This window comes from Staurois parvus, unplaced genomic scaffold (genome assembly GCF_062004578.1).
Source record: "Staurois parvus isolate SC_StPar_1 unplaced genomic scaffold, SC_StPar_1.0 ptg000264l, whole genome shotgun sequence".
NCBI lineage: Eukaryota > Metazoa > Chordata > Amphibia > Anura > Ranidae > Staurois > Staurois parvus.
The window spans coordinates 6968569-8122001 of NW_028318060.1; the positions used below are offsets into that span (position 1 = coordinate 6968569).

General features: G+C 40.8%; 3 protein-coding genes, 2 long non-coding RNA genes and 1 pseudogene across 33 annotated transcripts; 3 read left to right on the forward strand and 3 right to left on the reverse strand.

The window, feature by feature from the left end:
* The first annotated feature begins 100352 nt into the window (after nucleotides 1-100352).
* On the forward strand, nucleotides 100353-142177 carry OGFRL1 (opioid growth factor receptor like 1). Of its 2 annotated transcripts, none has more exons than XM_089681341.1 (7): nucleotides 100353-100943; nucleotides 120841-120930; nucleotides 124752-124833; nucleotides 132058-132136; nucleotides 134866-134932; nucleotides 139036-139181; nucleotides 141288-142177. In XM_089681341.1, exons 1-7 carry the CDS (start codon nucleotides 100761-100763, stop codon nucleotides 142048-142050), a joined length of 1410 nt encoding a protein of 469 aa, XP_089537467.1. In that variant the 5' UTR covers nucleotides 100353-100760; the 3' UTR covers nucleotides 142051-142177. The 2 variants fall into 2 exon arrangements, with proteins under 2 accessions (XP_089537467.1, XP_089537468.1); XM_089681342.1 differs by having other exon boundaries at nucleotides 124755-124833.
* A 63301-nt stretch (nucleotides 142178-205478) lies between these two features.
* Nucleotides 205479-296495, forward strand: LOC149459288 (isoaspartyl peptidase/L-asparaginase-like; annotated as a pseudogene).
* Nucleotides 296496-339449: 42954 nt separating this feature from the next.
* Nucleotides 339450-375584, reverse strand: LOC149459289 (uncharacterized). The gene is made up of 2 exons (XR_016313298.1): nucleotides 375498-375584; nucleotides 339450-340034 (listed from the first exon to the last, which is right to left on the reverse strand). It is a non-coding gene; the product is annotated as an uncharacterized LOC149459289 (long non-coding RNA).
* Nucleotides 375585-395541: 19957 nt separating this feature from the next.
* Nucleotides 395542-503117, reverse strand: ASRGL1 (asparaginase and isoaspartyl peptidase 1). 4 transcript variants are annotated; one of them, XM_089681344.1, is made up of 7 exons: nucleotides 503010-503117; nucleotides 433562-433753; nucleotides 421217-421359; nucleotides 414011-414153; nucleotides 410059-410177; nucleotides 408764-408874; nucleotides 395542-397800 (listed from the first exon to the last, which is right to left on the reverse strand). In XM_089681344.1, the coding sequence occupies exons 1-7, from the start codon at nucleotides 503017-503019 to the stop codon at nucleotides 397586-397588; spliced, it is 933 nt and encodes a 310-aa protein (XP_089537470.1). In that variant the 5' UTR covers nucleotides 503020-503117; the 3' UTR covers nucleotides 395542-397585. The 4 variants fall into 4 exon arrangements, with proteins under 4 accessions (XP_089537470.1, XP_089537469.1, XP_089537472.1 ...); XM_089681343.1 differs by lacking the exon at nucleotides 503010-503117 and adding an exon at nucleotides 462153-462275; XM_089681346.1 differs by lacking the exon at nucleotides 503010-503117 and adding an exon at nucleotides 461728-461979.
* Nucleotides 503118-518448: 15331 nt separating this feature from the next.
* RIMS1 (regulating synaptic membrane exocytosis 1) lies at nucleotides 518449-957127 on the forward strand. Of its 25 annotated transcripts, none has more exons than XM_089681373.1 (31): nucleotides 518449-518766; nucleotides 617182-617395; nucleotides 665987-666330; nucleotides 675817-676673; nucleotides 692038-692094; nucleotides 696174-696241; nucleotides 697728-697838; nucleotides 702985-703084; nucleotides 706300-706423; nucleotides 709258-709304; nucleotides 722441-722553; nucleotides 732003-732133; nucleotides 732334-732505; nucleotides 736739-736892; nucleotides 737017-737088; nucleotides 756917-757070; nucleotides 759980-760105; nucleotides 762704-762766; nucleotides 776142-776219; nucleotides 778315-778404; nucleotides 784079-784150; nucleotides 794321-794424; nucleotides 799186-799215; nucleotides 826414-826526; nucleotides 834174-834340; nucleotides 841553-841773; nucleotides 930995-931136; nucleotides 933432-933544; nucleotides 943303-943404; nucleotides 950005-950144; nucleotides 954517-957127. In XM_089681373.1, exons 1-31 carry the CDS (start codon nucleotides 518603-518605, stop codon nucleotides 954733-954735), a joined length of 4662 nt encoding a protein of 1553 aa, XP_089537499.1. In that variant the 5' UTR covers nucleotides 518449-518602; the 3' UTR covers nucleotides 954736-957127. The 25 variants fall into 25 exon arrangements, with proteins under 25 accessions (XP_089537499.1, XP_089537491.1, XP_089537493.1 ...); XM_089681347.1 differs by lacking the exon at nucleotides 692038-692094 and adding an exon at nucleotides 620229-620240 and having other exon boundaries at nucleotides 518450-518766; XM_089681349.1 differs by lacking the exons at nucleotides 692038-692094; nucleotides 799186-799215 and adding an exon at nucleotides 620229-620240 and having other exon boundaries at nucleotides 518450-518766.
* Nucleotides 562596-575304, reverse strand: LOC149459292 (uncharacterized). Its single transcript, XR_016313307.1, has 3 exons — nucleotides 575253-575304; nucleotides 572553-572631; nucleotides 562596-562681 (listed from the first exon to the last, which is right to left on the reverse strand). It is a non-coding gene; the product is annotated as an uncharacterized LOC149459292 (long non-coding RNA).
* Nucleotides 957128-1153433: the final 196306 nt, after the last annotated feature.

Sequence of the window (1153433 nt, forward strand, 5' to 3'; positions counted from 1 at the left end):
GTTGGGTGGTGGTGGGGTGCAGCCAGCAAGACAACCCACTAAGTGAATTTTAGCTGATACTGTAAGTATAGCCAGTTTTAGAAATTCAATGGATTTTGTGGGAGTCTGGACATCTGCCGACAGAAGTGTGTTTGCTGTAATTCCTTTCAATAAAATTTGGAGACACACATTCATAATACATTGTAAAAACACATAAAAACCACTAAGGGGATGTACTTTGCTTGTTGTCACTTAGGTTAGAAGACCAATTTCCTACTGATACTTCCAGGTAGCCAATACTTTGCCCCTGGCATGGCTTTTCATGTATTTTGCTCATAATACAATCAGACAATCAATGGCACGGTGTTTGTTTTTCCCCTTTGTAACATAGTTTTATTACCCTGTGATATGGCCAGTAATTCTATTATTATTCAGCTTCTTTTAACAGATAAAGCTGTCCAGAAAAGGTAGCCGCTAGAGAATTTAATACCCATGCAGGTGCTTACAATAGTCACCTTTTATTTATTTAGGTAAAACATGCCAAAAAGAAAAAAAACAGTTTCTGCAACTGCTTAAAACAAGTTAGCTGGAGCTTTTTTAGTCACCTATGTGAAGTCTATTGGAATCTACTGGTCCATCTAACACAGCCCTTTCCACAGGCTGGCAATGTTACTGTCCAAGGGCATCTCTGCTGCACCTCCATAGAGGAGACACCTCAGGACAGGAAATGTGTTAAGCTGGCCATGCATGGATTGAAATGTAGCCAGCTCAGTAGGGACCTGCTAAATTTCAAGCCGTGTGCGTGCGCTGTGGTTATACAAAGGTCTACAGATCAACATCTGAACAACCACCCTGTTGGATTTTCTGCACTTGATCAGCGTTGCAGGCTAAAGCCTGCAAAGCTGATCAGTGTATTCTGATAGCAGGGTAGTCTACCCGCTATCAGAATACAATGACACAGCAGGTAGGATTCCCCTTCCACCTAGAGTGTGTAGATGGTAGAATCAAGTCAGCTTTTTTTCATCTAACCCCCTGGATGAACAAAAAAAATGGACCCATCTATGGGCTGCCTTACTGGCTGTATTAGAATCTGATTAGTTCATGCTGCTAACCCCCACTTACCAAATGTCTGTGTACTTTTTCTTTGCCTAATTTTACTCTTTGGCCCTGGTTCACACTGATTCGCAGCGTTTTCTGTGAGAATTCCGCACTGCATCAGAATCACACCCCATTCATGCGAATCACAACGAGTGTGTATGTTAACCACTTCCCATCCGGCCCATGTATATAAACAGCCGGACGGGGGCAGTGCAGGAGCGGGTTGCCTAAATAAACGGCGCCCGCCATTTTGGACTGAGCACGCTCCCTGGGAGCGCACAGCACCGCAATCCAGTGGCCGCTGTGTCCTCACATCGATCGCTGTACGGGACCTCTGTGTGAGGTCCCGATCATGTGATCACTGATTGGCTAATCAGTGATCATTTGAATAGTAGTAAGCAAGATGTCACTTCCTGACACCATTGCTTACTACATGTGAAATCTGTGAATGATCACAGAGATCACATGGTACAAGGCTATTCCCAACAGCCTTGTACCATGTGACAAGCTGTGACCAATCACAGAACACACAGTATTTCTCAATGGCTGCAAGAATGCAGCCAGAGAGAAAAAGAAATGATTGTTTTCACAGCCTTTATTGGTGTAAAAGCAATCAGTGTAAAAAAAAAAAAAAATCTTCATCACCCCCCACAAGTAGTATGTGACACTGTACTGCTAGGGTGACAGTATGTAAAAAAAAAATAATAATAATATAAAAAAATAAAATAAAAATGTAAAAAAAAATTTAAAATGAATTATAATTTTTGGTTATAAACTAATTTGTGTTATTTATTTCTCCTAAAAAGATAACTGAATACATTTTGGCCAAGATTTATGAAGAAAGATTATTTATTTGCAAAATGGTATAAGAAAAACACTTTTTTTCTAAATTTTTGGACTTTTTCATTAATATAGCAAAAAAAATAAAAATCCCAGTGGGGAATAAATACCACCAAAATAAAGTTTTATCTGTCTCAAAAAAATGCCAAAAAATTCATATGGGTACAGTGTTGCAGGACCGCGCAATTGTCATTCAAAGTGTGACAGCACTGAAAGCTGAAAATTGGTCAGGACAGGAAGGGGGTAAAAGTGCCCGGACATGAAGTGGTTTAGTTAACAACACCCCGAAAGCGGTCCACAAAACACGGTGCGATGTGCAGAATCGGATCGCATAGGTGTGAATACCTATGCGATCCGATTCTAGTGCAGACCCACAAAAGGGTCCTGCACCTTTTCGGTGCTGGTGCGGTGCTATTAGAGCCATACAAAATGTATCCAATAGCACCGCATACAAATCGCACGTTATTTGCGAGGAATGTGGTGCGGTTCCTGTGCAAATCACATGCAATATACCGCACCGCATATTTATGAACCCAGGCTGAGTCAGTCAGGCCCCTGGTAGGCAGAGGGAAAATAGGAAGTTATTAAAAAGTGCTTCTTCTGGCATTATTTGAAAATACTTAAAATGTCCATCTTACCATCAAAAACAAAATAAAATAAGCAATACATCTATAAATAAAGACAGCTGAATATATGTACAAATCTAAACTGTTGTGCATAAGTTACCATTGCATTAAGAGAAAAAAATGCAGGCTCAGGAGGAGAAAGGAAGTGAGCTTCATGATAAACTTTGCTTGTGTTTTTCTTCGTATGCTTAGTTTTTCTTATCCACGAGTATGACGGGTTTACTTTAAGGCTTTTCTACCCTGGAAACTGTGTATTCAATGCTTAGTAAATGCTGCCTTGAGAGCCCCTTATTAATTCACACTAAGGGACTTATACAAAGGTGACATGGCCTGTAGAGTAAACTGTCATCCTGGGTAATGATGCCAGAAGTGTCCTGCGCTAACACATACTCTTTTTGGTCCCAGCCAAATGATTGGTTATTTTTCCACAGCACATACAGTAGGGTGAAATCAGTTGGAAGACTGCAACTAACAAAGAAGAAGGAATATGAGAAATATGTCACACTCCAGTTCTCTAAAGAAAAGGACTTTGTTCTGGGAAATGCACTAGAAAATGTATTGAAGTCACTAGATACTCAATAGCAAGCACATAGTTAAAAATAGTAATATGAAAAATTTCTATTGTATAGTATATCTTTGTTGGTCTCAAAGGTTTCAATTCCAATAGTGAGGTTAAAAGGTGACCAAATGTAAAAAGGGCTCATAAGTGGATATCTTGAATGTTTTCAACCCAGTTTTTACTATGGATCAATAAATGAAATAGATTTTAATGACTTTGTCTGCCATATATATTAACATTGATTGGAATGTAAAATCGCTATTTGCGTATGTAATATACATGTTTTTTGCTTTTGAAGCCTGTCTTCATGTATTATGCATCCATTAACCATTAACCATTAGAAATACCCTTTACCATTTTTTTTTATAAGTGAGCACATGACCTTTGTTATCAGTTGCATAAGGGGTTTAGAGAGGTGGGGGTGGATACTCCTTATGAAGATAGGAGGAGAGGGGGGTGACAGTAGCATTTTTATCTAAGCGTGGGCACAGACTCGTGTAAGATATGTAAAATGCAAATGTAGAAATATACTGTGACAATATATGCAGGGATGGGGTGGTTCAGCAGAGGCAGGGGAAAAGCATTACACTGATCTTCCCAGGTTACGGGGTGTGCTGCGTACATGGTGGGTATGCCATCAGAGGCAGTGGAGCAGCAATACACTAATCTTTCCAGTGAAATGCTGGGCAGGGAGGAAGAAGTCTGATCACAGGAGTGAAAGCATGCTGTACATGAGCACAGCATCCTGTAGCTTCCAAGTAGAATGCAAAGAAGCAAACTGACCATGTTGGTATGGATTTGCTTCCATGCATAGTTAGTTGGAAGTAGGAAAGCGCAGGGAATCCAGGATCACCAGGTATTTTACACAAAGGAAGCAATGCAAAGAGAACAGGATATTTTGTCATACAAGTACGAGGAAATACAAACATATATCAAAAATATAAAGTGATGGGGAAACATACACTTTAATAAGCACATCCCAGATATTTACCCCTACCATATACAGTTGCAAGAAAAAGTATGTGAACCCCTTGGGATTACGTGGAGTTTTGCATGAATTGGGCATAAAATGTGCTCTGAACATCATCTAAGTCACAACAATAGAAGAACACAGTCTGCTGAACATAATACTACACAAACATTAGATGTTGCCATGGTTTAATTGCACATAACATGTAAACATTCACAGTGCAGGGAGGAAAAAGTATGTGAACCTTTGGACTTAATAACTGGTTGACCCTCCTTTGGCAGCAATAACCTCAACCAAACGTGTCCTGTAGTTGCAGATCAGACCTGCACAACGATCTGGTGTAATTTTGGACTACCCCTCTTCACAAAACTGTTTCAGTGTAGCAATATTCTTGGGATGTCTGCTGCGAATCGCTCTCTTAAGGTCAAGCCACAGCATTTTAGTCGGGTTGAGGTCAGGACTCTGACTGGGCCACTCCAGAAGGCGTAGTCTGTGCTGTTGCAGCCATTGTTTTGTTGAATTACTTGTATGCTTTGGGTCATTGTCCTGTTGCATCACCCATCCTCTGCGGAGCTTCAGTTGGTGGACAGATGGTCGTACGTTTTCCTGCAAAATGTCTTCATAAACTCTGGAATTCATTTTCCCATCAATGACAACAATTCGTCAAGGCCCTGAGGCAGCAAAGCAGCCCCAAACCATGATGCTCCCTCCGCCATGTTTTACAGTGGGGATGAGGTTTTGATGTTGGTGTGCTGTGCCTTTTTTTCTCCACACATAGTGTTGTGTGTTCTTCCCAAACAACTCAATCTTGGTTTCATCTGTCCACAGTATATTTTGCCAGTAGTGCTGTGGAACATCCAGGTGCTCTTTTGCAAACTTCAAACGTGCTGCAATATTCTTTTTGGACAGCAATGGCTTCCTCCGTGGTGTCCTCCCATGTACTCCATTCTTGTTTAATGTTTTCCTTATTGTAGATGTGTCAACAAAAATGTTAGCATGTGCCAGAGATTTCTGTAGGTCTTTAGCTGACACTCTGGGATTCTTCTTTACCTCATGCAGCATTCTGCGCTGTGCTCTTGCAGTCATTTTTACAGGACGACCACACCTAGGGAGAGTAGCAACAGTGCTAAACTTTCTCCATTTGTAGACAGTCTGTCTTACCATGGACACATGAACATCAAGGCTTTTGGAGATACTTTTGTTACCCTTTCCAGCAAGTCAACAATTCTTGTTTGTAGGTCTTCTGAGAGCTCTTTTCTGCGAGGCATGGTTCACATCAGACAGTGCTTCTTGAAACCAGTAAACCCAAAACAGGTGTGTGTTTTTTAAGGGCAGGACAGCTGTCAGCAACACATCCAATATCATCACACTGATTGGAGTCAAGGTTGGCTCACTCCTGGCTCCAATTAGCTCTGGGAGAAGTCATTAAGCTAGGGATTCACATACTTTATCCTCCCTGCACTGTGAATGTTTACATGTTATGTGCAATTAAACCATGGCAACATCTAATGTTTGTGTAGTATTATGTTCAGCAGACTGTGTTCTTCTATTGTTGTGACTTAGATGACGTTCAGAGCACATTTTATGCCCAATTCATGCAAAACTCCACGTAATCCCAAGGGGTTCACATACCTTTTCTTGCGACTGTATATAAGGAAGAGGCAGGTTCCAGACAAAGAGCACAAACCAGTAGCTATTCATAACGTTGGCCATACGCTGATCAGTAGGGACTGGCTGAATTTCAGTCAGTTTGTGGGTTCCATTCCTCGACAGAAGTCAACTGTTAAATCAACTTGTTGAAGGGACATGCTGGGAAACTTTTTTAGATTAGCAGCTGCAGCCAGTGTACATTGTATTTTGACAACAGCAAGTCCCACTGTGAACATACAATGTCCTGGTCGGGGGGTATTCTACAAACATCCACCTTGTTCGCAGGGCTGAAAAAACAAACAAAAAACAAACTGTGTTAATTATGACAGTGACAGATAAGTAACAGTAGGCAGAAAATAACACCAAGAAATGGAAACCAGAAGCAGGTTCCAGAGGGAAGTAGTAATTGAAGATTAGAGGTGGCACACATTGCTAGACTCAATGTCAGTGAACCAGGAAGCATGCACTCCCCACTTCCTTGCTGAACCCCCCTGGTAAAGCACATTGCCATTATGTTGATATTGGCCTTACCACAACACAAGAAGAGGATCAGGGCTGCTCTGTGCAAAACCTTTACACAGAGCAGGTAAGTATAACATGTTTGTAATAAAAAAAACTAAGCCTTTAGTATCACTTTAACAAAAAAGTACAGATAGAAATATATCTGGATGTAGTCAAAATTAAAGTGCATTGTGAGCTAAATATCCCTGAATAATAAAGAATACAGTATACACTTACTGATCCTCTGTCCCTCCCTGCTTTTAGACTGGTTCTCCCCGGGATTCAGTAGTTTAGACTCCTGGCATCATCTAGACCAAAGCAGGGTCCATAGCCCTACACTGGACTTGATGCTAAAGGACAGTCACCTCAGAGAGTGCCAAGAGAGTAGGGGATCAGGTAAGTAAAAGTGTTCCTGCTCTCTTCTAGACAAAGCAAGCAATTAATTCTTCCAGTCTGGGCGTAGCCCCACTGCAAAGGATACATTTTAATAATCCCTGGAGTTGGGCTTTAAGAGATTTTCAAGTTCATTAATCATTTATGTTCCCATTAAAACATAACTTCAACCAAACGTAACAAGATTCACCACTTTCCTGCCACCCTATAGCAGAAGTACTGCACAAAATCACATATATAAACATGATTTGCATTCCGGATAGGAATCGGTGCTGTTGGCAGCTAGGGATGTCAATTACCGGGTCCTGGCCGGCAATTCCCAGCTGGCACTCAGCAGTCGTTGGTTAAACAACACAGGTCTCTCCCCTGTCAGTATGGACGTGCTGTTTTGTACCTATCTGCACAGCAGAGAAATACAAAACAGCATGTCTCCCTAGTAAAACAGAACACAGCACACAGCACACAGTAAAACAGCACACAGTTACCCTTTGATCACCCTAAATGTTAGCCCCTTCCTGCCAAGTGTCATTAGTACAGTGTCAGTGCTTTTTATTAGCACTGATCCTTGTATTAGTGTCATTGGGATGTCAGTGGCAGTTAGTCAGTTCCCATCCAGTGTCAGAATGCCCACCGCAGTCCCCTTATAAGTCGTTGATCGCACCATTACTAGTATAATAAAAAGAAAAATTCCAGTATATATACCTCCATTTGTAGATGCTATAATTTTCACATAAACCAATTGATTTACACGTATTGGGATTTTTTTTTAGCAAAGACATGCAGCAGAATACATTTTGGCCAAAATTTATGAAGAAATTTGATTTTTTAAAAATTTTTTATTGGATAGGTTTTATAGCAAAAAGTCAAAAATATTGTGGTCTTTTTTTGTTTTTAGCGCAAAAAAATAAAAAACACAGAGGTGATCAAAGCTGCTGAAAGGAAGCTCCATTTGTAGGAAAAAAGGACATGCATTTCATTTATGTACAGTGTTGCATGACCACGCAATTGTCAGCTAAAGTAACACAGTGACATAATGCAAAAAATGGCCTGGTCAGGAAGGGGGGTAAATCCTCTGGAGGGCAAGTGGTTAAATGAATAGCCCATTAAAGCTGATCTTCATCTTCTGTTACAGTTTACATAGTTAGTATGGGCCAAGCTGGCCCCTCACTAACATGTGAGACCCCTGGATGTGAGCTCATCTTCATATTCTGTTACAGTTTACATAGTTAGTATGGGCCAAGCTGGCCCCTCACTAACATGTGAGACCCCTGGATGTGAGCTGATCTTCATATTCTGTTACAGTTTACATAGTTAGTATGGGCCAAGCTGGCCCCTCACTAACATGTGAGACCCCTGGATGTGAGCTGATCTTCATATTCTGTTACAGTTTACATAGTTAGTATGGGCCAAGCTGGCCCCTCACTAACGCGTGAGACCCCTGGATGTGAGCTGATCTTCATATTCTGTTACAGTTTACATAGTTAGTATGGGCCAAGCTGGCCCCTCACTATCATGTGAGACCCCTGGATGTGAGCTGATCTTCATATTCTGTTACAGTTTACATAGTTAGTATGGGCCAAGCTGGCCCCTCACTATCATGTGAGACCCCTGGATGTGAGCTGATCTTCATATTCTGTTACAGTTTACATAGTTAGTATGGGCCAAGCTGGCCCCTCACTAACACGTGAGACCCCTGGATGTGAGCTGATCTTCATATTCTGTTACAGTTTACATAGTTAGTATGGGCCAAGCTGGCCCCTCACTATCATGTGAGACCCCTGGATGTGAGCTGATCTTCATATTCTGTTACAGTTTACATAGTTAGTATGGGCCAAGCTGGCCCCTCACTAACACGTGAGACCCCTGGATGTGAGCTGATCTTCATATTCTGTTACAGTTTACATAGTTAGTATGGGCCAAGCTGGCCCCTCACTATCATGTGAGACCCCTGGATGTGAGCTGATCTTCATATTCTGTTACAGTTTACATAGTTAGTATGGGCCAAGCTGGCCCCTCACTAACACGTGAGACCCCTGGATGTGCTGTATAAACTGTATACAGCTGAGGCTACATACAGTATACAGCACTGTGTTCCCGGTGCTAGTGGAGCTCTTCCTGTCTCAGACCCGGAACACAATAGCGTCTGTCTGAGCAGTGCTCGGCCTTTCATAGAAAACAAGGTATTCTATCAATGAAAACAAAGCTTCCTCTGAATGGCTAAGTCAGAGAGGAGGGCTGACAATGTAGCAGCTTCTGTCTCATTCAGTCAAAGGAAGCTGTGATTTACTACAAAGCACATTTAGCAGAAGCTCCGAGGCAAGGCTTTAAACTTTGTCTATGTTAGCTTTCCTTCTACTTTAATATGGATATTAATCTATTAAGATGACTTCCATTGCCCATTCACATGCAAGCAAAAACACCATTTATTTTTCCTCCCTTAACGATTGGGTATTCTTTGCAAAGTGAATTTTCCCCACATTTATTCAGCTAAGAAATAATTTCCTTGCAAACGGAAGAAATATTTTTTTTGCATATTCCACATGGATGTTTCTAAATATAACAAACCGAAAATAGAAGCTTTACTAACTGTATGTGTTACATGTATGTGTAATTCTGTGAAAAACAGACAGGAGTAAACACTTGTCAGAAAAAGGCAGACAAGCAAAATGATGTTCCCAGAGGCTGTAGTCACTTGTCTTGTGTTGTCATGTAATATTAATAACTTTGCTTGTGTGTTATGGCCTAGCAAGTCTAACACAGAAATATATTTTGTATCCTTCAATCTAGATTTCTTTCCGACAAGTGTAATTTATTGTGTTTGACAAAGGTTGCCGTTGTGATTTTTCTAAAATATTTCTACTAGTTGTATGATGGTACAAAACTGCTAGAGTAGACAGATCATTTCCACCAGCTCATCATTCTTCAAGATAAATTCCAAACACATGAAAGGTGACTGCAATTAGAAAATGATAAGGTATGTCAAAGTGACTAGTCTACTTCATAGTGAGGATGCATGATTTTTATTTTGTTTTTTGGCCAAGACAGGTCATCTATCATTGTTATCAGGTATTTCAGTATCTAGTTTTTACAGTCTATATTAATCAGATATGAAACTGCTTGTGGCCTAAGGTGCTATAAGAAGTAAATGGTCTACGTTTCATAAGAACTATTTCCAACACTGTTTCAGCCTCTTTGCTTACTCATTTATAAAACAAGAGTGGACCTAGAAGGCCTTCTCTGATCTGGATAAGCAACTGGCCTAATATGGAAGAGTTCACAACCTATGTAAACGAGGTCATACAGGACACTGAGCAGCCAAAGAAAACGCAATGTAGCTAAATATTGCTGGTGGGACTGGTATACAATATGTACACTGGTCTTGCTAAAAAAAAAACAAAAAACAGTACTTTACCAAGAACAACTTACAAATCAGGTGACCAGTATATTAAGAAGTCCCCAACTTACTTGGTCAGGCAGGGTACATCAGCTGTCTGATGTGGCATTTTATAGCATTCACCTCGGGGAAGGTAGCTGCAGATTCTCTATTTCAATTTTGAATTTGCAAACTAACTTTTGCATACTTGAGACTGCTTTCTTAGGTCTTCCTATACTCAACTCATAAAGGGGGAGCTGTACACAGCTTGGTGTCATCTGTAAAGACTGAAATGGGATTTTTAATCCCAGACCCAATATTGTTTATAAATATATTAAAATGTAAGGGTCCCAACACTGAACCCTGGGGTACACCACTGATGACCCCAGGCCATTCAGAGAATGAATCATTAACCACTACTCTTTGAATACAATCTTTTAGCCAGTTTTCTACCCATTTACATATGGATTTGTCCAAGCCTGTAGACTTTACCTTACACATTAGCTGTGTGTGGGGAACTGTGTCAAACGCTTTTGCAAAATCCAAGTATACGACGGCCACAGCCACCTCTTTGGATTTGCTCATCTCCTCATAAAAAGAAATCAGATTTGTTTGACAACTTCTGTCTTTCATGAATCCAGGCTGTCTGTTGCTTAAAATATTTTTTTCCCAGCAAGAACTCATCTATGTGGTCTTTTATTAAACTCTCCAGTATCTTCCCAACTATAGAAGTTAAACTAACAGGTCTGCCAGTCATTAAATAGTCCCTAAAACTTAGAAACAATTGCTTAGAAATGACAGAGCTCAATTCTTTAAGGACCCGTGGGTGTATGCCATCTGGTCCAGGTGCTTTATTCACCTTTATTCTGTCTAGATATTTCTGGATTATATCCCTTGTGAGCCAATGTGGATCATCTGGAGCTGTGTCAATACCATGCTCATTGTGGACAAGAGCTCCCCCATGCTCCTTTGTATACACAGAGCTGAAGAAGGTATTTAATACATTTGCCTTCTCTTTGTCCCCAGTCACCCACTCTAGGTTATTTTGTAAAGGGCCTACATGCTCGGACCTGACCTTTTTACTATTAATATATTCAAAGAATTTTTGGGGGCTTGTTCTGCTATCTTGCAATCTGTCATTCATTTTCAATTTTTCAACTTTTGATTTCCTTTTTACATATTCTGTTATATTCTTTGTAATGTTTAAATGATGATAGTGTTTCTTCATTTTTACATTTAATAAAAGCTCTTTTCTTATTATTTATAACTTTTTTTAACTTTGTACATAAGCCACATAGGTCTGATTTTAACCTTTTAAACTTGTTGTTCATGGGAATATACTGTATTTTGCGGAGTGTTCACATACAGTCTTTTTGAAGAACTCCCATTTCTGTCCTGTGTTCATCAATGCCAATATTCCCTCCCAGTCTAAGTCTTGGAGAGCAGCCCTCAGCCTTGACCTCTCAGTCTGGAAATTTGTTAGAAGTCTCTCTAAATACCCACTGATTATACAGAGCCTGTAAATGGGACATTTACAGAGTAAACATGCAAGGGTAAGAACAAAAAGATGAAAGACTGCATTATTCATGTCAACCTTCTATACTTGTCTACATGATTGCCATTTTGTATCCCATACTGTGAGGACGACTTAATCATTCTTCTGGATATATACAAAGATGAATATCTATAAATCTATGTTCTATGCAACTGTAGCATAGAACATTTTACATTATTGGAAGGCATATTTAAGCAACACTGTTTATAACTAAATTATATATATTTTGTAGAGTAAGACAGACTATTAATCCTCAGATTGGCCTCAGAGTTAAAGTGGTTATAAAGGCCTAAGGTTTTTTACATTCATGCATTCTATGCATGAAGGTAAAAAACCTATGTGCAACCGTGCCCCAAGTCCCCTCAATACTTACCTGAGCCTCATTGTGATCCATCGATGTGCACAACAGCCTTGGCTGTCCCGAGTCTCTGCCTCCTCATTGGCTGAGACAGCAAGCGGGATCTATTGGCTCCTGCTACTGTCAATCACAGCCAGTCAGTCAATGAAAAGAGAGAGGGGGCTGGGCCAAGTCACGGCTCCTTGTGTTAATGGACACACGGAGCAGTGGGTGCCCCATAGCAAGCTGCTTGCTGTGGGGGCAACCGACAGGAGGGAGGGACAGGAGAGTCTTTGGGGGACCCGAGAAGAGGAGGATCCAGGTTGCTCTGTGCAAAACCAGTGCACACAGGAGGTAAGTATAACATGTTTGTTAGTTTCCCCAAAAAAAAAACAACCTTTAGAATCGCTTTATCGACTTGCCTACTGGGCACTTATACCCTGATCCTGCCCAGGCCAAGTTTCAGCCTTCAGCGCTGTCGCACTTTGAATGACAATTGCACAGTCATGTAACACTGTACCCATATGAAATTCTTATCAATTTTTTCACACAAATAGAGCTTTCTTTTGGTGGTATTTAATCACCGCTGGGTGTTTTCTTTTTTGCGCTATAAACAAAAAAAGCACAAAATTAAAAAAAAAAAGGTTTGTCTTTGTGTCTATTATAAAATTTTGCAAACAGGTCATTTTTCTACTTCACTGATGTGTGTTGATGAGGCTGCACTGATAGGCAGCACTGATGGGCACTGATAGGCAGCACCCATGGGCACTGATAGGCGGCACTGATGGGCACTGATAGGCGGCACTGATGAGGTGGCATGGATAGACAGCACTGATGGGCACTGATAGGCAGCACTGATAGGTGGCACTGATGATGTTGTACTGATATGCAACAATGATGGGCACTGATAGGCAGCACTGATGGGCACTGATAGGTGGCACTGATGGGTGGCACTGACTGACGGCACTGCTGGGCACTAACTGGCGGCACTGCTGGGCGCTGATGGATGGCACTGCTGGGCACTGGTGGGTGGCACTACTAGGCACTGATAGGCACAGGTGAGTGGCACTGCTGGGCACTAAGGGGCACTTGGGGTGGCTGTGATTGGCCTTTTACCACATCACGTGATCAGCTGTGTCCGTAAGGACACAGCAAACACAGAGATCGCCAGGTGCACATCCCCGGGGGTGCACGGGAGGGGCTTTTCTGGGAGGACGTCATATGACGCCCTCCCAGAACTGGACTACCGTGCTGTAGCTGTCAGTCGGCTACAGTGCAGTTGGCAAGTGGTTAAGCTAAAGAATTGAACACCTCTGCAACTGACCTTGCTCTGCAATACACCATCATCTGCAATACCTATAGTTTTGCCACTATGTTTAGGTAAAAAAAAGTACAATAAGATTTGCATTAATAAATCAACCGGTATGCTTAGAGCTAAACTCTAGACAGACATAAAAGACACACATTATTGCAGCTCTGTAATCATAAATGCATCATTAAAAATACATTCACACCAGTCGCGATAGGACTGCATTGGGATGTGTGACATCTCACTGAAGTTTGTTTTTTAAAAAAAGGGAACAGTGCAATGCACCAGGACTGGTGCATCAGCACTGTCTGTATCACAACACAAAGCAGCCACTGCATTGTAACACAGCAGCTGGTGTAAATGGACTCTAAATGTATTTTTAAATGCAAACAATGCAAGTACTTAAATTGGACCTGGTATCAGTTTCTTGCAGTCCCTGTATAGCAGAACTTGAGAGGAAGGAAGTGAAGAGAGAGAAGCAGAACTAGGAGCCAGTCAGTTCTTGTCCTGATCAGAGGCATGCCTATAGGCAAAGAAATAAGAGTGATAGAGAGATGAGTTCTTTTGTGTTGCTTATCCTTTCACTGTCCAGTCACAGGCTGGGGTGGGTCTAGTATGCCATACTCAGCTAAAATCATGTGCAAATTTGTTAATAATATTAGGAAGCATTACATGCAGAGTGGTGAATTTTGGAGGACTACATGGTAAAATTGTTACATCTTGGTCTTCCCTCCAGATGATGATAGACTGAAACGTGAGAGCAGGAGGTAAACTTAATTCCCTTCCTTGGAAGCATTTAAGTAAACAGGAGGTGGTGTTTACACCAGTGGTTGATCAAAGTTGGATTATCCTCTACAATTTTGCCTTGGATATGATCATAGAAATCCTAATGTAGACCTACTGTAATTTAATAGGTCCACACATGAAGGTAAGCCCTCAGCTATATTACCATGTGTAAAGGTATTGGATTTTGAATGGTGATGGTCTCTACAGAAGAGGAGTTCTTCACTTCACTTCAATATTTGGATGGCTTGTTTAATAATGACATGCATCTAATATAAAATGTGGACACTTTATGCAGAGTCATTATATATTTTTTCTAATATGAAGTGATTATACTTACCATTTTTTATATCATTGATTGTTTTGTAAAATATGATTTATCACATTCATGATTTATGCTGGATCACTATTTATATATTAGTTTGAACACTGTAATTTCATCATTTAATAAGATATTTAGGATTAATAAGATTATTTTTAATAGAAATTATTGAGTTTTGTCAGTTCACTATTACTATTGTGCTTCTAAAATGAATATTGTATGTTAAAAAAATTAATGCAATAACAATAGTTCTGGGAAAAAGTAGGAGTATGATTAGTGGCACCTTCTGCCCTTCCTGTAGAATCTCAGGTTCACACAATACAAATTCAAAGTAATGCACACACGTTGACACAACTTTGAAATACCTTTTATACAAAGTATAAGTAACATAACTTGAACTGAATATTAAAAAAAATAGATAAATTCTGTACTGAAAATAAAACAGGGAAAATGATTTAAAAATCATGGAATGTTATAGAAATATGAATTGCAAGAAACACATGTGAAAACTTGCCACATATTCGCACCTTCTGATATCCTCTGTTAGTAACGTAAGCCCTGTGATTTTTTTATTGCTGAAATCGCACATTACAAGGTGACTCTTGATTAAAAAAATGGAATGAAATTGAGTTATAAATATCAGCCCGTGAGTGCCTTCCCCTTTTTCAATTCTGCCATTGCTGTAATTTTTGCTAATCCTGCTGATCAAGATACTTTTTTACAAAGATGATTTGTAAAAGAATTAGCCATGACATAAGATAACTTCCTTTTCATATAAAAGCATTATTACTTTTCTTCTCATCTGCCTTCATGCTTTATTTTAATCCACACTGCACCTTATTTCTGCCTCATAAAATGCAATCATGTTTTATGTATGAGTGGGTTGCCCATTTTCAAGTCCTTTTTGATTCAAGGTGTTTCAATCTCTCTCCTTGCTCTTTAAAAGTCTATTCACATAGATATGCATAGTGGTAATGTGTGGCAAAGTGTGAGTTTTATATGTGCATTGATCTGCAGTGCCATTTAGAAAAAAGGTACCACAATAAACATACACAGTTCAGCAGAATGCACCTGTGCTTTAGTGCTCTGCACTGCAAACAGATGTAAACTATTTGGGTGCTGCACTGAAAAAAATTGTGCAAGCATAATTTTAGTGGAGGTGCACTGCCAGTCCATTCAGAATGAAAATTTTGTGCACTAAACAACGAACAGTGCCCTTGGGGCAAGTATCTGCCAGATGCATTGCCATATAGTTTGCTTAATTGCACATCAGAAAATACGTAGCATTAATGTTACTAAAACTGATGCAAATGCTTGCCTGAATTAGGACATTCAGGTCATTTTATAGGGAACTACTGCCAGAAAATTGTTGCAGAGGCTTTATTGATTTTCTCAGTATGTTTTCTACAGTCTGTTACATAGAAAAGTGATGGCAGAAAAAAAACAAGTTGTCCATCAAGTCTGCCCATTTTTTTTTCTTTGTTTGTTCTCACCAATATGCTACATAATTTGCATTTATAGTAAGTGCACTGGACTGCAGTTTACCATTAAACTGAATTCTTAAATGGTATACTATGTCAAAGTTTCAAGTGCTAAACTATTCAATCTGGTGAAAATAAGCTCTAAAATATTTCTATATATAAACACATTACTGGCTCCTTTGGAAGGATAACTTGAGTGAGCAGCAAGAAGAACAGCAGCTCCAGTCTTTTTCCCACCTGTAGAGAACTTAATTCCTCATGCTCCAGCCTCCTTGCTAATGGTGTCATGTATGACAGTTCATGCAGTTCCCCACCATGTTTGAAGTAGTTATGGTGAAGTAAAGTATAGGTGTGGGTAGGGACATACTTAAAGTAGTTGGAAAGGTTGTGTACAGCAGTACTCCCAGCCTCATCAATACTTACCCCATCGATGTCCACAACAGCCTCAGCCAGGGGCGGACTGACCATTTGGAAACTCGGGCACTGCCCGAGGGCCCGGGGTCAGTAGGGGAACCCATGAGATGCCCCTGGTACCTTTTTCATAAGCTTTTTTGAGTTTGGGCAAGGACACAGGGGCCCCATGATCCCCAATTGCCCGGGGGCCCCATGAGCTGTCAGTCTGCCCCTGGCCCCAGCTGTCTAGGGTCTCTGCCTCCTTATTGGCTGAGACAGCAAGCAGGAGCCATTGGCTCCTGCCGCTGTCAATCACAGCCAGTCAGCCAATGAGGATAGAGGGGAGGTGGTGCCAAGCAACGGCTCTGTTTGTGAATGGACACACGAAGCATCGGCTTGGGAACAGCCTGCTCCTGTGCCCCCATAGCAAGCTGCTTGCTATGGGGGCACCCGACAGAAAGAAGGAGCCAAGAGTGCTGGCAGGGGACTCAAGAAGAGGAAGATCCAAGCTACTCTGTGCAAAACCACTGCACACAATAGGCAAGTATAACATGTTTGCTATTTTAAAAAAAAAGTGCACCTTTAGAATCACTTTAAATACTGACAGACCTATCTTGACAACATTAATATTTTACTTACTCTCTCACAAGTGACTATGCTTATTTCTATAACATGCTTATTTACTATATGGTATAGACTCAGTTGGGATTTCATCACAATAATATCTTCCAGAAGCAGCAACTGTAAATCACAAAGCAAAGGCATTTTATGTATATGTGTATAGAAGGGATTACTTTGATGGATATCCCTTTTGTTCTTATTTAAGAAATAAAAAATGTGGTTTTAGAAAGTCTTATGCAAAAAAGCTTCTTGTTGTTTGTGAATGTGCCAAAAATATAGTCCCATTTTTTTCAGAGAAATGTTACATTCTGTTTTATAATGGTTACTGGGATTTATTTCTAGATTTGTGCACAGAGAGATCACACACACTTGCAGATAAAATAAAACTGTATAAAACATTGAATAAAGTAATGACAAAGTAACAAAATTTAATAATGTTGAAAAAATATAACATGAAACTTAGCTACAGGTATGATACATATGTCTTCTGCCATATATATCTGCCATATGTACAGGAATAATTGGTAGTATTGACCAATCATAACCTCTGGAAAGTACTATTACCTTTTAAAGAAGAAAGCGCACATTCCTGAAGGGGCTTGGTCAGTTCGTAGAAAGGACATTCCAATAGTATGTAGTCACTTAGGTGAAAGCTATCCCTCATCTCCATTCTTATGTACAGGTGAAACTTGAATAATTAGAATATCGTGCAAAAGTTCATTTATTTCAGTAATGCAACTTAAAAGGTGAAACTAATATATGAGATAGACTCATTACATGCAAAGCAAGATAGTTATAGCTGTGATTTGTCATAATTGTGATGATTATGGCTTACAGCTCATGAAAACCCCAAATCCACAATCTAAGAAAATTAGAATATTGTGAGGGTAATTGCAAAAGAAATTGGATGTTCCAAAGTGATATATCAAAGCACATTAATAGAAAGTTATGTGGAAGGGAAAAGCGTGAAAGAAAAGGTGCACAAGCAGCAGGGATGACCGCAGCCTGGAGAGGATTGTCAGGAAAAGGCTATTCAAAAGTGTTGGGGACTTTCACAAGGAGTGGACTGAGGCTGGAGTCAGTGCATCAAGAGCCACCACACACAAACAGATTCTGGACATGGGCTTCAAATGTCGTATTTCTCTTGTCAAACCGCTCCTGAACAACAAACAACATCAGAAGCATCTTATCTGGGCTAAAGAAAAACAGACCTGGTCTGTTGCTCAGTGGTCCAAAGTCCTCTTTTCTGATGAGAGCAACTTTTGCATCTCATTTGGAAACCAAGGACCAGAGTATGGAGGAAGAATGGAGAGGCACACACTGCAAGATGCTTGAAGTCCAGTGTGAAGTTTCCAGTCTGTGTTGATTTGGGGAGCCATGTCATCTGCTGCTCCAGGGTCAACGCAGCCGTCTTCCAGGAGATTTTGGAGCACTTCATGCTTCCTTCCGCAGACGAGCTTTATGGGGATGCTGACTTCCAGCAGGAATTGGCACCTGCCCACACTGCCAAAAGCACCAAAACCTGGTTCAATGACCGTGGGATTACTGTGCTTGATTGGCCAGCAAACTCGCCTGACCTGTACCCCATAGAGAATCTATGGGGCATTGCCAAGAGAAAGATGAGAGACATAAGACCGAACAATGCAGAAGAGCTGAAGGCCGCTATTGAAGCATCCTGGTCTTCCATAACACCTCAGCAGTGCCACAGGCTGATAGCTTCCATGCCACGCCGCATTGAGGCAGTAATTGCTGCAAAAGGGGCCCAAACCAAGTACTGAGTACATATGCATGCTTCTACTTTTCAGAGAGCCGATATTGATCTATGTAAAATCTTTGTTTTATTGATTGCATGTAATATTCTAATTTTCTGAGATTGTGGATTTGGGGTTTTCATGAGCTGTAAGCCATAATCATCACAATTATGACAAATCACGGCTTGAACTATCTTGCTTTGCATGTAATGAGTCTATCTCATATATTAGTTTCACCTTTTAAGTTGCATTACTGAAATAAATGAACTTTTGCACGATATTCTAATTTTTCAAGTTTCACCTTTATTAGTGAACCATGACTAGGCAAAAATGTTCCATCATATTCTCAGCCTCCTGTCCTAGGCAGGCCATACATTCATTATTTTATTTTTATTTAACCAGCGAGTTGAAATAAAGAAAATGGCATGAATCCTCCCCACTGAGCCAGGGGCGGACTGACAACTCATGGGGCCCCTGGGCAATAGGGGATCATGGGCCCCCTGTCTCCTTGCCCAAACTCAAAAAAAGCCTATGAAAAAGGTACCAGGGGCATCTCATGGGGCTCCCTTCTGGCCCCGGGCCCTCGGGCTGTACCCGAGTTTCCAAATGGTCAGTCCGCCCTGCACTGAGCTATTGAATTCTGACTGACTTCTGTACAACCAGCCTGTCCTTACATGGATTGAAATTCAGCCAGTCCCTGCTGAACCGGACAAATTTCAATCCATGCATGGCTGCCCAAACTGTTAGACTGCTCTGCTGCCTTTCCTGACACTAACAGGAGCAATCTTTGGGTATAACTGGTATTAATGAGTTAAACAAAGTCATTCAAATGAACTTCAATTGGCACTCATCACTGTACTCACTTCACACCAGGGTACGATGAATGGATTAATTTAAAAACACAAATGTTTCATAAAACACAAAACTTTCATAAAAATAAAAAAAAATAACTTATAAAAATAAAAAACTATTTATAATATTAAAAAAAAAGAAACAAAATATATTAAAATAATTTCAAGAGACATCAACACAGGCATGTCCCTATTGTTAAAATTTTAAAAAATGGCTTTTTGACCCCCCTTTTTCACTAATTTAACTACATCTGATAACAAAAAAATACACACACTTGTGTAAATAATATAATATTGTGTAATAACCAACATATATATAATATAATATTGTGTAATAACCAACACGGAAATTACAATTTTCTTCACAACTATATAAGGTATGTGCAAATAAAGTGCAGCACTTACATGAAAATATACAGTACATGAAAGTAATAATAATGCAAAATGATCATAATAAAATAACAAACCAAAAGAGGACAGTCCCAAATGCCGTGATGAGAAAGGAAATCTTCCAAGGATAGCAGACGTGTCACCAACCACTTGCATGCAAGGCTTACCTGAAAAAGATGACCTCCTGTTAAGAGTGGTCAATAATGCTTTTGTTATGGAACCACTTTTGCTATTGACCACTTTTAACAAGGGTCTAACGGAGCCCGACTGGCTCATAAGAAACATTGTAAAGACAGTTCACTATTGAGCCCTTTTTTTCTCCTTTTTCCTTTTGATTGGCTATACCAGGTTTACATATTTTTCTAGTGCACTAGTGACCTGATTGTTTAGGCTGGACTTTTGGAGGCTATAGCCCTTCATATCTGTTATTTCCTTTCAGGTCTTTATTGGTTATCATACTGTCTATGTGTTTAGGTTGGCCTTTTGACTGCAGTATACTATTATCCATAGGAACTATATATTGCTCTGTAATTTAGTGTGTTGGTGGATGGGATATTTCATCTAGCGGGGTTTGGGGAGCAGGGGGGCTATAGTGGGTGAGTGCTATACCTCAGCTCCCTTCTTTCCCTTTCTGGGAGGGGGGGTGGGAGGGTCATTGTGGGAGGAGAATTGCGGTTCCTTGGGAAACATTCTTGGGGGTTTTTTGTTGTTTTGGTTTGGTTGGTTGGGGGAACTGTTGAGGGGTAGTTGTGGTGTTGGAGGAGGTGAGTTGCGTTCAATTGGGGAGGTGTGGATGCTGCTGTGTACACACAGGGGACACTTTTTGGTACCATCGGTGAGTGTTTACTGTGGGAGGTCTCCCCGATATTAGGGTGGAGGGATTTTACAACTGGGAGTGAATACCAGGTCCAATGCAATGCTTTTACTTTGTATGTTTTTTCATGAATAAATACGTTTTTGAGGTTAGCCTTTTAGGTGTACAGCCTATTTTCTTTGTCTTTGTTTTTTTCTCATATGCTTTAGGTAGCATCTTTCCAGATTGTTCTGAAGGCACCTCATCTTTACTCTGAATCCCGGATTTCCTTTATCCCCTCTTTTTCTCCCCTCTTTTTTGTACTAGTTGAAGTATTCTTAACATATACAGTCATTGTTATTTATTTGTAATAAAAAATAAATTTTTAAAAAGCAAGTTTTACCGAATAAGCTGTACTTTTATTTCAAGCATAATACTTTTATATACACTGCATTTCATGTTCCCAGTGTAAAATGACTTTCAATTTGTAAAATTACTCCATGCTGATTTTTTTTTTTTAAATGTTTTTTCTCATGGCTTCAAAATTTTTGAAAATTTTACATCTCTACATAAATAACACCCTTCCAACACCAACAAACCACAACTAATGTAAAAGTGAAAATAATCGTGATAGTGCAGTAAACCCAGAACAACAACCTAACTAACAAATGCTATGTACATAATGGAAGGAGCTCATATGAACAGGGCAGGATCAGGACTGGGCTAGGAAACAATGGGATTTGGTCAGGATACAGGGTTTAGGTGTTGGATGCAAGGACCAGGGTACTGGAAACAGGTCACAGGATACAAGGTACAGGATCAGGCAGTGACATGGCTCACAGGTTGATCACTGATCCACTTCAAAGGAAGGATTAAATACATTCCCAGCAGTCAGGGTCAGGTGTAGCCTTATTACTAATATAAGTGGGCTAGGAGACACCTGCTGGTCCCTCACACACCAAAACAGAGCCCAAAACATCAGTAAGCCATCACTATGCTTCACAGTGGGAATTGTATAATTGTATTCTTGTCGCTGTTGACACCTCTCCAAACATAGCGCTTATGGTTGTGATCATAAAGTTCTATTTTGGTCTTGTCACCCCACGTTACCAGAGGCTGCGAGGCATGTCAAGGTATTGTTGGGCATATTATAAGCAGGAGTTTTTGGGGCACTTGCACAGTAAAGTCTTCTATCTATCAACTCGACCATTTTTCTTCAAGCCAGGGCTGGAGCACTTGTGGAGTGCAGCGTTTGATGTGATGTCACCAGACTTATAACAATGCGTTTCTGAGCATGCGCACTATGAGTGTAATGATAGGCACACTCCTTTGTCAAGCACTCCAGTCCTCACTCTCAGATCCTCTCCATCTTGCAGTCGGCTTCCTGGAACCTATTAGAACGGGACCTTGCTGGATTATTCTCGATTATTTTCGATACGGCATTTATGATGAACACCAATGACGATAATAGATGTGGCTTGTATGCCTGGTTATACAGTATGTGAGTTGCCAATTGTTTGTTTGCATTAAACATTTATGAATGTCTACACATAGAGGTGCCTCTTTCTCAAACTTTTGATCAAAGCCATTTGGGTGATTTCATTTATTTAATTAAAGTGTTACTAAACCCAAGACCCTGCATTCCCTATATCAGGTCTTCCACAGTACACAGAACATGGAAATGCAATTATTTTAGTAAATATAAACTGCTAAATACCTTTTCCCATCAGACATTGGCAGTCTTGTGACTTTTACCAGTGTCCAGCTGAGCACTGGTGTAAGCTTGTAGGAGGAGTTTTCTTTCTGCTCTAGGAGGATGCAGAATTCCTGACCCTCTGTCTGGATAGCGCTGATTGGCCCTGTGTTGATCACATGCACTGTCCCAAGAAAAAAAAACCTCTAGCAATACACACAAAACTGAGCATGTGCAGAGTGTCTCCACACTATATAACTTGTCAGGAAGAAGGGGTGGATCAAAGAAGTCAGGATCAAACAGCATTTTTACACAATGCAGAGGATTAACCCCACAGTGAGTATAACAAGCATGCTTTACTGCATATACAGACTGATTTTACTGTTGTGGGTTTAGTAACACTTTAAGATTTAAAAAGGAGCCAAAAAACTATGTGATAATAAATGGCATAATATGATCAGTATCCTTAAATAAAAGACAGTTTTTTTGGCATGACCAGTCATATTTTCAATATCAATGCCAAAATATCATGATTTCTGCCAGGGTGTGAAACTGTTGAGCACAACGGTATATGTGCATTTTTTTTATAATTCTATTATTGTGGCAAAGCTTCCCAATTACAAAATGTCAAGCCATATGTGTATTTTTTGCATTTTATTTTTTGTAGGTGATTTGTACTTCCCTATGGGATGTGATGTAAATGGGCAGAACATGAACATTGGGAAATCTCCTTTAAAAAGACAGGAATGAGTGCTGGTGCAGACAAGAGAGATAACAGAAAAATAATCTACTACCAAATGATGCTGAACAATTGGAGTATGAGAGGTCTGAAATAGACATTTGTGTCCAGGGTTTGGCCAGTATAGGTAGGGGCTGAAAGAGACCAAAAGGAGCCATGTTGTAGACTTTAGTTTAAGAGCAAACAAAGAAAGCAAGGACAAAATCCTTGACTTCATGTTGGATGTTGGACAACCAATAGGAACATGCTGTGTGGTCCCATGAATACTCCTTCACAGAGATTAGGAGGTACAAAAGAGTGGTCAGTAAGAACTTTGGGTTGCAAGGTCGAGATAATAGCGAGGATACAGGAAGGATCTATGGCCAGTTTGACCATACTGAGTTGGCTCTGAGGAAGAGGCAAGTCCTCGAAATGCGTCAGCCTATAGGATGTCTACACTCCCTATTGCGGACTGTTACTCAGCGCGGTGTTGATCCAGCTGTTCTTTATGATGTGCCTTGAGTATATTGTCGTTTGTGAGTACAACAACTACTTTATTTTTTTATTAAACATTTTTTATGGTAATGCACTAGGCCTGCGTGCCCTCTGTTTGTTCTTTCCTCACCAAAGGATCACTGTACTAGGTCAGTTTTGAGAAGAGGTACTGTATGCTTACTGATGGTAGAGGAGCCCTGCATAGGCAAGGGACAGCAGCATCAGAGGAGGTTTGGCAAGGTTTGTCAAAGGTGCATCTGAAGATGGTCAGGAAGCAATCAATGCTGGATGTGATCCCCACACTCCCAAATGGGCAGGGCTTAGGCAAGAGCATCTCCAGATAACAGCAAGATGATGTATGCCAGAAGGAAGCCAGTAGAGCACCTAAGAGATATGCTCAGAATTCCCCAGCTGTGATAGCCAAGAGGAGCAGGGTTTGGTGAACAGAGCTTACCAGGAGGTGCAAATGGAGCATACCTGGCAGAGTGGCTGAGAAGGCTAGCAAACAGCTGATGTGTACCAAAGCAGAGGCTGTTGGGACCAGCTGACAGGTATAGCATGCCAGAAGTGAAGGCTGTGGGGACCAGGTGGTGGACACAGAAAAAGTGGATCAGTTAGTCATGGCAACTCAGAGGAACTCTTGTGATGGCTTGACAACTACATGGATACAATTTGCATGGGTGTCTGTCCACAGAGTGTGCTGACTCTTTAAGGATCCAACAGAGTGATGTAGACATGCCTGACTAGCCACAACTTCCAAGGTAAAACCCAGACGTGTGCATGGCTGTGCACCATTGCATACACACCACTGGAATGAGGAAGGTAAGTAGCAGCTACTGTATCGTTTGCCATTTAACAAAATAAGAAATGTGTTTTTTCACAGTCCAGTTGTGCAGTGAATTCTTTGTTCTTGAAACTTTTTAAGACATGATTGCTGGGTGCAAAATGACATATATACAAGTTTGTACATTATCCATTGCGTGTAATTCAGATTAGACCAAATTGTAATGAAAATTTTTAATTTAGAAGCAGTTTTTCCACAGCTGGTGTTCTATACTTATCTTAAAAGGGCCAGAAAGTACTAAACACTCCAAAAATTACTTCTAGAAAAGTAGACCATTTGGAGTACTTATTACTGGGTATAGCATGAGATTAGGAACCCTTGCTTTTTGCAGAGATTAATAAGGATGTAAATTAAAATGATTCTAAAGGCTTGTTTTTTTTTTAAGATCCCCCTCTTCTCAGGTCCCCTGCAGGCTCTCTTGGCCCCTCCCTCCTGTTGGGTGCCCGCACAGCAACCAGCTTGCTATGGGGCACCTGTTGCTCCGTATGTGCATTCACACATGGAGCCGTGGCTCGGCCCCACCCCCTCTCTCTTCTCATTGGCTGACTGGCTGTGATTGACAGCAGTGGGAGCCAATGGCTCCCGCATTTTTCTCAACCAATGAGAAGAGGGAGTCCCGGGATAACTGAGACACCAGTGCACATCGCTGGATCAAGAGGGGGCTTAAATGAGTATTAGGGGGGGATGCTGCACAGAGAAGGTTTTTATCTTCATGCCTAGAATGCATGAAGGTAAAACACCTTGAGCCTTTAGAACCACTTTAAAATTTGTTTTTTAATACAAGCTTTTTTTTAAAAGCCTGTATTTTGCAACAATGGAAACACAAAACATTCCAAAATTGTGTATCTTGCACAGACATACATTTCAAGGGGTAAAGAAAACTAATAAGATGTAAGTTTCTTTGAAGAACTTTGAATTTAGCCATGAAGTAAAAAAACCTAAATATAACTGTGAGAACCACCTGGCAACCCACCTGGATGCCTCCGCCAAACAGTGGCTCCTGCCCTCTAAACCCTTCCAGCAAATCGATTGCTAATACCAGCCTTTTACCCTGAGCATCATACAGGCAGGATGTTGAGGTAAAAACCAAAGGAATAACTTTATTGAACAAAATACAGGTTTGTATACTCTTCAAAAATAGAAGCAGTCCCCACATGAACAATAAAAACAAATATTACACATTGGTGTCAACACCCCACAATCGTTAGGTAAGGAGGTAACATTGATATAAGACTAAACAGGTCCAGGCAGAAACAATAGGTTACTCAATTAACAATGGAACTAGGAATTCACAACTAGGAAGCACACAATGGAAGAAATACACTTTTTAACTAGACAGGACAGGCAAACACAGGTACACATTATAACAGTAAACACCTTAATAAACCGATTACACATAACAGCAGGAGTCCCCAACAAAACACAGAGGTCCCAAATATGTATCTGGGTCCTCCAGTTCCCAGAGCCTGTGTGTTTCGGGGAGACATGGACTTGAAATCAAACTAAAACTACCTCAAAAGTCTCACAGGCACACACCTCCCAAAGAATAGACTCCCCTCAAAAGCCAATGCCCATAGTCAGTAGGCAAGAGGCTAGCCTGCAGTCCCCTCAAAAAGTCCCGGTTGGGTCTGCCACATTTCTCGCCCCTACAAAGGCAAACTAACCAGTTTCTAGACCTCCAACTGGTCTAGAAATGCGTTAGTCGGACAGACTGAACCCACATACTTGGTCCACATGATCTCTATTCTTGGCCGCAGTGAAGAGTTGACGTCAGTAGGTGTTGGGCAGAGGTCGCGGACTTTCTGTCTGATTGCCAGCGCTTCAGCTGGGAGGTCTTTACTGGTCCGAGGCTCGTTCTGCTATTGGAGAGAGGGGCCAACTTCCCCAACTCCCTGGAGCCGTAAAGACACAGTAGTTGCTAGACAGAGGCCAGAGGTGCTCTGTCCTGTTGCCAGCACTTCAGCTGGAGAATCCAAATTCTCCGTTTTGGCTGACTGTTGGGGTAGAAGGATGACTTCCTCCACTTCCAAGTTCTTGATCTGTCGTTGGGGAGGGGGGAGACCCTGGATGGAGGATCTGCTGCTGGGGAGGGAGGATGGCTTGCTCCTCTGCCTACACCTTTGTCTGTCACTGGGAAAGAAGGATGGCTTCCTCCTCTCCCTAGCCCTTGGACTGCCACTGAGGAGCTGAGCTGGCTGCCCAGTGTCCTGAAGACCCATTCAGATGCAGAGATGACATCTCCCTGGAACTGTCTTCCAGGGACATGGACCTTTGCAGGGAAGAGGAGGCAGCTTCCTCTGCTCCTGGGTCATCGTACTGCTGCTGGGGAGGTGAGACGGTTGCTTCATCTCCCAGATCCCTGTCCCGGTGCTGGACAGAAGCATTCCTCCATCCAAACTTGTCTTGTGCAGAAACAGGTTTAAGGTGAGTCAAAACTCACTATAGGAGCACCGCTTCCATAGCTGCAGGTAGAGGTGGGCAAAGCACACTGTTACTCTGCCCCTTTGTCAACACTTCAGCCGGGATTTCAGATCTGTTCACTGGTACTTCCCGATAATCCAAGGCAAAGGGAGCCCTGTCCAGCTGCTGAGCAGAGTCTAGCAGCCATCTGTAGGCAATCTCTGGCTCCCATTCCTGAACAGCTAGAACCTCCAAATCTTCCAGCAAGAGATGGGCCCATATATCCAGCAAGAGGCATCCCCATATCCTGCAAAGAGACAGGCCCATGTCCAGCAAGGAGACAGGCCCATATCCAGAAAGGAGACAGGCCCATATCCAGCAAAAATGTATCTCCATATACATCAAAAAGACTTCCCAAATATCCAGCAAGGGACAGCCCCATATCCAGCAAAGAGACATTCCAATATCTTGAAAAGAGACATGCCCATATCCTGCAAGAGACAGCCCATATACCCAGCAAAAGAAGGCCTCATATATCCAGCAAGAGACATCCCCATATCCTTCAAGAGACATCCCATATTCTGCAAGGGGACATCAACATATCCTGCAAAGAGACATTTTCATATCCTGCAGGACACATTTACATACCCAGTAAATAGACATCCCCATATCCTGCAAGAGACTGCCTCATATATTCAGCAAGAGATAGCCCCATATCCAGCAAGACAGAACTTCATATCCAGCAAAGAGACATCACCATATCCTGCTAGATACATCCCATACCCAGCAAAAGTACAGCCCCATATCCTTCAAAGAGACATCCCCATATCCTGCAAAGAGATAGCCCATATCCAGAAAATAGACATCCCCATATCCTGCAAAGAGACATCCCATATATAGCAAAGAGACATCCCCATATCCAGCAAAGAGACAGTCCTATATCCTGTAAAGAGACATCCCATATCCTGCAAAGAGACTTCTCATACCCAGAGACAGTTCCATATCCTGCAAAGAGACATCCCCATATACTGCAAACAAACATCCCTATATCCTGCAAAGAGACAGCCCATATCCAGGAAAGAGACAGCCCATGTCCTGCATAAGACAGCCCCATATCCAGCAAAGAGATAGCCAGGCAGCCTCCATATCTAAGCAGCACTGACAGCCCCCATCCAGCAACACTGAAAATAATTAAAGTCTCAAAAAATGTCTCCACAGGAAAGTGAGCAAGCAGGGCAGGCTACCACATCGCAGTTGAGAGAAAAAAAGGGGGGAGGTAGGTGCTAAAGAAGCAGATATTGCCAAGAACCATACAAAAATACAACCATAAATTAAACAAAAGAGTCCATGATAAGTCCATCAAATGTCCATAATATGAACTATTTGTAGGCACCAGTGGCAGCACCCTCCAGAGTGAAGTTGAAGCTCTGATAGCTGTATGGAAAGAAAACACAGAGGGGCGCCAGACTAAGCGCAGTATGAGGCAATTCCATTTATTGAAATATAGCAAATTGGAAACTAACTATTGAGCAGATAGGATGGGCATGTAAAACCATCTCTGGAGGGTACCCAAGGTGATCTGGCTGAAGTTCAGTGGTCTGCTCTGTCCAAGTCCAACAGGGACAGCGGCAAGCGGAAGCAAAGCTTTGATACGCGTTACCTCCCCCTTCATGGAGTGACGTCTCCTTAGTGTCATCACTTCCGGTGAAACTCTATCTTGAGTTCCATGCTAGTTCCAGTGGCGTCCAGCAGCTTGCCACTGTCCCTGTTGGACTTGGACAAAGCAGACCACGGAACATCATTCGGATCACCTTGGGGACCCTACAGAAATGGTTTTACATGCCAATTCTATCTGCTCAATAGTAAGTTTCCAATTTGCTATATTTCAATAAACAGAATTTTCTCATACTGTACTTAGTCTGGTGCCCCTCAAAAAGGAACATGCCATCCAGTCTGCAGGGAAAGGTGCAGTGAATATGATATCACTCCGCCATGCACTGTGTAAGGTCTGCAGCCAGCACTACATGAGCAAACTCTGCACCTGCTAAAATAAACTGTAAAAAAAGTTCTCTCTCACTGTCTTTGGTGTTCCACCAGAAAAATAGCCCTATTGGCTAGTGTCTGTATCTCTGCTCTTTTGCTAGCCAGACCACAGATCTTGGTAGTGGTTTGGATGTCCTAGGAAGCATCCAACTGCTGCAACCAATTGCCAATTGTGACAGACCACCTGGCACCCCCCCCCCCCCCGCCTGGATGCTCTCCAAACTCTTCCAGCAGTCCTTTACCCCAAGCATCATACACAGACAAGATATTGAGGTAAAAAACAAAGGAATAACTTTATTGAACAGAAATACAGGTTTTATACATTTCAAAAATATGGGCAGTCCTCACATGAATAATAAAAACAAATATTACACATTGGGGTAAACTTCCCATAATGGTAAGGTAATGAGGTAATGTTGACACAAGACTAGTCAGATTCATGCCGAAACAATAGATTGCTCAATTAACAATGGGAATTCACACATAGGAGGCACACAATGGGGAAGTTACAAATGGGAGAAAGACAGCATAGGCAAACATAGGTACACATTATAACAGTAAACAAATAACACCTTAATAAACAGATTACACATAACAGCAGGAGACCCCAGCAAAACACAGGGGCGCCAAATCTGTATCTGGGTCCTCCAGTTCCCAGAGTCTGTGTGTTTGAGGGAGACATGGACTTGAATCTGACCTAAAACTACTCCAAAGGTCCCCTAAGTACACACCTCCTAAAGAACAGAGCTCTCTCAAACCCCAGAGTCCATAGTCAGTAGGCAAGAGGCTATCCTGCAGTCCCCTCCAAAAGCCCCTGTCATGGTTGGATCTGTTAGAGTAACCCTAATTTAAAGTGGTTATAAAGTTAAAACATTTAGTACTTTAACCCCCCCCCCCACACCCTAATCACTTACCTGAATCCTCTCCAGCTTTGTGTCCATCTGCATCTCTTCCCTCCACTCCTTCTCTTCTCACAGGGGGTTCAGACAATAGCAGGAGCCATTGGTTCCTGCTGCTGTCAGTCATTTCCTGGGAGGAGGAAGTGGGGGACAGCGAACTGAGCTGCGTGTGTGTCTATGGATGCATACAGTCCGGCTCCGGAGTACGCCTGCCCATATGATCCTTAGCACTCAACTTTCTATGGGCACACGTGTAGGAGATGAAGCACAGACAGCGGAGGTAAGGGACTGCTCTGTGTAATACCATTGCACAGGGCAGAAAAGGAATACTTACAGTTTTTGTCTCTCCACCAGCCTGTCCATGGACCATGAAAGGAGAAGAATCTGATTCATGGGCTTATGTCTCTGTCCATCTGTTCGCTCCTTCTATTAGCATGTGCCTTGTTATCTCATAAGCACTTGTTGCACAGCTGACTGGCTTCTTTTCTGTTGCTCCGTCCTCCAGGTCTGAGCCGTGCTGTACAGGGACTGCTAGTCAATTTGAGGTGCTTACACTACTTGAGTTTAATGATGTAATAATTAATACATAGCTGCAAACATCTGTCTTTTATATGTGCCTGGAGTTCATCTTTAATAACACTCACATAATAATAACGAATCAACTTAGTTTTTAAACGTTAAATTGCTGTCATATGTCATACAGTGCATATTTTCTAGAAGTTATTTGGAACAGTTGAAATTATTTTCCTTGACTATCAAGAGTTATTGTTTTCAATGCTATCAGGCAGCTTAGAAAGTCAGCAATTTGTAACTGTGCACGGCTGGTTACCACCAAACGTGTTTTCCTTTATTTTTTTTATGTGCTACTGCAGAGATAATTTAATTGGGCCTATTATGGTAAGCCACTGTTTTTTCTACACCCTAGGACATATCTAATTATTTTCATTCCTATTTTTCTTGTATAGGGCAAAGAAATGTGCCAGGACATTTAGGTCTCTCTATGTGAGTTCTAGCTGAGAACAATGGTTTATATTCAGATCTGTCACTGAGGCTTGCAGACAAGTGTTTCTATTATATTGCTTTATTTACATGTTGTTGTTATGATAAATGCCTCTAATTACTTTTCATCTTTTACCTACTTGTAAAGAACATGGCAGAGAAAACAATAATTGCATTTCACTTTATCCATTTTGAAGTAATATATTCTGAGGTAGGATGATAATTAGTGGGAGCAAGTTAAATATTATACCACAGGTTATCACTCCTATAAAAACGACTGTCCTGAAAATATATTATATTCTACTAGCTGTATAAAGACATATAATGAAGGTATTTATCAAATCATATTTCCCAAAAACAACATGTCCTTCGCAGAGGGCTTTACATCAAACCTTGAAAAAAGTAGATATATTATTTTCATCCAAGTGAACTTCAGAACAAACTCCAGCATTAGATATTAGAATTGTTTTTAACCATACAATATGCATATAGTAACAACATTTCGAGCCTTATGCAGCTCTTCTTTAAGCCAAGAGTGTGTACAAATTGATGATGTACACCTCAAGAGCCTTATACGGCTCTTTTTTAAAGGTAGGAGTATGTGCTTGAAAAGATTTTGTGCTACATTAGATGAAAATAAAAGAGCTATTTTTTTCAAGATTTTTCAGTGCTTTGTGCAGAACATATTGCTTTGGGAAAAAAATATCAAAACACATACAAGATAATAAAAAAGAATCATCCAGTAGAGTTGCACCCTATATATGTTTTAGACAGAAAGCCCCCCCCAGGTTTCAGTAGCCAGACTCCTCAGCAGAAGGAAGAAGTTTATATGAGGGACATCAGGCAGATGGTCTAGGAAAAAAGCTTTCCTCTAAGGAGGAAGCTGGAAACAGCCAGGTAGCTGCAGGGGCAGACTGACAACTCATGGGGCCACCGGGCAATAGGGGATCATGGGGCCCCTGTGTCCTTACCCAAACTCAAAAAAGCCTATGAAAAAGGTACCAGGGGCATCTCATGGGGCCCCCTACTGACCCCAGGCCCTCGAGCAGTGCCCGAGTTTCCAAATGGTCAGTCCGCCCCTGGGTAGCTGCCATGTTCTAAGAAGTAATGTTTAACCCCTTTACGCCGACGTAACACAAATATGCGGCCTCACAGACCTGGGCTTTTTTCCGTGGGGCTGCATATTTGCGTACCTGTCTTTGTGTTGGGAGCGCGCCCCTCAGCGCGCTCCCAGCACCGAGACCGCGGTGTCACTGAGAGCACCGGGTCCCGTTCTAACGATCGGGACCCGGGACTCCCAGTCCCGGGTCACATGATCGCTGTGATAGCCTCTGATTGGCTATCACAGTGATCAGTCACTGTGCAGCCCGGCCCCCTTGTTTTTTTTCCTCTCTCTCTCTATGAATGGAGAAGAGAGATACATTGTATCTCTCGAACTCCTGTCAGAGAGAAGAAAAAAAAAGTTTGTAAAAAAAAAAAAGATAAATAAATGATAAAAAAATAAAAAAAAAATAAAAAAAAAATACCTAGATCAAGGTTTGATCTAGTTCAGTGCCAGGGTTAGTGTTTAGGTCAGGGTCAAAGGTCAAGATTTAAAAAAAAATTGGTATCAGTGTCAGTTAGTGTTAATGTCAGTGTCAGTTAGTGTGTTTTAGGTAAAAAAAAAAAAAAAAAAAAGACAAAAACAAAATGCGCACTATGGTTTCTGGGCTGTACTACGGGTACAAACAACAAATAACATACACATATATGGTATCGCTGCGATCGTCAAGAGCTGGAGAATTTATTTTGGGTTGCTCTTTGGTGGTAGGTTATGGTCATAACAAGAAACACACAGCTAAATTAAAAAAAAGGATTTTTTTTACTATTTTGGGCCAGTTTTCCTTTGATAATAAAAAAAAAGTCAGGAGATATCCATTACCATTTACCACCAAATGAAAGCCCAATTTGTCCTGAAAAAATCAAGGTATAATCCACCTGGATGTGCAAAGTAGTTGTGATGATATGTTTTGCTATCACATGTCAACGGTGCAGAATTGTGCTTAGTCCTTTAGATTTGTTTTACCCTTAGGCGTGAAGGGGTTAAGAGACTACTCTATCACCCTAGGGGAATGGTGGGACTCTGGAAAGGCTCTCTTCAGACGTCGTGGGTGTTGCTAGTTTCTCCTCTTCCACTGAACTACTTTTCCCTTTATCAGGGGTGTATCATGAAATTAGTAGGCCCGTGTGCAAGATCAAAAGTGGGCCCTAGGCATGGAGAAAAATAAAAATGTGGTGAATGTGGGCGTGGTTTAAATGGTGTTTGATATTGGGCGTGGCTTAAAGGGTGTGTGGTTAAATAGAGTCTGAAATGCTACTACTAGTCTTTCTTAATCCAGGGCAGCAGGTACAGTCTCTTACCGAACACCAGGCGCTACTGGTCTAGCTTAATCCAGGGCAGCAGGTACAGTCTCTTACCGAACACCAGGCGCTACTGGTCTAGCTTAATCCAGGGCAGCACGTACAGTCTCTTACCGAACACCAGGCACTACTGGTCTAGCTTAATCCAGGGTAGCACGTACAGTCTCTTACCAAACAAGTGGGTGGCACTGTGGTAGTCTATCTTGCTTTATCTAGGCTAGGGCAAAGGGCACAGCCACAGTGACAGTCTTTTACCAAAGTGCAGTTTGCAGCTAATCCAGGACAGTGCAGCAGTTCTGTGTCACACCACGCAGACTCAAGCCCCGCATTCCTGCCACCTAACATCCAGACAGACAAATAGCTTCCTTCCAGTCGTTAGTAGCAGCCCTGCTCTGCACAGCCCCTACTTCTACCCTTATGATTTATAGAGACAAGGCCAAGGCACAGCAAGCTGAAGGCAGATCACTCCACCAGGCACTTCAGTCAGTGGCTGGGGGTGTCGATGGCCAGATCTGCTGCCCGTGTGTCAAAATAGAAAAAAATCCCACAGATGCCGGGCTGATTCCACTTGTGGGACACATAAAAAGCACATTCTCTTTGACATGTTTTCTTACTTCGTGTAGACAGAGTGTGATAGGGCACAGTGGGCCCCCTTGCCCCTGGGGCCCGTGTGCACCGCACACTCTGCCCACATGGATGATACGCCGTTGCCCTTTATAGAGTTTGCAACCTAAAGGATGTGCCACATCCATTTAGAAGGCTGAAGGAACTGCTTGTAAATATTGCTATGTTCTGCTTAGTAAAGCAAGGGCCAAAGGAAGCTTTGGGGGACATACTAAAAGGAATGACAGAATGCCCGTAGACATTAACAGGGTAGCGGAATTCCTGTTATATTCTATGAGCATTCCCTTCTATCATTCACTTTTGTCATTCTATAGAAAACAATAATAATCCCACTTAATCTCAATTTTTAATATCACTGCTGAACTAGGAGAGTATATCTGTTAAGGATTTATTTGGAATGTTGAATGGTTCAGACTCCAGTTCGCATCCCAAATGATTTAAATTTTACAATCTGCTACTCTACTTGGGGAACACCTGTAGTAAAGGTGAAATTGCTGTTTCTCAGATTTGTCTGCAAATGAGTTTATATTTTGCTTCCCATTATAGTCTATGGGCATTTCCTTCTCTCATTCACTTTTGTCATTCTATAGAAAACAATAATAATCCCACTTAATCTCAATTTGTAACATCATCACTGAATTTGGAAAGTATGTCTGCCAAGGATTTATGTGATATGTCTAATGATTCTGATTCCAGAACACAATTTGCTTCCCTTTATACTCTATGGGCATTCTCTTGTCATTCATCTGTCATTCCATAGAAAACAGCTATACATGCCCTCAACATGGAAGGGGCTTTGAGATAGGGTAAATCCCCCCAAAGCACCTTGCTCCCATGTTGATGGGGACAAGGGCCTCTTCCCCACAGCCTTGGTCCGGTGGTTGTGGGGGTTTGAGGGTGGGGGTTATCGTACTCTGAAAGCCCTCTTTAACAAGGGCGCCCCCAGATCCTGGCCCTCCATGTGAATGAATATGGGGTACATAGGACCCCGCCCCCATGTCTACCTGTCATTGGGCGAGTGTCTTTATGGGGGCAAGGTCACCCGGTGACATTACAAGGTAATCCTGCCCCCATGTTTACCTGTCGTTTGGGAAATGACACTTACCCAGTGACAGGTAGACATGGGTGCACGATCACCCACTGACGTCATCAGGTAACCCTGCCCCATGTTTACCTGTCATTCTGCTGTGTCCCTGGATAGGACACGTCGTGTTCGGCTTGGTAAGGATTGTGGGGGGACCAAGCCATTTTGGTTTTTTTTGAACAAACATTGTTTGTTTATATTGTCTTGTCAGCTGATCCTGCTTACAGCAAATGAGTCATGGCTGTTAAGAATGCGGCTGCAAATAAACGATACATAAACTAATTCCAAAAATGAACTATTCAAATGCAACTAAACTAAATTAGTAACAACAAATCTATCCAAACTGAAACAAAATACATTTTTTTTTTTCGTTTTGCACATGTCTATTGTTTCTCAGATTTGCCTGCAAATAAATTCAGATTTTGCTCCCCATTATATTCTGTGGGCATTCCCTTCTGTCATTCACCCTGATCTATCCATAGAAAACAATGATAATCCCACTCAATCTTAATTTTAAACATCACCACTGAACATGGGGAGTATGTCTGCTAAGGATTTATTTTATATGTCTAACGGTTTTGATGTCAAATCACAATTTTCGTTGTTCAAACATTTTATTGAATTTTCCAGGCTAGTAACAAGCATAGGACATTCAAATACATGTACAAGAATAAAAGAGAACATGTTTCCCAGAGGCAAAAAGGAAAATGTCGTTCAAAAACATATACAACAGGGAACCATAGAGAAACATTATGGAATAATGCAACACAAAGGGAGGTAAAATACAGTTGTGATCTAAATATGGAGCACTACTTCCCAGAACCACATGTTGGTTCCAAGGAAGGCGAAAGAAAAAAAAGGAGGGAAAAAAGGAGGGGGCAGGTTGAAAAGAAGAAGGAAAGGATAGAGAAAACCTAGAGGGGGAACAGAGGAGGGGGAGAAGGGGCGTGTGACTTCCAGAAATGAAGAAGTAATCTCGGGACCAGACCAACGCGTGGATTAGTATGTAGGATCACCTTAGGGCAGGACTAAGAGACGCTAAGGGAGGAGCAGCAAATCATCAAAATTCGGCAGAAGAAAGCGTTCCACCCAAGGGGCCCAGATCATTAGAAACTTGGGGACAGAGTCCATAGTGGTTGCTTCCACTATGGCGTGAATCATTGCTTGTGTTACCTTGTTCCCAACTGCTAGGATACACAGGGATGGAGACTTCCATGATTTGGCCATTACTTGCTTAGCTGCTGTGGTGACTTGCAAGAGAAGTTTGAATTGTGATTTGGATATGGGGGGGGGGGTTTGAAGGTTTAACAGGGCTATGGTCAGGTCTGGCAATAATGACTTTGCAAAAAGCAGGGATAGCATATGAAAAACTTCATAAAAAAAAAAAATTGGGAATCCGGGCAAGACCACCAAATATAGAAATATGTTCCTACCATTGCACAGCCCCGTAAACAGTTAGGAGAATAACTGGGGGTATATTTAGCAATCTTCGCCAGGACCAAGTACCATCGGGTCAATACTTTATAATTAGTCTCTACAGCTACTACATTCTGTGAGGAGGACTTGGATGCTAACTAGATGCATTCCCAATCTGTAGGGCTCAGTTGGTGCCCAAGGTTCTTCTCCCATTTAGCGACATAAGAGGGGGTTGGTACCAATTCAGGGGTTGAGAGGAGGTCATAGAGGGCAGAGATAAGGCATCAAATCACAATTTTCACAATTTGCTTCCCATTATACTCTATGGGCATTCCTTTGTGTCATTGATCTATCATTCCCTAGAAAGCAGCTATAATCCCAAATAATTTCAATCTTACAATATGCTACTTTACTTGGGGAACACCTGTGGTAAAGGTGAAATTGCTACGTTTCTCAGATTTGCCTGCAAATGAGTTTATATTTTGTTTTCCATGATTCTCTATGGGCATTCCACCGCCTTGTTCAAGTCTATGAGCATTCCATTCTGTCATTACTTATTTCCCCATCTATTGTGTGTACATTCCCTTATTCTAATCAATGGACTATCTCTCGTGAACAGACCAGTGCATGGTGGGCTACAATACGGTCTGTATTCGGGACCCCTACAGGTTATGAACTGTACAGCTGCAGGGACGCTGGTTAAGCCACATTGGGTATCTCACCAGGTGCCCTCTGATAGGCAACGCATGCTGGGTGATTTCAGGAAGGTCAGCAAGCAAAGAGTTAAAGAGTATACAATGGTACACGCTCCCTAACTCTCATCAACAGAACAGACAAATGGCATGCAACCAAGCACATGGTTCTGTTACATTACAGTACTATTATTACAGGTACCATACAGTTACAGAATACCTTTTGTTATAGCAGTCTTTTAAAATACTGTTATTCATTAGTTTGTTAAAACTGTGAGGCTCTATGAGGTGTCTGTTGAGAAGAGCAGAAACTGGAGCCATTTATGGTGGAGACAAATTTTCAATCCATGAGAGAAGATACAGAATAGTGAGAAATAAGGGTTCAACATTATCTACAATATTCATACACACACAAAAATTAAAAAAATATTTAGAAATAGAAATTTCTTCCAAATTAGTTTTTGTTTTGACTTATCATTTTCAAAGAGGATTTGTTCGATGTAATTCAATGGTTGATGGGTAAATCTTGTTTGAAATAAATGTGCTGGGTGAATCTTGATTTGTACCTGAAATTTCTCTATTATATTGTATGCTGATGGATGAATCCTCTTTGAAAACGTTAGGCAAATGGAGTGAATCCTCTCTGAATTTATATCTTAATGCTGTACAATAAAGACGGAAGTATGTCCAGCAAACAGTCATTGTGTGAACTGCACAGTGAATCCATTATAAATAGACTCCTTATAGTATGTTCTGCCTCTAGCAGGGAAATAATCGACATAGTCGTGAACTGGAGCGACTGTGTCATAAAACCAAATCTCAGCAAGCATTCACCCGATATAAATCTGCTATCTTAAAATACAATTCCTCCCTCCATGCTGCCAAACAAGCCTACTTTTTCACTCTTATTAATACCTTGCTATCCAGTTCTTGTTGTCTCTTCTCTACTTTTAACTCTCTACTTTCTCCACCTCCACCCAGTATCTCACTCACTGCTTATGAGATTGCCAGTCATTTCAAAAACAAGATTGATGCAATTCGTAAAGGCATCTCCACTACACAGACATCTATCCCACTTAGCATACCTTATACTAAACCTCCCTCAACACTTTTCCTCTTTTCATCTTGCTACTACTGAAGAGGTCACTAAAGTTTTCTCAGAAACCCGTCTCACCACCTGCCCCCTGGATCCTTTCCCCTCACAACTACTACGGTCACCTTCTTCTTCTATCCTATCCTCCCTCACTCACATCTTCAATCTCTCCCTCTCTATTGGCGTCTTCCCCTCCCCTCTAAAGCATGCATAGATCACTCCCATGCTTAAAAAGCCCTCGCTGGACCCCACCAATCTGAACAACTTAAGACCCATCTCCCTGCTCCCATTTACCACTAAACTCTTAGAACGCATAGTCTACAATCGCCTGAGCTCCCACCTCACCGACAACAACCTTCTTGACCCTTTACAGTCTGGCTTTCGCTCACAACACTCCACTGAAACTGCCCTACTAAAACTCACTAGTGATTTACTAACTGCTAAAAACAATGGCCACTACTCCATACTCTTACTACTTGACCTCTCTGCAGCTTTTGATACTGTTGATCATCCCCTTCTCCTCAAAAAAGTTCAATCTCTTGGCCTCCGAGACTCTGCTCTCTCCTGGTTCTCCTCCTACCTATCGCAGTGCTCCTTCAGCATTACCTATAACTCTGTCTCCTCCTCTTCACTACCTTTCTCTGTAAGGGTCCCTCAAGGTTCTGTCCTTGGACCCCTTCTCTTCTCCATCTACACCTCCTCCCTTGGTCACTTGATAAACTCCCATGGCTACCTATATGCTGATGACACACAAATCTATCTTTCTACTCCTCACCTCACCCCTTCAGTCTCCTCTCTCATTAATAACCTACTAAGTGAGATTGTAGCATGGATATCACTCCCCTTCCTCAAACTAAATCTTTCTAAAACAGAGCTCTTAATATTCCCTCCAGCCTGTGCCCCTACCCTGACTTCTCCATCAAGATCAATAATACAACCATCAGTCCCTCCCATCATGCCATGGTACTAGGTGTAATCCTAGACTCCCATCTGTCCTTTCAGCCCTAAGTCCAATTACTGTCCAAATCTTGTAGACTTCACCTCCACAACATCTCCAAGATATGCCCCTTTTTAACCACTGAAACCACTAAGCAACTTATTCACTCCCTTGTTATCTCTCACCTTGACTATTGTAACTCCCTCCTCATTGGCCTACCTAATCGCAGGCTATCCCCTATTCAGTCTATGATAAATGCTGCTGCTAGGCTCATCCACCTTACCAGCCGTTCCATATTTGTCATCCTTCTCTGCCAATCCCTCCACTGGCTTCCCATTGCCCAACGAATAAAATTCAAAACATTAACAATAACATATAAAGCCATTTATAACTGCCCCAAATTACATCACCAATCTTGTCTCCAAATATCACCCAAACCATCCTCTCCGCTCCTCTCATGACCTCCTGCTCTCTAACTCCCTTGTCTCCTCCTCCCATGCTCATCTCTGGGACTTCCCCAGAGCCTCCCCCATCCTCTGGAGCTCTCTACCCCAATCTATCCAACTATCAACTATTCTGCCCACTTTTAGGCGATCTCTGAAAACCTATCTCTTCAGAGGAGCCTATCTTGCCTTTACCTGACAACCGAATCTTCTATTTCTCCTATCAGTTCACCCCCCACAGTTATTACCTTTTGTACCAACAGCCCCTCCCTCTTAGATTGTAAGCTCCAAGGAGCAGGCCCTCCTAACCCTCTTGTATTGAACTGTATCGTTGCTGTATTGTCTCCTTTATTTTGTAAAGCGCTGAGCAAACTGCTGGCACTATATAAATCCTGTATAATAATAATAACCATCATCATGCTGTTTTGTCTGCAATAATAAATTTGGCCACTAGATGAAGCCCAAAATAAATTTACAATTTTGCAGATGCTGGGAACTGTTTAGCTTTAAAGAAGAACTCTGTATAGGCAACACATTCACCCATTAGTACACCCCCTACACAAAACACTAAACAGTTAATACATCTGTGAAATTCCTTACCATTAAAGAGAAAACTCTAACTGAATTTTCCGGACGTCATCTCTGTAATTCAAAAGATAAGAGCATCTGCTCTGCCAAGGAGGAGGTGAAGGAGCAGGGATTACATCATATCCTCTCCTCACTCTCTGCAGTAAAAGGTAACTACAATTCCCATAAACCACTGGGAATTGTAGTGAGTGTGGGCAGGTACATTAGCCCTGTATATGTACTCGCTCACTTCAACATAAATCACCTCCCTTCATTCTCCAGCCACACTGCTCAGCACCATACAGCAAGACAAGTTAGGTGACAATCTTATAAATGTCAAGCATCCGAGTGCAAAATGTTTACTTCATTCTATATAGTCTACTACATATGAAAGGTGTCCCCACACAGAGATGGAGGGTCTCCTTACACAGATATGGGTGTCCCCAAACAGAGATGGAGGGTGTCCCTACACACAGATGAAGGGTATCCTCGTACAGAGATAGGTTGTCCTTGAACAGAGATGGGGTGTCCCCACACAGAGAGGGGTGTCCCCGCACAGAGGTGGGGTGCCCCTGCATAGAGAATATCCCCACAGAGGGTGTCCCTACACAGAGATGGGGTGTCCCTGCATAGAGATGGGGTTTCCCTGTACAGAGCGTGTCCCTACACAGCGTTGGGGTGTCCCCAAACAGAGGGTGTCTCCACACAGATATGGGATGTCCCACATGGAGGCTGTCCCCACACAGAAATAGAGTGTCCTGCACAGAGGGTGTCCCCATACAGACATGGGGTGTCCCCGCACAGACTTGTCCCCACACAGAGATGGGGTGTCCCCGCACACAGATGGGGTTTCCCTGTACAGAGCGTGTCCCTACACAGCGATGGGGTGTCCCCAAACAGAGAGTGTCTCCACACAGATATGGGGCGTCCCACACGGAGGCTGTCCCCACACAGAAATAGAGTGTCCTGCACAGAGGGTGCCCCCATACAGACATGGGGTGTCCCCACACAGATATGGGGTGTCCCTATACAGAGGGTGTCCTCACACAGAGATGGGGTGTCCCACACAGAGGTCCGCAGTACAGGACCCTGGAGAAGTTCTTACTTGGGAGCTGTCAGTGGCTGTCATCTATCAGAGCAGAGTGTCCCCTGTCCTCTCCCTGAGTACTGGGGCTCCTCATCCATCCTTTAGCCCCAGGAACAGCCATGCCATGCGGGTTGAAATGTTAGGGTCCTGGCAGGGTGTGTGCCTAATCCCCAGAATCAGAGCAGCTGCTGCATGCCAAATCATACTCACCCTGTTCCCATACACCAGAGCAGAGCCCACCCCCAACCTATAATTGGACAGCTCTTACTCTACATGTCAGTCCATGAATGGTAATAATTCTGCCCCCCACCCACTCACCGAAATGAAAAAAAAAACAGATGCCTACCGACCCGTCTGCAACCACCAAGCACTTGCCACAACCTGACATTTGCCGGTCAGATGTAAATAATTGGGTGGGGCTAGTGGTGACATTAGCTCCACCCAGTTGTGCTGTGACTGGCCAAAGCAATGCACCTAAACTGTGGTCAGGTGCATTGCTTTGGCCAATCACAGTGCACTGTGAGAGTGCAGTGCATTGTGGGGCGTGGCAGGCGAACAGCCCGCCGAACACCCTTACTGTTCGTGAGTTCAGCAAACACATGAACGGTCGATATTCTAAATTTATATGTAAATTTATAGATGAACATGAAACCCTTAAATCATCTCAGATACTGCCATATGCAGTAAACATATTAGTACCACATCATGTCACTATCCCTCCAGGTACTATCATTTTCTACTGCCTATACAGGTACAAAAAGGCCAAAAATTAAAGAATCCTGATGCATTGATATGCCTCTCAAATAGGATGGAACCCCAAATGAAATCTCTTTGCCTAAAAATACTATTTTACAATTGGTTTGGTCTCATAATGCAATTGTTGGCCTTATAAACAATACAATACAATAAGGAACAGATAGTTGAGCAAACATTTTATTCTTCTCCTGAAGGATTGTTCACCATTAACTCAATTTATCCTTTTGATCCTGAGATAGATACTTGCAAGGTATAGGAATTCTCCCTCATCTTTAATCATCAACTTAATGAGCAGAAATCAGAGGAATATCATAACCTTACTGATAAGGCTAGTAGGTCAACTAAAGACCTCACTAACAGGCTTTGAGGAAGCCTTTGAAATATGTCAACCTGAAGTCTTCCCAGGATTTCTGGAAATGGTCCAGCAGCAAATATCCTTAGCTGTAGGATGCTCTAATGACCTAGAGTGCCAATGTTTAAAACAAGTACTTATGGAACTCAAGGACATGTTTGTTAAAGATTCTTATGATTGTGGTGGTACAGAAATTCACATAGCCAAGTTTCAGACTTTTATTGATGCATCTCCCATCTATATCAAACAATATCGACTTCCTTTAGCATGTTACGATTCGTTGGCAGAAATCATAAGGAACCATAAAGAGAGAGGTATTGGAAGACTAGTGCGCAGCTCTTATAATATTCCCATTTTAGATATCCTTAAACCAAATGGTCAATGGCATTTGTGTGCTGACGGAAGACAGCTCAACAAACATGTATATATTGAAAAATTATCTGTGCTTAACCCAACCAATCCACACAAATTGTGAACTGTTGCAACTGATTAATCTAAATACTAAATAATTAGCAATCTAAAAAAAACAGTGCCCTGTTCCATTAAATAATATTGCTGCAAGTGAATCAATATTATGTGCCCATATAAGTGTATCCACAACTAATATATAAATAAATAACTTCAATGTAAACATAAAAGATGTGAATAATTAGGTCAATAATTAAATACATATAAATTCATATATAAACTCTAAATAAGTACAAAAGATCCCAAAATAACTTGTGAAGAAAGTGCTCTGTGCTGCGAGACTTCATGTAAAGTGCTTCCGTGCTCAAAAAGTGATCTTCAAGAAACAAGCAAGCCTCTTACCAAAATAAGATGATCTCAAGCTTTAGAGATCAAACAAGTATGTGCGTCATAACCCCAGGCTGGCACTCTCACTGTCATACCATCGGAGAACTCCGCTCTAATTTCCAGTACCGCGTCATGATGATATAGAGGGATTAAGCAAGGAGAAGCCTCATTAAACAAAACAAACATTAAACAATCATCTGGCCATGGTCTCAGTATGCATGCCGGTGTGTGATGACGTTACACAACGAATCCGCATGACACATTTCCCCAAAAATGGCAACCTCTGGGATTGGAGATCTCCAATTATAAATTATATGCTAATTATTTTTTTCAGAGCTAAAGTTCTGACCGTAAACAGGCTTTTTTTTCCAAATGAGTAGAATATAAATAGAATTGGTACAATTGTATACTGTAAAACACTTTTACAATCCTTTAATATTAACTTAGTGTTTATTGTTATATGCAGTATTTAATTGATTACAGTAGACTATGGACAATATGACCAAAAGTATGTGGACACTCCTTCAACTTATTGAGTTCAGGTGTTTCCAATGAAGAGTACAGTTATTGCTACAGCATACAAAGACCCAAGATTTTAGATGATTGTGCACTTCCAACTAGGGCCAGATCTAGCCTGTCTGATGTGGGGGTGCATGAAAAATGTTTGGGGGGCAGAGGATGGGAGGTTAGTAAGGCAGTGTAAAGGGGGTCAGCAGGGCAGAGGATAGGGTCAGCAGTTTGTAGGGCAGAGTACAAAAGTTATTTGTTTGCAGGGCAGAAGACAAGGATCAGAAGGACATTGTAGGGGCTCAGCAGGGTGGAGGACAGGGGTCAGAAGGGCATTATAGGGAGTCAGCAGGGTGGAGGACAGGGGTTAGAAGGGCATTGTAGGGGGTCAGCAGGGTGGAGAACAGGGGTCAGAAGGGCATTATAGGGGGTCAGCAGGGTGGAGGACAGGGGTTAGAAGGGCATTGTAGGGGGTCAGCAGTATGGAGGATAGGGGTCAGAAGGGCATTGTAGGGGTCAGCACGACAGAGGACGGGGTCACCAGTAAGTGAGGCAGAGTTCAGAGATCAGTAGTAGGTGAGGCAGAGTTCACGGGTCAGTATTACGTGAAGCAGAGTCCAGAGGTCAGTAGTGAGGCAGAGTTCAGAGGTCAGTAGTAGGTGAGGCAGAGTTCAGAGGTCTATATTAGGTGAGTCAGAGTTCAGGGATGAGTAGAAATTGACACAGAGGGCAGATTTTGCCTAAGAGTGGGAGGGGCTTAAAGGGGGATGATTGAACAGAATCAGTGCCTAGTCGCTGTATACACTGCACACAAATACCACAGTTTTTGTACCCACAAACTATTCCTACTTACTATTTCACATGTGATAGTCCCACAGATACACATAAATCTCAGAACAAAGAATCTTTTTTAAAAATGTAACCATTTCTATCACATATACTTTTCTGAGCACGAAAAGTGATCATTTTGTCTGTCTGAGCCTACCTTAAGTAAGACATACATTGAACCAGCAGCTGTTGGGACAATGAACACGTTGGCCAAGACTATATAACATATAATATAATGTATAGAGTGCAGGAGTCAGGAGCAAGTAACATACAAAACAACATATAGAGTGTAGCATCAGTACAAGCCCACCCATTCATATCAGATTCCCCCCTTACATCAAGAATCCCCAACAGAGTTCCCTCTCAGTCCGAGTCCTCAGAGTCCTACCCATTACATTAGGGTCCCCAGAATTACCCCCTTATGTCAGGGTCCCCAGAGTCACTCCCCAACATATGAATCCATAGCGTCCCCTCCCCTTACATCAGTGTCCCTGGGGTTCCTCCCCATCACCTCAGGGTTCTCAGATCCCCCTTCTTACATCAGGGTTCTCATAGTTCCCCTCTCTTACATCACAGTCCCCACAACCCCTCTGCTTACATCAAGGTCCGTAGAGTCACGTCCTACGTTTCCCCAATGACATCAGGTTCCCATAGCCCCCCCTTTACATCAGGGTTCCCCCTCCTCCTTACATAAGGATCTGAAGAGCCCCCCTTACATCAGGGTCCCCAGAGTCCCCCACTTCCATCAGGGTCCCCAGAGTCTCCCACTTACATTGGGGTCCCCAAAGTCCCACACTTACACTGTGGTTCCCATAGTTCCCACTTTCCCCTTTCATCAGGGACACTAGAGTCCCAACCCAAAATCAGGGTGCCTAGAGTCCTTCCCCTTCCATCAGTATCCCCATGGTTCATCCTCCATTCTTTAGGGTCCTGAGAGCCCCCCTTACATAAAGATCCCCAGAGCTACCCCCACTTACATCAAGGTTCCCACATAAGGGTCCCCAGAGTCAACCCCCCTTACATAAGGGTACCCAGAGTCACCCCTCTTTACATAAGGATCCCCAGAGCCACCCCCACTTACATCAGGGTTCCTACATAAGGGTCCCCAGAGTCAACCCCCTTACATAAGGGCCCCCCAGAGTCACCCCCCTACATAAGGGCCCCCCCCCCCCGAGTCACCCCACCTTATATCAGGGTCCCTAGAGTCCCTCTACTTACATCAGGGTCTCCACAATCACCCCCCTTACATAAGGGTCCCCAGGGTCACCCCCCTTTACATCAGAGTCCACAGAGTCACCCCACCTTGCATCAGGGTCCTCAGAATCACCCTGACCTTACATCATCTCACCACAGTCACCCCCCTTACATAAGAGTCCCCACAGTCACTCCCCCTTACAAAAGGGTTCCCACAGTCACCCCCTTAGATAAGGGTCCCCACAGTCATCCCCCCCTTACATGAGGGTCCCCAGAGTCACCTCCCTTGCATCAGGGTCCCCAGAGTCACCCCCACCTTACATCATGATCCCCACAGTCACCCCCTTACATAAGGTTCTCGCAGTCACCCTCCCTTACAAAAAGGTCTGCACAGTAACTACCCCTTACATAAAGATCCCCATAATCATCCCCCTTTACATGAGGGTCCCCACAATCACCCCCCTTACATAAGGGTCCCCAGAGTCAACCCCTTACATCAGGGTCCACAGAGTCACCCCACCTTGCATCAGGGTCCTCAGAGTCACCCCCCTTTACATAAGGGTCTCCACAATCACTCCCCTTACATAAGGGTCCCCAGAGTCACCCCCCTTGCATCAGTGTCCCCAGAGTCACCCTCCCTTACAAAAGGGTCCCCACAGTAACCTTCTCTTACATAACGGTCACCACAGTCATCCCCCCCTTACATGAGTGTCCCCAGAGTCACCCCCCTTTCATCAGTGTCTCCAGAGTCACCCTCCCTTACAAAAGGGTCCCCACAGTAACCCTCCCTTACATAAAGGTCACCAGAATCACCCCCCCCCTTACATGAGGGTCCTCAGAGTCACCCCCTCCCCTTACATAAGGGTCCTTAAAGTCCTTCTGCTTACATCAGGGTGGGTCCCCCAAGCCACCCCCCAACATTAAATCCGGGTCTGCAAAGTTTTGTTACCCTTGCAAAACAATCCACTTCTTTGCAGCCGGCAACTACAGGAGAATGCCGGAAGACGGGACACTGGCAGAAGGTCTGGAGGAGGAAGTTCCATCCTCTTCTCTGAATACTGGGGCAGAGCCATTACTTGGTTAGTTGTTAGCCAAGCAGCTCTAGCAACCAGTTACTGACAACACTGGTGAGAGGTGCTGCGAGAGGTGGAGCTACAGATGGAGCTGCTATAGCTCACTCATGCACCCCCCTGGTGCCACCCCTATGTGGTGTTGACAAGTGGCACAGTGGCACTGGGCACTTGGACAAGACATTCTGGGGGTGTTTGGTGGTACAAAAGTGAAATATGGGGGGGGGCGCAGCTCACCCCAGCCCCCCCCCCCCTAGATCCAGCCATGTAGCAATAGGTTGAGAAGGCCATTTTTAGTTGCTGCATTATTGTGGCCCTGTGTAAAAAGTCAGGTCTATAAGAACATGAATTGTGGAGTTTGTTGTGGAGAAATCTGGGTGTCCAGAAAGTTTCTGTAAGACCAATCATAATGAACACCTTTGGGATGAGTTGGGTGTTGGGGATGAGTGATTTTGAGCCAGGTCTTCTACTCCAACATCATTACCTGACCTGACAAATGTTTCTTGGGCCAAATGGACACAGACACAGCCAAAAATCTTGTGGAAAGACATCATAAAAGAGTAGAGACTGTTACTGCTGTATGGAGGGAATGTGGCAACTTAATAGTAATGCCCCTAGTTTTGAGATGGGGTGTCCAACAAGCTCATTTAGTCACAACTATTCTGGTGCCCATAAACCTACATACAGTGTATGTCTTCTTTCAACTTAAGTGTGAATCTTCCAAAAATCTTTGAGCAATAAGGTATGCTTCTATCAACTTACCCCTAACATAGGTGGTCAAACACTATAGCTTGCTACTTTGTTCTTCACCTATAGCAGTTTCCTTTCCCATAAGGCAAGCAGGCCTACTGGTACTTGGTTGCACCCAGGACTTATACATAATGCTATATTGCCTGGCTATCACACTGGGGCAAGTGCGAACTAAACACAGCAAACAGATACTTGTGGTTTGCAGACAGTCAGAATGGTTCAATGACAGTCCAGGTACAAGGCAGGCAAAGTACAGAATAGTCTGGGTCAAATTAGTAGACAAAGGGCAGGCAAACTTCAGAGAGTAGTTGATATCCGATCCAAAGTCATCAGCAAGGGAATCTGAACTACCAAGCACAGGAACAGAGCAGACAAACAGAGAGCTTGGAGCACGTGTTCCATACGCACTATCACAAGCATGAGACTGCAGGTTTGGCTGGCTTAAATCAAGCTTGGTCTCCAACTAGAGACTGACTATATCAATCACCTTGCAGGTGAACAGACAGGGAGAAGGTATCACAGCCAAAACCAGGATGCTGGAATGAGACCAGCAGCTGTTGTGGAACAGGAGCATTTACACATGCCTGAAAGCTGCTCAATATTTTGATCACAGATGTGGTTGAGTCTAGATATTGTGTTTGAATTAACATAGGAAAAAAAGGGCAAGTTGTACAAAGGTCACAAGCATTTCGGGGACCAACTAGTATGGCAGATTTCAGAATATTGATGTTTTTCTTGACATTTCCATTGTTTTGCTTCTCTATATCAGATCAAATGCAAAAGACTAATGGTACTTAAAGCTGAAACTGGTATATATATATATATATATATATATATATATATATATAATGTGTACATACTGTATATGTGACAATTTAATCAGTTAATTTCAAAATTAATGTTAGAGTCGTTACTTACCCCCATTTCCCTTGTCACACAACCTTTTTTATATTACAATTTTCAAAAAGTGAAGTTTTATCCCTCATTCACCACTTGAGATGCTAAAGGCCTATTCTCAGAGATGACCACTGCCAGCTTCCCTGTCCACTAATGCTTTTGCTCAGAAATCATTCAGTGGACATAAACATGTAATCATTCAGAGGCAACATTAACACATATATTAACCAAATTGGCATTTGTAGACATTTTCTTGGTCTGCCTATACCTGTCAAATTTGTGCATCCAATGGTGAGAATGAGACATTTCATTATGGCCACATTGTTCCCTGCATGCAATTGTTGGTCAACACCTACCTTGTCTGCTTTTATTTTTCACGTTTGGCTGTAAATCTGCAGCAGATTGGGCTGTATGTCTTTAGACAGCTTATACCTAGAACACTACTTTACTAACTGGTAATGTTCTATCTAGAATACTACAATCTTATCAGCAGAATATACATAGGTAGACTTAACACACAGATTCAATCAGGTTATTGATACACTAGAACAGGACTGGTGCTGTTAGTATATTTCACCACTAGATGGTGTATTTTCTTTAAATATTGTTTAAACTAAAAAGGTTGGCTGTATGTTGCCTGAAGTTGCAGTGAAAATAATGAATACTGAATGTCGCATGGCTGAAAAGTCAAAATATTTATGGCTTGTCATATAATTACTGAATAAAAATCCATCAGACAATTATGGATTTACATCATCATTGTGTTTTTGTATTTCTCTAGAATATTTAGATTAAAATCATTTGTATTCCAAGTCCTGACATTTTATGATATTAATATTATTATTATACAGGATTTATATAGCGCCATCAGTTTGCTCAGCGCTTTACAATATAAAGGGAGACAATACAGCAACAATACAGTTCAATACAAGAGGGATAGGAGGGCCCTGCTCCTTGGAGCTTACAATCTAGGAGATAAATAGTTTGTACATTACACTGTGGAAAGGGAAGCTGCGTTCCAACGGTTGTTTGTGATATTTTTGTGTAAAAGTCCATCTGTACTTAAAATAAGACATCTCACCAACAATATATTTTGTTCCTCAAGCATATAGCTCTTGGTCCAGTTTTGATAGGTGCTGTGAATGGTGAGTTTGCATGGCTTACAGTGCGCCCCCGCTCTCCAAAGCTGTTCAGCCTTGCTGGTCATTAATATCTATTGAGGTCTGAGTGACAACAAGGTGAAGGGGCTGGTACAGCACGTCTATGGTAGCAGGAGTGTGCTGGAGAAGATCACCATCATTCACATCAACACAAGTCTCTAGTTAGACTAAATCCCCAGAACCAAAACAAACAACTCAAACAACATAAACATATGTTAATGGAGGAACCTACCTAAGTAAATATGTACAAAAGGAGGAGAATCCGGGAGGTCAGGCAGAGCTCAGGTAAGGTGGAAATGTAAGGTGGTGGGTAGATAACTGGATGGAAAGAGGGTCAGAATGGGTACAGGACAATCAAAAATGCAAACACAGGTCCAGCAAATGTAGGCACACTGGAAAAATCCTCAGTGTGAGTTGGAGCTAAAAAAGCAGCCCCCTTCAGGTGGAGGCTAACCGCAGGCTCTACTGGCTGCAGAAAGACAGCCGCTTTTGGACACCAGAACTGTGCCATTTTATCCAGGCACTACAGCCCCACCAACAGACACCCTATTTAAATGGTATAATCCTAAAAACTGCTAAGAAAACAAACTACAAACCCCCCCCCCGCATTTGCCCACTAGATGGTGTTAAGTGTCATAGGAGAGTCCTATGATGCTTAGTGCCATCCAGTGGCCAAATGCAGTATTTTGCATTTGAAATCAATAAGAAACATATGACCAGAACAGCTAACAGTGTAATAACATTCTTTTTTGCCCCATTTGCACAGAATGAATGTAGATGCACTTTTACTGGGGAAATCACTGTGTCATTTAAAAAAAAAATATATACACCTTAAAGCAATGAGCCATTTACATGCTTGGAAGTGCTTGGCGATGCCTGCAAGCAGCCTGTGTTTTGGATTGGTTGCACAGTGACTGTATGGACACAGTCATAAAGAGTTTGACAGGGGCCCTGAATGCTCATTTTCTGCATTTGGGGCCATATACCCATGCCTGAACACCTCTTATATTCAACTTATGTGTGTTTATTCAGTACCAAATGCTGCCTGCATGCAGATTGAGGCACCTCAAAACATGGAAACAAATGGCTCATTCATGCTATAAGCGCCACAGGGCCCATATGAATGAAGCTGTTGGTAAATTAGAAATCTTTTTAGTAATCATTTGTAATTAAAAGAAGAGTACTTGAAGACAAAGCTGTATATGAATTTAAGTACTATGTTTTCACAAGTCTGTTGGTGTCTGAAATAATAGAACATTAAAATGCCAAACTTATTCTGGGTACAGCCACATTGAATAATTCTCAGTTCACAGCTCAGTTTCTAGCCCTAGATAGCTTCTGTTCAGGTTTCTGCGAAAATTCTGAAGCTTCCATGTGACTGTATGCAAAGATTTTGAAGCTCTATAAAAAGATTGTTTATTTTTTCTGCCGATTTGTCAGTAATGACAGCTGAAATTAAAAAAAAAGAATAATTTCTGTATGGCCTTAGTTTTTCTTATAATGCTTACTTCTGCTATAACAGATCTGATTTGAGAGGTATAACACATAACAGTATATCTAAAATTAGAGCTATAGCGTAGAGAACTAAAATCATACTTTTATGCAGACATACTATATTAGAGGTGAACAAAACATGTCACATGAACCAGGACCACCAGGTTACATTTTTTTTGCTTGCAGCTATCTGTGTGATTTCCATTAAACATTTGTGACCTTTTAAGTTTCTGAGTACATTTGGCAAGCTCCCCCTGCTGCTTTCATGCCACCCTCGTCGCTGTTCACCATAGGCAATCAATAACATAAAAGTGATGAAGCACACAGACCTCAACATTTTTTGAATGAACTACAGCTGGATACTTCTCATAGGGCACTTTAGAGCCTTCATTTGTCATAGGCACAGAATGCATCAGGACTGTTGTCATTTATAATCACTGTATCACTTTGCTAAGTGTGTTTTCTATGCAATACCAGTAATTCCTTTCACTTGTCAATTTTTCTGTCTCAAGTATGTTGTTACTGCAATTGTGACACACATATTGTATGGTAGCAGATGTTAAGCAAGGTCAGTTTTGGGGTTTTGTATTAATTAACTAAAGTTCATACTTACACCCCGATCATGTCAAAGCCAATTTTGAAATCGTGCGACTTACAGTGAAGTCGCACAATTTCAAAATCGGGTGACCTGCTGATTTCATTGCGATTTGCAAGACATCTGACACAGATATCTATGCAAATCGCGACAAATGTAGTGCATGTACTACTTTAGAAATCGATGCGGCTCCAACCAAGTCGGAACCGCACCGATATAACCGATCTAATAGTGGACAGTAGGGTGTGTCTTGACTTACAATTTGCAAGTCGCAGGGCATGCAAATCACATGCCAAGTCACACCCGATGTGACTGGACCGAGGGCTTAGGGCAGAGAACCTGCAATTACACGCCGGTCACATCAAAGTCGATTTTGAAATTGAGCAACTTACAGTGAAGTCGCACAATTTCAAAATCGGGTGACCTGTCGATTTTATTGCAATTTGGAAGACATCTGACACAGATGTCTATGCAAATCACAACAAAAGTAGTGCATGTACTAATTTAGAAATCGGTGCAGCTCTGACCAAGTTAGAACCACATCGATATCACCGCTCTAATAGCGGACAAAAGGTGAGACTTGGCATACGATTTGCAAGTTGCAGGGCATGCAAATTACATGCCAATTTGCACCCGACCATAGGCTTATAGCAATAGAGGTAAGAGATTCATGGGTAGGTTGTGTCTTACTCATCTTCATGTTCTAAGAAGTCCATCCATTATACACTTTTTAATGCACTACCCTCAATGCATATTATTTTCTTTATTTTTCATTGCCCCAAGTTCTTCAAACACAAGGTCACAGCTAGAGGCAGAAATTAACATAGTACACTTGCTGTGCACACTCACAAGTCCTTTGGTCATAGGAACACAAACCTGTGTGCCAGGCTGATTTCACTTGGGTGAGACACACCTTACGAAAATGGTTGAAATTTTACAGAAAAAAAATCAAACAGCTATTCATGGACAACTCCTGATTCAAATCATACATGTTACTTTTCAATTAAATCATTGTTTGTTGTTTAGTAAAGTGTATGGGTAGGCATTTGCCTAATGCTGTTCCTATCACCAGGCTACGTATCCTAAAAGATAAAAAGATCTACATCAGTTGTGAACCTACTGTCTACAATATTGGCATACAGGCAAATACCTGTGGCTAAGCATATTTTCCCTGTTTCACTTATCCTTAGTAAGGAGTGCAGTTAAAGCAGAGCTCCACCCAAAAGGGGAAGTTCTGCTAATTCATTGTCCCCCGCTCCCCATTAAGGATTGGTACCTTTGGGGAGTGGTGGAGGAGTGGGTACCCGAATTTGACAGGTACCCGCTCCCACTTCCGCTGCGATCACCTAAGGTGATCGGAAGTGGAAGTTGTCTCCCCCCCTCCCTCCTGTAGTCTTCTGGGACATGTAACAGGTCCCAGAAGACTACGGAGCCATTCACAAAGCGCAGCGTCTCTCGCTCATGTGCAGTGGGCACCCGGCTGTGAAGCCACAAGCTGTCACAGTCAGGTGCCCACACTGAAGATGCCAGCGCTGGGGAGAATAGACGGCCGGTGAAACCAGTCATGGTGAGGACACCGCTGGACCGAGGGACAGGTAATGCAGGCCATAGACGGGTTTAAAAAAATGAAAAATCGGTTGTTCAAGCGGCCGACTTTACCAGCAACAGTAAAAAAAATCGGCCGATTTTCATCCTGTCTACAGCCGGCAAAAAGTGTCCCTGCAGAGAGCACCGCTATTTCTTTGACAGTTCCTTGACATTTATAGCGGTTGCAACAATGTATCTATTTGTATCCATTTAGGATACAGATGTTTTTGTTCGGAAACAAATAGATACATTGTTGCAACCGCTATAAATGTCAAGGAACTGTCAAAGAAATAGCGGAGCTCTCTGCAGGGACACTTTTTGCCGGACTGGAATTCCTCTTATTCTTCATCTTCTTCTTCTTCATCCTCTTCTTCTTCTTTATCCTCTTCTTCATCTTCTTCATCCTCTTCTTCATCTTCTTCACCTTCCTCTTCTTCATCTTCCTCTTCTTCTTCATCCTCTTCTTCTTCTTCTTCATCCTCTTCTTCTTCTTCATCCTCTTCTTCTTCTTCATCCTCTTATTCTTCTTTTTCATCCTCTTCTTCTTCTTCTTCCTCTTCATCCTCTTCTTCTTCATCCTCTTCTTCATCCTCTTCTTCATCCTCTTCTTCATCTTCCTCTTCTTCTTCATCCTCTTCTTCTTCGTCTTCATCCTCTTCTTCTTCGTCTTCATCCTCTTCTTCTTCTTCATCCTCTTCTTCATCCTCTTCTTCTTCATCCTCTTCTTCATCTTCCTCTTCTTCATCCTCTTCTTCTTCTTCCTCTTCTTCTTCATCCTCTTCTTCATCCTCTTCTTCATCCTCTTCTTCATCCTCTTCTTCTTCTTTTTCATCCTCTTCTTCTTCCTCCTCTTCTTCTTCATCCTCTTCTTCATCTTCTTCATCCTCTTCTTGATCCTCTTCTTCATCTTCTTCATCCTATTCTTCATCCTCTTCTTCATCCTCTTCTTCATCCTCTTCTTCTTCATCCTCTTCTTCATCCTCTTCTTCATCCTCTTCTTCTTCATCCTCTTCTTCTTCATCCTCTTCGTCATCCTCTTCTTAATCATCTTCTTCTTCATCCTCTTCTTCTTCATCCTCTTCTTCTTCATCCTCTTCTACATCTTCCTCTTCTTCTTCATCCTCTTCTTCTTCTTCTTCATCCTCTTCTTCTTCTTCTCTTCTTCTTCATCCTCTTCTTCTTCTTCATCCTCTTCTTCATCTTCCTCTTCTTCTTCATCCTCTTCTTCTTCATCCGCTTCTTCTTCTTCTTCATCCTCTTCTTCTTCATCCTCTTCTTTTTCTTCTTCATCCTCTTCTTCTTCTTCATCCTCTTCTTCCTCTTCTTCTCTTCCCCTTCTCCTTCTTCCTCTTCTTCTTCATCCTCTTCTTCATCCTCTTCCTCTTCTTCTTCTTCTTCATCCTCTTCTTCTTTTTGTCTTCCTCTTGCAGGTCACTGCTCATGCGCAGATTTTTTTATCGGTAAAAGATCGGCCGATTTGCCCATCATTGCCGCGAAAATCGGCCGATTGGCAAAATCGGCCGATTTTTTTTCCAACTTTACCGATGAAAAAAATCTGCCAAAATACCGAAAAACGGCCAAACATTTAGCCCACTAACAATCTGAAAATCGGCCGATTTTATTTTCGGCCGAAAAATCGGCCGATTTTCGACCCATCTATGGCCTGCATAAGTGTCTGTATTTTAAAAGTCAGCAGCTACAGTTTTTGTAGCTGCTGACTGTTATTTTTTTTAAATCAACTGGAATTCCGCTTTAATTAAAAAAAAAACACACATAAAGTAATTGAAAGACAAATACTGGTAAAATATCTAATTCCACAACAAAAATGAACAGTAACAGCTTTTTGTTTTTGCATTTTGTTTTTGGAAGCACTATTTTCCAGTAAAGATCATGAGTCACATTAGTTTGCACCAGACTATAACTTCAAAGGCTATTTGCAACATAAGGATTTCACTGTGCAGGTAGGAGCATTCAACTGGTATTATAGGGATACGCACATAATGGTGTTTCAGTAAAAATAAAACCACCCAGCTATAATGATGATAGTAAGAATACCAACTGGAATAAAAAAAAAAGCCTTATTTTATGTTACTCTTAAATAGATCATTGCCCAATAAGTGCAGAGAATAAAGTTATAAATAAATAACGAGCTTCAAAATTACCAGTGGTCAAAAAGCTATATTCTTGTTTGTTCTTGAACCTTGGTTTTATTTATAAAGATGAAGAAAAAATGTGGAGATATCCCCCCTGGGACTTTATACAGCAAAAAACACATTGAGTATACCAAAGTATAGAACAGTAAGGTTTATTACAAAAAATTGTTGCGATAAAACGAATCAAAATATTCAGTGAGGTAATTTACAATACAATGGCTCACAAAAACAAAATATACACAGTGTGCGTAGGACCTGACAGTCTGTATTACATCAACTGACAAATGGGCTAGCCACCCAAAAGAGCTTGTACAGTGATATTGTCCAGATAAATCCAACGTGTTTTGGAACTCATGTTTCCTTCAAGGAAGAAATATGTCAGGTCTAGAACATAAAAATGTATCAGATAAATATGAACAACATAATACATAATATCACTTTAAAAATATGTGAAAAAAGATGGTTACTCAAACACCAATTGCACAACATGGAATAATGGATGACAAATATTCGTATAAAATTGAATGAGTATTCTCTCTCCGAATGATTCATCAGGGAGAGGACAATTTATAAAGATGTTACTTGATACTTGTTTTTATAATTAACAGAGAACTGTTAAAATTTTTATATTCAGGCAGTATGCGCTATGGCATTACAGCGAACAGAGTGTACAGTTTTTTGGGTTGTTTTTTTTGGGGGGGGGGGGTTAATATATTTTGAAGGCGCACTTCTGTTTGTCAAAAAGCAATATTTTTGTTTGTGTAAGATACTGGAGATTTTAGTAGACTAAAATGTACTGGAGATTTTAGTCAACTAAAATACTACTAAAACAAAAACAACCCAGATGACTAAAACACAACTAAAACTAAAATGGCATTTAGTCAAAAGACTATGACTAAAACTAAATCGAAATGTGACGTCAAAATTAAAAGTGTTGCAGACTAACCCACAGAATTCTAATTCATCCTTTTTAAAATGTATTAGCCATTTTTGTTTTTCAAGATTTCTAAACAGGAAGTCAAACTATGACAATTTAAGAGTGAAGATGTGTGTTAACGTAAGCATAAAAGAGAATTTGATGTGCTAGGAAGAAGAAACAAATAAAAAATATTCCACTTCACGTAGTTAAAGTGTATGTTACCTTAAAGATTATTTGTTTAGCCATGTGTGTGTGCTTGTCTATGTACAGTATGTACTTTATTGTTGTTTGCTTTATATGTACTGACTTTTTTCAGATAAACTACCTGTTTGATCCTGCCGGTCCCCCTGCTTCCTTAATGTAAACTGACCACAGCAAGCATGGAAGCATATCCATACCTGCGTTGTCAGTTTATGTCCATTGGCTTACTGTTAAAGGCTGCAAGCTGCCATGCCTATGCACTGTGTGTCTGCATCTCCTGTAGTCTGTTTGCCTGCCACGCCCCTTGCCTGGTTGATAGACAGGTACTACTGGCTGGAGCTTCACTGTCAAACCACAGTTTGTAGCCCTTTGGGAGGAGCATGAACACCAGAAGGAACTGCTTTCTGCATTGCAGAGTCAGCCCTTGGACCAAAATGCACACAGCAGGAATGTACGATATCTAGTACCCACCCCCTGCTATTAGGAAAAGCTGCTGTCAAGCTTTGCAATCACGTGACCGCCACTTAGAACCTACAAGAAAAGGTACCTTACCATTTTTTCTTTTTAAATAAATGTGAACCTATAGTAAGAACTCTGTTTGTTGTGTTACCATAGGATTCACTCCATATAAATTCACATATACTGTACACTGTATTGTTGTTGAGATAATCACATAGTTGAGTGTAACTATGTGTTTTTCCACTGGATCAATATAAATATATATGCATTACATATGTGCAGGTAACTACTCTTTATACATTACCATTAATTAAAGAAATTGGCATGGGCTTGGAAAAAAATAAGAGTATTGGTAGGTACCCTATGATATAAAGGATTTTAAACCATTTCTCTCCACTAATTCATAATTGTAGAGCAAATCCACAAATATATTGAATGGAGCCAGAATAAATGTGTTTGAATTAGTCATACGTATTAGGACATAAACAATGTTATCAAGTTAGGTCATAGAAAAAAATACATAACGTTTTTGAAAATGTTCTGGAGAGAATTTGATGCTTTTTTATCATTTTTCTTTTGATCTTTTGTTGACCAGTCAATTCTGAGCCTAACACCTAATTTTCACAGAATCCATTATATTTATGACAAGTAAACTGGTTTTAATTAATCCAGATAACTGGACTGTATGTATTTATTGCTGGTATTCATATAACTCCAGGAATTTAAACACTGCTTTACATACTGTACATTCACATCAGCAGGGCAAATTTAGACAGGAGCCAATTAACCTGTCGGCAAAGGAAACCTGCCAATACAGGAAAAACATGCAAACTTCACACAGGTAGTGTCCTGGTTGGATTTGGAAATGAGAATGCTAGTGCTGTAAGGCAGATGTGATAATAACCACTAAGCCACTGTAGACTTTGCATTGAAAACAGACTGTGCTACTACAGCAGTATATTTATTTTTGCACCTTTTGTGTGTTCTCTTGTTCTCCTTCCTGTTTCTTGCAATTTTGTGCAGTCTTAAGCTAGACACTCCTTGCCTCATCCCAACATACAGTTATTTTCACTTTAGAGACAGAGCTTATGAATATCATTGTTTTGGTATACTTCTTTTGTATTGCAGTTATCGGAAGTAACATTATGATGGAGTCACTTTCTGTGTCGTATTAAAGAGTTAAGCTGCCTATGGATTCTGCCAGGTCAGCAAGTGGCCACACTGTCAGCACAGACTGGGTTTCTGGAGATATGTTGTTGCACATATCTGCATTTAAAAACAGAACAGTAAGAAGAATGAACAGCATGCTAAAGCCTTCTACACACTGCTCTGTAAAGTTTTACCTGTGCCTCAGAAAGCACATGGTCTCACTCAGAATGAGGACATGGTTGCAATACAGACTCTGAGATCTGCTTAGAAATCACACTGTTTCTGAAGACACTGAGGATTGAATCAAATTACAGTCTGCCAAATTACTTTTGATGTGTCTAATCTCACTCATTAGAATCAAATCATTATACAGTTTTCAAAGCCTTGCATGTAATGGAATTTTCTCTGTATTGGACTTTGCTTGTGGCACTACAAAAACTGTTGTTCCTAGAATTACCCTGCTGCTGAAATTGCTGTGTTTTGATAGAATATGTTTGAGTTCTGCTCTGAACAGACATCTTTATCTCTGCATAACCCATGATTGCACACAGATACAACTACACTGCCATCACATCAAACAACATGTACTAGTAAGGATCCGTGCATTCACAAAACATAAATATTCTGCAAAAGGACAGTAAGCCACTATCACTACCTCAAGATGAAGCTGATTTGCAATAGGTAAAGATATATCTGCTAAACACAAAACAGTTAAAACATATCTATGGTCATATTGCGAAATTATAAATTCATTTCCAAATTGTATTTCAATCATTTCTAGCCTACTTCTATTAATCTGATTACTCTTGAAGCTTGTAAGCTTACTTAGTGAATATCCCAGCACATTTACTTCCTTGCATTCTGTGACACATACACTATAATGCCAAAAGTATTGGGACACCCCTCCAAATCATTGGATTCAGGTGTTCCAATCACCTCCATGGCCACAGATGTATAAAATCAAGCACCTAGGCATGCAGACTGCTTCTACAAACATCTGTGAAAGAATGGGTCACTCTTAGGAGCTCAGTGAATTTAAGCGTGGTACCGTGATAGGTTGCCACCTGTGCAATAAGTCCATCCGTGAAATTTCCTTGCTACTAAATATTCCACGGTCAACTGTTAGTGGTATTACAACAAGTGGAAGCAACTGGGAACAACAGCAACTCAGCCATGAAGTGGTAGGCCACGTAAAAATGACAGAGCGGGGTCAGCGCATGGTGAAGAGCACAGTGCAATAAAGTCGCCAACTGTCTGCAGAGTCAATAGCTAAAGACCTCCAAACTTCATGTGGCCTTCAGATTAGCACAACAACAGTGTATAGAGAGCTTCATGGAATGGGTTTCCATGGCCGAGCAGCTGCATCCAAGCCTTACATCACCAAGTGCAATACAGAGCATCGGATGTAGTGGTTTAAAGCACGCCGTCATTGGACTCTAGAGCAGTGGAGATGTGTTCTCTGGAGTGAAAAATCACACTGCTCTGTCTGGCAATCCGATGGATGTGTCTGGGTTTGGCGGTTGCCAGGAGAATGGTACTTGCCTGACTGCATAGTGCCAAGTGTAAAGTTTGGTTGAGGGGGGGTTATGTTGTGGGGTTGTTTTTCAGGGGTTGGGCTTGGCCCCTTATTTCCAGTGAAGGGAACTCTTAAGGTGTCATCATACCAAGACATTTTGGACAATTTCATGCTCCCAACTTTGTGGGAACAGTTTGGGGATGGCCCCTTCCTGTTCCAACATTACTGCGCACCAGTGCACAAAGCAAGGTCCATAAAGACATGGATGAGAGAGTTTGAGGTGGAGGAACTTGACTTGCCTGCACAGAGTCCTGACCAAGAGAACACCTTTGGGATGAATTAGAATGGAGACTGCAAGCCAGGCTTTCTCGTCCATCATCAGTGTACTGAAAAAACCAGAATCATACTATCTGGTATCACGAGAAACATTTTCGTGCTTGTCCCATCAAATAATTTCAAACGAAAGCTGTGTACTGACAATCAGATTATCGTACGATCACTTCGAAAGTGGTATTTTTCATACAATTTTCTGATTGTGTGTACTAGGCTTTAACTATGTTACTGTAAGAGCCTTGGAACAAGCTGCCTAGGAAAAAGAACTTTATCACCCTATCTTGACAATCCCTGTTAACCTGCAAGACAGACTTTGCAATTTATCCAAAACCAAAATAATGACAAACCAATTGTACAGGCCACTTTAAATCATGTACACCAACCTACAGTACATTTGCCAACTAGAGAAGCTGCAGCAGGTAACCACACAGGTCACCATGGTTCATAAGATACTTCTTTACCCTCCAAGTTACTAACACCCTATGCAGCAACTCATGTGCCATTGCAGATGTTCCAACACCACAAGACTTGAAACCATCTGCTACTCCATTTTCTCCTCCAATGTGGTATGAGATACTCCAATTCCAGCAATGATGAAGGAGTACCTTTCATGATAGGGGGCACAATTCACTAAGATGTATCTTACCACATCCGAGTATGCAGTAGGATACCGCACAGCATTTTTAAAAAAAAGTTTGAATTCACTTAAAAACGCTACTAAAATACCGCATGAATTATTTTATCAAGTTATGCGGTATTTTAGTAGTGAAAACCATGCGTTAATGTTGCAGCTGTCAGAGGGGAACCCACAAGCCAAAATTTAAAAAATAATGGCGTGGGGGTCACCCCAAAATTCATACCAGACCCTTATCCGAGCGAGCACCACCCCCTCCTGAATCTTACCAGGCCACATGCCCTCAACATGGGGTGGGTGCTTTGGGGCAGGGGGGCTTCCCCTACAAAAGCACCTTGTCCTCATGTTGATGGGGACAAGGTTCTCTCTGGGGGTCTGCGGCAGGGGCTTATTGGAATCTGGAAGCCCCCTTTAGGAAGGGGGCCCCCAGATCTCGCCCCCCGTGTGAATGAGTATGGGGTACATGGTACTGCTACCCATTCACAAAGAAAAAACTGTAGTGTGAAAAAAGACAGGGGCATGCTGAGTCTATGATTTCACACAGGGACGGGGTCACATACGTGATGTCACTGGGTGGCCCTGCCCCTTACATATTTAAGAAATGTCAAGCCAGTGGAGCAATCAGATGGTTGGGAGCGGGGTCTGTTTTCTCTTCTTTTTTCGGGTGGTGGTGGTGGCAGGCATCGTGATTGACATTGGATCTACTTTGGGTGACACTCTTTTATTTTCCTTCTTTTAATAAAGGACTTGTCAAAGACTGCCTCCTGTATTTTTTCACACATGAAGAAGTGACCTGTGATGAAACATGTTGGGTGGAGCCTAGTGATGTCACTTCCGGTCATGCCCAAACCGGCACGAGTGATGTGAGGAACCATTTTGATTGATGGCTGCGATATGCTTTTGATTCATTATTTTTGTGAGTGCATTTTTTATTTGAATAAAGTGTTCATATTTTATGGGGTTGCACTATGATCTATTCCGTTTATTTTTGATCGTATACACCTTAATTCCACTACCCAGTGATGGGACACACCACAATATAGTCGGCATGGTGGAGTAATGCATATATGTTCACTATAATTCTGAGATACATATAATTTGTTTAATGTGAGTGGATATTGTAACATGTTTAATTTTTGGTTATATAAACTGGTGTTGCACTATGGTATGTTTTTGTTTTATTTTGCACGGATCTGAAGTTTAACCACTAGCCTACAGGGCACTTATACCCCCTTCCTGCCCAGGCCAATTTCCAGCTTTCAGCGCTGTTGCATTTTGAATGACAATTGCGTGGTCATGCAACACTGTACCCATATGAAATTTTGATCATTTTTTTGTGACAGATAGAGCTTTATTTTGGTGGTATTTAATCACCTCTGGGTTTTTTATTTTTTTTTAAACAAACCAAAAATCACTGAAAATTTTGAAAAAAAAAAGTTTTTTTAGTTTTTGTTATAAAATTTTGTAAATAAGTGATTTTTCTCCTTCACTGATGTGCGCTAATGAGGCTGCAGTGATGGGCACTGGAAGGTGGCACTGATGGGCATTGACAGGCATCACTTATGGGCACTGAAAGGTAGCACTCATATATGGCACTGATAGGCGGCACTGATAGGTGGCACTGACTGGCACTGATAGGCGGCACTGACTGGCACTGTTAGGTGGCACTGACTGGCACTGTTAGGCAGCACTGATAGGCAGCACTGACGGGCACTGATAGGCAGCACTGATGCACACTGATAGGCGGTACTGACTGGCACTGATGGGTGACACTGAAAGGCAGCTCAGATGGGCGCTGATATGTGGAATTGATGTGCACTGGTAGGCACTGAAATGTGGCATTGATGTGGCACTGATGGGCACTGGCAGGTGGCACTGATGGGCACTGACAGGTGGCACTGCTGGGGCTACACAGATCATCAGGGCACACTGATCATCAGTGCCCTTATGATCAGTGTACATGTCCCCTCTGAGGGATGCCGATTACCGGCTCTCCTCTCCTCTCGAGCTGTCAGCGTGACAGCTCGTGAGGAGAGAAATGCCAATAACTGGCATTTCCCTATTTACATGCGATCAGTTGTGATTGGATACAGCTGATCACATGACAGCTCAAACTGCCCCCCATTTACCTAAATTATGAGAGCTTCTCCTGGAAGTAACCTTTTTTTTATAAATTAGCATGGCTATGTGTGGTTCTGCCCACATACCTATGTCATCCAATCATAGATACATCCACAGGGATCTGTGAATGGAAAGACTACAAGTCCCATCTGCCACCATGGCAGAGAGACTCAGATTGAGCCGGTACAAGATCCTTACCTCTGTACAGATATGGAACTGTGGTGAAAACAAAACAAGGACTTGTGCATTGCAATGCTCTGCAGGCTTCAATGCAAAAATGTAATAAATGCACATTTTTTCATTTTAATAATGTGGGTGCATTTATTTTTTCAAAAGGTGGACTATTCCTTTAAAGTATTAAACTAATAGGGAAACTTTCTGTTGTTATACTGGTTAAAGGCTGATAAGAATACTTTTGTTCTGCTTTTTGAGTCTGGGGACAACTGTTATTCTCTTGTTCTTTCCATTTATATTTTTTTAGTTTTATGTGAAACTATTAAACATCCCTCAACTTCCTCTTTCATGAAGTTTAGTAATGTAACATCTGCTTTGCTTTCCATCAGTTATACTTTTAGGATCCAGCTGCAGTATTAGAATCAGAATATTTCATTTTACGAGCAGTGTTATTTTAGAAAATGCTATAATGGCTTTACAAATACTGACATCACTAAGAAAGTGGATTTTCTAACCTGCCTAGTAGCTTGTCATCAGCTGTCAATAACCACCCCCGCATACACTAGTATGCAGAGGCGTAGCTTGAAGCTTGTGACCCTGATGCAAAAGTTGACCAGGGGCCCTCCACTACCAACCACCGCTTCCACCATGCACCAAAATACCCCCAGAGGGCTTGTATGTAGAAGAGGATTCTTAGAGGACCCGCCTTGAGTAGGTGGGCCTCCTGACTTCAAGATTCACATACAAACCCACCACTTTCACAAGGCAGTTCAGAGTGTGGCCTGCCTGCCTCCACCTTTTGTGCTTGTGCACAGTTGAGCACAACTTCCTTCTCTATAAAATGCTACAAAAATGGTAGATGAATGACTATGGTCCAGCCGGAGCCCTGACAGTCTCTTTAGCAAAGTACGGCAACTCGCAGGAGCTCTAAATCACCTTGAATGGATTTTAGCAAAGTCCCAACATGTAGGAGCTAGTCCTAAGTGTAAAAAATATCAGCTCACCTGGCTATGGTATCTGATCCCAGGACAAGGGATTGAATAAGCTTCAAACTGTGCCCTGAAGACTTGCCAAAACTGACATCCAGCAGACTTCTCCCTCTAGCTACTCTAGAGGTACTCACACTGCTTTTGTCCTGCAGCTGTGGATAGAACTGCTTTCAAGCCTTTGCAGCTGGGATGGTTCCTCTCCAAACTTTGCAGGCTGTCCTTGCCTGGTGGACTGAACGGAAGTGGAGCTCCCTCTTTCAGCTTTCTTCCTCCTTGGATAGGTTCGCGGACAGGTCCAGGGATCCCTGGGTATTTCTGTGATTGCTCTGGTGATTTCTAGGTTCCCATTCAGACTGCTGTATGCATTTCCACCAGTGAAGCTTCTCCCTAGACTCTTCTGCAAAGTAGAGGGAGAACACATTCAGGTGATCCTTATCGCCCTAAATTGGGCCAAAAGAATTGGTACACAGACATACTTTGACTCCTGGCAGATAAGCCAGGGCCTCTTTCAAACAGGCCAGACCTCCTGAAACAAGGCCCTCTGTTTTACCCTGCTTCTCAGTCGCTGGCTTAAACTGCATAGCTGTCGAAACCCAGGTCCTAAAAGATAGGGGCAGTACTAATTTTGTTATTCCTACCTTGCTCAAGATCTACCATTGCGTTTAGAAGACCAATTTTTCCTTGTGCGAGAGCAGTCACTTAAATATCTTGGCCTCCAAGAGCATCTGGCTTCTATTACTCTAAAGCAGGGGTCTCCAAATGTTCAACACAAAGGGCCAGTTTACTGGCCTTCAAACTTTAGGGGGGTCGGACTGTGGTCAGTGGGAGTAGAAAATGCCCTGGCACCAGCGGGAGTAAACAATGCTTGATGGATAGTGGAAGTAAAAATTGACATCATTGGTGTCAGCAGGTGGACTAGTACTCCATTGTTGGTGTCAGTGGGAGGAATAGTGCCCCAAGGGCCTGATAAAGGCAAGCAAAGGGCCACATCTGGCCCCCGGGCCACAGTTTGGAGACATCTGCTCTAAAGGGATAGGCTTTGCTTTTTCCATTCTATTCTAGAAGCCTTTGGGTTTACACACACACTGTTAAGTCCTTTGTAGACGGGCATGCTCATGTTAATCCCCCACTTTGATCTCCTGTGTCTTCCTGGGATCTGAATCTGGTACTTTCATTTTTTCAAAGACCTCCCAAAAGCCCTGTCTGTGCCTGAAGGAAACATCACTTTGTCGCATTTCAAAAAGTTAAGGGAAAAAAGTAAACAGTACCTTCCACTGTAAAAAATGCAGCACCGCATCACTGCTTCCCAAGCTGGCACCAGAGATTCCTCTGTGGGTAGTGTGAATGAGCCATTCAAGCTGAACTCTGGGATTAACAAGTATTGTCCAAATACAAGAGGGATATGTATAGTTACTTGAATCTTGGTGTGTATTGTGTAATTCTTCCAGATCTGTGCAGTAATTCAACTCTGCCTCTGTCTGCCTCTGTGCAGGAGATTCCATTAATAAAGACTAGTCACTGCTGCTCTCGCTTTTATAAGGTAGTACTAAACCGAAGACCAAAAATGTACTATATTGCAGCTTACCAATCATTAGATGTTGTGACTGCATCACTTTTCTTTTATTCGCCTTTTTCGCTCTGTTTTCACCTGGTGATCTGGCCAGAAACAGACCTCCTGCGTTAGCAAGATACCACTCTAGATGAATGAGCACAGGAGGCACAGCAGACAGCAGCATTGTCAGTCTGGGGGAGGAGAGTATTACATGTACTAGCAGATTTAAAAACAGTAACTAATCAAAGTCAAACTCCAGCTAATACTTTATAACCAGTTACTGCAAACTGCAATATAAAAAATGGTTTAAAGTGGTTGTAAAGGCTCAAGGTTTTTTACCTACATGCATTCTATGCATGAAAGTAAAAAACCTTCTCTGCGCAGCAGCTCCCCCAGCCACACCTCCCCTCAATCCTCACCTATAAGCCAATTAGGAGAGGGGGGGCGGGGCTGAGCCACAGCTCTATGTATCAAAAGGACGCATAGAGCAGCGGCTCGGGAGCAAGTACGCAGTGGTGCCCCAAGGGCAAGCAGCTATCACTGGGGGTACTGCTCAAGAGGGAGGAGCCAGACGCCTGCGGGGGACCTGAAAAGAAGAGGATCTGGGCAGCTGTGTGCAAATCTACTGCACAGAGCAGGTAAGTATGACATGTTTGTTATTTTATAAAAGCAAAAAAACAAAGCTTTAGTTTCACTTTAAGGAAGCCCTGGAATATCTACCATATACCCTTTTTAATACCAGAAAAAGTGTATGATGGATGATATTTCTTCACTGTAGGTTTCTGGTTTTATGGGTATAGAATGGTGATTCAGAGGGCAATATGTTTTTAAATCTATGTATTAAAGTTATTCACTAGTCGCTGTTTATTATTCATAGTTTGTGATATAAGTTGATAATGGTCAGTCCATTTCAGCCTCATGATATTGGAACTAAATAGTTTTCTTTTTTGTTGATATTGCTAGGTGGTCCACCAGAGGCTCTGGGCAATTGATTTTTGATGGTTTTAGAGGTCTTCTCTACAGTGCATTGGGTGTATTGAACTGGATAGACCAGTGTCTATATTAAACCTTACCAACTAAATGTAACTATGTAACCTCTCTTATGTATCCTTTGAAATTTTCCAAATATACATGACCTTAGAACCCACTCGAGCCATTGCAAGGTAGAGGCCTACATAACCTACCCATGACCTACCCTTCTTACTTTTCCATCCTAACCCTAGGTTCACACTATATACTTCATGTAATAGCGTGCTTTCCCACATCTGAATCAAAAACATGTTGCTGTTAGCAGAAGTGTCGGTGTGCCATTGGCATGCCGCCCGCTCCGTGAAAGTGCCGCCACATCACTTTCACTTTGAAGCCAGAAGCCAACTGAAGAAAGCCTGCACAAGCTGATGGGTACTACTGCAGCCATCAGCTTGTGATGACCCCTACCCCTGTTTGAACATAGCTAGTACATCCAAAGAGCTGAACTAGTTGATGCACAGAATGCATTCAGGTAAAAACCTTCAAGCTTTAATTTGAGCATATACAAATTATTTGTTTTATCTTTGTTCAATATGGATGCTATTTTCTGGGATGATATGTTGTGGTAAGTCCAAAAAGATGGTGGGAGAAAATCTAGGCATACCACAAATAAGGAAATGTTCGGGTTGCTGTTTAAAATAAAAGATTTGAATGAGAGGAAGTCCTGTTTGTGGGGGAATATTAATTTCTTTAATAGGTATTTGGAGAAGAATATTTCTCCTCGGGGTTTTACGCATAAAGATATTTCTGAGCACTAAGGATATGACAAGCAAGTTTAAGATGAAATGGGAACAATATTTGCATATCTGTACAAGGAACATGATGTCTTTACTGATAGAGCAATATGAAGAGCAACTCAAAGTTACTAATAAAGAAACTGATGTGATTACTGAATCTCTGCAATCTTCTAAAGAACTACACCTATATGAAAAAAATGGTGAAACTTGTCAATCAATTGAAGAACTTTGCAAAGTAACCTGAGTAATAAGGAAGACTAGCTGGAAAGGGATAGGTTTGCTTTTATCTTAGGCAAAGCTTATAAATGGAATAGAATTTTATTTTCTACAAAACATTCAAGGAACCCCATAAAGGGGAACTCTACCTGAGAAAAGAAAAATATTTCTGATGGGGATTCCTTAGACAAAAGAGAGGTTAGACACAAATGGTTTAAGAAGATTACATGACCTAATAGCTGTGGAGGAGCTTTAAAGAGGACAAACTGGCTTTTGGAAGAAGGGGTGGGAGTTGAAAGGGGGGATAGAGGATGCTGCACAGGGTTCAAAAATGGGAGGGGAGGGAGAGGAGATATAAGAGAAAGAAGGTTGGCAGGATGGCAGTGGGGGATGGTTGGATATCCACGAGGGATGGGAAACGTGTGGTTGGCAACAATCGAGGGTTAGAGTGATGACAAAGGACCAGTGGCGTCCCGAGGCAGGTGTGGGAGGTGCGGTCCGCACCGGGTGACACAGACCGCACGGGGTGACACCGGGCCCACTCCACAAAAAGGTAAGTTGTAAAGCAAGCCGACGATCCCCGCAGGATGGATCCGGTCCAGTGTCACCCCTTATAGGTTGAATGCGGACGATCCTGCGGGGTGATACTGGTGTATCGGCAAGATGTGTCTCCCATGTAGATATGTCCCCCTGAAGCAACTGCGCATGTCCCGATTTCAGGAACGATCAATCAATGATAGAACTACTGCTATCTTCGATTGATCGTGCCTGAAACCGGGACATGCGCAGTTGTCTCGGACCCGCTCCAAGAGAAGGTAAGTTGTAAAGAAAGCCGACAATCCCTGCAGGATGGATTGGATCTGCGGATTGAGCATAATGGATCGGAGTCCGATCCATTATGCTCAATCCGCAGATCCGATCCATTCTGCGGGGATTATCGGAGGGGGTGTCACCAAGTGTTACCGTACCGGGTGACACCAACCCTAGGGACGCCTCTGCAAAGGACACATTCAAAGGTCCCAGTCCCAAGAGGCAGGGAATAGAATAATATTTGCAATTTGTGTGTGATGGATACAACCGGGACAGGGTCTTTTGGAGGAGACTGTAGGCTAGCCTCTTGCCTGCTTACTATGGGCCCCGGCATTTAAAGGGGGCTCTATTCTTTGGGAGGTGTGTGCCTAGGGGACCTTTTGGAGTAGTTTTACTTTGGATTCAAGTCCATGTCTCTCCAAAACACACAGACTCTGAGAACTGGAGAACCAGGATACAGATTTGGGGTCTGTGTGCCTAAACCAGCACTGACTGTTTCAACCTCCCACCTAGACTCAGAGACTGAGAGCAGATATTAATATAATCAGCTCAAACCTGATGCTGAGGTCTCTTGCTGTAATCTGTTTATTAACCACTTGCCCTCCAGAGGATTAACCCCCATTCCTGACCAGGCCATTTTCTGCATTACGACACTACGTTACTTAAACTGACAATTGCGCGGTCATGCAACGCTGCACCCAAATTAAATTTATGCCTTTTTTTCCCCACATATCTGTTAGTAAACAAAGCAGCCCTCCTCCCCGTCGGAGATCCTCAGTAATCACTGGGCGCAGGCAGGTAGTCACCTGCTGGCACCCGGTGATTGCCAGCCGTGGCAACGACTGGCGGCGCGGGTAGGGCACGCATGCCGCTCGCGTGCGCCCCCTACCCAGAAATACAAAATCATGTATATATACGTGATTTTGCACACCCCTGCCAGCCTGTAGCAGTATATCTGCTATAGGGAAGGTTGGGATGTGGTTAATTGAGTCACCTATTGTTTCTGTCTAGTGGCTAGCCCTCCTTAAGGTTCCAACATGATGGGATTAGTCTTGCGTCACCTTGACCTCGTTATGTAATCAGTGTGGGATGTTTATCCAAATGTGTAATATTTATTTTTATTACTCATGTGGGGACTTCCCCTATTTGTGAAGTGTATAAAAATCTGTATTTCTGTTCAATAAACAGTTCCAGTTTTTGAACCTAAGCTAGTGTCACCTAGTCTTGGGTGCGATGCCCAGCTATAATACCTTGGTCCTGTGTCCCAGTGGTGAGGAAACAGTTCTCTGATGGAATCTCTGATTGAGATATCCCTGTTATCTAAAGGTTTGAATTTTAGCCCAACAATGAAAGGGGATCAGTTTGAGATTGTGAAAGACATTTAAGAAGGTAGTGTTGTGCGTTTCCTTTAAATAATATTCACAAAAACTGATATAGTACAAAAGTTACAAAAAAAATGCACTTTATAGTTTTTGGAAACATTTTTTATTAAAGGGACAGCACAACACTATTTACCTTCATACAGTATGTGTCCAAATATGTATTCCTATATTAGTGAGTGCTTCTGTTCCAGTTTGTACAAATTGGTTATATTGAGTTTATCACATTTATTGAACACTTAAAGTTATCACTCATTATATGGTTCGTCAGAATTATTTTCCTGAAGCTGCAATAGTCCATTTCAATTTGTGTTACTTTTGTGTTCAGTAAACCTGTGTTTTTTCTGCTATTAATAAATATGCAGTGTAAAAAAGAAAAACCAACAAAAAAAGATTGATTGCTTAACCCCTTGATGGCGACGGCACACAAATATGTGGCCTCACGGAACTGGGCTTTTTTCCGTGGGGCAGCATATTTGCGTACCTGTCTTTGTGCTGGAAGCGCCACTCGGCGCGCTCCCAGCACAGAGACCGCGGTGTCACTGAGAGCCCAGGGTCCCGTTCTAACGATCAGGACCCGGGACTCCCGATTCCGGGTCACGTGATCGCTGTAATAGCCTCTGATTGGCTATCACAGTGATCAGTCACTGTGCAGCCCAGCCCCCTTGTTTTCTCTCTCTCTATGAATGGAGAAGAGAGATACATTGTATCTCTCTAACTCCTGACATAGAGAGATAAAAAAAATGTTTGTTTTAAAAAAAAAGAAAAAAGAAGATATATAAATATTAAAAAATAAAAGAAAAAATAAAGAAAAATACCTAGATTAAGGTTTGATCTAGTTCAGTACCAGGGTTAGTGTTTGAGTCAAAGGTCAAAGTTCAGGATTTAAAAAAAAATGGAATCAGTGTCAGTTAGTGTTATTGTCAGTGTCAGTGTGTTTTAAATAAAAAAAAAAAAAAAGACAAAAACAAAATGCGCACTATTGTTTCTGGGCTGTACTACGGGTACAAACAACAAATAACATACACATATATGGTATTTCTGCAATCATCAAGAGCTGTAGAATTTATTTTGGGTTGTTCTATGGAGGTAGGTTATGGTCGTAAGAAGAAACACACAGCTAAATTAAAAAAAAAATTTTTTTTTACTATTTTGGGACAGTTTTCCTTTGATAATAAAAAAAAATTAGGAGCTATCCATTACCATTTACAACCAAATGAAAGCCCAATTTGTCCTGAAAAAAAACAAGGTATAATTCACCTGGATGTACAAAGTAGTTGTACATCCAGGTGAATTATATGTTATGTACGTGATGATATGTGATGATATGTTATGTACGGTTTTACTAACACATGTCAACGTTGCAAAATTGTGCTTAGGCATTTAGATTTGTTTTACCCTTAGGTGTGAAGGGGTTAATATACAGTTTTTGACCGAAGTGTGGATTATTTTATTTTGTTAAATGAATTTACCTATTCACCTGGAAACTTATTCTCAAGGTGCTGCACCAAAAGATGAACCCCTTGGGGGATGTAAAAAGGATTGGTTCCAGATTTCAATATGAGAATATACAAGTTGGGACACAAGTAAACTCTGTATAATAACAGAATGCAAATATTTGCAAATCTCATAAACCCATATTTTATTTACAATAGAACATAGAAAACATATCAAATGCTTAAACTAAGAAAATGTACCATATTAAGAAAAAGTAAGGTAACTTTGAAATTGATGGCATCAACATGTCTCAAAGAAAAAGTTGGGACGGAGTCACGTTTACAACTGTATAGCATCCCCTCTACCTTTAGCAACACTCTGTAAACGTCTGGGAAGGAGGAGGAGACCAGTTGCTGGAGCTTTGGGATAGGAAATGTATCCCATTCTTGCCTGATATAGGAAACTAACTGCTCAGCAGTCCTGGGTCTTCTTTGTGGAATTTTCAATTGGAGAAAGGTCTGAACTGCAGACAGGCCAGTTAAGTACTCAGACTCTTCTACTATGAAGCTGTGCTGTTGTCATAGATGCAGTGGTTTAGCATTGCCCTGCTGAAATATGCAAGGTCTTCCCTGAAAAAGACATTGTCTGGATGGGAGCATATGCTGCTCTAAAACCTGGATATATCTTTTAGCATTGATGGTGCCAGAAGGGCAAGCTGCCCGTTCTATACACACTAATGCACCCCCATAACATCAGAGATGCAGGCTTTTGAACTGAGTGCTAATAAGAAGCTGAAATGTCCCTCTCCTCTTTAGTCTGGAGGACGCAGTGCCCATGGTTGCCAAAAAGAAAGTCAAATTTTGATTTGTCTGACCAGTGAACACTTTCCACTTTACAACAGATCATTTTAAGCTCTGGTGGAGCTCTGCACAGATACCAATCAGCTTCCAAGGTTTATTGTCAAAGCCTAAATGAACAAGCTGAAATTAGAAGCTGATTGGCTACCATGCACAGCTGCACCAGATTCTGTGTGCACCAGTTTTGGTAAATCTCCCCCCTTGAGTATTCTGCGCACATGCTGAGCTATTATGGGCCTGCAGTGTAACATAATTTGAGAAGAAGGCTCGCTATATAACACTGGCGCTTGGTGTATTGGTATGTGGTAGTTCCTAATGCAATGAATTAGACATCATGAAAGCAATCATCTGGGGATAATATTTACCCTGAGAGTCGCTGTACTGTATATTTGACAACTAAGCAGGACTGCTCTTTCCAAACCATCAACACAGTTGGGATTTTTTTCCCTATTTATAGGCATGTACACTTTTTTGACCCACTTTTACCCTCAGTTCAGAGACAGGATGGCTCTTGGTGACATTCTCAGAAAACTAGACCAGTGTTAATGTATAGGTAAAATATTGGTGCAGTGATCTTGAAGAAATCCCTGTAATAGCTAAAACCCTTTTTAATATATGAAATATTATATGATGGATGATATTTCTTCACTGTAGGTTTTTTGAGTATAGAATGAAGATCCAGAGGGCAGTATATTTTTAAATTTATGTATTAAAGTTATTAATTTGTCTGTGTGTTTTTAGATTATAAATGTCCTAAAATAGATCACTGGTTGATGTTTATTATTCATACATAATGATACAAGTTGATAATGGTCGATCTGTTGTAGTCTCATAATAGTGAAACAAAATACTTTTTTTATTTTGTCCATCCTGTTCAACGTGTGTGTGTGTGTGTGTGTGTGTTTATGATGCTACAAATATGAATATCCCTGTACATTTGTTAAGATATCTACAGTTTTTCATTTTATCTACCACTAACCATGGAAAGGAGTTCCACATCTTTACCAACAGTAAAAACACCCTTACAAGTGTTAAGACTGTACCACATCTCAATCAACTTCGTTGCGTGGCCACGTGTCTCCTTACGAGGCCTTAGATTGAATAATTTTCTGTCAATGATACAATCACCATTTAAAGATTTATGTATTGCGATCTTATCCCCCCTTAAGTGCCTCTGCAACAGGGAGAATTTTTACCATCATTTCTCATTACTGAGGTCCTCCAGCCCCCCCCTATTAAAGTTTTGTTGCCCTTCTCTGGATGTCCCTTCAAGGACATCCTTCCTGAAGATTGGTGACGAAAACTGGACTGCATAATAAAGATGCAGCTGGACCAGAGTTATGGTAAATGGTAGAATTGTAATTTTATCTCAAGTAAATACCCTTTTAAATGCATGCTAATATTCTGCTAGCCTTGCTTACTGCAGTTTGGCATTGCATGTTACTGCTGAGTCTGATCTACAAGGATCCCCAGATTCTTTCCCATTCTCAGTTCCTCCAGACGTTCTCCCCCTAACGGGTACGGTTGTACCTTGCATGGATATTTTTAGCTCCCAAGTGCATTACTTTACATTTTTTAGTATTAAACCTCATCTGTCATATATTGTAGTTGCCCCCCTCTATTTTATAGAAGTTTTTCTGTAAAGTTGCTATATCCTATTGCATAGTTATTGTCTTTCTTCGTATCATCAGCAAACACTAGGACTGAACAATATAGCTTCTATTTAGCACACTGATCACAACTCTAAACCATTCAGAAAATATGCCAATAATCGCCGCTCTCTTTGTGGGGCACTGTATCAAATCTAAATAAACTATGGAATCCTCTCTCCAAATTATAGCTCACCTGATAAAATGTTTAAAGGTTGGTCTGACGAGAACAATCTTTCATAAATCCATAAATTGGATATTGGTACCATGTTTTCATTTTGCCAATCTGTTGGCACCATTCCATTCAGTAAGCTGTCATTATAGATTAGGAACTGGCCTGGCTATAAGATGGCTAAGTTCTTTGAGAACTCTTTGGTGTAAGCCATCTGGTCCTGGTGATTTACTAACATTAAGTATTTCCAGTCTTTTTTGAACACAGGTTTCTGTCAGTCACAACGATACAATCAATATAATGTTATTAACAATAATGTTGTTGTTTATTATACCCCTCCTTTTCGTTCATATAAACTGAGAAGAAGAATATATTTATTACAGTGGCCTTCTCTCTATCACTTGTGATCAATGCCCCTTGATCATCTTTTATGGGGCTAATATGTTCTGATCTAGCCTTTCTTACTATAAATATATTTGACTTTTTTTTTTAGATATGTCTCCCATAATCTATTTTAGCTTCTCTGATTATGCTCTTAAATTCCTATTGTATTCTTTGTAGTTTTGGAATGCTAATGGTAATCTTTCAGTCTTTTATTTTTTCAGAGACAACCTTTTCTCATTATTATGCCTTTTTTCCCTAGTATTTCGCCACCCATGTTTTACTTTTGTTCTTTCTTATTTGTTGTACAGTTGAATCCACTGATGAATGTTGTTGTGTAATATGTCCTTAAAATACTCCCACTTTTCTTCAGTCTTCTTTAGTGCAAGAATTTGATCCCTTTTAGTAGCACACTGTAGAGTGCAGCTTAGTAAAGCTGGCTCATTTTAACCACTTGCCTTCCAGAAGATTTACCCGCCTTCCTGACCAGGCCATTTTTTGCGATACGGCGCTGCGCTACTATAACTGACAATTGCGCGGTCATGCAATGCTGCACCCAAATTAAATTTATGTCCTTTGATTACCTCTGCATTTTTTATCTTTTGTGCCATAAACATAAAACTGACAATTTTGAGAAAAAAAAACAATATTTTTTACTTCTTGCTATAAAACATATTAGGTAAAACATTTAAAAAAAATAAAATTTCATCATAAATTTAGGCCAAAATGTACTCCATGTAATACATGTAAATTAATTGGTTTACGTGAATGTTATAGTGTCTACAAACGGTGGTATATATACTAGAATTTGTATTATTTTTCTTTTATACTAGTAATGGTGGCGATCAGCGACTTATAGCGGGACTGTGGGACGGCAGCTGGCATTCTGACACTGGGGGAGGAACTGACTAATTGCCACTGACATTCCTAGCTACACTAATACAGCAATCAGTGCTAATAAAAAGCACTGACACTGTACTAATGACACTGAGCAGGAAGGGGTTAACATCTGGGGTGATCAAAGGGTTAACTGTGTGCTGTTTTATTATATAAGCATGCTGCTTTGTATTGCTCTGCTATGCAGAGCAATGCAAAGCAGCATGCTGGTCCTGACAGGGGAGAGATATGTATTGTTTACGTACAGACCTCTCCCCTGTCAGTGTTTCTTGGCAGTCGCTGGGTGTCGGCGGGGAATCTCTGGCCAGAACCCAGAGATTTACAGCTATAGCCGTCAATGGCGGCACGGGTAGGGTGGCATGCGCACCCTCTACCAGGAATACAAAATCACATATATATGCGTTAATTTGTGCAGACCTGCCTCCCTGTAGCAGTAGTTCTGCTATAGGGCAGTCGGGAAGAGGTTACATTTTGTGTTTTTGTCCTCATTTGTCTCATTTTCCTATAATTCACAGTAAACCTATGTAATCTGGGATCACTGAAATTAGTAGGTCCAGCAGCAGCAGAGCATTATTTCTAGAGGGTTTCCACTTCATGTGCACATGTTGGGCCCTAGGCAAATATGAGATAATATCTCATGTATAAATTGCCAGTTACCTCTATCAGAGGCTTTTTCAGCGTCTGTGGAAATAGTAATAATGGGGCTTTGGTCTGCTTCATGTAATAAATTAAGCTATGGTTCTGAGTGTATTGCAACTAGCATCTCTGTTGGGGACAAACCCCACTTGATCAGAATGAATAAGGGCAGACAGGAATGGTGATGTTAGATTTGCTAGGATTTTGGTGAAAAAAAATTACATTTAGTAGTGTAGTGGGGAAATAGAACAATTATTGCTGTTTCCCTTTCTTGTGGATTTTAGGGATGTGCACTGACAGTGTACCTTTTGGCAAAGGTCTGCCTTGAAATAGTGCATTAAATGCCTTTTAAATTTGGGGATAAGGGTATGCTTAGAAGTTTTGTAGTTTGAGAAGGTAAAGCCATCAGGGCCTGGGGCCTTACCAGCTTTCACTGAGTATATGGTGATCTCAACCTCCTCAGCAGAGACAGAGGACTCCAAGCAGCACTTTTTGCAGGTGTCAGAAAGGAAAGAAAATGGGATGGAAAGTGTCTGCTATATCTAAGGGGGTATTGGATGTTCCTTTTTGCATCCTATGTGTGAGATGTAATTTTCAATATTGTTCCTTTGAGACCTGCCTGGTTTGCTACAGTGTTTGTAGTAGATTCTCTTGCATCTAGTCAATTGTGCTTTGACCTCTCCTATAAAAATGTCCTTGAGCTTATCTCCGAGCATCTTCATTTCTGTGGTCATGGCTTTGTTTTTGAGTACTTTCAGGATATTTTATTTTCTCTAACAGGAAATCTATAATTGCTTTTTTTTTTGTTTTTTTTGCATTGGGAGGATAAGTGAACTTCGTGAAGAGCACTTGTGTGTTTCCCAAAAATGTAAAAGGTTATTTTCGGTCTGATCATTTTCAAGAACAAAAAAAGTCATGCTCCTTGTGTATGACATCTCTTAAGTTCAATTCAGTAGTCAAGGATTTTTTGATCACCAAAGTTTAAGCCCCATACACATGTGACGGATATCAGGCGGTATTGGCTAGTTCAACAGGAACCGGCCGACATTTGGCCCGTGTGTACGGCAGCCAGTCCAACAGAAACTGGACATTCATCCTACTTAAGCCAAAGGGGCATGACTGAAAAAGGTCTGCCAACTGGCTTCCGATCAGTGCTCTCAGCCATGTATTCTGGAGGGAGGGGGGCAGTCCCCCTGTCAGAACACAATAACAAAGCGGGGAATATTGCTGTACAAACACCGATTGTGTTAGTACAGCGATCTGTCGGGTTTTTTTTAGTTCAGCCTGCTGGGCTGAACGTAAAAAAGCCTTGCAGTTTGTATGAGGCATTAGGAAACAAGAGGTGGGGTATTATCTTATAAGGAAATGATCTGTATAGAGTATAGAGGAGTTGTTGAGACTGGGAAGATGTGACTTTACACAGATATCCTTCGATCAGGGTCAAAGTTTGAAGGGTCTTTTAAAGTCTGCAGAGTTTGGTGTAGAATATATGAGAGAACCCTCACCCCCCCCCCCCCCCGGAGTGTCTACAGAAAAGTTAGGATCCCCACCCATAATGTAAACACATTCTTGCAGGAGAATTATCTTGCCAAGGTAAGCTTCCAAGGCCATAACCTGATTTTTACTGTGAAGGTATAAACACTGCTCAAAAAAATCAAAGGAACACTTTTTAATCAGAGTATAGCATCAAGACAATTAAACTCCTGGGATATTGATCTGGTCAGTTAAGTAGTAGAGGGGGTTGTTATTCAGTTTCAGCAGCTTTGGTATTAATGAAATTAAAACAGGTGCACTAGATGGGCAACAATGAGACAACCCTCAAAACAGGAACGGTTTTACAGGTGAGGACCACTGATATTTGTTTCCCTACTCATCTTTTCTGACTGTTTTTCACTAGTTTTGCATTTGGCTAGGGTCAGTGTCACTGCTGGCAGCATGAGGTGATACCTGGACCCTCCAGAGGTTGCACAGTCAATCCAGCTCCTCCAGGATGGCACATCAATATGTGCCATTGCCAGAAGGTTTGCTGTGTCTCCCAGCACAGTCCCATGACCATGGAAGAGATTTCAAGAGACAGACAGTTACTCTAGGAGAGCTGGAGAAGGCCGTAGAAGGTCCTTAATCTATCAGCAGGACCGGTATCTGCTCCTTTATGCAAGGAGGAACAGAATGAACACTGCCAGGGCCCTACAAAATGACCTCCAGCATGCTACTGGTGTGAATGTCTCTGACCAGACAATCAGAAACAGACTTCACGAGGGTGGCCTGAGGGCCCAAAGTCCTCTACTGGGCTCTGTGCTCACTGCCCGGCAAAATAGAGCTTGATTGACATTTGCCATTGAACACCAGAATTGGTAGGTCCGCCACTGGCACCCTGTACTTTTCACAGATGAGAGCAGGTTCACATGTGACAGATGTGAAAGGGTCTAGAGAAGCCACGGAGAACGTTATGCTGCCTGCAACATTGTTCAGTATGACCGTTTTGGTGGTGGGTCAGTGATGGTCTGAGGAGGCATATCCATGAAGGGATGCACAGACCTCTACAGGCTAGATAATGGCACCCTGACTGCCATTAGGTGTTGGGATGAAATCCTTGGACCTATTGTCAGACCGCACGTTGGTGCAGTGGGTCCTGGGTTCCTCCTGGTGAATGAGAATGCCTGGCCTCATGTGGCGAGAGTATGTAGGCAATTCCTGGAGGATGAAGTAATTGATACCATTGAATGGCCCCTACACTTGCCTGACCTAAATCCAATAGAACACATCTGGGATATCATGTTTTGGTCCATCCAACGCCGCCAGGTTACACCTCAGACTGTCCAGGAGCTCAGTGATGACCTGGTCCAGATCTGGAAGGAAATACCCCAGGACACCATCTGTCATCTCATTAGGAGCATGCCCCAGCATTGTCAGGTATGCATACAAGATGTGGGGGCCAAACAAACTACTGAGTACCATTTTGAATTGCTGCAATGAAATTTCAGCAAAATAGACTAGCCTGCTGCATCATTTTTTCACTTTGAATTTCGGGTGTCTTTGAATTCAGTCCTCTGTAGGTTGATAATTTTCATTTCCATCAAACGATGGGGCATCCTTATGTTCCTAATACATTACCCAGTCCATATCAGTATAGATATCCAGCATGATATTTTCCCCCATTGATGTATTTTCAAAGTGTTCCTTTAATTTTTTTGAGCAGTGTATTAACCAGTGTGCAGTCTCAGGTTCTGCCTTTTATTAGGAGTAATTAAATGTCTGATATCTCTCCCAGAGGTTGCCAAGGGACAAGTCTAGACATTGGAATGCTAACTCCTTTGGATTTATCTTAAGGGGAGAGGCAGAGGTAGGAAACTAGGTAGTAGTGATTTGACAATTAGGTAATTTTGTGAGCAGTGAAATGTTTCCTGAATAAACTAAATATACAATTTCATTTACCAGAGGTCATTTGTGTGGACCTATTCGCTGGGGTATTTAACCCCTTAACATTGCAGGAGGTAAAATTGAACTCCAACATGATGCATGAGTCTAGGTAGGTGAAAAGAGGTTGAGTAGAATAAGTGATTGATCTGCATCCACTAAGTCCCCCACCACAGGAAGAGTGAGGGAAAAGGGGAAGGGGTGTTGGGTCAGTTAGGTTGGAAGATGTTAGGCAGCCTTCCAGCTTCTCCCATCAGCTGAGGGTTAATGAGTCCTCTCAGACTCCTAGCTGCTCCCATCAGCTGCAGGGTAACAATTTGGCAATACACTCCCTAGTTGGATTGGTCCTCAGTAGGCACCATATTTAATCCTGCCTGTGCCTCTGTGCTTGTGATAGTGTAAGCTTCCTGGTTCCCTGTCTGTTTCCTTGTCTGACCCAGCTTTGCTAATATCTTTTCCAACCTTTGCCTTGTACACTGATTACTCTTTGGATCGCCACCTGAACTTGACCTTGGACTGTTAACTGTACTTCACTTGCTTGCTACCAGACCTGACCTTGGAACTGTTTTCAGATTATGTATTCTCACTTCCTGCAGAGAGCATGAACAGTCCAAGGATACCAGTACCAGCCACTGTCTCCTGCCTAACCAGGCTCAGTGCTAGTGGTACTGTTCCTTGTCTCAGTCGCTCAATCTCAGTATCCTCTAGCCAGCAAATTTAGCATTGTGTTCTAATACCTGGGGGCAACCAAGTACCACTAGGCCTGCTTGCCTTATGCAAATGGGGGCTGCTATTGGCAGAAAAAACAACAGGCAGCTATAGTTCCTGAGCTAAACATCATGCCGTGCGTTACATAAGAGGGGTACTAAGTACAGGCAAAACTATGCCATGTAAGTTAGAGGGCCACCAAAATTCTAAATATTAAGGAGGAAGGAGAAGGGGAAAATGGGGGACAACAGAAATGGTGTGAGATGCTAGTACCTCAACTACTCCCCCATATACAGTAGTGGTAAAGAGATGAGCAATGCTCGGGGGTAAAATATTACTGTGTTTTATGAAAATAAAAGATTCCTGTTTAGGCAAGGATTAACAGATAAAGAATCTGCATACTCAGTAAATGATTAAACTGAAAGTGCCTAAAGAACTAAGGGGTTATTATTTTAAATCCTAGGTGCCATTTTGAAACAATGCCAGAATTACACTTGGTGGTCCTAGCAGTCTATTATAATGGGAACTAGACTCAGTGCTGTAGAGGGTTCAGGCTGGAGTTGTGCTTGAACAGCTGTCGGTGACAGCAGTTATCTTGAACTGAGCCCAGAAGATGAATCAATCAGTTCAAGGCTAGTGATCCTGCTCTTACAAAGCAGCCTGTATCACAGTGCAACACAATGCTTTTGTATTGTGTTTAAAGAGGAAAAGCCATGATGTCATCTGTGACATCATTGGCATTTCCTGTAAAATAGACAGAGCTAAACTAACTGAAGCCCGCCTTCCCATACAGAAACAGACCACTGTAATAATAATAATCTTTTATTGCATGATAACACTATTAAAAGTACTGTTAGATTGTAAGCTCCAAGGAGCAGGGAACAGACCACCTTCTTCCTTTGCTCTGTAGTCCAGTTCACGTGCCCATTGTAGGTGCTTTTGGCTGTGGACACGCGTGAGCATGGGCACCCTTACCGGTCTGCGGCTACACAGCCTCATAAACAATAAACTGCAATGCACTGTTCTGATACCTTTTTATCAGAACCAGCATTACATTTTTCAGCAATTTGTTCTACAGTAGCTCTTCTATTGGATCGCATTACACAGACCAGCCTTTGCTCCCCATGTGCATCAATGAGCCTATGACCCTCTCGCTGGTTCATTGGTTTTCCTTTGCTGGGCCACTTTTGGTAGGTCCTGACCACTGCAGATTGGGAACATGCCAAAGAGCTCCACGTTTGAAGATGCTCTGACCAGGTTGCCAAGCCAATACAATTTGGACCATGCTAAAGTCAATCAAATCTTTATGCTTTTCCATTTTCCTGCTTTCAACATATCAACTTCAGGGACAACATGTTCCCTTGCTGCCTAATATATCCCACTTGGTTTGAGATGCCATTGTAATGAGATAATCAATATTATTTACCTGTCAGTGGTCAAAATGTTATGGCTAATCAGTGTATATATAGTGTGTGTATATATATATATATATATATATATATATATATATATATATATATATATATATATATTAGAATAGACTACCAAATTTTTGGCACCAACACATATCCAAAAGGCAAAAAAATGTTGTGGGACTTAAAGGGCAACATTTTATGTAAGTTTAAGAGGGGAGATTGCTCTGTAACTGAATGATGCCTCATATAAACAAAATGTTATCATGTTAACAACATGTTATCCCATTTTTCACATAATACCACATAAGACTCACAGAGACCAGCACATATAATGTAAATCATGAACTACAGGTCCTCTTTTAGCAGCATATGATATGTAGTGCCCCTCTAGGTAGACAGGGGGAGCTAGTTATTTTTTTTACAATAAACTAGATACTCAAATAAACTATAAACTATACTCCAATAAAGTGCCTAAATAAAGAAATTCATAACAATGATAACTAGAAAAGCTACAATTTCTGGGGAAATTGTGTGAAGTGTTCTTGCCTCCACCAGTAGTCTACAACTGGAGTGGGCGGAGTAATTGGGTGGAGTGGCTTGAGTAACTGTTGTGTGGTTGGAGTAACTGTGAAGATGTTTTGTCACTCCCACTCTAGTTTTGAACAGTCCGCCATTCATTCCTATGGGACCAATTTCACCACAAAGACGCCGATATTTTGTGAACCATTCAGCGAAACGTTCCACAAAGTAATAGCACACCAATCGGGAACAATCCGCACGTTTCGGTATATTACTGTCTATGTAGTGTAAAAACTGTGGGAGGAGTTAGGGTGGTAAATTTGGCTATAATAATAAGAATATATATGTGAGATAACAGTAAGTGGTCTTGCCATGCAAGAACACTTAATAATACATTCATAATATTCAATAAATACCCCAATAAAGTGCCTAAATAAAGTAATTCATAACAATAATAATATATAATAATTCAATCGTAACATAAAATAAAAAATCATAACTATGCCATCAGGCGTCAGTCAAGATTGTATGAACAAATCAATCAGTAGATTGGATTGGAGACTTTGCGGTGACGTCATCAAGCCTGCTGGGACGCAGGATGCTTTGTATTTGACACACTTCTTAATTTTAATGTTTGTAAGTATATGTATACACTTTTGTAAATAAATCTTTTGTACATATTATACCATGAACAATTCCCTTCCTCATTACATGTGGATCTGCTGATTGATTTGTTCATACAATCTTGGTCGACATCTGATTGCAGAGTTATGGGTAGTGTCCAGAGTAGTCATATTAAAGGCTGATTGCCAAAGGAGCTGCGAGTTCTGATCCATCCATCCAGGACTGGGTTTTCTCATAAAGAGCTGTTAAACCTTGATTCTAAAGTCTTTGCTTCTGGTAAGAGGCCTATACTTTTCTTGGTGGCGTGCATGACAATGTGGTTTGGAAGCACAAGTCACTTTATGCTGTTATTTGATGCACTGACTGAGCACAATTTTTTTCTACACCTTTTGGTTGTTATACAGGTATATATGATTTTTTTTTATTTTATGTCACGATTTAATTTTTATTTATTATTATTGTTATGAATTACCTTATTTAGGCATTTTATTGGAGTATTTGTGTCATGATTGAATGTTATGAATTTATTATTATCATTGTTATGAATTACTTTATTTAGGCACTTTATTGGAGTATAGTTGTGTTATATATTGATAGTGCAACACATCTAGTTTATTGTAATGTAGTTTGGTGAGAACACATAGTGAGTGTAGCTGTTGGTTATTTTATTTCATTCACATATCATTTGATGAATTCTTTTTTAAACACATAGCGCAGAGTAGTAGTTGTATTCATTATTTTTTTAGATAGAAAGACTGAGTAGCAGCCGGAGCATGAGACAGTGGGTCTAATTTAGGTCAGGGCTGAGAGCTCTGCAGGTCAATTCCTGATACCTCCCCCTGCTCTAGAAGATTCTAGAAGCAGTGGGCAGGGTTGAGGAGGGGCTGGCCTGCACAATTAGAGGACTCTGGTCAATCCCCAAGCAGGAGGCTTGGCATGGGCCCAGAGCAGCCTTTAACCACTTGGTAACTGCACTATGGCTAAATGAAGGCTACATCGTGGTTATCTAGTTCTGGAAGGGCGTCACTAGAACACGCCCTCCCGCGCGCCCCCAGGGGCACGCACCCGGTGATCTCCATGATTGCTGTGTCCTACAGAAACAGCTGATCACGTGATGAGGTAAAAGGCCAATCATAGCGGCCTTTTACCACGTGATCAGCTGTGTCCAATGACACAGCAGATCATGTAGTAAATACAGTTGCTGGTTATCGGCAGCACTTTCCTCATGCTGGCACAGAGAAGATCGGCACTGATCATCAGTGCCTAGCAGTGCCACCCACCAGTGCTCAGCAGTGCCTCCCACTAGTTCCCCACAGTGCCAATCAGTGCCTCCCATCAGTGCCACACATCCGTGCTGCCCAGCAGTTCTACCCATCAGTACCCATCAGTGCCACCCATCAGTGCTTCCCAGCAGTGCCATCAGTCAGTGCCATCAGTCAGTGCTGCCAGTCAGGGCTGCCAGTCAGCGCCGCCCGTCAGTGACACCCATCAGTGCCCATTAGTGCCATCTATCAGTGCCCATCAGTGTCGCCTATCAGTGACTATCATTTCTTCATATCAGTGCAGCATCATCAGTGCCTTCTCATCAATGCCCACCAGTGCCACCTCATCAGTGCCACCTCATGAGATGAAGTGAGGGGCTGAGATGCAGGTGCCTGGGAGGGGCCCAGTGGGAAGAGGCTACCTCCAGGCAGAGCTGATGGAAAAGAGGATCATTCAACCTCAGGAGCCCCCTGAGAGAGGACCACCTGTGCAGCAGGAAAGGAACCAGCCCAGCAGAAAGCCTGAAGGCAGCCAACAACCCAACAAGCTCACAGGAGAGGAAGAGTGAGTACTCTTACATCCCCTGGGTCGGATAAGGGGAAAGGGCATTCGGGAGGGAAACCTGACTAGCCTCCATCTGGGACTTTTTGTTCTAAGGAGACAGATTCTGGGTCCCCTTGCCCAGGGATTTACCCAGCACAGCTGGATGAGGAGAGGATTCATCTGGGGTCTGGGTTGGTACATCAGGAGAGGCTGGAGAGCTGGAGAGCTCTCCAGGAAAAAATCCCTTTTTGCTATAGAGACTTGTACATGGTTGCTAAGGAGTTGTCCTCAGTTGCAGCTCCCTTGGAGATCCCATGCACCCCTCAACCCCATCCAAGTTCAATGTAAGCCAGTGTTGCCTGGCTGTGCAGGACTATAGGGGGACCCAAATCTTCAGCAGCTCCTAAGGGGGTAGTGTTACAGATAAACACACCTTTCCCTAGTCATGACAATGAAACTTGGAAATGAGCAAAAAAGGGTACATTCTCCTCATGCATTACCGTGATAAAAAATAATTTATTGAGAATGACAAAAGTTTATACTCACAAACCAAGAGTCATAAATAAAAGCAAGGAACCAATGTGACAGTCCCAGCAAGTGGTGGTCTTGCAACAGGGTGTCTAACGCATTTCGGGAGACAAGCTCGCTTCCTCAGAGCTCTTGCTTTTATTTATGACTCTTGGTTTGTGAGTATACACTTTTGTCATTCTCAATAAATTCGTTTTTATCATGGTAATGCACGAGGAGAGTGCGCCCTTTTTTGCTCTTTTCCAGTATTATCAAGATTCCCAGATTTTTAAAGGGCTGCACCTCAGGAAGTGACCGTTACCGTGTTCCTAGGACGTTTATGGATCTGAGCACTCGTTTTGCTTTTCTTTCTTATGACAATGAAACCTGCTCTACAACTTTCTCACTTCTGTTAATAAGTATCTGCTGTAACCAAACCTTGACAAGAAGAGGATATATTATTTGCATAATCTGTTTTCTTCCCTTTGGGGGAAATTCCAGATAAAATCCCACTGATCTTGTAAATACATTAAAATATTTTTTTTTTTGCCCAGTCAGTTTACAGCTTGAGATTTATAGTTTTCTCCCTCATGACCAAGGTCAAAATAAACCTTAACGCCCTAATACAATTTGCAACTTTGACATATGTTAAACTGTATATATGATTGTAACTATTAAGTGTATCCAGGTGGATCATACCTTGTTTTTTTCAGGACAGATTGGGCTTTCATTTGGTAGTTAAAGTTAATAGCTTTCTCCTAAGGCACAAAACAGTAAAAAATATCATTAAGCTGTAAATTTTTATGTTATTACTATGACCCACCACCAAAAACACCTGCAAAATAAATATTCCTACTTCTGACAATCATGGCAATACCACATATGTGCACATTATTTGTTCTTTTTACCCATAGCAGGGTCAAGAAACACTGGTATGGACTTTGGGTTTTGTTTGTCCCACCTATACACACTGACACTAGCTGACACTTACACTGACACTAAGCCTGGGTTCACATATATGCAGTGCGGTATATCACATGTGATTTTCACGGGAACCTGTGCAAATCACATGCGATTTGTGTGCGGTGCGATTGGAGCCACACATTTTGGCTCTAATCACACCGCACCCGCACCAAAAACGCGCAGGACCCTTTTTTTGGTCCGCACTAGAATCGGATCGCATGGGATTTCACACCTATGTGATCTGATTCCGCACATCGCACTGCATTTTGCGGATCGCTTTTGGGGTGTTGTTAGCTTAACATACACACCTGCAGCGGTTCGCATGAATGGGGTGCGATTATGATGTAGTGCGGAATTTGCACAGAAAATGGTGCAAACTCCTCACTGCATCAGTGTGAACCAGGACTAATACTGACATTAATTAAGCTAGATCAAGCCCTGATCTAGTTATTTATTTTTTTATTTTTGTGCAGACTTCTCCTCTAGCGAGGATGAAAAGATGCCATGTATCTTTTCAGCTTTACAGAGGAGAAACAATACAGAGATGGGCTATACATTGAATGATCACTGTGATAGCCAATCACAGGCTAATACTGCGATCATATGATCAAGAACTGACTCTCTTGGCATCCCAATCATTAAAAAGAGACCCAAAGCTGTCAGTAACAGCTCAAACTCAGTGCTGGGAGAGTGTGGTTGAGCGCACTTCCACCACAAACACAAGAGTGCATTTAGGCAGCTCCCAGAAATCAAGTCCACTTTCCAGACAAAACATATATAGTATTTGTTACGTGATCATGAAGAGACTAGGAGAGATGACAAGAGCGAACTCTGCACTAAAAAATATGATATTTATACGGTATATAAAAGATGGGAGTATGAGCTGCTTTGCTGGCCTTCTCACGGTAATATCTGCCCTGGGTTGTTGTGGAGAAGTTGAGAGAAGATGAGGCTGTGCAGATCATAGTAAGGCACAGTTAATTACCAAATTGTTGACTGTCATTTTGGCAGAGTCACATCCAACAGTGAAGTACTCTTACCTTTACGCAGAGCTATTAGGGCTTCTGGCAGTTTTATCTATAGCAAGCTGCGAGTTTCATGAGGGACAGATTTACCTCAGAAAATGACATGGTCTGCTTAGACCTCAGGTGAAGGAGACTGGCTTTACAATTCCATCACAGCACCTCTCTGTTCATGCCATGGCACCCACAACATCTCTCATTTACTGCCTGGGATGCCATCTGGAATTCCTCCAACATGTTTGGCTGGGGCATTGCTAAGAGCAACAGTGACACCTAAAGGAGAAGTGACCCCAAGCAAGAGAACAAACTGAATGCCTTTGCTGTTTAGGCAGCTGCCAAGAATGAAGAGTGAAGCTTACCATAATGGAGGGAGGAAGTCAGAGGTCCCATTGATCTTTCTCTAGACTTCCCCCATACCAAAAGATCCTGAAGCAGCGGAGGTCCTCTGCAAAAATAAAGTGCAGTTCATGGCGCTTTCAGGACCAGCCGTTCAGTGCACTGCATGACCAACGTTGAGGGGGACAAAGCTTCAATGAAGAGGATCCTCATCCCCAGATGGACCCACACACCATTTCCAGATAGGAGCATTAGAACAGGGGTGAGAAGCGCTGGTAACAGGATGACTAGAAGTATCTCACCAAAGGATGTTTTCCCCACTAATTTCTTTCAGGAAAAAGAGGGGATTCATCACTGTAATGGGGCACAGACAGTAATAAAAATCTGTTCTAATCCTTCTCCACTCTATCCAAAACTAATTTATATTTTAAATTGCCACTTTTTTAACATGTTCTGCTTAGCAGAGAGTTAAACGACTTTACGTTCATTGCTGCCTATTAAAAGAGAAGTTTGGGGTTTTAAAAAAACTAACAGTTATACTTAACCTCCCTGTCGGTATTCCCGAGTGTAGCTCGGGGTAAAGTTTCAGTACCAAAAGCGGTAACTCCGAGCTATACTCGGGCTTACCATGCGGCATTGCTCAGGGATTCCCTGCAGTGCTTACCTTGTCCTTCGCTCCTACGATGCGTCCATTGCAGCGTCCCCGACCATCTCCTCCGGCCGATGCCGGCATCCGGCTTCCGTGTTCCGGTCCTTGCGAGCGTCGGGATGTACGGGGGCCGGAACCGGTGGCAAATTTTAACATTTTAGAAACTGTCATTTTCTAATAAACGAATATGACATAGTAAAACATTACTGTTTCAAAGCATTCCACATACATTTTGTCCCTGCTGCTTTGTCCTGTGCCCTGCCTGCATTTTGACTGTTCTTTGCCTGGAAACTGAGAAAAGTCCATTGTGTCCAAAAAGTGTCGCTTTAGGTCAAAAGCAGTTTTACACCAGCTAGAGAACAGTGATAGTAAATCAGAACCACTTGCAGAATTGAATGATAATGATTTGTGGGGAAACACTGAAAACTATTCTGCGACTTTGCTCAGTGATGTGCGAACTTGGTGCTATATTTCAGATTTCAGTGTTTTTGGTTTGAATATATTTTTGAATTAAATTTATTATTATTAGATTATTTTTTATGATTATTTATTAAATTATAATTTATGATTTCGTGTTTCAAGTTTTATCCTACCCGAAATGTTTACTAGACTCTTGTTCGGACAGATTTCAGTGAGTTATTCCTAAAAATTACAGGTCTACAATAAAAAAAATACATATTTCCATGCCAAAAAATGTACCGCTTTCAGCACAGAAATATGGACATAATCATACCGCTAGGGAGGTTAACTAGGTGGGTGCAGTATCAATCTGATACTGCAACTGTCACTGCATTCGTTTTCTTTTTTTGGCTTTCTTTCCTTTTGTTCACCTGGTGATCTAGCTAGTATGTCTGCTGTTTTTCAGCAGGACAAGCTGCACTGCAGATATAGCAGTTGTAGGGTTGAGACAAACCATTTAAAAGAGAAGTTGAGGTTTTTTTTGTTTGTTTGTTTGTTTTTTGTAAGAAATCATACTAACCTAGATGGGTGCATCATCAGTCTGATGCTGCATCTGTCCCCACCAGCTCTAAGACTGGGAACTGAGAAATCAAACCACTGATCGCTCAGTTCTCAGCGCTATATGGGCAGAGAGCCAGTGACTGTCAGTCACCTCTGTCTGCTCTATTTATACCCCCACACCCACTGGAGTGCTGGGCTGTGGAGGGGGAGGGAGCAGCTGGCTTAGGCTCTCAGTGGATCGCTGAGAGGCTGAGCCAGGTCCTGGTGGATCCCAACTTTAAAGTCGGTATCTTTCCCCAGCCTGGACCATCTGAGTGACGTCAGACAACAGTGGACTTTAGCCTGCTGTCAGATGAAAACAAGTCACAGGAGTGCAGAACGAACTGCACTCCTGTGATCCACAGAAGTAGAACCAAACAAGCTTTGCTTGTATTTCTCCTTTAACACTGACAAAGGCGCTTACAATGATCAGCTTTTATTTATGTAAACCCTTTATCCCAAAAGGAACAAAACTGTTGCTGTAACTACATATAAAGTATTAGCTAGAGTTTGGGCTCAATTTGTTATTATATCTATCATTCCCTTCCCCCTAGACCAGCAATGGGCAAACTACGGCCCGGCGGACCTTTTAATCTGTCCCACGGAGCTAGGCTCCCGCTAGGCTCCTCTCACAGTCCGCCCTGAAGACCGGTGTAGCATGAAAATCTGTCTCCTATGAGGATCTGTCCCCCTCGACGTATCTGCGCATGTGCCGGAGATCGCCGATCGGCTGCTAATGCCTATAACTGGCACATGCGCAGATACGTCGAGGGGGACAGATCCTCATAGGAGACAGATTTTCATGCTACACCGGAACGGCGCGGGGCGAGAGGAAAGCGCGGAGCAAAGGTAAGTGAATTGACACAGGGGGGACTTGGGGACTTAATATGGGGGATGAATTAATATGGGGAATGAATTACTATAGGGGGGATGAATTACTATATGGGGGATGAATTACTATATGGGGGATGAATTAATATGGGGAATGAATTACTATATGGGGGATGAATTACTATATGGGGGATGAATTACTATATGGGGGATGAATTACTATGGGGGATGAATTACTATAGGGGGGATGAATTACTATATGGGGGATGAATTACTATATGGGGAATGAATTACTAAAGGGGGGATGAATTACTATATGGGTGATGAATTACTATGGGGGATGAATTACTATATGGGGGATGAATTACTATGGGGGATGAATTACTATATGGGGGATGAATTACTATATGGGGGATGAATTACTATGGGGGATGAATTACTATAGGGGGGATGAATTACTATATGGGGGATGAATTACTATGGGGGATGAATTACTATATGGGGGATGAATTACTATGGGGGTGAATTACTATGGGGGATGAATTACTATAGGGGGGATGAATTACTATGGGGGATGAATTACTATATGGGGGATGAATTACTATATGGGGGATTAATTACTATGGGGGATGAATTACTATATGGGGGGGTGAATTACTATTGGGGATGAATTACTATATGGGGGATGAATTACTATGGGGGATGAATTACTATATGGGGGATGAATTACTATGGGGGATGAATTACTATATGGGGGATGAATTACTATATGGGGGATGAATTACTATGGGGGATGAATTACTATATGGGGGATTCATTACTATATGGGGGATGAATTACTATATGGGGGATGAATTACTATGGGGGATGAATTACTATGGGGGATGAATTACTATATGGGGGATGAATTACTATATGGGGGATGAATTACTATGGGGGATGAATTACTATGGGGGATGAATTACTATATGGGGGATGAATTACTATGGGGGATGAATTACTATGGAGGATGAATTACTATATGGGGGATTAATTACTATGCTTACTATGGGGGAATATTACTATACTTACTATGGATGACACATACACATCTACTCTTGGTCCGGCCCCCGGGTCCAATATATGAACCCATTGCGGCCCTCAAGTCAAAAAGTTTGCCCACCCCTGCCCTAGACTGACAATGCTGCTGTCCAAAGAGGACCCTGTGCTCCTTCCTGCACAGTGGGGGCACTCTAATACAGGAGGTGTGCTACTGGCCAGATCACCACGTGAAAACAAAGAAGTAAAGACAAATAGTAAAATAAGTACACTAATACAGCCACCACATCTAAGGATTAGTAAACTGCAATATTTTACATTTTCAGATTGGGTTTAATACCGCTTTAGCCACTTGCTCTCCAGAAGATATACCCTGCTTCCTGACCAGGCCATTTTTTGCGATATGGCACTGCTATACTTTAACTGACTATTGCGTGGTCATGCAATCTATCTCTATCTATCTATCCATTCAGTCGTATCCGACCCTTAGCGATTGGATGGACCGTCACTTTTTCCATGAATTCTCTTAGCAATTATTTTACAGGGTAGGTGGTCATACACCCAAATTAAATGTATGTAATTTTTTCCCCCACAAATAGAGCTTTCTTTTAGTCATATTTGATCATCTCAGAATTTTTTATTTTTTTGCGTTATAAACAAAAAAAGACTGACAATTGTGAGAAAAAAACATTTTTGACTTTTTGCTATAAAACATCCAATAAAAAACTAAAAAAATAAAATTTAGGCCAAAAGGTATTCTGCTACATGAAAGAATCCCAATAGTTGTATATTAATTGGTTTATGTGAAAGTTATAGCATCTACAAATGGCGGTATATATACTGTATTTTTTATTTATTTTTACATTTATACTAGTAATGACAGCAATCAGCAACTTATAGCAGGACTGTGGGACTGCGGCGGGCATTCTGACACTGGGTGGAAACTGACTAACTGCCACTGACATCTCCAGTGCCACTAATACAGTGATCAATGCTAATAAGAAACACTGACACTGTACTAATGACACTGGGCAGGAAGGGGTTAACATCTGGGGTGATCCAAGGGTTAACTGTGTGTTATGCAGGCCATAGACGGTTCGTTTATCGGCCGATTTTTCATCCAAAAAACAAAACATCGGTCATTCTGTTGCCACCAATGATTGCGAAAATCGGCCATTTTTTGCAAATTTTCCAGCATGACCGATAAAAGAAATGAGGAAGAACCGCGAAAATTGGCTGATGACATTGCCCCACTAACGGTGCGAAAATCGGCCGATTATTCTTTTGGACGAAGAATCGGCCGATAAACGAACCGTCTATGGCCAACATTAGGGAGTGTTTTTATTATGTACTGTGTGCTGTTTTTCTAAGGAGACCTGCTGCTTTCTATCTCGCTGCTGTGCAGAGAGATAGAAAGCAGCATGTCCATGCTGAGAGGAGAGACATCTATGTTGTTTACACCCAGATCTCTCCACTCTCAGCTTCGCCAATGATCACAGAGTCCCGGTCAGGAATCGCCAGCCGGGACCCAGTGATTGACATCCTCAGGAGCCAATAGCAATGCTGATTGGGCGGAGCGCACGCTCCCCCTACCCGGAAATGCAAAATCACGTATATTTACTTAATTTTGAACAGCGCAGCCACCCTGTAGCATGCTGGAGCTGACAGGGGAGAGATCTGTATTGTTTACATACAGACCTCTCCCTGTCAGTGTTCCTTGGCGATCGCTGGGTGCCGATGGGGAATCTCCAGCCGGGACCTGGTGATCGACAGCTGTAGCCGCCAATGTCAGCGCGGGTAGGGCGATGTGCGTGCGCCCCCTACCCAGAAATGCAAAATCACATATATTTATGTGATTTTGAACAGCGCAGTTGCCCCGTAGCAGTAAATCTGCTATGGGGCGGTGGGCAAGTGGTCAAAAAAATAAAACCAAAGCCAGCTTGCAAAGGAGGACACTGTAATATTATCTTTTTAGCAGGAGGTGTGTTAAATCATCTCTCTCATGACCTCTGTTGTGCACCAGTTCCTGGTATGTCAGAAATCGGGGTTATTTACTAAAACAAACATGCAAAATCTGGTGCAGCACTGAAAAGAAACCAATCAGCTTCCAGGTTTTATTGTCAAAATGTAATTGAACAAGCTGAAGTTAGAAGCTGATTGGCTACCATGCACAGCTGCACCAGATTCTGAGTGCACTAGTTTTAGTAAGTCTCCTCCAATGTGTCTGTGCTGGGCATTGTTGTTCCTCCTGCCACCCCCTAGAACAATAGAGAACAGCAGGCTGCCCCCCACTCCCATTTTCAATGGTGGGGTCTCTTTCATTTTAGGTATAGTGATTATTGCAGAGCAGGAGTTTTGATGAAGAGAAGCTGGACAATGGCGCAGATTCCCGACAGACACCACATTCCGTCATTGTTTATGTTGTTCTCCTGAGGACAGGGCATACAGGAGTATGTTACATTCAGAAAGGATGGGTGCTATTCCTAAACCATGCAGTCACCAAGTGTGAAGTGTGCCACACAAAAGGGACCAGTACATGACACCAAGCAAGCAAGGTACCAATTCTACTGCCATCAACCAGAAACAGTGGGAGTTTATTGTGTCATATAAACTGTAAACAACTTGGCTGTTGTAACAAATATAACACAACACGTAAAATGCAAAGATACCCGACTACGCTGCACACAGCTTCCAGCCTAAAAAACTACAAGTGCAATGTGCTGGCCATAACAGTCATGGGCTACTCCTCCTGCTCTTCCTCTTCACTGTGTACATCCTGCTGCATGAAAAGTGGCATCCTCAATGTCCCTCCAGACGTGCCCACTCTAGGGTCTGTTTAACCACCTCCTGACTGCTCGCTCCAACTCTTAAGTGGACTTTTAAAATGTAACTTCACTTGTGTTGAGAATAAAAGAAAACAATCCCCTCAAGTGATCTGTGTACATTGCAAGGATTTAACAAACACATTTAGTAGTGTCCTGTCTCTTTTTATTCTGAAGAAAAAGCTGTTCCACTATGCCTTTGTAAAACTGACTCCTGGCTGGGAGGGTCTGTGTTCATTATAACCACCTGGTGCACTCTCAGTGTTCTTTAACCTCCCTGGCAGTATGATTATTTCAGATTTTTGGTGCTGAAAGCAGTACCATTATTTTGCATGGAAATTTGGCATTTTATATTGTAGGCCTGTAATTCTTAGGAATAACTTACTGAAATCTGTCCGAACAAGAGTCTAGTAAACATTCCGGGTAGGATAAAACTTGAAACACAAAATCATAAATTATAATTTAATAAGTAATCATAAAAAATAATATAATAATAATACATTTAATTCAATAATATAATCAAACCAAAAACACTGAAATTTTAAATATAGCGCCAAGTTTGCACATCACTGAGCAAAGTCGCAAAATCGTTTTCAGTGTCTGATGACAAATTTCCCCACAAATCATTATCACGCAATTCTGCAAGTGGTTCTGATTTACTACCGCTGTTCTCTAGCTGGTCTAAAACCGCTTTTGACTTAAAGGGACGCTTTTTGGACGCCATGGACTTTTCTAAGTTTCCAGGTAGAAAGAACAGTCAAAATGCAGGCAGGGCACAGGACAAAGCACTAGGGACAAAATGTATGTGACATGCTTTGATACAGTAATGTTTTACTATGTGATTTTAGTGATTTTTGTAAATGTCACTTTTTATCATTTTCAAATTTTCCGCCATTCCGTCCCCTGTATGTCCCGACACTCGCAGAGGACGTAACCGAGATGACAGATGCCGGCATTCGTTGGATTACATTGCCGGGGACTATGCAGGAGGGACATCGCAGGAGCGCAGGACAAGGTAAGTGATCGAGGGATCCCGGAGCAGCGCCGCATGGTAAGCCCGAGTGTAGCTCGGGGTTACCGCTTGTGGTACTGAAACTTTACCCCGAGCTACACTCGAGAATACCGCCAGGGAGGCTAAGCTGTTCCCACCCATGTAACACATACACGCTCCGGCTAGGGTTGCCACCTCATCCCTTTAAAACCGAGCATATATTAATTACACCGGTTCTGAAGTTAATTTAATGCAGATAAAGCACTAATTCAGGTCATACATGGCTCGAATTCCGAACGATTTTTTGTCCAAAAATCGAAATGTCGTTCGTTCTGTAATCCAATGGTGCCACCAATGATTTTGAAAATCGGTCATTTTTCACAAATTTTCCAGCATGCCCGATAAACGAAATGAGGAGGAACCACGAAAATCGGCCGATGCCATTGCCCCACTAACAGAGCGAAAATTGGCCGATTATTCTTAATTCTGATTTTCGTACAAAAATCGTTCAGAATTCGGACCATGTATGGCCTGCATTAGTGAGTTTAATTGCCACCTTAATCAGCCACACAACCTGTGTAATTAATATGTGTCTAGTTTTAAAGGGATGAGGTGGCAACCCTATCTTCGGCCACTTTATTAGGTACCTTGCTAGTACTGGGTTGGACTCCCTTTTACCTTCTGAACTGCCCTAATTCTTCTTGGCATAGATTCAACATGGTGTTGGAAACATTCCTCAGAGATTTTGATCCATATTGACATGATAGCATCACCCAGTTGCTGCAGATTTGTTGGCTGCACATCCATGATGCAAATCTCCCATTCCACCACATCCCAAAGCTGCTCTATTGGATTGAGATCTGGTGACTGTGGAAGCCATTGAAGTATGATGCTTAATTGGTACTAAGGGGCCCAAAGTGTGCCAAGAACATATCCCCCACACCATTACACCCCCACCATCAGCCTGGACCGTTGATACAAGGCAGGATAGATCCATGGTTTCATGCTGTACGTGCCAAATTCTGACTCTACCATCTGAATGTCACAGCAGAAACTGAGACTCATTAGAGCAGGCAACATTTTCACAATCTTCTATTGTCCAATTTTGGTGAGCCTGTGCGGAATGTAGCCTCCATTTCCTGTTGTTAGCTGAGAGGAGTGTTACCCGGTGTAGTCTTCTGCTGCTGTAGCCCATCTACTTCAAGGGTTGACGTGTTGTGCATTCAGAGATGGTATTCTATATACCTGGGTTGTAACGAGTGGTTATTTGAGTTACTGTTGCCTTTCTATCATCTTGAACCAGTCTGCCCATTCTCCTCTGACCTCTGACATCAACAAGGCATTTTCCTCCACACAACTGCCGCTCACTGGATATTTTCTTTTTTTCGGACCATTCTCTGTAAACCCGAGAGATAGTTGTGCATAAAAATCACAGTAGATCAGCTGTTTTTTACATACTCAGACCAGCCAGTCTGGCACCAACAACCATGCCATATTCAAAGTCATTTAAATCCCCTTTCTTCCCCATTCTGATGCTCGGTTTGAACTTCAGCAAGCCTAAATGCCTAAATGCATTGAGTTGCTGCCATGTGATTGTCTGATTAGCAATTTGTGTTACCAAGCAATTGAACAGGTGTACCTAATAAAGAAGGCGGTGAGTGTATGTGCACAAGTAAAAGGGTGGGCTTTAACGCCCGCATACCACACTTATGCATCACTGGGCAGTCACTGTTTCTCAGCTCCCAGCACAGAGACCAAAGTGTCAAAAACAGCTCTTGGTCCCCAATAAGAACCGGTAGCCAATGGCACCGGCTTCCAATCATTTGACCACCAGGACAGCCAATCACATTAGTCACATGATTGCAAATCCTTTCTGCCCCCCCAGAACGTTTTAAAGGGATGCCAGGGCTGTAGGAAGGGATAAAAAAAATGTCTTTTTCATCTTCGTCATTGTAGCACTTGTGATTGACAATCACAGCAATCATAAATGTAAACACTTTTAGGGGTTGATTTACTAACACCAGTTTTAGTAAATCAACCCCACTGTGTTCACATTCGAGAGTTCTGCATTTCCTCTCAACATAGAGGAAAGATGATTTCAATAATGAAGGAATTCTATTAAAGTGTGCAGCATCAGATTCAAGGTGGCATTCAAATAAATGTTATTGTACAATTGTTTTATATCCCCCCTTAATGTGGATCTCATCTATATCATGTCTCTGTAGTTTGTATACGCAGGGATTTTTTTCTCAGCGAATAGCTGCAGGTACTTCTCCCTTCCAAGTCACCCCCTACCCATTTCTGAGCACTGTGTCCTGGTTCCACCCCCTAGTATTGCCCTTTTAAATGGAATACAGAACTATTATTTTTATGGTGCTAAGTAATTTGTAGGGAATTTGTTCACGATAACAAGAAAAGCAGTAACATAGATCCCCTGCAGCCAGCAACAACAGGTGCCCACATCAACAATAGATTTGCCCAGTAACAATAAATCAACCTCAGAAACAATAGACCCCCACCAGCAACAACAGATCTTCCAGCAGCCAGCATCAATAGACCCTCCAGCAGCCAGCAACAGTAGACCCCTCCCTCAACAGTATACCTCTCCCAGCAGCAACATATCCCCCACCAGAAACAATAGACCTTCCAAGCAACAATAGACACCCTTGCATCCCTCTAGCAATATTAGATTCCCCAGCAGCCAGCAACAATAGATCACCAGCACATCCTATCAACTTTTCCATTACATTCAGTACTAGAGGTGCCGAAACAGTGTTACCCCGCGTTCCCACTGAAAAAAAGCCCAGTTTATACTAATGCTTGCACCTTCCTTATCCTGCACATTAACCCCTATGTCTCCATCCTCCCACTGTATGTACTGTACATTAACCCCCTCGCCTCCTTCTTCCTGCGCATGACCTGTACACTAATGTTGTGCTGTATTTAGTGCACCATTATTAGTTCCCATGTTTTAAAGAAACCCATGCTGAGCTAAATATGCAATCTACCATTGCGGAACACCTAAAATTTTTAATTTCCTGGCTGCTTCAGAACACAATGGTACAGCAAGAGGATTCTCCTATCCATATTGAATATGTGGATGGGGGAATCGGATCTTTTTTTTTTTTTTGAATGTATGTATTGCCAAACATTATTAGTCACTTGCCCAAACAAGCATGAAGATCATTAGAGTGAAGTCACATGCCAAGCTGTGTTCTGGATCAGCAATTGAGATCGTAATGATGCCTCTGGATAAGTATACCTGCTTACTATAGATTCCTTTAAAATGTATCTGTGGTTAAAATGTAAAATCCTCGCATCATTTATTGTATTTCAATTATTCCTAGCCTGCTCCTATTCTTCTGAGAAATACTGAAGTTTATAAACTTACTTTGTGAAGATTCCCACACATTAATTCCCTTGAATTCTGTGACATGTATTTACTATACCTTAGGCTGCTAACACGCTGATCCATTTTTCTTTTCTCTTTTGCGTTAAAAAAAGTGGAAGGAGAACATTTGACCATGTATTCCTATGGAACGCTTCACACTGATCCATTGCAGGTCCACTGCGTTTAGTAAAATCTTGCTTGCTGCATTTCTGGTGCAGGTTTAGCGCTGTAAAAAAAACTCGCCAAAAACACACCACCTCTTAAAAATACATGGAAAACACCTGCATTGTGTTTTATGAGTCACATGTCCTGTGTAGAATGCACCGCAAGGTGCCCGCTCCCTCTTCTGCTGTGATCACTTAGGCCACAGGTGTCAAACTAGTAGCCCTCCAGCTGTTGCCAAACTACAAGTCCCATGAGGCATTGCAAGATTGTCAGTTGCAAACATGACTCTCAAAAGCAGAGGCATGATGGGATTTGTAGTTTTGCAACAGCTGAAGGGATGCCAGCTTGACACTCCTGACCTAAGCGATCAGAAGCAGAAGTTGTCCTCCCTCTATGGGACCATTCACAAGGCTGAAGGCTACACAAGGCTTCTCGTGCATGCGCAGTGGGCACCCGGCTGTGAAGCCGCAAGCTGTCACAGCCAGGTACCCACACTTAGGATGGTGGCACCGGGGAGAAATGATGGCCAGTGAAAGGGGCTGCGATGAGTACACCGCTGGTTTGTGGGAGAGATGAGTGTCCGTCTTTTAAAACTCAACAGCTACAGTTTTTCTTAGCTGCTGACTTTTATATTTTGAAGGTTTGACTGGAGCTCCGCTTTAAGGAGACATGGCTGTCACAGAATTCACAGAACCTGTCTTTTGAACCACAGAAATGCTGAGAGGAGGAGTTTGAGGAGGCGGAGTTAGTACAGGAGTTACTGCTTGCAGGTAGCAAGGTACCATGGGATATGTAGTCCTTAGATATTGAAATAAAACAGCAGAGAAGAAGCTGCAAAGCATGTACGGAATCCAGGAAATTGTGGAAAGAGATGGCCAGAAAACAGGCAGAACAGAATGAAAGGTGATTTTTCAAGTAAGCTTGTATCGGGTTGCCAATAATAACTATTGTTTGTATTTCTGTTTCAATGCTGATGTTATACAATGAAAGTCTATGCTGTAACCATAGGATTCCTATAAGGAACAAGTTCATTTGAACAAGTGGCATTTGTCTTATTTCAATTTTGACAATTTCACTGTAAGTACCTCAATGTCAGCATATGTCCTCATTTCCTAAAAAATGTGATAAACAATAACATCATCTTTAGGGTCTACTTAAAAACATTTTTTTTAGAGTGTTTGCAATGTCCTGCCGTTTATATATGATATGTTTCTTAATAGAAAGTAAGAAAAACTGTTTGGAGGAGATTTACCTCTGCATTATTGTCCAGCTTTCCTTCACCAAAACTCCAGCTCTGCAATAATCATTGTACCCAGGGCTTTTTTTTCTTCTCAGAGAATAGGTGCTGGAACTCGCCCTTTCCTAGTTACCCCTTGTATCTGCCCCCCACCTCTGAGCACTCTCCCTTGGTTCCACTGCCTACCCAACTCCGAGCACTGTCCCTTGGTTCCACCTCCGGGCACTCTCCCTTGGTTCCACCCCCTACCCACCTCTAAGCACTGTCCCTTGGTTCCACCCCCTACCCACCTCTGAGCACTGTCCCTTTGTTCCACCTCCGATCACACTCCCTTGGTTACACCCCCTACCCACCTCTGAGCACTGTCCCTTTGTTCCACCTCCGATCACACTCCCTTGGTTACACCCCCTACCCACCTCCGGGCACTCTCCCTTGGTTCCACCTCCTACCCACCTCCGGGCACTCTCCCTTGGTTCCACCCCCTACCCACCTCTGAGCACTGTCCCTTGGTTCCACCCCCTACCCACCTCTGAGCACTGTCCCTTGGTTCCACCCCCTACCCACCTCTGAGCACTGTCCCTTTGTTCCACCTTTCGATCACACTCCCTTGGTTCCACCCCCTACCCAACTCTGAGCACTGTCTCTTGGTTCCACCCCCTACCCACCGCCGAGCACTGTCCCTTTGTTTCCACCTCCTACCCACCTCCGAGCACTCTCCCTTTGTTCCACCTCCTACCCACCTCCGAGCACTCTCCCTTTGTTCCACCTCCTACCCACCTCCAAGCACTCTCCCTTGGTTGCGCCCCCTATCCACCTCCAAGCACTGTCCCTTGGTTCCACCCTCTACCCACCTCTGAGCACTATGCCTTGGTTCCACCCCCTACCCACCCCGAGCACTGTCCCTTAGTTCCACCTGACAAGGACACCCCAGTCACATCAAGCCTGACTTTAAATTTGTGCGACTTACAGTGAAGTCACACGATTTCAAAGTCGAAAGACATGCGGATTTCAGGTGCGATTTGCATGACATCTGACATAGATGTCTATGCAAATTGCACGAAAAGTAGTGCATGTACTTTAGAAATTTGACCTCTGTAATTGTGGACAATAGGGTGCGAATTTGCATACGATTTGCAAGATGCATGACATGCAAATCGCATGCCAAGTTGCACCCAGTGCAGCCTGGAAGCTGACTGGTTTCTATGCAGCTGCACCAATTTTGTATGCTCTAGTTTTTGGGTCATTTTCCAAAAGAAAGCTCTTTCTGTCTCAAAAAAAAAAGATATAAAATGTATTTGGGTCCAGTGATGCATACGCAAATAATTGTAAGTCGAGCTATGGCAACACTGTAAAATAGCCTGGAGAGGCAGGGGGTGTAACATGCCGGGATTGAGGTGGTTAACCTGTACAGTAGATGAAATGTCTCATGCTGTATGTGAAAAGCCACATCCCCAGCGTCCCTCCAGATGTGAACGCTCCAACAGCTGTCTGAACTGCACAGTAGATGAAACATCTCATGTGCTGTGTATTTTCATGGAATCCCCAACCCAAATGAAGACACTGCACCCAGGGTAGCTGCCCCTGTTGCCCCAGCCTGGGACATCATTGCCTCCTGGTGAAGTGTATCTAACATTGTTTTCCCAATTCTCATTTGTTACAGTGTTCCCAGATACTACAGGACACATCAGTGTGGCGTGGAAAGTCCAGACAGATGATTCGCAGAGTAATCCCCAGTCAGGGTTTTTAATGCTCCTCCTCTGATCAGTGGGTTATTAATATAGGAGGGGATCACCTCTCTCCTCCACTATCTGTGGCAGCTCAGCACACACAGCACTCAGGAGGCCAGTGTGTGGCCTGGGGCTCAGCGACATCCGCACTGTGACATGACAGTCCCTGGGCTGCCACAGTACTAGCACTGCTCTGCTAATGGGGAACCTCCTGAATGGGGTCAGCTTCAAGGAACCCACCACTGTGGAGGACTGTGACTCCACCTGGGAGACAGACTCTGGGGGAGAAGAAGAGCAGGGGGATGAAGATGAGGAAGCCGAGAAGGATGGCGAAGACAGCGGAGCAGAAGAACAGGGATCAGAGGTTACAGACGGCAGCCAGGTAACAGCCCATAGCAGCATGTGCACAGCATACATGCACTTTCATGCATAGGTGCCTCCAGGCTCAGCCAGTCCTGCGTACGCTGATACTAAAAGCCAGTGTGTATACAGTACAAAGCCTCAGCTCTCTAATATGGAGTAATATGGTTAGAGAGCAGAGCAAGTAATATGCTACACAGATGGCTATCTGAGTACAGGCATGTAATGGGGAGGAAGATGACCATTCTATAACTAATTCCACATCACTGATATTTACCTCTTTATCAGATCATCAGTACTGCCTGGATTTACCGCCTGCTCATTCCCCATCGCCTATCACTTTCCCTTTGTGTTTACAGTGCACATGGCTGGATCAATAAATACACCAAAACATCAGAAACAAAAAATGTCATGATTGTACTCACTGCTACCAAAACCAACAAAACTGCATTACATACTGGATCATAACAGCAGCTGTTTTGCTGTCAGTGGAAACACTGTCACTTGTGACTTCATTGATTATACTGTTTTACCACTACAGTTTTTACTTGATGATTTATTTCACATAATAAAGGTACACCTAGATTTACAGTAAGCCTGTAGACATTGCTCCTGAGCATATACTGAGTTATGTGCATTTCTTATCACTGATGATAAGATGAAAATTTCCACCTGAATGCTATTACGACTTTGGTGTCACGTGTTTAGCTGTTATGATTGTTTCTACCTTATACGATCTTCAGTTGTTCAGCTGGAACAGCACCAACTTTTCTGATAATTATCCAGGTGCAGATTGCTGGGGCGGGTTGGAAGATCATTCAAGGGGTACTGATGCATGAACACAGCTCCCAGATTGCTGGGTCTATGATTTTTTGCACAATATGGGCAGAGAGCACCTCCCTGGACCACCCGTATCTGTCAAATGTGCCCATCGCTGTGGATAATTAAAACCATGGCAGGTCAGGCTTTCTGTTGTCTAGAGGGAGAAGTATTCGTTGGGTAATCTGCAGGCGTATGGGCAGTCGGGGGATCCTGCCATGTTAATTTGTCTGTTTCATGACCCACTGATTATACCATAGTTAACCTTTAATATAGTTCCGGTAACATATTAAGCAAATGTAATGTTTTGTTATTTACCAGGTCAAGGCCAATGACAGAGCATCTACAGTGACTATGGCATGCTGATTGTGATGTTTTTAGCTATATAAGAAATAGTCTGTACTTTTGAATTATACTTTCAACTATGTGAATACTATTCTTTTTATATAGTTGAGGTGACAGACCTGAAAGCAAGATTCTGTCCACATCTGCACATTTTATTTGCTTTGTCAGTCCATCAGAAATAGTCCTACTTGCTGCACTTTTTATGTGTGTCAGGTTGAGTTCAATAGTAACGTATGTAAAACACGTCAGATATGCACCTTGATAAATACAGCCTTAGGCCATTTCTACATTTCCATGTTGTGGTAACACACGTAATATGCGTTACTGCATTGCGGTGCCTTTCATTTTGAATAGCACCCCAACTCATTAGGGCAAAAGTGTCTTATTTAGTTGTAGGCATGTTGAGGTGAACTGGCTGCCCATTCAATGAATTGGTTACCCTAATGCAATGCACATTAATATGTGACCTAATGTGTGTTAACTCACTGCAAAGAAGTAAACATTACTCTTGAGAGTGAATTGCAGTATTTATTTTTTGTTGGTTTTTTGTTTTGTTTTTTTATGCATTATTTATTTGTAAGATCAGTTTTTACATAAAATGTGACAGGTGAAGGAAGTACGGTATATATAAAAACAATGAGTACATCATGGTCAGGCAAATACATAAAACACACTATATATAAACAGGAAATTGTAAAGAATTGGCTTTGTTATAGGAAGTAGCAGCAGCATGACATTATCATTGAATTTACCTCCTGTCCAACACAGTTCCTTTCCTCCTCTACCATAATGACAGTATGTTATAGTCTTGTTATTGCACAGGATAATGTTGGTCTTTACCTGTTTTATAATACCTGTGTAGATAAAAATACATAAACTACCATTGCCCTCTTTCCCACTGAAAATGCCTAGCTCTCATGCTAGTCCAGTAATCCCGTCCAATGCTGCAGCTTTCCCACGCTGGCTCTAAGCCCGAGAAGTGAGTGATCACATGACCGCTGATCATTCAGTTCTCAGTCTTCAGTGAGCAGAGAGTAGTGACTGTCAGTCATCAGCTCTCTGCTCTGCCCCTCCAGTGCTCACTGGAGAGCCAGGCTGGGAAGAAGAATGATTGGCTGGCTCTGACTCTCAACAGTGCACTGAGAGGCTGAGCCAGCTGCCACTCAGGCATCTGGGTGGTTCCTGACATTAAACTGCCATTGCCCCCTTTTCCTCTGAATTTTATTTCAGGAACCACCCAGGCATTGCAGTTTTCACCATTCCATGCTTTGTCCAAAATATAAACATTTTGGCCTAAATTTTACTTTCAAATAATAAATAGCCAGATACCTAGCAATGGCATCTCATTATTTATTTTAGTTCTTTCTGAGTCACTAAACCAAAAAAAGTATTGAAGTAGAATTTTAACTTCTCTCTTTTTATTTGACTTTTCTGATATGCATACAGTATGTTTCCTAGGTCTGTAATTTAGAAAGACAAAGGGAAAGCTAGACAGTCAGCAAAACAGCCAGTCAACCAGCATTTTTCAAAGGGGCCAGCAATAACTGCCCCAGTGTTTATTTTGTTTCTGGTTTACTTACAAGAGTCAGGCATTCCTTGCCCTAACAGCATCAGGAAGCCCCAGTGTAGCATAGTGGACAATTGGCTGCACTCTCTCTATCTGCTAAATCTAAATCTAAGAATAAAAAGGAATTCAATTCATTTTCATTCAGTAAATGTTTATGCTGAATTACCCAGGATGCCAACCAAGTGACAATGTTTTCTTTAATAATATGTTATTGGAGAATGACATTGCACATCGCGTAGTACCGATCACTAGCTGTGAAAGTGAATTAACTTCCATTTATGTACTACCTTCTTCTTTGCTGTATACCAGCATGACTATTCTGGTAGAGATAATATAAGATGACTGGAAACACTGCTAATAAGGCAATCACACATGCAGTCGCCTCATTAGTTAGTTGGGTGGAATTGCATGCGTAAAAAGGCATGAGTAAACTAGATTATTCTAAACAAACTGCCAGACTGTCCAAAAACTCAGTACTTTGAGTCACTGGCCTGGAAAAAAATATGCATCTAGTTAAATCTGTGTCTCTCAGGTCAATGACTCAGAAAACTTTGAAGCCAGAAGATCACCATGACAGTCAGGCAAGCTAGCATTTTCAAAAGGAGAAAGGAGTGCAGCTAACATACAGTATTTATTTTGGCACAATATTCTTTTATAGGAAATGTGTACTGAGAAAAATACAGGAGCTGCCATTGCTGACCTTTTTGTACTGCTAGCTTTCTAGCTGCCTCTGTCTTCAGTACTTTCAAAGTTACTGACTCGGAAAAAGCATGCACATCAGAAATTCAGGGCGAAGTCAGAACGGTTAATCTGCATACTGTTTCAAGTCTGGGGATTAGAATTTGCCAATGCCATTAATCAGCATACCAACGAGGCAACCTGCATGTTCAGAAGGATAGCAATAGCAACCTATAGTACAGATTTCCTGCAAGGTCATTGATCCCTAAATGCAAGGCCAATTTTAACAGTATCCATAGCTAATTTGCATACCTAAATATTTTTTTAGACATATGTAATCTTTCAGGACAAATCATCTTTCAGGACAGCACAAGTATGAGAGACTCCATCTACCTAAAACAGGAAACCTATCATCTGCAATGAATAAAAAGAGGACATTCTCCTAGTTTCCTCAGCATTTGTGTTTCCTAAGAAGAACTTTGAAGTGGTTTATTATTTTCCCCCAGGCCTTTGTGCTAGTTGCATGGGCCTCTGTAGTATATATTCCCCCACGATTTCAGGGACAGTGGTCCAGAAAGGCCTTGCATATCTGGGCTTTTCTTCTTTTTTTTTTCTAGTATCCTAGTTGTGGGACCTTCTCTCCACACAAGGCTGACGCCAGCATAAGGAGGCTTAGGCACACGCCTTAGGCAACCAGGATAGGGGGAGGTAAAATCCAAATTCCCAGCCACTTTCTGGGGATTTGGATTTTAAATAAAACTGTTTTTGTTTCCCTAATTAGGGGTGGGGGAGTGGTGCTCCTGAATATTGGAGCCCCAGAAGGCTGATCCACACCTGTGTCATCAGAATCAGTCCTTGTCCCTGACAAATGTGATGGGAGACTAGAAGTCATTTGGTTGTAGAGTTGGTCTATCAGCTCCCTCCCCCCCACTGACTACGGCTTCCACTTCTTTCCTCAAGACTGCTCCTGTGGGGTAAGGTATGGGAGTCTTCCTGCCCCAAGCCCGCTCCCACCCGGTAGCATCGAAATAACCACAGTACATTTCTGGCACTTGCAGAATGCACAGTACCCAGCACCTGAGCAACCTTAGTGTGTGTTCAGGTGTCCTCATGTTGCACTGTCCCCCTCCTGTCACACTGCCCCCTCTTGTCACTCTACCGTCCTCCTGTCACTCAGCCCCCCACCTGTCATACTGCCCCCCTCCTGTTACTCTGCCCCCCACTTGTCACATTGCCCCCCTTCTGTCACACTGCTGCCCTCCTGTCACACTGCCCTCCTCTTGTCACTCTTCCCCCCAGTTGTCACTATGCCCCCCAGTTGTCACTCTGCCCTCAGTTGTCACTCTGCCCACTCCTGTCACTCTGCTGCCCTCCTCTCATACTGCCGGCCTCCTGTTATACTGCCTTCTCCTGTCACACTGCCCCCTCCTGTCACACCACCCCCCTCCTGTTACTCTGCCCCCCACTTTTCACATTACCCCCCTTCTGTCACACTGCCCCTATAACGTACCTGGTGTTAGAGGCCAATGGAGAGAGGGCTTCCCTTGCGGCTAAGTTCCAGACTCCCCTGGATATGGGACAGCAGGAGTCGGGCCCAAAGTAGCACAGGTCGCCTGTAGGATTTCTGGTCAGAGATACACCAAGGAGCACAGCTGATGCACTGGAATAGAGTCTGCAGACAGATGGTGCCCGTGAGAGGTATGCAAGCCTTCAGGGAAACAGAGGACCACAGGATAGTTGGTTCAAAGCCAAGGTCAAGTGCCAGGTGGAGATTGGAGCAGATGTAGTCAATAGGATAGCCGGGGTCATACACAGAGGAGTGGGGGAGAATATCCATTAGCCAAGCCAGGGTCAGGTCAGGAGTCAGGCAGAGAAGACAGGTCCAAGAGCAAGCCGAATCGGTAACAGGAAATCACAATAGCAAGGGAACACGGACAAAGATACTGGGGAGCCAGAGATCAACCAGCAATTTGAGGGAGTGATGGGCCTCCTTATAAAGGCCATCTGGTGCAAAACTGAGCCAAAGTGTGCGCAACTATGCGCCAGTGTGCATTCTTGTTCCGGCTCGCGTCCGTGCGCCAATGCGCATACATTTTCGCCAAAGTGCACTTCTGCGGCCAAGCAAGGTACTGGAAGGAGTGCCAGGTCTCCTAGTACCTCTGCTGTGGACAGAGCCCTGACAGCCCCCCTCCTGTCACTCTGCCCCCCACCTGTCACTCTGCCCACTCCTGTCACTCTGCTACCCTCCTGTCACTCTGCCCCTCTCCTGTCACACTGCCCCCCTCCTGTCACACTACCCTCCACCTGTCATACTGTCCCCTCCTGTTACACTGCCCCCCACTTGTCACACTGCACCCCTTCTGTCACACTGCCCCCCACCTGTCACTCTGCCCCCCTTTTGTCACTCTGCCCCCCACCTGTCACTCTGCCCACTCCTGTCACTCTGCTACCCTCCTGTTACTCTGCCCCTCTCCTGTCACTCTGCCCCCCTCCTGTCACTCTGCCTCCTTCCTGTCACACTGCCCCCCTCCTGTCACTCTGCCCCCCACCTGTCACTCTATCCCCCACCTGTCGCAATGTCCTCCACCTGTCACACTTTCCCCTTTCTCTCACACTGCCCACCACCTGTCACACTGCCTCCCACCTGTCACTCTGCCCCCTCTTGTCACTCTGCCCCCACCTGTCACATTTCCTACCTTCTGTCACACTGCTCCCCCCCCCCCGGGGGACAGGGGGCAGCCAAATGTACCCTGTCTAAACAAAAATCCTTGCTCCTTCTCTGCCTCCACATCACTTTTTTTGGAATTCTCTGAAGTCTCTTCTCTGCCTGAGGAGACTCAACTATCCCTGTGGGGACAGATACTCTAGTGGAGCTCTCCCTTATTCACATTTCATCAGGCTCTAAGTCCTCCCCTGCATTGCCTCAGGAGGTGTTGGGTAGGGGGGAGCCCTCAGTTCCCATCTGAGCCCCTGGTGTATGCTTCTGATTGTTGTGGTTGGACCATGACTAACAATGTACTCAAGTCCTTGGGAGTCATATGCATGGCTGAAGCATGTCCATACCCCTTCTCCCTGGGTGTCGGCAAGATGGGAGCAGAGGAGTCTGGCATCCCTCACTACTTTCAGACAGGTGAGGCATGTCTGCCAAACCAGGAGGTACATTTCCAATGCAGCCAACCATGCTGTGAGTCTCCTTGAACAGACAGTAAATTGGTGGGAGCAGCGTGGGTATACCATGGTACTGGAAACCAAGGATGTCAGAAGCGCAAGTGGATGGGGGGTGGAGCAGTAGGCAAACCTGGACCTTCCCAGGGGATTACAGCAGGTTTTCTCTGGTCAGCAGTGCTACATCATGCAAACTGATTCCACCATGATGGTTTCTACAGTTCTGGCAAATGTGGGCACCAACAGGTCTAAGGTAGGTTGGCGTTCTTTTCTTATAGCTGTCCTTCCTACTATACCCAAACTGTGGGAAAGAAGAGTATGGGGGTAACCTCAGGAAGATATCCTCTCTTTAGGTGTTGATTGCTTTTTGCTGTTTTCTGAATTAGCATGGCAATTGGGATGCAGAGGCTGCAGCTCTGAACACCTCATAGGCTGCAGAGCGGAGTACCAGCAACTCAGAGGCACACAAAAGCTCCAAACTATTACTGCAGCTTCTTCCTACACTTTTGGTACACTTGTTGGTGTGCAGAGGTACTGGGGTCTGCTAACTCCATTATACTCTCCTTTTCACCTTTTTTGCAGCAAAAGAAGTGATGGCCTGAAAGGGGGGTCTGCTGTTGTTTAATCAGGACATTTTGTGCTTGGTGGTTGTAAAGGCTGAAAGTGGTTGTAAAGACTCATAGTTTTTTTACCTTCATGCATTCTATGAATGAAGGGAAAAAAAAAAACCTTGTGTGCAGCAGCCTCCCAGCCCACCCTAATACTTACCTGAGTCCCATCTTGATCCAGCAAAATGTACAAGAGCAGAGTCTCTCCCAGAACTCTCCCTCATCCTTGGCTGAGACAGGAGCGGGAGTCACTGGTTCCCATTGCTATCAATTACAGCCAGTGAGCCAATGAGGAGAGAGCAGGGGACAGAGCCGAGTTGCATCTGTGTGTGAATGGACACATGGAACAACGGCTTGGGAGAGAGCCTGCTCGGGTGCCCCCATAGCAAGCGTCTTTCTATTTCGACACTTGCCAGGAGGAAGGTGCTAGGTCCAAAGTGGTAGCGGGGGACCTGAGAAGAGGAGGATTAGGGCTGCTGTGTGCAAAACCATTACACAGAGCAGGTAAGTATGACATGTTTGTTATTACAAAAAAAAATATACCTTTACAATCAGTTGAACTAGAAACAAAAAATGTGGTTCCTGCAACCCTTAATTGACAGGCTCCTGGGTTAGCTCTCTACGCAAGGGCTATTTAGACAAACCTGTATTTAACCAGTTGACGACCGCGCTATAGCCAAAAGATAGCTAAAGTGTGGTTGGCTAGTTCAGAGAGGGCATCCATGGACGTCCTCCCAGAACTACATTGCATAGTTGGCTGGCTATCAGTGCGTCTATCAATGCCCATCAGTGCTGCCTATCAGTGCCACCTCCCAATGCTCATCAGTGCCGCCTATCAGTACCGCTTATCGGTGCAGCCTCATCAGTGCAGCCTCTTCAGCACACATCAGTGAGGGAGAAAAATCACTTATTTACAAAAATTTATAACAGAAACTAAGAAAAAAAAAATTTTTCTCAAACTTTTTGGTCTTTTTTTGTTCGTTTAGCAAAAAATAAAAACCCCAGTTGTGATTAAAATTTGTCAAAAGAAAGCTCTATTTGTCTCAAAAAATGTAGTTTGGGCACAGTGTTGCATGCCCGCGAATTGTCATTCAAAGTGCGAACAGCACTGAAAGCTGAAAGTTGGCCAGGGCAGGAAGGGGGTAAAAGTGCCCAGTAGGCAAGTGGTTAATGATTGCTTTTTAACACATGCAGGTGTTAGAATCCTGATAGCACTGGTTACAATTTCAGGCTCATACAGGTGAAACTCGAAAAATTAGAATATGGTGCAAAAGTTCATTTATTTCAGTAATGCAACTTAAAAGGTGAAACTAATATATGAGATAGACTCATTACATGCAAAGCAAGACAGTTCAAGCCGTTTGTCATAATTGTGATGATTATGGCTTACAGCTCATAAAAACTCCAAATCCACAATCTCAAAAAATTAGAATATTACATGCAATCAATAAAACAAGGATTGTACATAGAACAATATCGGACCTCTGAAAAGTATAAGCATGCATATGTACTCAGTACTTGGTTTGGGCCCTTTTTGCAGCAATTACTGCCTCAATGCGGCGTGGCATGGAAGCTATCAGCCTGTGGCACTGCTGAGGTGTTATGGAAGACCAGGATGCTTCAATAGCGGCCTTCAGCTCTTCTGCATTGTTCGGTCTCATGTCTCTCATCTTTCTCTTGGCAATGCCCCATAGATTCTCTATGGGGTTCAGGTCAGGAGAGTTTGCTGGCCAATCAAGCACAGTAATCCCACGGTCATTGAACCAGGTTTTGGTGCTTTTGGCAGTGTGGGCAGGTGCCAAGTCCTGCTGGAAAATGAAGTCAGCATCCCCATAAAGCTCGTCCGCGGAAGGAAGCATGAAGTGCTCCCAAATCTCCTGGTAGACGGCTGCGTTGACCCTGGACTTAATGAAGCACAGGGGACCAACACCAGCAGATGACATGGCTCCCCAAATCAACACAGACTGTGGAAACTTCACACTGGACTTCAAGCATCTTGCAGTGTGTGCCTCTCCATTCTTCCTCCATACTCTGGTCCTTGGTTTCCAAATGAGATGCAAAAGTTGCTCTCATCAGAAAAGAGGACTTTGGACCACTGAGCAACAGACCAGGTCTGTTTTTCTTTAGCCCAGGTAAGACGCTTCTAACGTTGTTTGTTGTTCAGGAGCGGCTTGACAAGAGGAATACAACATTTGAAGCCCATGTCCAGGATCCGTCTGCGTGTGGTGGCTCTTGATGCACTTACTCCAGCCTCAGTCCACTCCTTGTGAAAGTCCCCAACACTTTTGAATGGCCTTTTTCTGACAATCCTCTCCAGGCTGCGGTCATCCCTGCTGCTTGTGCACCTTTTATCTTCCACACCTTTCCCTTCCACATAACTTTCTATTAATGTGCTTTGATACAGCACTTTGGGAACATCCAACTTATTTTGCAATTACCTTTTGAGGCTTTCCCTCCTTATGGAGGGTGTCAATGATGGTTTTCTGCACAACTGTCAGCTCAGCTGTCTTTCCCGTGATTGTGATTCCTACTGAACCAGACTGAGAGACCATTTAAAGGCTCAGGAACCCTTTGCAGGTGTTATGGCTTAATTAGCTGATTAGAGTGGGACACTTTGAGCCTGGAATATTGCACCTTTTCACAATATTCTAATTTTCTGAGATTGTGGATTTGGGGTTTTCATGAGCTGTAAGCCATAATCATCACACTTCTGACAAATCACAGGTTGAACTATCTTGCTTTGCATGTAATGAGTCTATCTCATATGTTAGTTTCACCTTTTAAGTTGCATTACTGAAATAAATGAACTTTTGCACAATATTCTAATTTTTCGAGTTTCACCTGTATGTTATTCACCTCTTTCCTAGGTGTTAGCAGATTTAAAGGATAAGTTGACTTTTTTTCTAAATTTCAGCTCCTTTGTGTACCATTATAGTACTTCTTTTGCTTCTTTTAACTTTATTTTACATGCATTAAATTAGAGTCAGATTTTTTATTCATGTATCTCTTTGATTGTACTTTTCTTTTTATATGTACATGGATGTATCAAGGGTTCTGGCTGTTGAGGCTTCATCCAGCAAAAAATCAAATATCTCACTTTTAGGCATTACCAGATGCTCACCCTATTCCTGAAACTTATAGGATTATAGGACATGGTTCCAGTCATCTACCATTGGGGGAATGTTAAACAAAAATCATCTCTCTTAGTAAAGCATATAACTCTTGAAGTAACTTAGTTCTTCTATATGTAGTTCTTCCTACACTGTATAGCACAATACATGAAGCCAAAAAAATTACAACAGTAGGCCCTTTACATGGAGTTGTTGTGTTCATTATATTATTTCATATTATTCGTTCAATATCATGGATCTCCAAACTTTTAAAACAGAGGGCCAGTTTATTGCCCTTCAAACTTTAGGGGGGCCAGACTTTGGCCAGTGAGAGTAGAAAATGCCCTGGCATTAGTGGGAGTAAACAATGCCATAGGCTTGATGGTCTGTGGGAGTAATATAAAAATACATCAATAGTGCCCTATAATAGTTGTCAGTGAGAGAATTAGTTCCCCATCTCTAATATCAGTTGGAGGAATAGTACCCCTTCTATTACAAAGTAAGTCATGTAGAACTTTCTCCTCCATTTACACCACTACATCAAAGGAGCAGGATCCACCACATTTAATGCTCACTTCTTAATTCACAGTCCAGCAAAGCTCAAATTAAAAGCAAAAGCACCTCCATGGTGTATTTTCATTCATAATATGCAGAGTAAATAGATACCTAACATGCCACACTTTGAAATTGTGTATGCCTATGGAATGGAGCCAAACTATGGTACCTACAAAAAATCTCCTTAGGCGAAGTTTTAAAAGCCTTTACAGGTAACCATTTGCATTCGCATGTGAGCACAGGGGACATTGTATTTATTTTTTTTTAATTGCACCTTCTGTTATTATTTTTTTTGGATCAACGTTATTGCTATCACAAGCGATGAACAACATCCCTTTTGATAGCATGGGCCATGACAGGTCCTCTTTTTGTACACACCAGACTTTTCCCAATATTGTCTTAAAGATTTTTTTTTTCATACTGTGGATACAAGGCAGGGATGGGGGGGGCAGGAGGGAGTGCCCCGTGTCTGGTGGTATGTGCGGGGGGCTCCATGTGGTGCATTCCTGTCTCTACAAGCTGACAGGAGTAGTGACAGCAGCGTGTAGTGCCTGAAATGCTGAGCTGAATCTGGAGTGGAGGAAAGATCTGGGAAGCGATGCAGGCTGTGCTCTCCTTTCCCCCCTTCCCCAGTTCCTCTCCCCTGCCAGTACAGCACTCCTGGGTCAGGACTGTTGAGTCGGAACTGTGCAGGGTTTGTGTACCCACTTCTGTCTCCTGTCTAAACTGCACCTGTCCCAGCAGCAAAGAATGTGGGTAGGGGTGAGTAAGCAAACCCTGTCCAGATCTGACAGCCAGTGGTTTTCTTAAAGCCACAATCCCATACCCCTACTGCAGCAACTGGCATCCTTCCCTGCTGGATGCCTTGGGTTTTAATTCACACACAATGGAAGCTTCTTCTAGGCTTCTCAACACTGATGTGTCAAGATAAGGAGGAACCTGGGAGGAAGGACATCTCACTGCCATCTGCTTATACTAAGACACATTTGTGTCTTCTTCACTGTGACAGAGAACTTATAAATTTGTTTAGCCATTTTACTGAAGTTGTATGCAGCCACGATGTGGGGATTGTTAATTCCATACTATGTTAATGGAGTGTAATGCATCCCCTAAGGAGCTGCTGGTGCAATGGGTCCTCTGAAGCTAGTCTCCACTCCACAAGTCTACCACTCTGACACTCCCAATTAAATTCACACCCTTCAAGACTTGACACCAACCCTGTCTTAATAAAATGGACAAACCACAGTTAAAGAGTAAACTCTTATATATATTAATGTTAGAAAATTTTAGACCTTTGCCATACATTCGCCAACAAAATAATAGAGGATAAAGCAGATCAGTAGATAGAACAGGGTGGTATACTATTTACTATGGAGGTTGAGCCTATAGAAAATCATACATATGCAACAGCTGGAAATTATAGCTGGGCCTACTCCCTCACTATTTACCAAAGTCAGCTTAAATAGTAACAGGGTCACCAAAGGTGTGACAAGGGTAGCTTAAACAATGGATAAGTCAAAACCCCTGGAGCTACACTGCCCACTAGTGCACTGGGGTGACCATGCTAGGTTCAAGTCTGCACCATAGTGGGCTGTGTGGAAGCAATCGGACGGCAGTGCAGCCGCTCAAATGCTTTCAACTGACAGATGTCCCAGGTGTCGGGCGATATGAATTGAACATCCCTACTTCACTCCTCCTACATATATGAAATGCACAGTGCCTACTTCCTGATCGAATATTAGGAGAAGCAGTGCCAAGGGTAGAAGATTTTGGGAGCAAAATCTTAAAAAGAGTAAATCTTTAAAGTGTAGCTATTAAGTAATTTAGATGGAAACAGGAATTAAAAGTTGAAGGTTTCATACTACTTGAAGTACTACTTGAAGTAAAAACTTGAAGCAAAAATGATTTGACCAAACAACACATTGTCAATAGTCCTGGCCAAATGCTGCAGACACATCACTGGCCTTACAAAGTCCTTGCATAGACCCCTGCTGGGCTGTCATTTCCCTTTGACTTAGGCCTGGTTCACACCTATGCAGGTTGCAGTTGATGTTTTCCTGGTGCATTTTGTGTTTTTTTTCACATGCCCTTTTTAAACATTTTTAATGAGCATGTAAGCACTGCATTTTTTGTGTTTTTGCTGCATTTCATTTGAAGTCTGTGAAAACAAAAATGCAACCTACTGCAGGAAAAAAGTCTCTCCTGAATCTTTCCAAAAAATGCACCTGTGTAAAATGCAGATGTAATTGTGACTCATGTTAAATGGACTGTAATACATTTCTGCAAAAGTGAAAATGCACTGAAAAATGTATAAGTGTGAACCAGGCCATAGACATGCCATAGAACTTGACTTTGACATACCCCAGGCCATTTCCCTACACAAAGTGTGTGGACAGGCTCTTGGGAGTCAATGCAGCAGTATTGTTTGCAAGAAAAATAAATTCAATGCATTCATGTTCAGTGGGACAGTGAAGGATGTGAGACAGGTGAAGGTCTTTAGTCCAGTAGGCAGGGCTGACCATGCTGGGTGGGATTTCAGTGCAGCTCAGGCACTATGTTGTGAGCTTTTCTGGCAGATCAATAGGTGTTTTTCTGTTTTAAAGGGATAGAACATGGAGAAATGTGCACAAGCTATCTTATTATTGAAATTTATCATACAAACATATAGTGTCCATTTACACCTCTTTAGGCACCTTGTACCAACCAACATTAATCTTTGGGTTCATTATTAGATTGATGCAATGATGAAGTTAGCCACAATACTGCAAACAATCACAGTTTCAGAGGATAGCTAAGAAAAACTGTTTACCATGCTCCTTTTTTTTTTAACATCCACTGACTTTTAGAATAGGCCAATTACCAGAAACTGCTAATGTAAACAAAATAAATAGCATGCATCAACATGGTTTGTGTCTGGAGAATTCATATAACAGTCTATTTGATACTGGAGATTAGGTGAGGGAATATCTGAATCACGTAACCTATTTAACACTAAAGTGCTGATAGAGTGCTAAAGAAACCTGAAACCACGAATCAGTTAAATAAGCAATGCTATTTATGAAACCAGTATATGTGATAGATGGCATGACCCAGCCAAGCAAAGAAACTATTAGAAGCATTTGAAAGTAGTGCTCAATGTAATTTTGCCAAAGTAAAACAATTATTTTTTTGATATTTTATATGTTTAGCCAAAGATCTGTAAAAAGATATTATTTGTTTATTTAGGTGGGAAGCTCATAGATGAACTTGTATCCTACCTTTCATTCATGTATAATTTGTCTTGTGAAAATCTGTGTGGCTTCATCAGACTTCACAGACCATTGGTTGGAAATATGCCTACCCTCTGCTTTATAAATATTACAGCTTAATTATATATTGAATTGATTTCTTTTTTGCTACTGTATATCCTACTTTTAGAGGGCGAATATGGTAAAGAGGCAGATATGCATTGTATAAATTAAAGTATAAAACAAATTACTCATATATATATAAAAATTATATATGAAACATATATAAACATTGTAAAATAGGCTCATCTCAATACCAACCCTAAGGATTTATCTGGTGTTCACCAGTGCATCCTGCAAGGAATGATGACCTTTGTTACACTTGGAGGGGCACAGGTAAAATCAGGCAGAAACAAAGCATGGTACAAAATCAACAAAGTTGTGGTCTAAAGCCCCGTACATGCAAAGAGAGTATTGAACAAATGACCGCCCTTTTTTTGCATGCTAATATCATATCAAAAGTGAAGAGGTTACTAAAGTTTCAAAAACTCTTGTACGACAGAAAAAAAATTCGGAAGTGATGTGATGTATCGTATTGAGTTTGTATTGTATTTTCAGACAAAAACTGTACTAAGTAAATGAAAATCGTACGATCTGGTATCGCACGAGAAACATTTTCATGCTTGTTCCTTTAAATAATTTGGAATGAAAGCTATGTACTAACGATCAGATTATTGTACGCTCGCTTCGAAAGCGGTAATTTGTATACAATTTTCTGATCGTGTGTACTAGGCTTAACAGGCAAAAGGTCAGGGCAAGCAGATAACAAGAACCATGGAGAAACAAGCTGAAACTGTAAATGGTAATCATAACTGAAACCAAAACAACAGGTATGGGACCCTCGGAACATATATTCAGACACCTTAGCAACTTTCAAGTGCATTCAGCAGGTTTGAATGGCTTTCCTGGGCATGACTTCAGAGGAAGTGTCTAGCAGCACTTCTTAGTAAGAACCAGTGGGGGAGTCTGGAAAAGTCTAAATACTTGAACCTGAATAGAACTCTTTGAAGTTCAAATGTTTTTGCATCAATTAACAGGAATCAAGCATGGCACCCAGTTGCAAACCAGTTGGCTGATCCTGCAGTGACTCAGCTGCCACATGAACAGCTGTGGAAGTGACACAGGCTGGTTTTGGAGACCACAAACTATAACTCTCATGTAAAAGGACAATGTACATTTTCAGTAGCTCTGGAGGTGGTATTTTTTTTTTCAACTGGAAGCTATTAGAGGTTAGAACACTGTAATATGGGCCTTAATGCCAGATCACATCATACAAATAGATAAGCTTTTTTTTTCAAACAATGACTACCAAGATTTATTGATTTGTTTCCTGATGGCATCCCTTGAGCTCTCATTAACTGATCATTCAATCTCCACATTCCCAGGCCATAGTCCAGTAAAGAAGCATTAAAATACATATTTCTGAGAGTACAGTCAGATTTGTCAACATATATATACAGTTGTGTTCAAAATAATAGCAGTCAGACATCACTAACCTGATCAATCACTGTTTTTGGTAGAAATGATATTTCTACATGGCAAATAATTTACTAGCAGATGTAGTAGAGTAATAGAAATCCAACAGACCCAACAGTCATGACATGCATGCTCTGCTGATTCTGTATAATTGAATCACTAATTGAAAGGGCATGTTCAAAATAATAGCAGTGGGGAATTCTCCTAGTGAGGTCATTCATTCTTTGAAAAACAGGTGGCAATTATTGCCCTTATTTAAGGAAGGAAGGCAGCAAATGTTGTTCATGCTGGTTACAGTGCATTTCTCTCTGAAATTCTGAGGAAAATGGGTCGTTCCAGACACTGTTTAGAACAGCGTACTGTGATTAAAAAGTTGATTGGAGAGGGGACAACATAGCAAGGACTCAGCCAACAATCAGCTCCAGGAAGATCAAAGAAAGTCTAAACTTACCTGTGAGTACTGTTACAATTAGAAGACACCTATGTGAAGCCAAGCTATCTGCAAGAAGCCCCCGCAAAGTCCCACTGTTGCAAAAAAGATGTGCTGAAGAGGTTACAATTTGCCAAAGAGCACATTGACTGGCCTAAAGAGAAATGGCGCAACATTTTGTGGACTGATGAAAGTAAGATTGTTCTTTTTGGTTCTAGTGGCCATAGACAGTTTGTCAGACGACCCCCAAACACTGAATTCAAACCACAGTACACTGTGAAGACAGTGAAGCATGGTTGTGCAAGCATCATGATATGGGGATGTTTCTCATACTACGGTGTTGGGCCTATTTATCACATACCAGGGATCATGGATCAGTTTGAATACATCAGAATACTTGAAGAGGTCATGCTGCCTTATGCTGAAGAGGAAATGCCCTTGAAATGGGTGTTCCAACAAGACAACGACCCCAAACACACCAGTAAACGTGCAACATCTTGGTTCCAGACCAACAAGATTGACGTTATGGAGTGGCCAGCCCAATCCCCGGATCTTAATCCAATAGAAAACTTGTGGGGTGACATCAAAAATGAGGCAAATGTTCTGAGGCAAAACCAAGAAATAGAGAAGAACTGTGGAATGTAGTCCAATCATCCTGGGCTGGAATACCTGTTCACAGGTGCCAGAAGTTGGTTGACTCCATGCAACACAGATGTACAGCAGTTCTCAGAAACAGTGCTTATACAACTAAATATTCATTAAGTGATTCAAAGGAAAGCAAAATCTTCAAACATTTTTCAGTTTATATAGTGAATGTTTGAGTTTGTAAAGAAAAATACAAACACTGCTATTTTTTTTGAACAGTCTAAAATCACTTTTCTTCAATTTCTTTAGAGGAACAACACAAATTTGATATATTTTTCTTCATGTTTTGATTTGGAATAGAATGTGTACTGTTCCCAATGCATTTGTGTGTATGGAAATAAAAGCTATTAGAAGGATTTTGAGCTTTATTCACTTTTTTCAACACACTACTATTATTTTGAACACAACTGTATATACATATATGTTATTCCCAAGATGAGCAAAATCCATGCTGACTCGGGGGCTGCTGTGAAGGAGGAGGGGAAGGCACCCACGTATCTAGAGGTGAGCAGCATGGGTAGCGGGTAGTTGAGATGGCCGCTTAGAGAAGAATTATAAAACTGCAATAGCATGTAAGTTTGCTCAGCAAAAAAAAAAAACCTTTAATATAATTTTAACATATTTACACATTTACATTTTATATCAAGTTAAAAATATGCGTATTCATTATTGTAATAAATTGTGGATTGTTTGAATCACATGCAAATTTGGCAGGAACTGTGTTGTCTTACTACGGAACTGAAGAAAGCCAGGAAAAGGCTAGGAACCCTGCAGCTGGCTGAGAACTGCTGACTGGTATCTATGCTGCCAGGCACCAAAAATCAAAGGGAACTCTGCTATGTAGCTGAAAGTTAAAACCCCCTTTAATATATATTTGCTTATATACTTTCAGCAGTTGAGCATAAGCTCCTTGGGGAAAGCCCTAGAAATGACATATAAACTGTCAGTAAAATGCTTGGAAAGAATCCTTATTAATTAAAGTACTGTATATGCTAATCTTGTATGTTTTTGGGTAGAAGCATTTGTGGAGTTATGCTTTAAGGTGTTATTTTATGTTCAATTAATCTTTTAAATTTGTGGAGTTAATGCCTTAAGCTCATGTCTAGTAGTTGTTTGATTTAATGTAACAAATGCGACATATGAAGCAGATTTCCTTGCAGCATATGCAAGACTATATATTCTTACCAGAAATTTCTCTGTGTTAAGCTGTATTTTTTTACTTATCATTTCAACTTCTGCTTGTCTCAGGGGATAGACTGGCTCATTTAAAATACCATGAAGGATTTATATATACGAAAGAGAACTGTGCTTTTGTAACGTAAATCATAGATGCATTACAATAAGCTGGTTAAGCATTTATAGCATAAGTGCATCTTTATGATAAAAATACAGATTATCAGTTATTTTGTTGTTCGTATTTGGCTTTTTCAATGTCAGCAGCTCTAAAACCATAATTTCTTTCAAGCACATGACTTCCTATGTGGAAGCATGCACAAAAGAGTATATGCTCAGGGCAAGAGGGAAAAATAGGGGTTGATTTACTAAAACTGGGTTGATTTTTTAAAATCAGAGAGTGCAATATCTGGTGCAGCTGTGCATGTTAGCCAATCAGCTTCTAACTTCAGCTTGTTCCATTAGGCTTTGACAAAAAAAAATGGAAGCTGATTGGTTTCTATGCGGAGCTGCAGCAGATTTTGCACTCTCTGATTTTAATAAATCAACTTCAAAGCATCTCTATTTTTCCTTTATAGAGAGGGAAGGTATCTCAGGCTCTCTTTAGATGTCTTTAGTACACTTTAGTACTCCTTGTTTATTCCTACCAATTAGTTGTGAGCTAGTTAAAGGAGAATCCAAAACAGGATTTAAAAATATTTTCTATTGACTGTACCACTCTACTTTGCAGAGTTTTCTATTGGTATTTATGGTATGTGTTATAGTTGTACTTCACATGCATTATTTGCTTTTTGCTTACACTCTGTATGCATGGATGATGGGACCCTCTGTACACCTACAATAAATAATGTATAATCAAAATTACAATACAAATATGAGAACACTGCTGCCAGCACAGTTGTAAAATCAGCAGTTGTCAGTTTTTTCTTTTAAAGTAATAAAGTATTGTACTGAATCAGTAGTTTATCACATGATAGGAATGTTTACTACACAGAATTTGGCACATTGTACTCAATGCAGATTTATTTTTATTAGGTAATTGTATACTTTTCATAATGATAATTCTTTGTCACATAAAAGAAGCTGAAATTTAGTTTAAATGTTATGTTTAGGTTAAGGACAAAATGTATGGGTTAAGTGTAAGTGTTGGTTAATGTTAAGTATTAACTTGAGTGGCTAGGTTAAGAGTTAGATTTACTTTTTATCTATATGTTCAGGGGGTTCAGCTACATTTAAAGGATACCTATACTGATAGGAATATGTGAGCCACCATTGCTGTCTTCCTTCTAAAAATACAACTTACCTGGTTGAATGCAGCTTTAATAGTTTTTGACCCGGAAAAGGCTCACAGGTTAGGAGTGAAGTCATACTTGTTCAGTGTCCATGTCTTAAAAGGTATTGAAGCAATTGGAGTACCATTACAGCCAAAGCAACTAGCATTTTCAAAAGGAGAGGTCAGGAATGCCATTACCTATATTCTCTCATTACTTTTCATTTATTTTATAAGCATGTGCTATTTGAAAAAATGTACTGTGTAATCTAAGCCATGTGCCTATCAGGCTGGGGGATAGAGTTGATGAGGCCTTCCAGCATAGGAGACAGGGTACAAGTGTAAGCCTCTACTGTTTGGACAGTATACTGTTGTGAGCCATCATGTAGACAGTGGGGTACAGGGAATGTCTGTACAGCATTGTACTTAATGAGTGCCCTCAGGAAAGATACTAATTGTTACCTAGATAGATCTCACTACACTCCTGCTTTCCTCAATGTACCTGTGTCATTTGCATTATTCTGAGTCATTCAGTCTAACATCATGGGGGAATTAGACAGATCCCACTGTTTTCAATTTGAATAAGAAGACACACATATAATGAGAACTCCAGTACAGAAAACCAGTTCAGGGGACATATGGGGAATGTTTTGCTCAATGATAATAATCTGTGTATATTTTCTTCAATTGTAAATCATGTTTAAACCTTTAGGTAAATGTGTTGATTTCCCACTGTGAAATCTATGGGGTTTTATTACTATGCTTTTATTCTTTCAATCTGTATTTTTCAGAATGACAGCAATGCATTGGAACAAAACATAAAACCAAAGAGAAGCTTTTATGCAGCAAGAGATTTGTACAAGTATCGACACCAATACCCAGTAAGAGATTTCTATGACATATTTTTCCTCTGTTTATTTTCTTTTCTAAGTGCCTTCTCTGTGTTAAAATGGGCCTAAACAGAAACAGTCACCAATGGCCATTTGGAAAAATCACAATTTCAGCTGTTGAATTGTTATAACATGCATCCTCAGGGACTATTTAAACCAAAACTCCAACCTCCTCATTTTTAAATGTTTGAATTTTGCATGCTTTCAAATCTCACTCCCTGCCCTTTTTCTTCAGAGGAGACTGATTCTCTGCCTCCTCTTGAGGTTTCTATATTACCCAATGGCACCATTCCATTTCCATTCAGGAGGACTACTGACCCTAGTGACAGGCCTGGACTGGGACAAAAAATAGGCCCGGGCATTTTGGACTGAGCAGTAATAAGCCCAGGGACCCTTTCCTCGGAGCCTGGTGGTGGAACACCAGGGCCCAGTCAACCTATGTGACCCTGGTAGTTCCGTCACTAGTCTCAGTAGGTTTTAATTTTTATAATTTTTTATTTTATTGTTTTTTAACATTTGGGAGCGTTGGGGGGCTTTGGTCAAAGGGAAAGACGGGAAGGAATGGGAGAAAGAAAGACAGAGAGAGAAAGAATGAAAAAAGAGAGAGAGAGAAAGAAAGAAAGAAAAAGAGAGAGAGAGACAGAGAAAGAGAAGAGAGAGAGATAATTAGAGAAATAAGGAGAAAGGGAGAGAGAAATAAAGAAAGAGAGAGAGAGAGAAAGAAGGAAGGACAGAGAGAGAGTTGAAGGAAAGAAGGAAGGAAAGAGAGAGAAGGAGGGAGAGAAAGAGAAAGAATTGAGGGAAAGAAGGAAGGAAAGAGAGAGAAAGGAGGAAGGAAAGAGAAAGAATTGAGGGAAAGAAGGAAGGAAAGAGCGAGAAGGAGGGAAGGAGGGAAAGAGAGAGAAGGACAGAGAGAAAGAGAGGAGGAAGGAAAGAGAGAGAAGGAGGGAAGAAAGAAGGAAAGAGAGAGAAGGACGGAGAGAAAGAGAGAAGGAAGGAAGGAAAGAGAGAAAGAAAGAAAAAGAGAAAGAGAAGACAGAGGGAGAGAGATAAAAAAAGAGAAATAGAGAAAGAAGGAGAAAGAGAGAAGGAATGAAATAAGAAGGGGGGAGAGAAGACACAAGACTGCCAGGGAGTGTGGGCGGGGCAGGCAGAGTAGGGAGGAGGAGGGGCACAACCAGTTTTCTCTCTCCTCTCCCGTCTGTGGTGGGGGGGAACTACAGCACTGGGCACAGTCTTTTCTGACAGATCCCATGCAGCAGCTGCAGGGGGGGACCTGGCAGCAGTGCTGCAGGAGATGAGGGGGGTGTGGCTGTGGAGGGAGCATACAGGATCCCAGGGCAGCAGGGGATGATAGGAGGGGCAGCCGGGTGGCACATAGAGGAACCGGACCATGCATTTCTCTTCTGCCGCCAGCAGCCGAGAAGCAGGCATTCAGTGGCGGCAGGAGCAAATACATGATCCGGTTCCTCTATGTGCCACCCGACCCCCCCTCCTTTCCAGGTGGCCCTGGCCCACTTTGCAAATGCCCAGTGTGCCTTATGGCCAGTCCAGGCCTGCCTAGTGATGAAGAAAGACACTTTCTGTAAGGGGTTCTGTGGGTGGAGGATAGTGCCAAAGGTTACACTTTAGGCTAGTGTAATATGATTATTTCTGTTAGTGATTATAGGTTGTTTCGGGAAAGCAGTTTGTAGAATTAATTTGCACATATATGCTAATATTTAGCAACTACCATAACATGTAATGACATAGGTTTGCCCGAACATCATACTAGTTATTAATACTTATGTTTGCTGTAAATTCATATAATATTCACAAAGAATTATCCATGTTTATTGAATTGTGAATTGCTAAAAAAAATCTCATTGGTGAGATGTTTTCACGAGGTTGTAACAGAGCAGTGTAGTATAGAAAACAAGGTCAATAGGGCTGTATGAGGAGTACAAGCACATGGATTTTCAAACAATAGCCTACATAGCTCAGGACATAAATCACACAGATTTATTTTAACCCAGAGAGCATTCATTAAAGAATTATTGTCTCCTAACAACTGGATGGCCAACATGGTTAGTGTGTAAAGCTGACCATACACTAGTAGAATTTCATTTGAAAATATTTATGTTTAAAAATTGTTTTTTGGGGGTTTTCTGTTAGTGGGATGAAATTGGCTTTTGTTTTTGAATGCATTGAAGAGAAAATTCAAAGGAGCAGGATGGAAAATTGTTCTCAAACAAATTTCTTACAGCGTATGTAGTTTTTTTTTCAGGAAAATCTATTTACTCCAAAACCAAATGTTTAAAAGGAAATTAAGTTTTGAAGTACTTTCGAACAACTGTCATCAAATCACCACAAATACTGAGAATTTTTGCATGAATGTTCAGATTTTCATATGAACGTTAATTCCAAAATCTACTAGTGTATGACCAGCTTTAGCACTGCAATAATCTCCGTTAATACAATAATCTCCATCATAGCTTCTAGTTTTTAGGTATTTAGCAATTTCTTGGAATTAAGAGCTGATGATTATGGTAAAGGCAATTTGTTTTCCTATACTGTATATTCTTATTGTCAGACATAATCTACATATATACTTATAGCAAGTAGTGGAATTGAGTTATCCTACAGAGTTTGTCTGAATCATAACATACTGTATAATGTACAAATAAAGTGCAGCGCTTAAATTAATGAAACAAAATTCATATACAATGTGAAAATAATATTGAATAATAATTAATCTCAAAATGTTCACAAGTGAAATATCAAATGGTGAGATCAAAGCAGAACAGTCCCCAAATGCCATGATGAGATAAGACTTCCAAGGATAGCCAATGTGAAACCAACCACTTGCATGCAAGGCTTACCAGACGATATGTGACCCTCTGCTAAGAGTGGTCAAACTACGCTTTTTATAGGTGACATCCAGAAAAATAGAAACATGGATAATTCTTTGTAAATATTGCATGAATTTACACCAAACATAAGAATTAATAATAACTAGTATGATGTTGGGGCAAACCTAAGTCATTACATGTTATGGTAGTTGTTAAGAATCATTATCAGGATACCCAAAGAAGACACTGATAATCCTCCCAAATCGGTCTCCCTATATATGATGGCTCCAACCACTCCAAACAAGTAGTATGACACCAGAGCTCATGAGGTTAAACATGTAATAAAAAATTTCTCCACATAGTGTAAAACCCTCAAATATCCAAAATGTACTGAAATATAAAATGCACTCACATGATAAAAGGCACAATTCCTTTTAAAAGCACTACAAACAGATCCAAAATGGCTGCCGGCCGGTCGCACATGCGTGTTAGTGTGTGTGTGGCTCTGCTCAATGAATAATGTAAAACATACAGTGGGAAAAAAATGATTTATTAAAGCGAACATATTAAGATAGAAATAAGGAATGGCAAATTGTTATGGATAAGGGGGGAAGATTTATAGCTCATCCTCATCCTTGCTTTAATACATATTGAGTTTGTGACCTGAAATAAGTATGCAAGTTTGAGACTTACAAATGGACTGGCTGCATACTTGGTCTTTTTTGTCATTGACTTAATAGAGTAGCATAAAATGGATGGCAATGATAACCCTCATGCTTACATTTAAAAGATAGTCAACATCGAAAACGCCCAAACATCTACTCGGATAGGATCTCCTTTCCATTAATTGTGAAGAATATGCAGTGTTGATGGCCACTAATCTTTCAGTTACCTCTACAAAATGGCTACCAATGCATCCATTATTATTAATGATACTTGGTTCAGTCAGAATATCACTAGGTATTTTTCTTTGTTTTTCAGCAGAATTTTAAAGATCTACGTTGTCAAAATGACTTGTGCAATCTCAGATTTTACATGAACAAGATTCCTTTTAAGCCTGATGGTATGTTTATGCTGGAATTAGTTTTACACATATAATAAACAGCATGCATTGAGTAGAATCGGATAGTTGCATTTGTATTATAAACACTAAATGGGCATCACTGCAAACCATAATTACATTGTAGCTTAATAACTCTTAGATGTGATAGCCAGTGGTGTATTTTGGTTTTGTGCTGCTCTAGACAAGACTAAAATCAGGCACCCCCTGCATCTAAATTTGTCCCACCCCTTCCTGTTTAAGACCCACCCCTTCATCTGTAAACCCCACCCCTTCCTATTTAGGCTCCACCTCTTCCTATTAGAGCTCCGCTCACTGACAACGATGGGCGCTATTCCTCCCACTGACATCAATAATGGGGCACTATTCCTCCCACTGACACCAATGATGGGGTACTATTACTTCCACACTGACACCAGTGATGGGGCACTATTCTTCCCACACTGACACCAATGATGTGGCACTATTCCTCCCACACTGACACCAATGATGGGGCACTATTCCTCCCACTGACACCAATGATGGGGTACTATTACTTCCACACTGATACCAGTGATGGGGCACTATTCCTCCCACACTGACACCAATGATGGGGCACTATTCCTCCCACACTGACACCAATGATGGAGCACTATTCCTCCCACTGATACCAATGATGGAGCACTATTCCTCCCACACTGACACCAATGATGGGGCACTATTCCTCCCACTGACACCAATGATGGGGCACTATTCCTCCCACACTGGCACCAATGATGGGGCACAATTCCTCCCACACTGGCACTAATGATGGGGCACTTCCTCCCACTGACACCAATGATGGGACACTATTCCTTCCACTGACACCAATCAGAGAGGAGGGAGGGGGAGAGAGAGGAGGGAGAGGGGAGAGAGAGGGGGGAGAGAAAGGGGAGAGAGAGAGGGGGATAGAAGAGAGAGAAGAGAGGAGGGAGAGAGAGGGGGGAGAGGGGGAGAGAGAGAGAAGAGAGGGGGGGGAGAGAGAGAGGAGATAGAAGAGAGGGAGAGGAGAAGAGAGAGAGAGGAGAGGGAGAGAGGGGGGAGAGGAGGGAGAGGGGGGATGGGAGAGCAGGGAGGGAGAGAGAAGAGAGAGAGGAGGGAGGGAGAAGAGAGTAGAGAGAGGGGGGAGAGAGAGAAGGAGGGAGAGAGCGGGGGAAGAGAGAGAGGGAGAGAGGGGGGAAGAGAGGGGGGAGTGGGAGAGAGGGAGAGCGAGAGGGATAGGGAGGGGGAAGAGAGAGAGAGAGGGAAGGGGGGGAGAGGGAGGGGGAAGAGAGAGGGGGGAGATGAGAGAAAGAGAAAGGGGGAGAGGAGAGAGAGGGGGGAGATAGAGGAAAGAGGGGGGAGAAAGGGAGAGAGGAGAGAGGGGGGTAGAGGGGGAGGGGGGATAGAGAGAGGCGGGAAGACATAGAGGGGGGAGAGGGGATAGAGAGAGGCGGGAAGAGATAGAGGGGGGGAGAGGGGGGGGAGGGAGAGGAGAGAGAGAAAGGGAGAGAGGAGAGAGAGAGGGGGGGGGAGAGGGAGGGAGAGAGAGAGGAGAGAGAGAGGGAGGGAGAGAAAGAGAGAGGGGGGAAGGGGGAAAGAATACACAAGGCTGGCTGGAAGTGTGGGCAGGGCAGACACAGGAGGAGAGGGCGGTAGGAGCAGGGACAGCTTTCTCTCTCCTCTCCCGTCTGTGTGAGGGAAAAGGGGGGGGGGCAACTGTCAGCACTGGGGACTACATATGTTGACAGATCCCCTGCAGTAGAGGAGGTGACTGGCGGCACATAGAGCATAGAGAGAAATGCATGGTCCTCTATGTGCCGCCCGGCCCCCTCTCCTGCCGCCTCCATAGCTGACAGGTTCTCTGTCTCCTTGCCTTTGAGCACACACACACACGAACCCGCCCGAGCACGCCCCCCCTGGCCAAGCACAGCCCTTTGCAGCAACAGCAGTGGTCCCTTCTGCCTGGGGGCGGTGCCGCCTCCCTGAAAAGTGCCGCCCAAGGCAGATGCCTTGTTTGCCTCGCGGCAGATGATGGCTGCATTAGTTTCCTTTTTTTAGGACTTTTTTTCTTCTATTTTTATCTGGTGATCCGGCCAGAAAGTTTGTTATTTTTCAAACAGAAAAAGCACTCTTGTAGTTACAAAGATTAGACAGACCATTTAACACTGTTTAAAATGATCAGCTTTTATTTATGTAAATCTTTTACCCCAAAAGGAAAACAACTGTTTGCTGTAACCAATTATAAAGTATTAGCTGGCATTCAGCTTCAATTTGTTACTGTATTTAAATCTGCTGTACTGTATATCTAACACTCTCCCCCCTTAGACTAAAAATACTGCTGTCCAAATATGCCCCCTGTACTCCTTCATCCAGAGTGGGCACTCTAATGCAGGTATATTACTGGCCATATCACCAGGGGAAAACAGAGGGAAAGTAGACTAAGAAAAGAAAACGAATGCAGCCACCACATCTAATGATTGGTGAGCTGCAGTATATTGCATTTTTCATTTTTGGTTTAATACTGCTTTTTAAAATTATAAAGGTTTTGGGTCAGTGATATTTTGTTTTTGTATGTTTTAACATGTTTTGTAGGTTTTTTTACTTTTTATATAAAATATGCATCGGTTGCACTAATAGCACAGGTGTCACAGGACATTAGAGGTTCTGATAAAGAGACGGCACAGCAGAAGCTGTTTGTGTTCAGGCTATCTCTTTCCCCCCAGTGTGAACACAGCAGTCACATAAGGTTAGGGAGTGGAAATTAATCAATTTTAGGACATATACAGGTATTGTATGTATGTAAACTTCAGCTTAAAGTATTGAGCTCTGTAAACAGATTTCTCTTTTAACAGAGCCAGAAATAAGCATGAAATATGGATATGCAATATCTACTGTTCACCTGACTAGACAAACAGAAACATTACTATTATAACTTGGAACATATAATTTTTTTTAGGATAATAAATAACATAAGTATAAAAAAATATTAATATACACTCTCTGAATTTTATTATTATACAGGATTTAAATAACACCAACAGTTTGCGTAGCGCTTTACAAAATGAAGGTAGACATTACAGTTACAATACAATTTGGTATAAGAAGAAACAGAGGGCACTGCTCATTAGAGTTTACAATCTAAAAGAATCTGAACCTATAGCCCTTTAGATTAGGGCTGCATTACAAAGTCGGATTAAACAATAATTGTGTATATAGGTCCTTACCTGCATAATCTTTTTTTTCTTTACTAAAAGTTAAGCTTTCATATATGCTGTGATCATGGACTATGAGGAGGTCAGTGAAAGTAGAGATCCTTCAGCTGCAGGTCTCTTACTGTGCTATCACTGTAGTTTCCCTTTGAACACAGGAGTCCTGTTCAGCTGCTGAATTTTTTACATTTTTTATATTTAATGAAGAATTTAGAGGGTAGAGTCACTTAAAAAGAGCAAGCTATGACTGTAGCATAGTCTAGAACCTTCAGCTAACACATCATAAAGCTTAATAGATTTGGTTTAGCGGGAGACTAGAACAGTTACAAAGTTTTATTTGAACTTTTTAAGTTTGCAATTTTTTAAAATTATTTACTTTTTTTATTATTACTTATAAAAATAAAGTGTAAATACTGGGTAAACCCAATGTTTTGCAGAGTGCAAAGCTCTCCTTTTGGGGATATTCCTCTCCAGCTAAACTGGTTGGGAAACTTAGTTGTTACTAGGCAGAGTTATTTTTGGTAGAAAAATCCCTGTTTTTTTTGGCTAGCATTTTATAGGAGTATGTGTACATGAAAATAGGTAATTTTGTAACTAAAATGACTAGCTTTCAAGTTTATTTCTAAAGCTGGACATACGCTAGTATATTTTCGAATAAAGTGCACATGCTTTAATGATAACATTTTTTTTTTCATATTATGGAACTCAAAACAATAAAAATAATTGAGAAAAATAGCAGCAGTACATTCAGTGATTTGACAAATGTTGTTTTGAAAGTACTTCAAAGTTTTGAAAAGTTAAGGTGAAACCACACTAGTGAAATAAAGTGACAAATGAAACGGAAAGCGGCTAGCAATCTATATAATACATAGTACCAATAATCATAAATGTACTGCGCTGCACTATTCACATATAAACTTACACCATGTCAGCTCATGAAATCTGACAATAATAAAAGCATAAACATGACAACCCAAAGTAAGTCTAAAGAAACTCCACAGTTTTATAAAAATATGTGAAATAGTGCTCCAAAAAAAAACAGCTGGAAAAAAAGTGTTACTGTGAATCTCACTGTGGATGGGTCTCCGCCACCAGGTAGGCACACTGGAAGGCTTACCAAAGGAATTTGACTCTTATGTTATAGTGAAGTCATATAGTGCTTTAAACAATAATGGGCAATATTCCGTCTGGTTTCTTGCTCCCATTCACCAAAATTGATATTGGGGGAATGACGCTTTAAGTCTCCATCTCCAATGGTCACTTGTGATTTTGAAATCGGAAATCTGGTGAGCTGATAATTATCCTCTCTGCCTGTTCACAAGGAGGGGTTTTGGAGATGATTTTTTTTTTTCATGTTGCAAGGCAGTCCATTAGTTTAGAATATCAGCACACCACATTGCATACAGTACCATATATGTGAGCTGTGAAGCACTAGAGACCAAGTCTACTTTGGTTTACTGTATAATTATGTTATGAATGGTAGGTCACTGCATTGCATGTACACCCCTGCATTACTACAACATAGTAGTGTGAATTCTGCCTAAGTAAAACACAAAAGGAAAGAACGGAGCTGAGTGGGACTTGGGTATTTTTGTTAAGAGTATGGTATAGAGTCTCACCTAATACCATCTGGCAGCTCCAAAACCAAATACCATTATGGGGTATATACAAAAAGAGGTGAAAACACATGATGCAGGGGATTGTATGTAGAGCTAATTCTTTTTTCTTTCTCCTAACACCAGTTACCATGGGGGATTTTTTTTTACCATCCTCTTAAACAAAACTGTTGAAAGGTTAAATATAATGTCAAATATCGTGGACATTGTCTTTTTTTAACTTGGTGAGTAAATATCCAATGTGTAAGGTCAACTGAGGCTGATATACTAAAGGATTTGAGAATGGATGAAGATTCACTTCAAATATCCAGTAAGGTGCTGATATAGGTAAACAGGGATTCTTTTAACACATGATTGGATAGTTGATGTGAGTAAAAGCAAAAGAAGGTGGCTCACTGCCCTAGTGCATTACCATAGGAGCTTTTATTAATAAAAGGTTTTATGGTGATGCACTAGGCCAGTGCACCTTCTTTTTGCTTTTATTCCAATGTAGTTTTCCCTGAACTGAAGTGGGCAGCAAGGCCCAAGTGGTGTTTTGGCTCCATGTGGTGATTGTTCGTCTTTGATTCCACAAGAGGGAAGAGGAGTTTATTTGGACCCCTAGCATGGAGTGTTCTTCCCTCTATAGCGCTGACAAGAACACTTAAGTTGATGTGCATAGTCACATGTTTTATTGTGTGTGAACATTCTCAAATCCAATCTCAAAAGCACTAAATCTGCCTCTATGTGTATTTTTTTTTCTTACCAAGAAGGCAAAATGTTTTATTGAATAAAAAAACCCAGACTACAGTATAAAGCATTGAATTGTACAAAAGTTGAACAGGAATGGTTACAAACAGCTAAACAAATTAAAATAAAAAAGACAACAACGTGGTGACAATATGAGAAGGATACTGATTATAACACAGTAGTGGAGACCTGTACCAAATAATAATTTTCTATATGTAAATTTAAAGTGGTATTAAACCCCAAAACAAAAATGTAATGTTTTGCAGCTTACCAATCCTTAGAATGCGGTGTCTGCATTAGTTTTCTATTTTTAAGGCTTTTTTTCCTTTTAACTCAGCTGGTGATCTAGCATAAGATGATCCTTTGGACAGCATAGGATTGTAAGAAGAAGAGAAGCAGCACTGCTTATAAAAGTGCGTGGATCTATAGGGTATCTTTCTACTGAATAGACTAGTTATGAGGGTGCTTACTTAAAGTTCTAGTAACCTAATAATAAAAATAATAACCAAATAAAGTGCAAACCATATAAATGAACCTATACATTCACATCCAATCTTTTGTAACGTGCAATATATAAGTGGACCATAAAAATCTCTACAGAATACTTAAAATATATCATGCAAAAAAATTAACCAGTATAAACAAAAAGTGAACTAGCATGAACCTTATATCATTTTGTGCAAAAAAAAGCATTTAAGTGCAAAAGTGCCACAAAACTTCATAAATAAGTGAATTAATCTCAAAATGCAAGACAAAGGCCACACAAATGTGTTGTATATTCTCTGTACCAGCTTCCTTGCAAAGAAGAAACACACACACCAGTGTTTGTGCCTCTTACCCTCAAAAATGCCTACTCACCAAACATAAAAGACCCCTTATTAATAAGAAGGTCTGAATGCACTTTTGTGGATAATCTCTACACTGTCCTGGTTGTATTCCACTTGCTCCTCTCCGACCTCAGAAATGGAAACATCTGTATGACTAGTGGGTCTTCTCCTCACCTTAACCACTGATTCCCAGAGCAGACCACTAAGACCTCTATTTCATTCCATTGGACCCAAGGTAAGACACACACACAAAGAGGAGACCTCATTGCTTACCAACATTTTATTAAAAGGCATATAAAAACAAATGTGCTCTCACATGAAACTGTACCTGTCCTTTGGACAGCAGCATTGTAAGTCTGGGGATAGGGTAGTGTTAACATGTCCATACATGGGTATGTTTTTTGTTTAGCCTGCAGGCTGAACAAAAAAAACAGACCTGATTCCCCCATCTACACAGTTTCTGTGGATGCAGGAATGTGCCCACGTTGTCTTTGTATTCTGACAGGGGGCGAGTCCCCTGCCTCCTTACTGTCAGAATTCACTGATCAGTGCCGCAGCCTATTGGCAGCAGCATTGTTTGAACTGAAATTTTCCAGCAGTCCCATTTGTGAGAAGTCGATCAATAAATCAACAGGTGAAAATAAAGGAAAAAAGTCTAAAAAAAAAAGGAAAACTAGAGCAGCCAGAACATCTAAGAATTGGTGAACTGCATATTAATACATTTTTTGGTTTTGGGTTTAATACTGCTTTAAATGTGTGCTACAGTTAGTAATGGCTAATGCTTTTGGCTAATATTTTTGTAAATCATTGGGTCTTCTCTATGAATGCTGCTTTGTTTTCATTCAGGAGTATATATTGAAGACATTCTAAACAAATGGAAATCAGACTATGATAAATTGGAACATAATCATACATATATACAATGGTAAGTGTTGCCGCCTGCTCTCTATAATAGATGCCTGTTTTAGTTGAACTCTTACATACTCCTGAAAAACATACCAAGATATGAGCCTGCTGGTTTTGTGTTTAAGACTTTTGCTCAACACCTAGTGATTGCCTCAGCACTTGATGTTTCGGATTAGCCTACCATCCTTTTTCAATAATTTAGTAAGCCTGAAAGATTTAGCCAACTGCCCCTTCTCCACTTCCCCCTACCTGCTTCTTACTTTTTTCTTTCCTTACTCTGTTTCCTTCTACACTTACAGTACTTCTCTCCTTCTGGAAATGTTTGTGCCATGACTATTGTGTACTTTTGATGTTTATACACACCTTTGTCTTCAAATATTCTTCATTCTTCTTCACTTTGGATTGTGCTTTATATTGGTTTGTTATTGTACTGATTTTTTGTACACCATTAACCAGGGGCAGACTGACAACTCATGGGGGGGGGGGGCAATAGGGGATAATGGGGCCCCTGTGTCCTTGCGCACACTCAAAGCACACCCAAAAAAGCCTATAAAAAGGTGCCAGAGGCATTTCATGGGACCCCCTACTGACCCAGGGCCCTCAGGCAGTGCCCAAGTGCTCAAATGGTCAGTCCGCCCCTGCCATTAACCGCATCTCCAACCAACACCTGTATTCTTACCTTATTTTTCTTTTTCCTTATTCTTATTTTGTCTCCATATGGACAAATTCTGTATCACATTGTCACATTGTTTTGTATACCTGTTTACACCTTCTTTATAAAAACGTATTAAACAAACATGGAACTCTTTTTTTCTGGCCAAGGGAATTGTAATTCTGCACAACCAGTATTGTGATTTGCACACCTCTCCACACTGTACACACTTCTGCTTCCTTGATTGCCTCCCTGTCACTGGAATTAAGGTGATGATGACTTGATGACCAGTGGACAAACTGGATCTAAACAGATGTTATAGGAAGCTGAATTGTTGAACAGGTAAATTAATTGCTTAATCAGTAACTATGTGTGTCACCGGTCTGGTTGTACAAAGTGGAAAATGTGTGGAAATCACAATATTAGTTCTCATAGAAAAGAAAAATACTCCAAAGGAATTGGGATTTTTAAGGTGCCGATTAAACATTACAACAATAAATAAACATGTATTATTTTTATTATTCCATATCAAACATTAGGAAAAACGTTACATAATAAAATCAATAAAAGTATTTTTCAAGAACAGACTTTTGATTGAAGAGTTCACAACACATATTTTGCTGTAAATTGTCATGGTGTAGTAAATTTCAACATGTTTCACCTTCTCAACGCTTTCTCAGGAAATATGTCATACATCACCTATAGAAACAATCCAAGCACAAATGGCTGAGAACTATGTTCAAACTACTCTAAAAAGTGACACCCAGCGAGACAGTGGTTGAAACCCCCAGGAAAAAAGAGGTATATGATTGGCCACAGGAGCGACACCAGGTAACAGATAACTTCTAACGGCAATGTCCCAAAACTGTCCAGTCCTGGCAGATGACTTGTGGTGCTCTGTCAGTATGGAAAGCTGATTTTCTAACTTAGACACATTGGCTATTTTACTCAGCATTGTGATTTGGTGACTGGTATCTCCACTTTAGCATCTGCCAGCATTGGACAGTTTTGGAATATTGCCTTTAGAAGTTATCTGTTCCCTGGTGTCCGAACTCAGTGTAGAGCTCTTCACCCTGAGGTCATCACAGAGGACAAGGGGGCACTCTATGTCTGGAGGAAAAGAAATTTAATCTCCAAACACGGAAAGGTTTCTTCACAGTGAGAGCTGTGAAAATGTGGAATAGGCTCCCTCAAGAGTTGGTTTTGGCCAGATCAGTGGACTGCTTCAAAAAAGGCTTGGATTCTTTCTTAGATACACAGAATATAACTGGATACTAACATTTATAGGGAAAGTTGATCCGGGGAATATCCGATTGCCTTCCGGGGGATCAGGAAGGAATTTTTTTCCCAGCAGGAGCAAATTGGATTATGCTTTGCTGGGCTTTTTTGCCTTCCTCTGGATCAACTGTGGGTATAGGATTATAACTTTTTTTTTTATGATTGAACTGTATGGACTTTTGTCTTTTTTCAGCCACACTAACTATGTAACTATGTGCTGTGGCCAATCATGTACCTCCCTTTTCTTGGGGGTTTCAACCACTCTGTCTTGCTGGGTTTAACTTTTCAGAGCAGTTTAAACATAGTTCTCTGTTCTTGAAAAATACTTTTATTGATTTTATTGTGTAACGTTTTTCTTAATGTTTGATATGGAATAATAAAAAAATAAGAATTTGTATGTATTATTGTAATATTTAATCAGTACCTTAAAAGTCCCAACTGCTTTGCAGTATTTTTCTTGTCTGTGATATCCTCATTGGGATGCGGTGCTCTCCTCTGGTTAATACTCTTGTGGTGCACAAGATTAGTTGTTCATAATTACAAATCCTTTGGAGGATAAATAGTAAACTTACATGTATTTAACCTGTGTTTTTAGCTCTTTGCCTGAAATTCAGCTTTAAAGACTGTACCTTACAAGTTTTTACTGTGCATTGTGTACTGAAGTATACTGGACTAAGTAGCAAAGATCATCTCCAGCCCACTTTGCCTCATTAGTTGTCTGGTTATCACCTAAACCTGTGACAAGTATTTGGAAAAAAGACCTGTGAATCTGCGCATTTTGATAACACTTAGACTACAGTCCTTTTCTTCTTTTTCAGGCTCTTTCCTCTAAGAGAGCAAGGTTTAAATTTCTACGCCAAGGAACTCACCTCATACGAAATTGAGGTAAACCAGAATTGTTTGTATAATTAAGATGACTGGTTTCATAAAGAAACTCATAAACGTAATTGTGCAGTCCATGTTTAATAATGCTCAGTTATAAAGGCAGGTGTTTCTCTTTCTTTTTTTTTTTCTCTGCCATCGCTTTGAGGGTTGACATTTGTTTTCATGGATTTGTGAGAAACCGAGTAGGAGACATCTTTGATGTTCTCAGAAGTGCTTGTGTGACATCTATTAATACATCAAGCTATAAGAAGATTTCAAATGAGCAAATGACATGGGAAGGCTCCCTTATGCTGTCTTTAATAAACTGTCACTCTTTTTATAAATGTTTAGTGGCTTTTTACTAATGAGCACAGAGATATGCAAAACAAGGTCTCCAGCTGACGTGCTACCCTCAGATCTATTAAATAAACAATGAATAGTAATAGAATGTTTGCGGAGATCATTTACAATTAATATATTATATTTATTCATGTATTTTTATAAAAGCATGTTCCTCAAGCACATTCTTAGCAATCTTATATTGTTTATTTAATGGCAATTTCATCTGGAAATATTTTTTGAGCAGTATAATGTGTTTTTGTAGCAGGTACAGTACCTTAGTAATATGAAATTGCCTTAATAATATTCTGTTTTTGATTGTCTGTCTCATATAATTAAACAATATGTTTAAACGGTGATCTTCTTTCAGTTATTATGGATTTGTATAAATATTTTTACATTATTTTAATTTGTAAATTGAAGTCCTACACTCAACTTGTGTTTTTACGTCCATTATTTTTTGATGTTTGTGCTACAAAATTAGAGTTACCAAAAGTTGAGAGGTTGGTAGAAAAGAAGCTCTGGACAGAAAAATTAAGGGAGAATGTAATTTTTATTTTTTTTAGTTTGGTTTCCAGCTTTTGTCTTCCTGCTTTCTTCTGTCTGCCGTTCATCTTACTTCCAGTTATTTTTTTAGACTGTCAACAGTATATATTCCTAGAGCTTCTATCACACCATTATGTATGGGTTTAGAACGCAAGGAAAGTTACCCTTTAACTGAGCACCACAACCAAAAAATGCTATTTAATTCATTTTTAATATTCAAAGCAAGCTCACCCATCCATCCATGTCTTTATTTTGTGGAGAAATCACTTTAACACCTCCCCCCCAAAGGGCCATCTTGAGTAAGGGCAGATGATTCACGTATTTTTTACTTCTTGGAATCCTTCCACCCTTACTGTGTTGATGACCTAGAAAATCTTGTGCATGCACAGTACAATATACATGGGCTGCCAGCACACTTTCAGAAGGTCAAACATGCAAGCAGGAGGGATTGCTTAGCTGAGAATGCCCCTTCTCCCCTCTCCAGAGAAAGAAAATGCCCTTGAAGACTCTTGAGATGTATGATATTTTTTTGGCCTAGGCCAGAAACCAGGAGGCAACTAAAGAAATGTAAAAAAAATGTAAAACAAGTGAACATAATATACCTTTCTATCCATTTACCAAGGCTAGCAGTATAAGAATTAAAATAGGTAATGTTGATTGAAGGAAGTAAGGTTCTGCTTTAAAGTGACTTAAAATTAGAAATTTAGTTTTTCTGGTTTGTATTTACCAAACTGGTTTGAAATACGTTATTCTATTTGCTTCCATTTTTCATAAATGCCACTTTTACCACTCTTGTTCTTTTCTCAAGTGATCCCTGAGATATGCCATTTTCTTATGACAAATGCCACTTATGCAAATGTCAGAAAGAAGAGGGACACTTTAGAAAATGGATGCAAATCCCAGCAAATGCACCACTTCTGTGATCCAACTTGATGTATAGCTTGAAAATATCGGCTTTAAAATTAAAACAAACTACTGAAAAGTGTGCTTTGCAGAACATCACCACATTTTCTTCCTCACTCTACACACAGTTTGTAACTGAAATATTCTCTCCAAAAACTGGCATTATATTTATAGCCAGCATATGTAGAAGAAGAAATACACCAATGAAAGACCCAAATGAAAGACCGAATAGCCTGCTGGCAGACAAATAGCCCCCTTTTTTCTTTTGACTTTCCTCCTGAAAATGACAGTGAAATACAGATATTCATAGGAGTACTTCCTCTTCTACATATGTTGAAATGTAAACATCAGCTTTTGGAGCAGAAATTTCAGTTACAAATAATCTGTAGAGTGGGAAAGAGCATGTGGTGGTGTTCTGCAAAGCAATCTCCTAAGTAGTTTCTTCTTCTTTTTATATTTTTATTTTATTCCTGTCTTGTCTTTACTTATTCCCAAAAAAGTATCTTTGTTAAGGACTAGTTATATAAAGATTATAAATTATTACAGGTACTTATATAGCACCATCAATTTACGCAGTGCTTTACATGTCTTTGGAGTGTGGGAGGAAACCCACGCAGGCAGAGGGGGAACATGCAAACTCCAGGCAGGTGGTGCCATGGTTGGGATTCAAACCAACAAACCTAGTGCAGCCAGGCAGAAGTCTTAACCATTTATCAACTGTGCTGCCATAAAAAGTAAACTATTCTATAGGTTTATACATAGAGTTACAGATAGGTGAGAAGAGCTGGCAACTCGCAAATCTATATCAAAGTCTTTATTTAGCTACAGAATAGCTACAGTAAAAACAATTTACATCTTTCAGCAAATAGCCTTAGTCATAACTCATGGTATGGGCTATGACCAAGGCTCTTTGCTGAAACATGTATGCTGTTCTTCTCACCTATCTGTATTTTGTTCTGTTGTTTGAAGGACACTTGGAGCCAAGGCACCGACTATTCAGATTTCTCACATGCCTAACTTGAGACCCTGACGAGAGCGCTGCATCTGTTTTTTATTTGTTGTTCATATTGTAGAGTTATAATAAAAAAATAATATGAAGGAGGCCCCATACATAGAAGCTTACAGACTAGAGGAAAAAAGGGCAGAAACAAGAGGAAAAGGAAATTACCAAACTGTATATGAGTTGAGGATGTGTTCCTTGATAGAAGAGAAAGAAAGTAAGTCAGTGACTGAAGAGAATAACTTAGCTACAATCATATGATAGTCTGAAGAAGGGTTTGAGTGTGTGTGTAAAAGTGTCCACGGTTGAACAATACTGAACAATATGTGGAAAGGTATTCCAAAGAGTGGAAGTTGTAGATGAATGCCAAGTGTTAGAAAATTATTACGGTAAAGAGAGGAGTGCTGGTTACTTTTGAGATGGTATCTGGAAATATGTAGCGATTCCAAACTCTACAGAGCTCTGTAGGTTAAAAGTGGATAGGTAATTGGATTCTCTGAATAATTGTTAGCCAGTGGTGGGGCGACAAAGATAAATACTGTTGTGGAGGAAGAAGAGATGCTGATAAGTTAAGCTGCAGTCATGGATGGATTGAGGTGACTCCAATAGCTAAAGCTAAATGACAAGACTACAACATTGATTTAATAGAGGCAAATAGGCTGTCCACTTTCCAAGAGAATTTTCATTTAGCTTAACATGTGAGCTAAAGCTCTGCTAACTTCCATCATCCAATCATTTGCAAACAAACATAACTTGTTGTTTTTGGGGGTTGTTTTTGCATGTGATTGTGTATTCTTTCTGAAGTGAATTTTCACACCATTCACTAAGCTTAGGAACAATTACCTTGCAAAGAGCAGCTTAGTAGTCTTTACTAAATTAGTGGATCAATTGTTTTACAGTTCAGAGTGAAGAGGTTATTGAAATATGAATGAGAAGGGTTGGTGTGAAGAGGATGGTAACTGAAGAGGGTGGAGGGGTTCAAGAAGGTTTTATGAGGAACTGCAGCTTTGAATCAGGAAGAGAAAATTTCAGTAGATAGGGATAGGTAAAGGAACTATCTAAGGCAGGAACGTAGGAAATAGGGAGGGATGAGGGTGAAGTTGGGAATTGAAGGTACTGAAAACCTGTCATGGGTTTTGGCAGTGTACAGACATAAGAATGATTACTATTAGATGCGAGAGCATGCTTGAGCTCATGAAGAATGTTTGCATTACATCATTTTCTCTTTTTGTTTTTTCTCCAGCACCTCATTGTGTTTGGCTATTCAATCTCTGTATTAAAATGCATTCAAATGTATTTGTTTGTGTATTGACATTATACGTTTTTTTTTTTTAAGGAATTTAAAAAAACAAAGGAAGCAACCAAAAGATTCATTATGGCATACAAGATAATGCTGGATTTTTTTGGGTTGAAGTTGGTAGACAAGATTGGAAATGTTTCCCGAGCTGCAAACTGGCAAGACCGATTTCAGCATTTAAATGAGTATGTCAGTTCATTCTCACACTAAATAACAAAAAAACAAGTATCTTCTAATTGGCATAAATAATACTCCAGTGTACCCAAGTTCCCTTACATGACTTAAAGTGGTTCTAATGGTAACACATGCATTAAGATAAAAAAAATAATTTATCATTTGCTGTGCCCCCCCCCCCCTAAATATTTATCTGAATCCTGTGTTTATCCAGCACTGTGACCATCTGCAGGTCTTCACACCACTCTCCCCACTCTCAGAAGCTTGGCTGAGAGCAATGGGAGCCATTGGCTCCTGCTGCTGTCAGTAAAATCCTGTGAGCAGGGTGTGGGGCCAAGACACACTGTGCTTGTTAATGGACACACAACCCACCTCAGGATTGAACCTTTCATATCTGCCCCCATTGCAAGCGCATGCTATAGGGGCAGACACAGAAAAGGAAGAGCCAAGATTGTCGTCAGGGAACCCCAGAAGAAGGAGGTTCAGGGCTGCTCTGTGCAATTCCATTGCACAGAGCAGAAGAGTATAACATGTTTATTATTTTAATTAGTTTTTTTTTAATTGCCTTTAAAACAACTTTAAAGCCTAAATAGCCTATACCATAACCAATCATTAGCCACTGCAAAGACTTGATTGTTTATAGTTTAAAGACCCAGTCCAGTAGATTTGAAGTGAGCTGTACTCTTACTACTGCTTTCGCTAAATCCACCCCTCCTTCCAAGCTAAACTGTGTTAAAGAGGAGTTCCGCCCCCCCCAAAAAAAAATAAAAGTCAGCAGCTACAAATACTGTAGCTGCTGACTTTTAATATTAGGGCACTTACCTGTCCAGGTATCCAGTGGTGTCCTCACCCAAGCCAATTCTTCAATTGGCTATTGGTGCTGGAACCACCATCTTGACTAAGGGAAGCCAGCAGTGAAGCCTTGCAGCTTCACAGCCAGTTTCATACTGCATATGAGAAGCACACTGTGAAGTGTCCCAGAAGGCTGCAGGGGAAAGAGGGGTGGTGAACGTTCCTTTTTGGGTGAAACTCCACTTTACATCCATCCCCCACCCTTCCCAGCTGCTTGTCTGCCCAGGGGTCTGGGCAGCTGTGGTGGGCCACAGTTAACCCTGTCTGTGCAGTGCAGGCAGATCTTTATAATCATTGTGTAACTAAATTTAAACACTGTCTGTTCTATCTATGGCTTTTAAAAATTGAATATAAGAATTTCCTAATGATAATAAACGCATCTAATATATATTGTATATTGCTGAGATTTTCCAGCATGTATGCTGTAAAGTATCCACAGTCAAGTCATGGCCAACTCTACAACATATGCCCCTCATAGAAAAGTCAAGGGTAGAAACTGCAGTAGGTCCCATCAGTCTGTTGATGAGGATGATCACGGACAGAGTTCTCACAACTTCTTCTTAGCAAGAGGAGATCTATTTAAATATAACCAGAGACATGGGATGGCAGTTTGATATTCAAATGATATTGAGATAGAAAACTAATCTCTCTTTCCATCCATCAACCACAGAAATTTGCACACTCAAATTTTAGAGACATGCATTTTTGTGCACTATATAGACATCCACTACATCACTTTTATCTCTAGGGAACAAAAGCCGTTAGGCTGAAACATTCCAAATTCTGAGTCTGTGAAGCAAATACAAGTTGACAAGGTTGACATAAAGTTTATATCTTTTTCTAAATCAAACAGGATTTGTCCATCTAGCTGAAAGTAACTTGCATGTTTGGTTTAATTAGTGTAAAGACATGGATATAGTACAGAAATACATAGAGAAGGCATTTGAACGACTCAATACTTTTATATTGTGTATCAACTATTTGCTTTTTCTCATAACCTAATGAAACCCCATGGAGCAAATAATGTGTATCAACTATTTGCATCATCTCATGACCTGGTGAAACCCCACAGGGCAAATCATGTGGCTGCATCTGAACCACAACACAAAAATAATGGGCCTCTTTAATATTGACATCTTCTTCTGGAGTGGTTCCCAAGTGGCATTTTGTACCAGGCAGGTGTATTTGTGTTGATTCTGTTTTTGAGAAACTTGGATATTCAATATTAGGGCAACAAATTACATCTTCTGTCTTTTTCTTTCCAGATCTCAGCACAACTACTTGAGAATCACACGAATATTGAAAAGTCTTGGAGAACTTGGATATGAACATTTCAAGCCTCCCTTAGTAAAAGTCTTTTTACAGGAGTCCATTGTTGAAAACACAATCCCAAATATGAAACAGAGTGCTCTGGAATATTTTGTTTATACTATAAAGATAAGGAGAGAAAGAAGAAGACTTTTACGGTATGCCTGCCTTTATTACCAGCCTCCTGAGCACTTTATTTGGGGACCCCCAACAAAACAAAAAGCTCAGCAATGTAAATCAGTTAAAACGACCACAACTTCAAATAGATCATTGAAAAAACAGTCACAAAAATCTAAGGATGCTAAGACAGATCAAGAATATGAAACAGCAAGAATCAATTGTTTTGAGGAAAAGTTACCAGGAACTGCTCAACTAGAAGAGACCAAGCAGGAAACTGTAGATGGTCATCCCTCAGATGAATCAGTGGAGGACAAAATGGCAACTGAAACTGCCAGTGCCAAAACAGAAAAGTCTGAACTGAAAAATTTGCCCACATACATAGATAACACAACAAATTCTTCTCTTCTTGTAAATGAATTATTGGATCAAAATACAGAAGACCTCAGCAATGAAAGCAATACAGACAGCATATTAATAGTTGACATCATTGATGAAGGTAGTAAAGATTGCTTGTGCAACTTGTCACCTAGCACAACTGCAACTCCCGAAAGCATCACACCTTCAGAAAATGAACTTGAAAAGGAAGACAAAGCCAAATGAGAAAAATATAGATACAATATACACTGTAGGAATTGTATAATTATTAAAAGAAATGTTATAGGAAGGAAACTATATAAAATGTAGCACTGAAGACCTGAATAAGATTATATATATTTTCTAACTTTTAGCAGTTTTGAGTCACTTTAATATCCAAAAGGAACATATACCTGAAGGTCACCTTGGTTCCTGTAGTGTTTTTATTTATGGTTATACAATTAATTATGTACATTTTATATATGTCAGCATTGCCAGAACTGAGGATTAGTGGTGGGCGTGCAACCACTAACTAGTTATCTAATATTTTTGTAATGGTAGCCACGAATAGCAGTTCACAGAAAAGCTGTATTCATACATCTTTTTTGTATTTTTGCTAACATTCATGAGGATATTTATAGCAATGCTTGTTAACTAAGAGATTCAACTAATAGGGTTACCGCAATGAAAATTATACGATATCCTGAGTCTACTATAAATAAAATTTTCCCAACAGACATTCCTATAAATGGCTGCAAGGTAAGTTGGTGCTGCAGCAACCATCGGTTTGGAACCAGAACATAACACTGTTTATAAGATATGCCACCAACACACCAAGGATCTCCAAAATAACATCCAAACGGTTTATTAAAAATTGCTGATTCAAATTGAACCTGTGCCTAGATGCCCGGGCTATGCACATTATTTACATACTTACAATTACAAGCATTAAAATCAATTTAAAACATGTCCCAGTCACCTCTGTAGCTATAGAAATTATGGAGAAATGCATCTTCAAACTTCACAACAGAAGCACTGTAATTCCTTTCCCCGTAACATTCTATGGAGTGCAGAAACTTTTCAGCTCTTTAATGTAAACAAACATTTGGTAATTCTAAGCCATTAGAGGTTGACTGAAATCTGACTTTAGGCCAGGTTCACATTTGTGTGGTGCGGCAATGCACATACATTAAAGGAGAAGTACACCCAAAGCTCTTTTGGCAGTACTTCTCCTGTGGATCACAGGAGTGCAATTTGTTCTGCACTCTTGTGACCCGTTTTCAGCTGACAGTGGACTGAAGCTCGCTGTTGGCTGTTGTCCAGGCTGGGGAAAGTCTGGATCCACCCCTTAGTCTGGAGTGACGTCTGGCTCAGCCTCTCAGTGAGATGCTGAGAGCCTGAGCCAGTCACTCCCTCCCCTTCACAGGCCAGTGCTCCAGTAAGCATGGGGGGCACAGCAGACAGCGGTGACTGACAGTCACCACTCTCTGATCACAGCGGCATTGATATCTCAGCAATCAGTGGTCATTTGAACACTGAGTTCTCACACTTAGAGCCAATAGGGGACAGATGCAGCGTCAGACTGATGCTGCATCTAGCTACATAAGTATAATTTTTGGGAAAAAACTTCTCTTTTAACAGAAATGTTGTACATTGTGTTATGGCAGCCCATTCAGCACAGCACAATTAAAACCACACCTAAGCTTTTATGGAGAATGCATGCGCAGGTATGTTGCCTGCAGAATGAATGGCACTGCAGCACACCAACGCATGTGATGCACGCTACTGCAGCAAAATAGTGTGCACCCAGCCTTAGAGTTTCTGTTGTGATTTCTGAGGAATAATTAACTCACAGTATATGCAGCTACAAGGGTCATTGATGACTTCTTTTAAAGCTTTTTTTTACTGCTTGTTAAGAATATACAGTCATGGCCGAAATTGTTGGCACCCTTGATATTTCTCCAGGAAATCATGTATTTCTCACGAAACGTATTGCATTAACACATGTTTTGCTATACACATGTTTATTCCCTTTGTGTGTATTGGGACAAAACAAAAAAAGGGAGGAAAGAAAGCAAATTCGACATAATGTCACACAAACCTCCAAAAATGGGCTGGACAAAAGTATTGGCACCCTTTCACAACTGCGGATAAATAAGAATGTTACAAGCATGTGATGCTCCTGTAAACTCACCTGGGGCAAGTAACAGGTGTGGGCAATATAGAAATCACACCTGAAAGCAGATAAAAAGGAGAGACGTTCACTTAACCTTTGCATTGTGTGTCTGTCTGTGCCACACTAAGCATGGACAACAGAAAGAGGAGACGAGAACTGTCTGAGGACCTGAGAACCAAAATTGTGGCAAAATATCAACAATCTCAAGGTTACAAGTCCATCTCCAGAGAACTAGATTTGCCTTTGTCCACAGTGCGCAACATTATCAAGAAGTTTGCAACCCATGGCACTGTAGCTAATCTCCCTGGTCGTGGACGGATGAGGAAAATTGATGAAAGATTGCAACGCAGAATAGTCCGGATGGTGGATAAGCAGCCCCAAACATGTTCCAAAGACATTCAAGCTGTCCTGCAGGCTCAGGGAGCATCAGTGTCAGCGCGAACTATCCGTCGACATTTAAATGAAATGAAACGCTATGGCAGGAGACCCAGGAGGACCCCACTGCTGACACAGAGACATAAAAAAGCAAGACTACAGTTTGCCAAAATGTACTTGAGTAAGCCAAAAGCCTTCTGGGAAAACGTCTTGTGGACAGATGAGACCAAGATAGAGCTTTTCGGTAAAGCACATCATTCTACTGTTTACCGAAAACGGAATGAGGCCTACAAAGAACAAAACACAGTACCTACGGTAAAATATGGTGGAGGTTCAATGATGTTTTGGGGTTGTTTTGCTGCCTCTGGCACTGGGTGCCTTGACTGTGTGCAAGGCATCATGAAATCTGAGGATTACCAAAGGATTTTGGGTCGCACTGTAGGGCCCAGTGTCAGAAAGCTGGGTTTGCGTCCAAGATCCTGGGTCTTCCAGCAGGACAATGACCCCAAACATACGTCAAAAAGCACTCAGAAATGGATGGCAAAGAAGCGCTGGAGAGTTCTGAAGTGGCCAGCAATGAGCCCAGATCTAAATCCCATTGAACACCTGTGGAGAGATCTTAAAATTGCTGTTGGGAAAAGGTGTCCTTCCAATAAGAGAGACCTGGAGCTGTTTGCAAAGGAAGAGTGGTCCAAAATTCCGGGTGAGAGGTGTCAGAAGCTTATTGATGGTTATAGGAAGCGACTGATTTCAGTTATGTTTTCCAAAGGGTGTGCAACCAAATATTAAGTTAAGGGTGCCAATACTTTTGTCCAGCCCATTTTTGGGGTTTTGTGTGACATTATGTCATATTTGCTTTTCTGCCTCTGTTTTATATTTGTTCCAATACATACAAAGGGAATAAACATGTGTATAGCAAAACATGTGTTAATGCAATACCTTTTTTGTGTGAAATACTTGATTTTCAGGAAAAATATCAAGGGTGCCAACAATTTCGGCCATGACTGTAGTATGACAAAGGATGAAGGTTTGCATTTTACATCTCCTTTGTTAGCAATTCATTGTATTGTTATAATTCCAGTTTTTGTTTATATCAATGGCTAGTACAACCCTCTAGTGTCACTAGTAGTATAGTGCGCCACTATATGTAATGTAACATTAAAAAGTTAGAAAAAAATACTCTCATCCATCCTGGTGTTTATTGTGTTAGCACTTGTTTATGTATTTTATTCAGTTAAAGGTTACGAAGTTAAGGTTAAAAAGTGACAGTTGATTTTTATTCACCAAAACTTAGGCTGGCCATAGATTATGCAATTTTTTTTTTCAACCAAGGGTTGAAGGAAAGAAAAAAACCTCAACTACCCCGTCAACACAGTCAGTGTTGATGGAGGAATCCCTCCCGCTGCGCTATTGTGTTTTGACAGTGTGGAGTTTCCCCAACCTCCAGAATATAACGAACAGCGCTGGAGGCTATGGCCACTGGCAGTGATTGAATGAAAAAAAAACAGCAGGCTGATTGTACTAAAGTTGATCTGTCAATCGACTTCAGTAAAACTGGCCTGCCCAGAGATGTATCAAGATTTGGCTGTTTCCTGCTGAACTTGCTGAATTTTCGATACATCCATGTCTAGCTTTATAGTCACAAGAGGCTCCAACATGTTTGGCTACTTACCAGTTCGAAATCACCAGGACTTGTAGTTGCAGAATAAATGACTAACAAGCACACCAGGGTAAAATGGTTAAAAAAAAAAATCTAATAACATGTAAAAATGCTTGTTCAGGGTTTTGGCGTATGTCCCCCTGACTGCTCTTCCTAATGAAAGCTTGCATTGGGTACTTTATTTATGAACATGTAAGTCCTGCATAAAAAGCTCCATTCTTTTCAGTATGTTCATTGTTTATAGGAAATATAATATTTAGGATTCAAATGTTAGAATGATTATCTAACCTAAAGATTATTTCATTTGAGGTTTATATAGCTTATTAGAAATTCAGATATAAAAAGGTTTACATTTATTGACTGTTTTTTTTGTTATTACTAATTAAATACATATAGTAAATATATTAAATTTATGGGGTTTTTCCAGAAACTTGTAGTATACTCTAAGTTAGGTAACTATGCACTCATCTTTAGAAACGTGTATTTCATACTTACTAAAAATATACAAATAAATCAATGGATAAAAAAAAAAAAATATATGTGTCTTCAAAACAATATTTAAACTATACTTAAACACAACGTAATTATATCTGCATACAAAATTTAAAAAAAGCAAAACAAAATCAGAACATCGTAACATTAAAGAAATATGTTCGCTTATTTAGGGCCATTCACGCCTGTCCATTCCGGTTAATTGTTTCAATGCAAAGCATTATATTACACATTATTGAGTGATGCATTATGAGCCTATTAAAATTAATGGGCTGTCAATGCTCCAGAATGGATAAAAAATCAGACGTGCACTGTTTTTTGCTAGATGCAGCATACCACAACGTGTGGTAGAGTGTTAGTATGTGTTGTGCTGTGCTGCAACGTGTGTGTGTGTTGAAAATGCATTGGTATAATGCACTGGAGAGCCATTGACAATGAATGTTTTTACAACATGCTGATGGCTGTAACATGCATTGTGGTAGCTCCCATGTTAACGTGCGTTCTCCCAACACACCTCAATAGACAGGTGTGAATGGGACCCTTATTATGCAACAGAGGTGCAAATAGAATTGTTGGCTTAAAAAATTACAAAAAATTATGTTCTCCACTTTTCTCATAAGGACCTGTTCACAACAGCAGAAGCGCACTTTGTTGTGCATAGCGTGCACACGCTGGAATGCACACGCTTCATTGAAATCTATGTGCTTCAGCATGTTGCTGATGAAAGGTATGCCTGCATCATTTTATCACATTACACCCCAACACAGTGCATTGGTGAAAACAGGCTGTGTACAAAGCAGGGCTTTTTGCCTTGTCTTTGAGTTGGGACTGGTGTGAACAAGCCCTGAAGCAGCCTAGTGGGTAACTGATCTGTGCAAGAGACCACCTCTTTTTTTCTGAAAATTTGTTCTAATAAAAAAGGGAAGGTCTGCCAATCATTTTCCTCCTTCCCTCCCTCCCTCCTCTACCTATTTTTTTTTTCTTGAGAAGGTACCTATTTGTGACAAGTACCTGCTCCCCCTTCCACTCTGCTGGCCTAGGCAAACATAACGGAAGTTCATCTCCCCTACCACCCGCAACCTCCCGGGACGCGTTACACATCCAGGAGGCTGCGAGTCCATTCAGAAAACAATTGCGCAGTTGGGAACTGTCTGTGAGCCAGTAGGAATTCACAGTCGGTTTCCCACACAAGATGACGGTACTGGGAATACGAAGATCGACAAAGAACCAGAGCAGGTGATAGTGCCTGATCACTGGACATCTGAGTGCAATAATTTATGCGCATATACATGTTTACCTGTCTATAAGCATGTTAATACTGTCTGAAATTCTAACCAGGCTCTTTCCTTTGTAATAAGGAGGTAGTTCTCAGGCAGCAGTTACTTGTACAATGTGCATTGAGTAGTGGATGTTCATGTCTGGTGAGGAGTTAAGAAATGCTTGGACCATTTGTAAATGAACAGTCTCCTCTTCTATGTATGATAAATCTAAACAAGCAAATGCACATTTCGTTAATTGCACTAGTGGCCTGGTATTTGATTGCAAACCAGAATATGCTTTTTGGAGCTGCATAATGTTTGACACTCAACTTATGTAGTCAACTGTGCAACGTGCAAGCATGATGTGCTAATTAAAGCGATCCAATCAAATTTCATCTTTCACAGATCTGACCCTCAAAAACTGAAATATGGAGGCTGTGAGCTTCTGCACCAAACACTATTGCTGCTTGCACTTCTTGATTGAGTAAGCCATCTCAGAGTAGACAGTAATATGTAAGGTTCTGAGTATCAATCTTCATTGCAGTGTGAAAATGAGCAAATCTGGTTTGCATTTACACATGTACGACAGTGTTGTTATGTCATTGTTAGTACTTGAGTTATTAGATTATATGTCATTTACAAATTTATCGTCTGTGTAAGATGGCACATTGCTGTATATGGATATTTTAGTATGATTTGTATGTGGTAGAGCTGGATTTCTACAAGACACATTTTATAACTCTGGTATGGCAAAAAACTGCCATCATTTAAAAAAAAAGCAATAGTTTGTGTTGCTTACCCTGTTTTTTTAATATTACGCAAAGTGTATATTTAAAGTCAGTTTTGTGGAAGTTTTTTTTTTACCAGATATATTTAAGAAATCTCTGTACGGAATAAGGTTTATGAGGCATACAGTTATCACTTGTGCTGACAAATGTATTCCCAGATGTCATGCTGTGTATTCAGAAACCATATCTATACTGTATAAGATTTATGATGTCTGTATTCCTGTCCTTTTTTGTTTTTCAATAAAATATTTTTACAGAGAACTTTGCATAGAGTATTCATAACTTTAACCATTCGTATATTCTCAAAGTGATTGTAAACCCTCACCTTGTAAAACAGTTTAAAATATAGTGTATAGATATAAAAACATTTTAAATACCTTTTTCCCTTTTGTATAAGTGATCACATACCCTCCGTTTTCAGCTACATAAGAGCTAGACACAGCAGCACACTGACCTTCCCAGAGAATGGCTGTGCAGGGAAGGGGGTGTCAGGACAATTGTGGAGGAAAGCAGGTTGAGTTCCCTACACAGCTAGAGAACTGACCACAGTGTGTTCTCCTGCTTAGTGTGGTCTGTTTTTAATAGGAGATCAGGGGGACTGGCAGGAACGCCAGGGATTTCACTCAAAGGAAGCAATACAAAGAGAAAAGGATATTTTTCATACAAGTACATTGTACAACAGGCACATATCAGGAATATGAAATGTTGGGTTTGCATAGTCTTTAAGACAATCTCAATATATGGACATACCAATGTGTGCTTTTTCTTAGGAAAGAAAACATTATGCTTTTGGTCAAATTACTTTTGTTACATTTTAATTTTTTTAAAACTAAAGTGTTGAAAAAGGTGAAACTGTTTGGTGGGTTTCTGAATACAAAAAAAGAAGATCCCTGTCAGATTTGTTTTTCCATTGGAGTCCCACCATGTAGCTTTACCTTAACTTTCTGTCCCAGAGACACACAGGATTTAAGATGAGTTCTTTCCAAAGCAAGAGTTTATTCATTAGACATTTGTCACGAAAACAGGTTTACTCCCTGGAAGAGATTCCCTCACCTTCTATGACAACTCCAATTATTTGATTTACTATCACTTTCTGTACCAGAGATAGTGACCACCAGGACCAATGGTGAATGTGAGTCTACCCTGCCTGAGAGGTTCCAGCCTTTCCATATTCTAGCCACACGTTTTTTATAGTGTGGGCTTTTATGTATTTATTTATTTAATGGCTTTCATTATATTTTTATTAATGAAATTATATTTAAAAGCAAGTTTTAACAAAGGTTTTAATAAAGGGACATCTATTACACTCAGTTTGCAAAACATGCAGGACTAACTAATCAAAAAATGAAGAACACTGTGTAACAGAGTGAGCCAAGTGGTCCTATCTCTACTAGGAGAGAGAGGGGGCTGTGTCCCTCTTCTGTAAGCCATTCTGTAATCCAATCTCCATGTGTTCTAGGTCTGTTTAACAGAAAAGCTGAAAAATAAGTGGAGAAGGTGTTGGCATTTGTTTGGAGCTCACCACCTGCTGGCAGAAAATAGTCAATATTAAATGTTCAGGTAGTAAGAAGTGAGTTTTAACTGATTAAAATAAATAAAACCCTCAGTATCATTTGTTTGTTTTGCAGGGATGGCTCTACTAATGATTTAAAAATAATTACTTTAGGATTGTAATATGTAAACCTAACCATGTACAAGAAAAAGTGTATTCCAATTATTACGCATTAAACATGGATAATCAATATATTCTGGAAAGAATGCCATTGTCAACTCAAGCCTCCCTTTTTGCATGGAGAACCATTAACAATCCTTCCATTTGTAGCCAACCCATTAAAAATGTGCGACTACCGTTTTCCATTCTGGAATCTTTGTTTCCAAATATCTCAGTTAGCCTGTTATATAGGCATGGTATTACTGATGTGAATAACTTACTGTGTGACCACAAGCCCAAAAGTATCATAGTATCATAGTTGGTAAGGTTGAATAAAGACACCAGTCCATCCAGTTGTGTGTGCGTGTGTGTGTGCGTGTTCATGTCAAAAACTCCTATCCCATATCCCTGTATATTGTGTTCACTAAGTTGCCCATCCAAGATTTTTTTTTTAAACTATCAATGTTTCCCGCTGACACCATCGATTGTGGAAGGAAGTTCCACATTCTTATCACCCTGACAGTGAAATACCCCATACACAGTTTAAGGCTAAAACTCTTCTCAATTTTATTTCTTATACTGCCTGAGACTGAATAGTTTATTCCTTATGTTAGAGTCACCCTTGTGGTATTTGTAAATTGATATCATATCTCCACTTAAGTGTCTCTTCTCCTGGGAGAATAAGTTTAATGTTTGCAGTCTTTCCTCATAACTGAGGTCCCCCAGGCCCCTTATTAACTTTGTTGCTATTCTCTGAACTCTCTCGAGTTTTAGCACATCCTTTCTGAGGACTGGTGACCAGAACTGGATGACATACTTCAGATGTGGCCAAACCAGAGTTTTATAAAGTGGCAGGATTATCGTTTTATCTCTTGAGTAAGTACCCTTTTTTATGCATGCTAAAATTCTACAAGCTTTACTTGCTGCAGCTTGGCATTGCATGCCACTGCTGAGTTTGTCATTCATCCACTAGGACCCCCAGATCTTTTTCCATCTTGGATTCCCCCAGAGGTTCTTCCCCTAGCGATTAACGTGCGTTAGAATTTTTAGCTCCCAAGTGCATTACTTTACATTTTTCAACATTAAACCTTATTTGCCATGTATTTGCCCACTCCTTTATTTTATTGAGGTCTGCTTGTAAAGATTATATATCCTGCTGTGAAGTTATTGCCTTACTTAGCTTTGTATCATCAGCAAAAACTGAGACTGAGCTATTTATAGCATCCTCTATATCATTTGTGAATAAATTACATAGAATTGGTCCCAGAACAGAGCCCTGGGGTACCCCACTTACCACTCCAGACCAGTTTGAATACATGCTATTTATCACCCCCTGTAACCAGATTTCTATCCATAAACAAACCCTATGGTCCATGCCTACAGTCCGCAGTTTCTAAATTAAGCATTGATGGTGAACCGTATTGAATGCTTTAGCAAAATCCAGGTACACCACATCCACAGGCCTTCCTTTATCTAGATTGCAACTTACATTCTCATAGAATGTTAACAAATTGGTTTTAAAAGAACAACCTTTCGTAAAGCCATGCTGATTACTACTAAAGTTATCATCCCCTCCAGTAGTTTACATACTATCGATGTTAGACTGACTAGCCTATAGTTTCAAGGAATATATCTCTGCGCTTTTTTAAATATTGGTACCATGTTGGCCTTTCTCCAATCAGCTGGTGCCATTCCTGTCAGTATGTTGTCCTTAAAAATTAGGAATAGTGGTCTGGCTATAATCAGACTGAGTTCTTTGAGGACTCTCAAGTTTAGGCTATCTGGTCCTGGAGATTTATTTGTGTTAGGCTTTTCAGGTCTTTTTCAGACACCGGCTTCTAAAAGCCACAAGGGTACACTTTGTGCTGCTCTACTAATGATACAGTCATGATTACTAAACCACTCCTTTTCCTTAGTAAAAACTGAGGAAAAGAATTTATTTAATACAGTTGCCTTCTCCTTTTCATTTGTAACCAACTTCCCTTCAGCATCTATTAGGGGGCCAATATGTTCTGACCTTACTTTTTTACTATTAATATCTTTAAATAATTTTTTGGGATTTTTTTTTTTACTCTCCTCTGCTCTGTGTCTCTCGTGGTCTATCTTAGCCATCCAGATTGCATTATTACACTTCTTATTGCATTCCTTGTAGTGATGGAATGCTGGCAATAACCCCCCTGCCTTTAAATATTTTTTAAAGGCCATTTTTTTCTCTTTAATACACTGGATAATACCTCTATTTAATATGTTCCTAAATTATTCAATGTGTTCAGTGTTTGTAGGATTTGGTCCCATTTAATATCTTGTAATACTAAGTGCAGTGTAGAAAAGTTGGCTCTTTTGAAATCCAGTGTTCTTTTACTACCCATGTGTCTCCTCTACCTATGATTAATGCTGAATGTAATTATCCTGTAATCACTGGTTCCCAAGTTGTCCTGTATTTCCACAGCTGTGATCAGATCTGAGCTATTTCTAATTAATAGGTCTAACAATGCATTCTTTCCAGTTGGGGCATCCACCAATTGACACATGTAAAGTTGTCCTGTAAGACATTTAAAAAATTACAAGGCTTAAGTGAGTGAGCTGTTCCTTCTGCTTAAGCAATATCTGGATAGTTGAAGTTCCCCATTATGATGACATTGCTCTGCCTCACTGCCATGTCTAACTGTGATAGGAGATTTAACTCCTCCTCATCCTTCAGATTAGGAGGTCTGTAAGATATCCCCACCATTAATTTCGCATTTGTTTCTTTTCTTAGTAGTTCCACCCTCAGCGACTCCACCTCCTCCACTTCTACCCTCCCTGTCCCTCCAATACAAGAATATCCCTGGATAGTTGCTAATTAGTCATGTGAGTTGTCAAACCAAGTTTCTGATATTTCCACAAAGTCAAAATGCTCCTCATGCATCAACAGCTCAAGTTCTTCCACTTTGTTATCTAGGCTCCTAGCATTTGTGTACACGCCTCTCAGTTTTGTATGGGTGCATATTATTTCCTCCTTAGTTGTTCTGTGGCTGTATTTTTGTTTTTGTTTAGCCAGCCCACATTCTCAGGTTTTAGTTATTTTGGTTATAGCACCCTCTCACCTTCTCTTATTGCTGGCTATTGCTTCCTCTGATCCCTCCCCTGCTACCTAGTTTAAAAGCCCCAATACATTTTTGGCCATCCTCTCCCCCAACAGAGCTGCACCCCCCCCATTAAGTTGCAGTCTGTCCCTACTATAGAGCCGGTAATGGACTAAGAAGTCCGCCCAGTTCTCCAGGAACCCAAAATCTTTGCTGCACCAATTCCTCAGCCACTTGTTAAGTTCTCTTATTTCCTGCTCCTCTCTACTGTGGCACGTATCTCTGAGAATACTGCCTTAGAGGTCCTTCTCTTCAATATAGCCCCTAAGTCCCTGAAATAATTTTTAAGGACACTCCACCTTTCCCTAACTTTTTCATTGGTCCCATTGTGCACCATGACAGCTGGGTCCTCCCCAGGCCCATCCAACAATCTGTCCATCTGATCCATGATATGCCGAACCCGAGCGCCCGGTAAACAACATACTGTTTGATATATATGTGAATAGTGAAGCGCTATAACAATCTAATCTAACGCTGGTGCAACGCTACCATGCTAAATTAATAAAAATCGTGCCAACATATTAGTGCTCAGTGGAAAATCCAAAATGAATAAATTTTTTAACAATGCAAACCACTAACCATTGAACAAACCATTAAAATAAAGTGAACATCCAAATAGTGATGGTGATTATTCAAAATTGAAAGGATAACATTACGTGCTATTTTGCCAATATATATAACCACACAATTATAAATGATAAATAACAATATACGATGTAGCAAAAATCATCTGTGAAATTCCAAAGTATAAAGTCCATGCAAGTGTAATTGTGCCCACATTTTCTTCACTGTAGTGAAAAAGAAAAAGGGAACCTCTAATGGCAGCAATGCCTGCTCACCTCCACACCCTGACCAACACAGGGCCAAAAGGCTAGAATTCACAATACCAGGTCCTCTCAATTCCACTCCTCATCAAAGGGACCATGGAATGTGATAAAGACTTCTCTCAAGCGCACCTTATCCACTCCACCTCCACTCAAGGTTGTATGCATAGAATACAAAACAAAGATCCTTCCATAGTGCAGTAATTTATTATTAGAAAACAAATAAAACTAATATTGCACTCACATGTATTCCCAGCAAAAAAACGTCTGTCACCACATCCTATGGGTGTACTGCATGGTAACTGGGTAGAGCAAGATGGCCGCTGCAACTGGAAATGTGTCACCTCGTTCCAGAAATGACGTACCGACACGTTGCGTCACGTACCTCGTGACTTCATCAGGGTTCGATGATCGCGGCCTTTGTAACAGATTGCCCTGTATGTCCTCCTAATAATTGAGTCCCCTACCGCCAGTATCTGCCTAACCTTGCCTGTATCCTTGCCCCCCTCCTTACTGGAGCAGTCATTCCCCTGGTAGTTAGGGGAGGGAGACCATTACAGTCGCACCACCCCTGAGCTAGTATCCCCAACATCATTCAACTTGGCATATTTGGTCAGTCCTTGGGATGTTCCAACTCAGGACTGACCTCCCTAAGGCTCTTCCCTCTGCCCCTCCTTCTAACCGTCACCCCGCTACCTACCTCTGCCTCCTGCACCTCCATATCCCCTCCCCCCTCTATACTGGCCCCCGTCAGCACCTGCTAGGTAATGTCCAAGCTCCTTTTCAGGTTGTTGATGCTTGATATATGGGAGACTTGGTGGAAGAACTCAACACCCCAAAGTCAGTATGTTTTACTAATTTCTATATTGCTCATTTCCTCTCCTTTTGCCCATCTCCTCTACCTACCACACACCCTAAAGTGTGGCACTTTTACACTTCCTCCAACCCATCCTCTAAAGGTATATCACTATTCTATAACCTGATGCAGGACAAACTAATGTTCACTATATCAGCTCCCCTGCTGAACTGGGAATCTAAACTAAAACATACCTATTCCACTGCACAATGCCTCAAAGCCCTTAACTCTATATACAAGGCTACACACTGCGTAAACCACTGGGAGATGACACAGAAAATAACATCCCATTAGTGTTATTACCCAACTAGCTTGGTTCTTCCTCACCAATTCTCCTCTTTGCTGTCAGGCATGTGGCCAGGTAGGAAACCTATTCCTTCTATTATGGTCATGTAAAAACTTAACTAACTTCTGGAGGAGAACCTTCCAACTCATTTCAGAAAGTACTGGATTTCTAACGCACCCAAATACTGCACTAGCTATTCTTAACCTAGAGATTGAAAACTACCCTATTGCATGCCGTAATATAATTTATCAGATACCACTTGCTGCAAGGTCTTTAAATGCTTACTAAGCTTTGGAGAATACAGATTATTATTATTATTTTTTTCCAAAAATACTTTATTGTTATAAGAGAAGACAAAAAAGCATTTAGAGCATGTACAGCCATAGATCACAGTCAAAACATAGACATGACATGTTGCTTCCCGTTTCGCAGACAGGACAAATTGTAAACAGTCATACAAGACGAAATGGTGTAGGACATTACATCAATCACACAATGCAAAATGGTGGATACCAAGAGGAAAATGGATGAAGTGATGTTGGTGAATGTTATCTCGTCTTGACTCTCATCAACGTTTTAAATGGTGAGGTAGTGTGATGATAGAGGTAGGGGTAGGGAAAGCGTTGGGTACTGTGACGGTCATTGTTTACATATTTATAACTAGAGTATGTGCTGTGGTTGAAGTTAGTCATATCTGTGTGCAGGTAAATGCTCTATATGGTTGGTAGAGAATAAGTGATACAGGTGAATAACAGGTGTGAAAAAAGAAGGTTAGAAAGAAAGACAGTAAGAGAGAGAATTGTAGGGTGAGATGTTGGGGGGAGAAAAAAAAGGGGGGGAGAAGGAATTACATCCTCATGTATTACCCAAGCCAGACAGGTAGTACTAAAGCTTAAAATATGATATGTACAGGATCGGTCAGTGGGGTAACACATGGATCAAGAACCCCAGAAGGCATGCTGAGATGTAGATCTACAGACCATCCTTATGTGTGAGAGAAGTGTCCTCGGTTATCAGGGCATTTCCCCCTACAGCATTGTAGTTAGACATTCAGCCAGAGGGTCTCGGTTGATCGTGTACTGTTAGATGATAGGTACGGGTGGATTTAAAATGACTCCAGCATGCCCATGTTTTCCTGAATCTCTCGGGATGTTCCTTAGCTACAGAAATCAGTTCCTCCATTTCCTCAGTTTTGTCGATCCAAGCAAACCATTCTCGTATAGTGGGAACAAGTGTTGAGCGCCAGTGGACTGGGATACATTACTTAGCAGCATTTACCATATGCATAGCGAGTGATTTGCGGTATGTCCGAAATGGAAGTACAGTATGATGGAGCAGAAATTGTGCGGGGAAAGGTTTAGGGCAGTGGTCGGCAAGCCGCGGCTCGCGAGCCACATGCGGCTCTTTACAAACTCTAATGCGGCTCTTCTGTGTGCCGGGCGGCCGCCCGAGAGGAGGGAGGGGAGCGGGTGCCCGGCACACAGAAGAGCCGCATTAAAGTCAGGACTCTGCAGCTGTCAGGATGTAGGCGGGGCAGCCAGGATGTAGGCGGGGCAGCGTGACGAACTCCTCTCCTCTCACAGTCCGCCCTGAAGACCGGAACGGCGCGGGAACACGCCGAGAGGAACGCGCGGAGCAAAGGTAAGTGAATTGACACAATATGGGGAACTAATTACTATAGGGGGGATGAATTACTATAAGGGGGATGAATTACTATAGGGGGGATGAATTACTATATGGGGGATGAATTACTATGGGGGATGAATTACTATATGGGGGATGAATTACTATGGGGGATGAATTACTATATGGGGGATGAATTACTATATGGGGGATGAATTACTATGGGGAATGAATTACTATGGGGGATGAATTACTATGGGGGATGAATTACTATATGGGGGATGAATTACTATATGGGGGATGAATTACTATGGGGGATGAATTACTATATGGGGAATGAATTACTATAGGGGGGATGAATTACTATAGGGGGGATGAATTACTATGGGGGATGAATTACTATGGGGGATGAATTACTATAGGGGGGATGAATTACTATATGGGGGATGAATTACTATGGGGGATGAATTACTATCTATATGGGGGATGAATTACTATGGGGAATGAATTACTATATGGGGGATGAATTACTATATGGGGGATGAATTACTATGGGGAATGAATTACTATGGGGGATGAATTACTATATGGGGGATGAATTACTATGGGGGATGAATTACTATATGGGGGATGAATTACTATGGGGGATGAATTACTATGGGGGATGAATTACTATATGGGGGATGAATTACTATATGGGGGATGAATTACTATAGGGGGGATGAATTACTATAGGGGGGATGAATTACTATGGGGGATGAATTACTATATGGGAGATGAATTACTATATGGGGGATGAATTACTATGGGGGATGAATTACTATATGGGGGATGAATTACTATATGGGGGATGAATTACTATGGGGGATGAATTACTATATGGGGGATGAATTACTATGGGGGATGAATTACTATATGGGGGATGAATTACTATATGGGGGATTAATTACTATGGGGGATGAATTACTATATGGGGGATGAATTACTATGGGGGATGAATTACTATATGGGGGATGAATTACTATATGGGGGATGAATTACTATGGGGGATGAATTACTATGGGGGATGAATTACTATATGGGGGATGAATTACTATGGGGGATGAATTACTATGGGGGAAGAATTACTATATGGGGGATGAATTACTATGGGGGATGAATTACTATGGGGGATGAATTACTATATGGGGGATGTATTTTCAGTTTTAAAAATGTGGCTCTCAAAATAAATTTCAATCGTGGTTTTGGCGAGATTTGGCTCAGTTGAAAAAAAGGTTGCCCACCACTGGTCTAGGGCATACGTAGTAACTTGCGCAATTGCAGATTGAACTTTCGCCCAGAAGGGTTGCAACAATGGGCATTCCCACCAAATGTGTAGGAGTGTACCCGTCGTTTGATGGCATCTCCAGCACAAATCTGATACGTTGGGGTTGAAGCGGTGAAGCAGTGATGGAACTCTATACCATCTAGAGTACACTTTAAAGTTATTTTCTTGTGTGGAGACACATATAGACCCTTTGTGTATGTGTTCATATATGTGGTCCCAGTCTTCCGGCGATAGTTGGAGTTGTAGGTTCGCGCTCCAGACCTTACAAGCTTTCCTCGTTGAGAGGTCATTGGTGTTTTCGAGACAAGAATAAAGCTGGGAAATAACACGTCTCTGGGGGGAGCCCGTTGCGCAAAGTTTCTCAAAGGGGGTCAAATGTCTTGTGTATGCTTTTAGATGGAGGGAGCTGTGGATGAAATGGTGGAGTTATCTATACATCCATTGTGTTAAGATCAGGGTAGGCCATTTATTCAGAAGGAGGTCTCTGGATAAGAGCACTCCGTCTTTAAAGAATTGGTGCAGACTCAAGCCGTCTGTGGGGCCAGATCCCGCAAGAAAGGCATGCGACATACCCGGGGGGGAATTCTGGATTCAGTCTGACAGGAGTGAGTGGACCCGGGGTGGATGAGAATCCTGTATTCTTGCTGATCTGGTGGTAACAGGACAAAGTAGGGCCTATAAGAAGGTGTTCCTTGAGCTCATATGGAATGTGAGATTTTTGTAGCCAGGGAGAAGTGGCGAGTGGGGTCCCAGAAAAAGCAGCTTCCACTTCAACCCATGTCTTACAAGCATGGTTCGTGGACCAATATACTATTCTTGCCATTTGACAAGCTTGGTAATATCGGGAGATGTCAGGTAGCCCTATACCTCCACCCGTTTTAGGCATGGTTAGTTGTTCAAAACCAATTCTACGGCATTTATTGCACCATAGAAATGAGGTACATAATGTTTTGTAAGATTTAAAGAAGGAGTTGGGCAATTTAATTGCAATTGTTTGTAGTAGGTATAAAAGTCTTGGAAGTACATTCATCTTGAGGATAGCCACTCTGCCAAACCAGGAGAAAAATGGTTTATCCCATTGTTGCAAATCTTTGGTGATGTTACGCAGGATGGGTAGAACGTTTTTGGCGTAGAGCTCTGTGAGATGGGTTGGTAATAGAATTCCTAAGTATGTGATGGCTTCTGATTGCCACGTAAAGGGAAAATTAGATTTCGCTTGTCTAATCGTGTCCTGGGTTAGGGAAACATTAAGTGCCTGGGATTTGTTAAAATTTATTTTAAAATTGGCCAGATACTAAAACAGTTTGAAGTCCTGTAGTAGATTAGGTAGTGTAGTATGTGGATGTGTCAGGAAGAGTAAGATGTCTTTCGCGAAGGCTGCTATTTTATGATTTTTCTCATTTATAGAAATCCCTTTAATATTTTCATTCTGTTTAATACAATTCAAAAAGGGTTCCAACGTGAGAATAAATAGGAGGGGGGACAGTGGGCAGCCCTGTCTGGTCCCATTTCTTATGGAATAGGCTTCTGAAAGGAGACCATTGACTCTCACTCTAGCAGTCAGTGCAGTGTATAGTGACGTAATAAAGTTCAAAAGACGGGGAGGGAGCCCAAGGCCAACCAGAACTGCTTCCATGTAGTCCCATGCCAATCTGTCAAAGGCCTTTTCAGTGTCTAAAGAGAGAAAGAAGCCAGATTTTTTCTTCTTTGTTAACCAATGGTGTATGTTGATTGCCCTGATTGTATTGTCTCTAGCCTCTCTACCGGGTACAAACCCCACCTGGTCAGTGGAGATAGTAGAGTCGATGATATGCAGTAAACGATTGGCCAATATCTTGTCAAAAATCTTGAGATCGACATATAGTCAACATATAGTTTGCTGGTAAAGTCTGGTCTTTATTTTCGTTAGGTATTAGTGTGATATGGGCTTCAGATAGATGGTGCATGGACTGTCCTGGGGTGTCTAGTAAGTTGAAAGCTTTTAAGAATGGGTGTGATAGGACATCAATGAAAGATTTGTAATATGTGGTTGTGAATCCATCAGGTGCCGGGCTTTTGCCTGGTTTTAATTGTGCAATGGCTTGCTTAATTCTTCCAGCGTCAAAGCACCTTCTAAGTCTTTTGCTTGTGACTGGGAGATGGGTTTAGGGAGGAATTGAGTGAGAAAAGACTGGATAATGGCCTTACGTGGCCTGGTGTCCCCTGTTATTTTTGGTGGTAAAGGCAGATTATACAGGGAGGTATAGTTATTTTTGAATTCGGCTGCTATATCCGTGGAGGTGTTAAGTGGTTGACCCTGCTTAGAATGAAGGTGGGAGATGGTACGAGATGCTTTTTTGGATTGCAAGGCCCGGGCTAAGAACCTGCCGCTCTTATTCCCATGTATGTAAAAAAGTTTTTGAGTTAAAATGTAATTACGCTTTGTTTTCTTTTCCACTATATCTCAAAGTTGTTTGCGGGATAGGTCGAGTTCGTGCGCAGAATCGACAGCCTTAGAACGTTTATTTAAGCATTCCAATTTACGTAATTTTTGAAGTGTGGAGGTAAAGGACACTTGAGCCATACGTTTCCGAGAGGCAACTATGGAAAGCAAGAGTCCACGAATCACACATTTGTGTGCTTTTCATTGAGTGAGGGAAGTCGTTTCCAAGGACGAGTTTTCCCTAAAATAATTGATCAGAGATTCGCGTATTTGAGTGGTAACGGATAAGTCTGTAACGAGAAAGGGATCTAATCTCCATGTTTTAGAAGTAGGAGGGGCATCGTGAAGCTGCAAGGTCATCGTAATGGGATGGTGGTCAGATAGAATCATTGGTTCACTGGAGGCTGACTTCAATGTATGTAAGTCTTTTTGCGACAGAAATAGGTAGTCAATTCTGGAGTGACATTTGTGCGGTGCTGAGAAAAAAGTGTAGTCTTTATCAGAGGGATGTAGTGTACGCCATGTATCATGGAGAAGAAGGTCATTTGATTCGATTTTAATCTGTTTAAGAGATCGGTAGTGTTTTGATGAGAAGCCTGTCGACGTATCTACTAAGGGATTCAGTGCCACATTAAAATCACCTCCAAGAATCAAGATACCTGATTGGAATGCTGCTAGAGTTTTGGAAATTTCGCGGAAAAAACTCACTTGCGCTGTATTAGGGCCATAAATGTTTACTAGAGTGAGCGGTTTGTTGTGTAGGGTGCCTTTAAGGAAGATGAATCTGCCTCCTGGATCCTCAAGAGATTCAGTAATCATGAGCAGGAGTGTTTTGGAGATCAAAATGGATACCCCTTTTGCTTTTACCTCTGTGTTAACTGAATGGTACGCTGTGGGATAGTTGACATTAGCAAACTTGGGGGTGTGATCAGCATAAAAATGGGTTTCTTGCACAAAAAGCACGTCTGCTTGTAGAATTTTCATGTATGTTAAGAGTTGAGAACGTTTCTCCGATATATTTAAACCTCTTGCATTAAGAGATGCCACAGTGAATGTTTGGTGAGTTCGTACAGGTGTGCGTGTAGTGGACATTTCGTTTTAACAAGAGAAAGACAAAAACAAAAAAAAAACAAAAAAAACCCTTTCCTTTTCCTCTTCCTTCCCTTCTTTCTCTCGCTGCTTTGGGGGGTGGGGTGGTTGGGAGAAGGACCGAGCTCGAGAAAAGAGATAGAAATGACAGACAGAAAGAAGAGAGGAGAGAGGTGCAGGGAATCAGAGAACAGTGGAGGTGAGAAGCATTAGATATTCACACTCAAAAAACAAAAGATGTGATGCCATGTGATTCCAATACTTCTCTAGTGAAATAAACTCCTGGGACAGAGTAGTCCAGCTACGCCGTCCTAAAAAAGTAGTCTTATGTGTTGAAAAGGTACTTGGTATATTATGTATGGGTGTATAGAAGTGGTCGGAAATGTGGCCTCCGTGAGGTACCTCAGGACAGACCCACCAAAGACATCAAAGGCCCACCCTGTATCAGGTAAGTGAGAATTATGGATAAGGTAACATCTAATGAAAGACAGCCATGACACAAGGAGATAGGTGGATTTCAGGTAATTGTTAAGGAGAGAGGTTCACGTGGAAGCATGAGGGAAAAAGTGTGAACTAAGACATATAAAGGTGTGTTAGTTAAAAGACTGTGAAAGTTTGTGTGTATGAATCAAGATGGTCTCTCGTGGGTATAGAGAGGATATGGTCTGAGGGTCATTGCTAATGTGTTTAGTCATGTGTAATACTGTTGCCGATAAACCTAATGGGCGAGGTATGTGCTTGGTCAAGGCATAAATCTGTATCAGCAATATTACCGAACTATAACGTTACATAAGAACTTACAGATATAAGGCTCATTCCGGAATAGCTCGTGGATCGTAAAACTTATATGATGGGCAACTCAGGAAGGCTGCAATATACCAAATGAAGATAAACATGAGATCACAATCGCATGACTTGCCCTAGCTAGGGAGACCAATTGCGAAATATGTTAAGATTCAGTGATTCAGACATTTGCCCGGGAGATAAACAGTCTGCGTCACTGGATCTCAAAACAGTAACACGTTTCTGCCTCAGCCGAGGTCACCAGCATGGCGTGATAGGTCATCATTGACCGATCCTACAAACTTTAAAGTCGGTCAGTTTGGGCTACCGCTCTGTGGACACCGCTACCATACAGCCCGCAGAAAGCAAGCGCCACTATGGCCTCGGTGTCCACGGTCAAAATCGGTGTACACATATAGTAGGCAGATATTGTGCATGCAAGAGAGGACAGTCTGATGTAATACACATACCCTAGCGTTATGTCTCCAGGTGGTTGGGATTCTCTTCACATATGAAATGGAGGCAGGGTTTGGAAAAGAAGCATTTGAAATCATAGCCCCATTGCGGGAAAAGTCATTACATGACTAAACTATAATGCATGGGCGTGGTGAGAAGGGTGAAAGGAAAAGTGTCATTCATGACGTGCCTTACGGTGAGCAGGAGAGGCTGGAAGATTGTCCCCAATGTTGAGCCTTCGGCTTGCAGGAGAAGACGAGCTGCGGTGGAAGAGTCTGCGATGCCTTGTTCCTCCATAATGACCAGCTGAGTGGGCCTCCATTGGTTCTTCTTCTGTTTCCTGGGGTGGGAGTTGGGAGTCTTCAGACCAATTGGGTATATCCACTTTTGGAATGTCAAGGGCCTCGCAAAATGGTGCTACATCCTCCGGGAATCTCAGGAGCGCCGATCTCCCCATGTGTGTTGCTGAGAGGCCAAATGGGAATCTCCAGCGGTAGGCAATACTCCTGAAACGTAGGAGATCCAGTAAAGGACGTAAATCTTTCCTGCGTTGCAAGGTAATGTGGGATAGATCTTGAAAAAATGTAATATCTGCACCATTATATAGCACGCGATTGCGCTCCCGCGCTCTACGCAATATTTCCTTAAGATGGAAATCGACTAAGCAAAAAATTATGTCTCTTGGGGGGTCAGACTCTCTACCTTTCAGACGCAGTGCCCTATGGAGGCATTCAAACTCAATAGGAGACTCTTGCGGTCTTTCTAATAGATCATTGAAAATGGTTAAGAGCGTTTGAGTGAGTTGACCGGATTCGATTGTTTCAGGGACACCTCATACCCTCAAGTTATGACGTCGACCCCTGTTGTCCAGGTCTTCGATGTGGCGATCAAGCTTTCTTAGATGCATGGTATGTGTATCTACCAGCCTGCGCATATCATGAAGGTCTTGTGTGATAACTTTATCCTCCACCGCTTCAAGCCTTTGGGCTACTGCCTGCATGTCAATGTGCAAATCTGCTATTGCAGCAGACAGGGTTTCTTTAATATCTGATGCAACCGCTTTCAAGTCCTCTATAGTGAGAGGTGGTGTATCAGGATGACAGGCTGTGGGTGGAATGGCTGGTGTCCTGCTTTGCGCAGGAAGCATTTTGTGGAGCGACTGTGTGGGAGAAGCAGGATCGGAAGCCTTTATGTGTTCAGGCGTCAGGGATCGGAATAACTCCGGGATGCTGCACTTTGTAGGGTCGTTTGGCCAGCGGGGGGATCTGGAACGTGGGGTAGCGGGTTTCCTATCCGCTTTCCCCATAGCAGCGGTGTCTCTTCTTGATAGTATCAATTATTCCACCTCCTTGTGTCAGGGCTTCTGCAACTAGGCCATCATATTTTCTGGGCCTAATCCTGGCCCCTCAGTATATATAAACTTGTGCAAGGATCTCTCAGATCAAACAGATAGATCAAGAGGCCCAGTGGAGGTCTCAGGTTACATGTGGAGGTCAGCAGGTAGAGATGCTGATGTCTGATCAACCTCCACAGAGTAATAACTCAGGTGTCCCCAGGGGGGATGCAGTGGGCCCCTTCTATGTTCCCCAATTGCAGGGATTCAGGGGTTATTGGGCTTGTGGGCCTGATGGTGACCTGGTGGGGCCTAGTGAGGCCTGTCATGTTAGGGATGCCTCTAGGCCTTTATTGCAGGCCGTATCCCTGGGTCAGCGTGGGGGGGGGGACCGACAGGTCGGGGGGGTTGATCGCTGTTCCGGGAAGGGGGCCCGCTGGGATGTGATGTCGGCAGCCACCGCGGCTTCAGTAGGCCACACTAGCCGTGGTGATTCACTGCCACAGAGGGGGGCAATAATCACCCGTGTCACCTCCGCTTGGTGCCCGCAATTGCCGCAGTGCCTCGGACCGGTGTTTCAGGTCCGCTGCCGCTTGGATGGCAGCGGATTGTCTTGTTCCCCATCGGAGCTCCGGCTCATGCGACTTGTCCCGTCGCCATCTTGGACACGCCCCCCACAGATTATTATTATTATACAGGATTTATACAGCGCCAACAGTTTGTGCAGTGCTTTACAATATAAGGGAGACAGTACAATTATAATACTTTCAGTACACAAGGAATGTGAGGGCCCTGCTCGTGGAGCATACAATCTAAAGGATGGCACCTAATCTGTCAGAAGCTACTGCTCTATTGAGGATCAGTCTTGCTTTTGAAAATTCCTTGACCCTGAGTTCTAACCCCCAAGTCACCCTTGAGAAACGATAGCAACCCTGGGTCAAATGTATAACGATGGAAAGTCTGATTGTGACAACTGTTCTTGGTGTTTCTTTGTAGTATTGCGAACTTTATGTGAAATATAAGGCTGTTAATGTTTTGCTGTTCTACAGTGTCTTTGGCAAATGTTCCTTTGCAATCTTTTGTACTGTATTCTTGTATTGAAACCCTCAATAAAAATCTATTGCAATAGATAATATATTAAAATAATAGTCTATAAAGTATTTTACTGAACATATGCCTACAAATACAAGTCCTCAATATAGCCTTATGGAAGGGCTTCTCCCACGAGTTTGGTAGAAAATGAGATCTAAATTAGCCATAGTTTTTACATTGTTGTCAGATATACAGTATGTGCACAACCTAATCTGGCACAATTAACATAGTTTATAACATGTGTCGGGGAATTCCAGCTCATACACGTTAGTTGATTGGGTGGGATTGCGAATAACTGGCAAATATGTCTGAAGGGTTATTAAACTACTGTTTAATTGTGTATATTACTTTGCACAGGAGATTGTATGCAAGCTCAAATGAATGTGTTTTCAATAGGGTGTAACATGCAAAAAACACTGCCACTCTGCAGGGTTTTAAAGAAAACACATAATAGGGAGAGTATGTACAGTTCTATTGCTTATTTGTCTTTCTGAAAAATTGTCATGTTGAGCTTCCATATCCAGTTTGCTGAGTCACTTGGATATAGATTTGAAAGTTGTAAAGCTGATTAACACATGTGGATTGAAGCTTAGGTTTCACTAATTGACACAGTAGTTGTTCAGGGGTTCGTGTCAGGTTTACATCAGGTTCAGGACAGGATCAGCTCAGAATCTTTTCCAGTTCACACATACAGTGCTCAGCATAAATGAGTACACCCCTTTTGAAAAGTAAGATTTTAATCAATATCTCAATGAACACAAGTTTAATTTTAAAAATTTTGACAAAACTGAGTTTTATGGAACATTTGCTCATTACGAAAGTAAGGTTAATAATATAATTTAGATTATATTAATTTTACTCAAATTAGTTGATGCAAAAATTAATACACCCAACAGCAAAAACTACTACATATAGTATTTTGTATGACCTCCATGATTTGTAAGGACAGCACCACATCTTCTATGCATGGAATGAACAAGTTAGCAACATATTTTAACATCTATCTTTTTCCATTCTCCATGAACGACCTCTTTTAGAGCCTGGATACTGGATGGAGAGTAATGTTCAACTTATCTCTTAAGAATTACCCATAGGTGTTAGATTTGGTTCAGATCAGGAGACATACTTGGCCACTGAATCACTTTCACCCTGTTCTTCTTCAGAAATGCAGCAGTGGCCTTAGATGTGTGTTTTGGATCATTGTCATGTTGGAAAAGTGCATGCCGACCAAGGGCAAGGAGAAATGGTAGCATCTTCTCTTTCAATATAGAGCAGAACATCTGTGAATTCATGATAACATCAATGAAATGCAGCTCCCTGACACCAGCAGCACTCATGCAGCCCCCACAGAAGGACACTGCCACCACCAAGTTTCACTGTAGGCACCATGCATTTTTCTTTGTACTCCTCACCTTTGAAACGCCATACAGTTTTGAAACTATCAGTTCCAAAAACATTTATACAGAATATAGAGTCCCAGTAGTCTTATTTTTCAGCATGGGCCCTGGCAAATCCTAGGTGGGCGTTTTTGCACATGGTCTTTAGGAGAGGCTTCCTTTGTGGACGACACCCATGCATGTAATTCCTTTTCAGTGTACGCCATATTGTGTCACGAGAAACAATCACCCCAGTTTGGATTTCTACTACAGTGAACTTGCATGGTGATTTTCTTCAACCCTTCTCATCAGAAGACGCTCCTGTCGAGGTGTTAACTTCCGTGGACGTCCTGGACGTCTCTGTGAGATGGTTGTAGTTCCATCTTTGTTACATTTTTGTATCACTTTTGCTACAGTATTCTGACTGATAAGTAAAGCTTTGCTGATCTTCTTGTAACATTCACCTTTCTTCTGTAAAGAAAATATTTCCTTTCTCTAGCCTTGTGACATTTCTTTTCGATGTCGTGTCATTGCTGACAGCATGAAATGGGAAGGGGTTTTCTGTGTTAAGTAATGCCCTTTTATAATCAACTACCTGCTGGACACCTGTTTAATGAATAATTAGACTCACCTGTAGTTGAATTCTTGTTAATTAGGATTTTGTTCTCCAAAATGTAGCTTTGCTCCTAAGACTTTCATTGGGGTGTATTCATTTTTGCAACATGGTCTTGGAAAAATTTGTTAGGAAAATACTTTTGTGTGCAAATTAACAGATCTTGTTTGCAATCAATGGCACACATTTGGTGGCGTAGCACATGGGGCGGAGCTTAGTGACATCATGTCCGGCTCGGAGCTGCAGACCGGAAGTCCGGTCCTCATGAGTTGCATTTTTACAGTCAATGTTTATGTGAGTGTGTTTATTGGTATTTTGCTTTTAATACAATAAACAGCATTACACTATTGGAGGCCATTTGTTTTTTCTTCCCTGGGGGTCCCAAGTGGAGGAGAGGAAGTGGAGGTGACATTTTTGCAGCAGAGGTTATAATACTGTTGGAGGACATATACAATGTGACCCATTCCTGTCATCTAGAGTTTACTTATGGAACTACAACTAAGCACTGGTGACCTGTATTTATTTATATAGGTCCTGGTGTCCAGGTGAGCGGCCATCCTTACATGTTGTGGTGGTGTTTATCACACGATTTATTACAGATCACTGGAGTATACTTGTTGGGGGAAGCACAGAATGCACTGGAGTATATTTGTTGGGTGAAGCACAGAATTAACTTTTGTGATCACCTATACATTATTTGTTATAAACTATTTCATGGACACTTTGATTCTTTGATTTTTTTATTGTTTCATTAATATTCAGTGTATTTATGTATTTGAGATGTTTTATTGAGTAGTGCAACACTATATGAACATATCTTATTTTTGGGGGTGTGTGATCCCATAGAAAATGTTGATTCTGAAAGAAAAGTAAAGGCTTATTGACAAATTTGTTGGGGTGTACTCATTTATGCTGAACACTGTATGTGGTTTAGAAATGGTTCCCATAGAAGTCAATAGCCTGTAATCCATACCTGAACCTGAAGGCACTGCTCTGAAATCATACATGGCTCTTTTTCAATCCATACTAAATCCGCACCACCAGTGCACTGGACATATGTGAAATGCACCATAGGAAGCAATATTTATTCACATGTCATGCGGATTGGATGCTATTCAAACCGCATCCAATCTGCATATATGTGAACCGACACTTGCTCCAGTTGCCGCCTGCTCATTTTTGTGACATAAAATATGAAAAAAGACAGCCAAACAACTAGCATTTTCAGAATGAGATAATGCAATGGGATAATCTGTGTTCTTTTCTCAATCCAGGTTTTTAAACAGGTGCTCATGCAGATGAGAAAAAATATGGGTAATATGACTACAACCACAACTGGGCTCTCTGACCTTTCAACATGTTAAAAGGAGTAAAAATATTACTGAGACTTGAATTCCTATTTGTATCCTAGCTGCTTCTTTAATAATACGAATATACATGATACAGCATATAAAAACTGCAAACATACAAATTTTACATGTTCTAGCAGTAGATTTTACTCCCAAACAAACCATTGAAATTAAAGTGATATTAATTTCAAAATTTGTATTTCCTTTAAAATAAAAAAGAGGTTTATACTTACCTGCTCTATGCAAAGGTATTGCACAAAGCAGTCCCTTACCTCCTCTTCTGGAGGCCCCCGCTGGTGCTGACTACTCCTCTCCTGCCGCTATATATGCCAACGACATAGCTAGCAGTATCCATTATTTCATCCACATACAGTTGTGTTCAAAATAATAGCAGTCAGACATCACTAACCTGATCAATCACTGTTTTTGGTAGAAATGATATTTCTACATGGCAAATAATTTACTAGCATGTCTAGTAGAGTAATAGAAATCCAACAGACCCAACAAGTTGATTGGAGAGGGGAAAACATATAAAGAAGTGCAGAAAATGATAGGCTGCTCAGCTAAAATGATCGCAAATGCTTTAAAATGGCAACCAAAACCTGAAAGACGTGGAAAAAAGTGAAAAACTACCATTCGAATGGATAGAAGAATAGCCAAAATGGCAAGGACTCAGCCAACAATCGGCTCCAGGAAGATCAAAGAAGGTCTAAAGTTACCTGTGAGTACTGTTACAATTAGAAGACGCCTATGTGAAGCCAAGCTATCTGCAAGAAGCCCCCCGCAAAGTCCCACTGTTGTAAAAAAGACATGACATGAAAAAAAGAGGTTAAAATTTGCCAAAGAACACATTGACTGGCCTAAAGAGAAATGGCACAACATTTTGTGGACTGATGAAAGTAAGATTGTTCTTTTTGGGTCTAGTGGCCGGAGACAGTTTGTCAGACGACCCCCAAACACTGAATTCAAGCCACAGTACACTGTGAAGACAGTGAAGCATGGTTGCGCAAGCATCATGATATGGGGATGTTTCTCATACTACGGTGTTGGACCTATTTATAGCATACCAGGGATCATAGATCAGTTTGAATACATCAGAATACTTGAAGAGGTCCTGCTGCCTTATGCTGAAGAGGAAATGCCCCTGAAATGGGTGTTCCAACAAGACAACGACCCCAAACACACCAGTAAATGTGCAACATCTTGGTTCCAGACCAACAAGATTGACGTTATGGAGTGGCCAGCCCAATCCCTGGATCTTAATCCAATAGAAAACTTGTGGGGTGACATCCAAAATGCAGTTTCTGAGGCAAAACCAAGAAATAGAGAAGAACTGTGGAATGTAGTCCAATCATCCTGGGCTGGAATATCTGTTCACAGGTGCCAGAAGTTGGTTGACTCCATGCAACACAGATGTACAGCAGTTCTCAGAAACAGTGCTTATACAACTAAATATTAATTAAGTGATTCAAAGGAAAGCAAAATCTTCAAACATTTTTCAGTTTATAGAGTGAATGTTTGAGTTTGTAAAGAAGAATACAAACACTGCTATTTTTTTTAAGTCTAATATTCACTTTTCTTAATTTTTTTTAGAGGAACAACACAAATGTGATATATTTTTCTTCATGTTTTGATTTGGAATAGAATGTGTAGTGTTCCCAATGCATTTGTGTGTGTGGAAATAAAAGCTATTAGAAGGATTTTGAGCTTTATTCACTTTTTTCAACACACTGCTATTATTTTGAACACAACTGTATGTATAAGGCTACTTTCACACTGAGTTTTTGAAGCGTTTTTGCATAAAAGAAAAGCGCCTGAAAAGCTAAAGAAAAATGCTTCCCTATGTATGTGAATGTATATCTATGTATGTTTTCACATTGAGGTGTTGTAAAAACTCCTGGTTGCAGCATCTTTGGGGCATGTTTGGTAAGTTAAAAAAACGCCCCAAAAATGCCTCTTCCTATTGAAATCAATGGAAAATGCCTGAAAAGTGCCTCAAAAACGCCTTTGGTGTAGATTTCAAGTCACGTGTCTTTTAAAAAATGCTCAGAAAGCTTGGCAAAAGCGCGGCAAAAATGCCTATGTGTTCTTTTGCTGTGTTTTTGTAGCAGATCAGTGTGAAAGTAGCTTTAGTGATTTTATGACTGTGATTCTCGCAGTAAATATCCTTGGGGATAGTACACACGGCTGTTACTATCCCCAAGGACTTCCATTTACCACCATTGGAGGTGGCTCTGTGACTCTCCTTTTTCTATGTGGACGCCGATTGTATTTCTCCCATTATGGATGCTGAGTTCAGCCTTTTTCTATGTAAGTTGATATAATAAAATTGTGTTTTTACTTGATCTTAATACTGACCCCTGGTCTGTCTATGAGGTCTGTGGAAAAGTATCCAGAGAAGCATATGGCATTTTGATGAAGCTCCATCCCACATATGGATTCAATGCTGGTTATGTTTACCTTAGGGTAATTATGCATTTTTTCCTTACCGTGTGCAGTGGGTTTATTTATTTAGTTTATGTGCACGATTGCTGTGGCACTTGATTTTTTGCATGTAACACGAGTGGCACATATATGTTATCCTAAGATAATACACTATGTTTAGGTTTTGTTTTATTTGAGGTCTATGAGGAGTATCTGGAATCCATCATCGACCCCTTTGGAATCAAAGCTATTTGGATCTGCTCTGAGCATTTTTGTCACCTTTTCACATGTTGATGGATTAATGCTTGGACTAATTTTGGACTTTTAGTTTTTAGATATTGTTATATTTATTCACGTTTGCTGTATTATTTAGTTAGTCTTCCTTTAGGGTGAAGGAGTGCATAGGTTGACTTGTCTTGTCACTTTATTAGGGTATAGGGAGTGTGTGCTATCCGATTGGCATTCTCTAAATGTATAGCTATATTATTGATATAATATATGGTGTTCTGTGTACTTGCTATATAAACTCTTGCCTATCAGAATCAAGCCTTATTTGAAGGTGCAGTAGAAGCAAAATGTAACCATAGACATTTACAATACTAATCTAGCTTACTTGTTCCCAAAATGTAATTACATTTGAGTGAATTATTTCTAAGGCATAATATAAGAGCTGCATATATAAACTAATTTATAATGAGTTCGACAGAAAATAGGGAAATATGCTTAGCCAGTATTTCTATAACAATATGAATCTCTCCCTGTGGACTGTATAGTTGCTAGTGCTGATGATCTGTGTTATTGCGTTATAAATGGACAGCGTGCTGCTCCCTACCTGTAATTACTTATGCATGACACTTTAGTGCTAAGCAAATATGCAGGTGCTGCTCACTTACTCATTACACACAATCCAAAGGAGGCCCAACACGTCTTGTTAATTTTATTTCAGGTTCACGATTGAAAATCTATCTTTAAGCATTAGTCAACCTAAAACTAATAATTTGTGAAAGAGTGAAACAAGGGGGGCTAATGCCCCCCTCAGCTTTTTGCATGTCTTAGGTTACTTTTGTAGCTTCTGTAATTAAATCACATGTTTAGATAGGAAAGGAAAACATAAACACAGCGCCAAACAGTACATGTAAAAAAACAATACTCTGTACAGTCAATAATATACATCTACTTGGGCAGCACAGTGGCTAAATGGTTAGCACTTCCGCCTGGCAGTACTAGGGTCATTGGTTCAAATCCGAACCATGACACCACCTGGTTGGAGTTTGCATGTTCTCCCTGTGCCTACGTGGGTGTTGTAAGGGACCGCCTGACAGCACCTCTATCAGTCCCCCGGTAGAGCCTCCCCAGCGTGCGGAGTCTAAGCACCGGAGCACTTGTTCACCAGGGCCCCTGATGGTGGGGATGGACTTGGAGCGCTCCGGTACCAGGTCGCAACTACCAGGTATCTCCAACAGAGATAGAGGAGTCTGACAGGGGCTCCAGAGAGCTAGGAGTCTGATGTAAGGGAGCCTAGTGATCCCTGCGGGGTGGATGGATGGATGAGCTAAATCAGAGTCATGCAGGCCGGGACGGTAACTAGAGGATCGGTAAGGTACAAAACGGTAGGCAAAGGATAGTCGGGTCACACGCAGGGTCAATACCAGGAGGTCAGATCTAAACGGGAACATCCGGGAGCAGAGTCAGGCAAGCCAAGGAGTCAGGACGGGAGAAGGCAACAAGGTCAAAACAATCCAGATCAGAAGTACTCACACACAGGTAACAGGATACAAAGACCATTCGGCAACAAGTGTCTGTGCAGGGCTAGCTTAAATAGGCCGCCCTGCACCTGACAGGCGTAGCCTGGGTCCTAGTGCCTGCTAGTACTGTCCAGACGACGGGTGCACCTGGGTCCTAGTGCCCTGCCACCTATACATCTCGGCAGACACCTACGCATGTGTAGACCCATGCGTCACGATGGTTCCTGACAGGTGTACTCCGGTTTCCTCCCACACTCCAAAGACATGCTGGTAGGTGAACTGAATCCTGTCTAAATTGGCCCTAGTATGTGTGAATGTGAGTTAGGGACCTTAGATTGTACACCCCTTAAGGGTTAGGGACCGATGTGAATGTACAATATGTATGTAAAGTGCTGTGTAAATTGACAGTGATATATAATTACCTGAAACAAATAAAATGCTTACAGTATGACATGTAAAATGTAACAAGTCCATGATATGTGACAGTGAATTGTACAGTTCACAAATATTATGCTCCAAAGAGTCTCTTCGTTAGTGCAGTACTCTGTGCTCTGCACAAATAAATGAAGTGACTTTGTGCTAAAAAAAAGTAATCTATGCCCCCTCTGATGTGCTCACACTCACCAGACAGGACAGCATAAAAGTCATACAAGCTCTTTAAAGGTTGGATTATCTCTTAACTCCACTCTCCAATGACCTCCACGCTCCTTCACACTCCTTTCGCCACTTCCAGAAATGGCAGCATATGGTAAAAGTGAACAAATTTGTAAACTGCAATTCACATGTTTAGAATATTTGAGCATTGAGCATCATCATAGAAACCCAAGCTTCACTAAGTAAAAAAGTGAAAGTGCTGGAGAATAAAAATGATTGAGAACCCCCCAGATTCACAGGATTTTAGAACCACCAGGCAGCCACTGGATTTGGAACCCAACACTATTAACTCATATCCAATAACCATAGAGAGCCAAGGTGGTAAATACAGGGCTCGATGCAGCAACTTTTCTAACTTGTATAATAGGTGTCTTTAGTACATCGACTGAAAGGATGAAAAAAAAATATAAAGATCTAGAGTAAACTGCCTGTTAGTCATGCCAACTGTATCTTTTTGGTGGGACAGCATACCTGAGGGATAAGGATAAAGAAAGCGACAAAATTTATTCTGGTTTATTGAATATTGTGTTACTACCTTAGGATCAATTGATAAAAATTTTTAGAAGCAAATTCACTGTCTGAATGTTATTGACTTGCTGCTTGTCCACTAAACAAAATGATCCTGTAACAGATATCCCAAAAAGAACATTTCTATCCATTTGTTGCTGTGGCACACTAGTCCACTATGGTTTCTTTTGTCTATAGATTGTTCTGGAACACCTCTTTTGGTGATTTTAAAATTCCCACTGAAAGCTCAATAATCTTAATTCACAATGTATACTTAATAAATAGTCCTGTGATAACAAGTTTAAATATCAATTTATTTTACATCAGTGTGACAAGGTGCTCACATTACTTGTTGCATTCATTCTGATCTGCTGCCTGTAACTGTTATGGTGCCCCCTGGAGAGTGACACTGGCTTGCCCTAGGCACAGGGTCTAAATGACAAATGGTCTTCAGCAAAGCTGGTGGAGATGGACTGAAAGTCTTAGTGGTCCCAGTTTTATATTGCCCAAGCTGTCATCAGGTCATGGCCTTCATGGATGCCTACACCAAGAGGGTAGATGAAACAGAACAGATGCAGTGTGTAGACTGTACATGAAACACTAGGCAGAAGAGTAGTTAGGTCCGGCCAGAAGTCATGGGCAGGCAGTAGGCAAGAAAGTAGTCAGGCCAATCCAAATCAGCAAAAAAGCAAGGCAATCAGGAAATATAGTAGTTCTTTCACACAAAATATAGCTGAAGACACAGATCTAGCAATTTCATAGGCTGAAGCCTAAATACTCCTTGAAGCAGAGGACACGACCATCAAGGAATATTGCAGATCCCAACAGAAATTCTGCAAGTACTATTGGCAGTCCTGGCAAGGATTGTTGAAGTTCTGGCAGGCATTCTGAGAGTACCATTGGAACTTCTTGCAGGAATTCTGAGAGCAGGAGTTCTGGAAGTCCCAACAAGGTACTGTAATAGTATCTTGTTCTTGCTTATGGTCACTTCACACCTCTGTGCATACAGTACTGCACATTTATGACATTTGTGCACCATATTGTAGGTTAGAAATTCTACTATGAGCTCCCCATAGTTATTTGCCCTCAGGCTATCCAAATCTTTTGATGGCTGTCCATGAGCAGCTGTATTTACCTGCAATACATTCATTTTATTGTGATAAGTAACTGTGACTGTGGAATTCAGTGCAAACCCCAACAAATCACACTAGAGAGAATATCTTATTCATGTAGAAAATTGCCCAATGAATCACTGATAAATATGCCCACTAATATATAAAATTATTTAGCAGTAGTAAAACAATAGGCTTAATTTTTAGTTTAGTCACTTTTCTGTGTTAGATTTGTGCTCAGCTTACCTTTCACATATAATAAAATATATATTCTTTTTCAGTATCTGCTGCCATACACATAGACACATCGCAGTCATAATTTATTTAACAACTCAAGACATTGATGCAAAAGTTGTTTTATTTTATTGTATTGTCATGCACTCTTTCAATCTGTAAATGAAGTGATTTAAGACTCCGGTTTTCAATTTTATTTGAATCTTATCTGTTTTTCTTAACTGTCCCCTTTTACAAGAATCACTTTTGATGACAGAAATATTGCAGATATAATGTAGTGACGTTACCCAGAAAAACAGAACAAGTCATACAATTCAATTTATAGGTCAGTAAATCTTTATAGCATACCTTTTAAAAAGTTGCTATCAATTACACAGGAGGTTGGATCAGCATTTCTAAGCACAGCACAATTGCAAGCACTGTACATAAAGGTAATAGAGCTAATAGATCAATGTAACAAACCAAAATGTTTTTTTATAAAGTATTGGGTCAGCTAAAATATCTTTACTATGGGATTGCTAAAAAGAAATTGAAAAACAATACTTTTTTAGAGTAATTCAGAAAGCAGCCAGAATCTACCTCTGCATCTTATTGTACTTATGTGATGTTGTGAATATTTTTATACAATCTCAAGGATTTATTGGATGTATGCAACTTTGCTGTTTGTGAATAAAAGTGTTCAAAAGGTTAGGAATGAATTGCTCAATGCAATCCTTATGTCTTAATTTGTAGGGGTATGAAGGATAGAGTGTATTTAAGTTATGTAAAATAGGTAAACGTTTTGAGTTGGATGTGGACAGGATGCCATGTCTCCCAAAGTTCCTTTACTGTATACCAAAACTAATTTGGCTCCAATATAAAATGAGAAACAGGCACAAAAAGAAATCTCATAACTCACAGTTCACACAAAATGCAACCTGTGTGTAAGGTAAAGAAATAAAGGGGAGGATACAAATCTTTTAGGTTAGTCTGGTCTTTTTTGATACTTTGAATATTTTGATTTTCACATAAACCCAATTGTGACTATTTTCTTTAAAGGCTATGTTCACCTTTAGGGATAAAAAAAAATGCACATTTTTGGAGGAAAAAAGTTTACATTTATTATTTTTCCTCCTAGGAGCCTGCAAAGCATTGCTCTTACGATCAGTGCTGTGAATGAACTTGTGAATGAACTAATGGCAGGCTGATCAGCACACTCACGGTCCATTGAAACAGTGGACTCATCTGCTGTGGTGGCGAAGGTAGTGTTGGTGTAGTTTGTTCATTCAAAGAGCAGTTGGGCTGTGCTCCCTGTATGTCACAAGGCTTAAAGTGGTATTAAAGCTTGACTTTTTAAAAAGATATTTCAAATGCTCCTGAAATAACTTACAGCTCTTGCTGCTCCTTGTTATGTTCCACTTTCTTTTTCCTGAAAGATGATATTGTCACATGAGTGCTGGTCTTGACCTTTCAGGGTGGCTCTTGTCCCTTACAAGGACCCATGGAGCTATATGAGCATGTACACTCCTGGCTCCTGGCTCACACTGTGGAGGAGTGTCCTTGCATCCACAGAAAGAGAGAGCCCTGGCTGCAATCATCACCTGGCAAACTTAGTCATGCTCACTGCTTTCTGAATAGACAACCATGCTTCAGTTGCTGAAACCCTCCCACTGTGAGCTGCAATGACTGGGAGGGGGAGCATGAGAGATGCAAATTAGACAATATTTGTCTCAGCCAAGAAAAATAAAGGAAGTTTTCTTCTTTCTTCTTTTTTTGTGTGTTTTAAAGGAGTTGTTTTGTTTACTTTATGAGGCTTTTGCACCACTTAACTGAAAGGATCTAGATAACTTCCATTTTGTATTATGTACGCCATTTTAAGTATTAAGTATTAAGTTAGCTTTTTGTAGAGATATTAGAAGTTTAATGAAACTGTTTTTGGTTGTTCAAGGATGTATCAACAGAAGCTAACACGACCCTGACAATGTCTTTGTCTGTCTGTTTTCCCTAAAAGTTAGCCAAAATAATTTGTACCAAGAAATGTATATGTCATGTTTCATGTAGTTAGCTCATGATGGAAATTTACAAGTTACAGTTTTGAAACTCGCTCCCCCCTCCCTTATTATTATCTGCAGTCTATATAATCTTATTAATGTCTAATAAACTTTGAACATCTCTGAACATAAGCTGTCGTGATTTCCGTGTTCAAGGGGTGTTCCCAGAATTCTGCTGATAAACCAGGAATCTCTCCACAGACCGGGGGTCTCTGAGGGGAAAAGAAAATCATTCCTTTCAGCTGGGGGCTCGTCCGGGATTACCACCCACCTCACTTGGTAAGAGTTACACCTTTTGTCTTTTTATGACTAAAAGCTCTTTCTTGCCCTGTGTTGAGGGAAGGTCTTGAATCATTCTGTATTGTCTATATAGACCCGTGATAACCTGTAGCTGCTTTTGGTAAAGCAGACTTAACTCTTTGGTAAGAGTTACAAAATAGTGCACTATAATATAAAAAAAGGTGTTTTGGTAAACACAGTTCTCTGTTTTTGGTAAAACAGTGAAGAGATAACTTTTGGGAAGTTATCAAGAGGTTAATAAGTCTGTGGAGCAGATTCTGGTTTATCTGTCTTTTGCTTTTTCTTTCTGTTGCGTAGAAGTATAAGATAATTTGTTGTGTGGAACAAAATAAGATTTTAAGCTAAAATTGTTTTATCCACTGTCTAAATATGGGTCAAGGAGGTAGTTACCCACCAGGTCCCCCAGAAAAGGGAGAAAATTGTAAGGATTATGTTGCTAGAGTTTGTGGAACGGACTATTATTTAATAAATCCCTGGGTGGATTGTATGGCAGGCTGGACAGAAGCTATGGGGAGTACAGACCCATTCCCAAGAAAGGGGGAGAAAACTGGTTAAAATGGTCACCGTATTGGGTTGATAATAGCAAGGGAAAGTTCAATTTGATTTTCTCTTTAAAACAAAAGAGGAAGTTGAAATTGGATACATTAAAAATATGCCAGGAAAAGCATCAATCTGAAAAGACATGCAGACCCAAGATTGGACTGAAAACAGTTCAGACACCAACCCCACCCCCTCCGTATAATATATATCCTTCATTAAGTGGTTTTAAAAATGCTGCTGATGATGATTTTTTGATTAGTTTGGGGATGATTACTCCACAGCCTAATGCCCCTCCAGCCCCTGCTCCTGTCTCTGCAGCTCCAGCTTCAGTCCCTGCCCCTGTCCCTGCGCCACTTCCCGTCCCGGATCTACAACCAATACAGCCAGGCCCCTCCACTAGACCCAAACAGATTATTAGTATAAAATCACAAGAAGAGGGTAGCCAAGTTCAAGGCATCCTTACGGAGAATAATGACAACGAAGGAGAGTTGGAATACGAAGAACAGGGACAGGTACAGTTGTGACCAAAATTATTCAACCCCCACTGAAATTGAGTGTTTTGGCCAGTTTGACATTGCTTTTGATCATTCAGTCATCTTGCTTACATTTACATTAAAGAGGCACTTGTAGGTCAGACAAATATAACATAACAGTTATAATGAAATAACCACAAATGTCTTTTCTGTGCTCACAGCATTATCAGTTTTATTCAACCCCCAAGTGACATTCAATCTTAGTACTTAGTACAGCATCCTTTTACAGTTATAACAGCTTTTAAACGTGAAGCATAGCTTGACACAAGTGTCTTGCAGCGATCTACGGGTATCTTCGCCCATTCTTCATGGGCAAAGGCCTCCAGTTCAGTCACATTCTTAGGCTTGCGCACTGCAACTGCTTTCTTTAAGTCCCACCAGAGGTTCTCAATCGGATTTAAGTCTGGTGACTGCGATGGCCACTCCAAAATGTTCCAGCCTTTCCTCTGCAACCATGCTCTAGTGGACTTGGAGGTATGCTTGGGATCATTGTCCTGTTGAAAGGTCCAACGTCTCCCAAGCCTCAGGTGTGTGACGGACTGCATCACGTTTCCATCCAATATCTCCTGGTACTGAAGAGAATTCATGGTACCTTGCACACGCTGAAGCTTCCCTGTACCTGCAGAAGCAAAACAGCCCCAAAGCATGATTGACCCTCCACCATGCTTCACAGTAGGCAAGGTGTTCTTTTCATCATAGGCCTTGTTCTTCCTCCTCCAAACATAGCGTTGATCCATGGGCCCAAACAGTTCTAATTTTGTTTCATCAGTCCACAGAACACTATCCCACAACTTTTGTGGTTTGTCCACATGGCTTTTGGCATACTGCAGTCGACTCTTCTTATTCTTTGGAGACAGCAAGGGGGTACGCCTGGGAGTTCTGGCACGGAGGCCTTCATTACGCAGTGTGCGTCTTATTGTCTGGGCTGAAACTTCTGTACCCACATCTGACAAATCTTTTCTCAGTTCCTCAGCAGTCACACGGGGACTTCTCTCCACTCTACGCTTCAGGTAGCGCACAGCAGTCGAAGTCAGCATCTTCTTTCTGCCACGACCAGGTAGCGTTTCAACAGTGCCCTTTGCCTTGAATTTGCGAATGATGCTTCCTAAGGTGTCTCTTGGTATGTTTAACATCTTTGCAATCTTCTTATAGCCATTGCCCTTCCTGTGAAGAGAAATCACCTCTTCTCTTGTCTTCCTGGACCATTCTCTTGCCTTCACCATGTTTGTAACCACACCAGTAAATGTCTAGAAGGAGCTGAGTATCACAGTCATTTTAAAGCTGCCTAATTGGTGCTTATTATGCTTGATTGCTGCTCGGTGACATCCACAGGTGTTTTCAATACCTGATGGAAAGCACCTGTATGAACCTCTGTTCTTCAGAGTGGTAGTCTTTAAGGGGTTGAATAATTGTGGCAATGAAGAAACCACATAAGAACCATTTACTACTGTATTACATAAACAATTGATGTCATTTTAGTTGCATTTGGGTAGTTACAACGTCCTTGTAGGATTTGATTCTGAATACAATTCCAAATGTACACTATAGTCCCTAAACCCCTTTACAGCATTGGGGGTTGAATAATTTTGGTCACAACTGTAAATATAATAAAATTACAGAAAAAGGATGGTCAATGGAGAAGAAGTGACACCAGTCATAGAAAGGGCAGAGAGATGTGGAGGAATTTAGAATGCAGCTTAGATCCATGGAGAAGAAACAAGAGGGAAAAAGAGAAGATGAGGGGGCCGTAGGAGGAAAGGAGTTGGCTATATTGACACTACCTTTTCTCACAGCAGGAGAACTAATTCTAAAAAAACCCATAGAATTAGAAGATATTAATAAGATTGTTAAACATTGTCCTAAGCCTACAGTATCTCCTGGAGGTACACTTGCTTATTTAAAAAAGGCATGTTTAGGAAGAAATTACACACAGGAAGATATGAGATTGATCATTGATGGTATTCTGGGAAATAATCCAGCTTGGGATTGGATAAATGTAAAAAGCATTAGTCACATAGAACCAAGTAATACACAGGCTACTGCCTATAAACTGAACACCACAGAAGAGAGAGAAGTGGGAGGAGCTTGACACAGAATTAAAAAGGGTTTTCAAGAATAAGGCTTCCCTCCCAATTGCTACAGCATGTAAACAGAAGGAAGAAGAAACTGTTTCTCCTTACAACACACCTATCAATCCTGTTAAGAAGCCGGATGGCTCTTACAGGTTTGTACAAGATTTGAGGGCCATAAATAATTTGGTGGTTCCATTAGCCCCAATAGTGCCTGACGTGCCATCACTCCTCACCTCCATTCCGTCCGATGCAGAATATTTTACAGTGATTGATTTAACAAATGCATTTTTTTCGGTTCCTGTGGACCACCAGACAAGGGCGCTATTTGTATTTATATTCTGAAAATTGCTAGATGAGCTGGTGTAGAATGCCTAGGGCTATGTAGATTTGTTTGCAGTCTACTCACTTGCCCTCCAGACCACACTGAGGTCCTGGACCCCTCCCAATGGTTTGGTCCTCATTATATATGTGGATGACCTATTGATTTGTAGTTCAAGTCAGGAGGCCAGTCAGGAGGATAGTTGGTCTCTGTTAGAATGGTTGTCAGGGAATGGTCACAAAGCATCTAAAAAGAAATTGCAATGGTGCCAAAAACAGGTTGAATACCTTGGTTTTATTCTAAGTCATGGTGAGAGGAATGTCAGTCACAAAAGAGCTGCGGCTCTCGTGGGTCTGCCCCGCCCACAAACAAAAAAGGACATGCTAACTTTTCTTGGTATGATTGGTTACTGCCGCCAATGGATACCTGATTGTTCATTCTATGATCACACTCTGAGGTCTGCCACACTTTCAGAATCACCTGACATTCTCACATGGTCAAATGACATGGTTGATGCCTTTGTGTACCTGAAGAATGCTATGGTAACGGCCCCTGGTCTTGGACTACCTGACTATAAGAAAATGTTTCATCTGTATGCGGGGGAAAATTGTACAACCATGGCGGGGGTCCTGGCTCAGGAACATGGAGGCAAGCTCCGCCCTGTAGTTTTTTTTTCCAAAGTAGTGCCAACTCAGGTTCAGGGCATGCCTGCTTGTCTGAGAGCTGTTGCATCGTGCGCAATTCTGGTGGAGATGGCTATTTCTTTCACATTGGGACATGAAACTACCCTACACACCACACACCAAGTGTCCTTACTACTGAAAAACATACACACTCAACACATGTCAGCTGTGGCTCTTGATGGGGCCCCAGATGTGTTTGTAGATGGCTCATGTTCTAGGCCAAATGATAATACTTACCATGCAGGATACGGCATTGTGCAACTTCCTGACAAAATACTCGAGGCAAAGCCAATTCCATATCAGTCAGCCCAAACAGCCGAACTGATTGCCCTTACAAGAGCATGTCAATTATTTGCAGGACAGGATGTCAACATTTACACAGACTCCAAGTACGCCCATGGTGCTGTACATGATTTTGGGGTCATTTGGGAGAGAAGAGGATTCATTGCTGCTGATGGCAAAACCATATCTCACTCTTCTTTGATATATGATCTACTCAAAGCCATACAGTTACCAAAAACATTAGCCATTCTACATTGCAGGGCACATACAAATCACAAAGATCATATTGCCAAAGGAAATGCATTAGCAGATAAGGTAGCAAAGGAAGCCGCATTACAACAGGTAGCCAGTGAGCAGATGCCTTTGCTCACTTCAGGCATCACAACTACCCTACATGACCAGATGTATGCAGATTTACAAAAATTTGCTACAAAAATCGATTTAGCAGACTGGGATGGTTCTGGAGCACAACTAGATCCAGCTTCTGGTCTAGTGTGCTTAGAGGGGAAACCATGCATTCCCATGTCAAGTGCCCCATTGTTCATTGCACAGTACCACGGTCTAGGACATAGAGGATGGAAAACAACATGTGAAACATTATTGCAGGATTTTTACATTACAGGTTTATCTAGGTTGGTGAAAGAATATGTTTCTAGGTGCATTACATGTATAAGGAACAATCCACAGAACCCAAAAGAAATCACAACACCAGCATCTAGTGTACCCAACTACACCTTTCACCCATTTACAAATAGATTTTACCCACATGCCAAAAACAGGACAGAGGCAAGAGTTTTTGTTGGTAATGGTGGATATGTTTATCAGATGGGTGGAAGCATTTGTCACTAATAAAGAAGATGCACAAACTGTAGTCAGAATTCTCACACAGGAGATAATACCCAGATGGGGATGTCCGCTGCAGATAAATTCTGATAACGGACCAGCTTTTGTGGCCAAGGTATGTCAAGATTTGGTAAAAGTACTTAAGATAGATTGGAAGTTTCATATTCCCTATCATCCTCAAAGTTCGGGTATAGTAGAAAGGATGAACAGGACGATTAAGGATAAGTTGAGGAAGGCCACTGGAGGAACCTATACCCACTGGAAGAAGATTTTACCTGCAATTCTAGCAGAGGTAAGAATGACACCTAATAAGACTACAGGGTTATCTCCTTTTGAAATATTAATGGGAAGACCGTTCCCCACTCCTTGGGCTGGGCGGCCACTTATGTTAGAAAGAGGGGACCTTGACCTGGTACAACAAGAATATGTGAGAAAATTGATTCAGAGTTTAGATAAGGTTGAAAGAAATGTTGCTCGCACTTTTTCTTTATCTTTTCAGGAACCAACACACCCTTTCCAAGTGGGAGATGTCGTAGTGGTCCGCCAACTCGCTAAAGACAAGAAGCAAGGCTACCCCTTTGGACCACCTACTACGGTGATAGCGGTTACCAGAACGGCTGTTCTGGTGGAGAATTCCCAGTCCTGGATCCATGCTAGTCGAGTGAAGAAGGTGAACCAAACACCTGAGAAACATGAGATGGAAAAAGGAGGTGAAGTATGAGAGAAAAATCCTCGAAGAGTGGGTGAAGTAAGTGAAAAAGGCCCTGAAGATGAAATTTTTACTGCCCCTCATGGTGCTTTGAAACTCTGGGTCCTATTGGGCACACTGACTGTGCTCTTTTTCCTGCCAGTATGGATCCTAACTAACTGTATTTATCACCCTGAGGACTTGGGCCTAATAAAAGGTATTTGTGGTCAAGGACTAGTTTTAAATGAGACCCAGATAACCAAAAGTGAAAGAAAGTCAAAAAGAAAGTTTTGAAGAAAACAATCCTTTTTCAGGAAAAATGTTGATGATGCAGTTTAAATATGCTTATGCTCAAAAGTCAGGTTCTGATAAATGTTGGATCTGTAGTAAGTTACATCCTAGCACATATGAAATTCCTCTTCTGGCCGCTCCAGTCAAAATATTTTTGTTAATAAAAGGGAATGTAAGTATTGGTTTGACCAATATTACTTCTAATGCCACCATATCTTTTCCAACTCTGGGAGTCACTCAACTCCCCGATTGGTGTTTTAGACTGGGGAATACTTCCCACAAGGGAAAGGGAATGTGCTCTCAGTCCATATTAAACATATCTGATCCTAGAAGGAGGGATGGAACTTCTTCTGTGAAACTCTGGCAAGTAAATAGTAGAACCCTGAATGAAAGTTTAGAAGGGATACAAGATAATGTGGGGAAAACTATGTTTGGAAAATTTCTTTTTTATTTCACACTTGTTGTCACCCCTGAATTTCATTCTGCAATACAAAAATTGCCGATCTCCTTGGGAAACAATACCTATATCTGTTGTGGTAAGATCTGTTACCCTTGGATACCGAGTAATGTCCAGGGCTGGTGCTATGTAGCCCAATTAGTGCCAATTATGGCAGCTATAGACCCAAAGGAACACCAGGTAAAAGCCAGTACATACCCAAAACACCAACTAACTCTAAATAATTACACAAACATTATTGATGATATACTGGAGAGGAACTCTAAGGACATGGGGTTGCTAAATACTGAGACCAGAGCTATTAGAAAACAGCTGGAGATGCAAGAATTAGCTATTGAAAGTATGAGTGCTGCTCTGACAGGTTTGTGTGAGATGACAGAGGATTATGAATGTTGTACTTGGATATATAATACCACAATGACTGTTCCAGATTATTATGAAATAATAAAGCAACACAGGGAACAGGTAGATGGTTTGATGGAAGAAGCTAGTGCTATAGGAAAAGATGGATGGACTCCTTTTGATTGGTTAGGATCAGGATTTGGTTCCATCTTTTCATGGAAGAAAGGTATCGCTGTAAGCATAGTCATGATATTGTTTTTTGTTTTATCTTTATATCTATGTTTTAAATGTTCATTTTATTGTATTGCTAGAGCTACAAAGCTGCAGGATACAAATGAAGGTTATCTAGCTATGTACAAAAAGATGAATGAAGTAAAGAATTGAGATCATGTTCATTCATGAATTCTGCTGATAAACCAGGAATCTCTCCACAGACCGGGGGTCTCTGAGGGGAAAAGAAAATCATTCCTTTCATTAACGTTCTGCTTTAAGTCCTCGTCCCCTGCTCCCCGTTGAGGATTGACACCTTTGGGGAGCAGGGGGTGATGGGTACACAATTATGACAGGTACCCGCCCCCACTTCTGCTGTGATTGCCTAGGCAATCAGAAGCAGAAGTTCCATTCACAAGGCTCAAGTTGTCACAACCGGGTGCCCACAACCAGGTGCCCACACTTATGATGCCGGCACCAGGGACACAGGACGGCCAGTGAACACAGCTAAGGTGAAGACACCACTGGATTGGTGGCATGGCCAAGCCAAGGCGGAGGACAACAGCCGATTCCCACCGCTGTTATACACACTGCACAGCCAACACAGCCACCTGATCCTAGCAGCGGTTATGCCCAGAAAGAAGGGGGACACAGAACCACCCACCGACTCCTAAAGAAAGCATTGTCCCATTCCTTGTCGGTACACAGGTGGGTGAGCTGGCTGATGTCATGATGGCCAACACTGCCTCACCTCCCTTTCAGGGAAGACTCCCACATGGATGACACACTGCAGGGTGAGTCCCAAACTCCTTCTACACCTTCTCCTTTGGCCCAAGGGAACTGGCAATCTCCCCTGCTGCATTCCTCACACAATCAGGATCCCTGCTGGGATGTTAAGCAATGCCTAAGCAATCTCCCTACAAAGGCAGATCTGGCAGTTTTTCTTAAACAAATGGAAGACACATACAGAGCTGGGTTCCAAGAACTTAAAGCTGATACCTTAGAGCTGATACAAATAGGCACACAAGTTGGAGCCCTTGAAACACAACAAAGCGAGCCCATGGCTGTACTCCATTCCTTACAAGCCAGGCTAGATCAACAAGACAGCAGGATTGAGGGAATACTTTCTCAGCATGATGATTATGAAAATAGGAGCCACAGGAAAAACCTGAGAATGGGTACCCTGATTTAAACCTTGCTTTCTGCTTTTAGAAAAATTCTGCAAAAACCCTCTGTGGTCCCCATTGAAATAGAACACTCTGATAGAGCCCTTGGGCAAGCAAACCCTGATATTAATAAGCCTCATGATGTGATATGTAAACTGCTGTTCTACCAGAACAAAGAGGCTATCATGAGGGGTATGTGGAAATGACCATACTTGGAATTCGAGGGATCAAATCTATACTTTTTTCATGATCTATCCTGCCACACCTTGGAGCTGCGGAAAACCTTATGCCCTGTTTTAGACTTCAAAAGCTACATATCGTTGGGGCTTTCCGTTCCAACTTACAGCTACTAAAGAAGGTGTTTCAGCCACTCTCCATGATAAGGATGACCTACCACAGTTTCTTCAAACTCTCATTTTCTCCGATGTGGACTTTCCTGATTGGAGGGGTGGTGGAACATCTTCTCATCGAAACCCGCAACATGATTGGCAGGAACCACGCCAGAAAAGAAAGCAGATCTGTAACCCTCTGGGCTTACCTAATGCCAAGTGGAAAACCTGAATATTTGTTCTTGATTGCTACATAGGCATTTTATGCTAGTTTTGGGTTGGTGCTTGTGTCCCCACCTACTGTTGATTTCCCTTGAATTGACCTTTTGGGACTCTCAGAAACACACCTTTCTTCTCTATGGGTACCTAACATCTGGCCCATCTTAGTTTATATGAGCTGCTGATTCTCTTTTGCCACATGATCTGCTTTCCTTTTTGTTTCTTATGTTTATAACCAAATATTCTTGATAATAGTGGTTCATGGGTTTCCGGACATACATTTTGTCATGTATTTTGTTTCTACTATATTGCTGTTGTATCTTTTACAGCTTTACATTTTTGCATATACACGGCTCAAAAAAATTAAAGGAATACTTTGAAAACACATTAGATCTCAATGGGGAAAAATACCATGCTGGATATCTATACTGATATGGACTGGGTAATGTGTTAGGAATGTAAGGATGCCCCATCGTTTGATGGAAATTAAAAGTATCAACCTACAGAGGACTGAATTCAAAGACACCCCGAAAATTAAAGGCTAGTCAATTTTGCTGAAATTTCATTGCAGGAACTCAAAATGGTACTCTGTAGTTTGTATGGCACCCATATGCTTGTATGCATGACTGACAATGTTGGAGCATGCGCCTAATGAGACGATGGATGGTGTCCTGGGTTATTTCCTCCCAGATCTGGACCAGTGCATAACTGAGCTTCTGAAAAGTCTGAGGTGCAACCTGGCAGTGTCAGATGGACCAAAACATGATATCCCAGAGGTGTTCTATTGGAGTTAAGTCAGGCAAGCGCAAGGGGCCATTCAATGGTATAAATTCCTTCATCCTCCAGGAACTGCCTGCATACTCTCGCCACATGAGGCCGGGCATTCTCATGCACAAGGAGGAACCCAGGACCCACTGCACCAGCATAGGGTCTGACAATGGGTTCAAGGATTTCATCCCAATACCTAATGGCAGTCAGGGTGCCATTGTCTAGCCTGTAGAGGTCTGTGCATCCCTCCATGGATATACTTCCCAAGACCATTACTGACCCACCACCAAAACAGTCACGCTGAATGATGTTACAGGCAGTATAATGTTCTCCAAGGCTTCTCCAGACTCTTTCACTTATGTCACATGTGAGAGGGTGAACCTGCTCTCATCTGAAAAGCACAGGGCACCAGTGGCGGACCTGCCAATTCTGGTGTTCAATGGCAAATGCCAATCGAGCTCAATGGTGCCAGGCAGTGAGCACAGGGCCCACTAGAGGACATCAAGCCATCAAGCCACCTTCATGAAGTCTGTTTCTGATTGTTTGGTCAGAGACATTCACACCAGTGTCCTGCTGGAGGTCATTTTTTTAGGGCTCTGGCAGTGCTCATCCTGTTCCTTCTTGCACAAAGGAGCAGATATTGGTCCTGCTAATGGATTAAGGACCTTCTACGGCCCTGTCCACCTCTCCTAGAGTAACTGCCTATCTCCTCCATGCTCTTGAGACTGTGCTGGGAGACACAGCAAACCTTCCAGCAATATCATGTATTGATGTGCCATCCTGGAGGAGTTGGACTGCCTGTGCAACCTCTGTAGGGTCCAGGTATCGCCTCATACTACCAGCAGTGACACTGACCCTAGCCAAATGCAAAACTAGTGAAAAACAGTCAGAAAAGATGAGTATGGAAAAAAAATGTCAGTGGCTTCCACCTGTAAAACCATTCCTGTTTTAGGGGTTGTCTCATTGTTGCCCATCTGGTACACCTGTTGTTAATTTCATTAACACCAAAGCAGCTGAAACTGCTACTTAATTGACCTCATCAATATCCCAGGAGTTTAATTGAGTTGATTCTATACTCTGATTAAAAAGTGTTTCTTTCATTTTTTTGAGCAGTGTACATAAATAAAGTCAACATGTGTTTGAATAATAAAGACCAGCTTTCTTTTCTGGATGTCAATATTCAAGTGGGCATTGTTGTATTATAAGGCACAGACAAAGCCAACTTCTGAGACTTGGTAGTTCACTCCCAAACATATGTCAGGATGTCTAACCATCTTGCAGTTAATTGGTTATTGACAACATGAAACACACTAATGAATGCATACTGAATTAAGTATGAAAATTTGAAAGGGATTGCTCCATAGGGTCTGGATAAAGCTTTTTTCTATAAAAAAAATCTTAGTTATTAGGTAGTTAATCCAAGAATGGGAAAGCTGAACTGTAGATATTGATATACAACCTGCATCAAGCCAACTCAAAGATATCCAATAATATTGTCTGCTTGCTAAACCCATTCCTTTTCGTGTTTAATTTTGTTTGTAGTTTTTTTTTTCTTAAGCAAAATGAGGAAATGTTTACCCTAGTTCTGTGATGTCCCCTTCCTCATTGATAATAGCCCATGTAACAACTTCTTAAGTGTTGCCTGTTGAACTGGGAATGGGGTCATCTGTTTATTAAGAACTGTAAAAAGAAAAAGTACATTGATGCAGTCTGTCCAGCACCAAGCCCTCCTCCTGATGGAACAAGCCTGTCAAGGGTTAAATAAGTAAAACGCGTGGAGAGTTAACCTTACTGGATTAATAGGTCATGGGTTTTTCATAGATTATGTTAGGCCAGCAGCATTCTTCCTCCATATCTCCTGCTACAAAACTTGTTTTTGCTCTAGTATGAGAACCTATTGCACACTCTCTCTTGCTAGGATATCAACTGGTGTGGTGAAATATATATATATAAAACACATCAACATGACCAATATATTTTAAACTCTTATGGTCCTACAATTTTTCATTTGCATTTTTATTCAGTTTACAGTAGCAGTCCAACACTTATGAACAATTACATGACTGTATCTTGGATACTATGGGTATGCACGCATATTGGGGTATAATATATGAACAGTTTGCTACAACTTGAACAGCACTCCAGTCCATATTGTGAAGCACTACATACAAGGTGCCAATTCCACCTGGATCACTAATGGATATACAGTTTATATACAAAACATGGACGTTTGGACTTCACAGTTTTCCATACTGCACAGTAACCAATTTACTTTAAGACTTGCCAGGAGGTCGTGATATACTTAAATGACCTATATAACATACAGGAAATTTGAGCCTGGTATCTTTAAAAGCTATTCCTTGGACTACAGATTTATTGATGCAGTTTTGAAATTGTGAAAGGTTATGATATACTCTGTCCTACAAGGGTCCAGGAAGCTGCCTTACAGTGCTTCCTTTGGACCCAAGAAATGTGCTGATGTCAACATAATTAAGGATCCTACACACCACCTAGGATTTGTTAAAGTAGAACTTTTTTTATTTTGGATAGAGTAAGGGAGAATTATAATCCCTGCCAGTTTTTATTGCCATCTGTGTCCCATTAGGGAGATTTTCCTTCCCAGTCCTATAGCTAAAGCGGGAAGTGAGAAGAAATCCCTCCAAAGTGAGTTGATCCTTGGTTGTCAGCATAGTGCCATAACTACTGTCCCATTGCAAGATTTCCCATGTATTCCTGCTCTGCTGACAACTCAAAATTTGGGATTTTCTTAAATTTTCACTCTCTGTGATAACAGGACAAATGGAAAGGGTGAATCTTTCAAATGGAGACAGAGGCAGTAATAAAAATCCAACAGGTGTTCTAGATCCTCTAAACTTTTGCCGTTAGGTACACTTTACATCTTCGTCCCCAAAATTTACATCTAATTTTGCTAGACGTGGCTTTATTGTTGGCACATTTTTGATTTGCAATACAGTACTTGTCTTTATCAGTGGAGGACCATTTTATGAATATACTTTCGGGTCCACATTTATCCTGTTTTGTTTAGACTATTGCATGGTTGCTTGCTTAAATAGCTATTTAACTCTGCTCTCTGCCATGTGTGTTCTTTTTCAACTCTGTATACACTAATTCAACCTTTTTTTAGTATTCGGAAGGAATGAATAAGTGGTCATTTCAAACTATAACGTGTTTCTTTTTTAATGATTAGGATTGATAACCACTGGATCAGGCTTTTTCTGGCACTGTTTGTTCACATGAAACAATTGTTTTTTTTGCTAGAAAATTACTTAGAACCCAGAAACATTATATATTTTTTAGAGCAGAGGCCCCAGAGAATAAATTGCTGGGTTTTGCATATTTTATTTATGTCACACGGTATTTGCACAGTGCTTTTTCAAAAACAATTTTTGAGAGAAAATACATTTTTTTAAATTTTAATGTAAAAAAACCCCACAGTACATAACCCAATTTTTTGTAAAATATAAAAAGATGATATTATGCCAAGTAAATAGATACCAAAAATGTTACGCTTTAAAATTGTGCACACTTGTGCAACGGCGACAAAAAACATGAATTTTTCTATGCTTAGGTGATGCTTTAAAATCCTTTACAGGTCACCACTTTGGATTTACACAGGAGGTCTGGTGCTAGAATTACTGCTCATGAGCTGACTTTTGTGGTGATGCCTCACATGTGTGGGACGATCGCTGTTTGCATGCTTGCATGACCAATGCATGCATTTGCCTTTGCACACAAGTACGGGGGAACAGGGGCACTTTATTTTTTTCTACACTGTCACAAAGAATGTAAACATCCCTTGTGACAACAGTAGACCTGTGACAGGTACTCTTTATGGAGGGATCTGGGGTCTGCAAGAGCTCAAATCCCTCCTCTGCCTAAGATCGGTGTGATCGAATACTTTTAATTTTTAAAATTGGTGCCTTGTATTTCCCTGTAAACTGAATATCAGGTCATCGCTTCTGGTTTACTATTTAACGGAGTTGAACAAAGCCGATCCAGTCTTTGTTTGGCTCCCTGGCTAGGCGACGGCAGTGGGACGGGAGCTCCCGTTAAAGCTGCTGACAGTGGCGGGAGGGGTGCATCCTCTCCCACTGCTTGTAATAGTGATCGAGTGGCTAGTTTGCTGCTCCAATTGCTATTACAAGAAAGCTGACTGTCGGCACTAAATAATGGTACTGGGATGGTGCCTGCAGCTCCCAGTACAACCACTTGAAGACCTGTGACGTACCAAGTACGTGACTGGTTGATAATGGTTTTATAGACCATTATTTGGATTTATATTCAAATTCATAGCCTCTCCAAACCAATAACTTTATAATACTTGATTGTTCATTTATTGTTAAAGCAATTATACCAATTGATATTGGTTCCTTCCAAGTGAGTTGGTGGATCAATTTTAACTTTGAGGTTTATTCTGAGGTTAGGGTATATAGGTACAGTCATTTGAATGAAGCCCTTTGGATACTTTGCTAAGTAAGTATGAATGGAAATTTCTTCTCTTTCTGTTTATAATTTAGTTTCTTTTTATTTTCTTTAATAAGCAAAAGAACAATACTTTGCTTGGGAAGAGAAAGCAGCTGGGAATAGGATGTTTATTATGTCCAATTGGGTTGGTTGGAACAGCTGACGAGCCAGATGCATTTAAAAGTGTGCTAGTGCCTTCTTCAGAAGTAAGTTGCTTGCTCCACAAAACATGTCCATTTTCATTAAGTCAATTAAACTGCAGATACACTGCTGTGTAGAACAGCTCAGTTGTCTCCTTTGTACATCCTGCTGTTTCAGTTTAAGCTCTTCTACAGCACTGAAGAGGAAAGAAAATCTATGATATTGTATATAGACTGTAAGCATATTGTTCTACGAGAGGGGTTAACATTTGCATCTTCCCTGCAGCTTTTCAGCCGAAGACATTCCAGATATGCTTTGTAATTATATTTGATGTTTTCTGTTGAGAGTTGATTTAATATCATTCCATATGATCTTGTATTCATATCCACCACCTAGGCATGACCTATTGAGCTTGGATAATATCTCTGCATATGATCCAGTATCCTTGGCACGACCTGTTGGTGCAGTACTATAATTTTCTATGATATATTCCGTACCTGGATTTTCTGACATGTGACTTCATAATTCCAGTCCCTATTTGATATATCAGGATTATTTCAACAAGAACATCTGTCTATGTGTTTCATTAAGCTACAACATTTAGTTGTATGATGCAAGTCCTCCAAGCTCTAATTGAGCCAGACAGAAGCAAATGGGAAAATGTGAATGAAAGTACATATAATTATCCTCATTTCAAATGGTATTTTCTTAAAATCAGCTGGATATATAATTCCTATTTTTAAGTCAGATGAAACAGCTGTGAAAAGGTATTCATGCTAATTCTCACCCACTGAACTAATTAGGTGTGCTCTGTCTTCATAAATATTCCATGTAAATCTGGAGACTACAACTACAGTTGTGGCCAAAATTATTCAACCCCCAATGCTGTAAAGGGGTTTAGGGACTATAGTGTACATTTGGAATTGTATTCAGAATCAAATCCTACAAGGACGTTGTAACTACCCAAATGCAACTAAAATGACATCAATTGTTTATGTAATACAGTAGTAAATGGTTCTTATGTGGTTTCTTCATTGCCACAATTATTCAACCCCTTAAAGACTACCACTCTGAAGAACAGAGGTTCATACAGGTGCTTTCCATCAGGTATTGAAAACACCTGTGGATGTCACCGAGCAGCAATCAAGCATAATAAGCACCAATTAGGCAGCTTTAAAATGACTGTGATACTCAGCTCCTTCTAGACATTTACTGGTGTGGTTACAAACATGGTGAAGGCAAGAGAATGGTCCAGGAAGACAAGAGAAGAGGTGATTTCTCTTCACAGGAAGGGCAATGGCTATAAGAAGATTGCAAAGATGTTAAACATACCAAGAGACACCTTAGGAAGCATCATTCGCAAATTCAAGGCAAAGGGCACTGTTGAAACGCTACCTGGTCGTGGCAGAAAGAAGATGCTGACTTCGACTGCTGTGCGCTACCTGAAGCGTAGAGTGGAGAGAAGTCCCCGTGTGACTGCTGAGGAACTGAGAAAAGATTTGTCAGATGTGGGTACAGAAGTTTCAGCCCAGACAATAAGACGCACACTGCGTAATGAAGGCCTCCGTGCCAGAACTCCCAGGCGTACCCCCTTGCTGTCTCCAAAGAATAAGAAGAGTCGACTGCAGTATGCCAAAAGCCATGTGGACAAACCACAAAAGTTGTGGGATAGTGTTCTGTGGACTGATGAAACAAAATTAGAACTGTTTGGGCCCATGGATCAACGCTATGTTTGGAGGAGGAAGAACAAGGCCTATGATGAAAAGAACACCTTGCCTACTGTGAAGCATGGTGGAGGGTCAATCATGCTTTGGGGCTGTTTTGCTTCTGCAGGTACAGGGAAGCTTCAGCGTGTGCAAGGTACCATGAATTCTCTTCAGTACCAGGAGATATTGGATGGAAACGTGATGCAGTCCGTCACACACCTGAGGCTTGGGAGACGTTGGACCTTTCAACAGGACAATGATCCCAAGCATACCTCCAAGTCCACTAGAGCATGGTTGCAGAGGAAAGGCTGGAACATTTTGGAGTGGCCATCGCAGTCACCAGACTTAAATCCGATTGAGAACCTCTGGTGGGACTTAAAGAAAGCAGTTGCAGTGCGCAAGCCTAAGAATGTGACTGAACTGGAGGCCTTTGCCCATGAAGAATGGGCGAAGATACCCGTAGATCGCTGCAAGACACTTGTGTCAAGCTATGCTTCACGTTTAAAAGCTGTTATAACTGTAAAAGGATGCTGTACTAAGTACTAAGATTGAATGTCACTTGGGGGTTGAATAAAACTGATAATGCTGTGAGCACAGAAAAGACATTTGTGGTTATTTCATTATAACTGTTATGTTATATTTGTCTGACCTACAAGTGCCTCTTTAATGTAAATGTAAGCAAGATGACTGAATGATCAAAAGCAATGTCAAACTGGCCAAAACACTCAATTTCAGTGGGGGTTGAATAATTTTGGCCACAACTGTATGTTATATGAGGTCTCAATACTGAAAACATATGATAATGTCATCAAGTGCTAAAAAAATTGTGGTCATATTTATAACAATCAAAATTAAAAGTGATTTTTTTTTCAGTTTATTTTCTTACATTCTTAAAGATGAAATATCATTATGTAACCATTGCAAACAAAAATCAAGCACTTATCTGGTTTAAACTGGACAGTGTAGCTTTTAAAACAACTGTCCAGTTCTTATTTGCCATTCACAGTTTCTGGTCTGGGCACTCTCCATATCACACCCTGCTCCCATTCCCCAATCTTCGCAGTGTCCCTGTATAATCTGAAGGGTTGTGTATCAGGAGTGCTAACAGTGGTTCTTGTATGTATAATGCCTGCCAACAGCAGTTACTGGCTTTGTTCATAAGTACATTACAATAAGACATCAGACTTGTCCTTTGATCTACATATAACAATTGCAACAAGCATTCAATTTAACCACTTGAAGACCAGCATGTTAAACCCCCTTTCTGCCCCGGCCATTTTTCAGACTTCAGCACTGTCACACTTTGAATGACAAGTACTCAGTCATGCAACACTGTACCCACAGGTATGGGTACTATATATCCATGAAGGTAAAAAACCTTCAGTGTGCAGCACCCTCTGCAGCCCCCCCTCCCATACTTACCTGAGCATGATCACGATCCAGCACTGTGCACGAGAGAAGGGACTCTCCCAGTTCTCTCCCTCCTCATTGTCTGGGACACAGCCACTGAGGAGGGAGCAGGGGGCAGGGGAGCAAGGCTGAGCAGCGATCTGTGTGTATCATAGATGGCGGGGGACTGGAGAAGAAAAGGATCAGGGCTGCTCTGTGCAAAACCATTACATAGAGCAGGTAAGTATACCAGTTTTGTTATTTTGTTTTTTAAAAAGTGAACCTTTAGTATCACTTTCATTTTATATCATTTTTTTCAGACAGATAGAGCCTTCTTTTGGTGACAATAAGTCATCACTGTGTTTTTATTTTTTTGCTACAGTTGTGCTCAAACGTTTGCATACCCTGGCACAAATTGTGAAATTTCAGCATTGATATTGAAAATATGACTGATCGTGTCAAAAAACTGTCTTTTATTTAAGGATAGTGATCATATGAAGCCATTTATTATCAGATAGTTGTTTGGCTCCTTTTTAAATAATGATAACCAAAATCACCCAAATGGCCCTGATCAAACTTTTTTTCATTAATTTGTTTTATTGGAAAAGAAATGAAATGCATACATGTTATACAAAGGAAAACCATATAAAAACATCTCAAAAGTCAAAATCGTGTCCGATGACAAGATATAGATGGGAAATATGTTAATGAAAAGCCACAATTATACTCAAATATCCAATATAACAGGAATACTGAATTAAAATTCACAGGGGTCCAGTCAGTAAGATTTTCTTCCAGCAGAGGTATGAGTGTCATGTTGGTGCTATGACTCAGATCCTTCACATCACAGCTTCCCATGCACATCACAGTTCTCCACCCCACCCCACCCCCCCCTTTTACATCACAGACTGCCCCATCACAGATTACACTATCACAGACCACCCCAACACACACTGCCCCATCACAGACGGCCCCATCACAGATTACCCCATCACAGATCCCCCCATCACCGAATGCTCCATCACAGACTGTCCCATCACATACCCCTCCAATCACAGACACTGCTCATCACAGATCCCCTCCATGACAGACCCCTCAGCACAGATTACCTCCATCACAGACCCCTCATCACAGATCCCTCAGCACAGACCCCTCATCACAGATACCCTCCATCACAGACCCCTCATCGCAGATAACCTGAATCCCATTTCTCATTTCTTGAGGTTTGAAGTTGTAATTTTTTGCCACATTTGTTTGGGGATGAAAATGGAGGAATTAAAAAAAGTTAATTCTCACACAGCATAGAATGGGGATATCACATATGTGAGACTTTGTTATAGCCTACATGCAAGGAGCGGCCTAAAATCTAAGGAGCATCTTTGGACTTTCAAGGAGCATAAAGGAGAAACACCCACAGAATTACCACATTTTGGAAAACAAATACCCCAAGTATTAACAGTATTAACAAAGTGACATTTTACTTGCTTTAGAGACAGTATTTAAAAAACAACCACTTTAATGTGAGTATAGTGTTGCCTGACTGAGTAACTGTCAAAGTGTGACAGTGCTGAAGCCTGAAAAATGGCCTGAACAGGAAAGGGAACATGTTGGTATTCACGTGGTAAATTGAATGCTTGTTGCAATTGTTATATGGAGATCAAAGGAAAAATCTGTTGTCTTGTTGTAATGTAATAATAGATACTGCCTGCTCACTGGTATACAATGTCATCAGTGCAGCAGTCAGTGTCTCTGATCACCAACAGATTACCAGACTTCTATTTATGGATCTGCTACATGCTTTTTGTCTACATATCAGTGATTGACGTGCTGCAGAGGATAAAGGATTGCCGTTTGGAGTGTAACCAGGTTGGGAGCTCTTTGGGGATTTTTGACTCACGTGTTAGGTCAAGAAATCAATTTATTCTGGTGAGTGTGGTGTAAAATTTGGGGTTCAATTCTTTGGAGGAACTGAATGGAAGACGTATGGAATAATCCCTTATGTGGCACTTATGTTGAAGTGTTTGAGCATGGTCAAAGTATTGGACTTACTGTAAATATTTGGACTGGATTACTGCACTTGAATATATTTATGTATGTTTTTTTTTTAAGTATAGTTTTTATTATTTTTTGTGGTGCTGTGCCCCATTGTACTGGGGTCTCATGTACCTATATCTTGAGACATTATTCAGTGTTGTGGCAGTAGCTGGTTTTGGAAATCATGACAAAAGATGCACGGGTTGTATTTCGATTATTCAGCAATTATGAGTTCTAAAGGAACTTGTCCTCACACACTTCAGCTCCTAAAAGAACACAGAGACACAACATACAGTAGGCATCCATAGATGGCAAGAGGGGGATTTTGTGAATAATCAAGAACATGTTTCTCCTTTTTCAATATATAACACAAAAATACCATGAAATAAATCAATTTATTCTTTCTTTTTATTACATCTCTATTGAATTCTACACCTCTGTAATGACTGCTGCAAGGGGCACAACACTTGAAATGAAATTTTATTTAAATTTTTTTAACAAAAAGCATTGAGACTAAAAGTCTGTGTACACCATTATTCTGATTACTCACATAACTGTAAAAAATGCAAAATGGAAAATCATTTAACAAAAACAGCTACATAATAAAGGATTAGCAGACAATTTAGGTCATTCACAGTCAGATATTGGCTTTAAAGCTCCTTAAGGGTTAATTAGCTAATTTTAGTAAATTCAGAATAAGCAGCACATAGCATATTGTTATCATCCAAACTATGTTCACGAACCTGTCAAGTTAATATTTTCCAGTTTAGTTTTCTTATTTATACTTTATAGTCAGCATCACTTTGTATTTATTTTATAGCAGACATGTCTAATCTTTTTTTAAGATGCTTCTAGGGAGTCATGTCTAATTAAACATTATTTTTAAGCAGCACGTTTTCAATATAGCTAAACACTACATTAGATCTGTGACCTAGATTTAAAACGAAGCATTAAAATGTTCATTACAATAGGTTTGTGTTTATTTAATAACTGTTCTTCTTCTTTTTGTTCTCAAGGGAGATTTGTATTCAGTGCTGCAAAATACAGAAGTCAGCAAGCAAAACACGGCTTGGTACTAATACTAGCTTGATTTTTTTATTGTACGTTTATCAAATTGTAATACAAGACAATAAAAACTAGAAAATAATATAACTATTATTTCAGTGCAATACAAAATATATACTTTATATACTAATAAATATGTACACTGATCAACCATAACATTGTAACCACATGCCATAACCCATTGAAGTGTGGACTTTTGTAGACCTTTGAAGGTATGCTGTGGAACCTGGTACTAAGCCACCAGTAGCAGATCCTTTAAGGTTGCGAGGTGAGGCCTTCATGGATCAGACATGTTTTTCCAGCATGTCACACAGATGCTTGACTGGATTGAGATCTGGAGAATTTAGAGGCCAGGTCAACACCTCAAACTCACTGTTGTGTTCCTCAAACCATTTTTGAACACATTGGACCTCACCTTCTTCCATTGCAGTTTCTGATGCTCTTGTGGCCATTGCAGGTGCTTTTGGCTGTGGACATGGGTCAGTATGAGTACCCTGACCAGTCTGCGGCTACGTAGCCCCATACACAACAATCTTAGATGCGCTGTTTGTTCTGCCACCTTTCTTTCAGAACCAGCATTAACTTTTTTCAGCAAATTGAGCTACAGTAGCTCTTCTATTGAATTGGACTACATAGGCCAGCCTTCGCTCCCCACATGCATCAATGAGCCTTGGCCACCCAAGACCCTGTTGCTGGTTCACTGGTTTTCCTTCCTTGGACCACTTTGGTAGGTCCTGACCACTGCAGATGGGGAAAATCCCACAAGAGCTGCAGTTTTGGAGTTGCTCTAACTCAGTCATCTAGCCATTACAATCTGGCCCTTGTCAAATGCTCAATCCTTACACTTGTCCATTTATTCTGATTTCAACACATCAACTTCGGGGACAGCATGCTCACTTGCTGCCTAATATATCCCACCCACTTTCAGTTGCCATTGTAATGAGATAATCAATATTATTCACCTTACCTGTCAGAGGTCATAATAATATGGCTGATCTGTGAGATATATGTGGGCAGGGTCTTTTACTGGCCTGGAATACACATAAACAAAGGGGCGGGATGCTGATGACAAAAATACCTTTATATGAACACATGCTCATATTTAGTCATTGACAACTGCAGATTTCATTTAATACAGTTTATCATAATGTTATTGTTTGTAAACCTTTTTCTTTTAATTATTTATTTTTACTTTATTGCTGTGACAAAGGGTTAGTAACCCCCCATGTGATAACATTGTGTAGGTCACAGGTACCTCATTGTCTCCCCTGCCCTTCACAGCAACTGAGCACAGAAGGGTCCAGTTTCTTTGATTACAGGGAAGATCAAAGCATGGATGTGCCTTGGTCTCCCTCAGTGCTCCATCCTGAAATAGCTGGATGTGGTCCCAGTAAGAGCAGGAGAGCTCTGGAACCATGGGTGGGGAGGTCGGTAATGCACCAAGGGGGGGGGGGGGGGAGCAGCACCCGCTGCCCGCTCTGTGAAAGTAAATGACGGTTATGGAACTGCCGCATCACTTTTACTTTGAAGCCAGCTGAATAAGTGGAGCACAAGCTGATGGCTGCAGCAATTAACTGTTTACTATGTAGACCTGTGGTTAAAGTGGTTGTGAACCCTTACATATACCCAGTGAAGTGACTGGCCTCAGTTGATACACAGAGATGAAACAAATCCTCCTACTTAAGTTGCACCTTTCTATCGGCAGTCTTCTCTTCTCTGATTCTGTTCACAATGCAAAATTTATAAAGCTTGTCCGAGAGTTCACAAAAAGGGGATGGAGAGGTGAAATTACACACTGCAGAGTTCAGTGAGGAGAGCTCTGAGAGATGATTGGAGGGAAGAAACAAACACTTTCCCCTCCACACAGCTCACAGGAACAGAGCTGAGGTTGTCAATCTGCTGGAGATCCCTCCCCTGTCATCATTTTTCTCTTGGTGTCAGGAAAACTTGTCAGAAGTGACTCATGCTGATAGCAGAGGAATGAAGCAGCAGAAAGAAATGATACTTAGTGCTCTTATTGAGACAAGTACACACTATAGAGGGATATGGTTTGCTCATATTTCATGTCTGAGGTTTACGACCACTTAAGCTGTGTGTAGAAAAGTATATGTAATCAAACAGTTTCATATTCTGTGGGTACATGTATTGTGGCATATGTATGAGTTTAAATAGGGGGAGAAGGGTACACTTGCCACCCACCCGCAGTACTTTTACTACTAGAGGGCATCAGCTACAGGCTCAGGAACGTACTGGTATGTCACTGAGCACATGCGCATTGGCGCTCTCCCAGTGGACATAGTGGATCATGGCTCTGAGCCACTTTGAGTGGCTGGGGTATCATATGATCGCTATGACTAATCATAGTGATCACATGATTACAATGTAAACAAAACTTGGCTTCCATTCATGACTGCTTGCTAACTGTTGTGAAGCTATGATTGGCCCACAGCTATCACATGGTACCTGGCACCCTGTACCATGTGATTAGCTGTAGCCAATCACAGCATGTCAACAGTAAGCTGGAATGGAAAGCCATTCATGACAGTTATCTATTACTTATAACACTGATGATCACTGTAAAAAAAGAAAAAATCCCTGTTCACCCCCTCTCATTGTAGTACTGTACAGTGACACTAAACTACGAAAAAATATGTTAAAAAAAGAAAAAATGTTTTAATAAAATGATTAAAAAGTTAAATTTAATAATGTTTTTTGTTTTGTTTGTTTTTTTACATACTGTCAGCAGTCAATATCCCTGATCACCACCACATCTGATGAGGCTGTACTGCTCTGGTGACAGTATGTTAAAAAAAAATCGTTGGAAAAAAACTCCCAAATTTTATTTAATTTCTTCATTTTCCAAAAATTGTAACTAAAAAACTCGTCATGCCTCTTACTAAATACCTTGAACTGTCTACTTTCCAGAAAGGGGTCATTCAGGGGTTTTTTTGTACTGTCCTGGCAGTTTAGGGCCTTAATAAATGAGATAGGCCCTCAGGACATCAGAAGTGATCAATGTTCAAATATATATACCCAGGGCACAGAGTAGGTGCAGGAACTCCCCCTTTCTGAGTATCTTCTTGTCTCCACCCCCTACCCACCTCTGAGCACTGTCTCTTGGCTCCACCCCCTACCCACCTCCCAATACTGCATCTTTTAGAAAATAAAGAAGCAAGTATATTTTTGTGGTGCTAAATAATTTGTATGGAATTTGTTAATGAAAACAAGAAAAGCAGTAAAATAGATCCCCCACAACCAGCAACAATGGACCCCCCGGCAACAATGGACAACAAAATACAACCCCAGCATCACTAGACCCATGGCATCAGCAACAGATCTCCGAGCAGCCAGCAACAATAGATCCTTTCCTCAACAGTTGATCCATTTCAGCAACAATAGATCCCCCACCAGCAACAGTAGACCCCCCCCAGCAACAATAGACTGCCAGGCAAAAATAGATCCCCTCCAGCGAAAATAGAGCCCCCAGAATAGACACCCCAGCACCTCTTTCCATTACATACATTTAGTAAAGGAGGTGCTGGAACTACATTCCCCAACCTTCCTATTGAAAAAAGCCCTGTTTATACAATAGTTTGTTTCTATAACTTTCACACAGACTAAATAATATACACTGATTTAAGGTTTACCAAAAAAATGTAGTAGACTACATTTTGGCCTAAAAATACATAGAAAGATCATTTGTTTGCAAAATTTTATAACATAAACTAAGAACTTTTTAAATTTTTTTTATTTTATGTATGTTTTGTTTATATAGCAAAAAAAAAAACAAAAACCCAGTGGTGATTGAATACAAACAAAAGAAAATTCTATTTGTGTAAAAAAATGATAACAATTTCATTTGCGTACAGTGTTGCATGTCAGGGCAATAAAAGCGCGGTGCTGAATACAAAAAAATGCCCTGGTCATGAAGGGGTTAAACCTTCTGGAGATCAAGTGGTTAACCATGTTCCTTTAAAGGGATAGTTCACCTTTACCAAAAAACTGCCTATGTAGATAAGAGGTGTCTGTAGATAAAAACAAACTGGGAAACTTTGACTACAGTTGAATAATGTCCTTGCTATAGGTGTAGGCTATTTATGTACCTCATGAAGCCTGACTGGAATACTCCCAGGATGTTGCTAAGTGAGGACTAGTCATTACTGCTCATCTCCACCATCACAGGAGTGAGCTCAAAGCTACTGTATCAGGGGAGAAAAAAAGCATGTGAGGGGGTCTTAATCAGAGAAAAAGCTCACTCCTGTGATGGGGGGGGGGGGGGTGAGCAGTAATGACTAGGGCTTACTTAGCAACATCCTAGCAATGTCCTGGGAGTATTCCAGCCAGGCTTTTTGAGGTATGTAAATGGCCTACACCTATAGCAAGTGCATTATTTGACCTTAGTCAGAGACACACAGTTTGTTTTTATCCACAGACGCCTCTTACCTGAATAGGCAGTTCTTTGATGAAGATGAACTAGCCCTTTAGGGTCTACCCACTGTTAGCACAATTTAGCCACATCCACAACACTTTACTTCAAATTTTTGTGTGCGTTTTGGGGGCATGTTAAAAAAATTATTGGCCTCAGGTCCCAGATATACGAGGTATACAACTGTTTACATCATGTCAGGATGTTGATGTCTCCAGTGAAGGAAGGGATTTGCTTTCTCTTCTGTCTTGTAGGGATGTGCAGATTATTTAGACCAGAGGTCTCCAAACTTTTTAAACAAAGGGCTAGTTTACTGTCCTTCAGAATTTAGGAAGGCTAGATTCTGGCCAGTGAGGGTAGAAAATGTCCTGTGCCAAGCATCATTGAGAATAAACATGGCCTCAGGGTTGGTGGTTAGTAAGAGGACGAGGAGTGCCCTATCATTGGAATTAGTAGGAGGAATAGAACCCCTTCACTGATGGAATAAATATTGCCCCATTGTTGATGCCAGAGGGAGGAATAGTGCCTCATATCATTGGGAGGAAAAGTGTCCCAAGGGTCAGATAAAGGCTAGCAAAGAGCCCTTGGGCTGCAGATTTGGAGACCCCTCATTTTGACAATCCTGGTATTCAATGTTCTTACCAAACCATGGTTTATATGATTCTACCAATATTCTACCAATATTCTACTTCTTTTAGATTCTGCTCTACTTTGTGAGTCCTTTCAGTGTGTTTACATAATACAGCCAAGTCTCCTCAGTGTGTGTGTACATAATGCTGCTCAGTCCTGTCAGTGTGTGTATACCCAGGCCCCATTCACAGTATGTACAATTTCTCCAGCATCTGCCATGAAAGATATTGGTAATCACAATATTCTCTATGGTGCCCTTTCACAGCAATGCAACATGTTGCAGCATGATTTTTGAAAAGGTGTAAATGGTTCCAGAGGACTTTGCACAAAAACAGGGATTTTTTTGTTTACATACATAGCAATATACTGTATGTTAAAGCTGGCCAACTGCGTCAAAGTAATCCCTGTCTGGCCAGTCCCTACTCTGCTCTGCAAAATGCCAATGCTCTAATGAAGGCTACAAAGCGCGCTAAAAGGATACACTTAAAAAAGCATGATTATGCAGCAGCACAAGTGTGAACCTAGGCTTAGCGCAGACCAGTCCTGTGGTGATTATGGGCACAAGAATTTTGTGCCAAGTTGTTCTGTTTGTTCTTTGCTGTACACTGTATGTAAACCCAATGTTAAAGTGATACTAAACACGCATTAATTTACATTATCCCTTCTATTTCTGTATGTGGATGATGGCACTGTAATTATTTTAAAACATCTAAGCACCTTTTTCTGAATCAATATACAGCTATCACATGACCCAGATCTATCCCAGCCTGTCTGCAGGGAAACATAAGCAGAAGTAGCCTCTAATCCACCACTGCTGATCACACATTCAAAAAAGAAAACAGTGTTCTGCTTCGCGTTATTGAACTGTTGTATAACACTAGTCAGACAGTCTAACAATAATTCAGAAGTCAAGAAACGTGAGACATCAGATCTGTATGTATTCTTTGTTCTGAATAACTTTGTAAAACTACAACATAAGCACAAACAAAACATATGTGTCAGTACATTAAACATTGTACAACAGCTTCATCCCATCAGTGAGTGTACTCATGGAAAATTCCATCATAAGTCCAGGCATAGCTCAGAGCTCCACTGTATGCTGCTTGCTAGATCCAGAAGCAGTAACGAAATGGAGGATAGGAAGTTCCAGGTTAAAGGTTACTGTCTCTATGTGAAAATTACCACTTCCTGTCAAGTCCTGATATAACTAGGCATAATAACTAATTCTGACCACTAGATGGCAGCAACATCACATAACATTGCAGTATAATCCATTACAGCACATTACATATATTTATTTTCAACAATATGGGCAGAACAAACAGCCTTTGGAATACAGTGTAAATATTTACAATAAATATCAATAAACTGTTTTAAATCGTCATACAATTATTTATATGAAAAATCAAAATCTTTATTATTTTGTGGAAATAACATGGTATAGATGGATTTCTGCCAGTTACAGGCTGTGTCATGCCCCTCCAGGCTGTGTCTTAGAACAGGGAGGTTAAGCATCCATCCATTGACATATTTTTCCCCCATCATTTTAGCTGGTTAATGGGCATGGACCTGGAGGACGAGGGAGACAGTGAGCTGTCATGTAACACTGTGTATGCGCCCACATGTGTGATCCTATAATCCAATGGGCTTCTTAGATGTGATAGGAAGAAAATGCTCAGCATAGAAACTCACTGAACACTGAGCATGTGTGGAGTTGCCTCTACAGTTGCAAAATCCCTAGATGAATTGGGGACATAGAGAGTAGCAGGATCAACCAGGTTTTTTGCAGAATACAGAAAACAAATCTCATAGTGACTGAGTGCGTATAAACAGCATGTAATACAGCATTTATTTTATAGTTTTTTATGATGTGGGTTCAGTGACACTTTAACAAGCAGCTTTTCATAAGTGTGCAATCTCTATTCACACTGGCTGCAAAATGTTATTGTGGACAGCATTCTTAGTGAAAAACTTTTTTGGGATTTTTGTTTCCTTTTCTTCCCAATACCGCCTGGAAAGTGAATGGCTAGTGCTTAATGCTTACCCATCTCTTACTAGCTGGATTACAGGACCCAGACCCTCCTCCCTAGAAGTCATGGCATTTTCAGACTGCCCAGCCTACCTTCTTGTAGGTGAGCTTGACCCCCTGGCTGATTCAGCAGCTGAGAATGGAACAGGACGGGGAGAAGTGATGGCACTCTGGGGAGACTTCCACCTCCAGCCATGTGGTAAGTGGTTAATAAGGTAAGGTTTTCCCCTGTAGGAATTCCCTCCATATGTGCTGCTTCAGGCCCCATCCCTGATTGCTACACTGCACACAAATGGCTGGGGAGCTGTTCCCTGCCCTGCCATTACGTACTGCTCAATGACTGTCCTTCCCCTACATACTGCTCACTGACTGCCCTGCCAGTACATACTGCTCACTGACTGCCCTGACACTACATACTGCTCACTGACTGCCCTGCCAGTACATACTGCCCACTGACTGCCCTGCCAGTACATACTGCTCACTGACTGTCCTGCCTATCACTACATACTGCTCAATGTCTGACCTATCACTACATACTGTGCTGCTCATTGTCTACTCTATCACTAGAGCAGGGCAGACAGTGAGCAGTACAGTATGTAGTGCCCACTGACTGCCCTGCCATTACATACTGCTCACTGACTGTCCTGCCACTACATACTACTCATTGACTTCCCTGCCAGTACATACTGCTCACTGACTGCCCTGCCAGAACATACTGCCCACTGGCTGCCCTGCCACTACATACTGCTCATTGTCTGACCTATCACTACATACTGTACTGCTCACTGTCTGCCCTATCACTACATACTGCTCGATGTCTGACCTATCACTACATACTGTGCTGCTCATTGTCTACTCTATCACTAGAGCAGGGCAGACAGTGAGCAGTACAGTATGTAGTGATAGGGCAGACAGTGAGCAGTACAGTATGTAGTGATAGGTCAGACAGTGAGCAGTACAGTATGTAGTGATAGGTCAGACAGTGAGCAGTACAGTATGTAGTGATAGGCCAGACAGTGAGCAGTATGTAGTGATAGGGCAGACATTGACCAGTACAGTACATAGTGATAGGTCAGTGAGCAGTATGTAGTGATAGGTCAGACAGTGAGCAGTACAGTATGTAGTGATAGGTCATACAGTGAGCAGTGTGTAGTGTTAGGGCAGACAGTGAGCAGTACAGTATGTAGTGATAGGTCAGACAGTGAGCAGTATGTAGTGATAGGGCAGACAGTGAGCAGTACAGTATTTAGTGATAGGTCAGACAGTGAGCAGTATGTAGTGATAGGGCAGACAGTGAGCAGTACAGTATGTAGTGATAGGCCAGACAGTGAGCAGTATGTAGTGATAGGGCAGACATTGACCAGTACAGTACATAGTGATAGGTCAGTGAGCAGTATGTAGTGATAGGTCAGACAGTGAGCAGTACAGTATGTAGTGATAGGTCATACAGTGAGCAGTGTGTAGTGTTAGGGCAGACAGTGAGCAGTACAGTATGTAGTGATAGGTCAGACAGTGAGCAGTATGTAGTGATAGGGCAGACAGTGAGCAGTACAGTATTTAGTGATAGGTCAGACAGTGAGCAGTATGTAGTGATAGGGCAGACAGTGAGCAGTACAGTATGTAGTGATAGGCCAGACAGTGAGCAGTATGTAGTGATAGGGCAGACATTGACCAGTACAGTACATAGTGATAGGTCAGTGAGCAGTATGTAGTGATAGGTCAGACAGTGAGCAGTACAGTATGTAGTGATAGGTCATACAGTGAGCAGTGTGTAGTGTTAGGGCAGACAGTGAGCAGTACAGTATGTAATGATAGGTCAGACAGTGAGCAGTATGTAGTGATAGGGCAGACAGTGAGCAGTACAGTATGTAGTGATAGGTCAGACAGTGAGCAGTATGTAGTGATAGGGCAGACATTGACTAGTACAGTACATAGTGATAGGTCAGTGAGCAGTATGTAGTGATAGGGCAGACAGTGAGCAGAGCAGCACAGTATGTAGTGATAGGGCAGACAGTGAGCAGAACAGTACGTAGTGATAAGGCAGTCAGTGAGTCAGTTCTCCCTTGATCTGTCCTGTGCCTCTATTCCCCTTCTACCCTCCCTGTTCCCCTTCTTCCTCCTCCTCCTCTCTTTTTCTCCTTCCCTCTTTCCCTATGTCTCCATCCCCCCTTTCCCTTCCATTCCCCTTCTTCCCTTTATACCCTCCTCCCAGAGTGAAATAGAAAAAGGTTGGGAGGGAGTAAAGGGAAAAGGGTAGGGGAGGGGGAAATTGTTCCAACATGTCCCTTTGACAAAATTCAATCAATCAACTTCTGTTGAGTGGGAATGTATTTCAGAACCGACTGAATTTTGATCGGTGTATGGCCAGCTATATAAGTTTACACTACTGGCAGCCTTTTCCTCACCCCTCTGTGGATTGGTTTTCAAAGGCGTTTAACAGGTAGTGAGGAGGCAATATATTGTCTCCTCAGTGTGTGGTTTAACCCTGTAGGTACCGCACCACCATAATTTGATTGGGTTGCGTTCAGCAGTGGTGCTGCTTGAGGGGAGTCATTTTTGCATTGAAGTCCTGCTTATTTTTTCATTTTAACTTTTGAAATGTCACACGGTAACACTTCATTCATATGTCTGCACAACAGTGAAGTGCATTGCACAGGTATCCCCCTGATGAAGTCACGTGACCCTGTGACGTAACGTGTAGGGGAGGGGCTCTGATGTCACAACGTTAAAGGAGAAATACTAGGAGAAAATTGGCAGAGAGGAAAAACACACAGAGGAGTATAAATTTTATCAAAAAGCATATATTATTGTTTTAACATGTGAGTGCAATATAACCTGGATCAAAAATAAATGTTTTAAAAAGAATAAAGCACTATGTGATTTTTCTGGTTAAATGTCATCTACACATGGAGTAACAAGGAGAGAAGAAGCAGGAAGTGGAGAGACACCTGCAGGACAGAGGAAAACATCCATCTATCCATCCTGATTCAGCCTTACAGTGGAGTGGAGGACGGCGAGACCCCCAGTGGAAATAGCACACCACTACACTCATCTAACCATATACTCACCTGATGTACAGATCAAGTCTGGAAAATACCCACAAGTCCATTTACAAAACACAAGCTATTTTGACCTGACTTAACGGTTTGGTCAAAACATTAAGGTGAGTGCATAAAAGAGAAGGAATATTGGATTAATATCAACAAATATCACAAAGAGGAGTCATGTGCACTTAATTATTTATTTATTTATATTAAAAAATCCTCTTCACAATTGTTTGCTATTTTATAAAGTTTGTTTTATAATCACATTTGAGTAATAATTTTATTGTGAATATTGGTATTTTAAGCACTGGTTGGATACATTATAATGAGTATGTGTAGAATGTAAGTGAACCACAAGCATATTCTTTTCATCAGAATATTAATTTATTTAAACACACCATAGTAGCTCACAAGCACTTTTAATTAGTGAAGTGCATTGCACTGCAGTGCGGTGACATGCAGTAGTATTCACTGCGCTCTGTAAAAAGGCAGACATGCTGCATTTTTTCAGCACTGCACTGCACATCATACTAGCATTGTGATGTTGAATGAGACACATGGAAAACAATTGTTTATCATGCGACCTAGCATTTACCTACATTTATCCAGTGTGGAAAATGCAGGTTACCGTATATAGTGTGAACAAGCCCTTAGAGCCAGTTCACACTGCCCACACTCTAGTTAGTGTGCAAGCAGCTGTCCATTTCGGCTGCAGTGAGCCAGCAGTAGGGGGCGAAATGATGCATGTTTTACAGCTCCCTTTTTTTTCCTTTTTTTGTGTGAACTTTATTGGAAGTGCACAGAGTGACACTTCATTAGTGTCACTATACAGGAGCATGGTATGTTTCGCTGCTGTACAGCGATATGCAGTGTCTTCCTGTGTGCTGCAATAAAATGCAGCATGTCAGTATTACATTGCAGCATACTGCACTGCAGCTGTGATTGTTTTCTGTGTGCCCTAGAAGTGAGTGGAGTTCTTCACCCCTTTTCTTCTTCCTTTTCCTTTTCTGCTTCTTCATTTTTGTTTAGTCTTACTTTTCATTTTTCCTCTTTTATTCCCCACCTGCTTTTCCCAAGGTGGTCGGGAGAAATAAATGGGTACTTGTGCCTCTCCATTTGGCAAAGAGAGGGTAAATTATGTATTTTGTGCAAAAAAATCAGCAGGGCTGCAGATGATCAATGTTCCATTCCAATGTTTCTCATGATGTGGTTTGGAAATGCCCAGAGAATGATTTATGTTCCTCTGCTGGTTACTCACTTGGGTGGAGTGGTGGTCAATGCAGTATTGGTGGCTGCTGATCATTCTAGAATCCTATATAGGGATTGCACCATGCATAGACACATACTCATCTCTAAGCTTTGGCCTCTCTGGTAAGCCTTCTATCCATATGCAGTGGCAGTGATTGATTTGGCATCCACAGGAGTCTCACTTATGTCGCTGCAATTCACAAAAAGTTGGATGGACAAATGTAGTTATGCACCACATGGGACATTTTTTCTGATTTATGACACTGTGGATATATTGATTAATGTTATCATACTGCCGTGCCTGAGCCTAACTGTAGGCACGGAAGTTTATACATGCAGTGCGTTGTGTAAAAAGGCTGTTTTATCCTGTCTTCTCTAATCCCCCCTTCTTCTTCTACTGTCCTTAATCCATCTGCTGATAGGAGGCACTCTGCACATGCTCAAGTTGGTGTGTATTGCTAGAGAGTGTTGTTTTGGAGGGTGCATGTGGTCAGCACAGGGCCAATCAGCACTGTCCAGACAGAGAGTCAGGGGTTATGCAGCCTCATAGGATAGTCAGAGGAGAATGGAAACTCCTCCTACAAGCTTTAAAAAGTGCTTGGCCAGATAGTGATAGAAGTCACAAGACTGCTCTAACTACTAATGAAAAAAGGCATTGTTCTGTCTCTCCAATCTAAGCATTGATAGTGTGATCTCTGTAACTTACAGTTGTGATGAGATAGCGATAACTTCAACCTCAGTTGGATACCACAGTCAGTGACTCAATCGATAATACATCTTGTAGATCTTGTGAATTTTATTCCATAAACTGAGAGAATCTTACAACAATGAACATTCGATAGGTCAAAAGATCATAATGTTTCCTGCTCCATGACATGAGGCTAGAGCTGCAATGCATTTCTGGGAAAGGGGGAGGGCTATCTATACAGCATTAACTAAACCAAAAGAAACAAAATATAGAAACTCTTAAAGGCATATGACAGTCAATATGACAGACATGTGAAACATGACACTCCCCATCGAAATCTATGATTTCTATTATAATAAACTTTAGTTCAAGTCCAATATAAATAATGAAGATTCTTTCCAGAAACATCTGCAAAACAAAAGGGAAGGGAAGAAAAAAGGAAAACAATGCAAACATTTAGCATAATACTTGCAGATGTTGGTCTCAAAAGTCCAGGCTGAGACATGGAAATCCATATTCAGAGGGGAAGGCAGCAACATGCACATTCCTTCTTACCTCCCTTTAATTCAGGTTGATAACTTGTCTTCCTCTTTGGGCAAAAGAAGTACTAGTTCCTTTATAGGCCTGAAGTAAAGGTGTGCAGAACCTTCTTTTATGGTGGATATAGCCAAGATGTGTCCCAAAATGCTGTAGTAGGTACTGCACGACTGCCACGGTCAGCAGGGTTGAGGCTTGTGGGAACATAGTGCCATTGTTCAGGCGTAGAGAAGACATGAATCTCTCTTCTGGTGGCATTCTTTAAGGATGCTTGGGTGTAAGAGCGTAGTATCTGGAGTTGCTCTAATGCTTTTTGAGACTGTTTCCAGGATTCCCACCTTTGTTGTTTCTCCTTGGGTAAGGGGGTATCCCAGTCTGAGCTTTCAGAAGTAAGTTGTCTCAGCAGTATCTTACCCTGAATGGTGAGAGGTATAATGAAACCTAAGGGATCATAAATGCTGTTCACTGTAGACAATACTCCTCGCTTTGTGAAGGGCTTATCACAGTCTGATGCTTGAAATGTGAATGTGTCTTGTTTAACATTCCAAAGCAATCCAAGACTGCGTTGTGTAACAGAAAGGTCAGATCCTAGTTGGAATTTCTTCACACTGACAGCATGGTCATCAGAAGGAAAGGCTATCATGAACTTGTCGCTGTTAGAGATGATTTTGTGAAGTCTGAGGTTTGCAGTGGCAAGCATGTTCTGGGTTCTATTAAGAAGGTCAGTAGCTTCTTCTTCATTGGGCAGAGATTTTAGTCCGTCATCTACATAGAAATTCCTTTCAACGAACTGTCTTGCATCAGATCCAAATTCTTTCTCAACCTCTTGAGCTGTTTTCCTCGGTCCATAAATTGCTACTGCAGGAGAAGGACTGTTACCGAAAACATGTACCTTCATTCGATAGTCTATGACTTCATCGTTGACGTCATTAACCTGAGGAAGTTTCTGTAACCTTCACGGATGATGAAACAGTGGGACATCTGCTGAATGTCAGCCATAACAGCAATTGGCTCTTGTCTGAAGCAAAGTAAAACTCCTATGAGATTGTTGTTCAGATTAGGCCCAGTGAGAAGATTGTCATTGAGGGAGATGCCTTCATGACAAGCACTTGAGTCAAAGACCATCCTAATTTGATCAGGCTTGCGAGGATGGTAGACACCGAAGCATGGTAAGTACCAACATTCTTCTCCTTCCATAAGAGGAGGTGCAGGCTCAGCATGATCTCTCTCAAACACCTTCTGCATAAAGTCCACAAAGTGCCTTTTCATCTCAGGTTTCTGGTTCAAACTGCGATTTAAAGAAACAAACCGTGATTCTGCATGTACCCTGTTGTTTGGTAGTCTCTTTCTTGGGGTACAAAATGGTAGAGGTGCTACCCAACTGTTGGAATCATCTTGGTAGAACTCTTTACTCATGGTTTTCAAGAATTCTTTGTCTTCTATGGTAGCTGCCAACTCATTGTCTTTAGTGGTTACCTCGAACACTGTGTTGCCATTGTTGTCATCCCAGAGATTAAGAGCTTTCTTATTTTCTTGTATGATGTGCTGTTGTGCACCTTTTTCAAACAGTCTTTCTTTCACAATATATTTATGTGGTCGTTGTGCAGAACAAGTTGTTCGTCCATTTGACAGGAAGTGTGTTTTAAAGGAAGAGACTGAGTAGGACCTCCTGTCCTTGTCTAGGCAGACATTGCCTATGATGACCCATCCTAGATCCAGACGCTGAGCATATGGTGCATTGTGTGGACCGTTGATTTGATGATGAACTTTGTGCACCCTTAGGATGTCTCGACCAAGTAACAGCAGGATATCAGCACTTTCATCGAGGGCTGGTATTTGGTTGGCTATGTGCTTTAAGTGAGAATGGTGAAAGGTAGCTTCAGGAGTAGGGATCTCCTCTTTGATGCTTGGAATCTGGTTGCACTCAGAGATAGTGGGAAAAGATATTTCCACATTGTCATTCAGAGGAGCAACTACAAGACCACTGGCTCACCTACCTTCTGTAGTGCCGGAACAAGTGCTTAGAGTATAAGGCAGAGCACCTCCAGTTATGTTCAACAGTTCAAAAAACTGTGTTCTTGCAAGAGATCTGTTACTCTGATCATCCAGAATAGTATACAGTCTTATGGCCTTTTCAGGTTCACCTTTATGGTATACACGGACCAAGCATATCTTTGCACAAGATTTGTCGCAGAATCCTTCTCCACAGACCTCTGTACATGTAGAGAACACTGGGGTGGTAGGTGCTGCTTGATCTGGGCGCTCCCCGCCTTGCTTTGCCTCAGGAAGATTGTTTGTGAGCGTAGTAGAGTTGTGCAAATATTGATGAAGAGCTTGCCATGGTCATCACTGTCACACTCTATACATTTGATGATCGCTTTGCAGTCCTTTGCAAAGTGTTCTGTGGAGGCACAGCATTTGTAGCAAACCCCAAATTTCCTAAAAAGTTCCTTACGTTCTTGGAGGGTTTTCTTTCTGAAGCCGATACATTTCTTAGGTGGATGTGATTTGTTATGTATTGGACACTGGCGATTTGGGTCCTCAATTCTCTTGTTTTGATCAGTCTTTTCAAGAACTGTAGCAGGTGCAGGTAGAACATTAGTCCTTTTCACTAACGCTGGACCTCTACGGTCTCTGTGCGACATATGTGTGTTCGTAGGTCTTGGAGAGAGTGTACTAAGAGAGTTACAGTCCCCATATGAGAAACTTGGGTCATTCTTAGTGTCTGCAATTCTTTTGATGAACTCGCAGAAGTAGGAAAAAGGAGGAAAGGCAACTCTATGTTCTTCCTTATACTTTGATCCAAGTGCTGCCCATCTTTCTTGAATTCCATATGGTAGCTTGAGAACAATAGATTTGATGCCGTGAGAGGTGTCAAGGTAACTGAGACCAGGTAAGTTGATGTCAGCCTTAGCAAGTTGAAGCTCTAATAGAACATCACTGAGTTCTTGAAACTTTAGATTGTCGCTAGCAGAAATCCTTAGGAAGCTTTGCAACCTTTTGAATAAAGCATCTTCAATGGCCTCTGGGCTGCAAAAGGTATGTTCAAGTCTGCCCCAAGCAGCATTGAGGCCTGCAGCAGGGTTGTCAATACGAACTGCTTTGAGCCTCTTGATGTGTTCAGTAGACTGGGGACCTAGCCATCTGATGAGTAGATTTAATTCCTCTGTGGCACTGATGTCTAGGTCACTCATTGTGGCCTTAAAAGTGGATTTCCAGCCTCTGTAATTTTCAGGCTTGTCATCAAACTTAGTGAGGCCTGTATTAACAAGCTCTCTGCGGAGCATGTATTTAGCAAACTGTGACATGTCCATGTTTTCATATCTTGGGTGCATGACTGCAGGTGGAACAGAGTTGGTTGTGTCGGTTGGTGGACTTACATGAGTGACTGGGAACATATGTTGCTGCTAAAGCATTCAATGCTGGAGCTGGCTTAAAGTCCTTTGGCTTGTTGGTTTGTAGAGTAGTGCGTTTGCTAGGAGGTATTCTGTTGTTGCCAACGTATGATGGACGGTCTATTAAATACACACCAGTGTCTACAACTAGCTGAGATGCTGCAGTCTGATGTATTGGAGGATATAAGGGCAAATGGTCTTGAGGTACAGTATGTGCAGAGAAGAGACTTTGATTGAGTACTTGGGCTGCTGTGACAGGGAGTTGACGTTCTGGAGAGGTGTGTGAAGAATCTGAGATATAAGATACAACTGTGTGTCTGGAACTTATGTCTCTTTCATTTTCACTAGTGGCTTGTTCTAAGACCCTTAACCTTGCTATGGCTGTGGCATGCTCACATTCCTTTTCCAAAACTTCAATTTGTGCCTTTTGACGTGTGACTTCGCTTCTTTTTCTGCTTTATTATGTGCGTCCTGAGCCTCCATTTCTGCTTTCTTATATGCGGCCTGAGCCTCCATTTCTGCAGCCTGAGCCTTCATTTCTGCTGCCTGAGCCTCCACTTCTGCTTTCTTTTGGGCGAAAGCTGCCTCAATTTTAGAAGCATCAGCACAGGCTTTTATTAGTTGTTGACTGAGTGTAGAAGACCTTGATTGTAGGGATTTGGAAGATCTTCAGGAGTGTCTAGTAGACACAGAGCGATAAAATCTGGATTCATGGAGCCGTGTTATTCTCACTTCTGCCTTTGTCTTTGTTCGCACCACTAAATTGTCTCTTTCAAGATTGAGCTTCTCAAAATTAATTAATTCTTCCAATGAGTGTTTTGAGTCCTTGTACCACTTTAATAGAGCAATATATTTAACACACAGTCTTGAATAATTCTCATAAGCAACATTCAATTGCTGGATAGCCCCCTCTAGTTGTATTGGCTCATGAGATTGTTGAAAGAGAGAAGACATGCATTTAACAGTATTAGACCATAAGTCATTAATATTAGACAGCAATTCTAACTTTTCAGCATTACGATTTTCTTGCACTTTCCAAGTTGGATTTCTTAAGCGTTTTTCTCTTTTATCTAAGTCCTGCTCTGGATGAAGCTCTGATTGTGGCTGTGTATTGGTTTCCCCAGACTGTATATTACTTTCCTGAAACATCATGTTAGCAAGGAGAGGGGTTGATAGAAAGTTTACAGAGAAATGTATCACTTTTTCTGTGGCTGAGTTCAGGTGTCCTAGGCAATGATTGCAGGAAGGTTTTCTTTTTCTTTCTTATAAGTTCACAGGCAAGCCATGTGGTAATGTATACAGATGCAGTGAATAAACTTGCATTTGTAAAACATTCACATCAATAATTTGTCCTGACACTGATGAGTGTTATGCTGGGATATACTTGGTCACTGGAATTGAAACAGGATAGCCATATATCCCAAATTTTGTCAGATTTAAGAGAACACCCCTAATCTCCTAAATTGCTCTGTCACAAGGTAGTAAGTGGCATACAAATCGCTTCCAAGCATGGACAGTTACGACCTCAGTAGATATCAAGTTTAAATCAATGGTTTTCTATGCACAAAAATAATAAAAAGCTTGAGGGAGTTTTCTTGGCTACACCAAAATCTAAATCACTAAATATGCCCTAGAACAAAAAATAATAAATGCACATTTGTTTGCAGGTAAAAAAAATGTGCATTTATTATTGTTTCTTTCTTTTTGTTTCTGGAGCCTGCAGATCTCTGGTGCCCTTGAAAGTTTCCACATTTTGTCATGATACAAGTAAAAACATAAATGTATTTTATTGGGATTTTATGTGATAGAACAACACAAAGTGGCACATAATTGTGAAGTGGTGAAAGGGGGTTAATTTTAGGGGGGCAGGGTTAAATTTAGGGTGCGTAGGGGGTTAAGTTTAGGGGGGTGAAGAATCAAGGGGCTTAAGTTTAGGATATGGAGTGTTTGGAGGTGAAGGGTCAACGGGGTGCTAGACTAGGCTTAGACCCCCAGATTTTCGCTGCATCCCCCAGGTCTCTGCTGCCCTAATCACTGTTGCCAAACGTAAATGTCTCTTACATTCTCACAGTGCCCAGAAGCTCAACAAGTACAGCAACCCCATCCTTCGCACCAATAGGAGAGGAGAGAGGTTGGATCAGCTCTGCCTCCCTCTGCCCCTCTGCCCCTGTGTCTGCCCACACTCCAGTCTGAGCAGCCTGTGCTGTGTCTGTGAAGGGGATGCGTGGGCTGGAAATTTTAAACAGATCACCTGGAAGCTGTATTATGTATGTGATGCCTCTGAATGAGCCAGTGAGCCTCTGGAGAACATCAATGTGAGTGAACATCCTTCTGTATATCTCCCAAATCTCTCTCCCTCCCCGTCTTTCCTATTTTTCCCTCTAGCAGTAATTTTCATAAGTGCAGCCAAAAGAGTTTATTTTTGTGCCATTAAGTGGGTTCACACTGGTGCGCAGTTTGGCTGCACTGCAGGTGTATCTTCAGTTATCCTGCATAAATCCCCCTGGCTTTAGCCGCGGTCCCATAGACTTCTATTAGGTTGCAAATTTTTGCCATGTTTTCTGAAAGTGCACCAAAAGTCCTGCATGCTGCATGAGTGTGAACCCAAACCCTTCAACAAAATGGAATTTCTGCTCAAAATGTCTCACCATGTTACAAGTAGGATGTATAGGACATGTATAAATAATATTATGACGTCTGAACTTCTTTAACCACTTGCCCTCCTGAGCATTTGCCCTCCTTCCTGACCAGGCCAATTTTTGTGTTACGGCGCTGTTTTACTTTGACTGACAATTGCACAGTCATGCAACACTGTACCCAAATGAAATGTACTTCCTTTTTTTCCCACTAATTGAGCTTTCTTTCAGTGGTATTTGATCGCCTGTGCGTTTCTTATTTTTTGCGCTATAAAAAAAAGACCAACAATTTTGAGAAAAAAACAATATTTTTTACTTTTTGCTATTAAACATGTCCAGTAAAAAAAATAAAAAAAATAAAATGTAATCATGAATTTATGCCAAAATATATTCTGCTACATGTCTTTGCTGAAAAAAATCCCAATAGGCATAAATTAATTGGTTTACATGAAAGTTATTACGTTTACAAATGACGGTATAGATACTGGATTTTTTTTTCTACTAGTAATGGCAGCGATCAGCAACTTTTAGCGAGGCTGCAGGACTGCGGTGGGCATTCTGACACTGGGGGGAACTGACTTGGTGTCACTGACATCCCCAGTGACACCAATACAGTGATCAGTGCTAAAAAAAAAAGCACTGACACTATACTAATGGCACTGGGCAGGAAGGGGTTAACATGAGGGCGATCAAAGGGTTAATTGTGTGCTGGTGTTTTACTGGGGGGCGGCATGTTGGTGCTTCACTGTAAGCTTACTGCTCTGGGACACATCACAGGTCCCAGAAGACTGCGGGACCATTCACAAAGCGCAGCGTGGCTTGTGCTGTGCACAGTCATCCAGAGCAGTGTGCCCGAGCAGACAGGGAGGAGGACTGTTAGTAAATAAAGCAGTCCTCCTTCCCATCGGAGATGCTTGTTAATCACCGGGCACCAGCGGGTAAACACCCGGCGGGACCTGGTGATTGACAGCCGCACGCCCCCTACCCAGAAATGCAACATTACATATATATATGTGATTGTGTGCACTCTTGCCACCCTGTAGCAGTATATCTGCTATAGGGCGGCAGGGAAGTGGTTAATATAGTGTTTACAACATAGTGCAGCATAAGCTAAGAGGGTTTTTTATGCACTAATTTATATTTATGCAAAGATATAAATCATGTGGGCTTTTTAAAGCAGAACTCCACCCAAAAGGGTAAATTCTGCTTGTTTGCAGCCTTCCCCCCTTCTCTTTAAGAATCTGCACTTTTTGGGAGAGGGGAGTGGGTACCCAGTTTTGACAGGTACCCACTCCTACTTCACAAGGCGATCCGACCAGAAGTTCACCCTTCCTCTCCGTCTCCCGCAGCCCTCTTGGACATGTCACCTGTGATGTGTCCCTCTGGGACACATCACAGGTCCCAGAAGACTGTGGGAGCATTCACAAAGTGTAGCGTGGCTTGCGCATGCGCAGTGAGAAACCGGCTGTGAAGCTGCAAGGGCTGCATCCCCCAGAGCCCTCTGGGACACATTGCAGCTCCCAGAAGACTGCGGGATCATTCACAAAGCACAGCGTGGCATATGCATGCACAGTGAGAAACCAGCTGTGAGGCTGCAAGGCTTCACTGCTGATTTTCCTTAGTTAAGATTCTGGCACCTGGACCTGAAACCTATTGAAGAATCGGCTCAGGTGAGGACAGCGCTGGATCCCTGGACAGGTAAGCGTTCTTATATTAAAAGTCAACCGCTACAGTATTTGTAGCTGCTGACTTTTAATTCTTTGGGGGGAGACTGGAGAACTGCTTTAACATTCTATAACTTATAAATTTCATTTTAAATCATGTGTTATAATAACCTGTGGTAGCCATGAAGTCCCTGTCCAGTAACTATGTGTATAATATATCTCTAAATTCTTGGAGATTTTAGTACCTACAGATAATTTTGATTAACCTCTGTTAATCTGCTCATGCTTGTGCAGGCAAAAACTTGTCTAAAGTCACTCTAATGCATGTCGAGTGTCACACCATAAATTTCTTAGCTTTTTCACACAATCTGTGATACATCTTCCCATAATTTGCTTGGATAAAATACCATTGTAAGTATTTAGTTAAATATGCAGTATATAAAAGAGAACAAACAACACTGAAGTGCTTAGAGGCTTCCTGTGAGGTTATATTGTGTTCACAGATGACTGCTTCATCTAGAAATCTCATTGTTAATATTTTAAAAACTTATAGTGCAAAATAAAGTGCCTGGTCCTCATTGTGTATCCTATTATATCACTGCTTAGACAATGGCAGCAAAATCTTTCTAATTAAACTCAGTCTCATTAACATTCATGGAGCTGAGTGAAGTTGATCCAATTTTCAAAAGCTCTTCACGTACTCAGTGGAATTCACCACCTGACACTACTCACATTTCAGAGGAAGAAAGCACAGAAACCCTGTGTAGCTACATCTGGAACCAGTGAAGTATAATATGATAAGAGCAACAAACATGAAAGAAGATGAAGGTAAACAGGAAGAAAATTGAATCCGGGCTCTTCTGGCAGAAGTGTTCTTGTGGGAGTGATTTCTTGCTCTGCATGAAAACACCTAAACTTTGATTCTTAGAACACTGCAAGAAACAACTGACCATTTCTACTCACCCTTTCTTTTTTCTGCTATTTTATTCCATTTCATTATTCATTCATATGCTTTTTTGTGCTTTCAGGTATTCTTTCAGATTCTTCTGTTGTCCATGTCCTATTTTTTAGGCTGAACTGGGTAACAATCAAGATGTTGTCAGGGCTCTGCAGACCAACACACAGGACCAAATACCAATGGTCACTGAAATGCATATTAGTGTTTAGTAGACATGTGAATGCCAGAAATTTTTTGTTTAATTCCGGATGCATTTGTTTTTTGAAGAATTTTGTCGAGTTTTGTCATATTTGTCATGTTGAAGCAATTCGTTTTCAGAATTCCTTTGTATCTTCGGCATTCGTTTTGTATATTCGTTGGTCCAGGTAGAATTGAAAATTTTTTTATTTTTTTCCAAATATTTCTATATATTAGTTTTCATATTTCAGGTGGATTTGATATCCACATATCGAAACTATTTTGAGGGATTCAATATTTTCGGACGCAATGGAATAAATAATGCAAAATTTGGCAGCCCTGAAATTTTTCAAACCTAAAAATTGCATTAGACTGTGGAGCTGAACTGACTAACTGTGATAACTACAAATTCAATCTAAATCACAAATTAACTCGAATCCAAATTATCAAACAAATTTTAAAATGTAATTAATATCCCTATGGGTCCGAACTACTGTTGCATCATGTGACATCATCCTAATGAAATGAATGCATTTTTAAATTTTTGTTATAACCTTTTTTGGATTCCTTGACATCCGTTACTACGTCCATTCAGAGATTTGTAAACATCTGTATCTCGGAAAATCAAATTTTGGTTTGAAAATTGATTTGTTTAAATTTGTTTTGGAAAACGAAGATTTTAAAGTGATCATATTATGATGACCACCGTGGTTTGCACATGACCATATTTAGTTCTCAGATGGAATGAACCTTTTTGGTGCTGAAAATAACTAGTGTAGAATCTTGTAGACAATTTAATGTCACAAAGACACTAATCAATTGATAGATTTCTTTTTGAATGTATATGTGGTGCTTATTCAGATCTAGTTATTCAACTTGTATTTGAAAGCTAGCTCTTTAAAACACTTAAAAGTGATCTAGGCATTTGTCACAGGAGTGAAATTAATACAATACCCAGGAGATACAGGTGTTTTTGCATAATGTCAATTTACATGAGACATAGTTGTAAAACACCTTCTCTAATAGGCAGATACAGTTGCAAGAAAAAGTATGTGAACCCCTTGGGATTACGTGGAGTTTTGCATGAATTGGGCATAAAATGTGCTCTGAATGTCATCTAAGTCACAACAATAGAAGAACACAGTCTGCTGAACATAATACTACACAAACATTAGATGTTGCCATGGTTTAATTGCACATAACATGTAAACATTCACAGTGCAGGGAGGAAAAAGTATGTGAACCTTTGGACTTAATAACTGGTTGACCCTCCTTTGGCAGCAATAACCTCAACCAAACGTTTCCTGTAGTTGCAGATCAGACCTGCACAACGATCTGGAGTAATTTTGGACCACTCCTTTTCACAAAACTGTTTCAGTGTAGCAATATTCTTGTGATGTCTGGTGTGATTCGCTCTCTTAAGGTCATGCCACAGCATTTCAATCGGGTTGAGGTCAGGACTCTGACTGGGCCACTCCAGAAGGCGTATTCTGTGCTGTTGCAGCCATTGTTTTGTTGAATTACGTATGCTTTGGGTCATTGTCCTGTTGCATCACCCATCCTCTGCGGAGCTTCAGTTGGCGGACAGATGGTCGTACGTTTTCCTGCAAAATGTCTTGATAAACTCTGGAATTTATTTTCCCATCAATGACAACAATCCGTCCAGGCCCTGAGGCAGCAAAGCAGCCCCAAACGATGATGCTCCCTCTGCCATGTTTTACAGTGGGGATGAGGTTTTGATGTTGATGTGCTGTGCCTTTTTTTCTCCACACATAGTGTTGTGTGTTCTTCCCAAACAACTCAATCTTGGTTTCATCTGTCCACAGTATATTTTGCCAGTAGTGCTGTGGAACATCCAGGTGCTCTTTTGCAAACTTCAAACGTGCTGCAATATTCTTTTTGGACAGCAATGGCTTCCTCCGTGGTGTGCTCCCATGTACTCCATTCTTGTTTAATGTTTTCCTTATTGTAGATGTGTCAACAAAAATGTTAGCATGTGCCAGAGATTTCTGTAGGTCTTTAGCTGACACTCTGGGATTCTTCTTTACCTCATGCAGCATTCTGCACTGTGCTCTTGCAGTCATTTTTACAGGACGACCACGCCTAGGGAGAGTAGCAACAGTGCTAAACTTTCTCCATTTGTAGACAGTCTGTCTTACCGTGGACACATGAACATCAAGGCTTTTGGAGATACTTTTGTAACCCTTTCCAGCTTCATGCAAGTCAACAATTCTTGATCGTAGGTCTTCTGAGAGCTCTTTTCTGCAAGGCATGGCTCACATCAGACAGTGCTTCTTGAAACCAGTAAACCCAAAACAGGTGTGTGTTTTTTAAGGGCAGGACAGCTGTCAGCAACACATCCAATATCATCACACTGATTGGAGTCAAAGTTGGCTCACTCCTGGCTCCAATTAGCTCTGGGAGAAGTCATTAAGCTAGGGCCTCACATACTTTTTCCTCCCTGCACTGTGAATGTTTACATTTTATGTGCAATTAACCCATGGCAACATCTAATGTTTGTGTAGTATTATGTTCAGCAGACTGTGTTCTTCTATTGTTGTGATTTAGATGACGTTCAGAGCACATTTTATGCCCAATTCATGCAAAACTCCACGTAATCCCAAGGGGTTCAGATACTTTTTCTTGCAACTGTATTATGATTCCTTTACTAAAAGTTAAGTCTGCCCAAAAGTATCATTTCATTTACTGGTATGGTCTGGTATCTTGAGTCAATCTCTGGTTTCTTATGTCTCTTTAGGACCAAACAGCAAGGTCTTCGTGTCTTAGTTCTTGGCTCTGTTTCTCTGACTTTAGCATTTTTGGTATCTCTACCCCATAGGGGTTTCTTATGCCTTCTTTTTTGTTTTGCACATTTAGCAGAAATATTGGGAACCCTCATAGTGCCTGAAGCAGATCTCACCACTGGATTGTAAGAATAAAGTAAAGAAAAAAATTAGGTGGTTTACTCGGACAACAACTAAAACACGCTCAATGCCAGTTTTGGGTGGACTGACCTTTAATTATTTTAATATTCAGAATCCGCTCTGTAACGCATACTGATAATACTGGGTTAGTAAATGACTATGTAAAATAAATGTAAATAAACCTCTCATAACCAGAACACTTGAAACAATAATTTACTAGGGCATGCATTATGTGGGTGTAATAAACTGTGAACCTGAGACACAGTGCATCTCTTCCGCCTGCAGTAAGCAAATAATATCTCTAATTCTTACTGGCACAATGACAGCCAGTGCCCAGTGGCATCATACAAGATGGATATGAAGGATGAAAATCTCCAAAGGGTCTAACTACATTAGTTTGACAGTTCCTAATGTAATTAACAAATGCAATATTTCATAAAACTTATTTTTTGTCCTGTGTATTGAATTGTGAAAAGCATAATGTTGGCAAGTGAATTACGCTCTCAAAGCAGCAGTTAATGCATGCAAATTACTGAGAAGATAATATTTTTTAAGTATTCAACATTCAGACTACACTGATACATGCAGAAAACGCAAAGGTACTGTATACATTGTATAGCATTTGGGCGGCACAGTGGCTTAGTGGTTAGCACATCTGCATTGCAGTAAATGAGTCATGGGTTCGATTCCTGACCATAGTGCCTCCTGCATGGAGTTTGCATGTTCTCCCTGTGCTTGCGTGGGTTTCCTCCGGGTGCTCTGGTTTCCTCCCACACTCCAAAGATGTGCTGGTAGGTTAATTAGATCCTGTCTAAATTGTCCCTAGTATGTGTATGTATGAATGTGAGTTAGGGACCTTAGATTGTACACCCCTTGAGGGTTAGGGACTGATGTGAATGTTCAATATATATGTGTAAAGTGCTGCGTAAATTGACAGCGCTATATAAGTACCTGAAATAAATAAATAGCATTTGATTTTATATGCTTAGTGGCCCCCACTCAGGCTAACAAGTTCAGATGAATTGGATGCTGCTGACTAGTGATGATGCAGGCTGGGGAAAGGTTTGTCCAGACCCAAAGCACACTGTAGAAATAGGAAGAGATAGCCCAGCAACCGCACAGCTGGTCCGGCCAGAGTGGTTAGCAGGTAAAAACAGCCTCAGATCAATTCATCCAAGCCATGCACCCAACAGGGGGTGATGAATCGAGTTGAGGCTGCTTTTACCTGCTAACCACTCAGGCTAGGTGAGGTGTGCAGTGGCCAGGCTAGCTCTTCCTATTTCTACAGCATTTTATTTTTATAGACATATTTAATAATAATATAGCCTATGGAACTCCCTACCCCAATCTGTCTGGCTATCTCCTAATCTATCCATCTTTAGACGATCCCTGAAAACCTTTCTCTTTAAAGAAGCCTATCCTGCTTCTAACTAGCAAACTGCCTTTTATTCCTTCATCAGCTCATCCCCCACAGCTATTACCTTTTGTATCACTCAACCCTTCCTCTTAGATTGTGAGCTCTGGTGAGCAGGGCCCTCTGTTTCCTCTTGTACCAAATTGTATTGTAACTGTAATGTCTATCTTCATTTTGTAAAGAGCTGTGCAAACTGTTGGCACTATATATATCCTGTATACTAATAATAATAGAACACAGAGTACCTCCTGTATGCTTGCTAGGTTACTTGTGTATTGCATGTGTGCAACAACCCAATTTATAAAACATTTTGCCCTCCAAGTACAGCTTTTAACAGCTAGTAGCAATATTCATTCTTGACTGCAGAACACCTCAAGTACTTGTATGGAATTATTTGTAACAATTGTATGTTTTACCAAGGGCCCATTCATACCTTGTGTTACATTAACATGAGAGCTGCATTTAAACACCTGTTTCCCTTCCATGGATGCACATATTGGGATGTTTAGGCTACTGTAATGCAGTCCTCATACATGGTGCAGGGTTTACCCATCTACTAGACTTAGAACCACCAGGGAAATCAAGGCCTTGAGGATATAAAGTGTACAAGTTTTGCTCCTGACCAGGTCTTAGAGCAAAACATTTCTGGAACCTGTGTATGTACATATAGCTGGTAGAGTGGAGTTGGGCCACAACAATCGACCCTGCAAGCAGGGGCGAGATGACCATTCGGGCTCTCGGGCACTGCCCGAGGGCCCAGAGTCAGTAGCGGGCCCCATCAGATGCCCCTAGTACCTTTCATAGGCTCTTTTGGGTGTGGTTTGAGTGTGGGCGAGGACATAGGGGCCCCATGATCCCCTATTGCCCGGGGGCCCCATGAGTTCTTAGTCCACCCCTGCCTGCAAGGTTGCATTTTATGCATCTGGGCAGGGAACTGGGTTAAAAACCTGGCCTCTGGGTCACCTGTTCCTCACGTTCTTGTCTATATTCCCATTGCACACTTTTTTGGACACAAGGCTCATCAATAGCGGCTGCTGCAGCAACTACCAGCTGGATACTGGAAACATCACAGATAAATGTCCACATTCACCAGCACACCAAAGATCTCTAAGTGTGGTCCAAAAAGGATATTATTGCAGGATGATCACATCACAAAAGAGTAAGTGCAACGTTTCGGAGCTGCACAGTATCCTTTCATGAGGCTCTGAAGAGTTGCACTTACTCTTTTGTGATGTGGTCATCCTGCAATAATAGCCTTTTTTGGACCATACTTGGAGATCCTTGGTGTGCTAGCGAATATGGACATTTATCTGTTCCTCATGTTGACACAACATACTATAATGGATGATAAATGTGCATTGCTGTTCATTTTGAATGGCACCCAGGGCAAGGGGTGTGTAGGAGGGGTGGCTGCCCTGGGCACTGTGAGATGGGGGAAGACCACATGGAGATTGCAGGGAGGGGATTTGTGCTAGGAGGGGATTTTTTTTTTGTGGGGGGATTGTGCTAGTAGGGATAATTAGGAGGTATTTGTGATAGGAGGGGAATTTATTTTGGAGGGGGAATTGTGCAAGGAGGAGCGTGGAATTTGTGATTGGGGGAGTGGAATGTGTGCTAGGAGGGGTGGTTTGGAGTGGGAGGGAGAGGATTTGTGCCAGAAGGGGAAATTTGAAGTGCAGAGGATTTGTGTTAGGAGGACAAATTGATTTTTTTTTGAGGGGCTGTGATGGGGGCATATGGGGAGAGAGAGGATTTGAGCTGAGGGGGATGGGGGGGCACAGATTTGTGCTGTGAGGGGGTGTTTCAGCAGGGGGGCAGATTTGTACTGAGAGGAGAGGGGATTTATGCTTAGCATGCAGATTAGTGCTCGATTTGTTTTGGGGGGAAGGGATTTTTGCTGACACATAATGCTCAAACATCTTTGGGGGACGCAATTTGGCATGTTTGCCCTGGGCACTAAATTACCTTGTCCTGTCACTGATGGCACCCCAATGCACATAAGTATTTGGGAGTATCTTACCCCCCTGTATGGAAGTATGGAAGATACCCCCAGCTACCTTAACAAGATGGTAAAACTTTACAAGCTATACAACAGAGGATCACAATCTCTGCTGACACAATCTGGTATTGTGTTCACTAATCAGACTGCTTGTTGCATCAGGTAATAAAAGAAAAAAACATTCATTTTTACTTGCCGAATTTACAGAGCAGTGTGCTTTGTCACTAGCAAATATTCAGTGGTGTATTTAGTGCAGTGTGTTCTAATGTTTCAACCATGAACAAGCCTCAACTACATTATTAAATATTGTTGATAGATGAAATAAAAACAGACTTCTAGTTAAAGCTGGTAAATGATGGTCCCTATGATTAGGCCTTGATCTACAGTGATATTAGGAGCCTGGCAGCGTGCATTACACTCAGTACAATAAAGCTGATTGCATACTAGACCCGAACTAATGATCATCCGTTTTTTTTGAATACTAGTCTCCATATCGAAAATAGAGGTTATTAAAGTTACGAAAATTCTCGTACAACAGAATACAAATTTGGAAGTGATGTCATGTATTGTATTGTATTTTCGGCCAAAAACTGTACTGATTAAACAAAAATTGTACGATATGGTATTGGACAAGAAATATTTTCCTGCTTGTCCCTTTGAATAATTTCAGATGAAAGCTGTGTTGTAAGGATCAGATTATCATAGGATCTCTTTGAAAGATACAATTTTCTGATCCTGTGTACTAGGCTTAACACTTTAGAGTTTTTCAGCTTGTTTTCCTTTGTCTAACTTTCTAATTATCCCTGCTCACACTTGTAAGCTCAACACCTTACACTCTATTAGCATATTCAGGCATTTTTTGCCCCATAGACCTCAATGGAAGTGTCTGGGGATATCCTGTGTAAATGCACAATATGTGTGTTTGTGCACACATTTTTGTGTTTTGCTCCTTTATAACTGATAGATAGATACATTTATTGTCATTGTGAATAAATTCCACAACGAAATTACAAACAATAATAATAAAAACATTTCACAAAAATACTGCAAACTTCCTTTAACGTTGCAGGAAAATGTAAAATTTATTTCCTAATCTAAAATGAAATTCCCTTTTACTGCGTTTATTGTTCGTGGAAAGAAGCTCTCTTTATATTGATTTGTTCTGGCTTCAGTGTTCCTATATTATCTACCAGAGGGCAACAACTCAAATAAGTGATAACTAGGATGCGATAAGTCACTCCTTATTTTCTCTTCTATTCCAAGACAACGGGAATCATAAATTTCTGCCAAGGATGGAAAACTACAACCCACTATTTTCTGCGCAGTAGAAATTATTTTCTGCAGAGCGTTCCTGTCCACTACAGTGCAGTTTGGTGCCATACCAAGATACAGTACACCAATATGCCCTCTATTGAAGAGCGATAAAAAGTCTCCAGTACCTTTTACCCTAGACCATTCTTCCTGAGCAGTCTAACAAAATATAATTGTTGCTAAAAAAATTTTTATGAATGCTTGTACGACTGACCATACAAGATTCTCGGAAATATACTGTACATTGAGGATGGGCCATTAGAAACAATGGCCATTGAAGCTTAGAGGTGGTAAGATGGAGCGTTATGCTCCTGGACGGGGTAAGGTGAAGCGCTATGCTCCAGATTGACTTATATTACCAAAACATAGCCGTATTATTACCATAGTATAGCCAACTAACCTTTTTGTAATGCAGGCTGAGTTTATTTTTTCTATTAGTAGGTCTATTATTGTTTCATCTATTAGAGCACTAAATTCACAGGTATAAAATGTAACGTGGATTTACCATTATGCACTCTATGTTGGCAGAATTTTTTCATTTGGCAACCATGTAGGCACATTTAAGGCAGTGAAAGTGATATCATAAGTGTCATTTGCTGCTAGTAGAGTAAATATACTGTTCTTTTGTCCTCAAGCAGTGAATTAGTAAAGCAGGATTTCTAGCAATAGGTGCAGTGGGGATCGAAAGTTTGGGCACCCCAGCTAAAAATTTGTATTAATGTGCATAAAGAAGCCAAGGAAAGATGGAAAAATCTCCTAAAGGCATCAAATTACAGATTAGACATTCTTATAATATGTCAACAAAAGTTAGATTTTATTTCCATCATTTACACTTTCAAAATAACAGAAAACAAAAAAATGGCGTCTGCAAAAGTTTGGGCACCCTGCAGAGTTAATATCTTGTACTGCCCCCTTTGGCAAGTATCACAGCTTGTAAACGCTTTTTGTAGCCAGCCAAGAGTCTTTCAATTCTTGTTTGAGGTATCTTTGCCCATTCTTCCTTACAAAAGTCTTCCAGTTCTTTGAGATTTCTGGGCTGTCTGTCATGCACTGCTCTTTTAAGGTCTATCCATAGATTTTCAATTATGTTGAGGTCAGGAGATTGTGAAGGCCATGGCAAAACCTTCAGTTTATGCCTCTTGATGTAATCCCCCGTGGATTTCGAGGTGTGTTTAGGATCATTATCCATTTGTAGAAGCCATCCTCTCTTTAACTTCAGCTTTTTCACAGATGGCATCAAGTTACCATCCAAAATTTGCTGAAATTTTATTGAATCCATTTTTCCTTCTACTCGTGAGATGTTCCCTGTGCCACTGGCTGCAACACAACCCCAAAGCATGATTGATCCAACCCCATGCTTAACAGTTGGACAGAGGTTCTTTTCATTAAATTCTGTGCCCCTTCTTCTCCAAACGTACCTTTGCTCATTCCGGCCAAAAAGTTCAATTTTAACCTCATCGGTCCACAGAACGTGTTTCCAAAATGCATCAGGCTTGTCTATATGTTCATTTGCAAAGTTCAAATGATGATTTTTGTGGTGAGGACGTAGAAGAGGTTTTCTTCTCATGACTCTTCCATGAAGACCATATTTGTACAAGTATCTCTTTATAGGGGAATAGTGTACCACAACTCCAGTGTCAGATCTTTCTGGAGGTATCGTGCAGTCAAACGTGGGTTTTGAATTGTTTTTCTCACAATCCTGCGAGCTGTTCTGTCTGATATTTTTCTCGGTCTTCCAGATCTTGCTTTAACTTCCACTGTTCCTGGTGACTGCCATTTCTTAATTACATTCCGAACAGAGGATATTGACATCTGAAAACGCTTTGCTATCTTCTTATAGCCTTCTCCAGCTTTGTGAGCGTCAACTATTTTCAGTTTCAGTTTTCTAGACAACTGCTTAGAAGAACCCATGGTGCTGATTGTTGGGGCAAGGTCAGATGAGTCTGGGCATTTAAAACCATTGAGATTGACATCACCTGGTCTTCCCAGACGATGATTGAGAACAACCCATGACACTGGCAGGTCTCAGCTTTGCAAAGGGGGCAGTGCATGCTATAAATTCTGCAGGGTGCCCAAACTTTTGCAGATGCCATTTTTTTGTTTTCTGTTACTTTGAAAGTGTAAATGATGTAAATAAAATCTAACTTTTGTTGACATATTATAAGAATGTCTAATCTGTAATTTGATGCCTTTTGGAGATTTTTCCATCTTTCCTTGGCTTCTTTATGCACATTAATACAAATTTTTAGCTGGGGTGCCCAAACTTTCGATCCCCACTGTAAGTCCTGATTAGCAGCAAGTATATAATTCTCAAAATACAAAATCAGTAAAAGGCAATGCAGGCTCACCAGTGTGTAGAAGAAAAGATGCAGGCTACTGTAGAGAGAGCGTCCTTATTGTCAATCGTGTTGTGTCCTGTAGTCTGTGAGGCAGAGTAGTTACAGACTGCTTTATGAACAAGTTCAAGCACCCATAAAGCACTTGCAGGAACAAGAACTGAAACTAACTTTTACAGAGTATAAAATATTATACATACGTAGAACTGTAAATGGTAACATTTACAGGTCAGAGTCATGAACACCACATCAACCTTCCCAACGATCTACCTTGAACTACAAAACACCTTCCACCTCCCCTTTGTAATGATGATGATGTGAGGGAGAGGTGTTTTTAGTCCAAATTATAAAAGCAGCCTGGGGTAACAGCACTGTTCCTTGATAGATATCTACAGGGTGTCCCTAAAGTCTGGTCACATAGGAAATATTACTAACAATATGTTTTTTTCTCAATATGCATTTTGCCTATGTGTCCAGACTTTAGGGACACCCTGTATATGTAATTTTCTTCTTTTAGATGTGCCTTAATAACTCCCACTGCGATATACTACTTGAAGACTAAGCATATTCTGGCACTTTTTGTATACATGTTTAGATCAGTATTTTTTGCTAGAAAATTACTTATAACCCGTAAACTTTATATATATATATATATATTTTTTAGCAGAGACCCTAGAGAATGAGATGACGATTGTTGCAAATTTTTATGTCACATGGTATTTGCACAGTGTTTTTTTAAACTCTATTTAAAAAAAATACACTTTAATGAATTAAAAAAAAACACAATATACATCACAATTGTTCTGCAAAATATGAAAGATGATGTTACGGCAAGTGAGTAGATATATGTCGCACTTAAAAATTGTGCACACTCGTGGAATGGGGACAAACTACAGTACTCAAAAATCTCTACAGGTGATGCTTTAAAGTTTTTACAGGTTACCTGTTTAGAGTTACAGAAGAGGTCTGGCACTAGAATTATTGCTCTCACTTCAATGTTTGCGGCAATACCTCACATGTGTGCTGCGAACACTGTTTAGATATGCGTGCGCGACTTATGTATATTAACTTCTGTGCGTTAGCACGGAGGGATGGGGGCACTTTAAAAAATGTTTTTCTTTTTCTCTTGTTACACTTTTTTTTATTTATTTAATTTTTTTTTTACACTTTTTTATTGTAAACCTTTATATATTTTTTCACTTTTATTACAAAGAATGCCAATATTCCTTGTATTAGAAATAAGGATGACAGGTCCTCTTTAAGGAGAGATCTGGGGTCAAAAAGACCCCAAATCTCTCCTTTACCTTTAAAAGCAAATGAAAAAAAAAAATTTTTAGATCTTTTGCTGTAAAAAAAATAGTTTACATCCTCCCCCGGACCGGAAGTGACTTCGTGACATTGCTCCAGTCCTCCAAGGCGATAGAGGCAATCAGAGATGATAGAGTCTCTCTTCACCTCTGTGACCAGCCGGCCATACCGTTGGATCGATTCTCAGGCACGCCGGTTGAAACGGTAAGCCCGAGAAACATATGCGAGTGGCTGAAGGGGGTACTTCCCCTCTCGCCACTACTGAAAGCAATCCATAATGAGCCGCTCAGACTGCTTTCATGGCTAAAAAGAAAAGATACTGGGGTTATGGCTTATATCTTCAATTACCCCCTTATAGATAGCTAAAAATATTAATGGTGTCAGCGGGAACTTATCTGAGAGGCGGATATTGCTCGTTGTTCCCCTAGAAACCTCTGGAGGAACCCTGGTTGAGAAACCCTGCTTTACAGGTTAAAGTGGAACTGCACTCTCTCAATCAACATTGACTATTTTTAATCTAGATACAAAAGCATATCATATTTATTTGTTTTAAAGGATAAAAATAGGTGGAAAAATTTGCAGGTAAAATAATGTGCATTTATTATTTAATGTTGCAGGAGCCTGTAAAGAATTGCACCAGCGATGCAGGTCTCCTGCAGACTTGTCAGCATATTTGCATGCCTGTACAGGATGTTCAGGCAGACAGCTATACTGGCAGGAAGAATCAATGAACTACCACGATGCTCCACAGCAACATGGTAGTTTTTTTGAGAACTACAAACCGACAGCCGCTGTCGGGACTTGTAGTTTCTCATTCACAAAACTCAGTAAATGAGTGGCTATGCCTGCCCGGCTATGTTTTTTTTTAATTTGACGGCTAGCAAGGGGGAAGAAGATCCCCCACTAGTTGTCAAAGCAGGGGAGTTGGGGGAACAGGTGCCAGTCTGATCATAACATGTTACATGTTACACCCTGAATATAAGTGAAATGATCTTTTAAGCTATTTTTTTAAGTATCGTCAGTTACTTCCTGGTTTCTTGTCTAGACAGAAGATGTCATACATCCCAGGAGTCATCAGGAGGAGAGGAGAGGTTTTCTCAGCAAAGCACACCCTCCTGCCTGTATGCCTGAACTAAGGGCAGATGGATTCCAGAAAGTCAATACTACATTAATCATCTGCTTTTACTCAAGATAGCCAATGCCAGAAATGCTAGGGGAGTATTTTTCATTGTGATTTCTCATCAAAATAAAGCACGGAGACATGGATGGATGGGTGAGATTGCTTTGAATATTAGGAATGAGTTAATAGCATGTATGGTTTGTGATGCTCAGATGCAGTGTAGTTCTGCTTTATTGCCATAATGTGCTAGTGTGCACAATATGACAGACTTACCTGTAAAAAGAAGCACTCCAGGGGCGCACTGTCACAGCTGAAAGGGATTCCATCTTCCTCCTGGGTTCATGGACTCTGGCCATTTGAATGGCTGAGCCATGATGATTTCATATGTTGGAGTCACAGTAGTGGCACAGCACCCTCAATGGATGGCACACCCAAGTGCACATGCGCCCTGACGTCACCGGCTGCTACATATCTGAATAGCTTCTAAATTTCGGAAATATTCACTGTACCTACAGGTAAGCCTTATTAGTGGATTACTTGTAGGTACAAGTTATAAAGAGGAGTTTACTACCGCTTTAACAATTACCTAACTTTCACCAGCAGCCAACAGGTAAATACGTAATTCTTTCTCATTGCTTTTGTTTTACTGCCAACTATTCCAGTTTTTTTTCCGTGACTGTGAACTCATTCTATAATCCACCAGTCTGCAGTTATGTTTTGCTTATTAGGATACCTCCAGGGATTCCTCATTGTCAGCTTCTGGATTAATGTTATAATGCTGTATCTCCTTCAGAGCAGTACTTGAAAATAACTATTATTGCAGGAAATTTGCACAGCACTTTACATACTGTACATTTACATAAGTCCCTGCTTTCAAGCAGCTCACAATCTAAGGTCCCTATCTCACATGCAACTATACATGGGGCCAATTAGACAGGAACCAAAGAACTTGCCAGCAGGTGTTTGGAGTGCAAGAGGAGATCGAAGTACCAAGAGAAAGCCCTTGCAAGCACAGGGACAACATGCAAACTCCATGTAGATAGCGTCCTGGATAGGATTCAAACTGAGGACCCCAGTGCTGCAAATCAACAGTGTTAAACACAACATACCACAGAGCAGTAGTGCCCTGCAGCAATATTATTTCTAGTAAACTGTTTTATGCTAAAGAACATAGTAAGAAATTACCAGGTGACTTGACAGGCTAGTTTCTTTCATGTGACTTTATTGGCATGGCAGACAAAAGCAGCATCTGTGCTTGTTAAACTGAATGCAAGCAAGCCATAGATCACCATTTTCAAAATTCAAATTATCTTCTATCCTAGTTGGAGGGAATTGATATCACTCATTAATGTATGCTGTGATACCAGTAAAACATTTTATGTTGGAACATTCTAAAATAAGACAATTATTCCTATGTATCCGCATGACAACTTCATTTTATAGAAATTAAATATAAAACTTTAGTGGACTGTTTATGCAGATTACATAATTTTATTACAAAATGATGGTGGATATTTTTTTCTGAAATAGCTCTATATGCATATTAAATCAGTCTGTAACATACCTGATAATTCATCCAAATGAGGACCCTAAAATGAACTGGATCTGGGTGATGGTAGGTGTTCAGAAGAATTATATATGTCAGGTCAGTGTGTACTCATAGTGTGTATTGAACATCCAAACATAATTCTTTTAGAATTGCTAAGCTGATGTTGTCTATTACCACAGTAAAACAAATCCTAAAATCTTATTAAGTGTTCCATAGATAATTATCTTATGGTTTTGTGCCTTGTATGATTGCATATTACACCAAATAAGAGTCTATCATTAAAGCAGGATTATCAAGCATGCAGTCCCCAGGGATAAATCTAAGCGCACAAATATTTTATTTAACAGAAAAGTAAAACCTTACTTGCTTATGTGTATGTGGCCTTTAATGTCCCTTAGGGGTTTATACATAATCTATGGGATTTTGTCCACCTGCTGATTTCCAGGCATGATGATTTCTCAATGAAGTGGAGGGAAGGGATTTGCACCTGATTAAACTTTGTGCATTGCCCCCTCCCAAATTATTCTCAGCAGGGCTGTATGCAGGATTAATCACCTGAGACAGCCAACATATGAAGCAAGAAGGCTGCATCTTCCTAATGTTGTGTACAATATGCTGGGCACAAGTAATAGAAGAGCCCTATTTTTAGATTTTCTGCAATATAAGTAAAATAAAGAGATCCTAAAACATTAATATTGGTTGGTTTTTATTTATTTTTTGTGAAGATTTCCTACTAACTCTGAATGGTCCATTCACTTGGATCTAAGAAGAACTTGACCAGTGTGAGAGAGATTGGAAAATCAAACTGAGATATAATTATGATCAGATACATCTGTGTGTACCAGAAGATGGGAAGAAAGTCAACCCACTGATAAAGATAGTTATTGATATAACTACCTAATTATGCCTTTAAGTAATTATGTCATCAACATGTATGTAATTATTTTCATGACATCATAATGACTTACAGGGGTTGGAAACTCAGCTCCTGTTAATCAATGGAATGGTTAATCCCCATTGGCTTTTCTTATTTAATGCCTTCTGGCCAGGTGCCAGAGAGTGAGGAGACCAGGTGCCCACAAGAGTAAATTGACTGGTTTAACCACTTGCGGACCACCCAACGCAGATATACTGCTGCAGGGCAGCTGCTCTCTGTTGGAATACGTATCTGATAAGTGATCTGGCTCGCCAGGGTAGGGCCACTCTGGCTGTACTGTGATTCGTTACAGCACAAGCCAAACACCAGGTCCCGGGCAATGATTTATGTTTGGGACCCGCTGATTGGCAGAGCAGATAACAAGACAGAGCTCTGTGATTGTGAACAACACAGAGCTCTGTCCTGACAGTAGCGATGTGCCATTGTCTGCAAAGTAGGGTATAGAAACCTGCATATCCCTTAGTAAAATTAGCACACAGTGAACACTTATTATTATTTTTACAGATACTTATATAGCACCGTACATTTACACAGCACTTTACATATATATTGTGCATTCACATCAGTCCCTAACCCTCAAAGGGAATACAATCTAAGGTCCCTAGACCTAACTTACATTCATACACATACTAGGACCAATTTGGACAGGATCCAATTAACCTACCGGCATCTCTTTGGAGTGTGGGAGGAAACCACTGTACCTGGAGGAAACCCACGCAGGCACAGGGAGAACATGCAAACTCCAGGCAGGTGATGCTGTGGCTGGGATTTGAACCAGCGAACCTAGTACTGTCAAACGGAAGTGCTAACCATTTTAGCCAACACATTGTTAGGCATACAGATAACCTTTTGATTGCCCTTAGATGTTAACTGCTTCCCAGTCAGTGTCATTAGTACAGTGTCAATGTATATTAATAGCGCAGATCACTGTAAGATTTTTTGAGATTTTTTTCAGATATGTTTTATAGCAGAAAGTAGAAAATGTTCTTATTTTTTCAAAATTGTGGGTCTTTTTTCATTTAAATTGCAAAAAATAAAAATCCAAGTGGTGATAAAATACCGCCAAAAGAAAGCTCTATTTGTGTGAAAAAAAATGATATATATTTTGTTTGCATACACCATTGCATGACCACGCAATTCCCAGTTAAAGTAGTGCTGTGCCAAACTGCAAAAAATAGCCTGGTCACGACCCTAAGCCTACGGTCACAAATATCTGATCCTGAAACTGACCATAGCACCAATTACTGGTAAAATAAATTCAATCAAATTCACTTTCAACATGTGGGCTGATATAAGTTAATTTGAGGATAAACGAAGAGAAAGGTTTTTGTTTGTGGGGGCACACCTTGCCTTGTTCACCCCATCAGTGTTTCCAATTCTGGAATTCTCAGCAGCTGAAAGCCCTTAGCACCTTATCTCTTTACCAGGAGTTGCAAACCTGTACACAGGTAACAGATTTTTAACTCCTCTTTCTCCATTCAACCACTCAGTATTTCCTCTCACCTCCAGGAGAGTCTTTCCTCAACAAGATAGCCCACCTTCCTTTGAGGCAGGACTTTCATGAAGTAACATGACAGATACTATGTAACTCATATAATGTACTTTACTGGCTGTGAAAAGAATGCTGAATCACAGAAAATGCTGATGATTTCCCATTGTGTGGACAGCCTAACAGTAGCCCAATAGCACACAGCTTCTACAGAAGACCCAGCAAGAAGCACTGCTCCAAATACTACCACAGTACTGCGCTTTAGGTGGGGTAGCTCTGTGTCTCCAGCCGCCTGCCAGTGGTACCAGCCCTGAAACTCCTCCAACCACTTGCCTGTGGTGTTGGCCCAGAGATCCCTCCAGCTGTTTGTTTGTGTACCCTGACCAACCCTGGACTTCACTGTGAGAGATGTTGTGGAAGAGGCTAAGCATAAATAGCCATTTTTGTACTGTACTGTTTACTGAAATAGTGGTAGTTCTCCAGTATGTGTGGCTACGGAGCCTTACACTGTGCTGTACTGGCAGCTAGTGTCCTTATTGAGTCACAGAGACATTACTCTTATGAGCTGCTGTTTGTAAAACTTCATAATTGATTAAACATTATGCTGTGCTTTATGTGCGTCCTTTTGCATTTGGACCCTGTTTGTATTGCTAATCTGACTATGCACATGTTTAGTAAAATTTAAGATAAAGCTACCCTCTGTCCAATCATTTGGCTGATCCCTCATAGTCTACTATACTGCACTCCCCCTTTAAACACAACACAGAAGCACAGTGTTTCAATGAACATTCTCACAAAGATCAGCTCCTCTGCATAGCAGTTGTCACTCACAGTTTGTTGCTCCAGCAATAGATCTTACAAGAGCCAGTGAGCCAATTTAATATGGTGCAGAAACTGAAGTGGAGGTCTGGAGAACATTGGGCCACACACTGGGGTTTGGTGAGATACGAGAGACATGTTTGGGTATATGGGTTTATGCCTTGAGCTGGGGGAACTCTTGGGGATTTTCAAGCTAATTTGGTAGTAGGAGGTAGCACCTTAGCAACCTTTGCCATTTAAGTGGCTGACATGTTTGATTTAAGGTAGGCTTTTTTAAAACATATTGTTTTTTCTCCAACTGGAATGTTCTTTAAAGACCAAGTCCAGGTTTATATAAACTAATTCTACCCACTACCTACCAGATTTACCTAAACACACACTAGCCCACCTAGGGCTAAATTTGACTAACCACACTACTCATGGCTCTTACTTACCTCTGTTGCACAGCCTTTGTGTTCACACTTGACCATACCACACCTGCACAGTGGAGGCAAGTAAGGATCTAGGTTGAGGTTTGGAATGGATTATTCAGGTTAAGCTACGGAAGGCTGGGCAGGTGAATTAAGATTTGTTAGGGTAAACACAGATCTGTCCTGTAAGCAGATGCATACACTATATTGCCAAACGTATTGGGACACCGCTCCAAATCATTGAATTCAGGTGTTCCAATCAAGCACCTAGGCAGGCAGACTGCTTCTACAGACATTTGTGAAAGAATGGGTTGCTCTCAGGACCTCAGTGAATCCAAGCATGGTACCGTGATAGGTTGCCACCTGTGCATTCCATCTGTGAAATTTCCTTGCTACTAAATATTCCATGGTTAACTGTTAGTGGTATTATAACAAAGTGGAAGTAACTGGAAACAACAGTAACTCAGTACGAAGTGGTAGGCCACGAAAATAACGGGGCGGGGTCAGTGCATGCTGAAGCGTACAGTGCACAAAAGTCACCAACTGTCTGCAGAGTCAATAGCTAAAGACCTCCAAACTTGGTGTGGCCTTCAAATTAGCACAACAACAGTGCGTAGAGAGCTTCATGAAATGGGTTTCCATGGCTGAGCAGCTGCATCCAAGCCTTACATCACCAAGTGCAATGCAAAGCGTTGGATGCAGTGGCATAAAGCATGCCACCACTGGACTCTAGAGCAGTGGAGATGTGTTCTCTGGAGTGAAGAAACACGCTTATTTGTCTGACAGTCCGATGGACATGTCTGGGTTTGGTGGTTGCCAGGAAAACGGTACTTGCCTGATTGCATTGTGCCAAGTGTAACGTTTGGTGGAGGAGGGATTATGGTGATTTTCAGGGGTTGGACTTGGCCCCTTAGTTCCAGTGAAGGTAACTCTTATGCAGGCCATAGACAAGTTGAAAATCGGCCCATTTTTCAGCCAAAAAAAAAAAATCGCCTGATTTTCCCACTGTTAGTGGGTTAATTGGTCAGCCATTTTTCGGAGTTTTGGCACATTTTTTTTATCAGTAAAGTTGGAAAAAAATCTGCCGATTTTCCCGGCAATTATGGGCAAATCGGCCGATCGTTTTACCGATAAAAAATCTGCGCATGAGCCATGACCTGCAAGAAGACGAAAAAGAAGAAGAAGGAGAATTCCAGTACGCTATTATATTTTATATGAAGGGTTGCAACAATGTATCTATTTGTATCCGAATAAAACCATCTGTATCCGAAATGGATACAAATGGATACATTGTTGCAACCGCAATACTTTTTCGTGTCAAATATAATAGCGGAGCTCTCTGCAAGGGACAGAAGTAATTAAATGCCGGCCGTAGACGGGATGTAAATCGGCCAATTTTTTTTACCATTGGTGGTAACGTCGCCCTTTTGAACGACCGATTTTTCTTTTTTTTTTTTAAATGGACGGTTTTCGACCCTTCTATGGCCTGCATTAAGGCATCAGCATACCAAAACATTTTGGACAATTTTATGCTCCCAACTTTGTGGGAACAGTTTGGGGATGACTCCTTCCTATTCCAACATGACTGCGCACCAGTGCACAAAGCAAGGTCCATAAAGACTTGAATGACCTGCACAGAGTCCTGACCTCAACCCGATAGAGTGGAGACTGTGAGCCAGGCCTTCTCATCTGACATCAGTGCCTGACTTCACAAATGCGCTTCTGGAAGAATGGTCCGACATTCCCATAGACACACTCCTAAACCTTGTGGACAGCCTTCCCAGAAGAGCTGAAGCTGTTATAGCTGCAAAGGGCGGGGCCAACTCAATATTGAACCCTATGGACTAAGACTGGGATGATATTTAAGTTCACGTGTGTGTAAAGCCAGGCATCCCAATACTTTTGGCAATATAATGTAAGTGCTGATGGCTGCAACTAATAATACTGCAAATTAAAAAATAAAATAAAAAAATGAAAAAAGACTGCTAAATTAAATAATAGACAACAGGAAAGTTTAAAAAAAAAGAAAGATTACTTTGTGAGATGAGTTTCCTGTGGCATAACACTTATAAAGGAAGAAACAGTTGTGCAAAAGCATAATCAGTTAATCTATAGACACAATACAGTGTCTAGCTAACTTTCAGGTTTCAGTCAAGTAATTTAAAATGGCTATTCCCTAACCACTACTGTATTACAAGATGTCATGATCTCTTGCTTTGAAACAGGAAATGATTAATTGGATTATTCTTAAATGTGGTGCTATTGCCTGACTTCTGTAGGTAGGAGACACTGTAGAGCTCTGTAAACCAGTGAAATCATACAACAGAAATTAAAGTCATTTTTCAATGCGAGGATTGCCTTCTCATCGTATCTAACATTTTGTTCTGCCAACTATACTCTTTGTTTCACAACTCATGCTTTCACAGCTAAAAACACTGTAGAAAATGTCAGGAAATTCTGCCAAGGAATTCCAGCAGCAAGACTAAGAACTGTTTAACATTTTTTTGCGTTATCATTTCAAGTATTGATGGATCCAGCTTAAAAAATGTCACCTTGACTAATTGTCCAAAAATGACTGTCAATTGGAAAATCCAGGACAAATTATTTCTAAACATGTCTTGTGAATCTGTTGCATTTTTTTATTTTCTAAATACATGTTTTTTAAAAGCACATCTACAGCAAAAAAAGAAAAAAAACTCTAGCAATACACACCAAACTGAGCATGTGCAGAGTGACACCTAGGGCTCTGTACTATCAGCAGATGTATTGGAGACAGCAAAAGAAGAGGATGAGAGAAGAGAGCATCAAACAGCCTTTTTATATATGCAGATGATTAACCCCTTAGGTTCCACAGTGAGTATAACAAGCATGCTTTACTGCATATACAGAATTATTTTACTGTTGTGGGTTTAGTAACACATTAAAGTGTTACTAAACCCATGACCCTAAATTCACTATATCCCATCTTCCACAGTACACACAACATGGAAATGCAATTATCTTAGTAAATATAAATTCCTAAATACCTTTTCTCATCAGTAGTATATAGAAGTCTTGTGACTTCTATCAGTGTCCAGCAGAGTACTGGTTAAAGCTTGTAGGAGGCATTTTTATTCTCCCCTGATTGTCCTATGAGGCTGCAGAACCCCTGACCCTCTGTCTGGACAGTGCTGATTGGCCCTGTGCTGATCACATGCACTCTCCCAAGAAAAAAAAACCTCTCTAGTAATACACACAAATCTGAGCATGTGCAGCTTGCCCACACAGTTCTATTCTATCAGATGATGGATTGGGGACAGTAGAAGAAGGAGAGGATCAGAGAAAACAGATCAAAATACTTTATACACAAAAGCGGAGGATTAACCCCTTGGGTTCCACGGTGAGTATAACAAGCATGCTTTATTGCATATACAGACTGATTTTACTGTTGTGAGTTTAATAGCACTTTAACTATGCTGCCATCTTAGGACAAAAAGTATGTTACTGGCAGAATCACCAAGCAAAATAAAAGGAAAAACACCTAGAAAAAATAACAATTTAATTTAACATATAAGGCCTGTAAGCTGCAAAATGATATTGATTATTAATGTATTCTCTAGATTTCCCTGCTACTTTATTATTTAACTGATGTCCTCCCTTGGTGGGTCAGATGTGGTCCTGTTATTCTTGTGTCGACCCCCATGACTGATTTATGGGTCTCCTGCAATCTGCTATGCCTGTGTAAGCATATGCTCTCTGCTTATTTAATGGAGATATGTTTTTGAGTTATTGTTATCTTATTAATATCGTATCTTTCTATATACAGTGATGCGCTTTTAATATATTGGGTTTTGAAGAAGCCATACTTTGGCAAACTACCTTGACCTTACTACTGGAACAGCACGACTACTATATCAACTATTTACCAATTGTGAATGCCACACCTAATGACATCAGAACAATACTTATATTTCCAGTCTATTGAGAGTTTTCTATAACCTGGGGCCTTCTCATCCCAGGTTATCCTCTTTTATGTTGAGGGCACATTAATTGTTTTTATGAAAAATATTATTCTTTTTTTTATATGCGTTTTACCTATTTGTAATAAAATTATGGATTTTTTACATGTGATGTTACTGATGCTGAGCCAATAAGGCCAGTTTGTTTTTATTTTTGTGAGTTCTTTACTCAACCCACACCGTTCTACATTAGAAGAAGACTATAGTGATTTTTCAGAGTACTCTATAATTGTATATTATTGTATAATTGTGAAAGTGATTTTTGCCATGACTCTTACTCAATTTTCATGACTGTACATCATATACTGATTTATAGATTATAAATATATATATATTTATTTATCTGTTCATATGGACTTCATTACCTGTCGAAACACTAATGGGGAAATTTACTAAAACTGGAGCCCTTAGAATGTGGTGCAGCTGTGTAGCCAATCGTCTTCTAATTTCAGCTTGTTCAGTTAAGCTTTGACAATAAAACCTGGACGTGGATTGGTTTCTATGCACCAATTTTTGCACCATGCAGTTTTACTAAATAACTGCCTATGTATGCCAGATGGGTGTTCAGACAGTGGCAAGGTAGTGAAGGCAGAAAGAAAGACAGCTATGGCAGCTCTTATATTTCTATCTAGGTTTACAAAAAAAAAAAAAACACAACATGTGGCCAGTTTGATTTAAACCATGTAATTAAGACTAAAATAGCAAATGCCTAATAAAGCAGATGATATAGACAGGGCGCATTTGCTATTCTTTCTCTTTAGAAGTGTAGTAGTATTGCTAGCTTTCTTTGTTTTCTGCCTTTCCGGTTTCCTTTTTTCTTTATTAAGTGCACATAGAAATATTGTTCTGAAAGAAATAATAGCTCTACAACATTATTAAAGAATCTGTGTAAATGGTGAGTAGTAAATGAGGCATTTACTTCTTCAAAAACATCTGGTTGTGCTATAATTTACAGTATTTCTTTGTTTCCCAACAACCTTGACATCTATTACCGAGATGCAAATATGCTTTCCCTTTAGCTATCATTGCTGCCGTGGCTACCATTTCTTCATTTTCAATTCAAACTAAACATTGGTTTTGTGACCTGCAGCTAATATAATCATAGTGTTACTTATCAGCTTCACTGGAGAGGCTCTGACTAATATTAAAATTTGCAATTTGCTACCTGTATGAGGCAAGCTAGATGTGTGTTGTATTTATCCTAATAAATTTGCCTGAGTACTCTTGGATTTTTTTTTGCTTAAATTATAACAAATATTAACATAGAAATAGGAGCACACCACTGCATTTACTGCAAAAGTGACTAAGGTACTTTAATTGTACCATATTATGAGAGCGCTACAAGGATAAGTATTTACATTTCAGGTCACACGGCACCATTTAAAAAAAGTTTTTGCCTACTTGGTCAAATTAACCCTTTAATCATATATGAAATACACACAATCTGGCACTTTAAGGTCAACACTAAACATTTACAATTACGCATCAAGAATAGCCTAGTTCCCACCTTAGACAAGCCTTCCTGCACATAGAGGAAAAACACCTCGAAAAAATTAATTTAATTTAACATATAAGGCCTGTAAGCTGCAAAATGTAAAATGTTTTGTTCTTGTTCTACATTTTAAGTTTCATATGTATACAATAAAAACTATTATTTGGAAATAAAAAGGGAATGCAAAGAACACTTAGAGATATATTTTTAATAGATTTAAGTTCGGCAGCTCTAATTATATCTCCTCTTCATAAACATAGAAGAACGATAACAGAAAAAGATAAAGAAAAAGCAAAGTGAAGCTTCATCTCATTTACTAAGTTCTGGAGCAACTGCACTTATTTATTTTATTTACATTTACTTTGATTACACTTTTGAACAAGACCTATTGTCATAGCTTTGGGCAGTGACATGTACTCTTTGAGACATCAGGAGTCTATTAGACCCCTAGTATCTCCTCTGCCCTTCAAAGCATCTAATCAAACACAGATTGTGTTTAATCACATACTTTCCTGGCTGTAATGGGCAGGTAAACTCAGCTCTAAGACCAGAAGTGATGAAAACTACATTGCTTCCACCATCAGTCATCACAGAGGAGATGGGGGAATGGATGTTCTTCATCTCCTCTGTGGGCAACTGACCCGACCACTTACAGAGGCCCCAGATTTCCTGATGGAATAGGAGAACTGTCACGGTGTGCGGTCAGGTTCAGAGACCAGTAGCTATAGCAGCAGACCAACCAACAGGATAGGTAAACAAGCAGGTCACCCTGGGAAATGACGCAGGCGCGGGGCCTAAGCACTAACCGGTATTCACCAGAGCTCCTGATGGTGGAGATGGATTTTGCTGCGTGTTAGTACCAGGTCGCAGTTCTCAGGATCACCCCACCAGGAAGTGAGCAAGCCAGGATCCAGTAACTGATATGGCAAGTAAGGATGTAGCAGAAGCATAGTCAGTAAACAAGCCAGTAAACAAGCCAAGGGTTCGGTAACAAGCGGTAGCAGTTTGGGATGAGGCAGAATTGTAGTCAAGGAACAAGCCAAAGGTCAGTAGCGAAGGTATGGATGGCAGCAGGAGAGACAAAGCGAGATACTGGCTGGAAAAGGCACAATAATCTGGCAAACAGGAAGTGCAGATAAATGGCTTAAATCAGGAAGTTCATGGGAGGAGCAAGGAGTTCAAGGTTCTTCAGAAAACAAGGCACAAGGCAGGATTGTCCAATAGATCAGGCAGAGTATTGTCCAGCAACCCAGGTAGTTCAGTGAGAAGAGTTACTGCCTGACGCAGTAGAGGTCCCAGGTTCAAGTCCAGGCCCTGACAAGAACTCAGAAACAGCAGTGGGTGGTGGCAGGAGGGGTGGAGGCTCCGCAGAGCTACAAAAGTGACCAGGTGGGTATACAGCGACCCAGATCACTTTTGTGTGAAAGCACATCACTGGCTGTTAAAAAGATACCTCAGAACTACCTCTGAGGAAGTCCATAAGGGATGGGTGTGGTCAGTGATGTCATCATGCATCCCAGAATAACTGAGTGACACTGCTTGTAATGTGAAAGAGAGCCAGGACAGGCGGCTTCAACACAGTCTTTTATTGTTGCCAATTTTACTAGTCGGAACATGTGAGTATTTTTATCCATGCTGTGATTTTAAAAAAGATAATAGCAGTGAGCACTATGGAGTTCTTTGCTCTCTCTTGAGCTTGGCATACTACCTCAGGTGGATGTTGGAGGTATATGGATAAGTATTGCCTAACTGGATAATGGTTCACACTGTTGACCTTCAATTAATTTAATTAGGTGAGCACACAGCTACACAGGTAAAAGAGTGTGGGGTTGATCACTGGAGACACTGGAAGCTTTTTTTTTTTAGAAATTCTGAAAAGAAAGGTTTTTTTCACGTAGCGATTATCTATATTGCACAAACTGTGAACACTCTGTGAGCACTAGTAATATTTATTGTTTTTGGAACTTTGAAACATATATTTTGAAACATACAGTATATATAGTCATACATTTGCCCACATATTGGTGCTGAGTTTTTTTATGTATTTGTTCATTGATTGCAGCATCTGTTTATGTGTTTTTCACTTTTTCTGCTACATGTATGCATGTCAGTGTAAACACGTTTATGTATTTTTTTATTTCCTTGAAGTTATGTATTTCTTTACATTGCTTGATATACTATAGCCCTTTGTTTGTATGTATATATGTATTCAGTTTTTTAGATATTATTTGTAGGGTGAGGGGAGCACTGTACTAGTATACATTTATTAATTTGAATTTTGTGTGTGAATCACTATTTAGTGTGAGCTGTCTCCTAGCTAGTGTAGCACTACTGTCTTGAGGGTCACTAGATTTGTTTTGGGTCCCCCCTAAGCTCTGTACGGCCAGGCAACACACATTTTCCACACTTGCATATCCAGAGTCACTAATACAGTCCTTGAGTTGGTTTTTAGTTGTTTTTATTAAAGGGTTAACAACTTGTATGGGGTCTAGGGGTATAAGGGATGCCCAAGGAACTGCAAAACTCGAGGACAACTTCAAAGCAACAAGAACTGTAAAAAAATGTGATCATAAAAATAACAATGTCTCTTTAAAGAGCACTGAAGTCCCCTGATGCACCTCCCCAGACCCCGAATGAATCCTCCTCTTCACCTAGTTGCACTAAGGGTATCCCTGGTCAAGGGGTCCCAAGAGCTAACAGTGAATGAATGAAAACTAGTTGGCTCTTGCACCTTACCACCCTCTCCCCTTATCTGGCCCAGGGGATATAGGAGTAATCACACAGTCTTGTCCTGTTAGCTTGGTGGGTTGGCAGATTCCTTTAGGCCTTATGCTGTTCCGATTCCTTCCCTGCTGCCCAGGTTGTCCTCCCCAGGAGACGGTAGGACAGTAGAAATCCTACTGTTCAGAATCCTGCCTGTAGGTAGGCTCCTCTCCCTGGGGCCCCCTCCCAGACTCCACTCTCCAGCCTTCCTCTCAATCCATCTTCCACTCGACACTGCACTGCTCCCCAGGTTATGTGATATTTACGGGTTGTCCTTGGTTACCATGCCTCCTGCCTGGGGATTGGCCAAGGTCCCTCAAACATGCAGATCTTGGCCTCCTCCCCTCCTCCACCTCTGTTCCACAAAGTTCTCTCAGTTTCTGGAAAGGTGGGAGGGCTGCAGAATCCCTGACCTGTAGAACCTCCCAGCTTGTCCTGAGGTAAACTCACTACCTCACTCCCAAGCTGATTCATCCCAGGCTGCTACCCAGCCTCTACCTAACAAACAAACAAAAAACCTATCTAGCTAAACCTATAGGGCGTTACACTAGTAAATTTTTTCACATTTAAAATGTAGCACAAGGACATTACAACTTACTAGAAAACATCTGTATACTTACTTATTTTACGCCCATGCCAGTCATGTAATAACCCTGTGTCTGTCAGTAGGGGCTGCAGGGGTATGGAAACAACGGCTGGCAATGCCTGGGAACCGTTTCAACGCCCATAGGCTTCCTATTGTTCATCTGTTGATAGTGCTTCCTCCCCTTCATCATCCAGTTTTTACAACCTCTGGTCTAAAAAACAGCAGAAAAAAAATGATCATACCATAGTACAAAATAACACAATTTCCATGTGAATCCAAACCATTTTACTAAATCCTAAAAGGACAAACCATCCCATCATAGGCCACCCTCAGCCCTTCCCTAGGCTTAGTGACAAAGTCATCACTACTTGGGGGAGTGCAATAGATTCAAGGCATCTTATTTTTTCATCCTCTGGATGATGTATACCAGACTCACTATGTTTGATAATTTTCAAATGTTGACAAATGAACAGAATATATTAGCAATAATCATGTGATCTTCAATCCAACACAGAATTATACACAATACCTATTAGTGAGTACAGGAAAAAAAATAAATATGTAAATTCCAACAGACAGAAGGAGATTCACAAAAGTCCTGTCATCAGTGTCAGGACAAGTGAACATTATGAAATAAGCAGTGAGCTGGATTACACAGAGTTTTACTGTAGATTATTCTGGTTTTTAGAACAATATTCTATTTTATCACAGGAGTGTATATATACCTTTGCTATCTCAATAAAGTATGACAGTGAGCACTATCTGTTTCTTCTCTGTTCCATGCATATCTGCTTGATGTGATGTGCAGAGGAGTGGTGGAGAATTATAACTTGAGAGCGCCCCCCGTGATTTATCCTTTATAGTAAGAATGCTTATTTGACCTTTTATATTTTTTAATATAGGGATCATAATTGGAGGTGAACAGATTTATTTGTCACTGAGTGGAGTGCTCTCCTTTCACTGCTTGGGGGAATACCATCACGTAAGATTTAGGTATTGGTGACAGGACTGTTGCAGATCTCCTTTTATCTGTTGAATTCTACTTTACTAAGGATTTACTTATTTCATACTGTTAACTTGTTAATATTGTAAATATTTTGGGGATAGGAAAAATCTTCCAATGAGAACACCTGTATCAAGGATCACTTTTCACACGTAGTTAGTATTCCACAAAGGCATGCCCATTTGTAGTTCAATGGTCAAAGTACGAACATAATCACTCTATAAGTCATTCCCTTAAATGGCTGCAATTAACGGATATTCCATTAAGGCATGTGTATCCACAACTTAAACGTTAAGATAAGATGCAAATATAGCCTTGGTTTCATGGATCCTGAATCCATAAACATAGATTTAATATCTTGTATGTGACATGAGTTCTATCTGTATTGTATAACAGAGAACCCTGGCTCTGTCCATCACCCCCTCTAAGGGGGTCCTTAGGATTCTAAACTGCAGTGCTCTAATGGGTCCAACCACATGGGTAGGTGGGAGGGGGTCTCACACAATGATATCTACGTATTTTCTCTTAGAAATTGGGACTTATAGAGCTCCCAATTTTATTATTCATATGACTTCCCATTTACACCTCCATTCTTCTCATTGAGGTCTTCTATATAGTATTCTCTGACATGTCGCTATTATTGAGCATTAGGTTCTTTTACTCCTTTTCCTGAGAAAGGCAGCCATTTGAAAATACATTATTTAATAATTTATATCGACTTTGTACTACTGTTGATGCTGTGAGATTTGTGGAAAAGAAGGAATTAAAGTGTAACTAAAAGCAAAACTTTTTTTTTTGTTTTGGATAGAGTGGAGAGGGATTAGAACCCCATCAGTTGTTATTGCTGTCTGGTTCCCCATTAGGGAGATTCAGCCTCTCTATTTCTCCTGTTTACCTTTATCACCAGAAATTAAAGTAAAAGAAAATCACAACATTTTGCATTGACATCAGAACACTAATAGAGGGGAAATCTTCCAATGAGATTCCCCCACTTTGGAGGGATTTCTTCTCACTTACTATTTTGACTATGGGACAGGACATTAAGAAAAATATTCCCAATGGGACACAGATGGTAAAAAAAACTGACAGGGGTTATAGCACTCCCTTAGGCTGGCCATACATTATACAATTTTCTTGTTCAATTTCATTTAGATTTACCATTAAACTATGTAGTGCAAAGGCCTGCCTGATTGCAAACAAACTGAAAGTGCTTAGGTTTCACCTCATATTATATGGTTTTGGTAAATCTATAGAAAAATTGTGTAATGTATGGTCACCCTTGCTCTATCCAAAATAAAAAAATAAAAGCAAGGAAAAAACCTTTCTAAAAAAATAACAACTTTTAATGACAATTTATTTTCTAAATAAAATCAGTCTGCCCACCAGGTAATGGTGCAAAGTGCATACAATGTAACTTATGTGAAATTTAAGACTTGATTCCACTTTGAAAGGTTCACTAAAATACCTTTACAATTGCACTAAAAGGTTTCTTAGCGTCGCTTAGCACTGGAGCATTCTAACGATGCTCATTAAGTTGCCCTGCTCTACAGCATTTTCCCTTACTTGTACCTATTTATTACAGTTTTGTAAGAAAGGATAACACTTGCTGACAAGGACCTATTTACAGTAGGAGTGCTGATACCAATTTTCAGAGAATACAGTAGGGGAGATTTGCTGACATCAGCCTTCATAAAAACAGCTGCTGGTGTCAGTGCTTATATTTGTAAATTATTGTGCAACACATTCTTGCATTATACGACTCATTTGGACCCCTAGGGTTTACTCCACTATGGCAGTTCTGAGCTATATATCTTTACTATTAGTTGGAATGCCTTTTTTTGTCCTAAAAGGAAACATTACTGTCTGTGCAGTATACATCTTACATTTACCAAGTGTTACATTATGATATCATTCTATGTTTGCTTTCTTAAAAGGCAGACTCTTAAAGGGTTAATCTACCCAAAAGTGATATTACAGGTAAAGGTAAAGCTTGTTGGGCTAAGCCAGCCCCTGGCTTCTTAAATATCTTGGACATGAACATTTAGATCTTTTTGTCATCATTCATTATCTATCTGTGCCTAGGAGTTTTGGGGTTTTCTCTGCACCTCTGCATGTTTGAACACCTCCTATTGCATTCTATGTAATGTAAAATGGATAAAATTCCAGCAGGTACAGTGGGAACCCTTCATAATGGCCACATTAATGGGCAGACCCAGGAACTCAAAGTTTAGGTATTTCAACAATATAGTGCTGGAGAGACAAAAGAAATGGTTCATTTTAGATGGGCTTCTATGTTTTATTGGTAGAGGATGATTTGGGAAGTTTTGTCTTCTAAAGTAAACAAAGTAAAAAGGAAAAATAATTTACATCACAAGAAAAAAAGTTACTATGAAAGATCATATATGGGGGTGCACAAGTCCAGTCACCAATGGGTTGCAGGTAGACCAGGATAGGGGCAATCTCCAACCCCTTTTCATAGTGGACTAAACCCCATTTATTAAAAAAATACTCCTTATAAGAGAAATCCTACAAACATGGGTTGGAAGTCTGCCTACCAAAGGCTACAGACAGACATTTAATATTATGTTCAAACTAATAGTACAATGTACACAACATGTTTAAATATGGAAGAAACTTCACTTGGTTATCCCCTGAAGAAACTAGAGGAGGTGAAACATATTGGGTGGGGTTATAAGATGTTTACCATATTTTACCAATGGGTTATTATATTATAAAGAATTTGTTACAGTAAATGTAGCCATGCCACTGGCATTTCCCCCCAGGAATAATTTTGAAATCTAGAGAGCAACGTGAAGGTTAGCAGTAGATTTTTCTCCCATTAATTATTTATCTTTGCTTGGAGTACATGAGAATTTCCAAGGGAATTAAGTAAAACTTTGCTTGAAACATTCTTTCCTTTATGTGCCAGTGGGAGTATGCTTATTTCACTGTATGTGGTGTGCTGCAGTGGATTTCATTTAGAATTTACCCCAATATACAAGTACAGAAAGTGCCAACTGACCCACACTGCAGCACACCACAACATACATGCTGTGCATTGTGGAGTTTTGTTTGAATGAGACAAAACATTTTTTAACATTTTGTATTGTTATATAGTGGTTGAACCTTCAGCAGGCCTAGAAGTATTAAAAATTGGGTTTACAATTTTATCCAGTTTAACAAGAAATTAGTTTTGCAAGGTATAATTGGTAGTCCATGGTTCTGTATGAGATATACCCTCATTTACATTTAAACTTGGGTCTTTGTGTTTGATTACAGGGGAGCTTAATTGTCACGTACCTGGTTGTGAAGCCTCCCGCTCGGAGCCACAGATAGTGGGTACAGAGGGCACCGAGCCAGGAGTGGCAAAAGTACCCACCGTCTTGAGATGACTGTAGGCAGGTGATGACCCAGGAGACCAGGATGCAGGCCAGGTGCGGATGCAGGAACGTAGGTGCAGCAGCAGGTAGGTATGGTGGCAACCAGGATGCAGGCCAGGTGCAGATGCAGGAACGTAGGTGCAGCAGCAGGTAGGTATGGCAGCAACCAGGATACAGGCCTGGTGCAGATGCAGGATAGTCAGAGATAAGCCGGGTCAGTGAAGGCGGAGTTCTTTCGTAGTCAGGGTCAGATCAGATACAGGCAACAGGATCAGGTTATGGGTGCAGGATGTTGTAGACCAGAAGGCATAGGCTAAAGTGTATTGGTAATTTAAATAGCCCGCCTTGCGATGACGTGCACGCCGATGCAAATGCGCGTAAACGAGCGCTCCCGCGCATGCGCACACGTACCGCCAGGGCTGACAGGGATCCGGCACCGGAGCATAGATGTGCGCTGGTGAGTGGATGATCCCTGACATTAATATTAATGTGGAAGCCAAGTAAAGTAAAAAGTTTAGGCATCATATTTACATAGTTGGTTTAAAATAAGAAACCTCCAATAATATATATTTCCTGATCCTCAAAGACATTACAATATTATTTACTTTTAATAAATTAAGGACTAGGTGCAGTCAGAATTAGAAAAAAATAATAGAGAAAAATCAGCACAAGTGACTTAACTTACAGGCTGTAGGATGTGTCTCTCGTGTTTATGCTTTCCTTTTAGAAGAAATCCTGCACTGTCCATACATCCCCACCCCAACTGCTGTAATTTTCCAGGGAGGTGGGAGTTAATAGAAATAAGGTGTCTCAGGCTCACTCATTAGGCGTGCCCCACTATGCCTGCTCAGTTACACCATTCATAGAAGCCGTATTAAAGCTTCTATGCATAAAAGTGATCTATGAATTTCAATTATCCACCTGTCCTCCATTCATAGATCCTGTTTCATTCATAGAAGCTGCAGTACTGGCTTCTATGAATGGAACAGCTTGACTGAAAAAGCAGACAGTTGGTTTTTCTTGAAGAGAGCCTGTGACAGTCCCTTAGTTCTATAAACCTCCACTGCATGAGAAGATTACAGCAGTGTGTGAGTGAACCGAGGAGGACTTCACTTAAAAGAAGAGGCATCAGCACAAGAAACACTCCTACTGACTGTAAGTTACATCCCTTGTGCTGATTTTTCTGTTTTTTTTTTATTTTCGGTGTACTTAAGCTTTAATATTAGAAGCCATTTATAGTTTTCTCACTTAGAAATAAATTCAATGTTTTTTGAGGCAATGTATACAGTGAGCTAGAACCAATTTTTTTGGTGGGTTAGTTTATATTTTCGCAGCTCTTTTGGAAAAGAACCCTTTCTAAATGTGGAGCTTTTTTTTTCAATTGGAACTGCAACACAACAGTTTGAATGGACCCTAAAGGAATGGCTCACATGAAGGTAATTAAAGCGGTAGTAAACTCCGCTTATTTATCTTGTACCTACAGGTAAGCCTATAATAAGGTTTACCTATAGGTACTATGAATATCTGCTAAACGTGAACCATTTAGGAGATATTTACATGTGCAGCAGCTGGTGGCGTCACTGAGGCATTTACATTGCACTCTCAATGGACGGCTAGTCTGCGGTGCATACTAGCACATTATGACATGAGCCTGCAAAGGGGCCAGTTTTTTTTTGTTTTTTGTTTGTTTGTTTTTTAAATTAGGTTTACTACTGCTTTAAGAGCTCATAGGACAAAAGGAATTGAGGCTGCACAGCATTTCTAGCACATAACACATCTGTTATTCCAAACTCATTAAAGGAAACATGCACTGAGGGAAATGTTGAAGTTGCCATCAATGACCTCCTAAAGAAAACACCAGTTATCTCTGGCTTTAGACATTTAACTAGGACAAGCTTATATGCATACTTGTGACTTGGAAAGCTCCAAATCCATTGGATCAGCATTCAGCTATCGAACTACTTTAGATCAACAATGGTAGCCTCCACACCACCTCACTACAGGTTTCCTTTAATCTAAATGTCTTTTCAGACCAAAGCTGCATTAAGGTTGACAGAGCATTCTAGGTCCAATTTCTCCAAAAGCTTTGGAGCTAACCATTAGTTCCTTGGGATCAACTGGTGGGGGTCTAGGGTACAGCAATCACCAATGATCCCAAACCAAACGCTTTGCTGAAAGTGGGAATCTTTAAGGTTGGCTTGCATTCATTTACAGAAAGTTTACTCACTTCAGGTCTGGCGTTACTTTGTGTGTCATAAAAATTATAGATGGCAGGTTTCATTCCTCTTACTGGTTAACAGTTTTAATTAGTCTGTGTGAGCAGCAGATGCTGCTGTTGTTGATCTGCTCAGCATGTTTAGCAGCTGAGTGATAAATTGCTATTTTTTGTGCTGAGTATCTTCACATTGGAATGGTGCACATGTTCAGCATTAAATAAGCTTTACATTTTAAAAGTGTAGAATGTGATAAAAAAGATAATTATGATGAAGTGTAGTCACAGTCTGATGGACATTTTGTGGGAAAACAATTTAAAAATGGACCACAATGGAAGTTGAAAAAGCAGAGATTAGATAAAAATCACCTTTAAAGTGTGACCTTTTCACAAAAAAAATAAAAGGTGAACTAAAACTGTACATCCTCCCCACCCAGTCCCTGCTGCACTTGCCTCTGTGGATGATTAGGTTTCACTGGCCACGAGTCCAGTTCAGGGGTCAGGGGATTTGTTATCCCCTTCTTTCCTTAAGGATGCTGGGATGGATCTGATAGATCAGTGCCATCATGTGCCAGCACGTGATCGATCAGAACCACTCTGATCCATCTTGGAAGAAGACCTCTGTTTTCAAATCCCTAGACTCCTGCAATGGCTGCATGGGCAGTGAAAGCTAATCATCTACAGAGGTAAGAGCAGCAAGAACCAAGGGGTGGGGGGAGGGTGTACAGTGTTTATTCACCTTTTATTGTTTGTGAAAAGGTAATCTTACATTTGAAACAAACTCTGAGGCTTCACCATCCAAAGGATCACATTTTTTTCGGTCAGTAATTGACCTACAGCTGAGATGCTCTCCTGATGGACCTCAAGCAGTGGAACAACGCTAGGCTGTCAAGGTCCCAACTCTGTATTTAGTATTTGTCTGCAGCCCCACTAGGACCCGATCATCTAGCGCTGATGAACCTTTTTAATTAAATACAACCATTTAATGCCCAAATCGAGCATGCATGTGTAGCATACTCCTAGGTACTGTAACTAGGGAGAGCTAACTAGGCATTTTCAGCTAGGAAGGTTGAATAGCAGCCTGGGTTGAGTCAGGGTGTTATTTTAGGTCAGGGCTGAGAGGTTCTGCAGGTTAGTTCCCTGATACCTCCCCTTTCTCTAGAAACTTGTTGAAGGTTCTAGAAGCAGTGGGCCGAGGTGAGGGGGAGCCGTCCTGCACACATACAGGATCTTGGTCAATCCCCAAGCAGGAGGCTTGGCATGGGGCCAGGGCAGCCTTTAAGTGTGGCTGAGCCTGCTCAGCAGCAGGAGAGTTCAGGTGGAAGATGGAGTGAGAAGGTTTGAGTGTGGAGCCTGGAAAGGGGCCCAGGAGAGGGGCCTATTAGCAGGCAGGAGCTAGAAGGTAGAGAGTACAGCCTGGAAAGAGCCAGCCTAGCATAAGTCCTGAAGGCAGCAACCAACCCACAAGCTTGCAAGAGAAGACTGAGTAAGTAATCTCACACCCCCTGGGCCGGATATGGAGAAGAGGACATTCTGGTGGGAAACCTGACTAACCCCCATCTGGAACTGCTAATTTTAAAGGTGGAAGATTCTGGGCCCCCTCACCCAGGGATTCCCTCAGGCAGCTGGGTAAAGAGGAGAACTCAGCTGGGGTCTGAGGTGGCACACCTGGAGGACTGGAGAGCTCTTCCAACCAAGAGACTTTGCTGTCTAACGGACTTGCACATAGTTGCTAAGGAGTTTGTCCTCAGTTCACACTTCCCTTGGGCATCCCATGCACCCCTATACCCCATCAATACCCCTTAATAAAATAAAAAAAATAAATTCAAGGACTGTTTACTGTCTCCTATGTGCAAGGTCTGAAGAAAATGTGTGTTGCCTGGCTGTGCGTGACTATAGGGGGATCCAAAACTCAGAAACTCTAAAAGGGGTAGAGCTGCGCATGTTTAAGATTCACAAGTTCTCTGCTTTTGCTATACTTCCCTTCTTCAATTTTTGATTCCTGTTGTTCTAAAACACCTTTAAAATCAATTTTTTTTGTGATGGTCATGTGAAATGATGACTTCAACATGTACTCAGCTTCAATAGGCTGGAGACGTGAAACGGCCCACATGCATCACACAAAAGTGATGTGCGCTGCTGCTCTGGGAATATCTGTTACAAAAGGCACTAATGCAGGCCATAGATGGGGAGAAAAACTGCAGATTTTTCTTTTAAAAAACGAAAAATCGGTTGTTCAAGTGGCCGATGTTACCATCAATGGTAAAAGAAATCGGCCGATTTTCTACCCGTCTAGAGCCGGCAAAAAGTGTCCCTGCAGAGAGCTCTGCTATTTCTTTGACAGTTCTCTGACAGTTCCTTGACATTTATAGAAGTTGCAACAATGTATCTATTTGTTTCCATTTAGGATACAGATGTTTTTATTCGGAAACAAATAGATACAATGTTTCAACCGCTGTAAATGTGAAGGAACTGTCAGAGAACTGTCAGAAATAGCGGAGCTCTCTGCAGAGACACTTTGCTGGACTGGAATTCTTCTTATTTTCATCCTACTTCTTCTTCTTCATCCTCTTCTTCTTCTTCTTCTTCTTCTTCTTCTTCTTCATCCTCATCCTCATCTTCTTCATCATCCTCATCCTCTTCTTCATCCTCATCCTCTTCTTCATCCTCATCCTCTTCTTCATCATCCTCATCCTCTTCTTCTTCTTCTTCATCCTCATCTTCTTCTGCATCCTCATCCTATTCTTCTTCTTCATCATCATCCTCTTCTTCTTCCTCATCATCCTCATCCTCTTCTTCTTCCTCATCCTCCTCTTCTTCTTCATCTTCATCCTCATCCTCTTCTTCATCCTCATCCTCTTCTTCTTCATCATCATCATCCTCATCCTCTTCTTCTTCTTCTTCATCCTCATCCTCTTCTTCATCTTCTTCATCCTCATCTTCTTCCTCATCCTCTTCTTCTTCCTCATCCTCATCCTCTTCTTCTTCCTCATCCTCATCCTCTTCTTCTTCCTCATCCTCATCCTCTTCTTCTTCCTCATCCTCATCCTCTTCTTCTTCATCATCCTCACCCTCTTCTTCTTCTTCATCCTCTTCTTCTTCATCCTCATCCTCTTCTTCATCCTCATCCTCTTCTTCTTCATCCTCTTCTTCTTCATCCTCTTCTTCATCGTCTTCCTCTTCTTCTTTTTCTTCTTTTTGTCTTCCTCTTGCAGGTCACTGCTCATGCGCAGATTTTTTATCGGTAAAAAATCGGCCGATTTGCCCACTAATTGCCGCGAAAATCGGCCGATCGGCAAAATCGGCCGATTTTTTTCCAACTTTACCGAAAAAAAAAACGGCCAAAATACCGAAAAACGGCCGACCAAATCGCCCACTAACGATCCGAAAATCGGCCGATTTTATTTTTGGCCGAAAAATCGGCCGATTTTCGACCCATCTATGGCCTGCATAAACCTAGGTCAGTAGTAGAGGCAGGGGCATATAGTGACAATAAATCATTATGCCCCTAGCATAGTTGCTATGTAACTCAGAGAAGATAGGTTGTGCCAGGAGGGGCTGGGTGATGCATGAAGTCATACAGCCTGAAGTGGCACCCACAGAAATGCAGAGGATTGGAGGCACAGAGCAGATAAGAGGCACATCCATTTTCACATTGTGAATAATGTAGCAATGTCTTCCACAGCTCAGCAAGGAATCTACTGTCCTTTGCTACTCCACACTTTGATGATGCTTTCGCTCTTCTGCACTAGCAGAGTTAGGATTCCAGATATGGGAGATCATGTGACAGTGCTCAGGCTCTGAGCAGCTAATCACCGGGCCCAATACTGCCATTTGGAGTGGGGATAGTGAAATCAGCCACCCAGGTAAGCAATGACAACATCCAACAGTGGAACTTCCCCAGGATGGGTTCCTGCAGCAAAGAAGCTGCAGGAAAGAGTAGATGGTGTTCTGCATGTTTCATCTTTTATGTTCCTGCAAAATTTGTGTTACACGGGGAGTTTTACTAAAACTGGTGCACACAGAATCTGGTGCATCTGTGCATTGTAACCAATCAGCTTCTAGGTTTTATTGTCAAAGCTTAATTGAAGAAGCAAATGTTAGAAGCTGATTGGTTACTATGCACATCAAAAATGACCAAAGATTTCCCAGCACACTTACCAGCTAGCCTGCAAAAAAACAAACAAACCAAAAAAAACCCAAATTACCCTGTCTAACAATTCACGTTAAAAACAGAGGATTTCGTTTACACACATTTGCAAATATACTGTAGGCATACGCCGCAAGGCTCCTCTGTGTACTGGGGTTCTAACGCTGCTGTGTGTATTGGGGTTCTAAAGCTATATCTTTCATAGTCCCCAAATTTGGAATACATATATTTTGTGCAGGCTAGCTGGTAAGCATGCTAGGAAATCTTTGTTTGTAATGTGCGTTTCCCCTCCATGTGCACCTTACTACAAAGGCTAGTTATAGGTTGGGGTGGTTGCCTCTTTTTGTTGTACAGTTGGTTACTATGCACAGCTGCACCAGATTCTATGTACACCAGTTTTAGTATATATTCCCATAGAGTTCAATAGTTTTGCATGAAAAATGCACCTAAACACACAATGCACCCACAGTGTCTACAATCACACCTGTAACCCACTTCCAATATGGAGTTGTAAAGGAGGCTTTAGGTAAACTTGTCTGTATAATAAAGTGTTAAGCTGGCCATACACTGGAAGTTTTAACTTGTTCAGCCCAGAGGGGATGAACAGGAGAAATCTATTGATTCTATATTCCAAGCTAAAACAATGCAAATGTAAGAATCTCCACCACCAGCTATTGTATTCTGAAAGCCGGCACTCATGGTTTCTACAATACCCAAACAGTGGCTGCATCTGATTGGATGGAACCATTGTTTGGCTGACAATTTCCACCTGGTTTCTTGGATTTTCAGATCGAGGATGGATGTCGGGTGGGAGGTTGCTGAAAGGGCCCTTAGCGACCAGTCTTTAGAAAGCAGCTAAAATGTGCTTCATGTATGACCGGCTTGGTTCCAAGAAAAGATCGCAGCACTGAGGTCTCTTGCTTTATACTCCAAGGTTATCTATAACCACAAATATTTAAATATCGCTTTTATAATTCTATTGGTAAGATACTTTTTAACTGATACAGGCATCCTTATAGAGACAATGGCAAAAGCAAAGGAATTACAGTTCTCACAAAGCATGGCTATGAAGAATATGGAGACCACCGACCTTCATTAAAGTGGTTGCGATAGCATCAACAAATATACTTAGCAAGGTTGGCCAGCATTGTAAGAAACTTAGAAGAAGGGATGTTCATTAACCCTGGTGTAGTAATGTGTAGTATCAGTGTCATCAATGCTATTAAACTCACATGTCCATTAAAAACCACTGTAGGAATTGATATGCTCAGAATCAGACTAGCAGCTATTACCTCATTCAGAAGCTGCTTAGTGGAGGGAGGAAGGAAAATCAATAGAATTAAAAGACCTCAAGAACAGACTGGACTGCAGGGGTAGCGCAGAAAAACACAAGAGAATTGCAGAAGATCCCCAGGCTGCCAGTTGTGTATTAATGATCTAAAGTAATACAAGTAAAAAGGTCTTTTGATTTATAATTAGTAATTTAGAATGCGTGGAACCTGGGGTCCATCAAAATCAGCATAGTTAAGAGGTTCCCAAGTCTGTCTTTAAAAGTTTGGTCAGCAGAAGTGCATTTATTTAAAAAGGTTGTGACCACTTATTTCATATATTTTATATTAATAAAGACTAATCAAGAAATTACTGAAAAGACATGTACTCTTAAAAACATTTTCTCTAGCATTTAAGAGTTACATGTAATATCAAAAATTTGCAGCTTTTATCACATTGAAAGATTAGAGTGACAGCTGGAAACATAAAGGCAGCACAGTGGCTAAATGGTTAGCACTTCCACCTGGCAGTACTAGGGTTGTTGGTTTGAATCCCAGCCATGGCACCACCTGCCTGGATTTTGCATGCTCTCTCTGTGCCTGTGTGGGTTTCCTCCAGGTACTCGGGTTTCCTCCTGCACTCCAAAGACGTGCTGGTAGGTTAATTGGATCCTGTCTAAATTGGCCCTAATATGTGTATGTATGAATGTAAGTTAGGGACCTTAGATTGTATGCCCCTTGAGGGTTGGGGACTGAGGTGAATGTACAATATATATGTGTAAAGCGCTGTGTAAATTGACGGCACTACATAAGTACCTGAAATAAATAAATAAAATGTTATTGGAAGACATGATTATTTTCTCAGTTCTAAGGGTCCATTCACACCAGATGCGCTGGCACATTTCAACATGCGCCAAAGTAAGGGCTGTTAAAAAATAAGGTATGTTAAAGGGAGCAGTTCACACTACTGCTTTACACTGATATGTGCTGGATTGTACTTTTTCCAGCACAATGTGACGCAATGAATAGTAAAGTGTGTAAGTACAGCTCTGCTGAACATGCAGTAAAAATAGCAGACCAGCCACTGTTTCAGTTCTATTGATTTAACCACTTCCCGTCTGGCCCATGTGCATAAATGGCTGGACGGGAGCAGTGCAGGAGCGGGTGGCTGTTTATAAACGGCCTCTACATTCACTGCCTGTGCGCGCTCCCTGGGAGCGCGCGGCACTGCAATCCTGTGCCCGCTGTGTCTGGAGGCTGTACAGGACCTCTGTGTGAGGTCCCGATAATGTGATCACTGATTGGCCAATCAGTGATCACATGAATAGTAGTAAGCAAGATGTCACTTCCTGACATCATTGCTTACTACTAGCAAAATCTGTGAATCATCACAGAGGTCACATGGTACAAGGCTATTCAAAACAGCCTTGTATCATGTGACAAGCTGTGACCAATCACGGCTCTCACAGTATTTCTCAATGGCTGCAAGAATGCAGCCAGAGAGAAGGAGAAATTATTGTTTGTACAGCCTTTATGGGTGTAAAAGCAATCGGTGTAAAAAAAAAAAAATCTTCATCACCCCCCGCAAGTAGTACAGTGTCACTATGGTGACACTGTACTGCTAGGGTGACAGTATGTTAAAAGAAAAAAAAATATAAATAATAATATATTAAAAAAAAAAAAATTTAAAACAATTTTTTGAAAAATTATAATTTTTGGTTATAAACTAATTTGGGTTATTTTTTTTTACTAAAAAGATAAAAAGATAGCTGAATAAATTTTGGTCAAGATTTATGAAGAAAAATTATTTATTTGCAAAATTGTATAAGAAAAACACTTTTTTTTCAAAATGTTTGGACTTTTTCATTTATATAGCAAAAAATAAAAATCCCAGTGGTCAATAAATACCACCAAAATAAATTTTTATCTGTCTCAAAAAAATGCTAAAAAATTCATATGGGTACAGTGCTGCATGACCGAGCAATTGTCATTCAAAGTGTGATAGCCCTGAAAGCTGAAAATTGGCCTGGACAGGAAAGTGTCCGGACTTGAAGTGGTTAATAAAGCATTGCCATCGGGCATATTGACTGCTGGTTGCATATGTCATTACATGATCACTCTGGCTTTCACCACTTGCGTAGAGGGCAGCAAGCAGTGCATATTCCAGAACACTGACATTGTCATTCTAGCCTCTGCTGACTCCAACCCCAGCGCAGAAGTAAAGTATTTGCTATGTTTGTTTCACCGCTTGTGCTCTGTTTTTCTTGGTTTTAAAAAATACGCCAATATTTAAATGGGCAGCACAGTGGTTATATGGTTAGCACTTCCACCTGGCAGTACTAGGGTTGTTGGTTCATATCCCAGCCACGGCACCATCTGCCTGGAGTTTGCATGTTCTCCCTGTGCCTGCGTGTGTTTCCTCCGGGTACTCCGGTTTCCTCCCACACTCCAAAGACATGCTGATAGGTTAATTGGATCCTGTCTAAAATTGCCCTAATATGTGTATGTATGAATGTGAGTTAGGGACCTTAGATTGTACGCCCCTTGAGAGTTAGGGACTGAGGTGAATGTACAATATATATGTGTAAAGCACTGCGTAAATTGACGGTGCTATATAAGTACTTGAAATAAATAAATAAGATAAATAAATGTTCCCTCCTGAAAGGTTGTCGCTAGCCCCTGGCTATCAGTCTTTATCAGGCTGTTGAAGGTACGACGCGTCGGGGAGATTGACTTCATCATCAGAAATGACAGCAGACATACACATACACACAGTGATAGTTGAAATCAATCTCTCAAGTTTATTATCGGGAAGGAAATTAATATAACAGAAAAAAGAAAGGTGGGGGGGCACAGAGTATCAAAAAGCTGAGTTGTCCGTAATTGATTGGCTGAATATAAAAAGACAACATTGACGTCAATTCTGAAAAGTGATGAGAAGTGGAGTTTAACTTTCCCAGGAATAAAAGTTTTCTAAATTGTTTTAAAACACTTATCTACTACATACAATAGAATCTTGCTAGATACTTGTCAAGGCTATGAACATGACTTTCTCAGGCCTTGAAATCAGTTACATGTATCCAACAATTATTTTCCCATGGGACAGAAGTAGAGATGAGCGAATCGAACTTGGCGAAGTGGAATTCGTTTTGAATATTAGGAAAAATTCGATTCGCATCGAATCCGAATTTTAGCAAACTTCGGATGCACAAATCGAATTTTCCCCGATCAGCCGGCAAAAGTGTCACTGCAGAGAGCTCCGCTATTTCTGACAGTTCTCTGACAGTTCTGACAGTTCATTTACAGCGGTTGAAACATTGTATCTATTTGTTTCCATTTAGGATACAGATGTTTTTATTCGGAAATAAATAGATACAATGTTTCAACCGCTGTAAATGTGAAGGAACTGTCAGAGAACTGTCAGAAATAGCGGAGCTCTCTGCAGATACACTTTTTGCTGTACTGGAATTCTTCTTCTTTTCATTCTTCTTCTTCTTTTCATTCTTCTTTTCATTCTTCTTCTTCTTTTCATTCTTCTTTTCATTCTTCTTCTTCTTCTTCTTTTCATTCTTCTTCTTCTTCTTTTCATTCTTCTTTTCATTCTTCTTCTTCTTTTCATTCTTCTTCTTCTTTTCATTCTTCTTTTCATTCTTCTTCTTCTTCTTTTCATCTTTTCATTCTTCTTCTTTTCATTCTTCTTCTTCTTCTTTTCATCTTTTCATTCTTCTTCTTCTTCTTTTCATTCTTCTTCTTCTTCTTTTCATTCTTCTTTTCATTCTTCTCATTCTTCTTTTAATTCTTCTTTTCATTCTTCTTCTCATTCTTCTTTTCATTCTTCTTCTTTTCAATTCTTCTTCTTCTTTTCATTCTTCTTCTTCTTCTTTTCATTCTTCTTTTCATTCTTCTTCTTCTTCTTTTCATTCTTCTTTTCATTCTTCTTCTTCTTCTTTTCATCTTCTTTTCATTCTTCTTCTTCTTCTTTTCATTCTTCTTCTTCTTCTTCTTCTTTTCATTCTTCTTCTTCTTCTTTTCATTCTTCTTTTTCTTTTCATTCTTCTTCTTCTTCTTTTCATTCTTCTTCTTTTCATTCTTCTTTTCATTCTTCTTCTTCTTCTTTTAATTCTTCTTTTCATTCTTCTTCTTCTTCTTTTCATTCTTCTTCTTCTTCTTTTCATTCTTCTTTTCATTCTTCTTCTTCTTCTTTTCATTCTTCTTCTTCTTCTTTTCATCTTTTCATTCTTCTTTTAATTCTTCTTTTCATTCTTCTTTTAATTCTTCTTTTCATTCTTCTTCTCATTCTTCTTTTCATTCTTCTTCTCATTCTTCTTTTCATTCTTCTTCTTCTTCTTTTCATTCTTCTTCTTCTTCTTTTCATTCTTCTTTTCATTCTTCTTCTTCTTCTTTTCATTCTTCTTTTCATTCTTCTTCTTCTTTTCATTCTTCTTCTTCTTCTCTTCATTCTTCTTCTTTTCATTCTTCTTTTCATTCTTCTTCTTCTTCTTTTAATTCTTCTTCTTTTCATTCTTCTTCTTCTTCTTTTCATTCTTCTTTTCATTCTTCTTCTTCTTCTTTTCATTCTTCTTCTTCTTCTTTTCATTCTTCTTTTCATTCTTCTTCTTCTTCTTTTCATTCTTCTTTTCATTCTTCTTCTTCTTCTTTTCATTCTTCTTCTTCTTCTTTTCATTCTTCTTTTCATTCTTCTCATTCTTCTTTTCATTCTTCTTTTCATTCTTCTTCTTTTCATTCTTCTTCTTTTCATTCTTCTTCTTCTTCTTTTCATTCTTCTTCTTCTTCTTTTCATTCTTCTTTTCATTATTCTTCTTCTTCTTTTCATTCTTCTTCTTCTTCTTTTCATTTTTCTTTTCATTCTTCTTCTTCTTCTTTTCATTCTTCTTCTTCTTTTCATTCTTCTTTTCATTATTCTTCTTCTTCTTCTTCTTTTCATTCTTCTTCTTTTCATTCTTCTTTTCATTCTTCTTCTTCTTCTTTTCATTCTTCTTTTCATTCTTCTCATTCTTCTTTTCATTCTTCTTCTTCTTCTTCTTTTCATTCTTCTTCTTCTTTTCATTCTTCTTTTCATTCTTATTCTTCTTCTTTTCATTCTTCTTCTTCTTCTTTTCATTCTTCTTTTCATTCTTCTTCTTCTTCTTTTCATTCTTCTTCTTCTTCTTTTCATTCTTCTTTTCATTCTTCTTCTTCTTTTCATTCCTCTTCTTCTTCTTTTCATTCTTCTTTTCATTCTTCTTCTTCTTCTTTTCATTCTTTTTCTTCTACTTTTCATTCTTCTTCTTCTTCTTTTCATTCTTCTTCTTCTTTTCATTCTTCTTTTCATTCTTCTCATTCTTCTTTTCATTCTTCTTTTCATTCTTCTTCTCATTCTTCTTTTCATTCTTCTTCTTCTTCTTTTCATTCTTCTTTTCATTCTTCTTCTCATTCTTCTTTTCATTCTTCTTCTTCTTCTTTTCATTCTTCTTCTTCTTCTTTTCATTCTTCTTCTTCTTTTCATTCTTCTTTTCATTCTTCTTCTTCTTCGTCGTGCCCCGTGACTGCCCAAATGAGTGAAGTGTGCGGTGATTCTAAGATTGACGGCACTCATCTGCATGTCATACTGACTGACAGTATTATTTCTCTTCCCCAGCAGACTCCAAGGGCATTTAAATTAAAGGTACAGTGTTCTGCACTAATATAAAGGCTCTCTGAAGCCTAGAAACCCTTTTAATAAGTTAAATTCGCGGCGAATAAATTCGCATCGAATCAAATTTCTCCCGCAAATTCGGCGAATCAGCCGAATCGAATTTTTGAATAATTCGCTCATCTCTAGACAGAAGTATTTGACTTTTAATTATATCATAACAGAAACAGGTGCTGTTAGTATAAAGAAATAATTGGATACTATCTCCTTCTCTACCAAGGCTAAGCTTAACCCCTTGACGCAGACGTAACACAAATATGCGGCCTCACGGACCTGGGCTTTTTTCCGTGGGGCCGCATATTTGCGTACCTGTCTTTGTGCTGGGAGCGCGCCGCTCGGCGCGCTCCCAGCACCGAGACCGCGGTGTCACTGAGAGCCCCGGGTCCCGTTCTAACGATCGGGACCCCCGAATCCGGGTCACGTGATCGCTGTGATAGCCTCTGATTGGCTATCACAGTGATCAGTCACTGTGCAGCCCGGCCCCCTTGTTTTCTCTCTCTCTATGAATGGAGAAGAGAGATACATTGTATCTCTCGAACTCCTGACAGAGAGATAAAAAAAAAGTTTGTAAAAAAAAAAAAAAAAAGATAAATAAATAAATATTAAAAAATAAAATAAAAAATAAAGAAAAATACCTAGATCAAAGTTTGATCTAGTTCAGTACCAGGGTTAGTGTTTGAGTCAAGGTCAGGGTCAAAGGTCAGGGTCAAAGGTCAGGATTTAAAAAAATTAGTATCAGTGTCAGTTAGTGTTAATGTCAGTGTCAGTGACAGTGTGTTTTGTGTAAAAAAAAAACAAAACACAAAAACAAAATGCGCACTATTGTTTCTGGGCTGTACTACGGGTACAAACAACAAATAACATACACATATATGGTATCGCTGCGATCGTCAAGAACCGGAGAATTTATTTTGGGTTGTTCTTTGGTGGTAGGTTATGGTCGTAACAAGAAACACAGTTAAATAAAAAAAAACGATTTTTTTTTTACTATTTTGGCCCAGTTTTCCTTTAATAATAAAAAAAAAATTAGGAGCTATCCATTACCATTTACCATCAAATGAAAGCCCAATTTGTCCTGAAAAAAACGCGGTATAATTCACCTGGATGTACAAAGTAGTTGTGATGATATGTACGGTTTTACTAACACATGTCAACGTTGCAGAATTGTGCTTAGGCATTTAGATTTGTTTTACCCTTAGGCGTGAAGGGGTTAAGAAATAGAATATTGTGAGTACAGTTCTGTAACACATAACTGACACAGCATATTTTCATTAACTCATTCTGGGTATAATACAAAACAATTAACCAACATGTTCGTACAAAATATAAAATGGAGTGGGGGGAAAACAAAATGACAGACCTAAAAGACATATATTTCCCTTCACCTCCCCTTTTCTTCCCATGGCCCTGCTTACATTTTATACCAAATCACAATGTAAATACTTTTTTTTTTTTTTTATTGTGTTTCTAAGAGTTTTGTGACTGCAAAGCTTCAGCACATTGGTTTAAATGAGGAGGGCCAACAATGGGGCTGAATCACATATAGCAGTGACATAATCTACTGCTCTAGGAATTGATGGTGGGGAAGAGAATTCACACCAACACCTGTACCAGCCCCCCCCGTAAGAAGATACAGCAGGATTTTTAAAGTCACCTGACTTCATGGGGGGGGGGGGAATTTGCATTGTGATTTGTTATAAAATGTACACAGGACCATAACAGACAAAATAGGAGGGAACATTTAAATGTTGGTTTATCTCTACAGAAATAAAGAAGCATGGTGGTGGCAAAAACATAGTTGTACACAGTTAAAGATCACTAAACTGTTGTTGACTCACTTTATAAATACTTTTATTAGTGTAGACTGCATCACTGGGTTACCTAAATCAAAGTGGCTAGCACTCTTTTCATTGTATAAACTCAAATTACTGCTTGCTTTAAAAAATCTACATTGTTCGTTTCATTACAATGCCATCTAGTGCGCAAACAGAAAATAGTCACTTTCTTTTTTTTCCAAGTCCTACCTTTTTTCTGTACTGTTGTTTAGATCTTTGTTGAGCCACGCTTTTCTTACCAAAACAGATACGATAATTCCTTATATTTTTTTTCACAACCTATTGCACTATGTAGCTGTTATTTAGAATAAAGAAGGTGTAACCCCTCCCTTTTGCTGAAGGTTAAAGTATGTCAAGCAGTAAAACTTAGGGTAAAAAACCTTTTGCCTTTTGAACCACTTTAACCCTTTTGCTGCCAAAGCAGTTTTTGCACACACCTCTGAAAAAAATTATATGTTTTCTGAAAGCAGACATCCTAGAGAAAAAAAACACAAGCTGGTAGTTCCAAATTTTTATGTCACACAATATCAGCACAATTTAAAAAACACAAAGTTTCAGTAAAAATACACTAAATTTAATTTTAGGGCACATAAACACAATATATTACTCAATATTTTGTTGCAATATAAAAGATGAGGTTGCGCCTTATAAATAAATACCTAACATGTCAAGTCTTAAAATTGTGAGTGCCCATGAAAGGGACACTTGGCTACCCTATATTTTCTATAGGTGAGGTAAAGCCCCTACAGGTCATAAGTTAACCATGAATATTGGGTATAGAAATATTGCTTTCACTGTGGCACGAGCATTGACATTCATACGTGGGTGTATGTGGGGGGTCAAATATTTTTGGGAGAGTGATTTTTAAGTACACTTTTTTTTTACGGAACTTTTTTTCTCAATATATAGGAGACAAAAGGTCCTCCATTTGTGCTGTGTTAACTGACAATTGTGCTGTCATGCAATGCTGTACATAAAATAAATTTGTCATTTTTTCCCACAAATAGAGCTTTATTTTGGTGGTATTTGATCACCTCTGCATTTTTTATTTTTTGTGCTATAAACAAAAAAGACCAACAATTTTAAAAATTAAAACAATATTTTTGACTTTTTGCTGTAAAACATATCCAATAAAAATTTTTTATAAAATAACATTTTGTCATAAATTTAGGCCGAACTGTATTCTGCTACAAGCCTTTGGTAAAAAAAACAAACAAATATGTGTATATTAATTGCTTTACGTGACAGTTATAGCATCTACAAATGGCATTTTATATATTGGAATTTTTATTTATTTATTTTTCATACTAGTAATGCCGGCAATCAGTGACTTATAGCGGGACTGTGGCGGGCATTCTAACACTGACACTGGGTGGGAACTGACTAACTGCCACTGACATCTCCAGTGACACTAATACAGTGATCAGTGCTAATAAAAAACACTGACACTGTACTAATGACACTGGGCAGGAAGGGGTTAACATCTGGGGCGATCCGAGGGTTAACAGTATGTTGTTTTGTGCTTACTGTGTGCTTTTTTTTTACTAGGGGGCATGCTGTTTTCTATCTCTCTGCTTTGCAGAGATAGAAAGCAGCACATCCCTCCTGACATGAGAGAGACCTGTGTTGTTTCCTGTTGTCTACCAGGAAATGAAATTTTTACCTGATTTTGCACAGCAGGGCCACCCTGTAGCAATATATCTGCTGTAGGGCGGTCCTTAAATGGTTTATGAGAGATCAGAGGTATAAAAAGACCCCTGCTGTCTCACCTGTCCTCCAATAAAAACAAATGCAGTGCAGATCTATATTTGTGCAAATTGTGACACCAAGACCTGGAAGTGACGTTTTACACATCACTTTTGGGTCAGTAACAGAAAGAGGAGATCAGAAATGAATGTTCATAGATCTCCTTCTCCTCTGCCTGGTGGCACCCACCAAGCTAGCCCTGAGTCCACCAATGGGCACATGTAGCTCAGGAAACATGGCAGGAGTGCAAGGTTGGGACGCAGTAACAGGGGAGTGTGGAAGCAATCCAGCTGATTACTTCCATTTGACAACTGACAGTTGGCTTGTAAGATTTACACACGCTGCTGGTGGCTGCATGCTGACAGGAGTGTGTGTAACACCCACCAAAGCCACTGACATGTGCCAGTGGCAGTCAAAGAGTTATAGTGGATGTATATTTCCAATTTTTTTTGGTTTTGAATAGAATAGGGAAGGGTTAAAATTCAGTCCACTTCTTGATGTGGAAATGTTGCAGGAAATGAAAAGAAATGTATGGAATTTCCATACAGACAGCTGTCACAGAAACTGGTATCCTCATTGGAAGACTTCCCTTCACCCTCCATGCTGGTACAATTTTGGAGTTCCAATCCCTTTCTGTCTCAGGATCATCAGGACAAATAAAGAGGGTGCATATCCCCAGCAGAGACACAGGTGGTAATGAAATCCTGACAGGGCTTCTAACCCTTTTCTTACACCATGCATAATGGAAATACAAAAAACAGTTTGCCTATACATACACTTTAAGTATAAAGCTTAGGATTAGGGATGAGCTTGGGTTTAGTTTGAACAGGGAAGATAGCTGTCAGTGGCAGGCCATTGGCCTAATATGGCCATGTGGCCATATTGGGTCAATAATGTCAAAAGCATGCCTGCCCCTCTGTGTACATGTAGATGCTGGATGGGCTATCCCCCTCCCACAGCTCAGTGACCAGGCACTGACAGATGCCTTCTGGGATTTGACCAAACCCACACAATCCCATTATCGTGTATAGGGCCAAAAATGCCTGATAGCTCATGAACTTTTTTGAAAGTAGGGTGCAGAGCATAAAAGCAACTAAGCTTTGAAATGTGAACAGGAACAATTACAAGCAGGGGCGGACTGACCATTGGGAAACTTGGGCACTGCCCGAGGGCCCGGGGTCAGTAGGGGGCCCCATGAGATGCCCCTGGTACCTTTTTCATAGGCTCTTTTGAGTTTGGGCAAGGACACAGGGGCCCCATGATCCCCTATTGCCCGGAGGTCCCATGAGTTGTCAGTCCGCCCCTGATTACAAGCAATCTGATTCTGAACAGCAAGTGTAGTCAGCCACAGGGAAGCATACTACAAAACTTCTTTAGCATCTGATACTACAAAAGCTAGATAAAGAAGGTCAGAAGTCCTTATCCTCCTGAGTGTTCTGGATGAATGATCCAAGTATTGCATGCCAGTGTCAGGAATCTGGGTATGACCAGAAATGTGTGGACTGACACAGGGAAACGCAGGCTTCCGGTATAGTATAAATAATACAATTTATTAAAGACTAACAATACATAAACGCAGTGCAAAACATAACACAGTGCACCAAACCAAGCCTCCAACAAACAACCATACATACAACACTAAACGTAGTCGGGCAGGCCGGGTCGGTAGCAAACGGGCAAACAAGGTACCAGGAGCAGGCGGGAGAGTGGTCAGGACTAGCCGAGGTCAGTACAGGCAGAGTTCGTGCAGAATCAGGATAGAAGCAAGCAGGATCAGGCTACCGGGGCCAAGCGAAATAGTACAACAAGGCACTGACTGCAGGTCTGGCCATTCCTTAAATATACCTCCTGCAATCAGCCTCAGGTGATGGCTGATTGCAGGAGTGAGCTTCTGATTGCAGAGAGCACCCGCTGGCTAGCCCAGGTACTGCAGCCCACAAGGCAGGTGAGTCCCACCACCATTGACGAGTCCATTCCTGACAGTCAGCCAGAAAACTTGGATTTTTTTTTTTTTTCAAGGGGTCAACAATGACTGCATGCATCTAGATGTACTTGTAACCACTACAGACGGTAGATGGAAATAATGCATGCAAGTATACAAGCAACACTACTGACTGCGCTGTAATGCAGTACACATAGTCATATCTTAACAGAGCCAGATGTCTTTGGCTAGGCTATTATAAGCTACAGATTTTTTCGTAGTCATGTTGCAATACAGGATGCTGCTCAGCTTTTGGAGTATGCTAGATTGCATAGATAACCTCAGAGCTATCTGGAGTTGACAGGGCCGAATGCATAATTCAGCTAGGAAATATTTTAAAGGATCAGTAATCCAAAACATCTTGTGCTGTAAATAACAGAACGTGCCTTTAAAAGGTTTTATTTCTGTCTCTGCCCTCAGTGCAAAGATTTTCCCACTTTCAGTCCCAAAAAGAGTAGGAAATGAGGAGAAATCTCTGCAACGGGGACACAGACAGTCCTTCACCCTGAATAACATGTAAGTGTGAAAAATTATGTACATCACTGCCTTCATGTTCAAAGAAGCTTAGTGCCAATGTACCAGAACTAGCAAGCTTTTACAAGGACGAGGGCAGTTACATTATACCCAAAATTATATACTGCTCCTAAAAGTATGGCTATCAGATTAATGTCACGTTCCCTGTGCAGTGTAATGCTGCCAAATTCTTTGTTATCAGAGTCAATGATCACCTTAAAGCAGTATTAAACCCAAAAGAAAACATTTAATATATTGTAGCATACCAATTTTTAGATGCAATGGCTGCAAATTAGTTTTCTTTTTGTAGGCTTTTTTCCCATATTTTCATCTTCTAATCCTACCAGTAAGGCTGTTTTTGAAAATAACAAGCTCTCCTGCAAACAAATCAGTGTTGGGACAAAACATTTACCACTGACAGGGGTGCTTACAATTATCAGTCTTTTATTTATCTAAAACCTTTATCCAAGAAGAAAAAAAACTGTTGCTGTACCTGCAGTGTAAGCTTTGAGTTTGGCTTCAATTTGTTAATGTATCTAAATCTGCTAGTACTTCTAACACTCCCTTCCTCCCAGACTGGCAATACTGCTATCCAAAAGGTGCCCCCTGTGCTAATTCATCCAGAATGGGGACATTTTAATACAGGAGGTGTGGTACTGGCCAGATCCCCAGGTGAGAACAGAGGAGGAAAAGACTAAAAATGAAAATGAATGCAGCCACCACATCTAATGATTGGTAAGCTGCAAAATATAAAATTTTTAGTGTTGGGTTTATTACCACTTCAACAGAGAACATCCTAGTGAGCAATATAAGAAGGCTACCACTGCCAACTTTTTTGAAAATGCTTCCTACCTGGCTGCCATGATGGTTTAACCATTTGAGGACCAAGGGACGTATTTGTCGCATGTTTTTAATTGCCTGTATCATCTGATTAAGAACTTAAAATACTTTTTTTTTTTTTTTTGGTTTGAGTCAAAATATTAGTTCTTATCAACAAATGGATCTAGCTTTTTGCCAATTATTTAATGAAATGGCTTAGTTACAGCAACTGAAGTGTACGAACTTTAAAAACAAAAAATTGATTCTTTTGGCGTTCCGTAATCTTATGGTCCTCAAAGGGTTAAAGGGTTCAGTATTTTGAATCACTAGCCAGAATTCAGATCAAGTCCATTGTGGCTTAATTTGTTGCAATCTTATTTCAGATTTATTTATAGCCCAGCTGTAGGTTCCCCCAAGAGAACCCCTTCCCCACGGGAAAACCCCAGCAGCACAGTGGTCATTTTTTTAAGCTCCTCTTTTTTCTGATGTTTTCTAACCAGTCACATGATGTGCTGTGCCCATTTCCTTTTTGGTTTTCTCATAGCAGTGTGCATTCTTGGATAATGTGGAAAGCATTGTCGGTGTAATGACAGCAGCAGGGTTTCTGCACTGACAGACTTTCCTTAGTCTACCAGGTTTAATGACACTGGACATCATTCAACCCAAAAGACTGAGGAAAGTTTAACCACTTCCAGTCCGGACACTTTCACCCCCTTCTTGTCCAGGCCAATTTTCAGCTTTCAGCACTATCACACATTGAATGACAATTGCGCGGTCATGCAACACTGTACCCATATGAATTTTTTAGCATCTGTTTGAGACAAATAAAGCGTTATTTTGGTGGTAATTATTCACCACTGGGATTTTTATTTTTTTTGCTATGTAAATGAAAAGTCCAAAAATTTTTGAAAAAAGTGTTTTTCTTATAAAATTTTGCAAAAAAATAGTATTTCATCATAAATATTGGCCAAAACTTATTCTGTTATCTTTTTAGTAAATAAAAAAATAACCCAAATTAGTTTATAACCAAAAATGATAATTTTCAAAAAAAATGTAAAATGGTTTTTTAATTTTTTATATTATTATTTATATTTTGTTTTTTTTACATACTGTCACCCTAGCAGTACAGTGTCACCATGGTGACACTGTACTACTTGTGGGGGGTGATGAAATTTTTTTTTTTCGTTTTTTACACTGATTGCTTTTACACACATAAAGGCTGTAAAAGCAATAATTTCTCCTTCTCTCCAGCTGCATTCTTGCAGCCATTGAGACCTACTGTGTGAGCTGTGATTGGTCACAGCTTGTCAACTGGTACAAGGCTGTTGTGAATAGCCTTGTACCATGTAACCTCTGTGATCATTCAGAGATTTCACATGTAGTAAGCAATGATGTCACAAGTGACATCTTGCTTACTACTCTGCGTGTGATCACTGATTGGCCAACGAGTGATCACATGATCGGGACCTCGCACAGAGGTCCCATCCAATGATGGGTGTTCCACTGTGTCCGGAGAACACAGCGGGCACTGAATCGCGGTGCTGCTCGCTCCCAGGGAGCTTACACAGCTAGAAAATGCTGGTGCTGTTTATGAACGGTAACCTGCCCCTGGAGTGCCACTGTCCTGCCGTTTATAAACAACAAGCAGACGGCAAGTGGTTAAGGTTTAAAGCTGATGTCCAGGTTTTAGTGAAATCTAACTAGTGTAGCACTACTCCCTTAGGAATTGCTGATGCATTTGGGTCCCCCTATAGTCCTGAACAGCCAGTTAGTTAGCATTTTCCACACAGCTTTCAGCCAGAGACAGAAATCAGACCTTGAGCATTGGTTTTTAATATTTTATTGAGGGGAACAAACTTGGTTAGGGTAAGGGGTGTATAGGATGACCAAGAGAACTGAAATCTGAGGACAACTTCCTGAACAATTCACAGCTTCTCTTCTCTGACACACAGTCTTTGTTGGAATGCTGGCCAGAAGCTCCAGTTGTACTACCCCAAACTCTAGATCAGGGGTCTCCAAACTACGGCCCTCCAGGTGTTGAGGAACTGCAAGTCCCATGAGGCCTTGCAAGATTCTGACAGCCACAGGAAAAACTTGCAGAGGCATGATGGGACTTGTAGTACTTCAACAGCTGGAGGGCCACAGTTTGGAGACCCCTGCTCTAGATGAACTCCTCTTCACCCAGCAATCTGGAGACTTTGTTCCTGAGCAGGGGATCTAGCTCATGTTACTTTAAATAAGGAATGGCTACTGCTACCAGGCCTATCAGCTGGGCTGCTCCTTCCATGCTGAACAGGTGGTCCTCTCTCAGGGGGCCAGTGAGTCCTGAGTTTTCCTCCTTTCCAGATGCAGGCTCGCAGGCAGGCCCCATCCCACTAGGCCTCCTGGCAGGCTGCTTCTTCCAGCCTCACATTTTCCTGCTTCTTGCTACCGCCACACTCCTCTCCTACTGGGCAGGCTCCAACACTTTGTATTCTATGCTCATAACATCATTCACCCACCTCAGCCAATCAGAGGAAGCTATGTATTCATTCAGAAAATACAAAGCTGTCTGTGAATGGCTGAGCAGAGCCCTGAATGACTTGATTTCATTCCAGGAGCACAGCAGGAAACTCCCATCCCATTACAGCACACAACACTGGATAATGTACTATGTAGCTGAGGCTACATACAGTTTATACAGCACACACAGCTGCTGCAAATGGACCAGCTTGGTCCAAACAAACTATTGAACTTCAGAAAAACATGGAGATCAGTTTTAAAGCAATGCTAGATGTGTATTTTGTATTTTACATGCCTGCTCTTTTATATTTTTCTAATTGTTTTAGCATCTAGAGCAGTGGTTTCCAAACTGCAGCCTGGGGGCTGGATGCAGACCTTTGCTTGTCTTTATCCGACCCTTGGGGCACTGTTTCATTCACTGGCACCAACGAAGGGGCACAATTCTTCCTATTGACACCAATGATGGGGTACAATTCCTACCAATGACACCAACACTGGGGCATAGTTCTACCCAATAACACCAACAACGGGGCACAATAGCTCCCAATGACACCAACGATGGGGCATAGTTCCTGCCAATGGCACAAATGATGAGGTACAATTCCTCCCAATGACAAAAATGAAGGGACAGAATTCCTCTTGCTGACGCCAAAGATGGGGCATTGTTTACTCCAACTGATGCTGGGACCACAGACTGGCCACAGACCACTTCCAGATGACAACAGACTGGCCCCCCTAAAGTCTGAAGGACAGTAAACTGGCCCTTTGTTTGGAAAGTTTGAGGACCTTGATCTAGAGGGAGCAAACACTTCACCATCCTTCACTAAATTTCACGTACATCTTAACGTGTTCAATATCATTTTTAAAGTTGTTTTCAGGCTCTTTATTCAGCTTTAAAGCATGACATGGAAGTCCTTGATCAGGGACTTATTTTGGGGTGACAGCTGTCTTCTGGATATGATTCTGCATGCACTCCTGGTTGTGACAGCAAGCTGCCTTTTTGAACACACACATTGCTCAAGCATGATCCACCAATGTCACTATCAGAAAGCCATTTCAGCTCAATGATGCGTATGTAGACAGGAAGATTATCATACGCATAAAGATGCTATAAATAGGGGAATATATATATCTACAGTTGTGTTCAAAATAATAGCAGTGTGTTGAAAAAAGTGAATAAAGCTCAAAATCCTTCTAATAGCTTTTATTTTCATACACACAAATGCATTGGGAACACTACACATTCTATTCCAAATCAAAACATGAAGAAAAATATATCAAACTTGTGTTGTTCCTCTAAAAAAATTGAAGAAAAGTGAATATTAGACTGTTCAAAAAAATAGCAGTGTTTGTATTCTTCTTTACAAACTCAAACATTCACTATATAAACTGAAAAATGTTTGAAGATTTTGCTTTCCTTTGAATCACTTAATTAATATTTAGTTGTATAAGCACTGTTTCTGAGAACTGCTGTACATCTGTGTTGCATGGAGTCAACCAACTTCTGGCATCTGTGAACAGGTATTGCAGCCCAGGATGATTGGACTACATTCCACAGTTCTTCACTATTTCTTGGTTTTGCCTCAGAAACTGCATTTTTGATGTCACCCCACAAGTTTTTTATTAGATTAAGATCCGGGGATTGGGCTGGCCACTCCATAATGTCAATCTTGTTGGTCTGGAACCAAGATGTTGCACGTTTACTGGTGTGTTTGGGGTCGTTGTCTTGTTGGAACACCCATTTCAAGGGCATTTCCTCTTCAGCATAAGGCAGCATGACCTCTTCAAGTATTTGATGTATTCAAACTGATCCATGATCCCTGGTATGATATAAATAGGCCCAACACCGTAGTATGAGAAACATCCCCATATCATGATGCTTGTGCAACCATGCTTCACTGTCTTCACAGTGTACTGTGGCTTGAATTCAGTGTTTGGGGGTCGTCTGACAAACTGTCTCCGGCCACTAGACCCAAAAAGATCAATCTTACTTTCATCAGTCCACAAAATGTTGCGCCATTTCTCTTTAGGCCAGTCAATGTGCTCTTTGGCAAATTGTAACCTCTTCAGCACATGTCTTTTTTTCAACAGTGGGACTTTGCGGGGGCTTCTTGCAGATAGCTTGGCTTCACATAGGCGTCTTCTAATTGTAACAGTACTCACAGGTAACTTTACACCTTCTTTGATCTTCCTGGAGCTGATTGTTGGCTGAGTCCTTGCCATTTTGGCTATTCTTCTATCCATTCGAATGGTAGTTTTTCACTTTCTTCCACGTCTTTCAGGTTTTGGTTGCCATTTTAAAGCATTTGTGATCATTTTAGCTGAGCAGCCTATCATTTTCTGCACTTCTTTATATGTTTTCCCCTCTCTAATCAACTTTTTAATCAAGGTACGCTGTTCTTCTGAACAATGTCTGGAACGACCAATTTTCCTCAGAATTTCAGAGATAAATGCACTGTAACCAGCATGTACAACATTTGCTGCCTTCCTTCCTTCCTTCCTTAAATAAGGGCAATAATTGCCACCTGTTTTTCAAAGAATGAATGACCTCACTAATAGAACTCCACACTGCTATTTATTTGAACATGCCCCTTTTAATTAGTGATTCAATTACACAGAATCAGCAGCATGCATGTCATGACTGTTGGGTCTGTCGGATTTCTATTACTCTACTACACCTGCTAGTAAATTATTTGCCATGTAGAAATATCATTTCTACCAAAAACAGTGATTGATCAGGTTAGTGATGTCTGACTGCTATTATTTTGAACACAACTGTGTGTATGTATATGTATATGTATATATATATATATATATATATATATGTATATACACACACACACACTATGTTTCCTGTATTGTATTGGGATGCCTGCCTTTACGTGCACATGAACTTTAATGGCATCCCAGTCCATATGGTTCAATATGGAGTTGGCCCACCCTTTGCAGCTATAACAGCTTCAACTCTTCTGGGAAGGCTGCCCACAAGGTTTAGGAGTGTGTCAATGGAGATGTTTGACCATTCTTCCAGAAGCACAATGGTGAGGTCAGGCTCTGATATCGGACAAGCAGGCCTGGCTTACAGTCTCCGCTCTAATTCATCCCAAATGTGTTCTGTCAGGTTGAGGTCAGGAATCTGTTTAGGCCAGTCAAGTTCTTGCACCCCATCCAAGTCTTTATGGACCTTTGTGCACTTGTGCGCAGTCATGTTGGAATAGGAAGGGGCCATCCCCAAACTGTTCCCACAAATTTGGAAGCATAAAATTGTCCAAAATGTCTTGGTATGCTTATGCCTTAAGAGTTCCCTTCACTGGAACTAAGAGGCCAAGCCCAACCCCTGAAAAACAACCCCACACCATAATCCCCCCTCCACCAAACTTTGCACAATGCAGTCAGGTAAGTACCGTTCTCCTGGCAACCACCAAACTCAGACATGTCCAGTGGATTGCAAGACAGAGAAGAGTGACTTGTCACTCCAGAGAACACATCTCCACTGCTCTATCATCCAGTGGCAGTGTGTTTTACACCACTGCATCCGATGCTTTGCATTGCACTTGGTGATGTGAGGCTTGGAATCAGCTGCTCAGCCATTCCATGAAGCTTTCTACTAGTTGTTGTGCTAATCTGAAGGCCATACAAAGCTTGGCGGTCTTTAGCTATTGACTCTGTAGACAGTTGGTGACTTCTGCACACTTCAGCATGCGCTGACCCCGCTCTGACATTTTATGTAGCCTACCACTTCATGGGTGAGTTGCTATTGTTCCCAGTTGCTTTAACTTTGTTATAATACCACTAACAGTTGACCGTGGAATATTTAGTAGCAAGGAAATTTCATGGATGGACTTACTACACAGGTGGCAACCTATCATGGTACCACGCTTGAATTCACTGAGCTCCTGAGAGTGATCCTTACTTTCATAAAGCTTTGTAGAAGCAGTCTGCATGCCTAGGTGCTTGATTGTATGCACATGTACCAATACTTTTGGCAATATAGTGTGTATACAGTGGATATAAAAAGTCTACACACCCCTGTTAAAATGTCAGGTTTCTGTGATGTAAAAAAATTAGACAAAGATAAATAATTTCAGAACTATTTCCACCTTTAATGTAACCTATAAACTGTACAACTCAGTTGAAAAGCAAACTGAAATCTTTTAGGTGGAGGGAAGTAAAAATAAAAAAATTTAAGTAATATGGTTGCATAAGTGTGCACACCATTAAACTAATACTTTGTTGAAGCACCGTTTGATTTTATTACATCACTCAGTCTTTTTAGGTATGAGTCTATCAGCATGGCACATCTTGACTTGGCAATATTTGCCCACTCTTTCTTGCAAAAACACTCCAAATCTTTCAGATTGCGAGGGCATCTCCTGTGCACAGCCCCCTTCAGATCACCCCACAGATTTTCGATCAGATTCAAGTTTGGGCTCTGGCTGGGCCATTCCAAAACTTTAATCTTCTGGTGAAGCCATTCCTTTGTTGATTTGGATGTACAGTTGCAAGAAAAAGTATGTGAACCCCTTGGGATTACATGGAGTTTTGCATGAATTGGGCATACAATGTGCTCTGAATGTCATCTAGCCACTTCCTCCTGTACCACTTTCCCCTCCCTCCTAGATTGTAAGCTCGAAAGAGCAGGGCCCTCGAACCCCTCGTGTATCGCTCTGTCTTGTCTCATGTCTTGTCCCCCTGCCTTTGTACAGTGCTGAGCAAACCCTTTGGCGCTATATAAATACTGTATAATAATATAATAATAAGTGATCTACAGTGATATTAGGAGCCTGGCAGGGTGTATGACACTCAGTACAATAAAGTTGATTGCATACTAGACCCGAACTAATGATCTTTCGTTTTTTTTGCATACTAGTCTCCATATCGAAAATAAAGAGGTTATTAAAGTTACGAAAATTCTCGTACAACAGAATACAAATTTGGAAGTGATGTCATGTATTGTATTGTATTTTCGACCAAAAACTGTACTGATTAAACAAAAATTGTACGATCTGGTATTGGACAAGAAATATTTTCCTGCTTGTCCCTTTGAATAATTTCAGATGAAAACTGTGTAGTAAGGATCAGATTATCATACGATCTCTTTGAAAGATGCAATTTTCTGATCCTGTGTACTAGGCTTAACACTTTAGAGTTTTTCAGCTTGTTTTCCTTTGTCTAACTTTCTAATTATCCCTGCTCACACTTGTACGCTCAACACCTTACACTCTATTAGCATATTCAGGCATTTTTTGCCCCATAGACCTCAATGGAAGTGTCTGAGCATATCCTGTGTAAATGCACAATGTGTGTTTGTGCACACATTTTTGTGTTTTCCTCCTTTATAGGTAGATACATTTATTGTCATTGTGAATACATTCCACAACAAAATTACAAACAATAATAATAAAAACATTTCACAAAAATACTGCAAACTTCCTTTAACGTTGCAGGAAAATGTAAAATTTATTTCCTAATCTAAAATGAAATTCCCTTTTACTGCGTTTATTGTTCGTGGAAAGAAGCTCTCTTTATATTGATTTGTTCTGGCTTCAGTGTTCCTATATTATCTACCAGAGGGCAACAACCCAAATAAGTGATAACTAGGATGCGATAAGTCACTCCTTATTTTCTCCACTCTTCCAAGACAGCGGGAATCATAAATTTCTGCCAAGGATGGAAAACTACAACCCACTATTTTCTGCGCAGTAGAAATTATTTTCTGCAGAGCGTTCCTGTCCACTACAGTGCAGTTTGGTGCCATACCAAGATACAGTACACCAATATGCCCTCTATTGAAGAGCGATAAAAAGTCTCCAGTACCTTTTTATCCTAGACCATTCTTCCTGAGCAGTCTAACAAAATATAATTGTTGCTAAAAAAAAATTTATGAATGCTTGTACGACTGACCATACAAGATTCTCGGAAATATACAGTTGCAAGAAAAAGTATGTGAACCCCTTGGGATTACTTGGAGTTTTGCATGAATTGGGCATAAAATGTGCTCTGAACGTCATCTAAGTCACAACAATAGAAGAACACAGTCTGCTGAACATAATACTACACAAACATTAGATGTTGCCATGGTTTAATTGCACATAGCATGTAAACATTCACAGTGCAGGGAGGAAAAAGTATGTGAACCTTTGGCCTTAATAACTGGTTGACCCTCCTTTGGCAGCAATAACCTCAACCAAACGTTTCCTGTAGTTGCAGATCAGACCTGCCCAACGATCTGGAGTAATTTTGGACCACTCCTCTTCACAAAACTGTTTCAGTGTAGCAATATTCTTGGGATGTCTGGTGTGAATCGCTCTCTTAAGGTGTTGCCACAGCATTTCAATCGGGTTGAGGTCAGGACTCTGACTGGGCTACTCCAGAAGGCGTATTCTGTGCTGTTGCAGCCATTGTTGTGTTGAATTACTTGTATTCTTTGGGTCATTGTCCTGTTGCATCACCCATCCTCTAAGGAGCTTCAGTTGGCGGACAGATGGTCGTATGTTTTCCTGCAAAATGTCTTGATAAACTCTGGAATTCATTTTCCCATCAATGACAACAATCCTTCCAGGCCCTGAGGCAGCAAAGCAGCCCCAAACCATGATGCTCCCTCCGCCATGTTTTACAGTGGGGATGAGGTTTTGATGTTGGTGTGCTCTGCCTTTTTTTTCTCCACACATAGTGTTGTGTGTTCTTCCCAAACAACTCAATCTTGGTTTCATCTGTCCACAGTATATTTTACCAGTAGTGCTGTGGAACATCCTGGTGCTCTTTTGCAAACTTCAAACGTGCTGCTATATTCTTTTTGGACAGCAATGGCTTCCTCCGTGGTGCAGTCATTTTTACAGGACGACCAAGCCTAGGGAGAGTAGCAACAGTGCTAAACTTTCTCCATTTGTAGACAGTCTGTCTTACCGTGGACACATGAACATCAAGGCTTTTGGAGATACTTTTGTAACCCTTTCCAGCTTCATGCAAGTCAACAATTCTTGATTGTAGGTCTTCTGAGAGCTCTTTTCTGCGAGGCATGGTTCACATCAGACAGTGCTTCTTGAAACCAGTAAACCCAGAACAGTTGTGTGTTTTTTAAGGGCAGGACAGCTGTCAGCAACACATCCAATGTCATCACACTGATTGGAGTCAAGGTTGGCTCACTCCTAGCTCCTATTAGCTCTGAGAGAAGTCATTAAGCTAGGGCCTCACATACTTTTTCCTCCCTGCACTGTGAATGTTTACAAGTTATGTGCAATTAAACCATGGCAACATCTAATGTTTGTGTATTATTATGTTCAGCAGACTGTGTTCTTCTATTGTTGTGACTTAGATGACATTCAGAGCACATTTTATGCCCAATTCATGCAAAACTCCACGTAATCCCAAGGGGTTCACATACTTTTTCTTGCAACTGTATGCTTTGGGTTGTTGTCATGCTAAAAGATGAAGTTCCACTTCATGTTTAAGCTTTCTAACAGAAGCCTGAAGGTTTTGTGCCAATATTGACTGGTATTTGGAAAGGTGGAAAAGTTCTGAAATGATTTATCTTTGTCTAATTTTTTTACATCACAGAAACCTGACATTTTAACAGGGGTTTTTATATCCACTGTACATATATATATATATATATATATATATATATATATATATATATATATATGAAATCCGCACATTCCTTTTTCTTTCATTTGTTGAATAGTTGTTGCAAATCAGGTATGCAGAGGTGCCAAACCTAGACAATGAGCATTTTCAGGCAGTCAGAAGCCTGCATAATTTCCATCATGACAGGTGTGCTTTAAACTGGGAAAGCTATTTCACACATTGTGACATTTTCTTACAACTTTTACAGCTTTATTATTAACAGAAAAGTCTCAGTAGGTTCTTTTCTTGCACAGCATTACCAGGCTGCTCTGTGGTAATTATCATTACTGGCTTGCTACGGTTTCCCTCATCCAACACTCTACAATCAAGCTGACATTTAGAGTAGATAGAGGAACAAAACTGGATTCACACATGCAATATGATAACCCTGGAACCATGCAAATCAAAGAGGGCAAACTGTTTGAAAGAATTAGTATTTGTTTACATGAGAAAATGTTTACTTTTCCTTTTAAATGTTGACCTATCCCAGTTAAAAATCTAGATTTTTTTCTTAACAGCTACTAGTTAACTTTGTTTTAGAATACATACAGGGGAAACACAAAAATTATTAAAGTGACCAACTGTGCACTGTGCAAAGAAATCTATAGAAAACACAAAGGCCATATAGACAATATGCAATCTGGACTCTTCAGAATGTTTTAACCCATCAGCAAATGGTGTCAGGTAAGCTATATTGCCAAAATGATTGGGACACCCCTCCAAATAATTGGTTTCAGGTGTTCCAATCACCTTCATTGGCACAGGTGTTTGAAATCAAGCACCTAGGCATGCAGACTGCTTCTACAAATATTTGTGAAAGAATGGGTCACTCTCAGGAGCTCAGTGAATTCAAGTGTGGTACCGTAATAGAGTGCCACCTGTGCAATAAGTCCATCCATGAAATTTCCTTGCTACTAAATATTCCACAGTCAATTGTTAGTGGTGTTATAACAAAGTGGAAGCAACTGGGAACAACAGCAACTCAGCCACGAAGTGATAGAGCGGGGTCAGCGTATGCTGAAGCGCACAGTGCGCAGAAGTTGCCAACTGTCTGCAGAGTCAATAGCTAAAGACCTCCAAACTTCATGTGGCCTTCAGACTAGCACAACAGTGCATAGAAAGCTTCATGGAATGGGTTTCCATAACTGAGTAGCTGCATCCAAGCCTTCCATCACCAAGTGCAATGCAAAGCGTTGGATACAGTGGTGTAAAGCATGCCGCCACTGGACTCTAGAGCAGTGGAGACGTGTTCTCTGGAGTGATGAATCATGCTTCTCTGTCTGGCAGACAATGGACGTGTGTGGGTTTGGCGGTTGCCAGGAGAATGGTACTTACCTGACTGCATTGTGTCAAGTGTAAAGTTTGGTGGAGGGGGTTTATGGTGTGGAGTTGTTTTTCAAGGGTTGGGCTTGGCCCCTTAGTTCCAGTGAAGGGAACTCTTAAGGCGTCACCATACCAAGACATTTGGACAATTGTGCACAAAGCAAGGTCCATAAAGACATAGATGAGCGAGTTTGGGGTGGAGGAACTTGACTGGGAGGGATTTTGGTCCACTCTTTACAGATCTTCTCTAAATCCTTAAGGTTTCTTGGCAGTCAATTGGCAACTCGAAGTTTCATCTCCCTCCATACATTTTCTATAGGAAAATGTATGGAGGTCTGGTCTGGTGTATAGGAAGGTCTGGAGACTGGCTAGGTCACTCCATGACCTTAATGTGCTTCTTCTTGAGCCACTCCTTTGTTGCCTTGGTGGTATGTTTTGGGTCATGCTGGAAGACCCATCCACGACCCATCTTCAGTTTTCTGGAAGAAGGTTCTCATCCAAGATTTTACAATACATGGCCCCGTCCATTGGCCCTTCAATGCGGCAAAGTCGGTCTGTACCTTTAGCAGAGAAACAGACCCAAAGCATAATGTTTCCACCTCTATGCTTGACTGTAGGGATGGTGTTCTTATGATCGTAGTCCAGTATTTTTCTTCCTCCAAACACGGCAAGTCGAGTTAATGCCAATGTCAATTTTAGTCTCATCTGACCACAGCACTTTCTCCCAAGACTTTCCATCTGCCCCGTGATAGAGGGACAAATGGACCTCAGTGAAACACAAGTGCAGTGACGTAATACATTAGTAGTCCTTTGATTACTTTTTCCAAACTCGTAACTGGAGGCCCATACCTCCATGCAGGAGCCAGTGCATAAAATTGTAATGGTCTGCAGACTTCAATGCACATTTTTTTTCAAAAGTTGGACTATGTCTTTAGATAGTTGAGTGACATTAATATGAGGGAAATGTTGTACCTCTTTTGGAAGTTCCATTTTTGTGTTTTGTGTTATGGTGTTTCTGAGGAATAAATAGTAGATCAGTGTTGGTTTTAAAAAGAAAAAATGCATTTACTGGAAAAAGTTTACAATGTATTATTTATTTCCCCCATTTTAAAATTACACTTAAATGATGTCCCTGATAAAAAGCATGGCAAAGTTATTGCAAATGGAAAAAGGCACTGACAAAACAATAACAAACAACAAACAACAATGAAAAAAAAAATGAAATTGGTGGGGGACAAAAGCAGTGAAATAATGGCTAAGGAGACAAGGGTTGCATAGGAATACCTTTAAATTAAAAAAAATATTATTTTGTTTACTGGTAAGGCTTCTTTAACTGGTGCCATATGCAGATGAAAAGTCACATCTTTAAACTACATATGAATGAAATGGTAAATAAAATATAATAGTAACCAGGGGCGGACTGACCATTTGGAAACTCGGGCACTGCCCGAAGGCACGGGGTCAGTAGGGGACCCCATGAGATGCCCCTGGTACCTTTTTCATAGGCTTTTTTGAGTTTGGGCAAGGACACATGGGCCCCATGATCCCCTATTGCCCAGGGGCCCCATGAGTTGTCAGTCCGCCCCTGATAGTAACATTATATTACTCAGTGACACTTGCAGACTATCTGCAAGTGTCAGTTTACTGCAGTGACTGCATTTGGACTGCCACTGCTGCTATGTAATGCAAAGAAATTTGCTGCTGTCATTCTGACAGCAGATAATTGCCGATAATAGTAGCGGCATAGCAGCGTCATGGGGAAAGGTGTTGAATGTAGGAGAGGCACCTTAAAAATGTAAAGGTTTTTTAGGACATTGAAGGTTGAGGCCCTGTTCACACTTGGTGATTTGGAATTGCTAGCAAAATCGCTGTGATTCTGCCCACAATTCCAAATTGTGGAAAAATGTGTGACATGTTTGGGTGCTGTTATTCTTAATGGATAAGAGATCCCTGTGCTCAAATCCCAACAGCTAGTGCATGCATTTATCCATCAGGTGCTAAAGGGGTGTAACCACACATTAACACTAGAAATTCTGAAGGACCCTCTGCACACTGGTATATACCCTTTCAAGCAGACTATGCAATAAATAGGGATATTTAGTTCACACATATTGCAATACATGCTTAAGCTGGCCAACTGTGTCAAAGTCATCCCTCTATGGCCAGTCCTACTCTGCCCTGCCTACGCAAGTGCTACTGTGGACACAATGCTAGCATAGGAGAAAAGACACAATGGGGAGAGCTACAAGGGTCAGTAGCCAGTGCTTGCGTGGGGTTTCTCCAAGGACTTTGCTTTGATCCCGCACTCCAAAGACATACTAGTAGGTTGGTTGGCTCCTGCTGAAATTGGCCCTAGTGTATGTGTCTGCATGCATGGGAGTTAGGGACCTTTGATTATAAGCTCCTTGAGGGCAGGGACTGATGCGAATGTATAATATTTATGTAACGTGCTGCACAAATTGATGTCACTTTAAAATAATATACCTGTAAAAAATAAAATGAAAAAAAAAACCCAAAAAACAGCTGTCATACATTAACTTATAGAATAGTAATAGTTGTACATCTAGTGCTTATACTTGCTTTAAATTTAAGTGATGACAGAGATGATTTCCTCTCTGATGAGCATAATCCCAAAGTCAGTCTTTTATGTGTTAACCTTTGCAATTGTTTCCTTAGGCCATGGATCTGTTTTGAATGAAGATGGTGAAGTTGAGATGGATGCTATTATGGATGGCAAAGATTTATCCTCGAGAGCTGTCTCTGCGGTCACATGTATTGCCCAATAAAACTTGCTCGCCTTGTAATGGAAAAGGTACTTTAACAAAAATGTCATGGTTGTATGGCAAATCTGGCTAAGCTGTGTACTTATCTCTCCCAAATCACTAGCATGGATAGCACTATTAACCCCTTCACGCCTAAGGGTAAAACAAATCTAAATGCCTAAGCACAATTTTGCAACATTGACATGTGTTGGTAAAACCGTACATATCATCACAACAGGACAAATTGGGCTTTCATTTGGTGGTAAATGGTAATGGATATATCCTGATTTTATTTTATTATCAAAGGAAAACTGGCCCAAAATAGTAAAAAAAAATTTTTTTTTTTATTTAGCTGTGTGTTTCTTGTTACTACCATAACCTACCACCAAAGAACAACCCAAAATAATTTATCCAGCTCTTGACAACTGCAGCTATACCATATATGTGTATGTAATTTGTTGTTTGTACCCGTAGTACAGCCCAGAAACAATAGTGCGCATTTTGTTTTTGTCTTTTTTTTTTTTACCTAAAAAACACTGACACTGACACCAATTTTTTTTAAATCCTGACCTTTGACCCTGACCTTTTGACCTTTGACCCCGACCTTAACCCAAACAATAATCCTGGCACTGAACTAGATCAAACCTTGATCTAGGTATTTTTTATTTATTTTTTATTTTATTTTTTAATATTTATTAATTTATCTTTTTTTTTTACAAACTTTTTTTTTCTCTCTATGCCAGGAGTTAGAGAGATACAATGTATCTCTCTTCTTCATTCATAGAGAGAAAAAAACAAGGGGGCCGGGCTGCATGGTCACTGATCACTGTGATAGCCAATCAGAGGCTATCACAACGATCATGTGACCCGGAATCTGGAGTCCCGGGTCCCGATCGTTAGAACGGGACCCGGGGCTCAGTGACACCACGGTCTTTGTGCTGGGAGTGTGCAGTGTGGTGCACTCCCAGTACAAAGACAGGTATGCAAATATGTGGCCCCACGGAAAAAAGCCCAGTTCCGCGAGGCTGCATATTTGTGTGACGTCGGTGTCAAGGGGTTAAAATATAATCAAATGATACAGATAAAGGCGGGTGATCTAAGATGGCTCATTAATAATCAATAATGATTAACTAGTTATAAAATCATCATTTATTATAAAGATAGTATAACATATTAACATAACAAATGATATCCTCTCTCCTGTCCCAAGATCAAATGATCGTTATTGCTTAGTATGTTGGACGGAGAGCTGTAAGACCTGCTGGTATTTTATGAAAGACATTCCACCCCCTGGGGCTTAGTAGGGTGCACCATTTGCTCCTCCTGTAACTGCAGCTTACCTATATACATTTGACACTGGCTTGGAAGGTACTGCTCTTTATTGCAAAGATGGTTATTTCCTGATGACTGGAATGGACTGGAATTGGTCAACCTTGATGACCTATCTGGAGAATGTTCAAAGTTAGATCTGAAAATATGCTTTGCAGATCTCTGTTCATTCCCTGTTGAGTAGAATTGAGACAAAAACCTTGCAAGTCATCTGTCATATACAAAACACAGAGTCCTGAGTACAGTTGTGCTCAAAAGTTTGCATACCCTGGCAGAAATTGTGAAATTTTGGCTTTGGTATTGAAAATATGACTTATCATGCCAAAAAAATACTCTTTTATTGAAGGATGATGATCATATGAAGCCATTTTTTATCAAATAGTTGTTTGGCTCCTTTTTAAATCATACTGATAACAGAAATCACCCAAATGGCCCTGATCAAAAGTTTACATACCCTGGAATGTTTGGCCTTGGTACAGACACATGAGGTGACACACATGGGTTAAAATGCCAATTAGAGGTTAATGTCCCACATCTGTTGCTTTTTAAATTGCAATTAGTGTCAGTGTATAAATAGTCAATGAGTTTGTTAGCTCTTACGTGGAAGCACTGACTAGGCTAGATACTGAGCCATGGTGATCAGAAAAAAACTGTCAAAAAGTCCTGCGTAACAAGGTAATGGAACTTTATAAAGATGGAAAATGACATAAAAAGATGTCCAAAGCCTTGAATATGCCAGTCATCAAATAATCCAGGGTACAGTGAAGGACACACACACCGCCCCCTAGTAAAACACTCCCTGCATACAGTTAACCCTTTGTCTGCCCTTCATGTTAACCCCTTCCTGCCCAGTGCCATTAGTACAGTGTCAGTGCTTTTTTCTTAGCACTGATCACTGTATTGGTGTCACTGGGGATGTCAGTGACACCAAGTCAGTTCCCTCCAGTGTCAGGATGTCCGCCGCAGTCCTGCTATAAGTCGCTGATCGCCGCCATTACTAGTAAAAATACAAAATTAAAACTTTTATGTAAACCAATTAATTTACACCTATTGGGATTTTTTTTCTTTGCAAAAAGTGTAGCAGAGTACATTTTGGCATAAATTTATGACAAAATTAGATTTTGTAAATTTTTTTATTGGACATTTTTAATAGCAAAAAATACCACTGAAAGAAAGTTCAATTTGTGGGGAAAAAAAGGACGTAAATTTCATTTGGGTGCAGCGTTGCATGATCACGCAATTGTCAGTTAAAGTAATACAGTGCCATAAGCAAAACATGGCCTGGTCAGGAAGGGGGGTAAATCCTCTGGAGGGCAAATGGTTAAAAATGCATGTTGTTGGCACATTATTTCTACTTGTGTTCAGTTTCAGACAAGAGCAACTGTGTGCAGCATTTTGCAAAAAATGATGACATCTAGTGGTCAGTTTGCAAAATGACATTTGAATCCTCCAGGCACAATTAATGCAATCAAACTATATTTAAAACTCTTATCACAAAGGTCTGTAAATAGCATGAAAGCTTGGAATAGTATTTTAAGCAGTGTAGATTTTAGCATGCAGATATGCCATCTCCAAATATCATGTGTATGCACATTTCGCAAAGTCAGAAATTCTCTTTTACAAAATGAAGACAGGGTATTTTATTGAATGACATTTCTGTTCATGTCTATTTTTTAATCCTCTAATTCCTTTTCACTCTCTATTTTCGAAGACTGATCACCTGCTTTTAACTTGTAAAGGGACATTGCTGTTTGCTAAGTCGCAAGGCATCCCAGAAATTCCTGGTGAAAAACCCACCACTGAGCGCTCAAGAGAAAGATGGAAGAAAGATCTAAAATCTGGTTCAATTCCAAAGTCAGTTGTAAGCCCAGCGTAACATATTTTTTGGAATCGGTTCATTCTTGTATGAAATTCTGAATTTTTGTTAGGGAAAAAAAGTGTTGCTCATAGAAACTAGTCAAATTCCAGCTTTCATGTTGTGTGTGTGTGTATGTGTATATGTATCTCTCTACAGGGGTTGGACAAAGTTATAGAAATACCAGGTAAAATGAACATAATCATTACCAAATATGGTGCTAGGACAACCTTTGGCAGCCAAGACGGCCTATATTCTCCTGGGAATTGACAAATATTAGTCTTGGATGGTGGATAATGGAATCTGATACCACTCTTCATCCAAAAATCACTCAATCAGATATTTTAGTCCAACCTCTGTATATATATATGAAAGTGTGTATGAATGTGACGACATGATTTGTGCTGCAAGCTTAAGTGATGGAACATTCTTTTGCTTCCGCTGTTTGATGAGACACCTAGCTAACAGGTGGGAAGCCTCACTTTCATCATTCACTGTGTGTGCTGCTAGTAATACGGAATCATATAAGAGCTTACTAATCTTCAAAGAGGGAAAATTGTTGGTGCCCGCTTAGCTGGTGCCTCTGTGAATGAAGTTGCCAGTTTATTTGCCATGCCACAAGTTACAGTATCAAAGGTTATGACGGCATATACAGATTCTGGGAAAACATCCTCTGATAAGCATGAGTGCGGTCGACATGGTCAACTGCTGAAAGAGACAGAACATAGAAATGGAATTATTTTAGTAAATACAAACTGCTTGTCTTGTGACTTCTATCAGTGCCCGGCCAAGCACTGGTTAATCTTGCAGGAGGAGTTTTCATTCCTGTCCTAGGAGGCTGCATAACTCCTGACCCTTTGTTGAGACAGTCATGATTGGCCCTGTGCTGATCACATGCATCCTTCCAAAGAAAAAAAAACCTCTCTAGCAATACACAGTAAACTGAGCATGTACAGAGTGACTCCTAGAGCTCTGTACTATCAGAAGATGGATTGGGGACAGGAGAAGGAGATGAGGATCAGAGAGAACAGGATGAAACAGTCTTTTAAGACAATGCAGAGGATTAACCCCTTAGGCTCCAAAGTGAGTATAACAAGCATGCTTTACTGGATATACAGAATAATTTTACTGTTGTGGGTTTAGTAACACTTTAACCTGAAAGATGGACACTAATGCAGCCACCAGTCAGATGTGCATGATTCTTATTTACCGTATGGCTTGACTTAAACTCACTTCTTTGTCAGTGCAGTATTCTACAGTTTTGAAAAAAAAAGTAACTGTATGAAATCTGGTTGCTCACTAATGCCAGAAATAGTTACAAAATCTGGAAATCATAACCCCAAGTTAAGGTAAAACTAGGGAGCTGTGTGAATTTTCTCCCCTTTAAACACTTTATTTATTAACTGACTGAGTGTTTCTAAACTACCAGACACAGTGAGGCTGATTTACTAAAGGATTTAAAAATGTTCACACAAAAAAGAGTAGAGATTAATTTCAACTATCTAATCATGGAGGGATGAAATAGACAAGAATTTGTTTTACATATGTCTGGATAATTAATGTGGATCTTCTCTCTTTTTTGTGTGAACATTCTCAACTCCTTTAACCTCCCTAGCAGTCTGATTATGTCCATATTTTTGCATGTAAATATGTTTTTTTTTTATTGTAGGCCTGTCATTTTTAGGAATAACTCACTGAAATCTGTACGAACAAGAGTCTAGTAAACATCCCGGGTATGTTACAATTTGAAACACGAAATCATAAATTATAATTTAATAAATAATCATAAAAAATAATAATATAATAATAAATTTAATTCAATAATATAAATCAAACTAAAAACACTGAAATTTGAAATAGAGTGCCAAGTTCGCACATCACTGAGCAAAGTCGCAAAATCGTTTTCAGTGTCTGATGACGAATTTCCCCACGAATCATTATCACTCAATTCTGCAAGTAGTTCTAATTTACTATCGCTGTTCTCTAGCTGGTCTAAAACCGCTTTTGACCTAAAGGGATGCTTTTTGGACGACATGGACGTTTCTCAGTTTCCAGGCAGAAAGAACAGTAAAAATGCAGGTAGGGCACAGGACAAGGCACTAGGGACAAAATGTATGTGAAATGGTTTGATACAGTAATGTTTTACTATGCGATTTTAGTGTATTTAGTGAATGTCACTTTTTGTCATTTTCAAATTTCCCGCCGTTCCGTCCCCCCTACGTCCCGACGCTCGTAGGGGAAGGAACCCAGATGACAGATGCCGGCATCCGCCGGAGGAAATTGCTGGGGACACTGCAGGAGGGACATTGCAGGAGCGCAGGACAAGGTAAGTGATCGAGGGATCCCGGAGCAGCGCCACATGGTAAGCCCGAGTGTAGCTCGGGGTTACCGCTTGTGGTAGTGAAACTTTACCCCGAGCTACACTCGGGAATACCGCCAGGGGGTTAATAAATTAGCCCCTATGTATAGAAGTCAAAACTGTACAGACAGCTGCTCTCAGTGGGTACTGGTTCTAATACACAGGAGTGTTCAGTGAGTTTAGGACACAGTGGCAGAAGCTAACTTGTACACAACATAAAGCCGGCAAGCAAAAAAAAAATGTGTTTAGTCTGGAAGGATTTACTGCACTACACTGAGATTTTGTTTCTTTATTTGTAGAGGTACAGGGACTGTTGGGGCTGTGGCTGTTGACAGCCAAGGAAATGTGGCTTGTGCGACCTCTACTGGTGGAATCAGTAATAAAATGGTTGGACGTGTTGGAGATACACCATGTATAGGTGAGAGAAAACCTCACCACTTATTTCTGAACTTGCCACACAGTCAACAAAAGACAGTAAAGCTGTGCGTGCATTTGGCCTTTTACTTGCATTATAAGAGATTCAATCCTAAATCGTATAATCTAAGATAATTGTTTTTAGACATTTATATAATCTGAGCATTGTTCATTGCTCCATGGAGTTTCACAGTTGTCCAGCTGATGACTGGTTTCTCGACTTCATAGGTATATAGCTTAACAGTTCTTTTGCAATCATCATTCCTATAACATTTATTATGTATACCTTCTTTGCATATCTGGCGGTAAATATAGGTAACGCTGAAGCTTAGATTTAAAGGTACAAGTACAGTACATGGGCTCTTTTCATCTGCTGTTTTGCATTGAAGAAACCAAATTGAACATCTAAAGAAGATCCCTGTATTAATCAGTGATTTCCTGGCAAAACATTGTTGTCAATTACTTTAATTCTGTACACAATCATATGCAGTGCACTGGAAAGTAACTTGTTCATACTGGAACTGACTTTTTCCAATGCACTGCAGAGAAATTAAGAACAAGTTTATTAAAGTGGTTGTAAAGGCTTTAGTTTTTTTACCTTAATGCATTCTATGCTGTAAGGTAAAAAACCTTTTGTGTGGTGTGCAGCAGCCCCCCCCTAATATTTACCTATGCCCCCTCTCAATCCAATGATGTGCACAAGAGCACCGGTTCCACTGGGTCTCTCCCTCCTCATTGGCTGAGAGCAGCAGGAGCCATTGACTCTACCTACTGTCAATCACAGCCTGTGAGCCAATGAGAAGATAGCAGGGGGCGGGGCCAAGCCATGCTGTGTGTGTGATTGGTCACACAGAGCAGCGGATTAAGGAGCGAGCTTGCTTGGGTGCCCCCAGAGCAACCTATTTATTTTGGGGGTATATGGCAAGTGTCCAGGAGCGCCAGCAGGGGGCCTGAGAAGAGGAGGATCGGGGCTGCTCTGTGCAAAATCATTGCACAGAGCAGGTAAGTATAACATGTCTGTTATTTTTTTAAAGGACTTAGTTTAATACACCATTAAAGGAAATCTATGGTTACAGCATACACTTTCATTTTATAACATTAGCATTGTGATACAAACAATAGTTATTTTTGAAAATCCAATATAAACTTACTTGAAAAGTCTCTTTTCATATTATGAGTTCTGCCTGTCTGCTGACCATCTCTTTTCACAACTTCCTGGATTCTCTACTTGCTTTGCAGCTTGCCCTCTATTCTAATTCTAAGGACTGCATACTCCATGGTACCTTGCTGCCTGCAAGCTGTGCTTGCTGTATTGACCCCGCCTCCTGCAACTCCTCCTCTTAGCCTCTTAGAAGGCAGGCTCTGTGGAATGTGAGACACAGCAGTGTGTACCCACAGGGCACAGTAAATACATGCCACAGAATCTTCACAAAGTACGATTACAAACTTCAGAGTTGTTCATAAATAATAAGAGTAGGCTAGAAATAGCATGGATTGAAATTCAGCCAATTCAGCAGGGACTGGACACGATTCGATTCATGTATGGATCAGGCTGATTATCCATGGATCGACTTTGGTACAACCACACTGTCGTTTTTTTTCTACACACGATTACTGCCAGTGGCTATAGCTGCTAGCAGTAATCATTGTGTTTTGCTGGTCTAGAAGGCTCCCCGAGTTCCTCCACTCCCCTCCGGCAGAACACAATAGCACACACAAATACCTGTTGTGGAAGGAAAGAAAATCAAATCATGGGCTGCCTAACAGTGTGCAAGTCCTAATCTGTGTCCCAGGGACCTCAAAAAGGAGTCAACGAGGAGCTGGGACTGTGACTGAGGGTAAAGAGGACAGGAATAAAAACTAGGGTATAATTATAAAGCAGTCAATATGACATTCACCAAAAAATCAGTGCAGGTGAATTGTCCTGGTGCATGTAATTACAATGATTGTTTCACCTGCAGTGAATGTTTGTGGATGTCAAATTCATGGCTTTATAAATGTGTCCATTGGCAGAGGATTTAACTCTACCTCACTCTAATAATAACAAAAAAAAGTTCTGTCTGGAAATCTACTGCACACTGGGCTTAAAAAAACACCTAATTTACAGGTGTTTGATGTTGATTTTTTTTCTTTTTACCCTGTAAAAGCATGTCTTTGTTAGCCTGTGTAGCCAAGCGCATATAGGTGTCCTTTTATGACACAGAGAATAGCTGCGATTTAGAGGATCTCAGCTATTCTCTGGTCATTCACATTTTATGACACTCAGGAGATCATGTCAACCCTTCAGTGGAGATCTGTGTTCTCCCTCCAGATTCTCCAGCCCAGAGCTGGAGAATCAGAGGGACCGCAAACTAAGCAGCGATAATTTACCTCTGCTTAGTAAACTGATCTTTTACTGTAATCTCGCGAGATTATAGTAAAATCAGCCATTTTCCAGCGTTTGTAGACTGTTCTCCCTTCGTTTGGAGAACTGATCTACATATGCTTCATAAACGGCATTCACAGGAAAACTGTGTTCTCTGAGAATGCCGGAGAACTGAGCAGCGATCTATTACTGCTGGTTCATAAACGGACACCATAGACCTTTACAGGCTTATCAGAAGAGGGGTGTTTACAAGCTGAAAAAAAGCCATCACCAGCTCATTCAGGAAAGGAGATTTTGAGAAACAAAAATGCTTGACACACCTAAACGTGACTAGCACTATAGCATTCATTCATTCCAATAGCCAGAATAAATTAATATTCTGGTTAATCGGACCCATTAATGCTCAAACACTTGACATGTCTAAGTGCGTGTGTTACACGTGGCTTTAGGCATGTTTAAAGCAGATTTTGTCTGCCAGGAGTAAAAGATGTTCAGAGGAAAAAAATCACTAAATATCTAACTAGATGTCACTGATTCAACTAAGGGCTGGGGGGGAATTTACTAAAACTGGAGTACCCTAAATCTGGTGCAGCTGTGCATGGTAGCCAATCAGCTCCTAACTTCCGCTTGATCAATTAAACTTTGGCAATAAAACTTGGAGGATGATTGTTTTTTATTTATTTATTTTTTATAAATATTTTATTAATTTTCAATAAATCACATTACATCATTAAAAATTGTAAAATATTCAACAATTCCCTTATACCTCTAAAAAAAAAGAGAACCCCACCCACTCCCACCCCCTTGCCCCCCTCTGCTCTCTAATATTTTGCTTCTTACCTCCTCGCTCCACTTCTTTACTCTTCACTCCCAAGGCACCCTTCTCTTTCTTCCTTTCTTATCTCCTCCCTATCTTTCTTTAAGTTCCTCTTTGAACTTATCCCATTTGTCCCACCTTTCTCTGAATCTTACTATTCTATCTTCTTCCTGATGGTAGAGTTTCTCCATGCTATATTCATAGTCAACCGTACTTATCCAATCTTTTTCTTTTGCTATTTCCTGCTCTTGCCAAAATGTAGGTATTAACCCCTTTGCCGCATTTACCAGATGAAATGTCAACAAGTTCTTATATTTTTCAACTGCAGTCTCAGTTTTATGGAATAAGCTTATGCCTGGATCTTTCGGAACCTCAACCCCCATTATCTCCGGAATTAAATAAATTATTTCTTCCCAATACTTCTGAATTTTAGGGCACTCCCACCATATATGTGCCATTGTGCCTTTTATCCCACATCCTCTCCAACATAAAGGTGATTTATCTACTTGTTGTTTATGTGCCACACTTGGTGTAATATACCACCTTAATTAATTATAATTAATTTCCACCACCCTCCTATCTTCTACAGCTCCATGTGCTAATCTAAACATTTTCTTTTTTTGTTGCTCATCAAATCTTATTCCTAACTCCTTTGCCCACTTCTCCATGTACGCAGGAGGGGCAACCCCCACCATTTCAGTAAGAGTTTTATAAAACCGGGAAGTACCCTATTTCCATATTTTATTTGTATTAAAAAGTTGTTCTAGTGAGTTTAAATCTGTCATTGGTCTTAAGGGTTTAGGGAGCGAACTAACAAAATGTTTTAACTGAAGATATCTCCACTTGTTTAACAAGGAAAACAACTTCTCCTTTTTTTAACTCCTGTCCATTATATCCCATCCATTATATTATTTAACTGTGCATTCCCTTTTGTTACCCATTTACCTGAAATGTCTTCCCTCCCTGGAGGGAAGAAATCTGTGTTTACCAATGGTATAAACATAGAATTGAACTCCCACCCCATTTATTTATAAATCATATCCCATACCTTAATTGCATTTCGTGTGTAAGTGCTTATACTTTCTCTAAATGTACGATATTGATGTGGAATCCATACTATCTTATCCATTTGTGTCCTACTTAATGTGTTTTCTATATTCACCCAACTTTTTCTTAGTGCATTATATGTTCAATCAAAAATACGTGAAAGTAACATGCATAATATCTCTTAAAATCAGGCACACTTAGGCCCCCCTTATCCTTATCCCTACATAACACTTCATAACTTATTCTCAGTTTTTTATTTCCCCAAATATATCTCAATATCATTTTTCTAATTGTTTTAAAATAGGCTCCCGGGAGTTGTATCAACATGTGGAATTTATATAGGATTTTTGGGATGGTTATCATTTTTATCAAATTTATTCGTCCTATCCAAGAATATGGTCCTACTAATAATCATCTCAGTTCCTCCTTTATCTCATTCATTAGTGGGATATAGATTATTTTATATAAATTCTTTAAGGATGAGGTCAATTTAATCCCCAGGTATTTTAATTCTCCTTCCCTCCATGAGAAGATAAATTCTCTTTGCAAGGTTTTTTTTTTTAATTATTGGGACATTAATATTTAATATCTCTGACTTTACCAGGTTAATTTTTAAGTTTGACATCTCTCCATAACATTTCATTATTTTCATTAAATTAGGTAATGTTAGCCTAGGATTAGCCACATAGAAGATAGCATATCATCTACATACACTGCCACTTAGGGCAGAGGACAGAGGGGCTAAATGCTATTGCTGGCAGCGAACAGGGCCGATCATGCTAACTGCGTTTTTGGGGACACTATACAAAGGAGGCACTAGTATAGTTCTGCTCATGATCATTATATTGATCCTGTGTTGGTACAGCCAGAGCAACTTACAGGTATGTAGCTTTGCCTGTAGCTGCCACCCTGTCGCAGTACATTGCGGGCGGGTGGGAAGTGGTTAAAGTATATACCTGTTCTTATGATTTCACTATTCTTTTATACTTTGATTTGTTTTATGTTCTGTATGTTTCTTTCAGGTAGCGGGGGCTTTGCAGATAACAATGTTGGTGCAGTTTCTACTATAGGAGATGGGAAAGCATTATGAAAGTAACACTAGCCAGACTTATCCTGCATTATATGGAGCGAGGTAAATCATCTATAAAAAAATTTGTTTCAGGTCTTGTAACCATAGTGATTTTTAAAAAGGGAAGTTGTTATATTGACATTATTGGAGTAATATATCATCTGTTCTAGTGCATAGATATACCATGCTGCTCATCATGGTTACCCAAGGTTAGACACTTTTAACTGCTGGATAACAGTACAAAGAGAAGAAGTATGCAATAACTCAGATATATTGGATTGGAAATTAGTGTTTACTCTGCAGCACTCTACTCTTTTCAAAAGAATATGTCATGAAAATAAAAATGACACTGGAGTTGATAAACTGCAACTGGAGAGTGCAAAATCTAGTGCAGCTGTGCATGGTAGCCAATCAGCTTCTAACTTCAGCTTGCTCAATGAAGCTTTGACTATAAAACCTGGAAGATGATTGGTTTCTATGCAGAACTGCACCAGATTTTGCACACTCCAGTTTTAATAAATCAGCCTCACTGCTGTATGTTTACCACTTCCCTAGTCACACCTTTTTACCCCCTATGGGCCAGATCACTTTTTATAATTTGGCTATGGAGATGTTTATTTGACAATAATTTGTTTTTTAAGGGCAAAGAGCAAACAAGGCTGTCTTTTGGTGATATTGTCATGCAAAAATACATTTTTTACCACAATACTTAGACAGTAAAATGTAACAAAACTAAAATAAGGATTTTTTTCTTTATTTGACCAGTGTTGATTTTTCACTCTCCAGTTTTAGTAAATCAGCCTCAATGCACGTCCCCTGTCACACCTTTTTACCTCCTCTGGGCCAGATAACATTTTATAATTTGGCTATGGAGCTGTTTATTTGGCAATCATTTTTTTTTAAGGGCAAACAAGCCTTTCATTTGGTGATATTATCTTGCAAAAATATATTTTTTACTACAATACCTAGACAATAAAATAACAAAACTAAAAAAGGACTTTTTTTCTTTATTTGACCAGTGCTCATTTAAAAATAGTGCTATTGTAGATTTAAAATAACACTAAATTATGATTTTGGTACAAAGTAAATATTTTTACAAATGAGACAAAGTAATTTTTTTCCTATTTTCCTTTTTTTAACCACTTGCCCCTCCAAGGACATGCGCATCGTTTTGCAGGTAAATAAATTATTTTTAACAGGTTACATGTTACACCCTGAATATGGCTGTAACATGTACCATATTACAAAAAGGTGAACTTATCCTTTAAACATATACTTGTTAAAAATGAAATGGTATGGTGTTTATCAACACATTAACAGATTTATTACACTTATTTGTTTTCAGTTATTAACCAAAAATTATGTAAAAAGCTTCTATGCTTATTCCTTTTGCACACAACAATGTGCATATAAACTCTTGTGAAAAAAATATTCCCTCCTTTTCTTTCAGCTCTCTATGCCTGACTATGTGCCTAGACTATGGACATTAAGGCCGGGTTCACATGCATTGGTAACACAGACATGTTATCACTAGAAAATAAAGCAGCACAGTGACACTGAATAGGCTGCAAATGCAGTAAAAACACTCTTTTTTCAGGAGCTCAAAATACAGAGGAATGCATTGCCGTGCATTCCTTTTGATTGTTACTGCACCACAAATATATGAAATATATACATAGAGTATGTACTGTGTGTATATACAGTGATGTGAAAAAGTATACCCCTACCTGTTTTTTGTTTGTTTTGCATATTCGTCACACTCAAACGATTCAGATCATTACACAGATTTTAATATTACACAAAGCTAACCCAAGTAAATACAAAATGCAGTTTTTAACCACTTGACCTCCATAAGACTTACCCCCCCCCCCCCCCCCCTTCATGACCAGGCTATTTTTTCTGATACGGCAAGCTTTCTTTTGGTGATATTTGATCACCTCTGAGTTTTTTATTTTTTGCTCTATAAATGAACAAACACCAACTGTTTTTTTTTTAAAAATATATATTTTTTACTTTCTGCTATAAAACATATCCAATAAAAAAGAAAAAAATCTAATTTCTTCATAAATTTAGTCCAAAATGTATTCTACTACATATTTTTGGTTAAAAAATCCCAATAAGTGTATATTGATTGGTTTGTGCAAAAGTTATAGTATCTACAAATTGCGGTATATATACTGGATTTTTTTGTTATATACTAGTAATGGCGGTGATCAGCAACTTATAGCAGGAGTGCGATATTACGGCAGACACTCTGACACTAACTGACTCTTTGTGGGGAACTGGTGACACTAATACAGTGATCAGTACTAAAAATATACACTGTCACTGTATTAATGACACTGGCAGGAAAGAGGTCCTTTGTGATCAATGGGTGCTGGCGGTCATCCATTGGCTAACACCTCATGATCAGCTTCTGCTGAGTCCAATCATGGTAGAAGTGGCACGCGCCCCCTTGTGGTTAAATAATCAATTAATTTATTATGGGAAAAAAGCTGTGCAAACCTGCCTATCCAGTGCGCACGCGCCCCCTTGTGACGAAGGTACAAAATCACGTTTATTTACGTGATTTTGCACAGAGAGTCCGCCCTGTAGCAGTACATCTGTTATAGGGTGGACTTAAAATGGTTAAATAATTATTTAATTTATTAAAAAGCTGTCAAAACCTGCCTGTCCCTACATGAAAAAGTAATTGCCCCCCTTTGCTAAATCATGAATGAACTGTGGTTAATCACATTTTTTTGGAGAGCTGAGTTAAATTTCACTTGCACACCCAGGCCTGCTTACTGCCAGACCTGTTGAATCAAGAAATCACTCAATTAGAAGCTGTCTGACAAAGTGAAGCACACTAAAAGATCTCAAAAAGCAACACATCATGCCGCAATCTAAAGAGATTCAAGAACAGATGAGAAACAAAGTAATTGACATATATCAGTCTGGAAAAGTTTACATGGCTGGCCTACCAAAATCACTCCAAGAGCACAACGACGATTCATCCAGGAGATCATAAAATAATCCAGAACAATATCTAAAGGCCTCCCTTGCCTCTGCGAATGGATAAGTTCCAAAAATGGACTGCGCTAAGGTCACAAATTGACAAAATAAACTGTGTAATCTTTAAAGTGATAACACTGAGCAAAATACAAATAAAATATTAATATTCAGTCCCAACATGTGACTAATTGGTGCAGCGGTGCGGTATCTTTAACGGTGATACTCCATACTGAAATGACAAGTGCTTCACTGTGTTCACACTGGTGCCCCACATAGATATAAACTCACCGTCATTTCATGACCACCTATCTCTAGGTAAGTCACACTCACTTTTTGGGACTATCCCAGTTTGCAATCCAGTCCTGATGGCCGATATTCCTTCGCCCTTATAACCGTGGATGCTGATAGTAACCAATAAATGGTCTGGGGCCGTTTTGCAGCTTCAGGGACTGGACGACTTGCCATAATTGATGGAACCATGAATTCTGCGCTCAACCAGAAAGTTTTTTACTCTTAATAAATGAAATCATTTAAAAACTGAATTTTTACTCAAGTTATCTTTGTGTAATGTTACCGTTTGTTCGCTGATCTGAATCATTTAAATGTGACATATGCAAAAAAAAAAATCAGGAAGGGGGCAAATACTTTATATATATATATATATATATATATATATATATATATATATATAAGTTTTGGGACACCTGCCTTTACACGCACGTGAAATTTAATGGCATCCCAGTCTTAGTCTGTAGGGTTCAATAATAATATCATAAAGATGTTCTATCGGGTTGAGGTGCAGGTCAGTCAAGTTCCTCCACCCCAAACTCGTTCATCCATGTCTTTATGGACCTTGCTTTGTGCACTGGTGCGAAGTCATGTTGGAACAGGAAGGGGCCATCCCCAAACTGTTCCCACAAAGTTGGGAGCATGAAATTGTCCAAAATGTCTTGGTATGCTGCTGCCTTAAGAGTTCCCTTCACTGGAACTAAGGGGCCAAGCCCAACCCCTGAAAAACAACTCCACACCATAATCCCCCCTCCACCAAACTTTGCACAATGCAGTCAGGTAAGTACCGTTCTCCTGGCAACCACAAAAATCAGACATGACCATCAGACTGGCAGACAGAGAAGCGTCAGATTCATCACTCTAGAGAACACGTCTCCACTGCTCTAGAGACCAGTGGCGGCATGTTTTACACCACTGCTTTTCATTGCATTTGGTGATGTAAGGCTTGGATGCAGCTGCTCAGCCATGGAAATCCATTCCATGAAGCTCTCTACGCACTGTTGTTGTGCTAATCTGAAGGCCACATGAAGTTTGGAGGTCTTTAGCTATTGACTCTGAAGACAGTTGGCGACTTCTTGGCACTGTGCGCTTCAGCATGTGCTGACCTCGCTCTGTCATTTTCTGTGGTCTACCACTTCATGGCTGAGTTGCTGTTGTTCCCTGTTGCTTCCACTTTGTTATAATACCACTAACAGTTGACCATGGAATATTTAGTAGCAAGGAAATTTCACGGATGGACATATTGCACAGGTGGCAACCTATCATGGTACCATGCCTGAATTCACTGAGCTCTTGAGAGCGACCCATCTTTGTAGAAGCAGTCTGCATGCCTAGGTGCTTGATTTTTTTTTACACCGGAGGCCATGGAGATGATTGGAACACCTGAATCCAATGATTTGTAGAGGTGACCCATTACTTTTGGTAATATAGTGTGTATATACTGTGTATATATTTTATATATATATATATATATATAGAGAGAGAGAGAGAGAAAATATTAGCACCTTTGCATTTCTGTCAGATAATGCACCACGTCACCTAGAATATTGTTGCAATACAACTGTTTAGGCATTCTCATGTTTATTCCTTTTGTTTGTATTGGTATGACATAAAAAAGTGGAAAAGCAAAAAGCCAAATTGGACAAAGTAAAGTGCATGCAAAACCCCAAAAATGGACTGGACAAAATGATTGTCACCTTCTCAAAATTGTAAAAAATAATTGCATTCCAAGTTTGTGATGCTCCTGTAATTTGTAATTAAACTCACCTGTATTAGCTAACAGGTGCTTACAATGTTGAAATCACACCGGCAACCAGTTAAAAAGGTGAAAAAATGGATCAACCTTTCTGTTGTGTGTCTCTGTGTGCCATAAGGAGCATGGAGAGGAGAAAGAGCAGCAAAGAATTGTCTGAGGATTTGAGAACATAAATTGTGGAATAGCTTGGACAATCTCAAGGTCACAAGTCCATTTCCAGAAATCTTAATGTTCCTGTGTCCACTGTGCACAACATTGTCAAGAAGTTTACAGCACATGGCACTGTACCTAATCTCCCTGGACATAAACGAAAAAGAAAAATTGATCAAAGATTGCAACAAAGGATTGTTTGAATGATGGCTGAAGAGCCTCGATCAAATTCCGGGCAGTTTCAAGCTGACCTTAAGGCATATGGTACAACTGTGTCAGCTTGCACTGTACATAGTAGGAGACCAAGGAGGATCCCACTGTTGACACAGAAACATTAAAATCCAGATTGGAGTTTGCCCAAATGTACCTGAAGAAGCCAAAATCCTTTTTTGGGAGAATGTGCTGTGGACAGATGAAACAAATGTACAGCCTCATCATTCTACTGTTTTCAGAAAAAGCAATGAGGCCTTGATACAGTCCCTACAGTCAAAGATGGTGGAGGTTCACTGATGTTTTGGGGTTGCTTTGCTGCTTCAGGCACTGGATCTCTTGACCGTGTGCATGGCATTATGAAATATGAAGATTACCAAAGAATTCTGGGGTGCAATGTGTCAGAAAGCTGGGTCCATCAGTGGTCATGGGTCTTACAGCAGGACAATGAACCAAAGCACACATCAAAAATCCAGAAATGGTTTAAGACAAAACGCTGGAGAGTACTGAACTGGCCAGCAATGAGTCCAGATCTCAATCCCATAGAGTAAATGTGGAGAGATCTCAAAACAGCAGCTGGGAAAAGGAACCCTTTCGATCTGAGAGACCTGGAGCAATTGGCGAAAGAAGAGTGGTCCAAAATTCCACTAGAGAAGTATAAGAATCTCATTGATAGTTACAGGAAGCGATTGCTACCAAATATTAAATGGGGCACCTATAATTTTGTCCAGTCCATTTTTAGAGTTTAGCGTGGAATGTGTCAGATTTGGCTTTTTGTTTACACTTTTTGGTGTCATACCAATACAAACAAAAGAAATAAACATGAGAAAGCGTAGAATGCCTAAATTACTTTTGGTCTCTTGAAAAAGGGGGATGGCTAATCTTAGGAGTTGTAATTCCTAAAACCTTCCCCAATTTGGATGTACATACCCTCAAATAAACCGGAAAGTGTGCACTTTCAGCCCATATCCATTATATACCTGAAAAAAACTAAAATTGTGCCTGTGTCCAAATATATATGGACCTAACTGAATATAATGTATACTGCTAAAAAAAAAATGAAAGGAACACTTTGAAAACACATTAGATCTCAATGGGGAAAAATATCATGCTGGATATCTTTACTGATATGGACTGGGTAATGAGTTAGGAACGTAAGGATGCCCCATCCTTTGGTGAAAATGAAAATTATCAACCTATAGAGGACTGAATTCAAAGACATCTTGAAAATCAAAGTGAAAAAATTATGCAGCAGGCTAGTCCATTTTGCTGAAATTTCATTACAGCAACTCAGAATGATACTCAGTAGTTTGTATGACCCCCATGTGCTTGTATGCATGCCTGAAAATGTCAGGGCATGCTCCTAATGAGACTACGGATGGTGTCCTGGGGTATTTCCTCCCAGATTTGGACCAGGGCATCACTGTGCTCCTGGACAGTCTGAGGTGCAACCTGTTGGCGTCAGTTGGACCCAAACGTGATATCCCAGAGGTGTTGTATTGGATTTAGGTCAGGCGAGTGTGGGGGGCCATTCAATGGTATTAATTCCTTCATCCTGCAGGAACTGCTTGCATACTCTTGTCCACGTGAGGCCGGGCACTGTCGTGCACCAGGAGCATCACAGGACCCACTGCACCAGCGTAGGGTCTGATAATGGGTCCAAGGATTTCATCCCAATACCTAATAGCAGGCAGGGTGCAAATGTCTAGCCTGTAGAGGTCTGTGTGTCCCTCCATGGATATGTCTCCTCAGAGCATCACTGACCCACCACCAAAACGGTCATGCTGAATGATGTTACAGGCAACATAACGTTCTTCATGGCTTCTCCAGACCCTTTGACGTCTGTCACATGTGCTCAGGGTGAACCTGCTATCATCTGTGAAAAGCACAGGACGCCAGTGGCGAACCTGCCAATTCTGGTGTTCAATGGCAAATGCCAATCGAGCTCTATAGTGCCAGGCAGTGAGCACAGGGCCCACTAAAGGACGTCGGGCCCTCAGGCCACCCTCATGAAGTCTGTTTCTGATTGTCTGGTCAGAGACATTCACACCAGTGGCACACTAGATGTCATTTTGTGGGGCTCTGGCAGTGCTCATCCTGTTTCTCCTTGCACAAAAGGAGCAGATACCGATCCTGCTGTAGGGTTAAGGACCTTCTAGAGCCCTGTCCAGCTCTCCCAGAGTGATTGCTTGTCTCCTGGAATCTCCTCCATGCTCTTGAGACTGTGCCTCCACCTGTAAAACCATTCCTGTTTTGGGGGTCTTCTCATCGTTGCCCATCTAGTGCACCTGTTGTTAATTTCATTAACACCAAAGCAGCTGAAACTGATTACCAACCCCCTCTGCTGCTTAACTGACCATATCAATATCCCAGGAGTTTAATTGACTGGATGCTATACTTTGATTAAAAAGTGTTCCTTTAATTTTTTTGAGCAATGTATACATATAGGAGCTGTAGCTAAAGTAAAACAATTTAAATAGTGTAAACTGCCTGCAGTGAATGTGTAGTGCACTGTACTCCCTGGCTTATTCCAGCCAGGTGTCCAGGACGATAGAGCTCCTGCATGCATGTGGAGTTGCATCATATGTGACCAGCCAATAGGAGAGGAGGAGAGCTGGAACCCTTGAAGCAGCAGAGAAGATGTCAGCGCTGGTGGATGAAGCAGCGAGGGACATGAAATTAGTTGAATTGTAAAGCTGTAACCAATTTATATTATCATATTTTTCTTCACAAACTATAAAAGTCAGTTCCACTGATAATTGCTAACTTACGAGTTCACAGATAACTATATCACACAGTTATCTGTATTTGAGATGATTGGAAGTTGACAGTTAGAAGCAGGTCTCTAAGCTGCAATAACCTATGGTGTACCAGGTACTTAGACTGGGGATGAGTAAAATGGGTGGCATTTGCTTGGCCAGTTCCGGTGGCCCTGAGTGGAGATAATTCAGCATTTAGTAATTGGTCACAGTGGGACCCACTTACACATGCTGGACATTATACAGCTATCTTCTACCCTGTTCAGACTTGTGATCACACAGTCTGGCAGAGGTAGATATTCTGTGAGATATTATGTGACCAAATGGCAAAAGATTCAATTGAAGTTTTTGCTAAGAAATATATGTTTACCACTTGGTTGTATTTGCCTTCCAGGACAAAGGTTTTCAGTCTCCCCTGTATTTAGGTGATGGTACAAATTCACCTGAAACCTCTGTAAACATCTCTACTCAGTTAATTTCCATCCATTTAAATAAGCATTGCCCTACTTTGCCTGCAAATAATGTATTTTGACCATTGGGAAAAGCAGATCAAAATCCAGGTATAGGCATTATAATTTATAGGCAGTAACTTGTTTTGCATATAGCTTTACTCCAGTGTTCATTTTTCAAAGTCCTAATGTCCCTATTGTTATTACCTTACATATACTGTACCTACCTACAGACATAAGATGATGTTACCAGGTTATGTAAAGGATTCGTTTTGGAGGGGGGTGCAGAGTGAGAGAAGAAAGGGGATAGAAGGACCAACAGAAAGCAACAAATGGCGACACAGGGGTTGGCAGTGTCTACTGTCCAAGAATAAAACCAGACAAAGTGTAATATAACATAGCTAATAAGAATCAATATGAATGTGTTTCAATAAGGGCAATGGTAATAGACATAACAGTAACAACAGCTATGACCAAATTTAAATTACCGTAACACACAAGAGATACCCAAGCTCTTCCACACCTCCAGGTGAAGAAATAAAGTTGAAGTGATGCACAGCCACCAGACAGGGAGTCTGTTTGCCAGCCAAAAATTTCAGAGTGATCAGAAAGACACCAGCCCTTGCATTATTTGAAATGGTCCACCTTATCTGTGCCCCACTGTGGGAGCAATAGGTGGAGGGCTCCAGGAATTTCTGCACAAAAAAAGTGGTTTTAAAAGTTGCATTCAAGGGCGAATTAAGACTTGGAATGTTGGGCCAGGCCCATGCCCCATTCACCCTCAAGTAGCATAGGGAAATAGTCCTAGTTAGCAAACAGTATAGGACAAAGATAGGGACCATGAGGTGCATTGTTGTAAACCTTTTAATTTGCCAGGAAACAATAGGGTCTTTAGTCATTTTACATTCAACTAATCATAGCAAATGATGAATTATGTGGTGTAGACTTGAACATGGTAAAAGCTCAGACATTTCACGAAAGTGGGCCCAATACCAAGAAGCTTGGGCAGCATAAAGCTCCTGACTATCCAGTCCCTTACACAGCACCTTTGTCATATGTCAATGTACAATGGACAGCATGTCAACTGGCGATCAAAGAAGCTCAAGATCACCCTGAAATATCAGGAAATTGTCACAAACAAAAATGGACGTAGTTGTACCACTTAAGCTAGCGCTATTTCATTCCAGCATTAACTTGGTAGAAAAGGCAACCAACTCTGGAAGCAGAAATGTAACTTCTTCCCTCATAATAGTGTTCATTAATCAGGGCAGGAAAAATTCCCAGGAACAGCGTGAGGTCATAGATATTCAGTGGTGTGGTGAGGGATGGCAAGATCCCCTCATGGTGCTGAACAGCCCTGAATGAAGTAGTGCCACCTAAACATTAGCCACAGATACCCACAGTACAAAAGTGAAACACGAATCCTACCACAGCCTTGGGGATCTTAAAGTTTATTGCAATGTAATGAACATTGCCAACTTGGCCCCAAATCAGTGTAATCCAAAGGAGGGCTCAACAACAGCTCAAGAACTTAGGACAACCTACAAGGAAATCAAAAGTAAAAATGTTTGCTGTGTCAGCACCCTTAGGTTGGGCTATGATCATGATCCTTGTGCTCATCGGGTGAGGACCTTGTGACCAGCCAGTGTTCTCTTGGTGGATGTTCTGTTACCCCCTGGAGATCCCCTCAGAGAGCTCTGACTACTTTAAGAAGCCTGGCTCTGGTCAGCTTCCATGAGGCCCAGGGACACAAAAATATTTGCTTCCTCTGGATCAGAAAAAGAGTGCAGTGTGCCTTTAAGTGTAAGAAGTAGCTTGAAAGGGAATCCCCATTGGTATCAGATCTTGAGCACAGTAATGTAGAGTTTGAGAGCACTATGGTTTTGAATAGTAGAGGGTGCCAAGTCTGCAAGTCATTGCCTTGAAAAATTCTAAAGCCTAAGCTTTTTTTCACCTTAATGAATAAGTTCACTTTTCCACAAAAAATAATAAATGCACATTTTTCTGCAGGTAAAAAATTATTTAAATAGTTTATTATTAATTTTTAAATGTTTTCTTTTCATATATATATTCATTTTTTTGTTTAATATTTTAAAAAATATGCATAAATTGTTCATTAGGGGGTATACAGGTACACTAAGAAAATGGACACCACTATGCACTGTACTCTGTAATGCACTGTACACTGTAACACACTGGACACCACAATGCACTGTACACTGTAACACACTAGACACCAAAATACACTGTACACTGTAACACACTGGACACCACAATACACTATACACTGTAACACACTGGACACCACAATGCACTGTACACTGTAACACACTGGACACCAAAATACACTGTACACTGTAACACACTGGACACCACAATACACTGTACACTGTAACACACTGGACACCACAATGCACTGTACACTGTAACACACTGGACACCAAAATACACTGTACACTGTAACGCACTGGACACCACAATGCACTGTACCTGGTGCACTCTCCTCCTCCTCTCCTGTTGCTCCTCTGGCTGCAGTGTGTGAAATCAGGGGCTTCCAGGCAGCAGCTCACTGTGTCCTCACTGCCGAGGATCCAGCGAGCAGCCTAGCCATTTACCGGCCAGCGCATTTTTTTTTTCCTCGGCAGGCCGGGCCATAGATTGAGGACCCCAGGTCTAGTGGGTCAGGGGAGTGATCCAGAGAGACATCAGTGTCCCCCTTGCATTGCTATTTGCAGGTTCACTGCCTTACTGGCACTATCTTGATCCCAAGCACCAATGAAGGCTTCTACTCAAGGGAAAGTAGTTTGGTGCATTTTTTGTTTGCTTACTAGAAGAACTATACTCTGGAATTGTGAAGAAAGGCAGCAACTATCCTTGTAAGCAGCAAAGTGCCTTCAAGTGCAGCAAGGTGCAGGTGATAGCTGGTTTTAGCTTAGGGACAGTACACAACCAGTACAATGTGCTTCCATCTTCCAGCTCCATGCATGCACAACGTAACTATTATATTTCCCCTAACTTTTTTCTCAATTATTTAAATAGTTTACTATTACTTTTTACATGTTTTTTTTTCATATATATATATATATATATATATATATATATATATATATATAAAAATATGCAAAAATTGTTCATTAGGGGGTATACAGGTATGAGTGCTGAACCAATTAAAGTATGCATGGTTTTTTTTTACGAGGCTGGGTTGCTGGCCCAGCACTCCACCCTCCTCCTTTCTCAGAATGGACTTGGGACCAGCCAGGGTGGATTTTAAAAAGGAATATATACTGAGAATCACACCCAACATACAGAACAAGAGAAGTGCTACTGTGCAGAGACTATACATACAGAATAAAATCAGATGGGACCAATATTCTGGAGCTTACAGCCCATGACATTGGCCACACAGCTGACACACTCAGCTGGACGATGCTTTCCAGAGACATAATGATGTGCTGTTTTCAATCCTCCACAGAATGAGGATGCACAACACTTTTCTCTGTTTGTTTGTTTTTTTATAGTTCAAAAATGCACCATCAGCTAGGAATAATAGTTGGGAGACCTAAGCTAAAAATCAAACATACAGCAAACCCACCACTTCTTACCTTTCCACGCCCCAAATCCACACACAGTGCACAGCAAATACACACCCCCACCTTCCCAAATCCAAACATAACCCAAATATGGATTTGGAAATGTCCTACCATTCATAGAGGATCAACTTCTTCCTTGTTTGTGCAATGGAGATTCATTTAGAACACCTCACTTTCTCCTTCAGGCTCTGATGAAGGGGTCCTTACATTACTTCTCTCACTTTATGTTTTTATGCTGGAGCATGCACATCAGATGGCACCAATTGTTCAGAATGTAATGCCTGAGAGATAGGTTGCTCAGCTGACACAATAAGCTAACCAATGCTGTTAGCACTAATGATGTTCTGCTTTCAGTCCCCTGCAGATGAAGCATGCAAAAATGTTCTACCGCTTTGTCCTTAAGATCAACATTGTGCAATCAGATGAGACAATGCATAGCCATAAAGTGTTTTTTGTTTTTTTACGAGGCTGGGTTACCGGCCCAGCACTCAACCCTCCTCCTTTCTCAGCATGGACTTGGGACCAGCCAGGATGGTCCGCTCTGTCCTTAAGCTCAAGAGTGTGCAGTTAGATGAGACAATGCATAGCCATAAAGTGTTTTTGTTGTTTTGTTTTTACGAGGCTGGGCTGCTAGCCCAGCACCCGACCCTCCTCCTTTCTCAGCATGGACTTGGGACCAGCCAGGGTGGAGTTGAAAAAGGATTATATACTAAGAATGACCCAGCATACAGAACAAGAGAAGTGCTACTGTGCATAGACCATACATACAGAATAAGAACAGCATGCACCATCAGATGGGATCAATATTCAGCCCGTGATATTGGCCACAAAGCCGACACATTCAGCTGGCCGATGCTACGCACAGTCATAAGGATGTTCTGCTTTCCATCCTCCGCAGAATGAGGGTGCACAACACTATTCTCTCTTTTTCTATTTTTTTTATAGTGCAAAAATGCACCATCAGATAGGTATAAGAGTTTGAAGGTTTAAGCTTGAAATCACACACACAGAACATCAACCCCTTCTTACCTTCCCCTCCCAAATTAAAAAACATAGCAAATCCACACACAGTGACACAGCAAATCCACCTTCTCAAATCTGAACAGGACCCAAGCATGGATTTGGAAAGGTCCTACCATTCGTAGAGGATCAACTTCGTCCTTGCATGTGCAGAGGAGATTCATCTTGATCTTCTGAGGGAACACCACACTCTCTCCTTCAGGCTCTGACGAAGAGCTCCTTGAAACACTTCTCTCGCTTTATCTTTTTATGCTGGAGCGTGCACATCAGACGGGACCAATTGTTTAGAACTTAAGCCCGAGAGATAGGCTGCTCAGCTGACACATTAAACTTGCCAATGTTGTGAGCTCTAATGATTATTATTATCATTATAATACAGGATTTATATAGTGTCAACAGTTTTTGCAGCGCTTTACAAAATGAAGGTAGACATTACAGTTACAATACAATTTGATACAACCCTCCTCCTTTCTCAGTATGGACTTGGGACCAGCTAGGGTGGAGTTCAAAAAGTATTATATACTGAGAATCACACCCAGCATACAAAACAAGAGAAGTGCTACTGTGCAAAGATGAAACATACAGAATAAGAACAGTGTACACCATCAGACGGGACCAATATTCTGGTGCTTACAGCCTGTAACATTGGCCACACAGCCGACACGTTCAGTTGGCCGATGCTGCGCACAGTAATAATTATGTGCTAATTTCCATCCTCTGAAGCATGAGGGTGCACAACACTTTTCTCTCTTTGTTTTGTTTTTTTATAGTGCAAAGATGAACCATCAGATAAGAATAATAGTCGGTAGCTTAAAGCTCTAAAATCACACACACAGCAAAACCCACCCCTTCTCACCTTCCCCCCCAAATCCACCTACATATCATATCCACACACAGTCACAGAGCAAATCCACACCCCACCTTCCCAAAACCAAACATAACCCAAGTATGGATTTGGGTTAATGTAATCTTGGTGACTATTTTAATGATATATAAGTTCTAATAGCCCTTTCACACTGATCATGTTTATGGGTAAAAAAGCAAACTTCTTTAAATGCTATGGCTCTCTTCACAGTAGTGCGCTGTGAGTGTGGTGCGTTTTTAAAAGTCCTGGATGCTGCATTATTGGCGAAGTTTTCAAAAGCGTACGAAAGATGCATCTCCCTTCAGTTTCCATAGAAAACGCACCAAGCACTCACGTTGCGTTTTAGTATGTTTTTTGAGTCATATGTCTATGATTAATGCATGAGTCAGGAGTTGAGAAACAGCCGCAAAAACATATATGCTTTTTTACCACTTTTTGCTTTTTAATGGAGCAGTATGAAAGAGACGTAAATATGAGCGGGCAGATGATGGTCAGTGTGGTGGTAATATCTGACAACTCTCATGGTTTACCTGGTGTGCAATGTGTTGTCAGGGCAGGTGCTTGCACTAGGCAAACTAGGCGACTGCCTAGGGCACACTGCCACCTAGGGGCGCCTGGGCGCAGAACAGTCCGGCACTCTCTCTGTGTGGGACACCACCAGATCATGAATGATCCTTCAGCTGAGGGGAGGGGCGGCAGAGGGGGAGGAAGAAAAGACAGAGGAGGATGACGGGTGTCTAGGGCCAGTATAGCAGCTGAGCTGCTGCTACTTACTTTTTTCCTCTCAGAGTCCCTTACAGCAAGACGCCTGGCGACTGCTGATCACTGTGGAGTTCCAGTCCTTCTCTTCCCATTCATAAGCCAAGGAAGAGCTGCGCCTGCGGAGGAAGGTAAATTCTGACTCTGATGTCTTGTGTCAGGGTGTGACCCGGCCAGACATCCATCACATGTAATGTGTCAGTGAGTGATGACATCGTCACTATCCCACAGCCTGCTCTGCTAGTACCTGCTGATCTGTTTCAGTGTTGGTGGTGGTGTGTTGTGTCAAATCTGTCACTGTGTGGGATCGCTCAGTTCAACTGTCTTCTGTCACAGAGTTTTATCTCCCCATTTCCTGGGGAATTACCAGCCTGGGATCTGTCAGAGTGTGGATCCATCATCCTCCACTCACTGTAACTGTCACCCTGCCACTGCCAGCCACAGATACTGTAACATAAATGTAAGAGTAGAATCATTTTATCAGTAGTTGAGATATGACGTGATCTGTAGTAGTTCAGTAATAGATATACAGTCGGGTCCATAAATATTGGGACATCGACACAATTCTAACATTTTTGGCTCTATACACCACCACAATGGATTTGAAATGAAACAAACAAACAAGATGTGCTTTAACTGCAGACTGTCAGCTTTAATTTGAGGGTATTTACATCCAAATCGGGTGAACGGTGTAGGAATTACAACAGTTTGCATATGTGCCTCCCACTTGTTGAGGGATCAAAAGTAATGGGACAATTGGCTTCTCAGCTGTTCCATGGCCAGGTGTGTGTTATTCCCTCATTATCCCAATTACAATGAGCAGATAAAAGGTCCAGAGTTCATTTCAAGAGTGTTATTTGCATTTGGAAACTGTTGATGTCAACTCTCAAGATGAGATCCAAAGAGCTGTCACTATCAGTGAAGCAAGCCATCATTAGGCTGAAAAAACAAAACAAACCCATCAGAGAGATAGCAAAAACATTAGGCGTGGCCAAAACAACTCTTTAGAACATTCTTAAAAAGAAGGAACGCACCAGTGAGCTCAGCAACACCAAAAGACCCGGAAGACCACGGAAAACAACTGTGGTGGATGACCGAAGAATTCTTTCCCTGGTGAAGAAAACACCCTTCACAACAGTTGGCCAGATCAAGAACACTCTTCAGGAGGTAGGTGTATGTGTGTCAAAGTCAACAATCAAGAGAAGACTTCACCAGAGTGAATACAGAGGGTTCACCACAAGATGTAAACTATTGGTGAGCCTCAAAAACAGGAAGGCCAGATTAGAGTTTGCCAAACGACATCTAAAAAAGCCTTCACAGTTCTGGAACAACATCCTATGGACAGATGAGACCAAGATCAACTTGTACCAGAGTGATGGGAAGAGAAGAGTATGGAGAAGGAAAGGAGCTGCTCATGATCCTAAGCATACCACCTCATCAGTGAAGCATGGTGGTGGTAGTGTCATGGCATGGGCATGTATGGCTGCCAATGGAACTGGTTCTCTTGTATTTATTGATGATGTGACTGCTGACAAAAGCAGCAGGATGAATTCTGAAGTGTTTCGGGCAATATTATCTGCTCATATTCAGCCAAATGCTTCAGAACTCATTGGACGCCGCTTCACAGTGCAGATGGACAATGACCCAAAGCATACTGCAAAAGCAACCAAAGAGTTTTTTAAGGGAAAGAAGTGGAATGTTATGCAATGGCCAAGTCAATCACCTGACCTGAATCCGATTGAGCATGCATTTCACTTGCTGATGACAAAACTGAAGGGAAAATGCCACAAGAACAAGCAGGAACTGAAGACAGTTGCAGTAGAGGCCTGGCAGAGCATCCCCAGGGATGAAACCCAGCGTCTGGTGATATCTATGCGTTCCAGACTTCAGGCTGTAATTGACTGCAAAGGATTTGCAACCAAGTATTAAAAAGTGAAAGTTTGATTTATGATTATTATTCTGTCCCATTACTTTTGGTCCCTTAACAAGTGGGAGGCACATATGCAAACTATTGTAATTCCTACACCGTTCACCTGATTTGGATGTAAATACCCTCAAATTAAAGCTGACAGTCTTCAGTTAAAGCACATCTTGTTCGTTTCATTTCAAATCCATTGTGGTGGTGTATAGAGCCAAAAATGTTAGAATTGTGTCCATGTTCCAATATTTATGGACCTGACTGTAGTATAATCCTGCGATATCAGAGATACAGTATTCCTTCATCAGTCAGAGACATATGTTTTTCAATAGATTGGAGTCTCCCTCTAGTGGCAGCCAGAGGTAGTGTGGGCTGTGAAAGGGTATCACAACCAGTCTTACATGCTCAAAGTAAGCTCCCTCATTCCCTCTTTATCCCTGTCACAGACCACACCTTGGTTAGCTAGTCGTTGTGGATGTGCGTTTATCCATGACAGATACAGTCCATCCGTGACACTGATTTTATCTCTACTATTGGTGTTGGTGGCATCTTATGGTTTTTAAAAATGTTTATCTTTGTATGTGTGTGTGTGTGTATATGTGTGTGTGGGGTGGGGTGGGGTGCGGGGGGGGCGCAAGTAGCTGGCCTTGCCTATGGCACAAAATAGTCTAGCAGTGACCCTGTGTGTTGTCTTTATTAAGTGAAGCACAGTGTCCAATAGTGGTGTTCAGTCCCCCCCCATGGCCATATTTATGTCATATATTTTATTTCAGTGATCGGGATGTGCCACCCCTTATTTTTCAGAATGTTGGCTCTCTATCTTGCCACCCAGTAGAGAACTGTTTTTGTTTGATACAGTAATGAAAATGGAAGACTCGATAATGGAGTGGTCCCTCCTCTTAACCCCGTAGCAACCAATATCTGCTCCGGTTCCTAAAGACTGCCGCATTGGTTCTTTTCTGTGTAGGCAGAGCAGCCACATCGCACAGCTGCTCCAACTGCCCAGATGTTGCCTGGGGATCCCTCTATGTAATGCTTTAATTTACACTGCGCACACACAGCCAATCAGGTGTGAGGGTGGGATTATACCTCTCTGAAGGTCGCCAGTGAGCCCACCCATCAATCCTATTGGTTTATCAGTTTAAAGGTGTGTGCGTGCATGGCCCCGCCTCATATCAGAGAAGCCCCCTCCGTCCTACTTTGGCTATAGAATTATATAAAGATGTGTCATGTAAACACTGGCTGACACAAAATGAGATGTGTGATGTCGGGATTTGTAGATTGTGATTTCCGCTCTGGTCCCTTAGTAAACATGGCCGACTTGTTCTTGGCAGGTGACTGCCCCTTCTTAATTCCCTCTTACTTTTCTCTGCCTTCCCCTCATAGTGGCCAGACGCTTTCTGCTATTTATACTGTATAGCATGAGAACCTGAGCGTGATATTTTTTTGCAGGAACAGATCCTAAACTAGGGTTGCCACCTCATCCCTTTAAAATCGAACACGTTAATTACACAGGTTCTGAGGCTTATTTAATGCAGATATGGCGCTGAGTTTAATTACCACCTTAATCAGCCACAGAACATGTGTAGTTAATATCTGTTCGCTTTTAACAAGCTGACTTAGCACCCATGTCCCAAACACGTCTGTACCTCTGGCTCGCAAGCTGCCGACTGAGAGGATTCCTCCGCACAACACACTAATTTATAATGGACAGCGGCACACGGCAGTAACAGTCCCCAGAGCTGGCTCCACCCACCTCAGTCATTTGTGTTGATCAGGTGCGCACGCGTGGTTCCGCCTCTCTTCTGATCAGCTCCCGCTCCTCAAACCCCTTGCTTATTAGTGGCACAAGTCAAAATTTTCCACTATTCAAAATGGCCGCCTCGGCCTCAGAAACTGCCTGTCTAAACTCTCTGAAATCAGCAACTGTATCCGCTCTCCTCCCCTCCCAGTCGGAGGACGCATTGCTGTAGCAATGCATTTTTTAGGTGGGCATGAGCTGACAGCCCTGGTGCTCCGTGTTCCCGATTCCTCCACCCCACTCTCTGGCTGTTAGCAAGAAGTAGTCACGCTTCCTCTGTATCCCATCGTCTTACTACGGAATGAGAATGTGCAGGTGAGGGTGCAGGACAGGGATACCACAGCTAACTAGGGGCAGTGCAGGCCTGAGGAGGAGGGTTCCTCACAGTGCCAGTGTAAGGGTCCCTTACCCTGCAGGCCTGAGGAGGAGGAAGGCCCTTCACAGTGCCAGTGTAAGGTACCCTTACCCTGCAGGCCTGAGGAGGAGGAAGGCCCTTCACAGTGCCAGTGTAAGGTACCCTTACCCTGCAGGCCTGAGGAGGAGGAAGGCCCCTCACAGTGTCAGTGTAAGGGACCCTTACCCTGCAGGCCTGAGGAGGAGGGCCCCTCACAGTGTCAGTGTAAGGGTCCCTTACCCTGCAGGCCTGAGGAGGAGGAAGGCCCTTCACAGTGCCAGTGTAAGGTACCCTTACCCTGCAGGCCTGAGGAGGAGGAAGGCCCCTCACAGTGTCAGTGTAAGGGACCCTTACCCTGCAGGCCTGAGGAGGAGGGCCCCTCACAGTGCCAGTGTAAGGGTCCCTTACCCTGCAGGCCTGAGGAGGAGGAAGGCCCTTCACAGTGCCAGTGTAAGGTACCCTTACCCTGCAGGCCTGAGGAGGAGGAAGGCCCCTCACAGTGTCAGTGTAAGGGACCCTTACCCTGCAGGCCTGAGGAGGAGGGCCCCGCACAGTGCCAGTGTAAGGGACCCTTACTCTGCAGGCCTGAGGAGGAGGGCCCCTCACAGTGTCAGTGTAAGGGACCCTTACCCTGCAGGCCTGAGGAGGAGGGCCCCTCACAGTGCCAGTGTAAGGGACCCTTACCCTGCAGGCCTGAGGAGGAGGGCCCCTCACAGTGCCAGTGTAAGGGACCCTTACCCTGCAGGCCATAGGAGGAGGAAGGCCCTTCACAGTGCCAGTGTAAGGGTCCCTTACCCTGCAGGCCTGAGGAGGAGGGTCCCTCACCGTGTCAGTGTAAGGGACCCTTACCCTGCAGGCCTGAGGAGGAGGGCCCCTCACAGTGTCAGTGTAAGGGACCCTTACCCTGCAGGCCTGAGGAGGAGGGCCCCTCACAGTGCCAGTGTAAGGGACCCTTACTCTGCAGGCCTGAGGAGGAGGGCCCCTCACAGTGCCAGTATAAGGGACCCTTACACTGCAGGCCTGAGGAGGAGGGCCCCTCACAGTGCTTAGTATGTCCTCACTCTGTAGGCTTAAAAGATAAGTTCACCTTTCAACAAGAAATAATAAATGAACTTTTTTGTACAAGTAAAAAAAATGTGCATTTATTATTTTTTGTTGTAAGAGCCTGGAAAGCATTGCACCCACGATTAGCAGGTCTCTGATGTCATGCAGGTCTCCTGCAGATCTGTCAGTGTACCTGTTTGCTCGTACCTTTTACCTGGTGTAGCATGAAAGGTGAACTTATCCTTTTAACCACTTCCCGCCAAGCCTATAATAAAATGACGGCCGGGCAAGCCTCTCGTCCCTCCGGGAGGGTGACATATGATGCCCTTCCCGGATCACGCATTGCACGTTCCTGCAGGGCTGTGCTGTGGCGAGATCTGTCACCGCAGTGTACCTCACCGGTGACAGATTTGTGTACGGGCCCCGTTGCCAGTACCATGTGACCTGCTGTGACCAATCACAGCAGGCCACATGACAGTTGCATACAATAGATGGCTTCCTTGCCATCCATTGTATCTAGTGTGTCTAGCTGTGAATGGTCACAGTGATCACATGCACAGGCTGGGCCAATCACAGCCCATCTGTATCATGTGATTAGCCATGGCCAATCACAGCTAATCACAACAAAAAAGCTTGAATCGATTTCATTCAATTAAATGCTTGCTTATAGTAAAGAAATTCTTTGCTATAAGCAATAAAATTGTGTAAAAAAAAAACAAAAAAAAAAAAACTGATAACTTCCCAAAAGTAATACAATGTTACTATGGTAACATTATGCTACTTTGGGCATAGTGTAATATGAAAAAAGAAATTTTAAAAAAGAAAAAAATGTAATAAAAACTAAAAAAAAAAATTAAGAAATAGAAAAAAAATCATCAAATTTTTTTCTTTGTACTGTCACCAGTCATTGTCCCTGATCACCGCCATGCTAGTTATATGATGACGCTCTACTGCACTGGTGACAGTATGCAAAACAAATGTGAAAATCATTTTTTTAATTTATTCATTTTCCCAAAAAAATTACAAAAAGATTACAACTTCAAAAACCCCGTCACGCCTCTTATGAAATACATCAGACTGTCTACTTTGCAAAAAGGGGTCAAAGCACCCCTCCCATGATGAGGGCATAGTGGCCTTTTACGGTTAGGGGGGCACTTTTTCTCCCCCCCCCCATTTCCTGACCTGACAGGCTGCATGCTCGGATAAGGGTCTGGTGTGGATTTTGGGGGGGACCCCACGCCATGTTTTTAAACATTTTGGCATGGGGGTTCCCCTCAAAATCCAAACCAGACCCGAAGGGCTTGGAATGGATGGAGGGGGGACCCCACACCATTTTTTATTATTTTTTAATTGCCGGCAATTTTTTTTTTCATTCAACTGTCAGTGGGGAACCTTGCTGACAGCTGATGACTCATACTGTAGGTTGTTAGGGACTCGGCAGCCACCCACTCCTTAGAAGCACTGATGACTTGGAATACACTTTTCATTTTCATAAATTAGGTTGTAAGAGTGTTGAAATAAATGTGGGTGCAGTGAAGAACTCAGTGGGCTGGCCAGTGGCCCGCGCCCTGGGGAATGTTGGTGGTCAGGCTTGAGGAGGCCTAAAGCTGTGTAAGGGGCTCCAAAAAGTTCTGATGGCTGCCCTGGACTTGAGTGCCATAGACTGCAATGTAAACCCTCAAAAGTCGTATCAAAGTTGCACCTAAATGTTATACATGCAACAGTTGTCCCATATCATTAATGAAAGCCAAAGTCGTATCAAAGTTGGACCCATCCAAAGTTGTGTCAAAGTTGCACTCTAAAGTCCTACAACTTTGGAGTCGTACAAGCGTGAACCTTAATTGCCATTTTATCCTGGGCGTGTCACCTTGTGTGTCTGTAGCAAAGCCAAACATTCCAGGGTATATAAACTCTTGATCAGGGCCATTTGAGTGATTTTGTTATTATGATTTTAAAAGGAGCCAAACAACTCCTTGCAAATTTTTGAGCAGAACTGTATCAGCATTACTAAATCATAATATTTTGTGAAAAAAAGGATCCAATTTCTTACCAGGCATAATAAAAATAAATCCTACCCTAAGCTGCCTTGGTCACATGTTCTTTGGCAATCTTTTTTTTTCTCTTTAACATGAAGATAATGAGCACTGGAATAAAATAAACATTTTATCCAAGTACCATATTTTTCGCTCCATAAGATGCACTTTTTTTCCCCAAAAAAATGGTGAAAAATGTCTGTCTTATGGAGCGGCTGGCTCGGTATTACCGCCGCCGTGATAGAATACCAGGCCTGCCGCTCGGCTCTACTGTACAGAAGAACCCGCTCCAGCTGTGTCCTGCTTCCATCGGCCGTCTTCTCTCCCCGGCTGTGACAGCTTGCAGCTTAACAACCGGGTGCCCACTGCACATGCATGAGAAGTGCTGTGCTTTGTGAATGGCCCCGTAGTCTTCTGGGACCTGTCATGTGTCCCACAAGACTACGGGGAGGGATGACAACTCCGCAGAAGTGGGAGCAGGTACCTGTAAAATTCCGTTACCCACCCACCTCTTCAAAGGTCTGCACCCTCTGGTCATCTCCTGTGCTATGTCCGCAGTCTCTGGTCACCTCCTGTACTGTGTCCGCAGTCTCTGGTCACCTCCTGTACTGTGTCCGCAGTCTCTGGTCACTTCCTGTACTGTGTCCGCAGTCTCTGGTCATCCCCTGTAGTAGGTTCGCAATCTCTGGTCATCCCCTGTACTGTGTCCGCAGTCTCTGGTCATCCCCTGTACTGTGTCCGCAGTCTCTGGTCATCCCCTGTACTATGTCCGCAGTCTCTGTTCATCTCCTGTACTGTGTCCGCAGTCTCTGTTCATCTCCTGTACTGTGTCCGCAGTCTCTGGTCATCTCCTGTACTGTGTCCGCAGTCTCTGGTCATCTCCTGTACTGTGTCCGCAGTCTCTGGTCATCCCCTGTACTGTGTCCGCAGTCTCTGGTCATCTCCTGTACTTTGTCCGCAGTCTCCGGTCATCTCCTGTACTATATCCGCAGTCTCTGGTCATCCCCTGTATTATGTCCGCAGTCTCTGGTCATCCCCTGTACTATATCCGCAGTCTCTTGTCATCCCCTGTACTATGTCCGCAGTCTCTGGTCATCTCCTGTGCTATGTCTGCATTCCATTGGTTCAGAATTTTTTTTTTCTTGTTTTCCTCCTCTAAAATCTAGGTGCGTCTTATGGTCAGGTGCGTCTTATGGAGCGAAAAATACCGTAGTAAACAAAAAAATATATAAAAATGTATAAACATAAGAAAATTTAAATCATTTGACCCCAACCAAAATAAAATATTCATATTTTATTATATTTTGTGGCAACAACATAGAATGCCCCTCTGACAAATCCGCAAGCTGTATTTGTTTAGCAATTGTAAGTCATTTACATTGCATTTTGCAGATTATTGCAGTTTAATCTTGTAAAGTACTTTAGTTTTTTTTTAAATTTGAATGACTTCAGTTTGTTGCAGATTAGCCCATGACCCAGATTTTAGCTTGCCAGTGGAGGCAGAATATGTGCAAGTCTTGCAGTATTACCTGTTTACATTGCAGGTGCACATAACTACAATAGCTACATTAATACATTATGACCATATACTGTATATTAATGGTATGACTTCTACCAAGATTCTCCTTCACTGTTGATTCAGCTCCTTCCTTCTCCTCTGCTCAGCACACATATAGAAAATACATAGGCAAACCAATAGTGATTTATCGTTTAAAAACCTATGGAGTTGCGCTGTATTTTTAATAATCATTGAAATGATTATCACAGTTATCAACAGGGAAACCATTATCCATATGGTCCTCAACATTATAATTAGAGATGAGCGAATCGAACATGGCGAAGTGGAATTCGTTTCGAATATTGGGAAATATTCGATTCGCGCCGAATCCGAAAATTAGCCAACTTCGGATGCGCGAATCGAAATTTTCCAAAAATGGCGGCGACATGTGTGGCGACGGAGCGGGGATCTCTGGGAAGGCGCGCAGACAAGGCGTGCTGACCCATAATGCATTCATTCATGACATGTGATCGCATTAGCCAATCAGCAGCCAGCCAGCCAGCACTGTGTAATGGTCGAGCTATAAATTGCGGCCATCTTAGAATTCTCCATTAGCCTCCGGTCATTCAAGAGAGACAGACCTCTCTGTATTAGGGACAGAGTTAGGGCCAAAGAGACTTTAGGGCCACAGAATCGTTACTCAGGGACACAGAATTGTTACTCAGGGACACAGAATTGTTACTCAGGGACACAGAACTGTTACTCAGGGACACAGAATTGTTACTCAGGGACAGACACAGAATTGTTACTGAGGGACACAGAATTGTTACTCAGGGACACAGAATTGTTACTCTGGGACACAGAACTGTTACTCAGGGACACAGAATTGTTACTCAGGGACACAGAACTGTTACTCAGTGACAGACACAGAATTGTTACTGAGGGACACAGAATTGTTACTCAGGGACAGACACAGAATTGTTACTGAGGGACACAGAATTGTTACTGAGGGACACAGAATTGTTACTGAGGGACACAGAATTGTTACTCAGGGACACAGAATTGTTACTCAGGGACACAGAATTGTTACTCAGGGACACAGAACTGTTACTCAGGGACACAGAACTGTTACTCAGGGACAGACACAGAATTGTTACTGAGGGACACAGAATTGTTACTGAGGGACACAGAATTGTTACTCAGGGACAGACACAGAATTGTTACTGAGGGACACAGAATTGTTACTGAGGGACACAGAATTGTTACTGAGGGAAACAGAATTGTTACTGAGGGACACAGAATTGTTACTCAGGGACACAGAATTGTTACTCAGGGACACAGAACTGTTACTCAGGGACACAGAATTGTTACTCAGGGACACAGAACTGTTACTCAGGGACACAGAATTGTTACTCAGGGACAGACACAGAATTGTTACTGAGGGACACAGAATTGTTACTGAGGGACACAGAATTGTTCCTGAGGGACACAGAATTGTTACTCAGGGACAGACACAGAATTGTTACTGAGGGACACAGAATTGTTACTGAGGGACACAGAATTGTTACTCAGGGACACAGAATTGTTACTCAGGGACACAGAATTGTTACTCAGGGACACAGAACTGTTACTCAGGGACACAGAATTGTTACTCAGGGACACAGAACTGTTACTCAGGGACACAGAATTGTTACTCAGGGACAGACACAGAATTGTTACTGAGGGACACAGAATTGTTACTGAGGGACACAGAATTGTTACTGAGGGACACAGAATTGTTACTCAGGGACAGACACAGAATTGTTACTCAGGGACAGACACAGAATTGTTACTGAGGGACACAGAATTGTTACTCAGGGACACAGAATTGTTACTCAGGGACACAGAACTGTTACTCAGGGACACAGAATTGTTACTCAGGGACAGACACAGAATTGTTACTGAGGGACACAGAATTGTTACTGAGGGACACAGAATTGTTACTCAGGGACAGACACAGAATTGTTACTGAGGGACACAGAATTGTTACTCAGGGACACAGAATTGTTACTCAGGGACACAGAATTGTTACTGAGGGACACAGAATTGTTACTCAGGGACACAGAATTGTTACTCAGGGACACAGAATCGTTACTGAGGGACACAGAATCGTTACTGAGGGACACAGAATTGTTACTGAGGGACACAGAATCGTTACTCAGGGACACAGAATCGTTACTCAGGGACACAGAATTGTTACTCAGGGACAGACACAGAATTGTTACTCAGGGACACAGAATTGTTACTCAGGGACACAGAATTGTTACTCAGGGACAGACACAGAATTGTTACTCAGGGACACATAATTGTTACTCAGGGACACAGAATTGTTACTGAGGGACACAGAATTGTTACTCAGGGACACAGAATTGTTATTCAACGACACAGAATTGTTACTCAGTGACACAGAATTGTTACTCAGGGACACAGAACTGTTACTCAGGGACACATAATTGTTACTCAGGGACACAGAACTGTTACTCAGGGACACAGAATTGTTACTCAGGGACAGACACAGAATTGTTACTCAGGGACACAGAATTGTTACTCAGGGACACAGAATTGTTACTGAGGGACACAGAATCGTTACTGAGGGACACAGAATTGTTACTCAGGGACACAGAATTGTTACTCAGGGACACAGAATTGTTACTCAGGGACACAGAATTGTTACTGAGGGACACAGAATCATTACTGAGGGACACAGAATTGTTACTCAGGGACACAGAATTGTTACTCAGGGACACAGAATCGTTGAATTAAAGAGTATGTCAGACAACACGCAGAGGAGTGGCAGAGGAGGCAATGTTTCAGGAGCGAGCAGACGTGGCAGCAGAGGAAGGGGTCGAGGCAGCACTAGTCGCAGCCAGAGGCCAGTGCTCCCGGTGTCATCCAGCGGTCGTGTCTCCACCGACAACCCTGCCGTCATCGATTGGTTGGCTCGGTCGTCTTCCTCTTCCCAGGTCACCTCTGACACCTACAGCCAATGGTCGGTGGGTACGTCAGACACAACCGTTAGTTGGCATGGCCCGGGAGCAAGCCCACTGAAATCACATGTCCTCTACCTGCCCCTGTCCTTTGGTGTTCCCTCACCAAGCGAAGTATCGCATACTGTGGGCTCAGCCTCTACAGTGAGGAAGAGCTAACAGAGGGCGGTCAGGAACGGGGGGAGACATCCGCCTCTTCAGCAGCCAGGCGAAGAAGTACTGGCGAGGAGAGTGGCTCGGTAGCCGGTCTAGAGACAGGTCTGTCTCCTGACCCACACGCAGCCGAGGGGGCTAGTAGTGAGGCGGAGACCCTAATTGATGATGATGAGGCTGATCGCACTTGGCAGCCTCGTCGTCATCAGGCTATTGCTTCCGCATCATCAGGAGAAGAGGGTGCCAGCTTGGCAGTGAGCAAAACAGTCGGTGGGTTGCCCAGGAGGCAGCAGGGTCGCAGCAGTGTCAGTGGAGGCAAACGGCCACGGAGTAGAGCACCAGCTCCACTGCAGCCTACCACCACGGCCAGTAGTGGTGCCGGTGTGCACGGAGGAAGTAGCAGTCAGCCAGTGAGGAGTAGCGGGGGCAAAGTTTCCTACTCGGCGGTGTGGCAATTTTTCGTCAAGCCGCCCGAGGAAGTAAACGTAGCCGTATGTCGACTATGTGGCCAGAAAGTCAAGCGTGGCCAGGGGGCCCATGTTGGGACTACAGCGTTGCGTCAGCATATGCAGCGTCGCCATTCGGTGGCCTGGGAAAACCGTGATAAAGATACGGCGGTTCTGCCTGCCCCAGCCCCCGCTCCATCACCCGCTCCGTTACTTGCTCCGTCACCCGACGTCAATCGCCCTCTATCAGCCAGTCAAGGCTCCAACACCTCTTCTGAGGGGAGTTGTCGCTCGTTGGCATCTTCCGCTCGTTCAGATGCTCCTTCTCCTGCTACTCCTCTTCACGGATTCCGTCAGCAGTCTTTCTTGGAATCCGTTTCCAAGAGACAACAGTTTGCGAGCACGCACCCGACGGTGCAAAAGCTGAACGTCCTCCTGTCCAAGTTGCTGGTGCTGCAGTCCCTCCCTTTCCAAGTGGTGGACTCAGCACCTTTCCGAGAAATGATGGCTTGTGCCGCGCCGCGGTGGAGAGTGCCAAGCCGGCATTTCTTCACCAAAAAGGCAGTGCCAGCCCTGCATTCACATGTAGAAGAGATGGTGGGCCAGTCTTTGAGCATGCCGGTCTCTGCCAAAGTGCACGGCAGTGCCGACGTGTGGAGCTGTAACTACGGTCAGGGACAGTACATGTCATTTACGGCCCACTGGGTGAACGTGGTGCCAGCAAAGCCGCACCAGCAACTTGGACAGGTCACGCCGCTTTTGCCTCCACGTTTGCACGTCCTTGGTCCAGAAAAGATGTCCGCCTCTACCACCTCTTCTTCCGCCGTGTCCTCAGCCGCCACCCCCGTGCCAAGTCCCATTACCCGACCGGCATATCACATGTGCAGGGCGCAACGGTGTCACGCTGTGCTGCACCTGGTATGCCTTGGCAAACGTAGTCACACAGGGGAGGAACTTCTGAGTGTAATGAACAGAGAAATCGACAGATGGCTGTCTCCGCGCAAACTGAAAATCGGAACCATGTTGACCGACAATGGAAAGAACATGGTGTCTGCTCTGCGTCAAGGAAGGTTGTGCCATGCGCCATGCATGGCTCACGTGTTCAATCTGGTTGTCAAGCGGTTCCTAAAATCCACCATCCCACTGCAAGACATCCTTAACCACTTGCCGACCGCGCATAGCCGAATGACGGCTGCACCGCGGCCGGCTAGTTCTGGGTGGACGTCATATGACGTCCTCCCAGAACGCGCTCTCCTGCGCGCCCCAGGGGGCGCGCACCCGGCGATCTCCGTGATCGCTGTGTCCTACGGACACAGCTGATCACGAGATGTGGTGAAAGGCCGATCCCACCGGCCTTTTACCACGTGATCAGCGGTGTCCAATGACACGCTGATCACAGGAAAATGCAAGTGCCGGTTCTCGGCTGCACTTTCCTCACGCTGTCAGATCGTGAGGAAAGTACTGCCGAGAACCGGCAGTTGTCAGAGCGGGGATCGGCACCGATCATCAGGGCACTGATGATCAGTGCCCTGATGATCGGTGCCCAGCAGTGACCCCCGCAAGTTCCTCCCAGCAGTGCGCCCACTAGCCCCGCCCACCCATGCCCAGCAGTGCCCCCACCTGTGCCCAGCAGTGCCCCCACCTGTGCCCAGCAGTGCCCCCACCTGTGCCACTCTGCAGTGCCACCTACCTGTGCCCAGAAGTGCCACCTACATGTGCCAGCAGTGCCACCCACCTGTGCCCACCCACCTGTGCCCACCAGTGCCACCCACCTGTGCCCACCAGTGCCACCTACCTGTGCCCACCCACCAGTGCCGCCCACCAGTGCCGCCCACCAGTGCAGCCCAGCAGTGCTGCCAGTCAGTGCCACCAGTCAGTGCCCAGGGGTTGTGCCAGTCAGTGCCACCAGTCAGTGCCCAGAAGTGATGCCAGTCAGTGCCGTCTATCAGTACCCATAATCAGTGTCACCTATCAGTGCCGCCTATCAGTGCTGCATATCAGTGCCGCCTATCCGTGACCCCTAATTAGTGCTGTCTATCAGTGCCGCCTATCCGTGCCACCTCATTAGTACTGCCTATCAGTGCCCTTTAGTGCTGCCTATCAGTGCCCATCAGTGCCGCCTATCAGTGCCCATCAGTGCCGCCTCATCAACGCAAATCAGTGAAGAAGAAAAAATACCTGTTTGAAAAATTTTATAAAAGAAACAAATAAACTTTTTTTTTTTTTCAAATTTTTTGCACTTTTTTTAATTTATAGCGCAAAAAGTAAAGCGCCCAGTGGCGATTAAATACCACCAAAAGAAAGCTCTATTTGTGAGAAAAAAATGATCAAAATTTCATATGGGTACAATGTTGCATGACGGCGCAATTGTCAATCAAAGTGCGGCAGCGCTGAAAGCTGAAAATTGGCCTGGTAAGGAAGGGGGTATAAGTGCCTGGTAGGCAAGTGGTTAAAATGTCACGTAAACTTTGCATGCATTTCAGCCATTCCTACACCGCAAAGCACACCCTCCTTGAGCTGCAGCGGCAGAACAGAATTCCACAGCATCGCCTGATCTGCGACGTTGCAACAAGGTGGAATTCAACCCTACATATGTTAGACCGCCTTTACGAACAGCGAAAGGCCATCACCGATTTCCTGATGTTACAAGCGGATAAAGGTACTCCCCTGTGTAACTTAGATGTCAGCCATTGGCAGCTCATGCGTGACACCTGCCGCTTGCTCAGGCCCTTTGAGGAGGCCACGCTATTCGTGAGTCGGCAGGACTATGGGATGAACGACGTCATTCCTCTGTTGCACGTCCTGGAACAAATGCTGTTAACAATGGCTGGTCAGGGTGCGGTAGACGTGGCGCACAGATCTCAATGCCACATGACCCCTGTGGGGGCAGGACAGGAAGAAGAGGAGGAGGTAGAGGAGGACATTGGTGCTCAGGAATTATTGAGTGAAATGGGTGGTTTTTCCACTCAGCGGACAGGAGTGGAGGAGCAGGAGCATCTGGTAGAGGAGGAGGAGACAGAGGACCCAGACGCACCGTGGCAGTATACTGTGGAGATGGAGGCAGGGAGTCCCTCGCATTCCTTGGCACAAATGGCCCATAGCATGCTCGGTTGCTTGCGTAGCGACAGCCGAATAATAACCATCAGACAGAGGGATGACTTTTGGCTGTCCACCTTGTTGGACCCTCGCTACCATTCAAAAATGGTGGCCTTTTTCACACCTGCTGAGAGGGAGGCCAAAATAACGTACTATAAAAACCACCTATGTAGTCAGTTGGTCTCTGCCTTTCTGCGCCAACGTCCATCCTCAGACACTGTGCGCCCTGTGCGCTCGCGTTCCGCTGCCATGGCAGCAGGGGAGGGGTGGGGTGGTAGGAGCAGTGGCAGCTCCACCAGCAGCGGCTGCCTCAGTCTGCAGTCGATGATGAGTAGCTTTCTTCACCAGCGCAGTGAGGAAACTACTAACCAGCCGCAGCAGCAGCAGCATCAGGTGGACCTGGAGCAGGACCTCAAACAACAGGCTTGGGCCTACTTGGACAGCACCCTGCCAACCGAGGTAGACAATCCCCTTGACTACTGGGCAACGAAACTTGACCTTTGGCCCCAACTAGCTGAATTTGCCCTTGAAAGGCTGTCATGCCCGGCCAGTAGCGTGGCATCGGAGCGCGTGTTTAGTGCGGCAAGAGGTATTGTAACTCCGCGGAGGACACGACTGTCCACCCAAAGTGTGGAGAGACTCACGTTTGTGAAAATGAATCAGGCGTGGATTAGTCTGGATTTCAAACTACCAGTTCCTGACACAACTGACTAAATCCGCCATGAATCATGCCCCAAACATGTTATTATTTTTAACATAGGCCTCTGTATGGCCTTCAATTTAAGCAGCTTACGCTTCGCCACTCTGCCATGGGCCCCTGTACCGCCTCCTCTTGCTGCTGCCAGGTCCAGAGTGTCTCATGGGTCCCTGTACGGCCTCCCATTGCTGCTGTCTCCATCGCCACACTCTGCCATGTGCCACTTTCAGGTCTCCTCACACTGCTGGTGGGTTCCATTTTGTCATAGGGTGCTGGCAGATTACGGGCCTCCCATTGCTGCTGCCAGGCCCGTAATCTGCCATGGGCCCCCGTACCACCTCCTCATGCTGCTGCCAGGTCCAGAGTGTCTCATGGGTCCCTGTACGGCCTCCCATTGCTGCTGTCTCCATCGCCACACTCTGCCATGTGCCACTTTCAGGTCTCCTCACACTGCTGGTGGGTTCCATTTTGTCATAGGGTGCTGGCAGATTACGGGCCTCCCATTGCTGCTGCCAGGCCCGTAATCTGCCATGGGCCCCCGTACCGACTCCTCATGCTGCTGCCAGGCCCGTAATCTGTCATGGGCCCCTGTACCGCCTCCTCATGCTGCTACCAGGTCCAGAGTGTCTCATGGGTCCCTGTACGGCCTCCCATTGCTGCTGTCTCCATCGCCACACTCTGCCATGTGCCACTTTCAGGTCTCCTCACACTGCTGGTGGGTTCCATTTTGTCATAGGGTGCTGGCAGATTACGGGCCTCCCATTGCTGCTGCCAGGCCCGTAATCTGCCATGGGCCCCCGTACCGCCTCCTCATGCTGCTGCCAGGTCCAGAGTGTCTCATGGGTCCCTGTACGGCCTCCCATTGCTGCTGTCTCCATCGCCACACTCTGCCATGTGCCACTTTCAGGTCTCCTCACACTGCTGGTGGGTTCCATTTTGTCATAGGGTGCTGGCAGATTACGGGCCTCCCATTGCTGCTGCCAGGCCCGTAATCTGCCATGGGCCCCCGTACCGACTCCTCATGCTGCTGCCAGGCCCGTAATCTGTCATGGGCCCCTGTACCGCCTCCTCATGCTGCTGCCAGGTCCAGAGTGTCTCATGGGTCCCTGTACGGCCTCCCATTGCTGCTGTCTCCATCGCCACACTCTGCCATGTGCCACTTTCAGGTCTCCTCACACTGCTGGTGGGTTCCATTTTGTCATAGGGTGCTGTATGGCCTCCCATTGCTGCTGTCTCCACCGCCACACTGTGGTGGCTCCACACTCTGGTTTTGGCCCCGTGACTGCCCAAATGAGTGAAGTGTGCGGTGATTTTAAGATCGACGGCACTCATCTGCATGTCATACTGACTGACAGTATTATTTCTCTTCCCCAGCAGACTCCAAGGGCATTTAAATTAAAGGTACAGTGTTCTGCACTAATATAAAGGCTCTCTGAAGCCTAGAAACACCCTTTTTATAAGTTAAATTCGCAGCGAATATATTCGACTCGAATCGAATTTATTCCGCGAATTCGCCGAATCAGCCGAATCGAATTTTTGAATACTTCGCTCATCTCTAATTATAATACCTATGATCAGTATAAACCTAAACCTCAGAGACCTAGGTTTAAGAACCTCTGAATGTTTATAATCTACCAACACAGAATAGATATACTACCTTACAATATGAGGAGTATGACCACTGCCCCAGGCCCTACTCACCAAGACCTTTTTTAGGCCCAAGATAGGGACCCAATATACCAGGAAGACATAGAGGAAAATAAGAGGGGTCGGAGAGCAGGGAGGAAGAAGAAAACGTATTAGGGGAAGCGATTTTCAATTTAAGTGGTATACCCCTAGATAAAGAAGAGGTGGAGGTACTGGATAGAAGACTTAGATATGCCCCTAGGAAGGGATTGCATAAATCTGAAACCTATATAGGCATTCAAAAATCGGTTAGAAAACATATTAAAAAATGTATGCACAGAATCCGAAGGAAGAGGAATGCACTCCAATCTCAAAAATCAATCAGTCTTTTGTCCGAAGATAAATGATAATACATTGATATGTTAAAAAAATTGGTTACAGAAGATCTAGAGAAATTACCTCTAAGGAAGCATTTTGATGAGAGGGAAATTAGGAAAGGTATTAAATTGTTAGAGAATAGGAAGAAATTAGTTATTTGTCTAGCGGATAAGGGGGGGGGGGGGAAGTGGTTTTATCCAATGAGCAATACACTAATGAAATGGAAAAACTATTAAGTGATAAAAACACGTATGAGATATTACAGAATAATCCCACCAAAGTTTTTAAAAGGAAGTGTAATATGGAGTAGCTCTGGAATGACCCCCAGCCAGTTTGGTGAAAGCAAAACAGTTAATTTATTTGGATCACGGATAAACAGACAGCTTACTTCAGCCAAAGTCTATAAACAGTTCAAAACCTGGTATCAGAAGCTAAACCACAAGCTCACCGTTAATCTTCGGTCCATACAGGGGTTAGGCTCCACCATAGTAAGCCCTGGTTCACATTAATGCGGCCGTTTTGTGCGGGCACGAGAGCCCATTCATCTGAATGGACCCCCTTGCCCTATGACATGCAGGGAAGAAGTCACAGCACTTCTGAAAACGCAGCCCACATGGGAACCTCTGCTCACAGTACAGTTGCGTTATCCAGTGCAGGCGGAGTGCCATTAGAACTAATGGCACCCGCGGGTCCGCAGTTCTCTGTGCGGGTGGTGCGGCTGCACAGATTTTCATGCTGATCTGCAGTGGCACCACCCGCACATATGTGAACCTAACCTAAGAGTGCCAGGCAGGCCAAATTGGGGGATCACCAGCCCATGTCTCAGCTTGTCTGAGAGCTTCCACTTGCCACACAGCTTGTGAGTCTCTCTCCCATTCACTTCCCTGACACACCTGCTGATTTCCCTCTGCTGCCATTTAAGCCTCCCTCATCTGGGACTTAACCCCTTTGGGACTAAAGTCCTGGTATTCTCTGCAATTGTCTCCCTTAACAAGACCACACCATAAATATCGGGGAAATATATCTGCCATCCAGGACAAATTCCCAGTGTCCTGTACAGAAGTTAGAATAGATCGTCAGTTGTGGAGTCAAACGGGTGTATTAAATAAACATGAGGAAAGATATTTGCTCCTGTCAACATGTAAAATTCCAGTTATTTACTGTATCCCGAAAATACACAAAGATAGTATTAATCCACCGGGAAGACCAGTCATTAATGGGATAGATTCCTTTACATCAAGGCTGGTGGAATATGTTGATTTTTTTTTCTGAAGCCCTTGGTGCAAGATACTCCGGCGTATTTAAGATACCAAATATATATTACAACTTTTGCAATCTATACAAGTTACAGCAAATACAGTGATGGTGACTGCAGATGTGGCATCATTATATACAAATATAGATCATGATGGAGCGATGGAAGCGGTTAAATGGATATTAAATAAAAATGAGAGGATTACTCCTAGACATAAAAAATTCATCTTGCAAAGTCTTGATTTTTGTCTCAAGCATAACTACTTCTGGTATAGGAAACATTATTTACAAAAAGTGGGAGTAGATATGGGAGTGAAGTTTGCTCCTAGTATAGCTAACATATATATAGCCAAATGGGAGGAGCATGTTTTTAGGTATCAAAGACCAGAAATTACATTATATAGGAGGTTTATTAATGATTTGATTCTATTTTGGGAGGGTGAGTGCAATGATCTTGATGATCTTATGGACAGTGAATAGTAATAGGAATATGAAATTATCAGTAGAGAGTAATGTAGAGAGTACACATTTTTTAGATCTCGCCTTAAAAAAAAGTAGGGAATAGAGTCATCTCCAGTACTTATTTCAAGACTACTGACAGGAATTCATATATTCCTAGCAATAGCTGTCATTACAAACCATGGTTGGTTAATATCCCAAAGAGACAATTGATGAGGCTAAAAGGAAACTGTACCCATAGTAAGGATTTTGAACATCAGACAAATTAATTAGTATGTTTACACAAAAAGGATATGATGTAGAACATTTGAATAACATAACATTTGAATAAGGAGAGACAGGTAGTAAGGGATATGGATAGGGCAGTATTATTAGAGGATAAGGTGAAAGAACAGAAGGATATGGGTTTGCAGTAGTTATGAATGATACAATATAAACAGGTTGAATGCATTATACGTTGATCCAGGGAATATCCTATTGCCTCTCGGGGGATCAGGAAATAATTTTTTTCCCCTGCAGGAGCAAATTGGATCATGCTTTGCTGAGGTTTTTTTTGCCTTCCTCTGGATCAACTGTGAATATAGGATTATAACTTTTTTTTAATGGTTGAACTGGATGGACTTTGTCTTTTGTCAACCAGACTATGTATGTAACTATTGGTCTATCCTCCATTATGATAAATATTTCAAAGAACATATTCCTAATAAACCAAGATTTATATACAAGAAAGCACCAACAGTGAAAGATATATTGGTGCATAATGTTGTTTAACCCCCAGTAGTAGTATATTATAATGATGGCTATGTTGTTTGGAGGTTGTTTAATTTTTGAAACATTGCATGTTTATGCCTGTTTTTAATAATTATTAGATTTGATATTGGGGTCTTTAAGATCCAATTAATATTGTATTGAGATAAATATTTTAATATCACGGGTTCCCCTGTAGATATTTGGAGTAGTCATGGGTGGGTCTGTAAAGTCTACAGAAAAATGGCCGTAGGTTACACTATATAGAACAATGGAGCGACGTTACATCCAATCACATCCCCCTGAGGAAGCCACGTGACCCTGTGGCATAACGCGTAGGTTAGGGGCTTGGTGACATTACGACGCTCAAGGTCAGCTGACCTGCTCCAGAGAGATTTCACGTAGAGGAGTCCGGAGAGAGCTTGTACAGCCAGAGGGTGTCAGTTAAGTTTCATATATTTTCTTATGTGTGCAATATTGGGTGCAATGGAGCACCTGTATTATGTGAGAGGCTCTTGCATATTTTAATAAAATGCCAGTTTTTAAACGATAAAGCACTATTGATTTGCCTTTGTATTTTCTATATGTGTACTGAGCAGAGGAGAAGGAAGGAGCTGTATCAACAGTGAAGGAGAACCTTGGTAGAAGTCATACCGTTCAAAATAATAGCAGTGTGTTGAAAAAAGTAAATAAAGCTCAAAATCCTTCTAATAGCTTTTATTTCCATACACACAAATGCATTGGGAACACTACACATTCTATTCCAAATCAAAACATGAAGAAAAATATATCAAATTTGTGTTGTTCTCTACAAAAATTGAAGAAAAGTGAATATTAGACTTCAAAAAAATAGCAGTGATTGTATTCTTCTTTACAAACTCAAACATTCACTATATAAACTGAAAAATGTTTGAAGATTTTGCTTTCCTTTGAATCACTTAATTAATATTTAGTTGTATAAGCACTGTTTCTGAGAACTGCTGTACATCTGTGTTGCATGGAGTCAACCAACTTCTGGCACCTGTGAACAGGTATTCCAGCCCAGGATGATTGGACTACATTCCACAGTTCTTCTCTATTTCTTGGTTTTGCCTCAAACTGCATTTTTGATGTCACCCCACAAGTTTTCTATTGGATTAAGATCCGGGGATTGGGCTGGCCACTCCATAACGTCAATCTTGTTGGTCTGGAACCAAGATGTTGCACGTTTACTGGTGTGTTTGGGGTCGTTGTCTTGTTGGAACACCCATTTCAAGGGCATTTCCTCTTCAGCATAAGGCAGCATGACCTCTTCAAGTATTCTGATGTATTCAAACTGATCCATGATCCCTGGTATGCGATAAATAGGCCCAACACCATAGTATGAGAAACATCCCCATATCATGATGCTTGCGCAACCATGCTTCACTGTCTTCACAGTATACTGTGGCTTGAATTCAGTGTTTGGGGGTCGTCTGACAAACTGTCTCCGGCCACTAGACCAAAAAAGAACAATCTTACTTTCATCAGTCCACAAAATGTTGCGCCATTTCTCTTTAGGCCAGTCAATGTGCTCTTTGGCAAATTGTAACCTCTTCAGCGCGTCTTTTTTTCAACAGTGGGACTTTGCGGGGGCTTCTTGCAGATAGCTTGGCTTCACATAGGCGTCTTCTAATTGTAACAGCACTCACAGGTAACTTTACACCTTCTTTGATCTTCCTGGAGCTGATTGTTGGCTGAGTCCTTGCCATTTTGGCTATTCTTCTATCCGTTCGAATGGTAGTTTTTCGCTTTCTCCCACATTTTGGTTGCCACTTTAAAGCTGAGCAGCCTATCATTTTCTGCACTTATTTATATGTTTTTCCCTCTCCTATCAACTTTTTAATCAAGGTACGCTGTTGTTCTGAACAATGTCTGGAACGACCCATTTTCCTCAGAATTTCAGAGAGAATGCACTGTAACCAGCATGTACAACATTTGCTGCCTTCCTTCCTTAAATAAGGGCAATAATTGCCACCTGTTTTTCATGGAATGAATTACCTCACTTATAGAACTCCACACTGCTATTATTTTGAACATGCCCCTTTCAATTAGTGATTCAATTACACAGAATCAGCAGAATGCATGTCATGACTGTTAGGTCTGTTGGATTTCTATTACTCTACTGCACCTGCTAGTAAATTATTTGCCATGTAGAAATATCATTTCTACCAAAAACAGTGTTTGATCAGGTTAGTGATGTCTGACTGCTATTATTTTGAACACAACTGTATGTCCACCTAAAGGACTCAAACCATATTTAACCAAACTAAGTTGGGAGGTCAAAAATTTCAGATGAGAGCACAACTGGTGGCAGTGTTGGTGGAGGTGCACCTTATATGAAAAAAGGAGGATTTTTATGGCATAAGTCTTTTGAGATGAAAGGATCACGCTGTGGAGATTGACTATATTAGTTCATAGGTATTGTGCATATTCTTTATTATATATTTTTTCACAACCTACTTCACATTGGGATAATTTTCATAATATTTTTTAATTTTTATGTTACTATGTATATTTGAGAGAAGCGCGGCATGGTTATTGTAGGACTCTGCTAAGGATGGCCCCATAATAGGGTCCCAGGATCTAGGTTACAGACATCTGTTCCTTCTGGTGATCCCATTAATTGCTGTAGGAGAGATAGTGGAGTATGGGCTAAAGTCAGCTGTTGGAGAACATTCCTCTGTAGGTCTGGCAGGAATCAAGCATTTCCTTATAACCCCTTACCCACTGGATTAAATGGTTTACTTTCTAGCAGAACCTCAGGCAAACAATACCAGAGAGTCCCTTTGTGAGAAACTGGACTCACAGCCAAGATCAAAAAGATGGCATTGGCCTTCTGGGTAATAGACTAGGAATTCATTGAGAGAGAATTTGCCATCTTTTTGGAATGGGGTACAATGAATGGTAAGACATATCCTGTGTGTGTTTAACACTATTGTGGGAATGAAACCCTAAAAAGTAAACACATCAAGACTTTTAGATTCATTTTAACCACTTGCCTACCGGGCACTTTCACCCCCTTTCTGCCCAGGCCAATTTTCAGCTTTCAGCGCTGTCGCTCTTTGAATGACAATTGTGCGGTCAAATTTTGAAAAAAGTTTTTTTCTTAGTTTCTGTTATAAAATTTTGTAAATTAGTATTTTTTCTCCTTCACTGATGTGCGCTGAGGCTGCAGTGATGGGCACTGATAGGCGGCACTCACAGGCAGCTCAGAGGGGCGCTGATGATCAGTGTAGATGCCCCCTCTGAGGAATGCCAATTACCAGCTCTCCTCTTGCGCTGTCAGCTGAGTCCCAGGGACACAGCGCATCACCAGTTGCCGCACTCAAGCGGTTAGAGTGGGAGGATGTCATATGATGTCCTCAAAGAGGGAGAGAACCACCTTACGCCTGTCATTTCCTTATATGGTGGGCGGGAGGCAGTTAATCTACTAATGAGCAGCAATTAGTAGCTACACATACATAGGTAGAAACCACTAAAATGCTTTACCATAGGGCAGGCAGGAAGCGGTTAAGGCAACTGTTCTCAAGCAGATGTACTGCTACAGGGCAGCAGGGATACGCAAAATCGTGTATATATATATATATATATATATATACATACGTGATTTTGTATTTTTGGGTAGGGGAGATTGACAGGCGGAGGATTGGCTCCTCGGCATGTCAATCAGCAGGTTTCTCAGGATTCAGTGATAGTCTGTGGAGGTTTGTATGTAAACAATACAAATCTCTCCCCTGCCAACACGAATAGACTGTATTGCTCTGCACAGGAGAGCAATATAAATTAGCTTGTTTCCCTAGTAAAACACAGTTAACCCTTTGATCACCCCAGATGTTAACCCCTTCCTGCGCAGTGTCACTGCTTTTTACTAGCACTCAGGATGTCAGTTAGTCAATTCCCCCCCATGTCAGCATGCCCGCCACAGTCACGGATCGCCACCATTACTTGTGTGTGTCATATTCATATATATATATATATATATATATATATATATAGTGGCAGCAATCAGCAACTTATAATGGGACTACGGCAGGCATTCTGACACTAGAGGGGGAAATGATTTAATGTCAGTGACAAACACAGTGATGAGTGCAAATTGTCCCTGTCCCTGGGTGGCTGACGTTCTCTATGAAAGGAGCCATGGTCTTCAAACATATCAGCCTTTGTTCATCTCTATTACATGATGAATGATGGGAGTAGTACACATCAGACCAGAAGGATAGTCCAGTGCAGACACAGTAGCCAGGCTTTGGCAGAGTTTCTTGTGGCAGTCACTTCCTCAGACAGAACTGGCATAAACTATCTCAGAGTGAGCAGTAGGTCTCCTGGCAACACCCCTACAATAAAGCAGCGTAGACTGAGTGGAGGCCTGGGTGATATGTCAAGGCTCTATCAAGCTCAAGGCATCAGTAGAGAACCAGTGATTTGCCACTTTGCATTTACCGATTAAAAGTTTACAGCTGAAACTCGAAAAATTAGAATATCGTGCACAAGTTCATTTATTTCAATAACGCAACTTGAAGGTGAAACTAATATATGAGATAGACTCATTACATGCAAAGCAAGATAGTTCAAGCCATGGTTTGTCATAATTGTGATGATTATGGATTACAGCTCATGAAAACCCCAAATCCACAATATCAGAAAAACAGAATATTACATGCAATCAATAAAACAAGGATTGTACATAGAATATCATCAAACCAATGAAAAGTATAAGCATGCATATGTACTCAGTACTTGGTTTGGGCCCCTTTTGCAGCAATTATTGCCTCAATGCGGCGTAGCATGGAAGCCATCAGCCTGTGGCACTGCTGAGGTGTTCTGGAAGACCAGGATGCTTCAATAGAGGCCTTCAGCTCTTCTGCATTGTTCAGTCTCATGTCTTTCATTTTTCTCTTGGCAATGCCCTATAGATTCTCTATGGGGTTCAGGTCAGGCAAGTTTGCTGGCCATTCAAGCACAGTAATCTCACGGTCATTGAGCCAGGTTTTGCTGCTTTTGCCAATGTGGGCAGGTGCCAAGTCCTGCTGGAAAATGAAGTCAGCATCCCCATAAAGCTCATCTGCGGAAGGAAGCATGAAGTGCTCCAAAATCTCCTGCTAGACGGCTGCATTGACCTTAATGAAGCACAGTAGACCAACACCAGCAGGTGACATGGATCCCCAAATCAACACAGACTGTGGAAACTTCACACTAGACTTCAAGCATCTTGCAGAGTGTGCCTCTCCATTCTTCCTCCATACTCTGGGTCCTTTGTTTCTAAATGAGATTCAAAAGTTGCTCTCATCAGAAAAGAGGACTTTGGCCCACTGAGCAACAGACCAGGTCCGTTTTATTTTAGCCCAAGTAAGACGCTTAGGACGTTGTTTGTTGTTCAGGAGCGGCTTGACAAGAAGAATACGACATTTGAAGTCCATGGACAGGATCCGTGTGTGGTGGCTCCTGATGCACTGACTCCAGCCTCAGTCCACGCCTTTTGAAAGTCCAACACTTTTGAATGGCCTTTTCCTAACAATCCTCTCCAGGCTGCGGTCATCCCTGCTGCTTGTGCACCTTTTTCTTCCACACTTTTCCCTTCCACATAACTTTCTATTAATGTGCTTTGATACAGCACTTAGGGAACACCCAACTTCTTTTGCAATTATCTTTTGAGGCTTTCCCTCCTTATGGAGGGTGTCAATGATGATTTTCTGCACAACTGAGCCTAGAATATTGCACCGTTTCACAATATTCTAATTTTCTGAGATTGTGGATTTGGGGTTTTCATGACCTGTAAGCCATAATCATCACAATTATGACAAATCACGGCTTGAACTATCTTGCTTTGCATGTAATGAGTCTATCTCATATATTAGTTTCACCTTTTAAGTTGCATTACTGAAATAAATGAACTTTTGCACGATATTCTAATTTCTCAAGTTTCACCTGTACATTTATGGCAAGAAACCTGTGCACTCTTAGGTCTACTTCTACTGTTTGAGATACCTTTTCTCTTAAGTTGTTGGAGCACATTTTGCACCTGACTAAACAAAATTGAGGAAAAAAACCCACACAAGTTTCTCATTTCCCCCCAAAAAGTGAAAAGAAAGAAGTGTGGAATGTTTTTACAATGATAAATAGTAGATCTATGAAGTGAAACTATATAACATGGAGGACCTTAATGAAAGATTAGAGACCAAGGCATAAAATTGAATGTTCGTTCAACTGAAGAGAAGCAAAAACCTGAAATGCAGTTCAAGTAACACCAGGATTCTCAAAGTTCTCAAACAGGAGAAAATATGAATGTTGACATGTGTTGGTAAAACCGTATATATTACCACAGCTACTTTGTACAGCCAGGTGAATTATATCTTGGTCTTTTTTCCCCCAGATAAAAAAAAAAAACCCACACAGAAGATATCCATTATCAAAAGGAAAACTGGCCCAAAAAAAATTGTGTTTTTTTTTTTGTTTTAACTGTGTGTTTGTTGCTACCATAACATACCAAAGAACAACCCAAAATAAATTATCCAGCTCTTGATCACAGCAATACCATGTGTGTATGTTATTTGTACCCACAGTACAGCCCAGAAACAAATAGTGCATGTTTTGTTTTAACCAAAAAAAAAAAAATTGGGTGTCAGTGTGTGTTTTTTTTTTTAAATCCTGACCTTTGACCAAAAACACCAACCCTGAACTAGATCAAACCCTGATCTAGGCATTTTTTTTTTTATTATTATTTTTACAAACTCCCCTCCCATGCCAGGAGTTGGAGAGAAGCAATGTATCTCTCCTCCAGTCAGAGGGGGGGGGGGGGGGGGGGAACAGAAAAAAAAAAACAACACACACACACACTACAGTGACCGATCACTGCGATAGCCATATCAGAGGCCATCACAGTGATCATGTGACCCAGAATTGGGAGTCCTGGGTCCCTATCGTTAGAATGGGACCCGGGGCTCTCAGTGACATTGCGGTTTTTGTGCTGGGAGCGTGCCATGCGGAGCGCTCTCAGCACAAACACAAGTATGCAAATATGCGGCCCCATGGGAAAAAAGCCCAGTTCTGTGAGGCCGCATATATTTGTGTTACGTCGGCATCAAGGGGTTAACATGCTTTATGAAATTAAGTGAGCACGATAATGAAAGTGCATGTAGTGTTTCCCTGCAGAAACTCTGGATCACCACAAACTGTTTCTTCACCAGCAGCATCTTCAAAATAAGAAAGTGGTGCAAACCACTGCCTCACAAAATATACAATCATTTCCTTTATAGATCAATGACACCTGAAAAATCTGGTAAACATTGATCAAGCTCTTGCAAGAGAAATATAGATCAGCATTGCTAATAACTGAAAATGCATATTGGCAAGACCTTTTTACATTAAATTTGAGGGAAAGTGAGTGGATACCTGTTCTCATTTATAGTTGAAGTGTTCTTAATGCTTACAGTCCTTGTTATTCCATTAGTGATTAAAAAAAAAAAAAACACGTTTGAAAGCAATTTTGTTACAGTGGTAAGTTGAACTGCAGCAATTTATAAAAAAACTACTCCACACTAAATTTCACCTTATATCAGCTTTGGAAACCTTAACTTGATATCAAATATTTGTGGAAAAAGTGAAGGTAGTGCTATAGCACACAGCCTTTAGTTAGTATTCACTTATGGGCATTTTTCATAATGTTCTATAGTCTTAGAAAGCATGAGAAAGCCAAATAAGCAGTGCATGAAATGAAAAAAACCTCAAAAACCCACATTGGTTTTAGTTTGTGTTTATTTACATTTGAAGTGTTAACAATTGTACTTTGTTTAGTGGCAGACATGTTGTGCGATACAGAGCTTCGAGTTGCTGTCTTGAGCTTTCATTTCACTTCACTTCCTGTCAGCTGCTGTCCAAGGCAGAGAGCGTAAACAGCCTTCTCCCAGCTTCATGCATTACACAACTGAGAGTGTAGGATGTTTACATTATCTGTCACTCAGAAGAAAAGCACATCAGCTGGCTGGACCTGGAGAGGAGCTGCAGCCTGCAAATAGTCATTCACAATTTCCATAAAAAAAAAAAACCCCCACATACTAGTGTGATTTTAGTGTTTTATGCAACTTTAGTCAAGGAAACCTGTCCGACAAGAAAACAGTTTGCCACTGCTGGCTTCTGGTAATACTAACTGCCAACTGCCTGGTTTATGCAGACCCTCTTGCTTCAGTACTTTTAGCTGCAAACCTGAAACAATATACATAGACAAACATTCTGGCATTCCTGATTTGCATGTTTGTTGACTTTAGTTTCCTGGACCATTTCCTTCAGGACCATGACATGTCAGCGATGGCAGATAAACCTGTTCTGAAAAGAAAAGTTGTATGTTAGTAGGTCCTTAAATCAGCAGAATTCCTTTCAACATTTTTTGAATTTAATTTAGTCACCCCACCTCCCCCTTCAAGCATACACAACGGTATAACCACAATAGAAAGTTAAAAAAAAAAAAAAAGTTACAAGACACTAATTAGCACATCACATTATAGTTAATCTAATAACAGTTATATTTCCATTCGGTTTCATGCACATGGGACTTTACAGGCATTTTAGATGCCAGTGTAATTTCCCATCCACATGTTGCATACAGTGCCACAAGAGAATGGTTGTACTCTTAAGTACCGATTCCTCTTTGCATCTATGTTTACATGTGCATGGATTCATCGTGTTTTCCAAATGCAAAACTGTTGTTTACAGCCAGTCACTTTTATAGTGTCCTGTACAGAGCGCACCCCAGGGAGAGTGCTGAGAAATTATACTAGGCATACAAAAATCACTGCAAATGCTCTGTGTACATGAACACTTGATTTATATATCAAGTTATATTAGTCATTATTGAATGGCCTATTCCCACTGATGCAGTTTGCAAAGGAACAAAGCTGAATGAAAAGTGGCTACTATATTGTATGGTAAAGCTCCACTCTGTCACACTGCTGTTGCAGATTACTTGAATTGAAGGGTACAGGGATCAGAAGGCGTAATCTCAGCAGTTTTTGCAGCAATAAGGGTTTGTTCACACCATAAAGAGTCCAGATGAGATTCTGCTTGCATTCCAGTGCATTTTTCTTAACTATAAATAAGGACATGCATATTTTTACTGTGTTCCAGTACAGTGCAGAAAAAAAAAAAAAAAAAAAAAAAAGCCTGTGCATGTTCTACTTTTTCTAGAACCGACTGAACTAGTGAACTATACCATTGGCAACCATATAACCTACTATCCCTGTATTTTGGACCCCCCCCAAGTCTCAAAAAAGGACAGCAAAACCAATATACCGTATTTTTTGCTCCATAAAGACGCACCTGACCATAAGACGCACCTAGGTTTTAGAGGCGAAAAACAGGAAAAAAAAATTCTGAACCAATGAACTGCGGACACAGTACAGATGACGACCAGAGACTGCGGACACAGTACAGATGACGACCAGAGACTGCGGACACAGTACAGATGACGACCAGAGACTGCGGACACAGTACAGATGACGACCAGAGACTGCGGACACAGTACAGGGGATGACCAGAGACTGCGGACACAGTACAGGGGATGACCAGAGACTGCGGACACAGTACAGGGGATGACCAGAGACTGCGGACACAGTACAGGGGATGACCAGAGACTGCGGACACAGTACAGGGGATGACCAGAGACTGCGGACACAGTACAGGGGATGACCAGAGACTGCGGACACAGTACAGGGGATGACCAGAGACTGCGGACACAGTACAGGGGATGAGCAGAGACTGCGGACATAGTACAGGGAAAATACCAGGGACACAGTACAGATGACCAGAGACTGCAGACAGTAAAGGAGATGACCAGAGACTGCTGACCTTTGGGGAGGGAGGGGGAGCGGGTACCTGAATTTGACAGGTACCCACTTCCGGACCTGTCCTCTCTTCTTCCCGGGCTGGCTTCTGTGACAGCCGGGTGCCCACTGCGCATGTGCGAGAAGCGCTGCGCTTTGTGAATGGCCCGGCACCTTCTGGGACCTGTCATGTGTCCCAGAAGGCACCGGACCATTCACAAAGCGAAGCGCATGCGAAGTGGGCACCCGGCTGTCACAGAAGCCAGCGCGGGAAGACTGTGCAGCACTGGAGCGAGGAACAGGTAAGGCCCTGCAAGAGAGAACAGCTGAGCGGCTGGCCCGGTATTCTAGAAATTCTGAAGGACCCTCTGCACACTGGTATATACCCTTTCAAGCAAACTATGCAACAAATAGGGATATTTGGTTCACACATATTGCAATACATGTTTAAGCTGGCCAACTGCGTCAAAGTAATCCCTCTATGGCCAGTCCTACTCTGCCCTGCCTACGCAAGTGCTACTGTGGACACAATGCTAGCATAGGGGAAAAGACACAATGGGGAGAGCTACAAGGTTCAGGTCTGGCTACTGACCCAACAATACAACAAACAAGAGATCCCTGTGCTCAAATCCATACAGCTAGTGCATGCATTTATCCATCAGGTGCTAAAGGGGTGTAACCACATTAACTCTAGAAATTCTGAAGGACCCTCTGCACACTGGTATATACCCTTTCAAGCAAACTATGCAACAAATAGGGATATCCCTATTTGTTGCATAGTTTGCTTGAAAGGGTATATACCAGTGTGCAGAGGGTCCTTCAGAATTTCTAGAGTTAATGTGGTTACACCCCTTTAGCACCTGATGGATAAATGCATGCACTAGCTGTATGGATTTGAGCACAGGGATCTCTTGTTTGTTGGCCCGGTATTCTGACACGGTGGCAGCAGAAATACCGGACCGGCCGCTTTATATTCGCTCCATAAGACGCACTGACATTTCCCCCCTTTTTTTGGGGGAAAAAAGTGCATCTTATGGAGCAAAAAATACGGTACTTGTTTTCCAGTCCTTTAAAAAGAGAACTCCGGGTTTCTTCTCTTGAAAAAAGGATGATTTCACACAAAAAAAAAAAAAAAAAAAATTTGTGCGCTATATCTATACATACACACAAAATTAAAAAAGGAACACTTAAAATTTCTAAAAATTATGCCTGGGTCCAAATAGATTTGGACTGCCATTTCTAGAAATCTCCTAAACTCCAATCTAGCTTTCCAGTTCTGTCATCCACACACAAATAAAAAAAAAATATCACAAAGAGGCTCAGATTGGATGGGTTACTTCATAAGAGAAGAATCTTAGAAGCATGACATATGCCACAGCAGTAGCTTAACCTAGGGCTTGAATGTAACACTATACAGCATGAAATAAGTACCATGCATGTCACCACATCTCAGACTATGTACAGTATCTCACGCATCGTCATATGGTTCAGAAATTCTCATAGTTTTATCAACAGATACCCAATAGACTAAAGCTGTGGGTAGATTTCAATGTAAACACCAAGTGATTAGCAACCACTGTGGAGCAGTGACACATCTGTTGACACAGATGCCATACTATTTTCAGGAAGGCTTACAGATAATAGTACAAACTGCACTGTGGTTAGCACCCAGACTGAAGTGCATTTAGTAAGGCAGCGACTGGATGGAATATATACCCATCATAAAAAGACATAATGCTGCCTTCCTTCACTCATTGTTTAGATGTCAATATGACAATACTAGGTGTGTGAACAGTCATTCAATTACCAAGCATCACATATGCCCTTAACATGAATGGAAACATGAAGAGATTTGTACTGGTCTACATACCATCAATTTACAATTCAGAGAGGTTTGTAAAAAAGACTCTGGCTTTAACTGCTGTCCTGTTTGCTACTATATATTGAGGAGAGCAAATTGCCTAACTACAGTTGTGTTCAAAATAATAGCAGTCAGACATCACTAACCTGATCAATCACTGTTTTTGGTAGAAATGATATTTCTACATGGCAAATAATTTACTAGCAGGTGTAGTAGAGTAATAGAAATCCAACAGACCCAACAGTCATGACATGCATGCTGCTGATTCTGTGTAATTGAATCACTAATTGAAAGGGGCATGTTCAAAATAATAGCAGTGTGGAGTTCTATTAGTGAGGTCATTCATTCTTTGAAAAACAGGTGGCAATTATTGCCCTTATTTAAGGAAGGAAGGCAGCAAAATGTTGCACATGCTGGTTACAGTGCATTTCTCTCTGAAATTCTGAGGAAAATGGGTCGTTCCAGACACTGTTCAGAACAGTGTACCTTGATTAAAAAGTTGATTGGAGAGGGGAAAACATAAAGAAGTGCAGAAAATGATAGGCTGCTCAGCTAAATGATCGCAAATGCTTTAAAGTGGCAACCAAAACCTGAAAGAGGTGGAAGAAAGCAAAAAACTACCATTCGAATGGATAGAAGAATAGCCAAAATGGCAAGGACTCAGCCAACAATCAGCTCCAGGAAGATCAAAGAAGGTCTAAAGTTACCTGTGAGTACTGTTACAATTAGAAGACGCCTATGTGAAGCCAAGCTATCTGCAAGAAGCCCCCGCAAAGTCCCACTGTTGAAAAAAAACACATGTGCTGAAGAGGTTACAATTTGCCAAAGAGCACATTGACTGGCCTAAAAGAGAAATGGCACAACATTTTGTGGACTGATGAAAGTAAGATTGTTCTTTTTGGGTCTAGTGGCCGGAGACAGTTGGTCAGACGACCCCCAAACACTGAATTCAAGCCACAGTACACTGTGAAGACAGTGAAGCATGGTTGCGCAAGCATCATGATATGGGGATGTTTCTCATACTACGGTGTTGGGCCTATTTATCGCATACCAGGGATCATGGATCAGTTTGAATACATCAGAATACTTGGAGGTCATGCTGCCTTATGCTGAAGAGGTAATGCCCTTGAAATGGGTGTTCCAACAAGACAACGACCCCAAACACACCAGTAAACATGCAACATCTTGGTTCCAGACCAACAAGATTGACATTATGGAGTAGCCAGCCCAATCCCCAGATCTTAATCCAATAGAAAACTTGTGGGGTGACATCAAAAATGCAGTTTGAGGCAAAAAAACAAGAAATAGTGAAGAACTGTGGAATGTAGTCCAATCATCCTGGGCTGGAATACCTGTTCACAGGTGCCAGAAGTTGGTTGACTCCATGCAACACAGATGTACAGCAGTTCTCAGAAACAGTGCTTATACAACTAAATATTAATTAAGTGATTCAAAGGAAAGCAAAATCTTCAAACATTTTCAGTTTATATAGTGAATGTTTGAGTTTGTAAAGAAGAATACAAACACTGCTATTCTTTTGAACAGTCTAATATTCACGTTTCTTCAATTTTTTTTTTTTGTTTTTTTTTTTTTTGAGGAAAAAACACAAATTTGATACATTTTTCTTCATGTTTTGATTTGGAATAGAATGTGTAGTGTTCCCAATGCATTTGCGTGTATGGAAATAAAAGCGATTAGAAGGATTTTGAGCTTTAGTCACTTTTTTCAACACACTATTATTTTGAACATAACTGTATGTTTAGTGTGAAGTTAGGCACCTGTAAATCCTGCAGCCAGAATAGCAGCTGTACAAGAAATGGAAATTATCCCTTGCCTCTCACACACCTATAGTTCTAGTTTATGGTTAACCATCTCCCACCCCTCCCCCCCCAGTTTTTGGAACAGATGGCTTCAAAAAAAACTGTATGGCGTTGCAAAGGTGAGGAGTACAAAGAAAAATGCATGGTGCCTACAGTGAAACATGGTGGCGGCAGTGTCCTTCTGTCAGGGCTGCATTTCACTGATAGCATCATGAATTCAGATATACTGCTCTATATTGAAAGAAGATGCTACCATCCCTCCATGCCCTTGTCAATCCACAACACACATCTAAGGCCACTGTTGCACTTCTGAATCAAAGGGTGAAAGTGATTCAGTAGCCAGTCTCCTGATCTTAGCCCAATTGAACACCTATGGGGAATTCTAAAGAGACAAGTTGAGCATTGCTCACCATCCAGGCTCTAAAAAAAGGTCTCTTGAATGGAAAAAGATGTTGCAATGTCACCAACTTGTTCATTCCATGCCTAGAAGACTTGGTGCTGTCCTTACAAATCATAGGAGGAGGTCATAAAAATACTAGGATTTAGCAGTGGTTGGGTGTATCCATTTTTGCATCAATTTAACCTCCCTGTCGGTATTCCCGAGTGTAGCTCGGGGTAAAGTTTCAATACCACAAGCGGTAACCCCGAGCTACACTCTGGCTTACCATGCAGCGCTGCTCCGCGATCCCTCGATCACTTACCTTGTCCTTAGCTCCCGCGATGTCCCTCCTGCAGTGTCCCCGGCAATGTAATCCGGCCAATGCCGGCAACTGTCATCGGAGTTCCGTCCCCTGCGAGCATCAGGACTTACGGGGGACAGAACGGCGGGAAATTTGAAAATGACATTCACTAAAATCACATAGTAAAACATTACTGTATCAAAGCATTTCACATACATTTTGTCCCTAGTGCTTTGTCCTGTGCCCTGCCTGCATTTTTACGGTTGTGCCTGGAAACTGAGAAAAGTCCATGACGTTCAAAAAGCATCCCTTTAGGTCAAAAAGCGGTTTTAGACCAACTAGAGAACAGCGATCGTAAATTAGAACTACTTGCAGAATTGAGGGATAATGATTGTGGGGAAAATTTGTCAGACACTGAAAACGATTTTGCGACTTTGCTCAGTGATGTGCGAGCTTGGCGCTCTATTTCAAACGGTTAGTGTTTTTGGTTTGATTATATTATGGAATTAAATTTTTTATTAAAATTATAAATTTAGTGTTTCAAGTTTTATCATACCCAGGATGTTTACTAGACTATTGTTCGGACAGATTTCAGTGCGTTATTCCTAAAAATTACAGGTCTACAATATAAAAACAAAAAAAACAAACAAAAAACCACACTGAAGATAATTGGAAGAGAAGGGGTGTACTTATTTATGCCGAGCACTGTATATACACCATTACAGGTTGAATTTGACACACACACACACACACACACACACACACACACACCATTTTAACTGGGGGGCCCAGACATGAAGCTAAATGAAGGGGGAATATAAATCTTTGTTAAAGTAGAACTAAAAGGCTGAGACTTTTTGCATGGATATAAATCAATTTTAAATGATTTTTTTGAGCAGAGTATAGCATAAAGTCAATTAAACTCCTGGGATATTTATCCTGTCAGTTAAGTAGCAGAGGGGATTGTTCATTTCCATTAACACCAAAGCAGCTGAAAACTGATTAACATGTGCACTAGATGGGCAACAATGAAACGACCACCAAAACAGCAATTGTTTTACAGGTGGAGGCCAATGACTTTCCCCTAGTTTTGCATTTGGCTAGGGTCAGTGTCACTGATAGCATGAGGAGATACCTGGACTCTACAGAGGTTGCAAAGGCAGTCCAACTGCTCCAGAATGGCACATCAATACGTGCCATTACCAGAAGGTTTGTGGCATCTCCCAGCACAGTCTCAAGAGCTTGGAGATAGGCTGTTACTTTAGCAGAGCTGGATAGGGCTGTAGAAGATCCTTAACCCATCAGCAGGACCAGTATCTGCTCCTCCTTTGTAACAGGATGAGCAATGCCAGAGCCCCACAAAATTACTTCGAGCAGTCCACTGGTGTGAACGTCTGACCAAACCAACAGACTTCGTGAGGGTGGCCTGAGGGCCCAACATCCTCTAGTGTGCCCTGTGCTCACTGCCTAGCACCATAGAGCTCAATTTGCATTTGCCATTGAACACCAGAAGTGGAAGGTCTGCCACTGGCACCCTGTGCTTTTCACAGAGGAGAGCAGCTTCACCCCGAGCATGTGACAGGCATGAAAGGGTCTGGAGAAGCCGTAAAGAATGTTATGCTGTCTGTAACATTGTTCAGCATGACCGTGTTAGTGGTGGGTCAGTAATGGTCTGGGGAGGCATATCCATGGAGGGATGTACAGACCTCTACAGGCTTGACAATGGCACCCTGGCTGCCATTTGGTATTGGGATGAAATCCTTGGACCCATTGTCAGACCTTACGCAGTGCAGTGGGTCCCTCCTGGTGCACGACAATGCCTGGCCTCAGAGTATGCAGGCAGTTCCTGGAGGGTGAAGGCATTTTTACCCTTGAATTGTCCCCCACACTTGCCTGACCTAAATACAATAGAACACTTCTGGGATATCATGTTTCAGTCCATCTGACACCACCTGGTTGCACCTCAGACTGTCCAGCTCAGTGATGCCCTGGTTCAGATCTGCAAGGAAATTCCCCAGGACACCATGTCTCATTAGGAGCATGGCCAGATGTAGTCAGACATGCATACAAGCACGTGTGCCCATACAAACTATTGAGTACCATTTTGAGTTGCTGCAATGAAGTGTCAGCAAAATGGATTAGCCTGCTGCATCGTTTTTTTCACTTTGATTAACAGGGTGTCTTTGAATTCAGTCTTCTGTAGGTTTATGACTTTCATCAAATGATAGGACATACTTACATAGATAGCCAGCATGATATTTTTTCCCCATTGAGATCTGATTTCAAAGTATTCCTTTAAGTTTACTGGTATTGTGCATTATACACCACTCAAATAAACTAAACATTTGTTAAACTTGCCTGCTCTGTAATGGCTTTGCCCAGAGTAGCCCTGATCCTACTCCTGCCTTCAGAGTGCCCCTAGAGCAAACAGTGTATAGTATAGAGTGCCACTATAGCAAGGTTAACCACTTCCCGACCGCCCTATAGCAGAAATAGGGGGCGCGCCACCATTCGCGGCCATCAACTGGTCCCACCTGGTGACTACTTGCCGGTGCCTGGTGATTGCCGAGGATCTCCAACAGGGAGAACGGTTTGTAAACAAAAAAAAAAAAAAAAAAAAAAAAATTTTAGAAATCACTTCCGTCTCCTGCTCAGTACTGCATGTCCCATGAGGAACTTACTGACATGCATGGACAGTCCTCCTCCTGCCCAGGACTACATGTCCCATGTCTGTATGCAAGCAAACAGATTATGAAAATGGTTATGTTGTTTCAGCCCTAGAGAACAGAATGGTTTTCTTCATGCCCTTGCAAAATACGTGCAGAAATACATAAATCTACACACTTCTGTAAACAAGGCCTTAAAACGATAAGTTCACCTTTTAGACAAATGTTAAATGCACTTTTTTGCAGGTAAAAAAAATAAATAAATAAATATGACTGCATTTATTTTTGTCTACAGGAGCCTGGAAAGCATTGCACCAGCAATCAGATTGCTGATGCCATGCACGTCTCCTGCAGACTGGTCAGAATATCTGCAATGAACTACCACAGCGCTGCACAACACCATGGTAGTTCACGGAAAACTACAAGCCCACAGCCCCTAAGACTGTCGGGATTTGAAGTTCTTGCATGAAAGTCTGGAGCCCCTCATGGCCACACGGTTTTCAAAATTTGACAGTAGTATCTGTCACAGGGAGAGGGGAAGCAGGTGGCAGCTATGACTATGGGAACATGTTACACCCTAAAAACTATGGATGGAACATGTAACAAGTTCCCAAAAGGAGACCTTATCCCTTAAAATGTAGTTCTGAACCCCTACATATACCCAGTGAATTGACTGGCCTCAGGTGATACAGATTAAACAAATCCTCCTACACAAGTTGTACCTGTTCATTTGCAGACATCTTTCCCCTACAATCAAGGTGCAGAATCTCTCTCTGGGGGTGGCAGGTACAGAGCGGAGGCAGTCAACATTTTTCTCTTGGGTATCAGGAAAAGTCAGAAGTGCCTCATGCTGATAACAGAGGAATAAGGCAGCAGACAGAAATGACACTTCGTGCTCTGGATTGAGACAAGCACAGACTATAGAGAAATGGGCTTTGTTCATACTTAATCAGTTTCATGTTCCTTAAAAGGTGGTTGTAAACTTCTGACATGACCTTCCGGTGGGTTGGGGGGGACCTGAACAAGTATGCAGAGGACTTCTTGATTTATATTACTTCAATCTCTTCATCCACTGGCTGTAAGGGAACTGCAACACAGGGTGGGGAAACCATGAAAAAAGTAGACAAAGTAGGATGAATGTCACTGGATATCATTCAACCCGCAGAAGCCGCACAGCCATCAGTGGACCAACATGTCTGCAGCAGACAGCACCAGTGGCATACATCTACTACTTTATTATAATACAGAGGACACCCTCACGCATGACATAATACAAGTTTCTACGCAATTCCTGAAGTCTGTGGCAGTTGGCAGCTGTAAACATCCGACTGAAAGCCCATCTGCTTTTCACAGCTTCCAGTCGAGGATGTTTACAGCCGCTTACTGTCAACAGTAAAGCAGTTCTGGAAGGTTTCCTAAAAAGTAAAAAAGTGTACATTTATTCCAAAAGAAAATGCATTAAATCTTTAAGAGATACATGAACGCATGCAACTGGGAACAAAATGTATTGATGCAATTTCAGCCGCTGTTCAGCAGCACTCAAGGCAGGGAGAGGCAGTACTTCAACCATCACTTATGCTGCATTCAGAGAACAGAGGAATGACCTAATCAACCTGTTGCTTCAACCGTCCAGCCACAAGATAGAAGTTTGGAGATTGTGGTAGTTGAGCAACAGAGCTTGGTAAAGAAAAAAAATAAATAAATAAATGGTTGCCAGGCTGGCTTTGCTGTGTGGCAGAGTTGTGTAGATGTCAGGGCAGGATAGAGTAATACAAATTCTTTAATGGGTAGGCCAAGTCAACTGCAGTCTATGCATTTCAACAGGTTCATACTAGCCAGATCTAAAAATTGACATATTGGGGTTTATTTACTAAAGCTGGTTCATTCAGAGTCTCGAGCACTTCTGCATAGAAACCAATCAGCATCCAGGTTTTATTGCCATCTCCTAGATTGTAAGCTCCAACGAGCAAGTCCTGCTGTTTCCTCTTGTATCAAATTGTATTGTAACTAATGTCTACCTTCATTTTGTAAAGCGCTGTGCAAACTGCTAGCACTACATCTCGTCTCCCACAGTACACAGAACATGGAGGTGTAATTATCTTAGAAGTCACAATACTGCTCTGACTGCTGAGAAGGTATTTAGCAGTTTTAGATTTACTATCAGAGCACTGGTTAAAACTTATAGGAATATTCATTTTGCTCTAGGAAGATGCAGAACTCCTGACCTGTTTGGACAGTGCTGATGAACATATGCAAGCTCCCAGGGGAAAAAAAAAAAAAAAAAAAAAAAGGCCGGAGTTAGACTTACTGGTAACCCTTTCCAGGACAGGACACATTGCCTTTAATATATAAGGACCTTCCAGCATCTCCCTCAGTTATCTAAAGCAGAGGTCTCCAAACTGTGGCCTGTGGGCCGGATGCGGCCCTTTGCCAGCCTATAACCGGCCCTCAGGGCACTATTACTCAGAATGATACAAGGCACTTCTCCTCCCACTGACACGAGCAATGGGGCACCATTTATCCCACTGATGGGTTATTCCTTCCACTAACACCAATGATGGGGCAATACTCTTTTAATGACCACCAACCCTGAGGCCATGTTTATTCTCACTGATGCTGGGCCCAGGACATTTCCTACCCCTACTGACCACTATCTGGCCCCCCTAAAGTCTGAGGTACAGTAAACCGGCCCTTTGAATGAAAAGTTTCAAGACCCCTGATCTAGGAGTACTGATGGCTGGACCTGAAAAATAAAAAGCAGAGGGAAATGTAACACCTGCCAATTCAACACTTAAACCCACCAACACATACACAGTCCCGGAAAGTTACAGATAAGTCTACCTCTGGCTTTCCCCCAGTCGTCTTCCAGGACAGCTCCTGAGACCCAAGAACCTACCTTTCTTTAACTGCTCTATATGCGTCATCTATAGTTTGTTTTATCAATTGCAGAGGAGAGATGTGGGTTCTTAATGACCCCATCTCTCCATAAAGAGGACATGTTACTAATTATTTCTATTACAAGGAATGCATGCATTTCTTGTGATTAAAAAAAAAAAAAAAAAAAAAAAAAAAACCACTTTTTTTCTTAATTGTGTAGGGGACAGTGCAAAAAATAAATTAAATTTAAAGTGTCCTCGTCCCCCCGTGCTTGCACCACACACATGGAGGTATTGCCATGAACGCAATAGCAATAATTCTCGCACTAGACCTCCTGTAATTTTACACTGCTAATCTGTAGAAATTTTTAAAGCATCACCCATGGCGATTTTTTAAAGTAATGCAGTTTCACACCATTCCACGAGCGTGCGCAATTTTAAAGCGCGACATGTTGGTTATCCATTTACTCGCCGTAACATCCTCATTCATATATTTTGCAAAAAAATTGGAGTATTGTTTAATCAAAAGTGCATTCACCATTTACTTAGCAACCAGCAGTTGAATCTCTTCCAGACCTTTGCATAAATGGCTCTGGTTATTGGCTTATGGCAATTTACCAAAGTTTTTATTACAGTGTCTGAAAACCCCTGAGCTTTCAGGAGTTACACTTGAGAAACCATGCAACCAACTTCAAGGTTCTGATCCGAGGATGTAGAACAGGACCTTGAGAGATCAGATCCTCCCTCTCTGGAAATGAGAATGGAGGAGCTGAGGTAAGGCTCTGCAGCAGAGAAAACCAGGGTCTTTGGCCAGAATGATGCTATCAGAATGAGATCTGTCTTTTCTATCAGAAACTTCTGCAGGACCGCTGGAATCAGTCTCACTGGAGGGAATGCGTAAGAGGTTGAAATCCAACGTGCTTGTCAGGGTGTCTACCCCCAAGGCCTGCTCTCCTGGATTTAGGTAAAAGAATCGGCTGACCTTCCTGTTCTCCTGGGAAGCAAAAAGATCAGCCTCTGGCATGCACCACCTGAGAGTTATGCTTGACAAACCATTCGTTGTGACTGGCTGGCCACGGACTGGAAGTCCGCTATGGAGTTTTGTGACCCTTTCAGATGAATGGCAGAAACTGAAAGCAGACGTCGCTCGGCCCAGGATTAAATGCTGCCTGCAATCTGCTGCAGAGGGGCTTTGCGTGCCCCCCTGCTTGTTGATATATGACACAGTAGCCATATTGTCTGACCAGATTTGTAGGCGACGGTCCGATCACTTTGCTCCCAAGGCTCGAAGATCAGAGACTCCTTCCGAGACCACAACCCCTGGGCCGCCATATCACCTAGATGGGCTCCCCATCCATAACTGCTGCCATCGATTGTAATGCGTGAAGAAGGCTGGTTCCACTCTACACTGCTGGCCAGATTGACTTCCTTCTGCCACCACCAGAGGGACCTCTTGACCCTGGATGGGAGCTGGATTGCCAGATCTAAAAGTAGACCTGTCTCCATTCCAAATCTTCAAAAGAAAGCCTGACGAGGCCGCTGGTGGAGTCTTGCCCACGGGAAACAAAGTCAGGAGACACACTGCCCTTGAAACCTTCCTATTTGACACCGACAGATTGCACTGCAACTCTGCTAGTGTCTGATCTATCTTGAGAAATTTTTCCCAAGGAAGGAAGATTTTCTCCTACGCTGAAGAGATCTCATATCCCATCACTCTCTGGGAGGGAGCTAAAGAGGACTTGTCCCTATTTATGAGCCAACCCAGGCTCTGAAGGAAATTCTGAGCCACCTGCAGATCTTCTGCCAACTGCTGGTGAGATATGGCCACAAAGAGAAGGTTGTCCAGATAAGGAACGATGGTAATGGACTTAATCCCTTAGGGGAACTAAGGCCTCCGCCAACACCTTCGTAAAAATTCTTGGCGCTGAGGCTAGAGCTCGACACTGCCAGTGGAGGTTCTGTGAACCCATCTTTACCGCTATTCAGGTATTTGACTTGCCGAACGAATGGGAATATGGAAATATGCATCCCTCAGATCCAATGTGGCCATAAAAACAACCTGGGAAAAAGGATGTTCTTTACAGAGAAGATAGATTCCATAGTGAAGTGCTTGTACCGCAGTGATAGATTTAAGGGGTGCAGGTTTATTAGGTGAAAACTTGCTCGAGGGCTTCCCCACTACAAACACGTGGGAATAACATTCCTTCCCCTGCTCGCTGTGAGGGACTTGAACAACAACAACACAAAAACAACACACCTCTAGCAATACACACCAAACTGAGCATGTGCAGAGTGACTCTACATAGGTCTTATCAGGAGAGAAGGAGGGGGGGGGGGGTACTGGAAGGAGGATCAAACAGCCTTTTTACACAATGCAGAGGATTAACCCCTTAGTTTCCACAGAAAGTACGATTAGCATGCTTTACGGCATATACAGACTGATTTTACCGTTGTGGGTTTAGTAACACTAATTGAACAAGCTGAGGTTAGAAGCCGATTAGCTACCATGCACAGGTGCACAAGATTGAGCACACACACTTTTCATTAGCAAGCCTATAAAGACTGCTGCCCTCTATTAAGTGAGCAAAAGTAGATGGTGGGGGAAGCAGACTATCAAAGCAACTCAACATTCCAGACATTCCTTGCACTTGGCATCAATTAAAAGCGTCATGTAGAGACTACTCAACAGATCGAACAGTAAACATTTTATACAATTTGCCATTTAATCCAAGAGTCAGATATAACCATGGAGCAGGTGTGTTAAATATGCCTATATGGAAACATGGACACAAGGTGCATTAATCTTCAGCACACCTGCTGTAATGATTGTATGAGCATTCCTAAAGTTGCATCAAACAACTCACAGGGTGCACCATCTAATTTTGTTACATAGCCCAACAATACACTTTAACCCCTTCACAACCAAAAATGAACCCCAACACCCAGACCCAATTTTGCAACTTTGACACATGTAAGCACAACTATACAATTCATTGCAACCACTTCATGTATCCAGATGGATATACACCTGCAAAATATGTTCTACTCCTAATGATTTCAGTGATACAACATATGTGTGCGTTTTTGGTTCTTTGTAGTATAGATTTTTTTTTTTTTTTTTAACCCAAAAACCATATTGCCACCAACACTGCCACTGACCAAAAAAGAGAAAAAGGAAAAAGGGTACCTCTTAGTGTAGATGCAGACTGTAACTTTGTTTATTGCACATAAAAGACAGCAACTTACAGGAGGGTAGATTAAAAAAGGCACTTCAATATCCATCAATGGGAATTCACCATGGTGAACGGCATAGTGTGCAGTCCTGGATGATTTGTCAGTGTCAAGCTTTACAACCAGCAAGATGGAGGTCTGGTACCGAGGCTTGGAATGCACAGTGAAGCGCAGAGTGTGCGCTATGTCATCACCAGGCGTCGTAGTGAGGAGTTTCCTTAGACTAACACCGCAACCACAATCCACCGATTGCAGATACAATACTTTTGTAAGCTCCAATAAACGTCCTTTACCTTAAGAAAAATGTTTATGCCTTTAAGATGTTACAATTTTTAATGGCAGGGCATAAAGTTCACCTTTTTAAAGCAGAGGGGGGGGGGGCTGCCAATATGTAAGCAAGCTGAACACCACCACCCCCAAGTCAGTATTACTTGGGTTAGCCCTGCTTTAAAGGTAATTTGTGGGACCATGCCCTGTCTGCCCAGCCCAATTTAAAGATTTGGTAAGCTAAAAGATGTGTGGCCATAGAGCCTTCCAATTTTTTACAAATGATTTTATATGGGTTGATTAAAATTATGCTTAGGCAATCAAGCTCCTCACGGCTCTAGTCTTTAGTCAGTTATATAATAGAGCCAGGTCTGATGCTTTTTTTTTTCCTATTTTAATGCAAAAAACCCCCAAAAAACTAAAACAAAAAAAAACAGTTATAAATACATTTGCTGCAATGTACAAACAATTGAGAGGCAGGTTTAGTCCTGATTGGGGAAGGGGGGGTTTACTGTATTAGAACACTGGGGTGAGGAGACTAGAATGTAATCTCCACACTTGCCAAGCATGACAGGTCAATGAACTCCTAGCTTCCCTCTGCCATTAACCTGGCAGACATGCTACAAAAAACACCCACCCACACACAACACACTAGTCTTCTCTCCAATGCTAGAGAAAAAACACAAAGCAAGAACTACAAAACCTTTCTGGATGTACACCATTTTTAATTGAAACCTATCACAAGTTGCATCTTGTCCACAACCTTTTAACCATTTGCTTACTGGCCACTTTTAACCATGCCAATTTTTAGCTTTCAGTGCTGTCACACTTTGAATGGCAATTGTGCGGTCATGCAACACCAAACAAACTTTTTCTCTTTTTTTTGAGACCGATCAAGTTTTCTTTTCCCCACCCAAAAAAATTTAACTATTTTTTCTCCTTTACTGATGTGCACTAATGAGGCTACAGTGATGAACACTGATCGACTGCACTGAAAGGCAGCTCTGATATGCGACATTGATGGGCAGTGACAAGTGGCATTGATGTGGCTACACTGATCAGTGTAGACGTCTCCTCTGAGGAATGCCGATTACTGGCTCTCCTCTCGAGCTGTCAGCATGAGGGGACTGCCGATAATCGGCATTTCCTTGTTTACATGCAATCAACTGATTGTACACAGCTGTCATGTGATCAGCCAACATCATCGGCTCTTTAGTGTGATCAGTGATCCACTGTGTCCCAGGGACAGCACACTGATCGCCGCACTCCTCCGTGGGCGTGCATGCACTGTTAAGAGAGGGGGGACGTTATATGACATCCTCCCAGAATGAGAGAGCTGCCACCTGTCCGTCATTTCCTTATAGGGAAGACAGAAGGCAGTTAAAGTTGTCCTAAACAGTTAATGAACACTGAAGAATTATGCTGGACACACTAGAAATCTCCTTTACATTATGTTCACACCTAAGTGTTTTCGCAGAAACGCAGTACAGTCCTATCCATTCTTGACGGTTTTTTGTATGTACAGTCCATTTAACATGATTTCCTATGGGACATGTTCACATCTGCGTGTTTTTGGAAAGGGTCAGGGACTTTTGAATGCAAAAAGTGGTTTTTGAACTGCAGAAAAGCATGTAGTGCGTTTTTGCCATCTTTTGAATCTGCCTAGAAAAAAAACAAACAAAAAAAAAAAAAAACAAACCACACACAAAGTGCATATTTGCACTTGCCATCCCAGCTGTTAATTTTTTGCAAAAATGTCTGTTAAGGGGTTTATTCACTAAAGCTGGAGAGTGCAAAAATCAGGCTCGCTTCTGCATAGAAACCAGCTTCTAAGCACAGCTTGTTCAATTAAGCTTTGACAACAAAACCTGGAATCCTACTGGATTCCATGCAAAAGTGAGCCTGATTTTGCACTCTCCAGCTTTGGTAAATACACTTCCAAGGGTCCTTTCAAACCCCCCCGGGCAGCGTGGTCACTGTGCTCCAGCAGATAGAGCTTTATGGAAGGTCATGCAGTGGCTGGTGTGAGTAGACCATAAAGCAGCAGGGGTTTTTGTTTTTTTTATTTAAAGTGTTACTAACCCCAGGACCCTGCATTCATATCTGGTCTCCCACAGTACACAGAACATGGTAATGCAATTATTTTAGTAAACAGAAACTGATAAATACCTTCTCTCATCAGCAGTCAGAGCAGTCTTGTGACTTCTATCAGTGTCCAGCCCAGCACATGTTGGAGCAGAATGAAAACTCCAAGCTTTAGCAGGATGCAGAACCCCTGACCTCTGTCTGGACAGTGCTGATTGGCCCTGTGCAATCACATGCACACTCCCAAGGAAGGGGGAAAAAAAAAAAAAAAAAAAAAAAAAAAAAAAAAAACACACCACACAACAAAAAACAAAAAACACAAACCCACAACCACAAACCTCTAACAATACACGAAACTCAGCATATGCAGAGTGACTCCACATGCTAGGTCTCATCAGAAGATAAGAGGGGGAAACTGGAAGAAGGGGAGGATCAGAAGTCATGATCAAACAGTGTTTTTACACAATGCAAAAGGATTAACCCCTCCACAGCAAGTATATCAAGCATGTTTTACTGCATATAAAGACTGATTACGGTTGTGGGTTTAGGAACACTTACTAAAATTTAGTTGTGTTATGTTCCTAGATGCCCTGTAAAGCAAGCTGCGGTGTCAAACAGGGCGCTACTCCAGCAAACACCCCCCCACCCATCTCCAGCTCCCAGTGCTTACCGAGGCAAGCACAAGGTATGTAGAAGCTGGTAAGGTAGCTTTAGCACAGAGACAAGACAAGTATTTACTTACAGCCATACCTGCAGATTCTCTACATACCTAAAACTACACATTGCATGTCTGCAGAGATTGATGGATTTATACATCTTACACACTACATACATTTTATCATCTATACCCTCAAGCTTAATTTCAGTAACTTATCCATCTCAAGGAATACATTTCTGATATGCCACGATATACAGTAACAGTGTCTTCAGAAAATACTCACCTTTCTACATAAAAGTAATATGGGGATCCGATAAGTTGGACTTTTCCTAGTCAGAGATAAAGTCTGGCAATGTAATCTAAGCTGAGAGGATGGTGATAGTAGTGTCAAGATAATTAGAAGTTTTAAAGGATACCCACAAAGGAATGCAATAATGTCTGTTCACTCATTTACGAAGTTAAAAAAAAAAAAAAAAAAAAAAAAAACACAAACACAAAACACCACACAACACACACGAGGATGGTATTTTTTCCAAGTCAAGTCCAGTATGCTGGGTGGTACAGAAAAACCTGTTGTCACGTAATCAGAAAATATACAAAATACTAGGCGTCAATATAGTACATGGTACATGAAGGCTTACTTCCATAAGATTCAAAGAACTCGGCCTTGGGTATATTTGCCTTAAAACTTGTAAAGCACCAACTATGTGAACCACTGCACAAGGAATTTGAAAAATGTTCTCCTCTTGGTAAACATTAACTTTGACAGCAATGCAATGAACCTAGCACCAAGTAAACAACGCATACATTAGTGCTACAAGTGGCACACAATTAAGAATGATGCATGCTCTGTAATCACTTGCAGCGCTCTATTGAGTAATGCAAGGTATTTCACACAATGACATGTGAACACCCAAGGCACCAGGAAAAAAAATTGCTGCTGCAGAGTTCAGTGGTATAGGATGTATAAAAGGGACAACTTGCAAAGCCAAAAAAGGGAACTTAAGTGGTTGCAAAGGCTGAAACACACACACACACACACACACACACCTTACCTGAGCTGGCTCGCGATCAAGCGATGTGCTTGAGATCACAGCCAGTGAGCCAATGAGGAGAGAGCAGGGTGGCAGGGTAGAGCCACTGCCCCAGAATACATACACAATGCAGCTCCAGGTAACAGCTAGAAGAATCAGCATGATTGCTCCAAAGCTTCAATATACAAGTCAGAGCAGCTCCTACTAGTATAGTAAACATCTGCTTTCCCTAAGAAATATGGGGGTACCAATGCAGGCCTTCTGAAAAGGTTAGTTGAATCAGCAACTTGGAATATAGTGATAACAGGTAAGCAATACTTAGGACATTTAGTTTCATCTACTGGTGCAGGATAAAGCCAGCCATACACAAGGTGCTTTTCTTTCCTGCAACCATGGGAGCTGTCCCAGCCAGGAAAACAGATTACATTTATCTACTATAATAGCAATTAGCAACATTGTGTGTAAATCCAGCAGGCTGGTTGTACCAAAAGTTAGTTGATCAATCAACTTGGTACATTTAGCCTGCCCATACATGGTTTGAATCTCAGCTGGTTCCTGCTGAACCAGCTGAGCTTCAAACCATCTATAGCTGGCTTAAGGGATTTATGTTGAAGCCAGAGGGGGTTGGCATATGAGCCTGTCAACTGGCATTTAAACACAAATATGGCAGCCTCAATAGTATTTAGACAAAAAGGTCCCTTTAAAAAAACAGAAGGAAGCAAATGTCTGAAACAACCTTTCTGCTTGCTCTGGAACAGTTTCCACTAAACCAATTTCGTTTATTTCAGTAAAAATTAAAAAAAAAAAAAAAAAAAAAAAAAAAAAAAAAAAAAAAAGGGGGCATGTTTAGGCTATAAATGTTACAAGAAAGAAATTAGAGTGGTAAATACTTGCACTGTTTTTCCTTGTTCATAATCCTATTCCCTTGTGCTGTGCCTTTATACTTGGTAGAAAATTTGACCATGTTCACAGAATTCCTTAGCACAACCACTTTTCTTCTGCACATCAGAGCCTTCTTGTTTAACTACTCTATGCTGGACCAGCAAATCCACCCAGGAGAGTAGCAAAGGGGGAAATACTATGAGTGTCATGACCAGTAAACATCTCCCTTGTGTAGACATCTGGAAATACTGAGATTGCTGCCAGGAGCCACCATCTTGGATGTGATGTCAATTGCAGGTATAGAACATTAGTTACATGCATGTCTAAAGTAATGGGAAAAAAAATGGGGGGGGGGGGGGGGTTGTAATGCCAGACCCCCACAAGCAACTCCTGTGCACCTGCAATGCTGAAGAACAGACAGGGAGATTAACCCTTATGTTGATAGCAGTTATAAGGAAAGGAACCCAACAAGACCTGCATGATCATCTCAGAGCAAGGACAGTAAGAATTATGAGAAGGAACACTGGCTACACAAAAAAAAAAAAAAAAAAAATTCCCCATGTATGTCAGTTGACACAAAGGCATTCAAAGGAAACTACAGATGGTCTGTGTTGTCTAGGTATAGTTGGTATATTTTGTCATTTAACTTGTACATAGAGCAGTCAGACTTACATGTTCCAACTGAATGCCCTCCGTTTGTCCTGCTTTTATGGCTTATCCCAGTACCCAAACAGGAGGGAGAGGGAGTAGAGGTTATGAGAAATCTCAAGCATCAGATTGTTTGTCAGAGTTTCATTGCCTAGCAATGTTAGTTGGTAGGCAGGTCTCAAGTTCCAGAAAGTGATAAAACTGGTTTGTGTGTGTAATTAAGGTAACAAATGTACTTGGCAGCGCACACGGTTTTATTAAAAAACAAAGCAATTAACTCCCTTTAGTCAGAGTAGAAAAATATATATCAAAAAAGCCAATTTATTAAAATTTAGAGAAGAGACCAGTAAGAGGTTAAAAGTGAACTGAACACTGGGTTGCTGTGGCACAGCTTGTAACCTTTGAAAAACGTATGATTTTACAATTGCCAACTTGAGAAAAAATAAATAAATAATACACACCAGAGGAAGGAAAAAAATTCCAGTGCAACTACCCAACTTGAGTATCCAAGTACTTCCCTACTTGAGTCACACCCGTTCAAACAATTAAATGGCAGGAAGTGATCCAGGTTTAACATTTTGCAACTAGATAGCTGTAGGCAGGAGTAAAAGTTTCTCAATAGGCAGTTCTGAATCTCATTTAATATTCAGAGCACAGCTTAAAAAAAAAAAAAAGAAGAAAGACTTAAAGTGAAAATATGATCAACAAAAGTGAACTTTGAAAGTTACATACTAGCAGTGAAACCTAAAAAGACAGTTTAAAAGAAGGCTGTGGGAATTAGGCAGAGACGATATGTTGTTCAGACCAAAAGCAGGCCATAGATTTGTAAAAAGTTTCTCGATTTTTCTTCTGATAAGCGAAAAAAATCGGTCGGCCATACAGCCAATTAAAACACCATTTAGAACGAAAAATCGGCGGATAAATCCACTGTAATTGTCACCTCTACAGGAAATGTTTTTTTGGGCGGAAATGCCGTTTTGTGTTTGGAAAGGTCGTTTGGTGACCTTTGTCCCTCCCTCTTTTTGTAATCTGCAGGCAAGACATCAGCAACGTTTCGTTCCTACGAATTTTCTTCATTTATTGTATTAAAATGCCCAAATTAACCCAAAAAAAAAAAAAAAAAAAGAAAAAAAAAAAAAAAAAAAAGTGTAAACTTTGAGCAGAGAGCAACTACGAAAACAAGTGTTAGGGAACAGTTAGAGAAAGGAATTCTGCGTGTCAGTCATGAAGAAACAAGCTGAAAAAAAAACTGCTTTTGCAAAACATTTTAGTTTAAACCCCAAGCCTAGGCTCACACTACAGCGGTGCAGTAAATCCCATGTGATTCGCACAGGAACCGCAGTGCATTCCTGTACAAATCACATGCAATTTGTATGCGGTACGATTACAGCCATACATTTTGTATGGCTCTATTCGCACCGCACTAAATGTGCAGGACCCTTTTTTGGTCCACACTAGAATCGGATAGCATAGGTATTCACACCTATGCGATGTGATTCTGCACATCGCACTGCATTTTGCAGACTGATGTCGGGTGTTAACATACACACCCGCATCAGTTCATATGAACGGGGTGCGATTGTGTTGCATTGCGGAATTCGCACAGAAAATGCTGCGAATTCCGCAAAACATCAGCGTGAACCAGGGCAATTTCTCAAAAGCTGGACTCTCTGCAAGAAATTTCAGTATTATGGGCCGAATGGTGCCCAGCTTCAACCCATGGCCACTCTGGTGTATGTGTTTAATCCCATTACATGGAGTACAAACTTGCAGTGGGAGTGTAGGCTGGGCCAGTGACTGGTGGGCCAAGAAAAGTAGAGCTTTAAAACCTTTACTTTTACTGGATGTACTCCTTGTTTTACAAAATATAGAGGATTCCTAAAGTACTTTAGGTTAATTACCAGGGGGTCAACACCTGTTAGGCACCATCCATGCTTTTCTTAATTAAATTCCTCCTTCGTATACAAAAAAAAAAAAAAAAAAAAAAAAAAAAAACCTACACCCACCAATATATAAACACACCAGATTTTCTAAAACCTCACTCTTAGAAAGCAGGCTCTCTCAGCCAGTTTAATGAATTCTAATTAAGCAATCCTTTTATTCTCTGTAATCCACAGATTAAGATGTTAGATTAAGCACAGTGTGAAGAAGAAAAAGTTACATTTCTCAGATTATTTTCAGACAGTGATGTCTACAATATGCCAAAATACTGAACTTTGATCACAATGGGAGCTGGCATGAAACCTAAACCATTCACCTGACAAGCAGCAGAAGCATGTGTGACATATGGCAGTGCTGGTTCATGCTGAATTCTGGATGTACTACAGACATAACCAGGGTGGTTAATAAGAGATTTCCACTTCACTACTAAGCATGTGTGTTATTCAAGGACAAGCAGAGGTCAACACAAATGTTGCCATAACAAGCATACCAACACATCCATCACGATCATCACTGAGCAACATAACCTTGTTCAAATATATAGTGTGGAGACCAAGTAACTTCAGCCCTTACCACCTAAAACTGTGCCAGTTTAACTCTTATTTTATGAAATCTAGTGGCCATCGTTCATCTATAGTCAAGTATGCCCTTTCCGTAACTAGTCATTACAGCTATGGGTATCACACACAAGTAGGTTTACAGTTAGAGTCCCAATCCAGCTTGTTCTGATAGAGCAGGGATAGGTTTGCATTTCCTACAGTTTACCTCCCCGCTGAAGAGTTAATGCAGTTCATCCTGTGTAATCCATCAGCTGGGCAGAAAGCAGAAGACTGCCTAACAAAAAGGACACAGGTAGACAAACCATCTATGGATCCATGGATCGCAATACTTAAAATAATCTTTGGCAATTCCTTCTTCCATACTATATGCAACAGAAGTGCATGCACTGATGGTTCCATTAAAGCAGCAGTAGAATGTTGCTCCAATCAAAAAAGTGCTCAGTGGAAAACAGCACATATACACTGGACACCAATGTGTTAAGGGGACTTTTAAATAGTCACTGTTTTTCCATGCCAACAGAAGAAAATAACCAGTACTTCCAGGTATGAAGAAGTCACAATAGATTCAGGAGACTGACCCTTGCTCTATGTTTGCTCCAACTAAGGTGGCTGGAAGCTATAGGGAAGAAAGAAACATTACCTTAGATTGTACGCCCCTTGAGGATTAGGGACTGATGTGAATGTACAATACGCATATAAAGCGCTGCGCAAATTGACAGCACTATATAAGTACCTAAAAAAAAAAAAAAAAAAAAAAAAGTATTTAAAAAGGTGAAATACACAATTTTTTTTTTTTGGTATTACTGAGGCACAACATACACTGGGCAAAGAACAGGTTCTCCCCACCCCCTCCACCAGGGCCAGGTAGAGCCCTTATACTGCCATTTGCTTGTAACCTTGAGATTAGTAACCTGTTAAATAGCAGTTTACACACTACTGGGTAGTTATTAAAAGGACAAGTTCACCTTTGGAGCAAGTTACTTTACATTTTCCACCCACACCTGCAGTCACTATTTTGACAATAGCGTAGCTGTGAGGGGCTCCGCCCATGTGGCAGCATCATTCATACAGTACTGTAAGCCATTACAGCTGAAGGCTTGTATTTCCCAATGAAGTCCAGGGCATTGGTTGGCCCTGCCCCCTGGATTTAACCAATGGCTACTACTCTGGTAGTTCATTGATATTCCTACTTTCAGGTAACTGCCTGCCCATACGAGGATAAGACAGACTAGAAAAAGTTTGGCAAACTAAGTGTTGCGGCCGTCAAAACCAGAGTAACGCAAGCCATGATACATGCAAAGGTGGAAGCCACAATTCTCGACACAATTCCTAAATTCTTGCGCATATGGAGCCCCTGGGTAGAGTGCTTCCTCCCGCTTAATTTTGACGAATCACTTCTTCCCCCCCTGATTTGTGTATTATGCGCTACAGATACTGTCATTGGCCCTTTGTACACAATATGTAGGAGTTATTATACACATTCCGAACGCTCATGGAGTCAATTGTTGCTGTTCCTCTTCCCCCCCCCCCACCCGTCTGACCCCCCTTTAAACTTCACCTTATTTCTTCAACGCATTTGGGAGACATAATTTTGATTGGCTGGAACAATAATGTCTTTTGTTGTCGTCAACTACTACCTACCTGTTTCCGCTAGTAATGCATGGACAACTGTACTATGACTCATTGTTTTGTTTTTTTCTTCATGTTCTATTGCCATTTCAATGTCCAATGTACATTAGCAATGTCTCTTTGTTTGTCCCACTCTGATTTATTGTTAATAAAATTGTTTGAACAAGAAAAAGTTTGGCAAAAAGGTGAACTTATCCTTTAAGCAGTCTGAAAAACCATCAACAGCATATGATGTACCCTTTCAAAGGATGATAGTAGGACAGAGTCAATAAAGTTATTAAATACATAACTGCAGTAAATTAGGCATTTTTTTTTTATCTGCCTGAAATGTAGCTTTAAGCAGCCTGTATATCTTAAGGCTTTGACTGATACTAGGATGGAAAAAACCTAATTTTAGCAAAACATATCCTGTCAAACATCTGGATTGTCTTTAGCGGTCAGGTCAAAGACTCCGCTTTGGGGAAATAAAATTATATATATTAGATTTTACTTTTTAACACAATGGGTTCCCCAACCAACATTTGTGGTGCCATGTAACATTAACTCCTGCTTCCTTTCCACCCTTTATCAGAAATACTTCTACAGGGCGGCATGGGTGTGCAAAATTACACACATTCATACACAATTTTGCACTTCTGGGTTGGGGGTCCTTGGCTGTCAATCACCTGGTCCCAGCCAGTGATTACTCGCTGGCACCCAGCGATCGCCGAGTATTACCAACGGGGGAGAGAACTGTATGTAAATACAGTTCTGTCAGCTCCTGCTCACCGCTCTGCATATACAGTGAAGCGCACACACACAGCACATAATGTGAAACAGAACAGTTAAGCCTTTGATTGCCCCAGATGTTAACCCCTTCCTGCCCAATGCCATCAGTACAGTGTCAGTGCTTTTTATTAGCACTGATCACTGTATTGGCATCACTGGGGATGTCAAGGACACCAAGTATACATCTCTCTATTTGTAAATGCTATAACTTTCACGTAAACCAATTTATACACACTTTTTTTTTTTTTTAAAACCAAAACACAAAAAGACATGTAGCTGAATACATTTTGGCCTAAATTGGATTTTTAAAAATTTTTTACTAGACATGTCTAATAACAAAAAGTCAAAAATACTCAAAATTAGTTTTTTTTTGTGCTAAAAAAAAAATAAAAAAAAAACATAAATTTCATTTGGGTGCAGCCTTGCAGGGCTCCCCTGCAGTCCTTAGCTTTTCCACCATTAAAGTAGGGATAAAGCTCCTTTGGCCCTACATCTCCTGTGGCTTTAAAGAATGCACTTCATTCTACAATCCTAGATTCAGCTGACAGCCGGCTAAAGTCTGCTGTTGGCGGACATCACTGAGCCGGTCTGAGTTCTGGAGAGATCCCAACTTTCAAGTCAGAATCCACCCAGACCCCGACTAGTAGCCGACTCAGTTTCTCACAGGCTCACCGAGAGGCTGAGCCAGCTACTCCCGTCCCCCTCCATAGCCCAGCACTCCCATGTGTACTGGAGGGGCAGAGCAGAGATGGTAACCGAATGTCACCAGCTCACTGACCACCAAGAACTAAGCAATCAGCAGTCTGATTGCTCCTTTCTTGGTGAGGAGGTGGCGAGGGATAGATGCAGCATCAGATATGTCTTGGCAACACAAAGATGTCCCTAGCTATAAATTCCTGGCTGCTCTGTCCACCTGGAAGATTGGAGTTCCCTGCAACCGCTGTAGCCTTCATATCCTAGAGGCCACAGCAGGTCTGCAGACCAAGAACTCAAAACCAAAGACATCACCAATAGAGCCAGTGGGGAAAATTCACAAAGCGGTATCTTACTGCATACAAGTATGTAACAAAAATGTTGGCATTCAAATAAACAGCTGAATGTAAAAGTTGCCAGAAATTACAAAGTAAGAAAAAAAATAAATGGAAGAGCATAAGGGTCCCTCCTCCCCCCTCAACAATCCACACCAGATCCTTTCACAGCAACTTGTCCCACATGTTGATGGTGACAAGGGCCTCTTCCCCACAGCTTTGGACTGTGGTCTGGGGAAGTATAAAGTATGGCTGTAGATACATTGTCAATCACAACGCCAACACAAAAAAAAAAAAAAAAAAAAAAAAAAAAAGGCAGTCGGCATAGTGATCGACAATGGATCAACACCAGGGGACATTTATTTTTTTTCATAAAAAAGGGCTGACTGACACACACACACACACACACACACACACACACACACACACACACACTTTTTTGGTTAAAGGAGTAAGGGTACCGTGTAGGTAGGGGTACCAGGAAGGTATTTGAGCATGGCCCTGTAAGCACCAAAGCCAAGCATTAGGCTTGTGTAGTCATATGATCAAGGAATGACAGTTCTCAGGGTGCACACTTCCCTGTCAGCTGTGGAGGAAAGAGCTGTGATAGTGCACAGCGAAGACAAATTTAAAGGGGGCGTTGCTCTTCACAGAAAAATGGTACTGCATAACAGCCAGACAGCATTTTCAAAAGAGCTCAGCAATGGCAGCCCCTATACTCACGTAATACAAGTTACTTCTCCACTTTAGATGGAGATCAAATGGTTTTCACATCAAACCATTCAAAGATCCTATTTAATGTCTAGCCAAAGCTCTTTTGACTATACATCTACAGATCACAGAAGTGCAGTTCGTTCTGCACTCCTTTGACTTGTTTCCAGCTGACAAGAGTCTGCCGACATCATGCAACTGGTCCAGGCTCAGGAAGATCCCAACTTTACAGAATCCACCCAGATGCCTGAACAGTCAGCTGGCTCAGCATGTCGTTGAGAGCCTGAGACACCCACTCCAGTGAGCACTTGAAGGGCAGAGTAGAGAGCCAAAGACTAACGGTCACAGCTGTCTGCTCAGAGCGGAGGGAGAGAACTGAGCGTTCAGCAGTGTTTGAACCCTCAGTTTTTGGGTTAGAACTAGCATGGGACAGCTGCAGCTGGGATCAGTGATGCAGCCATCTAGGAGAGTTTGATTTTCTTTTTTTTTTTTTTTTTGTTCCTGTATTCCCACACTTTTCATTTATGAAAGCTTTAGAGAATATATACAAACACTGCTCCAAAAAAATAAATAAATGGAACACTTTTTAATCAGAGTATAGCATTAAGTCAAATTAAACTCCTGGGATATTTATTTCATCAGTTAAATAGCAGAGGGGGTTGTTCATCAGTTTCAGCTGCGTTGGTGTTAACTGAAATTAATAGCAAGTACACTAGATGGGCAACAATGACACAACCCCCAAAACAGGAATGGTTTTACAGGTGGAGGCCACTGACTTTCCCCCCCTACTCATCTTTTGACTGTTTTTCACCAATTTAGCATTTGGCCAGGGTCCATGTCACTACTGGTAGCATGAGGCGATACCTGGACCCTACAGAGGTTGCACAGGCAGTCCAACTCCTCCAGGATGGCACATCAATACATGCCATTGCCAGAAGGTTTGCGGTGTCTTGCAGCTTTAGTTTTGCCTTCAGCAAATGAAATGCATGCTCAATTTGGGTTGAGATCAGGGGATTGACTTTAAAGGAAAAAGTGGCATATTCTACAAAGAAACGCTTCTGGGTCTAAAAAGCATGGAGGAGATTCCAGGAGACAGGCAGTTGCTCTAGGAGAGCTTGACAGGGCCGTAGAAGGTCCTTAACTACGGATGCACCAAAATGTCGGTGGCCGAAAAACACCCCTATCAGCCTTTGGCCGATATGAAAATATGCACCGATACAGGTGCCGAAAATAACCTTGCCCCTCGCTGCTCAGTGGTTCTCAGCCTTACCTGAAAAGCCACTGAACGATTCCGGCACTGGGCATAGAGATAAAAGGAAAGATAGCCTCCATTCATCTTGGAGGACCATAGCGATATCACTTCTGGTTCTGGCACCTTCTAAACAAAGCCTTTTTTTTCCCCCAAGTTTTTGATCTAATGGTTTACATTGTAGAGGAGAGATGTGGGGTCTTATTGATCCCATCTCTCTCTCTCTCCATAGAGAGGACCTGTCACTACTTATTCCTAATCACAAGGGATGCATGCATTCCTTATGATAGGAATAAGAGTAATTACATTTAAAAAAAAAAGTTTAAAGCGCCCCTCTCCTAGCGCATAGTGGTGAACGCATATGTAGGCCACTCCCACATATATAAACTATCAAATCACACATGTGAGGCATAACCACGAACGTCAGAGCAAGAGCAATTATTCTAGCACTAGACCTCCTCTGTAACTGTAGACTGGTAACCTGTAAAACGTTTTAAAGCTTCACCCATGAAGATTTTTAAGTACTATAGTTTGACGCCATTGCACACAACTTTAAAGCATGACATGTTGGGCATCTATTTACCCGGCGTAACATCTTTTACAGAAAAAAAAAATAAAATAAATTGGGGTATACAATGCGTGTCTTCTCATTCTCCCCCCCCCCCCCAAAATTATATATATATATATATATATATATAATAAAATTTTTATCACTGTCCATTTCGGTTTTCGCCCAAGTGCATCCTGAATTTTTATTTCTGGTGTACCACTATCAGGATGAACACTGCCAGAGGCCTACAAAATGTCCTCCAGCAGGCCACTGGTATGAATGTCTCTGACCAAACAATCAGAAACAGACTTCATGAGGGTAGCCCGAGGACCCGACGTCCTCTGGTGGGCCCTGTGCTCACTGCTCAGCACCACAGAGTTCAATTGGCATTTGCCATTGAACACCAGAATTGGCAGGTCTGCCACTGGCGCCATGTGCTTTTCACAGAGGAGAGCAGGTTCACCCTGAGCACATGTGACAGGCATGAAAGGGTCAGGAGAAGCTGTGGAGAAAGTTATGCTGCCTGTAACATTGTTCAGCATGACAGTTTTGGTGGTGGGTCAGTGATGGTCTGGGGAGGCATATCTATGGAGGGATACAGACCTCTACAGGCTAGATAATGGAACCCTGACTGCCATTAGGTATCGGGATGAAATCCTTGGACCCATGCAGTGGGTCCTGGGTTCCTCCTGGTGCACGACAATGCCTGGCCTCATGTGGCGAGAGTATGCAGGCAGTTCCTGGAAGATAAATTAACTGATACCATTGAATGGCCCCCCACACTTGCCTGACCTAAATCCAATAGAACACCTCTGGGATATCATGTTTCGGTCCATCCGATGCCACCAGGTTGCACCTCAGGACTATCCAGGAGCTCAGTGATGCCCTGGTCCAGATCTGGGAGGAAATACCCCAGGACACCATCCGTCATCTCAGCAGCATGCCCCGAAGTTGTCACGCATGCATACAAGTACATGGGAGCCAAACTACTGGGTACCATTTTGAGTTGCTGCACTGAATTTCAGCAAAATGGACTAGCCTGCTGAATCATTCTTTCACTTTGATGTTTGGGGTATCTTAGAATTCAGTCCTCTGTAGGTTGATCATTTTCATCAAACGATGGGGCATACTTACATTCCTAACACATTACCCAGTCCATATCAGTATAGATATCCAGCACAATATTTTTCCGCATTGAGATCTGATGTGTTTTCAAACATACATATGTCTTCATCATAGCAGAGCTCTAAAAGACTTACTGTGAAACTAGGATTACAACTGGACAAGAAAGAATGAAACTGAAAATGACTGATTTCTATCTAGAAAATCATAATGCACTGGACAGCTGCTGACATTGCAGTACAAGGTCAAACCACACAGTGCAAAACCCAGCTCATATTGTACTGTATTTCACAACTCCCTTGCTTTTATGCATTTCATAAATAGAATTGGCTCTTATTCATTACTTCTAACATGTAACTGATAGAAAAGCAGAATCAACTTAAAGCTAAACTCCAGATATGTTCTTTATTGCAGGATTACATTGGAAAACCTTGGGTCAGTTAATTATTCCTATCTCATACCTGAGCAGTTGGCGCTACTATAGCGATAACCCTGATCTTCAGGGTCCTGAGCCAAGCAGCTTTGTTTTGGGTCAGCTTCATGATTATCCATTGTCACAATGTTGAGCAGGGTGTACCAGCACAGCCACTTCTAGTCTCCACTGTTTATATGACAACACAGGAACATAATAGGGGGACAGTGGTCACTCCCCCCCAATAGAAGTGCTTGAAACAGCACCTTCATGGCTGGATCACTAGGTATTTATGTGAAACTGGAGGATAAAGATTAAACAACTTTTGAAATGACAGCATGCCTAAGTTTATACAAACTTTAAAGACTGGATTTACACACAATTTAAAAAAAGGTCAGAAAGTAAGGGCACACTCCCACACTGCAGTAACTGACATTCTGCACTTGATAAAAGACAGTCACTGCTTAGACAACAATTGTGCTCTGTTCACACTGCAATACGGTCTGGGGGTGCAGTGCAGTAAGCTGCAATAAAACGCAACCCTGTACTGCGTGTGGAGACATGAATAAAGGGTCACCTTGTGCACATATTTTATTGACAAATACCACATTGCCCCTCTAACTGCAGCCAAAAACCACCAACTATTTTGAGTTTATTGTGCTGGCAGTGTGAACAAGCCACCAACTTTCCATCTGACAAACCATTTACCAAGTGTGCCTTTATCTAAACAACAAGGTATAAATTGAATGGTTTGCCTAGCTTGGCCCTCACACCACTTAATAAATTTTGCACATTCAAGATCAAATACACCCATTCTGCAAGCTTAAATACCAAAAACTCTAGAACACACAAAAACACTATTAAATGCTTGTTCTGTCTAGGAACATAAGGTGTAAATACCTTATTTCTTGCTCCAACAGGATCCATCCAGCTCACAACTGCATACTCCTCAAAACTGTGACCAGTTCCAGGTCACAATACAGCCTCCTCTGTATAAAACACAAGGTCAATGCCCCACATTAAGCGTGGGGACACCAAAGCTCCACCCACAGACCAGAGCTTCAGGCAGAGGAAGAGTACCAAAGCCAAGATGTAAAGCAAATACTACACCTGAGATGTAATGCAAGTAATACACTGTGCACTTTAGCCCCTAGACATAATGAAATGCAAGCTTTGATGTACAGGGGGACCCACAGCAAGAGCAAAAAAAAATAAAAAATTTATATCCAATCTCTCTAGATCTATATCCCTCTCAATTAAAAAATGCTAGGAGTACCCCATTAACTACTAAATAAAATAAACTAACCAAGTGTAGTAGCAATCTGTCTACACGATTGTAAAATGTCCCAATCATGATTGCTACTAGATGCTTCAGAAGGTTACCTGTGTAGCTTACTTCATGGAGAAGCAATTGTTCCATCTATAATCTATCAGTAAGCATCCATGGCCTGGACTAGCTATTGATTTTAGTAGCACAAATGAGCCACTAAACCTCCAGTGTAGTTCTGGTCTTTCACTGAAGAGTAAGGATGAACACAAGTTTCCACCCAGAGCTGATCAAGGTCTTAACCGTCAGTAACGATCTGATGTGCTGTCTTGCACAAGGCCATGAAGTCAAGATATCAAAGCAGGACTCTACAAATACAAAAACAGACCAGAGACAAGATAAAATGTTCTAGCGCTAATCAGAAAAAGGTTTCTCAAGAGTCTAAATGTATTAGCTGTTTTGGCACGGAATTCTCAATATGCTGACCTGTGACTATGACCAATGCTGAACAACAGACTTGTACAAAAGTCCCCAGCATCTTACAATAATCTCCATGGACATCCTGTCATAACCAGTGGACTGAAGTGCACCCTCATACATCATTTATATTATGTTCTACTTGCTCAGTGCAGGTTAAGGCAATGAACGGAAAAGGATGCCATTTAAAATAAACCTGAAACACAGGCAACAGCTATTTCTGATGTCCATCTACACATGCCATTTCCCTGGCTGTCTCAATACTTCAAGACAGCAAACACCAGGAAAGTCAGAGTGAAAGTAGATCTAAACTCAAATTGGATATCATTTAGCTTGACAAAACATTATATGCATGTGCCATTTATTCTTGGGAGATATTCTATTCACTTTTCGGGCATCTGTGTCTTTGTTGCTGGCTGACTGGCCTCCCAATCTTGACAGTGGGCCATACATGCAGTGTGTGTTGTCAGTGATGCTTGTCATCTCTACCAGGGGTGCATGTGACAGGCTGCCAACATGGGTGGGGTCACATCTGTGAGACAGTGGTCACCTCACTGTAGGAAGGGTCTGAAAAAGGACAAGATTGCCAGGAGTTATTTTAAAGCCGAAACCTTTTGAAATGGCATTACCATGATAGAGGTCAGGAAGAAACCATGAACTACCACAGCGTTCAACAGTGCTGTGGTGGTTCATTGAGAACTACAAGCCAACAACCACAAAGGGCTACTCCGTTTATTCATTCACAGAACTCTGAATGGATGACATGGCTGTGTGGGTGTAAAATCTCCCCACAGTTTGTTCTCCTTCCCCTACATCTCTAAACACTTACCTGTCCCCATCTGCAGCATCACTCCTGATCTCACAGGAGATTCAGAGCTGTGGGAGCCATAGGTTTCTGCTGTTGTCAGTCAACTGTGGAGAATGTGGTTTACCAGTGCTGTGAGTGTCTATGTATGCACACAGCCTGGAACAGGATTGTGCTTTCACTGATTCACTCAGCTCTGCACTTGCTGGGGGCACCTGGAGGATAGAATGAGTAGACCGTGACAGCAAGGGGTTGCCCTGGGACAGCTTTGTGTAATTACATAGCACAGGTAAGTATATTTTGATTCAATTACTACTACAGCAGACACTTTCACCCCCTTCCTCCCAGGCCAATTTTCAGATTTCAGTGTGGTTACACTGAAAGACAGCCATGCAACATGTGCTTAATATTTTCATTTTGGTGGTATTTAATCACCACTGGACTTTTTATCTCTGGCAACCCCCCCCCCTCTCGAAAATTCTTAAGAAAAATCATACTTTTAGTGTATAACATTTTGCAAATAGGTTTTTTTTTCCACCAATTAGGCTGACCTGACCATCAGAGCACCGAATCAGGGAAAATTCTGCACTCAATGTACAAGCTGTCTGTGTAAAGAAGAGCTGATAACCTGAAATACGAAATTCCGGGTTTAAAGTGTGACAGCTGTGATTGGACACAGCTGATCACATGTTAAGGGGTTGCTCCGATTGGCCCTTTACCCTGATCTGCGATAACACAGAGGTCACAGAGCACTCCCGGTGTACAATCCACAGGGCACACGGGAGGATGTCCAGGGACATTCTTCCAGAACTGGAAAGCCATGCTGTAGCTGTTTAGCAGCTAAAGTGTTGTATTGAAGTGGTTGTAAAGCTCCAACATGGAATATGAACACAGCATATCGCTCTATAGTGTGCACTTGTTTCAAGTAAGAGCACTAAGGGATTGATTTACTAAAGCTGGACAGTACAAAGTCAGGCTCATTTCTGCACATAAACATCAGCTTCCAGGTTTTATTGCCAAAGCTCAACTGAACAAGCCGAGGTTAGAATCGGAAATGGTTTCTATGCAGCAGAAGTGAACCTAATTTTGCACTTTCAAGCTTTATAATAACCCCCAGAGTGTCATTTCTGCCTGCTGCTTCCTTCCTGCGCCATCAGCTCTGTTCCTGTGAAAGGTGTGGAGGAGGGTGTGTCCCTTCCCTCCAATCAGCTCTCCTCACTGAGCTCTGCAGAGTAATTTCAGCTCTCCACCCCCTTTTTTCTGAACTCTCAGACAAGCTTTACAAAGTCTGGACTTTGAACATATGTAGAGAAGAGAAGACTGTAAATAAGTACAACTAATTGAGGATTTTTTTGTCATCTGTGTATCATCTGAGGCCAGTGACTTCAATGGGTATATGTAAGTGTTTACAATCACTTTAAGACAAAACACCCCCCCTCCCAAAAAAAAAAAAAAAAAAAAAAAGCCTTTAATATGATAATTAAAAAAGTGGAGTAAGGGCCATTTCACACCCTGTCACATGCAGTCCAGTGTTTTTTCTGCATCAAAAGCGAATTGATAGTAGTTTCCAATGGCACTGTTCACACCAGTGCCATCAGTTTAAAAAAAAAAAAAAAGTTCCTGCAATGAACTGGAACACAAGAAAACACACATCCTTATTTAAAGTGGAGTACCAGCGAAAATAAAAGTTAGCAGCTACAAAAACTGCAGCTGCTAACTTTTAAAAAAAATGAACACTTACCTGTTCCTCGGTGTCCCTCTTGCAGCCAGTTTCACCAGCCACCCTGTGTTACCAGCATCTTCAGTGTGGGCACCCAGCTGTGACCGCTTACAGCCGGGTGCTCACTGCGCATGCGTGAGAAGTGCTGTACTTTGTGAATGGCCCCATAGTCTTCTGAGACCTGTCACGTGTCCCAGAAGACTATGGGGAGGGAGGGGGGACAACTTCCACTTCTGATCACCTAGGCGATAACAGTGAAGTGGGAGCGGGTACATGTCAATGTCAGGTACCCACTCCCCAAAGGGTGCCAATCCTTAAAGTGGAACTTCCCCTTTAAGGTGAAGGGAAAATGAAGGGGGGGGGGCCCATCACACACACACCATGCACCAGAACACACATACAGACTGCATTTCTATGGTGTGACCGGGCACTAGATGAGCAGTTACCAACCTGCAAGGTGTAGGGGGCCTCAGTTGTGCCCACCAACTGGTCCCTACAGTCAGTCAATGACAGAGGACTATAGAGTGCAGAGCTACAACAGGAGACAGTGGTAGACTGGGGGCATGTGTCATGTCCGATGCTGGGGTCTGGGTGGGTGGCCCTGTGTTTTGAGTGGAGAGAAGTCCCGGGAAGAGGAGAGCTCACACACAAGTTGGGGAGGTTTGTTGTCACACACAGGCGGTCACTTTGTCATGTCCTTGAGCAGCCCGGGCACAGCTGACACACACAGCCCACTTCCGCTCGGGAACTTCCCGGTCACAGTGGCCCCCAGGAAGGTGACCCCCCTCCCGGGGTGCTGTGTTCGGAGGACCCCCCCCCTGCCCGCCTCCCTCGCCATATTCTTTGTTGGGAGTCCATCACCTCCCTCCTCTTTAACCCTTCCCTGCCCATACAGTGCCGCCCTCCCGGGATTAGCGCTGTCTCCTCATGTCCTTGCAGGATTGACACCCCTCCCGTGTGTGTCCCGCTCCCCACGGGAAGCCCGTACAGTCCCCCCCGGCACAGCGCCCGGGCTGCTCTCACCTCCTCCACACGGACGTCGGGCTCCCAACTCCTCGCTCAGCCCCATGTGATGTGACCCCGGTGTACCCCCTCCGCGCCGCTGTCAATGAACTCCGGAATAACACACCCCCCTGCCGAGGGGCGGCCTTTAGGAGACCGGGAGCCAATGAGCGGGTTGGGCGGGGCCGGGGGAAGCGAAGAGGGGAGGAGATTTCCCAAGCTTTGTCCTTCAGAAAGTTGAGGGGGTGCGGCCAGCTGTCAAACCGGGAAATCACTGCCAAGTTATTAGAGAAGAGCCGGGCCGAGTGCAATGGCAGAGCAGGAACCTATAGAGACCATAGGCGATCAGCCCGCATACAGCACGGCTGGCCGGAGCCCTCTACGGGGGTGAGCTTCATCGGGCCAGGCTGGCTTTGTGTACATCAGTAAGACACGTGCGGAGGCAGGACTGAGGGTGATCAGGAGCATTGCTGCATTGTTTCCGCATCACTTATTCATCTTTACATTTCTCACATATTTAAAGGGATGATAAAAGTGGTTGTAAACCTCAGGCATGAAATATGAACAAAGCATATCCCTCCATAGTGTGTACTTGTCTCAATCCAGAGCACTAAGGGGGGCTATTTGCTAAAACCAGAGAGTGGAATATCTGGTGCAGCCTGGCATCCAAACCAATCAGCTTCCAGGTTTTATTGTCAAAGGGTAAAGTGTTACTAAACCCACAACAGCAAACCCAGTCTGTATATGCAGTAAAGTATGCTTGTTATACTCACTGTGGAACCTAAGGGGTTAATCCTCTGCATTGTGTAAAAAGGCTGCTTAATCCTGTCTTCTCTGTTCCTCCTCTTTTTCAAGTAACCACCTCTTATCTCCAGCCCAAACTGTTGGCATGCACATGCTCAGTTTGGTGTGTACTGCTAGAGAGGTTTTTTTTCTTTTCTTAGGAGAGTGCATGTGATCAGCAGAGGGCCAATCAGCACTGTCCAGGCAGATGTCAGGGGTTCTGCATCCTCCTAGAGCAGAATGAAAACTCCTACAAGCTTTAACCAGTGCTCTGCTGAACACTGATAGAAATCACAAGATGGCTCTAACTTCTGATGAGAAAAGTTATTTAGCAGTTTATATTTACTAAAATAATTGCAGTTACATGTTCTGTGTACTGTGGGAGATCAGATATAGTGAATGCAGGGTCCTGGGTTTAGTAACACTTTAACTGAACAAGCTACAGTTAGCTCATTCAGCATTTCCACCATTCATAGAACACCTTGTATTCTTTTCATTGAATACAAGGCATTGCCTGAGTGGATGAGGTGGAGACGTAGTGTCATGTTCTCCATCTCATCCAATCAGAGAACACCTTGCATTCAGTAAAAAAAAAGTAGGCATTCTTTGAATGTCAGCAAAAGAAGCAACCCCCTGCAGTCAGGGGAAGCCGCTCACATGGGACCTGAAAGATTTCATCTATCACTGTGTTAGCACTAACTACTACACTGACTGTCCGCTTCCCCAGTAGCCCATCAGGTATGAGATATGAAAACTTACATTGTGCCAAGCTGGAGCAATATAAGTATGCATTATAGATTTATTTATTAAAGGTACTTACAGTATATAGCACCATAAATTTACATATATATTGTACATGGTAGTCCCTGCCATCAGGCAGCGTACAATCTAAGGTCCCTATCTCACATTCATACAAACACATACTAGGGCCAAGTTAGACAGGATCCACTTAACCTGCCATCATGTCTATGGAGTATAGGATGAAACCAGAGTACCTGGAGGAAACCCCCCGCAGGCACAGAGAGAACATGCAAATTCCAGGCAACTAATGCCAACTAGTACCAACAAACCCCAGTGTTGATAGGGGGAAGTGCTAGCTACATAGCCACCATGCTGCCCAAGGATCATACCTAGAGCTCTGTTTTAAAGGACGCCTGTTATGGAGGCTGCCATTTATTATTATTATACAGGATTTATATAGCGCCAACAGTTTGCTCAGCGCTTTACAATATAAAGGGAGACAATACAGCAACAATACAGTTCAATACTAGAGGGTTAGGAGGGCCCTGCTCCTTGGAGCTTACAATCTAAGAGGGAGCTTGCTGCCATTGATGATCTCCTACCAAAAATGCCTGCCCAGCTACTTCTGGCTCGTATACTTTGAGTTACTGACTTGGAAAAATGTATGCAGACAAGGACCTTTCCCTAATTTACATGCTCTGCTTATTTTTTTTCCAGGTAAGAGCCCTAAAATATTCTGAATCCAGTTGGTCAGATATAAGGTAGAAAATAAGGATTTTTAGAAAGAAGTCAGTAATGGCAGCTCCGATAGTTCTCTCGTGACACACTTTCTTTCAGGACCACAATACATGAAAAATGCCCCTTTCAAAGAGAACATTGATTAACCTTGGTGCAGAAACTAGGAATGTCATGTGAGTTCTCAGGCCTGGTGCCACACTGAAATATGAGCCATAATCATATTGTCAAGTTAAAGTGCTTCTAAAGCCTAAACATTTTTTACCTTAACGCATTCCTTGCATTAAAATGGAACTTGATAAAAAATTCTTTAGCAAGGAACATACTTTCCACATTAATAGTTCTGCTACCAAAATGAGTGTGTGCTGTAAATTGCCTTCACCATTGTTCTGTTTCTTCTTGGAGGCTGCCATTTTGCTGAAGCCCACAGCCCTTGAGCAGCAGTAAATATTTAGAATGTGAGCAGATCTACCTCAACATTTTTGGCACAGGGACGAAAAATGGAGTGCAACTGAGCATGTGCAGAGCAGAGTGAGACTTTAAACAGTATAGGTACCTATTTTTCATGTTTTACATAGCTATACCTGCAAAAGGGGCCAGCCTGAAGTGATCTAGCAGGACTTAATTTTCTAACTAAGGCGTCCGTTCTCCTGTGAATGCCGTTTATGAAGCATATGTAGATCAGTTCTCCAAACGAAGGGAGAATGGTCTACAAACGCTGGAGAACGGTCTACAAACGCTGGAAAACGGCTGATTTTACTATAATCTCGCGAGATTATCTCTGCTTAGTTTGCGGTCCCTCCGATTCTCCAGCTCTGGGCTGGAGAATCTGGAGGGAGAACACAGATCTCCAGTGAAGGGCTGAACATGTTCTCCTGAGTGTTATAAACTGTGAATGACCAGAGAATAGCTGTGATCATCTGAATATCAGCTATTCTCTGTGTCATAAAAGGACACCTCAAGTTGGGGTAGCAGGAGTCATTGGCTCCAACTGTTGTCAGTCAAATCCTGTGACACAGGGGGCACTTTTTATAATTCTATTTCACAGTATAAACTGTTTTTTTTATTTGAGTTTACAATCACTTTAACTGATGCATATACAGTATTGATAATCTCAGGTGTGTTCGGACACGATTCTGAACCCATTTGAGGCATCTTGCCAGGAAGCCATCAGATCCGAGATACATTTTTATCTACAGTAGTTAATCAGTTTTGCAAGAAAATGCTGATTGAAATCGCCAGAAACTTACCATGCATGGCTAACGATAAGGGTTGTCATAGCTTGAGATTTTTCAAATGATGCAGTTCCACCCGTTCATGAATCTGAGATGTCTACATTAGGGATGAGCTCATGTTTGTTTGGACATGAGTCTGAACCCACCTGAGCTATCCCTCTAGGAAGCTGTCAAAGCCAACAACCATCATCATACTGTAGACACAAATGTATGTATGGGCAACATCATTCTTTTTAGTTTTGGATAAAGTAGGAAAGGGTTAAAAACTGTCTGTGTACTGTTTGGGAGATTTCCTTTCACTTTGTGTCCTAGAAATACAATTGGAAGCGAGAGGAAGCCCTACAAAGTGAGCATAATTCTTCTGTTAGACAGTTGCCAGTAGCCTCTGGATTAGGGATCTCACAACACCTCTTGGTGACATAGGTCATCAGAAAAAAAATGGAGGGGGTACACCTCCCCAGTGGGATCAGAGGCAGTAATAAAAACATGACAGGGGTTTTAACTCCTCACCCCCCTATCCAAAACAAAATACATTTTAACCAAGCATACAGTTTAACACAACCTACCCACATCTCTGCCTTACAGATATAAATGCCTATACTTTGGACAGAAGGTTGCCTTGCTCCCATTGATCATTGGTGTGGCTAAAAGCTGGATGAAATGGTCAGAAAATGGCTGTGGATATGGCCAGTTATTCACCTTGGGAATAAAATGGAATGTGCAGTCAAGGGGCCCCGTTAAGTTAACCACTTAAAGTCCGGACACTTTTACCCCCTTTTTGTCCACGCCAATTTTCAGCGCTATAAGACTTTGAATGACAATTGCATGGTCATGCAACACTGTACCCATATGAAGTTTTTAGCATTTTTTGAGACAGATAAAACTTTATTTTGGTGGTATTTATTCACCTCTGGGTTTTTTTTTTTTGCTAAATAAATGAAAAAGTCCAAACATTTTTCTTATAAAAATTTGCTAATAATCTTTCTTCATAAATGTTAGCAAAAATGTATTCAGCTATCTTTTTAGTAAAAAAAATTATAACCCAAATTAATTTAACCAAAAATTATAATTTAAAAAAAAACATTTCATTTTTATTTTTTTTATATTATTATTAAGGGCTTTTTTTGATTTTTGTTTTTTTAACATACCGTCACCCTGGCAGTACAGTGTCACCAGATTGACACTGTACTACTTGTGGGTGGTGATTAAGATTGTTTTTCTTTTTTTACACTGATTGCTTTTACAACCTTTATGTTGGGTGTAAAAGCAATCATTTCTCCGTCTCTCTGGCTGTATTCTTGCAGCCATTGAGAAATACTGTGAGAGCTGTGATTGGTCACAGCTTGTCACATGGTACAAGGCTGTTGTGAATAGCTTTGTACCATGTGACCTCTGTGATCATTCACAGATTTCACACGTAGTAAGCAATGATGTCAGGAAGTGACATCTTGTTTACTACTATTCATGTGATCACTGATTGGCCAATCAGTGATCACATGAATCGGGACCTCACACAGAGGTCCCGTACAGCAATCGGTGTTCGGACACAGCGGGCACCAGATCGCGGTGCCGCGTGCTCCCAGGGAGCATGCACAGGCAGTGAATACAGGGGCCATTTATAAATGGCAACCCGCTTTGGCACTGCTCCCGTCTGGCCTTTTATGTACATGGGCCGGATGGGAAGTGGTTAAAATACACTGAAGTTTTAAAAAATATTGTTTAATGTAAATGCTACACCTGTAGGCCAGTTGTGGCACCTCTGAAGCCTGGCAGAAAAACTCCCATATTGTTTCATTCTACATTCTAGCTAGTTGCTAGGAATTGCAGACATTGAGCACGCTCCCTAGTTCAAATGCAGAGCTTACACAGTGCGCTCTCTTCCTCTATAGCAGTAGCTGAGCTCAGCATTGTTGTGACAAGATGAAAGAAAGCACACCGCACATGTGCAGATTTTGAACTTGGGAGAGCATTGACTCCTGTGATGCTGGGGACAAACACTGTATGTCTGCAACCTAGCAACTAACCAGGAAGGGGAATGCAAATATGGGAGTTTTTCTGTCAGGCTTCAAGTGTGCCACAAATGGCCTACGGGTATGTGTCAGGTATCTGATAGGAGACCAAGATGATGAAGGAAGCCTCTCTTGTATCCCCTGCCTGAGCGCCCCTGAAATTGAAACAGCGCAAAGGGACAGGAGGAACATGAGTGCCTGACAATGTAGCTTGCCAAAACCCCGACTAAAGATGCCAACCAGGATGAACTAGTAGGACTTGCAGACAGGAGTATCAGGCTAGGAGTAGGCAGGAAAACCACCAGCACAGATTAAAGAGGAATTCTGATTCATCAGAGGGTTTAACATAACCGAATTTAGCAAATACACTAGCAGGTAGGGAGCAGGGTTATACATGGAAGTCTACAGCTGGACATTGACACAGTGCAACCAGGCACTTTGGCAGTGGCTTGGAGCAGAATCTGAGGTGGTAGTGAAGTCACAGATCAAGCCAGAGTCAACTACGAGTGGGCAATGCAGTACCAAATCAGAAGCCAGATCAAGGTTAGGGATGGAGCCAAGGCCATAAACTGGCTGAGCAATAGTACAGAGCAGGATACAAAATTAGGTCAGGAGGAAGCAGGAAAGTACACATGTGGAACACAAGTTAGGAGGCTAACACAATGAAGCTCAGTTGTACCTTAAATAGGTTGCCTGGCACCATTACTGACTCTGGGTGTCCACACACCTCTGCACACATTCTGTGAAGCAAGCACACGAGCACCTGCATTCCTGCACACAAGCACATGTCTAGTCATTACTGTAGAGTAGAGCCAAGAGCAGCAGTAATGCGCACATGCAAATACACAAGATGTCTGGCTAACAGGAATTCCCTGACATAACCCTCTCATTAAGGACAACTTTTGTATACCCAACTGAGCCTGCTTTTCTGGATGAAGGTGGAATTAGGCTTGTACTAATTGTGCAGCATGGACATTAGATGGGTCCCAAAAATTCTCCTCCAGATCAAAGCCCTTCCATTTGATGAGGAATTGGGTCTGACACCTTTTAATCCTTCAGTTCAGGATAGCCTCAACCTCATACTCCTTGTTTCCTTCCATAAGCAGCCTAGCTGGAGTCTCTGGGTCTCAGTCTGGAAAGGAATTGGGTACCAAGAAACATGAAACACTGGATGAATTTTAAGGTTTTTTGGTAAAGTTAGCTCAAATAGCCACAGAGCTGACTTTCTTTTTATTTGGAAATAGGCCCATTTATAATGGACCAAGCTTCTTTGAGAGCCAGGCTAATTTCAGTTCTGCCATAGACAGCCACTCCTTATCTCCTGGTTTCAGATTATCCCTTCCTTTCTTGTCACCACCTTGAGCCTTAGTGATGGCTTCTCAATCTATCGTGCATAGCCAGCCCAGAAGATTCCAGGGGAATGCTAGGTGAGAAGGAAGGGTGATGGTGGTGATTGGTCCTTTCGGATTGTCTCTCTCTTAAAAGTTGATCTATCTGACTAGCCAGATCAATCAAGTCCCCCAATAAAGCAGGTACACCCACTCTGGTGAGTGCATTCTTCAAGGGATCAGATAAGACAAGGCGAAATTGATAGTGGAAAGCTATTTTGGTATCGGCACTCTACAAACTAAAGTCAGATACACAGTCCTCTGCGGGCCTCTTGTCTTGCCACAGTTTACGGAGCATTGCCTCAGCAGTCACATGACATAGAGGTTCAATATATAACTGTGCCATGGCCAAAAGAGTCAGGGTGACCAAGGCAGGATGATATTGCTCAAGTTGGTGATGGGCCCAAGGCGGAGGTTCACTCTGAAGCAATAAAATGATGAACTTAACTCTTGTAGCTTCCAACAACAATGTTCAGAGTTGAAGCTTAAAGTAAAGTTCACAAGAATCCTTAAATGCCTGGTATTTTGTGTAAACTTGGGAGGTATGGAAACCCTGGGTTCCCGTGGAGAGACAGCAGAAGCAGCAGGCATCACTTCAAAGGAGGTGGTGGATACAGCAGGAGAAGATGTCAGATCTGAAGAAGACAATTATATTGTTTGGCGCTGCAGTCACCTCTGGATCTGAGAAAAGTTGGTTTGAAGTCTTTCAACTGCTTGAGACAAGTTGATATTGAAAGGCAGAGGGCTTCCAGCTGAAAGGCCTCCCTTTCAGACTCCATCACTGGTTGACTGGTATTTCATGATAGTAGACGAAAGTGATGAGGGCAGCCTCTCTTGTATCTCCTGCCTGGGCGCCCCTGCAGGTGAGACAGAAAGTGCAAAGGGACAGGAGGAACATGAGCACCAGAAGATGTAGCTCACGGAAATGCCAGCCAGGACAATCCAGCAGGACGTGAAGTTTGGAGTATCAGGCGAGGCGTCAGCAGGAGAACCAGCAGAGGTTAAGGTGATCTCTAATTCATCAGAGGGTTCAGGATAGAAAAATTTGCCAAACACACTACCAGACAGGTAGCAGGTCTATACAGTCATATGTTCAGGACCTTAAGGGGTTAACCTTTTGGGACCCCTTAAATGCATTGTTCGTTTTATTCAATGCTATTATTAGCACTTAAACCAAAAATGGCAGTGTTCAGCAGACCTAAAAAACTGATTTTCTTATGATCTGTATTTCCATAAACAGTAACAAGTTTATCCACCCAAAAAGAGCATTTACTCGAAAAATACACATAACTGTGCCAGATTTTGGAATCATGCTTCCAGGTCCTGAAAAAGTCCATGTATTGTGAACAAATCTGCTAATTGTACATTTGCAAAGTAGGAAGAATATAATTATTCAGATAGAAAATAAAACTTTTAAAGATTTAGAGGACACATTTTTCTGGCTACATGCATACCAAAGATATTTCGTACAAATTATTTCACAATCTTGCTACATAAATAAATGCTCAGCTCTAAGGCTACTTTCAAACTGATCTGCCGCAAAAACGCATATGTGTTTCTGACACATTTGCCACACTTTTGTGGTGCTTTCTGAGTTTTTTCAAAGGACACGTGACTTTAAAACTGCACCAAAAGCTCTTCTCATTAGGCGTTTTTGAGGTGTTTTCCATTGGCTTAAATGGGAAGAGGCGTTTTGGGACATTTTTTTAACTGAACAAAGATGCTGCAAACACTTGTTTTTACACCGCAACGGAAGCGCAATGCCCCAGTGTAAAACATACGCAGACATACATAGGGAAGCTTTTTTCTTGAGCTTTTCAGGTGCTTTTTTTAAAGCAAAAACAGCCTTATCTACTTGGGTTTTTAGATCCTTTTTAATGCTGAAGAGTAGGCATCAGATCACAACACTATGTCTTGAAAAAAGGATCCTGCAAGGTCCCAAAACATCAGTCTGTGATGCTGTTACTTTATGTGAATAAAGGACAATATTATTACTTTACCATGGTGTGATGGTAAACATCAGCATAAAACAGCCATGAAATTCGGTTCAGCAAGGACTGACCAAATTTTGATCCAAGTATGGACAGGGTGCTTGTACAGAAGTCAACTGATCAACTTGCCCTGTTGGAAAATTTCTACTCGATCAACACTGCTGGCTATAGCCAGCAGCGCTGATCAATGTATTCTGCCAGCTGGGAACTCTCCCCACTGACAGAATAAAAAGGCACAGTGGGAGGATTCCCCCATTTACCCCCAATGTGTGGATAGGGGAATAGAATAATCTTTTTTGCTCAACCCACTCGTTTAATGAAAAAAAAAATTATTCATCTATTGGCTGCCTTAGGCTATTTTCACACTGATCAGCAGCAAAAACACATGCATTTTTACCACGTTTATGCCACGCTTTCTGAGCGTTTTTTTAAAGGACATGTGACTTAAAAACTGCCCCAAAAACTCTTCTCAGGGGCGTTTTTGAAGCGCTTTCCAAGTGTTTTCCATTTATTTCAATGGGAAGAGGCATTTTTGGGGAGTTTTTTATAACTGAACAAAAACGCTGCAAGCAGGACCTTTTACACCACAATGGAAGTACAATGCTCCAGTGTGAAAACATACATAGACATGCATAGGGAAGCATTTTTCTTGAGCTTTTCAGACACTTTTTTTTTTTAGCAAAAAGCGCTTCAAAAACTCCTCAGTGTGAAAGTAGCCTAAGGGTACAAGGCAGATGTCTCACCAGTAACTGCAGTCAGTGAAACGTCTGCTTGCTCTCAAATCCAACATGACTAGCTATAATTGTTTGTGAATGCAGCCAACATAGACTTACAGCAAGCTAACTCTTGAAGAAAGGATTGCCACATAATCCTCTCCCAAAAGTTGATTCTTGTGCCGAATAGGGCTGAAATGAAAGCGGTGTATATCCACCATTAGGTCTCCTGCACCTAGTTTTATGTTACAAAGTTTACTTCAACCTTGGTGTATCATTTTTATTTTCAGCACACTGACTTGTTTTTAGACTTCTGACCTGGACATTTTAGTGAAAAGTAGCAGAGTGTAACAACTGGGCAGCTTGTCAAATCAGATAAGGCACAACTGAAGCCTACCCAGCCTGGATGGATTTCGGGGTAGACTGATGATTGCAGGTATCATGCAATTCATAGGATCCACCTGGTCTTTTTTTGCTTCCTTTTTAACATTTTATAACCATCACTGTTACTTTAGTACATCTTTACACTTTATTTGCACCATGAAAGATCCCGATTTTGAATGCCTCAGTTTCAGTCCTCAAGACAGTCCTCAAGTGTTATGCACCCCTAGCTCCAAGTTATGTGACTTTTTATACCCCTAAACTGCCTACCAGTTCTGCCAGTATTATTAAAGTGCACTTAACTTTACAGTTCTGGGTTGCTTCATGGGTAAGAGACCTTCTCCAGAAAAAAATAACATGCCACTCCATCCTAAAAGTCCATACTATGGGGAGATGGGGAGCTCTAGTTTAGGGGATATATATATATATATATATATATATATATATAGTATTTACCTGGCCCTACACATTCTGGTAAATTAGTAAGCAAGTCCTTTAATACAGGGCTAAGGTTCTTCAAAAAGTGTCCAGAAATTGTTTTTTTTTTTTTTTTTTTTTTTTTTTTCCAAAAAAACGTTTTATTGAAGTATGAAAGGTAAACAAATGATAGACAGATACGGATCGCAGTCCGTGCAAAGTTTCTAGTACGTTCTCCCGTAACGCAGACGGGATCAAGACAATATATTAATTTGTAGAACATCAGAGGACGGAGTTCCACAGTAAGGCAAAAGTGATAGACGTAACCATAGCAATACTGACAGTATGTTTTTATATATATATATATGTACACGCATATACACAGAAACCTTTTAAAGACCCCTCATAGGTGCCGTTCTCCTATACAGTGACTAAGAACATGATGAATTAATGGTGTGCCAAAGGTAACTTTCTTTGACTTTGTAACAAGTTCCCATAGACACCCCCTCTCTCTGGTAGATAGTACAGGGAGAAGTTTCTCCATTGTATCTGTCAGACTTGAAAACAGCGCAGCCATGCGGGGCACTGCTCACACGACCGGGTCATTCATTCAGAGACTTCTGTGAATGAACTGCGAGTCCCGGCAGCCTTAGTGGCTGTCGGTTTGTAGTTTTCAATGAACTACCACGGCGCCATGGAGGGCCCTGGTAGTTCATTGAAGCTTCTTGTCAGAATACTTGCTTGACTATACATCCTGTATGGCAGTGTTTCTCAACTCCAGTCCTCATGGACCCCCAACAGGTCATGTTTTCAGGATTTCCATTATTTTGCACAGGTGATTTGATCAGTTTCACTGCCTTAGTAATTACCACAGCTGTTTCATCTGAGGGAAATCCTGAAAACATGACCTGTTGGGGGTCCATGAGGACTGGAGTTGAGAAACACTGCTGTATGGCAAGCAGATATCCTAACAGGTCTACTGATCGCTGGTTCAATGCTTTCCAGGATCCTTTAGACCAGTGTTTCTCAACTCCAGTCCTCATGGACCCCCAACAGGTCATGTTTTCAGGATTTCCATTATTTTGCACAGGTGATTTGATCAGTTTCACTGCCTTAGTAATTACAACAGCTGTTTCATCTGAGGGAAATCCTGAAAACATGACCTGTTGGGGGTCCATGAGGACTGGAGTTGAGAAACACTGCTTTAGACAAAAATAATAAATGCAAATTTTTTTACCTGCAAAAAAATGTGCATTATTTTTGTCCAAAAGGTGAACTTATCCTTTAAAGTGGAAGTAAATCCAATTTTGTATCTTTTGCCGAATGGTAAGCCTTTAATAAGGTTTACCTGTAGGTACTGTAAATACCTCCTAAACATGCACCGTTTAGAAGATATTTATTGTAAAAGCGCCAGTGATGTCACTGGCGCATGCACATGCGCTTTCAATGCATACTGGGACATTATGCGCTTAACTTGCAGGGAGAAGATTTTTTTTGCAGTTTACTGTAGCTTTAATAAATGAAAGATTGGTAATGAAAAATCATAACTCTTCGGGTTCTTTCAGACAGGTGGTAAATTGCAATTTACTTTGCAGGACCATTTGGCTCGTTGTGGTGTGGCCGATTGAACTCAATGGGCGAGTCTGACAGGCTGTGCTGCCTGTCAAACTCTGCAGCCCAAGTTAAAAATGCAGCATCCACGAAGCATAACATTGCATCCGTGGTACAGCCCTGTCAGGCTATAATGTTAGAATTCAGGTAGCAAGCTGAGGAGCAGGGGAATTGCAGCTTGGCCTCCTACTTTTAACCCCTCGTCCCCTTCCACGGCCACTCATGTTATAGAGCCCTTCCAGTTGTACTAGGGATATGATCAGCTTCAGGACTACTTTTTATCAGTCCTCATATCTACAGCAAAAAGCAATTTGCATAGACTTTCTGCTATATATAAAGCCATGTTTGTGGTCTCTGGCCTCTCTGTTACAAGGAGGGTTCAACCATCAGGTATGTTAATAACTGAAAAAAACTAAGTGCAGTGTGGTGGTGTGTGGTGAAAAAAAGCTGAATGCGGTACTTTCAGAGCATTTCATTAAGTTTGACAATAATGTTTGATATTTCAATTAAGTTTGTTTAATAAAAAATGTGAACAGTGTGATGCACCAAGATCGGCACATCAGCACCGTACTTCACACCAGCCGCTGCCGTGCAAAACAGCAGCTACTGTAAACATATTCTCAAGAAGTGAAGGGCTGCCTCCAGTTGAGCTAGCTCTGCTTGTGAATTGCTACATTTGTCCCATAGTTAGGATCTCAGAAAATATGGAGATTGGGACCAAACATATTGGAGATGTCCTGACATGGCTTTTACAGGTATGTGCAAATGTATGCAACAAAAACATCTGTTTCTAACCTGAGTAGTTGCAACAGTTTAGTTAGGGTTTTATTGCTGGCTAGTTTGTAAGTATGCCTGGATTAATATTTATGGGCTGCCAACCCCCTGAAATGGACCAAAAAATAAACATGACTCTTTTTAGAAAGGCAAGACATCACAATGCACATTATGCACATGTTGCTGCAATGCACAAATATGAGTGTACCCCAAAAGCTTCAAAGACTTCTATCTAAACAGGAAAACGTTAAATGAACCATATATGTGGATGGATCGTAAACATTTTCAAAATCTTCAATCCAAACAGAAAAAGATCTAAATAACTATAATAATACATTTTTCACAGATTCCTATCAATGTGATGTCTATATGAAGAAATGACAATCGTTAACATAAATTTTATCTATAATCTTTGCATATGTCAGGACACCTACAGTTTTAATAGTACGCAGCACATGGTGCACAGAACTACTTTGTTCTCTGATCTTTGTATGTAATCAGTGTTTGTTCCTCTTTTTCATTGCTGACTGGCTGACTGCATTATTCAGTGCACTGGTTTCATAAGTTGGAGCCAACAACTCCTTCAGTTAATACTTAATTAAATCAAAACACAAGATTAGCCAGCCATGACTGCTGTGCTTGGAGATTTGTGATTAACTGAATGAACTTTCAAAGGTCAACTCAATGTCAACACTGTTCTTTATTATAAAATTACTCTATGACATTACCCAGTGGACTTGAAAAAATACAACTATTAATTAGGATGCACTAAAAATAAAACAAATGGTACTGTGCAGTGTAATTTTTTAAGCACACATTGCACTTCTCGTTAGAATATTCAGAAGCATATGTACAATCGACTTGTCTTCATTTCACTGGTCTCATCTGAATAAACATTCAATGTTGAAGATTAACCTGGAAATAGTTTCCATTAGAGTGCATAGAATTACCAAGCAAAGTTATTACTTTAACAAAGTTTAACCATTAGAATGCCATTTTATATTGTACTGTTCTTTTTTTAAAAGACTTCTGTTAAGGACCCCTTATTCCCTAAATTCCAAACAATAAATATTGAATTTTAAATTAATGCATTTGTTCTAGTTAGTATAAATATCAACAGGTCCAAGATGCTGATTATCAACAGAAATGTGACAAATATGAACAACTGTAGGAAGGTATGTAATGTCACTCTGCCAACCTTTGGTCTTTAACCACTTTCCCGTCACCCTATAGCAGAAATACTGCTACAGGGCAGCAGGGGTGCACAAAATCACGTGCATTTGCGTGATTTTGCATTTCCGGGTAGGGGGCATGCATGAGCCGCGTGTGTGCCCTACTCACGTCGCTGTTCGTGGCCTCGACTGTCAATCACCGGGTCCCGGCCAGTGATTATTTGCCAACACTCGGTGATCTCTGAGTATTATCGACGGGGGAGAGAAATGTATGTAAGCAATACAGTTCTCTCCCATCAGCTCCAGCACACTGCTTTGTATAGCTCTGCATAGTATAGCAGAGCCATATAAAGCAGTGTGCTTACAGTGTAAAGCGCACACACAGCTTACTGTGAAACAGCACACAGTTAACCCTTTGATCGCCCCACTTGTTAACCCCTTCCTGCCCAGTGCCATTAGTACAGTGTCAGTGCTTTTTATTAGCACTGATCACTGTATTGGTATCACTGGAGATGTTAGTGACATCAAATCAGTTCCTCTCAGTGTCAGAATGCCCGCCGCAGTCCTGCTACAAGTTGCTGATCGCCACCATTACTAGTAAAAATAAAAAAATCCAGTATATATATCGCTATTTTTAAATGCTATAACTTTCACGTAAACCAATTTATTTACACGTATTGGTATATTTTTTTTTTTAGCAAAGACATGTAGCAGAATACATTTTGGCTTAAATTTATGACGAAATTAAATTTTTTTAATGGACATGTTTAATAGCAAAAAGTCAAAAATATAGTTTTTCTCAAAATTGTCAGTCTTTTTTTTATGCACAGGCAGTCAAATACCACCGAAAGAAAGCTCTGTTTGTGGGAAAAAAAGAATATAAATTTCATTTGGGTGCAGTGTTGCATGTTCACGCAATTGTCAGTGAAAGTAACGCAGCGCCGTAGTCAGGAAGGGGGGTAAATCCTCTGGAAGGCAAGTGGTTAAATTCTTATTGTAGTTTTCTTTTTTGACTGTTATATAAAGTTAGGCTGCAAAAAAATGAAGTAATCATAAGGTGGATATCAGAACTTCTGCTTTCTGTGTGAGAGCAACATTCTATATCCATGAGTTCTACGTGTTCAAGCTGTATTGGAGCAAAGTACCTGTGATTGTGCAAGAGACCACTGGAGAAAGACCACCGCCCTTGCTCAGAAATTTTAGAAGACCACTAGAATACTAAAGGCAAAAAAAAAAAATGTAATTACTTTACAATTTATGCAGCCTTTAAACAACAATTTAACAAAAAGTTGCAACTGGGCTTAAATTTACCACCGTGTACTCTATTTTGTTCCTTTCTGGTGCAATCAGTTTTATAGGAAATCCTTGTCTTCAAGTCTAGCCATAAAACTTCAAGGGAGTAGGAAATGACTTAGGTGATGGTTTACTGTTATCTTATCATGAGCTAGGCAAAAACCTGGCCACAGATGGGCAATTTCAATTACAATGGAAAATTTGCTAAGCCTTGTACAAAAGGGGGAGACAATTGCCCAAAATCAGTTGGCTCTGCAGGACAAAAACTGCAGAGCCAACTGAGCCAGCTTTGATCTCCATCACATATACTGTGCTAGGCATGAATACTACACAGTGTAGCTTATAGATGATACAGTTTTTTTCATTCAACTTGCAGGTTGAAATAAATAATGTGACCCAATTCCCCCATCCAAACATTCATGGTGGATGAGGGAATCCTCCCCACTGAGCTATTGCATTCTTAATACGCTGATCAGAACTGCAGGCTATAGCCCGCAGCACTGGTTGAGCAGAGAAAATCCAACAGGATGGTTGTACAATAATCGATCGGTAAATCAACCTCTGTACAACCTCTCTGCCCCATACATCATCATCGAAATTTGGCTGGTCCCTGTTGAACTGGCTGATTTTCAATCCATATAAAGTTGGCTTAACTTTTTAGCAGTATTTGGATTTCAAAGAGTGGCTCTATCCAATGGGAAATTGATTCCTGAGATCATCCTGTAAGGTAGAACATTTGGGCAAAAAACAAAAGGGCTATATTATCTGACATCTTTATAGATGAAAACTGGACCACAGATGGCGAGTCTATGGAAAGGTTATCTAAATATTTGACAGCAGTGTCATTGGATGCAGTCAGCTGAAAGGCCTACATACACAAAGGTCATAAGAAAGTGACTTGCACATGTTAAAAAAAAGAACAAACCTCATATTAAAACCTAGCGTGTTTAAACACTATAGCTATCCATCAGCTTTTACTTTGTACTGTCGAAGCTTTTCCTTCTAAATTTCTATCTTGTTTCTGTCTGTTGTGCTACCTTGTGTGTATATTGCCAACTATGTTTTTTCAACGTTTTATATGAAACTGAAAAAAAAAAAAAAAAACACATTACAAACAGTAAGAAATCGAGTTGAAAATTAGTAACAGGGCTTAGGCCCAGTTACTGACAGAGTGTATTTCCTTGTGATGCCCAGGGCAATAGCAGCTAATAAATATAGCCCTAAGTATTGTGCTTTGTACAGGAGATGCAATGGTATGTTACATAATTTTGAACAATGTACTTTGCCTCTGGGCTCATATAAAATGCATTTGGAATTTGCTGGTCTTTTAATATTCCCTTTCAGACCATGTTGTTCTGCCTCCGTTCTTTAATGGAGAATGTTCAAAAATATTACAAACAGTAGCATATTTGCAAATACATCTACAAAACATTAAAAAACATAGGTTGTATAACACCAATCAAGAACAACATATATATTAAACATAGGAAAGCAGAGAATACGTAAACAGAACACTTTTATTTTATTAAGAATATAATTATTAAATATATATTTGGCAAGTACATAAACACATTCACTTCCATAGTTTGAAATACTTCCCCAGTCACTTAATTAGTTATTGCATTAGCAGAAGCTGGGGTGCAGGCAACATATTTAAAGGGTCTAGCCACCCAGTGTTTTAGTAACAGGTGGTTCAGTGGGCTGAGTCAGCTCCTGGTTTCCTTTCTGCTTTAGATAATCTGATGGCGAGAACCCCTTGACATAAATTTTGTTTCTTTGTCCTATTTGTGTATTTCTACCTACTTTTGGTTGTTTCAGCACCTCCCAGAACATTCTCCTTAATGGAAAATACAGTCCTCAAGACATTAGCAACTATCCAACACATACCAAAAACTGAAATCAATTCTAGCTGGACTGACACTTTAGTAAACATTCACATTAGAATACATATAGTATATATTACATTTACAAAATGTACAAAGGATACAACAAATGTAGATATATTTAAATATGCACTTTTCTGCTGTATGTGAATTTCACTTCACTTTCTCTATGAGGTGCAAAGAAACAGGCTCACTTAAAGTGATACTAAACCCACAAGAGTAAAATCAGTCTATATATACAGTCATGGCCGAAATTGTTGGCACCCTTGATATTTTTCCTGAAAATCAAGTATTTCACACAAAAAAGGTATTGCATTAACACATGTTTTGCTATACACATGTTTATTCCCTTTGTATGTATTGGAACAAATATAAAACAGAGGCAGAAAAGCAAATATGACATAATGTCACACAAAACCCCAAAAATGGGCTGGACAAAAGTATTGGCACCCTTAACTTAATATTTGGTTGCACACCCTTTGGAAAACATAACTGAAATCAGTCGCTTCCTATAACCATCAATAAGCTTCTGACACCTCTCACCCGGAATTTTGGACCACTCTTCCTTTACAAACAGCTCCAGGTCTCTCTTATTGGAAGGACACCTTTTCCCAACAGCAATTTTAAGATCTCTCCACAGGTGTTCAATGGGATTTAGATCTGGGCTCATTGCTGGCCACTTCAGAACTCTCCAGCGCTTCTTTGCCATCCATTTCTGAGTGCTTTTTGACGTATGTTTGGGGTCATTGTCCTGCTGGAAGACCCAGGATCTTGGACGCAAACCCAGCTTTCTGACACTGGGCCCTACAGTGCGACCCAAAATCCTTTGGTAATCCTCAGATTTCATGATGCCTTGCACACAGTCAAGGCACCCAGTGCCAGAGGCAGCAAAACAACCCCAAAACATCATTGAACCTCCACCATATTTTACCGTAGGTACTGTGTTTTGTTCTTTGTAGGCCTCATTCCGTTTTCGGTAAACAGTAGAATGATGTGCTTTACCGAAAAGCTCTATCTTGGTCTCATCTGTCCACAAGACGTTTTCCCAGAAGGCTTTTGGCTTACTCAAGTACATTTTGGCAAACTGTAGTCTTGCTTTTTTATGTCTCTGTGTCAGCAGTGGGGTCCTCCTGGGTCTCCTGCCATAGCGTTTCATTTCATTTAAATGTCGACGGATAGTTCGCGCTGACACTGATGCTCCCTGAGCCTGCAGGACAGCTTGAATGTCTTTGGAACATGTTTGGGGCTGCTTATCCACCATCCGGACTATTCTGCGTTGCAATCTTTCATCAATTTTCCTCATCCGTCCACGACCAGGGAGATTAGCTACAGTGCCATGGGTTGCAAACTTCTTGATAATGTTGCGCACTGTGGACAAAGGCAAATCTAGTTCTCTGGAGATGGACTTGTAACCTTGAGATTGTTGATATTTTGCCACAATTTTGGTTCTCAGGTCCTCAGACAGTTCTCGTCTCCTCTTTCTGTTGTCCATGCTTAGTGTGGCACAGACAGACACACAATGCAAAGGTTAAGTGAACGTCTCTCCTTTTTATCTGCTTTCAGGTGTGATTTCTATATTGCCCACACCTGTTACTTGCCCCAGGTGAGTTTACAGGAGCATCACATGCTTGTAACATTCTTATTTATCCGCAGTTGTGAAAGGGTGCCAATACTTTTGTCCAGCCCATTTTTGGAGGTTTGTGTGACATTATGTCGAATTTGCTTTCTTTCCTCCCTTTTTTTGTTTTGTCCCAATACACACAAAGGGAATAAACATGTGTATAGCAAAACATGTGTTAATGCAATACGTTTCGTGAGAAATACATGATTTCCTGGAGAAATATCAAGGGTGCCAACAATTTTGGCCATGACTGTATGTAGTAAAGCATGCCTGTTATACTCACTGTGGAACCTCAGGGTTTAATCCTCTGCATTGTGTAAAAACGCTGTTTGATCCTGACTTCTGTGATCCTCCCCCTTTTCCTGTATTCCCCACTTATCTCCTGACAAGACATACTGTGTGGAGTCACTCTTAACATGCTCAGTTTGGTGTGTATTTCTAGAGATATTTTTTTTTTGTCTTGGGAGAGTGCATGTGATCAGCACAGGACCAATCAGCACTGTTCAGACAGAGGTTCTGCATCCTCCTAGAGCAAAATGAAAATTCCTCCTACAAGCTTTAGCATGTGCTCAGCTGGACACTGATAGAAGTTACAAGACTGCTCTAACCACTGATGAAAAAAAGTATTTAGCAGTCTATATCTACTAATATAATTGCATTTCCAAGTTCTGTGTACTGTGGGAGACCAGATATGAATGCAGGGTCCTGGGTTTGGCAACACTAACTGCAGTCCCCCACAACTGCACATACTCATCTTCCCTTTCCTTCTCTGTCATTCCATTAGTCTGCCAGCAGCAAAGGGAAACATTCAGTACATCAGGGATGGGGAGCATAAAACTTGCTCTCACTTCTGACTAAACTCTGTTCAGCTGTGGTCAGCCTCAGGCCAGCACTCGAGGCTAGGTTCACACTAATGCGGTGCGGTACATCGCATGTGATTACCACTGGAACCGCACCACATTCCTGTGCAAATCACATGCGAATTCTGTGCGGTGCGATTTGAGCCACACATTATGTATGGCTCAAATCGCACTGCATCTGCACCAAAAAGGTGCGGGACCCTTTTTTTGGTCCACATTATAATCAGATTGCATGGGTATTCACACCTATGTGATCCAATTCTGCACATTGCACCCCGTTTTGCAGACCAATTTTTAGGGTGTTGTTAACTTAACATACACACCTGTAGCGGTTCGCATGAACGGGGTGCGATTCTGATGCGGTGCAGAATTTGCACAGAAAATGCTGTGAATTTCACACTGCATCAGTGTGAACCCAGGCTGAAAGTTTGAAGAATGCATAATCCTTCAGACGGGGATTATCACTATAAAAAGAGTTTATTAAAAGGTATTGTCACAGTGCAAAAGAAAGGCAGTACATAGATCTTTAAATAGTTTAACTTCTGATCATCATTCAAGTGCAGAAATGCAGTACAATTGTTCATGTCACAGATTACGTTTATTGCCACTTCATTATCTAATGCAGTTTATGCCAGCTCTTTCTGTACACTTAGACATTTACACAGATGAAAGCACCGGCTTATAAATGCTGGATGGAAAGTAAAGTGGAAGCATATAACTAATGGGTAAACTTCTTACCTGTCCTATGAAAATAACAGCTGAAATCTGATCAGTGTGTGAATAAAAATTTGTTGACTCAGTATTTGCGGAACATTGTAATCTGAGAGCATTTACAGTATCAAAAAAAAAAAAGGGATAATCTCTAGATTTAATTTTCCATCTATAAATTCAAATACAACCCCAATTCCAAAAAAAGTAGGGATGCTGTGTAAAATCTACATAAAAACAATGCAATTGACAATATTTTATTCACAACAGAAAATAGAAAACATCCAATGTTTAAACTGAGAAAATGTACGGTTTTAAGAAAGAATAAGGTAACTTTGTAATTGATGGCAACAACACGGCTCAAAAAATTTGGTACACGGTGTAGCGTCCCCTTTTCTTTAACAACAATTTGTGAACATCTGGGAACTGAGGAGACCAGTTAATTGCTGACGATTTAGGAGAGAAATGCTGTCCAGTTCTTACCTGATATAGAATTAGAACTGCTCAACAGTCCTGAGTCGTCTTTGTCAGATTTTTCATTTCAAGATTCACCAAATATTTTTAATTGGTGAAAGGTCTGGACTGCAGGCAGGCCAGTTAAGCACTTGGACTTTTCTACTATGAAGCCATGCTGTTATCATACTGCAGTATGCGGTTTAGCATTGTCCTGCTGAAATATGCCAAATCTTCTCTGAAAAAGATGTCTGGATGGGAGCATATGCTGCTCTAAAATCTGGATATATCTTTCAGCCTTCCCAGATGTGCAAGCTGCCCATTCCATAAGTAGTAACGCACCTCTATAACATTAGAGATGCAGGCTTTTGAACTGAGCACTGATAACAACCCAGAGGGTACCTCTCATCTTCAGTCCAGAGGACACAGCGACCATGGTTGCCAAAAAGAATGTAATATTACGATTCGTCTGACTACAGAACAGTTTTCCACTTTGCAACAGTCCATTTTAAATGAGCTTTGGTCCAGAGAAGTTGGCAGCATTTCTGGATCATGTTCAGATATGGCTTCTTCTTTGCATGATAGAGTTTTAACTTGCATTTTTGGATGACAAGGTGAACTGTGTTTACAGACAGGGATTTTAAGTATTCATGAGCCCATGCATTAATGACCATCACAGAATCATGCCTGTTTTAATGCAGTGCCATCTGAAAGCCCGAAGATCACGGGCATCCAGTATTGCATATTGGCCTTGTCCTTTGTGCACAGAGATTTCTCCAGATGCTTAGATATTATATACTGTAGATGATGATATATTTAAGGTTTTTGCAATTTTACAGTGAGGAAAATTATTTTGAAATTGTTCAAAAATTTTTAGATGCAGCTTTTCAGAGATCTTCACTTCTGAGATACTCAAGATGCCTTTATACCCAGTCATGTTACTAACCTGTTGCCATATAACCTAATTAGTTGCAAAATGTTCTTCCAGCTCTTATTTGTAATACCACTTACTCAGCCAACTTTTTGTTGCCCTGTCCCAACATGTTTGAGACATATTGCTGTTGTCAATTTCAAAATGACCTTATTTTTTCATAAAAAGGTACATTTTCTCAGTTTAAACAATTTGATGTGTTTTCTATTTTGAATAAAACATGGGTTTATGCAATTTTCAAATCATTGCATTCTGTTTTTATGTAGATTTTACACAGCATCCCAACTTTTTTGGAAATGGGGTTGTATGTCAAATATATAACTGTCTGCTAATGCAATGCCCCATACATACATTCTTATTATTCGTCACATATTGCAATTTCATTGGAATAATTTGCAATTATTGCATTTTCAAAGAGTTTCAGAAATCGGGTTGATCATGTTTTCCCCAAGATAAATACCACATTGTAGATTATCATCTTTAACAGCAGCCCATGACATTTGGTTAGAAGAGAATTTTGCTGTCCATTCACCAACACTGTTCACAACTATAACTCCACCAGTGTCATCTACCCGAGTTTTCATGTAATTCAGACCTGCATCTGAAGCTTCCTCTACAGACATACCTGTAGGAAAAAATATATTACAATAATTTTAAATGTTACCTTATACAGATATTTTTCATAATTTAAGTGTGCATGGCACCATTGTTAATTTTGTAGTCAACAAAATGTTTTTCTGTGTATGCAGCTGATCTCTGTACATACATCAGAACTTTATCTGAAGTCATGTGTGCACCATGCATGCACCCTAGCAGACCTTTGAAGTGCACCTGTGAATTGCCCATGCAGAGCAAAGCTGTATGTTTGTTTTTATGCCAGGCTCCTGCAGCTGCATATACTTACGAAGGCTTTGCTGCCACATCTCTTCATCCATGTAACATGCCAGTACTTCTGGGTATGGAGAAGCATGCAACTCTCTACTTGCTTCAACATGAAGAAACAAAATATAGGTGACGTGACAGCTTCAGCGACTGACTGCTCAGGTGCCCACAAGTGTCAAATGGGGGCAGGAAAAAGATTTTCCCATCCTGTGGAAGCTCAAGTTTCACCCTGGACTTGATATAGGGAATTATTCACTCCCAAAGCCTAAATGGAACAGTAAGGATGAAAAGCAGGAAAGTATGCTGGCGCTGGGGGTGCAGTTAAATGAACTTACTGCTTTGACAAATTGGCCAAATTACTCCCCTTCTCCTGCACACCCAAACACTTATTTAGGGAAGCTTAAAATTTATTTTTTTCAGTTTTAGGTAGAGAGGGGAAGCATTAAACCTTTTACCCTGGTTCTATTGCTGTCCCATTAGGTGCAGTAGACTCACCACTCTATTTGTACTGATGAGCAGTGTCGCCAAAACAAGAATTACCAGGTAATGTAACTATTCAGCATCTACCAAAAACTGATTAATTTCTGACTGGACTGACACTTTAATAAACATTCACTTTGGACCAAATACAGTATACATAACACATATATATATATATATATATATATATATACACACACACACACACATATATACACACACATATACATATATATATATATACACACATATACACACACACACACACACACACACACATATATATATATATAGGTAAAAAAGGCTTAGGCTTTAGAACATTTCAAGGCAATGACTTGCAGTCCTCTACTATTCAAAACCATAGTGCCCTCAAACCCTACATTACTGTGCTCAAGGTCTGATACCAATGGGGATTCCCTTTCAAGCTACTCCTTACACCTAAAAGGCACACTGCACTCTTTTTCTGATCCAGAGGAAGCGAATATTTTTGTGTCCCTGGGCCTCATGGAAGCTGACCAGACCCAGGCTTCTTAAAGTAGTCACGGCTCTCTGAGGGGGTCTCCAGGGGGTAACAGAACATCCACCAAGAGAACACTGGCTGGTCACAAGGGCCTCACCCGAAGAGCACCATTAACCAAGGATTAGGCTCATAGCCCAACATAAGAGTGCTGACACAGCAAACTTTTTTTACTTTTGATTTCCTTGCAGGTTGTCCTAAGTTCTTGAGCTGTTCTTGAGCCCTCTATTGGATTACATTGGTTTGGGGACAAGTTGGCAATGTTCATTACATTGCAATAAACTTTAAGATCACCAAGGCTGTGGTAGGATTTGAGTACACTTTTGTACTGTGGGTATGGCTAATTTTTAGCTGGCACACATTCATTCAAGGATGTTCAGCACCATGAGGGGATCCTGCCATCCCTCAACACACCGCTGAATATCTATGACCTCACGCTGTTCCTGGGAATTTTTCCTACCCTGATTAATGAACACTATTATGAGGGAAGAGGTTACATTTCTGCTTCCAGAGTTGGTTTCCTTTTCGACCAAGCCAAGGTATTGTCCACCACTGTAAAGCCTTATTTTACGGTTAGCCTCTTGACTTTACACTATACATCAGCTGTTATGCTGGAAAGAAAAAGCACCAGCTTAAGTGGTACAACTACACTTTTGTGGCCCATGGGTGGGGCAAAATTGTCTCTTCCTACCCATTTATAGTCATACTGCAAAATTGTTTTCACTATGATTTATTGTGTTAAGTTTTACAGCCTTGTGCAACCTCAGTGTTTGTGACAATTTCCTGATATTTCAGGGTGATCTCGAGCTCCTTTGATCGCCAATGGACATGCTGTCCATTGAACACTGACATACAACAAAGGTGCTGTGTAAGGGACTGGATGGTCAGGAGCTTTATCCTTCCCAAGTCTCTTGGTGTTGGGCCCACTTTGGTGAATTGTCTGAGCTTTTACTATGTTCAAGTCTACACCACATAATATGTCGATTGCTATGATTAGTTGAATGTACAATGACTAGAGTCCCTAGATTGTTTCCTGGCAAATTAGAGGGTTTACAACAATGCGTCTCATGATCCCCATCTTTGTCCTGTACTGTTCCCTAACTCTGCTAGGACTATTTCCCTATACTATTTGAGGATGAATGTGGCATGGGCCTGGCCGAACATTCCAAGCCTTGATTCACCCTTGAATGCAACTTCTAAAACCACTTTTTTTGTGCCGAAATTCCTGGACCCCTCCACCTATCACTCCCTATCACAGATAAGATGGACAGTCTCAAATAACGCAAGGGCTGGTGTCTTTATGATCACTCAGAAATTTTCAGCTGGCAAATAGACTCCTTTTCTGGTGGCTGTGTATCACTTCAACTTTGTTTCTTCACCTGGAGGTGTGGGAGAGCTCCGGTATCTCTTGTATCTTAATTTACATTTGGTCACAGCTGTTGTTACGGTTACATTATGACTATTACTATTACCCTTATTGAAACACATTCATATTGATTCCTTTTAGCTATGTTCTAATACACTTTGGTTTATTCTTATTAAATGGATGGAAATTAACTGAATAGAGATGATTACAGAGGTTTTAGGTGAACTTTTACCGCCACCTACATACAGAGGACAAAACCTTTGTCCTGGTAGGCAAATACAACCAAGTGGTACAAATATATTTCCTAGCAAAAACTTCAATTGAATATGTTGCCATTTGGTCACATTACATCTCACAGAATATCTACCTCTGTCAGACTGTGTGATCACAAGTCTGAACAGGGTAGAAGATAGCTGTATACTGTCCAGCATGTATAAGTGGGTCCCACTGTGACCAATTACTAAATGCCGCCTCAAATACACATAAACGTGTGATATAGTTATCTGTGAACTCATAAGTTAGCAATTTATCAGTGGAACTGACTTTTATAGTTTGTGAAGAAAAAGGCAACCAAGGCAGAGGTAGACTGGGGATAGATCCAAGGTTACATATAATATAAATTGGCTACAGCTATACAATTCAACTAATTTCATGTTAGAGTTATGACCCTTCTGTACTGTTAAATAACAAGATTCTATAATACAGAATTCTCCTTCTAAGTACATCATGCCCAGGACTAAAGACATTATACATATATTTTCAAAATACGTTAGAGAGCTTTAAGAAACACCTCCACTGACCGCTGTACTCAGTTTTGTTCAAGACTTACAGACACCTGCTATTTGTGTAGAAGGCTGGCAGACTGCAAGGCTTTATCCTCTTCAACGATGAGAGCTGTCCCTCGCTGATATCTTCTGTGCTGCTTTGAGGGTTCCAGATCCCCTCCTCTCCTATTGGCTGGTCACATTAATGCAACTCCACATGTATGCAGGAGCTCTATCGTCCTGGACACTTAGCTGGAATAAGCCAGGGGGTACACTGCACTAAACATGCACTGCACTGTAGTTTTCAAAGAACTACTACGGCGCTGTGGAGCGCCATGGTAGTTAATTCAAGCTTCCTGTCAGAATATCTGATATTCAGACAGGTCTGCAGGAGACCTGCATGGCATCCGTGATCTATTGATTGCTGGTGGAATGCTTTTCAGGCTCCTTTGGACAAAAATAATAAATGCACATTTTGTTACCTACAAAAAATGTGCATTTATTATTTTTGTCCAAAAGGTAAACTTATCCTTTAGCTGAGGCAAAGGAGGCCTTTAGATGTTGTTCTGGATTCTTTTATGACCTTCTGGGTGAATCGTCGTTATGCTCTTGGAGTGATTTTGGTAGGCCAGCCACTCCTTAAAAGGTTCACCACTGTTCAAAGTTTCTCCATTTGTGGATAATGGCTCTCACTGTGGTTTGCTGGAGTCCCAAAGCCTTTCAATTTACCATGTAAACTTTTCCAGACTGATATATGTGAATTACTTAGTTTCTCATCTGTTCTTGAATTTCGTTAGATTGCGGCATATGTTATGTTGCTTTTTGAGATTTTTTTTAGTGTGCTTCACTTTGTCAGACAGCTTCTATTTGAGGGATTTCCTAATTAAATAGGTCAGTAATCAGGCCTGGGTGTGTCAAGTGAAATTTAACTCAGATCTTCAAAAAATGTGGTTAACCACAGTTCATTCATGATTTAGCAAGGGGGGTAATTACTTTTTCATATAGGGACAGGCAGGTTTGGACAACTTTTTTCCCTTAATAAATAAATAAATAACCACTTTAAGTCCGCCCTATAACAGATTTACTGCTACAGGGCGGACTTTCTGTGCAAAATCACATACACACATATATATATATATATATATATATGTGTATATATATATATATATATATATATATATATATATATATATATATATATATATATACCGTATTTGCCGGCGTATAAGACGAATGGGCGTATAAGACGACCCCCTACTTTTCCTGCTAAAATGTAGTGTTTGGGCTATACTCGCCGTATAAGACTACCCCTCTTCCAATGCACACCAGTGGGAGCAATAGTGCCCCATCATTGGTATCAGTGGGAGGAATAGTGCCCCATCATTGGTATCAGTGGCAGGAATAGTGCCCCATCATTGGTATCAGTGGCAGGAATAGTGCCCCATCATTGGTATCAGTGGCAGGAATAGTGCCCCATCATTGGTATCAGTGGGAGGAATAATGCCCCATCATTAGTATCAGTGGGAGGAATAGTGTCCCATCATTAGTATCACTGGGGGGAATAGTGCCCCATCATTGGTGTCTGTCGGAGGAATAGTGTCCCAACATTGGTGTCAGTGGGAGGAATGGTGTCCCATCATTGGTGTCAGTGGGGGGTGGAATAGTGCCCCATCATTGGTGTCAGTGGGGGGTGGAATAGTGCCCCATCATTGGTGTCAGTGGGGGGTGGAATAGTGCCCCATCATTGGTGTCAGTGGGGGGTGGAATAGTGCCCCATCATTGGTGTCAGTGGGGGGGGGGGGGAATAGTGCCCCATCGTTGGTGTCAGTGGGGGGGAGGAATAGTCCCCCATCATTGGTGTCAGTGGGAGGAATAGTGCTCCATCATTGGTATCAGTGATGGAGCACTATTCCTCCCACTGACACCAATGACACTTGCTGACCCCTGTTCTAGTATGGTGCTGCTGCAGCCAGCATATGTGGTTGCAGCAGCACCTCTACACGGCACACTTACCTGCTGCTCCTGCACTCGATTTTCACGGGGCTGCTCGGCTCCGCCCCCTCGCCGGTGATTGGCCGCCTGTGTGCCTTTCCTGAGCTACAGTTCTGGCGGCCAATCACCGGTGAGGAGGCGGAGCCGAGCAGCCGCGCGAACATCCAGTGGCCGAACTGAAGGAGCAGCCGCGCTTCCTGGACCGGATCGTCGTGGGACCGGAGCCAGGTAAGAAACACCAGCCCCTGCCCACCCCTGTACTTAGTGTCCCTTCTGTTGGAAGGGGGGGGGGGGCGGCGGCGGCACCGCGCCGCCCCCCCTAAAAAGTGTCAGTATGCCGTATACCGGCGTAAAAGACGACCCCCGACTTTTGAGAAGATTTTCAAGGGTCAAAAAGTCGTCTTATACGCCGGCAAATACGGTATATATATATATATATATATATATATATATATATATATATATATATATACATATATATATATACATATATACACATATACTGTAGATGATTTTGCACCTTCGCCAAAAGGGGCACGTGTGCGCTGGACAGGCAGGTTTGCACAGCTTTTTTCCCTTAATAAATATTTATTTAACCACTTTAAGTCTGCCCTATAGCAGATTTACTACTACAGGGCAGACGCTCTGTGCAAAATCACGTATATAAACGTGATTTTGCACCTCCACCACAAGGGGTCACGTGTGTGATGGAGCGCTTGTTCTGCTTTGGTTGGACTCAGCAGAAGCTGATCAACAGGTGCCAGCCAATAGGTGATTGCCGGCACCCATTGATCACCAAGGACCCCTTTCCTGCCAGTGTCATTAATACAGTGACAGTGTATATTTTTAGCACTGATCACTGTATTAGTGTCTCCGGTTCCCCACAAAGAGTCAGTCAGTGTCAGAGTGTCTGCCGTAATATCGCAGTCCCGCTATAAGTCGTTGATTGCCGCCATTACTAGTATATTAAAAAAAAAAGTATATATACCGCCATTTGTAGATGCTATAACTTTTGCGCAAACCAATCAATCTATGTGTATTGGGATATTTTTAACAAAAACATGTAGTAGAATACATTTTGGCCTAAATTTATGAAGAAATTTGATTTTTGTATTGGATATGTTTTATAGCAGAAAGTAAAAAATATAGTTTTTTGTTTTTTTTTTTAAAACGTTGGTGTTTTTTCGTTTATAGAGCAAAAGATAAAAAACTCAGGTGATCAAATACCACCAAAAGAAAGCTCTATTTGTTGGAAAAAAATGACAAATTTCATTGATATACAGCGTTGCATGACAGCGCAATTGTCAGTTAAAGTAATGCAGCACCGTATCGCAAAAAATAAACATAAGTCTTACGGAGGTCAAGTGGTTAAAAACTGCATTTTGTATTTATTGGGGTTATCTTTGTGTAATATTAAAATTTGTATGATGATCTGAATCGTTTAAGTCTGACAAATATGAAAAAAAAAACAAACAAAAAAAAAACCACAGGTAGGGGGAAATACTTTTTCATATCACTGTATATACACACAGAATATACATACTCTATGTACAGTGGGGCAAAAAAGTATTTAGTCGGCCACCAATCGTGCAAGTTCTCCCACTTAAAAAGATGAGAGAGGCCTGTAATTGACAAGTGGGAGGCACATATGCAAACTGTTGCAATTCCTACACCGTTCACCTGATTTGGATGTAAATACCCTCAAATTAAAGCTGACAGTCTGCAGTTAAAGCACATCTTGTTCGTTTCATTTCAAATCCATTGTGGTGGTGTATAGAGCCAAAAATGTTAGAATTGTGTCGATGTCCCAATATTTATGGACCTGACTGTAAAAGACACCTGTCCACAACCTCAAACAGTCACACTCCAAACTCCTCTATGGTGAAGACCAAAGAGCTGTCAAAGGACACCAGAAACAAAATTGTAGACCTGCACCAGGCTGGGAAGACTGAATCTGCAATAGGCAAGTAGCTTGGTGTGAACAAATCAACTGTGGGAGCAATAATTAGAAAATGGAAGACATACAAGACCACTGATAATCTCCCTCGATCTGGGGCTCCACGCAAGATCTCACCCCGTGGGGTCAAAATGATCACAAGAATGGTGAGCAAAAATCCCAGGATCACACGGGGGGACCTAGTGAATGACCTGCAGAGAGCTGGGACCAACGTAACAAAGGCTACCATCAGTAACACACTACGCCGCCAGGGACTCAGATCCTGCAGTGCCAGACGTGTCCCCCTGCTTAATCCAGTACATGTCCGGGCCCGTCTGAAGTTTGCTAGAGAGCATTTGGATGATCCAGAAGAGGATTGGGGGAATGTCATATGGGCAGATGAAACCAAAATAGAACTGTTTGGTAGAAACACAACTCGTCGTGTTTGGAGGAGAGAGAATGCCGAGTTGCATCCAAAGAACACCATACCTACTGTGAAGCATGGGGGTGGCAACATCATGCTTTGGGGCTGCTTTTCCGCAAAGGGACTAGGACGACTGATCCATGTACAGGAGAGAATGAATGGGGCCATGTATCGTGAGATTTTGAGTGCAAACCTCCTTCCATCAGCAAGGGCATTGAAGATGAAATGTGGCTGGGTCTTCCAACATGACAATGATCTTAAACATACCGCCCGGGCAACGAAGGAGTGACTTCGTAAGAAACATTTCAAGGTCCTGGAGTGGCCTAGCCAGTCTCCAGATCTCAACCCCATAGAAAACCTTTAAAGGGAGTTGAAAGTCTGTGTTGCCCAGCGACAGCCCCAAAACATCACTGCTCTAGAGGAGATCTGCATGGATGAATGGGCCAACATACCAGCAACAGTGTGTGCCAACCTTGTGAAGACTTACAGGAAATGTTTGACCTCTGTCATTGCCAACAAAGGATATATAACAAAGTACTGAGATGAACTTTTGATATTGACCAAATACTTATTTTCCACCATAATTTGCAAATAAATTCTTTCCAAATCAGCCAATGTGATTGTCTGGATTTTTATTCTCATTTTGTCTCTCATAGTTGAGGTCTACCTATGATGCCAATTACAGGCCTCTCTCATCTTTTTAAGTGGGAGAACTTGCAAAATTGGTGGCTGACTAAATACTTTTTTGCCCCACTGTATATGTGGGTCATATTCGGAAGGAGCTGAGTCTAAGGGGCAAATCTTACTGGGAAAGGGAGGATTTGCTTTAATGGAGACACAAGCTTTTGTGACCTTGTATGTATACGTGGGTCATATTCTGAAGGGGAGAGCAGAACTGGTGGTGGAGGTATACAGAGCTGAAAGAAAAGGAGGGAATATTTTTTTCACAAGAGTTTATATGCATATTGTTGTGTGCAAAGGAATAAGCATAGGGTCCTTTCAAACGGGCGTTCTGTTTTTTTCATCAGTTCAGTCACGTTTTTTCCAAGAAAAAACAGATCAGTATACATCCGTTTTCCATCAGTTTACATCAGTTTTTTCACATCCTTTACCAATACAAAAATGGAGCATATGTCTGTTTGCATCTGTTTACATTTGTTTACATTCGTTTTTCATCCGTTCTGGGTTTTTTTTGTTTTTTTTTTAACGGAAGAAAAATAGGGTTTTCTTCCATTAAAAAAAAACAGATGTTAACGGATGTGGACACAAACAGATGTAAACGGATGACCATCTGTTTACATGCACTAGTTCATACAAAATATATGGTTTTCCGGTTTTCATCCGTAAAGGGACAGATGAAAAACGGACACACGAAACACCCGTGTGAAAGAGCCCATAGATGCTTTTTGCATGATTTTTGGTTTATAACTGAAAACAAATAAGTGTAATATATCTGTTAATGTGTTGATAAGCACTATACCATTTAATTTTTAACAAGTATATGTTTAATCACTTGCCTACCGGGTACTTTCACCACCTTCGTGCCGAGGCCAATTTTCAGCTTTCCGTTGCACTTTGAATGACAATTGCACAGTCATGCAACACTGCACCCATATGAAATTGTTATAATTTTTTTTCACACAAATAGAGCTTTCTTTTGGTGGTATTTAATCGCCAGTGGGGTTTTTATTTTTTGCACTGTAAACAAAAAAAGAGCAAAATATTTGAAAAAAAAAAGTTTTTTTTTCTATTATAAAATTTTGCAAACAGGTAATTTTTCTCCTTCACTGATGTGCATTGATGAGGCTGCACTGATAGGCAGCACTGATGGGTACTGGTAGGCAGAACTAATGGGCACTAATGTGGCGGCACTGATAGGTAGCACTGATGGGCACTGGTAAGGCAGCGCTGATGAGCTGGCACTGGTGGGCATAGATGAGGAGGCACGGATGATGCACTGATATGCAACAATGATGGGCACTGATAGGAGGTACTGAGGGGCGGCACTGACTGACAGCGCCGACTGGCGGCACTGCTGGACAGGACTGACAGGTGCCCTGATTATCAGTGCAGATCTCCCGTCACATTTGCCGGTTATCTGTAGTACTTTCCTCATGCTGTGACAGTGTAAGGAAAGTGTTGCCGATAACTGGCAACTGTATTTACTTTGTGATCTGTTGTGTCAAAAGGTGGCTGTGATTGGCCTTTTAACTCATCACGTAATCAGCTGTGTCCATAGGAAGTCCCATGGATGCCCTCCCAGAACTGTACAACCGCGCTATAGCCGTCTTTTAGCTATAGCGCGGTTGGGAAGTGGTTAAAGGATAAATTCACCTGTTTTAATATGTTAACCTGTAAAAATAATTTATTTACCTGCAAAACGATGTGCATGTCCTTGGAGGGGCAAGTAGTTAAAGCAAAATTGGAACAAATTACTTTGTTTCATTTGTAAAAAAAATTGCTTTGTACTAAAATCATAATTTAGTGTTATTTTAAATCTACAATAACACTATTTATTTTCAAACTAACACTGGTCAAATAAAGAAAAAAAATCCTTTTCTTAGTTTTGTTACATTTTACTGTCTACATATTGTGGTAAAAAATTTATTTTTGCAAGACAATATCACCAAAAGACAGCCTTGTTTGCTCTTTGCCCTTAAAAAACAAATTATTGTCAAATAAACATCTCCATAGCCAAATTATAAAAAGTGATCTGGCCCATAGGGGGTAAAAAGGTGTGACAGGGGAAGTGGTAAACATACAACAGTGAGGCTGAATTACTAAAACTGGAGAGTGCAAAGTCTGGTGCAGCTCTGCATAGAAACCAATCATCTTCCAGGTTTCATAGTCAAAGTTTAATTGAACAAGCTGAAGTTAAAAGCTGATTGGCTACCATGCATAGCTGCACTAGATTTTGCACTCTCCAGTTTATCAACTCCAGTGTAATTTTTATTTTCTTGACATATTCTTTTGAAAAGAGTAGAGAGTGCTGCAGAGTAAACACTCATTTCCAATCCAAAATATCTGAGTTATTGCATACTTCTTCTCTTTGTACTGTTATCCAGCAGTTAAAAGTGTCTAACCTTGGGTAACCATGATGAGCAGCATGGTATATCTATGCACTAGAACAGATGATATATTACTCCAATAATGTCAATATAACAACTTCCCTTTTCGAAAATCACTATGGTTACAAGACCTGAAACAAAGTTTTATAGATAATTTACCTTGCTCCATATAATGCAGGATAAGTCTGGCTAGTGTTACTTTCATAATGCTTTCCCCAACTCCTGTAGTAGAAACTGCACCAACATTGTTATCTGCATAGCCCCCGCTACCTGAAAGAAACATACAGAACATAAAACAACCAGTAAAAGGATTAAAGAATAGTGAAATCATAAAAAAGGGTGTATGTTTTAAAGTGACTGTAAAGCTACATTTTTAATAAAACAAACATGTTATACTTACCTTCTCTGTGCAATGATATTGCACAGAGCAGCCCCTTACCTCCTCTTCATGGGTCCCCTGCCACTTCTCTGAGTACCCTCATAGCAAACCTGGGGGCACACATGCAGGCGCACTCCCAATCTAGGCTTTGGGCATCCATACATACAAAGGTGACTTGTAACAGGATTTGACTGACAGCAGCAGGAGATAATGGCTCCCACTGCTCTCACTAAAGAAAGGACAACAGGGCTGTTGGTGGGGACAGCGAGTGGTGTCAGGTAAGTGTTTAGGGGGGAGGCATAGACATTAGAAGGTTTTTACCTTAATGCAGAGAATGTATTAAGGTAAAAAAAAAAAAAAACTTTTGCCTTGGAAACACTTTAGATCCAAGCAAATCTCCCTGTCACCACCAGCATCTTTAGTATTTGATATACTCAAATATCTTAAGTGATTTTCAAGGATTTTTTTTCTAAAATGCCAAACATTTTATGTTTACCTGCTCTATGCAATGGTTTGCACAGAGTAGCCCCAAACCATCTCTTCTGGGGTCCCCTAATGGCACTCTTGGCTCCTCATCTGCTATGTGTGCCTCCATAGCAAGCCGCTTGCTATGGGGGCACACCTGCGGACTCGATCCAGAGCCGAGCTGTGTGCGTCTTTAAACACCCATAGTGTGGCTCAGACCAGTCTTCCACTTTCTGCTCACAATATTTGATTGATAGCAGCAGGAGCCAAATGATTCCAGCTGCTGCTTCTGTGAACAAAGAGAAAGGAGAGAGCTGCTGCAGATGGGAACATTGCAGGATTGAGATTGGGCTTAGGTAAGTGTTGTAGGAATGATGATTGCAAAAAAAGCATTAAGCTATATACCAATGAAGTAGAGAAACCAGAAGTCAGCTGTACAGCTGTGAAACAGATTACACAAAATAAATGTCTAAAAACAATTACCTTTGATTATACGATTTAGGATTGAATCTCTTATAATGCAAGTAAAAGGCCAAATGCACGCACAGCTTTACTGTCTTTTGCTGACTGTGAGGCAAGTTCAGAAATAAGTCATGAGGTTTTCTCTCACCTATACATGGTGTATCTCCAACACGTCCAACCATTTTATTACTGACTCCACCAGTAGAGGTCGCACAAGCCACATTTCCTTGGCTGTCAACAGCCACAGCCCCAACAGTCCCTGTACCTCTACAAATAAAGAAACAAAATCTCAGTGTAGTGCAGTAAGCAGTTATGTAAATCCTGCCAGACTAAAAGTTTTTTTTTTGCTTGCCAACTTTATTTTGTGTACAAGTTAGCTTCTGCCACTGTGTCCTAAGCTCACTGAACACTCCTGTGTATTAGAACCAGTACCCACTGAGAGCAGCTGTCTGTACAGTTTTGACTTCTATACATCGGGACTAATTTATTAAAGGAGTTGAGAATGTTCAAACAAAAAAAGAGTGAAGATCCACATTAATTATCCAAACATATGTAAAACAAATTCTTGTCTATTTCATCCCTCCATGATTAGATAATTGAAATGAATCTCCTCTCAATTTTTGTGTGAACATTTTTAAATCCTTTAGTAAATCAGCTTCCCTGTGTCTGGTAGTTTAGAAGGACTTCGTTGAAAATAAAATGTTTAAAGAGGAGAAAAATCACACAGCTCCCTAGTTTTATCTAAACTTAGGAGGTTATGATTTCCAGATTTTGTAGCTATTTCTGGCATTAGTGAGCAACCAGATTTCATATAGTTATTTTTTTTTTTCAAAACTGTAGAATACTGCACTGACAAAGAAGTGAGTTTAAGTCAAGCCATACGGTAAATAAGAATCATGCACATCTGACTGCTAGCTGCAGTGACAGCCAATAAAAATGTTTTGTTTTTTTTTATTGGGCAATAACAACCCATAATAGCACATAAAATGTCACTGCATTACGCCTAGCATTTTATCAAATTCCATGTCCAGTCATACAGCAGTAGCACATCCAAAGTGAGTTTGGGTAGCTGAGCCCTACATTATAATACTGAAAGATCATGTGAAAAATAAAAAATGATAGTGCTATCACCCCTAAAAAAATAAAAATAAGCAGATAAAAATTAAAAACTAACTGATCAAAAACTAAGTGCAATATCAATTCATCTAATAAAAAACAAATTTGTCACTATTACCAAAAAACAATAAAATAAATGCATATAATTACACAGAATGTCCAATGCAGAATAAATAAACAATCCACAACCAACAAAGCCACCCTACATGGCCCCCAGCTACATCACTAACCTAGTCTCAAAATAACTTATTGTTCTCTTCGTTCCTCTCAAGACTTCTTACTCTCTAGCTCCCTCCCATACTTACTTCCAGGACTTTTCCTGGGTCTCTCCCATCCTATGGTACTCTTTACCCCAATCTGTTCAACTATCTCAAAGTTATTACTTTTTGTATCACTTGACACTCTCTCATTATTATTATTATACAAGATTTATATAGCGCCAGCAGTTTGCTCAGCGGTTTACAATATAACGGGAGACAATACAGTTCAATACAAGAGGGTTAGGAGGGCCCTGCTCCTTGGAGCTTACAATCTAAGAGCAATCTCCTAGATTTTAAGCCCTAATGAGCAGGGCCCTCTAATTCCTACTGTATTGAATTGTATTATAACTGTATTGTCTGCCCTCATGTTGTAAAGCGCTGCGTAAACTGTTGGTGCTATATAAATCCTGTATAATAATAATCATCGTCCAAAGTGTCCAGTGCATAAGTAGAATCACAAATTCAAAACGTCATGTGCATATATAAGCTTTTTTGTAGAAAGGTGCTTGTGTTCAATAGTCCACCAACCCTTTATATACACTTGAATACACCTCCAAATATGACCACAGTCACCATGTACAAGTTAACAACTCACCAGAGGTATGCCATTATCAGCATTAAAACACCAACCCATAGGATCTCTCCCTCTCCCCAGGCAGAAATGTGTTATTTAGTCTCTCAGCACAAGCTCTGATTCCACATTAGCGTCCAAAGGATCACTCAATCTTCCCAAGAATGCCTCACTGTGTATTCCAAGTGCCCATAGCACAGCCCAAATGAGGAAGCAAAAAGAAATCTCCATCATGTAAACCCCTCTATTTTATTAGTAAAAACATAAAATATTCCACTCATATAACATCATGTCGCAGCTAACACTAGAAAGCAGAAATGAGTAGAAAGTTATCCTCTATCATGCTGCATTCATATGTCCCTTTTATATGTGATTGGATTGCAGTTTTATATAATATAAAGTGTCTCTTATAGGCTAGGCACAGCAGAAGTACTGTAAAACGAATAATTTTGTAAGCGTAAAGGATATTTAAACCCAATAATTAAAAATGTAATGTATTGCGGCTTAACAGTCCTTAGATTGGTGGCTGCATTAGTGTCCATCTTTCAGGTTAAAGTGTTACTAAACCCACAACAGTAAAATGAGTCTATATATCAAGTGAAGAATGCTTGTTATACTCACTGTGGAACCTAAGGGGTAAATCCTCTGAATTGTGTTAAAAGGCTGTTTCATCCTGTTCTCTCTGATCCTCCCCTTTTTCTCCTGTCCCCAATCCATCTTCTGATAGTACAGAGCTCTAGGAGTCACTCTGTACATGCTCAGTTTAGTGTGTATTGCTAGAGTTTTTTTTCTTTGGAAGGATGCATGTGATCAGCACAGGGCCAACAATTACTGTCTAGACCAGAGGTCCTCACACTATGGCCCCCGGGATGCATACGGTCCACCAAAGCCATTTATCCAGCCCACCAGGCCAGCCGGAAAAAAAAAAAAGGCCCTGATTTCACCTACTGCAGCCAGAGAAGCAATAGGAGAGGAGGAAAGCACATAAGGCCCCAGGTACAGTGTATTGCAGTGTCCATGTGTTACAGTGTGCAGTGTATCAGAGTACAGTCTGTTACAGAGTACAGTGCATTGCGGTGTCCATATGTTACAGTGTACAGTGCATTGCGGTGTCCATATGTTACAGAGTACAGTGCATTGCAGTGTCCAGTGTGTTACAAGGTACAGTGCATTGTGGTGTCCATGCGTTACAGTGTACAGTGTATTGCAGTGTCCATGTGTTACAGTGTATCAGAGTACAGTCTGTTACAGAGTACAGTGCATAGCGGTGTCCATATGTTACAATGTACAGTGCATTGCGGTGTCCATATGTTACAGTGTACAGTGCATGGCGGTGCCAAGTGCATTACAGTGTTCAGCGCATTGTGGTGTCCAGTGCATTACAGTGTACAGTGCATTGCGGTGCGAAGTATGTTACAGAGTACAGTGCATTGTGGTGTCCAGTGTGTTACAGTGTAGAATGCATTGCGGTGCCATGTGAGTTACAGAGTACTGTGCATTGCGGTGCCAAGTGCGTTACAAAGTACAGTGCAATGTGGTGTCCAGTGCGTTACAGTGCATTGCGGTGCCAAGTGCATTACAGTGTACAGTGCATGGCGGTGCCAAGTGCGTTACAGAGTACTGTGCATTGCGCTGTCCAGTGCGTTACAGAGTACAGTGCATTGCGGTGCCAAGTATGTTACAGAGTACAGTGCATTGCGGTGCCAAGTGCATTACAGTGTACAGTGCATTGCGGTGCCAAGTGCATTACAGTGTACAGTGCATTGCGGTGCCAAGTGCATTACAGAGTTACACTTTCATATATATACAGGGGTTAGACAAATATCTGATTGAGTGATTTTTGGATGAAGAGTGGTATCAGATTCCATTATCCACTATCCAGGACTAATATTTGTCAATTCCCAGGAGAATTTAGGCCGTCTTGGTTGCCAAAGGCTGTCCAGCACCATATTTAGTAATTACGTTTATTTTTCCATAACTTTGTCCAACCCCTGTAGAGAGATACATATACACATACACACACAATATGAAAGATGGAATTTGACTAGGTTCTATGCGCAACACTTTAGCTTTTATTTCCTAACAAAAATTCTGAATTTCATACAAGAATGAACTGATTACAAAAAATATATTACACTGGGCTTACAACTGACTTTGGAATTGAACCAGATTTTAGATTTTTCTTCCATCTTTCTCTTGAGCGCTCAGTGATGAGTTCTTCACCAGGAATTTCTGGGATGCCTTGCGACTTAGCAAACAGCGATGCCCCTTTACATGTTAAAAGCAGGTGATCAGTCTTCGAAAATAGAGAGTGAAAAGGAATTAGAGGAATAAAAACTAGACATGAACAGAAATGACATTCAATAAAATACCCTGTCTTTAATTTTTTTAAAAGATAATTTCTGACTTTGCGACTGATTACCACAGATCACTGACAAAAAAAACAACAACATTAATTTGTATTTTCTGTTAAATACAAACGTATAAGGATACATTTAAATGATGAAATGTGCATACACATGGTATTTGGAGATGGCATGTCTGCTTGCTAAAAGATACACTGCTTAAAACACGATTTCAAGCTTTCATGCTATTTACAGACCTTTGTGATAAGAGTAAATATAGTTTGATTGCATTAATTGTGCCTGGAGGATTCAAATGTCAGTTTGCAAACTGACCACTAGATGTCACCATTTTTTGTAAAATGCTGCACACAGTTGCTTTAAACTGCATACAAGTATTAGTAGAAATAATGTGCCAACAACATTCATTTTTAATAGGTGAAAAGAATTAGTGTGTATGACAACAATGAATCAAAAGTAGCATAAAAAGAGGGATAACAACTTGTTAGATACTACTATAACATGGCATATTTTAGCTTGTATTGATAATCCAGAATATCCTCAGACCCATTAATGAATTTTTAGGTGCTAATTCTTAAGTGCAGTATTCCACAACAACCATTAACTCTGCCGAGAGCAGGCCAGCACTATGATACAGATAGTTGGGTTATTGCACTTATTATCACTGAAAAACAAGATCTCTCAGATATCTGCTCTGTAGTGTTTGTTGTGTTGTCACCTCTCATATTCCTTTTGTGGTTTAGATGCCAATGATAGTTTACCTAGACTTCTAAAAGATAGGTAGGGTGTCAAAGGCCACAGAAGATACTTTGACAACCACAAACATTCCCTAAGAAGCCTGAATGGGAAAGAGATCATCCTACATAAAAGAAGGGTACCTAAAGCTCTTAAGATTAAAAGGGTTGAAAAGATTTTGAAGAACCTGTGTCACCAGCAATACACACAGTCAGGTAGATAGAGTCCAAAAGTCATGCACTGATCTGAAACCACTAAAACATATCCCAGAAGTATAAATGAACTGAAACAGTTTTGTACAGAAATCAGGAATAGGTTAAAATACCACTTAAGGAAGAACTAAACCCTCCTATCCTTTTCAGCCAAGACAGCTGCCATCTTGGCCTCTGTTTGATCTTCAACTGCCATGATGCTGCACATGTGATCAGTTATGACACCAGCTATTTGATAGTTTGGTTGAGAGCACAAGCAAAATGTGACTGTTTGAAAGTGTTAAATCAATAGGCTTATTTCCGGTTTAACTGCTGCATGGGTGTGTTCAGCTGATACAACATCTTGCCAATAGAAGAGGCTGCACCAATTATAAAAGTATATAGGTGTGCATACACTCTTTTCATTAATAATATGAAAGAGAATGGCAAAGCAACAGGTTTGCGTTAAGGCCCCCTCCCATGCTGCACATACTCAGGTTCCTTTGCTCTTTGCTGGGAATGAGGAAAGGAAGCCCTGGTTCCTCTTCAAATCATAATGGTAATAAAAATCACCCAAACAGACCTGATCAAAAGTTTACATCCCCTGGAATGTTTGGCCTGGGTACAGACACACAAGGTGACACACAGGGGGTAAAATTAAAATTTAAGGTTAATTTCCCACATCTGTGGCTTTTTAAATTGCAATTAGTGGCTGTGTGCAAATACTCAATGAGTTTGTTAGCTCTCACATGGATGCACTGAGCAGGCTAGATACTGAGCCATGGAGAGCAGAATAGGACTGTCAAAAGACCTACACAACAAGGCAATGGAATGTTATAAAGGAAAGGATATAAAATGACATCCAAAGCCTTGAATATGCCAGTCAGTACTGTTCAATCACCTATTAACAAGTGGAACATTTGGGGATCTCTTGATAACAAGCTAAGGTCAGGTAGACCAAAAAAGATTGCAGCCACAACTGCCAAAAGAATTGTTCGGGATACAGAAAAAAAAACCCACAGGTAACCTTAGGAGAAATACAGGCTATTCTAGAAAAAAGATGGTTTGGTTGTTTCAAGGAGCACAATATGATGATACTTGAAATATGAGCTGCATGGCTGAGTTGCCAGAAAGAAGCCTTTGGTACACCAATGCCACAAAAAAGCCCAGTTACAATATGCCTGACACCAGCTTGACACTCCCCACTGCTTCTGACACATTCTAATCTGGAAGGATAAGACCAAAATAGAGTTTTATGGTCACACCCTTAAGCACTATGGGGTCACTTCACTAAAAGTTATCATATGCGATATGAAGGTCACGTGATCCATTTTTTGTAAATATTGTATGAGATAATAAAAGTCAATTCATCAAAGTAAAATATGAAACGTTAGATAAATACCAAACATTTGTTAAAATAGTGAGATAAATACTGCAAAAAATCATGAGATAAAGTCAATTCACTAAAAAAAAAAAAAACACACACATTCATTATTTAACACCTGGTATTTGCTGGAGGTATTTTAGAAATGTACAAAACAATAAGAACTCTGCACTGGCCAGGAAGTAATACATATACAATGTATCAGTGTGAAAATGTTCTCCTCTGAGCTCAGGAATAAAAATAAATTGTAACATTTCATCAGAGGGAGAGCACACTAGAATGTTTTCATAGTTTCACAATATTTCTGTGTGCCTTCTGTGAAAAAAATGTAAAAATAACACAGAATTTAAGCGCTAAATAAAGCAAAACAAATATTTAAACGCATTTGGTAAATAATGCATTTTTTTAATGAATTGAATACTTTTGAGATAAATACCACATGAGTTTAACTCCAAAATTAATGCGGTATTTATCTTAGTGAAATGACCCCTATGACTGGATGTCGCTCCACTTCCTTAAACTGAACCTCTCCAAAACCGAGTTTCTGGTCTTCCCCCCAGCCCGGACACCACCCCCCATTGACTTCTCCATCATGTCCAACAACGCCACCATCAAACCCACCCCGCAGGCCAGAGTACTTGGTGTCATTCTGGACTCCAACCTATCCTTCCAGCCCCAAGTCCAATCTTTAACAAACTCGTGCAGACTCCACCTCCGCAACATCACCAAAATCCGCACGTTCCTAACCCCAGAAACCACTAAACAGCTCATCCACTCCCACATCATATCACGACTCCATTACTGCAACTCCCTCCTTACTGGCCTGCCTCGCCACAGGCTATCCCCGCTTCAGTCGATCCTGAATACGGCTGCCAGACTCATTCACCTTTCCAACCGCTCCATTTCCGCCACCCCCCTCTGCCAATCCCTCCACTGGCTTCCGATTGCCCAACGGATCAAATTTAAAATCCTAACACTGACGTACAAGGCCGTACGCCATACTGCCTCGAACTACATCACTGACCTAATATCCAAGTACCACCCTCCTCCCATGCCCGCCTCCAGGACTTCTCCAGGGTGTCACCTATCCTCTGGAACTCCCTGCCCCAACCCATCAGATTATCACCTACTCTCCTCTCCTTTAGGCGCTCCCTGAAAACCCACCTCTTCAGGGAAGCCTACCCCACCCCCTGCTAACTTGCCAACCTCCTCCACTCTTCCTACCACCCCATCCCCCACAGCTATCTCCTCCTGTGCCGCCATCCCCTCCCTCCTAGATTGTAAGCTCGAAAGAGCAGGGCCCTCGATCCCCTCATGTTTTGCATTGTATTGTTGTTGTTCTGTCACATGTTCTGTCCCCCTTTGTAATGTACAGCGCTGAGCAAACTATTGGCGTTTTATAAATACTGTATAATAATAAATAATAATAATAATAATATGTTTGGTGCGGCAAGAATACCATCTCCAATGTGAAGCATAGTGGTGGCTCACTGATTTTCAGGGTGTATGAGGTCTAAATGCACAGTGAATCTTGTGAAAATTGATGGCAAGATGAACACAGCATGTTATCGGAAAATACTGGCAGAGAATTTTCATTCTTCTGCATGAAAGCTGTGCACGGGATGCTCTTGGTCTTTCAAGCATGACAATGGGTACAATTCACTAAAGCTTATCGCATGACTTAAGTCAGTCACATGACCACATATCGCAAGTGATACTGAAAATGTCAATTCAATTCAGCACAAGGCTAAGTTGACCCTCCAGTGGTTACAGCAGAAAAAGGTGAAGGTTCTGGAGAGGCCATAACAGTCTCCTGATCTTAATATCATTGAGCCACTCTGGGGAGATCTCAAACATGCGGTTCATGCAAGACGACTAAAGATTTTGCATGGCCTGGAGGCATTTTTCCAAGACAAATGAGCAGGTATACCACCTGCAAGAAAAATTAATCCTGCACTATGGTATGTAGATCAATATAATACATAGCTGCCAGCACTACAATTATATCCCAAAGGGATATAACCTTAGCACCCCTAACCACACGCAGCATTAGACCCCAACCGCTTCAACCCTGGCAGAACGACCACACAAAAAATCTTAAATGACGCAGTCGTGCGCTGGAGCGATTATGGCGCAAAACCAGATCCCCTCGAGCGGTCTCCCTCTACAAATCCACCTTCCTCACCTACACCTCCTCCCTCCACGCCGCCAAACAAGCCTACTTCGTAACCCTCATCAACACCCTCTCCACCTGTCCTCGCCGGCTCTTCTCCACTTTCAACTCCCTACTCTCTCCCCCCCCACCTCCACCCAGTACCTTACTCACCGCCCATGAGATTGCCAATCACTTCCAAACAAGATCGACGCAATCCATAAGGACATCGCCAATGCTCAATCTACCTCCCCACCTAGCCTCCCTCCCACTATAACCCCTTCAACTCTCCCCTCCTCTGACCTCACAACTGCCCTGCCCCCCACCATACCTAACATCCCGCACACTATAACCTCCCCAACACCCCGCACCTTCAGCCTTGCTACCACTGAGGAGGTCACTAAGGTCTTCTCAGAAGCTCGCCTCACCACTTGCCCCCTCGACCCTGTCCCCACACAACTCCTCCAGTCACCCTCCTCCTCCATCCTACGCTCCCTCACCCACATCTTCAATCTCTCCCTCTCTACTGGCGCATTCCCCTCACCTGGACCCCACCGACCTGAACAACCTTAGACCCATCTCCCAGCTGCCATTTACATCCAAGCTCCTTGAGCGCTTAGTCTACAATCGCCTAAGCTCCCAGCTCACTGACAACAACCTCCTCGATCCACTATAGTCTGGCTTCCTTCCCCTACACTCCACTGAAACCGTCCTACTCAAAATCACTAATGACCTGCTAACCGCCAAAGCTAATGGCCACTACTCAGTCCTCCTACTCCTTGACCTCTCCGCGGCCTTCAACACAGTTGACCACCCCCTACTCCTCAATAAACTACACTCCCTTGGCATCAGAGACTCCGCTCTCTCCTGGCTCTCCTCCTATCTATCCCAACGCTCCTTCAGCGTTACCTATAACGCTACCATCTTCCCTCTCTCCCCCTCTCTGTTGGGGTCCCCCAAGGCTCTGTCCTTGGGCCCCTTCTCTTCTCCATCTACACCTCCTCCCTCGGCAAACTGATACACTCCCACGGCTTCAACTATCACCCTGTACGCTGATGACATGCAAATTTACCTCTCCACCCCTCACCTCAACCCCTTCAGTCTCCGCCCGTATCACCCACCTACTGAACGACTTATCAGACTAGATGTCGCTCCATTTCCTCAAATTGAACCTTTCCAAAACCGAGCTCCTAATTTTCCCCCCAGCCTGTGCCCTCCCACCCCCATCCTCTCCATCACGACCCACAACGCTACCATCAGTCCCACCCCACAAGCCAAAGTCCTAGGTGTCACTCTGGACTTAAACCTGTCCTTCCAACCCCATGTCCAATCGCTGGCAAACTCATGCAGGCTCCACCTCTGCAACATCTCCAAAATACGTACGTTCCTAACCCCAGACACTACTAAACAACTCGTTCACTCCCTTATTATCTCACATCTGGACTACTGCAACTCCCTTCTCACCAGCCTACCCCAACACAGGCTATCTCTGCTTCAGTCTATCCTTAACTCAGCGGCCAGACTCATCCACCTTACCAACCGCTCCGATTCTGCCACCCCCCCCCTCTGTCATTCCCTCCACTGGCTTCCGATTGCCCAATGCATTAAATTCAAACTAATAACATTGACATACAAAGCCATTCATAACGCTGCCCCAAACTACCCAATACCCAAACACCACCCAACCCGTAGTCTTTGCTCCTCACAAGACCTCCTACTTTCTAGCTCCCTGGTCTCCTCCTCCCACGCCCAACTGCAGGACTTCTCCAGGACTTCCCCCCCATCCTCTGGAACTCACTACCCCAATCCATCAGACTGTCACCTACCCTCCTCACCTTTAGGCGCACCCTGAAAACCCATCTCTTCAGGGAAGCCTACCCCACTCTCACCTAACAGCCGATCTCCTCCACTCCTCCTACCACTCCATCCCCCACAGCCACTTCCTCCTGTACCACTATCCCCTCCCTCCTAGATTGTAAGCTCGAAAGAGCAGGGCCCTTAAACCCCTTGTGTATTATTTTGTTACTGTATTGTCTCATGTACTGTCCCCCACTATAATGTACAGTGCTGAGCAAACCTTTTGGCGCTATATAAATATCAAAATCCATATCAGATTCGAAGGGCTTGGTTTGGATGGGAGGGGAGACCCCACGCCATTTATTTATTTTTTTAATTGCCGGCAATTATTTTACATTCAGCTGTCAGTGGGGAACCCCGCTAACAGCTGAAACATTAACACATGGTTGTCGCTACTAAAATACCACATGACTTGATAAAATAACTCATGCTGTATTTTAGTAACGTTTACATTTTTCTGACCTCCGGAACGGATTAATTGGTTTTCAATGCATTCCTATGGGAAACCGCGTTTCGGTTTACAAATTTTTCACTATATAAAAAGTCCTGCAGAATTAAATTTGTAAACCGAGGTATGCCTGTATTTTGATAATGCTATCCATGCTAGTGATTTGGGAAAGATAAGTACACAGCTTAGCCAGATTTGCCGTACAACCATGACATTTTTGTTAAAGTACCTTTTCCATTACAAGGCGAGCAAGTTTTACTGGGTTAGCAATACATTTGACTGCAGAGACAGCTCCCGAGGATAAATCCTTGCCATCCATGATAATAGCATCCATCTCAACTTCTCCATCTTCATTCAAAACAGATCCATGGCCTAAGGAAACAATTACAAAGGTTAACACACAAAAGACTGACTTTGGTATTATGCTCATCAGAGAGGAAATCATCTCTGTCATCACTTTTAAAATCTATAGCAAGTATAAGCACTAGATGTACAACTATTACTATTCTATAAGTTAACGTATGACAGCTGTTTTTTTTTTTTTTTTAATTTAATACAGGTATCTTTATAGTGACATCAATTTGTGTAGCACTTCACAAAAATATTATACATTCGCATCAGTCCCTGCCCTCAAGGAGCTTACAATCAAAGGTCCCCAACTCCCATGCTTGCAGACACATACACTAGGGCCAATTTCGACAGGAGCCAACCAACCTACCAGCATGTCTTTGAAGTGAGGGATCAAAGCAAAGTCCTTGGAGAAAACCCACGCAAGCACAGGGAGAACTCCATGCGGGTAGTGCTGTGGTTGAGATTTGAACCGATGACCCTAATGCTCCTAGTGCAAACCACTCAGCCACTTTTTTTTAAATGGCAGCATTAAGACCTACCCCTATGGTACTCTTCAGTAGTAATGCTGCTGCAACACGCACACTGCCTGCAAACTTGCAGTCCCTGCTTTATTTCCGCTAAGGTGGTCAGGTTTATAGCTATCAATGGAACCCCTGCTTCATTTCAAAAAATAGGTCATGATCAGAAGTGTGTGAGCAGCAGAAAAACAGTGGGGAGAGAGGAATTTTTGCAGCAGTGTTGCCAGTGAAGGACACTGCAGATATCACATAGCAGGAACAAGCATTCTAAACTCTGAGTTACATGCATTTCTGCCTGTTGCACATAGGGCAGCCCATTCACTTCAATGGGCTGCTGTATGCACGTTTGTCACTCAAAAGAAAATGTATATTATATAGGGCGTGCTTGTTAGAGCCCAACCTCTGTAGGATAAAAGTGCCAAATGGATGGATGTATGGATGGATGGATGGGAGCAGTAACACTGAGGCAGCTCTTCTTAGAGTGGAAGCAAGACTCTAATGCAGTAACATGAAAAAGAGGAAGTGCAGTATTGACAATTAGTAAACAATAGATAAATTGCACTTACAAGATAAATAGTTAAAAAGACTCATCGTGCGGTGTAATAAGATCCAGGTGGAACATCCAGCCCTCCAGCAGCAAACTGTCTATAGGATCAGGAAGTAGAGCCCAGGATGTGCCTGTGCATCAAAATGAGGCTTGGAGAGCAGAGTCAGATATAGGAGGTGAAGGGGGCGGTAATGCATTTCGGAACATGCTCAGGAGGCTCCTCCTTCAGACCCTAAAGATGCTATTTTTCACTTTTGGGCAACAAGTTTGAAAATTTGGCAACAACTGCAGAAAATTTGCTCCACATTTGGGGTTCCATTAAGAATAACACCCAAACGCATCACACATTTTTCCACAATTTGAAATTGTGGGCAGGATCACAGCGATTTTGTTAGCAATTTCAAATCACCAAGTGTGAACAGGGCCTCAAACTTAGACGATATGTCCTAAAAACCTATACATTTTTAAGGTGCCTTTCCAACATTCAACAGCTTTCCCCATGACGCTGCTTTGCCGCCACTATTATAGGCAATTATCTGCTGTCAAAATGACAGCAGCAAATTTTTTTTCCCTTACGTAGCCGCAGTCCAAATGCAGTCACTGCAGTAAACTGACACTTGCAGATAGTCTGCAAGTGTCACTGAGTAACAATGTATTGCTATATTTTATTTATCCTTTCATTCATATGTAGTTTAAAGGTGTGACTTTTCATCTGCATATGACACCAGTTAAAGAAGCCTTACCAGTAAACAAAAACTTTTTTTAATTTAAAGGTATTTCTATGCAACCCTTTTATTAACTCCTCATCTCCTTAGCCATTATTTCACTGCAGATTTTTTTTTTTACCAATTAAATTTTTGTCGTTTGTTATTTCTTTGTCAGCGCCTTTTTCCATTTGCAATAACTTTGCCATTCTTTGTATCACAGACATCATTTTAGTGTAATTTTAAATTGTGGCAAAATAATTAATACAATGTAAACTTTTTCCAGTAAATGTTTTTATTTTTTTAAACCAACACTGACCTACTATTTATTCTTCAGAAACACCACAACACAAAAAACAAAAAACGGAATGTCCCAAACAATTTTCACAATACGAAGTGTATGTCAGTGCTGATTTTTAAATGGAATTGCAGTCTTTTTTTTTTTTTTCTTCACTATAGCTCACAACATTAGCTGTCAGTTTCCCCGAAGCTAAAGGATACTTAGTATCTTTTACGAAACTGAAAGGAAACATTGTTTCTTTTTGGGAAATAAACTAAAGAAACTTTCTCTTTTAGCTGGAGGGGGAAAGTGACAGATGAGTTTCTGATCTACTTTATAGTGAAGGAAAAAAAAAAAAAAAACGGTAATTACATTTAAAAACTGGCACCTCAGCTTTCATGTAAAAGCAATCCTAGTAGCTAACTAGCTGCAGGATTGCTTTTACAAGTAGCAGGAGACAATGCCCCCCTCCCCCACTGCCTTCCACGGCCTTCTTGGGCAGTCTCGTGCCATCGGGGCAATCTGAGAATGCAGCCAGTGTTTCTGCCAGCTGACCATAGAGCTGACTGGAGACCAGAATGGTGCCAATCATCTCTATAGTCTAAGAAATCAGAAGCTACAAGCATTTCATCACTTAAGTTTCACAGGATATAAACAGCACCATTTGTAAATTGGGAAAGCATCTGATCACACCGATCTTCATTTGATTAGATAATGTAAGGGCAGAGTCTGATAGAACCCAGATTTCTCAAAAAAGAATATATGACAATGCCCATTGAAGTTATAGGGGATATTTGCATTCCCTGTGATAGCATTAAAAGTGATCAAATAAAAAAAAAAATGAAAGGGACAGTGTTAAAATAATTAAAAAAATCTAAATAACTAAAAAAAAAAACAAAAAAAAAAAAAAAAGTACCCTCGGCCCCCCCGCGCACATCTGCGTTCGGAGCGTTGACCCTGTGCCAGTATGGAAACAGCGGTTGCACCATGCATCAGCGCTGTACAATATAACGGGAGACAATACAGCAACAATGCAGTTCAATACAAGAGGGTTAGGAGGGCCCTGTCCCTTGCAGCTTACAATCTAAGACAGCGGTTCTCAACCTGGGGGTCGCAACCCCTTTGGGGGTCGAACGATGCTTCCACAGGGGTCGCCTAAGACCATCGGAAAACACATATTTCCGATGGTCTTAGGAACTGAGACACCGCTCCTCGCCACCGCCGTCTCCAGGTGTGGGCGGGATGACATGCCGCCCCTGTCATCTGGACACACCTCGAGATCAATCCTCGCCTGTGATTGGCCGCCGGCACTGTAGCTCAGGAGAGGCACACAGGCGGCCAATCACTGGCAAGGAGGTGGAGCTTGGAGAGGAGGAGCCGAGCGGCACCGCGAAGATCGAGCGAGTGAAGAGGAGGAGAGCGGCCGGAGAAGGAAGACAGCTGACAGGTAAGTGTCGGTACCATGGGAGAGGGAGGGAGCGAGCGAGCCCAGGCTGGAGCAGGGGTCTGCAAGGTAAGTATCATTGGTGTCAGTGGGAATAGTGCCCCATCATTGGTGTCACTAATACCAATAATGGGGCACTATTCCTCCCACTGACACCAACGATGGGACACTATTCCTCCCACTGACACCAACGATGGGGCACTATTCCTCCCACTGACACCAACGATGGGGCACTATTCCTCCCCCAAATGACACCAACGATGGGGCACTATTCCTCCCCCACTGACACCAAGGATGGGGCACGATTCCTCCCCCCACTGACACCAAGGATGGGGCACAATTCCTCCCCCCACTGACACCAAGGATGGGGCACAATTCCTCCCCCCACTGACACCAAGGATGGGGCACAATTCCTCCCCCCACTGACACCAAGGATGGGGCACAATTCCTCCCCCCACTGACACCAAGGATGGGGCAGTATTCCTCCCCCCACTGACACCAAGGATGGGGCACTATTCCTCCCCCCACTGACACCAAGGATGGGGCACTATTCCTCCCCCCACTGACACCAAGGATGGGGCACTATTCCTCCCCCCACTGACACCAAGGATGGGGCACTATTCCTCCCCCTACTGACACCAAGGATGGGGCACTATTCCTCCCCCCACTGACACCTATGATGGGGCACTATTCCTCCCCCCACTGATACCAATGATGGGGCACTATTCCCCCCACTGACACCAATGATGGGGCACTATTCCTCCTCCCACTGACACCTATGATGGGGCACTATTCCTCCCACTGATACCAATGATGGGGCACTATTCCTCCCACTGATACCGATGATGGGACACTATTCCTCCTCCCACTGACACCTATGATGGGGCACTATTCCTCCCACCGACACCAATGATGGGGCACTATTCCTCCCACTGATACCAATGATGAGGCACTATTCCTCCTACTGACACCAATGATGAGGCACTATTCCTCCCACTGATACCAATGATGGGGCACTATTCCTCCCACTGATACCAATGATGGGACACTATTCCTCCCACTGATACCAATGATGGGGCACTATTCCTCCCACTGACACCAATGATGGGGCACTATTCCTCCCCCCACTGACACCAAGGATGGGGCACAATTCCTCCCCCCACTGACACCAAGGATGGGGCACAATTCCTCCCCCCACTGACACCAAGGATGGGGCACAATTCCTCCCCCCACTGACACCAAGGATGGGGCAGTATTCCTCCCCCCACTGACACCAAGGATGGGGCACTATTCCTCCCCCCACTGACACCAAGGATGGGGCACTATTCCTCCCCCCACTGACACCAAGGATGGGGCACTATTCCTCCCCCCACTGACACCAAGGATGGGGCACTATTCCTCCCCCTACTGACACCAAGGATGGGGCACTATTCCTCCCCCCACTGACACCTATGATGGGGCACTATTCCTCCCCCCACTGATACCAATGATGGGGCACTATTCCCCCCACTGACACCTATGATGGGGCACTATTCCTCCCCCCACTGACACCAATGATGGGGCACTATTCCTCCTCCCACTGACACCTATGATGGGGCACTATTCCTCCCACTGATACCAATGATGGGGCACTATTCCTCCCACTGATACCGATGATGGGGCACTATTCCTCCCCCCACTGACACCAAGGATGGGGCACTATTCCTCCCCCCACTGACACCAAGGATGGGGCACTATTCCTCCCCCCACTGACACCTATGATGGGGCACTATTCCTCCCCCCACTGATACCAATGATGGGGCACTATTCCCCCCACTGACACCTATGATGGGGCACTATTCCTCCCCCCACTGACACCAATGATGGGGCACTATTCCTCCTCCCACTGACACCTATGATGGGGCACTATTCCTCCCACTGATACCAATGATGGGGCACTATTCCTCCCACTGATACCGATGATGGGACACTATTCCTCCCACTGATACCGATGATGGGACACTATTCCTCCTCCCACTGACACCTATGATGGGGCACTATTCCTCCCACCGACACCAATGATGGGGCACTATTCCTCCCACTGATACCAATGATGAGGCACTATTCCTCCTACTGACACCAATGATGAGGCACTATTCCTCCCACTGATACCAATGATGGGGCACTATTCCTCCCACTGATACCAATGATGGGACACTATTCCTCCCACTGATACCAATGATGGGGCACTATTCCTCCCACTGACACCAATGATGGGGCACTATTCCTCCCACTGACACCAATGATGGGGCACTATTCCTCCCACTGATACCAATGATGGAGCACTATTCCTCCCACTGACACCAATGATGGGACACTATTCCTCCCACTGACACCAATGATGGGGCACTATTCCTCCCACTGACACCGATGATGGGACACTATTCCTCCCACTGACACCAATGATGGGGCACTATTCCTCCCACTGACACCAATGATGGGGCTCTATTCCTCCCACTGACACCAATGACGGGGCACTATTCCTCCCACTGATACCAATGATGAGGCACTATTCCTCCCACTGATACCAATGATGAGGCACTATTCCTCCCACTGACACCAATGAAGGGGGCACTATTCCTCCCACTGACACCAATGACGGGGCACTATTCCTCCCACTGATACCAATGATGGGGCACTATTCCTCCCACTGACACCAATGACGTGGCACTATTCCTCCTACTGCAAAATTACAGTTATGAAGTAGCAACGAAAATAATTTTATGGTTGGGGGTCACCACAGCATGAGGAACTGTATTAAGGGGTTGCGGCGTTAGAAAGGTTGAGAACCACTGATCTAAGAGGTATGTGAAAGACCAGGAAGTACTAAGCCACTAGTACTCGACAGTTCACCAAAAGGTAGCGTGGCACTAGTACTGGCACTCTGCTGCATATGAGAGTCCTCAAAATTTACCGGCAAGTGCTAACAGAGATCAGGCCTGATTCTGCTAACACTACGGTTTTGTGTGCAATGTATCAAGTGCCAGTGACCTACTGACACTGCACTTGCTGGGGGAGAAGGGGGGCGGGTAAGCATAGGGACTAAACGCAGGTGCTGGTAGGTGCCAGGACTGATCCCGCTAACGCTGCATTTTGGAGGACGCTATACTAATGTGAACGCTGTTATAGTGCTGATCTGATCAAAGATATTGATCCGTTCAGACACTATACTAGCAATGGAGGTTTATGGTGTATGAGCGTGTTCCTGGCAGTCAAGGGGTTAAATGTGATTACTGGTGTACTGAGGGGCAATCTGATGATATCTGGGAGGGGCGTGAAAACCACAGGAATGTCACTCATGTATATATATATATGTGATTTTGCACACCTGTGCCGCTCTGTAGCAGTAATTCTGCTATAGGGCGGTCAGAAAGCGGTTACATAAGCGGTTTGTGTTATGGCGCTGCGTCACTTTAACTGACAATTGCACGGTCATGCAATGCTGCACAAAAATGAAATTTATATCTTTTTTTCCCATTAATTGGGCTCTTTTGGTGGTATTTGATAGCCTGTGTGTTTTTTTATTTTTTGCGCTATAAAAAAAAAAAACCCGACAATTTTGAGAAAAACAAAAAAAAATATTTTGGACTTTTTGCTATAAAACATGTCCAGTAAAAAAAATTAAAAATCAAATTTCATCATAAATTTCAGCCAAAATGTATTTTGTGACATGTCTTTGCTAAAAAAAAAAAAAAAAATGTGTAAATTAATTGGTTTATGTGAAAGTTATAGCGTTTACAAATGGCAGTATAGATACTGGATTTTTTTTTTGTATAATAGTAGCGGCAATCAGCAACTTATGGTGGTTCTGCGGGACTGTGATGGACATTTTGACACTGGGGGAACTGACTTGGGGTCACCAACATCCCCAGTGACACTAATACAGTGATCAGTGCAAAAAAAACACCGACACTGTACTAATGGCACTGGGGAGGAAGGGGTTAACATTTTATGCAATCAAAGGGTTAACTGTGTGAGGAGAGTGTTTTACTAGTGGGCGGGGGTGTGTTCTTCACTGTTGCACACTGTCCTGGAAAGCTAAGCTTTGCTCTCCGGCACAGTGAGCTGGGAACTGACAAGGATCAGAGCTGCATTGAAAACAATGCAGCTGTGCTCTGTGTCAGTGTTTGCCGGCAATCGGCGGGTTCCGGTGGGTAATCACTGGCCAGGACCCGTTGACTGACACCTGTGGCCGCGATCAGTGCCACGGGCAGGGCGGTCGCGCGCCTTGCACGCGTCCCCTAGCATTTAAAGTGAAAGTAAAAGAAACCCAAATTTTTGGTTGTTCCCATTAAAGTAATAGAGGAGACGTTTTCCAATGAAGACACTAGTTCTGGAGACCTGGGAGTTCCCAAGGAATTGACTTAATTTGCAGGGATTTCCTCTCACTTCCTGTTTTAACTATGGGACAGGAACTGAAGCTAAATCTCCCCAATGGAAAAACCGATGGCAAAAAATAAAGGGACATGGGTTATAACCCTCCTTTGCTCTATCCAAAATGAAAACAAAAGTTTTGCCTATAGTTCTACTTTAACTTCAGATCTTCATGGGAAATAATTGACAGTGCAGTCTCCGGTCATTCTGTTAGCTTGGAGAAGGGGGGGGGGGGGGGGAGGAACAGAAATGCCTTGCTATCATGAGGAACAGGGTTGTGTGTTTTTATTGATGCACACAGTATAGGGAGACACAATTCCACATGATGCTGCAAGAGAAAGGAGCCACCTGATACAGGAAACCTAGGGCAGCGGTAAGCGGTAAGGGCACCAGATTAAACTGGAAAGTAGGCAATGATTAAAAAATAAAGAAAAGGCATATTCAGTAAGTGATTAAAGGAGTAATAAACCCCAAAGCAAACATTTATTATATTGCAGCTTACCAATTCTTAGATGTGATGGCTGTATTAGTTTCCCTTTTTAGGCTTTCTTTCTCATATGTTCATTTGGTGATCTAGCCAGGAAGTCTGTTGTTTTTCAGAAGCTCAAGCTCTTTAGCAGAATGTATCAGTTTACATGGATGAAAGACCATTTAACACTTGCAGGAGTGATTAAAATGATCAGCTATTACATATCCATGTAAAACCTTTATCCCAACAGGAAAAAACTGTTTGTTGTAACTAGCGTATGCACATCCGGATTAAAAGAAATACATTAAAGGTATAACATGCACCAACTTAAACGCACAAATTAATGCAAACAATGGACGGGTAAGTATTAATGATTCATCCGACCAAAACAAAGTGCATATAGTGATAGGGATGTTAGAGTCATTAGAAGTACATCCGTGTATCAATCAAATTCGTGACTTCCGTGATAGGAGAATAGCTGCAAAACGCACTAACCAGATAGCGCAGGAAAAAGCGCATTGGAGTATAATGACCTACTCCCGGTCACAGCCCAAAGATCATCAGCGAAGGGACCTCAGGAACACCTTTGCATCAATCATGCCGTCTCCTACCACCAGGGGGAGTACGTCTCCTTACAGTTACACGAATTTGCCTTATATCGTCTTTCGCCAAGGGCGGTGTGCTTTCGTATCAGGAGATCACCTTAGGGACTCAGCAATAAGGCCCAAAAGAGAGAAATCTTGATAGTGTAGTAATTTTTATTCAAAAGGTTGCTAAAGAACAAGTAGCACACTTACATAATGATATCCAGAAAAGCTGATTCACAGAATCCAAAAAGATGGCCGACAGTCAGATGCATGGACCATGTGGGTAACAAGTAGTATTAGAGGTATCCTTAAACTAACGCGTTTCGTGGCAAGAGCACATTATCCCCTTTGATAATGTGCTCTTGCCACGAAACGCGTTAGAATTAAGGATACCTCTAATACTACTTGTTACCCACATGGTCCATGCATCTGACTGTCGGCCATCTTTTTGGATTCTGTGAATCAGCTTTTCTGGATATCATTATGTAAGTGTGCTACTTGTTCTTTAGCAACCTTTTGAATAAAAATTACTACACTATCAAGATTTCTCTCTTTTGGGCCTTATTGCTGAGTCCCTAAGGTGATCTCCTGATACGAAAGCACACCACCCTTGGCGAAAGACGATATAAGGCAAATTCGTGTAACTGTAAGGAGACGTACTCCCCCTGGTGGTAGGAGACGGCATGATTGATGCAAAGGTGTTCCTGAGGTCCCTTCGCTGATGATCTTTGGGCTGTGACCGGGAGTAGGTCATTATACTCCAATGCGCTTTTTCCTGCGCTATCTGGTTAGTGCGTTTTGCAGCTATTCTCCTATCACGGAAGTCATGAATTTGATTGATACACGGATGTACTTCTAATGACTCTAACATCCCTATCACTATATGCACTTTGTTTTGGTCGGATGAATCATTAATACTTACCCGTCCATTGTTTGCATTAATTTGTGCGTTTAAGTTGGTGCATGTTATACCTTTAATGTATTTCTTTTAATCCGGATGTGCATACGCTAATTTCTTCTTACTACATGCTCAAGCGCTGCATTTTTGGTGTTTTTATTTGTCTATGAGGAGGTTATACGAGGTTTACCTTCATGCTAGCAGCTTGAATCTTTCAGACCAAGCGCTCGTCTTTTATCCCATTTTACTGTTTGTTGTAACTGATTATAAAGTGTGAGCTTTATTTTTAGTGTATTTAACACTGCTAATACATTTAAACACTCCGCTTCCCCAGACTGACAATGTTGTGCCCCATGTCATCATTCATCCAGAGTATGGACACTCTAATACAGGAGGTGTGTTACTGACCAATCAACTGGATCAACATGAGAAAACAAAGTGAAAAAAAGCCCAAAAAAAAAAAAAGAATGTAGTCACCACATCTAATGATTGGTAAGCTGCAATGTATTATATTTTTGATTTGGGGTTTAATACCACTTTGAATCAGCTGCTGTAAGTGCTTGAAAAACTGAGTGTTTAATATCACTTTACTTGCTTTATGCCATCCCAGCGTGATTCTCAGAGAAATTCAGGGATAACCAGGAGATAAGCAATTTCAACCAAAAGTTCTTCTAGAGATTTTCTAGCTTGCTGGGGAAAAAAATTCTAAAATAAAGGGATCAGTCCTTCCCTCTTAACCGCTTCCCGCCCGCCATATAAGGTAATGAGGGGGCAAGGTAGTTCTCTTGTTCTAGGAGGATGTAATATGACGTCCTCCCACTCTAACTGCGTGTGCACCCAGCGTGGCGATCGGTGGTGCGCTGTGTCCCTGGGACACAGCAGATCACCGATCAATGGAAAAAGCAGAGGATGTCGGCTCTGTTATGTGATCAGCTGTGTCCAATCACAGCTGATTGATGTAAATAAGGAAATGCCGGTTATCAGCATTTCTCTCCTCATGAGCTGTCATGCTGACAGCTCGTGAGGAGAGGAGAGGAGAGACGGTAATCTGCATTACTCAGAGGGGACATCTACACTGATGATCTGGGCACTGATGATCAGTGTGCCCTGATGATCAGTATAGCCCCATCAGTGACACCTATCAGTGTCCATCAATGCCACATGTCAGTGCCCATCAATGCCACCTGCCAGTGCCCATCAGTGCCACATCAATACCACATATCAGTGCCCATCAATGCCACATACCAGTGCCCATCAGTGCCACATCAATTCCACATATCAGTGCCCACCAGTGCCACCTATCCGTGCCAGTCAGTGCCGCCTATCAGTGCCATATGAGCGATGCCTTTCAGTGCCCATCAGTGCAGCCTCATTAACGCACATCAGTGAAGGAGAAAAATCACTTATTTACCAAATTTTATAACAGAAACTAAGAACTTTTTTTTCAAAATTTTCAATTTACAAAATTTTATAACAGAAACTAAAGAAAAAAAATGTTTTTTCAAAATTTTCAGTTGTTTTTGGTTTAACAAAAAATAAAAACCCAACGGAGATTAAATACCACCAAGAGAAAGCTCGGTCTCAAAAAAAATTATAAAAATGTAATATGGGTACAGTGTTGCATGACCACGCATATGTCATTCAAAGTGCACTAGCACTGAAAGCTGAAAATTGGCCTGGGCAGGAAGGGGGAATACATCCCCTGTAGGTGAGTGGTTAAATAAACTGCAACGAACAATGCCATTTACTCTCATCAGGCAGATTTATTTGGCCTATACAGAATGCATAGTTTTCAACCAGTCACTACTTGCACTAAAACAAAGTAACAGTCACTGTGCAATATTACTAAGCAGAAAACACAGCCTTCATACAGTATGTGTGGCTGCAGTCATCAATCTACTTACAGTACATTCACACCCAGAAACAACGGGGTTGATTTACTAAAACTGGAAAGTGCAAAATTTGGTGTAGCTGTGCATGACAGCCAACCAGCTTCTAACTTCAGCTTGTTCAATTAAAATAGATCTGGAAGCTAATTAGTTTCTATACAGAGCTGCACCACACACTATCCAGTTTTAAGAAATCAACCACACTATCTTTAAAACAAACACTGATTGAAACCTTCATAAAAAAAGTTACATGCTTCTAATTAACAGTCCAAAGATGACAGGCTAGAAAGATAGTTATTCACCATGACACTTATTTTCAGCAATGGCGGTCAATGAAAGTTGGAAATCACAGTCACATGGCTTAAAAAAAAAAAATCATGTAATGTATAAAAACACATGCATCAAATCTTTGAATTGAGCATACTGTTAAAAATGTTATTCCTCTTTATGCAATATTATGTAAAGTTTGCCCACCTGCATTGAAACATGGATTATCTTCCAGCACCACCACAGCTTCTTCCACTGCTGTTACTGCATCTCCACCTTGTCTCAATATATCGTAACCTCGGAGAGCTGCTCTCTTCACTCCAGAACGGTACTCTTTGTCATACTCCTGTACTATTGTACCAGCACCACCATGAACAACAATAACAGGCTTCATTTTCACTGCAGAGAGAAAATATAAAATGTCGGCTTAGCTAACCATTAACCTCTGCAATTCTTCAAACTTTGAAGCCATACCAGATAATAGTTGCATAACAGAATGCAGACACCTATGTTATAAAATTACATGTTTGCTGTCATCCACAATGCTTCATAGTTCATGATTAAAAAAAAAAAAAAAAAAAAAAAAAAAAAAAAGGAGTACCTTTTACTGTACCACTAAGGGCTCATGCACACTTCACAGTATTTTAGGCGTTTGGTGTTTAATCCTGAAACCCCTGAACACTTTTCTATGTTATCCCATGTGTTCATGCACACACAGGCGTTTAGCATTTGAAGGCAGGAGTGTTTAGAGGCAGAAATCGGAATGCACCAAAACCACGTTCAGGAGAAAGAATTTAAAAAAAAAAGTTGTGTCAAGTTTAGGGAATTTTTTTTTTTTTTTTTTTTTAGATGACAGTCCAGGAAATCATGTGTATATAGGAAGCTCTCTGTGACCTTGACCCACCCACCCTGATGTCCTCATGTCTGCAGAGAAAGACAATGGTCATGGATGAGAGCTAGCACAGTTTATCACAACTGTCAAAATGCATCCCCAAATTTGGGATAAGTCCCATTCTAAATATGTGGACAGCATATTAAAAAGGAACATAAGGGAGGAAATTTGTCACAGACTGAGGATTGGGAGGCTTTTACACACAGCCAAAAGATGGAGCAAGTGCATATGTCTGCATGATTTTATCTTTATCTACATTTTTGATGTGTGTCTAGTTATGTACAATTTTGTGGGGGTTTTTTCAGTTTCAATCCTCCAGAAGCGGTGGAAGTCCCTGCATGACCGTGTGCGGAGAGACTACAATAAGGAAATGGAAGGGCAGAGGAGTAGAGCCCCAATCACCTACAAGCCATGCCATATGTCAGCAGAGCTTGATTTCCTGGGGGATTCCATTACACGTTGAGTAAATTGATCTTTAATTTATATTTCTTAGAGTGGGGGGGAGGGGGGTTCTAGCAGTGGATTAGAAAAAAAAAATTTTCATAAGAAATTTAGGTTTTTTTGTTTACATTATTTTTTTTTTTTACCATTTTTTTTTTAATTATCCTTTAAACTTTTTTGGGATTTTTCTTTTAAATATATATTTTTTTTAATTTGTAATGTTTACTCTTTTTAGTACAACATCCAACTGGCCAGTACATCAGCCAGGAGGAGGAGCAGGTGAAGGAAACTATCCAAGATGAGGCTAGTACCTTGAACCCACCCACAGCTACAACCATGTCTGTGTCGATTTTTATCAGAGGTTGAAAGCATGAAAGCACAGATTTTTCTCATTTTATCTATCTATCCTTACATTGTCTGTTTTTTTTTCTTTAGTCTACTCGTCTACAAATTAACATCTCCCAGAGGTGGTGGACTTGGGGTCGCCAGTGTGGGAGGGGGCATTCTGGGCATTAATACTGAAAATGTTATAGATTGGCAACGCCTATCCTCATAATGATTAGTGGTTCCAAATTAATAATAATTATTGCAGTAGAGAACGGGCACAAAAAGATTCACTCAGCATCATTACAAATAGCTGTTCTGTTTATTCAGTACATTTCAAGTTTTTTTTATACACATGATTACGTAGGCATAACATTAATATTACAATTGTACTTTTATGGTGTCACGGATCAAAACGCACACCCACGGTGACTAGCTAACCGTTGTACGTTCATGACTGGGGGTAAAGAGGGAATGAAGGGGACTTTGAGCACATAAGATTGGCCGTGATACACTATCAAAGCCCACACTGCCTCTGGCCACCACTAGAGGGAGACTCAACTCCAATCCAGCTGGCTTACCACACACAGGCAAATACGAATCTTATATACAATCTAGTGCACTCTAAGGGTGGGGGAGCAGTCTAGCAATTGGCACACCCTTCTAGGATTCCTCCAGCTATCCTACGAGCTAGAACCCCAGAGTTAATCACTCTTCCACTGTCCACCCCCCCACACCAGACACACAACAATTGGTAGCTTGCCACCACCTAACAGTTTGTCCGCAGACTGGTCTGCTGGGCCACACCACACAATCTCCATCTGGCAGATCTGCTACTTTACAATCTGCATGCAATCTGCCAACACGCAGTGCAATTACATACAGATTGGGAATGGACTTAGACTAAACATATAGACACTACAATACAATATACAATCTCTCCGGGTATATGAGTCCGAGCTTAAGTACCCAGAAGTCACTTATTAATTTTATGATTTAATATCCTGAAAGTGGGCAGCACTCCACCTGTGTACCTTGGTCCACGTGCCTGTCCTGTGGCCTGCGGAGATGTCTTTGCCCAAGAGCACACGCTGCCTTCTTCTGGGGTGCGGTGCTGCACCTGGAGTGCTGGCCTCTATTGGAGGCGTGGGCGTATTGGGTTTGCATCCTTGCTGCCCTGCCTGCCGAGGGCAGAATTCGCTCTCCTTGCTTCTATTGCATGGTCCTTCTTTGCCCCACAGGCTGGAAGCGTGGACCTGGGGTTTCCTTTTTGCACAGTAACTATAGTCCTTACTGTACTCTGCTGTGGAAATTTGCAATTGTCTGCGACAAACATTTGTCCCATGAGTTTGTCCTGCTGTTTTGTAGGGTTGGATATGTTAGTACCTGTTTAGGTTGGCAGGTATGTCTACAAGTATGTTTGACTGTTGACTGTGCCTGTAAGTTTTTCTGTATTCCATAGCATTGCAAATTACCTTTTTCCCCTACTGGGACTACCACAGGTTAATGTTATTTTACACGTATTGTTGTTGATATATCATGCTGGGCTTCCGGATCTGGACTACTACTGATATGGGGAGCCCACCTGGCCAGGTCACTTTGATGTGGGGAGCCCACTTTAGGGTTACTCTGCCCTGGTGGCAGTAGCTTTCCTAGTTAGGAAACTTTCTCTGTAGACGGTCTTCTTAATGTTCTCTCTTTTCTTCTACTTTTTTTCTGCTTTCTGCCCCCTTTTCTCCCCCTCCCCCCCCCCCCTTTTTTTTTTTAAATTTCCTCTGGGTATGGGAGGCGGGCACTCTTGGCTGCACTCCTTTTAGCTGCCATGGCCCTCAGATTCATTCTTGGAATGTCAAAGGGGTTGAATTCACCTGAGAAGCGCTCCAGTTGTCTCACTGAACTTTGGAGACGCAGAGTGCAGGTAGCCTTTCTCCAGGAAACCCATTTTTGTGCGGATCGTTTCCCAAAACTCACCGATAAAAACATTTCAGTCTGGCTTACCATTGCCCATCTCCTATGTCTAAATCTAAAGGAACGAGTATCCTTATAGCAAAAACCCTTGATTGGCAGTTTCTCCTTTCTTATGTGTTTTGGAGTCCTTCATTGAGGGTACTCTGGTATTAGGAGGGGACTTCAGGTTTACTCTAGACCCCCATGAGGACTCGACGGGCTCGTCCATATGTTTCAGAAAGATAAACTTAGTCTTCGAGACCTTTTACACACCTACCAATTAATCGATATTTGGAGGATCCTGCACCCACAAGAGCGCGATTATACTTTTTATTCTACAGTACATGGCTCCTACTCTAGAATTTACTTTTTTTCTGACAGAACATCGGACGATACCCATGATCTCTAAGTCTGATAAAGGCCACATTGCACTCTCGGATCACACGCCAGTTTCTTTGGAACTAGTCCCATCCAATGTGACCCCCTGGTTGCCTTCATGGCGCCTCAATGATTGTCTCCATAAGGATCCTGACTTGTCTAAAGAGCTTCAGAGGGAACTAACATCTTTGCACCTAGCGTGAACTCAGTGGAAAATCCCCTATGTGGACTGCTCACAAATGTTACATTAGAGGTATTTTAATAAAGCTCAGCCATATTCGTAAACAACAGTGTGCCAAGACTCTATATGACGAAACTTCATACCCTGGAACAGCGACAAAGACAAACCAGACCGTGCTTCTGAGGCGGAACTGGTGCGGATTCGGAAAGCGATCAGGGACCATTTTTTCTGTAACGTAAAGCAGGTTTTGCTTAATACACGCCGAACGTTCTATGAATACGGTGACAAGTGCGGTCAAATATTAGCTAATGCGTTGAGAGATAGGTGATCTCGGTCTTATATCCCAACCATGCTTGATTCCGCTGGTACCAAACTCCATACCTCTTCGGATATGATGAAGGCCTTCTGAGAATTTTACCTCAAAACTTTGTAATATAGACCCGGTCCCTCCTACTTCCTCGACCTGCCCTTCCTTGGTTTTCATTCGAGAGTACCTCCATGACGCTAACCTCCCTACCCTTAACCAAGAACAGGAGTCACTTTCTCAACTCATCTCAGTGGAGGAATTTGCTGCGGCCATACCCTCTACCCAAATAGGGAAGGCTCCTGGACCAAACAGTTTTGCTCTGCTTTATTACAAAATGTTGTGTTTGCTTGGCGCCTCATTTCCTGTCTTCTTTTAATGCTATTTTAGAAGAACATGCCATCCCTGAGGATTTGTTACGGGCTGCCATCACAATAATTCCGAAACCTGATAAGGACCCCCTATTATTCTCCAGTTATAGGCCTATCTCCCTTCTGAACTGTGACCTTAAAATCTTTACAAAAATCTTGGCTTCGCATCTGAATGTGCTGATGCCACGTCTCATTGCACCTGATCAAGTTGGCTTCATACCGACGCTAGAAGCTAGAGACAACACTATCCATACTTTAAATATTATTGAGCAAGCTAGGAGATCTAGTGTCCCTATGATGCTTTTGTCCACTGACGTTGAGAAGGCGTTCAATCGTGTAGACTGGAGGTCCCTTCAGGAGACACTATGCTATGTTGGGATGCCCTCTCCCATTTTACGGTGGGTCGCTGCTTTATACACTAACCCCACTGCCACTGTTCGAGTGAATAGTCTAGAATCTGACCCTTTTCCAATTTCTAACGGCACCAGACAGGGTTGCCTCCTGTCACCTTTACTATTTGTACTTACCTTAGGACCTTTTCTCCATCATGCCAACTCCAACCCGAACATTAGTGCGGTTCGGGGGGGGGTCTGGAGAGGCTGCAACACAAAGTGGCGGCCTATGCTGATGACCATTTGTTCTATATTTCCAATCCGGTGACTTCACTGCCTTCTTTGTTGCAAGAATTGAAACTATATGGGGCTCTTTCCAAGTTTAAAGTTAATCTCCAAAAATCAGAAGCGTTGAATGTCTCTATACCAGAATCCATGCTTAAGAGCCTTCATCCACATTTAAATGGGAAAGCCATTCCCTAAAATACCTCGGGACAAATATACCCGCCAATTTATCTAATGTCTTCCTTCAGAATTTTCAACCTTTCTTGCAGGCAGACCTTCTGAAATGGGATGAGCTGGCCTTCTCCTGGTTTGGCCGTTGTAATATTTTAAAGGTGAATTTTAAAGGTGAATGAAGGTGTCAAGGTAACTGAGACCAGGTAAGTTGATGTCATAGTTAGCAAGTTGAAGCTCTAATAGAACATCGCTGAGTTCTTGAAACTTTAGATTGTCGCTAGCAGAAATCCTTGGGAAGCTTTGCTGCCAAAGGTATGTTCAAGTCTGCCCCAAGCAACATTAAGGCATGCAGCAGGGTTGTCAATATGAACTGCTTTGAGTCTCTTGATGCATTCAGTAGACTGCAGACCTAGCCATCTGATGAGTAGATGTAATTCCTCTGTGGCATTGATGTCTAGGTCACTCACTCATTGTGGCCTTAAAAGTGGATTTCCAGCCTTTAATTCTCAGGCTTGTCATCAAAATTGGTGAGGCCTGTCTTAACAAGCTCTCTGTGGAGCATGTATTTAGCAAACTGTGACATGTCCGTGCTTTCCGATTTTGGGTGCATGACTGCAGGTGGAACAGAGTTGGTTGTGACGGTTGGTGGACTTACGTGGAGTGACTTAGGAACGTATGTTGCTGCTAAGGCATTCAATGCCGGAGCTAGCTTAAAGTCCATTGGCATGTTGCTTTGTAGAGTAGCGCGTTTGCTAGGAGGTACTCTGTTGGTGCCAAAGTAAGATCGACGGTCTATTAAATACACACCAGTGTCTACGGCTAGCTGAGATGCTGCAGTCTGATGTATTGGAGGATATAAGGGCAAATCGTCTTGAGGTACAGTAGGTGCAGAGAAGAGACTTTGAGTACTTTGGCTGCTGTGACAGGGATTTGACATTCTGGAGAGGTGTGTGAAGAATCTGAGACATAAGATACAACTGAGTGTCTGGAACTGTTGTCTCTTTCGTTTTCACTAATGGCTTGTTCTAAGACCCCTAACCTTGCCATGGCTGTGGCATGTTCACATTGTTTTTCCAAAACTTCAATTTCTGCTCCTTGGCATGTGGCTTCAGCTTCTCTCTCTGCTTTCTGATGTATGGCCTGAGCCTCCATTTCTGCTTTCTTATATGCGGCCTGAGCCTCCATTTCTGCGGCCTGAGCCTCCATTTCTGCGGCCTGAGCCTCCATTTCTACTTTCTTATATGTGGCCTGAGCCTCCATTTCTGCTTTCTTATATGCGGCCTGCGCCTCCATTTGTGCGGCCTGAGCCTCCATTTCTACCTTATGTGCGGCCTGTGCCTCCATTTGTGTGGCCTGAGCCTCCATTTGTGCTTTCCTATATGCAGCCTGAGCCTCCATTTCTGCTTTCTTATATGCGGCCTGAGCCTCCATTTCTTCGGGCTGAGCCTCCATTTCTGATTTCTTATGTGCAGCCTGAGCCTCCATTTCTGCTTTCTTATGTGCGGCCTGAGCCTCCATTTCTGCTTTCTTTTGGGCAAAAGCTGCCTGAATTTTAGAAGCTTCAGCATCATCACGGACTTTTATTAGTTGTTGACAGTGTAGAAGACCTTGATTGCAGGGATTTTGAAAATCTTGAAGAGCGTCTAGTAGACACAGAGTGATAAGATCTGGATTCATAGAGCTGTGTTATTCTCACTTCTGCCTTTGTCTTTGTTCGCACCACTAAATTGTCTTTCAAGATTGAGCTCCTCAAAACTCCTTAATTCTTTCAATGACCTTTGAGTGGTGTACCACTTTAATAGAGCAATATATTTAACACACAGTCTTTGATAATTCTCATAAGCAACATTCAATTGCTGGATAGCCCCCTCTAGTTGTATTGGCTCATGAGATTGTTGGGAGAGAGCAGACATGCATTTAACAGTATTAGACCAGAAGTCATTAATATTAGACAGCAATTCTAACTGGTCAGCATTGAGATGTTCTTGCACTTTCCAGGTTGGATTTCTTAAGCGTTTTTCTCTTTTATCTAAGTACTGCTCTGGATGAAGCTCTGATTGTGGTTGTGTATTAGTTTCCCCAGACTGTATGTTACTTTCCTGAAACATCATGTTAGCAAGGAGAGGGGTTGATAGAAAGTTTAGAGAAATGTAATCACTTTTTCTGTGGATGAGTTCACGTTTCCTAGGCAATTATTGCAGGTGGTTTTCTTTTTCTTTTTTAGAAGTTCACAGGTAAGCTATGTGGTAATGCATACAGATGCAGTGAATAAACTTGCAGTTGTAAAACATTCACATCAATAATCTGTCCTGACACTGATGAGTGTTATGCTGGGATATACTTGGAGGCATGTACAGACTTGTGTAGAGGTGGCTGCACTCTCTATAGTGGTTATATCCAGTATCCATGTAACATCTCACTGTGTATTCTAGCTAGCAAGGATTCTTATAAAGACATTTCACTGATACTTTGACTTGCAAGGATCATATGAAGCATTCCACAGATCTTTTGACTGTTCCGTCTCTCCAATCTAAGCATTGATAGCGTGATCTCTACAACTTACAGTTGTGATGAGATATCGATAACTTCAACCTCAGTTGGATACCACCATCAGTGACTCAATTGAAAAGACATGTTGTAGATCTTGTGACGTTTATTCCATAAACTGAGAGAATCTTACAACAATGAACATTCGATAGGTCAAAAGATCATAATGTTTCCTGCTCCATGACATGAGGCTAGAGCTGTAATGCATTACTGGGAAGAGGGGTGGGCTATCTATACAGCATTAACTAAACCAAAGGAAAGAGAGGAGCAGAAACAAAATATAGAAACACTTAAAAGGCATATGACAGGCAAGTGAAACATGACATTGGGGAACTGGAGAAGGTACAGAGAAGGGCAACCAAACTGATAAGAGGCATGGAGGAGCTCAGCTATGTGGAAAGATTAGAGGAACTGAATTTATTCTCTCTTGAGAAGAGGAAATTAAGGGGGGCATGATCAACATGTATAAATACATCAGTGGTTCATATAGTGAACTCGGGGTAGAGTTATTCACCTTAAAAGGTCATCACAGAGGACAAGGAGGTGCTATTTACATCTGGAGGAAAAGAAATTTAATCTCCAAATACGAAAAGGTTTCTTCACAGTAAGAGCTGTGAAAATGTGGAATAGACTCCCTCAAGAGTTGGTTCTGGCCAGCTCAGTGGATTGCTTTAAAAAAGGACTGCATATTCTGGATACACAGAATATAATTGGTTACTAACATTTATAGGTAAATCTAACTATGTAATTAAATATATACTGTATATATCCTTATTAATATACACTGCTCAAAAAAAATTAAAGGAACACTTTGAAAACACATCAGAACTCAATGGGGAAAAATATCATGCTGGATATCTATACTGATATGGACTGGGTAATGTGTTAGGAATGTAAGGATGCCCCATTGTTTGATGGAAATGAAAATTATCGAACTACAGAGAACTGAATTCAAAGACACCCCAAAAGTGTAAAAATTATGTTAGCAAGCTAGTCCATTTTGCTGAAATTCAGTGCAGCAACTGAAAATGGTACTCAGTAGTTTGTATGACCCCCATGTGCTTGTAGGCAGGCCTGACAATGTCGGGGCATGCTCCTAATGAGACAACGGATGGTGTCCTGGGCTATTTACTCCCAGATCTGGACTAGGGCATCACTGAGCTCCTGGACAGTCTGAGGTGCAACCTGGCGGTGTCGGATGGACCAAAACATGATATCCCAGAGGTGTTCTATTGGATTTAGGTCAGGCGAGCGTGGGGGCCATACAATGGTATCAATTCCTTCATCCATCAGGAACTGCCTGCATATTCTTGCCACATGAGGTCGGGCATTGTTGTGCACCAAGAGGAACCCAGGACCCACTTCACCAGTGTAAGGTCTGACAATGGGTCCAAGGATTTCATCCTGATACCTAATGTCACTCAGGGTGCCATTGTCTAGCCTGTAGAGGTCTATGCGTCCCTCCATAGATATGCCTCCCCAGACCATCACTGACCCACCACCAAAACGGTCATGCTGAATGTTACAGACAGCAGAACATTCTCCACGGCTTCTCCAGACCCTTTCACGTCTATCACATGTGCTCAGGATGAACCTGCTCTCATCTGTGAAAAGCACATGACGGTGAGGGAGAGCTCGATGTAAGAGCTCTCCGTCAAACCTGCCGTCTATCCCTCGGGGAAACCTGTCAAAATCCCCCATCGAGAGATGAACTGCAGTTAGACCTACCTGGAAGAGGTGAGTCTGGAGAGAGATTGTGGAGTGCGGGGGTCGCGGGACGAGTGGTGGACGCTGTCGAGGGATGGTTTCTGTTTGACGCAATGGGCGGCCCGGAGTCAGGAGGACATGATTGAGCACGTGACCTGCCACAGAGGAGTGCTGGGAAGGGGAGAAGCCGGCCGGCGCCCCTGTCTGAAGGAGGACGCCGGCTCTCCATAGCAGACCGGTATGAGGGTTATTGACGATGGAAAACCGAGGCGGAAGTGGACCTAGAGGGGGGAGGGGGGGGGGGAAGTTTCCCCTCTCTACCCCTAGGAAGGAGCAGACGTATCTCCCCCTGAAAAAATGAAAAAGAGAACTATACAGAACAAACAGAAACTAGAAGGAAATAAGGAAGCTGGCCTGCATAAGAAGGAAGATAACAAGAGGGTGAGTGAGAGCGGCCAAGTTAACTATGTATACTATACTTAAGTGAAAGAACTGTATGGTAATATGAATGGATAGGGGGAGATTACCTAGGGGGTCCAAAAAGAGAAGAAGATAAGAAGCAGTAAAGCACAGGTCATTGGAGATATGGAGTTCGGGAAGGAGGGGATTTTAAATCTTCTCCCCCCATCTTCTTCCCAGAATTTGGACTAAGGAGTTTTACTGTTGAGCGGCATGAAAAATAAAGTAGCCAAAAAGGAGGTGGGCCTAAAGGTTCCCTAACAGGTACAATTAAATATATACCCCCCCAGGGGAACGTGATAACACCAAAATTTAACACATCTGCTCTCCATTCACACCTGACAACTTGTAACACTTATGAGTCACATGACACCGGGGAGGGAACATGGCTAATTGGGCCCAATTTGGACATTTTCACTTAGGGGTGTACTCACTTTTGTTGCCAGCGGTTTAGACATTAATGGCTGCGTGTTGAGTTAATTTGAGGGGACACTCACTACTTTACATTGTAGCAAAGTGTCATTTCTTCAGTGTTGTCACATGAAAAGATATAATAAAATATTTACAAAAATGTGAGGGGTGTACTCATTTCTGTGAGATACTGTATATACACAGTGCCTTGAAAAAATATTCATACCCCTTGAAATTTTCCACATTTTGTCATGTTACAACCAAAACCATAAATGTATTTTATTGGTATTTTATGTGATAGACCAACACAAAGTGGTACATAATTGTGAAGTAGAAGGAAAATGATAAATGGTTTTCAAAATTTTTTACAAATGAAATATCAGAAATGTTTGGCGTGCATTTCTATTTAGCCCATTTACTAGGATACCCCTAACTAAAGTCTAGTGGAACCAATTGCCTTCAGAAATCATCTAATTAGTAAATTAGTCCACCTGTGTGTAATTTAATCTCATTAGAAATACAGCTGTTCTGTGAAGCCCTCAGAAGTTTGTTAGAGAACACTAGTGAACAAACAGCATCATGAAGGCCAAGGATCACACCAGACAGGTCAGGGATAAAGTTGTGGGGAAGTTTAAAACAGGGTTGGGTTATAGAAAAAATATCACAAGCTTTGAACATCTCACGGAGCACTGTTCAATCCATCATCCGAAAATGGAAAGAGTATGGCACAACTGCAAACCTACCAAGACATGGCTGTCCACCTAAACTGACAGGCCAGATAAGGAAAGCATTAATCAGAGAAGCAGCCAAGAGGCCCATGGTAACTCTGAAGAAGCTGCAGAGATCCACAGCACAGGTGGGAGAATCCGTCTGCAGGACAACTATTAGTCATGTACTCCACAAATTTGGCCTTTATAGAAGAGTGTCAAGAAGAAAGCCATTGTTGAAAGAAAGCCATAAAGAGTCCCGATTGCAGTTTGCGATAAGCCTTGTGGGGGACACAGCAAACATGTGGAAGAAGGTGCTCTGGTCAGATGAGACCAAAATTTTACTTTTTGGACTAAAAGCAAAATGCCATGTGTGGCAGAAAACTAACATCACCCTGAACACACCATCCCCATCGTGAAACATGGTGGTGGAAGCATCATATTGTGGGGATGCTTTTCTTCAGCAGGAACAGGGAAGCTGGTCAGAGTTTATGGGAACATGGATGGAGCCAAATACAGGACAATCTTAGAAGAAAACCTGTTAGAGACTACAAAAGACTTGAGACTGGGGCAGTAGTTCAACTTCCAGCAGGACAACGACCCTAAACATACAGCCAGAACTACAATGGAATGGTTTAGATGAAAGCATATTCATGTGTTAGAATGGCCCAGTCAAAGCCCAGACCTAAATCCGTGGCAAGACTTGAAAATTGCTGAAAATTGCAAAGCTGGTAGAGACATACCAAAAAAAACCTGCAGCTGTAATTGCAGCGAAAGGTGGTTCTACAAAGTATTAACTCAGGGGAGCTTAATACAAATGCACGCCACACTTTTCAGATATTTGTAAAAATATTTTATAACCATTTATCATTTTCTTTCCACTTCACAGTTATGTGCCACTTTTATCACATAAAATCCCAATAAATACATTTACATTTTTGATTGTAACATGACAAAATGTGGAAAACTTCAAGGAGTATGAATAATTTTCTTTTCAAGGCACTGTGTATGTATGTATGTATGTATGTACGTACGTACAATAATATATATATATATATATATATATATATATATATATATATATATATATATATATATATATATATATATATATACATACACACACACACACACACACACACCCCATCTTCTCTGCTCCTGAAGCTTCTTGGGATATAGGTTTCACATATCCCAGGAGTCATCAGCTTCAGTACAGTGGCAGTTGTTGTAATCTGTAGTCTGTCATCAGGGAACCAGCTGCTTGAACCAGAAAGAGCCTTTTAGCTCCAATTCTATCAGAAGCAGAGATCCTAGCACAGGACCTGCTATAGAACATACTCCATCATAAAAACTTGGTTTAAGACTCTACTCTAAAAATCTCTATGTAAAAATTAAACAATACTAGTAAGACCACTCATGTAATATTTTATACTGTCTTGTATTGTGTTCAATAAAGGAGATATGGTTTTATATTACATGGATGGTCTTGCTGATATGGTTTAATTCTGCATAGAGATTTTCTTAAATTATAATTGAGTATACAGTGCATCCAGAAAGTATTCACAGCGCTTAACTTTTGCCACATTTTGTTATGTTACAGCCTTATTCCAAAATGGTGCTTCAACAAAAAATTATTATGGTTATTCTCCTATGATATGTGCTTCCACCATCCACCAGTGCTGTGACCAACATAAACTGCACTCACCAGATATTGGTGAATAGTAGGCCTTTTAGGGATCCTACTCCCCCTCTACAGCCTCCAGACCTCCATTCCACCATACAGGACTAGGATGATCCTTCCACTCACTTCTTGATAAAGACTTCCAAACCTGCTCCACAGTTGTGCCAGAGGGAAAAAAAGTGTATATAGTGTAATATTGCTAATGACCATATACCATGTAGTTAATAATACCAGGCCACTCACATTTCACAAGATCCATAAAAGCATTGTTTATTAGCCTCCACCGGCCAGACAAAGTAAACAACATCCAGGAACAGCTCCAGAAATCTCACAACTCGAATTGCAGAGGATTACAGTACAGGTGAAACTCGAAAAATTAGAATATCGTGCAAAAGTTCATTTATTTCAGTAACGCAACTTAAAAAGGTGAAACTAATATATGAGATAGACTCATTACATGCAAAGCAAGATAGTTCAAGCCATGATTTGTCATCATTGTGATGATTATGGCTTACAGCTCATGAAAACCCCAAATCCACAATCTCAGAAAATTAGAATATTACATGCAATCAATAAAACAAGGATTGTACATAGAACAATATCGGACCTCTGAAAAGTATAAACATGCATATGTACTCAGTACTTGGTTTGGGCCCCTTCTGCAGCAATTACTGCCTCAATGCGGGGTGGCATGGAAGCTATCAGCCTGTGGCACTGCTGAGGTGTTATGGAAGACCAGGATGCTTCAATAGCGGCCTTCAGCTCTTCTGCATTGTTCAGTCTCATGTCTCATCTTTCTCTTGGCAATGCCCCAAAGATTCTCTATGGGGTTCAGGTCAGGCGAGTTTGCTGGCCAATCAACCACAGTAATCCCACGGTCATTGAACCAGGTTTTGGTGCTTTTGGCAGTGTGGGCAGGTGCCAAGTCCTGCTGGAAAATGAAGTCAGCATCCCCATAAAGCTCGTCTGTGGAAGGAAGCATGAAGAGCTCCAAAATCTCCTGGTAGACGGCTGCATTGACCCTGGACTTAATGAAGCACAGTGGACCAACACCAGCAGATGACATGGCTCCCCAAATCAACACAGACTGTGGAAACTTCACACTGGACTTCAAGCATCTTGCAGTGTGTGCCTCTCCATTCTTCCTCCATACTCTGGGTCCTTGGTTTCCAAATGAGATGCAAAAGTTGCTCTCATCAGAAAAGAGGACTTTGGACCACTGAGCAACAGACCAGGTCTGTTTTTCTTTAGCCCAGGTGAGACGCTTCTGATGTTTGTTGTTCAGGAGTGGCTTGACAAGAAGAATGCGACATTTGAAGCCCATGTCCAGGATCCGTCTGTGTGTGGTGGCTCTTGATGCACTGACTCCAGCCTCAGTCCACTCCTTGTGAAAGTCCAACACTTTTGAATGGCCTTTTCCTGACAATCCTCTCCAGGCAGCGGTCATCCCTGCTGCTTGTGCACCTTTTTCTTCCACACTTTTCCCTTTCACATAATAAGTTTCTATTAATTCGCTTTGATACAGCATTTTGGGAACATCCAACTTCTTTTGCAATTACCTTTTGAAGCTTTCCCTCCTTATGGAGGGTGTCAATGATGGTTTTCTGCACAACTGTCAGGTCAGCAGTCTTTCCCATGATTGTGATTCCTACTGAACCAGACTGAGAGACCATTTAAAGGCTCAGGAACCCTTTGCAGGTGTTATGGCTTAATTAGCTGATTAGAGTGGGACACTTTGAGCCTAGAATATTGCACCTTTTCACAATATTCTCATTTTCTGAGATTGTGGATTTGGGGTTTTTATGAGCTGTAAGCCATAATCATCACAATTATGACAAATCACGGCTTGAACTATCTTGCTTTGCATGTAATGAGTCTCTCATATGTTAGTTTCACCTTTTAAGTTGCATTACTGAAATAAATGAACTTTTGCACGATATTCTAATTTTTTGAGTTTCACCTGTATGTATGACAACCAGATCACAAAATGGCCTCTTGGAACGCATTCCGGTCTGCCGTCTGAACATTCTGCGCAACTTCCGGTGAGTGGAACGCACGCTGAGAGGTGCGTTCCAAGCGGCCATTTTGTGATCAAGAAGTGAGTAGAAGGATCATCCTTGCCCTGTATGGTAGAATAGAGGTCTGGAGGCTGTAGAGGGAGTGTAGGATCCCTAAAAGCCCTACTATTCACCAATATCTGGTGAGTGCGGTTTATGTTGGTCACAGCACTGGTGGATGGTGGAAGCACATATCATAGGAGGATAACCTTAATTTTTTGTTGAAGCACCCTGGAATTTGGGAGAAAGGACTTTGTTTATTTTCAAGGTTTTTTTGGACACTATAATATAGTTTTTTATCATTATGTAATTAATTTGGTTTGGATATTGTTTTGCGCTGTTGATTTTGGTTTATATTATTTGGTGTTTTACACTAATGCACAGCAGCATCTCATACCTTCGTTTGGAGATTATTCTGTAGCGCAGGAGTGTGTATTTTCAATATATTTTATAGATTGAGACTTTGCGGACCCTTAGTTTCTGTCTATGTTATTATGGAGCGGTGGATCTCAGCAGACTACAGTAATGCTAGATTCACCGAGCAAGTAAAAAACCTTCTCTGTGCAGCATTCCCCCCAAATATTCAACTAAACCCCCTCTTCAACCCACAATATGCACTGGAGTCTTGGCTATCCCGGGACTCCCTCTTCTCATTAGCTGAGACAGAAGTTGTCTTCCGGCATAGTGAGAGTAATGCAGGCCATAGACGGTTTGTTTATCAGCCGATTTTTCATCCGAAAAACAAAACATTGGTCAATCTGTTGCTACCAATGATTGCGAAAATCGGCCATTTTTCACAAATTTTCCAGCATGACCGATAATCAAATGAGGAGGAACCTCGAAAATCGGCCGATGACATTGCCCCACTAACAGTGCGAAAATCGGCCGATTATTCTTTCGGACGAAAAATAGGCCAATAAACGAACCGTCTATGGCCTGCATTAGTAGCTGCTGCTATACTGAAAAGTTGGGCTGCTCACCTGCTCTCTTCTGCCCTTCACAGAAATTGTATTACTACACTCACACAATGTATCATGTTCTGTGGATAGTGTAGTGTAGTGTAGATCCTATCATTTAACTGCTCCTCCTTCATTCACAGAACGTGATGCAATGCAAGAGTGTGGAAAAAGGAGTTCCGTGAATGGTGGAGATGGCAGAAGAAGGCGGGTGAGTAGCCTGACATTTCAAAAAAGCAAAATAGCAATGGCTGATGCTAACTCTCACAATGCCAGAAGACAGCCACTCAGGGCAGTATTGGGTGGCTGTGGAAGAGACACTGTAGGGATGATTTTATAAAGCTGAATCCCTTCAAAACTAACAATCCCCCTTGCAGTAGAGCTGCACTCCCACTGCAAGAGTTAACTATTTTTTGTCTAGTGGGGCCAGGTTAAGCAGTTTTACTCACCTTATCCCCTGCTCCTGCAGGCTCCTCTACACTGCTAGAGTGGTCCCTGCAGCCTCTTTTCTCCATTCTTTGGAGGTTGGATGCCCTCTGATGTCACCAAGATAGATGCAGGGACCATAGCCCTGCACAGGATGTGAGGACCCTGCGGAACAGTCCACCTCCAGAGTACTGTTTACTGAAGGAGTTGAAGACCAAATAAGTAAAACTGCTTTTCTCATCCTCTAGACCTAAATGTGGAGTTAAAGCGGTAGTAAACTGCAAAAAATAAAAACAAAAAAAAATCTTCTTACTGCAAGATAAGTGCATAATGTGCTAGTATGGATCACATCACATTATGAAACACTTACCTGAAAAGAAAGCCCTCCAGCGGAGTGCTGCCACGGCTGCCTGGGGCATCCATCTTTATCTGGTCTTCCTTCTGGGTCTGTGGGCGTTTGAGTGATATCACTCCCGCAAATGCATGCGGGAGTATCAGCCATGGCAAGGCTCTCTCAATAGATAACATACTGTCCATTGAGAGCGCAGTGCGCATGTGCCAGTGACATCACTGGCGCTGCTAATTGGTGCTCGTTTAGGAGAGATTTACTTTACCTATAGGTAAGCCTTATTATAGGATTACCTGTAGGTTTAAAAAAATAAAATAAAAAAATAAACACGACTTTACTGTCACTTTAAGCCTTGTAGTAATGGCACAGCCCCACTGCAAAAGAGGCATTTTACTTATCCTGAATTGGGCTTTAAAAGTGGTTCTAAGCGCAGGTTTTTACCTTAATACATTCTCTGCATTATGGTAAAAAAACCTTCTGCATGCAGCTTACCCCCCCCAATTTACCTGAGCCTAATCTCAATCCAGCAATGTGCATGAGAGCAGTGAATCTCTGCTCTCTCCTCTTTGGCTCGGACAGCAGTGGAAGCTATTGGCTCCTGCTGTTTTCAATCACAGCCAGTGAGGAGGGAGTGTGGCCAAGCTGTACTCTGTCTAAGATCCTTTACAATCACTTTAACTGCTTGCTGCCCAGCCACAGTAGTTTTAGCTTCTCACTGCGTGATGCACTGGTTCCAAGCAGTTGTCCCCTGCTGACCCGTGCTGTGATTGGAAACACCACGAGATTTGCAGCACATTTCAGCCAATGATTTTGGCTGAAGTCAGCTTGCCAGCTGTGTTCAATCACACACAGAGTTCTGTGTTTACAAAAACACAGAACTCTGTGTACAGGAAACAGTGATCTGGCGGTTTAGTCTTCCTGCAAAGCAAGGAGAATAAATAGCCATACAGTAAAGTAAAAGGAGCACATATATCACACATTGTTAGGTACACAGTTAACCCATTTGGTTGCACCTAGATGTTAACCCCTTCCAAACCAGTGTCATTAAGACAGTGACAGTATTAGCATTGATCACTGTATTTGTGTCACTATTGATATCATTGTATCTCCCAGCCAGTGTCAGCTAGTGCCACACTGCCCACCACTATCACAGTCCCACTATAAAAATTGCTGATCACCATCATTACCAGTATAATGTCACAGCTGTGTAAAATATAATTTTATATATATATATATATATATATATATATATATATATATATATATATATATATATATATATATATATATCAATCATACACACACATATATATACACATACACACACCATAGTTTGTGGATACTATACCTTGCACAATCCAATTAATAAATTTTTTGGGATTTTTTTTTTTTTACCAAAGACATGTAGCAAAATACATTTGTCCTAAATTTATGAAGAAACTTTATTTTATTGGATATGTTTAACAGCAGAAAGTAGAAAATATATTTTATTGGATATATTTATTAGCAGAAAGTAGAAAATATAGTTTTTTTTTCATAATTTTCTGTCTTTTTCCATTTATATAGTAGAAAATAAAACCTAGTAGTGATCAAATACCACCAAAAGAAAGCTATTTGTGTGGGGAAAAAAATTATATAAATTTCATTTGGGTGCAATGTTTCATGACTGCGCAATTGCTAGTTAAACTAGCGCAGTGCTGAATAGCAAAAAATAGTCCTGGTCACGAAAGGGGTAAAACCTTCTGGTGGTCAAGCGGTTAAAGTGAAAGAACACAAACTATTCTTAAAAACATTCTCTCCCCCCTCCTTCTGTGCACTTATGGTCTGGCAAAGATAAGGGAGAATATGACTAAACAATGAAAGTCCATTGAAGATCCCTGTGAAAGATTGTACTGCTAGTTAGGGGTCAAGAGAGCATACAGGCAAATATTACCAATCAAGCACAGGCCTCCAATGAAGGAGCTAAACCCAATAAGCAAACAATCTGCTCTTTATAAAGGATTTCAGTAGAGATTTTTTTTTTTAACCAAAGACATGTAGGAGAATACACTTTGGCCTAAATTTATGAAGACATTTTATTCTATTGCATATGTTTAATAACAGAAAGTAGAAAATATAGTTTATTTTCCATAATTTTCTTTTTTCATTTATATAATAGAAAATAAAATAGCACCAAAAGAATGCTCTATTTGTGTGAAATAAAATAAAATTATATAAAATTTCATTTGGGTACAGTGTTGCATGACTGCCAGTTAAAGTAGCGCAGTTCTGAATAGCAAAAAAATTGTCATGGTCATGAAGGAGGTAAAAAACCTTTCCAGTGGTCAAGCAAATAAGGAACATGAACTGTTCTTAAAAACGTTCCCTCCCTCCTCCTTCTCTATACTTATTGATTTTTAATCTCAACACTGGTCTGGCAAAGATAATAGAGAATACGACTACACTTTCAAAGCCCCTTGAAGATCTCTGTGAGCAGATCGTACTGCAAGTTAGGCTGGCCATACACTATGCAATTTTATGTCCAATTTCCTTTAGATTTACCTTCAACTATGTAGTGTAAGGGCTTTACTAATTGGATACAATTGAAAGTGTTGTTAGGTTTGACCTCCTAATATATGATTTTTGGTAAATTGGATAATCCATGGCCAGCCTTAGGGGCCAGTTTACAGAGATCATACAGGCAATTCTTACCAATCAAGCACAGGCCATGTCACAAATTACTGCCATGATCAAGCAAATGGAAGATGCAAAGGCCACCACTGAAAAGGCAATGAAGGAGCTAAAACTAATAAGCAAACAACCCAATGATCTGCTCTTCATAAAGGATTTCAGTAGAGACTTTTTTTTTTTTTTCACCAAAGACATGTAGCAGAATACACTTTGGCCCAAATTTATGAAGGCATTTTATTCTATTGGATATGTTTAATAACAGAAAGTATAGTTTTTTTCATAATGCTGTCTTTTTCCATTTATATAGTAGAAAATAACCCAATGGTGGTCAAATACCAGCTCTGGTCAAAAGAAAGCAGCTCTGTTTGTGTGAAATAAAAAAAAACCAAGTTACACTTACGGTAACGTCTTTTCCAGGAGTCTTTCAGGCCAGCACTCTGAGAGACCTCGGCTCCTCCCCATCTGAGGAAACACCTCCACCTACAATAAAAAAGCTCCACTCCCCTCTGACCTCAGTTCTCCAAGCATCCTCCGGTCATCTGGGGAGACACAATGCGAGACAACACAATCATAATAAGCCATCTTCACATAACCAATATCAACAGTGGGTGGGAAACCGGTGCTGGCCTGAAAGACTCCTGGAAAAGACGTTACCGTAAGTGTAACTTGGTTTTTCCCCTACCGTCTTTCAGGCCAGCACTCTGAGAGGATAAGCGAGTACTCACCCTTCGGGCGGGCTAACTGCTTGTAAGACCTTACGACCAAAGTCCTGCTCCTGCACCGAGACCAGGTCCAGTCTGTAATGCTTGGCAAATGTGTCATAGCTGGACCATGTTGCCGCTCTGCAAATCTGCCCTGGGGAAACCCCTGCTAACTCTGCCTGGGTAGCCGCCACAGCTCGGGTGGAATGTGCCTTGATACCCTCCGGAACCTCCAGGCCTTCTGCCTGATACGCTCCTGTAATCGCCAGCCGCAGCCAGCTGGCCAGCGTCCTTCTAGACGCCTTCTTGCCTCTTCTAGCCCCCTTAAAAAAAACAAAAAGGGATTCGGTGCTTCTGAACTCCCTAGATTTCTCTAGATACTGGAGAACGCACCTTCTGACATCTAAACAATGATACCTCTCCTGATCTACCCCCACCGGGTCAGGAAAAAACGAGGGAAGGACAATGTCCTGTTCCCTCTGGAAACTCCGAGCTACCTTCGGAATGAAGGACGGGTCTGGTCTGAAAACGATCCTGTCTGAAAAAATACGGAGATAAGGTGTTCTGATCGAAAGGGCCTCCATCTCACACACCCTCCTTGCCGTGGTAATCGCCACCAGAAAAGCCGTTTTAATGGTGAGCTCACCTATCGGACAGGACTCCAAGGGCTCGAACGGAGCCCTAGTCATCCCCCCGAGCACCTTGGCCAAATCCCACACCGGAAATGGTCTGGACCTCGGAGGCCTCTGCCTCACCAGAGCTTTGAAAAACCTACTCACCAACGCCTCCCTGGCCAGGGGCGTCTCCAAGAACACACTGAGGGCCGAGACCTGGCCCTTGAGCGTGCTGACAGACAATCCCTTGTCCGCTCCCGCCTGCAGGAATTCCAACACAGAAACCTATGGGTTGCCACTGCTGTCCGGTCACACCAGGCTGTAAAGCAACCCCAGACCCTACCATAAATGGCCTGGGTCTCCTCCTTCCTACTGGCCAGTAATGTCGCCACCACCCTAGGCGAGAACCCCTTCTCTAAGAGGAGCTGCTGCTCAGAAACCAGGCCGTTAACCGCAATCTTCCTACGCTGGGGCAAAGAACCGGCCCCTGTGTTAACAAATCCTCTCTTGGTGGCAGCTCCCAGGGTGGACGAGAGGCCAAACTCTTTAGGGTCGCAAACCACGCCCGCCGCGGCCAGAAGGGAGCTATCAGGATTAACGAGGTCCCCTCTGTCCTGAATTTCCTCAGGACCAGGGGGAGCAAAGGAACCGGGGGAAAGGCGTAACAAAGCCGGTAGTCCCACCTCTGACCTAATGCGTCCACCGCTCTGGACCCGTCCCAGCGGGATAGAGAGAAGAAATTTGGGACCTTGTTGTTCCTTCCGGAGGCAAAAAGGTCCACATCCGGGGATCCCCACCTTCGCACAATCTCCTGAAAGACATCGGGGTTCAAGGCCCATTCCGAGTCCCTGAGCCGAGTCCTGCTCAGGAAGTCTGCCTTCTGGTTCAGCTCCCCCTTTAAGTGTATCGCAGACAGGGACGCCAAATTCAGCTCTGCCCAGGACAACAGTGTCGCCGCTAAGGCCCCGAGGGCCTTGCTCCGCGTCCCTCCCTGCCTGTTTATATAAGCCACTGCCGTAGCATTGTCCGTCAGGACACGCACGTGCTGGCCCGTGACCCCCGCCTGGAAGGAGTGCAGAGCCTCCCACACTGCCCTCAATTCCTTCCAATTCGAGGATTTGCCCTTCTGCCCTAAGGACCATTCCCTCTGAGTCACCAAATTTTCCAGGTGGGCTCCCCAGCCCCTGGCGCTGGCATCCGTAGTGACCTCCGCGGAAATCGGAAAGCACCACAACAGCCCCTGAGTTATGCTGGACGATCTCCTCCACCACCATAGAGACCTTTTCACACTGAGGGGCACGAAGACCCTGCGTTCTAGGGAGTGACACTTCCTGTCCCAAACCCTCAGGATCCACAACTGGAGGGGACGCATATGCAGACCTGCCCACTGAACCGCCGGAATGGACGCTGTCAGCAATCCAAGTACCGACATGGCCTGTCTTATGGACATCGACCTGCTCCCCTGCAGTAATCTGACTCCGGCCTCCAACTTGGTGACTTTTTCCAAAGTCAGGCTGGTCTTTTGGTCTACCGAGTCTAGAGTGTAGCCCAAGTAAATCACCTTCTGAGAAGGCACCAGGCAGGACTTCTCCAGATTCAAAATCCACCCCAAGCTTTCCAGATGGTTCCTCACTATAACCAGGTCTTGCCGTAAGTGAGCCTCTGAATCCGCGAAGAGCAGCAAATCGTCCAGATAGGCCACCACTGAAATCCCCCTTAAGCGGATAGAAATCAGTGCCTCCGACAGAACCTTGGTGAATACTCTTGGCGAGGAGGAAAGGCCGAATGGAAGAGCCCTGAACTGCCAGTGTCGAATTCCTTCCTCCCCCCCCACTGCCAACCTGAGGAACCTCTGAGAGGCTTCCGCCACGGGCACGTGTAGGTAGGCGTCCTTCAAGTCTATGGATGCCATGAATGCACCTGGTGGGATTAGGGACCTGATTGTAAAAATGGAGTCCATGCGGAACCTCCGGTAACGCACTGACTTGTTCAAGGGTTTCAGGTTCAAAATCAGTCTGAACGCCCCAGACGGCTTTTGAACCACAAACACATGGGAATAAACTCCCTTCCCTCGCTCCGCTACTGGAACCCTGGAGATGACCCCCTGGGACTCTAGAATCTCCAAAGTGCCCACCAGAGCCGCGTCCTTCGTCGGATCCCTTGGACGGGTCGTCACCAGAAAAGTCTCGGGTGGCGGTCTCAGAAATTCTAACCGGTAACCCCTTCGGATGACATCCAAAATGAAGGGGCTGGTGACCACGGCTTCCCACTGTGGGAGGAATGCCGCCAATCTTCCCCCCACAGGAGGAACCAAGTCACCTTGGTTTTTGGGGCTGCTCAGGAGGGCGAAAAATCGCTCCCCCTCTTCCCCTACCTCTCTGTCCAGCCGACCTACCCTGACCAGGCGGTCGCAGGCTCAGCCTCTTTGCCGGGCGGGCCTTCCGTGTCCCCCCCTCCTGCATTTTCCTCTTGAGGGGGAAGGACTTTTTCCTATCAGCTGTCCGGTCCAATAATTCCTCCAACCCCGGGCCGAACAGACAGTCTCCTGTGAGGGGGATGCCGCATAACCTAACTTTTGAAGTGATGTCCCCCTGCCAAGTCTTTTAGCCACAGCGCCCTTCTGGCTGAATTGGTCAGGGCAGCAGACCTGGCCCCCAATCTCACCGACTCTGCGGAAGCATCCGCAATATACCCCACTCCTTGCAAAAGGGTCTTAAAAGAGGCCAAGATTTTTTCCTTGGGAGAGTCTGCCACAATATGGGCCTGTAATTGCGTAAGCCAATACTCTAAGTTCCTGGCTACCACTGTCGTAGCCATGGCCGGCTTCAGGTTGTACAGGGTCGAGTCCCAGGCCTTCCTAAGGAGAGACTCCGCCCTTCTGTCCAATAAGTCCGGTAAGACCCCCATGTCCTCAAACGCTAGGTCAGTTCTCCTGGTCGTTTGGGAAAAGGCCGCGTCTAGCCTGGGGCTCTTGTTCCAGACCGCCTCCGGGTCTTCCGAAAACGGAAACCTCCTTCTCAGTGCTTTTGAGAAGAACGGTTTCCTTTCTGGGTCTTGCCACTCCTTCTTAATCGTGTCTACCAAAATGTCATGCACAGGAAACATTCTGTGCTGGTGCTCCTCCAAACCCTGATACATTTGGTCGTGGAGAGATAAGGCCTTAACCTCCTCCTTAATGTCCAGGGTTTCGTATATAGCCCCCAGGAGCTCATCAACCTCCTCTAGGGTCAACTTATACCGGGAGGGGCCCCTCCCTTCCTCCGAGGGACCCTCACCCGCTGATTCCTCCTCAGACTGGGAGTCCCCCACTGGTTCCTCCCCGGTCATAAGGGGTTCCCGACGACTCACCGAAGCCACCTGGGGGGGGGGGGGAAGTGTAGGCAATGGGAGGGCAAACCTCTCCATGAGGGACTTGAAGGAGTCGAAGGTGGTAGCCAACTCCTTTACTGACCTTGCTAGGTCCCCCTGTTCCGGCTTCTCCTCCCTCACCAACCCCTGTATACATGGGCCACAAAGAACCTTTCGCCAAGATTCTTTTAAAACTTCCTTACAGGAAGGACATCTCCGCTTGGGCTCCTGGTGCCTAAGTTTAGCTCGGGCCTTGCCCTGAAAGACACAAAAGAAAAGGGGGGAGGAGGGAAGCCCAATCAGTCTGACACTAAACACCCCCCCCGCTTCCCGGCAGAGCAAACAAGGGCCTGAAAAACCGCAGACCCCTTGCCCTACCTTCCCACTGCTAGGGGCCCACAGGTAGGGGAGGCCTCCACTGAGGCACCTTACCTGTGACTGGCTGGTGCTGGCATCTCCTGGTCCCGGTGCCTCCGACATCCCGTACCGGAGGGTGGTCGCCTGGTGCAGGTCTGTCCCCCAGGCGGCTGTGCACCGCACCGCCATTTTTGAATTTCGTGCCGCCGTGGTGTGAAGGCCGCGACCGGAAGCGGAAGTCGCGGCCCTGGGCGAAGCCCCGCCCCTTCCGCCGGAAACCGCCGTCTCCCGACGTCCGGCCCGGCAAAGCCCTCAGACCGCCAGCATGGGAAGGAGCGGAACTCCCCCCGATCCTCCCCAGACCTCACCACGGCCACCCCGACGCCCCCCCTCGCCGGAGGGGGTCGGGGAGCGAAGAGCAGGTAAGTGCCCTGTCCCGTCCCCCGGGATGCACTCTCACTGCTGGCAGCCTGCCCTGGGAGGATATGCAGCCGGACACTCCGGCCTTCACTCCCGGCTGCGTCGGGCCTCACAGCCGGCTATCCGGCCCTCGGCTCCCCTATCGTCTTCCTGCGCCTCCTCGTGTCTCCCCACCGGAGGAAACACCTGAACTGAGGTCAGAGGGGAGTGGAGCTTTTTTATTGTAGGTGGAGGTGTTTCCTCAGATGGGGAGGAGCCGAGGTCTCTCAGAGTGCTGGCCTGAAAGACGGTAGGGGAAAATATCAGTTTCAATTGGGTACAGTGTTACATGACTGCCGGTTAAAATAGCACAGTGCTGAATAGCAAAAGAAAATGCAATGGTCATGAAGGAGGTAAAACCTTTCCGGTGGTAAAGCGAATAAAGTGAGAGAACATGAACTGTTCTTAACCACTTGCCTACCGGGCACTTATACCCCCTTCTTTACCAGGCCAATTTTCAGCTTTCAGTGCTGTCGCACTTTGATTGACAATTGCGCTGTCATGCAAGATTGTACCCATATGAAATTTTTATCATTTTTTTCTCACAAATAGAGCTTTCTTTTGGTGGTATTTTATTGCTGCTGGGCACTTTACTTTTTGCACTATAAACAAAAATTGTGCAAAAAATTTTGAAAAAAAAAAGTTTCTTTGTTTCTATTATAACATTTTTCAAACAGGTAATTTTTTTCCTTCACTGATGTGCGTTGATGAGGCAGCACTGAAGGGCACTGATAGGCGGCACTGATGAGGTGTCACGGATAGGCGGCACTGATGAGGTGTCACGGATAGGCGGCACTGATGAGGTGTCACGGATAGGCGGCACTGATGATGGGTACTGATAGGTGGCACTGACTGGCATCACTGCTGGGCACTGACTGGCGGCACTGCTGGGCACTGACTGGCGGCACTGACTGGCAGCACTGCTGGGCTGCATTGATGGGCACTGGTGGGTGCCACTGCTGGGCGGCGCTAGTGGGCGGCACTGCTGGACACAGGTGGGCGGCACTGCTGGACACAGGTGGGCGGCACTGCTGGACACAGGTGGGCGGCACTGCTGGGGACCGATCATCAGGGCACTAATCATCAGTGCCCTGATGATAGGTGCCAATCTCTGCTCTGACAACTGCCGGTTCTCAGCAAAACTTTCCTCACGATCTGACAGCGTGAGGAAAGTGCAGCCGAGAACCGGCAACTGCATTTCCCGGTGATCAGCGTGTCATTGGACACGGCTGATCACGTGGTAAAAGGCCGCTGTGATTGGCCTTTTACCAAATCACGTGAACAGCTGTGTCCGTAGAACACAGCAATCACGGAGATCGCCAGGGGTGCGCAGGAGAGCGCATTCTAGGAGGACATCATATGACGTCCTCCCAGAACTGGCCGGCCGCAGTGTAGCTGTCATTCGGCTATCTGCGGTTGGCAAGTAGTTAAAAAATGTTCTCTCCCTCCTTCTTTATACGTATTGATTTTTAATCTCCACACCGATCTGGCAAAGATAACGGAGAATTACAACTAAACATTCAAAGCCCCTTGAAGATCTGTGAGAAGATTGTACTGCTAGTTAGGGGCCAGTTTAAAGAGATCGTACGGGCAATTCTTACCAATCAAGCACAGGCCTCCAATGAAGGAGATAAACCTAATAAGCAAACAACCCGATGATCTGCTCTTCATAACGGATTTCAGGAGAGATTTTTTTTTTTCACCAAAGACATGTAGAATACACTTTGGCCTAAATTTATGAAGACATTTTATTGTATTGGATGTTTAACAAAAGTAAAAAAAAAGATCCTTTTTTCCCATCACTTTATTTTTCCATTTATATAGTAGAAAATAAATAAAATAGCTGCCAAAAGAAAGCTCTATTTGTGTGAAATAAAAAAAAAAAGATATAAATTTCAATTGATATCAGAGGCCTCCAATGAAGGAGCTAAACCTAACAATCAAACAGCCTGATGATCTGCTCTTCATAAAGGATTTCAGTAGATTTTTTTTACACCAAAGACATGTAGCAAAATACACTTTGGCCCAAATTTATGAAGAAATTGTATTCTACTGGATATGTTTAATAACAGAAAGTATCATTTTTTTTCATAATGTTCTGTCTTTTTCCATTTATATAGCAGAAAATAAAAACTCAATGGTGATCAATTTTTTTTTTTCACCAAAGACATGTAGCAGAATACACTTTGGCCCAAATTTATGAAGAAATTGTATTCAATTAGATATATTTAATAACAAAAAGTATTGTTTTTTTCATAATGTTCTGTCTTTTTCCATTTATATGGTAGAAAATAAAAACCCAATGGTGGTCAAATACTAGCTCTGGTCAAAAGAAAGCTCTATTTGTGTGAAATTAAAAAAAGATGATATAAATTTAATTTGGGTACAGTGTTTCATGACTGCGCAATTGCTGGTTAAAGAAGCACAGTGCTGAATAGCAAACAAATGCCATGGTCACAAAGGAGGTAAAACCTTCTGGTGGTCAAGCAATTAAAGTGACAGAACACAAACTGTTCTTAAAAACATTCCCTCCCCCCCCTCCGTGTTCTTATTGATTTCTAATCTGCTCTGGTCATGTGATTGACTCCATTGTGTCCATGAATTGCAGGGTGGAGGAGGAGGGAGAGCTGACAATGGCAATTCACAGCTATTGTTGAGCACTCCAATACACGGGGGAACCGGTTCTGTGAACATATGTGTGATCCTGGAAGCTACATAGAATATTGGGAGAATTGAAATGTCTGCAGCACACAAGTGGGCACTGCCAGCACATCACCCAGGGAGAAGTACAGCAGGGACCAGGGTGTTACGTCACCAGAAAAGACCATGAAATGGAGCTAACACTTTAATAGACCGCATTCCCACCAAAACTAAGCTAGGCTACAGGTAAGAATAGAGAAGGCAATGTGAATACAGCCAGAAGCAGAGTGAATGACGTATAGACCGCTCCCGACACTCACCTGTCACACTGCTCTCTGTACTGATACCTGAACTCGGCTCTCCTTAACCACGCCCACGTTGCTGAGAGCGCACCACAGAGGCAGAAACCACTCAGTGCTTTTGTCTCCAGCGTGGTCCATGCAGTTCAAAGTGGCGACCATGATTGTGGAGACCGTAAATCTATGTATGTCTACGGAGAGCGGTGCTTGGAACGAGCAGACACCGGCACTTCCTACAACTAGACTACACCACTGGCGAACCTTGTACTATTGGTGCTGCGGTTATGGCGGGTATTGGTGCGGAAGGGAGTATGCTGGAGGCCGAGTTATCCTGCCCCGTGTGTCTGTCTACCTACCGGGATCCGGTGTCGCTGGGCTGCGGCCACTGTTTCTGCCGGCAGTGCATCAGCGAGGCTCTGCAGCACCAGAAGGACCAGGGCAGAGCTTACACGTGTCCCATGTGCCAGGCGCACTACGAGGACTTCCCTGCCTTGAAGAAGAACCTGCAGCTGTCCAGTATTGTAGAAAGCTATGTGACCATGCAGAAGAAAACAGAGCTCTGCCCAATCCCCTGCGGGGACTGCCTGGACCAGGCTAGTCCATCAGAGAAGACCTGTGTCACCTGTGAGGTGTCCCTGTGCCACAAGCACCTGGAGAGACATGTCAAGAAGGGCCACCTTCTTCTGGAGCCCACTGCCTCTGTCCAGGACAGAAAGTGTGCTGAGCATGACAAGCTCCTGGAGTACTACTGTGAGCATGATGGCCAATGTATTTGTGTCACCTGCTACATTGCCGGCTCCCACAAGGGCCACAACATCGTGACGTTGAAGCAAGCTCATGAAAAGCAGTTGGCCACGTTATCCTCAACCACTTCCACCTTGACAAAGAGCGTGTCCACGTTCTGTTATGACATCAAAGATCTCAACACCGGTCTGGAAAAGATAACAAAGAATACGACTAAATTTTCAAAGCCCCTTGAAGATCTCTGTGAGAAGATCGTACTGCAAGTTAGGGGCCAGTTTAATGAGATCATACTGGCAATTCTTACCAATCAAGCACAGGCCACGTCAAAAATTACCGCCACGATCAAGCAGATGGAAGATGCAAAGGCCACCACTGAAAAGGCAATGAAGGAGATAAACCTAATAAGCAAACAAGCCGATGATCTGCTCTTCATAAAGGATTTCAGTAGGTTGCAAACTCTGATCAAACAGCAAAGTCCTCAAATTAACACAATGCAGGTTGTTGGCATGGAAGCTGATAAAGTAATGATTGAAAACATTAACAAGGAAACAGCTGACTACATAGCCAGCATTGGCCGACATTTGGCATATACGCGTGATGTTCTGCCGCAGCAAATCGAACAGCTGGTGTGGTCAGGGAGGCAACGGAAAAAAGTGCAAAATCTAAAGAAGGCTGTACAAGTGAAATTGCAGAAATCAGAGAAAATGAACCTAAGCTTTGGGGGAATCCGCTGCTCACACTGCTCATATACTGGTAATGTTTCAAATAAATTAAAAACATTAACAATTACAAAGAATACAAACAACCCGCTTGCTAGGCTAAGTTATCCATATGGTTATCCAAGTCAACCCATAACATCAAAATGTAATTGTAAACTTCCTATGGTCATTCCTGATTGCATTGCTAGTGACACATCAAGTAAGTTCCATTGCCTAGTGGACGTCAGTATGTCTAATGACTGGTGTGTGGGTGTGACTGGTGGTGATTTTTCAGAGACTATTAGATATCTAAAGTGGACCAGCAATCATCTTTCATATGAATCGGACACCAGCCTTTCACTTGGAAGTGCTAAGATCAAGAAACTGAAAATGCAGCTGGATTTTAATAGCCATTTACTAGGCTTCTACAATGCAGGCCATGAAACAGAAATGCCTATATTAATATGTAAATGTGATGATGTATTTGGAAAGGCTTTAAATGTTGGCTTTAATATTTTAGATGGGTCATTAACCTTGATCTAAAAGTAAAGTAGTGACAACGGGATACATTTACCTGTGCATGCTCCCTAAGACATCTCAGAACTGGATAGTAAAGTGAACATCCTCCAAATTTACCTCTATTTGAACATCAAAATCTTGCTTAATTTTTCACTCCGATTGGTATGCAGGCCCGGTCATTCCCCACCCTACAGCTCACTTTAACAAAAAGCAGGATGCGTTTCCAGGTGAGGAAGAGGCAACGCCTCCAAACACGTCAGCCATTTGGAGGTCTATAGTCATTGGTCAGACACCTTCCAGGGAGATTGGACCTTGCTGTATATCTTATGATATGCCTTTGACTTTTATTCTTTTGTGAGTATATCACATTTTATACAATAAACCAAATTTTAAAGGTAATGCACAAGGCCTGTGCACCCTTTTTTTTGTCTCTTTGCATGCTTTTCTCTATTTTCACCTGGTGATCTAGTCAGTAAGTCTGTTTTGCAAAAGATGATGTTCTCCTGCAAATGTAGCAGTTAGAGGGATGAGACAAACCATTTACCACTGGAAGGGGTGGTTACAACGTTCAGCTTTTATTCATGTAAAACCCCAAAAGGAAAAAAAAAACTGTAACTTTTTATACGTGTTAGCTGAAATTTGGGTTACATTTGTTAGTGTATTTGAATCTGCTAGTACATAATAATCTAATACTCCCCTCCCCCCAAGCTTACAATATTGCTGTTCAAATGTGTGTTTATGGTCAGATCAGCAGGAGAAAACACATAAAAAAAAAAGAAAATGAATGTAGCTACCGCATTTGATTGGTAAGCTGCAATAGAATATATTTTTGTAGGGGTGTAATTCTAATATAACATTAATGTTTATACGTTTATGTAAGATGATATATTTCTTAGAACATATTTGTACCATATGTTATTTCAAGATTATTATCAGAATCATAATGACATCCTTAATTCATATTCTGTGAACTGCCTATACTCTATAGCAGTGGTCTCCAAACTGTGGCCCTTTTGCTTGCTTTTATCCGGCCCTTGGGGCACTATTTCATCCACTGATACCAATAATGAGGCATAGTTCCCCTCGCAGACACCGATGATGGGGCACAATTCCTCCCAATGATACCAGCGATGGAGCACATTTTCTCTTATTGACTCCCAACAAGGGGTGGGGGCAATGACACCAGAGAAGGGGCAAAATTCCTCCCACTGTCTCCAAAGAAGGGGCATTGTTTTTTTTCCCCACTGACAGGACCTTTTCTACTCCCAATGACCACAGTCCGGCTCCCCTAAAGTCTTAAGGAAGTAAACTTTATGAAGTTTGGAGACCCCTGCTCTATAGCATAGGGTAGGTAATTATATTTCTATGAACAGTTATAAGTAATATATAAAACTGTAAGAATTACATATTGCCATATCTTTATTAGGATTTGTAATTGCGTTATATTTGGTAATTAATATAACCTTCTTTATTAATAAAAACCTCTTACACTTTCTGTTGTTTCTGGTCATGCTTGCACAGTGCTAAAAGGAATTTGGCCAAAATTAGGGTGCTATTGTAGGTATATTTGTGTGCCATAAGTCACATGCATTCAAAATGGCTACTCAGGTGTATTAAATAGTGGTGCCAAATCCAAGAAGGGAATGGTAGTATATGCACATAAATAGTATTGGGATCAAGCACATTAGGCCTGCACAGAGATCAATAACTGATTATTATTAAAATCAATGATTACCACTTTAAAATGTCAAATGTAACATTGACTGTATTTTAAATGTTTTCTAGATTTTCCACTGAGGAATAGGAAATCTAGATGTTGGGTAAATGGCAACAAATGCACCTAGATCGGATGAAAGTGGGGGAATGTATTTTAGAAACACGGATAATTTTTGACAGCAAAAAATTAACAAAAAACAGAAGTCACTTTAGGATAAAATATGTGGCCAAGTGATAGACATTAAAGTATTTACATATTCTTAGCAAGCAGCGATTTAAACCTTATAGACCTGTGTAGCTGCTGGCTCTGTGGCTTAAGCCATCCTCAAAATTTACAGCTGAAACAAATACTTTTTAGCAGATCAGATTATTCAGTTTCCTTCTCACAGCAGTGATTTGGCAGTCTTCTAATCTCTAATGTACACACAGAGTAGGCTTTGAACTCTGAAAACCAATTGCTCCACAGTGCAAACAGGTACAGAGGTTGTACTGCTTAAAGCCTAACTCCAAATTGAATGTAACCCCACATCCTACTCCCACCATCTGATTGCTGGGTTGACAAAAAAACTGCCTAAGCCCAATTTTCACTTACCTAAACCTGCAGTGACATGATCAACCAGCACTGGGTCCTCACTATTTACTTAGAGGGGTCCTTTTTCCAATGATGTCCACATCACTACCTGCATGATGTGGACAATTTCCATTGGTCGGCCAGTGGAGAGGCCATCTTAAGATCCTGAAGAGAGATGACATCAGACCGATTGGGGGTGAAAGGCCAGAGAAGGTTAACAAGCACTGCTGGATTCCCCCACAGGAGGAAATGGCATCATTGAGGAACCTGGATGGGGGAACTCATTTGAGTATAACTGGCTTCACCAGGTAAGGAAAATGTTTACTCTGGGAAAGATGGACAAAACCACTTTTTTGGGGTAGAGTCGGGTTTTAAAAATATTTAACTCCTTGAATGTATATATAGAACATAGACACTAAACCACTAAACAACAATGTAATGCATAGCATGATTATTATCTCTATATGTTTAACTATGATAAAGCAAACTAAATAACATGTAATTTAATCATGTGATTGCTGATATAGTTAATTATAGTGGTTTCTTATCCAAGAATGACATCTAACAGTATCTGAAATATATCAGGTTGCCTTACAGGACCAGCTGTCAGTGACACACAGTAAGCATTCTATAGATAGCTGCTCCCCATTCACACCTGTTATCACAGAGTCTGGTAGAGGAAAGTCTTCTAGCAGCAAAGTCTATTGCGGCTCTGAGGTGTCATGTGACCAAATTTGAAGAGCCATAAAGGAAGCTAATGCTGGAAGATGTGGAAAAGCATTTCACAATAAGTTAGGTATGTCGTTTTGGAATATCTTCCTTGGCACTGCCATTAATGAGATACCATAGCACCTTTCATAGACCATCTTTTTAAGCCCACCAAAATCTGCCCCCACTCTAAAAGAGCTAGCTGGTTGTGTTGATCCAACAAGCCAAAGGTTCCCAATCCCCCTGGGCAGTATGTGGATAATAGGAGGGTAGAGGCTATGAAGCTGGACAGCATGTGCAGGAGAGGAGTGCAGAGGGTATGAGATTGAGCAGTAGGTGCAGGATACAAGTGCAGAAAATATGCCATTGGGCAGTGTGTGCAGGAGAGGAGTGCACAGGGTATGAGGCTGAGCATTATGTGCAGGAGAGGAGTACAGAGAGTAGGAGGCTGAGCATTATGTGAGGAGAGGAGTACAGAGAGTAAGAGGCTGAGCATTCTGTGCAAGAGAGGAGTGCACAGGGTAGAAGGCTGAGCATTATATGCAGGAGAGGAGTACAGAGGGTACGAGGCTGAGCATTCTGTGCAGGAGAGGAGTGCACAGGGTATGAGGCTGAGCATTATGTGCAGGAGAGGAGTACAGAGAGTAGGAGGCTGAGCATTATGTGAGGAGAGGAGTACAGAGAGTAAGAGGCTGAGCATTCTGTGCAGGAGAGGAGTGCACAGGGTAGAAGGCTGAGCATTATATGCAGGAGAGGAGTACAGAGGGTACGAGGCTGAGCATTCTGTGCAGGAGAGGAGTGCACAGGGTAGAAGGCTGAGCATTATATGCAGGAGAGGAGTACAGAGGGTACGAGGCTGAGCATTATGTGCAGGAGAGGAGTACAGAGGGTAGGAGGCTGAGCATTCTATGCAGGAGAGGAGTACAGAGGTTACGAGGCTGAGCATTATGTGCAGGAGAGGAGTACAGAGGGTAGGAGGCTGAGCATTCTATGAAGGAGGGGAGTGCACAGGGTAGAAGGCTGAGCATTATGTGCAGGAGAGGAATACAGAGGGTAGGAGGCTGAGCATTCTGTGCAGGAGAGGAGTGCACAGGGTAGGAGGCTGAGCATTATGTGCAGGAGAGGAGTGCACAGGGTAGGAGGCTGAGCATTATATGCAGAAGAGGAGTGCACAGGGTAGAAGGCTGAGCATTATGTGCAGGAGAGGAGTGCAGAGGGTATGAGGCTGAGCATTATATGCAGGAGAGGAGTGCACAGGGTACGAGGCTGAGCATTATATGCAGGAGAGGAGTGCACAGGGTACGAGGCTGAGCATTCTGTGCAGGAGAGGACTGCGCAGGGTATAAGGCTGAGCATTCTGTTCAGGAGAGGAGTGCGCAGGGTATGAGGCTGAGCATTCTGTGTGGGAGAGGAGTGCACAGGGTATGAGGCTGAGCTTTCTGTGTGGGAGAGGAGTGCACAGGGTATGAGGCTGAGCATTATGTGCGAGAGAGGAGTGCAGAAGGTATGAGGCTGAGCATTCTGTGCGGGAGAGGCATGCAGAGAGTAGGAGGCTGAGCATTATGTGCAGGAGAGGAGTGCAAAGGGTAGGAGGCTGAGCATTATGTGCAGGAGATGAGTGAAAAGGGTAGGAGGCTGAGCATTATGTGCAGGAGAGGAGTGCAAAGGGTATCAGGCTGAGCATTATGTGCAGGAGAGGAGTGCTGAGAATATGATATTGGGCAGTGTGTGCAGGAGAGGAGTGCAGAGGGTATGAGGCTGAGCATTATGTGCGGGAGAGGAGTGCAGAAGGTATGAGGCTGAGCATTCTGTGTGAGAGAGGAGTGCAGAAGGTATAAGGCTGAGCATTCTGTACAGGAGAGGCATGCAGAGAGTAGGAGGCTGAGCATTATGTGCAGGAGAGGAGTGCTGAGAATATTACTGTATATTGGGCAGTGTGTGCAGGAGAGGAGTGCAGAGGGTATGAGGCTGAGCATTATGTGCGGGATAGGAGTGCAGAAGGTATAAGGCTGAGCATTCTGTACAGGAGAGGCATGCAGAGAGTAGGAGGCTGAGCATTATGTGCGGGAGAGGAGTGCTGAGAATATTATATTGGGCAGTGTGTGCAGGAGAGGAATGCAGAGTAGGAGGCTGAGTATTCTGTGCAGGAGAAGAATGCAGAAGATATGAGGTGGCCAGTATGTGCAGGAAAGGAGTTTGTTGACCTAACTTTTCTCAACTGCAGTTAAGAAATATGGCTAGGTCATTTCCCTGTTCCAGCCAGTGACTGGACAATGAAGAAGTAGCCCACTGCTCACTCTGCTCTCACCTATTAACATGGACCCTGTCAGTTCACGTGCATCCAGCATACCTGATTGGCTTTGAGTGCTTTCCATCAGTTGGAGTTCTACTATACAAAGGATTTGTGTAAACTGGTTGGATTTAAAAGAGGCTTTTTCAAATAATGATTATAATGATAACACTTGCATTAAATTGTGTTTTTATTATCTGCTTGGACTATGACTGAGAGAAACATAGAGGCTGTCACTGCTGACTTTGACTTTTCATTCTAGAGATGTCAGGTGCCTGCCTGTAAGATGACTCTCTTGCTTCAATACTTTGGGGTTGATTTAGGCCCGATTCATACTAGGTGCCTACAAAGTCATAAACTTTTCAGTGCAACTTTGATGCAACTTTCCACTCTGGCACTCAAAGCTACATCAAAGTTACATCAAAGTAGTGCAGGAACCTTTCAAAGTCACTGCAACTTTAAATGGCATAGATCCAAACGGGTGCCATTGAAGACACTGAGCTGCGATGTCCAAAGTCACATGTCCAAAGTCACATGACAAGTAGCACTAGTGTGAACCAAGCCTTATTAAAACTGGAGAGGGCAAAATCTTCACATAACTTCAGCTTGTTCAGTTAAGCCTTGGTAGAAATACCTGGAAGCTGATTGGTTTCTGTGCAGAGCTGAACCAGATTTTGTTCTCACCTGTTTTAGTAAATCCACCCCTTTAAGTTCCCAATCTAGAACAAACATGCAAAAAAAAAGACGTTTGACATTTCCTGAACTGCATGTTTGTTCCAGGTCAGTGGCTCAAAATATTGAAGCGAGTGGGTCAGTATAACAGTCAGGAAGATAGCATTTTCCTGAAATTTCAGAAGTCAGTTGCAGACCTATATTTTAATAAAAAAAGTTTACATCTATTCACAGTTGAAGTTTAAACCCCCAGAACATTATATATTTTCTGAAAGCTGAGGCCCTGTAGAATAAAAAGATGAAACTAATTTTTATGTCACTTGATATTTATGCAAATGATTATTAAATGCAAATTTTCATAAAACAAATTAATTTAAATGCAAACACACACAATATACTACCCATTTTTTTATCAAATATAAAAGATAAGGTTGCCCAGAGGAAATAGATGCCAAACATGCCAAGTCTTAAAATTGCGTATGCCTGTGATAGCACAAAAATCTATGGTACCCAAAAATCTCCATAGATAACACTTTAACTTTAAACTGATGAGCTGTAAAAGCTTTTAAACAGGAGCTCCTGAGCTGGAATTATTGTTCTCATTCTGATGTTCATGGCAATGTGTCAAGTGTGGTGCGACCGTGGTTTACATATGCGCGTGCATCCTGGGTGTGCATTTACATTTGCACATTTCTGCGGGACAAGATGGGTTATGGCAAACTTTTAAAAAAAAATTAAAAATACATTTTATTGTAATTCTATTTCTTTTAAACTTCACCTGAGACCAGTCATTTCATTAGGTATATGTCAGGGTTTGCAATCACTTTGGTGTGTACTCATAATAATCAGCTGGTCTGCACTGTATACAATTTTACTATTTTATTACTTTGGTACCTGTTCACATGTGTCCGGTGCACAGACCGTGTGGATTCAGTGCAGATTGATAAAGAGTCCTGTATGATTTCTGAGCAGTGCAGTCAGGTTCAGGTGCGAATTACAGGCCATTGACCTCTATAGGAATCATTTTTAAACCGCACATTTCATCAGTTGTGAACACGATAAAATCCTGTCCTGAACCTGATCTAAACCTGACCTGATCTGCTGAACAACTACTGTGTCAATTAGCTGTGAAACCTCAGCTTCAATCTGGACCACACATGTGTGAATCCACCCTCAGTGCCAGTTCACATATATAGTATGCGGATTGGATGCGTTTTTAACTGCATCCAATCCGCATGACATAAAACAGTAATGCTTCCTATGGTGCCTGTTCACATATGTCCGGTGCATCACATGGATATTAGTGCAGTTGTTACTTTGTATCCAGCCTCTTTGCAACAATTTATCTTCAGGGAGTGCCTTGTTTTCCTGAGAATACAGAATGAAGAAATACAATGAATTTCATGGTTAATTCTGGTCAGAGTGTCCTATAGTGAAACTCTCGAGTTTCGGGTTGCTGGAAAAACGTGATTTCTAAGAAATAAGTGTGTATTATCAGCTAGTTTCATTTTCGATACGTAGCTGCCAAAATACCATTTATTGAACTGGGTGCGTTTTCTGATCATACAATTTAGATTCTATTCTCCCTTTAAATTTGCATTATGTAGACTTTTCCAAGTTGTACTCTTATATGAGCCATGTACATGTCTTTATTGTATGAAATAATAGGGAGGGGGTGTTATTCCTTCTTCCAAAATCTGTGGAAATTAAAAAAAGCATATTGTAATGTAACGGACATGAAAGATTTGAGTGGATAAAGATTTAATCAGTGGAAATATGGAATCATAGCCATAACAGGTTGAGTAGATTAGATTATGTCAGGCCCTTTCATTGCAAAGGTGTGTTCAGGAACAGTCTGGTCATTAAGGATGTATGTTGAGCCCCTAGGCAGTAGGGAAATGAAACAATGGTCATCAAGATTATCACCTGCTGGGAAAACCACATACGCAGTGTGATCATGACATAGTATTTCAGACACGCCTGTCGGGAGTAAAATTTTTTATTTTTTTTTTCCCCACAAGACCAATCCCTGGCTGTGGTTTTTTCCCCCCGTGTCGCCATCACTGCGACTACGAGTTCAGTTCCCCTCGTCAGTCGCCATGACTGCGACTGCGAGTTCCCGGCACCCTCTCTCAAATCAGGGTGTATCCTGTCCACTCCTGACGAGGAATATTTTGCCGTAATTCTCCCCTCCCTCACAGGCGCATCAACAACAACCCAACCAATCACACTGGTACACACAGACAACACAAAAGACAAGACATATCACACTGGTAGATGATGTTACACTGACAGGTGGGTTCAAAGGAGCCCCGGGCAAGTATACCTGTCACTTTGCTGATCAACGGACAGCCAGACGGGTGAGTAGTCCCGCTGGGCAATTCCAGACTACGCAGGTAAGGAATTATTAAACATAAAAATTCACTTACCGCTTTCGGAGGTGATCAGTCTCCGCGTCTGGAATGCTCCACGGTCCCCCTCATCCACTCTGGGTTGGCTGATCCCGTGTTCAGAACCCGGGCTCCACGCTGGGCGACAAATGTCTTGGACTAGGTCACTTACAGACCATTTACCGTGATCTACCAGTGAGCCAAATTAATATGAGAATACGTGCACGTGGAAGTAAGACACTGACACTTCGCAGTTTGCCAACTTCCTAAAATTCTGTTTTATTGAGGAACTAACAGTATCATTTATAGGGCATATGATGCAGGCAAAGCATATACATTGATTGGGTGAAAAGTCCACTGGGTTTCTGCGTGTTCTTTCATCCGTGTTGATATCTTCCAATCATTGTCCCCAAAGAGACTCATTCCCTTTTATGGGGGTTGTTTACATTAAAAGATACTTTTCTCCTAATGAGTCACCAAGGGTGAGACTCCGGATGAAGGCGCCATCTTAATTATCATCATTGTTCTGTCAACCTATATCTGATTGTTTACTTAAAAGAGTAAGGAATTTAAAGAGCAAGAAACAGACAGTAGCAAGACTATAAAATTGTCATTTTACTGATCATCTAATAAAACGTGGACTGTTTATCACAATCCACTACAGAACTTGTTATAGGAGGCAGGATGGCTAGGTTTAGGCATTCATGAAAGGAGTATGTTTAATCTCTTATAAAAGCTGAAATATTAGTTGGAGAGAGATGGAAATGCTTCCTTTGTGCAGGGCCTGTTGTGCGCTATATTTGCATATGAAAATCATATTTGTGGCTTGGGGAGAAAGCCAGGAAAATGCAGGAAATGGTTAGGGGGTGTGGCATCGCAACAGTCCGATGGTATTTGGTACTGTCGCGATCGGGCTGACGCGCTGGTGTTGGAAATCCAATCCCCAACTTGGTGTTCAGGCCAGTCTTGGCCCAATTGAACTTGGGCAGATCCACGCATGGTACCTCTTGTGGGCAGGTCAGGCCTCCGGGCCAACCTCAAACCTCTCAGCCTGGAAGTACTCAGTGATGTCAGCTGCTGAGGTGGAAGGCACTGATTGGGCTGAATTTGCCACAACATCCTGCAGACTTCCCTCTGAAACACACAGAAATTAGTCTGCACTGGCAACACCTACGCCTGTGGTGAGAGAGGGGAAAGTTACAGGAGGAAGGACTAGGGGTTGTCCTCTGACCCACGTCACAGCCTTCTACCCCGTCCTCAGCAGAGCGTCTGTCGGCACACCTGAGTTCCTCTGGGCTGGCATCAGATGTAACAGCCTCTGGAAACTCAGTGCCGCCAGCCACAGCTACAGAGGGGGTAGAGTCAGGTTGAGTCAGACTTAAACCCTCACCCTGTGCTCCCTCCTCTGTGCTCCACAGCCCAGGATCCAAAATGGCATGACTGGTATCTGTGGGAACAGGGGAGCAGACAACAGAAAACTTCATCCCATAAGGGGATAGAGGCACACAACAGTGGTCTACTGAAACACAATGTGCCTTTCCCCCGGGAACTTCAGAAGAACATCCTGTTTCTTTACATAGGGGTAAAAACCCAAATTCCTTTTGCCTATGCAACCCCATCCTGCTATCCACCACTGGCGGTCCCTCGGCCAGACCCCTGAGATCCTCTGGGCTACCATCAATTCACACAGCTCCAGGGGACTCAGAGCTATCTGCCACAGGTGCCAGGTGGACAACAGTCTGAAGACACCTTAGGCCCTCTGAGCCAGGTTCACAAGGGTCCAACCCAGCTAGATTGGGCCCTTCCACAGACAGTTCCTCTGTAGCAGTGGGCAATGACTGGTCCGGGGCCACCTGGTGGGCACCTCGAGTTACCACTGCAGCAGAGGGAAGGTCTGCCTTGCACATGTCATTACATTTGGCATCACATAAAACATCAGTTGCAGAGTCCTCTGTGGTTTTAAACTCTTCTCCAGACATCCACTAGAGCCAGGCTCTGGTACACAGTCCTTCACCCCCTGACCCTCCCCAGAATTCCCAGTGTGTCAGACTTCAGGGGTGATGACTTTGACTTGTTCTGGGTTACCAACCGCCCCAGGTCAGTACCCGATAGTATGTTAGTGGTATCTGCTATGCCCACTCCTCTCACTTTGCTCCTGGATCCTTGGGGCAAAGCAACAAAAGCTGTAGGTAGCACAGGGGTGACTCCTCCAAACCCTATGATAACTGTGGCTTTCTTTGGGACCACATCCTCACGACTCCTCCATCCGGGAAGAGCTAGGACATCCTCAGGTCCCTTATCTCGGAGTCCAGCTGAAACATTGTTGCCTGCCGTAACTGGCTGCAGGCTATCCACATGGCCTCCTTCATTAGTGGGATCTGCTCTGCCCACTTCTTTCACTTGACTTCCAGATTCCTGGTTCAAAGAAGCACAAGCCATAGGCACAGCAGGGATGGCTCCTCCAACCCCTGTGACTGCCATGGCTTCCACTGGGATCACATCCTCACAGCTCCTCAATCCTGGAAGAGCTAGGACATTCTTTGATCCCGTACCTTGTAGTCCAACTGTAATGCTGTTACTTGCCATAAATGGTGGCCGGACATCCACTCGGCCTCCTCCATTTTCTCCAACAAGAAACACAGTAGGGGGTACATTTTCCACTTTTGCTGGTGGGCTAGATATCCACAGGTTTGGACAGGAGTAATGTCCCACTTGGTTACAGATAACACATTTCCAGGTCTCCTTAAGCGTAGGTCTGACTCTTGTAGTTCTTGATGCAGATGGAGGTAACAACGCATTCCCCTGCTGGATTTGGGCCTTCTCTGCTTTGTGCCTTCTCTCAGTTTGCTCCATCGGCTGCTGGTACTTTCTCTCAAGTTGTAGTAACATGGAAATGAACTGAAACTGTAACTCGAGGCTATCACTTGCCAAATGCTGTAGGTTTGTTCCCAGAGAAAGATCCTCTGATTTCTTGTACCGAGAGGGTTTGAGAACAGAGTCACACCGATTCACAAAGTCATCTGGAGTGGCACAGTTGCAGGGTTCCACAGGCATCCTAACTCCATCTCTATCAGAGCACCTAGGAGCTGGTACCTCATCTTGCCAACTGTATTGATGTCCTCTAGATCACAGAGCTCAATCACAGCCTCATCGGATTGTCTCGGGTACCAGCATATTACTTTATCTTCCTGGGTTACCATCTTCACGTTTTTGCCCAATAAAAGATAGAAAAGAAAAACAAAGGGGGGGGGGCAAATAGCCAAGTTTGTCTTCTACAAAACAAAAATTATGCACTGAGTGAGCTTCTGTAGGTCAGTCACTTCTACCAAGCTTCCAACCTTTAGTACACGGGTTAAAAGAATAAACCGTACTGTCACAAGTTAGCCTGCAGCCTCTTGTTTGTTTGTCTTACCTCCTTGCTGTTCCTTCACATGTGTGTTTCTCTGTGCTCACCTATGGGCATCGTCTGCTATTCCCTGGGTTTTATGTGCTTCCCTTTCATCACTTCCTGACCTGCCTCCTAGCTGGCCTGTCTATTTAAGACATGCTCAGTCTGTCTCACTTTGCCAAAAGGTTACAGAAAGGGCCTCATCATTCCAAGCAAGTTCTGAAGCCAAGGTGCGAAACCGGACTGCATACTGACCAACCGTCATGCTACCTTGGCGTAGCCGAAGAAGGGCTCCCGCAGCAGATGAAGTCCTGCCGGGCACATCAAACGTTTTCTGGAAAGCTTGCTGGAAGGCTGGGAGACTGGAGATAGTGTGGTGTTGATGCTCCCACAGTGGCGAGGCCCAAGCAAGTGCTTCACCTGAAAGGAGGGAGATCATGTATGCCACCTTGGAACGATCGGTAGGGAAATGATCGGCTGCTAGCTCAAAATGAATCGAGCACTGATTGATGAAGCCTCGACAGGCCTTGGGATCACCAGAAACGTGAGGTGGTAGAGGCAGCTGGAGTCTCGAAGGATGGGGTTCCACAGGGGGAACAGCAGAAGGTGGAACAGCAGGAGCCGGAGCAGGGCCCGAAAACCGAAGCAGGGGATGAGGAAATGGACCCCGCCTGTAGCTGATCCAACTGGGAGGAGATTCCTGCAGATAATGCATAATCTGTTCTTGATAGGCCTGCTGGACATCGACTCTTTGCACCAAGCCCTGAAGTTGTTCTAGGAGAGGCTGCGGTGTCTCCGAGGAGCTCAGGGCCTGAGCAAACTGTCAACACCTGTGGTAGTGAGCTCTTTATCCACAGCTTGGGGTTCCCCAGGGCGCGGAGTCTAAGCCCCAGCCTGCTTGTTCACCAGAGCCCCTGATGGTGGGGATGGACTTGGAGCAGGCTGGGACCAGGTCGCGGCCCCCAGGTACACCCAGCTGAGGTAGAAGAGACCGCTAGCAGGAGCAGAGTACAATGGGAGTAGACTCAGGAGATCCAGTAGACTAGTCGAGGTCAGGACAGGCGGAAGACAGGCAATGTCAGGAACGAAGCCGAGGTCGGTACACGGATATACTAGAACAGATACTCAGAGGAACACAGGGGAGCTCAGACAACAAACGTTGCTCAGGCAAAGTGAGACAGACTGAGCATGTCTTAAATAGACAGGCCAGATAGGAGGCGTGTCAGGAAGTGATGAAAGGGAAGCACATAAAACCCAGGAAATAGCAGACGACGCCCATAGGTGAGCACAGAGAAACACACATGTGAAGGAACAACAAGGAGGTAAGACAAACAAGAGGCTGCAGGCTAACTTGTGACACATGCACTAATGTATTAAGCAGATCCCGCACGCTGCCGCCAACTGTCAAGGATCTGTCAAAAGATCACCCTGTCACGTGTCCCCCACACGCCATGCCCACAGCGACTAGCTAACCGAGACGCGCACGTGCGGCCGTGACAGGGTGGTAAAGAGGGAATAAGGGGGACTTACACTTGAATATCTAAAACCGTATGTTAGATCAGCCGTGATACCTTTTACAGCCCGCACTACCTCTGGCCACCCCCAGATGGAGACTCCATTCCAATCCAGCTGGTCGACCACACACTGGCATATACGATCTTACATATAACCTGGTGCCCTAATTAGAGTTGAGGACCAGCTTAGTAATCACACACCCTTCTAAGGTCCCTCCAGCTATCCTAGCTTGAACCCCAGTGTTGAAAACCCTTCCACTGTCCACACACCCCCACACCAGACACACCACAAAAGGTAGCCTGCCACCACCCAACAGTTTATCCGTAGAATGGTCTGTCGAGACACCCCACACACACAGATCTCCGTCTGGCCGATCTGTTATCTTTTACAATCTGCACGCAATCTTCCCACACACAAAGCAATTGCATACAGATTGGCAATGAGCTTAACCGAGCATTTTAAAGGCACTAAAATACAATACAATCTAATCTCTCCGATCTAGTCTCTCCGAAGATATGAGCACATGCTCAAATACACAGAAGTTCACTAATTAATTGTAAAATTTAATTTCCCAAAGTGGGCAGTGCATAAAATATGTACAAAAGATAAAAAGTTACAGAAAATACAAAAGATATAAGAAGACACACAAATGACTAATTACAATAAAATAAAAAGGGAATAAAAAGACAAAATAAAACTTTACCCTGCGACTGGAGCAAGCCAGAAACTTAGCAATCCATTGGTCAATCGAACCAGCTCCGTATGAATCACAAAAGTCCAAATGTCCATGTACTCAATTTATTGGGATTTGGACATGGGCGGGACATTAGTCTTCGGCCAATTGACCCTGGGGGAGGTGGTCCTGGCCTGCCCACAAGAGGTACCGTGCGTGGACCTGCCCAAGTTCAATTGGGCCGAGACTGGCCTGAACACCAAGTTGGGGATTGGATTTCCGACACCAGCGCGTCAGCCCGATCGCGACAGTACCAAACACCATCGGACTGTTGCGATTTTCCCCCCCCCCCTAACCATTTCCTGCATTTTCCTGGCTTTCTCCCCAAGCCACAAATATGATTTTCATATGCAAATGTAGCGCACAGCAGGCCCTGCACAAAGGAAGCATTTCCATCTCTCTCCAACTAATATTTCAGCTTTTATAAGAGATTAAACATACTCCTTTTATGAATGCCTAAACCTAGCCGTCCTGTCTCCTATAACAAGTTCCTAAACAGGTTTTCCCAGCAGGTGATAATCTCATTAACACAAAGGTGTGCCATCCAGGAGGCTGGGCTTTAGACTAATTAACGCTAATTGATGCTAAATGATGATTGAGTCTGTAAGGCCTATTGTGTATACATACACATCTGTATCCCAGATCAATTGATGACCAATGTTTCATTTCCCTACTTCCCAGGGGCTCAATATACATCCTTAATGACCAGACTGTTCCTGAACACACCTTTGCAATGAAAGGGCCTGACATAATCTAATCTACTCAACCTGTTATGGCTATGATTCCATATTTCCACTGATTAAATCTTTATCCACTCAAATCTTTCATGTCCGTTAAGTTACACATATCACTGCCTAATTTATTATATAAGTGACTCATCTGGTGCTGGTGACGAGACAGTTAAAAGACAATGAAGGAGACATTACAAAATGACAGTAACAAGGGCCAGTGAGGAGGAGGACTCATTATAGAAGAAATGAAAATACCACACTGCAAAAGGTAAAAGACAGTGATTAAAGTTGCATTAAACCAAAATGTAATATATTGCAGCTTACAAATCTTTAGATGCGATGGCTGCATTAGTTTTAATTTTTTAGGCTTTTTTTTACCCTCTGTTTTCACTTAATGATCTGACCAGTATTAGTGTGCCCCCATTCTAGATGAAGGAGCACAGGGGCATACAGTGAGGAACAGAAGTATTTGAACACCCTGCGATTCTGTCTAAATTGGCAATAGTATGTGTATGTATGAATGTAAATTAAGCCTCGTGCACATGAGAATACCAGACGAATGATCGTCCATTTTTATTTTTACATGCTAGTCTTATCTCGAAAATGAAGAGGTTACTAAAGTTACACTATTTCCCGTACAACAGAATACAATTTCCGAAGTGATGTAGAGTATTGTATTGTACTGTAATGTATTATTTTGTTTCTGAGAATGCAAGGTCTTGGTCTTCTGTTTTTTTTTTTTTGAACGAATACTGTACTGAATAACCGAAAACTAGTTTGTTCTGGTATTGTGTTGTCCCTTCGAATAATTTTGCATGAACTGCCGTAGTCGATTCTTGAAAGCTATGTACTAAAGATCAGATTATCGTACAATCACTTTGAAAGTGATGATTTTGGTCCAATTTTTTTATCGTCTGTATGAGGCTTTTAGGGGCCTTAGATTGTAAGCTCCTTGAGGGCAGGGACTGAATGTGCAATATATACATATGTAAAGCACTGCGCAAATTGACAGTGCTGTATAAGCACCTGTAATAAAATAATAAAAATAAATAAGCTGATACATCAGAGACAACGAATGCTCTGGTTTACCCTGCTGTGTAATTATTGCCTCAAAGTCTGAGTATCGTCTGAATAGAAGGGCTGGTGTCAACAGTCTTAAGGTGGTGTCACAATTGGCAATATTCCATCCAGGCCAGTACTTCACTAGTGTGCAGTATAAAGTGATCAAACTTGGGGTGCAATAAGAAAATCTGGATTGCCTTTTTCGTTAAATTTGACTTAGACTATCCATGTAGAATATTAAAATTACTATAGCTGTTATAAGTCTGTGTGCTCTGCAATCAACAGAACTGAATTTAAATGAATTTCAAAAGTAACTCATCATGTACTGTAAGCTCTGAAACATTGGGCCCATTCCAATGTGGCTTTTATCAGGCCCTAGAGACACACACACACGCCGTTTTTTTTCCAGTCTTCATGGTCCAAACAGCAAAGCATTTGATAGCTTTAAACAGTTTTCATAAAGCCATTAATTTGACTGTGCAGTCATGAAAGCTAATGTAGTACCCTTCTAGTTTAGAGTAGGCTGTTAGACCAAATTTAGCTTAGTTCCACTGTATCCAGAGGAGCAGCAGTGGATGGCTTAGGGCTGCTCAGTGTTTCATAGGCTGCTGCTCTATTACTTCACTCAGTCTTCTAGAGATTTATAGAACATAGTGGAAGGAAGGACAGAGTCTGAAGCCTGAATATTTATGGTACTCCAGCTAATCCCTGGGGAGGTGGGCCCAGACGGCAGGGGAGAGCCCATAAATAGCCTGAGGCCTAAGCAAAAGGGACTGTGTTCCTGGGTCTAGTTCTGCAGGAAGAGACCCCTGCTGAGGGGTTCTGCCCCCTTAGGCAGTAGTCTGGGAGGAAGCTAGCCTGTAGACACCAAGGACCTAGCTAGCCTTAGCTGGGGGGGCCTATTCACAAAGCCAGTCCAAGAATCCAGTTGGGTCAGGAGAAAGCACACGGGTGAGAGTTGGGAGGAAGCTATGGGAGAAAGCCCAAGTTGTCAAGAAGTGGTGTGATTCTACATCTCCCTCACAAGGAAAAGCCTGTGACAGTGTCGTGCTTTCAGACCCTGGGTAAACTACACGTAACAGGCAGCCTATAGATCCTGTGGGACATTACTATCTGGGATTGCAGTCAGAAATTGTGCAATGCAACCAGTTGTGCAAAACTGCCAGTTGTGCAGAGCAGTCAGAAGTTAAGCAGTAAGCACTCCTCAAGTTATTCATCTTTTTGCAGTTTTGGGGTATTCCATGCTCCTTATCCCTATCCAAATTCATCACTCTCCAAAAAACAAAACACAAAAAGAAACCCCTAGACTGATGATTGACCCAGAGCAAGAATGCCAAAATGCTGTGTGTGTTTTGAGGGGGGGATAGGACTTAATTTACCAGCGGCTCTTTAGGGATAACCTTATTATACCCTGATACAGGCACTGCCCTACTTCTGTCTTAATTCCTGTCAATATACGGTACTTAAAGTGTGGCCTAATAGGTAAAAAAATGACAATAATGAAATGCATGTATGTCTGACCACTGTATAGTCTATGGTAAGTTTTTGGATTGTCGTAGACAAGCAGGTCTTATAGGCAGCTCAGAAACCTGCCCAATTTTTATGGGCATTTTACACTTGCAATCATTTTATTTGAGACAACTGATATATATGGTCAGACTAAATCTTTGCATGGGTAATAACATTTCAAGCTGTTGAGGGTCTTGTCTTCTTTGTTCATCATTTCTCTTTGTATGTATAGTCAGGGCCATAAATATTGGGACATCGACACAATTCTAAAATTTTTGGCTCTATACACCACCACAATGGATTTGAAATGAAACGAACAAGATGTGCTTTAACTGCAGACTGTCACCTTTAATTTGAGGGTATTTACATTAAAATCAGGGGAACGGTGTAGGAATTACAACAGTTTGCATATGTGCCTCCCACTTGTTAAGGGACCAAAAGTAATAAGACAATTGGCTTCTTAGCTGTTCCATGGCCAGGTGTGTGTTATTCCCTCATTATCCCAATTACAATGAGCAGATAAAAGGTCCAGAGTTAATTTCAAGTGTGCTATTTGCATTTGGAATCTGTTGCTGTCAACTCTCAAGATAAGATCCAAAGAGCTGTCACTATCAGTGAAGCAAGCCATCATTAGGCTGAAAAAACAAAACAAACCCATCAGAGAGATAGCAATAACATTAGGCGTGGCCAAAACAACTGTTTGGAACATTCTTAAAAAAAAGGAATGCACCGGTGAGCTCAGCACCACCAAAAGACCCGGAAGACCACGGAAAACAACTGTGGTGGATGACCGAAGAATTCTTTCCCTGGTGAAGAAAACACCCTTCACAACAGTTGGCCAGATCAAGAACACTCTCCAGGAGGTAGGTGTACAGTGGGGCAAAAAAGTATTTAGTCAGCCACCAATTGTGCAAGTTCTCCCACTTAAAAAGATTGTAATTGGCATCATAGGTAGACCTAAACTATGAGAGACAAAATGAGAAAAAAAAATCCAGACAATCACATTGGCTAATTTGGAAAGAATTTATATGCAAATTATGGTGGAAAATAAGTATTTGGTCAATATGAAAAGTTCATCTCAATACTTTGTTATATATCCTTTGTTGGCAATGACAGAGGTCAAACATTTCCTGTAAGTCTTCACAAGGTTGGCACACACTGTTGCTGGTATGTTTGCCCATTCCTCCATGCAGATCTCATCTTGTTCGTTTCATTTCAAATCCATTGTGGTGGTGTATAGAACCAAAAATGTCAGAATTGTGTAGATGTCCCAATATTTATGGACCTGACTGTAGCCCTTCAAGAATTAATTTTTTATTGAATCAATGAAACATACACTTGAATGGTGAACTCTTGTGGCTCATTCTCACATGCAAGAGACTTTTCTGCCCGTCTGAAAAGCAACATGCAGTGGATTGCTTTTTACAGGGTGTTTGACAGATGGTGAGGAGGCAGTATGGCACCATGTCACAGCCTATTTTACCCTGAAAAAGGCTTATTCGCCATGCTGCAACCACGTGCATTGCACACAGTTGCAGGGTCATTGCAGCCAAGCCCTATACACTTGGAAATATCAAGAATAGAGGAGGTAGGTATAAAACTGAGCTACAACATAATCATACATGTGAATGTGCTGTGGGGGTGTAGGATTATACTAAAAAGTCCATAAGTCCAAAAAAATACCAGCTCCTCAATGAGACTGAAGAGATCTCTGCAATATATAAAGGAAACAGAAGAGGGCGCCAACTAAGTACAGTATATAGGAAAAGAGTATTAAAAATAACAAGTGGCAACTCACAAGGTGCATAAGGATAAGAGCATGTCATCCACCCAGTGCGGTTGGTTGTTGAGCCTTAATGTGCCTTCAGAAGCCAGGAAGAAGATGCCGCTGACAGGAGCTGTGTAGGACACTGGAAATCCTTTAATCCCAGAAATACTGCTACAGGATGGCAGCTGTGCGCAAAATCAAGTATATATGTGTGATTTTGCATTTTCGCATAGGGGGCAGGCACGCGCCCTACCCGCGCTGCCATTCACAGCTGCAGCTGTCAATCACCTGGTCCCGGCCAGCGATTACTCCCCGGTGCCCAGTGATTGCAGAGGATCTCCGACGGGGGGGGGGAACTGTTAGTAAACAAAACAGTTCTCCTCCCTGTCAGCTCCTGCACACCACTTTGCATGGCTGTGCACAACACACCATACAAAGCAGAGTGCTTACAGTGAAGCACAAACACAGGACACAAAGTAAAACAGCACACAGTTAACCCTTTGATCGCCCCACATGTTAACCCCTTCCTGCCCAGTGCCATTATAACAGTGTCAGTGCTTTTTATTAGCACTAATCACTGTATTGGTGTCACTAGGGATATCAGTAACACCTAGTCAATTCCTCCCAGTGTCGGAATGCCCAGCGCAGTCCCGCTATAAGTCACTGATTGCCGCCATTACTAGTAAAAAAAAAAAAGCAAAGTATATAAACTGCTATTTGTAAACTTTCACATAAACCAATTAATTTACACGTATTGGGATTTTTTTTAGAAAAGACATGTAACAGAATACATTTTGGTCTAAATTTATGATGAAATTTGATTTTTTTAATTTTTTACTGGACATGTTTAATAGCAAAAAGTAAAAAATATTGTTTTTTTCTCAAAATTGTTGGACTTTTTTCTTTATAGCGCAAAAAAAACGCATAGGCGATCAAATACCAGCAAAAGAAAGTTCTTTTTCAGGGGAAAAAAAGGACGTATATTTAATTTGGGTGAAGCATTGTATGACAGAACAATTGTCAGTTAAAGTAACGCAGCGCCGTAATGCTAAAAATGGTCTGGTCAGAAAGGGGGGTAAATCCTCTGGAGGGCAAGTGGTTAGTAAAATATTTTTAATAAAGTCTTTTCCTATACAGTGAAAGAAATAAGTATTTGATACCTTGCTGATTTTGAATGTTTGCCCACTCACAAAAGAAATGATCAGTCTAAAAATTGAATGGGAAGGTGTATTATAACACTGAGAGACAGAATAGCAACACAAAATTCAAAAGAAATGCATGTCTAACAAATTATGCACTGATTTGTATGTTCATGAGGGAAATAAGCATTTGATCCCCTATCATTCAGCAGGATTTCTGGCTACCAAGTGTCTTTCATATAGGTAACAAGCTGAGATTAGAAGCAGTCATCTCATTTTGTTACCTGTATAAAAGATACCTGTCCACAGGAGCAATCAAACAATCAGATTCCAAACTCTCCACCATGGCAAAGACCAAAGAGCTGTCCAAGGATGTCAAGGACAAGATTGTAGACCTACACAAGGCTGGACTTGGCTACAAAACTATCGCCAAGCAGCTTGGTGAGAAGGTGACAACAGTTGGTGCAATCATTTGCAAATGGAAGAAACACAAAACAACTGTCAGTCTCCCTAGGTCTGGTGCACCATGCAAGATCTCACTTCTTGGAGTGTCAATGATCATGAGAACAGTGAGAAATCATCCCATAACTACACGTGAGGATCTTGTCAATGATCTCCAGGCAGCTGGGACCACAGTCACCAAGAAAACAATTGGTAACACACTACGCCGACAAGGATTGAAATCTTGCAGTGCTTGCAAGGTCCCCCTGCTCAAGAAAGCACATGTCCAGGCCCGTCTGAAGTTTTCCACTGAACATCTGAATGATGCAGAGGAGGATTGGTTGAAAGTGTTGTGGTTACATGAAACCAAAATCGAGCTCTTTGGCATCAACTCAACTTGCCGTGTTTGGAGGAGGAGGAATGCTGTGTATGACCCTAAGAACACCATCCCAACTGTCAAACATGGTGGTGGAAACATTCTGCTTTGGGGGTGTTTTTTTGCTAAGGGGACAGGACAACTGCACCGCATCAAAGGGACGATGGACGGGGCAATGTACTGTCAAATCTTGGGTGAGAACCTTCTTCCCTCAGCCAGGGCATTGAAAATGGGTCGTCGATGGGTGTTCCAGCATGACAATAACCCAAAAAACATGGCCAAGGCAACAAACGAGTGGCTCAAGAAGAAGCACATTAAGGTCCTGGAGTGGCCTACCCAGTCTCCAGACCTTAATCCGATTGAAAATCTGTGGAGGGAGCTGAATGTTCGAATTGCCAAACGTCAACCACCAAACCTTAATGACTTGGAGAGGATCTGCCAAGAGGAGTGGGCCAAAATCCCTCCTGAGATGTGTAAATCTGGTGGCCAACGACAGGAAAAGTCTGACCTCTGTGATTGCCAACAAGGGATTTGCCCCCAAGTACTAAGTCATGTTTTGTGAAGGGGATCAAATACTTATTTCCCTCATAAATCAGTGCATAATTTGTTAGACATGCATTTCTTTTGAATTTGTTGCTGCTATTCTGTCTCTCAGTGTTACAATACACCCACAATTCGATTTTTAGACTGATCATTTCTTTGTGAGTGGGCAAACATTCAAAATCAGCAGGGGATCAAATACTTATTTCCTTCATTGTATACTGAATTTAGTTGGCGCCCTCTGCTGTATCCGTTAAGCCCTATACACTTAAATGGATCACATTCAGTGACAGTAGCACCTGCTTAATTTAATACATGCTTTACTTTTTGCTATGGTAATGCGACAAAGCACCCTGAGCAACTTCATGCTCATTTAGATGGACAGTTGGGGAGGGGGTGGTGGTGGTAAAACTAAAGCTGAACCACTTACTTTTACCCCCTCTCCCCCCAGCCACCAATGTGAACAAGTTCTTAGAGAGATCTAGTTAAAGCGGATCTCAACCCAAAAGGGGAAGTTCCACTTTAGGGACTGCTCCCCCACTCCCCATTAAGGATTGGCACCTTTGGGGGCGGGGGGGAGCGGGTACCCGAATTTGACAGGTACCCGCTCCCACTTCTGGTCCGATCGCCTAGGTGATCAGAAACAGAAGGTGTTCTCCCTCCCTCCCTTCCTGTAGTCTTTTGGGACACGTGACAGGTCCCAGAAGACTACAGGACCATTCATGAAGCGCAGCGCTACTTGCACATGCGCAGTGGGAACCCGGCTGTGAAGCCGCAAGCTATCACAGCAGGGTGCCCACACTGATGATGCCGGCCTCCTGGAATACAGGACGGTCGGTGAAACGGGCTGCAGGGGACACACCATGGGACCGAGAGACAGGCTGTTTTTTAAAAGTCAGCAGCTACAGTTTTTGTAGCTGCTGACTTTTATTTTTTGACAGGGTGAGTGGAACTCCGCTTTCAGTACACATCTGCTGAAGATTTTGTCTGCTTTCATGTGCTTGTTGCTTGGTAGAAAGATACTTCTCAGTTACACTGCGTATCTTTTTAAGGTTCATTGATTTACAAACTCTCACTGTTTCTTCACATATAGAAAATGTTTTCCTCTCCAACTCTGCACCTTCTACATGAAATTGAGCCTGGGACCTAAATGCCACTAATGAGGTTCATTTACCAAAGCAGTAGAGCATGTTTACTTTACAAAGTGAATTTTCACTCAGCTTAATGAATACGGTTAAACTGTAGTAACTTTGAATATCCAATTTAGTGCAAGGATAATTTCAATTAAACTAAATTTTTGTTTGCACATAACTGGATGATTGAATAAGTCATAGCTTTCCCTAATATTCACTTTAAAAGTGAAAATTCACTTAGCTTAGTGAATTAAGTAAAGCTATGCTGAATTCATTCATTCAATTACATGTGATGTTTTTTGTTTGTTTGGTTTTTTTTTGTACAATTTTGTTTCTTTGCAAAGTGAATATTCACTTAGTTTTACTTGATTCAATTCACTGAGCTAGGTGAACATTTGTGAGCACAATATGGTTTTGTGTACAGAATCTTTGAAAGAACTCAACCGCTTACTTAACCTCCCTAGCGGTCTGATTATGTCCAGATTTCTGTGCTCAAAGCGGTACATTTTTTTGCATGGAAATATGTCTTTTTTTTATTGTAGGTCTGTAATTTTTAGGAATAACTCACTAAAATCTGTCCAAAGAAGAGTAAAGTAAACATCCCGGGTATGTTAAAATTTTAAACACAAAATCATAAATTATAATATAATAAATAATCATAAAAATAATACTATAATAATAAATTTAATTCAATAATATAATCAAACCACAAACACTGAAATTTGAAATATAGCGCCAAGTTCGCACATCACTGATCAAAGTCGCAAAATCGTTTTCAGTGTCTGATGACGAATTTCCCCACAAATCATTATCACGCAATTCTGCAAGTAGTTCTGATTTACTATCGCTGTTCTCTAGCTGGTCTAAAACCGCTTTTGACATAAAGGGGCGCTTTTTGGACGCCATGGACATTTCTCAGTTTCCAGGCAGAAAGAACAGTAAAATTGCAGGCAGGGCACAGGACAGGAAAAAAGGGACAAAATGTATGTGAAATGCTTTGATACAGTAATGTTTTACTATGTGATTTTAGTGAAGTTAGTGAATGTCACTTTTACAATTTTCAAAATTCCCACCAGTTCCATCCCCGTATGTCCCGATGTCACAGGGAACGGAACCTGGAAGACAGATGGCGGCATCAGCTGGAGGACATTGCAGGGGGCACTGCAGGAGGGACATAGTGGGACTGCAGGACAAGGTAAGTGAAGAAGAGATCCCAGACCAACGCTGCAAGGTATTTCCAAGTGTAGCTCGGGGTCCGCTTGTGGTGCTGAAACTTTACCCAGAGCTATACTCGGGAATACCGCTATGAAATGAAATAGCAGAAAAAAGCAAGTCAGTCTCCATCCATGTAAACACTCAAAAGTCAAAAAATATGGTTGTAACCAACAAAGAACCAAAAAGAAGTAAAACTGTTGGAGATTCTATATGTATCCCTACAGTTCAGAAAGTGCAAGGTCCACGTGTTTATCCACTGCTTGTGTGCTAATCAGGAAACAGGAACTTTATTCACAAAAAAGACAGAGTATAGTCATAGATTGAGCTACAAATTTATAAACACTGCCATCTACTGGTGGATGTAGTTGTTACACAAAATACATGAACAATGTATTACAATTAAAACTAATGCTTGTAATTAAAATAATATAGAAAGTAAGCAGTTTCCAATTCCATGAAATATGGATCAGTGAAAACCTGAAAAACGATGTAGACGTAAGAGCTTGAATCGCAAGGCCAAATACGTTTTCTGGAGACACAAAGAGCTGATTAGGAAAAGTCTTCCTCTAAGCTGAATGAAAAGACTGGTACAGACCCAAATATAGCCCATTCTCAGGTATAGCAAAGAAACATATTCCTTCACAATGTCTTTCAAAAACAAAATCATGAGGTTTGAACTGTAGCGACACAGGGGGATCTTGAAAATCAGCTGGGCGGACGTAGTCATGAATGAAGAGCCGCTGCAAAGATTCAATGAAGCTAAACCATGTTGGAAGAAATATTGAAGAGAAAATACAAATTATTTGACCATATTGGAAGAGCAGGTGTCACAGTATAGGGGCTGCCAGGGTGCCTCAAATTAGCTGTGACCACTCTCCCCTGCAATAATACATTCCAGCCCAATAGAGTGTATTCCAGTCCCAAAAACATTGTTAAGTAATTTCCTCCCTGTCATTTGTGTATTCCAGTCCCAAAACTTTGTTAAGTAATTTCCTCCCTGTCATTTGTGTATTCTAGTCCCAAAACTTTGTTAAGTAATTTCCTCCCTGTCATTTGTGTATTCCAGTCCCAAAACTTCATTAGGTAATTTCCTTCCTGTCATTTGTGTATTTCAGTCCCGTGTCCAGGGGGGCATGCCTCGTTGCTCGGCAATGAGGCACGCCAACCACGGCCCGCCCTTCGTTGCCAGGGAGCGTCCTGCACCGTTTTAAGAGACCATTGCTGGGCTCTTCCCGATCATCCTCTTCTGCTGCCAAGCCACTGAGGGATCCCAGCTGCGGTGGGACCCTCGTGGCCAACTCTGGCCAAGACCCCCAAGCATACGGGAGAGCCCCCACAAGCTACCAAGCCTGAGACCCCAAGGATAGGGGGAGACCACAGCCAAAGTCCCGTTGAGTCCCCATGAGCCTGATGTTGTCCCTAGTAAACTGTGTGGGAGCTGTGTTGAGACCAGACTCCACAGCCAAAGTCCTGTTTGTCGCAAAAGCGGGCATCAGAGATGGAAGCAGTTCAACCATTTTGGTTTCAACCTCCATCTTGGTGAAGGGACTAACCATCCTGAAATATATTTTCCTGCATCCTCCCCCCTCCCCTCTCTGTTCAGCCACAGCGACATCTGGTTGTGGGTCACTAGCAGGCTAGAGCAGCAGGGGGCCCAGAGCTACAAAGCCTCTCAAGAGAGACAGAGCAGCTCTGCCCAAGAACCTGTGGAATTTCTCACCTCGTAACAGAGATAAGGCAGTTTTTCCCAGGAATTGAAAGAGATTTTAACCTCATAAAACCTAGCAGCGTAGGTGACAGAATTAAAAGAACATTCCTCAAGTCAGTGTTTCCCCTATTGTTTCATATCTTGAATATGAAAGATGTTGGTTCTAATTCAGAGTTCCGCTCGATGATCCCTCCCTAAACAGAGTATTGGTCAGTTACTCAGAGCCACCCCCGTGCTGGGGGACTTTAACTAGCTGCCGACCGCAGATAGCCGAATGACAGCTGCACTGCGGCCGGCCAGTTCTGAGTGGACGTCATATGACGTCCTCCCAGAACGCGCTCTCCTGTGAGCCCCAGGGGGCGCGCACCCGGCGATCTCCATGAATGCTGTGTCCTACGGACACAGCTGATCACGTGATGTGGTAAAAGGCCAATCACAGCGTCCTTTTACCACGTGATCAGCGGTGTCCAATGACACGCTGATCACAGGGAAATGCAAGTGCCGGTTCTCGGCTGCACTTTCCTCACGCTGTCAGATCGTGAGGAAAGTACTGCCGAGAACCGGCAGTTGTCAGAGCGGGGATCAGCACCGATCATCAGGGCAGTGATGATCAGTGCCCTGATGATCGGTGCCCAGCAGTGCCACCCGCAAGTTCCGCCCAGCAGTGCGCCCACTAGCTCCGCCCACCTGTGCCCAGCAGATCACCCACCTGTGCCCAGCAGTGCACCCACCTGTGCCACTCTGCAGTGTCACACACCTGTGCCCAGAAGTGCCACCTACCTGTGCCCAGCAGTGCCACCCACCTGTGCCCACCAGTGCTACCCACCTGCGCCCACCCACCAGTGCTGCCCAGCAGTGCCACCCACCAGTGCAGCCCAGCAGTGCTGCCAGTCAGTGCCACCAGTCAGTGCCCAGGGGTTGTGCCAGTCAGTGCTCCCAGTCAGTGCCCAGCAGTGATGCCAGTCAGTGCCGTCTATCAGTACCCATCATCAGTGTCACCTATCAGTGCCGCCTATCAGTGCTGCATATTAGTGCCGCCTATCCGTGACACCTCATTAGTGCTGTCTATCAGTGCCGCCTATCCGTGCCACCTCATTAGTACTGCCTATCAGTGCCCTTTAGTGCTGCCTATCAGTGCCCATCAGTGCCGCCTATCAGTGCCCATCAGTGCTGCCTCATCAACGCACATCAGTGAAGGAGAAAAAATACCTGTTTGAAAAATTTTATAATAGAAACAAAGAAACTTTTTTTTTTTTCAAATTTTTTGCACTTTTTTTATTTATAGCGCAAAAAGTAAAGTGCCCAGTGGCGATTAAATACCACCAAAAGAAAGCTATATTTGTGAGAAAAAAATGATCAAAATTTCATATGGGTACAATGTTGCATGACCGCGCAATTGTCAATCAAAGTGCGGCAGCGCTGAAAGCTGAAAATTGGCCTGGTAAATAAGGGGGTATAAGTGCCCGGTAGGCAAGTGGTTAAAAAAGAGGCTAGCAGGCCTAAAGAGTAAGTTGAAGACATTTCCTATTTGTAACATCAATACCACCTGGGGAGACCCTTTCGCTCTGCAACTTGGATCTGCTTACATCAAAGGCTTAAATGGCAAGTAACTTAACCCTTTAACTTCTTCCTGTTATCTCTTTGCTGTGCTATGGTTCTTTGTGTGTATATATATATATATATATATATATATATATATATATATATAAATATATATATATATATCTTAGTTACATCTTTTTCTGTAAATATTTTATTGCACCTGTTTGACTCTTTTAGCAATAAATCTTTCTTTCTGAAAGTGTTAGACTGTTTCTAAAGCGCTTAATTGGAATTTACGAATTCCTGCCTCTAAAGAGACGTTCTGTGTTTGTTTAATCCTCTGCCCAATCAGCCTGCGGTGACCATATTGGACAGACGACTTTTCAACCATTATAGTGTATATTTGATAAAGAGAGTTTCCTCTTTCTCTGTACAAAAAAGGGGTGGTGGCAGTGTGTAAGGGTCAGTTGCGTAATTAACCTGACCCAGTAACAAGCTCATCCAGGCTGCAGGCACAGATTGAAATCCATTAGCTGGAAAATCGCTGTGTAGGGTGCAGTTGGGTGTGGCATTGTTACGCACGTCACATTGTGGTCTGGATCGGCCAGTCCTTTGGTCACGAGTTTGGTGAGAAGGTCTGGGGTCTGATGCCACGATCGTGACACCGTTGAGTCCCCATGAGCTTGATGTTGTCCCTAGTAAAGCTGTGTGGGAGCTGTGTTGAGACCAGACTCCACAGCCAAAGTCCCGTTGAGTCCCCGTGAGCCTGATGTCATCCCTAGTAAGCTGTGTGGGAGCCGTGCGAAGGCCAGGATGACATTTAGGAAATGACTGAGAGCTGTGATGTAAGAAAAAATATTAACCTGGCATAGGACAAGACCAAATGGAATATGAAGATGGAGGCAAGGTTCTAGGTTTGAAATTCACGCACACCCACAAGCAGTCATGGTAGTGGTAATTGCAATGGTACGTGAACATGCTCTAATTCTTTTTTAATCAACTCCACTATGTGATTCACCTACACTACATCTTAGTGGAGGTGTTTGCAAGAGAGCAGGGAAGTAGAGTGTATGTGTAATTCACTTTATTTTAGACAGTAGAGGTGTATGTGTATGTGTTTTATACACATAGAGATGCACCTTGACCTCCAGAAAATATAATATGTTGGACATAGATGTCACTCTTGTCCATAACTTGCATATATATCTGTTTTCGAAATTCTGTATATAGCCCTGCAGAACAGACAGTGCACAGTCCACATGTGCTTTTCTGTTTGCTTTACTGCAAGCAGGAAACTTTGTTTTAGAGAAAAGTTATAGAGTATATTATAGATGCAGCTACAAACATATAACCACCACCATCTACTGCTGAAGCATATATTTCTACTGAATACTGGTGTAGTTGTTGCACAGAATACATGAACACTGTATTCCAACACCCCCACTCAACAAATACTCCTTATATTAGTCCCATTTCGGATCTCAGTTCTATAAATCTGTTTCAGTTCACTAAGAAATTTCATCAGCTTTGATCCACTTTTGTTTTTTTTAGGGGTTGTAAGCCTTTGCATCTCATCTCATAAATCTGGCTCTGGTTTTAATACTATACGAACAACATAGGACTGACGTTTGGCTGGGACACCTTTAATGCTTCTGGTGAATTTCCTGATTAAAGCCTCTTGTGGCCTGTTTTTTTTTCTTTTACAGTATTTGGATTGTCTGTGTTAATTTCTATTTCTGTGTCACTTTGTTGCTTGTCTTCATGTGACAGTGATGTGGAATTTCCCTCAGTCTGAAGCGTTTGGGTTAGTTCATGAAATTTTAAACACACTGAAGTTAGTTGCATCGACAATTACACTTCTACTGGTGGTTACCTTGTTTGTGTCTTGGTGTAGAATTCTGTATCCCTATTGAGATTCACTGTACCCCACAAGTACACCTTCCTTTGCACAAGCATCCCATTTTGTACATTTTTCTTTTGAAAAAGTGGGGATGGCTACTCTTAAGAGCTGTAATTCCTAAACCCTTCCTCCAATTTGGATGTACATGCCCTCAAATTAAACCTGAGAGTGTGCACTTTCAGCCCATATCCAGTATATAACTATAGCTTGAATATCTTTTTTGGAAAATACCTGAAAAAAACTAAAATTATGTCTGTGTCCAAATATATATGGATCTAACTATCTCTACTGAATACTTCAATTCGTATTGAGAAATTCTCACTTAATGTAAGCAGGGGTGAAGGAGAACCACTATCTTTATTCTACTCAGGCTACCCTCAAAACATGCATAGAGTCAGTGGCTGCCCAACAAGGCTCAGCATCCCAGCAGACTAGCAGCCTAATTAGCCCCCATAATACGTTATTGGCAATATCTGTCTTCTCCAAACCAGCATCTAATTATAAGAAAAAAGTGCACAACCTAAAGTGGAACTACACTTCATCTGAGCACCATAAACCAAAAATGCTATTTAATTCATTTTTAATATTCAAAGCAAATTCACCCATCCATCCATGTCTCCATGCTTTATTTTGTTGAAAATCACTTTGAAAAACACCCCCTAGCATTTCTGGCTGTGGCCATCTTGAGTAAGGGCATATGATTCATATCAAGCATTTACTATCTAGAATCCATCTGCCCTTAACTCAAGCATGCAAGCAGGAGAGGGTGTGTGTAGCTGTGAAAGCCCCTCCTCCCCTACTGAAGACTCCTGGGATGTATGACATTGTTTGCCTAGGCATGGAAATCAGGAAGTAACCAAAACATTTTTAAAAAGTTTGACATAAGTAAATATGATATACTTTCCAATCTATTTACTAATGCTAGCAGCATAAGGATTAAAAATGTCCAATGTTGATTGAGAGAGTGAAGTTCTGCTTTAATAAGTGTACATAGTTGGGCCATATTTTTACCTCATCCAACTGCTCTTCTTAGCTGCAAAGACAATGGATGGGGATGAGCACATGCCTTGGCCATTATGTTTTGCATCTTGGTGTGACAAAAATGATCCCTGCAACATATGGAGCGGTGTTGCAGATTTTTATAAGGTAAAACAGGCAGTGAAAAGCCAACATAATACCTCCTCACCACCGTCAAATGCTGTGATCTCTCATAAGCAGGCAACAAGTGTAAATGAACCCTGAATGTCATCATATTGTTAAAGACTGTTCTTATGGACTATGTTTTTGAGAGATTAGCACTGCAACAGTGTCACAAGGTTTCTCATACAGGTACTTGTTCAATGTAAGTTATTTTACTGTAAATTCTGGTACACACATAAAGGATCACGTACAGTATATTTAGGGCAGCCTGTTCATTTCAATAGGTTGGCAAATGTGCGGGAATGCGCAAAAAGTACTGCAGGTGCAATATTTAAATTCCTACTGTACCAAACGGTACGGTACGTGTGTTTGCTAGATGCATGGGACTACCATTAAGGAATAATGGCACCCTCTTGCATCTGCCAAAGGGAGTGTGTTTTCATGCAGTGCAGGAAAATGCACAAGCCCGAGCTGCATATGGTGTGAGCCAGCCCTTAGAGACTAATATGGCAAACATCTGATAATAATGTTCTTCCTTGTAAGCAGGGGTGGACTGACCATTTGGAAACTCGGGCACTGCCCGAGGGCCTGGGGTCAGTAGTGGGCCCCATGAGATGCCCCTGGTACCTTTTTCATAGGTTTTTTTGAGTTTGGGCAAAGACACAGGGGCCCCATGATCCCCTATTGCCCGGGGGCCCCATGAGTTGTCAGTCCGCCCCTGCTTGTAAGCATATATTAGACATGTAACAATTCTGAATGGCAACCCAGCACACCTTACCAATGAATGTGCAATGCACTGCAGTGAAACGAGTGGCAACGCATGGTGCGCTGACAGTATAGGTGCAGTTCTGATTTCTAGACCACTGAGGTGTGTGCCAGTCCATTCATTTTGAATGGGCTTCCTAATGCAGCACATTACTAACATGCTGAAAATTGTGTCAGTACAGTTCTACTTTTTTTTTAATTTCAGCATTTTTGTGCACTAAAATCTATTTTAGTAATGTTCTATTGTGAGTTTTTAGATCTGCATGAAAAAAAATACATATATATACAGTGTATACATATATCCTGACTTTTTTTCCTTACTCATCTTTTCTTACTGTTTTTCACTAGTTTTGCATTTGGCTAGGGTCAGTGTCACTACTGGTAGCATGAGACGATACCTGGACCCTACAGAGATTGCACAGGCAGTCCAACTCCTCCAGGATAGCACATCAATGCGTGCCATTGCCAGAAGGTTTGCTGTGTCAGAATTTAAAAAAATATTCAGGAAATCGCATTGTATGATTTTTAAAGAATTTATTTGTCTTGCACTGCTGAACATAAGTATTTGAACACCTGAGAAACAGCAAGAATTCTGGCTCTCAAAGACCTGTTACTGTGCCTTTAAAAAGTCCACCTCTACGCCACTCATTAATCTAACTTAGTAGAACCTGTATGAGCTCTTTTCCGTTGCCAGAAGGTTTGCTGGGTCTCCCAGCACATTCCCAAGAGCATGGAGGAGATTCCAGGAGACAGGCAGGTACTCTAGGGGGCTGGACAAGGCCGTAGAAGGTCCTTACCCCATCAGCAGGACCGGTATCTGCTCCTTTGTGCAAGGAGGAATAGGATGAGCACTGCCAGAGCCCCACAAAATTACCTCCAGCAGGCCACTGGTGTGAATGTCCCTGACCAAAGAATCGGAAACAGACTTCATGAGATTGGCCTGAGGGCCCTACGTCCTCTAGTGGGCCCTGTGCTCATGGCCCAGCACCATAGGGCTTGATTGGCATTTGCCATTGAACACCAGAACTGGCGGGTCCACCACTGGAGACCTGTGCTTTTCACAGATGAGAACAGGTTCACCCTGAGCACATGTGATAGACATGAAAGGGTCTGGAGAAGCCATGGAGAATGTTATGCTGCCTGTAACATTGTTCAGCATGACCGTTTTGATGGTGGGTCAATGATGGTCTGGGGAGGCATATCCATGAAGGGACGCACAGACCTCTACAGGCTAGACAATGGCACCCTGACTGCCATTAGGTATTGGGATTAAATCCTTGGACCCATTGTCAGACCCTACGCTGGTTCAGTGGGTCCTGGGTTCTTCCTGGTGCACGGCAATGCCCGGCCTCATGTGGTGAGAGTATGCAGGCAGTTCCTGGAGGATGAAGGAATTGATACCATTGAATGGCCCCCACGCTCGCCTGACCTAAATCCAATAGAACACCTCTGGGATATCATGTTTTGGTTCGACGCCGCCAGGTTGCACCTCAGACTGTCCAGGAGCTCAGTGATGCCCAGGTCCTGATCTGGGAGTATATACCCCAGGACACCATCAGTCGTCTTAGTAGGAACATGCCTCAACATTGTCAGGTATGCATACAAGCACGTGGGGGCCATACAAATTACTGAGTACCATTCTGAGTTCCTGCAATGACATTTCAGCAAAATGGATTAGTTTGCTGCATCATTTTTTCACTTTGATTTTCGGGGTGTTTTGAATTCAGTCCTCTGTAGGTTGATAATTTTCATTTCCATCAAACGATGGGGCATCCTTACATTCCTAATACATTACCCAGTCCATATCAGTATAGATATCCAGCATGATATATTTTCCCATTGAGATCTGATGTGTTTTCAAAGTGTTCCTTTCATTTTTATGAGCAGTATATATATATATATATATATATATCTCCGCACACTCTATATATACTAATATATATATATATATATATATATAAAACGAGACAAGCATTTAATAATATGCCAAAGAAGACAGAAGAAAAGGGATGCTGCTGTCTTGGTAGGGAGGGATGCAGTCATGTGCCCCTCCCCCACATTACAGTGTTAACAGCTTCTGCTCATTTCCCCACACCCCCCTCCTCCACTCCCACCTCAGCCTCCGTGTCAGCTGCAGCATTGGGACAGCTACAGGATGCTGGATACCCTGGGCACAGTCAGGGACGGGTGATGGCCATCTCCTAGTAGTATTAAGTACCTAGGTCATTAGTATACAACAAGCATAGCTCAGACTGAATAAAACTTACAGGAGTCAGGCTTTCCAGCCCATCTATTGACTGCTCTAGGGATGTGCAGTGATTCCGGTAGTCTATGAGCAAGGCATACCCTGTCTCCCTTTAGATGGGCATGCTCTTTACTCATCCCTACCCTTTGGGGTGGTGCAGACCCTCCTGTGCACCCTGATTCCCATTTATAACTGATTTTGCCGTTGTATTGTAATATCATCACTTTTAGCTTTCGGCGCAGTTGATCTCTGCAGTTTGTTCATACAATAAAAGTGACATATACGGTGCATCTTATCAGTAGCATTAACACAGCAGTCCTCCGTAACATAGTATTATTACCTGTTGATCCTGTCAGTAAGTGTTATTTTTCATCTTCCTTTATAGCAGCACTAAACCCTCCTATCCTTGGCAACCAAGGAAGCTGCCATCTTTGCCTCTGTTTGATCTGCAACTGATATGTGATCAGTTATGACACCAGTCATTTAATGGTTTCACAGTTCAGATGAGAGCAGATGTAATCCAGCATGCTGGAATGTAACTGTTTTTTAAACCTTTAAATTGATGGGTTTAGTTCCACTGTAACAGACCAAGCTGGGCAGCAAAAGTGGCAGTTAAAGGGTAAGACTAGTGATGAGCTTTGGTTAGGGTTTGGGTTCAGTCCAAACCAAAGTTCTTACAAACCCAGAGTTTGCTATCATTGCTGGGCCAATGAGCTGTGGGTCCAGTATACTGATTCATCAATGACAGCTATTACATAATAATCCCCCTGCGCTTCGAATGGACGTATGATAACTTAAAAAGCTGCTGACACCCAATCCTATACCTATAGGTGCATAAACTCAAAATAATTAAATTGATGTAGTGCTATGATTACAACATAAACACATAAGCAAATATATAAACATACAATAATAGATGATAAAAATAGTGAACAGATCCTCCAGGGATCTAGGACATACTAGTATGTGCCACAAAGTCATGAATAATCGTGAATACGCCAACTTGGTCCTAAAATTAGACCCAAAATATGGTGATAAATCAAACCCTCCAATCCCAGAAAATGAGGATTAAAACATAAACCGAGTGTATTACACAGTGTATCCCAAATGCAGGATTAATCCTACAATAAAGTGACAAGTGCTTACCCCCAAAATACAATATGCACAAAACCATAAAAAATCACTGTATAAATCTCAAAATTTAACATGTGAAAAAAACCAAGTTGGCGTATTCACGAATATTCACGACTTTGTGGCACATACTAGTATATCCTAGATCCCTGGAGGATCTGTTCACTATTTTTATCATCTATTAATGTATGTTTATATATTTGCTTATGTGTTTATTTTGTAATCATACACCAATTTAATTATTTTGCATCAATGACAGCTAACTTCTGGGTTCAGACCAAACCCGAGCTCATCATTAGTTAAGAGAAACCATTTAACATTGACAGAGATGCTTACAATAATCAGCTTTTATTTACCTATACCAGGGGTCTGCAACCTTTAAGACATAAAGAGCCACTTGGACCCGTTTCCGAGAGGGAAAAAAAGACTGGGAGCCGCAAAACCATTGCAACATTTAAAACAAATCCGACACTGCATATATTGCGAAAAGCGCTCTGGTCATGAAGGGGGTTTAAGGGCCCAGTAAGCAAAGGGTTAACCAGGGCCACAGTGTATCGTCATAATCACAATCATAGCCTTAGGTCAGTGGTGGGCAACCTTTCTTTTCAACTGAGCCAAATCTCGCCAAAACCACGATTGAAATTTATTTTGAGAGAAACATTTTTAAAACTGAAAATACATCCCCCATATAGTAATTCATCCCCCATAGTAATTCATCCCCCATATAGTAATTCATCCCCCATATAGTAATTCATCCCCCCATAGTAATTCATCCCCCATATAGCAATTCATCCCCCCTATAGCAATTCATCCCCCATATAGTAATTCATCCCCCCTATAGTAATTCATCCCCCCTATAGTAATTCATCCCCCCTATAGTAATTCATCCCCCATATAGTAATTCATCCCCCATATAGTAATTCATCCCCCATTTAGTAATTCATCCCCCATAGTAATTCATCCCCCATATAGTAATTCATCCCCCATAGTAATTCATCCCCCATATAGTAATTAATTCATCCCCCATAGTAATTCATCCCCCATATAGTAATTCATCCCCCCTATAGTATTTCATCCCCCCTATAGTAATTCATCCCCCATATAGTAATTCATCCCCCATATAGTAATTCATCCCCCATATAGTAATACATCCCCCATATAGTAATACATCCCCCATATAGTAATTCATCCCCCATAGTAATTCATCCCCCATATAGTAATTCATCCCCCATAGTAATTCATCCCCCTATAGTAATTCATTCCCCCTGTGTCAATTCACTTACCTTTGCTCCGCGCGTTCCTCTAGCTGTGTTCCCGCGCCGTTCTGGTCTTCAGGGCGGACTGTGAGAGGAGAGGAGTTCGTCACGCTGCCCCGCCTACATCCTGACAGCCAATGTTTGGAGGAGGGAGGGGAGCGGGCGCCCGGCACATAGAAGAGCTGCATTAAAAGAGCCGCGGCTTGCCGACCCTATTGCCTGTCACCTGGTGGGCAGTGTGCTCCGGAGCCGCAGGAAAGGTGAAAAAGAGCCGCATGCGGCTCCGGAGCCGCGGGTTGCCGACACCCGACCTATACCTAAAACCCAACTCGGGTCAAACTTTGAACATCCTCTCAATCCCCTAGTTAGGTGATAGGATTTATATACTGTAGTTAGGATAAGTATAGCTGTGTTTTTTTTCTGCTTAACAGGTAGGCTCATAGGTCAGTTCCGTGGGGAATTCTGCTTAACAGAGTGCTGTAATTGATTAGTCAGATCTGCTCATGATGCTCTGGTGCTGTTTGAGTTTGTTTGAGTTTCACCTGCATTCAGGAAGCTATGAGAGCCTTCCAGAACATACAGTTGTGACCAAAATTATTCAACCCCCAATGCTGTAAAGGGGTTTAGGGACTATAGTGTACATTTGGAATTGTATTCAGAATCAAATCCTACAAGGACGTTGTAACTACCCAAATGCAACTAAAATGACATCAATTGTTTATGTAATACAGTAGTAAATGGTTCTTATGTGGTTTCTTCATTGCCACAATTATTCAACCCCTTAAAGACTACCACTCTGAAGAACAGAGGTTCATACAGGTGCTTTCCATCAGGTATTGAAAACACCTGTGGATGTCACCGAGCAGCAATCAAGCATAATAAGCACCAATTAGGCAGCTTTAAAATGACTGTGATACTCAGCTCCTTCTAGACATTTACTGGTGTGGTTACAAACATGGTGAAGGCAAGAGAATGGTCCAGGAAGACAAGAGAAGAGGTGATTTCTCTTCACAGGAAGGGCAATGGCTATAAGAAGATTGCAAAGATGTTAAACATACCAAGAGACACCTTAGGAAGCATCATTCGCAAATTCAAGGCAAAGGGCACTGTTGAAACGCTACCTGGTCGTGGCAGAAAGAAGATGCTGACTTCGACTGCTGTGCGCTACCTGAAGCGTAGAGTGGAGAGAAGTCCCCGTGTGACTGCTGAGGAACTGAGAAAAGATTTGTCAGATGTGGGTACAGAAGTTTCAGCCCAGACAATAAGACGCACACTGCGTAATGAAGGCCTCCGTGCCAGAACTCCCAGGCGTACCCCCTTGCTGTCTCCAAAGAATAAGAAGAGTCGACTGCAGTATGCCAAAAGCCATGTGGACAAACCACAAAAGTTGTGGGATAGTGTTCTGTGGACTGATGAAACAAAATTAGAACTGTTTGGGCCCATGGATCAACGCTATGTTTGGAGGAGGAAGAACAAGGCCTATGATGAAAAGAACACCTTGCCTACTGTGAAGCATGGTGGAGGGTCAATCATGCTTTGGGGCTGTTTTGCTTCTGCAGGTACAGGGAAGCTTCAGCGTGTGCAAGGTACCATGAATTCTCTTCAGTACCAGGAGATATTGGATGGAAACGTGATGCAGTCCGTCACACACCTGAGGCTTGGGAGACGTTGGACCTTTCAACAGGACAATGATCCCAAGCATACCTCCAAGTCCACTAGAGCATGGTTGCAGAGGAAAGGCTGGAACATTTTGGAGTGGCCATCGCAGTCACCAGACTTAAATCCGATTGAGAACCTCTGGTGGGACTTAAAGAAAGCAGTTGCAGTGCGCAAGCCTAAGAATGTGACTGAACTGGAGGCCTTTGCCCATGAAGAATGGGCGAAGATACCCGTAGATCGCTGCAAGACACTTGTGTCAAGCTATGCTTCACGTTTAAAAGCTGTTATAACTGTAAAAGGATGCTGTACTAAGTACTAAGATTGAATGTCACTTGGGGGTTGAATAAAACTGATAATGCTGTGAGCACAGAAAAGACATTTGTGGTTATTTCATTATAACTGTTATGTTATATTTGTCTGACCTACAAGTGCCTCTTTAATGTAAATGTAAGCAAGATGACTGAATGATCAAAAGCAATGTCAAACTGGCCAAAACACTCAATTTCAGTGGGGGTTGAATAATTTTGGTCACAACTGTAGGTAGGAGCTAGGCAAATGAGCACCATGAATATGGATACAGCCCTGGCCTAATGCAGGGGAGCATGGCCCCATTGCATGCCAGGAGTGGTATTTATGTTCTGAGAGCTCATGGGTTCAGTGTCTTTTCCTGGAGAGGATAGCACCAAGGAGGAGGCAGGCTTGCCTCGTCTGGCACTTTCTGCTATGCTGGCCTCAGGTGGGTGATCAGAGGGCCTGAAGTTAGAGAGAGTGACCCTGGTTCTGCAGTGAGCTGACTGAGGGGAGCTGTCTGCCAAAGATCTGTCAGGTATCACTGGAGAGAGTCGCTTGGAAGATCGGAGGGTGGCTGCCATTCTGTCCTTTGAACAGACATTAAAAGATCTTGGGGACTCGGTGTGCTTTGCTTTGCTACTCCTCCGGCACTTGATAGTCAGTGTGGGTCTGAGAAAAAAGGGAACACTGGCTGGTGTTCTGAAGACAATGAGTAAAGGTGTGTGTGTACCTGCCTGTGGAAAATACTTTGTGCCTGGCTGCAGGGCAAAGATACAGAGACACCTGGGTAAAAATACAAGCAGCTCCTCAGGGGGTAGCGCTACAGTATTATTGTAACTGTGTAGGTATGGGTGCACAATTGTTGACGAGTGCCTAGACCAACACATACCAAACTTGCAAATTGTGATGAAGGGGCAAGGCTTAACCCCCCAAATGTATTGAATTTATATACACTTTTTATTTAATTTTACATAGGAATAACCTTGTATTTGGACCACAACATAACAATATAGTGCTTCAGTTCTAGATTCACACTGATAGACCTAATCACCATCTGAATGGCATACTAAACGAGAGCCTAGGACAGGCAGACAATGCTGCTAACTGCATGGTAGTACAACAGAGAGTGACAAAAAAGTCTTTGCTTAAGAAAACTGTATTCAGTGAGGTATAAGATCAAACATGCAGAAAATTTGTATTTTTCAGTTGTTAAGGGGTTGGTTCAAGATGACAATGATTAGACAAGTTGAAATTTTCTGATCAGATTTAGGCTGGTTGTAACATAAAATGTGCAGGAAATATTTTTTTTTCCGATTTGATTATTTTAAAGCATCTCAAAAATGTTTATCGTAATCTGGATAAAATAAAAAAAAGCATGGGTGCCTTCTTATTAGAAATGTTAAAAATATATAATTGAAAGTTCTGATTGATTATTTAAAATGTTTCTAAATTGATGTGTGTGTGGCCAGCATTACAGTAAACTGATATCAAAGAACGATGAATGACTGAGCTTCTTTTTTTCAATAAACCTGACTCTATTTTAAGGCTGTCTGCAGAAATAATATGCCATTATTAAATTACATTTGCTGCTGCAACAGCACAGTGCATTAACCCTTCTATGAGTTCTCATTGTAGCACCATTTTGGCTTTTCATTTTAAACACTACAATACAAAAAAAAAACAATATTCCTGTATAGGTGGGCAACAGCAGGTTGAACTGGGCTCTGGCTTCTTCTATCCCATGGTAAAGTAAGTTTTCATCTTCCTACGGGACTGGGATAAAGATGTCACTCTTTTGCAGCTAGCTTACTTTATTTGCATTGTAAAGAATCCATCAAGGGAGCAGCGATTCTGAAACTGCCTCAAATATTTTCCTTTTGTTCAGCAATCCATACAAATTTCAATCTAATTGTGCAATATTCTTTAGATTTACCAACAATTATATAGAGCAGGGGTACTGAATTAAAATTCACGGAGGTCCGGTCAGTAACATTTTCTTTCTCCAGAGGTGAAAATCACATTTTTGTTCTATGACTCAGGTCCTGCACATATCAGCCTTGTCCCCCCCCCCCCCACATATACCCACTTTACATAACAGCTCTCTTTACATTACAATGTTTTGTTTTTCTTTAATCATACTTACTATGCTGCATGTGTCCCCCGCATCAGAAGACCAGTAAGCAGATCAGTGAAGAGTTCCCTGGGGGGCCTGGGAGTGTGGTATCAGCCCATTCCTGACCGGTTTCTCTTGTGTAACCAGCTGCCTCAGAGGTAGGCTCAAAATAGTTTGATATGCTGTTCCTGAACTGGGAACCTGTTTGACAACTTATTGCCTGAATCTGCATATTGTCCATCCCCATGACATGATTGTCACTTTATTGTAAGAGGGAGGTTCACATATTCACAATATCCTCCCCTGGATTATATTAATCTATCTATGGGATCTTCAATTAATCTTCCATTTAGGATGATCCTGTCCTGGCAGCAATATCATATATATATATATATATATATATATATATATTTATATGATAAATTAGCATGTTTCCCTTCTAGGAGACCCGCCTACAATTTATTTGTGTAACCTTGGAGTACATGCATTATTCAGGAAGAGAGTTGTCAATTTATCTGTTTACAAATGGGCACTCCCTTTGGGGGGTCGTATTTGGGACCTGTGGGGTGTGGTGTGATTGTTTTCTTCTCTGTTTTTAGAAATGTCTATGTTGAATAAAGAAGTGATTTTGTGCCACTGACCACCAACCCTTTTGAATTTATATATTTTTTACAAAGATCAAACTTTAACAAGCCCAATCTTTTGGTTGAGTCCACAACTAGTCGTATTTATATGCAGTTTCTCCTTGTGTTGGTGACTAAGGACTCCCGGTTTACTGGTTTATAGTAATATGCTTTGTGGACCTTGAGGCTTTTTCTTTTCGGTTTGCCACATCATAAACCTAAAAATCCCCCTTGCAATCACAACCCCCTCATCACAACTTCCCCAACACCTCACATCACAGCCCCCTTTGCAGTCAAAGCCCTCCTCACATCACAGCCCTCCCATATCACTTTTCCCCCCTTTCACATCAAAGCCCCCCCCATATCACAGCTCCCCCTCTCTCATCACAACCCCTCATGTCATAGCCCCCCTCACATCATAGCCCCCCATATCAGTTCCCCCCAAAGACAGTCCTCCCTTACAATCACAGCCACCCACCCATTAACACAAAGTCTCCATTGCAGTTACAGCTCTTTCCCCTTCATAGTCCTATTTTAACACAGCATGTCAAAGGATGGGAGGAACAGCAAGGTGGATTCCTCTTCTGTATATGTATTCACATGCCTGCCGCTGGTGCTGTTGAACTCATAGCAGGGAAGAGGGCAGGAGATAAGGAAGGTCTGCACTGAGGGTGGGAGCTGACCAACTCTTCTTGTTAACAAGTGAAAAGTTGAGCAGCTCCCGCTCCCCGTGTAGACCTGCTATATCTCCTGCCCTCTTCCCTGCCGTGATTTTAACAGCTGCAACAGCAGGCAGGCAGGCAGGCAAATACAAATATAGAAAAATAATACACCCTGCAGTGTCTCCCACCCTCTGCTATGAGATTTAACAGCACCAGTGGTGGCAGGAGAGAAGTCCAATCAGGCTGCTAAGTGGTGCCCAAGGTTCTGCCAGGACTATCACTCGGTCCGTGTCTGCCATTTAGTGATGCCTGGGATAGAGCAAAGGCCTTCCTATGTATGTATTGTTGATTCAGGTCCACCTATTAAGTAGTATTTTGAAAAGTCTAAAGGGAATTTTTACAAAGCTTATGCAATCAGATTGTAATGCGTGTGATCAACTTTATTGAAGCAATCATAGGAAAAAACAAAAAAGTGCAAATCTTTTTACATCAGCGATCACCTCTCTGCTCACTTAGCAATCAGTGTTTATCAATTCCAAATCCAATGATTGAAATCCAATGATTTCAAAATCTTATGCAGCCAGATCAATCAGTCCATTTAGCTATCATAAAGCCCCCCAAAAATGAACAAGCAGAAATCAATGCTTACTCCCTAGGAACAGCTGACAAGCTTCTTTCATGACTAAGTATACACAAACAAAACTCAGGCTTTTCTGTGTGTTTTTGCTTTGAAACAAAGTGGGGTTGAAGACAAACACATTGTTCATTTGCACGATCATTTGCTCCACCCATATTTGAAATATATTTCAAAAATATGCTTCCCAAATATATTGACATATATTTGAAATGCTACAATTTTGGCCATATTCAATATATATATATATATATACACACACACACTGTGTGTGTATATGTATATATATATATACACTGCATGTTGAAATGCGTTTTTATGACAAAATATATGAAAAATATATTTAAAAATACATTTCAAATATACTGTATGTCTTTAAAAATACAAATCTACATTTTTGGAATGCATTTTAAAATATATGTAAACATATATGTTAAAATGACACGGGTGCGTGCTGCTGGGACTGTTATGGTGTATTGATCACCTTCATTTTCTCTTTATTTGATCACTTTGTTATAATATTCATTTGATCACTTTGTCATTGTTCATTCATGATAAGTACCTTTATTCACCTGCATGGCTAAGAATTATTGGTCGGACGGGTGTTTACTATATTATCAATACCGGCATCAGCCGGGCTTTCATTTATTGTTTATACTTTATTGTTTTTACCTTGTTTATGTATTCTACACAGGGTTATTTAGCTTTTATACACTTTACATTGGTACTGTGTTCATAGCACTTGAGGGAGGCTCTGTCGGGTGTTTGTTTTTCACGTTTATGTATTGACTATTTAGGTTTTAGACATATGCTAGATTATAGCGCAGCACTTTTTTATTTGTTTATTGGCTTAACGTGACCCTAGCTTTTAAAAGTACTTTGAATTTCTGAGTGTGTGAATATCTGTTCCTCCTGCCACACACTGTATTTCTTTCTGCTCAGACATCCCTATAAGGCATATAAGCCAGTGGGAGCCACAGCTATGGTGGTGGTGGAGGGGGGGGGGGGCAATTATCTGATACACCTGGAATGGTGGGATACCTGCAGCAGGTAATCATTTAGAGACACAAGCCACCATAAAAGGTCAGTTTAGATGGTAGTCCTTTACATGCTGGGTTTGGTTTAACCAGTTCCCAACTGTGCTATAGCCGAAGGACAGCTACAGCACGGTTATCTGGCTCTGGGACGTCATTCCAGAACACGCTCCATGTGCACCCCCAGCACGCACCCGGCGCCGCCAGTGATTGCTGTGTCCTACGGACACAGCTGATCACAGGATATGGTAAACGGCCAATCACGGAAGCCTTTTACCACATGATCAGCTTTGTCCAATGACACAACAGATCACCAGTAAATGCAGTTGCAGGTTTTCGGCGTGAGGAAAGTACTGCTGAGAACCGGCGATTGTCAGCGAAGGGATCGGCACTTTGTGTGTTTTTGTGTGATTTCTTTCTCCTAGCTTCCCATTGGCTAAAGCCAAAATGCTCAAGTCTTAAAATGCCTAAAAAACAAGTGGACAAACACATGAAAAAAACGGGAAATAATGCGTTTGAAAGCTTCAAGTGTGAACACAGCCTTATACTGCTTCAATCATGCACCTGAGCCTCCTGACCTTCTGAGATGAGAAAGAGGGGCACATTCCTACCATGCCCCCAGTTACATGGCCAATGAAGAGTTAAAGTGGTTGTAAATGTCAGACATGAAATAAGAACAAAGCATATCCGTCTACACTATGTACTTGTAGGGTGAGATTTACTAAAACTGGAGAGTGCAAAATCTGGTGGAGCTCTGCACAGAAACCAATCAGCTTGCAGGTTTTATTGTTACAGCTTAATTGAACTCTCCAGGTTTAGCAAATAAACCCCTAAGCCCCGGTCACATCGGGTGCGACTTGCAAATCGTATACCAAGTCGCACCCTATTGTCCGCTATTAGAGTGGTCATATTGGTGCGGTTCCGAGTTGGTCGGAGCCACACTGATTTCTAAAGTAGTGCATGCTTCTGTGTCAGATGTCTTGCAAATCGCAATGAAATCAGCAGGTCACCCGATTTTGAAGTCGTGCGACTTCACTGTAATTCGCACGATTTCAAAATCAGCTTTGATGTGACTGGGGGCTAAGTGTCATTTCTGTCTGCTACTTTGTTCCTGTTATCATGTTCCTGTTATCATGAGTCACTTCCTGACACCAAGAGAAAATGGTGACTGGGAAGGAGCTCCAACAGATTGGCAGGCTGAACTCTGTTTCGGGGTGCTGTAGGTAGGTAGATGTGAAGAGGGGAGGGGCTTCCCTCCAATCAGCTCTCAGAGCTCTCCTCACTAATATAACCTCAGCTCCCCACCCCCTGCCTTTCAGAGCTGAAAGATCCTGTGTAAATTATGCACTCCCCATATGGAAGAAAAATATATCTGAAATATATTTTTAAAAATATTCTTCCCAAATATATTGCCATATATTTGAAATACTACAATTTTGGCCGTATTCAATATATATATATATATATATATATATATTGCATATTGAAATGTGTTTTTATTACAAAATATATGAAAAATATTATTAAAAAAACAGTTCAAATATACAGTATGTCTTTAAAAATACAAATCTACATTTTTGGAATGCGTTTATAAATACATGTAAAAATATATGTTAAAATTACTTTTTTATATGTTAAAAAAATCTGAAGAATATATTTAAAAAAATATATTTTTAAATATATTCTTCAGTTTTTTTTTAACATATAAAAAAGTAATTTTAACATATATTTTTACATATATTTATAAATGCATTCCAAAAATGTAGATTTGTATTTTTAAAAACATACTGTATATTTGAAATGTATTTTTAATAATATTTTTCCTATATTTTGTAATAAAAATGCATTTCAACATGCAGTGTGTGTGTGTGTATATATAGATATATATGTGTGTGTATATATATATGTGTATATATTTATTAAATATATTGAATATGGACAAAATTGTAGTATTTCGAATATATGGCAATATATTTAGGAAGAATATTTTGAAAATATATTTCAAATATATTTTTCTTCCATGTGGGTCTGAATGGATGAAGGGGGAAAGGTAACTGTAGATAAACAGGTACAACTTATGTAGGCTGATCTGTTTCATCGCTGTTTATCACCTCGGACCAGTCACTTCACTGGGTATATGTAAAGGTTTACAACCACTTTAATATGCAAAAAGTGATTGGCTTTTTTTTTCTCAATAAGTATCTTTTATGGCTTTTAATGTGACAAAATAGTTTTGTGGGAAAGGTTTAGTGTAATGCAACACTACTGGCAGTTAAAGTGGTTCTAAAATTTTTTTTTTAATCTTTTCTACTGCACAACCTGTATACACCCCGAGCATATCGGGTGCAACTTGGTATGCGATTTGCATGCCATGCGACTTGCAAATCGTATGCCAAGTCTCACCCTATTATCCGCTATTAAAGCGGTCATATTTGTGTGGTTCCGACTTGGTTGGAGCTGCATCGATTTCTAAAGTAGTCATGCACTATTTTTTGTGCAATTTGCAAAGACATTTGTGTCAGATGTCTTGTAAATCGCACCTGAAATCGGCAAGTCACCTGACTTTAAAATCGTGCGACTTCACTGTAAGTCGCATGATTTAAAAATCGGGCTAGATGTGACCAGGGGCTTAAGGTGAAAGAACATTTCACTAGCTGTTTCCTCCCGTCTAGTTCCTTTATACTTACCTGACTCCTCTATTGATCCAGCGCTATGCCCGTCTGCAACGGTGCTGCATTTTCTCCCTGGTCCCACAGGGCAGATTGATAGCAGCTATTGGCTCCTGCTGCTGTCAGTCATATCCTGTGAGGAGGGAAAGGGGGCTACGTCTAAGCTGGGCTGTATCTGTCTGTAGACACACACAGCCTTGCTCGGGAGAGAGCTCGCAGGTCTGCCCCCATAGCAAAGGACAGACACAGAAGAGGTGGAGCAGAGTGCACCTGCGGGGACACCTGAAGAGGAGGTAAGGAACTGATCTATGCAATACCATTGCACAGGGCAGGTAAGTATAAACCTCTTTTTTATTTTAGGTAAAAAAAGTAGACTTTAGAATCCCTTCAAAGTTAATATTATAAATAAATAAACAAATAAATAAAGAGGTAACACTTACTGCCCTGTGCTATGGTGTTGTACAGAAAGTTACTTTCCACCTCTTCTCACAGTCCCGCCAGTGCTCCAGGCACCTCCCCTCCTTTGGGTACCTCCTGTAACCTTAAAGTGATACTAAAGGCTTTTTTTTTTCTAAAAATAACAAACATGTCTATACTTACCTGCTGTGTGCAGTGGTTTTGCAAAGAGCAGGCTGGATCCTTATCTTCTCCGGTCCCTCGCAGGCTCTCCTGGCCTCTCCCTCCTGTCGGATGCCCCCACAGCAAGCCACTTGCTGTGGGGGCACCCGCTGCTCTGTGTGTCCATTCACACACAGAGCCGCTACTCAGCCCCGATTCCTATCTCTTCTCATTGGCTCACTGGCTGTGATTGGCTCCTGCTGCTGTCTCAGCCATTGAGAAGAGGGTGTCCCAGGATAGTCGAGACTCCAGCGCCCATGGCTGGATCAAGAGGGCTTAGGTGAGTATTAGGGGGGGATGCTGCACAGAGAAGGTTTTTTACCTTCATGCACAGAATACATGAAGTTAAAAACTTTGAGCCTTTACAAACACTTTAATCCAGAGACTGCATTCAAGTTAAAAACGTGAAGACTTTAGTACCACTTTGGGTTTTGCCTTTATTATGTACAAAATGAGGGACAATGGAGAAGGAAAAAGGGACAGAGGGATTTGGTTTCAAAAGAGGGACTCTTCAATGGTATGGGCAGCAGTGTTAGGAGATGTATTGCATGGTGTATAAATATATATGGGTACCTACCTCAGGATATTGGGTTAACCTAATCAAATCTGGCATATCTGCAATTCTGTCATGTCTCTGTAATATGTGTTCCATGGTGTGTGATCTCTGGTGCCCCAATGTTCTACATTAATATATAGAGGGGACATTTGTTAGAAGCTGCAGGTCAATTGCTGTGCAATTTGTTTTTGTGATTTTGTAAGGTAATCTAACCTGACATCTGTGGGAGAGCTCCAGTTTAAAGGAAAAGTTCACCTTTTGAAAAGTACCGTAAATAAATGTACGATTTTTGCTAGTAATAAAATGTGCATTTCTTGTTTCCTAAGGAGCCTGTAAAGCATTGCACCCACGACCAGCAGTGCCAGGCTCTTGCAGACTCTCAGGATAGCTGTCTTCCTGTACCTCCCGTAGGGGCAGTCGGTGACTTGACAGCAGGAAGATCAATGAACTACTACAGCAGTGCTTCTCAACTAGGGTTCCTCAAGAGGTTGCCAGGGGTTCCTTGAGCAATGAGCAATTAACCACTGACTCCAATGATCCTTTAGCTATCAATAAGGATTCTTCCCAATGACCACAAATGTAAGGAGCATTCTTCCCACTGACCATCACACTAATGCTCCCAACTGTCCCTGATTTCAAGGGACTGTCCCTGATTTGAAACAAAGTCCCTCTGTCTCTCATTCCACCTCATTTTTCCTTTTTTTAGTCTGATCTCTGTATTTGTATATAAAATGCATTAGTATTTTCCAGTGTTAAACCTTTCATCCAATTTCTAAATGGCTGCATTTATAAATGTCAAAAGCCAATAAAAAGGAATAGTAGTTGTAAAAAACAAGCACGTGTGAGTGTAACTGGTCATTTTTTAAATATCATTTTCCTTTAAGGGGGTGTGTCCTATGCCTACATACTTTTGCTAATAGGTGTCCCTCATTCCCAACTATAAAAGTTGGGAGGTATACTAATGTACTGTGAGCTGTAAACATGATCAATATCAGCATGGCCAAAATGTTATTTCAAGGGTTCCTCCATGTTAAAAAGGTTGAGAACGGCTGTACTAGAGAGCTCACCAGCACCCTTGCAGCTCATTGAAAACTACAAGCTGCACTGGTCGCAAATTGTGACAGCAGATGCGAGAAGAGGATCCCATGCCTGCTGTCACACTGTGCTGGCGGGGGGGGGGGATCAGGAGGAGAGGGGGTGCATGCTTACCATGTTACGTTACACCCTAAATACAGGTGTAACATGTTCAGATAGGTGAACTTATCCCTTTTTTTTTTTGTAAAATAACAAACATGTCATACTTACCTGCTCTGTACAGTGGTTTTGCACAGTGCAGCCTGGATCCTCCTCTTTGTGGTCCCTTGCCGGCACTACTGGCTCCTCCTTTCTGTTGGGTGCCCCCATAGCAAGCAGCTTGCTATGGGGGCACTCGAGCAGGCATTTTCCCAAGCTGCTGCTCCGTGCGTGCTCCGTGTTCACGTGTGGAGCTGCAGCTTGGCTCCACCCCCTCTATCTCCTCATTGGCTGACTGGCTGTGACTGACAGCAGTGGAAGCCAATAGCTCATGCTTGCTGTCTCTGCCAGTGAGGAAGCAGGGACCTTGGACCACCGAGGCTGTTGTGCACATCGATGGATCTCGATGGTGCAAAGGTAAGTATTTGGGGGGCTGGGGGAAATGCTGCACACAGAAGGTTTTTTACCTTCACGCATAGAATTCATGAAGGTAAAAATCCTTGAGACTTTACAACCACTTTAACGCTACATTTACACTGTTGTGGGTGGTAGCAGTACAGAGTGTAAATTGCACCAGCAACCACCCGCAGCCAAAATGCGTGGCTCTTTGGCAGACGTGCAGGGCTGCCATTCATTCTTAATAGCACCCCTACGCATTTGGAAACGCAGTGGGTGTTATTTACTAAACCTGGAGAGTGCAGAATCTGGTGCAACTCTGCATAGAAACCAATCAGCTTCAAAGTTTCATTGCCAAAGCTTAAGGGCTCTTTCAGATAAACATTCCGATTGGGTCCGTCTGCCCATTTTTCAAGTGGACCTGATCAGAACCTCCATTCTCCTCTATGGATCGGCGGGTGTAAACGGACATGAGTCCATTTACACCCACCGACATCCAATCTGATCCGATCCACCAAAAAGGGATGGATGGGGATCCAATTCCCCTTCTGTCCATCGGATCGGTTTTGATGAAAACGGACAGGCAGCCGTTTTCATCTGACCGCCCATTGAGGAGAGCAAGCAGCTCTGTGTCTGCTCTGCAGCAGCGAAGGGGAGAGATTTAGAGCTGTCATCCGCTTGCTCAGTGGGGATCAGCGGAGAGATTCCCCGCTGAGCAAGCGGATCGGCTAAATGGGTCTCGTGTGAAAGAGCCCTAATTCAACAATCTGAAGTTAGAAGCTGACTAGCTACCATGCACAGCTGCACCAGATTCTGAGTGCTCCAGTTTTAGTAAATCTCTCCCACTGTGTTTTTGGATGCAGCAAATCTCATGCTGTAATAGCACCTTGTGATTTCCCTGTGGTTGTGTTTTGGAAAAGTTGCAGGGACCTTTTTCCAGCATTTCCCACAGGTACAGCAGCCCATTACAATAAGGCTTCATACACACATGAACTCCCCTAGACATATCTCTGCTGGCAACAGAAAAATACTAAATGCAGCAAAACCGCCTGTAAACGTGGTACCGTGTTTTGCCGCGTTTAGTGCTTGGACGTTTATTCATTTGATCGGCCAGAGTATTTTCCATTGACATGAATAAATGCCCAAGTGCTAAATGCGGCTAGAGCTAAGATGCATCTAAGCGCATTTAGACATGACTTTGTTGCATTTAGCATTTTTTGGCCAAAACATCCTCTCTTGAATGCAATTCTTCTGTGTTCAGGAGAGGAACGTTTAAGTGCCCCTAAACTCTGGCAAAAGCCTATGTGTACATGGACATATAGGGGGTTATTTACTAAAGCTGGTTCACTCAGAATCTGGTGCAGCTCTGCACAGAAACCAATCAGCTTTCAGGTTTTATTGCTAAAGCTTAACTGAACAAGCTGAAGTAAGAATCTGATTGGCTACCATGGACAGCTGCACCAGATACTGAGTGAACCAGCTTTAGTAAATCTACCCCACAGGCTTTTATTGAGTTGAGTTCAGCGGCTTTGGCAAAAAAAACCCCCGGCATAAGCAGTGTACACGAGGCCTTAACCACTTCCTGCCCGGCCTATAGTAAAATGACGGCCGGGCAAGCCTCTTTTCCCTCCGGGAGGGCGTCATATGACGTCCTTCCCGGATCGCACTTTGCGCGTGTCCGCAGGGCAGCGCTGTGGAGAGATGTCACCGGCTGTGTACCTTGGACATGGTGGCAGATCTGTGTACGGACCCCATTGCCAGTACCATGTCACCTGCTGTGACCAATCACAGCAGGTCGCATGACAGTTGTATAGAATGGATGGCTTCCTTTCATGCTATCCATTGTATACAAGTGTGTCTAGCTGTGAATGGTAACAGTAATCACATGCACAGACTGGGCCAGTCACAGCCCATCTGTGTCGTGATTAGCCATGGCTAATCACAACAAAAAAAACCTGAATGAATCGATTTCATTCAGTTAAATGCTTGCTTATAGCAAACAAATTCTTTGCTATAAGCAATCAAATTGTGTTAAAAAAAATACTGATCACTTCCCCAAAGTAGTACAATGTTACTATGGTAACATTATACTACTTTGGTCATAGTGTAATATGAAAAAATATCTTAAAGAGAAAAAAATGTAATAAAAAATAAAAAAAATAAAAAAAAACAAAATTGAAAAACAATTATCAATTTTTTTTTCGTTCTGTCACCAGTCAGTGTCCCTGATCACCGCCACACCAGTTATATGATGACACTGTACTGCACTGGTGACAGTATGTAAAAAAGAAATTGTGAATTTTTTTTTTTAATTTCTTCATTTTCCGAAAAATTATGACAAAAATATTACAACTTCAAAAAACTCACCATGCCTGTTATGAAATACATCGGACTGTCTGCTTTGCAAAGAAGGGGTCATTTGGGGGATATCTGTACTGTTCTGACATTCCTGTACCTCAAGTAATTAGATTGGCTGTCAGTACTTCAGGATTGATCAATATTCAGATATATACCATAGTTTGTGAACTCTATAACTTTCCTACAAACTAAATAATAAATACTGATTTAGGGTATTTTCACCAAAGACATGTAGCAGAATACATCTCAGCCTAAATTTATGAAGAACAATTATTTATTTGCAAACTTTTATAACAGAAACAAAGAAACGTGTTTTATTTTTCACAATTTTCGGTCTTTTTTTGTTAATTTAGAAAACAATAAAAACCCCAGCGGTGATTAAATACCACCAAAAGAAAGCTCTAGTTGTGTGAAGAAAATTATAACATTTTAGTTTGGGTACAATGTTGTATGACCGCGCAATTGTCATTCAAAGTGTGAGAGCGCTGAAACCTGAAAATTGGCCTGGGCAGGAAGGGGATAAAAGTGCCTGGTATTGAAGTGGTTAAAGTGTTACTAAACCCAGGACCCTGCATTCACTATATCTGGTCTTCCACAGCATACAGAACATAGAAATGCAATTATTTTAGTAAATATAATCTGCTAAATACTTTTTCTCTAGATGCAAATGGAGAAGCAAAAAAGGGCACACCAACCTAGTGCATTATCGTTTAAAAATATTTATTGAAGGAAAAAAGTAAGTATCATACTCACAATAGACATAAAAACACAGGCATGTCAAACTGAACAAGACGTATGTTCCAAACAGCATCTGAGTCCATACGATGGAACCCTGGATGACCAACTTGCTAACGGGTTTTGAGGATACAACCTCTTCCTCAGAGCCCTATTCTATTGTGAGCAGGGGCGGACTGACCATTCAGGCGCTCGGGCACTGCCCGAGGGCCCAGGGTCAGTAGGGGGCCCCATAAAATGCCCCTGGTACCTTTTATAGGCTTTTTTGGGTGTGCTTTGAGTGTGGGCAAGGACACAGGGGCCCCATGATCCCCTATTGCCCGGGGGCCCCATGAGCTGTCAGTCCCTCCCTGATTGTGAGTATTATACTTACTTTGTTCCTTCAACAAATATTTTTAAACGATAATGCACTAGGTCGGTGCGCCCTTTCTTTGTTTCTCCGTTTACATCTAGTGTATTTGGACCACCCTGGTCTGTAGAGGGCAGCAAGCAGTGCATATTCCAGAATATTCCAGAACATTCCTATTGGGTCTACTGAGTCCATTCCTAGCGCAGGAGAAAAGTGTTTGTTGTGTTGGAAATACTTTTTCTCATCAGCAGTTAGAGCAGTCTTGTGACTTCTATCAGTGTCCAGCAGATCACTGGTTACAGCTTATAGGATGAGTTTTCTTCTCCTCTAGGAGGACGCAGGACTCCTGACCTCTGTCTGAAGTGTGCTGATTGGCCCGGTGCTGATCACATGCACTCTCCCAAGAAAAAAAAACTCTCTAGGAATACACACCAAACTGAACATGTGCAGCTTGCCTCCAAGGCTCTGTTCTATCAGGAGATATTTAGGAGACACTGGAAGAAAAGGGGGATCAGAGAAGACAGGAACATACAGACTTTTTACACAATGCAGGGGATTAACCCCTTAGATTCCACAGTGAGTATAACAAGCATGCTTTACTGCATTTACAGACTGATTTTACTGTTGTGGGGTTAGTAACACTTTAATGAGCTGCTGTGCCTGTGCAAACACATAAGTGTGAACCTAGCATATTTCTGCTGTGTTCCTTTTCATAGTGAATAAATGATTGTGCGGTTTGTGTACGGATAATAAATGATTGCGCGGTTTGTGTACGGATAATAAATGATTGCGCGGTTTGTGTACGGATAATAAATGATTGCGCGGTTTGTGTACGGATAATAAATGATTGCGCGGTTTGTGTACAGATAATAAATGATTGCGCGGTTTGTGTACGGATAATAAATGATTGCACGGTTTGTGTACGGATGATAAATGATTGCGCGGTTTGTGTACGGATGATGATTGCGCGGTTTGTGTACGGATGATAAATGATTGCGCGGTTTGTGTACGGATGATAAATGATTGCGCGGTTTGTCTACGGATGATAAATGATTGCGCGGTTTGTGTACGGATGATAAATGATTGCGCACTTTGTGTACGGATAATAAATGATTGCGCACTTTGTGTACGGATAAATGATTGCGCGGTTTGTGTACGGACGATACATGATTGCGCGATTTGTGTACGGACGATACATGATTGCGCGGTTTGTGTATGGACGATAAATGATTGCGCGGTTTGTGTACGGACGATAAATGATTGCGCGGTTTGTGTACGGACGATAAATGATTGCGCGGTTTGTGTACGGACGATAAATGATTGCGCGGTTTGTGTACGGACGATAAATGATTGCGCGGTTTGTGTACGGACGATAAATGATTGCGCGGTTTGTGTACGGACGATAAATGATTGCGCGGTTTGTGTACGGATGATAAATGATTGCGCGGTTTGTGTACGGATATTAAATGATTGCGCGGTTTGTGTACGGATGATTGCGCGGTTTGTGTACGGACGATACATGATTGCGCGGTTTGTGTACGGACGATACATGATTGCGCGGTTTGTGTACGGACGATACATGATTGCGCGGTTTGTGTACGGACGATACATGATTGCGCGATTTGTGTACGGACGATACATGATTGCGCGGTTTGTGTACGGACGATAAATGATTGCGCGGTTTGTGTACGGACGATAAATGATTGCGCGGTTTGTGTACGGACGATAAATGATTGCGCGGTTTGTGTACGGACGATAAATGATTGCGCGGTTTGTGTACGGATATTAAATGATTGCGCGGTTTGTGTACGGATGATTGCGCGGTTTGTGTACGGACGATACATGATTGCGCGGTTTGTGTACGGACGATACATGATTGCGCGGTTTGTGTACGGACGATACATGATTGCGCGGTTTGTGTACGGACGATAAATGATTGCGCACTTTGTGTACGGACGATAAATGATTGCGCGGTTTGTGTACGGATGATAAATGATTGCGCACTTTGTGTACGGACGATAAATGATTGCGCGGTTTGTGTACGGACGATACATGATTGCGCGGTTTGTGTACGGATGATAAATGATTGCGCGGTTTGTCTACGGATGATAAATGATTGCGCGGTTTGTGTACGGATGATAAATGATTGCGCACTTTGTGTACGGATAATAAATGATTGCGCACTTTGTGTACGGATAAATGATTGCGCGGTTTGTGTACGGACGATACATGATTGCGCGATTTGTGTACGGACGATACATGATTGCGCGGTTTGTGTATGGACGATAAATGATTGCGCGGTTTGTGTACGGACGATAAATGATTGCGCGGTTTGTGTACGGACGATAAATGATTGCGCGGTTTGTGTACGGACGATAAATGATTGCGCGGTTTGTGTACGGACGATAAATGATTGCGCGGTTTGTGTACGGACGATAAATGATTGCGCGGTTTGTGTACGGACGATAAATGATTGCGCGGTTTGTGTACGGATGATAAATGATTGCGCGGTTTGTGTACGGATATTAAATGATTGCGCGGTTTGTGTACGGATGATTGCGCGGTTTGTGTACGGACGATACATGATTGCGCGGTTTGTGTACGGACGATACATGATTGCGCGGTTTGTGTACGGACGATACATGATTGCGCGGTTTGTGTACGGACGATACATGATTGCGCGATTTGTGTACGGACGATACATGATTGCGCGGTTTGTGTACGGACGATAAATGATTGCGCGGTTTGTGTACGGACGATAAATGATTGCGCGGTTTGTGTACGGACGATAAATGATTGCGCGGTTTGTGTACGGACGATAAATGATTGCGCGGTTTGTGTACGGATATTAAATGATTGCGCGGTTTGTGTACGGATGATTGCGCGGTTTGTGTACGGACGATACATGATTGCGCGGTTTGTGTACGGACGATACATGATTGCGCGGTTTGTGTACGGACGATACATGATTGCGCGGTTTGTGTACGGACGATAAATGATTGCGCACTTTGTGTACGGACGATAAATGATTGCGCGGTTTGTGTACGGATGATAAATGATTGCGCACTTTGTGTACGGACGATAAATGATTGCGCGGTTTGTGTACGGACGATACATGATTGCGCGGTTTGTATACGGATATTAAATGATTGCGCGGTTTGTGTACGGATGATTGCGCGGTTTGTGTACGGACGATACATGATTGCGCGGTTTGTGTATGGATGATAAATGATTGCGCACTTTGTGTACTGATAATAAATGATTTTGTCTTGTCCTGACAGGACACCACTATGTGTCTGTAGGTATTGGAGCAATATCCAGCAAATTCCTGTCTGAATGAACAGACAACAGGGTGTGAACTATAACTCCTAGTATAGACGTCATTGTTGATACTATTAGAGGAGAAGGGTGAGAACGGTGATCCGGTGTGTCATTGGTGTTGTAGGTGGCACAGCACGGACAGGGTTAGCCGTGTGAGGTGATGCTGAAGATTAGCACACCGGCAGCTCAGCTGATACAATGTTACCGAACGGGCTGATCGGCAGATGTACAGCGCCACCTCCTGCCCGGAGGGGGAAAGGCAAAGGGGCGTGCACCTCTAAAGGGATGCCGAGGATGTGTTGCTGGCTAGATGCGCACCGGTCTGCCTGCCTGCTAGGACTACACTGACAAGGTAGGGTGGGGGAGACAAGTGGTCCATTTCTCTGAACGTTCAGCCTGAAGGTGGGCGCTCCCCCCGCCCTTTCCCCTCTCACCATGTCTTCTTCAATGGGGCCCAGAGGCCCTCGGCCACCCATAGTGCCTCCCCCCATGCCTGATCTCCCCGATCTGAGCCATCTGACAGAGGACGAGAGGAACACTATCATGGCAGTGATGAACCGACAGAAGGAGGAGGAGGAGAAGGAAGAGGCCATGCTAAAGTAAGGAGATGATGACATGATGTGTATAGTGGAATCAATGGATGGGGATGAAGGGACAGGGCGATCACTGACAGTGTGTGTGTGTCATGCTGATTAACCTCCTAGGTGCCAAGGTGGATTGCAGACCCCCCCCCTCCCCAGGTGTGCAATGTTTACTGAATGACAATGATGATGTTGTCTGATGATCCATTCTGTACATGTTGCCATTTCCCCCATTGACAGGTAGCAGGTCTCTGATCCATGGCTGTGCCTATCAAGGGAAGGGGGGCACTCTCCCCCATCCAATGTGGTGCCCCACTGATCCCCACTAATGTACATGGCAGTATGGCCTGCACCAAGCCTGTCCTGTTTTCTCTACACAGCCCCCAGCCCTCCAGGCCTAGCCATCCCAGCCCTGCTATTGGAAAACACAGTGCTGCTGTCCACATCCTCCTACTGCATCCATACAGCTGTTTTCATTCATGCTTCAGCTGATGCTTACTGCTCTACACATAGGCATGCCTGGGATGGCAGTGCAAGGAGGAAATCATGGCTGGAGATGTGGGATGGGAGGTGAATGCTGATGGATTTGTTTACCCCCCCCCCCCTGTCTACAGGCGACAACATCCAGGCTTTAGGGAGGGCTCATCATTTTCCTAATGTTACACAATGATGTTTCTGGATAATGGCTGTGATTGAAGGGAAGTGCAACGCTGACTTCTTCCTGACTTGCTGGTCCAGAGAGCATGGGGTGTGGTTGTCTTTTCTGCTGCTGCTATCGCTGCCACTGCTGCTGCTGCTGGTGGAAAATATCCAACTGTTTTCATCATGCTGCCATGTTATCCCAACATTCACAACTTTCATCACTGAAGATATATCCATATATATATATATATATATATATATATATATATATAAAATTTATTTTTCTGGCTACTGACAACTAGCTATAGTTATATCCTATCCAGGGTGATATACCCTATAGCCTAATCATTTTTGTATTCCCCCCAAAAAAATCAATGACATAGTATCTACCTGTTGTTCTTATATTAGCTATAAAGGAGAACATCCTGCTTTCTTATAACATACAGGCCTTGCATTTCCTACATATGATTACTACATAAGGTTTTGCTTTTCTATTTTTCTGCTTAGATCTCGCCCAGTAAGTCAACACTGTCTATAGACACAATGGGGATATTTACTAAAAATGATGCACTCAGAATCTGGTGCAGCTCTCTACGGTAGCCAATCAGCTTCTAACTTCAGCTTGTTCAGTTAATCTTTGGCAATAAAACCTGGAAGCTGATTGGTTTCTATGCAGAGCTGCACCAGATCTTGCACTCTCCAGTTTTAGTAAATAACCCCCAATGTGCTTTTATTTTTTTTTTTCTTCTGTTCTTATTAGCCATAGAGATACAAACCTGAAAAACTGTGTGGTAGTGACTAGATGATTGCAGATCAGTGATGATGTGAAAACTGTTATTCCAATGTCTATAGAGGAAATAAGCTCTTCTTTTTTTTGGGGGGGGGGGATTTACTTGCATTCCTAATGTATTATACCCCATCATGGTTCTGTGCATTAATGTCAGTGGGGTGTCAGAGCAGCTAAAAATTGAAGCAGGGTAATTCTAGTGGCCAGCTAGGCCTGTGGGAGATCAAGAAGAGAACAGGATTTGAGTTTTAACAATATTGTATATTTAATACTATAGATTTGTGTCCAAAGTCCCAACATTTAGAGCAGGGATAGGCAACCTCATCACTCCAGCTGTAGTGCAACTACAAATACCATCATGCCTTTGCCTCTGGGAGTCATGCCTGTGGCTGTCAGAGCCTTGCAGTGCCTCATGGGCCTTGTAGTTCCACGACAGCTGGAGTGCCAAGGTGGCCTTCCCCTGATGTAGAGAATGGAAAAGAGTTGCTGCTACCTATAGCAACAAGTGAGTTGCTATAAGAAATGACTTCCGTGCTGTATTATTATTTTGTAAGCAATGGAAGCTGTTCTGGGGAAACAGATGTTGGAAAATGTCTGCACTGCACATCAGATCTGTGAACATAAACAAAGAAGAATATGACCACTACCAAATAATATTATGATGACTACTGACATAAACAAATAATATTAGGATCACTGTCTGTTCTATTTCTATGATGAAGGTATTTACAGCTGGATGTGTGTGTTAACCTGTAAAGGACTATGATGTAGGAGCGTACAGAGTCTCAAGTGTTCTCCTCCTGTGCAGCGAGTAAAAACGCTGAGAATGCCGATTAATAGTAAACTGTTCTGTCATGGAGAAAATGGTCACATGTGAAATGCAGCATAAATGTTCATGGATCAGGAGTGGGTGTGGCAGCTTAAAGGCATATGCAGCGTGCAAAATATGATCAGATGACATCATCTTACCTTCACTTATTATGTTCTTCTTCTTGGCACATGGAAATTAGGACTCATCTCACCTATTGATGATCGATCGTCATATTTTTAAAGTGTCTTGTCTCTTTTGAGTATATTTTTGTAAGAAATAGGTTTTTAAAATCATAGTTGATAATATAGTGAGGCTGTGCAGGGTGAGATCATCTATAATACCCTGTAAGGAAGGCACTGTAGTCACCCACCCTTTAAAGCAGAACGTCAGCCACAAATAATAAGATAAAAATGAAAAGCCCATTAAAAGATAAGATGAAATAGCAGCTTTTGATAAATTATTTACCTAAAGTCCAAAACTGTTCCCCACAGTAATTATTTTCTGCCACTAGATGTCCTCAGGTTTGGTGTCCAGCTTCATTCTACCCACTTCCTCTGAGCCCAGGCTGTCTGGGATCCGCTCCAGCTTGTGAATGGATAGTGAAAGGAGAAGCAGCACAGTGATGAGCTGATCCTTCCGTCACTCTGGTTTTCCCTTCTATCATCATGTTTCTTGTCAGCACATGAACTGATTGGTGTCTTTTGCTACTTCTTCTTCTCACATGCCTTGCTGCACAGGGACTGCAAGAGACTGATAGCAGGTCAAATTCAGATAGGTATACTTCTTATGTTTCCATTAACCCCTTCTCACCCCCTTCCCCCCAGCCCTTTTAATGGGTCTTAATGCTGGGAGGCAGGATAAACGTATCAAGTGGTCGCTGTGATTGGCTGTCACAGTGGTCATATGGTTGACAGCCATGCATCCAGCTTCCAGTTATAATCAGAGAGGTGCAGAGCTTTCTGTAACAGCTGAGGCACTATGCTGGGAACGTTCAGTATCGGCGCAGATACTTGGGGCCCCCATGAATGGGCAGTGCGTTGGCATTAAGGCTCACCCTTAGTGCTGGTTCACATATCTGCAGATTGGATGCTGTTTGAACCACATCCAATTTGCATGATGTGTGAAATAATATTGCTTTCTATGGTGCCTGTTCACATATGTCGGATGCAGTGGCACTGCAGATTCAGTATGGCTTGAAAAAGAGTGCTGTATGATTTCTGAGCAGTGCAGTCCAGTTCAGGTGTGGACTGCAGGCTACTGACATTTATAGGAACTGTTTCTAAACTGTACATGTGTGAACAGGATAAAACCCTGACCTGAACCTGTCCTGAACTTGATGTAAACCTGACCTGAACCGCTGAACTGTGTCAATTAGCTTCAATCCACACCGCACATGTGTGAATCAGCTCTTATTGTCACATATGTGTGATGTGGTCAGCAAGAGGATAACAATTACATGGCTGAATTAGTTTGTATTTTTTATATCTGCTTATAGTTCAGCTTTAAATGTTGCTTCTCCAGCGATCTTGTATTTTCTACTTACAGCTACTATTAAATCTCAATGAAAACTCATTTATCTAAGAAGTCACATGACCACAAAACTCTGGTGAGTGTGTCTGTCTGTGCATGGCCTACAATGTCACTGCAGAGTGGTGATGTCATCCTACCAGTGTCCATGGGACCCTGATGCCCAATCTGTGGTCAGGGGCTGCATGTGGCCCTTTGGCACCTTTTTGTGGCCCTCAAGTCTCCTGCAGACACTAATCTGTGTTTCCCATTATACCCTATTATAGCAGTCATTTCCAGCAGTCTCATGTAATATGTCTCCAGTCTATGACTGTCTCCTGGGGCATGTCCTCAGTCTGCCATCATGTCCTCAGTTTCTGATCATCTCTTGTATTATGTTTGCAGTCTCTGACCATCTCTTGTAAAATGTCCACAATTTTTGACCATCTTTTGTATCATGTTTTGTAAAATATCCACAATTTTTGACCATCTCTTGTATCATGTCTGCAGTCTCTGACCATCTCTTGTATCATGTCTTGTAAAATGTCCACAATTTTTTACCATCTCTTGTATCATGTCTGCAGTCTCTAACCATCTCTTGTATCAGGTTTGCAGTTTTTACCCATCTCTTGTATCATATCGGCAGTCTCTGACCATCTCTTGTATCATGTCTGCAATCTCTGACCATCCCTTATGTCATGTCTGCAGTCTCTGACCATCCCGCGTATCATGTCTGCAGTCTCTGACCATCCCACGTATCATGTCTGCAGTCTCTGACCATCCCGCGTATCATGTCTGCTGTCTCTGACCATCCCGTGTATCATGTCTGCAGTCTCTGACCATTCTGGGTATCATGTCTGCAGTTTCTGACCATCCCTTGTGTCATGTCTGCAGTCTCTGACCATCCCGTGTATCATGTCTGCAATCTCTGACCATTTTTTGTGTTATATCCACAGTCTCAGAGCATCTCCTATACCTTGTCTGTAGTCTCTGACCCATCTTTTGTGTCATGCTCATAGTCTTTTCTTATATACTTTGTGTATCTGCTGTCTATGACACTGAATATTCACTGAATTTTATTGGTGATGTGAAGGGCCCCACTTGAGGCACCTCACATTAAGAACAGTGACTGCCACTGTTCTAAGGTACTGTTGGCCCTAAAAGAATTTATGCCCACCTACCAAACAGACAAATAGTAACTGTATATAGGAAATATATAAAAGCAGTGAGAAGGCAACATTTAAAAGGTGGGATTGTATTGCCTTTCCTTCTACTTTAAAGCTGAACTTTGTGATTATAAAAAGAACATACTATTGCAAAGGTGCCCACTGACCTGCACTGCAAGGGTTCAATTCTGGTTATTTCTAGGGCAGGGCTGTCAAACTGGCATCCCTCCAGCTGTTGTGAAACTACAAGTCCCATCATGCCTCTGCCTTTGGGAGTCATGCTTGTAACTGTCAATCTTGCAATGAATCATGGGACTTGTAGTTTGGCAAAAGCTGAAGGGCCGCCAGTTTGACATCTGTGTTCTAGGGGGTACTGGAAGAGGCTGTATTACTTACTGTCCTTTTCTCTCTACTTTCTGGACTGTGGGCAGTCCCTAAGTGTCATCACATATACTGCAGAGCTATTAACCCTGCCCTGTATGTGAAGGAGGCAAACATGCAACCGCAGCTGAATGCACCTTGTAGAGGTGGCCGCACTGGACTGGTCAATGGGAGGCGTGCTAGAACCAGTAATAAGGTAGGTATTACTGCTTATTCTTGTACTTCCCTGCAGTCCTCCACTTTGAATTTTTTCCAGCCCAGATTTAAGCTTTAAGTTTCCTAGTCAGATTAATATAAGATGAATTCTGATTGGTTGTTATATTACTGCACTTTGTAAAAATGTGGTGCCTCTAGGCCAGGAATGCAGCGTTACAAACTGTAAACATTTATTTTGCTGACATGTCCTGAAAACCTGACACAATCTGATTAGTTGCAATAAGATTCAGATGGTTACAACAGTGAAGTTAATAGGAAAAGGGTGCTATGATAATTGGCTACATGTTATTTACAGCAATATATTTCTCTGTACAAAGAGGGACACAGACATTTAAACGTGACATACTGAGAAGGCTAGCTTGAGGGCAAAGCATGCGAAGCGGTTGGTTTGGGCCACATTCCAAAGAGGACCCCTTCATTGAATCAAAAGACAGTCACATCAGGTCACCTTAGGTGACATGTTTTGTAGAGCCAATGCTGCAGATTGGTGCACTGCAAAATCTTAAATGCTACAACATTTTTTGTTGCTTTCACAAAACATCCAGATCATCTATCGTAGTAGATCTTTTTTTTTTTTCTTTTTCTTTTGGATAGCAGTATCATTTTGATGTGTGGATTTAATTCTTTTATTAATACAAAGCGCTCCACCCCAGATTTCTGTTAATACTGCAGGGCTACAAACAAGTGTAATGCACAGAAGTACCTCCGTACATTAATGAAAAGATCCAGGTGAGCATTTGTGTCATGTATTCCTCACAATGGGTGTAGAGCAGGGGTGGGCAACTGTGGCCCTTCAGCTGTTGGTGAACTACAAGTCCCATCATGCCTCTGCCTTTAGGAGTCATGCTTGTAACTGTCACTTTTGCAATGCCTCATGGGACTTGTAGTTCTACAACAGCTGGAGGGCCACAGTTGCCCATCCCTGGTGTAGAGCATAAGTGAATAGGGCTGTATTGCCAGATGCAGACAGATACTTCAGCTGTTGCCTGAATATGAAGCAACTTTGCTGCTCTGTTGCGTATACTGAGCCCTCCTAAAGGAGACCTATAATTGGAGAATATGGAGGGTACTATTGATAACATTTCCTTCAGAAATTACTAGTTGACTGGCTGTCATGCTATCCAGTGGCTGTACTTATTGAACCCTGACCAGAAATAAGAATGCGGATCAGACATTCTGCCATCTTAGGAATGGAAGCCCCATATTTTTCTCTGTATAGATTTTCCTTAATATGGGTAATGTGAAGCATAATTCTGGGTCAGCGTGCATAGGAGTTGATATTTTTGTCAAGCATTCATGATGGTTGGGGAATGTGGATGAAATAGTTATTCTTTGTCTACTGTTCTTTATTGAATAATAGTTTCAGTAATAATTGAAATAGTTTAGAGAGCCAGATGGTGGGCCAAGTTCAGTTAGAACTCATTTTTATTGTGTATTCTTTTTCTGTGGTTTTGCTTAATTTTAATTGACACTGTTAGTCTGTCATGTACAACTGCTGTATCAATATGTTCTCAGAGAATGCCCAGAAATTCCAGTAACTGCTGATTTTAGTTGCCACCTCCTTCTCTGTGATGGCCATAACTAAGAAATTGCTTTTCCCACCTGAATTGTACAGGAAGCATGACAGAGAGGATTTAAACCCCACTCACCCACCCACCTTCAGAGCCTAGCTTGCTATGTGTCCCAATAGTTGGAGGAATATACTCAAGTATAGAATCTACTTAGATTTTTTTTTTATTTTGAGAGTCCTAGGTGGATACCTATGATTACACTGCTAGTGATGTTCTTAGGTGCATTGGATCATGCAGTTGGAGCCCATGTGTCCTAGCACTTATGAAATGAAAGAGGTGGGGAGAGAGAGAGAGGGAGAGAGTGAGAGTAATTGTTTTTGAATATTTTATGTTACTATGGAATGCAATAAGAGGAGGCTGCGTCCTAGCGACCAATGAAAAGACAGAGGGGATGGAACCTGGGTGGGAGCCTTCCTTCTGAAATGCTGCTCCCTCAGGCATGCTCACTCAACATGGAGCAGCAACAAACGAGTTTATGGTTCAATTCCACAAATCAGGCTTCCATCAAGGGAGGAGCAGAGAATTTGGAAACAAGGAACGGATTTCTTCACATTTCAATACTGATTCAATGGAGAGGCAAATACAAGAACTGAGACATAAATCTGTGTAACAAAGGGGTAATTTCCTTGTTACATTTATTTATTTACTTATTGAAAGGTTCATATGCTTACCCTTTCAGATTTGTGGGTGTAATGCATTAATTTAAACAACACATGATAGTAGTATAGTAATAAAAGAAATTTACTTCTTTGGTTAAAGATGGAGGACAGATGATTGGATTGGATAAATATATCTTCATTTCAATCCAGGGAGCTCCTCAACTTCCAGAAACATCAGAATGTCCTGGAGTCAATCTTCACATCCATGGTCACTGCAGCTAAAGGGGGTGGGGGGGGGGGTTTGTGAGGGTGGTAAAAACACGGCTCAACTGTGAGATTTTATTGCTCCACAAACTGCAAGTGTAAATGAGTCCTTACTGTCCTGAGCACCCCTGGTGCTGCTCTGGTCCTCCTAAGCAGGGAGAGAGGCAGAGTGCAGTTGATATCGCTCCACTGGGAACTATAAAAGCTGTATTGGCTGATACGACCACCTGCTCTCTCCATGGTCAGCCTCACTCTGAGTTAAAAAATAGTCCCACTGCTTGATATAAGGGCTCCGCTGTGTTTGAGGTTTTGCAGAGGGCAGGTCGACAAGCCAAGGAAGCAATCCACCAGTCACCTGGCCACGGTCTACTGGTAGATCATGATCAATGGGTTGCTGACCCCCGTTGTAAATCATGAATTATTATAAATCCATACTACAATGTGTGGTCCTGTGTTGCTTTTTTTATTGCTAATTTTTAATGCTTTGCATTGAATGAATAGTTATTGTTACTCTATTGAACAGAAATTTGACTGACGTATGGTAAACAATTCTATTACTTGCTGTATAAAATTCTGGTTATTAGGTTTGATGTAAAATGTTCTGCATTTCTAATGAACTACTGCAGCTAATCCATTTTATAGCAAGTGAATTGTGATTAGGGTACCAGACAAGAAGTAGCCTTAGATGCCACCTCACTGCATTCATGGTAGCCTTGGGGCAACAGCAGAGTTAATCTACAGTATGTGCTAACTGAATGGATATATTTATGTTCAATAAATACCTAAAATACGGTAAATAAATAATAAAATAAAATGAACATGCTTGCATGCATTTTAATAATCTTTTAGCTTTCATGCTCTGAGCATCTCTAGATATGTAAAAATGTATTGGATGTTCTTATCCTGCTATTTTCTGTGCTAATTAGCTTGCTGAATTTTGCTAGTAGGGCGGCTACTTCATAGGGGTCTTATAGTCCCAAACCTTTATTTAGTTTTATATAGAGTAGGGAAAGGTTAAAACCCCTTTGAAATTACTTGTGTGCTGTCCATTTGAGATATACATGAACTTCCTGTCCTGAAAGCGCAACAGGAAATGAGAAGAAATCTCTCCACTCCAAATGAATGGAATTCCCATCTTATTGAGCTGTCACGGGAACAGGTGTCATCGTTGGTGAATGTTCACTCAATTATTGCTTTGATGACAACTCAGAAGTTTTGGATTTTCCCTCATTTTTCGTCTCCACGACAGTGGTAACAGGACAATTAGAGGAATGAATTTTCCCAAATGGGAACACAGATAGCAATACAAACTTGGCAAATGGCTCTAACCCTTCCATTCGCTATCCAAAACAAAGAAGAAATATTTTCTCCTACATACACTTTAAGTGGAAGTAAAGTCTGCCTTTTCAGTTGTAGCTATAGGTAAGCCTGTAATAAAGCTTATCTGTTGATACAGTGACTATCTCCTTTAGGAGATATTTACATCTGCAGCAGCTGATGACATCACTGGCACATGCGCACTGTGCTCTGAATGGATAGTGCTTTCGAGTATGCCATTCATTGAGAATGCTGTGCCACGGCCGTGACTATTGTGCTCATGTGCAGGAGTGGCGTCATGGCGGCTCCACCATTCAAATAGTTGGTGCCTACGAACCCGTAAGGAGGACCAGGTGAAGATGAAAGCCCTGTCATCAGTGACAGAGCACTGCTGGAAGGCTCCATTTCACAGGTAAGTCTTTCATAATGTGTTACTATGTGATGCATACTAGCACATTATGTCATTAACTTGCAGTGGACAAATCTCTTTTTTTTTAATGACTTTACTCCTGCTTTAAGGGGTGTCTGTAAAAATTGTTAACATGTACTTAGGTTACAGTTGAACTCTGGAGTGAAAGGGCATAATCTTGTTTTTTGATGGATTCAATATACAAGAGCTCACTTGAACTCCTCCCTCTGATACATCATACTCACAATGAGCTTACTTGTAGAGTGGAAGCTACCAGCTGAGGGGAGCTCATTTGTTCTCACTTCTATTAACACATTAACAACATTCAAGAGAACAGCCCAGTTGGTAACTCCACTTTCACAAGAAAAAACTAACAAATAAAAAAAAAAATAATATAGCATATACAATTGCCACACAAGTCACATTGTAAATGAATGTTATTAAAAATTACTTTTCCCTTTCAATCTGCAGTGCTGTAATTTTCTGTAAAATGCAATGCAATATGCTTACCTGGAGGTGTTCTGTACACAGATGGTGTATAGAACGCCCCCTGAAAATGTAATTTCCTACTTGTGTGATTGGCTTACTGTTTTTGTAAGTCTGCACTAAGATTCAAGTCAGATTTTGCAACAAAAATTTTATTTTTGGTGAGATACTCCCAAAGGAATATCACGTCTAAAGGGATGCAGACCCTGCAACTTTCCTCATTAGAGTCCTGCAGCTGCAACAGGTGATTGATAATTATGAAATCCCTGGCATATAGATTCACCGTGCACATGGACACTGTGCGCCAGTTCACACCACATGCAGTCCAGTGTGCTTTTTTTTCTGCATCAAAAATGCATTAATAGTAGGTTACATGGTTTTCAGTTGCATAGTTCACACCTTTGTGGTCAGTTCCAGTGCATTCCCGATCCAGAAAAAAAAGTAGAACATGCTTAATTTGTTTCTGCACTGAACTTTACTGAAACGCATCAAAAAATGCACCAGAACACACTTGTCCTTATTTAGGTTGAAGGAAAAGAGAGGAGAAAAAAATGAACCAGAACGTATAAATAATGCACCAGAATGCATCCAATACGCGCATACAGAAATGCATCCAGACTGCATTTCTTTGGTGTGAATCAGCCCAGGCAGTGGCTTCATTCCATAATTGAGTTTATTTTGTACTTTGTATCTTTGTATCTATTTGATACAATTTGATATACTTTATACATTTTATGTGTGAAGGAATGTAGTCCAGCTGGGTTGTTCTCTATAATGTTGTTAATATATTAACTGATGTGAGTGCAACGAGATCCCCTTATGTAGCAGCTTCTATTCTAGACATAAGCTCATTAATCTTGAAAGGAGTTCAAACAGTCCTTCTTTGCACTGGATCTATCTATCATAAAGAGAGGCGTTTATGGGACCTTTCACACCGCAGCTCAGGTGCAGTGCAGCATCACTGCAGGCTTTTGTACAGATTACACATGCTTTCCTATAGATGTCTATTAGATCAAATGTTTTTGGTGCATTTTTCTGAAAGCACACCATGAGTCCTGCGCGCTGCATCTTCGGAGCGCACAAAAAGTCCTGCTTGCTGCATCTTTGATGTGCTTTCAGAAAACACACAAAAATGCCCAATCTAACAGAAGTCTAAAAAAGGCCAAACTGCACTGCAACAGTGCAAAAGAGCCCTTACTCTGGAGTACTGCTACTTTCTTGCCTAGTATTGATTGATTTTGGAGTGGATGAACCACATGGAAGCTGGCACCCAATACTAGGTCTGTGTGTGGGAACAGTGGATTTATACTATTTTTTGCATGTTTCCTCTCTGTTAAAAGTAAAATAGACACTTTAGACTTATTGGTTTGACTTTTAAAATGTTAATAGACTCATTAGAGCCTTCTGGCTAAGGTGGAGAGGGTACATCTAATATACAGCGGTTATTGGCACAATAAGCAGGGGCACATTTTCTCTCATAAAAGAAGAGCAGGTACTCTAGACTATTAGGCACCATAAAAAAAAAATAGTAAATTGCTGTATAATGCATAGATCAGTGCTAGTTAGCCTTTTTTTTAATGTACCCATTTTTGAAGTCCATTGTTTGCCAGGAGCAGTACATTGTGTATATGTCTGGTATGGCTTGTTTGACTCTCTTTGTTCCCTCCTAAAACCTATTGCATTATTAAACAACTAAAGTAAAATTTCAGATTTTTTTCCATTATTTGTTGTTTGATTCTAATATCCACCTTCTATATAAGCCGAAAATATCCTGTAGAACGTATCTAAACTATTGTCTGGAATTCACATATATCTGGCTGAGAACCAGTACCCTAGACCAGCCTCTGTAAACCAGGCACCCAGAGCCACCTTGAGGTTTCTTTAGGGGTGCCTTGGTAAAATGTCTAAAAGTTTCACAAAACTTGTATACAAGCCAGCGGGTGAAAGAAGCCTGACTTTTAGTTACACAAAGCCACAGGTCTTCATTGTGCACCATTAGGACCTTCTAGCCACCGGCAAATAACATCAGTTGATAAGGAGGTTGACAGTTGCCTACAAAGCATCCTTGTTTGACCCTCCCCTGCTCCCCTCCATCAGTGCTGGGGTCACATTAGCTCAGTGATGGAGAAAAACTGAGAGAAACACTATATTACTAGTCAGGACCAGTGTACAAAAGTGTATTTGATTGGGAAGAATAAATCACCTCTAATGTCGGGCGTCCATGTGTGGATGTTGCTGTGTTATATAAAACTATTAGAATAGTTTTTTTACATTTTAGAATGGGGTGCCTCAAGACTGTCCCATAATTTAAAGGGTGCCTTGGGACTGTCCATAATTTTAGAGGGTGCCTTTTAAATTGTCCATAATTTTAAAGGGTGCCTGGACTGGAGATAGGTTGAGAAACACTGCCCTAGACAAAGGCAAAGCATGGGATCTACTTCCCTTGGGGATCTTGGTTGCTAATCCTAATCAGATGGTCAAATCAAGATTTGGAGATATCTTGAGGATAATATGGAATGTGTGCCTTGAAGAGGAAGCCAAGTTCTTAGCTGCTACTAAATTAAATTATAGTGGGGCTTGGCTAAAGGAGAAATTTGTTCTTCACTCCTGTGACCCATTTGCAGCTGAACTGCAGCCCACTGTTGGATGACATCACTCAGTCAATCTAGACTGGGGAAAGATCCAGACTTTAAAGTCGGGATCCACCCCAGAGTCTGGAGCTGCACCTGGCTCAACCTCTCAGAGAGCCTGAGCCAGCCTCTCCTTCCCCCTCCACAGCCCAGCACTCAAGTGAGTGTGGGCGGGAAGAGGGGGGGGGGTGTTTAGCAAAGCAGACAGTGGGGACTGACAGTGATCACCGGTCATGTGATTGCTGAGTTCTCACACTTAGAGCCAGTGGGGGACAGATGAAGCATCTGACCGATTCTGCATCCACCCAGGTAAGTATAATTTGGGAAAAAAAACATTTAATATCAGTGTAGGATATGGAGTCTGATAAGAAATGGACATGTGTAAATAACATCAGTGGAATGAAATGCTAAGTTCTCATGCACACTGGACGTTTTTGCAGCTGCTGTTTTTTGGCTTTTTTTTTTGTACAGCCAGTAAACTCCCCTGCATGTTATCCTTCATGCACACATAGGCTGTAATCAGCATTTTTTGGCAGGAGTGTTTTCTGGTTGGAAAAATAACCCAGAGCTAGTAGGTTTCTAGAGGAGTTTTTTAACTGTAAAAATGCTCTAACGCTGATAAAAGCTAAAAAACACTGATAAAAGCTGAAAAACGCAAAAAAATGGCTATGCGGCGTTTATGAGCGTTTTTGAGCCTGTAGATTTTGTGAGAGTATAACTGCTAAAAAACACAAATGCTGAAAAACACTAAAAAATGGTGAAAAAAGCTAATGCAAAAAGCTACAAGCACATTTTTATTGCAGAATTATACATCTAACACTACTGGCGGTTTTATAATGTCCAGTGTGCATGAGGCCTAAAAACTTCTCTAGAAACCCACTAGTTCTGGGGTTTTTTCAGGCAAGAAAACGAACCTGCAAAAAAATGTTGATTACAGCCTATGCGTGCATGGACACATAGGATAACATGCTGGGGAGTTTACTGGCTGTAGAAAAAAACTCCAGAAGCCAAAAACAGCTGCTGTAAAAATGTCCAGTATGTGGAATCTATCCTTCGTGTATCACACTTGAAAAAACCCTTATCAGTATTATACAGATATCTTCTTGTGGCGGCCAGCCCCGAATTGGCATCTATATGTTTGAAGTAGAGGACGAATATTCCTGATTTGGATGATGATGATGATTTGTCCGAGATTTGGGATTTTCCATTTTCTCCCTTAGTTTATCGATTCAATTTAAAATTCTACAAAGAGCCTACTTTACCCCGTAATGGTTGCACAAAATGAACTCTTTTTCTCCCGCATGTTGGCGTTGTTCCCTCAACGATGGAGAGTTTTTTCATATGTTTTGGACTTATCCAGCTAATATGTCATTTTGGCAGGCAGTATTACAGACAGTTGAAGAGGTAGTGCATATTAGAGTTCCCCTTGACCAGAAATTTTGTTTATTGGGGCTGGTTGAATCGCTGGCTTCTGCTGTGGCCAATCGTACTTTATTAATTATCCTGTTATTTTATGCTCATAAAACAATCACTCTAAGCTGGAAAAAACCATCTCCCCCTGCCATAACCTACTGGAAACGACTGGTGAATTCTAATGTACCCCTTTATCAGACTACTTATTCTAATAGAGGATGCCCCCGTAAATTTTATAAAATTTGGTCATGTTGGCTTGATGTTGTCTCTACCGCCACTGTGGTGGACAATGTGGGTAATTAATTAACGGGTAGTCACCCAGGTGTTTTGTTCTCTGTTTTGAACTGGGTTCCCTATTATCTGCTATGGTCCTGTTATTTCATCTACAAATGATTTGGCCTTGGTTATCATGTGAGGTCCCCCCTCCCCCATCCAGTGTTTTCTTCTTTGGGGTTGTTTGTACCTTTTTAGTTTGTTTTTTTAAGGGCAGGACAGCTGTCAGCAACACATCCAATATCATCACACTGATTGGAGTCAAGGTTGGCTCACTCCTGGCTCCAATTAGCTCTGGGAGAAGTAATTAAGCTAGGGCCTCACATACTTTTTCCTCCCTGCACTGTGAATGTTTACATGTTATGTGCAATTAAACCATGGCAACATCTAATGTTTGTGCAGTATTATGTTCAGCAGACTGTGTCCTTCTATTGTTGTGACTTAGATGACGTTCAGAGCACATTTTATGCTCAATTCGTGCGAATCTCAAGGGGTTCACATACTTTTTCTTGCAACTGTATGTTTAAAATAGAAAAAAAAATTAAAAAAAAAAAGAAAAACATCCAGTGTGCATGAAGACTAATACTGATACCATTATTAAACATGTTTTCAAAAAGCCTGTTATATTAATAGAGTATGGGAGAGGAATATATTTCATCCAGTCCTAATATGTGAAATGCATGTTATATTGTTTTTAAGCCACAGAACCTGACAGCTCTGGCATTGAAATGTTTTTTGCTACTTTGTTTATATTTTGTAAAGATGTAAATGATAAAGAGAAAACTTGGAATGTTGTGACCCATTTTGTTTCCTTGTTGATTGGAAATGGGATATGTCAACACAGTTACCAACTATTTGGCTAGGTCCTGGTGTAAGAATGTGTAAGCGCTGTCCAGGGTGCTGCATACATTCAGGGTGCTGTCTCCAGTCTGTGTCTGGACTACTCTGTCCAGGGTGCTGCATACAGTCAGGGTGCTGTCTCCAGTCTGTGTCTGGACTACGCTGTCCAGGGTGCTGCATACAGTCAGGGTGCTGTCTCCAGTCTGTGTCTGGACTACGCTGTCCAGGGTGCTGCATACAGGCAGGGTGCTGTCTCCAGTCTGTGTCTGGACTACGCTGTCCAGGGTGCTGCATACAGTCAGGGTGCTGTCTCCAGTCTGTGTCTGGACTACGCTGTCCAGGGTGCTGTATAGAGTTCATGTCAGGAGGATGCTGTCAGTCTAAAAACAAATTCAGATTGAAGAGTGCACATCTTATCTGCCCCCTCTAAGCACTGTTTTTAAACAGGGTATGTGATCATTTTTAGTGTTTTATCGAGTTCTTACATGCTTTTTATTGTATACAAATATTCTGATCATGTCTGTTTTAGGACATCACTAGAATTAAAAAAACATAGTGGGGTAGATTTACTAAAGCTGGTTCACTCAGAATCTGGTGCAGCTGTGCATAGTAGCCAACCAGTTTCTAACCTCAGCTTGTTCAATTGAGCTTTGGCAATAAAACCTGAAAGCTGATTGGTTTTTATGAAGTGAACCTGATTTTGCACTCTCCAGCTCTAGTAAATAAACCCCATTGTGTATATCACAGTTACATTCCATGCCACTTGGCCTTACTTGCACAATAGATGGTTTACATAGATGGCTGTAAAAATTGTGCCCCTTAGAGTAATGTGAATACTTGGTATGTTCTTGTGAAATCTGCACTGGATGCACCATAAGAAAGATAATTTAAGTGTACATGCTCAGATTGTGGACTCTATAGTTGCCGTATATCTATAATCAGTATATACAGGTTTAGAAAATAAGCTAAACTGCCAGCTGAACTACTTTCATTTATACATGTTTGATCTGGAAATCTTCTTTTTTCACCAGCTGCACCACATTTAGTTCCATATGTGTGCATAGTTAATTTTTCTCTTTTGACTAAATGAATTTAGTCTATTTATATACATAAATAGTGCAATTTCTATTCAGATGGCTCTGATTTGGTTTAAGGCCTTTTCTGTTTATAGCCACTGCATGGTCTCTGCATGTTGACTGCATATTTACATGTATGTTTACCCTTAGAATAATTTAAATATGTAAATTGACTTGTTTAAACTCCTGTTACTGCTGTGAATGACATAATTCTAAGTATTTTGGAAGCCACTGTGTTTATTTGATTATTTAAATCTTGATCTGTGCTTTAATGAACATCATCATTATCACTTTAATGTGCTAGGGGAGTGAGTTTAGTAATGGACCAGTATGCTGACAGCATGAGATTCTGTAACTGGTAGTGCAAGTCTGGGGAAAGTGACATTAGATAGGATGGGACCTGCACTCTTGGGCTGGCAGTGCTCTCTATGCAGATGGTGATTTGTGTGAAGAAGCTGCCAGTTGGGGTTCTGCACAGTTGGTGATCTTTGTGAGATAGAATGAAGGCATTACATTAAGTACACTGAAAAGTGGTGGTCCATAAGGTTTGTCAAACCTGACATTCAAGAAAATGGACATAACCACTAAGATAATGACTGCTATTGCTCCACAATTTCAACACTACTAATTGATTTTATGCTCTGAGTTGGGATGTGAAGTTCAGTATTATTGCATGTAGTGATTAGTTCTCTTTTTCATAAGATGATAAATAATTTTCCTATTTAAATGAGAATAAAACCCAAAACAAACAAATTTGTGCTTATTTTGATTGCAGTGAAAAGGTAGTATTGTCATCTTGTAAGAACTATAGGGCATGAAGAAAAAAATCTGGGCACTGCAGTTAATTTATTGTTAAATTATCAACTTGAAGGAATAATAAAGAATTTGGTGCTATGCCCAGATCTGTGAATTTGGTACAGTACTATAGCGTTAGCTGAAAGTAGAATGTTCTGATTTTATCAAGTGGTGGAAATTAATTGAGGTACTTGAATATGTCCTGTATCTAGACTGCCAAGGAACTGCAGAATCAGATTCTTTGGATTATATAGTAAGCATAATTAATGCATGCACTGTTATAATGTAAGGATGAATCATAAAGAATGTTCTTTTTCCTCCTCCTCCTCCCATATCTCTTATGCCTCTTTTATGCATCCCTTCTATGACTAGCAACTATATTCATTTAATGGAAAATATTTCCTTTAGTCCCTTTTATATTTAATTTATTCATTCTTATAATTCTGATGATTTCTCATCTCTTTACATAGACTAATTCACATCAGCAGATCAGAAACTGGAAATGTACGGTTCAAGTGAACCCGACCTAACCTGAAACACAAAAGGCAGCAGCAGTGCTGAAACACAAGAACTGTGCGGTACCTGCAAGTGATTATATTAGTCTTGAAACTGAGCCATGTGTTCAAATTCTGCCCAAGTTAAAGTGGTTATGAAGCTTAAACATTTTTGGCTTAAAAATAAATACTTGTTACACAGCCATTATGTGTGTTATGTTACATAAAATTACTCATGTTGTAATCTGCCCTGTTTAAACATCACAAACATGGTGGCAGTCATTACTCTTGTGACAACTGGGAGCCTACTTATACGGATGCTTCAGGTGAACTGCATATACGCGTCCTCTAAAGACATTATAGATATCTTTTGTCACCTATAGTGTCAGTTAGTGCTGGGATATAGAAATTGTGATATACAGAAAGTATACCACAAAGATCCATTGTCCGTGCGGTGGTCAGTACACATCACTGTTATAATTATCAGTACACATAGATTATAAGAAAGACAAAAAAAGGAAAATAATTGGTTTATTCACGAAACTGGCATTGGTAAACAATAAATCAAGTGAGGGTACAACTAACAGGAATAGAGTGTTGATTGGTAAGATATGGCAAAGAACAAACAAAATGGGGAGCTCTTTTTCTAGGCACAATATACTGAAATTATGAATTTATGACTGTCTCAAGTCCTCTTCCACCATGAATGAAGGCCTACTTTGAGTCAGGTTTCAGCAAGCTTTTTAAAGTTAGCAGTTTTAAAGTTCTGCAGGCAGCGTGCAATCACTGAACAAGCTGGGTCCCACACACAGCTCTGCTCTTTGCCCAGGTTATGTGCAGCACAGTGATGATATCACTTCTGGGCTTAGATGGTAATCTCTGCATTTGCATTGGTATTGGCTCACACAAAGTGAATTTATATCTTTTGTGGATATAGAGCAACATATTTAAATGAATATTTTGTTTCTGGAGTTAAAATTTCCTGTACGGCTCTTTGTGGAAGGAGGCAAAGAGTAGGGAAGGGGCAGTTTTTGCCACCTTATCATTACCCTTATTTTAGGTTGTGGAGCTCTGCTGTAGTTGTTGTTATTCACTCATTTTGGGTTTTGGGTTTCAGGCAGGTTGTTGACATTGGGTTCACATATGCTGTTCCCTACACCATACCAACAGGCAGGATCAACATTTCTTTAGCTTCTTATAAGTGTGTGAAGTGGTGATGCAACTTTCTGTTTTTGCCATGAAAATACCTGAAAAAGGAGTGTGATTTAGTGGGAAGGGAGCAGGTCTTCAGATTAGCAAATTGCTGGTACATACTGCCAGATGTTTAGTTTGTTCTGCGCAGTCTAGCTTCACTCTGGCAGTCAAGGCTACCATAGAGTACACTGCATATCAGCTCACCCACCATTCAGTGTATTACGCATACTGCCAACTTACCTGCCAGCTATATACATCAGCATTATGGCCATCAATACCTCTATTTGGGGATAACTCAGCGGATTGTCCTCCACAGGAAGTATATGGGTCTGCCATGCACCTATATGGCCCCAACAGTGAATAAGGGTTTGGTCCATATGTTTTAGTGAACTATAACTGATTGTCCTTCATTTACATATCTATGCACCGATTCCGGTTGTCTTACTATACTCCCCCATCGGGGGTCATTCTATTCAGCAACAGGCTGTATTGCTATTCTTACAATCATTATATATGCAACGTTTGTGGACTGCCTTTCACGGATATATAAGGATCTACCTTGTACACATTTATATAAGGACTGACTGAGCCTGTCTCATTATGCAGTAGTTTTTGATCCTGCCATAAACCTGCATTTGGTCCCAATGACCTCTGTAGCCATATCACCACTATTTTCCATACCATTTTGACGTCCCTTGATCCCCATTTTGATGTTACATGATCCTCTGGGTCTCATGGTTCCTCATTATATTGGCCAATGTATGTGCTGAGTGTGTGCACGTGCGTGTAGCGTGGATCCCGGTGCCCGGGCGGGTGCTTCTCTATATGGGAACGCTGTCATGATTTTATTGTGTTGGGTGGAGGGCATTGTCAGTTTTTTGTACTTGCTATGTCATTTTCAATAAATATTGTCTTTTAAGCCGCAGTTTTCTTCTCTTGAGGACTTCTTTTCCAGTGAGTTCTCTACTCATGGGTTCTTATTGTTATTGCATGGAGTACAGTAACCTTACCACTATAGTCATAGCTAAACAGCAATGGTGACATCAATGAAGTTTCAAAATACACCTCATTCATATGTCTATGCTTTTAGCAGCCTAGAGTATTGGAACACTTTGGAAGCGTTGACAATAAAACCCAGAAACTGATTGGTTACTATGCACATCTACACCAGATTCTGTGTACACCAGCTTTAGTGAATCTCCCCCACTGAGTCAAAGGCCATGCATTTTACAGAGTCTGAAAATCTAGTTGATTGGTGTGGGGTATTGTGCATCACTGTTAAATAAAGGCTTAAGTTCTGCCATTTTGACAGTTGATGCAGCTAAGGTATATACCGTTCGTATATCCTCAGTCCTATGCAAAATAAAATCATTTTTTAACTTTCAGTTTAAAGCAGAGTGAAAATAGATGCTTACCCTCAGGCCACTGCACTTCAGTGAAAGCCATTCAGCGGACTCACTTGAGAGTCAGGCATTCTCCACACAAGAGAACTGGGAATTCTCATTTGATCCAATAAAATGCTTTGTAAGGAGTAGACTAGCTAGCCCTTCTGTTCAGGATTCAGACAGATTTTTGGCTCAGAGGCTGGATGAGGAGCAGGGGCAAGGTATATATATTGCAGATTTGAGCGCCTGTAGATATCTAAAAAGCAAGTGCTGGCACTTCTTCACAGCAGTTTGCTAAGCCAAGTCAGTGTTCAGAAAGAAGAGTTTTCTGACCTTGATTTGCAGGTATTTATTGGAAAAAGCCTAGGTGGCAAAACAATCGAGGCAGATGTGAATATATGGCTGTTTAAATGTACACAATACATACTGCATTTCAGTGTTGGATGTGACAGATCAACACATTCATTAGCATCTATCATATACCCACGTGACTGACACTTAACAGATGCACAAATGTTTGAATGTCAAGAGCAACCTTGTTGTGGACAGTACAGTAGTCCATAACAGGGGCGGACTGACAACTCATGGGGCCCCCGGGCTATAGGGGATCATGGGGCCCCTGTGTCCTTGCCCAAACTCAAAAAAGCCTATGAAAAAGGTACCAGGGGCATCTCATGGGACCCCCTACTGACCTCAGGCCCTCGGGCAGTGCCCGAGTTTCCGAATGGTCAGTCCGCCCCTGGTCTATAATAAACAGTGACTGCACTTTTATATATCAAACTATCTAGAACTGGTTGTTGTGAATTTGCACTTCACTCCTGACCTTACTGAATACGCTTGAATCAGTCTGTCTTTCCTTTGCAGACCCTACCCATATTTAAAGTGTTACTAAACCCACAACAGTAAAATCAGTCTGTATATGCAGTAAAAGCATGCTTGCTATACCCACTCTGGAACCTGAGGGGTTAATCCTCAGCACTGTGTAAAAATGCTGTTTGATCCTTTCTTCTCTGCCCCTCCTCTTGTTGAAGTGACCACCTGATACAGACCACCTGATACAGAATGAATCCATAGTCACAGGCACATGCTCAGTTTGGTGTGTATTGCTAGAGAGGTTTTTTTTCTTGGGAGAGTGCATGTGATCAGCACAGGGCTAAACAGCACTGTCCAGACAGAGGGTCAGGACTTTCACATCCTCAAAGAGCAGAAAGAAAACTCCTCCTACAAGCTTTAACCAGTGCTCTGCTGAAGTCACAAGATTGCTCTAACTGCTGATGAGAAAAGGTATTTAGCAGTTTATATTTACTAAAATAATTGCACTTCCATGTTCTGTGTGCTGTGGGAGACCAGATATAGTGAATGCAGGGTCCTGGGTTTACTAACACTTTAAGTTATGACTTTTATGTTCTCTCTGTTTTTCCCCAATATTGACTGTTAACCTCTGATCCCAAGGCAATTGTTTCCTTTATTATTATTCTCCATTAAATGCTTAAAGGGTAAAAGAAACACTGAAATGCCTTCCATGCTGAAAACAGTGTGTGCTTGAAATGGATCTAAAAAAGCCAACAAATCTTTTTTTTCATTGTTTATTTTTTGTGATTCTTGGCCCGCTCTCTTCCTCCATTTTCACCTTGGCAAGAATGATGTATACTCTGCTCCTGATGCCTTCTGAGATACTCACTCACATCAGAGATCGCTTTTTCCCAGTGGCTGGAGGTGGACAAATCTGGTTCGCCTTATCAGGGGGCTGCCTGCAAGAACCTGCAGGAGGCAGTTGGCTCCAGATGACATCATGAGAGGAAGATGGGATATTTAAAGTAGAAGTATAGGCAAAGCTGTGTTTTGCATTTTGGATAGAGTAAGAGAGAGTTAAATCCCCTATTAGATTTTTAATTTGCTATCTGTGTCCTGATAGGGAGATTTCTCTTTACTTCCTGTTCCATAGCCAAAACAGGAAGTGAGAGAAAATACCTCCAAAGTGCCAAAATCCCTGGTTGTCACCCCGATCACCAGAACTAGTTCCCAAAAAATTTCCCCTCTATTACTGTTCTGGAGACAACCCAAAATTTGAGATTTTCTTTTAGTTTACTGTTCAATGATAACTGTAACAATAACTAATGGAGAGGGTAATTTCCCCTTACGAGGGCACAGATAGCAATAAAACCCAAACAGATATTTGAATCCCTCTCCATGCTATCCAAATCTAAAAAAAAAAAAAAAAAAGGTTTGCCTTTAGTATACTTTAATTGGTAGCCAGTCTGCATTACTAACCCCTTCGCGGCCACACTGCAGTTGAGCTAAAAGATGCGGCTGTGAGTTAGTTTCCTGGGTGGCTATAAACTACCCGATTACTTCTACATAAAGGCAGCAGTATAGGATGGCACATTGTACTACCCTCCTGGTCCTTGACTCGTTTTCTGCACTGTAGGCCTGGGACTGTTAAATAAGGATTTAGGATGGCTGAGTGGATGGAGATCCATAAATTCCTATTTATTGATCTCTTCATAATTTGCTTATGCCTACCCTGGGTAGTTTCCAGCCCTGAGCACTTCCATGTTCAAAATTGTCAAAATCACAGCTGCTTCACTGGGAAACAGCATATTGTTGTCTTTCTGTCCCTAATCTGCAAGGGCTGCAGTCATACAAAGTCAAATAGTCTCCTTAAGACACTTGGGTATTCAATACTGGTTAGGTCACCGTTAGGTACTGTGGTGACATAAGGTCAAAATATGGAACTACAGCTCACAGACATCCAGCACTTCCTCAAGGGTCAAATGCTTAGGAGTCAGAGCGAGACTTCAATGCTGCAAGATGGGAGACATGGGGTGCCAGAGAGGTAAGTATAAATAATGTTCTATTGCACAAACCTTTCAATGAAACCTGACAGGGTCACTTTAATATCTAGAAATCTGCATATTTTTGGGTCCTCACATTTGGGATAAATAGGAGAAAATTAGTTGGTGAAAATATATAATCTAGTATTCATTTTACAAATAAACACACTAAAGTTGTGTTTTTTTGGTCGATTTCTTTGCAAACAAATTTATAAGTAAAAACTACATATGTGCTAAAAAACAGATGGAATAAAAATTATTTTAGAATGTAAAGTAGTTAAAAAGTTATTGTTGAGTAAACCAGTGCATATCTAAGCTTCACAATCTGGTCTGATTGTAAAGGTTTTGATAACCCCTTGACATAAAAGTGTTAATAGGTTAGCATAAAGGACTAACATTAGTGCCTCACTGACTTATAAGTTTAAGTGACTGTCCTTTTCTTACAGGAAATTTGCTCTAAAAAAATATATAAACTGCCATTGCTGACCCCGCCTTCTAAAAATGCTAGTTGCCTGGCTGGCACGTTGATTAATTTACTTCAATATCTTCGGAATCATTGACTTGGTACAAGTATGCAGATAGGAAATTCTCATTGAAATCTGCATAATTTGCTTCTGGCTTGTTTTAGGTTTGGGATATAGAAGGTACTACAGGCAGAACCAGCCAGGTAACTAGCATTTTAGAAGGATGTCAGAATGGCAGTGTACTTTTTTTTTTGTTTTTCATTACAGATTTTATTTGCACTTTACAGTTTTTAAAGCCTTGGCCATGCAGAAAGCCTAAGGTGTTACTACTATTCTGCTAGAAATTGGAGAAATGACAGAAGTATTTTTGTTCATTCCTTGGCAAAAACAAGTGACAGCTGCGCGTAAAAATAAGCAACATTTTGTTTTTATCTTCTATTCTCATGATGAGCAGTGTCACGATGTGTAGGCGCTAACAGGATAGAAGATCTTTTCAAAGCTGGGGTTTTCAAAGCCACACTGCTGATTAAACTCATTTTTTTCCATCAGCACATTGTGCAGCCTTGGATTGATGACATCAGTTGGAAAAAAAATGATTCATAAAGGAATATTTGTTTATGGGATGTCTACTTGTTTATTAATTATTGCCCTATTTTTAAGACTCTGTCAGTTTTATGTTACATTTTTTTTGGTTCAGCAGATTCTAGGCATTTGAATACAAGTGTTATGTATGGGGACTGTGCCAAGTGAATAAACACAGAGGAACCTTTGTCACCTCCATGCTGCAAATACCCTCACTCACTCAGTGGTGTCCTGTAGACTTTGTGCTGCCTGATCTGGTTTCTCTGGTTGCCAGACATTACAAATGGTGCACTTGACCAGCGCTTAGTGATGTTTGTGCAGACATGCCTGTTACAGTTTGTTTTGTAAGCAAGCTTTTATTAAAGTAGTATTAAACCCTTGGCATTTTTTAGCTTAACGCATTGAGAACAATAAAATAAAAATTGCCCTGTAAAGTGTTTGTTAAAATTCTTAGTCCAACACTTCCAGTTTACAATTTTCAATGTTGCTGGCACCTGCTTTATCAGTGCTGCTTCCCTGAAGATCCAGGTTTCACAAGAAAGTGTTAACAGTGGACAGTTCAGTCTTGAGTCAATCTGTTCGCTTGGAGAAGGGAAGGGGAGGAGGAGGGGTGTGCCTTGCCATCCTGGGCTATGAGGCTGCTTGTTTCTATTGGTGCACACAGTGTAGGAAGATACAGCTCCAGTCACTGCATGCGAAGAGTGTCTCCTTATAATGTTGTAGGAGAAAGGGGACACCTGGGGGCAGCAGTCATGGCACCAGCTTTAAATGGAACATAGGTAAGGTTTAACCCTTTTACTGTCAGGAGCATAAAATGTACAGAGGCACAGAACCACTTCTAGTTGGCCAGTTCAGTAAGTTTTATATCACTGGCATCCGCCCTTGGGCTATTAGCCCACCATGAGCTTATAGCAGAATTGTTCAGCAGCCTCAACTGAACAAAATAATAGCTTGGATTGCAGCTATTCACTTACAATGTGAAATTGCCTTGTTGCCTGCTTGCTCTAGAGAGGCCACATATTTGCGTACCGTCATAGTAGTAAGGATATTGCTAAAATACACAAGGGTACAATATACAGTTCTTGGTTCTTCCAGTGGTATTTTAAAAGCACCATGTTTAAAGCAGAGCAACCAAAAATAACAAGATAAAAGGAAGAGCCCATTAAAAGATAAAATAACAAAAACAGCTTTAGCTGCATTATTCATCTTCATTCCAGAGATTTCCCTTGCAGTACTTTTCTCCTACTAGACTCAGTCTGATAGCTAACATTTTTCAGTGCGCTTCCTCTGAGCCCAAGTTGTCTTGCACCAACTCTAGCCTGTGACTGGACAGTGAAAAGGAAAGCAGCATAGTGATGAACCCATCTCTTTAGCATTCTCTTTTCTCCTCCTGTATGCAAGCTTTTTGTCAACACATGAACTGGTTGGCTCATTGTGCTGCTTCTTTTTCTCACACCCAAGTCCTGCAGTACAGGGACTGCCAAAAGTTGATACTTGATCAAATTCCAATATTTACATGGCATGCATTTAAAGAATATTTTAAATGATGTATTAATGTTTAAAGCTAAACTCCAGGTATTTTTATTACATATTTGCATTGTTCCAGCTTGGCACAATGCACAGTGTCTCCCAGAAGTGAATGCACACCTCACATATTTGTAAATATTTTATTATATCTTTTCATGTGACAACACTGAAGAAATGACACTTTGCTACAATGTAAAGTAGTGAGTGTACAGCTTGTATAACAGTGTAAATTTTCTGTCCCCTCAAAATAACTCAACACAGCCATTAATGTCTAAACCGCTGGCAACAAAAGTGACTTATTTTGAGGGGACAGCAAATGTACACTGTTATACAAGCTGTACACTCACTACTTTACATTGTAGCAAAGTGTCATTTCTTCAGTGTTGTCACATGAAAGATATAATAAAATATTTACAAAAATGTGAGAGGTGTACTCACTTCTATGAGATACTGTAAATGTACTTTACTCATACTTGATGAACTGTTGGAGAACCTGGAAATCTTGGCACTACTGAAGTGATAGCTACGATCTTTTGCATTGTGGTCAGGGTTTATGCAAGCCTCTGTCCCACTGCATACTGACCACATGGGCCCTCCTGCCAGGCATTCCTATAATGGCATGTATACAAGGCATTTTCTGATTGGATGAGGTGGAAAAGAGAAGCAGTGATGTCATAACTTCAACCTATGCCTTGTATTCATTGAAAAAAAAAAAATTCCCATATTTCCCACTCCTGAAATGATTTGAAGAAAGTTTGGGGAATGTGCTTATTATCCTCTACTGCTGCAAGGATTTTGTTTAAAAAGTTAGGTCTGAGAAGCTATAGTGCCCACTACCAGTGCCATTTGTATGCATGTGCCAAAAGATGTTGCACATGCGCAGATTCACTTCCAGTCGATTCCAGCTCCCAAATCCTTGAAAGAGACCAGTGGTGCATCTGCACACTGCCCGGTGTTTTAAAATGGGGGTGCGGAAAGGAGGGGGGGATTCATGCGTGGTTAAGTTCTACTTTAAGGCTTGATGAGGTCAGGCAGGTATGTCTCTATTCTATTTGCATGTTCCTTAGGCAGAATTAGAATGTGGAGTTGACTGTATGACAGGAGCATATAATATGGTATGGGAGGAAATAATGCAGGTTTTGTCACACAGTGTTGGTATTGGTCTTTTTTTAGTTTTCTCATCACCATCTTATTTTCACTCTGTGTTTTACTCCCACACTTCAAATGTTCCCAACTCCCCAAATCCTAATCCCCTAATCATGACTTCACAACATGTATACTCACTGGCCACTTTATTAGGTTGCCTTCAGAACTGCCTTAATTCTTCATGGTATAGATTTAACAAGGTGTTGGAAACATTCCTCAGAGATTTTGGTCCATATTGACATATGTTACTATTGCCTTTCCATCATCTGGAACCAGTCTGCCCATTCTCCTCTGACCTCAGACATCAACAAAGCATTTTCGTCCACACAACTCCCGCTCACTGGATATTTTCTCTTTTTCAAACCATTCTTTGTAAACCCTAGGGATAGTTGTGTGTGAAACTCCCACTAGATCAGCAGTTTTTGAAATACTCGGACCAGCCCGTCTGGCACCAACATTGATGAATTGTTCAAAGTCACCTAAATCCCCTTTCTTTCCCATTCTGATGCTTGGTTTGAACTTCAGCAAGTCTTCTTCACCACGTCTAAATGCCGAAATGCATGGAGTTGCTGCCTTGTGATTGGCTGGCTGATTAGCGATTTGTGATTTGATTTGTGTTACCAAGAAATTGAACAGGTGTACCTAATAAAGTGGCCAGTGAGTGTATATACAGAGAGGGCAAATAAATGTATATGTCTATGTATCTGTGATTTTTCTGTCTACTGTGTTCAAGACCTCTTGAATTTCTTGCACTCCATAGGGCAATGAACAATGTGCACAGCGATAAAGCCTACCATTCAGAAATTATCTTTCATTGCTATAACTGCTGTAAACTTGAGAAAGGCCAGATCTGCTTGGCTGATGGAGGTTACGGCACTATGCAAATCATCTTTTGTATTCATTTCCATATGCAGCGAGTCAGCTAGCACAGGTACATTCAAGGTTTCCTATTAGAATGACATCATTGTTGATACAGAACTATTTCTCTCAACCAATGTTATCCTTTCATATTGACTGATTTTACAGCCTTATGCATTACGGAAAAGAACATTAAGGTCCCTTCATAAGTTCCTTGTAGAATTACCTGATGCCTCATCGACAGTCAGTTGCTGCGTGCTATAGAGCGTATGTGCAGAGAGCAGAAATGGTTGAGTGGGCAGTTGGCAGTCATTCATTGTCATTGATTGCCACTCATTCATAAAAACTGCACAGCTTAGAGAGGTGGAGCCCACAGAAAAAAGAATGAGACACTGGCTGCTAGCACTGGTTTGCATAATGTAATGTGATTACTGAGGCGACTGCAGTGCTGCTGATAAATGTAATGAAGAGATGTATGATAAACCCTCATGTAATTAAAGAGAATAGCTAAGCAGCAGCCACTGCATCAGAAAGTCTTAGATGCAGGCTGTGCTCAAGACATACCTATGTGCCATTGCTGGCTTTTTCTGCTTGCTTGATCTGCTCTAAGCTCATTTGCTGTTAAAAAGTAATTCTGCAGTAACAGCTGCAGGAACTAACTGCTATTGATCTGTAATCAAACACAAACATGCATGATTTCCTCCACACTCCTCATAAAGAAAATTTATTTTTCTTCTTAAAAGCCCGGTCTTCTTTTTGGTCTTCTTAAGAGCAAGAACTTGGTCCATCTCAATTATACATAACCAGTTAAATGCTTAATGCTCCAAAAAATGTATTAAAAAAGAATGAAATATGTGGAATAATTTAATAAAATAGAAAATAAGAGTCTCAAGCTATAAGGCTAGGTTCACATCTGTGCCGGTGGTACCACTGCGGGACCCACACAAATACCGGCAGCTGCAACCAGCCACACAGAAATGTGGGACCCGCGGGTTGGTGCCATTATTCCTAGTGGCATGCTGTCCATACTGGAAGTCGCAACCGTACTGGGAACTTCAGTTCCCATGCTGGCTGTGATTTAAAAAATAGTGCAAGGACTTCTTTCTTGCGTGTCCTGGAGCGCAGCAGCCCATTCAAATGAATGGGCTCTCGTGTCCGCACTGGTGTGAACCTAGCCTCACTCATTTTTTACTGAAATATTTGCCCTTTGCTTATGTGGTATGTAAAAAATAATAACATTCAAGTACACCAAACTGCTTACAAATGGCAGTATGACTAGAAGCCCAGTTGGCATTTCACAGCAGCTGCTTATATCATGTGGGTTTGATTTAAAGTAGACCTGTCATCACAGAAAGTTTAAAACATATGTAAACCCTTCCCTTGAAAAACAATCCATTCAGTTTAAAAGAGAAATGAAGAGCAAAACATTTGTGTATAGATATGAGGAAAATTATAACCCCCCCTTTTTATAAGGGATCATATACACTCTGTTCTCAGCTGCATATGAGTGTGGGAGGAGAAACAGCAGTACACTGATCTTCCCAGTGAATGGCTGTGCAGGGAGAGCATGTTAGGACAAGTCTGATCATTGGAGGAGAGCAGACTGAGTTCAAGCACAGCTAGAGAACTGACCACAATGTGCTCTCATGCCTAGCGTGGCCAGTTTTTAATAGGAAAGCCGAGGGACTGGCAGGAACACCAGGGATTTCCCACAAAGGAGGCAATACAAAGAGAACAAGAAACCGTTTCATACAAGTACATGGTACAGCAGGCACATACCAGGAATTTGAAAAGTTGTGTTTACTTACTCTTTAAACTGCAAAAGAATAGCATCTGTACTTTGCCTTACTGACAGCCAGTCTTTTGAACACTGTTGGTTTGCTGTTCCCAGTCTGAGTTTGCTGCAAGTGTTCCCTGCTGCGTGCTGTGTTTCCTCCTACCAGCTCAGTATAACACTTCTGTTAGTGTTGAATACCTTGCAGGGTGGGTGAGAAACAATCCTACAGTTTGTGAATACACAGATAGCCATAAAGGTAAGTATACATGCTATTCTTTTACAGCCAAAGCTTTTCTTTAAAAAAAAATGACCTTGTGGTGACAGGGTCACTTTAAAGATTAGAACATGCATAAATGTCTGCCTGCATTTTGTTTATTATAGATGATTTAAACAGTCAAATATAGGTCTTGCTTTGTTTTTGCTACTTTTTGCACTTGCAATTGGAAGCTAACACCAACTCATTTTGTGCATGAACCCAGCCATACCTGGAGCATATCTGTATTTTGTAGAATTGTAACCCTTCTGCAGATGCTTTAGTTGTTGCGCCACTGGTTAGTCTGATAACCATGCAAGGGTTTTTTTATATTCAATGCAACTGGAGAGGAGAAATATAGCACAGAAGTGAAGTTGTTGCTTATATCGACCAATACAAATTCTTATTTAATTTTTACATAAAGTTAGGGATAAAACATGATTGATGGGTGTTACCATCATCTCCACTTTTGTGCATGTTTTCTTCCTTCCATTTTGTCAGTAAGAGTTGGCTGGAAAGCCAACAGTTCCTAAATAGACAGTTGCAAGCTATTTGATTGACTCTCCAAAATGTGGTCATTTTGTGGGTGTTTTTACTGTCCTGGTGCTCCAGGACCTCCAAAAATGTGATAGGTAGTCATAAAACTAGATGGATAGTTTATACCCTTAGAAAGCCTAAAGGTGCTCCTTGGACTTTGGGCCTCTGCAGGCTAGGCTGTGAAAAAGTCTCGCACATGTGGTACCTCTGTACTGGGGAGTGGGGGTGGCAGAATGTGATTTGAGGTGTAATTATAAGTGTATCTATGATGTGTGTTAGAAATATCGTTCTTAATTGACAACTTCGTCTAAAGAAAAAAAATACATTTTCATTTTTCTTCCCTGCATTTTCCAAAAACCTATAGCAAAAAATGACATTTTCAAAAGACTCATTATGCCTTTCAGAAAATACTGTGGAGTGTTGCTTTCCCACATATGATTATTTGTGGGTGTTTCCACTGTCCTGGTGCTTCAAGGCTTTATTTTCTTTATTTGAAAGTAATTGAGAGTTTCCTTGGCTTTGTGTTTGGGATCATTGTCTTGCTGAAATGTCCACCCTCGTTTCATCTTCATCATCCTGGTAGATGGCAGCATATTTTTATCAAGAAAGTCTTGGCACATTTTTCCATTAATCCTTCCTTCAATGATATGAAGTTTGCTAGTACCGTATGCTGAAAAACAGCCCCACACCATGATGTTCCCACCTCCCAATCTTCACTGTTGGTATGGTGTTTTTGGGGTGATGTGCAGTGCCATTTGACCTTCAAACATGGTGTGTATTATGGCATCCAGTGAGTTAAATTTTGGTTTCATCTGACCAGACTATATTCTCCCAGTATTTCACAGGCTTGTCTAAATGTTTTGCAGCAAACTTTAAACAAGCTTCAACATGCTTTTTCTTCAGCAGTGGAGTCTTGCATGGGGTGAGCATGCATACAGGCCATGGTGGTGTGTGTGAGTGCATTACTTAATGTTTTCTCTGAAACAATTGTACCTGCTAATTCCAGGTCTTTTTGAAGCTCTCCGCAAGTGGTCCTTGGCTCCTGGACAACTCTTCTGATAATTCTTTTCACTCCTCTGTCAGAAATCTTGTGAGGTACCACCTTGTCATGGCTGGTTTTTGGTGAAATTATTTTCTTTCGGATTATGGCCCCAACAGTGCTCACTGGAACATTCAGAAGTTTGGAAATCCTTCTGTAACCAATGCCATCAGTATGTTTTGCAACAATAAGGTTGCAAAGGTCTTGAGAGAGCTCCTTGCTTTTACCCATCATGAGATATTTGTTGTGTGACACCTTGGTAATGAGAAACCTTTTTATAGGCCATCAGTTGAGACTGAACCAGCTGATATTAATTTGCACTGAGAAGAGGCAGGATTGCGTTACAATTACTGATAGATTTCAGCTGGTGTCTTGGCTTTCCATGCCTTTTTGCACCTCCCTTTCTTCATGTGTTCCGTACTTTTTCCCTGTGCCATTCCATTTTATTACACATAACTTAATTTCAGAACATATTTGTTTTGGTTACTTTGTATGTATGGATTGCATGAGTTGTTACCGACGTGGTGAAGATGTCATGTCAATAGTATCTTTGGAAATATATTTACTGCGAAAAATGGTGACACATTCAATACTTATTATACCTGCTGTAACCTATAAACTAAGAAATACTGTTTTCTTTATTTAAAAAAGTTTATTTTTTTCAAAATTCAATTTCAACAGCAGGAGGCAGAGAAACAGCAATGCATTGATCTTCCCATTGAAGAGCTGTGCAAGATAGGGGGTGGTGTTAGCACACATCTGGCCACTGGAGTCACAATACAAAGGAGAAAACTGACCAGGCTGGGATGGATGTGCTTCAGTGCCTAGCATAGTCAGTTTGAAATAGGAAAACAAGGAGACTGGAAGGATCACCAGGTATTTCACACATAGAAAGCAGTGCAAAGAGAACAGTATACTTTTTCTTACAAGTACATGGTAACACAGACACATATCAGAAATAGGAAATGTTGAGGTAACAATCATTGTAACCCTCTTGAATTGTCTCGGTGACCATTTTCACAAGGGCTGACACTAGAAGAAATATGAAAGTTGAGCTGTCACTAGGCCAGGAATAGAGAGAAAATCTTCCAATAGGGACACTTGATCTTGTGACAAATGTCTAGGAGATAGAGTTTCCCTTATGTTGTACCTTTTCTCTTGTGACAGTATGGAAACCAAAATCTCCTCAGTGGCAAACAGACCTAAAGAATAGGAAAAAAAAACTTTAATGGCTTGCTCTCTACATGTCCCTTTACTGGGCATCAACATCATCCACATTTGTCATGCAGAGTAACATAAATATCCCATACTTTTATTGGATTAAATATTATTATTTTATGTGTAGCATACAGTACATGATAGCAATGAGCCAATTCAAGACTCATCCATTAGTGATGAGGTTTAGCCCTGTTTAAATGGCTGCATAGGGCTGTACAGCATCACAAATGAGAGTATTTATGTGGCAGGTAGCATAGGGGAATGCAGTCAGCCATGGCTGTCCGCAGCTGTTCACATGTAATCGCAACACCACACAGGTAACCGCAGATGAATGCCCGTGGATGCAGACAGTTTGTGCTTACATGCAACCAGCCACTTTCACCTTTCTGTATGGCTCTCAACAGGTATATGAATGAGCTCTAAGAATACATGACAGGCATTTTCATGGTGCTGTTAACTGTCTTCTGGTTGTAAAAATGTTTTTAACATCCTGAAAGATCAGTGATTAAACCATTAACCCTTTTGCTGCCAGAGCTAATTTTTGCATTTTTTTGTACACATTTAATAATTATCGGCCTGAAGACTATGTAAAACCACCAAAAAACTATATATTTTCTAAAATCAGACACCCTATGGAATAAAATCGTAGTAATTCCAATTTTTTGGTTCACATGATTGATATTAGTCCAACAGTTTGTGAAACACAACACTTGTGTAAAAAGATACAGTAAAGTTAAACTTAAGGCTCACAAATGCAACATTATTCCCAATTATTTTTGGTAAAATATAAATATGAGGTTACATCGAGTAAATAGATGCCCAACATCAACATGTCAAGCCTAAAAATTGTTTCTGCTTGTGAAATGGCAACAAACTTTGGCACCCTATATTTTCCATAGATGATGCTTTAAATGCCCCTACAGGTCATCTGTTTAAAGTTAACTGCAAATATTGAGCCTGGAACTATTGCTCTCACCCTGGCATGCAAAGTAATATGTAACATGTGTAGCGCAATTGATGTTGCGACGTGTGCACTTACATTCATATGTGCATGTACGGATGTGGGAGCAAATTTTTTTGGGGGGGAGATTATAAATGCTTCAGTGTAACTTTTTCTTACACTTTTATTATACTAAACTTAAATGACATATAGGCGTGTGTGGAAGTGATCATTCGGTCACGTACAACTGACCGCCAACAGTTGGCTTGTCAGCATTACACACACTTCCGGCAGCTGCAGCCACTACCACCGCCCCCTCCATACTACATACAGCAGTGCTTATCTTGGGGCCACAGAACAATGTTCTGGGGATGAGAGAATAGATGGGTCTTAGCAGTTTTGACAAGAGAAAACTGGGCAGAGCTGACAACACTCATTCCATAAAAGCAGTACATTGTTGTGCATTTAAGCAGATTACCAGGTATTTTTCTGTAGTTACAGGATCTTTAGGGATAAGACATGGGGAAATGTGCATGTTTTACAGAGATGTGCTGAATATATATCGCTTTTTTTTATTTTGCCCTGTCATACACTTCATAAATGATGAAGGGGTGTCAAGGTACAAAATATATGACATGTTAGAGGTGTAAAGCTGGCTCAGAATGAACTGGCAAATGCATATGGTCTAAATAAGCATTTATAAATGTAAGACTTTCATTATTGCAAAGTTTAATTGTTCACATACTTAAAGTGTTCCTAAACCCACAACTGTCAGTTCAGTCTGTATATGCAGTAAAGCATGCTTGTTATACTCACTGTGGAACCTAAGGGGTTTTTCCTCTGCATTGAGTAAAAAGGCTGTTTGATCATGACTTCTCTGATCCTCCCCTTCTTCCAGTGTCCCCCTCTTATTGCTTGATAAGACATATCATGTGGAGTCACTCTGCACATGCTCAGCTTGGTGTGTATTGCTAGTTTTTTTTTTCTTGGGAGGGTGCATGTGATCAGCACAGGGCCAATTGGCACTGTCCAGACAGAGTTCAGGGGTTCTGCATCCTCCTAGAGAAAAATGAAGACTCCTCCTACAAGCTTTACCTTGTGCTCTGCTGGATACTGATAGAAGTCACAAGACTGCTGTAACTGCTGATGAGAAAATGTATTTAGCAGTTTATATTTTCTAAAATAATTGCACTTCCATGTTTTGGGTACTGTGGTGGACCAGATATACTGAATGCAAAGTCTTGGGTTTAGTAACACTTTAATTAATGAAACAATACTCAATCTATTTCCCTTTACTCCTTCAATAAAAAAAGGGCAAGCATGTGTATTCAAGGGGTCTGAATATTAGTGCTGGATCTTGAATTATTATAGTTCAATATCAGCAAACCGCCTTGCTAAAAGAGCTCATGTGTTCGGGTTAGGTAGCTCTCATCTTCCAGGTGCATTACATAGGGGTTGATTTACTAGAAGCAAATGGACTGTGTATGTGGCAAATGCAGTTGCACTCTGCAGAGCTTCTTAAATGAGGTAAAGCTTCACTCTGCAAAGAATACCCAATCACATGCAAAGAAAATAAAAAAACAACACATTTTTGCTTGCACATGATTGGATGATGGAAGTACCCTCATTTACTAAGCTCTGGAGCAACTGCACAATCTACAGTATTTACCTTTAGTAAATCAACCCCAGAGTATCCTGGGGTTTGATCCTATGGTAAAGAAATAATGCAGCTTGGAATCCAAAATAATAGCCTTTTAACTCTCTTTGTTAGGATAACACAAATAAAATGTCCATTCCATTCTGGAAATATAAACAGTGCCTCTTGATTAGGGCTACAATAAAAACAAGGAAGACAAAATAGGGAATTAGAAATAAGCATACTAAAATAGAAATAATTTATTAAACTCTATATAGGTTCATAATGAAACCAAAAAAATATTTTGACTTTAAAAAGCTAACTCATTCTAGTGGGATGTGAGGATAAAGAGATTGGTTTTCTGGTTCGAAAACATGATTACATAGATCACCATAAACTCTAAAAATACAATAGGCTTTGTGATCAGACAAGGGGAGAATGTGAGAATCATACACCCCTAGTCCAGCAACAGAATATTTTGTATTATTTGAAAAAAATACAAGATATTTTCTGAACGGAGGTGTTGAACAGTGAGCAACCTACAGTGATCGCTTTGCTCTAGACCTAACTGTTGGTTTCACTGCTGGAACTTCAGCGGTGACTTCACTGTCAGAGGCTGCATGGAAGTAGCAAAAAGCAGTAGACATCTTTGGAGGTACCTTACTAGTACTGTATCTTTCCAATGCCCCAAAATAATGACTGCCCACACTTCAGCTTTAACATAGGTTCTTCAAGGAGCAAACATTGTTGTTATTAGTGAAAATAACCTGTAAAGAGTGAATCATGCAAATGTCTTGCTACCTTGTTGATCTGTACATAAAGTGTATCTAATCCCAAGAACAAAAATGATTTTTAGGCGCTTGCCAGTCCTTAGGTGTGGTGGCTAAATTCTTTATTTTTAAAGTTTTCCCCTTTTTCAGACACTATTCATGCAAATAGCACACATCTTGTCTACACTCTTTTCTCCACTATGATTTGTCACACAGACTGGGAGGTAAACAGGTCTGCCTTTTATTTACCTCCCTTACATGGTAGATTGATGGGGCCAGTAATTAACACAAGAAACATAAGGATGTTTGTGCTTTAAAGTGTTAGTAAACCCAGGATCCTGCATTCACTATATCTGGTCTCCCACAGGACACAGAACATGGAAGTGCAATTATTTTAGTAAATATATACTGCTAAATACCTTTTCTCATCAGCAGTTAGAACAATCTTGTGACTTCAGCAGAGCACTGGTTAAAGCTTGTAGGAGGAGTTTTCTTTTTGCTCTAGGAGGATGCAAAACCCCTGACTTCTGTCTGGATAGTGCTGATTGGCCCTGAGCTGATCACATGCGTTCTCCCAAGCAAACAAACCCTTCTCTAGCAATAAAAAGTAAACTGAGCATGTCCATGTGGCTACGGGTTCAGTCTGTCTTATCAGGAGATAAGACGTGGACATTTGAACAAGAGGAGGGGCAGAGAAGACAGGATCAAACAGATTTTTTACACAATGCGAAGGATTAACCCCTTATGTTTCACAAGCATTCTTTACTGCATATACAGACTGATTTTACTGTAGTGGGTCTAGTAACACTTTAAGTTCAACTCACAGTAAGTGACAAAGTCACTGAATTTCAAACAGTCAACAGGTATTTTCTACACTTGCTGAAATATTATTGACTCTGTTTTTTGAGTGTAGGTATGTTTTGCTTACCCCTGGGCAGTAATCACAACCACGACACATTTCTGTTCCTTCTTAAAGTGTATCTAAACCCAAGAAAAAACATTTAAGTAGATGGAAATGTGTCATATTACCATGGACCAAACTTTTGATATACGTTTGCATTATCACTCTTAGGGTCCTTTCACACGGGCGTTTTTTTTTTCTTCAGTTCAGTCACGTTTTTTCAAAGAAAAACTGATGAGTTTACATCTGTTTTTTTTCATCTATTTACATCCGTTTTTCATCAGTTTACATTGGTTTACATTGGTTTACATCTGTTTTTCATTCGTTTAGATCCATTTACATGCGTTTTCATCTGTTTTTGGTAAATTTACATCCATTGACATCCGTTTTTCATCCGTTCCGGGTTTTTTGTGGAAGAAAAATAGGGTTTTCTTCCATTAAAAAAAACAGATGTTAACGGATACGGACATAAACAGATGTTCATCCGTTTACATCCGCAAGTCCATAGAAATACATGGGGGTCTGTTTTTCATCCGTAAACAGACAGATGAAACATGGACATACAGAACGCCCGTGTGAAAGGACCCTTACATTCATCCATATTAAAAACCACATTTAACCTCTTCACGCCGGCCAACCGCAAATGTGCGGCCTCCCGGCTTCTGGGCCTAGACGCCGAGCGGCCGCACATTAGCGTTCTATTAAAAAAGAACATATGTGCTGAGAGTGCGCGCCCTGTGCTCTTCCAGCACACATGTCCGGTACTCACGGAAAGGTCCTGATCTCCTCTTTCAATCGGGACCTTTCCCGATCATGTGACTGCCGTGACAGCATGTCACGGCAGTCACATGACCCTAAACCCCGTCCCGCCTCCCGGCTTCTGAAACCCTTAAAGGGCCGGGAGGCGCCAGCGCGAAGGGGTTAAAGTCTTCATTTGTTTGTTGTTGTTTCTCTCCTGAGCAGCGGGTATACAGTTGCAAGAAAAAGTATGTGAACCCCTTGGGATTACGTGGAGTTTTGCATGAATTGGGCATAAAATGTGCTCTGAACGTCATCTAAGTCACAACAATAGAAGAACACAGTCTGCTGAACATAATACTACACAAACATTAGATGTTGCCATGGTTTAATTGCACATAACATGTAAACATTCACAGTGCACGGAGGAAAAAGTATGTGAGGCCCTAGCTTAATGACTTCTCCCAGAGCTAATTGGAGCCAAGAGTGAGCCAACCTTGACTCCAATCAGTGTGATGATATTGGACGTGTTGCTGACAGCTGTCCTGCCCTTAAAAAACACACACCTGTTTTGGGTTTACTGGTTTCAAGAAGCACTGTCTGATGTGAACCATGCCTCGCAGAAAAAAGCTCTCAGAAGACCTACGATCAAGAATTATTGACTTGCATGAAGCTGGAAAGGGTTACAAAAGTATCTCCAAAAGCCTTGATGTTCATGTGTCCACGGTAAGACAGACTGTCTACAAATGGAGAAAGTTTAGCACTACTGCTACTCTCCCTAGGCGTGGTCGTCCTGTAAAAATGACTGCAAGAGCACAGCGCAGAATGCTGCATGAGGTAAAGAAGTATCCCAGAGTGTCAGCTAAAGACCTACAGAAATCTCTGGCACATGCTAACATTTTTGTTGACACATCTACAATAAGGAAAACATTAAACAAGAATGGAGTACATGGGAGGAGACCACGGAGGAAGCCATTGCTGTCCAAAAAGAATATTGTAGCACGTTTGAAGTTTGCAAAAGAGCACCTGGATGTTCCACTGCACTACTGGCAAAATATACTGTGGACAGATGAAACCAAGATTGAGTTGTTTGGGAAGAACACACAACACTATGTGTGGAGAAAAAAAGGCACAGCACACCAACATCAAAACCTCATCCCCACTGTAAAACATGGCGGAGGGAGCATCATGGTTTGGGGCTGCTTTGCTGCCTCAGGGCCTGGACGAATTGTTTTCATTGATAGGAAAATGAAATCCAGAGTTTATCAAGACATTTTGAAGGAAAACGTACGACCATCTGTCCGCCAACTGAAGCTCCGCAGAGGATGGGTGATGCAACAGGACAATGACCCAAAGCATACAAGTAATTCAACAAAACAATGGCTGCAACAGCACAGAATACGCCTTCTGGAGTGGCCCAGTCAGAGTCCTGACCTCAACCCGATTGAAATGCTGTGGCATGACCTTAAGAGAGCGATTCACACCAGACATCCCAAGAATATTGCTACACTGAAACAGTTTTGTGAAAAGGAGTGGTCCAAAATTACTCCAGATCGTTGTGCAGGTCTGATCTGCAACTACAGGAAACGTTTGGTTAAGGATATTGCTGCCAAAGGAGGGTCAACCAGTTATTAAGTCCAAAGGTTCACATACTTTTTCCTCCCTGCACTGTTAATGTTTTCATGTTATGTGCAATTAAACCATGGCAACATCTAATGTTTGTGTAGTATTATGTTCAGCAGACTGTGTTCTTCTATTGTTGTGACTTAGATGACGTTCAGAGCACATTTTATGCCAAATTCATGCAAAACTCCACGTAATCCCAAGGGGTTCACATACTTTTTCTTGCAACTGTAGATTTCTTCTCAGGACCAACATCAGTACAGGAAGTGACATCACCTCCTTGGAGTACACTTTTACATAGTTACATAGTTAGGATAAAAAAGACACAAGTCCAACAGACAAATAGAAAACCTCCATATACATAATCCTATACCCACAATTGATCCAGATGCAGGCAAAAAAAAGCAATTAACCATGATCCAATTTTCTCCAGTAAGGAAAAAAAGTTGCTTCCTGGTGCCCCAGGAGGCAATGGGATATTCTCTGGAGCAACAATCCCTGGTGATATTACCTATAAATATTAGTATCCAGGTATATTTTGTGCATTTAGAAATGCATCCAGCTCTTTTTTAAACAGTTTACTGAACTGGCCAGAACAAGTTTTTGAGGGAGTCTATTCCATATTTTCACTTACTGTGAAGAAGCCTTTCCAAATGTGAAGGTTAAATCTTTTCCTCCAGATATAAAGCGTGCCCCCTTGTCCTTTGTAATGACCTGAAAGTGAATAACTACGAGTTCACTATATTAACCACTTATGTACAGTGGGGATAGAAAGTTTGGGCACCCCAGCTAAAAATTTGTATTAATGTGCATAAAGAAGCCAAGGAAAGATGGAAAAATCTCAAAAAGGCATCAAATTACAGATTAGAGATTCTTATAATATGTCAACAAAAGTTAGATTTTATTTCCATCATTTACACTTTCAAAATAACAGAAAACAAAAAAATGGCGTCTGCAAAAGTTTGGGCACCCTGCAGAGTTAATATCTTGTACTGCCCCCTTTGGCAAGTATCACAGCTTGTAAACGCTTTTTGTAGCCAGCCAAGAGTCTTTCAATTCTTGTTTGAGGTATCTTTGCCCATTCTTCCTTACAAAAGTCTTCCAGTTCTTTGAGATTTCTGGGCTGTCTGTCATGCACTGCTCTTTTAAAGTCTATCCATAGATTTTAAATTAAGTTGAGGTCAGGAGATTGTGAAGGCCGTGGCAAAACCTTCAGTTTACGCCTCTTGATGTAATCCCCCGTGGATTTTGAGGTGTGTTTAGGATCATTATCCATTTGTAGAAGCCATCCTCTCTTTAACTTCAGCTTTTTCACAGATGGCATCAAGTTACCATCCAAAATTTGCTGAAATTTTATTGAATCCATTTTTCCTTCTACTCGTGAGATGTTCCCTGTGCCACTGGCTGCAACACAACCCCAAAGCATGATTGATCCAACCCCATGCTTAACAGTTGGACAGAGGTTCTTTTAATTAAATTCTGTGCCCCTTCTTCTCCAAACATACCTTTGCTCATTCCGGCCAAAAAGTTCAATTTTAACCTCATTGGTCCACAGAACATGTTTTCAAAATGCATCAGGCTTGTCTATATGTTAATTTGCAAAGTTCAAACAATGATTTTTCTGGTGAGGACGTAGAAGAGGTTTTCTTCTGATGACTCTTCCATGAAGACCATATTTGTACAAGTATCTCTTTATAGTGGAATAGTGTACCACAACTCCAGTGTCTGCCAGATCTTTCTGGAGGGATCGTGCAGTCAAACGTGGGTTTTGAATTGTTTTTCTCACAATCCTGCGAGCTGTTCTGTCTGATATTTTTCTTGGTCTTCCAGATCTTGCTTTAACTTCCACTGTTCCTGATGACTGCCATTTCTTAATTACATTCCGAACAGAGGATATTGACATCTGAAAACGCTTTGCTATCATCTTATAGCCTTCTCCAGCTTTGTGAGCATCAACTATTTTCAGTTTCAGTTTTCTAGACAACTGCTTAGAAGAACCCATGGTGCTGATTGTTGGGGCAAGGTCAGATGAGTCTGGGCATTTAAAACCTTTGAGATTGACATCACCTGGTCTTCCCAGACGATGACTGAGAACAATCCATGACACTGGCAGGTCTCAGCTTGGCAAAGGGGGCAGTGCATGCTATAAATTCTGCAGGGTGCCCAAACTTTTGCAGACGCCATTTTTTTTGTTTTCTGTTATTTTGAAAGTGTAAATGATGGAAATAAAATCTAACTTTTGTTGACATATTATAAGAATGTCTAATCTGTAATTTGATGCCTTTTTGAGATTTTTCCATCTTTCCTTGGCTTCTTTATGCACATTAATACAAATTTTTAGCTGGGGTGCCCAAACTTTCGATCCCCACTGTATTTATATATGTCCTAGATTGTAAGCTCGAAAGAGCAGGGGCCTTGAACCCCTCGTGTATTGTTTTGTTACTGTATTGTCTCATGTTCTGTCCCCCACTATAATGTACAGTGCTGAGCAAACCTTTTGGCGCTATATAAATACTATATAATAATAATAATATTCCCTCTTTAGCCTAGGTTCACACCTGAGCATTTTTAAAGCATTTTCCAGTTTACAGAAATGCACTACAGTCAATTTAACATGGCTTCCTATGGATCTAGTTCACATAGCAGCAGATTGTGTTTTGCGTGTAATAGACTTCAGTGCAACTACACCAAAAATGCAAGCGCGTTTTTTTTTGCCAATAGCGATAATCATTAGGATTAGCAGTACTTTTTAGGGTTAGAATGCTAACCTAATCCTTAGGGTTAGAGTTAGGGTTACCCCAACACAAAACTGTCATACTTTCCTATTGGCCAAAACCCCCCGCAAAACGCATCAAAAACGCACCACAAAACATTGCGGAAAAATTAATTAACCGCAACCTGCATAGATGTGAATTTAGCCTTAATCTCCTCTTCTCAAAAGGGAATACATTATGTTCAGCTAATATTTCCTCATAGCCGAGTTCCTCCATGCCTCATCAGTTTTCCCTGATTCTTTTTGGCGAATCTAAGAGCTGCCAGTATATGAACAATGGAGAACATATCACAGTGAACTTCTGCTGCTTCTGGGTTTTGACCATGTTAAGGGATCAGCCATTTTAATAACGGCTGATCTCTGTTGTCGACCCACAATAGGAATTAGGGAGATATTCAGGACAACAACATGATCAACGGCAATATTTATATATCTTCAAGGACAAGTCAAAGAGCATATGTTCTGTAAACCTTTCAAATATTTTTTGGCAGGGGAGACACTTTAAGACATTGCAGATTACCAGTTCTTAGAAATGATGGCTGCGTTCGTTTTCTTTCTCACATTATTGACTTTTTCAGCAAGTACAGAAGAAAACTGTTGATCTTGATAGAAATATTGCTTCTTGTGAGCTGTCCAGAAAGCAAAGACAAAGTTATCTTTCTCTTGCAAACTACACTCCGCCTATGTAAGGGAGATGCATAGAAAAAACATGTTTGAAGTTCCGACTGAGTGACAATCATGGCTCTCTTTAATATTGCAGTGGAGTGAGAATAGATATCTATGGATATGAGGTTTGTTATTTGCATGATTACTAGGTAAAAAGAGGAAAACAAATCCTGAAAATATGAAACTAATACAAGCACTACTTTTAAGGACTGGTAAACTACAATAAATTATATTTTTGTACTTATGTTTAGATACACTTTAACCACTTCCTGACTGCCCTATAGCAGAACTACTGCTACAGGGTGGCAGGACTGTGCAAAATAATGTGTGTATATATATATATATATATATATATATATATATATGATTTTGTATTTCCGGGGTAGGGAACGCGCATGCCCTACCTGCGCCACCATTGACGGCTTCAGCTGTCGATCACTGGGTCCCAGCCAGTGATTCCCCGCTGGCACCTGACTGAGTATCACTGATGGGGGAGAGGTCTGTATGTAAACAATACAGATTTCTCCCCTGTCAGCTTCAGTACGCAGATTTGTATGGCTCTGTATAGCAGAGCCATACAAAGCAATGTGCTTACATAGTAAAGCACAGCACGCAGTACACAGTAAAACACACAGCACACAGTTAACCCTTTGATTGCCCCAGATGTTAAACCCTTCCTGCCCAGTGTTATTAGCACTGATCACTGTATTAGTGTCACTGGGGATGGCAGTGACAGTCAGTCCCCCCCCAGTGTCAGAATGCTTGCAGCCCCGCTATAAGACGCTGATCGCCGCCATTACTAGTATGAAAAAAAAAAAATTCCAGTATATGTATCACCAATTGTAGATGCTATAACTTTCACGTACACCAATTAATTTACATGTATTGGGATTTTTTGTTTTGCAAAGACATGTAGAAGAATACATGTTGGCCTAATTTTGATTTTTTTTTATTTTTTTTATATGACGTTTAATAGCAAACAGTAAAAAATATAGTTTTTTTCTCAAATTGTCAGTCTTTTTTAGTTTATAGAGCAAAAAATAAAAACCACATAGGTGATCAAATACCGCCAAAAGAAAGCTCAATTTGTAGGGAAAAAAGGACATAAATTTAATTTGGGTGCAGTGTTGCATGACTGCGCAATTGTCAGTTAAAGTAATGCAGCGCCGTAACGCAAGATGTGGTCTGGTCAGGAAGGGGGGTTAATCCTCTGGAGGGCAAGTGGTTAAGGAACTTGGTCCTACTCTTCCTTGGCAAATGCATTAATGTGGTAATAAACGCATAAATGTTAAAACAATACAATGCTGTGTACCTTAGCACTTGCCATCATTGATGTTTGTTTATCTTTTTGAGTCTGGCTTTGCTTTGCATTCCATCTCTTCAAATTTTCTTCCCCCTAGAAGGGATATTGAATTAAAATTCATGGAGGTCCGGTCATTAAAATTTTCATCCAGCAGAGATCCGAGTCTCATGTTTGTGCTATGACTTGTTTTCTTCATATCACGGCCCCTACCCCTTACAATACCATATACCAAAATAGTGAAGCGCTAATAAATACTAAAAAAATACCCAATATACATATCTCAAATACCATCTGAACCTATAATAAATACCATAAAGTGATAAAAAATCAATAAGATGAGTCTAATTGGTGGAAAACTACGATACATAAATATCTCATGCATAAATTAACCCTAAATACCTCATAATTAATCCGAGATGAAAAATAACAAATAATGTATTATTAATTAATCCTTAAATGAATCAGTGATATAAAATCAATAATCATAAATCAAAAACAAAAAAGTGTAACTATCCACGATACATAGTGACAATCCTATAAACTGAGATAAACTGTGATTTCTTCATCAAATGAGTACGTGATTCATAAATTATGTGATAAAACAAAATAACAGAGTAAAAATGAATTAAATTTGATTGGGTGATGAGTATATAAACACAGTGTCTAAATTAAACTCAAAAAGTCCATGCATATAATGTGAAAACACTGAGTGATCTCCACTTCTAGTGCTCAAAAAGGAATCCTCTAATGGCAGCAATGCCTGCTCACCTCCCCGCCCAGACCCACACAGGGCCACAAGGCAAAGACTCTCCTCACAGGCAATCCTTTACTCCAGGCAGCTCAGCGAGGGACCACAGGACTTCCACTCCACCTCCTCTCAAACGTCATATAGGACACAAACAGAGCTTCCCATAGTATAATACCGTTTAATAAGAACACTCAATGTAACATACTGATTCCACTCACATGTATTCCTTTGTATACAGCGCTTTCACCTCATACCATGGGTGTATTCACATACAGGGAGGGAAACCAATATGGCCGCTACGTCCGGACATGCGTCCCCACGTGACCGGAAGTGATGTACTACGAACTGGGAATGGCGTTCCGACGCGTTGCGTCACGTGCGTCGTGACTTCATCAGGGTCAAATGACACATCAGTGTTCTGTGTCACTCTTTCTCATCACAGCCCCCCTTTCTTGCATCCCAGTGTTCTTCACAGCTCCCCTTGCATGAATCTCAGTCCCCATCACTGCCCTCTCTTATTTGCATCCCTGTCCCCTTCATAGGCCCCCTTCGTTGTATCCCAGTCCCCTTCACAGCTCCCCTTTTTTTGCACTCCAATCCCCTTTACAGCTTCCTTACTTGCACTCCAGTCCCCCTTACAGCCCCCCTTCCTTGCACCCCAGTCCACTTCACAGTTCCACCCCCTCTTTACTTGTACTCGAATCACCTTTACAATCCCCCTTCCTTGCACCCCAGTCCACTTTACAGCCCCCCATCCTTACACCCCAGTACCCTTTACTGCCTCCCTTCCTTGCACCCAGCACCTTTTACAGTCCTCCCTTTTTGTACCCCAGTCCCCTTTACAACCCCCCTTTTTTGTATACTGGTCTCCTCAGCCCCCCTTCCTTCCTTGCAGCCCAGTCCCCTTTATCTGAATACCCTGTCCCTTACATTACCCCTTGCCAATCACAACCATCCTCTAATGTTTTTGATCCTTCCTTACACAGCAGGTAAAAGGCAGAAGGCATGGCATGTCTGGACAGAGAGCGGGACATGTGCAGCATGGGACATAGGAACGCCTAGCAACCAATCACTGGCTTGTTAACTTCAGCTTAGTAGCTCCCACCCTCTGATTGGACATGCCGTGCCTTTCCACCTGCTATAAGGATAAATGCTGTGGTGGGGTGGTTGGCCCCTACATGTGTCCACAGAAAGAGAACGCGTATCAGGAAGCCACTGCCCCCTCTACCCCGTGTCTGCATTTTCCCCTCTGAACAGTGCTTGAGAGTGTCCATCTTGGATTCTGCTGTGCATGATGGGAATCCTTTTTATGCCTTCAGGTCTCTGAGGTCCACCCCCCAGAGGGGCGTGGCTGATGACATATAAGCCTGTGGCCCGCACATGCTCTTTGCACTTGTGTCTTGTGTCTTTGTGTTACTATTACTCTGTTCTGACTCTTGTGACTCTCCTGGTATTCTGATTCGGCTTGTGACTTGACTATTCTTTGTATTCTCCTTTGATCTGACCCTCTGTTGCTGAACCCGGCTTGTGACCTGTGATTCTCGTCTGCTGTCCTGTACTGTTTTGTCCTGTTGTTGTTGACCCCGGCTTGTCTGACTACTCTTTTGTTTCTTCCACCAGCTACACGCCATTGGCGGCGGCCATTACCGCAGCTGAGGTGTCTCGGGGGCCGCGACCTGGTTCCTGGCTGCGTCAAGTCCATCGCCACCATCAGGGGCCCTGGTGAAGGGCACCCTGGGACTTAGACTCCGCGCCCTGAGCGACTTCGGTCTGTGGGTGGTGGTTGTCGTCAGCCAGTGCGTTACATTGTTAGGCCTGCCTGTCCGTTCCTCGGCTCCTGCCCTGACAGAGAGATACTCAGGACACCCCTTTTCCTGGTTGGAGCTTTGGGGAAGTGTTTATTAAAGCGGAGTTCCAGCTGAAAAAAAAAAAAAAAGTCAGCAGCTACAAAAACTGTAGCTGCTGACTTTTAAAATGCAGCCACTTACCAGTCCCTTGGTCCAGTGGTGTCCTCACCATGGCTGGTTTCAAAGGCCGTCTTCTCTCTCTGGTGCCAGCATTTTTAATGTGGAGCCACAAGCTGTCACAGACGGGTGCCCACTGCGCATGCGTGAGAAGCGCTGCAGTTTGTGAATGGCCTTGTAGTCTTCTGGGACCTGTCATGTGTCCCAGAAGACTATGGGGAGGGAGGTAGGACAACTTCCACTTCTGATTGCCTAGGCAACCGCAATGGAAATGGGAGCGGGTACCTGTCAAATTCAGGTACCCGCTCCCCAAAGGTGCCAATCCTTAATGGGGAGCGGGGGACAAAGCATTAAAGCAGAACTTACCCTTTTGGGTGGAACGCCACTTTAAAGTGTTACTAAACCCACAACAGTAAAATCAGTCTGTATATGCTGTAAAGCATGTTTGTCATATTCACTGTGGAACCTAAGGAGTTAATCCTTCTCATTGTGTAAAAAGGTTGTTTGATCCTTTCTTCTCTGATCTTCCTCTTCTTCTACTGTCCCCAATCCACCTGCTGATAGAACAGAACCTTGGGGGCATGCTACACATGCTCAGTTTGGCGTATATTGCTAGAGCAATGTATTTTTCTTGGGAAAGTGCATGTGATCAGCACAGGGACAATCAGTGCTTTCTGGACAGAGGGTTAGGGGTCATGCAGCCTCATAGGACAATCAGGGGAGATTGAAAACCTATCCTACAAGCTTTAACCAGTGCTCTGTTGGACACTGATAGAAGTCACAAGACTGCTCTAGCTGCTAATGAGAAAAGGTATTTAGCAGTTTATATTTACTAAAATAACTGCATTTCCATGTTCTGTGTACTGTGGGAAACCAAATATAGTGAATGCAGGGTCCTGGGGTTAGTAACACATTAGGCAATGCAAGGTTTTTGTCCAGATATCCAGGAAACTTTGTACTGGGGTAGCACACGCTAAGCAAAATAGTCATTTTAAAAAAATTGGAGCATTTATTAATTCAGAAATATTCTTAGGTCATCTTGTATGTAGTGCATTTAAGATATACACCTAGCCTTTTATTATACTCAGTAACGGTGCATTACAATTTTGCAACAATATATTTGAAGACTTATTATAAACATGCTTTCTTTATTTAGACCTTTTTTTACAGTGGACTTCAGTTTAGGTAAGGGTAAAAGGTCCACTTTAATGAATAACACCATTTTAGAGATTAGGCATTTGCATACTAAATACTTTTTAAAATGTGATCTAAAGTTTGTTTTTCTTGCCTCTTTTTGTTCAGCTTCATAGCTTAAATTACACTGACCTGGAGAAGATGAAAGTGAGGAGACTACATTGCTTGCTAGATGTGCACATCTTTACTGGGTCTACTTTTCTTGGCAGAATTTATATTCTGATTAACAGGACAGAGATGCTGTCAACAGTGCTGCAGTTAATTGTACCATCTGCCTCAGTCTGCTGTCGGTCTCATGGCTAATTGTGTAGGAGGTAGCGCAGAGGAGGGATGTTTTGCCATGTTTTGCTAAATCTATTCCATGGTGACACCTGGTACCATTTTAGGAATTCTTTCTTGCTGGTGTCACCAAATCTGAGGACCCTGGATAAACATTATGTTGGTAAATAGACTACTGTAAAAAAAAACAGAAGATAGATGAAAACTTGTTCAGTTTTCTAGGCAAATGCAACAAATTTTATGGAAACTTCAGCAACAGTGTTTGGAAGAACTTTACGGGTAGTATTTTATTTCCATTGTAGAAAGCATGCCATAAAGGTGTGTGCCTGTCATATCTGCAAAATACTCTACCTTGAAGAGACAGACATGTAGCTTAAATATTGTTAAACAAAACATTGCATGATTTCATTTGACTCTCCAATTAACAATCTTTATTTTAGATTTTTCTATTTAAATATTTTTCATTTTTAAATGTGTATAAGGCTTTGTGGCACATTATTAATACCACCCATCCCCTACTAATTTTTCTTATAGACTGACAAATGGCAAAAAAAAAAAAATGAGTTCATAACTGAAGAATGAAGAGGTTTGTAAACAAACTGAGCATTCAAAATGTCACCATGATTGGCTGTCATGGTGATCACATCTTTGAGAATCAATCTGATTTGCTTCTAATCATTAGTTTGAGACCTGTGACTGTCAGGTGCACTGAGGTGCCTTGATAGTTTAGCTGCAACAAAGAAAAAAATTATCACAGCATGTTAATCTACATACTGGAAAAGTCTGGAAGTTAATCACTGTCCCGCCGCCCTATAGCAGATATACTGTTACAGGGCAGCAGGGGTGTGCAAAATCATGTGTATATATACTTGATTTTACATTTCCAGGTAGGGGGCGCGCCCACCCATGCCACCATTCACGGCCGCGGCTGTCAATCACCAGGTCATGGACGGTGATTACCCGCTGGCGCCCGGTGATTACCGAGGATCTCCGGCGGGGAGGAGGGCTGCTTTATTTACTAACAGTCCTCCTCCTTGTTGGCTTGGGTACACTGCTCTGGATGGCTGTGCACAGCCATCCAGAGCGGTGTCCTTACTGTGAAGAACAAACAAACCACCCCCCAGTAAAATGCTCTCCGCACACAATTAACCCTTTGATCGCCCCTCATGTTAACCCCTTCCTGCCCAGTGTCATTAGTACAGTGTCAGTGTTTTTTTGTTTTTTTTAGCACTGATCACTGTATTGGTGTCACTGGGGATGTCTGTGACACAAAGTAAGTTCCCCTCCAGTGTCAGAATGCTCACCGCAGTCCCACAATAAGTCACTGATCGCTGCCATTATTAGTAAGAAAAATAATTTCAATATATATACCTCCATTTGTAAGCGCTATAATTTTCACATACACCAATTTATTTACATGTATTGGGATTTGTTTTGCAAAGACATGTAGTAGAATACATTTTGGCCTAAATTTATGACAAAATTTGATTTTTTAAATTTTTTTAGTGGACATGTTTAATAGCAAAAAGGCAAAAATATATATATTTTTTTTCAGAATTATTGCTTGTTTTTTTTTTATAGCGCAAAATATTAAAGACGCACAGGCGATCAAATACCACTGAAAGAAAGCTCAATTCGTGGGAAAAAAAGAAGTAAATTTCATTTGGGTGCAGCATTGCATGACCACACAATTGTCAGTTAAAATAACGCAGCGCCGTAATGCAAAAAATGGCCTGGTTAGGAAGGGGGTTAAATCCTCAGGAGGGCAAGTGGTAAAATCTTTTTTTCTATTCTGTGAATCAATCCCTAGCTATCATGTTATCACTGTTTCTGCACATCTACAGAGACTACCATAGTCTGACTTGCTGTTATTTTTCTTAGAATGATAATTTTTCTAGACAGAAATCGGAATAGTATTAGTATGTGTCAACAAAAAGCTTTCTGTGCTCAGCCTCTAGAATAAAGACATCTTCAAGGAAGGGTTCCTAATCGAAGTGTTATAAGCAATAAATAATCTGGCGGTGTCATCTACCTTTCAATAATGAAAAGGGATAGGCCCAGTATATGCAAAACATGACAATGTCAACTGTCACAGCAGGTGCTCATAGACGCCTGCTTCTAGCTTTAACATAATTCAAAAGAGATATAATACTGTGTGCCAAGGTGACACATCCAAAACTGTTTTCTTTATCGCTCATAGAAAAGAAATCATTAGAAACTGATGCATTTTATGCAAAATATTCTTAGTCATAAAATTATAGAGCTCGTAGGTAAAGTGTTACTAAACCAGCAACAGTAAAATCAGTCTGTATATGCAGTAAAGCATGCTTGTCATACTCACTGTGGAACCTAAGTGGTTAAACCTTATAAGTACAGTGCCTTGAAAAAGTATTCATACCCCTTGAAAATTTTCCACATGTTTCATTTTGCAGCCAAAAACGTAAATGTATTTTATTGGGATTTTATGTGATAGACCAACACAAAGTAGCACATAATTGTGAAGTGGAAGAAAAATGATAAATGGTTTTCAAAAATTTTTATAAATAAATATCTGAAAAGTGTAGCATGCATTTGTATTCAACCCCCTTTGCTCTGATACCCCTAACTAAAATCTAGTGGGACCAATTGCCTTCGGAAGTCACCTAATTAGTAAATAAAGTCCACCTGTGTGTAATTTAATCTCAGTATAAAGACAGCTGTTCTCTGAAGCCCTCTGAGGTTTGTTATAGAACATTAGTGAACAAACAGCATCATGAAGGCCAAGGAATACACCAGACAAATCAGGGATAAAGTTGTGGAGAAGTTTACAGCAGGGTTAGGTTGTAAAAAAATATCCCAAGCTTTGAACATCTCACGGAGCACTGTTCAATCCATTATCTAAAAATGGAAATAGAATGGCACAACTGCAAAACTACTAAACCATGACTGTCCACCTAAACTGACAGGCTGGGCAAGGAGAGCATTAATCAGAGAAACAGCGAAGAGGCCAATAGTAACTCTGGAGGAGCTGCAAAGATCCACAGCTCAGGTGGGAGAATCTGTCCACAGGAAAACTATTAGTCGTGCACTCCACAAATCTGGCCTTTATGGAAGAGTGGCAAGAAGAAAGCCATTGTTGAAAGAAATCCATAAGAAGTCCCATTTGCAGTTTGGGAGAAGCCATGTGGGGGGCACAGCAAACATGTGGGTTCTCGGGTCAGATGAGACCAAAATTTAACTTTTTGATCTAAAAACAAAACTCTGTGTGGTGGAAAACTAATACTGCACATTACCCTGAACACACCATCCCCACCGTGAAACGTGGTGGTGGCAGCATCATGTTGTGAGGATGCTTTTCTTCAGCAGGGACAGGGAAGCTGGTCAGAGTTGATGTGAAGAAAACCTGTTAGAGTCTGCAAAAGACTTGAGAATGAGACGGAGGTTCATCTTGCAGCAGGACAACGAGAATCCAATTGAGAATCTGTGGCAAGACTTGAAAATTGCTGTTCACAGATGCTCTCCATCCAGTCTGACAGAGCTTGAGCTTTTTTTGCAAAGAAGAATCTGCAAAAAATGTCACTCTCTAGATGTGAAAAGCTGGTAGAGACATCCCAAAAAGACTTGCAGCTGTAATTGCAGCAAAAGGTGGTTGTACAAAGTATTGACTTAGGGGGGCTGAATACAAATGCACGCCACACTTTTCACAGATTTATTTGTAAAAAATTTTGAAAACCATTTATCATTTTCCTTCTACTTCACAATTATGTACCACTTTGTGTTGGTGTATCACATAAAATCACAATAAAAGACATTTACGTTTTTGGTTGTAACATGACAAATTGTGTAAAATTTCAAGGGGTATGAATACTTTTTCAAGGCACTGTGTTTACAAGAATATGAGAAAGAACAAAAAATGACCATCAGAAGAAATGCAACTCCCAAAAAGAATTCATGTTTTTTTTACCTTAGTTGCATTGAAATGCTGTGTTCTGCGTGAGACAACCCAGAAGATGCATGATCTGAAATAGTTTTGTATATGATAATATAATCCTAAGCTTCACAAATAGGGTCAGTAGCTACAGAAAACATTTGGTAAAGAAGGTTCTACTAAGTACAAACAAGTATAATGGAAATGCCATGGTTTAGCTTTCGTTTTACCAGTATTCTTTCCTCCAGTGCCCTATTTGTAAGCAGCATGGGTGATGTTTCAAGGTCAGGTACAGTCTGGTTTAATAAGTGATATTTTAACAGTTTGTCACCTTACCTATCAAATTAACATGGTGACATAAAAACCATTAGCGCTTTAGATAAGGCACATTTTTTTAGTCCCAGGGCAGTTTTAACACATGCCGCAGCTTTTGCAAAAGCAATGAAGTGATAAAAGAAAACTCATACCCCTCACTGAGGAATTGCCAATCATTTTAAAGATCTTTCTTCACATTAATAATTACCGTAATACTGTCATTTATCTGATAGTACCTGTTTTGTATTCTTCATAATAATTTTATTTTTTGTTCTTCATAATAATCATCATCCTTATTAGCCCTAATTTCTCAAAGTATCTAAGGAAGGAATTGTCTCCGACTTGTCTTCTGATTCTTTCATCCAACTTTAGTTTAGGCTTAGTGAGTTTTCTGTTCTGTGAGGGGTGATTTGCTTTACAAAATATTGGTATTATCAAGAAGACTGTTTTTGTAAATAAAGGGTTTCCTTTATGGGATCATAAAGTTTTACAAAACCCAGGACCCTGCATTCACTATATCTGGTCACCCACAGTACACAGAACATGGAAGTGCAATTATTTTAGTAAATATAAACTGATAAATACTTTTTCTCATCAGCAGTAAATAGCAGTCTTGTGACGTCTATCTGTGTCCGGCTGAGCACTGGTTAAAGCTTGTAGGTGGAGTTTTGATTCTGACTATCCAATCAGACTGCATGACCCCTGACCTCTGTCTGGACATTGCTGATTGGCCCTGTGCCAATCATATGCACCCTCTCCCCCAAAAAAAACTCTTTAGCAAGATACCACAAACTGAGCATGTGCAGAGTGACTCCTGGGGCTCTGTACTATCAGCAGTTGGTTTGGGGACTGTTGAAGAAGGGGAGGATCAGAGAAGACAAGATTAAACAGCCTTTTTACAAAATGCGGAGGATTAACCCCTTAGGTTCCACGGTGAGCATATCAAGCAAGCTGTACTGCATATACAGACTGATTTTACTGTTGTGGGTTTAGTAACACTTTAAGATCTCTACAAGTATCAAATGTTTTAGTTGAACTTTTTCTCCTAGTAGATCTGGTTATATAAAATAAATAACACCCATTCCATATTTTACTATTTGCACTCTGAAACAAACCTAATCCTGAATTCAGTTTTCCAATATCAAGAGCATTCCCTCACTCCATAAATTTACCACGTGAAACTTAGCACCTACCCAAGTTCACTAGATGTAACTGACAGCTCTTCCATCTCAGTCTGTACAAAGGGAATAGCAGGCGCATAATGCTGCAGTCCATGTAATGATGAATAAATGGATAAAGTTCCTGTTAGGGCAAAGACAATCCAGTAAGCACCAGGGCAGGCTGCGATGGAGTGAAGCAAACTCAGGAGTGGAAAAATAAACCAAGGACACAGTGCCTCTAAGTGTAAACCATTAATGCCTTACCTGTTGCAGCGCCTTCTGCTGACCGACCAGGGTACCTCCTCTCCAGAGCAGTTCCTACATCTGGCGACAGACGTACTACACATATCCATAAGAGCCTGTTTTACTGTTCAAAGATGTGAGTTGTAATACTTACCTTTTTATTAAAATTGTCATACAGTTTACACTTAGAGGTGCTGTGTCCTTTGTTTATTCTTCCATCTCAGTCACGTTTTCTGTAAATCCAAATAAGAAAGGTCATTTTCTTTATATAGCATCGGACCTTGGGCTATCCCTAGATTTTCCTCACAACACTAGAGGTAGAACAATTGCCCAATTTCTTTTTACAGTTAATACATTATTATCACCCTGTCACTTTTAACTTTTGCACAGTTTTATAGGGTCGAATAAATCTGCTTGCAAAATGTGTGGCAGGGTGCTATTCACTTGCTGTTTCATATCATTTAGTCTCATTATTTTTAAATATTGTGACGTAGAGGAAGATTCACTGGTAAGAGTTTTTCAAGGTATCTGCAATGAATATCAGGTTCAGGAAAGCTTCTTTTCATCCTACATTTCTGTAGATACTGTGATCAAAAATATATTGCTGTGCGGCATGTATTCTGACCGGATTCTTATTTCAGCAATTCCATATAGCAGCACAGTTGGAAATAGCTGAATACCTTTAGTTTTGCTACATCAAAATGATCCAGCCTCACAGAAGCATGGTGCAGGGCAAGTGGTCTCTTATGTTGAATGGCCAAGTGTTTCTAAAAGTTAAAGAACCATTATTGAAAGAATTGGAAAATAATGATTTCCACCTACTGTGAAATGCTGTATTTTCATGTAGCTCCCAGAACCTAAAGAATAGACCAGAACGGAAATGTAATGTTTTTCATTTGTGCCTAGCATGAAAAGTTAAACTATTCCTGAGTTTTAAATATGAAACTTCACATCTTTCCTGTTCTACCATAATCATTAATTAAATTGGTGATATTGTGCAGGGATAATCCATTTATGGTGTGTGTGTGTGTGTAGAGTCAATTCTGGTGCCTGATAGGTTAGGACAGCTAGCGTATTGCTGGACCCAAAGCAACATGGCTTTACTGAGGGCAGATCATGTCAGATTAACTTGATTTAATTTTTTGACTATATTATCAATGTTTTGGACCAGGGTGGTGCTGTGGACATAGCATATCTTGATTTCAGCAAGGCATTTGATACAGTTCCACATAATGATCTAATACAAAAGTTGTAAAAGCTAGGACTTAACCCTTGGGTGGTTCAGTGGCTATGCAGTTGGCTAAATGATGGATACCAGAGTGTGGTTGTAAATGAGGTTCATTCAGAACAGAGACCAATCACTAGTTGTGTACCACAAGGCTCTGTACTAGGTCCTGTTCTATTTCATCTATATGTAAGTGATATAAATAAAGGTTTGTTGGGGTAGGTTTGTTTTTTTGCTGATGATACAAAGGTGTGTAATAGGGTTGACATCCCTGGAGGTGTCTGAAACATGGAACATGATTTGTCATTGCTGGAAGATTGGACAAAGCAGTGGAAACTGCAGTTCAATGTTTCTAAATGAAAAATAATGCACATAGGGAAGAAGAATCCCTTGAGAGAGTACAACATTGGAGGTACATTGCTGGCCAGCACCACAGAGGAAAAAGACTTGGGGGTACTTATGTCAGATGATTGCAAAACTAGCAAACAATGTGACTAGGCAGTGGGAAAAACAAATAGAATTCTGGGATGCATTACTAGAGGGGTCACCAGCAAGGGAAAGGAGTTCCTGATTCCCCCTATATAGATCTTTAGGCCTCATGTACACATGAACTCCCCTAGACATTTAGCTCTCCTGGCAGCTGAAAACCGTTAAAGGCGGTTCTGCGTTTAGCGATTGGGCGTTTATTCATTTGACTGGCCAAATAATTTTCCATTGACATGAATAAATGGCCGCAGGCTAAATGTGGCTAGAGTTTAGATGTATTTATATGCGTTTTTGCCACATTTAGCTTTTTTTGGCCAAAATGTTACTCTCCTGAACACAATTCTTCTGCATTCAGGAGAGGAACATTTAGCTGCCCCATAACTCTGCTGCTCCTAAACTTTGGTAAAAGCGTATGCATACATAGACATACAGACTTTTACTGAGTTGAGTTCAGGGACTTTAGCAAAAAAACGCCAAAAGCTCCTAAACTCACATTTAGGAGTAGCAGTATATATGAGGCCTTAGACCTCATTTAGAACAGTGTCTAGTTCGAGAGACCTCACTTACAAAATTATATTGATCAGAGAAAATGAGTCCAGAGGTGGGTAACAAAATGGTGAAAAGTCTGAAAACATATCAAGAGTGACCTCAGGAACTTAATATGTGCAGTCTGGAGAAAAGAAGGGAAAATGGAGGCATGATTAAAACCCTTAAATGCATCAAGGGGGTGAATAAGATTCAACAGGATAGTATTTTCAGTTTGAAACCAAGATGAAGAATACTGGGACATCACCTCAAACTAACTGGAGGAAAGTTCAAAATAAATCTTAGAAAGTATTATTTTACTGAAAAGGTAGTTGATGCTTGGAATAGATCTCCAGCATAGGTAGTGAGTAAGTGGTTTGAGTAAGTGGTTTCAAACACTAAGTGGTGGACTAAGTGGTTTCAAACATGCTTGGGACAAAAATACATCTATGCGCAGACAAAAACACTACAAAAAAAACCAAAAGAAAAATACAAAGCGTATTTAAAAAAAAATGGGGGGGGGGGGGAAGATTCGATGGGCCACTTGGTCTTTTTTTCTGCTGTCACTTTTTTTTAAAGTATCTTTGAGTAGTCAGAATGGAGGCAAGTTTTGCTTACCATTGTGGAGGCAACTGCTGTCGAGGTTACTTGTGTGCTGCTTTGCTTAAACAGACAGCCACCAGCCCAGTGTCTGTGAGAGAAACTGAGTGAGTCTGAACTGGAACAGGCTGGAATTGTGACCTAGCCAGGCACTGTAATAGACAGAATTGTATAGGTATTGCTGTTGAAAGAACCCCTGCAAGGGTGAATCATTTATTTATTCCCATATATACTTTTGAACTTTAAAAAGGGTGAGGATGTCTTAAACCATTGTTCATTCTATCTTACAGCTTGTTGTTCCTTGTATTCCACTAATTGGCGAATACATTTAATTGCAAGGACAAGTAGATGTGTGACATCTTTGTTTTGACATACTGTATATATTGCAGTAGAACACCAATAGTTTTGTGAATGCCGTGGTAAAACACATTTGGGACTGCTCCTAGGCACTTTAGTAATGTTCTCATCATTAATCACTGCGGCTGTCAGTGCATTTGTTAAATGCCAGTGCTAACTACTAGCTGTCAGTAATTCTTAGTGAGTTATAATTATATAAAAAAGACAGAGGATTGTTATCCTGTTTGTTCACAAAGGCAGTCCGGAGAGTTGCCCATGGATATGAGATGATCAATACCTAATGATGAATTCTATAAGGTAAATAGTGTTCAGCTGTGTTAGATTTATTTTTGTTGTCTAGCTGCTTTGATGAGTTATTCCAAAGATAGGGGTGTCTTCTTGCTATACACTTTCTATCTCCATACCTATAAACATGCATGCTTGAATGTTTCAAACATGTATGTCTATAGAAAGTCTTTTTACATGAAATATCCATCAGCCCTTGAATCGTATCAAAAGCATATTCTTCCTATGACTTCTATAGGTAGCCTTGGGCAAATTCAGTTTAAAGGTCTTCTTTGACTGAACATCACTGAGTTGGAAGTTATAGGTGCAGTGTTACAGTATTCAAGATTAGATTGCTACTTGTTCTGTCTTTGTAAAAACATTCCTATGTGTCAAACAGGGGCGGACTGACAACTCATGGGGCGCCTGTGCAATAGGGGATCATGGGGCCCCTGTGTCCTCGCCCACACTCAAACCACACCCAAAAAAGCCTATGAAAAGGTACTAAGGGCATCTCATGGGGCCCCTTACTGACCCCGGGTCCTTGGGCAGTACCTGAGTTTCCGAAAGGTCAGTCCGCCCCTGGTGTCAAGGCATTTTTTTTGTGAGCAGCTTCAATTCAGTAATGAAATAATAAAGTATGGCGGTTGATTTACTAAAACTGGAGAGTGCAAAATCGGGTGTAGCTCCTCATAGAAACCAATCACCTTCCAGCTTTTTGTCAAAGCTTAATTGAACAAACTGAAGTTAGAAGCTGATTGGCTACCATGCAAAGCTGCACCAGATTGTGTACTCCCCAGTTTTAGTAAATCAACCCCATAGTGTTTTGTAAGTGTTTTATTTTTTTTCTCAGGTTAATATCTTATACTTACTATATTTTTCTGCTGACTGCAAGTTTTTTTTTCAGTTCTTCTATGCTGTAAAGGGTATGCACATTAAGGCTTGGTTCACACTGCTATGACTTGGGATCCGACTTGTGAGACTGACTTGTATCTGGTGACATCTATTTTAGTACTATGACTTCCCTATAAAAACAAGAGGGGTTTACTTTATTAATTTTTTTAATGGTTTGACCAAAATAGCTATCCAATAAGGGTAAGATTTGGGGCTCTTCCAAATTAGGTGTCAGACATCAGCATAAAAGAAGTTGCATTTTGGGCAGTTGGACTGAAGCGTGCGACCATATAATCCAGTGTAACTTCTAAGGAATGCACTTTATGAAGTGTAAGAACAGTAGAACATTTGTGGCTGGTGGAGGGGGGCTGGTGAGATTGACTTAACTCAGACATAGATAAATTATTATTGACTCCAAGTCTTCTCTATATTTATGTGAGTTGTTCTCAAGCTAGCTGATGAGCAGTTTGATGAAAGGCATCGAAATTATGTAGTGAATTGAATTGGAATACAGCCTAGATATGGATCCTCTTGACTCCCCACTCTGAGCAGTGCTATAGTGGGATGCAATCTCATTTGGGGTGATCTAGAGTTAACCTCTTCACAACTGGAGGTCATTAAAGCTAAAAATAAAAATGACCAGTGGCAGTATGGTTTGGTCACAGGAGTACACGTTGTTCTGCACTCCTATGACCCAGATTCAGCCAACAGCACATTAAAGCCCACTATTGGCTGATGTCACAGAGCCAGTCCAGGCTCTGCAGGGATCCCAACAATGTCGGGATCCACCCAGATTCCTGACTGGCAGCTGTTCCAGCCTCTCAGCATGCAGCTGATAGTTGCCCCCTCCACAGCCTGGTGCTCTAATGAGCACTGGAGGAGCACAGCACAGATAGGTGACTGACAGTCACTGCTCTGTGCTCAGAGCGAACCTGAGAACTGAGCAATAAGCGGTCTTTGATCACTCGGTTCTCGGTGTAGAGCTGGCAGGGGACAGCTGCAGCATTGGATTGATGCTGCATCTATATACATAGGTAGGTATGAATGTTTGGTATTTTTGAATCCTGCACTTCTCTTTTAACGTGTCAATAACTCTATGACTAGTTTGCCTACCTAAATAACTTGTATGTTGTGTGCATTTAATATAGTCTTATGATGGCGTTAAAATGATGGGTAAAATGTGAATGCTGTATAGTTTACACATCTCAGGGCAGGAGACGACACAGCTGGTAACTGTGAATCCTGGCCAGCACAGGAGATGGTGCAGTTGTAAATCTGTATAGTACAAAGAGGTGTTCAGGTGATGCCTGTAAATGTCCTTTATAGTACTGTAGCTTATGACTGCTCTCATGGGAGACACGGATGGTTTTCAAGAGAGATGATGTCTCTCTACATCCTTACTTTCTTTATTTTGCCAAGTTTTCAAACATCATGGCATGTCTTGCAGATCACACTCTTTTAAAATTGTTTACATTAAACATGTAAAATATGGAGCTCTGTGCTTTACATAGAACCAACAAATTACAACACTTTAAAGTAGAACTGCACTGCATCTGAACACCACAAACCAAAAATGCATTTTGATTCATTTTTAATATTAAAATCAAACTCACCCATCCATCTATTTCCCCGCACTTTATTTTGCTGAGAAATTAGTTTGAAAAACACCCCCTAGCATTTCTGTCCGTAGCCATCTCGAGTAAGGGCATATGAATTATGTAGCATTTACTTCCTGGAAACCGTCTGCCCTCAGCTCAGGCATAGGCTGAGCTGAGAACCCTCCCTCCCCCTCCTGAAGACTCATAGGATGTATAACATTTGCCTAGGCATGAAAAACAGGAAGTAACTGAAGGAATGTCAAAAAAGTTTAAAACAAGTAAATATGACATAATTTCCTATCTATTCACTAATGCTAGCAGCATAAGGACTAAAAAATAGTCCATGTTGATTGAAAGAGTGAAGTTCCACTTTTTAAGGAGAACTTTGAACCTTCTTGCCAGACTACTAAAGGTTCAGAATGTATTTTCCCTACCATGTTCATATAGACATACCTGAATCAATATGTTTGTGGAAACATGAGCATGCAAGCTGCATACAAATATTGTCTTTGGTGTCTTTTGACACCATGGTTAAAGCAGATTAACCCCTTGACGCCTATGTCACACAAATATGCGGCCTCACAGAACTGGGCTTTTTTCCGTGGGGCCGCATATTTGCATACCTGTCATTGTGCTGGGAGTGCACCACACAGCGCGCTCCCAGCACAAAGACCGGGGTATAACTGAGAGCCCCGGGTCCCGTTCTAACGATCGGGACCCAGGACTCCCGATTCCGGGTCATATGATCGCTGTGATAGCCTCTGATTGGCTGTCACAGTGATCAGTCACTGTACAGCTCAGCCCCTTGTTTTTTTTTTTTTCTCTCTATGAATGGAGGAGAGAGATACATTATATCGCTCTAACACTTGGCACCTAACGGCCATCCTCCCTCATTCCTCCTACCACTTCATCCCCCCCAGCCACTTCCTACTGTACCTTTACCCCCTCCCTCCTAGATTGTAAGCTCGTAAGAGTAGGGCCCTCTTACCCCTCGTACGCTGTCTGTCTTTGTTGTACTGTGCCATGTATTGTCCCCCCCTATTGTACAGCGCTGAGCAAACCCTTTGGCGCTATATAAACTCGTAGTAATAATAATAATAATAATAGAGGGAAAAAAATGTTTGTTAAAAAGAAAAAAGATAAATTAATATTCAAAAATTAAGAAAAAATACCTAGATCAAGGTTTGATCTAGTTCAGTGCCAGTGTAAGTGTTTGGGTCAAGCTCATGGTCAAAGGTCAAGGTCAAAAAGTCAGGGTCAAAGGTCAGAATTTTAAACAAATTGGTGTTAGTGTCAGTTTGTTTTAGGTAAACAAAAAACAAAATGTGCACTATTGTTTCTGGGCTGTACTACGGGTACAAATAACAAATAACATACACATATATGCTATCACTGCAATTGTCAAGAGCTGGAGAATTTATTTTGGGTTGTTCTTTGGTGGTAGGTTATGGTAGTAACAAGAAACACACAGCTAACTTAAAAAAATAATATTTTTTTTACTATTTGGGTCAGTTTTCCTTTGATAATAAATACAAATCAGGAGATATCCATTACCATTTACCACCAAATGAAAGCTCAATTTGTCATTAAAAAAACAAGGTATAATTCACCTGGATGTACAAAGTAGTTGTGATGATATGTACGGTTGTACTAACACATGTCAACATTGCAAAATTGTGCTTAGGCATTAAGATTTGTTTTACCCTTAGGCGTGAAGGGTTTAAACGCAACAGAGGCAGTTACCCCATATGTAAGTGTATGGTGTATTATGCACAGTGCTGGTATTTACCTTTCAAGTCCTACAAAGCCCTGGCATCATGGAGGTATTTTATGTTCATGCTGAAGTCACTCATGCATTGCCAGACTATCATTCAATCACATCACACTGACCCATGCCGTGATCTTCAGAGCAACTTTCTGTGCTGATTTAGGCATCTCTCTCCGGCACAGGCGCTTCATCTTGTTATTCCTGGATATTCCTGGAAACCTCACATGACTACTGCCCGTGCGCAGAATTTATTATTGAGCCTGAAGCAGCATTTATTTGTTTATTTATTACAGGTACTTATCTAGTTCCATCAATTTATGCAGCGCTTTACATATATATTGTACATTAACATCAGTACCTAACCCTCAAGGAGCGTACAATCTAGGGTCCCTAACTTACATTCATACATACACAGACAGGTGAAACTTGAAAAATTAGAATATCGTGCAAAAGTTCATTTATTTCAGTAATGCAACTTAAAAGGTGAAATTGATATATGAGATAGACTCATTACATGCAAAGCAAGATAGTTCAAGCCGTGATTTGTCATAATTGTGATGATTATGGCTTACAGCTCATGAAAACCCCAAATCCACAATCTCAGAAAATGAGAATATTGCGAAAAGGTGCAATATTCTAGGCTCAAAGTGTGCCACTCTAATCAGCTAATTAAGCCATAACACCTGCAAAGGGTTCCTAAGCCTTTAAAGTCTGGTTCAGTAGGTTCTCAGTCTGGTTCAGTAGGAATCACAATCATGGGAAAGACTGCTGACCTGACAGTTGTGCAGAAAACCATCATTGACACCCTCCATAAGGAGGGAAAGCCTCAAAAGGTAATTGCAAAAGAAGTTGGATGTTCCCAAAGTGCTGTATCAAAGCACATTAATAGAAAGTTATGTGGAAGGGAAAAGTGTGGAAGAAAAAGGTGCACAAGCAGCAGGGATGACCGCAGCCTGGAGAGGATTGTCAGGAAAAAGCCATTCAAAAGTGTTGGGAAATTTCACAAGGAGTGGAATGAGGCTGGAGTCAGTGCATCAAGAGCCACCACACACAGACGGATCCTGGACATGGGCTTCAAATGTCGTATTCCTCTTGTCAAGCCGCTCCTAAACAACATACAACCTCAGAAGAGTTTTACCTGGGCTAAAGAAAAACAGACCTGGTCTGTTGCTCAGTGGTCCAAAGTCCTCTTTTCTGAGAGCAACTTTTGCATCTCATTTGGAAACCAAGGATACAGAGTATGGAGGAAGAATGGAGAGGCACACACTGCAAGATGCTTGAAGTCCAGTGTGAAGTTTCCATAGTCTGTGTTGATTTGGGGAGCCATGTCTTCTGCTGGTGTTGGTCCACTGTGCTTTATTAAGTCCAGGGTCAACGCAGCCGTCTACCAGGAGATTTTGGAGCACTTCATGCTTCCTTCTGCAGACAAGCTTTATGGGGATGCTGACTTCATTTTCCAGCAGGACATGGCACCTGCCCACACTGCCAAAAGCACCAAAACCTGGTTCAATGACTGTGGGATTACTGTGCTTGATAAGCCAGCAAACTCGCCTGACCTGAACCCCATAGAGAATCTATGGGGCATTGCCAAGAGAAAGATGAGAGACACGAGACCGAACAATGCAGAAAAGCTGAAGGCCGCTCTTGAAGCATCCTGGTCTTCCATAACACCTCAGCAGTGCCACAGGCTGATAGCTTCCATGCCACCCCGCATTGAGGCAGTAATTGCTGCAAAAGGGGCCCAAACCAAGTACTGAGTACATATGCATGCTTATACTTTTTAGAGGTCCGATATTGTTCTATGTACAATCCTTGTTTTATTGATTGCATGTAATATTCTAATTTTCTGAGATTGTGGATTTTGGGCTATTCATTAGCTGTAAGCCATAATCATCACATTTACGACAAATCACGACTTGAACTATCTTGCTTTATTGATTGCATGTAATATTCTAATTTTCTGAGATTGTGGATTTTGGGCTATTCATTAGCTGTAAGCCATAATCATCACATTTACGACAAATCACGACTTGAACAATCTTGCTTATGTAATGAGTCTATCTCATATATTAGTTTCACCTTTTAAGTTGCATTACTGAAATAAATTAACTTTTGCACGATATTCTAGTTTTTCGAGTTTCACTTGTACATTTCAGGAAGAAATGGCCTGAAAGATACAAAGATGGTGCTGGCTTCAAAGTGAATTAGGGGGTAAATGGCTTGCACCCAGAAGTACAGTTTGGATCAAAGTTATGCCAGAGAAAGCAATATTGATATTTTTGAATGAGGTTCTGTTTTTTTTTTTAATGGGGTCCGAATGCAGGGTTTACTTCCACCTTCAGTTTTTGTTTACATTTTTAGAGGCTAAACAAGCAAAGGCTGTTACTGCATTGTTTTCTACTGTAGCTCTGGCCCAAAACACTGATGGTAAAGCAGTAAAGGGTGGATTGTGGGATTCAGGAAGAAGGGACAGCTGGGAGGTGCCATGTATTCTTTGTTGTTCTTCAGAGCAAGAGAATTGTTCATGTGCAGCTCAGGAATTTACATCGGTCTATAATTAAACAGAACACTATGATTTCTTTATTAGTAAATACTGCCTTGGCAGACGCCCAGACTACTGTGACAGTAACTTAAAGAAAAATTGGGAATGACTTCTAATGTAGTACTAATTATAGGCACTGTCAACACTCATAGAAGAGGATTAAAACTATCTAATTATTCATGCTTTTAAATGTTTTAATTGTTTAAAATCCCCTCATCTTCCATTTAAATTAAAGTTTAATCAGTGGTTTAATTCAGAATGAGCACATCAGAATATATTTTTCAAACATAGCAGTTTAATTTTTTTTCTTTATTTAAGGATTGAATTAAATTTTAGAAGCTGTAAAAGCATTTTACTCTCGTAAAATGTCTTGCAGTAAATACAGTGTATCTGTACTCACCTAAGATATACAGGAGTTTTATGCATGTCCAGGGGCGGACCGACAACTCATGGGGCCCCCAAGCAATAGGGGATCATGGGGCCCCTGTGTCCTCTCCCACACTCAAACCACACCTAAAAAAGCCTATGAAAGGTAGCAGGGGCATCTCATGGGCCCTCCCCACTGACTCTGGGCCCTCAGGCAGTGCCCGAGCGCCGGAATGGTCAGTCCGCCCCTGTGCATGTCTATATATTAGTCCATTTGTTACATGATGTGGCCAGGAATATTGGACTAAGATTGTGTTTCGGAAGGGGAAGGGAGCTTGATTTTGTCAGTGGCAGCCCATATGCATGTTTGGGGGTGAAGGTAGGAAGTGTTTGAGCCGTATCAGCCTGAGTGTTTAGCAGATGTCTTTATGTATAACTGTATAAAAGTATATCATCGAAAAATAAAAACCCTATTATTGGTGATTTGAATACAAACTCTGTGGGAGGAAAGCCAGTAATGTGAGTGGGGGATACGACTTCTAAGAAGTCCTGTACATAGAGCTCCTTTGGAAGCCCTGTAACAGTGGTCGAGCGGCTCTAGAGACTTTCATTCTTTAAGGTACCTAAAACTTTGCTTGTAAATTCAGCCATGCTGTACATGATATTGGGTATATTTTGAAACAAAATAAAGGACACATAGAACAAATCAGCGGGTGACTTTGAATTTCAGTCTACTATACACAGTATTTGGCACACTGATGAATCTGCAAATCTGCTGCTGGAAATATCACAGATTTTCAGTGTTTCATAGAGAGAAAGAATCCTAGCATGTTATATAATTCTGTGCAGTGTAACCTTCCTCTCATGCTTCAGGATGTATGGGCAAGGCTATAAATGGCTAAAAGAAGTAGGTGCTTAAAATCAGGAACACTTGCCCATTTTTTTTTTTCGGGGGGGGTGTTCAGCAGATGAATTCTGACAACCATAGGCATTTAGCCAGTGCAACACCGGGATTAAACGATGAATATAAGGCTAACATTTAAAGCAAATCAGCAAATAGGTTGTGTTTGGTATGGAATATATTTTGTTTTTTTGGAGTGTACCTTCAAACTACAGGGCACCTTTTTTGTTAACATTGTGAGTGTAATATTGTGGATATCTGATCTTCTGTAATAAATAATAACGGGCTGGTATTGCTGACATCCTTCTGTATACATGATTTTGATCATACTAGTGAATATGTAGATCCAGAAGGTCAGAAAGTCAGAAGTCCTTATCTGCATACTTGTTCTAGATCAGTGACTAGGAGCACATAATAAAGGGGGTCAGCATGGCAGCCAGACAACTAGAATTTTCAGCGGCACTCAGTAATAGAAGCCTTCATGTATCCCTAAGGATGGACTTTTAAGGCCCCATGCACACTGGGCGTTTTAATAACGCTGGTAACGTTAGCTGTGTAAAGTTACATTAAAAATGTGAGTTTTTCAGCACTTTTTAGCATTTTTGCATTAGCATTTAGCCGCATTTTTTCACGTTTGCGGTTTTTAGCGTCTTTTTACCCCCCAAATTTTTTTTAGATCACAAAAGGTACAAAAACGCCAATTTGCCGTGCTTTACCACATGTTACCGCATTTTGCCGCGTTTTTACAGCTAAAAAATTCCTCTAGAAACCCACTAGTCCTGTGTTGTTTTCCAGCCAAAAAATGCCCCTGCCAAAAAAACGTTGATTATAGTCTATGTGTGCATGGACACAGGATAGCATGCTGGGGAGTTTACTGGCTGTAGAAAAAAACATCAAAAGCCAAAAACAGCAGCTATAAAAAACGTCCAATGTGCATGAGGACCAAGAATTGATTAGCATGTGTGATAATAGCTCTGTGAATGATGCTAGGCATACCCATACTAAGTAATGGTATTAAAATAGCAGAATGTTACCACGAATGTAAAGAGAGCTTGTTATAGCCTTAAAATATCCGGCACTTATGCACTACATTAGTTTGACGATGATGATAATTAGCATTTATTTGCACTAAACGAAAGTGTTTTACAAGGGACACAAATAGATCGAGCAAATGAGGAGGTGGGCAAGGACATGTGAGAAAATTCTGCCAGGGCTGCTATAAATTATCCTCCTATTATTTTATTAGACTCTAGAATCAATTTCTACTAAGAATTCACTAATGTGAATATAATAAATGGATTCCTATTAGGACTTGTATGGAGACTGATAATAAACCTCAGAGAAGGCAATGACTCTAATTATTATAGAAGATCAATTTGTAGCATCACAGGTAGGATTTTCCCAGTACACTGATCCTTCTTATGTATTTGCTTCTATAAGCCTGATGCTGCAATAATATTTTGGAGCAAAGCCTGTCTTTAGCAGATAGGACAGAAAGTAGAAGGTTCTTTCAGCATCAGAAAACATATCACTATAATCATAGACCTGAAGAATTCAGGTTATGATAGAAAGCTAAACCATATCCAAACATCTCCTCTTGGAAACCCAAGGAGTAAAACATATATTTTATGGTGCAGAATATCTTTTAGAATTTCACAACCATAGTTAACTGGTACTGGAAATCCTAGAGGAATAGTCCTCTAGCTGTTGAGCTCCTAGCTATCTTTTAGCGAGATCCACTTCCTTCTAAACAAACAAAAATAAATGTATATGTATAGATCCTGAGGCGGTATTCTGCAAGTATAATTTGTGAAACACAAGGTCCTCTGGCATCCAAGGAGAAAATGCCAAGGTGTGCCCCTCTCTTCTGACTGGCCAGACTGGTGACAACTTCTGTTACCACAGCCCTTAGGTTGCCATGTTTTGTTTCATAGAAAACTGAACAAGATGAATTCCTTTAGCAAATTTAGCCGAAGGCCTCATGCGCACAGGAAGTTTTGCAAACTCTCCTAGAAGCTTTTCCTCCTGGCAGCAGTGTTTTGGTAGAAAAAAAAAACACGCTTGTCAAAGTGTCTAAAGCTTTTGCAAGCTTTTAGACGCAATTACAGGCATCAAGAGCTTGGGCGTTATTTCATTTAATTGGCCAGAATAATAATTTATTCTGGCCAATGAAATTAATTAATGCTCAAGCTCCAAACCTGCTTAGCGTTTAGGTGCGTTAAGTTGCGTTTAGCCGCGTCAATAATTTTTTATGCCAAAGCTCTGCTGCTCCTGGACTCATTGGCAGTGGGTTTTTTTTCTATCTCTAAAAGCACCCTGCCACTAGATGCTGCTAAAAGCCTGTGTGTGCATGGACACATAGGATAACATGCAGGGAGTTTAGATGCAGGGCTCTGAGGAAGAGGGTTACCCTCAAAACGCAGTCGGATTTGCCCCCTAGATGGCACTTCATTGACATCAGGGTCTTTGGCTCGTTGTGGATTAATGCATCTTGTGACTATCTATATGCGACCTGTCACCACTTGTTTGTGAGTATAATATTTTATAGATGTTTTAATAAACTGTTATCTGGGATAATGCGCTAGGCCAGTGCACTCTTGTTTTATTCCTTCTGCAGGAAAAAAAACACCTGACACCCCTAGAAGCAGCTGCAAAAAGGGTCCAGTGTGAGACCTAACTAGCAATATTGCATTTATGAATGAAACATGCAAATGTTTGTAGGCTTTATCTTGCAGGAACTACTGTTAGTGCTACCCATACACAGAGTGGGACCAGGCTATCAAGTTGTCAGCCAAGCCATGCAGATTACTCCAGCAGAGATGCTTTCTCTTTCTAAACTGTGGGCGAGATCATGGTTCCAGCTGTTCCCACCTGCTTCAGTGCCCTGAGGACGGCTTCTCTCCTGCCTATGTTTTGGCTCAGAATGATGGGGGTTCACGTTCCTTATAAACATTTAATTAACATATGTACATTTAATTAAAGGAGAGGTGCATAAAGTGTTACATTTCTATTTTATTCAATGGTAGGAGCCATAAATGGTATTTATAGCACATACTTTGGAAAGAGGATCAAAAAGCATATGTAAAATCAGATAGGAAAGAAGCTGCAGAAAGAAGGCATGGCCAGGAACACTATCGATGAAAACTTCCAGTAAGAGATGGCAAGAAACAAGATTTTATGAGCGTGTATGTCTAAGGGGATCCTCAGATGCCTTGATTAACATAGCTTCTCTCAAACAAAGTTCAGATTCCCCCCTCCAAATAAAGCAGAGTATAGTACTGTTGCCAACCGGCAGTATTTTTACTGGCAGCCTGTAAAAAACGGCCACTTTTCTCCTGCCAGTAACTGCAAATGACAGGAAAAGGTTGTCAGTTAAAAATATGGCTGTGACGCTTGGGTGTTCGGGCGGTGTCGGCAGGGGCGGGTCTGGCGGAGGAGGTGCCTGAGTGTGTTGTGTGATGTCATGGTGCAAAGGAGCCGAGCAGAGCAGCCAGAGCCTCGTGTGCAGGTCTGCAGGATGGGATCAAGGCAAGCCGGGTGCGGGACTGTTAGTGCTGTTTGCACTAGAGTGGATTGAAGGGACCACCTAGCGTAGAGAGAGAGACTGTCACTGTGACTCAGGAGGGGACATGTCATGTCGGTGAGGTGTCATCATCATCTGTGCTGCTGAACACTGCTGTCAGTATCACTGTGAGAGTCAATTTCATGTGTGTGTGCCTGCCCATTCTGATTTCTTGCCCTCCTGAGTCCCTTTCCCTGGACTACTTACTTACTATATTAAAAATAATATAAGAAATATATTTTTTACTTTAATATCTACCTTAAATCACATTGATAATTACATATTTACTTGTTTGTAGCCTATATACTGAAATTTGCACTTAACATTGTACATTTTTTACTTTTGGAAATGCCAGTAAAATCTTGGTTGTGCCAGTAAAAGTTGGGTGTCATGTCAGTGAATTTCAATCTGGTAGGTTAGCAACCCTGCCTGTGTTAATGGGCTTTGGTCTTGAGTTGATGGCATCAGTTGGCATTAGAGATGCTTCTGGTTCATTCAGAATTACAGGTGCTGATAACCTGCAATTGATCTTCTGATCTACATTTGACCTGCTTCAGGTGGGTTTTGCATTTCCTTAGAGCCCCTCAAGCAAGCTATAAATTCTTGGAGACAGCTTTGGGAGGTGAGGAAAAATAAAGGGAAAACAATATGTGTGCATATGTGCTTGTTTCATTTGCCTGCAGATTTGGGCCCCTTTCACACAAAAGGTCTGATTAGATCCGTCTGTCAGTTTTTCAGGCCAACCCGATCGGATCCTCCATTTACCTCTTTAGACCAGCTGGTGTAAATGCATACTCAAAATTGTACTGTTTCTTAGCATTCATAGTCAGTGTAGATGGGCCTCCTTGCATTGGTGGTCAGTGTAGGTAGGAATTCAATTTGCCATTGCTCAAGGAACCCCCAGCAACTATAGGAAAAATGCCAGGGTTCCATGGAACACTGTCAAGACTGCTTAGAGCAGTCTTTCTGCACCAATCTTATTTTATAGGTAAGCTTGCCCTGCTGGTAAAACCTGAGTGTCAAAGATGCTGTGTAATTTACCATTACTCATTTTCTAATCCATTACTCACATTTCAGCAACCAGTGCATAGTCTGTGTCGAATATGAAATTGCAGCTGTTGTCCAAGAATATGTTCATTTGACCTTATACATATTTTTACCTTATACAGATGCCAAGATTCTAACTTAAAATAAAGAATAGAGATGGAACTTGGAAATTTGTAGTCTTACTGTAGAACGTATTTTTCATTTTGGACAAAGTAAGGTAGAGTTATAACCACTGACAATTTTTATTTTTGCCCATTGCGCAGATTTACTAGCGGTTTCTGTACCACAGCTAAAGCAGGAAGTTGTCACCGCAACTAGTGTCCCCATTGGAAGAGTTCCCCTCTACTCTTGTTCTGGGGACATTCCAAAATTTCACTTTCACTTTTGGGGATAACTGTAACTGGCACAAATAGAGAGCAGGAATCTCCCTTATGGGCCACAGACAGCAATACAAAATATCACAGATGATCTGATCCCTTTCCACTTCATCTCCAACAAAAAAATATACGTTTTGCCATAAGTTATACTTTAACCACTTGCCCTCCGGAGGATTTACCCCCCCTTCCTGACCAGGCCATTTTTTGCGATACGGCACTGCGTTACTTTAACTGATGATTGTGCAGTCATGCAACGCTACATATAGATGAAATTTACTTCATCCCCCCCCCCACAAATAGAGGTTTCTTTTGGTTGTATTTGATCACCTCTGCATTTTTTATTTTTTGTGCTATAAACAAATAAAGACTGACAATTTTGAAAAAAAAACCCAATATTTTTAACTTTTTGTTATTAAACATATCCAATAGAAAAAAAAATGTAAAAAATCTAATTTCTTCATAAATTTAGGCCAAAATGTATTCTGCTACATGTCTTTGTTAAAAAAAATCCAAATACATGTAAAATTCATTGGTTTATATGAAAGTTATAGAGTTTGCAAATGCCGTCGGTATATATACTGGAATTTGTATATTTTTTTTATACTAGTAAAGGCGTCGATCAGCGAAGGCTGATAGCGGGGCTGCAAGACTACAGTGGGAATTCTGACACTGGGTGGGAACTAACTGCCACTGACAACCCCAGTGACACTAATACAGTGATCAGTGCTAATAAAAAACGCTGACACTGTACAAATGACACTGGGCAGGAAGGCGTTAACATCTGGGGTGATCAAAGGGGTTAACTGTGTGCTGTGTTCTGTTTTACTAGGGAGGCATGCTGTTTTGTATCTCTGCTGTGCAGAGATACAAAACCGCATGTCCATGCTGACAGGAGAGAGACCCGTGTTGTTTACACACAGGTCTCTCCCCTCTCAGCTTTACCTGACGATCGGCAAATGCAGGCTTGGAATTGCCGGCCGGGACCCGGTCACTGACCTCCCTAGCTGCCAATAGTGACGCAGGTAGGGCGGCGTGCACTCCCTTCATCACGTACTGTGTATATATATGTATGTGTGATTTTTCCACAGCACTGCCACCCTGTAGCAGTACTTCTGCTATAGGGCGGTGGGAAAGTGGTTAATAAGAAAAGGAAAAAGAAATATGCACCAAAGTCAGCTTGTTTTTCATTGCTGTGTAGATTTTACAGATGGATTTCAGGCTGAATAAGGGAAAAAGGACAACAGGATCTAACAGTACGGGATGTCCCTGCTATGAAGGGACATATGTCAACCTTAGATCAGACACCGATTTAAGAACCATCCCCAGCCCACAAATATGCCTAGTGTTATTATTGGAATATACTGTACATTGTAAGTGTGTCTGAGATGAATATAACACATAAGAACAGAAATGTATCTTTAGTTAAAAAAAAACAAAAAAACAGTTAAGTGAAGCAACTCGTGTTCGTTCACACAATCTTAATGATTTATATATTGGGAAAGATATCCAAATGATGATGTCTCGATTTGAGCATCTTGGGAATCCATTTTATGCTCCCTAGCCAGATTAGTGGGGTAGGGAAGAGGGTATGGAAATTTGAATGTTGTGCACTGAGGCATGGAAGCTGTAAAAAAAAAAAATAGATTTCCTGCTTTAGCAAGCAACGAAACTGCAGATAATAAATGTTTTATTTTAAAAAGTCTAAAAATTGTAGCCTATGGAATATCCACTACACTAATACATACCACTTTTTAGGATGGACTAAATTTTCTTTATGGTAACAAGCATAAGCATTACTATTCTTGAAAGAGACTGATTTCATGAATACGAATGTTTAGAGTTTAGTGCACTATAAAGTATGTTAATATAATTGTATTCTGGGTCTGTAAAGTAAGTGGACAGAAGTGATTAAAAATATAACTTACCGTAAGTGTTAAAATAATATCACGTTGGTTTTCCCAGAGTTAGAATATGCTATTTGCAGGAACTGTGAATGTAGGATAAAAAACTGTATTGAGTTATAAGCAATGATAAAGCTTACATTGAGATTTGAAAAAACTCCAGTTAGGCCCATTGCATTTTAACATGATCATACAACAACTCTACCTTGACACGTCTAAAAAGAATGAAAAAAAACAAACTCTTCAGCTGAAAAACACAAAAAATAATCTCGTCGGGTGAATAACACACTTATCTATTTCATATCCTATGCCTGTAACAATCTCTTTTACCTTGGACAGCTTCACCCTATATAAAACTACTTTATTCCTTACTATGTTATATCTGAGAAAATAGTTCTGCTTACTGTATAGCTTGATAGAAAATCCAACAGAAGAGATAACCTAACCATATGCTACTGATTGGCTGAATGCAAGTTGAACAGAATTGTGGGAGGCTTATTTATAATTGAAACTGCCCCCTTCAATGGTGAGTCATAAATCACAATCTCAGTGGGAGTTTGTCAAAAGATCAGCAGTCCTTTAGTTACTTATTCCATTTCAGTTGTCCATTGAATAATATACAAATAAATTATAACTAAAAATGAAAGTTAATAAAGTGTTTGGGATTATAACTCCTGTCAGTATCTACACACAGTGCAAAGATTTTTAGTAGACATTGTTGCAGATTCCTACTTTCTTCTGTCCTGAAGAAATACCTCTTTCTTTTACTATGTCCATTCAGACTGATTTTTGATTGGAAGGATCAGCCTTTGTTAAAAAACACCTAAAGAAATCTCAGTTTGCTAATGGGGAGCGATGCACTGTGCGCATCCCTGTAGAAGCAGGGGCGGACTGACCAATTGGGCACTCAGGCACTGCCCAAGGGTCCGGGGTCTGTAGGGGGCCCCATGAGATGCCCTTGGTACCTTTCATAGACTTTTTCGGGTGTGGTTTGAGTGTGGGCTAGGACACAGGGGCCCCGTGATCCCCTATTGCCCGGGGGCCCCATGAGTTCTCAGTCCACCCCTGTGTAGAAGTATGCAAGCATTAGGGAGTATCTCAGCAAAAACAGATCTCCCAATACAACGGATGCCTAAAATTTGACTTGCATGTCAATGCAGACGTCTAAGAAAACCAGTGAGCTAATCACACAAACTGGAAATTACATCTCTGGTTGTCTCTTTAGCTTTACAAAAGAAAGTCATATCACTCTTCAAATCTCCTAGTTTTGATTGTTTCAGCTGCAATAACCTTGATTTCTGTTTTTATTTTTATGCTGGCTGCCTAAGTGCCAGAAAAAACTACACAGTCTACACAAACAAGAATGTTTGAAAGTTCAGTTGGGATATCCAGCACTGGTTAGGAAAAGAATTTACAATATTGAGCTAAAAGTGCAGTTCCCCATTAAAGACATATCTTATAATACCCTGGATGAAAGTACTGTCATCAAGCAAACATTGTTTTTCTTAGAATACAAATGCATTATAATTGCTATATAAAGTGACCCTGTCAGCACTGGGTCACTTTGTTAACACAAACTTGTAGAGGCAGTAGGACATGGTGTGGCAGTCCATGTATGTTTGATGAGTTTCAAATGGGCAAGGGTAAGGGTAGTCCTGTAGGCACTAAGGGAAAGCTGCGTAGGAGCAAAGCATAACTCTGCAGAAGGGAAACAAAGGAACACAGTGCCTCTAAGCGTGTACTGTGAAGGTATTTAATAGAAAGATAAGTAGTAACTCACATCTTAGAATATAAAAACAGGCTCAAGGGTAAGAGGGTGAGACGTCTATAGCTGTCTCACCCTCTTACCCATGACCCTGTTTTTATATTCTATAATGTGAGTTACTACTTATCTTTCTATTAAATACCTTCACAGTACACACTTAGAGGCAATGTGTTTCTTTGTTTCTTTGATATGTGGCCTTTCTTCCTCTTCCTGACCACTGCAAGTATACGAAAGGCCAAGTGGTTCCGAAAACTGTTTCACGTGCGATGACTCCTCTTGGTGGCTCCTACTTCCTGTATAGGCACACTAGCAACAGTGTAGTCCCCTCCAGCTACATCGTACTGGGTACACTAGGGAAGGCAATGAGCATACCTGAAAAATGTAGACTGATAGCCAACTATTGGTAGAGCTAAGGACCACTGAACAGGTCAGATCTAGGAGTTGAAGCAGACCCAGTGCTGGAACACCAGGGGAGATAAGATCTGAGAGCTGGAACGGGGACCCATAATGGAACACCAAAACAGAAAAGACATGGTAGCTGGAATAGAACTTGCTATTGAGTTGAATGAGGAAGGCCCTACATGGGAGCCACTGGCCTGGGATCCCCAAATCCACCTGGTATTCCTTAGGGGCCCTCTCACCTGGGTTCATGTTGATCTAGGCACCACAGAGTACTGTAGGCACAAATCAGAAAAGACTGTGGGGTATTAAAGGGGACTGTGGGTACATCAGGATGGAGTGGGAAACCAGGATGTAGGTAAAGTCAGGCTGCAGACCCAGATACAAGGATACAAGCAGAGGTTAGGGTAGGCACTGGACATGATTACCCTGCAGACAAGCAGGAGTCAGTACACAGGAATCAAACAAAAAAAATCAGCCGGACTGAATAGCAGAACAACTTTCAATAGGGGCACAGGTTGTAAAAGCATTGCTTTGGCAGTAAGCCAGAAGCTGTGTCAAGTTTAATTGTGTCACATGGAGGTAGAAGGCCACACCGATTAGTTCTTGCTGTGACTGGGAAAAGACTGCCAGATTGGTGTGGCCATGGCAGAGAGTAGGCAGTCCTGATTGGTATGGCCAGTCTTATTAGTTGTGACTTATAAGCTCCAGGAAGCCAGTGGTAAAACTGGGAAGAGCACATGTTCTCATGCTACAATATTCTTCCCAATGCTCTAATAGTGTTTCTGGATTGTAATATCCAAGTGGTGTCCGAATTTTGCAAGGCATCTGCAGTACAAAGCCAATATGCATACATTTAGGTCTAGAACTGTGGGATAAAAGGCATATACTTTACAAAGTAAAGTAAAATTTTATTAAACAGTTTGCATAGATTTCACAGGTAATTTAGCACAATATCATCATATCCATAAATTTAAAATAGCTGTTTCTCACTCCCTTCTGGCTGATGGTGCTTTAGAGGGCTGCATAGCTCACCTATGCTTACTAAATGGCCCTTGTGTGACATCCTTGTCAAGTGTAGACCTAAATAAATAATGTTTTCTGTATACAGCCCAAGAAAAGTCCTATTTTTTTTCGGTCATGCCAGGTATCCACCAACACGATGAATTGGAACTACACAGTCAAAAAAATGCAGGTATCAGCTATAGCAGAGCAGTTACTAAAACACAATACTACAAGACCTTTAAATGTAATGCTCTGTAACTTAATTATTTATGTCTCTCCTACTTAACATTAATCTTTATTGATCCATTTTCCTTTGGTACTTTACATTGATGGTACATTAATTTCATTAATTTTTTAGATTACAGGAAGTATGATCCTCATTTTTTCTCCTGTGGTGATTTATGTGTATGCTATTAGAATATGGAATGTAATGCCAGATATATCAGTCAATGGAATCCAAGTCTAATGCAGAACATGGTGTTTAAAAATAAAATAATTGGTATTTGTTTGTAGTCATCACCAGGACAATTCAGACTGGCATCATTACAAAGAATGTGCAAAGCTCAGTTGAAGAAGCTTTTCACGGTGTTTCTATTTTTGGCTGTAATTCACTGGAGGTTATTAAGCTTAGCTCTACAGAAGATATTTCGGGCAGTGGCTTTCACTATGGGTTCATTGAGTCGTCTTGTAGTGTTAGTAGTATTGCACTACAAGTATACCTACCGAAATTCTTGTTTCTGCAGTCTTTTAGATCCTTTGCTTTCTTAAAGTAGATCTAAAGGCTGGGTGTTTTTGTGTTTTTTACATTAATTTATTTCCTGTAGTAAGGTAAAAAAACACCCCACAAACTACCCCCCCCCCCAACACTTACCTGAGCCTGTCAGCAAGCCAACGCTTTGCTCAGCTGCACTCTTCTCTCCCCTCTCTTCCTCTTCTCACAGGAACTCGAGCAGCAGCACTCCTGCTGTCAATCAAATGGTATGAGGAAGGATCTGTGGGCGAGACCGAGACACGCTGTCTGCGTAAATGGACACAGGCAGCATGGCTCAGGAGCGAGCCCACACATGTGCCCCCATAGCAAGCAGCTTGCTGTGGGTGCACACAGAAAAGAGGAGGAGCCTAAAATGCAGAAGGGGGAACTGAGAAGAGGTGGTTTGGGGCCACTCTGTGCAAAACCATTACACAGATGGAGATTATGTGGTAAGTACAGCTATTATACCTTAAACAGATTATGTAGGAGAGAGAAAAATATGGAAATATGAATGTTGTAATACTTGTCATTTGGGTTTGGTACTGGGTCTTTGTTCGGTATTATTTCTATAGTTAACATGGTCCTTGTTTCTACATCAGAGAACATCATTGCCATAACTGACTCTATTAAAACCTTGCCTGCTTTGGTTAAACTTAGTCACCAGATTCCTGGCCTCAACCCGATAGAACTCCTTTGGGTTGAATTAGAGCGGAGATACTGCGAGCCAGGCCTTCTTGTCCAACATCAGTGCCTGACCTCACTAATGCGCTTTTGGAAGAATGGTCAAACATTCCCATAGACACACTCCTAAACCTTGTGGACAGCCTTCCCAGAAGAGTTGAAGCTGTTATAGCTGCAAAGAGTGGGCCAACTCAGTATTGAACCCTAAAGACTAAGACTGGGATGCCATTAAAGTTCATGTGTGTGTAAATGAAAAAACAGCGGGTGTGGTAACAAAAAAATGACATCATCTCTATTGAAGCATGTATGGAGAACCCTCTTTTTTGTGGAAATTTTAAAGGCACCGGCAAAACCAATAGAACCATTCAATTTGTACAGACATTTTCAAACCATATTTTATTTATATAAAATATTAAATTGAACATAGACAAACAAGATATGGTGGTAATACATTACACATCTGTTGCAATAAATGCATGGGTGAGATTGATGAAATACAATTCATGTAAGCACTTGACTCATTTCGCGACAAAAAACAATCTCTTCTTCAGAAGTGCTTAAATAGGACATGATACCTTTAATGGATATATAATTATAATCATATTACCAAATATCTCCATTGGAAGTTACAATCACAAGTATATGGGTATCTCTTACATGGCTCAACATTGGAGCAAAGAAAATGAGAGAACCGCCAATTGACCAAAACCGAACAAGACATAGATGTGGCCAATGTTTCCCAGATCCTCCCAGACAAGTGGAAAAAAGGAAAAAGAAAGGTGTGCAGTCTTGTTGGAATGTATTACTGCCATATCTTTTTTGTTTGTTCATTTTAATATGTTGTATAAATAAAATATGGTTTGAAAATGTCTGTACAAATTGAATGGTTCTATTGGTTTTGCCTGTGCCTTTAAAATCCCACAAAAAAAAGAGGGTTCTCCATATATGTGCGTGTAAAGGCAAGCGCCCCAATACTTTTGGCAATATAGTATGTGTATGTATATACAGTATATAAAATCATAGTTTGTAGGCTCTATAACTTTCACACCAAATAAATAATATACACTGATTTGGGTTATTTTTACCAAAGAAATTTAACAGATTAAATGTTGCCCTAAATTAATGAAAACACTTTATAAATTTTATAACCGAATCTAAGAAAATGTGTTTTTTTTTTCAACATTTTTTTCATTTATGTAGCAAAAAGCAAAAAAACTCATTGTGATTAAATACCCCCCCCAAAAAAAGCTCTATATGTGTGAAAAAAAATGATAAAAATTTTATTTGGGAACAGATGAATAATTCGTAATTGGCATTAAAAGTGTGACAGTGCTGAAAGCTGAAAATTGGCCGGGACATGAAGGGGGGTGAAAGTGCCTGGTACTGAAGTGGTTAATGAGGAGGTAGAGATTTAGCTAGAGATTAATTTGCTTGGAAACCAGGAAGTAACTGAAGAAATGTAGAACAAATTGGTTTAAAACAAGTAGATATGATATACTTTCTTATCTATTTATTAATGTTAGCAACATAAGGATTAAAAAACAGTCAGTATTGACTGAAATATCCACTTTCCCTGTATATTCTACTCCTATAGAATGTAGGTTCAAATAGACAGCACGTACCCTTATTGTGGGTATCTCTCTCAGTGCCCAATATGTCTGAACATATGGTACAGATAAAGCAGATTCTGCTGCCACAAGATTAAGTATTACGTTTGCCATCTCTGGATGAAACAGCTGGGAGAAGAGGCTACTAACCTTTTACCCCAAAATAGGTGCAGTGCCATGCCTAGTACCTGCAATGCAAAAGTACTTGAGTTTACGTTGGCTTACAGGTCAAAACAATATTTTCACAAAAATACACTAAAATCATTATTAGTGAACACAAAAACATAGTTACAGAATTTCTGCTAAATCAAGAAGATAAAACTGTATTGCTTTAATAAATATAGATCTGTGTTTGAATGAGGTCTTGGGGTTCATTCACATGGGCGGTGTGGCTTGTATTGGTTCCAGTAATTGATCCCCCCCCCCCAGGGCACCAATTGCCCTCTCATTTTCCTCAACCAAGGTTCTGCGAGAGGTTCCCAGGGTTTCTCAGTTGATCAGTCACAAGTAGCTATGGGGTAGATTACATCCCCTCTTCTGACGCATGCAGAGCTATGCAGGGAAGCGGCTGTTATCGTGCTAGCTGTCGAACGCTGTTCACCCCTGGCCTATCCTCCCCTCCTGTCTGTTTCAGGTGCTTGTGTGTGACATCACCTGGGATGGACAGGAGAGGAGGAGGAGCCAGTGGGGAATAACGTGCCAGAGGAGGACTTATCACAGCCGCTTCCCTGCTTAGCTCTGCATATGAAGGAGACCATTGCCCTGCCATGTGCTCTGATTCCATGTAAGGTGCCCTGCCATATGCTCTGATTCCATGTGAGGTGCTCTGCTGTGTGCTCTGATTCCATGTAAGGTTCTCTGTTGTGCACCCTAATCCCATGTAAGGTGCTCTGCTATGTGCCCTGATCCATATAAGGTGCTCTGCTGTGTGCCCTGATCCCATGTAAAATTCCTTGCTGAGTGCCCTGCTCTTATTTAAGGTGCACTGCTGTGTGCCCCATAATTTACCTTGCCCCCATGTAAAGTGCCCTCCTCCTATGTAATGTGCCCTTCACTCATGTAATGTCCCATGTAATAACCCCTCCTCTCATGTAATGTGCCCTACGTCCATGTAATGTACCCTGCTCTTTTGTTATGTGCCATGCTTCCATGTAATGTACCCTGCCCCTATGTAATGTGTCCTGCTGCCCCACTGCTTTGCCCTGCTGTCCCCCTGTACACTGCTTATCTCAAATTGGACCCAAAATTGAGCATCTGTGCAGGAAAAAGCAAGCACAAGTTTCACAATAAACAAGTATGTTTTAATACCTTCCCGCCCAACCTATAGCAGATTGACACTCCTCCTTGTGACTGGGCGTCATATGACATCCTGTCAGAAGGAGCCAATCAGGCGGCTGCAGGGCCACTCAGCGGCACTATCAGGGGTGTATCTACCGCAAGGCAAACAAGACGTTTCCTTAAGGTGGAAATTTTTAGGGGGTCGGCCCCAGAAGAAGGGACCTGATGAGCAGTGGTGGACAGAGCCATGCAGGGTCGCCATCTGAGGGGTACCCTGGACAACAGGAGGATCGGTGTGATGGGAGAGGGCAGTTGTGGAAGGATGCACTGTGTATCTCTCCCTACAGCAGCTGAAAGCTGGTTTGAGGTTTCCCCCCCTCTCCCTCCCATTGGCTTTCTGCTGCTGGAGGGAGAGACAGACCTGGACTGGTGGAGGGGGTGCCCTGGTGTTCCTGAGTGGCTGCCTGTCCGCTGAGCTCCTTCCCCTGCCTGCACTCAGAGCCGGGACCAGGGGACAGCCTGGAGCAGGGAGAGAAATGGCTGAGGAGGTGAGCTGTGTTGTGTTCTCTAGGCTCTCCCTCGTGTTGTCCATGCATCATGAATACATCGTATGGGACTGCACACACAGTATGATTACCACCATTAAAACCAAGTTTCTGGAAAAGGGGTACAGGGAGACCCATGTGGAGGAAGCATATTTGAAGTACTGGGCTTTGTATGATGACAGCCCTTCAGAGGAGCCCCCGCTGGCAATCACATACCCCATCAACATCAAAAAGAAAAAAAAAATTCAAATCCACTGATCAAACCAGATTCTGCACCAGGTATAATGCAAAAGCCTTTGATATACAACGCATTTTTTAAACAAAACTGGAACATCCTCAGACAGGATCTGGTCCTAGGCCAATGTCTTGCTTCCAAGTCATCCTTCATTTTCAGAAAGCCTAGAGACCTGAGGAGCTTTATAGCTGCTAGCAGGATTAGGAAATCTGGTTCCACTGGAAAATACACTACTGGCCCATGGTCAACCTTGTTTGACCAAAGGGGCAGTTACAAATGTGGGGTAACCAACTACGGTTCCTGTTCGTACATGTGGCATCGGAAAAAAGAGCCCACTGGCTCCGATGGTCATGTACACAGTACTTCCCATGTCATCTTTGGTCTGATCTGCCCATGCGGCCTCTTATATGTTAGACGTACCGCACGCCCATTGACAGTTAGGTTTGGGGAACATAAGTGCAATATCATTAATGGTAAAGATCCACACAAAAAACTACTCCGTTTACTTTCAGGAAAAACATGGCAGCAATCTGTCAGGCCTGATATTATTTGGTAAAGAATCTATCAGAGGTGACTTGGATAGTAGTAGGAGGTTCCAGACATTGTGCATGAGCGAGATATACTGGATCTTCACCCTAGGTTCCCTTTCCCCTGGCGGACTCAATGAGGATATAGAAATACATGTGCCATTAAACTAATTTCTTGTTCTCCTTTGCCTTATTATTCAATTTTTATTCATTTTATGCACTTTTTCCATGCATTTATATATCTGATTATACATTTGATGTGTTCATCTATTCATAAGAATACATCACACATACACCAGTCTACATATATTTTTTCCATCTCTTGTTCTCATCCAATATACATTTTCCTTTAAGGAATCATGTCCCACTAAATTTTGAGGTTTCTAGTACTCCTCCATAATAGTGAGGACTGTTTTCATCCACACTTATTGGAACATATTCTTTGCCCTACGTGTGCAACAAATATATTTTCATATATTTTCATTTACTTATATATTTCATGTATTATTTAATCTCAGCATATATGGAATATGTAATAATTCTTTTTCTAGAGCTTTCATCTTTTTACACATGCTTTTCTATGTATATTCATATGCTTGTATGCCTCAGAACATTATTTCATTTCTATATTGGTACTATCATTTATTTTATAATTGTATCCATTTTTCATACATCTGTAGCTGCTTCACTCCTCTCCATAGTTTCTATCAGGGTGTCATTCATTTTTTAGGTCCCACATCCTGTGTTCCTCTCTATTGGTTCCCCCTATAGTAGGTCTTTTGTCTATGTCCTGAGTGTGCTCTCGTCCTGTCCGTCCATGCGCATTCTGTGATAGTGGCCAGGGATGTGCTCTTTCTTGTGGAACACACGGCAGACCGAAACTTCTATCTTGGTTGGTCAGCTGATGCTGTCAGCAGACTTTCGGCGGCTCCTGGTGTCCCGCCTCTACAGGAACACATCCATCTCTCCATCTCCCGGCCACACCAATCAGCCACCACGATAGTGATGCAGTGTAGGTCCTGATTGGTTGATGCCAGTCCACTCCCCGTTATGCAGAAACAGCCTGGTTTCGATCCAGCACCACACACGCTGGCATGCGTTCCAGCAAAGACTACCTGTCGGTGTTTTAGTCTTTTACACCATCTACATAACCTAGACTGTCCTATTCAATTGAACCCCTTTCTGACACCTTTTTGGAGTATAATATAGTGCCATTGCACATTTTGGACATCTTTCTCCTACTTGATGTGAGTAAAATTGCATCAATATTTATCAATTATATTGTGTTTACACTTATGTCAATCATATCTACCATCTACCATTGGGCGGCACAGTGGCTTAGTGGTTAGTTTTTCCGCCTGGCAGTACTAGGGTCGTTGGTTTGTATCCCAGCCACGGCACCACCTGCCTGGAGTTTGCATGTTCTCCCTGTGCCTGCGTGGGTTTCCTCCGGGTACTCCGGTTCCCTCCCACACGCCAAAGACATGCTGGTAGGTTAATTGGATCCTGTCTAAATTGTCCCCAGTATGTGTATGTATGAATGTGAGTTAGAGACCTTAGATTGTACACCCCTTGAGGGTTAGGGCCTGATGTGAATGTACAATATATATATATATATATATATATATATGGAAAGCGCTGCGTAAATTGACAGCACTATGTAAGTACCTGAAATAAATAAAAAATAAATTTACACGATCACTGCTTGGTGGGTTATGGATCTGTAGACCCAGTACATTTCATCAACATGGGACCCCCTATTTACAAGATTTACAACATTCACACATCTTTATCACTCCATTGAATTTGCGGTTTGCATTTTTATGGCAGCTTCTTTGGCAACATTATACCACTGTGTTGAGAGTATCTAACATGATTTTAACAATACTGGTAAAAAATATATACGTATTTGGAGTTTTACCATATGGTTACCACTCTTGTTGTCCTGCATCATACTGTGTATATTACAGTATACTGTATTGTACTAACCAACCTACTATTCCTGAAAACAACTTACATCTGTGGGATCTTAGGCCCCACCCTAAACAACAATTAACATATCTGCCATCCCTGCCCATGGGTGGGGTAGCCCAGCATCCACCCCTTAGAAATAGTTCATTTAAGAGAGGACACAGACTATGTTTGTATCGGCTCTGAGGAAGAGGCAGAGCTTCAAAACGCGTCAGCCATTTGGAGGGCTATAGTCCCCGACAAGACACCTTCCAGGGAAATAGGACCTTGCTGTATTTCTTATGATGTGCTTTTGATTTTTATTCCTTTGTGACTTTATAACTTTTTATACAATAAACCAATTTTTAAAGGTAGTGCACTAGGCCCATGCGCCCTCTGTTTGTCTTTTTGCATGCAGTGTGATTACCACCCCCTGCCCACATTTCCTGCTGCCCAGAGATCAACAGCCCTTGAAGGAGGTGGGGGGTAATCATACTATGTGTGTGTGTGTGCAGTCCCATATGATCTGAGAGAAAGAGAGAGGAGGGGGAAGAGAGAGGGGGGAGAGAGAGAAGACGGGGAGAGAGAGAGGGAACGGAGAGAGAGGGCAGTGGGAGAGAAAGAGAGGGGGAAGAGGGAGAGAGAGGGAAGAGGGGAGAGAAAGAGAAGAGAGGGAAGAGTGAGAGAAGAGAAAGGAGAGGGAAGAGTGAGAGAAGAGAAAGGGGAGGGAAGAGAGAGAAGAGAAAGGGGAGGGAAGAGAGAAGAGAGAGGGGAGAGAGAGAGGGAAGAGGGAGAGAAGAGAGAGAGATAAGAGAGGGAGAAAGAGAGAGGGAGAATCATATATACATACACACACTTATTGAACTTTCTTGCTCTCTCATTGGGTGGGGGGGTGCAAAATTGTTGTGTTGTGTTGCCTAGGGCAGCACACAATCTAAATACACCACTGGGCGCAATCTGTCACCGCAATCTGTCATCCATTGTATACAATTGACTTGTTAGCTGTGATTGGTCAAAGCAGTCACATGGTACAGACAGGGCCAGTCAAAGCCTATCTGTATCATCTGATGAGCTTTGCCCAATCAGAGCTAATCACAACAAAAGACTGAATGAATTTGATTTCATTCAGTAACAATGATTGCAAATATCAATGAAATACATTGGTATCAGCAATCATAATGTGTAAAAAAAAAACAAAAAAAAAACAATCCTGATCACATACCCAGAGTAGTTCAATGTTATAATTGTATTGCTTTGGTCACAGTGTGATGGAAAAAAAAATTAAAAAAAAAGAAAAAATAATGTAATTAAAAAAAATGAATTACAAAAAAAAATTAAAAGTAAAATATTTATTTATTTATTTTTTTACATACTGTCATCAGTCAGTGCTCCTGATCACAACCACGCCAGTTACATAATAACGCTGTACTGGACTGGTGACAATATGCAAAAAAACAAAATTGTGATTTTTTTTTTTCTTTTAATTTCCACATTTTCCAAAATATTGTAACAATATATTGCAACCTCCAAAAAACTCATCATGCGTCTTACTAAATATCTTGGTCTGTCTATTTTCTAAAAATGGGTAATTTGGGGGTATTTGTACTATCTTGGCATTTTTGGGCCTCAAGAAATGAGATGAGCTGTCCGTACATCAGGAATGATTGATTGTCAGATATATATATACCATTGTTTGTGGAATCTATAACTTTCCTACAGATAAAATAATATACACTAATTTGGGGTATTTTCATCAAAGAAATGTAGCAGAATACATTTTGCCCTAAATTTAAGAAGAAATTCTATTTATTTGCAATATTTTATAACAGAAACGAAGAAAATTGCTCTTTTATTCAAAAGTTTCATTTTTTTTTGTTTGTTTAACATAAAATAGAAAACTCAGTGGTGATTAAATACCACCAAAAGAAAGCTCTATCTGTGTGAAAAAATGCTAAAAATTTCATATGGGTACAGTGTGGTATGACTGCAATTGTCATTCAAAGTGCGACAACACTGAAAGCTGAAAACTGGCCTGGGCAGGAAGGGGGTAAAAAAAAAAACACAATACATACCCTATGTTTTTGTACAATATAAAAGAGGATGTTATGGCGAGTAAATAGATACCCAACATGTCATGCTTTAAAATTGCACACGCTTGTGGAATGGCGTCAAACTATGGTACTTAAAAATATCCATGGGTGACGCTCTAAAAATTTCTACAGGTTAACAGTGTAAAGTGATGTTCGTGGCGATACCTCACATGTACCTCATATGGTGTGAACACCATTTACTTGTGTTCACCACTACATGCGAGTACGGCATGCATCCCTTGTGATTAGAAAAAATTAGTGACAGATCCTCTTTATGGAGAGATATGGGGTCAATAAGACACCACATCGCTCCTACAATGTAAAGCATTAGATCAAAAAAAGCATTGATCTAGGGCTTAAAAAAAAAAAAAAAAGGCCTTGTTTTCAAGGTGACGGAACCGGAAGTGACATTGTTCCGGTCCTCCAAGGGCATAAAGATGAGTGGAGGCCATCTTTCATTCACTAATCTCTATGCCCAGCGCCAGGATCATTCGGTGGTTTCTCAGGTAAGGCTGGGAACTACCGAGGGGCGGCTGGTGATGGCAGCAGCAGGCGGCAGTAGCGGGCAGTGGTAAGGGGCAGCAGTGGCAAGGGGGCAGGGTTATTTTCGACATCTGTATCGGTGCTTTTTTTCATATCAGCCAATGGCCAATAGTGGTGTTTTGAGCTGAAACGTTTCGCCTACCAAAATTTCGGTGCACCACTAATTTTTGGTCCAGGGAAAGAAGAGAGAGAACACCACACTTTTGGTGAACTGGTGAGTACCAGTGGCTTATTACATCGTGGAATTTTACATAAAAACAAACCAGATCATTTCCTTTCACTAGCAAAAACAGAAAATAAAGACTGCTGCATCCACTACACAATCTAGATACTAGATGTAAAACAACTACTTCAAAAAATGGGTGTGCTGTCTCTTAAACATTCCACAGTGCAAATGTGCATACAGTATAACTATATCAAACCATATTATTGTAGAAAAAATTGATAATGTAAGCTCAATATATGCAATAACCTAAATAAACATAAAAGATAAAATCACAAATACTCAACTTTCAAAATAAAAAATAAACCTAGAAGAGTGTATATCCATATAGATGGACAAATGTGTGTATGGAAAATAAGCTAGATGCCTAAATATGTCAAAAACACGCAAACTTAAAGGTGTACGTGATATAACCCAGTACTCCACTCTCAAAATAGAATTTTTTTTTTAAAAAGTGTATATGCGTACAGATGGACAAATGTACATATGGACAAAAGTTAAATGAACAAGCACAAATAAAAATATATTATACAATATTGAAAACAAAGTTAAAGATGAATAAAGCAACCGAATGTGCACGATGTCCGTACAGTCCAAAATCAAGATATAAAATCCTAAAAGAAAAGAATACATACTTCAAAGTGAGACAGAGAGCAGTCAGTGAAGCAGGAATAGTGGCTGCCGGGAATTCACACCAAGCACATGTAAGGTGAACTCTTTACCAGAGACTCTGATCCCACATAGAGATCATAAAGTGCCTTGCTGTCCCACAGCACAAAATATTCAGACACGTTACTCCATCTAGATATGATCCTGTGTAAGAATGCTTAGCACAGAGGAGTTAAAAACAAGAAGGGACCACAATAGTGCAGTATGTTAAAACCAAGGGCTTTTAATATGGTAACGTATTTACAATAAGAAGACAATCACGAACATATAACAAATGACAAGCATCAGTGCTTTCCGCCAGCATGCATAATAGTGTCACGTGTTTAGCCCTGTTCTAACGCATTTCACTGTAAAAAGCATCTTCAGAGAATAGAGACATAACAAGAGATTTCCATTGCTCTCTTAAATACAGTCCAGGGAAGGAAAACTGCAGGCTAACCAATCAAAAAATATCTACAAAAAACAATAAAACCTGAAAAAACCAAAAACAATCCAAAACATCAAAAGGTCACCCAAAAAAAGTAATCATGAGGATTAAAAACAAAAAATTATCAAAAAAATAAATAAAAATATATAGATATTCATAGATATCAATGAGTCCAAAAAAAGGGGGACATCTTGTGGTCAAAAACAGATTATACATCCTCATATTACTATATGCCTTAGGATCTTCAAATTGAGACTGCAGTTTCACAGACTAATTCTGGACATAAAATCAGCCAAAATGTCTAAAAATACCAATAAAACAGTCAATAAAATATATAAAATTAAACGCAAGGAAAAGGAGGAAGATTAAGAATTGTTAATGTAAAAATTAATATCCCAATCTACATTATGACCCAGTGTATAATAAGTTCTGAGATGTTAAATCCACTGGGTTTTGCGTTGTGAAATAACCCTCTTGGGGTTGCTTCCACGCCAATTAGGAGAGTATTTATCTATAGCAACCAATTTTAAAGTGAAAGGATCTTTATTATGAAATCTGCCATAGTGCTTAGACAGACTGTGTCCTGTAAAGCCTTTTTTGATATTTTCCAGATGTTCCCTAATTCTAACTCCCAGTGCCCACATGGTCTATCCCACATTTTGCATACCACATGGGCACTCGCAGAGGAGAGATCTGGAGTCTAATAAACCCCAGATTTCTCAGAAAAGAGTACGCTTCACAACCTATTGCTATCACAAGGGATATTTACATTCCCTATGATAACAAAAAAAAATTAAAGGGACAAAAAAATTAAAAAAAATGTAAAGCACCCCTGCCCCCCCCATGCTTTCACGCAAAGGCGAACACATGCGTCGGTCCTATGGTTATATGTAAAGAGCGATTGCACCATACATGTGGTGTATCACTGCAAACATCAGATCAAGGACAGTAATTCTAGCACTGGGCCTCTTGTATAAATCCAAAGCAGTAACCTATAAAGGCTTTTAAAGCGTTGCTTCTAGATATTAAAAAATTACATTGCGCATTGGACATGCGCAGTTTTAAAGTATGTAATGTTTGGTATCTATTTACTCAGTGTAACATCATCTTTTATATCCTACCAAACAATTGGGCAATATATTGTGTTTTTGTGCATTAAAATTCAAAAAAGTGTATTTTTTTATTGCTTTTAAAAAATCACTGCGCAAATTAATTTTCTAGCAAAAAAAGCTGATTTTTTCATGTAAATAAAGTGCCAGAAAAGGCTTGGTCTTCAAATAGTTAGAACAGTGGGAAATGTGTGGCGGAAAATTGTAATGTTGTGCATAAAATGCCAGGACAGTTCAGACACCCCCCGAAATGACCCCTTTGAAAAGTAGACACCCAAAGCTATTTGCTGAGCTGTATGGTGAGTATTTTGTAGATCTCATTTGTTGCCACAAGTTTTAGGAAAACTAAGAAAGAAAACGAAAATGTTTTTTCTTTTATTTTTCAAAACCTTGTGACAGAAAAATGACATCTGCAAAATACTCACTATGCCTCTTTTCAAATCCCTTGAGGTGCCTACTTTCCAAAAAAGGGGTCATTTTTTTGGGAGGGATGTGTTTGGAGTATCCTGGCATTCCAGGGCCTCCGAAACTGTGATAGGTAGTGAGGAAGTGACATGAGGAAATATGTCCTTTGAAAGCCTGAAGGTGGTCCTTGGATATTGGGAGCCTGTATGTGAATTGGTAAAAGTAGCCAAATGTGTTTTGGGGTGTAATTCCAAATATACAAACCCATGGCAAGTGTGAGCAGTATATAATTTAAGTGACAACTTATAAGTAATTTTTCCAAAAACTTGTAGCAAAAAAATCTTCCATGGACTCAACATGTCTCTCAGCAAATAGCTTGGGGTGGGGTCATTTGGAGGGGGTGGGGTCATTTCAGGGCCTCTGAAACAGTGATAGATAGCGAGGATGGGAAATGAGGAAATTACGTCCTTTCAAAAGTCTGAAGGTGGTCATTGCTTTTTGGGCCCCGTACACGGGCTAGGCTCCCAAAAAGCCTCACTCATGTGGTATTGCCATACTCAGGAGAAGCAGCAGAATACATTTTGGGGTGTATTTCCATATATACCACATTACCATGGCATGTGTGAGCAATGTATCATCTAAGTGACAACCTTTTGTGGGAATAAAAGGAAAACATTTTTTGCGTAAATTTTGAAAAATGTAAAAACTTCCATGTGCTCACCATGCCTCTCAGCAAATTCCTTGGGGTGTCTACTTTCCAAAAAGGGGTCATTTGGGGGGGGGGTTGTACTGCCCTGGCATTTTTGCACCTCAAGAAATGTGATAGGCAGTCAGAAAGTAAAGGCTGTGTGAATTCCAGTTTGTAGATGCTATAAGTTTCACGCAATCCAGTTAATGTACACTTTTTTGGGATTCTTTTTTTATACCAAAGACATGTAGCATAATACATTTTTGCCTAAATTTATGAAGAAATTTGAGTTTATTTGATAATGTTTATAACAGAAAATAGAAAATATCGTATTTTTTTCCTAATTTTCAGTCTAATTTCGTTTATATTACAAAACATAAAAAACCCAGTGGTGATCAAAGCAACCAAAAGAAAGCTCTATTTGTGTGAAAAAAATATATAAATTTTGTTTGGGTACAGCGTTGCATGACCGTGCAATTACCAGTTGAAGTCAAATAGTGCTGAATAGCAAAAAGTGGTTAATATTGATTCTATTATTTGTCTATTTTTAAAAATATTATTATTGTTATTATTATAATAATACAGGTCTTATATAGCACCAACAGTTTGTGCAGCGCTTCACATAATATAAAGGGAGACAGTACAATCATAACGAGGATTAAGAGGGCCCTACTCAAAAGAGCTTACTATCTAATAGGATGAGGCAAGTGGTACAAAAGGTTATAACTGTGGAGGATGAGCTGATAGAAGTGATAAATGTCTTTTTCGGAGGTGTGATAGGCTTCCCTGAAGAGATGAGTTTTCAGAGATCGCGTAAAGGCAGCCAGGGTAGGGGATAGCCGAGGAGGGGATAGCCTATGGAGAGGTAGGCCTATGAGAATGGAGTTGCAGTAGTCAAGGCAAAAGCTTGGCGGTTTCATTGGTTAAAAAGGGGGGAATTTTAGAGAAGTTTTAGAGGTGAAGTCTCAAACTTTTGACAGCAATTGGATATAGCGCCAAAGGGATAGATCAGAGTCTAGGATTACAGCAAGTACCCTGGTTGGAGGGGAGGGACTGATAGTTAGTTATATTATTGATCTTGATGGAAAAGTCATGTAGGAGTGCTTGAGGGGGAGGGAATATTATCAGCACAGTTTTAAAGAGATTTAGTTTAAGGAAGCGGTTCAGCATCCATGCTGATATGTCAGTTAGTATGTCAGTTAGTAAATTAGTCATGCGAGTGGAAAGAGTGAGGTGAGGAGTAGAGAGATAGATTTGGGTTTCATCAGCATGGTATTTGAAGTCATGGGAGGTTATCAGGTGACCAAGAGAGGGGGTGTAGATAGAGAAGAGAAGGGGTCCAAGAACAGAGCCTTGGGGGACTCCTAAAGAAAGAGGAAGTGGAGAGGAGGGGACAGAGTTATAGGTAACACTGAAGGAGCGCTGTGAGAGGTAGGAGGAGAACCAGGATATAGCAGAATCTCAGAGACCAAGGCAGTGGAGTTTTTTGAGAAAGAGCAGGTGGTCAACTGTATTAAAGGCTGCAGAGAGGTCTAGTAGTAAAAGTATGGAGTAGTGACCATTGGTTTTACAGTTAGTAAAGTAGTGAGTTTTAGTAGGACAGCCTACATGGAGTGCTGCAAGCGAAAGCCAGACTTTAGGGGGTCAAGAAGGTTGTTTTCAGTGAGATAGGAGCTAATACGGTGGTAGACTAAGCATTCTAGAAGTTTAGAGGTGAATGGGAGCAAGGAGATGGGTCTTAAGTTGTTCAGGTTGGTGGAGTCCAGTGAGGGCCTTTTAAGTATGGGAGTGATGTTTGCATGCTTTAGGGGAGAGGGAGAGGGGAAGGTTCCAATAGAGAGGAAGAGATTTAAGATGTCAGTGAGAAAGCATAGGATAGAAGAAGAGGGTGACCATAGTAGTTGTGAGGGAACAGGATTCCGGGGACAATTGGTTAGGTGGACATCTAGGAACAGTTTGAAATAATTGTTGCTATATCAACAGCTTACTGATCACACCGATGTTCCGTGAGCTGTAGATGTGAACATTAATTCAAGGATTCCCCGCTATTTCAAACATTGCGCCAAGGGTTCCTCCAAGGTAAAAAGTTTGAGAAACCCTGGTTTAGAGCATTGCATGTGTTAATTGCTATCTTGCTTGTATTAAAAAAGCAGTCCGTGAATATCACAGGCAGCCCATATTAAACAGCACTATACCCTAGCACTACCTTGTTCCGTCGGGAAAGTGTGACTGTAAAGGTGCAAGAAAATACAAAATTCACATACGTTTTTTTTAATTTGCCTTGTTTGACAGACTGGTATAATTCAAAGATTACAATTTACCACACTGATAGGGTAGTGAGTGAGTATGCAACTGCAGAAGAATTGGGTACAGTTGTTACAATGTTGAGTTTGGTGTAAATTATAAAGGATGGTTCCTAAGATGATGCACTGGTTAGTCATTTGGCCCACACACACCATCTGATATTTTCAGGCAATGTGACCTTTGCTGATACTTTTGTATTGTTCAGTGTTTGTTACTTCCCATAGAAACAGAAAAAAGACCAAGTGGTCCATGGAGTCTGCCCAATTTTTGTTTATTAACTTTAGATTTTTTTGTCCTAAGCATGTTTGAATCTGCTTATTGTTGACTGACTCACTACCTCTGATGGAAGTCTATTCCAAGCATCAACTACTCTTTTGGTAAAATAATCCTTTTCAAGATTGATTTGAATTTGCTAACTGTTAGTTTTCTGCTCATAAAGATTGACCAAAATATGTGAACATTTTTGCAACTGGGGTGTTTTTTTTACATTTTCTTGAGTAAAAAAGAAAGGGAAATCCTGTTTCACATGTGTATCTGTGCATCAAATATTAGCTTGAATCAGGAAGATGGATTGTTGCAGGCCAGCAGGTCTTCAGTGGCTATGGGGATAAACACATCCCTCATTAGTTTCTAATGGAAGAACTAGCTGTATTTAGGCTGATGTTAGATAAGTGTATTATTTGGAACCTCTCCTCCCCAATTTTTAAAGAGATTTCTAATAAAGAAACTGATAGCAATTGTTTACAACCTTGCTACCTGGCTAGTTTTTGAGTGATCTGTAGCTCAGACATGCAACAATTGAGTTATGACAGCATTTCATGTCAGCGACAAGATTGGGTTTAGCTACAAATCATTTGGCTAAACTACAAATTGCTGAAGGAGAGTGATGTATAGCAAAGCAAGCAAACCCAATGCTATAACACTAGTTTAGCTTGCAGCAGCAACTAATTGCTTCTTAGCAATGAAACACCAGCGACTCTAGCAAATAAATTGCTAGCTACCCATTGCTGTTAATTGCTGGCATTAGAAATTTGTTGCAGTGGATAATCTTGGCTGCAAAACTGCCCATCAGACATCAGCCTTAGGGTTTGTGTAGTTGAGCAGTCCACCTTAGTGGCAAGGTCCGCTTTTCTAAGATGCCACAAAACACTGCATGAAAGTGTCCTGCTTCAGGCCAGATCTCTGAGAAAGTTGGGTAGTCTAAATCTTTCAAGAAGATAATTCTGAACCAGGGGCGGACTGACCATTTGGAAACTTGGGCACTGCCCGAGGGCCCGGGGTCAGTACGGGCCCCATGAGATGACCTTGGTACCTTTTTCATAGGCTTTTTTGAGTTTGGTAAAGAACACAGGGGCCCCATGATCCCCTATTGCCCGGGGGGCCCCATGAGTTGTCAGTCCGCCCCTGTTCTGAACTGTGCTTCAGCATCTTCTCACTGAACTTGGGCTACTCAGCTTTCCAATTTATCTTACCAGCAGTAGGATGATATCACCCCTTGCACTATGGAAGTCAGAGAAAGGTGAGTATATTATCTATTTCCATCCCACAGATACTTTTCTAAAAATTTTTTTTTGGGGGGGAGCATTTGGATTTAAGCAGGGTTCCATCAAAAATGTGGTAGCTCTGCTTATCTTCCTCCTTCCCTCTTCTGCTGCCACATTTGGCACCTTTTGGGGGGGAAGGGGGAGGGTTTTGACAGGTACCCGCTCTCACTTCCAGTTCAGTTAGCCGTGGCGAACTAAGCTGGAAGTTTGGGCCGCTCTGCAGCCCTCTGGGACATTTCACGGGCCCCAGAGGACTGTAGCCTATTCACAAAGCACAGCGCTCTTCGCACATGCACAGTAGGAAGCCGGCTGTGAAGCCGCAAGGCGTCACTGCCAGTTTCCCTTGGTCAAGATGGCGGCGTCAGCACCCGACACTCGATTAAAGAATCGGCTCGGGGTGAGGAGACTGCTGGATCCCTGGACAGGTAAGTGCCCTAATATTAAAAGTCAGCAGCTACACTATTTGTAGCTGCTGACTTTTATTTTTTTTTGCCGGGGGGACCGTGGGTCAGAACTCCGCTTTAAGCAGACTATGCCAGTTAGGAGGTAGGTCCATTTTACCTCCTGTACCTTTTCAGCTTGTTGTTGTGATGAGTGCTGAATCTATCCTACCGTCAGTGCGCCCAGGTATTTGACTTTTTACAGAATACAGTAGAGTGCAGCAGATGGAGGTTTGCTCCTTGCTGTAATTGACATTTGCCTATGTGTGGCCTCCTTTTGACATGGTTGCCTCCATCTGAGAACAATGCTTACTTCTCAACTAGAAGTTGTCCTTCAGTCACAAATAGTAATCACTGATGTCTTCTGTGACTGTAGCTGTCAGTATACATTGACAACCCTGCTTTTCTTGAATGCACTCAATATACTGCTTGCAGCATCTGTGGAGCATTCAGAAAAAAAAATCATCAATGTATACTGTCAGCTTCTATCACTTTAGAAACCATTCAGAAGAAAAATTGTACTTTTGAATGTTCGCACATCCATGTATTCACTTCATCAAGAGAGTGCCAACTAAATGCCCATACCTGCTTTGCCCAACGTGTGTTTGAAATGTCTAATTATATTTTCTATACTAATATAACACCAACCTATTTTACATTAGTTTACACAAAATATAGAGCCATTGACATCAATCGCTGCCCTGGCAAAACTGACATTCTACTGTTCCTACCACAGTCATACGCAGTCATGGTTTTCTTCAAAGCACATATGTAGTGGGGATCGAAAGTTTGGGACATATTATAAGAATGTCTAATCTGTAATTTGATGCCTTTTGGAGATTTTTCCATCTTTCCTTGGCTTCTTTATGCACATTAATACAAATTTTTAGCTGGGGTGCCCAAACTTTCGATCCCCACTGTACATGCTAGAGCAGAAGGGGGACCCTTCAACATTCTGAGGAGAAAAAGGAGTACCCCTTACCCAGTGTACCTCCCCCCCCCAGTTATTGAACTGCAGGTGCAAATGGCCTACACTGACTACTGCTAATGCAGGCCATACATGGGTCAAATTCCGAACAAATTTTCTTTAGAAATTCAGACATTTTGTGCATTTTGTAATCCGATGGTGCTACCATTGATTTTGAAATTCGACCAACCAAGCCTTTCATTTCACCTCATGTTGCTACAGAAAAGAATTTTCATGGCCAAGAATTTCCTTTTTTTTTCTAGGTCACAGCTCATGCTCCTTTCTTTATCGATTACATTTCTCGCACGATTCTTCCATCATTAGAAATTTGGTAATTTTTCAAAAAAATTTCCAACATGCCCAATCACTCAAATTCCATGGTCGCTCGAAAATCAGCCATCTCTGTGGCCCACTAATGGTGCAAAATTCGAAGAAAAATTCTTAGAAAAGATTTTCGAAAGAAAATTTTTTCGGAATTTGACCCATGTATGGGCGTCTTAAAGTTTATAATTTTACCACACTGGGAAACAAAAGGAAAAAAGAGGCGCCAAGCAACGCCCAGAGAGTTCTCTGTGTACTTGTGGTGATCAATACTTCAACAGTGGCTCTACCCTGATGACTTGAGCCTCCAACTCTGCAAACTTTCTCTACTTAGTTATATGCCAATTTTTTCACCAAGATTTGTGAGTGCATAACTTATTGCTTTTATTTGTGCTACACTAAATAAAGATTACAACACTCTGGGGTTTATTTACTAAAGCTAGTTCACTCAGAATCTTGTGCACCTGTGCATGGTAGCCAATCAGCTTCTAACATCAGCTTTTTCACTATTGGTTTCTATGCAGAAGTGAACCTGATTTTGCACTCTCAAGCCTTACTAAATAAACTCCTGAGTCTGCTTGGCACCCTTTTTTTCTCTTTATTTCCTAAACTCTGGTTCCCCAAGCCAATATGGAAGGCCACAGCACAGCCATTAGTTTATGCCAGCTATCTATTGTTAGAAACATTTCCTTCTCTTGTTTAAATATTCACTAAGCCCTGGTTCACAGTGGAATGCAGTGTGAGAAATCTGCAATCCATGTGCATTTCCTGCACCATATTCAGAACGCACTGCCCTTCTAATCTGCAGCAGGGGTCAGTGCAATTTTAAAGATACCCCAAACATAGGTCGCAAACACCTGTGTGCTGCTCCAGAGCAGAGAGATACAAAGCAGCATGTCTCCCAATTAAAACAGCACACAGCACAAAATGTAAACCACCGACAGCACACAGTTAACCCTTTGATCGCCCCAGTTGTTAACCCCTTCTTGCCCTGTGTCATTTTTTTTTAGCACTTATAATTGTATTAGTGTCACTGAGGATGTCAGTGGCAGTTAGTCAGTTCCCACCCAGTGTCAGAATGCCCACCGCAGGCCCGCTATAAGTCGCTGAGCGCCACCATTACTAGTATAAAAAGAAAAATTCCAGTATATATACCGCCATTTGTAGACCATTTTGTCCTAAATTTATGAAGAAATTTGATTTTTAAAATTTTTTATTAGATATGTTTTATAGCAATAAGTCAAAAATACTGTTTTTTTTTTTTCAAAATAGTTGGCCTTTTCTTGTTTGTAGCACAAAAAATAAAAACCGCAGAGGTGATCAAATACCACCAAAAGAAGCTCTATTTGTGAGAATAAAATGACATAAATTTAATTTATGCACAGCATTGCATGACCACTCAATTGTCAGTTAAAGTAACATACCACCGTATCTCAAAAAAAATAGCCTAGACCTGAAGGGGGGGGGGGGGGTAAATCCTCTGGAAGGCAAATGTTTATATTGTCAGATACAGTTGTGGCCAAAATTATTCAACCCCCAATGCTGTAAAGGGGTTTAGGGACTATAGTGTACATTTGGAATTGTATTCAGAATCAAATCCTACAAGGACGTTGTAACTACCCAAATGCAACTAAAATGACATCAATTGTTTATGTAATACAGTAGTAAATGGTTCTTATGTGGTTTCTTCATTGCCACAATTATTCAACCCCTTAAAGACTACCACTCTGAAGAACAGAGGTTCATACAGGTGCTTTCCATCAGGTATTGAAAACACCTGTGGATGTCACCGAGCAGCAATCAAGCATAATAAGCACCAATTAGGCAGCTTTAAAATGACTGTGATACTCAGCTCCTTCTAGACATTTACTGGTGTGGTTACAAACATGGTGAAGGCAAGAGAATGGTCCAGGAAGACAAGAGAAGAGGTGATTTCTCTTCACAGGAAGGGCAATGGCTATAAGAAGATTGCAAAGATGTTAAACATACCAAGAGACACCTTAGGAAGCATCATTCGCAAATTCAAGGCAAAGGGCACTGTTGAAACGCTACCTGGTCGTGGCAGAAAGAAGATGCTGACTTCGACTGCTGTGCGCTACCTGAAGCGTAGAGTGGAGAGAAGTCCCCGTGTGACTGCTGAGGAACTGAGAAAAGATTTGTCAGATGTGGGTACAGAAGTTTCAGCCCAGACAATAAGACGCACACTGCGTAATGAAGGCCTCCGTGCCAGAACTCCCAGGCGTACCCCCTTGCTGTCTCCAAAGAATAAGAAGAGTCGACTGCAGTATGCCAAAAGCCATGTGGACAAACCACAAAAGTTGTGGGATAGTGTTCTGTGGACTGATGAAACAAAATTAGAACTGTTTGGGCCCATGGATCAACGCTATGTTTGGAGGAGGAAGAACAAGGCCTATGATGAAAAGAACACCTTGCCTACTGTGAAGCATGGTGGAGGGTCAATCATGCTTTGGGGCTGTTTTGCTTCTGCAGGTACAGGGAAGCTTCAGCGTGTGCAAGGTACCATGAATTCTCTTCAGTACCAGGAGATATTGGATGGAAACGTGATGCAGTCCGTCACACACCTGAGGCTTGGGAGACGTTGGACCTTTCAACAGGACAATGATCCCAAGCATACCTCCAAGTCCACTAGAGCATGGTTGCAGAGGAAAGGCTGGAACATTTTGGAGTGGCCATCGCAGTCACCAGACTTAAATCCGATTGAGAACCTCTGGTGGGACTTAAAGAAAGCAGTTGCAGTGCGCAAGCCTAAGAATGTGACTGAACTGGAGGCCTTTGCCCATGAAGAATGGGCGAAGATACCCGTAGATCGCTGCAAGACACTTGTGTCAAGCTATGCTTCACGTTTAAAAGCTGTTATAACTGTAAAAGGATGCTGTACTAAGTACTAAGATTGAATGTCACTTGGGGGTTGAATAAAACTGATAATGCTGTGAGCACAGAAAAGACATTTGTGGTTATTTCATTATAACTGTTATGTTATATTTGTCTGACCTACAAGTGCCTCTTTAATGTAAATGTAAGCAAGATGACTGAATGATCAAAAGCAATGTCAAACTGGCCAAAACACTCAATTTCAGTGGGGGTTGAATAATTTTGGCCACAACTGTATGTCTCTGAAAGTATCAGTCGCTTATCAGCAAGTCTTTTAAAAAGTATTTGCAGCCAAATCTTTTTTGTTTCTTTAGTCTTCAATAGACTTATTTCTTGCTTTTATGGCTGGAGTTCCAGTTGGGGACATTTCCTCTCACTTTCTGTCCTGGTGAAACAACATGAAGTGAGAAGTTCTCCTCAAGGGAAACCCCACCCTTGATAGCTGCCTCACCAAGAAAAATGTGGAAAAGCTTAGAATCCATTCCTTCTCAATCCAACAAAAATAAAAATAAAAAGAAGATTGGCGGGAAGTCAACATTAAGTACTATACATCCTGATTTTCCTGGTAAAAATATAGGCATAGCTAAGAGAAACCTGGTGCACTGAAGATCATTTACTAAAACTTGAGAGTGCAAAATCTGGTGCAGCTCTGCAAAGATACCAATTGGCTTCCTGGTTTTATCGCCAAAGCTTAATTGAACAAGCTGAAGTTGGAAGCTGATTGGCCACCATGCACCACTGCACCATATTCTGAGTTCTCCAGTTTTAGTAAATCTACCCCACTATGTGCATAGTAAAGTACTATACTTTTAGAGAAAGCAGATCTGTTTTGGTAAGTAAAAAGGGAACTGTTACTGTTTATCAACATATATAAATAATATTTTGTCATACATTGCACTTGTGTTTCTAAGCTTCTCTGTGTCAGATGATATTTTTTTGCCATTAGTTTACGTGGGTAGTTAACAGATTTTCTCCTCTGATGATTTATGTTCTCTTCCTGCACAGGAGGCTACATCAGCAATTTGAGAGCTACAAAGAACAAATCAGAAAAATAGGGGAGGACACACGTCGGTATCCTGGGGATCACAAGGATGACGCTCCAACGTGTGGAATCTGCCACAAAACAAAGTTTGCAGATGGCTGCGGACATTTATGCTCTTACTGCCGAACAAAATTCTGTGCCCGATGTGGAGGTCGTGTTTCACTTCGGTCAAACAATGTAAGTATACTTTCTTTGACACATAATACAGTATTTATATAGTTAGGGTTGATGCAGGACTTGTATGTATTTTTTTAACATGATTCTATAGTTGTGCACAGGTTGTGCACAGAAGACAGGTTGTTCTGCACATAACATCAAAAACTCTTCTGAGCGAGCACCAGAAGTATAAAAGAGCTGCATGTAAGTATATTGAATGAATTCACATAAAGAACCTTTTTGATGCCAAAGGTTATATATGCTTGTATCATCATGCCTCTGCAATCTTTGGCCCTCGGAAACATATGTTTGGTGTGTCAGGTTAGTATTCTCAAGACAGGGTCTACAAACTCTATAAAAAAATGCCCAATGTTTTTCAATGTCTTTTCTTGTTTATTCTTATTTATAAACACTGCAGTATTTTATTCCTTTCTTTTTGTATATCTTATTTGCAAGGGTAAAAAAAAAAATTAAACATTGTCTATTAGGCCTCATGTACACTAATTTCGGGCATCTGATGTAAATTGCAAGTGCATTTCCTCTCTAAGAGAGATAGCTCCCGATAGTAATGAATGGCTTTATGCAGGTATACATCGTACTTATATAAAACCGCACATGTGCATGAGAGTAAATCCTACAATGTGGCTTTTGTTGTATACTTAAGTACAGTTAGCGTATGGAAATTCAGTACTACAGGGGACTGTATGCTACAGCTGCCACTCTCTCTTTCTCGGGCATGGAAATACGCCCACAATTTCTGTCAAATGCCTGAAAGCACCTGTTTGCATGAGACCTTATTATGTACCATATTTTTCGCTCCATAAGATGCACCTAACCATAAGATGCACCTAGGTTTTAGAGGAGAAAAACAAGAAAAAAATATTCTGAACCAATGGACTGCAGACATAGTACAGGAGATGACCAGAGACTGCGGACACAGTACAGGAGATGACCAGAGATTGCAGACATAGTACAGGAGATGACCAGAGACTGAGGACACAGTACAGAAGGTGACCAGAGACTGCGGACATAGTACAGGAGATGACCAGAGACTGAGGACACAGTACAGGAGGTGACCAGAGACTGCAGACATAGTACAGGAGGTGACCAGAGACTGCGGACATAGTACAGGAGGTGACCAGAGACTGCAGACCTTTGGAGAGCGGAAGGGGGGGAGCTTGTACCCAAATTTGACAGGTACCAGCTCCCACTTCCACGGAGTTGTCCTCCCTCCCCGTCTTCTGGGACGTGACAGGTCCCAGATGACTGTCGGACCATTCACGCATGCGCAGTGGGCACCCGGATGTAAAGCCGCAAGCTGATACAGCCGGGTGTCCACACTAAAGATGCCAGCACCAGGGAGAGAAGACGGTGAGGACACCGCTGGACCGAGGAACAGGTAGGATCATGGAGCAGGTTATGCTGCACAGAAGAGCCAAGCGGCCGGCCCCCGGCTGTGGGAATATCAGGCCGGCCGCTCCTTATTCGCTCCATAAGACGCACAGACATTTTCCCCCATTTTTTGGGGGGGACAAAAGTGTGTCTTATGGAGTGAAAAATACGGTATATCATCTAAAATGAATATATAGTGCAGCATCTCCCTACCAGTAGGGAGGCACTGCACTATACATTTATTTTAGATTTTGTAATACACTAGTGAGTGTGTGAAGTGTGTAAACGACTTCAAATTGGGGTTTTTTTGTTTTGGTTGTTTGGCTTTTTTGGTTGCTTGCGGGATTAATACACATATATGTATATCATATTTATTATTAGAACCAGGAAGTGGTAACCACAAAGCAACAGTCACCAAAATTAAAGCTTTTTTGTGAATAGTTTGGGTTATGAAAAAAAAATGAATAGCAGCATATTAGGTTAAACTATATGGGGGGTTATTTACTAAAACTGGAGCGTGCAAAATCTGGTATAGTTCTGCAAAGAAACCAATCGGATTCCAGATCTTATCAACAAAGCTTAGTTAAACAAGCTAAAGTTAAAAGCTGATTGGCTACCATGCACAGCTGAACCAGATTTTGCACTCTCAACTTTTAGTAAATGACCATATAGTACTGGGATTTCTTATTAAAATGCCTGCCATGGAAAGGAAAAAAAATATAAACATGTTACTTTTTAAAAAAAAAGTTTAAAAGCAAATTGAAGTTCTTATAGTTTCTTTTTAAACCATAAAGAACAGATTAAACAATTACACATTAATCTTTTGAAGTTCTGATCTCATAACGGCACAAGTTCAGCACTGTATACAGTGCATGTTGTACTGTTTCTCGATGTTTATTGATACACAGTACATTCATAGTAATAAAATGGTAAATTCACTTGCAGCACGAAGTAATGAATGCATGGTCACATGTGAAAAAAAATCTCTGTGGGCCCTTGTGTGATTTGTTACTCAAAAAATGCAGCCTGCCCAGATTGCTGGTGTGTCTATGCTCATTCGCTGTGTTGCTGCACACTGTGTTCTGGTGTGGATCGGCTCTAAATGTTAAATAATAATTTGAAAACTGTGAAGCAATCTGATACGAATATTTTTTGGAATGTCTTACCTAATGAATTTTACTGCATCAGGTCTTTGATCTATCAAGGCAGTAAAAATAATAGCAGAAAGAGGGTCCCATTGTAGCCTTGTAAATGTGGTGAGTACCTCGTGACTGCTATGCAGAAAATGTAAAGCATGCACCGCATTCCATTTAAGGTGCAAAATCTCTTTAACAAAGGAAAATATTTGCTTGCTGTAAAACCTTTACCTGTAACCTTTTCTAAACTGTTTGTTAATACCTGCTTATCATTCATTTTATCATTTTTTTTCTCCTTTTCTGCTTCCTTGGATGCTTTCCCAAAGGAGGACAAAGTGGTTAGAATCTTTTCTTTCTTTTATCTTGTATATGATACAACACTGAAATATTTCAGTAGACATTATGGTGCCAAATGCGTGGGATTTGTTATTGTGTAGTTTTGACAGTCATGATGTAGCTACTCTTCAATCACTCACTCGGTAAATTAGATTAGATACGATTTGCAATTTAAATTACCTTTGTCAGGTAACCTATGTTTATATGAGGTTAGAAACAAAACTGCAGCTGTTCTCCTATTTTTAAAACAGAATATAAATACTATATTCTGATGTGGCAGTGAAACAAAACCACTTAAAATGCAGGTAGCATTTAAAGTAAACGTGTAGTTAGTTTAACATTAGTAAACTTGCTCATAGACTTAATGCTGCCTGAAAACATTCTGCATTTCATTATTGGCTCCTAAATGTGGTAGGCAGAAGTTCATGTGGGCACCTCTGTACCTCTGCATTAATGGTAAAAAGACTTGCACGCAGCTCTCTCCCTTCTTTAATGGCTCAGAGATAGTACCAAGAGCCATTGAATCCTGCTGCTTTCAATCGGCTAGCCCAGCAAGTGAGGAGAGAGCGGAGGGTGCAGCTGAGCTACGCTCTGTTTGTCTATAGACACACAGAATGGAGCTTAGCGGTGAGGCTTGCACGAGTGCCCCCATTGCACTTGCTATGGGGGCACACAGTGGGAGGGTTTGAGCCAGGAACATCGGCGGGGGACCCAAGAAGAGGAGGATCGGGGAACCCGAGAAAAGCAGGTAAGTATGACATATTTGTTATTTTAATGAAAAAACTGAACCTTTAGTATCGCTTTAAAGACACTGCCAAGATAGGAAGAAAGCAAACTGCTGCAGGTATGAAATGTAGGCAGCTAGACTTGCTCGAAAATACCTGCATCAGGCTTCCATACTTTCCTTTCATGGCCAAATCTCAGGCTGTTCTGACAGGCAAAGGTTCAGCACTTTTCAGTGGTGCCTTGCACAGTCGTTCCCATCTCCTAGGCCAGTGAGTCTTCCCATTAAGGCAATAAGTTAATATGAATATGGGAGATTGGGGCAAGCTCTGGGAGTATCTAAGCTTTGCCTGTCAGACCAGCCCTAGATTTGACTGTGACTGGAAGGTTTGAGAGGCTGCTGCAAGTATATGCAGATACCTCTCAGTGCCTGCATTGCATGCCTGCCAGCAGTTTACTCTCCCCCCCCCCCCAAGTGACAGAGTCTCATTAAGTTTTATTAAGTTCAGATAGCAGTTTACTAATGTTAACCTAACTACAAATACACTTTAAAATCGTAAAAAAAGGAAAAGAAGAAGACCATCTTTTGATTACTCTCTACATTTTCCTTTTTTTTTAAATTTATTGTCAGAATTGGAAACTGTAAGTTTGGGGTACTAAGAAAAGCAAACATACATATTCAGCTTCATGCTGCAGCATCCGTCTGATGCAACAGCTATCACCCACCAGCTCTTAGACCAAGAATTGAGAGATCACATTACTGCTGATTGCTCAGTTCTCAGTTTTCTCGGAGCAGAGAACAGTGACTGTCAGTCATCACTTTCTGCTCTACCACTCCAGTGCTTACTGGAATGCCAGGCTGGAGAGGGGGTGGGAGCAGCTGGCTTAGGCTCTCAGCAGTGCACTGAGAGCTGGAGCCAGATATCAATCAGGGAATTTGGTGGATCCCAACATGATGATCAGGATCCTTCCAAATCCTTGACTGATTCTGGGTCACAGGAGATCACAAGTAAGTGCACTCCTTTGACCCACAAGAGAAGTACGGCTAAAAAGTCTTTTAAAGCCCAACTTGAGCAAATAAAATGGGCACGTTTTTTTAAAGTGCATCTCTACTTTCAGCTAAACTATTGTTAAAATACCCACCACAGCCCTCCTAAGCCAAGCTACACCCCCCCTCAAACTGGTTACTTTCCTTTATTGCAGAGCCCCAGCCTTCTCTGGAGTTTATATCCTGTCTGATAAAATTATCTTCTGCATTTTACTCAGACAGGGCCATATACTGAGACTGGAAATCCTTGGTATTTGACTCATTCAAGTCAATTGGCCTTCTGTGTTAAGCAGCAGCCAGCAATGAAGAGTTTCTTATCAAACTGAGGACATATACTTACAGTGGGGCAAACAATTATTTAGTCAGCCACCAATTGTGCAAGTTCTCCCACTTAAAAAGATGAGAGAGGCCTGTAATTGGCATCATAGGTAGACCTCAACTATGAGAGACAAAATGAGAAAAAAAATCCAGACAATCACATTGGCTGATTTGGAAAGAATGTATTTGCAAATTATGGTGGAAAATAAGTATTTGGTCACCTACAAACAAGCAAGATTTCTGGCTCTCACAGACCTGTACCTTCTTCTTTAAGAGGCTCCACTGTCCTGCACTCATTACCTGTATCAATGGCACCTGTTTGAACTTGTTATCAGTATAAAAGACACATGTCCACAACCTCAAACAGTCACACTCCAAACTCCACTATGGTGAAGACCAAAGAGCTGTCGAAGGACACCAGAAACAAAATTGTAGACCTGCACCAGGCTGGGAAGACTGAATCTGCAATAGGCAAGCAGCTTGGTGTGAACAAATCAACTGTGGGAGCAATAATTAGAAAATGGAAGACATACTGTACAAGACCACTGATAATCTCCCTCGATCTGGGGCTCCACGCAAGATCTCTTCCGGTGGGGTCAAAATGATCACAAGAATGGTGAGCAAAAATCCCAGGACCACACGGGGGGACCTAGTGAATGACCTGCAGAGAGCTGGGACGTAACAAAGGCTACCATCAGTAACACACTACGCCGCCAGGGACTCAGATCCTGCAGTGCCAGACGTGTCCCCCTGCTTAAGCCAGTACATGTCCGGGCCCGTCTGAAGTTTGCTAGAGAGCATTTGGATGATCCAGAAGAGGATTGGGAGAATGTCATATGGTTAGATGAAACCAAAATAGAACTGTTTGGTAGAAACACAACTCGTCGTGTTTGGAGGAGAGAGAATGCCGAGTTGCATCCAAAGAACACCATACCTACTGTGAAGCATGGGGGTGGCAACATCATGCTTTGGGGCTGTTTCTTCACAAAGGGACCAGGACGACTGATCCATGCACAGGACAGAATGAATGGGGCCATGTATCGTGAGATTTTGAGTGCAAACCTCCTTCCATCAGCAAGGGCATTGAAGATGAAATGTGGCTGGGTCTTCCAACATGACAATGATCCCAAACTTACCGCCCGGGCAACAAAGGAGTGGCTTCGTAAGAAGCATTTCAAGGTCCTGGAGTGGCCTAGCCAGTCTCCAGATCTCAACCCCATAGAAAACCTTTGGAGGGAGTTGAAAGTCTGTGTTGCTCAGCTACAGCCCCAAAACATCACTGCTCTAGAGGAGATCTGCATGGAGGAATGGGCCAACATACCAGCAACAGTGGGTGCCAACCTTGTGAAGTCTTACAGGAAACGTGTGACCTCTGTCATTGCCAACAAAGCATCTATAACAAAGTATTGAGATGAACTTTTGATATTGACCAAATACTTATTTTCCACCATAAATTGCAAATAAATTCTTTCCAAATCAGCCAATGTGATTGTCTGGAATTTTTTTCTCATTTTTCTCTCATAGTTGAGGTCTACCTATGATGCCAATTACAGGCCTCTCTCATCTTTTTAAGTGGGAGAACTTGCACAATTGGTGGCTGACTAAATACTTTTTTGCCCCACTGTAAGTAAACTATAGAGATGTAGTGAATATTTTTTGTTTGTTTTTTTTGGCTAGACATACATATATAAGTGGGACGATTATGGCTGTGCCAAGGGCCAAAGGTCAGTGCTGGGTATTTTAGCTGGATTACCTAAGATTAAAAAAAATAGAAATATCATGTGCTTGAGGCGGGAACAACTACAACCATGCTTCTTGAAGTGGAACATAACCCTCCTATCCTTAAGCCAAGGAAGCGGTTGTCTTAGCTGTTCTGTCTCCCCAATCTAAGCACTGATCCAGTTCTCATGTTATAGCTGTAACTGTAACAGTCTTAGCAGTGTAGGCATACAGTGACTCAATCCAAATGACATCTTGCAGATCACAGAAAGCTTTAGCTGAAAACTTGTGAAGATGTTCACAGATGACTATCAGGTAAAAAAAATCATATGTCCAGCTCCAGCAATGCATGTGGTCAGAACAGGAATTAAAGAGACACACTGTAAAGATGGTGGGACTAACTATACAGAGCATCTCCTAGCTACGGAGTGAGAAAGGAACAAAATGATTTAAAGGCAAACAAACCATGCATGTGGAAGGTGCAAGGTCTCTAACATCCTCAAGCTCCGTGATGTCATCATGGAGGAGTAGAAGAGGACTCGAGTGGCAACTTGTGAAGCTGTGGTGAACTCCATGCCCAAGAGGGTTAAGTCAGTTCTGGAAAATAATGGTGGCCACATAAAATATTGACACTTTGGGCCCAATTTGGACATTTTCACTTAGGGGTGTACTCACTTTTGTTGCCAGCGGTTTAGACATTAATAGCATTATGTTGAGTCATTTTGAGGGGACAGCAAATTTACACTGTTATACAATCTGTACATTCACTACTTTACATTGTAGCAAAGTGTCATTTCTTCGGTGTTGTCACATGAAAAGATATGATAAAATATTTACAAAAATGTGAGGGGTATACTCACTTCTGTGAGATACTGCATATATGATGCTTGGCTCCCACCAATCAGGGGCCGAAAGGGCAAAACTGTGAGTGTTTGGAATGCCTGAACAGCCAAAGTTCAGTTTGAACCTAGGTTCTGAACAGACCAACAGCTCATCCCTATTCTCCACTGTACTGTAAATGTATTTTTCCTGTTGGAGAAATTTTCTAATATAAAGATTGGAGAAAAGCAATAAAAACCTGCCCGAGTCTCTATCTCCAAAAACGTAATAACACATTTTGGCTGAAGTTGGAGTTTAATTTACCAATATAAAGAACTGCCTTTGTTACCCTTAGTAATGAGACTCTCAATCATCCTTTGAAAGGAAACCTGTGCTGATAGCTGTGACCCAGAACATGTATGCAGATTGAAAAAGTAGAAATCTGCCAGATCTACATAATTTCTGTAGGTCAGTGATTCATAAAGTATTGAACTGCAGAAAAAAAAAAGTATATTAGATACTCCCACTGTATTTGTTTTTGTTCTCAAACTCTCTTCTTTCTCTCTTCAAACTTCTATTGGTTAGTGAACTATGGCCTATTTAATATTAAGGGTGTTAAAAACACCCTTAGCTATTCCATAGTTTGATGGATTGCCATGTGTGTGTTTGCTGGAAAGGTATACTCATAGGTAGCTCTGTCATTTGGGTTAGTGACTAAACATATGCAGACATAGTTACTTTTGGGGCTATTTATCATATCTAGCAGTGGCTTATGACACATAAAGTAGGTCAGTCTCGCAAAATATTTATGAAGCCTTGTTTCAGAACTGTGGAATCCCAATGAGCTATGGTGTTTACGTCTACTATTACGCTAATGTTTCTATGACGAGCTAATAGTGTTTAATACTATGTTAAATAATCAGATTTCCATCTTAACAATATAGGTGCATGTTAGGATTTGGTTCTTCCATTGATTGCATTTTTGGAGTTTCCACAGTTAGGTGAGATAGAAAGTAATTGTTTCTTTATGGCTTCAGGGTATTTTACCTATTATGCTGTTTCTGCTCTCTGCAGTATATCCTAAACTAAACCTACTTTTGCATTGCTGATATAAATTCACTAGCATTCATTTGTATATTTAAGGACAGTGCCAATGATTAGGTTTAAGACTGAATATGTAAGGATGCTTTCCATCAGAACCATAACACCATTTTTTTTTTTTTGCATGCATTTTGAGTTCCTTGATCGTATCTAGACATTATAGATAACAACAATCTTGCCTTTGCCTAAGGACATTGGAACCTAGGGATTTATGTAAATCCCTAACTTCAGTTGAGACCAGAAATACACAATCTAGATCCCACTCCACAGATCAAGCTCCTCTTCATTTTAGGAGAGGTGTGCACTTTGCATTGACAGTGTGTCTCACAGATTTTAATTTAGACTTTGGTATTGGAGATTTATGCTAGGATCTGAGGGTCCCCATGGTGCACAGAAGCACATATCTATGTGCTGGAATATTTAGAAGGGGTGTGGAACACAATCTAGCTCTGCTCACTTCAGGTTGTTCAGTAGCCACATCAGTCTGTACCATAGGAGCAAGTTCAGCTTATAACAATAAAGCTTGTTCCAGGGCTGCACCATCCTGTTATTGGAACAAGGAGTAGAAGCAGAACACTGAAGTTGTTAAAATAAATACAATAACCACCCGCTGCCAATCAATATGTGTGTAACCCTCTTAAGCTCAGAATTATTCCTGCAAAATTAAAAATCACTACTGGGTTGCAGCTAACATTGATATGTGTTCCCACACCCAAGATAAATGAAAAACAAAAAAATGCAGCGCAAGCCCCCTCTATGGTAATAGTTTTTGTTCAATAAGTAAACAATAGTGAATGATCGTGGAAACCTTATAGTAAGATGTACACTTAAAATCTTATTTACGCATACACTGTGCAATATATATGTACACATAATACTTAATGAACCTCCAATCCATTCCAGCATATATTTTGCAAGCTCAAATGGAAGTGGAGTATATGTTGGACTTTATTTTTTCAAAATAAAGTCCAACATATACTCCACTTCCATTTGTGATGTGCAATCCTCAACCAATCACACCACCTGCTCACCTTTAAGGAGTGACCTATACACTCTATAGGTCTAAATACACCTTTCCCTTGGGTATTCAAAGGGGTATTTTCTCCATTTCAAGATTTCTCCTAATTCCCTTCCGCTTTTGGTTTGCATCAGGGTCTCCGGGATAAAAAAGACACTTCTTTCTCCACCAAGAAATCAAGACAAGGCCATCATCGTGCATACTTCTCAAAATCCATACATTTTATTTGTCTTTTTAAAATTTTTCAGTTAGAACGCTAAAGATACCTCTGTGCTTTCCTGTTATGTTTAGTTTACTACACTTATAATGCCATGAAGAGCAATAGAACCCTGAATGGCTGGCTGAGCATTGCCCCTTCCTCCCTATTCTGATTAATGCTGTAATTACAGGAGGCTAATATGAAGAAACATCTGTACTTAAACTAGCAGCATATAATGATATAAAGATATATCTAAGTAAATTTTAAATAAGGCATGACTACATTTAATTTTAGTTTTCCACATGCCTGGAGTTTAGCTATCAAATGATAGTCTGTTAGCTGATTGAATGTGTTATTGTGATGGCTGCTGACAAGCCAGGTTCAAATACATATGCTATTTGTACAACTCCAATTCCAAAAAAAGTTGGTACGCTGTGTAAAATCTACATAAAAACAGAATGCAATGAAAACTCATATTTTATTTACAATGGAGAATAGAAACATCAAATATTTAAACTAGGAAAATGTACCATTTTACGGAAAAAAAAGAAGGTAATTTTGAAATTGATGGCAGCAACATGTCTCAAAGAGTTGGGACAGGGCAACAGAAAGCTGGCAAAGTAGTACTAACAAGACAGAACATTTTGCAACTAATTAGGTTAATTGGCAACAGGTCAATAACATGATTGGGCATAAAAAGAGTGTTTCAGAAGTAGAGATGGGCAGAGGTTCCCCAATCTGTGAACAGCTGCTTTTAAAAATTGTTGAACAATTTCAGAATAATGTTCCTCAATGTTAATTGAAAAGACTTTAAATATATCATCATCTATAGTACAGAATATCATCAACAGATTTTGAGAATCTGGGCAAATCTCTGTGCACCAAGGCTGAAATGCAATATTGGATGTCCGTGATCTTTGGGCCCTCAAAAACCTTAATGATTCTGTGATGGATATCACTGCATGGGCTCAGGAATATTTCCAAAAATCACTTTCTGTTGACACTGTTCACCATGGCATCCAACATACAAGGTAAAGCTCTATCATACAAAGAAGAACCCATATCTGAACATGATCCAGAAATGTCACCATCGTCCCTGGGCCACAACTCATTTAAAATGGTCTGTTGAAAAGTAAAAAACTGTTTCAGATGAATCAAAATTTGACATTCTTTTTGGGAACCATGGGCACTGCATCCTCCAGAATAAAGAGGAGAGGGGCCTTCAGGCTTGTTATCAGTGCTCAGTTTAAAAGCCTGCATCTCTAGTGGTATGGGAGTGCATTAGTGCAAATGGAATGGGCAGCTTGCACATCTAGAAAGGCACCATCAATGCTGAAAGACATATCCAGGTTTTAGAGTAGCATATGCTCCCATCCACACAGCACCTTTTTCAGGGAAGACCTTGCATATTTTAGCAGCACATTGCAAAATCTATGACAACAGCATTACTTTGTAGTAGAAGAATCTGGGTGCTTAACTTACCTGCCTGCAGTCCAGACCTTTCACCAATTGAAAATATTTGGTACATCTTGAAATTAAAAAGAATGACAAAGAAGAACTGCTGAACAGTTAGAATCCTATATCAGGCAGGAATGATACAACATTCCTCTCCCAAAAGTCCAGCAACTGGTTTCCTCAGTTCCCAGACATTTACAGAGTATTGCTAAAAGAAGAGGGGGATACACCGTGGTAAACATGGCCAGCTCCTAACTTTTTTTTATTAATTTAAACACTCATTGGACAATAGGCTGGGTGGGACTTTCGTCTTTCCTGGTGGACCTCATATGACGTTCTCTTTGAAACAGGCCGTGCTGTGTTGCGATCTGTCATCACCTTTGTCCACCGGACAGATCACTGTACTGGGCCACTGCCAGTGCTATGTGGTCGCTGTGACCAGTCACAGCAGATCACATGACAATTGTAAACAATGAATGGCTTCAGTTCATGCCATTCATTGTGTACAACTGTGTTGCTAGCTGTGATTGGTCACATGGTACAGAGAGGGCCAAGCACAGTCCATCTGTGATTAGCTGTGGCCAATCACAGCTAATTACAACAATATACACTGAATGAATCAATTTCATTCAGTAAAAATGGTTGCTTATACCAGTGAGATTCACCGGTATAAGCTATCGTAATGTGTAAAGAAAACACATCCTGATCAATGTTGCTATGGTAATATTGTAATGCTCTGGTCACTGTGTGTTAAAAAAAATTGTTAAAAGAAAAAGAAAATGACCACCTCCACACCAGTTATATGATGATACTGTACTGCACTGGTGACAGTATGTGAAAAAAATTGCAAAATATATTTTTTAAATTTCATAATTTTCAAAAAAATTACGACAAAGTTACAGCTTTAAAAAACTCACCATGCCTCCTAATAAATACTTTTTACTGTCTACTTTCCAAAAAGGGGTCATTTGGGGGGTGTTTGTACTGTCCTGGCATTTTGGGGCCATAAGAAATGAGATATGTCAGTACATTAGGATTGACCAATTTTCAGGTACATACCATAGTTTGTAAATTCTATAACCTTTCTACATACGAAATAATAAACACTGAATTGGGTTATTTTTATATAGCAGACTGCATTTTAGCCTAAATGTATGAAGAAAAATTATTTATTTCCAAAAGTTTTATAACAGAAATGAAGAAAAACGCATTTGTTTCAAACTTTGTGGTCTTTTTTTTTTTTCTATTTAGCAAATACCACCAAAAGAATTCTCTATTTGTTTGAAAAAAATGATACTTATTGAACCACCTCCTGCCTGCCATATAAGGTAATGCTGGGCGCAATGTGGTTCTCTCGTTCTGGGAGGATGTCATATGATGTCCTCCCATTCTAACTGCACATGCGCGGCTCCGGGGGTGAGCAGCACGGCGATCGGCAGTGCGCTGTGTCCCTCGGACACAGCGGATCACTGATCAACAGAAAGATCCAAATATGTCGGCTTGGTCATGTGATCAGCTGTGTCCAATCACAGCTGATCGCATGTAAATAAGGAAATTCCAGTTATCGGCATTTCTCTCCTCACGAGCTGTCACACTGACAGCTCGAGAGGAGAGTCTGTAATCGGCATCCCTCAGAGGGGACATGTACACTGATCATCAGGGCACTGATGATCAGTGTGCCCTGATGATCAGTGTAGCCCCAGCAGTGCTACCTGTCAGTGAGCATCAATGCCAGCTGTCAGTGCTCATCAATGCCACCTGCCAGTGCCCATCAGTGCCACATCAATGCCACATATCAGTACCTACCAGTGCACATCAGTGCCACATATCAGTGCCCATCTGATCTTCCTTTCAGAGTCACCTATCAGTGCCAGTCAGTGCCACCTATCAGTGCCAGTCAGTGTTGCCTATCAGTACCGCCTTTCAGTGCCCATCAGTGATGCCTGTCAATGCCCACTAGTGTCACCTACCAGTGCCTCCTCATCAGTGCCACCTATCAGTGCCCATCACTGCAGCCTCATTAGCGCACATCAGTGAAGGAGAAAAATCACTTATTTACAAAATTTTATAACAAAAACTAAGAAAAAACTTTTTTTTTTCAAAAATTTCAGTTGTTTTTGGTTTGTTTAACAAAAAATAAAAAGCTCAGAGGTGATTATATACCACCAAAAGAAAGCTCTATCTGTCTCAAAAAAATGATAAAAATTTCATATGAGTACAGTGTTGCATGACTGCTCAATTGTCATTCAAAGTGTGACAGCACTGAAAGCTGAAACTTGGCCTGGGCAGGAAGGGGGTATAAGTGCCTAGTATTTAACCATTAGCCGCCCGGCCAATGGCCATTTGGTGGCTTCAAAAGTGCTTCTGCACTCCGGGTGCACGCCATTTGGCGTGCTCCCGCACATGCGCAGTTTGCGCTAATGCAGAGCGATCTGTCACCGGCCGTGTACCTCGGACACGGCCGATGACAGATCTGAGTACCGGCCCCCGTTGCAGGTACCATGTGACCTGCTGTGACCAATCACAGCAGGTCACATGACAGTTGTATACAATGGATGGCTTCATTCATGATGCCATCCATTGTATACTAGTGCCTAGCTGTGAATGGTCACAGCTAATCACATGCACATGTCATGTGATTAGCTGTGACCAAATCACAGCTAAGCACAAAAAAAAAAAAAAAGCTGAATGAATCCATTTCATTCAGGTAAATGCTTGCTTATAGCAAAGTAATTCTTTGCTATAAGCAAATTGTGTAAAAAAAAAAGAAAAGAAAATACTGATCACTTCCCCAAAGTAGTACAATGTTACTATGGTAACATTGTACTACTTTGGTCATAGTAAAATATGAAAAAAAAAATCTTAAAAAAAAATTAAAAAAAGTAATAAAAAATTAAAAATAATAAAAAAAAAAAATATATATATATATTTTTTTTTCATACTGTCACCAGTCAGTGTCCCTGTTCACCGCCATGCCAGTTATATGATGATGCTGTACTGCACTGGTGACAGTATGTAAAAAAAAAATAGTGAAAATAATTTTTTTTAATTTTTTCATTTTCCGAAAAATTATGACAAAAAAAATACGACTTCAAAAAACTCGCCATGCCTCTTATGAAGTACGTTGGACTGTCTACTCTGCAAAAAGGGGTCATTTGGGGGATATCTGTACTATTCTGACATTCTTGGACCTCAAGAAATTAGATTGGCTGTCAGTACTTCAGGATTGATCAATAATCAGATCTATACCATAGTTTGTGAACTCTATAACTTTCCTACAGACTAAATAATACATCCTAATTTGATTTATTTTCACCAAAGACATGTATCAGAATACATCTCGGCCTAAATTTATGAAGAACAATTATTTATTTGTAAACCTTTATAACAGAAACAAAGAAAAACGTGGGTTTTTTTCAACATTTTTGGTCTTTTTTTGTTAATTTAGCAAAAAATAAAAACCCCAGCAGTGATTAAATACCACCAAAAGAAAGCTCTAGTTATGTGAAGAAAATGATAAAATTTTAGTTTGGGTACAGTGTTGTATGACCGCGCAATTGTCATTCAGTGTGAGAGCGCTGAAACGTGAAAAATGGCCTGGGCAGGAAGGTGTAAAATTGCACGGTATTGAAATGGTTAAGTGGTTAAACATTTCCTTATTTTTTCCCCTAAAATACTGTATTTTTTCAGTTTAATCATGTGATAGGTTTTCTATTATGAATAAAATACAGATTTGTGAGATTTGCAAATCATAGCATTCTGTTTTATGTAGATTTTACACAGTAAATCAACTTTTTTGGAATTGGGATTGTATAACAAAAAAAAAAAAGAAAACACTTATAATACCCTGGCTTGTAATAAGACTGTTTTTTTAAATTTGACTCTCATTATATATTCCTCTGTTCCTGTATAGATTATTGAACTCTTTATAATCCATCACAGTGTTTGTTAGTTAGTGGCTACAAACTTTATCTTCTTCAAGTTTGGTTTGTTTACCTGGACAAGGAAAAAAACACCATATTAGTCTATTATGATGTGTTTTATCTGTATTGGTAAAGTTTAAAAGAATACAAAAAAACAGATACCACTAGTAGTAAGCATAAAGCTTCCTGTAAATGCTGAGCCACTCTTACTCAGCAAAGCTACAACACTTCCTTATGGTTTGCATGGCCCCCTCCCACACATGTTTACTGAACAGGGAGGCAGCCCATCATAAGGATAGGCTAATAGGAATGTGGATTGGTGGGAGGAGATGAACAAGCACTGACACTATCAGGAAGTGTCAAGAGTTTTGCCTGTTCAGAATGACCCAGCATGCAGTGAAAGGTGCATTACATCATTTTGCGACTTTACTCAAATAGCTGCCTGTCACGGTATGGGAGACTGCCAATTATTAATCCCCTTATTAATGCCTTGTATCACATGCCCTCAGCGTCCTGCTCCGTATTGTTCCAATTGTCCCCTGTGTCACTAGGCCAAATGGCCTAATTCAATGGCCTAATCAAATTACTCTGGGCCCCCCTCCCTCCCGGCCAGCTGGCTGGGAGCTCTCTGCACACCTCCCAACTTGCTTTTCATCTATGCAGACATCATCTCTGCCCCCCAGGATGTCCCTGTCACCAGCCTGATTCTCCCTGAGGTCTAGTATTCCCTTCCCTCCCTCCCGGTTGCCAAGGCGACCAGGGAGCATCCTGCAGCAGTTTAAGAGGCTGATGCTGGGAGCTCCGTTTTCATTCCAGTGTGCAGTCCTCAAAGGATCTCAAGCTCCGGCGAGACCTTTGTGACTAAACTCTGCAAGTCTACTCCCCAGCCTCACAGAGACCCCACAGGAGGGGAGAGACAACCAGAGAAAGCCTGCGTGCGATTGCGAGAGGCCCCACAGAAGGGGGACAGACTAGCCCAGCCTGCCTGCTTTTTGCCAGAGACCCCACAGAAGGGGGAGAGACTACCACAGCCTGCCTGCCAGAGCCAGAGGCCACCCGCCTGGTCCGGACTCCAAGGTACCTGCGTTCTGCCTCTACCCCTGGGAGACCAGGCACCCTGTTGGATCCGTGAGTGCCTGCTTCCCCACTGTGTTACCTGAACTGTGTCGGTGGTGACCCCACGCACCCCCTCCTGTGTCGGACTACCCTTGTCACAGGGACACCCCCTTGGCTCTCCTAGTGGACTATAAGTGGGTGGGGCCCCCTCGTTACCATTTAGTGGCAAATCCACCCTCTCTGCCCCCCCCCCCGTATTGAAGGACTGCCGTCTGTTTGTTTCAATAAAGCTTTGTGCGTCTGCCATCCACTCTGTATGTTCTGTCCTGCCTTTCCTCCGTCACACTGCCTTTACCCATTCTTGTTTATGGTTGGCTATATTCAGCTCGAGGACATCCGGTAAAACAGAAATAAACTGTCTTTAGCCCCATGTGTAGGTAGCCTAAATGGCTGAAATACTTCTAGGAGAAAATGCTTCTCCAGACTCTCTCCAATCCTGGCCATATGACCACAAGGTTACACATTTGGTCAGTTGCTCTCTATTGAAGGGGAGGATTAGAACTCAGGTTAACTGATCCTCCTTAATTAGGAATAGACCATGTGACCTAAAAGCCTAGGCTTTGGTCATGTGTTTGACACTCGAGTATGATGTTTTTCTTTCTATAATTCTTTGTGTATTCTTTGTGTATTCTCTCTTACAGTTTTCCACTACGTGAACAGTGATTTGCAATCCTGAAGTTATATATACATTAGCAATAAAGCAACACAAAGTAAATTAATCTTTTCTGCACTGGCTTAACATTGTATAATGATAGGGTGTTTTCCAGCTTTTGTTTTGCAGCAGAAAAATATTTATTTTTATAGTGCGAGTTCTTGCTTTTCCAGAACTTCACATGTTTTCTTGTGTTTAATTGCTGTAACCCACACCTCCCACTTAACATTTTATAGGTGCTAACTGTGATATTAGTATTCCCTCATTTTTTTACTTCAGCTTTCTCATGTTTTCCCCTGTTCTTTGACATTTTGTCAAAGGGGTGTTTTTATTTTTTTATTTGTATTTTTTTTTTATTGTTTAACACTTTTTTCCCATTGAACTTTATTGCAGTCACAAAGAGGCTTATAAGCCCCCATGTTATAACTTGGGCAGGTGACAGGTCCTCTTTATGGAAACATCAAGTGTGTATTAGACTCCAGTGTTTCCCTTGCAGCTAATCAAGCACAGATTCCCTGCTTCCCCGGCCACAGCCAGTAGCCCAGTAATGACAGCTCATAACCCGGAAGTAACATAAAATTTGTCACCTCCAAGTTCATTAGTCACAGCGGAGATCTGGGAACAGATGTTCCTCAAGCGTCTTCTGCTTTCAATGATGTGGCATTTTACCACTGTGGGGGCCACCTGCAAAAAGTAAAGCGGGGGGGGGGAATTGGTGGCACTTTCTTGGTACCTTTCTCTACAGAATATAGATTGACAAAAAAAGTAATTTAAACAACTGTAGTATCAGGTTGCAACATAACAAAAATGAAACAAATTAAGGGGGTCTGGATACTTTCTGAATACACCATATATATATAGATGTGGGTATAGAAAATAATTACCCCCTCCCCCCCAAAATCACATTTTTGTTGCTTTGCAGCCTGAAATGAACAGAGACACAGCTTTTATTTTAGCCAGCTGTATTTACTGTGCAACTTATAACATCCAAGTGAAAGTTATAACACCAACATGTCAGACAGAAATATAAAACAGATCAAAAACAGAATAATTGAGTTGGAAAAAGGATCACCCCCTCCTAAAATTGACTTTTAAACTCAATCAGGTGTACCTAATCACTTTCTCAATGGCACATAAAGCCATTTGATTTTCAATTGCGATCAGCTGTGGTCATTTTGATTAGCTCAGCATGAAAAGAGAGTTCCTGTTAGTGCAACTAAGCAAACAATCAACTATGGATGGCAAGGCACTGCCACTGCAATACATCTCCGGGATAAAGTTGTGGACAGGCACAAGTCAGAACATGGACACAAAAAAATTTCAAAGACTTTATCAATTCCTAGAAGCACAGCGAAGTCTATTACTAAAAGGTGGTGTGTATATGGTACAATACAGACCCTCCCTGGATCAGGACATGACTCCAAACTTGATGGAAGAGGAGGAGGAGGAAAAAGAGGAAACTGGTCAGAGAGGCTACCAAGAGGCCTACTGCAACTCCAAAGCAGTTGCAGGAATTTATGACAAAGAGTGGTCATTGTGTGCATGTGACGACATCACAAATGCTCCACAAATGTATGTACTGTATGGGAGGGTTGCAAGAAAAAAACAACTCCTCAAGAAAGACCACATCAAGTCACGACTGAGCTTTGCCAAAACACACTTTGAAGATTCTGAGACCACATGGAAAAAAAGCGTTATGGTCAGATAAGACTAAAATTGAATAATTGGCGTCAACACAAAACAAAATGTCTGGCAGAAATCCAATAGAGCTCACCATTCAAATAACACCATACCTACAGTAAAGCATGGAGGTGGTAATATCATGTTATGGGGGTGTTTCTCTGCAGCAGGGACTAGAGCACTTGTCAGGATAGAAGGAAAAATGGATGAGGCAAAATACCGGCCAAATTCTTGAGGAAAATCTGCTGCCCTCTGCCAGAAAGTTGTCAATGGGAAGAAGGTTTACCGTCCAACATGACAATGACCCAAAGCACAAAGCAAAAATGAGAACACAGTGGTTGAAAAAGAAAAGGGTGAATGTCTCTGCATGGCCTAGTCTGAGCCCAAACTTAAACCCCATTGAAAATCTGTGGAATGACTTGAAGACTGCAGTCCACAAACGGTCACCATCAAGTTGAACTGAACTTGAGCAGTTCTGCATAGAAGAGTGGGCAAATGTTGCAAAGTCTAGATGTGCAAAGTTAGTAGAGACAGATCCCAACTAGCTAAAGGCTGGAATTAAAGCAAAAGGTGATACAACAAAATTCTGACACAAGGGGGCGATCCTTTTTCCAACTGTTTTTGAATTTTTTTTTTCTGAAATGTTGGTTTTTCTAAGTCCTCATGTACATTAGACATTTTTACAGCTGCTGTTTTTGGCTTTTGATGTTTTTTTTCTACAGCCAGTAAACTCCCCAGCATGTTTTTCTATGTGTCCATGCACACATAGACTGTGATCAACATTTTTTGGCAGGGGCGTTTTTTGGCTGGAAAATAAACCCAGGACTAGTGGGTTTCTGGGGGAGTTTTTTAGCTGTAAAAATGCTCTTATGCTGAAAAACGTGGTAAATCACGGCAGACCGGTGTTTTTGGACATTTTTTTCTTTGGTCAAAATAAAATGCTTAAACGCAAAACGCTGCTAAACACTAATGCAAAAACACTAAAAAATGCTGAAAAACTCAAGTTTTTAACGTGATTTTACACAGCTAATGTTACCAGCCTTATTAACGCCCAGTGTGCATGGAGCCTAAAACTTAAAAATGCTTAGTTAGGGCAGACGGTGTTCAAATCTAGTTTGTCAACTGCCATCAGCACCTTTGCACACAAGTGTTTGTTTTGTGGTAGTTACTATGTAAAGGGAATTAGTATTATTTTTCATGTTTCTTAGATAAAATGTAAAATAGCTTTACTGCTTCTTCCAAGAGTGCATGCCTATGAGTAGGTCATCAATCAGGAGAGAGCTGGGCATGCACAGCCTAGCTCAAGTTTGAGTCTGCATGAGTTACCCCATAGCAAGTGGCTTGCTATGGAGGCACTTGGAGAAGAGCAGGAGCCAGAAGCACTGCTGGGGGACCCCAGAAGACCATTTCAAAGAGCAGGTAAGCATAGTATGTTTGTTATAAAAAAAAATACAAAACATACAAAATTACAATCGCTATAATGCATATAGAAGACAGTGAATTTTGAAAATGGTGTCTACTTTGAGAGAAGCTGCTTTAAATACAGATTTTTACATAAATTACTTTTCCTTTTTTTTAAAGCGTGTACAGTATATCTTTATTTTTTAAATTTTTCATTATCACGACATATCAGTTGGTAGTTTGTAACAGTGTAAATGCAGTAAATTTCAAAAGATTGCAAAAAAATATTCTTAATTTCATATTTTCAACTGCAGTACATATATGATTTGTTCGCACCCTTATTAATAAATGCTTTAGATGAAAAAAAGATTGTGTGGGCTTGCCTTGCTGTGTTTTGACATTATTTAAGCCACTAAAATAATGTTTTATTAATGTGCATCTGGTCATCTAGAACATCTAATGAAAATGGGTTTATATAAAAATAGATTCTAAAAGTAGTATGCAGTCTTGGGACGTCAAGGGAGAATGTTTGCTTGCTTATAGTGTTTTTATGGAGATTGCAGTCTTATTAGAGAACAGTGATTAATCATTGTAGCAGTCTTACTTTCTCATGGGATGCAACCGCAGACAACACGTATAAATCGCACAAGAATTATATTGCATTATGAGAACAAGCAGCATTGTTCTTGAAACTGAAAGCGTGAGTTTTATCTATTCCAGAAAAACAGCATTATTATTTTATTTGGTTTGGATGGAGGAAATGACACTGTACATATTCTTCATTCGTTTTTTTTCACATGGTGCCTATTGTTCTCCTTTCCTCATGAGATTTGTAGGTTCGTGTTCTGTCTTCTAAAAATCTGTTCCAACAACTGATATGCCCAATTTACCCCTGTGATCTACAGTATATTGTGGAATAGTTCCTTTCTGCAGATCTAATTCTCCCACTATGGACTTTCAAAAAGTTTAAAGGACAAGTGCACCTTTGGGAACATGTTACATATTCCACCCATTTTTAGGATGGAACATGTAACAAGTTCCCAATGCTGCAAATGCTGACCAATCCCCCTATTCCTCCCTGTGACAGCAGTACAGGGAGAAGTTCCATGTACTAGCTGTAACTTTTTAAAAAACAGCAGAACTCTGTAAATTAATGATGCAGACATAGCTGTGTCATTCATTCACAGAGTTCTGTGAATGAATGAGCTACAAGTCCCGACGGTCTAAGCGGCTGTCAGCTTATAGTTCTGAATGAACTACCACTGCACTGTGGAGGGTCATGGTAGTTCATGGATTCTTCCTGTCAGTACACCTGCTTGCCCGTACATTCCATACAGGCAAGCAGATACACTGACAGGTCAGCAGGAGACCTGCATGGCACCAGCAATCTGCTAATCACTGGTGCAATGTTTTACAGGCTCCTGCAACCAAAAATAATAAATGCACATTTTTTTTACCTGCAAAAAAGTGCATTTATTTTTTTGTCAAAAGGCGAACTTATCCTTTAAAACACTCTTCACTTGGACATGATGTGAATTCACACTCAAAATAGTGTGTTTGTGAAAATAAAATAAGGAAAAAGGGGTTTTTCCAAAGGACAGTCTTTATTTACTTACATTGTTCTTTTATGCCAATTTTTATTGTTCTTTTTTTTTGGTGCTTTAGTGCAGTCATTGTCTATGCATATTATAAATTAACAGTAAGATAAAGTATTCAGAGCTGATAAGATGAAGACAAAACAACTTCAGCAGCATGAGCAGCACTGTCCATGTAGTGGGTAGTGAGGCCAATATTTTAAAATGCTAATATAACAGAAATCTTTTTTTTTTCTCCACAGTCATTCAGTACTTGCAACTGAAACTAATGCAGGCCATAGATGGGTCGAAAATCGGCCGATTTTTCGGCCGAAAATAAAATTGCCCGATTTTCGGATCGTTAGTGGGCTATTTGTTCGGCCGTTTTTCGGGATTTTGGCCGTTTTTTTTTTTTTGGTAAAGTTGGAAAAAAATCGGCCGATCGGCCGATTTTCGCGGCATTAATGGGCTAATCGGCCGATTTTTTACCGATAAAAAATCTGCGCATGAGCAGTGACCTGCAAGAGGAAGACAAAAAGAAGAAAAAGAAGAAGAGGATGAAGAAGAAGAAGAAGAGGATGAGGAAGAAGAAGATGAGGATGAAGAAGAAGAGGATGAGGAAGAAGAAGAGGATGAGGAAGATGAAGAAGAAGAAGAGGATGAGGATGAAGAAGAAGAGGATGAAGAAGAAGAAGAAGAGGATGATGAAGAAGAAGAGGATGAAGAAGAAGAAGAAGAGGATGAGGATGAAGAAGAAGAGGATGAGGAAGAAGAAGAGGATGAGGATGAAGAAGAAGAAGAAGAAGAAGAGTATGAGGACGAAGAAGAAGAAGAGGATGAGGATGAAGAAGAAGAAAAAGAAGAAGAGGATGAGGATGAATAAGAAGAAGAGGATGAGGATGAAGAAGAAGAAGAGGTTGAGGATGAAGAAGAGGATGAGGATGAAGAAGAAGAAGAAGAGGATGAGGAAGAAGAGGATGAGGATGAAGAAGAAGAAGAGGATGAGGATGATGAAGAAGAAGAAGAAAAAGAAGAGGATGAAGAAGAAGAGGATGAAGAAGAAGAGGATGAAGAAGAAGAGGATGAGGATGAAGAAGAAGAAGAAGAAGAGGATGAGGATGAAGAAGAAGAGGATGAAGAAGAAGAAGAAGAGGATGATGAAGAAGAAGAGGATGAAGAAGAAGAAGAGGATGAGGATGAAGAAGAAGAGGATGAGGAAGAAGAGGATGAGGAAGAAGAAGAAGAAGAGTATGAGGACGAAGAAGAAGAAGAGGATGAGGATGAAGAAGAAGAAAAAGAAGAAGAGGATGAGGATGATGAAGAAGAAGAGGATGAGGATGATGAAGAAGAAGAGGTTGAGGATGAAGAAGAGGATGAGGATGAAGAAGAAGAAGAAGATGAGGAAGAAGAGGATGAGGATGATGATGAAGAAGAAGAGGATGAAGAGGATGAGGATGAAGAAGAAGAAGAGGATGAGGATGATGATGAAGAAGAAGAGGATGAGGATGAAGAAGAAGAAGAAGAGGATGAGGATGATGAAGAAGAAGATGAAGAGGATGAGGAAGAAGAAGAGGATGAGGGTGAAGAAGAAGAAGAAGAGGGTGAAGAAGAAGAAGAAGAGGGTGAAGAAGAAGAAGAGGATGAGGATGAAGAAGAAGAGGATGAGGATGAAGAAGAAGAGGATGAGGATGAAGAAGAGGATGAGGATGAAGAAGAAGAAGAAGAAGAAGAGGATGAGGATGAAGAAGAGGAAGAGGATGAGGATGAAGAAGAGGAAGAAGAAGAGGATGAGGATGAAGAAGAAGAAGAGGATGAGGATGAAGAAGAAGAGGATGAGGATGAAGAAGAAGAAGAGGATGAAGAAAAAGAAGAAGAAGAAGATGAGGATGAAGAAGAAGAGGATGAGGATGAAGAAGAAGAAGAGGAAGAAGAAGAAGAGGATGAAGAAGAAGAAGAAGAAGAAGAAGAAGAAGAAGAAGAAGAGGATGAAGAAGAAGAAGAAGAAGAAGAAGAAGAAGAAGAGGATGAAGAAGAAGTTGAAGAAGAAGAAGAAGAAGAGGATGAAGAAGAAGTTGAAGAAGAAGAAGAAGAAGAGGATGAAGAAGAAGTTGAAGAAGAAGAAGAAGAAGAAGAAGAAGAAGAGGACGAGGAGGAAGAAGAAGAGGATGAGGATGAAGAAGAAGAAGAGGATGAGGAAGAAGAGGATGAGGACGAAGAAGAAGAAGAAGAGGATGAGGATGATGATGAAGAAGAAGAAGAAGAGGATGAAGAAGAAGAGGATGAGGATGAAGAAGAAGAGGATGAGGATGATGATGAAGAAGAAGAAGAGGATGAAGAAGAAGAGGATGATGAAGAAGAAGAGGATGAGGATGATGAAGAAGAAGAGGATGAGGATGAAGAAGAAGAAGAAGAGGATGAGGATGATGATGAAGAAGACGAAGAGGATGAGGAAGAGGATGAAGAAGAGGATGAGGATGAAGAAGAGGATGAGGATGAAGAAGAAGAAGAAGAAGAGGATGAGGATGAAGAAGAAGAAGAAGAAGAGGAAGAGGATGAGGATGAAGAAGAGGAAGAGGATGAAGAAGAGGAAGAGGATGAGGAAGAAGAAGAAGAGGATGAGGAAGAAGAAGAAGAAGAAGAGGATGAGGATGAAGAAGAGGATGAGGATGAAGAAGAAGAGGATGAAGAAGAAGAAGATGAGGATGAAGAAGAAGAGGATGAAGAAGAAGAAGAAGAGGATGAGGATGAAGAAGAAGAAGAAGAGGATGAAGAAGAAGAAGAAGAAGAAGAAGTTGAAGAAGAAGAAGAGGATGATGATGAAGAAGAAGAGGATGAGGATGAAGAAGAGGATGAGGATGTTGAAGAAGAAGAGGATGAGGATGAAGAAGAAGAAAAAGAAGATGAGGATGAAGAAGAAGAAGAAGAAGAAGAAGAAGAAGAAGAGGATGAGGATGATGAAGAAGAGGATGAGGATGAAGAAGAAGAGGATGAGGATGAAGAAGAGGATGAGGATGAAAAAGAAGAAGAAGTAGGATGAAAATAAGAGGAATTCCAGTCCAGCAAAAGTGTCTCTGCAGAGAGCTCCGCTATTTCTTTGACAGTTCTCTGACAGTTCCTTGACATTTACAGCGGTTGCAACATTGTATCTATTTGTTTCCGAATAAAAACATCTGTATCCTAAATGGAAACAAATAGATACAATGTTGCAACCGCTGTAAATGTCAAGGAACTGTCAGAGAACTGTCAGAAATAGCAGAGCTCTCTGCAGGGACACTTTTTGCCGGCTGTAGACGGGATGAAAATTGGCCGATTTTTTTTTTACCATTGGTGGTAACGTCGGCCACTTGAACGACCGATTGTTCGTTTTTTTTAAAAGAAAAATCGGCCGCTTTTCGACCCATCTATGGCCTGCATAAGTAGGTAGGGTTGAAAGTAAACACAAAAACTAATTTTTTTTTCCCCCATGAGGCATATGCATTATCTCATATGAAGCAGAGAAGCCAACAGTGAAGAAGATGAAAGAAGAATTAGTTAATTTTTTTCTGGAATGTAGTGCCATCACAGCAGCATATCAGCATTTTGGATAGGCATAGAGGATAGTAACATAAAGCCAAAAATGTGTTTTGTTTTTTTTTCTTCCATAACATCATCAGCATCTTGATCTGTAATCCAAGCAAAGAGGTAGAATATGATGAAAAACAAGACAAAATGCAGTTTTGTTAGCAGCTCAGCAGCATAAGCACCTTGACCAATGAAGGGAGGATGACTAAAGACTAGCGCATGAATTCTCTCCATTCAACACTTGGTCTGGGTAGGGAGTCCATGCATGAGGACATCAACCATGAAATTCTGTAGGCATATCTTTTAAAATGTGTTCCATAGGAAACATTTATTGTTCTTATAGCAACAATTTGAGTCCCTGATTAAAGTTTAAACTTGGACTACAATATAGCAGAGTAATAGAGTTGCATATCGGTGCCTTGGAATGGATCCTTTTAATGGTAATGGTAGGAATGCAACATTTGAGTACCTCTTGGAATAGTAAGCCACACCATTTGCAGACATTGCAGCTGAAGGTAGCTAGATTATAATGAGGAGGAGGAGTAGAAAGTGAATAGGCTTGCCTTGTATAATAATATAATAATGTGACCTGTGTGCTGCTTCACAACAATAGAATGTGATAGAAGCATGGTATTTGTAAAAGTCTGCCTGGACCTTTAGAATATCATTCATCAGCAATTGTGTAGTGTCTAATCATTTTATATTGCTAAAAGCCCACTCTCCAGTTTTAGTAAGTCAACTCCATAGTCTTGCATCGATTCTTTTTATACGAGGGATGTTCAAGTCAAAAAAGGGATAAAAAAAGGGATGCTAGCGTGGTGGTACTACATGCAGTAGTAAGTGGCAAGTGTGTCCTATTACTGATAGGCAGCGCACTTGTCATGGGCCAGTCCAGAGACCATTAATCAAGATGGCAGGCAACAGTGTTAGTGCATGCATGGAACAGCGTGTGGTGATGAAGTTTCTTGTGAACGAAGGCATAAAACCTGCAGATATCTACAAAAGACTTCAAGCACAGTGCGGTGATGAGATGCTCGGCCGCAGTAAGACATTTGAATCATGTAAACTTTTCAAAGATGGCCATACGAACATTCAGAACGTGGAATGTCTGATTCTGGATAATTGTGGGAACTCCGAACACAATAATGACGAAGTGAAGCAGGCTGCCCAAGGATGGCTCAGGCATACTGACAAACCTTTCTATGCCAAAGCTTTCTAGACATTAGGTAAACAGGGGAGTATGTCAGAAAATAAATGTGGTTTCCACTCCTTGAAATTTGTTATTTTAACCACCTTCTGTCCGGCCCTTGTATATAAACAGCCGGACGGTGGCAGTGCAGTGTCGGGTGGCCGTTTATAAACGGCCTCCCTGCCCCCTGCTTGTGCCTGCTCCCTGGGAGCATGCAGCACCGCGATCCGGTGCCCGCTGTGTCTTCTGGATTGGCCAATCAGTGATCACATGCAGAGTAGTAAGCAAGATGTCACTTCTGACATCATTGCTTACTACGTGTGAAATCTGTGAATGATCACAGAGGTCACATGGTACAAGTCTATTCATGGTACAAGTCTATTCACAACAGCCTTGTACCATGTGACAAGCTTGGATCAGCTCACACAGTAGTTCTCAATGGCTGCAAGAATGCAGCCAGAGAGAAGGAGAACTTATTATTATTATACAGGACTTATATAGCGCCAACAGTTTGCTCAGCACTTTACATTATGGAGGGAGACAGTACAGTAACAATGCAGTTCAATACAAGAGGGATTAGAGGGCAGTGCTCCTTGGAGCTTACAATCTAGGAGGGAGGGGATAGTGGTACAAGAGGTAATTAGCTGTGGGGGATGGAGTGGTAGGAGGAGTAGTGGATTCCAGTATTAGCTGGGGGCGGGGTAGGCTTCCCTGAAGAGATGGGTTTTCAAAGTGCGCCTAAAAGTGAGCAGAGTAGGCGATAGCCTGATAGCTTTGGGTAGGGAGTTCCAGAGGATGGGTGAAGCCCTTGAGAAATCCTGGAGATAAGCATGGGAGGAGGAGATAAGGGAGCTAGAGAGTAGAAGGTCTTGCGAGGAGCGGAGAGTACGGTTTGGGTGGTATTTAGACACAAGGTCGGTGATGTATTTAGGGGCAGTGTTATGAACGGCTTTACCCGTCAGTGTTAGTGTTTTGAATTTGATCCGCTGGGCAATTGGAAGCCAGTGGAGGGATTGGCAGAGAGGGGTGGCAGATACAGAGCGGTTAGTAAGGTAAATGAGTCTGGCAGCAGCATTCATGATGGACTGTAGTGGGGATAGCTTGCGATGAGGTAGGTCAGTGAGGAGGGAGTTACAATAGTCAAGGCGTGATATAGTAAGGGAGTGAATAAGTTGCTTAGTGGTTTCCGGGGTTAGGAATGGTCGTATCTTGGAGATGTTGCAAAGGTGAAGTCTACATGAGTTTGTCAGCGATTGGACCTGGGGCTGAAAGGACAGATTGGAGTCTAGGATTACACCTAGTACTCTGGCGTGAGGGGTGGGGCTGATGGAAATGTTGTTGATCTTGATGGAGAAGCCAGGGGGGGGGCACTGGCTTGTCATTAAAAGTGTGATAGCGCTGAAAGCTGAAAACTGGCCTGGACAGTAAGGGGGTGAAAGTGTCCGGACTTGAAGTGGTTAAAACAATATGTGTATATATATCTTGTAATCTTACATACTATATATTTGGAAGTAGCCATATGGGTTCATCTCATACACCTAGGATTCTGCTTCTTTTTATTGAAGTATTACTGCTCCTACCTAAATAAGTATCTGACTGCAAAAACTCATTGAAACTAGACCTGTGCGGTTTGTTTTGTTCTGAATCTAAATTTTTACATATTTTTTGTTATTCGAAGTTTTGGATGTAGCCGAATGTTCGAATTACAGTAGTAATGAATTTAAATGAAACAAAACTGTGTCTAAAATTTGAATCGAATTTGAACGCAAAATCAGATTTGAAAACAAGAGTAGAATAAAATAGAATAGAAAATTAATAGAATAGAAAGAATACTACAGAACAAAATAGAGCAAAACAGAACAGAATAGAATTAAAAAAAACATAATAAAATAGAATAGAAAGTAGTAGAATAGAAAATAAAATAATAAAATAGAAAAGTAATAGAATAGAATATAGCTGCTGTCTATAATTTTAATTTTGAAAAGAATAGAATAACATAGAATAGAATAGAAAATAAAAACATAGAAACGAATAGCGTAAAACAGAATAGAATAGAACATAATAGAGTAAAACAGAACAGAATAGAATAGAAAATAAAAGTATATTATAAAATAGAAAATATTAGAATAGAAAAAAAAGAATAAAATAGAAAATAAATAGAATGGAATAAAATAGAATAAACTTGAATATACCACCTTCCAAAATTTGAATTTAAAAAATAATTAAATAAAATAGAATAGAAAAGAATAGAATAGAGTAAAACAGAACAGAATAGAATACAGTAGAAAATAAGAGAATAGAAAATTAAGGAATAGAAAAGAATAGAATGGAAAGAATAGGATAGTAAATAAAAGAATAGAATAGAAAATAATTAAATAGATAAAAACAATAGCATAGAATAAAATAGAAGGAATATAACCATATACCGAAATTCGAATAGAATAAATTCAAATTTGAATAGAATAGAAAATAAAAGAATAGAACAAAAAAGAATAGAATAGAAAAAAATATATAAGAGAATAGAATATAACCGTCTTCTGAAATGTGAATTTTGAATAGAATAAATTTGACTTCGATACTTTGCTATTTGGTTGAATTGAAGTTAAAGTGGAGCTCCAAAAGGGGAAGTTCTGCTTTAAGTTCAATTTGACCCAATTAAAAAGTACTGTCTCCTGCTACCCATTAAGGATTTGGGTAGTGTGGGGGATATGGGGAGTGTTAAGAGTAGTTTCAAAAGGACACTGGACAGGGCTGACACCACTCAGTTGTGTGTTGTCAGCCCACATCGTACAATTATCCTGTATATATTTGTTTGTTTGTTTTTTTGGCATAACATACACTTACAGGCCTGGTTCACATGTGTGTCACACAGTCACATTATTCTCTATGGTGCCCTTTCATATCAATGCAGCATAGCATGGTTTGATTGTACATACATTTTTGGTGTGTTTTTGCCTGTAGTTTGTATTGGTTTCTAGGAGCAGGCAGCCACTGGTGTCCTAATGATCAGTAACTCATCACTGCTGTCAGCAGAATGTAAACAAAGGAATGGCACGAGGGTCCCTCTCACAATCCATACTAGGCCCTTTGAGTCTTGTATAGATTTTAAGGGGGACCTCATGCAAAAAAAATGGTTTTGGGGGGGGGGGGGTGCGCGAGTGTACCTCCCTTCCTGCAGACCCTCAACCCTGGCCCGGTGTTTGTAAAGGTCAGCAGGCAGAGGGGTTTATCTATATCAGGAAATCAAAAATCCCCTGCAACAATAAAGGGGCTCCCAGATATCAGCTCCACATCAAAATGCACCAATGTCGCACTACAAAATTGCACAGAAAATCAGATCAAGTCATAGCTTCACTAGTGTGAACGTAGCCTAAAGCAGAAGTATAGCTTATTAGTGTATTTTTAACTATATTTACAATGTATACAGATTGGTAGATTGTTTAAACCCTGTGTGCCATATACACATTTTTTGTCTTAGAATACTTTTTTTTGTTTTTACCTTTTTTCATTTCTTTTTGTGTCCCAATGCTTCTGAACTCCTGTAGCTTTTTTCTGCAACTTCTTGTTTATATACACCTGCTCCAGTGTTGACTGCACTCCACTCTGATCTAACTTCCTGACAGTGACAACAGTGGGCCATGCCTGTCCAATGTGTCTGCAGTGACACTTCTGGTCTTCACCAGGGGCTTGTGTGATGTGGCAATGATAGAGGTGCACAGTTTGAAGATGGGGTCAGATCTTTGTTGCTTTGTCACAGGAAAAGCCTGAGCAAGGACCTTCATGCCAGAACCATCGGTATTATTTTGAAGCTGCATATTTAAAAAGCTTGAAATCAGCTTTTGAAATTGCATTAATGTGGCAAACCTTACAGTATATCAGATTTTAGTAATAGTGTTTAGATCTACTTTAATACAATTACAAAAATGTTGGCCAGCGTGTGCAAATTTGAAAGTCTCCAGTAAAATCTTTACTAGTAATAGTAATGTGAAATTACCAGAAAAAAAACAAAACTTTGCATTCAAGATGTATACTATAAACAGCATAGCGTGAACATCGTGCAAGCAATACCGATATGACTGGCCTTTCCCTTAAAGTGGTACTAAACCTGCAACAGTAAAATCAGTCTGTATATGCAGTAAAGCATTCTTGTTATACTCACTGTGGAACCTAAGGGGATAATCCTCCACTTTTGTGTATAAAGGTCATTTAATCCTGTCTTCTCTGATCCTCCCCTTCTTCCACAGTCCCCATTCCATTTGCTGATACAAGACGGTCTTGGTGGCAAGCTGCACATGCTCAGTTTGGTGCGTATTCCTAGAGAGGTTTTTTTCTTGGGAGAGTGCATGGGATCAGCACAGGGCTGATCAATGCTGTCTGGACAGAGGACCAGGGGTCCTGCAGACTCATAGGGCAATTGGGAGAATGAAAACTTGGTGCGTATTCCTAGAGAGGTTTTTTTCTTGGGAGAGTGCATGTGATCAGCACAGGGCTGATCAATGCTGTCTGGACAGAGGACCAGGGGTCCTGCAGACTCATAGGGCAATTGGGAGAATGAAAACTCCTCCTACAAGCTTTAACCAGGGCTCTGCTGGACACTGATAGAAGTCACAAGGCTGCTCTAACTGCTGATGAGAAAATGTATTTAGCAGATTATATTTACTAAACTAATTGCACTTCCATGTTCTGTGTACTGTGGGAGACCAGATATAGTGAATGCAGTGTCTTGGATTTAGTAAAACTCTAATGATCCCAGAAAGGAAACGCTTTATTTACAAAAACAGTCTTGATAATACCAATATTTTGTAAAGCAAATCACCCCTCACAGAACAGAAAACTCACTATGCCATAAAGTTGGATGAAAGAATCAGAAGACAAGTCGGAGACAATTCCTTCCTTAGATACTTTGAGAAATTAGGGCTAATAAAGATGATGATTATTTTGAAGAACAAAAATAAAATTATTATGAAGAATTAAAAACAGGTACTATCAGATAAATGATAGTATTAATTATTATTCTTATTGAGCAAATCCATGCAAACAGCAATGCTGTAGATCATTGTGTGCAATAACCCATTATAGCCAATCGGATTTTATTTTCATTTTACTAAAGTCAGATCATAAAGTCTAGTTGATCTGGGTTAGCTGACTTTGCCTTACAATGTTAAGCCCAATAGTAAAAGGAAAAGAAAAATAATGATGTTAATATAATCCTTCACAGTGCAATAGGTTAGTGTTCAATATTTTAGATCTTTTGCATTTCCTGGGGAGTTGCAAGATGAATTGCATAGCCAGATACTCTTGTCTGCCCCACAATGCAGTGTACTGTTTTTTATCCTTTTGCATAAAAGCTGTCTTCCACATTCACCCTTTTTGTTGTGTGGAGGAGCTGATCTCTGCGATTGCTTTGTAGAGACTTAGGTTATCACTCGACTTGTATTTAGCAATGCTGTACTCAGTCCAGTCCCCCTCTAGTGTTACCATGTAACCTATTTCTTCAAGTGTCTAAGGGCTCTTTTTTTCTACGCTGACTTAGGAGTACCCGCGAGTCTTAAGGACAATGACGTTTGCTTTGAAGCTTGTCCTGCTGCCCCGATCCACACTCCTTGCCTACTGCTCAGCAAGGAGGATATTCTTCAAAAATTTACAGTACATCACTATATAAATATATATATTACACTAGAAAGATAGCAGCAAGCAAAACAGATTCAGTTTCCATAAGTCAGGGGTGGGTGATTAATTTTTCCAAGGCCAAACTGAGACACTGGGATTGTTTTGAAGGGCTGAACTTAATTCTGTTCAATATTAAAATGTTTCTAGAGCAGTAGATTGTCCTTCTAACTACACAGAACAAATACATACATGTCTATATACTGTACATGAATGGCACTTTTTTTCAGCTTTGCATAGATAGTAGTGTTCTTTTGAGGATTTTTGTGTTGGGAGCTAGGTCCTACATTTTATGAGCAAAAATGCCCTCTTCCCTTCCCCTTGGTGATCCTCAGGCCTATCTGATTCCTTTATCTGAACCATGGTAGATAAATTCAGAAGGATGTACCGAATGAACTTGAATTTGTAGAGCACTTCCGAGTTTAAGAATCCAGAATCCTGGAACACCTGTTGGAGGAGGAAATGCTATCACTATGTTAACACTATCACATAGGGGGTTCATCAGCTCTTTTGTGATATACAGTTGTGCTCAAAAGTTTGCACACCCTGGCAGAAATCGTGACATTTTGGCATTGATATTAAAAATGTGACTGATCATGACAGAACATCTGTCTTTTAATTAAGGAGAGTGATCATATGAAACCATTTATTATCACATAATTGTTTTCTTCTTTTTAAATATTAATAACAGAAATCACCCAAATGGCAATGATCAAAAGTTTACATACCCCGTAATGTTTGGCCTTGGTGCAGACATACAAGGTGACACACACAGGTTAAAACGGCAATTAAAAGTTAGCTTCCCACATCTTTTAGGAATGTCTGGGACTTTTAAAAACAAAAGGGGCTTTATGGCAACTTAAACGTTTAATAATTTTAACATTGCGCTGTTTATCTCCTCCTCCCCTACCTGCCTGTCTCCAGCACCGCACCCAGGGACTGGCAGGGAAGGGAGAGACCTTGCAATGTAATGAACACCGATCGGGTGCTCGTCAGGAAAGGGGAGTGTCCAGCTTATCTTTTATCCCTTTCACTGCCAGAGCTCTTTTGCGTTGTTTTGCACACTTTTAAAAAATAATTTTAGGCCTGAAGATTACACAGAACCCCCAAACACTATATATTTTATGTAAGCAGAGACCCTAGAGAATAAAATAATGCTATTCCAGTTTTTTATGTCACACGATATTACCACAAACGCAAATTTTAAGGCACAAAAAAGCAATAAATTACCCAATTGTTTTGTAAAATATAAAAGATGAGGTTGCATCGAGTAAAAAGATATCCAACATGTCAAACCTTAGATTTGCGTGAGCTCATGAAATGGCGACAAACTCTAGGAACCTATATTTTCTATAGGTGACGCATTTAAAGCTCCCTATAGCTCATCATTTTAGTGTTTTGAAGGAGGTCTTGTTCTAGAAATATTGCTCTCATTCTGGAATGCGCGGCGATATGTAATGTGTGTCACAATCAACATTTTCATGCGTAGGCGCCTCAGTGTGTGCTTTTATGTTCGTATGTGTGTATACATAGGAGTGGGGGGCTCAAAAAAAAACTTGTGCTTGAGTGTAACTTAAGTTCTTTTTACAATTAAAATTTTTTTTTTTCATTTAACTTTTTTTTTTCATCACAAAACTTTTTTTTTTCATACAGGGGACAAAAAGTCCCCTGTATGAATATTTTTGGTGAAATGTTCTCTTTATTGGGAGATCCAGGGTCTAAAAGATCCTGGATGTGTCCCATGTACTCCACTAGATGTAAATTAACAAACATTGCGCCCAGAACTACATGTCTCGGGCATCGGGCGATATAAATTGTTTCAAGGAGCACAGTACGAGGATACCTGAACAAAAAATGAGCTGTGTGGTCGAGTTGCCATAACTGTGCCAATGCCACAAAAAATCCCAGTTACAATATGCTCAACAACACCTTGACACACCTCACAGCTTCTGGCACACCGTAATCTGGAGTGATGAAACCATGATAGAGTTTTATGGACACAACCATAAGCGCTATATTTGAAGAAGGGTCAATAAGATCTATAGTGACAAGAATACAATCCCCACTGTGAAGCATGGTGGTTGCTCACTGGTGTTTTGGGGGTGTGTGAGCTCTAAAGGCACAGGGAATCTTGTGAAAATTGATGGCAAGATGAATTCAGCATGTTATCAGAAAATACTGGCAGACAATTTACATTCTTTGCTTGAAAGTTGTGCATGGGACACTCTTGAACTTTCCCAGCACGACAATGACCCTAAGCACAAGGCCAAGTTGACCGTCCATTGGTTACAGCAGAAAAAGGTGAAGATTCTGATGTGGCCATCACAGTCTTGTGGCCTCAAAATCTACGAGCCACTTTGGGGAGATCTCAAACGTGCAGTTCATGCAACACGACCAAAAACTTTGCATGACCTGGAGGCATTTTACCAAGATGAATAGGCAGCTATACCACCTGCAAGAATTCGGGGCCTCATAGACAGCTATTACAAAAGACTGGACACTGTCATTAATGCTAAAGGGGGCAGTACACAGTATTAAGAACTAAGGATATGGTGACTTTTGAAAAGGGATCATTTCATTTGTTTATTTGTTGCCATGTTTTGTTTTATGATTGTTCCATTCTTCTATGACCCATGGTTGAATATGAATCCCATAAGAAATAAAAGAAATGTGTTTTTCATGTTTTCTTTAAAAACCATACTGTATATTACCAATTTTCCAAGGTTATGCAAACTTTTGAGCAAAACTGTAAAATAAGTTACAGGGTATATAAACCCTAATAATAAATATCTCTTATTTGGACCCTTTTCAATGTACAGCTGAAGGTGTTTTGTTATATCTGTTTGATGAGTGCAAAAACATTGACTTATCCTGCCATTAGTTACATTGTTTCCAGCTATCTTTAAGACTACAGTGCTACTCCCTTCTATGTTATTTAGAAGAGGAAAGTGGGGATGTTTCCACAATCCTGCCCTAGGTTGCACACAATTTTGAGGCAGGATATATTTGGTACTTATTAAAGTGGTTGTAAAGGCTGAAGGTTTTTTTACCATCATGCATTCTACACATAAAGGTAAAAAACCTTCAGTGTGCAGCGCCTCCCCCCCCCCCCAATACTTACATGAGCCTGATCACAATCCAGCGCTGTGCCCGAGAGCCTCCGAGTCTCCCAGGTCTCCCTCTGCTCATTGGCTGAGACACAGCAGTGGGAGCCATTTGGTCCCGCTGCTGTGAATCACAGCCAGTGAGAAAGGAGCAGGTGCAGGGCCGAGCTGCGCTCTCACGGACATACAGAGTCGGCTTGGGAGCAATGTGCACGAGTGCCAGCGTGCACTCAGCAAGGCGGAGGGGCCAGGAGCTTCAGTGGGGAACCAAAGAAGAGGAAATCAGGGCTGCTCTGTACACAACCATTGCAAAGAGCAAGTAAGTATAGCATATTATTTTAATTAAAACAAACTGAAACTTTACAACCACTTTAACTCATTACACTGTTGTCTTATATTTTAAATATAAACTTTTAAGATTACATTTTTTTGTATGTACTGAAAAACGTGTATTTTTACTGAAATTATAGATTTCAAGTGTGTACAAAGGTTTCCTGGAAAAAAAAATTCTAGGTCTTTTACATACTTTGTCTAAATAGTATTGGTAGATTTTTTTGGTTAAATTTAACTTGCATTTAGCCTTTATTGGTGTTGTAACAGCAAGCTTAAATTCAGTAGAAGTAAATGCTTTGAAGGGTAAACATTTTGGACAGTCCTCGTCGCATTCAGTTTCAGTGTATTCAACACACCAAGGCATTTTGCATGCTAAGCAAAAGTGTTTAACAATAAATAATAAAAACAAGCAAGTGATTTTGATTAACTTTTCACAAACGTATTGTAACTTGACGTATTGTTGAAATGTCACAATATATAATAATGTTTGGATTAGTATTTGCAAATAAAAAAAATGCACTGAAGTGCTTCCTTCTACTAATGTATACATATGTCACATGGGCATAAATGACATTTGTATTCACCCCCAAGATGAAATGAGTGTGTAATATGAACTCTGACACGTGTGAAAGTGCTGAGCAATGATTTGTGTCTGAAACACTTTATCGCCCACTTGAATGAGGCATTTTTCTTCTTCGCTGTGTCCCCCTGATGTCCTTAATATTCTAACCAGAAAAGATGTACTGTACCTGTTCTGAAGTGGTAAAGGGGTAAAGGTTGGGTGTCTTAGCGGTCAGTATAGACAGGAGAGAAATCAGAGAATATCATGGCAAGCAGTATAGTTACATAGTTGGAAAAGTTGAAGAAATACATCAGTTCAACCTGAGTGAATGTGTGTATGTGTGTGCACATAGGGTATTATGGGGGAGGTTGGGTGGGGGGAATTATATATGGGAGAGGAGTCTGGATGGTATGACAACAGGTAGCATGAGTGAGGAGGGTATGACATGGGTCAGTATGTGCAGGAGTAGAGCCAGCTTCCAGGATGCTATGACAGCAGGCAGTATGTGCAGGAGAGGTGTGTGGAGGGTATGACAGCAAGCAGTATGTGCAGAAGAGGTGTGTGGAGGGTATGACAGTGGGCAGTATGTCTAGGAGAGGTGTGTGGAGGGTATGACAGCGGGTAGTATATGCAGGAGAGGTGTGTGGAGGGTATGACAGCGTTCAGTATGTGCAGGAGTAGAGCTAGCTGCCAGGATGGTATGACAGCGGGCAGTATGTGCAGGAGAGGTGTGTGGAGGGTATGACAGCGGTCAGTATGTTCAGGAGTAGAGCCAGCTGCCAGGAGGATATGACAATGGGCAGTATGTGCAGGAGAGGTGTGTAGAGGGTATGACAATGGGCAGTATGTGCAGGAGAGGTGTGTGGAGGGTATGACAGTGGGCAGTATGTGTAGGAGAAGGGTGTGGGGAGTATGACAGCGGGCAGTATGTGCAGGAGAGGTGTGTGGAGGGTATGACAGCGGGCAGTATGTGCAGGAGAGGGGTGTGGAGAGTATAACAGCGGGCAGTATGTGCAGGAGAGGTGTGTGGAGGGTATGACAGCGGGCAGTATGTGCAGAAGAGGTGTGTGGAGGGTATGACAGTGGGCAGTATGTGTAGGAGAGGTGTGTGGAGGGTATGACAGCGAGTAGTATGTGCAGGAGAGGTGTGTGGAGGGTATGACAGCGGTCAGTATGTGCAGGAGTAGAGCCAGCTGCCAGGAGGGTATGACAATGGGCAGTATGTGCAGAAGAGGTGTGTGGAGGGTATGACAATGGGCAGTACGTGCAGGAGAGGTGTGTGGAGGGTATGACAATGGGCAGTATGTGCAGGAGAGGTCTGTGGAGGGTATGACAGCAGGCAGTATGTGTAGGAGAAGGGTGTGGGGAGTATGACAGCGGGCAGTATGTGCAGGAGAGGTGTGTGGAGGGTATGACAGCAGGCAGTATGTGTAGGAGAGGGGTGTGGAGAGTATGACAGCGGGCGGTATGTTTAACGGAGGCATTGAAGAAGGTATAACAGGGGTCAGTATTATGGGAGGAGTGCACAGGGTAAAACAGCAGACAGTATATGTAGGAGGGTGTGACAGCAGGCAGTATGCACAGAAATGGATTGCAAATTGTATGATGGGAGGTGGGAGACAAGTGTATCCCAGGGGTGATATACATTGTATGTGGGGGTCAGGAAGGAAAAGTGTGACAGGGACAATATATACAGTAGGAGAGTTTGCAGTGAATGGCAGCAGGCAATATGTGCAGAAGAGGAATGCAGAGGGCGTTAGGGGGGGAATTATGTGCAGGATAAAAGTCTGGAGGGTATTACAGGAGAAACATATGTGCAGGAGAGGGGTATGGAAGATATGAAAATGGGCAGTATGTGTAGTAGAGAAGTCCTGAGGTATGACAAGGAGTAGTGTTTGTAAAAGAGTATTATAGAAGGAGGAGTATGTGCAGGAGAAGAGTATCAGGTTATGAGCTGGCAATGTGTCATTGAGTCCAAATCTTTTGGAAGATCAAAGAAGGTCTAAAGTTACCTGTGAGCACTGTTACAATTAGAAGACGCCTATGTGAAACCAAGCTATCTGCAAGAAGCCCCCGCAAAGTTCCACTGTTGGAAAAAAGATATGTGCTGAAGAGGTTACAATTTGCCAAAGAGCACATTGACTGGCCTAAAGAGAAATGGCGCAACATTTTGTGGACTGATGAAAGTAAGATTGTTCTTTTTGGGTCTAGTGTCCGGAGACAGTTTGTCAGACGACCCCCAAACACTGAATTCAAGCCACAGTACACTGTGAAGACAGTGAAGCATGGTTGCGCAAGCATCATGATATGGGGATGTTTCTCATACTACAGTGTTGGGCCTATTTATCGCATACCAAGGATCATGGATCAGTTTGAATACATCAGAATACTTGAAGAGGTCATGCTGCCTTATGCTGAAAAGGAAATGCCCTTGAAATGGGTGTTCCAACAAGACAACGACTCCAAACACACCAGTAAACGTCCAACATCTTGGTTCCAGACCAACAAGATTGACGTTATGGAGTGGCCAGCCCAATCCCCGGATCTTAATCCAATAGAAAACTTGTGGGGTGACATCAAACATGCAGTTTCTGAGGCAAAACCAAGAATTAGAGAAGAACTGTGGAATGTAGTCCAATCATCCTGGGCTGGAATACCTGTTCACAAGTACCAGAAGTTGGTTGACTCCATGCAACACAGATGTACAGCAGTTCTCAGAAACAGTGCTTATACAACTAAATATTCATTAAGTGATTCAAAGGAAAGCAAAATCTTCAAACATTTTTCAGTTTATATAGTGAATGTTTGAGTTTGTAAAGAAGAATACAAACACTGCTTCTTTTTTAACAGTCTAATATTCACTTTTCTTCAATTTTTTTAGAGGAACAACACACATTTTATATATTTTTCTTCATGTTTTGATTTGGAATAGAATGTGTAGTGTTCCCAATGCATTTGTGTGTATGGAAATAAAAGCTATTAGAAGGATTTTGAGCTTTATTCACTTTTTTCAACACACTGCTATTATTTTGAACACAACTGTGTGTGAACAGGCATCATAGGTAACAATGGTATTTCAGATGTCATGTCATACATGCCAATCCGCATGTATATGAACGGCTCTTACACTTGTGGTTTTTGGAAAGAATTATTCCTTTAGATACCTTAAAAAATCAATTGTGTCAGTGGGAGGCAGAATCTGCTAACTGCTCAAGGAACCCTTAGTAACCTTTGGAGGAACCATAGTTGAGAAACCCTGCACTAGACAGATCACTTGAAGGTAACTGTTTCTTTCACTGAAACTTGTGATTGAGAGGCTAATGCAACATACAATGTAGATTGGCCACTGGTCGGTTAATGCACATATACTGCAGAATGGTCACTGAGAGGTTATTGCTCATTCTCTGCTGGTGCAAAACTGGTTAGACAACTCAGTGTATTGGAAGACCATCTCTCTGGTAATTTAACTTCTGCAGAGGGAGTAGAGGGCAGAAATTGCTGCTGGTACGAAGCTTTACTATTAACAACACCCCAAATGCAGGTCGCAAACGCTGTGCATTTGCCTACACTGCATCACATGGTACAGTAGTACCATGTTTTCCGTAAGTGCTGCATTTTATACAAGTAGTGCAGGGGTGTCCAAACTTTTTTCAAAGAGGGCCAGATTGGATGAAGTGAACACGGTGGAGGGCCGAACATTTTTCCAAACATTCTTTGAACCATTACAATTAAATGCAAATAAATTATTTTATGCCAAGTTACCATATTTTTCGCCGTATAAGACGCACCTGACCATAAGACGCACCTAGGTTTTAGAGGCAGAAAACAGGAAAAAAAAAATTCTGAACTAATGGACTGCAGACACAGTACAGGAGATGACCAGAGACTGCGGACAGCACAGGGATGACCAGAGACTGCGGACAGCACAGGGATGACCAGAGACTGCGGACAGCACAGGGATGACCAGAGACTGCGGACAGCAGAGGGATGACCAGAGACTGCGGACAGCACAGGGATGACCAGAGACTGCGGACAGTACAGATGACTGCTGACCTTTGGGGAGGTGGGGAGCGGGTACCTGAATTTGACAGGTACCCGCTCTTACTTCCGCAGTTGTTCTTTGATCTTACCTGTTCCTCGATCCAGCCGCGCGCTGTCTTCCCTGCTTCTGTAATGGCGCTCGGCATGACAGCCGGGTGCCCAGTGCGCATGAGCGAGAAGCACTTGCGCTTTGTGATTGCTTCTGGGATATGTCATGTGTCCCAGGTACCGCCTTACCATTCACAAAAAGCACTGCTTCTTGCGCATGTGCACTTGGCACCCGGCTGTCATGCCCAGCGCCCACACTACAGAAGCCGGGAAGACAGCGCGCCGCTGGATAGAGGAACAGGTAAGGTCCCGCTGCAGAGCTGAGCGGCCGGCCCAGTATTCTGACATGGCCACGGTGGAAATACCGGACCGGCCGCTCCATATTCGCTCCATAAGACACACTGACATGGAGGGCCGTATTAAACCGACCCTCGGGCCGTAAATGGCCCACGGGCCGGACTTTTGACATGCCTGAAGTAGTGTATGTACTACTTTTAATGCGGTGTAATTTAAGCCCATTCAAAACAATGGGATGAAATCACACTGCACTTTGATCGCATGTAAATTCCACAGGTGCAATTCATGGTGTGAACTGTCTCTTAGTGAATCTACTAAAAATGGTTCTACTAAGTTCAAGATGGATTGTTTTTAAAAATATAGAACTAAACTCTCTCCTATAAATTGTCCGATCTTTTTAATGCGTGTCTCAAAAGAAGGATTATTTTTATCTACTTTTGCAAAAATGCTTTTCTTGATGACCGAAAACCTGCCTCCGTGTATGTAATTTCCGCTACTTCCATTTATGGGCATCTGTGCTATGCACTTTTTCTTAGCCCACACAGCTACATTTCCCAGCATTCCTTGCATACTGCTCAGATGTGGACTCAATATGCAGGTGAGATGTGATCCCAAAGACGGGAAGTGCTGTCAATCATGTCATTGAGTAGGCAGGCTTAAAGTGGAAGTAAACTCTGGAAAATACCTTCACCTTTCAGAAATGAGATGGTTACATCCCTCACCAGCCGCTGTCATCTTTTCTCCCTGGGTTTTCTTCAGGTGCCTTTTGGTTAGCCCAAGGGTGGTGTGGGAGTCAGTTATTCTGGCACAGCTGGAGTGTGTCAGGAATGCATGATGAGCTGCGCATGTGCAGTGTACATTCAGTTGGAGACCATGAGCAGGCAGATATGGCAGCATGTCTTATTGTCGAAGACAGTCAGACAAATTGAGATAGAGATTTCCAAAGGATGGGAGAAACTTGGGAAAAGTCCTGGAGGCAAGCATGGGAGGAGCTGACAAGGGAGCTAGAGAGCAGGAGGTCTTGGGAGAAGCGAAGAGAACAATTTAGTTGGTATTCTGAGACTAGGTTAGTGATATAGCTAGGGGCCAAGTTGTGGATGACTTTGTAAGTTGTTAATGTTTTGAATTTAATTCATTGGGTGAGCGAAAGCCAGTGGATGGGGGTAGTGGACACTGAACGGTTGGTAAGGTGGATGAGTCTGGCAGCAGCATTCATGATGGACTGAAGAGTGGATAGCTTATGTAGAGGTAAGTCAATGAGGAGGGAGTCAAGGCAGGAGATGACTAGGGAGTGAATTAGAAACTTTGTGAGGTCATTGGTTAGGAAGGGGCGCATTGTGGGGATGTTGCGTAGGCTGAGGCGGCAAGCTTTGGTCAGTGAATGGATTTGGGGCCAAAAGTATAGTTTAGAGTCCAGGATAATGCCTAATACCTTTTGGCATGTGGAGTCAGGGGAAGAGTCATGTGGGGGAGGAAATATTATGAGTTCGGTTTTGGATAGATTGAGTTTGAAGAAGTGGTGTGACATCCAGACTGATATGTCTGCTAGTAAATTAGTGATGTGTGTGGAGACTGATAGAGTGAGCTGAGGGGTAGAAAGATAGATTTGGGTGTCATTTTAGTTTTTTTTCCACTTTTAGCATGAGGAAGCTGTGATATAGTGTTGCCCACTGTACACTACAAAGTGGTACTTGTCATTGAGACATGTGTTAGCACATTGGCTTGTAGTTCCAGGTGGGAATGAGTACCCTCCAATGTCAACACTGAGCATGCTTATGGCCTGGTGTCACCCAGTGAGAGGAAGATGCTATAAGCCTAGATTAGGTGTTATGTGGAGGTGGTATATTAAGAAAGAGCAGCAGTGAGATTTTAAAGCAGTGTAACTACTGTGAAGACAGCATGGCAGGAAATTTTTTTTCACAAAAAAAATTTTAAGATTTATATACAATTTAATAAAATGTTATATTCCTATAATTCGTAATGAAAACGTAACAACTAAATTATTAACAGGAATGCATATGATCAGTATTCTTGTGCTGACTTCGACATCTGCAATCCAAGCAGGATTAAAATACCATGTATTTTTAGAAGATATTTGACCTAGATGCAAAACATGTCTGTTTTACACAGTGCATATAGATATATAAATGTATATATTAAACATATGCTGAACTGGGTTTTGCAGTAAAATGTCCTACTTTCTAGGAAAACACTTTGTACTTAGGGACATTTATAAAGTGGTGAATGTGACATTCACCAAACATTCACTGCAGGGGAATCTGCTAGGCTCGTGTTTTAAATTGCAGTCATTAAAGAGGAAGTGAGGGATTGCAAGAAAAAAAATGTGTTTTAAATTGCAGTCATTAAAGAGGAAGTGAGCTCAACCTATATCTGCTGCAGCTGTCCTCCACAGGCCCTAAGACCGAGAACTGATCAATCACATGACCACTCGTTGCTCACTGACAGAGAGCGGTGACCGTTACTCATCGGCTCTCAGCTTTGCCCCTCCAGTGCTCTCTGGAGCACTGGACTGTGGAGAAGGCAAGAGCGGCTGGCTCAGGCTCTCAGTGATGCACTGAGAGGTCAAGCTAACTGCTTCTCAGGCATGTGAGTGGATTCTGACCTTAAAGTCAGGATCCTTCTAGAGCTTGGAATGGCTCTGTGACATCAGCCATCAGTGAGTGCAGAAAAAGGGCACTGCTGTGACTTGGAATAGAATTATGGCCAAATGAGCTTTAACTGTAGAATGTGAACAGTGAATGTTTAGTAAATCCACGTTCACTAATACATAACTCCCAACTGTCCCTGATTTCGAGGGACAGTCCCTGATGTGGAATAAAGCCCCTCTGTCCCTTATTTCTACTCATTTGTCCCTCATTTCGAACTGGTCTCTATGGTGGTACATAAAATGCATTTTTTAGCTTTCAAAAAGTGTTTTCCAGTGCTAAACCTTTCGTTCAATTTCTAAATTGCTACATTTGTAAATTTTCAATGCCAATAAATAAAATGTAGTAGTGACAAAAAAAAGCACTTGTGCTTTTGGTATAATTATCCTTTAAGGGGGCGTGGCAGGGGGTGCATCCTATTCCTGCATACTTTTGCTAATAGGTGTCTATCGTTCCCATGGGGCTGAAAGGATAGTTCAGAGTCCAGGATAACGCCTAACACCTTTGGCATGTGGAGTCAGAAGAATCATGCGGGGGAGAAAATATTATGAGGTCGGTTTTGGATAGATTGAGTTTGAGGAAGTGGTGTGACATCCAGACTGATATGTCTGCTAGTAAATTAGTGATGTGCGTGGATCACGTCAGGCTTGCCCCTTTTGCTGGTATGGCTATTTAAAAGTTAAAAATCAGTGTAGAGGTACTTTTTAAGTGTAGTCATTATTGATCTGCAGCATACTATCATCAGCCCTTGCAATGCACAAAGTACGAACAAGAAGTGGCTATAACAATGACATTACAACATATACTATTTCATGAAACATTAGCAAGACTCCTGTCCAAATGTCTTGTAGTGCAAAAGAAAAAAATCTTTTTAGTTTAAGTTGTTGTTTAATTTGACCAAATCTTTCTGCTTTAAAGAATTGTAGTCAGGTATTGATAAACATAAGTAATTATATTGTTCACTTATCTGTCACTGTCCCATACTCATCTCTGAGTGTTACTATGTACTGTATATTCTGTTTTGCTAAGTTTTCTGTACATTGCAAGAGTCTTTACATTAGTACAGGTTGGAGGAGAGAAGCAAAAGCAGCATAATGGTGTTATACTCTGACATATCCCTCCTCCTTAAGCAAAAAGGAGTAAAGGGGAATATTTGTGACATTGGACTCTTGAGGAAGGTGGCCACAAGCCAGTCTCTGCACAGATCTGTGTAATCACTGAGGACATTTACAAATTTGCAAATTTAACAAAAGGGCTGAGATTAGATAGCTGTGATAAACCATCTCTGTATCCTTCAAGCTTGCATAGCTATTTATACTTTTAATACTCTAGGCCAGGGTTGTCCAACCTTTTGACTTTTTTGGGCCACATTGGAAGAAGAGGAATTTTCTTGGACCACATATCAAATACACTAACAACAAAGATAGCTGATGAGCAGAAGGTCAGGCAAATCACAAGTTAACGATCGTTGATATAGATAATGTACCTACAGTAGGGATCGAAAGTTTGGGCACCCCAGCTAAAAATTTGTATTAATGTGCATAAAGAAGCCAAGGAAAGATGGAAAAATCTCCAAAAGGCATCAAATTACAGATTCGACATTCTTATAATATGTCAACAAAAGTTAGATTTTATTTCCATCATTTACACTTTCAAAATAACAGAAAACAAAAAAATGGCGTCTGCAAAAGTTTGGGCACCCTGCAGAATTTATAGCATGCACTGCCCCCTTTGCCAAGCTGAGACCTGCCAGTGTCATGGATTGTTCTCAGTCATCGTCTGGGAAGACCAGGTGATGTCAATCTCAAAGGTTTTAAATGCCCAGACTCATCTGACCTTGCCCCAACAATCAGCACCATGGGTTCTTCTAAGCAGTTGTCTAGAAAACTGAAACTGAAAATAGTTGACGCTCACAAAGCTGGAGAAGGCTATAAGAAGATAGCAAAGCGTTTTCAGATGTCAATATCCTCTGTTCGGAATGTAATTTAAGAAATGGCAGTCATCAGGAACAGTGGAAGTTAAAGCAAGATCTGGAAGACCAAGAAAAATATCAGACAGAACAGCTCGCAGGATTGTGAGAAAAACAATTCAAAACCCACGTTTGACTGCACGATCCCTCCAGAAAGATCTGGCAGACACTGGAGTTGTGGTACACTATTCCACTATAAAGAGATACTTGTACAAATATGGTCTTCATGGAAGAGTCATCAGAAGAAAACCTCTTCTACGTCCTCACCACAAAAATCATCGTTTGAACTTTGCAAATGAACATATAGACAAGCCTGATGCATTTTGGAAACAAGTTCTGTGGACCGATGAGGTTAAAATTGAACTTTTTGGCCGGAATGAGCAAAGGTACGTTTGGAGAAGAAGGGGTACAGAATTTAATGAAAAGAACCTCTGTCCAACTGTTAAGCATGGGGTTGGATCAATCATGCTTTGGGGTTGTGTTGCAGCCAGTGGCACAGGGAACATCTCACGAGTAGAAGGAAAAATGGATTCAATAAAATTTCAGCAAATTTTGGATGGTAACTTGATGCCATCTGTGAAAAAGCTGAAGTTAAAGAGAGGATGGCTTCTACAAATGGATAATGATCCTAAACACACCTCGAAATCCACGGGGGATTACATCAAGAGGCGTAAACTGAAGGTTTTGCCATGGCCTTCACAATCTCCTGACCTCAACATAATTGAAAATCTGTGGATAGACCTTAAAAGAGCAGTGCGTGACAGACAGCCCAGAAATCTCAAAGAACTGGAAGACTTTTGTAAGGAAGAATGGGCAAAGATACCTCAAAGAAGAATTGAAAGACTCTTGGCTGGCTACAAAAAGCGTTTACAAGCTGTGATACTTGCCAAAGGGGGCAGTACAAGATATTAACTCTGCAGGGTGCCCAAACTTTTGCAGACGCCATTTTTTTGTTTTCTGTTATTTTGAAAGTGTAAATGATGGAAATAAAATCTAACTTTTGTTGACATATTATAAGAATGTCTAATCTGTAATTTGATGCCTTTTGGAGATTTTTCCATCTTTCCTTGGCTTCTTTATGCACATTAATACAAATTTTTAGCTGGGGTGCCCAAACTTTCGATCCCCACTGTATCTGAGTAATACAACTTAATTTTTTAAAATATTTTTTATTATAAAAGTAAAAGAAGGCAACATAAAACTAGTGCGTTATTTGACCCTGGTTTTGATAAACTAAAGCATTGTTATCTGGTTCGATGTATGTAGTAGCAGTTCCCAAAGAATTCTCAAGGAGCTCATCAGATATTTTGGTTGTAATTTTACCCTTCATGTGCTTCATCCTTGAAAGCAGTTGCTCACAAATATAGGTGCTGCCAAAAACTGATGACATGAATAAGGCATGATTGTGAAAAGTAGGAGACTTGAGATAAAGCTTATAAAAGTCCAGTAAAGAGATACTGTCAGTTTTTTCTTTGGCCACATGTATTCAATAAGTGTAAATGCATTTTCACAAAAAATTCCAAGAAGAAAACCCAACATATTTAAGTAAGTTTGCGATTTTGTGTTAAGGTTCTTTCATAGACGTCTTGGGCCACGGGTTGGACACCTTTGCTCTAGAGCAGTGGTACTCAACCTTCCTAATGCCGCGACCCTTTAATACAGTTCCTCATGTTGTGGTGACCCCCAACCATAAAGTTATTTATCCAGTAATTATAATTCATGAAGTGTTGTTTTACCTTCAATACTGCTGCTTTCAACACAGTAGCTACTTTTAACAGAGTAGCTGCTTTCAACACAGCAGCTGCTTTCTACACAGTAGCTGCTCTTTCACATCGGAAATATGTGTTTTCCGATGGTCTTAGGCGACCCCTGTGAAAGGGTTGTTCGACCCCCAAAGGGGTCGTGACCCACAAGTTGAGAACCACTGCTCTAGAGGGTACAGTTATGCTTTCGGACAAATTATTGTAACAAGAATGTTAGGCAAACATTCAGGTTTGTCTTGCTTAATAGGCATCTAAAATGTTGTGTTTACTTTGCAAAGTATCTTTTTAGCTTGTTGTACTGTAGTGTCAGAAATGAATAAAGAACTGCTCCACTGGTTTATAGATTTTCTAGCATGTTTAAAAGAAAGATCACTGTTGATTCTTCATCAAAGCATTTGTTGTATCTTGCTTACCTCTGTGGACTGTACAATACATTATATCTCATGGCCACTATAAAATAGCTGGTACCATATCCCATTATATGAACTTAAAGGAGAAGTATGGACAAAGCTTTTTGGCCCTTCTCTTATGGATCACAGGAGTGAAGTTCATTCTGCACTCCTGTGACCTGTTTTCAGCCGACAGCAGGCTAACGCCCACTGTTGGCTGACATCACTCAGCCACTCCAGGCTCTGGATAGATCCCAACTTTACAGTCTGGTTACACCCAGATTCCTGGACCAGCAGCTGGGTCAGACTCTCAGCGAGCCATTGAGACAGCCACTCCCGCCCCTTCTACAGTCTGGCGCTCCAGTGAGGGTTGAAAGGGCAGAGCAGACAGCGATAAATGACAGTCACTGGCTGTCTGCTCAGAGCAGAGGGGAGAACTGAGCCATCAGTGGTGTTTGATTGCTAAGTTCATAGTGCAGAGCCGGCAGGGGACATATGCAGCATCGGATTGATGCTGCATCCCCCTAGGTTAGTATAATTTTTTTTTATAAACCCCAACTTCTCTATTAAGACTTGAGCTCATATCTTGTTCAGTACTGTATACGTTATGTCAGAGAGCATACCGTTTTCAGAAATCTGTTATACTTTATTGGATAGTTTTACAGGAAATCCATATTACAGAATTGTGGTGTGTTTGTCAGAACCATGGCACTTTTTTGGGTACAAAAGAAAATATTTTTTTGCTCCACAAAATATGTTTAGAGGATTTCTAGAAACTGAAAGAAGTATGGGGGTAAGAAAAAAACACTATGCCACTAGTTGTCCCACATCAGCTTTGAGCCCAAGAACCGCTGATCACTCAGTTCTCAGTCTGCTCTGAATATAGAGCAGTGACTGTCAACAATCTCAGTAACTGCAGTGCCGGTCTGTGGAGGGGCACTGGCTCTGGGTTGCATGCTGAAAGGCAGAGTCAACTGTCATTCAGGCAGCAGGGTGGATACTGACAATATGGTCAGCATCCTAACAGAGCCTGGAGCGGCTCTGCCACATCAATTGACAGTGGGCAATAGCTGTGGACATATAGCTGTGGACATACTTCTCTATCAACTGGTGATATCGCAGCTGTAATTGCAATTGTGTATCAGAGTTTGAAATTAAAGATTGGGTTATGGTAGTTCCTAGGAAATGTGCTATATGATGTTTAAGCAATGCTATTTGGGCAGTGATATATATTAGTCTTAAAACATAGTGGGTCCATGCATGCTGTAACCTAAAGTGAAATGTAGGGACCAATTTGTAAAATGTTTTCACGTAATATAAAGAAAATGGGTCTACATTCCTAATGTGAACATTAAAATACTGCCTATTTCATAGTGTGACTTATAGTATTCTCCCCCTTTTCTTTTTAATTAGGTTATGTGGGTTTGCAATCTGTGCCGAAAACAACAAGAAATCCTTACAAAATCAGGTGCATGGTTTTTTGGAAGTGGGACACAGCAGCCAGCAAGCCAAGATGGAACACTAAGTGATACTGGTACTGGTGCTGGCTCTGATGCACCAAGAGAAAAGAAAGCAAGACTTCAAGAGAGATCTAGATCTCAAACTCCTTTAAGTACTGCTGCAACAGCTGGTTCCCAAGACACCTCAACAACTAGTTTACAATCTGATAGGAGTAAAGGTTCAGAACCGTCACTACCATCTGCAGTGCAAGATCAGAAGACTTCATCAAGGTCGAGAAGTGAACCACCACGAGACAGGTAAGGCAGAAAAAGTAATCCATTTGTAGTTGTACAACAGTTTATTTTCTATACAGTACAAAATCAGATGTTGCAACAATCTTTACATTCCAGCACTGAAAAATGGAATATTATCTGGAGAGAGTATTTCTAGATATTGTATGCTAATTTAACATATAGTAAATATATATATAATAAAAAGCCAAACTGCGTTATGTTTCCCTAAAGCAAAGACTGACTAATTGTTTAATTTTTTTGGGACCTTTTAAGTTAATTTTATATACTTTATTAAAGTTGGAAGGAAGGATTTTTCACTTTCTTTACTCTAGTTCTTTAGTCAGAAGGTGGACTCCCTTTATGAGAATAAGAGAACCACCAATGTTTGCATGTATACAGTTGACAGAAAAGACCAACTAAATCACTTTGTCTATTCCTTACCTTTTTTTAGGACATGGAAAACAATGGAAATCTGATACATTGTATAATTAAATATGACATGTTTCTGCACATGTGAATACACAATTGCTGTTTATTTAGTTAATTTAACATGATGGAAAAAATACTCAAAATTTGGCTTCTGATTAAAAAAAAAAGAAATCTGCAGTACTAACTTACTAAGAAAATTTAGAAAACTCATTAAAGCTGCCAGCATCATCAGTTGTATAACCAACAGTGATTTTGTTTAGACCTATATAGTGCAGTGCTTACCCACTAATACCAATACCATACACATATTAAAAAATAATCATAAGCACATAAGAAATATAAAAATTAAATAAAAAATAAGATGAAAGTGAAAATATTCAATCTCAGTGTTTGCTGATGATACAAAGCTAAGCAGGGTAATAACTTCACAACAGAATACAGCAACTTTACTAGAACACCCCAATAAATGTAAGGGATGGGTTTCTACTGCAGTCTCCAAACTGCGACCAAGGGTCCAGATGTAGCCCTTTCCTTGCATTTTTGTGGCCCTTGGATCACTTTTCCTCCCACTGATGCAAGACACTATTCCTCCCACTGACACTAACAATAGGGCACAATTCCTTCCACTGACAACAATGGGGTAGTATTCCTTCTACCGCCACCAACGATGGGGCTCTATTCCTTCCAATTACAATGGGGCACTATTCTTTTCAGTAACCACAACTGGGCACTATTCCTCCCACTGACACCAACAATTGGGTGCTTTTACTCCCATGGACACCAACAATGGGCTACTATTTCTCCCACTGATACCAACAATGGGGCACTGTTTTTTCCACTGACACCAACGATGGTGAACTATTTCTTCCCCTATTGCCAAAGATGCATTGTTTACTCACACCGACTCCAGGACAATTTCTACTCCCAATGGCCAAGGTCTTGCCCCCCCTAAAGTCTGAAGGACTTTAAACTGGCCCTTTTGTTTAGAAACTTTGGATACCCCTGGGCTATTACATGGATAAAAAAAAGAGTATTTACTCAAGAGATAAAACTAATTCTACCACTTTACAAAACTCTAGTGTGGCCACCTCTTATGTATGCTGTTCAGTTCTGGTCACCAGTCCACCAAAAGGATGAGCTGGAGAGAGTCCAGAGAAGGACAACAAAGCTATTAAAGGAGCTGGAGGATCTCAGTTACAAGGAACAACTGCAAACATTAAACATATTCTGCTTGAAGAGTATGCCCTTAAGAGGTGGTATACTAGCAATATACCAATGCCTAAAAGGTGATTCTGACAGAGGGAGTAAATTATTCCGTCTCAGATCTCTTAAGAAGACATGTGGCCACCCAATAATTTTGGAGAAGGAGTATAACCCTAAACTGTGAAAGGGTTCTTTACTGTTAGAGTGGTAAGGATGTGGAACTCCCTCCCACAGTCAGTGGTGTCAGCGGGGAGTGTGGATCATAAAATTATTTTTTAGATGAGCATCTCAGTAAGCACAATATACAGGGATATGGGAAATGGTAGTGACATAAACACACGCACACACTCACACACGTTGAATTGGATGGACTAGTGTCTTTATTCAACCTTACCTACTATGTAACTATATATTAAAAAAAATACCCTCGGTGTCTTTCCCTTCTATCCCAAATTACAATAGTTTCCTCCTGTTATCTTCTCCCTCCATGATAGGTCAATATAAAAATATATATAGGACCATATGGTACTCCAAAAATAAAACCGCTTTTATCAAACAATTAAGAACGCTCACGTTTTTCTGTGCACTTCTAGCAGGTTCAGCAGAGGGTATAAGCAGTGTTCTAATTACTGGATTTCTCACTAAGGGTGGAGTTGTACAGAAGTCCCCCTTTTGGAGGAGTACAAGAAGTGGTCATTTGGAGGATCGTATTGCACTGAAAACGTTTAACATTATATGTGGGGAAGGTGTTGTGAAGAAAATATAAAAGCATGAATGAACTTTAGAATTGTGGCTGGAATTAAAGGACAATAAGGGGATTATTTATTTTGATTTATTTTCATATTTGATGTGCAGAAAATGTGGCATGTGCTGATCTACCAGTGTTTTTTGCAAGGTCCCAGAATTTCAAGGGTAACTCTAGTTTCATGGAAAAGAAATATACCAAAAAAAAGAACATTATAGCATACTCTATACAATTGTTACAATACTCATTACCTTTCCTGTTCAATCTTTAGCCACTGTAATTTTCTGTAATGTGCAATGCAATATGGCAACCTGGAGGTGTTCTGTACACTGTTTGTGTACACATTTCCTCCAAAAATGTAATTTCCTGTTTGTGTGATTGGCTCACTGATTTTCTCAAAAGATTGTACTACAATACAAGTCAAGATTTTGGCACCCCCTGTAATAGCAATTTTAGTTTTGTTTAGGTACTCCTTAAGGGTTAAAGTGGTTGTACAGGCTCGCCTAAGCCCCCTCTCAATTCAGCGATGTGTGCCTCTCTTCATTGGCTGAAACAGAAGCAGGAACCATTGGCTCCCACTGCTGTCAATCACAGCCAAGGAGCCAATGAGAAGAGAGAGGGGTCGGGGTTGAGCCACGGCTCCATGTGTGAATAGATACACACAGCAGCAGGTGTCCCCATAGCAAGCTGATTGATTACCAAAAGGAGATTTGTTTCTCAACAAAAGTGAAGTTACTGTACTTTTTATTTGCATGCATCTCAGTGTGTGAGAACATGTGTTCTCAGCTGAGTAAGCACAATTCCAGACCTTAAAGTGTTACCAAATCCACAACAGTAAAATTAGTCTCTATATGCAGTAAAGCATGCTTGTTATAGTCACTGTACAACATAAAGGGTTAATCCTCTTCATTGTGTAAAAAGGCTGTTTGATACTTTATTCTCTGTTCCCCCCCCCCCCATTTTTCAAGTGACCACCTCTTATCTCCAGACTGAACTGTAGGCATGCACATGCTCAGTTTGGTGTGTATTGTTAGAGAGGTTTTTTTTTCTTGGGAGAGTGCATGTGATTAGCATAGGGCCAATCAGCACTGTCCAGACAGAGGGTCAGGGGATTTCCATCCTCCTAGAGCAGAAAGAAAACTCCTCCTACAAGCTTTAACCAGTGCTCAGCTGGACACTTATCTAAGTCACAAGACTGCTCTAACTGCTGATGGGAAAATGTATTTAGCAGTTTATATTTACTAAAATAATTGCACTTCCATGTTGTGTGTACTGTGGGAGACCAGATATAGTGGATGCAGGGTTCTGGGTTTAGTAACACTTTAATATATTCTACAACCTCTGAAATTTCTTATGATGTCGTTTTTTTACATTCAATAGCCAAAAGATATACTTGCAGTTTCCACTATTTGAAAAGTCAATAAAAAACAGAGGTTAATAGATCTGCCAAAGACCAGCAAGACCATTAAACAAGAACAAGTAGACCAAGAAAAATCTTCGTTGGAATATCTGTGCCAGTATAAAAGGAAAACCCTCATATCACTGTAAAGGACCAGCAGGAAGGTTAAAGTGTAAACAAACCCATGTTAACCAGTTTGGATCCATGTAAACATCAATCTGTAGATCTCATTATAAAAATAATGTGAAATACCTTTTCTAAATTACTGTACATTGTGGTCATGTGATTTCCAGAGCTTACACCACACTGCACTGTACTCTGGTCACATGTCACATGTCATTATTATCAAACTGGTCTTTAAATGTATATTTAACCCAAATGTGAAACAAATGCCTGAACACAATTTTGCAACTGTGACATGTGTTTGTAATTAGTGTATCCAGAAGAAATATACCTTGTTTTTTTTAGGCCAATTTGCCTTTCATTTGGTTGGTGAATTGTAATAAATAGTTCCTGTTTTTTGTTTGTTTTATTTTTTATCAAAGGGAAACTGGTACAAAATAGTATAAAATATATATATTTTTAAAATTAGCTGTAAATTTATTGGGTTTACCATAACATACTGCTAAAGAACAACCCAAAATAAGTTCTGCTCTTGACGATTACAGCGTTACCATATATGAAGAATATTGCATGAGATAATTAAATCATGTGACATATTTGTTCCAATTATGTCATGCAATGCTGAAAATGTCAATTCACTATCAACTTATGCGGTATTTACCTCAAAAACCAAAAACACTCTGTAAATACCTCATAAAACAGTGTTAAAGTCAGTTCACTAAAGGAAATAGATAAATAAATGCATGAGTTTAATAAGTAATGGTTCAGGCATGTGGTTTTCAAGAAATGTAAAAATATAACAGCCAATCTGGGGTAGTCTCTGCCTTTTTGGATCACTTCTCTCAACAATAATGCATAGAAACCTAAAAATGGAAAAACACAGAATCATTGGGGTTAATTTCCTTAACCACTTGTATATCGGGCACTTTCACCCCCTTCCTGGCCAGGCCAATTTTCAGCTTTCAGTGCTGTCACACTTTGAATGACAATTGCGCGGTCATGCAACACTGTTTTTTTTTAGATAGATAGAGCTTTCTTTTGGCGGCACTTAATCACCACTGGGGTTGTTTTTTGCACTATAAACAAGAATTTGGCAAACAGGTAATTTTTCCCCTTCACTGATATGCATAGATTTGGCTGCACTGATAGGAAGTACTGATGGGCACTGATGAGGTGGCACAGATAGGCAGCACTGATGGGCCCTGATGAGGCGGCACTGGTGGGCATTGATGAGGAGGCACTCATGCTGCTACACTGATATGCAGCAATTATGGGCACTGATAGGCGGCACTGATGAGCACTACTGACTGGCAGCACCGACTAACAGCGATGACTGGCGGCACTGATGGGTGGTACTGCTGGGCACTGATGGGCGCAACTGATGGGCAGCACTTCTGGGTGGCACTGCTGTGCATTAATGGGTGGCACTGAGGGGCACTGGTGGGTAGCACTGCTGGGCACTGATAGGTGCCTTCCTGCACTGCTGATTATCAGTGCAGATCTGCTCTGTGACATTTGCCGGTTTCCTCACGCTGTGACAGCGTGAGGAAAGTACCGGTGATAACCGGCTACTGTATTTACTTTGTGATCTACTGTGTCATTGGACACAGCTGATCATGTGGTAATAAGCCACTGTGATTGACCTTTTACCTAGTCATATGATCAGCTGTGTCTGTAGGACAAAGCGATCACTGACAGATCCGGATGCGCACCGCTGGGGGTGCGTTCTGAGAGGATGTCATATGACGCCTTCCCAGAACTGGACAATGGCGCTGTAGCCTTCTTTCGGCTATAGCGCGGTTGTAAAGTGGTTAAAGAGGAAAATACCTTTCATTAATTGAGCCCACTGAGATTGATACTAGTTTAAAAAAGTTTTTTTTTATTCTACCTAAAACACACTGCCCCTGAGCTTTGACCCAGACCTTTGACTTTGACCCTAACACTCACCCTGACCTAGATCAAACCCTGATCCAGCTATTTTGTTTTTTTAAATTTTATTTTTTTTCTTACACTTTTTGTTTACATTTTCTTTTCTAGCAAGGAATAAAATATACAATATAGGAGGAGAAAAAAAAACAGAAGTAAAGGAAAGGTTGAGCACACTGTTAGAAAAAATAATGTTAGAGGCAATGACGCAAAAAGCTTTTTGGGTTTATTGACACAGGTGGTTCTCGATGTAAATTTGGCATAAAAGAGTGATTTGGATGGCTCTGGCCGCTATCCTAAAATGTAAAGTAAATACATCTGTGATGGAAGTGAGATAAGCAAATACTTTGTTTTAAGAAGGTTTTAGGCTTCATGTACATGAGCAGCTTCTAAACTCGAGTTTAAGAGCTTTTGGCATTTTTTTGCCAAAGTTCCTAAACTCAATTCCATGTGTCCGTGTACACATAGGCTTTTATCAGAGTTTAGGAGCTGCAGCGTTTAGGTGAGATTAAACCTGCCTCTCTGAACACGGAAGAATCACGTTCAGGATAGGAAAGTTTTGACCGCCAACCATGGGAAAATGCAAAATATACCAAAACCGTTGCAAAATGTGGCAACCACAGTACCGCGCTTTTGCCGTAATTTGCATTTTCCTGCAGAAGAATTACTGTGTTTCTTACTAAGCATCAAGCTTGAGGTGATGGTAGCCAGCAAGTGCAATTGCAACAATAACAATTTAGTAGTGTACGTGATACTTTTTTAAAATTTCCACTAACATTCAAATTTTCAGGACAAGCTTTTGGGGTGTACCCCCTTGTTCTACGGTCCAAGCAATACTGCTATACAAATATTTAGCAAAACCTCAGAAATCGCTCAGCTTAACATTTTGCTAGATTTTGTATCAGTACTGCTTGGACCTTTGAAGAAGGGGGTACACCCCGAAAGGTTGCACTGAAAATTTGAATGTTAGCGCAAATAAAAAAAGTTTCATGGACTTTACTCAACTGTTTTTGTTACTAAGCATCAAGATATCCTGGAAAATAATGTACCACCACCATCAGTAAGGAAAGAGAAGCTTACAAAAAGGCACAATGGGGGATATTTACCAAAACTGAAGAGTACAAAATCTGGTGCAGCTCTGCATAGAAACCAATCAGCTTCCATGTTTTATTGCCAATGCTTAATTGAACAAACTGAAGTTAGAAGCTGATTGGCTATCATGCACAGCTGTACCACATTCTGAGTGCCCCCGTTTTAGTAATTCTACCCCAATGTGTGTTATTATCAACAATGAAATACTTCAAGAAGCAAAGTCATTAAGGCTTTATATTGGCCTTCATAGTCCCCAAAGTTGAATCTTGTTGAAAATCTACAAAAAGATATATACGTTGTTATTAATTAGAGATGTTTGTAGTTACCGACCAATAGATGATAAAACGTTTGCACTTGCCATGTTTTTTTTTACAGTCCTTTAAACTAAAAAAATTGCATTTGAGCATTACCATTTACAAAGACATTTCACATTGAGTCACTACAAAAAATGTAGCTGCTGACTTTAAAGAAACAAACATTCACCAGCTAACAAGTCCATCACTGTCTTCACTGGGGCCAGTTTATCCCCAGTCTTCAGATCCCCTGTGCCGCCATCTTCGCTGTGGAGACTGGCTGTGACTACCTAATGATCAAAATAGTGCAGCGCTCAGAACAATAATGTATATAACAGATGTGCTCACATGCATTAGTGTCACAACAAATACTATTCAAAAATAAATAAGTGAAATTATCTTATCTATCCACGTGCCACTCAATAATGACTCTAACATATTAGTGCCCACATATTCAAAACACATTTTTTCATAATACCTTATTAGTAACTACCATATAATATAAAACACATACATATACAGTGCTCCAAGTGCAATACCGTGACCACACTTAATATACTACTCAAAAAACTCAAACAAACTAAAATATCCAAAAAAGCTAATATTAGTAAGTCCATGCAATATGTAATCAAAGTGCAAAAAAATCAAAGTGCAAAAAAATGTGTCAACATTCAGTGCTCCAGCACCTCTTCACCTTCTAAGGCTAGATTGCCTCCTCACCTCCTTAATGCGACCCCTAAGGGCCAAACCGCTTTCAGGATCTCTCTGGATCCTTATCCCCTGGCAGTAAACACTTCTCCTCACGTTGTGGATCCCTTTAGGGGGCTTCCATTACCCCCGATCAGAAACCTCTGGAGAACAATCACTCACCAACTTTCCATTTAATGCTTGCTGATGGAAGTCTGCAGTTGTGTAGGTCATGAAAAGGCTTTCCCTCTTAGCCCTTGCTGAAGAAATTCAGCAAGGGCTAAGAGGGAAAGCCTTTTCATGACCTACACAACTGCAGACTTCCATCAGCAAGAATTAAATGGAAAGTTGGTGAGAGATTGTTCTCCAGAGATTTCTGATCGGGGGTAATGGAAGCCCCCTAAAGGGATCCACAACTTGAGGAGAAGTGTTTACTGCCAGGGGATAAGGATCCAGAGAGATCCTGAAAGCGGTTTGGCCCTTAGGGGTCGCATTAAGGAGGTGAGGAGGCAATCTAGCCTTAGAAGGTGAAGAGGTGCTGGAGCACTGAATGTTGACACATTTTTTTGCACTTTGATTTTTTTGCACTTTGATTACATATTGCATGGACTTACTAATATTAGCTTTTTTGGATATTTTAGTTTGTTTGAGTTTTTTGAGTAGTATATTAAGTGTGGTCACGGTATTGCACTTGGAGCACTGTATATGTATGTGTTTTATATTATATGGTAGTTACTAATAAGGTATTATGAAAAAATTTGTTTTGAATATGTGGGCACTAATATATTAGAGTCATTATTGAGTGGCACGTGGATAGATAAGATAATTTCACTTATTTATTTTTGAATAGTATTTGTTGTGACACTAATGCATGTGAGCACATCTGTTATATACATTATTGTTTTGAGCGCTGCACTATTTTGATCATTATTATTATACACACTGTTTGGGTAGCAGGTTAAGTGCTGGCAGCTTCCAGTAGGTGGACTTTCCCTTCTTAGCGCAGGAGGATTTTTCTGTATTCTGGCTGTGACTACCTGCTGTTTCACAGTGGATCCCCACTGCACATGTGTGAGATTGCTCTGCGCTTTCAAATTGGTCCCGCAGTCTCTTTGGATGTGTAACATGTCCAAGAAGGTTGCTGGTAGGTGGGGAAAGTGTGTCAAGCTTATGAAATTCTTGTGATAATTGCATAAGTGGGAGCAGGTACCTGTCAGAAAATAGGTACCAGCTCCCAAAGAAAATAAAACAATCAAATAGGTTCGGGGGGGGGGGGGGGGGTAAAGGTGAAGGGAGAGGCAGATTAGCAGTACTTTTAAGTGTGACAAATTCTTTTCACCTATAAAGGTAACAAAATATCCTTCTGGACCAGATTACTCAGACATCTGTACTACCATCTAGACATAGTAAACAAGTCTAAACATAGAAAAGTTAAGCTACTAAAATGATCAAATGTGACAAATTCTTCTTCATCCTGCAGTAGATACAATATAATAAGTGATATAGGAAGCTTTGGTAATTCTGCTCAGAATGACTGCTCATAGAGTTATGCACTGGAATAAAATGTAATTGTGCTTTTGTAAAAATTAAATTGTTGGTTCAATTCTTTCTAGGAAGAAGACTGTAGCAGTTTCAGAACAGAATGGAAAAGTCCTAAAAGGGGAACGCAAGAGAGCCCAGAAGTTAAATCCACAAGGTCAGGCATATCCTGATGAACATAAAGAAAGGAGAGAGACTAGAAAATTGGGAAAGGGGCGCTCTCAGGACATTCCAGAAAAACTAGAGGAAGGAGCAAATGTAGAGGATGATCAGCAAAGACTGGATGATGAGTATCAAACTCGGTATAGGAGTGACCCTAACTTAGCTAGATATCCTGTAAAACCACAGCCAGAGGAGCAACAAATGCGTATACATGCCAAGGTTTCAAAGGCACGGCATGAAAGGAGGCATAGTGATGCTTCCCTACCCCACGCAGAACTGGAAGAAGCAGAAGTTCCTGAAAACAAACTAGGGAAAAACTCACAAGTACCTGTAAACCAGGATAAAAGAACAGTTCTGGAAAGTCATCAATCATATTCAATTGATAGAAATGGTGATGGACCTAATTCTAAATCCAAACAAGTGTCCAATCACAGCCCCCCAAGTCCCAGACACAGTCCTGTGCCCCCAGAGCACGTAGAATTGAAAAACCATGATTCATTTAAAAAACAAAGTCGGTTAGATCCCAGCTCAGCTCTTTTAATGAGAAAAGCAAACCGTGAAAAAATGGAGACCATGTCAAGGAATGATTCACTTAGTTCAGATCAGTCTGAATCTGTTAGGCCATCCCCACCAAAGCCCCATCGATCTAAGAGAGGTGGAAAAAGGAGACAAATGTCTGTGAGTAGTTCAGAAGAAGAAGGGGCATCAACACCAGAATATACAAGTTGTGAAGATGTGGAAATAGAAAGTGAAAGTGTCAGTGAAAAAGGTGAGATCATTCTCTTCTATGTCTTCTTTTCCTATCTTGTAACTGCTATGTGAAGGATGCATGGTTCCTTCAAAACATATCTATCACTGAACCCCTGGGCTTATGACCCACTAATATTATGTATGATGGTAATGTCTAACATGGGGATTGTTACCCATTGTTTGCAGTCTAGACTTTGAACTATATCCTTCATTAAAAATACAAAAACGATGCCCCCCAAAGTAAGTCCACCTGAACACCTGCATGCTCGGATAAGGATTTGGTATTTATTTTGGGGGGACCCCCCACTCTTTTTTTTTTTTTAAATTTTGTTGTGGGGCTCCCCTCAAAATCCATACCAGACCCAGGGGCCGGATTGGGGGCGGGGGTTGATCCCCAGGCTGGTTTTTTCTGAAGTTTTAATTGCCGGCAATTCTTTTGTTTACATTCAGCTGTCAGCGGGGAAACCCAATGACAGCTGATGAGTCATCCGTTGTTCAGGATGCGGCGGCCAGCTTGCTAATCCGCTCCTTGATATTCAGCTTTTCACTGGTTAACCTCCCTGGAGGTATTCCCGAGTGTAGCTCGGGGTAAACTTTCAGCACCACAAGCGGTAACCTGAGCTACACTTAGGAATACCTTGCAGCGCTGCTCCGGGATTTCATCTTTACTTACCTTGTCCTGCGCTCCCACGATGTCCCTCCTGCAGTTTCCCAGGCAATGTCCTCCGGCCGATGCCGGCATCCGTCTTCTGGGCTCCGTTCCCTTTGACGTCAGGACGGGAAATTTAAAAATGTGAAAAAGTGACATTCACTAAATACACTAAAATAACACAGTAAAACATTACTGTATCAAAGAATTTCACATACATTTTGTCCCTAGTGCTTTGTCCTGTGCCCTGCCTGCATTTTTACTGTTCTTTCTGCCTGGAAACTGAGAAATGTACATGGCGTCCAAAAAGCGTCCCTTTAGGTCAAAAGCGGTGGTTTTAGAGCAGCTAGAGAACAGCGATAGTAAATTAGAACCACTTGCAGAATTGAGTGATAATGATTAGTGGGGAAATTCGTCATCAGACACTGAAAACGATTTTACGACTTTGCTCAGTGATGTGCGAACTTGGAGCTATATTTCAAATTTCAGTGTTTTTGGTTTGATTATATTATTGAATTAAATTTATTATTATTATATTATTATTTTTTATGATTATTTATTGAATTATAATTTTGTGTTTCAAAGTTTAACATACCCGGGATGTTTACTAGACTCTTGTTCGGACAGATTTCAGTGAGTTATTCCTAAAAATTACAGGGCTACAATAAAAATCTACATATTTCCTTGCAAAAAAAAATGTACCACTTTGAGCACAGAAATACTGACATAATCAGATTGCTAGGAAGGCTACGGGCACCAGCGGCTAAATATCAGCATTTTTATCCAGCGGTTTTCTTTAGCCATTTTTAAGCGTCTAATGTGCATGCAGTCTAAAGCTTTCTCACAGCCAGACTATCTAGTTGTGTTTATGAAGCATTACAGACAAACCATCAATATAGTGTGACACCATCAATTGTAGATTGCAAAAACACTAAAAACAATTATGTGCATAACCAAGACATTGCTGAAACAAAAACTCTGTAGGTCTTAAGGGGATTTAGGGAGAAAAAGGCCTGGGGACTCAAGTGGTTAAAGTGGACCTTACACCTGAAAAGGTAGGTTGGTTTTTGTGCCCCCCCATGATTAAAGTTGTAAGTTAAAGGTTGTAAGTTAAAGACGTTGTTCAGTTCAAATGATTACTAACACAATTGAGACTGGGAAGGCTAGGATGTTAAAGCTGTACTTTAAGGTAAAATGGAAGCCACAAGCAAGTGCATGAACCTGAATTTTGCTTTCAGTAACACACCTACTTTGTATATTATTTTTATCCTGAATTATTATTTGATTTATTAATTGGCACATATATAGGAGTATTTACAATTTTTTAAAGGTATCATCAATTGTTGATTTATTTATATTACTTTTCAAGCACTGAGCACTTTTTTAATTAGTATTAGAGCGCGGTAATTATTGAATTAATTGACACCTACAGTATGTTTCCTTACAAAGCAGTACTTGGACTGGGGTGGGAGGGCCAGTACTAGGAGCCAATCAGGCATGCAAGAAACATAGTGACAGAAGAAGAGACCATATGAATAACTACATCATTCTGCTGTTCTTTCACTGTCCAAGCACAGACTGGAGCTGAGAAATGACCTAATTGCAGTTCAAGCCACCAACCTGACTGTGCTGTGTGATAGGGCTGTGTAAATGTGTCAAGGCTGGCTGGACAGAAATACAAATTCTTTAGGGGGTAAACCTCTTCCATATACATTTTTCCTCAGCTGTTTGCCTGTAGTTCACCTTTAAAATATTTCCACTCTAATAACTCCATTTAAACTGGAGCTAACAGTTTAAAAAAAGTTACATTCCCGCCATACGTTGGGAATGCTGTCACATTTGCTTGTGCTCTCACCAAACTGTCAAACCATGGAATGGCTGGTGTCATAACTGATCACATGTGCAGCACCATGGCAGTGCAAATCAAACAGAGCCTAAGATGGCAGCTAAAAAAACATACAAAGGTTTAGTTCTGCTTTAAAGCTGGATTTTAGCTATTTTTCTTGCTGTACAGTTTTCTAACATAAGTATGCCACACGTCGGGCAGACAGCTTGGTCCTGGAGGACTTTTCGTTGCAGAGATGCCTGTTCCATTACTGTCTCTAAACTTTGGGCACATTGGGGGATAATGGCTGCACTACTAATAGCTGAGCTGCTGTGAAAAAGATGTGCTGGGGACCTGCCCCCTCCTGTCTTCTCATCCATGGAGAAAAGTGCTTTCATTGTTTATACTGCATATGACATCTCTGAATGGAGGAGAGTCATATGAGTCACAGGATTCTCTTCCTCCATTCAGAGATCCTGTTACAGGCAATGAATGCAAAGAAAGAATGTTTGTATGTGGAGTAGGAGGGAGCATAGCTGCCAGCTGTCCCTCATTTAGAAGGGCATTCCCTCTTTTGGAGCAATTTCCTCATTCTTCCTTAGTTGTCCCTCCTTTTTGGCCTGAGGTATAGACTGCTATTAAAAAAAAAGAACTATTTATCAAAAGTAAGTAAATAAACCTTTCAACCAACCTCTAAATTATTGCATTTTTTTATTATGAAAATCCATATAAAGAAAAAGTAGAGGTAAATTCTGTTTAACCATGGGTGTGGCCCTTTCCTGCATACTTTTGTGTTGCATTGTGTTCCTCTTTTCTATCTCAGAAAATTGGTAGGTATGGGAGGGAGGAGGGGGGTAGGTCCATAGCCAGGGGCGGACTGAACATTTGCACACTGCCCAAGGGCCCGGGTTCAGTAGGGGGCCCCATGAGATGTCTCTGGTACCTTTCATAGGCTTTTTTGGGTGTGGTTTGAGTGTGGGCAAGGACACAGGAGACCCATGATCCCCTATTGCCCGGGGGCCTTATGAGTTGTCAGTCCGCCCCTGTCCATAGTTCAACTATTTTACAGCATCTAAACCTGGAGCCAGAACTATTAATCCCCACAGCACCAGTTCAGAAACAGGAAGAGGACGGACATCCCCATTGAAGATTTCTTCACGATTCATGACATGAAACCTACTTCATTAGGTAATGTCACCAAAGCCGGAGAAGAAAAGAAAAAAAAAAGTAGCTAAATTTCAGCTTTAATTGAAGCAGTGGGTTGGATGACTTAATTTAAAAAAATAGTTGTTTAATATTTTTTTGTTTGGAACATGGAAAAGAGTAATAGTAACACAAACACTTTGGAGATCAGTCACCTATTTTGGGCGTACAGGGAGAACATGAAAACGTCATGCAGATAGTGTCCTGTTTGGGATTTGCTGCTGCTGAGCAGAAGGGGCCACCTTGCTACCCAGATATTTTAATTTAGAACCAGAACATTTGAACTATTTTTGTAGCAGTATTACAATTAATGTTAGCAAACCATTATGCATAACATCAAAAAGAATATTCACTTTGGATGTACAATGAAGTTTTTAGTAGCAGCTCACTGACCATAAATGTGAGGACTTTTGCAGGTACAGTCAATAAAAACAATGAACCCTGGGGTATTTGGAAAATGCAAGTAATAGATGGTGTCGCACAGTGTAAAAAGCCTGCTTGCTTCATTCAGACTGTGCAAATCTTTCTTCTTGAAAGGTGCTCCAATTGACCACTAGAGGCCACTCAAAGACAACTTTATTTTCTGCTGAAAATAAAAATGCCAATAAAAAGTAAAACCTAGAAATCTGAAGTACACTCCACTTTACTGAATATTCACCAGCCCTTGTATGCAGATCGTTATTTTGAAATTTGGACAGATATTTCTTAGCTGCAGAATAAACTGTTCTTTGAATTGATCGGCAGGCATTTAGACTATCAACATGATGACTATTTCACTAAACTGTAATGTGCAACCAAAACCTTTGAATTTAGCTCTGGATAGAGTGTAAAAGAGTTAGAACACTTTTTGGGTTACTACTGGCATGTTGCACTCAATTAAAGAGATTATGACTTTGTCCCGCTGGCAAAGGTTTTACCAAACAGGAAGTAAGGACATATATGCAATAGGGATACGTACAACAATCGAAATCTGCCATGGATTCTAAGCTTTCCTTCCCTAATAAAAAAAAATGTAATGCATAATGATGTCTGTGTGGCTTTTGAAGATATACTCTCACTTCCTGTATAGTAAAATTGTACAGAAAGACAGGAAATGAAAGGAAATCTCTTTATCAGAGCCTCATTTAGAAATAAAACACTAACAGGATTTCTAACTCTTCCCCACTCTCCAAAACACTTTAATTGCAAGAAAAGCATGTATCTTCCTTTGCCGTGTTTCAGTAGTTTAACACAGCGTTTCTCAGCCGGGGTGCCGCGACAAAATGGCCAAAAAATTCCCAGAGCCATCCAAAATAAATTTTTCTCGCCACCACTTACTCTATTTTCTTTGCAGTGGTGCCGGTTCGCTGAGTTAAATATGCACTCAGATCATGTCACAGGCACTCGGGAAGCCCCGCGGGCAACACCCTCCCTGCCAACCGATGATGTCATCGATTTCTAAGGGCTGTCCCACGTGGCTCTGTCAGGGAGGCACGCAAGGCTAGTGGTCTGATCTCTACTATGCGGTGGACACAGGGACAAGGCTTCTTCAGCGCGCTGCATATGAGCTCTGGGAGATACAAAATGTTTGTGATAGTAGCAGAATTGGTAATTGCAAACATGGTGATTGTTTTTCATGTAATCAAGATTATATATATATATATATAAAATCTTTTTTTGGTTGGTTTGCTATGTGGTTTTCATTACTTTTTAAATGTTGTGCTGCACTTCTTTTTATTTTGTATGCTGCTTACACATTGCCTGTAATGCGCATGAAAAACACGGGTACCCTGCACCGCACCTACACTGTGGCCAAACCTCAGCAGGGCAATGTGTAAGCAGCATACAAAATAACAAAAAGTGCAGCACAACTTTTATAAAGTAATGAAATCCACATAGCAAACAAAAAAAAAATGATGATATATATAAAATTATTTTTTTGCTATGTAGTTTTCATTGTAGTTTTTTTATTTTGCATTCTCCTTACACATTGCCCTGCTGCAGTTTGGCCACAGTGTGTGTGCAGCACAAGGTACCTTGTTTTTTTTGCATGCGTTACCTGCAGTAAATTTTTGATTGGTGTGGAATTTGGATTCTGCCAAATTTTAAAGGGTGCCTTAGTTGAAACAGAAGGTGTGTTAAGCATGGGAAAGGATGGCTCCCTATGTTTACACTTCACCATTTTATTTGCTATTTCTGGAAAAGGTCTGTTTTTCACACAAAGTCTTTGCATCTTTTCAGGTTGTAAAGATTTCTAGATAAGGGTAAGCCTGGGTGCACACTGATGTGATGCGGAATTCAAAGCGGTTTCTGTGCGAATTCTGCACTGCATCACAGTCGCACCCCATTCATACAAACCGCTGCAGGTGTGTATGTTAAGTTAACAACACCCCAAAATTGGTCCACAAAATCATGATGTGATGTGCAGAATCGGATCGCTTAGGTGTGAATACCTATGCGATCTGATTCTAGTGTGGGCCCAAAAAAAGGGTCCTGCACCTTTTTGGTGTGGATGCGGTGTGATTTGAGCCATACAAAATGTATGGCTCAAATGGCACCGCACAGAATTTGCATGTGATTTGCACAGGAATGCGGTGCGGTTCCTGTGCGAATCACATGTGATATGCCGCACCGCACAAGTGTGAACCCAGGCTAAGTATTTATATGTGTGTGTGAAAGAGCACTGAGGCCAGCTCTAATATTTACTAAACAAAACTCTGAGTTTCATTGTGAAAGTTCTACCTAGCTTTGAAACTATAAATTTTGACTGTCGGAATTTGAAATTCAGAATTTTGATTTTTATTCTCAAAATTTTGACTTTCGATCTTAAAACTGGCTTTTAAACTAAAAATTCTCAGAATTCTGATTTTGAAATTGAGGATTTGATTTGAATTTAGGATGGTCGCAGGGATCTTCTGTAATGTGGAACATTTTGAATTTTAATCTCAGAATTCTGACTCTGAAATCCAAAATTCTGACTCTGAAGCTCACAATTCTGATATATAATTTGAACTGTAGATGGCCAGTTTTACAGTTAGGTCCATATATATTTGGACACAGGCACAATTTTATTTTTTTTTAGTTTTGTACCAAAACATATTCAAATTATTGTTATATAATGAATATGGGCTGAAAGTGCACACTCTCAGGTTTATACCCTCGTATGTGCATCCAAACTGGAGGAAGGGTTTAGGAATTACAGCTCTTAAGAGTAGCCATCTCCCCTTTTTCAACAGACCAAAAGTAATTGGACAATTGAATCAAAAGCTGTTTCATGGCCAGGTGTGGGCTACTCCTTCGTTATTTTGTCATCAATTAAGCAGGTAAAAGGTCTGAAGTTGATTCTAAGTGTGGTATTTGCATTTGGAATCTATTTCTGTGAACCTACATCAGGCGTTCAAAGGAGCTATCCATGCAAGTGAAACAGGCCATTGTAAGGCTTCAAAAACTAAACAACTTTGTCAGTGAGATAGCAGCAACATTAGGAGTGGCCAAATCATCAGTTTGGTACATTCTGAGGAAAGAAGAACACACTGGTGAGCTCAGCAACATAAAAAGGCATGGACGTCCACGGAAGACAACAGTGGGGGATGAGCTCAGGATACTCTCTATGGTAAAGAAAAACCCATTCACAACATCCAGACAAGTGAAGGACACTCTCCAGGAGGTGCGCGTATCATTGTCAAAGTCTACAGAGGGTTCACCACAAGGTGCAAAGCATTCATAAGCCTGAAGAATAGAAAAGCCAGATTAGACTTTGCCTAAAAACATCTAAAAAAGCCAGAGCAGTTCTGGAAAAGCATTCTTTGGATGGATGAAACTAAGATTAATCTGTATCAGAATGATGGGAAGAAAAAAGTGTGGAGAAGGCTTGGAACAGCTCATGATCCAAAGCACACAACGTCATCTGTAAAACATAGTGGAGGCAGTATGATGGCATGCATGGCTTCCAGTGGCACTGGGTCATTGGTGTTTGATGTGATAGAACATAGAAGCAGCTGGATGAGTTCTGCAGTGTTTAGAGATATACTGTCAGCCCAGATTCAGCCAAATGCAGCAAAGTTGATTGGACAGCGCTTCACAGTACAGATGGACAATGATCCAAAACACACTGCAAAAGCAACCCAGGAGCTTTTGAAGGAAAAGAAGTGTAATATTCTGCAATGGCCGAGTCAATCACCTGATCTCAACCCAATTAAGCATGCATTTCACTTGCTGAAGGCAAAACTAAAGGCAGAAAGACCCACAAACAAAGAACAACTGAAGACAGCTGCAGTAAAAGCCTGGCAAAGCATCAAAAAGGAGGAAACCCAGTCTTTGGCAATGTCCATGGGTCCCAGACTTCAGGCAGTCATTGCCAGTAAAGGATTCTCAACCAAATATTAAAAATTAACATTTTATTTATGATTATATTAATTTGTCCAATTACATTTGAGCCCCTGAAAATGGAGGGACTGTGTATAAAAATGGTTGCAGTTCCTAAAATTTGTACTTGATATTTATGTTCAACCCCTAGAATTAAAGCTGAAAGTCTGCACTTCAAATTCATTTAGATTGTTTCATTTTAATTTATTCTGGTGACATACAGAGCCAAAAGTATGAAAATTGTGCCAGTGTCCAAGTATATATGGACCTAACTGTAGCTGTCAGCCCCTTAGAAGTCTCTGGGGAGTTTGACGAAGAAAGCCTCTAGTCAGCAGAGCCTGCATGGGGGGCCTTCTTCTTGCAGAGGCTGTTTTTCAGCAGCCAGATGAAAGTAATTTGGGTGCTGCTGCTCTAAACTGTTGTGATGAATTTATAAGGCAGTAGAAGTGATTCCTAGTTTATGCATGCCAGTGATTGAAAACTGTTAAACCAAACTTTGATAAAGTACTGTTGTAAATATTGATTTCTTTGTGATTTAGCTTACATAAAGGCTTACATCTCAACAGTGGGACTGTATCAAGTGTTTGTAGGAGAAACAAGCATCTTTGTTTTAAATCTGGCTAATATTAGTATAGTATATTAAATGTATTTAATTTACTTGTATACTGTATGTTAGGTAGTACTAAATGTATTCACAGGATTAATTGTGATGATATGTTATGTTGGCTCTCTAAAGTATCATTTAGAACAGATTTTGTTGCGTATTAAAGTGTGTATTCAATTATGAAAGCTAATATTTATTGAGCACCCCTCTGTTGGGCCACAAATGTCAAGCCCCCCCCCCGTGTTATTTTACTGTCCTCTATTACTGCTAATATACAGTATTTTTTACACAATCCCTCATGTCTTCATATACTACTACACTTTCTGATATCTCTGTATACATGATTTATGATTAGCGTAAAATGTAAACTGTGAAGTTCCTAGAAGAAGGTGACTTACTGCCCTGGTCTGAAATGTATAGATACCACATGTTGGGAACAAGTATAGGTAAAGCTGAACTCCGTGGGAAAGAAAAATCCTCTCTTGCCATACGGCTTTTCCTGCACTGCAAGTATGGAATGCTTGTGTATTCTGAGGGTACCAGTAAAAAGGACTTTTACTTACCTAATCTCTGTCTCCCACACGCTCCCTCCATGCTATATGATTGACCCCTGCAGCATCTTCTCTAAGGTGCTCTGGCAGTTGCAGGAACGCTGATATTATCAAGTACAATGCAGGGCCAATAGCACTACATTGTACTTGAGGGTGCTGAGGGACTACCCACAACCTGGATCATCAGTGAGAAGAGAGCACTGGCTGCAGCGGGACGAGGGATAGGGGCTCATGTACACGGGGCGTTTGGAAAACTCTTCTGAACGCTGGAAACTGCTGGAAAACGTAGGTTAAAAAATTTCAGTTTAGCCACATTTGCATACCGCGTTTAGCCGCTTTTTATGCACGTTTGCGTTTAGAAGCGTTTTTAAAAGATAAGCTCAGGAGACCCTCCCAAATGCCCAGAATGCACTGAAAAACAGTAAATTCACTAAAAAAGGCTACTAAAATATTGAGTTATTTTATCAAGTCATGCTGTATTTTAGTAGGGAAAAGCATGCAACATGTTTCAGCTGTTAGTGGGATTCCCCACTGACAACTGAATGTAAAAGAAAGAATTGCCAGCAATTCAAAAATAATAAAACGGCATGGGGTCCCCCCTCCTATCCATATCAAGCCCTTCAGGTCTGCTATGGATTTTGAGGGGAAGCCCCATGCCAAAATTTAAAAAAAAATGACGTGGGGTTCCCCCGAAAATACATACCGGACCCTTATCCGAGCATGCAGCCCAGCAGGTCAGGAAAGGGGGGGGGCGAATGAGTGTCCCTTCCTGAACCATACCAGGCCACATGCCCTCAACATGGGGTTCTTTGGGGTAGGAGGAGCTCTCCCCTCCAAAGCACCTTGTCCCCATGTTGATGGGGACAAGGACCTCTTCCCCACAACCTTGGGCGGTGGTTGTGGGGGTCTGCGGGCGGGGGGCTTATCAGAACCTGGAAGTCCCCTTAAGCAAGGGGGCCCCCAGATCTCCCCCCCCACGTAAAAGTAAATTGTATTATTTCTCTAGGAATAACTGAGCATTTAACTGAAATGACAGGAATTGGGGGGGGGGGGGGTGAATAACAGCATAAATACAGATGTGCACTCTGGAATGTATAATGTTTAGCTCAGTTTATATTGCAAATAGTGTGGTGTGTATCTCCTACAGAACTGGGTATCGAAAAGGCAGTGCACTCTTATGCGGCACAGTTATCCACAGCCAAGCATTGTAGAGTATGTATTTTATAGCACAACGTGTGCATCAAATCTGTGTGGTGTATATGATTTAGTGCACAGTGTATGAAGTTGAGCATCTTGAAATACATTACACAGCACAGTATAAAGAGCTGAGCAGTGTGGAATAATGGTAACGTGAAGCCAACACTTTCTGTAGTTTTGGATAGAGCAGGGAATAGTTAGGACCCTTGTCAGTTTTTGTTTCTCTCTGTGTTCTACCAGAGGCACAGCAGGAGGTAAGCAGAGATCCCATCAAAGCAAGTGGATAGTCTTTCTAAAGGGTTTTTTTTTTCAGTGGGAATGCGGGGGAACGCAGTTATGGCACCTCTAGCACTGAATGCATGTAACAGCAAGGGGTTCTGGGGTGTGTTGGAAGGTCTATTGATGCTTGCTGTCAGGGGATCTATTGTCACTGGAGGGGATCCACTTTGACTTTGCAGTCTGTTGTTGCTGTTGAGATCTGTTGTTGCTGGTGGGGATCTATTGTTGCTTTGGGGTCCATTTTGAGGGAGGGGTCTATTGTTGCTGGCTGCTAGAGAGTCTATTAATGTTGGCTGCAGGGGATTACTTAGCACCACAAAATTATATTTAGATCGGCATTCCCTAAAAATTCTCAATACTGAGAGGGGATTGGAACCAAGGGACGGTGCTCAGAGGTGGGTAGGGTGGAAGAGACAAGGGGTGACTCAGAAGGAGGAGGGGGTTCCTCCACCTATTCTCTGAGAAAAAAAAGCATTGGGCACCATACATGTTATTACAATCTTTAGATTTACCAAAACTATGTAATATAAGGCCCTCCTTAAACTAGCCAATCAATGTATAACCAATCAGGCGTGTGCTTACATTAAATTGCACAGTTTTTGGTATATCTAAAAGAGATTGTACGTTGTACTATCGGATTGTAATGTGTTTAGTGAGCCTTAGACAACTGTCGCCACAAAAGGTTTTTGCATTCAAAGATTCCCCTCCTTGCTTATGTGACAACTCAAAAATGTTGGCTTTTTAAATATTTTCTGTATCAGAGACCATTATCATTATAATTAATAATGAAAGCAAATATCCCCAATGGAGACAATAAAGTTACCCTGTCACATTATCCAAAACTAAAATATAACCTACCTTATCTATACAGCCAAATGACATGAAATATATAATGTACAGTGCAATATCTACATCCAAACTATTTGGAGTATATCATGTGCAGCACAGTGTATAGAATATATACAGTAATATAGAACAGCATATATATAGCATTATGGAGTACATGGTGCACCACACAGTGTATAAAGCAGAGCAGTGCGGAGTATGAAATGTACAGAACAGTGTATATGGTTGAGAAGGAGGAGGTATACAATGCACAGCACAGTGGATACAGCTGAGCAGTTTGGACTAGAAGATGTAAACATAGCTCCCAACTGTCTCTGATTTCGAAGGACTGTCCCTCATTCGAAACAAAGTCCCTCTGTCCCTCTTTCCTCCTCATTCGTCCCTCATTTTGATCTGATCTATATAGTTGTATATAAAATGCACTACTTAACTATCAAAAAGTGTTTCACAGTGCTAAACCTTTCATCCAGTTTCTAAATTGTTGCACTTATTAACTTCAAAAGCCAGTATAAAGGAATAGTAGTGGTAAAAATGCACTTTTCGGTTTATATTAACATTTTTTTTTGTACAATTCTCCTTTAAAGGGGGCGTAGCAGGGGGTGTGTCCTATGCCTACATACTTTTGCTAGTAGGTGTCCCTCATTCCCATTTCAGAAAGCTGGGAGGTTTGTGCAAAGCACAGAATATATACCTGAATACTGTAGTGTGTATGTGTGTATATACTATGTGTGTATATATATATATATATATATATATATATATATATATATATATATATATATATATACACACACACACACACTGTATATTTATGTACACAGTATACAGGGGTGAGCCAAAAATATATAATAAGTGTTTGTGAACAACCTATACAGTTTAAAATAAAAGGCTAAACATTTGTGTATACATATAAAAGAAATATAAATACTTTTATTTTTTAGTAAGTGATCACCTAAACTCTTTTCTCAGCTGTTCTCAGTTGCATATAAGGGGCTTAGAGAGCTGGGGGTGGAGATACAGCAGCACAATGATCTTCCCAGTCAATGGCTCTGCAGGGGGGCGTTTTAGCACACAAGTCTTAGCCATTGGAGGACAGACAGGCTGTGCTCCCAGCACAGCCAGACAACTGACCACACTGAGATGGATGAGCTTCTATGTTTAGTGTGGTCTGTTTCAAATAGGAAAGCAGGGGGACTGGAAACATCACCAGGTATTTCACAAAAAGGAAAAAATACAAGAGAACTGGATATTTTTAACACAAGTACATGGTACAACAGACACAAATCAGGAATATGAAATGTTGGGGTAACACGTTCTTTAATGTTGACTGAGAGAGTTTAGTTCTGCTTTATTACCCAGGAGGGGGCGTGGGTTCTCTATTGTGACCACTGTGTTTGTTTCTCACAGTGGTCATATTATTGAGAGACTATCCTGCTGATTCCTGATCAGAACCAGTGACCTGGAACTGTTGGTGACAGCTCAGTCTGTCTATGTGCTACTATGTTCTTTCTGTCAACATCGCTGTTGTGTGTGTGCGCTTTTTTCACAGTCAGTGGACTCTATTGAGGGCACAGGAAGTAACCTCAGCTATTTATTTATTACAGGTACTTATATAGTACTGTCAATATACACAGTGCTTTACATATATATTGTACATTCACATCAGTCCCTAACCCTCAAGGAGTGTACAATATAAGGTCCCTAACTTGTATTCATACATACACATACTAGGACCAATTTATACAGGATCCAATTGACCACTTGCCCTACAGAGGATTTACCCCCCTTCCTGATCAGGCCATTTTTGCGATAAGGCACTGCATTAATTTAATGGACAATTGTGCGGTCATGCAACGCTACACCCAAATGAAATTTACATCCTTTTTTTCCCCCATAAATAGACCTTTCTTTTAGTGGTATTTGATCGCCTGTGTTTTTTATAATTTTTTGTGCTACAAAAAGACCGACAATTTTTAGAAAAAAACTATATTTTTGACTTTTTGCTATTAACTGCTTCCCAACTGCCCTACAGCAGATATACATACATGATTTTGCATTTCTGGGTAGGGGGTGCACGCCTCCCTACCCACTCCACAATTCGCGGCTGCTGCTGTGAATCACCGGGTCCCGGCCGGTGATTACTCACCGGTGCCCAGTGATTGCTATCTATTGACAATACAGCTCTCCTTCCTGTCAGCATAGCACAGCCATGCAAAGCAGTGTGATTACAGCGAAGCACACGGACACAGACACAAGTAAAACAGCACACAGTTAACCCTTTGATTGTTCCTCATGTTAACCCCTTGACTGTAAGCACATGGCTTTGCATGGCTGTGCACACCCATGTAAACCAGTGTACAGGAGCTGACAGGGGAGAGAACTGTTTTGTATACAAACGGTCCCCCCCCCCCCCCCCCGTTGGAGATGCTCGGCAATCACCGGGTGCCAGGGAGTAATCACTGGCCGGGACCCGGTGATTGACAGACGAAGCTGCGAATGGCAGCACGTTGCTCACGCACACCCCTTACCCGGAAATGCAAATCACGTAAATATATGTGATTTTGTACACCCGTGCTGCCCTGTAGCAGTACTTCTTCTATACAGCAGACGGGAAGCTACCGGCATGTCTTTGGAGTGTGGGAGGAAACCAGAGTACCTGTAGGAAACCCACACAGGCACAGGGAGAACATGTAAACTCCAGGCAGGTGGTGCCGGAGTTTTGATTCAAACTGCTTTTAGTACTGTCAGGGGGAAGTGCTAACCATTTAGCCACTGTGCTATTAGTAGGTTTCTTTCCTATCCTTATAAATAGTTTTAATACCACTGCCTTTAAGGAACCATTACTATTTGCTCCACGCTTTTGGTGGTCTCAAAGTAAATGCCTATAACACTCAGGTTAATTTGATTCCATGAAAAGGCAACCAGGATAACCTGTTAAACAGGAATGATGGCTGCAGCAACACGCTATTGATTTTTTTTGCAGTTCCTGGGCTTGTGCACAGTTCCTTTCAGACCACTTTTTATGGGGTGCAAAATTTATTTCATGCCACATCCTACAAATGACCGGCATTTGCATTCCTTTTCACAGGACTGTTAATTCTAAACTCATCAGGCCTGCTGTCGCGGCGGAAACCGAAATCTAGTTAGTATTGCACTGAGTAGCTATTGATTAATGTGGTAATCAATGAGGGCAATCCGCTGCAGAGATTTGTTTTGATGACAGCAGCACACTGTATATGGCAGCTCTGGCCTCAGTGCTGTGGGATGCTGGACACTGCAGAGTGTTTTGGCTCAGACATTAAACGGAGCTGCCGCCGCTGATTTTATTCCAGCACATCTGTAGATCTTTTTTGTTGTTTGGCTGCTTTGACACCCAGCACGACTATCACCAGCTACGTTATTGTCAGCTGTTTATGATCTCACTGATGCTTGTGCTATGTTCTCAGGGCTTGTCCAGTTTCTGCTCCAGACACTGCACACAGGGACAGGTAACCATTGTGGGTCTGCAGATAGGACAGGCTTTCACTGGGAGAATGCTGCAGACTTTCTCGGTTCAGTAGCATGTACTACACCTGTGCATCTCACTGTGGATTTTTGCATGTTTAGATTGATAGTCTAGTATTATGTCATTTGCCTGGATAATGATGGTTTGAGGATCTTCGGTTCTGTGTGTAAATTTGCTTGTTATAGTTTTCAGGCTATGTTAACTTTATCAAGAGGGCTGGAAGCAAGCAGTAGCATGCAATTCCTTTTAGGCTGTATGTGCATGTTGGGAAGGATGAATCTTTTCTGTTGCTTATGGAAATGTATGCCCCTACCTTATTTTAACGTAGTGATGGTATTCGCTGGAATAATATTCACGCAGATTGTCTGGGTTATTTTTAGCTGCTGTGTTTGGCAGAAGACAGTTGGAGTGTCCTGTGCCCCTTCAGTCATGCTGTGGTTAGTACATTTTAAGAGCCTATTGTAAAGCAATGAGTGTCTGTTTCTGCACCGTGTCATTAAATGTAGAAGAAGATTGCTCGTCTTGGACAGTGCTTGGAAAGAAGTCTGTGGTTAACACAACTATTTGCATGAATATGTCGCTTTTTACTTTCAAGTTACAGTAAATGAAAATCAATCACATGAAAAGGCTCCTATAAGGAGTATCATAACACTTAGACAGCTTAATGCTTCTACACTCTGGGTGGGGAATCGGATTATCTTTCTCTCCCTAATGTAAAGCAATATATTTCTAGCAGCACTTACGGGCCGTTACAGACGGCAATAAGCACTTTTAGATCTATGCTGAATCTAAAGGCCACACGTAATTGTTTAAACAGTAAACAAAATGTATTTATTGTCATTATGTAATTTTTCCTTTGATATTTTTAGTGCTTTGTGTTACTTAATGTATACATACAGTATGTATGTATTACATATAATTAAGCATTTTGGTTAATCCTGTGGTGGGATATAAAGGTACAACTATTTTCTCATCGCTACAATAAATAATATTTTATCAAGTTTAAATAATAATAATGTACAATAACCACATTAACCAATCAGATTCCATCTTCTAGTAGTCTAATTGTAGCAAACGGAAATTGGATTAGCTTCCACGAGCTACTGGGTTTTGCTTGTCATAATTGCTCTTTTCAGATCTTTGCTTCATTTGTACACTGGAACATATTTTTAATATGTGTATGTAGATTTTTTTCCATGTGCAGAATATAAACATGCTGATCAACCATTTTCTTTGGAAAAAAAAATTATATATATGTGTGTGTGTGTATATATCTGTGTATATATATATATATAATGTGTATATATATGTGTGTATATATATATATATATATATATATGTGTATATATATATATGTGTGTGTGTGTGTGTGTGTGTGTATATATATATATATATATATATATATATATATATATATATATATATATGTATGTGTGTGTTAGCAGCAGTATTTAAGATACATGTAATATATTTGAATGAATCCACAAAATAATACAAAGGTGTTTTTATATTATTTGGGAATTTGGAGTTACAAGAATTTTAGGAAACAAATCATCTATATATCAGAAACATCTATATTTCACTCTGAATTTCTCAAAAAAGAAGCATATGTTAAGGTCTTCTTTAACCAGCTTGCCTCTGCAAAAACCAGGGAAGCATAGTTTGTATGCAACCCCAAAATGCTGTTGTTTATTTTTATCTTGCAAATCTGCAAAATCTTTTGAAAACTAGTTCAGCCAATGGGTGGCAATGCTGACAGCATATGTAGACAAGTAGAATTGGCAGATATGCAATGAGAACTGTGCTAAAGATAAGTCCTATAATAAGATAATAAAACAAATATATCAATCGGGTAGTAGGGGCTTAAAGTAAAACTGTGCTTTGCCCATGCAGGTTAAAGCAATATGTTCACTTTAATGCCAGTTCTGTAGCTGTTTACCTTTCCAGTTCCAGCTCCTAACCTTTCCTTTGCTCCCCCACTACTCCATTTTCCTAGGGAAGGGACATACTTTGTACTTTCAGGTAAGATGGAGCATGTTGCTCATTTCGATGTCTTTCACATGACATCTTTGGTGATTAGCCACTCTGGCACCTACTGCTGCTAAATGTGGGCAGGGAGAGAGTCCTCAGCCCTATATAAAATCTAAGTCACAATAGTTGAGTAGAGTTCCCGTGAAGCAAAAGATACTGTAGGTACATAGAAATAGTTACGGTGGATGGCTTTAAACCGAACCTGTTGCTGGGCTTACAGTATCATGTTGTCCTAATAGCTATAGCAATGGCCACACTTAGAGCTGATTCACATATGCGTGGTGTCGATTGAAGCTTAGGTTTCACAGATAATTGAAGTAGTTGTTCATCTGTTCATGTCAGGTTTACATCAGGTTCAGGACAGGATTAGCTCTCAGGATTATCCTGTTTGCATATATGCGGTTTAGAAAGAGTTCCCATAGAAGTCATAAGCCTGTAATCCGCACTTGAACCGGACCACACTGCTCAGAAATCCTTTTCAAACCGCACTGAATCTGCACTGCCAGTGCGCCGGACATACACTATATTGCCAAAAGTATTGGGACACCCCTCGAAATCATTGGATTCAGGTGTTCCAATCACCTCCATGGCTACAAGTGTATAAAATCAAGCACATAGGCATGCAGACTGCTTTTACAAACATTTGTGAAAGAATGGGTCGCTCTTAGGAGCTCAGTGAATTCAAGTGTGGTACCGTGATAGGTTGCCACCTGTGCAATAAGTCCATCCGTGAAATGTCCATGGTACTAAATATTCCACGGTCAACTGTTAGTGGTATTATAACAAAGTGGAAGCAACTGGAAACAGCAGCTCGAAGTGGTAGGCCACATAAAATGACAGAGTGGGGTCAGTACATGCTGAAGCACACATTTCGCAGAAATCACCAACTGTCTGCAGAATCAATAGCTAAAGACCTCCAAACTTCGTGAGGCCTTCAGATTAGCACAACAACAGTGTGTAGAGAGCTTCATGGAATAGGTTTCCATGGCCAAGCAGCTGCATCCAATCCTGACATCACCAACTGCAATGAAAAGCGTCAGATGAAGTGGTGTAAAGTACGCCGCCACTGAAGTCTAGAGTAGTGGAGACGTGTTTTCTGGAGTGACCAATCATGCTTTTCTGTCTGGCAATCTGATGACTTTGGTGGTTGCCAGGAGAAGGGTACTTGCCTGAATGCATTGTGCCAAGTGTAAATTTTGGTGGAAGGGGGATTATGGTGTGGGGTTCATTTTCAGGGGTTGGGCTTGGCCCCTTAGTTCCAGTAACGGGAACGCTTAAGGCATCAGCATACCAAGACATTTTGGACAATTTCATGCTCCCAACTTTGTGGGAACAGTTTGGGAATGGCCCATTCCTGTTCCAACATGACTGTGCACCAGTGCACAAAGCAAGGTCCATAAAGACATGGATGAGTGTATTTGGGTTGGAGGAACTTGAGTCCTGACCTCAACTCGAAAGAACACCATTGGGATACATTAGAGAGGAGACTGCGAGCCAGGCCTTCCCACTCAACATAAGTTCCTGATCTCACAAATGCACTTCTGGAAAAATGGTCAAACATTCCCATAGACACACACCTAATCCTTGTGGACAGCCTTCCCAGAAGAGTTGAAGCTGTTATAGCTGCAAAGGGTGGGCCAACTCAATATTGAACCCTACGGACTAATACTGGCATGCCATTAAAGTTCATGTGCGTGTAAAGGCAGGCGTCCCAATACTTTTGGCAATATACTGTATGTGAACAGGCACTATAGTGAGCAATGTTTTTTCACATGTCATGCAGATTGGACGCTGTTCAAACCGCATCTAATCTGCATATATGTGAATCGGCGCTTAGGGTGTGGTGTCTAGGGTACAACCTGTGAGCTTTCTCTGCTTGAATTACTGTTCCTTGATGATATGTGAATAATGTGCATAACCGCAACCTATTAGCATCTTGCTAAATATCTTTTGCCAGTTTACTAGATTCCCTAAGTCAAGTGCTCCTGTTTTATGTGGGGGACCCACATTTTATTGTGTTATTACCTGGGAGCTGAAGCAGTTAGTTTACTAAAGGCACAGAGACCGCTCACTTACTAAAATGAATATATTGACTTTAAAAAGTAAAAGTTCAATGAGCTAAATAAGTATAGGATATAAGAAAAAAAGCAGGACTTTTTTCACTCCTTTTATTATTTTGGGACCCCAAAATGTGTTTGTTTTTAGATCTCTATCAAACAAATATGCCTTTAAATAATCTAATGTCCCCAAAATCTGTTATGGGACTGCAGGGTCTGCACCTACATATTGCTTTGAAACATACTCCCTCCTGTCAGGTAAAAGTCTAATTTGAATGGATTTCTTCCTAGAAAAACCTAAATATACATTCATATTTCTGATAATTATGCTTTGCTAACTGTTCATATGTATTTCTGATAATTATGCTTTGCTAACTGTTCATATGTTAATTGCTGCTTTCATGTTCCAATGTTTGAACTTATTACAGGTGACTTGGACTATTACTGGTTGGACCCTGCCACATGGCACACTAGAGACACATCTCCCCTTGGCTCGGTAAGAAAAAAAAAACAATTTACGTCAATGTCATTTAGGATTTCCTTTAGGAAAACCCATCAAAGTCTTAACAAGCGAAGTGTGGGCTTTCCATTAAAATTGAGTGCTTGTCTGTGCACTGGGATTAGGTGCAGAAGCAAGAAGATTTTGAGAGTTGCTGTGCCTCCTTGGACAAGCTGCACATCACAGAATCCCAAGGAATTTAGTTTTCAATACTATAGGTATATATATTATGAAAACCCTGGGGAAGTGGAGTAGGACCCTGAGAAGCATAAAAACACTTATCATTCTTGACAAGCAGACAACTATTTTTTTCAGATAGAGGCCAATATATTTCACGCAATACAGTTTACCGTTAAGGAAATTGATAGTTACCTTCATAAATTATAAGCAGCATATCAACTAAGGGTATGTGTATATTTTTCCCAGAATAGTCATTATGGAATACTGTACTTGTATTGGTATATATGCCACTATCAGTATGATTGGACATTGATTGTGGTCAATTCTGTTCCACCAATCTTCTTATCTCGTTGCACACATAATGCAATTTTCCTTTAAACACCTTAGGATCCTGGAGCCTAATCATTCTGGAAGTCCCCGTTGTGCAATAACAGGAATTACACAGATTTACCCTGTCAGGGATTCCTCTAATTGGCATATGGCAGTGTTGGTTTTGGTTGCAGAAGTGTACTCTGTTTTGTATGTTATGTAACTAGAGCAAGTGTAAACAGTTTAGTCACCTTTAAAATAAATTAAATATTGTTTATTATATTTCTTATAGGTATTTATATAGTTCTGACAATATGCATGGCATTTTACATACTGCACATTCACATCAGTCCACAAGGAGCTTACAATCTATGGTCCCTACCTCACATACAAACATACACACACTAGAGCCAATCTCCTAGACTGTAAGCTCGAAAGAGCAGGGGCCTCGAACCCCTCGTGTATTGTTTTGTTACTGTATTGTCTCATGTACTATCCCCCACTATAATGTACAGTGCTGAGCAAACCTTTTGGCGCTATATAAATACTGTATAATAATAATTTAGATATGGACACATTAACCTACCATGTGTTCATAGCCTGGGAGGAAACCCACAAATGCACATGGAGAACATATATATTCGATGCCGGTAGAGTCGCAGTTGGGATTTGAACCGATGACCCCAGTGCTTCATTGGGCAGATACAAAAAGCAGTCTGTACCAAAATACAGTAATGATCAAAAAGAACAAATGTATACAGTACATGTCCGTTATTTCTAATAACTGATAAATGTATATTTCCATTAATGCACTAATATTTTCTTGAAATGTTGTTTAAATTAGTTTGCCTTGTATAACTAGATTTCCTTTGCTTTCTGAACCATTTAGCTCATCGTAACGTTTCACTGTGAGATAAAATGCTCATTGAATTGACTGTTGAAACAAAGAAAAGCATATCAAATACATTCTGTGTTTGTATTTCTTCGCATTCAGCATCCTGTAACCTGGCAGCCTTCAAAGGAGGGTGATCGTTTAATTGGACGTGTTATTCTAAATAAGAGAACAAGTATGCCGAAGGAATCAGGAGCACTTCTGGGACTGAAAGTAAGCACATTGCTTTTAATGTTGCATCGGTTTTATTAAAATGGCTTTCTAGATGCAGAATATATTCTATATTTTTGAATTTAGAAGAATGTAAGTGGCATACAAGACTTCCACTTCAGAGAAAATGATTTCCGGATATTCCTTTGTCACTTCTTACTTTACAGTATATCATAGATAATAAGTATACACATCTGAGAAGAATGACACAAACAATAGAGGTGCTCTGTCTTTAGTTAAAGGGCACCTATACTAGTTAACAAAATGTAGAAAACAAGACAATGTTTCCAAAGTCTAACTTTGAGCTGTTTCCCCCCAGTGTCTCAATTCCCACTTGAGGCCCCCAGTGGTATTTTATGCTTTTTGTTTTCTTTAACTTACCCTTTTCTGGCATCTTCTGACCAGTCACATGATGACTGGATCCTTTTCCTCTTTGCTGTTCTCCTAGTGGTGGGTAGTCTTGGATGATACATAAGTTCTTGGGGGGAGCAGGGCCATGACGCCCTGAGCAACTCAGAACATCTTATATCAAAGAAGAGATTTAGTGGGGGGCAGCTCTAAGCAGTAGTTTAGCATTGCAGCCATGGCCCTTTTTTAGGGGGTCCAAAAAGATATTTAAAAAAGAATTGGCTTGAAGTTGGCCTACCATGTATCTGATAAAGTCAGAAGAAAACTATAGTAGCCTCACCAGAAACAAAAAGCAGTGCTTCTACCTCCTTAATTGAACATCCATGGCTGAATGGCTGGTGCACAGGCACGGATTGCCCTCCGCTGAAGAACTAAAGAAAGGAAAATCGCCGGTATCACGGTCAAGTGCAGCGAGACATAAGCAAAATGGAAGTGATACTAAAGCTAAAAACATTTTTACCTTAATGAGTTCCTTGCAGTAAGGTAAAAAAGATTTTCTGCTTGTGCTGTATACAGCGATGCCTTAATAAAGCTGACGTCTTGCTGCACTTGACCGTGATGCTGATGATCTTTTTTTTTATAGTTGCCTCAGACAGGTGTATGGAAGCGGAAATTATAATGAATAAATGTCCTTGGCTTTGTTTGGATGTGTGTTTGTCATTTCTAGACTTTCATCTATGTTGAGTAAAGCTGTAGGCTATAGTACAAAAATCTTTCTACTTCTTGTTGGATGGGTGCCTGACAGAACAGGAAATGAGAGTGAAGCCCGCAATGGGAAAACAAGTAGCAATAAAAACACATTTTCTAGTAGAGTCATTTCCTTTCAAGGTTGCTTGTGTCATGGAGAAACATGAAGAACTGAGAAATCTCCTCCATGGGGACACAGACATCATTTAAAATTTGACTGAAAGGGACATAAAATAAAGTGAAATGCACTTCAGGTGAAGGTAGATATCGGTCCTTGTCACCGACCATGATACCAAATGCAAAGTGGGGAAAGTGTCCCACAGGAGTGGGGCATACTTAACATGAGATGTTTACATAGACAGTAGAAACTAAGCATCAGATCATCAGTTTAAAAGGTCATATAACCTTTATTCTTGGCAGTGAGCTCACAATCTGTAAAGGAACAATAGTCAGTGCATTTCGGGGGCCAAAAAAATCCCCCCTCAATAAGGCTACAAAAACAAATCCATACATTGATACTGAAAAGTATATACAGAATAGGCAAACTAAAAATCCAACAAAATGTAAAAAGTCTCAGATTTGTAATTATGATCAAAGGATAAATATGTACTGTATATCAAACCGGTGTTTCATATTAATTGCAAATGTAAACATTTGCAGTCCATCTAAGCAATATGTAATATAGTACAAATAATATCAAATATATAGTATATAATAATACATTTTAAAACCTAAAATAAAAAAATTATGGCTGTAAACAGATATAAAAGTATATTGTACTGTATGTATTTAAAAACAAAAACAAGACAATTTGTATCTCAAGTGATTGTGTGTTGTGCACACACATCTGTCAATAATTTGAGATAAAAAAATTATATATACTGTATGTGAACTTTTGAACTGATGATTGTAGTTTCTTCTGTCATAACAAAGTGACAGGCTAATAATTAAGAACCAGCAAACACAAATGCTCCTGCGCTTGGGGATGGACTCGATGCAGGCTACAACCACATTAAGAATGTCCTGGAACATTCCACACCTTGCTGCCCTCAATAGTCCGGGGGAATCCAAATATACTGAATTGGGAAAGAACAAACAGAGGGCGCACAGGCCTAGTGCATTACCATAAAAAATGTTTAATAAGAAATAAAGTAGGTGTTGTACTCACAAACAACAATAAAGTCAAGGCACATCATAAAAAAACAGCTTGGTCAACACCGCGCTAAGTAACAGTCCGCAATAGGGAGTGTAGACATCCAACAGGCTGACGCGTTTTGAGGACTTGCTTCTTCCTCAGAGCCACCTGCTCTATCCTCAAAGTTTTGGATTTTGAGCTTTAACATACAGTACATACAAGTCCAACTCTTGGCACAATAAGGTTTTAAATTATATGAACACTCAATTTCCTCTAAATCCACCCGCCATAATGCACACTTCCCTCCTCACCCTGCAAACTTTCTTGTTTACATGCAGCCAGAAACATTGCTCCCACTGTACTTCTGTGTCTGCTTGGCCGTAAGCACTGCACGTCCCATAGATCCCAGCGGTATGGTTGCATCTTTGCTTTCATGTGATAGCTTTCTGTGGGCTCAAGCTGAATTGGGTTTGGCCTAAACCTTAGCTCATCACTGTTAGATGATTGCTCTACACCTCACCTCACTATTAAGTACATTTTTTTAATAATATCCCCCTTTTTTTAATGAATACTTTATGTATGCCATCACTAATATTTGTTACGAGTCATTTCTTGCACGCAGTAAATGCTGTAATATTAAAATAATAATGATTTAAGTTCTCAGAAGACAAAATGGGAGTGTATATAACATTTCGAGTACAGCATCTCACTGCACATGAAAAGAAAATACAATATACTAAAAAAGCTTTTTTTTTATAAGAATGTACTGTATTGTAAAAATCATTTGGAGTGTCTTGCAGCAACAGAACTCAATAACTTGCTTAGAGTATTGAATAACACAAAGTACAGTAATCTACGACAGCCAATCATAATATTATTTTATAGTCATAGCTACGCTAAATGGAATAAAGGTGACATTTAATAGGTTTCTATGGGTTACCTTATTTAACATAATTGCTGTAGCAGGAGGGTAGATTTTGGAAATCAAGGATTCACAAACCATTAGGTGATCAAAAGGATATCTGCACCTTTGTTTAGGACAGGGAGGCATAATTGGTTAGCGGATATTATGAACAAAATCATGCATACTGTATTTGTTTATCTGCAGGTTTATCTTGCTTCTGAATGCTGCAATTTGGAGTCTTGGTGTGTTTTTTTGTTAAAGATTACCTCTTTATAAAGTTAAAGATTACCTGCATATATGGGCAAGCCAATGCTCCAACAGATACAAATGCTAAGACTCAACTGGTGTCTGTTCTGCATTACACTGACTTCTGACCAGTATTCTAAATACTTGACCCTGGCTGTGTCTGCCCTACTGATACAAGCCTGCTGAAACTGCTGTACTGCATGTGTCAGCCTAATGGCAGGCTTCCCTTGTTAGGGTTCAGTGAAATTATTACAAATAGGTACATATTAGTCACATGGGAGGAGAACAGAATACCTCTGCTCAGCATTTCTTTTCTGTGTTTGCTGCTTGGCTCCTGCAGGCTGCCTCAGGGGACAGAAGCTAGAAATTATGATATATTAATGTAGGAAAGTACCGGTATATGGGTGTAAAACGATGATTGTAAGTAAAAGTGATGTTATCCGTAAAGTGACATTATCACGAGAGAACTATGGAGGCTGCCATTGTAGGCCTTGTTCCAAAATTGCTAGCTGTGTCTGACTTTTTTCAGATGTTTAATCGCATTCCCTAAAGAGGTATGATTGTAAGTGATTGTCAGAAAAATGGTCAGAAGTATATATTGTTATATTGGTTCTAGGTCTTTATATATCTTTATACTGGGTCTAGGTCCGGGACTTGGACAACATAGAAGTCAAACCATCAAAATGGCAGCCGAGAATTGGCATTCTCAAAGTACAATTCAGTAATGGTGGCCAAACAACTTTGCATACATTGTAACATTTATAAGCTTGCCTTCCCTGTGAATGTTTTGAGTATATGAGGGATAGTTTTTGATGTTAATATACAGATTCTAAGTTCTATATTATGTATACAATGTGGCCTTAGAGTTGAAAATAAGGAGCTCGCAGCAAAATCTAATTTGATAATGTACCAAATCTCTGCGTTTTAGGCAACTGTCCTCTGCCCTTGAAGTCTGGACTTTAGCAATGATCTGTAGTAGTGGCCGTAGTGGCTAGCAAGCTAAAATTGCATAAACCCCACTCTTGCCTTCCTTAAAGTGTTACTTAAACCAGGACCCTGCATTCACTATATCCAGTCTCCCACAGTACACAGAACATGGGAATGCAATTATTTTAGTAAATATAAACTGCTAAATACCTTTTATCATCACTAGTATCCAGTGTCCAGCTGAGCACTGGTTAAAGGTTGTAAGAAGAGTTTTCATTCCACTCTGCATAACTCCTGACCCTCTGGACAATGCTGATTGGCCCTGTGCTGATCACATACACCCCCCCCACCCCAAAGAAAAAAAAAACTCTCTAGCAATACACACTAAACTGAGCAAGTGCAAAGTGACTTCTAGGGCTCTGTACTATCAGCAGATGGATTGGGCACAGTGGCAGAAGGGGAGGATCAGAGAAGACAGGATAAAACCACTTTTTTTACACAATGCAGAGGATTAACTCTTTAGGTTCCACAGTACGTATAACAAGCATGCTTTACAGCATGTACTGTACAGACTGATTTGACTGTTGAAGGTTTAGCAATACTTTAATCAATATGGAATATGTATTGGTTTTATTTGACAACATAGTGCATTCAGACCATCTGCTTTTTTTTTGTAAAATGATGACGTAAAGGTTTATTGATAATCTTAGAATAAATCAGTTATACCACTGTTAGCTAGGGTACTATATATTCAATTGATACATTTTTATATATTTGTTCGTCCTTTTCATAATTTTTTTCCCCCTTCCTTTTCTAATTGTGTGTATAAATTATATACTTAGGTTGTTGGAGGTAAAATGACTGAAGCAGGACGCCTTGGTGCCTTCATCACCAAAGTCAAGAAGGGAAGCCTTGCGGATGTTGTAGGCCATTTAAGAGCAGGTATTTCAAAATTATTTCATATCTGTTTACATGAAAAATTATGGGTATTATAATTCTCCATGAACTGTCTATAGTGTTCCATGAACCTTCAATACTAGGAATGAAATCCAATGTATCAATGAAATAGGCAAATATTTTCTTGCTAATTATAACAACGCCAGATGCCTGTAGCTTCAGCTTCAGAGCTGTTTTTCCTATCAGTGTTATTACTATGATATTTTGAAAATACAGTTTCCCCATCATACTCCTTTTAGTCCAGTAGCATTACTAACAGAAATTCATGTAGTCCTTTTTCAAAATCAAAATATCTATACAGTATTGTATTGCACGGTTTTATTTTTAATTTACATGACTGTTGTTTTAAAGACTTACAGTAGATATTTTGCTCAATAAATATTAGAGTTGGTCACAAAATGTAATGAAAGTAAGGGAAGCTTAGTGGACATCCAAATGAAGCACTTAACAATTTGTACAGACTAGCACTCACTTCCTCAGGAGCCATCGTTAAGATTAAGGGTTCCAGATGGAAAAAGCGGTTTCCAGAAACCAATAATGGACATTTGATATTGAATTGTTTATTGTGCTTTTCAATATTTTATATGTATATAGGTATATTAGCATTTATAAATAATTTTTGCTAAAAATAACCACATTTTTATATATATTATTTTCAGGATCTTAGCTTGTTGATGATATTAATTGACATAGAATTAAAGAGCAAATTAACTTTGTTTTATAATATGACACTTCTCTAAATTTAATGGACAGACCCATTTCAGATCTTAACTATATATCCTTTTCCTTTGACCTGGACAGTTGTGATATTGGAAAATAAAACAAGGCAATTTCTGTTAAAAAAAAAAAAACAGAGGAAGTTGCATTCTGTGAATTGAAAAATTTGCTAAAGTTTCTATAAAGTATATTCTGAAAACCGTTGTATGTTATAGGGTGTGATGTCATGATATAATGAAAATTAGCAGCAAATGTTGATAGCTTTATAAATAGATAAGATTATTTTGTAAAATCATTTGTATAAAACAGAATTTAATTGTTTATAAATAGGCTGCCAAAGGGTTACCACAAATGATGGCAAAATAATCAGACTAATTTAGAAAAATTACATATTACCCTACTGTGCTTCCTTTGTTCAGCAACAGTGAGATATACAATAAAACCCATTATGAAGCCTTGAGAAAAAGCATTGTACAGTGTGATCTGTAGATAAACTGAGCTGATTTCTAATAATGCCTTATCTTGATATATTTAAATGAGTACATCTAACAGATACTGACTAGTGGTCTTCAAAGGTTGCAGGCTAAATCTGCTCAAATCAGTAAAAGATGTTTCGAGAGACATCAATTTGTATGTTCCATGGTACATCACAGCATATATCAATAGCTAACAAATTAGTCTTGCTAGTTGCTGGCTAGGCACTTATTATTGCTAAAGAGGGGTTATTTGCTGCTGCAGCATGTAAACTGAAACTTGGATTTGATTATTTTCTAGATTGTATTCTTTTTTTTTTAAATGCTGCATAATAAAAAAGGCTTTCCTAATTTTTGACGAGCAAATAAATAGATACCTTACCCCCACAAAATCACAGTAGGTCACATGATATTAAAATGAGAGACAGAGCAACATTAAAGAACCATACTAACCTAATATATTAGGAACATGCAGTATAAATCATAGCTAAAGACAGAATTATCTATCATCTAATAATTATATTTATGCTTTGTATCCTCACTAAATTGCACAAGATTTCAATTGGTATTCCTTTTTTTTTTAATCCTGATGCTTTCAAACTCAGATCTTTGAGATTGAATGTCAATAGATAAGACCTATGTACTGTACATTTACAGTGAGTATAGAAAAGAATCACCCCCTTTAAAATAATCACTTTTGTTGCTTTGCAGCCTGCAATGAAAACTGACAGTTTTTATTTTATCCAGCTGTATGTGCAACTAATAACATCCAAGTTAAAGTATTTAGTTGAACCACCTTTTGTTTTGATTCCAGGCTGTAGTCTGTTGAGATATGTCTCTACTAACTTTGCACATCTAGACTTTGCAATATTTGCCCACTCGTCTTTGCAGAACTGCTCATGTTCAGTTAAATTTGATGGTGACCATTTGTGGACAATCTTTAAGTCAGTCCACAGATTTTCAATGGGGTTTAAGTCTGGGCTCTGACTAGGCCATGCAAGGACATTCACCTTTTTCTCCTTCAACCACTGTGTGATAATTTTTACTGTGTGCTTTTGGTCATTGTCATGTTGGAAGTTAAACCTTCTTCCCATTGACAACTTCCTGGCAGAGGGCAGCACATTTTCTTCACAAAATTGATGGTAATTTGCCCCATCCATTTTTCCTTCTATCCTCACACGTGCTCCAGTCCCTGCTGCAGAGGTAATATTAGAGCCTTCAGTGCAAACAAATGAATTTGAATATAGAGTGCATATCCCTAAAGATGTGAATAACGTAAGATAAAAACGCTCATAGGTGAAATCATACAACTCTTGTTGAGATGTGCCAAAATACACTCCACTCTGCCATCATCGTGCTCGCTGGTGGATTGTGGCGGTGCCTTACATGCCTGTTCTCTCAAACAAAATATGAGCTTAATTTTTTAAAAATGCAAATGGTTTAAGCAATATTACACTATGTGGCTTGTTCTTATGTTTCCTCCATGCTTGCTCTGAATTTGCCTTTTGGTCATTTATGATGGTGTTGAAAGATCTCTGCTGACAGTGGTAGTGAAATGAATCATTCACTGCTGATCTCTTATAATTTAGAGGTCACACTGATCTGGTAAGAGGTTTTGGCACTTTATTGGTATGATACACTGAAGCTGGCACCAAAGGGAGTGTATTTTGGCACATCACATATGAACAAGAGTTGTGTGATTTGTGTGATTGCTAGTTGGACAGATCTTAATGCAAGAGTTAGGACTTTTTAAAATAATTTACACTTCACTAATCTAGAGCACCCATGTCCAGTATTATTTTTCCTATGCAGCAAGTTAAGAAAATTAAAGTACATTTTTTAATACTGCCAAAAAATACGGTTGCTATTTCAGCTTAGAAATATAGGATTATGAAAACTTGAATTTGTAGGATTGTTTTCTAGTTAATATATGTTAAAAAATCAGTGACTGTTATGCCTGCTTGACCTGTTTTAAGGCACATTTTTATTTTTTTTTCGCCTTTATTAAAGGTGACGAGGTTTTAGAATGGAATGGGAAGCCTTTACCAGGTGCAACAAATGAAGATGTTTACAATATAATTTTACAATCAAAATCTGAGCCACAAGTAGAGATCATTGTGTCCCGTCCCATTGGGTAAGAGGCATGCATATAATTGTTTAAATGAACAGTGACCCTAACCTTTCACACAAGACCAACAATTAGTGCTATGGTGACTGGCAGCCTAACACTTAATCCAAACTGGAAAATGATCCTCGCAACTCCCCATAACACTTAAACTTCACCCCATACCTACGCTTAATGAACCTTTAAAAATGAACCTTTAACACCTAACCTGATCCTAACAGTTAACACATTCCTCTCCTTAACTTTAACCCATAACCAAACACTAAGTTACCTTACCACTTTATCCATCCACTAATACTTTAGCTAACATTATCTCTAAAACTGGATACGCACCTGATGAGCTTGTAAATATCACTCACATAGTTCCATCAAGATGTTACAGTAAGAGATATCTCAATGATGACATTAAATGTTTTGATGAAAACAATATACTTTGTAAATCTCAGATATGAGCCAATATTCAAATTTGACAATTTGGCGTAAGAGTAAACCTGTGTTCACTTTAGCTTCTAAACCTTAGACACACATATAAAACAGGCACCCACATTTACTGCATATACAGTATATTTTAATATCATGTAGAGCTAACAAGAAGCTTGAAACCAATGTAGACGCTGTGTAATAAAAAAAATAGAGACTTTAGGCCTTTCCACTCTCCTGAACCTCATTATTGACCTGTCTCTATGATTGACCAGTTATGAGATTCAGGACCAATATGGTGGTGTGGAAGGTGGTATAGCAAATTTCAGGTTCAGGAACTGCATTTGTTATGTGTATTTTATAAATCCCAGAGCTTCATGTATCACAGGGAGCTCTATATTATATGTAAACATACATGCAGGGCTCACAAGAAGCTCTACAGTGTATGTAAAGATACATTTAAGCATCTTTTTTACATGTAGTTTTCTGCTGTACATGCCTTAGATTTTGAAGCAGTTTGAAGTCAACACTGGTTCACTTTAATGGGCAGGTAAGACTGACCAATGTTCTCATCTGAGGGTGGCCCAACATCTATCAGATTTTCCCATTCACTAATTACCACCAAAACCAGTAAAAGCCTGTTATTGTTAATTAACATATCCTGAGGCTTTCCATACAATAACTAGGCACGTTTAAAGGTTGTTGGGCGTTTGCATTTTGCACTTCGTTTTATTGATGCCTTGATCAGTAATTCGTCTGGTTTTAGTATAGATTTTTTTTTTGAACTGCCAAAAAGGTGACCTGGGTACACAGTTTTTAACCATGCAGCGCTGTATTACTAACCATGTTGCAAATAATGACAAGTTTAGTTTCATATTGTTTACGAAGCTGTGGTTATTACAGCAATCTGTAAACTGGATTTGTGTATTTAACCTTCCAACAGAAAGCAGTGCTCTGTAGTTTATTGAGCAACCTTAAGCTAATAGACCTTGACATCAACTTCTTTCATGCAGAGCATGCCATCCATGTAATTTGTCTAGATGTACTGTACTGCACGATCCTTGATTCTTTCTTTCTCTCCTTTCCTCTGCCTTTTTTATCTCCATAACCTGTAAGTTATGAATGTTTTGGGCAAAGCTAGTATTTTATAATATGTAAAGAGAAAAACTTGCTTATACCAATTATGCATTTTTTCCCATTGACATGTAAACACAAATTAAGAACGTTAACTCAAATATAAGTTTTCTAGAATGTTATAAGCATAATACATATATAAACATGTATTAACACAATAATAAGTGTAATAATGAAGTGCAAAGTTCAGTGACCCTGAAAACTTGATTTCATTCTATTAAAGTCATAGCATTTAAAAGATGATTTCACATATTTTTCCATTCCATAAGATGGGCTGCTGCAATTTGTATTTTATGACTGCTCATCAAGTTGCTTTATTGAATGTCTGGTAAGACTGGATCAAAGAAATATATATTTTATTTAATTTCATGTCAAATATCTTGTTAGCCCACATATGGATGGAATCTATGACCTTTCTAAACTCTTAGGAACTATAAATGAAGACACTTGTGAGTTGATTTATTAAAGGTAAATATGCTGTTCACTTTGCAAGGAATAGCTATGTGGTTAGCACTTCTGCTGAGCTGCATAAATTTTGTCGGTTCAAATCCCAACCATGGCACTACATGCATGGAATTTGCATGTTCTCCCTATGCCTGCGTGTGTTTCCTTTGGGTACTCCGGTTTCCTCCCACACGCCAAACACATGCGGTGTGTATATATCAATGTGAGTTAAGTACTTTAATTTGTAAGCTCCTTGAGGGCAGGGACTGATGTGAATGTATGTATATATATATATATATATATATATAAAATGCACAGTGTAAATTGATATATAAATATCTGTAATAAATAAAAAATAATAATACAGTTTCCCTTATCTTAGTGAACGAGGTTAAGCTCTGCTGACCTCCCTCATTCAGTCATATGCATATGTTTTATTTTCCTTGCATATGATTGGGTATTCTTTACAAAACAAATCTTCAACACATACACTATGCTGAGGGAAAAATCTTTTGCAAAGTAAAAATACCCTTGCAAAGTGAACATTTTATTTACCTTTAGTAACTAAACCCCCAGGTATCATGTCAAACAGATTCTGAAATTATTTTCTTCGCTACCCATAGCAAACAGTCAAATTCTTCTTTTCAAGAAAGTACGTGGTTGTTGCCTGAACTGTCGTTTCAGTTTTTTATGTACTTTCGTATTAGACAGTTTGGTATATGTTTATAATCTATAAAAATACATATATTGTGAAACACCTTAATTCCTGGATCCATTTGGATCATTTCATTTCATTGAGAAAAGTGTTAAATACCACAATATTTTTTTTTTTCTGTTCACTCCAGAGACATTCCAAGGATCCCAGAAAGCTCTCATCCGCCATTAGAATCTAGTAAGTGTTCTTTTTTTCTTGATCTTATTTATTTGCATGTTGCTTAAAAAATATTTGACACTAATCAATTTTTGCCCTTAAAAATTTGTCTGATTTGAAATTCCCAATGCAGCAAGATGGTAGGGGCTACACTTTATATATTCTAGTTCATACGCTTTAGCTATACAATTACTAGTGGCTGTGACGCTGCTGGTCATTTTCGAGGGTAATTCAATAAAGAATGTACAGTTGCAAGAAAAAGTATGTGAACCCCTTGGGATTACGTGGAGTTTTGCATGAATTGGGCATAAAATGTGCTCTGAATGTCATCTAAGTCACAACAATAGAAGAACACAGTCTGCTGACCATAATACTACACAAACATTAGATGTTGCCATGGTTTAATTGCACATAACATGTAAACATTCACAGTGCAGGGAGGAAAAAGTAAGTGAGGCCCTAGCTTAATGACTTCTCCCAGAGCTAATAGGAGCCAGGAGTGAGCCAACCTTGACTCCAATCAGTGTGATGATATTGGATGTGTTGCTGACAGCTGTCCTGCCCTTAAAAAAAACACACCTGTTTTGGGTTTACTGGTTTCAAGAAGCACTGTCTGATGTGAACCATGCCTCGCAGAAAAGAGCTCTCAGAAGACCTACGATCAAGAATTGTTAACTTCCATGAAGCTGGAAAGGGTTACAAAAGTATCTCCAAAAGCCTTGATGTTCATGTGTCCATGGTAAGACAGACTGTCTACAAATGGAGAAAGTTTAGCACTGTTGCTACTCGACCCTAGGCATGGTCGTCCTGTAAAAATGACTGCAAGAGCACAGCGCAGAATGCAGCATGAGGTAAAGAAGAATCCCAGAGTGTCAGCTAAAGACCTACAGAAATCTCTGGCACATGCTAACATTTTTGTTGACACATCTACAATAAGGAAAACATTAAACAAGAATGGAGTACATTGGAGGACACCACGGAGGAAGCCATTGCTGTCCAAAAAGAATACTGCAGCACGTTTGAAGTTTGCAAAAGAGCACCTGGATGTTCCACAGCACTACTGGCAAAATATATTGTGGACAGATGAAACCAAGATTGAGTTGTTTGGGAAGAACACACAACACTATGTGTGGAGAAAAAAAGGCACAGCACACCAACATCAAAACCTCATCCCCACTGTAAAACATGGCGGAGGGAGCATCATGGTTTGGGGCTGCTTTGCTGCCTCAGGGCCTGGACGGATTGTTGTCATTGATGGGAAAATAAATTCCAGAGTTTATCAAGACATTTTGCAGGAAAACGTAGGACCATCTGTCCGCCAACTGAAGCTCCGCAGAGGATGGGTGATGCAAGAGGACAATGACCCAAAGCATACAAGTAATTCAACAAAACAATGGCTGCAACAGCACAGAATACGCCTTCTGGAGTGGCCCAGTCAGAGTCCTGACCTCAACTCGATTGAAATGCTGTGGCATGACCTTAAGAGAGCGATTCACACCAGACATCCCAAGAATATTGCTAAACTGAAACAGTTTTGTGGAGAGGAGTGGTCCAAAATTACTCCAGATCATTATGCAGGTCTGATCTGCAACTACAGGAAACGTTTGATTGAGGTTATTGCTGCCAAAGGAGGGTCAACCAGTTATTAAGTCCAATGGTTCACATACTTTTTTCTCCCTGCACTGTGAATGTTTACATGTTATGTGCAATTAAACCATGGAAAACATCTAATGTTTGTGTAGTATTATGTTCAGCAGACTGTGTTCTTCTATTGTTGTGACTTAGATGACGTTCAGAGCACATTTTATGCCCAATTCATGCAAAACTCCACGTAATCCCAAGGGGTTCACATACTTTTTCTTGCAACTGTACATCACTTTCCTGATCTTTTTTCTTTGACCTATAGAACCACTTGCTGCTATTTCAAACAAGCATTTGTGCCCATTTTGGTAACATTAACAACATGGGCAACAAACAGATAGCTCTAACCACTGTCACTATGGCACCAACAGATTCTTAAAGCGGAACTAAACTCCCAAAAATACTCACCTCCACCTTCCAGCAATGTGACAGTTATACCCCTCATCTGTTACATCAGCTTCCCAGGCTACTTCCAGGTGCCAGGTTTTTGGCCTCCAGTGGGTTATGATGTCACCCCATGCATGCACATGGGAGTCATTCATTCCGGCACATCTGGAGTGTGCCAAGAATGCATGCTGAGCTGTCCATGCAATCAGTATAAGACTGCAAACAGGCAAGTAAATGTGTGTTATTGCAGAATACACATAGCATGAGCTACCTGCTTGCAGTTATTTTTAAAAACTAGGTTGCACTTTGAAGAAATACAAAATGTTTTCAGATTAGGAAACTGGCAGTAAACCCAAAACCAAAAATGTAATATATTACAGCTTACCAATCATCGCTTATCAGTTTTTTTTCTATGGCTTTTCCTCCTCTTTCCACCTTATGATCTGGCCAGTAACACACCTCCTGTATTAGTGAGACACAACTCTGAGGGGAGGGGATTGTTTAATGTATTAGAAGATTTAAATACACTAATTAATTGAAGCCAAACTCCAGCTAATGCTTTATAATCAGTTACAGCAAACATTTTTTTTTCCTTTTGGGATAAAGAATTAACATGAATAAATAAAATCTGATCATTTTAAATGACCTCTGCCAGCGTTAAATGGTTTGTCTCATCCTTGTAAACTGATACATTCTGCTGGAGAGCATGAGCTTTTGAAAAACAGACTTGCTGGCTGGATCACCAGATGAAAATAGAAAAGAGAAAGTCTTAAAAAGAATACTAATGCAGCAATCGCACCTAAGAATTGGTAAGCTGCAATATAATAAATGTTTGCTTTTGTGTTTAATACTGCTTTAAGAGCAGTTCTTTGCTAAGGTACAGTGGAGCATGACTGTGCTGGGAAGCTGTCATGAATGTGACATTTTACCACAGAGTACTGTATCCCCAGCCCCATTCAGCTGTAGGTGGAGAGATGCATGAGCCAAAAGCTGCATTTTATTAAGAGGGCCGGGAACTGAGATGATGTCATGGATATGTTTTTAAATTACTTTTTTCACTGAGTGGGCAAAGCCTGATCGGGGACTGAGAGACTAGTTCCCATCAGGTCCACCTTATTTTTATTGACAGTGCACAACCATGGGCAGTTTTCGAAAGCCGCTTTTGGACTGAATAGCATCTATAGATCCACCCACTGCTGAGCTCTGTTAATCAATAGCCAGGCAGACCTGAACTAGTCTTTCAGTTCCCTATCAGGATATATCCATTGCTATTACCATGAACAATTTAGGTCTGGCACCCTGACAGAATTCTAAAGGGTGTCTACTACACCCTTAATGAATTCCCCCATCTGTATTTTAAAGTTACAGGACAGAAAATAGGAGAAATATAACTATGACTTGCCAAATGACTGCCCACTATCTTGTTCAGTACATTTTGAATGACATGCAGAATACACATACAGTGTATGTATATAATTTAAAGTGTAGGTTACAGCTGCTGCAAGGAGCAGAGCTTAGCACATGAAGATTTGTTGTAGGTAAAGGTATATTAAAATAAGCCTAGTGATCCACGAAGTTGAAAGCGCCTGCGACCCTTAGGTAGCTTCTGCCTGTGTGTTGAGGAACCGAAAAACTCTTTGTCCTTCTCACCTGACATTACATTGTATATTTACCTTCAGAAATCTGAGACACCAAGTGTTAGTAATGGAAATATATGGATCACTTAGAGATTTCATCCATGACCTGGGTAGATTTGGAAATTGAATTCAACTGTACTCCATAGTCACATGACTTTCCTTGGTGTTTTTATCTACAATGGCTGTGGGAGGAATGAGTTGGAGCCAGCACAACACTACAGTAATTCCCACTCAACGGCATTGCCATTTAGAAGACATTATGCATCTAAACTAGTAAACAGTACAGGACAATAAACCAGATGATGCATGCTACATGTATTTGCTGCCCAGTCCACAATACACAGCATAAGACACTTGTCTGAGCTCCCTTTCCATACTCTTGTCACCTAATACAGTAAGGAACACAAGCAAGTCAGCTATACTCAGACAGTTCATGCACAGAGAGCAACACAACAGCTTACAGTATACTATTAGCTGCAGTTCCTGAGTTCTAGGTAGGATTCAGTGTGCAGAGGTGTTGCGGGTAATGCAGTGCACTTTCACATCCAGATAAAACAAACATTTTGTGCACCACATAGGACACAGCAGCAAAGATTGACACCCCCCAAAAGCCCAAAAGGAGTCTCAAATATGCAGAGTCTTGAGGTAGACTGGGTGTCTGCAAACATTGACAAAACAAATTAAAATACTCTACACTTAGAGGTTCACAACATGTATAGATTCCAAACATAATTCACATGTAGACATGACATGTTTCAGAAGTACTTCTTCAGTAGAACATGTGAGAGAATGAATACATTGGAACCCACACTTGATCTTTGCAAAAAGGTACCAGAAGGTATGATTAACTGGAATTTACAACATGACAATGTTTTCCATGGAGATGCATCTGAAATAACCCAGGATGGAACCACCACCTCTCAGGTAAGGATACCCATATTTGGCCACAAAGCTATAAAAATAGGTCTCACAAAGGGGACCAATTCCCCGTTTGACGCCCACCAAAGTAGAAACTTTTCCATTCATCCTATGCTGGAATGATGTGAACCTTGCAGGACTTGCAGGAGATTTTTCTACTTTGATGAGCATGAAATGGGAACCCCTGCCACTATTTGAATATACAAGTCTAGACTACTATCCTGTCATACTGATGACCCTTTTGTTCTGTGATTCTACAGCTACGTATATTACTGGGGGGTTAGAATCTATAAATGTGGTGAACCTCTAAATGGAGAGTATTTTTTTTGTCAATCTTTTTAATGGATTAAAATAAAATAGTTTTTATGATACTCAATGGTTCTCTTATATATGTTGACATAAACTCCATGATTACATATCTTGCTTTTCGAAGTATATGAATTATAGGGACATGGACATATAGCACAAAATCTATTGTCTTCAACTGTCTATAGATTCTTTCAGTACAGATTTCATTTAGGTAACTAAAAACAGATGGTTCACTCATTCACATATCTGTCCCAGATATGAACAGTCACTATTGCCCATAGCATCCATTCAGATACAGGGATTCACTTAACAAATGGTATTTTGCTGCAGAACAGACAGATTTGATCTGATGCATACTGATAAATAAGGCTAATTGTCTTTCTATACGATTTTCTTTAGTTTCAGTATTATAAAGCAGTACATGGCTTTATAATGGAATACATGGTAGCATAACTGGCTGTGACGTATGGAGTAAACATAGTATAGAAATAGCAACAACAGCACCATATTGTACCACTGTTACATACACTTCATTCAGTTATTCCTTAGCCAATTGAGTTCTCACTGTCGCTTTAAAATGTCAGTGGGATAGCGACTATGTGTCCCAGTGCCATTTTAAAGCAGCAGCAAGGATCCATGGGTCCCAGCACAGGCAAGCACTGGAACGGCTGTCTGCCCGTAACAGCCAGCATCCAGTGCTGTGACTAGGAGCTGAAATGATCTGTTCCTGAGCTTTAGATGCTTTCACAGAGTGCTTTAAAGGTAGTAATTTTTTTGTCATTTTCCAAAAATAAAGTTTACATGGACTCAACATGTAAATTCTTTGGGGTGTCTAGTTTTCATTTGGGGGGAAGCTTATGCAGCACATCACCCACTCTTCTAACCACTTGAAGACCAAGTCTTTTCTGACACTTTTTGTTTACATGAAAGAACAGTTTTTTTGCTAGAAAATTACCGTATTTGCCGGCGTATAAGACGACTTTTTGACCCTTGAAAATCTTCTCAAAAGTCGGGGGTCGTCTTATACGCCGGTACACATGTTAGGGGGGCTGCGGCATTAAGTACAGGGGTTTGCAGGGGCTGATGTCTCTTACCTGGATCCAGTCCCACGACGATCCGGTCCAGGAAGCGCGGCGTCTCCTTCAGTTCGGCCACTGGATGTTCGTGCGGCTGCTCGGCTCCGCCTCCTCACCGGTGATTGGCCGCCAGAACTGTAGCTCAGGAAAGGCACACAGGCGGCCAATCACCGGCGAGGGGGCGGAGCCGAGCGGCCCCGCGAAAATTGAGTGCCGGAGCAGCAGGTAAGTGTGCTGTGTAGAGGTGCTGCTGCAACCACATATGCTGGCTGCAGCAGCACCATACGAGAACAGGGTCAGCAAGTCTCAGTGGGAGGAATAGTGCCCCATCATTGGTGTCACTGATACCAATGATGGGGCACTATTCCTCCCACTGATACCAACGATGGGGCACTATTCCTCCCACTGACACCAACGATGGGGCACTATTCCTCCCCCCCACTGACACCAACGATGGGGCACTATTCCACCCCCCACTGACACCAATGATGGGGCACTATTCCACCCCTCACTGACACCAATGATGGGACACCATTCCTCCCACTGACATCAATGATGGGGCACTATTCCTCCCACTGACACCAATGATGGGGCACTATTCCTGCCACTGATACCAATGATGGGGCACCATTCCTGCCACTGATACCAATGATGGGGCACCTATTCCCCCCACTGATACCAATGATGGGGCACTATTCCTCCCACTGATACCAATGATGGGGCACTATTCCTCCCACTGACACCAATTATGGGGCACTATTCCTCCCACTGATACCAATGATGGGGCACTATTCCTTCCACTGATACCAATGATGGGGCACTATTCCTCCCACTGACACCAATGATGGGGCACTATTCCTCCCACTGACATCAATGATGGGGCACTATTCCTCCCACTGGTGTGCATTGGAAGAGGGGTAGTCTTATACGGCGAGTATAGCCCAAACACTACATTTTAGCAGGAAAAGTAGGGGGGTCGTCTTATACGCCGGCAAATACGGTACTTGGAACCCCCAAACAATATATATATGTGCTTTAAAGTTAGTAATTTTTTTTGTCATAAAATGATGGGTGCTGACAATTTTTATGTCAAATCCAAATTTTTAAAAAACAAAATACACTTTTTTGGATTTTAATGCACAGAAACACAATATATTGCCCAACTGTTGGATAAAATATAAAAGATGATAATACCAAACATGACGTGCTTTAAAATTATGCATGCCCTCGTATCAGCGACAAACTGCTTAAATGTTTAATATCCATAGGCAATGCTTTAAAAGCCTTTACAAGTTTCCACTTATATTTACACAGTAGGTCTAGTGCTAGATTTTTTGCCCTCAGTCTGAGATTTGCAGTGATACCTCACGTGCATGCATGGTGCAATCTCTGTTTACATACCAACACAGGACCGACGCTTGCATTTGCTTTTTTTTTACACTGTCTAGTTCACTTTTTTTATCACTTTTATTGTTATCACTAAGAATGTAAATATCCCCTGTGATAGCAATAAGCAGTGACAGGTACTTGTTTCGAAGAAATCTGAGGTCTATTAGACTCTAGATCTCTCCTCTGCCCTTAAAGCATTTGATGACACCAAGATCAGTGTGATAAGATGCCTTCTCAATTTTAAATTGGTTTATATCTGGCAAAACCAAAATTATGAAATGCTGGTTGCTTCCGGTTTCTTAGACCATAAAGATGATTGGAGCCATTCAGGCCAGCGGTTCCCCCAACTGCATTCTCAGGTTCCCCGGTGGGACGGGAGAGCCCAGGAAAGCCATAGAAGGTAGCAAGAGGGGGGTGTCCCTTCCCACAGCTTGTAAAAGTGATTCAGCAGTTAATTCGCCACTAGGATTGCTTTTACATGAAAGTCGACCGGAAGCTAAAAAAAAAAAAGATACTTGGTCCTTGTTGGGAATATATGTAACCAGGGATTTTTTTCCGAGAGAATAGGTGAAGGTACTCTCCATTTTCGGTCACCCCTTGTCACCACCCTCTACCCCCTCCGAGCTTCGTCCCTCAGTCCCATCTCCTACCCAAATCTCAGTACCACCCCTTTTAGAGAATACAGAACCCAAGTATCATTTTGAGGTGCTAAGTAATTTGAAAGGCATTTGTTAATGATAACAAGAAAAGAAGTAAAATAGACCCCCTTCAGCCAGCAACAAAATACCCCTCAATAACAAAAAATCCACCCTAGAAACAATGACCCCCACCAACAACAATAGATCTCCAAGCAGCTAGCAGCAATATACTCTCCAGCAGCAAAAAACAATATACCCCTCCAGCTACGGTAGATCCTTCACATCAATAAATGACCTACCCACAGCAATTGATCCCCCACAGCAAAACTAGATCCCCAGCAACAATAGACCTTTTAGTACACCCCACCACCCTTTACCACTACATATATTTTGATGCTGGAGGTGCCGTAATTGTGTTCCCCTGAGTTCCTGCTGAAAAAAAGCCATGCATGTAACAGCAGAAAACATGGGCATATGATGAATCAGGTCTGTGGACCAATATGACCGCAATTCATTATTTTTTGTAATGCCCATGTTGAGGGTTAGGCCCAAAAAAGTTCTAAATTTGGAAACTGTGATAGGTTTCCATGCAAATTGTCTGGCAAGAGCCAAATGTGGGTGAACAGCGATGTATTGTGTGTATAAATTGATTTGGCCTACAATCAATTGATACAAATCTTCCATGAAGAGGTGCTAAATGCTAGTGCTGGCAGTGAATGGGGCTGATCCTGCTAACAATGCCTTTTTGGGGACACTATACAAAGGAGGCACTAGTATAGTTCTGTTCATAATCAACATATTGATCTGTACAAATACTATACTAGTAATGGCGGTGATCAGCAAGCTATCGCATGAATGCAATAGTCTGTGGGCAGTCTAATGTGGAGGGGAGATAGAAAGTGACGCAAGGGTTGCTTTGCCCAGACCCGCTGCATGCCTGCACATCGCAAGCCAGCGGCAGGTAGTTCAAATTTTTTTTTAATTTTCTCAATATTTATTTTTTTAACTTTTTTTTGTTATATCAAAAAATACTTTCATCAGAGCAGTGTGATCTTACCACAGTAACATTGTATTACTCTGGGAGGATGATCATGTATTTTTTTTTTTTTAAAGATTATTGCCCCTCAATGCAACACTTGCTTTGAACTGTCATGAATGGGTTAAGTTCATTACAGTTCAAAATACTAGTGATCTGTGATTGGCTACAGCTGATCACATGGTACAGGGTGTTGTGATTGGCTCCTGTATCATGTGAGAGCTGTGGGCCAATCACAGCTCACTAGGAAGGGAAGCAAAGCTGTGATATATCAAATTGATTTGATTTGGGTTGTCTGTCTGTATGCATCTCTCTATGTAGAAGTCAGTTTATGTATACCTGTTAGTGTAGGTCAGTGCATACCAGTCCATGTATATAGACCAGTGTGTAGACCATTTTAGCAGAATCCATTTAGCTATCCTGGGATCAAAGTTGTGAACCCTAGGATATCATTGGATGTACTGTACAAAAAATGTTTTTTATACATGAATTATTGTTTTTTTTATCATTGTGATATTGATGTTGACTCTTGCCCAATTGTAGTGTAGTCAGATTTTATATACTGTGTTTTATTTTACATAACTTTTATCAATATTTATTGCTTATTTATTGGAAAGTTCTTCCTTGCCTATTGTATTATATTATCTCCTATTTTTCCATTCATATGTTTTTACATTACACTCTGTATATATCGCTTTATATTCCTAATAACAATATTCGTAAAATATGATCTCTTTATATTGGCAGTTTACCTCCCTCTCCCCTCCAGTCCTCTGTGACAGATGTACCATTTATACACACCCATAGACTACTATTTTTATATTTGGTCATGTAGCATAGCATATGGTTCTATTAATTTCAATACATGCCGGTAGATTAGCTTTAGCTACATTTATTTCATTTCCCCTCTAGGGGAGCCAGGGCATGCTGTTCCTGCCCTTCCATTAGGTCTGCATCTCAATCCCCTTCAGCATAAACTATGGGACCGGACGTGACGTCATATGATACTGGAAGTGCTTCTTGGAACACACTTCCGATTCGGACTTCCTGGTTTTCAGATGGCATGCTTTCCATGACATCTTGCCCAGACCTTGGGGGTACACCGGCAACCCAAGTCCAATTTTCTTTGGCCCACCATCCCTTGCATTTGTCCTGAAAGCTACAGGCCCACGCTCAATAGACACCGGAACAGTTAACATACTGTTGATATATCTACATCCATGCTGTGCTGCATTTATGCTCTTGCACAGTTCCCCCTTTTTTTTCTCAACAAGGGGTATTATACGATCGCCTTTACTTCTTTCTATTTTACAGAGGTATTCATTTTATTTTATAGCATTTAATTTTATATTTTATTCTCACATCCACTATCACCAACCTCTTTGTTTATTTTTTATAGCATTGTTAAATTTTTTATACTCCTTACAATTGCTATGTATACATGCATATTGGCCATGTTGGTGTATGCATAAAAACACTAACATGGTCAATATGTGCAGTATTGCTATGCTGGTCTATTCATTTATCTATTCATTCATCACTCTCAACTAATGTCGTTTAATATATGCACCACTGACCCCGCCCACTATAGGAGGGGGGGCTACGGGTCAGCTTCTCATGACTCTAGGGTATTTAGTGTGAGAGAGGGCTTTGGTTCATTTGGCTCTGAGGAACAGGGTTTCCCTCGGAAGGTGTTAGCCTTTCTTTGGCCCTTTCATGTTGGGACCCTTAGTGCCATATGGAGCATGTTTCAAGTGACTGTCATATGTTATGCGATGTGTCACCTTTTTGTTTGTGAGTACATTTTAATTAATATTCAATAACTTGTTATCTGGGATAATGCGCTAGGCCAGTGCGCTCTTTTTTCGATATTTTTCTGTGGAAATGATTTTGAAATCTTGTTGTCAGTTGATTTTATACCTTTACTTGAAAAATGCAATAATGTTAAGTTTGGTGCACAGAATATAATACCCAACGTGTTAAGCCTTAAAATTGCAACACAACAACAAACTACAGTACCCTAAATTTTCCATAGGTGACATTGTAAAAGCCCCTACAGGTCATCAGTTTAAAGTTAAAGTGCTATTGAAGGCTATTTGTTTTTTAATTCAAAATAAAAAATATGTTAAATGTACCTGCTTTGTGCAACAGTATTGCACTGAGCGGTCCTTTAACTCTTTTTGGCATTCACCCATTGATGCTGTCCGCTCCTTTTTTTCTTTCGAGTTCCCCCTTAGCAAGCCATGTGCTATGAGGGCACCCATGCAGGTGCAGTATGTTATATTAACGCCCAAATAATAACTCCCCAGTCATTTTTATATATGTAATAATAACTCCCAAACAAAAAAAGGTGTAAGCTATCTAAAATATATAAAATATTTAAATTAAATGTTTATTATTAAACAAATGAGTGCATTTATAACTTTGAATTGTGCGTTTTAAAAGAATTTGGCGCTTTAAAGAATTGATCCTCCAAATAATTAATGTTAACTTTCAATAATTAAAACCTGTTAACACTCTTACGTATATATTAACAGATAAGGCATATTAATTTAAGCTCTTACTTTCAACTTTTATGTCATTTAGCTTCTTAAAAAATAGGGGAGTTATTATTACATATATAAAAATGACTGGGGAGTTATTATTATTTGGGAGTTACTATAACATACCACACGGGCTTGCTGCTGAGCCAGACTGTATGCATCTATAGACACATACAGCACCAGTAAGCCACTACTCCCTTCTCACTGGAGTTTAACTCTCAGCATCTCCTGTAAGGCTTGAGAGTCAAAGGCGCAGTACTGCAGACGGGACACTTTTGGAGTGGTGGTAAATTCGGGTAATTGTTTAGGGACAGGAGGCAGAACAAATGGAGGGGGGAGTTTATGCCTTTATGCAGAGTATGCATTAAGGTAAAAACCTTTTTGACTGTAGAACCACTTTAAATACATAATAAAGGCTTAATTCTTTTAATAACAAAAAGGTTATACTTACCTACTCTGTGCAATCATATTACACAGAGAGATCTCTTCTCTTCTCTTTGGTGGTTCCCTGCCAGCTCTTCCTTTTTCCTTTCAGTGACCCCTTAGCAAGCTCACTCACAGGACTTTGACTGACAGCAGAATGGACCTATAGCTCCTGCTGTTCCCAGAGTCTCCTGTGAGACTAGGAACAGAGGAGAGTGGTGCTGTAGTCGGTATAGTGCCCACCCTACAGCGGTTTTCCTGCTACAGGGTGGCCGCTCTGTGCAAAATCATGTAAATAAATGATTTTGCATTTCTGGGTAGGGGGCACGTGCGGCACCTTACCTGCGCTGTGGATGACTCCTGAAGATGTCAATCACCGGGTCCCGGCCAGCAATTCAACCAAGAGATTAGGACATATTTATGTGGTGTCCTCACGTGTAAAAGCAGTAGTATAAAATATTTTTTAGCATAATTATCTACTTATATACATAAGAAACAATGATTTTTAATTTACTTATTTGCTTTAATTTCAAGTAGCCCTAATATTAAACCGTTAATTACAATTGTTCAAAACACTCACAATACGATTGGGACAATCTTTTGTTCAGGATGATTCAATTTGGGTCCTTCAATATATTTTCAAAGATAGGGTCTTTGTTGCCATGTCATAGTTTGAGAAAAAACTTTGCAAATAAAATCCAATGTTTTTACACCTTATATTTTTCCCATAACATGGAAAAAACAGCCAAATTTAGTATTATTTGATTCCAGACAAATTACAAAATTTAGTTCACACTGTGCTTTTGTCTTTTTTTTCCCTAGTTAAAATCAACGGAAAATCACCTTTATTCCTAATGCTCAACACATTTTTATCATTTCTTAAAAATAAAAAACAAACAAAAAACTAAAAGTATATTATTTTAAAGTATGGTTTCATAAGAAAGCATTATCTGTTCCCTCCAAAAAAAAACAAAAACAAGACTGTCTATGTTGACTGAAAAACAAAGAAGTACCTGAAAAAAGCCCTGGAACTAAAGGGGGCTTATATAGGTTAAAGGTGCTGGGACTCAAGTGGTTAAGGGAATACAGTTTCACACTAAATTATAATTGTTTTGCTAATGCAGATCATTTATTGTAATCTGTGTTTCCATATGTATAAGGTTCAAGTTCTTTTGAATCTCAGAAGATGGACAGGCCTTCAATATCTGTTATATCTCCAACCAGCCCCGGAGCACTTAAAGATGCACCTCAGGTCTTGCCAGGGCAGCTGTCTGTAAGTATATGTCTGTATTTCTGGCAACGTTTTTGTGACATGTTTCATTAAAAAGGCTACTTAAAACAGAACTCCAGGCAAACAGATAAAGGCCCATAGGGGTTGATTTATGAAAACTGGTGCTCGCAGAACCTGGTGCAGCTGTGCATAGTAACCAATCAGCTTCTAGGTTTTATTGTCAAAGCTTACCGAATTTAGAAGCTAATTGGTTACTATGCACAGCTGCACTAGATTTTGTGAGAATCAGTTTTAGTAAATCCCCTCCATACTGTATATGGGAACTGTTTTACACACCTAAGGATTTGTAATTGTGTTTTGCCCATCTTTTGAATCAATCATCCATCCTAGACCTTACTGGCCCAGCTTGAGTGCTACTTTGCAGGGGGTTAGAGAATATTTTTTAATGAATATGTACTCTAATGTACTTTGGGATCTTTGATACCCAATTCCCCAAATTTTACATTACCATTTCTACACCTAAGCCTCACAGGCTTGTATAAACTGCAGCCCTCTTTGGTGGAACTCTTAAGCCCTGTCCTCTGGAGTTGTTGGATGCCTACATTTTATCCTGTAGGAGGATTCAGCAAAGAACTTTTACAGATCTCCATACATTTTATATATGCTATGTACGGGGACACTCTCCCTGCCCTGACTTTCCTCTTTTTCTCCTTTAACTCTTCTGCTACTTTGATAGAAATATTTTTTTTGGGGTACCTAATTTTGTATTAGTATAAGACTGGAAAATACAATTCATAATATATTTGACTTTAAAGGAACAACGCTTGATTTGGCTCTGGCTAGCCAACACTTTAAATTATTCTAAAAGTATTTAAAATAGAAAATATAACTGTTTGCTACATGCAATGTGAATATTGTGCAAAAAAATGCAGCAGTCTACAGCATGCATTCAGAAATGTATATTTCCTTATCTGACTCAGGTAGATGATTGTATCCTTTGGGTTTCAGTGCTTTTTTGTATGAAAGCAGAACTAAACTCATCAATTTAACAGTTTAGAAAAACAGTTGCATTCCCAGCACTTGTTGGGAATGCTAACTGTAACATTTGCTCTCAACCAAACTGTTAGGCCTCGTTCACACCATATGTGCAGAAAATCTGATGGAAACTGATGCAGAGATTTCACTTACAGAAACATCAATTAACATTGGTTTCCATGCACGCTTCAATGAGTTTTATACAAGTTGCAGATTTCTGCGCAGAAAAAATATGCATGTGATACTAGTGTTGTGGTGTGAACATGGCATATAGAGAACAATTGATTTTTGTTCGCCTTTGAATGTATTCGGAAAAACTGACTTCACTGCACCATGGTGTAAACGAGCCCTAAGTATCAAATGGCTGGTGTCATAACTGATCATATGTGCAGCGCCATGGCAATTGAAGATTAGATGGAGGCTAAGCTTCCTTGGCTGAAAACAATAGTAGGGTTTAGTTTGACTTTAAACACACAAGTTGGACATATTCATAAACATATATTTTTTTAAGTAAGGCAGTTCCAAGAGTTCTTGAAAGTCAAGCAAGCCATAGGAACCAATCAGATTTTAGTTTATTGAAGTCAGTTAATAAATTATGTCTAAATGATGACCATAGCTTATTTTTAGAGATCAAGAATCGACTTGTTAGTTGATGGGGATTGAGCAGTTCACCATATCTGACACTTTGTAGGCTAATTTTGATTCTCCACTTCATCCTCTTAATCTCTCAATTGCAGTTAATCAACAGTTTATAAATGCTGGTGGCACCTGAAAAGCAATTTTCATACAAAGTATGACATTTGCTCAGTAATTTACATTGCTGTAATTTGCAGTACCATAGCTGTAGTTAGCCTCAGATCTGGAAAGATGTTGGAAAGATAAGAAAGAGATTGAAAACAACCTGACATTATGAGGGAGTGTTAGACTAGCAGATTTAGATGGACTAAAATATTGAAGCTGCTAGTTTATATTATGGTTTGTGCCACCGTTAGGGAGATTTACCGTCTTAGTTTGTTCTGTTAAAAACAGTAAAAGAAAATCTGAATTTTTGGGTTAACATTAGAAAAGTAATAGAGCGTGTATCTTAAAATGGGGACACTAGTTCTGGTGACACCTCAGGATTCCCTCACTTTGAAGGGATTTGGAACAGGAAGTGAAAAGAAGTCTCTCTTATGAGACGCGCATGGCAAAAGAAAAACTGCCAGGGGTTATTACCCTCACTTACACTATCGAATATGAAAAAAAAAAGTTTGCCTTTAGTTGCATTTTAACTTCAACTAACACTTTATAAGCAGTTGCAACAAACATTTTTTTTCTTGTTGTGATAGAGCATTTACATAAATGAATGAAAGCTGACCATTTTAAGAACCCCTGTCAGTTTTAAATGGCTTGTCTAAACAATCTAACCTACTTTGTTTGGACAGCTTGCTCTGCTAAGGTAAGGTGAAAAATAACACACTGGCTGGCTGGCTTACCTGGTGAAAATAAAGGGAAAATAGCCCTTAAAAGAATGAATGCAGCTACCACATCTAAGAATTGGTAAGCTGCAATCTAATACATTTTTATTTTGAGGTTGAATATCACTTTAATATAAACAGTGGAGGTATGGCAATCAGACAACATGGAAAATCAATTATTATTACTGTTATAATTATTATTATTATTATTATTAATAATAATAATAATAATAATAATAACACTATTAATATTCTTTTTTCACCCAAGATTTACACATATTTTCACCCAGGATTCACACATTATTTAGTTGAATCCAATTTAAAATTGTATTAATCTTGCTTCATATGTCTATGAATCTTGAGATAAGCATTTTTTTAAATAGACACATAACTGTTGTCACTTTGTGACTTGGATTTTATAGTATGAGTGCCAAGTATGTTTTTTCCATTGCAAACATGAACATGTGCTGTTATACATCTCAAGAACTATACTCATATTAAAATCATGATAGAAACAATTCTCCCTTTTTTACCCCTACATAATTTATTTTCTTTTCAAAATGCTTTTCATTAGTTTTTCTAACAAAATTGTGCATTAGAGGCAGTCGCCTTCAGGGTAAAGTGTATTTCATAGTGTGTGTGCAATATGTGTCATTCACAAAGCTAATAGCATTTTTCTTAATGGGTCTTAAAACCTTCTCAAACTTTGAAAATGTTTTCTATAAAGGTTAGAAGAGTTTGTATTCTTTAGCATTAAAAAAATAAATCAAAAGCCTTTAAAGTTATCACTACATGGGTATTTACTTTCCTCTTGGGATGAAAAAGCCCTTTAGAAATTAACATTCTTTCGGTTATTTCCTTTTCTGCAATATACAGTAGCTTTATTAAATGTTTTTATACTGTTTTAATCAGCACAAGAGAAATGTAAAAATGACTGGGGGTTCTGTCAGACAGCGGTTAGTAAGTTTGTATATAAAGTTCAGAGTTTTTGCACACACATGCACCTAGTAACCATTTCTCTTAAAGTGCACCTGTGCCCAGACTATTTACATTAATGTATTGATATATTCCTAACAAGCCGTAAGCGAACTTTAATACAAGCCCACAGTGATCTCTGTAGCTGCAGACACTGTGGAGAAATTCCATATTATTATAAATTATTTTTTTTTCTCTGATCTTATAATTGTAACCTTTGTAAGAAAAAAAAACAAACATAATGGCCTTATTTATCTATTGCTGGTCACCTACAGCTTAGTAAGCTCTGAGTTTGTAAAACTCAAAGCATGTACTTTCTGAAAATGCAGGACCTATTGTTAGGGATCCGGGTATGACCAGAAATGTGTGGACTGACACAGGGAAGTAGTCGGCTTCAGGAACACAGGCGTAGTCAGGGCTGGAGAGGTGGAATGGTCAGGCGGGCCATAAGGTACCGTCAGGCACCGCCCGGCGGGATCTCTAGTGACCCACAGACCAGGATTCCCCAGGGCGCGGAGTCTAAACCCCAGTCTGCCTTTTCACCAGAGCCCCTGATGGTGGGGATGGACTTGGCGCAGGACTGAGACCAGGTCGCGGCCCCTGAGTGCACCCAACAGTGGTAGAGGGGTCCGCCGAGGGTATGTACCGGGGGAAAGTCTGATGGGAAGGGGCTGGCAGGTTTGGACAGTAGTGGCTGGATCCGTGCGGGATGGATGGATCGTCTGGGTAGCGTCAGGTGTAGTCAGGCAGGCCAGGTCAGCAACGTGCGGGCAGTAAGGTACCGAAGGAGCAGGCAGAGAATAGTCAGGGTCACAAGCCGGGTTCAGGAACTCACGAGCAGCGCGGTACAGAGGATCAAGCAGAGAATGGTCAGGGTCACAAGCCGGGTTCAGTAACTCACGGGCAGCACGCTACAGAGGATCAGGCAGAAGGATGGTCAGGGTCACAAGCCGGGTTCAGTAACTCACGAGCAGCGCGGTACAGAGGATCAAGCAGAGAATGGTCAGGGTCACAAGCCGGGTTCAGTAACTCACGGGCAGTATGGTACAGAGGATCAGGCAGACGGATGGTCAGGCAAGCCAGGGGTTAAACAGGAGACGGTCAGCAGGGTTAGGAACAATGCAGAGTCGGCAACAAATCAGATAGGCAGTGGAACAGGAACACAGGATACAAGGTACAGGGGCTCAAGGGAAACATACACCAAGGCCCTGATCACAGGCCTGGTCATTCCTTAAATACACCTCCTGCAATCAGACCCAGGTGTTGGCTGACTGCAGGAGTGAGCTTCTGGCTGCTGAGAGCACCCGCTGGTCAGCCCTGGTACTGCAGCCCACACGGCAGGTGAGTTCCACCACCAGTGCTGAGTCCATTCCTGACACCTATAGATTAAAAAGAGGGTTAGAACTATTTTATACAGATATAATCATGCAGACTGCCTTGGGTTGCCTCTTTTGCAATGCTACTACCATGCTGCTCAACTTACACAGCTTGCAGATTGGCAAGCCCATATGAGGGTCCCCTTGTAGGTTTCTTGCAAGGCCTATCTCTGTGAATCTATCTCAATAAACTATTTCTTTTGGTTAACCTGCAAAAAAAAGAGGGGCACTTGTCCAGTTACCCGGTACGTTTTAAAGATCTGGGATGACTTGAAAGTCAGGCATACCCTGATCTCTCTCCATACTCCCTTGCTTTTCATCCTAGGGAAGTCAGTCTTCCCTTCATGACGTGCCTTTCCTTTTACATTTCATAAATGGCCTAGGTGCTGGTTATACCTGGTTACCTACTTTCTACGAGATTCGGATATTCTTTCTTTTGAAACTCTCAAAGACAAATGTAAGCTGGATGCTAGAGCTCTCAATCAAACATTTTTTTAAAACATGCACTCAACATGCCACTGACAATGTCCTTGACAGCTTTTGAGGGTGCTTTTCTGAACAAACCGGGGGTCCTAGTCTTAATATCATTGGTCTATTCTTTACTATCGGTATTGGCAGCAGCTGCCCTTCCCTCCTATGCGCTTAACTGGGATAGTGAGCTGGAAACTCAAACCCCAGAGGAAGATTGGACTAGGATGTTGTTGACTGTGGCTAAAGTTCCTCTAATGTGCTGGCTGTGGAATTGAAAAAGGTCTTCCTGCACTGGTACCTTGTTTTTTTGTGGATCTCACATGCAATACCAACATGCTCTACTTTATGTTTTTGTGGTTGCTGGACACATAGATCTTTCAGACATACTGTATATGGTGGGACTTTCTGAATAGATTCTGGATTAGAGTTTACCAGATACTGTATATGGTTTTGGGTATATCTTTTTGCAAGGACCCCTACAAAGCCCTCTTATATCGGCAGTCTGTGGAATGCATCAACACTCAATCTGGCTAGTTACATACATCCAACAGCAAAACAGGTCATAGTGCATGCTTGGAGGACTCCCACCATTCCATTTACTGAAGTCAATCACTGAGTTCTCATGTGATGATTTCTTTAAAAAAGTGACTATCCCCAAACTAAAAAGTTGGCTGTTTTGGAAGATATAGGAGTTGTGGATAAAGTCCTGCATGCCATCTTCTTTGAATCTCTGTTTCTGTGGGAGCAAGGAGAAGTGAATCCCCTGGGTGTTGAGAACTTTTGCTCTACTTCCCCCATTTCCTTCCACTTCACTCTTCTTTTCCTACTCCCTCCCTCACCCCTCCTCTTTCAATCCCCCCCCCTTTTTTTCTCCTTTCTTGCTGCCTTGTTAAACTAAGGTTTAGCTGGGGGTGATTGGTGGTCCTGTATACCATTGGCAGAGCAGTATCCTGTACCATCTCTCTTCTGGTCTTGGTTCTATGACATACCCTCCTTTTTTATATTCTCTGCTTTTGCCTGTGAGTGAAAGTCACATATTCCACCATAGCAGACTGGTAGTTTTCAATGAACTGCAGGGGCGCTGCTGAGTGCTCCTATAGTTCAGTTACACTTCCAACAGCTTTTAAACAGAAAGTCTGTACAGAGGTAAGGGTAGAAGGCTGTAGATAGTGTCTGCAAGAGCCTGACATTTCATCTGCGATCTGACTGTCGTGTGTCCATTGCTTTGCAGGCTGCTTAGAAAAAAAATAATAAATGCCCTTTTTTGTTACCTGCAAAAATATGTGCAATTATTTTTGTATGTATTTTTTAAGGTGAACCTAGCCTTTAATAAAAGTTTATTAAATGAAAAAGAGAGTGCTACTGATGTTGCAGGTCCTGTGATAGCTGCGTAGATGTTTATCAAAACAATATTTTCAATACAAATACACGGAAATCATTATTAGCACTAGCAAATATAATGTAAATTACAAAGTCCTTACTAAATCTAAGGCATAAAAACTTGGTTTGGTTAACAACCAAAAATCAAAAATGTTTTTTTCCTTAAGCAATGTCACCAAAGGTTGACATGCTCCTTGGCTACAGTATATGCATATTATTTGTAAAATGTTCTTTTGATGTTTCCTTTTGTGATAGAGAAAGAGATCAGGAACATAGTCCTCCTTCCCTTATTCTCCTGCGGTCCAGCACTTGCTAACACTAAACATTCACAAAGTAAAGTAGATTGGTAAACCCCATAGGCATGTTTACCTCCCTCCCCTCTTGCTATCCTGAATGCAAAAGCCAGTGATGAAACCAACATGAAGGCAATGAAACCAGGGTGTGGGTCTTGTTACCAGTAAGGGCTGGAGGGGGAGACACAGCAGGATGAGGGTACACAAAGGGGAGGCAGAAGGTGGCATACACAGCAAAGCGCACACAAATAGAAGAGGGGGCTCTTCAGGGTGGCAGTAGCAGGGGGATGGAGGAGGATGTCACTTTATTACTGAATGGATGCAAGCTGTTCCTTATAAATAATCAATAATCAATTTAAAACAGAGGCAGGTTAATTGCACATAAGGATATTAGTTGTTAAGATTTTTCAGTTCAGTAAAGCCCTTTGTCATGTCCTTTTTCTTGCTGTGTCCCATCTGTTTGCTTTCTTCTCTCTTCCTGTGCCTTTATCAGGTATCCCTGGGTACAAAATGAGGAGAAACTTCCCCAACAGTTATAAAGATAGAAATATGAACTTAAACTGGAACTTCACCCAAAGAGGGAATTTCCGCCTGTTTACATTCTCCCCCCTACACTGCCACATTTGGCACTTTTTTGGGGGGGAATGGGTACCTGGTTTTGACAGGTACCCACTCTCATTTCAGGGTCAGATAGCCACAGTGATCTGAAACAGAAGTTCACCCCCCCCCCCCGCCCTTCACAGGTCCCAGAAGACTGCGGGACCACTCACAAAGCGCAGCACGCTTCACACATGCACAGTAAGAGATGGGCTGTGAAGTCGTAAGCCTTCACTGCCAGTTTCCCTTACTTAAGATGCCGGAACCTGGACCCCAAGCTGATTGTAAAATCGGCTTGGGTGAGGACATCGCTGGAACCCTGGACAGGTAAGCGTCCTTATATTGAAAGTCAGAAGCTACAGCATTTGTAATGCTGACTTTTAATTTTTTGGGGGGAGCCTGGAGCTCCGCTGTAATAGGCTTTAATAGATTTTAATAGGTTAGTGAAACTAAAAACTTTTCCGCTAGAGTTCCACTTTCCCCCCAGAATTCCACTTTAACAAACACTTGTGCCCAGAATATGGAAATCAAAGTATTTATAGTCTTAAAAAGCAGTAAAAGAACTTTAAAACAAGGCACCACTGACCTCTGTAGCTACATGTAATTCATCCTCAAAGAAACCAGTGGGGACTTTGAAGTTAAGTTTTAGTTTCTAACAGAGTGGAGAACGTGCTGTTTGTTTGCATTAGGAGGCTGGCAAGCTTCCAAGTTCCTGCTATCAGAGGAAGCAAAGACATTTCAGTGGTTTGGCTGTGAACTTTAAGGGCCCGGGCTCATCATCATTTTCTGGAGACGCAGTAAAACGTGCTTTACTGCAGCACACAGTAGCGCACCAAGAATTGTGTGATATGTTGATGTTCATTTTGATATACTATACAGAATGCACCTGTTTTACAGCTCACCACAATGCTGAATGTGTATTGCAGTGTGCTGTGGTTTAAAGAAAATAGCACAGGAGAAATGTTTCCTGTGTTAGAGCACCTTCAAAAAGAATCAGCTGTTGTAGTGCAGCATGCTGCAACACATGATAGAGCACATTTCCTCAGTGCAAGGTGGTGAGAATGAGACGTAAGCATTAATTTTTCCACAGTGGCTGCAGCTACAGAGGTCAATGACAGTTTATTTTAAGCTCTTACTGCTTGTTATAGATATATCAATACTATAAAAATCTATGATCTGGGCACAGGTACGTTTTAAAGTGGTTGTAAACCTCAGATATGAAATATGAAGAGAGCATATCTCTCTGTAGTGTGCTTGTCTCATTTAAGAGCATTAAGTGTCATTTCTGGCAGCTGCTTCTTTCCTCTGCTATCTGCATGAATCAGTTCGGACAAGTCTTTCTGATGCCAAGAGAAAAAAAGGTGACAGGGGAAGGACCTCTAGCACACAGCCTGTGATTGACAGCTTCAGCTCTGTGTGCTGTGTGAATGGAGTGTGTCCTTTCGCTCCAATCAGCTCTTAGAGCTACCCCTACTGAGCTCTGCATTGTGTAATCCTAGCTCTCTGCCTCCTGTTTTCTAAAAGCTCAGACAAGCATTATAAATTCTGGACTTTCAAGAGACGTAGAGAAGAGATGGCTGCAGATAAATAGGTACAACCTATGTAGGAGGATTTGTTTCATCTCAGTGTATCCCCTGAGGCCAGTCACTTCACTGGGTTTAAAACCACTTAAAGAGAAATTGTAATTGAGCCTGATTGCCTTCTCAGCCCATTCAGACAACCACTTCTGCTGACCAAACACATACATATAGAGCAGCAGAAGAATACGTCACAGTGAAAATACACTGAATAAGGTTTTATTTAGCTTGCAGTTTGTTTCAGAAAATTCTGTATGCACTGCTGTTTAACTGTTATATTTTTTTAATTACAGTGTATGCCTTTCTGATAGTAATATGATTGTATTTTAGGTAAAATTGTTGTATGATAAAGTAGAACATCATCTAATAGTCACTGTGTTACAAGCAATAGACCTTCCACCCAGGCCAGATGGCCGCCCAAGGAATCCCTATGTAAAAATGTATTTCCTTCCGGACAGAAGGTAAGAATTTAACATCTTTTTTTAAATGCATGAGATGTCAGGAATGTTTGCTTTGTGTTTCTCTTATGAATGGTTTCCTTTAAGATCAACAAGTAAAGCCTTTACACTATAGTAAATGATGTAAAAAATGCTTGACTGCAATCATAACAGCTGCCACTAGATGACAGTATATAACTTTGTTCTAACTTCTCTTTTAACAGCGATAAAAGTAAGAGGAGGACCAAAACAGTGAAGAGGAGCTCAGAACCAAAATGGAACCAAACATTTGTTTACTCCCATGTGCATCGTAAAAATTTTAGAGAAAGAATGTTAGAAATTACCGTGTGGGATCAGCCTAGAGTACAAGAAGAAGAAAGTGAATTTCTTGGCGAGGTATTTCTAAGCAATAATAAAAATGCTTGATGCCACTTGCTATAAGTTATATTCAGGCAGTGTAACATGTAAAATGGTATGCTAACCATTAGACAAAATAAGGTACATCATTTTTCAGCTTTACTTAGTACGAAAAGACAAGGAAATGAAGAAAAAAAAAAAAAAAAAAAAATATATATATATATATAAAATGTATCAAGCCAATACTCATTTTCTGGTGAGAAGGTAAGGGAGCAATAATATTAGAACACTTTTAGTTTTTAGTATATCTCTGAATAGTTTTTTTTCTTCTGCCTGTACATGAGAAACCCCTATTTCAATGTATTGTATTGTATTGCTGTGTATGTTAAATGTTTATATTGCTTCTAGAGTTGTGTTTAATTTACAGAGTCAAATGTCTAATTTGAATTCCCATTAACCATTTCAATTACTATTTAAATGATGATTTTATCCTAACAGGTGCCTTTCCAGGCTTCATACATACCATAGCTATTGTGGTCAATGATCACTGCTTACTCTTATTCTGGCATGAACAAGTTAAAGCAAACTTTTCCTGACTGAAACATGGAGGTTGCCATTACTAATCCCCTTCTTAAGATACTAGTTGTCTGGATTCACCAATTGGGTTCACTAAGGTTTGAGTCAGTGATCTAGAAGAAGTACAGTTGTGCTCAAAATATCCATACCCTTGGAGAATTAGTAATAAAATGTACCATCTTTAAAGAAAACATGAGTGAGCAAGAAAAACACCTTTCTTTAATTTCTTATGGGATTCATATACAACTGTTGGTCATAACAGAATGGCACAACCATAAAACAAAACATGGCAACAAGTAAACAAATTAAATGACCCCTGTTCAAAATCTGCATACCCTTAGTTCTTAATACTGTGTATTGCCCTCTTTAGCATCATTGACAGTGTGTAGTGTTTTGTAATAGTTGTCCATGAGGCCCTGAATTCTTGCAGGTGGTATAGCTGCCCATTCGTCTTGGCAAAATGTCTCCAGGTCATGCAAAATCTTTGGTCACCTTGCATGAAATCTCCCCAGAGTGGCTCGATGATGTCAAGTTCAAGAGACTGTGATGGCCACTCCAGAACTTTCACCTTTTTTTTGCTGTAACCACTGGAGGGTCAACTTGGCCCTGTGCTCAGGGTCATTGTCGTGCTGGAAGGTCTAAGGGTGTCCCATGCACAGCTTTCATGCAGAAGAATGTAAATTGTCTGCCAGTATTTTCTTATAACATGCTGCATCTTGCCATCAATTTTCACAAGAAATTTCCCTGTGCCTTTAGAGCTCACTCCCAAAACATCAATGAGCTACCACCATGCTTCACAGTGGGAATGATATTCTTTTCACTATAGACCTTGTTGATCCCTCTATTAACATAACGCTATTTTGGTCTTGTCACTTCATATTAGAGTGTGCTGTGAGGCATCTCAAGGTGCTGTCAGGCATATTGTAACCTTGCTTTTTTGTGGCATTGGCACAGTAGAAGCTTCTTTTTGGCAACCCACCCATGCAGCTCATTTTTGTTATTGTCATATTGTGCTCCTTTAAACAACCACTCCATCTTTTTCCAGAGCAGTCTGTATTTCTCCTGAGGTTGCCTGTGGGTTTTCCTTTGTAACAATTCTTCTGTCAGTTGTGGCTGTGATCTTTCTTGGTCTATCTGACCTTGGCTTAGTATCAAGAAATGCCCAAATGTTTCACTTCTTATGTGATTGGACAGTACTGACTGGCATATTCAAGGCTTTGGATATCTTTTTATATAATTTTCCATCTTTAAAAAGTTCTATTACCTTACTTAGATCTTTTGACAGTTCTTTTCTGCTTCCTGTGGCTCAGTATCCAGCCTGCTCAATGCATCCACGTGACAGCTAACAAACTCATTGACTATATATACACAGACACTAACTGCAATTTAAAAAGCCACAGATGTGGGAAATTAACCTTTAATTGTCATTGTGACCTGTGTGTGTTACCTTGTATGTCTGCACCAATGCAAAACATTCCTGGGTATGCAAATGTTTGATCCGGGCCATTTGGGTGATTTCTATTATTATGGTTTAAAAAGGAGCTGAACAACTATGTGATAATAAATGGCTTCATATGATCACTATCCTTAAATAAAAGATACAAAGTTTTTGGCATGAACAGTCATATGTTCAATATCAATGCCAAAATTTCACAATTTCTGCCAGGATATGCAAACTTTCCTTTAACCACACCAGGTCGCAAACCTAAAAAATAAAAATCTCAGTTAATACATTCTCTCCTTTGAAAACAGAAGTTGCTGGCTTTTAATCCTGGCTGTAAATGACAGGCAGGATCCCCATTTGCACAAAATAAGAGTCAACCTAGTACTCCTATTCCTTAAAGCCTATCAGAATATTGATAATAGAATAAAATGGTGCTTGTTGAATAAACTCACATAATTGCACACATGATTAATTCAGCACATTATAAAAGGGCCATGAAGGTCCATTAATATATAATTAAACGTGTGTTTGTAATCGGCAAAGGAGAAAAATCTTGAGCAACTGACATTTCAGGTAGCCTGTCAGATGCCTGTGTCTCCCTGCTGCGTGTAATGGTGCCACCGGCTGGCGCTTACATCACTAGTGTGTCCCTTAAGTTCTGGCATAGTGACTGGCAATTGAAACCACAGCGAAAGTGTAGCTTTGCAAAAGAGTGAAAATTACTGCCCTAGCCAAAAGTTTTGAGAAGACACAAATACTAATTTTCAGAAAGTCTGCTGCTTCTGTGTTTTTAAATCTTTTTGTCAGATGTTACTGTGGTATACTGAAGTGTAATTACAAGCATTTCATAAATGTAAAAGGGTTTTATTGACAGTTACATTAAGTTTGTGTAGAGTCAATATTTGCAGTCTTGACCCTTCTTTTTCAAGACCTCTTCAATTCTCGCTTGCATGCTGTCAATCAAGTTATGGGCCACATCCTGACTAATGGCAGCCCATTCTTGCATAATCAATGCTTGGAGTTTGTCAGATTATGTGGTGGGGGGGGGGGGGTTTGTTCACCCAGCTCTTGAGGATTGACCACAACTTCTCAATGGGATTAAGGTCTGGGAAGTTTCCTAGTCACTTAGTTATCATTTTTCCCTAATGGCAAGGTGCTTCATCATGCTAGAAAAGGCATTATTAGTCACCAAACTGTTTTTGGATGGTTGGGAGAAGTTACTCTCAGAGGATGTTTTTGTACCATTCGTTATTCATGACTGTGTTCAAATTGTGAGTGAGCCCAGTCCCTTGGCTTAGAAGCACATGAATGGACCCAGGATGCTTTACTGTTGGCATGACACAGGACTGATGGTAGCGCTCACCTTTTCTTCTACAGACAAGGGTTTTTGAAAATGACTATCCCAGTCCTCAGCAGTCCAATCTCTGTATCTATTGCTGAATACCAATCTGTCCCTTATGTTTCTCCTGGAGAGAAGTTGCTTCTTTTGCTACCCTTCTTGACACCAGGTCATCCTACAAAAGTCTTAACCTTACTGTGCATGCAGATGCACTCACACCTACCTGCTGCCATTCCTGAGCAAGCTCTGCACTGGTGGTGACCAGATCCCACAAATGAATCAACTTAGAGACAGTCCTGGCACTCGCTGGACTTTCTTGTGCGCCCTGAAGCCTTCTTTACAACAATTGAACCTCTCTCCTTGAAGTTCTTGAGGATCCAATAACTGATTAATTTAGGCGCAATCTTAGTAGCCGTAAAATCCTTGCCTGTGAATCCCTCTTTGTGCAAAACAATGATGACTACATGTGTTTCCTTGCAGGTAAATCAATCCTTGTGTCATTCTGAAAACTTTTGGCCAGGGCTGTACACTCTGTATAGCTGTAATTTCCACCATAGCATTAATCTTTTGCTCTTGTATCTCTGCATAAGTTGTTTCTGTTCTTTGCTTCAGAAGAGCAATAAAATTGGCCAGTGTGTTCCCTAGTTCACTTTCCCTGTGCTTGAAAACATCTGCACATCCCCACGATGGAGATTGTACAGCTAAGAATTATGTTATTAGAGGCTTTATCTAAAATCAGCACAGGAAGCCTATAGAGTCTATGTTCATAGTATTATATAAAACCTAGAATACAAATGAGCAGACTTTTTGATTTTAGTGTACTGTTAACTTTACTGGATAATACTGGCATTTTCAGTTTTTTTTACTTTATGTGTAAGTCTTGTCTTTTCTCACAATGTAACTTTCCTCTCAGATTCTCATAGAACTAGAGACTGCACTATTAGATGATGAACCTCACTGGTATAAACTGCAAACACATGATGAGTCTTCACTACCTCTGCCTCAGCCATCACCTTTTATGCCAAGGAGACATGTACATGGGGAGAATTCTAGCAAAAAATTACAAAGTAAGTGTGCAACAGTGGAAAATGGCTATTTCATTGCAGGCGAAAGATGTCTGCTAATTGCTATGTGCATCATTCCTCTTCTGCTTCTTGAAATGACCACCTATACTGGTTTGCTGTTGTACAGGATCTCAGCGAATCATTGATAGTGACTTCTCAGATTTTGATGTTGATGATGGTATTGGAGTTGTGCCTCCAGGTGCGTTGGTAAAAGGCATGGTCCCATCTTTGCTTTATTGCTTTTGTTCCACTTATTCAGAATTCTGTAGGATGTTCATTTTGGAGATTCAGTGTATTGTGGAGACTACTAATAAATACTGAATGTGATTAAGATTCCTATTCTACAGTTACACGGATTAAATGATTAACAACACTGTGTACTCAAATCTGCTTTGATTTATCATTAAAATGATAAAATATGGGGTTATTAAAGATTTTGCTTCACAATGCTCTGAGCTAATAAATGCAACATTGATTTTAGAGCGTGAACACCATGACATCAATTAATGTTCCGAAATGCATAGATTTGTCTTATTTGTTTATTTGTTCTGCTTGTTGAATTAACTAGTCTGTAGTTCCCATGAAACGTTGCTGCTGCACGGTAGTGTTAACAGTGCATGATGCATGGCTGGCAATTTATATTTTGCAAAAATTCAGATACAAAATAGAAATTCTGATATGCCACCACTTATGCTTATAGAAATTGCGTTCAAAGCCTAATTGTTTTAGTACATGTGGGATATACTTTTTGCTGTTACATTATGGAGTTTGGGATCCTTAGTTGTCTGCATAACCTAAAACTATTATCAACTATTGGCGGGGCATCCACTATATTTTACATGTATGACTCTTCGTTAGTTTCTTAACCATCTGCGTTCATGTTTAAATTATTTTAGCAGGATGGAAGGTCCAGGGAAGTAAAGCTGACTCTTCAGCTTCACTGTATCTAAAGTCTTTGAACTGGAAAAATGTAGTAGGTGAAGTTGTATCTCCCAATCCTTAATATTTTTAAGCTTATCTAAAACCAAAACTTTTAAATTTTATGTAGAGTAAGTAAGGTTAAATGCTCTGTCAGGTTTTTTATTATTTTCTGTGCCTCTATATCAAAGGACTAAAAAATACTTTGGACATAGTGAAATATGAAAAAAAATCTTAAAAAAAGAAAACAAATGTAATAAAAAATTAAAAATAATAAAAAAAAGAAAAAAAAATTTTTTTCATACTGTCACCAGTCAGTGTCTCTGATCACTGCCATGCCAGTTATATGATGACACTGTACTGCACTGATGACAGTATGTAAAAAAAAAATAATGAAAATAATTATATATTTTTTTAAATTAAAATTATAATTTTTTTTTTCATACTGTCACCAGTCAGTGTCCCTGATCACCGCCATGCCAGTTATATGATGATGCTGTACTGCACTGGTAACAGTATGTAAAAAAAAATAGTGAACTTTATTTTTTAATTTTTTCATTTTCCGAAAAATTATGACAAAAAAAATACAACTTCAAAAAACGCGCCATGCCTCTTATGAAGTATGTCGGACTGTCTACTTTGCAAAAAGGGGTCATTTGGGGGATATCTGTACTGTTCTGACATTCTTGGACCTCAAGAAATTAGATTGGCTGTCAGTACTTCAGGATTGATCAATTTTCAGATCTATACCATAGTTTGTGAACTCTATAACTTTCCTACAAACTAAATAATACATCCTAATTTGGGTTATTTTCACCAAAGACATGTAGTGGAACACATCTTGGCCTAAATTTATGAAGAACAATTATTTATTTGCAAACTTTTATAACAGAAACAATGAAAATTTGTTTTTTTTTCAAAATTTTCGGTCTTTTTTTGTTAATTTAGCAAAAAATAAAAACCCCAGTGTTGATTAAATACCACCAAAAGAAAGCTCTAGTTGTGTGAAGAAAATGATAAAATTTTAGTTTGGGTACAATGTTGTATGACCGTGCAATTGTCATTCAAAGTGTGAAAGCGCTGAAACGTGAAAAATGGCCTGGGCAGGAAGGTGTAAAATTGCCCGGTATTCAAATGGTTAAAGAAAAAAAATTGTTCATCACCTTTATTGCTGTCGCAAGGAATGTTAACATCCCCTATGACAGTAATAGGCAGTAACAGGTACCCATTATAGAGGGATCTGGGGTCAGAGGCAGCCGTGGTCGGTCGATCTGTGGGTAGGATGGTTCGGAGGGGGGGTGGTCAGTGGTGGCCATGGTCAGCTGATTGGTGGGTGGGATGGTTGGGGGGTTGGTGGTGCCAGTGGTCAACTGATCAGTGGGTTGGGCTGTTCTGAGGTACTCGGATCACCCCCCTCCCTGTACAGGGTGCTGGCCGCCTCTGACATGCTTGGTCCTGGATCGGTGACATTGTCAGTGCAGTGCTGTTAAAGATTGTGGCAGAGGAGTTGGAAGCCAGTATGTAGGCCAGCGAAGATGTTGTGGTACAGTAGGTTGACATTCCCTGCCTCCAGGTAACCCTCTGTGTCCAGCACCTACCAAGAAGAATGAGATCCGGGCAGCCATGCGGAGAAAACCTGGCTCTGACTGGCGGAGCTCTCTGGCAATAGGCCCGGGGAGTGTGGACTGGACTGGAGCATGCTTCCACCAAGCAGGGGGAGATGACAGGCTTTGGGACAGCCCATGGGAGGGGGTGGTTCAATAGCAATTGAACATTCCTGATTGCTGAAATGTCCATGCAATCTATTTTACAAAAATGTCACAAAAGCATAGGGATAGAGTGCAACAGCTCAGATACCCTAAACAAAATGAGCTCCCTGTTCCTAGGCACTTTTCAAGCGGAGAAGAGAGAGGAGGGGTACATAAATGATCGCATGGCTTATGTGTATGAGAGCTGCAGCATTCATAGTCACAATGCTAGAAATATAGCAAAAGCTATATTATTATTATTATAATACAGGATTTAAATAACGCCAACAGTTTGCGCAGCGCTTTGCAAAATGAAGGTAGACATTACAGTTACAATACAATTTGGTACAAGAGGAAACAGGGGGCCCTGCTCGTTAGAGCTTACAATCTAGGAGGAAGGGTTGAGTGATACAAAAGGTAATAGCTGTGGGGGGATGAGCTGATGGAAGAAATAAATGACAGTTTACTAGGTAGAAGTAGGATAGGCTTCTTTAAAGAGAAAGGTTTTCAGGGATCGTCTAAAGGTGGATAGATTAGGAGACAGCCAGACAGATTGGGATAGGGAGTTCCATAGGAAGGGAGAAGCTCGGGGGAAGTTCTGGAGGTGAGCATGGGGGGAGGTGACATGGGAACTAGAGAGCAGAAGGTCTTGGCAGGATCGAAGAGAACGGTTTGGTTGATATTTTGAGGCCAGGTTGGTGATGTAGCTGGGCAGAGTTGTGGATGGCTTTGTAAGTTGTTGTTAGTATGTAGAATTTTATTCGTTGTGCGAGTTGAAGCCAATGGAGGGATTGGCAGAGAGGGGTAGCAGAAACTGAATGGTTGGTAAGGTGGATGAGCCTGGCAGCAGTATTCATGATGGACTGTAGGGGGGATAGTCCCCTACAGTCTATATAAAGGTAAGCCAATGAGGAGGGAGTTGCAGTAGCTGAGGCGAGAGATAACCAGGGAGTGAATTCGAATTTTTGGTATCATTGATTAAAAAGGGGCATATTCTGGAGATGTTGCGGAGGTTGAGGCAGCATGACTTGGACAGGGATCGGATGTGGGCCTGAAAGGATAGTTCAGAATCCAGGGTTACACCTAGTACTCTGGAATACAGGGATGGGTTAGTGGTGCTATTGATCTTGTCTGAGAAATTGGGTGAAGAGGCACGTGGGGGAGGAAATATTATGAGCTCAGTTTTGGATAGATTGAGCTTTAGGAGGTGGTGTGACATCCAGTCTGATATGTCTGTTAGTAAATTGATGGTACGTGAGGAAACTGATGGGGTGAGCTGAGGAGTAGAGAGATAGATTTGTGTGTCATCAGCATAGAAATGGTATTAGAAACCATGGAAAGCTATCAGCTGACCTAAGGAAGAAGTGTAGATCGAGAATAGGAGAGGTCCAAGGACAGAACTTTGTGGGACCCCGACAGTAAGAGGAGTAGGAGAGATGGAGGCAGAGTTGTAAGTGACACTGCCGTGAAGGTGCGGCAAGATAGGTAAGATTCAAACCACGTAGAGTATAGTCACGGAGACCAAGTAAATAGAGTGTTTTGAGGAGGAGGGTGTGGTCAGCTGTGTCAAAGGCAGCGAAGAGGTCCAAGACCAAGAGTACGGAATAGTGACAGTTGGTTTCAGCGGTTAGTAAGTCGTTTGTGAGTTTTAAGAGAGCAGTTTCTATGGAGTGTTGTGGGCGAAATCCAGATCTAGAAGGTTATTCTCAATAAGGTGGCAGCTCAGCTGGTTGTAGACTAGATGTTCAAGGAGTTTGGAGGCAAAAGGGAGTAAGGAGATGGGTCTTAGGTTGCTAAGATTGGTGAGGTCCAGTGAGGCGTTTTTAAGTATGGGGGTGACTAGCGCATGTTTTAGAGAGTTGAGGAAGATACCAGTAGAAAGGGAGAGATTGAAGATATGAGTTAAAGAGTGAAGGATAGAGCCAGAGGATGACCGTAGTATTTGCGAGGGAACAAGGTCTGGGTGGCAGGTGGTTAGGTGGGCTTTATATAAAAGTTTACCAACTTCCTCTATAGTAGCTGGGTTAAACAAGGGAAGTATAGATTGTGCAGGTGGACAAGGAGTAAGATATCTGTAAAGTGGAGATCTCGTCACGAATTGTATCAATCTTATTTTTGAAGTGATTAGCGATCTCCTGGGCAGTGAGCGTAAAGAAGGACAAAGTAGAGAGTTAAAGGTAGAAAAGAGTTGACGGGGATTGCATAAGAGGGTGTTAATGAGAGTGATAAAATAGGTTTGTTTGGCAGTGTGGAGACAAGAATTGTGTTTTTGAAGGGCAGCTTTATATTGGTTGAAGTCTTGATGAGTCTTAGTCTTATGTTATAAACGCTCAAGAGCACGGCTACGTTTTTGAGGCATCTGGTATTGTCTGTTTGCCAGGGCTGTAGCGGTTGGGGCCTAATTCTGTGTGTTGTGAGGGGGCCAATGTGTTCAGGGAGGATGACAGTGAACTATTGTAGACAGAAGTGGCCAGGTTGGGGCAGGACAGGGCTGAGATTTTGTCATAGAGACAATCTGTTGCCAAAAAAAGAAGAGAAGGGTTAAGATAACGAAGGTTTCTACGGGTAACTGGTAGTTTGAAGACGAAGAGGAGGAAGCCAAAGAGAGAGTGAAGCTAATAAGGGAGTGATCAGAGAGAGGAAAAGGAAAGTTGGTGAGGTTGCAAGGAGTGCATAGGTAGGAGAATACAAGGTTGAGGCAGTTACCAGTCAAGTGAGTAGAAGCATGTGTCCATTGTTTTAGGTCAAAAGAAGTGGTTAGGCTCAGAAGTTTAGAGGTAGTAGGAGTGGTAAGATTAACAGGGATGTTGAAGTCACCAAGAATGATAGTGGGAATTTCAGAAAAGAGAAAGTAAGGTAGCCAGGCAGAAGTCATCAAGGAAGCTTGATACCGATCCAGGAGGCCGATTGATCACAGCAATTATTAAAGAAACCGGAGAGAACAGACAAATACAGTGAACTTCAAATGAGGAGACGGACAGAGAGGGGGGGGTGAATGAAGGACCTGACAAGTGCTTTGAGGGGATAGGAGGATTCCAACTCCACCTCCTTTCTGTCCACTAGGCCTGGGAGAGTGAGTCCAAAAGAGACCACCATGGGAGAGGGCAGCAGGAGATGGAAAGTCAGATTCATGAAGCCAGGTTTCCGTATTTGCAAGCAAGTTAACGTTTGTGATAAAAAGGTCATGGACAGAGGTGAGTTTGTTACAGATAGAGCGGGCAATCCAGAGGGCACGGGAAAAGGGGAGTCTTGTTCTAGGAAGAAGAGGAATAGTAACTAGATTGTGTGGATTGTGGCTACAGTTAGAGGATAGGGGGTTCCGGGTGTGATGTTCAAAGGAAAAGATGGCTGCCCATGATTTGGGGAAATGTCTCCAAATGTTAGGAGAAGCAGAAGGGTGAGAGAGGTAATATGGGAGTATGACTTATATGGAGGGACAGGTTCCAGTGTCCTGGAGGTTTTATTAGTATGTGGGTTCAGAATTAGCAGGAGTTGATGAGTACAGTAGTAAGGTGAAGACAGGAGTCAGAGTGATATATATAAGCTGTGGGGTTGAGAAGAGCGGTGAAGGAGAGAGAGTTTGAAGAGAGAGGACACAACTGTGAGAAGGAGGTGTAGGGAGTGCATGTTACAGAGTGGTGAGAGGAAGCAGACTGCATAAGAGCTGAAAGATCTGGATGAGAAAACAGGTCACCTGCATTCTGTTTAGTATTTGAAGTTGTCTACTTCTCGCTTTGTGCATATGCTGAAGTGCAGAACTGAAGTGCAATGCTCAATCTTAATCCAAGATCAATACTTTGTCCAAAATGATAGTTGTTAATGCTACCCCTGGCTGTGCTGCCCCTCCTAAGGAAGGCCTAAATTTATACTGAGTTGGGTGGGGGTATTGCCAATTAATCAATTAGGAATGCATAGCAGAGACACGTGACTAGCAGGGCAAACTTCTCATACCAAAGGAGGACTACAAGACACAACAAGAGAGCAGGAGGGCAGAGTTATAAAGATTAGGATCAGCTCATAAATTTGGGTTAGACAATAAGAGCAAAATAAACACCACAGTAATATGGACTAGAGTTAAAGATTTGTTGAAGCAGTAAGAATGACCAATAAAAACATCTATAGTTATGAATCAGCTTCAGTTAGAGGTGGATTTTAAAAGCAGTATAGATTACCATATAGCCGTGCAGGGTGAATTGGCATTCATACATGACATGGGCAATATTAAAGATCGATATTGCTAGCAGATATTTACCATATAGCAGTGCAGGGTGAATTAGCATTCATACATGGCATGGGTGATATTACAGATGGATATTGCTAGCAGACATTTACCATATAGCAGTGTAGGGTGAATTAGCATTTATACATGGCATGAGCGATATTACAGATGGATATTGCTAGAACACATTTACCATATAGCAGTGCAGGGTGAATTAGCATTCCTACATGGCATGGGCGATATTACAGATGGATATTGCTAGCAGACATTTACCTGTGCTGGGATAGAGAAGAGTTATTCAGATGATGCAGAGCCGAAGTGCAATGCTTAATACTTAATCCAAGATCAATACTATATCCATGATGATTGTTGCCAATGCTACCCCTTGCTTACTATACAAAACAGCATGACATTAGAACAAAAGTTGTATGGTAACAGAGGCTTTGACATACCTACGCTGAGGCCTACCATCTGTCATGACTTGACTTGGTATGATTTTATATTGCTTTCTACATATCAGTTATTGTGATCCCTGATCATTACCATGCATGCCTTTTCTTGATGTATAATGTCCAAGCATTAATAAAAACTATTTGAAAAGATATTGTAAATACTGTAGTAAAGAAAGGGCAATGATCCCAAAAGTGATAGCAGATTTTAAGAAAAAAATGTTTCTCTGGAGCTCTGCTTAAATCAAGCAAAGTTTTCTGCTGGAAAACTAGGCGTATTTTTGTAAAGTAGTGAACATGACGTTCACTAAACATTCACTGCAGATGTACCTCTTGGTGCATTTGCTTGAAATTACAGTGATTTATTATCCTGCAGTAAATATTTGCTGAATGTCATATTTGTTTCTGTATAAATATGCACCCTAAGAATTGTAACATACTATATTCCTAGGCTCCAAATATTACAATTTTTTATATTTCTAATTCATGTTTTTCTTTATTCCAATACAGTAACTGTATTATTTTACCTAATTAAAATATACAGAGACCAAGCACAAATTGTAGTGCTGCAAGTCGCTTACCCCTGGTTCACATCTGTGCAGGTGGTGCCACTGCAGGACCCGCTCAAATGCCTGCAGCCACACCACCCACACAGAGGAAAGCGGGATCCACAGGCGGGTGCCGTTAATTCAAATGACACACCGCCTGCACTGGAAATCGCAACCGTACTGGGAACCTCAGTTTCCGTGCAGGCTGCGATTTCAAAAGTAGTGCAGGGACTTCTTCCATGCGTGCGTGAATGGGCTCTCGTGCCCGTGCAAATCATGGCCCGCATGACCGCACAGATGTAAACCAGGGCTTAAAGTACATCTTAACATAGTAAGAGAAATCAATGAACACATAATTATAATTAAACTTTAAAAAAAACTCACTTCCAGTAGTTTTCCACAAAGTAGTACAGCAGCTCACATAATTATAAAATTATAACTACTTTTTTGGAGCTCACATCTACTTTTTTAAGGGAAAGGAGCTATACTTTCAATCCAGGACAATCTCCTATTAGATCCTTGTTTATGTGGCTTAATACAATCAGTTAGATCCTTTGGAGAATTCCCGGCATCCTAAAAACAGGAAAACCCCCCAGCATACTTACCTTTTTTCCTGGGTGTCTTTGGCTAGGTCAGATAATGCCACATCATGTCTTTGCCTTCTTCCTCTGGCAGAGAACGAAACCTAAATGCTGCACAGTGGTGCTACATAATGAGTCATTGGTCCAGTATATGAGTCCAGGAGGGGATCATGTTCTAGGCTCACATAAAGTGGGTTGAATGACGTTGGGTTTCATTCAACCTAGTAGAGGCATGGCAAAGGATCAGTGAATCTACAGGGGGCAGCACCAGAGATCAGATGAGCTGCTTTGTTGTTTTCTGACATTGCCGGAGGATGCTTTTTTTGGATAAGTGCTCAAGCTGAAATTAGGCTTTACTAACTGTTGAGATAAGGAAATTCAGTATTCCAATTACAAACTGTTTATTTGAAAAAGTTTGTATAAGTAAAGTATACATTACAACAGATAGGTCATTACATACGTATATGCAATATAGTATCAAAAAGCATAACAAAATATCTTTGTACAAAGAGATATAATGTACATTTTGTATAACAAATACCCTGAAATCAGTTTAAATCACTATTACATTGTATAATGTAATACTGTTATAATGAATCACTGATATACTGTTGACTTATCAAAAAAGAAAAGATAAATAAAAAAGGGAAAATAAGGAATCAAACACATTTAGGTCTTAATCACTGAGTGTTTTTCTGATAGCGAGCCATGGGTCCCATTTTGCATTGAAGTTATGCATGGTTTCAGAGGTCATATGGAAAATTCTCTCAGACAGCATAACACAGTTAACTCTATCCATGATATGTGAGAAGGGAACCAAAGGGCTTTTCCAATTGAAGGCTATAGACCACTGTGTGGTGGCAACACAGATAGTATGGATCAGTTGTATTACAATGTGGGGCAAGCCAGGAATTGGTGCAAATAATAAACATATCGATGGAGAGAGAATGGCGGGGCCAGACAGCAGACGAGAGACTAAAGAAGATATTCTAAGCCATATCGGTTTCAAAACGTCACAATCCTAAAACATATGTAAGAAAGAGCCCACCGTTGAGCAGCCTCTAAAACAATTCTCAGAAGAATTCACATACATATTATGAATTCTAGAAGGAGTATAATACCAATGAGTTATTACTTTCATAGCTGTTTCTCTTATGGAAATAGAACGGGTGCATTTACGAAAATTCAGTAACATGTTAGACCATTCCACTAAAGAGTTTTGGGCACTACATTCCTGTTCCCACTGTAACATGTAAGAATGTTTATCCAGAATAGGTGATGCTTGTATAACTTTGTAGATAGATGATATAATACCCTTACCTCTAGGAGAACATTTACATATCCTTTCATAAATAGTCATATCTTTTGAGGCAGATAAGGAATACTTTCTGGCAAAAAATTGTCTAATTTGATGATATCTATGTAGTTCTCTATGGGGGATATTTTTAAGAGAATAAATATCTGAAAATGAAATAAAACCTGAACTATTTTGTAATGAGTATAATGTAGTCAATTTATTGATTTCCCACCACATAAAAGTTTTTGGAGATGAGAATGCAGAACCCAATTTAGGATCTTCCAAAAAGGAAATCAACGGAGAAAACTGAGAGATCAAGTTACATTTGTTTTTATGTGAGTTCCATCGATATACAGATTGTGCTACGAGAGTGTTATATGGGGCAATCATTGTATGAGATATACTAGATGCCAAAAGCAAACTGGGCAGGTAGTAAGGATATATTGACCCTGACTCAAATCTAATCCAGGGGACATTAGAGTGGTGGATATTCCATTGTTCAAGTTGAGCAAATCTGGCAGCAAGATAATACGACCATAAATGTGGAACTCCCAATCCACCAGAGGATTGTGAGTTATAAAGTATTGTTTTACAGAATCTTGGACATTTGCCAAGCCATATAAATATATTTTCTCTCTTTGAATGTTATCTAGAAATGCTTTCGAAAATTTTTATTGTTAGGGCTCTAAATAGGTACAATAGTTTAGGAAGTATACTCATTTTAACCATTTGACTCCCGGCCAATAGCCGTATGGCATCCTGAAAAATGTACTAGCGTTCCATGCGCAGTTCGCGTGCTTGCAGAGCCGCGCAGCGGCGCGATCTGTCACCGGCTGTGTACCTCAGACGCGGCCGATGACAGATCTGAGTACCGGCCCCCATTGCCTGTACAATGTGACCTGCTGTGACCAATCACAGCAGGTCACATGACAGTTGTATACAATGGATGGCTTCATTCATGTCATCCATTGTATACTAGTGTCTAGCTGTGAATGGTCACAGCTAATCACATGCACATGTCATGTGATTAGCTGTGGCCAAATCACAGCTAAGCACAAAAAAAAATAAAAAACCCTGAATGAATCGATGTCATTCAGATAAATGCTTGCTTATAGCAAAGTAATTCTTTACTATAAGCAAATTGTGTAAAAAAAAATAAAAAATACTGATCACTTCCCCAAAGTAGTACAATGTTACTATGGTAACATTGTACTACTTTGGACATAGTGAAATATGAAAAAAAAGAAAACAAATTTAAAATTTTTTTTTAAATAATAAAAAAAATAAAAAAAATTAAAAGAAAAAAATATATATATTTTTTCACACTTTCACCAGTCAGTGTCCCTGATCACCGCCAGGCCAGTTATTTGATGACGCTGTACTGCACTGGTGACAGTATGTAAAAAAAAAAATCGTGAAAATAATTTTTTGCATTTTTTTTATTTTCCGAAAAATGATAACAAAAAAAATACTTCGAAAAACTCGCCATGCCTCTTATGAAGTACGTCGGACTGTTTACTTTGCAAAAAGGAGTCATGTGGGAGATATCTGTACTGTTCTGACATTTGGAGGATATCTGTACTGTTCTGACATTCTTGCACCTCAAGAAAATAGATTGGCTGTCAGTACTTCAGGATTGATGAATATTCAGATCTATACCATAGTTTGTGAACTCTATAACCTTCCTACAAACTAAAAAATACATCCTAATTTGGGTTATTTTCACCAAAGACATGTAGCAGAATACATCTCAGCCTAAATTTATGAAGAACAATTATTTATTTGCAAACTTTTATAACAGAAACAAAGAAAAACATGTTTTTTTTTCAAAATTTTTGGTCTTTTTTTGTTAATTTAGCAAAAAATAAAAACCCCAGCGAAGATTAAATACCACCAAAAGAAAGCTCTAGTTGTGTGAAGAAAATGATAAAATTTTAGTTTGGGTACAATGTTGTATGACCGTGCAATTGTCATTCAAAGTGTGAGAGCGCTGAAACCTGAAAAATGGCCTGGGCAGGAAGGTTTAAAATTGCCCGGTATTCAATTGGTTAATGGCTGTCACTCTGCCCAAAAAAATATATAGGTAATGTTTTCCAGAGTTTAAAAAGATTTGTAATTTTTTTATGAATAGTATGGAAATTGTAATAGAATAGGTCACTAGAGGAGTGTATCAGATCAATTCCTAAACAGGGAATCAAATCTTTAGACCATTGAAATGGGAAAGAGATTTTAAGTCTTTCTCTCATTAGAGAAGATATATTAATTGATAATGCATTAGATTTACTGAGATTGACCTGTAGACCAGAAAGGGAGGAGAATTTTTCAAGGGTAGAAAGAAGGTTCGGTAAAGAGAGTAATGGTTTAGTGATAAAAAAGTAGGGCATCATCTGCATATAAACAAAGTTTAAATTCTTGAAAACCGTTAGAATATCCTGCAATGTCTGGATGTTCCTTAATCGCTTTAGCAAGGGGCTCCATCGCCAAGGCAAAAATTAGGGGAGAAAGAGGACACCCCTGATGGGTGCCTCTACCCACAGAAAAAAACTCCTGAGTTAAAGCCAGGAATTTTGATCCTTGTTTTGGGGGAATGGTAGAACGCTTGAAAACCTTGATTGAATTCCCCAACCAAACCAAATCGATGAAGAAATGTATTAAGATAGGGCCATGTTACACTATTAAAAGCTTTGTGGATGTGTAAACTTAATATAACCACCTCTTTAGAGTTCAGATTGGCATCTTGTATGACATTCGTAGCCAGCCTATTATTGTCTGTAATTAGCCTGTTCGGTTTAAAATCCTGATTGATCTGGTGAGATAATAGAAGGAATAATAGAGGCCAGTCTGTTAGCTAGAATTCTCCTACATATTTTTAGATCATTATTAATTACGGAGATTGGCTTGTAATTTTTGAGGATAAAGGTGGTCTTTTTTAGGCTTAGGTAACAATGACATATTTACCAATAATATTTCGTAAGGGAAATGATGACCCTGAAGAATGAAATTGAAAAGAGTTGGCAATTTAGGGTCCAAAATTGTGGCAAAATTCTTATAGTAAGCTGAGGTATATCCATCTGGGCCTGGCTCTGTAGAACGTTTTAAAGATTTAATAACATTTCTACTTCTGCTTCTGTGCAAGGTGAATTTAATATATCTTTTTAGGTCTTTGTAACTGAAGGGAGGGGGATATTATTAAACCATTCCAAAATGGAATCAGATATTGTATCCAAAGGAGGGGTGAGTAGGTTCTTATAGAAATTTTTTGACACTTCTTTAGGTAATGAGGAGATTGTACTTGATGCAGAATTAAGTTTGTATACGTGAGGGGTACTTATTGTTTGTTTTAGTTTTCGTGCAAACATAGTTGAAGCTGAATTGCTATATAGTAAAAATGTGGCTTTTGACCATTTTAAATTTTTTTTCTGTCTTAGCAGATAAAACCGTGTCCAATTCTAATCTCTTATCTGATATGGCTTGAGAGATATCATTAGAAGGAGTTTGAGCATGTATGTTATATAACAGTTTTAATTCCTTAATGAGAGAATGAATTTGTAGCCAATTTTCTTTATTTCATGCTGAAGCAATACTAATAAAGTGGCCTCATAAGACAGCCTTATGAATAACCCATACAATAGGGATGGGTGTTTCTGGTATAGAATTCAAAGTGAAATATTCCTCTAGAGCTGAAGTAATTTTGGTTTTTATAGAAAGGTCAGAAAGTAAGGAGTCATTCAGACGTCATGAGTATGAAGTATCAGGCATGCCAATACATGAAATGTCCAGTCTGACCATATGATGGTCCGACCAGGCACAAGGATATATATCAGCCGAAAGAAAACCTGCCAAAATGACTGGAGTACAAAAAATATAGACAAGTCTGGCTTGAGTTTGATGAGGGTGTGAAAAGAAATACTATTCTTTAGCACCAGTATTATGGGCCCTCCAGGAGTCAATTAATTGATTATTATTCAGAAGCCTTACAAGAGTTTTAGGAAATACTTTTGAGTTGGTGGCTGGGTTACTTCTATCCAGAGAAGACTGAAATACTAGATTGAAATCCCCACCCGCCAGCATATGGGGGGAATAATATCCCTCTAAAAACATAAAAAAAACTCCCTAAAAAACACCGTATGGGCCTCATTAGGGGCATAAACATTTGCGATGGTAAGCTCTTTACCAGCCAAAGAACCCTTGATGATTAAGAATCTGCTTTCAGTATCTCTGTACACTTGTTGGATATCAAATGTCAAAGAGTTGTAAAAAAAAATAGCAGCTCCTCTCCGTTTAGAAGAGAACGTTGTAAAGAAAGCTTGAGAAAAGGATTTCTGGAAATATTTTATCAATTTGAAAATGTATCTGTTGTAACATAATTATTTTTGCACCTATTTTTTATATTGTATAAAAGCTTTTCTGCGTTTTGATGGGGAATTAAATCCCTGAACATTGTGTGAAATTATTTTAATTACCATTATGTGGAAATTAAGTAACTATAAAACAAAATATTTGTTTTATGAAGGTATAGAAATCTTGGGGTTCTGCACACAAAAGTCGATGATAAAGTATGTAGAGATCTTAGTTTATAAACCTGTATTAGTCTGTGTCGAATAGAGAGAATAGAATACAAAATCAGGATCTTTAGGCTTAAGACATTTACATTACCCAGGAGCCGCAATGAAATATAAAATAACTTGTAAACTTTGTCAAGACAGCCAGCAAAAAAACAAAAAGCTAGCGGACAAAGGAAGGTAACATAAATACAACAAAAAAAATGGATCAGGGATCTCTTCGACACCTGATAACAATCTGTTACTCGTGGGACTAATATGTCCCAAATTCAAACTTGGCAATACTTTAAACAGAGAATATGCCAAGTTTGAATAGGGCTGCATTACTGCGGAATGGACGGGCAGTACTGGGAAAAATAAAATAGTTATACAACAGAAAGGTGCAATGCTTTAATTATAAACTGATGCACCTCAGAGATAGGGAGCGTAATTCTGCATAGAAGGAGCTTAACATTAAGCAACAAGCTTTAAATCATAAAGGTATACCCAGAGAGACCGATCATAATCATATAGCTGTTATGTGAAGAAGAGAAAAGACAAAAAAAAAGGAGTCTTTCTCTTCAACTTTTTCAACTAAATTTTTACCACTAGTGTAGCTCTACTTCAAGGTTACTCATAATGATGTAGTAGACTGTAGTAATTAACTTTTCATCCAATCTCATGGCGAACACGACGTCTGTCACATCTGGACACCAGAGTGAACCAATTTGTTGTTGGACGAGGCTTGTTTGGTGGACTAAGTGAAGAGTCATAAATAGAACCGTTATGCGGAATGACGAGTTTGAAAGGAAACCCCCTTCTATACTGGATCCTGGCTGATGCAAGTGATGTTGTCACTTCTTTCATTTTACGGCGTCTCTCTAGTGTAGCTGGTGAGATGTCAGGAAACATTTGAATATTAACTCCATCTAAGAAGATGTTTTGAGTGTTCCTCACAGATCTTAGTATGTCTTCTTTAATTAAAAAGTTCTTCAAGTGAAGGCCATGGGATCCTGGTCAGGTAATAGTGATTTGAATAATTTAATTGCAGCTAGCATCAGATCTGTGACTGATTCAGGGATCCCACAAATTCTGAGATTGTTTCTCCTGTTTCGATTGTCAAGATCTTCAACTTGGGCTTGAACTAATGAAAAGGGATTCATGTTCTCTGCTGAGATCTGTATAAGCCAGACTGAGTTCATCATGTTTCATCTCAAGCCTGTCAGTGCGGCCCCCTAGAGGGGCTAACTCCTGTGAAAGAGTGAAAGCCTTATGCAGTTCTGATTGGAATTTAGCTGCTATTTTATGATACATATTCTCTAAACTCTTGTCAAGATCAACTTTAGTGAGATAATGAGAGTACTCACAATCTTGTGGAGTGATTATTGTATCATGATCTGATGAAGGCAATATAGGAGAAGCTGAGAGGTCGCCATTGACATCTTGAGCCATGTGCGATCTTTCCTGTTCCCGCATAACATATTGAGTTAGGGATTTCTGGGCACTCTTGTGCTGTTTTCTCCTTGAGGCAGGCATGCAAAGGATCTGATGATCGAGAGTATGATAGAAAAAGTGTAAATATTGGTCTGAAGCCCCTCTAACATAGCAGGATTCCCATCCGGTGTGCGGAGCTGAGCCAACTAGCTGCTTCTCCGTTCCATGCCGCACATGCGCCCCCCAGAAATTCACCATTCCAATGAGGCTTACTCACGAATTTACATTGTGAGAAGAAACATTAAAGCACAATCATTGTAAAGCAGGCCTGTGTGCAAAGTCTTAACAAAGCTGCATCTAGAATATACAGTTTTGTGTTTCAAAAAAAGTCTTGGAGGACCTCACGTATGAGAAACATTTTGCTGAATTTATAAAATTTTGAGAAAAGGGGATATGAGAACTTTAAATGTATAAATATGTATGTAAAATTCAGTAAAAAGTTGTTCAGGTTTTGGCAAATTCAGCATACTCTAATAAAACTGATAGAAGGCATTTCTGCTAGCACATAATTTTATTGGCTACATATATTAATGAGTAATGCATAGTAAAGTCTTGATCTATGAGTTAAATAATTGCTTTTAGGGGTTAGGAAGGATTTTATTTTTCTTTTTTGGCAGATCATGCTTTAAAATGGCTCTTTGTTTTTAATGTTGTGGAGAAAGATTATTTTAGGTTTGTAATGGTATATGTGTTCCCAGTGCTGAAATTATGTTCACTTCCTGCTTCATAATAGTCTCCAGGAAAGGAGGTGAGGGTAATCTTCTCAGAGGGGTCAAGATTATAGTGAAGCATTCTATCCTTTTTCCACGCCATGCCTGACTTAAAAATGGCTGCATTTACACTTTAACCACTTGCCGACCACAGACAACCAAATGGCGGCTTCACTGAGGCCAGCCAGTTCTGAGTGGACGTCATATGATGTCCTCCCAGAACGCGCTCTCCTGCGTACCCCCGGGGGACACAGCTGATCATGTGATATGGTAAAAGACCAATCACAGCGGCCTTTTACCACGTGATCAGCCATGTCCAGTGACACACTGAACTCCGGGAAATGCAATTGCCAGTTATCGGCTGCACTTTCCTCACACTGTCACAGTGTGAGGAAAGTACTGCCGAGAACCAGCAGTTGTCAGAGGAGCAATCGGCACCAATCATCAGGGCACTGATGATCAATGTCCTGATGATCGGTGCTCAGCAGTGCCACCCACCTGTGTCCAGCAGTGCCACCCACCAGTGCCCATCAGTGCAGCCCAGCAGTGCCATCCATCAGTGCCACCCAGTCAGTGCCTAGCAGTGCCGCCAGTCAGTGCCCAATAGTATCGCCAGTCAGTGCCACCAGTCAGTACCCAGCAGTGTCACCAGTCAGTGCCCAGCAGTGCTGCCAGTCAGTGCCCATCATCAGTGCCAGCTCATCAGTGCCGCCTATGAGTGCCCATCAGTGCAGCCTATCTGTGCAGCCTCATCAACGCACATCCGTGAAGGAGAAAAATTACCTGTTTGCAAAATTTTATAATAGAAACAAAGAAAAACTTTTTTTTTTCAAATATGTTGCTTTTTTTTATTTATAGCGCAAAAAATAAAACTCCCAGCAGCTATTAAATGCCACCAAAAGAAAGCTCTATTTGTGTGAAAAAAATTATACAAAATTTCATATGGGTACAATGTTGCATGACCACGCAATTGTCATTCAAATTACGGTAGTGCTGAAAGCTGAAAATTGGCCTGGTAAGGAAGGGGATATAAGTGCCCAGTAGGCAAGTGGTTAATGTTAGTAAGGTATATGTTACATTTTTGCTAACCACATTATGTATGTATGAGTACTCTGTATACCGTATTTTCCGGCGTATAAGACGACTTTTTACCCCTTGAAAATCTTCTCAAAAGTCGGGGGTCGTCTTATACGCCGGTAACTGCATGCTGACACTTTTTAGGAGGGCGGCGCGGTGCCGCCGCCGCCCCCCCCCCTTCCAACAGAAGGGAAACTAAGTACAGGGGTGGGCAGGGGCTGCTGTCTCTTACCTGGCTCCGGTCCCACGACGATCCGGTCCAGGAAGCGCGGCTGCTCCTTCCTTCGGTTCTTCCCCTGGATGTTCGCGCGGCTGCTCGGCTCCGCCTCCTCACCAATGATGAGATACTATTCCTCCCCCCCCACTGACACCAACGATGGGGCACTATTCCTCCCCCCCCCACTGACACCAATGATGGGATACTATTCCTCCCACTGACACCAAAGATGGGGCACTGTTCCACTGACACCAATGATGGGGTGCTATTCCCCCTAATGATACTAATGATGGGGCACTATTCCTTCCACTGATACCAATGATGGGACACTATTCCTTCCACTGATACCAATGATGGGACACTATTCCTTCCACTCACACCAATGATGGGGCACTATTCCTCCCACTGATACTAATGATGGGGTGCTATTCCTCCCACTGACACCAATGATGGGGCGCTATTCCTGCCACTGATACTAATGATGGGGCACTATTCCTCCCACTGACACCAATGATGGGGCACTATTCCTCCCACTGATACCAATGATGGGGCACTATTCCTCCCCACTGATACCAATGATGGGACACTATTCCTCCCACTGATACCAATGATGGGGCACTATTCCTCCCACTGATACCAATGATGGGGCACTATTCCTCCCACTGACACCAATGATGGGGCACTATTCCTCCCCACTGATACCAATGATGGGACACTATTCCTCCCACTGATACCAATGATGGGGCACTATTCCTCCCACTGATACCAATGATGTGGCACTATTCTTCCCACTGGTGTGCATTGGAAGAGGGGTAGTCTTATACGGCGAGTATAGCCCAAACACTACATTTTAAACAGGAAAAGTAGGGGGTCGTCTTATACGCCCAGTCGTCTTATACGCCGGAAAATACGGTAGTTTAGAAAGCATGCACAACAAAAAGAATAACAAATAGAGTAAGGATAAGTGATTACACAATTATAGAATTTAAGCAATCATAATTAATTGGTTTTCTCTGTAGAGCAGGAAAATCTTCAGGAATATATTTAGGAGAATCAAGAAATTTGCAGTTTGCCAATTGATCTACAACACAGTTCAAAAGATTAAAACTAAACTCCAGTGTCATACCCTTTCTCCTTTCACAATTGTTCTCTCTTCTTTCTCTTCACATATACAGTAAAGAGGCAGAACCTTTTTTACATCTTCTGTAGACATAAAAGCACTATTCCAATATGCATGATGTCAATAAATCTCCTGCAAATATAGATGTAGGTGCACCTCATAGAACTAAATTGCTCACAACCAATTAGAAATCCTTTTTTTGCTGTGAGAAACGGTGCTAGTTAGTAATCTGCATATCCTGTCCATGAAAAGCAATGGGTATTTATAGATGGGCAAAGACCAGGTTGATCCACAGACCGATCCAGGCTAGGCTGATATAATCACATCAGCACTGCTTTGCCAAATACACGGTGGTGGTAACAAGACCCGTCTTTCTGCTCAAGGAGAGGGAACAACGATGACAGTCATTCTTCTTTAAGGTACTACCCTGAAGCAGGTTTGAGGAAGGCATATACAAGCTCTGCTGCATTTATAATTAATTAATAAAGATAGCTTCTGTTAAGGTAAGGTAGTTAATTAACATATAGAGTATCTTAGTGCTGGCTGGAGTTCTTCTCTAAGTAATCTTGTAACCCTGTTTCTTTGCTTTTCCATATTCAAACTAGTCTTGTATAGGTGTGAATTTTGCACACGTAATTTGGTTTGAACTTGCCTGTGAGGACATTGACGGCCTATTGTGCAGCATGAGAAAACATTGCTTGGTGTTTTATTGTATGTTGATTGATAGCAAGAATAAAAAATAACTAGCTATACTTATTTTTCATGTATTGGCTTTTATGTGGAGAATATTTGCATGCTGATCATAAAAATTTGATTATTTATTGTATGCTTTAAATGAAACTGCGGTAACGCAATGTCCAGAGAGTCAATTCTTTGTTAAACTCATTTAAAACTTGTTATTTAATTAAAAAAAAATAGGAAGCATGTTCACTTTGTGTGTTTTACATGCCATAGTTCAATATGCTTTATGTATGGTTTCCAAAAGTATTTTCAAAACTACTTTCAAATATGAGCTTTCAAATGTTTTTCAAAGCCTTGCTCCATCGCAGTGTGTTTACATGTTCATTCGTGATACGTGTTTTACATATAAAACATTTTACATTGCTAGGTTCAAGGTCTAATGCTAGACAAAGCAGATCTACAACATTAACAGTGCCAGAACAACAAAGAGTGACCCATCACCGCTCACGTTCCGTATCTCCTCACCGTGTTGATGATCAGGGCAGGACCCGCTCACGTTTACCAAATGTGCCATTACAGAGGTAAGATGTGCCTAGTGCACTACTAAAATTTTGATGATAAAGGGATGATCAGAATAAAACACCAGTTTAGATGCATGAACTATGCTGTATCTGCAACACTCTTGGACCTGCTATTCATATATGGGGGCACTGGGCAGGAGGGAGAGGCCAGGAATGCCAGTGGGGGACCCGAGAAGAGGTGGATTGGGGCTGCTCTGTGCAAAACTACTACACAGAGCAGGTAAGCCCAGAGATTTTATACAGTTTTTTGTGTCGGAAAAAGTCCCCAATATCAGGTCCACTTTTTTGTGTTACCAGCCCTCGCTGATTATGTACCTGTGCAAGAGTCTTTTTATATGTGAGCTAAGGCTCCTCCCTCACTAGGAGAGTTGTATTGTAGTGCATGTCTGTGTTCTGGCTCATCTGGTCGCAAAGACTGGAACCTTACTAGGCTGCTGCCTAAGAGTTGTGAACATCTATATGAAGGCAGATTAAGGGGCTAAGTAGTCCAGAAAGCCAGGAGGTCGTTCTTTGCTTTGTACCCTGTGTGATGCTGAAAACCTGCATGGGAAACATGATGTAAAGTAACTTTTTTCTTAATAGAAGTGGTTGGAAAGCCCTTACATGTTTGGCAAGTGGCCTAAGCCCATGAAGCTATATATATATATATATATATATATATATATATATATATATATATATATATATTGTAGAACACAAGACTGACAAACACTCAGATTCTTAAAGGAGATTCTATGGTTACAATAACATTGGCAAAGGTGGTTACATATGGGTCAAAGAGCGTAACACTAAGTGACCAACTAAACCACCATCACCACAATAGAAATGTGACAATGTTGACACATGTAGAACACCACAAATACAGTCATGGCCGAAATTGTTGGCACCCTTGATATTTCTCCAGGAAATCATGTATTTCTCACGAAACGTATTGCATTAACACATGTTTTGCTATACACATGTTTATTCCCTTTGTGTGTATTGGGACAAAACAAAAAAAGGGAGGAAAGAAAGCAAATTCGACATAATGTCACACAAACCTCCAAAAATGGGCTGGACAAAAGTATTGGCACCCTTTCACAACTGCGGATAAATAAGAATGTTACAAGCATGTGATGCTCCTGTAAACTCACCTGGGGCAAGTAACAGGTGTGGGCAATATAGAAATCACACCTGAAAGCAGATAAAAAGGAGAGACGTTCACTTAACCTTTGCATTGTGTGTCTGTCTGTGCCACACTAAGCATGGACAACAGAAAGAGGAGACGAGAACTGTCTGAGGACCTGAGAACCAAAATTGTGGCAAAATATCAACAATCTCAAGGTTACAAGTCCATCTCCAGAGAACTAGATTTGCCTTTGTCCACAGTGCGCAACATTATCAAGAAGTTTGCAACCCATGGCACTGTAGCTAATCTCCCTGGTCGTGGACGGATGAGGAAAATTGATGAAAGATTGCAACGCAGAATAGTCCGGATGGTGGATAAGCAGCCCCAAACATGTTCCAAAGACATTCAAGCTGTCCTGCAGGCTCAGGGAGCATCAGTGTCAGCGCGAACTATCCGTCGACATTTAAATGAAATGAAACGCTATGGCAGGAGACCCAGGAGGACCCCACTGCTGACACAGAGACATAAAAAAGCAAGACTACAGTTTGCCAAAATGTACTTGAGTAAGCCAAAAGCCTTCTGGGAAAACGTCTTGTGGACAGATGAGACCAAGATAGAGCTTTTCGGTAAAGCACATCATTCTACTGTTTACCGAAAACGGAATGAGGCCTACAAAGAACAAAACACAGTACCTACGGTAAAATATGGTGGAGGTTCAATGATGTTTTGGGGTTGTTTTGCTGCCTCTGGCACTGGGTGCCTTGACTGTGTGCAAGGCATCATGAAATCTGAGGATTACCAAAGGATTTTGGGTCGCACTGTAGGGCCCAGTGTCAGAAAGCTGGGTTTGCGTCCAAGATCCTGGGTCTTCCAGCAGGACAATGACCCCAAACATACGTCAAAAAGCACTCAGAAATGGATGGCAAAGAAGCGCTGGAGAGTTCTGAAGTGGCCAGCAATGAGCCCAGATCTAAATCCCATTGAACACCTGTGGAGAGATCTTAAAATTGCTGTTGGGAAAAGGTGTCCTTCCAATAAGAGAGACCTGGAGCTGTTTGCAAAGGAAGAGTGGTCCAAAATTCCGGGTGAGAGGTGTCAGAAGCTTATTGATGGTTATAGGAAGCGACTGATTTCAGTTATGTTTTCCAAAGGGTGTGCAACCAAATATTAAGTTAAGGGTGCCAATACTTTTGTCCAGCCCATTTTTGGGGTTTTGTGTGACATTATGTCATATTTGCTTTTCTGCCTCTGTTTTATATTTGTTCCAATACATACAAAGGGAATAAACATGTGTATAGCAAAACATGTGTTAATGCAATACCTTTTTTGTGTGAAATACTTGATTTTCAGGAAAAATATCAAGGGTGCCAACAATTTCGGCCATGACTGTAATTCAGACCGCGCTCACATCAACAAATAGGCTTCTACATTACACCATTTTGCTATTATCCTATCATGGATTATGCCCATAAAGGGCTGTTGAGCCCCCAATCAATCTCTAAGACTGGATACTTATCTGTTCCAAAAGTGTCCTACACTGCATCCATACAGTCACTGTTCTGTCAATAATATATTGTTAGCAGACATTTAGAATACAATAAGACTGTACTGTAGCCATATAGAAGCACAAGAGGAGAAGGGTTACAACAACAACAACAAAAACAATACATTTCTTGGTTATGAAGCCAGGGTTTCTTTTTAGTAGATTTACCTGACAGTTTTAAATGTTTGTGAAACATTCTGTGCAGTGGACATTCTTATGGTACATTTACACTTACTTGCTCTTGTTGGGCAATTCTAGGAGTCTGGATGAAATTCATCAAATGAGACGATCACGTTCTCCAACAAGACACCATGATGCCTCCCGCAGTCCAGTTACTCACAGGTCCAGGGACTCGGACAGTCAGTATTTATCTGATCAAGATAGGTAAGTCTGCATGGCAACGCTAAGATTTATAGGCCTATATTAACAGGTTCCCGCCCGGCCTATAGCCAGATGGCGGCCTGCAAAACCCCTCGTCCCTCCGGGTGGACGCCATATGGCGTCCTTTCAGGCATGTGCAGTTTGCATGCCCGCAGAGCCGCGCAGCAGTGCGATCTGTCACCGGCCGTGACAGATCTGAGTATCGGCCCCGTTGCCAGTACCATGTGACCTGCTGTGACCAATCAAAGCAGGGCACATGACAGTTGTATTCAATGGATGGCTTCCTTTCATGCCATCCATTGTATACTAGTGTGTCTAGCTGTGAATGGTCACAGCGATCACATGCACAAGCTGGAACAATCACAGCCCAGCTGTGTCATGTGATTAGCCATGGCCAAATCACAGCTAAGCGCAAAAAAAAAACCCTGAATGAATTGATGTCATTCAGGTAAATGCTTGCGTATAGCAAATTAATTCTTTGCTATAAGCAAATTGTGTAAAAAAAAAGAAAAATACTGATTACTTCCCCAAAGTAGTACAATGTTACTATGGTAACATTGTACTACTTTGGTCATAGTGAAATATGACAAAAAAATCTTAAAAAAAAGAAAATAAATGTAATAAAAAATTAAAACATAAAAAAATAAAAAAAAATTATAATTTTTGTTTTCATACTGTCACCAGTCAGTGTCCCTGATCACTGCCATGCCAGTTATATGATGACGCTGTACTGCACTATTGACAGTGTGTAAAAAAAAAAATAGTGAACTTAATTTTTTCATTTTCCGAAAAAATTTTGACAAAAAAAAAATTACTTGAAAAAACTCACCATGCCTCTTATGAAATACGTCGGACTGTCTACTTTGGAAAAAGTGATCATTTGGGGGATATCTGTACTGTTCTGACATTCTTGGACCTCAAGAAATTAGATTGGCTGTCAGTACTTCAGGACTGATCAATATTCAGATATATACCATAGTTTGTATAACTTTCCTAAAAACTAAATAATACATCCTAATTTGGATTATTTTCACCAAAGACATGTAGTAGAATACATCTTGGCCTAAATTTATGAAGAACAATTATTTATTTGCAAACTTTTGTAACAGAAACAAAGAAAAACGTGTTTTTTTTTTCAAAATTTCCGGGGTTTTTTTTTGTTAATTTAGCAAAAAATAAAAACCCCAGCGGTGATTAAATACCACCAAAAGAAAGCTCTAGTTGTGTGAAGAAAATTATAAAATTTTAGTTTGGGTACAATGTTGTATGACCGGGCAATTGTCATTCAAAGTGTGAGAGCGCTGAAAACTGGCCTGGGCAGGAAGGGGGTAAAAGTGCCCGGTATAGAAGCAGTTCAGGATTTGCCTTTTCCAACACTTTCTTTCTTGTACTGCAGTTTACCCTGTGCTGCATAAAAATATCAGTATATGAGAGTTTCCACATAATATTATATATAATGAATTCACAATAAATGCAATGGAATGTGTGTTTTAGCTGTTTGGATTTTTTCTTAAATGTTGATCCTATGGATCACCCTGTTTTGCTGCAAAGTAAACAAAATGTACACAGCGTGTTAGGCTTAAGATTATATTGTCACTTGCTCATTCAGGCCATTTACCCCTCTGTATGGTATACTAAGCAATATGCACTAACCCACCACCTTCCAACTGCAGGAGTACACCTCAAGTAAGTTTTAGTGTTGGATGGAAAGCTTTCTTTACAGTAAGAGCTGTGAAAATGTGGAATAGGCTCCCTCAAGAGTTGGTTCTGGCCAGCGAAATGGATTGCTTTAAAAAAGGCCTGGATTCTTTCTTGGATGCACAGAATATAACTGGATACTAACATTTATAGGTAAAGTGATCCAGGGAATATCTGATTGCCTCTCGGGGGATCAGGAAGGAATTTTTCCCCCTGCATGAGCAAATTGGATCATGCTTTGCTGGATTTTTTTTGCCTTCCTCTGGATCAACTGTGCTTGCAGGATTATATCTTTTTTTCTTTTAATGGTTGAACTGGATGGACTTTTGTCTTTTTTCAACCAGACTAACTATGTAACTAAGGTGTCAAAACTTAATCTGGTGAATGATGTCACACTCCCCCCCCCCCCCCACAATCCAGAGTGTCACCAAGCATAGTCACATGGGGAAGGTCACATGCTTCCCCATCCCCAGAAGCTTGTATAAGTGAATATACCTTGCTGACATAGTGGGCTAACAGGAGGCACTGGCACTATGCTCTGGATGGGAAAGGGGCATTGGGGTTGATTTACAGTAGGGAAATAGACTGTTCACTTTGCAAGAGAAGTTGGACTATGCAAGGAAATTGAATGAGGCGAAGCTCTGCTAACTTCCATCATCTAATCATGTGCAAGCATAAATGCTTTTTTTCCTTGCACGTGATTGTGTATTTTATGCAAATTGAAATTGTACCACATTCACTAAGCTCTGGGGATGATTCCCTCACAAAATGAACAATCCGTTTGCCTTTAGTAGATCATACCCTACTGTCTTTTTAAATTATGCAAAGGCTTGTGTGATGGCTGTAGTATGAACAGGGTATTTATTCCATTCATTAGCTAATTAATAGTTTTGTTTTTGACAGTGAGCTTCTTATGCTGCCCAGGGCAAAACGTGGCCGAAGTGCTGAGTGCCTACATACTATCAGGTATTGTGAACTTGCAGTTTATTATGAATTTAGAGATAAAATTATTTTCTTTTTGCTAATTTCCAGTGCTCTGCAATACAACTCAATGTTTGAGATCATATACAAATTGCTCAATGAAAGGAATCGGTCAAGAGAAGAAATATATTGACCTCCCCTTTCCCCTCTGCACTCAAGGTGCATCTTTCAGGCCTCTTTAACTGATCATTTGGCTTCATTATTACTGAGGATGCTGACCTGCACTAAATGATTAGCAGGTGAAATTGGGCCTCCTTATTTACTTTCTCTATGTCATTAGGGTGGAACATGTAACATGTATCCAATGCTGCAGCCACTGTCTGATCCCCCTCCCTGTGACAGGCGTTCGGGGAGAAGTTCCCCCTACAAGCTGTCATTTTTTGAATAGAACGAGACCATGTGGGGCTCCGCCTACACGGCCATGTCATTCATTTACAGAGTTATATGAACGTGCTGTTACATGATTACATCAAATTAAGCTAGCTAAATTATTTGAAAATACCTGCTGCTGTCATACAGGAAATCTGTTTAGTGTATTACTGTTTTGTTGCAAAATATCAATACCCCATCACCAATCAACTTAAATTAAATGACAAGCATGTATTATCTGACGTATGGCAAGATATCCTTCACTAACAAATAAATATTGTATTTTTTTACTTCAACCATGATAACATCTTATGAATAAGATGGTGTGACTGGATAAATAGTTCACCAAATAAATATAGTTACAAAAACCAATAAGAATTGCGCAAAATATGGGACTTTCAAGGTGTTACACACTGCTATGGAAAAAAAAACACTTTAGGTGTTTAAGTCAGTTCACTTATTGTACAAAATTGTTAAAATACCATTAAAGTATATTTTATTTATAGCAATATCTTCCAGAGTACAAATTAAACACTGATGGGTGAGTGGCTATCTTCTCAACGCTTTTCACACAGAGGAGCTTCTTCAGGAGAGCAGGGCTCTAACAAAAATAAATAAATAAGCCACAAAAATCAGGCACATTGCGGTAAATTACATGTTACGGAACACTTTTTTTGTTGGCATAACATGGGTCATACCATATATGTGTAGAGCGGTGCTGTATGGCGGGATTCCATCAGAGAAATGGAGAGCACAGTGGGAAAAAATGGGGCATGAACTCCATGCAGTAGGGATTCCCAACAGACCAAACGAGCACCAAGAGCACTAAGACCCAGAAGAATTATATATAATTAAGTAGATATTATAGTTAACAAATGCAAATACACAAGTCAGGGAGTATAAACATAACTAAGAAAAAGTGGGTGACCGGGTGTAACGAAGACTACATCACTTATACTAGATGTGGGGGGAGTTGTCAGACTAAAATTACAAAAAGTAGACCAAACATAAGCCCAGATGGGTGTAATACATACCAAACTATTCCATTACATACAGTAGATATAGGGAATATGAAGAACCCCCCCCACACACACACAAAGAAAAGAGAAGATAGCTGGCATAATATCATACATTCTAGTTTAATTTTGTACATTTTTCCGGTTAGAATATGTACAGTGTTCTGAAAGGGGGGTGATACTGACAAAAATCTTCTTCAACCTGGAGACTAAATTGATTTTTATGCTCGGGGCATCGTCCTCACAACCACTGGGCATGCATGGTTTTTACGCATGCCCAGTGATGCATCCACATTGTATATCCAGCAGCAAGAGTGAGGGAGGAGTCGACACCTGGCAGCCATATTTAACCATTTGACCTCTTGAAGGTTTTACCTTCTAGCATTGTAAGAAAAAAAATGGCATCATCTATGGCCTGCTTATGTTTCTTATCAAATACCTTGGAGTGTCTGCTTGGGGGATGTTTGTACTATCTTGGCAGGTAGCCAGGAAATCAAATGAGAAAGTTACGCCCTTTGAAAGCCTGGAGGTGTTTATTGGTTTTGGGCCCCCATAATCAGATAGGCTCCCCAAAAAGTGACACGCATGTGTGACACTTTTTTGGGAGCCTAGCCACATATGGGGGCCCAAAACCACTGAGCACCTCCAGACTTTCAAAGAACCTAACTTTTTGGATAGCAGACACTCTTTTTTCCCTGAATGAGAAGGGCTCGGGGAGAGAAGAACTGGCCAGATCCTGTGTATGTTTTTACAAACAAGACACATGTCTGTGCTGTGATTGGCTACAGCCAATCAACAGGTTCATGGCAAAAATCATTGGCCAAAAGTTGTATCCAATGACAGCACAGGTCAGCAGGGGGCACCGCAAAGCCAGAAGACAGGCGGTGATGTATGGGTACATCGCTTAGCCTAGCTGTGCTGCCCACTCGCAGGAAATGAACTGTGAGTGGGCAGCAAGCACTGAAAGAACGGGAGATTATTTCTCAGCACTGCTCTTGAGTGGGGAGATATGGGCATGCCAAAACTGATGCTAGAAGGTATGATATACCAGCTTTCTTCTCTTATCCTTGAGGGGGGTTTCTTCATATCTTCATATTCCCTCTATGTAATGAGTCTGGTATTTATTATGCCTGGGCTTATGTTTGGTCTACTTTTTGTATTATTAGGCTGATTCCACCCCATCTGGTATAAGCAGTGTAGTCTTCAATACATTGGTACACCCACTTTTTTTTAGGTATGCTTATCCCTGTCTTATGTATTTGCATTTGTTAACTATAATATCTACTTAATTATATATAGGGTGACTTCTGGGTCCTAGTGCTCCTGGCGCTCATTTGGTCTGTTGGGGCTTTCTACTTCTCGGGGACCATGCCCCATGAGGGTGGCCTAAGGACCCAACGTCCTCTAGTGGGCCCTGTGCTCACTGCCCTGCACCATAGAGCTCAATTGGCATTTTCATTGAACACCAGAATTGGCAGGTCCGCCACTGGTGCCCTGTGCTTTTCACAGATGAGAGCAGGTTCACCCTGAGCACATGTGACAGACGTGAAAGGGTCTGGAGAAGCCGTGGCGAATGTTATGCTGCCTGTAACATCATTCAGCATGACTGTTTTGGTGGTGGGTCAGTGATGGTTTGGGGAGGCATATCCATGGAGGGACACACAGACCTCTACAGGCTATAAAGTGGCACCCTGACTGCCATTAGGTATCGGGATGAGATCCTTGGACCCATTGTCAGACCCTACCCTGGTGCAGTGGGTCCTGGGTTCCTACTAGTGCACGACAATGCTTGGCCACATGTGGCGACAGTATGCAGGCAGTTCCTGGAGGATGAAGGACATTTCATCTTCCAATTAAATTACTGTATTTAATAAAAATGTTAGTTTTTAACTATCAGGCTCAGTGTTTTGTAGTCTGTTCCTCAAATACCACTGAGAGGTTATGTTTCCCAATTCTCTTCCCATCATCACCATTCAAATAATGTTACTCCTTTTAAATTGCGACTAACACTGGTGTGCAGCTTATTCGGAGTCTTCAAACATAAACTGTAAGTTGTCCTTGAAGGTCCGATTTGGAAAACACTACCATAATTAACCTTATTACACTATTGATTCAATAATTAAACCAAAGCATGTTACTAGTTTAACCACTGACAACAGTAGTAAACAAGAGATGTTCATTAACCACTTCCTTTAGTTAAATGGTGGTTGGGGGAGCAAATACTTCTAATGGACCTTTTAAAATTCCCTTCTTTTTACAGCATGTGTGTATGCCAGGTGTTCACACAATGCCTGTGATCAGATTATCATTAGACAGAGCAAAGCTCAGAGAAAATGAAAAGAGACGCTCTGAAAGGCTTTGTACCTTGTAATCACTGTGAACCACTCACAGCCATCACAAGGTAAACACTGCTAGGTACTGCTGATTGAGGGGACCTTGTGGGAGGCTTTGTCGTTGCTGCATGAGAGGTACAGGGCATGCAGTCACACAAGTCAGATACAGAAACACTGCATGGCCAGCACTTGAGAGAAGATTCGGTACACAGTAGGTCATAATGTGACATGGAGAGAGAGATGAGACTAAGTAGTACTTTCTCGGAATACTTACAGAATACATACAGCTCCTCCTGCCTGTACATGTGTAAATATGACACCCCATCCACCCATGGAAAACAAGGGAAACAGGATTTTCGAAATGTTGCTTTTTTCATTTACAAAGTGAAACACAATTACCCAGTGGTTATTAAATACCACAAAAACAAACGCTCTATCTGTCTAAAAATGATATAAAATTAATTTAGGTACACTAGTGCATGGCAGGGTAATTGTCAGTCAGACTTTCACAGCCCTGAAACTGAAAAAGGGCCTGGAAAGGAAGAGGGTGTATCATATTGGTTTTGAGGTGGCTAAAAAACTCTTTTCTGTTGTCTCTTTATTCTTTGTGTTTAAACTTTGAAAATGTATGCTTTTTGCCCCTTTCACACGTGCTTTCTGTCTGTCCATTTTTCATTCATACATTGACAAATAAAAAACAGATAGTGATGCATTCCCATTGGCAAACTGATGTAATCAGATGATCAGCCTTTTACATCCATGTCCATTCAGATTCATTGTTTTAAATTGAACAAGTCTCTTTTGTTCTGTTTAAAAAAACAGAAGCAGATGTAAACCAATGTAAACGGATGTAAATGGATAACAATCCAGTTTGCATTGTTTGTTGGGAGCCAGCACCCTAACAACTAGTGACTCATCGCTGCTGTTGGCATGGCATTCCCTGCTGACAGCAGAATGTGAACAAATGAGCCAAAAATGTTAAAATTTTCTCCCCAGACCTGCTGTCACTTTTTAAAAAGAGCGTGGCCATGCGGGACTCCACCAGCACAGCCGCATCATTCAATCACAGAGTTGCTTGAATGAATGAACTACACGAACCATCAGCCACCCCAGCAGATGGCCTGTAATTCTCAATAACCTACAAGGATGCTGGTGAGTGCTCTCATAGTCCATTGATTCTTCCTGCAGTTCAGTAACTGCCTCTCCTATGGAAGGTACAGGCAGACAGCTTACTGTGAGTCTGTAGAAGCCTGGCATTGCACCCTTGATCTGCTGATCGCAGGTTCTTTGATCAGCTGATCACAGGTGCAATACCTTACAGGCTGCAGTGTAAAAAAAATAATACAGTTTTACCTGCAAAACAATGTGCATTTATTAATTTCTTTATAAAAGGTGAACTTATTTAACGTTGGCTTTTCTGTTTAGATTCTGCTGTCAGTGGGGAATACCACACTGACAGTGGGGATAAATCATGGTTGTTAAGGGCGCCAGTGGACCGATGTAAAAACGGATGTAAATTGAACTGAACTGAAAATTGATGTAAACAGAATCTGTATTTTCTTTGAAAAAATGTGACTGAACAGATGACTCCCATGTGAAAGGGGCCTATTTTATAAACTCTTTAGATTAGGGTAATGTTCTTAAGCTGCTTATTATTTTAAAGAGAACACACGTCTACCAAGTTAACAAAAACCATCATAGCTTTAGTAAAATATGCCCATTGTTTTAATGTAGAATCTGGTATGCAACTGTTGAGTGTTTTTTCCATGTAGGTAAACTGTATATCAATGTTAAATTAATTGCCTCAAAAAGGTTTTGAGTACAGAGAAAGCTTTGCTGAAGAATTGTGGAGGTTGCCCTTGCTGACCTTTTATTTTCAAATTACTAGTTCCCTGGCAGTCTTTCTGATGCTGGTGACTTCAGGCATGTCACAAATATACAGATTAGGAGCTCTAACTTTACTCTGATGTTCCTGATCAGCATTTTTCTTCTTCAGCAATGCAGCTGATATACTAAAGTAAATGTTCACTTTGCAAATTTAATTTTCAATTTGGAAGGGATTTTTCACTATTTAGGTGGAACTCATGTGCCAAAAAAAAATCCTGTTTTTAATTATCTTTGCACTTGATAGGGTATTCTTAGCAAGGTGAATATTAACTTAGCTAAGTGAAAACTCCTTTACAAATCTAAATTAACTTTGCAAAATGAACACACTCTACTCCTTTATTGAGTGAACCTCAAAACATCTGAGTGTTGAAGCCAAAGCCAGCCAAGCAACTAACATTTGCAGAAGGGGGTTAGCAAAGTAGCCTTTGTTTTACTAGTAGATGTTTTCTTTTAGAAAGGGAAATTACCACATCTTAAGTTTTAATCAAAAGTATTTTCCATAAAACAAACATACAGCGCTCCACTTCCCATCTCAATACTGCTTGATACCCAATTCCATAGTGATGAGCAAGGAATGGATGTAAGGAAGTTTGCCCTGAGTTGCCAGCTTTTCTACTTATGACTAATCAAAGTATATTTTACTTATTTTTAACAATAGTCATAAACGATCCAGTATATCAATGGTTGCCCTCCTTCCATTGCAGGTATGGTCACAAACCTTGAAGAGGTATCCAGTAGCCTCAACTTGTAGGGTGCTCTAGGTGCATAGTAACTTCATTTACAAGTCCTTCTTGGTCTTGCCCCTCCTTTTATCTCAGCGCTGGTCCATGTTGATGTTCACCAATAGGGATTGTTTAGGTGGAAGGAGAACAAACATAATTTACCAAATTAAGGTTTCTATGAACCTGCTACTGCTCCCAGTCTCTGGGACTTCTGAAGAGATATAAAAGGTGTGCAGCAGTACCTAAAGCATCTTAAGATGTCTGCTAAACATGTTCTGCCTGCAGTTTAGAACATTAATTTGCTTTAACTGCTTGTCTTTCTACATAATATTATTTCTGAAAGCAAGGGGTCAAAATTGCTGTACATCGAAAAGAAGTCAGTAAAACTGGTTGCAGCACAAATATTTTATTAAAGAAGTAATAAACCCTCAACTCCTTTTAAGTTTAACACATTGAGCTCAATTAAATAAACATTCCAAAGTAATCTATTTGTTAAAATTCTTACCCAAGCACTTTCAATGATGCTGGCTCTTACTCTCTCAGTGCAGCTTCTCTGAATCTCTGAAATGATAAGAGGAAAGAGTTAACAGTGGGCAATGCAGTCTGGAGCCAGCCTATTAACTTGGAGAAGGGAGTGGGGAAGAGGAGGGAGGAGCACAGGAGTCCCTTCCCATCCTTGGCTAGACATGAGATATGACTCTAGTCCCTGCATGCAAAGATGGCTGCATAGGATGATGAGGAGAAAGTAGTCACCCTTAAAATAGGAAATCTGGGGAACCAGCTTAAATTGGAACATAGGTAAGAATAAGAAGTTAAATAAGCTGCAAACTCAGAAAATTAATAAATCCTCTGCTGAAAGTGCTAAAAAACGGAGGGTATAATATCACTTTAATGGGATTGGATGCCGAATCTCATGCAAAGAGACTTGCTTACTGTATCTGAAATAAGTGGCACGTGACTGATTATGAGCAACAACCTATTGTATTTAGCCTTATAAATCATTGTTTTGGTCTGTACAAACCAGTTTTCTTTATCTTACATCCTAGGACACAGGGCATCTTCATTTACATTATGATAAGGTTATGCTGACACCTTCAGGTGACTGGACAGTGGCAAAAAAGACAGGAAATCCTTTTCCAGGCATAACCCCTCCCAGCTTCAGTTTTTTGCAGTGTACTTGGTGATGGTCATGCCTGTGATATCTCTGCACAGCTTTCTTCTTTTAGCTGTTTTTCTCAGGATTTACAGTCAGCAATAGAAGGCTAGATTATCTGTCTTTGGTTATTGCCATTCGGCACTGGACTCTGTATTACAGGGCCCTGCACAATGATATATTGCCTTGTGAACTGGCTATACAGGTCCAGGGCTTGGGAGTTGTGTCCCTGTGGTAAAAGCTTGCCAGGATGGGTGAAGTTTGTATCCCTTTGGGGGTCCTGCATCTCCTTCATCTTTTTTGACAGAAAAGAAGCTTGTCGAGGACCCACAAGAGGAAGAGGTGTAAGGGGAAATGATTTAGCTGGAGACACAGAATCTTTTTCCTCTGAATTCTGCTTGTGAGGAATCCCTGGGTCCAGTTTTATCTCATTCCAAAAAGCCTTTGTGGGGTTTCTCATGGATTCAGTCAAGTCCAGCTTAAACCTGCCACTTCCAGAATCCTCTGCCTCAAAGGTTATTGAATTTGGGTCATGGCATCCTACACAGCATCCCCAGCATACCCAATCCTTTCCTGTGGATCCTCACTTAAAGGGTGTGTTTTTTACATGGACTGAGTTCACCCTAAAAAGGTGTTTGTTCTGCCAAAATGATTTGCTCAATAATATCCCATGGATTCACTAGGAAATTAAGTATGACTGCAGAGTATCCTACCTTAATAAGACCTTCACAGTTTCAGTCGATGAAGTTCCGGTGTTCGAAGGTGCTTTGGACAAATGCCTTGAGGGCTTCTTTAAAGCCTCATTTGCCCTGGTAGGGGCAGCTTTACAGTTGGCAATTGCAGCTGTGAGAGTTTTAGAGCCTCAAGGTCTGGGCTTTTCAGATGTTGAGAGGTAGGGAGCTTAATTGTGGGAATACTGAGATATGCAGGTACCTGGAGGATTTCCCTCATTTACTTCATTAATTGGTGGTTGGGGAGCCTGACATGGAGAGAAGACGTCCTCTTACGACTCCCGCTCGGAGCCCCTGATAGTGGGAACAGAGTGCGCAGAGCCAGGAGTGGCACGAGTGCAGGGTGGATCTGGAGCTGACGGCAGGTAGCTGAAGACCCAGGAGATCCGGATGCAGGCCAGGTGTGGATGCAGGAACGTAGGTAAAGCAGTAGGCAGGTATGGCGGCAATCAGGATGCAGACTGGGACTGGACACCAGAGCGTAGATGCGGCAGCAGGCAGGTATGGTGGTGAAAACGATGCAGGCCAGGTGCAAGACCATGGGTGCAGTGGCAGGTAAGCATGGCAGTCGTCAGAATGCAAGCCAGATGCAGGACCATGGGTGCAGCAGCAAGTAAGTATGGCAGCCGTCAGAATGCAAGTCAGATGCAGGACTGTGGGTGCAGCAGCAGGTAGGTTTGGCAGCCGTCAGGATGCAAGCCAGGTGCAGGTACAGGTATGTAGATGCAGCAGAGTCAGACAGGCCGGGTCAGTATTAAACGAGCAGATGAAGTACAAGGGGGCAGGCAAGCGGATGGTCAGGGATAGCCGAGGTTGGTGCAGGCGGAGTTCTTTCTTAGTCAGGTCAGATCAGAATACTGCCAACAGAATCAGGTAATAAGTGCAGGGACGTTGTAGACCAGAAGGCATTGATTGTACTGTATTGCAGGTTTAAATAGCCTGCCTGGTGGTGAGGTATACTCTTCCGCGCTTCTGCGCATGCACGCCCGCATGCTCCTGTGAATGCGCACTCGCACCACCACGACCCGAAGGGATCTGTCGCCGTCGCACGGCTGCGCGGCGACAGGGTCCCTGCTAAGTGGATACTTAAATAAACTGCATTCAATAGTTTTCTAGTCTGCGTATCCTGTTGGTGCACCTTCACAGGAACATTTGGCTGAAGTGTTGGTCAGCGGAGTTACCTTGCAAGAAGCAGTTGAAAATTTACCCTTTAAAGGGGAACATTTGTTTTCTTCTGCCCTTGATAACTACATCCAGAGAATAACTGTGGTACTCTGTTGTTTCATAGGTATACAAGCCATGCATTCCTTCTACCTGCAAAAGCATTCATTCTGCCAATCTCACGCCTTGGGTTTCAAGCCATGTTAATCCCAGCTCCTCAAGAAGCTGTTGACTCCAATGGGAAATTGCAGTGAGAAATTGCAGAAGAGTGGGTCCGTAACACAGTGGCTCCAGGTTACATACCAAAATTGCAGAGCCTTCCCCCTCTGTGCCTTATGCTAGCCAATGTTTCTTTGAATCCACAAAAAAGGACTGTTTTTTTCCTAGTACTCGATCACCTGCTATCTCAGGAATTGATTGTTTCTGTCCAGGAAAGCGAAGGTTTTCCCAGTTTATACTTAAAACTCTTCACGGTTCCAAAACTGAATACCAATGTTCATTTGCATCCTAGATTTCATGGCTTTCAAAAACTTTCTCTGAGTACATATGTTCCAGATGCAATCAATGAAATTAGATTTTCTGATGTCTTTAGATATCAAGGATACTTATATCCATGTTCCAATTTTCCCACCTTACCAAAGATTCCAGTGTTTGTCACTAAAGCATCGCCATTTTCAGTTTGTGGTCCTATGATTCGGTCTGTCCACTGCTTCCAGAGTGTTCACCAAGGTGCTAGCTTGGTCTTGGGGCTCTTACATACTATTTCTATCATAGGTTACCTGGACTGTTTGCTCCTGAGGGAGCCAGCATCTTCAGTGTGGCCAGCATCTTCAGTGTGGGCACCCAGCTGTGATAGCCTGCGGCTTCACAGCTGGGTACCCCCTGCGCATGCACGAATAGCGCCGTGCTTCATGAATGGTCCTGTAGTCTTCTGGGACCTCTCACGTGTCCTAAAAGACTACAGGGAGGGAGGGAGGACACCTTCTGCTTCCGATCGCCTAGGCGATCGGAGCGAAAGTGGGAGCAGGTACCTGTCAAAATCGGGTACCCGCCCCCCCCCCAAAGGTGCCAATCCTTAATGGGGAGTGGGGGAGCAGTCCTTAATTCGGAACATTCCCTTTTGGATGGAGCTCTGCTTTAAGTACAGTATATTGTGGGCTGTATCCTGGCTTGTCAATCTGGAGTACACCAGGGTCTGGCTGTGATGTTCAGATTTAAGCCATGGCTGTTCTTTTTCAGAGACAATTGCTTCACATTCCTTGATGCATGGCTTTGTACAAGGAGTCAAGAGTATCATTCCAGTAGTTATGGCTCCATTAACTCTTTGGGACCTCAATTTGGTTTCTGTATTGAAGAATTCTCCTTTTGAACCTCCTCTCCTTACCCGTAAGGAACCTTTTCTGGTGCTCCAATTTGATAAGTTGATTTTACAGCTCAGCTTTCCTTTTTACCTAAGGAGGTCTGTTCATTCCACCTAAAACGGTACTTTACTCTGTCAATTAACATTAGCTTTTTGTAATCCTTATGCTGCTAGTCTTAGTAAACAGTTAGGAAAGTATATTATATTTACTTTATAAAACTTTTTTTTACATTTCATCTGTTGTTTCCTGGTTTCTGGCCTAGGACAATTTATGTCATACATCCCAGGAGTCTTCATGGGCATATTTCTTTCTTTCATTTGGAGGAGGGAAGGAGGGCTTTTCATAGTAAAGCATAATTTTTGGCTTGAATTCCTGAGGTAGGGGCAGATGGATTCCAGGAAGTAAATTCTGCATGAATTGTCCCAAGATGGCCATACGTAGAAATGCTATGAGGTGTTTTTCAAAGTGATTTATCAACAAAATAAAGCATGGAGACATGGATGGATGGGCGAGTTTTCTTTGGATATAAAAAATGAATTAAATAGTGTTTTTGGTTTGTGGTGCTCAGATATAGTTATGTTCCACTTTAAACAGGACATTTTATTACCTTCTTTCTGTCCTCATCCTCAAGGGACAAGAATTTTCATACTTTGGATATAGTTTGTGCAGTTAAGATGTACCTAAAGTGCTGCAATTCGTTAGTCCGATTTCTTCTTTGTGCTTCCTAAAGGCCAAGGAAGGATCATGAAGCTTTACAAATTCTCCATGGATCTGTCAGCTTATTTAAGTTTCAGTGCTTTTGGTTATGGTTCATTCTAGAAGTGCATGTTTGAAAGGCTGCTACCTGGTCTTTGGTTCAAACTTTTATGAAGATCTTCCAAGTGGATGTCCTAGCCTCTGAGGATACGGCAAATCCTGCAGACTGCTCTGTGAGGTTCTAATCTATTCTAGTTTAGTTCTTTAGGGCCTGTTGGCTAATTGTCATGTTACCCTCCCCTCATGTTCAGTGCTATGGTACATCCCTATTGTAATTATGAAGATACCCTGTGTCCTGGGATGTATGATAAAGAAAATGGAATTTTTTGTTTACCTGTTGTAAAATCCTTTTCTTGGTGTACACCACAGGACAGGACACAGGGATCCCTCCCCTCTTCATTAACTGGTTCGTTGCTTGTTACAAAACTGAAGCTATGCCTAGCTGGGAGGGGTTATGCCTGGGAAGATATTTCCTGTCTTATTTTTTACTAGTGTCCAGTCACCTGAGGATGGCAGCTTAACCCTATCATAATGAATATAGAGATACCCTGTGTCCTAGAATGTACTCCAAGAAAAGGTAAACCAAAATTAAAATTTTTGTTAATATTGTTATACTGCAATGTTCATTATGAGAATACAGTTACAAAACTAACTACCAAATGTGTGGCTTTATTATATTAATATATCATATATTGGAAAATGCTTTGATATTTACCATCCATATGAATCAAGGTGAGAGAGAATAGCAAGGTTGGCAGACAATGGAATATGTACTATATGACATATGCTACTCTTATAGCCCTAATAAGCCCTACAAAGCCCTATTGACATTACTGACATCTATACAGGATCTTGCTGGCAGAATGATCTTGAATAAAAATGTTATGTTCATAAACTGTGTTTACACATGTATAGACACATAAATGCTCATACAGCGTGTAGATATGTAAAATTCTTCCATTCTTCTAACGGGCATACGCATGTACATGTGTTTGTTTGCATTCATCTTAAAGCAAATTACCAACCTTGGATGCAGATTTTTATATTTTAATTTTGCACTTTGAAGAATTTGGAGCAAGTTTACTGATCTTTATGTACTGTGTTCTTTGGACAGAGAAACAATGGGACTGCATTCAGATTTAAAAAAAAACACAGTGCATGTGCCCAAACAAGAAATCAAGACAAAGGGATGTTTGTGTTTCTTACATACCAGGACCTGCTTTTAACTTTAAAGTAGCATCATAGGCTTTTCTAAGCATTTGTGGCTGTGCTGTACGCCTCTTGACCATACTGGCTAACAGTTTATTATTACTAGCACAGCAGATGAGGGTTTTGAGGGCCATTGCTAAAAGTTTCCCCTAAAAGCTTGACAAGGAGGATCAGCAACAACTGAAACAAACTCCGCATATAGTTGAGGTAGCAGTGGTAGCTAAGGTTTGCAAACACAAAGCTCCTGAAAGCGACACTCCAAGCCAAATATCTTAGCTTGAACCTTGTCTGAATAAGTTAATAATATCAATATGTAAAAGAGAGTATTCACGTAGCAAGTCATATTTTATGACAAGTCACAAAGTAAATATTGGTAATTTAATAATTTTTTCGACATATAATTGCAGTTCACAAATTCACTTTGAAGCATATTTTTAAAGAACTGAATGTGACAGTCACTGAAGGTGAATCAATCAGTATAATCTAAAACATATGGCCAAGAGGAGACACCTGCAGTGAATGTCACATTTGCTGCTTTATAAATATTACCCATAGTATAAACCATAAAAGGCAATATTATTTATATATGTCTTTGCAAATTACTTTTCTGAAGTACTATTGCATTCTTTCTTTGTGTCCTCTTGTGTTTTGTAATACACAAGAAATACTGTTAGGCACAGTAAAACTTTGCCACCCAAGATGCCTTTACTAGAGTTTGGTTCTAATTGGAGATTATACAGGTAAGAAATGTGTTGTGAAGTAAACAGTTATGTGATCTATGTTTAGTATTGAGTATGTTTTAAAATGCAAATCTAACCCCAAAATGTCACATTTGTTTAACCTCATGGAAGGAAACATTGTGTTAACAGTGTTTTTTTCATTGTCTATCTAGTGTTGTTTCCGAAGCTCTATATTGTCCGCCATGTACTGTATGAAATACTGGGTTTGTTATCTTGTGTAATTGAACAGGGCTCTTGAACTGTTATTACAGTAAAATTAAAATAAAATAGCATAACATTCCTAAAAGGCGAGATTTAGATTTTTATATCGAACATATACAGCATATAGTTGTAAGAAAATGTGCAAATCTTAATAAATAATATTTTTCATAATGTGTTAGTGTGATGGGTTGAAGAGCCCTGTTCTGTGAAATCTTGATGTCTAAGAAAGAACAGCTCATGCTGTATGTGCTTAAATACACAATTTAATTGAGGTCTAACAGTAGGAGAATAAGCTAGTGGTCTCTATTTGTAGTCTGAATATCATCACATGCTGTGATATAGAAGATGTATTGCAGCATATATAATGTTTCAAACAAGCTCTATTCGTTTATTCTGTGTAGTCAGTGGTAGACATCCTTAAACAATATACACCATGTTAATACATACATAGCTACATTGCCATTAAGCTGCCATTTCATGTGAATGGATTTATTTTTAAACAAAATCTCTTTATCCACATACTTAACATTGGGTTTTTCTTTTTGGGACAAATGCATGGAATCTGAACTTCATTAAATTTTTATATAGCCAATTTCAGTTCTAATATTGATGTTTTGTTTTGTTAAAATTCGGTCAAATTAATATATATTTTGTCATGTTTATCATCTTCGATATATGCCATTTTATTTTGTCATGTATTTATTTTGAGTTGCAGTGTTACCAACTGTGTCTGCTATGAGACATTGTAACCATTCTTTTTTCCATTGTTAGTATGTATGGTATTCCTACAGCGATGCTCAGTAATCTAGTACAGATCATATTTATTGTGCTAGCTTTATACCTAAGCAGATCAATGATATGCATTGTGTCATATTTAACAGCCAGAAGAATAAGTAATATAAGCTTTTGTATTTATTTATTAAATATTTTACAAGCACAAATTATGGTTATACTGTAATTCCAGCATTTATGAGTTTTTAGAATGTGAAACTGCAATGCAATCATATTATTAAATGCACAATAACACACTTTCTGCAGCTTTTACAATCTCTTCTTTATCTAGTACATTTTCATATTGATCCAAAGTGATCTAATATACAGTATTATATCTCTTTATACACATATGCCTCTGTGTGCTCCTATTTTTACTATTAGAAGGTGAAAGATAGTGAGCAGAATAGAACAAAGTAGAGAACAGACAATTTCTATGCTTAAACATTTTTTTATGCGTAAGGGTCCTGGTTGAAACAGATTAGACTTTCTTTGCATTTGCTGGTACCCATATTTAGAATGTACCATATGTACAACAGAGCTGGCTACTAATAAAGGAGTTACTGCAGTCAGCACCACAGGGCAGTAGCACATACCAATTTTCAGTTTAGTGCTGGCCTCCAACGACCATGTACTTTAGGAAGTGTGCTCTTCATAGGTTTAAATAAACTAGGACTGGTAAACCTTTGTTCCTCCAGTGTCACAGTACAATTGGCACATAAATCTGCATTCAGAAGACACTAAATTATATTTCTAAAATGTTTCCTTCAAATTATAATTGAGCTTTTGCACAAACTGAACCAACATTTTAGTCTTAAAATGTCAAACTTTAGAGATGTTTACTATGCCAATACATTTTGGTATAAGGTTAGTATTTCCAGTCACATGAGAGACCAAGTGGATTGCAATGTGTGCTTGAGGTTTACTACCTTCATAACTTCATAAGTGTGTTTGTATTCAGCTGGGTGCATTCATACTCCTGCAAACATAAACTGCCATAATTTTAACATCTTATGCTAAGAAAACATTACCTTTTATGATTTTTTATCTAACATTGTATTCCTTTGTTTTCTTTTCTATTCCTCTTTCTCTTCTACCGCTGGATGCAATGCACTGGCACTAGTGAACTACAGCCCTCCCTTGACAGGGCTCGAAGTGCTAGTACCAACTGTTTGAGGCCAGATACTAGTTTGCATTCACCAGAACGAGAAAGGTATAAACCAGACTTCTTCATTTTTATCATGTGTCGTAGTGGTTTTCTTTTTCCTTTTTTTTTCTCATATCATTCAGAACTTTATTTTGTTTTCATTTCAGCTTTGTCATGCTGTGTTGTGTTGTCCTCAAAAGCGTCCTTGTATCATTCAAAATTCAAATGCATCAGGAAATGAAGGAACAGGTTCATATACAGTGGACGTGAATATAATATAGAGAATCTCAAAATATTTTTTTTTATATGCAACAGAATTTCAAAGATAAACTTAGCAGTTTTTGAGTTTAAGTGGTATTAAACCCAAAAACAAAAAAAAATATCTATTGCAGTTTACCAATCTTTGCATGTGGTGACTGCATTCACTTTCTTTTACTAAGGATTTTCTCCCTTTATTTTCACCTGGTGATCTGGCCAGTAACACACTTCCTGCCTTAGGTTTTCTCTACTCTGGATGGAAAGGTCAACAGAGGCACCTTTGGAGAGCAGCATTGTCAATCTGGGGAGCACTTGATAAGCAAATTAAAGTCAATCTCCATGCAAACAGTTTTTAAGCAGTTACAGCAACCATTTCTTTCTTTTGGGATAAAGGTGTTACATACATTGAAGTGGAACTTTACCCATAACAACTTGATAAAAAAAATACTACATTAATAATTATGCTACCAAAATTAGTGCATGCTGTACATTTCCTCTAGCATTGTTACTGTTTCTTCTTCCTGAAGGCTGCCATTTTGCTGAAGCCCAGAGCCCCTGAGCAGCAGTAAATCTTTAGACAGTGTTTTACTGGATTTTAAACAGCATAGACACTTATTTAGAATGTTTTACATAACTATAACTGCAAAAGGGATAAAGGTGTTACATACGTAGAAGTGGAACTTTACCCATAACAACTTGATAAAAAAAATAATACTACATGAATAATTATGCTACCAAAATTAGTGTGCGCATTAAATTTCCTTGAGCATTGTTACTGTTTCTTCTTCCTGAAGGCTGCCATTTTGCTGAAGTCCAGAGCCCCTGAGTGGCAGTGAATCTTTAGACAGTGTTTTACTGGATTTTAAACAGTATAGACACTTATTTTGAATGTTTTTCATAACTATAACTGCAAAAGCGGTCAGCATGAAGTAATCTAACAGGATTTAGTTTTCTGACTAAAGTTCCAGTTTGCCACTGTCAATGTTAAATGGTTTGGGTCATTCCTCGCCACTTTTGCTGGACAATTTGATCTAGTAAAGGACGTTTGAAAATAACAGACTTATTGGCTGGACCACCAGGTTAAAATAAAATAAAAATGTCTAAAAAAAAGAACTAATGCAGCCCCCATGTCTAAGAATTGGTAAGCTACAATATAATGAATACATTTGTATTTTTTGGTTTTACACCACTTTTATGTTTCCAACAAAAATAATCCACAAACAGTTATCATGCTTGTTGGGGTTAGACCAAGTGCTGCAATATCTGGAAGTGTTGGGAGAATTTTGAATATCTCTTATAAATTATTTTAATGTGCTCTGGCTGATCCTGAATGTACAGTTGGTGGTTGATATTGCCTAGCATATTAAGAAAACTTTTCCTATCAAAATCAATTTGGTAATTTTTTTCATTGGAAAAGTAGGCAATCGATTTACTATGCATACTTTAGAATTTGCAAGAATTATGTGTAAAGGTCACTGTACAAAATTGTGCTCTGTGATCATGTCAGGGACATAGTTCTCTATCAGATTTACTTTGGTGATATGTTGCAATCTGACTGCATAATATCCTTTAGGTTTCGGAACAACTATGTTGTGCAAAGGTCTTTCTGTTTGGATATAAATTGAATTGATTATTTAAGTAGGCCATTGCACTTTATAATTGTTGTTAAATGTAAACATAAAGGATATTTTGTCTAGATTGTGGAATCAGATTGTAACAAGTGTAACTTGCTTTTCCCACTCTTTATTCAACTTTACAGTACATTCAATGGAAATCTCTCAAGGTTATCGGCTCAAAGCTTAGAACTTTTGACATCAGAGGCATACACAACCGCAGAGTAGTGTCCTGCAGGCTAAAAAAGTCATATAAAGTATGCTGCAGGGATTAGTAGCCATGCTGAAAAATGAAATTAAGAAACTGGTTCTTAACAGGTCAGATGTTACCAGTATAACTTCAGCTGCTATCACTAAATGCAGATCACACACTAATTAAGGTCTGAGTAGAGTATTATCACCGATTGGGGCCACCAGGCCAAGATATATTACTTGTACTGGCTGAGAGGAAAATACCCTCTACCCCCAGCTCAGTCCTGCCCTGAGCCCCTTAGGTTCTGCAACTTAGATATTCAAGCACAACTGTAATTGTATGTTATCATTTACATAGGGCAGTTCATTCTTGTAATTAAAATCTGTGGCCAGTCATATTTATGGTGATTTGAATTTGGAAGAAATACCTGTATCAAAGACACACATTTATTCATACAAACTACCTGTGTGATCTTTAAAGGAGAGCATACATATATCACCACTTGTTGTGTAGTACTACATCCATCGTAAAACTTCTCTTAAAAAAAAACAACTTGTGTATCCTAATAATGAAAGCAAAAATTCAGATATCACCCTAACCATTTCATAAAGGTATAGATTTAGTATCCTTAAAGTGGAGTTCCGGTTGTTTTTTCTTTTTTTTTTTTTTTAAAAGCACCCTCCAGATCATAGCAGCTTATGCCATGCGATTTGGCATAAGCTGTTTAAGTAATTGTTTGTGTTCCTATTTAAATAAATGTTACTTACTGGCTCAGTTCTATAGTGTAATGTTCCATCTTGAGTGTGGGCATCTGAAGCCCGCTCGGTCTTTCTTCCGGGAAATGATGAAGCTGGCTACCCAGTATGCACCTCCCAATCTCGCTCCTGTGCAGTGTGAAGAAAATACTGTGCATTCAGTGTATTGAAGGTTGCCATAGCAATGGCAGCACTGGCAGAGGTTCCCACCCCATTGCTATGGCAACATGTCAATCAATACAGCAACCCGGAAGGAAGCTAGCATTCCACACAGCTATTCCATGAGCCATTGGACGGGAGGTTGTGAAGATCTTTTCTATCAAAAAAGGTAGAAAAACTTAGAAAAAATGTTTACGTGTCCCCAAACATTGATGGCATAGCAATTAGGCACAGCTTGGGCAGAAGTGAAAAAAATGGGTGGAACTCCTCTTTAGAATTTATTGTATAGACAATTTTAGGTTTCAGTTGCAGACATTGTACACCAGCAACCTAAAAGTTCTTTGCAATGTCTATGATTATCAGTATTTATGATTATCTGCCAGCTTGGGGGAAAACCACACAGTTGAGAGTAGGAAGCTACAAATTGAAGTCTTCAGTTTAAGACAATTCCATCTGAGAAAATAGCATACCAAGAACAGCATTTAATATACCGTATGTTATAAACTGCATCTTTGCTTCCAAGCTGCCTATGTGATTTTCTTTCCTTGGACACTTTAGAGTCAGAATACAATGATGCTCCATTTTGTAAAAAAGAGAAGGTACACTAGCACTAGATTTAAGGTATAGTGGCATTATGGTTTTCTTTCTTAGCTTGAAGGTGGAGGTATTACTGTCAGAAGTGATTTTTCAGGTAGTGTAATCTAATACCAGACCACAAACACAGAAATATTAAAAAAAAACTCTGAAGTATTCTACGTAAGGTAGTAGTGAGGGTGTATGTATACCGTATGTGTGCAAATTAGAACAGTGCAACCTATATGGTATTATTTTTGATAGATGACTGAAGATTTCAATGACTTTGAGCTTACTATTTAACATAATATGTGACAGATAATGACATGTTACTGTACCAATGTTGCACTGTCTTACTGCTTACACAGATTTATGCTTTGCCAAATGTTATGCATATACTGTATGTTGGTTTTTTCTTTGATTCATCTGCATTATACAATGCATGCCTAAACTTGAACTCTGCATATCTTGTCATCAAGTGTGTTGCCCTATAGGTAGTATTGTGCAATAAATGTCACTTTTTTGTATCAAACATTTTAAATCAAGTTTGGTAGAGATTATTAAAGTGTACTTGTCCGCCCACAGTTTCAGACAATCTAGACACTAAGTGAAAGCTGGAGACACAAGCAAACCTGCTTTTTATTTTTTTAGAGGTACAGAGAGGATTAAGTGTAGTCTGCCATAATAGCTTACTAAATACACAGTCTCCATTGAGGTGTTATAGATGTACCTAATCAGCCAGTCTCAAATTGGAGTCTGGATATAAGTCTCTTTAATCAGTGTGCTTTCTTCTTTGCATTTTGCCAGATTGTTAGTTTAGGCAACAGTGTCCTGGAGCGTAAAGCCCTAAATGAGGACACAATACCTCCACTGGCTCAGTTTGACTCACATAACTTTCATGACACACAAGAGGATGTGTTGAAATAAAAAGCTGTCTCTAGCACTAGCAATTGCTTCTGGTGAAGTACATATAAAGTGGTTGTAAAGCTCATACAAAAAAAATGAACAAAGCATATTCTTCAATAGTGGATACTAGCCTGAATGCAAAACACCAAGTGTGATTCTTTGATCTCTCCTCTCTCTGCTTATCTGTCGCCTGTTGCCTCCCCCCCCCCTTCAGTACACAGCAGCTGACTCATCCTCAGCTCTGTATTTTTTCCTCTGTCAGTGTATAGAGGAGGGTGTGTTCCCTCCCTCCAGTCAGCTATCAGATATTGAGGAACCCTGTGCTCTAGGTCTGCAGTGTGTGTGTGTGTGTGCCATCTGAATCCCTCCCCCTGCTTTCTAGAGCTCAGAGATATGCAAAATACATGTTTTAGAAGGCTCTACAGGAGAAAATGGCTGCAGATAAACAGGTACAACGTATGTAGGATTTTTATCATCTCTCTATATCACCAGAGGCTAGTCACTTTCCTGGGTATATTAAAAGGTTTACAACCACTTTAAAGCATCCAAATAAAAAAAGAAAAAATAAGTCACACTCACAACACATGACAGCAAAAAAATGTATCCTCAAAACTTCTCCACAGCTCAGGATGGCAATGTATTTTTAACCCAAAGTCCCAAGGTCTGTGTCAAGATAGAAATGTTCGAGTAAAATTCAACTACTGGATCCAGTTGGCACTTTTTTCATTTAATGAGTCTGTACTAAGAAAACTGGAGCAATATTTGGATTAAGGGACTGAAAAGGCTGTATATTGCATTGTAGAGTAGAATCGGAGCTCCAAAGTTCACAATATATGTTTAGTAAATTGCATTTGCATTGTGGATCATCAGGTGAACCAGATATTAAAGGATAATTATGGTGGGTGTCGTTAGTGATATTTTCATTTTTTGTAGTTTAATCATCCTTTACATCATAGCATGCTGATCTAGCTCCAGTAAACTAAAGTAGTTTTGGATAACTGCACTTTACATATAATTTTTAATCTACATATTGCCTAAAACTGCCTCATCTTATAGTAATGCAATTTTGAATTGATACACTGATTAGTTGCCCACCCCACAAAATTGCTTTATGTGTAACAAGTACACTTTAACACTCTATACATACACATGTTCCTGTTGTGAAGTTTTACTATGCACCTCTCAAAGTGCTTTGTATGTATGTAATCTCATTCTCATTGCTGTTTCTTTTTATTATTATTTCTGCTTTGCTTTGTTTTCTTTTATTTATCATTTCATCTCAGGCAGCCCAGAAAATTGGAAAGATCTAGCAACCAAAAACAGAATAGAAAAAGCATGGTTTCTGAAGTAGAAAGGTAGGAGAGTTTCTCGTGCATTTTTAGAAAAAGATAAGTATGCAACTTGTTAGTGAGCAATTGACTTACGACAGGAACATTAGGAGCAGATGAATACTTTCTAAATGTCCATTGTATACTGACATCTTGTGATGAGAATGTTGGAAGTTCTACTTTTTACTTTTGCACTGCACATCAGTAAGGCAAATGCTGGAAAAAAAAGTAAAATGGCAAAACAGGGTAAAGTACAACAAATAATAAACACTCCCCCCCTTTTTACTACATGTAAGTATATAGAAAATCATACTTCACATATACGTATATTTATTTTTAAATATGAAATGTACTTCACTCCCAGGCTATGCTATTATTTTTTTTTACTGTAAATAACTCAGTTATTTAGTGGCAGAACCTGCTATTAAATTCCTTACAGTATTGCTATTCTTCTGGATTTCAGGTTTTTTCTCAATTCTTTTTTTCAATACATTTTGCAATGGTCAACCATATCATGACAGGTACATAGGTGAACAAAACTTTGGTATCATAAAGTTGTGAAAACCTTAGAACCCCCAACCTCCCACCCAGCCCAGCTCTTAAACAAATATCAGGCTTTTTTCCAAAACCAGAAGAACCAGCAAAGGGAGTGCCTATAGTAGTCCCCCAAAAAACAAAAAGAACTGCAAACATAAGGATGAAAACAAATACCCCACTGCACCAAATAGTGCAGTAGGGGAAACAAAAAAATGTATGTAGACCTTTCTCAACAAAAGCGCCATTAAATCAGTTTTCCATGGCACAGCAGGAAGCAAAGGTGAGCTAGACAGTCATATCCAGCTGGGTGCATAAATGAAGTAAGGCACAAATCATATAGTCAGGTAAAAAAATATGGTGCAGAACAGGACGTTCAAGTTCATGCCAACCAAACATTCAGAAGCATCTTCCAGAGAGGTAAAGAATTGAGCTTTACCGTTCGCAACAAACAACATGCTGTAGGGCTGTTTTTTATCTTAGAGTATGTGCTTAACCAATATGAACACAGCCCTTGGCTCAAAAGAGTGGATTCAAAGAAATCAGAGAAAATAAAGATACGGTTTCCATTGTAGGCTAGATTGCCCAGTGAGCGAAGAATTGCTTCTGGAAATGTAGAAGCTTCACCAATAGTGGGTGAGGAGGTGCACCTGAGGGCAGTAGGTGTGGAAGTACCTGGTGAGTCCTCTCGATGGCGAACAGAGAGATTTAGCCTGCTGTTGGCTGAATCTGAGACACAGGAGTGCAGAACCAAATGCACTCCTGTGATCCCCAGAAGTATGGCCAAAAAGCTTTGGCCATACCTCTCATTTATCTTAGGAGCATAGGCTGTGACACTTTCAGTCACAGGCCAGCAGCAGAAGAAGGTGCAGTAGAATTTTTTTTAAAATTGGGGCAATTATACTGGGCTCATTGCTAGTGTGTACCTATTAAGTCTGTGCAGCCTCCTTTTGGTTTGTTGGTTTGCACATACATTTACCAGTTTCTGGATCGTACACAGACCTGCTCAGTCTCTCCTGCAATCTTTTCAGCCAGGACATTTACGTCTGCTCCCTGTTGCCACATGTGACAAATTACAGATGGCATTAACCCCTTCATATCCTTCAGTGTTCTTCTGAGCACCATTTGTAGGAATTACTCACTTGCATACTAACTATGGCAAGTCATAAGTGCGAGGGCAATGGTCCTGCAGACTTTACCAGCCCATGATCCACCAACTGTTGCAGGGGTCTTGCAATGTACCTTGTAAGGGACCTGACACTGATAGCCTAGGCTGTTGTACTGTTCCTGAATTGCATCACTCCTCAGGTATCCTTATCCAGGGATGAATTTTCTACTACTATGCGTGCCTTTATGGAAAACATTTCAGCATTGCTAGCATTTGATAGCAGAAAGTTAGGGCTATGAGTGTTTATCCATGCCCTCTTCTCAATCACTGATTTCCCTCTAACTGCAACTGCTTTTGCACAATCAGCTGAGGATTATCTGTGTTTGTTGACTTGATACATGAGGAGTCTCAGTCCACTGTCATAACTTTGAAGCTTAAGGATACCATTTTGGTCCTTATTGCACATTTGCCTTGACCTGGAACAATCATTTGTTGCTTTCAGGCCTCCAAGTCCAAGGCACAACCTGGGCCTCAGTTCTGCTGTAAAGCCACCTGTTCCCTGGACACTTTAGACATTTGGGTCCAAAGTGTGGTATCCAGGGGCTTCATTCTAGAGATTTGGTTTTTGTCTCTACCGCACTTCATGTTGTCAAACCTACCAGCATCCACGCTGCTGTGGCACATATCCTCAATAAAGGTCTCATAGTTATTGTTCTGCAAAAGGAGAGAGGGTTTCCACCCAATCTTGTTTATTGTTCCCAAAGCAAAAGGGGAGTTGCATCCCATTCTGGACCTAGAGGTTCTCAACACCTTCCTTCAGGTATGGAAATTCTTCATGGAATCTTCAAAGTCAGTCATTGTTTCCTTCTGTCTGGGGGGCTTTTTGTGGATATCAATGATTTGTTTGTTATCCCCATTTTTCCCGCACATTATTTTATACTTGCATCACAACAATACCAGTTTGTGTATCAAACAACACTTTGATACATAATACTGCATTATTTCAATTATAATAATGTGTGCATAATCAGTTTTGTTGCTCTTATTTAGTATAGGTGAAACCTATAGATAAAGCACAATTGGGCAGCACAGTGGTTAGCACTTCCTCCTAGCAGCACTAGGGTCGTCGATTTGAATCCCAACCATGACACTACCTGCCTGGAGTTTGCATGTTCTTCTTTTGCCTGTGTGGGTTTCCTCCAAGTACACTGAGTTCCTCCCACACTCCAAAGACATGCTGGTAGGTTAATTGGCTCCTGTCTAAATTGTCCCTAGTATATGTATGTATGAATGTAAGATGGGGACCTTAGATTGTATGCTCCTTGAAGGCAGGGACTGATGTGAATGTATAATAAATGAGTAAAGAGCTGCGTAAATTGACAGTACTATATAAGTACCTGTAATAAATAAATAGATATTGATATAAAAAATTGCTATAAATACCCACAAACAATATACTAATGTACAAAGTGAGCAATACATTGTATTTTTTTATCAATATCATAGCATATACAAATAAACTATTCTATGCACAAATATCAAAGAAAAATAACTTTGGATCAAAATAGTCTTTGTGAAACTAAATAAAGTTCTAAACATCTAGCTTCTAGTGTGCCTTTTAATACTCATACCACCGTGTCAATGTTGCGAACAAAACATGCCCAACACCTATGTTCTTGAAAGCTAGCAAGTCAAATTCTCCCTCAGTTTACTATCACACCCGGAAAGCACATTTCTCATTCAAAACAAGGAATTTTAAAGGAAAGGTTAAAGTGTTACTAAACCCACAACAGTAAAACCAGTCTGTTTTACTCACTGTGGATTTTAAGGGGTTAATCCTTTGCATTGTGTAAAAAGGCTGTTTGGTCCTGTTTTTCAGGGGTTTTGCATCCTCGTAGAGCAGCAAGAAAACTCCTCCTACAACCTTTTACCAGTGCTCTGCTGAAGTCACAACAGTGCTCTAACTGCTGATGAGAAAATGTATTTAACAGATTATATTTACTAAAATAATTGCATTTCCATGTTCTGTGTACTGTGGGAGACCAGATATAGTGAATGCAGGATTCTGGATTTAGTAACACTTTAAGACAAGATCACAATAAATTATGCCAACTGTAGTCTCATCTGCTTTTTGCCTGATGAGAAATATGGTCCTGAGATTCTATTTATCATTCATAGATATTACATATGCATATATCTGGGTTATATTTAACCAGAAAATATCAAAGGAATACAGGTAAGGCCTGTGTTCTATATTCCTTCACATTTTTATATACTATTTTTGTTTTGTGGAGTTTGCCTACCTTAGGATATAGAGGTCTGTAATTCATAACTTAAAATACTAGCTACAGTAATTTGCACTTCAAAATCAGAACTTCACATGCCAGCCTTGTCTGCCCTTTGCATTCTAGCAACTTCCCGCCTGGCCTATAGCAGATTGACGGCCGGGCGGGGCACTTGCTGTTGTGACTGGGCGTCATATGACGTCCTGTCAAAAGCAGTTGTTCACGTGGTAGTGGGTCTGCGCAGTGGCGCAATCTGTCACCAGCTGTGTCCACGGGACACAGACGATGACATATCACTACAATGGCCCGTTGCCAGAGTCATGTGATCGCTGTGACCAATCACAGCAGTTCACATGTCGACTGTATACAATGGATGGCTTCCTGTCATGCCATTCATTGTATACAATTGTATTGTTAGCTGTGATTGATCAAAGCAGTCACATGGTACAGGCAGGGCCAATCACAGCCCATCTGAATCATGTGATGAGCTTTGCCCAATCACAGCTAATCACAAAAAAACACTGAATGAATCAGTTTCATTCAGTAACAATGATTGCAAATATCAATGAAATACATTGGTATTAGCAATCATAATGTGTGAAAAAAAAATCCCGATCGCTTGCCCGGAGTAGCTCAATGTTACTATGGTAACATTGTATTGCTTTGGTTACAGTGTGTTGAAAAAAAAATAGTAAAAAAAAGAAAAAATAATGTAATAAAAAATAATAGAAAAATGTGGAAAAAAATAAAAAAAATTTTTTTTTTGTTTACATACTGTCACCAGTCAGTGTCCCTGATCACTGCCACACAAGTTATATAATCACGCTGTACTGGATTGGTGACGACATGTTTAAAAAAAATACATATATATATATATTTTTTAATTTCTACATTTTCCAAAAAATTGTAACAAAAAAAACTCACCATGCCTCTTGGACTGTCTATTTTCCAAAAATGGGTAATTTGGGGGGGTATTTGTACTATGCTAACGTTTTCGGGCCTCAAGAAATGAGATTGTCCGTCAGTACATTGATTGATCGATTGTCATATATATATATATATATACCATGGTTTGTGAACTCTATAACTTTCCTACAGACTAAATGATATACACTAATTTGGGGTATTTTCACCAAAGAAATGCAGCAGAATACATTTTGACCTAAATTTATGAAGACATTTTATTGATTTTCAAACTTTTATAACAACAACAAAGAAAAAGGGTTTTTATTTTGTTTATTTAGCAAAAAATAAAAAACTCAGTGGTGATTAAATACCACCAAAAGAAAGGTCTATTTGTGTGAAAAAAAGATACATTTTTTAATGGATACAATGTTGCATGACCACGCAAATTGGCAATCAAAGTGCGATAACACTGAAAGTTGGCATGGGCAGGAAGGGGATAAAAGTGCCCTGTATTTAAGTGGCTAGACATGGACAGTTGGTAGGCAGACTTCTTTAGCTGGTAGTGCCTGGATCCTGGGGAATGGGCTTTACACCCAGAGGTGTAAAAGAACACGTGGGGGATGCCAGATGTAGAATTCCTGTCCTCCAGGTTCAACAACAAACTTAACAGTTTTATCTCCAAAGATTCTCTGGCAGAAGCAATAGATGTTCTGGTGGCTCCATGGGATCAGTACAATCTGATCTGTACATTTCCTTTCCTGAAATTTCTTCCACATCTGCAATACAGAATCAGAATAGAGGACATTCTGGAAACCCTCATATCTTTGAATTGGCAAGGAAAATCTGGTACTCTGACCTGGTAAGACTCCCTGTACATGCACCTTAGACTTTTAAAAGCCGTCAGGATTTTATATCCCAAGAACTGTTTTACCATCTTGCTTCATGGTCGTTGCCTATAACATCTTGGATGTTCATTCTCAGATTTTGAGGGACAGAAGCCTCCCTGAATCTGTAATGCCTATGATCATAAAAGTCCACTTTCTGGAAAGTCTGCCAACAAATATAGAAGACATATTTTGCTTGGTGCAAGGAAGAAACTTTCATCCCAGAGTATATTCTGTGGGACATATTCTGACCTTTTTACAACTGAGGATGGACCAGCAGTTGAACCTGATTACACTGTTCAACAAATTTTTATTTTTTGCCAGTTTTGGAAACAAAAGGATCCATTTCTTAATGAATTTCACATTCTGAGTTCAAATATAACAATGAAATTTGTCAATTGGCTCTAGTTTTTCTGTAAACGGAAAGTTTTCTACTATAGGCGTAATGACTACATAATGCACAATAATTATATAGATAGATGTCTTTCCACAAATATAAAGCAAGTGATATTGACTACATAACAAAGCCTAAATGGCATAATATATTGCATAGGATTACCAAGAAAAATTATAGCCATAAGCTAAGTTGAATCATTTTAATACTTAGGATTCTCACTAGTTTTGTCTTCAGTTTGTGTCGGTTTTGCTTCTCTTGGCTTTTCTCTTGTATTCGAGGAAAGGTCTATCTCTTACAACTGTCCAGCAATAGTCAGCAAGCATTAATGGGCTCCATTTACCTTGATATCTTCTTTCCATAGCTGCAATGTCTTGATGGAAGCGCTCTCCGTGTTCATCACTCACTGCTCCACAGTTTGGTGGGAAAAAATCCAGATGCGAATGTAGAAAATGAATTTTTAGAGACATGTTTTTAGAGACTCTCCAAATCATTGGCACTGCGAAAGGCATAGATGCCTTTTTTCCATTCAACCATTGCTCCAGTGCCGTCCCACAAGAATTGCAGCATATATGTGGTGCCCAGCTCTTGTCCTGGTCTCCTATCTTGCAGCCAAAATACAAGTTGTAGGCTTTCTTAATCATTCCTGTTATCCTCCTTTTTTGTGAGATAAAAGTTATTTCACCGCAGATATAGCAGAAATGATCTGCTTTATTCACACAAGTTCGAGGCATTACTGAGTAGCCTATATAAGCATAAAACGAAATGTAAAGACGCTGTCGAACTACAATCAGCTACAGATACTGCAGCTTTTATGCAGTGAAGTGATGCAATTAAAGGCTAATATTGCATCATCTCAGTATACATGCAATTTTCTATTGGTCACCAGTATCAATTGCACAATATGCAGCTGAAGTTGCATCATAATTTTGAATGGCTTACGTCATTAGATGGGTGAATATATCATGGAAACTAGAGCCAATCAACATTTTTTAGGGTCATTTTCGTTTTCAGCACCCCAAAATTATGTAAGATTAGCTAATTTTATGCCCAAAACTTTTTACCTGTTGAACAGTGTTATCATTAAGGGTCAAATCTTGTCATCTTTTTTCAGAGACCGCTACCCTTCTTGTTCCTTAATAAAGACTTTTGTACAGGGTGCCTCCTATGCGGAGGTATATTTACCTGTCTCTCTGATCTAAATGTGTGCTTCTTGGCATTTCAGAAACCTCCTTTTGAACTCATCAAGGATATTGCCCTTCCCATTCTTGCTCATAAGGTTTGTTTCCCTTGTCACCATCACTTCTGAAAGTACATTCTCTGGACTGGCAGCTTTGCCTTGTACAGAACCTTCTCTAGTCTTACATGAAAACAAGCTATTATGTTGTTGAGGCCAGAACCTCTTTCCTTCCTGAACATTGTTCTTGTAATCCTCTGTCTGTTTCCAGTACATCATAAAAATATTCTCTTCACTGTCTGGATGTAGTTTGTGCTTAACTAGACTATCTTGAAGCCATTGCTTGCATTAGGAGGATTCATTTTCTCTTTGTCATCACAGTTAATCCCTGCACAAGGGAATCATCTTTTCACTCCACCATTTCTTGGTTGCTCAAGACAGAATATTGTTCAAGCCTGTGGTCTTAAGGATCAAGTTCCACTTTTTCCTACTAGATCTGTGAGTGCCTTTTAGACTTTCCAGCATCAGACAAATGTTTCCCAGGTTTTCAAGGCTTCTGTTCACACAATCTTGAAGTTCTACTAGGTGGATGCCAGCTTTGGACATGAGGTTGTTCAGACAGGTTTTAGAGCTGTTGGAAGCCTCCAGTTGTTTTCTGATTTTTCTTAGCGGGCCTGTTTGCTGTTCTGACCACCCCTCAGTTGGACTGCTTTGGGCTCTCACAAATGTCTCTGTATTTTGTGTGCCTCAATGAAGAGAAAAAAAATAGAATTCTTATACTCACCATAAAATCTATTTATTGGTGTTCCCTAAGGGACACAGGTTCCATCACTCTGTTTTTATGGTCTTGCTCTCAGCACTGTTTTATGTCAAAACTGCGGTATTCTGTGTGTGGGAGGGGTTATATTAGGCTAGCCACCTTTTTGTCAGCAGTGTCTAAATTATCCTGTGGGTGACAGTGTAACCCAAATGTCTCAGAATCTTGTGCTCCTCATTGAACTCCAAAAATGATTTTACTGTTCACAAAAATTCTATTATGTTTGAAGCAGACATTTATCACAGGTTCAAAACAAAACATAAAAACCTGCGCTAAGGTTTTAACATAAAATTAAAAGAAATACAAAAAACAGTAAATTATATGTTGTACTGGTGCTGATGTTTAAGTGTAACCCACTGATATATAAACACAAAATCTCTACACAACACTCAAACAATGTATATAAACCTTAATTAACTACAGAAAAATTTTTTAGTGTCCATAAATGTCCAATCATGATAAAGTGCTTCCAGTCCACAATTTATGATATCCTCTTCATTAAAGTGCTAAGTGCTCAGGTAAAACAAATTGACTGGTGCTCATTGATTGCTCATCAATCTGTGACCCCCTCTGTGACCCCCTTTGCGACCACATTTACCAGATCTGGTGGAACCTTTGCTCTATGCAACAGAGTCAAACAGCAATTTTGTCTAGTGAGGAATTTCTCCTTTTCTCTCACATCTTGTTGCTCTCTATCCTCTCCTTCCAGCCAAGAGCATAGCCATGGATAGTCTAATACTTCAAGTAAAAATCAGAGAGGAAGAGGAAGCCCTCATAGTGTAATATTGTCTTTATTAAAAGAAAGGTTGAAGAATTTCACTTACAATAAACATACAAACATTTAGCCTTGTAAAGCTTGCAGTAACGTTGCGGTCTTGGAATGCTACTATCCGCTTGTGTGATGTCACCGGAAACAAGTTCTCTAAAGATGCCCAGTGGGAGGGGCAAAACTCGCTGAACTGAGCTTCTGGTTTCTGGTGACTTCAGGGAGGGTTAAGGCTACACAGCAAGCAGATATACAGCTAACAGGCAAAACACTCAAGCACTGATGAAAATCAAGCCTCCCCAGTAGCCAGAATCAGGTGGAGCCTAATTACTGGGATCTGCTGGCTGCTGGGAGACACCTGCTGGTGGCCAGTGGAACTGTGCCCTTCAGATCTAGGAACCAAAGTGCCACCAGAAGGTGATGCAGGTCCTGACATTTATCTTCTTTTTTTGTACAAAATGGGACAAGAGTATGCGGACAATTGTTATTTACTTCAGCTTCAGTCTGTAAAGAATTTTTATTAATAGTCTTTTGGTTTGCTATTAAGGACTGTCAGATTAGGACATTCAGAGCATATGTTAAATCTTATTTATGTTATAAAAATGTATACATGTACACTATAGTTTTGCCAATAATGGTGATATGCTTATAGAATGCTAGTACAGGATAGAACCTTGAAAGCAATTACTTAGAGCTGAGTCCAGTGTTGGTAGTCAGAGCACACCTGAAAAGGGTTCACCTTAAGATCAAAGTAGTATACACAGCGTGTGTTATTTTTAGGCATGCACATGCAATAATTAGAGATGTTTTTATCAGTTTACAATTTTAGATGGCAATAAAACAATTTCTACTTGTGTCAACAGCAAGGTGGGGCCTCTCAGCAGACCCTCTGGTAAGTTCAATGGCCAGCAAGTTAGCAGTGAGCAAGACTAAGCTATGACAAGGGCAGCATGGTAATTTAGATGTAAGATTTTAAACAATTGAGCAATATTATGAATGTTATTTAATATTTAAATGTATGATTTCAAAAGCAGAGATAAGCAAATATTAAGAAAACTGCTATTTTTATTGAAGTGATCTGGGTACAGAAGAGTAAAACTTTGTAAATACAATCGTTTCTTTATGTCCAAGAAAATCAGTGGGAATTGAAGGCATGTCAGTTTCACAAAGACCAATTTGCTCATCTCTGTTCTGATTCTCTAGGTTTTTTTGTATTCTAGAAAATCTGACTTGCTTTACATTTTCAATCACATTTTGAAATTTCAAATTCAAAAAACTGTACGTATGTGTAGATTTCTGAATTAACTTGTGCTTGTAACCTTACAGAAACCATCAACTAGGAAGCCAGTCATCCACGGGTGATTCTTCATTCAGTCGAAGAGGAAGGCAACTTCCACAGGTCCCTGTAAGAAGCAACAGTGTAGAACAAGGTAGCCCAAGTGACCAACCACACTTGAGAGCAGTGTTTTGTGCTTTTATTTGTTCTATGAGTTATGGTGTGGATTGGTGGATTACTAATGGTCTTGCTGTGTTTTTTTTATTGTTGAGTGATTATCTTTCAAAGTGTAAATCTTTGTGCAATTTTTCATGTCTAGTCATGCTTGAATATGCTTATTCGAATACTTTTGTGTTGTGCAGAAATGGAGTTGTGCTCTTTGTCCATGTTTAGCATTGTCTTGCTTGTGAGGTTTACACCATAACCAAACCATGAATTTGATACAGAAGCAAAACTGTGTTACATCACTGTTGCAAAGTCATCAATATGGGAGTATCTGTGAAAAGTCATCTACCTAAACTGTATGACCCAATGGGCTAGTCATACGTTTTTTTTTATTAGCGATCCATACCATATTGTTTTTATATAAGAAACAGCATTCTCAGCAATGTGGTGGTATAGAAAACACATGAAGATATTTATTGAGTGTATTTTAAGTTACAGTATCATGGATTATGTGTAATTTAAAATGGAACGGATTTTATATTACAGCATGTTGTGGATGAGTGCAAAATCTGTTTATAACAGCTTGTGATATGAGTTCTCAAACTTGCCAACTCTTCTTGTGATTTGATTTTGATTCTTACAGTATCAATTGACTAGGAAAATAGTGTTTATATGATACCTCCCAGGTGCATTCATTTTGGACAAGCTAAAATAAATAGAAAACTGTTTTCTCTTCAATGACTACTTTAGGAGTTGTGTCATGATATACGAACGCAGAAGCAGAGCACAAAGACTATAATTGCAAAATGTTTCACAAAAGCATGCATCTTAGAATTTGTATGTGCCTTTAATAAGTACATTGCAGCTGCCTAAAATATACCACTAAAAAAAAACATATTAACTAGGTTGTTAGGGCACCTATTATCCAACTTAAAAGTAAAAATGTATATATTTTGAAGAGTTTACTAACAAATCTTGAAACAGTTGAAAATATATCTGTATTTTGACATCTTCAACCCTTGTTGAGCTGTCTAATTGCCATAAAAATAAATTTAAGTTGTGTATTGCCTATTAAACTCAAAAAAGAATAATTTGCGGAACAATATTGGCAGCCTGTTTTTACATAAGAATTAACTGCTGCACCATATACATGATTAGGTATCTAATTTTCAGGGCTGTAATGTTAACATTACAAATCTATATTATGTTAATACTATATAGTTCTATGTAATAAGATTTTGAAAAAAAATATAAAAAGACTAGCATGCATACTAGGTATGTGGTAGTTTGAATGTGAATGCTGTTGTATTGTTTTAGGTGCAGTTGTTTGGGATCTTCTGTTTCCACTAAGTGACAATATGGTTTACTTTTGCTATACTGGTCTGAAAATAGTTTGCTGAAAACACTGGGCTTACTGTTGGAACTATCTAACATGTAAATGCCTAGTCTTTGAATATTCTATTTGAAAACTACATTATGGCTTGTTTCTTTTTTGTTTTAGTTCATTACACTATATGAGTTGGTTCAATCTTTTAATTTTTAAATATGTACAAGGGCCCTTTTTTTTTTACAAAACTATATTTTCAGTTATAATTCTGTCATAATCGACCAGAACCACATGAGTCTTAACATCTTCGGTAATTTAATGGCAATTCATTCTTAAGCCATGCAGTAAGGAGACACAGTAATACCAGGGCTGTTGCTTCCCTTATGTAACTTGCAGCTGATTTGGTGAGTGGTTAGGGTTGAGGATCACAAAAAAATCTTTGTGCTTTCTGCTAGAACAGAGTTCTGGTACCCAAAGGGAAAGGTGGCACTTTCTTATGGTGTATACTGTCTGCTTGTGCAATTTATTTGAAACATATTCAATAAACTGATAGCTTTTTATTTCATGTATGCCAGCACTGACGTGCTTACTTGAGTAGTTATTGTACTATGCATGGCAGACTAAAATCATACCGTTCTTGGGGTTTTAAACAACAAAATATACAATTAAACAAATTATTTCCTGTCAACTGAAACTTCAACCACATCATGGTCTTTACTCATCTTTGAGCAGATATTAGTCATTTTAGCTACTTCTGCGACATCTCTAGACCTGCATCTGTATGAATCAACTTACATTCTGACATGATAGTATCTATAGCAGTGCTCTGTGTCCTACTTAGCTAATCTATTCCATTTGAATATCTCAGTGTGCTGGTAAAGGAAAGATAATTCAGTAACTTACAAGCTTTTACTTACAATATTGTGCTTGAATTCATTTTATAAATATTTTTTTTTCCTTTTACATTGTCGTTTGTAATCCTTTGTAGACATTGATAGGATTCTGAGAATTGTTAACAGTTATTACATTGCTTATGTATAGTAGTTGTTCTGTACATGTAAGGTATTTTAATACCTTTTAAGGGGCATTGTGTATAGCAATTGCCTTAATTTTATAAGAGACATTTCTTGAAGCTGTCACTGAATGTGAATTATAAAGAGATTTATGTATTATATATATATATAGATCTAGCAAGTAAAGTCAATCATACACTTTTGTTCACCGAATCTATTTGATCCAAGAGATAACCTTATTTTTTTAATAGTTCTCTAATCTGTAAGCTAATAAACCTCTGACCCTAGAACAAAGCAAAAGTCTATTACTTAATGACAAGGTATATATTTAACAGTTCCACTTGTGGCATACAATCAGGCTGAATACTAACTTTTAAATATATATTTGTGTGAAATATAGAAATTAAAAAGTGGAATAATTTATTTCATCACCATATATGTGTAAACATAAAGTAGAGTGCTATTACTTCTACATTTGTGGCACCAGTGGTCAACCAGTGGTCAACCAGTGGTCAACTGCGTCAGTCATATCCTTGTGTGATAATCCTCTAACGGAATAATGGCTTGTATTTGTGCAATAATGACAGTAGGTAAAGGATTTTACAAACATATGTGGTATATGGTGTGACATGAAGCTGTTTTCTGTGCCGGTCCCTAAAGATTATGCAGTTTTATAAACATTAATATGTTTGTATTCTGGGCTGGTGGCTGTGATTCAGTATTGTGAAAGCCTTTACCAAAACTATGCACATAGAAACAATTTCTGAGGTCATATGACTTATAACTGTATTTCAGTAACACTAATTAAGTTGGCATATGGAGTCCAATGTTAAGGAAAAAGGCACCTTCCCAGCAAGCAAATTGTGCAGGATCATTTATGTCTACTTAATATAGGATACTGCAGTTTCCAGCCGTGCGTTAGTAAATATCCATATTTTTTTCAGTCTATAGTCAGAAAGTGAATTAACTAAACATTAGTCTGCCAATTTTCAACATCTACATTTAGGTCACCTACAGTCAAACACCGATTCCCTTTTGTTATTTTGTTATGTAATCTGACATTCTTTCCTCGATGACTTTATTAAAATACTTATGTTGTAATTATAATGTTAGGAGAGATAGATCATTATCAAATCATTAATAGAAAAAAAATTGCCTTAATAAACAGATTTTTTAAAAAAATGTTTGTATAAAATCAATTTTTTTTTAAACCTGTGAGTTTTGTATATAGCGAAGGGACAAGTCATTTTTATATTCTGTTAGTTTGTATAAATTGCAAAGTTACCAACACTTGCATGAATTCATTTTCTACACCAACATGCTGGTACTATAATTATTAGAACTTCTTAAAGGGTACCTGTCACCAAGGAAAGAGCCTTTTGACATGCTGGTTTTTACTAACTAAAAAGCAGCATGTTTTTACCAAATCTGTCAGTATCTTTATATTACAATGCAATTTGGTCTTGCTACAGATAATTTTAATAGTTTTATGTCTATTTATCTGTCTTGCTACAGAACATTGTCCAGTGCTTGTGACTCTACTGAACATTATATAAAAATTCAGATTTGAAATAAAAGGCACCATAGCAACTGATTTTCTGGTGCTGAATATTCTCACTAGGCTTTGTGAGTTTAAACTTCAAATTTAGTTGTTGATTATTTGTAGCCTCTTCACATGTGACAGGTTCACTTTAATGCTTGAGCATTTGCGTTAGCAAAGTTCCTTTATAAAATGATGACATCCACAAAAGCAAAAGGTCAATAGCACCATGTATTATGTATGTGCATGTCTTGTACTACTTATTTAGCATGCTCTTGCTGTTGTCTTTAAACACTCATGCTTACACTGTGTCATTTCATGTAGTTTAGCAAGTTTGAAGTCCATTGCAATTATCTTATGTTTTCTGTTATATAAAAATACTCAGATGTTACTCAGAAACATTGACCTAATGTGTAGAAAAACATGCCAGAATGTGGCACCAGTTATTGCAGCGTTTAAAATTATAACTTAGATAAAGCTTTGTTTATTGAACTTCTTTTCTGATATGTTTAAAAGGAAAACTGCAACTAAAAAGTATCTAACAGCATGGCCATTTGCATGTGAAGTCTAAGAAATTCATGGGGTTTAAATGAGTTATTTCCCAATCAGACTTGGACCAAAGGAAGTGCAAACTTTGACTGGTTCATTTAATCATTGTATCTTTTATTTGAATTATTGTTGTGGTTTTCCTTTACTGTACATTTTCGAATTTTCATATAAATTAGCCATAGTATTTTGTGTTTTCTTAGAGTTTATAGTATTATTATTGTGTTTCTCATTTGTCTTTTTTGTAGCATGTATTGTCTAATGTATACTCTGCTGATTTCTTTCTTTTTATTTCTCATCATCCTATGCATTAAATCATTGAAGAACCAGAGCGTTATAGTTCATCTTCAACAGGTAAATATCAACCACTCTTGAATACCTTCAAGTTCAGTGCTCTGCAAAATAGAAACATCCAAAGAATCATTTTTCATTTTTTGCATTTAGTTATAAACAAAGGGGTTTATTCATTTGATCAAACGTCTTATCTTTGTTTAGTAAACAACACACAAATACCCAAAGCAAAACTTTATTATATGACCCATAACTCTAAATTGACTGTTAAAGCTGAACTCAAATCAAACAGCCAAATACATAGATGAAATACACAGAAGAGGACTGCTTTACCTACAAAAGGATTTGTATTTTTTTTCCATCCAGTCCTGATAATTTCATAGTATTACCACCCAACACAGTCTTCTCTGAAAGCATAGGGGACCTGATATTTCCATGCTGCAGGTAAAGTGGTAGAAAAGCCTTTGTAACAATGTAAAAAAATGGCCCATAATGTTTATGTCATAATCTTCTAGTATGCACTGCATACTAGTACATTATGGCAAACTTCCCTTCTAATGTAGCCCTCCAGTGCAGCACTGTCACAGCTTCTCCGGTGCTTCCATCTTCCCCTGGTCTTCTTTCAGAGTTTCATATCTTCGGCCACTTGAATGTCTGGGCCAAGGTGATGTCACTCCCATGCATGTGGTCTGAGCTGTGCATGTGTGGCTCAGATCACATTACAAACTGACAGACAGGAGGGTATTTATAACAGGATCTGTTATGTTTTAAAAAACCTGCCTGTCAGCAGATTTTGCAGTTCTTCAATTTACTACCACTTTAAGTAAACCCAGACTGGCAAGCTGTCATTCTGCTCTCTCCTCCCAAGAACATGTCCCTGTTAGCACATTAGCACTGCAGTGATGCTTCTCCTCCATCCTAGTTTTAGCTCTGCTATACAGAGACTACAAGAGGCTGAAACCAGATCATATTCAGGTGCTTATGCTGTTGGTATTTAACCGCCTCCCGCCCGCCATATAGTAATATGACGGACGCAAGGCGGTTCTCTCGTCCTCCTATTCTCACCGCTCATGCGTGGCTCCGGGAGCGCGCAGCGCGGTGATCGGTGGTGCGCTGTGTCCCTCGGACTCAGCGGATCACCGATCACGTAAAGAGCCGAAGATGTCGGCTCGGTCATGTGATCAGCTGTGTCCAATCACAGCTGATCACATGTAAACAGGGAAATGCTGGTTATCGGCATTTCTGTCCTCATGAGCTGTCACGCTGACAGCTCGTGAGGAGAGGAGAGCCGGTAATCGGCATTCCTCGGTGGGCACATCTACACAGATCATCAGAGCACTGATGATCAGTGTGCCCTGGTGATCTGTGTAGCCCCAGCAGCGCCACCTGTGAGTGTCCATCAGTGCCAACTCTGTGCTCATCCATGCTACCTGCCAGTGCCAATTAGTGCCACATCAGTGCTACATTTCAGTGCCACATATCAGTGCCCATCTGAGATGCTTTTCAGTGTCACCCATCAGTGCCAGTCAGTGCCACCTATCAATGCCAGTCAGTGCTGGCAATCAGTGCCACCTATCAGTGCTAGTCAGTGCTGCCTATCAGTGCCAGTCAGTGACGCCTATCAGTGTGCATCAGTGTCGCCTATCAGTGCCCGTGAGTGCCACCTATCAGTGCCAGTCAGCGCCGCCTATCAGTGCCATATATGAGTGCTGCCTTTCAGTGCCCATCAGTGATGTCTGTCAATGCCCATCAGTGCCACCTACCAGTGCCTCCTCGTCAGTGCCCATCACTGCAGCCTATCAGTGCCCATCACTGCAGCCTCATTAGCGCACATCAGTGAAGGAGAAAAATCACTTATTTACAAAATTTTATAACAAAAACTAAGAAAAAACTTTTTTTCCCCCCAAAATTTTCAGTGGTTTTTGGTTTGTTTAAGAAAAAATAAAAAACCCAGAGGTGACTAAATACCACCAAAATAAAGCGCTATCTGTCACAAAAAAAATGATACAAATTTCATATGGGTACAGTGTTGCATGACCACGCAATTGTCATTCAAAGTGCAACAGCGCTGAAAGCTGGAAGTTGGCCTGGGCAGGAAGGGGGTATAAGTGCCCTGTAGGTTAGTGGTTAAAGTAGAAAATATAACTATAAAATCCTCATCTTTTAAATGATAGCTTCCGACTACATTTTGGAATAAATTGCAAATACTGATCGTGTTTACCTTTACTCAAATACAGTATGTAAATGTATGTGTCATGTCTTTCTTTGCGTTTCGGGGGACTGCAAAGGTCTGGTTTCTCTGTGTAAATGAGCAGCTGCTGCGTGTGACCTCTCTCCCCAGCTAGCAGTGAGGTCACCGGAGAGTGACCTTACTGCTCTATGTGATTCTGCCCCGTTATCAGCCTTCTACATTTACACAGAGGAGCTGGACCACATAGAAAAATATGACCAAAAAGTATTCGCACTGTGATTTATGCTAAAATATATGCAGTAAGCAATAGAAAGACAGCATTTAAAAGGTGAGATATTGTATAGCCTTAACTTGTCCCTAATAAAAAATGCATTAATAATGTATCAATTAATATATTTTTTCCGTTTTATAACTGCTTGGCATTCAATTCACATTTAATAATAATTTAAAATTTAGCCTTGCAAATTTAATATAGAATTATAGGAATAGAGAAAGGTAGTGTAGCTTAGCAAATAACAAAGCTCAATAAGAAGACTTCCCACAGTTAGATCATTTTACCATGCAAATAAGTTCAGTTTTAAAATAGGTTCTTAGGTTCACCCTGCCTGCACTTACTTTTCACCTATCACTATTCTGAACAGCCTCACTGAACAATCAGGAGAAGTAGGAGGGACTGGGCCAAAGCAACAAAAATAAAGTAACCAAGCAAGGTATATGCACAGATCCACTGAATTAATTAATTAATTAATTAAATTAATTAAATTAATTAAATTAATTAATACAATTTCCTTCTAGCAGTTTAGTTCTTTAAATTGTATGTCTAGCCAAAACGTTTTTTGTTTGTTTTAATCTTGGATGAAGAGTCAAAGCGTTAGACCCCTGTTTTGTTTTTTTGTAGCTATCTTTGCTGATAACATTTCCCCTCTCTTACTATATTGCTGACAATTTGTTTTGTCGGAAAGTACATAAGGGGAATTCTCCAACAGCAACACAGAAAAAAACACTCTTTTAGTAGCATAGGAAAGGCAACAACCACCATTCACCGGTTGCAAATTTTCCCTCTCTTGGCACCTTTGAATGGCACCTCAGCATGCAAGTAGAGATCACTGGAGTCTACATCAGTGATTTCCAGCTTCCAGGGAAATCTGCGAGGTATGGTATGTCCATAATAAATATTAAAAATGTGTTGTGCTATCACTTTAAATTTACAATCCAAATACAATGCATATATACCTCAACTCAAAACAGGTGTTCAAAAAGTGACAAAGGCAAAAGAAAAAGATTTATTTGTAAACATGCGTAAATAGTGAAAACAGTAGTGAAAAAGTACAATTTGCATTAGTTACAATCAAATGCAGTGAACAGGCATATATGAAAACTTGCTTCACTGTGCTCCCAGCCACTTATGACGTCAATTCTCACAAAACGTGCCAGGCAGAGCATACAATTTGTACAATAGAAATAGACGAGCGCTGGGTGAATAATAATGTAAAAATAGCTGCCGGCATACACAGGTAAGCTGCTAAGACCTAAAAATCACATTTGTATATAAAATTATGCAGCGCTAAAAGAAGATGAGTAATCATAAATAGTCCATGACTAAAATTGACATAAAGCAAAGTCTCAATGACATAGAAGGTGTTGAACACCAAAGGGGTAGACCCCAATCTCAGGTGTGTGACACAGAAGGTGTATAAAGTGACATAAGTGATACAGTAGATGGAACTTGTGATAAAAAAATCTGTGACTCCTGTGGTGTGAGAATGGATGTGGATTGCACTAACCAGATAGCACAATCGCTTGTGCATGGAGTATATAAGACCTACTCCTGGCTCTCTGGATCTGGAACACTGCAGACGGATGAAGTCATCAGGGCAGCAACCACCAGGTGTCATACATCCGGGTAAAGTAACCAGCCTCCAGATATGCCGATAACAGCCACCAGTGGAATCATGTACATTGGCATGGGTCAGGAACACAGAAATCACCTTCAAAGAGTGGGAATCGAAAGAAAAAACGAGCCCAAGCAGAAAGCCTCCAATGGTGTAGTATTTTTATTAGTCAAAACAAAGTATAAAAGATAAATCACACTTACGTAAAAATCCAAGATGGCCACCGGCCATCCATAAAGGCCATGCGGTGTGTACACAATACTTAGGGGCACCTCTCTAACGCGTTTCGTGTTCAGACACTTTATCAAAGGGAGACACACGCTGAATGGCGTAGCTTTTCATAGTGGAAGGGTATGATCAGCTGCATTACACACAGGTTCTGTGATTTTCACTATTGTTTTCACTATTTATGATTGTTTACAAAATGTTTTTTTCTTTTGCACTTGTCACTTTTTTGCACTTTTTTTGAGTTGAAGAATATATGCATTGCATTTGGCTTGTCAATTTAAAGTGATAGCACAACACATTTTTCATACTTATTATTGTTTAATATCTATTTGTGTATATTTTGTGGGTGCTGCTGTCTGCTTTTACTAGTTATCAATTTAATTTGATTATAATTAACAGTTCAGAGTCTACTCGAATTTCGGAATGATATATCCATACTTACGTTGGTCCAAGGTGAACCAATGTAGCAATGTATTAAATAGCTATACTTTAAATTCCTCTTAAAACCTCTTACTTTTAATAAACCAGTCTCGTGTCAGCTCCCTACGTTGTCGTAGTTGCAGCTGATACTACAGAAACTACAGATATGACAGGATATATGTATTTCAAGACATTCTGTGATTGAAGGAGAGAGATCGAGATAATCAACTGTACCTCCTTGCTTCACAGAACGCCTTGCATTTTGTGAAAAGAATGCAAGGCTTTTTCTTAATGGTGCACAAGCCACAGCTGCTTAGTAGTGTTGGGCTTTATGTTCGAGTCTAAGGTAAGTTCAACTCAAACATTGGCCGTTCATGTGTTCGCTGAACACATGAACAGTAAGGGCATTTGGCGGGCTATTCGCCTGCCGCACCCCACAATGCACTGTGCCCTGACAGTGCATTGTGATTGGCCAAAGCAATGCACCAGACCATAGGTCAGGTGCAATGCTTTGGCCAATCACAGCGCGTGATCACGACACAAGGGGGCGGGGGTCCCAGCCCCCTTGTGACGTCATCACAGTATTTAAGAACTGTCATCACGGTGCAGCTGTCAGAAAGTAGGAGCCAGCATTGAGAGAGGAGCGTGTTTTTTTTTTCTTTTTTGGGGTCGGTGGTGGTGGTGGCGGGCATCATGATTGATGTGGGATCTACTTCAGAGGACTTTTTTTTTTTTGTTTTTATTAAAGGACTTGTCAAAGACTATCTCCTCTAATTTTAAACTACACTTTTTTTTTGTGAATGAGTAGCGGTACCATGTGCTGCATACTCATTCACATGGGGGTATCTGGCGGCCCCTTGTTAAAGGGGGCTTCCAGATTCCAATAAGCCCCCTGTCCGCAGACTCCCACAACCACCAGCCAGGGTTGTGGGGAAGAGGCCCTGTCCTCATCAACATTGGGACAAGGGGTGCTATGGTACTTTGGGAGGGGCCCTGCCCCAAAGCACCCCCCCGTCCATGTTGAGGGCATGTTTCCTGGTATGGTTCAGGAGGGGGGAGCACTCACTCATCCCCCATAGCACTCAGAGTGGGGAGGGGGCAGGATAGCTGGCTGGAGACCCGAGAAGAGGCGGATTGGGGCTGCTGTGTGCAAAACCATTGCACAGAGCAAGTAAGTATCCCATGAGGGAACTTACTAAAACTGGAGTTTACAAAATCTGGTGCAGCTCTCCATAAAAACTTCAAGGTTCTGTTGTTAGAGCGTAATTGAACAAGCTGAATTTAAAAGCTGATTGGCTACCATGCACATCTGCACCAGATTCTGGGTGCTCCAGTTTTAGTACATATCCTTCCATGTTCATTAATTTAAAAAATGTCCCTTTACGATCACTTTAAGTATACATTTCATTCAATTTCCTGTTAATATTTGTCTCTTAGTTTGAGCAAATACTATTAGATCCAGCAGCAGGTTATTGTGAAGTTTAGGTGTTGCTTTAGTTGATGGTGTAAGAGCTCTTGTACACAGGCTGGCTGAGCCCGTTCAGCATAACTGCCATTGTGTTTCTTCTGACCGGCAGCCCAGGTGCAGCGTAACAGTCTGTTTGCACTTTTTACCTCCACAGCTCAATGTTTCAAAAAATCAAATACTAAAAACCTGACATCTGTACTCTGGTCAGGTCAGAACATTTTCTTCTATGAGAAAGAATGCAAGTTCCAAATATTGTTGGCAACTTTAAATAACATTCCACTTATCACTAATTTACTGAACCCAGTAATTATCAAATATATCAATAATATTGTGTTTACTTTTGCATATAATAAAAAATACTTTTACAAGAGATTTTAAAGTGTGCCACATCTACAGTTGCAAGAAAAAGTATGCGAATCCCTTGGGATTACATGGAGTTTTGCATGAATTGGGCATAAAATGTACTCTGAACGTCATCTAAGTCACAACAATAGAAGAACACAGTCTGCTGAACATAATACTACACAAACATTAGATGTTGCCATGGTTTAATTGCACATAACATGTAAACATTCACAGTGCAGGGAGGAAAAAGTATGTGAGGCCCTAGCTTAATGACTTCTCCCAGAGCTAATTGGAGCCAGGAGTGAGCCAAGCTTGACTCCAATCAGTGTGATGATATTGGATGTGTTGCTGACAGCTGTCCTGTCCTTAAAAAACACACACCTGTTTTGGGTTTACTGGTTTCAAGAAGCACTGTCTGATGTGAACCATGCCTCGCAGAAAAGAGCTCTCAGAAGACCTACGATCAAGAATTGTTGACTTCCATGAAGCTGGAAAGCATTACAAAAGTATCTCCAAAAGCCTTGATGTTCATGTGTCCACGGTAAGACAGACTGTCTACAAATGGAGAAAGTTTAGCACTGTTGCTACTCTCCCTAGGCATGGTCGTCCTGTAAAAATGACTGCAAGAGCACAGCGCAGAATGCTGCATGAGGTAAAGAAGAATCCCAGAGTGTCAGCTAAAGACCTACAGAAATCTCTGGCACATGCTAACATTTTTGTTGACACATCTACAATAAGGAAAACATTAAACAAGAATGGAGTACATTGGAGGACACCACTGAGGAAGCCATTGCTGTCCAAAAAGAATATTGCAGCACGTTTGAAGTTTGCAAAAGAGCACCTGGATGTTCCACAGCACTACTGGCAAAATATACTGTGGACAGATGAAACCAAGATTAAGTTGTTTGGGAAGAACACACAACACTATGTGTGGAGAAAAAAAGGCACAGCACACCAACATCAAAACCTCATCCCCACTGTAAAACATGGCGGAGGGAGCATCATGGTTTGGGTCTGCTTTGCTGCCTCAGGGCCTGGACAGATTGTTGTCATTGATGGGAAAATGAATTATAGAGTTTATCAAGACATTTTGCAGGAAAACGTAGGACCATCTGTCCGCCAACTGAAGCTCCGCAGAGGATGGGTGATGCAACAGGACAATGACCCAAAGCATACAAGTAATTCGGCAAAACAATGGCTACAACAGCACAGAATACGCCTTCTGGAGTGGCCCAGTCAGAGTCCTGACCTCAACCCGATTGAAATGCTGTGGCATGACCTTAAGAGAGCGATTCACACCAGACATCCCAAGAATATTGCTACACTGAAATAGTTTTGTGAAGAGGAGTGGTCCAGAATTACTCCAGATCGTTGTGCAGGTCTGATCTGCAACTACAGGAAACGTTTGGTTGAGGTTATTGCTGCCAAAGAAGGGTCAACCAGTTATTAAGTCCAAAGGTTCACATACTTTTTCCTCCCTGCACTGTGAATGTTTACATGTTATGTGCAATGAAACCATGGCAACATCTAATGTTTGTGTAGTATTATGTTCAGCAGACTGTGTTCTTCTATTGTTGTGACTTAGATGACGTTCAGAGCACATTTTATGCCCAATTCATGCAAAACTCCACGTAATCCCAAGGGGTTCACATACTTTTTCTTGCAACTGTAGTGTGTACTGTGGGAGACCAAATATAGTGAATGCAAGGTCCTGGGTTTAGTAACACTTTAAAGGAGTTCTATGGTCACAATGTACACATTCATTATATAACATCAGCAATGTAAAAGCAATACAAAAATAGTTGTATTTGGCAATCCAATACAAGTTTACTTGAAGAAACTCCTTTGAGTGCTGCCTGTCTGCAATACTTGAATTACCTATGAGGACATTAAATTTAAAACATGTTAGAATAGTCACATGATCCCGTTTCTATCCAAAATTGAGTTGAATTCAGGATAAATTAATTCAAGATGGCATACGGCTCTAAAACACTGGGTACATGCATTAGTCTAATGCAGAAAGAGATGCTTTGATTAATCCAACCATTGCACTTCAGTGTCAACATTTGTGAAACATGAATGGTCACAGCAAAGCACAGTGAGAATTTGCTTCACTTTGAAGGATCTGGTGAGCTGGAAAGCTACCCAAGATTGTTTATTCTTCTCTACTGATCTAACAAACGTAAACTGGAATTTTAGGTTGCTTGCAACATGGCATGGTCCTAAGGATGTGGTTGCAAAAGACCAGTTTATTGGCTGGCTTTAGTTACATATACCTTTTCTTCTGGGGCTGTATTCCACCAGTCTCTGATATTTTGCTGTCCAATAAGTCACTGGTAGACACTGTCACCAGTTCCAATCTTCATTCTCAAGCTGAAATAGCATATTTGTTAAAACCAAAATAACATCCATTTTACATATCCAAGCTGCAATATGTGAACTTTTACACTATTTGTTTAATAAGCTTTTATTTTTGTAAGTCAATTTTGTGGCACCTTATCAAGTCACAATAAAACTATGTTTGACTAAAAAAGATATAATGACATATTCAGTAACATTGTAACTTTTAAGCAAATAGCCGCTGTGGCATAGGTATACCTGTGTGAATTAAGTGAGCTCTTGACTGTATCTGGACATGATTAAATATAAAAAATACATAATCAGACAAAGTCAAGAGCCATTGTTGTAACCTGACCTGTTTAGTGGACTAGTTATGATGCTATCACCAAGGGGTTGATTTACTAAAAGAGATTGTTAATTTTGCAAGATCATTTTCTCCAGAGCTTACTGAATGAATTGAAGCTCTGCTTACTTCAATCATCCAAAAATTATGTTTTTTTTTATTTTCCTTGTGTATTCTTTGCAAAGTGAAATTTCACCACCTTCACTTATGCCAATTGCAATAAAAAGTGCACAGCTTATTTGTGTTTAGTAAATCTACCCCCATGTCTTAATGCAAAATGTACTTTCTGTATGTCTTTGTAAGTCCTTAAAAAGAGCAATAATGGTAAACAATTTGGTGACCTTGCCTTCAGCATTTAATCTTTCTGGACCAGATTCTGATTGGTGGTGTAAGAGTTCCTGCCACAGTTTCAAAGAAAGGTTAAATCAAGATTTGTTTCCTTGAATACTGAATAAAGTCTTAATGTTTTATTAGGATGCTTTCAATTTTTTAAACCTTCAAGGAGCTCATTGTTTAGCACAGGTTTTCACTACTGCAAGGTCGTATTCACACAGCTCACATGCTTCATTTTAGTGTGAAGGCAACTCAGCATCTTTGTATAATTAATTCTTGAAAGACAACACTGACTCTATTGTAGCCATGTGTTCAATTTAATTTTTTTATATACTAAGAAGATTCGACTTCAAATTAGCTTTATGGAAGCTGTCCATTCACCAACTTGCAGTTTAAGCGCTTTCCACCCACCTTTGTTTAACAGCAAACACCTTTACATTAGGTTTTCTCTTGCAGCAGTTTCAGCATCACACAGAATACAAACCACAATACAGCTATTTGGTTGGTTGGCTATTTAAAATGCATAGCAAAATAGTTGGCTATTTGGACAACAAAGTTTATCAGTCTGCTTCAGCATAGATTCAGTCTTTGGGTCCAGGTTAAGGCCTGGTCAAAATGCCTCTGTTTGGGGCTAGGACAGACATTCTCCTAGTGTTACACACACGCTGCTCCTGCAAAAGTTGGTCTCCTGGTAAGGGATCACTACCTGCCTAGCCTGATTCCTTTTTTTGGGTTTACATCTACCTGACTCCGGTGAGCCCTACACCTGAAAAGGCACTCTTTCCCTGTCAAATCCCTGTCTGACTCTAACAATGCATTAAATGGTTTTTTCTAGTAATTTAAATGCTCAAAGTTTGTTGAAAATACAGAATTGTATGGAGTAGGAGATGAAATTCTCATCCTACCTATCTAAAGGAGAGCAGATAGTTAGGAAGAGAAGCAGGAAAGAGCAGATTTTTGGAGGTCAAGGAAGTAAAGTTTTTTTAGTAGGTGCAGATGGCCAACTGTATCAAAGGCAGGCGTTAGGTCTAATAGTATTGGTATGGGGTTGTGGCCAATGGTTTTGACAGTTAGGTTGTTAGTGAGCCTTAGTAGGACAGTTTATGTAGAGCATAGCAAAATCAGGCATTCTAGGTTATAGATAAATGGGAGCAAAGAGATGGATCTCAATTTTATCAGACTGGTGGGGTCCAGTGACAGCTTTTAAAGTATGGGGGTAACTAGTGTATGTTTAAGAGAGAAGGGGGATGCTTCCAGTAGAGAGGGAGAGATTGAAGATGTGAGATAAAGAAAATAGAATAGAGTGGAAGGGTTACTGGAGTAGTTGTGGGGGAAAGGGGTTCAGGGGGCAGTTAGTTGAGGTGAGTGTCCAAGAGGAGCTTTGGCAGCCTCCTGTAGTAGAAGAATCAGAAAGTATTAAATGTGGTGGTAGACATTATATCCTAAGTGGAAGAGATATCTGGACAATTGAGGTCTCGTCAGGAAGTGCATATACCTTGTTGAAATGATTGTCTGGGGCAGTGAATGAATTAGAGAATGAATTAGTGTATGGAAGTAGTGGGGTATTAAGTAAAGAGGTAAAAACAGAGATACATTAATGAGGACTGGAAGAGAAGGTGTTAATGAGAGTGGTGAAATAGATCTGTTTGTAAAGTACAAAGTGAGGATTTATTACTTAGGAGAGCAGATTTATACAGGGTGAAGTCTTGCAGATATTTTGCTTTAGGCCATAATCACTCATGAGCATGACTATGTATTTAAGACTTCATGTGTCATCAGTATGCCAGTTTGAAGCAGACAGGGCTTAGTTCTGCATGTAGTGAGGTAAGTGTGTCAGGGATGAATACAAGTTGTTGGAGACAGGTCACGGGGCAGTATATGGGGGAGTTTTGTAGTAGTTTTTTTTATGTTTTTACAATTTTTAGCAGCCCTGTTTGGGAGGCTTTGGTGAAATATTAGGATGTTTAAACAGACTTTTGAGACAGGGAAAAGGACTGGGGACAAAGGGGATCCTCAGTCTTTTCTCTGTAGCCTCAGCTGTGCTGCAGATGAATGAACAGGAGTCACTCTATACAGAGACCCCTGTTCATTCCCAAATTGCAGCATAGTAAACAGCAGTTTGCTATGTTTCAGTGAAGACCTAGGGGAATTCCCCTTGGTCCCAGCTGCAGCTGGCAGAAGAGAGAGGAGGGGAATCTCACTAGCAGTGCTGCAGGGAAGGTGATCTGGGGGATCTCTTTTAAATTCTATCTCCCCAGAAGCAACTGAAGTTGGCGGGAGGGAATGGGGGTAAGCCTGCAATGCTATGGGGGAGCAGGGGGGGATATATACTGTGGGAGACCAGGGCAGGGAGGAACTATCCTCAAAGTCTGATCCCACTGTGGCTCCCCTGCAGTGGCAGAAGCCAGTGGGAGGGAGAGAAGGAGAAGCCAAATTCAGTGCATAGGGAGCCACAGAGGGATCACTTGTGTACAACCAGGACTGCCAATAAAGCAGTACAGCCATCCCTCCTGCTTGTCAAGTGCCCAGGCCCCCCAGTTGAACTGATTGCACCCATGCCCTGTACAGGAGGACCTGTGGTACCCCCTTATTGGCAGCACTGGGTATAGTATGGTGAGTGAGCATTGTCAGCCTAGCACAGGAAGTGTGTTAGAGGTTGGAATGGAGAGGTTAAAATGAAGGAGAAAAACTGAAAAAAAGAAAAATATTACACTTTGGGTTTGAATAGACTTTAAGCCTGTCTCAGACAGTGGGCCTAATTTATTAAAAGGAAATGTATGAGAACAGAGAGAAATCACTAAGAGGACATTTGGCACACTTCTCTTTCATGTTCACAAGAGTGCCCAGAGCTTCACACATGGAAACACGATCTTTTACCTGATCTGATAAAGTGTACACTGTGAGGGAGATTTACTAAAACTGTAGAGTGCAAAATTTGGTGAAGCCCTGCATAGAAACCATTCAGCTTCTACGTTTTATTGTCAAATCTTAATTGAACAAACTGAAGTTAGAAGCTGGTTGGCTACCATGCACAACTACACCAGATTCTGAGTGCTCCAAATTTAGTATATGTTCCCCTGTATGTTCTAGGCGTACTTTGAATCTCAATGTACGTTGTGCATTGAACTCTGACTTTGTTTTTGTGAAATATATCATGCTTGTGTGTATTAATATTCTGTTTAACCACTTGCCGACCGCAGATTGTCTAATGTTGGCTTCACTGCTGCCGGCCAGTTGTGGGAGGGTATCATATGACATCCTCCCAGAACGCACCCCAGGGGGCGCGCAGCTGACAACACAGCTGATCACGTGATGTGGCAAAAGGCCAATCACAGCGGCCTTTTACCACGTGATCAGCCGTGTCCAATGACACAGCAGATCACTGGTAAATGCAGTTGTCGGTTATTGGCTGTACATTCCTCACGCTGTCACAGCGTGAGGAAAGTACTGCCGATAACCGCCAATTGTCAGAGGAGGGATCGGCACCAATCATCAAGGCACTGATGATCAGTGCCCAGCAGTGCCACCCACCAGTGCTGCCCATCTGTGCCCAGCAGTGCTACCCACCTGTGCCCAGCAGTGCAACCCATCAGTGCTGTCCAGCAGTGCTACCCATCAGTGCCACCAGTCAGTGCCATCAGTCAATACCGCCCATCAGTGCTCATCATTGTTGCATATCAGTGCCAGCTCATCAGTACAGCCTATCCATGCTGCCTGTCAGTGCTGCCTATCAGTGCCCACCATTGTTGCATATTAGTGCCGCTTATCAGTGCTGATCAGTGCTGCTTATCAGTTCTGCCTCATCGACGCACATCAGTGAAGGAGAAAAATTACCTGTTTGCAAAATTTTATAATAGAAACAAAGAAAATTTTCTCTTTTCAATATTTTGGTCTTTTTTTGTTTATAGCGCAAAAAAATAAAACACCCAGCAGTGAGTACATACCACCAATAGAAAGCTCTATTTGTGTGAAAAAATTTATAAAAATTTCTTATGGGTGCAGTGTTGCATGACCGCACAATTGTCGCTCAACATGCGACAGCACTGAAAGCTGAAAATTGGGCTGGGCAGGAAGGAGGTATAAGTGCCTAGTAGGCAAGTGGTTAAAAAAATAATTGGACAAGCCCCATGATTGCTCACTAACGTATGTGCCAAAGGAATAGCTCCCAAAAAGCTCTCAAAGTGACACACTCTAGGAGCAAATAAAGCAGCGACACATGGACACTTGTCATTCATTAGCAAGCAGCATAGTTTGAAATCATGCATGCATGCTTATCATGGCTAAAATGTGCGGATATGTGCATGCGCACTGTGACATCCCTGCTAAGCATGCACTGCAGTTAGGTTCTTAATCTCATACCATTCCCTAATAAAATGTTAAAAGGCTAACAGCCCCACAAACTTAAACATTCTATTTTTGTTTTAGGTATACCATTACTTAGCTAATTTATGTTCCTACACTGGAGTTTGCACCACTTAGAAAACCAAATTTTTTTATGTAATTAGCCATATTTTGGCTGTCTTTTTTATTTGTCTTTATGAGCATCACTTGCGCATGGTAAATGCTGTAGAAGCACAACTGTATTGTATAGCATCTTTTGTGAGGCACAGGGTATGTACATATTGTTTAGTAAATCAGGCCCAATGTGAGTAGTGATCCCCACTCTCTATCAACAGTTAGGGGCATACCCTAAGGAGCTGAGATTTGTAGATTGTTGCTTTGTATTCATTGTTCTTTTAAATACAGAGACACTTGGTGCTGATAATATGATGCCAAGTATGTTTTTTGTGGTGTTTACTGCAGTGCTCTCTCAAGTAGGTCTTTTATATTAAAAATAAATTCCAATTTCTTATAGTACACATACTGCTGTGCTTTTGTACAATACTGCACATGTGTAAAGTTAACAATAGCCATTAAAGTTAAAGCATCCACGTAACGAACATTGATCCTACAAAAAGATTATTCCTAGATACAGTATCTCACAGAAGTGAGTCCACCCCTCACATTTTTGTAAATATTTTATTCGATCTTTTCATGTGACAACACTGTAGAAATGACACTTTGCTGCAATGTAAAGTAGTGAGTGTACAGCTTGTATAACAGTGTAAATTTGCTGTCCCCTCAAAATAAGTCAACACACAGCCATTAATGTCTAAACCTCTGACAACAAAAGTGAGTACACCCCTAAGTGAAAATGTCCAAATTGGGTCCAAATAGCCATTTTCCCTCCCCGGTGTCATGTGAATCGCTAGTGTTACAAGGTCTCAGGTGTGAATGTGGAGCAGGTGTGTTAAATTTGGTTTAACAGGACAGGTTCCACTCAGAACAGGCCTCACCATGGTCGACCAAAGAAGTTGAGTGCTTGTGCTGAGCATCATATCCAGAGGTTGTCTGGGAAATAGACGTATGAGGGCTGCCAGCATTTCTGCAGAGGTTGAAGGGGTGGGGGGTCAGCCTCTCAGTACTCAGACCATACGCCGCACACTGCATCAAATTGGTCTGCATGGTTGTCCATGTCCTGTGGTCTGATGAGACCAAGATAAACTTATTTGGTTCAGGTGGTCTCAAGTGTGTGTGGCGGCAACCAGGTGAGGGAGTACAAAGACAAGTGTGTCTTGCCTACAGTCAAGCATGGTGGTGGGAATGTCATGGTCTGGGGCTGCATGAGTGCTGCCGGCACTGGGGAGCTACAGTTCATTGAGGTAACCATGAATGCCAACATGTACTGTGACATACTGAAGCAGATACAATCCACTCCCTGTGGAACCTGAGCTGCAAAGCAGTATTCCAACATAATAACGACCCCAAACACACCTCCAAGATGACCAATGCCTTGCTAAAGAAGCTAAAGGTAAAGGTGATAGACTGGCCAAGCATGTCTCCAGACCTAAACCCTATTGAGCATCTGTGGGGCATCCTGAAATGGAAGATGGAGGAGCGCAGGGTCTGGAGGAGTAGAAGAGGACTCCAGTGGCAACATGTGAAGCTCTGGTCAACTCCATGCCCAAGAGGGTTAAGGCAGTGCTGGAAAATAATGGTGGCCACACTTTGGGCCCAATTTGGACATTTTCACTTAGGGGTGTACCCACTTTTGTTGCCAGCAGTTTAGACATTAATGGCTGTGTGCTGAGTTATTTTGAGGGGACAGCAAATTTACACTGTTATGCAAGCTGTACACTCACTACTTTACATTGTAGCAAAGTGTCACTTCTTCAGTGTTGTCACATGAAAAGATATAATAAAATATTTACAACAACGTGAGGGGTGTACTTACTTCCGGAAGATACTGTGTGTGTGTGTGTATATATATATATATATATATATATATATATATATATATCTATATCTATGTTAAAAGACCCAGGAGACTTAAGCCGGCCATAGGTGGATCAAATCTTTCCAGCTCAGCAGGGACCGACAGAGATTCAATCCATCTATGGGCAGGCTGGATGTACTACTGAAGTTGACCCAACAATCAACTTCTGTACAACCAGCCTGTCAAATTTGTTAAATGCAATTACTGCCTGTGGCTATAGCCGCTAGCAATAATCATTTGTGTTCTGCTGGCAGGGAAGGCTCCCTGCCTGGAAAACACAATAGCGCTGCTGGAGAGGTTACCAATCAACATTTACTGTGTTGATGGGAAAGTGAGTAATTTTCTTTCCTCTAACCCATGGTTGCAGGAAAGAAAATTGCATCATCTATGGCTTGCTTTAGTATGTAAAAGCATGAAGCTATCAATAACTACAGGTTGCTCCTATTTGAACAATGACACCTTTCAGGAAGCATGGCTATCCATAGTGATGGATAAACAATCCATCACAGACCTGATATTTTGCTTGAAAAGGATTGTGCAACACAACAACAACAGCAAGTAGAATGATTTGCTTGACATTGACTCAAATTTTTCCAGGACTGACTGTTTATTTTTTATGAAAACAATTATTTTTTAACCGAATTGCCTATTGAGGGATATAAATGAATGAAAAATACAATTCTTTCAGCCAAATGGCTCATTTAAAAAAAATATGTATTTCAGTATATGTATGTCCATTATACATGAGGATCAGAATGGTAATGATTAGTGTCAGTGAGCCTCAGATTTGCATAACTGGACTAATTAGCTGCAGCAGGCAAGCACGGTAGAGATACCAACCCTGCACTATCAGCAGTCCTATTTTGGCAGTTTTTAGTAACTGATTTAAAGTATTTTATAAACCTGAAACCATAAAATAGTTAGAAACTTTCGCACTGTTCTATTGCTGTTCCATTTCTCATTGGAACCTAAAGTGATGAAGAATCCAAAATGTTAGTTATTAAGGAACGGGGGCTGAGGGTAAATATGTTAATCAGGGCACCTGTGTTTTCAGTGGTCTAAGAGGGGATTTGCTGTCCCTTCATATTGTGTTTCTAGCACATAAAATACTTTGTGGTGCCACTTCTCCAGTTGTCCACTTCATCCAATTAAAGAACATCTTATACTATTTGAAATAATGGCGGTAGTACCAAGCGAGTGACCACTTTGGTTAGTATACAGAAGGGCAGCCACTTGGCACTTGATCGGGAATACTGCAGCTGTCACTGTTGTAGCTGTGCCTTCTACAGCAATTTGCAGCTTGCATAGCTTACTTCTCTAGCAGAATACAGAGCTAAAAAGGTAGGATCTTTAAAAAATCTTTCATACTTCTCCATGTTTTGCCATTAGATCTTAGTAATCACATGCCATCTGGGGCAATATTGAAATTTCTCACATACATGTTAAAATCTGCGTTTTTTTCTGAAGAATTACTTAGAATCCCCAAACATCAAATATTTTCTGAAAGCAAAGTCCCTTGAGAATAAAATTGTGGCTGATTACATTTTGTATGTCACATGATATTTGCGCAGCTGTTTATCAGAAGCAAATCAGGAAAAAATACACTTAAATTAATTTTAGTGCACACAAAAACCCCAAATGTTTTGGTAAAATATGAAAGATAATGTTGTGCCAAGTAAATAGATACCAAACGTGTCAAGATTTAAAAATGATTATGCCTGTGAAATGGCAACAAACTGTGGTACTTAAAATTATCCATACATGATTCTTTAAAGGCCTTTACAGGGTTATGGTTTAAAGTTAAATATGAACTTTGTTGCTTGAATAATTGCTGTCACTCTAACATTCGTGGCAATACCTCACATCTATGGTGCAAACACTTATATGCATGCCAGACCAAGGTGCGCACTTGCTTTTTCATATTAGCACAGGGAAAATGGGGTACTTTAATTTTTTTTTCATTTATTTTATTTTAATTTTTAAAACATTTCTTTATTTTTTTTTTTCATTCAACGTTATTACTATTTATTGCTACTATTTACTGCTTTGACAGTGACAGGTACTCTTTATGGAGAGTGGCTCAAACACATCACCAAAGCCAGACGTGACTAAATTTTAATCTCTTTTGGCTTCATTTGTCACAGAGGAGATTGAGGAATGGATGTTGCTTGATTTCCTCTGGATGCAGCTGGCCTAACCTCTTACAGTGGTCTAGTGCAATAGGAAAGCGCAAAATCAGTGGTGCCAGGAGGGGTGGCCCCTTCTGAGTCCTATAAAAGTGATCAGGCCACTGCAGAGCCACTTGGATCACTTTTACCTGAAAGCCGATTACTGGCTTAAAAATAAATTATACCAGGATCATGGTTGCAGCCATAACCACTTACTCCTGGGACAAGCATGGTTTGTTCCCAGAGGATGTCATATGATGTCCATCCGGAATGATGAAAGTCCCACCTGGCCGCCAAATTGCTATAGGTCAGGCGGGTTGTGGTTAAAGTTCCTATAGGCTCCATACATTCTAGCAATTTTTTAAGATGAAAAAATGCTGGGATAAACTCTGGATAAAAAGCGCTGGTAATAGTGTCTTAGTAGCATTTTAGTGGTGTTTAGAAGTGTTTAGGCGCATTAATGTTTTATTAGAATTTTTATATACATGTAGGAAAAAAAACCTAGAAAAAAGCTGTTCGTGGTTTAGTAGCGTTTAGGAACATTTAGGAGTGTTTAGCATTTTTTTGCTGGAAAAACACTCCGAAAAACTCTACAAAACGCTGAACCTTGAAAAACGCTACTAGCCTAAAATAGTGTGCATGGACACATAGGAAAACACTAGCTTCTGGGAGCAGAAAAAAAATATTTGTAGCCTTTAGGAGCTTAAAAAATCGCTAATGTGCATGGAGCCTTAAAGTGTATTTCCACTTTTGCAGCCAACATGTACTTTATATTTGTTACATGTTGTCATTTAAATAGTGTAACTTAAAAATTGCAGCTTACAGTTATAGAAGATCTTTATCCAGCACTGAAACATTGTACTTAGTTCTCCTAAGAAACATCTAAGTTGTGGGATTTTTTTCTTGTATGTATACTTTGTAAATGGGAACAAATAACAAATGTATAGTGGGGTTTTCTCAAATTTGACTGCAAAAATGGAAATTTATGGAGTGAAAAATGGAGTCTAACCTTTTTTTTCAGTGTGGTAAACAAGCAGTTTCAAAGAAAGCTGTCATTTCAGTGTCTTAAAAGAAATGTTTTTTTGTTTTTGTTTTTTTAATTTTGGGAAGCTAGACCTCTCATGCACCATTCTAGACAGTGCTAGAAGAGTTGAGAGGGACAAAGCAGGACTTCTGCATAATTTCCCTAATTTCTTACAGACAGAACAATGTACGTGCAATATAAAAATATGCGAGTGGAGCTGTGAGTAGAGCTAGGCTTGTATAGTGACTGATAGAGCTATTAAACTGGGTCAACATCAAAGCAGCTGGAGTAGCAGCAAGGTCGACAGAGATTTCACTGCAGAAACAGGAGCTTTGTCACTGTAACAAAGGGAGTGCCATTTAATGCTTCTACTGGCAGGATCAACTGTTTTTTAAAAATATTTCAGGGGGTACTAAGAAAAGCATAGAGCACAGTCTTATGGTATGGGCAGTGTACATCAGGCGTGTGATTTCATAGTTTGACCATAGTTCTACTTTAAAGCAACCCTGTCATAAAAAAGCCCCAATGAAGTGCACATGTGAAAGAAGAGTCTCACTACTTACTTCTCCCTCTGCCCCATCCCCAGGACATCACCCCATTCTGTAGAAATAGTTTTCTGAAGTCCATAGGGAAACCACCACTTCTGGAAGTGTTGATCTGCTGGGTTCCCTGTACCTCTCACTGCGGTCTTTTGGAGACCTCCATGTCACTGCTATCTTTTGTATTGTATGGAAGTCAGAGAGAGGAGCCAGTGAGAACTGTGAGGGACCCAGGGGATCAACACTCTCACAACTGTTGTTATCTTAATTGTACAGTACAGGACATCAGCAAATTAATCATACACCATAGGCTCATATCTTAGATCACTGGACACCGGCGAGCTTTTCAGGATATGCTCTTTTGGGGTACTTTCCCTGTAAGCCAACTCAATCAGCTCTCACTGTCTTCTACTGCCTACACAGGAGCAGTGTATCTGTATTGGTGCATGCTTGCTAAAACCTTGGGAACCATACCCGAACCCCACGCTGTGGAGATGGCTTGTAATGTTGCTTTTGGCACTGGATCCTGTGTGGAGTGCTCACCTTGGCACTTGGTGCAATGCGTTGAGTTAGCAGCGGGTCTAGGGCTGTGGTATGTCGCTACTGAACCCAGTGCCTGTAGACCCCTCACTGGTTTGCCCACTATGACAAGTGAAGCCTAGACTTTATATACAAACCAGTGTCATGGACAGGATTACCATGTATCTCTGACACAGCTATGTTTGGAATGTATTCACTTCATTGTGCAAATCTTTTAAACTTGGTGCTACAATTCAACCACTCAGAGCTCAGTCTCAGGTGGATGACCAGATGTCAAATGAAACCCATGGTTGCATACTTCCATCTAGAACACTGATAAGATACTCATGTGCTCCCCCCTCTTTCAGCACGAGGATTTGCTGCAGGACGGTCTACACCTCGGTTACTGCATACTCCTTTTGACATGCGTACCCTCTCTCCCACTCTATTCCATGAGTACCCCCACAAGGGAATACTCTCACTTGTAGCTTTGGAGGAGACCAGGTGAAAGGGAGTCAATTCATAACAAGAGGCAACAATAGCTTATACACGCATTTATTTAACAGGTGCTAAAGGGGTGTAACAACATGTTAACACTAGAAATTCTGGATGAACCCCCTGCACACTGCTATATACCCTTTCCAGCACACTTTGCAATAAAAAATAGGGATTTTTAGTTCACACACATATTGCAATACATGTTTAAGTTGGCCAACTGTGCCAAAGTAATCCCTTATGGCCAGTCCTGCTCTTCTCTGCCATTGCAAATGCTGGTACGGACACAATGCCAACATGGGGTGAACAGACACAAAGTGGGGAAGAGCTGCTACATTTTGGTCCGGCTACTGACCTGCAAAGCAACGGATACAGGATATACTGTACCTATGCTCAAATATCAATAGCTTATACATACATTTATCTATCAGGTGCTAAAGTGGTGTAACGACATGTTAACATGAGAAATTCTAGATGATCCCTCTGCATACCGCTATTTCCAGCAAATTTTGCAATAAAAAATAGGGATTTTCAGTTCACACATATTGCAATACATGTTTCTCTTACTGTTTCTCAACTGGAGTCAGACTCTCATATGCTAGTCCTAGAAGACACTGAATCAGAAAGGAATGAAGAGAATGCTGAGGAAGTATTGGAAGAAGCTGCAGAAGATTTATCTTTTTACGTAATACGCTTGCGAACATTGAAAGGCTCATTGTCTCTCTCTGCAAAAACCTGTGTCCTGCCATGCCCCTTTGGGCACAGAGACCTGCCCTATACAAACATATCACTGTACTTATTGAAGATATTCCATCTTTCAAAGATTCTACTCATAGGAAATTTGAGATGCTCTTAAAAGTGATCCAACCTAGCAGGCCCAACGCAGCATCCAGCTCTTGTAGCAATTTCTGTATGCCAAGCTGCAGCTAAGTAAATTAGAACAATGAATAACCAACATGACCCTGTCAGGATTACGCTGTTGCAGAGAGTGAGTTCTAGAGTAGCTGCAGGCAGAGGGCTAGGTGAGAGATTGCACAAGGAGCCTGTGTGTGCAGATACATTACAGGAGGAGTCACATCCAGAAAGTAACACTGGCAGTGCCCGAGATTGGCCCCGCAGTAGATTGAACATTTCTGACTGTCTCTGTAGTGCACTTAGTGCTTAGTGCACCAACAATTGTGAGTGTTTTTGGCTATTTTAGGCTAGGTTCACACCTATGTGTTTTGTGATTGATGTGGTTTTCAAGTGCGTTTTGCAGTGCATTTTTAAACTTTCATTTTTGATGCGTTTCTCATTTTGTTTTTCTGCCAATAGGAAGGTATGACAGTTGTGGGTTGGAATTAGCAGTAATCATTAGAGTTAGCAGTAATTGTTAGGGTTAGAATGCTAAATAGACAAAATAGATCAAAAGAAAAATTGGTTATTCTGCTTGCCCCAAACCGGCCTGGAAGAGCCTGGTTCACAGACATACCCTCTTTCCAACAGGCCAGATCTATTTTTACAATGCGCCTCTATTCCACCCTGCTTCACAATCTGTAATTTATACCTTGCTTAAAGCAAGAAAGGCCAGTAGGATTTGTTACTGTACCTGGAAATCTTACTTTGCCTGGTGTAAGCGCAGTCAGTTCCATCCTAGAGACTATTCTGTTCCTCGTGTTCTGGCCTTCCTGCAAACAGGTCTTGACCTTCTTAGCACCTTAAAATGGAAGATATTGTCTTTATACCTTCTTTTCCAAAGACCTTTGGCTTTCCACTCCCTTGCGAAAAGGTTTATTCAAGGTATTTTGTGTATTAGGTCCCCCTTGCTTTCATCGCCTTTCATTTGTTTCTTTTTGCCCTGCAGAAACCACCCATTAAACTTATCGGGTATATAACCTTTTTAGGTAGCCATTATGTCTGTCAGACATGTCCCTGAACTAGCAGCCCTTTCCTGTAAAGAGCCTTTCCTCATAGTTCACAAAGATAAGGTTGTCTTATGCCCAAGACTATCCTTTCTTCCAAAGGTTTCAGCATTCCATCTCAGTGTGGATGTTCTACCATCCTTGTGCCCTGCTCCTAAGCTTCAAAAGGAAGTATCTCTACATTGCCTGGATGTAGGTAGTCAGAGCCTTTAGAGTATACTTGAAAGCTACTGCTTCCATTAGACATACAGACTCCATGTTTTTTCTTTCCTCGGGACTTCACAAGGGACACCCTGCTTCAACATCTACCATAGTATGGTGGATCAGGAAGTTGACTACAGGAGCTTATGCAGCAACACTCTGAACTTGGGTTTTTGACACCCTTTGTTTTTGGGCTTGTTGGCACAGTTCCGTTTGCCTAGTTGTTGCCCACCCTTTCTATTCATGTCCCATGGTGTATAAGTTGCCTGTGTCATGTACTGTACTCCAAGATATGGAGTTTACAGGTAAGTCAAAATTCCTTTTTTTTAAAGACTTTAACAGAAGATTTCAACTCAATGGATCAGTGTTCTGGCAGTTCAAAGAGTATGTATTGAGAGTTTACTTTTACTATGTACTTCTATAGTGCTTTTTTATTTTATGACAGGGTTGCTTTAAAGGAGAAGTACAACCAAAGCTCATTTGGATCCTGTGGATCACATGAGTGCAGTTCATTCTGTACTCCTGTTACTAATTTTCAGCTGACAGCAGGCTTAAGTTCACTGTCGGCTGATGTCACTCTGCCGGTCCATACTGGGGGCAGACTTTAAAGCATCACTTATGAATAGTAAAATTGATCTTGTTTGTCACCATTGCATGGGCGTGCATTTTTTTAAAGCACGACATGTATGGTATCTCTTTACTCGGCGTAACAACATCTTTTGTATTTTCCAAAAAAATTGGGTTATGTATTGTGTTTTTTTGCTATAAAATTCAAAAAGGTTTTTTGTTCTCAAAAATTTTGTGAGAAACCTCTGTGCAAATACCATGTGATATAAAAAAAAACCCACCAATTTATTCTCTAGGGCAGTGGTCTCCAAACTGCGGCTCGGGTGCTGGATGTGGCCCTTTGCTTGCTTTTGCCTGGCCATTGGGGCACTATTTCATTCACCAACACCAATAATGGGGCACAGTTCCTCCCAAAGAAACCAATGATGGGGCATAGTTCCTCCCAATTGTATCAACAATGGGGCACAGTTCCTCCCAATGACGCCAACAATGGGGCACAGTTCCTCCCAATGACAACAATAGTGGGGCCCAATGACAACAATGATGGGGAACAATTCCTCCCAATCACACCAATGATGGGACACTATTCCTACCAATGACACCAATGATGGGGCACAATTCATCCCAATGACACCAAGGATGGGGCACAATTCCTCCCAATGACACCAAGGATGGGACATTGTTTATTCTAACTAATGCTGGGACATTTTCTACTCCCGATGGTCACAGTGTGGCCCCTCTTAAGTCTTAAGGACGGTACACTGTCCCTTTGTTTAAAAAGCTTGGAGACCCCTGCTCTAGGGCCTCTGTTTTAAAAATATATATAATGCTTGGGGGTTCTAAGACATTTTCTAGCAAAAAATATAGATTTTAAAATGTAAACATAAAGTGCCATGGCTTGGGGTTGTCGGCATCCACCCAGATATCTGGACCAGCATCTGGCTGAACCTCTCAGCGAGCTGCTGAGGGCCTGAGGTAACCTGGAGTGCTGGAGGGGCAGAGCAGACAGCGGTGACTGACAGTCATCGCTCTCTGCTCAGAGCGGCAGTGGTGTCTGATTTACTCAGTTTTCACCCTTAGAGCCAGAGGGAGACAGATACAGCATCGGATGAATGCTGCATCCACCTAGGTAAGTATGATTTTTAATAAAAAGCACAAACCCATACTTTTCTTTTAAAAAGTTTCAGTCCATTATTGGTGCTGGTTTTTTTATGTAAAACTTTTTGTAATCGTGTTTATCTAGTGATGTTGCTGGAATTGGGTATGATGACAATATTAGTAGGACAACCTCATTCAATGAAAAACAAGGAAATCAACATGCAGAAAGCCCTTCTGAATTTTCTTGCTGTCTATAAAAAAGTGAACTACTAAAAATGTTATAAACCCATCAGGTTGGAAGTGTTTTTTTCCCTATAAATGTTCTTTCTGTGCTACAAAATGCTCATTTGAGAACATAATATCTCATTGATGATTTCTATAAATACACTTATGTTTAAGCAATGTGCATTTTTTAGACACCCAATAACAATCTGACAAAATTTCTCTTTCATTGTTCTGCTCATAAAAAGCAACATTTGACTGGACGGTACACATTTCAATGTATACACTATATGGCCAAAGTCTCTGGACAAAGTGTTAGTGTCTCAGCCTCACCCATTGTTAGCGTACATAAAATCAAGCACATAGCTGGAGTATATTCTTCTGTACAGAACTGTGACCTTCACTTATTCAAACACCTTTGGAATGCCAGTCGCATGCCAGTTCTTCCAGTCTAACACCAGCACTTGACTTCACAAATGCTCTTTTGGTTGAATAGGCACCAATTCCCACAGACAACAAACAGAAAATTGATGTTGCGCTAATCGCAATAATGCCACAGACATTCCAAAACAAATAATGAGATGAGAAAACAATAGATAATACACCATAACATAATCCGTAAATGGAAGGAATATGGTAGTGAAGGCAAAGGTGAAATAAAAGGTCCAAAATGAGGACCCAAAGGTGTAACAGACAAAATATTAACTAAATCACAGTAATAGTGGCACATATGAGTCCGTCACAACATAAATGAAATAACGTGAATACAACTAATGAGAAAGTGGAGCAAAATGTGAAAAATACAAAATGAAGTGCTTAATATTAAAAGTGGACAAGCCACTTATCACAGAAGAATGACAATAACAACGCACAGTGAGGCCAAAAATTGTGACCATGCGACTAAAGAGTCATACCACAATGTGCATCAAAAGGCCATGTGACATAAAACGACTAATAAGTGACCATATAAATACCATAAATAAATATGGCAAACATATATAGAGTGCAACTAGTATAAAACAGAAAATGGTGATATAAACGCACAGTGAAACCAAATGAATGTATTACTGTGCACCGTAAAATACAATAACACAATGAAAAAATAAATAACGTAACAAAAAAAATTGTAAATACGACATAAAGTCCATGTGCAAATCGTCCAACAAAAACGCATTAAAAAAACACAACATGGATAGGTAAATGATTGTTGAATCCTACACCGGCTAAATTGCCTCCTCACCTCTGCGACCAGACCCCAAGGGGCCAAAAGGCTTTTAGGACACTCACTGCAGGGGCCCTTTAAGTGGAATCCCAAACGGCAATCCCAAACGGCGATGTAGGGATGATATGTTTGGGAGTGCCATGTTGACCACTCTGTATCATCAATTCTGATGTATAAACTGCCTCATTTTTAAATTTGAGTGAGTTTTAATGTGCTTACCTAATTGGTAAAAGTCTTGAAAATGCATGGGTGTGAGTAGGCCTTATTTTGTAAGCCAATATATATATTTTTTTCTTCATGTTCAACTGCTGTTGATTTCGTTGTTATAGTTTGTCAAGACTGGTAAGGAGATGTTACCATTTGGACATCAGTTATACTGACAATGTTGTTTAATTTCCTGGAGCACAACTTCTACTTCATTTGAAATCCATATATTTAGCCAGTGTTGTATTTAGCCATAGACCTAATTAATCAAAGTGTCAACACTAAGAACTCTTTTCATTACCCGACAAATACCAATCAAAATTCTGACAGATTTCAACCATCATTTTAAAAGAACAAGTTTCAATTTGCTTAGTGGCTATGAAGAAAAACTGGCTTTTTTTTGTGCTGACACATTCATACACAATCACGTGTGTGACTGATAAATGCAACACATCACTGTCCATATGAAGCCTGGATGGCCAAAACAGCACAGCCTATGAGTTTGTAGACCAGTACGGTTGTTTGGAAACCAACTTAGAATGACAAATACTTATAGGTCTGCCATGTAAACAGATGTTACCTAAAACTCATTTCCACTTTTGGATAAGTTTGTTGCACACATTTCCAAAGAAGCAATGCTTGAATTCTCCATTGAAATCCAGTGAAGAACATACTAATATAAATGCTTACATAATGCATTAAAAGAACAGTTGTCCTCTGCTTGTTTACTCGTGTCCTGATTATCTTCCTGGAAATGAATCCAGATGCTAGACATCCAGGTCTTTTAGAGCTGGCTGTGTATACAACCTTGCCATGTAAATGATGCTTGAAATTATTTTTGTGCTTGGAAAAGGAAAATATTGCTGGACAGTGGACACAAGTTCTTTGTAAATGTCCACATAAAAATATATTCATTTATTTTGTCATTATATTTGTAAATAAATATATTGCCTGTTTCTATCAAAAACAATTAAAATACTGCATTGGTTATTAACAAATGCTGCTGTGTAATTTCATCAACGTTTTGCTGAATTTGGTGAGAGGAATACAAGAAAATTTTCTCTAATCCAAATACACAATTACACTAAAGATAATATGTGTAAGATACAAATTCATGGTGCTTAAGTAGTTCAAGAAAGAAACATTAAAGATAAGTAGAACACATATGTAAATGTAAAATAGAAGTTTTTTTTCTTTTTAAATAAGTTGTACCTGTATTTTTCAGCAAATTTATTAGTGGAAGAACGAGCAAGACAAATCAAATTAAAAGTTCAGCGGTATAAGCAAACAGCTGGGTCTAGTTCTAGTCAAGAATTGGAGCGAGAGCAATATTCTAAGGTAAGTACGATACTTTGTATGTTTTATAGTCATGTTTTATAGTTCTAGTCAAAAGAGCTAGTGCATAAACTGGAGGAAAGAAAATAGAAAACAGCTGCTTTCTGATTGTTGTGGGCAACACACACTTTTATTTTCTATGCTGTAGTAGCTTGTAACAACCAATCTGAAACAATATCTTAACTAGTCTGGCTACAGTAAACTGTGAACTGATTGGTCGGTGAGCAAAATTTAGGTTACTTCACACACTCATGTTACTCTTTGCAGTGTTGTGTTGAATAACCCAGTTTGAAAGTTCTAGTGTATGTTTGTTTATAAGTTGTAATATTGGATATGATGACTGTTAGATTTTCATAACTAAACATTTGTGATAACTGTTATCTAAATTTGCTAACTACTCATATGCATGGTACAATTTCAGTCATAAATGCCTTAACTTGTTTTTTTTCTCCCCTCAATAAAGCATTATTGGGCAGTTGTATCAATAATGCCCTCCTATTGTTTCACCGTGTCCATACTAGTTTCTACACTTTCCCCACATTCAAGCTGTGGTAATCATGAAAAAAGGGATGAGGCTTACATAATTCTACAATGATAAGCACATATGTCACCTGCTTCAGGTGTTAAGCTTCCACAGATTTTGTTCCTATAAGTAGTTAGAAGCCATCTGAACCTTTCTGTCATAGTTTATACTCAACATTAGTTGCTGTATTTGTGCATAGCCAACATATGCTTTGATCTAGAGTGTTAGGGCTGACAAAGATGACATATAGTTACTCACTCATCTCGTTGTTGACTTGCAAGTAACATGTGATTCTAGTATATATTGAAAGGTTCCAGACTGTGGCTCTGCCTGCCAGTATCATGGTTTGTGCTCCAGCACAGTTTTGTTGTATATGTTGTAGTATCTGATGTTCTTACAGTTAAGCCACTCTGGTTCCATACATCTAGAACTGATCTGGCAGAGTAGGGTTGCAGCCTGCCTACTGTTTCAGCTGTGGTTCTAGGTGTACTGATCAAGAGTGAGCAAACTGTTTCAAACATCTCAGTCTAAAACTTTGGTATACCTTGTTTGACTATGATAGAAGGCATAGAATTAACTTTTTCAATCTCACAGGACAATATATTGCTTATGCTGACTGAATATTAAAGTTACAGATAATAAAAAAATGTAAACTGCGCAATTTGTGTAAAAAGAAAATAAACTAAACTAAAAAAGCAGCAAACACCAAAGAGGATATCCTCTCCATAGAACAAATCAAATAATTCGTGTTGTGCTATTAAATAATGGGAAAATGGCAATTAAATTAAAAATAATCTAAATATAATACATGACCCAAAAATCTCAGTTATTAACAATAAAGTGCAAATATATAAAACAACAACGTGCAAAAATATAAAATGAATATTAAATTGCCCAAGTCTGTTTTCTATTTGCAGATTACTGTCAGTCTAGATTTATGAACAGCCTGTTAGAGGCAAGCATAATACTAGGGTTAATTTTTGTAAAGACAAATCAGTTATTGCAAGGGAATTTTCCCAAAACATAGTGAATGAGATGACATTCCATCATCCAATGATTTGCACGAAAACATTTTTTTTATATTTTTCTTGCACAAAACTGGGTATTTTTTTGCAAAGTGAAATTTTACCACATTCACTAAGCTATGGGGAAAAGTACAAAGCACAGCTTCCTAAAATGAACAGTCTGTTGTAAATCAGCCACAATATCTTTAGTGTTCATGGAAAATTGAAAACCCTTTTTGATGTGCAGTAAGTAAATGAAAGTCCTTTTGGATAAAAAATTCATGGCAGTCTGTGAAAAATAGATTGCCAGTCTCCTATGCACAGAGAAACTTGCACTTTAAGATTTTCTCTTTATCTCTCTTTGTTGTTGTCCTTTCTCTGCTTTATTGTGAAGCCATTGCATTCAGCTCTTGTTCTGAGGTTAAATTCATTGTTCACAAGGAACAAAACGGCTAAATGCACCTTAAATGATTTCTTTATATTTTTCTAAAGCTACACATAGATACTTGAAAAACGGGGCTCCCTGCACCTTTCTGATTCAAGTCTGCTAAATTAGGGTATACTCTATGAATCAAATCCCACACAGAAACAGAAGTTAATTATTTTATCCAGTTAAGTATTTTAAAATACATTTAATATTAGTACATCACTCTGTCTTTATATTACCTTCCTGTAGTTCATTGTACAGGAAGACACATTGTGACAGGGGCGCAATCAGCTCACTACTTGGAGTTTGTTAATAGGCAATTTCTGCATTAAATTATATTACCTACTCACAATGGTTTTATTTTGGAAAGTGCTGGGGTTCTTTTTAATAATAGTTCCAGTTATCTGTGGTAGTCTCCGCATATGTGACCCCCGTGGGGCTACATCCTATATTTAAGGTGGCTCTGAAGCCTGAAGGTTTTTCACCGCAATGCATTCTATGCATTAAGGCAAAAAACCTGCTGTTGCAGAACATCTTTCCTCCCCAGCAGCAGCAGCTCTTACGGCTCTGCCCCTCCTCACTGGACAGATTGACCGCAGTGGAAGTCATTGACTCAGGCTCCTGTCAATCAAATCCTATGACGAGGGAGTGGAGGGGGGGGGTAAGCCCCGCTGCCTGTGTCAATTATTGTTATTTTACTTTTAAAAAATGTGAAGCTTTAATATCACTTTGGTATGTCCACAAATGCAGTTGTTACATATCAAGAGGGTAAAATACCATCTCTACTCACAGCCTCTGCAATAAGGAGTCCTAGTGGTTAGCACACCTTGGCCAGGCATCCCTGGCTTCAGTCACTTTTCCCACACATAGGAATATTAGGCCTTTAAGGCTTCAGTGTCCAAATAGTGTTTCTAATAGTGTCCAAAACTCAAAAAAGGCATACTAAAACATTTGCAGGCCTTGGTACAGTATATTAACCCCTTCACGCCGACATAACACAAATATGAGGCCTCACAGAACTGGGCTATTTTTCCGTGGGGCCACATATTTGCGTACCTGTCTTTGTGCTGGGAGCGCGCTGCACAGCACGCTCCCAGTACAAAGACCAGGGTGTCACTGAGAGCCCCGGGTCCTGTTCTAACGAATGGGACCCGGGACTCCCAATTCCGGGTCACATGATCGCTGTGATAGCCTCTGATTGGCTGTCACAATGATCAGTCACTGTGAAGCCCGCCCCCCTTGTTTTTTTTTCTATGAATGGAGGAGAGAGATACATTGCATCTCTCTCTTTCCTTGCATAGAGGGAAAAGAAAACCTGTAAAAAAAAGATAGATAAATAAAGAAAGAAATATTACAAAACTAAGAAAAAATACCTAGATCAAGGTTTGACCTAGCTCAGTGCCAGGGTAAGTGTTTGTGTCAAGGTCTGGGTCAAAGGTCAGGATTTTTTTTTTTTTTACTTGGTATCAGTGTCAGTTAGTGCCAGTGTCAGTGTGTTTTAGGTACAAAAAACAAAATGTGCACTATTGTTTTTGGGCTGTATTGTGGGTACAAACAACAAATAACATACACATATATAATATTTCTGCGGTCCTCGAGAGCTGGAAAATTTATTTTGGGTTGTTCTTTGGTGGTAGGTTATGGTTGTAGCAAGAAACACACAGCTAAATTTAAAAACATTATTATTTTTTACTATTTTGGGCCAGTTTTCCTTTCATAATAAAAATTAATCAGGAGATATCCATTACCATTTACCACCAAATGAAAGCCCAATTTGTCCTGAAAAATCAAGGTATAATTAAAAGTAGTTGTGATGATATGTACGGTTTTACTAACACATGTCAAAGTTGCAAAATTGTACTTAGGTGTTAAGATTTGTTTTACCCTTAGGCGTGAAGGGGTTAAACAGCACAATTAAATTTAACTGTGGTTGCTAATCTAGCCTTGATTGTAGTTGTTTGAAAATAATGCAAGTATGATCCAGAATGGAACCAAAGACAATTTCTGTTTACTAAGATGTACAATCCAACATAAAAAAAATAAATTCTATTACAGATTATACATTGAACAGCATACAGTATTTACTTCCTATTCATTGTCACCACTGAATGAACAATAATTCCAGCAGGGTAGATATGTGTGAACTTTTTAGAGTCTTTATAATGCTTTTATTTCACTTAGATATGTTCAGGCCTGTTAGATAAATAGTTCAAAGAGCAAAGGATGTATGTAAATTGAAGTAACCCATTGCTACCAATCAGAGTTCAGATCTGCTAAATCAGGGATGAGAGGAAGTTATATTTTCATGGTTCCACTCATTGAGTGATGTTTTCACAGTATGAGATCTGTACCATGGATGGATATGCAGGCACAGTGGTGTTTGCAGGGGAACAACTGAGTCAGGGATGGGGGAATAAGATTGGTAAGCGTTTTAGGTCTGGGTGGGAGATGTATCCAATCATATTGCTTCTGATTCTTATAAGAAATGGCTTGATGATGTCACATGTTTCAAGTCTCATCTAATAACACTTAGCTGTACTGGCTGAAATTTTAGAAATTTGCACTTTTCAGGCAAACCCAGAACCATTGTAGGGTGGTTGCTTTTTCTTGTAGCACAAAAAAAGGGCCATGTGTCAGAATTAATAACCTATAATTATTTATTTAGTTCTACCCAAGTTCATTCAGCAAGAGCACTGATATTCTTTTGTAAACTGCACACACTGGAGGAAGCATATATTGTTTTGCAAGATTACCTTGTAAAAGGCTCATATTTGATTTTATAACGTCAGCAGACATACCCAGTTTGTCAAAGGTGCTTACAGTTTATTACTACTTTTTTGGTTTATTTAATTTAATTGTATCAGTATTTGTACAGCACTGCTGTAGAGAGCAAGGAGAGGCAAAAAATAAAGATCGCATTAACTAGATTGCATTAACTACCTAGTAACCAATTGAAGGTTACTGGTCATCTTTCAAACACAGCCTATATCTTCTGTAATAGCATGTCAAACCAGCACAATGCTTAAAATTGCTCATAAATATAGAGGGTTAGAGGGTGGATAGCCCTGCTGCTACAATTTGACCACCCACTGGCACCTGTGATGCTCAGTACATCCCTAAACATGAATGGTCACATTGGGCCACCATTTGTCTTTAGTCCTTTGGAGAGGAGTGAGGAGGCATGCTGCAGACACTTCTGGTGCTTGCTTATCAGGGGTTTTTCTAACACATTGATTACTATTTTTCCCATGAATTTTAGTTGGCAGCACCACATAAATAGTATATCATCGGTAGGACAGGAGGCTTTCATTTGGGTTTTTTTTTACCGTAATACATTCTATGCCGGGCACCTTTAAAAGCAAATTGTTTCTGCCCTTCTGCATAAGGCCCAATGGAACACAAAATCTGCTTGAAACAGGTTAAATACAAGCAAACAATTGCAAGTCAAATACACCTGTCAGTGAATTCTGAATGATCTCAGAAAAGTCTCAAGCTGATGTAATCAACACAAGCCCAAAGTCTGCTGATACAGGTCATAAAAATTACATTGTTTCCATATAAAATGTATGTTTTTGTAGTTCTTTTATATATTAAATTAATTTGAGTCACATCACTGGGTATCAGGTAAAATTCAGTCATATATGGAAGTGGGATGTGCTCTGAGAGTGAACAAGTTTCTATAGCATAAGAAAAATAGAAACTATACTTTGTCTAGGAGTAGTGCAGGGCGTCTGAGTTTAGGCATTGTAATCTTGTAAGCTTGGCTTTAATGCATAACAGAAGACTAGGGCAAGGGTAAACACAAGGGAGGGAGGGGGGGGGGCTAAGGAAAGAAGAGGGAGAGCTGGGGAGTTATGAGAGGGTAATGAGTACAAGGGAGATTACCCCTTCTGTTAGAGGGCGTTAAGGTAGGCATCAGTATATACAAAGTATTGCCAAGTCTCCCTGATAACTTCCTAAGTGTTCCAAAAGGTGGCCATGAGGTTCTCCATGTCTTGTTAATCTTGGCAAACCATAAGGATTTTGTGGGCAGGAGTTTGTTTCCACCAAGGTGGTATACAGACCTTCACCCCATTCAAGAGATGAATATTTAAAGACGATTTATTATTTGAGATGGATCTCTCCAACAAATGCAATAGGGGTGCCGCAGGGTTATTATGTTTTTCTACGGATGTGAGTTGCTTGATAGTATCTGTTACCTACCACCAAAAGGGTTGCATTTTGGGGCATTTCCAGAACACATTGCACATGGTTCCCCTGTCCCCCCCACATCTCCAATAGACTCCAGAGGTCTGTGGAAAACACCGGTGAAGCTCAGTGGGCACCCTATACCACCTCGTGAGCAGCTTGTAGCTTGTCTCCTCGTTCTTAATGGCAATGGAGAGTTTGTGTGAAGTGGAGGATCTTTACATGTTGCAGGGTGGTAAACTGAATGCCCATATCTACTTCCCACTTTAATAGAAAGGGCTGCGTGAAGGTGGGGACAGGTCCAAGCAAGCTGAGTATATGGCAGAGAGAGCGACAGCTGCGTGCTGATTCACATTTATGGCATAGGGTTTTGAACTCCATGAGAGGTCATGATATGTCTTTCTGCTTAAGAAGGGTACGTAGAAAGTAATCGCGCTGTAGTCCTTTCCAGAAATTGAGAGGAGGGTCAAGGATTTGGGTATTGTCAGAGGCAATGAGGGCACCATCTCATGTCAGGAAATCTGATAATTGTGCAGAGGGAGAGGCAACGTGTCTACTCTGGATAGCGGGGATGAATTTGGGGTTGTCAAGAATTGGGACAAAATGGGAAGGTAGGGGCCACACCTGAGAGCAATGGAAGGCTTCTCTGGCAGCCACGATCGTACTGTCCAAGATAGGGTGGTCCTGAAGCTCTGGCGTGAGTGGGGATGAGATCCAAGGCCTCCTCAAGGCTGAATTGGAGTTCTCTAACTCCATGGCTACCCAGTGCTTGGCTAAACCCTGACAGAACCAGTTAAAGATTCTGATCAGGTGGATCGCCCTGTAATGTTCGAATGCCTGGGAGGACTTCTACTCCATAGATCCTGAGTAATGTCAACAGTTGTCTCTTAAGGCGTGGCTTTCTATGAGAACAAACTCCCTAAACATGTCACCTGTGTATTTGAAGAAGAAAGGGGGGCAGTCTGATGGGCAGTGCTTGGAATAGGAATAGTACACAGAGGAGGATGGTCATTTTTAAGGTGTTGCAGGGACCGAACCATACCCATGTCAATGAGTGCCAGTCCGTATAAAAGAATTTCTTTCTGCAAATCTGTGTATTTTGTTAGCTGCCATTGCAGGACAGAATAAGAATGTCAGAGTGTGTGGTCATAGACTACAGGCCATATGGTACAGCAAGGTACAGTATATAAATATACTGTATATGGACTGCAAAAGTGTTTTTTAGGTTAAATCATAAAGCATGCGTCTATTTATTTTATAAAATATTTAATAATTTTGCAAAACAGATACACTACTAGGATTATTTAATAAGGCAAGGAGTGTATTGTACAAAGGACAGTAGACCATATCAAGCAGTAATAATATTGAAAAGTAGAAACTGTGGTATCTCTTAGCAGTCAGATAGTCAAAAGTTTCTGTTAAATTTGTGTTGTCAAAGGAATGTCTCTACATTTCATAGGATGCATGTATTAAAAATATGTTTTAAAGCTTTTTTTCTCTATTACTAGTATAACATGCATAAAGATCAATACAGAAGTTGTGACAACGTCTCAGCCAAATCATCAGATAGTGATGTCAGTGATGTGTCAGCCATTTCCCGTACCAGTAGTGCCTCACGCCTCAGCAGCACAAGCTTTATGTCTGAGCAATCTGAGCGTCCAAGCAGAAGGCTTTGGTGAGTGTAAATTGAAAATGTTTTCTAATGTTGATACCTGCAACAAAAACTCTCTAAAATACATTTTAGACTTTTGTTCAGAACTGTATTTTTACCAAGCACTGTTCTAAAGCAAGAATGACACACAGTGTATAATTATCAACAGTGCAAACGACTGCAGGCTGGTTGCGGGTGTGGGAATCTAATCTGTTCCTGCACCTGCAACCACCCGCGCTGCTCCTGCGAGATGCTCAGGGGCTGCCATTCATTCTGAATGGCACCTCTACGCATCTCAGCCCGCAGCGCGATTGTGGGTGCGGGAACTGCATGGAGACTGCATGGTCAAAAAGAATATGCTGTTTCCTGCGGATGCGTTTTTGAAAAGGTTCATGCACCTTTTTCTTTTGTGAAACACGGACACAGCAGCCCTTTTAAATGAATGGGCTGCTGTGCCGACGCAAACGCAGGTCGCACGCCATTCACTAATGTGAACCAGGCATAAACTCTATCTCAGGTGAGCTTCAGAGACTTCTTGCCTTGCCTTCATGGCTCAGCAAATAGCCTCCTCTTCTATCAGAGGTGCCTCCATCCTCCATACATGGCCCACATTCCACAGCACATCTTGCTGAGAGACAGAAAAGTAGTTTTTTCTTTCTGTTAATTATTCTATTAGCCACTTTAACAGAAACCTGTACTCAAAATATAAATGGCTAAAATTGCTGACCCCAGGAAATGCTAGCCGATTGGCTGTTATGTTAATCTAGTGGATTCAGTTCACGGCAATGACCTGACTCTGACAATACTGTGGCTTTCAAATCTTCATGCTTGTTCCAGGTCAGTGATTAAGTAAACATTAAGTCAAGAGAGAGTCAGCAAGCTAGAATTTTTAGAAGATGATCACTGATGGCAGTCCAGTATTTCTTGCAAGAAGAGTTTGCATTTGATCCTACATTTTTGAATGTTTTTGTGCATTAAATTGCATTGCGCAATGTATTCTAATTTTCTTAGTTGAATGGAACCTTTCACAAGCATTGCAGCAAGCATTCGCATACCCCATGACACTTGTAGTGATATGAATGTACTGTGAGCTCAGTGGACTTCTTCTTATATACAGTTTTTCTGTTGCCTGAATTGGAAAGATTGAATCCATCACTGCTTTACCTATCTGATCTATACTAATTTACTATTTTCTAGCAGATTCAAAAGCTGTGATTTTGGCACTTCAGTTTCCAAAGACGTTGGTAATTTTAATTGTCCCACATTTTCCTGAAGGACATTTGAAATTAATGGGGAGGCTATGATGAAAACATGAAAAACATGAAAACTTTAACACTATAAAGTGTGTATATATATATATATATATATATATATATATATATATATCTCCTAATGTCAGAGAAGGCAGGGGAAAATATGTTTTTATGTAGGGTGTGTTTTAAGTTGGATTTTTTTACACTTCCTTGCAGCCTGATACACACTATCACTGAAGGGGATTGAAGCCTCTTGCTTCTGTGCTATACAGCCTTTCTGATATGTGCCAATACATGTGGGGGGATGGGACTGGAATTCACTCTGAGACAGAAAGCATGTACTTTATTACAAATACAGGGCCTGTATCATGTATGTAAAGTCAAAACTTTACAAAATAGGGAAGTGTTAAATTCCCTATTTGGTTATTTTTTTACTGTATATGTCTTATTGGGGAGATATCCCTTCACTTATTGTCTTGAAGCAACAGGAAGTGAGAGAAAACCTCTTCAATATGAGGGAAATTTCCATTTTAGACAGTTGTCAGCAGTTGCATCTATTGGAACATTTTACTTCACCCCTTGCTGTCATAACAGCTCTAGAATTTAGTTTTTTTTCCCATACTTTCTGTCTCAGTGACAGTGGCCACCAGGACAAATAAATTGATGAATTTCCCCAGCAGAGACACAAGCTACACAAAAAACTTATTTGGCAGAGGGTCTAACCCTTTCTATTAGAATTGATGTTTTTTTTTCTGTGTAGAGCCTTTCTATTTGCTAAGCCCCTAAAATGTAAAATACACTTGGTAAAATGAAATGTGCATGCTTATTTTGAAACAAAGTAGTAAAGACAATGTACATACTTAATATACTTATGCTTGGTATTGCTGTGATCAGGATATGTTTGGAGCTGTATCTGAGCTGCAATCAAAGAGTCTGTTTGCATAATGCAACAATGCCTGACCAACTGGCATTGTACACTGCAGTGCTGCAGGACCAAAGGTGTTGCAGACAGTGAAAAAGAACAGAATCAATTCATAGGCCATGTGTTCAATGTTACTACCTTCAGGTTATTAAGCACTGGAAAAAATGTACATGCACTGGAAAAAGCTTTGCTGGGTCTGCCTACTAGTGTCCCAATATAACCCAGCCACACCACAAAGCTCCAGCTTTTTAATAATGTCCTTAGGCGATGGAGCAGCAATGTGGAAAAGGTAAGACAGAGTTTCCTATACCACCATTGCAGTTCCTGGTTTATATGTCGTGATGGCTCTGTAATATTTTGTACATCTTTATTCAACAAGACATACCGCAGTGCTATGCACACAAGTTTTCTCTATGGTGTCTCACTGTCCAGCCTAGTGGGTAGCTTTATTATAATGCTCAACTATTGCTCAGTTCCAAAAGGAAATATCCATTGCAACTTGGTTAATGCCTGGGTTGCCATGAATCCTCCATACTGAACATACAGCATCCCCTTAGTCCACCTGTATTCTGTGAATACCCTGCTGGGGAATACCCTTACTTAACAATGAAAGGTTACAAGTGCTCAGGAGCCAAAACACATGGAACAGACAGTGGTGAGTTCACTGCAGGCCTAGAGGAAACATCAGGCTTCTCACAAGTTTCTAGTGCATCCCACACTCTGGAATAAGGTTTAACATTGACACCGCTCTGACCTCAGAACTCCAGCTTCTTTACGGGTGCATTGTACGTGACCTGGTTGACTAAGGCTAAATTCAGAGCCACCATGTCTGAACTATTCCAGAAGCTATTATCATTTCTGGAATCACAAGGGGCTATCAATTGCAAGAGTTCTTCTGCCTTGCCTTCCCCTGATTATAATTTTACTCATACAATAGAAGTGCCTGATGCACCCACATCCTTAAGGGGATGCGTATGATCCATCGGAAGCACCTTGAGATTTCTCTACTCACTATTTATGATTGGCAAAACGTGGATTGGTTATTTCACACTTTTGATCATTTTGAAGCTTTGTACCCTATGGACACAGAATTTAGTAAAAAATAGCCCATCCTTAAGGTGGACCAGGCCTTAATGCTGACACTAGCATCCCTCGTGAGGGTACCCCATCCTTCAAAGACTCAGTAGATAGGTGCTTGGAGACTCTTCTAAAAACCTCCTTTGTGCTAGCAGGAACGGCCATATAGCTGGTCACTGCCATCTTAGCAATAGTCCAAACTATGGCTAACCTGGCTGGAAAAATTCACTATTAACTTTCTCCTGAGAGAGATAACCAATATCTTTACTCAGAGTTGCAACTTTTTCCCTTGACCCTAGTTTTCTGTGTGGAAAACCTGATTTGGTAGATTTCCAGTGTGTCTTTACTTTCTCTGCATATGTGCAGAATCCTATGACTTAAATCTCAGGCAACTAATCTGGTGCAGGAAAGGTGCTTTTTGCTCATGCTGTTCAAGGGATAGCTTTTGTTTGGCAAGTCTTTCGATATATACATTGAGGCAGCTGATGGCAGAGGTTTCAGATCTACTATGCAAAATCATACTTCATTCTGCATTACATATCTTCTACTGTGCATTTCTCATCCATGTGTCCTCCCAGCAATCATCATCTACTGTGGATCCTTTTGGTCATGGCAAATCTTCCATCTACTAGCCCAACAGAGCTGCTAAAAAGCCCTCTGATTGCATTAGGCCCCCCCCTCTTGAGGACACATTGGGGTCCAACACACTAACACCACCTATTTCACTTCCAATCTGCCTTCCAATCCACCTCAACCTTGACACGGTACACAATTGCAAATTGTTTCAAAATCTATTTAAATGCTCCTGTTCCTGGGGTTTGTTGGGTGGTTTCCCTTCTTCCTCCCCTTCTATGGTCCACAGACGTTTTGGCACTTGCCTAATTTACTTATCCATCCTTATTAGCCTATTGATGCATGACAGAATAGACAGGCAATTTCTTAATACCTTAGCCATATGTTAGCACATTCCATGCCTATGTTGGATGTCTCCCTTTACATCCCCTTTTGGGCACAAGTTTCTCCTGCTTGGCAATCTTTGGGAAAATACCTCTGGCTTGTGGGCTAAGAGAACACCTCATTCCGAGTTCCTTATTCGTCCCTCATTTTATATATACCTGGCCACAATTCTAGCATTTTATTTAGAACCCTGTAGATCATGGTCGACCTTATAAACACTTTTCTTATCTCTCAATATCGTGCACTCCTTGTGTTGTCTACTACACAGGTTTCTTCCTTGTCTTCCAATAGGAATCCCACAGGACCTTTAGAGCCATCCTGAGTTATCCTTGGAAATAAGGGGGGCCCTCATAAGATCCAATCCTTCTTTTTCTGTCCACATCAGCAGCAGTAACATTCCTTGTACTTCTGTTCCACTTGGCGACAAGATACCTTGGAGATATGAGACTAGTGTTCTCTTTACTTCCATTATGTTTCTTGTTTCCCTTGAACGCTCCTTCATTTTCCTGCCATATCCTGCTGCACAACATTTCCTCAGTACTCCCCTTAAGGTTTGAGGGTGAGATATGATACGCTCCCAGTGGTCATTTTGCTCCACCCCCTTTTTCTCTTTCAGGGTTTCCACCTTCTGGGAATGAGTCCATCCTTTTCTTTCTAGCCCATTCCCTGTGAAAATTGCATTCTGGGCCTAAAGAGCACCTACAGTTCAGCACTTCTCCTTTGAGCAGAACCACTGCTTAAATTATATGTCATGTTTCTCCCAAACTGTCATAAGGTTGCTTTTGCAGCAAATTGTTTCTACTAGAAATGTAAAGATGAAAGCTACACTCCACTATTAACTTCTACACCAAAATACGAAACCTTCTTCACTTAAGTTGTTTCTACAGCAACAGCTTGTTTTAAAGCTTGTACGCCTTCTTGTTTTCTTTGTATGGGTCTGTTGCAGCTGTTTAGTTGTCTTGTTGCCCAAACCTGTCATAGACATCCCATGGAATTATGATATACCTGTAAATTCAATATCTTGGAGTGCAGTACAGGACAAAGATCTTTCCCTTCTTTCTTTTTTCTGTGATCTCCCTACTGCTTGGTAACAAAAACAGAGCTTCCTGAAGTGGGTTGGATTATATGGTGGACACACTAGTGGAAGGACCCAGCAAAGTTTTTGCCAGTGTCCAATCTCCTGAAGGTAGTGGCATACCACCCATGGTCTATGAATAGATTACTGGGTCCTGTACTGTACTCCAAGATATGAAATTTACAAGTATGTTATAGTTCCTCTTTTTGAGCTGTAAACACGAGAACATTTTCACAGTAAAGAAACTACTGCATGTGTTATGCTTTGGAGCTGATGTTCAAAGTTCAGTAAGAAATAGCAGCCTGTCAGTATTTATTTCTTTACCTTATTACAGTAACATGACGTCTGACAGAGTCTGCTGGTTGCAGTCAGAATTAATGCAGCTTGCACTATCCTACTAAATAATTCTTTAGGTGACAAGTGAAATTTCAGTAAAATTATTCCCAACAGAAAAAAGAGAAATGTGTGACTATTAAAAACATAAAAAAATATTATTGCATAAGATAAATATAATACTAAATTTCTTAGAAGATTCTTTGTGTATGAGATATGACATTGGGAGGTATAAAACAAAACTGTTAAATTGATTGCTGGCATCATAGCACTGCTTCATTTTAAACCAGGTAATCTTAAGAAATCATCCAGGAATGATTGATGCATTTTGCCGGGATATTTGTTGTTGCAGTATTTGGATTTGTTTTGCCATTTTAGCATAGAATGGTCCAACAATTTCAGAAATAGCATGGTATGTATGCCATTAAAGAATAAGTTCACCTTTTGGAGCATACTACATATTCTACCCGTATTTCGGGTGGAACATGTAACATGTTCCAGCTCCTGCTACCAGTACTCATGAACCCCCCTCAGTGTGATGGGGGATCTTCTACTGCACTCCTCTGATCCACAGAAGTACAGCCAAAAGAGTTCATGCTGTACTTCTCCTTTAACTTCTTGTTTGATGTAATCTTGGTCAGCAAGACAGGAAGTAAGGACAAACCTTTCTAGCAGAGGCCCGGATAGCAGTAAAAACCTCACTGGACGTTCAATCATTACCCACTGTATCTAAAACTAGAAATAGAGTTTTTGGCTTGAAATACACTTAAAGTGTTGATGGGGACTTAGTGGTTGATTTAGGAGTTAGGTGAAGCTAAAGGGTTCAAGTAAGTGAAGGTTTAAGTTTAATTGGTAGCCTAAGGTTCACGTTACAGTTAGGGGTCAGTGGGTACATGAGGACCTTTTTTTTTACAATTATTTTCAGCTTTTGAACTACCTGATCTATCAAGATCTCTGTACAAAAATATCAGAAGGAGAAAAACGCCAAAAAGTAAATAGCAATTCTGTGGTAGTAGCAAGTACTCACAAAATGGCATTGACATCAACAGTCTTTGAGGATAGGCTGATTTTAAAGCTTCCTATATCAAATTAAGCAGATGCTGCTTGTAATTTTTTTTAGCTCATTATTAAATACAATATAACAATTTTATTATATTTTTTAAACCAATGCTCCACACGCATTGGGGTTTATTTACTAAAACCTGAGAGTGCAAAATCTGGTGCAGCTCTGCATAGAAACCAATCAGTTTCCAGGTTTTATTGCCATAGCTTAATTGAACAAGCTGAAGTTAGAAGCTGATTGGTTACCATGTACAGCTGCACTAGATTCTGAGTGCACCTGTTTTAGTAAATCTACCACATTATGTCTTATTTACTGTTCACAATATATAAATGTAATAAAAATGTGAACTACATCTTAGTAAATCTCATGCTCGAAGATGCATTAGTTGGATGGCATTTAAAAAAAATCTGCTGTCCATGTCCAGGGGGCATGCACAGTGAATGCTATATAGAAGGGGAATCCACTATAAATAACTTCTAACAAGCTGTAAATATATTTTTATGTGTGTATCTGCAGCAGTGCATTTTTTTTTTAAATGCAGTCCATTTCCACCTAGGATGCAAGGCAGACGGATGGGATCTTCAGGGAGAACCATAACTAAGAGCACAAGTGTAAGCGGAGAAATCTACAAGTTCGAGCAGAATGATGGAAGCCAGTCTGATACGGCGGTGGGAACAGTTGGGCTATGTGGGAAGAAACGAAGACCAAGTTTGAGTGCCAAAGTAGTTGCAATAGTATCAAGAAGAAGTAGAAGCACATCACAGCTTAGCCAAACAGGTGAGTGGTATTGTATCTGATTTACCAATGTATAGTGTATTAGCGGAAACAGAGGTGTACATTTGATTTTTAGCTATACGTTTATGATTCTATTCTTAGCAACAGGAGAAAAGATTGCAGATGTTCAAAGATTGCTTCTTATACTAGTGATTAATAAAATGTACAGCATGCTGTTGATATGGACAGAACAATTAATTAGTTGTCTTTTTTTATCCTAAATTGTTTCATTTTTTAGGTTTAGGCTTATCTCACATGTCTGTGTTTAAAAATACATGCATTTTAAATGTCTACACTATTTAGCATTTTTCATGTATTGAGGTCTATTTTTAAGCAAATTTGTATGTTTTGGTTTGCTTTTTGTTCTATTTTGCATGCCTTTTAAAACATGCCAATACGTATGAAAAATGCACCTAAACAACACAACAAACTTGGGAAAAGTGTACTGCCATATTTAAAAGATCATAAATAGTCTTAAACAAATGCCATCCACTTATGTATTTTTAAATACAGAAGTCTGAATGAAACTGAAGACAAAATGCATTTTTTTGTTGATTCTCAGATTATCAAACTAGTGGAAGAACATATACTGCTGCTAGTAGCGCTTTAACTTTTTTTTTTTTTTAACAAAGGACTTTTATCCTTTTTTATACATCTCCCAGGAATCAACTTTTTAGGACATCATCAGCAAAACTAAAACTAATTCAAAATGTAGTTTAAATACAGCAATTGCATACATTTTTTGCTGCATTTTAACTAATATAACAAAAATGCAGTTCAAATGAACAAAGAAATTAAAAGCATAAAACATAGTTTGCATGAAAAGGCTTCTCTTGTTTCAGTATCAGGACAAACAGAGAATGAAACCTACAGCATTATGCCATAAAGTATTATTTGTTCATACTATGATAGCATTCTACAGATGGACATATTTTGATAGGATGTGTGTTTAGTCTAATATAGCTTACAGGCACATTTTACCAACAATATGAAATTCATTAAGCTATTGTATTGTGAGAGGATTGTCACATCACAGTAGGCCTTATGTTTTAAGCACGTGGCTGAAAAACAGTTAATGTTTCCTTGCTAGCATCTAGTCAATAACTCTCTTTTAACCTGCCCTAGCAGCAAGAAATGGAGAAGCTGGTATAAAGAAGGCAGGTTCTACAGATTATTTTGGCTTCTCTTAGAAACTATTTTATTATGGGATGTTTCTAACAATGTACCTTACCTTTTACCTCAATATTATTTTAACAGGAAAATTACAGATCTATGGAAAAAAAAACTCATATTTATATTCATTAATATATCAGTGTGTTATTATTTATTTTTATTTTAGGGTGTATGTAAGTAATGCAAACATGCCAATTTGTTAATTTGTTAACAACAGTTAATTTGGAAGCCAGGTTGCTTATATAGAAATATAGTACATTTTTTTCTTTCATTTCTTTATTTATGCATTCTGTATAACTCAAGCCTCATGTATAGATCTCCTTAGCTACATGCTTTTACACATTTACTGTCATGTAGTTACTGTCTATATAGATCAGTGGTCTCCAAACTTCAGCCTGGGGGCCTGATGTGGCCCTTTGCATGCCTTTATCTGTCCCTTGGGAGCTATTCCACCAACTGACACCAATGATGGGGCTCCATTGCCCCAACTTATCCATCAATGGGGCACTATTCTTCTCATTGATATGAACAATGGGGCACTATTCTTCTCATTAGAACCAATAATGGGGCACTGATGCCAGGGCATTTTCTATTCCCACTGGCCACAGTCCAGCCCCCTGAAAAGCCTTGCTTAGAATTTTGGAGACCCCTGATCTAGATCAACCTCTCTGGATTATAAATCAAGGACTTTATATGGCCTATGGTTTGTGCACACCTACAGTCAGGTCCATAAATATTGGGACATCGACACAAATCTAACATTTTTGGCTCTATACACCACCACAATGGATTTGAAATTAAATGAACAAGATGTGCTTTAACTGCAGACTGCCAGCTTTAATTTGAGGGTATTTACATCCAAATCAGGCGAACGGTGTAGGAATTACAACAGTTTGCATATGTGCCTCCCACTTGTTAAGGGACCAAACGTAATGGGACAATTGGCTTCTCAGCTGTTCCATGGCCAGGTGTGTGTTATTCCCTCATTATCCCAATTACAAAGAGCAGATAAAAGGTCCAGAGTTCATTTGACGTGTGCTATTTGCATTTGGAATCTGTTGCTGTCAACTCTCAAGATGAGATCCAAAGAGCTGTCACTATCAGTGAAGCAAGCCATCATTAGGCTGAAAAAACAAAAACAAACCCATCAGAGAGATAGCAAAAACATTAGGCATGGCCAAAACAACTGTTTGGAACATTCTTAAAAAGAAGGAACGCACCGGTGAGCTCAGCACCACCAAAAGACCTGGAAGACCACGGAAAACAACTGTGGTGGATGACCAAAGAATTCTTTCCCTGGTGAAGAAAACACCCTTCACAACAGTTGGCCAGATCAAGAACACTCTCCAGGAGGTAGGTGTATGTGTGTCAAAGTCAACAATCAAGAGAAGACTTCACCAGAGTGAATTCAGAGGGTTGACCACAAGATGTAAACCATTGGTGAGCCTCAAAAACAGGAAGGCCAGATTAGAGTTTGCCAAACGACATCTAAAAAAGCCTTCACAGTTCTGGAACAACATCCTATGGACAGATGAGACCAAGATCAACTTGTACCAGAGTGATGGGAAGAGAAGAGTATGGAGAAGGAAAGGAACTGCTCATGATCCTAAGCATACCACCTCATCAGTGAAGCATGGTGGTGGTAGTGTCATGGTGTGGGCATGTATGGCTGCCAATGGAACTGGTTCTCTTGTATTTATTGTATTCAAAACTCATTGGGCGTCGCTTCACAGTGCAGATGGACAATGACCCAAAGCATACTGCAAAAGCAACCAAAGAGTTTTAAGGGAAAGAAGTGGAATGTTATGCAATGGCCAAGCCAATCACCTGACCTGAATTCGATTGAGCATGCATTTCACTTGCTGAAGACAAAACTGATGGGAAAATGCTACAAGAACAAGCAGGAACTGAAGACAGTTGCAGTAGAGGCCTGGCAGAGCATCACCAGGGATGAAACCCAGCGTCTGGTGATGTCTGTGCATTCCAGACTTCAGGCTGTAATTGACTGCAAAGGATTTGAAACCAAGTATTAAAAAGTGAAAGTTTGATTTATGATTATTATTCTGTCCCATTACTTTTGGTCCCTTAACAAGTGGGAGGCACATATGCAAACTGTTGTAATTCCTACACCGTTCACCTGATTTGGATGTAAATACCCTCAAATTAAATCTGACAGTCTGCAGTTAAAGCACATCTTGTTCGTTTCATTTCAAATCCATTGTGGTGGTGTATAGAGCCAAAAATGTTAGAATTGCGTTGATGTCCCAATATTTATGGACCTGATTGTACATGAGCTTGTTGGATATCCCAATACAAAACTATTGGGAACTAATAACAGCGTTCACTCCACTTAGAATATTCTCATGAGATTTTGGAATGTGTCTGTGGGAATTTGTGCCCATTCAACAAAAGAACATTTGTTAAGTCATGTACTGATCTTGGACAAGACAACCCGGATCGCAGTCTACATTCCAATTTATCCCAAAAGTATTGAGAGTTAAGGAGAGGGCTCTGTGTATGCCATTTGTCTGATTCCATACCAAAATTTTCAAACCATGTCTTTATGAGCCTGGCTTTGTGCAAAGGGGCACAGTCATGCTGGAACAGAAAAAGGCCCGTTGTCAAAGGTTTGGAAGTGCAAAATTGTTTAAAATGCTTTTGCATGCCAAAGTATTAACAGTAACCTTCACATCTGAACTTCATAATTTGAAGCAGTTGACCATATAGGTAGGTGTGATGGTCAATTGTACATACATTTCTGGCTGTATAGAAAATATATCTCTTTTTAAGGTCAGTGTCACCTGATTTTAAAGCAGAACTAAACCTATCAATTTAGGCCCTAGTTCACACGTGCATTTTGTGATTTGATTTGAGATTACAAATTTGTATGACACTTAAAACTGAGCGTGTATCTATTAAGAGCGATCAGATAGATGTGGCAGGGTCACATTATGTTTTTAAAAAAAGGGTCCTGCTTTTTTTTTGGGCAGTACGATTTGAAATTGTATCTATAGAGTTGAATGGGAAGTATGGAAACACAATGTGCTTTTTATAGCTTTTGCGTGGAAGAGTGTTTCATGTAGGGTATTTCATATACTTTATGGAGCCAGCAAATCCAAAAACTCAGCTGATGTAAAATTGCATGATAAACGGATTACTGTTCAAGCACAGCCACATGTGATTCATGGGGCAGAATTACCCTACAAAACACATATATGTGAACCTAGGCTAAATGTTTCCCAAAACGGTTATATTCATAACATGCTGTGATTGATAACTGTCATAACTGATCACATGTGCAGCACCATGGCAAATGCAGATCAAATAGAGGCTAAGATGGCAGCGTCCTTGGCTGTAGAAGACAGAGAGTTTAATTCTACTTTAAGTATTGTATCTAATAATTAGCATAACTTCCTAACCATTTAGTCTTTTCCAAGCACTCTATTAACCTTTAACTACTTGTCGTCTGGGGCAATTTTGATATTTTTGACGTGTTAAAATCAGCATTTTTTTGGTAGAAAATTAATTCTAACCACCAAATATAATATATAAATACTGAAAGCAATGGCTGTGGAGAATAAAATTGTGAATATTGCAATTTATGTCTCATAATATTTAAACAACCATATATCAAATGCAAGTGTTCAGGAAAAAGTACATTTAAATGAATTTTAGTAGAAATAAACACAACATAATACCCAATTTTGTAAAATATAACAGATGATTGTGCCAAGTAAATAGAAACCTAATTTATTAAGGTTTGATCAGATGCTTCCCTGGGCGGTACACAGCACCGGAACTGGAAGTGATGAATTCCTTGTCACTTCTTGCTTCTTCCATCACAGAGGAGATTAGGGAATGGATGTTCCTTCATTTCCTCTGTAGGCTGCCAACCCAACCACTTGCAGTGGTCCTGGGCTCCCCGTTGGAATGGGAGAGCCAGAGAATAGATGTGGGTGGCGGTGGGGAGCCCCTCCAAGATCTGAAAAACTGATCGGGTAGCTGTGAAAATGGTTCTTGAAAACCATTCTTTGGCAGTAAAAATCAATACCAGGATCATGGCTGCAACCCTCTTCTAACACACACATTTAAAATGAACTTTTGAAGTTTTATTGGTCCTTACCTATGGTGAAATTTCATTTGCTAAGAGATCACCTGAGATTATGTGATCTACTGGTGATATATAAGCATGTAGTGCACTGTGAGCTGGCTGTCTGTGGTGTAACACAAGCTGAAGGTACAAAATATCTTTTGGCTTTAATTATTTGCTATCTTTTAGGCCTCATGCACACTGGGCATTTTAAAAAGGCTGGTAACGTTAGCTGTGTAAAGTCAAATTTTTCAGCGGTTTTTAGCGCTTTTGCATTAGAGTTTAGCGGCTTTTTGCCACGTTTTTCCACATTTACATTATTTAGCATTTTTTTTACAAAAACAACATTTTTTTTGCTCAAACAAATGTACAAAAATGCCAGTTTGCTGCGTTTTACGGCGTTAGAGCATTTTTACGGCTAAAAAACTCCTCTAAAAACCCTCTAGTTCTGGGGGTTTTTTCCAGCCAAAAAACAGTCTATGTGTACATGGACACATAAGATAACATGCTGGGGAATTTACTGGCTGTAGAAAAAACCACCAAAAGCCAAAAATAAAGCCCCGATGACACCAGCTTTGACGAAATGCTTAGGGTGGAGCCATATGCCATGATGTCCACATGTATGTGGAAATGCACCGATCGAGTCCCTGGTTATGCTACTGTATAGTGCGTTAATTCATTGCCACTAGAGATGAGCGAATCGAACTTGGCGAAGTGGAATTCGTTTAGAATATTAGGAAAAATTTGATTCGCATCGAATCCGAAAATTAGCAAACTTCGGATGCACGAATCGAATTTTTCCCGATCGGCCGATTTTCATCCCTTCTACAGCCGGCAAAAAGTGTCCCTGCAGAGAGCTCCGCTATTTCTGACAGTTCTCTGACAGTTCCTTCACATTTACAGCGGTTGAAACATTGTATCTATTTGTTTCCATTTAGGATACAGATGTTTTTATTCGGAAACAAATAGATACAATGTTTCAACCGCTGTAAATGTGAAGGAACTGTCAGAGAACTGTCAGAAATAGCGGAGCTCTCTGCAGATACACTTTTTGCTAGAATGGAATTCTTCTTATTTTCATCCTACTTCTTCTTCTTCTTCATCCTCATCCTCTTCTTCTTCTTCTTCTTCATCTTCTTCGTCTTCTTCTTCATCCTCATCCTCAGAAGAAGAAGAAGAGGATGAGGATGAAGAAGAAGAAGAGGATGAGGATGAAGAAGAAGAAGAAGAAGAAGAGGATGAGGATGAAGAAGAAGAAGAAGAGGATGAGGATGAAGAAGAAGAAGAAGTAGGATGAAAATAAGAATTCCATTCCAGCAAAAAGTGTATCTGCAGAGAGCTCCGCTATTTCTGACAGTTCTCTGACAGTTCCTTCACATTTACAGCGGTTGAAACATTGTATCTATTTGTTTCCGAATAAAAACATCTGTATCCTAAATGGAAACAAATAGATACAATGTTTCAACCGCTGTAAATGTGAAGGAACTGTCAGAGAACTGTCAGAAATAGCGGAGCTCTCTGCAGGTACACTTTTTGCTGGAATGGAATTCTTCTTATTTTCATCCTACTTCTTCTTCTTCTTCATCCTCATCCTCTTCTTCTTCTTCTTCTTCTTCTTCATCCTCATCCTCTTCTTCTTCTTCTTCTTCTTCATCCTCTTCTTCTTCTTCTTCTTCTTCTTCATCCTCTTCTTCTTCTTCTTCATCTTCTTCTTCTTCATCTTCTTCTTCTTCTTCTTCATCTTCTTCATCTTCTACTTCTTCTTCTTCTTCATCTTCTTCTTCTTCTTCTTCTTCATCATCTTCTTCTTCATCATCTTCTTCTTCTTCTTCATCCTCATCTTCTTCTTCTTCATCCTCATCCTCTTCTTCTTCTTCCTCATCCTCTTCTTCTTCTTCTTCTTCTTCTTCCTCATCCTCTTCTTCTTCTTCTTCTTCATCTTCTTCTTCTTCATCTTCTTCATCTTCTTCTACTTCTTCATCTTCTTCTTCTTCTTCTTCTTCTTCATCTTCTTCTTCATCTTCTTCGTCGTGCCCCGTGACTGCCCAAATGAGTGAAGTGTGCGGTGATTCTAAGATCGAAGGCACTCATCTGCATGTCATACTGACTGACAGTATTATTTCTCTTCCCCAGCAGACTCCAAGGGCATTTAAATTAAAGGTACAGTGTTCTGCACTAATATAAAGGCTCTCTGAAGCCTAGAAACCCTTTTAATAAGTTAAATTCGCAGCGAATAAATTCGCATCGAATCAAATTTATTCCACAAATTCGGCGAATCAGCCGAATCGAATTTTTGAATAATTCGCTCATCTCTAATTGCCACATGTAAGTGTTTTTAACGCCTTTTTATAACTACTATGCACAACATGATCATTTTATGCTAGAGAGTCATGTTTCTCTGGTATGCCTCTGTGTAAAGTTGTGGAGCAGAGTCCATGTGATGAGCACATAAGAAGAGCTATTGTTTCTGGTTTTCACATTGTATTATAGAAGGAGTTTAGTGGACTACTGCAAAGACTGCTTTTTATTTTGATTGGCACTTTTTTTACTTTGTTTTTTCACAGCTGTATTTGTGTGTTATTACATAGTTGCTCACTGATTGTTTTTGCACTTGCACCATCAATTTATTATAGATTAGTGCAGCATTTTATATTTTATGCTCATTAAATTAAGAATTGCAGTTCCAGCAAATATTTAAAATTATGGTGTCTGGTGTCCTGGTGGGGGTGGAGAAGCAGGCTGGCCCTGTGGGTCTAGCTGGCATGATGTTTCTTTAGGATAAATAAAGAAATGGGTTTTACCACAGTGTGTCACTCTTTTGGGTGACTAGATCATGTAAATGCAATATTCTGATCTCTCAGACATTTTTTTTACCCCCCAAAAGGCAGCATGCTGTTTTTAATCTGTAATTGAAAATTCTGGGAAAATACTGATACTTGCCATAATAGGTAAGATCATAGTTAACTCTGGTTGCCTTAAGATTAGATTATGTGTTTAAAAAATGTAGGAGATTAATAAAAAGAGGGCTAGGGGGTGCCCTGGGAGGTGGGGGATGGAGGTGTTCTTTGTGCTCGTACAATGGCAAAGAGGAAGGAGAAAACATGAGGTCCGAACAGTTTTGAGCCATTTTTCTAGAAGATCCCCTCCATCACATCCTAAGTTCTAAGGGAATCCAAGGAGCTTCTGATCTCCAAATTTATTAATGTGTGCATTTATACGTTTTCTAAGATCTCTCACTTCAGACCCCATTGGGTGTAAAACATTTTCCTTTTCGCCAATGAATTGTTCTGCATTGGTGACTCTGTGGTGGATATTATGAATGTTCTGCTTGAGCATAGTCTATTTTTACGGAGTCAATTTGTGCTGTAAGGACAGACTGGCAGTGTTGAATTGCCTCCATGCTTTGTGACAGCGTAGGTTCAGCAGCCGGATGAGGTTATGTCAGTGCAAGAATCGTAAGACTCTGGTGAGGTGGTCTCGGTTTAAAACTCATCCTATCCAGGATCCTCAGGTCCAGCCATGTTGTGTATCACAGTGCGTGCTTGTGCGATCTTGCTGAGGTTCCCTGACGAACATGGCCAGGCATTCTCCCCTGGATTTTAAGTGCAGATTGCTAGATCTTTACCATCCTGGTGGTTGCCATGTGTGTCCATGATTTCAAAGCTCAAACAAGAGGGGTTTTGCAGCTACAATTATAAAAGGATGTCCCATAGGATGCTTCGGTTGGAGCAGAGCTCAGCAGCCGCGCTATTCACATCCCGGCAGTTGGACACACCCCTAATAAATATATTTGAAAAAAGTATGAATAAGTTATACAAAATATTTGAGAATTTTGCATGCAACACAGATATATTCATTATCAATACAATGACACCATTTAGACATATAAGCAATAAATACTATAAGTTATAATTACGTGAGATAAGCTGACAAATATTAATTGGTTCTTTGGAAACATTCACAGTTAAAAAGCCGTACACAGTTTCAATTCAAACTATGCTTGCTTAAAGCAATATTAAAGTGTTACTAAAGTAAAAAAAAAAATTTAATTAAAATAACATCTTATACTTACCTGCTCTGTGCAGTGGTATTGCAGATAGTGGCCCTGATCCTCCTCTTCATGCATCCCCTGCTGGAAATCTTGGCTCCTCCTCTTCTTCGTGTGTCCCCATAGCAAGCCATTTGCTATGAAGGCACACAGTGTCTGCATACTCCCATGCTGTGTGTCAATGGAGCTTGGCTCCATAGACTTACACAGCGGGACTACGTCCCACCCCCTACTTCCTCCTCACTGCATTTGATTGGCAGTAACAGAAGTCAATGGCACCTGCTGCTGCTCATGTGCTGTGTGAAGAGGAAGAAAGGGGAGAATAGATGCAGCCATGCACAGCGCTGGATCTATTCTCCCCTCTCTTCCTCTTCACACAGGGAAGGAGGGGGCAGAGAAATATAAAATGTTTTTCACCTTAATATAAGGGAAGTTTAAGGTAAAAACTGTTTTAGCTTTACTATTACTTTAAACCTAAAAGAAAATATTTAATATACTGCAGTTCTTGGATGTGATGGCTGTATTAATTTTTTTCTTATGCTTTCTGTCTTCTATTTTCATCTGGTGATCCAGCCAGCAAGTCTGTTATTTTTCATAAGCTCTCTAACAGAATGTATCAGTTTACATGAATGAGACAAACCACTTAACACTGGCAGGGTGATTAAAATGATCAGCTTTTATTTATTAATATAAAACCTTTATCCTGAAAGAACAAAAAAAAAAAGTTTGCTGTAGCTGATTATAAAGAGTGAGCTGGAGTTTGGCTTCACTTTGTTTAGTATATTAGCAAATACATTTAACCCTCCCCCCCCCTCCCCAGTGCTACTGTCTGCTGTACCTCCTGTTCTCACTCATCCAGAGTTGTGTCTTACTAATATAGGAGGTGTGTTACTGGCCAGATCGACAGGGGAAAACAGGGAAAAAAGCCAAAGAAAAGAAAATGGTTGCAGCCACTACATCTAATGATTAATAAGCGGCAACATAGTACATTTTTGGTTTTGGATTTAATACCGCTTTAAAGGATGGTAGTGAAATATTATTAGAAACCAAATACCACATGTTAAATACCTCTCTAGCTATATCTTTATGATAGCAAATAGGAAATCTGTCAGTAATTTCTGTTTGGCTTTATAAATCTGATTGATTTTATGTTAAACACACTTAAAGTGATTGTAAATACAATAGACTATATTGTCAGTGTATAAAGTAGTTTTTTTTTTAATTTAAAACTGCAGATGAAATTGGAAAATAAAGTTCTCTACTAATATATTCTCAGGAGACATTTTAATCACTCCTAGATGAAAAGCAAATATATTTTCTGAAGACTGTTATCAAAATTAGGTCAGTGAGTTTCAACTTGCTTACGATTATATAAGTTTCAATTCAAACATCTTAAAAGCTTGGTCTATCATTGCCCAAAGCAAATTGAAGTAGAATGAAGCTAAGGATGAGGACAAGCTTTAAGTGGCCTCCTTTTAATCTGCTTTAAAACTCTGAGATAGTTGGCAATACAGCAGAATGCTAGTCTCAGCTAGAGAGATAAGGAAAAGGTAAGACAGAAATCGTTCCTGTCCATATTTATTTCTGCCTAATCAAATATCTCTGCAGGAACTTTAGAAATCCACAACTGTTATTTTAACCAGTGGTACTGGCTAATACCTACAAATGTACTTTGTTTTATGCTGTTTATTAGACTTAGTATTTATAAAATATATACTTCAGGTTAAAGCAGATCTGTGCCTTTTGATAAGTACTTGGTTTGCATCAAATGTAAATATAGAATATATAGTTGAGGTGCAGCTGTACTATGATGCAACCTTTCTACCTAAGTTTCAGAAAGACAATTGGTTATACTTTTGTATTTAGACCAGTACAGATTTTTTTTTATCCAACAGTATTTAGTGTCAGGGAAGATGATGGTACCCTGTTCACCCATCATCCCCTTTTCATCTCACTTTATTTACCTAGAGTGCAGCAAGCAGCTTCATGGATAAAATTTTATATTATATATGATTACAGTAATCAGGAAAATTAGACGGCTCAGTTTTGCTACAGGTTAATGAGATGTGATGTACAGTATGTTGCAGTCATAAGTCATTCTGTAATAGGAAAGTACAGTTAGTAATATATTACCCTAAATGCCATAAAAATCGTTACTGGTTACTATGCTCAATGAACCACTGTTAAGCTGTTTTTGTAAAGCTTTGCTTTTGTAGGAGAAATAATCCCATCTCATATCTTGCTGGTTTTACTAGACATCAATAGTTACAGAAATGATGTATGAATTCTGTCAGTTTACTTTATTGCTGCATTATTTGTTTGTTATATATTCATATATAGCCTAGATTCTTGGGGGTTTTCAGCAGTAGAAATTGTGATTATTTAATGTCTAATTAGCACTGTAAACCTGGGATAGAATAATATCTTAGATTATTTTGCTGACTTATAAATTAGTAGTAGCAAAATAGTTAGACTCACACAAGGGATGTAAAGAACATCTATAACATTTTCATAATAAACAAAACCACTGTATACATTAAATAGCTCTAAAACTTATTGTATTGCTTGCATGTTGGAGTACGGAACAATAGCTACTATAGTATATGCATACAAACATGGCTATTCTTGCACAAAAAAAAAGAGTGAAAGTAAAAGAGATAGTGTGACTTCTTGTGTAGTCAGTATTTAATAATTTTCTGAACTTTTAAACCATATTTGCAGTGTTATTCATTTTTATCTCATTTTCAGTTCTTTTCCCCAGTTGCAAATTTACTGTCATTGTTCCAAATCTTTAAAGAGTGATTGAAAATTGAATAAAGACTACATGATAATTATGCTGCTTTTTTTCCTAGAGTGTGAAATTAAAGAAAGTTGCTTTTGTTATCTTTACCTAACGTTTGAACCTTTACCTTTTACAACCAGCCCTGACCAATTCTGTGCAAACAACTCCATTTATGAACAATGTCTCACCTATTTTCTATTCCCACAGCACCGAAATGTGAGTTAGTACATTTTGGAGCAATGTAGGTCACTTAAAAAAGCTTCTGGTATACTTTGGTGCTAAGGGAGATTTCTTGCTCATTGCAACCAATCAGTCTTTACCTTGTTTTTGCATCCCTTTTAAAATGAATGAAGGATTTTAATTGGTTGCTAAGTACTACAAAAACTGTTCCTGTTAGCACATTTTGTATGCATCAGCCTCTTTATGATTGGTTCTCTAGAATTGGATAAAAGACATAAGCAAAGAAGGGATGTAAATATTAAATCTATTTTTCATAGGACACCTAATAATGGAATGTTGGGCCCATTACTTGTATAAGATAGCAGGAATATAACAGGTGTCCTGGGGCATCTCTAGGAGCATTGCAATGGCGTGTCTGAACTAGGTGTAAGTTGAAGTGGTTATGTTGGGATGATGCCTGCAGCTACCATCACACCTGCCATCATACACATTAAAATATATATATATATATATATATATATATATATATATATATATATAGACACACACACACTATATTGCCAAACGTATTGGGACACCCCTCCAAATCATTGGATTCAGGCATTCCAATCACCTCCATGGCCACATGTGCATAAAATCAAACACCTAGGCATGCAGATTGCTTCTACAAACATTTGTGAAAGAATTGGTCGCTCTCAGGAGCTCAATGAATTCAAGTGTGGTACCGTGATAGGTTGCCACCTGTGCAATAAGTCCATGAAATTTCCTTGCTACTAAATATTCCACGGTCAACTGTTAGTGGGATTATAACAAAGTGGAAGTAACTGGGAACAACATCAACTCAGCCACAAAGTGGTAGGACACGTAAAATGACAGAGCAGGTTCAACGCATGTTGAAGCGCATAGTGCTAACTGTCTGCAGAGTCAATAGCTAAAGACCTCCAAACTTCACGTGGCCTTCAGATTAGCACAACAACAGTGCATAGAGAGCTTAATGGAATGGGTTACCATGGCCGAGCAGCTACATCCAAGCCTTACATCACCAAGTGAGGTGCAAAGCGTCAGATGCAGTGGTGTAGAGCACACCACCATTGGACTCTAGAGCAGTGGAGACGTGTTTTCTGGAGTGACAAATCACTCTTCCCTGTCTGGCACTCTGATGGACATGTCTGGGTTTGGCAGTTGCCAGGAGAACAGTACTTGCCTGACTGCATTGTGCCAAGTGTAAAGTTTGGTGGAGGGGGATTATGATGTTGGGTTGTTTTTCAGGGGTTTGGCTTGGCCCCTTAGTTCCAGTGAAAGGAACTCTTAAGGCATCAGCATACCAAGACAGTTTGGACAATTAAATGCTTCCAACTTTGTGGGAACAGGGGTGGCCCCTTCCTGTTTCAACATGACTGCACACCAGTGCACAAAGCAAGGTCCATAAAGACATGGATGAGCGAGTTTGGGTTGGAGGAACTTGACTGGCCTGCACAGAGTCCTGACCTCAACAGGATAGAATACTCTTAAGATGAATTAGATTGGAGTCTGCGGCCCAGACCTTCTCATCCAACATCAGTTCCTGACCTCACATATGATCTTTTGGAAGAATGGTCAAACATTCCCATACACACATTTCCACATTTCTAAAGCTTATGGACAGCCTTCCCAGAAGAGTTGACGCCCTTCATGTGCATGTAAAGGCAGGTGTCCCAATACTTTTGACAATATAGGCAAAAAAAGTGATACAGGTGGTCTATAAGAAAATGTTTAAATGTAAACCTATCAATGAACCTGGGCATTTTAAACTGAGCATTTAGTGGTAGAATATTTAAGCAGAGGTTAACGTAATTAACCCCAAACTAACCCCAAACATAACAAAAAAAAATATTTGTGAACAACAATATTAAAGTTCAACATCCCAATTTGTGAACCCACTTCCGTGCATTGTAATATCTTTTTATCTTCAGTGACACCTTCTTAATACACCTGTTCTCTCCACCATGTGCAAAATCCAATCTGCTCACCTCCTTACAATGACCGCTAAATTTTATTAAGTCACAGCCAGCATGATAAACTTTGTACCAATTTCAGGTGCATGTCCCCTTTAAATCTGCTACTATATATCGCTTCTCTTGTGGCTCATATGGCTCCCATCCAGGCTCATCCACAGGCAAATAAACATCCAAATCACAAAAAGGAATGAACTAATAGTGCTGACTGGAATTTAAAAAAACACTTAAAAGCTCAAAATGCACTCACAGGAAACACCAGCACAGCACAGTGCTTTACAGCGCTTTTTGCATACACAGCCTTATCTCACTCACTGTACTGGTCTCCACAGCCAGCAATCCCAATCATATGGCAAACTCACAGTGTGATGGCAGCTTTGGTTCCAGGCTATGTCTTCTTGTATGCGTTACACCCGAGGTTGGGCTTCATCAGCAGGATCATGCTTGATGAAGCCCAACGCTCAGCATTGCATTGTTGTCCGTGGGACAATGCACACAGCTGAGTAAAGATCAATAATACAGCATTGAATACAAAGCCATAAAACAAAACAGAACATTTTACATTTGTGTGCAGTAATTAACTCGCATATGCGTGTTTACTCGTCTGTAAGCATGTTTACGAGAGTATAAATGAGTAAATTACAACACTGGCAATGAAGAATTGTATTTGGCTATACGCTTATGCACCTTTACGTATCTTTACTCGCCTATACTCAACATTACTCAGGTCTTTAGAAAATTTTTTTTACTTAGGAGCTTTTTGTCAACAAGTTCCTGAGTAAACACCAGTAAATTTTGACACCTATGTGGAAGGGGCCTCATTGTGTTAGAGAACTTTCCCGATCAATAGGGAGGCTTGAGAAATATTATTAGGTAGGGCGAATTTCACATTTTATAGGATAGGTTACTATTTGCAAGTATCTTCAGCATTTTGTATGCTCAGCTCAGTTCAGTTAAGATGAACGTGCTATTTTATCTCATAATAATTTCCCTCTAAAATGTATAATTCACAAGCATATTCAGTATATCACAGCTATTACCACCACAAAGATTTTCATTTTCCTGCTCTTCTTAGGAATTATTCTTCATTTAAACTTCCAGTTCTCTACACCATGGAACTAGTGATATTTTTGTATTGAAATCCATACAGTAATCTTTATGATATTGCTTTTACAGTCACAATAGCTTAAAAATGTACAAAGTAAAATAACTGAACCTTACAGTATTTCTTTTATTGAGCAAAAAAAAACCTTTGATTGTAAAAAATGAATAGACATGAAAAAGAAATGTAGGTTAGAAACATATTTGCCAGGATGTTAGAAGGACCTTTATGGGTCTGTCAAATAAATAATAAATATGTTAACTTCATAAATCTATGATCTAATATTCATGCTTTAGAAAATAATGGTGTAAACCTCCTCGCTCCTAGCTAAAAAAAAGTGATAATACAAATAGCAAAGAGAAGCTGTTAACATCTAATCATATACCCAATGATCAAATGAACAAGATAAGAAAAAATGATGTAGCGCTACTCAAATAACAAATAAATAAATAAATCACATACCATAGACTCATATAAATAAATAGATAGATAAATGTGATAAATATAAAGTGACAAAAAAGTGCAAATATCATAAACGTGACCTAATCCACATGGGATCAAAAAATTACACAGAAAAAACTGTGTGTCCAAACGTGACCTGATCCTCTGGGGATCCTTTGTGAACAAAGTGAATTGTAATCCACCAAAGTGATGGGAATAACTGAAGTGTGTATACCAATACTTTCACCAAGTATGGTATACAGGTGAAACTCGAAAAATTAGAATATCGTACAAAAGTTCATTTATTTCAGTAATACAACTTAAAAGGTGAAACTAATATATGAGATAGACTCATTACATGCAAAGCAAGATAGTTCAAGCCGTGATTTGTCATAATTGTGATGATTATGGCTTACAGCTCATGAAAACCCCAAATCCACAATCTCAGAAAATTAGAATATTGTGAAAAAAGTGCAATATTCTAGGCTCAAAGTGTCCCACTGTAATCAGCCAATTAAGCCATAACACCTGCAAAGGGTTCAGTCTGGTTCAGTAAGAATCACAATCATGGGAAAGACTGCTGACCTGACAGTTGTGCAGAAAACCAGCATTGACACCCTCCATAAGGAGGGAAAGCCTCAAAAGGTAATTGCAAAAGAAGTTGGATGTTCCCAAAGTGCTGTATCAAAGCACATTAATAGAGAGTTATGTGGAAGGGAAAAGTGTGGAAGAAAAAGGTGCACAAGCAGCAGGGATGACCGCAGCCTGGAGAGGATTGTCAGGAAAAGGCCATTCAAAAGTGTTGGGGACTTTCACAAGGAGTGGACTGAGGCTGGAGTCAGTGCATCAAGAGCCACCACACACAGACGGATCCTGGACATGGGCTTCAAATGTTGTATTCCTCTTGTCAAGCCGCTCCTGAACAACAAACAACGTCAGAAGCGTCTTACCTGGGCAAAAGAAAAACAGACCTGGTCTGTTGCTCAGTGGTCCAAAGTCCTCTTTTCTGATGAGAGCACGTTTTGCATCTCATTTGGAAACCAAGGACCCAGAGTATGGAGGAAGAATGGAGAGGCACACACTGCAAGATGCTTGATTGTCCAGTGTGAAGTTTCCACAGTCTGTGTTGATTTGGGGAGCCATGTCATCTACTGGTGTTGGTCCACTGTGCTTCATTAAGTCCAGGGTCAACGCAGCCATCTACCAGGAGATTTTGGAGCACTTCATGCTTCCTTCCGCAGACAAGCTTTATGGGGATTCTGACTTCATTTTCCAGCAGGACTTGGCACCTGCCCACACTGCTAAAAGCACCAAAACCTGGTTCAATGACTGTGGGATTACTGTGCTTGATTGGACAGCAAACTCGCCTGACCTGAACCCCATAGAAAATATATGGGGCATTACCAAGAGAAAGATGAGAGACATGAGACCGAACAATGCAGAAGAGCGGAAGGCCGCTATTGAAGGATCCTGGTCTTCCATAACACCTCAGCAGTGCCACAGGCCGATAGCTTCCATGCCACGCCGCATTGAGGCAGTAATTGCTGAAAAAGGGGCCCAAACCAAGTACTGAGTACATATGCATGCTTATACTTTTCAGAGGTCTGATATTGTTCTATGTACAATCCTTGTTTTATTGATTGCGTGTAATATTTAAATTTTCTGAGATTGTGGATTTGGGGTTTTCATAAGCTGTAAGCCATAATCATCACAATGATGACAAATCACGGCTTGAACTATCTTGCTTTGCATGTAATGAGTCTATCTCATATATTAGTTTCACCTTTTAAGTTGCATTACTGAAATAAATGAACTTTTGCACGATATTCTAATTTTTCGAGTTTCACCTGTATGACTGAATTGATCCTAAATTGGATCTATGGTGATGGTGGACACTCAAACCAATAAGATAGAATAGTCCAAAAAGGGGCCTAATATGTGAATACTGTCCAAGAACGGACTCCAAATCAAGGAAAACGCACATATATGCAAGTGAACACTTCTTATATCAAATGTGCACACTCACTTAATATCAAAAAGAAAATACCCCCATAAAACAAGTATCAACCCAAACATATAACTTGTGTTGAAAAAACAAAATAAATGCCACGTGACAATAAAAAATAATAAAAAATAAACACGGAAGTGAAATAACCGTGTCACACTAAATAAGAATGACCATGCAAATTAAACGCATGACACTAAAAAACTATATATATGTGAAGAAAGTCCAAATTGGTGCTTAAACACCACACAGTCCAATGCATAAACACTCATGCACATGGATAGTGGATGTGTGTAACCACAGAAGGATAGCCACAAATCGCTAAAATACCTGCTCACCTCCTTGCTTCGACCCATAAGAGTCAAAACACCTTTAGGATCACCAAACTGGATCCTCCATGTACATGATTCCTCTGTCATTGCGCACCTCTCCCTGCAGCGATCTCCCCCTCAGGAATATACATGATGGTGGCAAAATCCTCTCCAGGTATACAGGTGTGGTATAAGCCAATATTGCTTCAACCGTAGAAATTTCAGCTCCAGCTATCATCTCTTCCAGATCAGAACGTTCCGCCCAGGAATGTGCTTGTTGTTTAGACACAGCAACAGGTAAACCATCAATTGATTGGTGAAAGTATTGGTATACACACTTCAGTTATTACCATCACTTTGGTGGATTACAATTCACTTTGTTCACAAAGGATCCCCAGAGGATCAGGTCACGTTTGGACACTTATAGTTTTTTCTGTGTCATTTTTTGATCCCATGTGGATCAGGTCACGTTTATGATATTTGCACTTTTTTGTCACTTTATATTTATCACATTTATCTATCTATTTATTTACATGAGTCTATGGTATGTGATTTATTTATTTGTTATTTGAGTAGCGCTACATAATTTTTTATAATATTCATGCTTTACCTTTACAAAAACAGAGATCCTATAGGCAGAATTCACAAAACTTTAACTCAAGGACAAGAATTTTATTTGAGCCATGTGATTGAAATTTTCATATGTTGCTGGAAAATAAAGTGTTTGGAAAAACTATGCTTATTATAGTGTATTAAGTAGAGCCTTATGTCTTGTGTTGTGTTGTGTTATTAATTGTATATTCTTCAGGTTTTCTCTCCTAATTTATTGTATATCTAAATGTGCATTTATTGAAAATCTTGTAGGGATGTTCATGGTATTAAAACATTGGTCAAGATGACCTGCAATCCTCCAATCACCATTAAAACAAGGATAGATAATGGTACCACCTTTAATAAAAAGCCCGAGCTCAACACACCCACTTGCACACACTGCCATTCATTAATTAGATCTAGAAGTATATGTAGCATAGCATGCCATCAGTCTAGGGGACGGGTAATCAGTATTGACAAATAGTCACATAGCAAGCTGATGGAATCAACCCAACCACTGCCACTCAGAGAGTGATAATGCTGACCCCTTCCCAGGACTGGAGGCCAGGCCCCAAAGAGCCACCAAGTATACCATAAAGCGAGTACACCAGTGTCCATATACAGATCAATGTCCTTTAGTACCCTGCTGTCATGAACATCATAAACTGCATGTTAAGAGTCTGTTGAGGCAGCAAGACACAATATGGGAACAAGTACCCCAGCCCATGTGGGATAGGTTTAGTCTACAGTTAGAAATCAAATCAGCAGGGCAGGCTAAAGAAAGTGTAGCTGGATCATTAAAAGGCCGACCATAAGGTAAATCTGTCAATCAGTTATATCCAGAGGCAGCCAATGCCCTTTTATTCATTTATAAAGGTTTAACACCCTATTGTGAACAGCCTCAATGGACACATAAAGCATGACTGATTAGCTCATGCAGGGTAAGGATGGAGCATGCCACAAACACTGTAGTGAAGCCACTAGCAATAAATCCATAAAGTTCTTTGTGAAAATGGCACAAAGGGATCAACAGTCACATATAATGTGCCCGAGGGCTCCCACCACTCTGATGTGTTGGTCTGTACTCCTGCAGGGCTATGCTCGCTGATATACAATCCTCCACAGGGTATGCTGGGGCTCGTGATGACAAGCTTTACATTTGGCACTCTACATAAAGATACACTGGTTTAGAACGAGCAGAAAGGTCCGCCATAAGGAATCCATGCAGCGGGTGGCTTGTGGTGGTGTCGCCAGTGGGGGCAGGATCCTCAGCTAGTTGACGCTGCCTATGTCAACGCGTTTCACCCACATGACCATGAGCTTCATCAGAACGTACACACCACCGGACTCTTAAAGGGACTGTCAGCCCTTTCCACCAATAGTGGTGGCTGGAGAGGTCCCCTACATAAAAGAATAGCAGTCATTGAATAGTTGAAATTGTATTTTTTTTTAAAAAGAGGAGATATTGATTGTTGCTATACGCATCTAACATTTCCATCTATAGTAGTATGGTAGTAATATAAAATTAACCTTTACAGTGGATGCTAGAGAGATATAATTTTTAGATCTCTCTATTAGGATTGATAATACACTTAAGACTGAAACCTTTAGGAAACAGATGGCAGCTAATACACTTCTACACGCTTCTAGCCACCATCCAAGTTGTCTTGTCAAAAGTTTACCCATTGGACAATTTATGGGAATTCGAAAAAACTGTTCTGAGGATGATGGCTACAAGAGGGAAGCGGCTGACCTATATGATAGATTTAAAGAGAGGGGATACTTATATTGCACACTTAGAGAGGCCAAGAAAAGGGCAGCCAGTAAGGAGCGACATGATCTCATCAGACCTAAGGGAGTGATAAAAGATAAAGATGTACCAACTGATAGCCCAGTGGAATTATTACCCAATTTGTGACCCAGTGTAATGAGGTGCGTGAGATCCTTAAACGGCACATTCTTCCACGCTCACATGAACAATCGGGGTGGGTGAACACTTAAAAAGTATTAGGTCAAATGAAGATACACCAATAGTCCAACACTGTATTTCCTGGTGGTCAAACAATAGGACTGAAGGTTAAAGGCTTTTATGCCTTAAAGTTATCAAACAGAAGAGGCGATTTTAATACAGTGTTACTGAGAAAAGAGTTGGATCTTTAAGTTAGGAACCATGACACCCCAAGGACTCAATAATGAACTGAGTCTAAAAGTGTTCCTTGAACCATAAATATACCTTGGTTTCCCCTCACCCTCCACCCATTGGTTAAAACCCTCTTTCATTCCAATTTGGTGGAAGTAGATATGTCTCCCTGTTTGAGGACATTTAATTGATGTATTTATAATCAGGTGATTGCCTAGTCCTTTGAATCAAGCTGTAATCAAGCTGTAATAGTAGATAGATAGTGAGCTTAGTTTAGGCTGAGCTACCATACTACTATAGATGGAAATTTTAGATCTATCTAGCAACGATTAGTATCTCCTCTTTTTTAAAAAAATACAATTTGAATTTTTCATTTACTGCTGTCCTTTTATGTAAGGGACCTCCCCTGGCTGCCACTATTAGTGGAAAGGGCTGACAGTCCCTTTAAGAGGTTGGGGTGTGTATGTCCTGACAAAGCTCACAGTCACATGGGTGAAATTTGTTGATGTAGAGAGCGTCAACTAGCCGCGAGTCCCACCTCCGCTGGCGGCACCACCACTAGCCGCCCACTGCATGGATTCCTTATGGCGGACCGTTCCGCTCATTCGAAACCAGTGGATCTTTATGAAGAGTGCCAAATGTAAAGCATCACAAGCCCCAGCACACCCTGTGGAAGATTGGATATCAGCGAGCATAGCCCTGCAGGAGTACAGACCAATACATCGTAGTGGTGAGAGCCCTCGGGCACATTATACGCAACTGTTTGTTGATTCTTGTGCGCCATTTTCACAAAGAACTTTATGGACTCATTGCTAGTGGCTTCACTGCAGTGTTTGCGGCATGCTCATCCATACCCTGCATAAGCTAATCAGTCATGCTTCCTGTGTCCATTGAGGCTGTCCACAATATGATTGAAAATCTTGATAGATGGGTATAAGGGCATCGGCTGCCTCTGGACATAATTGATTAACAGATTCACCTTATGGTTGACCTTTTGATGATCTAGCTACACTTTTTGTTTGTTTAGCCTGCCCTGCTGATTTGGTTACTAACTATGGACTAACCCTATCCTACATGGGCTGGGGTGTTTCCTCCCATATTGTGTCTTGCTGCCTCAACAGACTCTTAACATGCATTTTATGATGTACATGACAGCAAGGCACTAAAGGACCTTGATTTGTATGTGGACACTGGTGTACCATACGGTATACTTGGCGACCCTTTGGAGCCTGGCCGCAAGTCCTGGGAAGGGGTCAGCATTATCACTCTCTGAGTGGCAGCGGTTGGGACGATTCGATCAGCCCACTATGTGACTATTTGTCAATACTGATTACCCGTCCCCCAGAATGATGGCATGATATGCTACATATACTTCTAGATCTAGTTAATGAATGGCAGTGTGTGCGAGTGAGTGTGTTGAGCCTGGGCTTGGTATTCAAGGTGATAACATTATCTATCCTTGTTTTAATGGAGATTTGAGGATTTCAGGTCATCTTGAACATTTTTTTAATATATTTCTGATCTCAATAAAGCTTCAATAGTTTGGTTATTATTATTATACAGGATTTATATAGGGCTAACAGTTTGCAGTGCTTTACAAAATGAAGGTAGATATTACAGTTACAATACAATTTGGTACAAGAGGAAACATAGGGCCTTGCTCGTTAGAGCTTACAACCTAGGAGGAAGGGTTGAGTGATACAAAAGATAATGGCTCTGGGGGATGAGCTGATTAAGGAAATAAAAGGCAGTTTACTTGATAGAAGCAGGATAGGCTTCTTTAAAGAGAAAGTTTTTAAGGGACTGTCTAAAGGTGGATAGATTAGGAGATAGCCGGGCAGATTAGGGTAGGGAGTTCCATAGGATGGGAGAAGCTCGGGAGAAGTCCTGGAGGCGAGCATGGGTGGAGGTGACATGGGAACTAGAGAGCAGAAGGTCTTGGGAGGATCAAAGATTTTGGTTGATATTTTGAGACCAGGTTGGTGATGTAGCTAAGGGCAGAGTTGTGGATGGCTTTGTAAGTTGTTAGTATCTTGAATTTTATTTGTTGGGCAAGTAGAAGCCAGTGGAGGGACTGGCAGAGAGGGGTAGCAGACACTGAGCGGTTGGTATGGCGGATGAGCCTGGCAGCAGTATTCATGATGGACTGGAGGGGGGATAGCCCATATAAAGGTAAGCCAATGAGGAGAGAGTTGCAGTAGTCAAGGCAATAGATAACCAGGGAGTGAATTAGGAGCTTTTTGGTATCATTGGTTAAAAAGGGACGTATTGTGGAGTTGTTGTGGAGGTTGAGGTGGCATGATTGGATTTGGGCCTGAAAAGGTAGTTCAGAATGCAGGGTTACCCCTAGCACTCTGGCCTGCGGGGATGGGTTGATAGTGGTGCTATTGATCCTGACCGAGAAATCAGGGGAAGAGGCACGTGAGGGAAGAAATATTATGAGCTCAGTTTTGAATAGATTGAGTTTTAGGTGGTGGAATATCCAGTCTGTCTGTAAGTAAATTGGTGATTCATGAGGAAACTGATGGGGTGAGCTGAGGAGTAGAGAGATAGATTTGTATGTCATCAGCATAAAAATGGTATTGGAAACAATAGGAAGATATCAGCTGGCCCAAGTAAGAAGTGTAGATTGAGAATAGGAGAGGTCCAAGGACAAAACCTTGGCAGACCCTGACAATAAGAGGAGTAGAAGAGGAGGAAGTAGAGTTGTAAGTGACTCTGAAGGTGCGGTGAGATAGGAAAGATTCGAACCAACGGAGAGCACAGTCACGGAGACCAAGTAAATACAGTTTTTTGAGGAGGAGAGTGTGGTCAACTGTGTCAAAGAGGTCCAAGAGATAGTGTACGGAATGGTGACCATTGATTTTAGCTGTTAGTAAGTCATTTGTGAGTTTTAGGAGAGCAGTTTCTGTGGAGTGTTGTGGGCAACACTCCCCTCCAGACTGAAGGGGATTGAGAAGGTTATTCTCAATAAGGTGGCAGCTCAGCCGGTTGTAGACTAGACGTTCAAGGAGTTTGGAGGCAAAAGGGAGTAAGGAGATGGGTCTTAGGTTGCTAAGATTGGTGGGATCCAGTGAGGTGTTTTTAAGTATGGGGGTGACTAGCGCATGTTTTAGAGAGTTGGGGAAGATGCCAGTAGAAAGGGAGAGATTGAAGATATGAGTTAAAGAGTGAAGAATAGAGCCAGAGGGTGACCGTAGTATTTGCGAGGGAACAGGGTCCAAGGGACAGGTGGTTAGGTGGGCTTTAGAAAAAAGTTTACCAACCTCCTCTATAGTAGCTGGGTTAAATAAGGGAAGTATAGATTGCGCAGGTGGACAAGGAGTGTAGGGTGAGGAAAATATCTGTACAGTGGAGATCTCGTCACAAATTGTTTCAATTTTATTTTTTAAGTGATTAGCGATCTCCTGGGCAGTGAGTTAATGGGTGGAGGTAAAGAAGGATAAAGTAGCGAGTTAAAGGTAGAAAAGAGTTGACGGGTATTGCGTGAGAGGGTGTTAATGAGAGTAATAACATAGGTCTGTTTGGCAGTGTGGAGACAGGAGTTTTATGTTTGAAGGGCAGATTTACATTGGTCGAAGTCTTGCTGGGTCTTAGTCTTACACCATAAATGCTCAAGAGCACGGTTATGTTTTTTGAGGCATCTGGTATTGTCTGTTTGCCAGGGCTGTAGTGGCTGGGGCCTAATTCTGTGTGTATTGAGGGGGGCCAATGTGTCCATGGTGGATGACAGTGAACTGTTGTAGACAGAAGTGGGCAGGAAAAGGCTGAGATTTTGTCATCGTGACAATCTGTTGCCGAAAAAAGAAGAGAAGGGTTAAGATAGCAAATGTTTCTATGGGTAACTGTTCGGCAGTAGGAAGATAAGGAGGAGGAAGGCAAGGAGAGAGTAACGCTAGTAAGGGAGTGATCAGAGAGAGGAAAAGGAAAGTTGTTGAGATTGCAAGGAGTGCATAGGTAAGAGAATACAAGGTTGAGGCAGTTACCATTAGAGTAAGTAGAAGCATGTGTTTGGTCAAAAGAAGTGGTTAGGCTTAGAAGTTTAGAGGTAGCAGAAGTGTTAAGATTACCAGGGATGTTGAAGTCACCAAGAATGATTGTGGAAATTTCAGGAGAGCGAAAGTAAGGCAGTCAGGCAGAGAAGTCATCAAGGCAGCTTGATACCAGTCCAGGAGGCCAATTGGTCACAGCAATTCTTAAAGAAACTGGAGAGAATAGACAAAAATAGTGAACTTAAAATGAGGAGAGGGACAGAAGGACAGAGAGAGAGGTGAAGGAAGGACCTGAAAAAGTACTTTAAGGGGATAGAAGGATTCCAACTCCACCTCCTTTGCGGCCACTAGGCCTGGGAGAGTGAGTCGAGAACAGACCATGGGAGAGGGCAACAGGAGAGGGAAAGTCAGATTCATGAAGCCAAGTTTCTGCAATTGAAAGTAGGTTAAAGGAGTTTGTGATAAATAGGTAATGGACAGAGGTGAGTTTGTTGCAGACAGAGCGGGCATTCCAAAGGGCACAGGAAAAGGGGAGGCTGGTTCTAGGAAGAAGAGGAATAATAACCAGATTGTGTGGATTGCAGCTACTGTTGGGGATAAGGGGTGCCAGGTGTGTTGGTCAAAGGAAAAAGATGGCAGCCCAGGCAGGCAGAAGGATAAGAGAGGTATTATGGGAGTATGACTTATATAGTGTCCAAGTGTCTTGGAGGTTTTATTAGTATGTGGGTTCAGAATTAGCAGGAGTTGATGAGTACAGTAATATGGTGAAGACAGGAGTGAGGGTGATACTGTATATGTAAGCTGTGGGGTGAAGGAGAGAGAGTTTGAAGAGAGAGGATCCAACTGTGAGAAGGAGGAGTAGGAAGTGCATGTTGCAAAGTGATGAGATGAAGAAGCAGACTGAGTAAGAGCTGAAAGAGCTGGATGGGGAAACAGGTCACCTGTAGTCTGTTTAGTATTTGAAGATGTCTGTTTCTCACTTTGTGCATACACTGAAGTGCAGAGCCAAAGTGCAATGCTCAATACCTAACCCAATATGATAGTTGCCATTGCTGTGCTGCCCCTGGCTGTGCCTCCACTAAGGAAGGCCTAAATTCATACTGGGTTGGGTGGGGGTATTGACAATTAATAAATTAGGAATGCATAGGAGAGACATATGGCCAGCAGGGCAAACTTCTCACACCAAAGGAGGACTACAAGAGACAACAAGAGAGCAGGAGGGCAGAGTTATAAAGATTAGGATCAGCTCATAAATTTCGGTTAGACAATGAGAGCAAATTAAACACCACAGTAATATGGACAGAATAATATGGTTACACTGTGGCTGATCCTCCTTTAAAGCCTCCTAAAGGGTTACCTCTCTTGGTCCCCCATATGCTTTTTTCTAGTTACGTTCATGGCTTTGGAAGCACCCCACTGTTAAATACGTATTGAGTCGATGACCCATGACAAGTAATAGCATATTGAGATCTCCCCTAATGAGGATCTATACCCTGGCATAGTATTCATTTTATTATCTTAGTTACATGTTCATAGTATTTCTTGTGTCTCAGTAGGATTGTTTATTGTATTAATTGTATATGCGGTATGGGAATTGACTTTATTCAGTGTATACTATTTTTTGCCTTTGGATGTTTGAAAAATTGAGTAAATACTCGTGAGCTACTAAGGTGGTATTGACAAAAAACTACCTACTAAAAATTAATTAATTAAAGTGGTGCATCAACACTAGTACACATACTCATAAAACTGTGTAAAATAAACAAATAATAAATGATAAATTGTGTTGCGCTCCACCCAAAAGTATATTCCTTGTGATAAATAATAATAATATAAATCCTCCCACACAACCGTGCTACTTTTTACTATCTTAATAAATAATGTTCAGTGGGTATAACCTATTTATCCAATCAAAGATCAAAAATAAGATGCCATACCAAAAACTATGATGACAATAATATAATATTAATAATGCAAGTGAAATATACCAATCATATGTGACATCAAATAATGTGATTAAAAATACAAAAAAAAATAAAATAAAAAATTGAAAAATAAATTGAAAGTGTCAAAAAATTTGAAAAATGTTAAATAAATAAAAACAAAATGAAAATATTAAATAAACACTTAGCAATTGGAAGAAAAAAAAAAAATATATATATATAATTGTCCTCTTTGTCCTATATATATATATATTTAAATGGATTGGATGGATTTTATAACTGATGCCATTGTAAATATGCCACATTTCAAGAATGCCATGTTTTACATGAATGAAAGAGCTATAATTTGCACTTTTACATATTCCTGGCTGTAAAATCTGGTAGTTTGAAATGGCCATTAAAAGAGTATTACATTTGAGACTAACCACTTGTGGACTGCCTCCTGTAAATTAACTGCTACAGAATGGCCTCTGTGTGCTGGATCACATACAGGTGAAACTCGAAAAATTAGAATATCGTGCAAAAGTTCATTTACATGCAAAGCAAGATAGTTCAAGCCGTGATTTGTCATAATTGTGATGATTATGGCTTAATTTTTTTGAGTTTCACCTGTATACATACATGATCCAGTATTTCCAGGTCCTCATTCACACAAGTACTGTGGTCCTTACAGAATGAATCATAAGTTTGTTTATGTAGCTCGAGAAGCCTGGAGTTGGGTGTAGGCAGGCTATGTTACTGTATGAGCAGGCATAGGCTGTACGAACACAGCCACAGGTTGTAAATTGAAATTGCCATCTATGGCCAGTTTTAGACTGGCCATTCACTTACAATTTTCTTACAAATTTCTGTCCAATTTCTGCCCAATTTCCTTTATATTTACCTTCAACTATGTAGTGTAAGGGTCTGCCCAATTAGATACAATTGAAAGTGTTGTTTAGGTTTGACCTCATATTATATGGTTTTTTGGTAAATCTAAAGAAAAATTCTCAAGAAAATTGTATACTGTATGGCCAGCCTTAGTCTTAAACCTTTGCGACTGCCCCCAGCCTATTAAGAGGATCTAAATGCCAAGAGACAGAGGCTTGGGTGTGTGAAAAAAAATGAAACTGGTGAGGAAAAGCCAAGTTGAGGTTACTGAGGACAGTTCAGTGGAAAAAATCTTACACAGCTGCAAAAACTTTAGGGAAGACAAGTGTTTTCATATATGCTGCCCAAGCTCTTCTGCAGAAGCTCAAAGAAACATGCAGCTCAGTAACATCAGGGAGGCATATGGTTGGTCCCAAATAAAAACTACAGCTGAATAATGGCCCCAAATATACAGCCAAAGTCACACAGAACTATCTTAAGTGCAGCAAATCAGTGAGAGGGTTTGTGAACTGTACTAATGCCCCATAGTAAGCCTAAAGGTGACTTCACCACCCAGGCATTCCATCCATTGTCAATCCCCAAAAAACAGCCAGCACAATCAGAGTGGTGATTGACAAAAGAGTGTCCAATTATTGCTAAGGAATTATACATAACAGCCAGTTGATAAATCCTACGTGTTTCGGCCAATCAGGCCTTAACCATGAATAACTATAAAGTGTTAAACTTTCCAATATGAAACCATACAACACCACATGAAAAAGAAAAAAGGGGAGGGGATAACTGGTAATAAAATGTCTAAAGTAACAGTGGAATGGATCCACAAAAACCAGAACAAAACAAAAGTGGAGATCAAGGCCATAACAAAACATTATGTACAGTATGTATATATATATATATATATATATATATATATATATACAAAAATGATCTCCAAATAGTATTAAAATTGTATAATAATACATTGTCAAGCAAGAGAGAGAAGGATGAAACTTAAAAATATAGAAGTATAAAAATATTGGACAAATAGAGGGGGAGATGTTGTTTAAGGTATAGTTCCACATCCCATCAATAATTAAGGTCATGTGTGGGATTGCAGTCTGTGGATCCACCACACCTCCCACTACAAAAGCTTACAATATCTGCTACCTTCTCTGCCTGCAATATGCACGCTTTCATTGCCACAAAAAGCAAAGTAAGATATCACTCTGCTGTGTACTTCTCTAAAGTGTTAAGATGCACTTAAAATGTTTTTAGCGTTCACATTCACAGCATCACAGTAATGTTTTCCTAGGCACGTGCGTAAAGGGATTATGATTCATCCTACATATTGTATGGAACAGATTGTACACTGGTTCAGATAGACAATATAGCTTGTGCCACAATTAATATATTGTCTGATATTAAAAGATTCCCATGTAACAAAAATAGACTTGCTGGGAGAAAGCAGGGAATCCAAAGTGAGTCCCCTTCGACTAGAGAAGTGACACCCCTTGGACAAAATAAAGTAGAGTTGTTTGTCTGAAAACAGCATTGGAAGTTGGTATTATTGATGTTTTTATCTGATTCTACTCGGCCGAGTATATGGTTATAAAGGTAACTATTATCTTTCATATTGTTGATTAATTGTCTATTACGACCTTTACCTAAAAATCCATTTTCTGTTTACAAGATGTTAAGACCCCTTTGTACAGACCAATCTGGATAACCTCTTTGTTTAAGTTTCTTTTTGATGTTGATACATTTTAAAATGAAAAATTTCAAGAATTTTTCCTGGCTCTAAAGCACTCACCTACAGGAACAAATCTAATGGTATGGGGAGACTTTCTATGTGTTTTAGTAACAGTAGTACCTGCCTCCTGGTCACTCTCTATGGTGACATTCAAAAATTCAAATTTGAATCATTCGACTCACAGGTAGTTGACACATAGCAAGAATTGTGCCAAGGCAGTGTCACCAACCTCCCAAATGATGCATGTTGTCAATAAACCTACCGTACCCAAACAGTGTTGTCAAGGGTTTTTTGGGGGAGAAGATAAAAAAAACTCCTCCCACCAACTTTTATACAAATTTTCTAGCAAGGGGGGCAGTCTAGCTCCAATGGACACTCCACAAACTTTCACATAGTAGACATCATCAAATAAAAATAATTGTATGTCAACAGAAATTCAAGACAAAGTAACAAAAATTCCTGATGATCCTTAGAATATGTGCTATATTTATACAAATTATGCTGTATAGACCTAATAGCAAAAGGATGTGGTATAGAAGAATATAATGTGGAGATGTCCACGGTAACCCCCCAAAAAAACATTTCCAGTGCAGTTTGTGCAACTGAGGCAATACCATCCCAGTGTCCTTTAGATAACCAGGCAGACAGAACTAGGGGTTGCAGCTGAAGATCTTATTTTTCACCCAATGGTTCAAGTAAGGAACCAATACCTGCCATTCTGCATGCTTGAAGGATCACTAGATGCAAAAATATAGGGAGATGAAGTACATGCAACTTATGTTTTAAAAGTCTGACATTTCACTCTCTTACTTCCCTATTGATTAACATTTCCCAGTTACATAAAATAACCAATAAGGAAGCACTAGAGGTGGGCTTAAGCTTGATTTTTAACCATTTGCCTACCGGCACTTTTATCCCCTTCCCTCCCAGACCAATTTTCAGCTTTCACTGCTGTCGCACTTTGAATGACAATTGCGCGGTCATGCAACACTGTACCCATATGACATTTGTATCATTTTTTCACACTAATAGAACATTCTTTTGGTGGTATTTAATCACAACTGGGTGTTTTATTTTTTGCACTATAAATTAATATAGTGAAAACTTAAAAAAAAGGTTTTTCTTTGTTTTCTATTTTAAAATTTTGCATACAGGTCATTTTTCTCCTTCACTGATGTGCGTTGATGAGGCTACACTGATAGGCAGCACTGATAGGCAGCACTGATGGGCACTGATGAGGCGGCACTGGTGGGCATTGAAGAGGAGGCACTGATGATACTGCACTGATATGTGGCACTGATAGGCAGCAATGATGGGCACTGATAGGTGGCAATGATGGGCACTAATAGGTAGCACTGAAGGTCACTGACTGGCAGCAGTGACTGGTGGCACTGACTGGCAGCACTGACTGGCAGCACTGACAGGCACAGATTCGCAGCACTGCTGGGCAGTACTGTTGGGAACTGATGGGCAGAACTGTTGGGCACTGATTGGCAGCACTGATTGACAGCACTGGTGGCCACTGACGGGCAGCACGTTTGGCGCTGCACTAATAATCAGAGCACTGATAACAAGTGCCCTGATCATCAGTGCAGATGTCCGCTTTGACGGTTGCCGGTTAACAGCAGTACTTTACAAACGCTCTGCAAACGTGAGGAAAGTACTGCTGATAACTAGAAAGTGTATTTACATAGTTGATCACACAGCTGATCACATGGCAAAAGGCTGCTGTGATTGACCTTTTACCATGTCATGTGATCAGCTGTGTCCAAAGGACACAGCGATCACAGACAGTGCCGCTAGGGCGCAGGGGGCATGTTCTGGGAGGATGTCATATGATGCCCTTCCACAACTGAACTACCGCACTGTAGCCATCATTCGGCTATGGCGCGGTAGTAAAGTGGTTAAAGAAACTTTAAGATTTTCATATAGTTTCAGGTGCTTATGTATCTCTGGATCTACATAGTTGATATAAAATTACTGTTTTGACATAAAGATAATCTCAGTCCATTCACATTAAATTGTCCATGTAAAAAAAAAAGCATTCTAAGTATATTTTTTGTGATTCAGTATCAGTCTCTTCCATACTTCTCCTCCTAATACTGTACATTAAAAAATGTGAACAAATGGATCAACTGACCATGGCTATCTCACGTCTTTTGTCATACACAGACTGTATCCACACCATGCAATACTGAGACCTCTGTAATGGTGGATTCTAAAGCTGTAAGATAGGTAGTTCATTTTGTAAAATGCAGAAACATAAGTCAGTAACACATTGGAGGAGATTCACTAAAACTGGTTCACACAGAATCTGGTGCAGCTTTGCATAGTAACCAATCAGCTTCTATCTTCAGATTGTTCAATTAAGCTTTGACAATAAGGCCCCTTTCACATGGGCAGACTATGCCAGCAGATCTGCCTGTTCAGCGGGGGATCTGCCCGCTGATCCCCTCCATATATGCAGAGCGGACACAGCCTGCTTTCCTCTATGGGCGGTTGGATGTAAACGGATCACCTGTCCATTTACATTTGATTGTCATCCAATCCGCTAGACGAATGGGGAACAGATCCCCATCCAACTCTTTTTAGTGGATCGGATCAGATGCATGCTGGTATAAACGGACACGTTTTACATCCAATGCTCAATAAAGGGCAGTGGATGGCCTGATCACGTCTGCCTGAAATGGACAGGCAGACCCGATTGGTCCACCCATGTGAAAGGGACCTAAAAGCTGATTATTTATGTTGCACAGCTGCACCAAATTCTGTGTGCACCAGTTTTAGTAAATCTACCACACTGCCATATTTGTTTTGGGAAGGTTTATTGAATCACAACACTGACTATGGAAGTAGATTCAATATTTTGGGACCCGTGCATTCTTCTTTTACTGTAATTTTATATTTACTGTCTGAATACACACACACAGTTCTTGTAACATGTTCTTTTTATGCTGCTTTTCCAATCAATGCTAGCTACATTAATATCCTTGATGTAGACATAAGTTTTTTATGTACTTGTGTCTCTGTATGTCTTGTTTTTTTATTTCCACTTGTTTCTTAGGGGTTAATCAACCAGGCTTGTGCTAATCAGAAGATGTTATTCCCTGTCGCAGATGTCTGTGGTGTATGATCCATCTAATTATCACAGCAAGTCAGTCTCTTTATGAAACCAAGGAAAGTTGAAGTACCATAATTTTTTATGTACTTCATAATTATTCATATGGAATAAAGTCTATTATAAAATATATACTGATGCTTTCTTTAAAGAGTCAATATAGCTTTAGGATTCTCCATCTTCTGCCAGATGGAGAATATCTTTTATGGCTGAATTCACACCTTGCGTTGTAAAAATGCATGCATTTTCTTGCATTTTATAATCTGTTCTATGACATGCTTTTGAGTGTCTTTACTTGTGTTTTCCTGCACTGCATTGCATGTGCTTTGCATGGTGTTGCCTGAAAAGAAAAAAACAAATAAAAATAAACTTTGCCGACTATATAGTATGCTGTAAAACACACTATACTGTAGTTTTCTGCAGTAACTGATTGCATCATACTGCTGGAAAACATTGAGATGTCAATATCTGAGACTTTTCAGAAGGGTGATTTTGTAGCAGCGATGTAGTGACAGATCGCTAATGCCATAAATTAACTCTTATTCGTAGCAAGGGAAAGTATCACTATAGTCGCTGCTGATTTGTCTCTAAAGCCAGCCATAGATGGTTCATTCTTTTTTTTCATTCAGCCAGTGAGCAGAACAAACGTTTCTCCTCATCTGGACACTGTTTTTTTGACTGTGGGACTCTTAACGATTTCCACAAAAGTTTTTAAGCTATATCGTTCAACAAACATTGACCTAACAATAGACTTCTGTTGAACGGGGGTGACCACACAGGGATTGAAATTCTCCTATGGCTAGCTTTAATAATGATTTTTCCTAGCTATACATCAAACTCATGCTACATCATTATATTAGTGTCTATTATAAATCATGTGCCTTCAATCAAAGGCTTTTCTTATCCCTTTTCTTAAGAGACGGTGAGCATCTGTAAACAAGTGAAAAGGAGCCACTGACTGGCTAAAAAATGCTAAATATTAGTATGCAGTATTTCATAATTTAAAGAGGAAATCTTTTTTACTTTTCTGTAAGATTTAAAATAAAGTCTGCTCAGAAATATAATATTCTTATATTTGATATTGTTAATTCAGCATTTGGTTTAGTTGACTTGAAGAACAGCCAAAGCAGTGCCCTTTTGCTGTCTGTGTCCTGTTGGGGAGAGTTCCATAAACTTCTTGTCTTGGAGATGCAACATGCAGTGAAAGGCAATCCCCCAAAGTGGGGAGAATTCCACTCTTAGACAGTTGTCATAGAACATTTGACCCTAGTTGGAAGATTTTCCCTCCCCTTTTGCTCTCATACGAATTATAACATTTCCACTCACTTTCAGTTTCAGTGACAATGGTTATCAGGACAAGTAGAAGGATGGATTTCAACAGTGGGTACATAGGATGCAAAAACGTTGTCATAGAGCTTAAATATTCTCCACCATTTTATCTAAAAGAAAAAAAAACAGTTTTGGTGCCACATTCAAACTAGTTACAAAAAATATGAATATTACTTTCCCTGGATATTCACCTGTCAATCCCTTACTCTGTTTGAAAATAATATTTGCCTGGTTGAGCTGTCAAATTATTGTTTTTTTTTACTGATAATGCAACAAATATAAAAAAAAGAGTTGAACTTGGGCTGAGAAAAGAGGAGAAAGCAGAGCAGAGTGATCACAATAATGATAACTCCTCACAGTGCTGCTGCTTCTTCACTGTTCAGCCAAAAGGCAGTGGGTATGTTCTCAACTGAGCTTTGCTGCCGCTGCAGTAAGTCGCAATGACTTGGCTATACTCTTTGACCAGGTGCAAAAATGAACATATTAGAATTCCTTTGGGTAAACAGTTCTCCTCTATGAATTTAAATTCTTACTTGGTGTTCAGATTGATACAATAAAGCATTAGTTATTTTAAGAAAAATATAGTAAATTAAGATTCTAAAATACTATATATATATATATATATATATTAGTTTTGGACAGTGTGGAAAGGGATTAGAACACCTGCTATGTTTTTGTTTGTATTGCTATTTCCTCCGTTAGGGAGATTCAACTTATCTATTTGTCATGTTTTTCATAGAAAGTGACAATAAAGGAAAATTCCAAATTTTGGGTTATCACTAGACCGGGAATAGAGGAGCAATATTCCAATTTGGACACTAGTTCTGTTGACCCTGGAGGTAACAACTCATTCCCTCAGTTTGGAGGGATTTCCTATCACCTCCTGTATTGGGTATACATATTAATTACACAGGTTATGTGGCTGATTAAGGTGGTAATTAACCACTTGCCCTTTTGAGGATTTACCTCCCTTCCTGACCAGGTCATTTTTGGCATTATGGCGCTGCGGTAATTTAACTGACAACTGCGCGGTCATGCTACTCTGAACCCAAATGAAATTTTCGTCCCTTTTTTCCCATGAATAGAGCTTTTTTTGGTCGTATTTAATCGTCTGTATGTTTTACATTTTTTTGCTTTATAAAAAAAATGACAATTTTGAAAACAAAACAATATTTTTTACTTTTTTGCTAGTAACCTTCCTAGCGGTAATCCCAAGTGTAGCTCGGGGGTTCATTTTCAGTACCAAAAGTGGTAACCCCAAGCCACACTCAGGATTACACTGTAGCGTAATTTACCTTGCCCTGTGATCCCCCAATGCTCTCCCGCTGTGTCCTTTGGCCGATGCAGACATCCGTCTTCTGGGTTCCCTTCCCTGCAAGCGTCGTGACGCAGGGGGGCGGAACCAGTGGGAGATTAAAAAAAGTAAAAGCATGGCATACACACAATACATTGTAATCTGTTAGGATTACATTACTGTATGAAACCATTTCACCCCAGTTTTGTCCCTAGTACTTTGTTTAGTACCCTGCCTGCACTTTTACCGTTCTTTCTGCCTGGAAACTTGAGACCGTCTATGGCATCCAAAAAGTGCCCCTTTAGGTCAAAAGTGGTTTTGGACCAGCTAGAAAACAGCGATAGTGAATTAGAATCACTTGCAGAATTGAGCGATAATGATTCGTGGGGAAATTCGTCATCAGACACTGAAAGTGATGACAGTGCCGATTCTGCGACTGAGCTCAGTGATGTGCGAACCTGGTGTTCTATTTCAAATTTCAGTGTTTTTGGTTTGATTACATTATTGAATTAAATATTATTATTTTTTATAATTATTTATTATGTTGTAAGTTAAGATTTTGTGTTTCAATACCTTTATCATACCCAGAAATAAATCACAGTAAGTGTAAATTAATTGGTTTACATGAAATTTATAGCGTTTACAAATGGCAGTATATGTACTGTGATTTTTTTTCTTTTTTACTAGTAATGGCAGTGATCAGAGACTTGTAGAACTGCGGTGGGCATTCTGACAATGGTGAGAACTGATTTGGTGTCACTGACATCCTTAGTGACACCAATACAGTGATCAGTGCTAATAAAAAGCGCTGACAGTCTGCTAATGACACTGGGCAGGAAGGGGTTAACATGTGAGGCGATCAAAGGGTTAACTGTTCTCTGTGTATTACAGAAATTATAATAATATATGAGCGCTGGGTGATGGAAAGGTGGAAAGCAGCCAGCATCAAGAGGAAAACCTCAGAGTCCTCAAAAGTAGAAACCAATAGACAAATATAAGATGCAGTGCTGAAGAGTATTAAATCATGTTAAAAGTAATACTGTTATAAGTATAACATCCAAAAATTAGTCCTAAACAAATTCCATAAGGTGCAACGTGACAACGGTGATAAAATATGAAGCTGGTAACTTCCGTGACTGTCGTGGCTTGTGGAGAATGAGTTTATATTGCACTAGCCAGATAGCACAAATGATTGTGCGTTGGAGTATATAAGACCTACTCCACGGTGCTTAGGGAATGGGAACTCTGCATACGGATGAAGTTGTCAGGTAGGGATTAGCCACCAGGTGTCATCCATCTAAGACAGGTTACCACTCTCCAATATCACCACATCAAACAGACCAGGTTGGCAGGATCCAGCAGTATCGGTTTCAGCCATTAGGGGGATCACGCATTTAAGTATGGATTCAATGCAAAAAAGCACCTTAGGGGAAGAGGGCTCAGAGATGCCACCAAAAAGGAGCCCAGAAGAGAAAAAACTCCAATAGTGTAGTATTTCAATGATCCAAGTGAGGTAACATCAAAAAATAAATTCAATAAACTGGTAAACACTTACATAACAAATCCAATATGGCTGCCATACATGAATAGGGCAATGCGGTGAGTGAATAGTAGTTTGGGGCAACTCTCTAACGCGTTTCGTGTCATAACACTTTATTTTTGGATGTTATACTTATAACAGTATTACTTTTAACATGATTTAATACTCTTCAGCGCTGCATCTTATATTTGTCTATTGTGTGCTGTGTGTGTTTTATTGTGGGTCTGTGTGTTTGTGCTTCACTCTAAGCACACTGCTATGCTATGCACAGCCATGCAAAGCAGTGTGCAGGAGCTGACAGGAGAGAGAACTGTTTTATTTACAAACAGTTCTCCCCCTCATCGGAGATGCTCACCAATCACCAGGTGCCGGCGAGTAATCACCGGCTGGGACCCGGTGATTGACAGCAGCTGCCCAGAATGGCGGCGTGGGTAAGGCTCGCGTGTGCCCCCTACGCGGAAAAGTGTGTTAATAATCTATATATATATATGATGCCGTGTAACAGTACTTATGCTATAGGACAGATGGGAAATTGTTAAACTCATGTGCCTTATCTGCATTAAATTTTCCTCAGAACCCGTGTAATTAATATGTGTTCAGTTTTAAAGGGATGAGGTGGCAACCCTAGTTATAACCGCCTCCCTTACTCTATCCCAGAATTTTTCAACCAGGGTGCCCCCGGGAACCTGGTTTGCCTTCAGTTTCCTTCAGGGGTGCCGTGACAAAATTCCTAAAAATTGCTGAAAAATTGTATAAAAGCCAGTGGGTGGATCAATCCTGCCTTTTAGTTACACAAGCCACAGGTTTCATTGCACCATTACAACCTTCCAGCCGCCAGCATCCTAACAACCAGTGACATAATCAATTGATAAGGAGGACATCAGGTGCCTGCACAGAATCCTTGTCTTCCCCTCTCCATCAGCACTGGGGTCACATTAGCTGAGTAAGGCAGAGAAACTGAGGGAGAAGAGCAACATTGCAATGCTAGTCAGTACCATTGTGCAAAGGTATATTTGCTTTGGAAGAATACATCATGTTGGGTGTCCTACGTGTCTGGATGATGCTGCGGTATGCAAAATTATTGGCTTCGTTTTTTACATTTTAGAATGGGGTGCCTTGCATTTGTGCATCATTTTAAAGGATGCCTTGAATGACAAAAGGCTAAGAAACACTGCTCTATCCAACATGAAAAAAAGGTTTGCCTTTAGTTCTAATTTCAGAGAATATTGTAAATTAAGACAGAACCCCATCAGATATTTGTGGTCTGTTGTGCTGCATTGCCACAAAGTATTTTGCACATTAACGTGAATTGCATTAGGACAGGTCATTTACAACATGTCACCAAGCCATGCAGCATTTTTTTAAAGCAGTATGCCACAACGTATGTCATGTGCATTGTGGTGTACTGCACCTTGGGGCTGTTGCCACCTAATGAACTTGTGGGCATTGGGTCCATTCTAAATGAACAGCATTGAAGTGCACCACCCAAAAGGGTGTGAATTTCCCTGCATTATGGTAACAGGCAGTATAACTCATTATGGAAATACATGAGTCTCAATTGGCCTAAATGATTAAAACACCAAATAAATGTTTTTAATTGTTTGTATGAAAAAAGGCATATTATTGTGTGTAGCATTTAAATTGAACTTTACTATATCTTTACTATATCTGCTAGTGGCATTATATCCTGTAAGCACTTTCACCTGTAATCTAAACTCTCTAATTCCAGAACAATGAGGATGTTATGTGTTGTGTTCCTGATTTACACTTGTTAATGTGTAGCATGCAGCAGACTCTTAGTAGAGGAGTAATTATAAGTACATGCTTTTTCAAGTTACTGTGCAGTTGAAGAATTCCCTGCCATTAATAGTTTGCAGACACAGTACAATTCTACTTACTCATCTTCAAAAAAGATTACCTAATAAGGGCTCGCGTTTTTAAACAAATCTTTCTGCACAAATGAACACATGGCGCATATTTGCCTTTTCTTCCATAAGAAAAGGAAGCGACCAGAGACCACAGTGGATGTTTTGGATTTGAATTGTTTTCATGGTAGTATCTTCGGGGTTTACTTGACGTTTTTCGGATCTCGGTTAGTAGAAGTGAGTACATTTTATTCAGGACTTGCATTTTGTGTATTTTCATTTCTTGCAAACCAGGAGCAAGTCTTAGTATAAATTGCTTTGTCTAATGTAAATGTAGTTTAGGTCTAAGGCGGGGAACCTGTACCTCTAAAGTTGCTGGGGAACTACAAGCTTCAGCAGGCTCTGTTGCTGAAGGTTTACAAGGCACAAACAGTACACACTGTATGGTCATGTATTCTACAACAATAATGTGCTTTCTAATATCTAATGTGACAGTTATATTCTATGATATAACACTGGAAATAGTAAGTCACGATGCATGTTTGCAATAAATAATTGAGTCCAATGTACACCTTTGTATATGTGCTGAGATTCTAAGAAAGCAAGAAGTCTGATAATTATTATTACAGTTTTCATGAATGGCCGAAACTGAAATAATTTGTTTTCATGAAATGTATGTTAAACAGAAGTTCACAGAATTTACTTATCAGCTAAGTCTGAGCTTGACTGCACACTTTGACTCTTTGTCCTTAGCACTGATTTACACATTAGGCTCATTTTAAATTTAGCCATGTACCATGGAAATGTTTGCAGATTATCTGATAGTTCTGTGTATAGTAGCGACATTTTATTAATGTATAAATTACAATTTGAATACATAACATTGATATGTTTATATAAAAAGATCACACCTTTTAATGCTGTTATTCCTTTCAATTTTTGTCATACTGGAACCTTGGACTAGAGGAGGTTTATTTTGAGGCTAGGTTCTGACCCTTGTGTCTGCATTTTCATTTGTGTTTTTTTGATGCACATTTTGATGCATTTTTCATGTGTTTTGACACATTCTGCTATTTTTACTTTGGCAAATGAAATCCATTGTGTGCAATTGAAATGCTGAACATTTGCTCTAGGCAGGTTAACATAGTGGAACTACACCCTAACAACTTTGGACAGCAGAAGTCTCATTTTAAAAGCATACATTTTCAGGCATTATTACCATATCAGACGTCCTCCCGGGCCCTCTGGAACTTGCTCCATCTTGGTCAAAAGCCTTTATAAAGGAGAGGCTGCTAGAGTGGGAGATTTGTTATGCTGAAAAACACACTAAAAACACACTACAGTACAAATTACATGTTTTAGGCATGCTTCCTTTGGAGTCTATGGGGCCTAAAACATGCTAATGCACCAAAAACTGGTACTAGGCAACAAGCATTAAGTCATGCAGTTCAGGGTCATACCAGTACTATAGAGTTTGTAGTTTTTTTTTTTTTATTTAATCATTTTTATTTTATTTGTTGTGTCTGTCTGGCATGGTTTGTGCTCCATTAGTAAACAAATTGTTTTTTATGCGAATCAAAATAGCAATCTATGACCTGAGTATTCTTTATGTGACCTCATAAAGTAAGAGGTATTGTTATTCAAAATGGAGAAAAAAAACTATCAAGCTGACATATTAAGACTAACTATAAAATGGTCCAACTAGTTATAGGATATGGAAATTGCTATAAAAGAGTGTCATTTCACCAATTCCTGGGAGTGTGTGTTTATTAGAATTACTGATGAGTAATATCAAAAATGATCTCACACACACACACACACACACATATTTTTGAACATCTAGATGCAAATCAGGTCCATTAAAGTGGACCTAAACTCTAAAATTGAAAATTTGCTATGTTTTATGGAATATATAGAAATTTTAAAGTGTTACTAAACCCACAACAGTAAAATCAGTCTGTATATGCAGTAAAGCATGCTTGTTTTACTCACTGTGGAACCTAAGGGGTTAATCCTCCACATTGTGTAAAAAGGATGTCTGATCCTCCCTTTCTTCCAGTGTCTCCCAAATATCTCTCGATAGAACAGAGGCTGGGGCAAGCTGCACATGCTCAGTTTGGTGTGTATTGCTAGAGAGTTTTCTTTTTTCTTGGGAGAGTGCATGTAATCAGTACAGGGCCAATCAGCACTCTCCTGACAGAGGTCAGAGGTCCTGCATCCTGCTGCAGGAGAATGAAAACTCCTCCTGCAAGCTGTAACCAGTGCTCTGCTGGACACTGATAGAAGTTTCAAGACTTCTCTAACTGCTGATGAGAAAAGGTATTTAGAAGTTTGTATTTACTAAAATAATTGCATTTCCATGTTCTGTGTACTATGGGAGACCAGATATAGTGAATGCAGGGTCCTGGGTTTAGTAACACTTTAATTGTTAAAAGTTGCTTTCTGAGAAAATACGACCCTTTGTCTTGAGTTCCTCTTGAAAAATAGCAGTGTACTCTCTGGTATGTTAGCGTGCCTAGGCACTCCTATGCTTGCAGCCATATTGCTGTACATCTGCAGAGTGAGATCTAAAGTCCTGCACTGCTGCCTGTGACTGCTAGTCTCATGAGATTTGCAGTGAAATATGCTGATACACTATATGGGAAAGAAAGTAGGAAAGAGGGGAGTTGGAGTTGCCATATATATTAAAAATAGCTTAAGGCTAACATAAAAAAAAAATCAAAATCTAGACCTAGTACTGACAAATGGGGATTGATTGTCTGATGTGGAGGTGAGAGAAAATGTGGGTTCTAGTGATCACCAATGTCTTGATATTAAACATATGGTTTGATATTAAAACAAGAACTGAAAAATCACATGCAAAAAGTTTTGGATTTCAAAAGGACAAATATTGCTGAAATGGTAAATATAAAAAGTTGGAAAACAACAGGAGTCAGTGGGCACTGTCCGCCATCCTGGAGGCAACTAGTATCTATGTCAGGTACATTAGTGAGTAAATGAAAGAAAAAAACAATATGGTTCACTAAAGAGGTAAGTAGGAAAGGAAAGTAAAAATCAACATATAGGAGATTCAAGGAAACAGCAAGTGAAGCTGATAAAATAGTGTATAAAAATAGACAAAAGCAGACCAAACACATTATCAATGCTGCCAAAATGCAGAAAGAGGAAAACGTGGCTAAATGACTAAGAAAGGAGGCAAAACCTTTTTTTTTAGGTACATCAGTGAAGGAAAAAATACAGTGAGGCCACTAAAATGAAAACTGGCCACAACACTTGTGTTGAGGGAGACCTGGTTGTAGCAAACCATTTAAACAATTAATTCTCAGAAATTAATTACACTAACATTAACAAATCATGGAATTGTATTGGATCTAGTAATTATTTTTCATTGTCGGGATTAACAATTTGATGTGGTCACATCAATATTTGGTGTAACCACTCTTTGCCTTCAAAACAGCATAATTTCTTCTAGGTACACTTGCACACAGTTTTTGAAGGAACTTGGAAGGTAGGTTGTTCCAAACATCTTGCAGAACTACCCACAGACGGTTTGTGGATATAGGCAGCCTCAAATCCTTCTGTATCTTTATTTAAGCCTAGACAGACTCCATGATGTTGAGATCAGGGCTCTCTGGGGGCCAAGCCATCACTTCCAGGACTCCTGGTATTCGTTATGCTGAAGATGGTTCTTAATGACATTGGCTGAATGTTTGGGGCCATTGTCCTGCTGCAGAATAAAGTTTCTGCCAATCACGCACCTCCCTGATGGTATGACATGATGGATAAATATCTGCCTGTATTTCTCAGCATTGAGGACACCATTGATACTGACCAAATCTCAAATTCCATTTGAAGAAATACAGCCCCAAACCTGCATAAACCTCCACCATGCTTCACTGTTGCCTGAAGACACTAATTATTGTACCACTCTTTCGCAAACAAACTATCTTTTGCTACAGCCAAATGTTCCAAATTTTGACTCATCAGTCCAGAGCACCTGCTGCTCCCTGCTGCTTTGTTCCAGTGGGAGTTGTCTTTTGCTGCTTTCTAAGAAGAGTGATTCCATGGAGTGGAAGTGCATACACCTAGAGAAGATTTGTGCCTGAGAAACATGCTGTGTCTGCTGTACGTTTTACAGTTTATGGTCTGGTGAGTGTGCATTTCAATAAGGTGGTGTCACTCTGTGTTTTCGTTACACTACGAGAATCTACTGGATGGTGGAAGCTCTTTTTTTTATCTGAGTCTTTGACTGACGAGAGATTTCACGTTTGGCACTTGGAATACTGTTTATTTATTTTGTATGTTTTTGTTATATTTACTGGTGCCGCATCATTTCATGATATTGTATTCCTGTTATTGATCCTGTCATCTCTGTCCTAAAAATATCTCACTGTGTTGGAACACTCCTAAAGGCTCTCTATAAGGCTGCGGGCTCAGCCCTGCATTCAGCTCTAACTGCAATTTCAGTATGTCAAACTGCACCTAACTAGACTAAGACAGTGAACAACCAACATGACCCTGTATTTCAGAATCATGCTGTCAAAGAGCAAATACAGAAATTGCCTTCTGCTTTGCTTTTTTGTGTGGATGTCCAGAATGGTTCTAATATCCATTCACATACTCAAAATCATACTCAAAAAGCTTCCTGCAAGAGGAGCCTCACATGTATGTCCTTCTAAGGAAGACATCTGTTTGATGAAGTGAAACCACTCTCCTCAGGAGCTCTAGCTCCTCAAAAAGCAGAGCACCTGTCTGCTCTAACCAGACTTCAACTTCAACTAGCCTTCCTCAAAACACGCTTCACAATGAAGGGTGCCCTCATTTCTAAGGGGGGATTTTCAGTTAACCACTTTCCGACTGCATAATCTAGTTATAGAGTGGCAGAGTGGCTCTTCTGCTCCGAATCACATTCCTAGTATGGGATCCGGCACTTCCGGGTAGGGAGCACGCACACTGCCGGAAACCCAACTGTGCTATGATTAGACACCGCAAAAGCCAATCAGCAGGTGCCAGCCAATGAATGACCACTGGCACCCACTGATTGGGGAGGAGAAAGGCAGAACTCTGTCCTGTCTATGTAAACAAGGCAGAGCTCTGTCCTGTTACCGGGGATGTGCTGAATTTTGTTACCCTGCAAAGCAGGGTATAAAATCCAGCACTTCGCTCAGTGAAAGCACCACATAGTACACACAAAAACAGTGGTTAGTCACATATTTACCCTATGATCACCCTAGATTTTTAACCCCTTCCTAGCCAGTGTCATTAGTACACATTATTTAGTACTGATCACTGTATTAGTGTCACTGGTACCCACAAAGTGTCACAAGTGTCGTTGTCAGGTTGCCCGCTGCAATATTGCAGTCCCACTGTAAGTCGCTGATCACCGGCATTACTAGTTTAAAAACTATATATAAATTCCAGTATATATACCATAGTTTGTAGATGCTATAACATTCATGTAAACTAATCAATATACACTTATTGGGATTTTTTATAAAAAATATGTAGCAGAATACATATTGGCCTAAATTTATGAAGAAATGTAAATGTTTATTTTATTGGATATGTTTTAAAGCAGAAAATAAAAAATAGTAATAAAAACACAGTAGTGATCAAATACTACCAAAAGAAAGTTATATTTGTTGGAAAAAAATTATATAAATTTTATTTGTGTACTGCGTTGCATGACCATGCAATTCTCAGTTAAAGTAACTCAGTGCCAAAAAGCAAAAAATGGCCTGGTCATGAAGGAGGGTAAATCTTTTCTCTGGGTTACAGATGTCCTAGTACTGTTCAATCTGTGGTTTCAAACTCTACTACCTCACTGCTTTTTTCTTTTAAAAAACACAAAAAATGCCCAAGCACAGTCCCGTGGAGCTGTGCCAGTACCTCTACAAGCTCCAGCCTTGGATGTCCTAATTATCCCCTTGTCTCAGTTCAAGCTTATTTATGCCTTCCTTCCCTTGCTAATTCTGCCTTGCCTGCTCCACAAAATACAGCAAGAGAGAAGGCACGTTGATTCTAATTGCACCAGACTGACCCAGAAGAACCTAATACACAGTCATACTCAGACTTCTAGCAGACAACTCTTGGCCTCTTCCCAGCAAACAAGATTTGCTGTCTCATGACCCACTATTCCATCCTGCTTCACAGTCTCATGGCAGTTGAAACCTAGTTCTGAAAAGATAGGGGGTTTTCTGTGTCTGTTTACAACCTTGCAGAAAGCAAGAAAAGCCACTTCCAGGAAATCTTACTTGGCTTTGTGTGAACAAAGTCAGTTTAGTTCCAGAAATTACTTTGGATCTCACATTTTTGCCTTCCTGTAAAGGACTTCACTAGGGCTTGGCTCTAAGCACCTTTGAAGAGTAACTCCACTTTTGCTGACAAAAAATGTTTCCCAACTGGGTTCCCTTTGGGAGTGTCTCACCTAAAAACTCATTTTTGTTACAGGGGATGCTCAAAATCTAACTTGTATCTTAGTGCAATCGGTAAGCCAATCACTGAAGCAGGAATTTACACTTCTGGGGGTGTTCTGTACACCATCTGTATACAGAATGCTTCCATGTAGCCATATTGCATTGCATTTTACAGAAACTTACAGTCCTGTCGTTTGAATTTAATTACAATATGACTTGTGCCACAATATACACTATATTGATTTTTTTATTTGCTATTTTTTCCCATGAAATTGGAGTTACCCTTTAAAGAGCAGGTGTCAGCCTTATCCATCCTCTTTCAAAGGTCTTTGGCTTTGCATTCTGTTGTAAAAGACCTTTATTCAAGATGTTTCTTGTATCTGGCCCCCCTTTCAGGACTCTGTGCTTCGCTAGGACTTTTATTTTTGGTTCTCTCTGCCATGCAGAAAGCACCCTTTGAATCCATCAGGGATTCTTGCCAGCAAAGTAACCTTTTTGGTTTCTATCACATCTGTCAGACATATCTCTGATCTGGTGGTCCTTTCCTGTAAAGAAACTTTCCTCATACTTCAGAATGACAAGATTGCCTTTATGCCTAAAACCATCTTTTCTTGTAAAGGTGGTTTTAGCGTTCCATGTCAATGAGGACATTGTTCTGCCATCCTTGTGCCCTGCTCTTATGCATCCAAAGCAACCTTAAAGCTACTGCTTCCATCAGACAAATAGATTTCCTGTGTATTCTTTCCTGAGGACCTCGCAAGAGGCAAAGTTTTACTAGGTGGAATCTTCTGTGGATGCAGCTTTTGCAGTGACACTCTGAACTTGGCTCCTTTGATCCCTGTTGCTTTTTGGGCCTGTTGGCACAGTTCTGTTTGCCTAGTTGTTGCCCACCCTTTGTATTCATTGCTTGGAGACATCCCATGGTATATAACTATATTGCCTGTGTCCTGTACTGTACAATTAACATTAAAGGAATTTTGACTTGCCTGTAAATTCCATATTTTGAAACACAGTACAGGACACCCTCCCTTCCTTAACAGTTGGCTAGAAAAATTCAGGTTGTGGCTATGGCTACTCCAAGGGTAAAGTGATTTCTCAGTGGTAACCATTGTTTTTGACAACAGGATTGTATTTTCAAATAGGAAACAGAGCAGTGATGGGATTAATCCTTTTGTACTTTTACTCTGTCAGAAAAAAGAGCAACGATTGCAATCTTAAACCTGTAAAAGGCTACAAGCTAGTGTTTTATGACACACAGAGAGATGCTCTCTTCTCTTGCTTAAGAGCTGCCAAGAAATAAAACAGATCAAGCAAGTAAAAATAGATCACATTCAAAATGTATGAACGTAAGTGTGTTATACAAGATGTAGCAGAGCCTGTATTCTACTGTTCATTAACACAAGATAGTTTTAACAGCAGAGAGGCATTTATCTCCTGCAGTTAAACATTTACGTGGATGTTGATTATAAGAAGACATGTCAGTCTAAATATAGGTAGAAATATTAGCAGCAGCTGCTTTCTTATGCTGTGCAGTCTTTCCAACAAGCTCCCTAGCTCTGTTCTTATACATTCAGTAAATATAAAGACATTTTCCCCCTGTGGAATGGTAAATAATCTTTATCTCCTACACTTCTGTTTCACTGTACTATGCATTGTCCTACCAAATACAAGCAGTTTTATTTACTTTCTTTAGTGGGTGGTTTTTAGCTTTGCATATTGTTTAGGATTATGCTGGCACATTATACACCGCCATGCAGTGACTGACTATTAAAGTGTAACTAACGGCAAAACCTTTTTTTCTCATTTTAGAGTAAGGGAGGATTATACCCCGATCCGGTTTTTTTAATATGTATCCCATTGAGGAGATTTCCCTTCAATTATTGTCCCTTAGCCAAAACAGGAAGCAAGATGAAATCCCTCCAAAGTGATGGAATACCAGTGTGTCACCAGAACTAGTGTTCCCGTTGGAAGATTTTCCTTCTATTGCTGTTCTTATGTCAACCCAAAATTTGGGATTTTCTTTAATTTTCAGTTTTGATGATAATGGTAAACAGGACAAATCAAGAGGGTGACACCCCCAAAAGAGATATCTATAAAAGCTGAAATGTGTTCTAAACCCTCTCCACTCTATCCCAAAAAAAAATTCCATTCAGTTACACTTTAATAGTTGACTTTAAATGGCTGAATCTGACTGACAAACATATCTATACCCCAAAACATAAATGTGATATATTGCATCTTCTGTCCTTAGATATGGCTGTTGCAACTACCAGTCTGGGCCAATTCTGACATTCCTCTCCTACAACTACAAAACATTATTTTTGCTAAAAAATAACTTAGAACCCCCGAACAGTACATATTTTTTAACCTCCCTGGCGGTTTTCCTGAGTGTAGTTCGGGGTAAAGTTTCAGTACCACAAGCAGTAACCCCAAGCTACACTCGGGCTTACCATGCGGCGCTGCTCCGGGGTCTGTTCTTCTCTTACCTTGTCCTGCGCTCCCGCGATGTCCCTCCTGCATTGTCCCCAGCAATGTAATCCGGCGGATGCCGGCGTCTGTCATCTGGGTTCCGTCCCCTGCGAGCGTCGGGACGTACGGGGGACGGAATGGCGGGAAATTTGAAAATGACAAAAAGTGGCATTCACTAAAATCACATAGCAAAACATTACTGTATCAAACCATTTTACATACATTTTGTCCCTAGTGCTTTGTCCTTTGCCCTGCCTGCATTTTTACTGTTCTTTCTGCCTGGAAACTGAGAAACATCCATGGTGTCCAAAAAGTGTCCCTTTTAGGTCAAAAGCAGTTTTAGAGCAGCTAGAGAACAGTGATAGTAAATCAGAACCACTTGCAGAATTGAGTGATAATGATTTATGGGGAAATTCGTCATCAGACACTGAAAATGATTCTGCGACTGTGCTCAGTGATGTGCGAGCTTGGCGCTATATTTCAAATTTCAGTGTTTTTGGTTTGATTATATTATTGAATTAAATTTATTATTATATTATTATTTTTTATGATTATTTATTAAATTATAATTTATGATTTCGTGTTCCAAGTTTTATCCTACCCGGGATGTTTACTAGACTCTTGTTGGGACAGATTTCAGTGAGTTATTCCTAAAAATTACAGGCCTACAATAAAAAAAAACCTATTTCCATGCAAAAAAATGTACCGCTTTGAGCACAGAAATATGGACATAATCATACCGCTAGGTAGGTTAAGCAGAGTTCCTGGAGAATTAAATGGTAGATGTTGCATATTTTTATGTCACACAATATTTGCACAAAAACACAATAAAATTAGCAATTTTTTGGTAAAACATAAAAGATGATGATACACTGAGTAAATGAATTATAAAACATGTCACGCTTTAAAACTGAACATGCCAGTGGAACAACGCCAAACTACAGTAGTTAAAAATGTCTATAGTCGACTCTTTAAATGCCTTTGCAGGGTACCAGTTTCAAGTTACACAAGAGGTCTGGAGCTCAAATTATTGCTCTTGCTCTGACATTCATGGCGATTGTGCTGCAATTTCCATTTACATATGTGTTCAGGACCAGCATATGCATTAGCATTTGTGTGCAAGCACAGGGGGATAGGGAGATTTAAATTTTTTTAATTTGTATTATTTATTTTGATTCTTTTACACTGTCTCTTAACTTTCTTTCTATTGCTATTGCAAGGGATGAACAACATCCCTTGTAATAGCATGGGCCATGACGGGGCCTCTTTATGGAGATATCTTGGGTCTATTAGACTCCATATATTTTCTTTAGCCTCCAAAGCATCTGTTCAAACTGAGATTGGTTTTATCCAAGCTTTACATAAGACCAACACCCGAAGTGACAAATTCCTCATTGCTTCTGATTTCTGACAATACACAGGAACCAGATGCCACCAGTCGCATCCTTACCGGGATCCCCGATTGCTTGGGAGAGCCTGGTAAAGGAGGCAGTGGCGGGAGGAAGAAACCCCCTTTCACCATCTGTAAAATTAATCCAGCAGCTGTATAGCTGCTAGGATTACTTTTAGAGTGAAGGGAAAAATGTTATTTCTGTCAGAGCTATCACCCTTCCAATCCAGTGATGTACCGGTACTTTGCTGGAGGGGGAGTGGTTAATAACTGTCACAAGAGACAACAAGCACAAAGAGTTGACAGGTCAGAAGATTTTTAGCAGGTTCAGCAGGTATTTTTTTTACACTTACCGAATGGATTCAGCAAACACTTTAAATGTTATATTCAATAGACCAGAATAATAATAAGAGAAATTTGTTCTTAAGGTTTACATATAACGTAAGTCATAGTAGCGTAGGTTTTTCTACAGCAATCTGAATTAGTTGAAAAGCCAAAGAGGTTGCTTCTTAGTGCTGTAAAATGTTAAGAAAAGTACTGATATGATGTTATAAATAAAATAATAAATAAATAATGCTATTTCTGTTAGTGCTGGTTCACATATATGCGGATTAGATGCGGTGTGAACCGCATCCAATCCGCTTGATATGTGAAATAATATTGCTTCCTATGGTGCCTGTTCACATATGTCTGGTGCACTGGCAGTGCGGATTTAAAAAGAGTGCTGTTCGATTTCTGAGTAGTGTGGTCCAATTTAGGTGCAGATTACAGGCTATTGACTTCTATGGGAACTGTTTCTATACCGCACATGTGTGAACAGGATAAAATCTTGACCTGAACGTGATGTAAACTTGACCTGAACTGCTGAACAACTACTGTTTCAATTAGCTGTGAAACCCGAGCTTCAATCCGCACTGTACAAGTGTGAATCAGCTCTTAGTGTCAGTTCACATATTAGAGTCTTAGTCCATAGGGTTCAATGTTGAGTTGGCCCACCCTTTGCAGCTAAAACAGCTTCAACTCTTCTGGAAGGCTGTCCACAAGGTTTAGGAGTATGTCTATGGGAATGTTTGACCATTCTTCCAGAAGTACATTTGTGAGGTCAGGCACTGATGTCGAATGAGAAGGCCTGGCTCGTAGTCTCCTCTCTAATTCATCCCAAAGGTGTTCTGTCAGGTTGAGGTTAGGACTCTGTGCAGGTCAGTAAAGTTCCTCCACCCCAAACTCTCTCATCCATGTCTTTATGGACCTTGCTTTGTGCACTGGTGCGTAGTCATGTTGGAGCAGGAAGAGACCATCCCCAAACTATTCCCACAAAGTTGGGAGCATGAAATTAACCAAAATGTCTTGGTATGCTGATGCCTTAAGAGTTCCCTTCACTGGAACTAAGGGGTCAAGCCCAACCCCTGAAAACAACCCCACACCATAATCCCCCCTCCACCAAACATTACACTTGGCACAATGCAGTCAGGCAAATACCGTTCTCCTGGCAACCGCCAAATCCGGACACGTCCATAAGATTGCCAGACAGAGAAGTGTGATTGGTCATTCCAGAAAAAAATGTCTCCACTGCTCTAGACTCCAGTGGCGGTGTGCTTTACACCACTGTATCCAATGCTTTGCCTCCTTGCACTTGGTGATGTAAGGCTTGGATGCAGCTGCTCGGCCATGGAAACCCATTCCATGAAGCTCTCTATGCACTGTTGTGCTAATCTGAAGGCCACACAAAGTTTAAAGGTCTTTAGCTATTGACTCTGCAGACAGTTGGTGACTTCTGTGCACTATGCACTGACCCTGCTCTGTCATTTTACGTGGCCTGCTGTTGTTCCAAGTTGCTTCCACATTGTTATAATACCACTAACAGTTGACCGTGGAATATTTAATAGCAAGAAAATGACACGGATGGACTTATTACACAGATGGCAACCTATCACAGTACCATGCTTGAATTCACTGAGCTCCTGAGAGCGACCCATTCTTTCACGAATGTTTGTAGAAGCAGTCTGCATGCCTAGGTGCTTGATTTTATACACCTGTGGCCATGGAGGTTATTGGAACACCTGAATTTAATGATTTGGAGGGGTGTCCCAATACTTTTAACAATATAGTGTATGTATGGTGCACTGGCATTGTGGATTCAGTGCAGTTTGAAATAGAGTCATGTACGATTTCTGAGCAGTTCAGGTGCGGATTACAGGCTATTGACTTCTATGGGAACCGTTTCTAAACTGCATATGTGTGAACAGGTTAATTCTGAGAGCTAATTCTGTCCTGAACCTGATGTAAACCTGACATGAATCGATGGACAACTACTGTATTAATTAGCTGTTAAAACTAAGCTTCAATCGGCACCGCACTTATGGGAATCAGCTTGAAAAACCTTTGCCCTGTGAAACTCACAAGCACTGTTTAGAAGGAACAATACAGGAGCAGTGAGGAGGGATGGGAGAAGTGGCTTGCCACCTAGCTATCCCTCTGTATGGATATGTGTGCGTGCCAGCCAGGAGCTTGCACACAAGCTGGCTCCATGGCTCCCTGTAAGGGGATGAAGCCACCCAGAAACAGGACCCAGGGAAAAGAGCACTTTGATACAAAATGCAAAGTTTAATAACACTTAAGCAGGAAGCTTGAATGAGACTGTCAAATACAGAGTTCCTTTCAGTGGTTAATCTTCAAATCAGATTCAAATGTACTTGCTATATTATTAAAAATATAGAAGACCATAAAAAAACTTTAAAGTTAATCGGAGGTCAACTATGAATGTTTAAGCATTTACGTATTCTTAACTAGCAGTTAATAAGATTTAAAACAATCACTGACCTCTGCAGCTGCAGATACTGTGGAGCAATTAATCTTCAAAATTCAGAGTAGAAACACCAAAGTCATCAAGGTCACTTTCTCAGCAGCTCAGCACACCCTGTTCCCTTATCTCAGAGCTTAGTTCTTTGGTAAGAGGTAGAGATTCGAACGCTAGAAAGGTGCCAAGTTTCTGAAGGGAGGGGGAGCAGGGATATCTGATCTAAAAAAAACACTTTGATAATTTAAGTGTTTCTGCTTTGAAATTTGAGAAAATAATATCCCACAGTGGCTGAAGCTACAGAGGTCATAGACAGTTTTTAATGTATTAATAAACCCAAAAGTAAACATGTATTATATTGCAACTTAACAGTTCTTAGATGTGATGGCTGCATTGGTTTTCTTTTGTTAGACTTTATTTGATTTATTTCCATCTGGCAATCTGGCCAGTAAGTCTTTTATTTTTTAACAGAACAAGCTGTCCTTCAGATATAGCAATTACAGTGTTGAGACAAACCATTTACAACTGACAGGGGTGCTTACAATGATCAGCTTTATTTATTTATGCTATTATTATTATGCAGTACTAACAGTTTGCGCAGCACTTTACAACATGAGGGCAGACAGTACAGTTATAATATAATTCAATACAGAAGGAATCAGAGGACCCTACTTGTTAGAACTTACAATCTAAAAGGGAATGTCAAGGGATACAAGGTAATAACTGTGGGGGATGAGCTGATGGAGAAAGTGAAATTACAGTTGTTAAATGGAGGCAGGATAGGCTTTTCTGAAGAGAAGAGTTTTCAGGGATTTTATAAAAGTGGATAGAGTAGGAGATAGTTGGGCAGATTGGGGTAGGGAGTTACATAGGATGGGAAAGGCTTGGGAGCAGTCCTGGAGACATGCAAGAGAGCAGGAGGTCTTGAAGAGCATAAACTGGTTGGTATTTTGACACAAGGTTAGTGATGTAGCTGTGGACAGATTTGTGGATGGCTTTTTGATTGTTAGTATTTTGAATTTAATTAATTGGGTGAGTGGAAGCCAGTTGAGGGATTGGCAGAGAGGGGTAGCGGACACTGAATGGTTGGTAAGGTGGATGAGTCCAGCAGCAGCATTCATGGTTGACTGAAGGGAGGATAGCTTATGTAAATGTAATCCAATGAGGAGGGAGTTGCAGTAATTGAGGCAAGAAATAACCAGGGAATTAATTAGATGCTGTGTAGTGTCATTGGTTTGGAGGGGGCATATTTTGAGGATGTTGCGGAGGTTGAGGTGGCCAGCTGTGAACAGTGATTGGATGTGGATATGAAAGGAGAGTTTAGAGTCCAGGATCACACCTAGCCCCCTGGCAGGTGGGGATGGGTTGATAGTTGTGCCATCAATCTTGGCAGAGAAGTCAGGGGAAGGGGCACGGGGGGAAAGGAGAGCAAATACTATGATCTTGGTTTTGGATAGATCGAGTTTGAGGAAATGGTGTGACATCCAGACTGATATGTATGTACGAAGATTAGAGTTGCAAGAGGAGACTGATGTGAGCTGGATTTGTGTGTCATCAGCATAGAAATGATATTGAAAGCCATGGGAGGCTATCAGCTGACACAGGGAGGAGGTGTAGATCGAAAATAGGAGAGGTACAAGAACAGAAACTTGGGGGACTGCAACGGAAAAAGGAAGAGGAAAGGAGGAAGTAGAATTGTAAGTGACACGGAAGATGCAGTGGGATAGATAGGTCGAGAACCAACAAAGAATACAGTCATGGAGACCAAAGAGGTAAAGTTTTTTTTGTGGAGGGGATGGTCAACTGCATCAAAGGCAGCCAAAAGGTGCAGAAGTAGGAGCACAAAATCGTGTCCTTTGGTTTTTAGCCATTAGTAAATTGTTTTAGGAGAGCAGTTTCTGTGGAGTGTTGAGGTTGAAATCCAGACTGAAGAGGAAAAGGGGAGCAAGGAGATGGGGCATAGGTTGGTAAGATTGGTGGAGTCCAAGGAAGGTCCTTGTGCATGTTTTAGAGAGTTGGGGAAGATGCCAAAATAAAGGGAGAAATTGAAGATGTGAGTTAGAGAGTGTAGGATGGAGCCAGAGGGTGACTGTAGTATTTGAGAGGGAACAGGGGGCAGGTGGTTAGGTGGGCGCTATAAGAAAGTTTAGCAACCTTGTCTACAGTAACGGGGTTGAATGTGGGAAGTATTGAGTGTACCTGTGGACATGAGGTGTTAGGGGGGGAAGTACCTGTACAGTGGAGTTCTCATCACAAATTGTATCAGTCTTATTTTGAAGTTACTGTCGATCTCCTGGGCAGTGAGTGAGGTTGTGGGTGGATGGCAAAGTAGAGAGTTAAAGGCAGAGAAGAGTTGACGGGGTCTGGATGAGAGGTTGTTAACAAGAGTGATAAAATAGGTCAGCTTGGCAGTGAGGAGGCAGTAATTGTAATTTTTTGAGGTTGGATTTATATTGGTTGATGTCTTTCTGAAACGTAGTCTTATGCGACAGACACTCAAGATAGCGGCTACATTTTTTGAGACTTCTGGTGTCATTTGTTTCCCAAGATTGTAGGGGTTGGGGCCTGATTCTGTGTGTAGTGAGGGGGGGTGAGCGTGGCCAGGGGAGAGGACAGGGATCTATTGTAGACAGAAGTGGCTAGGTTGGGGCAGGACAGGATTGAGGTTTTGTACTAAAGGGGATCAGTAGCAGAATAGAGGAGAGAAGAGTTAAAGAGGCAAAGGGTTCCACAGGTAATTGTTAAGCGGTTGGAGGAAGAGGGGATGAAAGGCAAGGAGTGAGTATGTTTTTCTTTTTAACTTATTGTCATATTATCCCTGACTAATACCACCAAACAAAGGATCTATGTGTCTCAAAAAAAATAAAATGATAAAAAGTTCAATTGGGTACAGCGTTCCATGAGTAATTGTCATTCAATACATGACAAACTGAAAAATTGCGTGGACTAGAAGGGGATGAAACTGTCTGCACTTGATGTGGTTAAACCAGGTTTTGTGAATGTGCAAGGTGTGCCCGATAAAGATGACTGCTGTCATCTTTTTGTTTTTGTGTATTTACATCTATGTGACTTACAGAAAACACAAATAAAGTCAAAGATGATCTATAACATACACATGCCACTAGGTGAGATTTTGCTTTTGTGCATACCAAGTTATCACATTTTCAGCAATACCTTCTGAATTATTACCTGTCATGTAGATTGTGTAGCTTTCATTTCATTGCCCCACATATAATCAGTTGTAAAGCGATCCAGTGAATAAAATAAGTTGGACATGGCATACCGTGCCAAAAGAAAAAAAAAAAGAAAGACCACATACCAGTGAAGTCTTTGAAATTGTTTTACTTGGTGGCAGCGTACCACATTTAGCAAGGTAAAGGTTTGCGTCTACTAGGGAATGTTCAGTGTACATTTCAGCTGAGGTTCTTTCATGAGCACAAACAGGTAGGTCTGTTTAGTTACTTCTTTTAGTTCAGTGCACAGTAGTGCTTTTGTTTTCATTTTTTTGTTTTTTGTTGTTGCTATAAATGATTTCTGAAGCCAGCCTGCTATGATTTAAGTACCTTGAGCGTAGATTCACTTGTTGTTTAACTTAATTCTGAAGTACAGTGTGCACTGCCAGTTTATTTTTCTTTTTGATTTCATGGTTGTGTTGGGTTCTAAATATGCTTTAGATGAACCTATGCTTACTGAGTTCAGCTAAAATTAAATCACAGCATTAGTCCTGTAAATTTGACATCTTTTATGATTTAACAGTCATAATTTTGCTTATGTTTTTGCAGAAGTCATCTATTAGTATTTAAAAGATGCTGTGAGCTTAAATGCAGTTGTTAAAGATTGAAATTATTCATAGGGGTACTAATTGTTGAAAAGAAGCGTCTGTATTCTTAAGGCTTGATTTATAAAATGCAAATGGACTGTCTACTTTGCAAGGGCAGTTACACTTTACAAGTGAATTTTCACCAAAGTGTAGTGAATGAGGTGAAGCTCTGCTGACTTTCATCATCCAATGGTGCAAGCCTAAATGTTTTTTTTTTCCTTGCAGGTGATTGGGTATTCTTTGCAAAATGAGATTTCACCATATTTACGAGGCTTTGGGAAAAATCCCCATGCAAGATGCAAATTGTGCAGCCTATTTGCAATAAATCAACCCCATAGTATCTAGCTGAATATGTCTGACAATAATTTTGAAATGGCACCTAAAGTACCTTGTAAACTGAAGAAACAGGTTGATGCTTCTGCAGCACTGCCTTAGTCAGTATCAGCAGCTCTGACTTTAACCAGCTTGCTGAGCTCAAACTATGCCATTCTGAATTAAAACTACCTGCACACTGCTTCAAATAGGGAGGCAGGCTAGAGGAATAATACATTTTTCAGGGATGAGAAACTAAGAGATCTATTAGTAAAAAGCAGTGTACTTTACCCATATTACACATAGTTAAGACACATATTTAACCCCTTGTTTGCCTCGATGTTAACTTCTTCCCAGCCAGTGTCAATATTACAGTCACAGTGCATAGTATTGTCACTCATCACAGTATTAATGTCACTGGTGATCAGTGGCAGTTAGTTCCCTCCATAGTCAGTTAGTGTCAGATTGCCTTCTGCACTATCGCAGTCCCAATATAAGTCACCGATCACCACCATTAGTAATACGGTATTTAAAAAAAAATTCCAGCATATATACCATAGTTTGTTGGCACTAAAACTTTCATGCAAACCAATCCATATACACTTATTGGGGTTTTTTTTTTATCAAAGACATGTAGGAGAATACATTTTGGCAAAAATATATGAGAAAATTAGATTTAAAAATTTTTTTTTATTGGACATGTTTTGTAGCAGAAAGTAAAAAAATATTTAGTTTTTTAATTTTCGGCAGTTTTTAATTTATATCACAAAAAAATAAAAAAAAAACAGTGGTGATCAAAAGAAAGCTCTATCTCTTTGAAAATACTGATATAAATGTTGTTTGGGTATAGCTGTGCATGACAACACAATTACCAGTGAAAGTAGTGCAGTGCTAAATAGCAAAAAATGGCCTGTTAATTAAGGGGGTAAAATCTTCCAGAGCTTAAGTGGTTAAGGATTTTTATATATATATATATATATATATATATATATATATATATATATATATATATATATATATATAATGAATGTGTAATAATCAGCAAAACGTTTGTAGCTAGCTGAATTTGCTTTAGTTTCTGCAGGCCATGGTGCAGTTTACACTTGAGTTTTTCACTTTCCTGACCAAGAGATTTCAAATGATGAATGGAGTTTGGAAGCCAGTAGAGGGAATGGAGCGGATTTACCTGAAAAGCATCTACGTGGGTTTATAAGACTTCGTGTTATAGCCTCGTTGTTTGTAATCTATTGATCAGATTTCTTTGTTTTTACTAAGAAAGAAGTCATACTTGTTTATAATTTATAGCAGTGCCAATGCTACCCTCTGAAATCCCTTAGCAGTGCAGAAAGTGACCTCTGCTGCTGCTTGTATATTTCTGCTCTTTCTATAAGATTGGATTTTGCTTAGAATTTTTTTTAGAGGTGCTTCTTAGGTCTTTACCAAAAAAAATCCAATACAGCTCATGGCATCTAGTATTTAACCATTAAATGTACATGTAAATGCTCACCTTGTAAAATAACCCAGTCAGTTTAAAATAGAAATGAAAAACATTTGTGTATACATATAAAAAAAAATTATAAATACAGTTTTCCCCTTTTATATAAGTGATCACATACCCTCTGTTCTCAGCTACATAAAGAGCTAGGGGAGAAGAAACTGTAGTACACTGAACCTCCCAGTGAATGCCCGTGCGGGGGGAGGGGGGTGCATGTCATCAGAAGTCTGATCATTAGGGGAGAGCAGACTAAGTTCCCAGCACAGTTAGAGAACTCACCACACTTTGCTCTTATGCCTAGTGTGGTCAGTTTTTAATAGGAAAGTGAAGGGACTTGCAGGAGCACAAGGGATTTCACACAAAGGAAGCAATACAAAGAGAACATGATACTTTTTCATACAAGTACATAGAACAGGAGGCACATAGAAATGTAAAATGCTGGGTTTCCATATTGCTTAATTTGCACAGCTTCAGTTACATTCCATCTCCTCAAAACTAAATGTGAATAGCTACATTCCACCAGTTCTTAAAGAAGGATTGTTAGCTTACAAGGGTATGGTGGAAGAACTGTGCCCATGCTCAGTATTTGCTCAATGGCTTTGGAATAATTATAAGCATCACTGTGGGGTTAAGTTACTCAAATGTCTTAAAAGTTGCAATAATTTATAAAATGTCTCAATGCTAAAAAAATATGTCAAAGCTACAATTCCAAATGTATTAATATAGCATCAGACATGTGTTTTCATGGTGCATGCATACATGCTGCTCAGCATCATAATCATAACACTTGCAAATATCTCTTACCTCTCATTAAGATCACAGTACTCCTCCTGGTAGTGGTGTTGATTTACTAAAACTGGAGAGTGCAAAATCTGGTGCAGTTCTGCATAGAAACCAATCAACCTCCAGGGTTTTTGTTAAACCTTAATTGAACAAGCTGAAGTTAGAAGCTGATTGGCTACCATGCACAGCTGCACCACATTTTGGTTTCTCCAGTTTTAGTATATCAACCCCAATGTCCCCATCTACCCCTCCCCCCCAGAAGGTAGGCACCATCTTTGCTTCGGCATCATCCAGAGTCAGTTTCCACTGCCTGGATAAAAATTCTGATTCTAAATGTCACAGTCATGGAAATCCATGGTGCCTGTGCAGTAGACTTTATATTTTGGACTTTTCCCCTTCATGTTATGTCGCATGGAAGAGACTCCTTCTGCTTCCTGTATCCTTGCAACATGCCACAAAGTTAGAATGTTTCAATATGAAAAATTAGTGTGGGAGGGAAGTCTTTGGAAAGGATCCTCCTGTCTCCTCTTGATTTTCAATGATGAAACATGCACCTTTTTTTAGCAGTTATATTTTTGCTATGCATTGAGACATGACATATATTTATGTATGTAGACTTGCCAGGTTACTGATTTGAACTAAACTTGATATTTTTCCTAATTAATGTATTGCTACCACTGTCAGTAGTTGAGTTAAGGCCAAATTGATACCACTAGTATGCGTTGAATTAAGATCCATCTGATTTTTGCTTGGTAATGCTATAAAATAATGATTCTCACAATTCCTGTCCTCCCGCTCCATTGCTCTGTTCTGGCATAGATAAGAAATGACTTGACCTCTCATTAAAATGGTCAAACTCTGCTGCCTTTTGGACTGTGCAGTCATAGTAAGGCTGATGCCATATGGAGATTCCTTGATTTTTTTCATAGCTACAGGTCAAACTTGTGCTATGACATTATATTAGTATTCACTGCTATAAGTCCCTCTCCTCACTCTCGGTGATTTGTAGCTAAACCATAAAGCATGCCTGTCACCGACATAAAGTGCACAAACACAATCTCAAGTCATTGATATCAGGCAGATGTATTAGTTCCAAAATTGCTGCCTGCTGTTCATTTTTTAGAAAAATAATCACACTGTGGAGTCTTTTTATAAGCATTTGCCCAGCCTGCATGAATTTTGATTATGATTATTTCCTATGTTTATCAGCCCCATTTAATGGCAAAAATGCAGTATCTTTTTCTGATCAAGGTATTTTAGAAAAAATACCACATTTGACCACTGGATGGAGCTGATGATCAAAGGAAATAATCTTATTGGAGAATTATAGGTGAACATCATACAGGCTGGGTGAATGCTTGTGAAAGTTAATCCAACAAATTTTTAATAAATAGACCCCAGTGGGTCTGACTGGGCCAGTATACAATATCTGCTTATTTTTGTCTGATAAATGCACCAAACTGAGGGCGGATTTAGGTGGGATTAAAATTTAACCCTGGCTTGGGCTCTGACTAACTTCCATGGGAATTTGTTAATGCAATACTGGAGCCACCATTGCTGACTTTTTTTTTTTGCATGCTCTCCGGTTGTCATTGTTATCTTTCTTTACTATTTTAAGAAATCATTGACTTGTAACAAGTGTGTGAATTTTAGGTGCCTAAATACTTGGTATACACAAGGTTGTTTTAGGTCATTGACATATCAAGTAAAAAAGTAGGTATAAGGATGTCAGCCCTGCAGTATGCATATATGGGCAGCACAGTGGCTAAATGGTTAGCACTTCTGCCTGGCAGTACTAGGGTTGTTGGTTCGAATCCCAACCACAGCACCACCAGCCTCAAGTTTGCATGTTTCCCTGTGTCTGTGTGGGTTTCCTCTGGGTACTCCAGTTTCCACCCACTCTCCAAAGACATGCTGGTAGGTTAATTAGTTCCTGTCTAAATTGTAGTATTTGTGAATGTGAGTTAGGGACCTCAGATTGTATGCTCCTTGAGGGTTAGGGACTGATGTGAATGTACAATATAGATATACAGATGTAAAGTGCTGTATAAATTGACAGCACTATATAAGTACCTCTAATAAATATAAAACGTTAGCATTAACAGTTTTCAAAGATTCATTTTAATCCAGCTATTTAATCTGCTGGTGTATAGAAGGACTCTTTATATTAGTAAATTAAATATGGTAAACATTTCACTAATTTCACTAGATAAGAGGTTATAAAAATGTCAATTGCTGAAAATGTCAGTTGCATGTCTATTACACTTTAGTACTTTCTAAGTCATTAACCCAAACAAATGTGATAGCAGAGAAGCAGCGCTCAAATAGGAAACACACCAGTTCAGCAGTGGGATCCAGGGCAGGTGCTCAGGCTCCAAAGTGTCCTCCAAACACTGGAGACAGGATACAAAATGCAGGAATTGCTGGCAACTCCAAAATCCTCATGATAGTTTTATTAGTGATACAGGAGTGACATAAAAGCATGCTGACGCGTTTCGGCAAGTAGCTTTGATCACATTAACCCAAAACGGTAATGCAGATCAGAGTATTTCTCTACTTACTTGTTTTGTGTTGGTGGATCTAGAGGGGGGAGCCAGCCAGGAAACTAACAATTTGCAGAATGACACGATAGGCTCCTTGTTTCTTTCAGGAAAAGATTCCTAAAATATTAAAATATTGCTTTTCGTTGCTTGTAAATAGTCTATTCTGCCTAGTCTTGGACATAATGACAGTGTGCAGACAGTGTTTTTTTTATATTTTCCCATTTCCATGCATGAGATATGTTCTATGATATTTTCAGTGCAGTGTTGGATTACCAAAGGTGATTTTTTTTCATATCTTTGATAGACATATAAAATGATCCAGCTTTTGTATAGATTGTAATGATGTATGCACAGGGGGCAGCTATTTTTGCTCATCACATAAGGAATCTGTGCTTCCTGCTGATCATCTTTGAGTTAGGTCTGTCAACTATAAACTCTCTGTAAAGTATAGATTCTCTGATATCTGTAAAGAATTGGCAGAGTCTGGTATCCAGATATCCTTGCTTGGACTGTGGCATGACAGATTTTAGAGCAACAATTTATATCCATTGCAAGAAAGAGGTACATTTTCTAAAAAAAAAAAAAAGATGCGATTTGGTACAAAATTAGCTAAGAAAGTTATCTTTTTATTATGATGGTTATTATTAACACACTTGCATTTTTTTTTCTTTCAGCCCACGCTTGAAAGGCTGTAAAAAGAATTTGTACAGACTTTCAGCACTCCACTGTACTATTTTTGGATTCTTTGTATGAGGTCTTCATGATCTGAATGAAAACCAAAGTTTTTTGGCAGAATTTGTGGTCTCCATAGTGATGTGTCTCAACTGTTGTTTCCTTTAAGCACTTCTTTTTTTTATTTAAGCAAATTTAAATGTGTCTTTGTTTGCTTTTTGGCTCCTAAGAGAATTGATAGAAGTTGCACAATGATTTTTGTTGATTGAGGGACACAATAATCCTAATACATTCAGGATATACTGCTGCCTTCAGGAGTTTGGAACACTACCAAACAGAAAATAATCCTACCCCTTGTATAACCCGTCCTCTACCCAGCATGCCCCCATTTATTCTAGTGTCCTAGGAGATTGGAAACTTTTTTTTCAGATTTGCTAAAAAAAAAGTCTAATTTCTTAACTGTACAGTACAGGACTCCTTCCTTAAGTCTTGACCTTGGGTTATATGCTGGCACCTTCAGATGATTACACTGGCAAACAAAGCTGCTAGGACAGCCTATATGGGCCCCTCCCACTTCCCAGTACTCTTCAGTTTTTTGCTTGTCTTTAAGTGATGAACAAGCTTGTAATGTTGGTTTTTGCACTGACTATACTATACAGCTGGGTGAGGCGATACAGTTAGCCACAGAGTGCTCTACAGGTCAAGGGCCAGTCCCTCAAGATCCTCCCTCATTTGGTGAGTTCTCCCCTGGCAAAGGAACAAGTACCCTGGTGTGGTGAGTCTGGGGTTTTGTCCCTTCTCTTGTGCCCTCATCAACCCCTCAAATACCCCAGCCCCCCCCGACCACTACCTTGGGCATAGAGCAGTTGGCAGTGGGGAGTACCTGAGGCTGGAAGTAGTGTGTTGCAGGGAAGCTGCTACATTTTTAAATAGTTTGTCACGTCCATGGCCTAATGTGCTAAAGATATTTTGGGCAAGCCCCTGCGACACATTCAGGTGCACTATAGCCCATTCTGTGTGTACAGTCCTACCCTCTGTAGGAGTTTCTCCGCCCACCCCCCTAATTCTGGGCAACATCTTGAGCAGATTTCTCTACTTCAGACAAGCACACTAAAACTCTAGCAGCTACCTTGCTTTAGATTATGTCGGAGGTCTCTGGGAGGAGAGCAGGCAAATATGCAATGTACACAGGGCAATGATGAGGTTATTCAGGGTTTCTCTCAAAACTCAACACCTGGGTCTTAGGAGTCTCCACACTTCAGAGTCCCCCCCCCCCCCTTATCTCTTCAGACATTGCCCATCCCTTCTTTTACTAGAGAGTAATTTTTGGCCTCTATAGTTGACATAATGGGGAAAGTCTCCACCCTGGTGGAGACTGGTGGAGGTGTGTTTCTGTTTGAACCTAGAATTGGCCCCAGTATAGAATCTCTTTCCAAATCCAAGAAACCTACTAGGTCCTTTCTGGTTCATCCATCAGTACAGGATATTCTGTATGAGGACTGACCATTGTGCAGCAGTATCCAATAGAGGAGACCTGCCACAAAGGGTAAAACGTGCCAGTGGTGGATTTCCTGCCTCAATCAGCCGTATATGGTTCCGACTGAGGAATTACTAGTCTTCAATGACCCAGTGGACAAAGGGTTTGAAGTGTTCTTCAAAGTGCCCTTTGCTCTGTTGATCTTGGCCATGTAATTGTTGGTGATGTTTATAGCTATATTCCAAACTCTGGCAGTCTGGTCTTGCACATGGCCCAGGCCTAGGTATTTTTTTATCTTTAGGAATAAGTGTTTACCGTCCAAGCCCATATCTGGACACTGCTCTCCAAAAACTTTCCAGAAGTCCAATTTTGCATTAGGGTACTGGTCCTCATGATAGTCTTATTCAAGGTGATAGTTGCCCAGTTTCACTGAAGGCTTCTGCACCCCAATGAGCTCCTTTAGTCTCTTAACAGGTCATACGCCTATCCCTGTCACACCATTTACAGTGTCCCTAAATACCACCACACCAGTTACATTTTCTTTCTTTATTTTTTTCTTTCTTTCTTTCTTTCTTTCTTTCTTTCGAGTTGCTGGCTGGCTCTTTAGTTCTCACTGTCCAGGGCCCATTGTTCCTTCAGTCAGAAGTTTCCCTTAGTGGTGGTTTTCACTCCTCTCTAGAACATCAGATTGATGGGGCTTCTCCATTTCTTTTATTCAGGGGTTGCTTCTTTCAGATACCTCTGACTTGTGGTAGTCTCTAACTTTAATGGTCCTTTCAGTGGCTGGTGCCCACCCCTCAGTTGGACTGTAACAGAAGACTTTCATTTAACATTTTCCTTCCACTTCACAACTATGTACCACTTTGTTTTGGTCTATCACATAAAATCCCAATGTGGAAAAATGTGGAAAATTTCAAGGGGTATGAATACTTTTTCAAGGCACTGTAATTATAATCCCACCTGTAAGTTCCCTGAATTGCATAGTGACAGAGCCGGCACTTGGCTACATAACATTTTTGTACTAACCGAAAAATCTTTTTCATGTAAAGCATTGAAGGGCACAGATTTCACTCTTCTCAGTTTTCTTTGACCCTGTGTATTGCAAAATCATAAAACAGAGGCATGAAAGGAAGAGGAGGGATTATATGGGACTAGCTTACTGCTTTTCTGTTTTTCAGGGTCCCAACCTCCTATAGGCAGCAGTATAACTCTGTTATAAAATAACTGGAAGCAGTCAGTTGTGATCAAAGGCAGACAAATGTAAAATAATTAAGCGAGCGCTCTGAACACAAATAGCAGCTAGAACACTAAAGGAAATCACAATAACCTCAGAAATGACAACGGATAAATAAAGTGCAGCGCTAAAAAATAATAAAAAAAAAGTTCATCCAGTTGGCTGAATTTTATATATGACACAAATAGTAATCCTCACGTCAGCAGATAACTTTAAAAAGCTTGTGACAGGAACAATGGCAGAAATGCACACTCACCGACTGCGCATAGGTAATGCGCATATATAACCACCAAATGGAGTTAAAACAGCAGGCAGATGGTGAGCTTCCCTCAGGAGAAATGGGCATCAAACTTGGGTGGAGTAGTAATCTGCTAGGTCCAGAGGTCTCCTTTAAGGATATGTGGGTTTACAGCCTGGGTACAGGGCTCCCTCCTCTGGATACTGGATGCTATACTGATAGCCTCCCTGTCTGTATTTCAGACTCATTCAACATGTACAGGCTTAGTGTACCCACCCACATTCACTACAGTTCCAAGAGGTTGATGGAAACTGTAGTTTCCTTTTTACTGCAGAGCCAGAGGAGAGTATATGATGTAATCCCTGCTGTTACACCTCCTTGGCAGAGTTGTTATCTTTTGATTTACAGAAATGAGGCCATGAAAATTCCATTAGACTTTTCTCCTAAATGGTAAGTAATTTCAAAATGTTATTGCATTTATAGTGTTTTGTGTAGGGGGGTGTACTAATGGGTGATATTTTGCCTTTTCTGTTCTTTAAGGATATACTGGATACTAGGTTGTACCATTTACAGGGCTTTTGGTTCTCTTTACAAGATCTGCATGTCTGTGCATATCATTTATAGTATTGCTGGATGTGTAGCACCTCCTCATTAACTCACACAGATTCAGCACTTTAGGTATCTGTAAAAGATTTTTTTTACATTCTGTTCAGATTTTGTTTTGTATTTATCAGTTCTGTAATTTTTTCAAATAAATACCATAGAAAGCACTCACTGGCCACTTTATGATGTACAAATGTTTGTTAATACAAATAGCCAGATAAAACATCTTGTGGTTGCAATTAAATATATAAATCAGACATGGGTAATATATCTAATGATGTGTGCTATGTGAGTGACTCATTTGTAGTATCAAAATAGAAGCCAGTTATTAAGTCTTTTTCAGAAGGAGGTTGGAGTGGTAGTGCACATATTTCTTTCATTGTTGTTTCTCTTTAAACAATGTCTGGTTGCTTTAATTTTACATCACATTTATGTTCCCAAATTATGTGATATATAAATCTCCAGTTAACGCAGAACTCCAGCTTCACACTTTTTTTTTATTTAACCCCTTGGCCCTTTAAAAGGCTTCAGATTCCGAGAGGCAGGGCGGTGTTTCTGATCATGTGACTGCTGTGATTGGCTGTCACAGCACTCACGTGATTGGAAAGCTCCTAATCGCAAGCAGAGATTGTGAGCTTTCTGTTACTGTGGCGGGAGTGCACAGGGCACACTATATGCCTACAGGCAGCGGGAAGGAGTTAAATATATTCCTTAATAACCACAAAGGAAATACTGTAAATCCACTTTATGTTTACTAGATGTTTTTGCGAAATCGGATATTGCTTTGTAAAAGTAGCAGTGGTATCATCACCGTGACTTAAATTTAATTTGTGTACAGCATTGTATCACAGCGCACTTGCCAGCTAAAGTAACGCAGCGCCATATCGCAAAAAATGGCCTGGTCAGTAGGGGGGTAAATCCCCTGGAGGGCAAGTGGTTAAAGTCTGCAAGTTCAAGTTCAGATCAGTGTTATGATGTACTGTAAAATAATTTCAGTATCGGTCTGGCTGTCTTGGATAAATATCTAAATTGTAAAAGAACATTATAATGCCAAACCCCCAGCATCATAAGTACAGTATAATACAGGCACTGTATTTATTAACTATTACAGACATCACATTATTCCTATTGCCAATACCTTAATTTTCATTTCTCTTCCTGGGTTCAGAGATGACAGTCATTTATATTTTGGTGCTGGTGCAGTTTTTGTTACATTCACAAATATATGACACAGATTAGCCCTTAATGCATATTATCACCTTGTAATTTACTACAAAGTTAAAATGTTACTGTCTGATCACTCTGGGGGAGAGGAGACTGAGGAAAGGCTTTTCTCCTGCCTGCAGTAGACTCTTGACATAATCTCAGAGTAGGCAGTCACTTGACTGAGGCTCACAGATTTTTCTTTTAATGCTAAAAGATTGAGCTTTTTAAATAGCTTAAACTGTTGTTCTCATGTCAAACAAATATCCATGCATAAATGTAATGTTACTGAAAATTCTACTAAATTTTTAGAGTATTATTCACTCTAAAAATAAAAAAACCTTTGTCAAGTCTAAATAAAAATTCTGGTCTGGTCACAATGACAAGTATTGCTTTGTAACTTAATAACGTAGAAATTAGTGATCTTTTGATCTCCCTGTATTTTGAAATCTGCTGACATTATCTGCTTAAGCCATCCATACACTTACTGTATATCCTGTTTCACCTATAGAGAATGAGAACAAGCGGAGTTCAGAAAGAAGATAGATCTATGAGTTAAAGTCCAACTCCTGGCAAAAAAAGGTTTCCCTTTCAGTGGGCCGTGCCCACACTGCAAGGATTAACTTTTTTTTTAGTCCAGGGGAGAGTAGAAAACTTATATTCACCCGATCTTCCATTCCACTGATAAACAGTGCTCCCCCATGATCCAGCAGTGGACTGTTCCTGACATCCTCATGTCCAGAGCAGGGCTATGAGCTTGATGACAGCAGGAACAGTCCACCACACAAGACCGGGGGGTGGAACAGGAGCCAAAAAGAGTGGTCTTGTTTGGGGAGGTTTGGAGGATCTGCTAAATATATCTCTGTTCTCCAATGCCCTAGACCAGCGGTTCTCAACTTGTGGGTCGCGACCCCTTTGGGGACGAACGACCATTTCACAGGTGTCGCCTAAGACCATCGGAAAACACATATTTCCGATGGTCTTAGGAACCGAGACACCGCTCCTCTGTCTCAGGTGATCTGTGGGCGGGATGATATGCTGCCCCTGTCACCTGGCCACACCTCCGGGATCACTCAACAGCTACGCCTCCTCGCCGCTGATTGGCCACCGGAACTGTAGCTCAGGAGAGGCATACAGGCGGCCAATCACCGGCGAGGAGGTGGAGCTTGGAGAGGAGGAGCCGAGCGGCAGCGCGCGTAGATCAAAGAAGATCGAGGGAGCTGCCGGAGCAAGTGAAGAGGAGAGCGGCCAGAGAAGGAAGACAGCTGACAGGTAAGTGCAAATTTTGCTGCTGCAGCCAGGTATGCTGCCTGTAGATGGGAGAGGGAGAGAGAGAGCGAGCCCAGGCTGGAGCAGGGGTCAGCAAGGTAAGTATCATTGGTGTCAGTGGGAGGAATAGTGCCCCATCATTTGTGTCACTAATACCAACGATGGGGCACTATTTCTCCCACACATACACCAACGATGGAGCACTATTCCTCCCCCCACTGACACCAACGATGGGGCACTATTGCTCCCCTCACTGACACCAACGATGGGGCACTATTCCTCCCCCCACTGACACCAACGATGGGGCACTATTCCTCCCCCCACTGACACCAACGATGGGGCACTATTCCTCCCCCCACTGACACCAACGATGGGACACTATTGCCCCCCCCACTGACACCAATGATGGGGCACTATTCCGCCCCCTGACCCCAATGATGGGGCACTATTCCCCCCTCCACCACACTGACATCAATGATGGGGCACTATTCCTCCCACTGACACCAATGATGGGGCACTATTCCTCCCACTGATACCAATGATGGGGCACTATTCCTCCCACTTACACCAATGATGGGGCACTATTCCTCGCACTGACACCAATGATGGGGCACTATTCCTCCCACTGACACCAATGATGGGGCACTATTCCTCCCACTGACACCAATGATGGGACACTATTCCTCCCACTGACACCAATGATGGGACACTATTCCTCTCACTGACACCAATGATGGAGCACTTTTCCTCCCACTGACACCAATGATGGGGCACTATTCTTCCCACTGATACCAATGATGGGGCACTATTCCTCCCACTGATACTAATGATGGGGCACTATTCCTCCCACTGACACCAATGATGGGGTACTATTCCTCCCACTGACACCAATGATGGAGCACTATTCCTCCCACTGACACCAATGATGGGGCACTATTCCTCCCACTGACACCAATGATGGGGCACTATTCCTCCCACTTATACCAATGATGGGGCACTATTCCTCCCACTGATACCAATGATGGGGCACTATTCCTCCCACTGATACCAATGATGGGGCACTATTCCTCCCACTGACACCAATGATGGAGCACTATTCCTCCCACTGACACCAATGATGGAGCACTATTCCTCACACTGACACCAATGATGGGGCACTATTCCCCCCACTGACACCAATGATGGGGCACTATTCCCCCCACTGACACCAATGATGGAGCACTATTCCTCCCACTGACACCAATGATGGGGCACTATTCCTCCCACTGACACCAATGATGGGGCACTATTCCTCCCACTGATACCAATGATGGGGCACTATTCCTTCCACTGACACCAATGATGGGACACTATTCCTCCCACTGACACCAATGATGTGGCACTATTCCTCCCACTGACACCAATGATGGAGCACTATTCCTCCCACTGACACCAATGATAGAGCACTATTCCTCCCACTGACACCAATGATGGGGCACTATTCCCCCCACTGACACCAATGATGGGGCACTATTCCCCTCACTGACACCAATGATGGAGCACTATTCCTCCCACTGACACCAATGATGGGGCACTATTCTTCCCACTGACACCAATGATGGGGCACTATTCCTTCCACTGATACCAATGATGGGGCACTATTCCTTCCACTGATACCAATGATGGGGCACTATTCCTCCCACTGATACCAACGATGGGGCACTATTCCTCCCACTGACACCAATGATGGGACACTATTCCTCCCACTGACACCAATGATGGGGCACTATTCCTCCCACTGATACCAACGATGGGACACTATTCATCCCACTGACATCAGTGATGGGGCACTACTCCTTCCACTGACATCAGTGATGGGGCACTACTCCTTCCACTGACACCAATGATGTGGCACTAGTCCTCCCACTGCAAAATTACAGTTATGAAGTAGCAACGAAAATAATTTTATGGTTGGGGGTCACCACAACATGAGGAACTGTATTAAGGGGTCGCGGCATTAGAAAGGTTGAGAACCACTGCCCTAGACAAATACAATCAATTTACCCTGATAGTGCAGGCACAGCCCCACTGCAAAGGAAAACCTTTTTTTTTGCTTGGAGATGGGCTTAAAGTTATGGGAAAAAATAAACTTTTTTATCTGAATCGTAGACAAATGTAGCTGTCTAATAAAAAAATGTTTTTATAGTTATAGTGGAAAAATGTATATTTCAATTTAAACACTAATAATATGCAAACCAAAAGAAAATAAAAAAGCTGTTTCCTTGCTTTCAAAGATTGGGGTCATTAATTAAGATTTTATACTTTAAAATGATAATTACGTCCTGTATTTTCCCACAGCATACATTTAAATATGGTAACACTGTGGGAAGAGAAACATGATACTGAAATGTCTTAGAACAGACTTGTCAGTTGAAATATAAGCACAAGGGAATAAACATCAATTAAAATGTTACATACTTTTTCCATGTAACTATCAGCAGACTTTTGAAAACTCTGAACTGTAATAGCTTTTTTCATCAAACTGGTAAATCAAATTTTAACTAGAACTTCTGAAAACTGCACAAGAAATGTACGTCTTGAAACATTTTTCTCATCCATATTTTACAATGTGATAATTTCTAGAGGAAGAGTTCCAGAGGAAGGGAACCTCTCCCATCCTCTGGAACTATCTACCCCAATCTATTCAGCTGTCTGCTACTCTGTCCACCTTTAAGCAATCCCTGAAAACTAATCTCTTCAGGGAAGCCTATCCTGCCTTCAGTTAATAGCAGAATATTCTATTTCTTCCATCAGTTCATCTCTTAAAGTTATGTTTTGTTCCACCAGCCGCTTTCTATTAGATTGTAAGCTCCCAGGAGCAGGGCCCTCCTAACCCTCTTGTTTGGAATTTGTATTGTTACTGTATTGTCTCCCTTTATATTGTAAAGTGCTGAGCAAATTTTCAGCGCTATATAAACCTTGTATAATAATAATGTGGGATAATGACTTTAAAAAACGAAACCGTATTTGGTGTTTTTAAGAATGTTACTTAAACAATAATTAGTTGATCAGTTCATTTTTATATTAATAGATTAAAGAAAATAATGTGTCATAGTGTTGTAGGTTACTGGAGAGAATTACAATATTTTTAGATTTTTACCTTCAACATAACAAACCTGACATCTGCAACCATTTACCAAGCTCCATAACTCTGACTGTATTTTAAAATGTTATAACTTAATGCTTACTCTGGAACTCTTAGCACTAAACTTTTAAAAATCCAGCATAATTTTCAGTCTAGACTCTCTGTGCGATATTGACCACATAATTTAATAAACAACTGACAGTGACGCTATTGGATACAATGTCCTTGCATCTCTTCATGCCACTTTTAATACTTTTTTGGATGAGGAAATCTCTTGAAGTTCAGCCGGCCTATAAATCTTCCAAGCCCAAGGAAAGACAAGGGTGTTGTATTGTAAAAAAAATACACTGATTTCTTGACTTTAGAGTAAGCTTTTAATTATATCCAAAAGGGTTCTAAGTTTAATCTTAAATCTTTATTCACAGCAATTAATATGATCCCCGAACCTCATACTGAGATATTGTCCTCTCTCCCTCCTTAATGTGGACATGAAGCGTCTGGCTAAAATTTTGGCCTAATCTCAATATGAATCTTATTGATTTGATTGCTATCAACCATGTGGGTTTAATTCCAAATAGAAAGATGGGAGACAAAGTCAGTCAAATGTTCAGTCTATTCTATATAGTCATGAAGACAGGGCTCCTTGCCATGCTCCTCTCTCTGTATTTGAATAAAAAGCTTTTGATTCCCAATCCTGAGAATTAGAGCATTCTACTTTACTCTGACTCGCATGCATTTGTAAAATATGGATGACACTGCTCCTCTCTCTAACAGAGAGGGGCATCTGGCAGGGCTGTTCTTACTTTCTGCTAGTGTTCATTCTCACTATGGAACATCTCACCCACTTGTTAACAATATTGACATTACTGTTGTAAAGGTGGTTGGGAATCATTACAAACTCTCTTATGTATTTTTACAAATACACCTCCATTCCTAAACTGATGGTTCACCCTTAAAGTGGACTTTAACCCCCCATTAACAAAAAAATCACATCAGCTTATAGCTCTGCATGCTGAAATGTTCATTAGTTAATCCTTTCATGCCGACGTCACACAAATATGCGGCCTCACAGAACTGGGCTTTTTTTCTGTGGGGCCGCATATTTCCATACCTGTCTGTGTGCTGGGAGCGCGCTGCACAGCACGCTCCCAGCACAAAGACTGGGGTGTTACCGAGAGCCCCAAGTCCCTTTTTAACGATCGGGACCCGGGGCTAATGATTGCAGGTCACATGAGCACTGTGCTAGCCTCTGATTGACTGTCACAGTGATCATTCACTGTACAGCTCATCCCCCTTGTTTTTTGTGGGATTTTTTTCTCTCTGATTGGAGGAGATACATTGTATCTTTCTCTCCTTGCATAGAAAAAAAAAAACAAGCAAACAACTATTTGTTTAAAAAAAAGATAACAATACTAGATCAAGGTTTGATCTAGTTTAGTGCCAGCGTTAGATTTTGGGTCTAGGTCAGGGTCAAATGTCAGGATTTTTTTTTTATTGGTATCAGTGTCAGTTAGTGCCAGTGTCAGTGTGTTTTAGGTACAAAAAACAAAATGCACACTATTGTTTCTGGTCCAGGTGAGGACTGAAAACTCATGGGGCCCCTGGGCAATAGGGGATCATGGGGCCCTGTGTCCTTGACCACACTCAAAGCACACCCAAAAAAGCTTATAAAAGGTACCAGGGGCATTTCATGGGGCCCCCTACTGACCCCGGGCCCTTGGGTAACAAGTAACACACAGCTAAATACAATTTTGGGCCAGTTTTCCTTTGATAATAAAAAAAATCAGGAGATATCCATTACTATTTACCACCAAAATGAAAGCCCAATTTGTCCTGAAAAAACAAGGTATAATTCACCTGGATGTACAAAGTAGTTCTGATGATATGTACGGTTTTACTAACACATGTCAATGTTGCAAAATTGTGCTTAGGCGTTAAGATTTGTTTTACCCTTAGGCGTGAAGGGGTTACACAAACATTTTTTTGTTTTTAATTACAATTAGTAATTTCCACTTCTTAGTTAAAGTAATACTAAAGGTAAAATATTTTTTACCATAATGCATTCCTTGCATTAAGATAAAAAATGTTTTAAATTTCTCTGACCCTGAGTGAAAGGGAAGAGAGGGGAGAATAAATCCAGTGATGTGCATGGCTACATTTCTTTTCCCTTCTTTTCCTCTTCACACAGCACTCAAGCAGCAGCAGCAGGAGCCGTTGGCTCCTGCAGCTGTCAATCAAATGCAATGAGGTGGAAGTGGAAGGTGGGGCTAAGTCCCACTGTGTGAGTCTGTGGAGCGCAGCTCCATAGACACACTGCTCTGGAATGAGCAGATACAGTGAAGAGGAGGATCCAAGATTGGTAACGGGGGACCTGAGAAGAGAAGGATCGGGGCATCTTTGTGCAATACCACTTTAAGTGAGACACTGGTGATGTAACCAGATCCTGACGGATGCACACTAGTAAGGGTAGATCACAAGTACCTTCCTCCTCAGATGATGTGTATTGTCACATGTTCTAGGAGACAGACCCAGAGTTCCAGGATGTAAAGGGAGATGGATTCATCTGCTCACAGTGAAAACTGCCACCTTGAGAAGAATAGGAGGAAAAGAAAAATAAAACGTAAAAAAACGTTGCAAAATAAAAAGCCTGTAATTATCTAGAAGTATCTTTTGCAGATTAACATTATTACATTTGCTTTCCATACTTAAAGTGTATACTTCTAATCTAAATCTAAGGTATTAATTGTTTTCCTGACTCTGGCATATGCTATACGCTGGCAGCAGCACTGGCTTTTAAACAGACTTCTGGCCATTTTAGCCTCAGGCAGTCTGTTTACACTTTTTCTGGAAGTATTTTTCATTGCTTCGTACAACATATTTTATCAAGCAAAATACCTTGTCCTTTTCAAAGCCATTCAAGGACGTTTTAGATTCTTGGGGTGAACACCACCTCTCCTTGTTTGGCAGGATTGCTGCCATAAGGATGACTCTTTTACCCAAATTTCTTTATTGTTGTTGTAAAATTCTTTTAGTAACTTAAAAGTAACACTTATGACTAGTGTACAGCATACTCCTCATCCAGTCAAAAAAAAAAAAAAAGACAGTAAGCAATAAGGAAAGGGTATGTCACACATAAATCAGCGTATCAATCCATCAAAAATAATTCCATTAAAAAAAACAAAACATGCTGTCCCTTGCATCCAAAGAGGTATGGGATCCAAGATACAGTATATGAGTGTCCAGAACAGCAAAGATTACTCTAAGGTCAGGACCCAGGTATCCAGTGTAAACATAATACAGACAATATACAGTGCCGAACACTTATAAAGGTTGCAGCATATTTAGTCAGAGACAATGGACATATAACTTATCCAACACTCCCAAACTTTATCATATTTTGAAGACACACCTCTGTTGGAATAGGTGGTTTTGTAAAAAGGCAGAGCCATATTTATGGAAGCCTTCCAAGCTTGAAGAGTAGTCACCGAAGCCTAGAAGGCACAGAGGACTAGAAGGGAAGGAGCAGGGAGCAGGGTATGAATAGCTATTGTGGGTGCTAGAGTACCCACCAATTTGAGCAGGCAAACTCCTATAGAGGGAGTAAGGAGTATGGCAGTGGGAGATAGGATACAAGCTAACACATCTCTCCAGTGCTGTTGAATTGCTGGGCAATCCCAGAAGTGTATAACATTTGCATGTACATAAGAGCAATGCCATCAAAACTATTTTTGTTATTGTGCCAAAACTCTCCCCATCCCTATTTCTCACTATGAAAGCCTCATAATTTCAGGCATCTTGATTTGTCTGGAGCAATTCCAAGCCCAGAGTAGCCATGTCTGTTTTGCATGACCCTAAAACCCAGGACCTAACTTTGTAAAATAGATGCAGTCTTGCACAATTGCCCCACTGGCACAGATCATCCAAACCTGCCATATGGGTAACAATAAAGGCCTATCATTGTGTTCCCTTTTAGATTTAATAGCTAATGTCCTATAGTTCCCTTCACATTGAGGTAACAAACTGACAAATCCTCTTTCGCTTAACTATTTAATACCCTGGGACAATGTGAAATACCCCTGCCAATTTCTGTTGCCCCATCTAAACCCCTTTTTATATTACCTTAATAACCATTTCTTCACCTTTTGTTAAAGATCTAATTAGCACAACTAGAATAATACCCTTTCTACCTTCAGAGAAACACATAATATCCTTAAAAAAATCTATTTTTCAAAACGTACAACATTTTCTATCTAGTATACATTCTGGTAATGATATACCCACCTTAACATCTTTCAAAAGATTCTGTACCTGTAACAGCCTCCCCAGGCTTCTATATTATTTTTCAATTTTGCCCATTTCTGTGCCAGTATTACTTATCCTTCAAAGCAAATTATTAAAATTTGTATGGAGTACGACCCAGCCTAGGGTTAACAAGGACACCCTTTATAACACAAGCTCAGCGGCAGTATCAGGGTCTCTTGCTTAATTTATTATTATAGGGCATCCCAAATAGCACCATTCACTCTATTGCACGCTACTACAGAAATCCCTATATCCCTATCTGGGTGTCTTTAGACGTGGTGGATTGTAATGATACTGCTATCTACATGTTGATTTGGCTTCCACTCACTGCTCAGCCACCTCCATTTACCCCCTCTTTAGAACATTCTGTTAAAGTCTGAGATGCTGTAAAATACTCAGGAGGTCTTATTTCCCCTCATATACCATTACTTAATCTGTTAAGATGACCATTACTTCCCCTGGGTTTAAAGACTCTTGGCTGGCTACAAAAAGCGTTTACAAGCTGTGATACTTGCCAAAGGGGGCAGTACAAGATATTAACTCTGCAGGGTGCCCAAACTTTTGCAGATGCCATTTTTTTGTTTTGTGTTATTTTGAAAGTGTAAATGATGGAAATAAAATCTAACTTTTGTGGACATATTATAAGAATGTCTAATCTGTAATTTGATGCCTTTTGGAGGTTTTTCCATCTTTCCTTGGCTTCTTTATGCACATTAATACAAATTTTTAGCTGGGACGCCCAAACTTTCGATCCCCACTGTATGTCTTTATTTTGTGTACTCTAAAAACAATTTTCATTTCTGATAGAATGTCCAAAATGCTGCTTGTAGGTTTTTATTAGGAATACCTTAGTGCAGACATAAACACATTGACAGTTCTTACACTTAATATTATCCTAACACTTAAACCTGTCCCTTTCCCTAACTCTTTAAACCAGCCTTTCCTAACCTTTTTTTTAACCAAAGTGGACTCTTGAAATAAGGTTTGGGTCGCAGACAACCCTTACAATAAAAATGTGGTCACTAAATGGCGGACCGAGGCCCGAGAACAGCCCCAGCAGCACTCCCTTCCAGACCGCAAGCCCTCAATGACAGATCTGCCACTGAGCAGGGCGGTCCTCACGGCAACATGACATCACAGTGTACGCCCTGCCCCTTGCAGCAGGGACGTAGATAAGGGGGAAGTCAGGGGGGTGTGAATGCCCAGCCCCTCCCTCCATCCTCTGCACCAATAGGAGAAGAGGGGAGAGAGGCTGGATCTGCTCTGCCTCCCCCTGTGCCTGCCCACACTCCAGTCAGTGCAGCTTCAGATTCCTACCTACCTTACACCCACCCATCCCTGCCTTCCTTCCTTCCACCCCTCCCTCCCTTTCTTCCACCCACCCTCCCTTCCTTCTTTTCACCCCTTCCTTCTTTCCTTCCACCCCTCTCAGCCCCCCACCCCCCTCTCACCCACCCACGCTTTCCTTCCTTCCACTCCTCCCTTCCTTTCTTCCACTCCTCCTTTCCTTCCACTCAACCCTCCCTTCCTTCCACCCACCTTTCCTTTGTTCCACCCACCCCTTCCTTCCACCCAACCCTTCCTTCCATTCACCCCTTCATTCCTTCCACTCACCTCTCCCTTCCACTCACCTCTCCCTTCCTTCCTTCCACCAACCCCTTCCTTCCTTCCTTCCACCCTTCCTTCCTTTCACCCACCTCTCCCTTCTTTCCTTCTATCCACCACTTCCTTCCTTCCACCCACCCACCCTTCCTTCCTTCTTTCCATCCACCCCTTCCTTTCTTGCTATGGAAATTGTACATTTCTCATTTTTTTTTATAGACATACAGTGACTACACTCTGAATCATAGCACAAACATGAGATTTGGACCTTGGCCAGAAGAAAATTTTAGTGACCGGACTTCCTTGAATTTTAATTCAATACCCCTCCAATAAATGATTATATCAACAGGTAATGATGCATTAGCCACAATGCAATAGTGATCAGTGGAAGAAGGTCAGTAAAAATATGCCCCCTTATATTGGTAGTCATTGGGAAGACTGTACATTTACATTATGATCAGTGGGAACAATGCCTTCTTACACTGGTGGTCGTTGTGAAAAATGTTTTTTAATACAAATATCAATGGGTAGAATTACACCCTTACAGACAGCTTATATGATCATTGGTGTTAGCGGTTACTTACCCGGAAAACGATAGTGGGATTGCAGCTCAGTGTACATTCTACAGAAGACTGTGAGCATTGCATGTCTCTTCTGCAATAAAGAGCTTGTCTGCTTACAGTTTTTTAATATTAAACTTTAGTTCCACTTTAAATGTTTGTACCTAATGTAGTAGTACTAAGTGTATCTGCGGCATGTACTGAACAATATCATGCCAGCATTGCTCTAAGATTGTAGCTGACATTTGAATGCCATAAACAAATGGTGTGTTTCTCTTGAGACATTCCAGTGCCGGCAGTGTCTGGCTGTGCTCCCATCTCCTGTCGCCACTGACATAAACATGCATACTCACGTGATCATTTTGTATTATTTTCTAATATCTGTCTCTAACAACATTTAAAAATGCTGTCTTCAGCATGAACCAGCTAAATAAACTTGTATAACAAGAACATACACAGCATAGTAATGAGACTCATTTATCATTTTTCCCAAGTTCTTGAAAAAAAAGTCTAACATCTAAGGAATAAGGACATTTTATTTTATAAAACACATGGTGGCAGCAATTGTATTTTTTGGCAAACAAAAATAGAACTGAACTGATTGTTTTAAAGTAGCAGCTATAGTATCATACATTATTAGTGGAACTATTTGTGTGTTCCTGTCTGTCTTGTGAACCCCGGCAGAGTTCTGGAAGTGAGTGGGATCTAAAGCAAAAATCCTAGTGCCTAGGGCTTTAACTAAATTACTGACCTTTTAAACAAATTTAATTAAAATTGTTTAAATATTACATCATTTTCTTGTTCTATTAGCACATAAAAGTGTGTGCCAAAAACTCAGTCAAATGGGCTATATTTTTAAATGTACCTCTGTCCATGTATCCAGTGTACTATCATTAAAATGTAGTGTAATGTAGACCTAAATTATGTGTAAACTCGAACACTAAAACTTCATCTTTCATAAGCTTTATCATGGTAATATAATTTCAAAATTCATTTTCAATATATATAAATCTACATGTTTAAAAAAATAAAATTTTACTTGGTGATCAGGGTAAAGACGCTTTGTCCCTGCCTTTCAGTTTTGTTTCTGCTTTGTCCTCCTGTCACACACTCTCCTAATGACTCTAAATGGCTGTTTCAATGCACATTACAGAGACATGGTCTATTGTTGGCCATTATTACTCTAAGAAATGTTGTGCAGCCATTGCAGAAGTACCTGCATGTAAACGGAAAGAGGATGCAAACAGGCTGTAGAAGATCAGCAGTGCTGAGATGCAATAAAGGAAGAAAAAACAGCAAAATGCCATTCATTTAGGATTTATATGTTCTTTACCGATATTTAGAGAGAAGAGGTAGCTACGGGACAGAGATCTCTACTTAACATATCTCTTAGCACTTTGTTAGTTATATAGAAACCAGGCAGACACAGATTTCCCAAATAATGGACAGCAGACATCTTACTTGACCTTTTTCAGGATTTGCCCTCTTCCATGAACCTAGGTCTCCTGATGTCAGTATAGTTCTAATGGCAGTATGGAGTCAGATAGGTAATGTCCTAGAGGCATCCACAGTGAGCACAGACTGTCCTCTTTGCAGACTGTGAGAGGATGGCACGTGTTCCTTTACAGCTGTGCAAAGTTAAATGGCAAATATTTTCCAAGGTCGGACTAGATTATGCATTGTGAAATACCCAAGAACTGAAGTGTTTGTCCATCATCTTCATTGTTGGAAATAGAGTGGGAGTATGCACTGCACTGTATCTGCACCACAAGCCATATGCACTCATGTACTATAAAAAAAGCTAGGCGCAAGAGAGAAGTGTTTTAGCAAAAGAGACATGCAGAGTCTCCCCATACAAAATCTTTATTTCCCTATAAAAGTCTGCTTTAAGTAAGGAGCCAAAGGATTCGAAGCTCTGAATTAAGGCATTTAGTTGATTTTAAGGTGAAGCTTTGAAGCGCATAAACCTTACAATAACGATACTTTTGGTGCTATTCTCTAAATGTTATGAACTTGTCTATAACACCGGTCCTTACACTGCCATCTACTCTTTCAACCCTTTTTGTCTGTACTAAGATATGATATATATCTGCCAGTGGACTACATGTCCCAACATGACCTATTTTGATTTTAGATATAAACTGTACAAAGGACCACAGCTGTCTCTGTGAACTCTATACAGTCCATAACTGATATACATCAAAGACCTCTGTCTGCTCATTCCCCTCTGAGTTACTTGGACAGAAGATACTGGTAAACATCCCAATCCCTCCTTTTGCCAGAATGTTTATATAAAAGAACATCTTTAAACAGCATTTGCAGATATATGTTTCACAGTTGTCAGTGTTTTAAACAGTCTCAAAGGATCATAAAACTCTATATACACAATTATGATGTGTTTATTATACATTGCTTGTTTGCATTTGGAATGCTACCTGTCATTAAATATTTCAAGAAAAGTGGGCACGCTGTCTCTTAAAAATTCCAAAGTATAACTGTGCATATATTATAACTATATCAAACCATATTATTTTATAAGGAAATAATACCGGTGTAAACTCAATACATGAAATAAGCCTAAAAATATATATAACATTTGAAAACCAAATATAAACACAATACAATTGTGCTGTATATTTAAAAAGTATTAAACATTAAAGCATATCTACTACCATACCTGACGTGTTTCACTGTAAACAGCATCTTCAGAGGATAGAGGCACCTCAATCCTCTGAACACGCTGTCTGTAGTGAAACGCATTAGAACGGGGCTGAACACGTGATGTTATCACGCACACTGGCGGGAAACCTTCAGTGCTCACCGTTTCTTCTATGCCTGTGATTGTCTTTCTATTGTAAGTACATTATCATATTAAAAGCCCTTGGTTTTAACATACTGCACTATGGTGGTCGCTTCTTGCTTTTAACTCCTCCGTGCTGAGCATTCTTACACAGGATCATATCTAGATGGAGCAGTGTGTCTGAATATTTTGTGCTGTGGGCCTGCAAGGCACTTTATGATCTCTATGTGGGATCAGTGTCTCTGGTAGGGAGCAGGGGCGGACTGACCATTTGGAAACTCGGGCTCTGCCCGAGGGCCCGGGGTCAGTAGGGGGCCCCATGAGATGCCCCTGGTACCTTTTTCATAGGCTTTTTTGAGTTTGGGCAAGGACACAGGGGCCCCATGATCCCCTATTGCCCGGGGGCCCCATGAGTTGTCAGTCCGCCCCTGGTAGGGAGTTTACCTTACATGTGGGTGGTATCATTTCCTGGCACCCTCTATTCCTGCTGCACTGAATGCTCTTTATCTGCACTTTGAAATATATCTTCTTTAGGATTTTCCATCTTGATTTTGAACTTTTGACCAGGATATTTATCCATCTGTACTGGTATTTTGAACATTTGTTTGCTTTATTCATCTTTAGTATTTTTGTTTACAGTATTGAATAACATATTTTTATTTATACTTGTTTATTTGTTGTTGTAATTGTCCATATGTACATTTGTCCATCTGCACGTGTTTATACACTTTTTTATGTTTATTCCTATTTTTAGAGTGGAGTACTGTGTTTTATTATATACTGTACACTTTAAAGTATGAGTGCTTCTGCGCTTATTGTTGTCCATATACACATTTGTTCATCTGTACATATATAAACTCTTCTATGTTTATCTTTATTTTGAGAGTAGAGTATTGTATTGCACATGCTTTGTTTGAATGCTTTTAAAGTAAATATTTGTAATTTAAATTTGGTTTTCGGTTTTTATATTTTTTTAGGTTATTGCATGTATTGAGTTTACACCGTCATTATTTCCTTATAAAATTATATGGTTTGACGTAGTTATATTATGAACAACTGCACTTTGGAATTTTTAAGAGACAGCGAGCCCACTTTTCTTGAAATAGTTGTTTTACATCTAGTATCTACTGTAGTTTGTGTAGTGGATGCAGCAGTCTTTGTTTCTATTCTCCAGTGCAAGGAAATTATTTGGTTGGGCTTTTCTGTCATTAAATATAACTGAACATAATTGAAAATTGAGAAAATGGACTTCATGGTACAGCTGGTCATTTCTGAAAAAAAGGGACAAACTTTTCAAGAGACAAAACAGGGAAAACATTGCGCCATTTGCTCCTATACTAGCATTGGCATGTACATAGGAAATATGACCCAATGGATAAAATGCTCCCAAACCCAATTTTTTAGGCATGAAGACTGATTGATCTGGGATATTGATGTGATACTTTTTCATATCCAGTATCAGGAAGGATTTAGGTCCTTGTGGCTCAGCTTGCAAAAATTCTTTACTTGACATTAATATTAGCAATAACATAGGACTTGATGGCTTTCTGGATGGCAGGGTCATATATTTATATACTTAACATGAACTGAACATATCCCAGTATATTTTGTAAACTTTGGATGTCAGTCTAGTAACCAGTGATTTTTTTATAAATTACAGAGCTTCCAAATGCAGAGATTGTGGCATCTAGTAGCTATCTATGCTGTACTAATATCACTGGAACTTTTTCGTTTGTTAAATATAAATATCCAATTCCTTCATATCCTAGCCTTTTCTGTAGTTATACAGATAAAAATATTTCAGGTGGATTTCTGATGCAGATATATTGAAACTATCTTCTTTTTTGCATTTTTTTTAAAGCACTAACCAAAACAATGGACTGTTAAGCTTTTACAATCATTGCTAATAGATGCAAGACTTGTCAACCCATAGTAAAATATTGCTGTTTTAAAAAAGAAAGTATCTGCTTTATTTTTAAACATTATTGTATAGTTGTATTGTGTCCATAGCCAAGGAGAACAGGTCAACATAGAAACACAGAAGAGTGATAACAGAAAATTACCAAGTTCTCCATTGAGATAAGTTGTTTTAACCTCAGTATAACAAAACTTTTTTTTCAAAAATTGGGCCAAACACCTTTCTTTTATTACCTTCCTTCTTACATAATTGCATATAGACCTTTTCTACCTGGCTATGGACAAAGAACAACTATAAGAAATGGGAGAATTACTAGAAGTGGAGCACACAGAATGTAGTGCACCTTTGAAAAGTAACCAATCAACTTTCAAGTTTTTATTGTCAAAGCTTAATTGAACAAGCTGAAGTTGGAAGCTAAAGGAGAAAATATACTTTTTTTAAATTTAAAACAGTGTTTTACAAAATGTTGACACATGTCTTTTCCATTGGATTAGATCTGAACTAATTTCGGTGTATATATATACTCCTAATAGTTCCAGTACTCACTACCTGAAAGCTAATGAATTACAGCTAATTTCTTTATTGAACATCCTCATGTTTTACATGGCATCATTCCAGATAATTAATGGATTAACATAGTCTTCATTAACGTGGACATAACCACAAAAGGTAAATATGTGCCACGTTACAGTGAACAAGAAACGTTAATTGTGCCTAAGCAGTACCCTTAAAAATCTACCTTTTTGTCTTGAATTCCTTTTGAAAATTAGCAATACATTTCCTGGTACATGACTGTGCCTAGGAGTTAAAAATATATAAACAATAAATTAAATGAAAATTCATCCCAAGGTTCCAGTCCAGAGAAATGCATTCTTTTTTACTTATTTTGTCTGCGCATTATTGAGTATACAAATGGATTTGATTTTTCACAGAATTGGACAATTGAAGTGAATAATCACTTGATTTATTTAGTGAAAATTCTCAACTCATTTAGTAAATCAGCCCCTAGTCTTACCTGATTTGGAATGAGATTTGGCTATGTCACAACTGTGCTAGTTACTGTTATGTTTGCTGGAGGCTCTTACATGAGAAAGCAAAGCCCTGATTTTACCAAGAATCAACACAGAGAGTGCAGAACAAGGCAAGACATGATCGTATTTGGAAAAAGATCCGCTACCAGTAGACCAGTACTGGTGGCTAGTCCTTTGGTCTCTGCCTCTTTTCTCGGAGCACAGCTTCCACTTCCTGTTTAAACTGGAAAAGCTGAGCCGTGCAATCTTTTATGTTTTGCTGCTTGTACATAAGTTTCAGCCAAAATGGCTTCAATCTCCTTGACAGTACAAGATTAGTATCTAAACTGCAAAAACCTAAGCATAGCTTTACAAGCATAGGGGAATGATTAGATGGAGCACAATTTCCAACAGTCAAAAAAAATTGTAGGCAGAGCAGACTGTGATATGGAAAAACTGGATTATTGTCTATCTGACCAATAGAAATACTTTCAACTAGTCATGCTAGTCTGACAGTAATTTATCTAGAGACACAAAGGTATATTGTGGTGGAAAATTTGTCTAAATCCTTGATGGTGTAGTGATTAAATCTTCTTTAGTCAACAAGGGCATATTCAGTTTTAGCCTTAAGCATTGGAGAAAGGCATACCTCCTTCAGCATCTGTTTGGTTTCTTATACAACTGAACCGTATGTCTTTTGTGGACCAAGGCCCTAACTCCACAGGCATTACTGTGAAAAAATTAAGTGGTAGAAACGTTTTTTGTTTTTTTTTTATCCTTCCCCAGACCTGTGCCTTGCAATAATCCCGGCTTTTTCTCTGATATAGTATTCATTGTCAGCTGTGAGGCCTTTTAGTCTTCATGCACACTGGACATTTTTGCAGCTGCTGTTTTAGGCTTTAGGCGTTTTTTTCTACAGCCAGTAAACTCCCCAGCATGTTATCCTATGTGTCCATGTACACATAGACTGTAATCAGCGTTTTATGGCAGGGGATTTTTTTGGCTGGAAAAACCCCCCAGAACTAGTAGGTTTCTAGAGGAACTTTTTAGCTGTAAAAATGCTCTAACGATGAAAAACGCATCAAAACGAGGTAAAATGCAGCAAACCAGCATTTTTGGATGTCTTTTTGAGCAAAACAATTGGGTTTTTTTGGTAAGAAAAAATGCTAAAAAACGCAAAAAAAAAACGCAAATGCGAAAAAATGCGGCAAAACAACTGTAAATGCTACTGCAAAAACTCTAAAAAATGCTGAAAAACGTTTTTAACGTAACTTTACACAACTAACTTTACCAGAGTTATTAAAACACCCAGTGTGCATGTAGCCTTTTAGAGAGGTGTGTGCCTTTCCAAATCATGTCCAATCAATTTAATTTACCACAGGTGGACTCCATTCAAGGTGTAGAAACATCTTGGCAACGATCAAGAGAACTGGAAGGCATCTGAGCTAAATTTCAAGTGTTGTTGCAAAGGATCTGAACACATACCAATGTGATATTTCAGTTTTTTACTTTTTCATACATTTGCAAACATTTCTAAAATTCTATTTCTATTTTTGTCATTATGTGGTACAAAGTGTAGATTAATGAATTTAAACAATTGTAGTATCAGGCTGCAACATAACAAAATTGAAAAAAGTGAAGGAGGTCTGAATACTCTATGAATGCACTGTAGCTTATCAATGTTTGTTAAAACTTGTAGTCTTTTTAACAATTGTGACTCTTGTGAAAAAAATAGATAAAAAAAGAAAACAGACCTTTTAGTTAGATCTGCCACATCCTTCATGTTCCCTACATCATCTATTGTCATACCACAAAGGAGCGATTTGAGCAAGTGTTGAACACTATTTGTGCCCATGTAAAGTGTGATAGTCAAATACATTGTTTAAAAAAATGCCGATGTACAATGGTAAGATGTTGATTGTGCAGGGAATGTCTTGGGAAAAAAATTCTTGGTATTGCGTCAGATCTGAGCAACAAAGAAGATTATTATTGTGTATATTAGTGCACTTTCTTCCATCCAAAAGTGCAAAAAGTACTATTAGAAAAAAGTGACAATTTCAATAAAGTGGGCTGGTTTTCTTCCTAAAAAAAACACCCATAATTTTACATTTGTATGTTTTCGATTATTTTCTATGTCATAATCGATTTGGTATTCTCAGCTAATTAAGGTTAATCTTAACACATATGCAGTTTAGGAACGGTTCCCATAGAAGTCAATAGCCTGTAATCCACACCTCAACCTGATGGCACTGCTCTGAAATCGGACATGACTCTTAAACTGCACTGAATCCATACCGCCAGTGCACCGGACATATGTGAATAGGCACCACAAGAAGCAATGTTATTTCACATATCATGCAGATTAGATGCAGTTCAAACTGCATCTAATTCGCATATATGTGAACCAGCACTTACGGGGTTAGACAGAATTTGGCACTGAACTGAAGTTTTAAACATGTTCCTCTTAATCTCCTGTATTGTACAGGCAAATATTGTATCTATTTTAAATTATGAGATTCAGACTGATTGTAATGTCTGAGAGGTAAAGATGTCCTAAAATAGTCAGCACATTTTTTAATCTAGTAAATATAAAAAAATTGTTCCAGTTGCATTACTAAAGTCATTTAGCCGAACCTGTCATGTGTAATAAAACGTGACGTGGTTGTGGTTTCACAAGAACTAGCCTTTTAGTGAAAGTCTTCCAAGTACTACAGATGTCTTTGTTTTAACAAAAATATTGTATTCATATATGTGGCTCAAAGCACATGCTGTCCATATATGGATGAATATACAAAGAGGAGCTAATATTAGCATTGACAAGTTTCTTTTCTGACAAAAGTTGGCTATTATGATATTAGAAAAATCTGCTATTATCTGTGGGCCAATTTTTACTCATACACGTTTTAAAAAATTATAAATAATTACAAAAATTATAAATATAGAAAAAAATAGAGGGGGGGGGGGGGTTAATTGAGTTGAAGTGTTACTAAGCCCAATTAAAAAAAAAATCACTCATATTGAGTACCCTGATTGGAAGTCATTTGTGTCTCCTCTTCTACAGGAGTTTTGTGTTTTGCCTATAGAAGCAGCTCAGTGTTATCCTATGTGTCCATGCACATTAGGGCGCTTAGAGGCATATATGAGCATTTTTTTCTGCCAAGGGAACTGGCATTTTTTTAAGCCCAGTGTGCAAGGAGCCTAAATCCACAACTTCCTTTCCAAGGGTGGCTGTATTCACGCTATATGGGCCTCACTGTATGTGTGAACATCTCCACCCTCCTCTGCTTGCAGGTAACAGATGGTGGGACGCATGTGCAGTAGAATCGTTGGGCACATTGCTGAATGAGAAATTGAGTTTCAGCAGAATGGTGCAAGTGTCCACAGCAGACGATCACTGCTTGCAGCTGCCAAGCGAGAGCAGAGGAGAATGAGGCTCTTGTCATGGGTGTGCAGAACATTCATTTACCCAAAAAAATGTCATGCAGGAGAAATATTAATTTCAAGAAAATGTGGTGTAAGCTATTCTGGATTGGTTGGTTTGACTTGAATAATTCCATAACAATTAATTAGGGATAGGTAAGGTAGGTTACAGTTAAATGATATGTTCTCCCTTCATAACGTTACATGTTACAACTGTATTTAGGGTGTAACATGTTCGTGCTCTCTAACCCCTGTTTCTAGTCTAAACAGTTTCAAGAGCTGAAGTGGGAAGTTTTATATGGTATAGTACTGCCTTAATTGCATGTACATTATTGGTTTATGCTCTTCTGGCTAGCCAACTGGATATCAGGAACTGTTGGTTTAAAATGCTGAATTGGCCTAGGCGTGTTACCTCTCTCATGAGCGTAAGATTTTACATGTAAAGTGCAGCATAAAATAATGAATATTTAAAGGTGAAATATATCACCAGTGCAAACTGAATAACATAAATCTCTCAATCAAACATAAATGCAAAAGTAGGTATATGATAACTATATGGTGTGATAAGCAAATATAAACCCATCCAAAGAAATATCAAAGTGAAAAAGTCAATGTGGATATAACAAACAATGTGTCCATGGCACTACAAGACACAGCAGTGTTGTGTTCAATTCCAAACAAGTGCTGTGAAATCCAGTGAAAACAATCCACCACCGCTTTGCACGCACCAGAAAGCTACTGGTATAGTAGCAATAATACTGATCCCTCAAATGGAGACTCGGAATCTTTGACCAAACAGGACTTCTCCTAAGGAAGAAAGCTCACCACAGAAGCTCAGAAATCGATATATAGTATAGTACTTTATTTAAAATACATAAAAAACATTCCACGTATAAGCACTGAACAAATGTGTACACACACATATACCAAGATGACCGCCGCTCCTGGTCCAGATTTTGACCGTAAATTATGCAGTGTAGAGAATAACCCCTTCGTGCCTAAGGGTAAAACAAATCTTAATGCCTAAGCACAATTTTACAACTTTGACATGCGTTAGCAAAATTGTACATCTCATCACAACTACTTTGTGCATCCCGGTGGATTGTACCTTGTTTTTTTAGGACAAATTGGGCTTTCATTTGGTGGTAAATAGTAATGGATCTCTCCTGATTTTTGTTTTATTACCAAAGACAAACTGGCCCAAAATAGTAAACAATTTTTTTTCAAATTTAGCTGTATATTTCTTACCACTACCATGACATACCTCCAAAGAACAACCCAAAATCATTTCTCCTGCTCCTTACGAATGCAGCAATACCACATGGGTGTATGTTTGTTGTTTGTCCCGTAGTACAGCTCTGAAACAATATTGCACAATTTGCTTTTTTTTTTTATCCTGCCAGTAACTGACACCGATACTACTTTAAAAAATTTAAAAAACCCTGACCAAATAAAAAAACAAAACTGACCCTTGACCCTGACCTTAACCCAAACATTAACCCTGGCACAGACCTAGATTAAACCTTGATCTAGGTATTTACCATTTCAGTATTTGCAGATGACACCAAGCTATGCAGTGGAATAACGTCCTTACAGGATGTCTCCAACTTACAAGCCGACCTCAATGCACTGTTTAATTGGCAAGGATGTGGCAAATGAGGTTTAATGTTGATAAATGTAAGGTTATGCACTTGGGGGCTGAGAATATGCATGCATCTTACATACTGGGGGAGGGGGCAACTGGGGGAATCAATGGTGGAGAAGGATCTGGGGGTTCTGGTAGATCACAAACTTAATAATGACATGCAATGCCAAGCTGCAGCTTCTAAAGCGAGCAAAATCCTCTCTTGTATTAAAAGAGGTATAGACTCCAGAGTGAGAGATATCATATTACCCCTGTACAAATCATTAGTAACACCTCATCTGGAATATGCAGTTCAGTTTTGGCCACCAATTCACAAAAAGAACATTGGGGAACTGGAGAAAGTGCAGAGAAGGGCAACCAAACTAATAAGAGGCATGGAGGAGCTCAGCTATGAGGAAAGATTAGAGGAACTAAATGTATTCTCTCTTGAGAAGAGGAGATTAAGGGGGGATATGATCAACATTTATACATACATCAGTGGTTCATATAGTGAACTCGGTGTAGAGTTTTTCACCCTGAGGTCATCACAGAGGACAAGGAGGCACTCTTTACATCTGGAGGAAAAGAGATTTATTCTCCAAATATGGAAAGGTTTCTTCACAGTGAGAGCTGTGAAAATGTGGAATAGACTCCTTTAAGAGTTGGTTCTGGCCAGCTCAGTGGATTGCTTTAAAAAAGTCCTGGATTCTTTCTTGGATACACAGAATATAACTGGATACTAACATTTATAGGTAAAGTTGATCCAGAGAATATCCGATTGACTCTCGGGGGTCAGGAAGGAATTGTTTCCCCTGCAGGAGCAAATTGGATCATGCTTTGTTGTTTTTTTTTTGCCTTCCTCTGGATCAACTGTGGGTGTAGGATTATAACTTTTTTTTTTAATGGTTGAACTGGATGGATTTTTGTCTCTTTTCAGCCAGACTAACTATGTAACTATGAAAGGACAGAGATGACAAATTACCCTGCAAGAGGGTCATGAAGATGTACTGTATTGTCTTATTGTATATTTACTAGTCCCCACACTGTGTATATTTATGAATTGGGGTAACAGGTATTGTAAAAAAAATCCTACTCCAATTTACACTCCTTACTTTTATGACAAATCTGTTACACAAATTAAAGAATTGTAGTTTACCTAAAATAGAAACTTGGTAATTTAATTTTTTTTTCTAATTTATGTGAAAATGGCAAACAAAATAATTTGGTCACAAATAAAATATTAGAGCTTGTTTTTCATTGTTAAAAGAGAGAGCATTATGGTTTACTCATTTGGCCAGTTGAAAGTATATATTGGTATCTTTCACATGTGGATTATACAAAGCATTACTGTTTCACACTTTATATCTGTAATTCAGGGTGATATTATTTCTGTTTACAGATCAGTTTCTGAAACCTCATTTTTGGGCTCATGTATCCTAGGATTCCATACTAAAAATAAACACCAAAACAAGTATGATATTGCATATAATGGTTTACCTAAAGTGTTGGTATTTGCTTCTGTATTAATTCATCAGATTTGGTTTATGGACTTTCATAGAGTGTAGGATTCCCAATAAGTTCTATTAATAACATATTATCTCTATAGATTCCAGCAACAAGAAATTCAAAAGTACAATACAGAGAAGCACAGAAACAGGAATGGCAGCTGAAATGAGGAGTCGCATGGTCCGCCAGCCAAGCAGAGAGTCAACAGATGGAAGTATTAACAGCTACAGCTCTGAAGGAAAGTAAGTATACAGTATGGCAAGATGAATAACAGAGTGTCTGCCATCATTCTTCAGCACAAGAATTCAGTATTACCATTTCAGATTCTTATGAAATGAGAAGGTAGCAAATTGCAGTGAGCAGTTATATGTTAATTTGGAATCTTTGCTCCTAGAATCTTAGGCAGATGCAAGAATCTGACAAGTGTGACCTTTATGATCTACCTCTGGCCATAAGTGATGCATACTTTCTGTCACCTGGAGCCAGGCACTGGTTGTTTTTGGTACTGAGAACAAATTAAATCCTAAAGGTCCCTTGTTTGTCACATGTAACATACCCAAATAATAAACCACTAACATTTAATTATTCCCTACCTAAACACTTAACACCTAAGTGCAGCCAAAAAACCCCACAAAATCAGCACAAGGGACATAACTTGGGCAGTGGCATACATCCCTTGTGCTGAAGTTCAGGGGAAGTCCTCCTCGGTCCATAATCTTCTAGTGCAGCAGTGGTTAATAGAATTAAGGGTCTGTCACAGGATCTCATCACAAGTGCCCGTACAACAAGCATCTATGAATGGAAAGTGATCTATGAACGGAGGACAGGTATATGATTTATAGGACTGCTCCCTCTGTTCATATATATATATATATATATATATATATATATAATATTTAATAAAACTGTAGTACAGCTTCTATGAATGGCAGAGCTGGGTGGAAAGGGCAGGCATAGTCGGGCATTCTTGGTGAGAGCCTGTGACAGTCCTTTAGTTATATTAATCTCTGCCACACTGGAACATTATGGTGGTTGGGATAAGGGGGCATGGACGGAGGAGGATTTCACCTAACAGAAGAGTCATCAGCACAAGGGATGCATCCTACTAACTATACGTTATGTCCCTTGTGCTGATTTTGTGGTGTTTTTTTTTTTAAATTCTGCATTTAGGCTTTAACAATAGGAGTTTCAAGAGTGACACCTTTGTTAGCCCTTTGCACAAGATTAAAGACATCAGTTACTGTGGGAAACTTCATCACTAGTCTTTGGGAAAAGTGAGAAGTAGAATGTTTTTACAGTATTATTTGTGGATACAGATTGTCTTGAACATATATCTTAATCCAAGAACATAAATGTAATATATTGCAGTTTACTGATCCTTAGATGACTGCATTTGTTTTCTAGGCAAAGTTTTTTTTGCTGCAAGTACAGGCTAAAATTTCAGTATGCTTGAAACTTCTTGTGTACGGAACTAAAAGCTCAAACAATGTTATCAGCTTTCCCAACCTTCTCCTTTAAGACAGGGAGGTATGTGTTTGTAGTCTAAATCATGAGAACAGCCTTGGGTGACAAAGGTGCTTCTTCAGTATGGTGGGTCGCATTGTCATCCTAGGACAGGAAGTGTATTGCTGTCTGGATCAGCAGGTTAAAAGAAAGAAAACCGTAAAACAGGAAACTATTGCAGCCACCACACCTAAGTACAGGTCTGCAGTATGTTATAATTGTGTTTTTAGGGTTAGATAAACAAAAGATTAAATTCATACACTGATGTCTAACATTTTTTCAGATTTCTTTGTGCTACCAAGATACTGTAACCTGAAAATATTTAGAGTTGGAAACCTTATGAGCTAACTGTTCTTAAAGTGTTACTATACCCAGGATCCTTCATTCACCATATCTGATCTCCCACGGTACACACTACATGGAAATGCAAATATTTTAGTAAATATAAACTGCTAAATACCTTTTCTCATCAACAGTTTTGAGCGGTCTTGTGTCTTATATCTGTGTCCAGCAGAGCACTGGCTAAATCTTGCAAGAGGAGTTTTCATCTGCTCTAGGAGGGTGTAGAATCCCTGACCTATGTCTGGACAGTGTTGATTGGCCCTGTGCTGATCACATGCACTCACCCAAGAAAAAAACCTCTCAATACACACCAAACTGAACATGTGCAGAGTGACTCCACATGTTATGTCTTATCAGGAGATAAGAGGGGGGAACTGGAAAAAGGGGAAGATCAGAGAAGTTAGGATCAAACAGATTTTTTATACAGTGCAGAGGATTAACCTCTTAGGTTTCACAATGAGTATAACGAGTATGCTTTACTGCATATACAGACTGATTTTACTGTTGTGGGTTTAGTAACACTTTAAGTAAAGCAGACAGACAGTTATGCACTTTTCGTATGTCACCCTTTTCACTCTTAGTGTCATGCTGAAGGAACATTACTCTTTGTCCTTGAGAACATGTTTCTCTTAACAGAGGCATTTTGTTTCAACTGTAACATGTATACTGGATGTCTTCTTTTTTGTCTGCAGTTTAATATTTCCAGGAGTAAGGCTTGGTGTTGACAGCCAGTTTAGTGACTTTCTGGATGGTCTTGGACCTGCACAGCTAGTAGGCCGACAGACACTGGCAACTCCTGCTATGGGTAAGTGCTAAATAAAATGGCAGTCCATTATTTAGAAACAGCTGTGGTTGTTTAATATTACACCCGTGGTTAGTCGCATTCAACTGTACTTGTTCTGTTTTGTTGAAAAAGTTTAATTGCAGCTAAATAGAGTGTGATGAATGTCCGATCACCTACAGCGATAATTAAAAAAAAGATTTTTTACTTGCATGTGATTGGATGATGAAGGTCAGCAGGGCTTCACTCTATTGACATAGCCAAGGGAAAATTAATTTGCAAAATGAACAGCCTAATTTCCTTTAATATTTCAACCCCCCATTGCTGCCCCGGATGTAATATTTCCCCTAACTAGCTAACATGTGGAAAATTAAAGGTCATCTATGCTCAAAATGATAAAAGCATATATTGTATTGATTTCCACATTGTATTTCAATTATTTTTAGCCTACTCCAATTAATGTAAACAATCATGAAGTTTGTAAACTTTGTAAAGAATCCCACACATTTACTTCTTTGAATTCTGTTGCACATATTTACAATGTCCTGTGAGTCGGCACTGATGTGTCACAGAATTCACAGGGCCTGCCTCCTGAAGAACAGAGATGTTGAGAGGAAGAGTTTCAGGAGGTACAGTACAGTAAGGTACCATGGGCTGTGTAGTCCTTAGAAATTAGAAGTAAACAGCAGAGGAGACGCTACAAAGCATGCAGGGAATCCCAGAAGTTGAGGAAAGAACTGGTCAGCAGACAGGCAGAACTCAAAACATGAGAGCAGATTTAAGTAAACGTGTATTGTTTGTAATGCTATTACAATGCTGATGTTATAAAATGAAAGTATGTTGTGACCATTGGTGACCAAAGATGTTTTTTAATATTTGGCTGACAAGAAGATAATCTAGTTGTCATTGATAAATTAGGAAGTTTTATTTACATATTTTCTTCATTAATGACAGTTACACAAATAATTTTCAGTTAAATTGATGAATTAAAGCATGTCCTACCATCCCAAGTTTGATAGTCCTCCTAACATTGATACTGAACTGATAGTGAGGTATTCAGGCATTCTTATTAACATATGACTTTAGGAATGTTCTTTACTTTATTATCCTTTGAGGAACACATGAATTTGGGTATTTTCAAACATTCAGGTTAAACTGCTACATACAGGAGGCTAGGACCCTGGAAAACAAAACAAGTTGTTAAGCCAGCCCCTGTATAACCCAACCTCCAACCACCTTGTCTTATTTTTCTTCTAGTGTCCCAGGATATTGGAAGCCTTTTCCTTGTGACTGCTGGGAAAATCTATACTATATTTTTGCTAGTCTTTTTATTCTTATTTTTCAGGGGTTTTTTTTTTCAGTTTAGATACTTGGTACACTGTATATACGTTTATCTTCAGTGACTTCAAACAATCTTGATTCTGCTTGAGCAAGTCTCTTCTCGTCAGCTATCCAGTCCACCATATCCTCAGCAGCAGCTTTGGAAACAGAACTCTGACCCCTCTTGACTGGAATATTTCAGGATTAGCCTGGAATGTGAAAATTGACACTTGCAGCACTCTCCAGGTCCAGTGCTGTACACCACTTCTGGTGTAACTCAATCAGTGAAGACTTACGCAGTGAGTAGGCCTCTGAGTGTAGTGAGGCGAGCCTGAAATGTGACTTTCAGCATTGGGCTCTACATTGGGCACTTCTAGAGCTATGGTACAGCCACCAGAGCCAATGCATAGCTTCTGGTAGTGAGTAAGACCAGTCAGGCTCAATAACTAAGAGCTACCTCAGAGTTGGTACCATCTTACAGTGGTAGGGCTGAGAGAACTGAGATCAAGAACTGTTGAAGAGTTGTGCACATGCTTTCTGTGCTCTTCCTCCCACTATTAAGCCTAGAGGAAGCAATTTTTTTTTTGAGGCACTTCATGGATCATCTACTTCCAGGTCTTATTCCACTGCCTGCCTACCGTGACTTGGTCACCTCTGGGTGCCTGCACCCTCTTTGGCTTTTACTGCTTGGTTTGTGAGTACACAATGCGTTGCCCCACTTTGGCTCTAATTTGTTTACTTCTACACGGTCCAACATGAATGTGGATTACATCTGTTCTCTCAACCTTAACCATTACCATTGTAAGAAGGACGGAAAACAACCAAGTCATAGCCCCTCCTGCCAATGTGAAGATGCCTTTTCCCTTTAACCCTTTGAGGACCAAGGGACGTATTTGTCCCATGTTTGTAATTGCGTGTATCATCTGATTAAGAACTTAAAACTCTTTTTTTTTTTTTTGGTTTGAGTCAAAATATTAGTTCTTATCAACAAACAACAAATGGATCTAGCTTTTTGCCAATTATTTCATGAAATGGCTTAGGTACAGCAACTGAAGTGTACGAACTTTAAAAACAAAAAAATTAATTCTTTAGGCGTTCCAAAACCTTACGGTCCTCAAAGGGTTAAAATGGAATTTAATGATAAGTGGTCTCAGCACCATGGTGAATCCCCTTTAAAATAACCTTTCCTAAAAGGTACATGCAGCTTTTGGTGTGTTCATCTTTAGATAAAGACTCTTGTATCATAGGCACATTTTGTATGTAGAGAAATTTAGTATGAAATTATTCTACATTGAGAGCATGGAAGGTATACCAATTAAATTACTGTTCACACATTCATTGGGCTTTGGAAGCACACATGAAGAAAGCCAACTCTATATAAATAGATTGTTAAATAGCATAAAGATAGGTTCTGTGTCTAACAAAGGTGAAGAACCTACAGTATTATCGACAAATCAAAATTTCCTATATCAGATATTATTGTTGTTCAATAAATGCACTCCTTAAGCTCTCATCTCTACAATGTTTTGAGCTGCTTCAATTCAGTTTGATTGAACAGTTTAAATGAAATATTTTGCTTATTTCTTAGCACCTTAGCTGTTCTGATACTTCCATATGGCATTCATTTTAAAATAGGTTAACAAGGCTTAATTGGCTACAGGACATTGCAAGAAGTTGTCTATGCAAACAGTTGTTTAATTAGTGAGAGTAGTGTGAATAATTAGATAGCAGGAAGAAAACGAAGGAAGTAATTTCTGGGCTTTGAAAAGCTTTGCTAATAAAAATAGATACTGCATCTTCCCAGACAGTAGCAACTGAACGAATGCCATAAGAAAATACTCTCAGTACAACCTCAAAATAAGTCACCTAGTAAAATTTTTATTATCAGGATTTCTATTATTTCTCATATTTTTTCTATTGCTTTAAATATTCTACATTCACATCAGTCCCTGTCCTTAAGAATCTTATAATCTAAAATCTCTAAATTGCCTTCATACGTACACTTATTAACCTACCAGCATGTCTTTGGTGCGTGGGTGGAAACCGGAGGAAATCCACGCAAGCACATGGAAAACATATAAAACATATAAACTTCATGCAGGTAGTGTTGTGGTTGAGGCTATCTACTAAACCACAGGTTATAACATATTTTGCAACACTGAGGAATATTTTTTTCACCATTTACATTGGTAAAGGAGCCTACAGTCTGTCTCTAGAAAAGTCACAACATTCACACAAAAATTCACATACATACTATTATATTATCAGTTTAGGTAAAGCTAGTTTACACAACAATATGTTTTTGGATTGTGGGAGGAGAACAGAGCTTCCAGCTGATGCCAAATCAAAACCAAAACAAAACATATAGGGATGGATTTACTAAAGACAAATAGGCTGTTTGCTTTGAAAAGGGAATTTTCCCTTACTTAGTGAATGTGTTGAAGCTCTGCTGACTTCCCTCATCCAGTCTTGTGCAAACAAAAATGCACATTTATTATTTCTTGCACTTGAGTGGGTATTCTATGCAAAGTGAATTTTCACCACATTCACTAATCTAAGAGAAAATTGTCTTGCAAAGTGGACTGTCTCTTTGTCTTAAGCAAAACCATCCCACAATCTACATTTTTAAGAACTCAAGATCTCAGTTTTGCAATTTAACCCCTTGGCACCAGCACCTCCTAGCCCTTTAAGGGGTTTCAGATGCCAGGAGGCAGGGTGGCTTTGCTGATCATGTGACCACTGTGACAGCCAATCACATTGGAAAGTTCCATTAGCCGCTGTGTCAGGAGTGTACATGATGTGCGCTCTCAGCACAGTTTTGGTTTTCTTTGGGTACACAGATATGCAGCCTCTCAGGATTAAAGTGTTCCTAAACCCAGGACCCTGCATTCACAATATCTAGTCACCCACTCTACACAGAACATAGAAATGCAGTTATTTTAGTAAATATAAACTGCTAAATACCTTTTCTCATCAGCAGTTAGAGCAGTCTTGTGACTTCTAGCAGTGTCCAGCAGAGCACTGGTTCAAGCTTGTAGGAGGAGTTTTCATCTCCTCTCACTGTCCTATGGGACTGCAAGACCCTTGACCCTCTGTCTGGACAGTGCTGATTGGCCCTATGCTGATCACATGCACTCTTCCAAGAAAAAAAAACTAGCAATACACACCAAACTGAACATGTGCAGCTTGCCTCCAAGGCTCTGTTTTATCAGGAGATGAGTCAGGGACTGTGGAAGAAGGGGAGAATCAGAGAAGACAGACTTTTTACACAATGCAGATGATTGACCCCTTAAGTTCCACAGTGAGTATAACAAGCATGCTTTACTTCATATACAGATTGATTTTACTGTTGTGGGTTTTGTAACACTTTAAGGCCCACCCGTCGAGAGGCCGCATATATGCGTATGGCCGTCAGGAAGGAGTTAAACACTTTAGTTTTAAGTTGGAGTCTGGTTGGATTAGACAACAAATATGGTGAGCACAAGTTTTGTCCATGTTTTTCCAAACCACGTATGTCATCTCTTATTTATAGAATTAAAAACATTAAGCAGTAACATTAAACCATAGCCAGTGTTGCACCATAGTTACACTTGACTTCCATGCGCATTTTGGTCCTTTCTTACCTTTCACAGATACGTTTTCTGTTAGAATTATTGTTACATTATGGGAACTCTAGTTGCTACAAGCAGCACTGGGAGATATTATGATTTCAGAATAATTAACAGCGAAACAGTAAGGTATTTTGATAACTTTTTTAGCAGTGTTTCTATTTAGAGAGCTGAGGCCACTGAGTCCTAATTTTTTTTTTGTGTTCTCAAGTTCATCTTTAAATACTTTTTTTTGCAAAATACATAGATCCACTTAAGTATACATTTGTACAGTGGGTAAAATAAGCATTGAACATGTCACCATTTTTCTCAGTAATTATATTTCTAAAGGTGCTATTGACACATTACCATTACCATGTGCATTTACCATTTTTGGCCACATTTTTACCCCTGTTGATATTTGTTACAGTCATCATTGCTTCCACACTTGTTGTTCCTTTAGCATTTATTTCCACTCTGCACACTATTCTATGTTTATTTACCTTTTTATTAAGTAGTGCAACACCAATTCACATTCATTTATTTTTCTCACTATTTTGATTATAGTCAGGTGTTTGCAGCCACTAGGTGGGGTTTTTAGCCATCTGGCAGCGCAGGAGGGATTTCCCCCTCTTTTTTTTTTTACTTACAGAAAAACATTGTCCTGAACATGCAAATTTGAATGTCAGTACATGCCATGGTACACAGCAATTCAAAACATAATCCCCTATATAGGGTGAAAAAAGCAAAAAACAATACGCATAATAACCCTAATATCCCCATTGCATTTCAATCATTCCAATCCAAGATCTTCTTCAGGGAGCATGAGAAGAGGGAGAATTCTAAATAAACATATAAAGGATTAATAAAATATATTTTTTTTATTCCAACAATCATAATTACATATTCCACACTCTAATACTTACAATGCATTAATCAGACAACCAGCATATATCAGAGCAGACGTAAAAACAATGGTGTTCACCACGGAGACCGGTGCCTCAATGGATGATGTTGTGAGAAAACTGAGGGTATACGAGTGGTCACATGAACATCTCAAAATATTGATGGTGGAGGAAGAAGTCGATCAAAGCCCTCACACCAGCAACAAAGTCACTCTGTGAGGTGTAATAAGTGCTTTCATATAACAGAAAAATTAATGAATAACATGCATTGAAAAAAGAAGTGTGTCTGACTGTCTATGTAGTAAAATATACTAACCATTCAACAAGAAAAGAGAGGAAAAATATAAACCTACTATTTCTCTTCCATGTTGCTGGGGGGAGGGGCTATGTGTAGTTCAAGTGCTCACAAATTCCCCACATGATTTCATCTATAATGAAAGCCCATACAAGTGTCTTATAAATCTTGAATATACATATAATATACCAATACCACTATTTTGAAGGGATAGGGTGAAAATAGAAAACGCCCCCTAGCAAAATGCCAATAAACATCCCTTAGAAATCCACCTAACAATGTGGGATAGATACAAAATATAAAGGTTTTGGAGATCGGAGATTGGAGATCTTGGATTGGAATGATTGAAACGCGTCAAGGTATTGGGGTTATTATGCTTTTTTTTTTTGCTTTTTGGCCCTACATAGAGGATTATGTTGAATAAACTATGTCAGAGCTGCTAGATAGATTTTATTATCTACATAATGAGGTTTTAGGAAATTTTGTAAAATAAGGTACACTTTTTTTTATATGAATATATGTGTGGTATTTTATTAGTTGCATTAAAGTCCCAAGGGGGTATCTCTCTAGAATTTATTGTATTTTGGGGTCGAGCAGCCGCTATTACAATTTTTTCTTCAAACTGTTGAAAATATGCGCATGTATATGATCATCAATCCAGGTAATCAGCAAAACACACGATACATCTCTCACAGGTAGATCATCAGCCTTGGGTGTAGTGATATACAGCAGGACTCAGAGAGCACACTGAACAGAGATCAGAAAAGGGACAGGCTCCAGACGTTACTCCACCCTTCGCAGCAGCCAGACCCTTTTCAGCACGGAGCGGAGGAGTGACGTCACCTCAGATTTACAGCAGATGTATCTTGCATCCAGAAGAGGGAGCCCATTCACCTAGGCTGTCCATCCACTGGTTCAGTGTGCTCTCTGAGTCCTGCTGTATATCACTACACCCAAGGCTGATGATCTACCTGTGAGAGATGTATCCTGTGTTTTGCTGATTACCTGGATTGATGATCATATACATGCGCATATTTAATGAGCGGTCGGTGAGTGCGCATTTTTTCTACACAGTTCCAGTCACCTATTTAATATAAGGAAGACTTTCACTTCAAGTCCTTTTCAGATTTTCTGTATATTTATGAAGATTTCATGAACTTTATATATTCATTTATTTTTATATTCACTCAATTCGCAGCGCTGCACTGTACTTATATGATTTACCATAGGTTATAGTTTTGCCTTAAAAGCGGAAAAAAAAATTTAAGGCAGGAAGTAGTTTACTGTATAAAGCTATAACTGTATATCAGGTGGCATAAAGATGCTCACTTTGAATGATTTCATATAGTTCACTAGCAGGCCACAACACAACGCTGGTCCAGAAGCATTGCAGTCTCAATGATAATACCTCATAATCTGATAATCACTGCAGGCTGCTGTAGAAAAAAATAAAAAATGCACGTTTTTGTACCTGCAAACATATGTGCATGTATTATTTTTTGTTAAACTCGAACTTAGCCTTGAATATCTTTCACATATTGTGAAAAGATCCATATTTGTTGGGCAACACTGTAATAATGTTAATGAAGGAAAAAAAAAAGGAGGAGATGTAAATTACACTGAAGTTATAGTGCAGTTTTTACAGTTGTGTGAATTTAGGTGTTTAAAAGCTGAATATTTTTGTCCCATCAGTATGTCTTTTCAGCATGCAAATCTAGCAGAGTAGATATATATATATATATATATATATATATATATAGAACATTTCTCAAGGAGATTATGTTACAGTTATACTTGCTGTAATGCATTACAAATATTTCTTATAATGTGTTGGCACCCTCTGCTGTCTATTTGAACAGACACAAATTTACACTATGTTTAACTTCTTGTGAAGTAGTGCATGAAAGGGAACTGTAGTCTTTGAACAGGAGTGTGTTGTGCATAACTCGAGAAGTTAGAATAAACAATAATTTACACTAAAGCCTTGAAGTCTATAAAAATGGAAAACGTCAAGGAATAGTCTTTCACAATTGAAGTAGTGGATTTAAATTTAAGGAGCTATGAACAAAAAAATAATAAATATCTACCAAATATAAATTTTAAGTTAAACTGATAGTAATTGTAATCTTTTTAATTAAAAGTGCAATGCAAATCTTTTTTAACATTTGATAAATAAATAAGAACTTGTGTCATTAAATTAGAACTTATGTCATCAAATTCGACAATAGCAAAACAATTTTTGAAATGTTATGGTGCATTATACATAGATATTATCTGTAATCCTGTTTTTTCCTTTTTGTTTTATTTATACATAGTTTTAAGTTTAAGAAAGATGTACAGTTGTGCAAAGTGAATAGTTCTAATATCTAATGCATTATTCATAAGAAAAAAAAAACAAAAAATAAAAATATAGGTGACAGTATAACTAAAGGCAAACCTTTTTTAAAGTTTTGGATAGTGTGCAGAGGGATTATAGTGCTTGTTAGTTTTTATCGCTCCCAGCTCTCCTGTTAAGGAGATTCATACTCTCTATTTGTTCTGTGTACAATTAACATTGACAGAGAAAGTAAAAGAAAATCCTAAATTTTAGGTTGTCCCCAGAAAAGTAATAGAGAGGAAATATTCCAAAGGGGACACTTGTTCTATTGACCTGGGGATCCCTTAGGAATACTTAATATTCAGAGATTTCTTCTCACTTCCTATTTGGCTGTATTGGACAGGAAGTGAGGGGAAATCTCCACAATGGGACACAGATGACCTATCCAAAATGGAAAAAAAAAACGTTTTGCCTGTAATGCTGCTTTAAGTGTGAATACTGCTTGGATTTTGATTCTTATTTTTGGCTATAATTAAAACAGTGGAAGATGTAAGTTATGCAACTCTATGATTTATTCACTGCTTTGGTTTCACATCTGTGAGACATCACATTGACATTCTGAAAGATTGGGAATAGAGATCAGTTTGCTAAATTAGCATTCCTTATAACATATTAGAATGAGATTTTGTCTGCTGCTTAGCTTCATTATAATGCTCGTACATTAAATCAGGGATTCTGCTTGTGCTCAAATGTAATCATATAATAGCTGTATAAAGGTAAAATCAGACCTCCAGGCTTTAGAAGATGCCTACTTCAACCAAATATGAGCTAGCCATGTACGCCCAATGAACCATATTATTAGTCTTGAACTATGTCTGTACAGATTTGTTTGTTACTAGGCAGCAATGAATGGGGAGTTCTCAGTTGGTGGCTTTTTAGGGGAAAAACAAAAGAAATCAGTTTGGAAAATCTGTCCTGTCCAATCGAAGCAGAATGCGAGGGTTTAGAGTGTTATGATTGTTCTCTATTTGTCTGATCAAACTGTAAGCAGATGGTTCCAGCAAATGTGTGTAGGTATATTAAGAAAGACTCCTCCTTTAATCCCTTTTTACATAATTCCTCTTTTAAAAGCTGAAGACTGATTTATGGGTCACAAGCAAAAAAATGTACAAATTAATACAAAATGTTGTTAGATCAAGGTGAATATAAGAAATTCTTTGCTGCCTTTATGCTGCATTTACTACTAAAACCTATCAAGAGTTGGAATTAAACTTTAAATATTTAGTTTTTAAAAAAAATACTTTGATAGTTTTTTATTATTTGTTATATGTAATGAAATCAAAAATGTTTTGTTTCAGGTGACATACAAATTGGCATGGTAGATAAGAAAGGACAGCTAGAGGTTGAAGTAATAAGAGCACGAGGCCTAACACAAAAGCCTGGTTCAAAATCCACACCAGGTAAGTCCAAAGTCAATCCTTCTGTCTATTTCTCTATTTGAACAGACCTAGCCACAAAGAATATGCATGTGTACAATGTAAAACATAAAAATATAGTATGGAAATTCAGTGAACATGGTCTATCTAGCTGGGGTTTTAGCTTTCCTTCAGGCATCACCTCACTACACCAGGACTCCCTACTGTGTAAAATACAGTACTTACTGGTTGTCTGACACATGACCATACATTTTTCTATTTTTTTTATTTCATGGCCCTAACATGGGATTGTACGCCCCATTAACACCCATCATATCATAACAACATACCTAAATAATAAACACACAACAAGGACTGTGGGAAAGTTTGGGCTGCTGCCCCTTTATTGATTTTAAATCAGTTTTAGTTTTGTTAACCTTTAATACCAAACAGAACCACTGTTAACCACTGACAGACCAACATGCTTAGTCACTACGACTCCAGCAGGAATATCAAATAACAGTTTACCAACCATTGTCCACTGGCAGCCGTGCCCTAAACCCGGCCACCACAACCTGAACATTCATTCTTTACAATCCAGCATTGAAGATGTCCTTACCAATATCTGAGAAAATGTAACAAAACTTTCCCAACTTTCTGAAATGATAAAGGTGGATACTTTTTAGCATTCAGTAGAGCAAAGGACACATCCCTACCTTGACCCTGATTACATGGACCACAAAGATCTAATTTGCAGAATATGATTGGCTGAACCACAAAAGTGCTTTTTTACCTCTACTTTTCTTTTATTGGCTTTTCAAAACAACAAACTCGGCGATATTGAGGCTGGACAAAAATATACTGCAGCACACACCTTTGGTAGCAAAATAGCACATCTTGTACACAGATATACACATCAGACCAAAAAGAGGGACAACCAAGACTGTAAGATGGACACAGAGGTTTGGTCTCTAAGGAGGGACAGTTGGGAACTATGGTAAAATACTGCTAAAGAGATCTCTGATGAAACCATCCAGTTTACAATAGAGAACAATCACAATAGAGTCATCAATACTAAGATAGATCAGCACATTAATCAAATCACATTTCATTATAACTTTACCATGAAGTAAAGCCCATAGTTAGAAAACCACAAAATAATGTTGCACAAGTTCATAGAAAACAATAGAAGTTGATGACAACTTACTTGCGGACAGAACAGTTTTCATTTTATTTAGAAGGTCCAAGATTTTGAACCTGCCCAAATCAAATAGGGTATGTGGTCAACCAGATGTTAACCCCTATACCCTTCAAGAGAAATTGAATTTCAGCAGGAAGAAAAATAAGATCCTTTGCAACCAGAAAACATATGAATACCTGACTATCCATGCTATTTTTTTTTAAATGATAAAAGGGGTGGGGGGGGGGGGGGACATGTGTAATAAATACAAAGAAAGTAGCATCTGCATATCCTGCACCATAAACATCTTTTAAGGACAGATTTTAACTAAAATTAAATTATGATAAAGGAGATCCCTCAACATGCTACAGAAAAAATGGGAAGCCTTGAGAATTGTTAAAAAAAGCAGAATTAGCTTTAAATGGGCAATGTGAATGGCCTTAGGCATGAAATGGTAACTACATACCCTAGCCCTGACCTACCAAAGAAAATGCAACCTGTTCTATCTAGCAAGTTAACTTACCTCAACTAACCAGGCTGAACAAAGTGGGAAGGCAGTTTTAAAGTGTTTTATATGCAGAAGACAATTGTCACATGACATGTTGTGCATGTAAACACTGCTTCTGAAGTCCTTTCAGGAACTGCTTGACCAAAAGGGAGAATTATATGCAAAGGCATTGTGTATATTTCTAAATATACCTGTTATACAAAACTGTTAACGGTTTTGATGAATGAGCATGGAATCAACCACTTTCATACATTTCATATAAAGGTCAAAATATTTATGTAGACCCCTCAAAAGAAGGTGTAACTGGTATATATACAGCATAAATAATGCTGTTTGTTTAGCAATTTAATATTGTATCAGAAATAACTGCAAAGGAACTGGTATTATGGACATTGTAGTCCTTTGCTGTCTGCTGAGGTAACTGGTATCCTGATACACTGGAAACCTGGCAAAACAGGGCATCTGCTATTAAATTCTACCCTTAAAATACTTTAACCTAAATCTTTAATGAAGACAGGGGACAATAATATCAACAACAGATAATTGCATAAAAACGTAACATTCACCAATTTGATTCTCCTGTTGCTGAAAGGCGTGTTCCAAAGTGCCACAGCCACAACAACAGAATAGAGCTCCAAACCAGCACTACTCTTAATGACACCAATGTAAATACAATAATCTGTCAAACTCTGAACACTATTTGCCAGACCGCAGATTATCAAATCCAATAGATTACACTTCAATCAACTTGAAATTTCTTATCTAAAACAAATTCCACCATATAGAGCTAACGTCTTAAATAGAAATAACTTTGTGCCCAAACCAGCAGATTCTCTTTTACCTCCTAGCAAATCCAACATGAAAATCAGGGAATTTAAGGCCCAAGATAAGAAGCACCAGCCTACTAGAGAAAATTCTGCCCATAGGCATAATGCGTAATGCCAAAAGCCCAAGAACAACTGAATAACATGAACAGTACACTAGTTTCTAAAAGCATTAAACATTAGGTGGCTCTTAAAAGATACATAGGAGTTGATTTGGTAAAACCGTAGAATGAAAAATCTGGTGCAGCTCTGCATAATAACCAGTCAGCTTCAGGTTTCTTTTTGTCAAAGCTTAATAGAACAAGCAGAAGTTAAAAGCTGATTGGCTGCCATGCACAGCTGCACCAGATTTTTCACTCTCCAGTTTTAGTAAATCAGCCTTATTGTCTTTTGCATGACTCCAAAACTCCATCCTGGCGGAATCTATTAACACATCTAGGAACTCAAATGTGGTGCAAGAATTGTGTTTCAGCAGCCAAAAGGGACATGATATTTTGCATTAACCATCAGACTGGAAGAGCAGGGAGTTACAAGCTCCTGGTCAAAAGGAGAAAATGGACAAAAAGTAAATTTGATGTCAGATCTGACTAACAGTTTCAAACCCGCTGCCTGCCTCACTCACAGTGGCAGGAACACTGGTAATGTGGGCATCTGATTAAGAGTAGGGCCTCCTTTGTCTGTGTATTCTTGCATGGTAGCTTCTCCCTTTTTGGCCTACATGCTGACATTTCCAGTCATTGGTTCTCCTTTTCTGGTCCCTGACAAGACCTAATGGCCACCCAGTCCTAGCTGTGATGCAACACTCAGATCAGGCACTTCTGGTCCAACCTCACAATCTTCCACATCTGCCTGGTGATCCATGCCAACTTGCAGGAGAAATTTTGACCACGCAGTACCACAATGCCTTGATCCTCCCTGGTGGCAGATGATGTCCTGATGCTGTTAATGAATTTCCTCCTGGTCTGCATGCAGATTGATGAAAAGTTCCCTGACTGACTTCAGGTAGGCTACTACTCAGTATACAGGGTACTGGTAATTCAGGAATGAGAGGAAAACTACAGGTACAGGGCTCAAAGATGTACATGATGACACCGCTGTCACCAGTGAAAACTAAGAGGAAAAGTAAAAATAAACTTTTCTGACCTAGTTCTTCCACCAGAGATATTAGCCATTTGAAGTAGTTCCCGAAAGTAGATTATCCATTCATGGCTGGAAGCAGGACAAAGGATCCAAAAGGAAGCCTGGAGATAATCCAGACTTGAGTTCAGATGACAGACCTGAGGTCAATGTCAAGACCACTCAGTGACAGGAGAGGATTTTTAAATGCAAGGTTACACTCACTGGCCAGCTGTTTCCTTCCAAAAGATTTGTCACCAATCTAACACTCAGCTGACTGAAGATCTGCCCAGTAGCTGAACTAAATCCTCTTAGCAACAGCAGACAACTTTTAGCCTAAAATACAAAAGAGAAAGAACCAACAAAGCAGCTCCTGAGAGACATGTACTTAACAGCCACAATAGCCCTTATGAATTAAATGAATTTATAAACCAATGGGTGATAGTTGTGACAATATCATGGGGTCATTTCTCTGGTTTTTTTTCTTTCATGGTCCTAACATTAGGAAGTTTCCTTTCAGGAAACTCAAGTTTTTGTATCTTTGTATCTCTGATTAGGAGATTTGCTGGCATATCCTCTCTAACATGCACATAGAAAACAATGAAAAAACAGAACAAATGTTTATTATGTTTTACACTCTGTTACAGCCAACCATATCACTTCTACAACAAACAGCACAGCCAGCATTTACTGTAACTGTTAAAACAGGCTTTGTATAGCATATTAAGCTTGTTTGTGACAACCTCTTCTGAGTTACAGCACATTAAGCTTGTTTGTGACAACCTCTTCTGAGTTACAAAAAGGAAAACAAAAAGGTTCCTTGATAACCAGAGTACTTACCTAAGGTAATGGGGTGAACTGGTATAGCTCAGCTCCACTTGGATGAAAAAATGCAATCCTGAACAGGTAGGCTTTATTCCTTTGTAGCGCTACCACTGAAGGAGCCACTTGGTAATTTTGGGTTCGTTGTTCTGCGCCTCGACTCCAAGATCACCCTCAGCCCCTCGGGCACACCTGGTTGAATGAATCACTACATGACCCATGATCCTCCCCTGTGCCTCTCTGATTGGTCACCTTGCTGTAACCAATAGGGAGGGAAAAGAGTGGGCGGCAATCCTAGCAAGTGCCGCTCCTCCATGCTGCAGCACAAGGAGAAGGTGGTATGGGGAGAAGGGACCCGGCACTGACTCTCCTCAAGCCCGCTTCATCTTTTATGTATTTTAATGCATGTCAGAGACTACTGAAAACAGATGGTATTTCCATGTCATCACTTTCATCACAAAGCTAAGGTTTAAGATATTTGTTCCACATTAAAAACAGTAAGCAGGGCCACACAAATCATTCCTATATGTACTTGGGCCAGTTGTACATCCAGAACCGAAGATTTATACCACAAACACAAACCAACATTACAGAACCATTTATACAACATTGTGCAAAGTTATTTCAGGCTTGTTGGCTATCATCATAAGGAAACCAAGTCTTTAATAGGGCTTAGGAGAGCTATAAACCAGCAGTGAAGGAGGTGCAAGCAGCTAGAGTTGCCTGCATGTACCATCAAACAATTCCAACTCATTCCAATAACATGTTGGCCTGTCTTTTCCATTTTCTGTCCTTCGCTGTAGGATGGTGAGGATGCCTATCACAGAAATTGACATGTTTAAAATATGTTTAGCAGTGTAAACCTGTATCAAATACATATAAATATTCCATGGTATGAAATCTTATTTTTAAAATATTAGTCAGCTCAGCACAGTCTTGGAAGGTGTGACATAAAGTGTCATTATTTAAATAGATAAATACATAAATAATATATATATATATATATACTGTATATACACTGCTCAAAAAATTTTAAGGGAACACTTTTTAATCAGAGTATAGCATCAAGTCAATTAAACTCCTGGGATATTGCTGTAATCAGTTAAATAGCAGAACCCTAAAACAGGAATGGTTTTACATGTGGAGGCCACTGACATTTTTCCCCTACTCATCTTTTCTGACTGTTACTCACTAGTTTTGCATCTGGCTAGGGTCAGTGTCACTACTTGTAGCATTAGGCGATACCACGACCCTACAGAGGTTGCACAGGCAGTCCAACTCCTCCAGGTTGGCACATCAATACGTGCCATTGTCAGAAGGTATGCTGTGTCTCCCAGCACAGTCTCAAGAGCATGGAGGAGATTCCAGGAGGCAATTACTCTAGGAGAACTGGACAGGGCCATAGGTGGTGGATCAGTGAAGGTCTGGGGAGGCATATCCATGGAGGGACGGACAGACCTCTACAGGTTAGACAATGTCACCCTGACTACCATTAGGTATCAGGATGAAATCCTTGGACCCATTGTCAGACCCTATGCTGGTGCAGTGGGTCCTGGGTTCCTCCTGGTGCACGACAATGCCCGGCCTCATGTGGAGAGAATATGCAGGCAGTTCCTGGACGATGAAAGAATTGATACCATTGAATGTTCCCTACGCTCGCCTGACCTGAATCCAATAGAACATCTTTAGGATATCCTGTTTTGTTCCATCCAATGCCACCAGGTTGCACCTCAGATTGTCCAGGAGCTCAGTGATGCCCTGGTCCAGATCTGGGAGGAAATACCCCAGGACACCATCCGTCATCTCATTAGGAGCATTCCCTGACTTTTTCAGGCATGAATACAAGCACGTGGGGGCCATACAAACTACTGAGTACCATTTTGAGTTGCTGCAATGAAATTTCAGCAAAATGGACTAGCCTGCTGCATCATTTTTTCACTTTGCTTTCAGTGTGTCTTTGAATTCAGTCCTCTGTAGGTTGATAATTTTCATTTCCATCAAACAATGGGGCATCCTTACGTTTCTAACACATTACCCAGTCCATATCAGTATAGATATCCAGCATGATATTTTTCCCCATTGAGATCTGATGTGTTTTCAAAGTGTTCCTTTAATTTTTTTGAGCAGTGTATATATTAGCTTTCATACTGTACCCCTTTAAAAATGTTGTTTAACACGCTAACTTTCTTTTCTAGCTCCATATGTCAAGGTGTATGTTTTAGAAAATGGAGCATGTATAGCCAAGAAGAAGACCAGAATTGCACGAAAAACCCTTGATCCCCTTTATCAACAGACCTTGGTTTTTGAAGAAAATCCCCATGGAAAGGTGCTTCAGGTAAAGCTGTCAATAATACCCTTAGAAGTCTCAGTATCTTGATAGCTGAAGACTCTCCATTACTCTTCACTAATATGTGCTGACTGTGTTTGCTTCATTAAGAAAAAACGCTTAGAATTAAAATAAATCTATGGAATATACTATATGAATCTGCAAATCAATTTAATTTGGAAAACAGCAACCAGCTTCCATAATTTCTGTTTCGGGGACCAGAACCAACACCCATAACAGCGTGATGCTATTTTGCAAATTTTAAATTATAGGCAGGTGAAAAGAAGGTGCATGCATTGAACTCTGAGCATCCTTGTGGTTATATAGAATATGTATTGAATAATTTACATGTAAAAAGGTAATACCTTGGAAACTTGCTTATGTAATGTAATGAACACTATAGCTCCATTCACGTTCAAAACTTGTTTAGGCTTTTTATACAGTAAGTGGAGAAGGAAGGCATTGTACAGATTACCACCTGTTACTCACCAAAATTGTACAGTGACTTCCATGGACAGTATGCTGATATCATACTTCAGGAAGAGTCAAGAACAGATCAAGTATCTTCATCAGTTATAGTTTAGATGTAAGACATGTATCTAGACAACTATGCAGCCAAAGGTTTTTTCCTCCTCTTCTAGTGTATAATAGCAGATAATTTGTTTATCCTGTCATATAAACAATTACCCTTTTAAACAGTGATAATATCCTTTATTTTTACTGATTTATGTACTTCTTTCACAGTACTGTAATAAAAACAGGGACTATAAATAATAAACAGTGGTCAATTTACTAATGCTTATCGTAATTATTGTTTTATATAACATTTTGCATACAATATATAAAGAGTCAATTCACTAGTTTTACTGTTATTTATATATATATATATATATTATCCTCTGGTCGAACCACTCGCAATTTAATGAATGTACACAATAGAGCTGGCACACGCTGGCCTCCTAACAACCAGTAACTTATCCCTTCCTGGCTGACAGGTGAATGTAAACAAAGGGATGACGATGACAGATGGGGTGGAATTTCTCCCACAATACATACCAGTCCCTTTGAGTCTGGTATGCAAATTAAGGGGGTTATATTGGCAAAAAAAACAACATGAGGCCCCCAATTTCCATACCAGACCCTTATCTGAGCATGCAGACTGGCAGGCCGGGGTCGAGGGTATGAACATGTGACCTTCTTCTAATCCTCCTGAATCATACTAGGTCATATGCCCTCAACATGCCAGGGGGTACCTTGCCAGGACAAGTACCCCCTTGGCAAAGCACCTTGTCTCCATGTTGATGAGAACAAGGGCCTCTTCCCCACAACCCTGGCCCAGTGGGTCCGTGGGCAGTGGGCCTATGAGAATCTGGGATCCCTCTTTAACAATGAGGGCAGCCCTCTAACACCTAGTACCTAGCATCCCTACTCATTCAGAAAAAAATGTACACAGTTAAAAAAAACATCCACCATCATGTAGTCCCGTTATGCAGTTCCTTATTAGTGCCCACTGACCCACCAGAAGAAATAAAAATGCAGCTCCAGGATTTGTCTATATGTGGTCAATGACCAAGTTTAGTGGCTGTGACTCAGAGATGTAATTCAGCAGAAAGGAAGCAATGGGATCAGACATGTCTCAGCAGGCATGTTTTTTTTTTCTCATAATAAAGGACATGTCAAACATTAGGGTGTCTATATTTCTAGGTTACCTTTTGTTTTCTTTTGTGAATTTAAATGGCCTTCCAGACTGCATGTTTGAATAAGAGTTTGGTATGGAATTTGGATAGGCCTTTCCAAATACTTATTTTCATTTGTTTTGTTGGCATTGGGCCCTCCTTAAAATTCATACCAGACCCAAAACGCCTGGTATGGATTGTGGGGGAACCCCCATGTCACCTCCACTATCCCTGCTCCTTTGTTCACATCCAGCTATCAACCCGGAATCCTTGGCTGACAGCTGAATGAGCTAGGCAATGATGAATCACTGCACATTAGGATGTCAGCTCCCTGACAAGCCAGTATCCCTGAGCAGGAATATTTTTTTCCCACTGCAGCTGAAGGTCCAGTCTGCAATAAAATAAGGTTCAAAACGTGCTAAATACTGCAAAATATTAAAAAAAGCGATGCATGTATTTATTAACTTAGTGAATTGCCTGCTTCTGAGATAAATAGTTATTTTACCTAAAAGATATGTTCGGTATTTATCTCTAGTAAACTGGCCCCATAAAGACATAAAATACTGTGAAGGAGAATTCTTTCTTTACAATCAATTTGGAATACATAACAAGGGATAAATAAAATTTTCTCTAATAATCACCAAAAAATTGGCAGTTTCCCCCAGAAAACCTACAGGAATAAAATAATGTCAGTATTTGATTAGTTTTATTACCATATTTTTTCTCTGTTTAAAATAATATTTTCCCAAACGATTCATATTCATATGTTTTAAAACAATATTTTCCCAAATGATTTTGTATTTGCTTTTTAAATGTCACTCAGTCAGAAAATATTAAAATATTCTAAAATAAATATTACTTTTAAAAGTAAATAGGAACTTTAAAAGAATTTCATATTTGTCTTGGTGAATTTGTATTTTTGAATCTTTTCACAGTTTTTCAGCCTTTTCATCAAACAGATGTACTTACACAACGGCACCTTAAAGCAGTTTTCCAAAGCTAACACTATGGCTCCCAGAACATATTAGATTAGGTAAATTAGGTCTATAAAAAAGATTGGTGACCAATGATACATTAAAGCGGCATTAAACCCAAAAATTAACATTTGTTATATTGCAACTTACAAATTCTTAGATATGGTGGCTGCATTCGTTTTCTTTTTAGGCTTTCTTTTTTATTTTCATCTGGTGATCATGCCAAGCTGTGCTGCAGATGTGGCAGTTAGAAGGTTAATACCAACCACATACCACTGACAGGGGTGCTTACAATGATCAGCATTTATTTACGTAAAACCTTTATAGCAAAATGAACAAGACTGTTGCTGTAACTGCTTAAAAATGTGGAGTTTGGCTTTAAGTTGTTTAGTGTATCTAAATCCGTTTGTACTTCTAACATTACTCTCCTCACCCAGACTGACAATGTTGCTGTCCAAAAGTGTCTCTGTTGCTCCTTCCAAAGTGTAGATACTCTAATGCAGGATTAAACAGCAAAAAATAATTGCGCTCGGGCTAAAAACTCATAAAATCATAAAAAGATCTAATCAAGTAGCTAGCACAATTTTGCAGGATACAATATAATGAACATATAAAAGGTGGTGCAGCGCTACTAATATTTAAATCTCTATAACATTTCAATCCTATTGGAGTAAGATTCTGAAAGATAAAATATAAGGTCCCATTCACAGGTAAGTGGTGTAATTCAGCTGGAAAGAATGTGACAGAGACCACCCGTAGAGCCTTAATAGCCTGCTCTGTGGTTATTAGTACTCATAGGATGATGGATATAGGAAGAAAACCTTCACCAGCCCAAACACATTGCCTCTTACCAGAATGTATTGACCCCCCTTAAAAAGGAATGGTCAAACAGTGCTGTATAGAACCAAAATGAACATCAAAGATGGACTCTTCACAAGTATTTCTTCGAGAACTGACTTCCATAGATTTACAAAACAATTCAGCGTAATGGAAAGGACTAATCTCCAAAGACGACAACCCAAGGACAGAAAACCATCTCATAGTGTAGCAGACCAATGTACCAGACTATTTATTCAAAGTAATGCATGTACATATAACAAGTATTAAAATCAGCATATCACCAAACCAAGTATGATGTTTCCAACCATTGGTGATGAAGCGTGTTGGGTGGACCTACAGCTTGTGACATCATCACATGGGATACAACGGCCATCTTGTTGGTTGGAAACATCATACTTGGTTTGGTGATATGCCGATTTTATTACTTGTTATATGTACATGAATGATTGTATGATCTTGCTCTCAGCTGCATATGGAGATTAAAGAGGTGACTCCTTGTAACGATGGGGGGTGGCAACAGCAGCTTGAATAGAGCACAGGCACAGTTATGTGTTGAATGCAGAGGCGGAAATACACTGTAATGAACAGAGCAGGAGGGAATGTTAGCAGGAGGCAGAGAAATAGCAGAACATTGATCTTCCCAGTGAAGAGCTGTGCAGAATTCTGAGAAATAAGCAGTTTGTACTCCCAAATAGAATGCAAAGAAGCAAGCTGATCACACTTGAACAGATGTGCTTTCATGCCTAGTGTGGTCAGTTCAAAATAAGAAAATATATGGACTGGCAGGATCATGAGGTATTTCACACAAAAGAAGCAAACAAAGAGAACAAAAAGGAACACAGCCATATATTACTACAGTCTGTGTTTTCAACTTTATTTTTTTTTTCCTAGGTAATTGTCTGGGGAGACTATGGTCGAATGGATCACAAATCCTTCATGGGTGTTGCACAGATTCTCTTGGAAGAACTTGATTTGTCCAGTGTGGTGATTGGATGGTACAAGTTGTTTCCGCCTTCGTCATTAGTGGATCCAACACTGACACCCCTAACTCGCAGGGCTTCCCAGTCATCTCTTGAAAGTTCAACAGGGCCTCCTTCCATTAGGTCTTAATGAACTGGAAGGCAGTATAGCCTAATGTAATCACGATGTTAATGCCCGATAAAAGATTCAGAGTGGTATATTTACACGATCAAAAGCATTGCTGGAGACAGACAATCATTTTTTTTTGCCTGTAGTAGTGATCCAAAAAGATCTTATATTGGCAGAGAGAAACAAGAATATGAGTACTGTAAATGAACATACAGTTCAGCACTATTGGAAATCACACATGCTCAGTGGCATAGTAAGGGTGACATTAAATTCAAACTGGAAGCTTTCACTCTGTTAGAAATGTTTGTGATACATTTTTACAGACCATAAGCAGTGTTATCATATTGGTATTTCCACCTATTTTATACTTGTTAATTCCATTATTTTTTTTATATGATGTGTTAATCTGCCAGTTTCATAAAAAAAGCATTTGTGATAATTCTCACATAACGCTTTTTGTCCTTTTTATTGATTTTGTGAAAGCTGAGCATTACAGAAGTGATAATGGCTACAATTCTGTGTAATATTCCCTGCTGCCTGAAATACTGACAGTGACTTTGAGAAGCACTGCTATGTAGTGCTGTTCTATTATTAATGACCTTGCTTTTTTCATGTAGTGTTACACAACTTGGAGCCACAGATGTATTTTATGTATTATACTGCATGCTGCAATTTGATTGGAGCACAGCAATTGTCTGCACTAAACTCCCGCATTCTGGCACCAGGACTAGGAATTGATATGCAGACGCTGCAGTGCAGCAGTTGCATGCCACAAACTCCCTGTCTAGGTGTTACAAAATGCATCTTTGTTCTTACAGAAATTGAATAACACTACAAAAATCAGTATGAATGCAACGGCTTTCTTTATATCACATGACCAGGTTGCCAATTTTTCATTGTCCAAAATGCTGATTGATAAAAAAAAGCCAACTTGTTTGTGTTATTTTTTGTTTTACAGTCTGTGGAATAAATGATTGCTTAAAAATATTCTTTTCAAAAAAAAAAAACTAACTAAAAATAGAGGATATAATATATAGTATATATGAAAAAATATTCCACTTTTATTTTGTAACTTTTGGATTGCGGTACAGATTATGATATTTTCTGTTTTATTTCTGTTGTTTTTTAAGCATGGGAGAGGTTTGAAGAATTCTATCTGCAACCAATGCTGAGGTTGATGCAAGAGATTTTATGACTTTGGCATTTACAAATAATGTTTTGTCTGTGCTGTTTTGTTTGCCATCAGCTAGTAGCTGTACTTATTTTTGTGTCAAAGAAAACAATGTATATTTGACATCCAGGATTACCAAGCAATGGTGGAAATGAGCATATGACACTTTGAGCTGTACTCAGGCCTCTATGATATGTGTCACTTTAGACACCCTTGTCTGTCCTGGGTAGAGCATGGTATGAGCTGTTTAAAAATTCACTGGAAATTCCAGTAGAAATATTCTGCACTTACTAATATTTTTATCAGATTTTCGTTTACATTTGTTTGAGATTGATGCAAGCACAACGCTTGATTTTTTAACGCAAAATATTTTACTTTTTTGGGACTAGAAAATCAACCCCACCCTCCTCGATTTCAGTTAGCAGTGACTTTGTCCATTCTCGGCCTTGAAACCCCTTGTGAATTCTGTACATGTGCTAAGAGCTGCAGACTGTGCAGGTGCATTGGTATGACCCCCACCCCACCTTTTTTGCGCCATTCAATTTTGTGATCACACAAGTAGAGCAGCATGACATAGAGTAATTCAGAGCTGCATGCACGTTTTGTAAAAAAAAAAAAATGAAGAGACAAAAAAGGTAATTCAATAATGTGTGTTAGTTCCACATAGGCCAGCTTGTATGTTGCATGTACTTGTACAGTTTGCCCGTAATTCTGATGACATAATCAAGAACTCTAAGCCATCCATTTTTCTTATAGACATTTTGCAGGTTTTTACCAGACTAGTTGTGTTAGTCTGGTGCTAAATGCCTATAGATGGACATTATTTTTTACCCTATGGAAACGTAATGTAGTACGGACCAAATTCCTTCTGATAAATATTTTGGTGTAGATTCCTACTGTGGGGCTTGTAACACATGTAGAAATTGTGTACACACTAGGTTTTGATTCATAGACATACTGCCTGCACCAAGTGAACTATTTATTGTTATTATACAGGCTGAAACCATTATGCCCATATTTCTGTAGGGCAACAATAGGTTACTGCTTGACCTGCTGAGCAGGAAGAACTGAAGCACTGGTGCACTAATAGATTATGTACTGTCTTAGTGGCCAAAACGAATAAATTATAATTGGGTAGTATCTTTCTATTTTGACCACTTGTCTTAACACCCCCCTGTGCTTTTAAATAAACTTCCAACTCATGTTATGTAAACATGTTTAATAAAATTTACTTTTCATGTCCATGGTTGTTGTCCTTTACTTAATAAAATGCATGGCAGTTACCAAATGTAATGGCGACAGCTAAGAAACTGCTGTTGGTGAAGGGTGAGTATTTTAAAGCTACATTTTTGAAACCGCTTTTGTTAATATTTTTTACTGAATGTTGGAAAGACAGACAAAATGTGATTGTGCCTGTAAAATTGGATGTGTCATGTACTGTACCTGTGACCATTTAGATTCCTGATGGGATAATTATAGAAATTGATCTTTGCTGCAGATAATCTTCGCTTACCTCCAATGAAATGCAGTAAAAGTTAGAAAAGGCTTGGCCATGGTTACTGAAAGTTATTCTAAAGGCTTAATTAAAAATCAAACAAACATGTTATACTTACCTGCTATGTGCAGTGGTTTTGTACAGAGCAGCCCTCTTCTTGGGTCCTCCGCCGACACTCCTGGCCCCTCCCTCCTGTCGGTTGTCCTCACAGTAAGCAGCTTGCTGCCAGCATGCGCATTCCTCAGCCGCTGCTCCATGTGTTCATTCACCCCACTCAGCCACGCACCCTCTGTCTCCTCATTGGCTCATTGGATGTGATTGAAAGCAGCAAGAGCCAATGGCTCCCACTTCTGCCTCAGTCAATCAGGATAGGCAGTCCTGGGAGTGTGTGTGTTCCTGAATGTACATGTATTAACAGATAATAGGCCCATTTACGCATTAAAAAGTGAATCCTCAGGACTGGTAGAATAGAACTAACAGACTATTTGCCTATTCTATTCAAATTGGGAGCTGGTAATCACTGTTGTAAGAAACAAGGGTTGTAAACACTATAACTTGCCTTAATTGTTATTTTCATTAACTGCAGATAGGGTCTTTTCATCCTGTTCATCAACAAGATCAAATGTGTTTGGTCAATCGATCAGAAACCCCTCCAGGGTTAAGCAGCCCATAGATAAGTAATATTTTTTCTTTGTTCAACCAGCATGTGTGTGGATGGGGGAATCCTCCCCTCTGAGCTATTGTATTTTGACAGCAGAAAGGCACAGAATACAGTGATCAGCGCTGCCTGCTATAGCTCATATCAATGTTCGAGAGGGGAAAATCAAATAGTGTGGCTGTCAATTGAAATTCATCACTGAAACAGCCAAATGTTGATCCATGTATGGCCAGCTTAAGTATCTGGTATTATATTGTATATCAAAGGAAGATTTGATAGCTGGGAGAGTTTAAGATAAGAAATGATCTAGGATATAATATACATTATTGCATGTATGAAGGACACATAGGGCATACATAACTTGGACATACTGTATATGCTGAATATGTGGCATGCCCATATGCTATCTATGTTATGATAGAGGAGCAATGAGCATTTTGAATGGGACTCTGAAGAAATCTGGTATGATATTAATTTGTTTATACTCTGTTGGTCATGTCATCTGTTGTTGGGATCCAATAAATGCTACACTCTCTGGCAAAGAACTGAGGTTCACTGACTGGATATTTGCTTGAAAGAGATTGCATCCTACACACACATGTGCACAATCCTATCTCTTACGTTCATTTACAGACAGTCTGTCTTTATAAATTTGACCAAACGGTTTTATAGCACCACCTACAGGAGTAGGACACTGGGCAACAGCTGGGCTAGGTGAAAGGCTGGAAAATCTAGATGTAGTCGTCACCCCAGTATGGCCAACAAGCATGGCTGTGACAGCCCCATCCTTGACCGGAGTGGTCATCGAGTTAAACATCCCGCAGGGGCACATATGACCAGGCGCCTACAGTCTGTGCCACAGTGATACCCTGGTGAACAGCCCCCCCGCGCTTCGGTGGATGTGTTTCTAAGGCACATTCAGGTTGGCATCCACAGGTGCCACTCTCATGTGGAATGGAATCAACAGGCAGCATTCACGGCTCTGCATGTCGACCCTTCAGGTGGTGAGTCTTCCCATGGGGGGATCTCTCTCTCTCTTTCTTTCTGTTACTATCAGCCTGGGGGTAGTTTTCTTCAACCTTGGGGGTCCTGTCTTGTAGCAGTGCATTGCCTGGCTGGGTTGTCATTATGGGGCCTCAGATGCAAGTCCCCCACTGATCCCCTATCAAAGGCCATGGGTTCTTTGGGGTTTTTCTGTCCCCCCAGATTAACTATTGGTTTTCCTGCAGTCGTTTGTCTCCCAGGTGGAGGCGGCATTCAGGTGCAAAATGAGCAGGAAGCGTTCCTTGTCATCACCTTCACCCTGCAGTTTCTGCAGGCCCTGAGGTTGCATCCCCTGTTTTCCTTTGATAGTGGGGACAAGTCCTCTGCCTCTGTGGACACTCGGGAGGAAGCACTGGTGGCAGCACCGATTACTTCCATGCAAGAGGTGCTAAAAATTGAGGACTCCACTGGGGCGTCCTACAGAGTGTCTGTCTCCTTTGGTACGCACATGCTAGCTAGGTCTGTTAAGCTTTTTTGATACTCTGATAGATTTATTTTGGGTTTGGAAACATCTGAAGCAGCCTTTTTGTGGTTCTGAAGTGCTTTGCGGTATGTTTCCCTTGTGAAGGGGCCTTCTGGAAAAGTGGTCCCTCCTTCTGGGATGAATTACAACATTTTGAGGCTTTGCAGAATGTGCATGCTACAGGTAGAGGAGTTCCCCTTTTTTAGGGATACTGCTGACAGCAGAGCATGATGGATTTCCCACTCCATATGTACCATAGCCGGGTTGGTGCTGTGGCCAATGTTGATCCCAGGCCTGGCAATGAGGTTTGAGTGCCAGACAGGTGTCTCATGCAAATGTGGAGATGGCAGCCTGATTGGTCCTGGGCCTGATGTACATATGTGATGCACCCATGGATGATTACCTGTTTTTTTCTCCATCTCGGCGGTGGTGCTTCAGCACTGCTTTGGCTCAAATGTTGGTCTGCCAAGGCTCTGGGGGGCCCTGCCTTACCAGGGTGAAAGTCTCATTGGTGCTACCCTGGGAGCCTTATGGGTAGCAGAGATACCTTCCTCCCATAAGCCAAGTAGAGATTGGAACTGCATTGAAGGGCCTTTATTCACTGCCCATGGAAGACTTTGCATTCGCTGGCTCCTCAGATAAGGGTACCAAGCCCTTTAGGGCTGCTGTGGGTGGTGCCAAGCTCCCCTGGACTCGCAAATCCACTGAGACTGCGGATGAGTCCTCCTTAACATGACAGTTTGCCTCTACCCATTTCTGAAGTGGGGGTAATCTTGATTGGTTTTTGAGCTTGTGTCTCTTTCACGACAAGTGAACCTGAACGGATTGCGTCTGGTTACAAAATAGCATCTCATTCCCATCCAGAAATCCTTTGACTTTTACCATCGTGCCTTTAGGCTTTGTGTGAGGCAGGTGTTACCCTTCCTTAGGGAGTGATTGTCCCAGTGCTAAACCCGGAACGGTTATGGGGATTTTACACCTATCTGTTCCTGGTCCCGAAGAAGGAAGAGGTTCAACTATTCCTGGACTCCAAGGCCTTGAATTGCCTTTGGAGGGTCCTGAGGCTTGGATGGATTTCATCCATTTAGTGGTGGCCTCCCTTATCAGGGGATTTTTTTCTAGCAATTATAGGCATCGAGGATGCATATCTACACGTCTCTATCTGCAAGGGGCATCAGTGGTTCTTACGCTTTGTGGTCAGGGGCACACATTATCAGTTGTAGCATTTACTATCGGTCTGACCTCCGCTCCCTGGGTATGTATCAAGGTGTTGGCCCTCAGTCCAGGTGTTACTGAGACTACAGGGGATTGCTATGACTGGTTTGTGGACAACCTACTCTGGAGAGTGGACTTTCATTCTGTGCTGACGGTCTGCATGGAGATCACAATGTTCTTCCTGCACGACTTGGGCTTGGTTCTGATCCTCTAGAGGTCTGCTTTTCCCCCACCAACAGCCTGGGGTATCTGGACCCGATTCTTGTTTCGGAGCAGGCCAAAGTGATTCTGCAGGTGGACAAGCTTCAGAAGCTTTGGACTGTGGTTCAGTTACTCTTGTTACACTAGTGGTCTTCCCTGCAGTCTTGCATGCAGACTCTGGGTCTTATGGCATGCACCTTTTGAGGTGGTCCTGTAGGTGCAATTCCTTACAAGAATTCTGCAGAGGAGAGTCCTGTTGAAAGGAGACACACACTTGCTGCCCTGGGCAGTCAGTATGTCTAAGCTAGATGATATTGACCTCCCTCTGGTGGCTCTGGTCTTGCATAGTTACATAGTTAGTCTGGCTGAAAAAAAGACAAAAGTCCATCGAGTTCAACCAAAAAAAAAGTTATAATCCTATACCCACAGTTGATCCAGAGGAAGGCAAAAAAACCCCAGCAAAGCATGATACAATTTGCTCCTGTGGGGGAAAAAATTCCTTCCTGATCCGCCCGGGAAGTCTTTTCTCCTCTTCTACTGAACGGTGAGCATGACATCAGCCTGTCTGGCTGAGGAAGTGTCCTGAGATTGAGATCAGCACAAGGTCGCTGGACTCTAGAGGAGGCTCTGCTGTCTGTCAGAATCCTGGGACTGCGAGCACTCTAGGCACTAGACGGATCTGCTCCAGGGGCTCCCGGTCAGTAGCTGATTGGACAACATAACAGCAGTGTCCTATGTCATCCATCAAGGTGACACGAGGTGTGCAGCATCACAAGTTTTGCGGTGAATGGCACAGCATGTTATGGCCTTCTCCACCACACATTTACAGTACTTTTTTTTTGTGTATACCAGTCCTTGAAATTTGGCAGGTGGATCAGGGTGTTGGCCATCAGTATCACGTACACCAGGAGACCCCTGACGTGGATCCACTGACATACCACCTCAACAGGTAGTTCTGAGGTTTGTGGCAAAAGCAGAGACCCCTCTGGCTGATGCAACAGAGGCATGGTGGCACTGTGGGATCAGTATTTCCTCATTTTACACATTTCCTCCTTTCAAGCTGCCACCTCACCTGCATAGGATAGGGCCCATAGAGATTCTGGTCATTCTGGTGGTTCCAGACTGGCCTTGTGTGGTGCATCGACATGCTGCAGCTGGTTGCAGATGCTCTCCAACAGCTGTCTTTTCATTAGGAACTCCTATCCCAGGGTCCAATCTATCACCTTGCTTTACTGTCGCTGGCTTCGATGTTGTTGGATTCAGTGATTCCCACAATGTTGTAGGCATGCAAATATACCGCTCTAGGTTCCTATCTGCTTTCCTTCTTGGTGGCTCAGATTGTGGCTTTTCTCCAATAGGACATGGAACAACAGCTTTTTTTGAGTACCATTAAAGGCCAGGTTTCTGTCCTTGCAATTATTCTTCAGCCTTCCTTAGCTATGTGTTCTTTGATGCACACTGTCTTCCAAGGGGTTCATCATGTGGTACCCTCGCCTGCATTCCCTGTTGCCACAGTGAGGCTTGAATTTGGTTCTTCAGTTCTCCAGAAGCCTTCCCTTGGGAGTACTTGGGTGGTGTCCTTATTCTGTAAGTCTCCCTATCTGGTATTGCACAAGGATAAGGTGGTTCTCTGTCTAGGCCCTTCCTTTCCTTTGAAGGTGGTGTTATATTATCACCTGGCTGAGAGCATGTTCTGTCTTCTTTGTGCCCACAGTCATAATGCCCTCTGAGGCTTGCATTGCACTCCTTGGCTGTGGTTGGTAGGATTTGTGTATACCTGTCTGCTACAACCACCTTCTGGAGATTGGATTTTCCTTTTGTGCTCATGGATAATCCAGGACAGGCCTGGTGGCCTCCCTTGCTACTATATTCCATTGGATTTGGCAAAGAATTGTTCAGACGAATGCCATAAAGGGTCAGGATTTCCATTCCCCATTACAGCGCTCTTAATCAGGGAGCTGTAATGTCTCTTAGGCATTCCAACACCAGGTGTCTATGTGTTTGGTTTGCATGTCGGCTACCTGGTCATCTGTGCACTCCGCACTCCTCTACATACACTCTAATGTCATTGTGTTTGAATCTTCAGATGATTGTTTTAGTTTCAAGTTTTGCTGGTTGCTGTTGAAGTTTCCCTTTTTGCCCATGTGGGGTTGTTTTGGATGGTGGCATGTTGTCTTGATGCTCCAGTTGTTTTTGGTTTGCATACACCTCATTGTGGCACTGCTTTGGTATGTCCCTGTTAAGTCAAGACTAAGAAGAAGTCTTGACTTAACAGTCATTATGTAAATGAACATAAGAGAAAACAAGATTTTTGTTACTCACTGTAAAACTCCTTTCTCTGAGCTCATTGACGGATACATCACCCCACCCATCTTTTGGAGCTTATACTTTGGACACTGCTTTGTAACTAACTGGCTTGCCTATAGAAGAAAACGGGTTTTATACCAGAAGGACTGCCCATTCCACTCTGTGGAAGGAAGATACATATACTTTTGTGTTCTCAGAGTGCCCCGCTCCAGTCAAGTGATCTCCCCAGTAGCTTGCTTTAGGGGAGAATGGGCGCCAACAACAGATCGAATGCCTGGGCCTGGACGTCACTCACAGGCTTACTATTGGACATCTGTTGTCGCTTGTCCCTCCTCTTCCTGGAAGCAGGCCACCTGAAACCAAATACGTGACCAGACCCAAGTTCTCTGTGAAAAGGGAAATATAAGCATCTTTATCTTAGTTCTACGGGCTGTTAGTATAGGTGTTAGAAGGGGGTGGGAGACGTTATAAAGTTAGTTCTAGTCTGAAATTCCACTTTAAGCTAAAAAGACCTAACTATTTATATACTGTATCTACCTTAACATTTGTATTAATGGTCAAAATATCAAATTATATATTCATTTCCACATTGTAATGCAATTATGTATAGCCTACTCCTATTAATCTGAATGACCTTGAAGTTTAAAAACTTACTTTGTGAAGATGCCCACACCTTTACTTCCTTGAGTTCTGTGACATTGTCATTATGTTCTGTGGGTAGGCGCTGCTGTGTCACAGAATTCACAGAGTCTGCCTTCTGAACTACAGAGGTGTTGAGGAGGGGAGTATCAGGAGGCACAGTCAGAATAAGAATCACTACTTCCTGGCAGCATACCGTGGGATATGCAGTCCTTAGCAATCGACTGTAAACAGCCGAGTAGAAGCTGCAAAGCATGCAGGGAATCCAGGAAGTTGTGGAAAGAGATGACCAGCAGACAGGCAAGAACTCACTAAATGAAAGAAGATTTGTATTGAAGTATGCATGTATTGCATTGTATAGTGTTTGTATTGCTATTACAATACCGATGATGCAAACTAAGCAGGATTTAGTTTTTTAATTATTCAACAGGTTAATCAGCAGTAATTAGTAAGTAGGGAAGGTGTAAATGCAGTTCAGCTATGTATTCAAGGATGACAGCCTGGCAACTGCTTACATGTGGTTTGAAATGCAATCTCATAAAGACAAAAGTCCTTAATGCAATGTGTTCCTCTGTGTTTTTATTAAGGTAATCCAGCATTGACACTCCATCCAAGAGCACTGTTGCCTTCATATTTTAGAAGAAGATAAAATCTTCAAAGGCCTTCAATAAATCAGAAGAGGTTTTCTTCAACTGTGTTTTTGGATAGTGATCAGCAACAAGAAACCATAATTCACATATCAGAAAGGGACAGTTGTTTTGTAACAGATGAAAACATTTTTTTAAGCAAGCAAGTGCAAAAGTGCTCTGGAGTTCAAACTTGGAAACTATGTCGAGACACCCAAACATTATGAAAAATAAATGTATTTATCAACAGCATAAAGATATTGATACATTCTGAAAAAGGACAAAAATGTTATCCTACAAACAGTGCAGAAATCAGACTTGGACATAGGGCAGAGATACAAACAAATTTAGAAAGGTATTAAGTTCTACATATAAAAAAAAATCTGTTGAAACTCTAATAGGGATTCAGCTTTAGAGTTGAGATGGAAGAATAGGTCACAGAGAACTGCACAGAGCCAGGAAGGGTGAACCCACAACATCAGGTTCCTAATAATATTAAAACAATTGTTTAATTTTAGGGACATAGATCTAATGTTTTAATACGAAATTAATTAGTTTTCTAAATTCTGTGAAAAAGGTTGTTTTTTTCATAGGTATTCAACCTTGACCTTTATTGGGTCTCAATGGGATATTTGCACCCCAAATAAGTCTCTACTGGGTTGAAAAAATACCTAGCTTTGTCATCCCTATACCCAAAAAGATGTATACAATGTTCCCCTGCCACACTTCTTTTTATATTGACTTTTTTCAATGGTTAGTTGCTCCTTGAAAGTCATGCATATGAAAATAGAACTCCAGGTTCTGTTTACTTTATTAATTAATTTATTGTTTTCTATGTCCCCATTTGGGAGACATCTTTCCAAAGGAGATGTAGACAGGTGTAAAAACATGAGATTCTAATTCTTGTTAATGCTATCCAGACATTTTTTTTAACTGGCATTTCACTTTAATATTTTATTTTGCTCAACAGCCTCATTGCAAGAATATTTTTTACTGCAGCCTAATATGTTTATATAATACTATCAATTAGTAATTAGTAAGAAAGGGTTTTAAAAAAGGAGTACTAAACGCAAATTTACAGGGGGAAATTTCCCGTAAGCTTAGTACACATGATCAGAAAATCGCGTAAAAAATACCACTTTCAAAGCGATCGTACTATAATCTGATAGTTAGTACACCGCTTTCGTCTGAAATTATTCAAAGAGACAAGAAGAAACTTATTCTTGTACGATACCAGATCGTATGATTTTCATTTCATCAGTACAAATTCCATCCAAAAATATAACACAATACAAATTCAATACAAGACATTACATCACTTTGGAATTTTTATTATGTTGCACAGGAATTTTCGTGACTTTAGTAACCTTCTCATTTTGATATGAGATGCATGCATGCAAAAAAAAATAAACGATCATTCGTCCAACATTCTCATTGTGTGTACAGGGCTTTAGCTTGGTGAATGTAGTGAAAACTCATTTTGCAAAGAATAACCAGTCAGCTGCAAGGAGATATGGAAAGGAAGACTTTTTAGAAAAAGTTGTAATGAGCAAACGTATTGGTGCTATTTGTAGCTTAAGAATAACTTTACATAATTTTCTTTTTTACCAGCAACATATTTAAACATCTTTATTGATGCTAATATTTCTACAGGAGAGGGAAAGTGCCTCACCAGGAGTGTGAAAAGTATTACTCTATTAATATAGTCCTGTATGTAAGGCAAAATATACAAGTTTTACGTAGACTGTTATCAATGAATAAATACTTTTAGACCTCAGTCTTTTGGTATGGCATTCCAGTTTCAGTACCCTTGGAGGTCCTTCTGTATATGAGACCTACCTGCTCAGTGGCAACATACTTCAAATCACTAACTCCACACCGCTTGGGGATCCAACACCTTCAACCTACATTTCCAAACCACTAATATTCCTTCTTCCACTAAACTCTTCCTCTTTTGGCCTCACATTGGCCCTCTACCATTAGCAATTATGAGTTGCACACATGCCTTCATATTCATTTCTCTCTAGGATTTTTTTAAACTGTTATACCCTAGTCTCTTTTCTGCAACACTTTCTCTCAGAAGAAAACTTGTTGAGAAGCTTTTGGAGATTAGGTCTCTGACTCTGCATTCTGCCACAATAATAATTTCCACCTTTTACACATTTGTCTCTTTCACCAATACCTACATTAATGCTACCAAATGGCAACCCTAGCACATTCAGCATGTTAATGTGCTAAGTCTGTAATTTGTGGGGGCTAAATGGTTCTCAAGAATGTATCCTTCATTCCTGTCTTAACACTCTCAATGCACCTTCTTTCTTTCAGACTTTTTTTTAATTGTTTCAAATGTTGTTATAACATGGTACTCTAAAACACTCCTTGAATCCCTATACAGGTCCCCTGGTACTGCTCTGTCTTAGCACTCCCCTTTCCAATATCATTCATTGACACAGTCACTCAGAATTGGCATTGTGCTCTCCCTTTCATTTACCTGTTTTCAGGCTGTATTATGCATTTATCAGCCAACTGAAGCTGCTCATGATCCTCTCACTGCAAAATTCAAAGACCACTATCTCTATACTTGCTTACGTATTTTACATTTCTGAAAGGAAATGTATTGTCCCCCAATGTCCCTTATTTCTACACTATTACCTTTCCACTTCATTTCTCTTCTGAAGTACCACAACATTCTGTACTTATACTTTGGTAATTTATGTTGTACATGAAACTAAATGAAAACAATATGAGTGTATATGCAAAGAGACATTGCATACATTCTGTTACTGCAATTTAAATATATCCACTATATAGAATACAAATGGTAAGATTGCACACTCACCGGAAGCTCAATCTTAATGCACATAGATCAAATGAATCAACCGGAGGTCTCCTTTAGGGTACAGCCTGGTACAAAATCCCCTCCTCTGTGGATGTAGGTGTTAAAGATGTCAATCAGAGGGCCCCTTTAATGGGTTGTCTGCAATAGGGTCTGGTCATAGGCTTCCCTCCTCTGGTCCGGATAGATCACCTGGGGTCCTGGGATGGGGTTTAATTGCTCGGAGCAGAGCAAGAAATATGGATGCCCATAGTGTAGTATGTAACAATATTTATATAGTATTAAAATTAGAGCATACATTTAGAGCATAAAAACATACACAGGGTATCTTTAAGAATAGCAGCATGCAGGCTGCTGAATACACTGACCAGCTGGTTTGGCAAGATGGCCGCCGGACCTCCGTGATCGTGGCGTGACATCACGGCGTACAAGGGCTCCTCCTAGAGCCGTGGGCGCCATATTTATGTGGATCTTAACTTGGCCGTAGTTCTTTGGAAGTGAGTGTCCTTCACTGATGAGTACTTGGGCTACAGTAGCAGGAAGTGCTCCTCAGCCTCAGGAACCTTCTGGTCTCATTGCTGGCACAGTTTACTTTTCCTGGACTTGTAGGTCTGTCTGTCCAGTTGTTTGATGTAAAGGAAGAGCTCTTTCTTTGTTTTGTGTTCTTTCTTGGGAACACCATGATTTTTGTTTTTTTTGCGTTGATAGGTAGTGCCCATGTTGCACTGTATTTCTCCACCACTTCCAGGCTGTCTTGTAGGCCTCTCTGAATTGGTGACAGTGGTAGGAGGTCATCCACATACAGCAGGAACCTCACCTTAGTGTCGTGTAAAGTTAGCTCAGGAGCTGGGGGAGGATTCTAGAGCTGCAGCTAGTTTATTTATGTAGATGTTGAAGAGGGTTGGACTTAGGCTGCAGCCCTGCCTGACTCCACGGGCCTGCCGGAAGTGCTCTGTTCTTTTCCCATTCACCTTTACACAGCAGCTGTCCTCTGTATATGAACGTTTGATAACGTCATGTGTTTTCCCTCCTGTTTCACTCTCCAATAGTTTAAGAAGGGCTTTGTTTGCACCCAGGCCTGTTTCTCAAAGTCCACAAAAGAGCCAAATATCTTTCCATGATTTTTATTATGAACATGGTTCTTGATGAGACTGTGCAGGGTGTAGATGTGGTCTGTGGTGTGGTGGTTGGCATGAACCCTGCCTGACTTCTACTGAGGACGTTGTATTGTGTCAGGAAGTTGGGGATCCTCTTATTTAGGGTACTGCTGAATAGTTTTCCTAGTGTGCTGCTGACACACATCCCTCTGTAGTTGTCTGGATCGTACTGGTCTCAACTCTTATGGTTGGATTTTATGAGGCCTTGGTTCCATACCTTAGGGTAGTGACCAGCCTGAACATTGTAGATATTGCAGCATTTACATCTGGGGAGCCATAGTTAAGCATCTCTGACAGGATACCATCCAGCCCACTTTTTTTTTTTTAGTTTACAGGTGTTGGATTTTCTGTTATTTCTTCTGGTGTAATTTTTTTTCTCTCTCTCTTTGATCTCTGCCTCTCTCCCTGCTCTTTCTCTTTGCTCTCTCTCTGCTCTCTCTTTGTTCTCTTTCCATTTACTCAATCTCTCCATCTATCTCTCTGCTCTCTCCCTGCTCTCTCTTTTTTCTCTCTCTGCTCTCTTTCTCTATCTCAGTTATCTCTTTGCTCTCACTTTCTCTCTCCCTCTCTCCACTCTCTCTCATCATTTCTGTTTGTCTGCTCTCTCTTCCTCCCTCTCCCTGCTCTCTCTCATCCTTTATGTTTATCTACTCTCCCTCTCTCTCCCTGATCTCTCTCTCTCTGCTCTCTATCCCTCCTCCTCTCTCTCACTCTCTCTCTGTTCTTTCTGCCCTCTCCTCCCCTACCCCCCTCTCTCTCTCATATCCGCCTTCATCTCTCTCTCTCTCTCTCTCTCTCTTTCTCTCCCCTCCCTCCCCCCTCTCTCCTCAATATCTGCCCCCCTCTCTCCCTCTCTGCTCTCTACCCCTCATCCTCTTTCTCACTCTCTCTCTCTCTCTCTGCTCTTTCTGCCCTCCCTCCCTACTCTCTCTCTCTCTGCTCTATATCTGTCCTTCTCTCTCTCTCTTTCTCCTCTCCCTCTGTGCTCTCTATCCCTCCTCCTCTTTCTCACTCTCTCTCTCTGCTCTTTCTGCCCTCTCTCCCTACTCTCTCTCTTTTTCTCTCCATCCCCCCCCCCCCGCTCTCTCCTCTCTCTCTCTGCTCTTTCTCTCTGGTCTCTCCCTCTCTCTGCTCTTTATCTCTATCTTCTCTCTCTCCCCACCTCCCCTCTCTGTCTGCTCTCCCTACTTTCCTCCCCCCTCCCTTTCTCATCCTGACTTCTACACTCAACACACTGTGTTTTATGCTACTTACTCCTGCAAGCAAACATGTTGTATGTAGTCCTAACCATCTTCCCCATGCAAGATTTTCCCAGGTCTTTAATAATTTAAAACTGTTTAAAACTGGTTATAGATGGATCAAAAGTCAGCCACTCCAGCAGGAACAATAGCAGACAGCAGTGATTCTCTGCATTCAGGTAAAAACTTTCCACTGTGTGTCCCCCCCTCCCACTTCCTAAATTTTACCTGACTCCTGTGTCAATCCAGCACTGTGCTCAGTTGCAGGTCTTCTCTCCCTCGCTTCCTGGTCTCACAGGCTTTGCTGAGAACAGCATGAGCCATTGGCTACTGATTCTGTCAGTCAAATCCAGTAAGCAGAAAGTGGGGGGCAAGGCCGAACTACACTGTATGTGTCAATGGAGAGGCACAGCCCAACTCAGAACCAAGCCTGCAAGTGACTTGCTATTGGGAAAGGCACAAAAGGGGAGAAACCAAGATCACCACTGGGGGATGCTAGACGAGGACATTGCACACAGAAGGTAAGTATAAAGCTGTTCATTGTATTAATAAAACAAAAATTAGACTTAAAGGCACTTTAGAGCAGGTTGAAAGCAAGACACATGCCCATGTACACAAGCCCAAATTAAACTACAGAGACTTTGATGAGAAGAGGAGTGGATCCCTGGACTGCAGGCTCATCTTGACATTAGACTACTGACAATCAGAACATTTTTCCCCGCGATGTGTCTTGGAGCACTCAATATCAAGATAATAAAATACAATTTACCCAAAGGGCTCTTTCCTGTGCCATATTTCTGCTTATTATTGCATATACATTTGATTTTTTTTTTTATGTAGCAAATTTGTCTCCGACTGAAAAAAATCATTAGTTATAATAATTATTCAAATGTAAAATTTTATATATATATACATATATATATATATATATATATATATATATATATGTCCGTCAAGTCCTTAATACTCCCATAAAAGGCAGTAAAGTTTCCACTAATGTATAAAACTTGACACAGTGTGAGAAGGTGTTTCATCATGATACATCTTTTCTGTGTATGTCTAGGGCAAACAAAGAAGTGGCGTTTACAAATGTTCCATATGGTCAACGTCATATGATTTGACACGAGTCATAATCTTTAGACTAATATTGTTATGTCTAAAGAAAGAGACACAGAAGTGAATGATCACTCCGGAAAACTCGCCAAGAGCTCATCAAATGAGCAGGCAGAGAGGCAAATTAACTTTGTCAGTAACAAAGAGCAGGTGTTCTCTTCCCAGCATATACATCTGCTTAGACTTGTATCACACCCTTGATACATGCATATGTTATGATTAATATCAGAGCTATCTGCTACGTTGGCATTATCCAAATAGTTCAGTATACAAAATGAGCATCCCCAGAGTATATGTTTTAAGTGTATTTAAGGTTTTGTTTGGCCACTGAAAATGATTAGAATTATGCCTTGATTTGTAACCATTTATTATTATTATACAGTATTTATAAAGCGCCAATAGTTCGCTCAGCGCTGTACATTACAGAGGGGAACAGAACATGTGACAGAACAATACCAATACAATGCAAAGCATGAGGGGATTGAGGGCCCTGCTCTTTCGAGCTTACAATCTAGGAATTTATGAATGTGTATGTACTCTATATTGAATGTATACATTGCTAGAAACCAGTGTATAATACTGTCATGTACTAACATTACTGTTATATGTACCTATGTTTCTTACTTGATTCATGACTTCCTAAAAACACAAATCCTTAAAGAAGAAATATCACTAGAAATTGAACTTAGTTTTTGAACCTCTCAGGGGTTGTTTGTGTTGGCTGTAGCTCAACTCCAGACTGAAGCCAAATTTATGGGCATTTCTGTAGGGGGAGGTACAGACAGTACTGATGATTAAGAGAGTGCATAGATCAGGAGTAAATAACGCAGGGTCAAGTTCAGGGGTCAGGATCAAGTTCAGGGGTCAGGATCAAGTTCAGGGGTCAGGATCAAGTAACACACGTCTCAAGTTCGTACATATGAATATGACCAAATGAATGTACATAAAGTCATAAAGTATCTGCTTCTCCTCTGCCCTATAGCAAAAATACTATGTATATATATATGTGATTTTGCATTTCCGGGTAGGGGGCGTGCCGCTATTCGCGGCCTTGGCTGTCAATCACCGGGTCCCGGCCAGTGATTACTAGCCGGCACCCGGTGATCGCCAAGTATTACCGATGGGGGAGAGACCTGTGTAAAAACAACACAGATCTCTCCCCTGTCAGCATCTGCACACTAATTTCTATGGCTCTGCTATGCAAAGCAGTGTGTTTACAGTGGAAAGCAAACACACACAGCATACTGTGAAAGAGCACACAGTTAACACTTTGATCACCCCAGATGCTAACCCCTTCTTGCCCAGTGCCATTAGTACAGTGTCAGTGTGTTTTATTAGCACTGATCACTGTATTGGTGTCACTGGGGATGTCAATGACACCAAGTCAGTTCCCCTCCAGTGTCAGAATGCCCGCTGCAGTCCCGCTATAAGTCGCTGATCGCCGCCATTAGTAAAAAAAAAAATGCAGTATATATACTGCCATTTGTAAACACTATAACTTTTAGTTAAACCAATTAATTTACATGTATTGGGATTTTTTTTTTATCAAAGACATGTAGCAGAATACATTTTGGCCTGAATTTATGACGAAATTTGATTTTTAAATTTTTTTTGCTGGACATGTTTAATAACAAAAAGTCAAAAATAAATTTTTTTTACTTATAACAAAAAAATAGAAAATGCACAGACGATCAAATACCACCAAAAGAAAGCTCTATTTGTGGAAAAAAAGACGTAAATTTCATGACCGCGCAATTGTCAGTTAAAGTAATGCAGTGCTGTATTGCAAAAAATGGCCTGGTCAGGAAGGGGGTAAATCCTCTGGAGGGCAAGTGGTTAAAGTGAAACTGCAAGCAAACACATACCTGAAAATAAAATGTATTTACTGTGTTACCTTCTTGTAGGCCAGTCTTGTGATTTATGCAGCTTTAACTTACACGGAATTGCAGACTAGGTCTATCCATGTGCTGTTGAAGTCTTCATTATTTAAGTATACTATACCAGATTTCTTTACTGCAGGTGAAAGCATAATTTTAAGTGAAAGCTTTAGACCTCAGGCATTTTTGCAAAGTCAGCTAAGTTTTAACTAGGTTTAGGCTGTATGAAATCACATTAGTCAGTCCATGTAATACTAGTCTACATTACAAAAACAGTTCTTTACAAAAACAGGCAAATAGTGGACATTATTCCAATGCTTTTATTCCAACAGTATTTAATAATTATCCTTTACAGTAGACATTAAATGAGCAAATTAAATTTGGTTAACTTAGATGCAAATTGATCCTCAACAAGCAGGCATCCTCAAACCTCTTGGATCTTTGAACAAAAACAGTCTACAAGGAGTGGTCTTTTAAAGACAAAAGGAGACCATGTTACCAGTGTGAGAGGGATAGCATTCACAACTCACACCTTCATCTAATGTACTTGCAAGCAGCATATTTCTTTGCATATTATTCTTTCTAGGGGGCCACTTGCAGATTCACAGGATGATCACAGATTACAGCTTGAAATAACTGTCTCATCCTGGAAGTACCTCTTTCACCCAATTAAATTAGAGGTCTGCGATTCATTAATCAATTTTACCAGCATTGTACAGACCATAATATAAACTTTTGGGATTGCTTCCACTTTAGATCGAAGATGGCTATGACGTAACCCCAGCTACTGGAGATAAGAGGCACTAAGATAGAACAGATTTATAGCTCAATCTAGGACAGTGCAAGCAAGGAAGTAGAATATACAAATCCACCATGACTGACTGGTCTTGTCTAAGTGCATACACTTTACCTAGAATAGAGGGGAATCAATGCAGGACTACCCACCCATGTCAGTCATAGAACTCCAGCTGCCTCAAATCTTCTCAAATTTCCTAGGACACCCCCAGAGTAAATAGGTAGCTTTTTAGAACAGGAGTGCCCTGTTCACCAATCCCATCCACTTACTCAGAGTCGAAGCCACTGGATTCTTCCATTGTGGGATGATTGCTTTTCAAGCATTAAAAAAGGAGTATGCTCAGCATTGTCCTGTATGCCAGTGTATTCGCAAGGCCTCCTGTCAAACACAACAGGCACGCCAGGATGGCTACTGGAGCTGGCAAAGTTGTGACACCAGTGATATTTTGTGTAAATTCTGTCCAAAATTGCTGAATTATGGGGAAAAGGCAACATATATGAGAAATGACCATACATACATTAAGCTAGTAGGTCAACAGAGGGACCAAGCCACTAGCATTTTTAAAAGGAGGTCAGTGGCAACAACCATTATTTTTCTCTCACAGGATAGGTTTGCTTAATATCATATATTGCTTGTGGAAATAATCCTCAGGGATCCTTCAAAATTCATCTTAAACCCTAAACTTCAGCTCATTACTTCACTTTGGTCTTTTAACTATGACCAACAGATTTATAAAGACCAATAATAGGAGCAGATGCAAATCCATCAGTTTTGCCAAGCTTATACTGAGATGTTGGGCATGGGAGTGAGGGGACATATTTTTTCTTCTGCTCCAAAAGTTGCGAATAAGACACTTGCCTGATAAAGGATACTACCGAGTGAGGTTAGGAGACTTGTAATGAAGTTCAAGGCTTTGCTCAGCCCTACTAAGTATGTCCCCAAGTTGACACACTGCTCCACTTGATGTGCTGTAAAGGAAATCCGCTCAAACCCCTTGTCAGACTTTGTCATATCATTTGAGGCCACAGATGTTGCAGCACATGCAGATGGAGAATCATTTAGAGGGGGAAGGGGTAGAGATGGAAAGTTTGGAAAGAGAAAGAAAAAGGTGCAGGCTTTTAGCTGCTCACTGGAGTCTTTAAGTTGCTGCTCCCCCCGGGGCTCTTTGGTGCATAGTCAAGTGCTTGCTCATGCATGTGGTACCCAACTAGTTTGCACTTGTATTATAGCTAAAATGTTGCAGACAGAGGCTGCAGATCACAACAACACTGTCAGCAGAAGATTCAATAAAAAGAAGCCCACATGTCAGACCTCTTTCAATGTGATGCCTATTCAGGTGCTTGTATACTATTAGATGCTAGCCAATTCATATCACACACATAGCTGAAGTCTACATTTTTTAAATTTTAGGGAATAATTGGCGATACAGGGATGGTAGATGGTTTGGGTAATGTCGGGTTGCAGTTTTTTTGCATACACTGTTGAGGGCTGAAGCTTATGTACAGTTTCCTGTAGCTTTTAGACCTATTGTGGCTGCTGCCCTCACTGGTCTATTCACACCTGTTATTGTTAATAAAAAAAAATCAGGTGTTGCATCCAAAACTATCTTAAAAAGCTATTTCATAAGTTACATTGAATTATATTGGGTTGCTGCTGATGCTGTATTTATGCTAAGCAGTATTGTAATTTTAAAAAAAAAGTATAATACATGCTTAATATGTGTTGCCAGAATACGGTGCCGATGAAGCTCTCTATGAAAATTGTACTCTTCCATGACACCACATACAGCTGAAGACAACTCCTAAGCATGTGATTGAAAAGATTGGTGTTTTATTGGTGTCTACCATGGCATTGTCCAGTTTTTTTAAATGTGTAGTTTTTGAACTTTACGTTGGGTTCGGTGAACAGCCCATGAAATGAAGCCAGGCACATTCTCTCAACTCTAATGAGCACATGCTACTGGTTTCTAAATGTCTGCACATATTATTATTATTATTATTACTATAATACAGGGTTTATACAGCACCAACAGTTTACACAGAGCTTTACAACATAAGGGCAGCCAGTACAATTACAATACAATTTAATACAGTAGGAAGCAGAGGGCCCTGCTTGTTAGAGCTTTCAATCTAAGAGGGAGGGTCAAGAGATACAAAAGGTCATAACTGTGAAGCTGATGGAAAAATGGAAATACAGTTGTTAGGTGGGGGTATGGTAGGCGTCTCTGAAGAGAAGGGTTTTCAGGGATCATTTAAAAGTGGACAGAGTAGGAGATAGTTGGACAGATTGGGGTAGGGAGTTCCAGGGGATGGGAGAGGCTCAGGACAAGTCCTAGAGGAGCGCATGTGAGGAGGTGACAAGGGAGCTAGAGAGTAGAAGATCTTGGGAGGAACAATGAGAATGATTAGGTTGGTATCTTGAGACTAGGTTAGTGATGTAGCTGGCAGCAAAGTTGTGGATGGCTTTGTAAGTTGTATTTTTAATTTAATTAGTTGGGTGAGCGGAAGCCAGTGGAGGGATTGTCAGAGAGGAGTAGCAGACACTGAACAGTTGGTAAGGTGGATGGAGTCTGGCAGCAGTATTCCTGATGGACTGAAGGGGGGGATAGCCTATGTAAAGGTAAGCCAAAGAGGAAGGAGTTGCAGTAGTTGTGGTGAGAGATGACCAGGGAGTGGACTAGGAGCTTGCTAATGTCATTGGTTAGGAAGGGGTGTGTTTTAGAGATGTTGGAGGTTGAGGCGGCAGGCTTTGGACATTGATTGGATGTGGGGCTGAAATCCGAGTTCAAAGTCCAGGATTACCCCTAGTATCTTGGCATGCAGGACAGGTTGATAGTTGAGCCGTCAATCTTGGCAGAGAAGTCAGGGGAAGGGGCACATGCGGCACATTTTGAGCTTGTTTTTGCATAGATTGTGTTTAAGGAAGTGGTGTGACATCCAGTCTGATATGTCTGTCAGTAAATTAGAAATGCGGGTGGAGACTGATGGAGTGAGCTGAGGGGTAGAGAGGCTATTAGCTGACCCAGAGAGGCAGTGTAGATTGAGAATAGGGGAGGTTCAAGAACATAACCTTGGGGGGAACCCCGACAGAGAAAGGTGATTAGTAGATACAGTAAATACTTTACCCCCAACTTTCCTGTGTCTAGACGAGGAGTGCAAACAGTATTAGCCATATAACATGCTTTTTACTCTCTGGATTCCAAGTGTAAAAGCTTCAAATAGAGAAGCTTTAAAATCTGTAAGTATGAAATGTCATTTTTCTGGCAAAGGTTTACAACCATTTTCCATCTTTCCAAAGAAAAGGGAAATCTTTGTGACATTTATCACTTGAACAGATGCTCCACTTAGAATGTCATCTCTCCTTCTGCTCCAGTGACCACAACATTTTGCATTTCTTATCCCTTTTGTCCTGGTGACTATTGTTGTCACATAAAAAAGGGTTATCCCCCAAAATAGGCACACACAACAATATAAATCTAACAGAGCATCTGCCTCTTCCTTCAAAAAGGCGATAAAAGACGTTTTGTCTATGGATGCATTTTAACATAAATATACTGTATATCTCCTACATACATACAGTGTTTGGCATAAATGAGTACACCCCAACAGATTTGTCAGAAAACCTTTCCTTTCTTCTTGGAATCAACATTTTCTATGGGACACTATATTACAAAATACTCTCACAAATGCAGGTCATTGATTGTAGACAAGATTTGTTAATTTGTGCACACAAAAAAGTATTTTTCCTAACAAATTCTTTCAAGACCATGTTGCAAAAATGAATACACCCCAATGAAAGTCTTAGGAACAAAGCTACATTTTAGACAACAAAACCCTAATTAACAAGAATTCAACTACAGGTGAGTCTAATTATTCACGAAACAGGTGTCTATCAGACATTTGATTATAAAAGGGTGTTGCTTTACAAAGAAAACTCCTTCCCATTTCATGCTGTCAGCAAAAACACCACATGGAAGAGAAATGTCATAAAGCCTGAGAAAGAAAATAATTTCTTTACACAAGAAAAGAAGGCTACAAAAAGATCAGCAAAGCTTTACTTATCAGTCAGAATACTGTAGCAAAAGTGATACAAAAATTTACCAAAGATGGAACTGCGACCATCTCACAGAGACGTCCAGGCTGTCCACAGAAGTTAACACCTCGACAGGAGCATCTTCTGATGAGGTTTGAAGAAAATTGCCATGCAAGTTCACTGCAGTTAGCTAAAGAAAGCCAAACTGGGGGGATTGCTTCCCATGACACAATACAGTGTACACTGCAGAGGAATGGCATGCATGGGTGTTGACCATGAAAAAAACCTCTTCTAAAGCCCATGCACAAAAAAGCCCACCTAGAATTTGTCATGGCCCATGCCAAACAAGAAGAAGACTACTGTGACTCTATACTTTGGAGTGATGAGACCAAGATAAATGTTTTTGGATCTGATGACTTCAAAACTGTATGACGTTGCAAAGGTGAGGAGTACAAAGAAAAATTCAAGCTGCCTACAATGAAACATGATGGTGACAGTGTCCTTCTGTGGGGCTGCAAGAGTCCTGCTGGTGTGTGTGTGTGTGCGGGGGCTGGTGCATTTCATTGATGGTATTGTGAATTCACAGATTTACTGCTCCATATTGAAAAAGAAGATGCTGCCATCACTCCATAGCCTTGGTCATCATGCACTTTTCCAACATGACAATGATCCATAACACACATTCAAGGTCACTGTTGCATTTCTGAAGAAGAGCAGGGAAAAAGTGATTAAGTGGTCAAGTATGTCTCCTGATCTGAACCCAATTGATCACCTATGGGAAATTCTAAAGAGACAAGTTGAACATCACTCTCCATCCAGCATCCAGGCTCTAAAAGAGGTCGTTCTTGAGGAATGGAAAAAGATCGATGTTGCAATATGTCGTCAACTTGTTCATTCCATGCCTAGAAGACTTGGTGCTGTCCTTACAAATCATGGAGGTCATACAAAATATTACATCATCTAAGATATATTATTAACTTTCATGTAAGAAGCTAAACAAATGTTCTAGAAAACTCAGTTTTGTCAACATTTTGGAAATTGTTCTTGTGTTCATTGAGATATTGTTTAAAATTTTACTTTTCAAAAGGAGTGTATTCATTTATGCCGAGCACTGTATGTGTACAGCTATATAATTGTCATAGCTTTTTATTACTTTTTACATACTTCTTTCAGGAACCAAAGCTGTATCATTCGTTTTATGTGCAGTAATATACCTCACTAGAAGTTGAAAAGCATTTTATCTATATAAAATGGCAATTTAAGAACACAATGTACATAAGAGTACAAAACAGAATTCTTTTTATTTCTTCAAAGTGAAATCATATATAGCTAAAATATGACCATCATACAACCACTATAAGATTTGTGAGTAGGGATGAGTCTTCCAGAGAAAAATATGAGTAATTTAGATGGCTTAGAAACTCCATTCCGGTATAATTTATTCAATCTGTCTATGAAGGAAGAAACTGTCTTAATGACATTTGCACAAAAGGTATGTATCTAGTGAAGTCTTTGAATGTTCTTTCACATCAAAGCTATCATGTTAAATTATGTCTACATTACCAGCTATTTGGGTTGGATAAAGGACAATAACCAATGCCTTTTTTCAGATCTGCATAGTGGCTGTCAGTAAATTGTAATGGTAAAGATTTTTGATACTTTTACCTTTGTGTTTTTTTTTTTTGTCCAAACTGGACTCATTTTATAGCTCTTTTTCATGATAAACAGGTAGGTTTATAGAAGGCTTTTAAAGGAGTAATACTGCCAGGTTTGCATATAACCTTTTTTGCAACAGATCTAAAAGTAACATGTGATAACTGGGTGACTTATAGGTCAACAAAGAGCATCAATGAGTGCAAACAATTAAAATTGGTTGCATGCTAAAAAAAAGTTTTATAGCTTGCTTAACTCTGATCAGTTCAGTAAAGTAATGTTTTGGATGAGAATTATTTGATCAAGTTTGAACTTGGGATCATGATCACCGTAGCAGGAATGGACATTACAATCACCTGTTAAAGGATATGGACGTTTAGGCCTGTCCCTGAGCTTTGAAGCAATTGCTAGGTCACATTAAAAAGGAGAATGGAAGACATGGATACAAAAGAACTCTGTAACAAAATTATGTGGGCCCAGTTGGGTGCTTCCTTAGCATGTGCACTGTATAGTTACATAGTTAATTATCCAATTAATAAGACTCCTGTTATTTTAGCAGTGTAAATAGTCTACATGCCACTTCTATTTGTAACTAGCTGATGGCCTTATATGTATGTATTTATTTTTAATTTAAAAAGCCTGATCAGTGAACACAGTGTTCTCCAACATTTGGTTAAAATAGAATCTAACCCTAAATTATATAGCACCCTGTGTAAAATACTGGTATAGTGCCCCACCACAATGATACAATTAAAAGAGAATATTCAGCGAAGTGGAAACAGTAGCCCTAGCTGCTTACACATCTACAGTCAGGTCCATAAATATTGGGACATTGACACAATTCTAACATTTTTGGCTCTATACACCACCACAATGGATTTGAAATGAAATGAACAAGATGTGCTTTAACTGCAGACGGTCAGCTTTAATTTGAGGGTATTAACATCCAAAGCAGGTGAACGGTGTAGGAATTACAACAGTTTGCATATGTGCCTCCCACTTGTTAAGGGACCAAAAGTAATGGGACAATTGGCTTCTCAGCTGTTCCATGGCCAGGTGTGTGTTATTCCCTCATTATCCCAATTACAATGAGCAGATAAAAGGTCCAGAGTTCATTTCAAGTGTGCTATTTGCATTTGGAATCTGTTGCTGTCAACTCTCAAGATGAGATCCAAAGAGCTGTCACTATCAGTGAAGCAAGCCATCATTAGGCTGAAAAAACAAAGCAAACCCATCAGAGAGATAGCAAAAACATTAGGCATGGCCAAAACAACTGTTTGGAACATTCTTAAAAATAAGGAATACACCGGTGAGCTCAGCAACACCAAAAGACCCGGAAGACCACGGAAAACAACTGTGGTGGATGACCGAAGAATTCTTTCCCTGGTGAAGAAAACACCATTCACAACAGTTGGCCAGATCAAGAACACTCTCCAGGAGGTAGGTGTATGTGTGTCAAAGTCAACAATAAAGAGAAGACTCCACCAGAGTGAACACAGAGGGTTCACCACAAGATGTAAACCATTGGTGAGCCTCAAAAACAGGAAGGCCAGATTAGAGTTTGCCAAATGACATCTAAAAAAGCCTTCACAGTTCTGGAACAACATCCTATGCACAGATGAGACCAAGATCAACTTGTACCAGAGTGATGGGAAGAGAAGAGTATGGAGAAGGAAAGGAACTGCTCATGATCCTAAGCATACCACCTCATCAGTGAAGCATGGTGGTGGTAGTGTCATGGCGTGGGCATGTATGGCTGCCAATGGAACTGGTTCTCTTGTATTTATTGATGATGTGACTGCTGACAAAAGCAGCAGGATGAATTCTGAAGTGTTTCAGGCAATATTATCTGCTCATATTCAGCCAAATGCTTCACAACTCATTGGACTCCGCTTCACAGTGCAGATGGACAGTGACCCAAAGCATACTGCAAAAGCAACCAAAGACTTTTTTAAGGGAAAAAAGTGGAATGTTATGCAATGGCCAAGTCAATCACCTGACCTGAATCTGATTGAGCATGCATTTCACTTGCTGAAGACAAAACTGAAGGGAAAATGTCCCAAGAACAAGCAGGAACTGAAGACAGTTGCAGTAGAGGCCTGGCAGAGCATCACCAGGGATGAAACCCAGCGTCTGGTGATGTCTATGTGTTCCAGACTTCAGGCTGTAATTGACTGCAAAGGATTTGCAACCAAGTATTAAAAAGTGAAAGTTTGATTTATGATTATTATTCTGTCCCATTACTTTTGGTTCCTTAACAACTGGGAGGCACATATGCAAACTGTTGTAATTCCTACACCGTTCACCTGATTTGGATGTAAATACTCTCAAATTAAAGCTGACAGTCTGCAGTTAAAGCACATCTTGTTCATTTCATTTCAAATCCATTGTGGTGGTGTATTGAGCCAAAAATTTTAGAATTGTATCGATGTCCCAATATTTATGGACCTGACTGTACATGGTAAAATCTTTTCCTCAAATCACAAATGGGAATGCAGGCAATAATTAACACTGCACCAGCGTGGGATCTTGACATGGCAGTGCCATGCTGCAGGAGATCTAATTATGTCATGCTCTGATAGGTAGGATGGTGCTATAAAGTTCTATCATAATCAGATTGGGTGCCATATTTTGGGAGCTTTTTTTTTTCAAATATACCTCTGATTTGCATATTTCTAATCTTCTAGCTATAAAAGCAGTGGGGAAAAAGAAAGATATGTTGCCAGATGTTTCCAACATCTTTTGAAACCATAAATGATATTCGTGTTATGTGAACTACCATATGTTTTTCTCCTAATAAACCTTGGATGCAATTATGCACTTTATTTAATGAGCTAATTAAAATACAAGTCAAATTTTCGTAATTGATTGGAAGAAAAAGTGGCAACCCTAAAGGGAGTTGGTTCACTATACCTAGATAAATAAATTGTTCTTGTGTAAAGTGACTTGCAAGCAGTTTTACTGTATGAAAGCAGAATACACAGAAGCAGTTATTTCAGGAGTGATTTATTCCAGCAGCATGGATGAGGACTGCACCCATTCTGAATTTTATTATAATAGTCAACCTATACACTGATTTATCAATGTCAGATTTTGTTTATCGTCCCAAATGATTTATTGCACTTATACATCATTAAACCTGTGTGCATGTGACAAGAAGTACTTCATCCAAAGCAAATGCATATGTTGCAAAAATTATATATTTTTTTAATTCTGCCATTTTAAAGAAAATTGTCTACTTCGCAGAAAGTGCTTTTTTTTGCTGCTGTTAACCTTTTTAGTTCAAAGTTTCAGTCCGTTGATTGTTTTGGCATTCCATTTAGAAAAGGTGTCTGTATGTCTTGTGAAGTAAAATAAGAAAAAGTCAGATTTACAATGTCTTACCAGATCTTGCCTTCCTTTCCCATTTTTGGCCTCCAGAAATAAGATAGGTCATCAGTAAATCAGGATTAATTGATTTTCAGATATACACCATAGTTTGTGGACTCTCCAACAGACTGAATACTATACACTGATTTGGGTCATTTTCACCAAAGAAATGTAGCAGAATACATTTTGACCACAATTTTCAATCTTTTTCAGTTTATTTAGCAAAAAATAAAACACCCAGTGGTGATTAACCACCTCCCACCCGCCATATAAGGAAAAGACGGGAGCAAGGCGGTTCTATTGTTTTGGGAGGACGTCATATGACGTCTTCCCATTCTAACCACGCATGTGTGGCTCCAGGAGCGCGCAGCACGGCAATCGGGGGTGCGCTGTGTCCCTCGGACACAGCAGATCACCGTTCAACGGAAAGAGCCGAAGATTTTGGCTCAGTCATGTGATCAGCTGTCTCCAGTCACAGCTGATCTCATGTAAATAGGGAAATGCCGGTTATCGGCATTTCTCTCCTCATGAGCTGTCAGCGTGACAGCTCAAGAGGAGAGAAGAGGCGGTAATCGGCATTCCTCAGAGGGGACATGTACACTGATCATCAGGGCACTGCTGATCAGTGTGCCCTGATGATCTGTGTAGCCCCAGCAGTGCCACCTGTCAGTGTCCATCAATGCCAGCTGTCAGTGCTCATCAGTGCCACCTGCCAGTGCCCATCAGTGCCGCCTATCAGTGCCCATCACTGCAGCCTCATTAGCGCATATCAGTAAAGGAGAAAAATCACTTATTTACAAAATTTTAAAACAAAAACTAAGAAAAAACTATTTTTTTTTCAAAATTTTCAGTTGTTTTTGGTTTGTTTAGCAAAAAATAAAAAACCCAGAGGTGATTAAATACCACCAAAAGAAAGCTCTATCTGTCTCAAAAAAATGATAAAAATTTCATATGGGTACAGTGTTGCATGACTGCACAATTGTCATTCAAAGTGTGACAGCACTGAAAATTGGCCTGGGCAGGAAGGGGGTATAAGTGCCCTGTAGGCAAGTGGTTAAATACCATCAAAAGAAAGATCTATTTGTGTGAAAAACAATGTATACAAATTTCATATGGGTATAGTGTTGCATGACTGCGCAACTGTCAAAGTGCGACAGTGCTGAAAGGTAAAAGTTGGCCTGGGCAGGAAGGGGGTGAAAGTGCTTGATATCAAAGTGGTTAAACCTTTACCGTTACTTAAAAATGACTCATCTGTGATATGATTGTAGGAGGTTGGGAGTTTGATTGTCCACCATGGATGGGAGTTCTCCCCCTACAAGGCAGGTTAGAAAACACCAGCCATTAAGGTGATTTCGCACACTTTGGTTTCCAAGGCATTAACCTTTTTATTCCTGGAGCCAACAGACACTGAGAATCCCACCTCTCTTTCTCCTTCTCTGAATGCATTACCATTTAGGAGATGCAGAGGAGATCTCATGACCCAAAACTCACCAGCCACTTGTGTTCTCCTTGAACACATGTTCCTAACTATCAGTATTACTTGATTTGTTAAATTCACTTTGCCTTATAAGCACTCTTCACAGGAAGCCACCACACTTCTACTAATGCAAGGAATTGCTCTCGTGACTCTCCAGGCCAACCTAAGCAACAGCAGGCTCAAATATGGAGACATGCCTTGAGGTGAGGGACATAAAGAGCACTTGATCTTTCACCTGCCAGGGCCACTGTCACTCACCACAGTCACCTGCTTTCTTCTTAGGCTGGCTGCTATATATTATAATGTGTCCCAACCTTGAAGGTTAAAATGTGTGTCTGCTCAAATATACTTACCCACAGGAATTATCCTGGTATTAAAGTTTTAGATCAGCACAAGGCTGCTTAACCTGGAGGGTTGCATGGCTTAATTCCCAAGGAAACTGTTCTTTTTATACACTTGTTCATGACTTTTCTCAGCAAATGTCACTATCATATTCTTGGAATAAAATCAAGTCTTTTATTCTACTAGCAGACTTGAGGTTGCATATACAGGTCACAATGTTTGCCACATATACAGATGGTTACATACAAATGGCTCTGAGGTTTGGCTGGGGTGGAATGGCTGCTCTGCAGCTACAAAACACTGTTCCTAGCTGTTAAATTAGAAGAGGTGCACAGAGAACAGAGTACGGCCCATACCTAAATTGGATAAAGTTCATAGCAACAAAAAGTCCATGCAACATAGATCCCTGAAGAACAGGCCCATTGGAGGGAGAAAATAATAAAGAAGAGCAATCACATCACAGTAGTTGGTCCTCACAGATCTATTCCCATTAGACTCCCCACCCCTGAGGTTGGTCCTATGCAGATATTTATACCCCAGAACACAGGATGTGACACCTCTGCAAAGGAAGAAGGCACACACATGACCTGACCCCTGAAGCAATCAGCCAAAATATTTAAGTGACAGAATACCCAAATTACAATGACAGTGGCAGTCTCAAAAAAATGACAATATATAATAGTTACCTGCCTAAATGGTATATGAAGATGAATGGACAAGGATTTGTTCTGTTTCACACAGATTCACTAAAATATATATACGAGATTCTGGAAGTTTGCACTCTTTCACTTTTCTGTGGAAACCCTTGGTGGGCCTCCATACTGCCTGGCAAGCCCTCCCCCATCCTCTCCTCTTCAAGCCTCCTCCCTATGCTTGCCTGTTCTTTCCCACAGCCGGTGTAAAAGGGATTGTCTTAGGATACAAAGCCCCATGAAAAAAAAAACTTTGTTAGAGCAGAGTGGACGTTGTTTTCTAAATTCATGGGTGCTGGACACTTTCTTCTTGTGCTGTTTAGTACCAACATTAGTAGCAGGACACTCTTCTCATTTAATACTATAATGTTATCGCCTCCATTATTCATAATACTTTCTGATTCCCGGTGCTCACTGCTAGCTGTCTGCCTACCTTTATCTACTGTAGAACGAGCACATAAAAACATATGAAATTGAAATCTGTATTTTATACTAATTTAGCATCATCATCATCAGTATTTCTGTACACTGTACTGCTGAGACTGCTGTCCTTTGGACATTTACAGTAACGAATACATTGGAAGAAGCTCTCCTAGACATCCATCCTAAAAGGTGCAGTAACATACAAAGGTTTTATAATTTTCTCTGCCTTCCTATTGGTTTCTATTACAGATAGTACAAAGATTTAAAAAAATTAAAATAATCTTATCTTTCCCACCCAAGATATGGGCACTGCTTCTGGGCTGTGATGCTGCCATAGCTCATAAATACATACTAGATAAATTCTATGTATATCTACTTATACATGGAAAAGTTTGTAAAGAATAATGGTTTGTCCTCTTGTTCTTTACAGCTGGTTCACTGCCTGGATGGTTTATTATGATGTTGAGATGGAAAGCCCTTCATGCTATTTATAATGTTGCTTCACGTCAGAAATGCAAACCTATAAACTCATTCTCTATTTTCGCCTTTTCTTTAACATCATCATCTTCAGTCTTCATGCCTCGTCTGTTTATGGCACCTATACCTTCAAACCCCAAAGTAACTTTTTTGCTTACAACTAATTTACTTCAGTATGTTTAGCCTTTAAAAGCCTCTGACTAGTCTTGATGCCACCCCTACACAGGAAATATTTCCATATCAAATCTGTTTGACCCTATACTGTATAGACAAAATTTCCTCACTCATTGGTATATTTTCGTAAGTATTATTCATGTTTGGGTGCTGTATCCTATGCATGTGATCCTTATCATGCATTTGTTATAACTGCTACTCTGATCCAGTGAGAAGAACATTATTTTAACAGACACCAGTTTACAAGGTCATTGTGCCACTGCTGAGACTCTGAAAGCAACTGTACAACTCAGTTGAACAAACTGAAATCTTTTAGGTGGAGGGAAGTGAAAATAAAAAACTAAAATAATATGGTTGCATAAGTGTGCACACCCTTAAACTAATACTTTTTGAAGCACCTTTTGATTTTATTACAGCGCTCATTCTTTTTGGGTATGAGTCTATCAGCACGGCACATCTTGACTTGGCAGTATTTGCCCACTCTTCCTTGCAAAAACACTCCAAATCTTTCAGACTGAGAGGGCATCTCCTGTGCACAACCCTCTTCAGATCTCCCGATTTCTGATCAGATTCAGGTCTGAGCTCTTGCTTCAATTCCAAAACTTTAATATTCTTCTGGTGAAGTCATTCCTTTGTTGATTTGAATGTATGCTTTGGGTCGTTGTCATGCTGAAAGATGAAGGTCTTCTTCATGTTCAGCTTTCTAGCAGAAGCCTGAAAGTTTTGTGCCAATATTAACTGCTATTTCGAACTGTTAATAATTCACTCTACCTTGACTAAGGCCCCAGTTCCAGCTGAAGAAAAACTGCCCCATGATGCTGCCACCACCATGCTTCACTGTGGGTATGGTGTTCTTTTGGTGATGTGCAGTGTTGTTTTTGCGCCAAACATATCTTTTGGAATTATGGCCAAAAAGTTCAACCTTGGTTTCTTTGGACCATAACACATTTTCCCAGATGCTTTTGGGAGACTTCAGATGTGTTTTTGCAAAATTTAGCCGGGCTTTGATGTTTTTCTTCTGCCTTGCCACTCTACTCCATAGCCCAGGCATATGAAGAATAGAGGATACTGTTGTCACATGTACCACACAGTCAGTACTTGCCAGATATTCCTGCAGCTCCTTTAATGTTGCTGTAGGCCTCTTGGAAGCCTCCCATACCAGTTTTCTTCTTGTCTTTTCATCGATTTTGGAGGGACGTCCAATTCTTGGTAATGTCACTGTTGCACCATATTTTCTCCACTTTATGATGACTATCTTCACTGTGTTCCATGGTATATCTAATGCCTTGGAAACTCTTTTGTACCCTTCTACTGACTGATACCTTTTAACAATGATATCCCTCTGATGCTATGGAAGCTCTCTGTGGGTCATGGCTTTTGCTGTAGGATGCGACTAAGAAAATTTCAGGAAAGACCTACTAGAACAGTCAAACTTTATTTGGGGTAAATCAGAGGCTCTTTAAATGATGGCAGGTGTGTACTGACTCCTATTTAACATGATTTTGAATGTGATTGCTTAATTCTGATCACAGCTACATCCCCAGTTATAAGAAGATGTGCACACTTATGCAATCACATATTTTTTATGTTTACTTCCTCCCCTAGAAGATTTCAGTTCGTTTTTCAATTGAGTTGTACAGTTTATAGGTCACATTAAAGGTGGAAAAGTTCTGAAAGGATCTATCTTTGTCTATTTTTTTTTACATCTCTAACCCCCTCCCCAAGCTACAAATATTAGAAGTAAAATAGCCCCCAGCAAATTGCTTAATAAAGCCAAAATTCGGGATACATCAGCCACATTCTTAGACATCAAGGGAATGTATAAATGTAAGAAAAAACTATGCCTTACATGTCCATATGTCCAACAGGGCCAAAAAAATTTCATAGTGAAAGGGAAAACCCATAAGATCTCCAACTTTCATAACTGCTCTCAATACATGATGTTGATGTTCTTAGAGCTGACTTACTCTGGGAAGGCTGCCGCTTTGTGCTTAACAATATACATGGACTTGCAGTTATAACCCATGGACTTTATTTATATATACACTATGGCTCACTTGTAGATCATGTCTCCTTTTGTGCTTTGAACACTTTTCTTGTTATATATATATGCAGGACAAGTGAAATTATTATATTCAAGTTCACTTTATACTGTAGACACAGAATTGTTTTTAAACTCATTTACATGGGGCTCAGACTATATGGGCACAATTTTAGAGGGGGGCAATCCTGCGCTAGCTGGTAATGATCCTTGTGCTACAGTTAAAAATACCAATACCAGTTGTGAAGGCTGAAAACAAAATATGATCCCACCCACCCTAGGAACAAATATAGCATATATATATATATATTTGTTGCAGCTCCTATGAAGCCTCAATCTCCATTCACCAATCTCACATGCAAAAAGTATACCAAATGTAATGAAAATAATAAAAATGGTGGAAAAAAACTTGGAATTAAATGTGTTAGAAATAAACAACTCAAAATATGAAAGCAGTCTCTGGTGTTATTTCCCTTTAAATCTGTTCAATACTTCTCCAGCGTTTAATGAAGTCAGTTACCATGGGTGGAGCTGGGCCAAGACCGGAAATGATGTTGGAGCTCCAGTCCAATTTTTTAAGTTTGTAATGTAAGTTCAAGTGTACGTTAATAAATTGTTATACTACATCATGAGGGCTCCCTTTGTTGTATAAGTGGGTTTGCAGAGTTGCAGGAGCTGGACAGCTGGTTCTTAAAGGGCCATACACTGAAAAATTTGGATGGTTAAAAGTGGAGTGAAGCAAGGAATAGAGTCTAGGAATGACCCCTAAAAGGGGAAAGTGATATTTGACCTGAACACTGACAGGTCAATTAGTGAAGGTGAATGCATCGGTGGAATGGTGGTAGGAGTCACTACACATTATGTGATTGATGCTTGCAGACACTTAATAGGTGAAATTTGTGTAATTTGGAATCATGGAATAGAAGAGATTTACGTTGGAGATTGATGCAATTGATTGTATTAAATGCTGGAGAAGGATTGAATACATTTAAAGGGAAATAACACAAGAGACTGTTTTCATATTTTGATTTGTTTAACTATAACACATTTAATTGGAAGTTTTTTTTTCATTAGTTTTAATTTTTTTTATTATATTTGGTTTATTTTATGAATATGAAATTGGTGAATGCATATTGAGGTTTCACAGGAGGCATATATATTTTTGTTCATATGGGCACAATTGCTGATAGAACTTTATCCTGATATAAGTATTTCAGTTTAGGTAATGGACTATCATCATGTAGATGCCTATATTTTTTCTACCGTATGAAAAGTTTAGCAATCACCAGTAAGTATGGATGCTGTACCACACAAGGACATCTGGAGTGGAGCATTGTAGCGTGTGCATAGCACTTTGTGAGACAAATATACTTCATCAAGTCTACCTATTCTAGCCATGTTGGTATTAACCGTTTCAGGTCAGCTACCATTTTGGATGCAATGAAATATATTTTTATGGAACATACAGTTCATGTAAAAATGTTGTTATGTCAACACCCAATAAGCCAAAGGAAAAGCTGTGTTCAAATGAAACTGGATTTGACACAAACACTTAAATTTTTTGTGAGACTGTTAGTCTCCTGAATTTCTAATACCATGAATAAATAATAATACTGGCATTTCTTTAATCACCTATGACATTGGCAGTTCAAACCATAAACTAGCACGACAGGAAAAAGAAGAATTAATCTGACATTTTTTGAAATCTTGCAGCAATTTTATGACTATAGTGTTTTGATTAAAGCAGAACTCCAGGCAAAAACATTTTTCCATGTCCTTGTTGCTGGTTTCCTACCTTCACTGAATATATCATCCATCTTCTTGTTAACTCAGTAGTTGCTCTGAAAAATCCTGATGATTTTCAAATCAAACCATTCATTCCCAGTGGTTTCTTGTTTATAAGACTGGTGGCTACTATGCCTCCTATCCTATCTCATCTGTAGTACTGTTCTCCAGGAAGCAGGTCGCTGCTTGCTGTCATGGATGGAACAGGAGATTTACAGTCTGCACCACCCCTGGAGGTGGAGTTCTAAAAATGACAGCCCCCCTGGGCTGCTCTGAAAGGCTGCACTGGCTGGAGGAAGCACCTGAGAGGAGGAGGATATAGCTGGGACTCAGGAGGAGGGATCACTAACAGTTCCAAATGCAGCAGATGCTGAGGCTTGCAAGAGCCGCTGAGAGTGCAATACTGGTGGGTGCCTGCAGGGAGAAAGCCAGCTGTCAAAACTGACTGGTGATGTTGGGGGCGGGCGGGACTGGAGCAGCTGCCAAACACCAGCCAATGGGATGAGGACTGGGTAGGCTGCTACATTTCTGGGGCTCAGCCTCTTTTTTAAGCAGCCCAATCATTGGCTGGCATTATTTAGCTGCTCTGGTCTCGCCGATCTGGATGAGAGAGGCGGTGGGGCGGCATATAGAGCAACCGATGCTCTGCATTCTCCTCTTTGCAGCTGCTGAACACCTGTGCTGAATGCCCGCTACTTCTCTCATCCAGCCTGCTCGATGTTTCTGACAGCCATCGGTTGATGGGACTGCCAGCTCTGCAACAATTCCAGCTCCCACTTCTTGCTTCCAGGCTGCTGCCCCATGGAAGCCTAGAAAATATATTCTTTGAAACAGCAGTGCCCGGCACCTGAGTGAGTATATGGTGTGTCCAGGTGTCCTTCTGCCACACTGCCCCCAACTGTCACACTGCCCCTCCACCTGTCACACTGCCCCCCATAACTTTGTCCCCCTCCTTTCACACTACCCCTACTTGTCCCACTGGCCCCCTCCCTCTGTTGCATTACCTCCCCTCCTGTCACACTGTCCCCCACCTGTCACACTACACCCCTCTTGTCATATTGCCCCCCCTTCCCCTCACTTCTTGTCTCTGTGATCCCACTGGAGGGAGACTTCCCCTCACTACCAGTCCCTGTGACACCACTGGAGGGAGACTTCCTGTTTCTGTGACACCTCTGGAGGAAGACTTCCCCTCACTGCCTGTTTCTGTGACACTCTCCCCCTCACTGGAGGGAGACTTCCCCTCACTTTTTGTCCCTGTCATGCCACTGGAGGGAGACTTCCCCTCACTTCCTGTCCCTGTCATCCCACTGGAGGGAGACTTCCCCTCACTTCCTGTCCCTGTGACACCACTGGAGGGAGACTTCCTGTTTTTGTGACACCATTGGAGGAAGACTTCCCCTCACTTCCTGTCCCTGTGACACCACTGGAGCAAGACTTCCCCTCACTTCCTATTTCTGTGACCCCACCGGAGGGAGACTTCACCTCACTTCCTGTCCCTGTGACCCTACTAGAGGGAGACTTCCTGTTTCTGTGACCCCCACTGGAGGGAGACTTCCCCTCACTTTATGTCCTTGTGACACCACTGTAGGTAGACTTCCTGTTTATGTGACACCACTGGAGGTAGACTTCCCCTCACTTCCTGTCCCTGTGACCCCACTAGGTGGAGACTTCCCCTAATTTCTTGACTCTGTGACCCTACCAGGGGGAGCCTTCCCCTCACCTCCTGTCCCTGTGACCCCACTGGAGGGAGACTTCCACTCACTTCCTGTCCCTGTGACACCACTGGAGGAAGACATTCTGTTTCTGTGACCCCCCACCAGAGGGAGCGTTCCCCTCACTTCCTGTCCCAATGACCCCACCAGAGGAAGACTTCACCTAACTTCATGTCCCTGTGACCCCACCGAAGGGAAACTTCACCTCACTATATGTCCCTGTGACCCCACTGGGGGGAGACTCCCTGTTTCTGTGATCCCACTGGAGGGAGATGTCCACTCACTATATGTCCCTGTGACACTACTGTAGAGAGACTTCCTGTTTCTGTGACCCCACCAGAGGGAGACTTCCCCTCACTTCCTGTCCCAGTGACTCCACTGGAGAGAGACTTCCTCTCAGTTCCTGTCACTGTGACACCACTGGAGAGAGATTTCCTGTTTCTGTGACACAAATGGAAGGAGTTTTCTCAACAATTCCTGTTTCTGTGACCCCACTGGAGGGAGACTTCCCCTCAATTCCTGACCCTGGCACAGGAACAGCCATAAAAACATTGTCAGAGGTTCAACACCTTCCTTGCTGTACTATAAATGTGTCCTTGTCTGTGGCCCCATGGGATATGTTTCAAGTCATCTCCTGTATTATAGCTAAAGTCTCTCTCTGATCAATTAGTGTATCTGTTATTGTGACTGAAGGGGGAGAGATTACCTGTGAAGATGTCAGCCACAACCAGTAACAAAAAACTTAGTGTAGGGAGAAATAATTATTTAATGAGAGTAGACTACATAGAATAAACTGAACATTTTGCACATGCATGCTTTACATTTATGAGATTGTCACCCAACTGTCCTGCTGTGCGGTGCTGAGCAGTGTGGCTGGAGAATGAGGGGCGCTGATTTATGTTGAAGTGGGCGAGTACACAATCAACATGTACAGGACTAGTGTACCCGCCCACATTCAAAGCAATTCCCAGAGGTTCATAGGAACTGTAGTTTCCTTTTACTGCAGAGAGAGAAAGGAGAGGATGTGATGTAATTGAGGAATTTCATAAATGTATTAATTGTTTAGTGTTTTGTGCTAGGGAGTGTTCTAATGGGTGATTTGTTTGCCTATCCCAGACTTCTTCTTTAAGGGTAACAGAAAGTATTATGATTTTCTGATACACCACAAACAAAAAGTTAGTACTGGATGACAGATGGGAATGTTCTTATATTAAAGGTATGGATATGAGTTTAGATACTCTGTACATGGTCATTGATTATAAGAATATAGTTCATTCATACATAGCCAAATAAAGATCTCAATTATCAATATATTGAAAAATATGCTCAATATCAATACTATTACTAGCGACACCTTAAGCATTGACACGTATGAAAAAACCTAATGTGCGTGGTGTTATCACAGCTAATATTTACCTTAACGTTTCCACATAAAGGCAAACATTTTTTAGATTTGTAAGTGCAATGTGTGTGGTGAGGAGTTGGAACCACTATCAGTACTGCGTGTGCCCCACCTGCAGGCTGAACAAAAGAAATTGAATAGATTCCTCCATCTCCGCTGTGGGCTATTGTATTCAAGCAGGTGCAAAACACCCACAGCGGCCTGAATATCCAAACTGTGCCTGCATCTGATAGGATGCAATCTCTGTTTAGCCTACAGTTTTCACCTGGCTAGATAAACTTCTACTAAAAAAAATCAAAGGAGATGGGTCACAATTGTAGCATGTACAGTGATTGAATCTGTGAATGCTGACAGGGCCACACGCAGCTCAAATTCTGTCTGCTTCTGTAGGAATTGGCTGAAAATCCATGTATGGCCAGCTATTATAGGATCTGGTGGTGAACTGAGACACTGTAGAGTTTGAAAACAGTTTAAACTACATTTTCCATATATTTTGTTCAGGAGAAGGTCCAGGTATATAGTCAAGTACTTTAATTTTGGATACAGTGGAGGCAGCTTAGATCAAAACCAGCAGCAGTTCACTATTAGAAGTAATATGTTGGTGCAGAGCTGTATGGAAGGGCTGGATCAGTTCTCCACTGACCCAATCTAGACCCCCCCCCCCCATTGAAAAAAGATGCAAAACTTGACTTGCTGTTATGCAGAAGCACACTAGGACTGTTTTAACCATATAGGCATCACTGCTGTTCTGGGTATACCAGTCCACATAGCCCATCATACTCTAGAGATGTATCTTGGTAAACTCTGAGGAGTTACATAATTTTTCTACTCTGAGTGGAATTATAGTGGTCACTGAGATCTGAGGCTTGGTTTAAGAAACAAAAATTGAGACCAACAGATAAGATGTCCTTGGCCTATTAGTATCTTAAACTGTCAGATCTTATACCCCTTGTAACATCACTATATCACTTTAATAACCAAAAGACCCACTTGGCTCCTAGGGGAGTTAAGGCCACAATTGTATTGAGCACACGAAGATGCAAGCAGTGTAAACTAACCAGTCCCTTATAATACAGTATAAAACAGTGTTCCTCAACCTTTTTTCAGTCAAGGCACCCTTTAAAATTCTGCACATCTCGAGGCACACAATTTTAAAATGTAAAAAACTAATAGTTTTATACATCACAGCAACATCCACACATGTGACTCCCAACATTAGAGGTGATTTATTCTTCCAAAGCAAACAGACCTTTGCACATTGGTATTGACTAGTTTTCCAATGTTTCTCTTCACCCTCACTCAGGTAATGTGTTTCCGATGCTGATGGAGAGGGGCAAACAAGGATGCTGTGCAGGCGCCCAACGTTCGATTACATAATTGGTTGTTAGGATGCCAGCAACTAGAAGGCTGTAATGAAAACTTGTAGCTTGATCCACCCACTAGCTTCTATACAATATTTGGGCAATTTTTAGGCATTTTGCCAAAGCAACCCTGATGAAGCCTGAAGGCACCCTGGTTTAAAAAGGCTGATACAGGGTATAGGTGTGGCACACCAATGCTTCTGCTCTATCCTAGAGGTATAAATGGGCAACCTTTGGTCTAAGCAATCAAATAACTCTCAGTCCAAAATATTCAGGAAAGTTCGGGTGGAAGATGGAGTGAGCAAGATGGTGCGTGGAGCCTGATAGGGGTTCCAGGAGACAGGCCTACCTACAGGTGAAGGAGCTGGAAGGGAGGATCTCTTAGCCTCAACGTTCCCTGAGAGAGGACAGTCTGAGAAGCAGGGAAGGAGCCAGCCCAGCATAAGGCCTGAAGGCAGCCACCGACCGACAAGCTTGCAGGAGAGAGTAACCTCACGCCCCCTGGGCCAAATAAGGGGAAAGGGCATTTGAGTGGGAAACCTGACTATTCCCCATCTGGGACTGGCTTAATCTAAAGTGACAGTTTCTGGGATCTCTTGGCCAGGGATTTCCTTGGGCAGCTGGGGTGAAGTGGAGATTTCATTTGGGATCTGAGGAGGTACACAAGGTTAAACTGACTAATTTTCCAAGAAAAGAAGAAAAAAACCCTTTCTGACTACTTGTACATAGTTCTAGGAAGTTGTCCTCAGTTTTACAGTTCCTTGGGCATCCCATGTATGCTCATCCCCATCCACGTTGAAATCCCCTAATAAAAATCCAAAAAAAAAACAACGCCGGTGTCACCGTATTGGAAGTGCTCCAAGCTATCAAATCCCTACAGTCCACCACGGCCCCAGGTCCCGACGGCTTCTCCAGTCTCTATTATAAGAAATTTGCAACCCTGTTGGCACCCTTCTTGGCTATTTCAATAAGTTATAACAGGGCTCTTTGCCCTTTCCGGATGCGCTTATAGCTCATATCTCTATGATTCCTAAAACGACCAATGATGTGCAGGAACCACAAGCCTTCCGGCCCATTTCTCTTCTTAATGAAGACCTGAAGATATTGGGCAAGATCCTTAGTCTTCGTATCAATAAATATTTGCATACTCTGGTCCACAGGGAGCAAGTAGGTTTTGTCCCTGGGAGGCAGGCGGGTGAGAACGTTCGTAAGGTGGTCAATCTTATACACTTTCTACAACAGTGGAAAATCCTTGGATTCTTACTGTCCTTAGACATATATAAAGCCTTTGAGTCTCTATCCTGGGAATATCTGTGGTTTGTGCTGTCTCGTTGGGTTTTTGGGGATTCTATTCTTTCTTGGATTCAAACCTTGTATTCTTCCCCTTCGGCTTCCGTTAAATACTCTGGGTAGTTCTCAGATCCCTTTCCTATTTGGCGAGGGTTGAGACAGGGCTGCCCCCTGTCCCCGGAGCTCTTTGTCCTGGCGCTTGAGCCGCTGGCTTTAGCGCTCCGGACCGATTGTAATATATCGGGTGTTCTATACAGGAGTTCAAGTTGAACCTTTTTGCAGACGATGCCCTCTTGACTCTCACTAATCCCCTGATGATGCTTCCAAATTTTCAACAGGTTCTTGTGCGCTTCTCCTTGATTTCAGGTCTCCGTATTCATTTGGATAAGACTGTCGCTCTTAATATTACTTTGGCCTAAGATTTGGTTTTGCGCCTACAGTCCCACTTCCCTTACAAATGGGCTTCCTCTTCTCTTGAATACCTAGGCATTCGCTTGAACCCTACCTATGGCTCGTTGTTTGCTGCAAATGATTATCCATTGCTTTGCTCTGTGTCCTCTCTTATGCACTCCTGGCAATTTCCGCACCTGTCTTGGATAGGATGGGGTTAATTCAGTGAAAATGACCATCTTGCCAAAATTGTTATAATATTTTTGCACCTTCCCAATGCGGATTCCTCCCCATTTCCTTCGGTTGATTCAGGCGAAGATTATGCATTTTATCTGGGCTGATAAGCGCCTCAGAGTCTCCAAAAATATGCTTTTTGTTCATAGACTCCAGGGTGGTCTTTGGTGCCTAATGTAACTAAGTATTATCAGGCGAGCCAGATTGCCACGCTTTATATGTTGCCGGCTTCTTCAGACGTTCCTCTCTGGGTCCTGCTGGAACTACCTAATTGTGCCCCTATTGTGACATCGATGCTTCTATGGCTTCCCCTGCTCTACGCTGTATGGCACTGAGTCCAATTTTGCTCCATGGCTTACAAGTGTGGGACTCGGTATGTTGCTCCAGTGGCCTGATGTCACCTTTCCTACCTTTGCTCCCAATTATTAACAACCCCCTCTTCCCACCGGGTTTAGATCAACCAAGAGCGTTTTCTTGGTGGGTGGCCTATGGTTTTTCGCAGGTGCGACACTTTTTGACTTCTCGGTCCTTCCCCACTTGCAATTCTTTTTGGGAGTCATGGGATGTCCCTTCGGCAGAATGTCTTCGTTACCTGCAATTGCGGCATTGGCTGACCTCACTGCAGGGCACTTCCACTTTCCCGTACCAAAAATCTGCCTTTGAACTGCTTTGCCAACAGCGTCCAGGCACCCTGGGCCTTATTTCCCTTCTTTATGCAGCTTTAAACAGACGCTCAACGTTTACTTGTCTCTCATATGACTCTCAGTGGGAGCGCAACCTGGGGGCAGTCGTGGATCTGGAGGACTGGAATAAGGCCTGGTTGCTTATAGCTAAATGTTTTAATATGTCCATGCTGGAGGCGGCATACAAAGTATTGTTTCGTTGGTATTGGGTTCTGGCTTGTTTGGCCAAGGCGAACCCTGCCTGCAGTGATCGATGCTTTCAGGGTTGTGGTCGATGTATTGCATATCTGGTGGTCATGCCCGAGACTGTTTCATTTTTGGTCTTGTGTGTTTGGCCTTCTTTTCACCTTGTTCCATCTCTCCATATGCCTGGATTCTCGGTATGCTTTGCTTCATTGTCCCATACCGGGCCTCTTGGCTCACCAGCAGAAGTTTGCTTCCTATCTGTTTTTGTCGGCCACTAGAACAAGTGCTCAGGCCTGGAAGAGCCTGTTTGTTCCTCTTCAAGGGGTGCTGGACCATATGACCACTATGATGCTCAATGAACAAATGTTGAGTATCTGTAACAACTCCCAATGGAAATTCTTGAAAATATGGGAGCCGTGCTTGCAATATGCCTTTCCCACACTCCCCTCGGCTAGTCTGCGGTTGTGATGTTGCTCGGTATTGGCGTTCTTGGATCCCTGCTCTTGGTCTTGTTATCTTTTTCCTTTTGTACTCCTCTTTCTTTTTCCGTTTGTTTTTGGTGTGGCAGTGGATAACTGCCTTTAGTTTGAGTTACTGTTGGTGTTATACTAATGTTTTTGTCATTTATGTGCCATTGATAGCCCCTGCGTGGGTGCACCTTTTGCTCTGTTCGTGTTAGAGCACTGTTTCTTTTTTTTTTTTTTAAGTGCAATTGATAACCCCTGCGTGGGTGTGTTTTGTTGCTCCTATCTTAAACTGTTTATAAATTAAGAAAAACATTGAAATACAAAAATCCCCCCAAAAAACAAGTTCAAGGACTGTTTACTGTCTCAGGAGTGCAAGGATGGAAGGAATACGTGTTGTCTGGCTGTGCAGGACTATAGGGGGATCCAAATATCTAGCGACTCCTAAGGGGGTAGTGCTACACATGTAAGGTTAAACATGTTATGCAAATTTGGCGATTCTGTCATGGAGATTCTTGTTCAGGTACTTCTTGTTATAGGGTGACAACACTCTGCTCTGTCTCCCAGTTGTGCTACTGTATTGTCACCCTGTCACATGGGCTTACATAGGAGACTACTGCGACTGCTACTACTCAGGCACTACTGTGAGCAACAATGTGCAGCCATTATGGGAGTTCATGTATGTAGGCAACAAATGACTGTAAAGAGACTGCAGGATATCAACAGCAATGAGATGCAACAAAGATGAAAAAAAAAGTGAAAACATTTTATAAAAGAAAAAACACAGTTCTTTAGCAAACCCATGTAAATCAGTAGGGTTTATAACTAGCTAAAATTCGGAAAACAGAAGAATCATTATTTGTTGACATACGACACTGTGAAATTAAAAAAAAAAATTTTGTAGGTGGAAATAGACATAGTGGGAGCAATAGAAATTGTATGGAGCAGTAGGTTGAAAATAAGTATGTAGGTGTTGGGAATAATTATCTATTGTCTATGGCATCACACTGAAGTTGCTGAAAGTACATTTAGGTTGAAAATAATGTCTGCAGTGTAGCATACAGAAGTGAGTTTTTCCACAGAGAAGTCTATCACTGAGTAATATTATTGTGTAATCTTAAAGTACTTCCACATTAATTAACGCCTTAGCTAATTGCTTAATAACCTATAGTTAGAGGGCAAGTGCAATGTATGTTAACAAGCACAATTAAAAAGAATGTATTTAACAAACAGGAACAAGAAATCAATTTAAGGAAATTTTATTGTCCCTGCGTCCTCAGCTATGTATCATCCGGTGACACTAAATAATAGGTATCCCCAAGCAGAAATATATCTACATTTTATGACAAAGACTGCATCACTTTTAATTTCCTTCTTTTTCCTCTCCCGCATCTTTAAGTTTCCAGCAGTTACTCAATATACTCCAGCTGGGCCATTTCACATCTACAATTAGGTTTCTGGAAACCTTTACGCCTTACTTTAGCATACCAGTATGAGACAACTAGGACGTTTGCCAGTTTTAATAATTGTCAAATTTTCTTTACTACTGTATGGCTCTGTTTTTCTCTCCCCTCCTGAGGCCAAATTAAAGCTGCAAAATGCTCTTGTTCTGATTAGCTGATCCTCCCTATGCTGCTAACTCTTTGTACAGTATCTTTTAAAGAAAAAATGCTAAATCCAATTGTAAACTGCATTGATTTAGACACTGGGGTGCAAACCATCTGTTGTTACTCCACTGCTGATTGCCTAGAATACAAACTTCAAGGAGTCAATCAATGCTTGATAAAAGTAAACCACACATAAAATTGCAGACTAAAACAAACATTTTTAGGTTGAAGAGGCAGGCATGGGGATCCACAATGGAGAAAGAACTACAGACATCACCAGTGGAGCAACTGAAGGTATCAACTAAAAGAAAAAGGAGGAAATGTAAGCAGAGGAGGGGAGGGGGGTTAGAGAAATTGACAACACAAACAATTAAATGCAGAATAAATAGGTGAAAAAAAGCAAATAAATACAACATATTATCTATAATTCCTGAGACCACATTTGAAAAAAAGGCTTCTGTGGTGAATCATAAATGTATCTGTAAACTAACACTAGAGAAATGTTATGAAAAAATCAAATATGGGGAAAGAGAGGAAAAAAAACACAAGTACACTACTATGAAACTCAAAACCACTAAATCCAGTAGATGACTACTGTGAATTTATTAACACCAAAAAGTCTTGTGGAAGAATTGAATCAATTGGAGATGGGGACAGTGACATGCTACAATTTAAAGTGTTAAGAAACCCATTCACTATATCTAGTCTATCACAGTACACAGAACATGGAAATGCAATTATTCTAGTAAAGAGAATCTGCTAAATACCTTTTCTTATCAGTAGTAAATATCAGTCTTATAACTTCTATCAGTGTCCAGCCTAGCACTGGTTAATCTTGTAGGAGGAGATTTAATTCTGCTCTGACTGTGCTATGAGGCTGCATAACCCCTGACCTTCTTTCTGGACAGTGCTGATTCGCCCTTTGCTGATCACATGCACCCTCCTAAAGAAACAAAAACTCTCTAGCAATACACACTAAACTGGGCATGTGCAAAATGGCTCCTAGAGCTCTGTACTATCAGTAGATGGACTGGGGATAGTAGAAGAAGGGGAGGATCAGAGAAGACAGGATAAAACAGCCTTTTTATACAATGCAGAGGATTTACCCCTTAGTGTCCCCAATGAGTATAACAAGCATGCTTTACTGCATATAAAGACTGATTTTACTGTTCTAGGTTTAGTAACACTTTAATAAAATGTGTTTGACAAGCAATATAACATTTGATGAAAGTCAGAAAGATAGTGAAGAAACTAGGGGATAAATGAGGAGGGGTAGTGATAATAAACACAAAATCAAATATGTAAAAAAGAGTTAGAAAGACAACTAGCAGAGAAAAAATTGACAAGTGAACCAAAGGCAAAGAATACAAAGGTTGGTAAACTTCTCATAATGGCACATTACGGTAGTGCTATCAACAAGAAGGAAGAAGAACATATGAATATTAAATACCCCAATACTACAGTCATAAATAAAATACAAGAGTCTAATCCCCAAGGGAGCCCCATAGTTTCAGGCTTGATCTCCCCCATACTCAGGCTATCTGAGTACATTGATCACTTCCAATCTTTTGTACACAGTGTACACAAGCTCCAATCCTACCTAAAGGATACAAAAGGATGTGCTTAATTGTTTGAACCAGTTAGAAAGGACTTGTTTTGGGCACATCTAAACAATAAACAAGCATGACAAGGGAGTGGAGGCAGTTGAAAGAACTTTGGTGGAGACTAGATTGGATGAACTGAAGCCTAGACTTTTGATAATACAGTACAGAACAATACATTCTGGTTCAATGGGCTGTAAATGTAATTTGGCTTATGCCAATATTTTCATGGGTGATTGGAAATTTGCCTTCATTAATCAAGAGGTTTGAAACTAATTGTGTAGAGATGGTATATGGATGACTGTCTGTGTGTGTGTAGAGAGCTGCCATTACAAGCCATGGATCAAAGGCATCCCAAAACGACAGTTTTTAAGATATGGGTAAAACTGTTCTGATAAAGATATTGATATTCACTAATTGAAAGGACTGAAACAGAGGGTTTTGGAAAACAAGTATAGTTCAAAGATAGTGAAGGAAGTCTATCACATGTCTTGAAACAAGAGTGAAATTAACTTTTGAAAGATAAGGAAGGGAAAGAGGAGTCACACTGTGTATTCTACCCTACTGTGAGAATAAAGGAAAGGCCACTGATATAAAGGATATCCTACCCCCTGGTGCCCTGGACAGTTTTTCAAGGGGCTCCAATCATGAAGGATATTTTGGTTTAAATTAATCTGCTGGAGAATAACCCCACCACAAGCACCTTCCTTCCTGAGGAGTGAGGTTTTAGGTACTGCTACAGGTGTTATGCCTGTAGACACATGAAAGATAATAATTAGATATTTAGAAGTTAGAATCACACATCACTGAAAGGCCATTTGAAATGAGGGATTTTCTAATATGCAATATCAATAATGGTGTATATCTCCTTGAATGTGACTGTGGGCAACAATATGTGGGTTGTGTAATAATAATGTGGACCTGGCACCCCAAAAAGAGAGGACCCAGGGTAGCCATGTTGTTTGAAAATCATAGCCTATGACATTTCCTTTTTAGCAGCAGTGACCCCCTCTTCAGGACCTGGCTACATTAGGACTTCACCTTACATAGTTACAGTCTGGCTGAAAAAAGACAAAGGTCCATCCAGTTCAACCATTAAAAAAAGTTATAATCCTACACCCACAGTTGATCCAGAGGAAGGCAAAAAAAACAAGCAAAGCCTGATCCAATTTGCTCCTGCAAGGGAAAAAAATTCCTTCCTGATCCTCCCAGAGGCAATCGGATATTCCCTGGATCAACTTTACCTATAAATGTTAGTATCCAGTTATATTCTGTGTATCCAAGAAATAATCCAGGTCTTTTTTAAAGCAACCCACTGAGCTGGCCAGAACCAACTCTTGAGGGAGTCTATTCCACATTTTCACAGCTCTCACTGTGAAGAAACATTTCTGTATTTTGAGATTAAATGTAATTTCCTCCAGACGTAAAGAGTGCCTCCTTGTCCTCTGTGATGACCTCAGGGTGAATAGCTCTACACCGAGTTCACTATATGAACAGATGTATTTTTAAATGTTGATCATATCCCCCCTTAATCTCCTCTTCTCAAGAGAGAAAAAATTAAGTTCCTCTAATCTTTCCTCATAGCTGATCTCCTCCATGCCTTGTATCAGTTTTGTTGCCCTTCTCTGTACTTTCTCCAGTTCCTCAATGTTCTTTTTGTGAATTATTGATTCCCCCAATTGTACCCCCCCTAGTATGTATGATGCATGCATATTCTTAGTCACCAAGTGCATATCCTTACATTTATCAACACTAAACCTCATTTGCCACATAGTTGCCCAATTACACAGTACATTGAGGTCAGCTTCTAAGTTGAAGACATCCTGTAAGGACGTTATTCCACTGCACAGCTTGGTGTCATCTGCAAAGCATGGCCGGATCTAGGGAGGTGCTAGATTTGGCTTCCCCCCCAGATTTCACTTGTGCCCCCCCCCCCAGGCTGGCCATCTCACCGAAATTCTGCCTGGCTGCTGAGCTCCTCTCCCCATTTCCACACTCAGGTCTGGGACAAGACGGGGGGAGGGGCAGCCTGGAGCAGGGAGCTAAATCGAAAAGTCCGAGAGAACTCACTACCATAGAGTGGAGTGGAGGTGCGGTCTGTGCTCTCCTCCTCCTGTCAGAACAGAGACCATCCATGCAGCAGGTGACACAGGATCGCTCTTAATCGGGCTGTACACCCAGGTTTGATTACGTGCCCCCTATCCACATTTCCCAGGAGATGGGCAACCCTTTGAGGACATAGGGGGCGGCTAATCAAACCCGTGTGTATAGCCTGATGAAGAGCGGTCCCTGTGTCTTCTGCTACATGGAGAATCACTGTTCTGACAGGAGGAGGAGAGTATAGCCCAGCCCAGCACACCTCTTCCAGCTCTATAGTATTTTCCCTTATTGTAATTTTTTTCGGCAGGGGGTTGGAACATACAGGTGGGGAATTTTACTAGGACCAATCATTTTGCTTGGGTTCAATTAAAAGGTTTGTGAAGGAGGAGGCATGGTGGGCTATTTGTGCTGGGTAGGGCAATTTCGGGGGGGGGGGGGTTTGTGCAGCTACATGGAGGAATGAGGGGGGATAATTTGTGCTAGGAGAGACAGGTGAAATATTAGTTAAGAGGGGGAATGAGGAGATTTGACCCCCTGTACCTTGTCCTGCTGACCCCTGGTCCTCCATTCTGCTGACCACCTGGTCCTCCGTCTTGCTGACCCCTGTAAACTTCCCTGCTGACCCCCTGACCTCCATCCTGCTGACCCCATGACCTTCTTCCTGTTAACCCCTTGTCCCCCGTCCTGCTGTCCCTGTTTCCTATCCTGCTGACCTCTGTCCTCCGTCCTGCTGACCCTTGTAAACTGCCCTACTGACCCCCTGTCCTCCATTCTGCTAACACCCTGTCCTCCATCCTGCTGACTCCTATACACTTCCCTATTGGACCCCCTGTCCTCCGTCCAACAGACCCCCATACACTGCCCTACTGACTCCTATACACTGACCTTGCATCCTCTGCCCCCCTGACATTTTTTACTGCACCCCCCACATCAGACATGCTAGATCCGACCCTGCTGCAAAGACTGAAATGGGATTTTTAATCCCAGACCCTATATCATTTATAAATATATTAAAAAGTAAGGGTCCCAACACTGAACCTTGGGGTAAACCACTGACAACTCTAGACCATTCAGAGTATGAATCATTAACCACTACTCTCTGAATACGATCTTTTAGCCAGTTTTCTATCCATTTACATACAGATTTTTCCAAGCCCGTAGACTTTACTTTACACATTAGCCATGTTTGGGGAACTGTGTCAAATGCTTTTGCAAAATCCAAGTATACCACGTCCACTGCCACCCCTCTGTCCAAGATTTTGCTCACCTCCTCATAAAAAGAAATCAGATTTGTTTGACAACTTCTGTCTTTCATGAATCCATGCTGTCTGTTGCTTAAAATATTTTTTTCCAGCAAGAACTCATCTATGTGTTTTTTTTTATTAAACTCTCCAGTATCTTCCCAACTATAGAAGTTAAACTAACAGGTCTATAATTACTTGGTAAAGATTTTGACCCTTTTTTAAATATTGGCACCACATTGGCCTTATGCCAATCCAGTGGTACTATGCCAGTCATTAAATAATCCCTAAAAATTAGAAACAATGGCTTTGAAATGACAGAGCTCAATTCTTTAAGGATCCATTATTGTGTGCCATCCGGTCCTGGTGCTTTATTCACCTTTGCTCTGTCTAAATATTTTTGGATCATATCAATTGTGAGCCAATGTGGATCACCTGGAGCTGTGTCAATACCATGCCATTATGGACAAGAGCTCCCCCATGTTCCTTTGTACACACAGAGCTGAAGAAGGTATTTAATAAATTTGCCTTTTCTTTGTCCCCAGTCACCCACAGTTGATTATTTTGTACAGGGCCTACATGCTCGGACCGGACCTCTTTAATATTAATATATTTGAATAATTTTTGGGGGTTTGTCCTGCTATCTTTTGCAATCTGTCGTTCATTTTCAATTATTGCTGCCTTTATTTCCTTTTTGCATATTCTGTTATATTCTTTGTAATGTTTAAAAGATGATAGCGGTCTGTCATTTTTATATTTAATAAAAGCTGTTTTATTATTATATATAGCTTTTTAACTTTGGCCATAAGCCACATAGGTTTGATTTTTAGCCTTTTAAACTTGTTGCCCATGGTAATATATTTTGCAGTGAGTCTTTTTGAAGAACTCTCATTTGTGTGTTGTGTTCATTGATGCAAATATTCCATCCCAGTCTAAGTCTTGGAGAGCATCTCTCAGCCTTGGAAAATTAGCTCTCTTAAAATTGAGCATTTTTATTTTTCACGTATGTGCTTGCTGTTTACAGCTAACAATATCTTATACAATTAACAAATTATAAGCTGCATTCTAAAACATCCATATCAGTCCATTGAAAGAATGCCGCAGAAATTCTCCCTCTCTCAAGACTATTTATTAACTAAATTCAAAACAAAGCAAGACAACCAAATCATTTTTTGAGTTAGTCTATCTGCACCCCATTAACAGGACAATCCACAACCCAGTCTCACTCTAATGGCCCTCATAAAACAGTCAAGCTTTCAGGCGTGAGTAACTAGAATCTTAATAGATATCTGTCCTGGTCTCAGATTTATCACCTGTCGTAAATAGCTCAGCTGGTGGAATGGCTAAATACACATTCCTGGCTAGCTGTTATTAGCCAAAAAATGCAAACTCCTGCATATTTCATTACTCCTGAACTGAAAATAGGACAACCAGAATAAAGACATATTTACCTGTAACAGTTAATTAGCGGCATTTTAAGCCCAAACAGCACTGTCCTAGGAGGTACCAGAAGTGGATTAGGCCCATTACCTCCCCTAGGTAAAACAGCCATCTGATATCCATCATAGTCATTCAAAAGGTAATTTCATGCTGAACAATAGGTTTCCAGATGGTAACCTGTAGACATTTAAAGATATTAATACTTATAGAGAACAGCTGCATGGTAATAAACCTGTGACCTCCCATCGTCCACTCATCAGAACTCTTGATTGATCAGATCATTTCTGTCAACACCCTCCTCATGGACCAGAAAAAAAGGGCAGCATTAGCAGTCTGAAGCTCTCTTTTAACATCAAACAAGGAACATCAGCCAAGATCTATGAGGGACACTGATTCATCTTATGCTCATTGATTGAATGTACAAACCAGGACTCAGTTAAGTATTTTTATTCTTAAAACATTTATGTTCTGCTGTTGCATTATTGTTTCTTTTTCCTTTTGCAGTAATCTTTATGTACATATTTTGTTTGCAGCGTTTTACCTTTTCTATTATTAAACAATATTCTGAAATATGTTAATATCATCTCTAATGCACTAATGCAGAACTTAAAGAATCTCTGTCTCTTTGAAGAGTGCTACTATAGTTAAAATCTCTGGATATAGCTGTCTGTGGTAACAGTGTGTGCTACAGACGTTTGTTTTTACCCTGGTGGCAATATGATAAATCTAAACTTAGTGATGATTGCTTTTAGTCTGCTATGCAGGGTAAGGCTAAGAGTGCCGTTTTCACATACTAATGACAGTAAGGTGTAATCTAGACCAACCATTTGTCACAAGTGGGTGAGGGTTGCTGTGGTCTGATGCTGTGTTTGTCATAGCTTGGACTAAATGAGTAGAATACATGAAAAACAATACAAAAGAGGAGAAAGGATCATAGTGTACCTGAACATTTTAGGTGCCGCCATAATTGTGATGAAAGAGGATTCAATTTTATGGCAATCCAGAAGGTTGAGGTGCAGAAGTGAGTGGATTTTTAGGCTAGTAACTCTTATCCCTATTGGGATAAACATTTACTTCACAAATCATTGTTTTTATTTATATGTGCAATACCAATGCTGTTATTTTTTTATCCTACCTTTCTATATAGTTTTATGGTTTAAGGCATCCAGAAGGGATATTTTTAATATTCTTACTGAGGACTGAGCTGGTATAGGTAATATGCCATACAAAATAGCAGTTTTATCCAACAAGCAAGGGTTAATGGTTTCAGTGGTTAATAATTCTACTTTCAAGGAATACATTATGGTTCCTGAGGATTATTTTTACTGATATTTGATCTGTTATATGAAGAGTTAATATACAATAATTACATTTTAAGGAAGTGATTGTTAGGTGGCTCACAACCCATCCCTTTTACCCAATGAAGAAAGTCCTTCCTTTGAAATGCTTTCTTGATTTAGCCTGCTTTATGTGATCCATAATATTTTTCAGTGTTTTTGCAAATTCTGTTTTATTGAGTTTCAAAAATATATGGTACAATAATAACTGTACAAAAAATTAAAATAAGTAACAGTCAAAATTACCTCCAGGAGGCAGCAATAGCAGTTACACAGAACCAGCTGCCATCCCCAACCTCTGCCCCCCGTGTAATAGCAGACTCCATTTATCCACACTTCATGCACGCCCCATTGCCTTATGGGTGGTATGGGGTAGTGTACGACAACTTACTGCTTAGTGCATGACACAGTTCATGGAAACACTAACTTTCAAAACAGGGTCCCTGGTCTGTGGATAGCCACAGGGAAGGCTGAAGTGCTTCCACACCATCTGGGCACTGGTCGTGGGAGTCTGGTTGCGTTAATGATCAGACATCGAGTAACTGTACTTGCAGTTTACTAAACAGGAGCAAAGTTAGAATCAATATTTCAAAAGAGATTATGAAAGTTGCATAAACATGGACTCTTCACAGCTAGGTATCTGTGGCTCATTGAAGCTAACATGTGGCTGCATGGTATAGTTTCTGTTAGATTCTATAGCAACAGAGAAAACAGAGAGTCAAACTGAAAATCACTAATTCCATAAAACAGTGCATAACACAGTTATTTGTAAATATGCTTATAGACAGTATCCATTACTGAGAAGCCCAGAATAGCTATGGTGACATAACTGGACAGTTGGGATGATCCAAGACCCAAGGACGAACAACCCATTGGAACTGCTGTACTCTGCTAGCAATTGGGGAGGAGCTCCTCACAGTAGCTGTTTTTTTTTTTTGAGAAGCTGTGTGGTATTATGCACTGGCCCAGTTGCCCACATACCGGTTTTGACAGTGGAGGTGTTCTGTATTCACATCATTGTGTTGAGTAGGAATCCATCTGTTTGGCATTCACTGCAATTGCAGTCTATTCTCTTCTGAAATAGGAAACAGGAAGTTTCACTCACACATCAGTCCAGATGCAGTTTAGCTTCCAGAAGAACACACCAGTGAAGGATTCCCTTCTCTCTTTGATACACATATACCTATAAGATCATCCATTGTGTTTGTTAAGGTCACACACATAGTTAGATCACATTTCAATACATGTAATGTGATTTGTAGGTAGCTGTTTGTAAGAAATGTGTTTATTGTATGCATTTGTAAAGAGACATGTATACAAGCACATTGTAACTTCAGTTTCTATGAGTAGTGCAGTTTTACAGAACTATTCACAGAGGTAAATTCAGTTTTGGAATGAAACAACGCTGCTTCTGTCAGTTTTGTTAGCTAGCTGTCTGCTAACCATGAGTAGCACGGCATAGGAGGGCTTCCCACCTGGCTGCAGATCATGTTCCACTGCCTCATCAGGTGTTGCCTCTCTGAGCTGCTGAGGGGGAGCAGCAGAGAAACTAATCTTCCCTGGACATGTCCAGGAAGCCAGGGAGTCATGGGAAAATAATTAAAGTGGCCTGTGCCTGCATCTGAGCATGGTTAGAAAATAGGCACTGATCCTGATACATTTTTAACCAGTCAGTTGTAATGTGCCACGTTGCATAATTTGTTATAGTTACAGAATTCTATAGAAAAAATATCAGTGGGCATAGATTTGCAAGTCAAAAATGTAATTGTATTTTACATTATCCATGTATAAAGATTTGCATCATTCAGTTCTCTTTTTCGCTTTAGACATACAAAGAATTATTCTGACCTGTAATGGGTTGCTACGACAACCATTTTTATTCTGCTCACTTGGAAGTGAAAAATACAAGTTACTTTAGAGCTTGTATTTGGCCTTTTTCACACAAAATTCAATAATAACTGTAGTGTATGAGTCTGGATTGTTTTAAACAGCAGGCTAGTTTTCATAATCACATATTCAATGTTCCGCTTTCAAAATGACTGTGCTGTTGTCTAAAGGGAATAATGTTAATTTGAATTTAATATGGTAAACTAAGGGAATAAACTGATGCATATCTCTGTGATATGCATCTTGCTAACAGCCTCCATTGAGAAAAGTCAATCCCTAAAGAGGGATGCTTTGAGTACTATCTACATAGTTTTTAGGTTGTATACTCCCTATTGTGACCACAAGTGCTGTAATGTAAAAGGATGTGTTTATACTTGGCTTGCTTACTTACAATTTACCATAGTATGCAGAGCACATCTTTTGAGCACTACTCTTTTTTTTTTTTTTTAAATCTGACAGCTTTGGATAAAGGATAAAATATAAGATTGGATACACCATGCTTGTGCAAAATAAATCAAGTACCCATGGGCAATACATGATTTATAAGGTCATACAATGAAAAATGATGTGTCCTTTTTTATTTATGTTACAGTGAATGAAGTCAAGTTTCCTAAAATAGAACAACTGTTAGACATTAGAGACTACCTGTGATATTTCTCTCCACATTTCATGTCTTAAAATGAAGACTCTGTATTGTTTCTTCAAATGCAAAGATTAAATGAGCTCAGTTATCAGTTATTATGAGCTTTGACTGCTATGGAAAACAAATATATTATTCCTGTATGGAGACCTATTCAAATCATGGTTCGTTTCACACTGCCGCAACATTGGAGACCCCAGGTTGCATGACATGTGAAATCCCATGTTAGTCAATGAGAGCTGTCTTAATTAGCAATACTGAAGTTGCTTCGATTTAAGAAAAGGTTCCTGTACTACTTCAAGGCAACTTTTATCCGATTTGTTCCCATAGACTTTAATGGAAGTCGCCTCCAAGTCGGATCCTCATCTATATTGATGTGATTTGGATTTGACATTCCAGGAGGATTACCCAGGCATTCCCTGAAAGTTGCTTCAGAGATTCTTCAGAATTGTACTCAAATCGCCTGGCAAAGTCGCACGCTAAGTTACGTGACATTCAGGTTGCAGTAGTGTGAACCAAGGCTAAGTTCACTAAATACTTGTTTTTTCTAGCAATCTGCTGAACAGCGACTAGGTACAGGAGGAAAGCTGACCAGAAAAAGTCACTATAAATGTTCTTCTCTGTTGGCAAGTGAATGGTTCTTTGAGTTCTAAACAGTATGTATGTCTACCAGAAAAGAGCAGGGAGCCCAGTATTACAGAAAACATAGGTCCAAGCCACAGGGATTTGTGTACCATACCTGCAAGACAGTAGAGTTATAATTGCACCTAAAAGGGGAAAAAAACATGTTTATCAGAGTGCAAATCACATATGTAGCACAGACCCCAGACTGGGCTGGCTGTTTCACCCCTGATTCCATTCCCTGATAGACACAAGGCAGCCAGGCACACGATAAGTCACAGTCACTCAAGTCAGAAAACAGATCATGCATGTCTTTTTGCAGTTTATTTTAGTTTAACTTGGATGGGGCAAGGGTGAGCCTTGAAATTCTCCAAAAGCAACTAGCAAAAATGGAAAAGAGGACACTAAAGCTGATCTGCTCATTAAGGGTGTAACCATCCTCTTGAATGTGAAGGTTAAATAAACTTCAGTGCAGAAACTCCTCAACAGGAGTATAGTCCTGAGTCAAACTGTAGTCAGCTCTCCCAAAGGTGGCAAGGAAAGTCTCTAGGATCCATAATGCTAGTACACACTGTACCCTGGGTACTGTTATGCCTCCTGTAGTACCAGCCAGTCTCTGTACTTGGTGCCTGCAGCCTGCAGCCTGGATCCCCTGTAGAGCTTTCTGCACTGCTTCAGGATATTCTGGACAGAGGTCTCCAAGTTCTAAATGGAGCTGGGAACCCAATAGGATTTCTTCAGTGCTGTAGCTTGCAATCCAGGGGTACCGCCCCCAGGTTTTACTCCGCCAGGAACAAGAGACTGCTGTTCTAGGCCCCAGCCTATTTATATCCCTCACAGCCCTATGCTGGTCACTCACTCTCCTGACCAGGGATTGGCTGAGAGAGCATGAATATGCAGGCCAGGGTCAGGCTCTCTCACCCACTATAACCCATAATTCAGTGGGATGCAGGGGAAAGTAGTTAAGCCTGTACCAGAAGAACACCGAACAGCCAAAATCAAATGATCACTGCTCCCCTTTCTATTGGGAAGCCAAAAGCTAAATTTACCTAAATATTAGCATCCTAAATAGGAGGGTGCTACACATAGAAAACAGTGTTGTTTCTAAGAGATTACCCTCTGTTATGGACCTGCCGGCGGTAGCCTCTAGCACTCCACAACCGGAATTCCCCAAGGCGCAGAATCTAAGCCCCGACCTGCTTGTTCACCAGGGCCCATGATGGTGGGGATGAACTTGGAGCAGGCCGAAACTAGGTCGCGGCCCTTGGGTGCACCCAGCCGTGGTAGAAGCAATTGCCGGAGGTGTATAGCAGGTGAGAGCCTGATGTAAGGAGGTAGAGAGAGCAGAGTCGGACAGGCTGGGTCGGTAGCAGTGGAGGGAGAACGGTACAAGCGGTAGGCAGAAGGATAAACTGGTCACAAGCCAGGTTCGGTAACAGGAGATCAAACGTGCAGGATTAGACAGGAGAATGGTCAGACAAGCCAGGGATCAGAGCAGGAGACAGACAGCGAATCAAGGTCAGGCAGGGTCGGCAACAAGGCAATCTCAGGAAACACAGGATACAGGTAAAGACCATACGGCAACTAGAGCACAGACCTGACCTGTTTAAATAGGGCTCCTTGCGCCCTCATTGGTGCAAGGCGCGCATGCGTGATCATGAGTGAGCATGCGCGACCGCCGCTGCCGTCGCAGGTGCTCGCATGCTAGTGCGCCCCGGTATACCGAGCATGCACAGACCCATGCGCTGTGGTAAGGTCTGGGGTCCCTGACACCCTCCTTCCTTAATATGTGTTATCTTAACTCTTGATGAAAGACAATTTTCTAGGAATTGCTGTTTTATACAGCATATATAGTATTCTATCACAGTTTTCCTTAATGAAAATGCATGCTGTACAAAATATAATGTATACCATGAACATATTACATTATTCAATGCTGTTACTCATGTGGTGACTGCAAATGGCTATGTGTAGACTGCATTCTGAGTGGGATTATGAACAACAAAGATCCCATCATAAATCTGGATGTATCTGTGATTCAGTTGTTATTCAGAATTGTATGGATGCCAATATACTCTGAGTACACAGCAAAATGTATTTGAATGTTTATATTGTAAGGTAATATACTATGCTTGGTATGTGGATGGTTAATTTTTTTATAAATATATATATATATATATATCTATATCTATATAAATATCAGGGCCCTCGAACCCCTCGTGTATCGCATTGTATTGGTATTGTACTGTCGCATGTTCTGTCTCCCATTGTAATGTACAGCGCTGAGCGAACTATTGGCGCTTTATAAATACTGTATAATAATAATAATATATATATATATATTTACATACAAATCATTATTTGACATATTCAAGTAAAGATCTATTCAATAAGAAGAGAAACACAGCGCCTCTGAGTGTAGACTGTAAGATGTAGTTAATGGTGAACAGAAAATAACCACTCGCATGTAGAAGATAATAAGCAGGTTCATAAGGGGTTAACAAGGCACAAGGCCATGGAGTTGTTATCTGGAGCAATGACCAGGATGGTCGGCTGGACAGCAGGGAGCGCTGGAGAGGTGTCAGGATGGAGCCTGTAGTACATGCCTGGCAATTCTGAGTGAACTCTGGCTGGACAGCAGGGAGTGCTGGAGCGATGTAAGCTGAAGTCTGGAGTTGAAAGCCTGGCAAATCCCTGTATACTGTGAAGCAGCAGCGATGGTGTGTGACGTCATAAACATGCAACGCGTTTCTGAGGACCGGCGCTCCTTTGTCAAGCATAGGAAGGACATTGACATTGAAGGAGCCTTATATGGAGCAAGGGGACATGTGGAGTGAGGCAGGAGACATGTGGTAAATGAGGGGAGGGAAGGACCAGGAGGGTGTTGTACAATGGAAAAAAATCACAGAAGAGAAAAAAATAAATAATGAATAAAAAATGAAAAAATAAACAAGTAGGAAATAAAAAGAAATAAAAACGGGGGGGGGGGGGTCACAAAGCAGCAAAACAGAGAGGGGTTGGAAAGTAAATGGGAAGGAATTAAGTACATGGCTGGAAATTAAACCTGATGTACACAGAATGGAAGTCATCTATAAAGCACAATATTATAAATAAATAAATAAATGTTAAAACCATATTACAATAATACTAAGCTATGGGTACTCATCCAACCAATATGGAATTGTGCGGTTGTACATAAAAAACATATATATAAATAAATGCAAAAGGCAAGAACTCTATACATAAGTGATAAATGTACATAATCAGAAAGGAAAAAAATTAGGAATTCTGACCAGTAGCAACCTACCCAGGTGGGGTAGGTAGTAGGTGATGGAGATGGATATATAGAGAATCATTAACAGCACAGTATGTATCTGCGTGTGTACCTGCGTGTATATCTGCGTTTATAACTGCGTATGTATTCAAAAATGAAAACATAATTGTCCTAATATTATTGTAGGAAATCCCAAGGTGTACATACATATGATGTAGGGTATAGGGAACACAATGTTATTCCGAGACAAATAATGATATTATGGGAAAGAACCCAAGGTGGTATTAACATCCTGTTCATTGCTCCAGATAACAACTCTGTGGCGTTGTGCCTTGTTAACCCCTTATGAGCCTGCTTATTATCTTCTGCATGAAAGTGGTTATTTTCTGTTCACCATTAAATACATCTTACAGTCTACACTCAGAGGCGCTGTATTTCTCTTCTTATCGACTCCAGAGTTGTTGCTTTACTCTACCACAGCTCGCCGGGTGTCTCCAGACCATTTGTTCCTCCACCAACTTCTGATCCCACATTCAGCCTAGAGACTATGCGGACTGCTTATTCCATATGCCTTCGTGCCCAGGCCAGTTTTCATCTTTCGGCACTTTCACACTTTGAATGACAATTGCGCAGTCATAAAACACTGTACCCATTAAATTTTTATTATTTTTTTTTAAACAGATAGAGATTTCTTTTGGTGGTATTTAATCACCACTGTTATTTTTTGCTTAACAAACTAAAAAAAGGCAGAAAATTATGGAAAAAATTTTCTTAGTTTCTGTTATAAACTTGTGAAAATGAGTAATTTTTCTCCATGGGGCTGCACTGATGGCCACTGATGAGGCTGCACTGATATGCAATACTGATGGTCACTGATAGGCGGCACTGATGGGGAGGTACTGATAGGCAGCACTAATAGCCAGCACTGATTGGGCTGCACTAATAATCAGGGCATTGAAGATCAGTTCCCTGATTATCAGTATAAATGTCCCCTGTGTGAATTGCCAGTTACCAGCTCTCCTTTCCTCATGCTGTTACAGCTCATGAGGAAAGGACTGCCGATAACCGTCTGTTAAGTCTATTTATATTGTGATTGGACACAGCTGATCACATGGCAAAGGGCCGCTGTGATGTCCCTTTACCACAATCTGTGATTAGCTGTGTTTGTAAAGAAAGTGACCAGGGATTTACCTCATCTATACGAGACCCTTATCCAATGTGAGGGTCCGGCATAGATTTCAAAAGTGGAGGTCCCAGGTTGCACAAATAAAGAATAGTGTGGCATTCAACCTAAGAACACATACCAGACCCTTATCTTTGATGAGGTTCCAGTATGGATATAATGGGGGACCCCATGCAAAAACAGAAAGACAAAATGAAAAAGGCCATACAAGACACGTGGGTTCTGCTATAATTTTTAAGGAGAAACCCCAAGCAAAAAATAAGTTAAGGAAAAGTGTGAGATCCCCCAAAGCCTCTACCAGCCTATTATCCAAGCTGCAGGCTCATAGGCCAGGAAAGGGGCAGGGACAAGCATGTGCCCCCCCCCCCCCCCAAACCATACCAGGCCACATGCTTTCAACATGGTACCTAGTCAGGAAGAAGGACACTATGTGAATGAGTAAGGTGTGCATAGTACTAGAGGTTAGAAGAAGGACATTTCTAAACAACACAAATACATTTCAACCGTTTACTCAACCAGCTGATTTACATATATACATCATTTTGTCATCCCAGAGGTGATGGCACATTCCTTTAAAGTTGTAAAAATGGGGCTATAACAATCAGAGAGCCAAATTGAGGAGCCCACACCCTTAAATAGATGTAGATACATATATAAAAAAAAGTCTAAACTCTACAAGTCCCAACAGAAGAATTACTTGCAAAGTAGGCTTAAATGCATACATCTCCTGTTGCCCACACTGCTGAATACTGCCCTGATTATAAAAATTGTCTCACAAAGTCTCTTGAGCACCCTGTAGTGTTCAGTGGTTCCTCCTGCTGACCTGTAAGTCATTATTCTTTCCTTTAATAACAAGTATTAACCACTTCAATACCAGGCTCTTATGCCCCCTTCCTGCCCAGGCCAGTTTTCAGTTTTCAGCGCTGTCGCAATTTGAATGACAATTGTGCGGTCATGCAACACTCTACCCAAATGACATTTTAAAAAAAATTTCACACAAATAGAGATTTCTTTTGGTGGAATTTTGCTAAATAAAACAAAAAACACCTGACACTTGTGAAAGAAAGCACTTTTCTTCATTTGTTATAAAATTTTGCAAATAAATAACATTTCTTCATAAATTTAGGTCAAAAAGTATTCTGTTACATTTCTTTGGTGAAAATAATAATAAATAATTGGATTTGTATTTTTTTTTCAAATATTTATTATTTTTTTATTTTTATTTTTTTTTACTATTTTGTTTTTCAGCACACTGTGACCAAAGCAATACAATGTTACCATAGTAACATTGAATTTCTCTGGGCAAGTGATCAGGATTTTTTTTTAACACATTATGATTGCTAATACCAATATAGTGATATTTGTAATCATTGTTACTGAATGAAACTGATTCATTCAGTCTTTTGTTGTGATTAGCTGTGACTAGGCAAAGCTGATCACATGATACAGATGGGCTGTGATTGGCCCTGTCTGTATCATGTGACTGCCTTGTCCAGTCACAGCTAACAACATAATTGCATACAATGGATGAAATGACAGGAAGCCATCCATTGTATACAATTGACATGTGATCTGCTGTGATTGGTCACAGCGGTCACATGACACTAGCAATGCATCGGTGTAGTGATATGTCATCGTCTGTGTCCCGTGGACACAGCCGGCGACAGATCGCACCGCTGCGCGGCCCCACGGCCATGTGTCATATGACGCCCAGTCACAATGGCGAGTGTTCCGCCCAGCGTCAATCTGCTATAGGCCGAGCAGGAAGGTGTTAACGTCTTTTTGCTTAACTAAAAATAAATAGATAAATGCATTTTTATTTTTTAGCCCTGACCATAATTAAAAAAAAATTTGTACAAAACCAAAACATATTCCCTTTAAAGCAGAACTCTATCCAAAATAAAAACCATTCTTCGGTAAGGATGTGTTTATAGAGGAGGAGAGCCATAAGAACAACCTCAGTGGTGAGATTTGTTTCTTATACATAGACCAATGTAAGAGCAGGTGACAAAGAAAGCTGCAAAGTTGTCAAAGTAAATACTTGTGTCTCTGTCTTGGCCATGCAATGTGATCGCATATAAAATCACAAACACGGCTGGACAGAATGACAACTTGACAGACAACATCTCGCATATGCAACTATTTATCTGGAGTCTCACTTTTAATGTTGGTGCTTAAGTGTTGATGGATGTATTAAGCATTAACTTTCACTGCCGGACCTAGCCTCAGGTCTGCTCCAACACTCATTTTTCCGACTCAGGCTGTGTTGATGGAGGTGTACACTTGAGAGGTAATTTCTTACTTCATTTACTTTAAATGAAAAAAGTAACCAGAGCCGCAAATTGCTGATGGAAAGATTCCAGAGAGGTCAAATGTCCCATCGTGCACTCCCCCATCTGGATCTAGACTATATAAGGTTAGGTAATAAAGCTGCATCATATTAAAGCTCACAGCATGACAAAGGCAACCTTTACAAAGACTTATACAGAGTAACTGCTTGTCTAGCCTGACTGCTCCTATTAACCCACAAGCCATTTAATATCAACCTTTGTATGGATTTAGCACTGCTATACTTGTACGTTGTATATCAAATGCAGAATAAACTCATAATACATATTCATTAAACGATTAACATTTTTCTTTAATCATCAAATGATAATTTGTGCTAAATTACAAGTAATTATTGTTCTTCTTGATATTTTAACACTGAGAATGTCCATTGAGCCTTACTATTTTAAGATTTGGCTAGTTTGTGTGTAACTAGACCTTTGACCTTTTCTCTGTAATTTATGTATTATTGTTGTTTTATTAATGTGCTGTTACATTGAAAATGCATACATATTATCAACTCATACTGACATTTTCACCTTCCATATGTTTATGTGCAATTAAAATAATGTTGAATGTAATAAACTTAAACACCAACACCAGTAAAGTGGGCCTACTAATAAATTACAGTATACAGGCAGTCCCCGAGTTAAGTACATTCGGCTTACGTAATACTCATACTTACGTACACTTCCCTCGGGACCGGAAGTCAAGCTGTCAGCATTCTTGTGCAGCAAGCTGATAAGAGACTAGCTGATAAGAGACATCAGAGAGACATAAGAGACAGAGACATCCATTGCTCGTTACTTGTGGGGCTAGCAGTGTCTGCCCACTATCTTCAAAGTGATTTAAGACTGTCTGTCTGCACCTCCGGGGAGAGGAAAGGAGAGGCTGTCAGGCTGCTCACTGAAGTGATCCTCCGTCTGTGCAGGGGGGAGGGGGCAGCGTGTGCTGTGTAAAGGAGAGCAGAGTTCTCTCATACAGTACATTACAGTACAGTGTAGTTTAGCCAAGATAGTTTAAAGTTGTACTCTACACTGTACAAGAGTTTACAGTATAATATTTGAATGTTGAATTTGATGTTTAAACATTTACATGCACATAAAAGTTAAATATGTTAAGGCAAACATGTGTCCAAGCTGCAGTTCTTATGCAAAACACCAGTTTAGAGCCTCTTGAGGTTTTACTGCTTTCTGTAACCTTATTACAAAAACGTAATCTAATATCCTGTCGTTTGGTTAGTAGTTAGTGCTTATAAAAGTGCCTGATTCAACTTATGAACAAATTCGACTTATGAACAAACCTACAGTCCCTATCTTGTACGTAACCCGGGGACTGCCTGTACTGTATCTTAGCATGGCTTTGCTGCTTTTGCCACAGGAGTTTTAGCAGAAGATATTTTTATTTTATTTTATTGCATGTTTTATACATCTCCAAAAAATAAATTTATTCTGAAAACAAAAACTGAAAAAGTAAAAAAAATGCATTGGCTATTTAACTCAACATAAAATCCAACCCTGTTGTTTCAAAAAGAAGACCTCTTCAGTAAGAGGTAAAACTTCTGCACTTGCCTGTTCCCTGCTTGGGTTTAATGCTTCCTTCCATCAGCATCTATGTCACTAATATGCCTAGTAGTGACGCAGGGCCAGCAGATGGAACCACTACGTACTGCGGAGGACACAGGCATCCAGCACTCTGTGAACTGTTGAATGCTTCAGACTTTGCTAGAGGCTGTAAAATGTGAAGATAGCAAAGCTTGATTTCTCCACCTGCCATTAAGAATAGTTTTCAGAGGCTTCTATTGCAGGCAGCTTGGCCTTTTACTTACATTTTTTATTTTTTTTGCTTTTGAACCACTTGCCCTCCTGAGGATTTATCTCCCTTCGTGACCAGGCCATTTTTTGCGCTACGGCACTGCCTTACTTTAACTGACAATTGTGCAGTCATGCAACGCTGCACCCAAATTAAATTTACGTCCTTTTTTCCCCATGAATTGAGCTTTCTTTTGGTGGTATTTGAGCATTTTTTTTTTGCACTATAAAAAAAAAAAGGGTGGCAATTTTGAGAAAAAAACTATATTTTTTGACTTTTTGCTATTAAACATGTCCAGTAATTAAATTAAATTTAGTCAAAAATTTAGGCCAAAATGTATTCTGCTCCATGTCTTTGGTAGAAAAAAATCCCAATACGTGTAAATGAATTGGTTTATGTGAAAGTTATAGTGTTTACAAATGGCGGTATATATACTGGGATTTTTTATTTTTACTAGTAATGGCAGCGATCAGCAACTGATAGCGGGACTGCGGCGGACATTCTGACACTGGGGGGAACTGACTTGGTGTCACTGACATCCCCAGTGACACCAATACAGTGATCATTGCTAAAAAAAAAGCACTGACACTGTACTACTGGCAATGGACATCAAAGGGTTAACTGTGTGCTGGCTGTGTTACTCTGGGGTGGTGTCTGTGTACTGGAGCTGCCCTAGCTGACAGAGAGTAGAACTGTTAGTAAACAAAACAGTTCTCCCCGTTGGAGATTCTCCGTAATCACCAGGCGTCGGTGAGTAATCACCGGCCATGACCCAGTGATTGACAGCTGAGGCCGCATGTGCTCTTTGTGAATGCCCCCTACTCGGAAATGCAAATTCACGTGTATATATATCTGATTTTGGTCAGCCGTGCCACCCTGTAGCAGTATTTCTGCTATGGGGCGGTCGGGAAGCGGTTAAACTGACAAGGTCACTTTAAACCTTTAACTTTAACCTCTTCCATAAACTAAACCTAGCATCTAAACTTAAACCTTAACTAGACACTCTTAACTCTGACTCCAAACCTTAACAAAATTGATCAATTCATGATAAAAAAGATGATATTGTCAAGGCAATAAAAACCATTAATGCAATACCAAAAATAAAATAAGAGCAAATTAATTTACAGGGGAGAAAATAAAATGAATACAAAATTGGAGCTATTGCTAAACAAAATCATTAAAAATTCTTAATTTTTCCAATAAATCATAGGTAAAATTTGATTGGATGTTGTTAAAACTTATATAACTTTGTAATGACTTTCTATTGTTCAGTGTTAATGAGCCCACCCCAAGTCTAAAAAGTAATGCAATACAAACGTTCTCGTCTGCCTTAAAATCTTTACCCCTTGCAAAGTTCAGTGTACAATTCCAACATCTAACAGATAGTGGGCGTAAGTGGCAGGATGAATACTCTTCCATGCAAATATGCGCAAGTTATGTCATTCTGGCCAGGCCAAATAAGACAGGCAAAAAATCCTGAACCTGGAAAAAGATGTCACAGCGCTGGAGGGAACATTTTATAAGGAAAATTTGCCATAATGCATAAATATGCTGGGCATATATACAGTGAAGGAAATAAGTATTTGATCCCCTGCTGATTTTAAATGTTTGCCCACTCACAAAAAAATGATCAGTCTGAAAATTGAATGGTAGGTGTATTGTAACACTGAGAGACAGAATATCAACAAAAAAATTCAAAAGAAATGCACGTCTAACAAATTATGCACGGATTTGCATGTTCATGAGGCGATAGTTTGGTAGCCCAGTCCAACCTTGTGTAGGTCTACAATCTTGTCCCTGACATCCTTGGACAGCTCTTTGGTCTTTGCCATGGTGGAGAGTTTGGAATCTAATTGTTTGATTATTCCTGTGGACAGGTGTCTTTTATACAGGTAACAAAATGAGATTAGCAGCACTCCCTTTAAGAGACTGCTTCTAATCTCAGCTTGTTACTTGTATGAAAGACACCTGGTAGCCAGAAATCCTGCTGGATGATAGGGGATCAAATACTTATTTCCCTCATGAACATGAACATCATTGCATAATTTGTTAGACATGCATTTCTTTTCAATTTTTTGTTGCTATTCTGTCTCTCAGTGTTACAATACACCTACCATTCGATTTTTACACTGATCATTTCTTTGTGAGTGGGCAAATGTTCAAAATCAGCAGGAGATCAAATACTTATTTCCTTCACTGTACACATTATGGTCAAAGCTTAGGTGAAGCCAAAAACTTGACTTCCACTTTAACCCCTTGCCCTCCAGAGGATTTGCCCCCCTTCCCGTCCAGGCCATTTTTTGCAATACGGCTCTGTGTTGTGCTGTATTATGCGGTCATGCAATGTTGCACCCAAATGTAATGTACATCCTTTTCCCCCAAAAAGAGAGCTTTCTTTTGGTGGTATTTGATCGCCTCTGTGTTTTTTATTTTTTTCGCTATAAGAACATTTTTGACTTTTTGCTATTAAACATGTCCAGTAAAAAATTTTTCTAAATCAAATTTTGTCATAAATTTAAGCCTTAAATGTATTCTGCTACATGTCTTTGCTAAAAAAAATCCCAATACGTGTAAGTTAATTGGTTTACATGAAAGTTATAGTGTCTACAAATGGCAGTATATATACTGGATTTTTTTTTTTATACTAGTAATGGCGGCGATCAGTGACTTATAGCTGGGCTGCGGGACTGCGTCGGGCATTCTGACGCTGGTGGGAGGAAACTAACTGTCACTGACATCCCCAGTGACACTAATACAGTGATCAGTGCTAATAAAAAGGGTTAACATCTGGGGCAATGAAGGGGGTTAACTGTGTGCTATGTTTTACTGTGTGCTGTGTGTGTGCTTTACTGTGTAAGTACACTGCTTTGTTTGGCTCTGCTATGCAGAGCCATACAAAGCAGTGTGCAGGAGCTGACAGGGGAGAGATCTGTATTGTTTACATACAGGTCTCTCCCCCATCGGTGATACATGGCGTGATCGACAGGTGAGGCCGCCAATGGTGGTGCAGGTAGGCGCAGGTGGTGCGTGGTTCGTGCAGACCCCCTACCCGGAAATGCAAAATCATGAATATATATATATATATATATATATATATGTGTGTGTGTGATTTTTGCGCACCCCTGCCGCCATGTAGCAGTATTTCTGCTATAGAGAGGCGGGAAAGCTGTTAACAAAAATCCACTTCCTTGTGACTTAAGACCTTGCCAAAAATCACAGATCTGGAGCATCATGGGTGTTTCCCTCCATTAAGTAGTTTTTAGTCAACACCAACCCTTTGAAGTAGGGCTGCTGTTAGATAAAAGGATAAGGCCTCATGCACACTGTTGCTCCTAAATGCAAGTTTAGGAGCTTTTAGCGTTTTTTTGCCAAAGCCCCGGAACTCAACTCAATAAAAGCTTGTGTGTCCATGTACACTTGGGCTTTTACCAGAGTTTAGGAGCAGCAGAGTTTAAGGCCAGCTAAGCGTTCTTCTCCTGAACAAAGATGAAATACGTTCAGGAGATGAATGTTTTGGGTAAAACCCACTAATTGTGGCAAAAACGCGTGTAAATGCATGTAACCGCATCTAAATGTATCTAAACGCTAGCCTCATTTAGCGATTGGGTGTTTATTCATGTCAATGGAAAATACTCTTGCCAAGCAAATATATAAACGTCCAAGCTAAATGCGGCTAAAGGCAGTACCGTGTTTACACGTGTTTTTTTGCTGCATTTAGGCCTAAGAGGATAAGCAAGACACAATATTGTGCAGCTCTACTAATTAGTGTGCAGCATAATCCTCATGTGTAATGAGCAAATATTGTTGCTCTTTTATATATATTTACAAACTACATAACTGACCTGATACCCAAATACTACCCTACCCGTGCCATCCGCTCCTCACAGGACCTCCTACTCTCTAGCTCCCTGGTCTCCTCCTCCCATGCCCGATTGCAGGACTTCTCCAGGACTTCCCCCATCCTCTGGAACTCCCTACCCCAATCCATCAGACTGTCGCCTACCCTCCTCACCATCAGGCGCACCCTGAAAACCCTCCTCTTCAGGGAAGCCTACCTCAACGTCACCTAACACCCGACCTCACCTAACAACTAACCTCCTCCACTCCTCCCACCACTCCATCCCCCACAGCCATCTCCTCCTGTGCCACCTTCCCCTCCCTCCTAGATTGTAAGCTCGAAAGAGCAGGGCCCTCGAACCCCTCATGTATTGTATTGTTACTGTCTTGTCTCATGTTCTGTCCCCCTTGCTACTGTACAGCGCTGAGCATACCCTTTGGCGCTATATAAATACTGTATAATAATAATATATGTAGCACTACCCGAATGCTGGTAATCAAAGGCTCCAATTAACAGTTGAATACACAAAATTATTGAACTCTACGTACATATATACAATGTATATATATATATATATATATATATATATATATATCTCAAGACCTTTTACAAGATCACTTTATTATTAATATGTGTATCTAAACTCCAGAACAATATTTTAATACATAACATCTTAACAGTTTATAGATGTGGTGGCTCCATTTATTTTTTTCCCAGGCTTTCTCTCCTTTTTTCACCCTGTGATCCCACCAGAAACATACTTCCTGTCCTAGGGTGACAATGCTCATTTATTGTATTGTATCTTGGAGGAGCATTGTCACTCTGGGACAGGAAATGTGTGAGGATTATATAACACCTCCCCTCTCATCTCCATAGCTTGGAAAGGGTGTTCTGTAGTTCACAGAGGTAACATGAACACAGTACAGCATTTGTTTCCTGGCAGGATCAAAAAAAAATGAGGGCACCTATCAAACAGTTATAAGAAAGCTATTTCAATGATAGCAATGTCTTTCCTTTCTGCTCATTGCTTTGATGGTCTTGGCAGGCAAGCTGTTAAAAACTGTTACATTTAGGGCTGCTTCACACTGATACAGTGTGGGAAACAGCATGTGATTTGGACAGGAGCCACGCCAGATTCCTGTTCAAATCACATTTGATTATTTTGCAGTGAGCTATTGTAGCGGCAACTTTTGGGATACCAGGTAAACTCCTGACAAGAACTTGAGGAAAACAAACCTTTTATTTAACCAGCGCTGGTTAAAATCTAGCCAGACTCATGTCTGCAAATCTAAGTGGCTTCATAAACATCTCACAGAGTATACATATTAACAATTACACCACAATGCATATTTTTCCTCTTTCACTTTCTGTACATTTAAAAGGCTTTCTAAACTGTGCAGTATATGGCCTTGAATGCCAGCTACAGATAAGGATACCAGCTACAAGCTAGAAGATATTACTTCACAGGAAATAAGGGAGGGGGAAGTGAGCTGGTGACCTTGCTTTTGCAAATAGAAGCTGCTAGAAATGTTAGAGTTTAAAGGGGAACTCTGCAATATCTGGGTGCTGCCACACTAAGAGCCATTGATTTTGTATGGCTCAAATCGCACACTGCACGTTTTTTTTCCGCGCTGGAATCAGATCTGATGGGTGTTAACACCCATGCGATTTGATTCAGCCAATCACACTGCATTTTGTGAGCCATTTTTGGGGTGTTGTTAACTTAGCATTGACACCAGCAGCGGTTCCCATGATTGGAGTGCGATTGTGATGCGGTGCAGGATATGCACAGTAATTGTTGCAAAACCTACACCGCATTAGTATGAACCAGTCCTTAACCTACTTGGCGGTATTCCCGAGTGTAGCTCGGGGTAACATTTCAGTACCAAGAGCGGTAACCCCGAGCTACACTCGGGAATACCATGCGGCACTGCTCCGGCATTTGTTCTTCACTTACCTTACCCTGCGCTCCCGCGATGTGTCCCCTGCAGCATCCCCGGCCATCTCCTCCGGCTGATGCCGGCATCCGGCTTCTGTGTCCTGTCCCTGTGACGTCGGGACGTACGGGCGCCGCCGCCGGCGGCGGGAAATTTAAAAATTTAAAAATAAAGTCATTTTTTTTTTTTACATTTTACATAGTAAAACATTGCTGTCTCAACCAATTTCACATACATTTTGTCCCTAGTGCTTTGTCCTGTGCCCTGCCTGCATTTTGTCTGTTCTTTCTGCCTGGAAACTGAGAAACGTCCATGGCATCCAAAAAGCGTCCCTTTAGGTCAAAAGCAGTTTAGATCAGCTAGAGAACAGCGATAGTAAATCAGAACCACTTGCAGAATTGAGTGATAATGATTCGTGGGGAAATTCGTCATCAGACACTGAAAACGATTCTGCGACTTTGCTCAGCGATGTGCGAACTTGGCGCTATATTTCAAATTTCAGTGTTTTTGGTTTGATTATATTATTGAATTAAATGTATTATTATTATTATATTATTATTTTTTAAGAGTATTTATTAATTTATAATTTATGATTTCGTGTTTCAAATTTTATCCTACCCGGGATGTTTACTAGACTCTTGTTCGAACAGATTTCAGTGAGTTATTCCTAAAAATTACAGCCTACAATAAAAAAACTACATATTTCCATGCAAAATAATGGTACCGCTTTCAGCACCAAAAATCGGAAAGAATCATACCGCCAAGGAGGTTAACAACAAAAATGTGGCAGTATTTATAATCTAAACATTATTAATATCAGAACTTCCTCTGTAATCCTCTGTCTCAGGCTCGGTTCACACCATGTGGATTGCACACATGTGGATCGCACAGAAACCACATCACATTCCTATTCAATTCACTTGTGATTCAGTGTGGTGTGATTTGAGCTCATTCAATTTGAGCCTTGGTTCACACTATAAACCACATATGAATTGCACAGGAATCGTACTGCATTCCTGTGCAATTCAAATGCGATTCAGTGTGGTGCAATTTGAGCCCATTCATTTTGAGAGGGCTCAAATCGTGCGCATCAAAGAAATGCAGACACCTTTTTTGGAGCCACGCCGCAACCGCATCGCATGGTTGTTTTGTAAAAACGTAAACACAGTGAAATTGCAATTCGGTGTGGGAAACACACAGGGATCACTGCGTTTCTCGCAGCGCATGTGTAAACATAGGCTTGGGGTTTATCAAGCTGGTTTTGTGTATTCAAAGCTTTCATTGCTCTGGATAACATAACTTGTTCGTGTTAAAATAAATGTTATTTTTCAGTATTTATATCAAGGGCCATGAAAATGTGAAATTCACGTTGTAAATCGCTGTGCAAACTGTTGGCGCTATATAAATCCTGTATAATATCAATAATTATACATTTTGAATTTCTGAGAAGCAGTTAGTGAAATTGATTTGTGTCTTGTGGCCACTAGGTGTCACTACCTTGCCATTACACTACTAGAGAAACCACACACTGTACAATTCTGTAGTTAAAGCAAACTGATTTTCCAGAATACAGTGCTAACATTTCCAAAAATGGTGAGCGGAGTTTCCTGGTGATACCTAAATGTAAGCATTTGTCTTGGCTGCTGGAAATATATATTGAACTTTTTAATGTTGGTTATGCAGTCTATCATTTATCTTTTCTTTTGATAATTTCACTATCCTGTCCTGATGTATTATATACATAGATTTGTAATTACTCAGACTAAGTGAATCCCAGTAATATAACATAATAGTTCAAGTGTTTCTCCAGGTAGATATTAAAAACAGCAATTAAAACAGTTATTAAATAATTAAAAACAATTAAGTGAATATATACACTCACCGGCTACTTTATTAGGTACGCTTTGCTAGTGCCAAGAAAGTATCCCCCCACACCATTACACCACCACCACCAGCCTGAACAGTTGATACAAGAGATGGTAGTCTACATACCTCGGTTGTAACGAGTGGTTATTTGAGTTACTGTTGCCTTTCTATCATCTTGAACCAGTCTGCCCATTCTCCTCTGACCTCTGACATCAACAAAGCATTTATGCCCACACTGCCGCTCACTGGATATTTTCTCTCTTTTGGACCATTCACTGTAAACCATAGAGATGGTTGTGTGTGAAAATCCCAGTAGATCAGCAGTTTTTTAAATACTCTGTGTTTTGCCATGCACAACCTAGGAACGACAGGGGGAGATTAGAGAACTGAATGCATGGCTAAAGACCTGGTGTAAGAAGGAAGGATTTGGGTCTCTAGAGCACTGGGATGACTTTTCATTGGGGTGCAACCTATATGCTAGAGATGGTTTGCACCTAAATGGAAGGGGATCTGCTGTGCTGGGGGATAGGTTTATGGGAAGGCTGGAGGAGTATTTAAACTTGGACTTGCACAGATCGAAAAGGCTGCAAGGGCTGGGACAGTGATAATGGGGGGATTTTAACAATCCAGAAATTGACTAAAGTAATAGCAAAAATTCATAAACCTATTACAAGACAATTTTATGGTACAGTTTATAGAGGCCACAACTACCGGTAGGAATGATGCTCTGCTGGACCTGGTAATCTTAAACCATCCAGAGCTTATTACTAATATTCATATCAAAGAACATCTGGATAGAAGTGGATAGACGTGGCCATAACACGATTTAATTTAATGCTAGCTGTAAACAAGCATATACGGGAAAAATAAAAACACTCAAATTTAAGAGAGCTAATTTTCCAAGGATGAGGGCTTCTCTCCAAGACTTAGAATGGCATTGGAATTTTGGCATCAATGAACACAGAAAAAAAATGGGAGTTTTTCAAGGAGACTGTATGCACACTGCAAAAAATATTCCTATGAGCAACACGTTTTAAAGGCTAAAGATAAAACCTGTGTAGCTTACCAAAGGTAAAAAAAACTATAGATAATAAGAAAATAGCTTTTACAAAATATAAAAAGGAACGCTGTTATCATTTACATTTTATAAAGAATGTAACAGAATATGTAAAAAGGAAAGCAAGGCTGCAACAATTGAAAACAAGCAACAGATTGCAAAAGACAGCAGGACAAAATCCCCAAAAATATTAATAGTAAAAAGGTCAGGTCTGAGCATGTAGGCCCTTTACAAAAACAATCTAGAGAGGGTGACTGGGGACAAAGAGAAGACAAATTTATTAAATACCTTATTTAGCTCTGTGTATACAAAGGAGTATGGGGGAGCTCTTGCCTATAATAGGAATGATATTGACTCAGCCCCAAAAGAACCACAATGGCTCAAAATTGATATGGTCCAGAAATATTTAGACAGAATAGAGCTGAATAAAGCACCTGGACCAAATTGCATACACCCGCGTGTCCTTAAAGAATTGAGATCTGTCATTTCAAAGTCGTTGTTTCTAATTTTTAAGGACTCTTTAATGACTGGCATAGTAACACTTAACTGGCATAGCGCCAATGTGATGCCTATATTTAAAAAGGGGTCAACGTCTTTACCAAGCAACTATAGACCTGTTTGTTTAACTTTTATAGTTGGGAAGATACTGGATAATTTAATAAAATAGCACATAGATGAGTTCTTGCTGGAAAAAAATATTTTAGGCAACAGACAGCTTGGATTTATGAAAGATACAGTGGGGATCAAAAGTTTGGGCACCCCAGCTAAAAATTTGTATTAATGTGCATAAAGAAGCCAAGGAAAGATGGAAAAATCTCCTAAAGGCATCAAATTACAGATTAGACATTCTTATAATATGTCAACAAAAGTTAGATTTTATTTCCATCATTTACACTTTCAAAATAACAGAAAACAAAAAAATGGCGTCTGCAAAAGTTTGGGCACCCCTCAGAGTTAATATCTGGTACTGCCCCCTTTGGCAAGTATCACAGCTTGTAAACGCTTTTTGTAGCCAGCCAAGAGTCTTTCAATTCTTGTTTGAGGTATCTTTGCCCATTCTTCCTTACAAAAGTCTTCCAGTTCTTTGAGATTTCTGGGCTGTCTGTCACGCACTGCTCTTTTAAGGTCTATCCATAGATTTTCAATTATGTTGAGGTCAGGAGATTGTGAAGGTCATGGCAAAACCTTCAGTTTACGCCTCTTGATGTAATCCCCCGTGGATTTCGAGGTGTGTTTAGGATCATTATCCATTTGTAGAAGCCATCCTCTCTTTAACTTCAGCTTTTTCACAGATGGCATCAAGTTACCATCCAAAATTTGCTGAAATTTTATTGAATCCATTTTTCCTTCTACTCGTGAGATGTTCCCTGTGCCACTGGCTGCAACACAACCCCAAAGCATGTTTGATCCAACCCCATGCTTAACAGTTGGACAGAGGTTCTTTTAATGAAATTCTGTGCCCCTTCTTCTCCAAACGTACCTTTGCTCATTCCGGCCAAAAAGTTCAATTTTAACCTCATCCACAGAAACCTCGTCCACAGAACTTGTTTCCAAAATGCATCAGGCTTGTCTATATGTTCATTTGCAAAGTTCAAACGATGATTTTTGTGGTGAGGACGTAGAAGAGGTTTTCTTCTGATGACTCTTCCATGAAGACCATATTTGTACAAGTATCTCTTTATAGTGGAATAGTGTACCACAACTCCAGTGTCTGCCAGATCTTTCTGGAGGGATCGTGCAGTCAAACGTGGGTTTTGAATTGTTTTTCTCACAATCCTGCGAGCTGTTCTGTCTGATATTTTTCTTGGTCTTCCAGATCTTGCTTTAACTTCCACTGTTCCTGATGACTGCCATTTCTTAATTACATTCCGAACAGAGGATATTGACATCTGAAAACGCTTTGCTATCTTCTTATAGCCTTCTCCAGCTTTGTGAGCATCAACTATTTTCAGTTTTCTAGACAACTGCTTAGAAGAACCCATGGTTCTGATTGTTGGGGCAAGGTCAAATGAGTGTGGGCATTTAAAACCTTTGAGATTGACATAACCTGGTCTTCCCAGACGATGATTGAGAACAATCCATGACACTGGCAGGTCTTAGCTTTGCAAAGGGGGCAGTGCATGCTATAAATTCTGCAGGGTGCCCAAACTTTTGCAGACGCCATTTTTTTGTTTTCTGTTATTTTGAAAGTGTAAATGATGGAAATAAAATCTAACTTTTGTTGACATATTATAAGAATCTCTAATCTGTAATTTGATGCCTTTAGGAGATTTTTCCATCTTTCCTTGGCTTCTTTATGCACATTAATACAAATTTTTAGCTGGGGTGCCCAAACTTTCGATCCCCACTGTAGAAGTTGTCAAACAAATCTGATTTCTTTTTATGAGGAGGTAAGCAAGACCTTTGACAGAGGGGTGGCTGTGGATATCGCATACTTGGATTTTGCAAATGCATTTGACACAGTTCCCCACACACAGCTAATGTGTAAGGTAAAGTCTACAGGCTTGGAAAAATCAGTTTGTAAATGCATATAAAACTGGCTAAAAGATCGTATTCATAGAGTATTTGTTATTGATTCATACTCTGAATGGTCTAGGGTTGTTGTTAGTGGTGTACACCAAGGTTCAGTGTTGGGACTCTTACTTTTTAATATATTTGATGGATGTTTTTGTAGTTGGCTAAATTGGACGCAGGGATGCACTGGATGCCTTTTCTGTCATTTTGGTATAGTTGGGCGTCACGTGTGTCCCTATACTTTTAAGGAGGGATGGGCTCCTCCAGGCACACCTTCCCTTAACCTATCCACTTATACATGTATATAAATGTGTTAGACCTCTTGTGCTCCTAACTAAAAACCCTTGGACACCTTAATAATAGACAGAGCAGGTTCTGTGGATTGCCAGACGTGCAGCAGAGCAAGGTAGGTAGTGAGGACAAGAGACAGGAGCAGAGTCATGGGATAGCCAGGGTCATCAACAGTCGGGCAGCGCGGTACAGAATCAGAAGGAAAAGCCAAGGTCAGGAGCAGAGTCGAAGTCAGGAAGCGGTAACAGGAGAGTAATCGAAGTCGGGTCAGGAACAAGCCGGGTTGGTAACAGAGGAATCGTACAGGAACAAGCAGGACACGGGTGGGAGCTGAAGACCAGTCAGCACTGAACCTGAGCAGAGGCACTCCTTAAATGGGCTGTCTGGCACCAATCTTGGCCGTGCGTGTGCGCATGTGTGTGCGTGATCGCGCATTTCTGCACACATGCACACAACCGGCAATTCTTCTGCAGGAATTCCTATGCGCATGCGCGTTCCCGATCGCGATTCTTCTTGCTGGAAATCCCTTACAGGTAGCACCATCACTGCTTGACAAGCATCACCCTCTATCAAGTTTGCCAGCTCCGCAATGAGTCAGGTAGAGACCTGATATCAGGTGGGCGGCACTCTCCAGTCTCTCCAGGTCCATCCGCAACAGTTTCTCACCCTTGGAGGTGTGCTAACTCCTTCTTGAAAGTAGACATTTCTTGCCTCATGACTGCCATATTCTGGGTTAACTCCTTAATGGCAATCTGCATGGCCAACAAGGAGGATGGTGCCAAGGCCTCCTTCCTCATGTTTAGCAGTTCATATTTTCTTGTAGCTTCTGCATCTTCACCCCCCCCCCCCATGAACTGGTCCTGCAACAACTTATCTGGAGCTCCTAGGTCGGCACACCCATGTACATCCTTCTTCTCCAGCCACTTCCACAGGTTCTGGAGGGCTACTGGAAAGTGGGTAAGGCTTTCGTCCTCCTGCTATCTACGGAAAAAAAAATCTGCGTCTCAGTTCTGGTACTGTCACATTTTCTCCAAACAGTCCTTCCAGCCACACAACAATTTGTTCTAGGCTAACCAGGGAATCCTTTGGTAGCACCATCACTGCTTGTCAGGCATCACCTTCTATGAAGTTTGCCAGCTCCGCAATCAGTCAGGTAGACATCTGATACAGGTGGGTGGCACTCTCCAGTCTCTCCTTCCACTCTGATGTTTGACCCGTTAAACTTGTGCACTAAAGCCAAGGCTACTCCTAGTGGTGTCATAACAGGCCTTGCTCCTTCTCCCACCCCAGCTGTAAAAAGGGGCATATGCTGAAGACTGCTGCCAAGGGTGAGCAGGGTACTTTTCTGCTTCCATCCACAAAGGTGGATGGAAGAATCTGTTAGTTTCTTTTTTTTTTCCTTTTTTGTTATCCAGCCTTAGTAACCCAATTTCACATGAAATTAGGCTCATATAATTTCCCATAAAGCAGCACTCAGACTGGTAGAGGGTGGGTTGTACTCGGAGCCAATCAGATATACAATCATGTTCAAAAGTTTGGATACACTGGCATAAATTGTGAAATTTTGGCATTGATATTGAAATATGACTGATCATGCAAAAAAACTGTCTTTTATGTGATTACAGTGATCATATGAAGCCATTCATTATCACATAGTTGTGTGGCTCTTTTTTAAATCCTAATGATAACAGAAATCACCCAAATGGACCTGATCAAAAGCTTACATACCCTGGTATGTTTGGCCTTGGTACAGACACACAAGGTGACACACACAGGTTAAAATGGCAATTAAAGGTTAATTTTCCACATCTGTGGCTTTTTAAATTGCAGTTAGTGTCAGTGTATAATTAGTCAATAAGTTTGTTAGCTTTCACATGAATACCCTGAGCAAGCTAGATACTGAATCATGGGAAGCAGAAAAGAACCCGCATAACAAGGTAAGGTAAATTTATAAAGATGGAAAAGGATGAAAAGGTGTGCAGTGAGTGAGTGTTCAGTGGGTCCCATCCCCCTTGGGGCCCCCTGTTTACTGCACATACTGCATACATTATGAATATACCATTGAGGAGGAGAAAACTGTCACGTACGCAATCAGGATGCAGACTGGAACCGGAAACCAGAGCATGGGTGCAGTAGCAGGCAGGTATGGCGGTGACCAGGATGCAGGCCAGGTGCAGGACTGTGGGTGCAGCGGCAGGAGGTATGGCAGCCGTCAGGATGTAAGCCAGGTACAGGTGCAGGTAGATGCAGCAGAGTCAGACAAGCCAGGTCAGTATCAAGCGGGCAGATAAAGTAAAAGGGAGCAGGCAAGCGGATGGTCAGGGATAGCCGAGGTCGGTGCAGGCAGAGTTCTTTCTTAGTCAGGCAAATCAGAATACAGGTAACAGGATCAAGAATATGTGCAGGAACGTTATAGACCAGAAGGCAATGACTTTACTGTTCTGCAGGTTTAAAATGCTTACTGCGCATGACCGAGTTTTCCGTGCTACTGCGCATGTGCGCCCGCATGCTCCCACGCCTGTGCACTCGCACCGCCACGGCCCGAGGGGATCTGTCGCCATCGCATAGCTGCACGGCAACAGGATCCCTGACAGTGCCCCCTCCCTAAGGGCAGCCTCCGGATGCCCAACTGGGCCATCTTCTCTGGATGCCTGCGTTTAAATGCCTCAATTAACTCTTTGGCTTGGATGTTAGACTCTGGCTCCCATGAATTGTCTTCAGGACCATACCCTATCCATTTAATTAGATATTGGAGTTGGTTCCTCCTTCTCCTGCAGTCAACAATGGTTTCAACCTCAATTTTTCTTCACCATCGACGAATACTGGTTTAGGTGGCCCCAATTCCCGACCTGGGAAAGGGTTCGAAACTGTAGTCTTGAGCAGTGATATATGGAATACAGGATGGGTTTTTTTGTGAAGCTGGTAGTATGAGCTCATATGCTACATCATTAATTCTCCTCTTTACGGGAAAAAGACCCATGAATTTAGGGCCTAACTTCTTTGAGGGACATGTTAACCTTAGATTGGCTGTTGACAACCATACCTCTTCTCCAAGTTCCAGGACCAGGTCTCCTTTCCTCTTTCTATCAAAGAATTTCTTATTATCCAGCTGGGCTTTTGAGATTGTCTCCTGTAGCATCTTGTTATTCTGCTGCAGGAATTCAAAGGTATCCTGGACTGCTAGGATCGCTGATTCAGGTATTAAATTGGAAATAAATGCAGGGTGAAATCCATAGTTTTAGAAGAAGGGAGATTGTCTTGTGGCCAAGTGTTTTGCATTATTGTAGGCGAATTCCGCCAAGGGTAAAAGTGATACCCAGTCATCTTGAGAGAAAGATGTGAAACATCGAATATACTGCTCCAAGGTCTGGTTGGTTCTCTCTGTCTGGCCGTTGGTCTGAGGGTGATAGGCAGAAGAAAGTGAGAGTCCCACCTTCAAATTTTCACAAAGGGCTTTCCAAAATTTTTAAGTGAATTGCACCCCTCGGTTCAAAACAATGTTCCCTGGAATACAATGGAGCCTCACCACCTCTTTTATAAAGACTTGGGCTGTCTCCGCTGTAGATGGTACTCCTTTCAGAGCGATGAAGTGGGCCATCTTGGAAAACCGATCCACTATAACAAAGATGGCTGAATATCCTTCCGATGGTGGCAGCTGTACAATGAAATCCATTGATATCATCCTCCAAGGATGGTCAGGAATGGGTAGAGGCCTCAATAATCCCCAGATCTTGCTCTTATTGACCTTGTTCCGGATGCATGTGGGACAAGAGTTCACGTAGGCCTTGAAATCCTTCTCCCACTCAGGCCACCAGAACAGACGCTGTACTAAGTCTAGGGTCTTGTGGACCACGAAATGTCCTGCCAGCGGATGATCATGACATAGCCCTGAAATTGCCAGTTAGGTAGTTTCAGGTGCAAAAATTCTGTTTCCTTACCATAGCAATCCTTCTCTGGAGGATAGGGTTATTCCTGGAGGGGCAGGAGCCCCAAAAGATGCCTGCTGGATCTGTGAGAAAAGATCAGGTTGTAGGAGGCAGAAGTTACCTGTTGAGAGCACTGTCTCAGAGATAGGTGGATCCTTCAGGTCATCAAACATCCTAGACAGGGCATCAGGTTTGACATTCTTGGAGCCTGGTCTGTAAGTGATGTGGAAGCTGAATCTAGAAAAGAAGAGTGACCACCTGGCTTGTCGGGGTTTTAGACGTTTTGCCGTATTCAGGTACTCCAGATTCTTATGATTGGTGTAGATCAGGATGGGATGTGCTGCTCCCTCTAACAGTTACCTCCATTTTGCCAAGGCTGATTTGATGGCCAGTAATTCCCGGTCCCCTACATCGTAATTTCTCTCCGCCGGGGATAATTTCCTGGAAAAGAAAGCAACAGGGTGAAGCAGAAGTTTTCGACCTTGTCGCTGCGATAGAACGGGCCCAACAACACTTTCCGAGGCATCTATTTCTACCACAAAGGGTAGTACTGGATCTGGATGGCTTAATATGGGTGCTGATGTAAAAAGTCTCTTTAATGAGTCAAAAGCATCTTGAGCTTCTGGTGTCCAACGGAATTGGATTCCCTGTTTAGTCAGTTGAGTGATAGGAGTGATGATGGCCGAGAATCCCTGGATGAATCTTCTATAGAAATTGGCAAAGCCTATGAAGCGCTGTGCTCCTTTTTTATCAGCTGGTGCAGGCCATTCCAGTATGGCAGAAACTTTCTGGGGATCCATTTTGAAGCCTTCCGTGGATATAAGTAGTCCCAGGAACTGAATGCTCTGGCGTTCAAATTCACATTTCTCTGGTTTGGCATAAAGTCAATGTAATCGGAGGTGACCAAGGACCTTCTGCACATGACCCTGGTGAAGCTCGATGGATGCAGAGAAGATCATGATGTCATCGAGATACTGTACATGATCACGAAAACGTCCAGGAAATCCCTGAAGATGTTATTCACTAGATGCTGGAAGGTTGCGGGAGCATTGCACAGTCCGAAGGGCATAACTAAATATTCATAGTGCCTGAACCTGGTGCCATAGCTTCAAAGAAACTGCTCTGGGAGGTCAGTTTGGCATCTGCCAAGTGGTGGTTCATGCTGGAGAAGTGAGATCACAACCACTTTGGTTGCCTCTAGGGAAAAGCTGCGGGGTTGCAATGCAAAATACAGTTCACATGCGTTGCAGAAGGCCCTGAATTTGTGGTGATCACCAGATAATCTCTCGGGCGTAAGTACCCTAGGCTCAGAGGGCAACATTATCACAGTAGGGCTCGCCATGGCTCCTGGAGCAACAGTTGGAGAAGGTGTCGCTGTGGTGCTTGCAGAGGATGCAGTTGGTGATAGGGCCTGGAAACGGTCCTCCAGATCTTGTAGGCCCTTGATGGCTTGTGTCAGTGCCGCAATATGATGGCAAATTTCCTCCAGGGGAGAGGCCCCTCTCTCAGGCTCCGACATGGCCTTCTGGTACTGTCACGTACCTGGTTGGGGAGCCTGACGTGGAGAGAGGGCGTCCTCTTACAACTCCCGCTCGAAGCCCCTAATAGTGGGAACAGAGGGTGCAGAGCCAGGAGTGGCACGAGTGCTGGGTGGATCTGGAGCTGGCGACAGGTAGCTGGGGACCCAGGAGATCCGGATGCAGGCCAGGTGCGGGTGCAGGAATGTAGGTGCAGCAGCAGGCAGGTATGGCGGCAATCAGGATGCAGACTGGAACCGGACACCGGAGCGTGGGTGCAGTAGCAGGCAGGTATGGCTGTGACCAGGATGCAGGCCAGGTGCAGGACCGTGGGTGCAGCGGCAGGTAAGTATGGCAGCCGTCAGGATGTAAGCCAGGTACAGGTGCAGGTAGATGCAGCAGAGTCAGACAAGCCAGGTCAGTATCAAGCGGGCAGATAAAGTACAAGGGAGCAGGCAAGCGGATGGTCAGGGATAGCTGAGGTCGGTGCAGGTGGAGTTCTTTTTTAGTCAGGCAAATCAGAATACAGGTAACAGGGTCAGGTAATAGTGCAGGAACATTATAGACCAGAAGGCAATGACATTACTGTTCTGCAGGTTTAAATAGCCTGCCTGGCGTGACGTGTACGCTTACTGTGCATGCGCGAGTTTTGCGCGCCCGCAGGCTCCCGCGCCTGAGCACTCGCACAGCCCGAGGGGATCCATCGCTGTCGCACAGCTGCACGGAGACAGGATCCCTGACAAAAGCAGAGTGAGTAAAGGGCTCTGTGCAGCAACTTCATTTACACTGTCCAGTCACAGGCTAGGGTGGTGAGCTGACCAGTAATTTACTCCTGATGCCCTGGTCACCCTCCATATCAGATTCCACCTGCTGCCCAAATCCCCCTGTCTTTCCACTATCCCGCTGGTTGCTGTGGGCATACAGGGGAATGTTTTCAGGATGGACAGCAGGGGGTGGGGCTAGGTAAATGTCATATTTACTGGCCCCTTCTTTTTGTGAATGAACACAATGAGTGATTGGTACCAATCACTTACTGTGTTTACTATGCTTCAGTTTGTGAATGAACTGGAGCCTCTGTACAGAGTGCTTTCTGTTCATCCACAAGCCAGTGCAGGTGAGGCTCCAGAGAAAAGGAATGAGGAATCTCTGTACTTGTAAGAGGTGTAGAAAATAGGCAGCCCCATAAAATTAAAATCCAAAGCCTAATAACTAATATAACTGTAATCTATCTTTGTCAATAGAAGATACTAGTGATTGCATTTTTATTGTACCATCACAAGAGGGCAGAACTATTTCCTGTGATAATAGGAAGACACAGAAGTGGGAACTAAAAATCTAACAATTTGTTTCCAGCAGGGCAGGGATTACAGTGAACATATCCAGTCACATGTAATTAAGAGTTTTCTGTGTTTGTTACAGGTAAGCAGGAGGCTGTTTAACATGATAAATAGGACAAAATGACTTAACACGTGCCCTGGTGATCAGTGAATGCCGCTTCTACTAGTATGCAATCAGACTACTTGTAGCATGAATGTGAATATATATTGCAGCTATGCGATTTAGCACTAAGATACAGGGAATGTGATTTCTCTATTATAATACGCTATTGTTATGCAGAATAGTTTATAGCATATCTGCAGAGGTCTAGATATTCAGTATTGCAATTAAAGATGTTTATTAATGTATATGAAAATACTTATTAATGTATATGGAAATGTTTAATAGTGTATAGAGGACAGTGATTACAGTGAACATATCCAGTCACATATAATTAAGAGTTTTCTGTGTTTGTTACAGCCATTCCTAATAAAGCACTTCTGGTTTCACCCGACCCATCCTTCGTACAGTGGAATTATTTACCGTATGTGCAACATACTCAGTCCCATTATGTTTCTCGAAAGTGAGGCATTAGCGGTCTGTTTAGAACCCTGATAGTTCACCACCCCCCCTTCCCCCCACAGCATCATGAAAAATAAATAAATTGTAAAAATAATTTAAAAAGGGAAAAAATAATAAAACAATTTAAGGGCTCATTAACTTAGCAGAAGCAGTAGAGCACATTGTTCCTTTATGTAGAAAATTGAGTGAAAGTACTTTATTTGCTGTTTACAAATCAATAATCCTGGCATTTCATCTATTATCACGTAATGATTTGGGCTACAGTTACAAAAAGATGTTTCAAAGCTGGAAACACACCAAAGACAGGCAATGAAATTAATGAAGGGAATGAATGATAATTTATGAGAAACGACTCAACAAATTAGCTTTGTTTAGATTAGAAAATGTGATTGCTCTGCAGCACCCTTTCCTGGTTAACTCTTCCCTTTTACTTTAGGCTGTAAATTAATGTAAGCAGTGTTTGCACCTTCAGCAGAGAATTTGGTCTGGGGAATACTGTATGCTCATTATAGGACCAGGAGGAACAAACTTCCTTTATTTGGTGGTATTCTACATCACTGACAGGTACACTGACATTTGGGATCCAGCTCTAAGAATATCATTTTGGATTTGAGGCTTTAGGCGATGTTTACGTATGTATTTTAGAAATGTGTTTAAATGCAGGCATTTTTCCACAGGGCTTGCTTGTGCGTTCCTGTGTGTAGTGCTATGCGGTTACTAACATGCATTTGAAATAAAAAGACACACTTCACCTCCCAGCATAAACATTACATTTAAATTTTCTCACCATGCTTTCTGTAACCACATCATAAGTTCATTTACTTGGATTTGTATGCATTCTTGATCCTTTTAAAATGTATTGCCATAGGCTTCTATTAGATGCGATTACAACGAAATAGGTCCAGATAGCAAAGCAATGCACTGCATCATATTTTTAGAGTGCTCTAAAATGATAACAAATGGATCTTAGAAGCATTACAGTGCAGCCAGATGCATCAGTTGAGCCTAAAGGGAAAATATTTATTTTATCATTGTATATCAATTTTATACATATACAGTATATATATACATATATATATATACATACACACACACTAAAAAAACATATATATATATATATATAAATTGTATTTATTTATTTTTTAAGGATAGTATTGCAGTAGCTCCTCCATTGTTTACTGTCTATCTTTTAATGAATACTCCACACAGAGCCACACATAGTTATACATAGGGGGTTAATTTACTAAACCTTGAGAGTGCAAAATCTGGAGCAGTTTGCATAGAAACCACTCAGCTTCCAGGTTTTTGTCAAATTTTAGTTGAAAAAGCCGATGTTAGACACTGATTGACTACCATGTACAATTGCACCAGATTTTGCACTCTCCAGTTTTGGTAAATCAACCCCATAGTTGGGCTTGGGTGTAGATAGTTATTCCTCTGATTCGTACAGCTGTGTAAGTATTCGCAGCTTTAGCTATTCAGCTATGTAAGAAGCAGACGTTTAAGTGGTCAATGTTAGTCATATAAATATCAAAAAGCAACTCACAACTCCACATTCTATCTGGCCATAGTAAATAATAATTGAATGGGTTATTGCATAAAGTCATGCCTAATATTTGTGACTAGTTGGGAATGTTTCTTCTTTCAATTTTTGAAAAAGACTGAAGGTGTAGGGTGCCAAGTCTAGACTGGTGGAGGTGCAAGGGTTGGGGGAATGAGAAACACATTCGGTTTCCCAATTGCTCATAGGTTTCCCACACTGCCTAGAGTTATCATTACCAACAACTTGCATACTTTTGTGAATATTGACTTGAATGACATCTTTCACCAATAGGAACTCAGTCACAATATGGTGCTTTAAACTGTGCTGGGCATAGCTCTAGTTTATAGATATTATGAAAACAACCCTCCGCTATATTGACCTGCCTTGAATTGAAGTGATAGAAGAGAACCTACACAACATGTCAGTATCAGTTCTACCATCTATTCACAAAATATGACATTGCAAGCATTACTTTTCTTTTCTTCTTTTCTTCATTTGCATAATCCTATGAAATATTTACCCACTTAAAAAAAAAAAAAAAGATGTTACTTTTTTTTTAAGGTGGAAAGGTACATGTTGATTCAATTACTTTTTTAGAAATATTCACATTTTTTTCACTGACTTTAAAGTATAGGCTTACACGGTGGTAAATAGCCAATGCTTAGACATGCACCAAAGCAATATTGTAAATAGATTCTCAAAATCTGACTACTGTAAAATCTAACAGAACACGTAGTATGTCACAGACATACAAAATGCACACCAATAAGTGAAAAAACAATAATTTTAGTAGTTGTTGCAAATTAATTTGAACATACCATTAGATTAAAATAATCTGAATGAAGAAAACACCTTCAGGTCAGTTTCCCATTAATACATTTATAGTGAGTTAAAAGATTTGTATGCTATTGTGCAATGTTTTTCTGCTTATCATGTTGCTGTTACCTGCAATAAATCTTTGACTGGTGAAATTCTTAGAGTCTGACTGTCTATCAACTGAGTAATCCTATTAAAGTTCCCAGTATACACAAACACTACAAATCACCAAAGCTCTAATATCTGCTACAGGCAACTCATGGGGACTAGAGGTTGCAAGAGTCTAACCATTATAATAAATTGCATCATTAATAATAAAAGACAGAAAAGGCATCAAAGGGAAATATACAGCTGCTTGTTTTATAAAACATATATTGTAGATTATTTTGATATATGGTCCTTTTTTTTAGTAAAAACAATAATCACTAGAAAATGCTTATTTTACCTATAGAAAAGATATTCAAACTCTTGGAAAAGCTGGTTAACGTGAATGAGTCCAGTCCATACTATCAGTGCTCCTTAAAGTAAACTAAAGGCAAAACTTTTTTTTTTTGGTGTTGGATAGAGTGAAGAGGATTTGAACACTTGTCAGTTTTAATTGCTGTATTTGCCCCTATTAGGGAGATTCACCCTCTTTTAGTGACCTGTTTACCATTATCATTCATAGTGAAAGTAAAAGAAAATCTCAAATTTTGGGTTCTCCTCAAAAAAGTAATAGGGGGAAATCTTCTAATGGGGACACTAGTTCTAGTGACCTGGGGGTCCCTAAAGAATTCAGTTAATTTTCAGGAATTTCCTCTCACTTCCTGTTTGAGTATGGACAGAAAGTGAAGGGAAATGTCCACAATGGAACACAGATGGCAAGTAAAAAGTCTGGTAACCCTCCCTTACTCTATCCAAAATGAAAAAAAAAAAGTTTTGCCTATAGTTATACTTTAACTTGTTTTGTTATGGTCCCCTCTATAGTACAAGATTTTTGCCATGAACCTCTCTGGTGTGTGTCATGTAAGAGATTTATCATGCTCAAAACATTAAAGTGTATGTAAAACCAAAATGAAAGAGTAGAGAATGGCTTAAGCCTAGTACACGCCATGAGAAAATCAGATGAAAAATACCACTTTCAGAGTAATCGTCCGATAATCTGATCGTTAGTACACAGCTTTCAAGAGCCGATTACAACATTTCATGCACAATTATCCAAAGGGACACGCACAAACATTTTTCTTATACAATAACAGAACGATTTTCATTTAATCAATACTGTATTCGTTACGTGACAAATCACGTGACCAAGACTGCACATGCTCGGAAATGAAAGAATACATTAAAGCACAATACAATACATTACATCATTGCGAGAAGTCGTATTCTGCCTTCCAATAATTTTTGTAACTAATAACCTATTCATTTTTTTAATTTATTAATTTTTTATATGAGGCTAGCATGCAAGAAAAAAAAAGGTTGATCATTCGACCAATACTCTCATCGTGTGTACAAGGCTCAAGCCTCCTGTCGGGAATTTTCTATCTCTGTGTCCCCTTAGGGAGATGTCTTTTCTCTTCCTGCTCCGTAAACACAACAGTAAAAGTAAGAACTGTTAAAACACATTGGGGCAGATATACTAAAACTGGTGCATACAGAATCTGGTGCAGTTGTGAATAGTAACCAATCAGTTTCTAATTTCAGCTTATTCATATAAGCTTTGACAGTAAAAAATAGAAGCTGATTGGTTACTGTGCACAGCTTCACCAGATTCAGTGTGTACCAATTTTAGTAAATCTCCCCCATTGCTTTTTTAACAGACATAAGGCAAATCTTTCATTGGAACAGCATTTGGAAATGCTGCTTAACACAACCCATGGCTGCTGGTGTGAGCTCAGTGAATCTCTATTCACATCAAGCATATAGTAATGTGAAGGCGAAGTTCCATTTTTTGTTATGTGTTTTTTTTTAATTTTCATATGATTGGATGATTATTTTCCACTACAGTAAATCAGATACAGGATTTCCTCCTCTGCACTCCATCCCCTTTTATCACACAAGAAAGTATTTGTCATTTTGCATTAGAGTTAGAGGACGGAATGAGAAGTTTTATCTTTGTTTTGGATCTGAATTTGCTCTGTTATGTTGGACTGATGTGGATGTTTAAGCACTGAATAGAATCGTATGTGTTCTTAAGATGATGGCTCTATCAGTACCCAGAAAGTCAGCTCCTACATCTGAGTTAGTTCCTGACTAAGACAAAAAAATAATAAGCAACTCTGAACATGAACGATAACACTGTAACTTAACAATAACAATAATAATGGTGCATAAAATAGTGTTTTTAACTACTTTACAGCTGCTCTATAGAAGAAATATTGCTACAGGGCGGTAGGGGTGCGCAAAATCATGTATAAATAAGTGATTTCGCATTTCCAGGTAGGGGGTGTGCGAGCCGCGTGCATGCCCTACCTGTGCCGCCATTCGCAGCCTCGACTGTCAATCACTGGGTCCAGGCCAGTGATTGCTTTCCGGCACCCAGTGATCATAGAGTAATACTGACGGGGGAGAGAACTGTATGTAAGCTCCAGCATACTGCTTTGTATGGCTCTGCATAGCAGAGCCAAACAAGGAAGTGTGCTTACAGTGGAAAGCACAGACACCATCCCATAGTAAAACACACACAGCACACAGTTAACCCTTTGATAACCCCACATGTTAATCTCTTCCTACCTAGTGCCATTAGTACAGTGTCAGTGCTTGCTTTTTATTAGAACTGATCACTGTATTTGTGTCACTGGGTATGTCAGTGACACCAAGTCAGTTTCACCCAGTGTCAGAATACCCACCACAGTCCCGCAGTCCCACTATAAGTCGCTGATCGCTGCCATTAGTAGTAGAAAAAAAAATTCCAGAATATATACCGCCATTTGTAAATGCTATAACTTTCACATAAACCAATTAATTTAAACTTATTGGGATTTTTTTTTATAGCGAAGACATGTAGCAAAATACATTTTGCCTTAAATCTATGACGGAATTTGATTTTTTAAGATTTTTTTATCAGACATATTTAATAGCAAAAAGTCAAAAATATTGTTTTTTTTTCTCAAAATTGTCAGCCTCTTTTTGTTTATAGCGCAAAAAAATAAAAATGCACAGGCAATCAAATACCACCGAAAGAACGTTGTATTTGTGGGGAAAAAAAGATGCAAATTTCATTTGGGTTCAGTGTTGCATGACCGTGCAATTGTCAGTTAAAGAAACGCAGCACTATAACACAAAAAATGGCATGGTCAAGCCTTGATTGCCATTCCAATTCGTATATATTGTACTGTACTGTACTATGCAAAGGTTTAGGCAGGTGTGAAGAAATGCTGTAAAGTAAGAATGCTTTGTGTACTTGCACAAAGTCAGGGATTGCATAGGATTAGAGTCAATTGTATGATTAACCATTTATACCAAGCAGGTTCTGATGATCATCAATTTCATATGCTAGTTGAAACACAAGTATTAACTGAGACAGAAACTGTTGTGTAGGAGGTTTTAAACTGAGTGAAGAACATCCAAACTCTGCTAATAAGGTGAGGTTGTGGAAGACAGTTTTATCAATGGTGTCCTGAATGCTGAGAAATACAGGCAGATACTTATCCATCATGCCATACCACCAGGGAGGTGTGTGATTGAAATTTATTCTGCAGCAGGACAATGACCCCAAACATACAGTCAATGTAAGAACTGTCTTCAGCATAAATACGAACAAGGAGTCTTGGAAGTGATGGTTTTGCCCCAACAGAGCCCTGATTTCAACATCATCTCAATGAGTCTGTCTGGGATTACATGAAGAGACAGAAGGATTTGAGGCAGCCTACTTCCACAGACGACCTGTGGTTAGTTCTCCAAGATGTTTGGAACAACCTACCTGCTTCAAAAACTGAGTGAAAGTTTACCTAGAAGAATTGATGCTGTTTTTAAGTCAAAGGGCAGTCACACCAAAATATTTATTTGATTTGGATTTGTCTTCTGATTATTTACTTTTTTCTTGCTCATGTTAATTGATAAAATAAGCTATTAACACTTCTATTTCTGAAAGCATTCTTCATTTACAGCATTTATTTCACACCTGCCTAAAACTTTTGCACACACATATATATATATATATATATATATATATATATATCTCATATAAATCTCAGTTCAAAGGAAATCTTTTTACAATGCTATGCTATGAAACATACAAAAGTAAAAAGAGTCATAAAAATGCAGAGGACTTCTAAAAGTTTAGTGCAAAATATTTCATAATCCCCTCTGATCTAATTTAAACTGAAATTTAGCACTAAATTATTCTGCCTCGTCTAGGAGAATTGATACGCTGTCTCCAGTCTAATTAAGGAAAGGTATCATGTTTTAAATTTGATAGTTGTAGTCCCTTGAAGAAAACATTAACAGCTAACAAAACTAACCTAACTATGTAAATATTTTTCTTCTTTGATTATGAACCAAACTATACTCATTAATGTTCAATATTTTGCTGCTATTTTCATCCACTCTGGTTGGCTTGATATGATTATGTAATCCTTTCTGCACACAAGGTGATTTTTATATTCAGGTAACCTAAATCTGTTGGGGTAATTTGTAAAAAAGAGTTTAAAGGAAAAGCTGTTGCCCATAGCAACAAGTCAGGTTTTATCTTTGAAATGAAAGTACAACTCTTACTAGTTTTTGTCTGCAATTTGAAATAGGAATATGGTAAATGGATGTGCTCTGCACCAAGATAGGTGATCGAAATAAATGAGGATGTCATTTTTATGATCATTTCAAGAAAAAAAACACCTGTTACTTCTTAGTAGTATAATTACTTATGTAATTGTTGTCCAGCCATGCTATATATAATCCTTAGGCAAAGTCACATTGCAAGCTTTTGATTGTGCAATCCTAATTACAACTGATTGTTTACACTAGTTAAACAAAATAAGAATTTACACATGGGCTGACAATCACAAAACATTAAGATTGTAATAAATTTAGGATAGCGAAAAAGTGCCTTCTGCCCTTTAGGTTGAGAACACTGGCGTTGATTGAAAACTGGTGCATGCAAAATGAGGTGCAGCTCTGCATAACAACCAAGCAAATTCCAGGTTTTATTGTCAAAGCTTAATTGAACAAGCTGAAGTTAGAAGCTGATTGGCTACCATGCACAGCTACACCAGATTCTAAGTGCTCCAGTTTTAGTAAATCCCCCCCCTGTCTTTCACAACCAGTCAAATTCAACAATAACTAACAAATTGGGGCTTGGAAGACCCCAATCTGCAAGTTCTGTTATTCTGTTCATAGCAGACTCATCAACAGAATTTAGGAAATTAATTCCTTTTTTTCTTACCATGCATAGCATCTAAACCTATGATTACTGAAACAATGTATAGTAACAGTACAATCAGGAAAATTGTTTGGGATATGTGGTAAAGAAAGTTTTTTGCTTCCCCCAAAGCAAAATTGGCCACATTTATCTAGTAGATTTTATTTGTCCTTTTCTTAACTCAAACTAGCAGACATTTTTAAGGGTTTAACTTTATGGTGAAGCTATATATTAACGGCTTCCCGTCCACCCTATAGCAGAAGTACTGCTACAGGGCAGCACGGGTGTGCAAAATCGCACACACACATATATATATATATATATATATATATATACGTAATTTTGCATTTCCGGGTAGGGGGAGCGTATGAGGCACACATGTGCCCTACCTGCGCTGCCATTAGCGACCACGGCTGTCAATCACCAGGTCCCAGCCGTTGATTACTCGCCGGCGCCCAGTGATTGTCGAGCATCTCCAATGGCGGAGAGAACTGTTTGCAAACAAAACAGTTCTCTCCCCTGCCAGCTCCTGCACACTGCTTTGCATGGCTCTGCATAGGACAGCCATACAAAGCAGTGTGCTTACAGTTGAAAACACACACAGCCCACAGTAAAACAGCACACGGCACACAGTTAATCCTTTGATCGCCACACATGTTAACCCCTTCCTGCCCAGTGCCATTAGTACAGTGTCAGTGCTTTTTATTAGCACTGATCACTGTATTGATGTCACTGAGGATGTCAGTGACTCCAAATCAGTTCCCCCCAGTGTCAGAATGCCTGCCGCAGTCCGCTGATTGCCACCATTACTAGTAAAAATTACAAAAAAAAATCCTAGTCTATATACCGCCATTTGTAAACGCAATAACTCTCATGTAAATCAATTAATTTACATAGATTGGGATTTTTTTTAGCAAAGTCATGGACAAGAATTTTGCTCTAAATTTATGATGAAATGTGATTTTTAAATTTTTTTACTGTTTAATAGCAAAAAGTAAAAAATATTGTTTTTTTCTCAAATTTGTTGGTCTTTTTTTTTTATAGTGCAAAACATAAAAAACGCACAGGTGATAAAATACCACAGAAAGAAAGCTATATTCGTGGGAAAAAAGAACGTAAATTTTATTTGGGTGCAGCGTTGCATGACCGCGCAATTGTCAGTTAAAGTAACGCAGCACTGTAATGCAAAAAATGGCCTGGTCAGGAAGGGGGGTAAGTGGTTAAAGTGGTTCTAAAGGCTTAAGATTTTCTTACCTTTATACATTCTCTGTATTAAGGTAAAAAAACCTTCTGTGATTAGGATCCCTCCCAGATCCTCCTACCCCTTTATACTTACCTGATCTTGATCCAGCTCTGTGCCCAAGAGCAGTGACTCTGCTCTCTCTCGTTCCTCACATAGCAGAGAGACAGCAGTGAGAGCCATTGATTGTTGCTGTTTTCAAACAAATTCTGTGACAAGTGATTGGGGGGCAGGGCAGAGCTCTGCTGTCTGTCTCTATGGAAGCAGGCAGTGTGCTCGGGATCAAGCCAAGCAAGGAGTGCTGGCGGGGGAACCCCAGAAGAGGAGGTTTCGGATTGCTCTGTGCAAAACCATTGCACAGAGAACATAAGTATGACATGCTTATTATTAAAAAAACAACATTTTAGAATCACTTTAATCTGTGGGAGCTCATTTATTAATTTTTTTTGTCTTGTACTGGAAAAATGACAACTGAAATATTGCTGGTTACTACAAAAATCACCTTTTTTTAATTTATGACACATCTAAAGAATTAAAGAATACCCCTGTTATTCTGGTGGTGGAGTTCTGATTATCTGGTCTATTTCTCAGTCATTGCGTTTTTCTTATAAATAAGCAGTAAGCTTTTATATTAGCAAATGTTAAAAGTTAAAATTGCATTTTCTAGGATCAAATGCAGGTTTGATACCAGAACAAAGTTTCTAAAAACACACCAAAATTATTCTAATGTATATTTTATACATAATTGGAAGTGAATCGGTTCTGATTTTTTAAACAGAAGTCATTCTCAGGGAGGAAACACGTTGGAAGATTATTGTATGTAATAATGAATGCTTCTTACGGTTCCCCCAGTCCAATAGAAGTCTGAATGATAATTAATGTTACTCCGTGTTTAGTTATGTAGTTTAGTTTATATATTCCAAGTTCTGCAATCGGTAGAGGAAACTTGTAAACAAACCTCACAACTTAATGGTAGTAAAAAGATAAAATGATCCAGCTTTTTTATGAAAATTTAACGAGGCTTCACATTACTAATCTGATTCATAGGTATTACACCAAGGATTACACATTGTAATGTAGAAAAGTTAATACAAAGCTTAAGAAGCATTGCAGCTACCTTCACTTTTAGACAGTAATTCAGGTTACACTGAACAAACACTTTATATGGTAAAATATTAAACAGATAAAATTACTTATTCAGCTGCATAAAATCACTCTCATGAGATAATATCTATCATCTAAACTGTAGATCTCTGTTAAACTAAATCAGCTTGAGAAGCTGAGCCTAGGTTCAACTTGGAATCTTATGAAATATGAAACACAAAACATGCCTATTTTAATAGATTTTCTTGTGAATAATGGTTGCCACACATACAGTGGGGCAAAAAAGTATTTAGTCAGCCACCAATTGTGCAAGTTCTCCCACTTAAAAAGATGCGAGAGGCCTGTAATTGGCATCATAGGTAGACCTCAACTATGAGAGACAAAATGAGAAAAAAAATCCAGACAATCACATTGGCTGATTTGGAAAGAATTTATTTGCAAATTATGGTGGAAAATAAGTATTTGGTCAATATCAAAAGTTCATCTCAATACTTTGTTATATATCCTTTGTTGGCAATGACAGAGGTCAAACGTTTCCTGTAAGTCTTCACAAGGTTGGCACACACTGTTGCTGGTATGTTGGCCCATTCCTCCATGCAGATCTCCTCTAGAGCAGTGATGTTTTGGGGCTGTCGCTGGGCAACACAGACTTTCAACTCCCTCCAAAGGTTTTCTATGGGGTTGAGATCTGGAGACTGGCTAGGCCACTCCAGGACCTTGAAATGCTTCTTACGAAGCCACTCCTTCGTTGCCCAGGCGGTATGTTTGGGATCATTGTCATGTTGGAAGACCCAGCCACGTTTCATCTTCAATGCCCTTGCTGATGGAAGGAGGTTTGCACTCAAAATCTCACGATACATGGCCCCATTCATTCTGTCCTGTACATGGATCAGTCGTCCTGGTCCCTTTGCGGAGAAACAGCCCCAAAGCATGATGTTTCCACCCCCATGCTTCACAGTAGGTATGGTGTTCTTTGGATGCAACTCAGCATTCTCTCTCCTCCAAACACGACGAGTTGTGTTTCTACCAAACAGTTCTATTTTGGTTTCATCTGACCATATGACATTCTCCCAGTCCTCTTGTGGATCATCCAAATGCTCTCTAGCAAACTTCAGACGGGCCCGGGCATGTACTGGCTTAAGCAGGGGGACACGTCTGGCACTGCATGATCTGAGTCCCTGGCGGCGTAGTGTGTTACTGATGGTAGCCTTTGTTACGTTGGTCCCAGCTCTCTGCAGATCATTCACTAGGTCCCCCCATGTGGTCCTGGGATTTTTGCTCACCGTTCTTGTGATCATTTTGACCCCACGGGGTGAGATCATGCGTGGAGCCCCAGATCGAGGGAGATGATCAGTGGTCTTCTATGTCTTCCATTTTCTAATTATTGCTCCCACAGTTGATTTGTTCACACCAAGCTGCTTGCCCATTGCAGATTCAGTCTTCCCAGCCAGGTGCAGGTCTACAATTTTGTTTCTGGTGTCCTTCGCCAGCTCTTTGGTCTTCACCATAGTGGAGTTTGGAGTGTGACTGTTTGAGGTTGTGGACAGGTGTCTTTTATACTGATAACAAGTTCAAACAGGTGCCATTCATACAGATAGTGAATGCAGGACAGAGGAGCCTCTTAAAGAAGAAGGTACAGGTCTGTGAGAGCCAGAAATCTTGCTTGTTTGTAGGTAGCCAAATACTTATTTTCCACCATAATTTGCAAATAAATTCTTTCCAAATCAGCCAATGTGATTGTCTGGATTTTTTTTCTCATTTTGTCTCTCATAGTTGAGGTCTACCTATGATGCCAATTACAGGCCTCTCTCATCTTTTTAAGTGGGAGAACTTTCACAATTGGTGGCTGACTAAATACTTTTTTGCCCCACTGTATGTTAGGATGACAATTATATTGGGCAGTCTAAATGGCTGCTATTTACTGTACATGTGACTTACAGTGAAATCATACCAACAAGCTGCAGTTTTATTTGTCCAAAGATAGTAAGACACATAGGGGTGTATTTACTAAAGCTGGAGAGTGCAGAATCAGGCTCACTTTTGCATAGAAATCAGCTTCCTGGTTTTATTACCAACGCTTAACTGACCAAGGTTAGATACATATTGAGTTCTATGCAGAAGTGAGCCTGATTTTGAACTCTTCAACTTTCATAAATAAACCCCATAGTGACTGGAACCAGAAGTCAACATATTGCCACATCCTATCCTAGGAGAAATAAAAAAATAACAGAATGGCACAAATATAACATGAGCACCCAAGGGTCAAGATTGTCACCTTCTCTATTAGTATGTCTTTTGCTATTTTTCGCCAACTGTAAAACAATTTCCAGTTCAGGTCTTGCTCCCATGTGCAAAATAAGCTATTAATAACATCCAAACAGGTGAAAATGTTGTCAAGTAACATTATTCCTCATCAGTTCAAAGCAGAGTATTTTCTATCACACTGAGAGGATTCCATTTCTGACCTTTACTCAGCAGCTTAGGATTTACATTTTTATTAAGTAAATATATATCTCATAGAATTATATATCAAATGACAAAAGGAGTAGTAATTGCCATGAGCCAACTACCAAAGTAAGTAACAGGGGCGGACTGACCATTTGGAAACTCGGCACTGCCCGAGGGCCCAGGGTCAGTAGGGGGCCCCATGAGATGCCCCTGCTACCTTTTTCATAAGCTTTTTTGAGCTTGGGCAAGGAAACAGGGGCTCCATGATCCCCTTCTGCCCGGGGGCCCCATGAGTTGTCAGTCCGCCCCTGGTAAGTAATAAACACCCAAGCAATTTAGCTTATATGTAAAAATCACATATTTTTATTATTCCCTTTTAGGGAGAAAAAGGTAATATTGTGGATGGTGACATGTACAATCACTGAATACACATTAAAAAAAAATGAAAGACAAGCAATAAGGATTGCAACATTTGAATATTTCTTGTGGTATTCACTATTGACTGGTTTTGAGATATACAGCAGCATATTAGCAAGGGTAGCCAAAATTCAGTAGTGTATCACAAGGCTTAGTGTTGTGAACATATATATCATACATGCACAATAATTGCAATAAGACAAAAAATTAGCCAAGTATATAGCTAGATATGCATAATCATGATCATTAAATGCGTGAGAACTGCAAAAAATGCAGGTTGAAAAAAGGAATGAGTATGTCCATTTGTAGAGTGCAGGAAGGAATATACTGTCTCATGTTCCTTCAAAGCTTGAATACTGTGTGGTTTAAGCCTCCATATATCGTGAAACTATGTAGATATCTTTATCCATTCTGGGTATTCATCCAGATAAACATCATGGCAAATGCATGGTAAAGCTGAGAATAAATTGCAAAACTTCAGATGAGGTGTGCAACAACAATTAACGATGTTTGACAATGCACCCCACTCACCCCCGTTATACTGGCTAATGACCTCGCCGTTTCTAAGGAAATAGATTCTCAGCCTGTTGAGACTTGATTGTCATGTTGTAGATATAGAGTGGGTTTTCCACACAGTTCCCATTAGGGTAATGATCTGACCTCATATTACAAGTAGTTCCTCATGCAGAGTTCCTGCCGGATCATGAGGCATATCGCATGGCGCAGTAACATGGCCACTCTCATCAGTCCGTGGTACTATCCACGTGGGACATTGTTTCCGGGTGTGATGACGTCAGTACGGATTGCTTGCCTTTCATTGTTTTTAATGTGTATTCAGTGATTGCACATGTCACCATCCACGGATATTACCCTTTTCTCCCTAAAAGGGAATAATAAAAATATGTGATTTTACATATAAGCTAAATTGCTTGAGTGTTTATTACCTAGTTTTGTAGTTGGCTCATGGCAACTACTACTCCTTTTGCTATATAATTTTTGGTTTACACCACACATTTAATAGGTGCGATCTTTGAGCTTATTAATAGGCTACCCCGCCTAAATATTAAAGTGGTATATGTATTTTTTGAATATTTATATATCAAATTACCTTGTCTGACACATTAATTTATTCTTCCTCTAATTTGTGAAGATGACATGATGACGTCACTGTCCACCATAGATGTATTAATGTGAACAGGCCTTGAACTGATGGTGGGTGTCACCATCTTTGATGTGACATCTACAGCCCCAAGAAGACTTAGAATTGTCACTCAAATGATACACTGTGGAATTCCCCTGCTATCACTTATTTATGTTTGAGGCTCACTGAGCAGCCTTTCAATTAGCTGATGACAGCGTAGAGAGGGCGATAGTAGAAGCTTGTGCTCACAGCAGAGCTGCACACAGCAGGGAAGTATAGACATGTTTGTTATTTAAAAAAAAATAATAAAAAAAAATAATAAACCTTTAGACTCAACCAGTTGCCCTCCTGAGGATTTAACCCCCCTCCTGACCAGGCCATTTTTTGCGTTACGGCATTGTGTTACTTTAACTGACAATTGCATGGTCATGCAACGCTGCACCCAAATGAAATTTACGTTCTTTTTTTCCCCATGAATAGAGCTTTCTTTTGGTGTTATTTGATCACTTGTTTGTTTTTTATTTTTTGCGCTATAAAAAAAAAAGACTGACAATTTTGAGAAAAAACTATATTTTGACTTTTTGCTATTAAACATGTCCAGTAAAAAAAGTTTTAAAAATCAAATTTCGTCATAAATTTAGACCAAATTGTATTCTGCTACATGTCTTTGTAAAAAAATCCCAATTTGTGTAAATTAAACATGAAAGTTATAGCATTTACAAATGGCGTTATATATACTGGGATTTTTAAAATTTTTTTAAACTTTTACTAGTAATGGCAGCAATGAGTGACTTATAGCGGGACTGCGGCGGGCATTCTGACACTGGGAGGAACTGACTTGATATCACTGACATCGCCAGTTACACCAATACAGTGATTAGTGCTAATATAAAGCACTGATACTGTACTAATGGCACTGGGCAGGAAGGGGTTAACATGTGGGGCGATCAAAGGGTTAACTGTGAGCTGCGTACTGTTTTACTGTGTCCCACTGCTTTCTGGGATGTGTCCCAGAAGGCTGCGAGCAAAGAGGGGGGGGTTAAAATCCCCTTAAATTGCCTAGGTGATTCAGGTGAAAGTGGGAGCAGGTACCTTTGAAATTTAGGAACCTGTTCCCTTCAAAAATTAATAGTTTTCAAAAGTGGGAGAGAAGGAAGGGATGAGGCAGAAAACTGAAACTTCCACTTTTGGGGATGTTTCGCTTTAAGCAAGCCTATACACTGCAGCCACCATATTTGTGTTACTTTGTTTGGATGGCTGCCACCAGGTGGCGGACTGACCATTTGGAAACTCGGGCACTGCCCGGGGTAAGTAGGGGGCCCCATGAGATGCCCCTGGTACCTTTTTCATAGGCTTTTTTGAGTTTGGGCAAGGACACAGGGGCCCCATGATCCCCTATTGCCCGGGGGCCCCATGAGTTGTCAGTCCGCCCCTGGCTGCCACATGTTATTAGGTAAATCATAGCTTTAATTGTTTAACTGGACAACAACCTTTAGTTTCTGACCTCTAATGGCTGGAATCTGAATTTAACATTTTTGTATTTCTGTACTGATCAAGAGTGTTGAGAGAATCACTTCAGTATTATAACCAAGTCCAATTTTAGAAAATCCCAAATTACATTACATTACTATATATAAAACCTGATCTCCTAAGAATTACTAAGCTAAGCGTTATTTTTCCATGCTTTATTAGCTTCAGGCAGCCTTCACACAAGAATGTGGTGACACTGTCTGTGATTTTTAATATAAAATGTTAATGTTGTATTTTCTGACTTGCTGTTTCCTAATCCCCACTTTAGGACAACATTTTGTAACTCACAGCCAAATTTTATTTCTGTCATTACTTTATAAGTTTTCTATTTTTTCAGAGCAGTGAGTGTTTTAGCTCTAAATCTTCCCCCAAGTCTGTGGTAAAGATGCAGATAGTTTTGAGTTTGTAATCAGTTGATATAGGGCATTGGGAGGTAGGTGGTATCTGTAAAGTTATCCCAGTGCTGCATCCCATATATTTTTATAAATTCAAGGGCTCCCTGGGATATAAAAACATCTATAAAAGGTACCCAACACAATTTTAAGTTTATTCAAGGTTCAACCTTGCCAATACCGTAGTAACTTGTGCACTGAATATTTATACTATATGTCCCACAATGTGGAAGCTGCTGGGTTCTGTAGAAATCTTCACTGCAGGGCTGCCCTGTCCTCTTCCTGCTGCTGAACATGTCCCTCTCTTCTCTATTCAGATTCTTTTAGTGGTTACATGTAACACAATTTGTAAATCGGTGTAGAGGCTGTGTTACATGCAGCATAATCAGTGAAAGAACCTCAGTAAGTGCAGGAAAAGGTGTACCACTGTCAGATCATCTTTGGTGCGACTGAACCCAGATCTGCTAACTCCTGCAGAACTGGAAGTTCAGCAGCAGGAAGATGACAGAGCAGTCCTACAGCAAAGATTTCTACAAAATCCAGCAGCCTTCACATTGTGGTACATAAATCAAAAAAATGCAGCGCAGTACTATAAACTCAAATACAGTGCTAAATAACTCCAATGTGCATATGTGAATAGTGAAACAAACAACTGTACTCCATGACAATAATATGTGCTACGTCAAAATAAATATCAACACACACATATAAATAAATATATATATATATAAACTGCATATACCAGTGCTAAATGAATAGTGTATACAAATACCAAATAAATCGTATAACATGGTAAACAGTCCCATTAACATTCCAAAATCTTCACATGTGCTTATGCGATATATCTCCTGTGCATCATGTACCAAATACCATCAAGTGTTCCAATGTTATGGTATCAGAATGCTGGTGAACTGTCCCTTTAAGACAATATATGAAGAAAGGAACGAGCGCTGGATATGACAGGATTCAAGCTGCTAGCATAAAGGTAAACCTCGTATACCCCCTTCATCAAAAGTCAAATACAAAAAGTTGCAGAGCTTGAGTGTATAATACAGGGAATTAACATAAATAGCAGAGTTAAACATTCATATTTTGACATGCACCAGATCCCACACTCTTAAATTGTTGTAAACAGTAATCAGATAAGTAATGAAGATCTATCCGACTAATCAAGGTGCCTATAGTGATGGGGATGTTAAAGTCATAAGTTCTGTGATGTATCCAAACAAATCCGTGACTTCCGTGATAGGGGAATAACTGTATAATGCACTAACCAGATAGCGCAAGTAAATGCGCATTGGAGTATAATGACCTACTCCTGGTCACAGCCAGATGGTCCTCAGCGTGAAGCCCTCAGGAACACCAGTGTACCACTCTTGCCGTCTCCTACCACCAGGGGGAGTGCGCCTCTTTACAGTAACACGAAATCACTTTATATCCTCTATCGCCAGGATTGGTGTGCTTTCATATCAGGAGATCATCTCAGGGGCTCGACAATAAGACCCAAAAGAAAGAAATCTTGATAGTGTAGTATTTTTATTCATATTCAAAGGTAAAAAGTAAGTCATACACTTACATGGTAATATCCAACAAAAGCTGATGCATAGAATCCAAAAAGATGGCCGACAGTCAGATGCATGAAACAAGTGGATGATCAATGGTATGAGAGGTGTCCTTATCCCTAACGCATTTCGTGGCAATGGCACATTATCAAAGGGAATGTGCCTCTCAACCATGGTCCCTTATATATAGAGGACCTCTAATTAACAAAAGACGCATTTTCGCGTCATTTTAGCGCTACTGTGCATGCGTGAGGCCAAGACGCCCGTGCATGCGCAATGCAAGCCTCCCGCGTCATCGTGGTTAACCCGCGCATGCGCAGATCGTATCCGGCGGCCATTTTATAGAAGACCAGGACATGCAGAGCCAGAAAAAGCGATCCACAGCCCAGAAAAAGGGGATTGTGATGGGAGAGAACCCACCTAACACATATTACAATGTTAGGAGATCTCAGCATCACAGCAATCATTAGGGGAGGGTGATGAGGAGATATCTTTAATAAGCAAAGGGATAAACCATTCCAGGTGCTAGATGTAAATATTAAATCATGGTGTGGTAGAACTACAAGTGCCAGCCCCCTATGTTCATGCAAAAATGCCAGGGGCCATCAATATAAATTTTTTAAAAACAGAGCAAAGGTTACATACAACACCAGAAATGTCATAAAAGGACAATTAAAGCCGACAGTGATTAAAAACATGATTACACACAGCCAATGTAATGTGCAAAATATAAAGTGCGAATAGTCATATAAATAATAATAATCATAAGATCTAAATAATAATAATGATGATCATAAACATAACATAAATGGTCATAAAACATAATGGAAGTTAAAATGAAATAAAATAAAACACCAATGTCAAAATAGCCCCTAGGATGTCCCTTTAAGACCACTGTGCTCCAAGTGATTTTGTGTAATCATTCTACTGTGTATACATATATGGTGCTCCTGTGTCACCCCTTAGTGCTAATCCACCTCTGACACACTATTGCGCTCACCTTCAGGTTTGACCTGAATACTCAGGTCAAACTATGCCTTTCCCTTTAACCCGGGAGGGTATGCTGGTACAAAGATCTCTACCACCTTCAGCACTTCTAAGCTCCAAAACGCTCCACAGATAAATGAAAAAAATGCTCCATATAGTGAAGTATAGCCAAATGTATTCAACTTTATTAAAATATTGATCAAAATGCACTCACATTTGTAAGTGTCCACCTGGGACACTACAGGATTAAGGATTCACTATACAGTGTATTTCTTGAATGTAAGTACATGGATCCCTTATTCAAAATGGCGGTACGTGCACTTCCGGTTTATGGCTTGATGTCATCGGCGTACCCTACGCGTTGCGTCACGTCACGTGACTTCTTCAGGAATAGCCGATTGGATGTCAAGCCTTCCATATATACCCATTCACTAATTACAATGTACAACAACTGTGTCGGCGCCATTTTGTCGGAGACCGTCACATGGCCTCGGGCTCCATTTTCTTGAGGTCGGAAGTGGATTAGCACTAAGGGGTGACACAGGAGCACCGTATATGTATATGCAGTAGAGTGATTACACTTGTAGCACAGCAGTCTTAAAGGGACAGTTCATCAGCATTCTGAAACCATAATATTGGGACACTTGTTGATGGTATTTGGTACATGATGTACAGGAGATATATCGCATAAGCACATGTGAAGGTTTTGGAGTGTTAAAGGGACAGTTCACCATTTTATATGATTCATTTGGTATTTGTATACACTATTCATTTAGCACTGGTATATGCAGTTTATTTATATATATGTGTTGATATTTATTTTTATGTAGCACATATTATTGTCACGAAGCACAATTGTATGTTTCACTATTTTGCACTGTATTTGAGTTTATAGTACTGTACTGCATTTTCTTTGATTTATGGTTTACATGTGGGAACACAGTATATGCTAGCGGCAATAGTTGTTTTATAGGAGATCCATTGCACTGAAGGTATCTCATATACATTGTGGTACATACTTCATTGCAAGTAAATAATGTAACTGAAGCTGTGGAGAAAAAAAGTGTTTTTAGCTAAGCAACTTTAGTATTTCCTATGCAGTAATATACATAGGTCAGATCCTTACAAGCATAATATAAATAAATAGGAATTAAAAATGTTGAGAAATTCTAACTATTTGCTTCATGTAAAGCTGTGCATGTGCCATGGGACTTTCAGCTTCTAATGTGCAAGTCATTATTATAAATATTTATCATGCAGTTAGTCTTGATAATGAAAAGATGCATATGAGACCTAACTAATTCAGTATGTGAAGTAATAAAAACAAAATTATTCACAAAAGTAAAAAGGGAATAGAATTAAATCAAGCAGTATGTACCATCAAATAAGAATATTTTTTTAACTTTTTCAATTAATGGCGTCATATTCTACAGTTAGGTTTTCATTGACAATAAATACATTGTTAACATTAACGGACATAACAAGGAACAAAATGAAGATATTCTTTAGATATTATTATTTAAGTTAAGGCATTTGGAAATTATCCGAAAGCCATCTAAAAGCTACAGAGGGTAAGGGTTTGCCTTATATTATCCAGAAACAATTGAGTACTGTCCGTGATACTTTTTTTATTTGCATACAATTTTTAGGACAAGCTTTTGGGGTATGTCCCCTTCTTCAAAGTCCAAGCAGTACTATACAAATCACAAAGTTTCAGCAGAACGTTAGAAGGGATGAAAAAAAAAAAAGAGGTTAGAGATAAGATACAGCAAAAGCGAGGGGGGGGGGGAAATAATACACTCACACAGAGGGAGTTAAGCTTGAGCTAATAGTCCTAAAACTGTTGGATAATGAGTGAGGAATCCCATGTCCAAATTCAGGCCGTTATCTCTTGTGTCAAATAGAATTATCATTCTTAGTTCAAAAGTTTTTCTTTCCTGAATGGATTTGAAATTTCCTTTAAGAACTAGGATATTGAGGTCTCCCATTGTGTCAGACACTCAAAAGGGATCTTCAATATTTCCGGATCATACAGCTGCATCTCTAGTAATGTTGTGTACCTTATCCAGTGCAGAAAATGCAGCAAAGGTTCTTATGTTGGCGAAACAGGACAGAAATTGCAAACAAGGATGAATTTGCACAGACATACCATCAAGGAACATAAAGAAGATGACCTCTGCACACCTGTAGGACACCATTTTGCACAAACAGGCCACACAATGGGAGACCTCAATATTTTAGTTCTTAAAGGAAATTTCAAATCCACTCATTATCCAACAGTTTTAGGACTATTAGCTCAAGCTTAACTCCCTCTGTGTGAGTGTAGTATTTCCCCTCAGCCCCTCGCTTTTGCTGTATCTTATCTCTAACCTCTTTTTTTTTTTCATCCCTTCTAACATTCTGCTGAAACTTTGTGATTTGTACAGTACTGCTTGGACTTTGAAGAAGGGGACACACCCCGAAAGCTTGTCCTCAAAATTGTATGTTAGTGCAAATAAAAAAAGTATCACAGACAGTACTCAATTGTTTCTGTCGCAAATGCACTAATACGGCTACAATCACCTCAAACCTTATATTATCCAAAATAAATTGAAGCTGAGATCCACTCAGTAGCCAAGAATACACCTTCAATGCAGCTTGTGTAACAAAGGAAAAGTGTTTAGCAGACCCTGGTTAAGCAGCAATAACTCATGGTTCCTCTTGAGTAAATACATAAATCAGACACAAAAAGGTGGGGAGTATGGTAGAGTGTAGCAGATTTTCACCAAAAATACATGAGGGAAATAGAGGAAAGGATGGAATTGTGAATAACCAGAAATTTAATGAGAAGTGATTGTAATATTGGTAACAGGACTACATAGGGATACAGTGAATTTGATACTTGTAGTGTAAGAAGGCAGTATAAAAGAGATTATTTCAGAATAAACCAACTTGGTAACCCACCTATCACCCCTTTCCTAGCATGAGGGGAAGAATCTAAAGGGAACACTGTTTGGTTAAACAAGGTGAAAGACATCTGGGACATGAGGTCTAGATAGAACAAACGCTGGTATTCCTAAGTCGATGTATATCATTACCAGCTCTGCACAAATAATTCTTATGGGATAGACTTCCCTAATACAGGCCATAGAATTGACTCTCTGAGTATCTTGTTCTTGGATTATACGGTATCCTATTATTGAATAGGATACCGTATACAATATATGTTGTACATACCTGTACATCGATTTTCCAGATTGCAAGTCTCTGACAGCATGGCAGGATCCGAAATCTGAACTTGGAACCTCTGCAGTGTCTGTGTGTAGCTCTTCTAGCTGTGCCACATGAGATGCAGGACAACTCCTCACCTTCACCTGATTCCTTGAACAACTTTGCCTTGTTTCTTGTTTCTGGTGAATCTTGAACTCTTTGCTCCCCCATTGAACTTCCTGATTTAAGCCATGTCTCTACACTTCCTGTTTGCCAGATTATAGTCCTCTTTCCAGCTGATATCTTGTTTCTTTGCGTACCTGCAGCTGTCCTTATCTTCACAGCCACTTGTTACCAACCTTTGGCTTGTTTCTTGACTCTACTTCTGTTTGATTCCAACTTGCATCCCCTGGTTACAAACTCTTAGCTATTTTACTGACTACACTTCTGCTTGATCTCAATCTGCTACATCTCCTACTGGCTTGCTCACCTCCTGTTAGAGCATTCCTGAGGACCACGACCTGTCACTAGCATGCAGTGAAATCCATCTCTACTATCAGGAGCTCCGGTGAAGACCAGTTAATGCTTAGACCTTGCATCTCGGGTGAGACCACTTCTTACACTAGGGTGACCTGCATATGTACTTATCTTGCTGGTTGGTGGGAAGCTCTGAGCCTGCCTCCTGACCATGACACAGCAGTATCCAGGGTCCTGGTAGATTTATCCCCCCAGTTTTCCCTGTCTTCTTCCCCTTGGCTGTATGTGTGTGGGTCTTCCCTTTGCTGTTTTTATGCCCCAGTTGATGGGAGGCTGTGTTCCAAGGACCATTATGCAGCACATATTTGCAATTGAAAACATATAAATAGCTTCCTTAGTTTTCTCATGAAGCAGACAGGATAGCCAGTGAAAAGCACTGAACAATGAGACACCCCCACCCCGTTTTGGAATCATCAACCATTTCTGAGGTCAAAACAAACTATCCCATAAAGAATATATCCTTGCTAAACTCTGGGGTATTTCAGCTTGCTACCTTGGAGAGTATAATATTATAATAATCATTTTTTCTCTGGGGTTATCCATGGAATCAGTTTATTCCACACTTTTATCTGTTATTTTAATGTGAATATCATGCAAATATGATTTTAAATTCACCAACATTGTATACTTATTAGTAGATTAGTAGCACCCATGTTTTTTTTGTTTGTTCTATGGTGTCAATTTTGAACTTTTCAGCCCCTTTCACATGGGGCAGACCCATCAGCAGATCCACTTGCTCAGCGGTGATCTGTCTGCTGATGTAGATCAGACACAGAAACAGCCCAGTGTCCTCAATGGGAGGTCAGATGGAAATGGACCATCTACCCATTTCCATCCAACTGCCATCTGATCCGATGGATGGAAGGGGAATGGATCCTCATCCATCTCTTTTTGGCAGATTGGATTGGATGTTGACAGATGTAAACGTTACTCCATAGTGTAGAATAGAGTTTCCAATCGGGTCCACCTGAAAAACGGGCAGGCAGACCAGATTGGAAAGTCTGTGTAAAAGGGGCCTTAGGTATGTGCTGAGTAGCGCTTACCCCTGAAAGGGCCACTGATTTGTGTCCCAGGTTCTTTTCCCACTAGTGTAGCAGAGCTAAGGAACAGCCGCATTCACTTCTTTGGCTCAATAATCAACTTAGGTGTATTCTTTTTGATGCTTTATTGAAATAAAAAACCTGAACTTGGATGGCCGCAGTGTAATTTTGGGATATTCTAGCAACATTAAGTAGTAACTTAAGGACACCTATCTTCCTCCTAAAGTTTCTGAGCATAGTCCTTGCAGAAGAAAAAACTGGCTGAGCTACACAGAGACACCCTAAAAGCAGTGAGGCTACAGTATTAAACAAAGGTATATAAGCCAAAAGGGTATCACTGCTAATGAAACCATTATAATCATAAAAAAAATTTAATAACACCAGTGGTATTGCTTTAACTGTAATACTGATAATGAAGGGAATGTGGAACCTTGTCTGCAGTATGATGAGACTCTGATACAGTAATATTTTCAAACATTAGAAGTAATTAATTTCTTCAAATATTGTGGATGTTTATGAATCACAAGGCAGCATAAACTGTGAAAAGTATGTAAGCATTAACACTCAAAAAAAAAAAAAAAAATATATATATATATTTCAGTTCTGATTTAATTCTGCGATCTGACCTTAAAAAAAATCGGACAGTGAAGAAAGTCAAGATATTACCATAGAAAAAATGTACGCAGCATTACAGGTTACATTGAATCTTTCACACCAGTCCTTGTGCTTTGTAATGTAATAGCCCTGCCACAGACAGTGAAGCAAATTTTAGTTGAAGCCCATCAAGCTACTGACATTGTTCTGGATTGTGATAGGAAACAGGACAAATAATACGAACATTGAGAAAGCCCACAGACTCCAGGTAGATCATGCTCTTGGTGAAAAAGGAACCCAGAACTTCAGTGCAGTGAGGTTACAGTAAAAAACCAAAGGAACATGATTAAAAGGGCATTGCCAATATTGAAACTATGATATCCAAAATCATACTAGGTAAACTTAATAAAATATGTCCAAAGTTTTATAAACTTGCTCTGTGCCTTGGGAAATTACATTTCCTCAGAAATCTTGTATTCTCATGATAAAAAGTCCTCTCCACGATCTCTACCCAAAGGAAAACAAAGCAGATTTGCAGAGAGATAGGAACAATCAGATGTCTGTAAGAATAAACTGGCACAGATAGCCCTAAATTGCTAGATCTTCTTTATTATACATGAGGTTCATTTCCTCTTCCCGTGTGGACTTAAAAATGGATTGCCTTAGGCCGTTGAAGATTTATTCTGTAATATTAAGTGCCATGTCAGGCTTGTCAATGTTCCCTAGCTGGCTCCACTAGAACTGCTTTTATTGTTTTATTTTAAGTATGTGTCTGCTGTGCCTATTAGTTTTCTTCCCCTCTTCCCTTTACTTAGAGATTACTCATCAGAGACCCAGAGGACTTTGAGCTACCTGTAAAGGTAACCTTAAGTCCAACTGTGATTAAATGTGGTAAGGATATAATACAACGATGATGAAAAATGCAAAGGCTAGTTCTAGGTTAATATGAAAAGTAGGCCACAAGTTTTGGACAGTAGTTACAATTGCATTTGTATCAGTTCATACTGTCTTAAAGAGAACGTGAACTGTGGAGGATCATGAGACTAGCAGTCAGAGGCAGCAGTGCCTCTCACACTGCAGATACTCATCAGATCTAGAAGATCAGTCTAGAATGATTCATTATTACTGTGTACATGTAAAGGAAATCTGTATTGAGGATGTATGGAGGCTTCCATTGCTTACCTCTTTTATGAAAAAGCTAGCTGCTTCGATCTCTCTTTCCCTCACCCCCCCCTCCCTTTTTTTTTTCTTTTCTTGGCCTCCCTGCTTTGGGAGACCCTGACTAGTACCTCTCTTGACTACCCTCTGTACAAGACCCGACTCTGATACCTACTCCGAGAGTGTCTCCCAGTCTACAGTCATTACAAGTTTGCCCTTCTTCCCTTTACCCCCACTCCCCCCTTCCCTACTTATCCCTGTAGCTTATAATATGTGTACTGTTACTGTGAACCTAACTTATATTATGCCATACTTATTGATCTATATCATCATACCTGTTATTATTCTCTATAACAGCTGCACTATCTACCCTTTTACAATGTTGACTACATTTGAACATTTGTATGGGTCATGCTGTGTATCCTCCAAAACTTTAATAAAGACCTATTGAAAGTGAAAATGCTAGTTGCCTGGTTGTCATGTGGAATCAATGGTTTCACTGACGGGGAATAAATGTTTTTATGAGTTCTGACTTACCTCTATAGTTCCCGATTTCAATGTTTGTTCCAGGTGGGCGAATCAAATTACTGCACCTACTGGGGCAGTACAACAGTCAAGCAACTAGCATTTTCAGACAGCTGTCAGCAACCTTCATTTTTCTCTAAGTACAGGTTTTCTTTAATACACTATGGTAATGACAGAAGGTCAACTGGCGACATCTGCAATAATTTCTGTTGGTGAGGTATACATAAATACAGTGATATTGTGGAGATATTGAGGGCATCCCAAAATAGCAAATGACCATATCTCCTGAGCAACAGCACAATACAAAATAAAATTGCAGCTCTGAAAAACAGGACATACAAGAACATATATAATTATTAGTCAACGCAAGTTAAAATTGAGGTGACCTAGCAGGGGAGTATATTTTCCAAGACGTCTGACTTCTCATCCAAGAATTGCATAGACAATCTAAAATAATATTACTTCTTTTTAAGTCCAATGGTTTTTAAAGGTAACTATAAATTGCATCTACAGGTATAGTAAAAGCATGCCCTAATATACACTGCTCAAAAAAATTATAGGAACACTTTTTAATAGCATCAAGTCAATTAAACTCCTGGGATATTGATCTGGTCAGTTAAGTAGCAGAAGGGGTTGTTAATCAGTTTCAGCTGCTTTGGTATTAATGAAATAACAACAGGTGCACTAGGTGGGCAATGAGAGAACCCCCAAAACAGGAATGGTTTTACAGGTGGAGGCCGCTGACATGTTTTTCCCCTACTCATCTTTTTTTTATTGTTTTTCACTAGTTTTGCACTTGACTAGGGTCAGTGTCACTACTGGTAGCCAGAGGTGATACCTGGACCCTACAGAGGTTGCACAGGCAGTCCAACTCCTCCAGGATGGCACATCAATACGTGACATTGCCAGAAGGTTTGCTGTGTCTCCCAGCACAGTCTCAAGAGCATGGAGGAAATTCCAGGAGACAGGAAGTTGCTCTAGGAGAGCTGGACAGAGCCATAGAAGGTCCTTAACCCATCAGCAGGACTGGTATCTGCTCCTTTGTGCAAGGAAGAACAGGATGAACACTGGCAGAGCCCTACAAAATGATCTCCAGCAAGCCAATGGTGTGAATGTCTCTGACCAAACAATCAGAAACAGACTTCATGAGGGTGGCATGAGGGCCCAACGTCCTCTTGTGGGCCCTGTGCTCACTGCCTGGCACCATAGAGCTCGATTAGCATTTGCCACTGAACACCAGGATTGGCAGGTCTGCCACTGGATCCCTGTGCTTTTCACAGATGAGAGCAGGTTCACCCTGAGCACATGTGACAGATGTGAAAGGGTCTGGAGAAGCTGTGGAGAATGTTATGCTGCCTGTAACATCTTTCAGCATGACGGTTTTGGTGGTGGGTCAGTGATGGTCTGGGGAAGCATATCCATAGAGGGACGCACAGACCTCTACAGGCTAGACAATGGCACCCTGACTGCCATTAGGTATTGGTATGAAATCCTTGGACCCATTGTCAGACCCTACGCTGGTGCAGTGGGTCCTGGGTTCCTCCTGGTGCACGACAATACCCGGCTTCATGTGGCGAGAGTATGCAGGCAGTTCCTGGAGGATGAAGGGATTGATACCATTGAATGGCCTCCAAGTTCACCTGACCTAAATGCAATAGAACACCTCTGGGATATCATGTTTCGATCCATCCAACACTGCCAGATTGCACCTCAGACTATCCAAAAGCTCAGTGATGCCCTGGTCCTGATCGGGGAGGAAATACACCATGCGTCATCTCATTAGGAGCATGCCCCGACATTGTCAGCCATAGAAACTACTTAGTACCCTTTTGAGTTGTTGCCATGAAATTTCAGCAAAATGGACTAGTTTGCTGCATCATGTTTTCACTTTGATTTTCAGGGTGTCTTTGAATTCAGCCCTCTGTAGGTTGATAATTTTCATTTCTATCAAACGATGGAGCATCCTTACATTCCTAACACATTACCCAGTCCATATCAGTATACAAATGCAGCATGATATTTTTCCCCATTGAGATCTGATGTGTTTTCAAAGTGTTCCTTTCATTTTTTAAGCAGTGTATATACAGTGTATAGTATACAACAAAGTAAAGATTACTCTTATTTGTCTTTTATGCCTCTATACTAAGTTTCCCTATGAGGGTTCATTTACACTATCTCCATTGAGCTGTATTCATCTGTGTTTTCTATGTACCCTGTTCACACCACAGCACTGTGTTGTGGTAGGTGCGTTGTGGTGCATTGTGTAAATATGGATAAATATTGCACTTTTATACAGTAGACCTTCGCACACCACATATCCATGCTCTACAGCACGTAGAAATTAGCTGCAGTGCGTTGACTTGAATGAAGTATCTTTTTGTGATATTTCAATAAACAAAAAAGGTGTATAGTGCCTTGTATTGCAACAATGGAAAGTGCCAGCCTGCAACGTCCCTACAAAATGGAAAACAGCCTGCACATGATTTAGATTGAGGGCTTTTTTGAATGAGCCCTGATGCAGGTTTGAATTAGCCCTGAAAAAAACACACAACTTTTTAGACCCAAAGCAGCATGGCTTTACTGAGGACAGATCATGTCAGACAATTATGATTGGATTTTGTTTACTATATTACCAATGTTTTGGACCAGGGTGGTGCTGAGGACATAGTATATCTTGATTTCAGCAAGGCATTTGATACAGTTCCATATAATGATCGAATACAAAAGTTGTACAAGCTAGGACTTAGCTCTTGGGTAATTCAGTGGATATGCAGCTGGCTAAAGGTTAGATACCAGAGTGTGGTTGCAAATGGGGTTCACTTGGAACAGAGACCAATCACTAGTTGTGTACCACAAGGCTCTGTACTAGGTCCTGTTCTATTTTATCTATATGTAAGTGATATAACTAAAGGTTTGTTGGGGAAGGTATGTCTTTTTGCTGATGATACAAAGGTTTGTAATAGGGTTGATATCCCTGTAGGTGTCTGTAACATGGAAAATGAATTAGCATTGCTGGAAGATTGGTCAAAAAAGTGGAAATTGCAGTTCAATATTTCTAAATGTAAAATAATGCACATAGGGAAAAATAATCCGTTGAGAGAGTACAACATTGGGGGTACAGTGTTGGCCAGCACTTCAGAGGAAAAGGACTTGATGTTACTTATTTCAGATGATTGCAAAATGAGCAGACCAGGCATTGTGGAAAACAAATACAATTCTAGGATGCATCACTAGAGGGGTCACCAGCAGGAGGAAAGAGGTCCTGATTCCCCTATATAGATCTTTAGTTAGACCTCATTTAGAATATTGTGTCCAGTCCTGGAGACCTCACTTACAAAAAGATATTGGTAAGGTAGAATTAGTCCAGAGACGGGTGACAAAAATGGTGAAAGGTCTGGGGGATAAAATATATCAATAGTGACTTCAGGAGCTTAACATGTACAGTCTGGAGGAAAGAAGGGAAATGGGAGACATGATTGAACCCTTTAAATACATCAGAAGGGTGAATAAGGTTCAGGAGGGCAGTACTTTCACAACGAAACCAAAATCAAGAACACGGGGACATGACTTTAAACTAACTGGAGAAAAGTTCAACACTGATCTCAGAAAGTACTATTTTACTAAGTAGTTGATACGTGGAATAACCTTCCAGCAGAGGTAGTGGGCCAGTCAATAAATAGCTTCAAAAATGTTTGGGACAAGTATAGATCTATACTCAGACAAAAAAGTTAACAAAAAAAAAAAACACAACAAAAAAACCAAAAGAAAACGGGCAGACTCGTTGGACCACTCGGTCTTTTTCTGCCATCATTTTTTTGTTTCTATGTTACTAATTACTATGCTAAGCTGAAACAAAAGTAAAAAAAAAAAAATCACACACTTGGCTGTTCAAGATCTTAAAGCATTAAACATGGTTAAATGGTATGAGAGGCTATCCTTTAAAAATATACTATAGACTTTATTCCGCCTTCCCCTAAAAATATCACTGCCTACCTTCCTAAGTCATCCTTAAGGCTCTGTTCACACCAATGCGTTTTTTAGCACTTTTTGCAGAAACACAGTACAGTTAATTTAACATGGTTTCCTATGGATCATGTTCACATCTATGCTTTTTTGAGCTGCTGTTTTTGGAAAGGATCAGGGACTTTCAAAAGCAAAAAGCAGCATGTTTGCTACAATAGCGTTCAATGGAGAAGCTGCTGAAATGCATGGTTGTGTGTTTTTTCCGCGTTTTGCATGTTGCATTTTTATTCTGTCCAGTAACCAAAAAAAATTCCACTTTAATAAAAAAAAAGAGCTGAACAAAACACGGTAAAAACAAGGCAAAAACACGTGTAGAAAAATGCAAAACAAAATGCAAAAAGCACTGGAGAAAGCATCAAATACAAAATGCATATATGTGAAAGGAGCCTAATGGATAGGTGGAACTCAATCACCTTATAGCACTGGTTTTAGAGGGAAGCATGGAGGAACCTTTTCTGGCTAGCAAAGGCTATATCTGATACTTTGTGCTGCCTGCACTTTGGAATGACATTCACTTCTAAAAAGTTTAAAATGCCTGACAGTTTTGGCTTAATGTGGTTGCTCAATATACCACAAAATGACTGGGGAAATCAATGCTTTTCCATCTACGAACTATAACAGATCTGGTTGCAATTAACATGACATACTGTACTTCTAAACTTGATAGCAAAGGCTTATATGCCTATCTTGAGAAGTGCCAGTTCTGGACACAACTTTGTAATAAGAGTCATTTCCGATATAAATCAAAAAACAGTAATCCAAAAGCTAATAAGGTTTTTTTCCATTCCAATAGTAAGATAAATAGCATGCCTTGATGCCTGCACTCCCCTAATTATGTCCAGATGTATTAATGTATTTTTGGAAGTTTAAGTGCCAAAAAGAATCTTCTCAGATTCCCAGTGATTCTTGCCATGAAAAAAAAAATTTGCAAGGCATTTAAATGTATTAATAAACTGGGAAAAGAAAAAGTCTTCTTTACCTTAATATATGTAAAGAAAATCAATCATTATAATGTTTTTTTGTTCCTTTACTTTGAGCTTTTAGAGATTTAAAGTACCACTGTGGGGAAGGAAGATTTTGGATGGATCCACCTAAATAGATGTTCGAATAAATGTACTGTTCGCCTATCAGTAAGATGACAGGCATTTGCTTGAGGTGAGTGTTTATCCTGAGGGGATGTGGTTCACTGAGCACAAAGGGTGATTGATCTGCTACTCTGATTAAAGGTGGAGGAGTGAAGCTGTGAGCTATTTGACCCAGAGGAAAAAATCTCACTGACTGTTTGGGATTTGGTGCACTTTTCATCGCCAATTGGTGGAGGACTATGAACTTTTAAAAGTGTGAAGCAATGCTGTGTATAATGTTATATCTATTGTTATTCATTATTACAGGTACTTATATAGCACTGTCAATTTATTGTACATTCACATCAGCCCCTAACCCTCAAGGGGCATACAGTCTAAGGTCCCTAATTCACATTCATACATACACATACTAGGGCCAATGTAGACAGGAGCCAATTCACCTACCAGCATGTCTGTGGAGTGTGGGAGAAAACCAGAGCACCCAGAGGAAACGCACACAGGCACAGGGAAAACATGCAAACTCCAGGCAGGTGGTGCCGTGGTTGAGATTTGAACCAACGACCCTAGTACTGCTAGGCAGAAGTGCTATTTATTTAGCCACTGTGCTGTCCATTCATGACAATTGTTGATTTTGAATATAAAGTAGCTAGCTCTCAAGCTTATTTGTATTCACCATTCTTACAAAAGGGCTGGGTAATGTGCATGGGTTGCATGCATTTTCAGCACATTTTGTTTTATCATTTAAATCTGAAGGGTTCACTCAATGGCAGCTTCATGGTTCCCCTGAAGGCCTTAGCTCTGTTTGCCACATGACACATTGATATCAGCCTATTGTTACTCTTTGAGATCTGGCACCTGATGTTGTCGTTGTGAGGTAACAACGTAGGAGTTCTTCATGTCAGTAGAAAATGTGAAGATAAAATAATTTCTAACAAGAAAAAAAACACAAGAGGGTACACTCTCCTCATGCATTACCGTGGTATCAAATGCTTTATTATAAAAAAAAGTGACAAGTGCATACTCACAAAAGGACCATGAAAACAGACAAAACGACCAAACAAGGCTTGTCTGATTGCCTTGGCTCTGAGAAGGGAGTGCGTCTCCTGAAATGTGTCAACTGGTAACCTGTTCTACAGGACCCCCACTACCTAGGACTGATTCACTTGGCTGCATGTGTGTTTTCATGGTCCTTTTGTGAGTATGCATGTCACTTTTTTTATAATAAAGCATTTGATACCACGGTAATGCACGAGGAGAGTGCGACCTGTTGTGTCTTTTCTTGTCAGTGCTAAGATTTCCCTGTCTTCTGAGGGCTGCACCTCAACTAGTGACAGTTACTATGAGATTCTGTGGAGCACGAAGATTTGAGTGCTGGTGGTCTTTTGATTTAAAAAAAATCTATACTGGACAAGGGTGTGTTTCTGTATGCACCATCTAGCCAATTGATGAATGAAAATATATAATCTTTACTTAAATATATAGAAAATGTATGCTCAGTTGTAATTAGTGCCTATTGGAGTGGGAAGTACTGCGCACAACAATATGACTGGATACCATTGCAATTCACCTTACATCCAAATGGTTAATAACACCAGACCAAATCAAAGGCTTATGATAGGCTTATGATCAAACTACAGTGCCTCTGTGTATGCCATCACTTCATCTAAAATGGTATGGTATTTGATTTGGCCTGGTGTTATTAACCATTTGGATGTAAGGTAAATTGCAATGGTATCCAGTCAGATAGTTGTGCGCAGTATATTCCACTCCAATATTCATTAATTACAGCTGAGCATACATTTTCTATATATTTAAATAAAGATTATATATTTTACATTCATCAATTGGCTAGATGGTGCATAGGGAAATGCACCCTCATTCAGTATAGATTTGTTATTTGTCAAAGATGATGATTTACAATTAGGGCTTAGTTCAATGGTCATTTGATGTTGACTAAGTAAAATTCTAAACCCACTTTGGATATAGGAAAAAGCAGGGAGAACAGCCACAGTTACACAATAAATAAGAAGTGCAACGCTAAATAAATAAAAATTATGAATTGAACTTCAAAAGTTCATAAAAATTCATAAATAGTAAAATGATAATAGAAATACAGGATCCCAACTTCAGCAGAATTCAGATGCTTGTGCTTGGAAGTTATAGTAAAATTGTGCACTCACCGGATGTGCATTGAATATGCGCATATAATTAAATCCACCATGGTTCACTTATGGGAGCGGGATAAGCCAGGCGAACTTTTAAAGTTTAATTCGTCATTTTTATTTATTTAGCGCTGCACTTCTTATTTATTGTTTGACAGAGGTTTTTATGGTTACCTTAGTGCAATAGCTGCTTTTTCTGGAGTGCTCACTTTATTTTATAATAGCCACAGTTACACACATTTGTAATAGCAGTACAAAATTCTGGGGAGGGTCCTTTGATGGGGCACAATAATGTTCACTGAAGATGAAGTGTGTGTATGATTCACAGTTGAGTTGCACCCATGGTACTTGGTCACCAGTGGGAATAAAACGGGACGTTTTTTACAAGTTTTGATATTGCAAGTTCAAATATAAAATCAACATTTGTCACTTAGCACTAAAGCAAATGTAATGTTGTCACTGTGCAACAAAGCAGATTTATTGTTCTCTCTGCACCAAAGCAAACTTAGTGTTGCCACTGAGCACCAAAGTAAATTTAATGTTGTTACTGAGCACCAAAGCAACTTAATGTTGTCGCTGAGCACTGAAGCAATTCCAGGTTTCACATTAAAGTGTTACATTTTATTACTTGTTGTTTTATTTATTATCACACCTACTGCTCACTAATTACATGACATGAATGTACTCTGAGCTGTAAATTAGAAAAATGTTTCTTGAGGCCTAAACATTTTTTCATATGGTTCTTCATATGTAACAATTTTCGAGAAAGGCTGGTCTAAATATTCCTGTTTGTGGGATAATGTTTTTTCTAACTAAAAAAAGTATCCAATCTTACTCACAGAAATCCAATGCAGTAGATGGGGATTCATTAGACAAGGACAGCAGGTGTTATGTGTCAAAATCTCCAAATTGTCTATATTCACTAGCTTCCATCTAGTTCCAAATACTGAAATTTTAGGTGCATGTCTAGCCAAATTTTTATTTTTGTTTTGGACAAGGTAGGAATTTTTATTACTCAGGCTGGGTTTTTACTACTATCCAAAGTTCCTCTAGAGAGGAAGTGAGGGAAAATCTGCAAAAGCAAAAAAGACAGAGGGAAATAGAATGGGAAAAAGCTAAAATCACGTCAGATTTTTATTTTGTGTCTCTGCTGCATATATTACCTCACTTCCTGACCAGTAAAACTGCTGTTTCTGTTACTGTTTTTGCAATGGAGTCCTAAAAAGTAGTGCAAATCCAAAATGTTTCAAACCTTTCCTCATTGTATCCACAAAGAGAAAAAAGTTTGGACTTTACATGTGCTATTGCCCATGTTCCTTATATCAAGCTATGAAACGGTATTAATAAAATACTAAAAAAAAAATCTTCATGCGGGTTTGTGTAATCTCATGGCACCTTAAAAGTGGCAGTAAATTATTTAATAATTTGGATTTACAGCTTTATTACAACCATTTCACCTAGCTGTGCCCTCCTATAAGCTGAATGCAAGCTGCGTTTCAAAGAAACATTGTTTCATGTCCTCCTCCTTAACCACTTCAAGTCCGGACACTTTCACCCCCTTCCTGTCCAGACCAATTTTCAGCTTTCAGTGCTATCACACTTTGAATGACAATTGCACGGTCATGCAACACTGTACCCATATGATTTTTTTTGCATTTTTTTGAGACAGATAAAACTTTATTTTGGTGGTATTTATTCACCACTGGGATTTTAATTTATTTGCTATATAAATGAAAAAGTCCAAACATTTTGAAAAAAAAGTGTTTTTCTTATAAAATTTTGAAAATAAATAATCTTTCTTCATAAATCTTAGCCAAAATGTATTCAGCTATATTTTTAGTAAAAAAATCATTTTTAAAAAAATATTTTTTACATTTTTATTTGATTTTTTTATTATTTGTTTTTATTTTTTTTAACATACTGTCACCCTAGCAGTACAGTATCACCATAGTGACACTGTACTACTTGGGGGGGGGTGATGAAGATTTTTTTTTTTTTACACTGATTGGTTTTACAAGCAATAATTTCTCCTTCACTCTGGCTGCATTCTTGCAGCCATTGAGAAGTACTGTGAGAGCTGTGATTGGTCACAGCTTGTCACACGGTACAAGGCTGTTGTGAACAGGGGCGGACTGACAACTCATGGGGCCCCCGGGCAATAGGGGATCATGGGGCCCCTTGCCCAAACTCAAGAAAGCCTATGAAAAAGGTACCAGGGGCATCTCATGGGGCCCCCTACTGACCCCGGGCCCGAGGGCAGTGCCTGAGTTTCCAAATGGTCAGTCCACCCCTGGTTGTGAATAGCCTTGTACCATGTGACCTCCTGTGATCATTCACAGATTTCACAAGTAGTAAGCAATGATGTCGGGAAGTGACATCTTGTTTACTAGTATTCATGTGATCACTGATTGGCCAATCAGTGATCACATGATCGGGACCTCACACCGAACACAGCGGGCACCGGATCGCCGTGCCACACGCTCCCACACAGGCAGGGAACATGAGCGCACACAGGCAGGGAACATGGGAGGACATTTCTAAACGGCCACCTGCGCCTGCACTGCTTTCGTCCAGCCATTTATGTACATGGGTCGGACAGGAAGTGGTTAAAGCAGAACTAAAGCCTCCTCTTCTTTACAGACAAGGACACTGCCATTTTAACCTCTGTTTTAATCTGCAATTGCCATGGTGCTGCACATGTGATCAACTATGATGCCACCTCTTTGATGGCTTGACAGTCAGTTGAGAGCTAACATAGCCCCACTAGCATCTGTGACAGTTATTGTTCAAGGAAGGTCTTCACTGTAACTGGTATGGGAAACAGTTAAATTGGTAGGTTTAGTTCTGCTTTAAATGTGACAGTTTACACAATAAATATAAGTAGTATTAGTAAACTCTGAGATGCATTCCTACCAATATTTCTTTTTCTGTCCCTACTAAGTTGTCACTGGGACAGATTCCATCATTGAATGATTTCTCCTCCAACCTGTTATGGTGGCAACCAAAATCAATTTGATGGTCACAAGGACGAAAAAGATTTTAAATCTTTAGACATTATAGAGGTTCTAACCCCCCACCCCCACTCTTTTCAAAACTATTGTAGGAAAAGATTTTACCTAGAGATGCACTTTAAAGTGATAATAAAGGCAATTTTTTTTCAAATAACAAACATGTCATACTTACCTGTTCTGTGCAATGGTTTTACACACAGCAGCCCTGATTCTCCTCTTCTCAGGTCTCCTGCTGGAGCTCCTAGCCCCTCCCTACTACCAAGTGCCCCCAGAGCAAGCAGCTTGCTATGGCAGCACCAAAGTAAGCTCACTCCGAAGGCTCCGAGGCTCTTGTGCACATTCCTGGATGGTGATGGAGATCAGGTAAGTAATGGAGGGGCTGGAGGGGGGGAGCTGCACCCAGAAGGTTTTTCACCTTCATGCATAGAATGCCTGAAGGTAAAATATAACCCTGAGCCTTTACAACCACTTTAAATCCCAGTTCCAGCTTATTTAAGCCCCCATCCCACCCATAGCTAAAAACAAAAATCCTTGTAAGATTTACAAACTGGACTGCAAAAACAATACACAGAAGCTGATCTGTTGCTTACAGCAAACAAGTAATGAATAACACATCACACCATCAATGTGTTCTGATGGCTGCATCTTCAGGAAGATGTAGAAAACAGTGGATAACTAAAATACTTTTTTATATACCGTGTGTGAAAGAGATTTTTTTGCGACCTCAGGTAATTAAAAATAACATATGAATGATACATAAAACAATGTGATTTGATACAATAATACATGAAAATACTGGGTTGCAACATTATTAATCAGAAGCTCTATATCAAAAAAGAAAAAAAAATGTCAATGAGTCTATATATATATATATATATATATATATATATATATATATATACTGTATATGACACTTTTGATGGTTAAAATTCCTATTGGTTTTTGAAAATAAATAAAATGGTAAATACAGTAATTGCATGAACAATTGTATGAATGAACAACAAATACTAGTAACTCATGCATTACTAGCATAAAAATTACATCTAGTTAATACATTTCAAATAAAATAGGAACTGCTAAAATGAGATGCATTGGTTAAAAAAATGTATTTAAATTAATTTCTGCTATTTGATACTATTAGTTAATGGAGACAGAAATCTGTATAAAAAGTAAATTAAATCAAAAACCTTAAACTGTACCAATTCATTTAGCGTTGGTAATCCTAATGACATAATCATGAATGAGACTAGATTAATGGTAGTAATTACAAAATGTGGAAAACTAGCTGACGCTAGGTCTTCTTATCACACAATTCAATGGGCATAATAATCATAAAGTGCCTAAAGAATAGCGATTTCATAATAGGCTAAATAGTGCTAGTAATGTTAGTCATTAGTTGTCAAAGATTTGGTATCATATTAACTGTGTCAAAAATATATATAATAATATACATAATTCGCAAACATAATAACTGTGTCATTATGGAGGTGCAGGTCTGCATCAAGTAAAAGCTTTCTTCCCATATAGCATTAGGTGCCAGACTTCCTGTGCTTCATGTGTTAGTGATGATACAACATTGGGGGTGAACACAAACACATACTGAGGGAGATTTACTAAAACTCGAGCACTCACAATCTGGTGCAGCTGTGCATAGTAACCAATCAGCCTCTAACTTCAGCTTGTTCAATTAAGTGTCTGCCATTACACGCACATGAACTGTAATGGCATCAAAGTCTTAGTCCGTAGGGTTCAATATTGAGTTGGCCAACCCTTTGCAGCTAATACAGCTTTAACTCTTCTAGGAAGCATGTCCACAAGGTTTAGGAGTGTGTCTATGGGTATGTTTGACCATTCTTCCAGAAGTGCATTTGTGAGGTCAGGCACTGATGTCAGACAAGAAGGCCTGGCTCACAGTATCCGCTCTAATTCATCCCAAAGGTGTTCTGTTGGGTTGATGTGCAGGCCAGTCAAGTTCCTCCACCCCAAATGTGATCATCCATGTCTTTGTGGACCTTGCTTTGTGCACTGGTCATACTGGAACAGGAAGGGGCCACCCCAAACTGTTTCCACAAAGTTGGGAGCATGGAATTGTCCAAAATGTCTTGCTATGCTGATGCCTTACGAGTTCCCTTTACTGGAACTAAGAGGCCAAGCCCAGCCCCTGAAGGACAACCACAACCCATAATGCCCCCTCTACTACACTTTACACTTGGCACAATTTAGTCAGGCAAGTACCGTTCTCCTGGCAACTGCTAAACCCAGACACGTCCATTGGATTGCCAAACAGAGAAGTGTGATTCATCACTCCAGAGGACATACCTCCACTGTTCTAGAGTCCAGTGGCGGCATGCTTTGCATTGCACTTGGTGATGTAAAGCTTGGATGCAGCTGCTTGGCCATGGAAACCCATTCCATGAAGCTCTCTACGCACTAATGTTGTGCTAATTTGAAGGCCACACGAAGTTTAGAGGTCTTTAGATATTGACTCTGCAGACAGTTGGCGACTTCTGCGCACTTCAGCATGCAATGACACCACTCTGTCATTTTACATGGCCTAGCACTTCATGGCTGAGTTGCTTCCACTTTGTTATAATACCACTAACAGTTGACTGTGGAATATTAAGTAGCAAGGACATTTCACAGATGGACTTATTGCACAGATGGCAACCTATCACAGTACAATGCTTAAATTCACTGAGTTCCAGAGAGCGACCCATCCTTTGACATCCCAGCAACCATCCCTTAGACCGGATGATTGGTCAGATGGTCTCTATCAACACCCCCTTGATTTGAAGAAAAGTGGAATGCAACCACATTGTGGGAGCTCTCGTGTGCCATCATACTCATTGACTGAAAGCTGCGGAAACAGGACTTGCAAGTATTCTTAATTTTTCACCCTTTTGTCTTTCTGTTGCTTATTGTCTTTTTTGTTTATTTGTAATATCTTTTTTGTAATATTTTATTTGCATCATTTTACCCTTTTCATTGTTAAACTATATTTTGCTAACGCAAACTCAAAGAATACCTGTCTCTTGAAGAGCGGTACTGTAGTATATCCCTCTGAATATACCTGTCTATGGTGACAGTGAGTGTACAGATGTTTATTTTTAATAATTGCTATTGGTAATATTGTGAAAATTTTCAACCTTTCACTGGCAGTTTGCAGAGTTAATTGCTTAGTTAACTCAACCCAGTGACAATTGCTCTCAGTCTGTTGGCACCTAGATTGTGATCCCACAAGCTGGAAAATCTTTGTGCAGTGTGAGGCTGAGAGTGGCATTGTTGCGTAAGTGACAGCACGGTGTGAGCTTTGACCAGTCTTTTGTCACAGGTTGATGAAAAGGGCAGTGGTCTGATACCGCATTTCATCACACCAACATATTGGAACAAGAGGGTAAGTACAATCTGTAGGCAATTGATATTGTCAGAGGGCATTCTTAGTAACAGCAGACTCCAAAGTTTTTCAGGGGAAAACTATGTTTTCAAGACCCATAGAAGTCATTCTCCAAAGTTATTTTTTTTATTCTAAATTAACATTGTATACATAATAATAAAAAATACATATTGTACTATGCAATAAAAATACGAAAAAGAAGCAAGATTAGTCACATCTGTAAAATTATTAAACTGTTAATGTTATAAAGAAAAGCCAAACAAATTTAATTGTGCCAGACTGCGAGATATTTTAATTTAGCCTGAGGTATACTATATATAATTTAAATCCTTGTCAATGGTATTTATCAGGTATTTCACAGTGCCTCTGGGTAAGACTGCTGCACTCTGTCACATGATGCTGCAAAACTTTCTGCTCTGGGAACAGCAAAAGGCAGTGCATAGATAATTCCTAGTCTGCATTTTATATAGGCTTGGATTCAGGGAAATTCAGAAAGTAAAGACAATAGGGCTTGCTGATTGTAGCTTATTATGGACTAGGGCCCTCTATATTGCTTGAAAATTAATACAGCAAAAATGTCTTTCACCCTCCCTTCCCATGTAATCCCAATGGGGGGATGCTGTTAACTCCAATCTGAGGAGAGAAGAATTAACATATAAGACCAGGGGTTGCCCAAAACTTTTTTGCCAAGCTTGAGATCTGTGGTTATCTCTGTTGTGTTTTTGGCTCCTGGTAATTTTTGTCATTATACCCTTGGCTTTTCTAAAGAATATCCCTGTCTATGTCTGGAGCAAAAAGAGATGTCACCTCATTGTAACTTACTGGAGAACTGTTGGGTTTACTGTACTAAATTTAATTTCACAATGTTAAACTTTCTCTTTTTTTCTTACTGTGTTATCAAGATGCTATGTTTATGAATCTACTGGTTTTTCACCAGCTGGCCGTACTCATGTTTCTTAAGTGATTGTAAACTTGGTAAAACTCTTCAATAAAAAAAAAACTACCTGATATATATAAAAAAAGACAATAGGGCCACAGGCGTGGCAGAGGGTGGTAAAAACAAGCAGTTAAACCACAGTTTTACTCCCCTGTACATAAATTTTACAATACAGCTAGAGGGGGCTGTCCAGATGTATGGCTGCAATGCTTTGCATAGAAACTGTGGCAAATCTAAAGCCCCATATTGAGCTGACAGTTGGCACCATTTGTCAGACTTGACCATTTAAGCCAATGTGGCCATGCCTCAACTGTTATCTAAATGCTTGGCTCATGGTTGTAGCATAGTAGTTCCAGTGAAAATTGCCAATTGGTGAACAAAAAAAAACAGGCATACAGGAAGCAGAGGTCTCTTGACAGCAGCTGCTTGATCACACTCTGACACTCTGAAAAGGATCCATTTTGGACTGCTTTTCATAGAATGTGTGTGAGCTTAGGGGGAACCGTAGGCATACAATATGCAGAACAACCAGCTTGTATGGGATGAATGCCAGGATAAACATTACAGTTACTCAGCATTTGTACAATGCCCCTGAACAAGTTTCAGTACTACATTTTCATGGTTGACTATCCTAAAACATTAACTGAGTAAGTTAACTTTGTAATGGTAGTTCTAGAAACACCCCATTTGTATCTTGAAACAATACAAAACTAAGAGTAATAACAGTACTCAATAATCATGAATCACTTTTGGTAAAACAGTAATACTGACAGTAAAATAAAATGAATTGAAGGGAAGATATACAGGAGAGTAGATGAGATGGAATGATGTCATGGAGAGATACCTTTCTTGGCGAGACATGTGGAAAATTGAGGCATAGAGATTACCGTACTGTTTATGATCCACTGCCAGCACTTACTTGTTTACAGAATAGATGGTTAAGGAAAGATGACAGCTATATCATGTGTGACAAGGAGCCTTCCTTGCAGTAAATCTTGTTTGTCTGGCAAAGGGTGTACCTTGTAGAGGTGGAAACATAAAAAGCTTAACGAACTGTCAGGTCATGTAGAATAAGATGATTAATATCAAACTGCAAAAAGAATTTCCATTCCAGCTTTGGAATACAGTTGTTTGAATCCGCTTTTTATAAAGAAGACAATAGCAAGCATTACTGGAAATGAAATAAATATTTGACTTTCTAATCTAATTAATTTTAAATACAATAATAGAAATCAGAGTCAATGCATTTCACAGCCATGCACATTTTCGGTTTTACTTTATATTTAAAATGTTTTATTTAAAGCCATTTAACGAAAAAAAAAGCCATTTGTACGACACATCTAAGCAACAGTGGGACTTTTGTTTCTCAGCGTTCAGTCTGTCCAAACATAAATAATACACTCATACTAAATTATTTACCAAAGGAGTATAGGATGCCTCTTCACAAAGTAAATGAATAGTAGTGAATAAGGTAAAGCTGGTTTGTTTTGAATCTGCAATTATGAGCAAGGGAAATTAAAATCCACCATGATAATGTTTCTTTTAATTGATAAAGTATACAGTGTTGATTTGCAGTAAATCAACCAACTGAATATCCAAAAGCAGTTTAATAAAGGTAGTTAATGAGTAGAAATGAGTTTCAAAGGGGTTGAAAGTTTGCAGGACCTTTGAATCATATGTAGAAGTTTGCCTGACCAAATTTTAAAGGACACATAATGCATTGTTTGACACTTTAACTGTGGTCAGTAGGGTTTTAATGGCCAATTATAGGGACTTTGTTATGTGCCAGTCCTTTCACTATAAAAGGATGGGTTGCCATAAGTCAGTCAGTGTTTGTTGGAGTACTTTAGGGAAAGTAGAATTAGTTTATATACTGTGCTATATTTCATTATATTATTTTATATTGCAGTGTGGCGGGCTACATATTCTTGTGTACCCCCCTTGTGTTCATGTCACTTTTTAGGACTAACTTTTTGAACCTTTGCTTACTTCCCCTGTCCTGGTGAAACAGAAGCAGATGGAAGATAATGAGGAATATGAGGAGGGTTGGGTTGCTGATGACAAGGACCAGTAAATGAGACAGGCTTCAAGGGGGACATTTTACCCCTACCAAATCTTAGGTGTTGAACATGGGCGAGGTAATATTGTTGAGAAGAAACCGAGAGGAAGGCGCCTCTAAGTGCAGTAATGACAATTTATTCAGTAAACAATGGAAAATTTGCACTTACAAGATAAACGGTTAAAAAGACTCATTGTGTAGAAATTAGATCCAGGTGGGACATCCAGCCATCCAGCAGCAAACTATGCCTATAGGATCATGAAGTAGAGTCCATGATGTGCCTGTGCATCAAAAATGAAGCTTGGAGAGCAGAGTCAGATGTAGCAGGTAAAGGGGGTGATAATGCATTTCAGAGCATGCTCAATAGGCTCCTTCTTCAGACCTCAGGTCTTCAAGCGCATAGCCAGGATTTTTGTAAAGAGTTTAATGTCACAGTTCAAAAGAGAAATAGGTCTATAACTGGAGCACAATGGTGGGTCTTTATCAGGTTTTGGTATTACAGCGATAGAAGCTCATAACATGTCCTGGGGGATGAAATGTCCCTCTAGTATAGCACTGAAGGAGGACAAAAAATGAGGTGCCAAGTAGTCCTGGTATGTTTTATAATAAGACAAAGAGAATCCGTCGGGCCTGGGGGCCTTCCCTGTTTGGGTAGAAGCAATGGTTGCAGCAAATTCTTCCACCGTAACAGGTTGTGAAAGTATCTCCTGTTCCTTTGGGGTAAGGACCGGGAGATTAGCATCCGGTAGGTATGCCCTAATGGAATCAAGGGAAGGACAGGTCAAGGTTGCAGAGGAGACCGGATCTATGTTATAGAGTTTGAGACAGGGGCGGACTGAGCATTCAGGAACTCAGGCACTGCCCGAGGGCCTGGGGTCAGTAAGGGGCCCCATGAGATGCCCCTGGTCCCTTTCATCATAGGCTTTTTTGGGTGTGCTTTGAGTGTGGGGGAGGACACAGGGGCCCCATGATCCCCTATTGCCTGGGGGACCCATGAGTTGTCAGTCCTCCCCTGGTTTGAGATAAAAGTCACAAAAAACTTTTGTCAAATTTGAAGAAGTGTGGAGTTTGGCACCAGCTGAGACTAGCAGGGCTGGGACATAAGACTAGGTGTTTTTGTCCCATAACACATTAGGAAATAAGTGGCCACACTTTTCCCAGTATTCGTAGAACTTGCAACAGGTATTGAGCAAGACCCGTTTCGCATGATGAAAAGAATGTTCCCTGATCGCTTACCTTATCTGGAATAATTCAGCCTCAGAGGCATGGTCTGGGTTGTCTTTGTGCCACCGTTCCAGGGCATGAAGCTTTGCCAGAAGATCAGACAGAGTCTTAGCCCACTGCTGTTTGCGGGGATGGCCAAGTTTTATGAGAATGCCCCTGATGTAGCATTTGTGGGCAGCCCACACAGAAAGAGGGTTGGACACTGAGTTTGTGTTAGAAGCAAAGTAAGAAGTAGGTTTCCTGTGGACCTCCTTAGCAATTTCGGGGTCCTTAAGAAGATGGTCATTAAGTCGCCATGTGGGCGACCGATGGGCCATGGCGGACGGAACTAATTTTAAGGAAACTGGAGGGTGATCAGAAAGTGCAATCTGGCTGATATCTGTCTTAGAGATCATGGGAATCATTTAGTGTTGCATCAGGAAAAAGTCAATCCTGGAATAAGAGCCATGTACAGTGGAATAAAAGGTGTAATCGCGCTCCTGCGGGTGCAGAATCCTCCAAATATCGACCAATTGGTAGGTATGCAAAAGGTCCTGAAAGCAAAGTCGTTCTTTCCAGGGCATCGAAGACGAGCCAGTCGAGGAATCTTTATGAGGCTCCAAGGTGAAATTGAAATCCCCCCTAAAGCAAGGGTGCCCTCGAGAAAGGATTCCAAGGTGTGTAGAAATGACTCCAGAACCAACAAATGGTTCGTATTTGGAAGGTAAATGATCATGAGGATGAATGTTTGAGAATCAATCTTTCCTTTCAGAAGCAAGAACCTGCTCTCTGGATCCCATCGCTTATCAAGGAACTGCCAGCAAAGGGTTTTAGCTATAAGGATACTTGTTCCTTTAGATTTAGAGGTTGAGGTCGGGCAATGGTAAACTGATGGGAAATGTTTATTGAGGAATTTTGGGACCTTGTCAACTCAAAAGTGGGTCTCTTAGAGGAAGGCTAAATGTACTCTACACCTCCAGCGTTCAGTAAGACAGCTGGTACGCTTCTCAGGAGAATTCAACCCCTTGACATTCCAAGAACGGAATTAAAGGGCCATTATGGCAAAGGAAGAGTAGCTAGGCCAGCCCGCCCCCCGTTCTAGGAGGGGGAGAAGAAGTAGGGAGGAAAAAAGGAAAAAGAATGGAAAGGGAAAAGAGCTGTCTACAGAGAGAGGTTCCTTAAAGGAAAGCTACTGCCACCAGGGCAGAGTGACCCTAGAGTGGGAGGTGGAAAGACAAAAACAGGTTTTGAGTCCCTATCAGTTGGGCTCCCCAAAACAGCAATAACCAAGATCAGATAGGCCAGCATCATAGCTAGAGAACATTACATAAAAGACAAAATTGACCGTTGGGAACCCTGAATCCTGGTAGGGGGGTTCTGTCCTCCCTGCATCAACAGCCGGGGTGAAATCACCTCCGCATCCCCCTAGAGCAGGGGGAGAGGCCAAGCAACCCAGGCCCAACGAGTCCTCCTCAGCATCGATAGAGACAGCCAGGGATCGTAGAAGGAAGAGATAGAGGTCACTGAGAGGAGAGAATGGCGGCATGGTGTAATCTTCTGAGGGCCATTGGGATTGTCTGCTAGTGTCCGTAGTCTCCTCCATGTGTAGAGCCTCATGGCACGCTGGCACCATTTTGAAAGGTGCTGGGGTGGAGACTGCCTGGTGTTGTGGCTTCAGGTAGCGGTGTTGCATGTCATTGCATGACAGGCAGTGTTGGAGCATTGCACCGGCTTCCTAGGCATCTGGGAACCCAGATGGAACCGGTAATGTGAGGTAAGGTGGCGGAGTAATGCTGCAAGGGAGCCGCTGACCGGGAGCTCTGCAGGAACACGTCCTCACTCCACTATGCCAAAGCCACGCCCCCCCTGAATTTATATTTTAAATCCAGTGACCAGTCCCAGCTGCAGGCAGCACCTGAACCACATGTTTGGTAACTCCATCAGTTGCAGGACTGATGCAGACACTCTCAGAAGTGAGAACTGGACTATTGGTTATCCAGCATGGACCACCGGTCGAAGGTTGCACAGCATGTGTTGAGGCTCCTTTCTTGCCCTGCAGTCAGTGTGCTTTTTGAGAGGGCCTTCAAAGCAGCAGGAGTTTTTGGCATTGTGGGGGTGGCAATGAAGCCACAGTGTCAATAACGTATGTGGTTTACTCAGTGAAGCCTAATAACACTGTGCAGGTAAAGTATGCAACCTATTTCAGTGCTCTGGAAACAAATTATTTGTGGCTGTTGCCTTTCAGATAATAGACTCCAATTTCTCTTTCATGATAAAACCTGCCTTGTCTCTCCCTCTTATATTATGGCCTAACCCAGCCACTGTACAATATTTTAACTATTTGTCTGTTAGATAATACAGTCTAATTTTTATTGCATGATAAAACCTCCCTGTTTGCTGCTTATTCAAGTGCTCGTCTTGATGTTTTCAAAATCTATCAAAAGCATATTTTTAATATTTTGCAAATAATTGGGAATACAGCAATAGAAGGGAGTTTGGGAAAAGAATCACATACTAAACCATTGAATTGTTGTTCCACTGGCCAGTCTGTACAAAGTTTAAGGCTTTTTGCAACTTTCACATCAGTTGTGGCTGCTTATTTCAGTCAATTCAGGCTTATTTTTGTTTGATAAAAAAAATCAGGTGTTGAAGCCAAAATGAACTGTACATTTGTAAGATTTTATTAAATATACATTGATAGTGTTTTCATATTTGAGTACCTGTCCAGACAGATACCACGAAATGAGTTTGATGCTTTTAGTATGAACTGAAATGAAAACTACATCTAAAATGAACATTTTAATATAAACATTTACGCTACAAATATTGTTTTTTTTCTTAAATGTTTTTTGACAATAAGATTATGTAACAAGCATACCTAAATTTTCCATTTTATGCCCTGTTTATGTACCAACTTAGCTTCATCTCCATTTTCTAGGAGCCACCACCCAACAGATGTGTAAACAATCCATCATTATTAAAAATTCTTCCTTGATGCTTTGTAAAATTACCTTTTACTATGTTATTTGTAACCTTTATATTATTTGTAACCTTTGCATACTCTTTGTAAACATACATATATACATATACATTTAACTAAAAACAAATAAAACACTAGAGTATAAAAAAAACTTTGTATTTTGTATTGCTAGCGGATTTACCTTTGACATGTACATTAGAGAGACATGGGGCCCATTAATTGTTTTACGATGCAGCCCCTCCACACAATGCTGAAATGTCTTTTCTACTAAAGGGATTTTTTGCACATTTTGGCTATACTACAGTATTTCTCTTTATCTGAAACTGTGATTTGTGTGTCTCTCTGTGTCAGCTAAGATGCTGATCTTTGTTACACCGCACAGGACAAAAACTTGAATGATTGCTGATCTTGACTTTTTGTGGCAGGAACTAGAGATACCTTTGGTCAGCTATTTAATACCCCTCTTACTTTATTGCTATTTGAAGCATTTAAAATGTGCCTTGACTGTACAAAACAGTGAAACATGAGTACAATAAGAAGCCACAAAGTTTTACATTACCATTTGCTGTTGCAGAAAAGCAATAGCAAATGCAGCTTTTTCTATGTACTTATTAGTAGGCAAAATACTGTACATCATGTGTTAGTTATTCTGAACAAAGGAAGAAAGACTCTTCTTTAACCATATGATGGAAATTATATAGGCCAACTAAGCATTTTTATGTTTTTAATGTTTTGGTAAATAAATTTGTTTTTTTTTTAATACTCTAAAACTGTATCTGTAGGTTGTAGCGAGAAGAATTAGAATCCCTGTCAGGTTTTGCTGCCATCACAAGCTCAGTTGGAAAAATTTCTTCACATCTCTTCTGGTAAAAATATTTCTTCATGTCTCTTCAGGACAGGAAGCATGGGAAAATATCTCTGATGGAGAATTAGGTGACAGTAGGACCTGACAGGGGTTCTAAACCTCCACTCTATGCAAAACTAAAAATGTTTTTGTTCCACCAACCTTTCAAGAGGCTCTTGTGCTTTGCACAAGCATGTTAGCTTTAATATGAGACACCAGAGAAGTGAAGTGATATACCCTGTATGTCTGTGTAGAGGGAAGCATGTGATTAAATACCTTTCTTCCCATGTAACACCACTCAGCACAACATAGAATTTGGAGGAAAGTCTTCATGACTAGTCATGACTCGCATGGCTTGTCTGTGAAATCTTATAGAAAGTAAAAGAAAACTTTTCTGCAACCATTGCCTGGGAAACCTGAGCTCACAGAAAAATTGATACATTTCTCTGTAAACTTTCTATCAACCCCTCTCCTTGCTAACATGATGTTTCAGGAAAGTATTATACAGTCTGGGGAAACTAATACACAACCACAATCAGAGCTTCATCCAGAGCAGGACTTAAACCCTGAATTATACAATAGAGAAAACCGCTTAAGAAAACCATCCTGGAAAATGCAGGAGAATCTTAATGCTGACAAGTTAGAATTGCTGTCTAATATTAATGACTTATGGTCTAATACTGTTAAATGCATGTCTGCTCTCTCCCAAAAATCTCATGAGCCAATACAATTAGAGGGCGCTATCCAGCAATTGAACGTTGCTTATGAGAATTATCAAAGACTGTGTGTTAAATATATTGCTCTCTTAAAACGGTACACCACTCAAGGATCATTGGAAGAATTAAGGAGTTTTGAGAAGCTCAATCTTGAAAGAGACAATTTAGTGGTGTGAACAAAGACAAAGGCAGAAGTGAGAATAACACGGCTCCATGAATCCAGATCTTATTGCTCTGCGTCTACTAGGCGCTCCTCAAGATCTTCCAAATCCCTACAATCAAGGTCTTCTACACTCAGTCATAAAAGCCTGTGCTGATGCTGAAGCTACTAAAATTCAGGCAGCCTTTACCCAAAAGAAAGCAGAAGTAGAGGCTCAGGCTGCATACAGGAATGCAGAAATGGAGGCTTAGGCCACTCATAAGAACGCAGAAATGGAGGCTCAGGCCGCATATAAGAATGCAGAAATGGAGGCTCAGGCCGCACATCAGAAAGCAGAAATGGAGGCTCAGGCCGCACATCAGAAAGCAGAAATGGAGGCACAGGCTGCACATCAGAAAGCAGAAATGGAGGCTCAGACCGCACATAAGAAAGCAGAAATGGAGGCTCAGGCCACACATCAAGAAGCAGAGAAAGAAGCTGAAACCATGCGCCAAAAGGCAGAAATTGAAGTTTTGGAAAAACAATGTGAGCATGCCACAGCCATGGCAAGGTTAGGGGTCTTAGAACAAGCCGCTAGTGAAAATGAAAGAGACAACAGTTCCAGACACTCAGTTGTATCTTATGTCTCAGATTCTTCACACACCTTTCTAGAACGTCAACTCCCTGTCACAGCAGCCAAAGTACTCAATCAAAGTCTCTTCTCTGCACCTACTGTACCTCAAGACGATTTGCCCTTATATCCTCCAATACATGAGACTGCAGCATCTCAGCTAGCCGCAGACACTGGTGTGTATTTAATAGACCATCCATCATATTTGGCACCAACAGAGTACCTCGTAGCAAATGCACTACTCTACAAACTAACATGCCAATGGACTTTAAGCCAGCTCCGGCATTGAATGCCTTAGCAGCAACATATGTTCCCACTTCACTCCACGCAAGTCCACCAACCATCACAACCAACTCTGTTCCACCTGCAGTCATGCACCAAAAATCTGAAAACAATGACATTTCACAATTTGCTAAATACATGCGTATACCTTTGCATACCTTTGGCAGTCCAGAGGCCATTGAAGAAGCTTTATTCAAAAGGTTGCAAAGCTTCCCAAGAATTTCTGCTAATGACATTCTAAAGTTTCAAGAACTCAGCGATGTTCTATTAGAGCTTCAACTTGCTAAGGCTGACATCAACTTACCTGGTCTCAGTTACCTTGACACCTCTCACGGCATCAAATCTATTGTTCTCAAGCTACCATATGGAATTCAAGAAAGATGGGCAGCGCTTGGATCAAAGTATAAGGAAGAACATAGAGTTGCCTTTCCTCCTTTTTCCTACTTCTGCAAGTTCATCAAAAGAATTGCAGACACAAAGAATGACCCAAGTTTCTCATATGGGGACTGTAACTCTCTCAGTACACTCTCTCCAAGACCTGCGAACACACATATGTCGCACAGAGACCGTAGAGGTCCAGCGTTAGTGAAAAGGACTAATGTTCTACCTGCTCCTGCTACAGTTCTTGAAAAGGCTGATCAAAACAAGAAAACTGAGGACCCAAATCGCCAATGTCCAATACATAACAAACCACATCCACTTAAGAAATGTATTGGCTTCAGAAAGAAAACCCTCCAAGAACGTAAGGAACTTTTGAAGAAATTTGGGGTTTGCTACAAATGCTGTGCCTCCACAGAACACTTTGCAAAGGACTGTAAAGCGATCATCAAATGTATAGAGTGTGACAGTGATGACCATGTGCAAGCTCTTCATCAATATTCGCACAACTCTACTACGCTCACAAACAATCTTCCTGAGGAAAAGCAAGGCGGGGAGCGCCCAGATCAAGCAGCACCTACCACCTCAGTGTTCTCAACATGTACAGAGGTCTGTGGAGAAGGATTCTGCGACAAATCCTGTGCAAAGATATGCTTGGTTCGTGTATACCCCAAAGGTCAACCTGAAAAGGCCATAAGACTGTATACTATTCTGGATGATCAGTGTAACAGATCTCTTGCAAGAACTCAGTTCTTTGAACTGTTGAACATAACTGGAGATGCTCTACCTTATACCCTAAGCACTTGTTCCAGCACTACAGAAGTCTTAGGTAGGAGAGCCAGTGGTCTTGTAGTTACTCCTCTGAATGACAATGTGGAAATATCTTTGCCCACTATCACTGAGTGTAATCAGATTCCAAACACCCAAGAGGAGATCCCTACTCCTGAAGCTGTTTTTCACCATTCTCACTTAAAGCACTTAGCCAACCGAATACTAGCCCTCAATGAAAGTGCCGATATCCTGCTGTTACTTTCTGCCTAGACAAGGGCAGAATGTCCTACTCAGTCTCTTCCTATAAAGCACATGCCCTGTCAAATGGACGAACAACTTGTTCTGCACAACGACCACATAAATATATCTTGAAAGAAAGACTGTTTGAAATAGGTGCACAACGGCACATCATACAAGACAATAAGAAAGCTCTTAATCTCTGGGATGACAACACTGGCAACACAGTGTTCGAGGTAACCATTAAAGACAATGAGTTGGAAACTACCATAGAAGACAAAGAATTCTTGTAAACCATGAGTAAAGAGTTCTACCGAGATGATTCCAACAGTTGGGTAGCACCTCTACCATTTCGTACCCCAAGAAAGAGACTACCAAACAATAGGGTACACGCAGAATCACGGTTTGTTTATTTAAATCACAGTTTGAACCAGAAGCCTGAGATGAAAAAGCACTTTGTGGACTTTATGCAGAAGGTGTTTGAGAGAGATCATGCTGAGCCTGCACCTCCTCTTATTGAAGGAGAAGAATGTTGGTGCCTACCAAGCTTTGGTGTCTACCATCCTCGCAAGCCTGATCAGATTAGGGTGGTCTTTGACTCAAGTGCTGGTCATGAAGGTGTCTCCCTAAATGACAATCTTCTCACTGGGCCTAATCTGAACAACAAACTCATAGGAGTTTTACTTCGCTTCAGACAAGAGCCAATTGCTGTTATGGCTGACATTCAGCAGATGTTCCACTGTTTCATTGCCCATGAAGACTACAGAAACTTCCTCAGGTTCCGATGGTACCGCAATAATGATGTCAAAGATGAAGTCATAGACTACCAACTAAAGGTACATGTTTTTGATAACAGTCCTATTCCTGCAGTAGCAATTTATGGACTAAGGAAAACAGCTCAAGAGGGTGAGAAAGAATTTGGATCTGATGCAAGAAAGCTCATCAAAAGGAATTTCTATGTAGACGACGGACTCAAATCTCTGCCCAATGAAGAAGAAGCTATTGACCTTCTTACTACAACCCAGAACATGCTTGCCACTGCAAACCTCAGACTTCACAAAATCATCTCTAACAGTGACAAGGTCATGATAGCCTTTCCTTCTGATGACCTTTCTGTTACACAACTCAGTCTTGGATTGCTTTGGGATGTTAAACAAGACACATTCACATTTCAAGCATCAGCCTGTGACAAGCCCTTCACAAAGCGAGGAGTATTGTCTACAGTGAACAGAATTTATGATCCATTAGGTTTCATTACACCTCTCACCATTCAGGGTAAGATACTGTTGAGACAACTTACTTCTGAAAGATCAGACTGGGATACCCCCTTACCCAAGGAGAAACAACAAAGGTGGGAATCCTGGAAACAGTCTCTAAAAGCATTAGAACAACTCCAGATACCACGCTCTTACACCCAAGCATCCTTAAAGAATGCCACCAGAAGAGAGATTCATGTCTTTTCCAATGAAGCCATTGCTGCGGTGGCTTATCTTCGAGCTATGGATCCCAGCGGTGAAGTGGGTGTAGGATTTATCATGGGCAAGACCAAGCTCACACCAAAACCTGCACATACTATTCCAAGGCTTGAACTTTGTGCAGCTGTGTTAGCTGTGGAAATTGCTGGGGTTATAGAACTTGAAACAGATGTTGAAATAGACTCTTTTGACTTTTATACAGGCAGCAAAATAGTGCTAGGATATATACACAATTGCACAATACAGTTCTACGTGTATGTCGGCAACAGAGTGGAATGCATAAGGAAGTTCTCTACGCCTGAACAATGGCACTATGTTCCCACTAGTCTCAATCCTACTGCCTGCGGCAGTAGTGCAGTACCTAATACGAATTTCGGGACACAACTTGGCTATATCCACCATGAAAGAAGGTTCTGCACACCTTTACTCCCGGCCTATAAAGGAACTAGTACTTCTTTTGCCCAAAGTGGAAGACAAGTCATCAACCTAATTTAAAGAGAGGTAAGAAGGAATGTACTGTACATGTTGCTGCCTTCTCCTCTGAATATGGATTTCCATGTCTCAGCCTGGACTTTTGAGACCAACATCTGCAAGTATTATGTTAAATTTTGCATTGTTTTCCTTTGTTCTTCCCTTCCCTGTTGTTTTGCAGATGTTCCTGGAAAGAATCTTCTTTACTTATATTGGACTTGAAGTAAAGTTTGTTATAACAGAAATCATAGATTTCGACGGGGAGTGTCATGTTTCACATGCCTTTAAGTGTTCTCTATATTTTGTCTCTGCTCCTCCCTTTCCTTTGGTTTAGTTAATGCTTTTTCCCAGTAATGCATTGCAGTTTCTAGCCTCATGTCATGAAGCAGGTCACATTATGATCTTTTGACCTATTAGATGTTCATTGTTGTAAGATTCTCTCAGTTTATGGAATAAACTTCACAAGATCTACAAGATGTCTTCTGGATTGAGTCACTGGCTGTGTCATTCAACTGAGATTGGAGTTATCGCTATCTCATCACAACTGTAAGTTACAGCGATCACAATTTCAATGCTTAGATTGGAGAGACAGAACACCCACCCACCTCTTTACAGCACACCCCCATTATTTTCAGCAGTCCTCAACCCCCCTTCAAATCATCAACCCACCCCACACTACTGCCCTCTGCCTCCTTCACATCTCTCCCCCACACTACTTCCCTCTTCCCCTTCACATAACCCCCAGTAGAACTGTGCCCCCTTCACATCCCCCCACAACACTGCCCCCCCTTTACATCTCCTTCCCCACAGCATTGCGCCCCTACATCTCCCAACAGCACATCACAAATCCCCCCTGTGGCAAACTTGCTCATCATAATTGGAGCGGAGTTCCCCCTCAACCCTCGTTTTCGTGTTCTGTCTGTGTATTTGAGGTCTTCCTGGAATCCTCACATCCCCCCTGCATTCCTGTGAGGCAGACTTTATCTCCTGGCAAATGGTGTGAAACAACCAGGAAGACATGAGAAGTGGAGCCAGCCAGTCGGCAGAGGTGTCATTTTTATCACCCAAAACTATGTAAGCCCACTCATTATCAAACGGACCAGAATAAGTGCCCAGTCCTCAGGTCAACTGTATGGTTCATATCACAGGATATGAAGCTAGTAATTTAGTGTAGAGTTCCCCAATGACCACTCCCAAGTCAGAGCCCCCCCTCCCCTTTTGGCTTTTAAGACTTTTAAGTGAGTTTGTGACACACAGGGATCTCCCAGCAACATCGTAACAAGGGGAGATCAAAGAAGCTTTCTGCTCACAACTTGAATTTGCTAAAACCAGGCAAGGCAAGTAACTTATCCTGTATTTTCCCGCTATTCTATGTTTGCTGTGTCTTTGTATACATATATATATTTTTGTGATATCTCTTTGTACATATTTATTTTGCATCCAACGCTTTTAGTAATAAATCTTTCTTTCTGAAAGTGTTAAACTGTTTCTAAGCGCTTACTTGCAATTCACGAATCCCTGCCTTTGAAGAGACGCTACTGTTTGTATATCTCTGTATAGCAGGTCCGCGGGCCGTGCTATATAGACCAATATTTCAATCATTATAGTGTATATTTAGTAACGGGAGTTTCCCAGTCTCCGACAAAAGTGGTGGTGGCAGTATAGGGTTAGTTGCGTAACTAACCTGACCCAGTAACAAGCGCATCCAGGCTGCAGGCACCGATTGTAGTCCATTAGCTGGGCAATCGCTGTGTAGGGTGCAGCTGGGTGGGGCCTTGTTACGCGCGTCACACCGCGGTTTTGGATCGGCCGGCCCTTCGGTCACGAGTTTGGTGAGAAGGTCTGGGGTCTGACGCTGTGGGCGTGACGTATTACTGTTAGTCGCGGCTGTGCGATTGTCGCCTGTTGGTGGCGGCGACCGCGGGTCGTGACACCCCCCCCCACACACACAGCACTGCCCCCTTCACATCCCACCCCAGTAGTATACACTGCCCTCCTCACATCAACCCCACCGCCACTTCATATCCCTACCCCACAGTACTGTCTTCTGCCCCTTCACATCCCCCCACTACAGCACTGCCCTCCGTTTGCATCTCCCCCTCCACAGCAATGCCTCCCTCCACGAATCACATATCCCCCTTTACATCACCCCTTCACAGCACTGCCCCCTTTACATCACCCCCCCCCCACCACCACACACTCACACAGCACTGCCCCTCTTCACATTTTGCCCCCCTTTACATCACACACAGACAGAGTAGTGTCCCCGCCCCCCCTTCACTCTCCTACCTTAGAGAGGAGAGCAAGAGGCGGAGCATTTCTGGATCCGGTGTGGGAAGCACAGCACCTCATTGAACAGAATCTTTTCCCCCATCCTCCACCACTGTTATAACAGCAGAGTAGACAGCAGGAGGCAGAGAATTTCTGGAGTCAGTGTGAAATAACAGCACAGTATTGAACAAAGCGCGGGAGCAGGAGCTGTTATAATATTTCTGGATCGGATGTGGGAAGCACAACACAGCATTGAAAAGAGCACGGGAGCTCCAAGGGTTAACTTTTTTAATTAACCAGCAGGTGATTAGCTGCTAGCACTACCCTGCTTCAAATCAGCCGCTGGTTAACATAAAAAGGTAGCTCTATTCAATGCTGTATTGTGCTTCCCTCATCCAATCCAGAAATGTTATGATAGCTCCCCCTTCCGCGCTCTGTTCAATACTGTGCTGTTATTACACATTTTCTTCAGAAATATTCTGTCTCCTGCTGTCCACTCTGCTGTTATAACAGTGGTGGAGGATGGGGGGAAAGAAGCGGATCCTAAATGGTGTGATCGGGCCCAGATGAAACAGTGGCTAGGTCCACATCCGGACCGCGATCCACCATTTAGTGATACCTGGTGTGCACATTACAGACTGTCAATTGTGGCAAACACAGCTTCCCAGGCCCTTTATAACAAAGAGTTGTTGGAAGTTCCATACGATAAGAAAGGTAGGCTGTAAATGATGATTTATGTGCACATTCTGTCCACTGTGATGTCCTGACGTTCCCCAACAGCCGCTGACATTTTCAACCCAGCCAAGATGACGTCTCCCACGCATGTGTGAGAGTTCAGTCATCTCGCCATTGCAGCCAGGCAGGTAAGTAACTTTAATGCAGAAGAGACATCCAACCATAAAGAATATTACACTATGACAGTTACCTAGAAAACTGAGCTATTTGCCTCACAAAAGGTCTATATCTGTACAAAAACCATGTTTTAAAAATAATTTTGCACAGTATACTGTAGACAATATTGACAGAGGCCCTTGACAAAGTGTCCTCTCTGTTCCAACACAATACATGGACAGAAATATGACCACGTACATTACATAGAAAATAGCCTATAGTTGTGCCTTGAGAATGGCCATACTGTGACATTGTTTATGGTTTGATTTGTATAATCTTCCTAATTTTTATAGGATCTTAAATTATCCAGATTCCTTTAATAAATATCTTAAAATAAACATATTCTTTTATTAATTGTTATCTCTTTATGTACCCGTATAGTGTGAGTAATAGAAAAATATCATTATATTTTTCTTTGTGGGCACTTCTGAAAATGTCATTACTGGACAGAAACTTGCTAACACCAGGGGCATTTGGAATTTGGAATTTGAAGATAACAAACAATCATTTGCACATAATTAATTTCAAAAGCAGTGTGAAACCCAGCAGATCCTTTGCCCCTATGTGACACGAAGAGCATTTGAACAATAATCAGGTCTCATGGATTGTGTGAAAACCTCTACAAAATATTTAATTAGACTATTGTTTATACAGATCTCCAAAGCACAGATAATTGACCAATTGATCAAACCACTTGCTTTCAACCAAGATGATGTTGGGTATCAATATATATATGTATTTAGCTTCGTGTTTATTCTTTTGAATCAGATCTGAGGAAGCTCTGAAATAAAAATAGATATGTGCTTCGGGATTTGGTGCTGGAGCTTACAATCTGGAGCTTCTGCTGTCAAAGTTACTTCACATTACTGTCAAGGATAAACTCCTGGCACAATTTAAGGTAGCCCTTACCCTTACATACAGTATACCCATTTAATTGATAAGCCTCAGAGATTATTGTGGTATTGTCTTCCAAAAATTATCTTATCTTCTATATATCATAAAGACAAAAAGAAGAAAAGAAATGAAAATTACCATTTTGCTAGCCCATCTATAGGTAGTTTTAAAATGATATTGATACTGTAGAAAAAGTACTAATTTCGGTGAAAGCGGCATCAAGGGCAAATGGGGCTCTAGGTAAGGTGGCAACTTCCCCTCACCCTCCAGGTCCTATAAATAATCCATATAATTTGTATTTCAATAAAATTTAGCAAGCTGAAAGGCCTATTCACATGTATCCATTTTCCTTAGTGGTTTTTAGTATCAGCATAGTGCCACAGATAATTTTTTTCCTGGAGGGTTCAGTTCTCTCAAAATACATGATTTGGAGGCACCCTTGGGCACTCAGAGGAGAAGAATGAAGTGGAGTGCACAGCAAACTGTGAGTGTAGCATAATTACGCTAACAGTGGGATGGGCCTTAAAATGTGAGCCTACATAGAGAGTGCAAGTGTCAGGTGCTTTTAATGTACAGATTGTAGGGGTCAGGAGTAATGTATGTAATGGGGTCATATGTATATTCAATGCAGACCGGTGTACAGCACCCAATGATTCATTTCACCATTCACTTATGGATCGGTGGCACCAACCTCAATACCCGGGGCACATGTTCCAGGTGTCAGGCCTGATTCCCATGAAATGGACATTCTTAGGAGGGAATTGGACCCCCTTATTCCCCCCCAGTATCCACACCTCAGTAGTGCCAGAACAACTGTGCTATCAGCATGTGTGAATGCACAGGTAGAATGGCAGATTTTATTCAACCTGCCTTAGCAAAATGTATATCTGTAGTGGCATACCTAGGGCAATTTATTCACCCCCCCCCCACCTCACATCTAATTTGATTTCGGTAAAAATTATAAAATTACTGAAATAATTAAATGAAAATAAAAGACAGCGAGGATTTATCTGAGCATTGTATATAATAGTGGTAGTAACAAACGATCAAATTCAAGGGTTTATGCACCATGGAGATAATACCAGCATGCTAAATAAAATAAAAGGGGGACATAGTGGCATGCTTTGATATAGTGATAGGCACAATACTACAGTGATTGCTGCTGGCTTCCATGGTCCAGTTCTGAGTAGCTACTCTGCCAGTTAGTGAACACAGGAGGTTGCTTGGTTAGCATGGGTGCCATTCAGAGATCACTATGATGGGCTACCTTGCTGACCACCTTGAATGTGTGGGAGGTGGAGGAAAATTCGTCCCTTTACAGCACAGCCTTGTGTTTGCATATAGCAGGAACAAGGAGAGTTGCTGTATGTATGTGCTGTTTGGCCTTAATACTTGCTAGCAGCTTAAGTGTTATAAAATGACAGAATATTTTCCCATAAAGCCATGTCAGATAATCTGAAGTACTTGAAAAAATCCAAAACATTCCTCATAATTGCGAACACATTTCAAAAACAACTTTGTTGCCTTTTTTGTAGCTCTCCTATGTTATTTAGTGCTGTCACATTTGAACCATTCTTTAGGCATATACTGTACAGAAGCATACATAAATCTTATTTAGAACATAGCAAGTAAAAAAATGAAAATGCCTTGGGATATGTTCACACATATAAGAAAAACATTAAAAATGTATTTGAAATGCCTTGTGTTTATTCCTCGCAAATTTTTCATGCATTTTTATGAGCATGCAATACTTTTACTGATTCGGTTGTTTATATTATGTCATGTGCTTTACATCATAAGAAGTAGAAAGTGCTGTGTTTGAAAAAGATTCAGCATTGAGATTTTAAAATATAATAGTGACCTTAAACAATTGTGCTACTTGTCTATCTCTTATTTGAATGCTGATGTGCCTACATAAATGCATGAATATATTTATTAATGCCTAAATGCATTAAATTGTGTGGCGTGTGTGGTTTTGTAACTAATTAGGGTTTAGCTTTAAATCTTTAGGCTAATAAATCATGTGCTTTTACTTTTTTTTTTTAAAGAATCCGTCCACTCAACATTCAAAGTTATTCTTTCAGTGCATGCTGAAAATTGTACAGTATATAGCAGTTACTATCTATGTTTATCTTTTTGGGGCTCTTGAGTTTCCAGGTCTGCCCCCCGGGGGTCAACCATTATGAAGGGCTTACAAGCTCACTGAAGGATTTACTCTAGAGTTTAGGAAACGTAGTGGTTTAATTTACTCACCAGCTTCTACTTAAAGTTGTAGCATATATTAGGTTGACTAACCATTTGTATATGTATATGAAACATACTGTATATTGAGCATACAGTATAATGAGCAAAGATTAAAAGTAAAAGATTGACTAACCTGCACTTTCAAGCTGTCTGCAGACCTTATATTATAGTGATTTGTTTAGTAGCAATTTAACTATTTTAGGATACTACAGTATTTGTTAGAGCCGGGGTCTCCAAACTTTCTAAGCAAAGTGCCAGTTTACTGTCCTTCAGGCTTTACAGGTGCCAGACTGTGCCCAGTGGGAGTAGAAAATGCCCCAGCATCAATGCCCCATCATTGGTTTTAAGGCGAGGAGTAGTGCCCCATTGTTGATATCACTGAGAAGAATAGTACCCCATTGATGGTTCAGTAGGGGGAATGGAGCTCCATCATTGGTATCAGTTGGTGAAATAGTGCCCAAGGGCCATATAAAGGTATGCAAAGGGCCACAGTTTGGAGACCACTGCATTAGAGCTTCTTATATAAAAGTAAAAAGCAATACTGTGCTCACCTCTGCAGAGAGAATTGTAATGGATGGAAAGTCATATAAAATGTTTGTCCAGGTCAACTGACATATTTTTTATGTTTATACAAGTTACAGGTTCCTTCTATGTACACTGCTTAGGTTAATTATCACTGCTTTCACAAAAGGGTCACCTAATGTCTATAGGTATTTTAAGGCAAAAGAACAAACATCAACAGAGACACACCAATAGCAACAGCAATATATAAAATGTAATTTCAGTCTTTCAAATCTATGTTAATTGTTTGCTGCTAGCACTGGAAATGCACAGCAGATACTAAATTGAGGTATGAAGCTAGCACACTACATTTCACACAGTCTGTTGGCATTGCCACTGAAAGGATAAAACTCAGCTAGCGGAGACAATTACCAGATCCAAATGTACTGCAAATGTATGAAAGAACCATAGAAGAGCATCAGGGACATTAAGAAGAGACAGGAGGAAAGATTGAACATGACATGCAATGTTATGAATACTTCCACTGCTGGGGAGAAAATACATTCAGCCATAAGCCAGCTGAGAACTATGAGAAGCTCTTCCAGGAAAATGCTATATTGTTTAATACAATGCTGACAAAAATGTGTAAGACAGATATATATATACAGATAGCAGCTGCCTGTTATCTTGATTTTTATCAAGAAGCAAACAAGTTAGGAGCCATTAGGTTGGTGTTTGGACTTGTTAAAGCACAATGTGCTTCCTCAGTGCATGCAGACTCCCAAATGATAGATGCAATGGGGTTGATTTACTAAAACTGGAAAGTGAAAAATCTAGAGCAGCTCTGCATAGAAACCGGTCAGCTTCCAGGGTTTATTGTCAAAGCTTAATTGAACAAGCTGACTTTAGAAGCTGATTGGCTACCATGAACAGCTGCAACAGCTTTTGCAATCTCCAATTTTAGTAAATCAACCCCAATGTCTCTAATGGAATACTATGGTGTAATCATCATTTTCACTTGTTTATGATATTTTCATGATAATATGTTTGGTTCTTCTTTAATTGTATTTATAATTTGTTGGGAAACTGATCTACATTTTTCTATTCTTTTGTTTTTTTTCTAAATGTATCTAAACCCAAACACTCAGGGCTCTTTCACCAATGTGCGGTGACCTTTGTTTTTCTGCACCTGATCGTCTGAACCTGTGACAGATCTATAGGTAAAAAAAAATGATTATAGGGAAACAGTGCTGTGCATTGTTACAAAGCAAGACACTGCTCCAAACCACCACTGCACATTTGCACATTGGAAACCAGCCCGCATGCTAAAATGGATCACTTTAAAGTGTGTGCTGGTGCAAATGAACCCTCAAAGCCAATCTTTGGCAAATTTTATACAAACCCTTGACCCGTGTCCCATCCATTCACAAAAAATCCTTCTAAAGCCCTTTTTTTACTTACCTGAGTCTGCCTCCATGGTACCTCTTGGTCCACCCACCAAGCCTCAGTGACGTCTATTTGGAGGCTGAATGACTTGGTCATGTTGCTGCCCCTTGCATGATGTCATCATTCTCAGCTACTGAAGTGTTCAGGAACCTGTGAGGACATGGCTAATTGACAGCCAATAAGATGTATCCACATGACCAGCAAATTGGGCACCTGAAGAGGGACCCTCTCACTATGCAGTGTGAAAATTGGATGTGTTCACATATTCAGGTAAGTGTTTGATCATTTAGTTTAGTTTTTTATTTAATCTACTGGAGTGGCAAGCAAGAGAGTGGCAGGGGTGTAATAAAGTTTATTGAAGGTGAATGGGTCTCTGGCTAGAGGTAGGCCTTAACCAAATATGTTGTTGCATGGATTTGAGTAATGTAAAAAAAAAAATTGAACCATTTTTTTAAATTAGTCCTGATTTCAATATAATCATACCAGCAAGGTGCATCCCAAGACATTTCATATCCTAAGGTGGAAACACTCAATTCAGCTGCATATTCCTGAGTTGGAATACAAGCCGCTGCACCAACGCACAGGGTGCTGGTATGTTGAAGCAGCCAAATATGCATGGAAAATTCCTGCAAACTTACTTACAGGATGTGCACTGCATATGGGAAAACTAATTTTTTTATTAAATTAACAAAATATGGTCCTATGTGTTCTACAAAACCAAGTATGATTTTGTGAGAGTTTAGTTCTACTTCAAATTCATGACATTGGATCATTTATCAGTACTTATAGTACTGAATTACAATGAAACATAAAATAAGACACCCTAATCAAGTTGAAATTCAAGGTAACTCAGACTATTCCATATTAAACAATACCTGTATCCTGCCATATTATACTTCTAGAATTATGGAGTGGTGGAGAAAGCCCTTAGAGATGTGGCTGGAGTATTCCTTCCTGCACTGTTTTTGAAGTAAAAGAAAAGACAGAACTAACTCTACAAAAGTGGACAGGAAACTGAGAATCCTGTAGGCACGGTTAGCACCCCTGTCCCAAATTAAGGGAACATTCTCTAGATGTTGCTGCAACACTATAACTCTCTAAAGGGGAAATTTTCTGTTGTGTATAAAGGATATTTGCACATTGGAAACCAGCCCGCATGCATAAATGGATCACTTTAGAGTGCGGGCTGGTGCAAATCAGCCCTCAAAGCCCATCCTCTGGCAAATTTTGTACTATCCCCTTGACCTAGCTCCCACCCATTCACAAGGTTGGGGAGGGTGTTGTGAATTAGATCACCTTTTCATTTTTATAAGAAAATGGTTGAATGCCTATGGAGGTCATACTGTATCATCATTGCTGTGTTAAATGACTTACTAGACCCCTTCCTTACAGTTTCAGCTGTCAAATTAAGCTAGGTTGTCATTCTGCTGTAATGTTACTGTAAGCATGGGGGGTCAACAGAATAAACTGATGCAGACGTATCACAGTCAGTGCTCTGCTTATCATTTGTGTATGAACATTGTGGTAAATCGCATCTAATTAAAGCATCCAAGCATTTTTTATACTAAAATACTCAGAATTCTTTTGTAATAATGCACCAAGATCAGTGCTGCTGCAATAATATATCAAGCTTTTCTTTTTTTTGCTATTGTAGGCAAATCCTGTCCTGATTTACTACTAGCAAAAGAAGCCAAAAACTATATGATATAGTTTTATTATTACCAAGATAAATGCTACAAGCCCTGGCAGCCAAGATGTCTGATCAACCTGGTCAGCTTCTCCTCAGTTTAAAGCTTGTAGCCTAATGTAAATACTGCTGTGGAAGCAACATGTTTTGGCAATCAAGGCTCAAATGAATAAATAAAATTTAAGATGTATAACTCAGCTTAATCAAATGTATGAGCAAAAGATATGTTGTCCACACAAAGGTGGCCTTGTGAGGCCTTAGGTAAAACATAGACATGAAGCCTCACTTATGCCCATAATGGGAAAAGTAATTAAAGTGATAAAAATTAACTGTATAAATTAGATATATTAAGAGCCTTAATTTGCTGGTGTCAGTGTCCTCTATCTCAATGCTGGGGTCAGTGCTGGCGTGCTCTCAGTGCTGGTGTCAGTGCACTCTCTCTCAGCTCTGGTGTCAGAATGCTTTCAATGCTGGTGTCAGAGCATTCTTTTTCAGTGTTCTCTATCTCAGTGCTGGTGCCAGTGCTCTCTATTTCATTTTTGCTCTCAGTGACCTCTCCCTCTCTCAGTGCTGGTGTCAGTACACACTCTCTTAGTGCTGGTGTCAGTGTCCTCTATCTCACTGCTGGAGTCAGTGACCTGCCTCTCTCGGTGCTGTACTCACATAGAGTTCCTTGAACTCAGCCTTATAGAAAAGACGGGGCTGTGCATGTTTTACCACCTCAGAGGGCTCGTTGGCCCTGTCAGACAGCAGTAGGTCCCCTCTGGGAATCCCCATAGGGGAAGAGCTTCTGGCAGGAGATAGCAGCAGAGAATCAGATCTGCAGGCAGTGACAGTGCAGGATGCGGAGCGATCGGCCCACCATGGCTGAGGATCGACACAGGACTGAGCCAGAAACTCCTGACCCCCACAGCAGAAACCTGGAAGGGTGGGGCGGAAGGAAGGGTCAGGGGAACAGGGGCTGTCAATCACAGGTGGGCACAATGGGACACTGGCAGAGGACTGAGCTGTCCTGACTGTTTAGGACCATGGCACACAGTCGGTAATAAATCTGAGTCAGTATTTCTATTGACAATTCAGACCCTTCTACCCATGCCCAGTATATAGAGACATCATGCATGCAATGGTGAAGAGCCAGGAATGGTTCCAGAGGTTTCAGAGAATAATGACAGTTCAGGAGGGGGAGGGAGGATGATGCAACCAGAGGACTGAGACTCAAGAGGGGGCGAGGCTCTGTATTGCACAAGGCAGAAGGTGGCCTCATAGTCCAGGTGGGAGGAGGAGAGATCAGGTGCTCGGGTAATCATTGTGCTCAGTCTCTGGGCTCTGCTCACACAGATGCAGGCAGGCTCCTGTACACATCGCATCTCCACTGACTGATCAGGGCCTGAGGACAAGTGGGCCCACTGATCCCTCCTTCTCCATCCTTCTCATCAGCAATTTTCCCCCTGATGGCAGGCGCCTGCCTTCCCCAGGATCCCCGCACCTGCCGGCTGTAAACAGCACAGATCCTCAGCACAGTGGACCATAGTCGGCTCTTTAAATAGGTAATTGGGTAGCTAATTTGAAGGCCACACAAAGTTTGGAGGTCTTTAACTATTGACTCTGCAGACAGTTGGTGACTGCTGCGCACTCTGCGCTTCAGCATGCGCTGACCCCGCTCTGTCATTTTACGTGGCCTACCACTTCGTGGCTGAGTTGCTGTAGTTCCCGTGTGAAGGGGTCCTGCAAGACTCCAAAACATTGCCTTGCTGTAACTGTGTGATCATTCATTAAAACATTTGGACCCATATTGGTGATCCCCAGTGTTTTGGTGACATTCTCCCCTGCTGATTCTGTTCGGTTCCAGATGGTGGTCGCTGCAGCATCCACTTATATACACAGCCATTTTTAATGCAGGAACGTGTGCGTTTGGATTGTTCACTTGCACTCTGGAGAAACCAATCACGCTTCGTCTTGTAATCCGATGGATGTGTCTAGGTTTGGCAGTTGCCAGGAGAACGGTACTTGCCTGACTGCATTGTGCCAAGTGTAAAGTTTGGTGAAGAGGGGATTATGGTGTGGCGTTGTTTTTCAGGGGTTGGGTTTGTCCCCTTAGTTCCACTGAAGGGAACTCTTAAGGAGTCAGAATACCAAGACATTTTGGACAATTTTATGCTCCCAATCTTGTGGGAACAGTTTGAGAATGGCCCCTTCCATGTTTCAACATGACTGTGCACCAGTGCAAAAAGCAGGGTCCATAAAGACATGGATGAGTGAGTTTGGGGTGGAGGAACTTGAGTCCTGACCTCAACCCGATAGAACACCTTTGGGATGAATTAGAGCGGAGACTGAAAGCCAGGCCTTCTCATCCAAAGAGTTGAAGCTGTTATAGCTGCAAAGGGTGGGCCAACTCAATATTGAACCCTACAGACTAAGACTGGGATGCCATTAAAGTTCATGTGCGTGTAAAGGCAGGCGTCCCAATACTTTTGGCAATATAGTGTATCTGCATTCATAATTTCTGGCAGCACAACACGTGCATGTAGTGTTAGAGGCGTAGATAGGATATTTTGCGCCCGGGAATGAACTATAAAATTGGCGTCCCAGCCCCCCTCCCCGTTTAATCACATCAGTGACACCAATGATGGTGCACTATTTCTCCCACTGACACCAATGACACTTACCTTGCTGACCCCTACTCCAGCCTAGGCTCCTTCCCTCTCCCATCCACAGCCAGCATACCTGGTTGCAGCAGCACCATCTGCACGGCACACTTATTGGTCAGTTGTCTTCTTCACTTGCTCCGGCCGCTCCCTCACTCGATCTTTGCGCTGCCGCTCAGCTCCTCCTCTCCAAGCTCCGTCTCCTCGCAGGTGATTGGCCGCCTCTGTGCCTTTCCTGAGCTACAGTTCTGGCGCTCAATCACCGGTGAGGAGGCGGAGCGTGCAGAGGGAGGTACAAGCTGACATAGGCTGTCCAGTGATCCCGAGGGTGTGGCCAGATGATAGGGTGGCATGTCATCCTGCCCACACATTGCGTCCAGGGAAAAGAAGACACCGGACCTGTGGACCTCTCTACCCCTCCTCCAGCAGCGCCTCCTGGACTGGATCATCGTGGGACTAGGACACGGAGCCAGGTAAGACACAGTAAGACACCGCCCCTGTACTAAGTGTTCCTTCCGTTGGAAGGGGGGGCAGCAGCTCCGCGCGGCCCCCCTAAAAAGTGCCGCCCTACGTAATCGTCTTGTTTGCCTTGTGGCAAATACGCTCCTGGTTGTAAGCCTCATTTTGGCACCCCTGTACCTTGGCGCCCGGGTACATATGTACCCCCCCCCCCCCCCCAGCTACGCCTCTGTGTAGTGTGCATTACTGGTGATAATGTGAACAAGCCCTAATGGAATGAAATCACAATCTTTTTATTATGACTGCATATCAATAAGTCCCCACAATAGGAAACATTATACACTTGTTCATCAAATTATTTATATAGTACGTTATTATGTACAAAAATAAAGCAGTTCACTGTAGGAACACAAACAGTAACTATATCCTTGTTAGCAATGTACTACAAGGATAAAGACAAATGTACAAATTATTACAAGTAAAGTGAGTTTAACAAAAGTGGCATAGACTGTGGTTGATATTACATATTGGTTTTCTGTGCATAATTGTTTCAACAATTTAAATATAGTCCGGAATAATATTTAGTTTGCTAAAGCACCATATATCATGTACTACTGTCATTTTTTTAATAAAATATTTGTTTTCATAATATTTGCATTTTCTGCTACATACAATATCTGTATGGCTGATTTCCTGAAGGCCTCTGTACAGCCAATTCCTGTCTACAGAAAATGGCTGTGCAATATTTCTCAGGGCTTGTTACCTGATGGAAACAACAGTAGACCATGCTTTCTCAATGTGTGTTGGAAGGGCCCTTGTGGTGTCCATTGGAAGCTGTTGTGAAAAGGTGACAATAAGGGAACACAGTTAGAAGACAGAACATTGTCACCCTATAACAAGAAGTATCTAATAAAGGACCCTTATGAAAGGATCACTATGAATATTTTTTAATAATTGCAGTTTTTAAAAGTTTGAAAATGATGTTTGAAATTACATTAACTTGTTAATGTAATTTACAAGTTTACAATTAACTTGTTAAAGTTCACCTTTTAGGTGCAATGCCAGGATCCTGCAGGCACTCAGTACAGCTGTCTGCCCATACCTCCCATAATGACAGGCAGTTACAGAATGGCATGAAGAATCAGAAATCTGTGAATGAATGATGTGGGCGAAGGCATGCATGACTGTGCTGTTTTTATATTTTGACAGCGGGTGTAGGAAGATCCCTACGCCTGCTGTCACAGGGAGGAGGGAACCAAGCGAGAGGAGGCAGGAGCTGGAACATGTTACATGTTCCACTTTAAATTTGGGTGGAACGCAGAACATGTTCTGAAGGTGAACTTATCCTTTAATACAGGGGTCTCCAAACTTTATGAACAAAGGGCCAATTTTCTGGTCTCTGACTTTAGGGGGGCCGGACTATAACCAGTGGGAGTGGAAAATGCAGCAATCATTGGTGTCAGTAGAAGGAATAGCGCCCTATTATTGGTATCAGTTAGAGGAATAGTGCCAATGGTGTCAGTGGAAGGAATGGTTCCCCAACACTGGTATCAATGAAAGAAAATTTGCCCCAATACTGGTGTTAGTGGCAGGAGTAGTGCACTATCGATGGTATCAGTGGGAGGAAAAAGTGCCCTCTCTTTAGTGTTAGCCGGACTAATAATGCTCTGTATTTTATATCAGTGGATGGAATTATGCCCCATATTTTATGTCAGTGGCAGGAACAGTACCCCAATGATGGTACCAATGGGAGGAAAAGTGCACCATCTTTAGTGTTAGTGGACGTAATAGTGTTCTGTAGTTTATATCACAATTATGTCCCAATGTTGGTGTTAGTGGAAGGAATGGTGCCTCATATCAGTGGGAGGAATAGTGCCCCAAGGGCCAGATAAAGGCAATCAAAGGGCCACATCCGGCCCCCGGGCCGCAGTTTGGAGACCATTGCTTTAAAAGTTATAATATAATAAATGTAGCTGTATATTTCTTGCTATTACCATAACCTACCACCAAAGTACAACCCAGGGATACCACATGTGTATTTTAGTTGTAGTTTATACCCATAGTATGGCCCAAAAATGTGTTTTGCTTTTTTTTTTTATCCTGCCACTAACTGACAATAATAATACTAATTTAAAAATTAAAAAAAAAAAAAAATCCTGACCCCCCCCCAAAAAAAATACTGCCCCTGACCTTGACCTTGGACCCTGACCTTGACCCAAACACTAACCCTGGCACTGACCTAGATCAAACCGTGATCTATGTATTTTTTTTTAGTTCAAATTTAGTTTTTACAAATAAAAAATTTAGTTCAAATTTTTTATTTGTTTTTTTATACACACTTGTTTTTTTTTTTCTCTCTCCATTCAGAGAGCGAAAACATGGGGGCAGGCTTCACAGTGACTGATCACTGTGATAGCCAGTCAGAGGCTATCACAGCGATCAGGTGACCTGGATTCAGGAGTTCTCGGTCTTGATTGTTAGAATGGAACCCAGGGCTTTCAGTGAGACCCCAGTGTCTGTGCTGGGACCGCACTGCACGGCGTACTCCCAGCACAAAGACAGGTATGCAAATTAGCGTCCCCATGGAAAATAACCCAGTCAAATGGGCTACTAATTTGTGTGCGGTCGGCATGAAGGGGTTAATAATTATGCTATCAAAATTAGTATATGCTGTAAATTGCCTTCAGTATTGCTCCTGTTTCTTCTTGTTGGAGGCTGCCATTCTGTTGAAGCCCACAACAATCACAATCAGGGGGATAAGATAAGACACTATGCTTGTTTAACTCTGTTGTGTCTCCCTGGCAGCAGAGTTTGTCCTGTCACCTCTCCTGCTTTTCTTTTCTCTCTCCGTTGTTAGCAGATTGGCCTCTTGTGACTCACAGATTGTCGGCACAGTGCCAAGAATACAGAACAACTGAGGCTATGCAGAGCAGCGTGAGACAGGGTCTTAATGGATTTTACACATTATAGGCACTTATTTTTATTATTTTGCATAGTTAGACCTACTATAGGGGCCAGCAAGAAATAATCTATTAGGGCTTAATTTTCTGACTAAATTTCCACTTTAGGATAATGAAAGAAGTTTAAAGAAGCAAACAGGCCTACTGAAACACAATGGCCTTTTCACACCAGAACAGTCTGCTTCATTGTGTTTAGCACATGCACATTAACATGCATTATTCCATGCATTAATGTTGTTTGCATTAAGGCAGCCTATTCATTTAAATGAGCTGCCATCCCACCTCAGTGGTCTGAAAATCAGACCTGCACCAAGTGTGGCCAGAGCATTGTCATACACAGGGGTGGACTGACAACTCATGGGGCCCCCGGGCAATAGGGGATCATGGGGCCCCTGTGTCCTTGCCCAAACTCAAAAAAGCCTATGAAAAAGGTACCAGGGGCATCTCATGGGGCCCCCTACTGACCCCAGGCCCTCGGGCAGTGCCCAAGTTTCCAAATGGTCAGTCCTCTCCTGGTCATACATTGTGATGTGCTGCAGCGCAAATGCATTGTAAAGGTGTGTTGGGGTGCCATTTACAGTGAATTGAAGTTCAGAGCTCCAATGCACATAACAGGTGTTACAGCATGTATTCATGCAGTGCAATAGACCCTGAATAGTACACAATTTTACTGCATAGTACATTATACATATACATTTTAATCAGGTCCCAACTATCTTAATTTTCTACACTGTTCTTTGAAAGTAGGTAAGGATTCAGGATACGCAAACTGGTTCAAAACAAGATTATAGAGTTAACTAAATCTGGTTCTGTGTATTTTCATCTGTATTTATATGGTGCCAGTATATGTAGAAACTACAATTGTTAATATGAAAGATGGTATGTTTTCTGTTAGCTAATAACATGTAATCAGATTGCAATTATTGAAGCGTTAATTAAAATCTATCCAATTTACAAGATATGCGTGTCCTGCATAGAAATTTTGCATTATATTCAGTGTTTGGCAAGCGTTGGTCCGGCGTTTGGCAAGCGTTGGTCCGGCGTTTGCGGAGCGTTTTTTAACACTCGGCAAACGCTGAGCAAACGCCGCATGCGCGGTTTAGCGGCAGTTGCTAGGTGTTTGCCGAGCATTAAAAATGCCCCACAAACGCCTATAATGAAGTTTGAACGGTGTTACCGTTCCGCAAACGCTCCGCAACCGCACCACAAACCCTGGCTGGGCGTTTGCGGAGCGGCACCATAGACTAGAATAGGAGGCTTCAACGCCTACTGACTCGACCAGAGGCATCCGTTTTGCCGCGACGCTAACGCTCCCGTTAGAACAGCACCATGTGCTGCAATGTGCAGAATTGTCAGAGGCGTTTGGGAAGCGGTAAAAACGCTTCCCAAACGCCTCTCTGCTGCCTGCACACAACGCTAGTGTGAACGTAGCCTTAAAGATACCTGCATCCATTAAACCCACCTGGCTCGCCTCCCCCTTCTGGTGCCTCTCTTGGCTCGATCCCTCTATTTCCATCTTGATTGGCTAGAAGGATCGAATGGTACATAAAATCATGCTGCAGTTTTACTGATTTGCCGGTTTGTAATTAGTTCAATGTTAATGCACTACTTATCTTTTAATAAACAGTATTATTTCATTATTATTATTTAATTTAATTGTTATACTGCACTATGAGGTTTGTTTGCTTTTTTCATACCCCATTGCTGTATGAGCGGGATAAAAAGCTGGAGCACACCATCCCTTGTGGGCATTTCTTGAGATTCATCCCCCAAGTGCTTTGGCTACTAAGTATTATGAGTAGAGATGAGCGAATTATTCAAAAATTCGATTCGGCTGATTCGCCGAATTTCAGGAAGAAATTCGATTCGATGCGAATTTATTCGCTACGAAGTTAACTTATAAAAAGGGTTTCTAGGCTTCAGAGAGCCTTTAAATTAGTGCAGAACACTGTACCTTTAATTTAAATGCCCTTGGAGATGAGGAAGGAGAAGGAGAAGGAGAAGGATGAGAAGAAGGAGAAGGATGAGAAGAAGGAGAAGGATGAGAAGAAGGAGAAGGAGAAGGATGAGAAGAAGGAGAAGGATGAGAAGAAGGAGAAGGAGGAGAAGGAGAAGGATGAGAAGAAGGAGAAGGAGAAGGAGAAGGATGAGAAGATGGAGAAGGAGAAGGATGAGAAGAAGGAGAAGGATGAGAAGAAGGAGAAGGAGAAGGATGAGAAGAAGGAGAAGGAGAAGGATGAGAAGAAGGAGAAGGATGAGAAGATGGAGAAGGAGAAGGATGAGAAGAAGGAGAAGGAGAAGGAGAAGGATGAGAAGAAGGAGAAGGAGAAGGATGAGAAGAAGGAGAAGAGAAGGATGAGAAGAAGGAGAAGGATGAGAAGAAGGAGAAGGAGAAGGATGAGAAGATGGAGAAGGAGAAGGATGAGAAGAAGGAGAAGGAGAAGGATGAGAAGAAGGAGAAGGATGAGAAGAAGGAGAAGGATGAGAAGAAGGAGAAGGATGAGAAGAAGGATGAGAAGAAGGATGAGAAGAAGGAGAAGGATGAGAAGAAGGATGAGAAGAAGGAGAAGGATGAGAAGAAGAAGAAGGATGAGAAGAAGGAGAAGGATGAGAAGAAGGAGAAGGATGAGAAGAAGAAGAAGGATGAGAAGAAGAAGAAGGATGAGAAGAAGGAGAATTCCAAGCCGGCAAAAAGTGTATCTGCAGAGCTCCGCTATTTCTTAGGCTATTTCTGACAGTTCTGTGACATTCACTCCATACAGCGGTTGAAACATTGTATCTATTTGTTTCCATAAATGGATCCATTTATGGAAACAAATAGATACAATGTTTCAACCGCTGTATGGAGTGAATGTCACAGAACTGTCAGAAATAGCGGAGCTCTGCAGATACACTTAGCGGAACTCTGCAGATACACTTTTTGCCGGCTTGGAATTATTCTTATTTTCATCCTACTTCTTCTTCTTCTTCATCCTCATCCTCTTCTTCTTCTTCTGAGGATGAGGATGAAGAAGAAGAAGAAGAAGTAGGATGAAAATAAGATTAATTCCAAGCCGGCAAAAAGTGTATCTGCAGAGCTCCTCTAAGTGTATCTGCAGAATAGAGGAGCTCTGCAGATACACTTTTTGCCTGCTTGGAATTATTCTTATTTTCATCCTACTTCTTCTTCTTCTTCATCCTCATCCTCAGAAGAAGAAGAAGAGGATGAAGAGGAAGAAGAAGAAGAAGTAGGATGAAAATAAGAATAATTCCAAGCCGGCAAAAAGTGTATCTGCAGAGCTCCTCTATTCTGCAGATACACTTAGAGGAGCTCTGCAGATACACTTTTTGCCGGCTTGGAATTATTCTTATTTTCATCCTACTTCTTCTTCTTCTTCATCCTCATCCTCTTCTTCTTCTTCTGAGGATGAGGATGAAGAAGAAGAAGTAGGATGAAAATAAGAATAATTCCAAGCCGGCAAAAAGTGTATCTGCAGAGCTCCTCTAAGTGTATCTGCAGAATAGAGGAGCTCTGCAGATACACTTTTTGCCGGCTTGGAATTATTCTTATTTTCATCCTACTTCTTCTTCTTCTTCTTCATCCTCATCCTCAGAAGAAGAAGAAGAGGATGAGGATGAGGATGAAGAGGAAGAAGAAGAAGAAGTAGGATGAAAATAAGAATAATTCCAAGCCGGCAAAAAGTGTATCTGCAGAGCTCCTCTATTCTGCAGATACACTTAGAGGAGCTCTGCAGATACACTTTTTGCCGGCTTGGAATTATTCTTATTTTCATCCTACTTCTTCTTCTTCTTCATCCTCATCCTCTTCTTCTTCTTCTGAGGATGAGGATGAAGAAGAAGAAGTAGGATGAAAATAAGAATTCCAAACCGGCAAAAAGTGTATCTGCAGAGTTCCTCTATTTCTGACAGTTCTCTGACAGCTCCTTCACATGTACAGCGGTTGAAACATCTGTTTCCGAATAAAAACATCTGTATCCTAAATGGAAACAAATAGATACAATGTTTCAACCGCTGTACATGTGAAGGAACTGTCAGAGAACTGTCAGAAATAGCGGAGCTCTCTGCAGGGACACTTTTGCCGGCTGATCGGGAAAAATCCGATTCGCGCACCCGAAGTAGGCAAATATTCGGATTCGACGCGAATCAAATTTTTCCTGAAATTCGTATCGAATTCCGGTTCGCCTGGTTCGATTCGCTCATCTCTAATTATGAGTACCATGGTGGTCTGGTAAGCATTCAATTTACTACTGTCATTATTGGAAACCTTGGAGCTGTTCTGGAGATTGGAATCACTTCTTGCACTTCATGGACCTTTTTTGAGCACAAAAGTATTTTGTGCTTATGGACTCTTGTATTGTTTGATTTTATTATTATATTCAGATTACTGTTATGTGATTGTCATAGTTAGATGACATTATATATTGTTATTAGTGTATTAGATGTAGTCAAGTGTTGTGTCCCCATCTAAAGGCCAGCCTGACATGAGATAAGAAAAGCAAAGTTAAAGTGGAACTCAAACCGGAACTTTTGTTAGAGTGAGGAAGGATTTAAAATGATGTCAGCTTCTTTACTGCTTTCTTTTCCCCACTGGAAAGATTTCCTTGTATTCATATATCACAGGGAGTTAAAATGCCCTTAAAATGAGGGGAAATTCTTGCTGAAAGTTGGCAAAAAACTAGAACTTGACAACTGTGTAGAGAGTAAGAAATATCTATACATATTCGAAGGTTTCTTACTACCAATTCTCTGTTTGTGCTTTAATTTGCTAGCCAAAACAAAGCAATATTAACGCTCTCTGAACATTTCAGGTTATTAGCAACCTCCCTCCCATTTGCCTCAAACTATCTGCTGGTATGAAAAAAAAAGAAAACTAAATGCCCATTTTACTTACCTGACACACAGTCACATGACACCATTGGCCCAATCTTTCTTTCTTCTTGTTTACTTCTGGATGTCCCTTTTCCTGCCTGCATGACAAGGACACTTCCTATTGGTGGAGGTGATAATTCCAGTGGCCAGGTCCACTCTCATAGGCTCCAGAAGCAGGATACCTCACAGGGGTGGTGAGAGGAGCAGTACCAAAGAAAATAACAGGCAAGGAAAAATATCTGGTCACCAGGGCAGGAAATTAGCTTGGCTCATAGAGGAAACTGTGACGATTCATTACACTGTATTATGGATTAGGAAGAGATGTTTGGAATCAAGAGTGTAGAGTAAGGTAATTAATGCACAATGCACCATTTAAGTTTCATTTTTGGCTTTGATTGAGCTTCAAGGCTATATATAATATTACTACTATATTTGTGTTGTAAAAGGGTCACTCTAAATCAAAGGATTTACATTTTACATTATTTTTCTCCTGTCTTTTGACCTTTTGTAAGTACATCTATTAGAGAAAGGGAGTGCTATGGACAAAGAACAGAGAAGACACAACACAGAACTCTAGGTAGTAACATTCAGATTCTCTTGGACTGTGCCCAGTAGCAAAAAGTTGCCTGCATGCCATTTCAATGTAATGGTGAGATTTGAATTTTATTTTCACAATAGAATTAATGACACAGGTTTGATGGCAGAATGTACTCTTTGACAAAATTACCATTCACATATTATGAACCTTCAACTGTAGAAGAGGCCAAATTATTTAAAAAGAGGCTTACAGGAGCCTGAAGGGCACAACTTTACTAAAAACAAATAATTGTTCTAAATGACTAGAGCTGAGTTTATAGTTTATTTTGAACAGCTGCTCTTCCAATGTTTGCTCTTAAAATGAGCACAATAAAAATAAATGGGCCAACAGTGTGTTACTAACCTATATGCCACAGAGACAATACATTAAACACTGTGAAGTAGTTTAAAACATTTACACTCTTCATGCTGTTCAAATCAATAAAGCTAACAGGAGTCTGGTGTCCTGCTGAACTGAATCCATCAATTTGGATTTAGATCATTCAGAACATAAAGGACTACAAAGTGTGTAAATGTGTGTGGTCAGCATTTACTACCAGTTTATGTCAGTTCTGGTCATGGATAGGGGAAATTCTGTTTTTTTATTCACTTATTTTGTCTCATATCTTGTAAAGGCTACAATTGAGAGAAAGGTTCCAAATGAATCCTTACAATTCCCACTCATGGATCAAGAAAAGATGGGAGTTATTAAAGGGGTTTTGTGTTTTTCAACAAAAAAGCATTCACCTTGTTTTCTTGAAGAAAATTGAAAACATGTTTGCAGATTCTGTAATCTTGAATTGCTTATTTGCTTTGACTACATTAACATGGGTCTAAATTGGTCTAAACCAAATTAGTGATGTGGGCTTATTGTAATTTACCAAATGTTCTGGTGTGTGGGATTTTGAAACCTATGTACATACAATATAATCTAAACATACCAAAACTGAACCATTTTTTCAATTTGTGTACAATCAGGCAGGGAAAAGATCAAAGAAACCCTACCATCAAGCTACTAGGACTTTAAAGGCTTCACATCAAACTATATATAATAATATAACATGTTTATTGTACAAAACCTTTAAAAGTTATTAAAAACAAAGCATTTCAGCAGTGTAGGTGTCGCATAGAAAGCTACAGTAGATATAGTTGGCACTTTACAAATGAGCATAACCCTAGATGGTTTTATTCATGCAGATATCTCCACCATGCTTCACAGAGACAATTCCCACTTCTTCAGGGAGAACTGAATAAATTATATGCAAGATAAATTATAGGCAAGATACCAAATCAATATCCACTTAGCACATCCATAAACAGATGAGTATGTTTACTTAAGTATACCTATAACAAAATGGTAACATTAGTAGTACTACCTGTCATGAATGCATAAACACAAATAGACTGGGCCAGAGAAGCAGAACCACAACCGCTACATGGTGAGGAGACCAAAAACACTTTATATGATGTATAACGTTGAAAGAAGACAGATGATATATTCCCCTTAAAGAGAAAAGGAAAAGAAAATCTAGATATATAAAATAACCTGGATATCAATTTTGTATCTTGTTTATAATTCATAGAACCCTGTATTAATTCTCCCTGAAGAAGTGGGCATTGTCCCTGCAAAAACACGTTGGAGATATCTGTATCTGCATGAATATGATCCTCTGGGGTCATGCTCATTTGTAAAATGCCAACTATATCTAATGTACTTTTCTTTGTGACACGCTGCTGGAATGCTTTGTTTTTTCTTTTTTTTTGTTTTGTTTTTTTTACTTTAAAAGTTTTTGTTAACTTTTGATGGTTGATTACATAATCCATAAGGAATATGAAATGGTACAAAAAACACTATTTGTACATTACAGTATATAAGAGAAAGCTGTTTAAGCACCGCAATAACAAAAAACTTAGGTACTATTAATAAATTTGTTGAGAATACCCTGCTTATCTCAGAATGTTTTGTTTTTAATACCTTTTAAAAGTAAACATGTACAGTGCTCAGCATAAATGAGTACACCCCTTTTGAAAAGTAAGATCTGAATCAATATCTCAATGAAATCAAGAACAATTTCCAAAATTATGACAAAACTGAGTTTTATAGAACATTTGTTTGGCTTATTACATTAAAGTAAGGTTATACATATATAACTTAGATTACAAAATCTTGAGTTTTACCAAAATTAGTTGATGCAAAAATGAATACACCCCACAACAAAAACTACTACATCTAGTATTTTGTATGACCTCCATGATTTGTGAGGACAGCACCAAGTCTTCTAGGCATGGAATGAACAAGCTGGCGACATATTACAGCATCTATTTTGTTTCCATTCTTCAAGAACAAGCTCTTTTAGAGTCTGGATGCTGGATGGAGAGCGATGCTCAACTTGTCTCTTCAGAATTCCCCTTAGGTGTTCAGTTGGGTTCAGATCAGGAGACATACTTGGCCACTAAATCACTTTCACCCTGTTCTTCTTCAGAAATGCAACAGTGGCCTTAGATGTGTGCTTTGGATCACTGTCATATTGGAAAAGTGCACGACGACAAAGGGCACAGAGTAATGGTAGCATCTTCTCTTTCACTATAGAGCAGTACATCTGTGAATTAGTGATACCCTAATAAAATGCAGCTCCCTGACATCAGCAGCGCTCATTCAGCCCCACAGAAGGACACTGCCACCATATTTCATTGTAGGCACCATGTATTTTTATTTGTACTCCTCACCTTTGTGATGCCATACAGTTTTGAAGCTATCAGTTCCAAAAACATTTATCTTGGTCTCATCACTCCAGAGTACAGAGTCCCAGTCTTCTTCTTTTTCAGCATGGGCCCTGGCAAATTCTAGGCAGGCTTTTTTGTGCATGGGCTTTAGGAGAGGCTTCCTTCGTGGATGACACCCACGCATACCATTTCTCTGTAGTGTACGCTATATTGTGTCACGGGAAGCAATCACCACAGTTTGGCTTTATACTTCTTTAGCTAAATGCAGTGAACTTGCATGATTTTATTCCACCCTTCTCATCAGAAGACACTCCTGTCAAGGTTACTCTTGCTAAAGTATTCTGACTGATAAGTAGCCTTCACCTTTCTTGTGTAAAGAAATTATTTGTTTTGCCTTGTAACATTTCTCTTCCATGTGGTGCCATTGCTGACAGCATGAAATGGAAAGAGGTTTTCTTTGTTAAGTAATGCCCTTTTCTAATCAACTGTCTGCTGAACACCTGTTTAATGAATAATTTGACTCACCTGTAGTTGAATTCTTGTTAATTAGGATTTTGTTGTCTAAACTTTAGCTTTGCTCCTAAGACTTTCATTGGGGTGTATTCATTATTGAAACATGGTCTTGAATGAATTTGTTAGGAAAAATACTTTTTTGTATGTGCAAATTAACAAATCTTGTTTGCAATCAATGGCCTGCATTTGTGGGAGTATTTTGTAGCATAGTGTCCAATAGAAAATGTTGACTCTGAAAGGAAAGTAAAGATTTTCTGTCGAATCTGTTGGGGTGTCCTCATTTATGCTGAGCACTGTATATTTCTATATATAATTTGGTTTGGTACCTTTAGAGTCCTGGTAGCTTGAAATGGTAGGGTTTCTTTGGTCATTTCAGTGTCTTGAAAGGATGTGGTACTAGTAAAACCATATGGACATTGAGCCTGCTTTGTGCAGTCTCCTTCCCAATCTGTTCTATAATGTTTACAGTCAGGCAGGCCCTTGACCTAGATATTTGTTGGTAGATCTAAAGAAGATTGTCCAATCAGAGTGAAATACTTGGTCATTTAGGATTATTTGTGACCTGGTTTGAGCTCATTGCTGTTGCTTTACCTCATTCATCACTGATTTAATAAAACACACATAGAACAGAATTAGTTGTTTGGCTTCTTCATAATCTTCTTTGAAGGGTTGTAGTATGAAATTTGGTATAGACAAACATACAGACAATTAAAGGATATTCAAACTTTTAAGATCTGAGAAAACCCCACAATATGTCTGTTATATGTTCCCATTCATGCAGCATACCTAAACATTTTAAACACAGTACAGACAGGGTTAATTACAGTATGAAAAAACTATTCAACTCCTTGCAATCCACAGTAAAAAATCACTTTAGTAGTAAAATCTAAGAGCTAGGCAGCAATTGTTAAATATTATTTTAAATGATGCTAAGATGTACATATGAACATGTAACATATGTAAAGTAGGTGGTATCCCAAATTGGATGCAAAAGTGGAAATACACGTTAAGCTAAGAGTTGATGTTGATATACATTTTAGGGCCAACATTGAGCTCAAAATCCTCACTCCCGGGTTTCCTCCTTCCCTCCTCTGGAGCACCCATTCACTTTGTACATTAGGGTGTATATACTTTTTCTTCTGGTATCTTCAATCCAGTCTCAGGTTTTCTTCATTCTCTACTTCATTCAACACTGCATACATTCTGAATGCTATAGAGTGGCACTGTGTCATTACATGAGCATCTTTCTTTGAGCCCAGTGCAGGGGTGCAATCCTTTGATGCACCAGGTTCACACTGGACATCATTCAAATCAGGAGGAAGAGCAGATATACTATATAGCCAAAAGTATTGGGATACCTGCCTTTACATGCACATGAACTTTTATGGCATCCCAGTCTTAGTCTGTGGGGTTCAGTATTGAGTTGGCCTACCCCTTGCAGCTATAACAGTTTAAACTCTTCTGGGAAGGCTGTCCACAAGGTTTATGAGTGTGTCTATGGGAATGTTTGACCATTCTTCCAGAAGCGCATTTGTAAGGTCAGGCACTGATGTCTGACGAGAAGGGCTGGTTCGCAGTCTCCGCTCTAATTTATCCCAAAGGTGTTCTGTCAGGTTAATGTCAGGACTCTGTGCAGGCCAGTCAAGTTCCTCCAGCCTAAACTCATTCATCCATGTCTTTTTGGACCTTGCTTTGTGCACTGGTGCGCTGTCATGTTGGAACAGTTAAGGGCCATCCCCAAATTGTTCCCACAAAGAGCATGAAATTTAACAAAATGTCTTGGTATGCTGGTGCCTTAAGAATTCTCTTCACTGCAACAAAGGGGCCAAGCCCAGCCCCTGAAAAACAACCCCACGCCATAACCCCCCCTCCACCAAACTTTACACTTGGCACAATGCAATCAGTCAAGTACTGTTCTATTGGCAACCGCCAAACCCAGACTCTTCTATTGGATTGCTAGACAGGGAAGCGTGATTCGTCACTCAAGAGAACACGCATCCACTGCTCTAGAGTCCAGTGGCTGTGTACTTTACACCACTACATCTGACGCTTTGCATTGAACTTGGTGATATAAGGCTTGGTTGCAACTGCTCGGACATGGAAACCCATTCCATGAAGCTCTCTATGCACTGTTGTTGTGCTAATCTGAAGGCCACATGAAGTTTGGAGGTCTTTAGCTATTGACTCTGCAGACAGATGGCAACTTCTGCACACTGTGAGCTTCAGGATGTGCTGAACCTGCTCTGTCATTTTACATGGCCTACCACTTTGTGGCTGAGTTGCTGTTGTTCCCAGTTGCTTGCACTTTGTTATAATATCACTAACAGTTGACCGTGGAATATTTAGTAGCAAGGAAATTTCATGGATGGACTTATTGCACAGGTGGAAACCTATCACGGTACCATGCTTGAATTCACTGAGCTCCTGAGAGTGACCCATTCTTTCCCAAATGTTTGTAGAAGCAGTCTGCATGCCTAGGTCTTTGATTTTATACACCTGTGGCCTTGGAGGTGATTGAAACACTTGAACAATGATTTGGAGGGGTGTCCCAATAATTTTGGCAATATAGTGTATGATAGATAGATAGATAGATAGATAAGATAGATAGATAGATAGATAGATAGATAGATAGATAGATAGATAGATAGATAGATAGATAGGAAGTTGAACATTGGAGTGACATTTAGTGCTGGCTTACAAAGCTTTTTAATAGTTTGACAGAAGGGTGGTCTGATGCAATGATGAGCAAACTGATCAAAGCTTGAAGGAAAAGATTAAAAATATATAGTTTTAAAAAAAAAACATTCTTGGGAAATGCCTTAAACCTGCATGTGAAGTAATGCAATTGAACATTGTATTAAAGCAAAAGTGACATTTAGAAAAAAAAAACATTTACTGGTAAATGACATTTCTTGGTCACTTTGATAACAAATAGAATGATACAGTCAGGAAATGTTATTTAGTGGTAAATGTTTTTTCTTCGTGAATTTCACTTTTGCTTTTGTACATTGTATCATTGCATCATTTCACATGGGGGTTAAAGGCAACCCCCAAGCATGTTTTTTTTTTTAAATGTAGAACTCAGTTGAGGATTCTCCTTGACATAAATATTGATGACCCCAACCAAAAAAATGATGCATGCAACCCATCCCCTAAAATCCATACCGGACCCATATTCTTGATGGGTCTGTTGTGGACCATACTAAACAAAAAACAAACAAACAAAAAAACCTGTGTGGGTCCCTTGAGAATACATACCAGACCAATACCCTTGATGAAGGCATAGTATGGGTTTTCATGCACATTAAACCCAAAACCAAAACATTTTACTATATTGCTTACCAGTCATTAAACGCAATGACTGTATTGATTTTCTTTTATTTGGCTTTTTCCCTCTGTTTTGTCCTGGTGATCTGCCCAGTAACACACTTCCTGTATTAGTTAGACACCACTCTGGATGAATGAGCACAGGAGGCAGAGCAGACAGTAGCATTGTCAGTCTGGGAGGGGACTGTTAAAGGATAAGTTCACCTTTTGACTGAAAATAATAAATGCACATTATTTTTGTCTTCAGGAGCCTGAAAATCATTGCACCAGTGATCAGCAGTTCTCTGGTGCCATACAGGTCTCCTGCAAACCTGGCAATATATCTGCTTGTCTGTATGGGATGTACAGGCAAGCAGACATACTGACAGGAAGATTCAATGAACTACCATGGCGCTCCACAGCACTGTGGTAGTCCATTGAGAACTGTCGGGACTTGTAGTTCATTCATTCACAGAACTCTGTGAATGAATGGCATAGCTGTGTGGGAGGGCCCCGTACGGCTGTGCTGTTTTTAAATCTGACAGCTAGTACGGGGAGCATCCCCCCATACTTCTGTCACAGGGAGAGGGGGCAGCAGGTGGCAGCTGCAGCATTGGGAACATGTTACATGTCCCACTCTAAAAACGGGTAGAACATGCAACATGTTCCCAAAGGTGAACTTATCCTTTAAATGTATTAGCAGATTTTAAAACAGTAACTAATTGAAGCCATACTTCAGCTCACACTCTATGATCAGTTAATCAGTTTTACATAAGTAAATAAAAGCCAGTCATGTCAGTATTAAATTATGTTTCATCCCTGTAAACTGATACATTCTGCTAGAGAGGTTGAGCTTTTATAAAACAAGATTTACTGGCTGGATTACCAGATGAAAGAAGAAAGAAAGCCTTAAAACGAAAATGCAGCCATCACATCTAAGAATTGGTAAGCTGCAATATAATAAATATTTGCTTTTAGGTTTCATAATGCTTTAAGGGTGAACCCCTCACAAAAAAAACACTCCAGCTTGCATGTCTGGATAAAGATTTGGTTTGAATTTTGTGGGGGCTCTAAAAAAATAAAATAAAATACAGGTTGTGTTATGCCCCAAAACACATACTAGATCTGTATCCTTGATGAGGGTTTGATATGGCATTTTTTTAATTCTTTATTTAGACTTTGTGCATTTACAAAGAAGTGCCTTCACACCAGTATACAAAAAGCTGTGCAAGCACTCAGCATGAAACTATTACTAGTGCAATGGGGCAATGCACAACATGTCAATAATGTTCCAATAACCAATAACATTAGACTAGATACAAATTGTCTACATCAAAAACTAAAATAATGCCAATCATACTGGAAATATAGGGTAATGAACCTGAAATACACAAAGTCTGGATCTAAACTTTTTCATTATAGAAGGCAAATTCGATCCCATAAACCCTGGGACCATGAAAATAATTATGAAAAATAACACTCAGGGTAGAAGAAAAAAAAGGGATGGAGGGGGTTGTAATTAAGTGAAGTTGCCAAAAGGGAGGAAGGAATCGGACAGACCGGATGGAGTGGGAACACGGAGGCAGTACTGGAGATGGATCCAGGGGGTGGAGGGGCAGAGCGGCACAGCATCCCCCTGCTCCTTCTACTTCCCCCCATAGGACCAGCCAACTCATAGGGTCCAAAGTAAGTGTTAACACCCGACAAGCAATGCCAGAAAGGACTCAAATGTGCCTTAGGCATTGCTTAAAAGGCATAGAGTTGAAATGTAATAGGTAGGCCAATGGGTCTGTTCCCAGGTCCACTGAAGTGAGCTGCGGGATTAAGTTCCTCAATCCTGTCCAGAACTGATCCAGCATAGGGCATGGCCAAAAAATATGTAGCAAAGTGCCTGCTTCTTTCTGACATCGCCAATACAACTCAGAAACTGAGAGGTAAAATTTGTTCAGTAGCGCCGGAACCCTATACCACCTGGAAAAGGAGTTTGTATCCCTGCTCTTGGAAGCGATAAGCTATCGAAGATTTGTGCGCCTCATACAACGCAGAGGTGTCAGACGTGATGTTGATGCCAAGGTAGCACATAGAAGATGAGGCCCATCGAAATTGGTATGAACGCTGCAAAAGTGTCACACAGTCCTTCACCATGTTAATGTTGAATGTCACTGATTTAGAAAAATTAATAGAAAAATTGGAAAGCTCCCCATATTGAGTGAACAGGGAAAGTAATTCCTGTATAGAGGTCTCTGGATTGGTAAGGCTGATGAAAAGATCATCCACGTATGCCGTGATCTTGTATTCATTAGGGGAAAGCTGTAGCCTTGTAATGGATGGGTGGGATCTCACCTTGCATAAGAAAGGTTCAAGAGATAGGATGAAAATTAAAGACAGAGGGAAATAATCCGAATGGGTCTCATTCATTTTCACTGTGGCCGTGGGGTGGGAGTACAGTGCAGAAATCCATGTCATCATAAGGCTCGGTCATATGTGAAGTTACAGTCTCCCCCCACTATCAATACCCCTTCACTATGTTCCAAAATAAGTGGTAGCATACTTTTAAGGAGGAGATGGTCAGTGTTAAGGAAGTATACGTTTCCCAGCGTCACCTTTGTCCTCCCTATTGTGCCTTTGACTATAAGGTATCTGCCTTCATCGTCTGCTATCAACACGCCCTAAGTTCATGGAGGAGATTGGGCTGTGATATGCCACCAGGTACTTATGGTTAAACAACTTGGGTACCTTCTCCCCATGAAAGTAATTCTCCTGTAAAAATACTACCTGGCTCTGCGTCTTAGCCAAGTCACGTAATAATCTTGTTCTCTTTTTGGGTATGTTCAATCCTCGGACGTCAGATGAGGTGAACTTGATGGGGTATCGCCGTGGCTTCCTCCCTCTGTCCATCGCACCCAGCCCCATCTAAAAAAAAAAAAAAGGGGAGGGGGAGAGGGGGGGAAGGTAAGGTGGTTAAAAGGAAGTTACGCTGAGGTGAAAACACTAACAGACAAATATGCCTGCTTGCCTCAGCATCTGCAATATGTTGGTAAAAGCTCCCTGTCTAACCCAACAGGATCGGGAGGATCCTATGGGAGGGTAGAACCATGCACTGGCACTGGAAAAATATAAAGAGAAAGAAAAACATATTGTAAATGCCAGGCCCCTTGCAGACTTCTCGAGGGCAGAAGAGTAAAAGTACTTTACAGAGCAATACACAACATTATAACCAGTAGATAATGAACTAGCAACCCTGTCCGTTTCAGGAAGACGCAGCCATCATTGAAGCAGGGGAGGAAGGCCATCCTCGGGGATGCCACCACTCCCCTCTCTCCCTCCACCCCCACCCAGACAGGATCCTACCCTAATCCTTCATTACTAGTCTCACCATTGCATGACATGTAGCAGCACTCTTGCCACTTCGTGTCCATCCCGGAAAAGTACTCTCATGGGGGAAAAGATATGTGGGTTTCAGGAACCCCCTAAATCTGTTATCCTTCTTCTAACATAATTGACATCTGGGTGAAACATGTAACAATATATACCAAAACTGCCCAAACCCCCCATATGATGTCCTACCCTAACATTAGAGCACTACAGTCACTGTCTATGAATATCTCCATGATGCTAAAGAGTTGGTAGCAGTCATTGTCCTCCTCTCTGGTCTCTGTGCTCAGAGTTCTGGTTACGCAGGTCCTGAAGACCGGCGGGAGGTGGACACATTTTTTGATCTTCCATGTCGTGCCTGAGGTAGATGAGGAACCATATTGGTGGGAGCACGACCTTCGTAAGGCTACTCCAGCCAGTCTGGAACTTCAACTGGGGCAGCATCCAGAAACTGAAAAAGATCCGGCAACTTGGAAAGGGCATGCAAAGTGAAAGACTGGTTTTGCTTACTGATGAGAATATGGAAGAGTTATCCCCGTCTGTAAATGGCCCCTGCAGCTTGTATAACTCCAACAGGGGGCACACATGCCCCTCATTCACCTGGTATGTCGAGAACGGTCCGGAAAAATCTGGATATGTGCCCCATCAAAGTCCAACGGGCCATTCTACCAAGCCTTAGGATATCTTCTTTAATGGTGTAAAAGTGGACTCGGCATAAAACGTCCCTGGGAGAACCTGGACTGCCAGATCTGGGCAATGGAATCCAGTGTACTCTATCTAATTCTAGTTTGAGGATGGTATTACAAATAGCCTGGACCGTGGTTTTAAGGTCAGCACCAGAAGTGGATTCCGATATTCCCTTTGACTGCAGATTATTTCTCTGGCTGTGATTCTTGGCATCCTCCAGGAGGAGGAGAGCGGTTAAAAGCACCTGCAGGAGGAAGTACAATGTTCCTCCAGTAAGTCGGGCGATAGTTAGAGTCCCTTGCGTCCTTCAGGGAGGCAACCCTGGCATCCACCTGAGATATCTGTCTTGGAAGGGAGGGCCTCTATGTCTTGCCTGGTGGGTAAGGCCCTGGGGATGGATCTAACCTCAGAATTCATCATCCAGGGTTGCAGGCCCATCTGCTGGGAGGGCTCCGATACAGATGGGTAAGATTCCCTTTGGGGTGGGTATAGGGCAGTGGTCGGCAAGCGGCGGCTCGCGAGCCACATGTGGCTCTTTACACAAATTAATGCGGCTCTTCTGTGTGCCGGGCGCCCGCTCCCCTCCCTCCTCTCGGGCGGCCGCCCCAAAAGTCAGGACTCTGCAGCTAGCCCAGCAATGGGCAAACTACGGCCCGCATACCGCCCGGCGGACCTTTTAATCCGGCCCGCGGAGCGTGGCAAACATTGGCTGTCAGGATGTAGGCGGGGCAGCGTGATGAACTCCTCTCCTCTCACAGTCCGCCCTGAAGACCGGAATGGCGCAGGAACACGGCGAGAGGAACGCGCGGAGCAAAGGTAAGTGAATTGACACAATATGGGGAATGAATTACTATAGGGGGGATGAATTACTATAGGGGGGGTGAATTACTATATGGGGGATGAATTACTATGGGGGATGAATTACTATATGGGGGATGAATTACTATGGGGGATGAATTACTATATGGGGGATGAATTACTATGGGGGATGAATTACTATATGGGGGATGAATTACTATGGGGGATGAATTATTATGGGGGATGAATTACTATGGGGGATGAATTACTATATGGGGGATGAATTACTATGGGGGATGAATTACTATATGGGGGATGAATTACTATGGGGGATGAATTACTATATGGGGGATGAATTACTATATGGGGGATGAATTACTATAGGGGGGATGAATTACTATGGGGGATGAATTACTATGGGGGATGAATTACTATATGGGGGATGAATTACTATGGGGGATGAATTACTATATGGGGGATGTATTTTCAGTTTTAAAAATGTGGCTCTCAAAATAAATTTCAATCGTGGTTTTGGCGAGATTTGGCTCAGTTGAAAAAAAAGGTTGCCCACCACTGGTATAGGGGATAGGGGCAGTTGAAAGTCTGCCTCGCTCTGCAGGAGGCTTGGGTCTGCGTCTGTTATGAGCTGCTGCTACTGTGATGTGTTGCAGCTGAGAGCCATCTTGACCACACTGCAGGTGCCACTGGAGGATGTGGCGGAGAGAGATACCTGTGAATCCCTGCTGTGCACGATGTCCTGCTGTGCTGAGACTGTCATTGCCCCTGGTCATGTGTGTGTTTGCTCCGTCTGAGGGTAGCCCTCGAGGTAGCCATGGAGGAACGGAGCTCAGAGGATTAACAGCGGCTCAGCCTCATTGTCTGGCTATGGCCCGGTTTGATATGGATTTAAGAGGGAACCCTAATGAAGGTACAATTGACTTGTTTTTAGCACCAGCAGGCATCAGGCCTTAAAAGGACAATTCTACTGCTTGCTTTATTTATTCAGTTTTCTGTCTTAATAAAATGGTAAAATGTGGTGCAGCCATATGCTAATATACTATGCTTTGCATTATGTGAAGTAACTACATCATCTAATGTTATTGATCCAGCACCAGTATTGGATTTAGAAAAGCATACTAAAGCCATATTAATTAATGACAATGCTTATAAAAATGCATATACTGTATGCAACACAAGTCAGTCTAGTTCATATAATAAATTCATTTAAGCCCTTTTATAAAATTGGTGCAAAAATTATAATACAAAACATGATTTAGTCACAGAAATGTTATTGTTGGCACATTCATGTTATTTAACCATTTGACACTGAAGAAAATTAGGGCATATGACAGTTGGAGCTCAGCTAATCGACAAAAAAAAGTTTATGGGTCATATATTTACGTAGATTGTGTTTTTTTTAGCACCTGTATGACTGCAGTTTTGTAAGCTTGCAATTGCTGCTTCTAAAGGATAAAGTGACTATTCAACATAATGCCTTTTTAAACATGTAGGTCATCGTACTGACTGAATAATACAATATAATTGTATGTGGTAGGTGTTACTTAATTTCATTTCTCCTTTCTAAATGTTTCATTGATGCATTCATAATCAATGAACTTCTGCATTTCCCCATAAGCGAAATGTCTTAAAACTGGAAATGTATAACAAATGTATTATAAAATATTCCAAATGTGATCAAACAAATTAATCCATCCAGCGTGTTTAATTTGCATATTTTTATTTTGTAAATTCATTTTTAAATAAAAACTTGCTATAGTTCCTTTCTCATCAAATTCATTACCATGACTGTAGGCTATATTACAGCCTAATAAGCAAGTGAATCAACCATTTGGGTCATAGCCAAAAAGATTTGTGAGGGGTAAATGAATATTTCTGCTTCATTCAGCCCAAGAAAACTTGTAAACTTTCTTTTTCTATGCAGTCTGCCTTGGAACTGCATGGATTTAAAATTAAACTGGTTGTAAAGGCTGAAGATTTTTTACCGTCATGCATTCTATGCATGAGGATAAAAAATCTTTTCTGTGCTGTTCTCCCCCCATCTCCCCTCTAATACTTATCGGACTCTGATCTTGAACCAGCACTGTGCATGAGAACTCTCCTGGGTGTCTCTCTCCTCATTGGCTAAGATGCAGCAGCGTGAGCCATTGACTCTGACTGCTGAAAATCACAGCCAGTGAGGAGAGAGCAGGGGAACAGGGCTGAGCCAAGCTCTGTATGTCTTATAGACACACATAGCAAGGCTCAGGAGTGATCACGCATGAGTGCCCCATAGTGAGCGGCTTGCTATGGGGGCACTCAGTGGGGGGGAGGGGCCAGTACACTGGCAGGGACCTGAGAAGAGGAGGATTGGAGATGCTCTGTGCAAAACCTTTGCACAGAGCAGGTAAGTAATTTTTTTTGTAAACTGAGCCTTTAATGTTACTTTAATGTCCTGAAATGGTGTTCTGTGCAGTTGGCCATGCTTGCAGGGAAATTTATTTTTTCCATGAAACATAGTGAGGTATTGATGAACTCTAAACATTTTTACTTGTTGTATTTTTTTTTTTTTTGCGGGGGAGTTTAATTCACAATATTTAATGTACCCCATTTTACATCACAAAGGGAAATACAAGTATATATAACAGTATTTCTTATGCCATTTGCCTTGTCTCACTCTGTAGGTTCTTCAAAAAACCTGTGTGGTTTGGACAGACAAAGTTGATGTTGAGACCAAATGAACCTGCTAGATCACTTTTCTGTGTGTCTTGAACTAATGCTAGCACACTGAAAGTGTAACTGTAGAGAAATGCACAACTCATACTGGTAAGAACATACACAAGCAAAAGTTGGAGCGGGATTTCTTATAAAGCATATGCAGGTGTGACGGAGGGTAGGCAGGACAGAACACACAAGGCGGATAGCAAACAGACAAAGCTTTATTGAGGCAAAATGACAGCCACTCAATAAGAGGAATTGCAAGGAGGGTGCCCTCGGCACTAGGGAAACAGCAAGGAGGGGCTAAAACACTTGTAGTCCAGCCCCAGGGGCCACTTTAAAGTCTCTTCAGCAGTTTTAATCCCACAGGGAGGTAGAGGAGCAATTCAGGGACAGTTCAGGCAAAACAAGGGAAGTAGGTACTCACGGATCCAACAGGGTGCCCAGTCTCCCAAGGGACAAGATAATGTGACACAGGTACCTGCTGGAATCCGGAGTATGCATGGGGTCTCCCCCTTGGACTGGGGTCTCAGGCAGAACTGGCGTGTGTGATCTCCCACTCTGGCTGGAGGTCTCAGGCTGGCATGTTCAATCTCTCCCTTTGGCTGGAGGTCTCAGGCTGGCGTGTGCGATCTCCCCCTCTGGCTGGGGGTCTCAGGCTGGCGTGTGCGATCTCCCCCTCTGGCTGGGGGTCTCAGGCTGGCGTGTGCGATCTCCCCCTTTGGGCTGGGGGTCTCAGGCTGGTGTATGTTATCTCCCCCTCTGGCTGGGGGTCTTTGGCAGAGTCTGGTCACGAGGGTCCCGCCGTAGCTGGGTTCCCTCCATGACAGCCCAGCGGAATGGACAATCAGGGAGCCCGGCATCAGCCTTCTTAAGCTGATCCAGGACACTCTCCGGTCGTCCTGGTAACTGTGGGCGGGCCACGGAGAGGTGTGAATCTCGCTATCTCTGGTGGCAGGGGCGACAAGAGTGGAGACACTAAACTGCATTTTGAGGACATAAAGCAGGATGCCAGGAAAGGAAACACATTTCATTGAATTTGGGCTATAAAGCAGGATGACAGTGGGGGGAACACATTTAATTGAATTAGGGAACATTTGGCAGGATGAGGGTGGAGGGGATGCATTGATTAAAGCTGAGAACATTTGGCACAAGAGAGTGGGACATTAATTGAGGATGTGCTTCTTCTGGGCACAAGGGATTACTGAGGGAATTAATAATTGCAGCTATATTGTGACAGCAGGTATAATGTCTTCAAAGCTTCAGAGTTGAACTTCAAAATACAAAGTTCAAATACATGATGTACAGTACATATAGTAGTAAAAGACTTGTCATTTTGGCCAGCTGATTATACACTATATTGCCAAAAGTATTGGGACACCTGCCTTTACACGCACATGAACTTTAATGGCATCTCAGTCTTAGTCCGTAGGGCTCAATAATGAATTGGCCTACCCGTTGCAGCTATAACAGCGTCAGCTCTTCTGGGAAGGCTGTCCACAAGGATTAGGAGCGTGTCTATGGGAATGTTTGACCATTCTTCCAGAAGCACATTTGTGAGGTCAGGCACTGATGTCAGACAAGAAGGCCTGGCTTGCAGTTTCCGCTCTAGTTCAATCCAAAAGTGTTCTATCGGGTTGAGGTCAGGACTCTGTGCAGGCCAGTTTAGTTCCTCCACCCCAAACGCACTCATCCATGTCTTTATGGACCTTGCTTTGTGCACTGGTGTGCAGTCATGTTGGAACAGGAACGGGCCATCCTCAAACTATTCCCACAAAGTTGGGAACATGAAATTGTCCAAAAGGCCTTAGTATACTGATGCCTTAAGAGTTCCTTTCAGTGGAACTAAAGGGCCAAGCCCAACCCCTGAAAAACAACCCCACACCATAATCCCCCTCCACCAGACTTTACACTTGGCACAGTACAGTCAGGCAAGTACAGTTCTCCTGGCAATCGCCAAACCCAGACATGTCCATCGAATTGCCAAACAGACAAGCAAGATTTGTCACTCCAGAGGACACATCTCCACTGCTCTAGAGTCCAGTGGTGGTGTGCTTTACACCACAGCATCCAACACTTTACATTGCACTTGGTGGTATAAGGCTTGGATGCAGCTGCTCGGCCATGGAAACCTATTCCATGAAGTTCTCTATGTACTGTTGTTGTGCTAATCTGAAGGCCACATAACGTTTGGAGGTCTTTAGCTATTGATTCTGCAGACAGTTGGCGAATTCTGTGCACTGTGCGCTTCAGCGTGTGCTGACCCTGCTCTGTCAGTTTATGTGGCCTGACACTTCATGACTGAGTTGTTGTTGTTCTCAGTTGCTCCCACATTGTTATAATACCACTAACAGTTGACCGTGGAATACTTATCAAGGAAATTTCACAGATGGACTTATTGTGGTACCACGCTTGAATTCAGTGAGCTCCTGAGAATGACCCATTCTTTCACAAATGTTTGTAGAAGCAGTATGCTTGCCTAGGTGCTTGATTTTATACACCTGTGGCCATGGAATTGACTGGAACACCTGAATCCAATGATTTGGCTGGGTGTCCCAATCCTTTTGGCAATATAGTGTATATTTGTGTGTGTGTGTGTGTGTATATATATATATATATATATATATATATATATATATATATATATACACTGCTCAAAAAAATTAAAGGAACACTTTGAAAACACATCAGATCTCAATGGGGAAAAATATCATACTGGATAGCTATACTGATATGGACTGGGTAATGTGATAGGAACTTGAGGATGCTTCATCATTTGATGGAAATAAAAATTATCAACCTATAGAGGACTGAATTCCTTTTGCAATGAAAAGTCTCCCTTTAACCCATCAGCAGGACTAATATTTGCTCCTTTGTGCAGGAAGGCACAGGATGAGCACTGGCCAGAGCCCTACAAAATGACCTCCAGCAGACCACTGGTGTGAATGTCTCTGACCAAACAATCAGAAACAGACTTCATGAGGGTGGCCTGAGGGCCCGACATACTCTAGTAGGTCCTGTGTTCACTGCCCTGCACCATAGAGCTCAATTGGCATTTGCCATTGAACACCAGAATTGGCAGGTCAGCCACTGGCGCCCTGTGCTTTTCACAGGTAAGAGTAGGTTCACCCTGAGCACATGTGACAGACATGAAAGGGTCTGGAGAAGCCATGGAGAACATTATGCTGCCTGTAATACCTTTCAGTATGACCGTTTTGGTGGTGGGTCAGTGATCGTTTTGGGATCCTAGCCAAATGCAAAACTAGTGAAAAACAGTCAGAAAAGATGAGCAGGGAAGAAAATGTCAGTGGCATCCACCTGTAAAACCATTCCTGTTTTGGGGGTTGTCTCATTGTTGCCCATCTAGTGTACCTGTTGCTAATTTCATTAACACCAAAGCAGCTGAAACTGATTAACAAGCCCCTCTGCTACTTAATTGACTTGATGCTATTCTGTGATTAAAAGGTGCTCCTTTAATTTTTTTGAGCATTGGTGTATATATTTATATATATATATATATATATATATTGGTTATCCCTAATGGAATGTCACATTCAGTACTTCTTTCTTTGCATACTTTGATTTTTCTGACCTGAGCATAAATGCACAGATGGTCATTTTCATTGTCTTAAAACCGTTATAGACACTCATTTGTTAGAACTGGCCAGTTTATTTGAGTCCCCTTTTACATATATATATATATATATATATATATATATATATACGGGACACAAACGGCATTCTTCAGAGCCCCTTCTAGGAGAGAAATGTGAATGTGCCTAGGAAAAGAAGTGATTGCCGTCACCAGGACCGTCTGATGTTTGCAGAAGTTGTAGGGCTTCCCTGGTTTGAACTGAAACTCTCTTGTTTTATCATCTGTACTCCATATTTAAATGAAGCTAAGTAAATCCCTTTTATTACTTTACTACTTGTGTGTTTGTGTTAATCATTGTACTACATCCAAAAATCTGATAGGGTAAAAATATGAACCCTTTAAATAAATAAATAAATGTAACATGGAATTTAACCCTTTGTTACAACTGTGAAGTTTGTATGGAGAAGTAAAGAGATTGAAAGCCAGGTCAGGAGGGGGGGACTACAGTGGGGCAATTAGGAAAGAGTCTGGGTGGGGAAAAATCCCTAGGACACACAAGAGACAAAATATGGCCTGGCCAATTGCATTATCATTAACAATAAGAAGTATGATGTCTTTTGGCAGAAGTCATACAGCTTCTTGCAGACCTGAATTATGGCTAAACATTGTACACATGCAGTGAAAACTTTGCCTCCTTTTGTCCAAATGATTTGGAAAGAGATTTCCAACACACTGAAGTTTATTTGTGCAATGATTGTTTCATTCTTAACCAACATCACCAAGCTACTAACTCACTCCTATTTATTGCTCCAACTACTACTACTCATTGGCCTACCTCTGCACAGACTATTCCACACTTCAGTCTATCATGAATGCTATTGCCAGACTCTTCCACTTTGTCAACTGATTAGCGTCTGCCACCCCTCTCTGCCAATCCCACCAGTGGCTTCATGCCAATCATCCGATGAATTAAATATTAACAACAATCTAAAAAGCCATGCACAGTTCTGCTCCCAGCTACAACACCAACCTTGTCTCAAAATATCAACCAAACTGGCCTCTTCGCTCTCCCAAGACCTCTTGCTCTCTGGCTCCCCTGTGATCTCCCCTGTGATCTCCTCGATTGCTTGCATCCAGAACTTTTCCAGCGCTTTCCTCATCATCTTGAACTTTCTATCCCAGCCTCTTCAGCTATGTCCCCTGACACCCATCTCTTCAGGGAAACCTATCTATCCTCTAGCTAGCAACTGAATCTTACTTTCTCAAACAACCCATCCCCACATAGTTACTACCTTTTTTTTTCACTTCTTTTTCCCTTTAGAGTGTAAGCGCTTACAAGCAGAGACCCCCTAACCCTCTTGTCTTGAATTGCATTGCAACTGTACTGTCTCCCTACAGTATATTTTATAAAGTGCTGCACTAACTGTTAGCACTGTATACATCCTGTAGAAGAATAATAACTGTGTAACATGTTGGAAAGTTGCTTTGTGCAATGATTACATATACATGATTACAAGAGCATATAAGTGCTCCCTAAACTACACAAATTTTGCTAGTGATGCTCAAAAAAGTTGTTCTTTTAAATGAGCAATATATGGCCATTTTAATAAAGATAAATGATTGACAAAAGTACAAGTCAGTAATAATTAATATTCCTCAAAGGTAAACTTTTACATAACTCTTGTATTTGGTTTAAATGAAAATCTAAATTACAAACAATTTTTAAATATTATTTATTGTTAAATGTAAAATTGATATTACTACATTATATGTTATTTAATGCTGAGGCTACCAAAAAGGATTCATATACCTCTTAATGCAATTGACTCTTTTTGATATTTGAATACTAATAGTTATTTCAAATTTTATTGCATAGCTTAGTTTCTTATTTGTTGTAAAGTTACCAACACAGCGCTATACAAGAGGCTGGAGAACCTTTGGGAGCCTCCATCCGTTGAAAGAGAGAGACAGACAGAACTTGCTGGAAGGCACCAATCAAGTGAGAGAGTTCCATACACCAGCTAAACAAGAGAACATTGACATTCTCTCCATGCCTGCTACTATGCCTGTACATATATGTTTACCACTGCTCAAGGTAGAGAGACTCCTATTCTCCAAGCACAACTCCTCCTGTAGGTGCTAGCCCAGCTAGTGTGCTGCATAGATGAGAAGAAAGGAAGCCCAATCGGCTGCACTCCAAACAATGCACTTTATTGTACCAAGATAAAACCAATACAGACAGAGGAAATACAGTGGGGGACTGGCAGGTAAATGCGGTTTACGCTAAAGACATCGCTTATTCATTACCCTGGGTAACGAATAAGCACTTTCTTTAGCTTGAAACGTGTTTACCTGCCAATTCCCCACTGTATTTTCACTGTCTGTATTGGTTTTAGCTTGGTTCAATAAAGTGGATTGTTTGGAGTGCAGCCCATAGGACGTCCTTTGTTCTCATATATGCCTGTACATAGTTGTGGACATTGCATTCAGTTAACACGTGTTGCAGCCTAGTTCCCATAGCCGCTACTGTTGAACACATTTGTAGTACATTTGGATCATCAGAGCTGACTGCAGTGCACGCTTCCTGCAGGCCAGATTAGATCAGTGCTCCCTGAACCATTGGTCTATTCTCCTAAAGGAACTCCTGCTACCATTGCCATTGGTCACTGCATCTCAGAGTGTAGTTCCCCTTTTTCTAACAAGCCCATTTGCCAGAAAAGCTGCTCTTTTCTCAATGCATTAACGGAGACAACACGTCAGTTAAAGGGAAAGTCTTTGTCTTTAAGTCTACCTCCTCTTTCAATCCTGTCAGGAAATATCACCTACAGTCCTGTTCATTTGTGCACCAACTGTGCCCCAGCGATTGCGCAGAAGAGTCCGTAAAACTCTTAAAGGGACATTGATTACCCTGGTCAAAGAGCTCTCAGATTTAAACCTTGCCCCCAGACTCTGAGGGCCCAAAGTGAGCTAGTCTCACTGTTGTTAGGTCTCATTGCTCAATGGGCTTATTACCACCTCAGGTCAGAGGCATTGGGTTAATTTTTGAAAGCAGGCCTGTCAACTTTGATTGAACTTCAGCTATATGTGTTACTTCTTTGCTTAGAGTTGATAAGAGTAATTATTGCCACCCCAGGTATCAATACCAGTCTGTACTGTTCAACTAAGTTTGCATTGAAGTTTAATATAAACCTCATATCAGTTTACTCTAATCTGTGTGTGAGTTTTCTTTCTGATGTTAATTTACTCTGGTCAAAGGACTCTTGTGGTGTCAGCAGGGGTTGGGCTTTCAGAGAAGGGGTCCAAAATGACAGAGAACCTGAAAATAACTCAGCGACTCCTAAGGGGGTAGTGCTACATACACAAATCTCCAAACATATGAATTTCCTATTGACTACATCGATTGGATGCAGAGGATCGTGCCAGCTGGCATACCTGTAGGTTGTTCAACAGACTTTGGGAAATGTTGGAGAATCAGCATCTGTGTTGAACTATTCTTTATTGATTGGTTTAAAATGACTGAGGGGACTATAAATAATGACATTCATTTCAGCAGAGGATGCTACTTGCATGAATGGTGAAATACAGTGGGGATCGAAAGTTTGGGCACCCCAGCTAAAAATTTGTATTAATGTGCATAAAGAAGCCAAGGAAAGATGGAAAAATCTCCAAAAGGCATCAAATTACAGATTAGACATTCTTATAATATGTCAACAAAAGTTAAATTTTATTTCCATCATTTACACTTTCAAAATAACAGAAAACAAAAAAATGGCGTCTGCAAAAGTTTGGGCACCCTGTAGAATTTATAGCATGCACTGCCCCCTTTGCAAAGCTGAGACCTGCCAGTGTCATGGATTGTTCTCAATCATCGTCTGGGAAGACCAGGTGATGTCAATCTCAAAGGTTTTAAATGCCCAGACTCATCTGACCTTGCCCCAACAATCAGCACCATGGGTTCTTCTAAGCAGTTGTCTAGAAAGCTGAAACTGAAAATAGTTGACGCTCACAAAGCTGGAGAAGGCTATAAGAAGATAGCAAAGCGTTTTCAGATGTCAATATCCTCTGTTCGGAATGTAATTAAGAAATGGCAGTCATCAGGAACAGTGGAAGTTAAAACAAGATCTGGAAGACCAAGAAAAATATCAGACAGAACAGCTCGCAGGATTGTGAGAAAAACAATTCAAAACCCACGTTTGACTGCACGATCCCTCCAGAAAGATCTGGCAGACACTGGAGTTGTGGTACACTATTCCACTATAAAGAGGTACAAATATGGTCTTCATGGAAAACCTCTTCTACGTCCTCACCACAAAAATCGTTTGAACTTTGCAAATGAACATATAGACAAGCCTGATGCATTTTGGAAACAAGTTCTGTGGACCGATGAGGTTAAAATTGAACTTTTTGGCCAGGATGAGCAAAGGTACGTTTGGAGAAGAAGGGGCACAGAATTTAATGAAAAGAACCTCTGTCCAACTGTTAAGCATGGGGTTGGATCAATCATGCTTTGGGGTTGTGTTGCAGCCAGTGGCACAGGGAACATCTCACGAGTAGAAGGAAAAATGGATTCAATAAAATTTCAGCAAATTTTGGATGGTAACTTGATGCCATCTGTGAAAAAGCTGAAGTTAAAGAGAGGATGGCTTCTACAAATGGATAATGATCCTAAACACACCTCGAAATCCACGGGGGATTACATCAAGAGGCGTAAACTGAAGGTTTTGCCATGGCCTTCACAATCTCCTGACCTCAACATAATTGAAAATCTATGGATAGACCTTAAAAGAGCAGTGCGTGACAGACAGCCCAGAAATCTCAAAGAACTGGAAGACTTTTGTAAGGAAGAATGGGCAAAGATACCTCAAACAAGAATTGAAAGACTCTTGGCTGTCTACAAAAAGCGTTTACAAGCTGTGATCCTTGCCAAAGGGGGCAGTACAAGATATTAACTCTGCAGGGTGCCCAAACTTTTGCAGACGCCATTTTTTTGTTTTCTGTTATTTTGAAAGTGTAAATGATGGAAATAAAATCTAAATTTTGTTGACATATTATAAGAATGTCTAATCTGTAATTTGATGCCTTTTTGGAGATTTTTCCATCTTTCCTTGGCTTCTTTATGCACATTAATACAAATTTTTAGCTGGGGTGCCCAAACTTTTGATCCCCACTGTATGCAACAACTGGATGCAGGCTAATTTGTACTGCACATTTTCTGCCTAATTTCCCATATTTATAATGAAGTGAATGGGTACTTGGCAAATGTAACAGTTGGCAAGTTTCTAAAATATTTCAGTAGCTGTTATTGAGGATAGCAAATGAGGCTTTTGAAGCTCTCCATGGTGTTTAAAGTGGGCTATATAATATTTCATTCACTTGGAGGATTAATTTTAATTTAATATTATAATTTTTTATAGTTACTCAAAAGAGTTGCTATGAAATAGGGTCCAAAAAGGGTGGACCCTTCCCAAAGCATCAAAACTCCATGTCTCCAAAAGGTAGGGTTGCTGGTATGGGTGGGGGAAGTTTGTGTGCCATCTAACAGTTCTCTCATGAATGGAGCCAAGTAAAAAGAAGCACACTCTCTCTTAGTGGAAAAGTCCCGAACACAATCGGAGGAGGACTTGATCTGGGACCACATGCCCATCCCCAGACACCTGAGAGGGTCTTATCTGAATGGAGCCTGGGCCCGCATACAAGACATCAAGAGAGAGTGGAGTAAAGGCCGGGCCATTCATATCAGGTGGTGGTTGCAAGAGAAGGACAGCCAAGCCGGAGCTATTCTGTGGCCATCCGGAGACCTGATGCCTCCATAGTTCGCCAACCCAGTCCTTGGAAATACTGTTGAAATTTTGGTCCAGTGGGCTGCCATTATTAACAGATAATGCAGGACTCTCTTTTTTCCCAGATAGGCTGGTCTGGGTTTGTTTTTTGTTACAGAGAGACTAATGACATTAATTTTTTTTGCTCTGGAGGAGTTCCTCCTTAAAACAATGACTCAAAAAAAAAAAAAAAAAAAAAGAGAACCCAAACAAATATGGTTGTAAGTTCATTGTTTTTGTGCCTTATTGCCTATTTAGACAGTCAGAGATAGGACTGTGCTATTTTGCAATTGGTTATGTGTGTGCTGTTCTTTTGCTGTTTTGCCTGGTTACAGGAGGGCTGTCTTCCCTGCTTTTGAAGAGCAAAGAATATATTTTCTGATGAAGGGCCTCCTTCTGCTTCATCCTCATGTTAACACTGGTTGATTTGGCACTGTATTAATTGTCCTTCTGCTAGTGAGTTAGCGTCAGACAGGAAATGTAAACATGTAATTTATGTAAAGTGTACATATGCAGAATATTTATTTTTGTATTAATTATTTATTGTACTCTTTTTCTCTATCATTTTTTTGTATAGGATGCCCTACTGCTGGGCTCAGGAGACATTTTTTTGTTTTTTTTCCCTTGCCGCCAACAAATGAGGACATGGCTGTTTTTCGTGGGGGGTGAGTGTAGCACCCTCCTAGTTTAGCTAGGAGGAGCTAGACTCTTATGGCTAGTGAGATAGTCAGAGGAGTCAAATTATGGACAGGACTGAGAGACTCTGCAGGCCAGCCCCTCTGAAATTTCCACCTGCTCTGAGGCTTTTGGAGGAGGGCCTTGGAGGCAGTGGGTGGATCTGAGGAGTGGTTGGCTGCACTTTTGAGGGACCTCAGACAATCCCCAACAGGAGGTTTGGCAAGGGGCTGGACTCCCTTAAAAGATGTGAAGCTGGAGGAGGTAGGCTGTCAGAAGGCCTAGTGGGATGGGGCCTGCCTGTGAGCCTGGAACTGGAAAGGAGGAAAAATCAGGACTCAGTGGCCTCCTGAGAGAGAACTACCTGTATAGTAGGAAAGGAGAAGCCCAGATGATAGGCCTGGTAGCAGCAGCCATTCCTCAATCTGTAGAGGTGAGGATCTGAGTGAGTACACCTGCACTTCCTGGGTGGATAGGGGAAGGAGCACTATGGTGGGAAACAAGCTTAGCACTTTGCTAGTGACTGTACACCTTACTTAACTGAACAGGAATCAGATCCACTGCTCAGGAAGCGAGTCTCCAGATTGCTTGGTGAAGAGGAGTTCATCTCCTGTCCTTGGGGATGTAGGGGTAGTCAAGGCTCCATTCAACTGCCAACCTCCATTGTATCTCCCTTTTCAGTCTGGAGAAACGGGGCAGGTTCCTCTTGTCTCCCAACCCAGCCTGCACACTGGACTGTGGTGACTGAATGACCCACTCCTGCACGTCAGTGTCTCTAACCTTGGTCCTGTGCCAGGGTGAAGTAGAGGACGTAGATAGTAGGGCGTGGACCGAAACCCTAACTGGCTCTGACCAGTAGGATCGTCCAGCAGAGTCTGGAGTGTATGGGGTTTCCAACGATCCTGTCTACAAGTCCAGCTCAACTGTAGTGTCCCCCCAGTCCCACTCCTCCGACTCCTCAGAGGTCCACTCATCCTGTTCTATCTCTAGGGGCTCGAACCTCGCTAGTAGTCTGGGCAATTACCAGTCTACATCTTCACCACTAACACTCTCCACTGGCTCACCTGAGGGCTGGTCATCACTGCAACTAGACTCCTTTTATGTGGAGAGGTCAGGGCGGATAAACGAGGCCGATTGTTCCGAAGTGTTTGACACTGCTGTACAGTAGCTGTAGACTCCACCCCTCAATTAATATTCAGCAAGCAAGGGATGGCGATGTGTGACCCTTCTCTGTTGGGTGGCGGTCCTAGGATTCGACCCCGCTTGGGGTAGCAGACTCTGAACCAACCAGCTTTCTGGCCTCTTGATACAGAGTCCTGTCTTTAGATCCACAACATAGCTGTGATGTGCCAGGTCACTGGGCAGCAGACGGTTAAGAGGCTTTCCGCAATTTCCGCCCCTGGCCCAAGCTCTGACCAGTGCAGTTGGCCTCCTACAGTCAGGACAAACCAGGCATAATCTTTCTGTGCCCTCAATAATCCCCAGAGTAAAGCATCCACGATGCTCAAGGTGGACCCCTATGTTCACTAGGGTCAGTTCCGGACAATAATTTTTTAAATAAACCGGCAGAATGCCCTTCCTCTTTCTCCACTCATGCTCTCCCTCCATGTGGTAGGTGTAGTGGTCAGTTTTAAAGTTTTACTAAACCCACAACAGTAACATCAGTCTGTAAATGCAGTAAAACATGCTTGATATACTCACTGTGGAACCTAAGAGGTTAATCCTCTGCATTGTGTAAAAATGCTATTTGATCCTGATATCCATGATCCTCCCCTTCTTCCAGTGTCTCCTTCTTATCCCCTGATAAGAAATCGTGTGGAAACACTCTGCACATCCTCAGTTTGGTGCGTATTGCTAGAGAGGTTTATTTTTTCTTGGGAGAGTACATGTGATCAGCACAGGGCCAATCAGCACTGTCCAGACAGAGGTCAGTGGTTCTGCAGAAAGAAAACTCCTCCTAAAAGCATTAACATGTGTTCTGCCGGACACTGATAGAAGTCACAAGACTGCTCTAACTGCTGATGAGAAAAGGTATTTAGCAGTTTATATTTACTAAAATAATTGAATTTCCATGTAGTGTGTATTGTGGGTACCAGATAGGGTGAATGTAGGGTCCTGGGTTTAGTAACACTTTATGTACAGGTGGTTGGGTATGAACTTGGGCGTGCTGGTAGGCGTGGGCACGCCTCTCCTCGTGATCTCTTGGTGCTGGCCAGACTGCTGTGCTGGGACTTTCATCCAAGGAGTTAACCCCCGATATGCTTGCTTGGGCCAAGCTACAATCATGGTAATGACTGTATCCTGCTGGCAGGGCACTAACAATTTGCTGGCTATTGCTGAGCATTGGTTTCCAGCCATCACTGAATAGCTAGGTTGCACGTGCACAGTATAAGTTGGGAGCAATGCTGTCCAGCAGTGGCTGCCATGGGCATCGGCAGGGTGCTACACTATTATTATTCAGGATCTATAATAATACAAATAATAATTATTTTTTAATTGCTACCAGAGTACTTCAGTTTTAGTAGGGTGACCCTTTGTCCTTGGAATCCTCCAGCTGTTCACCTGTGTTACCAGAACTGTTCTGAACTGTTTCACTGAAGTAGTATTCTCAGTTTGACTCTAAGTCTTACAGAGATTATGTTATGCAGACATATGTAACCCTGATTAAATTACAGAGACATTGCGGTGAAGAGTCCATGTTTGTGGATTCACACACCAGATTATTTTATTTATTTATTATATTTTTATTAGTTGCATCTTACAAAATCCAAACACTTTTTTTTACATAATCATCTACAATTTATTACAAATTTTCCAAACCCCTTAACATACCCCCCCCCCATGACCTCCCTTTTCCAGTTCTTATTATTCCTCTAGTGTTCCATCTTCACACCCTCTGACCTCTTATCACTATTTCTCCCCCTCTACTCATTCTTCCTTTCTCTATATTCTTCTACACCATCAACTCAACAAACCTCTGTGTAAATTTAAATTCACTTCATCTTTTCCAGATTTTTCTGAATTTACCCATTTTATCGTCTCCACTATAAATATAATTCTTCCTTTCTTTGTATAAATGCTACCCTCTTTATCCAATCTTTTAGCTTAGGGGTCTCCTGGACCTTCCAAAACTTAGGGATGAACCCTTTTGCTGCATTGATTAAATGAGATTGTATTCTTATACTGTTTTACTGTTAGGTCATTGTTATGGAATGAGCACATCCATGGAACTTTGGATATATCCTCTCATAAAATTTCTCCTATTTGTTGAACTACTTCCTGCCAAAATTCCTGTATTTTGGAATACCACCATATATGTACCATTGTGTACTCCTTCCCACATCCCCTCCAACAAAGCTCGGAATTCTCTGAATGTACCTTAGGGGCTCTACTGTGTTTAACATACCATATTGCTAATTTATAGTTCATCTCCACTGTGTTCATATCCACAACCCCATGTGCAATCCTAAAAATTTTCTTTCTCTGCTGCTCACTCAACTGTGTTTTCAACTCTTTTTCCCATTTACCCATATACAGTGGTACAACCAACCAGTTCAGCCATTATAGTTAGAAAGTGTCCTATTAATGAGGGAATTGCAATGTTTTTGTGTTCCCTTTAAATTCAATAATCGCTCTAGTGGATACAAATCTTTAACGTTTCTCAATGGCTGTGGGAGTGATACAGCGAAATGTCTCAGTTGATAGTACTGCCATTCATCCATAATCTGAAACATTTTCTTTTTCTGTTTCAACTCCTGTAAAGTGTTTAACTCCCCTTCCTTCATAATATCCTTTAACCGTGAATTCCTATCTATGATCCATGTTCCTGCAATAGTGCTCATCCCTGGTGGGAAATAATTAGTTCCCAGCAATGATATTAATGGTGAATTATACTCCCATCCATTTTGTTTGTGAATCACACCTCATATCCTAAATACATTCTTAGTTAAAGTGCTAGTATTTTCAGAAAGCATACGATACTGTTGTGGAACCCAAATAACTTTGTCTAATTGTGCTTCACTCAGCGTTAGTTCAATCCCTACACAGCTTTTCCGTTGTGGATTATACACCCATTCCATTATTCGTGATGTAATTACTGCGCAGTAGTATCTTTTAATCTCTGGCATATTTAGTCCCCCGTTTATTTTATCCTTACATAGTATATTTCACCCTTGTTTTTTTATTTGCTCATATATATCTCATTATCATTCCTTTTAATACCCTGAAATATGCTTGCGGCACATAAATACAAGATTTTAGGGAGTATCACCATCTTAACCATATTAATTCGGCCTATCCAGGACAATAGTCCATTTGAAGTTTTCTTCAACTCCTTTTTTATTTCATTCAACAGTGGTATGTACTTCACTTGGTATATGCTCTTGATTGACGGGGTTAACTTTATTCCTAAATACTTTAGTTCTTTATCCTGCCACTTAAAAGGAAATTTTTCTTGTAATACTTGTCTTTCTACTTTCGATAAATTGATATCTAAAATCCCTGATTTAGCAAGCTAATTTTAAAATGTTATAGTTCTCCATAATATTTTAAAGTTTGCATTAGGTTTGGCAAAGTTACTGTAGGGTTTACCACATAAAATGACATTTCATACGCATATGCCGCCACTTTATATTCTACTTCTCCTATCCGAATCTGTTTTATGTCTACACTTTTCCGTATAGTATATTTTATTCTGCACCCCACTCACTTTCAATCTCATTGTGACAGGAGCATGGTCTGATAATAATGTAAATTCAATATTGGATTTAATCAGCGACTCCAATAGTCTATGTTCTATCATTATATAATCCAATCTAGAATATGTCGCGTGTACAGGGGAATAAAATGTATAGTCTCTTGTTCCTACATGCTTGATCCTCCATGTATCCACTAGTTGACACTGATACAGTTTCTTTTTAATAGATCTTAGACATTTACCTCTATCCCTTTGTAACACGCGATGATGAATCAAGCTGGGGATCCATACAGAAGTTAAAATCCCCTGCTACAATCAATTTCCCTTTCTTAAAATCCATTAACTCCCTTAAGGTATCTTCTAAATAAGCCATTGGATTCTTATTTGGGCAGTATATATTTGCAAATGTACATTCAATTTCATACAGTTTCCCCCTTAAAAACAAAAACTGACCTTCTGGGTCCACCCGCCTTTCTTCTATTATAAATCTTAAATTTTTTGCCATTCCTATCAGGGGCGGACTGACCATTTGGATGCCCCATGAGATGCCCCTACCTTTTTTATAGGCTTTTTTGAGTTTGGGCAAGGCCATGATCCCCTATTGCCCGGGGGCCCCATGATTTGTCAGTCCGCCCCTGATTCCTATAACTACTCCTTTAGCCCATTTTATTGGGGAGTCAGCATAATACCAGACTGGGTAATTTCTTGACTGTAACATAATTCTTGAATCTTGAGATAAATGTGTCTCTTATAAAAAGACTACATCAATTGAGTATTGATAAATTTCCCTAAGAATCTTGTGTCTTTTTACCAGAGTATTCAAACTTTTTACATTATATGTCATAAACTTAACTACATTCCTATCTACCATCCCCTCATTTTTTTTCCCCTTTACCTATTATCTTTCTTTCTTCCCTTTTTCTTTCCCTTCCTTTCTCCTTCCATCGGGTCACCATATGTGGAGATCATGATATAATACATTTGAAACACCAAATGACTCCAAGGTGGTCCATTCTTCTCTACACCCCCCACCCCATATACCCCTTCCTCTACCCCCTCCCCTCTTCCCTCCCCTACCTCTGCTACCCCCCCCACATCCCCCCTCCCTCTGTCTGAACTCTGTCTATGTACACCTCCCCCCACCCCCTCCCACTCTTAGAAGAGCATAGGTTCAGAGACATGCTGCCTCCCTATTCCTGCCTTCATTATATATTTTGCTCCATTCTTCCATCAAATATCCCCCCCCCCATCAACCACCAACATCCCCCCCTCCCACGTACCACATGACTGGGGGTGGGGTGGGAAAGGGGGGAGAGAGAGGAGCAAGAGAGAAGAAGAGGGAATAGGAAGAGAGAAAAAAAAGAGACCCTGGAGCAATTTTGGACTTTTTTGTCCACCTATTAATTAATTAGTCCTATCTATAGAAGTCCCTTTCAGAATATTATCTTCTTCCACTCTTCATCTCTCTATTGCCCTCTCTTCTTTTAGAACTTAACTGCCACCTTTCTTCTAGCCTCGTTTTCTCCACATTCGCATCAGTCCATCCTGATATTTCTGGCATTTGCAATTCTAATTTCTCACAAAAGTCCCGCAGCTCTTCTGGGAACCTCAATCTAGCAGAATGTCCATCCTTCCAGCCCATTCCATCAGGGTTCTTCTTCTTAACAACGTTTCAGGTGCTATATCTGCATATATCTGTAAGTTTGCTTCCTTCATATTTTATTGAAGGGATCACTCTCATTTTCTCCCATATCTTTGCTTTATCTTCATAATAGTGGAAATACACTATCACATCCCTTGGCACTGCTATTGATACCCCTTGAGGTTTTCTTATCCTGTGAACTCTCTCCATTTTCATTTGTTCTGTTATGGGTCTATCTATTATTGGATTCAGCACCTTATTCATTAATTGTCTCAAATCTCTCTCACTCTCTCAGGTATCCCCCGGATCCTCAGATTTTTCTGCCTATTTCTGTTCTCCTGATCTTCTATCTTATATAGCAGATTCCTCTGTTCACATCGCATTTCTTCCATTGTCCATTCAGCTCTGTTATTGCTTGAGTGTGCTTATCCAATTTTTCTTCAGTTTCCTCATTTCTATTTTTGTGGGCATTTGTAAAAGTACTCCTTGTTCTTCCATGTTTCTAATATCCTCTTCACCTTCTGCATTAGGGGTTTCTTTGTCATGGTTTAATTTAGTTATCCCTACTGACAGCCTGAATTGATCTCCACTATTAATCCCCAGGTCTTGTCTGACACTGACATCCCTGACAGTCTCTGGGGTTTGACCCCCTGGACTCTTCTCCTGCGGATACATTTTTTTAATTGTACTTATATTTGTTTTGGGGGTCTTTACCCTTTCTTTTTACCAATCTGCTCTTCATTTCTCCTTTATCTCTTCTTTGGCAATTTGACAATATGAGTTTGCTATTACCTCTTTTCTATTTAAATGTGGATAAAATTATATATTTGCAAAAAGGGTTTCCCTCCTCCTCCCCTCAGATTAAACACCTAAAGGAGCAAATTATGTGCTGCTTTCTGGTTTCTGAACACCTCCTTTCTTCTTTCATTATCTCCCAATGTCCTTTCCATTTCAAAAGCTTAATATTCCTTTCTTTTTTAAAGCCCACTGGGTGTCCCCCTGTTCTTTTCCCCCACCATAAGATTCCTTTGAGAGCCGTCTCCACCTGCCACATTGCTTCTCTCACAGACATACACTCACACTCCTGCTCCCTACTTTTGAAAGTCCAGCTGCTCTCTTCAGCCCAGCTAAAAGCACTCGTGACTTGGTGCTCTGCCGTTCTCCTCGCTAGCAGTGGGGTTACTCAGGGGTCTCACCCTTCAGGGCTCTCCTCTCCTTTCATTCCACTCTGCTGAGTGCTTCCTCCCAGGGGTCCTGGTGGCTCTTCGCGTGATATTCCCCTCAACTTCCTCCAGCCTCCTCCGCTCAGCCGCCTCCACCTCCACTCCACTCTGACTCCGCTCCGCTCCACTGGCCCACCGCTCTCACATCGCCACCATTGCATGCCCAGCACACCACCAGGAAGCCGATGGGCCGGGAACACAAGGAGACCACTGAAGGTATGTCCAGTTGCACCTATTCCTCCTACTTCTCCCGGTGGGATCACAGAGTTCTCACAGCATGCTCCGTGTCAGCGCCCTATGCAGGCCCCTCCCCCGGACATATGGACACACACCAGATTCTGCAAGGCAGGCATGATTTTTGCCATCCTGAACCTATTTTGCATTATTGCTTCTAACTTTGCACCTGTTTAGTAGACTACAAGTTATTATCTGTCTGATCATTCTGCAGTAATTTACAGGTACAAGCTGTTATTTTCTAAAAATGTGTCTCGTAAATGTGCAGACTATGTAACTGTAACCACCTTTTCCCATTTAGTAGCATGTACATTTTTACCTAGTATATTTGTTGATGGATGTGTGGAAAATGGGCTTTTTAAATAAAGTAGAGGATTTTTCTAAATGTAAGTTTGTTTTGTGATACAAGTGAGCACATTTTATAATTAAATAAAGCTCGACCGCTGCCCTACTTTCACTGTGGCTCCACTCCTGTACTGAAATTGCTTACTCTGATTCCACTGCAAAATGTGAGTTTCTTATATTGAACATTAGGCTTCATGCACACTAGAATAGCTAAAAAACTGCTTTAGAAATGCTTGACAAAAAACACAAATCATTTAGTGTTTTTTTTTTGGTGTCTAGCAGTGTTTAGTCTAGTGTGTAAGCTAAGTTTAGTAGCTTCAGCATTAGGTAGCGGGGCCGCCGGCATCCTTAACCATTAGCCGCCCGGCCTATAGCCATTTGGCGGTGGCAAAAATGTATTACCTTTCCGGGTGCACGCCATTTGGCGTCCTCCTGCGCATGCGCAGTTCGCGCAGTTGCAGAGCCGCGCAGCGGCGCGATCTGTCACCGGCCGTGTACCTCGGACACGGCCGATGACAGATCTGAGTACCGGCCCCCGTTGCCGGTACCATGTGACCTGCTCTGACCAATCACAGCAGGTCACATGACAGTTGTATACAATGGATGGCTTCATTCATGCCATCCATTGTATACTAGTGCCTAGCTGTGAATGGTCACAGCAGGTCACATGCACATGTCATGTGATTAGCTGTGGCCAAATCACAGCTAAGCACAAAAAAAAAAAAACCCTGAATGAATCGATGTCATTCAGGTAAGTGCTTGCTTATAGCAAAGTAATTCTTTACTATAAGCAAATTGTGTAAAAAAAAAAAAAAAAATACTGATCACTTCTCCAAAGTAGTACAATGTTACTATGGTAACATTGTACTACTTTGGTCATAGTAAAATATAAAAAAAAAAACTTTAAAAAAAATTAAAAAAAATGTAATAAAAAATAAAAAATTATAAAAAAATAAAAAATAAATAAAAAATATATATATATATATTTTTTTTTCATACTGTCACCAGTCAGTATCCCTGTTCACCGCCATGCCAGTTATTTGATGACGCTGTACTGCACTGGTGACAGTATGTAAAAAAGAAAATAGTGAAAGTAATTTTTTTAATTTTTTCATATTCCGAAAAATTATAACAAAAAAAATAGAACGTCAAAAAACTCGCCATTCCTCTTATGAAGTACGTTGGACTGTCTACTCCGCAAAAAGGGGTCATTTGGGGGATATCTGTACTATTCTGACATTCTTGGACCTCAAGAAATTAGATTGGCTGTCAGTACTTCAGGATTGATCAATTTTCAGATATATCCCATAGTTTATGAACTCTATAACTTTCCTACAAACTAAATAATACATCCTAATTTGGGTTATTTTCACCAAAGACATGTAGCAGAATACATCTCGGCCTAAATTTATGAAGAACAATTATTTATTTGTAAACTTTTATAACAGAAACAAAGAAAAATGTGATTTTTTTTCAAAATGTTTGGTCTTTTTTTGTTAATTTAGCAAAAAATAAAAACCCCAGCGGTGATTAAATACCACCAAAAGAAAGCTCTAGTTGTGTGAAGTGTGAAGAAAATGATAAAATTTTAGTTTGGGTACAATGTTGTATGACCGCGCAATTGTGATTCAAAGTGTGAGAGCGCTGAAACGTGTAAAATTGCCCGGTATTGAAATGGTTAAAAACCAGTGAATAGCTGGTTGTTAAGGAGCGAGCCGGGAAATCCGCCGCCTTGTCCTTGACAATGGATAAGTCATCAGCTGTAAGCGGGGTTACAGGGGATATTATGGGTAATGGATGGCAGCACAGTGGCTAAATGGTTAGCACTTCCACCTGGCAGTACTAGGGTCGTTGGTTCAAATCCCAACCACAGCACCACCTGCCTGGAGTTTGCATGTTCTCCCTGTGCCTGCGTGGGTTTCCTCTGGGTACTTTGGTTTCCTCCCAGACTCCAAAGACATGCTGGTAGGTTAATTGGATCCTCTCTAAGTTGGCCCTAATATGTGTATCAATGTAAGTTAGGGACCTTAGATTGTACATCCCTTGAGGGTTAGGGACTGATGTGAATGTACAATACATATGTAAAGCGCTGCGTAAATTGACGGCGCTATATAAGTACCTGAAATAAATAAATAATAATGGATGGGGGGGGTTTATGCCATTTTTTCCATAATTTTTAATTGCTGATGACTCATCCGTAGTTAAGGACGAGGCGGTTGGCTTCCTGGCCCACTCGTTAACAATCAGTCAAAAAAACAAAAATTCGCTAACTGCTGGGCATTGGCATTTAGCAGAGTTTAAGAAGTTTAGTAGAGCTTAGGAGCTGTCAGCATTTTGTTCTGCCAAAACGCTGCTGTTCCAGAACGCACTGGCAGAGGGGTTTTTTTTCGCCACTAAACTCTCCTGCAAGAAAATGCTACTAAAAGCCTATGTGTGCATAAACACATGGGAAAACATGCAGGAGAGTTTAGAGGCAGGTAAAAAAAAACATCTGACGCCCAAAAGAGCAGCTGTAAAAATGCCCAGTGTGTATGAAGCCTTAGAAGCTGTAGTAAGTCAGGCAGAGCCTGCTTTATTACCGGTCTGGGAGCCTCCCCAGCCTTTCTTTCCCTGTTCCATCCTTTTCATTTACTGGATTTCTGTTCTTTTAATCATGGAGACTCAACATCACATGTGGGCATTACCTAATGCAAACGTTCCCTGCCTAGGAATGCCTGCTCCTCCAGACTAACATCCACTCATCAAGTAATTTTGATATTTTCATAATTTCTCCCAAGAGCCAGCCTACTGTTTGTACCAGGAATGAGGGCTCTGGAGAGAAATATCGCACAGGGTGCTGTTATGTGTTCATATATGTACAGCACCCGGTTGACCCCTCCCACGAGCTATGAACTATCTGCATTGCATAGAGAAACACAGAGATATCTAAAATAAGGTATATAATGAAAATGGAAAGGTTTTATTAAAAAAATAATAATTAGCATGTTGATGAAGGAGAAAGTAGGAACCAGGGTAAGCGAAATATAAGTAGATGAAAAGCTTCAGCTTTATAGCAGTATGCACCATTCTTTCTACCATAAAATCATCATGTAGATCTCCCTTGAACACTGACAGTTTTTAGTGTATTAGCTAAGTAAACACTACATCTAAAGAAGAAGCATCTTTATTTAATGGTTATTCACGGTCATAAACTTTATGACTAAATAACAGAGTTTGTAGCCTAAGTCACAGAACTTGACAAACTTGACCAAATGCAGAATATCCCATCTGTACACTAGAAACCAAACACATTTTATCTAAATATGTTAAGTACTATCTTTAATCACATGATGCAAATTGAAGTATGCAATTACAGTAATTATCATTTTTAGTCATTTGTATTGACACAGGGAAAACAATTGATAAAGAATTAGTTTTGCAAATATTGTCATATAAAACAAACATATAAATGCAACATTTTGGGAACTTCCTGATGTATTTATAAAAAGTGTTGCTTAACCCAGGACCCTGCATTCACTATATCTGGTCTCCCACAGTACACAGAACATGGAATTGCTATTATTTTAGTAAATATAAACTGCTAAATGCCTTTTCCCATCAGCAGTTAGAGCAGTCTTGTGACTTCTATCAGTCTCCAGCAGAGCACTGGTTACAGCTTATAGGAGGAGTTTTCATTCTCCCCTGATTGTCCTATGAGGCTGCAGGACCCCTGGCCCTCTGTCTGAACAGTGCTGATTGGCCCTGTGCTGATCACATGCACCCGCCCAAGAAAAAAAAATTCTCTAGCAATACACACCAAACTGGGCATGTGCAGCTTGCCCCCAAGGCTCTGAGCTATGAGCAGATGGATTGGAAACAGTAAAACAAGGGGAGGATTAGAGAAGGCAGGAACAAACATATTTTTCACACAATGCAGAGGATTAACCCAGTAGGATCCTCCGTGATTATAACAACCATGCTTTCCTGCATATACAAACTGATTTTGCTGTTGTGGGTTTAGTAAGACTTTAAGGTAAAACAATGTGCACTAACCCATAGCAACCAATTAGAATTAATTGATTACCAATTTAATGTCGATAAATGAACCACTTTGCACATTCTCAATGTCCTTTGAAATGTTCTCATGCAGAGAACTGAGACCTTGACATTAAGTAAACAGGGTTTCTGCCAACATAGAGACATGCTCAAAGTGTGCAACAATTTAAGATTAGTTTCTGAGCACATGTGAAACATTTATAAAATTGACAACTGATATGTGTTTTACCTGCCAAACTATTTGTAAATCTGTTCAGTCATACTTGTGATTCACATACCCAGGCCAAACTGCATAGCCTGTTGGGAGACACATTTTTTCTTGGTCTAGCTTTAAGCTTGAACATCTCAGAGAAACCAACACAGTGATATTCTATATTGAATCTTTGTGAGATTTACCTTCTTTTGTGTTGAGAATAGAGATGAGCGAATCGAAGTATCCGAAGTGGAATTCGAGTCGAATATCGGAAAAATTTCGATTCGTGCCGAATCCGAAAAATAGCCTAATTCGGACGCGCGAATCGAAATTTTTCAGAAAATGGCGGCTGACATGTGCGGCGACGGAGCGGGGATGTCTGGGAAGGCGCGCAGACAAGGCGCGCTGACCCATAATGCATTCCTCAACTACATGTGATCGCATCAGCCAATCAGCAGCCAGCCAGCCAGCACTGTGTAATGGTCGAGCTATAAATAGCGGCCATTTTGGAATTCTTCATTTGCCTGCAGTTATTGAACAGAGGCAGACCGCTCTGTACTAGGGACAGGGACAGAGTTAGGGCCACAGAAACGATAATTGGGGACAGAGAAAAGTTACTTAGGGACAGAGAACCATTACTCAGGGACACAGACTTGTTAATGAGGGCCACAGAATCGTTATTTAGGGACAAAGAAACGCTAGTTAGGGCCACAGAATTCATAATCAGGGACAGACAGAATTGTTACTCAGTGCCAGAGAATTGTTACTTAGGGCCACAGAAACGTTATTAGGGCCACAGAATTTTTACTCAGGGACAGACAGAATTGTTACTGAGTGCCAGAGAATTGTTACTCAGGGACAGACAGAATTGTTACTGAGTGCCAGAGAATTGTTACTTAGGGCCACAGAAACTTTACTTAGGGCCACAGAATTTTTACTCAGGGACAGACAGAATTGTTACTGAGTGCCAGAGAATTGTTACTCAGGGACAGACAGAATTGTTACTGAGTGCCAGAGAATTGTTACTCAGGGCCCCAGAAACTTTACTTAGGGCCACAGAATTTTTACTCAGGGACAGACAGAATTGTTACTGAGTGCCAGAGAATTTTTACTCAGGGACAGACAGAATTGTTACTGAGTGCCAGAGAATTGTTACTTAGGGCCACAGAAACTTTACTTAGGGCCACAGAATTGTTACTCGCACAGACACAGAATTGTTACTCGCACAGACACAGAATTGTTACTGAAGGCCACAGAACTGTTACTTAGGGCCACAGAATTGTTACTCGCACAGACACAGAATTGTTACTCGCACAGACACAGAACTGTTACTGAGGGCCACAGAACTGTTACTTAGGGCCACAGAATTGTTACTCGCACAGACACAGAATTGTTACTGAGGGCCACAGAACTGTTACTTAGGGACAAAGAAACGCTAGTTAAGGCCACAGAATTCATACTCAGGGACAGACAGAATTGTTACGGAGTGCCAGAGAATTGTTACTCAGGGCCACAGAAACTTTACTTAGGGCCACAGAATTTTTACTCAGGGACAGACAGAATTGTTACTGAGTGCCAGAGAATTGTTACTCAGGGACAGACAGAATTGTTACGGAGTGCCAGAGAATTGTTACTCAGGGACAGACAGAATTGTTACTGAGTGCCAGAGAATTGTTACTTAGGGCCACAGAAACTTTAATTAGGGCCACAGAATTTTTACTCAGGGACAGACAGAATTGTTACTGAGTGCCAGAGAATTGTTACTCAGGGACAGACAGAATTGTTACGGAGTGCCAGAGAATTGTTACTTAGGGCCACAGAAACTTTACTTAGGGCCACAGAATTTTTACTCAGGGACAGACAGAATTGTTACTGAGTGCCAGAGAATTGTTACTCAGGGACAGACAGAATTGTTACGGAGTGCCAGAGAATTGTTACTCACGGCCACAGAAACTTTACTTAGGGCCACAGAATTTTTACTCAGGGACAGACAGAATTGTTACTGAGTGCCAGAGAATTGTTACTCAGGGACAGACAGAATTGTTACTGAGTGCCAGATAATTGTTACTCAGGGCCCCAGAAACTTTACTTAGGGCCACAGAATTTTTACTCAGGGACAGACAGAATTGTTACTGAGTGCCAGAGAATTGTTACTCAGGGACAGACAGAATTGTTACTGAGTGCCAGAGAATTGTTACTTAGGGCCACAGAAACTTTACTTAGGGCCACAGAATTGTTACTCGCACAGACACAGAATTGTTACTCGCACAGACACAGAATTGTTACTGAAGGCCACAGAACTGTTACTTAGGGCCACAGAATTGTTACTCGCACAGACACAGAATTGTTACTCGCACAGACACAGAACTGTTACTGAGGGCCACAGAACTGTTACTTAGGGCCACAGAATTGTTACTCGCACAGACACAGAATTGTTACTCAGGGCCACAGAACTGTTACTTAGGGACAAAGAAACGCTAGTTAGGGCCACAGAATTCATACTCAGGGACAGACAGAATTGTTACGGAGTGCCAGAGAATTGTTACTCAGGGCCACAGAAACTTTACTTAGGGCCACAGAATTTTTACTCAGGGACAGACAGAATTGTTACTGAGTGCCAGAGAATTGTTACTCAGGGACAGACAGAATTGTTACGGAGTGCCAGAGAATTGTTACTCAGGGCCACAGAAACTTTACTTAGGGCCACAGAATTTTTACTCAGGGACAGACAGAATTGTTACTGAGTGCCAGAGAATTGTTACTCAGGGACAGACAGAATTGTTACTGAGTGCCAGAGAATTGTTACTTAGGGCCACAGAAACTTTACTTAGGGCCACAGAATTGTTACTCGCACAGACACAGAATTGTTACTCGCACAGACACAGAACTGTTACTGAGGGCCACAGAAACTTTACTTAGGGCCACAGAATTGTTACTCGCACAGACACAGAATTGTTACTCGCACAGACACAGAACTGTTACTGAGGGCCACAGAACTGTTACTTAGGGCCACAGAATTGTTACTCGCACAGACAAAGAATTGTTACTCAGGGCCACAGAACTGTTACTTAGGGACAAAGAAACGCTAGTTAGGGCCACAGAATTCATACTCAGGGACAGACAGAATTGTTACGGAGTACCAGAGAATTGTTACTCAGGGCCACAGAAACTTTACTTAGGGCCACAGAATTTTTACTCAGGGACAGACAGAATTGTTACTGAGTGCCAGAGAATTGTTACTCAGGGACAGACAGAATTGTTACGGAGTGCCAGAGAATTGTTACTCAGGGACAGACAGAATTGTTACTGAGTGCCAGAGAATTGTTACTTAGGGCCACAGAAACTTTAATTAGGGCCACAGAATTTTTACTCAGGGACAGACAGAATTGTTACTGAGTGCCAGAGAATTGTTACTCAGGGACAGACAGAATTGTTACGGAGTGCCAGAGAATTGTTACTCAGGGCCACAGAAACTTTACTTAGGGCCACAGAATTTTTACTCAGGGACAGACAGAATTGTTACTGAGTGCCAGAGAATTGTTACTCAGGGACAGACAGAATTGTTACGGAGTGCCAGAGAATTGTTACTCACGGCCACAGAAACTTTACTTAGGGCCACAGAATTTTTACTCAGGGACAGACAGAATTGTTACTGAGTGCCAGAGAATTGTTACTCAGGGACAGACAGAATTGTTACTGAGTGCCAGATAATTGTTACTTAGGGCCACAGAAACGTTATTAGGGCCACAGAATTGTTACTCAGGGACAGACAGAATTGTTACTGAGTGCCAGAGAATTGTTACTTAGGACCACAGAAACTTTAGTTAGGGCCACAGAATTGTTACTCAGGGACAGACACAGAATTGTTACTGAGGGCCACAGAACTGTTACTTAGGGCCACAGAATTGTTACTCGCACAGACACAGAATTTTTACTGAGGACCACAGAACTGTTACTTAGGGCCACAGAATTGTTACTCGCACAGACACAGAATTGTTACACAGGGACACAGAACTGTTACTGAGGGCCACAGAACCGTTACTTAGGGCCACAGAATTGTTACTCGCACAGACACAGAATTGTTACTCGCACAGACATAGAATTGTTACTCGCACAGACACAGAATTGTTACTGAGGGCCACAGAACTGTTACTTGGGGCCACAGAAACGTTAATCAGGGACACAGAATTGTTACTGAGGGCCACAGAACTGTTACTTAGGGCCACAGAATTGTTACTCGCACAGACACAGAATTGTTACACAGGGACACAGAACTGTTACTGAGGGCCACAGAACCGTTACTTAGGGCCACAGAATTGTTACTCGCACAGACAGAATTGTTACTCGCACAGACACAGAATTGTTACTCGCACAGACACAGAATTGTTACTCAGGGACACAGAACTGTTACTGAGGGCCACAGAACTGTTACTTAGGGCCACAGAATTGTTACTCGCACAGACACAGAATTCTTACTCGCACAGACACAGAATTGTTACTCAGGGAAACAGAACTGTTACTGAGGGCCACAGAACTGTTACTTAGGGCCACAGAATTGTTTCTCGCACAGACACAGAATTGTTACTCGCACAGACACAGAATTGTTACTGAGGGCCACAGAACTGTTACTTGGGGCCACAGAAACATTAATCAGGGACACAGAATTGTTACTGAGGGCCACAGAACTGTTACTTAGGGCCACAGAATTGTTACTCGCACAGACACAGAATTGTTACTCAGGGACACAGAATTGTTACTCAGGGACACATAATCGTTTAATTAAAGAGTATGTCAGACAACATGCAGAGGAGTGGCAGAGGAGGCAATGTTTTAGGAGCGAGCAGACGTGGCAGCAGAGGAAGGGGTCGAGGCAGCACTATTCGCAGCCAGAGGCCAGTGCTCCCGGTGTCATCCAGCGGTCGTGTCTCCACCGACAACCCTGCCGTCATCGATTGGTTGGCTCGGTCGTCTTCCTCTTCCCAGGTCACCTCTGACACCTACAGCCAACGGTCGGTGGGTACGTCAGACACAACCGTTAGTTGGCATGGCCCGGGACCAAGCCCACTGAAATCACGTGTCCTCTACCTGCCCCTGTCCTTTGGTGTTCCCTCACCAAGCGAAGTATCGCATGCTGTGGGCTCAGCCCCACTGTACAGTGAGGAAGAGCTAACAGAGGGCGGTCAGGAACGGGGGGAGACATCCGCCTTTTCAGCAGCTAGGCGAAGAAGTAGTGGCGAGGAGAGTGGCCCGGTAGCCGGTCTAGAGACAGGTCTGTCTCCTGACCCAGACGCAGCCGAGGGGGCTAGTAGTGAGGCGGAGACCCTACTTGATGATGAGGAGGTTGATCGCACTTGGCAGCCTCGTCGTCATCAGGCAATTTCTTCCGCATCATCAGGAGAAGAG

Bases quoted from the DNA above. Each gene is read 5' to 3' on its own strand.
- ASRGL1 (XM_089681343.1), bottom strand. From the start codon at position 462,210: ATGAGCTTGCTTCAACGTCACGATGTTGTGGCCCTTGTGGGAGCCGGC. The intron at 414,154-421,216 runs GTACTTTAACAA...CTATTTTCGAAG, and splicing joins CTCGCCTTGTAATGGAAAAG to ACTGATCACCTGCTTTTAAC. The intron at 397,801-408,763 runs GTAAATTATCTA...TTTTTCCTACAG, and splicing joins CCTGCATTATATGGAGCAAG to GTATGTCTGTAGAGGAAGCT.
- RIMS1 (XM_089681373.1), top strand. From the start codon at position 518,603: ATGTCTTCTTCAATGGGGCCCAGAGGCCCTCGGCCACCCATAGTGCCT. The intron at 794,425-799,185 runs GTAGCCCAAGTG...AAATCATTGAAG, and splicing joins AAGCAACAGTGTAGAACAAG to AACCAGAGCGTTATAGTTCA. The intron at 931,137-933,431 runs GTAAGTATACAG...TTTTGTCTGCAG, and splicing joins AGCTACAGCTCTGAAGGAAA to TTTAATATTTCCAGGAGTAA.
- OGFRL1 (XM_089681341.1), top strand. From the start codon at position 100,761: ATGGGGAACCTCCTGAATGGGGTCAGCTTCAAGGAACCCACCACTGTG. The intron at 124,834-132,057 runs GTATGTTTATGC...GTTTTCATTCAG, and splicing joins GATTCCTTTTAAGCCTGATG to GAGTATATATTGAAGACATT. The intron at 139,182-141,287 runs GTATGTCAGTTC...TTTTCTTTCCAG, and splicing joins CGATTTCAGCATTTAAATGA to ATCTCAGCACAACTACTTGA.